This window comes from Bufo gargarizans, chromosome 3 (genome assembly GCF_014858855.1).
Source record: "Bufo gargarizans isolate SCDJY-AF-19 chromosome 3, ASM1485885v1, whole genome shotgun sequence".
NCBI lineage: Eukaryota > Metazoa > Chordata > Amphibia > Anura > Bufonidae > Bufo > Bufo gargarizans.
The window spans coordinates 282,362,267-283,515,699 of record NC_058082.1 but is presented as its reverse complement, the minus strand read 5'-3'; the positions used below and the strand labels follow the sequence as shown (position 1 = coordinate 283,515,699).

The window sequence follows — 1,153,433 nt, the reverse complement described above, 5'->3', positions numbered from 1 at the left end:
AGAAACCAATTTGAAATGATTCGGGCTTTGTGACATGGTGCATTATCCTGCTGGAAGTAGCCATCAGAGGATGGGTACATGGTGGTCATGAAGGGATGGACATGGTAAACGATGGCCAATTGGCACTAAGGGGCCTAAAGTGTGCCCAGAAAACATCCCCCACACCATTACACCACCAGCCTGCACTGTGGTAACAAGGCATGATGGATACATGTTCTCATTCTGTTTACGCAAAATTCGGACTCTACCATTTGAATGTCTCAACAGAAATTGAGACTCATCAGACCAGGCAACATTTTTCCAGTCTTCAACAGTCCAATTTTGGTGAGCTTGTGCAAATTGTAGCCTCTTTTTCCTATTTGTAGTGGAGATGAGTGGTACCCGGTGGGGTCTTCTGCTGTTGTAGCCCATCCACCTCAAGGTTGTGCGTGTTGTGGCTTCACAAATGCTTTGCTGCATACCTCTGTTGTAACGAGTGGTTATTTCAGTCAACGTTGCTCTTCTATCGGCTTGAATCAGTCGGCCCATTCTCCTCTGACCTCTAGCATCAACAAGGCATTTTCGCCCACAGGACTGACGCATACTGGATGTTTTTGCCTTTTCACACCATTCTTTGTAAACCCTAGAAATGGTTGTGTGTGAAAATCCCAGTAACTGAGCAGATTGTGAAATACTCAGACCGGCCCGTCTGGCACCAACAACCATGCCACGCTCAAAATTGCTTAAATCACCTTTCTTTCCCATTGTGACATTCAGTTTGGAATTCAGGAGATTGTCTTGACCAGGACCACAACCCTACATGCATTGAAGCAACTGCCATGTGATTGGTTGACTAGATAATCGCATTAATGAGAAATAGAACAGGTGTTCCTAATAATTCTTTAGGTGAGTGTATATACATGTAGACTGGTCTATCCTTGAAAGAGCTTACAAAATACACTTGGCATCAGAACTGGACCATGGCACAATGGAAGAAAGTGCCATGGTCTGGTCTTAACACCTTGCTACACATCCTTAATGGCAGTGACCATTTTCATTAGCATCATTTACCCTGCCACACTACAAAAACTGTTCAAGAATGGTTCAAGGTACATGAGAAAGAGTTCAGGATGTTGATTTGGCCTCCAAATTCCCAGATTTCAGTCGTATTAGGCATCTGTAGGGCGTGCTGGAATAACAATTCCAATCAATGATAGCAATACAGATGTAGTAGAGTTAACACACATGCTTTATGAGACGTGCTATCTAAATGCGTTAAACAAACAACTTTCAAATTTATTTTCAATGGCTTTTGTTTCAAGATAACTCAATGAGTTAAGAAATATGAGTTAAGAGCTGGTGTGTTAACCCTGTTACATCTGTACCTTGCAACAGAACTGAAACCATCTGCTGTCTTGATGCCAGATACACCAGAATACCTTGACATTTCAGAATTATTTTGTCGGCATGAGGGGACCTACCTATATTCTGTAAGTGGTTCTCAAAACACTCAATTGAGAGCTGCACATCAATATAGTCACCAGAATCACAAAATGGAGGAGAAGACAGGAATATACTCAAACTTCAAAAAAGAACTTCTGAAAAAATATATTTGCTTGCCATCCCTCATTCGAAGTCAGGAAATGTAGTGTAATTTACTCAGTATATCTGTAACGAGTGATGATTTTATTCCTACTGTGTTTTCTAAATTGTTAATTAGCCGTTATCAGTCGTTAAGTGCAGTAGTTGGCATCTTCGGTGAATTAAGCTGATACATTGGTTGAAAGCACTAAATCTCAAGTTTTTAGACTGAACTTTTCTGTTGCCTATCATGAAATTCAGTGTCAAATAATGGTAATTTAGAGCCTGGGGTGAAGTGAAAAAAGCAGAGTTATTTTTATGGGAAGCTTGTAGAGCTGTCCGCTGACTGACAGATAGTGCCATAAATACATTGCCTCCCTCATTCCCTGTGTCCCTTGAGATGCTGTGTGAGGCTTATTGCTGTAATGCTTTAAGCTGCTTTTCCTGGACTTTACACAGAAATAAATGGTGGATTCCCAGGACCAGTATAACATTTTCACAGCAGCAAAGGCTTACATTTAATGTCTCTACATCTGTATGTGTCCTGCTCTGAGTTAAAATGAAATATAAAAACAACTGAGACCTTTTATAGATCATTTGGATGACTTGTATCTAGTTAGTTAACCACTTCATGCTTAGATATGAAAGGTTTATGTAATATAGTGTACATATAAAGGTAATTAACTAAATGGTTGAGTTAATGTATACATATTATGCATTGTACGAATACTGAGTTACAGCCTGTATTGTAGTCCAGAGCTGAAGTCATAATTCTGCAGACTTCAGAGCTGAAATCTCCTGCCATTTCAGGCTGGCCCAATGTTTGCAAGCTTGTTCTGGTGCTTTGTAATCTAGACATTGTGATGTAACTATCATTTTTTTTTTGCATTAGGCCTAAAATATAGCAATACTTCCTGTTCTTTGAGAACAGCCATATGGGCTAGACATAATGCATAGAAGCAGACCACCTTGATTACTGTGAGAGATTTTTCTATGCTGTGCAGAGGTCGGGAGGGAGTAGATAAGCTGTGATATCTAGTGTTGATCACGAATATTCAAATTTCGAATTTTTATCGCGAATATAGGTACTTCGAAAATTCGCGAATATTTTGAATATAGTGATATATATTCGTAATTTCTAATATTCAAATTTTTTTTTTAATCAGTACACATGATCCCTCCCTGCTTCTAGCTTGTGGGCCAATGAGAAGGCTGCAGTATATTTGACTTTAGGAGTAGTGTTGTTTGCGATTTTTATAATATGAATTTTTTATTGCAAATTTTTCAACTTACAACTATTAGACAAAGAAGATTATAGCACTATATTAGCTAAATTGCTCTATATTCGATTTTTTTCCGAATATTTGCTATATTGCTATTACTTTGTTTTTTCGAATATTTGTAATATTCTAAAACAAGAATATAAAGCAATATAGCGAATATTCGAAAAAAAAGAATATAGATCAATTTAGCTAAAATAGTGCTTTTTCGAGTAAAAAAAATCGTAGAATATAATGAATTTTCGAATATTCGACGAATATTCGACAAAATATTCGCGAAATATCGCGAATTCGAATATGACCCCTGCCGCTCATCACTAGTGATATCACCTATTTGTGGATCCTGTGTTATCTATAAAGAGGTGTTAACTGTTATTGTAATTTTGCCTGTGATGATAATGTGATGGCTACTGAAAAATGACCTGTACAAAACAGGAAATCTTGACCTATCTTGGCCTAGTTTGAAAATAGTAGAATTACATACATTTTTTGAATAGTGGAAGAAATATATAAAAAAAAAATATATGTGTAAGATAAAAATGTGATTTAAAGGGGTTGTGTCACGAAACATATTCTACATTTTTCAAACCAGCACCTGGATCCGAATACTTTTGCAACTGCATGTAATTTAAAATTTTGTATAGCCACTAGGCTGTTCAATCAAATGTATCTGTATAGCGCCACCAGCTGTTTGTTCTTTTCCTTTATTTGTTGTCATTCTCACTGAGATGGTCAAATGTGCTCAGTTTAAAACTTCAACTGCTGCCAGCAGTATGTTCTGCTAGAAGCTGTGGTAAGTTACAGGGAAAGAGCTACAACAGAAAGGACATACTCCCGAGCTGCCAGGCTAAAGATAATCTAGCAGGGCAATTCAAACAATTAATGTAGAGATCTCTGGACCTATATGAGGTGCTGCTTCTTTTTTATCTAATAGTGTTGAATAAACTATGGATTGTTAACAAAAGATAGCAGAAGAGGATGGTTAGAAGCCTCATGCATGCTTCTTGTGATGTCCATATGATGTCAATGAGTCCCGAGTTTCCTAACTTGGAGTCTCTCTGTAAACTCTCTTCTTGACCCCTTACAATCTGCTTTTCACCCTCTTCACTCTAAATTAACTGCCCTTACTAAAGTGTCTAACAGCAAAAGATAATGGTGATTATTCTCGACTGATTCTTCTGGATCTCTCTGCAGCATTTCATACCATAGACCAGAAACTCCTCCTCACCATGCTCCACTCAATTGGCCTTAAGGACACTGCTCTCTTGGTTCTCTTCCTATCTCTCTGGCCGCTCCTTTAGTGTATCATTCAATGGCTCTTCTTCTCCTCTTCCTCTTGATGTTGGCGTTCCTCAGGGCTCAGTACTTGGTCCTCTACTGTTCTCCGTCTATACATCCCCCATCGGACAGACTATCAGTAGATTTGGCTTTCAGTACCATCTCTATGCTGACGATACACATCATCCCCTGACATCACTTCTTCTTTACTCCAAAACACCAGTAATTGTCTGGCAGCTGTCTCTAACATCATGTCCTCTCTGTATCTAAAACTGAACCTCTCAAAAACTGAATTTCTTGTCTTTCCCAATCTACTAACCAACCTAAACTTGATATTTTAATTTCCGTCTGCTGCACTATCATAACTCCCGTGAAACATGCCCGCTGTCTTGGGGCCACATTTGACTCCGATCTTTCCTTTGTTCCCCATATTCAATCACTTACATGCTCTTGTCGTCTGCACCTCAAGAATATCGCCAGAATCCGCCCTTTTTTTATGGTGGAAATGGCAAAAACTCTTGTTGCTGCCATGATTCATTCTCGTCTTGACTGCTGCAACACATTACTAATTGGTCTCCCTCTCATTAAACTTTCTCCCCTTCAGTCTGTCCTAAATTCTGCAGCCAGGCTCATCTATCCATTCAACCAACCGCTACACTGATGCTACTAGTCTGTGCCAGTTACTTCACTGGTAGCCCATCCACCACAGAATGCAGTTCAAACTTCTCACCCTCACCCACAAAGCTCTCCACAGTCCTGTACCTCCATACAGCTCCTCCCTAATCTCCATCTACCACCCTACTCATGCTCTCCGTTCTGTTAACGACCTAAGATTAATATCCTCCATAATTTGTACCTCTCACTCCTGTCTTTAAGACTTTTCTTGAGCTCTGGAATACTCTGCCCAGGAATATTAGAGCAATTCACAACTTCTCCACCTTCAAACGTGCCTAAAACGTGCCTAAAAACACATCTTTTAAGACAGGCTTATCAAGCTACAGTACCTAAAATGACTTCTCCCCGACTAAACCTCTCCCCCACTAACTCGTCTGCCCTGAACTCGATCTAACAGTCCCAAATCCAAAGCAGATTGGCTGGAACTACTCCTTTCAGTTGAATAATGGCTCAAATCCTATTTATCACAATCAACTACCTTATGTGTCACCCCCAATTCCTCATAGATTGTAAGCTCTTGCGAGCAGGGCCTTGACTCCGAGTGTTTCAGTTGTATATTTGTCATGGAACCATGAACCAGACGTACAACAAGAGATGAGTGGAAATAAGAAGGCTTTATTGAAAATAAAGCTGTAAGGCAAAAGTCCAAACGGATGGCTAAACCGAAGCAGGGTCTTGCGAAACCAGAGATCAGGAACCAGAAGGGTAGTCAGATGAAGCCAGGATCAGGAACCAACAGGGTAGTCAGACGAAGCCAGGATCAGGAATCAGCAGGGTAGTCAGACGAAGCCAGGATCAGGAACCAGAAGCAGCAGCAGTCTTAGAAGCATGTGAGCACAGGAGGACCAAGCAGGGAACTGAAGCCACAGACCTCCTATATATATGAGCTAGGCATCCAGCTCCTCCCAGTGGGAAGGAGGAGCCGCAGGGTGGGAGGCTACAAGAAACCCAGAAACCAAGATGGCCGCCAGCACATGTCAAACGAAGGAGAACAGCAAGGAGGTAAGACCATGACAATATTAGCTAGTTTCTTTTGTTTTGTACATGAACCCTATGAATTTGTAAAGCGCTGCGGAATATGGTGGTGCTATATAAATAAATAGTATTGTTATTATTAACATATCAACATGAATATCATATCATTTTCCAATCTAGATAGTAGACACCTGTCACCAAAATGCAAATGTTCTTTCTTTCTTTCTTTTGTAACTAATTCTGGTTGAATCATATGATAAACACGGCATATTTGGTGCTATGTGACTGTGTTTTTCCAGTAACTTGACTGTGACAGTTTTTTCTACTAACTCACATTCAGCTGTCATGAATTGTATCTTCGAGTCCCTCTATTTCTTTGTCTCCTAAAATAATATGCTGATTTTGATTTGCCTTAGTGCTCACAAGCCAACACAAGCCAACCTGTCAGACTCTTTCACTTCAAAGTAAGGGTGGGTTCACATCACGTTTTATGCTTCAGTTTGACGTATATGTTAGGAAAAAAACAGCACACCACGTTTTTCTATCCTGCATAGTTCAGTAAAAAAATAAATGTACACTTTTTTTACAATGTCATAGAACTCTATGGAGAACAAATGCAACTGTATGGTATCAGTCTGAGGCATCTGTTTAACGTATACTTTTTTGTAACCGTTAAACGGACAGGAAAAAACGTCATGTGAATCCACCCGAAAAGAGATTGAAAATGACATATACAGCACACAAAAGTCATAAAACAAAGTTAACTGAGGCTAGTTTCACATTTGCGGCAGAGGTCTCCGGCAGGCTGTTCTGGCAAAGACTGCCACCTGACTGTTGGACCCCATTAACTTTAATGGGGTTCGGCAGAGATCCAGCCTCTATCCGGGCAAATATGCCAGGAATCGGTCGGACAAAAATGTTGTACACAACTGTTTTTATCTTGTCGATTCGCGTCTGGAGAGGACAGCAGCAGATTTGAAAATAGCCTTAAACTAATACAGATTGCATCACAAGATTGGTGACTATTAGGGATGAGCAAATCGACTTCAGATGAAACATCCGAAGTAGATTTGCATAAAACTTTGTTTCAAAACATTTCCCAAATCTGGGTTCGGTTCCAAGGTACCACTTGGAACCAAACCCGAGTTTGGGAAATGTTTTTTTACAGTATAAATCAATTTCTAAAGTTATTATGCAAAGTCTCGCGAGACTTCACAAAGTAATAACTTAGGCTCATCAGAGGCAATACATTTTAATACTGTAAGGAGCATTCGCTCCGTACAGTATTGAAACAAAGTTTTATATGAAGATGTGTTGGCATAGTCTCTCCAGAAAAAAGCAGAAGCAAATCTGCTTTAAACCTAAGCCTTTATACCAAGTGCTCTCTATGTGTAGAACAGAAGGCACCAAGGCTGAACACTGACCCATTATGGTAAATGGGCCGATTCATATGTGTAACTTTCCTTATGGACTGACAGTCCATCCAGATAAAGCCGTAGCATGTACAATTTAGGTCTGATTTTCCCACAGTAGAGAAAAAAAAAAGAACAGCGCGTGGACACTATCCATGTGTGGTCCACATCAAAAAAATCTGTCAGTACTTTTCAGTGGAGCTTGCTTATCTGAATGACCACTAATGGCTCTTTCACACGAGCAGATGCCGTGCGTGGAATCCGCTGCGTGAAAGACAGCCAAGCCCCGCTCTGGACAGCGTAGACACCGAGCATTAACATGATTGATAATGCTCCATGCCTCTCTGTGATCTTTTTACTACAAAATCGCAGTGAGATAAAGTTGTCACCGTGATTTTGTAGTGAAAAAAGACCTGTGCGTCAGCATAAATTACATGGCTCCTCCAGCAGTGCAGGCCCCATTAAGACTAGTGTAGCAGGCATCCATCTTAATGAATCAGGGCCTACTTCCTAGAAAAGGATAAGGCTAGGTCTACACGACGACATTTGTCGCGCAACATTTTGTTGCACTAATGTCGCACGAAATTTTCATAATGGCAGTCTATGGTGTCGCACTGCAACATGCAACATGCTGCGACTGCGATGCAACAGTAGCAGAAAATCCATTCGAGATGGATTTTTCTGCGACTGTTGCGTCGCAGTCACAGCATGTTGCAGTGCAACACCATAGACTGCCGTTATAAAAATTGTTGCGCGACATTGGTGCAACAAAACTATTGTCGCGCGACAAATGTCGTTGAGTAGACCTAGCCTAACAGTGTCAAATCCAAAAATAGCCCAGTCATGAAGTGTTTGTTTTTCTATGTTTCTGCATGGACTACGCTATAACATATGCAGTTGGACTAAACCAGAGCAAGATAGAGTAAGCAGGGATTCTATATTCGGTATCAGTAATGTCCCTGGAGTTAAAAGGTTCATTTTGTAAGTTTTCTTTTACAGTGCTCATAACTGTCAGTTGTCAGTACTGGCAGTGCGCACCTGCATATGAGGTGAAGCTCATAGAAGCAATTTATTAAACTGTCACTCACAAGCTCTAGTGATAATGAGGAATTGGACACATTGCTAAATATTGCCTAACTGCATTCAATTAAAGTAAACTATGCCCCCATCTATCATTCCTTAGGAAACTCTTCTGCGGTGTTAAATTGAGATAGAGGTGTTTTGGGCAGTAGCTAAAGGCCAATTGCAATTAAGGGCCTGAAACGAACGAGGAGTTGCAATTTGCATACCTAAAATTAAACCATTAGTACAAAATATCAATATAACCCATTTTCAATTCCACACATTTTAAAATAATATGTATTTGATCTGTGAAAATGACTTCCTTTATGTTAGGTGTGTGTGTATGGTGTACACTGTGTTTTATGTATTGTGTGCACTTCCCTTTTAAGTGGTGTTTTCCCTTCCCTGGTGCTGGAAGGGTTAACTCCCTTCCCAGTGTGTGTGTGAGTCACTGGGTGTGTCTGACCGTTGGGTGTGGCCACTTAGGCCTATAAAGCCTCTGTCTTTGGCTTGGCTCAGTAGGTTGCTTCAGCCTGGCATAGCTGGAGCAGCCTCCTGTGTATTACCATCTACCAGTGGGGGCCTCCCTTGTGTGGGGTTTTGTATTATTGCAGCTTATGGTCCTGGGTTCCTGTGTGATGTCTGGTGTGTGCTGGGTTCCTTGGTGTCTTGAACAAACAGCACCTGCACATGGGTTCCTGGTTGTGTTGTCTGTGGCAGGTGAGTGTTGTGTGGATTGCTTTTGCCTGTCACTGCCATAGCTGTTTCTGTTTCCCTTTGTAGCTTGGCCACATTAGACTCCTGTTTCTCCGTGTCCAGGAGGAACGGGCTGTCTACCCAGCTCCTAGCTCAGGGAACGACGGAGGGTCAGTAGGGATCCGAGGTTCCTGAGTATGGGCCCTCCTACCTTTAAGGGCGGCCCATACAGCTAGGAGTCAGGGTCAGATTAGGGAAGCACTAGGAGGTGACCTGCTCCCTAATTCTGTGGTTCTGGTCAAGTGACAACCCTTCCATCTCCTGGCACCGCACGGCTGAGGGTTTTCCCCATCCTCAGCCGTGACAGGTAATGGCTCTGGCTGTCACAGTCAATCACGGTGGCTTTCCTTACACTGTTGCTCCCTAGGACTGTGCAATGAAAGAAGTGTGCACCCTTTCTTTCTACGGGGCACACCCTAGTTCTGGGGCCCCTTCCTCATGGTAGTTGGGGTGCCCATGATGTTAAGTGTCTGCATGGGTACAAGGCAGAGCATATAGAGTGCAGTGGCCAGAATATAGGGTAGGAGTCAGAAAACCAGACCAGTAGTAGAAGTATAAACATCTCTCTTTACTGTATTTAAAAATGTGAGTTGTACTACATTTATACTAGCAGACATAGTTCCAACTGTACACAATGCAATTCTCTCGGATATAGCAATATATAGATTTAGGCAAGGATGGGAGTAATGACCCTCTTTCCTTCCTATCTTGCTAAAGTCTCTAGCAGTAGGATCTATGGCTGGCAATGGTACCTTGGCAATAATGGCTGTAGTGTCCTCTGTGGGATGAAGGTTCTTGAATGCAAGGACATGTCCAAGTGTGAAGGGTATCTTAAGGTTGTCTCTCAACAGCAAAGTCTGAATGGCTGTAGTAGCAGGTTACCTTGCTGACTCCTATACTTGGTCATGCAGATTTCTAAGTTCTCCTTTATCTTCCTCTATCTCTTCTTCTCTTTCTGTGTTTCTGTAGAACTAACAGAAATCTCTTAGGCCCCTTTCACACGAGCGAGTTTTCCGCGCGGGTGCGCTGCGTGAGTTGAACGCATTGCACCCGCACTGAATCCTGACCCATTCATTTCTATGGGGCTGTTCACATGAGCGGTGATTTTCACGCATCACTTATGCGTTGCGTGAAAATCGCAGCATGCTCCTCTTTGTGCGTTGCGGTGCGATAATCCACGCAACGCAGGCCCCATAGAAGTGAATGGGGTTGCATGAAAATCGCAAGCATCCGCAAGCAAGTGCGGATGCGGTGCGATTTTCACGCATGGGTTCCAGGTGACAGTCTATTCACTGTATTATTTTCCCTTATAACATGGTTATAAGGGAGAATAATAGAATTCTGACTACAGAATGCATAGTATAATAGTGCTGGAAGGGTTAAAAAAATAAAAAAGTTAACTCACCTTATCCTCTTGTTCACGTAGTTCCCGTTCTGTTCTTTGCTAGCTGTGGGCTTGGGCTAAAGGACCTGTGGTGATGTCGGATCACATGCTCCATCACCATGGTGATGGACCATGTGATTGGAGCATGTGATCTGACGTCACCACAGGTCATTTATTTTTATTTTTATAGAGCAGATTCTTACGGACGCGGCAATACCTAATATATCTAAACCTATTTTTATTTATTTATTTAGGTTTTACACTATATTATCCTTTTATAAACAAAAAGAAAACCTTTTTTGTATCTCTATAGTCCAAGAGTCAGTTTTTTTTTTTGTTTTTAGACGATTATCTTAGGTAGGGGTTCATTTTTTTGCGGTATGAGAGGACGGTTTTATTTGCACTACTTTGGGGGGCATATGACTTTTTGATCGCTTGCTATTACACTTTTTGTGATGTACGGTGACAAAAAAATACCTCTTTTTGCACCGTTTTTATTTTATTTTTTTGACAGTGTTCATCTGAGGGGTTCGGTCCATGAGGTATTTTTATAGAACAGATTCTTATGGACGCGGCAATACCTAATATGTCAACTTTTTTTTTTTTTACAAAATAATATTTTTGTTTTAGTGTCTCAAGTCTGAGATCCATTTTATTGTTATTGTGGCTAAATGGAATTAAAATTGGGGAAGGGGATTATAAATTTAGTACTCCATGGAAGTGTGGTACTCCCTGAAGCAACTGTCAATGCAGAGCCCCGGATGATCGGGGCACGTGTCACACTGAGTGGTGTTGTCCTTCCATATACCCCTCCTGTTACACACTCTGCACTTTTTGGGGGACCGTCCCTTCTTTCCAGTATGGGGGACCACACCTGGAAAGTGTTGGCCAGGGACGATCCAGGTGCCTCCAGTTTCCAAGGTACTCTGGCCTGCTCTGTCCTGGTCGGAGGACTGCCTCATAGAACTGCAGGAATTTCCCTGTGTTGCTAGCGCTCCGGGACAGCACAAAAGAGTTGTACAAGGCTACCTTTACCAAGTAGATTGCAACTTTTTTGTACCATGCCCAGGTTTTGCACATGGCATTATATGGCTTGAGGACTTGATCAGCGAGATCAACTCTTCCCATATACCGATTGTAGTGGACGATACAATCGGGCTTGAGGACCATTGCCGCGGTACCTCGCACAGGGACAGGGGTGATGCCATTTCCGTGAATTGTGGACAGTACAAGGACATCCCTCTTGTCCTTATAGCTGACCAGCAACAGGTTTCCAATAGTAAGGGCACAGGTCTCACCCCTGGGGATAGGTACCTAGAGGGGGTGGGTAGGCAGGCCGCGTTGTTTTTTCAGCACTGTCCCACAAGTAGGTACCTAGTCCTCCAAAAATTTGGCCTCAAAGTGATCAATGACTGGCCTGATTTTGTACAGGCCGTCATAGGCAGGATCACCTTGGGGGGGGGGGGGCATGCTGCATTATCTGCATAATTCAGGCATTTTTGGATGGCCTCAAACCGGGTACGTGTCATGGCCGTACTGTAAAGTGGGGTCTGGTAGAGGATGTCCCCACTCCAGTAATGCCTGACACAATTTTTTTTGACTAGGCCCATGTGCAGCACGAGGCCCCAAAACGCCCTCATCTCGGCTGCACTGACTGGAATCCAGCCACCTGCCCTAGCCAAAAAGGAGCTCGGGTCTTGAGCAATGAGCTCTTGGGCGTATAGATTTGTTTGCGCCACCATCAGATTCACAAAGTGGTCACTGAAAAAAAGACAAAAAATAGTCATATTCAGTGAAGCCCACTGTGGAAATCTGGATTCCTGCTTGGCCAACAAAATCAGGAATCACAGGCTTAAAATGCTCTGGGATACACCAGACAAGTTCACCGGTAGGGGTTCAGGTGGACTTATCTGGTGGTCCGGAAAACTAGTACGAGCCCCAGAGCTGCTTGTACTAGTGTGGGCCATAGGGTCCCTGGCATGGCGGTCCCCTTGCTCCGCCCGGCGGCGACTGCCGCTTTGGGGGCTCATCATCATAGCTAGATGATGAGGAGGACGCGGATGACAAGAGGAAAGTGGGGTCATCCTCGTCCTTACTGGGACTCTCGGATTCGGAAGCAAGCTGGGCGTATGCCTCCTCTGCCGAGAACATCCGGAGGGGCATAGGGGAGTCTGTATGTGTGTGTGTGCGTGGAAAACTTTATTCAGTGTGAGTGTGTGTGGGGAAAAAGGTGTTCACGTACTTTGCTCTACACCTAACAGAAAAAAAAAATTTGAAAATCTCAAACGCTATCTCTGATATGATGCATCAATATATTTAAAATGGTTCTTCTTCCTAAGTTACTATACTTATATAGAGCAACCCCCTAACTTTGCTAAAATCTCACTTTCAGACCCTAGATCGCATACTAAAGCCTTTTTTATGGAATAAATCAGTTCCCCGCATAGCTAGAGATACTTTGGAAGCCACAAATGAGAGAGGTGGTCTGGCACTTCCGGATATGTATCTATACTACATTGTGACACAACTAAACTATGCGGCTTGGTGGATTAAGGCAGACCCATACAACCCGGCGGTGGTATTGGAGGCGTCCCTCATGGGATCATATGAAGCTATGACAAACTTAGTGTATAGAGCAGGGAAGTACCCGGTAAAGCATCTTACTACACTAATGGTGGGGGTGATCAACGCCTGGAATGCTTTTGCGGTGGTGAGGGAGGATGGAGAGGAAAGCAATATAACTATCCCCAGTAATGCACTTGTGGGGGAATCCCAAATTGGTGGAACTGAATTCTCTGCTTGACTTTCTGGCCACGAAGAGGCATCAAATATCTTACTCAAGTCTACGAGGAAGTTTTTTTTTTAAGTGTTCCCAGCCCTACAGACGGACTACAACTTACCACAAGCATCCCTCTTTACATTTTTTCAACTGAGACATGCTTGCGAATCTGGGGCTGGTCCTTTGAGGCTAGAATACAGTGAAGTAGAGAAAATTCCCAGATGGGCAAATCATACTAAGATGGTGTCATCTTTCTACGGTTTCCTTCTATCCTCCCGACCTTCCCCCATGGCAAGGGCTTTTCTTAAGTGGAAAGCAGACATCCCTATATTGGAAGCTTATCATGAGAAAGAGTTGTTGGCCTCCTGGAGGAGGACAGTGATTTGTGCACGGGATCAGCTGATTCAGGCAAAATGGTTACACAGAGTCTACTTTACCCCAGTGAGATTGGTACACATGCATAAACTTGCTTCAGATACATGTACAAGATGTAATAATGAGAAGGGGACTCTATTGCATATGGTATGGGAGTGTCCGGTTATTGCTGAATTCTGGATAGAGGTGCATAAGTATCTTAATGCTCATCTTGGGCTCCCAGCAGTTGTAAGACCTGAAGTTAGTCTACTGGGTCTTGTTAACGATATTATCCCAACTAAACATACCAAAATCCTTTATAGGCTGCTGATGTTCTATGCGAGAAAGTCAATTTTGCTGAATTGGAAGCCCGCATGCATAAATGGTACGCATGCATAAATGCATGAATCTCACCCGAAAATGTAACAAACAAATTAGTGAAATGACATAAAACAAAATAACATACAGTACAGACCAAAAGTTTGGACACACGTTCTCATTCAAAGAGTTTTCTTTATTTTCATGACTAAGAAAATTGTAGATTCACACTGAAGGCATCAAAACTATGAATTAACACATGTGGAATTATATACATAACAAAAAAGTGTGAAACAACTGAAAATATGTCATATTCTAGGTTCTTCAAAGTAGCCACCTTTTGCTTTGATTACTGCTTTGCACACTCTTGGCATTCTCTTCATGAGCTTCAAGAGGTAGTCACCTGAAATGGTTTTTACTTCACAGGTGTACCCTGTCAGGTTTAATAAGTGGGATTTCTTGCCTTATAAATGGGGTTGGGACCATCAGTTGCATTGTGGAGATGTCAGGTGGATACACAGCTGATAGTCCTACTGAATAGACTGTTAGAATTTGTATTATGGCAAGAAAAAAGCAGTTAAGTAAAGAAAAATGAGTGGCCATCATTACTTTAAGAAATGAGGGTCAGTCAGTCCGAAAAATTGGGAAAACTTTAAAAGTGTCCCCAAGTGCAGTCACAAAAACCATCAAGCGCTACAAAGAAACTGGCTCACATGCGGACCGCCCCAGGAAAGGAAGACCAAGAGTCACCTCTGCTGCGGAGTTCATCTGAGTCACCAGCCTCAGAAATCGCAGGTTAACAGCTGCTCAGATTAGAGACCAGGTCAATGCCACACAGAATTCTAACATCTCTAGAACAACTGTTAAGAGGAGACTGTGTGAATCAGGCCTTCATGGTAGAATATCTGCTAGGAAACCACTGCTAAGGACAGGCAACAAGCAGAAGAGACTTGTTTGGGCTAAAGAACACAAGAAATTGACATTAGACCAGTGGAAATCTGTGCTTTGGTCTGATAAGATCTTTGGTTCCAACCACCGTGTCTTTGTGCGACGCAGAAAAGGTGAACGGGTGGACCCTACATGCCTGGTTCCCACAGTGAAGCATGGAGGAGGAGGTGTGATGGTGTGGGGGTGCTTTGCTGGTGACACTGTTGGGGATTTATTCAAAATTGAAGGCATACTGAACCAGCATGGCTTCCACAGCATCTTGCAGCGGCATGCTATTCCATCCGGTTTGCGTTTTGTTGGACCATCATTTATTTTTCAACAGGACAATGACCCCAAACATACCTCCAGGCTGTGTAAGGGCTATTTGACCATGAAGGAGAGTGATGGGGTACTGTGCCAGATGACCTGGCCTCCACAGTCACCGGACCTGAACCCAATCGAGATGGTTTGGGGGTGAGCTGGACCGCAGAGTGAAGGCAAAAGGGCCAACAAGTGCTAAGCATCTCTGGGAACTCCTTCAAGACTGTTGGAAGACCATTTCAGGTGACTACCTCTTGAAGCTCATCAAGAGGATGCCAAGAGTGTGCAAAGCAGTAATCAAAGCAAAAGGTGGCTACTTTGAAGAACCTAGAATATGACATATTTTCAGTTGTTTCACACTTTTTTGTTATGTATATACAGGGAGTGCAGAATTATTAGGCAAGTTGTATTTTTGAGGATTAATTTTATTATTGAACAACAACCATGTTCTCAATGAACCCAAAAAACTCATTAATATCAAAGCTGAATATTTTTGGAAGTAGTTTTTAGTTTGTTTTTAGTTTTAGCTATTTTAGGGGGATATCTGTGTGTGCAGGTGACTATTACTGTGCATAATTATTAGGCAACTTAACAAAAAACTAATATATACCCATTTCAATTATTTATTTTTACCAGTGAAACCAATATAACATCTCAACATTCACAAATATACATTTCTGACATTCAAAACAAAACAAAAACAAATCAGTGACCAATATAGCCACCTTTCTTTGCAAGGACACTCAAAAGCCTGCAATCCATGGATTCTGTCAGTGTTTTGATCTGTTCACCATCAACATTGCGTGCAGCAGCAACCACAGCCTCGCAGACACTGTTCAGAGAGGTGTACTGTTTTCCCTCCTTGTAAATCTCACATTTGATGATGGACCACAGGTTCTCAATGGGGTTCAGATCAGGTGAACAAGGAGGCAATGTCATTAGATTTTCTTCTTTTATACCCTTTCTTGTCAGCCACGCTGTGGAGTACTTGGACGCGTGTGATGGAGCATTGTCCTGCATGAAAATCATGTTTTTCTTGAAGGATGCAGACTTCTTCCTGTACCACTGCTTGAAGAAGGTGTCTTCCAGAAACTGGCAGTAGGACTGGGAGTTGAGCTTGACTCCATCCTCAACCCGAAAAGGCCCCACAAGCTCATCTTTGATGATACCAGCCCAAACCAGTACTCCACCTCCACCTTGCTGGCGTCTGAGTCGGACTGGAGCTCTCTGCCCTTTACCAATCCAGCCACGGGCCCATCCATCTGGCCCATCAAGATTCACTCTCATTTCATCAGTCCATAAAACCTTTGAAAAATCAATCTTGAGATATTTCTTGGCCCAGTCTTGACGTTTCAGCTTGTGTGTCTTGTTCAGTGGTAGTCGTCTTTCAGCCTTTCTTACCTTGGCCATGTCTCTGAGTATTGCACTCCTTGTGCTTTTGGGCACTCCAGTGATGTTGCAGCTCTGAAATATGGCCAAACTGGTGGCAAGTGGCATCTTGGCAGCTGCACGCTTGACTTTTCTCAGTTCATGGGCAGTTATTTTGCGCCTTGGTTTTTCCACACGCTTCTTGCGACCCTGTTGACTATTTTGAATGAAACGCTTGATTGTTCGATTGTTCAGAAGCTTTGCAATTTTAAGAGTGCTGCATCCCTCTGCAAGATATCTCACTATTTTTGCCTTTTCTGAGCCTGTCAAGTCCTTCTTTTGACCCATTTTGCCAAAGGAAAGGAAGTTGCCTAATAATTATGCACACCTGATATAGGGTGTTGATGTCATTAGACCACACCCCTTCTCATTACAGAGATGCACATCACCTAATATTCTTAATTGGTAGTAGGCTTTCGAGCCTATACAGCTTGGAGTAAGACAACATGCATAAAGAGGATGATGTGGTCAAAATACTCATTTGCCTAATAATTCTGCACTCCCTGTAATTCCACATGTGTTAATTCATAGTTTTGATGCCTTCAGTGTGAATCTACAATTTTCATAGTCATGAAAATAAAGAAAACTCTTTGAATGAGAAGGTGTGTCCAAACTTTTGGTCTGTACTGTACATACAAATAAAAATAAAAATAAACATTTATGAGGTGGAGGTCCATATGGAGTAGGAGTTTGAGGAGGCTGTGGACGTAGCGGTGTAGGTGGAAGCAGCGGTGGAGGAGGACGAGGTAGCCAACACTGGTTTTTGGTTTTAATTTTTAATTTTTTTTTTTATTTGGGTACAAGTAGGGGGGTACTTCCTCTTCCGCTCCAGTGTTTGGGAGATGGAGAGCTGAATGCTTCCGTGGGACATTGTGGAGATGCTTCATGACCCAGATGGAGGTATTGCTGGCAGATACTCTGTTTGTAGGGTGGCAGGTGGCACTGTCACTCCAGAGGTGGATGAAGAGGCCGAGACTGCAGCAGAAGAGGGAGCAGGAGGAGCCAGAGACCTTTTCTTGTTTTTTGAGGTGTCTACTCCACTGCAGCTCGTGCTTTGCACTTAAATGCCTGGTCATGCAGGTTGTGCTCAGGTTGAGAACGTTTATGCCTCGCTTCAGGCTCTGAATGCACAGCGTGCAAACCACTCGTTTCTTGTCATCAGCACATTGTCTCAAGAGCTGCCACGCCAGGGAACTCCTTGGAGCTGGCTTTGGTGTGCTCGGTCTCTTGCTGCGGTGGGCAGTAGCAGGCATACTGTCTAGGGGATGGCTGCTCCGCTTTTGCACCCTGCTCCCTCTTCTGCTGTGCTGGTGGCTCTGTGCGACCACCGCCTCTTCCTCCAAACGACACAGGTCACTCGCATGATCTGGATTCCATGTGGGGTCGAGGACCTCATCGTCCTTCACATCATCTTCACCCCGGCCCTCCTTGTCAGTCTGCACACTTTCGAAAGCCCCAGCAGTTGGCACCTGTGTTTCGTCATCATCCGAGACATGCTGAGATGGTCCTCCCATGTACTCATCTTGAAACATAAGTGGTTGGGCATCGGTGCACTCAGTCTCTTCCACTTTTGGGGCAGGGATAGGTGGATGGCCCTGGGAAACCCTGCTAACAGAGTCATCAAATAGCAGAAGAGACTGATGCATGACTTCGGGCTCAGACTGCTTGGCTGATTTGCAAGGGGGTGAGGTGAAAGACTGATGGACATCTGCTGCAGGTGACAACTCTGATCTTTCAGCAGGAGACTGGGTGGGAGACAATGTGAAGGAACTGGAGGCACTGTCAGCAACCCAATCTATTATCGCCTATACTATATTATAGCCTCACCATTCGTAGAGCCGCATTAGGCCCCACTAAATACCGCTGCAGGTTCTGTCGCCTACTCGCACCTGAGGAAGGGGTTTCACTTGAGCGTGTAGCTGGCACAGATCGATCACTTCCTCTCCCTGCAACAGGAGCTCCACCAGCAGCACCACGACCTGGGCTATGTCCCTTATTTGATGCTCTCCTCATATTTCTAAAATTTTGGATCTTGCCCAAAATGGGTGTTTTATTAATAGCAGAATAAAACCACAGTATGTAGAGGGTGTATCTCACACGTACAGATCCAGACTAGGCCGCAATTTGTTTTTTGCCCAAAATGACTGTTTTTCAAATAACAGAATAGAACCACAGTATCTAAAGTGTGTATCTTACACGTACAGATCCAGACTAGGCCGTAATTAAAGATTTTTGCACAAAATTTGTTTTTTTCTAATAGCAAAATAGAACGACAGTATGTAAAGGGTGTATCTCACACGTACAGATCCAGACTAAGCCGCAATTTAATTTTTTTGCCCAAAATGGGTGTTTTTCAAATAACAGAATAGAACCACAGTATCTAAAGTGTGTATCTCACACGTACAGATGTAGACTAGGTCGCAATTAAAGATTTTTGACCAAATTGGTTGTTTTATTAATATCAGAATAGAACCACAGTATGTAAAGGGTGTATCTCACACGTACAGATGCAAACTATTATTATTATTATTTATTATTTAAGCGCCATTCATTCCATAGCGCTGTACATATGATAAGTGGTGCACATACATAACAGACAATTGTACTAATCATAAACAAGATGAGTTACAAACTGGTACAAAAGGAGAGAGGTCCCTGCCCGTGAGGGCTTACAATCTACATGGTATGGGAGAAGGACACAGTAGGTGCGGGTTAAGTTGGTCATGGCGGTATAGAGGCAGCAGGATCATTGGTTGTAGGCTTGTCTGAAGAGGTGGGTTTTCAGGTTTCTTTTGAAGGATTCCACTGTAGGTGAGAGTCTGATATGTTGGGGTAGCGAGTTCCAGAGTATGGGGGATGCACGGGAGAAATCTTGGAGTCGATTGTGGGAAGAGGCGATAAGAGGAGAGGAGAGAAGGAGGTCTTGTGAGGATCGGAGAGTGCGTGTGGGGATGTATCGGGAAAGTAGCTCAGAGATGTAGGGAGGGGACAGGTTATGGACGGCCTTGTATGCGTTTGTCAGTACTTTGAAGTGGATTCGTTGGGCAATGGGGAGCCAGTGAAGGGATTGGCAGAGGGGAGAGGCAGAGGAGTAATAAGGTGAGAGGTGGATTAGTCGGGCAGCAGAGTTGAGGATAGATTGGAGGGGTGCGAGGGTGCTAGATGGAAGGCCACAGAGGAGAATGTTGCAGTAGTCTAGGCGGGAGATAATGAGGGCATGCACGAGCATTTTCGCAGATTCGAAGTTAAGGAAAGCACGGATGCGGGAGATGTTTTTGAGTTGGAGGCGGCAGGTGGTGGAAAGGGCTTGGATGTGCGGTCGGAAGGAAAGGGCAGAATCTAAGGTCACTCCAAGGCAGCGGGCTTTGTTGACTGGGGATAATGTGCAGCCATTGATCGTGATAGATAGGTCTGTTGGGGGGGTTGAACAAGATGGGGGAAAGATTATGAATTAGGCCACAATTAAAGATTTTTGTCCAAAATGGGTGTTTTATTAATAGCAGAATAGAACCACAGTATCTAAAGGGTGTATCTCACAATGACATAGGGGCGGTCATTGTGAAAGTCACTGTTAGGCCTCCTGCACACGACCGTTGTGTGCACCCGTGGCAGTTGTCCCGTTGAACGTGTTTTTCTGCGGTCCCATTGACTTTCAATGGGTCCGTTGAAAACTCGGCTACTGCACAGTTTTTTCACCCGCGCCCGTGACTCGTGTTCCCTGCCCGTGAAAAAATATAACCTGTCCTATTTTTTTTTACGGCTAATGGTTCCCGGCCCCATTCAAGTCAATGGGGACGTGAAAAACGCGGTTGCACACGTGTCCGCGCCCGTTTTATTTCATACTTCTGACATGGCCAAATTGTCTGGCAAAACTTGTGGCAATAAAATTTTAAAAAAATATATACAGGAAGTTTAAGGTCACAGGATATGCTAATTTCTAGCCACCTGTGCCGAAAAGCTGGTGTGTGGTGAGGCAGCCATTTCAGCCTATTTTTTCCAACAAACATGCCACGTTGGAATGTGGAAAAGTTAATTACCCTGGTCCAGGAGAGGCCCGAGCTTTGGGACATCCGTGCCAATTCCTATTGTGACAGGGTCAAAAAGGATGCTTCGTGGGAGCAAGTGGCCCGGAGCCTGTGAAAACATGAATGGGCCAAAGCAGATAGCCGAGGCCGGGCTGAATTAGGTAAGTGATAGCAATGTAGTTGTGCTGTCCTTGCTCTCTGTGTGGCTAAAAGATGTAGTTTTTAATTCCCAGAGGTCACAATACTGTTTTCTTTGTGGTCCTGCCTCATTTTGCATAAAGGCCTGTACCTGGTTTATTAAAGAGATGTCTATTAAATTCCATACTCCACCATTTCTAACTTTAAATGGGTGTCCCTCCCTTTGCTACAGCATACAGTACTCATGTATAATCACAGGTCTGGGCACTTTTTCCAAGAAACGGGCCTACATTTATACTGCCCAGTTGCAGTTTTTAAGGCCAGTAATGGAATTGAGGCCGTAAGTATTTTTCATGTTTTTTTTTTTAATGTAAATTTTAGGCACCCTTTCGTTTGTATCTAGACGAGTAAAACTGAACAAAAAACTAAAGGATACAGTTGTGTTCTTGTATTTAAGACCTATACTTTCTGTACGGCAGCCATGTCATAACTGACTACATCCAGCTCTTTACCAACTGAACCTCCCAGCATGCCAGAATACCGTATTTTTCGCCCTATAAGACTCACCGGCCCATAAGACGCACCTAGGTTTTTAAGGAGGAAAAAATAAAAAATAAAAATTTGAACCAAAAGGTGTGCCTAATGGTGTTATGTGGGATCTGGGGATGGCACTGTTATGGGGGGTCGGTGGATGGCATTGTTATGGGGGTCTGTGGATGGCACGGTTATGGGGATCTGTGGATGGCACTGTTATGGGGATCTGTGGATGGCACTGTTATGGGGGGTCGGTGGATAGCATTGTTATGGGGGTCTGTGGATGGCACGGTTATGGGGATCTGTGGATGGCACGGTTATAGGGATCTGTGGATGGCACACTGTTATGGGGGATCTGTGGATGACACACTGTTATGGGGGATCTGTGGATGACACACTGTTATGGGGATCTGTGGATGGCACTGTTATGGGGATCTGTGGATGGCACTGTTATGGGGGTCCGTGGATGGCATTGTTATGGGGGTCTGTGGATGGCACGGTTATGGGGATCTGTGTATGGCACGGTTATGGGGGCACTGTGGATGGCACTGTTATTGGGGACTGTGGATGGCACTGTTATGGGGGGCACTGTGGATGGCACTGTTATTGGGGACTGTGGATGGCACTGTTATTGGGGACTGTGGATGGCACTGTTATGGGGGATCTGTTGATGACACATAAATAGCATTTTACACTATGTGTCATCCACAGACCCCCATAACAGTGCCATCCACAAATCCCCATAACAGTGCTATCCATAGAATGACCCCCAATAGGGAGGAGGGGCCGGCATCTAGCTCTGTAATTACAGCGGGCCCGGTGCAGTCACTGTATTCTGCTACACCGGGCCCGCTCACTGCTGTATGCTGATTAAGGTACCGTAACAGTAGTCTTTTATGCAGCCTGTACTTACGATACTAACTTTCCGGCAGGCAGCAGGCAGGAGGCTGAGCTGGTGGGCGGGCGCTGAAAACGTAACTCACTATGTCACGCGCCGGCTCTCCCTTCTTCATTCATAAAGTGGGCGGAGCCGGCGCGTGACATAGTGAGTTACGTTTTCAGCGCCCGCCCACCAGCTCAGCCTTCTGTTTGCTGGCTGCCGGAAAGTTAGTATCGTAAGTACAGGCTGCATAAAAGACTACTGTTAGCATTGCCTGCAGTTAGGATTCCTACAGTGAGCGGGCCCGGTGTAGCAGAATACAGTGACTGCACCGGGCCCGCTGTAGTTACAGAGCTGGATGCCGGCCCCTCCTCCCTCATCCATGCCTACTAATACACCCGCCACCGCGCTGCGCAGCATGTGGTCGGCGGTATACAAACTGAAGTATTCGCCACATAAGACGAATTTTGGGGGGTAAAAAGTGCGTCTTATAGGGCGAAAAATACGGTAGCTGTAAGCTAACCAGTCCTGCTTGGAGTTGTAGTTGTACATCAGCTGGTGGGCAACAGTTTGTACATGCCTGGTGTTGGTTGTCTACATCAGTTTTGTGGTGGAGTCAAACCAGGGCCCACCGCTTATGAGCTGTATGATGAGACGACACGTGTAGTGTGCAGATTGCGCCTCCCCTCTCTGTTTTGTTCGTGTACAATCAATTTCTTGTCCGTCCTGGAACATAGATGTTTGCAATCTGAACAAGATAGGAGAAGGGAGCTGACACGTGCACACTGCACGCATTATTTCCTCATACAGTAGATCATCGTGTTTGCCAGCTCTAAGTCACACACCAATATATTTGTTTGAACCTAACCAAAGGATAGGTTTACTATTTTCCATAGCTTCCATAAAGCCTCCCGTTTTCATAGGAGGCCTGAATATTTTTTTCATATTTTTGATTTTGGACAATGTAACTTTTTTACCATAGAGACCTATTAACTTACTTTGGTATGTATTTGAAATTGTAACCCACTAGGTATTGGCATTGTCATTTATATTGCTTAAATGGTATTGAACCAAACACAACATTGATTGCTTACATTGCTCATATAAAATGACAAAAACCAGAACCAAAGAAAATGGATTATAATGATGTTCCAACTACGCTTGACCAGCAGGATTAAAAGTACTACTCTCACCATGGTCAAGTGTGGCCTGGTACATGTTCTTTCTCAGTAAATGATGTTCTACTAGGTTCAAATTTCATCTTGTAACTTTGGATGGTGGTAGCGGGGCACATACAGACGAGATGGCCTGAATTTCAGCACTGGTTTTGGCCCTTGAATGAGGAATCTTCATCTGTGGCTGGACAGCTCCAAACGGCAAACAATGTTTTCCCATTTTTAAGTAACATTAGGCCTTTACAAAACTTGTCCTACCATTAGATTTTAAAAGCTATTAAATTTGAATTTGCACTATTCACATCGAAGCTATTATTCATTAATTAAAAACAAATGTCTGATGTATGCTGCCACTCTGTATATAAATTGGATACACACGGCAGTTTTCAAATAATATAGTCTATGTACTTTTGTATTATTGAAATCAATGTTTTTTTTTGTTTATTTTCATTACAGTACTGTGGACAGTCTGGATCCCTCGCAAGATTCGGACACGTCTGGGAGTGAAACCCCTGTGGTTTTCTCCCCCGCCACAGGTCCGGCAGCAACGCCCGCAGAGGACCCTGAAGACTCGGCACAGGCCCACGCCCCCCTACCACTGGCCAGGCCACCGCAGATTGTACAGCCCCAGCCCCGATGTCGCCGCCAAGTCCCTCCCTCTACCTCTGGGCAAGAGAGTCGGGAAGTTATTGACGCCCGCGTCATAGATTTTATTGCCCAGAGGAGGAGTGATGGCGTAGAGGAGAAGCTGCTAAGGGGATTAGGACCGCTAATGAAGCACGTCACTCTTTTGGAGAATCACGAGTGCATTGCTTCATTAGCGGTCGTGATTAAAATGTTTGCCATCCCCAACCATGGCAACATTCTGCGGCATTTGAATACGATGAAAGTTGAAATGGAGAATGCCGCACAGCAGCAAAGGCCTGGATCCTTTCAGTTTGCCCCCCAAACTACCCAAGGGCCTTCTTTCCCACCACAACCCCAGTACGGCCTACCCCAGGGCCCAATGCAGCAGGCGGGTCAGCCCCTTTACCCGGGCAGTTTGTCAACTGTGCCCATGTAAGGCCACGGTCCTCGTTTGGCCCGGGTTCTTTCACACAGGACCTTCTTAATTTATAATTTTGATATTGTTTTTTTTTCTGGTGCACTTTATATGTTTGTATCTAAATGTTGAAAGTTTTGGCTTCCATATTAGAATGTTGCTCCCATTTTTTGACATAAATGTGATTTGGGAGAAAACTAGTCGTCTGTTGTTTTTAAAGCACACTCCACAAAACATTTACAGTTTAAATTTCTATATATATAAGAAAACACTTAAACTCACTTTAACTCACAAAGCAACACTTTATTTTGATAAACAATATCTTTATTTTGGTATACTGTCATGAAGCGGTATTAGAAAAAAAATTGGACCAGAAAATACAAATATAAAGATGTTAAAGTCAATTTCAATTTTGACCAAATCATCATTTATATTTAGTTATATGCAGATTAAAATATGTCATGTCCAAAAAATCTCAGCCCGCAAGCCCACGTCAAGGGTCCTCATTATCTTGCAAGTCCCTACACTCAACTACAACAATATTTTTTAGTAATCTATCTAGAAAAAAAAAAATCTAAAGAGCCCAGAAGATTTCAAAAACTTCCACGAATATCGTCCCTCTGCCACGGCACGGACCCCTCTGGGCTGGAAAAGTAGTCTGCATAGAGTTCCCGAACTGCAATGCCTGCAGTCCCAGGTCGTCTATGCAGGGTCCTTTCCAAACCCAAATCTGAAGACGTAGGAAGATCTTGTCAACAGAAGAGGAAGCCTCGTGAATCCTGGTGAAGTTGTGTAGGACAACACATGCTTTAATCACCAGGGTAGCATTCTCCGGAGCCATCTGTATGGATGACAAAAACACCCTCCACTTGCTAGAGAGTATTCCGAAAGCGCATTCAACATACCGACGGGCACGAGTCAACCGGTAGCTGAATATACGCCTCCTGACATCCAAACGACGCTTTGGAAAGGGCCGCAAAACATGTGGAGTCAATGCAAACCCTTCATCCGCCACGATGACAAATGGAGCCGGCGGACCTGCATATCCGAGCAGTCTTCTGGACTCGGGCAGGGCAAGCTGGTTGGCACGAAGCTGCTCATCCATTCTAGAAGCACTAAAGATGCGAGCATCCGCAGTGCTTCCATACAGGCCCGTCGCTAACAGACAGGCAAAACAAGCAATTGCTTGGGGCCCCGAGCTGGCCCGGGGACCCAAGCAGAGCCGGTGCTTGTTTTGCTTCCTTTAAGGCTGCAGCCGCCTGAGCACTCTATAGAGAGCCTCAGGCGGCTGCAGCAGTCCTAGTTACCTCCCGAGTTCCTCCTCTGCTGTGCTGACTGCTGCTCTGTAGCGTGGCCGAGCTCTCCTCCTCTACCTCCTGGCTGTCACTCAGTCCGGCCAGGTACCGCGCGGTACAGGAACAGGGGATTCAGTTTCCTGTTCCCGGACGGACTGACAAGAAGTGTACACTGAGTAAGTGCTCACTTCCTTTTAGTCTGGCCGCGGCCGGGAACAGGAAACTGAAACTGAGAGCTCGGTAGAGGAGGTAGAGAAGGACACAGGGAGGGGGAGGGGGGACTAAGAAGTAGGGATCAGCGAACTCGAACTGTATAGTTCGGGTTCGTACCGAATTTTGGGGTGTCTGTGACACGGACCCGAACCCGGACATTTTCGTAAAAGTCCGGGTTCGGGTTCGGTGTTCGTCGCTTTCTTGGTGCTTTTGTGACGCTTTCTTGGCGCTTTTTGAAAGGCTGCAAAGCAGCCAATCAACAAGCGTCATACTACTTGCCCCAAGAGGCCGTCACAGCCATGCCTACTATTGGCATGACTGTGATTGGCCAGAGCACCATGTGACCCAGCCTCTATTTAAGCTGGAGTCACATAGCGCCGCCCGTCACTCTGCTCTGATTAGCATAGGAAGAGGTTGCGGCTGCGACAGTAGGGCGAGATTAGGCAGATTAACTCCTCCAAAGGACTTGATTAATCGATCGATCTGCAGCTGTGCATCATTGAGCTGCTGAAATTCAATTGCTCACTGTTTTTAGGCTGCCCAGACCGTTTGTCAGTCACTTTTTTCTGGGGTGATCGGCGGCCATTTTGTGTCTTGTGGTGCGCCAGCACAAGCTGCGACCAAGTGCATTTAACCCTCAATGGTGTGGTTGTTTTTTGGCTAAAGCTTACATCAGGGTGAAGCTGTCACACCAAGTGCATTTAACCAGCAATAGTCTGTTTATTTTTTGGCCATATACTACATCAGGGGCAAGCTGCGTCTGTCACCAAGTGCATTTAACCCTCAATGGTGTGGTTGTTTTTTGGCTAAAGCCTACATCAGGGTGAAGCTGTCACACCAAGTGCATTTAACCAGCAATAGTCTGTTCATTTTTTGGCCATATACTACATCAGGGGCAAGCTGCGCCCGTCACCAAGTGCATTTAACCCTCAGTAGTGTGGTTGGTCAAGCTGTGACACCAAGTGCATTTAACCAGCAATAGTCTGTTAATTTTTTTGGCCATATACTACATCAGGGGCAAGCTGCGCCTGTCACCAAGTGCATTTAACCCTCAATGGTGTGGTTGTTTTTTGGCTAAAGCCTACATCAGGGTGAAGCTGTCACACCAAGTGCATTCAACCAGCAATAGTCTGTTCATTTTTTGGCCATATACTACATCAGGGGCAAGCTGCACCCGTCACCAAGTGCATTTAACCCTCAGTAGTGTGGTTGGTCAAGCTGTCACACCAAGTGCATTTAACCAGCAATAGTCTGTTCATTTTTTGGCCATATACTACATCAGGGGCAAGCTGCGCCCGTCACCAAGTGCATTTAACCCTCAGTAGTGTGGTTGGTCAAGCTGTCACACCAAGTGCATTTAACCAGCAATAGTGTGGTTATTTTTTGGCCATATCCCAGTCTAATTCTGTCACTAAATCCATACCGGTCACCCAGCGCCTAAATACTAGGCCTCAAATTTATATCCCGCTAAATCTGTCGTTACCGCTGTACTGTTGTGGCTGGGCAAGTTATTTAGTGTCCGTCAAAGCACATTTTTTGTTCTGGGTTGAAATACAATTCCAAATTTAGCAATTTCATAATTTAGTGGTTTCTGCTATATCAGAGCTATTTGAAATCTATCCCTAAAAGGGTATATAATATTCAAGGTGCACATAGGGTCACTCAGAATAACTTCACACACACGCTACTGTGCATTTCCAAGTCTAATTCTGTTAGTAAATCCATACCGGTCACCCAGCGCCTAAATACTAGGCCTCAAATTTATATCCCGCTAAATCTCTCGTTACCGCTGTACTGTTGTGGCTGGGAAAGTTATTTAGTGTCCGTCAAAGCACATTTTATGTTCTGGGTTGAAATACAATTCCCAATTTAGCAATTTCATAATTTAGTGGTTTCTGCTATATCAGAGCTATTTGAAATCTATCCCTAAAAGGGTATATAATATTCGAGGTGCACATAGGGTCATTCAGAATAACTTCACACACACGCTACTGTGCATTTCCAAGTCTAATTCTGTTAGTAAATCCATACCGGTCACCCAGCGCCTAAATACTAGGCCTCAAATTTATATCCCGCTAAATCTGTCGTTACCGCTGTACTGTTGTGGCTGGGAAAGTTATTTAGTGTCCGTCAAAGCACATTTTTTGTTCTGGGTTGAAATACAATTCCCAATTTAGCAATTCATAATTTAGTGGTTTCTGCTATATCAGAGCTATTTGAAATCTATCCCTAAAAGGGTATATAATATTCAAGGTGCACATAGGGTCATTCAGAATAACTTCACACACACGCTACTGTGCATTTCCAAGTCTAATTCTGTTAGTAAATCCATACCGGTCACCCAGCGCCTAAATACTAGGCCTCAAATTTATATCCCGCTAAATCTGTCGTTACCGCTGTACTGTTGTGGCTGGGAAAGTTATTTAGTGTCCGTCAAAGCACATTTTTTGTTCTGGGTTGAAATACAATTCCCAATTTAGCAATTCATAATTTAGTGGTTTCTGCTATATCAGAGCTATTTGAAATCTATCCCTAAAAGGGTATATAATATTCAAGGTGCACATAGGGTCATTCAGAATAACTTCACACACACGCTACTGTGCATTTCCAAGTCTAATTCTGTCACTAAATCCATACCGGTCACCCAGCGTCTAAATACCAGGCCTCAAATTTATATCCCGCTAAATCTGTCGTTACCGCTGTACTGTTGTGGCTGGGAAAGTTATTTAGTGTCCGTCAAAGCACATTTTTTGTTCTGGGTTGAAATACAATTCCCAATTTAGCAATTCATAATTTAGTGGTTTCTGCTATATCAGAGCTATTTGAAATCTATCCCTAAAAGGGTATATAATATTCAAGGTGCACATAGGGTCATTCAGAATAACTTCACACACACGCTACTGTGCATTTCCAAGTCTAATTCTGTCACTAAATCCATACCGGTCACCCAGCGCCTAAATACTAGGCCTCAAATTTATATTTAGCTGAATTTGAATACAATACATTGGGCCAAATAATATTTTTTTTGTTGTGGTGAACCATAACAATGAGGAAAACATCTAGTAAGGGACGCGGACGTGGACATGGTCGTGGTGGTGTTAGTGGACCCTCTGGTGCTGGGAGAGGACGTGGCCGTTCTGCCACATCCACACGTCCTAGTGTACCAACTACCTCAGGTCCCAGTAGCCGCCAGAATTTACAGCGATATATGGTGGGGCCCAATACCGTTCTAAGGATGGTAAGGCCTGAGCAGGTACAGGCATTAGTCAATTGGGTGGCCGACAGTGGATCCAGCACGTTCACATTATCTCCCACCCAGTCTTCTGCAGAAAGCGCACAGATGGCGCCTGAAAACCAACCCCATCAGTCTGTCACATCACCCCCATGCATATCAGGGAAACTGTCTGAGCCTCAAGTTATGCAGCAGTCTCTTATGCTGTTTGAAGACTCTGCTGGCAGGGTTTCCCAAGGGCATCCACCTAGACCTTCCCCAGCGGTGGAAGACATAGACTGCACTGACGCACAACCACTTATGTTTCCTGATGATGAGGACATGGGAATACCACCTCAGCATGTCTCTGATGATGACGAAACACAGGTGCCAACTGCTGCGTCTTTCTGCAGTGTGCAGACTGAACAGGAGGTCAGGGATCAAGACTGGGTGGAAGACGATGCAGGGGACGATGAGGTCCTAGACCCCACATGGAATGAAGGTCGTGCCACTGACTTTCACAGTTCGGAGGAAGAGGCAGTGGTGAGACCGAGCCAACAGCGTAGCAAAAGAGGGAGCAGTGGGCAAAAGCAGAACACCCGCCGCCAAGAGACTCCGCCTGCTACTGACCGCCGCCATCTGGGACCGAGCACTCCAAAGGCAGCTTCAAGGAGTTCCCTGGCATGGCACTTCTTCAAACAATGTGCTGACGACAAGACCCGAGTGGTTTGCACGCTGTGCCATCAGAGCCTGAAGTGAGGCATTAACGTTCTGAACCTGAGCACAACCTGCATGACCAGGCACCTGCATGCAAAGCATGAACTGCAGTGGAGTAAACACCTTAAAACCAAGGAAGTCACTCAGGCTCCCCCTGCTACCTCTTCTGCTGCTGCCGCCTCGGCCTCTTCTGCTACTGCCGCCTCGGCCTCTTCCTCCGCCTCTGGAGGAACGTTGGCACCTGCCGCCCAGCAAACAGGGGATGTACCACCAACACCACCACCACCTCCGTCACCAAGCGTCTCAACCACACGGCAGCGTTCAGCTCTCCATCTCACAAACATTTGAGAGAAAGCGTAAATTCCCACCTAGCCACCCTCGATCCCTGGCCCTGAATGCCAGCATTTCTAAACTACTGGCCTATGAAATGCTGTCATTTAGGCTGGTGGACATAGACAGCTTCAAACAGCTCATGTCGCTTGCTGTCCCACAGTATGTTGTTACCACTTCTATGTCTCCTTGAGAAAACACTTAGGGCGATGATGGAAGAGGAGGTGGCCCAGGAGGAGGAGGAGGAGGAGGAAGAGGGGTCATTTTTAGCACTTTCAGGCCAGTCTCTTCGAAGTGACTCAGAGGGAGGTTTTTGGCAACAGCAGAGGCCAGGTACAAATGTGGCCAGACAGGGCCCACTACTGGAGGACGAGGAGGACGAGGATGAGGAGGAGGTGGAGGAGGATGAGGATGAAGCATGGTCACAGCGGGGTGGCACACAACGCAGCTCGGGTCCATCACTGGTGCGTGGCTGGGGGGAAAGGCAGGACGATGACGATACGCCTCCCACAGAGGACAGCTTGTCCTTTCCCCTGGGCAGCCTGGCACACATGAGCGACTACATGCTGCAGTGCCTGCGCAACGACAGCAGAGTTGCCCACATTTTAACCTGTGCGGAATACTGGGTTGCCACCCTGCTGGATCCACTCTACAAAGACAATGTGCTCACCTTACTTCCTGCACTGGAGCGTGATAGGAAGATGCGCGAGTACAAGCGCACGTTGGTAGACGCGCTACTGAGAGCATTCCCAAATGTCACAGGGGAACAAGTGGAAGCCCAAGGCCAAGGCAGAGGAGGAGCAAGAGGTCGCCAAGGCAGCTGTGTCACGGCCAGCTCCTCTGAGGGCAGGGTTAGCATGGCAGAGATGTGGAAAACTTTTGTCAACACGCCACAGCTAACTGCACCACCACCTGATACGCAACGTGTTAGCAGGAGGCAACATTTCACTAACATGGTGGAACAGTACGTGTGCACACCCCTCCACGTACTGACTGATGGTTCGGCCCCATTCAACTTCTGGGTCTCTAAATTGTCCACGTGGCCAGAGCTAGCCTTTAATGCCTTGGAGGTGCTGGCCTGCCCGGCGGCCAGCGTTTTGTCTGAACGTGTATTCAGCACGGCAGGGGGCGTCATTACAGACAAACGCAGCCGCATGTCTACAGCCAATGTGGACAAGCTGACGTTCATAAAAATGAACCAGGCATGGATCCCACAGGACCTGTCCGTCCCTTGTCCAGATTAGACATTAACTACCTCCCCTTAACCATATATTATTGGACTCCAGGGCACTTCCTCATTCAATCCTATTTTTATTTTCATTTTACCATTATATTGCGAGGCTACCCAAAGTTGAATGAACCTCCCCTCTGTCTGGGTGCCGGGGCTTAAATATATGCCAATGGACTGTTCCAATGTTGGGTGACGTGAAGCCTGATTCTCTGCTATGACATGCAGACTAATTCTCTGCTGACATGAAGACAGATTCTCTGTTACGGGACCTCTCTCCTCTGCCTGGGTGCTGGGCCTAAATATCTGACAATGGACTGTTGCAGTGGTGGCTGACGTGAAGCCTGATTTTCTGCTATGACATGCAGACTGATTCTCTGCTGACATGAAGCCAGATCCTCTGTTACGGGACCTCTCTCCTCTGCCTGTGTGCTGGGCCTAAATATATGCCAATGGACTGTTGCAGTGGTGGCTGACGTGAAGCCTCATTCTCTGCTATGACATGCAGACTAATTCTCTGCTGACATGAAGCCAGATTGTCTGTTACGGGACCTCTCTCCTCTGCCTGGGTGCCGGGCCTAAATTTATGACAATGGACTGTTGCAGTGGTGGCTGACGTGAAGCCTGATTCTCTGCTATGACATGCAGACTAATTCTCTGCTGACATGAAGCCAGATTGTCTGTTACGGGACCTCTCTCCTCTGCCTGGGTGCTGGGCCTAAATTTATGACAATGGACTGTTGCAGTGGTGGCTGACGTGAAGCCTGATTCTCTGCTATGACATGCAGACTGATTCACATGAAGCCAGATTGTCTGTTACGGGACCTCTCTCCTCTGCCTGGGTGCTGGGCCTAAATTTATGAAAATGGACTCTTACAGTGGTGGGTGACGTGAAGCCTGATTCTCTGCTATGACATGAAGACTGATTCTCTGCTATGACATGAAGACTGATTCTCTGCTGACATGAAGCCAGATTGTCTGTTACGGGACCTCTCTCCTCTGCCTGGGTGCTGGGCCTAAATTTATGACAATGGACTGTTGCAGTGGTGGCTGACGTGAAGCCTGATTCTCTGCTATGACATGCAGACTGATTCTCTGCTGACATGAAGCCAGATTGTCTGTTACGGGACCTCTCTCCTCTGCCTGGGTGCTGGGCCTAAATTTATGAAAATGGACTCTTACAGTGGTGGGTGATGTGAAGCCTGATTCTCTGCTATGACATGAAGACTGATTCTCTGCTATGACATGAAGACTGATTCTCTGCTGACATGAAGCCAGATTGTCTGTTACGGGACCTCTCTCCTCTGCCTGGGTGCTGGGCCTAAATTTATGACAATGGACTGTTGCAGTGGTGGCTGACGTGAAGCCTGATTCTCTGCTATGACATGCAGACTGATTCTCTGCTGACATGAAGCCAGATTGTCTGTTACGGGACCTCTCTCCTCTGCCTGGGTGCTGGGCCTAAATTTATGAAAATGGACTCTTACAGTGGTGGGTGATGTGAAGCCTGATTCTCTGCTATGACATGAAGACTGATTCTCTGCTATGACATGAAGACTGATTCTCTGCTGACATGAAGCCAGATTGTCTGTTACGGGACCTCTCTCCTCTGCCTGGGTGCTGGGCCTAAATTTATGACAATGGACTGTTGCAGTGGTGGCTGACGTGAAGCCTGATTCTCTGCTATGACATGCAGACTGATTCTCTGCTGACATGAAGACAGATTCTCTGTTACGGGACCTCTCTCCTCTGCCTGGGTGCCGGGGCCTAAATATCTGAGAATGGACTGTTCCAGTGGTGGGTGACGTGAAGCCAGATTCTCTGCTATGGGACCTCTGTCCAATTGATTTTGGTTAATCTTTATTTATTTAATTTTTATTTTTATTCATTTCCCTGTTCAAATTTGTTTGCAGGGGATTTACCTACATGTTGCTGCCTTTTGCAGCCCTCTAGCCCTTTCCTGGGCTGTTTTACAGCCTTTTTAGTGCCGAAAAGTTCGGGTCCCCATTGACTTCAATGGGGTTCGGGTTCGGGACGAAGTTCGGATCGGGTTCGGATCCCGAACCCGAACATTTTCGGGAAGTTCGGCCGAATTTCTCGAACCCGAACATCCAGGTGTCCGCTCAACTCTACTAAGAAGACATGGGGTAGTGGAATAAGAAGGGAGGGGAGAGTAAGAAGTACAGGGGGGGAATAAGAAGGACACAGGGTGGGGAGGGGGAGTAAGAGGACAGGGGAAGGGGGAGTAAGAAGGACATGGGGTGGGGGAATAAGAAGGACACAGGGAGGGGGAGGGGGGAGTAAGAAGGACAAAGGGAGGGGGAGGAGATGAGGAGAACACAGGGAAGGGGGGTGAGGAGAACACAGAGAGGGGGCCGGTGCAGAGCTCTAAGGGATGAAAGAGAAAGCTCTATAGGAAAGGGGGCAGGACAGGGAGCTCTTTCACACTACGCCGCTGCGCACACACACATAATGCATCAGTAAAGTGACACTTTTATCCCTCCTCAAGGGGGCCCCTCTCTCAGCAGCCAGCCAACCACGTGATCTCGGCTGCCGGCAAAAAAGAAAACCTCCTCGGAGTCGGCAGTCATCATGAAGCGGAATTATGCTTCAGGAAGCCAGAAAAGAAAGAAGAGAAAGGAAGAGGAGGATAAGAAAAAACAAGATACTGGTAAGTGATAAATTACATACACTAGATAAAATAGCTCTACTTGTCTTGTATAAATGGTGTAATTTTGCAGCAGGTAAGCTAGCAAAAATATGTTTGTTAGCTACCTGCCTGACGGCAAATGCTGCTAGTGGTGTTTTTTGCAAATGTTCATTTGTTGAAAATGTTCAAATTTCATGCACATTAAATGCAACAGCAGTATTTGCACTGTAAACCTCCTTTTTTATTTATATAAAGTGTGGGTGAACTTAAACTGTATGGCTATACTGTGGTTCCTGTAGGCTTTGCGTGCGTAAGGTGGGGAGGGCGTGGAGGGGGGGGCCTCCATGTCTATTTTGCTTGGGGCCCCCAAATTCCTTCAAACGGCCCTGCTTCCATAGGCCCCGATATCAACCATTATAAACCGGTAGTTACTGTCAGCAACAGCCATCAGCACTACCGAAAAATATTGTCTATAATTGAAGAAACGGCTCCCTGAGTGTGGCGGCTTCTTCACAAGGATGTGCTTGCCATCCATTGCCCCGATGCAGTTTTGAAACTGCACAGAATTTTGGAAGCCCTCAGCGATCCGAACCCAATCGTCCACCTTGGGCTGCGGCACCATCGTCTCTCGGAGTTGCTGCCACATGACATGGCAAGTGTGTCGTACAATACTCGAGATCGTCGAGGTTCCTAAAAGAAACTCAAAATGCAGTGATGCAAATGAGTTCCCAGTCGCAAGGAATCTGTTGATAAAAAAAAAATATATATATAAATAACGAGACATCAAAGGGAACAACAGATTCAAGATTGAAGTTGTATACACGACATTATTGTAAACACCCTATGTCTAGTGGTAGGCAACATATGGGACAGGTGCCAGAGGCGGCACTCAAGGCCCTCTCTGTCAGCACCCACATCCATTGAAAAGTCTAAGGTTTAAAAATATACACCCTTGACTTTCCAAAGCAATCATCAGCACAGGGCACACTCTGAAAATGACAGGCAGCACAGAATTTAAGCAAGAAAATCCAGAAAAATGCTAAAATGCAATGACGTTACACTACATAGGAGTACAGTATTCATGCGAAATTGTTGTGTTGAAATTTGGCCAAAAATTCAACAGATCTGGATAGAACATTCGTAACTCAGTCTGAAAACGGCTCGCCATCACTGCCCTATGTCCTTGGTTGATTAAACCGGAAACATAAAAAAATGTGTATATGAGCTAAACACTAACAGCTATTGGGGTGTGGGCAGTACTACCACAACTAAGTTACATAAACTGTGTTTTGCCCCTTTTAAATGCTGAGAGTGTTGTGCAAGTTCAAAATTATGTGAACATTAGGCATGATGAGGACGTTAGCTGGAAATCTCAGGGGTTGGCAGCAGCACAATCCTACGAAATAGGGTACAGACCGGTATATAGACTTCTAACAGGCTGGTGCATGCAGATAGAGATCCTGACAGAGGGACCAAATTCGTTCAGACGCTCCAAAAATACCCGGCAGTAATTCACGAAAAATATTAAATTATCCACTCAAACAGGCAGGATACAGCCTGTTGTAACATGGCTGACTGACTGACTAAAACAACTTTTTAAACAAACTACTGGCGAGTGCAGAGGATTCATGGAGTGTCTGGAGGCCGTTAGCTGAACACAAGTTTTAAACTTGCACAAAAGCAAATACCCAAAAAATTATTGGGATGTTATGTGACAGGGATTAACAAGATAAAAAAACATCCACAAACAAACGAAAAGAAAAAAAAAAGGGGAAAGAAAGGTTACTCCAGCAAACAGTAGCACATGTCTCACAGCAGCCATTTTCTAGCACATGTTACTCCTGACACAAGCCGTGCACATTACTGTTTAAACTATAAAAGTACTATACTGCTTACCTCAATGTGACGATGAGCCTTTCCTCAGGAGTAATGCTGCGCCTCATATTGGTGTCCATAAAGGTAAGGACAGTACGTAGAGGCGACAGCAAGCGATCAAATGTACCCACTGACATCCGACAGAAGGAATAGAACTTTGCAGAATGCAGGCACAGATCTTGTTAAAGAGGCGGTCACTGTGAAAGTCACTGTTGACCACTTCAACCCCGCTAGCTAAAACCCCCTTAATGACCAGGCCACTTTTTACACTTCTGCACTACACTACTTTCACCGTTTATTTCTCGGTCATGCAACTTACCACCCAAATGAATTTTACCTCCTTTTCTTCTCACTAATAGAGCTTTCTTTTGGTGGTATTTCATTGCTGCTGACATTTTTACTTTTTTTGTTATTAATCAAAATTTAACGATTTTTTGGCAAAAAAAATGACATTTTTCACTTTAAGTTGCCAAATTTTGCAAAAAAAACGACATCCATATATAAATTGTTTGCTAAATTTATTGTTCTACATGTCTTTGATAAAGAAAAAAAAATGTTTGGGTAAAAAAAAAAAAATGGTTTGGGTAAAAGTTATAGCATTTACAAACTATGGTACAAAAATGTGAATTTCCGCTTTTTGAAACAGCTCTGACTTTCTGAGCACCTGTCATGTTTCCTGAGGTTCTACAATGGCCAGACAGTACAAACACCCCACAAATGACCCCATTTCGGAAAGTAGACACCCTAAGGTATTCACTGATGGGCATAGTGAGTTCATAGAACTTTTTATTTTTTGTCACAAGTTAGCGGAAAATGATGATTTATTTTTTATTTTATTTTTTTCTTACAAAGTCTCATATTCCACTAACTTGTGACAAAAAAATACAAAATTCTAGGAACTCGCCATGCCCCTCACGAATACCCTGAGGTGTCTTCTTTCCAAAATGGGGTCACTTGTGGGGTAGTTATACTGCCCTGGCATTCTAGGGGCCCTAATGTATGCAAAGTAGTTTGAAATCAAAATCTGTAAAAAAAGACCGGTGAAATCCGAAAGGTGCTCTTTGGAATGTGTGCCCCTTTGCCCACCTAGGCTGCAAAAAAGTGTCACACATCTGGTATCGCCGTACTCAGGAGAAGTTGGGGAATGTGTTTTGGGGTGTCATTTTACATATACCCATGCTGGGTGAGATAAATATCTTGGTCAAATGCCAACTTTGTATTAAAAATGGGAAATGTTGTCTTTTGCCAATATATTTCTCTCACCCAGCATGGGTATATGTAAAATGACACCCAAAAACACATTCCCCAACTTCTCCTGAGTACTGCAATACCAGATGTGTGACACTTTTTTGCAGCCTAGGTGGGCAAAGGGGCACACATTCCAAAGAGCACCTTTAGGATTTCACCAGCCATTTTTTACAGATTTTGATTTCAAACTACTTACCACACATTAGGGCCCCTAAATTGCCAGGGCAGTATAACTACCCCACAAGTGACCCCATTTTGGAAAGAAGACACCCCAAGGTATTCCGTGAGGGGCATGGCGAGTTCCTAGAATTTTTTATTTTTTTTGTCACAAGTTAGTGGAATATGAGACTTCGTAAGAAAAAATAAAATAAAATCATCATTTTCCGCTAACTTGTGACAAAAAATAAAAAATCCTAGGAACTCGCCATGCCCCTCACGGAATACCTTTGGGTGTCTTCTTTCCAAAATGGGGTCACTTGTGGGGTAGTTATACTGCCCTGGCATTCTAGGGGCCCTAATGTGTGGTAAGTAGTTTGAAATCAAAATGTGTAAAAAATGACCTGTGAAATCTGAAAGGTGCTCTATGGAATATGTGCCCCTTTGCCCACCTAGGCTGCAAAAAAGTGTCACACATCTGGTATCGCCGTACTCAGGAGAAGTTGGGGAATGTGTTTTGGGGTGTCATTTTACATATACCCATGCTGGGTGAGAGAAATATCTTGGCAAAAAACAACTTTTCCAATTTTTTTTATACAAAGTTGGCATTTGACCAAGATATTTATCTCACCCAGCATGGGTATATGTAAAATGACACCCCAAAACACATTCCCCAACTTCTCCTGAGTACGGCGATGACACATGTGTGACACTTTTTTGCAGCCTAGATGTGCAAAGTGGCCCAAATTCCTTTTAGGAGGGCATTTTTAGACATTTGGATCCCAGACTTCTTCTCACGCTTTCGGGCCCCTAAAAATCCAGGGCAGTATAAATACCCCACATGTGACCCCATTTTGGAAAGAAGACACCCTAAGGTATTCAATGAGGGGCATGGCGAGTTCATAGAATATTTTTTTTTGGGCACAAGTTAGCGGAAATTGATTTTTTTTTGTATTTTCTCACAAAGTCTCCCTTTCCGCTAACTTGGGACAAAAATTTCAATCTTTCATGGACTCAATATGCCCCTCACGGAATACCTTGGGGTGTCTTCTTTCCGAAATGGGGTCACATGTGGGGTATTTATACTGCCCTGGCATTTTAGGGGCCCGAAAGCGTGAGAAGAAGTCTGGAATACAAATGTCTAAAAAATGTTATGCATTTGGATTCCGTGAGGGGTATGGTGAGTTCATGTGAGATTTTATTTTTGGACACAAGTTAGTAGAATATGAGACTTAGTAAGAAAAAACAAACAAAAAAAAATAAACAATTTCCGCTAACTTGGGCCAAAAAAAATGTCTGAATGGAGCCTTACAGGGGGTGATCAATGACAGGGGGGTGATCAGGAAGTCTATATGGGTGATCACCCCCTTGTCATTGATCACCCCCCTGTAAGGCTCCATTCAGACATCCGTATGTGTTTTGCGGATCCGATCCATGTATCTGTGGATGCGTAAAAATCATACGGACGTCTGAATGGAGCCTTACAGGGGGGCGATCAATGACAGGGGGGTGATCAAAGACAGGGGGGTGATCAGGAAGTCTATATGGGTGATCACCCCCTTGTCATTGATCACCCCCCTGTAAGGCTCCATTCAGACGTCCGTATGTGTTTTGCGGATCCGATCCATGTATCTGTGGATCCGTAAAAATCATACGGATGTCTGAATGGAGCCTTACAGGGGGGTGATCAATGACAGGGGGGTGATCAATGACAGGGGGTGATCAGGAAGTCTATATGGGTGATCACCCGCCTGTCATTGATCACCCCCCTGTAAGGCTCCATTCAGACGTCCGTATGTGTTTTGCGGATCCGATCCATGTATCTGTGGATCCGTAAAAATCATACGGACGTCTGAATGGAGCCTTACAGGGGGGTGATCAATGACAGGGGGGTGATCAATGGCAGGGGGGTGATCAATGACGGGGGGGGTGATCAGGGAGTCTATATGAAGTGATCAGGGGTTCATAAGGGGTTAATAAGTGACAGGGGGGGGTGTAGTGTAGTGTAGGTGGTGTTTGGTGCTACTTTACACAGCTACCTGTGTCCTCTGGCGGTCGATCCAAACAAAAGGGACCACCAGAGGACCAGGTAGCAGGTATATTAGATGCTGTTATCAAAACAGCGTCTAATATACCTGTTAGGGGTTAAAAAAAATCACATCTCCAGCCTGCCAGCGAGCGATCACCGCTGGCAGGCTGGAGATCCACTCGCTTACCTTCAGTTCCTGTGAACGCGCGCGCCTGTGTGCGCGCGTTCACAGGAAATCTCGGGTATCGCGAGATGACGCGCCGATGCGTCGTTGAGCGCCCAGCTGCCGCCTCCGGACCGCAGATCTGCGTTAGGCGGTCCGGAGGCGGTTAAAGAGGCGGCCACTGTGAAAGTCACTGTTAAAGGGGCGGCCACTGTGAAAGTCACTGTTAAAGGGGCGGGCACTGTGGAGGTCACTGTTAAAGGGGCGGGCACTGTGAAGGTCATTGTTAAAAAGGCAGGCACTATAGAGGTCAATGTTAAAGGGGTGGCCACTGTGGAAGTCAATGTTAAAGGGGCAGGCACTGTGGAGGTCATTGTTAAAGGGGCAGGTATTGTAGAGTTCACTGTTATGGGGGAAATTGTCGATATCTTTTTACGACACACAGAAACATAAAATTAAATAGATTAAATATACCCGCGCAAAGCCGGGTCCTTCTGCTAATATATATACAGTACAGACCAAAGGTTTGGACACACCTTCTCATTCAAAGAGTTTTCTTTTTTTTTCATGACTATGAAAATTGTAGATTCACACTGAAGGCATCAAAACTATGAATTAACACATGTGGAATTATATACATAACAAAAAAGTGTGAAACAACTGAAAATATGTCATATTGTAGGTTCTTCAAAGTAGCCACCTTTTGCTTTGATTACTGCTTTGCACACTCTTGGCATTCTCTTGATGAGCTTCAAGAAATAGTCATCTGAAATGGTCTTCCAACAATCTTGAAGGAGTTCCCAGAGATGCTTAGCACTTGTTGGCCCTTTTGCCTTCACTCTGCGGTCCAGCTCACCCCAAACCATCTTGATTGGGTTCAGGTCCGGTGACTGTTGGGGCCAGGTCATCTGGCGCAGCACCCCATCACTCTCCTTCATGGTCAAATAGCTCTTACACAGCCTGGAGGTGTGTTTGGGGTCATTGTCCTGTTGAAAAATAAATGATGGTCCAACTAAACTTAAACCGGATGGAATAGCATGCCACTGCAAGATGCTGTGGTAGCCATGCTGGTTCAGTATTGTCATGCCCCACTCTGACGATGTGCAGAGGTCGGCCAGGATAGCAGCGCGAGTTTAGTGTTTGTTTTGGAGCCGTGCTGGATCCTCCTCTCATCATTTTACATATACCCATGCTGGGTGAGATAAATATCTTGGTCAAATGCCAACTTTGTATAAAAAAATGGGAAATGTTGTATTTTGCCAATATATTTCTCTCACCCAGCAGGGGTATATGTAAAATGACACCCCAAAACACATTCCCCAACTTCCCCTGAGTACTGCAATACCAGATGTGTGACACTTTCTTGCAGCCTAGGTGGGCAAAGGGGCACACATTCCAAAGAGCACCTTTAGGATTTCACCAGCCATTTTTTACAGATTTTGATTTCAAACTACTTACCACACATTAGGGCCCCTAAATTGCCAGGGCAGTATAACTACCCCACAAGTGACCCCATTTTGGAAAGAAGACACCCCAAGGTATTCCGTGAGGGGCATGGCGAGTTCCTAGAATTTTTTATTTTTTTTGTCACAAGTTAGTGGAATATGAGACTTCGTAAGAAAAAAAATAAAATAATAAAAATCATCATTTTCCGCTAACTTGTGACAAAAAATAAAAAATCCTAGGAACTCGCCATGCCCCTCACGGAATACCTTTGGATGTCTTCTTTCCAAAATGGGGTCACTTGTGGGGTAGTTATACTGCCCTGGCATTCTAGGGGCCCTAATGTGTGGTAAGTAGTTTGAAATCAAAATGTGTAAAAAATGACCTGTGAAATCCGAAAGGTGCTCTATGGAATATGTGCCCCTTTGCCCACCTAGGCTGCAAAAAAGTGTCACACATCTGGTATCGCCGTACTCAGGAGAAGTTGGGGAATGTGTTTTGGGGTGTCATTTTACATATACCCATGCTGGGTGATTGAAATATCTTGGCAAAAAACAACTTTTCCCATTTTTTTTATACAAAGTTGGCATTTGACCAAGATATTTATCTCACCCAGCATGGGTATATGTAAAATGACACCCCAAAACACATTCCCCAACTTCTCCTGAGTACGGCGATGATACATGTGTGACACTTTTTTGCAGCCTAGATGCGCAAAGTGGCCCAAATTCCTTTTAGGAGGGCATTTTTAGACATTTGGATCCCAGACTTCTTCTCACGCTTTCGGGCCCCTAAAAATCCAGGGCAGTATAAATACCCCACATGTGACCCCATTTTGGAAAGAAGACACCCCAAGGTATTCAATGAGGGGCATGGCGAGTTCATAGAATTTTTTTTTTTGGCACAAGTTAGCGGAAATTGATTTTTTTTTTGTATTTTCTCACAAAGTCTCCCTTTCCGCTAACTTGGGACAAAAATTTCAATCTTTCATGGACTCAATATGCCCCTCACGGAATACCTTGGGGTGTCTTCTTTCCGAAATGGGGTCACATGTGGGGTATTTATACTGCCCTGGCATTTTAGGGGCCCGAAAGCGTGAGAAGAAGTCTGGAATACAAATGTCTAAAAAATGTTATGCATTTGGATTCCGTGAGGGGTATGGTGAGTTCATGTGAGATTTTATTTTTTGACACAAGTTAGTAGAATATGAGACTTATTAAGAAAAAAATAAAAAAAAAAATAAACAATTTCCGCTAACTTGGGCCCAAAAAAATGTCTGAATGGAGCCTTACAGGGGGTGATCAATGACAGGGGGGTGATCAGGAAGTCTATATGGGTGATCACCCCCTTGTCATTGATCACCCCCCTGTAAGGCTCCATTCAGACGTCCGTATGTGTTTTGCGGATCCGATCCATGTATCTGTGGATGCGTAAAAATCATACGGACGTCTGAATGGAGCCTTACAGGGGGGCGATCAATGACAGGGGGGTTATCAAAGACAGGGGGGTGATCAGGAAGTCTATATGGGTGATCACCCCCTTGTCATTGATCACCCCGCTGTAAGGCTCCATTCAGACGTCCGTATGTGTTTTGCGGATCCGATCCATGTATCTGTGGATCCGTAAAAATCATACGGATGTCTGAATGGAGCCTTACAGGGGGGTGATCAATGACGGGGGGTGATTAATGACAGGGGGGTGATCAGGAAGTCTATATGGGTGATCACCCGCCTGTCATTGATCACCCCCCTGTAAGGCTCCATTCAGACGTCCGTATGTGTTTTGCGGATCCGATCCATGTATCTGTGGATCCGTAAAAATCATACGGACGTCTGAATGGAGCCTTACAGGGGGGTGATCAATGACAGGGGGGTGATCAATGGCAGGGGGGTGATCAATGACGGGGGGGTGATCAGGGAGTCTATATGAAGTGATCAGGGGTTCATAAGGGGTTAATAAGTGACAGGGGGGGTGTAGTGTAGTGTAGGTGGTGTTTGGTGCTACTTTACACAGCTACCTGTGTCCTCTGGTGGTCGATCCAAACAAAAGGGACCACCAGAGGACCAGGTAGCAGGTATATTAGATGCTGTTATCAAAACAGCGTCTAATATACCTGTTAGGGGTTAAAAAAAATCACATCTCCAGCCTGCCAGCGAGCGATCACCGCTGGCAGGCTGGAGATCCACTCGCTTACCTTCAGTTCCTGTGAACGCGCGCGCCTGTGTGCGCGCGTTCACAGGAAATCTCGGGTATCGCGAGATGACGCGCCGATGCGTCGTTGAGCGCCCAGCTGCCGCCTCCGGACCGCAGATCTGCGTTAGGCGGTCCAGAGGCGGTTAAAGAGGCGGCCACTGTGAAAGTCACTGTTAAAGGGGCGGCCACTGTGAAAGTCACTGTTAAAGGGGCGGGCACTGTGGAGGTCACTGTTAAAGGGGCGGGCACTGTGAAGGTCATTGTTAAAAAGGCAGGCACTATAGAGGTCAATGTTAAAGGGGCGGCCACTGTGGAAGTCAATGTTAAAGGGGCAGGCACTGTGGAGGTCATTGTTAAAGGGGCAGGTATTGTAGAGTTCACTGTTATGGGGGAAATTGTCGATATCTTTTTACGACACACAGAAACATAAAATTAAATAGATTAAATATACCCGCGCAAAGCCGGGTCCTTCTGCTAATATATATACAGTACAGACCAAAGGTTTGGACACACCTTCTCATTCAAAGAGTTTTCATTTTTTTTCATGACTATGAAAATTGTAGATTCACACTGAAGGCATCAAAACTATGAATTAACACATGTGGAATTATATACATATCAAAAAAGTGTGAAACAACTGAAAATATGTCATATTGTAGGTTCTTCAAAGTAGCCACCTTTTGCTTTGATTACTGCTTTGCACACTCTTGGCATTCTCTTGATGAGCTTCAAGAAATAGTCATCTGAAATGGTCTTCCAACAATCTTGAAGGAGTTCCCAGAGATGCTTAGCACTTGTTGGCCCTTTTGCCTTCACTCTGCGGTCCAGCTCACCCCAAACCATCTTGATTGGGTTCAGGTCCGGTGACTGTTGGGGCCAGGTCATCTGGCGCAGCACCCCATCACTCTCCTTCATGGTCAAATAGCTCTTACACAGCCTGGAGGTGTGTTTGGGGTCATTGTCCTGTTGAAAAATAAATGATGGTCCAACTAAACTTAAACCGGATGGAATAGCATGCCACTGCAAGATGCTGTGGTAGCCATGCTGGTTCAGTATTGTCATGCCCCACTCTGACGATGTGCAGAGGTTGGCCAGGATAGCAGCGCGAGTTTAGTGTTTGTTTTGGAGCCGTGCTGGATCCTCCTCTCATCAGGTGCACTGGGTGGGGTCTTTAGTTTAAATAGCACACCAGTCCAGTGCTCTGAGTGGATTATAGGAATCATTGTGGTCTTGGAAGCTAGGAAGGAAGGTTGTCTGTTCCAGCTCAGAAAGATAAGTGTGATTTCTAGTTTGGTTTTTTTGTGTCATCTCTCCAATCCAGGTTCTGTGTGAGCAGGCTGCTCCTATTTCCCCTCTTCACCATCTCAGGGAATTTAGGGTTTTTTCAGCCCAGGCACGGGGACACATCATACCTACCTTTAAGGTCTGCATGTGGGCTGAGCAGTGCAGGGAAAGAGGTCAGGGATTAGCTAGGAGGTGACCCTTCCCCTGTCTCTCGCCCAGAGCCTGGTTGGTGGGTTATCTGTGAGTCTGAGTGCACGCCCGCCATGACAAGTATGCCTTCAATTTTGAATAAATCCCCAACAGTGTCACCAGCAAAGCACCCCCACACCATCACACCTCCTCCTCCATGCTTCACGATGGGAACCAGGCATGTAGAGTCCATCTGTTCTCATTTTCTGCGTCGCACAAAGACACAGTGGTTGGAACCAAAGATCTCAAATTTGGACTTATCAGACCAAAGCACAGATTTCCACTGGTCTAATGTCCATTCCTTGTGTTCTTTAGCCCAAACAAGTCTCTTCTGCTTGTTGCCTGTCCTTAGCAGTGGTTTCCTAGCAGATATTCTACTTTGTACCATGAAGGCCTGATTCACACAGTCTCCTCTTAATAGTTGTTCTAGAGATGTGTCTGCCGCTAGAACTCTGTGTGGCATTGACCTGGTCTCTAATCTGAGCTGCTGTTAACCTGCGATTTCTGAGGCTGGTGAGTCGGATAAACTTATCCTCCGCAGCAGAGGTGACTCTTGGTCTTCCTTTCCTGGGGTGGTCCACATGTGAGCCAGTTTCTTTGTAGCTCTTGATGGTTTTTGTGACTGCACTTGGGGACACTTTCAAAGTTTTCCCAATTTTTCGGACTGACTGACCTTCATTTCTTAAAATAATGATGGCCACTCGTTTTTCTTTACTTAGCTGCTTTTTTCTTGCCATAATACAAATTCTAACAGTCTATTCAGTAGGACTATCAGCTGTGTATCCACCTGACTTCTCCACAACGCAACTGATGGTCCCAACCCCATTTATAAGGCAAGAAATACCACTTATTAAACCTGACAGGGCACACTTGTGAAGTGAAAACCATTTCAGTTGACTACCTCTTGAAGCTCATCAAGAGAATGCCAAGAGTGTGCAAAGCAGTAATCAAAGCAAAAGGTGGCTACTTTGAAGAACCTACAATATGACATATTTTCAGTTGTTTCACACTTTTTTGTTATGTATATAATTCCACATGTGTTAATTCATAGTTTTGATGCCTTCAGTGTGAATCTACAATTTTCATAGTCATGAAAAAAAAAGAAAACTCTTTGAATGAGAAGGTGTGTCCAAACCTTTGGTCTGTACTGTATATACATTAGCAGAAGGACCCGGCTTTGCGCGGGTATATTTAATCTATTTAATTTTATGTTTCTGTGTGTCGTAAAAAGATATCGACAATTTCCCCCATAACAGTGAACTCTACAATACCTGCCCCTTTAACAATGACCTCCACAGTGCCTGCCCCTTTAACATTGACTTCCACAGTGGCCGCCCCTTTAACATTGACCTCTATAGTGCCTGCCTTTTTAACAATGACCTTCACAGTGCCCGCCCCTTTAACAGTGACCTCCACAGTGCCCGCCCCTTTAACAGTGACTTTCACAGTGGCCGCCCCTTTAACAGTGACTTTCACAGTGGCCGCCTCTTTAATGTTAATTCATAGTTTTGATGCCTTCAGTGGGAATCTACAATTTCCATAGTCATGAAAACTCTTTGAATGAGAAGGTGTGTCCAAACTTTTGGACTGTACTGTATATATATATATATATATATATATATATATATATATAGTAAACCAGGGACAACAGCAGGGAAAAGTGCCTGGCCATCGTTTTTAGGATAAATATCCTTCTTACTAATATGGGCAATCTAGGGAGAGTTTACACAGTTGATGTTCTTATTTTCTTACTATGTTTCCACAATACCAACTAGGTTTTAGCTTACAAATTTTGCAGTGGTCTGCACATAAAAAAGCTGAAATGAATTGCATTTGTACAGCAATTACAGCAATTATGCATATTAGGTGAGGACAGCATCCTCCCTCCCCATACTGATTAATTCAAGTGCCAGTATGGTAGCTTTTTTTTTTACATTTGGATCAACAAAAGAGGGTGATCTTTTTTAAAAGGGGGTAATTTACTAGTTTATAGTAAAGGTTATTTGTGCTGCAATCTATGACCTTACCTGCTCACACGTGATCTAAAAAGCGGTGAGATGTGGGTGGGGAAGGGGGTGGGCCGACAGGCCAGTTTCATTTATCATTTATTTCCGCCTGTTTTAGGTGTAGAAAATGTTCTAAATCTACGCCACTAACGAAGTTATATAAAGGCCGTCTAAAACGCTGGTCTTAATACACTGACAAGCAAAAGGGTAACAATTAGTGATGATCGAGCATGCTCGGCCGTACACCAGTTCGGCTCGAGCATCGCGATGCTCGGCACATCGTAGTGTTCAGCAGGAATACAGCGTGTGCTGGAGCGCCATGTTCGAGTCTCCTCCCCGCACGTTTGCCAATAAACGTGCAGGTAAGTACTTCCACTCACTGTAATGCCGTAGCCATGTTGGTTACTGGCATTAAAGGGATTGGCTGGCCGGAACGCGTCATTGGGTTCTATAAAGCACCCGATGACACGTGGTTCGGACAGTCTTAGTCAGGGAGAGCTGTGTTGTAGAAGGGACAGATATTGTAGGGAATTGAATTTTATTTTTTGCTTAGGCAGGGTTGGTGTTAGAGACCCAAAAGTCATTTTTTGGACTATTGTTGTGTCTGTCAGCAATATATATTTTTAGAGCAACCTGCGCTAAATTGCTTGCGATTAGAGACCCAAAGGTCCTTTAAAAGGACTATTGTTGTATCTGGCAGCAATATATATTATTAGCGCAACCTGTGCTAAGTTGCGTGCAATTGTTAGAGATCCAAAAGTCCTTTTAAGGACTATTGTTGTATCTGGCAGCATTATATATTTTTAGCGCAACCTGCGCTAAATAGCTTTCAATTGTTTGGCCGCTGCAGACAGCGACATTATCTGCACTACATCTCCTGAGTAATGTGCGTGCAGCCTAAAAATATCTGTGACATCCAGTGTAATTTTTCCGTAGACAGTGTTGCTGCGGACAGTTACATTACCTGCGCTACATCTAACGTTTGCACATCCTAAATATCATTGACATTCAGCTTAATTTATTTGCGCATACACTTACAAAACCTGCGCTACTGTACGTGTGACATACTTGCAAGCATATATTCCATTTAATATGCAGAAAGCAAGCAGTAAGAGACGGGGAAGTGGCCGTGCTGTTGATGGCGCCGTGGCCCTGGGTGGGGTGAAACTGTGCCTGCTGCCAGAGCACAAGAAACACACTCTTCCACGATCCCTAGCTTCATGTCCCAGTTTGCAGGGCGGCGCAGCCTTACACCAGCATGTGTCCCATAACATCACTAACACATGGACAAGAGCTTGTCGCCAGGGATGCTATATTTCCCTGACAGCACACTGGGTGAACGTTGGAGCGAGTCGTATGAAAATTAAAGGGGCAGTAACGTTTTAAAACATGATTTTTAATGGTACGACTAAAATATATATGGACCCCTTACAAACATAAACAGACAGACACACTAAGGATCCTGGATACACGTGGACTGCTAAGGGGCGGGTCACGGTATACAGAGTCCCTCGGGCAAACCCTTATTCAAATAGTGTGGACCCCAAGGGTCAGGAGGAGCCACAGCTGGTGCTGAGGGAAAAATAAACGTAATTGTCCTGAGTCCCAAATGGAGGAGCAGGGCAATGCCTTGTCGAGGTGAAAGAACAAGGATAGATCTTACCGGTATAAGGTCAAAAAGGTGCGTTTATTCATCAGACTCAGGAGATCACCGGAAATGATGGTCTTTTCCCAGCGTGTAGATTAGGTGTCCTTTTGTAGGGGGGTCTTCATGAGTAAGGTCATGCGTTGTCAAGGGCCACAGGGAGGTGAGCTGTCCCTGTTGTACCCTGCTTGACCTACTATGACCCTAGTACCCTAACACGGGATCCGTGCCCCGCAAGGGGGGGTCCCGTCCGGAACCTTGCCCTGGTCTAAGGTCCCTATGAGACCCTGCCGGGGTGGTGAAAAGGACACCTAATGTAGTGGAAATAGTAATATCAACCCCTTGAATCGTCAGGGGACGGGGGTTAGTACAAGTGACAGCTGCCTTCAATTGCTTAGTGTCAGTAATATACTACTGAGCACAGGTGGGAAGGACAGACTAAAGTGAGTCACTGAAGGCACTAGGTATATTTACACTGAGAGCAACCTCAACCGTGTAGAAGAAATATACTTGTGTTGGGCAGTTGGGAGGGAGGTGCTGGCTACCTCTGACCACTCAGTGGTATATGACGTGGTCGATTTCTACCTAGAGTGCGTGTGGCAAAATCCAGGTATATCTGTAACACACAAGAATAAAGAAACGCCCTCTAAGCCACTGTATAATAGTAGGTCTACTTAATAACAAAGACCCGATGACCCCCTGATGCAAGTGAGCAGGTAGGCAATGCTCAGGTATGTACGTGGGGACAAAAATATCATCCAGTGTTTCTACTTACAGATAGCCCTAGGTGCGTATGGCATCTATCTGGCTGGACCGGCGTCAGTCTGTTTGTATGAGGCCGGGGATGTGGCGTCTGGCAGCGCTGTGTGGCGCGCAACTTCTGTTTTCAAATGAGAAGGGGGCGGAGATCAGTCCGCGCATGGAGCGAGTCGTACCCTGGAATGGCACAGGTGCTACCGACTGTGAGGTTAATTACCCCTGCATCTATGATTATGGGTTCCGAATTCAAATAGTGTAATGTGCACAGAGAAGGCTGATACACGCAATGGTTGTAATCAGTAATCTACTTAATTGAATTTTTAGCAGACAATCCTATACCATGATTATTGGTAGACGCCCAAAAGCCATGCGTCACATAAAACCACAAAGACAGAAGAAATTAAACCTCTTTATCAGAAAGATGATCTTAAACTTAGAACAGCAGAAACTAGCATTTATAAAAATAGAACAGGAAGGGGGGGGGGGGGTTCTCTGCTGAATCCCCCCAGCGTGCCTGCAAATAGCTGACACTTATCTAAAATTTTAACAACCTCTAATTTAGCTCTTGTTCAGATAGCTATAGGATATACAAGATGGAGTTCTATCTCTCACAATTCCCCAATTTTGAGAAATCTGAACTGTTACCGCCCAAAGGTACTTCAGAACAAGCTAATCCTATTCTGCCCTAAGGATTCTCTTCAGAGGGAACAGTACCACAGATACTCTTAATAATCTCGATATTGTTTCCCCTTCTTACAAACTTTATTAATAAACATATCTATGTCAGAATGGGGTATTATAAAGGTTGCAGGAGTAAGCCGGGCGATTGTACATAAACCAGTGACATTTCTGAGCAACCACTTGTAAGCCTTATGCCCGCAGACCAGGAATATAGCTTCTGGGACTGCAACCACCGTACTATTAAACAACTGAGTTATAAATTTGGCCAGTAAGACACCTTCTGCCAGTTTTGGTCCCTTTTCCTGACCCTCTGAGGAGTTAGCGGTTATTCCAGCAATTAAATCAACTAAGGTACGGTTGTTGCAGGCCAGATTCTTACCCTTTACAGGATCTATACCAACACACTGCACCAGGCTGTTAGAGTCATTGCAGCCAAATTTGTCAAAAAACATACCTTTCGACTGTATCTGCAAACAATAACAGTGTGTCCAACTTGGAAAGCATGATACATTGCACCACATGTACTCGTTCCAGGGGGTAGAGCTATAATCAACTGGTGGCCCTGATCTGTTTACCATGAGCCAGGGGGGAGCTCAGCCTCTCCTGCAATGGGTAAGGGTACTTCCCTGTTTTAAGTTTGGACTAAACCTGCTTCATGCCTATGAAAAAGATAATAGAGTTGGCCAGTTTTGTCAATTCAGAAAAACACAGCGGGGCACAGCGAAATAGGGCATACCGGCTGAACTCACAGGACTGTGAGTACAGATCCAACAGTCTATCACTTTTCATTCATTCCTTCAAACAGCACCTGATGGTGCTGTATCAAAGCATTGTCCCATTCATCATTCAGTGGACGAAACACTGCTGACATGCTCAGGGTCAGAGCCACTGTCAGCAGAAGGACCTTCATCCTGTGCCCAAAAGAAAGAAAGATGGTCCAGCTTCACTAAAAAATACTTGAGGCTTTATTCAATCCCGTGCAGATAAAAACCAACATACAGCAATGCAGAAAATCGACCGGTTTCGGATCACTGTAGATGCGGATCCTTAGTCATGATGTGCATCAGTGGGAAGTGAGGTCGAGACTAAATAGTGAACCACCAAACACAGGTGATCACAATCAGGTACAGGACACACCTCCTGATGACATCCTTCACAGATAAAATGCATAGTAATTACAACATGCCAAAAAACATAGAAAAATAAGATAAAATGTACAAATTGCAATGATAAAAAAGCCTTCATCCTGTGGTTCCAAGACTTTCTTGCAGTGAGAAGTTGGGTTTTCCTTCAACTTTTACAGCGGTGTGGGTGGTCAACAGTACTTGAAAAAGACCATCGAATCTTGGAACTAGTCCTTTTCTTACATGCACTTTTATCACCACCCAGTCATCGGGCTGGAAGTTGTGAGTTCCTTCTACTGAGTCAGGATCTGCAAGTGAAGCAAACACCTATTTATGCGTGTATTCTAGCCTTTTTGTGAGGGCCCATATATAACTGGTCAGACTGTCATTATTCATCTATAGCTGCTGGGGAAAGTACAACCCTAACCTGGGGGCACTTCCAAACAAGATCTCAAATTGGGACAACCCTGTCCTCTTGTTTGGGGTAGTTCTTACTGAATATAGAGCCAGAGGCAAGTACTCTGTCCAGAGCTTCTGCAAATCCCGCATGGCCTTTTATCCATTCAAGCGCTGAACTCGTAAAGCTTGGATCACCCCTAAAGCTTGCATAACTTCTCTCATCACTTCAACTGCGAAATGAGAACCTCTATCTGACTTAATAAATTCGGAACACCATACCTGCATATCAGTTTACTGACCAGTTTCTTTGCCGAATTCTTAAAATTTGCTTTGGGTATTGGGAAGGCTTCCGGCCAACCTGAAAAGAGATCAACACACACGACAACGAATTCAGACACTCCTACCTTTGGTAGTTGTATATAGTCTATCTGCAGTTTCTGAAACGGGTAAAGTGGCCTGGGGATGTGCTTGCTTGGAGTCTTCACCACTTGACTGGGGTTATTCAGTGCACAAAGAAAAACCTGGAGTAATCCACCCTGTATTAAGCACACTTACCATGGCACCTTTTGATAGGTGAGTGGGCCCGTTGGCCTCCTGAGCCATCATAGGATAGAGAGCTCTGGGTAGGCATATTTTTCCTGACACTTCCCAGAGTCCCTGCTGATTTGGCACTGCTCTTTTGTCCTTCATCTGCCTGTGCAGACAGTTTAATCAACACGTCTTCAGACATGTGGTAAGGCTCCATGACACTGACAGGGAATACCTCATGTTTCCAAGGCTTCACTGCTGCCTCTTTTGCAGCCCCATCTGCCCTGTTGTTGCCCCTAGCCTTACGGGTATGTTGTCTGGTATGTGCCTTAACCTTGACAATGGCTACTTCCTCTTGAAGCAGTAGTGAGTTCATTAGTTCAAACACTGAGTCTTTGTTTTTAATGGGCTGACCTGCAGAGGTTAGAAAGTCTCTAGCCCGCCATATTGGTCCATAGTCATGTGCAATACCAAAACCATACCTTGAATCTGTATAGATGTTCACCTTCTTCCCCTCAGCCAATTTACACGCCTCAGTGAGTGCCTTCAGCTCTGCAACCTGCGCAGACATGTGCAGAGGGAGTGGTTCAGCAATGGCTACCACTGCATATCCAGTGTGGAACCGGCCATCCTTTCCCATATTCCTGCTTCCATCTACAAAACACTCAAAATTTGGGTTATCAAGAGGTTTTTCATGAGAAAATCCAGAAGCTTCTTGTTGCATCAACTGTATACAATCATGAGGAGCATTTTCAGCTAAATTAGACAAAATGCTACCTGTGCTACCCTCCCCCATTTCTGAATCTGTAATTGGTAACAAAATAGCAGGATTCAAAGTAGTACATCTTTTGAAAGAAATGAGGAGTGCACATTGGAGTCTGAGTTGTCTAGCCATAGAAATATGTTTTGGTTGCACTTGTGTGAGTATGTCCTGTGTGTTTGCACAATTGTATGTTTCCACCCCCCCCCCTTCACTTCCTGAAATGCACTGATTGATAAGAGGAAATTGTGGGGAAGGGGGTGCGTGTGGGTGCTATCTATACACAGAAACTGCCATGTCTTCACAGCTGCTCATTAATTTTATTGCCTGCACTGCTGCCACTGCCCTGAGACAGGTGGAGGCGCCACGGGCAACAGGATCTAACCTGGCTGACTGTGACCCTGAATTTCAGAACAATACAAGTTAAATTCCTCATCATATTTTGGAATACTCAGGGCTGGGACACAGCGTCATTGTATGAAAATTATTCACTGCCTCTTCTGTAAGGTGAAATGGGTCAAATAACAGACAATCACACAGAGGCTGCATTAACATGGAGGAATGTCTAATCCAGTATGACACCAGTCCCTAAAACACCCTTAGGCTTTATGCTCTTTGGGAACTTGAATCCTTTCAACAGCCTCCCTTCTATCTGGGGTTTTCAAAATTGTCAGCTTGTTAACTTCTCTAGGAACATGAACCATCCTGTAACTGACAGGCAGCCCCTTAACTGGGTTTCTTCTTTAGTAACAATTGGGTAACAACCGTACTGTCTTATCTTTAGTTTAACTGGCTCAGATTCACAGACAAAAACTGTTTCTCCCATAAATTCCACAGCCGATACATAACAAGGAGTTAACTGATAAGGCTGCAAAAAACTCTTTCCTACTCTCTCTCTCACTATTTGTCTGGAAGTTTTCCTCTTCTGCTCCCTGGACTTGTTTGGCATGGGCCTCATGGTCTGTCTCAGTCCAATCCCAGGATTTCGGTCTGGCTCACAAGGCACTTTAACAGCCCAATGTAATGACCGACGTCACGCACAGGGAGGAAAACAGGGAAAGCCCTGCCCAAGGGAGAGGGAAAGGTGGAGACCCCTAACTCACCTTGCGGCTGGCACCTGACTGCCCTGACGTCCCTAGACGGGTTCCTCACCCGTGCGGCGATCACGTGCCTAAACCCTGGCTTTACCTGAAATGAGCCCTAGATAGTGAACGGGCCGGTGGGATCGCTAGTCCGCACCACTGACGCTAAGAGGGAAACACCAGGGAGAGGACAGACAAATACAGACAAACACATACACCCAGGTGGGCGACCACAGCAGTCCACAAAGGTCCAACAGGGATCCGGAGGGTAGCGTTCTGAATCAACAATCCGATAACGCAGCAACACAGCTCCAGTGGGTCAGAATAGATGTCCAGGCAGGAAGCTCTATCTCTGGCAACCAGAGAAGTGTGAGAGAGGAATATAAGGAGGTTTGGGAGTGCTGGACAAGGAACAGCTGAGGAGAAGGAGCTACGGATCCCTGAGTGAGCCAAAAGGGTTTGCAAAGCAAACCCAGAAAGCTACCATAAGGAAAACAGCCCTATCTTAAATAGAGCGTGCAGCCAACCGCTGCGACTTCCTGACCCCGGGTATAACGGAGTCAGGCGTGGTTCTCGATACCCTCGTGACACCCAAATCCTGAATTACATAATTTTCCGGCCGGGCTTCCCCTAGGTCCTCCTCTCTCGGATCATAATCTTTCTGGTACACCTAGTCAGGACGTACGCACAGACCACCGTGGGGACACACCAGGTCTATAATAACCTCAACACGGGGTGTCCCTTACAAGTACCCAGCTCTCCGTCTCCATATGTTCTCTATCTCAGCAAACAGAGTTCCTACGGGTTCTGCAACAGTAATACTTGCATGTACATTTAACCCAAACACCCCTCACTCCCTGGGAGGGATGGCCAGTAACAACCGGACTTGATGAGTCGCAACTTCAAGGAATCAGTACGGGATTTTCTTCTGCTACATTGCACTGTGTTTTGTTTTTTGTTTTCTTCTGAGGGTAGACACAATCAGCAAGTATACACAATAAAGATAAGCTTTTCAACTTCTTGTCTACCCATTTAAACAAGACTAAAACAAGTGGCACCTCCCCTCTTTAACAACAAGCAGGGATCACCTCACTGGCAAACAGGATTTTTCCCCAGCTTCCACGGTTGACCTCCCTGTCGGACCACCCCCTCTGCTCCCTTGTCTGGCAATTCCTCCAGACTCTCACAGGCAGAAATCTCTTGTGGTCTCCATTAGTCCCGTCCTTGTGCTCAAAGCGCAACCTCTTGCCAGGGGAATTCTCTTGCCCTGGTCAATTGCTACCTAGGAGGCGCCTGACACACAACACAAACCACAGAAAACACAGAGAAGAATATCCACAATAGAGTACAATTTTCTTTCTCAGTCTGATTCTAAAGACCCAAAATGTCAACACCAGTTACTACTCACAGTATGATCATCGTCCAGCAGACAGACAGCCGTGATGTAACGAAACAAAGCAACTAGAGGCAGGCAAAATTGCTTACCTTCTCATGGGACCGCGGTCCCCTCCTCAAGTGCCTTTCGTAACGCCCCGGAGTTCATTTATGTCGGCTACTGATGCTTCATTCTCTCTCAAAGACCCAGTTTCAACCTCACAAACTACTTTTATACATATGTCAACAACTCCTTTGCATCCATGATCCCTAATCCAACCACCATAAATTTGTTTGAACTTTTCCCACACTTCCACTAGAGTCTTTGCTGTCTTGTAACCCTCTGGGACACTAAGATTATTAGCCATATCTATCAGTTGTCCACAAGTTTTGTCATTTAACACTAAAGAATACAATTTCCTGATGTCAGTTTCTCCTAACCCTTACCTAGAGCTTCACTTGTACCAGTGTACTCTAGAAGACTAAAATTATTTTTCCAGGGAACCCAACTCAGTTTTCCACAGAACTTCCCCACTATATCCTAGTGTATTCTGCACTGAGCCTCAACTTATTCAACCCCTCAGGGGGTTCCATCTTGCAGCACCAGTCAGCCATGAGTCAGTAGCTGGAAGGCACTAGAACAGTTCAGAAGGAAAGGTGTGCAGCATCTCACTCGTGTACGTGGGCACTGCAAAGTTATCATATTGTATTTTGTGCCATATTTCATATTATGTCATGTTGTATTTCACTTTATGTAAGATCCCTGTTAACAGGCTGTTAGGTGCGGTACATACATTTCACCACTAGATGGGGATAGCACCACAGTATATATACCTCAGTTCAGGCCTAGTTGGGGGTTGAGTTCAGTGTATGTGTGTGTTGAGGAGATGGAGTAGCTGGAGTGAGGAGCAGGGGGAAAGAGAGGCCCCCCCTCTCGGCTCTCTCTCTGAGGCCCCACATTCCAGAGGAGCCAAGTGATCTTTTCCCAAGTTTTAGGCCAAAAAGCAAGGCTAAGGTGTGACCTCCTTCTGCATGCTATCCCTCCGGGAGAACAAGTGGAAAATTGTGTTTTGACTACAGAAAAGACAAAGTAAGATAACAGCCATCTTATCAGGCTTATGGGTTCTTTTGAATTCAGTGTTGGAGCTACATGCAGCCTCACCGGTATATAGAAGACAGAAAGGCCAATCTGTTATGTCACTTAAGTGGAAGGAAGGATCAGAAACCACTATTATTGGGATTAGAATAAAGCAAGGAGCTAGATACCAGCCAGTTGGATTTTCACTAACATAACTGAACTTTGATCTGAAGTTTTTATCTACAAGAAGCCTGCTACCTGGGATTACAATTTGTTGCCTCTGCATACAGGAGAGACTGTGTTGTCTGTGAATGTCATTGCTACTGAGAACAGCAGAACAGTGGAAGTTGTGAGTTGGATTCAACTGTCTTACTCCTTAATTCAACTACTACTCTCACCATTGTTGTACCACAACGGTACTGGCGTCACGACTAACGGGACCTAGCCATAAGCACATAAAGCCGAGTTGCTACCAAGGGCACCTCAGCCACCATCTGGCTTGCGTCCCTCATATTAGAGTGTGCCCCGGAGAATTCCTGTGCTGTTCTACCCTTCACTGCACTGCTGGTCCAGGGAGGCATCTGCTAACCGTAAGTACCCGATGAACTGTTGTACCCTTCGGCCCCACCGTTAACCTCACATGTTCTCGCCTGCGGAAAGGCACGTTGCAGGTGTAGAGTAAAAAATATACATAAACCTCTTAAATGTATGTATACTAATGCCAGTAGCCTGACTAATAAAACTGGGGAACTGGAATTAGTGATGTCTGAGGAGGATTATGACATAGTGGGAATAACTGAGACATGGCTTGATGATAGCTATGACTGGGCGGTTAATGTACAGGGTTAAAGTCTGTTTAGAAAGGATCACCAAAACCAGAGAGGGGGAGGGGTTTGCCTTTATGTAAAGTCCACAGAAAATCTACTACTAAACGAGATAGACGAGGCGGCAAATCATAATGAGGTCGTTATTATGGGGGACTTCAACTACCCAGATAGAGACTGGGAAACTGAAACCTGTATATCTCATAAAGGAAATAGGTTCTTGGCAATAACCAAAGACAATTACCTTTCCCAACTGGTTCAGGACCCGACTAGAGGGACGGCCATACAAGAATAAGTATTAACTAATAGACCTGACAGAACAACAGACGTGCAGGTTGGGGGACACCTAGGAAATAGTCACCATAAAGTAATAGCCTTCCAATTGTCATTCAAAAAAGAGTGTTTCTTCAGGGAGGAACAAAAATACCAAACTTCAAAAAAGCTAAATTCAGCCAACTAAGAGAGGCCATAGGCCTAACTAACTAGGGAAGGAATGGCAGAGCTGTTTATCTGAATGCTTCCAATTGGATAAATGTCTATGGACTTACATCCACTTTAATGACATCATGAAGCTCTGATAGGGGATATCATCTGTCAATTATATGACCAGATACCCCCCCCCCCCCCCCCCCCAAAAAAAGGCAGGGATTGGCAGAGCTGTTCAATTGAAAACTTCGAATTGGATAAATGTCTATGGACTCACACACACTTTAATGACATCATGCAGCTCTGATAGGAGCAATCTGTCAATTATAGTACCTAGGTCATTTATAGCCCATCCATAGTGTTCCGTATTCAATGCTGCCCAAACCCCTGATGAAGCCAGATTAGCTGGTGAAACATGTTGGGGGGCAGTCTTAGGTTTTAGTTTGCTGACCTCTTATGTTTATGTGCCTTCAAGTGTTTGATTAATACACAGATATGTGCTATGCTATAATTTATTAGTGTCTGCCAGTGCGCACTTCAATCAGAGTGGTGGTGCGGGGAAGTGCACTCCCAGCCACCAAAGCAATTCAATAACATAGTGATCTGGCACTAATAATGAGCATCAGCTAGTTTTAACCCACAGTGTTTAGAGCTCACTTATAATAGTTAATAGATGTGCTGACTTCATTTTAAGCGAATCATTAAAAGTTAAATTTTATTGTCTGGGATAAGAAAGGAAATTAACCTGTAGCTATGTGGAATGAACACAGATGGTGAGCAGCGATGCCGCTATTATCAGCGTAACCATCCCACAATGAAGGAAGACGCTTTGTGTGTCTAAGAGGTGGAAATGGGGGAAGGCAGTACACAGGGTGATAGCCAGACCATATAAATCACAGAAAAAATGCACCAAACGGATATGCCCCTGACTATACTAGCTAGTCATACAAGCAGATATTAAAAGCTGAGACTTTTGCCAATATATTCCTGTCAGGAACACATCGGAGCCCATCATGCACCACGTCACGGTCTCTCAGCATGGCAAGGGTCCTACCACTATGCTAACCATGGTGTGAACACGGTCTGCGGTGGGACTACTCCCCCAATGAGAAACACGCTACAGTGTTTGGGGTTTGAGCAGTTCCCCCATATTTGCCACTATTTTTCAGTGATTTTGTTTTATATGTATTGAATGTGCCTTCACCTGGCATTTAAACATTCGTTTGCACCTGGTAGCCTCCATCACATGGTCTGATATGGGTGTGGCTTACAGTCTAGCTTTGTTCACATTGCATTAGTTGTCCTGCTATGCGGTTGTGTGGAAGCTTGGCTGTGAGCTGGATTACATCACCTTCAGACCGCTGATAATAGCGGCATCGCTGATCACCGTTTGGTGCATTTTTTCTGTGCCTTATATAATTGTATTTTCATCCGCACAATGCTCCGTTTTGTGTAGGATACCTTTGTGGTGCATGTGGACCGGGCCGGCATCCTCCATTGAACGCATTTTTTGCTGGGGATGGTAATTTGCTGCGGTCCACATGCAGTGGGACTGCTCCCCCAATGAGACACATGCTACAGTGTTTGGGGTTTGAGCAGTTCCCCCATATTTCCCACTATCTTTCTGTGATTTTGATAGCCAGACCACCCTCCGTTTGTCTTCTCAGCGTGAATTGGATGATGATGATGAGCAGGAGGAGGAGGATAATGAGACAGTTGCTCTGCTACAGAGGGTAGTACCCACATCAGGTTTATTCCATCTGTTCGGCGTGGATGGGCTGAGGAGGATGAGGAGATCGGGAGTCATCCTCCTGATGAGGACAGCGAAGTCTTGTCTGTTTGGACTCTGGCACACATGGCTGACTTTATGTTATGCTGCCTTTCCCGTGACCCTCGTGTTATACGCATTTTGGGCAACACCGATTATTGGTTGTTCACCCTTCACGACCCCCGCTATCAAGATAACTTTTCATCTCTCATTCCTGTGGTGAAGAGGACTAGCAAAATGGTGCGATACCAGAAGGTTCTAGTGGAAAAATTGCTCCAAAAACTTCTAGCTGACAACGCTGGCAGCAGAGTCTGTAGTTCCTTGGGCAACCCAGGAGGGGAGACAAGAGGAACACACAGCAGTTCCAACAGAGGCAAGGCAACACTCTCCAAGGCCTGGGGCAGTTTCATGACACCCCGCCAGCAACCTCACCCTGATGAGCGGCCTATTGTCACAAGGAGAGAAAAGTTTTGAAAGATAGTGAAGGAGTATGTAGCAGACTGTGTCAGCGTCCTCAATGATCCCTCTGTGCCTTATAATTATTGGATGACCAAGCTGGACACGTGGCACGGACTGGGGCTCTACATCTTGGAGGTGCTGGCCTTCCCTGCCGCCAGTGTTTTGTCAGAGCTGGTATTTAGTGCTGCTGGGGGCATAACTGATAAGCGCACCCGCCTGTCAACTGAAAATGCTGACAGGTTGACTCTTATCAAAATAAACAAGGCCTGAATTGCCCCTGACTTCTCTACTTCACCAGAGAAAATCAGCTGAACATAAAGGTACTTTAAATGTGACTTTTATGGTGTATTGAATACACTGTATTCCCATGCGCCCCTTCCACCACAAAAAAAGAGTATATGGTTCATTCTTCCCTTTCTCGTCCTCCTCTTCCTCCATCATAACAACATGCTTATTAGGCTGCCCTCGCTCCTAATGCTTTAGAGGGTCAGCTAAGCAGCAGGCCCTCAACCATAATTTTTTGGATGGTCAGCTCAGCAGCAGGCCCTCAACCATAATTTTTCTGATGGTCAGCTAAGCAACAGGCCCTCAACCATAATTTTTCCGATGGTCAGCTCAGCAGCAGGCCCTCAAGCATAATTTTTTAGAGAGTCAGCTCAGCAGCAGGCCCTCACTCATAATGTTTTAGATCAGGCATGCTCAACCTGCGGCCCTCCAGATGTTGTAAAACTACAACTCCCATCATTCTCGGACAGCCTACAGCTATCAGCCTACAGAAAGGCATGGTGGGAGTTGTAGTTTTACAACAGCTGGAGGGCCACAGGTTGAGCATCCCTGTTTTAGATGGTCAGATCAGCAGCAGGCACTAGCCGCTAATGTTTTAGACAGTCAGCTGAGCAGCAGACCCTCACCCCTAATGTTTTATATGGTCAGCTCAGCAGCAGGCCCTCGCCCATAATGTTTTAGATGGTCAGCTCAGCAGCAGGCCCTCGCCCATAATTTTTTAGAGAGTCAGCTCAGCAGCAGACCCTCAACCATAATTTTTTCGATGGTCAGATCAGCAGCAGGCACTAGCCGCTAATGTTTTAGAGAGTCAGCTGAGCAGCAGACCCTCACCCCTAATGTTTTAGATGGTCAGCTCAGCAGCAGGCCCTCGCCCATAATGTTTTCGATGGTCAGTTCAGCAGCAGGCCCTCGCCCATAATTTTTTCCATGGCCAGATCAGCAGCAGGCCCTTGCGCCTATTGTTTTAGAGTCAACTCACCAGCAGATCCTCAACCACAATTTTTTCGATGGTCAGCTCAGCAGCAGGCCCTCACCTCTAATTTTTTAGATGGTCAGATCAGCGGCAGGCCCCTGCCACTAATGTTTTAGAGGGTCACCAGCAGGCCATCAATCATAATTTTTCAAGGGTGTGTATGATGCCCTCCTTTATGTGTAATAAAGGGTGTATTAGCGTGCCGGTTCATTGTCATTTTTGGCAGCCCTTTCACTTAGTTTATAGGCTTTATGAGTGTAGGAGTCCAACTACCTGAACAATTGTACCACAATGTGAATGAGGCCCTCCTTTATGTGTAATAAATGGTGTATTGGAGTGCTGGTTCCTTGTAATTTTTGGCAGTCCTTTCCCTTAGTGCATAGGCCCTATCAGTGTAGGAGTCCAACTACCTGAACAATTGTACCACAATGTGAATGAGGCCCTCCTTTTTGTGATATACAGGTTGTATCGGAGTGCCTCTTCCGTGTAATCTTTGGCAACACTTGCACAATATATACAAGTAAATATACAGGAAAGAATGTTTGCTAACAATTTTTCCTCTAAAATCGATTTGATCTTTGGTTTGGTGCATATGATTATCAGTCTCTAAAAGTGGCGTACTACTCGGACAACATGGTTCCCAGCTGTGACCTGGGAGTCCAAGATGCATCCAGACATGCTCCCCATGCTGTTCCCGAACCATTTCAGTGGTGTTTCCATCAATTTCTGACCTTTTCCTATGAACCAGAGACCCTCCCCTCTTCAGAGCAGGGGGTGCCTGGTTTAATGCTCGGGTTCTCCCATTGAATTTCATTGTGTTCGGGTGCTCAGTAGAGCACCAGAGCATCCCGAGGTGTTCTACTCCAGCACGCAAGCACTTTGGTGCTCGATCAACACTAGTAACTAGTGTTGAGCGAGCATGCTCGGACGAACTGCTGTTTGGCTCGAGCATCACTATGCTCAGCACATTGCAGTGCTCAGCCGAATACTGTGGGTGCTCGAGTACAATTTAATAAAATGAAAGTCAAATGGAGACCCGAGCATCAAACCAGGCACCCCCTGCTCCGAAGAAGAGAGGGTATCTGGTTCACAAAAAAAAAGGTTATAAATTGACGGAAACCCCATCGAAATGGTTTGGAAACAGCATTAAGAGGATGGCTTGATGTGTCTTGGACTCCTATTATTTATGACATACAATAGTCAACCACACAAAGGCTATATGCCAAAAGAAGGTATGTGGAAGCCAACAATCTATCCATGAGACAGATAACAGTCAACATACGTTACAATGGCAGCCTTGTGCACTATGAGACATTCCAAACAGCTCTCATCTGACTGAAAGCCAGTACGCCTCAAATGGCTTCACATCTGTTGGATGGCTTGGGTGGACCTGCGCACCTAGATCAATATCATAGATAATAGGAGTCCAAGACACATCCAGCCATCCTCTTAATGCTGTTTCCAAACCATTTTGATTGGTTTTCCATCAATTTCTAACCTTTTTTTTGTGAACCAGACACCCTCTTCTTTTCCGAGCAGGGGTGTCTGGGGTTCTCCTATTGACTTCCATTACCGAGCACCTGAGCATACCGATGTGTTCAGCCAGAGCACCCGAGCACACAAGCACTTTGATGCTCGATCAACACTACTAGTAACAATATTTTGAACCTTTGACTTTCTGGCTTCATATCCCACCATCCACTACAGCTTCAAATGTGAGACTACCATCATTTTATAGATAATCATCTTGGCTATCTCATACATAAATTGGACTTGAAACTATTTAGCATATGATCAGTTATGCAGATTCTTGTCATGTAACTGCATTGTTACTGTTTTGCTCCTGGTGGTGGAACAATCTTTTTCTTATTGACTACTGCAAATTACAACCTCTGTGTTATTAGGTTGATTCCTAAGCGAAAGGTCACTGGTTCAAATCCAGGAGCAGCCATGAAGAAGATTTCCCAAGAAAAGAGAAACCACATCATCCAGCTCATCAATAGTGGTATCTCAGCCAAGAAAGTTGCCAAACTGCATCATGTGAGTGCCATGAGACAGATGGAAGAATACGAAATGAAGTCTGTTCATCCATTCCAAAGCCAAGAGTGGAACGTCCAGGAAAAATATTGGAGTCAACAAGCCTGCTCATCACAAGGTCTATCAGTTCTAGCGTGGCAAACACGGCAGTGGAGGTGGCTCGTATGCTTTGCAATAGTGAGATCACAGATGCAAGAACAGTGCGACACGCATTACACAAGCCTGGAGTGGCGGCCTGAAAAAGGTGAAGAAGCCTTGACTGACCCCCTAAATGTTTAAACTTAAATGTTTAAAATGATATATCTTTCTATTAAATTCTAAATATGTCAAAGAGCCCTCATCTCAAAAGGATGTGATACTTAAATATTTAAAATTGGCTTCTACCACTGAACGCACCTCACTAACAGACATAGAGGAAGTCCCTATTATTTTAGAGGAAAGGTGTGAGGAGGAGGAGGCTGCAGGAATGTGTGGAATCACACTCTGGTAACTGGCGCTTTTACAGAAGTGTGATTCCACACATATATCTTAGCACATCTACCTACTACTTCTTTTCATGATTCTACCAGCAGCATTAGTCTTAAGAAGGCTGAAACGTGTGTACAACCACCTCCAATAAAATATGTCAGTACTTTGCAACAAATTTGCATCATGCTGAAATTATTTGAATATACTACAACGGGGTGGGAACCATACATTTAGCACCATCAGCAATGTGCCACAAGGCTATAATTAATCACTTCACCCTAACTTGGAGTCAGTAACCTGGTCATTGGTATCAATAAATACGTCTCTCTTTACTAAAGTGCAAAATAGGAGTAGTAATCAACAAAATGAAGGCACAGTTCCACAGTGCAATCCGTCCCCAATGCAATGTATAGACAACAGCAATGATAGGATTTGTAGTACTTCCTCTCTCTTTTTGTTGTTCTTTTTCTGCAGAACCTTAGGCATACATTCAGGTTCTTGGTAAGCTTCTGCAGTTCTCAGGCTGATGGGGTGCAGATTTAAGATACACCAGGTAAAACCATCTTAACTGCCTGATTTGCCGGAGTCCAGCTGGAGCAGTCGGAAAAGTACTTAAAGGGGTTATCCAAGACTATAAAATGCTCCCCCATATGCCGTGCCCCTCAAAATGAATATACTTACCTGGCTACCTGTGCCACTCCTGGTCCCCGCCCCACTGCTGCTGCTTCTCCCCATTCGTGGATGAAAACATCCGGTGTCGGGGGAGAGCAGCCAATGGCAGGCGATGACGGGGATGGGCCTCCCAAGCGTCGCCCGTGATGCTAGGGAGGATTGTTACCGCCCCCGCCTGCCATGGGCTGCCCCCGCAGCACATGGAAAAGAAGCAGCGGCGGTGCGGGGACCAGGAGCAGCACAGGGAGCCAGGTAAGTATATTCATTGTAAGAGGCCTGGCTTGGATAACCCCTTTAACTGCTCTGCCGGAGCTGGACTCGGGCAGAAAGTGGATGGGGAGGGCTGATTTAGATGCTGGTATCCCCTGAATGGTAGCAGCTAGAAACATGCAACTGGTCTTGTTTGGGATTACAGGCTTTCATACAAGACCAAAATGACAGCATTAATCCAAGCAACAGAGGAGAACTCACTGTTAGAAATCAGGTCGGGAATAATCGCAGGTTAGACATGCTTTTACTTTCACTTTCAGCTTCATTCACTACATCCCGATTTCTATCAGTGATATCTTCCCCTAAAAAAATTGCTGTCATTCTAGAATTGTCTGACATCTTGGAATGTCAGCTGTCAAAGAATACAAAGCTCATACAGTATCTCCATCTGGTAGCAAACCAGAGATATGAGCAGCTAAAGCAGCCGCCCTCTTCCTCACCTTCCTCCCCTTCAGTCTGGAGGAGAGGGAGCAACTGCAGAGGAAAGGAAAAATATAAAAAAAAAAATATAGAAATATGGCATTATCATCATTATACAGACCCACATAATAAAATTGTTATTTTTACCACTCAGTGAACATCGTAAAAATGTTTCACAAAATAATGTAAAAATTGCTGGTTTTTAAAGTTATTTAATACACAATATATACCCCAAAATGATTCCCAGGGTCTATTTCCTCAGCAAGCCAACCATTAAACACAGGTTTAACCCTTAACTGTCTATAAAATCGAGTATAGTAAATTACATTTAATTTGGCAATACAACATTTGTAACATCCCGGAGTATGTTACCAAACTCTTTCTCCCTGCTACAACATGTCAGGTGTATATGTATTGTCATCTTGTGTAATCTAACATTGCATTTTCCATTATATGTATTTTCTATCCCTGTTTCATATAATTGCTGTAATTTCCATGTACACCAGCAGGTGGCAGCAATGTGTTTAGTTCAGTTTAGCATATCTAGACTGGAATAGTACATTCCAATCTAGCTCCCCCCCTCTTTGAGGAGGTGTGGAATGTTCCCACTTCCTGCCTCATGGGGAGGAAAGAAAGTTCTAGTTAGTGTACCAGCCCCCCTTCCCCCGGCTTGGGGAAGGCTGCGTTGGTAGGAGCTGCCAGAAACAGGGATCCCAACCTAGGATCCAGCCTCGGCTGAGGCCAAGGATCACTCTTGCTAGCCTGAGTCATCTACCTCAGCTGGTGACAAGCAAGCAACACCTCCAGAACTACAGATCTCCAGGAAGAACCATTCCCTGCGAGCAGTCCTGTGAGTACTTATCCAATGTCCAGGAGAAGCCAAATTCCTCCTCAGCTAGTCAGGCAGGTCAGAGCAGAAGATAGCTACCTGCCAGATTCACTAGGCATATGTCAAGAAGCAGAATATATATAGATTCCTGCCCCATATTGCCAATACCTGCTGGGACCCAAGACTAAAGGTGTAACTCATATGGATTTCTGTTGCCATTCAGTAAAGATAAGTTGGATTATATCTCCTGTCTGGATCTCAATCATTCCTCAATTACTCCTACTGACCACACTCAATTTATTGCCAATGAGCCAGGATCCAGGAGTCCAGCCGTACCAAGGTAGGAGACACCGTTGACACAATACCTACTACACAGAGACATTATCCCCCTGTGGCATTCCTCACCTGGTATGTGAGTTATCACATCTTAAAGGGCCCTGAGACTATAACCTGCGCACATTGCAATTGGCGTCACAAGCTAAAGACTGTTAATATTGCGCCAGTGTGCATTGGTCATCAATCCGGCTTATTGCACATTACATCAATTAACTATCCTTTGCAGTGAGCCTGTTCTGGGGTACTGCAGATTATGCCAAAACTTGTACAGATATGAGAAATCCATCTCCTATTCCACACATAGAACAGTTTTCTCCACAGTCAGACATCAGGCATTGCCTTAACTGACTTCCTAAGTGACAAAGAAATTCAATCTTCTTCAAAATTTGTGTAAGCCAACAATTGATTTTCAATTTCCTAAGAAATTGTTATATGGAAAGTGACGTAAATTCCAGCATGAAAAGCTGTTAACTTACAAATGACTTATATACTCTAAATTCCTTGATTTGGGACCCTACATTTTCTGTGCAGTCTTTCCAGTCATGTTGAAAATCTTGTTTCTGGGTCATTTTCAAACTGGATAAAAATAAGTAGTGTATTAAATAAGCATCATGTCTCTTTAACAGATACTGCATATCATGAGAGGTTTTAAAACAATTATTACAGAATTCGAAAGCCAGTAGCCACTATAAAAGTCAAGAAAGTGGTCATCTTTTTGAGCAAAATTCATCCCAGCTTAAACCAATTATCTACTGTATTAGGCAACATGCACACGACCAAAAAAACTGATGACATCCGTATGCCATTCGTATTTTTTTTTTGCAGATCCGTTGTAACAATGCCTAAAACGGACAAGAATAGGACATGTTCTATTTTTGGGAGAGGCTACGGAACGGACATACTGATGCAGACAGCACACAGCGGACAGCATTTTTTGCGGACAGCATCCTAATCCTCAAAAAAAAACAAAACAGAATGGACACAGAAACAAACAATGTTCGTGTGCATGTAGCCTTATAGGGATGTCACCTTTCCCTGAACTTCTATACAGCAAAATAAAAGTTTTAAAGTCTTGTGGTAGGACATATGGTTTCTCATTTGGTGCCGCCGAGCACTTGTTATTGCCTACCACATCTATGCTTTTTGCTTAACTTTAATAATTTAATTTATTTTCATTTTGAGGGATATTTTTTCCATTCACACATCCGCAAAATGGGTCCGCATCCGTTCCGCAATTTTGCGGAACGGGTGCAGCCCCATTAATTTTCAATGGGGCCGGAATGTGCTGTCCGCAACCGCATTTTCAGATCTGCACTTCCGCATCTGTGCTTCCATTTCTGCAAAAAAATAGAACATCTCCTATTCTTGTCCACAATTGCAGACAAAATTAGGCAGTTTCTATTATACAGGGAGTGCAGAATTATTAGGCAAATGAGTATTTTGACCACATCATCCTCTTTATGCATGTTGTCTTACTCCAAGCTGTATAGGCTCGAAAGCCTACTACCAATTAAGCATATTAGGTGATGTGCATCTCTGTAATGAGAAGGGGTGTGGTCTAATGACATCAACACCCTATATCAGGTGTGCATAATTATTAGGCAACTTCCTTTTCTTTGGCAAAATGGGTCAAAAGAAGGACTTGACAGGCTCAGAAAAGTCAAAAATAGTGAGATATCTTGCAGAGGGATGCAGCACTCTTAAAATTGCAAAGCTTCTGAAGCGTGATCATCGAACAATCAAGCGTTTCATTCAAAATAGTCAACAGGGTCGCAAGAAGCGTGTGGAAAAACCAAGGCGCAAAATAACTGCCCATGAACTGAGAAAAGTCAAGCGTGCAGCTGCCAAAATGCCACTTGCCACCAGTTTGGCCATATTTCAGAGCTGCAACATCACTGGAGTGCCCAAAAGCACAAGGTGTGCAATACTCAGAGACATGGCCAAGGTAAGAAAGGCTGAAAGACGACCACCACTGAACAAGACACACAAGCTGAAACGTCAAGACTGGGCCAAGAAATATCTCAAGAATGATTTTTCTAAGGTTTTATGGACTGATGAAATGAGAGTGAGTCTTGATGGGCCAGATGGATGGGCCCGTGGCTAGATTGGTAAAGGGCAGAGAGCTCCAGTCCGACTCAGACGCCAGCAAGGTGGAGGTGGAGTACTGGTTTGGGCTGGTATCATCAAAGATGAGCTTGTGGGGCCTTTTCGGGTTGAGGATGGAGTCAAGCTCAACTCCAAGTCCTACTGCCAGTTTCTGGAAGACACCTTCTTCAAGCAGTGGTACAGGAAGAAGTCTGCATCCTTCAAGAAAAACATGATTTTCATGCAGGACAATGCTCCATCACACGCGTCCAAGTACTCCACAGCGTGGCTGGCAAGAAAGGGTATAAAAGAAGAAAATCTAATGACATGGCCTCCTTGTTCACCTGATCTGAACCCCATTGAGAACCTGTGGTCCATCATCAAATGTGAGATTTACAAGGAGGGAAAACAGTACACCTCTCTGAACAGTGTCTGGGAGGCTGTGGTTGCTGCTGCACGCAATGTTGTGTCACGAGGGTATCGAGAACCACGCCTGACTCCGTTATACCCGGGGTCAGGAAGTTGCAGCGGTTGGCTGCACGCTCTATTTAAGATAGGGCTGTTTTCCTTATGGTAGCTTTCTGGGTTTGCTTTGCAAACCCTTTTGGCTCACTCAGGGATCCGTAGCTCCTTCTCCTCAGCTGTTCCTTGTCCAGCACTCCCAAACCTCCTTATATTCCTCTCTCACACTTCTCTGGTTGCCAGAGATAGAGCTTCCTGCCTGGACATCTATTCTGACCCACTGGAGCTGTGTTGCTGCGTTCTCGGATGGTTGTTTCAGAACGCTACCCTCCGGATCCCTGTTGGACCTTTGTGGACTGCTGTGGTCACCCACCTGGGTGTTTGTGTTTGTTTGTATTTGTCTGTCCTCTCCCTGGTGTTTCCCTCTTAGTGCAGTGGTGCGGACTAGCGATCCCACCGGCCTGTTCACTATCTAGGGCTCATTTCAGGGAAAGCCAGGGTTTAGGCACGTGATCGCCGCACGGGTGAGGAACCCGTCTAGGGACGTCAGGGCAGTCAGGTGCCAGCCGCAAGGTGAGTTAGGGGTCACCACCTTTCCCTCTCCCTTGGGCAGGGCTTTCCCTGTTTTCCTCCCTGTGTGTGACGCCGGTCATTACATGTTGATGGTGAACAGATCAAAACACTGACAGAATCCATGGATGGCAGGCTTTTGAGTGTCCTTGCAAAGAAAGGTGGCTATATTGGTCACTGATTTGTTTTTGTTTTGTTTTTGAATGTCAGAAATGTATATTTGTGAATGTTGAGATGTTATATTGGTTTCACTGGTAAAAATAAATAATTGAAATGGGTATATATTTGTTTTTTGTTAAGTTGCCTAATAATTATGCACAGTAATAGTCACCTGCACACACAGATATCCCCCTAAAATAGCTAAAACTAAAAACAAACTAAAAACTACTTCCAAAAATATTCAGCTTTGATATTAATGAGTTGTTTGGGTTCATTGAGAACATGGTTGTTGTTCAATAATAAAATTAATCCTCAAAAATACAACTTGCCTAATAATTCTGCACTCCCTGTAGTGCCGGCGATTTGCGGTCCGCAAATTGCACATTGCGGGTGTCCGTGTTTTTACGGCCGTGTGAATGGAACCTCATAGTAACATTATTAAAGGATTGGTTTTATCTTTATGTATATTCTAATGGGTTGCCTTCCTTGCACAATGTTATAATATACCTTCTATTTTAGAAAGTATATTATAGTGCATTTGTTTTGTGCGGCAGTTGTGTGCGGTTCTGCTGCGATACTGCAGGTATATAGAGGGACAAGCATTATTGGAACTAATAATTTCTACTGGTGTGATATACCAGTTGCCCCCCAAAAAACTAATTGAAGCAGGGTGTTATATACTAATATACTTTTTTTATAGTGCATTTGGGTCCTGTATAGTGCATTTGCACATGCGCGTACGCGAAAATCATATTGCCGATATTTCGCATTTAAAAAAATTATGAATGGAGATCGCAAATTCGAATAATACATCTGGTATGTCACTGTCCATGTTGTGGGACTATTTGTGCACTTCTAGTAATTATTTCTTGGCTGCAAATATCAGCTGAAGGTTCGTCTGCCATTATAATGAATCGGGCCCCCCGCGAACTTGCGGTTTGCGAACATTTGATCGCATTCGCGAACCGTCCCGGCAGATGTTCGTCCATCATTAGTAGAGATGTCGCGAACATAAACTTTTCCATTCGCGAGCGGCGAACGCAAATTTCTACAAATGTTCGCGAACGGGCGAACCACCATTGACTTCTATAGGCAGGCGAATTTTAAAACCCACAGGGACTCTTTCTGGCCACAATAGTGATGGAAAAGTTGTTTCAAGGGGACTAACACCTGGACTATGGCATGCCGGAGGGGGATCCATGGCAAAACTCCCATGGAAAATTACATAGTTGACGCAGAGTTGGATTTTAATCCATAAAGGGCATAAATCACCTAACAATCCAATTTTTTTTTCTAACAACGTGGTTTAAAACATCCAGTGTGTGTATACGATCAGGTATGATGTTGTATCGATCAGGTAGTGTAAGGGTTACGCCCGCTTCACAGACATTGACAGACCAAACTCCCCTTTTAATGCACCGCAAACAGTCCATTTGCCCAACCGCAAACTTCCCATTTGCACAAGGTTGGATACCAAGCTAGCCATGTCCCGTTGATGTCATTGAAGGTTTCTTCCTCCACCCAGCCACGTACAACACCAAAGGTCCCGGAAATGTGAATTGAATTGATTTTTCGAATGGGGAGCTGGTTAAAAAAACACTGGCTCCCTCCCCTTTGTTTGAATCCACGGTCACTGCATATCTGCAGTTAGTCTGCCACCTGTCGGTCGAGTCGTTCTCTAAGGCTGGATCCCGAAGGGCTGTGGCGATGTGTAGGACTGAAAAAGCTCTGCATGTCCTCCATCAACAACACATCTGTAAAGCGTCCTGTTCTTGCCGCCGTGGTTGTGGTAGGAGGAGGATTACTTTCACCTCTTCCCCAGTTGGATTCCCGTTGTGCTGTGACATCCCCCTTATAAGCTGTGCAAAGCATATTTTTTAGTTTGGTTTTGAACTGCTGCATCCTTTCTGACTTCCGGTAATTTGGTAACATTTCCGCCACTTTCTGCTTATACCAGGGGTCTAGTAGCGTGGCCACCCAGTACAGGTCATTCTCCTTCATCCTTTTTATACGAGGGTCCCTCAACAGACATGACAGCATGAAAGACCCCATTTGCACAAGGTTGGATGCCGAGCTACTCATTTCCCGTTCCTCCTCCTCACTGATGTCATTGACGGTCTGTTCTTCCCCCCAGCCACGTACAACACCATGGGTCCCAGATAGGTGACAACAACGAGCACCCTGGGATGCCTGCTGTGGTTGGTCTTCCTCCTCCTCAAAGCCACATTTCTCCTCTGACTCCTCTTCCTCATACTCCTCTTGCAGCGTTGCCGCAGGTCCGGCAAGCGATGATAAGGCTGTTTTCTGGTGGTGATGGTGACCACAACTCTTCCTCTTCACGCTCATCTACAGCCTGATCCAGCACTCTTCGCAGGGAACGCTCCAGGAAGAAAACAAATGGGATGAGGTCGCTGATGGTGCCTTCAGTGCGACTGACTAGGTTTGTCACCTCCTCAAAAGGACGCATGAGCCTACAGGCATTGCGCATGAGCGTCCAGTAACGTGGCAAAAAAATTCCCAGCTCCGCAGAGGCTGTCCTAGCACCCCGGTCATACAAATACTCGTTGACGGCTTTTTCTTGTTGAAGCAGGCGGTCGAACATTAGGAGTGTTGAATTCCAACGTGTTGGGCTGTCGCAAATCAAGCGCCTCACTGGGATGTTGTTTCGGCGCTGAATGTCTGAAAAGTGCGCTATGGCCATGTAGGAACGCCTGAAATGGCCACACACCTTCCTGGCCTGAGATTCAACACATGTGCCATGCACGGCACTTGTGACAACTTGCCCAAATTCAATGCCGCCAACAAATCGCTTCCATTGTCACACACCACTTTCCCGATCTCCAGTTGGTGCGGGGTCAGCCACTGATCCACCTGTGCGTTCAGGGTGGACAGGAGTGCTGGTCCGGTGTGGCTCTCTGATTTCAGGCAAGTCAACCCCAAGGCAGCGTGACACTGTCGTATCCGGAATGTGGAATAGCCCCTGGGGAGCTGGGGGGATTCAGTTGATGTGCAGCCAGACGCCGCAGCAGAAGAGGACTCAGCCGAGGAGGTTATGGAAGAGGATGGAGTAGGAGAAGTAGAGGAGGTGGCAGTAGGCCTGCCTGCAAGTCGTGGCGGTGTCACAAACTTCGCTGCAGAGCCACGTGTTCCATGCTTGGCAGCCGTCAGCAGGTTGACCCAATGCGCAGTGTCCGTGATATACCTGCCCTGACCGTGCTTTGCAGACCAGGTATCAGTGGTCAGATGGACCCTTGCCCCAACACTGTATGCCAGAGATGCCATGACTTCCTTTTCAATCACTGAGTAGAGGTTTGAGATTGCCTTATTAGAAAAAAAAATTCGTCCGGGTACCTTCCACTGTGGTGTCCCAATAGCGACAAATTTTTGGAAGGCCTCAGACTCCACCAGCTGGTATGGTAAAAGCTGGCGGGCTAAGCGTTTCGTCAAGCCAGCTGTCAGACGCCGGGCAAGGGGGTGACTCTGTGTCATTGGCTTCTTACGCTCAAACATTTCCTTTACAGATACCTGACTGTGGGCAGATGAGATGGAACTGCTGAAGGTGAGAGGCGGAGTGCCGGGTGGTTGAGAGGGGGCAAGGAGGACAGCAGTGGTTGACGTGGCTGAAGATGCTGGACCAGGAGGAGGATGGTGGCTTTGAGCTTGTGTGCTGCTTCTACTCGTCATCATGTGTTGATCCCATAGGCGTTTGTGATGTGCGATCATGTGCCTTCGCAAAGCAGTTGTATCTAGGTGGGTGTTGGATTTCCCACGACTCAGTTTCTTTTGGCACAGGTTGCAAATGGCATCGCTGTTGTCAGAGGCAGACACACAAAAAAATGCCACACTGCTGAGCTTTGCAATGACGGCATTCTGGTGGTGGCAACAGCATGCGTTGATTAGTGTGCTGTCTGGCTGACCCCGGGTGCCGATACATGCTCTCTGACTGTGCCACTAGCTCCTTGCGACGACCTCCCCCTGCTTCCAACTCGTCTCCTCCTTCTCTCTGTCTCCCCTTCTGAACTTTCCCCCTCTTCTTCTTCTCTTCGAGCAGGCACCCACATGGCATCCACGGACACATCGTCATCATCAACCACTTCACTTGTATCTGACACCTCAGCAAAGGAAGCAGCAGCGGGTACAACATCATCATCATCATCACACTGTACGTCCATGTGTGTAATGCTGCCTGACTGAGACATATCCCTGTTATCTACATCCCCTGGCAATAATGGTTGCGCATCACTAATTTCATCCAACTGATGTATAAATAACTCCTCTGAGGGATCAAGTAAAGCGGCTGTGGTGGCTGTGGTGGTAGTGGTGGTGGTGGCGGTGGGCGGGAGAGTGGTAACTTGAGAGCAGGTGACCAAAGCTGAGCTGGAGGAGGATGGTGCGTCAAGGTTCTTAGCGGAAGCTGTTGAAGATTGGGTGTCCTGTGTAAGCCAGTCAACTATTTTCTCCGAGTTTTTTGGGTTCAGGGTACGTGGCCTCTGAACACTGGGCATTATTCCAGGGCCAGTGGAAATCACAGCACCATGAACACGACGGCCCCTGCGGCGTGGCCTACCTCTGCCTGTAATTTTTTATTAGATAAGTGTTACTATGCGTGCAAGGTACTGTGCCACCCTATATAAGTGGTGGGCAGTGGGCACAGTACAGTCTGTGTGGGCCTGACACAAACGGGCTTGCAAATGTAAATATATCACAGAAAAATTTTCAATAGAATTTTTTTTATCTGCAAGGTATTTGAGTGACTGACACCCTGTAACGGTATGAGTGAAGGCCTAGCCACTAGCCAGTGGGCACAATACAGTATGTGTGGGCCTGACGCACACGGGCTTGCAAATGTGATTAGATCACAGATTTTTTTTTATAGAATATTTTTTTTATGCAAGGTATTTGAGTGAATGACACCCTATAATGGTAGGAGTGCAGGCCTAGCCACTAGCCAGTGGGCACAATACAGTATGTGTGGGCCTGACACACACGGGCTTGCAAATGTGATTAGATCACAGAAAAATTTTAAATATATTTTTTTTTTCCTGCAAGGTATTTGAGTGAATGACACCCTGTAATGGTATGAGTGCAGGCCTAGCCACTAGCCAGTGGGCACAATGCAGTATGTGTGGGCCTGACACACACGGGCTTGCAAATGTGATTAGATCACAGAAAAATGTTAGATTTTTTTTCTGCAAGGTGTTTGAGTGAATGAAACCCTGTAACGGTATGAGTGCAGGCCCAGCCACTAGCCAGTGGGCACAATACAGTATGTATGGGCCTGACACACATGGGCTTGCAAATGTGATTAGATCACAGACAAATTTTCTATCGATTTTTTTTTTCCTGCAAGGTATTTGAGTGAATGACACCCTGTAATGGTATGAGTGCAGGCCTAGCCACTAGCCAGTGGGCACAATACAGTATGTGTGGGCCTGACACACACGGGCTTGCAAATGTGATTATGTCACAGGAAAATTATTAAATAGAATGTTTTTTTATTTGCGAGGTATTTCCTGTCACACCCTGTATGAATGGTGTGCAGTGCACACAGTACTGTCTATGACTGAGCCTACAGCAGTTTCTGAATGAATCTAAAATGGATGCTGTCCAGGAGGTGGGAGGGTCTGGGAGGGAGGGTCTGCTGCTGATTGGCTGGAATGTGTCTGCTGACTGTGAGGTACAGGTTCAAATATTACTCAATGATGATGTATAGGGGGCGGACCGAACATCGCATATGTTCGCCCGCAGCGGCGAACGAGAACAAGCTATGTTCGCAGGGAACTATTCGCCGGCGAATAATTCGGGACATCACTAATCACTAGTTACAAGTGCCAAACTTTCCACACTTCTTCGACCTATAGTGAGTTAAGTTGCTTGTGCTTTAATAAGCAATCCCACCCTCCGGGATATTTTTTTTGCTATTGACTTTGACAGGGAACATTTTTAAATCGCTCCCACTCGCACAGTTTTGAAGCTACACTCCCCAAACTCAGACCACATATTGTTGGTGTTAACCCAAATCAAATTTTGAGGGTACACCCAAAGTGGGCAGAGCTAGCAATGGCCAATGAAAATGTAGCTATTTTCTATAGGCTACTCCTCCCACAGTTTTAGGAGTACAATTATAAAACTTTGCACACTTGTTCGGCACATACCCAAAAAGGTTGCTTGTGCTTTATTAACCGATCCCACCCTCTGGGCCCCTGGGGCGCCCCCCCCCCAAAGAACCCAATTTTGTTATAGACTTTTATTGGAAAATTGTAAACTTTTGCCACTCGTACAGCTTTGAAGTTAAACTCCCCAAACTTGGGTCATTTAGTCATGGGGTCAACCTGAAAAGTTCTGTCACATTTTGGGGACTCTAAAAAGTGGGTGGAGCCACAAACAACCAAACGGATTTTCCCTATTGACTTCAATGAGAAAATTTTAATTGCTGTCACTCTCACAGTATTTAAGCCAGAATACCCAAACTTGGCACCGTGGGTCTCTGAGTGACTGGGGTTAAAAATGTATAAAAAGTAGGCGGAGTCTTCAACAGGAAATCAAATTTCAGCCATTTATTTAAATGGTGTGCGGTCCCCCCGGCCCCCCCTCCCTCTATTGTATTCAACTTATTGGTGGCACAGTGTGTGGCCCCCCCGGCCCCCTCCCTCCCTCTATTGTATTTAACTCATAGGTGGCACAGTGTGCGGCCCCCCGGCCCCCCCTCCCTCTATTGTATTTAACTCATTGGTGGCACAGTGTGCGGCCCCCCGGCCCCCCTCCCTCTATTGTATTATCATTAGTGGCACAGTGTGCGACCTCCCTCCCTCCCTCTATTGTATTTAACTCATTGGTGGCACAGTGTGCGCCCACCTCCCACCCTCGGTTGTATTTAATGTAGTTAATTGTACGGATCACAGCCCCCTGTAAGAGATCGGGTGCTGCCAGGCAGCAGGGGGCAGTCATGTACACAGTTCGTAGTATATTCTAACTAGAAGCGTCCCCATCACTATGGGAACGCCTCTGTGTTAGAATATACTGTCGGATCTTAGTTTTCACGAAGTGAAAACCCAGCTCTGAAAAAGCTTTTATGCAGACGGATCTTCGGATCCGTCTGTATGAAAGTAACCTACGGCCACGGATCACAGACACGGATGCCAATCTTGTGTATCCGTGTTTTTTCACGGACCCATTGACTTGAATGGGTCCGTGAACCGTTGTCCGTCAAAAAAATAGGGCAGGAAACACGGATCACGGATGAGGCTGCAAAACGATGCATTTTCCGATTTTTCCACGGACCCATTTAAAGTCAATGGGTTCGCGAAAAAAAACGGAAAACAGCACAACGCCACGGATGCACACAACGGTCGTGTGCATGAGGCCTTAGATTGTTAATGGCAGGGTCCTCAAACGCAAACTTGGCACAGTTGGTCACTGGAGGACTGGGATTAAAATCCTGAAAAGTGGGCGGGGCCAAAAACAACCAATCAGATTTATTTGATATATTTAAATGGGAAAAACTAAAAATGCTGCAATTCTCACATTATTGATGTCATGGACCTCAAATATCACAAATGTGGTCATTGGGTGTTTCCACTTCAAAGTTAGAAAAAGTGGGCGGAGCCAACAGCAACTTATCAAATTTCACTCATTGATTTTCAATAGAAAACAATAAAACTGCTATTTTTACACGTTAAATGGCATATGTCACGAGAGGCAGACGGCAGGCGTCTTGTTCCCTGCGCCGCCGTCGGCCCCCGATCTCGCGGCAGCCAGGACATTCATGCCTCCTGGCTGCGCTCTCCTGTCTCCGGCATCCCCATACCATGGGGACCAGCTGGGGCTGAGCGCCGAGCTAGGCACTCGGCGCTCGGCTACTGTCAGGGAAGAGGGATCATGTGACGCTGGCCACGTGCCCTTGCTTTTGGATTTTGTCTTAGCCTCTTCCCTGGTACTGATGTGACCTCCCAGATTTTGACCTCGGCTCGTTCTCGGTCTCCTCCCTAGTACTGACGTGACATCCTGGACTGACCTCGGCTAGTTGATCCGCCTCGCCCTTCTGTTTTTGGTGGTACCTTGTTTGTTCCAGCTCTCTGTCTGCTCGAGTGCTACCTCTCATTGGCTGTCGGCTTCCCTGCTATCTCTATCTCTCTACGTGCACTTACACAGGTCAGGGACTGTTGACCAGTTGCACCCCTTCACCTAGGGCAGGTGGTGCAAGTAGGCAGGGACAGGGGACGGGTGGCAGCTCAGGGCAGACATTTAGATGTTATTTATTCCTGCAGCTCTAATACTCTGATGATCACTGATCAGTAGATAACTCAAGTCAAGCCCCCTCCGCCATTTTGATATGTATGTTTGTTATTAATCATCATCCACCCCAACCCACCCAACCCCCCCTCCCTGGGCGTTCCTTGTAATTTTACCCCATCAGACCTCAGATCAGACGGAAAAGAATATTATCTTTATTTAAAAACTATCTTACTTCACTTCAGGGCAGACTCTCACGCTCTATCCCTGCTGGGCCTGGGCTGGGTCGTGACACAGTGCTTTGCTGCTGCCCGCGCTGCTCCTGGTCTTCAAAAGGCGCACATGTGACCCGACTGCGTACAGCGCGTCAGTTCAAAGTGCACGCTGTACGCAGCCAATCAGGCAAGCGACTGAGCAGAGACCAGAGCAGCGGAGCGGCCAAGCCAGGAGGCGGAGCGGGAGCACGTAAGTCAGCGCCAAGTGCTCACTACTCCCTCAGTCCTCCAGCGCGGCCAGCAGCCCGGCAGGCGAGGCAGCAGCAGCAACGTGGTCAGTGGCCTGCCTGCCGCCTAGAGGCTGGGCAGCTGGCCTGCACCCTGAGGCTGGAGCCTCCCCAGCCTCTGTGTCGGCCGGGCCCTGGCTCAGGGGGTGCACTTCCGCTCTATCTTGATACCCATGACGCTACCCCGTGACACCATAAATCCCAAACCTTAAAGTGTTAGTCAGTAGGTGACTGTGGTTCACAATTAGGAAAAAAGGGGCAGGGCAACAACACCCAATGAGATTTCAGCCTTTGACCTTAATGAAAAGCAGATAAACTGCTGCTATCATCACAGTTTAAAGGACCAGCCAGAGGACCCAATCTTGGCACAGACCATGGCTGGGTGACTGGGAATAAAATTCGTAAAACTGGGCGGAGCTTAAAACAGCCAATCAAATATTACCTAGTCCTATTCAATGAGAATATTTAAGTTGCTGCCATTCTTACACTGTTAATGGCAGGGTCTTCAAACTTGGTACATTCGGTTACTGGGTGACAGGAATTCAAATTTTAAAAGTGGGTGGAGCCACAAACAACCAATCAGATTTTCCCTATTGACTTCAATGAGAAAATGTAAAAAGCTGTTATTCTTACAATATGAAAGCCAGAGTCCCCAAACTGGCACCATGGGTCACTGGGTGAGTGGGGTTAGGATTTTGGAAAAGTGGATGGAGGCTTTAGCAGTCAATCACATTTCAGCCATTCATTTTATATGGGAAAATTTAAATTACTACAGCTCTTTGACTGTTAATGGCAGGGTCCTCAAATTTGGCACAGTCAGTCATTGGGTAACTTGGGTTCAAATTTTAAAAAGTGGGTGGAGCCACAAACAGCCAATCAGATTTCAAGCCAACATCCTGTGGTTTCTTCAGAAACGACACCATCTAGTTCATATTTGGTGCTATTTGTGCTCAAAGAGTTTCTTGTCCTATTTCACTACAATACAAGAAAAATAGACACAGTTCACATTTGGTGTTATTTGCACTGAAAGCGTTTATTGCTATATTTCTAGAGAAAAAGAGAAAAATAGACTAAGTTCATATTTTCAGTTATTTTCACTGAAAGCGCTTCTTGTCGTATTTCACTGCAATATAAGAAAAATAGACACAGTTCACATTTGGTGTTATTTGCACTAAAACCATTTATTGCCATATATCTAGAGAAAAAGAGAAAAATAAACTTAGTTCATATTTGGTGTTATTTGCGCTAAAAGCGTTTCTTGTCATATTTCACTACAATACGAGAAAAATAGACGCAGTTCATATTCTGTATTATTTGCGCTAAAAGCTTTTTTGTCATATTTCATTACAATACAAGAAAAATAGAATAAGTTCACATTTGGTGTTATTTGCGCTAAAAGCGTTTATTTTCATATTTCACTACAATACGAGAAAAATAGATGCAGTTCACATTTGGTGTTATTTGCGCTAAAAGCATTTATTGTCATATTTCTACAGAAAAAGAGAAAAATATTTTCAGTTCACTTTTTATGCTATTTACTTAGAAATCGTTAAGTGGCCTATTTTAGTCCAATAAGAGAAATATATACACAGTATACTACTACAGAGCGATCTGGATAGACTGGAGGCTTGGGCAGATAAGTGGCAGATGAGGTTTACCACTGACAAATGTAAAGTTATGCACAGGAATAATGCAAGTCACACGTACATACTAAATGGTAAAGCACTCGGTAACACTGACATGGAAAATGATCTAGGAATTTTAATAAACAGCAAACTAAGCTGCAAAAACCAGTGTCAGGCAGCTGCTGCCAAGGCCAATAAGATAATGGGCTGAATCAAAAGGGGCATAGATGCCCGTGATGAGAACATAATCCTACCACTTTGCAAATCATTAGTCAGACCACACATGGAGAACTGTGTACAGTTCTGGGCTCCTGTGAACAAGGCAGACATAGCAGAGCTGGAGAGGGTCCAGTGGAGGGCAACTAAAGTAATAACTGGAATGGGGGAACTACAGTACCCTGAAAGATTATCAAAATTAGGGTTATTCACTTTAGAAAAAAGACGACTGAGGGGAGATCTAATAACTATGTATAAATATATCAGGGGACAGTACAGAGATCTCTCCCATCATCTATTTATCCCAATGCTTCTGTGTGAAATGCATCTAGCTGTGCAGCTGAAACAGGGAATAATATGGCTAAAAAACGCATAAGGGAAGCCCCAAAAACACTGGTTCCCTCACAGTTAGGATTATACAAAGAAGCACAGCCATTATGAAAACTTTTTTTGAAAATTCAGATACGCTCTAAGTATGGCTTTTTTGTTTGGTTTACAGTCATCTTGTAGCTGTTATTATAGTAGGCAACAATTCTTTTATTATAATGGTTATATAGTAAAAGAACTAGAGATGAGCGAATTTTTAAAAAATTACATTTGGCCTGTTCAACAAATTTTTCGGAAAAAAATTGCTTCGATCCGAATTTATTCACGCCGAATCGCGTTAAAAAACAGCTATTTCCAGGCTGCAGGGAGCCTTTATAGGGGTGTAGAATACTGTGCCGTGCAGTGACACACATAGGGAGTCTGCTTTGGTAGTGAAACAATACTGTGAGTCAGTATGACAAGCACATGACAGGTGTCGCTCTTAGAAACTGCATACTTTACTTATTTGGGCAGTCACGGGGCCAAAACTGACCAAATAACTCAAGTATCAACTCAGCCTTACAGGTAGATCAATGAAGCGTCAATGAAGAAGCGCACTCCTTTTACACCCTCGTCAGCTGATTCCACATAGATGTCTACAGAACCTGTTCTATTAAATGCTTATAAAAGTAGAGCCCCCCCCCCCCCCCTGACAGAGTGGAGAGGGTTAGTAGAACTACAGGTAACAGCACACTGCTGGTCAATTGCACAAAGATACAGGCAAACACTGAAAAAATAATAGCGGCTTGGTGGCCATACTTACTGCAAATGCAGTTAGAAGCTCTTTGCGCAATATGATTGTTCAAACATACAGTACAGACCAGTTTGGACACACCTTCTCATTCAAAGAGTTTTCTTTATTTTCATGACTATGAAAATTGTAGATTCACACTGAAGGCATCAAAACTATGAATTAACACATGTGGAATTATATACAACATAACAAAAAAGTGTGAAACAACTGAAAATATGTCATATTCTAGGGTCTTCAAAGTAGCCACCTTTTGCTTTGATTACTGCTTTGCACACTATTGGCATTCTCTTGATGAGCTTCAAGAGGTAGTCACCTGAAATGGTCTTCCAACAGTCTTAAAGGAGTTCCCAGAGATGCTTAGCACTTGTTGGCCCTTTTGCCTTCACTCTGCGGTCCAGCTCACCCCAAACCATCTCGATTGGGTTCAGGTCCGGTGACTGTGGAGGCCAGGTCATCTGGCGCAGCACCCCATCACTCTCCTTCATGGTCAAATAGCCCTTACACAGCCTGGAGGTGTGTTTGGGGTCATTGTCCTGTTGAGAAATAAATGATGGTCCAACAAAACGCAAACCGGATGGAATAGTATGCCACTGCAAGATGCTGTGGTAGCCATGCTGGTTCAGTATGCCTTCAATTTTGAATAAATCCCCAGCAGTGTCACCAGCAAAGCACCCCCACACCATCACACCTCCTCCTCCATGCTTCATGGTGGGAACCAGGCATGTAGAGTCCATCCGTTCACCTTTTCTGCGTTGCACAAATACACGGTGGTTGGAACCAAAGATCTCAAATTTGAACTCATCAGACCAAAGCACAGATTTTCACTGGTCTAATGTCCATTCCTTGTGTTCTTTAGCCCAAACAAGTCTCTTCTGCTTGTTGCCTGTCCTTAGCAGCGGTTTCCTAGCAGATATTCTACCATGAAGACCTGATTCACACAGTCTCCTCTTAACAGTTGTTATAGAGATGTGTCTGCTGCTAGAACTCTGTGTGGCATTGACCTGGTCTCTAATCTGAGCTGCTGTTAACCTGCGATTTCTGAGGCTGGTGACTCGGATGAACTTATCCTCCGCAGCAGAGGTGACTCTTGGTCTTCCTTTCCTGGGGCGGTCCGCATGTGAGGCAGTTTCTTTGTAGCGCTTGATGGTTTTTGTGACTGCACTTGGGGACACTTTCAAAGTTTTCCCAATTTTTCGGACTGACTGACCTTCATTTCTTAAAGTAATAATGGCCACTAGTTTTTCTTTACTTAGCTGCTTTTTCTTGCCATAATACAAATTCTAACAGTCTATTCAGTAGGACTATCAGCTGTGTATCCACCTGACTTCTCCACAACGCAACTGATGGTCCCAACCCCATTTATAAGGCAAGAAATCACACTTATTAAACCTGACAGGGCATACCTGTGAAGTGAAAACCATTTCAGATGACTACCTCTTGAAGCTCATCAAGAGAATGCCAAGAGTGTGCAAACCAGTAATCAAAGCAAAAGGTGGCTACTTTGAAGCACCTAGAATATGACATATTTTCAGTTGTTTCACACTTTTTTGTTATGTATATAATTCCACATGTGTTAATTCATAGTTTTGATGCCTTCAGTGTGAATCTACAATTTTCATGGTCATGAAAATAAAGAAAACTCTTTGAATGAGAAGGTGTGTCCAAACTTTTGGTCTGTACTGTATGTCGAGCCCATCTACCAGACGTCAAGGTGGCTTCAAATCAGATGGGTCCTACTCTAACATGCCTCTCCATCTATTGAGAGGCATGTTAGAGTAGGACCCATCTGATTAGAAGCCACCTTGACGTCTGGTAGATGGGCTCGACATATGTTTGAACAATCATATGCGCAAAGAGCTTCTAACTGCATTTGCAGTAAGTATGGCCACCAAGCCGCTATTATTTTTTCAGTGCTTGCTTATATCTTTGTGCAATTGACCAGCAGTGTGCTGTTACCTGTAGTTCTACTAATCCAATTGTGTTTCAGCCAAGGTAGCGTGCACCTGTGCTCTCAAATTTACTTATTATGGAGGTGCTGGTTCGTTTGTTTTTCTTCCCTAGAGTGGAGAGGGTGTTAGCAGTAAGTTTGTGTTGACGTCACTGATTATTTTAACCTTTCTCTGATCTGTCACAACAATAATCCCTCAAAAAACTGATCCTGTCTATTGAGCATTTGCCTTCACTCGGTCAGCATTTGCTCAGTAATCCATCAGTATTGCTAATGCCCAAAAAAACAGGAGTGGATCTAAAACAGAGATGACACGTGAACCGAATATTTGCATGTCTTCTGTGTTTTCTACCCACTCCTGCTTTTGGCTACCAAATCATAAGCCAATTCTGATGGGACCATACAGGCCTTAAAGCAGCTACACAGACAGGATCCGTTGTGCGTCTCGTTTTTCCTTTCTTCTGACAGATCAGAAGAAATGCCAAATAAATATTGATGTCAGCCAGGCTGAAAGCCAAAATAGTGGACCAGTCATGAAGTGGGGAAGGGTGGGAACAGCATGAGAAGTCCACAGAGTGGAACTATGACATAGTGGTGAGGTGGAAGCAGCACGAGGAGACCACAGAGTGGCCCAATGACAGAGTTTGGAGGTGGAAGCAGTATGAGGACGCTTTTTCCACAAATAAGTGCACCAGTGAAGTGCGTATATATATTTTTATTTCTGTACGCTTTCAATACATATAACCGCCGAAGTGAACTGAGAATATATTTTTCTTGTTTTAAAAAATATAAGCAACATAGCACTTGCACCACATAGCACTTGCACCACAAGAACAAATTGCTGGAAGGACAGAGCTGTATAATGGCTATTTGAATCCCCGAATTATCTTTCCCTGCACTTCCCTGCAAATCGCTTTTCTAGCACTTTCCCTAGTGTCTTCTGATGTCTCTCCCTGCACTAAGATGCTGTCAAATAATTCCTCTCTATCTTTTCCCTGCACTTATAAATTGTTTTTTTCAGGGGGTTTTTCACTATGAGGTTTTTCCAATTGCTGTCCCTAGCTCCTTCTCACGCCGTATTTATAGGGCTGTGACATCACAGGGCTGGCTGGCTGCTGATTGGCTGCATGCATGGCATTATGGGTCAACCCGCCTTCCCAGAGTTCCTTGCCTCATGTCCTCACATGTGTAGCCACCATTTTAGGAAAAATTGCGATTCTTTACCACGAAGCTTGAGGAAATTCGCATTCCTTGCGAATCAAATTTTTCCTGAAATTCGGATCGAATTCCACTTCTCTCTGATTCGATTTGCTCATCTCTAAAAAGAACATTACAAGAAATGCTCTCGATGTGTTCAATCCCAAGCACCCCAATATGTGTTGCTAAACATTATTCACTTATCTCCCAATACTGTACAATCTTAGGGCTGTTACATAAAAAATTTTAGCAGACAATTGTCAGCAAGGGAAGCGTTCCTTCTTAGCAATTGCCTGCTCGTCAGTGGAGGAGACCGCTGCTATTACATGCAGCGATCTCCTCGACAGTTTGGGGAGATGCGATCGCTAATGGAATCGCTCATCCCAATACTGACTCGTTGTTTGCTAGTAGCCCGATCTGTCATCAGCAAATAATGATGTTTAAGCATGCTTAAAAATCATGATTGCCTGATGAATGAGTGTTTGGTCGTTCTTCAGGTAATTGGCAGCACTTTTATTGCTAAAGACAAATGCTTGTTAGCGATGATCTGGCCGACCATCGGCAGGTCTTACAATATTTAGTCTCAGTGAGAGAAAATTGTATTTTGCAGGGATTGGCAATGAACAATGCAGATGTAGCAATCCTCATCTTGATTCTTAACAGTGGCAAAACACCTTTAAATGACTTTTTCCAATGGATTTTGTAATGTGATGTCACGCTCAAGTTTAGAACTGGCAAATCTTTAAGTAATGTAAGATAGGAAATGCTAAGGCTTGAAGCAGCAGACGCTTAATATTAGAGTGACATATGAAGCTCATGAAATATTTTATGTTTTTTTCAGACTATTGTAATAAGAAATTATAATCATTTTATGAATATCACTGAAAGTTCTGCACAATTTACAGGATTCTAATAAATTCACAAAGAACACTTAAAGTCATATAAAAGTCACAAATGCTGTCACAGGATTGGTCCCTAATCAGGGTGACAAATTGCCATGTCTGGGAGCACCCGGCAGGCCAATGTGTTTCAATAAGATTATTCCGATTGATTTCATTTGTCCACTTCAACCTTGAACAAAGTTGATCTCTAGATTGCAATACCAATAAGACTTTTTTAGAATGACACCTGAGAGTACAAAATGACTCTGTAATGTAGGCTGACAATCAAAGATGGTTATCAATATATGGCAAAATAGGATTCAGGACACATTGATTTGCTTGAGATTAGGGACACAATAAATGCGCCACATATTATAATATGTGACAAGCTGAATAACTGATTGCTCAATATGAATGTTATTCAGGCGAATGTCAACAAGCAACTCATGTAAAGTAACCTATTGTCATTTGCACTTCTTATCTTGTACAAGTGAAGCAGGTGGAGTTGTGTTTTACTTTCGACTTTTCTATCATATTCAGAAGATTTCTTCTCTTATAGTGGTTTTTAGTGATCAACAGGAGGAATAAATCTTGACAAAATGGAAGGGGAAATACTAGGGAATGTTTCTCCTCTACCTTTTGTTGAGATCTCATCCTGTTATTGACCAAGAAAGTATGTAGAGTAGAGAAAATCACGTCAATTTGATGGACAAGTGTAATTTGTGATAATGTGTCCTATGTGCATACACAATCTAATAGCTGTTGTACAGATAATCCATTATTCCAGCAAATGTTGCAGCAGAAATCATGCTAAAAAAAGAAATTAATTCAGAACGATATTTGTGAAAAAACAAACAGGGAAGGAAGAATTTGGAGAACAAGCTAGGAGTTTAGAGGGGAATTGGAGAGGCTGAGAAGCAAATTACTAGTGCTGGAAGTGGAGAGAAGAGTCAAGAGAAGGAAGAGGAAAAACTAGAGAAAAAAGGAAAATTTGGTCCTAGTTCTAATATGAACAACCCACCATACACGTCAACCATTATTTTCTGTAAATTGTGCTGTTTTGCACCCAGAAGAATCATCAGTTTAGAAATCTACAATTATTTCTGCGCATTTCACCAGAAATCCACAATTTATAGTAATTGTAAATTTTTAAGGATTGTTACTTGCGGTGAAAAGCATAGTTTTCTTTAACCACTTAACGACCGCCCATTGACTATAAACATCCTTGGGCTAGTCGTTTATCTCTGAATGGATGTTCTTGAATGTCCATTCAGAGATCGCAGCTACACGCTAATCGTGCAGCTGCCGAGCGGGCGGCACGCTGTCAGTGACAGCAGGGCACCCCAGGGAGATGTCAGGGACCGTTCCTCAGTGTCCCTTCCTTCTAGATTGCTGTATACACAGAGATCAACAAGCACTGTGTATACAAATCAGGGAGCGCTATGCGCTTCCTGTCCCGGCCCGGTGGTCATGTGACCGTCGGGGACGGGAGAGTGCAGGAGCTGTCGGGTCTTCTACAGACCTCGATCAGCCCTGCACTGAGGCTGAACAGCGCAGTGTACTGCTGTACAGCCTCTCTGGGGGGTGTATTTCCTCTGTAACTGGGGCTACTACAGTCAGGTCCACAAATATTGGGACAACGACAAATTCTAACATTTTTGGCTCTATACACCACCACAATGGATTTGAAATGAAACAAACAAGATGTGCTTTAACTGCAGACTGTCAGCTTTAATTTGAGGCTATTTACATCCAAATCAGGTGAACGGTGTAGGAATTACAACAGTTTGCATATGTGCCTCCCACTTGTTCAGGGACCAAAAGTAATGGGGCAATTGGCTTCTCAGCTGTTCCATGGCCAGGTGTGTGTCATTCCCTCATTATTCCAATTACAATGAGCAGATAAAAGCTCCAGAGTTCATTTCAAGTGTTCTATTTCCATTTGGAATCTGTTGCTGTCAACTCTCAAGTTGAGATCCAAAGAGCTGTCACTATCAGTGGAGCAAGCCATCATTAGGCTGAAAGAAAAAAAAAACATCAGAGAGATAGCAAAAATATTAGGCGTGACCAAAACAACTGTTTGGAACATTCTTAAAAAGAAGGAACGCATCGGTGAGCTCAGCAACACCAAAAGAACCGGAAGACTGCGGAAAACAACTGTGGTGGATGACCGAAGAATTATTTCCCTGGTGAAGAAAACACCCCTCACAACAGTTGGCCAGATCAAGAACACTCTCCAGGAGGTAGGTGTATGTGTGTCAAAGTCAACAATCAAGAGAAGACTTCACCAGAGTAAATACAGAGGGTTTACCACAAGATGCAAACCATTGGTGAGCCTCAAAAACAGAAAGGCCAGATTAGAGTTTGCCAAATGACATAGAAAAAAGCCTTCACAGTTCTGGAACAACAACCTATGGACAGATGAGACCAAGATCAACTTGTACTAGAGTAATGGGAAGAGAAGAGTATGCAGAAGGAAAGGAACTGCTCATGATCCTAAGCATACCACTAGGGATGAGCGAACTCGAACTGTATAGTTCGGGTTCGTACCGAATTTTGGGGTGTCCGTGACACGGACCCGAACCCGGACATTTTCGTAAAAGTCCGGGTTCGGGTTCGGTGTTCGTCGCTTTCTTGGCGCTTTTGTGACGCTTTCTTGGCGCTTTTTGAAAGGCTGCAAAGCAGCCAATCAACAAGCGTCATACTACTTGCCCCAAGAGGCCATCACAGCCATGCCTACTATTGACATGGCTGTGATTGGCCAGAGCACCATGTGACCCAGCCTCTATTTAAGCTGGAGTCACATAGCGCCGCCCGTTACTCTGCTCTGATTAGCGTAGGGAGAGGTTGCGGCTGCGACAGTAGGGCGAGATTAGGCAGATTAACTCCTCCAAAGGACTTGATTATTGATCGATCTGCAGCTGTGGGTCATTGAGCTGCTGATACTCAATTGCTCGCTGTTTTTAGGCTGCCCAGACCGTTTGTCAGTCACTTTTTTCTGGGGTGCTCGGCGGCCATTTTGTGTCTTGTGGTGCGCCAGCACAAGCTGCGACCAAGTGCATTTAACCCTCAATGGTGTGGTTGTTTTTTGGCTAAAGCCTACATCAGGGTGAAGCTGTCACACCAAGTGCATTTAACCAGCAATAGTCTGTTTATTTTTTGGCCATATACTACATCAGGGGCAAGCTGCGCCTGTCACCAAGTGCATTTAACCCTCAATGGTGTGGTTGTTTTTTGGCTAAAGCCTACATCAGGGTGAAGCTGTCACACCAAGTGCATTTAACCAGCAATAGTCTGTTTATTTTTTGGCCATATACTACATCAGGGGCAAGCTGCGCCTGTCACCAAGTGCATTTAACCCTCAATGGTGTGGTTGTTTTTTGGCTAAAGCCTACATCAGAGTGAAGCTGTCACACCAAGTGCATTTAACCAGCAATAGTCTGTTTATTTTTTGGCCATATACTACATCAGGGGCAAGCTGCGCCCGTCACCAAGTGCATTTAACCCTCAACGGTGTGGTTGTTTTTTGGCTAAAGCCTACATCAGGGTGAAGCTGTCACACCAAGTGCATTTAACCAGCACTAGTCTGTTTATTTTTTGGCCATATACTACATCAGGGGCAAGCTGCGCCCGTCACCAAGTGCATTTAACCCTCAGTAGTGTGGTTGGTCAAGCTGTCACACCAAGTGCATTTAACCAGCAATAGTCTGTTCATTTTTTGGCCATATACTACATCAGGGGCAAGCTGCGCCCGTCACAAAGTGCATTTAACCCTCAGTAGTGTGGTTGGTCAAGCTGTCACACCAAGTGCATTTAACCAGCAATAGTGTGGTTATTTTTTGGCCATATCCCAGTCTAATTCTGTCACTAAATCCATACCGGTCACCCAGCGCCTAAATACTAGGCCTCAAATTTATATCCCGCTAAATCTGTCGTTACCGCTGTACTGTTGTGGCTGGGCAAGTCATTTAGTGTCCGTCAAAGCACATTTTTTGTTCTGGGTTGAAATACAATTCCCAATTTAGCAATTTCCTAATTTAGTGGTTTCTGCTGTATCAGGCCTACTTTAAATACATCCCTAAAAGGTTATATAATATTCAAGGTGCACATAGGGTCATTCAGAATAACTTCACACACACGCTACTGTGCATTTCCATATCTAATTCTGTCAGTAAATCTATACCTGTCACCCAGCGCCTAAATACTAGGCCTCAAATTTATATCCCGCTAAATCTGTCGTTACTGGTGTACTGTTCTGGCTGGGCAAGTTATTTAGTGTCCGTCAAAGCACATTTTTTGTTCTGGGTTGAAATACAATTCCCAATTTAGCAATTTCCTAATTTAGTGGTTTCTTCTGTATCAGGCCTACTTTAAATACATCCCTAAAAGGGTATATAATATTCAAGGTGCACATAGGGTCATTCAGAATAACTTCACACACACGCTACTGTGCATTTCCAAGTCTAATTCTGTCAGTAAATCTATACCTGTCACCCAGCGCCTAAATACTAGGCCTCAAATTTATATTCAATTGAATATAGCTGAATTTGAATACAATACATTGGGCCAAATAATATTTTTGTCGTTGTGGTGAACGATAACAATGAGGAAAACATCTAGTAAGGGACGCGGACGTGGACATGGTCGTGGTGGTGTTAGTGGACCCTCTGGTGCTGGGAGAGGACCTGGCCGTTCTGCCACATCCACACGTCCTAGTGTACCAACTACCTCAGGTCCCAGTAGCCGCCAGAATTTACAGCGATATATGGTGGGGCCCAATGCCGTTCTAAGGATGGTAAGGCCTGAGCAGGTACAGGCATTAGTCAATTGGGTGGCCGACAGTGGATCCAGCACGTTCACATTATCTCCCACCCAGTCTTCTGCAGAAAGCGCACAGATGGCGCCTGAAAACCAACCCCATCAGTCTGTCACATCACCCCCATGCATATCAGGGAAACTGTCTGAGCCTCAAGTTTTGCAGCAGTCTCTTATGCTGTTTGAAGACTCTGCTGGCAGGGTTTCCCAAGGGCATCCACCTAGCCCTTCCCCAGCGGTGGAAGACATAGAATGCACTGACGCACAACCACTTATGTTTCCTGATGATGAGGACATGGGAATACAACCTCAGCATGTCTCTGATGATGACGAAACACAGGTGCCAACTGCTGCGTCTTTCTGCAGTGTGCAGACTGAACAGGAGGTCAGGGATCAAGACTGGGTGGAAGACGATGCAGGGGACGATGAGGTCCTAGACCCCACATGGAATGAAGGTCGTGCCACTGACTTTCACAGTTCGGAGGAAGAGGCAGTGGTGAGACCGAGCCAACAGCGTAGCAAAAGAGGGAGCAGTGGGCAAAAGCAGAACACCCGCCGCCAAGAGACTCCGCCTGCTACTGACCGCCGCCATCTTGGACCGAGCACCCCAAAGGCAGCTTCAAGGAGTTCCCTGGCATGGCACTTCTTCAAACAATGTGCTGACGACAAGACCCGAGTGGTTTGCACGCTGTGCCATCAGAGCCTGAAGCGAGGCATTAACGTTCTGAACCTTAGCACAACCTGCATGACCAGGCACCTGCATGCAAAGCATGAACTGCAGTGGAGTAAACACCTTAAAAACAAGGAAGTCGCTCAGGCTCCCCCTGCTACCTCTTCTGCTGCTGCCGCCTCGGCCTCTTCCTCCGCCTCTGGAGGAACGTTGGCACCTGCCGCCCAGCAAACAGGGGATGCACCACCAACACCACCACCACCTTCGTCACCAAGCGTCTCAACCATGTCACACGGCAGCGTTCAGCTCTCCATCTCACAAACATTTGAGAGAAAGCGTAAATTCCCACCTAGCCACCCTCGATCCCTGGCCCTGAATGCCAGCATTTCTAAACTACTGGCCTATGAAATGCTGTCATTTAGGCTGGTGGACACAGACAGCTTCAAACAGCTCATGTCGCTTGCTGTCCCACAGTATGTTGTTCCCAGCCGCCACTACTTCTCCAAGAGAGCCGTGCCTTCCCTGCACAACCAAGTATCCGATAAAATCAAGTGTGCACTGCGCAATGCCATCTGTAGCAAGGTCCACCTAACCACAGATACGTGGACCAGTAAGCACGGCCAGGGACGCTATATCTCCCTAACTGCACACTGGGTAAATGTAGTGGCAGCTGGGCCCCAGGCGGAGAGCTGTTTGGCGCACGTCCTTCCGCCGCCAAGGATCGCAGGGCAACATTCTTTGCCTCCTGTTGCCACCTCCTCCTTCTCGGCTTCCTCCTCCTCTTCTTCCACCTGCTCATCCAGTCAGCCACACACCTTCACCACCAACTTCAGCACAGCCCGGGGTAAACGTCAGCAGGCCATTCTGAAACTCATATGTTTGGGGGACAGGCCCCACACCGCACAGGAGTTGTGGCGGGGTATAGAACAACAGACCGACGAGTGGTTGCTGCCGGTGAGCCTCAAGCCCGGCCTGGTGGTGTGCGATAATGGGCGAAATCTCGTTGCAGCTCTGGGACTAGCCGGTTTGACGCACATCCCTTACCTGGCGCATGTGCTGAATTTGGTGGTGCAGAAGTTCATTCACAACTACCCCGACATGTCAGAGCTGCTGAATAAAGTGAGGGCCGTCTGTTCGCGCTTCCGGCGTTCACATCCTGCCGCTGCTCGCCTGTCTGCGCTACAGCGTAACTTCGGCCTTCCCGCTCACCGCCTCATATGCGACGTGCCCACCAGGTGGAACTCCACCTTGCACATGCTGGACAGACTGTGCGAGCAGCAGCAGGCCATAGTGGAGTTTCAGCTGCAGCATGCACGGGTCAGTCGCACTGCGGAACAGCACCACTTCACCACCAATGACTGGGCCTCCATGCGAGACCTGTGTGCCCTGTTGCGCTGTTTCGAGTATTCCACCAACATGGACAGTGGCGATGACGCCGTTATCAGCGTTACAATACCACTTCTCCTTGAGAAAACACTTAGGGCGATGATGGAAGAGGAGGTGGCCCAGGAGGAGGAGGAGGAGGAGGAAGAGGGGTCATTTTTAGCACTTTCAGGCCAGTCTCTTCGAAGTGACTCAGAGGGAGTTTTTTTGCAACAGCACAGGCCAGGTACAAATGTGGCCAGCCAGGGCCCACTACTGGAGGACGAGGATGAGGAGGAGGTAGAGGAGGATGAGGATGAAGCATGGTCACAGCGGGGTGGCACCCAACGCAGCTCGGGCCCATCACTGGTGCGTGGCTGGCGGGAAAGGCAGGATGATGACGATACGCCTCCCACAGAGGACAGCTTGTCCTTACCCCTGGGCAGCCTGGCACACATGAGTGACTACATGCTGCAGTGCCTGCGCAACGACAGCAGAGTTGCCCACATTTTAACGTGTGCGGACTACTGGGTTGCCACCCTGCTGGATCCACGCTACAAAGACAATGTGCCCACCTTACTTCCTGCACTGGAGCGTGATAGGAAGATGCGCGAGTACAAGCGCACATTGGTAGACGCGCTACTTAGAGCATTCCCAAATGTCACAGGGGAACAAGTGGAAGCCCAAGGCCAAGGCAGAGGAGGAGCAAGAGGTCGCCAAGGCAGCTGTGTCACGGCCAGCTCCTCTGAGGGCAGGGTTAGCATGGCAGAGATGTGGAAAAGTTTTGTCAACACGCCACAGCTAACTGCACCACCACCTGATACGCAACGCGTTAGCAGGAGGCAACATTTCACTAACATGGTGGAACAGTACATGTGCACACCCCTCCACGTACTGACTGATGGTTCGGCCCCATTCAACTTCTGGGTCTCTAAATTGTCCACGTGGCCAGAGCTAGCCTTTTATGCCTTGGAGGTGCTGGCCTGCCCGGCGGCCAGCGTTTTGTCTAAACGTGTATTCAGCACGGCAGGGGGCGTCATTACAGACAAACGCAGCCGCATGTCTACAGCCAATGTGGACAAGCTGACGTTCATAAAAATGAACCAGGCATGGATCCCACAGGACCTGTCCGTCCCTTGTCCAGATTAGACATTAACTACCTCCCCTTAACCATATATTATTGTACTCCAGGGCACTTCCTCATTCAATCCTATTTTTATTTTCATTTTACCATTATATTGCAAGGCTACCCAAAGTTGAATGAACCTCTCCTCTGTCTGGGTGCCGGGGCCTAAATATATGCCAATGGACTGTTCCAATGTTGGGTGACGTGAAACCTGATTCTCTGCTATGACATGCAGACTAATTCTCTGCTGACATGAAGCCAGATCCTCTGTTACGGGACCTCTCTCCTCTGCCTGGGTGCTGGGCCTAAATATCTGACAATGGACTGTTGCAGTGGTGGCTGACGTGAAGCCTGATTTTCTGCTATGACATGCAGACTAATTCTCTGCTGACATGAAGCCAGATCCTCTGTTACGGGACCTCTCTCCTCTGCCTGGGTGCTGGGCCTAAATATCTGACAATGGACTGTTGCATTGGTGGCTGACGTGAAGCCTGATTCTCTGCTATGATATGAAGACTGATTCTCTGCTGACATGAAGCCAGATTGTCTGTTACGGGACCTCTCTCCTCTGCCTGGGTGCTGGGCCTAAATTTATGAAAATGGACTGTTGCATTGGTGGCTGACGTGAAGCCTGATTTTCTGCTATGATATGAAGACTGATTCTCTGCTGACATGAAGCCAGATTGTCTGTTACGGGACCTCTCTCCTCTGCCTAGGTGCTGGGCCTAAATATCTGACAATGGACTGTTGCATTGGTGGCTGACGTGAAGCCTGATTCTCTGCTATGATATGAAGACTGATTCTCTGCTGACATGAAGCCAGATTGTCTGTTATGGGACCTCTCTCCTCTGCCTGGGTGCTGGGCCTAAATTTATGAAAATGGACTGTTACAGTGGTGGGTGACGTGAAGCCTGATTCTCTGCTATTACATGAAGACTGATTCTCTGCTGACATGAAGCCAGATTGTCTGTTACGGGACCTCTCTCCTCTGCCTGGGTGCTGGGCCTAAATATCTGACAATGGACTGTTGCATTGGTGGCCTACGTGAAGCCTGATTCTCTGCTATGACATGAAGACTGATTCTCTGCTGACATGAAGCCAGATTGTCTGTTACGGGACCTCTGTCCTCTGCCTAGGTGCTGGGCCTAAATATCTGACAATGGACTGTTGCATTGGTGGCTGACGTGAAGCCTGATTCTCTGCTATAATATGAAGACTGATTCTCTGCTGACATGAAGCCAGATTGTCTGTTACGGGACCTCTCTCCTCTGCCTGGGTGCTGGGCCTAAATATCTGACAATGGACTGTTGCATTGGTGGCTGACGTGAAGCCTGATTCTCTGCTATGATATGAAGACTGATTCTCTGCTGACATGAAGCCAGATTGTCTGTTACAGGACCTCTCTCCTCTGCCTAGGTGCTGGGCCTAAATATCTGACAATGGACTGTTGCATTGGTGGCTGACGTGAAGCCTGATTCTCTGCTATGATATGAAGACTGATTCTCTGCTGACATGAAGCCAGATTGTCTGTTACGGGACCTCTCTCCTCTGCCTGGGTGCTGGGCCTAAATATCTGACAATGGACTGTTGCATTGGTGGCTGACGTGAAGCCTGATTCTCTGCTATGATATGAAGACTGATTCTCTGCTGACATGAAGCCAGATTCTCTGTTACGGGACCTCTCTCCTCTGCCTTGGTGTTGGGCCTAAATATCTGACAATGGACTGTTGCATTGGTGGCTAACGTGAAGCCTGATTCTCTGCTATGATATGAAGACTGATTCTCTGCTGACATGAAGCCAGATTGTCTGTTACGGGACCTCTCTCCTCTGCCTGGGTGCTGGGCCTAAATTTATGAAAATGGACTGTTACAGTGGTGGGTGACGTGAAGCCTGATTCTCTGCTATGACATGAAGACTGATTCTCTGCTGACATGAAGCCAGATTGTCTGTTACGGGACCTCTCTCCTCTGCCTGGGTGCTGGGCCTAAATATCTGACAATGGACTGTTGCATTGGTGGCTGACGTGAAGCCTGATTCTCTGTTATGATATGAAGACTGATTCTCTGCTGACATGAAGCCAGATTGTCTGTTACGGGACCTCTCTCCTCTGCCTGGGTGCTGGGCCTAAATTTATGAAAATGGACTGTTGCAGTCGTGGGTGACGTGAAGCCTGATTCTCTGCTATGACATGCAGACTGATTCTCTGCTGACATGAAGACAGATTCTCTGTTACGGGACCTCTCTCCTCTGCTTGGGTGCCGGGGCCTAAATATCTGAGAATGGACTGTTCCAGTGGTGGGTGACGTGAAGCCAGATTCTCTGCTATGGGACCTCTCTCCAATTGATTTTGGTTAATTTTTATTTATTTAATTTTAATTTTAATTCATTTCCCTATCCACATTTGTTTGCAGGGGATTTACCTACATGTTGCTGCCTTTTGCAGCCCTCTAGCCCTTTCCTGGGCTGTTTTACTGCCTTTTTAGTGCCGAAAAGTTCGGGTCCCCATTGACTTCAATGGGGTTCGGGTTTGGGATGAAGTTCGGATCAGGTTCGGATCCCGAACCCGAACATTTTAGTGAAGTTCGGCCGAACTTCTCGAACCCGAACATCCAGGTGTCCGCTCAACTCTACATACCACCTCATCAGTGAAGCATTGTGGTGGTAGTGTCATGACGTGGGCATGTATGGCTGCCAATGGAACTGGTTCTCTTGTATTTATTGATGATGTGACTGCTGACAAAAGCAGCAGTATGAATTCTGAAGTTTTTCGGGCAATATTATCTGCTCATATTCAGCCAAATGATTCAGAACTCATTGGACGGCGCTTCACAGTGCATCTGTTCTATAAAAATGTCACATGACCTAACCCCTCAGGTGAACGCTGTAAAAATAAATAAATAAAAACTGCACAGTTTTTAAAATAAGTTTTGAGTAACTTGAGGGGTGTAGTTTCTACAATTAGCTCATTTATGGGGGGGGGGGTCCACTATGTAAGCCCCACAAAGTGACTTCAGAACTGAACTGGTCCTTAAAAAAGTTGACTTTGGGAATTTTCTTCAAAATTTCAAAAATTGCTTCAAAAATTCTAAACCTTCGAATGTCCTAAAAAAAAAAATTACATTACCAAAATGATGCCCACAAAAAGCAGATATATGAGGAATGTTAATAAATTAATATTTTATGAGGCATCACTATTTTGCCTCATGCACACGGACGCTGTTTTGTTCCGCATCTGTTTTGGTGGCTTGGATGCGGACCCATTCACTTCCATGGGGCCGCAAAAGATGCGCATCCGTTGCTCCATTCCGTGGTCCGCAAAAAAAATATAACCTGTCCTATTCTTGTCCACGTTTGGCAGACAAGAATAGGCAGTTATATTAATGGCTGTCGGTGCCATTCTGCAAATTGCGGAACGCACACGGATGCCATCCATGTTTTGTGGATCGCAAAACACACAACGGTTGTGTGCATGAGGCCCTTGTCTTAAAAGCAGAGAGATTGAAATGTAGAAAACTGTGAATTTTTTAAAATTTTCATTAACTTTTGCATTTTTTTTAAATAAATAAAGGTAAAACATATTGACTAAAATTTGCCATTAACATGAAGTCACAAGAAAACAATCTCAGAAAAGCTTGGATAAGTAAAAGCGTTCCAAAGTTATTACCACATAAGGTGACGCAAGTCAGATTTGCTAAATTAGGCCTGGTCAGGAAGGAGGTAAATGGCCCGGTCTGGAAGTGGTTAAAGAAAAACAAAAAGTAGACTTTTATAAATGCCAGGGGCTATCTCTTAGTAGGGAGTGGACAAACTGCAAAAGGAACATCAATCGCACAGATAACATGCAACAAATACCATCTTTAAAAAACACAAATTCCATGTTTCCGAGAGATTATTGATGAAAATCCGTTAGGATCAGGCCTCGGTGATAGCCATCATAATGTTTTGGCTGAAGATATCCTGGTTTACCCAGCTCACCCAAATAAGTCGAGGGCAATATTGGAGGCTCCCCCCTCAGCAGACCCTGGTGTAGTGGGACACTCACCTCTGCTCAGATCTGCACAGGTTCAACCTGATAGCCTGGAGGTTGATCAGTCCCTTCCCAGAATAGAAGGGCTTTCAGAGTCGGTCCTGAGAACGCTGTCTCATTCAAGAGCAGACTCACGGATTATGAGGATACTCTCTTCTTGGTGTTCCTCAAAGGAGGTGGCATCTGCAGATCCGCTCCTCTCTGCCATCCTTCAGTTTCTGCAAGATGGCCTTGACAAAGGTCTTTCTCCATCTACCTTGAGGGCTCAAATTTCAGCCATTTCAGCTTGCGTCAATAAGTCTTTTTCTCAGGACCCGCTCATCAAATGGTTCCTTAAAGGAGCTGAATGATTAAAGCCTACAGTACTGAGACCCATTCCTCAATGGGATTTATCTTTAGTTGTCAAGGGGTTAGCATTTCCCCCCTTTGAGCCTTTGGAGGAGGTAGATTTCAAGATTGTCACATGGAAACTTGTTTTTCTCCTTGCAGTGAGAAAAGAGGGTCTGTGAGCTTCAAGCTCTCTCAGCACACGAGCCCTATACCATTTTTTTGCAAGACCGGGTCCTTCTAAGATTTCTCCCGTACTTTAGGCCTAAGGTTCCTTCGTTCCAGAATATCAACCAGGTGATATCCCTCCCGGTTCTTTCTACACCTTCTATCTCCTCCGAGGAACCTGCTATATATCCTCTGGACGTCAACATTTATCTCACATTATTGACTGGATGCCAGATTAGCTGAATACTTGGCCTTTCGGCAGACTATACTTGGTTCTGCCAGGCATGATGGACCTCCCTAGGGGTTCTTCTTGCTATATCCCCATCTGTTCTGCTGGTAGGATGTAAGGGAATTGTTAATTTCTAACAATAATTTGTTTTCCCTTAGTCCTAACAGCAGCACACAAATATCCCACCCTATTAAGGCTAGTTTTTTTCTTGCTATAACACAGTGGGATGGAGGTGATTCCCTCCTTTATAGGGGAAGCTTAAGTGTTTCATTAAGTTTATTACTTGGGCTCATTAAAAATTCAGCCGGTCCTACCAATCCGCGGGGGGTGGTTAACCCTATCTGTGCTGCTGTTAGGACTAAGGGAAAACAAATTATCGTTAGAAATTAACTATTTTTACACATCATCATGTGCAATTCTGAAAACTTTTTAAATCTTAGAGAGCCGAAGAGAACATTTTCATCATAAGGAATGTGTGATGAAAAGATTATCAATTGTTTAAATCAAGTTATTTATGTTAAATATATATTTAATTTTTGGTATTTTAAAAAAATATATGTTTCCATGTCCTTACCTATATTTACAAAAAAAATCCTAAAATTATGCAGTTTTTACATTGGCCACTGGATCTAAAATATGTCTAGATTCCCTGTTCTTTGAATACAGCCACCTGGGCCATAGACACAATGGACAGGAGAGGTCCCATTGACTTCTACGGGAGAGTTTTCTAGGCATGCTCTGTGACCTGTGCAGAGGTCAAGAGGGAGCAGGTAAGCTGTGACATCCCCTACTGTGAATGGTGAATTCTGTGTTATCTATACATACACAAAGGTGATATCTGTCATTGTAATTCTGACTTTGTTGACAATGAGATGGCTACTGAAAAGTTACTTGTACAGAACAGGAAGTTTCAACATATTATTAGGCCTAGTGGCCAGTATAGAAATTGCATTATTTTATGATTTTTTTAAATATGCTTAACATAAAACATGATTTAAACAATAGGTTATTTTCTGATGACATATTCATGTTGTAAATGATATTGATAGGTGTGTTACCTTGCACTGCCTCAATAATAAAACATATTTTTAGTGCATTTGAAAAATAGATTTTCTAAAAATGTTGTTAGCAATGAAAAAAATCTTTCCACTTTCAACAATTTCCAGAACATCTGTTGTTATTGTTTATATGAAATGCCACATTGAAAACAGCCAACAAACGTTTTTTGGGGATTTGGTTTCTTTGAAAAACCAAATGGCAGAAAACAATTACTGATACAGTTCTAAAACATTCAAATTCTAATGAATATCATAGGAATATTAAAAATACCTTGTACAGTAGGTTATACATCAGATGGAACCAGTGTCATGGTTTGGAAAGAATCTGGAGTTGGAGTACCAAAGATAAAACTGAATTCTATCGTAATCTAGCATTAATTAAATCAGAGATTAGAACCAGAAGTTCATGACACTATCGTAGAAATAAATGCAATAAACCATTTTAAGACTCTTATGGAAATTATTTACACTGTTTATAGTCTATCTCCCAAAATGCGTTAAGCTACTTTCACACTCGTGTTTGGTGCGGATCCATCATGGATCTGCACAGACGGATCTTTTCAGAACAGATCCGTTTGTATTATCTTTAAGATAGCCAAGACGGATTAGTCTTGAACACCATTGAAAGTCAATGGAGGACGAATCTGTTTTCTATTGTGCCAGATTGTGTCATAGAAAACTGATCCATCCCCATTGACTTACATAGTGTGTCAGAACGGATCCGTTTGGCTCAGTTTAGTCAGACGGACAGCAAAACGCTGCAAGCAAAACAATTGCTGCTTTTTTGAGTGCTCAGTTGACAAATAGTTGTATTTTAGACATTTGAAGAGTATCAAGCAGTTTTGAGATAGTACAGGTTGCATGTAGAAATTACCCCCCCCCCCAGCCCCACCCTATTTAACAAATATTTTAGATGCAAGATGCATGGCAAGTGAGAGGCCAAAATACACCAGCCTTTATGATTGCCTACAGTCAACTGAATGTTTAAAAGCTATGTTGTCTGCTACGCAAACATTAAGAGCACTAGACCAGAGATCTTAGGTCTATGCTCTGGGCATTCTTCACTTTCTGGCTCCAATATGACATTTATGACTTTTCCATCTTGGCTAGAAAAATTCTGCCAGAAAATGTTCTATATGTCACCAATACACATGAAGATTAAAGGCTATGTACACCTTCGGGGACAATTTTTTTTGTGACAGAATTTTACTAATTTGGGGCTAAATATTATTTTTTTAATTTGTCTTTATAAAAAAAATATTGAGCCGTTCTGTTACAAAGGGTTAACTTTTTCTAGCTGAGTGCATCCTACTTTCACTTGGTCATCTAATAACCCTTATCTCTAAATTACTAAGAGGCTATAAACTAAGTGGCTTATTTAAGCCACATTCTTTTCAGTAAGATAAGGATCTAGCTTTGATGAGTGTTTATAGGGTCTGGGAGCAGAGATAAGGAGCTGTTAGCTCCCTGTCTGACAGAGCAGAGAGAAAATACAGATCCTGCTAGTAGGGCAGTACAGGTAAAAGGACTCTATATTTTAATAAACCAATTAAAAATGATTTTTAGCTCATAATGAGTACAATGCACTAATAAAAAAAATTGGCCCCAAAGGTGTACATGACCTATGGAATGGGGATATAGGTGGCCATATACATTAGTCTAAAAAACAAACGCTCGTCGGTTGAAATTTAACAATGAACTATCGTTTTAGCTGTCTCATAACAGACTATTATACAGTTGCAAGAAAAAGTATGTGAACCCTTTGGAATGATGTGGATTTCTGCACAAATTGGTCATAAATAGGGATGAGCGAACTCGAACTGTATAGTTCGGGTTCGTACCGAATTTTGGGGTGTCCGTGACACGGACCCGAACCCGGACATTTTCGTAAAAGTCCGGGTTCGGGTTCGGTGTTCGTCGCTTTCTTGGCGCTTTTGTGACGCTTTCTTGGCGCTTTTTGAAAGGCTGCAAAGCAGCCAATCAACAAGCGTCATACTACTTGCCCCAAGAGGCCATCACAGCCATGCCTACTATTGGCATGGCTGTGATTGGCCAGAGCACCATGTGACCCAGCCTCTATTTAAGCTGGAGTCACATAGCGCCGCCCGTCACTCTGCTCTGATTAGCGTAGGGAGAGGTTGCGGCTGCGACAGTAGGGCGAGATTAGGCAGATTAACTCCTCCAAAGGACTTGATTAACTGATCGATCTGCAGCTGTGGATCATTGAGCTGCTGATCCTCAATTGCTCACTGTTTTTAGGCTGCCCAGACCGTTTGTCAGTCACATTTTTCTGGGGTGATCGGCGGCCATTTTGTGTCTTGTGGTGCGCCAGCACAAGCTGCGACCAAGTGCATTTAACCCTCAATGGTGTGGTTGTTTTTTGGCTAAAGCCTACATCAGGGTGAAGCTGTCACACCAAGTGCATTTAACCAGCAATAGTCTGTTCATTTTTTGGCCATATACAAAATCAGGGGCAAGCTGCGCCTGTCACCAAGTGCATTTAACCCTCAATGGTGTGGTTGTTTTTTGGCTAAAGCCTACATCAGGGTGAAGCTGTCACACCAAGTGCATTTAACCAGCAATAGTCTGTTCATTTTTTGGCCATATACAAAATCAGGGGCAAGCTGCGCCTGTCACCAAGTGCATTTAACCCTCAATGGTGTGGTTGTTTTTTGGCTAAAGCCTACATCAGGGTGAAGCTGTCACACCAAGTGCATTTAACCAGCAATAGTCTGTTCATTTTTTGGCCATATACAAAATCAGGGGCAAGCTGCGCCTGTCACCAAGTGCATTTAACCCTCAATGGTGTGGTTGTTTTTTGGCTAAAGCCTACATCAGGGTGAAGCTGTCACACCAAGTGCATTTAACCAGCAATAGTCTGTTCATTTTTTGGCCATATACAAAATCAGGGGCAAGCTGCGCCTGTCACCAAGTGCATTTAACCCTCAATGGTGTGGTTGTTTTCTGGCTAAAGCCTACATCAGGGTGAAGCTGTCACACCAAGTGCATTTAACCAGCAATAGTCTGTTTATTTTTTGGCCATATACTACATCAGGGGCAAGCTGCGCCCGTCACCAAGTGCATTTAACCCTCAGTAGTGTGGTTGGTCAAGCTGTGACACCAAGTGCATTTAACCAGCAATAGTCTGTTCATTTTTTGGCCATATACTACATCAGGGGCAAGCTGCGCCCGTCACCAAGTGCATTTAACCAGCAATAGTGTGGTTATTTTTTGGCCATATCCCAGTCTAATTCTGTCACTAAATCCATACCGGTCACCCAGCGCCTAAATACTAGGCCTCAAATTTATATCCCGCTAAATCTCTCGTTACCGCTGTCCTGTTGTAGCTGGGAAAGTTATTTAGTGTCCGTCAAAGCACATTTTTTGTTCTGGGTTGAAGTACAATTCCCAATTTAGCAATTTCATAATTTAGTGGTTTCTGCTATATCAGAGCTATTTGAAATCTATCCCTAAAAGGGTATATAATATTCAAGGTGCACATTGGGTCATTCAGAATAACTTCACACACACCCGCTACTGTGTATTTTCAAGTCTAATTCTGTCACTAAACCCATACCTGTCACCCAGCGCCTAAATACTAGGCCTCAAATTTATATCCTGCTAAATCTCTCGTTACCGCTGTCCTGTTGTAGCTGGGAAAGTTATTTAGTGTCCGTCAAAGCACATTTTTTGTTCTGGGTTGAAGTACAATTCCCAATTTAGCAATTTCATAATTTAGTGGTTTCTGCTATATCAGAGCTATTTGAAATCTATCCCTAAAAGGGTATATAATATTCAAGGTGCACATTGGGTCATTCAGAATAACTTCACACACACCCGCTACTGTGTATTTTCAAGTCTAATTCTGTCACTAAACCCATACCTGTCACCCAGCGCCTAAATACTAGGCCTCAAATTTATATCCTGCTAAATCTCTCGTTACCGCTGTCCTGTTGTAGCTGGGAAAGTTATTTAGTGTCCGTCAAAGCACATTTTTTGTTCTGGGTTGAAATACAATTCCCAATTTAGCAATTTCATAATTTAGTGGTTTCTGCTATATCAGAGCTATTTGAAATCTATCCCTAAAAGGGTAGATCATATTGAAGGTGCACATAGGGTCATTCAGAATAACTTCACACACACCCGCTACTGTGTATTTCCAAGTCTAATTCTGTCACTAAACCCATACCTGTCACCCAGCGCCTAAATACTAGGCCTCAAATTTATATCCCGCTAAATCTCTCGTTACCGCTGTCCTGTTGTAGCTGGGAAAGTTATTTAGTGTCCGTCAAAGCACATTTTTTGTTCTGGGTTGAAGTACAATTCCCAATTTAGCAATTTCATAATTTAGTGGTTTCTGCTATATCAGAGCTATTTGAAATCTATCCCTAAAAGGGTATATAATATTCAAGGTGCACATTGGGTCATTCAGAATAACTTCACACACACCCGCTACTGTGTATTTCCAAGTCTAATTCTGTCACTAAACCCATACCTGTCACCCAGCGCCTAAATACTAGGCCTCAAATTTATATCCTGCTAAATCTCTCGTTACCGCTGTACTGTTGTTGCTTGGAAAGATATTTAGTGTCCGTCAAAGCACATTTTTTGTTCTGGGTTGAAGTACAATTCCCAATTTAGCAATTTCATAATTTAGTGGTTTCTGCTATATCAGAGCTATTTGAAATCTATCCCTAAAAGGGTATATAATATTCAAGGTGCACATTGGGTCATTCAGAATAACTTCACACACACCCGCTACTGTGTATTTTCAAGTCTAATTCTGTCACTAAACCCATACCTGTCACCCAGCGCCTAAATACTAGGCCTCAAATTTATATCCTGCTAAATCTCTCGTTACCGCTGTCCTGTTGTAGCTGGGAAAGTTATTTAGTGTCCGTCAAAGCACATTTTTTCTTCTGGGTTGAAATACAATTCCCAATTTAGCAATTTCATAATTTAGTGGTTTCTGCTATATCAGAGCTATTTGAAATCTATCCCTAAAAGGGTAGATCATATTGAAGGTGCACATAGGGTCATTCAGAATAACTTCACACACACCCGCTACTGTGTATTTCCAAGTCTAATTCTGTCACTAAACCCATACCTGTCACCCAGCGCCTAAATACTAGGCCTCAAATTTATATCCCGCTGAATTTGAATACAATACATTGGGCCAAATAATATATTTGTTGTTGTGGTGAACCATAACAATGAGAAAAACATCTAGTAAGGGACGCGGACGTGGACATGGTCGTGGTGGTGTTAGTGGACCCTCTGGTGCTGGGAGAGGACGTGGCCGTTCTGCCACATCCACACGTCCTAGTGTACCAACTACCTCAGGTCCCAGTAGCCGCCAGAATTTACAGCGATATATGGTGGGGCCCAATGCCGTTCTAAGGATGGTAAGGCCTGAGCAGGTACAGGCATTAGTCAATTGGGTGGCCGACAGTGGATCCAGCACGTTCACATTATCTCCCACCCAGTCTTCTGCAGAAAGCGCACAGATGGCGCCTGAAAACCAACCCCATCAGTCTGTCACATCACCCCCATGCATACCAGGGAAACTGTCTCAGCCTCAAGTTATGCAGCAGTCTCTTATGCTGTTTGAAGACTCCGCTGGCAGGGTTTCCCAAGGGCATCCACCTAGCCCTTCCCCAGCGGTGAAAGACATAGAATGCACTGACGCACAACCACTTATGTTTCCTGATGATGAGGACATGGGAATACCACCTCAGCATGTCTCTGATGATGACGAAACACAGGTGCCAACTGCTGCGTCTTTCTGCAGTGTGCAGACTGAACAGGAGGTCAGGGATCAAGACTGGGTGGAAGACGATGCAGGGGACGATGAGGTCCTAGACCCCACATGGAATGAAGGTCGTGCCACTGACTTTCACAGTTCGGAGGAAGAGGCAGTGGTGAGACCGAGCCAACAGCGTAGCAAAAGAGGGAGCAGTGGGCAAAAGCAGAACACCCGCCGCCAAGAGACTCCGCCTGCTACTGACCGCCGCCATCTGGGACCGAGCACCCCAAAGGCAGCTTCAAGGAGTTCCCTGGCATGGCACTTCTTCAAACAATGTGCTGACGACAAGACCCGAGTGGTTTGCACGCTGTGCCATCAGAGCCTGAAGCGAGGCATTAACGTTCTGAACCTGAGCACAACCTGCATGACCAGGCACCTGCATGCAAAGCATGAACTGCAGTGGAGTAAACACCTTAAAACCAAGGAAGTCACTCAGGCTCCCCCTGCTACCTCTTCTGCTGCTGCCGCCTCGGCCTATTCTGCTGCTGCCGCCTCGGCCTCTTCCTCCGCCTCTGGAGGAACGTTGGCACCTGCCGCCCAGCAAACAGGGGATGTACCACCAACACCACCACCACCACCTCCGTCACCAAGCGTCTCAACCATGTCACACGCCAGCGTTCAGCTCTCCATCTCACAAACATTTGATAGAAAGCGTAAATTCCCACCTAGCCACCCTCGATCCCTGGCCCTGAATGCCAGCATTTCTAAACTACTGGCCTATGAAATGCTGTCATTTAGGCTGGTGGACACAGACAGCTTCAAACAGCTCATGTCGCTTGCTGTCCCACAGTATGTTGTTCCCAGCCGGCACTACTTCTCCAAGAGAGCCGTGCCTTCCCTGCACAACCAAGTATCCGATAAAATCAAGTGTGCACTGCGCAACGCCATCTGTAGCAAGGTCCACCTAACCACAGATACGTGGACCAGTAAGCACGGCCAGGGACGCTATATCTCCCTAACTGCACACTGGGTAAATGTAGTGGCAGCTGGGTCCCAGGCGGAGAGCTGTTTGGCGCACGTCCTTCCGCCGCCAAGGATCGCAGGGCAACATTCTTTGCCTCCTGTTGCCACCTCCTCCTTCTCGGCTTCCTCCTCCTCTTCTTCCACCTGCTCATCCAGTCAGCCACACACCTTCACCACCAACTTCAGCACAGCCCGGGGTAAACGTCAGCAGGCCATTCTGAAACTCATATGTTTGGGGGACAGGCCCCACACCGCACAGGAGTTGTGGCGGGGTATTGAACAACAGACCGACGAGTGGTTGCTGCCGGTGAGCCTCAAGCCCGGCCTGGTGGTGTGTGATAATGGGCGAAATCTCGTTGCAGCTCTGGGACTAGCCAATTTGACGCACATCCCTTGCTTGGCGCATGTGCTGAATTTGGTGGTGCAGAAGTTCATTCACAACTACCCCGACATGTCAGAGCTGCTGCATAAAGTGCGGGCCGTCTGTTCGCGCTTCCGGCGTTCACATCCTGCCGCTGCTCGCCTGTCTGCGCTACAGCGTAACTTCGGCCTTCCCGCTCACCGCCTCATATGCGACGTGCCCACCAGGTGGAACTCCACCTTGCACATGCTGGACAGACTGTGCGAGCAGCAGCAGGCCATAGTGGAGTTTCAGCTGCAGCACGCACGGGTCAGTCGCACTACAGAACAGCACCACTTCACCACCAATGACTGGGCCTCCATGCGAGACCTGTGTGCCCTGTTGCGCTGTTTCGAGTACTCCACCAACATGGCCAGTGGCGATGACACCGTTATCAGCGTTACAATACCACTTCTATGTCTCCTTGAGAAAACACTTAGGGCGATGATGGAAGAGGAGGTGGCCCAGGAGGAGGAGGAGGAGGAGGAGGAAGAGGGGTCATTTTTAGCACTTTCAGGCCAGTCTCTTCGAAGTGACTCAGAGGGAGGTTTTTGGCAACAGCAGAGGCCAGGTACAAATGTGGCCAGCCAGGGCCCACTACTGGAGGACGAGGATGAGGAGGAGGTGGAGGAGGATGAGGATGAAGCATGGTCACAGCGGGGTGGCACCCAACGCAGCTCGGGTCCATCACTGGTGCGTGGCTGGGGGGAAAGGCAGGACGATGACGATACGCCTCCCACAGAGGACAGCTTGTCCTTACCCCTGGGCAGCCTGGCACACATGAGCGACTACATGCTGCAGTGCCTGCGCAACGACAGCAGAGTTGCCCACATTTTAACCTGTGCGGACTACTGGGTTGCCACCCTGCTGGATCCACGCTACAAAGACAATGTGCCCACCTTACTTCCTGCACTGGAGCGTGATAGGAAGATGCGCGAGTACAAGCGCACGTTGGTAGACGCGCTACTGAGAGCATTCCCAAATGTCACAGGGGAACAAGTGGAAGCCCAAGGCCAAGGCAGAGGAGGAGCAAGAGGTCGCCAAGGCAGCTGTGTCACGGCCAGCTCCTCTGAGGGCAGGGTTAGCATGGCAGAGATGTGGAAAACTTTTGTCAACACGCCACAGCTAACTGCACCACCACCTGATACGCAACGTGTTAGCAGGAGGCAACATTTCACTAACATGATGGAACAGTACGTGTGCACACCCCTCCACGTACTGACTGATGGTTCGGCCCCATTCAACTTCTGGGTCTCTAAATTGTCCACGTGGCCAGAGCTAGCCTTTTATGCCTTGGAGGTGCTGGCCTGCCCGGCAGCCAGCGTTTTGTCTGAACGTGTATTCAGCACGGCAGGGGGCGTCATTACAGACAAACGCAGCCGCCTGTCTACAGCCAATGTGGACAAGCTGACGTTCATAAAAATGAACCAGGCATGGATCCCACAGGACCTGTCCGTCCCTTGTCCAGATTAGACATTAACTACCTCCCCATAACCATATATTATTGGACTCCAGGGCACTTCCTCATTCAATCCTATTTTTATTTTCATTTTACCATTATATTGCAAGGCTACCCAAAGTTGAATGAACCTCTCCTCTGCCTGTGTGCTAGGCCTAAATATATGCCAATGGATTGTTGCAGTGGTGGCTGACGTGAAGCCTCATTCTCTGCTATGACATGCAGACTGATTCTCTGGTGACATGAAGCCAGATTGTCTGTTACGGGACCTCTCTCCTCTGCCTGGGTGCTGGGCCTGAATTTATGACAATGGACTGTTGCAGTGGTGGCTGACGTGAAGCCTGATTCTCTGCTATGACATGCAGACTGATTCTCTGCTGACATGAAGCCAGATCCTCTGTTGCGGGACCTCTCTCCTCTGCCTGGGTGCTGGGCCTAAATTTATGAAAATGGACTGTTGCAGTGGTGGGTGACGTGAAGCCTCATTCTCTGCTATGACATGCAGACTGATTCTCTGCTGACATGAAGCCAGATTGTCTGTTACGGGACCTCTCTCCTCTGCCTGGGTGCTGGGCCTAAATATCTGACAATGGACTGTTGCATTGGTGGCTGACGTGAAGCCTGATTCTCTGCTATGATATGAAGACTGATTCTCTGCTGACATGAAGCCAGATTGTCTGTTACGGGACCTCTCTCCTCTGCCTGTGTGCTAGGCCTAAATATATGCCAATGGATTGTTGCAGTGGTGGCTGACGTGAAGCCTGATTCTCTGCTATGACATGCAGACTAATTCTCTGCTGACATGAAGCCAGATTGTCTGTTACGGGACCTCTCTCCTCTGCCTGGGTGCTGGGCCTAAATTTATGACAATGGACTGTTGCAGTGGTGGCTAACGTGAAGCCTGATTCTCTGCTATGACATGCAGACTGATTCTCTGCTGACATGAAGCCAGATCCTCTGTTACGGGACCTCTCTCCTCTGCCTGGGTGCTGGGCCTAAATTTATGAAAATGGACTGTTGCAGTGGTGGGTGACGTGAAGCCTCATTCTCTGCTATGACATGCAGACTGATTCTCTGCTGACATGAAGCCAGATTGTCTGTTACGGGACCTCTCTCCTCTGCCTGGGTGCTGGGCCTGAATTTATGACAATGGTCTGTTGCAGTGGTGGCTGACGTGAAGCCTGATTCTCTGCTATGACATGCAGACTAATTCTCTGCTGACATGAAGCCAGATTGTCTGTTACGGGACCTCTCTCCTCTGCCTGGGTGCTGGGCCTAAATTTATGAAAATGGACTCTTACAGTGGTGGGTGACGTGAAGCCTGATTCTCTGCTATGACATGAAGACTGATTCTCTGCTGACATGAAGCCAGATCCTCTGTTACGGGACCTCTCTCCTCTGCCTGGGTGCTGGGCCTAAATTTATGAAAATGGACTGTTGCAGTGGTGGGTGACGTGAAGCCTCATTCTCTGCTATGACATGCAGACTGATTCTCTGCTGACATGAAGCCAGATTGTCTGTTACGGGACCTCTCTCCTCTGCCTGGGTGCTGGGCCTGAATTTATGACAATGGACTGTTGCAGTGGTGGCTGACGTGAAGCCTGATTCTCTGCTATGACATGCAGACTAATTCTCTGCTGACATGAAGCCAGATTGTCTGTTACGGGACCTCTCTCCTCTGCCTGGGTGCTGGGCCTAAATTTATGAAAATGGACTCTTACAGTGGTGGGTGACGTGAAGCCTGATTCTCTGCTATGACATGAAGACTGATTCTCTGCTGACATGAAGCCAGATCCTCTGTTACGGGACCTCTCTCCTCTGCCTGGGTGCTGGGCCTAAATATCTGACAATGGACTGTTGCATTGGTGGCTGACGTGAAGCCTGATTCTCTGCTATGATATGAAGACTGATTCTCTGCTGACATGAAGCCAGATTGTCTGTTACGGGACCTCTCTCCTCTGCCTGTGTGCTAGGCCTAAATATATGCCAATGGATTGTTGCAGTGGTGGCTGACGTGAAGCCTGATTCTCTGCTATGACATGCAGACTGATTCTCTGGTGACATGAAGCCAGATCCTCTGTTACGGGACCTCTCTCCTCTGCCTGGGTGCTGGGCCTAAATTTATGAAAATGGACTGTTGCAGTGGTGGGTGACGTGAAGCCTGATTCTCTGCTATGATATGAAGACTGATTCTCTGCTGACATGAAGCCAGATTGTCTGTTACGGGACCTCTCTCCTCTGCCTGGGTGCTGGGCCTAAATTTATGAAAATGGACTCTTACAGTGGTGGGTGACGTGAAGCCTGATTCTCTGCTATGACATGAAGACTGATTCTCTGCTGACATGAAGCCAGATTGTCTGTTACGGGACCTCTCTCCTCTGCCTGGGTGCCGGGGCCTAAATATCTGAGAATGGACTGTTCCAGTGGTGGGTGACGGGAAGCCAGATTCTCTGCTATGGAACCTCTCTCCAATTGATTTTGGTTAATTTTTATTTATTTAATTTTTATTTTAATTAATTTCCCTATCCACATTTGTTTGCAGGGGATTTACCTACATGTTGCTGCCTTTTGCAGCCCTCTAGCCCTTTCCTGGGCTGTTTTACAGCCGTTTTAGTGCCGAAAAGTTCGGGTCCCCATTGACTTCAATGGGGTTCGGGTTCGGGACGAAGTTCGGATCGGGTTCGGATCCCGAACCCGAACATTTCCGGGATGTTCGGCCGAACTTCTCGAACCCGAACATCCAGGTGTTCGCTCAACTCTAGTCATAAAATGTGATCTGATCTTCATCTAAGTCACAACAATAGACAATCACAGTCTGCTTAAACTAATAACACAAATAATTAAATGTTACCATGTTTTTATTGAACACACCATGTAAACATTCACAGTGCAGGTGGAAAAAGTATGTGACCCTTGGATTTAATAACTGGTTGAACCTCTTTTGGCAGCAATAACTTCAACCAAACATTTCCTGTAGTTGCAGATCAGACGTGCACAACGGTCAGGAGTAATTCTTGACCATTCCTCTTTACAAAACTGTTTCAGTTCAGCAATATTCTTGGGATGTCTGGTGTGAATCGCTTTCTTGAGGTCATTCCACAGCATCTCAATTGGGTTGAGGTCAGGACTCTGATTGGACCATTCCAGAAGGCGTATTTTCTTCTGTTTAAGCCATTCTGTTGTTGATTTACTTCTATGCTTTAGGTCGTTGTCCTGTTGCAACACCCATCTTCTGTTGAGCTTCAGCTGGTGGAAAGATAGCCTTTTCTCCTGCAAAATGTCTCGATAAACTTGGGAATTCATTTTTCCTTCGATGATAGCAATCCGTCCAGGCCCTGACACAGCAAAGCAGCTCCAAACCTTGATGCCCCCACCACCATACTTCACAGTTGGGATGAGGTTTTGATATTGGTGTGCTGTGCCTCTTTTTCTCCACACATAGTGTTGTGTGTTTCTTCCAAACAACTCAACTTTGGTTTTATCTGTCCACAGAATATTTAGCCAGTACTGCTGTGGAACATCCAGGTGCTCTTGTGCAAACTGTAAACGTGCAGCAATGTTTTTTTTGGACAGCAGTGGCTTCCTCTGTGGTATCCTCCCATGAAATCCATTCTTGTTTAGTGTTTTACGTATCGTAGATTCGCTAACAGGGATGTTAGCATATGCCAGAGACGTTTGTAAGTCTTTAGCTGACACTCTAGGATTCTTATTAACCTCATTGAGCAGTCTGCACTGTTCTCTTGCAGTCATCTTTACAGGACGGCCACTCCTAGGGAGAGTAGCAGCAGTGCTGAACTTTCTCCATTTATAGGCAATTTGTCTTACCGTGGACTGATGAACAGCAAGGCTTTTGGAGATACTTTTATAACCCTTTCCAGCTTTATGCAAGTCAACAATCCTTAATTGTAGGTCTTCTGAGAGCTCTTTTGTGCAAGGCATCATTCACATCAGGCAATGCTTCTTGTGAAAAGCAAACCCAGAACTGGTGTGTGTTTTTTATAGGGCAGGGCAGCTGTAACCAACACCTCCAATCTCATCTCATTGATTGGACTCCAGTTGGCTGACACCTCACTCCAATTAGCTCTTGAAGATGTCATTAGTCTAGGGGTTCACATACTTTTTCCACCTGCACTGTGAATGTTTACATGGTGTGTTCAATAAAAACATGGTAACATTTAATTATTTGTGTGTTATTAGTTTAAGCAGACTGTGGTTGTCTATTGTTGTGACTTAAATTAAGATCAGATCACATTTTATGACCAATTTGTGCAGACATCCATATCATTCCAAAGGGTTCACATACTTTTTCTTGCAACTGTATTCTGAAAAGAGGTCAGAAATGTTTAAGATCTTTTGTTCAAATAAAAGTTGTTTGTGAACCTTAGACCTTTCTTTGAAAGAGTGTTTCCAGAAAGATTTTTGAACATATATGGGCAGCTTGATCAACTAAAATGGCCAATATGGACTAAAATATGTATGTCTATGAAATGACATGTTCAATTGCTGTTCAACCATCAACTAAGGGTACTTTCACACTAGCATTTAAGTTTTACGGTATTGAGTTCCATCATAGGGGCTCAATACCGGAAAAAATGCTTCAATATTGTCACCATTCATTGTCAATGGGGACAAAACTGAACTGAACAGAACGGAATGCTCCAAAATGCATTCAGTTCTGTTTAGTTGCGTTCCCAGACCGGCGAGCAAACCGCAACATGTTGTATTTTGCTCTCCATCCTGGGATGCGGAGCAAGACAGATCTGGCATTAGCCCCAGTGCAAGTCAATGGGACTGATCTGTTTTGTTTGACACAATCTGCCACAATAGAAAACAGATCCGTCCCCCATTGACTTCGAATGGAGTCCATGATGGATCCGTCTTGGCAATGTTAAAGATAATACAACCAGATCTGTTCATAACAGATGTAGAAGGTTGTATTATCAGTAACGGAAGAGTTTTTGCTGGACCCTGCCGGATCCAGCAAAAACGCTAGTGGGAAAGTAGCCTAACTTCTATGTAATATGTATGGCCACCTTAAGAGTAACAGTCCCATGGTCATAATCCCAATAAACTGATTTAGCAGTATGGGCTGCTAAATTCATGGTTCCAGATCTGCTCAAACATTCCTGTATATCTGGAGGGTTTTTCATTTATCATATACCAAGAAACTCTCCCTGTCACCTTTGAAAATCAAAGCTAATCTCAGCAATCTGCATATGCATTGATTTGCGGCTATACAAAACAAGAGCAGGTAGTAAGCCAGAATCTATGTAGGCTGCTATTAAGGCCTGTGAGGAACAGACACATGCTTTTGCACACTAACTGTGAATTCTTGTCATTGTAGTTTAAATATTTAATGCCATAAAAAATGCAGCAAGTAAACCTGCTTAATACAACTGCTCCTCATGTCTCACATATACCAGTACAGACAGCATGTTAGTTCAATGTGCCTCTCTACACCAGCACATTTTATTACCTCTATAAAACCAAATATATCTATTCTCAACTCTGCTGCCCGGTTAATTTATCTCTCCCCTTGTTTCTCCTCGGCTGCTCCGCTCTGCCAATCGCTTCCCTAGTTCAGTGTAAATTCAATTTAAAATGCTAACAAATATATATATATATATATATATATATAAACTCTGCTACATCCATATATATACTGTATGTATATATTTACAGCCAGTCCACTCCTCACATCTCTGACCTACTTTTTCCGATACATCTCCAAATGTAATCTTCGATCAGCTCAGGACCTCCTTCTCTGTTCCCCTCTCATCTGTCCACACAATCGTCTACAATATTTCTCACGTGCCTCTCCCCATACTCTAGAACTCTTTACCCCAGAACATCATACTCTCCCCCAATACTCAACTAAACCTTCAAAAGTAACGTGAAAACCCACCTCTTCAGAAAAGCCTGCCACCTGCAACAAGCATGTTGACACCACACAGCCAGATGAGGGTCCTTTCTCCCTCTTTACCAGATTGTTAATATTTTCATGCTCATTGTATCTGTGTTTTGTACTATGTATGTGTAACCCCTTCTTGATGTACAGCTCCATTTAATTAATAGCACTTTCAAATAAATAATTCAAACCCAAAATACTTTAGTAGTAAAAATGCACATTGTTTTTCACCTTTCCTGGGTCCAGAGTTGAGAGTTTCCTCTCTTCCCTAATCAGTCCAGCCCAATCTCTTCTCCTGTGTGCACTGGTGACCTCATTGTGATGTTACATGTGGAACACCCCAGAGGTGCATTACCACCTCTGCCCCCTGCACATTTTCCAGGTTCTGCAAAATTTGTATTCATATTTCCTATTAAGTAACTGTTAACAAGTACTATGTATGGTGGCAGCATCAATGGCAGAGCTACATTTACATAGAGTGGAACATTCATTCCATTCTAACACCCCCCTCTGTGGTGTGGTGGGCATGTCCCACTTGATGCAGGGAGGGTGGAGTTTTAGTTAGAAGTCGATGTGGAGAGTACCCCCTGCTAGGGGAAGGAAGCCGTTTCCTGTCCCTGCTGGATGAGCCCTATCTAGGCCAGCTAGAGCACCTTCAGCTCTGCTGGATATGGAGTCTATAAAAATCGTCTGTAAATCATTTTGAGAAAAGTTTATTCCAGTATTTTATCAACTTCATCATAAGATCTGGACTCAATTAATTTCTTCAAATCCCTCAATTATTCCCCCTACTTGCTGTTCTTCAGACGACAACACCTGGGGTCCAGCGTATCCAGGTAAGAGCATTGTGACACATACACAACATTAAGGGATATTTAGGCCACCCTACACCACTCTGGCTTTCCAACCCCTGGGTACCATCAACCACATTATCACTAAAAGGGGCCCTGTGCCCTTCTTGCTTCATGGCAACTGGCATCACAAATATTTCACTAAAAGGGACCCCTATCCACTGTCGTGCGTCGCAGATGTACAGTTCAGCATCACCACCATCTCTGCAACATTAGTATCTCTGCTATGTCATTGTTTCAGCTTTAAGCGGGAGCTGACGTGATTTCAATCAGTCAGACCATTTTACCTGTCTACAACATCATTGTGCCTGTATAGAACAACATCATGGGGGCGTGGCCTGCTCGCTGATGGCGCCGGTCGCATAGCACATCTGCTCCGGACCGAACATCTTATAAGCGGCTCACAGCATTCATCTCGGCACTTGAATTCTACTAGGCACGATCCTATTACAAGCTCCAGACATGGGGAAAGTTCGGAGGCGTCCTGCACCGACGAAATTAACCGAATTCTTCGGTAAACCTACTCCTGCAGAGTCTGGCCTAAAAGGGGGCTCCACCTCCACCCGGCGCGCTGACCCCTCAGACGGGAACGCCATCGCTGCCTGCACACAGCCCGGTTGTTAGGAGTGGGCCCGAGCGGGAACCCCTTGAGCATACACAGCTCACCGCAGATGTCATGCGGTCCATGTTGGACACTCTGCGCTCCTCCATGAAGGAGGACATGCTGGGGCTTCTAAAGGACCTCAGAAAGGACATTCAGAGCATTGGGGACCGCACCTCGCACCTAGAGGGGAAGATGGCTGAATTTTCTGCCTCCCACAATACCCTTATTGATGCCCATGAAACCATGGAAGATGATATTGCTAAACTAACGGCTAAGCTGCAAGACTTGGAGGACAGACACAGGCGGAATCTGCGGGGTCCCAGAGTCTGTGGAAGCACATGAGCTGGAACACTTTCTACAACAACAGAGTCTACAGAGAGGGACCTGATCATAGACCGAATCCACAGAGTGCCCAAACCTAAAGGTCTGGACCCCTCTCTCCCCCGTGATGTTATTGTCAGGATTCATTTTTACACCATAAAGGACTCGTTCCTGAGGGCCCTGAGACAGAACCCATCCCCATCGGAGGACTTCACAGGGATCGCGGTGTACTCGGATCTCTCCGCAGCCACGATAGCAAAGCGCAAAGAGTTTGCTCCGGTCACAGCTGTGCTGAGACAGCATCAAATCAAGTACCGCTGGGGTTTCCCAGTAAAGCTACTGGTCACGTATAATGGTGGCCTGCAAGTCTTCAATTCACCTAAAGTGGCGAACCGTCATCTGTCCGAATGGGGCCTCACCAGCGCGGACTCCACCCGAGAGAAGGAAGATGCCCCACGTCCTGACAAGATTCCGCCGGAGTGGGACGTTGCCTGATATGTGAGTTTTCTGTCAGCAAGGAGCAGCCGGATGACTGTTCATATTTGTAGATGTTGGTCCGTAGTGGGGAGCTTTTATTCTCTGCCCCGACAGGACTTGTTTTTTCTGGTCTTTTGACCGATATTTTTCTGGTCAGGCCTGACACACCTTGTTGACCATAATGTTCTCATTTTACGTTTCCTTTTATGTGTGTTTTACTTAATTTTTTTCTTGGTTGGTCCCTATGCTTATAATGAATGCGACATGTGGTACTTGGAACCTGATATTGTCGGGAATGGACGGGGAGGGGTGGCATGGTGCATTACAGGGAGTTCCTACCTACTTATAAGAAATGGGGCTGAAAATATGGTCTTTAAATGTTTATGGGCTAAATTCTACATATATATAGACGCACGCAACTATGGTCGGAAGCCCTCAAGGCTCGCTGTGATGTGCTTCTGGTTCAGGAGTCGCATCTATTGGAAAAGGATGCATTCAGATGCAAACACAGAAGCTTCCCTGTAATGCACCATTCACACGCAAGTAAAAAGAGGAAAGCAGGGGTTTTCATTGGTGTAAAGTCTACAATTGCCTTTTCCTTACAAAAATTTATTACTGACTCGGCTGGGAGATACAGTGGGATGCGAAAGTTTGGGCAACCTTGTTAATCGTTATGATTTTCCTGTATAAATCGTTGGTTGTTACGATAAAAAATATTAGTTAAATATATCATATAGGAGACACACACAGTGATATTTGAGAAGTGAAATTAAGTTTATTGGATTTACAAAAAGTGTGCTATAATTGTTTAAACAAAATTAGACAGGTGCATAAGTTTGGGCACCACAAAAAAGAAATTAAATCAATATTTAGTAGATCCTCCTTTTGCAGAAATTACAGCCTCTAAACGCTTCCTGTAGGTTCCAATGAGAGTTTGGATTCTAGTTGAAGGTATTTTGGACCATTCCTCTATACAAAACATCTTTAGTTCATTCAAGTTTAATGGCTTCCGAGCATGGACAGCTCTCTTTAAGTCACACCACAGATTTTCAATTAAATTCAGGTCTGGGGACTGAGATGGCCATTCCAGAACGTTGTACTTGTTCCTCTGCATAAATGCCTTAGTGGATTTTGAGCAGTGTTTAGGGTCGTTGTCTTGTTGGACATTGGTCTCCAGAATCTTCTGATACTGAGTGGAATCCATGCGTCCCTCAACTTTGACATGATTCCCAGTCCCTGCACTGGCCACACAGCCCCACAGCATGATGGAACCACCACCATATTTTACTGTAGGTAGCAGGTGTTTTTCTTGGAATGCTGTGTTCTTTTTCCTCCATGCATAACGCCCCTTGTTATGGCCAAATAACTCAATTTTAGTTTCATCAGTCCATAGCACCTTATTCCAAAATGAAGCTGGCTTGTCCAAATGTGCCTTAGCCCTATATGAGAGGACTTCTCCTACAAATGGCGGCGAGAATGAACAAGAGTAGGAATAAATCTATTCAGAATGCCCTAGCTCGACTGCGGGTTGCAGAGTCAGACCACAAGGCAAATAACAACTCCTCCACTTTAGCTGTCCTTCAGGAATGTAGAGCTGAGCTTAGGACTATTCTTCTGTACCGTCAAGAGCTAGGTCTGAGAAGATTCCAAACAAACTTCTATCACACAGGGGATAGAGCAGGGGCATTATTGGCGCGTAGGTTGAAAAGTAGAGCAGCTGCAGCTAGGATAATTAACCTAAAGTATAACAACAAAGTGTATACGCACCCTCAGGAAATAGCCGACGTTTTTGCAGCATATTACTCCTCCCTATACAACCTGGGTTCAGATGAGCTTACGGTTCAGCCCTCTGATGAAGCAATTTTGGAATATCTAGAATCCCTTACGCTTCCCAGAGTTTCTGAGGATGACTTGTGCATTCTGAATAGGCCAGTTACTTCTGAGGAGATATACACTACAATTAAAGGCACCCCATCTAATAAGGCCCCAGGACCTGACGGTTTTCCAGCGGAATATTACAAAACATTCCACTCTGCGCTCGTACCTCGTCTAGTTGAATTATATAACACATTTCTGTCTTCTGGGAACATCCCCTCAGAAATGTTACAGGCCACTGTAGTCACTCCAGAGACCAGAGAAGGCCCCTGACGCCCCTGAGAATTTCAGGCCAATTTCCTTGCTAAATGCTGACCTAAAGTTATTTGCTGGGGGCGGAGCCTGACCATGAAGCTGAATGGCAGCAGCTTCCTGAGCTCCTCACTCACGCTGGTGATTTAACCCCTTTTATCTGCTACAAAACGCACACTAATGGGGAAAACTGGCAAAGACCGACCCAGGGAACATCTAGAGCTGACTCCTGCTCGTTCACGGCAGCCTGATATAGAGCAATATCTTAAGAAATAGGCAAAGTCGCGTCCCTCTGAGATCTCCAAGATGGCGCGGCTTGCGCCTCCGCCATCAGACGCTGAAGACCCGTCTGAAGCGGGAAGCGCATCAAAGGCATCGGTTTGCGGGCTCCCGCGGAGACGCTCGAATTTATCTAAGGAGGTCCTTAGAGAGCTACTAGACGCAGCGCTAGCTCCCCTGAAAAGAGATCTGGAGGATATTAAAGAAGACCTCCGGGGCCTAGGCCATAGAGTAATGGCGCTTGAAAACTCACAAGAGACGATCCTCCAGCATTAAGGAAAGACCTGCCAGGCTCTGCAAGTGCACCGGGACCTGATCAATGAAGCTGTCCTCCTGTTGGAGGACCAGGAGAACCGGAGCAGACGCCGGAACCTGAGGATTAGAGGCTTGCCTAAATCCATCGCGCACGAGGCCCTCCGCAAGGTAGCGTCTGAAATTTTCTCTCAGCTACTAGGCCCGGACCGGGCAGCCAAAGTGGTAGTGGAGCGCATTCACCGCGCATTGCGACCGAAGCCGAAGCCATCAGACCCGCCGCGTGATGTGATCTGCGGTCTGATGAGCTATGTGGACACGGCAGACCTACTGCGATCCGGCAGAGAGGCTGAAGATTTGAGGTATGAAGATTCCTCTATATTATTTTTCAAAGATTTGGCACCCACTACGCTAGCAAAGCGGCGTATACTCCGGCCATTACTGGAGGCTCTAAAGGCATCCGCCAAGCAGTTCCGGTGGTTATACCCATTTGGCTTAGCCATAATGAAGAATGGAAGGCAGCTAACGGTCCGCACACCGGCGGATTTAAAATCCATCTGGGGCCCGCTGGGTTTGGCACCTATTGATGTCCCATCTTTGATGCCCGCAGACCAAGGGGAACCCTTACCTGCTCCCCCAAGAGTCGAGACCTGGTCCGATGTCTCCCCAGGGAAGGATGAAAGAAATAAGAGAAGCCGCCTTGTTACCTGAAACAGCAAGCTTTAACCCTTTGCTGCCGTCATAGGGTTCTTCTAACCACTTTGTACAGCAGTTGCAGCTGTGCATCAAGTCACCGGGCTGTGTGCCCTTATCTCCGATTCTGCAATCGCATCCGAATGGAGAAGTTCCTGTTCAAGTTATGGACGTTACCCCACTTTGCTGTTCATAGCGGCCTGGTTATCGAATAGAAGATTATGGCTGGCTATGCGGCCTATTGTTCACAAGAGACCGTGTTGCTGCATCCTGGTTCGAACTGTCGTACTAGCTGAATTGTATCCTACCCCAGTTAGTTCAGTTATGAGGTTTCACCAGTCCCTCATCATATGAGGTACACCCCCCCCTCTGAGAGCCTTTTGTCGGCTCTCAGTTGTCCCATGGAAGCCCCCCTCTGATGCTGGATCCCGGCTTGACGTTGTGATGAAAAAGGGTCCTGCATGCATCAGATGTTTCATGGGACTTCTACAGTACGAGTTAGAATGTCTGATTCAATTGGACGTCTATTTGTTCTTATTTTGCTTTATCATTCATTTGTTGTCTTCCCCTGTCTGTCCGTTTGTCTCTTTCCTTGTGTTCTCCTTCCCTGCTCTATTAAGATTTATTATATATACGCAGAATGTATTTTTCAGGTGGTATATGCTCTTTTCCCCACTCTGTGATAGGTTGCCATGGCTACCTTCGTAGTATCCTCACTAAATGTCCGGGGTCTGAATGAGCCATGTAAGAGATCTCAGGTTATATCTCTTTTGCAAAAAGATAAAACTTCTATAGCTTACTTCCAGGAAACGCATTTTAAAACTGGGAAGATCCCAAAGTTACCTACTGCGAGATTCTCCCAATGGTACCATAGTACTCATTCATCAGCTAGCAGAGGGGTCAGTATTGCAATACACAAAGGTCTTCCGTTTAAGCTTATGGCGACCTCCGTAGATCCTGAGGGGCGCTTTCTATTCCTCAAAGGCCTGATTGCTGACACTTCTGTTACACTGGCAAATATATACGCCCCTAATCGGGGCCAGGTCCCATGGCTCGTTCAGACCCTTAGACAATTGGGCGCCTTCAAAGAAGGAATGCTTATTTTAGGAGGGGATTTTAATGTGGCCCTGGAACCATCTCTGGATTCTTCCTCAGGCAGGTCGTCCATTACACACAGACTCTTGAGGCGTCTTAGGATCTCTTTGCGGAGGCTGGGTGTACTGGATGTGTGGCGAACATTGAATCCCTCTGGGAGGGATTATTCATTCTATTCTCATGCAAAAGCGTCATACCATAGAATTGACTATCTTTTTCTTTCATCAGCTAATGCCCCGCTGGTGACCAGTGCTAAAATTGGGAATATTGTATTATCTGACCATGCACCAGTCTCCTTGACCCTTTCTCTGACCGACCTCCTAAAGAAAGATTGGACATGGCGACTAAATGATACCCTTATTCAGGACCCTGATAGTGTCTACAAACTGTCAGCTATACTGGCAGAGTTTTTTCAAATAAACACATCTGGTTCATCTGCCCCCCCTATTCCCATTATATGGGAGACACACAACGCTGTGATAAGAGGAGAACTGATTGCACTTGGCTCTCATGTCAAGAAGAAGCGCTCTCAAGCCCAGAACCTGTTAATGTCCCGAATCTCGGCCCTTGAGCTTTCCCACAAGCAGTCCCAGGCCTCCCAGGTGGCTGCTGAGCTATATGAGGCCAGGAATGACTTAAAGAATCTTTTAAATGTCACTTCTGACAAATTGCTGTTTAGAGCAAAATTTAAGGCCTACGCCCATCGTGACAAGGGAAATAAGCTGATGACAGCACTCAGTAAACAGCAGCAGACAGACTCCTTTATTCCGGCCATCAAGGACGCGTCAGGCATTAAACGCAAAACTACTCCTGAAGTAGCAAAGGCCTTTTGTGCCTTTTACTCCGACCTGTACAACTTACCCCCCCAAATCAGGCGACTCCTGAAATGATAGCCAAGGCATCGGATACATTCTTTAACTCAATTAATCTCCCAACACTGAGCGCCTCTCAGGCCTCCCAACTCACTTCTCCAATTACAGATGCAGAAATACTAAAAGTATTATCTTCTATCCCTTCTGGGAAGAGCCCCGGCCCTGATGGTCTAAATATCTCATACTACAAGACCTTTAAAGACACTTTGCTCCCCCATTTTAATTCCCTGTGCAACTATTTGCTAACGGGAGGATCTCTGCCCCCACAGTCCTTAATGGCCCATGTGACCATTATCCCCAAGGAAAACAAGGACCCTCTTGAATGCGGTAGTTACAGGCCTATCTCATTATTAAATGTGGATGTCAAGTGGTGGGCGAAAATATTGGCCCAGCGCCTTCAACTGATACTCCCAGATATAATTTATGGAGAGCAGGTTGGTTTTGTCCCTGGCAGATGGGGCACTGAGAACACCATTCGTCTAATGCATTTGATGTCTTGGGCAAGAACTAAGGCAGCGCCAGTAGCATTGTTGAGTACTGATGCAGAAAAAGCTTTTGACAGGGTGAGTTGGTCCTTTATGTCCAAGACACTGTCAAAATTTGGAATACCAGAGCAATTTATCTCTGCAGTTTTCTCACTATATCTTGCCCCCTCTGCCAGGGTCAAAGTTAATGGAACTCTTTCCCCATCATTTGACATCACAAATGGCACGCGCCAGGGATGTCCACTTTCTCCAGCATTATTTGTAATGGTAATGGAAGCACTTTTAAGCAAATCCCCTGGGATTGAGGGAATCACCATAGGATCTCAGAGACACCTGACAGCTGCCTTTGCGGATGATCTCCTGGTGATAACTTCAAACCCTAGGGAGTCTTTCCCCAAATTGCTCGCTATTTTTGAAGAGTTTGGCTTTGTTTCCAATTTTAAGATAAACTACTCCAAATCTATGGCCCTCAATGTCTCCTGCTCTACAAATATGGTGCAACACCTGGAAAACTCTACCCCCTTCAAGTGGGCCCCAAAAGAAATACCATTTCTTGGCATTCGTGTAACAGCAGATCCCAAGGAGCTGTTCCCCTCCAATTATCTACATCTACTGCAGTCTGTCAAGGCGCAGCTTCAGTCTCTAAAATGCCATTTATCTCCTGAATAGGAAGGAAATATTACTTAAAAACTTATATAATTCCCAGGTTCCTGTACCTTATACAGACATTACCAATCTGGATTCCGCAGTCTTACTTTGTAGAAGTACGCCGGACATTGTCCCTCTTTCTTTGGAGAGGTCAGTCCCCTAGAGTGGCCTATACTATTCTGACTAGGGAGAAGAGGTTTGGGGGATTTGGGTTGCCTGATGTTCATGGGTATTACAAAGCCAATCTAATGTGTAGAGGCATGAACCTCCTTTCAGAACATTCTGGAAATATTTGCTCACACTTGGAACAAGCATTGCTCACCACCCGTGAGAGATTAATATTGTGGGGTATTCGCCCATGTTCCCCCACAGCTTCTAAACTACCACTATTGTGGAGAGGGGTGCTTCTCACCTGGTCTGCGTTGTACAGCTCCAAGACACTTAGCTTCCCTAGCCCTGATCTACCATTACATCTCCTGCAATCCTTTATCAATCCCACAGTACTAGATGCCACGGGAGTATGGGCTTTGCTCAGGAATCACACTTTGCAAGAAGCGTTGTCCACAGAGGGAAAATTGGATTGGGAAGGGATACTCGAAATGCCTAGGGTCAAATCAATAGCGTTTCTTCATCTTAACAGCTTTAAGAGGGATATAAGGCTTTTGCAGTTGCAGACCTCTCATTTTGCCTCACCCACTTGGTTGGAGCGGAGGCTGAGGTCCGCTCGGCCCTCCAGCAGACCCTTCTCTGTGATGTACAAAGAATTACTATCCTCCGCTTATTCTGAGCCTCATTTCCTAAGCTCTTGGGAAAAGGAGTTATCCCTTAAATTGTCTGACCCAGAGAAAGCTTTTATACTGACCCATTCACATGGCTTCAGCCGTTGCATTAAAATTCAGGAGAACTCGTATAAGTTACTGACCCGCTGGTATAAAACACCTGAGTTCCTTCATAGACTCAATCCGGAGATTCCTGAAGTCTGCTGGAGGTGTGGAGTGGGCATCGGTTCTCTCTCACACATATGGTGGAACTGCCCTATTATATGCCCCTACTGGAGGCAGATAGAAAACGAGCTGAACAAGATTTGCTCGACCTCCATTGTCTTGGATCAAAAGCTGATCTTACTCTGGTGCCCCAATGCAGCGCTAACCCCAGCCAAGTCGGATTTACCTACTATACTTATTACAGCAGCCAAACTCCTAATCCCCCTTCTATGGAGACAAACCAGGCCTCTTACTGTCTTGGATTGGATGGAGAAAATAGACCAGTTATATAGGTTTGAGGAACTAGCCCATTGGGAGTTAAATACCCGTGCAAAATTCCTGAGAACGTGGCTTCCCTGGAAAAACTTCAGATATCCAGCTAATTAGAGCATTTCCCTCCTCCCCTCCCCCCCCCCCCCCCCTTTTTCCCCTCTTTCCTCCTGTTTGTCTTTCCGTCCTGTCTCTTTTTATTTTTGTTATTTAGTTTAATCTTGTTATTTGAGTTGTGGTCCATGTGCTCACGTAAAGATGATGTCTTGGTTCATCACTGTATTGAGCAGAATGCTTGGGGTATCTAATGAGATGTATTCTACTTACGCTTACCATGAGTCATCCTCTGTGTATATTGATGTAAAATGGATCTTGTCTCAGTATATCTATGTTTGCACATGATATGAACAATAAAAATAAAATTGGTTAAGTTATTTGCTAAGATATTGGCAGCGCGCCTCAACAAGGTGCTACCTGCCCTTATAAATCCTGACCAAGTGGGTTTTGTGCCAGGCAGGCAATGCAGGGACGGCACTAGGAAAATGCTGAACTTGATTCAGGTTGCAGAGTGGTCCAGAGCCCCCACGATCTTTGTCTCGCTAGACACTGAAAAAGCATTTGACAGAGTGCACTGGGGGTTTCTGGATCAGACTCTCAGGAAGTTTGGGTTTAAAGGGCATATATTGCAAGCTATTCTCGTGTTGTACTCAGCGCCTAGGGCTAGTGTTCTAGCCTCAGGCTTTCTGTCGGCTCCCTTTTCAATTACCCATGGGACTAGACAGGTGTGCCCATTGTCGCCCCTGATATTCGCATTGGTGATGGAGCCGTTGGCGGAAAAAATCTGGAACTGTACGCAGATCTCTGGAATTTCAGTACGGAAATACTCCCATTGTATAGGATTATACGCTGATGATGTTATTCTGACTCTCTCCAACCCCTCAGCATCACTCCAGGCTTTATCTGAAATATTAAACCAATATTCCTCAATATCCTACTATAAGCTGAATGTCAGTAAAACTAATATATTACCGATTAATGTGCCAGAAAGTCTGTATCAGGTATTGCGAGAACGGTATCCTTTCACTTGGGCCACTGAATCGATACGGTATTTGGGTGTGGAACTCACTAACTCGTTGCCTACCCTGCTTTCACTGAATCTTAAAAAACTGGGGTTTGAATTGCAGACTGATTACTCCAAATATAGTAAAGCAATGCTCTCGTGGATTGCTAAAATAGAAAAAAGTGTTATTCCCATCTATTAGCAAGGGAGGGCTAGGGGTCTGTCATGGTCTTACCTCCTTGCTGTTCCCTTCGTTTGACATGTGCTGGCGGCCATCTTGGTTTCTGGGTTTTCTTGTAGCCTCCCACCCTGCGGCTCCTCCTTCCCACTGGGAGGAGCTGGATGCCTAGCTCATATATATAGGAGGTCTGTGGCTTCAGTTCCTTGCTTGGTCCTCCTGTGTTCACATGCTTCCAAGACTGCTGCTGCTTCTGGTTCCTGATCCTGGCCTCGTCTGACTACCCCGTTGGTTCCTGATTCCGGCTTCGTCTGACTACCCCGTTGGTTCCTGATTCCGGCTTCGTCTGACTACCCCGTTGGTTCCTGTTCCTGGCTTCGTCTGACTACCCTTCTGGTTCCTGACCTCTGTCTCCGCAAGACCCTGCTTCGGTTTAGCCATCCGTTCGGACTTTGCTACGGCTTGCTCTTCAATAAAACCTTCTTATTTTCCACTTATCTCTTGTTGTACGTCTGGTTCATGGTTCCATGACATTAGGACCAAGCCATGAATTCTGACGGTACAGGGCCACCCTCGCTACCTACGCTGGTTGCCAGACTTGATCAGCAGGATCACCTGTTGGGTCGGTTCGCTGTGGCGTTGCAAACCCTGCTTGAACGCACGGCTCATTTAGCTTCCGTTGCCGATGGGTCGGTTGTCGCTCCTGGGCCCGCTCCTACTGCCGCTCCGGTTGTTGCGCCAGAGTCTACCCTGACACCTGTTGCTGCGCCTGTGGTGTTTCAGGGTATGACCGGTTCTGCCCCCCTTCCACAGCGCTTTGGGGGAGAGCCAACTCAGTGCCGAGGTTTCCTTAACCAGGTGGGCATTTACTTCGAGTTGCTGCCACATGCCTTTCCTACTGAGAGATCAAGGGTGGGCTTCTTGATCTCGCTGCTCTCGGACAAGGCCTTGGCCTGGGCCAGCCCTTTATGGGAGAACAACAATCCGGTGGTTGCCGAGTTTTCCGGTTTTGTTGCTTCTCTTCGGAAGGTATTCGATGTGCCGGCTCGTGCTGCCTCTGCTGCGAAGCTCCTTATGTCCATCAGACAGGGTTCACGATCCGTAGCTGAATACGCCATTGAGTTTCGTACCCTGGCAGCAGAGGTGGGCTGGAATAATGAGGCTCTGGTCGCTGCTTTCTCTCATGGTCTCTCGGATGCCTTGAAGGATGAGGTTGCAGCTAAGGACCTACCAGTGGAGCTCGAGTCTCTTATTTCTTTCCTGATTTTGATTGACACCAGACTCAGGGAGAGACCTTCCTTTAAGGAGAGCCTGCGGAGGTCTCCTAACAGATTGGCGCCTACGTTTGCTGTCCCACCCGTGCCTCCCTCTCCTCCCACGCCTCCTGGGGATGACTTGTCTGGGGGTGAACCCATGCAGCGGGGGTTTGCTCGCCTGTCTGAGGGGGAGAGGGTACTCCGGAGACGCGAGGGCCGATGCATGTACTGTGGTCTCGGTGGGCATTTTCGGTTGGCATGTCCGAACCGTCCGGGAGAACGCTCGCACCTGAGGTCCTGTCGGGGGCAGATCTTGGGTGGAGTCTCCTCGTCCCCGGTTTCCCGTGTTGACAAACCACTGATCACGGTTGTCCTCTCCTGGGTCGGGGGCTCGGTGACGACCCAGGCGTTGGTGGACTCTGGTGCTGGTGGTTTGTTCATTGATAGAGTGTTCGTTGCCGCCAATTCCATTCCTCTGCAGCCTCGAGGTTCCCCACTGGCTCTTGAGGCGATAGACGGCAGACCCCTTCTGCCGCCACACGTGACTCATGAGACCCTTCCAGTGGGGATGGCCATTGGTGCCGTTCACAGAGAGTCGGTCTGTCTCCAGGTTATTTCGTCTCCACACTACTCGGTGGTCTTGGGGTACCCCTGGCTCCAGAAGCATAATCCGACTTTCGATTGGAGATCGGTCGAGATCCTCTCGTGGTCACCGCAGTGTGGGGCTAGTTGCATCCATGGGCCTGTCAAGTTGCTGTGTACTTCCTCGGACTCTATGTTGCCTCCTGAATACGAAGAGTACCGGGATGTATTCGATAAGGTGCGCGCGGTTGCCCTACCTCCGCACCGCCCATACGATTGTGCCATAGAGTTACAATCCGGTGCCGTTCCTCCTCGTGGCAAAGTCTATCCACTGTCGGTAGCGGAGAATGAGGCCATGGAGGAGTACGTGAGGGAGGCGCTTTCACGCGGACACATTCGCAAATCCTCGTCCCCGGCAGGGGCTGGATTTTTCTTTGTGAAAAAGAAGGGCGGCGAGTTGAGGCCTTGCATCGATTACAGGGGTCTCAATCGCATCACGATCAAGAACGCTTACCCGATACCCTTGATTTCCGAGCTGTTCGATCGCCTCAAAGGGGCCACGGTCTTTACCAAACTCGACCTGAGGGCGGCATATAACCTGGTAAGGATCAAGGCGGGCGATGAGTGGAAGACCGCGTTTAACACCAGGACCGGTCATTATGAATCCTTGGTTATGCCCTTTGGGTTGTGCAATGCGCCCGCAGTCTTCCAGGAATTCATCAACGATGTTTTCCGTGACCTGTTGCAGCAGTGTGTGGTGGTCTATTTGGATGACATCTTGGTATATTCTGCATCCATGGAGGCCCACATTCTGGATGTCAGACGAGTGTTGCAACGCTTACGAGAGAACAAGCTGTTCGGTAAGCTTGAGAAATGCGAATTTCACCGATCCCAGGTAACCTTCTTAGGTTACATCATTTCCGCTGAGGGGTTCTCCATGGATCCTGAGAAGGTTTCGGCTGTCTTACAGTGGCCCCAGCCCAGTGGGCTTCGTGCCCTGCAGCGCTTTTTGGGCTTCGCCAATTATTATCGGAAGTTCATCAGGGACTTTTCCATGCTAGCCAAGCCTCTCACGGATCTGACCAGGAAGGGCAGTAATCCTCAGGTCTGGCCGCTCGAGGCCATCCGAGCTTTTGAGGCTCTAAAGTCCGCCTTTGTGTCGGCTCCGATTCTGTCGCATCCCAACCCTGGGTTGCCTTTTGTCCTCGAGGTGGACGCGTCTGAGACGGGAGTAGGCGCCCTCCTGTCTCAGCGTAGAACACCAGAGGGTCCTCTGCTTCCTTGTGGGTTTTACTCCCGGAAACTGTCTTCCGCGGAGTGCAACTATCAGATTGGTGACAGGGAGTTATTGGCCATCGTGCAGGCCCTTAAAGAATGGAGGCACTTGCTCGAGGGCTCGGTGGTTCCGGTTCTCATCCTGACGGACCACAAGAATCTGACCTACCTCTCTGAGGCCAAGAGATTGACACCACGTCAGGCCAGATGGGCTCTGTTCTTGTCACGTTTTAATTACGTGGTCTCCTACCTACCCGGCTCCAAGAACATCAGAGCGGATGCCTTATCACGGCAGTACTCCGAGCTGTCCGGGGAGGAGTCGATTCCGACTACGGTCATACCCCCGAATCAGATCCTGGCCGCTATTCGCACCAGCCTGACTTCTCCTCTGGGTGAGCAGATTTTGGCGGCTCAATCTGGTGCTCCCTCTGGGAGACCCAACGGCAGATGTTTTGTGCCTGAGGAGTTGCGCACTCGGTTGTTGCGAACCTACCATAACTCCAAGGCCGCGGGGCACCCTGGAAAGAATCAGCTGTCCTGGGCGGTTTCACGTCTGTTCTGGTGGCCTTCTCTACGTTCCGACATCGCCGCATATGTAGCGGCATGCTCCGTTTGTGCCCAGAGTAAGTCCCCTCGGCACCTTCAGTTGGGCCTTTTGCAACCCATAGCCACCGGGGAGCGTCCATGGTCACACCTGGGGATGGATTTCATTGTGGACCTCCCTGCATCCCGAGGCCATACGGTCATTCTCATGATTGTGGATCGGTTTTCCAAAATGTGCCACTGTGTTCCTCTCAAGAAGTTACCCTCTGCACAAGAGTTGGCCTCAATTTTTGCCAGGGAGGTCTTCCGGTTGCACGGTTTGCCCAAGGAGATTGTGTCGGATCGGGGGAGTCAGTTTGTGTCCAGGTTCTGGCGCGCCTTTTGCTCCCAGTTGGGGATTCATCTCTCTTTCTCCTCGGCCTACCACCCTCAGTCCAATGGGGCCGCAGAACGATCCAATCAGGCCTTGGAGCAATTCCTTCGTTGCTATGTCTCCGATCACCAAGACAATTGGGTTGACCTCCTGCCTTGGGCTGAGTTTGCCAGGAACACGGCGGTGAACTCTTCCTCTGGGACGTCTCCCTTCATGGCCAATTATGGGTTCCAACCTGCCGTGTTACCGGAGGTATTCTCTCCCCAGGATATTCCGGCTGTGGAGGATCACCTTTCCGTCCTACGTGCTTCTTGGGTACAGATCCAGAGGTCCCTTGAGGTCTCTGCGCAGCGCCAGAAACTCCAGGCTGATCGCAGACGAGCGCCCGCTCCTTCCTACCAGGTCGGAGACCGCGTATGGTTGTCCACCCGCAACCTCAACCTTCGAGTGCCCACTCCCAAGCTGGCGCCTCGCTTTGTTGGTCCCTTCCGAGTGCTTCGCAGGGTAAACCCGGTAGCCTATGCCCTTGCGCTTCCTCCTGGCATGCGGATCTCCAACGTGTTTCATGTCTCCCTGTTGAAGCCACTGGTGTGTAATCGTTTCACTTCCTCGATTCCTCGGCCTCGTCCGGTCCAAGTGGGCAATCGTGAGGAGTATGAGGTGAGCAATATCCTGGACTCACGCCTGGTCCGTGGCCGGGTGCAGTTTTTGGTCCATTGGCGTGGTTATGGTCCAGAGGAGCGTTCCTGGGTTCCCTCCGCAGATGTCCATGCTCCTGTCTTGCTCCGAGCCTTCCACGCACGCTTCCCTCAGAAACCGTTCCTTACTCCGTGGAGGAGGGGCCCTTGAGGGGGAGGTACTGTCATGGTCTTACCTCCTTGCTGTTCCCTTCGTTTGACATGTGCTGGCGGCCATCTTGGTTTCTGGGTTTTCTTGTAGCCTCCCACCCTGCGGCTCCTCCTTCCCACTGGGAGGAGCTGGATGCCTAGCTCATATATATAGGAGGTCTGTGGCTTCAGTTCCTTGCTTGGTCCTCCTGTGTTCACATGCTTCCAAGACTGCTGCTGCTTCTGGTTCCTGATCCTGGCCTCGTCTGACTACCCCGTTGGTTCCTGATTCCGGCTTCGTCTGACTACCCCGTTGGTTCCTGATTCCGGCTTCGTCTGACTACCCCGTTGGTTCCTGTTCCTGGCTTCGTCTGACTACCCTTCTGGTTCCTGACCTCTGTCTCCGCAAGACCCTGCTTCGGTTTAGCCATCCGTTCGGACTTTGCTACGGCTTGCTCTTCAATAAAACCTTCTTATTTTCCACTTATCTCTTGTTGTACGTCTGGTTCATGGTTCCATGACAGGGTCCCAGACCTATATAGCTACTATCTAGCCAACCTACTGGATCAAACTATGGAGTGGTGGTCACCCTCGTCACCTCATAAGTGGCTCAGCATTGAGGAGGTTTATGTTCGGAGGAGATCCCTTAAGTCACTGCTAGCTGCCTATTTGTTGAAGCCTACCACTTATCCCGTACCACTTAATACAATGCAGGCATATCTATCCGTTTGAGCACATTTATTTAAAAAAAGGTCACAGTTGCCTCTGGAAAAAAAATATATTCCTATCACAGCTATTGAATATCACATTCCTACACTTCAGGTTACAGGCTGGTTGAATTGCGGGATTGATACTCTTTGGAGCTTGTTTGATGAGTCCACTATGCGATCATTTGAGACACTACATTCCAAATATGATTTGCCTAATTCGGTTTTCTATCAATACTTGCAGATACGTCATTTCCTCTCACCTCTCAATTTGGATACCACTGCAGATGTGAGTGCCCCATTAGGTAGGCTTCTAAGAGCAGATGACCGTTCCCATTCTAGTCTCTCATTTTGGTATTCTCACCAGATACTGATTGGAAAGGATAACAAAAAGCCTTTCATGTCTAGGTGGGAGGCTGAAATGGGAAAGGAATTCTCTCTAGATGAGTGGACGGATGCCTTGTATTGGTCCATGAAATGCTCTAAATGTGTAAACCATGCAGAGCAAAATAGGAAAACACAATTGAGGTGGTATCTGACACCGGATAGATTGGCTCATGTTATCCCTAATTACTCTCCATTATGTTGGAGAGGATGTGGCCAGTTAGGATCACCATACCATATGTGGTGCCCTGTGTTAACCTAATTTTGGAGCCAGGTTACTCAGGTTTTGGCGGAAATAAAAGGAGTAGCGGGGATATTGTCCCCTGAATTAGCAGTCCTCAGTATAGGACTGGTGGATGTTCCGAGTGATAGTAGAGGCGTGACAGCGCACATCTTATTTACAGCAAAGAAGGTTATTGCGCGCCAATGGAAAAGCTCACACCCTCCCTCACTTAGTGAAGTTTTCAAAATTGTGAATCATCACATGCAATGTGAGTTCACGTTCGCCTCCTCGATGAAAGCCAGAATTGCAGTGCACAATTCGTGGCTGCAATGGTTATCTAGCCCATATGCAGTGCCGCTTCCAAAATGCCTGATGTAGCCTTTCTGCGCAAATTTCACAGAGATGGTCGTATGTGGCCTACAGAGTAATGGTGTATTGTCAGAGATACGTGCTATTGTGTGGTACCTATAGCAATTGTACTTATAACAGCTCATGTCGTCTATGCAATTTTTGTACCCTATCATTTTTCATGTATGGGACCTTTATGATTTATTAATTATTATTATTTTTTGTTAACCTTTTTCTTCCTTTCTGTAAGTCTTTGTTCCTTTGCTTAATTGACTTGAAAATATTTCAATAAAAATTTATTGATAAAAAAAACAAAAAAAACAACATCATTCAGTAAGCGTCCCTAAGCTTGGGTAAATTCATCTGCCAGTACGAGTTTACACATTAGGTGGGGCCCCGTCTTCTTTAGTGTTGGGCGCGAATATTCAAATCACAAATATTAATCGCGAATATCGGCACTTCGAGAATTCGCAAATATTTAGAGTATAGTGATATATATTCGTAATTTTTAATATTCTAGATTATTTTTTCATCGGTAATCTCCCTATTTGCTTGTGGGCCAATGAGAAGGCTGCAATGTCTTTGTCTGAGCTTAGCAACATCCCTAGCAACCAATAGAAAAGTTGCCTACCCCTTACTATATAAGAACCTCCCCAGCAGCCCTTGTATGCAGTATTTTGCTGATCTGAGAGAGATAGCAGTGTTGTTGCTGTGCTCTCTGCTTTCCTGTCATTACATTAGATAGTTAGTTAGTTAGTTAGTTAGTTAGTTAGCTTATATATATAATACAGATAGTGGGAGATAATCACTGTAGGTTAGATAGTGATATAGTGTAGCTGATGGGTTCTGCTGTCCATACATACATGCTACATACATAGTGCTGTGATGTCACAAGTTCACAACAATATCTAGTGCACCAATCACTAATAAGTAGTCAGACTTGCTAAAATGTGAAGTTGCACATATTGCGCCAAAATATTCGCATCATTAGTGCCAATTTTGCAATCGCGAATCTGCACTCTATCTGCATATAAAGCTATTGTAATGTTCTGCCATGCCAACCATTTTCTCCCGTATCAGGAAACTTCTAGCAGCTTGAAAAATGTAGCTATAGTGACCCACGCCTGTATTTTGCGCTAATATTACATTACCGATTTTTCGCGATCAAGAAAATAATCTCGAATTCATGAATATATGACGAATATTCTACCAAATATTTGCGGAATATCGCAAACTCGAATATTGCTCATCACCAGTCTTCTTTTGTCTCTAGTTATAATACTTAAAGGGAATCTGTCACATTGAACATGATGTCTAAGTTGCAAGCAGCATGTTATAGAGCAGGAGGAGCTCAGTAAATTGATATATATAGATATATAGTAAAAGCTTTAGGAAAACTTGTAATTTATAATTTAAATTCCTGCTCATTCTGGGCTTTGCAGTGAAGCAGGCAGTCCTATCAGTGATTGACAGCCTTCCGTCTATGACTGTGTATACAGAGATAGCTGCCAATCACTGACTGAAGTCCAGGAGACGGTCCTATCAGTGACTGACAGCCTTCCCTCTATGACTGTGTATACAGATAGCTGTCAGTCACTGACTGAAGTCCAGGAGACAGTCCTATCAGTGACTGACAGCCTTCCCTCTATGACTGTGTATACAGATAGCTGTCAGTCACTGACTGAAGTCCAGGAGATTGTCCTATCAGTGACTGACAGCCTTCCCTCTATGACTGTGTATACAGAAAGCTGTCAGTCACTGACTGAAGTCCAGGAGACGGTCCTATCAGTGACTGACAGCCTCCCCTCTATGACTGTGTATACAGATAGCTAGAAGTCACTGACTGAAGTCCAGGAGACGGTCCTATCAGTGACTAACAGCCTCCCCTCTATGACTGTGTATACAGAGACAGCTGTCAATCACTGACTGAAGTCCAGGAGGCGGTCCTATCAGTGACTGACAGCCTTCTCCCTTTGACTGTGTACACAGATAGCTGTCAGTCACTGACTGAGGTCCAGGAGACAATCCTATCAGTGATTGACAGCCTTCCGTCTATGACTGTGTATACAGAGATAGCTGCCAATCACTGACTGAAGTCCAGGAGATGGTCCTATCAGTGACTGACAGTCATCCCTCTATGACTGTGTACACAGATAGCTGGAAGTCACTGACTGAAGTCCAGGAGACGGTCCTATCAGTGACTGACAGCCTCCCCTCTATAACTGTGTAAACAGATAGCTGTCAGTCACTGACTGAGGTCCAGGAGATGGTCCTATCAGTGACTGACAGCATCCCCTCTATGACTGTGTACACAGATAGCTGCCAATCACTGACTGAAGTCCAGGAGAGGATTCTATCAGTGACTGACAGCCTCCCCTCTATGACTGTGTATACAGAGATAGCTGTCACTCACTGACTGAAGTCCAGGAGACAGTCCTATCAGTGACTGGCAGCCTCCCCTCTATGACTGTGTACACAGATAGCTGCCAATCACTGACTGAAGTCCAGGAGACGGTCCTATCAGTGACGGACAGCCTTCCCTCTATGACTGTGTACACAGATAGCTGTCAGTCACTGACTGAAGTCCAGGAGACGGTCCTATCAGTGACTGACAGCCTTCCCTCTATGACTGTGTACACAGATAGCTGCCAATCACTGACTGAAGTCTAGGAGACGGTCCTATCAGTGACTGACAGCCTTTCCTCTATGACTGTGTACACAGATAGCTGTCAGTCACTGACTGAAGTCCAGGAGACGGTCCTATCAGTGACTCACAGCCTTCCCTCTATGACTGTGTATACAGATAACTGTCAGTCACTGACTTAAGTCCAGGAGACGGTCCTATCAGTGACTGACAGCCTCCTCTCTATGACTGTGTATACAGATAGCTGTCAGTCACTGACTGAAGTCCAGGAGACAGTCTTATCAGTGACTGACAGCCTCCCCTCTATGACTGTGTATACAGATAGCTGTCAGTCACTGACTGAAGTCCAGGAGGCGGTCCTATCAGTGATTGACAGCCTTCTGTCTATGACTGTGTATACAGAGATAGCTGCCAATCACTGACTGAAGTCCAGGAGACGGTCCTATCAGTGACTGACAGCCTTCCCTCTATGACTGTGTACACAGATAGCTGGAAGTCAATGACTGAAGTCCAGGAGACGGTCCTATCAGTGACTGACAGCCTCCCCTCTATGACTGTGTAAACAGATAGCTGTCAGTCACTGACTGAGGTCCAGGAGATGGTCCTATCAGTGACTGACAGCATCCCCTCTATGACTGTGTACACAGATAGCTGCCAATCACTGACTGAAGTCCAGGAGAGGATTCTATCAGTGACTGACAGCCTCCCCTTTATGACTGTGTATACAGAGATAGCTGTCACTCACTGACTGAAGTCCAGGAGACAGTCCTATAAGTGACTGGCAGCCTCCCCTCTATGACTGTGTACACAGATAGCTGTCAGTCACTGACTGAAGTCCAGGAGACAGTCCTATCAGTGACCGACAGCATCCCCTCTATGACTGTGTACACAGATAGCTGCCAATCACTAACTGAAGTCCAGGAGACGGTCCTATCAGTGACTGACAGCCTTCCCTCTATGACTGTGTATACAGATAGCTGTCAGTCACTGACTGAAGTCCAGGAGGCGGTCCTATCAGTGACTGACAGCCTCCCCTCTATGACTGTGTATACAGAGATAGCTGTCACTCACTGACTGAAGTCCAGGAGACAGTCCTATCAGTGACTGGCAGCCTCCCCTCTATGACTGTGTACACAGATAGCTGCCAATGACTGACTGAAGTCCAGGAGACGATCCTATCAGTGATGGACAGCCTTCCCTCTATGACTGTGTACACAGATAGCTGTCAGTCACTGACTGAAGTCCAGGAGACGGTCCTATCAGTGACTGACAGCCTTCCCTCTATGACTGTGTACACAGATAGCTGTCAGCCACTGACTGAAGTCCAGGAGATGGTCCTATCAGTGACTCACAGCCTTCCCTCTATGACTGTGTATACAGATAACTGTCAGTCACTGACTGAAGTCCAGGAGACGGTCCTATCAGTGACTGACAGCCTACCCTCTTTGACTGTGTATACAGATAGCTGTCAGTCACTGACTGAAGTCCAGGAGATGGTCCTATCAGTGACTCACAGCCTCCCCTCTTTGACTGTGTATACAGATAACTGTCAGTCTCTGACTGAAGTCCAGGAGACGGTCCTATCAGTGACTGACATCCTTCCCTCTATGACTGTGTATACAGATAGCTGTCAGTCACTGACTGAAGTCCAGGAGACAGTCCTATCAGTGACTAACAGCCTCCCCTCTATGACTGTACAGAGATAGCTGTCAGTCACTGACTGAAGTCCAGGAGACGGTCCTATCAGTGACTGACAGCCTTCCCTCTATGACTGTGTACACAGATAGCTGTCAGTCACTGACTGAAGTCCAGGAGACGCTCCTATCAGTGACTGACAGCCTTCCCTCTATGACTGTGTATACAGATAGCTGTCAGTCACTGACTGAAGTCCAGGAGACAGTCCTATCATCGACTGACAGCCTCCCCTCTATGACTGTGTACACAGATAGCTGTCAGTCACTGACTGAAGTCCAGGAGACGGTCCTATCAGTGACTGACAGCCTTCCCTCTATGACTGTGTACACAGATAGCTGTCAGTCACTGACTGAAGTCCAGGAGACGGTCCTATCAGTGACTCACAGCCTTCCCTCTATGACTGTGTATACAGATAACTGTCAGTCACTGACTGAAGTCCAGGAGACGGTCCTATCAGTGACTGACAGCCTTCCCTCTATGACTGTGTACACAGATAGCTGTCAGTCACTGACTGAAGTCCAGGAGACGGTCCTATCAGTGACTGACAGCCTTCCCTCTATGACTGTGTATACAGATAACTGTCAGTCACTGACTGAAGTCCAGGAGACGGTCCTATCAGTGACTGACAGCCTTCCCTCTATGAGTACACAGAGATCTTTTTCCATACTATTAATGAATCTGCTCAGCTAATCTTGCTCTATAACATGCTATCTGCAGATAACTGGTAACAGATTCCCTTCAACATTAAGTTATAAAGAATGCAAATATTACAGTTGCATCAAAACAAGTGGACATTTCTTTTAAAAATGGTGTTGATATAACCATGGTTCTAGCATTCTGCTGGGGCATAGGATTTAATCTTTTAAACCTGTTGACATTCTATAAGAAGATTCCTATGTAAGCTCTCATAAACTTTATAGGTTATGGATACCTTTGGGGGCAATTTTTTATATTATAGTATTCTACTCATTTTGGGTTAAAACACATTTTTTATTAGTTTGTTTTAATTGAAAGCATGTGCACTGATCAATAGCCAAAAGCTATATCAATTCTGTTTTTGGCCTAAACTGTTTATTCACTTTTTTACAAAATTCAAAATATCCTTTATTATGTACGTTTAAAATAGACACAGAGTGTATTAGTATCTCTTCTATTACATATCTTGTCTTTGTCTTTTGAGGCAGGTATATAGATGACATTCTCATCTTATGAGAGGGCAGTAAATTTATTTTTCCAGAATTTGCTGACAAATCAAATGACAATAATATTGGTATGAGATATACACATGAAATACAGGAGGAAGAGATCTGTTTTCTTGATCTGAATATAAAAAAAAATCGGAAGATGGTGGTCTGAGTACAGACATCAATAGGAAATCAACTGCAACAAATAGTTGCCTACACTGTAAAAGCTGGCACCCCCTACATTAAAAAGAGGGATACCAACGGGACAGTATCTCAGAGCACGGAGGAATTGTTCAGATGAAAATTCCTTAATTTTTGAAAGTGAAGAGCTACTCCGGCGGTTCCAAGAACGTGGCTATCCTATACGTCCTCTTAAAAAAGCTTTTCATAATGCGAGGATAAAAAAAACTAGAAGATCTTTTAGATACAAAGATAGAGAAAAAAACTTAAATGATTAGATGTATAGGAACGTATGATGGATACACAAAAGAAATCAACACCATTTTGAAAAGACATTGGCATATTTTACAATCGGATAGGGACTTAAAACCCATCCTTACTCACATCCAAGTATAGCTTAACAGAGAGGATCTAATCTAAAAGATTAACTTGTTCAAAGCCACTATCAGGAACAAAAAACATCTATTAAAATATACAAAGAAGGGCCTAGAGATCAACACCATGTGGAGATTGCTCCTTTTGTAAATTAATTTTGAGAGCACAGTTTTTTATAAACCCTAGTGATGGGAAAAAATATACAAAATAAAACAACCTGTAAGGCTACTTTCACACTCGTGTTTTGGATGGATCCGTTCAGATAATACAACCGTCTGCATCAGTTCAGAACGGATCCGTTTGTATTATCTTTAAGATAGCCAAGACGGATCCGTCTTGAACATCATTGAAAGTCAATAGAGGACGGATCAGTTTTCTATTGAGCCAGATTGTGTCAGTGAAAACGGATCAGTCCCCATTGACATTGCATGCCAGGACAGATCCGTTTGGCTCAGTTTCGTCAGGCGGACGGTAAAACGATGCAAGCAGTGTTCTGGTGTCTGTCTCCAAAGCGGAATGGAGATTGAACTGATGCAAACTAATGCATTCTGAGCGGATCCTTTTCCACTCAGAAGGCATTAGAATGCAAACTGATCCGTTTTGGACCGCTTGTAGGAGCCCCGAACGGATCTCACAAACGGAAAGCCAAAACGCAAGTGTGAAAGTAGACTAAGACTCAAGAGGTGGTTTGTGCCGCAATGTGTGTAACATCCCAGAGTTATGTTACTAAATTCTTTTAACCCGCTACAACTTGTTAAAGGGAACCTGTCAACAGGATTTTGGGTATAGAGCCGAGGACATGGGTTGCTAGATGGCCGCTAGCACATCCGCAATACCTAGTCCCCATAGCTCTGTGTGCTTTTATTGTGTAAAAAAAACGATTTGATACATATGCAAATTAACATAAAAGAGTCATATCTTACGTGTGTGACCAGAGAAGAGTCATATTTTCAAGCCCTGACTCATTATCAGGTTAATTTGCTTATGTATCACATAGTTTTTTTTACACAATAAGAGCACACAGAGCTATGGGGACTGGGTATTGTGGATGTGCTAGTGGCCATCTAGTAACCCATGTCCTCAGCTCTATGGCCAAAATCCCGGTGACAGGTTCCCTTTAAGTATATTGGTACGGTCATCTAATGTGATTTATCTTTTGTTCTCACAAATGTGCATATTCTAAGCCTGTTACATGTATTTTCCTGTAATTTCCATGAACACCAGCAGGTGGCAGTAATGTGTCAGCAGGGCCTTAGTAACAGTTTAGCATATCTAGACTGGAATAGTACATTCCAGTTTAGCTCCCCCCTCTTTGAGCAGAGTGGGCTCACCCATGTCCTGCCTCATGGGGAGAGAAGGAAGTTCAGTTAGTGTGCCAGCCACCCCGGCTAGGGTAAAGGCTGTGCTGGTAGGAGCTCCCAGTTCTAGGGATCCCAAGCCAGAATCTTGTCTTGGCTGAGACCAAAGATTATCATTCCCAGCCTGAGCCTTCAGTCTCAGCTGGTAGAAAGCAAGCAGCCACCTCCAGAACTCCAGGAAGAACCATACCCTGTGAGCACAACTGTGAGTACCGTCCAGAGACCAGGAGAAGCCAAATTCCTCCTCAGCTAGTCAGTCCCATGCACAGCAGAAGATGGGAAGAGCAGAAGATAGTAATTCCTGCCACATTACAGAGCCATAAGAAGACGACCTATCCTGCAAGAGAGCTCCAGGCACATGATAGAAGCAGAAGACAGATTCCTGCTATACATTGCCAATACCTGCTGGGACTTCAGACTATTGCTGTATCTCATATGGATTACTGCTGCACCAGAGTAAAGACAAGTTCCTCAATTACTCCTACTAGCAACACACTCATTTATTGCAAGTGAGCCAGGATCCAGGAGTCCAGCTGTACCAAGGTAGGAGACACCGTTTACACTATACCTACTACTACACAGAGACATTACCCCACTCTGGCATCCCTCACCTGGTACGTGAGTTGCAACACCTTAAAGGGCCCTGTGACAGTACCCTGTGCACGCTGCAATTGGCATCACAAACAAAAACCATAGACTATTATACTCATATCCTGACCCACTGCATAATTGGTGTCCGTATAACTGCACCTATGGTCCGGCTCATTGCATGTGCACTTACCCAAAATTGTATGTGGGTAAAATCACACAGGAAGTAAGGCGATGCATATCTAGTCATCTAAGTGCCATTGAAACAAATAATAACCCGCCGGGTGAAACGCACGTCTGGGAGTCGCTGGTACCCACACCATTTTGGGGTCTGTACCCTGTGTATTATACTTTACCTGATTCACTTGTAGATTGTTACGCAGTATTCAGTGATTGCTGACCCATTTAGTGTGGAGTCACAGTGCTGCGGGTACATTTACATGGATCTCCATACCCCTGTGCATAAGCTTTGACTTTATTGAGCGATCTTGGTGGGATTTTTGGGCTGCTGGCAACTTTTTCTGGCCCTTTCTCCACTTTCTTCTACAGCAGTCCTATATACTTATGGGATTAGTCGTGTCTTTTCTTATCCCACTTACTTTTTGCTATTTTGCACAGTGGTCGATGACATTAGTGGACCAGTTGCTATATCTTTGGTACTTGTAGACCAATGTTTGTGTGTGTGACCTACAAAGTGCTGCTACATGGGATCCTTTTTAACCGCTCTTATGTTATTATTTTTGATATGTATTATTAATGTTTTGGTTCGCATAAAGATTGTTTATTGTATTATTTATTGTAGCGTGGTTTCTCTCTTTTTGGTGTTAATAGCCCCTGAAGATGCCACATCTGTGGTGAAACATGTCGGGGGAGTTTTGTTTGTTATTTTAATTGCAAAGAACTTTAGTGTTGGTGATAAGCTAGGGGGTCGACCTGCAGGCATCCCCCAGCATTTGGAAAGAAAAATAGGTCTGAAAAATAGGATGGAGGATAGTTGGACAGGGAAATATTAGAAAGGACTAAGCTCCAAATGACCAAAAAGAATATGTGGATGTTAGCTAATACTGAGAGAGTTAGTGATAGTAAATGGAACATGGAAACAATTTACTATAGGTATGTTGCTAATGATAGGCGAAAGCTTTCAGTATATGGCAACCATTTGATACATTTGTAGCAGTGGTGTGTGTGTGAGCTAACACAACCACCAGTATTATATACCCATAACCAACTATCAGTATCATAAGTATATATAATAAAAATCTGAAAATAAGTGAGCAGAAAAAACAACACACTAATAGTTTTTTGGTTTCTTTATATCACCAAAGGCTTTGAAAATATATAAGACAGAGGAAAATACAAGATATGTGATAAAAGAGATACTAATCCACTTCTGTCTATTTTAAATGTACATAATAAAGGTTATATTTTTTTACTTTGTAAAAAGGTGAATAAACAGTTTAGGCCTAAAACAGAATTGATATAGCTTTTGGCTATTAATTAGTGCTCACTTTCAAGTAATATTCTGGGCCAAAATGGGTCAATTTTTTTTGTACATTATTAAAAACATTCAGCCATTTTCCCTTGACGCCTCGTAGATGGGCCCGACACACATTTGATCAAAAATGTGCGCAAAGAGGAGGCGGCTGAGGGATCCACACGCAACCTTAGGGTATTTATTAACATCACTATTTTCCACACATAGCCTATCATCTTGTCTTTCCCTTGGACCTCTCTGTCTGGGTGTCATTTTTTTCCTTTTTGCTGGCTTCCTGTGTGGCTCCCCCCTTCCTGACATTGTGGTTGCCCCTGCGTGTCGACCCCCCAGCCCCCTCTAGGGTTTCTGTTCCTCACCAAGGGTTTTTCTTCCCGTTTCTTCTTTACTGCTGATTTTAATTGTTTAAGTATTGTCTTATGTATATGTATTAATTAAAATTTTATATGTTTCCATTGGAGAAGCTGTTGTTCAATCTTTTGCGGTGTGTTTAAATTTTCTTGTAGTATTCCCTGTAGTGCTGTCAGCTTCTGTGTGTTTGAGGAGTAGAAGGCTTCTTGTTTATGCTGAGTCCTGTCAGCTCATGTGTGTTGATCTCTAAACTCCTGACAGCTCATAAACACTCATTGCAGGGCGATTCTTATAAAACTGATCAGAATATTGCTTAAATAAGTGCTAATGAGTTATTAAGATTTCAGAGATAAGGGCTACAGATTGAGCCATCAGAGCAGATCCCTGTCAGGACTCAGTGTAGACAGAAATCCTGCCACTCTGCAAATACAATGATTTTTAGCCCAAAATTTGTACACGTACTGTACATGTACTGTACATCATTATGCTTAAAAGGGTTTCCAGGTTCAGAGCTGAACCCAGACAAAACCCCTTCTTCACCCAGGCAGCCCCTCTCCCTTGCCCTGCACGGAATCACGCAGGGCAAGGGTTTTTTCAGCAAATCCAGTGATGTACCAGACTCTCCATGGGAATGCTAGGCGGAGGCTAGGGCAGCTCTAAAGCACGCCGATTAGTGCTGGTGATGTCACCAGGAAAACTGCTAGGCAAAAGCCTCCTCCTAACAGTGCAAAAATATAAACTAAACAGCTCTTGCCCTGCGCAATGCCTGGGCTGTCTGGGTGAAGAAAGGGATATGTCCAGGTTCAGCTCTGAATCCGGACTACCTCTTTAAGGTTGCCTCTGCCTTCCAATCGAGGCCACCACAGTGAAATCGCAGGGCTCTGATCAGTTACCATGACAGCCCTGGGCCCTCTGAAGGTTCTCAGGCCTGTCATGGTTAATTGCTTGTAAAGCCATGTGTGAGGCATGGCTTAGCAGGAAGAGTGTCAAAACCTTATAGAACATAATAGTATTCCATTGTGGTCTGTTGGACAAGCAATCGAAAGATCATATTTTCTAGCCCCTTAAGTGGGCTAAAAGTTAAAAATTAAAACCTAAAAATATAAAAAATTCAAATCATCCCCTTTCTCAATTTTACATGTAAAAATAAACAATAAAATAAACATAATAGGTATTGCCACATCCCAAAATGCCCAAAGTATTGAAATATAAAAACATTTTCCCTGCAAGGTCCTAATGGAAAAAAATAATAACACGTGATTTGCCCATTTTTTGTCCCCTAGCCCCCCTAAAAATTGAATAAAATTGATCAAAATGTCTTACGTACCCCAAAAGTGTTACTAATAAAAACTACAGTTTGCCCTGCAAAAAAACAAGCCCTCATACAGCCCTGTAGTCAGAAATACAAAAGAAAAGAACATTTTTACTTGTTCACATTTTTTTTTTTTTAAGTAGTAAAACAAATAAAAACTACATATAGTATACAAATTTGGTATTGCCGTAATCATATTGACCCTCAGAATAAGAATGTTATGTCATTTTTAGCATGCATAATATTAAAGCCCAAAAAACTTTGGGGAATTGTGTTTTCTTTTCTTTTCAATTTCACCACACAAAGGATCTTTTCCTATTTTGTAATACAAGACATGGTAAATTAAATGGTGCCATAAAAAAAATTTACCACAAAAAATAGGCAGTCATATGGTTATGTGATCATAAAGTTTAAAACATTATGGCTCTTGGAATGTGGGAAGGAAAAATCAATAATGCAAAAATGTAAATGTGGCTGGTCTTTAACCCCTTAGGGACACATGACGTCATGTGTTGTTCCGATCACCGCCGCCCGGCGGGCGGTGATCGGAACAAGGTGCCTGCTCAAATAATTGAGCAGGCACCTCGGCTTAATGCACGGGGTTTGCGGCTTTTACCTGGTGCTGCGGCGGTGCCATCAGGTCCCCATGGGGCTGTTGGGGGGACCCGATGGCATGGAAGGCAGCGAGATGCCTTCCTGAGGCATCTGCGCTGCCTTCCGGTGAAGAGCCTGTGAGATCCAGCCCCCTGGATCTCACAGGCCCCGGAAACTGTATGAGTAATACACACAGTATTACTCATACAGCCAATGCATTCCAATACAGAAGTATTCAAATGGATTGTAAAGGAATATACCCCCAAAAGTTCCCAAAGTCCCAAAGTGGGACAAAAAAAAGTGGAAAAAATAAAGTTTTCCCCCCAAGAAATTAAAAGTTTCAAGTAAAAATAAACAAAAAATTTATTTACCTCAAATAAAGTAAAAAAAATTGGTAAAAAATAGGGGGGAAAAAAGAAGTATATATATTAGGAATCGCCGCGTCCATATAGACTGGCTCTATAAACATATCACATGACCTAACCCCTCAGATGAACACCGTAAAAAATCTAAAATAAAAACTGTGCTAATTAAACCATTTTTTTGTCACCTTACATCACAAAAAGTACAACAGCAAGCGATCAAAAAGGCGTTTGCCCACCAAAATAGTACCAATCTAACCATCACCTCATCCCGCAAAAAACGAGCCCCTACCTGAGACAATCGCCTCAAAAAAAAACAAAAAACTATGGCTCAGAATATGGAGACACTAAAACATAATTTTTGTAAAACTTACATAAATAAATAAAAAGTATACATATTTGGTATTGCTGCATTCGTATCAACCAGCTATATAAAAATATCACATGACCTAACCTCTCAGATGAACACCGTAAAAAATAAAAAATAAAAACTGTGCTAAATAAACAATTTTTTGTCACCTTACATCACAAAAAGTGTAATAGCAAGCGATCAATAAGAAATATGCACCACAAAATAGTGCCAATCAAACCGTCATCTGCCTTCCAAAAACCGTATGGCATTCCTTTCCTTCTGAGCCCTGCTGTGTTCCCGTACAGCTGTTTACGACCACATATGGGGTGTTTCTGTAAACTACAGAATCAGGGCCATAAATATTGAGTTTGGTTTGGCTGCTAACCCTTGCTTTGTAACTGGAAAAAAATTATAAAAAATGGAAAATCTGCCAAAAAAGTGAAATTTTTAAATGGTATCTCTATTTTCCATTAATTTTTGTGGAACACCTAAAGGGTTAACAAAGTTTGTAAAATCAGTTTTGAATAGATTTATTTCTAAATTTCTAAGCCTTGTAACATCCCCAAAAAATAAAATATCATTCCCAAAATGATCCAAACATGAAGTAGACATATGGGGAATGTAAAGTAATAACTATTTTTGGAGGTATTACTATGTATTATAGAAGTAGAGAAATTGAAACTTGGAAATTTGCAAATTTTTTATAAAATTTTAGGTAAATTTGGTATTTTTTTATAAATAAAAATGATTTTTTTTTACTTCATTTTACCAGTGTCATGAAGTACAATATGTGACGAAAAAAACAATCTCAGAATGGCCTGGATAAGTCAGTGTTTTAAAGTTATCAGCACTTAAATTGACACTGGTCAGATTTGCAAAAAATGGCCTGGTCCTTAAGGTGAAATAGGGCTGAGTCGTTAAGGGGTTGAAGCCTCTATTTAATTTGAACCAACATTCTCAAACATTTGCTACAATTATTTTTTACCATCAACAGAGTACTGAGTTTATGTGTCTGCAAACAAGTAAAAATGAGAAAAGAAAAAGTAATACATCCAGCAAACAATATCTATTTAATGTTTAACCCCCCTTCAATAAGAAGCCAATTTGGACCAAATGCCGAAGCCCCATCTGATGTGTGTCACTTTATGTGGATAATAACTTTGTAACACTTTTACTTATCCAAGCCATTCTGAGACTGTTCTCTTGTGACACATCATACTTCATGTTATTGGTACATTTGCTTTGATATGTTTATTTATTTACAAAAATTGCAATTTCTTTGCTTTTAAGATAAATACCCTGTTATTGCTTTACATTTCCCATATATCTACTTCATGTTGGCATCATTTTGAAAAAGTAATTTAATTTTTTAGGCCGTTAGAAGGCTTTGACTTTTAGAAGCAATTTTTTAAAAATGTTCAAGACAATTTTCAAAACTGGCTTTAAGGATCAATTCAGTTATGAAATCACTTTGTGGAGCTTACGTTGCATGCAACGGTTTTTGGCCTGCTGAAACCCGCCATTTATGCCAGAAAGCAGCCGGATCACCACTGGACCTCATTACAGTCAACAGGGATACGGTGGTGAAGTAGAGCATCTGGCAATGCTGTGAGATCCGGCAGGCTGCTCCATGCCGGAGCAGCCTGCTGGATCTCCTTAACAGAGATGTGAACTCAACCTTATTGGCACACCGCAGGGCTTAGAAGGGAAGTAGCGCAATGCAATTTTTGGAGGGTAGGTTTTCTGGAATACTTTTTGGGTGTCATGTGGGGAACAATGGAGGCACAGACTTTAAAAGGCGATCTTTTTATTTCTTCAATAATTCCAAGAGGTGCAGCAGGGATGGGCCTTCATTAGGTCCCAGGCAGCCTTGCACAGACATCACCACCCCATGATCTCGTTCATAGGGTGATGATGGGAGACAGAAGGAATCCATTCTCTCTGTAGCCACTTAGATGCTATTGACTGCAGCATATAGGATCTTAAGCGGCTGACATCTGCACTTCTGCAAATCCGGGCAGTTAGAGGAGGAGCCCAACTCTTATGTGTATTGTGAGGGATTAGCTCTTTCTCTGGGGGTTTCGGTCACAGATTTCCCGCTGAAAACTGTCCAAACTGTGCATTTATTTTGGCACACCAGCAATACCAGAACAATGAAACAATAAACAAACACCTGCCCGGCTGGGCTCTAACTAAACATACGATACAAACCATGACTCACCTATACAGTGCTGTTCAGATACAGTGTCAGATCGGGCTTCCTCAGCCAACCGTATACCAGCCCCCAGGCTGTAACGCGGTCAGTCCACGCTATTTCCCAGCCTCCTGGTTTCTCAGCCAAGCCCGGCTAAAAACCACACATCCAGAGCCTCACCTGGCCTCTGGTTGTAACCACACCCCCAACTGACAGTCTGGGATGGGCTTTTACTCCCCAGTAATAATAGTGTCACCTGGTGCTGCCTCAGACCTGCTGATTGATGGGTAAGAGATGGAAAAACCTGCCATACACCTCCCCTAATAGCCATTAGGCGTGTCACTGCCTCACAGTATATATGAGGGATATAACTATATCTGACCACTATATCACTTTTTTATGGTACTGGTAGTTTTCTACTTTGCATGTTGCATCTCTAATTCTCAGTTGTCTCTGAGATGGTAAGTGGAGACTAGTTGCTTGTCATTGGCCATAGAATTCACTTGGGGACAGCAGATTTTTCTCCCAAGCTCTCTCCTACTCACTCAGAATAGACCAAAAGCAGCATACAGGACATTTTAGAGAAGTTTTGAGCAGTATAGTTGGGATTAAGGCAGTTGGAGTGAGATAGAAGACTGGCTTCATCATGGCTTCATGAGGGATCGGTCATGTCAAACTAATTTAATCAGTTTCTATGAGGAGGTAAGTTCTAGACTTGACAGCGGTGAATCAATGGATGTTGTATATCTGGACTTCTCCAAAGCATTTGACACTGTACCACATAAAAGGTTAGTATATAAAAAGAGAATGCTCGGACTGGGAGAAAAAGTCTGTATGTGTATGTGGGTAAGTAACTGGCCTTAGTGATAGAAAACAGAGGGTGGTTATTAACGGTACACACTCAGATTCAGTCACTGTCACTAGTGGGGTACCTCAGGGGTCAGTATTGGGCTCTATTCTCTTCAATGTATTTATTAATGATCTTGTAGAAGGCTTGCACAGTAAAATACATTTTTTTGCAGATAACACTAAACTGTGTAAAGTAATTAACACTGAAGAGGACAGTATACTGCTACAGATGGATCTGGATAGATCGGAGGCTTGGGCAGAGAAGTGGCAGATGAGGTTTAACACTGACAAATGTAAGGTTGTGCACATGGGAAGGAATAATGCAAGTAACCCGTACATACTAAATGGTAAAACACTCGGTAACACTGACATGGAAAAGGACCTAGGAATTTTAATAAACAGCAAACTAAGCTGTAAAAAACAGTATCAGGCAGCTGCTGCCAAGGCTAATAAGATAATGGGTTGCATCAAAAGGGGCATAGATGCCCGTGATGAAAACATAGTCCTACCACTTTACAAATCACTAGTCAGACCACACATGGAGTACCATGTATAACTATACAGACAGTACAGAGATCTCTCCCATCATCTATTTATCCTCAGGACTGTGACTGATGAGGGGACATCCTCTGCGTCTGGAGGAAAGAAGGTTTGTACACAAACATAGAAGAGGATTCTTTACGGTAAGAGCAGTGAGACTATGGAACTCTCTGCCTGAGGAGGTGGTGATGGTGAGTACAATAAAAGAGTTCAAGAGGAGCTTGGATGAATTTCTGGAGTGTAGAAATATTACAGGCTATAGCTAGAAGAGCGGGGTCGTTGATCCAAGGAGTTATTCTGACTGCCTGATTAGAGTCGGGAAGGAATTTTTTCCCCCTTAAGTGGGGAAAATTGGCTTCTACCTCACTTTTTTCTTTGTTTTTTTGCCTTCCTCTGGATCAACTTGCAGGATAACAGGCTGAACTGGACGGACAAATGTATTTTTTCGGCCTTACATACTATGTTAGGGTGGGTTCACACTAGCATTATGAAGTCCGTTATGGCTTTCCGTTATAACAGGGTTATAACGGAAACATAACGCATTCCATAGGATGGAATGCAAAACAGAAGCCTTTAAGAGGCATTCTGTTTTGCTCCGTCCTAATTGAAGTCTATGGGAAAACATAACGGATCCGTCTGGGTCCCGTTATGCAAGACGGAAAACAAAGTCCTGTCGACAGGACTTTGCTTTCTGTCTTTCATAACGGGAACCAGACGGATCCGTTTTGATTCCTATAGACTTCTATTTTAAAGGCAGTCCGTTTTGCATTCCATCATAATGCAAGTCGATGGGCAGCAAAAGGGATCCGTCCTTCCGTCTTATGGATTCCGTTATTTTCCGTTATAACCCTGTTATAACGGAAAGCTATAACGGACTCCATAACGCTAGTGTGAACCACCCTTACTATGTTACTATTAGGTGGAACTTATCTGGCAGAGAAAATTCCCACGATCACTAAGGTGGTTTGGGGTCTCTCAGGCCAATAGTCGCTTCTTTGTCTTTTGGCTAAGATCAAGTGTGGTTCGTTCTTCTGATAAATAGAGGCCTGCCTTGTAGTCTCTAATATATTTATATGATTGTATGTATATGCTTTGTATATATGATTCTGTATACTTTGATGCCACCATTCTGTAATATTGTCTGTACGTTGCCATTCAGTCTGAAAAAATGTGTGGAGAATTCACATCCCCTTGGAGGAAATCCAGTTAAAATTGGCCTGCCTGCTAAAAACGGACTGTTTGGAAGTGGTAACACAATGATTTCTGGATTCTACACTCAAACCCCATAAAAATGTATACCACATGGGGTCACCCCCCCCCCATAGCATGTGTCCAGGAGCTTTCCAGTTTGAATACCAGAGGATGAATAGAATATATCATAAACTGTAACGTATTCCTGGTACAACACATATTTTAATAACTGTAATAATCGTGTTTGGTATAACATGGTCATCACAAGGAGTCCAAACACCCCACCTGCAATAGTTGGCATTCCCACATAATAAAGATCTCCCATTCTGGGAGCCCTCCATTTTAACTGTATGAGGGCCGTTTGTGTTACCGTGTGTCTGCTATAAGTGTGGCTAGTTCTACTGTGTGCCTGCTTGCAAGTGGGGTACTGTGGGATTTTTTATGAGCCCCTAATTAATTTGTATATTAATTTAAATATCATAGATGGTGGCAGCTTTTTGGGGTGCATAAACAGCCAAGATGGGATGTGATTTATGTTCAGTCTGCGGCCTGTGTGTAGGGGCATGTAAGATCAAGTGTGTGCAATAGATCAACCCTTGACAGTCGCACCCGGGTCACGTGACAGGGCAGTCCCGATATGTGACCGTTCTTATGAGTGGTTTGCCAATTGACACTGAGATGGAGCAGACCTGCACTCAAACTGGAAGCTTTTCTGTGTATGCAGGTTGAGCTGATGGATAACTTTAGGTGACCTGGACTCTCCAAATCAAAGCCATAGTTCGAGATGTTTAAAAGCAGAGGTGCAGAAATGCCCCAGGAGCGTGACTCTGGGGTGCCTGTACTCACTGGGGGTGGGAGCCCACTTAGTGATGGCAAATTTGCATGCAGTTTCCTTACATTATGAGAGCACTCACCACTCTAAGCCCTGGGCCTTTTGGTAAGGCAAGATGAGGAATTTTTTAGATTCCAGGCGAATGTTTAGACTGTAATGGCACACACAAATTGACTTTTTTTTTTACTGTTATTGTTTTCACTGTGTATTCACTTTCTATGTTTATTTGTTACAAGGACGAACAGAGTACATCGCTCTTACGAGCTACCCCCTGAGGTTTGGGTGGGTGTGTGGTCATCAGTTTCCTCACCCCCCTGCCTGCAAACCAACCTTGACTGAGGCACTTGGCCAATCCCTGGGGTGGCAGGTCAGGTGGAAGACAGAGCAACCATGGGGTCCTCCTCGGCTTTGGCTGAGGATGGCCATTTTTCCGAACCATTTCAGGGACTTTTGGTTTGGAGGGATGGATATTGGTTTATGGGACCATTCTTTTATGGAGAGGGCCTACGATAGACCGAATCATTGTGCACTATTTTGTGTGGCATGCTGCATTTTCTAGGCAAATGGGGGAATAACGCTTACCATTAGCTGCTGAATGTGCTGAATCATTCTTATGCTGTCTGGTCTCTATATACTTTCTGCCTTCTTCTCTTCTTCCCCTCACTATATACTTCTATCAGCAGTTCTTCCTGATCTTACAACACAGATTTATCATAAATTTAGTTTAGAAAAAAGGGGGAATAGCGGATAACTCTACAACAAGGTGTTTTTCTCTAATATGATATATATGACAAAAGTATTATTTTCATCAGTACTATTGATTTATGGAAAGTTGTCTGAAAGGCAAAGATTTAATCATATTTTACTATGTTATGGACAAACTGACATTTTCAAGAAAATTAAAAAATAATAATGATGCAATAATTTAAAATTGTTAAAATATCATCCAATTTAATGGTTCTATATAATCCGCTTCAGATTTTCCTTATGCACATCTTTCTAAATAAAATCATTGTTGTACCACCCACACATGATTACAATCATGCATAGGACTAACAATTTACATATTGTTCATTTTAATATGGTTTAGTCATTTCTGTATACCTCTCTAACACATACCTCATCTATCTTCCTCTCTGAGTTTAGTGTATTATAAGGATTATTAGCATCTACCATCTACAATGGCAGTGTGTAGTCTGACATTGAGCATAAACCATTCCTTTCTTTCAAATAAGAGGACTGTTCTTTGTAGTCTAACTTGTTTATTGGTCAACAGGTCGTACATATGTGATTGATTATATACGATTGATTGGTAAAACAGGATTGTTTGGTAAAACTACAAGAATACAAATAACATGTATAAGTATTAAGCATGGATAGCATGTACTATAACATTTGCATTGACAGTGAAAGCACATGGTAAAATGGCTGCCTATAATTAGGGATTACATGTCTAACATCTAACAGTAAAAACAACTTCCTGAGTAACAATTACAACTAGTTGAACAGCTCTGCATAACATGATGGCCCTAAAACAAAGGTATATCTCTCAACAGATATGCTTTTACAAGGATGGTGGAGTTTGAGAAGGAGATATGCAAAAAGCTCTGAACTGTGTCCTAGAGAATGGATACTTCTCTTTCCTAGAATGCTTTGCACTCCCACAATGCAGTGCACCACCCACAATGCAGTAGTATTGTAACAGGAAAAACCAAGTAGTAATACAACTTAACAACCCTACATGGTGCTATAACCACACTAAACACTTCAGAAATACCAAGACTGAGGCAGATGAGATCTGTAATGATTCTATAACCCTGCTGAGCAGAAAAATGGTCATCAAACCACACTATCACAGCACTGTCCACAGCTTCAGTAATTGGCTTATTAAAGGAATGATTGATGGACTGTGGACAGCAGAGTCTACAGATTTCAATGCAGATGCTAACTGAGGATGAAAAGACAGAAACTAGAAGACAAAAATAGCAATATAGACTGTACCAGCCATAATTTACTGGTGATTTAAATTAGTGTGACTTACATTGATTTTGAGGTGAGAGGTAGTAAATACTGTATCTATTATATGGACTATAGTGGTGCTTCAAAGTTTGTAAACCCATCATAATTTTCTATATTTCTGCATAAAGATGAGAATGAGAATTGCATAAAGATGAGATGAGAATTTAAACGTAGATAAAGATAAACAAAGAGTCAAAATGTTAGACTTGGTCATTTGTTTCTTGAGGAAAATGATCGAATATCACACATCTGTGAATGGCAAAAATATGCTTCAATATATGGTGTGAACCTCTCTTGTGTAGCAATGACTGCAACTAATCATTTCTGGTCATTCTTGAATTGTTTTCATTCTTCCAAATAACACTTAAACCTAAAATTTCTCTTTGTGTATCATATGTCCTCAAAACTCCAATAACCTTCTAGCTTGTCCAGGTGATCCTTAGAAAACTGCAGAGGTTCTTTTTCGAGAGCAGGGTCTTTCTCCTAGCAATTATGCCATGAACACCATTGTCCTTCAGTGTACTCCTGGTGGTAGACTCATGAACATTAACATTAGATAATGTAAAAAAGGCCATTTGTTTCTTAGAGGTTACATTGGGCTCCTTTGTGATCACTCAAACTATTATACACCTTGCTCTTGGCATGATCATTGTTGGTTGACAACTCATAGGAAAGGTGATAATGGTCTTGAATTTCCTCTGTTTGTACACAATCTGTCTGACTGGATTGGTAACCATTTCTAGACTGATTGGTATCAACAACTCTTCTTCTGAGGTTCTCAAAAGATCTAGGTGTGCAGGTCCACCCAAGCCATCCAACAGATGCAAAATAACTTTGAGGTTTACTTTTTCTCAGACAGATGAGAGCTGGTTTGGAATATCTCATGGTGCACAAGGATGCAATTATAAGGTATGCTGACTAAGCCTGTCATCTGTCTCATGGATAGATTGATGGTTGGCACATACCTGGCTTTTGGCATATAGCCTTTGTGTGGTTGTCCATTGTATGTCGTACATAATAAGAGTCTAAGACGCATCCAGCTATTCTCTTAATGCTGTTGCCAAACCTTTCTGATGGGGTTTCCATCAATTTCTAACCTTTTTTTATGAACCAGACGCCATCTTCTCTTCCGAGCAGATGATGCCTGGTTGTCTCCCATTGACTTCCATTATACTCGGGTGCTCGGCCGAGCACACGAATATAGCAATGTGTTCGGGCCGAACACCTGAATACTTTGGTGCTCGCTCATCACTAGTGTATAGCTAATGAGTTATTCACTGAAATCTATCTGTACCACCTGCTATTTGATCTTTTTCTTATTCCTCCATCCACCTCACTGAGGTGGTCGCACACACTCATTTTAAATCTTCCACTGCCACCAGCCACATTTTCTGTTAGAAGCTGTGACAGTTACAGGGAACAATGACCCTCAGTGCCAATTGCTATTAGATAAGCAAGTAGCCATGGTTTTTAAATGCCGATATACAGTAAGTAGAACCTGCCATTACTACCTCTTGGAGTTGGGCGTTTCATAGTTTGACTACTCTAACTGTAAAGATTGATTGATCCTGGATTGATGTCAAATTAGCCATTGTATTGAGAATTTAAGGGGATTTGTATAGAATTATTATTTGAGCACTGTATGTAGGTGTTATTTTTACTCTGTGTGCATTTAGATTTCTACAGCTATTATTAAAAAATGTGAAAACTGTATGCGTTCATATGTAAGAAACTCCCATCAGCGGTGGGTACAGGCAGCCCGAATTTTATCATAGGGAATCTGTCTCTAGGACAGATCTTACACATAGAAAAATAAGCCAGTTGATTCTGCACTACCACAAAATGTGCATGCTAAACCAATTTAAAATTCTGTGCTGCTAACTGGTTAGACCACGTGGTCACGTCTACAGCACCTTACAAATAAATGTGTCATGGTTGTGTCCATGCAATGTGGGACGACAAATTAACACATCGAAGAACTGCTGCTCTGCTCTAATTTGTTTTTCTTGGGGTAGCCAACTGGTGCTTCTAATTGGTATATTGCACATTCTCCATAAAATAATGTCTACCTTTCATTACAGCTTTTTACTTGTTTATTTTACTTTTTAACCTCTTGCACACACAACTATATACGTTTTGTAAACTCTTACCTCTAACCTAATGTATAAAAGCATCAGGTTACATTATGATCTGCTGGCACCACATGGCACTGCAGATCTTTGTGACTGCAAGTCACAGTAAGTAACGCGTAGACCAGCCAAAGTTGTCTCCCTGCGTGGTATTGCTGTAACACCCTGTTACAGCGATCCATCGCTATGTAAAGTGAAAAAATCAGTGGGATAGTCTCTTCTTGATGTGAGAGTTCCCCCTGCTGTCTGTGAATTTACCCCCATCTTACCCTTATTGTGGCAGGAAGGGTTTTACTTTTTTCATTAAAAAAATCTAATAAAACGCAAAAAAATATAAAAAATAATAGTGAAATGAAGAAAATAAAACTAAAAATGTTATAGTTATTAGTTTTAGCAATAGTATAGCAAGACTATGTACACACACATTTTTCCCCCTTTTCTTTATTAAAAAGTAAAATAATATCTATCTTTAACAGCAGGAGAACGCGTTATTGGGAAGCGACATCTATTCATTTTATTTCTTTGTAAAAGAAGGGAAACATTACATTCCCACCATGAAACTAAATAAGCAAAATGTAATGCACGGATGGCCAGAGACTGAACACCAGAGCAGCTCTCTATTTTGGTCTAATAAGACATATACGCATGAATTTCTTTCAGCATTTTCAAGACTTCTATGTGGAAATACAGAAGTCAATACATTGAGCATCGTTAAAAAGAACTGCACACACTATATGCAGAGCTACCTCGTAGACACTTTATCAGTCTTATATTGCAGAATTATTTTGTGCGTGGCCTTAATATAAAGAGTCAATGAATAAAATATGTATCATTTGTCACTGTTTTTTGTGCCATGCACTTCATCATTTTGTCATGGTGGCTACTAGCAATGAATATTTAGTATCTGTTTTGCTGTTCGCTGACATTGAATGTATTGCATGTGTTCACTGTTTTCATAATTTTGTTTTATTTTATATTTGTTTTTATCATCATATCCAGTATATACTATGTACTGCATATACAGATTAAAAATATGTACAGTGATGCAAAGTGCAAATTTTGGATGAATTTACAATTGTTTAATAATGTGAAAAAAAAATTGTTAATAAAAAATTGTATTAAAAAAAGTTGCCCTCCACGTCACCCACTTTGTCTAACAATAGGGTAAGCTCAATGCACAGGAAATTAGACAGTAACCACCGACTTCAGTGGAAGCTGTAAATAATATCTTTGCTCTGAACTCACCCTAGTGGTGACTGATTGAAATTCAGCAAATGTATGATGGGTACAAGACAAGCAGTTCAGCTCTGGGCCCACTCTCCCTATGGACATCATTGCAGCCACAGTTTGTCTCTATGGTAGGTATGAGACTGCCCATCCTACACAATATATGTGAATTTATCTATCTGTATGGTTTATTATGTAGTGGGGGGCACCAGAGTATCTCTAGTAGACCCACGCACATACAAGAATAAAATACAAGCTCCATGAAGATGTTACCCTTGGTTGGATTCAAGCCTAGGACCATAACACTGCAAGGCAATAGTGATAACCACTGAGCACACATGTTGCCAATACTCTGTACTTTAGTGAGTCCCAACTCACTGTGGGCTGAAGTGTAGTAGGAGGTCTCAATAATTGACAGCCTTCCCTGTATGCAGACAGAAAAGCTATCAATCACTAAGTCAGGCCCTCAACCTTTTGACTAAAATCAAGTGTAGTGTCTGTTCTTATAAGAGGTCAGTAGTGGGAAACTGTCATGGAGCTGATCTATACACATTGGAAGTTTTTGGGTGTATGCAGGTTAGCTGATGGCTACCTATAAGTGACCTGGGCCCTCTGGATCAAAGTCATGAGCTGAATTGTATGAAAAGTCGGAGGAGCAGAGGTACCCCAGGAGTGGTGACCCTGGTGTGCCTGAACTCACTAGGAGTGGGAGCCTACTGTATGATGGCACATGTAAACAGCACTATACTTTCTCACATTTTGAGAAAACTCACTTGTGCCCGGGTCACTTTCTGGCTTGCCAAGGTGAGTAGTGTTTATAATTCCATCTGAATGTCCAGCCCATAATGGAACACATTCACTTTATTTTTTATTTTACTGTGTGCTCAATGTCCATGTTTGTTTGTCGCAAGGACTTTGCAGGGTGTTGTGCCCTTATAGTTTACCTTCTGTAGGCCTAGGGGGAATGTGCGTGACCATCAAGTTTCTCACCCTCCTGCAACCCCTTGGCCCGGATGTGGGGGAGCCAGACCTAGACTGAGGTCCATGGCCAACACCTTGGGTGGAAGCCTGGGTGGAAGCTGGAGCACGACTGTCTCTTCCTAGTTTTTGGACAAGAATGGCCACCAGCCCCTGATCCTTGCAGGGCCATTTGACTCTTAAGGATAGGAATTGGTTTATGGGAGGCTTTCTCTTAAGGGGAGGGCTTGTGATAGACTGCATTCTTGTGCACTTTTTTGGGTGGCGCACTGTATTTTCTTGCACTTGGGTGAATAAAGTCAATCTTTGGCTTTCAAAAATAAAAAAGATTAAAACTAGACGTGAAAAGTACAAGTTACTATAAGGCCCCATTCACATGTCTGCGGAACGGGTGGAGACCCACTCATTCTCTATGGGCCAGGACGTGAAACAGAGAGCACACTATGTGCTCTCCTCTTCCGCATTTGCGGAGCGCGGCCCCGAACTTCCGGGTTTTGGCCCCGAACTTCTGTCACCGCCAGTCCTGTGAGAAGGTCTGGCAGACGTTCTTCTCTACCTCTTGTATGATGTGTTTTGTTTTGGTTTCACTTTCTCTTCTCCTTTCCTTCTGCCAGGTGCCACTTATACTGACTAATCCTTTTCCTTTATATTCCCTCCCATACTGCCTCACTTTGCAGTTTATATTACTTCATGGATGAAGTGGTCATTGCTGGAGGCTGTGTCTGCTGTTTTTTCAGATAAGTCCTTTACTTTATTGTGTTTCCTTGCTGGCTTGATTCTAGTTGACCCTGACTCAGTCCCTATTAAGTGCAGGGAGACGGTGGTCGTGTCCATTCACTATTATAGGGTTTTCAGGTGTCACACAGACTTAGGTACGTGGGCATGCAATCGTCTACCATAAAGACCTTTGTATGGGCATAGTAGTCAGGGAGAGCTCTTAGGTTTTTATAGGGCTCACCTATTTGCTCCTTAGTTTGGGATCAAGCCAGTCGCTCGTTTATTTATAAGTTCCAGCTTTCCGCTAACACATCCGTGACAACTTCCGGTTCGCAGCTCAGAAAAGATAGAACATGTCCTATTTGCGGACAAGAATAGGCATTTCTATAGGGGGTGCCGGCCGGGTGTGTTGCGGATCCGCAATTTGTGGGTCTGCAACACACCACGGACGTGTGAATGTACCCTAAATGTTATATTTTCCCATAAAATTATCCATTATTCTGCTGACCACCTATGGGGCTAGGACTATACTGCTCAGTATACTGTCTTTACCTTTTATCCCCTAGTACATTCATTATGTGTCTAAGGCTCATTGAACTCTATCCGTATGGGCAGTACAGCTGTTTGATCACTAATTTAGGCTAGTGTAATCAGAACTTTGAAGGGTTCTATATAGTTTTACTATTATTTATATATACTTTATACACCTATATTATTCCTTTTTATTATTATATGACTGCTGCTGCTACTGATATTTAAATGTATGCATGTGATACTAATAAAGGATTGATTTGATAATTAATTGTACTGTGTATATATGTGTTCATCGATGTGGTAAATATGCCCTAATGTATCAGTTTCACTGTGATTTCGAGCTCCTAATATTTTTCTTTAGAGGAAATATGATTTTCTTATTTAAATCTGAAAGAATTGCATAAGAATTGCTTAAGACAAATATTTAACCAATTTACCTGTAGATTCTACAGAAAAGGGTTGTGCACCTTTGGGGGTATTGGCATCCCCCCTCTCCCTGCACAGATCTGCAAAGGGAAGCATACTTCTTGTTTGACGCTTCAGCCGTCAATCGCTGACCACAATGGTGACCAACTCCCTTTGTATCATTACAAATGGAATCGTAAGTTTGCATTTAGGGAGTGCAGTGGAGCAGCGAAACGCAAGGAGCAAAGGAGCCAGGGGACAGCACAGGAAAGCAGGAAGTAGGTTTCCAGGTCTTCTTAAGAGGGAGGATTTGCGAAAACTCCCCCCAAAGTTGCACAACCCACTTAAAGATGATTTTCTGGTGCCCAGATGCTTCTGTAATGTAATTGCTGCTCTTGAGAAATGCTGCATGATGGGTTTTTAAAAAACTGTAAGGTTGATATAAAATGATAGCGCTAGTCTACCAGAGGGGATGGTTACGCTCCTGACTACTAAATTTTAGGGACACCCTGCACTGATAAAATTGCAGGTTTAATATATACCCATATATCTATTTCACATATATGACAATGGAGGCTGACCTAGGGCTATGCATTAAAATATGTTAGCTCCCCTACAAAAATTTAAAAAGAAGAACATTAGCACAGTAGTTCAAGTCTAGTGATGTGTACTACAATCTCTGGCTAGTTCTGTATAAGGTCTGTAACTGCAGGAAAACAGAGGCATTTTTCAAATATCGTACTTGTTCCACAGTATTCATAGACTGCATAGACAATCATAGACTGCATTACTATTTCTGAAACTTCTTAGAATATATACTGTATATACTGTGCTTCAATACATACAAATCTGCATGCACCAGCTACAAGGCTATAATGTGGTTATTAATCATTATATTAATGTCATGACAGCCGCACACATTTCTAAAGAATAGAAGGAGTAGAAGCGAGGGGAGTGACAAGTCCTTATTAAGATCCATTTATCAAAGTCTCCCTTCCATATAAGTAGAGGTAACATTACAGTAAGTTTTAGTAAAATGTACTTTTAACTTTGTAGTGTATCAAAAAATACTATGCAGTGTACTGATTCCTTCAATGCCTGTAGAAATAGAAGGGAATGCTTGTAACATTTTCTCGCTTAGATATATATATACACACACAGTATTTCACAAAAGTGAGTACACCCCTAACATTTGTGTAAATATTTTATTATATCTTTTCAACACTGAAGATCTGACACTTTGATACAATGTAAAGCAGTCAGTGTACAGCTTGTGTAACAGTATACATTTGGTGTGCCCTCAATAACTCAACACACAGCCATTAATGTCTAAACCGCTGGCAACAAAAGTGAGTACACCCCTAAGTGAAAATGGCCAAATTGTGCCTAAAGTGTCAATATTTTGTGTGGCCACCATTGTTTTCCAGCACCGCCTTAACTCTCTTGGGCAAGGAGTTCACTAGAGCTTGACAGGTTGCCACTGGAATCCGCTTCCACTCCTCCATAATGACATCACAGAGCTGGTGGATATTAGAGACCTTGTGCTCCTCCACCTTCTGTCTGAGGATGCCCCACAGATGCTCAATAGGGTTTAGGCCTGGACACATGCTTGGCCAGTCCAGCACCTTTACCCTCAGTTTCTTTAGCAAGGCAGTGGTCGCCTTGGAGGTGTGTTTGGGGGTCGTTATCTGCCCTGCGGCCCAGTTACCGAAGGGAGGGATTCATGCTCTGCTTCGGTATGTCACAGTACATGTTGGCATTCATGGTTCTCTCAATGAACTGTAGCTTCCCACAGCCGGCAGGACTGCAGCGCCAAACCATGACACTCCCACCACCATGCTTGACTGTAGGCAAGACACACTTGTCTTTGTACTCCTCACCTGGTTGCCGCCACACACGCTTGACACCATCTGAACCAAATAAGTTAATCTTGGTCTCATCAGACCACAGGATATGGTTCCAGAAATGCATGTCCTTAGTCTTCTTGCCTTTAGCAAGCTCTTTGCGGGTTTTCTTGTACATCATCTTTAGTAGACCAATTTTATGCAGTGAGCAGCGTATAAGCAGTGACAGACTGACCCCCCAAATTCTTTAACCTCTGAGGAAATGCTGGCAGCACTTATACGTATATTTTGAAAAGACAACCTCTGGAAATGATGCTGAGCACGTGCACTCAACTTCTTTGGTCAACATCACAAAAAGTGTAATAGCAAGCGATCAAAAAGTCATATGCACCCCAAAATAGTGCCAATCAAACCGTCATAGTATAGCTTGCTGCTTTTTCCAAGTGCTGATTTTTATAAGTGCATTGAAGATATTCAGGAGACTCTACATAGCATATCACCGGCAGCTATTTATGTCCTCCATTAAACACTTCCATGTCAAAACCTCCTGTGTTGGGGTCAAACTTTTTTTTTTTTTCTTTTTTTTCCGGACATATGGGTTACTAGCCTCTATCATATAGCATGCAACACATACAAATAACACACATAAAAATTAATGTTATAAAATCGAACATAATTCTTTCATAAAATTCTTCTATAAAAATTTTTTTAATTTTTTTTATATTATCTAAAATTCATAAATAGAAAAACTATACTTATTCACAGTTTTCAAGCAATTACCGTTCCCTACTTCTTTAACTATATTTTAAGCTATTAGGGTGATGATTATAAACTATATATCTAAAATCCTACATAGCTGCTCTGATATCCCAATCAATATTCAACCCATTTGTTTGGAGGGTGCCCATGTCATAAATCCACTGCGCTTCTTTTTTATTTATCTGTTTGCCAAGTCCCCGCCCCTCCAATGTTTCACAACCCGTTCCACAGCCCTGAATTTCAGACCAAAAGGTTTTTTTTTATGAAAATGTGGCAACATATGAAAAATTAAAAGGGGACCCAACAGAGAAATTCCATGATGAACTAAGGGATTATTGTAAGGAGGGAGTGGATGTGGGATATCTATTGGAACAGGAGGCTAGGTTTATAACTGAGACTGAGAAAAGGATACCCATGTTCTATTGTGTCCCCAAGATCCATAAAAACCTGGAGTCCCCACCAGGGCTACCAATAGTTTCGGGATTAATTCCATTTCATGCAATTTGTCACAGTACATAGACAAATGGCTGCAACCATACGTGAAAATGACACCGTCATACATTCGTGATACCACTGATGTAGTAAAGACACTTGAGGAAATGGAATGGAAAGATGGATGGATCTTGGGGACACTGGATGTGGGTTCACTGTACACAGTGATTGATCACAGTGCGGTAATTGATGCCCTTGATAAACAACTCTCCAAGAATGGCAATATACATAGATACCAATTATCGTATCTATTGAAGGGAGTCCGTTATATTCTTTCACATAACTACTTTGCCTTCGAGCGGGAATTCTACCTCCAGCGAATGGGTACCGCTATGGGCACCAGATTCGCCCCCAGCTATGCAAATTTGTTCCTGGCACAGTGGGAATTGGAAATCATCCAGCCCAGGCTGTGGGCGGGTCTGGTGCTATGGCGCCGATTTATAGATGACATTCTATTCATCTGGCAGGATACAAGAGAGGAGTTAGATTGTTTCTTAAAACAGATAAATGAGAATGATAGGAATCTGGTATTCTCCCCTATTGTTAGCCTCCAAAGAAGTGGAATTCCTAGACCTTGACATTAAAGTTGATGGAAATAGATTGATCTGTAGTACCCATTTTAAACCGGTTTCTAAAAATAGCTTTATCCGATTTTCAAGCTGCCACCTACCACGGTGGCTGATTAATGTACCTACAAGCCAGTTTAGAAGATTAAAGCGAAGCTGTACAGTAGAACAAAAATTTGAACAGGAAACTGAGGTTTTAAAAAATCAACTGGTAGAAAGGGAATATCCACTGAAAGTTATTGACGGGTCCCTCGAAAAAGTGAGGAAAATGGAGAGGAAAGAGTTCTTCTCAAAAAAGAAGGTACCTATAGATGACGACACCCCCAAACTTATCCTACCATTTAACTCCCAATATTGCACTGTAGAAAAAATTGTCAAAAGGCATTGGAACCACCTATTAAAGGACAAGATTATAGGGACCTATCTCCGTGACACTCCAAATATTGTGTACACTAAAGCAACAAACCTAGCGGGGAAAGTGGCGCCGACAGTTAAGAATTCCACAATGAAGGGAGGAGGGAATTGGCTATCCACAAAAGGGTTTTCCAGATGCGGGAGGTGTGCTAACTGCAAAATCACAAAGTTCCCTAAAAAGAGAGAAAAGGTACAGTCTACCACCAACTCATTTACTTTAAGCATCAGGGACTGCCTCACCTGTGATACAATGGATGTGATATACCTGCTTCAATGCGGGTGTAACAAGCAATACATAGGGAGGACGAAGAGGACTCTCAAAAAGAGAGTATGGGAGCATATAGCCAGCATAAAAAAGGGCTATGAGGCACATTCTCTCTCTAAACACATTAAACTGGTACATGGTTGTGACCCTTCAGGATTAATATTTACAGCCATTGAGAAGGTCAAGAGACCATGGAGGGGGGGAAACCATATTGCGCATATGTCCAGACAGGAGTCAAGACGCATTTTTAAATTTGAGACTATGATACCGGGGGGTTTCAATGCCGAGCTGGAGCTATTTGGCTTCTTGTGAGGAGGGGGGGGCCTGTTGGGGACGGGACATCGGAGTCTGGTCGTGTCATCGACACTCCGATCTCCTCTCCCGGCATGCCCCCTTCTCCTATTCCATCTGTACCCCACTCGACATTCAAGCATCTGCCCGGGTCTATGTCCATGTCTTTATGTGGGATATATGTATGAACACCCCCCAAGAAGTGGAACCATAATAATAATAAAAACTTCTTCAATAATAAAAAAACTCCCCCAATAACAACTTCTCTTTCCCCCTAAGTAGACTGTTACTTATGTTGCCTTTTATAATGAGTCGCCATTAATGAGTTGCCACCAGCGGCCTGTCTATATATAAATAACATGTATATTTTAGAAATATGATTTTCATTTTAAGTATCTATGCATTGTTTAGCGTTTTAATATTTTTTATATTTTTTTATTATTTTAACATATGATGAAGACAGTATATATATAGCACTGTAGCACTGTATAAGTGAGGAAATGAAAAGACTACTAATAAGGATTCCAGTCCGGATTTTGGATATGAACCACTAGCAAGGTTGATTGACAGGCATCTGCCTATAAAAGATCAGCATTAAAGCTCACTCCTGATATCCACTGAGGAAGGGGTTGTCCCCGAAACGCGTATGGTCCCAGCAAGTGAGCTTAACTAACTGATGTGCACACAAAGGATAGTCAATTAATAACGACAGGCCTGTCTAGGAATTGCTTCAGGAATTGCTTCAGCCCAACCAGGACCTCCGGCAAACATAACCAGCTGACCGGCAAGGAACGCCTCTTCCGCGTCACGTGAGACCCACGCCGATGCTTGCATTACCACGTGGGACGCCGCGTGAAGGGTGAGGAGTAGGACAATGGAGGATGCCGTGAATCGGGAGGCCGGTAAGAGATGCCGACTACTGGGAGGCGGGCAAGTGGCACATCGAGAGTCCGGTAAGAGATATCCATTTTTAGTTCCGGACACAACATCGCACTATACAGCCGCTCGGCTGATACATTTAGCGCAGTAAAATAAAGCAGCATACCCTGTTATATTCAAGGCTAAACTAACTGCATAGTGACATTGGATTACAATTGGATTGAGATATACAAAGTCACATGGACGGTTCATACTATTTAACTGCACTACTGCACTTTGAATTAGAACTGTATTATTGCACCTTGAATGGAACTAGAACATTGAATAGCCTACCTGGAGAAATATATTGCTATACTTGAGTTCAAGGACTAGCTACTTTTGACCACAAGGAGGAGCTATATATAAAGTGGATAATTTTCCTTTTTTTTCCATACAGTGGCAGATTTTAGCATTATACTGCATGATTAATTGATGTATTTTATTCTGGGGGGTGTATTTTTACCCTTTTTATTTATTCACTTTGTATTTATAGGGAAAATTTATTGTCATTTTCATCTGTAGTGAGGGTATTAAATGTACAATTTACCTTATCTATCTTGTGTGTACATCCCATATGTAGAGAGTGCCCCTCTTATTTCTACACCAGTTTTTTTTTTTTATGAAAGCTTTTAAAATGTGCCGAGACACTATGTGTCTCCAAACCTCTCTTGATGTTACCAATATGTTCACTTACTCAGATTTTTTATTTTCGTAAGTTTCTCCCTACATATTGTAGACCGCAGGGGCACTCTAGGACATAGATCACACCTGCGGTTTCACAAGACATATTGCCCTTAATTTTAAACTCCTTTTTATTCGCTACAGACACAAGTTTATTTTCATTCAGGATTTTTGTGTTTTCCTTATCCCTATTCTTGCAGCCAATACAAAAGCCAGACCACGTAAAAAGGTCAGTCTCTTTGGTGGTCTTAGTTTGTTTTACCATGCAACTGTGCACGATTTAATTTCTTAAAACGGGTGCCCTTTTAAAAATAAATGTTTTTTTGGGGGGACTAAGTCACCAATGACAGGGTCATTTTTCAAGATGTTCCAATTTTTTCCTATTATTTTTTTAATCTCTGGCCAAGCTGAGGAATATGTTGTTAAAAATGCATATTTGTATTAATTGTTTTCCTGATTGTTGGTTTTCATAGTTGCTACTTTGTTTTCTCTAGTATCAGTACTTTCCCTGACTTCTCTCTGCCTTTCTAATAAATCTACTGCATATCCCTTTTCCTTAAACCTTTCCAGGATAACTTCACTTTGTGCATCATAGTCCTCCAATTTTGTACAATTCCGTTTTATACGTTGGAATTGGCCTTTTGGGATATTTTTAATCCATGGGTTGTAGTGACAGCTACTGCTATCAATGTAGCTATTCCTATCAGTGTCTTTGTAATAGGTAATAGTTTGTATCTCACCTTGATGAAGGGAGATTGCCAGATCTAAAAACTGCACTTTTTCCTTACTGATATTTTCTGCGAAAACAATGTTCCACATATTGTCATTAATGTATACTAGGAATTCCCTTAAAGCTGACTCCTCCCCCTGCCATATGCAAAGGCAGTCATCTATCAATCTCTCCCATATGCATAGCCTACCTTTTATTCTAGATGAAAATAGCAAGCTATAAATGTATTTATATTCCCAATAGGCCATAAAGAGGTTCGCAAAACTTGGTGCGAATTTCGCAGCCATTGCGACTCCGGAAGTCTGCACATAAAAATCCTCCTCAAACCAAAAGTAATTGTGCTTTAAACAATAATTGATGCAGTCTAAAATAAAGTTTTTTGAGCCTCATCCATCTGATTGTCCTGGTCCATAAAAAACTTTACACTGGAAATCCCAATCTCTATAGGTATTATTGTATATAGGGATGTGACATCCACAGTCATGAATATAGTATCCTCTGTAACCTGACCAAAATTCTTTAAAAGCTCAAGCACTTGTCCTGTATCTTTCAGATAGGAATTGGTTTTTGGTACATATCTCTGCAAATATGTGTCTATATATTCAGAGACTCTGCTAGTGATTGAATCCAGACCAGAGACACTTGGTCTCCCTGGAGTTTTTTTTTATCTTTATGTATCTTGGGGAGAAATATATCACAGGGATTCGGGGGTGGGGTGGATTATTGAGATATTCATGTTCTTTCTTATTTAGAATACCCTGGTTTCTCCCCTTATTTAGCAACACTTTCCACTCTTTTCTATATTGATTCGTCGGATTTCCTTTCAGTTTTTTATATGTGGTCTCATCACTGAGAATTCTTTTCATCTCCTTTTGATGTCCCCCCTTATCTAAAAACTATCCCCCCTCCCTTGTCCGCTGGTTTTATTACTATATTTTGATTATTTTCTAGATTCAATAATGCTTCCCTATCTTTTTTTGTCAAATTGTGTTTCATATTCTTGCTACCATAGGCATTTTCCAATCCTTTCAACACTCCTCTCTTAAATGCATTCAGACATTCATTATCCTTATTAACAGGAAAAAAAGTCAATTTATTTCTTAAATTGGTATGTATATGGCCATCCTCCGACTGTGAGTCCTGTGTAGGATATTTTATCCAATATTTACATAAATTTAGTTTTCTCATGTATCTGTGGACGTCCAAATACACCTCAAATTTGTTCCCTTTATGTGATGGAGCAAATTTTAATCCCTTATTCAACACTGTCTTTTCACTCTCAGTAAGTTCATATGAGCTCAGGTTGTAGATCCCTAATTCATCTTGCGTCCCTTTTTGGCTAATGGGCTTATTGTGTTGTTTTCCTCCTCTCTTTCCCCTATATCTTTTTTCTTTCTTTTTGGGGTGATTGGGACTTCTGTTTCCTTCTCTTCCATCACTGCTGTAGTGACTCCTTTGATGCATTCATGGGGAAAATTTGATTCATTTATGGACCTCCCTATATCTACCCTCTGTATTTCTTTGTCCCTCTGTGTTTCATTTCTATCCTCCCTATCTCCTCTTTCTAAGTTATTGTTCCCTGGTTTTCCTTTTAAACTATCTGGGTGAGCCCTATTTACATCATTATGGTCGTATCTGTTATATGATGTTGCTCCTCTGGAATTGCCCTGATATCTTCAGTAATTGTCTTGACCTGGAATATAATTCCCGTAGTGCTGACCTTGTCGCGTATAATTATTATTATTATAGTTGTAATCATTATAATAATTATATCTGCGGTGCTTATATGGAATGTACCGACCTTCTTGATTGTATGGTCCTCTAAAAGGACCTGGCTGACCTTGATGGTGGTAATAATTCGGCCTCCTTACATACGGTTCTTTATATGTACTACACAAACCCTGGGGACGTTCAGAATCACCAAGTTCCCTTTGAGAGCCGTTAGTGGACAAATTCCTACCCCCTGGCCGTTTTATTCTTCCACCATAAGGTGAGGCGCCCACAGTTTTTTCCTGTTGTTGTTCCTGGGCTATTTCTCTCATTTCTTTTTTCTCTTTCCATTTATGTACTGCATTTCTTTTATAATCATCAAGTACTTTGAGATATTTCTTATGCTTTTTCTTTTTACCTCCTGTTCTACTTTTTCAATCTCTCTTTGGCACTTTTGTGATAAATCAGTATACTCAGTCATATTCATAAATGGCACTAATTTGGATTTGATATCTTCAATTTTGTTACACAACATTTTCAGCTTGTTTTTACGCCTCTCTATTATAAATCGCATGGCATTAAAACCGCAGGAGTCTACAAACGACTCCCAATCCCTCAGATCATCTTCATCATCTGAGTTAAACTGCAGTTGCCATCTTAAACCTTCAGGGATTTTATCCTCTACCAAAAATCGTTCTAATGAGATTACATCCCAAATGGTTCTAATCTCACGAGCCATCAGATTTTCCAACTCATTAAAAATGGCATCTAAATCATCTATTTCCCTTTTATCCTGTTTTTCACAGAAAACTTCCTGCACATTTAAGTGCATTTTTTCTCTAAAGGTAAAGATATCCATAAATGCAAGTATACACAGACAGACCTAAAACTTATAAATACAAAACAAAGCAACAGTGAAAACTGTAGTCCGTGTATACCCCAAAAGGTTATTAATAGCAGCAGTCCAGATGACAGGAGCCGGTCATCTCCGTTGTATGTAATAATAGAAGAAAATAGGTTCTGGTCTGCGCTTCTCCCAGCAAAAACTTAGCCACCTGTGCACACAGGAAAATGTATTTCTCATAGGCAGACACCTTTTTCCTCGCTCCACGCTGCCCAGCAGAGTCTCATACACTCCAGCACCTTCAAAGAAACGGCAACATAGTGCAGCATCCACTGTACTTTTAAATGAAAATCTATTTATTGTACTCACAAACAAGGACTTGAAATCAGCATTAAAATGTTTAGTCAGTCCTTTGTCCGCCCGACCCGGGTTTCGCCCAATGGCTTAGTCAGGGGCTCTACATAGCATATCACCGGCAGCTATTTATGTCCTCCATTAACCACCTCAGCCCCCCTAGCTTAAACACCCTTAATGACCAGACCACTTTTTACAATTCTGCACTACACTACTTTCACCGTTTATTGCTCGGTCATGCAAATTATCACACAAATGAATTTTACCTCCTTTTCTCCTCACTAATAGAGCTTTCATTTGGTGGTATTTCATTGCTGCTGACATTTTTACTTTTTTTGCTATTAATCAAAATTTAACGAAATTTTTGCAAAAAAATGAAATTTTTCACTTTTAGTTGTAATTTTATTTTTTTTAAAACGACATCTATACATACATTTTTCTCTAAATATATTGTTCTACATGACTGTGATTAAAAAAATATTTGGGTTAAAAAAAAATGGTTTTGGTAAAAGTTATAGCGTTTACAAACTATGGTACAAAAATGTGAATTTCCACTTTTTGAAGCAGCTCTGACTTTCTGAGCACCTGTCATGTTTCCTGAGGTTCTACAATGCCCAGACAGTAGAAAAACCCCACAAATAAACCTTTTTCGGAAAGTAGACACCCTAAGGTATTCGCTGATGGGCATAGTGAGTTCATAGAACTTTTTATTTTTTGTCACAAGTTAGCGGAAAATTATGAATTTTTTATTTTATTTTTTTCCTTATAAAGTCTCATATTTCACTAACTTGTTGTCACAACCAGACAGCTGAGAAGCTCTGACAGAAGCCTTTCAGAACCTCCTCCTTGAGTTTTCTTTGTTTTGAATTTCATTTCCTCATCTCGTTAGCCTCTCTCAGCTGTCATGTAGTTGGACTGATTGCATCCCTTTAAATTCCTCCCCATAATGCATTAGTGTGCGGCTTATACAACTTCCTGGAGTGTGTGTGCATGCTGATCCTATTTTCCAGCCCTCTACAAGATAAGTGTTGTACATTTATTTGTGATTTTCTGTTTGCTGGATCCCAGGTGACCCTGACTCCCTCCGTGTCTAGTGTAGGGAGCCGGTGGTCGTGTCCCCTTACTATTGTATGGTGTTCAGGTGGTATATAGTCGAGGTACGTGGATATGCGATCATCCACCATTGGGATTTTCGCATAGGCTGAGCAAGCAGGGAGAGTGCCAGGTCTTATGCAGGGGTCTCCCTTTTCCTTAGTTTTGGATCCAGTGAGTCATATATTCATTTTGCATTGTCTTGTTTCCTGTACACCTTCCGTGACACTTGTGCCAAAAAGTAAAAACTTCCATGAACTCACTATGCCCATCATGAAATACCTTGGGGTGTCTTCTTTCCAAAATGGGGTCACTTGTGGGGTAGTTATACTGCCCTGGCATTTTAGGGGCCCAAATGAGGCAGTATTCAATCTTTCATGGACTCAATATGCCCCTCACGGAATACCTTGGGATGTCTTCTTTCCGAAATGGGGTCACATGTGGGGTTTTTATACTGCCCAGGCATTTTAGGGGCCCTAAAGAAGTCTGGAATATAAATGTCTAAAACATTTTACACATTTGGATTCTGTGAGGGGTATGGTGAGTTCATGTGAGATTTAATTTTTTGACACAAGTTAGTGGAATATGAGACTTTGTAAGAAAAAAAAAATAAATCAATTTCCGCTAACTTGTGCTAAAAAAATGTCTGAATGTAGCCTTACAGGGGGGTGATCAATGAAAGGGGGGTGATCAGGGAGTCTATATGGGGTGATCACCACCCTGTCATTGATCACCACCCTGTCATTGATCACCCCCCCTGTAAGGCTCCATTCAGACGTCCGTATGTGTTTTGCGGATCCGCTGTGTCCGTGTTTTGCAGATCCACGGATCCGCAAAAGACACATGCGGACGTCTGAATGGAGCCTTACAGGGGGTGATCAATGACAGGGGGGTGATCACCCCATATAGACTCCTTGATCACCCCCCTGTCATTGATCACCCCCCTGTAAGGCTCCATTCAGAGGTCCGTATGTGTTTTGCGGATCCATGGATCGGATCCGCAAAACACATACGGACGTCTGAATGGAGCCTTACAGGGGGTGATCAATAACAGGGGGGTGATCACCCCATATACACTCCCTGATCACCCCCCTGTCATTGATCACCCCCCTGTAAGGCTCCATTCAGACGTCCGTATGTGTTTTGCAGATCCGATCCATGGATCCGCAAAACACATACGGACGTCTGAATGGAGCCTTACAGGGGGGTGATCAATGACAGGGTGGTGATCACCCCATATAGATTCCCTGATCACCCCCCTGTCATTGATCACCCCCCTGTAAGACTACATTCAGACATTTTTTAGCACAAGTTAGCGGAAATTGATTTTTTTTTGTTTTTTCTTACAAAGTCTCATATTCCACTAACTTGTGTCAAAAAATTAAATCTCACATGAACTCACCATACCCCTCACAGAATCCAAATGCGTAAATTTTTTTAGACATTTATATTCCAGACTTCTTTAGGGCCCCTAAAATGCCTGGGCAGTATAAAAACCCCACATATGACCCCATTTCGGAAAGAAGACACCCCAAGGTATTCCGTGAGGGGCATATTGAGTCCATGAAAGATATAAATTTTTGTCCCAAGTTAGCGGAAAGGGAGACTTTGTGAGAAAAATAAAAATTTCCGCTAACTTGTGGCAAAAAATAATAATTCTATGAACTCGCCTCATTGAATACCGCCTCATTTTGGCCCCTAAAATGCCAGGGCAGTATAACTACCCCACAAGTGACTCCATTTTGGAAAGAAGACACCTCAAGGTATTTCATGATGGGCATAGTGAGTTCATGGAAGTTTTTATTTTTTGTCACAAGTTAGTGGAAAATGAGACTTTGTAAGGAAAAAAAATAAATAAAAAATTCATCATTTTCTGCTAACTTGTGACAAAAAATAAAAAGTTCTATGAACTCACTATGCCCATCAGCGAATACCTTAGGGTGTCTACTTTCCGAAATAGGGTTATTTGTGGGGTTTTTCTACTGTCTGGGCATTGTAGAACCTCAGGAAACATGACAGGTGCTCAGAAAGTCAGAGCTGCTTCAAAAAGCGGAAATTCACATTTTTGTACCATAGTTTGTAAACGCTATAACTTTTACCCAAACCATTTTTTTTTTTACCCAAACATTTTTTTTAATCAAAGACATGTAGAACAATACATTTAGAGAAAAATGTATATATAGATGTCGCTTTTAAAAAAAAAATTACAACTGAAAGTGAAAAATGTCATTTTTTTGCAAAAATGTAGTTAAATTTTGCTTAATAACAAAAAAATGTCAGCAGCAACGAAATACCACCAAATGAAAGCTCTATTAGTGAGAAGAAAAGGAGGTAAAATTCATTTGTGTGGTAAGTTGCATGACCGAGCAATAAACGGTGAAAGTAGTGTAGTGCAGAATTGTAAAAAGTGGTCTGGTCATTAAGGGTGTTTAAGCTAGGGGGGCTGAGGTGGTTAATGGAGGACATAAATAGCTGCCGGTGATATGCTATGTAGAGCCCCTGACGAAGCCATTGGGCGAAACCCGGGTCGGACGGACAAAGGACTGACTAAACATTTTAATGCTGATTTCAAGTCCTTGTTTGTAAGTACAATAAATAGATTTTCATTTAAAAGTACCGTGGATGCTGCACTATGTTGCCGTTTCTTTGAAGGGAAAAAAGTTTTTGCTGGGAGAAGCGCAGACCAGAACCTATTTTCTTCTATTATTACATACAGGGGAGATGACCGGCTCCTGTCATCTGGACTGCTGCTATTAATAACCTTTTGGGATATACACGGACTACAGTTTTCACTGTTGCTTTGTTTTGTATTTATAAGTTTTAGGTCTGTCTGTGTATACTTGCATTTATGGATATCTTTACCTTTAGAGAAAAAATGCACTTAAATGTGCAGGAAGTTTTCTGTGAAAAACAGAATAAAAAGGAAATAGATGATTTAGATGCCATTTTTAATGAGTTGGAAAATCTGATGGCTTGTGAGTAGGGATGAGCGAACTCGAACTGTATAGTTCGGGTTCGTACCGAATTTTGGGGTGTCCGTGACACGGACCCGAACCCGGACATTTTCGTAAAAGTCCGGGTTCGGGTTCGGTGTTCGTCGCTTTCTTCGCGCTTTTGTGACGCTTTCTTGGCGCTTTTTGAAAGGCTGCAAAGCAGCCAATCAACAAGCGTCATACTACTTGCCCCAAGAGGCCATCACAGCCATGCCTACTATTGGCATGGCTGTGATTGGCCAGAGCACCATGTGACCCAGCCTCTATTTAAGCTGGAGTCACATAGCGCCGCCCGTCACTCTGCTCTGATTAGCGTAGGGAGAGGTTGCGGCTGCGACAGTAGGGCGAGATTAGGCAGATTAACTCCTCCAAAGGACTTGATTAACTGATCGATCTGCAGCTGTGGATCATTGAGCTGCTGATCCTCAATTGCTCACTGTTTTTAGGCTGCACAGACCGTTTGTCAGTCTCATTTTTCTGGGGTGATCGGCGGCCATTTTGTGTCTTGTGGTGCGCCAGCACAAGCTGCGACCAAGTGCATTTAACCCTCAATGGTGTGGTTGTTTTTTGGCTAAAGCCTACATCAGGGTGAAGCTGTCACACCAAGTGCATTTAACCAGCAATAGTCTGTTCATTTTTTGGCCATATACAAAATCAGGGGCAAGCTGCGCCTGTCACCAAGTGCATTTAACCCTCAATGGTGTGGTTGTTTTTTGGCTAAAGCCTACATCAGGGTGAAGCTGTGACACCAAGTGCATTTAACCAGCAATAGTCTGTTCATTTTTTGGCCATATACAAAATCAGGGGCAAGCTGCGCCTGTCACCAAGTGCATTTAACCCTCAATGGTGTGGTTGTTTTTTGGCTAAAGCCTACATCAGGGTGAAGCTGTCACACCAAGTGCATTTAACCAGCAATAGTCTGTTCATTTTTTGGCCATATACAAAATCAGGGGCAAGCTGCGCCTGTCACCAAGTGCATTTAACCCTCAATGGTGTGGTTGTTTTTTGGCTAAAGCCTACATCAGGGTGAAGCTGTCACACCAAGTGCATTTAACCAGCAATAGTCTGTTTATTTTTTGGCCATATCCCAGTCTAATTCTGTCACTAAATCCATACCGGTCACCCAGCGCCTAAATACTAGGCCTCAAATTTATATCCAGCTAAATCTGTCCCTAGTGCTGTAGCTGGGCGAGTTATTTAGTGTCCGTTCAAGCACATTTCTTGTTCTGGGTTGAAATACAATTCCCAATTTAGCAATTTCATAATTTAGTGGTTCCTGCTATATCAGAGCTATTTGAAATCTATCCCAAAAAGGGTATATAATATTGAAGGTGCACATTGGGTCATTCAGAATAACTTCACACACACCCGCTACTGTGTATTTCCAAGTCTAATTCTGTCACTAAACCCATACCTGTCACCCAGCGCCTAAATACTAGGCCTCAAATTTAAATCCCTCTAAATCTCTCGTTACCACCGCTGTACTGTTGTTGCTGGGCAAGATATTTAGTGTCCGTCAAAGCACATTTTTTGTTCTGGGTTGAAGTACAATTCCCAATTTAGCAATTTCATAATTTAGTGGTTTCTGCTATATCAGAGCTATTTGAAATCTATCCCTAAAAGGGTATATAATATTGAAGGTGCACATAGGGTCATTCAGAATAACTTCACACACACCGCTTCTGTGCATTTCCAAGTCTAATTCTGTCACTAAATCCATACCGGTGACCCAGCGCCTAAATACTAGGCCTCAAATTTAAATCCCTCTAAATCTCTCGTTACCCACCGCTGTACTGTTGTTGCTGGGCAAGATATTTAGTGTCCGTCAAAGCACATTTTTTGTTCTGGGTTGAAGTACAATTCCCAATTTAGCAATTTCATAATTTAGTGGTTTCTGCTATATCAGAGCTATTTGAAATCTATCCCTAAAAGGGTATATAATATTGAAGGTGCACATAGGGTCATTCAGAATAACTTCACACACACGCTTCTGTGCATTTCCAAGTCTAATTCTGTCACTAAATCCATACCGGTGACCCAGCGCCTAAATACTAGGCCTCAAATTTAAATCCCTCTAAATCTCTCGTTACCCACCGCTGTACTGTTGTTGCTGGGCAAGATATTTAGTGTCCGTCAAAGCACATTTTTTGTTCTGGGTTGAAGTACAATTCCCAATTTAGCAATTTCATAATTTAGTGGTTTCTGCTATATCAGAGCTATTTGAAATCTATCCCTAAAAGGGTATATAATATTGAAGGTGCACATAGGGTCATTCAGAATAACTTCACACACACGCTTCTGTGCATTTCCAAGTCTAATTCTGTCACTAAATCCATACCGGTGACCCAGCGCCTAAATACTAGGCCTCAAATTTAAATCCCTCTAAATCTCTCGTTACCCACCGCTGTACTGTTGTTGCTGGGCAAGATATTTAGTGTCCGTCAAAGCACATTTTTTGTTCTGGGTTGAAGTACAATTCCCAATTTAGCAATTTCATAATTTAGTGGTTTCTGCTATATCAGAGCTATTTGAAATCTATCCCTAAAAGGGTATATAATATTGAAGGTGCACATAGGGTCATTCAGAATAACTTCACACACACGCTTCTGTGCATTTCCAAGTCTAATTCTGTCACTAAATCCATACCGGTGACCCAGCGCCTAAATACTAGGCCTCAAATTTAAATCCCTCTAAATCTCTCGTTACCCACCGCTGTACTGTTGTTGCTGGGCAAGATATTTAGTGTCCGTCAAAGCACATTTTTTGTTCTGGGTTGAAGTACAATTCCCAATTTAGCAATTTCATAATTTAGTGGTTTCTGCTATATCAGAGCTATTTGAAATCTATCCCTAAAAGGGTATATAATATTGAAGGTGCACATAGGGTCATTCAGAATAACTTCACACACACGCTTCTGTGCATTTCCAAGTCTAATTCTGTCACTAAATCCATACCGGTGACCCAGCGCCTAAATACTAGGCCTCAAATTTAAATCCCTCTAAATCTCTCGTTACCCACCGCTGTACTGTTGTTGCTGGGCAAGATATTTAGTGTCCGTCAAAGCACATTTTTTGTTCTGGGTTGAAGTACAATTCCCAATTTAGCAATTTCATAATTTAGTGGTTTCTGCTATATCAGAGCTATTTGAAATCTATCCCTAAAAGGGTATATAATATTGAAGGTGCACATAGGGTCATTCAGAATAACTTCACACACACGCTTCTGTGCATTTCCAAGTCTAATTCTGTCACTAAATCCATACCGGTGACCCAGCGCCTAAATACTAGGCCTCAAATTTAAATCCCTCTAAATCTCTCGTTACCCACCGCTGTACTGTTGTTGCTGGGCAAGATATTTAGTGTCCGTCAAAGCACATTTTTTGTTCTGGGTTGAAGTACAATTCCCAATTTAGCAATTTCATAATTTAGTGGTTTCTGCTATATCAGAGCTATTTGAAATCTATCCCTAAAAGGGTATATAATATTGAAGGTGCACATAGGGTCATTCAGAATAACTTCACACACACGCTTCTGTGCATTTCCAAGTCTAATTCTGTCACTAAATCCATACCGGTGACCCAGCGCCTAAATACTAGGCCTCAAATTTAAATCCCTCTAAATCTCTCGTTACCCACCGCTGTACTGTTGTTGCTGGGCAAGATATTTAGTGTCCGTCAAAGCACATTTTTTGTTCTGGGTTGAAGTACAATTCCCAATTTAGCAATTTCATAATTTAGTGGTTTCTGCTATATCAGAGCTATTTGAAATCTATCCCTAAAAGGGTATATAATATTGAAGGTGCACATAGGGTCATTCAGAATAACTTCACACACACGCTTCTGTGCATTTCCAAGTCTAATTCTGTCACTAAATCCATACCGGTGACCCAGCGCCTAAATACTAGGCCTCAAATTTAAATCCCTCTAAATCTCTCGTTACCCACCGCTGTACTGTTGTTGCTGGGCAAGATATTTAGTGTCCGTCAAAGCACATTTTTTGTTCTGGGTTGAAGTACAATTCCCAATTTAGCAATTTCATAATTTAGTGGTTTCTGCTATATCAGAGCTATTTGAAATCTATCCCTAAAAGGGTATATAATATTGAAGGTGCACATAGGGTCATTCAGAATAACTTCACACACACGCTTCTGTGCATTTCCAAGTCTAATTCTGTCACTAAATCCATACCGGTGACCCAGCGCCTAAATACTAGGCCTCAAATTTAAATCCCTCTAAATCTCTCGTTACCCACCGCTGTACTGTTGTTGCTGGGCAAGATATTTAGTGTCCGTCAAAGCACATTTTTTGTTCTGGGTTGAAGTACAATTCCCAATTTAGCAATTTCATAATTTAGTGGTTTCTGCTATATCAGAGCTATTTGAAATCTATCCCTAAAAGGGTATATAATATTGAAGGTGCACATAGGGTCATTCAGAATAACTTCACACACACGCTTCTGTGCATTTCCAAGTCTAATTCTGTCACTAAATCCATACCGGTGACCCAGCGCCTAAATACTAGGCCTCAAATTTAAATCCCTCTAAATCTCTCGTTACCCACCGCTGTACTGTTGTTGCTGGGCAAGATATTTAGTGTCCGTCAAAGCACATTTTTTGTTCTGGGTTGAAGTACAATTCCCAATTTAGCAATTTCATAATTTAGTGGTTCCTGCTATATCAGAGCTATTTGAAATCTATCCCAAAAAGGGTATATAATATTGAAGGTGCACATTGGGTCATTCAGAATAACTTCACACACACCCGCTACTGTGTATTTCCAAGTCTAATTCTGTCACTAAACCCATACCTGTCACCCAGCGCCTAAATACTAGGCCTCAAATTTAAATCCCTCTAAATCTCTCGTTACCGCTGTCCTGTTGTAGCTGGGAAAGTTATTTAGTGCCCGTCAAAGCACATTTTTTGTTCTGGGTTGAAGTACAATTCCCAATTTAGCAATTTCATAATTTAGTGGTTCCTGCTATATCAGAGCTATTTGAAATCTATCCCAAAAAGGGTATATAATATTCAAGGTGCACATTGGGTCATTCAGAATAACTTCACACACACGCTTCTGTGCATTTCCAAGTCTAATTCTGTCACTAAATCCATACCGGTCACCCAGCGCCTAAATACTAGGCCTCAAATTTATATCCCGCTGAATTTGAATACAATACATTGGGCCAAATAATATATTTGTTGTTGTGGTGAACCATAACAATGAGAAAAACATCTAGTAAGGGACGCGGACGTGGACATGGTCGTGGTGGTGTTAGTGGACCCTCTGGTGCTGGGAGAGGACGTGGCCGTTCTGCCACATCCACACGTCCTAGTGTACCAACTACCTCAGGTCCCAGTAGCCGCCAGAATTTACAGCGATATATGGTGGGGCCCAATGCCGTTCTAAGGATGGTAAGGCCTGAGCAGGTACAGGCATTAGTCAATTGGGTGGCCGACAGTGGATCCAGCACGTTCACATTATCTCCCACCCAGTCTTCTGCAGAAAGCGCACAGATGGCGCCTGAAAACCAACCCCATCAGTCTGTCACATCACCCCCATGCATACCAGGGAAACTGTCTCAGCCTCAAGTTATGCAGCAGTCTCTTATGCTGTTTGAAGACTCCGCTGGCAGGGTTTCCCAAGGGCATCCACCTAGCCCTTCCCCAGCGGTGAAAGACATAGAATGCACTGACGCACAACCACTTATGTTTCCTGATGATGAGGACATGGGAATACCACCTCAGCATGTCTCTGATGATGACGAAACACAGGTGCCAACTGCTGCATCTTTCTGCAGTGTGCAGACTGAACAGGAGGTCAGGGATCAAGACTGGGTGGAAGACGATGCAGGGGACGATGAGGTCCTAGACCCCACATGGAATGAAGGTCGTGCCACTGACTTTCACAGTTCGGAGGAAGAGGCAGTGGTGAGACCGAGCCAACAGCGTAGCAAAAGAGGGAGCAGTGGGCAAAAGCAGAACACCCGCCGCCAAGAGACTCCGCCTGCTACTGACCGCCGCCATCTGGGACCGAGCACCCCAAAGGCAGCTTCAAGGAGTTCCCTGGCATGGCACTTCTTCAAACAATGTGCTGACGACAAGACCCGAGTGGTTTGCACGCTGTGCCATCAGAGCCTGAAGCGAGGCATTAACGTTCTGAACCTGAGCACAACCTGCATGACCAGGCACCTGCATGCAAAGCATGAACTGCAGTGGAGTAAACACCTTAAAACCAAGGAAGTCACTCAGGCTCCCCCTGCTACCTCTTCTGCTGCTGCCGCCTCGGCCTATTCTGCTGCTGCCGCCTCGGCCTCTTCCTCCGCCTCTGGAGGAACGTTGGCACCTGCCGCCCAGCAAACAGGGGATGTACCACCAACACCACCACCACCACCTCCGTCACCAAGCGTCTCAACCATGTCACACGCCAGCGTTCAGCTCTCCATCTCACAAACATTTGATAGAAAGTGTAAATTCCCACCTAGCCACCCTCGATCCCTGGCCCTGAATGCCAGCATTTCTAAACTACTGGCCTATGAAATGCTGTCATTTAGGCTGGTGGACACAGACAGCTTCAAACAGCTCATGTCGCTTGCTGTCCCACAGTATGTTGTTCCCAGCCGGCACTACTTCTCCAAGAGAGCCGTGCCTTCCCTGCACAACCAAGTATCCGATAAAATCAAGTGTGCACTGCGCAACGCCATCTGTGGCAAGGTCCACCTAACCACAGATACGTGGACCAGTAAGCACGGCCAGGGACGCTATATCTCCCTAACTGCACACTGGGTAAATGTAGTGGCAGCTGGGCCCCAGGCGGAGAGCTGTTTGGCGCACGTCCTTCCGCCGCCAAGGATCGCAGGGCAACATTCTTTGCCTCCTGTTGCCACCTCCTCCTTCTCGGCTTCCTCCTCCTCTTCTTCCACCTGCTCATCCAGTCAGCCACACACCTTCACCACCAACTTCAGCACAGCCCGGGGTAAACGTCAGCAGGCCATTCTGAAACTCATATGTTTGGGGGACAGGCCCCACACCGCACAGGAGTTGTGGCGGGGTATAGAACAACAGACCGACGAGTGGTTGCTGCCGGTGAGCCTCAAGCCCGGCCTGGTGGTGTGTGATAATGGGCGAAATCTCGTTGCAGCTCTGGGACTAGCCAATTTGACGCACATCCCTTGCTTGGCGCATGTGCTGAATTTGGTGGTGCAGAAGTTCATTCACAACTACCCCGACATGTCAGAGCTGCTGCATAAAGTGCGGGCCGTCTGTTCGCGCTTCCGGCGTTCACATCCTGCCGCTGCTCGCCTGTCTGCGCTACAGCGTAACTTCGGCCTTCCCGCTCACCGCCTCATATGCGACGTGCCCACCAGGTGGAACTCCACCTTGCACATGCTGGACAGACTGTGCGAGCAGCAGCAGGCCATAGTGGAGTTTCAGCTGCAGCACGCACGGGTCAGTCGCACTACAGAACAGCACCACTTCACCACCAATGACTGGGCCTCCATGCGAGACCTGTGTGCCCTGTTGCGCTGTTTCGAGTACTCCACCAACATGGCCAGTGGCGATGACACCGTTATCAGCGTTACAATACCACTTCTATGTCTCCTTGAGAAAACACTTAGGGCGATGATGGAACAGGAGGTGGCCCAGGAGGAGGAGGAGGAGGATGAGGAAGAGGGGTCATTTTTAGCACTTTCAGGCCAGTCTCTTCGAAGTGACTCAGAGGGAGGTTTTTTGCAACAGCAGAGGCCAGGTACAAATGTGGCCAGCCAGGGCCCACTACTGGAGGACGAGGAGGACGAGGATGAGGAGGAGGTGGAGGAGGATGAGGATGAAGCATGGTCACAGCGGGGTGGCACCCAACGCAGCTCGGGTCCATCACTGGTGCGTGGCTGGGGGGAAAGGCAGGACGATGACGATACGCCTCCCACAGAGGACAGCTTGTCCTTACCCCTGGGCAGCCTGGCACACATGAGCGACTACATGCTGCAGTGCCTGCGCAACGACAGCAGAGTTGCCCACATTTTAACCTGTGCGGACTACTGGGTTGCCACCCTGCTGGATCCACGCTACAAAGACAATGTGCCCACCTTACTTCCTGCACTGGAGCGTGATAGGAAGATGCGCGAGTACAAGCGCGCGTTGGTAGACGCGCTACTGAGAGCATTCCCAAATGTCACAGGGGAACAAGTGGAAGCCCAAGGCCAAGGCAGAGGAGGAGCAAGAGGTCGCCAAGGCAGCTGTGTCACGGCCAGCTCCTCTGAGGGCAGGGTTAGCATGGCAGAGATGTGGAAAACTTTTGTCAACACGCCACAGCTAACTGCACCACCACCTGATACGCAACGTGTTAGCAGGAGGCAACATTTCACTAACATGGTGGAACAGTACGTGTGCACACCCCTCCACGTACTGACTGATGGTTCGGCCCCATTCAACTTCTGGGTCTCTAAATTGTCCACGTGGCCAGAGCTAGCCTTTTATGCCTTGGAGGTGCTGGCCTGCCCGGCAGCCAGCGTTTTGTCTGAACGTGTATTCAGCACGGCAGGGGGCGTCATTACAGACAAACGCAGCCGCCTGTCTACAGCCAATGTGGACAAGCTGACGTTCATAAAAATGAACCAGGCATGGATCCCACAGGACCTGTCCGTCCCTTGTCCAGATTAGACATTAACTACCTCCCCATAACCATATATTATTGGACTCCAGGGCACTTCCTCATTCAATCCTATTTTTATTTTCATTTTACCATTATATTGCGATGCTACCCAAAGTTGAATGAACCTCTCCTCTGCCTGTGTGCTAGGCCTAAATATATGCCAATGGACTGTTGCAGTGGTGGCTGACATGAAGCCTGATTCTCTGCTATGACATGCAGACTAATTCTCTGCTGACATGAAGCCAGATTGTCTGTTACGGGACCTCTCTCCTCTGCCTGGGTGCTGGGCCTAAATTTATGACAATGGACTGTTGCAGTGGTGGCTGACGTGAAGCCTGATTCTCTGCTATGACATGCAGACTGATTCTCTGCTGACATGAAGCCAGATTCTCTGTTACGGGACCTCTCTCCTCTGCCTGTGTGTGTGCTGGGCCTAAATATATGCCAATGGACTGTTGCAGTGGTGGCTGACGTGAAGCCTCATTCTCTGCTATGACATGCAGACTAATTCTCTGCTGACATGAAGACAGATTCTCTGTTACGGGACCTCTCTCCTCTGCCTGGGTGCCGGGGCCTAAATATCTGAGAATGGACTGTTCCAGTGGTGGGTGACGGGAAGCCAGATTCTCTGCTATGGAACCTCTCTCCAATTGATTTTGGTTAATTTTTATTTATTTAATTTTTATTTTAATTCATTTCCCTATCCACATTTGTTTGCAGGGGATTTACCTACATGTTGCTGCCTTTTGCAGCCCTCTAGCTCTTTCCTGGGCTGTTTTACAGCCTTTTTAGTGCCGAAAAGTTCGGGTCCCCATTGACTTCAATGGGGTTCGGGTTCGGGACGAAGTTCGGATCGGGTTCGGATCCCGAACCCGAACATTTCCGGGATGTTCGGCCGAACTTCTCGAACCCGAACATCCAGGTGTTCGCTCAACTCTACTTGTGAGATTAGAACCATTTGGGATGTAATCTCATTAGAACGATTTTTGGTAGAGGATAAAATCCCTGAAGGTTTAAGATGGCAACTGCAGTTTAACTCAGATGATGAAGATGATCTGAGGGATTGGGAGTCGTTTGTAGACTCCTGCGGTTTTAATGCCATGCGATTTATAATAGAGAGGCGTAAAAACAAGCTGAAAATGCTGTGTAACAAAATTGAAGATATCAAATCCAAATTAGTGCCATTTATGAATATGACTGAGTATACTGATTTATCACAAAAGTGCCAAAGAGAGATTGAAAAAGTAGAACAGGAGGTAAAAAAGAAAAAGCATAAGAAATATCTCAAAGTACTTGATGATTATAAAAGAAATGCAGTATATACATGGAAAGAGAAAAAAGAAATGAGAGAAATAGCCCAGGAACAACAACAGGAAAAAACTGTGGGCGCCTCACCTTATGGTGGAAGAATAAAACGGCCAGGGGATAGGAATTTGTCCACTAACGGCTCTCAAAGGGAACTTGGTGATTCTGAACGTCCCCAGGGTTTGTGTAGTACATATAAAGAACCGTATGTAAGGAGGCCGAATTATTACCACCATCAAGGTCAGCCAGGTCCTTTTAGAGGACCATACAATCAAGAAGGTCGGTACATTCCATATAAGCACCGCAGATATAATTATTATAATAATTACAACTATAATAATAATAATTATACGCGACAAGGTCAGCACTACGGGAATTATATTCCAGGTCAAGACAATTACCGAAGATATCAGGGCAATTCCAGAGGAGCAACATCATATAACAGATACGACCATAATGATGTAAATAGGGCTCACCCAGATAGTTTAAAAGGAAAACCAGGGAACAATAACTTAGAAAGAGGAGATAGGGAGGATAGAAATGAAACACAGAGGGACAAAGAAATACAGAGGGTAGATATAGGGAGGTCCATAAATGAATCAAATTTTCCCCATGAATGCATCAAAGGAGTCACTACAGCAGTGATGGAAGAGGAGGAAACAGAAGTCACAATCACCCCAAAAAGAAAGAAAAAAGATATAGGGGAAAGAGAGGAGGAAAACAACACAATAAGCCCATTAGCCAAAAAGGGACGCAAGATGAATTAGGTATCTACAACCTGAGCTCATATGAACTTACTGAGAGTGAAAAGAAAGTGTTAAATAAGGGATTCAAATTTGCTCCATCACATAAAGGGAACAAATTTGAGGTGTATTTGGATGTCCACAGATACATGAGAAAACTAAATTTATGTAAATATTGGATAAAATATCCTACACAGGACTCACAGTCGGAGGATGGCCATATACATACCAATTTAAGAAATAAATCAACTTTTTTTCCTGTTAATAAGGATAATGAATGTCTGAATGCATTTAAGAGAGGAGTGTTGAAAGGATTGGAAAATGCCTATGGTAGCAAGAATTTGAAACACAATTTGACAAAAAGTTAGGGAAGCATTATTGAATCTAGAAAATAATCAAAATATAGTAATAAAACCAGCGGACAAGGGAGGGGGGATAGTTGTTTTAGATAAGGGGGGACCTCAAAAGGAGATGAAAAGAATTCTCAGTGATGAGACCACATATAAAAAACTGAAAGTCCTATGAATCAATATAGAAAAGAACTGAAAGTGTTGCTAAATAAGGGGAGAAACCAGGGTATTCTAAATAAGAAAGAACATGAATATCTCAATAATCCCCCCCCCCCTCCCCCTGAATCCCTGTGATATATTTCTGCCCAAGATACATAAAGATGAAAAAATTGTCTCTGGTCTGGATTCAATCACTAGCAGAGTCTCTGAATATATAGACACATATTTGCAGAGATACTGTATGTACCAAAAACCAATTCCTATCTGAAAGATACAGGACAAGTGCTTGAGCTTTTAAAGAATTTTGGTCAGGTTACAGAGGATACTATATTCATGACTGTGGATGTCACATCCCTATATACAATAATACCTATAGAGATTGGGATTTCCAGTGTAAAGTTTTTTATGGACCAGGACAATCAGATGGATGAGGCTCAAAAAAACTTTATTTTAGACTGCATCAATTATTGTTTAAAGCACAATTACTTTTGGTTTGAGGAGGATTTTTATGTGCAGACTTCCGGAGTCGCAATGGCTGCGAAATTCGCACCAATTTTCGAACCTCTTTATGGCCTATTGGGAATATAAATACATTTATAGCTTGCTATTTTCATCTAGAATAAAAGGTAGGCTATGCATATGGGAGAGATTGATAGATGACTGCCTTTGCATATGGCAGGGGGAGGAGTCACCTTTAAGGGAATTCCTAGTATACATTAATGACAATATGTGGAACAGTGCAGTTTTTAGATCTGGAAATCTCCCTTCATCAAGGTGAGATACAAACTATTACCTATTTCAAAGCTACTGATAGGAATAGCTACATTGATAGCAGTAGCTGTCACTACAACCCATGGATTAAAATATCCCAAAAGGCCAATTCCAACGTATAAAATGGAATTGTACAAAATTGGAGGACTATGATGCACAAAGTGAAGTTATCCTGGAAAGGTTAAAGGAAAAGGGATATGCAGTAGATTTATTAGAAAGGCAGAGAGAGGAAGTCAGGGAAAGTACTGATACTAGAGTAAACAAAGTAGCAACTATGAAAACCAACAATCAGGAAAACAATCGATACAAATATGCATTTTTAACAACATAATCCTCAGCTTGTCCAGAGATTAAAAAAATAATAGGAAAAAATTGGAACATCTTAAAAAATGACCCTGTCATTGGTGACTTAGTCCCCCCAAAAAAACATTTATTTTTAAAAGGGCACCTGTTTTAAGAAATAAAATCGTCCACAGCTGCATGATAAAACAAACTAAGACCACCAAAGAGACTGACCGGTTTACGTAGTCAAAAAAAAACAAAAAACGAGGATGACGGGCAAATTTATAAGATTAGGCAGAGAGAGGCCAAACAAGTTATAAGAACTTCTAAAGCACAGGCAGAAGAGAAATTAGCTCAGTCAGTGAAAAAAGGCGATAAGACATTCTTCAGATACATAAATGAAAAAAGGAAACTAAAACAAGGAATTACAAAATTAAAAACAAAAGAAGGAAGGTATGTGGAAGAAGATAAAGAACTAGCCGACTGCCTCAATGAATACTTCTGTTCAGTTTTTACAAAGGAAAATGAAGGAAAAGGACCTCAATTAGGAAAGAAGACTAATGAATCTTTTAATGCATGTGTCTTTACAGAGGAAGAGGTTCTAAGTCAGCTGTCAAAAATTAATACAAATAAGTTACAGGGGCCTGATGGGATACACCCAAAGCAAATGAAAGAGCTTAGCAGCGAACTAGCAAAGCCATTAACAGATTTATTTAACCAATCACTTGCAATAGGAGTCATCCCAGAAGATTGGAAATTGGCATTCACAAGAAAGGTAGTAGGGAGGAATCTATTGCCCATTCACAAGAAAGGTAGTAGGGAGGAATCTATAGGCCAGTAAGCCTGACATCAATAGTGGGGAAATTAATGGAAACCATACTTAAGGAGAGGATTGTGGAACATCTAAAACCCCATGTATTGAAAGATGAAAAACGGCATGGGTTTACTTCAGAGAGATCATGTCAAACTAATCTTATTGATTTTTTTGATTGGGTGACTAAAATAATAGATGGCGGAGGTGCAGTAGACATTGCTTATCTGGACTTTAGTAAGGCTTTTGATACTGTCCCACATAGAAGGCTTATCAATAAATTGCAGTCTTTGTGCATGGACTCCCATATTGTTGAATGGATTAGGCAGTGGCTGAGGGACAGACAACAGAGGGTTGTAGTCAATGGAGTATATTCAGACCATGGTCTTGTTACCAGTGGGGTACCTCAGGGATCTGTTCTGGGACCCATATTGTTTAATATCTTTATCAGCGAAATTGCAGAAGGCCTCGATGGTAAGGTATTTCTTTTTGCTGATGACACAAAGATTTGTAACAGGGTTGATGTTCCTGGAGGGATATACTAAAGGGAAAAGGATTTCGGAAAACTAGATGAATGGTCAAAAATCTGCCAACTAAAATTTCATGTTGATAAGTGCAAGATAATGAACCTGGGGCGTATAAACCCAAGAGCAGAATATAAAATCAGTGATACAGTCCTAACCTCAGTATCTGAGGAAAGAGATTTAGAGGTCATTATTTCAGAAGACTTAAAGGTAGGCAGACAATGTCATAGAGCAGCAGGAAATTCTAGCAGAATGCTTGGGTGTATAGGGAGAGGCATTACCAGTAGAAAGAGGGAGGTGCTCATGCCGCTCTACAGAGCACTAGTGAGACCTCATTTGGAATATTGTGCTAAGTACTGGAGACCATATCTCCAGAAGGATATTGATACTTTGGAGAGAGTTCAGAGAAGAGCTACTAAACTAATAAATGGATTTCAGGATAAAACTTACCAGGAAAGATTAAAGGACCTTAACAGGTATAGCTTGGAAGAAAGACGAGACAGAGGGGATATGATAGAAACTTTTAAATACATAAAGGGAATCAACAAGGTAAAAGAGGAGAGAATATTTAAAAGAAGAAAAACTGCTACAAGAGGACAAAGTTTTAAATTAGAGGGGCAAAGGTTTAAAAGTAATATCAGGAAGTATTACTTTACTGAGAGAGTAGTGGATGCATGGAAGAGCCTTCCTGCAGAAGTGGTAGCTGCAAATACAGTGGAGTTTAAGCATGCATGGGATAGGCATAAGGCCATCCTTCATATAAGATAGGGCCAAGGGCTATTCATGGTATTCAATATATTGGGCAGACTAGATGGGCCAAATGGTTCTTATCTGCCGACACATTCTATGTTTCTATGTTTCTATCTCATCCCGCAAAAATCATACCGTACCTAAGATAATCGCCCAAAAACTGAAAAAACTATGGCTCTCAGAATATGGAGAAACTAAAACCTAACCCTTCAGGTGAACACCTTAAAAAAATGAAAGTAAAAACAGTGTAAAAAAAAAAGCCATTTTTTGTCACCTTACATCACAAAAAGTGTAATAGCAAGCTATCAAAAAGTCATACGCACCCCAAAATAGTGCCAATTAAACCGTAATCTCATCCTGAAATTATCATACTCTACCTAAGATAATCACCCAAAAACTGAAAAAACTATGACTCTCAGACTATGGAGACACTAAAACATCATTTTTTTTGTTTAAAAAATATTAGGTATTTCAGCGTCCGTATTAACTTGCTCTATAAAAATATCACATGACCTAACCCCTCATGTGAACACCGTAAAAAGAATTAAATAAAAACGGTGTAAAAAAAGCAATTTTTTGTCACCTTATATCACAAAAAGCGTAATAGCAAGCGATCAAAAAGTCATATGCACCCTATAATAGTACCAATCAAATCCTCTTATCCTGAAAAAAATGAGCCCCTACACAAGACAGTCGCCCAAAAAATTAATAAAACTATGGCTCTCAGGATGTGGAGACACAAAAAAAATGATTTGTTATGTAAAACTGAAACAAACAACCAAAAAAAGTCATATGTCAGGTGTTCTCCTGGCAATGCCTTTGAGATGGTGGACCTGGTGGAACACTTATGAAGCTACCAGGAATCTAAAGGAGGGTTCTGTTGGAGGGGGGTCGGCAAACCTGGAAACCTCCACCCCAGGCACGGAGATTTGAGACGATAAAACCCGCCCGGGATGTACCTATGGCGGACCTGGCTCCGATAGTCTGCTGGCGGCGTCAGGAGCCTGGCCATGTAAGGGCTTACTGTCCCCATCGGGTTGAGCCCATGGACACTAACTATGGATACCGTCAGTCGCTATATGCCAGAAGGCTGTGTGCAACAGTTACCCCAGAGTCTCAAAATCACTTGTGCCAGGTGAAAGCTGGAGACACTCATGTGGAGGCTCTGCTGAACTCAGGGAGTCTGGTGACCCTAGTATGGGCTACCGTTGTGCGGTCCACTGATATACTGGCCGGAAAGTCGGGGTGATGTGCATCCACGGAGACTTAAAAGACTACCCTATCGGGCTGGTGTCTCTAACCACGGTGGCCCCACGAGGCCCCATGAAAGCTACATTATGAACTCATAATAGGGAGAGACGTCGCGGGCTATGAGAGTGACTGATACCCATGAGACAAGGGTAAACCTAGCAGAGTGGCCTGGCTCAGTGGGGAGACCAAAACCTTCGGAACCTGAGACCGAAGGGCAGTCGGTAGGGGTGACCGCCACTTCAGTGGAAGAGGGGGAGACAACCCCGCTAAGTGTGATGGTAGGAGACATGAAGGACTTGCTGCCAGGTCCTGAGTTGGCAGACCTGAGTTGGCACCCAACCCTATCCCACGCCTGGGAAAATGTGTTAATCGTAGATGGTGAACCACAATAACCTGGGGCAGAGTCAGTGTTTCCCTGTTTTGTGGTTCATCAAGATCTGTTGTTTTGGGTAAACCAACTATGGGGGGGGCCTATTGAACAGCGGGTGGTCCCCAAAGCTTATTGCAAGCTTGTGTTACATCTAGCCCACCAACACGTTCTCGGGGGTCATCTGGGGCTGCAGAAGGATCGTATTTTACAGCGGTTTTTCTGGCCCAGCATATTCAAAGAAGTGGAAGAGTTTTGTAAGTCTTGCCCGACCTGCCAGATAACTAGCCCCCAGCCACATTTCCGTAGCCCCTTAGTACCTATCCTGATTATCGAAGTACCATTTGACCGAATAGCTATGGACCTCATAGGCCCAGTACCGAAGTCCGCCAGAGGGCATCAACACATCTTAGTCATTCTAGACTATGCCACTCGGTACCCAGAGATGGTACCACTGCGACATACCTCGGCAAAACTCATAGCTAAGGAGTTAATAGAGATGGTTTCCCGAGTAGGACTACCGAAAGAGTCCTACTCGGGAAAGTTCTGGAACAACATCCTATCGACAGATGAGACCAAGATCAACTTGTACCAGAGTGATGGGAAGAGAAGAGTATGGAGAAGGAAAAGAACTGCTTATGATCCTAAGCATACCACCTCATCAGTGAAGCATGGGTGGTGGTAGTGTCATGGCGTGGGCATGTATGGCTGCCAATGGAACTGGTTCTCTTGTGTTTATTGATGATGTGACTGCTGACAAAAGCAGCAGGATGAATTCTGAAGTGTTTCGGGCGATATTATCTTCTCATATTCAGCGAAATGCTTCAGAACTTATTGGACGGTGTTTCACAGTGCAGATGGCCAATGACCCAAAGCATACTGCAAAAGCAACCAAAGAGCTTTTTAAGGGAAAGAAGTGGAATGTTATGCAATGGCCAAGTCAAAAACCTGACCTGAATCCGATTGAGCATGCATTTCACTTGCTGAAGACAAAACTGAAGGGAAAATGCCCCAAGAACAAGCAGGAACTAAAGACAGTTGCAGTAGAGGCCGGGCAGAGCATCACCGGGGATGAAACCCAGCGTCTGGTGATGTGTATGCGTTCCAGACTTCAGGCTGTAATTGACTGCAAAGGATTTGCAACCAAGTATTACAAAGTGAAAGTTTGATTTATGATTATTATTATGTCCCATTACTTTTGGACCCTTAACAAGTGGGAGGCACATATGCAAACTGTTGTAATTCCTACACTGTTCACCTGATTTGGATGTAAATAAAGCTGACAGTCTGCAGTTAAAGAACATCTTGTTCGTTTCATTTCAAATCCATTGTGGTGGTGTATAGAGCCAAAAATGTTAGAATTGTGTCTATGTTCCAATATTTATGGACCTGACTGTATATAGATAAGCTAACTTACTATCAAATGTAATTAAACAGTAAAGCACAGAGCACAGCAATGACACTGCTGTCTCTCTCAGAACTCCATAAAACTTCAGAAAATGGCTGCTGGGGAGGTTCTTATATAGTAAGGGGTAGGGAACTTCCCTATTGGTTGCTAGGGATGTTGCTAAGCTCAGACAAAGACACTGCAGCCTTCTCATTGGCCCACAAGCATGGGAAAATACTGATGAGAAAAAAAATCTAGAATATTAGTGATTACGAATATATAGCATTATATTCTAAATCTTTGCGAATTCTCGAAGTGGCGATATTCGCGATTAAAATTCACGATTCGAATATTTGCGCCCAACACTATCCACTGGGTGGTTTTCCCCTGGTTCCTTCCCACGTGATGCAGCTTCACTGACCGGTTATATCTGTTAAATCAGAAGATACCAGGCTAAACCAAGCAGGGAGAAGTCATAGGGAAGCAGACAATTTTCTGTTTGCCGGTCAACATTTCAGTAAAACCTAGGTAATTGTGAAGAGGGAACCTGTTAGTATTTCATACTGAGCATAGTTAGGGTAGCAAGTTGAGGTCTTTACCACCAGGCAAACCATACAGTTGAGTGGGGCCCCACCTGTCAGGGGACCCCTCTAGGATGCCTGACAGATGAGTCAGACAGTGCCAAAACTATCAGCTGTATCTGCTCCCTAAGGATGCAGATATAGTTGTGGGCAGAGTCCCGGTGGGCCAGCATGCCAGTGGGGAGCTTCTGAGTACAGATGATGTAGTAGGTGTCTCCTGCAGTCCTATGTAACACCACAGATTACGCAGTGATAACTCTCTAAATTCAGATAATGTAGATGTTTACCTGCATTCCTATGTAACACCAGAGATAACACAGTGATAACTCTCAGAGTACAGATAATGTAGTAGGTGTCTCCTGCGGTCCTATGCAACACCACAGATAACTCACTGAGTACAGATAATGTAGTAGATGTTCCCTGCAGTCTTATGTAATACCACAGATAACATACTGATAAATCTCTGAGTATAGATAATATAGTAGATGTTACCTGTAGAACTGAATTTATTTTTTAACACTGTACAGATAATGTACAGTAAATGCTACCTAAAGCCCTATATAACACCACAGATAACTCTGCAAGTACAGATAATTTAGTAGATGTCACCTGCAGTCCTATGTAACACCACAGATAACACAGTGATAACTCTCTGAGTACAGATAATCTAGTAGATTTTATCTGTAGTCCTATGTAACACCACAGGTAACACAATGATACCTCTCTGCGTACAGATAATGTAGTAGATGTCACCTGCAGTCCTATGTAACACCACAGATAACTCTCTGAGTATAGATAATATAGTACGTCACCTGCAGAACTGAATTTATTTTTTAACACTGTAACTATGACTCCCTTTAAAAAAAACAAATAAATTCCATGTTCCAAGTCTAAAATCTGAAGCGTAAAAATAAATGGCAATTTAGGTCATACATTTCCTAACATCAACCTTAAAATAAAACATATGAAAAACTTAGTAAATGGATAAAATTGGCCACGGCCTTTATTAAATTAAGCTTGTACATATTAACTTAAAACTTCATAACCATGAATACTGAAACCAATAACTTAAGACTTAATAACCATTTCATATTGACATTTTAACCTGATCACAGCCATAAGGTTGAGCTCAATTCCACAACTTCAAAAATAAGGCAAATACCCCAGGTTAAATTAAAGCAAGAAAATGAATGAAGCAAAAGAAAAAGAAGGGAGGTTCGGTGGGCGTTGAAGACATCCAGATGACCGCAGGAAACGTGAGGCAAATCTAGCGCCGCTGACCCACATTATATCCCAAAAACTTTAACAAATGTCCCAAATCCCTTAATCAATGACCAAACGGTTACTGGGGCAAGGGAACATTGACCACAAGCCCCATCAAAAGATTGTCCATTCATCAAACCAATGAAACAGACATTGCTATCCTGGGCAGAATTTGCCCAAAGAATAGCAAGCAAATATAAACAATCCCAAAGCTGTTACCATGCAAAGAACATCTGTCCAGAGATGGTACACATCATTTAGGTGGAAAAACCTTCCTCACAGCAATAAAATGGAGGGATTTATAACAGGGATCACCATGTGGAGCACTCCATAAGGTCCAGGATCCCTACAAACTATGAATCTAATAGTATTTTGCTTTTAAAATGTATTAGGGTTAAAACCAGATGGCCTGAACATGGTGGATGGATCAAACATGGCCGCTGGATTATTGCCATAAGGGACAGGAGCCTGAAAACTAGCTGCCATATAATATGGTGGCCAAACAGGGGCTGTTGCTGGTAAAGGGTTTGGCTGGTTAGATGGGGGCACAATATTCAAACTATTGATGTTCTGGCCTGCAATCTTCTGCAGGTTATTTGACAGTAAACACAAAATATTGATCAGCTCTGGCATACCCACTTCTCCAACCTCAGCGCTCTCCTGCCCTACAGCTGGGAGACCTTCTTCTGCCATCAGTTTTTTTTCCTTTTCTAAATCTAATATTGATGAGAATATGTCATCAGGAACACCCAGCTCCTCCTGTCTCTGCATCTTGCTGACTTTTCTAGGACATAGAGACTTTGAAGGATGATTTGGAAGATGCAAAGCCAGAAAAGATAAGGATGGACATCATTAAGAACTGGCCCCCCTATGGGGTGCAGACTGGATGGTATTTATTTGAAAGCGCCATTAATTCAATGGCTCTGTACATCAAGAGAGGGTTACACAAACATAAAAAAAACTATAAACTATTAACGAATGATATAATTAAATGTAGGAATAAATAAATAAAACTGACACAGAATACATTTTTCGCTAACAAAGCGTATTAACAAGAGATGAGTGAAGTTTCGAAAAATTTAATTCGGCTAATTAGCCTAAGTTCGCCAAGAAATTTGATTTGTTCCAAATTAATTTGTCACAAATCTCACTAAATCAGGTTTACCCAGGCCACTCTGTCAAATTATATTCTTCCCACTTAGTGGCCCAATCTCAGTGTGAAGGTTTGGAAGTTAAATGTCAGGGAGACTGCAGGGAGAAAGAAGGGAGACTGTAGGGAGAGTGTATCACAGTGAACATCAGTGTGCAGTGCACCAACATTCATAGTTAATCTGTTCTATTAGGCACCATCCAAAATACAGCACAGAGCAGAATTCTTCTGTACAGCAATTATATTAATGAATGTGGTCTGTCAGTTGCCATCTCTTACCACCATTTGACGGCTCCAGTGGTTCCTTTATTTTCTTTGTTCTGCTCCTATAACAGTGGAGAATAGTAACTGAAGTGCTGATGTGAACCCAGCATTAGCTGTAGTTACTGTGCTGTCAGTATTACAGGCAGGTCTAATTTATCACTGTGTACCAAGGTTGTCAACCAGAATGTTTCAATTTTTTCTGGACAAATTATCCCACAATCTCAGACAGCCAACATTTTTTACAGACAAATTGAAAAATGATAATGAATGATAAATATTATTGATAAGTAATGCATGTCTCTCTAGCTCAATGTATTTACAGTATAAGTAATACATGTCATCTATATCTCAATATACTGAGCGATAACTCCTAATTGCCAGCATTTACTGTGAGCTGTAAAATGATAATTACCACCAAAATGATCTAGTCAAGTACCCCCAGCCTGAAAAAAAATAACGGACACATCAATTATTTTTTTCACGGACACAGGAAAAAAGTAATTTACTTTTACGAAATTTATGGACGGTTGGCAACCCTACCATGTACATAACTGTGCAGCGCACCAAGATTCAAGAAGTCAGCAACAGTGGCAGTAACAGTGTGCAAAAAGATTCATAGCTAATCCCTTCTGTTAAACAAAAAGAAATGCATACAGCACCCTTCGGTAAAGAAATAAAAACGGTGTGTGCTCCTACAGGAGCTGTGTCCAAATGACTCCATATTGGAACAAAATAAAGAAATGGAGGTAGCGTCAATAAAGTAGTGGTGAAAAAAAAAAGGCTATTTTAATGCATGTTGTGGTAGTCCAAACAAATACTTTTTAATCCCTTCTGTTAGGCTACTTTCACAGTAGCGTTTTTGCTGGATCCGGCAGGGTTCAGTAAAAACGCTTCCGTTACTGATAATACAACTATCTGCACCCACTATGAACAGATCTGGTTGCATTATCTTTAACATACCCAAAACGGATCCATCATGAACTCTATTGAAAGTCAATGGGGGATGGATCAGTTTTCTATTGTGTCCGCATCCCAGGACGAAAAGCAAACCTTTGCTCTCCGGTATGAGAACAGAAAGGAATGCATTTTGGAGCATTCCGTTTTGTTCAGTTACATTTTGTCCCCATTGACAATGAATAGAGACAAAACGGAAGCGTTTTTTCCGGTATTGAGACCCTATGACGTATCTCAATATCGGAAAATAGTGTGAAAGTAGCCTAAGCTGTTAAATTACTGTGTGTCAGTATTAGGCCCCTTGCACACGAGCGAAAATTCCACGCGGGTGCAATGCGTGATGCGATCGCATTGCGCCTGCACGGAATCCGAGCCCATTAATTTCAATGGGTCTGTGTACATGTGCGTTTGTTTTCACGCATCACTTGTGCATTGCGTGAAAATCGCAGCATGGTCTATATTCTGCGATTTTCACGCAACACTGGCCCCATAGAAGTGGATGGGGCTGCGTGAAAATCACATTGCATCCACCAAGTGCGGATGTGATGCGATTTTCATGGATGGTTGCTAAGAGATGTTGTTTGTAAACATTGAGTTTTTTTTCACGCGCGTGCAAAACACATTAAATCGCATTGCACCCACACGATAAAAACGAAACTGAACGCAATCGCAAACAAAACTGGAATGCAAAATCGTGCATTTTTCCCTGAACGCATCAGCAACACATCCGGAACTAATCCGCTCAAGCTCGTCTGCAAGGGGCCTTACAGGTCAGGTCTGATTTAACGCTGTGAACATAACTGTGCAGTGCACCAAGATTCAAGTGTTGGCACCATGACAGAGTGGGGAGAATGGAAGCAGCAGTAACAGTGACAGTAGTGGCCCCATGTCACACCGTGGTGTGGGAGGGGAACTCCACACCAAACACAGAAGGGAGGGAGAAAGTACCAGGCCTGCAAACTAGGGAAAGGGGGAAGGTGACCACCTAATAAATCCCAACCTGAGCCCTGACTGCTAACAGAATGAACAGACCCCAATGGTAGGACTGTTCATCCGCAGGAACCTAAGCCTGGCTCACCCTAGAAGGCCCTGAAGATAGTGATTGGGCCACAAATGACCTGTTCCTTCCCAGCTGAGGGAACAAGAGTCTGCCTCAGGTATGGTACCAAGATAGGGAAATAAACACAATACAAAAAGGAAAGACACTTAAAGGGAACCTGTCATGTGGATATTTGATTATAATCTAATTATATACAATCATTAACTACTAAAAAATGCCTTAGATGTATTCACTTACTGGTGTGACAGATGGTTACCTCATAATATACACACAAAGATGTCGCATGCCGCATGCTAATGAGCTGATTGGAGTCCAGTGTCATGTCATTGAGTCCAGCGTATATTTAATTCAGAGCTATAGCCACTCCCCTGCCCACCTGCTGCTGATTCATATGGAATAAAATGTCATTCGGCAGCAGTTGGGCGGGGAGAGTCAGGAGCTCATGAATATTCATGACTCATCATTATCAGCTGGAGCTTTTCAATGCAAGATGTTGGCAGATTGACTGGGTCAATTAAAGAAAGTGACCCAGCATTTTGCTAAGCGAATCAGTCACTTATTTATGTTGCCCTTAGTTAGGACACCATAAAGCTGGTGACAGGTTCCCTTTAACTCCTTAACTCTGGGTAAATGGAAAGCAGGAACTCAGCAAAGATCCAGACACCAAATGATCCAGACACCAAAATGAGCTATTAACCGCAAGGAGTGATGGGTAAAGCCAGACTAAGAAGGGAGTAGCAATGGTCACGTGATCTACACCTGAAAAGGAGGTGTGGACATCCCAGCAACACATAGACAAAGTGAAACCAAAAGAAGCTGTCAGATCACTTACGTGCAGCCAGTCTTTCAGATCTTCTGGCTGCACGTCACATGACACAGTGGGGAGGGTGGGCAGCAGTGGCACTTACAGTGACAGTAGTGGCCCCAAGACAGAGTGAGGCAGCAGCAGCAGTGGCAGCAAGGCTGTGTTTACATCACCGTTTTTTTACCGTTCTTCTGATCTGTTAGAAGAACCGAAAAAAAAAAAAAAAACAGATCCTGTATTTTGGGCATCTGTAAGGGCTCTTTCACATGGTCAGTATTTTGCAAATACTGACCGTCTCAAAGAGGCCTTACGGATGCTCAAAATACAGGATTCTTTTTTTTTTCCTTTTTCTGTTCTTCTGTTGGATCAGAAGAACATAAAAATAAATGGTAATGTGAACACGGCAAAACAGTGACAATAGTGGCTCCATAACAGAGTGGGGAGGGAGGTCAGCAGAAGTGCCAGTAAAAGTGACAAAAGTGGCCCCATGACAGACAATAGTGGCCCCAACACCTGCTGGTTGAGGTTCTGCTGCATATCCCACTGCTGCTGCTGGGTGTTTTTTTCAGAAGGCGGCTGAATCAAACTGCTCATCAGATACTCCAAACTTAAGTTGCTGCTTATGGAGCTCCTGATTCCTCTCTCCCAGTATGGGCGTTTGTGCTCACGGTAATACCTATGATGTTTTTATTTTATATATTTTTTAACATTTTTTTTTTTTTTACCTTTTTGTTATGATTTTGAAGTTCATATTTGAGCGTACAAAATAAATTACTGGCATCCTCACTTGCCGCAAAGGATGCCGGTAAGAAGCCAGGAAGCGCAAGTTTTTCAACCTTTGGATGTCGTGATTACACTTGGTCACGGCATCTAAAGTCTGCAATTAGCCACAGGTCTCTGCTATTTAAAAACAGTGGAGACCCACCGGCCATGACGCCCACTGCTCTTGCGATCGGACGCAAATTTGCACATCACTCCTGGTAGCAAAAGGGTTAAGGCCCAGAGTACATACACTGGGAAAAGACAGATAGGACATCTCGGTTTTCAAATCCCTCCTGGTTTTGGCTTTCAAAACTGCATCAGGAAATCTGAACGGACATGGCCATTCCCTACGTCTCTGAAATGCAGAACCCAGGCACTATGTATGGCATGCTTATTCAGAGATATTATTCAAGTACTTCTGTTTGGCAAAGGTCTTTGGGTAATAGATTAAATGTATATTTTATTTAACAGTTACATGGGCACTGTGTGTGATATTTTTCATTGTAAAACAGCGATAGAAGTGATATTAGAATTGCGCTAGCACACCTATAACCATTTTTTGTCACCTTACATCACAAAAAGTGTAATAGCAAGCGATCAAAAAGTCACACGCACCCCAAAATAGTGCCAATCAAACCGTCATCTCATCCCGCAAAAATCATACCCTACCCAAGATAATCGCCCAAAAACTGAAAAAACTTGGGCTCTCAGACTATGGAAACACTAAAACATAATTTTTTATTTTATTTTTTTTAAATGAAATCATTGAGTAAAACTTACATAAATTAAAAAAAGTATACATATTACGTATCGCGTCCGTATCGACCGGCTCTATAAAAATATCACATGGCTTAACCCCTCAGGTGAACACCATAAAAAATAAAAACTGTGCTAAATAAACAATTTTTTGTCACCTTACATCACAAAAAGTGTAATAGCAAGCTATTAAAAAGTCACATGCACCTCAAACCGTCATCTCATCTCGCAAAAATCATACCCTACCCAAGATAATCGGCCAAAAACTGAAAAAAACTATGGCTCTCAGACTATGGAAAAACTAAAACATGATTTTTTTGGTTTCAAAAATGAAATCATTGTGTAAAACTTACATAACTAAAAAGAAAGTATATTAGCCACGTCCGTGACAACCTAATCTATAAAAATACCACATGATCTAACTTGTCAGATGAATGTTGTAAATAACAATAAATAAAAACGGTTCCAAAACAGCTATTTCTTGTTACCTTGCCTAACAAAAAGTGTAATATAGAGCAACCAAACATCATATGTACCCTAAAATAGTACCAACAAAACTGCCACCCTATCCCGTAGTTTCTAAAATGGGGACACTTTTTTGGAGTTTCTGCTCTAGGGTGCATCAGGGGGGCTTCAAATGGGACATGGTGTCAAAAAAGCAGTCCAGCAAAATCTGCCTTCCAAAAACCGTATGGCATTCCTTTTCCAAAAACCGTATGGCATTCCTTTTCTTCTGCGCCCTGCCGTGTGCCCGTACAGTGGTTTACGACCACGTATGGGGTGTTTCTGTAAACTACAGAATCAGAGCCATAAATATAAAGTTTTGTTTGGCTGTTAACCCTTGCTTTGTAACTGGAAACAAATTATTAAAATGGTAAATCTGCCAAAAAAGTGAAATTTTCAAATTGTATCTCTATTTTCCATTAATTCTTGTGGAACACCTAAAGGGTTAACAAAGTTTGTAAAATCAGTTTTGAATACCTTGAGGGGTGTAGTTTCTATAATGGGGTCAATTTTGGGTGGTTTCCATTATGTAAGCCTCACAAAGTAACTTCAGATCTGAACTGGTCCTTGAAAAGTGGGTTTTTGAAAATTTTGGAAAAATGTAAAGATTTGCTTCTAAACTTCTAAGCCTTGTAACATCCCCCAAAAATAAAATGTAATTCCCAAAATTATCCAAACATGAAGTAGACATATGGGAAATGTAAAGTAATAACTATTTTTGTAGGTATTACTATGTATTATAGAAGTAGAGAAATTGAAACTTGGAAATGTGCAAATATTTCAAAATTTTTGGAAAATATTGCATTTTTTTATAAATAAAAATGATATTTTTTAACTCCATTTTACCAGTGTCATGAAGTACAATATGTGACGAAAAAACAATTTCAGAATGGCCTGGATAAGTCAAAGCGTTTTAAAGTTATCACCACATAAAGTGACACTGGTCAGATTAGCAAAAAATGGCCTGGTTACTTAAGGTGAAATATGGCCTTAAGGAGTTAAAGTGTAACTGAGCTTTCAAAAAACTTGAACTTTCATAGCAACACATCAAAGGCTTTGATTGGTGGGCCTGAGACCTGAGAGAAATGTTCACATAGCACGCACTCTCCTCCCTCGCTTCAGGAGTCCGCCTTGATCGCATCTCCAGCAGCAAGGAGAGATAGAGCTCTATTTGAGAGCAATTGGTAGGGGTCTCAGCACTCTCCGACCCTCACCGATCAAAACCTTTGAAATGTCGCTTTGACATAACAAAAGGTTTTTGAAAGCTCAGTGACCCTTTAAGGTCTTATTACACTGACCAATGTTTGGGTAGGACGAGCACTAAACCTGTTAATTGGCACTTCCTATTACGCTGGCCGATGCAAAGTATATGGGGTAAGAACAATGGTTATCACCGCTCCAATTTGGTTGGATTGATTATCGTCAGTGCATACAGGGCAATGTGCAGCCATTTTTAATTCAGAATAAAAGATGCAATCATCAGACTAATGAGTGTTTGCTCATTTGTTGTCTGATTTGCAGCACATATACATGGTCCAATTATTGGGAATAAGCTTTTCTTGAACCACTTGTTTCCTATAATTGGCCTCAAAATCAGGCAGTGTAACAGGCCCTTTAAAGATGGTTAGATTTTTTACCTTGCTACTAATTAGAGGAACGGATAGTGATAGAAGACACTTACACGCATCCAAAGACCTCTATTAACATATCATGAGGGACAGAGGGTTGAGGGTATCTTTCTCACTTATTTAAAGGGAATATATCACCCATAGTTTTCTATTAATAGAAAACAGATACTAAAACACATTATTTTTTTCTAACCTGTTTTTATTTTTTGATTGCAGATTTTTCCATTCTACTTTCTGTACATGGGCTGCCTGAGCTGCTGCTCTTCTTTGTGAAGATTGCGGTCATTTAATCCCCTCAGATGCTGCATTCAATAACAATTATGGCATCTGTGGGGTTAGGCAGAGGTAGCTGGCTTACTTAGCCTTCCGATTGTAGCCCCCGCAGCACAATCGTGGGGCTCCAATTGGTTACCTTAACAGCTTTGGGCCTGCTGAAGGTTCCATGGCCTGTCATGGTTAACTACCTGTACGACAGAGTGTTGGAATCCCATAGACCACAATAGTACTCTATTATTGTCTATGGGACAAGCAATCAAAAGATTGTAGGTTCTAGCCGCCTAAGGGAGCTAAAAGTTGTTAAATAAGAAACATAACAGGTATCACCGCATCTGAAAACATTGGAACTATTAAAAATAAATATATTTTTCCTGCGTGGTGAACACTGTAACGGAAAAAAAATAAAAAAAAGTGACAAGAAATTGAATAACAGTGATCAAAAAGTCGTATGTACCCTAAGTTGGTAGCAATAAATACTACAGCCTGTCTCGCAAAAACAAGCCCTCATACAGCTCCATAGAAAGAAATATTAAAAAAAATGATGCAATGTAGAGAAAAAAATATATTCTTTTTTTTTCTTTTTTTTCTTGGCGGAATTTTTATTTTTTTTTCAATTTCAGCCTGCTAAATATTTGTTTCCTGTTTTCCAGTATAAGACATGGTAAAGTAAATGGTGTCATTAAATTAACTTGTGAATGTGAATGGAAAATTTTAGAAAGTTATGGCTATTGGAATGTGGGGAAGACAAAACGAAAGTGCAAAAACAAAAATGGGCCTGGTATTTAAGGGGTTAAAGTAACAGATTATACATTTTCTATTACAACTATAGACTGGATTTTGCCATAGACCATCTCTGTTAGAGATGAGCGAATTGAAGCTGACGAAGTGGAATCCGTTCCAAATTTCAGGAAAAATTTGATTCGCACCAAATGCGAATTTCCTTTTCCTAAAATGGCAGCTGCATGTGTGAGGACATGGAGAAAGGAACTCTGGGAAGGCGGGATCACTAATACTGACATGCATGCAGCCAATAAGCAGCCAGCCAGCCCTGTGATGTCACAGCCCTATAAATAGCACAGCCATCTCAGATTCTGCCATTTAGCAATGTATTTAGTGCAGGGAGATATGTCTGCAGGCGCTAGGGACAGTGATCGAAAAAATAAATAAAAAAAAAGATTTACAAATGCAGAGAAAGATTATTCAAGGTGTAACGAAAGGATAGGGAGCATTTCTGTTGAACAGGGTTCAGTTGGGGAGGTGACAGCCTGGGTAATAGGAACATTACAGCTTGCAGCCCTGACTGTGGATCCAAATTGCCATTACACAGCTCTGTAATTTCGGCAAACCGTTCTTATTAGGGTGCAAGTGCTGTTTGATACAAGCAACAGGATTTATTGCAAGGCAATATTGCTACGTCGTATTTGCCCTTGTGTGGTGCAGGTATCTGTAGTAAAGGCTTTTGTGGGGTGTTTTAGCGTTAAAAGAAAAAATATATTTGCAGCTCAGCCGTGCAGTTATTTCTTTTAAAGCCTTTTGTGACATGTGTTAGCGCAAAAAGAAAAAATATATTTGCTGCTCAGCGGTGCCGTTATCTCTTGTTAAGCCTTTTGTGACATGCATTAGCGCAAAAGATATATATATATTTGCCGCTCAGCGGTGCAGTTATTTCTGGTAAAGCCTTTTGTGACGTGTATTAGCGCAAAAATAAAAAAATACATTTGCCGCTCAGTGGTGTAGTTATTTCTTGTTAAGCCTTTTGTGACATGTATTAGTGCAAAAAGAAAAAATATATTTGCCGCTCAGCGGTGCAGTTATTTCTTCTTAAGCCTTTTGTGATGTGTACTAGTGCAAAAAGAAAAAAATGATTTGCCGCTCAGCAGTGTAGTTATCTACAGTAAAGGTTTTTGTGTGGTGTTTTAGCGTAAAAAGAAAAAATATATTTGCCGCTCAGAGGTGCAGTTATTTATTTTAAAGCCTTTTGTGACGTGTATTAGCGCAAAAAGAAAAAATACATTTGCCCCTCAGCAGTGCAGTTATTTCTGGTAAAGCCTTTTGTGACGTGTATTAGTGCAGAAATAAAAAATACATTTGCCGCTCAGTGGTGCAGTTATTTCTTGTTAAGCCTTTTGTGACATGTATTAGTGCAAAAAGAAAAAATATATTTGCCGCTCAGCAGTGCAGTTATTTCTGGTAAAGCCTTTGTGATGTGTGTTAGCAGAAAAATAAAAAACTTTTGCCTCTCAGCTGTGCAGTTATTTCTTCTTAAGCCTTTTGTGACGTGTACTAGTGCAAAAAGAAAAAAATTATTTGCCGCTCAGCGGTGTAGTTATCTACAGTAAAGGTTTTTGTGTGGTGTTTTAGCGTAAAACGAAAAAATATATTTGCTGCTCAGAGGTGTAGTTATTTCTTTTAAAGCCTTTTGTGACGTGTATTAGGGCAAAAAGAAAAAAATACATTTGCCCCTCAGCAGTGCAGTTATTTCTGGTAAAGTCTTTTGTGACGTGTATTAGAGCAAAAAAATATATACATTTGCCGCTCAGTGGTGCAGTTATTTCTTGTTAAGCCTTTTGTGACATGTTAGCGCAAAAAGAAAAAAATACATTTGCCGCTCAGCGGTGCAGTTATTTCTTTTAAAGCCTTTTGTGACATGTATTAGTGCAAAAAGAAAAAATACATTTGCCGCTCAATGGTCCATTTATTTCTTGTAAAGCCTTTTGTGATGTGTATTAGCCCAAAAAAAATAATATATTTGCGACTCAGCGGTGCAGTTATTTTTTGTAGAGCCTTTTGTGATATGTATTAATGCAAAAAGAAAAAATATATTTATCGCTCAGCTGTGCAGTTATCTTATCTGTAGTGAAGGCTTTTGTGTGGTGTTTTAATTTCCTTTTGTTTTAGTTATTGGATCTAACAGTATGTCAGAGAAGTACCAGGCCCTGCACAGGGGAATGGCAGAGGCCTAAATGTTTCTGTCGCAGGCAGAAGTCGCAGCAGAGTAAGGGGCCGTGCCAGCAGGGGTCACTTTCAGAGGCCTGGGCTCCCAGTGTCTAGACCAGCAGTCGTGTCTAGACTAGCAGTCGTGTCTAGACCAGCAACCCAGCAGTTCTTAAATGGTTGACTCGAGTCAGTGGGTTCATCAGACACAACCCTTATTTGGCATGGCCCGGGAGCAGGCCCTGTGCCCTCACCTGTCCTCAACCTGCCTCTGTCCTTTTCTGTTCCCAGAGCCACAGAAGTATTGTATGCTGTGGGCTCAGCTCCACTATACATTCAGCAGCTACTGCCCAACCAAGATCTGGAAGAGTCATCCGCCGCTTCCCCCGCATGGCGGCCAAGTAGTGATGAGGAGAGTGGCTCGGCAGCTGGTGTTGTCAGCGGTCAGACTCCTGACCCAGACAAGGTTGAGGAGGACATCAGTGACGTTCAGACAGTACTCGATGATGATGTAGCTGATCGCACTTGGGAACCGGGGTGACGAAGGGGCTTCATCATTATCGGGAGAAGAGGGTGGCAGCATGCCCATGAGCCAGCAAGTGCAGTGCTGATATTATCTTGACAAAACCCCATAAAAGTGCCCTCTCTCTAGTCTGAGCGGCCCCAGCACAGCAGGGGTCTAAACACCCTTAAACCTGGTCAGAAACGCAAGGATTCTGCCTGATTTTCTTTCTCTTGGGCAAGAACTTCCCCCTGTTCCAATTACTCAAGGCTGGACCTGTGCGTGTTATAGCCACTCCCAGCTCCAGAGTGGGTAAAACAAAGTGACCCACTCAGGTCCTGGTGGTGAATAACATCACCGCCGCCCAATGGACACGGGCACCCCACCATTTTGGATTATTCCTTGCAAAGACTTTATCTTTCACTGGACTCTACCACGGTAATTCTGAACTTACAGACATTCTATCTCCTTTCGTCTCTTACATATTTCTATCCAACCAATCTGTTCGACTGGCAGGTATATTTAACTGTCAGTTTTAATGTATCTTTCTGTGTATTGTTTTTATAATAAAACTAACGATTTAATTGTTTCAGTTTTGCCCTCGGTCTATGCTAAGAACTCTGTCCTCAGAAGAGACCTACTACCGCATTTATTTTTATAAATTGTTGATTTGTTAGCTAAGTTGCAAATATCCATTTCTTCCCTTTAGGAATAGCTAGCCGGGGTCTCTTTGCCCCGATTCAATATGAAGACTGGTGGCAGCAAATCGATAATTTTATTTTAACAATTGTATCATGTATGGGCACTACCAGTCCAAAAAGGGGGCCTTTTTTACACCCGCTAAGAGGGAGGACAAACTGAACTACTATAGAGACATCCTATGTAGTCAGTTGGCCGCTGTCTATCTGCGCCATCATCCATCCTTTAGCAGGTCTGACCGAGGGGGCCCTCTGCGCTCACGTTCCACTGCCATGGCTGCTGAGACAGGGTGGGGGGTAGGAGCAGTTCCAGCTCCATCAGCAGCAACTTGAGTCTAGAGTCGCTAATGAGCAGCTTTCTTCACCCGCATAATGAATAAACTACTCACCAGCAGCAGCAGCTAGACCTAGAGCAGGACCTGAATCAGCAGGTGGTGGCATACTTGGACAGCACCCTGCCACCACACATTGAAGATCCTCTGGACTACTGGGCATCCAAACTGGACAGCCCTGTAAAAGCTGTCCTGCCTGGCCAGTAGTGTGGCATCACAGTAGGTGTTTAGTATGGTGGGGGCCATAGTGACCCCAAGAAGACCTCGCCTGTCCACCCAAAATGTGGAGAGACTGGCCTTTGTCAAGATGAATCAGGCATGGATCAGCCAGGATTTACACCCATCAATTCCTGATGCATCAGACTAGATCATCCATGGTGACACACCAACACTTTGACAAAAAAGACCAGTTTCTTCTGGCTACCTGCCTCAGCTACTATTCTGATGCTGCCACCTGCCTGATGCCACACATCTGATACCAAGTGCTCCTTCTTTCACCCACCATCTTCATTGGTTATTGGTACTGCCACCCATCTCCACACTCTGTCATTGTGCCACTATTTGGCCTCCTCATGCTGCTGCCACCTCCACACTCTGTCATTGTGACCACTCTATGGTTTCCTGATGCTGCCGCCACTTCCAGACTCTGTCATTGGGCCACTCTGTGGCTTCCTCAAGCTGCTGCCACCTCTACACTCTGTCATTGTGCCACTATGTGGCCTCCTCATGCTGTCGCCATCTCCACGATCTGTCATTGGGCCACTCTGTGGTCTCTTCATGCTGCCGACACCTCCAGACTCTGTCATTGTGCCATTCTGTGGCCTCCTCATGCTGCTGCCACCTCCACACTCTTTCATTGTGCCACTCTGTGACCTCCTGATGCTGCCGCCATCTCCACACTCTGTCAATATGCAGCTCTGTGTTCTCCTCATGCTTCTGCCACCTCCACACTCTGTCATTGTGCCACTCTGTGGCCTCCTGATGCTGCCGCCACCTCCACACTCTGTCATTGGGCCACTCTGTTGTCTCCTCATGCTGCCGCCACCTCCAGACTCTGTAATTGTACCACTCTGTGGCCTCCTGATGCTGCCGCCACCTTAAGACTCTGTCATTGGGCCACTCTGCGGTCTCCTGATGCTGTCGCCGCTTCCACACTCTGTCATTGTACCACTCTGTGGCCTCCTCATTCTGATGCCACCTCCACACTCTGTCATTGTGCCACTCTGTGGCCTCCTTATGCTGCCTCCACCTCTACACTGTCATTGTGCCACTCTGTGGCCTCCTCCTGATGCTGCCGCCACCTCCAGACTGAGTCATTTGTCCCTCTGTGGCCTCCTGATACTGCTGCCACCTCCACACTGTCGTTGTGCACTCTGTGGCATCCTCCTGATGCTGCCGCCACCTCCAGACTCTGTCATTGAGCCACTCTGTCATCTCCTCATGCTGCTTCCACCTGACCATTATGTCATAGGGCCACTCTGTGGACTTCTTATGCTGTACCCACCCTCCCCACTTCATGACTGGGCCACTATTTAGCCTTTTTGGCTTGGCTGACATCATCATTTATTTAACCTGTCTTCTGATCTGTCAGAAGGAATCAAAAATGAGACGCACAACAGATCCTCTCTGTGTAGCAGCTGTAAGGCCTGTATGGTCCCATCAGAATTGGCTTATAATTTGGAAGCCAAAAGCAGGAGTGGGTACAAAACACAGAAGACATACAAATATTCAGTTCATGTGTCATATCTGTTTTAGATCCACTCCTGTTTTTTTTGGCATTAGCAATACTGATGGATTACTGACCAAATGCTGACGGAGCGAAGGCGGATGCTCCACAGACAGGATCCGTTTTTTGTGAGTTATTATTCTGACGGATCAGAAAAAGGGCAAAATAATCAGTGACGTCAACACAAACTTACTGCTGGCACCCTCTCCACTCTGTCAGGGGGCCTCTACTTGTATAAGCGTTTAATAGAACAGGTTCTGTAGACATCTATGTGTAATCAGCTGATGAGGGTGTAAATGGAGTGCGCTTCTTCTTGGCGCTAACATGGACCTGTAAGGCTGAGTTCACACTTGAGTTATTTGGTCAGTTTTGGCCCCCGTGACTGCCCAAATAAGTGAAATGTGCAGTGATTTTAAGAGCAACGCCTGTCATCTGCATGTCATACTGACTCACAGTATTATTTCACTACCATAGCAGACTCCCTATGTGTGTTACTGCAAGCACAGTGTTCTACACCCCTATAAAGGCTCTCTGCTGCCAGGAAATAGCAGTAATGTAACGTAATTCGCTCATTTCTAATCTCTGTAGGGGTGTAAAAGCTTAGTAGTTACAACTCTATCTATAATCTGAGGGCACAGTACATAGAAAAAGAGCGCTACAGTTCAATAGATGCTGATGGCGGCTTTCCACAATTTCACTCCATGGCCTAGTGGACTGCAGGGTTAAGGTATACATATAGGTAGGGGAGGGACCAGCTGGTTTAGCACAGTACCTAGACTCTATACATTGCCATTGCCACAATTATGTCCAGTGTTTCCCTCCATTCAGGCTGAGTTAACTCCTAATAAAAGTTCCCAAAGCTCAGCTCCACCACATAGTGGCATTACAACTACAGATCTTGCCGTTTGGAGCAAACCCCACCCTCAAGACACCAACTACATCTAAAATTAAATACATATCAGTATAAAATACAATGGGAATACAGAAAGGGAATGAAGATGCACTGCAGAATATAACGTATCAGTAGATTATGCCTTCGGTGTCATATAGGTACCTCCTGGACCGGCTCCAGTCTCCAGAACAGTACCATCAAGTTGTAAGAGAGCTCACTGTGCATGCATGGTGTGCTCTCCTATGCGTACTTAGCTATTTTCAGAAATTCCATGGTGGTGAATGGAGAGGGCACCACGCATGCATGACCACCTGTCCATTTACTGCTATTGGACTACTGGAAATAGCCAAGGCTGCGTTCGGCTATTTTTGAAACTCCCATAGCATGCTTGCGCCATGCACTCTCCTTCACTTCAGGTAGCCTGTTCTGAAGATTGGTAGGACCTACACCTATCTGACACTGATGGTATATCCTAGAGACATGCCATCAATAACTGAGCTGTAATACCCTTTTAACGCTTAACAACCTAACAAGGCATAACTAGGATCCTATAGTCAATCATTTTTATCTGACAAAAAATAGATAATATACACCCCAGATCTGATCAGAGGCAATCTGTACCTAAATGAGATTTGTAGACACCTAAATTCAGAGTCTATATACAGTACACCGCACATATCATTAATTACTTTAGAGATGAATTAACATGCCTGCTTGTTGGTAATATTGGTAACTTTACTGAATTTTGCTTGACTATATAATTTACATGCAGTTTTCAAAGGACCAGCAGATATTGACAGTGACATTAGGCATTTACAGCAAATCACTGCTTCATTTATACATGTTAGGGCTTGTTCACATCTGCATTGGAAGTTCCTCTGGGGGTTTCCGTTACAGATTCCATCAAAAAAACTGACAAAAGAGTCCTACATACAAGACTTTTCTGTCCAGAAAAAATAGGATATGCAACAGAAACTGTACACACTCCATTGTAGTCAATAGAGTCAGTTCATCTCAGTTTGTCTCAGTTATGCACCGCATCCGGGACGTCTGCTATTTTTATTTGCTTGGCTTGCCTAATGGAGCAGAAAAATTGAACTCAAGAAAGGTGATGAGAAAGAGCCCTAAAAGTGTTTCTACCTTCCCAAAAAATTCACTTAAAGGGGTATTCCCATCATAGACAATGGGGGCATATCGCTAGCATATGCCCCCATTGCCTGATAGGTGCGGGTCCCACCGCTGGGACCCACACCTATATCGAGAACGGAGAGGGGAACACTGCAGCTGGAGGACCCCAGATTTCCCGGGGTCCATCCAACACCAATTGCTAATCCCCGCCTCTCCCATAGAAGTGAATGGGAGCGTACCGGTCATGCGCGGCCCATGCTCCCGTTCATTTCTATGAGGCCGATGGACATAACCGAGCCAGGGCTCGGCTATTTTCGGCGGCCCCATAGAAATGAATGGAGGGCATCTGCGCATGCGCAGTGCGCCTTCCTTCACTTTCGGGACTCCGTTGGGACCCGTGGTGGGACCCTTGCCTATCAGACAATAGGGGCATATCCTAGCGATATGCCCCCATGGTCTGAGATGGGAAAACCCCTTTAAAGGAAGTCACCAAAAATGTTATCTGCCAGTTAAAACTGGATAGCAACACATACCCTTTTTTCTAATCTGTTTTTATTTTCCGATCACAAATGTATTTATTATATTTTCTGAACATGATTACCATCTTGCCTGAACTGTTCTTAACAGCATTTAGTAAGCATTAGGAAAGCACTTGCTTTACGGAAGCCCCATGGGCCATAGACACAATGGTCAGGAGGGGTCCTTATTGACTGGGAGATGTTTCTAGGCATGCTCTGACCTGTGCAGAGGCCATTGTATAAGGAAAAAATAGATAAGCTCTGACAATCACCCTACTGCGAATGGTGGATCCTGTCTTATCTATACACAGAGGTGAAATAATTATTATAGGCAGGATTTGAATTACAGATAAGCAGGTAACTGCAATAAAGTGATCTGTACAGACCGAGAAGTGGCGCCTATCATTAGGCTTAGGCCTCATGCACACGACCGTTGTGTGCATCCGTGGCCATTGTGCCGTTTTCCGTTTTTTTTCGCGACCCATTGACTTTCAATGGGTCCGTGGAAAAATCAGAAAATGCACCGTTTTGCAGCCGCATCCGTGATCCGTGTATCCTGTTCATCAAAAAAATATGACCTGTCCTATTTTTTGGACGGATAACGGTTCACGGACCCATTCAAGTCAATGGGTCCATGAAAGAACACTGATGCACACAAGATTGGCATCCGTGTCCGTGATCCGTGGCCATAGGTTACTTTCATACAGACGGATCCGAAGATCCGTCTGCATAAAAGCTTTTTCAGAGCAGTATATTCTAACACAGAGGCATTCCCATAGTGATGGGGACGCTTCTAGTTAGAATATACTACGAACTGTGTACATGACTGCCCCCTGCTGCCTGGCAGCACCCGATCTCTTACAGGGGGCTGTGATCCGTACAATTAACCCCTCAGGTGCCGCACCTGAAGGGGTTAATTGTGCGTATCATAGCCCCTTGTAAGAGATCCGGGGCTGCCAGGCATCAGGGGGCAGACCCCCTCCTTCCCCAGTTTCAATTTCATTGGTGGCCAGTGCGGCCTCCCCTCCCTCCCTCTATTGTATTTATATCACTGGTGGCCAGTGCGGCCCCCCCCCCCGGCCCCCCCTCCCTCCCTCTACTGTATTTAACTCATTGGTGGCACAGTGTGCGCCCCCTCCCTCTATTGTATTTAACTCATTGGTGGCACAGTGTGCGCCCCCCCCGATCATTGGTGGCAGCGGAGAAGCATCATACTTACCTGCTGGCTGCTGCGCTGTCTGTGACCGGCCGGGAGCTCCTCCTACTGGTAAGTGACAGATCATTAAGCAAAGCGCCGCACAGACCTGTCACTTACCAGTAGGAGGAGCTCCCGGCCGTCGCAGCAGCCAGCAGGTAAGTATGATGCATCTAATATTGCTAAGTAACCATGGCAACTAGGACTGCAGTAGCGTCCTGGTTGCCATGGTTACCGATCGGAGCCCCAGAGATTAAACTGGGACTCCGATCGGAACTCTCCGCTGCTACCAATGATGGGGGGGGGGGGGCGCGCACACTGTGCCACCAATGAGTTAAATACAATAGAGGGAGGGAGGGGGGGCCGGCGGGGGGGCCGCACACTGTGCCACCAATGAGTTAAATACAATAGAGAGAGGGAGGGGGTGCCAGGGGGTCTGCACACTGTGCCACCAATGAGTTAAATACAATAGAGGGAGGGAGGGGTGCCGCACACTGTGCCACCAATGAGTTAAATACAATAGAGGGAGGGAGGGGGGGCCGGGGGGGCGCACACTGTGCCACCAATGATATTCAAACTGGGGAGGGGGGTCTGCCTCCTGCTGCCTGGCAGCCCCTGATCTCTTACAGGGGGATATTATACGCACAATTAACCCCTTCAGGTGCGGCACCTGAGGGGTTAATTGTGCGCATCATATCCCCCTGTAAGAGATCGGGTGCTGCCAGGCAGCAGGGGGCAGTCATGTACACAGTTTGTAGTATATTCTAACTAGAAGCGTCCCCATCACCATGGGAACGCCTCTGTGTTAGAATATACTGTCGGATATGATTTTTCACGATGTAACTCAAATCCGATGGTATATTCTAACATAGAGGCGTTCCCATGGTGATGGGGACGCTTTTAATCCGATGGTATAAAAGGGACTCCTGACTTTACATTGAAAGTCAATGGGGACGGATCCGTTTGCAATTGTACCATATTGTGTCAACGTCTAACGGATCCATCCCCATTGACTTGCATTGTAATTCAGGATGGATCCATTTGGCTCCGCACGGCCAGGCGGACACCAAAACGACTTTTTTTTCATGTCCGTGGTTCCTCCAAAAATCAAGGAAGACCCACAGACGAAAAAACGGTCACGGATCACGGACCAACGGAACCCCGTTTTGCGGACCGTGAAAAAATACTATCGTGTGCATGAGGCCTTAGTGGCCAATGCTAAAACTGGAGGATTTTATGCTTTTTTTGTTTAAATATAGATACTGACATGGAAATTTAAAAATAACATCATCAAAAATTATTTATAAATATGTTAAACATAAAAATGTGATTTAAACAGTATGTCATTTTCTGAAGACACATTCCCTTTTAAAATGATACTCTGTGTTACCACAGTAGACAGGAACGCACAGTCAGTGAAACCTACTTGCAGTGCAAGCCTTAGGTGGCAAGTCCGCAACTAGTCGATGTTCCCTACTATGCTACAATGCAGAATAGGCACACACAGAGACAGAACAACACGTTGTGGCGTCCTGTTGCTAGGGATGCTGTCGTGTCACCGGTTGGTGTGGCTTCGCAGCGCATCTCTTCCGGTGCAGATGTCCTAAAGCTGGAGATTTCACTGCGGGAGCCTGGACAGGTAATTTTGTAACACTATACAAATTAAGAGACAAAATAAGAATGGGGTTTTGTAAAAAAAAACAACATAATATGCAAATATCACTTCTATGAAATGAAATGTAATAAATGAATAAATGAAAGTTTTTTTCATACATTTAATAGAATTTAAAAACATTTGGCTGTGAAAATGAAAAATTTTATTTATTACAATTAAATGTTGCATTAGCTCCAAATTTTACAAGGGTAACAGGAGAAAAAGCCCAGTCTAAGGGTCCATTCACACGTCCGTTATTTCTTTCCTGATCTGTTCCGTCTTTTGCGGAACAGATCTGGACCAGATCTGTACCCATTCATTTTCAATGGGTCCTGAAAAAAACCCAAGTCAAAAATTGGAAGGCACCCCGTCACAAAATGAGGGAGTATATATCCCAAAAAGGAGGTGCTCAATGGAGAGGCTGTTATGCCACTATCAAATGTCTATATAAATCCACGGCACACTCGAAATTGATAGATTTGAAAAATTATTGTTTTATTATTGTGTCCAACACCAACTTAGTTGTTTGTATAACAGAAGAGCAGGGCCAACGTTTCGGTCCTAACCGGACCTTGATCACGGCCTGTAGATAATACAGAAATATATATCTAACATAAATCAATTGTTGGATCACAGTAGTCGCCATATAGTGTACATTTGGAAGACAGAAAATAAGATTACAAGTCCACATTTGTAAAGTTGTATATAATGAACAATAGCTGAAGGGGTATCGTTCTCACCATCAGGGGCGAGGCCAGAACAGACAGGCGAGACATGGTCATATCAATGTCGTGTATCAATATTTTTAATAGACCATTTGTAACTAGCCACAAGGGACATTTATGCAAACATATATATCATTTAATGATATAGGACATAGCCTACGAGACATGTATGACCAGTAATCGTCTGTGTAGTTCAGGCCAACCATACTGAGAGTGACAGACAGTCAATAAGTATATAGTTTCTATGAAGATGACAATCTATTAGTATAATATATTATGAGATGACTAATACTATATAGCAAAAAGATCATGCAATACCTATGGGAAATCAAGTAATAATGACATCCAGGAAAATCAAATAATCAAGTTTTGATATCAGAAAAGAGGCCCAAGGTCTAAGTCAAAATATGGTAAAAAGGTTAATCATATTGTTACCTGTGCGCTATGGAGACAATGTGTAACCGTTGGTGGCGTGGGAGAGACTATAACTGCGCTACCGCTTTATAGTGGACGGACCTCATGGCTATCGGCGTCTCACGTCATCGGTCAGCGTCTGGTTAGTGTGTGGAACGCAGGGCGGATATCGGCGTCTGACGTCATCGGTCAGCGTCTGGTTGGTGTGTGAAACGCAGGGCGCACGGCACAGGCGTCATAGCTAAGCGTCTGTTTATATGTTGAGACGCACGGTGGCTTGTCTTTGAAGTGCGCATGCGTTATTATTCATTTGCCTCTTATGTCACCCACGGAGGCACATATCTCCACAGCATCAGGTATATTAACATAAATGTAGCACACATTGTGCTGTCCGATTTTTTTCAGGACCCATTGAAAATGAATGGGTCCAGATCTGCTCCAGATCTGTTCCGCAAAAAACGGAACAGATCAGGAAAGAAACAACGGATGTGTGAATGGACCCTTATGGTGCCACAGATCACCCGATGAACAAGCGAAACCCTCGTTCATCAGGTGAAATGATTGTTGGTGCGGACACCTCAATCATCATTTCTGGGCAGTAGATCATTCTGTTTAAACAGCGATCTGCTGCCCAGAAACAGTGCAGCTGTATGAGGACGAGTGATTGCCATTGCTTGTCCTTAGAGTGTGGAGGTGATTACTGCATCTAAATCCAGCGCTTCACCTCCACTAATGAGCAGTCAATTACCAGGAGAGAATGGTACAATCCTTTCCCGACAATCATCTGCTCATTGGCGCAGTTTAAATGCGCCTTAGGCCTCATGCACACAATTTCTTTCCATTTACGTTCCGTTTTTTGCGTTACGTATACAACCCATATACAGAACCATTTATTTCAATGGATCCACCAAAAAACAGAAGGTATTCTGTATGCCTTCCTTTTCAGTTTTTTTGTTCCGTTCAAAGATAGAACATGTCCTATTATTGTCAGCATTAGGGTCCATTCAGATGTTCGTAGTGCATTGCCGATCCGCAATACACCCGGCCAGCACCCCCATAGAACTGATGATTCTTGTCCGCAATTGCGGATAAGAATAGGACATGTTCTATTTTTTTCCGGAGCTGCGGACCGGAAGATCGGGGGCGCGCTTCGGAAATGCGGAGAGCACATAGTGTGCTCTCCGCATCCATTCCGTCCCCATAGAGAATGAATGTGTCCACACCCGTTCCGAATCTGCGGAACAGATGCGGACTCATTATACGGATGTGTGAATGGAGCCTAACGGACAAGGATAGTACTGTTATAACAGGGGGCAGCTGTTCCGTTCCGCAAAAAATCGAATGCACACGGACATCATCCATATGTTTTGCGGATCCGTTTTTTGCGGACCGCAAAATAAAGAAAAAGCCTTACGGTCATGTGCAAATTAATACAAGGCACTTACTAATGTACTGTCCATATTGTCTCCTCCGCTGGCTTGATTCATTTTTGAATCGCATTATATACTGCTCACATACAGGGGTTATGACCACCCTACAGCTGTGGCTGTGCTTGCCCACTATAGGAAAAAGTGGTGGCTTCTCTGTAGCCTGGATTGTGGCAGTACTCATAGGTACATATAGGTATGCACAGCAGCTCCCTTCCTGGCCACCTCTTATCTGCGCTGCACCAGTGGCCATAACCCCTGCATACAAGCAGTGGATAACGTAATGGAAAAACGAATCAAGCCAGCAAAGGAAGCAATATGGACAATCACAATACATTAGCCTTGTATTAACTTTCTCTACATGATAAATGCCATTTGCTGAAGTGAGACAATACTTTTAAGTCTCGGCTTATTATAATAGCAGCAGATGAGTCATATGACATGTGTATATTGTCCTCACTTCTTTGCATTCAGACTGTTGTCACAAGTGCCCCTAATTCAGCTTTCAAGGGAACTTATCCTGGAACCAGACAGTACCTTGATGTGAGTCTTTTCCTAGCCTGAAGTGGCCATTATTACAGAAAATAACATGCATTTCCATTGAACATTGACAATGTGAAACAAGTGTATATTTTCTATCTAGAATAAAAAGCAATAAATAGAGGTTGACTAATCCAAGCTCCAAGAGAATACTTCCATTTTACATGTACAGTACAGACCAAAAGTTTGGACATACCTTCTAATTCAAATCGTTTTCTTTATTTTCATGACTATGAAAATTGTAGATTCACACTGAAGGCATCAAAACTATAAATTAACACATGTGGAATTATATACATAAAAAAGTGTGAGACAACTGAAAATATGTCATATTCTAGGTTCTTCAAAGTAGCCACCTTTTGCTTTGATTACTGCTTTGCACACTCTTGGCATTCTCGTGATGAGCTTCAAGAGGTAGTCACCTGAAATGGTCTTCCAACAGTCTTGAAGGAGTTCCCAGAGATGCTTAGCACTTGTTGGCCCTTTTGCCTTCACTCTGCGGTCCAGCTCACCCCAAACCATCTCGATTGGGTTCAGGTCCGGTGACTGTGGAGGCCAGGTCATCTGGCGCAGCACCCCATCACTCTCCTTCATGGTCAAATAGCCCTTACACAGCCTGGAGGTGTGTTTGGGGTCATTGTCCAGTTGAAAAATAAATGATGGTCCAACTAAACGCAAACCGGATGGAATCGCATGCCGCTGCAGGATGCTGTGGTAGCCATGCTGGTTCAGTATGCCTTCAATTTTGAATAAATCCCCAACAGTGTCACCAGCAAAGCACCCCCACACCATCACACCTCCTCCTTCATGCTTCACGGTGGGAGCCAGGCATGTAGAGTCCATCCGTTTTCTGCGTCACACAAAGACACGGTGGTTGGAACCAAAGATCTCAAATTTGGACTCATCAGACTAAAGCACAGATTTCCACTGGTTTAATGTCCATTCCTTGTGTTCTTTAGTCTCTTCTGCTTGTTGCCTGTCCTTAGCAGTGGTTTCCTAGCAGATATTCTACCATGAAGGCCTGATTCACACAGTCTCCTCTTAACAGTTGTTCTAGAGATGTGTCTGCTGCTAGAACTCTGTGTGGCATTGACCTGGTCTCTAATCTGAGCTGCTGTTAACCTGCGATTTCTGAGGCTGGTGACTCGGATGAACTTATCCTCCGCAGCAGAGGTGACTCTTGGTCTTCCTTTCCTGCGGTGGTCAGCATGTGAGCCAGTTTCTTTGTAGCGCTTGATGGTTTTTGTGACTGCACTTGGGGACACTTTCAAAGTTTTCCCAATTTTTCGGACTGACTGACCTTCATTTCTTAAAGTAATGATGGCCACTCGTTTTTCTTTACTTAACTGCTTTTTTCTTGCCATAATGCAAATTCTAACTGCCTATTCAGTAGGACTATCAGCTGTGTATCCACCTGACTTCTCCACAACGCAACTGATGGTCCCAACCCCATTTATAAGACAAGAAATCCCACTCATTAAACCTGACAGGGCACACCTGTGAAGTGAAAACCATTTCAGGTGACTACCTCTTGAAGCTCATCAAGAGAATGCCAAGAGTGTGCAAAGCAGTAATCAAAGCAAAAGGTGGCTACTTTGAAGAACCTAGAATATGACATATTTTCAGTTGTTTCACACTTTTTTGTTATGTATATAATTCCACATGTGTTAATTCATCGTTTTGATGCCTTCAGTGTGAATTTACAATTTTCATAGTCATGAAAATAAAGAAAACTCTTTGAATGAGAAGGTGTGTCCAAACTTTTGGTCTGTACTGTACTTATATAGCAGGCAAGGCCACAGGAGAAACCAGCAGTGGACTGGCCATAGGCCCTACAGGGAAACTTCCCATTGGGCTGATGCCCGGGGAAAGCACAAGCCTCCTTATGGCCATCAACCAGGTATATAAAGATCTGATGCTCTCACCATTAATGTAGTAGCATAAGACATTTATGCTGCTCTCCTGAATTCAGCTGTATTTCCATCTTCAGGACAATGATACAGTTTCACATGTGGAGTGGGCAGCAGTATTTTGTGCTGCACTGTGGTATTTGGTTTTGCAGAGGTAGTATTTTTTGCTGCCCTGTGGTATTTTCTGCTGGGGTGGTATTTTGTTGTGTACTACAGTATTGCTAGCCCTGCCTACTTCTGTTTTCCATGCCAACATGTGTTGGCCCTGCCTAATTATGTTGCCCTGCCTTCAGTCAATTTGGACCTACAGACAACATGGGGCCACATTTATTTTCTTCCACGGCCACTTTAGATTCCAAGTCCGCCCCAGGGAGAAATTCTTCTAAAAAGTTTAATTAGCATCATAAAGAGGTCTCTTACCTTCCTCTGAGGCGTCCATCATTTTAAATGTTCAGGTACTATATTTTATTAAATTCTCGTGGCAGTTAAAATTCAGTGGCAGTTAACAGGAGTTGTGGAGAAGATAAGGTCAGTAAGACCAAGAAAATTTTAAAAAACAGCTGCTCATCTGATTGTTAGAAAGGCAAAAAACCTGCTTGACTGCAAAAGACCTTCGTGAAGATTTTGCACTCTGGAGTTGTGGTACACTGTTCTACTGTTCAGCAACACTTGCACAAATATGGCCTTCGTGGTAGAAAACCTCTCCGACATTGCCACCACAAAATTCTGCATCAGAAGTTTGTATAAGAACATCTGCTTGACTCCGCCCAGCGAAGTGAATATTGATGAGCTGGGCGGCGCTTCAGAGCGGCGGTTGTTGGAGGCTGCTTGGGCAGAAGTGAAGCTGAAACGCCGCACCTTGGGCAGAAAGACGAGCAATTCTATGAGGTTATAAAACATCATTTTACAGTCTTCATAAGGTGGACAGGGGTTAGACTTATATGTTTTTATTACACAATAGAAGACCTGTGCATACATATATACAGCTAATTATGCTTATTCGGCCTGTCAGTGTCCCTTTAAAATACAAAGAGAACTGTCATCTTTAACTTTATGCCTTTTGGGGATCATTTTATCTTTAACTTTCTTAACTGTTCACAGTAACAGTAATTTCAGTGGTGCACAAACCTTTGCATGCCACTGTATGTCTATCCACTAGCTACTCTAGGGACCGTCTTCCCTGATTTATTTTTTTGCAATCCTTTTTGTTGAGATTGTCGTCATTACATCAAGAACTAGATGCAGTTTATTCCATTTGGAGATCAGTGATTTGTTATCTCACAATGTCCCCTTTCTTACAATCACTTACTGTAGATGTTGTCCATGTCATAATTCCATTCTTTTCATTTTGAATTTTACACTCTTCTTTGTTACCCTTTGCTTTTTTTTTTTATTGTTCACATTACAATTTATTTCTTAAATATTCTCTCATTTTGCATAGCCTATTTTTCTGTAGCATTTTAACTTGTACAATAGTCATTCTAGATATGATTCCAACTTATTATAGAACTGACCATTTGCCGTCGCTCTTTTCATTGCTTAAACCCTAAAGTTATCCCTGCCACTGGATTTTTCAGTGAGAACCAGGAGCCTAAGGTTACACTTTTGAAGGGAGACATACCTCTCTAATCACTGCTACATTCATATCCAGAAACAGTGTCTCATCCAGAAGCTGTGTTTGGTACTGCAGATGATCAAGTGAATGGAGCACATATGGACGAATGTACTGGTATGTATCCTCAGGATCGGAGTTCAATATCAGATCAGTGGGGGTCCAAATCTTGGCACCTCATCCAATCAACTGTTTGAGGGGCCCATGGTGCTTGTTGGTATTGAGCGAATTGAAGCATCCGAAGCTTAATGCAATCCCAAGTTTAGGAAAAATTTGATTCACTGCGAAGCCAAATTTCCTCCTCTGCTGCACGTGTTACAAAGTAAAAGTAAGAAGCATGGGAACGGGATATGACTGATAATGCAGTGCAGCCAGCCAATCATCAGATAGCCATCTCCCGTGATGTCACAGCCCTATAAAAAGGCTCATCCTGTGCGGTCCCCGCCATTTCACTGTGAGCTGAGCATAGGGAGAGACATTACAAGCGCTTATGTGCTATGGAGAGTGTTGCAGAAACCTTTTCATTGTAGAATATTGGATAGGAAGAGTTAATGGTCAGAGCAGGGAGATCGTAGGGAGAGTTTTTAGACACTGTAGGGAGAGTATAGGGAGAGCACTGGGAGACTGTATAGACACTGCAGGTTAAGTGTAATAATAGTGTGCATTTTCTTCATCTTCTGCCACAATCCCAGTTAATCTGTTAGTTTATATATAGAATTACTGTTCCTCAGCATTAAAGGGCGGTCCAATATATTGCCATCGGCATCTTGTTTAACTGCTGACACGTTCACATTTAATCTCTTATTTTATATATAGAATTACTGTGCCGTAGTATTAAAGGGCGGTCTAATATCACCATGACGTACTCTTCATATGTAATTTCAGGATTTCAAGGGTTACAGGTAAGTATATCTTTATTATTAGGTAAATTTTATATAGTGGTCAACTTTTGGCCCCATGTGGTCCCTTTATGCAATTCATACAAAGGGGCATTTTTAGGAGATTTCAGGTCGCAACAGCAATAATTGGCATATTGTGCCACACACCTAACCACCTACCCAATACCAGCAACAGCCCCTATTTGGCCACCATATTATATGGCAGCTAGTTTTCAGACTCCTGTCCCTTATGGCAATAATCCTACTACAAGGTTTGATTCATACACCATGTTCGGCCCATCTGGTGTTAACTGTAATACATGTTGAAAGCGAAATACCATCCGCTTCATAGTATATATCTGTATAGTTTTTGATTTTACACTTGAAATATGTAAATCATTCTTTTTTTTTAAGGGATTCATGTCTACAAGGTTAAAAAATAATTTTTGTTCTTTCAGTAGTTTTCCATTTCACAAAACAAAGCCATTTACAATTTTAATGTGTACATTTTTATATTTATTCTCAGCCTGCTCCATACATTCCCTCGGTCATCATAACATATGGGTATACCTGATTTATAGCAATTTGTAACAAATTAATTCACAACTAATCGAATTACTTGTTGAGTTTTGGTGAATCGACCAAATAAAAATTTTCAAACCTTTGCTCATAACTAGTGCTATGGCCTCTTCTTTGTTTACCTGCATGCTATCTACTTAATAGGGGAAATGTATGGTCTATAAGACTCATTACTCCTGCTAAGCGCTCTCTACATGGAGAAACAGTACCCCCTGGATCATCAATATTTTTGTAGAACATGTAAACTTGATTGGATCCAATTCACCTCAAATATTAAATAGATTACATTGATATCTTGATCATAGAAAGTGAAATCCACACAGAATCTAACTTATGGATCCAAAACACCTTTTGTTGTGCCATGTGACACAGTTCCCACCATGTCTGGGAACCAGAATGTGTTTGAGGCCTTGGAATCTAATTTGACTGAATGACCACTTTCTATATAGTGTTTTGGCACCTGGAGGTTCAGTGGGTTTTTCGTGTATAATAGTTTTTTGCTGAGAAATCCTAGTATGCCATCTATAGGGTGTTTTATTATTAGGAGTGCTGGGTACTAGTACTTACTTACATCCCATACACGCAATAGCTTCCTTCTAGATCATGTTAAGGGATGCAGAGAAACAGTTATGGCTGGACACCTCTATAGCAGCACTAGGTTTGATACATTTGTGCTGCCATATACGCCATTAATACCTGGGATCAGTGGCATATGATCAGGGGCAGATTGTCCATAGACACTACAGAGAAATTTCCTGGTAAGCCGATACCTAGTAGGCCCCAGGCCCTCCTCACCGGAGAGAGTCAGGTACATAATGATTTGATTCTCTCCTATGCACCTGTCTAGCAGCCTCAGGTGCCCTCCTGAATTCAAACGTATCGATGTCCTCAGGACAGTGATACAGTTCAATACTGTGGCACAGATAGTAGTAGTATTTTGTGCGACACTGTGGTATTTGGTTCAGCTGGGGCGGTATATTGCTCTGCACTATGGTATTGCTGGCCCTGCCTACTACTTTTGTCCCTGACTAATTATGTCACCTTGCCTTCTGTCAATTAGGACTCGCCTGCAACATGGGGCCACTTTTAGGTTTTTAGGGCCACTTTTATTTTCCAGTCCGCCCCTGCACGTGATGACCATTGTTGTGTTGGTCATCCTCCACCATTCATCTCAAACCAAGAGGAAAGGTGAGGAAGGACACATCTGTACCAGTGGCATACATAGAGAAGTAAGGGCCCCATAGCAAGGCTTAAACCAGGCCTCTCACACAGGGCAGAAGGGTTTCCGCCTAAACCTCTTTCAATGACCCATGGGCTATTTTTTCGACTGTCTCATTTCCTAAAATTTGTTCCTTTAGAGAGTAGAATCCTGACCAAATTTTCACTCCCAGTAGAAGAGGGTACGATCCCAGTAAGACAGGGCCCCCTCTTGCCTTGGGCCCCATAGCAGTTGCATGATCTGCCACTATGGTAGTTACGCCCCTGATCTGTACCATCATGCGCTAGGTCATCTATGCCCACCAGCTGTCTTCTATATAAGATGAATTGTGCGGTATGGTTATTGTATATAACATATTTCGAAATGCAATAAAATACTATTTTTGGGATCTCTTTGGGCATAAAACCTATTTTTCCATTTTGCCATGTGCAATAGAGAGGGAATCTGCAGTAGGGGTTTCCTGAAAAATGCATGAGTAGTCGAGGCTGCAATTCACTCTATTTTCTCCAGGCCCCAGTGTGTGTATCTTCTATAATATTAGGTTCTATATACTGCTATGTGCACCATGAAAAGACTCACATTCGCGGCAATAAGAGCAGACATGAAGTCGTCAGCTGCTTGGCCACTCCTTCACCCTAGGTGGCGCTGTGAGGGAGAGAAATGCTGGAGGCGCTCGGTTTCGCTCGAGTGTGTCTATGGTAATGAGCTGTCCAGCACTTCAGCAGCGACAAGGGCTTTTCTAGAGCTTGGAGGAGACGGACCCAGTTAGATGCACATTGACTTCCACAGTTTCGCCTCCTCGAAGCGCTGACCTGCAACTGACAGCCGCGACTCCCAATAGCGGCACAGCGAGCAGCCAGATAGCTGCCAGGAAGACTGCTGAGTGTCCCGGGGCTGCAGCCGAGGCACGGGATCCTGCTCCGAGGTGAGACCCGAGAGCCTAATGGCCCTCTGAAGGGGAGGGGAGGGGGGGCTGCCAGTGTTTACATAGCGGGGGTGCCCGGCCAGTGCTGCTGCAGACTACACAAAGACAAGGTGGTCGCCTCGTCTCCTGGGGACGGTCCAGGTGCTCCTGTGGGGGAGAGGAACAGATGGCTGGAGCCGGGGAGGGATCACATGGCATCCTCAATTATTTACACATTTCATTTTCCTGGGACTGCTGGATAACAATGGGGAATGCGGAGAAAGTTCCCACTCACCGGCACCTGAAGGGACTGCGGGTCCCAGTGCACTTTACCGAGGTGACTGGTCGGGCACTGGTCGGGGAGCTGTCAGTGCTGGACAGCTGCCTATGGGCACATGGCAGACACCAGTACCGCCAGTGGGAAAGAAGTCTGTAACACCGTATCTATCTATCTATCTATCTATCTATCTATCTATCTATCTGTCATCTATATCTATCTATCTATCTTCTATCTATCTATCTATCTATCTATTTAGTATCTAACTATCTATTATCTAGCTATCTATATGTCTATCTAACTACCTCATATCTATCACCTATCTATCTATCTATCTATCTATCTATCTATTATCTATATGTCTATCTATCTATCTATCTATCTATCTATTATCTATCTATCTATCTATCTATCTATCTGTCATCTATATCTATCTGTCATCTATATCTATCTATCTATCTATCTATCTATCTATCTATCTATCTATCATCTATCTATCTATCTTCTATCTATCTATTATCTATCTATCTATTATCTATCTATCTATCTATCTATCTATCTATTTAGTATCTAACTATCTATTATCTATCTATCTATCTATCTATCTATCTATCTATCTATCTCTGTCTATCTGGTCTTTCTCTATCATTCTGTGCTTCTATTTATCAGTATATTCCCTTCCATTAACTGTTGATCTGTCTATCCATCCCATCAGACCTTTAATATAGAATTACAGCATACCCCCCCTGATAACGGTTGGTGACTACTTCCTAGGGGTCATATATAAGAAAAGTCTTCTTCATTTTGGGGGACAGTGATCGCTGTGAGGTGTCACAGTGTGGGGGGCTATGTCCCACGCAGGATAGCTTCTTCCGCCTCTCTATTGCACACGTTTCGCATATGTCGCACAATCACCGTCACATCGCTAAAAGTTTTTATCACAAGGGTAAGAGCAGCGTCACCGTCTCCTCCGCTTTTCTGCATGTGGTGCCAGCATCTGCTCCATTTTGTAAGGCTTCATTCACCGGTGACCTTTCCACCCACGTGGCCAGCGCGGGGAGGGGCAGCTCCGCAGCACGGGGTCAGTTTATGTAGAATTAGGATGAGGAAGTCGTACTGTTCATCACAGCGATAATCTTCACCCCAGGCATGCATGGAAAGCAGATCCTCTCTATCATTCCTTTATTACTGATTTATAGTAGACTGCGTTTTCATTAACAGAGTCAATTAGGCAGATGTTTAGCCGCGTCTTGGTGTGTGATAGTATGGTAACCATAGAGGAGGCCATGACACTCCTATCTATGGGAGTACCTGCCTGTGCTCACAGTCTTCGTAGTGTCAAATGCTCCTTGTCAATTTTCCTGTTTCCAAGGAACCTGCACATCGGATCAACATTATTTATAAAGATCTAGCAGGGCTGGGTTTGTCAGCATAGTGGAGATGAGTATGACATTTTGGACAGCTCAATGGGATGTCATTATGTGGGTTTACTATTATCTGTCTTTACTCAGTGAGCTTTCATGTGGTGCAGAAAACACACACATACATACACATACATGTACATACACACATACATTTACATACATGTACATACACACACATATACACACACATGTACATACACACACAGACACATATGCATACATGCCCACACATATACATACACACACACACACAAACATATACACATACACATACACACACAAACATATACACATACACATACATGCACACACATAAATATACACGCACATACACACACATACATGCACATACACAGAAAGATACACACACATGCACACAAAGATACACACACATGCACACAAACATATACACACATGCACACAAACATACACACACATATGCACTCACACACATACACACAAACATATACACACATACACGCACATACACACAAAGGTATACACACACACACATGCACACAAACATACACACATACACGCACATACACACAAAGACATACACACATACACGCACATACACACATGCAAACAAACATACACACACATATGCACGCACACACATACACACAAACATATACACACATACACGCACATACACACACATAAACATATACACACATATGCACATACACACACATACATACACACACATACATTCACACACATACGCACACATATACACACACACATATACACACACATGTACATACACACACATACATACATACACACACATACGCACACATATACACACACACATACATACACACATACATACACACATGTATTTGATGCACTTGACTTGCAGTTTTCTGGATGTGACTGTTCCTTCATCCTATATACCTGCATCCATACATTTGTGACAGTTTGCCCTCTTCACTCAATGAGCTTTCATGTGGTGCAGAAAACACACACACACACATATACACACAAACATATACACACACAGACATACACACATACACACACATAAATAGACATACACACAATCTTACATACACACACACACATATACACACAAACTTACATACACATATACACACATACACACACACAGATATACATACACATACATACACACATATACACACACACAAACATACATACACACATACACATATACACTCACCTAAAGAATTATTAGGAACACCTGTTCTATTTCTCATTAATGCGATTATCTAGTCAACCAATCACATGGCAGTTGCTTCAATGCATGTAGGGTTGTAGTCCTGGTCAAGACAATCTCCTGAACTCCAAACTGAATGTCAGAATGGGAAAGAAAGGTGGGCTACAACAGCAGAAGACCCCACCGGGTACCATTCATCTCCACTAAAAATAGGAAAAAGAAGCTACAATTTGCATGAGCTCACCAAAATTGGACTGTTGAAGACTGGAAAAATGTTGCCTGGTCTGATGAGTCTCGATTTCTGTTTAGACATTCAAATGGTAGAGTCCGAATTTGGCGTAAACAGAATGAGAACATGTATCCATCATGCCTTGTTACCACTGTGCAGGCTGGTGGTGGTGGTGTAATGGTGTGGGGGATGTTTTCTGGGCACACTTTAGGCCCCTTAGTGCCAATTGGCCATCGTTTAAATGCCACGGGCTACCTGAGCATTGCTTCTGACCATGTCCATCCCTCATGACCATCATGTACCCATCCTCTGATGGCTACTTCCAGCAGGATAATGCACCATGTCACAAAGCTCGAATCCTTTCAAATTGGTTTCTTGAACATGACAATGAGTTCACTGTACTAAAATGGCCCCCACAGTCACCAGATCTCAACCCAATAGAGCATCTTTGGGATGTGGAGGAACCGGAGCTTCGTGCCCTGGATGTGCATCCCTCAAATCTCCATCAACTGCAAGATGCTATCCTATCAATATGGGCCAACATTTCTAAAGAATGCTATCAGCACCTTGTTGAATCAATGCCACATAGAATTAAGGCAGTTCTGAAGGCAAAAGGGGGTCCAACACCGTATTAGTATGGTGTTCCTAATAATTCTTTAGGTGAGTGTATATACACACATATACATACGCACATACACACACATACATACACACATATACATGCATACACACATACACACATTCACGCACACACACATACATACACATATACACACACACATGTATTTGATGCACTTGACTTGCAGTTTTCTTTGTGGATGTGACTGTTCCTTCATCCTATATACCTGCTTCCGTACAGTTGTGATGGTTTCCCCTATGAAGTAAATGGATATACAGATTGCACTTTCTTTCCGCACATGAATGTCTGTTATATGAAAAGCTCTGTCTTCCCGTAACTGGTTGAGTGGGAAAATGCTTTTTCACTATTTATTGTGACTTTTACAGACGCATAGCAACTAAATGCTTACTATCGGCACATGCCTGCACAGGTCGGCATCTCCTTATTTCTCTGAGGTACAGAGAATCTTCCAAGGAACATTTGATTGGTTTCCAGACCTGTGTGGAAGGAGATACTAGCATCTGGAAGATAACTGCATTGTATAATAGGCACCTAATTCTAGTAATACATTCCTACGTCTTCAATTCCGAGACTGGTCACCATCATTAAGTGTTTTCTCTTTCTTTCTTTCTTTCTTCTATCTATCTATCTATCTATCTATCTATCTATCTATCTATCTCATATCTATCTATCTATCTATCGATCTATCTAAAATAGGAAAAAAATGCAGCACATCCAAGTAGTGAAAAATGTGTGGTCCTTTATTCACCTATGCAATGTTTCAGTCCGCTTGCTGGGACCGTCCCAGGGACTGAAACGTTGCATAGGTGAATAGAGGACCACACATTTTTCACCACTTGGAGGTGCTGCTTTTTTCCCCTATTTTATGTTTATCACTGCGGTCAAGTGTGTACTGCTGGCACTGCTTCCTTGGACTGAGAATTAAGGTGTGCTGCCCTGATTTTTGCTCTTTTTGGATATCTATCTATCTAATATCTATTATCTATCATCTATCTATTATCTATCTCATATCTATCTATCTATCTATCTATCTATCTATCTATCTATCTATAATCCTTTCTATCTCTAGCTCACCCTTACACTTCTGCTTCCTCTTGCCATAAAGATGGAGCATATTACATGTTTAATGCTCTTATAAATAATAGAAGACAGGCAGTGTGGTTTTCACCCTCGGTGTTTGTCCTTTATATGTTTGCAGATACCTTCAGCTTTATATATGTTTACAATTAACGACAATCTGTCAGCAGATTTCTTTGCTTTGTGTGCAGGGAATTAAGCCTTGTAAACAGTGGGGCCCGGTATGCTTTCCTGCTTGCCCTTCCGTATGCCTGCGACTGGACATATATTCACACATAGATGTGTTGTAGACATTTCTGAGACTGTCCTATTGATGTGAATGGGGTTTTATGGAAATTCATGTTTTTGTCAGTCCAAAACCACCCCATTCAGATGAATGTAACAGGGATAAGGACAAATCCTCTGTAGACGTTAGAAAGGAGCAGCGGCTTTTTACTTTACCCAACATCATGATAGTTTTAGTACAAGAAACCAGTGACCTTTCCATAAGAAGGTAAGTAGGGGCACATGCCTCATAATTAGATTGTAGTAGTTACTCTTGAGATCAGTCACTTATTTCAGTATCCAACCTGGGAAAAGGTTGGGATTTGATGGGTTACCATTATTTTGTATATTTTCTTGTCACACAGACTTATGCCGGTATTACATACAGCGATGCAACAGCAGATTGTCTGCTCGCTAGCGGAGGAGACTGATGCTCTTACATGCAGCGATCTCCTCCTCAGTATGGGAAGGAGCGATCACTTTGCCATCTCTAGTCCCCATGCCGGCAGCAGATCGTTATTGTACAGCACGATCTGCCGCCAGCAAACAATGATTTTTAAGCAAGTTTTAAAATCTGGATTGCCTGATGAGCAAGCGTTTACTCGTTCATCAGGTAATCCGCGGCAGTATTACTCTGCCAGATCATCGCTAACGAGCGTTACAACGAATGATCATCTGGCAGACAATCGGCCAGTGTAAGATCATTAGTGATGTTGAATCTGTGTGTAAGGCATCAGGTACACTCAAAAGCCATGTGCATGGAGCCTGTATGAATCCATACAGAGTGCCTGTGGGTTCCTACTGTGCAGTCATAGGCACAGCATGGTGCATCCATATGGCACCATATTTTCACCTACAGTCAGTGCTCCTATATGTGGCATGCAACGGAACATGGTACAGGTTATTTTCTACTGGATGCAAACAATTCTGTGAGGATAAAAGCTTCTTCTGTATAACATTGGAGGCACACAGAGGTACAATATAGATCCATGTGCATAAGCTCACCGAATAGAGAACTAACCCTTGAGGTTGGCGACCATACAGTGGATTTCTTTCCTAAGAGGGGAAACTGATATCTGTGATACATTGTAGAACCTGAATTATTTATTATTTTAAACTTCATATTTGACTTCGGCAGTATATAAAAAGGCATCTTATATGTACATTTTCCAGACCCTGTAGGACAGTCTGACAGGGAGCCTAATGGAGCACACAGTTCTCAGAAAGGAAGTGCTCCTTCCTGATAACTGCCTGCTTGTTAGTGGAGGTGAGGCGCTGCATTTACATGCAGAGATCACTTTCACAGTATGAGAACCAGTGATCGCTACAGCCATCGTTCGTCCTCATACTGAATCATTGTTTCTGGATCATGATCTGTTGCCCAGAAATGATGATTGAGGTGTCAGCATGGAAGATCATTTCACCCAATGAACAAGCATTTGGTTCGTTCATCAGGTGATCTGCAACACCTTTACACGAGCTGATTATCTATTCATATGAACATTTGTTCCCGATAATCGCGCGAGTATCAGGCCGTGTAAATCCGCCTTAAGACTGGCCATACAAAGATTGCCCAGCAGCTCCCTAATACGCACTTGTGCTCGGTTAATCCAAGCGTATGTATGTTAATGTTAAGAAAAGTAAAATACTGTAATCCACTTACAGTAGTATCTTCATTGAAAACAAAAGACTATACATTAGGTGGTCAGCCCATCCCATGGAAATTGACAAGTTCTACTGACATTCATGCAATGTGTATGGACACCTTAAAAGGACAATGCCATACATTTATATTTTTACTTTTTTAAAATATTTTATGGATTTATACAGTGCTCTTCTGTGGAGATCGGATTCCCCATCTACACTGAGCAAAAATATAAACACAACACTTTCGGTTTTGCTCCCATTTTGCATGAGCTGAACTCAAAGATCTGAAACATTTTCTTCATACACAAAAGACCCATTACTCTCAAATATTGTTCACAAATCTGTCTAAATCTGTGTTAGTGAGCACTTCTCCTTTGCCGAGATAATCCATCCCACCTCACAGGTGTGGCATATCAAGGTGCTGATTAGACAGCATGAATATTGCACAGGTGTGCCTTAGACTGCCCACAATAAAGGGCCACTCTGAAATGTGTAGTTTGATCACACAGCACAATGCCACAGATGTCGCAATGTTTGAGGGAGCGTGCAATTGGCATGCTGACTGCAGGAATGTCTACCAGAGCTGTTGCCCGTGCAATGAATGTTCATTTCTCTACCATAAGCAGTCTCCAAAGGCGTTTCAGAGAATTTGGCAGTACATCCAACCGGCCTCACAACCGCAGACCACTTGTAACCACACCAGCCCAGGACCTCCACATCCAGCATGTTCACCTCCATGATCATCTAAGACCAGCCACCCGGACAGCTGCAGCAACAATCGGTTTGCATAACCAAAGAATTTCTGCACATACTGTCAGAAACCGTCTCAGGGAAGCTCATCTGCATGCTCATCATCCTCATCGCGGTCTGGACCTGACTGCAGTTTGTCATCGTAACCGACTTGATTGTGCAAATGCTCACACTTAGTGGCGTCTGGCACGTTGGAGAGGCGTTCTGTTCACGGATGAGTCCCGGTTTTCACTGTTCAGGGCAGATGGAGGACAGTGTGTGTGGTGTTGTGTGGGTAAGCGGTTTGCTGACGTCAACATTGTGGATCGAGTGGCTCATGGTGGCATGGGGTTATGGTATCTGCAGGCGTATGTTATGGACAACTAACTCAGGTGCATTTTATTGATGGCATTTTGAATGGACAGAGATACCGTGGCGAGATCCTGAGGCCCATTGTTGTGCCATTCATCCACAACCATCACCTCATGTTGCAGCATGATAATGCACGCCCCTATATCGCAAGGATCTGTACACAATTCCTGGAGGCTGAAATTATCCTAGTTCTTGCATGGCCAGCATACTCACCGGACATATCACCCACTGAGCATGTTTGGGATGCTCTGGATCGGTGTAGACGACAGCGTGTTCCAGTTCCTGCCAATATTCTGCAACTTTGCACAGCTTTTGAAGAGGAGTGGACCAACATTCCACAGGCCACAATCAACAACTCTATGCGACGGAGATGTGTTGCACTGCGTGAGGCAAATGGTGGCCACACCAGATTCTGACCGATTTTCTGCCCCCCCTGCCCCCCAGTAAGGCAAAACTGTGCAGTGTGCACATTTCAGAGTGGTCTTTTATCGTGCGCAGTCTAAGGCACACCTGTGCAATATTCATGCTGTCTAATCAGCACCTTGATATGCCACACTTGTGAGGTGGGATGGATTATCTCGGCAAAGGAGAAGTGCTCACTAACACGGATGTAGACAGATTTGTGAACAGTATTTGAGAGTAATGGGTCTTTTGTGTATGTAGAAAATGTTTCAGATCTTTGAGTTCAGCTCATGCAAAATGGGAGCAAAACCAAAAGTGTTGCTTTTATATTTTTGCTCAGTGTATATAGGAATTGTTTCTCTGTGCTGACTGCTACAGAAGGACAGTACTTTTCGTAAAATTTTGAATGGCATAGCACTTCAAGAAAAAAGAAAAAAATAAGCAGCTTAAAATAAAATAAAAAATGTTTTCTATGAACATGGAAAAATAAATAAAAAAAAACATTTCTGGCGGAATCATCTTCCCTTTAAACGGCACTTCTTCTGCTTGTGTTGTACAATGAAACAGGCACCATGCCCATCGTGGTTGCCTATAGACGCCTTCAAGAAAGCCAGACCTGTTTCATACAGCCTTCACCTACACGGCTAGCATAGCTAAGACTCTATGGTGCAGGTTCAGAGCCATAAATTCATCATCATGATCATTGACCTGCTTTCTGTATTCTGCCCAGCTTGGCTTCATTTTATGTTACATTGTGGAACATTATGTGACAGGATTAGCGGACGCAGTATAGAGGCAACAACAAGTTCTTTGCATCAAGTTCTTTGCCGAGAGCGGTCCGTGGTATGCCGGGCTGGATTCCTCTTCAGAGCAGGAGCGCACGTCGTCATTGGTTGCTATGCGCCGTGCGCTTCATGCCGCTGCTGCACTACAGTAATACACTCGTATACTGTATTACTGTAGTGCAGCGGCGACATGAAGCGCACAGCGTCATAGCAACCAATGACACCGTGCGCTCCTGCTCTGAGCAGGAATCCAGCCCGGCATACCACGGACCGCTCTCAGCCACGGAACATGGCCGCGTGCATTAGGCCTTAGGCAAATGACAAAACAAGCAGTCATATTCAAGCAAAATGTCACCTTGCGGTGTTGGTGGTAATTCACACCATGCGGCAATTCTGCCTCAAAGAGTCCTTGCTGATAGCAGCACCAACCTGTTTTCACGCCAAACAGGTAGCCAGCCTTCATCCAGACACAAGGCTTCTAGATCCCAACACAGAGAATAGGCTTCTGAACCCAGCTGCCTATTTAAGGACAGCCAGGTGCTGCCAAAACCCAGACCGGCATTTAAAATCCGGTCTGGAATTTAACCTCACCTGGCTGTAAATCAGCCCAGCAGCACATGCTGGGAGGAAAATACCTGTTTTCCCAGACCACTGCAAACACCAGTGCCCGCTCAAACAGCTGATCGACATAAGGCCAAAATGTCGGATCCCCACAGATCACTTCAAAACTCTCGGAAAACCCCTTTAATCTGTTAGGATCCATTGCAAAACAGATCTACTGTATCCACCATGGCTATTTCTATGGCTACAGAAACTGTAATGTCCAAGTGAACGTTGGGGGTGTTGGGGTCCACGTGCATGGATAAGCTGTGTGCACAGAGCCTACAGGTACTCCATGGTCCATGGTGTGGCACCTAAGTGAGGCACTGTGGTCTCCCCTAGAAGAAATACCTTCATAATGTGGGAAATGTTAGGAACAGTTTTCTCACCGATTCCACATGACTGTGTGAGGCTAATAAATTAAGTACCTCTGTATAGCATGGAGGAATATGGAGGTACATTGTGGGTTTATGACTCCATACAGCGCACTGTTTTCGATGTATGTTCTATGTTCTTGCTCATATTTGATTCATAATATTGCCCACTGCTAGCATGAAAGAATACCATTTATGTGACTGAGCGCCACTGTATTGTATAAAAACATGTATAGCCAAAATTAAACTGTGATGATAAATTCCCTTCCTGGTACATTTCTGATACTTACCTGTGACTTTTTTCTTCTCTTCTAAATAGCAGTTTATTTATGATGACATTTAATGTGTGGATACAGTTTTGCGGTAAATCATATTACAATTAACTCCCGAGTGTGTAATAGCTGACAGTTTAACTTCTATTAGATTTTTCTTCAGTAATTCTTAAGCGACAATTACAGTACATTTTCCTTGCACTTCTAGCCCCACGGCTGGTAGACGCAGGGTGAGATCTTCAGGGTGACGCTTTTCCCTGCATCAATGCATTGGTCACTGTGAAACATGGCAAATAGCTGGGAGTTCATAGTACAAGAGATTGTTCTCAGGCCCTGTGACGTATCTGTGAAATTGCATTTTTGATAGGGGCCTTTATGGTCCTAAGCAGAGCACCCATTTGCTTCCTTTGTTGCAAAGCAGTTGTGTTATTTCCCCCTGTCTGTTGCTTATGCATGTCTTAGATGTGTGTTTTTCCTGCAGCAGTAATTGGTGGAAGAACAGATGGCGAATGTTAAGCCTCTGACAATGTTTCTATTAAAGAAGCAGAGCAGAATTTTTAAGAAGGCTACAATAATATAGTAATCTCCCAGCAGTAATATATTACCAGTCAAAGGCACTGCTATATTATGCACTTTTTTATTGTAGAGGTAATTAAAACTACGGTGCTATGTATTCCCTGCCGCCTTGTGCCATTTGTCATTTTTCTGTGGCGTATATTATTTGTACAGGGCGGTAGATATTAATCCAGTACCAGCAGCTGGTGCCAGGGCTTTAATGGAGGAGGAACGACTTGCCATTGTTTGCCGCAGTATCTAGTTTCATCGATGCCAGGAGGAATAGGAGTAGAGGAGATATAAGGGTACTTTCACACTAGCGTTTCTGTTTTCCGGTATTGAGTTCCGTCCTAGGGGCTCAATACGGGGAAAAAACTGATCAGTTTTATCCTAATAAATTCTGAATGGAGAGCAATCCATTCAGGATGCATCAGTTCAGTCCCTCTTACGTTTTTTGGACGGAGAAAATACCGCAGCATGTTGCAGTTTAATCTCCGGCCAAAAGTACTGGAATGCCTGATTCGGCATTAATTTACATTGAAGTGCATTAGTGCCAGATCCGGCATTAGGTGTTCTGGCAAAGCGGATCCGGCTTTCCCATCTGCGCATGTGCAGACCTTTTAAAATGCAAAATAAAATGAATCCCAAAACCGGATGACACCGGAGAGACGGATCCGGTGTTTTAATGCATTTGTCAGACAAATGCCATCAGTTGGCGTCCGTATTGCCGGAATCCTCTGCCGCAAGTGTGAAAGTACCCTAAGGTGGCACATGCTCTGTACTGAGGTGGACATATAGTCATATATTACATGAAGGGCTTTTAGCTAGAACAGTAAAAGACTTCATACAAGATCACAAGTCTGGTATTACATATAGGGACAATAGTAATTTAAAGAACAAACAGTAGCGCTAAACAAGTATCAAAACTACCATTTGTTGAGGGGGGTGTAATTTTCTGTTATCATGTTGAAATGTGCTTTTAGTCGTCAGGAACCATTAACATTATCAGTGGGCAGAATTGTACAGAATAGGACTGCATTTCGTGGCCAGTTTATTAAAGGGGTTTCTGGTCATTTTTAACTTTTGCTAGCAGCGTGCACTACCTGTTGAAAAAAAAAATCATACACCCCTGCTCCCTTCCGCCCCATTCCAGATCTCTGATTCCATTCAGCAGTCTTCTGCTAACTGTCCTGTAACCATCCAGATGGACAAGGTCACATACAGCCGACGACTGGCCTCAGCAATGACATGTCCCCAAGCAGCATCTCATTTCCGAGTCATGTACCACTTGGGGACATGTCACCGCTGAGACCCATCATTGGCTGCAGATGCACATTTGACCCCATTCATATGGATTTCACAGGACGGGGACTGGAATACTGTAGAACGGAGCCAGGAAGTGAAATGGAGCACAGCGAGCATGTGAGTATGACTTTTTCACTAGTTAGAGCATGCTGCTTGTGAAAGTTAAAATGTCCAGAAAGCTGTACAACCTCTTTAAAGCAGTACAGCATAGTCAGAGTTAGTGCAGGGAGCGCTCTCCTGGACACCCCCACTTCTCTCAATGGTGATGACATTTTTTCTGGTAGTAAAAATACTCCTCGTAGCATTGTTGAGAAGTATTTTCAGCCAAGGAGGAGTATGCCATAAAACGCCGGGTGTTTTTCATTTTTTTTTACGCCATAACGTTTTTGATTTTTCTGTCCATGTTGACATATGATGGCTTTTTGTATAAAGGGTGTATTGTATTTTTAGTGACACCATATAATTTATTAACTTTTATTACTTTTTAAGGTAGTAACTGGAAAGAAAAACTGTTCCACCATTGTTTTTTGCATTTTCAAATTTAGGACTGTCACTGTGTGGCATATTCTCTGGGTCAGTACAATTATGGAGATACCAAATGTGTAGTTTTTATATGCTTTTTACTACTTTGGCACAGTAATAGCACTTTGCTTGGTGTCACTGCTTTCCAAGAGCCAGAACTCATTTATTTTTGCTTTGTTGTAGCTGTATAGGGCTTGTTTTTTGCAGGGTGAGATGTGGTTTTCATTTGTACTATTTTTTGGGGTACATGACAGTTAGTGATTAACATTTATTATTTTTGTAAGCTTGGTAATTAGGAAATTTTTATTTTTTTGCGTTGTTCACGGAGCAGTTTAAATAACATGTTATCTTTATTATACTGATTCTGGTAAGTGTAACACAGTAGCACACAGTAATACAGTTTCTAAGGCCAAAAAAAGTCATTGGTTCATCCAGTTCAGCCTCTCATGAGGCAGAAACCAATTTCCTCATTTTAAAGGGAAAAAAAATCCTTTCTGACTCCAGTCAGGCAATTGAAATAACTCCCTAGATCAACGACCCTAGAATTCTAGTAACTGTAACGTGTAATTTTAGTGAGGTCACCATCACAACCTCCTCAGGCAGAGAGTTTCATAGTCTCACTGCTCTTACAGTAAAGAATCCTCTTCTATGTGGATGGAGAAACCTTTACTATAAATGTAGAGGATGTCAATCCTGTGTATAAATAGATTATGGGAAAGATCTCTGCAGTGACCCTTAAAGAGGACCCATCACCTTTCCTGTCTGTTTTTCTAATTACTTGCATCCCCCATTCTGAAGCATCTAGTGCCATGTGTTATTTCTACTAGAAGTTATAAATGAATCACCAGCATTAGCGGCACTGATGGAACAGAGTCAGACACACCAGTTACTGGTAACGCTCAGCAGTACCTTTACTGCAGACTGCTCGCAATTTTTTTGTAAACTTCTAGCGGGTGGGGCGGCGTGTGGCCAACTGCCGACATGACCAGACGCGTCTAAGACCTGCTTTGGCTCCTAATTACTATCAGGTGCCATCCTGGTACATATCATACAGCCACCATAGCTTAGTCAGTGTACAATAGTACAATAGAAGGAGGAAGTCAAGTAGGCAAGAAATGAGGCCCCAGGAAAAGAAAAGCGGTATTCTCCCACATTCGCAAATATAATCCCCATATACTTGGACTACAGGAGACACATTTACCAGTGGATACTGGGGGTAGGATTAGAAAACCATGGGTACAATGGGCATAAAATGCATATGGGAATTTATATTCCAGAGGGGTGTCATTGTTAATACATCACGCTATTCGATGGGAAGCACCAAACGGTGATAGACCCTGATGGGCAATATATTTTCGTCTTTGCACACATTAATGGTGTCCCATATATAGTGATGAACACATATAGCCCCCCGCCTGCTAACATTTTTTTCCAAGCACCGACTGGATTCACAGCACTGTATCCCAAAGCCAGACTGATATGTATGAGAGAATTCAACATGGTGATGACATGGACAGATTTCAAATCCCGACTTGCCGGAATGGCAGCGGATGTCCAACACCATCTTAGCAAGGTTTGTTGCTGGAATGGAATGGGATGGGTAGATATGTGGACAGAGAGAAATGCTGAACAAGAAGATTATTCATGCTTCACCTCATCAAGGGGAGCTCTATAAAGGATAGATTATATACTAGGCACCACTACCACATATTTAGAACTGATAGCTATTCGGTATGGACAGCAAGGAACATCGGATCATGCGCCACTGATAATGAAATGACATTACCTGATGTAGTGAGACAGAGCAATAAGATGCACATTCATCCCTTTTGGTTGACAATAATGTCTAATAAAGATCGTATCCCAGACTAACTTAATATGTTTTTGGAAATACATGATGACGGGACAGATTAATTATTGGTATGGGAGACTCTGAAAGCTTATTTACGAGGGTGTCTTAAATCCTCTATATCTTACATCAAAAAAGCTATGGAGCATAAAGAGGAAGAGCTGACTGGTAAATGTAAAGATGCGGAGAGCCGCTATACTTCTAACCCTACAGAAGATAATAGGAGGGAATGGATGCAGAAGGGGAGGCAATACATGTTATATCTTAAGGAGAAAAGTGACCGTAAAATGTTATTTCTCAAACAGCAAACATTTGAGCTAGGCAATAAAGCAGGAAAGGTTCTGGCGCGCGTAGTACGTAGGAATATGGCGGCGCCGTCAATGCTACTCACACACTGCAGAAGGAGAGCTGGTGGAAGAGGTTAATGGCATAACAAATAGATTCAAAGAATTTTACCAAGACTTATATAAATCTATGGTACAGTACACTAACCCTGAAATAGATAGATATCTTCAGGAAATAACATGTCCGCAGTTAGGCAACCAGGATTGAGAACTTCTAGACGAAGAGATAACACTAGAGGAAGTTATAATAGCCATCAAAGGGTTGAACCTGGGGAAATCTCCTGGTCCAGATGGCATTCCATTGGAAGTGTACTCTAAATACCTAGTCATTCTGAGACCACAATTACATACAATGTACAAAGCATCACTACAACTTGGTCGCTTTCCAGACTCATTGTATGATGCTTCATTAGTAGTATTATTTAAACCTGACAAAAAATCACTACACTGTGGATCTTACAGGTCCATTTCCCTATTAAACATAGATTACAAAATACTCACTAAGATTTTAGCTAATAGACTGAATAAAGTGATAACTTCTATAGTACACGAGGACCAGAATGGCTTTATCCCGGGCAGGTCTACATCCAGCAATATCAGAAGAGCACAAGTCATAGCAGAAATAGGAAAGGAAAAACATAAACAATGGGCCCATTCCTCATTAGATACAGCCAAGGTGTTCGACTCAGTGGAATGGCCATACTTAATAAAACACTAAAATGTTTTGGGTTTGGCCAGGTATTTATTAATTGGATCAATATAATATACAAAAATCCTATGGCCAACATATTGGTCGATGGACCGCTTTCACCAATGTTTCAACTAAACTAAGGAACAAGGCAGGGTTGCCTCCTATCACCCCTCCTATTTGCGGTAGCAATAGAACATCTAGCTCTTAGAATTCAACAAGACTCAATATTTAAAGGAATAGCTATGGGAGAAAGGGAAGACAGGATAGGATTATATTGCTGTATAATACTGTATATGGATGATGTAGAGAAATCTTTGCCGAGAGCGATAGAACTTATTGAGCGTTATGGTAATTTTTTAGGTCTCTGCATAAATTTGTCAAAATCTGCCCTTATGCCACTCTGGTCACCTGACTGGCCATCAATATACAACAATCTCCTGGTAGTGGAGCAATTTAAGTACTTGGGTATAATCATCACCAAAGATCCATTCTTGTTTTACACTAAAAACATTGCTCCCATAGAATATTTTTTTGTTGATAAATTCAAGACCTGGAAAACCTTCCCCTTATCGATCATGGGGAGATTAAACTTAATCAAAATGATCCTACTGCCCAAAGGTTTATATTTACTAGCACATGCATGTACGCTTATTCCACATAGTTTTTTTTAAATCATTTACACGCCCTGATGACGGCCTTTGTAGGGGGAAAGACAGGCGAAAACTAGCTTTGGGCATACTACAGAGAACGTGGCAGCAGGGGGTGCAGATCTGTGTGTCTTTTATTTATACTTTTTGTCTGGACAATTGAGGTATTTGTCACCATGGGTGACACCATCTGAGTTACCAAACACTGAATATTATTTACAACACTACCTACATCTTACTACAATGTAGCCAATATTTGAGAATATAAAATTGTTCCCCAAACAGGCCCTACAAATACATAGACTAGCACACCAGGTATGGAATGCTGCCAAACTCCAAAACTATAAAGACTTTGCCGATATTATTCCATTGTGGGATAACCCAATGTTCCCGCACTTAAAAACATGTGAAGGGGCAACAATATGGAAAGAATATAGAATGCTCACCTTGAAGAATCTATATGACAATGGGGTATTATATTCATTTATTCAGTTGCAGGAAAAATTTGGGATCCTACAAACTCACTTCTTTAGGTATTTAGGACGTGCCCTCCAAGCACAATTCCAGAGCACTAAAAGAGCTATCTCTACATACCCGTTAATAGGAATACTCAATACCCAAGGCCCAAGGGGCATTATATAAGTCCTATACACACACATTTTCTGATCAATCATATGGCTTTGCACCCACTGGCAGTGGAGGATAAATGGAGAGTGCATTCCCCAGCTTACCACAGAAGAGTGGACGGAGGCATTGGAAGCGCCCATAGGAGTATCACCATCTCTTAACAACAGATTAACTCAATTATTCATACTACACAGGTGTTATTTAACTCCTACCAGACTATATATAATAGGCTGAATACCTCATAATAGGTGTCACAGATGTGCACAAGCAAACGCCGATTTCTGGCACATGATATGGGAATGCAGCTACATTAAATCCTTTTGCCAGGAAATGATAGCTATCCTGTCCACCATGGTCCCAAATACGAAACCGATATGTCCTAAAATATGTTTACTAGGGATACTGGAGGATGAGACATGGACACACCACACTAGTATATTATGAGGGAAGCCTTATTCCTTGCTAGGAAAGCAATAGCACTCAGGTGGATGGCAGATAGACCACCTACGGTGGGACAATGGAACTCTTCAGTGAATCAGGTTGTTTCCCTAGAGAATATAATATTCCAAAATAGGAGATGTTCACGGATAATTGATGTGAGAAATTATAACGTCTAATAGCAAATTGTAATCACGGATAGGGAAGGAGACGCTAAACCTGCAACTTTATTAGGTATGCGCTAAAAAACCTAAGGAAGGGAAGGAAAACCTTATCAAATCCCTATAATGAAACTCGCTAATGGCGGCAGAGTTAGCCTCCGCTATGTACAGGGGACTTGAATAGATAGGTTGTGAACCAGCGGGGTGGATGCAGTATGATGCTAGTAGGTAACTGCCACCATTGCTATTGCCGCATGGGAGCACTTCTTTATTGCACTTAACCTGGTTGTTATTGGTAAACCACTGAACGCAGGGTGTGCAGTACGTCAAAGCACCCAATACGTATGAAGATTACACCAAAATAACAATCAGGTAAGAGAGAAACAATGTAACTTCACTGTTGTCAGCCCCACTCAACCCCTGTATGTAGAAAACAACAGAGGAGGAAGGTGTGTAGGTGATTATGCACACCTGAGGCTGCACTAGCTCAGTGAGCACACTAAACAAGTGGCAGTAAAAATCCACCAGGGATCCCAACATGTATCATGGGATTTGATTTCTTACCCTGTAGGTGGAAGACTTAGAGGAGCACTACACCATCTGCCTACTAATAAATCCCTAGACCGGGTGTAGGACGAAGCTCCTGACTGTCACTTGCACACTGGAGCTACAGTCAGGTCCATAAATATTGGGACATTGACACAATTCTAACATTTTTGGCTCTATACGCCACCACAATGGATTTGAAATGAAACAAACAAGATGTGCTTTAACTGCAGACTGTCAGCTTAATTTAAGGGTATTTACATCCAAATCATGTGAACGGTGTAGGAATTACAACAGTTTGGATATGTGCCTCCCACTTGTTAAGGAACCAAAAGTAATGACAATTGGCTTCTCAGCTGTACCACGGCCAGATGTGTGTTATTCCCTCATTATCCCAATTGCAATGAGCAGATAAAAGGTCTAGAGTTCATTTCAAGTGTGCTATTTGCATTTGGAATTTGTTGCTGTCAACTCTCAAGATGAAATCCAAAGAGCTGTCACTATCAGTGAAGCAAGCCATCATTAGGCTGAAAAAACAAAAACCCATCAGAGAGATAGCAAAAACATTAGGCGTGGCCAAAACAACTGGAACGTTCTTAAAAAGAAGGAACGCACCGGTGAGCTCGGCAACACCAAAAGACCCGGAAGACCACAGAAAACAACTGTGGTGGATGACCGAAGAATTATTTCCTGGTGAAGAACACACCCTTCACAACAGTTGGCCAGATCAAGATCAAGGTGTATTTGTGTCAAAGTCAACAATCAAGAGAAGACATCACCAGAGTGAATACAGAAGGTTCACCACAAGATGTAAACCATTCGTGAGCCTCAAAAACCGGAAGGCCAGATTAGAGTTTGCTAAACGACATCTAAAAAAGCCTTCACAGTTCTGGAACAACATCCTATGGACAGATAAGACCAAGATCAACTTGTACCAGAGTGATGGGAAGAGAAGAGTATGGAGAAGGAAAGGAACTGCTCATGATCTTAAGCATACCACCTCATCAGTGAGGCATGATGGTGGTAGTGTCATGGCGTGGGCATGTATTGCTGCCAATGGAACTGGTTCTCTTGTATTTATTGATGATGTGACTGCTGATAAAAGCAGCAGGATGAATTCTGAAGTGTTTCGGGCAATATTATCTGCTCATATTCAGCCAAATGCTTCAGAACTTATTGGACGGCGCTTCACAGTGCAGATGGACAATGACCCAAAGCATATATCAAAAGTAACCAAAGAGTTTTTTTAAGGGAAAGAAGTGGAATGTTATGCAATGCCCAAGTCAATCAACTGACCTGAATACGATTGAGCATGCATTTCACTTGCTGAAGACAAAACTGAAGGGAAAATGCCCCAAGAGCAAGCAGGAACTGAAGACAGTTGCAGAGAGGCCTGGCAGAGATATGACCAGGGATGGAACCCAGCGTCTGGTGATGTCTATGCGTTCCAGACTTCTGGCTGTAATTGACTGCAAAGGATTTGCAACCAAGTATTGAAAAGTGAAAGTTTGATTTATGATTATTATTCTGTCCCATTACTTTTGGTCCCTTAACAAGTGGGAGACACATATGTTGTAATTTCTACACCGTTCACCTAATTTGGATGTAAATACCCTCAAATTAAAGCTGACAGTCTGCAGTTAAAGCACATCTTGTTTTTTCATTTTAAATCCATTGTGGTGGTGTATAGAGCCAAGGATGTTAGAATTGTGTTGATGTCCCAATATTTATGGACCTGACTGTATATCGCTAACTCAGCTTAAACTCAAAGCAGGATGTATATGTATATCACAACTGCCTAGATTAATAAATTTGCTGAGATTCTGCTGTCCTACCGACGTGGTGACAGCCTCCTGCGCTAGTTCGGCCGTAAAGCGGCGACCGAACATGCAGGCTTAAAAAGGGGAGGTCCCTTCCTCCAGCTGACGGAATAAGCATAGTGACGAATTGCCAGCCAGCAGGCGGCAACTTTGCCTGACAGCTCCTGCCGGCGCATTCATCCGTACTGAGGGAAGAAGTCCAACGTCAATAAGGTAATGGTGGCAATAAGAGGCAGGACTTTATGCTTTATCATAATCGCAGGGGGACAGGATTGAAAGGCTGGTAGGGAAAGGCAAGACAGGGAGTACCCGGGTCAAGCCATTCACCCAATTGTATTGGTGGCACTAGCTCGTCCTAGATAGTGCCATAAATATTCAGACTGAGGATGAGGGAATATGATGAAAAGGGATACGAGTGGATATTAAATATCTAAGGTGCTTCGGTGATAGGGGAACAATATTATGACAAATAGTGATGTCTGATGCTCTGTATGGTGGTCACTGAGAGATAAAAGGGTCCCAAGTGCCATGGGTGGGTGACACAATGTTGCTTGCAGAACACAGTATGACCCTAAGGTAATTTATAGAAATATCCAAACTATACAGAGAGTACAGTGTCAAATACATTGCACACAAGTCAACCAATTGTATTGCACAATACTATAATAGCTCGCACTGAGCATATCACACTGCCGAGGTGACCTATAGGGGAATAAAACATGTCACTCTATGAAGCTGACATATGAGATGTGGTAATTAAATCCCTGGGGCCGCAACGTACCCATTTTAAAGGTCCATTGGGCCTGAGGGCCTCCTTCTGTAGGACTCGTCGATCCAAATGTCCACCCGAGGTGAGGGACATACCACCTCAATCCCCTGAAAGGATATAGCCCGTATGTCACCTGAATGTCGAGTATTGACATGACGGCTAAAAGGAGTGTCGAAATTTTTACGAATGTTATTAAGATGTTCCCCTATTCGATGTCGGAACTCGTGTATTGTTTTGCCTACATACTGGATGCTGCAAATGCATGTGATCAGATAAACTAATCCGGACGATCTACAGTTAATAAAAGTACGGATACCATATGATTTTGTGGTAACCATACTGCAAAACGTAGAACCAGATTTGATTGAATCACATGCAATACAGTTGCCACAGCGAAATGTCCCTTTGAGGGGGTTATCCAGCCACAATGATGGGGTGGGTGTCTGGAATAAGATGTGGCACAGGCGATCTTTTAGATTGCGACCCCTGTGATATGTAATCGCAGGAATGGAGCTAACACAGTCCCTGATGTCAGGATCCATCTGTAGGATCCCCCAGTGTTTGTGAAGGATCTCCCGTATTGGGCCATTTAAAGCATCAAAGGTGGCAATCAGCCTAACCTGTCCCTGAACACTCTCCCTTTCATGAAGATTCAGGAGTGATTCACAGACAAAGGATAATGAATGTTGGTAGGCTGAGGAAAGTACCTTACGGGGGTAACCTCTTCTAATAAATCTGTCAAATCATCAGCATTAGCCTGGAAGTCTGAAAGGGACGAAACTGTCCCATTAGTATCCCCTATTTTTAGCGGGTAAGGATGACAACGATCCCAATGTAATAGGGTATTTATTGCTGTACTTTTGCGGTATAGACTGGTGTGTATCATCCCATCTTCTGCTTTCATGATTGACAAATCTAAAAATGTGATCTCTGCTAGGATGAATTTCTGAGGTGAAAACAAGCCATAGTTATTAATGTTTAGGGGCCGTCACAAATTCATATAGGGGGGTATAAGGGGGTCACGTTTATCATGATGGACAAAAAACTTCTTCCATTTGAGGTTCCTAATGAACAAATTCAAATCCTTGACCCATGTGAACAGGTCAAAGAAATGAGTAGGAACAAAGGACAGCCTTTCTTAAGAAGGCTAATTTCACCGTCAGATACAGTCCTATGTGACAGGTTGATCATTTGCAATTCATCCACTATAGATTGTACAGAAAGGGGCTTGGTCCTTCCTCTCTCTCAGCAGGTATGTCGACAGGGGTGGACCCTAGTCTAAAAAATTCTCCCTGGACCGGGCACCTCTACCTCTAGATCGGGGGGGGGGGGGGGGGGCTGTAATTGTACCTTATTAACATGTGGGGGTTCGGTATCGGTGTTCCCTTCTGATGAAGAGGGCTCAGTTTCTACTTCAAGGCACTTAGTGGGCCTTACCTGAAATCAGTGATGTCTCGTAGATACTGTGTGTGCTTTCTTTCTTTGAGCTGGGCAGTATATTTTAGTACAGCCTGTTCTAATCGTTGTTCCTTCTTTTGAAACTCAGCATGTGTTGAAAACTTTTTTGCTGATTCAATTAACTCTTGCAGGACTCTGGTACTTTTTTCAAAAAGAGATTTCTCTTCTTCTACATTAGTCCCATAAGCCTGACTCTATGGATGTAGATTCCCACTTATTGACAAATTCAGGAGACCTGAGGAGTGTATTAGGGAACAGTGGGATCCTAAGGCCTCTCGTCACAATCTTATGCTTCAGATATTTGTCGAGGTTCTGTATCTCCCACCATCCTCTGATATTTTCTTTGTAAGCCTGAGTTAAATGTGAAGTTACATTGTTTCTCTCTTACCTGATTGTTATTTTGGTGTAATCTTCATACGTATTGGGTGCTTTGACGTACTACACACCCTGCGTTCAGTGGTTTACCAATAACAACCAGGTCAAGTGAAATAAAGAAGTACTCTGGCAATAGCAATGGTGGCAGTTACCTACTAGCATCATACTGTATCCACCCCACTGGTTCACGACTGTAACGGCACCCCGGGCATAAAAGGGGTTAAAACCGTTTAGGCGATCTTCCTCTTCCAGAGCTACAGGCACAGCTAATTACAGAATACCAAACTCCCAAACTGGAAACCATATGAATGCTGCATACAGCTGAATAGGAAAAACCATATGAAAGGTTTACCCTCCTAGCAGTCGGACTGGAACAGCATACAATCTCCCCAAGAACGAGACCAAGCTCTGTGTTGAGGGTAAATCAGTGGACAGCCAGAGCTGTGGGTTTATTGTTCTTATATACACATTAGCACCACCCACAGGGTTTTGTAAAACAACCAGTAAACACTCAGACACTCCCACACAAAATCCTCCCCTCTGCCTGTGATACAATTACCTTACACAATGGGTTAATGTAATTATCACAGGCAGGAGAATACACATTTTTACACAATGTCTTCTGTCCTGGAGACAATTGGGAAGTAATCCAATTTATCTCCAAGGGCAGAGGCAAAACTTCATTAGTCACATGGTAGCAAAAGACAATAAAAGACATAAGAATATTTAACTGTGCAGCTATTGCATAAAACATAGACATTTAACATATCCCCAGATAGCTCAGGTCTGAGTGCATTCAATTATTAGGTGAATGGCACTCAGACTACACGAATACAGTTCAATTGCCATGGAGCCAAATTCTTTCACATAGTCTTTGCAGGGGAAAAGCACACATTTCAACATGGGGCCATAGTCTAAAGGAAGCAGGCGGGCAACCAGGCTTCTCAAATGCAGTGTGGCAAGATTGGTCTTGTCACAACGACCTATCTATTCAAGTCCTCTGTACACAGCGGAGGCTAGCTCTGCCACCATTAGGGAGTTTCATTATAGGGATTTGATAAGGTTTTCCTTCCCTTCCTTAGAAGTTTTTTTTAGCGCATACCTAATAAAGTTGCAGTTTTAGCATCTCCTTCCCTATCTGTGATTACAAAATAGGAGATGCCCTTAAAAATTCTGGAAAGTATGGGGAAATTGGTGTTCATCATCATTAACATTGTCCAATACTCATATGTACACAATTGGACCATCTACATAATACAATATACAATACAAGAGAGGAAACCGCTTCAATGTATAAAGATGATAACTTTATTGAATAAAAATTACAGGAAAATATGACAATTATATTTCTGTATAACACTGCATATGTGGAATATACATGTGACTTTCTTTTCTGTATATGATACATTATTCATTATGACAATTATAAGTATGTATCTGTACCATGTGTGGGCTTTCACTCTGGTAGATAGGGTAAGCGGACACAGTACAGAGGCAAAAGACAAGTTCTTAACGCAAAACTTTAATTTTTATTCACACTTGAGGAAAATGCACAAAACATTGCGTTACTTTGCAGTCTTGGTGTTTACTTCACACACAATGGAAAGTACATCTTGGTGTTGGAAAGATAATTTAAGATAAGTCACCTTGATGTCAGTTCTGCCTCCAGCAGTCCACGGCAGGCTTTAAGGGGCCAGTTTCCTCGGCCCATGGGTCTCAGCCCTCTTTCCTGGCACCAAGCCTCAGATCCCAACACAGAGATCCAGCTGCCTATTTAAGGACAGCCAGGTGCTGCCAAAAACCCGGATCGGCAATTAAAATCCAGTCCAGTATTTGACCCCACCTGGCTGCAAATCAGCCCAGCAGCACATGCTGGGAGGAAAATACCTGTTATCCCAGAGTATTCCCCTCACTGTGTCATACATGCCTTACTTTTTTTACGTCAATAAAACAAGTTTAAAACTTCTAGCAGGAATAATGCAGGACTGGCGCAATATAGGGTCATAAGAATAGATGCTCCAGAATTGTGATTACATGGGGAATACAAGTAGTTGCTAAAAGAGACATGTCAGGAGAGGTGACAGTTTCTACTACAGCTAGGCCAGCATCAGAGTTAATTCCGATGTCGTCCACTTAACCCTGTAGATGCTGTGGTCAACAGCGACTGCGGCATCTACATAATTAAGTGGCCAGCATCAGAATTAACTGATGCCAGCCGTTACAGCTGTAGTCGCACTGCAACACGCAGTATGTACAGTGTGACCTCCACACTGTTGTATATACATTACACTGTGTGTGATAGCTGGACTCCCAGGAGAGGAGCATGTGGTTTATTTACCACGTCATGGAAAGCACTGGATGCTGCCACCCCCACACAATTTATGGTTTAGGCTCATCTGCAGCACCTTCACTTAAAGACCAGCTCTGGCATTACCACCGCCTCATATATCAGGAAAGTTACCGACCTCAGCGCTGCTTAGCATTTTTTTGAACTTAACACTTCTGGTTTCCTCAGTTCACACTGTGCAGGAAACACCAAACAAGATCAGTTTACAGCATCACTGGATTCCACTTAGTACCCACAGCTCGTCACCCGTTGGTAATACGGACCTGAGCGCTTTATCAGTGCAGTCTGTGAGGCCTATACAGTTCCTGCTGCCTGTGCCATGGTTAATGGATTGGGTGGCAGAGACTGAACAGACTACACAAGATCTGTTAATACAGCGCACCTGACCAATGAAAGTCTCATGCGTAAAAATACGCATTAGACTTTTTTTTTGAGAGTAAGATTGCTTGTTACAGGCGTCAATGACTCTTGTACAGGCAGTATTGCAACCTCTGTTGGGTGTAATACCATATTTTTGAATACTCTGGATAACAATTTACCGGGTGTATTTTTTCATTGCAGTTATTAGCCAAATGGTATAGTATTTTTTGTGTTGTTTTGGCTAATAGAAGAACAGATCTGTTCCCATGCTATGCTGTCCTCTCCCTCTCCTCTCGGCTGAGGACTTTTCTTTATACTTCAAACAAAAGATAGTTAACGTCAGAGAAAGCTTCAGTGCACAGTCCCCACAGACCCTCTACACAACTGCTTAGTCCTCTTCTCCCAAAACTCACTACTCCACCATTACAGAAGAAAAACTCCACTCTACTCTCCAGATCACATCTCACCACCTGTGCACTTGACCCAATCCCATCCAACCTCATCCCTAACCTCACCACAGTGTTTATACCAGCCCTAACTCATCTCTTCAACCTATCACTAACCTCTGGTGTCTTCCCCTCTGGTTTTAAACATGCTACCATTACAACCCTCCTAAAAAAGCCTTCACTTGACCCATCTTCCTTGTCCAGTTATCGCCCCATATCACTTCTTCCATATGCCTCAAAGCTACTTGAGCAAAATGTCCATTCTGAACTGCCCTCTTATCTCTCCTCCTGCTCCCTCTTTGACCGGCTACAATCTGGCTTCCGACCCCACCACTGAACTGAGACTGCCCTCACCAAAGTCACCAATGACCTACTAACAGCCAAAACCAAAAAACATTACTCTGTCCTCCTTCTCCTTGACCTGTCCTCTGTCTTTGACACTGTCGACCACTCTCTTCTGTTACAAACTCTCTCATCTCTCCTGGATCACATCATTTTTCACAGAGCGGACATTTAGCATCTCCCACTCTCACACCACCTCCTCATCTCATTCCCTCTCTGTTGGTGTCCTGCAAGGCTCTGTCCTAGGACCCCTGCTCTTCTCTATCTACACTTTTGGACAGGGGCAGCTCATAGAGTCCCATGGCTTTCAGTATCACTTTTACGCTGATGACACACAAATCTACTTCTTTGGTCCAGACATCACCACCTTACTAATCAGAATCCCACAATGCCTATCTTCCATATCCTCCTTCTCCTCTCGTTTTCTTAAACTTAATATGGATAAAATAGAATTCATCATCTTTCCCCCCAACAAATACATACATGGCTGTCCACAACCTGTCCTCTCCCTACATCTCTGAGCTACGTTCCCGATACATCCCCACATGCAATCTCCGATCCTCAAAAGACCTTCTCTCCTCTCCTCTCATCACCTCTTCCCACAATCTCCTCCAATATTTCTCCCGTGCATCCCCCACACTTTGGAACTCGCTACCCCAACATATCAGACTCTCACCTACAGTGGAATCCTTCAAAAGAAACCTAAAAACCACCTCTTTAGACAAGCCTACAACCAGTCACCCTGCTGCTTCTATACCACCATGACCAACGTCAGCCTCTCCTTCTGTGTCCTTCTCCCATACCATGTAGATTGTAAGCCCTTACAGGCAGGGCCGTCTCTCCTTCTGTACCAGTTTTTAACTCGTCTTGTTCATGCTCAGTGCAATTGTCTGTATTTTGTATGTATACCCCTTTTTATATGTACAGCACTATGGAATGAATAGCGCTTTAATAATAAATAATAATTTGTCACAGGCCAATTTACTGACAAAATGCAGATGAGCAATACAGAGTAGGAGTCAATGCAATTAGCCTTCCTCTAGAAGTGGGGCATGGAAAAGAAATGTCTGATTGCCTTGTTTTCTATGGGCTGCTGCACATTTGTTTTCCAAGTAAATAGCCCCTAGAGACTTTTGTAGCTGTCAAGAATCTCTGATGCTTAAAACAAGGAGCATTCCAACAAACATTTTTATTCTCCAAAAAAAAAAGATCTCCAGAGAAGAATACTGAACAAATAAGGAATCCTCAAAGCTGGAATATTTCTTGTTATCTGAGACAGAAAGCAATATACAGGACAGATCATTTGTCTTAGCTACTTTGATGTATTTCATACTGTATATCCTAGCTATATATAGCACCAACATATTCTGCAGTACTGGCCTCAATATCTCAGTCCCCCAGGAAGTCATGTTTTTGGAATTGAGAATGAAACAGTAATTTCAAAGGGGAACAAATCTGTCTAATGTGTTATAATGACAAATGTGATATCTCTGTATCCATCTTGGTTTTCTACTTTTTTCTACTTTATACATAAAACATATGCTGGCAGCATGATACCACCTATCTAGTACTAGGTTTCTGTCCCACAGGTCCAGAATTTAGATGTGCAACCTAAAAAAAAGACAGCGACAAAAGACAAGCTCCCAAACATGTATACTCATATTACACAGAGCAAATGGAAGTCCTTTTTACACAAACTCTTTGCAAGGGAAAAGGGATCGGATTACTAACATATAAAAATATGTAGATATATTCACATATTACTATAACCTCATCTAAGTTTGGTTCATTAGAACCGTGGTAGGTCCATTAGTGTGCCATTGTATGTCCTATAATGGCTGTCCATACAATATAATAGGTCATATTCAAGGTCTCATAGACCAGATAGAGAACAAGAGACTTCTCTGGTGGGCACAGGCTCTAAGGTTGGCCATACACATAAAATTTCTGTTAGCCAAGCGCTTGTTTGGAATACAGGTGGCAATCCTGAAGGGGAGGAAGGCATTGCCAAACTCCTCTGACAGTGTCTCTTCTCCTCGAGAACAAATGGATCAGGCAATTGAAATCCAACTTGCCCGATTCTTGTCTACCCTGACTTCTGTTGGGTTTGTTCTATATGGTCAGCTTAATGCAATAATAGGCCATAAAAGTGAATCACTTGTTACTAAAATCTATTTCTAATTGGTTGACTAACCAATAACCTATTAGATGTTTTTGAAGGATGGAAGATATCACAATAAAGCTCCTCAGCAGCCTGTGGAATGACCCCTGTCTGGTAAACAGCCATTGCTATTATTAAATTGGTCACTCAAGTCAGCAGATTAGCCATCCCAATGGGTCTTCTGTGTTCAGGGCCGATCTTGGTAATATGCTGCTCTTTATTTCTAGCCTGCATATTAGTGTAGCATACAAGCATTTCCTTCCTCTGATGCTGCCCCTTCTTGCGCTGCAATCGTGCAGCACAGGGATGTGTTTTCATTGTGCCAGGAATGTATTGGGCTTCTACAGAGCTAGAAATCACCTGGGCTCAGTGCTCGACGGAATTCTCGGCTTGCCATCGTGATGAGAAGCCTGGTACGTTGCTGGCACAATGAAAAAACATCCTTGCACTTCACAATTGCAGCGTGACAAGGGGAGCATCAGGGCACGGAGCAAGGAAATGCTCATATACTCTACTCATATGTAGGCTAGAACTAAAGAGCAGCATATTACCAAGATCGGCCCAGAACCTTGAAAACCCATTTATTAATTTCCACTGGAATCATAAGCTAACACTTCTTATATTGGTTATATATATGGTTCACCAAGGATCCGCTCTGCAGTGTGTAGTGCCACTGTGCCTAAGCAAAACCCTTTTGGAAAGATGCCAATCATTCTTTGAGCACTGTTACAAGTATACAGTATTTTTCACCCTATAAGACGTGCCGGCCCATAAGACGCACCTAAGTTTTTGAGGAGGAAAATAAGAAAAATATGTTTTTAACCAAAAGGTGTGCTATTTGGTGAGTTTTGAACTAATGGTGGTCTGTGCATTACACTATTATGGGGGATCTGTGGATGGCACTGTTATGGGGGGATCTGTGGATGGCGCTGTTATGTGGGGGAGCTGTGGATTGCACTGTTATGGGGTGGGGGATCTGTGGATGGCACTATTATGGGGTGGAGGATCTGTGGATGACACTGTTATGGGGGAGATCTGTGGATGACACTGCTATATATGTGTCATCCACAGATCCCCTCCCATAACAGTGTCCCCCAATACACCGGCCCCGCCGCTCACAGCAGTATTTCTAAACAGTAATCCTTAACCTCTTAATAACTTTAACTAAAGTTGCGCTCTCCCCTGTATGAGCACTTACTAACAAGCATCCGTAGCAGGCAGAGCGTCTGGCAGCGTAACGTCACTCACTGACGTTGCGCGCCTGCTCCGCCTGCTTCATTCATTAAGTGGGAGGAGCAGGTGCGCAACGTCATACTGCGATGTAAAATTGCAGCATTCACCCCGTAAGACACGGGCATTTCCTCCCCACTTTTGGAGGGGGTAAAAGTGCGTCTTATGGGGCAAAAAATACGTTAATAAGGATCCTCTCGTTTCTCTTGAATGATAATTTTTGTGCCATGCTTTATACAGCTTTCTACAGCTGGATTATACAGCACATGTTTGGCTAGAAGTTGAAACAGTAGGAATGAACTATAGCTAGTTAGTTTCACAGCAAAGGTCCATTTAAATGTGTCTAGTATAGTAAGCAATGATCAGAGTGTTATATTGTCAATGATTTTCTTGTCTCATTCTGGGTACATCTCTAAACTCTATAAAACATGTTCAGCATCTCGCTCCATCCTTTGCGATTTCCAATTTACTATAGGGTCACTAAACCCCAGCAGCATCTGTATAATGCTTGACTTGGCAGCATTGAGTGTTGCTGATAGGCAAGGCTATCTGAGGGCACATTGGAAGCTTAATTTGGTTGGCTGACAGTCTTTGCTAGAATTATTTCATTGGCATAGTCCCTGGTATAGTCCCCTGCTGTGGTCGTAGCTTCACAACCACATTGAAAAGAGCTATCATTGGATGTGCGTAAAAAGAAAATCAAGGGCATGAAAAAGTAGCCTGTTTTTACGTATAGGATTTTGAACCATTTGAATAGGTTTCTAGATGTAATGACTGTATATACAGTATATCAATGCATTTTTTTATTCAGTGTGGGCTACTGAACTACATGGAAACATATCTCGCTAGTTTCTGTCAAAATTGCCTATTATTAAATGCTTCCATAAAAGAAAAGAAAATAAAATATAGCAGATGAAGCGTGAAAGAGAGTATATGGCAAAGCTTGTTCATTTCACCAGTCCATCAGTCTTTTGCAGGTTGTTCTTTCACTAAACTAAATGACTACATAATACTGTAGGTCTTTACCAGTCCTTTGTGGTACAGATACATGGGGTCATCTGTCAAACTGGTGTAAAGTAGAACTGGCTTAGTTGCCCATAGCAACCAATAAGATTCAATTTTTCGCATCTCCTTTGGAAAATTATATGGGCAACTAAGCCAGTTCTACTTTACACTAGTTTGATAAATGACCCAGAGGTTATCTGTGTTCCATGCAGCGCTGCCCATGTAGGGATCGACTGATATTGATTTTTTAGAGCCGATAACCTGTGAACTTTCAGGCCGATAGCTGATAACTTATACCGATATTCTGTGTATTTAAATTTTTTTTTTCTGTTGCGCGTTTACCATATAGGAGATTTTTTTTTAAATATATTTTAACTTGCACCTGAGGGGTTAACTGCCACTGATCTCAGCTTCCTGTCATATAGGCTGGGCACCACCTCCTGTATTTGTATTAGACGTTAATTATCATTGATGGCGCAGTGCAGTTCCTCCCGTCTCTCCTCATTGGCAGCGCGGCACAGGAGGGAAGGAGAGAATGACACTGTGTGCTGTCCGCATCCGCACTTCCGTTCCCGCGGCCCCGCCAAAAAATAGAACATGTCCTATTCTTGTCCACAGCCACGAACAAGAAAAGGCATTTCTATTATAATGCCGGCCATGTGCAGTCCGCAATATGCAAAACGCACATGGCCGGTGTCCGGGTTTTGCGGACATGTGAGTGGACCCTTAATGAAAGAACAAAGATTGCAGCCTGAAACTCAGTGTGAATTTTTAAAATCTTTTAAAATATATTTTCTTATCAAAGATGTCCATAGATGTCTTATCAATACAGTATGTCACCCCTTGAAGAGTTCCATATAGAGAGATATGTTACAGTGGTGTACAGTAGGTGGTTTTGTTCTCTTAAATTAGTTGTCTGGTTTACAAAACTCATTTTCCAATACTTTAATAGAGAATTCTGAGTTATTAAAGTACCTCCCATTACTTTACTCAGACTGCCATATCTATTTCCATAGTACTTCATTTCCCCTTTGCTGGTGCTTTATGAAAACTGGACATTTGTTGATAGCTTCCAGCAAATTATAGATTACAGTGGGACAATGTGCAATTAGTTTATTGTTGGGAGACCAAGGCAATGCAAGTCCAATGCAAGAAACAGACATCTACAAAGGAGAAAAGAGGGGGCAACCGCCTGAAACTTTCCATTGGGAAGTCTCTGCTTGTTCTCAGTAAAAACTAACAAACGGCAAATTCAATCAAAGGTAGAATGTAATTTTAACCCTTTATTGCAACACACTATACATTTATGGCGCTGGAATGCCGCTTTTAAGGGCCAGTGCCGTAAATGTATGACATAGGGCCCTTGCAGACGAGCGTGTCCGGATAAGGTCCGGATGCGTTGCGTCTGCGACCAGAGAAAATCGAGCGAGTTTTGACTGCGATTGCGTTCCGATGTTCAGTTTTTATCGCGCGGGTGCAATGCATTTTGCACGCGCGTGATAAAAAACTGACTGTGGTACCCAGACCCGAACCCAGACTTCTTCACTGAAGTTCGGGTTTGGGATCGGTGTTCTGTATATTTCATTATTTTCCATTATATCTTGGTTAAGTAAAAGGTCCATCGTGGGGTTAAAAATAGATTTTTTTTTAACTCACCTCACCCACTTGATCATGCAGCCGGGCTCGTCTTCTTTCTTCTTCTTCTTGTCGCAGGACCTGGCTGGAAAAGGACCTTCGCTGACGTCATCGCGCGCGGTGACGTCAGTGTAGGTCCTGCTGAATGAAGATAGAAGGTTCTTCTATCTTCATTCAGCAGGACCTGCAATTACATCACCAAAGGTCCTTTTCCAGCCAAGGCCTGCAAGAAGAAGACGAGTCCGGCTGCGCGATCAAGTGGATGAGGTGATTTAAAAAAAAAAGATTTTTAACCCCACAATGGATCTTTTACTTAGCATTCAGAATTAAAGAACCATGTTATAATGAAAAATAAATAAAGTAAATGGGGTCCCAGGTAACTCATCCCTATCATCTCCTTAGCAACCATGTGTGAAAATTGCATTGCATCCGCAATTGCTTGCGGATGCTTGTGATTTTCATGCATCCCCATTCATTTCTATGGGGCCTGGGTTGTGCAACACACAAGTTAACGAGTGAAAATAACCTCTCATCTGAACAGCCCCATTGAAGTGAATGGCTCCGGATTCAGTGCGGGTGCAATGCGTTTGCCTCACGCATTGCACCCGTGTGGAATTCTCACTCGTGTGAAAGGGATGGCAGCTGCCAGCAATCTCTAACAGCAAAGATAACTTCAGTCCCAGCCACGGAGATGGTGGCAAGACAGAGGAGCAGGGCTTGAGTGCAACAATGCCCTCATTTGCATATTTCCAATAAATAGAATGCTATCTCCAGAACTACTGATCTCCAAACCAAGGGAAGCATTGTAATCGGGTGAGAATAACTAATTTTACACTTCCCTTGGTTACTTAGGGACGTCACTGGCAGGATTGCCAACCAGAATGTTTTTATTTTTCTGGACAATTTAACCAAAAATCATGGACAGCCAACATTTTTTCTGGACAAATTGGAAAGCTATAATGAATGATAGATTCTAAGTGATACATGTCTATAGCTCAGTATACTGAGTGATAACAATTCATTACTGGCACTTACTGTGATCTTTAAAGTGATTATAATCACCACCAAAATAATCTATTGAAGCACCCCCAGATAAAAATAAATCTTGGATGGACACATCTATTTTTTTTCACAGACACAGGAAAAAAGTTGCCTATTTTTACAGACTTTCCAGAAATTTCTGTACTGTTGGCAATCTTGGTGTCTGCTAGCACATCCACAATACCCAGTCCCCATAGCTCTGTGTGATTTTATTGTGGAAAAAAATGATTTGATCCATATGCAAAGACAGGTTCCCTTTAACCTGCTGGGTAAAAGGTGCTATGATGAGTGAAGACTTTAAAGTAGCAGAATCCACAGCATACGGGCTCATGCACACGACCGTATGTATTTCACGGTCCGCAAAAATAGATCCGCAAAAAATATGGATGACGTGTGCATTTTGTATTTTACGGAACAGCTGCCCCCTAATAGAACAGTACTATCATGTACTAACATATTCTATTTTTTTGCGGAACGTAAATACGGACATACGGTCCGCAAAAAAAAACCAGAACGGACAGGAAAAGAAAATAAGTTTGTGTGCATGAGGCCTAAAAGTGCAATTCTGAATTTCCTGTGCCATTTAAGAGCTTATTATCTGTGTAATCATCATTTCCGAAGCAGGCATTTTGTTGGCGAGTTGTACATCACTAATGCTGTGTGCCGGAATTCTGCTTTGTCAAACAATTGATCTTGCCAGTGACGTTAAATAATGAAACTTTTAAAGCACATGTGATATCCAGCCAAGCATACAGCATTTGCTAAGTAATGGCTCCTTCTAGTTTGCAATAAAATTGATCTAATCTCTGGTAAAGCTTCCGCTTACTTTACATGATCTTTACAAATCATTTCTATAAAACGCTCTCAGCAGGTAAATAAGGAAGAAAAGCTATCATTGACCTTTATAGAAAAATCCATGAAAATAAAAGGATGGATGAATGCCTGTATCTATAAAGTCTTCCAAACAAAGGTTAAGATCAGCAATATTTAAGGCCACTTTACAAGGTCACTGTTTCTGGGCAAAAGATCCCTTTTTACATTGCGATCTGCTGCCAGGAAATGATGATTGAGGTCACCGCACCAGCAATGCTACCACGCAATAGCGTTTGCACATTCATCGGTGATCTGCAGTTTCCTGGCATTTAAACCTAAGAGCACAGACTGCCAGAGGATGCACCGAATGTATGATGAGGCCTGCACCTCCAGCAGTCCAGGGGTCATCAAATGCAGGTCTTTGATAAATGACAGTAATGTGCATTGTATATTATAAATTAAGGAAAACATGCAATATATACAGTATGTCAGTTGCTGGGACAGAATTGAGTTCATATGTATGATTCTTATCCTTGGGCTTACTGGGCGACTAGTGACATCTCCATCCACTCAGTAGCACAGTGACACCTCTTAATGTGAGATGCCCATTAAAGTTTGTTGAAAACTTCTATAGTGTGGAAAGTAATTAACATCACTGATAGTTGAAGGACCAGGTACTCCAGAGGAAACTGCAGTCAGCATTAACAGGGTTATACCAGTTCTTTAATAGTAATAGCTTATCCTCAAAGGAGTTGTCCACTTTTTACTATTGATGACCTATCCTCAGGATAGGTCATCACTATCAAATTAGGTCCAACTCCTGGCACCCCCGCCGATCAACCGTTTGAAGAGAAGGCAGCGCTCTAACTAGCCCTGGCTTCTCTACTCTGTTTCAGTGGTGAGCAGTGTAATTACAACTATGACGTCCTCATTCACTTTTTTAGGGATGGCTCTGTCTGTTCAAGTGAATATTTTTACAGCCGTCTCATAGAACTGAATGGGAACAGAAATTGCATTTCTGCTGTATTAAATATTTATTTGAAGTTCTTTGTGCATGTTTTGATCAAACTGTGTAATACTACCTTCCACAACAAGACAACCTCACTCAGATCCACTTCAGACTGAATGCATCCATCTGAAGATCACTTAAGCATATTCATATATAATATACATAAATATGGACATAGATTATGCTTTTCTGTGCTTGTATTTGTATTGTTATTGTGCCCCTATTGATTTTTGGTGCTCTCTTCTCTTGTTCTGAATAATAATTCAGATGGAAATAAAAAATGAAATATTTTTGGGCTGCATAAAGTTTTGTGGTGAGAATGAGGTCCATAAAATGTATGCCCTGAAGCACGAAAAAGTACAGAGGAGACAACTAAACTGATAAGGGGCATAGAGGGTCTTAGTTATGAGGAAAGATTAAAATAGTTAAATGTATTTAATCTTGAGAAGAGACGTCTAAGGGGGGACGTGATTAACCTATACAAATATATATGAGCCATACAAAAAATATGGTGAAAAAGCTGTTCCATGTAAAATCCCCTTACAAGACAAGGGGCACTGTCTCGAACTGGAGAAGAGAAAGTTCAGTCTCAACAGGCGTCAAGGCTTCTTCACTGTAAGAATTGTGACTCTGTGGAATAGTCAACTCAGGACGGCATAGGCTACTCTCACACTAGTGTTTTTTGTGGATCCATCATGGATTTGCAAAAACGCTTCCGTTACAATAATACAACCGCATGCACCCGTCATAAACGGATCCGGTTGTATTATATCTTATATAGCCAAGACGGATCCTTCCTGAACTCCATTGAAAGTCAATGAGGGACGGATCCGTTTTCTATTGCGTCTCACTCCCCATCCCAGGACGGACAGAAAAACGCTGCAGGCAGTGTTTTGGTGTCCCCCTCCAGAGCGGAATGGTTACTGATCGGAGGCAAACTTATGCATTCTGAACGGATCCTTTTCTATTCAGAATGCAGTAGGGCAGAATGCAGTAGGACTGATCAGTTTTGGACCGCTTCTGAGAGCCCTGAACAGATCTCACAAACGGAAAGCCAAAACGCCAGTGTAAAAGTAGCCTTAGATGAATTCTTAGAATGCTTATGAAAATGTGTAGAAGTGTTGGTCTCACTCCCGTTGTCTAAAATTCACATCCCTATCCATCCCTTGGTTAACCTTGATGGATTTATGTATTTTTTAAACCGTATTAACTGTGTAACTTTGAGGTATCTACATAGACAACATTGAAATACACTCCATATGAGAGAAAAAATCTAGGCATGTAGGTAGGTATTTTGACTCAAATAACATTTACCTGTGTGAACAAGACCTTAACCTGAAGTCATAGAAGAAAATCAGTTTTATGCTTTAGCTCTATTTATCTGTAGAGAAGACCCCAGGAACATTTTAAATGTGTGTACCGGAGAGCCTAGTGCAATGGAATTGTATTACATTGAGCTCTTTCCCAAGGACACCTTGGTGAGATATTTATCTTTTCAGAACTGGAAAGAAATAGGCTTTATTATATAAGACACGCACAAAGAACAGATTTCTTTGGAAAGAATAGCAGTGCAAAGACAATACAGGGTATAGCATAAGAAATGCATGTTCAAATTAATATGTATGAAGGGCTAAATATCTCAGAATAATCGAAGGAGCTAAAAATCTGAAAAGTGGCAGAAGGTCTTGACAGTCTATTTAAATGTTGTACATATAACTGTGTCTACAGCTGTCACGCTTCAGTGTGGGAGGATACACCACACCGAGAATAAGAGGGAAGGGGGAAACAGGGAATCAGGCCTGAGAGCTAGGGAAAGAAGAAGGACACATCCTAGTAAACCCTAGCCAAGATCCTGACTGAGATAGGTGTGTTCATACACAGGAATACCTAGAGTCCTATCTAGCCCTATAGGACCCTGGCACTAATGGCAGGGACGAGACTACCTGTTCCTCCAAATGGAAGGTCGAACAGGAGTCTCCCTCAGGTCTAATACTAACAATAGGGAAAAACAACACACAGAACCCAAAACAAAATACAAAAAGGGAAAGGAAAGACTTAACTTCAAAGGAGCTATGGAAGCACCAGGAACTCCCCCGAGGTCCACACACCAGCATCTAAAACTGAATATGAAGCTATAAACCGCACAGCATAGTGGGAGAAGCAACTATAAATCAGGAAGGTAAAATGACCACATTAGCAACACCTGAGGCAGGGTGTGTGGCCATACCAGAAACAACACAGACGCCTATTGATCCAAAGGGAAAACCTGTCAGATCAAACCACGTGTTGCCAGTCTCACCGATCTCCTGCTACCTGTCGTGGGAATGTCCATTACAACAGCTACTGCTAAAGATCTGTTCTGAAGTAATGCCAAATATTTTATGGTGGCATCTACTAATGTGGAAATTGTAGTGGCTTGATGGCTGTAGTCAAGTGTAAAAGATTTTTTTGATGGTTATGAAAATTTTGGAATACCTTAAGAAATTCTGTTATAGATGGGGAACACATCCAGGACCTTAATTTATTAGCCAGAGAAGCTATAAAGAGTATCTCTCAATCTGAAGGACCCACCATGCCCATGCAATACAGGACAGTACATTAATTTCAATGGGAACTGCGTAATGCCTTATTTGTCCTGTGGTGGTATGGTGGAGAATGTAAACACTTGGGGGGGGGGGGGGGGGGTCATTTATCAATCTGAAATATGCTTATTTCAGGAGCAGATTGTGGTGCAACAGTTAGTTGTGCCGCAATCTGCTACATCTCCCCGCTAACTCCAGGTCTAAAATTGTGGGCATGGTGCGGGCGAGAACGGGCCAGCAAGCCTGTCTAATTTACCATTTTCTACGCCTGTTTTAGGCGTAGAAAAATGTCTAAGTGTAAAACAGCTCGGAAGCTGTCTTACATCTAGATCTGGCGGAGGATCCGCCGAAGTTATGAAAAGGCCGGTGCCTCTTCATAACTCCGGCGGTCCACCGCCAGTGGAGGGCTATTTTCTTTTAATTTGTCTTCATACTACTACTATATTTTGCTATTCTGTGTTTTCTTCTCAAGCAGATGACAGCAGAGGGTTGAGATCTAATTCTGGACAGGGAAAGGCATTATGCCATCATTTTGACTGTTCTTAAAAATCAATGAACTGCTCTATTGCCTGTTATTTCTTCCTAGTTTATGGTAGGAGACATGGGCAAGGAAGTGAAAATGTAGCTTTGTATATTTGTATTTACAATGCAGCAGTAGAGCTGTGAAGTTTTGCATTCTAAATCATGCCTGTTCTTAAAAGGGTTGTCTAAAATAATTAAAAACCTCAGAGAACCCCTCCAGTAGACAAAAAAAATAAAATCTTATACAGTACTCACTCGTTTCTTCAACACCGTTTTCTGCGGCTCTGGTCCTGCCATCCTGCTGCTGCATGTTTACAAATGACATTGGTGACGACCTATGACGCATGACCACTGCAGTCATTGTCCTCAGCAGTCTAACGCTGAGAACAGTGTTTGGCTGCAGCGTCCATGTATTTTATACCCACGTCATTGTGTACATTACAGTGTCTGTGGCATGCACAGGGACATGTCGGGATATGGCACTTCACAGCTGCAGCCAGTCGTTGTCCTCATCAGTAGACCACTGCAGCTGATTGGCTGCAGCAGTCACATGCCATATACTGTGTAAATAAACAGTGGAAGGAGGACTGGACCAGCAGCACAGAGAGCAACTCTGGAGAAAGGGGTGAGTATAAGGCCTCTTTCACACGACCGTATGGCTTTTTCAGTGTTTTGCGGTCCGTCTTTCAGGGATCCGTTGTTCTGTTTTTTGTTTCTGTTTCTGTTCCGTTTTTCCGTTCTGTTTTCCGTATGCCATATACAGTATACAGTAATTACATAGAAAAAATTAGGCTGGGCATAAAATTTTCAACAGATGGTTTCGCAAAAACAGAACGAATACGGAAGACATATGGGTGCATATCCGTATTTGTTTCGTTTTTTTTTGCAGAGCCATTGACTTGAATGGAGCCACAGAACGTGATTTGCGGGCAATAATAGGACATGAAATAACAAAAAAATAAGACCAGGCACTCAAATATGTAGTCAAATGAGACCTAATTTATTTGAGGTTGTACTCTCTATAAATGGCAATAATAAATAAAATCCATATATAATCAGCAGCATAAAATTACGTTGTATCTATTGCTGCTAATAATCAGATACAAGTACTGCGGTTACTCATACTTTTACATCTTGCTGCTGTTTATGTGATTTTATTTGTATGTAATTTTATGCTGCTGATTATATATAGATTTTATTTATTATTGCCATTTATAGGGAGTACAACCTCCAATAAATTAGGTCTCATTTGACTACATATTTGAGTGCCTGGTCTTATTGTTTTGTTATTTGATTGCCTTTTTGTGACTGGGTGGGTCACAAAGACCAAGAGCACCTTATCTTAATTTCCCAGCTGTAGTGATCCACAGACACCTTGCTTGAATAATAGGACATGTTCTATCTTTCAGCAGTACGAAAAAACGGAAATACGGAAACGGAATGCATACGGAGTACATTCTGTTTTTTTTGCGGAACCATTGAAATGAATGGTTCCGTACACGGAATACAAAAAAAGGCCCGTAAATGAAAAAAAATAAAAAAAATAAAAAATGGTCGTGTGAAAGAGGCCTAAGACTGTTTACAGTGCTTATTTAAAATTTTTAATTATCTAGGACAAACCCTTTAATTCCTTTTCATCAGATTAATAACCTAGTAAATAAAAAGCTAATGTATTTTACCTGGGGAACATATTAAAATAATCCTGAAGGTGCTAGTAGAGTCTTAAATACAGCAGCACTCAAGCTATTTCTAGCCCGTCTGTACTTAATTGTCTAGATACACAAGTCTCTGAGGATTTGCTGCATCCTCTGTAGCTTTCCACCTCGCTGTGGTATGAGGTAGACTGATGAGCCTCTGGTACACATTCATTTGGAAGAGAATGGCCTACTTTCCTGCTGCTGATGAGGCTCGGGTCCACCTCGCCATACCTCATGCTGTGTTTCTCAAATTAAAACCTGCTCAAGTTTACAGTTAACACGATAACAGCAAATAGACAAAATGGCTAATTTAAACGAGAATGACCTTTAAGAGCAGAATGTTATTTGTATCTGACAAACCCCCCCACAAAAGTCAGCAGGAGAAATCAAGGTGGAAACTTTTGCATAATTAATGAATAGCGCATATGAGCATTTCCTGTGGTTGAAGCGTTTTTTTTTTTTTAAAGCAAACAGTCCCTGTGTAATGGCATTTATTACCTGTACTTTAAATTGAGCATAAATCAGCTTAGAAGATAATTCGGGGGAGGTCAGGGAGAGGCAGGAGAACAAGCCACCAGATGAGCTCTCTGGTGGATATTTCTGCAGCTGCTAAGTACTGCCATTGCAGAAGCCAAACGGTGCACATTTTAAAACAGAAAACATCCCAAAAGTGTTTTTTAAGCCCGCCAAAAAAACATTGGGGTAATTTTTTCAAACTGGTGTAAAGTAGAACTGGCTTTGTTGCCCATAGCAACCAATCAGATTCCTCCTTTCATTTTCCAAAAGAAGCTGTGAAAAATGAAAGGTGGAATCTGATTGGTTGCTATGGGCAACTACACCAGTTCTACTTTACACCTGTTTGATAAATGACCCCCATCGTATTCAATAGTTGTGTTGAATGAATCAATGTTTATCTTTTTCCAGCTTCTCCCTAGTAAATTCTATGTGTTATTTCAGATTAACCAGCAACTACTTGGCTTTCTGTCTGTATTGCTGCCAGTTAAATACTCATTGATACATGAACAGACATGGACACGGGAAATTCTAGCTCTATTAAGGTACATGGTACGGCCTAGCTGTGGGATCCGAGCGCGGACTACTGCTATTTGCAGGACTGTTTGAATGGCAAATACAGATGCAGCCGTCAGTTACCAGTAATCTGCATGCAGATCCTACTACCGGGCTGCACCATGTACAGGAGACATATGGTCCATGAGCGGGCCATATGTCCCGGAGCGGCATACATCGTGCGCACGGAAGTACACCGCATCATAGATTACAATGATGCTGCGCACATTGGGCCGCCTGCAGGGCTATTATCCCGCACTCATAAGATCATATAAGTGCTGGACAATAGCCCCGTGGGCGGCCCGGTGTGCACAGCATCATTGTAATCTATGATGCGGTGTACTCCCATGGGCACAGGGCCGTCTTTACCAAGGGGCAAAAGGGGCAGCTGCCCCGGGCCCAGTTGCTCCTGGGGGGCCCAAGGCAGCTGCCTCTTGAGCCCTGCTAGCTACTGCCCCGGGTGTCAAGCTGTCAGCTACACAGGCATCGTACTGTGTTAAAGTTGTGATCTAGGACCTTAGATGACATCATCACCATGTGACCAGTAACCTAGCAATTACTGGTCACATGGCTATGAGGTCATCACAGGTCCTAGCAGGAGTGTTTCAGAAGTTAACTGTGGAGCTTTTTTGTGTAAAGATTACATCAGAAAAAAGTGACAGCAGGGGCTGTTATGTTAATATACTGTAAACTACTGTATAGTGGGTGCTGTATACTGTGTGGGGGCCTGTATACTGTGGGGGGCTGTATATTGTGTGGGACTGTATACTGTGTGGTGGGCTGTATACTGTGGGGGGCCTGTATACTGTGGGGGCTATATACTGTGTCGTGGGCTGTATACTGTGTGGGGGGCTGTATACTGTGTGGTGGGCTGTATACTGTGTGGGGCTGTATACTGTGGGGGCTGTATACTGTGGGGGGGCCTGTATACTGTGTGGTGGGCTACATACTGTGGGGGGGCTTATACTGTGTGGTGGGCTGTATACTGTGTGGTGGGCTGTATACTGTGTGGGGGGCTGTATACTGTGTGGGGGGCTGTATACTGTGTGGGGGCCTGTATAATGTGGGGGGGGGGCTGTATACTGTGGGGGGGGGGCCTGTATAGTGTGGGGGGGCCTGTATAGTGTGGGGGGCCTGTATAGTGTGGGGGGCTGTATATTGTGGAGTGCTATACTGCTGTACTGTATACTGTGGGGGTCTGTATGCTGTGGGTGCTGTATAGTGTGGAGTGCTACACTGCTGTACTGTATAGTGTGGGGGGCTGTATCGTGTATAGTTTGGGGTGCTGTATACAGTGAGGTGTTGTATACTGTGAGGTGTTGTATACTGTGGGCTGCTATCAGGGCCGTCTTTAATATTGATTGGACCCTGGGCAAAAATTTACTTGGGCCCCCTGGATCCCGCCTTCCCACACCTTAGCAGGCAATCACGCCTTCCACCACAACACACACACAAAAAATCCACACATCTGGTAGAGTACAGTGAATGACTGTAAATACTTCCAGTTCTGAAGACTCCAGCGGCTCAGGATCAGTGCTCTGGGCAGCTGGGCTCAGGCTGGAAGTGGGCACCGCTCTGCAGGAAGGAGACCAGGGCTCGGCTCACCCTAGTGTTACAGTGCACCCCAGCACCCCACAGTATGCAGTATAGCACCCTATAGTATACAGCACCACACAGTGTGCAGTATAGCACCCCACAATATACAGTACCCCACAGTATATAGTAGAGCAGTATAGCAGCCAGGGCCGTCTTTACCAAGGGGCAAAAGGGGCAGCTGCCCCGGGCCCAGTTGCTCCTGGGGGGCCCAAGGCAGCTGCCTCTTGAGCCCTGCTAGCTACTGCCCCGGGTGTCAAGCTTTCAGCTACACAGGCATCATACTGTGTTAAAGTTGTGATCTAGGACCTTAGATGACATCATCACCATGTGACCAGTAACCTAGCAATTACTGGTCACATGGCTATGAGGTCATCACAGGTCCTAGCAGGAGTGTTTCAGAAGTTAACTGTGGAGCTTTTTTGTGTGAAGATTACATCAGAAAAAAGTGACAGCAGGGGCTGTTATGTTAATATACTGTAAACTACTGTATAGTGGGGTGCTGTATACTGTGGGGGGCTGTATATTGTGTGGGACTGTATACTGTGTGGTGGGCTGTATACTGTGTGGGGCTGTATACTGTGTGGGGCTGTATACTGTGGGGGGCCTGTATACTGTGGGGGCTGTATACTGTGTGGTGGGCTGTATATTGTGTGGGGGTCTGTATACTGTGTGGTGGGCTGTATACTGTGTGGGCCTGTATACTGTAGGGGGCCTGTATACTGTGGGGGCTGTATACTGTGTGGGGGCCTGTATACTGTGTGGTGGGCTGCATACTGTGGGGGGCTTATACTGTGTGGTGGGCTGTATACTGTGTGGTGGTCTGTATACTGTGTGGGGGGCTCTATACTGTGTGGGGGGCTCTATACTGTGTGGGGGCCTGTATACTGTGGGGGGGGGCCTGTATACTGTGGGGGGGGGGGGGGCTGTATACTGTGGGGGGGCCTTTATAGTGTGGGGGGGCTGTATACTGTGGGGGGGGGCTGTATAGTGTGGGGGGGCCTGTATAGTGTGGGGGGCGGGCTGTATAGTGTGGGGGGCCTGTATAGTGTGGGGGGCTGTATATTGTGGAGTGCTATACTGCTGTACTGTATACTGTGGGGGTCTGTATACTGTGGGTGCTGTATAGTGTGGAGTGCTACACTTCTGTACTGTATAGTGTGGGGGGCTGTATCGTGTATAGTTTGGGGTGCTGTATACAGTGAGGTGTTGTATACTGTGAGGTGTTGTATACTGTGGGGTGCTGTATACTGTGGGCTGCTATACTGCTCTACTATATACTGTGGGGTACTGTATAGTGTGGGGTGCTATACTGCACACTGTGTGGTGCTGTATACTATAGGGTGCTATACTGCATACTGTGGGGTGCTGGGGTGCACTGTAACACTAGGGTGAGCCGAGCCCTGGTCTCCTTCCTGCAGAGCGGTGCCCACTTCCAGCCTGAGCCTAGAGCACTGATCCTGAGCCGCTGGAGTCTTCAGAACTGGAAGTATTTACAGTCATTCACTGTACTCTACCAGATGTGTGGATTTATTGTGTGTGTGTTGTGGTGGAGGGCGTGATTGCCTGCTAAGGTGTGGGAAAGCGGGATCCAGGGGGCCCAAGTACATTTTTGCCCAGGGTCCAATCAATATTAAAGACGGCCCTGCGTGGGCACGATGTATACCGCTCCGGGACATATGGCCTGCTCACAGACCGTATATCTCAGAGGGCATACGGCCGTGTGCAAGAGGCCTTATATGAAACCTCTTTCTGATTAAGAGGCTTTTTAAGGTCCTCTCTGCTCAGACAACAAGAAGGGAAACATTATCAAATCTGCAGCCTTAACTTCCTCACGACCGCCGTACGCAGGATAGCGTCTTCGCGGCGGTCGTGCTCTTCTGAGTGGACGCGCCGGCGCGTCCTCTCGCGAGACGCGAGATTTCCGGGTATGCCGGCCCGCGCATGCGCATCGCGGGCCGGCAAAATTCAAAGAAGAAGTTCGTCATCAACCTGCCGGCCACGATCATTAGCTGGCAGGTTGATGATTTTCAAAAAATCCAATCAGCAGCCATTTAACCCCACATATTAGTAAATATGATGGGGTTATGTGGCTGCTGTGCTCCTCTGCTCCTTCTTTTGGTCGGTTGGTTCCAGGAGAGGAGCAGAGGAGCACATCATTACTGTGAGTACCCACTACACTACACTTAGCCCCCAGATCACCACCCAGCACCCAATTAACCCTTTGATCACCCCTTCTTGCCCCTGTCAATCACTAGTGAAAAGGAAAAAAAGTGATCAGTGCAAACTGTCACTTTTTTTTTTTCACTGGTATTGACCGTTAGGTTTTAGGTATAGTTTAGGTCCCTTGGTTAGGTAGTTAGCGATCAGTTAGCGCCCAGCCCACCGCACCGCAGTCCGTTATTCGCTGATTAGCGTATCGCTAATCAGCATTTGTACTTTTATAGTATCTGGAAGTGATCAAAACTGATCACGGTCAGATCTATAATAGTACTAGTGTCACTTTAGTTCGCCCTCCACCCAAAACGCAGTGTTTGCCCGATCAGGCCTGATCGGTCGCCCACACGTGCGTTCGCCCACGCCCGCCCCACCGCAGTGACAACATTTTTTATTTTTTTTTATCACTGCACATTCACTTTACACGCACTGCGGCGATAAAAAAATCAGTTTTGATATTTTTTATCAACCGCAGCGGCCTCCGGTACTTCGCTAGCCTCCCCTTTGTAAGACAGGCTTGCTTTTTTTTCTTGGGTAGTCTCAGGGAATACCCCGAAATTTAGTTGCCCATATGTCTAACAGGGGGTATTCCTCTGAAGAGGCCTACAGGCTTCTGACCCAGTCGGATGAGGAGTGGGAACCCTCATCTGATGAATCCAGCGGGTCAGAATACGAACCTGTAGAAAGCAGTGGCTCTCTGACCCAAAGTTCGGACGAGGAGGTTGAGGTCCCTGATAGCAGCAGGCGTACCCGGCCCCGTGTCGCTAGACCGCAGGTTGCGCAGGATCCGCTTCAAGAGCAGCAGAGTGGGGCTGGTGCTGTCGGATTACGTGGTGAGGCATACACCAGCAGCCCAGCCCTTCCTGGACCTAGTACCAGCACTGCCGTACAACCTGGTGAAGTAGCGAGCACCAGAAGAGCAGTTGAAGCTGGTACGGTGGCACGTGCAGTAGTGACCCCGTCGCAGCCACCGCAAAGACGTGCCCGTAGAGCGCCTAGAATCCCAGAGGTGCTGGCAAACCCTGATTGGCAGTCCCCAACTTCAGCCGCACCTGTAGTTTTCCCTTTCACTGCCCAGTCTGGAGTTCGGGTTGAGACAGCTCAGATCGGTTCGGCCCTGGGATTTTTTGAGCTGTTCTTGACTGCGGAGCTTTTAGACTTAGTTGTGGCCGAAACAAACAGATATGCCACACAATTTATAACCGCTAACCCGGGAAGCTCTTATGCCCAGCCTTTCCGGTGGAAACCAGTCCAAGTTTCCGAAATTAAAACTTTTCTGGACCTCCTCCTCAACATGGGCCTGACAAAAAAGCATGAATTGCGGTCATATTGGTCCACGAACCCAATTCATCACATGCCCATGTTCTCTGCTGCTATGTCCAGGACACGATTTGAGACCATCCTGCGTTTCCTGCACTTTAGTGATAACAGCACCTCCCGTCCCAGGGGCCACCCTGCTTTTGACCGGCTCCACAAAATTCGGCCCCTCATAGACCATTTCAACCTGAAATTTGCAGATATTTATACCCCAGAGCAAAACATCTGCGTAGACGAGTCCCTTATACATTTTACCGGGCGCCTTGGCTTCAAACAATACATCCCAAGCAAGCGCGCCCGGTATGGGGTCAAATTGTATAAGCTCTGTGAAAGGGCCACAGGCTATACCCACAAATTTCGGGTCTATGAGGGAAAAGGTCAGACCCTGGAGCCGGTCGGTTGCCCTGACTACCTGGGGAGCAGTGGGAAGACAGTTTGGGACTTGGTGTCACCCTTATTCGGCAAGGGGTACCATCTTTATGTGGACAATTTCTACACAAGTGTGGCCCTCTTTAGGCATTTGTTTCTAGAACGGATTGGCCCCTGTGGTACCGCGCGAACTAGTCGCGCGGGCTTCCCCCAATGGCTCGTTAGCACCCGTCTTGCAAGGGGGCAGAGGGCCGCACTGTGTAACGAAGAACTGCTCGCGGTGAAATGGAGAGACAAGCGTGACGTTTACATGCTCTCCTCCATTCACGCAGACACGACAATACAAATTGAGCGAGCAACCCGTGTCATTGAAAAGCCCCTCTCAGTCCACGACTATAACCTCCACATGGGAGGGGTCGACTTCAATGACCAGATGTTGTCTCCGTATTTAGTTTCCCGACGCACCAGACGCTGGTATAAGAAGGTGTCTGTATATTTAATTCAATTGGCTCTGTACAATAGTTTTGTTCTCTACAGTAAGGCTGGGAGAACTGGATCCTTCCTCAAATTTCAGGAAGAGATCATCGCGAACCTCCTGTATCCAGGAGGTTCCGTGGCCCCATCCACCAGTGTAGTTAGCCGTCTACACGAGCGACACTTCCCCAGTGTCGTTGCTGGTACCTCAAACCGACCGCCACCCCGAAAAAAATGTCGTGTCTGTAGCAGGAGTGGAATAAGGCGTGACACCCGCTATTTCTGTCCTGACTGTCCGGACCACCCTGCCCTATGCTTTGGAGAGTGTTTCCGGAAGTACCACTCACAGGTACACTATTAGCATAGGGATCATCTCACCAGGATAGGCACACAGGGCTATTAGGGCCCATTCACTCACAGCTGCTGCAAACGTCTCCTTTCACATGGGACAAAGTGCATAACGCACTTCGCCACATCTTTGGGCGATTTGCGCTTTGCACATTGTCCTATGGGGAAGGAGAGGTTTGTTCTATAAAGGTAAAAAAACAAAAAAAAAAAAACAGGTAAGCAAACAGGTTAATGTTTAGTTCCAAAAGTTAAAGTTACATGTTCTGTTCCAAAGTTAATAAAATTATTGCGTTGTGGCCTGTTTTTTTTTTTTTTTTTTTTTTACCTTCCAGGTGGACCAACCGATCGACCAGCTGCAGCACCGATGTGCATTCTGACAGAAGCATTGCGCTGCTGTCAGATTACACGCAAGTCGGTGTATGCGGCGCTGCAAGACGGGATTTTCTCCTCTGCAGTGACAGATACGTTTGCCGAGGCATACGAGCTGAGGAGGAGGCGGCGTTCCTATGCTTTGGCAAGCACTTTGTATATATATATATATATATATATATATATATATATATATAAAAAAAAAATCCCGGCAATGATTTATTCATCCACATCGATTGATGCGAATGGAGAAATCTGGTTTGCCAGGGCATACGAGCTAAGTGGGTATGGATGTAGGGCGGAGCTCCTATGTCCTGGCAGACGCCTTTCCCCTCCATTTTTTTTTTTTGGCAGAGATTTTTTCATCCACATTGATCGATGCGAATGAAGAAATCTGTGCCGTTCATTTTTTTCTTTCAGCCCAGAGGCTGAACGGAAAAAAAAAATCTCATTACCTGTATGCTCAATATAAGGAGAATAGCAGAAACTCCTAATGCTGGCCATACATGTAATGATTGCGGAGACCCTCAAATGCCAGGGCAGTACAAACACCCCACAACTGACCCCATTTTGGAAAGAAGACACCCCAAGGTATTTGCTGAGGGGCATATTGAGTCCATGAAAGATTTAAATTTTTGTCCTAAGTTAGCGGAAAGTGAGACTTTGTGAGAAAAAAAAAAAAAAAAAATCAATTTCCGCTAACTTATGCGAAAAAAAAAAAAATTCTATGAACTTGCCAGGCCCCTCATTGGATACCTTGGGGTGTCTTCTTTCCAAAGTGGGGTCACATGTGGGGTATTTATACTGCCCTGGCTTTTTAGGGCCCCTAAAGCGTGAGAAGAAGTCTGGGATCCAAATGTCTAAAAATGCCCTCCTAAAAGGAATTTGGGCACCTTTGCGCATCTAGGCTGCAAAAAAGTGTGACACATCTGGTATCGCCGTACTCAGAAGAAGTTGGGGAATGTGTTTTGGGGTGTCATTTTACATATACCCATGCTGGGTGAGAAAAATATCTTGGTCAAATGCCAACTTTGTATAAAAAAATGGGAAAAGTTGTCTTTTGCCAACATATTTCTCTCACCCAGCATGGGTATATGTAAAATGGCACCCCAAAACACATTCCCCAACTTCTCCTGAGTACGGCGATACCAGATGTGTGACACTTTTTTGATGCCAAGGTGGGCAAAGGGGCACATATTCCAAAGTGCACCTTTCGGATTTTGCAGGCCATTTTTTACACATTTTGATTGCAAAGTACTTCTCACACATTTGGGCCCCTAAATTGCCAGGGCAGTATAACTACCCCACAAGTGACCCCATTTTGGAAAGAAGACACCCCAAGGTATTCTGTGAGGGGCATGGTGAGTTCCTAGAATTTTTTATTTTTTGTCGCAAGTTAGTGGAATATGAGACTTTGTAAGAAAAAAAAAAAAAATAAAATCATCATCATTTTCCGCTAACTTGTGACAAAAAAAAATAAAATTCTAGGAACTCGCAGTGCCCCTCACGGAATACCTTAGGGTGTCTTCTTTCCAAAATGGGGTCACTTGTGGCGTAGTTATACTGCCCTGGCAATTTAGGGGCCCATATGTGTGAGAAGAACTTTGCAATCAAAATGTGTAAAAAAATGGCCTGCAAAATCCGAAAGGTGCACTTTGGAATATGTGCCCCTTTGCCCACCTTGGCAGCAAAAAAGTGTGACACATCTGGTATCGCCGTACTCAGGAGAAGTTGGGGAATGTGTTTTGGGGTGTCATTTTACATATACCCATGCTGGGTGAGAAAAATATCTTGGTCAAATGCCAACTTTGTATAAAAAAATGGGAAAAGTTGTCGTTTGCCAAGATATTTCTCTCACCCAGCATGGGTATATGTAAAATGACACCCCAAAACACATTCCCCAACTTCTCCTGAGTACGGCGATACCAGATGTGTGACACTTTTTTGATGCCAAGGTGGGCAAAGGGGCGCATATTCCAAAGTGCACCTTTCGGATTTCACCGGTCATTTTTTACAGATTTTGATTGCAAAGTACTTCTCACACATATGGGCCCCTAAATTGCCAGGGCAGTATAACTACGCCACAAGTGACCCCATTTTGGAAAGAAGACACCCCAAGGTATTCCGTGAGGGGCATGGCGAGTTCTTAGAATTTTTTATTTTTTGTCGCAAGTTAGTGGAATATGAGACTTTGTAAGGAAAAAAGAGAAAAAAAAAGAAATCATCATTTTCCGCTAACTTGTGACAAAAAATAAAAAATTCTAGGAACTCGCAGTGCCCCTCACGGAATACCTTGGGATGTCTTCTTTCCAAAATGGGGTCACTTGTGGCGTAGTTATACTGCCCTGGCAATTTAGGGGCCCATATGTGTGAGAAGTACTTTGCAATCAAAATCTGTAAAAAATGACCGGTGAAATCCGAAAGGTGCACTTTGGAATATGCGCCCCTTTGCCCACCTAGGCTGCAATAAAGTGTCACACATGTGGTATCGCCGTACTCAGGAGAAGTTGGGGAATGTGTTTTGGGGTGTCATTTTACATATACCCATGCTGGGTGAGAAAAATATCTTGGTCAAATGCCAACTTTGTATAAAAAAATGGGAAAAGTTGTCTTTTGCCAAGATATTTCTCTCACCCAGCATGGGTATATGTAAAATGACACCCCAAAACACATTCCCCAACTTCTCCTGAGTACGGCGATACCACATGTGTGACACTTTTTTGCTGCCAAGGTGGGCAAAGGGGCGCATATTCCAAAGTGCACCTTTCGGATTTCACCGGTCATTTCTTACACATTTTGATTGCAAAGTTCTTCTCACACATTTGGGCCCCTAAATTGCCAGGGCAGTATAACTACCCCACAAGTGACCCCATTTTGGAAAGAAGACACCCCAAGGTATTCTGTGAGGGGCATGGTGAGTTCCTAGAATTTTTTATTTTTTGTCGCAAGTTAGTGCAATATGAGACTTTGTAAGAAAAATAAAAATAAAAAATAATCATCATTTTCCGCTAACTTGTGACAAAAAATAAAAAGTTCTATGAACTCACTATGCCCATCAGCGAATACCTTAGGGTGTCTACTTTCCGAAATGGGGTCATTTGTGGGGGTTTTCTACTGTCTGGGCATTGTAGAACCTCAGGAAACATGACAGGTGCTCAGAAAATCAGAGCCGTTTCAAAAAGCGGAAATTCACATTTTTGTACCATAGTTTGTAAATGCTATAACTTTTACCCAAACCATTTTTTTTTTGCCCAAACATTTTTTTTTATCAAAGACATGTAGAACTATAAATTTAGCGAAAAATTTATATATGGATGTCGTTTTTTTTGCAAAATTTCACAGCTGAAAGTGAAAAATGTCATTTTTTTGCAAAAAAATCGTTACATTTTGATTAATAACAAAAAAAGTAAAAATGTCAGCAGCAATAAAATACCACCAAATGAAAGCTCTATTAGTGAGAAGAAAAGGAGGTAAAATTCATTTGGGTGGTAAGTTGCATGACCGAGTGATAAACGGTGAAAGGAGTGTAGTGCCGAAGTGTAAAAAGTGCTCTGGTCATGAAGGGGGTTTCACCTAGCGGGGCTGAAGTGGTTAAAATAGAAACCTATAAGACATGGTGGAAAAGGTAGAACAAAGTCCAGCTCTTACGTGGTAAAGGTGCTCTGACCTGCTCTGCACGGATCCGGCTGTGTTCACACCCAACGTAGATGCAGCAAAAAAGACCAAATAGATCCAGCGAGTAAAATCAATGATTCTTTATATCTTCATCTAAAAAATGCATAAAAAAGTAATCCTCCTGCACAAAATCAACGCGTTTCAACCACAAGACAGGTCTTCTTCATAGATTCATAGTGTAAAGCACTTTATACCCATGATGAAGACCTGTCTTGTTGAAACGCTTTGATTTTGTGCAGGAGGATTACTTGTTTATGCATATTTTAGATAAAGAAATAAAGAATCATTGATTTTGCTCACTGGATTCATTTGGACTTTTTTGCTTCATAGTGGAAAAGGTACTGGAAGAAGAAAATGTAAAAGTTCTGTGAACATTTGTGTACTTAGAGTGGCCCTGAGGGAAACAGATATCCTCTAAAATTAGACTCGTTAACTAATGAAACATTAAGACAGACTGCCTTCCGTGCTTTCCACCATCAGTAGACATGTTTGAAGATATGCTAAATTGTAAGTAATATTCCTTAGATCTAATAACGCATATCAAGCATCTGTGAGTTGTTTCTGAAAATCTACTGCTTGATTAATCCTATAGGGAGGGATATTGGAAATTGCTTATTATGAAGTTTCACCCTACAACAGGGTGGCATGTACCTTATAGATGAGAATATTATGCACACAATTTCCTATGAGGGAAGAATTGTTGTGAACTTTGGCTTATTGCAAATTACTTTGTGGGGAAAAAAAAAAACTAAAAAAAAGATGTTCTGATCGTTTATTGGCTGGTGACTTTCCATATGTGCATTTTCGAAGGCTATAAGTCAGGGATGGGCAACCTGCGGCTCTCCGGTTGTTGCAAAACTACAACTCCCAGCATGCCCAGTCTGCCTACAGCTATCAGCCTACAGCAGGGCATGGTGGTGGTTGTAGTTTTACAACAGCTGGAGAGTGGCAGGTCGGCCAGCCCTGCCATAAGTGAAAGTATGAAGATTAGCTTTCCTATAAAGGGAATCTGTCACCCGACTTTGGAGCATTATCTACAGTAATACATGAGTAGTACTGCAGATATGGAGTCCAGATCACTATTTTTTATTTTTCTACTGCACCCCATTGCCTGCTGTTAGCGCTCAGAGATGTATTGAAATACTTTGTCAGGACTGCTGTGCATGCGCACTTGAGTCCTCTCCATTAGATTAGCACAGCAGTCAGGACTATGTATTTCAGTGCAGCTTTGAGTGCTGACAGAGGGGGAAGCGGGGACAGCAGGAAAATAATAATAGTGATCTTGACTCCTTATCTGCAGAACTACACATGTATTATTGCAGATAATGGTCCAAAATTGGGCGGACAGATTCCCTTCAAAGAAAATATTTCCCATACATTACTGTAAATCTCAAATGTGAAAATCGGTTTTGGGAACCTGTCACTTTGCATGGCAGTCTGATCTGCAGGCAGCATGTTAGGAGATGAGCAGACATACAGCATATATGGTTAATGTCCTGCTTTTTCTATGCTTAAAAATCCAGTGGATGGTCTTATACAGTGAATGACAGCACATTCATACAGGGAGGCCGTCATTCAGTAGGACCTCCAACATGACTACTAAGCATAGAACGAGCAGGGATTTATATGGATTTTTATGATTAAAATGCAGGTTTTGCCTGATCTTTTTCAAAAAACTTTTATATCAATTTGCTCATCTCCTTCTGCTCTATAACATTCTGCTTGCAAATCTGACTGCTCGTTTTACATGAAAGGGTTATTTAACCCCTTCAGGACCCTGAGATTTTCCTTTTTTGCGTTTTCGTTTTTCACTCCCCACCTTCCCATAGTCCTAACTTTTTTATTTTTCCCTTCACATAGCCTTATGAGGGCTTATTTGTTGCGGGACAAGTTGTACTTTCTAATGGCACCATTTACGGTTGCATATCATGTAGTAGGAAGCGGGGGAAAAAATCCAAATGGGGTATAATTAGGAAAAAATGCAATTCTGATAAAGGTTTTTATTTAATTTTTTTTACACTGTACACTATGCGGTAAAATTGTTATCTTCATTCTCCAGGTCAGTACACGCCTAAAGTAGGCATGTTCCTGCCGTAGGTTGCAGCGCAAAGGTCCTTTTCCGCCACAATCTGCAAATTCTCCCTGCTCATGGTCTAAAAATGTTGGCGTGGTGTGGGTGGGGAAGGGGGTGAGCCGGCAGGCCCGTCTCATTTACCATTTTCTGCGCCTGTTTTAAGCGTAGAAAATTGTCTAAATATAAGACAGCTAGGAAGCTGTCTTACATAAAGAAGCACCAGTGGATCTGCCAAAGTTATGTAGGGGCCTGCGCCTCTACATAACTGCAGCGGATCCACTGCCAGTGCAGGGCTTTATTAGGACCGGTGTCTTAAACGCTGGTCTTAACAAATGTGCCCCTATGTTTTTTTTAAATAGACTTTTTCATAAATTCATGTATTTTATCTAACTTCTTTATGTACTTGGCAACAAGAAGTGTCTATTGTTTCTTAGGGATCTATAGCTCTGCTACAGATCGGTGTGGAGGGTGCCCATTGCTGTATTGCAATATGCTTTCTTTTATTGTTGTGTTACAGAAAGCCGAGCATAGAGTCGGATGGTGCTGCCACTGCAGAGAATGCCCTTTCAGAAGTTCAGTCTCACAGCTTGTCTGCTGGATATCTTTGTACCTTGAAAATCCAGGTGCAGAGACCAGTCATGCTGTTTCAATCATGGTGCGACTTGGGAATTCTATGCCATCATAAATAATCTTGAAAATAAAATATCTGAGACTTCTTTGTTGAGAGTTGGCCCAGTGCTGATTTTCCATGGTAACTTACAAATCAAATGTGGTTTTCAAGCTTCTAAAGGACTGTCACAAAAGGAGGGAAACGTTTTCATTTCATATTTGTTTTTAGCTGTTGTTAGCGTTTCATACACTTCTTTCCTCTGTGGTTTTATCCAACTTGTCATTTCACTCTTCTTGTCAGACCTTTTTTGATCCTTGCATTTTTTTGGGCAGTTGCCATTTCTACTGTTCAGAGTTCTGAGAACTCTCCAATTTGACCATATACAGTGATTGTAGCCTTGAGTTTGTATGCTCTGTTAGAGACTGCCAGTTTCAGAATGGAGTACCTAGCGCCCACCAGTGTAACTGATTCTGGGGGCCCACCTTAGGGCTCCTGAACACAAACTTATTTTTTTTATCCCTACCATTTTTTTTGTGGCCTGTATGTGAAACCATTCAGTTTAATGAGGCTGCAAAAAACGGAAATCACTCCATGTGTCTTCCATGTCTGTATGTCCGCATGGCCGTTTCACTAAATTATAGAACATATTGTCGGCATTATAGACAAGGATAGGACTGTTCTGTTAGGGGCCAGCTGTTCTGTTCTGCATAATGTGGAATGCACACACCCGGTGTCCATATTTTGCGGAGCCGCAATTTGCAGACTGCAAAACATCCAACAATCGTGTTCATGAGCCCTTACAGTGATAACAGAAATATTAAAGATGACGTATGATGGTAGACACTCACAGCAAAATGCACAAACATACATTTGGCAGAATTTAGGCTACTTTCACACTTGCAGTAGCAGGGTCTGGCAGGATGTTCCGGTGGGGAAACAGCCTGCCGCATCTGTGCTAACGCTAGCCCACAGTGCCGCCAAAATGCCGCTGTAGTTTTTGTCTGGCCGCCTCTCGGCATGTTTGCTGTGCTGCTGCCGGACCTCTATAGTAAATAGCGTAAGCACTCATCTGGCAGGCTGTTCCCCCACTAGAATAGCCTGCCGGACCCTGCTACCTACCGCAAAATCATTGGTGGCGCAGTATGCCCCCCCTCAACTCTACAGTACTAAAATCATTGGTGGCAGTGGCCACAGGGTCCCCCCCCTCCTCCTCATTGGTGGCAGTGGCAGCTTCTGATCGGAGCCCCAGCAGTGTAATCCTGGGGCTCCGATCGGTTACCATGGCAGCCAGGACGCTACTGAAGCCCTGGCTGCCATGGTAAGCTCCCTGCTGCTGTGTGTACTATGCACAGGGCAGCAGGGAGAGTGTGAGGTCCTATTCACCCTAATAGAGCTCTAGGGTGAATAGGACAAGGGATGAAAAGATCCCAGAGTCTAGCCTCTAAGGAGGCTAATAGTTATTAAATGAAAAGTAAAATATAAAATAAAATATATAAACAATAAATAAACATATCACATATCGCCACGTCTGAAAAGTCCAAAAATCTCCTATGCAGTGAACACCGGAACAGAAAAAAAAAATTTAATTTAAACTGCACGATTCGCCATTTTTTTTGGGTGTTTTATTTTTTTCGTGTGGTATCGAATGGTATCGAGTATCACAATACTTTTTTATGGTATCGAAATTGAATCAAAACTACAGTGTTGTAATAAAACTCTCTTGGCAACCAGCAGTATCGAGTGGAGGAAGAGAGGGGCATTTTGGGGGCGAGCGGATTGGGATGCCAGTAGGCGAATATAATGAAACAACAATGTCTGAGGTTCTAGGGGGAGGTTGACGGACCAGTGCATCCTAACATATGCTGTCAAGTCCTTCCAAAGCTTTGACACCTGGGGACATGACCATATGCCATGCCAGAAATCTGATTTTCTTTGCATTTGGTGCAAAGGGTAATACTGGGAGAAGCTGGGAAATTAAAACCATATATGGCGTTATGCATCATTTTGAAGTATAATTCCCGCTAGGGGTGCACCGAAATGAAAATTCTGGTCCGAAACCGAAAATTCAGGATACCCCTTGACCGAAACCGAAACCGAAACCGAAACTGCCTTTTTGCCCAAATACTTTTAAAAGACCCCCCACCCCATAACAGTGCCATCCACAGACCCCCCCACCTCATAACAGTGCCATCCACAGACCCCCCCACCTCATAACAGTGCCATCCACAGACCCCCACCCACCCCATAACAGTGCCATCCACAGACCCCCACCCACCCCATAACAGTGCCATCCACAGACCCCCCCCACCTCATAACAGTGCCATCCACAGACCCCCACCCACCCCATAACAGTGCCATCCACAGACCCCAACCCACCCCATAACAGTGCCACCTACAGACCCCCCACCTCATAACAGTGCCATCCACAGACCCCCACCCACCCCATAACAGTGCCATCCACAGACCCCCACCCCATAACAGTGCCATCCACAGCCCCCCCCCCCCCCATTGTACAATTAATAGAAAATAGCGGGGAGGGACTGGGAGGAGGAGCTGGGGGCCGGTGAGTTCACTGTGCTCCGGCCCCCAGCTCCAGTAGTTATAAAAAGTGTGCAATTAATACGGATTCTATTCATGAGGCCCCCCTCTGCAGTATTACATTCAATACAGCCACATCCTACTCACAGGGCTGTGCTGGCTGGCCGGGCAGAGGAGCGGCAGCGTCACAACTGACGTCATGTGCCTGGCCTACTTTCTGAATGAAGGAGGCGGCGCAGGCATGTGACGTCAGTCGTGACGCTGCCGCTCGTCTGCCCGGCCGGCCAGCACAGCCCTGTGAGTAGGATGTGGCTGTATTGAATGTAATACTGCAGAGGGGGGCCTCATGAATAGAATCCGTATTAATTGCACACTTTTTATAACTACTGGAGCTGGGGGCCGGAGCACAGTGAACGCACCGGCCCCCAGCTCCTCCTCCCAGTCCCTCCCCGCTATTTCCGGCCGATATGTAAAAATATCGGCAGAAACAGATTAGGTGCATTTTCGGCCGATATTTTCGGCCGCCGAAATTTCGGTGCACCCCTAATTCCCGGCCTCCCTCATTGATGACACACAAGCAAACCTTTGCCCACCCCTTTAGAATTTTTTCTCTAATCTCAGCGTCCATCGTTATTTTTTCCCATTTATAAAAGAGCTTGGATGGTGAGACTTTTGTGAAATTGACAGACATGGCTCTATAAAGTCCCGAAAGTGATAACATTCGCAGAGTGATTCCTACTATATTATCAAAGGTGTTCGTGAGTGCTTCTTTGAATAAGTCACAAACTCTATGCCTGGAGAATCCTAGCACTTACATGATGTAAAGAAAGTGAGAGTCTGGCAGTTGGTATCTTTTCATTCAGTTCCCGGGGAGACAACCATCATTTCTCCTCCACATGCATCAGGTGTTCCACCCTAACTATCCCCTCTTGATCTCCAATTTCCAAAAAAAACAACATGCCTCCCTTGAGGAAACTCAGGATGATCCCATAACGGCATCTTTTTTTTATATTGAATATGGGAGCCCAAAGGCCTTCCTGATCGTTTTACATGCAACCACTGTGTCACTAACACAGAGTTCTTGACTTCTGAGGGAAGGGCAGCCAAGTTGGAGTGTAGGCATGTTTTAACAAGATTGGGAGGGTTTGGAGAGGATATAGCAATTTGGAGAAACTCATCATTTTAATCAGATGACATCTTCTTAAAAATGACAAGGTAAGTGTGTGCCATCTCTTTAGATCCGCCACTATTTTGACTATGAGTGGCGGGTAGTTCAAGTTGTATAGTGAGCTTTCCAGGAGTCAGTTCAAAGGCTCTAGGGCCAAGTCAAACAACAGCGAGGGTAAGGGGCAACCCTGCCATGTGCCTTTTTGAAGGGAAAAGGTGGGGGATAGAAAGTCCCCTGAGTGTACTCTCAACATCGACTTTGTATAAAGGCTGTTTAGGAAGGTGGGAATGTGTCCAAATATCTGGAATTTTTCAAGCACCACTCCCAGCCAGTCCCACCTAACCATGTCAAAAGCTTTTTCAGCATCCAAGGCCAGCAAAATGGAGGCCTCCCCTGGCTGAGAGTGCTGCCAGACCCAGTCCAGAGTAGCCAGCACCTTTCGAATGTTGCCCACTGACGACCTGCCTTTAATGAACCCCACCTGAGAGGGTCCCACCAGCGATGACATTAAAGCTCTCAATCTCTTTGTCAAAATCTCCAACTACTGATTAATCAATAATATAGGGCGATAGGAGCTAGGATCCTGTGGATCCTTTTGTGGTTTCAGTATAAGCTTTATGTAGGCTACATTTATATGTCTAGTGAAACATCCCGATTGTAAAAGGTGGTTGAAGTAGGTAACGAGGGTGGGGGAGATCTGAGCCTGCAACATCTTATAGAACTCCCCAGTAAACCCTTCTGGGCCTGGGGCCTTGCCGTTGTGTAGTGACTTAACTGTACTAAAAATTTCCCCCTCCGTGATCTTCGAACTCAGGCATTCTTGATGATCTGTAGTCAAGGATTGCATAGTGATGGACGATAAGAACCTAGTGCCTGCCATTACATCTCCAGGTGTATCTTTGTACAGATTAGCATAGTATTCCCCCAAATACTGAGATTTATTTTTTAAGCCCTGTGACCATCCTTTAAGGACAAGATAATCGTGGGGGTAAATCTGCCTCTAGCCAGGTTAGCTAACATGCTCCCTGACTTATTTCTGTAGCGAAAGAGATCCATCTGGAATATAGATCTGTACATTGCTTCTCTCCTGTCTACCCACCATTCGTAATTACTTCTAGCCTAAAGCCAGTTGTCCTTATCACTAGTGGAGGCTGTTTGTAGAAATATGGTATATGTTCCTGGGAGCTGTCCTCATGGAGCACCAGTGGTGAGCCTGCTGCCATTTTGGTAGGCCAGAAGTGGGGGGTGAACCGGAGTGCTAAGATCCAGTGGATTTGTGTCTGCTCCGTAATAAGTAACGGTCCATGTAGCGAGAAAGGAACCTCCAGGTACCGTTTCCAGGATTCTGAAGAGGAAATGCTGTGTAGACGGTCTGAAATGGCACTCGTGGAGTCCGTGTAGCAGAGGAGCACTGTTCACTGCGTCCTCACATGGCAGAGCCGTAACCGGAAGTGCCTGATTTTAGTTTTAAAACTGCATCAAAACTAAAGTTGTGGCTGTATGAAAGATCTTACATTCACACCCTCAATTGTACATTAGGAGACTGTCATGGTCTTACCTCCTTGCTGTTCTCCTTCGTTTGACATGTGCTGGCGGCCATCTTGGTTTCTGGGTTTCTTGTAGCCTCCCACCCTGCGGCTCCTCCTTCCCACTGGGAGGAGCTGGATGCCTAGCTCATATATATAGGAGGTCTGTGGCTTCAGTTCCCTGCTTGGTCCTCCTGTGCTCACATGCTTCTAAGACTGCTGCTGCTTCTGGTTCCTGATCCTGGCTTCGTCTGACTACCCTGCTGATTCCTGATCCTGGCTTCGTCTGACTACCCTGTTGGTTCCTGATCCTGGCTTCATCTGACTACCCTTCTGGTTCCTGATCTCTGGTTTCGCAAGACCCTGCTTCGGTTTAGCCATCCGTTTGGACTTTTGCCTTACAGCTTTATTTTCAATAAAGCCTTCTTATTTCCACTCATCTCTTGTTGTACGTCTGGTTCATGGTTCCATGACATTAGGACCAAGCCATGAATTCTGACGGTACAGGGCCATCCTCGCTACCTACGCTGGTTGCCAGACTTGATCAGCAGGATCACCTGTTGGGTCGGTTCGCTGTGGCGTTGCAAACCCTGCTTGAACGCACGGCTCATTTAGCTTCCGTTGCCGATGGGTCGGTTGTCGCTCCTGGGCCCGCTCCTACTGCCGCTCCGGTTGTTGCGCCAGAGTCTACCCCGACACCTGTTGCTGCGCCTGCGGTGTTTCGGGGTATGACCGGTTCTGCCCCCCTTCCACAGCGCTTTGGGGGAGAGCCAACTCAGTGCCGAGGTTTCCTTAACCAGGTGGGCATTTACTTCGAGTTGCTGCCACATGCCTTTCCTACTGAGAGATCAAAGGTGGGCTTCTTGATCTCGCTGCTCTCGGACAAGGCCTTGGCCTGGGCCAGCCCTTTATGGGAGAACAACAATCCGGTGGTTGCCGAGTTTTCCGGTTTTGTTGCTTCTCTTCGGAAGGTATTCGATGTGCCGGCTCGTGCTGCCTCTGCTGCGAAGCTCCTTATGTCCATCAGACAGGGTTCACGATCCGTAGCTGAATACGCCATTGAGTTTCGTACCCTGGCAGCAGAGGTGGGCTGGAATAATGAGGCTCTGGTCGCTGCTTTCTCTCATGGTCTCTCGGATGCCTTGAAGGATGAGGTTGCAGCTAAGGACCTACCTGTGGAGCTCGAGTCTCTTATTTCTTTCCTGATTTTGATTGACACCAGACTCAGGGAGAGACCTTCCTTTCAGGAGAGCCTGCGGAGGCCTTCTAACAGATTGGCGCCTACGTTTGCTGTCCCACCCGTGCCTCCCTCTCCTCCCACGCCTCCTGGGGATGACTTGTCTGGGGGTGAACCCATGCAGCTGGGGTTTGCTCGCCTGTCCGAGGGGGAGAGGGTACTCCGGAGACGCGAGGGCCGATGCATGTACTGTGGTCTCGGTGGGCATTTTCGGTTGGCATGCCCGAACCGTCCGGGAAACGCTCGCACCTGAGATCCTGTCGGGGGCAGATCTTGGGTGGAGTCTCCTCGTCCCCGGTTTCCCGTGTTGACAAACCACTGATTACTGTTGTCCTCTCCTGGGTCGGGGGCTCGGTGACGACCCAGGCGTTGGTGGACTCTGGTGCTGGTGGTTTGTTCATTGATAGTGTGTTCGCTGCCGCCAATTCCATTCCTCTGCAGCCTCGAGGTTCCCCACTGGCTCTTGAGGCGATAGACGGCAGACCCCTTCTGCCGCCACACGTGACTCATGAGACCCTTCCAGTGGGGATGGCCATTGGTGCCGTTCACAGAGAGTCGGTCTGTCTCCAGGTTATTTCGTCTCCACACTACTCGGTGGTCTTGGGGTACCCCTGGCTCCAGAAGCATAATCCGACTTTCGATTGGAAATCGGCCGAGATCCTCTCGTGGTCACCGCAGTGTGGGGCTAGTTGCATCCATGGGCCTGTTCAAGTTGCTGTGTACTTCCTCGGACTCTCTGTTGCCTCCTGAATACGAGGAGTACCGGGATGTATTCGATAAGGTGCGTGCGGTTGCCCTACCTCCGCACCGCCCATACGATTGTGCCATAGAGTTACAATCTGGTGCCGTTCCTCCTCGTGGCAAAGTCTATCCACTGTCGGTAGCGGAGAATGAGGCCATGGAGGAGTACGTGAGGGAGGCGCTTTCACGCGGACACATTCGCAAATCCTCGTCCCCGGCAGGGGCTGGATTTTTCTTTGTGAAAAAGAAGGGCGGTGAGTTGAGGCCTTGCATCGATTACAGGGGTCTCAATCGCATCACGATCAAGAACGCTTACCCGATACCCTTGATTTCCGAGCTGTTCGATCGCCTCAAAGGGGCCACGGTCTTTACCAAACTCGACCTGAGGGCGGCATATAACCTGGTAAGGATCAAGGCGGGCGATGAGTGGAAGACCGCGTTTAACACCAGGACCGGTCATTATGAATCCTTGGTTATGCCCTTTGGGTTGTGCAATGCGCCCGCAGTCTTCCAGGAATTCATCAACGATGTTTTCCGTGACCTGTTGCAGCAGTGTGTGGTGGTCTATTTGGATGACATCTTGGTATATTCTGAATCCATGGAGGCCCACATTCTGGATGTCAGACGAGTGTTGCAACGGTTACGAGAGAACAAGCTGTTCGGTAAGCTTGAGAAATGCGAATTTCACCGATCCCAGGTAACCTTCTTAGGTTACATCATTTCCGCTGAGGGGTTCTCCATGGATCCTGAGAAGGTTTCGGCTGTCTTACAGTGGCCCCAGCCCAGTGGTCTTCGTGCCCTGCAGCGCTTTTTGGGCTTCGCCAATTATTATCGGAAGTTCATCAGGGACTTTTCCATGCTAGCCAAGCCTCTCACGGATCTGACCAGGAAGGGCAGTAATCCCCAGGTCTGGCCGCCCGAGGCCATCCGAGCTTTTGAGGCTCTAAAGTCCGCCTTTGTGTCGGCTCCGATTCTGTCGCATCCCAACCCTGGGTTGCCGTTTGTCCTCGAGGTGGACGCGTCTGAGACGGGAGTAGGCGCCCTCCTGTCTCAGCGTAGAACACCAGAGGGTCCTCTGCTTCCTTGTGGGTTTTACTCCCGGAAACTGTCTTCCGCGGAGTGCAACTATCAGATTGGTGACAGGGAGTTATTGGCCATCGTGCAGGCCCTTAAAGAATGGAGGCACTTGCTCGAGGGCTCGGTGGTTCCGGTTCTCATCCTGACGGACCACAAGAATCTGACCTACCTCTCTGAGGCCAAGAGATTGACACCACGTCAGGCCAGATGGGCTCTGTTCTTGTCACGTTTTAATTACGTGGTCTCCTACCTACCCGGTTCCAAGAACATCAGAGCGGATGCCTTATCACGGCAGTACTCCGAGCTGTCCGGGGAGGAGTCGATTCCGACTTCGGTCATACCTCCGAATCAGATCCTGGCCGCCATTCGCACCAGCCTGACCTCTCCCCTGGGTGAGCAGATTTTGGCGGCTCAATCTGGTGCTCCCTCTGGGAGACCCAACGGCAGGTGTTTTGTGCCTGAGGAGTTGCGCACTCGGTTGTTGCGAACCTACCATAACTCCAAGGCCGCGGGGCATCCTGGAAAGAATCAGCTGTCCTGGGCTGTTTCACGTCTGTTCTGGTGGCCTTCTCTACGTTCCGACATCGCCGCATATGTAGCGGCATGCTCCGTTTGTGCCCAGAGTAAGTCCCCTCGGCACCTTCCGTTGGGCCTTTTGCAACCCATAGCCACCGGGGAGCGTCCATGGTCACACCTGGGGATGGATTTCATTGTGGACCTCCCTGCATCCCGAGGCCATACGGTCATTCTCATGATAGTGGATCGGTTTTCCAAAATGTGCCACTGTGTACCTCTCAAGAAGTTACCCTCTGCACAAGAGTTGGCCTCGATTTTTGCCAGGGAGGTCTTCCGGTTGCACGGTTTGCCCAAGGAGATTGTGTCGGATCGGGGGAGTCAGTTTGTGTCCAGGTTCTGGCGCGCCTTTTGCTCCCAGTTGGGGATTCATCTCTCTTTCTCATCGGCCTACCACCCTCAGTCCAATGGGGCCGCAGAACGATCCAATCAGGCCTTGGAGCAATTCCTTCGTTGCTATGTCTCCGATCACCAAGACAATTGGGTTGACCTCCTGCCATGGGCTGAGTTTGCCAGGAACACGGCGGTGAACTCTTCCTCTGGGACGTCTCCCTTCATGGCCAATTATGGGTTCCAACCTGCCGTGTTACCGGAGGTATTCTCTCCCCAGGATATTCCGGCTGTGGAGGATCACCTTTCCCTCCTACGTGCTTCTTGGGTACAGATCCAGAGGTCCCTTGAGGTCTCTGCGCAGCGCCAGAGACTCCAGGCTGATCGCAGACGAGCGCCCGCTCCTTCCTACCAGGTCGGAGACCGCGTATGGTTGTCCACCCGCAACCTCAACCTTTGAGTGCCCACTCCCAAGCTGGCGCCTCGCTTTGTTGGTCCCTTCCGAGTGCTTCGCAGGGTAAACCCGGTAGCCTATGCCCTTGCGCTTCCTCCTGGCATGCGGATCTCCAACGTGTTTCATGTCTCCCTCTTGAAGCCACTGGTGTGTAATCGTTTCACTTCCTCGATTCCTCGGTCTCGTCCGGTCCAAGTGGGCAATCGTGAGGAGTATGAGGTGAGCAATATCCTGGACTCACGCCTGGTCCGCAGCCGGGTGCAGTTTTTGGTCCATTGGCGTGGTTATGGTCCAGAGGAGCGTTCCTGGGTTCCCTCCGCAGATGTCCATGCTCCTGCCTTGCTCCGAGCCTTCCACGCACGCTTCTCTCAGAAACCGTTCCTTACTCCGCGGAGGAGGGGCCCTTGAGGGGGAGGTACTGTCATGGTCTTACCTCCTTGCTGTTCTCCTTCGTTTGACATGTGCTGGCGGCCATCTTGGTTTCTGGGTTTCTTGTAGCCTCCCACCCTGCGGCTCCTCCTTCCCACTGGGAGGAGCTGGATGCCTAGCTCATATATATAGGAGGTCTGTGGCTTCAGTTCCCTGCTTGGTCCTCCTGTGCTCACATGCTTCTAAGACTGCTGCTGCTTCTGGTTCCTGATCCTGGCTTCGTCTGACTACCCTGCTGATTCCTGATCCTGGCTTCGTCTGACTACCCTGTTGGTTCCTGATCCTGGCTTCATCTGACTACCCTTCTGGTTCCTGATCTCTGGTTTCGCAAGACCCTGCTTCGGTTTAGCCATCCGTTTGGACTTTTGCCTTACAGCTTTATTTTCAATAAAGCCTTCTTATTTCCACTCATCTCTTGTTGTACGTCTGGTTCATGGTTCCATGACAGAGACTCTTATGGCTTATAACTGCAAGTCGTTTTCCAACTATCGCACAGCTCTAGGAAGAGTAGGGGTAGCTTTTCTGTAAAATAAAAGCTTCCACATGTGAAACTACCCTAAAGATTGTAGATTGAGTTCAGTGTCCACATTTTTATTTTTTAAATATATGTACCCTGTTAATAAATAGGTTATATGAGTTACAGGCCTTTTTCCACAGTCTTTTTGTGAAAAGCATTGTTGGTGTTTAAACCAGCCCAGAATTGATGGTTATTCATTCTTTTAACATGATATACATCTCTGCTCATTTTTTACAGTTCACCTAGTGCCCGTTAACATCATAGCTTTTATACACTGGTATCTCAAAAGATCTTTATGGTACATTAAGGGCAATGAATAGAAACATATGATTAACACTCCTCAAACTGAAAATATAAGTGAAATATAATTTTTTACAATCTCTTTGAAAACATTATATTTGGTGATGTTCACCCAATTGAAAAGCGTTCTTTCTTCTCATGCGCTCTTTCCTCAACAGATTTTACTGCCAATTATTTCATGGATAATTTATGTTTCTTCATTACCATATCTGAAAAGAGAAGTAGGAAGTGAATGAAAAGAAAAATGTTCAAAATTTATAGGAAGCTGCAAAAGCATTACTGTGCATTCTCTGTGTATTAAAGTTCATTGATTTTAATACTTGAAGTAGACAAAAATTATGAACTCTTATTATAAGAATGTATGTTGTGCTTATTCATTTCTTGTTTAATCATTTATTACATTCTGGTTGCTCACGATTATGACATCATACAGAGACAGTCTGGCTAGACGCTCTCTTCCATTGTTAGTGCCTCAAAGAGATTTTGAATAAACTCCTTGGCTGCTTCTGTTTGACGAATTACCCCTTAAATCAATACATTAAGCTTTAGACAAATTACCTCTGATTGGTAGTGAGCAGTATTCACAATGCTCTGTTATCCTAAGTAAAACCAGGTTTACATGTTGTATTAAATTGAATTAAAAAATCTTGGATCACAGTAATGGTGTCTGTGTTAGGAATTGATCAATCAACTGCATTTGAGGTCTGTATTTCATCTGTATATTTCTTGCAAAAACAGCATGCATGCCATCAATTGGAAAGAAGGAATACCCTTGATGGAATCCATGCCTATTTCTGGAAAAGGGTGTATGGTCCTAACCATAAGGTTTTCCTACTTTTGCTAATGAGTGTTACATGTATCATAAATATGACCTCAAAAGATTGGATCAAATCATAATGTGGTATTGATAAAATGTGTCCTAGTGTGGTCTCTATCATTGCTACATTGCAGTCCAATGACACCCAATTAGTAGACAATGGGACAAGTTAACGAATAGATTGCAGCACTGCCATATGCTGAGTGTTCTTCTCCGCCATAAGAATGATGAGCTTTCATGCGACCTATCCTGTGAGAGCTCTGTAGCATTGTTCTGTAGCATTTCATCCTCATCTATACCCATCATCAGAAGTTCTAATATGTATGTGTATATATTTACAATCTTTGCCAAAAATAAATAACACACCATCAGCATGGCACATTTTGAGTTGGCAAGATTTGCCCACTCTTCTTGGCAAAAACACTCCAAATCTGTCAGATTGCTAGGGCATCTCCTGTGCACAGCCCTCTTCAGATTACCCCACAGATTTTCAATCGGATTCAGGTCTAGGCTCTGGCTGGGCCATTCCAAAACGTTAATCTTCTTCTGGTGAAGCCATTCCTTTGTTGATTTGGATGTATGCTTTGGGTCATTGTCATGCGGAAAGATGAAGTTCCTCTTCATGTTAAGATTTCTAGCAGAAGCCTGAAGATTTTGTGCCAATAGTTCATAATTCCCTCTAGCTTAACTGAGGCCCCAGTTCCAGCTGAAGAAAAACAGCCCCAAAGCATGATGCTGCCACCACCATGCTTCACTGTGGGTATGGTGTTCTTTTGGTCATGTGCAGTGTTGTTTTTGCGCCAAACATATCTTTTGGAATTATGGCCAAAAAGTTCAACCTTGGTTTCATCAGACCATAACACCTTTTCCCACATGCTTTTGGGAGACTTCAGGTGTGTTTTTGCATGTCTTTCTTCGTAAGAAAAGGCTTTTGTCTTACTACTCTACCCCATAGCCCAGACATATGAAGAATACGCAAGATTGTTGTCACATGTACACCACAGCCAGTACTTGCCAGATATTCCTGCAGCTCCTTTAATGTTGCTGTAGACCTCTTGGTAGCCTCCCAGACCAGTTTTCTTCTCGTCTTTTCATAAATTTTGGAGGAACGTCCAGTTTTTGGTAATGTCACTGTTGTGCCATATTTTCTCCACTTGATGATGACTGTCTTCACTGTGTTCCATGGTATATCTAATGCCTTGGAAATTCTTTTGTACCCTTCTCCTGACTGATACCTTTTAACAATGAGATCCCTCTGATGCTTTGGAAGCTCTCTGTGGCCCTTGGCTTTTGCTGTGGGATGCGACTAAGAAAATTTCAGGAAAGACCAACTAGAGCAGCTGAACTTTTTGGGGGGTTAATCGGAGACACTTTAAATGATGGCAGGTGTATGCTGACTCCTATTTAACATGATTTTGAATGTGATTGCTTAAATCTGAACACAGCTACATCCCCAGTTATAAGAGGGTGTTCACACTTATGAAACCACATTATTTTTGTTTTTTTTTTGTTTTCTTCCCTCCACCTAAAAGATTTCAGTTTGTTTTTCAATTGAGTGGTACAGTTTATAGGTCACATTAAAGGTGGAAAAAGTTCTGAAATTATTTATCTTTGTCTCATTTTCTTTTACAGCACAGAAACCAGACATTTTAAGAGGGGTGTGTAGACTTTTTAATGTGGCACATTTGCCAACAGATGTTTCAGCTGCGTGTTATGGTGGCGTGCAGTGTTTGCTGCTGTCTCGCTATCTGGGACGGGCATGGGCGCTGCATCTATCCCCTCCTGCTGCTGCTTGCATCCTGAGGCTTTGGACCCTCTGATCCTACATACTTTTCTCTTCCTGCAGGCCATGGCCTCCTCCTGCTGACAAAGTCCCTCCTCCCTCTGTCCTACCCAAAAGTAGCCTCTGAGAACCTTTTTTAATAGGGCAGCGTGAAAACACTTTTATGCCCTCTTGTGGCGAGAACTCACCTGTAGTTATTTACATATCTGCCTGTGGCATAACGACATGCTGAGTTTTGCAGCAAACTCCCATTTCTGTGTGCGTTATTTTGTCAATGAGTGTATCCTTTTTATATGAAAGTATTTGTGGTCTGTGGCCACATTATATATTGTGGTAATAGGAACAGTGCTGGAAGGTGTGTATGTCCCTCTCACGTACCACAGCTGGGTGAGACAGCTAAAATCCAGAGAGCGGCAGTTGTCTCAGCAAAGCATAGTTTGCTGAGACAGTTTTGTTTATGACTTCTGGGCTGGATTTTTGTTGGATTGGCAGATAGGACTGGAAGTGGGATCTGCCAATCCACACTCTTCCAGGATGGGTATTCCCTTCTACCTGAGGTGATCGCAGGTGAGGCCTGCTGTAATCCGGCTGGCATAAAGCACCTCCCAGTATGTCAGTCTGGGGGAGAGTGTGATCCTGGAACAGAGGCTCTGTGTGGTCTCAGCTAGCAGGACTGAGGGGCCACGAGGCTGTGTAGCCGAATCTCTTCCCTGTGGGGAACTGTGTGTGGTGTAGTTACAGCCTGGACGCTGTTGGACGATTGGCTGAGAAAACCGCACATGAGACAGTGTGTGAACTGTGCTATGTAGGTGAGTCAGGGAGACATGTTATCTGTATTAGTTACAGCCTAGCCGGGCAAGTTTTTATTATTTTGTGTGGATGTCACAATTGTTTAGGTGAAGCTGCGACTTCCTGATGACCTGTATTGGTTGGAGTGTGAAAAATAAAGCACGAGTTTGGACAGTATATCCGCATCTGGCGAAGTAACCTGTGATGACGACCCCCGGAAATAAAGTGATCCCTTACAATATATATATATATATATACTCACAAATATCGCAGCAGCACAGTCAGACCACATGCACTGGGTGCAATTCCTCACAGAGGTCGCTTCTCCTCCACGATATATACTTTGCAAATAACGAGGCAGCACTTCCAGCTTTCGGTGACAGGGTGAAGACCCCAAAACTTTATTCCCAGCATTGTTTCGGCCTACTCAATGAGGCCTTTGTCAAGCTATACAACAGTGCTTACTACTGGGTGAATCCACATGTTAGTGAATCCACATGTTATCAATAAAGTCACATGATCTTTAACAACAACATCATCACTTGACAATCTGTGTCTAGTACATATTCATGTTACATCCATATTTAACACATACAAAAACTATAAAACACATACTATCAGTGTTCTTCCCTCTGTGTTATACAATATAAAAACAGGTTTATGTCTACATTACAATTTAGTATACAAAATTTTGTGTCCCTTGAGTGTGAAGTCCAAGGTCTTAAGTGAGGTGCAGACGTGCTCTGTGCATCAAGGGTTAAAATTCCTTATTCTTGATGCAACTGCATCATATCAAAAGTTAGAAATAATGGAACCTACCATGGGCGGTAGGTTCCACTATTTTTAACTTTTGATATGATGCAGTTGCATCACGAATAAGGAATTTTAACCCTTGATGCACAGAGCACGTCTGCACCTCACTTAAGACCTTGGACTTCACACTCAAGGGACACTAAATTTTGTATACTAAATTGTAATGTAGACATGAACCTGTTTTTATATTGTATAACACAGAGGGGAGAACACTGAAAGTATGTGTTTTATATGTACACACCTTTAATGGCAATTTGTATTTATTATTATTGCTTTGTACTCATTTTGAGCTAAAAATCATTCTTTTAATTGGTATCTATTAAAAATGATGAGCTGTTTTCCCTGCACAGCTTTGAGTTTATCTACTAGCAGGTTCTGTATTTTCTCTTTGCTCTGTCAGGCAGGGAGCTGACAGGCTCCTTATCTCTGATCTCTGACATTATATGCATTAATTATAGCTCAGTTCTTATCTTACTGATAAGAATGTGGCTCGCATAAGTGTTTATAACCTTTTACTAATTTAGAGATAAGGGTAATTAGATAACCAGCTCAAAGTGAAAGTACCAGTCACACAGCTAGAAAAACAGTTTGTCACGGAATGGCTCAGTATTTTTTAATAAAGATCAATAAAAAAAATATATTTTTAGCTCAAAATAAGTAAAATGCAATCATAAAAAAATGGTATACATATACTTTAAGAATAGTATTAACACTGCTCACTACATCTTTTAATTTACACTTCTACCTGTTATAGCTGGCATATATAACTTTGCATACAAAGTAATGTGAAAATAAAGGAGATAACACATGAGCTGTGATTGTAAAGTGAGAAAAGCAGCAGGGGATATGATAAAGAATAAGATAATTTACAGCAAAAGCTGAAAATAAATCTATTCACTTATTGTACAAGGTGTAATATGTAACGTTAAAATATTAATTGATAAATGTGTATTAATTGCTAACATTGCACATAGTCATAACATAGACCCATTTTGACTTTTACCTTCAAATGACCTTCATGTGCATTTTGCTAGCACAGGAGAACATTACCTCGTAGACCAAGTTGTATCATTCTGCTATGCAAGATAATACTAGACATAGATACAAATATATTGCCAGTTCAGTACATTTGTGCAATAACTTATTTTTTTAAACTTTTACAATATGAAATGCAAGCACAGTAAATCCAGGTCAATAGCAACAATAGAGATATGGGGCGAGGGATGGAAAAAGAAGGGGGAGGTTCAACACAAAAGAGGTACAAATCTTTACACAGAGAAAAAAAAGTATTAATCAGTTGCTTAATGGCAGAGAGGGGAGCTGGACATCAAAGACTTCTGTAATCTCTCCAAGGAGACCAGATCTTAAGAAAATAATTGTGACAGCTTTTCTCTGACTCAGGAGTCCGTGCGCCAGCCTGGTCCTCCTACCTCACCATAAGAATCTAGAGAAAAGTGTGTGGATGGATTGCAGATAGTGGGTTGGTAGATAAAGCAGAACCATTTGCATAACATTGAGCAATTTTGGAACCACATAGGATTTTAGTAAATTATTCCTCCCCATTGAGGAGATGATAGGAAAGTATGAAAAAGACATTTAAGGTCAGCAAAGAGTGATATGTAGTTAGTTTGAAAGAGATCAGAGGGGTATTTGATTAAGTGAACATCTAAATATTAAATGGACTTATCTGACCATAAAAACGAGGGGACAAAGATTGCAAGTGGGGCATGGGACAGATGTAAAATGTCAGACTTAGCAAAGTTCACTTTGAAATCAGAAAACTGTCCAAAACAAGAGCGTGGACCAAGTCGGCGAGCCCTGAGGTGGAGTTGGAAATTAAAAAAAGAAGGTTGTTGCAAAATTTGCAACTTTCAGCTCTGCGTGTTTGAATTTTAGCCCACTAACCTCCAAGTCTTGTCTAATATGTTAAAGAAAGGAATAATTTACTAAAATGAAAAAGGTGATAGGACATGGGAGTATAAGAGGTACTGATCTTCACACAGAGAAAAAAGTTCTGTAAGGTCACTTTCATGACCAATTTACACAATCGAAGGTGTTTTCGGCATCAATGCAGAGAAGGACCAAGTGGAGCCTATGTTTTTGCGCAAAGTGAAGCTTGAATTAGACAGAGTTCTTACCCTCTCTTCCTGTTACAAATGGTGAGGGATGGGATCAAGGACTTCAATTTAGAGGCTAAGAGTTTTACCCAAATCTTAATGTCCAGGTTCAAGAGGGAAATTGGGCCATAGCTACTACACAACTGTGTATCTTAGCATTTTTGCTAATAACTTATGATTCTATGGCAACAAAACATTATTGCTGTATCCATGAAACTCAGAGGACTTAGCAGAGACGTAATAAACAATAGATTAGTTTTCATGGTCGTTGTCATTATTTATCCATTCCTCCACACTATTGTTATGTAGACTGTGTACAGGTCCTTCTAAAAAAAATTATCATATTGTGATAAAGTTCATTATTTTCTGTAATGTACTGATAAACATTAGACTTTCATATATTTTAGATTCATTACACACCAACTGAAGTAGTTCAAGCCTTTTATTGTTTTAATATGGATGATTTTGGCATTCAGCTCATAAAAACCCAAATTTCCTATCTCAAAAATTTAGCATATTTCATCCGACCAATAAAAGAAAAGTGTTTTTAATACAAAAAAAGTCAACCTTCAAATAATTATGTTCAGTTATGCACTCAATACTTGGTCGGGAATCCTTTTGCAGAAATGACTGCTTCAATGCGGCGTGGCATGGAGGCAATCAGCCTGTGGCACTGCTGAGGTGTTATGGAGGCCCAGGATGCTTCGATAGCGGCCTTAAGCTCATCCAGAGTGTTGGGTCTTGCGTCTCTCAACTTTCTCTTCCCAATATCCCACAGATTCTCTATGGGGTTCAGGTCAGGAGAGTTGGCAGGCCAATTGAGCACAGTAATACCATGGTCAGTAAACCATTTACCAGTGGTTTTGGCACTGTGAGCAGGTGCCAGGTCGTGCTGAAAAATGAAATCTTCATCTCCATAAAGCTTTTCAGCAGATGGAAGCATGAAGTGCTCCAAAATCTCCTGATAGCTAGCTGCATTGACCCTGCCCTTGATAAAACACAGTGGACCAACACCAGCAGCTGACATGGCACCCCAGACCATCACTGACTGTGGGTACTTGACACTGGACTTCAGGCATTTTGGCATTTCCCTCTCCCCAGTCTTCCTCCAGACTCTGGCACCTTGATTTCTGAATGACATGCAAAATTTGCTTTCATCCGAAAAAAGTACTTTGGACCACTGAGCAACAGTCCAGTGCTGCTTCTCTGTAGCCCAGGTCAGGCGCTTCTGCCGCTGTTTCTGGTTCAAAAGTGGGTTGACCTGGGGAATGCGGCACCTGTAGCCCATTTCCTGCAGACGCCTGTACACTGTGGCTCTGGATGTTTCTACTCCAGACTCAGTCCACTGCTTCCGCAGGTCCCCCAAGGTCTGGAATCGGTCCTTCTCCACAATCTTGCTCAGGGTCCAGTCACCTCTTCTCGTTGTGCAGCGTTTTCTGCCACACTTTTTCCTTCCCACAGACTTCCCACTGAGGTGCATTGATACAGCACTCTGGGAACAGCCTATTCGTTCAGAAATTTCTTTCTGTGTCTTACCCTCTTGCTTGAGGGTGTCAATGATGGCCTTCTGGACAGCAGTCAGGTCGGCAGTCTTACCCATGATTGCGGTTTTGAGTAATGAACCAGGCTGGGAGTTTTTAAAAGCCTCAGGAATCTTTTGCAGGTGTTTAGAGTTAAGTAGTTGATTCAGATGATTAGGTTAAAAGCTCGTTTAGAGAACCTTTTCATGATATGCTAATTTTTTGAGATAGGAAATTTGGGTTTTCATGAGCTGTATGCCAAAATCATCAATATTAAAACAATAAAAGGCTTGAACTTCTTCAGTTGGTGTGTAATGAATCTAAAATATATGAAAGTCTAATGTTTATCAGTACATTACAGAAAATAATGAACTTTATCACAATATGCTAATTTTTTGAGAAGGACCTGTACATTAAAATACACAGGAATAAATCGTCTCATCCAGAATCGATGGAAGTGGAATCTTGTTTGCTTGTCCCAAAGATTGGTGTGGCTTAGCAGGAAAGCAGATGTGGCTGGCAAGATAGCGGGCATGGTTTATGTGCAAGAAGATGCACCAACATGTTGGTGCAAAATTCCGGTGCAAAGTAGGACAACTGATAGGTGTATAAGTTTAGATAAGATAGTCTAAATATGCACCATATTTATCATCTAGCATCAGCCACTCATTTTTTGCACATTTTGGATTGTCTAGACTAAGTTTGGACTGTCTAAATATTAAACAGGATTAGTAAATCTGCCCCAGTATTTGTTGGGAAAAACACAGCTGCAGTTTTAATGCATGATTTTGAGCCATATCAAGACGTGGATCCAACAGGAAGAAGACATACAGTATATAGCCTTACTTTATATTTCCTATTCTTTTAAAACCCACATCTGGTTTTGGCAAAAAAAAAAAAAACTGCATGGAAAACTCGCAGTTTAAAAAAAAAAAAAACACTGGGGGAGATTTACTAAACCATGTGCTCAAGATTTCTGGCTTAAAGTGTACAAAACTGGCATACATGCTTTGTACCACATTTTTTTCTATGAATTACCGGTAGACAGTCTTAGCACTAGGCTTGAACAGAAAGGTTGGTGGCTTAAAAATTGTTCTGAAAATTAACCTAACCAGTAGGTAGAAAAAGGTTGAAATAAACTTTGTCATGTAAAAAAGCAAATTTTTTTTTTTTATAAGACATTTTATAACTTACATTTTAGACTGTGGGCTGCTGTTCCTCTTTAGCTTTAAATGCAAACTCAGTGAGAAGCAAAGTTGAAATCTATGTTTAATGGAGATTTATGCTTTGTAAGCAATTCCTCCTGAATGCTTTCCATCCCATTGTGTCACTGTCTCAGAGAAAATATTACTAGACTTAGGCTACTTTCACACTAGCGTTCGGGTTTCCGTTCGTGAGCTCCGTTTGAAGGAGCTCACGAGCGGACCCGAACGCAGCCGTCCAGCCCTGATGCAGTCTGAATGGAGGCGGATCCGCTCAGACTGCATCAGTCTGGCGGCGTTCAGCCTCCGCTCCGCTCGCCTCCGCACGGACAGGCGGACAGCTGAACGCTGCTTGCAGCGTTCGGGTGTCCGCCTGGCCGTTCGGAGGCGTGCGGATCCGTGCGGATCCGTCCAGACTTTCAATGTAAGTCAATGGGGACGGATCCGTTTGAAGATGCCACAATGTGGCTCAATCTTCAAGCGGATCCGTCCCCCATTGACTTTACATTGAAAGTCTGGACGGATCCGTCCCAGGCTATTTTCACACTTAGCTTTTTTTAGCTAATATAATGCAGACGGATCCGTTCTGAACGGAGCCTCCGTCTGCATTATTATGGGCGGATCCGTTCAGAACGGATCCGCCCGAACGCTAGTGTGAAAGTAGCCTTAGTTGTGCAGTCAGAATTCATTTACTGTGTATTGATTTTAGCTTCTGATAGGTAAGGATCAAGCTGTCACCTCGAATGAAGCTACTGATCATTAGTGGAAGCACAGTAGTGAATACGCATTACATTCACAACCATTGTTAGTGATATGCCAGAATTTAGTTTTACAGTATATTTTCTCTTAGTATTTTGGAGTTGTTTATTATTTGGGATGTCTTCCAAAATGTGCTATAACATCAACTTTTTGGAGGCCGCCTCAGGCACCTAGGCCGTGTATACACTACTACAGTACTTCGATTTTCCTTCTAGCTGAGCCCCTGTGTTGTGAAACGATAAGATCTAAGGGTACGGCCGTACCTTCAGGTTTCCTGATGCATTTTTGGAAGCCAAATCAGGAGTGGATCATAAAAGGAGAGAAAGGATAAATGACAGATACCGCTTTCCAGTTTAGTTTTTTTTTTTTTGTATTTACGCCTGCATCAGGAAACCTGGATGTGTGGCTGTACCCTGCAGCTGTTTTGCTGCATTGAGAAATGCAGCTCTGCAACATCTGTGCAGTGCTCTTAAAGAAATAGTAATTACTCATGGTAGCCTTATCCATCTACTTAATGTAATTCTCCATGCACTTTGTATTACAGAGGTATTTGGCATGCCATTTAGAACGCTATGATTTATTTTTCTGTTGAATTCATATGAATCCAACAGAGAGAAACCTCCATATGAATTGAAAGGCATATAGAGACACAGTACACTACAGGCTGCTGCCGTAATCCGTAATATAAGTCGCACATGAGGAATCATGAATGGAAATGTATGATGTATTTTACATGCATGCATGAACATGATGCCAAAAATATGTGATAAAGACTGGTGGAATGGTGTTTTTACCTAAAAGGAAATGTTATGCTTTTTATCTGTGTTTTCCCACTGAGGCTGGCAGCTTATTGCTACGTTTGCTGATAATTTTTTAGAGTGCGCACATCTTCTTCAAAGATATATAATTTCTCAAAACTTAATTAAACTTAATTAAACACAACATAAATACATTATTTCTAGTCATCTACTTTCATTAGATAGCAATGTACCAAGCTTAATGCCAATGTATAAGTTAAAATATTCTCTATATGCCTCAGTATGACATTGTTGGCATATGGATATACAGTAGGCCCTCAAAGACTTGCTGGGAGTTGTAAGGAGCTAAATTATGGTCGTGTGTCAGCCCTATCCAGCGCCGACTGATGTCATAACAGGTTGATCGGCGCTTGTTTTCTTTTGTTTAGATGGTGCAGTCATCATCTGTATCTTCTTATTACCATACTGCTTGTTTTCCATTTGAGACATGTTTAACCTTTTCTATCCCGGGCCAGTTTTCACCTTCCTGCCCAGGCCATTTTTTGCTAATCTGGCATGTGTCAGTTTATGTAGTAATAACTTTGGAATGCTTTTACTTATCCAAGCCATTCTGAGATTGCTTTCTTGTGACACATTGTACTTCATGACACTGGTAAATTTGAGTCATTATATTTTTCCTTCATTTATAAAAAAAAAATCCTAAATTTACCCAAAATTTAGAAAAATGCACAATTTTCTAAATTTGAATTAATGCCTCATAAAATAGTTATCAGTCATCAATCCCCATATGTCTACTTTATGTTGACATCATTTTGTAAATGTCATTTTATTTTTTTAGGACGTTAGAAGGCTTAGAAGTTTAGAAGCCATTTTTCAAATTTTGGGAAGAAAATTTCCCAAACCATTTTTTAAGCACCAATTCAGATATAGCATAAAGTTATTTTGAGGGGCTAATGTAATGGAAACCACCCATAAATGACACCATTTTAGAAACTACACCCCTCAAATAATTCAAAACTGATGTTACAAACTTTTTTAACCCTTTAGGTGTTCCACAAGAATGAAAGGAAATTGGAGGCGAAATTAAAAAAAATAAAAAATTTGGCTGATGTTTCATGTTAATACATTTTTTGCTGCAACACAGCAAGTATTAACAGCAAAATAAACCTCAATATGCATTACTATGATTCTGCAGTTTACAGAAATACCCAATATGTGAGGTCAGAAGGAAAGGAGCATCATATGGATTTTGGAAGCAGATTTTGCTAGAATGGTTTTTGGGCACCATTTGTATTTGAAGAGATCCTGATGTACCCCTACAATGGAAACCCTAAAAAAGTGACCCCTTTTTGTAAATACACCGTAAAAAAAATTGTAGGAAGGTGTACTGAGCACTTTGACCCCATAAGAGTTTTACAGAATTTGGAAACATTTGGCTGTGAAAATGAAATGTTTTATTTCTTCCAATAAAATGTTGCTTTAGCCCCCAAACTTTCATTTTCACAAGGAGCAACAGGAGAAAAAGCACCCCATAATTTGTTACCCATTTTATCCTGAATACTGCAACACCTCATATGTGGTGGTAAACTGCTGTGGGAGCACATGGCAGGACTCAGAATGGAAGGAGTGCCACATGGCTTTTGTAACGCAGATTTTGATAGATTGGTTTATGGGTGCCATCGGTTTATTTTTTAAGTGTTTGTCTTATGTGAGGGTTCATTTTTTGCAAAATGAGGTGATGTTTTAATTGGAACCATTTTGCGGTACATATGACTTTTTGATCACTCGATATTATGTATTTTATAAGGTGAGGTGACCAAAAATGACTGTTTTGTCATAGTTTTTATTTGTATTTTTCTACAGCATTCATCTGAGGGGGCAGGTTGTTACAGACGTGGTGATACCTATTGTGTCTACTTTTTTACTTTTGTTAAGTTTTACTCAGTAAAAGCATTTTTCAAAAGAAAAATATGTTTTTGCATTGCCATTTTTGAAAGCCATATTTTTTTTATTTTTTGAGCGATTGTCTTATTTAGGATCTCATTTTTCACGGGATGAGATGACGATTTGATTGGTACCATTTTAGGGTACATACAACTTCTTGATCACTTGGTATTACACTTTTTGTGAGGGAAGGTGACCCAAAAATTGCAGTTTTGGCGCATTTAAAAAACATTTTTTACAGTGTTCACCTAACGGGGTGGATCATGTAATATTTTCACAGGGCCAGTTGATACAGATGCTTACTTGTCTTTTTTTTCTCAATTTTTTTACTATTTTTTTATTATTTAATTATGGGAAAAGAACGCTTTTTTTTTTTTTTTTTTTTACTTGAAACTTCTGTATTGTAATGCTTTGGCTGTAAGTGTATTACAGCCTTCCTGCCTGTGAGATCCAGGCAGGAAGGCATAGTGAGGGTTAATGCGCCGGCATCTGTGTTTTCACCGATGACGGCGTACACAGCAGAGGTCGAGACGGACCCCTGCAACTGATTGGGCGGGCGCCGCTTCTGCACCCGCCCGATAAGCGTGCCTTAGTACTACGGCGCTGGTCGGGAAGTCACTCCCTGCAGTGCCATACTATTATGGCGCTGATCGGGAAGGGGTTAAACAGAGCAGTGATTGGAAACCAGCGTTTATATGAGCAATTGACCGGGTGATCATCACCTTGGGCAAAAGGGCTATAAAGTCTGTCTAAAGTCTTCTAAAATCAGTTTGAAAGTATTCATACCACCATATAGAGGAGGTTCCCTGACACATAACTATGCTTGTGAAAATTATCCTTAAGTCCTGAGAAAAAATTATTTCTATTTTTATGCAAATAAGGTTTTCGGTGTAACATGTTGGGCTTCACAAGAAAGGTATGATTTTGCTTTGGGGCACCTACCCTACATGATGATATGTTTACTTTGAAGCAGATTTTGGTGACAGACACCCATTAAAGAGTTTGTGCACCTTGGAGGATCGGTTGGGGGACCTACCCAGGGAAGCACACTTACCTGGTTCCTGCCACTGGTTTCCTGCTCCTTCACTCACCCACCTTAGGAGGCTCTGCTGCACTCCCAGGATGTAAACTTCTGCTTTAACACTGCTGTAGCCAATAGCTGGCCGCAGCGGTGACCTGCTCCACGTGAGCATTTGACATGACGCAGGGGGAGCAGGTCACTGCTGCTGCCAGCAATGAAACAGAAGTGTACATCATGGGAGCGCAGCAGAACAGCCGAGGCTAGGGAGAGAAGGAACCCACCCAAACTTACATAGCCCCTTTAAGGGTGTGGGTAAGTTAGTAAGATAAACATATAACACATGAGAATCAGTGCTCGCTGTACATAGGCCACTCTGTCTTGCACCATATATATCAAGAGAATTGCAATTTCTAGAGTTAGGGCTCTATTACATCGCACAATTTTCGGGCCAGTTATCAGTCGGCTGCTCGTTCAGTGAAGGAGACATTTACATGCAGAGATCACCTTCACAGTATGAGGATGAGGGCTGGCTATTGCAATCGGTCGTCCTCATGCAGCTGCATTGTTTCTGGGTGGCACATCGCTGTTTAGACAGCACAATCTGCTGCCCAGAAATTATCATTTAGGCGCCTGCACGAACAACAGGATCACCTGATGAACAAGCGTTTTGCTCGTTTATCAGGTGATCGGCGGCACATTTGCATGGGCAGATTGTCTGAAATGAGCGTTCGCAGAAACATTCGTTCCCGATAATCTGCCCAAATATTAGGCCATAAGAGTTTTGAAAGGTGTGTGTCTTACAAGAAGTGCATGTACTCAAAAATTATTCCGAACATATTTGCTTGAGAAAACACACACCTACAGTATGTATTGAAGCAATGTGAACCAGCACTATAATATGGTGATGTACGGATGTAGCAGGGTTAACACACAGGCTTTATGAGATATGTTATCTAAACTAAATGCAACTAAATGCATTAAGCAATTGCTTTTCAATGGATTTTGTTTCAAGATAACGCGATGAGTTAAAATTTTTGAGTTGAGTGTGTGTGTTACACCTGCTACATCTGTAGTTTATGGTAATATCCCCTTTTTTTTTTGCGTGTCCTTTTTTATACAGTTCCATTCAATCCATTAAGGGCTCATGATCGTTGTTGGCTGGTGCCTGTATTGTGGCCCGCAAACAGCGGGTCTGCAATATACAGGCACCAGCCATTTGTGCACCACATCACAGATGCGGATCTAGTCACTTGAATGGGTCTGCAATCCGGAAGGTGCGGTGCGGAACGGAGGCATCTTGTTCTATTTTTTTGCGGATTACAGATTATAATTTTTTGCTATTCTTTTACTATTTTTTGGGTGGTTTACTGATTACGGACCCATTCAAGTTGAATGGGTCTGCATTCATCAGCAAAGGCGACACGGATGAAAAAGGGGCGTACCAGTATTTAAGCCATCATTGCTTGATCAGCAAAATGAAGAGTGGTGCACCAGTCCCCTTCACTGTTTGTTCAGACGCAGTGGCTTCTCTGGTACTGCAGCTCGTTGGTGCAGTCATTAATGTCATATCATATAAAAATGGACAATTCTGCGTGCAGATTTTCAAACACATTCACTGTCATACTTACTGCTTTCAGTCCAATAGCAAGCAGTGTAACAATTTCAACAAATAATTCATAATTTTATCAAAATGAGAACTAAACTCGCCCATGACAATGCAGTTATATGGTCCTATTGTCATTGTGATTTAATGTATTTACTGACGGAGACCAATCTATTGACATACACTGGAGCTCAGCATTAAAACAATTAGGTAGCTGGAAATGCGGATTATCTGCTAACATTTGGCCATTCCTCCCAGGGATTTTTGGAGGAGATCACATCACTGTATTGGAATAAATTATTCAGACAGATAGCTCCATAACTCCCCTCCCATTTTGTTAGCTAATGGCAATCATACATGTCAGTGGAGCCATCTGCCCAGCCGGATCCACTTTAACCCTTCAGCCATGCACTCTATCTGATTATAATAGGCTAATACTAAAACGTAAACTGGTTTGACCTGCTGTTACATCGTATTACCTCGTTTTAAAAAGCAAACAGGGTGTTTCATTAACATTTTTACCATAGCTCTTCAGTGCATTTCTGCATAATCTGACCGCAGTGCCAAACCTCAGGGCATACGGAAAAGAGCAGGACTGGCAGACCTCAACACCCTTCCCCACAAATGACATTCTACACCAAGGCTGGATAGGTCCCAGGAGACAGGTGGTCAATGCACCTAAAAATTTGTGCTGGCGCCATAGATTTTTCCCTGTTCATGTCTATGTAAGTTGATATTACTGGCCTACTAAAATCTCTGGCTCATGAATTCTCCAATAATTAGTCTCCTGACACTGCACCACATTGACTAGCATTGTCAGGAGGGCTCTCCTGGATCCTGCAGCATTGCTTACCCTCGCTGTCATTACAGTTTAGTGAGGGTGGCTTTGAAGATCACTGAACATTGCAGCAAAGTTGTTTTTTTCACATGTTAGCTCAGTAAATAAATTATTAGTCAAATGCTTGTTTTTATGGTAAATAATATGATTTTTTTATTTTTCAAAACACTAACGTTTGTATTTTAATGCAGGCGTGCTAGAAAATACACTTCTATTTTCTAGTTAAATAAGCATGCTGCCAAATACCTCCTTTTTACTTTTTTATCGAGTGATCTATCAGTTTGGCGAATTGAGCGGATTGAGTAGGGGCAGCAGCAGTTAATCAGATTTAGGTAACCATGGGTCTGTAGCTACTTGTCACGAGGGTATCGAGAACCACGCCTGACTCCGTTATACCCGGGGTCAGGAAGTCGCAGCGGTTGGCTGCACGCTCTATTTAAGATAGGGCTGTTTTCCTTATAGTAGCTTTCTGGGTTTGCTTTGCAAACCCTTTTGGCTCACTCCGGGATCCGTAGCTCCTTCTCCTCAGCTGTTCCTTGTCCAGCACTCCCAAACCTCCTTATATTCCTCTCTCACACTTCTCTGGTTGCCAGAGATAGAGCTTCCTGCCTGGACATCTATCCTGACCCACTGGAGCTGTGTTGCTGCGTTCTCTGACTGTTGATTCAGAACGCTACCCTCCGGATCCCTGTTGGACCTTTGTGGACAGTTGTTGTCGTCCACCTGGGTGTTTGTGTTTGTCTGTCCTCTCCCTGGTGTTTCCCTCTGTGCAGTGGTGAGGACTAGCGATCCCACCGGCCCGTTCACTATCTAGGGCTCATTTCAGGGAAAGCCAGGGTTTAGGCACGTGATCGTCGCACGGGTGAGGAACCCGTCTAGGGACGTCAGGGCAGTCAGGTGCCAGCCACAAGGTGAGTTAGGGGTCACCACCTTTCCCTCTCCCTTAGGCAGGGCTTTCCCTGTTTTCCTCCCTGTGCGTGACACCGGTCATTACACTACTTATGCTAAGTGTAGAAGTGTAGGTCTCTTCAATAAAATATAAGACAAGAGTAAAGATGAAGACAAAGGACTAGAGTGGTAGTAGTCAGAGATCATGTAGTAATCCTCTGGCTTCAGCCTATGTTGCAGATTCCGCGGTATGCCAGTACTCATGACAGAAGTCTGATCGACCCCATAACAGTGAATGAAATCCATCGGGTGTGTAAGCCGGAGCCAGCATTTCTGTGATTCGTCTGCTGATCTGAACTTAGCATTACATGAAAGGCTAAAACAACTTATTAATATCACAGTGGATTACCACACTGAAACAGTTGTGATGTCACAGCAGTTCCCTCATGTGAGCACAGTTGTGATGTCGCGGCAGCTTACCTGACTTTTAGGACTCACTTGTGATGTCACAGCAGCTCACCTAACTGAAACTTGTGATGTCATGAGACCATACCCAGGGACAGAGGCCAACAACTGAGGGCCCATGTGCTAGAATTTTATATGAGCTTCATGGTTTCCAACTGTTGACTTGGTGACAGCAGGGCGCTAGCAAAAGTCCACCTCATTCATGGTTCTCCAGAAAATCTCTCACCACCGTAGAAGTTCACCAGTAGTTGTAAGATATGACCAGGAAGGAACATAGCATTTTCTTGAAAGGGTTGTCCCACCCCAAAAAATATTCTCAATTTTTCAAATCAGTGCCTGGATCTGAATAGAAATCTGAATTTGAATTGCATGTAATTAAAAATGTAGTATGGTGGCCGAGTTATTCAATACAATGTATCTGTATAGTGCCACCTGCTGTTTTCATTATTTCGCTGAGGCGGACATGCTCACCCTTTAAAGGGAACCTGTCACCGGGATTTTGTGTATAGAGCTGAGGACATGGGTTGCTAGATCGCCACTAGCACATCCGCAATATCCAGTCCCCATAGCTCTGTGTGCTTTCATTGTGTAAAAAAAACTATTTGATACATATGCAAATTAACCTGAGATGAGTCCTGTCCCTGACTCATCTCACATACAGGACTCATCTCAGGTTAATTTGCATATGTATCAAATCGTTTTTTTTTTACACAATAAAAGCACACAGGGCTATGGGAACTGGGTATTGCGGATGTGCTAGCGGCCATCTAGCAACCCATGTCCTCAGCTCTATACCCAAAATCCCGGTGACAGGTTCCCTTTAACTGTTGCTAGCTGTATTTACTGTTGTAACAGTTACAGGGAGAGCGCTGCAGCAGAAAGGACACACATACTAAGCAGTGATAAAGAGAGAGCTGCAGCAGAAAGGACACATACTAAGCTCTGATAAAGAGAGAGCTGCAGCAGAAGGGACACACATACTAAGCTGTGATAAAGAGAGAGCTGCAGCAGAAGGGACACACATACTAAGCTGTGATAAAGAGAGAGCTGCAGCAGAAGGGACACACATACTAAGCTGTGATAAAGAGAGAGCTGCAGCAGAAAGGACACACATACAAAGCTGTGATAAACGAGAGAGCTGCAGCAGAAAGGACACACATACAAAGCTGTGATAAAGAGAGCTGCAGCAGAAAGGACACACATACTAAGCTGTGATAAAGAGAGAGCTGCAGCAGAAAGGACACACATACTAAGCTGTGATAAAGAGAGAGCTGCAGCAGAAAGGACACACATACTAAGCTGTGATAAAGAGAGAGCTGCAGCAGAAGGGACACACATACTAAGCTGTGATAAAGAGAGCTGCAGCAGAAGGGACACACATACTAAGCTGTGATAAAGAGAGAGCTGCAGCAGAAAGGACACATACTAAGCTGTGATAAAGAGAGAGCTGCAGCAGAAAGGACACACATACTAAGCTGTGATAAAGAGAGAGCTGCAGCAGAAAGGACACACATACTAAGCTGTGATAAAGAGAGAGCTGCAGCAGAAAGGACACACATACTAAGCTGTGATAAAGAGAGAGCTGCAGCAGAAAGGACACACATACTAAGCTGTGATAAAGAGAGAGCTGCAGCAGAAAGGACACATCCCCTGAGAAAAGTCACACCCCCTGAGAAAAAGCACACCCCTGGCTTCTAGCCAAAGAAAATCTAGCAGAGCAGTTGAAGTAACGAAAGGGGGAGTTCTGGATCCATGTGACGTACAGGGCTGGTTCTAGCTCTGTTAGAAATATATTGGGGGAGATTTATCAAATTGATGTAAAGTAGAACTGACTTAGTTGCCCATAGCAACCAATCAGATTTCACCTTTCATTTTTCACAGCTCTGATTGGTTGCTATGGACAACTAAGCCAGTTCTACTTTATACCAATTTGATTAATCTCCCCCATTGTCATGTACTATATGATATCTGATTTTCATTTTCTTCCCATTATTTATCAGAGAGCCATTAAATTAGAAATGGGCCTCCTTGCGTGCATCCACTTTTCTCTCATTTGTACAAGTTCTGACATCAACGACAAGATGCTGTCTGTGTAGTCCACTCTTTCGGAACCCCTTAAAGTGAACCTGTTACCTTTTCTGACATGTCTGTATTAGCAGCTAATTGCATTCTTCATGTAATAGCATTTTCATGACTCTATGACAGGGCTGGCCAACCTGTGGCTCTCCAGCTGTTGCAAAACTACAATTCCCACCATGCCCTGCTGTAGGCTGATAGCTGTAGACTGTCTGGGCATGCTGGGAGTTGTAGTTTTGCAGCAGCTGGAGAGCCGCAGGTTGGCCAGCCCTGCTCTATGATGTGCCATTCCTTTATTTTTCCTGCTAAAAGTTATGAATGAATTACTAGCAGTGAAGGTCCAGGTCCCTGCACAGTCTGACAGTATACAATTAATGCTCCCAGTGTCACACTGTGGAGGGACACCCCCCAACTTGTAACACCCAGCTGGACCTTCATTGCAAACTAATAGCCATTTATTCATAACTTCTAGCTGGAATAATAAAGAAATGACCTATCTTAGAGTCATAAAAACTGATGCTCCAGAGAGAGAATGCAAGAGATGCGACAACAGACATGTCAGGAGAGGTTACAGGATCACTTTAACCACTTCAGCCCCGCTAGGTGAAACCCCCTTCATGACCAGAGCACTTTTTACACTTCGGCACTACACTCCTTTCACCGTTTATCGCTCGGTCATGCAACTTACCACCCAAATGAATTTTACCTCCTTTTCTTCTCACTAATGGAGCTTTCATTTGGTGGTATTTTATTGCTGCTGACATTTTTACTTTTTTTGTTATTAATCAAAATGTAACGATTTTTTTGCAAAAAAATTAAATTTTTCACTTTCAGCTGTAAAATTTTGCAAAAAAAACGACATCCATATATAAATTTTTCGCCAAATTTATAGTTCTACATGTCTTTGATTAAAAAAAAAATGTTTGGGCAAAAAAAAAAAATGGTTTGGGTAAAAGTTATAGCATTTACAAACTATGGTACAAAAATGTGAATTTCCGCTTTTTGAAACAGCTCTGACTTTCTGAGCACCTGTCATGATTCCTGAGGTTCTACAATGCCCAAACAGTAGAAAACCCCCACAAATGACCCCATTTCGGAAAGTAGACACCCTAAGGTATTCGCTGATGGGCATAGTGAGTTCATAGAACTTTTTATTTTTTGTCACAAGTTAGCGGAAAATGATGAGGATTTTTTTATTTTTATTTTTTTCTTACAAAGTCTCATATTCCACTAACTTGCGACAAAAAATAAAAAATTCTAGGAACTCACCATGCCCCTCACAGAATACCTTGGGGTGTCTTCTTTCCAAAATGGGGTCACTTGTGGGGTAGTTATACTGCCCTGGCAATTTAGGGGCCCAAATGTGTGAGAAGTACCTTGCAATCAAAATGTGTAAAAAATGGCCTGCAAAATCTGAAAGGTGCACTTTGGAATATGTGCCCCTTTGCCCACCTTGGCAGCAAAAAAGTGTGACACATCTGGTATCGCCGTACTCAGGAGAAGTTGGGGAATGTGTTTTGGGGTGTCATTTTACATATACCCATGCTGGGTGAGAAAAATATCTTGGTCAAATGCCAACTTTGTATAAAAAAATGGGAAAAGTTGTCTTTTGCCAAGATATTTCTCTCATCCAGCATGGGTATATGTAAAATGACACCCCAAAACACATTCCCCAACTTCTCCTGAGTACGGCGATTCCAGATGTGTGACACTTTTTTGCTGCCAAGGTGGGCAAAGGGGCACATATTCCAAAGTGCACCTTTCGGATTTTGCAGGGCATTTTTTACACATTTTGATTGCAAAGTTCTTCTCACACATTTGGGCCCCTAAATTGCCAGGGCAGTATAACTACGCCACAAGTGACCCCATTTTGGAAAGAAGACACCCCAAGGTATTTCGTGAGGGGCATGGCGAGTTCCTAGAATTTTTTATTTTTTGTCGCAAGTTAGTGGAATATGAGACTTTGTAAGGAAAAAAGAAAAAAAAAGAAAAATCATAATTTTCCGCTAACTTGTGACAAAAAATAAAAAATTCTAGGAACTAGCCGTGCCCCTCACGGAATACCGTGGGGTGTCTTCTTTCCAAAATGGGGTCACTTGTGGCGTAGTTATACTGCCCTGGCAATTTAGGGGCCCAAATGTGTAAGAAGTACCTTGCAATCAAAATGTGTAAAAAAATGGCCTGCGAAATCCGAAAGGTGCACTTTGGAATATGTGCCCCTTTGCCCACCTTGGCTGCAAAAAAGTGTCACACATGTGGTATCGCCGTACTCAGGAGAAGTTGGGCAATGTGTTTTGGGGGGTCATTTTACATATACCCATGCTGGGTGAGAGAAATATCTTGGCAAAAGACAACTTTTCCCATTTTTTTATACAAAGTTGGCATTTGAACAAGATATTTTTCTCACCCAGCATGGGTATATGTAAAATGACACCCCAAAACACATTCCCCAACTTCTCCTGAGTACGGCGATACCAGATGTGTGACACTTTTTTGCAGCCTAGATGCGCAAAGGGGCCCAAATTCCTTTTAGGAGGGCATTTTTAGACATTTGGATCCCAGACTTCTTCTCACACTTTCGGGCCCCTAAAAAGCCAGGGCAGTATAAATACCCCACATGTGACCCCACTTTGGAAAGAAGACACCCCAAGGTATTCAATGAGGGGCATGGCGAGTTCCTAGAATTTTTTTATTTTTTTGCATAAGTTAGCGGATATTGATTTTTTTTAGTTTTTTTCTCACAAAGTCTCACTTTCCGCTAACTTAGGACAAAAATGTCAATCTTTCATGGACTCAATATGCCCCTCACGGAATACCTTGGGGTGTCTTCTTTCCGAAATGGGGTCACATGTGGGGTATTTATACTGCCCTGGCTTTTTAGGGGCCCTAAAGCGTGAGAAGAAGTCTGGAATATAAATGTCTAAAAATGTTTACGCATTTGGATTCCGTGAGGGGTATGGTGCGTCCATGTGAGATTTTATTTTTTGACACAAGTTAGTAGAATATGAGACTTTGTAAGAAAAAACAAAAACAAAAAATTTCCGCTAACTTGTGCCAAAAAAAATGTCTGAATGGAGCCTTACCAGGAGGGGGTGATCAATGACAGGGGGGTGATCAATGACAGGGGGGTGATCAATGACAGGGGGGTGATCACCCATATAGACTCCCTGATCACCCCCCTGTCATTGATCACCCCCCTGTAAGGCTCCATTCAGACGTCCGTATAATTTTTACGGATCCATGGATCGGATCCGCAAAACACATGCGGACGTCTGAATGGAGCCTTACAGGGGGGTTATCAATGACAGGGGGTGATTAGGGTGATCACCCCCCTGTCACTGATCACCCCCCCTGTAAGGCTCCATTCAGACATCCGCATGATTTTTACGGATCCATGGATCGGATCCACAAAACACATGCGGACGTCTGAATGGAGCCTTACAGGGAGGTTATCAATGACAGGGGGTGATCAGGGTGATCACCCCCCTGTCACTGATCACCCCCCCTGTAAGGCTCCATTCAGACATCCGCATGATTTTTTACGGATCCATGGATACATGGATCGGATCCACAAAACACATGCGGACGTCTGAATGGAGCCTTACAAGGGGGTTATCAATGACAGGGGGTGATCAGGGTGATCACCCCCCTGTCACTGATCACCCCCCCTGTAAGGCTCCATTCAGACATCCGCATGATTTTTACGGATCCATGGATAGGATCCACAAAACACATGCGGACGTCTGAATGGAGCCTTACAGGGGGGTGATCAATGACAGGGGGGTGATCAGGGAGTGTATATGGGTGATCACCCGCCTGTCATTGATCACCCCCTGTAAGGCTCCATTAAGACGTCCGCATGTGTTTTGCGGATCCGATCCATGTATCCATGGATCCGTAAAAATCATGCGGACGTCTGAATGGAGCCTTACAGGGGGGTGATCAATGACAGGGGGTGATCAGGGAGTGTATATGGGTGATCACCCGCCTGTCATTGATCACCCCCCTGTAAGGCTCCATTCAGACGTCCGCATGATTTTTACGGATCCATGAATACATGGATCGGATCCACAAAACACATGCGGACGTCTGAATGGAGCCTTACAGGGGGGTGATCAATGACAGGGGGTGATCAGGGAGTGTATATGGGTGATCACCCGCCTGTCATTGATCACCCCCCTGTAAGGCTCCATTCAGACGTCCGTATGCTTTTTGCGGATCTGATCCATGTATCCGTGGATCCGTAAAAATCATACGGACGTCTGAACGGAGCCTGACGGGGGTGATCAATGACAGGGCGGTGATCAATGACAGGGGGGTGATCAGGGAGTTTATATGGGGTGATCATGGGTGATCAGGGGTTTATAAGGGGTTAATAAGTGACGGGGGGGGGGTGTAGTGTAGTGTAGTGTTTGGTGCGACTTTACTAACCTACCTGTGTCCTCTGATGGTCGATCCTAACAAAAGGGACCACCAGAGCACCAGGTAGGAGGTATATTAGACGCTGTTATGAAAACAGCGTCTAATATACCTGTTAGGGGTTAAAAAATTCGGATCTCCAGCCTGCCAGCGAGCGATCGCCGCTGGCAGGCTGGAGATCCACTCGCTTACCTTCCGTTCCTGTGAGCGCGCGCGCCTGTGTGCGCGCGTTCACAGGAAATCTCGGCTCTCGCGGGAGGACGCGTATAAGCGTCCACCCAGAAGAGCAGGACCGCCGGCAGGACGCAATCCTGCGTACGGCGGTCCTGAGGTGGTTAAAGGGCTTCTGTCACCCCACTAAAGTGTTTTTTTTTTTTTGGGCTAGTGAAATTAGTTATATTGCGATATATGACAATATAATTGTGTTACTTACTTTGATCCAGCAGTTTCTGCAAAAAACGAAGTTTTATAATATGTAAATTCGGTCTCTACCAGCAAGTAGGGAGGCTATTTGCTGGTAGCTGCTGCAGAAATCCGCCCCCTCGTCGTGTTGATTGACAGGGCCAGCCGGGATCTCCTCCTCCGGCCAGCCCTGTCGGCATTTCAAAAATCGCGCGCCTGTGTTGATTCGGCGCAGGCGCTCTGAGATGAGGAGGCTCGTCTCCTCAGCACTCCCTCAGTGCGCCTGCGCCGTTGACGTCTTCTATTTCGGTGATGTCATCGGCGCAGGCGCACTGAGGGAGTTCTGAGGAGACGAGCCTCCTCATCTCAGAGCGCCTGCGCCGAATCAACACAGGCGCGCGATTTTTGAAATGCCGACAGGGCTGGCCGGAGGAGGAGATATCGGCTGGCCCTGTCAATCAACACGACGAGGGGGCGGATTTCTGCAGCAGCTACCAGCAAGTAGCCGCCCTACTTGCTGGTAGAGACCGAATTTACATATTATAAAACTTCGTTTTTTGCAGAAACTGCTGGATCAAAGTAACACAATTATATTGTCATATATCGCAATATAACTAATTTCACTAGCCCAAAAAAAAAAATCACTTTAGTGGGGTGACAGAAGCCCTTTAAGGGGTTAGTACATACGGAAGGCTAGCAGTTACTACAACAGACATGTGAGGAGAGCTTACAGGTCCTCATTAAGCTAAAGTATGAGGAGTGTTTGTCCTATTTGTGCTAGTGAACATTGGGTGTCTCAGCCTGCTGACCCTGACAATCACAGCATCTAAGCAGTAAGTTGGTTGAAGTGAAAGATGTACTTTAAGTGTATTGGGGCAGCTTATATACTACATATACTATAATTATGAGATTTACATTTTTTTACACTCTCTGATCCCACTGTTGGCTAAAGCAGCATAAAAAGGGACCCTAATTTACCGGTCTTGACCCAGAACAAGACGAAAAACCCTTGCAAGGCAAGGGTCAGTCTAACCTAAAGAAAACTCCCTGTAGATCAACATTTAAGGGGGGTTGTGTCACTTTAGCAAATAGCATTTATTATGTAGAGAAGATTAAGACAAGGCACTTTCTAATGTATTATTTATTGTCCATATTGCTTCCTTCGTAGGCTGGATACATTTTTCCATCACATTATACACTGCTCGTTTCCATGGTTACGACCAGTCTTCAATCCATCAGTGTGGCTGTGCTTCCACACGATAAAAAAGTACCAGCCTATGTCACTGGCGGATCTGGGGGTCAATTCTCCCCCCTTCCCCCGAGAATATAGTGAGAGAGTGGGCGCCACTCAATTCGCTCGCTGTGGCCCCGTTACCTTCTCCTGCGCTGTATGGTAATTGCTACTATGAGGAACACCAGGGAGGAGTCTGCCCTGTTTCTCTCTGGGCGTTCTCTTTCCCTGGCTTTAGCGCTGTCCAATCGCATCGCAGAGCTGACAGCCAGGGAGAAAAAAAACTCCCAGACTATTAGCTCTGCGCTGCGTTCGGACAGCGCTACAGCCAGGGAAAAGGAATGCCCAGGGAGAAACAGGGCAGACTCCTCCCTGGTGTTCCAATAATAGTAGCAATTATCATACAGCGCGGGAGAAGGCAACGGCGCCACAGCGGGCGAAGCGGCATCCAGGGATAATAGTAAGTGCAGTTAGATCCCTGGGCGCCGTGCTACATATACAGATAGTTATCTTACAATGTTTGGACCCATGAAAGGTTCTATTTAATACGTTTTTTATGGCCCCTTCACATACACCGGCGCAGCGGCGCCATTGGTGTCCCACCCTGTCCCTTACATCCCCCCCACCCACCCCGTGCATCTTACTGCCAGCTAGCCAGAATTAGGGCCACCCATCAAGTTCCCAGCCCGGAACAGAGGAGCGGTGCGCGGGAGCCAGGACAGGACCTCACGGGTTGCGGACAACTGTGGCGGTGCTAGTGACAGTCTGACAGACTGTGCCCCTCCCGAGACCAGGCTCTGGATCCGCCACTGGCCTATGTGCGCTCCCACAGTCCCGGTAACCAGAGAGGCCAACATTTTTTTCTATAGTGTGCAAGCATAACCACAACTGATGGTTTGCACGGTGGTCGTAACCATGGAAACGAGCAGTGTATAATGTGATGGAAAAATTAATGAAGCCAGCAAAGGAAGCAATATGGATAATAACAATACATTAGTAAGTGCCTTGTATTAACCTTCTCTACATGATAAATGCCACTTAGCGAAGTGCCAAAACCCCTTTAATCACTTTGTCACTGCACTGACTATTCATTCACTTCCTAATAGACTTCAACAAGGACTTGAATAATTGTCTCTCTTTTCCTTCTCTCACGGGGTTTAAGTTCTCGCACTCTCCCTGTACTTCTGCTGACTTCAGTAATACCTGAGTCACTAGATCACTGTGTTTAACCCCTTCAATAGCAATTATAGAGCTGACAACTGGAGGCGCTCCCTTTGTTGGTTTATTGGCAGCACTAGGGTTTCCGGGTCTAATGGTTTTATATAGACAACCCAGGGCCTAACAGAGGCCTCCAGGGCTGTCCATAAATAATTTGTGTGGGTTGGTAATATGACATATTTTTTTTGTACTGTGTTAGAGGTGTTTATGCTATTACTACTTATACCAGAATAGATAATTTCAGTGTAAAATATAGGAAGTACATGCCCATACCCACTAAGCAATCTTTTTCCTCACCATCTGCCTTTATTGCTTGCAATATCTAGATCCTATTTTACTTGTTGGTACTTTTTCACAGATAGCTGATGCCAGCAACTTGCATTGCGATATTTTTAAATCCTGGGCACGTTAAGGACATCTAAAAAAATTAAAAAGGAATGAAAAAGCTAACAAATGTGTGATTGTTAAGAGACTGATCAAATATGTATGAGCTTGATATTGAAAATGTGTACTGCATTTCAACATTTGTTAAACAGAATATAATATTTCCTTAATTATTTAAATGCATATTTTTATGTTTTCAAAGACAACTAAGAGAGGAAAATTAGGAAAATAATAGCAAACATGCTTTATAATATTCCGTTCAGGAATGTGGTATTTGGGTATAGGGTCCTTAAAGGGGTTTTCCAGACTAACTTTATTGATGACCTATCCTCAGAATAGGTCATCATTATCAGATTGGGGGAGTCCAACACCCAGCATCCCCACCGATCACATGCAGGTGCCAGCATTGGAACCACCCTGAGAATTAAACTGTTCAAAGTGTGTGTCGGGTTATTGCAGTTAAGCTCCCATTCACTTGAATGAGGGCAGTAACCTTGCATGACCACTACACTTTGAAAGGAGCTCTGCTTCCAGCTCTATTTCAGTGGTAGTTCCGGGTGCAGGGAAAAGCCACTCGGTGGGGATGCTGGGTGATGGACCCTCACCATTCAGATATTGATGACCTATTCTGAGGCTAATCAATATTGTTAGCCCTGAAAAACCATTTAATTCTTTATTTGATGCAAATAAGGAATAATTACATTTGGTGGCATCAGAGCTAAGAGCTAATTTTCAGAATTCTAGAGGAGCAATGGCCTAGAAGACTCCTCACACCTATTAAGGTGCACTCCATAAGGAGATAAAGGAGATAAAGTACCCCTCAAATCCTGACCTAGGCCTCTCACCCACTTAACCAGGACTCTCTGCTCTGGATGTGTGTGTGCATCTGAGATAAAATTGTGAACCTTAGGAGTTTAAGGGATTTCACAGGTGAACGGATGGAGTAATGTGCGTTCCACCCCTGACTCTGCTGTACCAAACTTAAAGAGAACTTGCCTCCACAAAATGCAGTGCAGTCTGCAGGCAGCATGTTATAGAGCAGGAGGAACTGAACAGATTGATATACAGTTTTGTGGAAAATTCATTAAAATTTGTAATTTATACATTTAGATCTCTGCTCTTTCTGACTTCATTGTTCACATGGGAGGTGTTACCAGTGATTGATAGTGTGAACAATGAAATCAGAAACAGCAGAGACTGAAGACTGAAATGTATAAATTATAAGTTTTACTGAACCTTTTCCCACAAAACTATAAATCAGTCTGCTCAACTCCTCCTGCTCTATAGCATGCTGCCTGCAGATTACACTGCATTTCACGGTGACAGGTCCCCTTTAAATTACCCCATAGTTTCATTGCAATCAAATTTCCAATTACCAGTGTAATCATTTACCAGTATATAGAGCCAGTATATAGCCATCTGAAATTGGCCTATGAATTTGAATTAATACATTTCACGCAGTGAGTTGTGGAATATGTTGCCACTATATACACAAAATAAGTCTTGTTTTATGTACAGCAGAGATGCCCAACCTGCGGCCCTCCAACTGTTGCAAAATTACTACTCCCAGCATGCCTGGACAGCATACAGCTATTAGAGCATTCTGGAAGATGTAGTTTTGCAACAGCTGGAGGGCCGCAGGTTGAGCTTTCCTGATGTACGGTATTACTGCAGGCGGTTTTTTCTGCTTTCCTAATCTAGTGTGTTCCTACTGGTTCCATTTTGTATAAAAGCTGAAAAAAGATTTTTATATTTTTTTTCCAGAATGCCAGAACTACTCCATTAAATGCAAATCGCAATCTCGCAGAAAGTTTGTCACACAGAGATTGACCAAAAGAAATACAGAACCAGCTCTGAAGGTTTGTAATTGTAGAGAATCAAACCCTGAACTCTGTCAATTTGCTTTTGCATACTGAAATGCATTAGAAGAAATGAGATGAAGCTGCTTGTACTTGTCTACTTTGTTGTCATTGTTCTCCCTTTTTCCTATGTACTTTGGGATGTCATATTCGCTTAATAAAATATTAATGGAAAGTCATTTATAAAGTTTCTATTAATAAGTAAATCAAACAGGACAAGACTGGAGCCTGACAATTTCTGCAGCTACATCGATTCTTGCACAATGTAAAACAGATTTAACTTGTTGGTAGCTTGCAATGTTAGCTCCAGTGATATTAGTCTGCAGACAGCAGGGTACTTACCTATCTGTAGCTATCTTTTGACACTTTTACAGTTTTAAAGGAAAAACAGTATCTGCTGTATGTTATCTATCCGCCAGTTTGCAGGAAGACATACTGGCAAAGGGAGGTAATCTCTTCCAACATATGGTGCTGACAGACCGCGACAAGACCACATTTTCCCAGATGTATATGCAGATTGAGTTATTTTAGAAAACCCATCAATCAAAAAGTATCTACATTTTTCAACAAAAACAAAACAAAAAAGCAACAGCAGCACAGTGAAAAAAAGAGTAGTTAGGGTGCAAGTCCTCTGAAAAGGTGGGAAACCTTTCCTCCGATGTAGTATATCCAAAGAATAGGCAGCACTCCAAATGTGGTAAAAGGTGATGACCCGTTTATTCCCAGGCAACCAAGGCCCCATCGAGTGGGCTGAAACGTTGCCTGGGAATAAACGGGTCATTACCTTTTACCACATTTGGAGTGCTGCCTATTTTTTGGATATACTACATTTTTCAACAGCTATGAAAACCCTGTTTGTTTTTGACATATGGTTTAGTCAAATAAGAGACCAAGATGAAATCTACTTGGAGATATGCTTTAGACTGGGTATAAATACTTAACGGGGTTGTCCCATCGAAAATATTCCACAGGTTTCAAACCAGCACTTGGATCTGAATGTTTTTGTAATTTGCTCGTAATTAAAAATGTACTATAGCCACTGAGGTATTCACTAAAATCTGTATAGCGCCACCTGCTGTTTTTTTTTTATTTCTTTGTCCTACTTACTGAGATTCATCCTTCTACTGCCTCTTGAGTTGTGATAGGGAGAGAGCTAGACAAAATAGACATTCCCCCCAAGAAAGGACACATCCCTTGAGCTACCAGCTTGATATATAAACCTGGCACAGCAATTGGAGCAATAAATGGGTAGACCTATGGATCCATGTACAAGGCTGGTTCTAGCTTTGTTTGAAAGAAATTGTAATGTACTGTATGATGTCTGATTTAATTTTTTTTATTTTTATGAATCATTGGTTAACCCCTTTAAATTAAATGCTGTATGACAGGGCATCCAGTGGAGTATTTTTGGTTAGGTTCATGCTGTACATTTGTATGCATTCAAAAGTACCCATAGAAGAGGAACCCATAGAGGTATATGGGTGCCATAGAAGTTTATGCATCCATACAATGTGCATAGGGCTTTACTGGACTCTATGTATTGCTGCAATACCTTATAGCTATCTTGCCAAGACTAGATTCAGGTGAGTAGATGAAAGAGCCCAAGAGGATAGAATTGACAATGGAATGAATGTGTGAACAAGTCATGATACATCCCACTATGTAGAACAGAAAAGATAGAAAACCTTCCACGTTTAGAAATACTGGAGAGAATTTATCATGAGAGTAAAATTCTAAATCAGTTTTTCTTTAGTCTATGTTGGTGCACTTTGCACCAAATTTATCAAGTAGTACACATTAACAATTTGCTCATGTTTAAACCCTTTTGTCTAGAAATGCCACTTCGGTCTTTTTTTTGCATTTTTAGCTAACTACACCCACTTTTTTTTAATACTGGAGTGAGCTTTGTAAAACTGCAAAAAAAAAATAAAAAATATCACAAAAGTGACTTTTTGTGACCTTTTGAAGGTAAAATTCTGGCATGTAGGGAATGATAAACCTCCCCCATTGATTGTAGAAAAGCATTGCATTGCATACTTTACACTGGGCAAGCCAACTCTGTTGGGCATTGACTTAAAAGAAGCTAAATTCTAAATGTGTGTGAACAGCTCTTCTTTTTGGAGCATTTGGCCTTTAGTGAAGTATTACACTTTTGCATATAGGTTCATTTAAACAGAAGACATATTTTATCTCTTCAGCTTAGTGACATCAGGGTTTTTATATTTCAAATATTGTTCTTCAGTTACTTAAATCTTTATTAAAGGGGTTTTTGTGTTGCTTCAAACACATTCTGTTTGCAACATGAGGTCAGAACTGCCTGAGTCAAAGGCCGAGTCTGGCCAAAACATGCACACGTGGACAAAATTGTTGGTACCCTTCTGTTATAGAAAGAAAAACCCACAATGGTCACTTAAATAATTGGAAAGTGACAAAAGTAATAGTAAATAAAAATGTACTGAAAATCAACTAATGAAGATCAGACATTGCTTTTGAATTGTGGTTCAACAGAATCATTTATAAAACAAAGTAATGAAACTGGCCTGGACAAAAGTGATTCTGCCCTTAACTTAATATTTTTTTGCACAACCTTTTGAGGCAATCACTGCATCAAGTGATTTCTGCAACCTTCCACAGGTATTTTGGCCCACTCCTCTTGAGCAAACTGCTCCAGCGTTCTCAAGTTTGAAGGGTGCCTTCTCCAGAATGCATGTTTCAGCTCCTTCCACAGATGTTCAATATGATTTAGATAAGGGCTCATAGAAGACCACTTCGGAATAGTCCAATCCTTTTCTCCTAGCCATTCTTGGATGTTTTTAGCTGTGTGTTTTGGGTCATTGTCCTGTTGGAGGACCCATGACCTGTGACTGAGACCAAGCTTTCTGACACTGGCCAGCACATTTCACTCCAGAATGCATTGATAGTGTTGAGATTTCATTGTACCCTGCACATATTCAAGATACCCTATACCAGATGCAGCAAAGCAGCCCCAAAACATACCTGAGCCTACAGTATTGGCTACAGTCCTGTAGACCTTACACTTGATCAGCGTGGTACACACCATAATACCTAATGGCACAGTCCCTACATTTCACCTTTCAAATATGTAGCCTGACTAAAGACACCTGTGATGCTAATTACAGGACACACCTTAGTTTACCATGTCCCTATGATCAAGTTATTTTCAATCTTTTTTAGAAGTACCATCATTTTTGTCCAGGCCAGTTTCATCAGTTTTTTTTTTATTCTTCTGTTGAACTACAGTTCAAAAGCAATGTCAAATTTTCAGATTAGCTGATTTTCAGGATTTTTTCAAGTTATTTCAGTGGCCATTGTGGGTTTTTCTTTCTTTAACGGAAGGGTATCAACCAAATCACTGAATTAAACTCACTGGGGTAAATTTATCAAAATTGTTGTAAAGGCCATAGCTCCTTTGAAAAATCAAAGGTGAAAGCTGATTGATTGCTATTCTCTATTTTTTGACTGTACAGGGAGTGCAGAATTATTAGGCAAGTTGTATTTTTGAGGATTAATTTTATTATTGAACAACAACCATGTTCTCAATGAACCCAAAAAACTCACTAATATCAAAGCTGAATATTTTTGCAAGTAGTTTTTAGTTTGTTTTTAGTTTTAGCTATTTTAGGGGGATATCTGTGTGTGCAGGTGACTATTACCGTGCATAATTATTAGGCAACTTAACAAAAAACAAATATATACCCATTTCAATTATTTATTTTTACCAGTGAAACCAATATAACATCTCAACATTCACAAATATACATTTCTGACATTCAAAAACAAAAACAAAATCAGTGACCAATATAGCCACCTTTCTTTGCAAGGACACTCAAAAGCCTGCCATCCATGGATTCTGTCAGTGTTTTGATCTGTTCACCATCAGCATTGCGTGCAGCAGCAACCACAGCCTCCCAGACACTGTTCAGAGAGGTGTACTGTTTTCCCTCCTTGTAAATCTCACATTTGATGATGGACCACAGGTTCTCAATGGGGTTCAGATCAGGTGAACAAGGAGGCCATGTCATTAGATTTTCTTCTTTTATACACTTTCTTGCCAGCCACGCTGTGGAGTACTTGGACGCGTGTGATGGAGCATTGTCCTGCATGAAAATCATGTTTTTCTTGAAGGATGCAGACTTCTTCCTGTACCACTGCTTGAAGAAGGTGTCTTCCAGAAACTGGCAGTAGGACTGGGAGTTGAGCTTGACTCCATCCTCAACCCGAAAAGGCCCCACAAGCTCATCTTTGATGATACCAGCCCAAACCAGTACTCCACCTCCACCTTGCTGGCGTCTGAGTCGGACTGGAGCTCTCTGCCCTTTATCAATCCAGCCACGGGCCCATCCATCTGGCCCATCAAGACTCACTCTCATTTCATCAGTCCATAAAACCTTAGAAAAATCAGTCTTGAGATATTTCTTGGCCCAGTCTTGACGTTTCAGCTTGTGTGTCTTGTTCAGTGGTGGTCGTCTTTCAGCCTTTCTTACCTTGGCCATGTCTCTGAGTATTGCACACCTTGTGCTTTTGGGCACTCCAGTGATGTTGCAGCTCTGAAATATGGCCAAACTGGTGGCAAGTGGCATCTTGGCAGCTGCACGCTTGACTTTTCTCATTTCATGGGCAGTTATTTTGCACCTTGGTTTTTTCACACGCTTCTTGCGACCCTGTTGACTATTTTGAATGAAATGCTTGATTGTTCGATGATCACGCTTCAGAAGCTTTGCAATTTTAAGAGTGCTGCATCCCTCTGCAAGATATCTCACTATTTTTGACTTTTCTGAGCCTGTCAAGTCCTTCTTTTGACCCATTTTGCCAAAGGAAAGGAAGTTGCCTAATAATTATGCACACCTGATATAGGGTGTTGATGTCATTAGACCACACCCCTTCTCATTACAGAGATGCACATCACCTAATATGCTTAATTGGTAGTAGGCTTTCGAGCCTATACAGCTTAGAGTAAGACAACATGCATAAAGAGGATGATGTGGTCAAAATACTCATTTGCCTAATAATTCTGCACTCCCTGTATATGCTCCAAGCATATTCACTGTGAATTTAGTGGGCTCTCCACATTTTTTTATGTAAACAGTGTATAGTAAACATGTAATTTTTTGAACAAGTAGCAGAATTATGGGTGCATACTTGTGAACAGGATTCATTGAAGTCACACACTGTAGAAATAACTTTATTAATGTATATGCAACAAATGTCTGCTGCACAAATCTATTGTCTGCATATGGACACCAGGTAATTATATGCATATATACAGTATGTAAATGTACACGCATGGTTGCATTTTTCAGATATTTGTTTCCCTGTTAAGGCCAGTCCATATTTCTATTCAGTTTATGTTGTTAAATTGGTTAAGTGCATTCTTATCCTCACAGCTTAGGAAGGCGATCACCTTCCTCCTCTTTTTTAATGTTCTGGCTCCTTCCCATTTCTGCACAGAGTACAAAAAAAAAAAAAAAAATCAATAGATTAGGCTCTTCACATTTCTGAAGAAGCTGGGCAGGTGTAATTAATCTCCAAACATCAGACTAGACATGTCTGAAGCACTCAGGATGCGGAAAGGCGGCTCCAGAGAAACTTTGTGCTGAAGTAGTCAAGGAGAGGTCACTGATGACAGTTGGGGTCTGAATTAGATATTGTCTGGATTGTTTATCTTGAAGTTGTTAAAGAAGGCTTAGAGTTTGGCGGCTGACGCATTAACTATTTTCAAACCTGAAGTAGTAAGACTTTTAGGAGACTAAGAGATCTCTTTTTGTTTTTGTACACTTTTGCAAACAATTTTGTCCCATTGCATGCAACAAAAACGCAAATTTGCATGTAGTGTTGATTGAATAAAAAACATGAGGGACGTTTTTCAAAACTGGTGCAATGGAAAACTGACTTAGTTGGCCCTAGCAATCCATCTTATTCATCCTTTCATTTTCCAAAGGAGCTCTGAAAATGAAAGGTTAAATCTGATTGGTCACTATGGGCAGATAAGTCAGTTTCCCTTTGCACCAGTTTTGATAAATTTCCTCCATAATGTTTTGTGTATACAGCTCCTATACATACCCATATGTCCCCATGGTCACAGACTACAAACAAGCTTATATGTGGTCAGATTTTGCCGCTATGTTTTATAACATGCCATCACCTCCTCTTCTTCTGCCTGTAGGTTAGTAAGGATACACACAGTGTGTGAAATAGTACATGAGTGCAGGATTTGACACACTAATATACAGCGCTGCCCATAATTATTCATACCCATGGCAAATTTTGACTTAGTTACTTTTATTCAACCAGCAAGTAATTTTTGGGCGGGAACTGACAAAAGATAATAAGACGATGTAAAAGAGGCATTATTGTGGACAAAAGAAAACATTCTCAGCTTTTATTTACATTTGAGTAAAAAATACAAGATGTTCCGCACTATGGAAAGCTTACATTGTGAAGAATTTACCTTCTGTAAAGGTTACTATTCTCTTTAAATTGAACTAGTCTTACCCAGTTTTTATTCAGTTCAGTGTAAATTCCAACAAGAAGAGGATCAAGGAGGAGAACAGTAGGGCTGTGCTTTGTTAGGAAGCCAGGATGATTCGGCGACAGAAAAATAGCTTCATAGCTAATTTAAATGGCTATGGTAACCTGGCTACTATTCAGATAAAAGAAAGAATTGGTCTGCAGAATCACAATAAACACCATACTCATGCTTAACACATTAAGTTCTCTTCACAAATAAAAAAATTTCCCCGTGTAGAATTGCTTTAATGATATTTCAAAATAAAAGTCATTTTACACTGCAGTTGTGTAGATGGTGTAGACAATCCTCACCTTTGTTTTGACCTTAGCGGAGAGTTTTACCAACGTATTGGGTATTGATTAAAGAACCACAATGTAAACTGCAGGAAATATGTTCAAGGTCACAAATGTCTGAAGTTTTTTTTATGAGAGGTACAGTAAATCGGGTTATCAGTTTGATTAACTGCCTAGAAGAAACACCATTATGTACAACATCATTAAAACTGTATGACAACTGGTAGATGAAGCCATATAGCAGACATTTTAGTACTCTGAGAAGAATCAGGCTTTGATGTAGCATAGCTATTAAGCTACTACTACAGCTTGCAAAAATGGCCTGATTTTTAAAGGCAGAATTCTCATGTGTTACATTCAGATTTAGTTCTAAGTTAAGGTGCATTCACATGACGGTAAGTGATTTGCGGTCCGCAAATTGCGGATCTGTAAAACATGGATACCGGCCTCTGCATTGCACATTTTGCAGTAAATAGAAAATGACTATCCTTGTCCTTGATTGCGGACAAGATTAGGACATGCTCTATATTTTTTGCAGGTCCATGGAACGGAACATTGAAATTAACGAGTCCACACCCGGCCAGCAAAATTGGGGAAAGGATGTAGACCCAGAATTAGTCATGTGAATGCACCCTTAAACTGTGAATTTCACCCTTTTATAATAGACTAAGAGCCTAAGAAAATGTCTGGTATGTCAAAGAAGCATACTTGACTTCATGTGTCAATACATCTGTATACAAAGTATACCTTGTAAAATGATAATGATGGTAAATCAGTCTTGTAAGCTTTTGATATTTGTACACATGTATTTATCCTAATTCTGTAAAGCTGGGAGCATGCCTACTATAATAACTTCTGGTTTTCTATACCGTTATAGGAACAGAAACCAAAAACGATGTAGAGCTTGATCTATGTTATGACAGACACCAGTGCGCCCAATAGGCCCCATTGAGTTGCATTATTTTTTCCAGCAATTATTTCCTGCCCAATGATATGATGTTCATGCAAAGTGGGGAACGTGCATCTCTCAGAAAATAGTTATATATAGGTATATACACACACACACACACACACATTATATATATATATATTATATATATATATATTCCCCAGAAAAAAAGATGCCATACCTCCATGCTGCGTCTTGCTTAAACAGCGAAAAAAATATGCTGCAAAGATGCCGCAATCAAAAATGCTGCAGGTGTAGAATATACAATATAGACCTTAAAGAGATTCTGTCACTACTAAAAGTAGTGGAATCAACAGGCAGCTTGTTATAAAACAGGAGGAGCTGAGTAGATTGATATATAGTTTTTAGGAAAAGATCATCAAAACGTATAATTTATACATTTATATCTCTGCTCTTTCTGAGCTTAGTTGTACACAGGGGCTGTCTTTATCAGTGACTGACAGCTATTTCTGTATACATAATTAAGGCTACTTTACATGGACCGACACAACAGGCGATTATCTAGAATGGGAATAAATAAATTAATGTATGGTACCAGCGCTGGAAAAAAGAGAGAGGGGGATAGATGATTTGTTAGTTTTGTTGTTAGTTAGCGGTTACCTTGTTCCAATAGGTTGATAATTCAGTCCAGTAGAGAGTGTATAACAAGTATCCGATCCAGAGGTATGTTTGAGGTAGTTTGCTGTACTTCTTGCTCAACCTCAGAGCGCGTATGCCGCCCCGGCCGGTGGCTGGCGTGCGCGCGAGGGAGCTTGTGTTGGTACGGAGTTCCGGAGCGTGTAGCGTGACGTCACGACAGACCTATGAAGCGATCCAGAGACCAAAAAGCGATCCTATGCGTTTCAAAGCCTACGGGCTTCTTCGTCAGGGATAACTGGCATGTTTGTACTCTGGATTTAAATAGGTGCCCGGTCCCCATGGCAACTGTTATAATTTACCACCTCAGATTTCCTGCATAAGGTCCTGCATAGATAGATGGTAACATACACTAATTTTCCGCAGATAATAGTCAAGGTTCCATAGGTTTTCCAATGATGGTTATTCAGAATGCGAATAATTCCATCTCCCGATTTAGGCCGTTTGGTACCAAAGTATTCAATCTGAATATCCATTTACTTTCACATCTCGACATCTGTTTAATAATGTCTCCACCTCTCGTATTTATTTTAACCTTCTCAATACCCCCAAAAAACGAACCTGTGAAGTTCCCTGCATGATATTTAGCGTAATGACGGGACAGGGGATGACCGTCATATTTTTTCTTGATGTTAAGATGTTCCCCTATCCTAGTTTTTAGTTCCCGTTTAGTTCGGCCCACATATGTTTTAAGACAGGGACATTTGATAAAGTATATCACTCCACGGGTATTGCATGAGATGTAGTGATTGATTTTATATTTATGAAAATTGTCCCCTATTTCTGTAATGGGGAATTTTATTGTGCCATATCAAATTTTCCTGCAATTATTGCACAATTTGCATGGGAAGAAGCCCTTATGAGCTAGATGACTCAATTTATTTTTCTGGGATGGTTGCACAGTGGGCGCTACCATAGTATTCAGATTTAGAGCCTTCCTAAATATAAAGGTGGGATTTTTAGGGATCCTATCACCTATCAATTTATCTTGTCGCAACATTTCCCAGTGTTTTCTGACAATTCTTTTAAGGATAGCTGCCCCTTCACTATATGTGGTAATTATCGGAATTTTTATGGGGGCATCTGTGTAGTCTGTTTCAATAGTTTTTGCACAGTCCTGCATTTTGTCCTTCAATAGTAGGTTACGATTTCCCTCTCTAATTTGTTTAATAGTTGGCTCTAAGTCCTCCATTTTGTACCCTTTCTCAATAAATTTAACATTAAGATCTCTGATCTCTTCCTCAAAGTGGCCAATATCTGTGCAATTCCTGCGTATCCTAGTGTATTGGCTACGAGGGATGTTAGTAAGCCACGTTGATAAATGGCAGCTTCCAAGAGGGATATAACTGTTACAATCCGTGGGCTTACAATATGTCTTAGTATGAATATGCCCTTTCTCAATGAATATTGTAAGGTCCAAAAAGTTTACCTGCTGTTTGCTATATTTGAATGTGAACTCTAAGTTCTATATTTAAATCATTTAAAAAGTGGTTCAATTCGGATTCTCCACCCTTCCAAATAAAAACAATATCATCAATAAAATGTCTCCATAGGACCAGATTCGCACCGAGTCTGCCCTGTGGGAAGATAGTGGTATCCTCCCAATGGCCCATATATAAATTTGCGAAACTCGGTGCGAATCTGGTCCCCATCGCGGTACCCCATGTCTGCAAGTAAAAATCCTGGTTAAATTTAAAATAATTATGCGTAAGAATGAACATGACACAGTCTCCAATAAATTCTATTTGTTCTTTGGGCATGTTCCCATCTTTTTCTAGAAAGTACTCCGTCGCTGTCCTGCCTTTTGTGTTTTCGATCACAGTATATAGGGAGGTGACATCCAGGGTCCCCAGGATATAGTCATCCTCCCATTTTACATCTTCCAGAAGTTGTAAAATATGTTTGGTATCTTTAAGATACGCCAGAAGTTTCTGAACATGACTTTGCAATAGAGTGTCCACGTACTTGGATAGATTGGCTGTCAGACTATCAATCCCTGAGATGATCGGTCGGCCAGGTGGGTTTGTTAAACTTTTGTGGATTTTCGGCAGGTAATAAAAGATGGAAATCTTAGGGCATTGATTATTAATGTATGCAGCTTCTTCGACAGTTAGTATACCTTTCATTTTTCCTTTTTTGGTGAGGGATCCAAGTTGTTGTTTGTATGTATTTGTCGGATCAAAGTTCAGTTTTTTATAAGTTTTTTTTATCACTAAGGAGTCGTATTGACTCACTGGTATAGGAGTCCTCATCCAGGATAACTATCCCCCCCCCCCCCTTTGTCTGCGGGCCTTATTACAATTTTGTTATTAGTTTGTAATGTGCGAATCGCCTGTTTTTCCCAAAGAGATAGATTTTGGGAGCCCGTGCGTTTGCTGTTTGGATTGATTTTGCGTAAGTCTCTCAATACCAAAGCTTGGAATGCAGTAAATGCATCAGAGTGTTCTCCCAGGGGGTTAGAGTGCGATTTGGGTCTCAACGTTGTGTGTAGTGAGGACTTGGTTAAAGTGCCTGAATCATCAGGAAGTTGTTGTCCCATCTCAATGTTTGGTTGGCAATAATTTCCAGATTTTATGGATGGTATCATGTCGGCTTTTGGCATAGATTTATTAATATTAGGACATGGGGCAATTTTCATAAAATATTTTTTCAAAGCCAAATTCCTTAAAAATTTCTTAATACCTACAAATGCATGAAAGGGGCAGAATCTAGAGGTAGGGGCAAATTTAAGACCCTTCTCTAATAGTGCCAACTCATTATCCTTCAGGGTATAACAACTGAGATTATATATACCTTGCCCTTTCTTGCGTTTGGTTAAAAGCTTTCTAGTTAGTCCTTTACCTCTTTTAGTTTTTTTCTTTGTGAAGGTCTTGCCTGAAAAAAATCCCTTTTTACTGTCTTTCTTTTTGTTTTTATTATATCATCCATTTTTAGGGGTTTATCTTTAGTTCGTTTATTGGTATTTCTTTTCACTATTGAGCTATAACTTTCTGAAAAGGTATTTTGTGGCATTTGGTGATCTATTCCATTATTTGTTGTTCTTTCATGGAGCAGTTGACCATGGGTATCTATACTCTCTACTGTAGTTATGGAGTCATTTTGATTGCAATCATCATTCAGTGACTCCAATATGTCATATCGATTGCTCGTTTGAATAGATCCATTAGTTTTAGTAGCCTGTATCGTTACCTTCGGTATTAAGGGCTGTTGTTCAGATGTATTGTCTATATTAAGTATTGTTCCAGGTTGTTTATTATGTTTTTTTATCTCCATATTGGTGGAATTGTCATTAGAATTATCATCATAGACAGAATAGTCACTGTAATATGTATCCTCATCTTCACACATAGTTTTATCTATCGTATTATAGTGAATACTAGCATCATGTTCTATATCTGTTTCAATCCTATCTATGATTTTTGTTGGTATCACTGAATCCCTTTCAAATTTCCTTGTTTTGGTATTAATAATTTAATTCTCTTTCGTTCTTATGCGTGTTTTGATAGATCTAGAGATTCTAATTATTTCTTTGTGATTCTTATATGGCTTAAGATTTTTAAATAATTCCTTTATTTCTTGATTTATTTTAATTAGACCAGCTCTTCTTTTTTCTATAATAAACAGTACAGTTTTTTTGGAAAATTCATGAAATAGTGAATCCCATTCTTCAATAATTTTCGGACCACCTAGATCACTTGTTAATGTTTTATAGATTTGGAGTCCTTTTGGTATTTTATCATGTTCCAAGTATTTTTCTAGAGAAGCCATTTCCCACAAGTCTCTCATTTCTGCGATTAGAAGCCTTTCAAGCTTTTTAATATCTAACAGGGCTTCCTCGATGTTGTCTTCATATGTATCACAGTCTTCTATGGAAGGTTTGGGTTTATAAAAGAATGACTGAACGAATTTAATACGGTCCTGGCGGTCTCCCCATAGTTCACTCATATTCAATCAGTGATATTGTATATACGGTTGAGGGTTTGATGTAATATATACAAGTGAGCTAGTTATAATCCAGGGGGACCAATAATGGTAGATATATAATGACAGAGAGGATGATATTATTACAAAATTAGCAATATATAAAAGAATATTTAAGTGTGAAGTGTGATTTGCAGCAGAGCACAATAGCAGCTTTAATATCTAGAATGAACCATTGATTCCTAGTAACTGTCTACTCATTACAGAAAGTAAGAGCTGCATTTACATGTAGCAATCACCTCGGCTGTATGGGGATGAGCGATCGCTAGAGTGATCGCTCAACTCCATACACATTCATTGTTTCTGGGCAGTAGGTCTTTGTTTGGACAGCATGTTCTGCTGCCCAGAAACAATTATTTAGATGACCGCACTAGCGATACTTTCAGGTGATTTTTACCTTTACAGTCTGGAAGCTGTAGTTGCGCACTTCCGCTCTGGTAACAGCGTTCCCCGACTGAGATGGGGGAACCTGTTATATCTATGAAATAGCCCGAAGCCTCAAGCAGGCTTCGGAGCTTATTTCAGGACTATACCAATACAGGCCACTAGGTGGCAGCATTGTATTGGTATTGTGCAAATTAAGTCATCAATGATGGCTATATAGCCATCAATGAACACAATGGGCAATCTAATTGCCAGTTATTGTCACCCTAGGTGACTTAAAGTAAAAAAAAGTTTTTACAAATATAAAAAAATTGAAAACATAAAAGTTCAAATCACACCCTTTCCTTAAAATAAAAATACTTAACCAGTAAAAAAAAAAAGGGTTTAAGGGACATCTGGCCACATCTGTTACAGACAGCAGTGAAAATGAGTCAAGACCATATGTGTGAAACACCCGCCTAGTTGATTAGAACTGCAAAGTAACTGATTTAGAATTCATTATTCCATGTATTACTACACTGTACTATATGTATAATTTATTTATTAGGAAGTCATAAGACAATACATAATTGAGGTTGATCATGGAAATGGAATCAGGTTTATGTAAACTTCTAGAATTCCTCTTATTCATCAGCCAGATTCAGCAGATTAATTGAGAGATTGGTGTGAAGTAAACTATTCTATTCAGTATTGTTGGTTTAAGTTAAAAAATAGTTATTTTATTTTCCATAGATCTGCAGATGTTCCCAATAGGTATATACCATTTTTTTCTCATACCTTGTACAGTCGCCTACATTCTTGATGTGGTATAAAACTTCCTCATTAAAACAGCCCAGTGAGAGAAAATCATGTAAAGGTGTCCGTGAACTGTATTTATGAGCTCTTCTACTGGTGATCGTGACAAATGTGGGTGAAATAGGCAACCATAGAAATATATTGAATACTTTGTCTTTGGTGAGAAGAAAAGGGACTTAACTCTTTCAGCTTTGATGCAAAAATACTTTACATGTTATCAGATTGTAAGCAGTGTTCCTTATTAGCTATACAGTATGTAACAGAAAGACTTAAAACAAGGGAAACTTAGGGAAATGAAATGTTACCTTTCTACTTCCCCTCCCTTTACGATCCATCCCTGACATTGGCTTCAATAATTGTATAGAAAAAAAGCGGTTTAATACAGCGTAATTTGCATTGGATTCTGCACCAAAAAGCCACTGATGGCCAATCAGAATCTGCCTCCTATTGATTTAAATGGGAGGCTTTGAGTTACGGCTGTGACCATAAAAAGAGAGGACATGCACTTATTTTCATGGCACAGGTGCAGCTATAAGCCATGGCTGCGTGAACGTAATTTTTTGTAAATGGGAGGTGGATTGCCCACCTCTGCCGGCGTTTTTTTTTATGGCTCAGAATCTGCAGCAAATTCTGCTGTCTGAACATCCCCTGGTTTCACATATTGGGGTTAATGTATTATTCTTGTGTGCCAGCTTGAACAGATTTTTTTCATCATTTGTGCTTTCTTGACTTTTATTTATTTTTTACAAAAATAAGCATATGGTAGCTATGACATCACTTTTTATAGGAGTAAAAAAAAATGGGTTTACATTTTTTCAATAAAAAACTACAATTTAGCAATACATTTGAATTTTTTTTTTAATACAAGGCATCTTTTATCATTTAAAAAAAGCTTGTTCTATTAACTCCTAAAAAGAATTTAGCCTAACTGAGTGTTGGTGAGCTCTCAGGAATACAGGGATAAGGGCTAGGGACCGAGCCATCAGATAGCTCCTCTGTCAGATTTCACTTTGAAGGAGAAAGGGCAGCCAGGATTGTATGTCAAAAGATGACAAAGTTTTGCAGTACTCTTGAACTTGCAGTATAGAATAAAAATCTATTTAACGCTACCTGTTCTTGGTTATCTTACCTTAGCTTTTATAGCACTCTGTATGGTGATATTCGTTGCTGCATAGCTGCTGATTACAGTATTCTGGGAAGAGCATAAACTAAAGCAGACAAGCCATGGTATGCCACTTAATTAACACTAAAAGAAGGCACTAATGTATTAGGAAAATACTTTATATTGAATTGGACTTTCTTTGTAATTTGCTTTATTGTTAAAGATGGCCATTAAGGGTAAAGTGGGAATGTAAGATAATCATTGGTGCCTTCTTCCCGCTGAGATCAGAGAGGATTTTCTGAGCTATTTGTGACCCTTCTCAGCAGCAGATCGTATTGGTGGTAGCAAACTCCAGAGAATGATAATAACCGTGGTTGATGCAGATTAGCTATAGAGGTCAATCAGAAATGCACTGAAAATAAGAACTCTCATGGCAGAATCATCTCATGCACTCACATATGCATGCTTAGACTACTTGTAAGAGATTTCACATGGTCAGCGGGGAGCAAGTTGGATTTATGCTCCTCACACACTGATTTTTGAGCAGCCTTTCACATAAGATGTGCTAAGAGACTGCACCATTGAATTTTCTATTCTAACAAAACTATACATGAAAAGAGAATGATGCAGTAAATTGTATCTTCGGCCCACTATGAGCATATTGCATCTGAAGAACTCGTTTCAACTAGTTTGATTTGATACTTTTTAGAAGTTTTGAATTTTGGATTCTTTATATGGAAATGACATGTCCTGTCTCTACATGACAACGTCGAGCTACTTGTAGAGTACAAAAATGCAAAAGGTATAAAGCCAAACTTAAACTTGTATAACCTAAACACAAAAAAGTTGAATGCAGAACAGACACAGTATGCTGCCACAAAGTAAATGCTTCTTTCCGTGCTAGATAAATATGATATAGATCAATAGATAAATACAAGATAGATAGATGATAGATAAATAGAAGATAAATTGATAAATGTGAGATAGATACATATGAGATCGATACATATTAGATAGATAGATAAATATGAGATAAATATATAAGTATTAGACACATAGATATATGATAAGAAGTATATACAATTCAAAGTAATTGTTAGTCTAAGGATTGTCTTTGAGTGCTATCCTGTAGAATCAAGCCCAGATTTGCCATCTTAGTGAATACGGATAGAATGAGTAACATCATTTCTTGCTGGAGATGTGTCCAACGCAAATGATTCGAGAAGGGAGGGATAGCATAACTAACATCATTATAGCTAAAAGACTTATAAAATACTGTGTATGAGGAGGCGTAATGTTCGGTTAGATTTGCCTAATCCTCTTTGCAGCTCATCCTTGGATGCCTGTGCTCAGTTTTGCTGCATTTGCTTCTTGTTATATTACCTAAATTCCATTTAGACTTCGACAGCATTTTCTGCAGGAGAGGTCATTAAATACTCTGTCCAATATGTGTTATTGCTGTGATAAGCTAAACTGTGTTTATTTAAGGAGTTTTTTTTTCTATCATTACAAGTCGTATAATATATATCTCCTTGGGGAAGAGGATATTATGCAGAAAATCAATGCCCACAATTTAAGGTACAGTGAAAAAGACATTGGCGTAGGTTACCTCTATTTGTAAATCTGCAATATATGTTCCAAGTGCAGATCCTTGAAGACTTTAAACAATGTACAGATTGTTCTGCTTGCCACTTACTGTATTTTGAATATTAATAGACTGTAGCTTCTCTTTAACCCCTTGGATACCGGATTATTTTTAGTTTTAGTGTTTTTATTTTTTTTCCCTATCCTCCTTGAGCCATAACTTTATACATTTTCCGTTCATCTATCAGTATGAGGGCTTATTTTTGCAGAACAAGTTGTACTTTCTAATGCCACCATATCAAGTAGGAAAAAAATAGCCAAATGGAGTGGAATTGGAAAAAAATAACAATTCCTCCACAGTTTTGCGGGTTTTGTCCCTACGGTTTTCCCTTTGTGGCAAAACTGACCTGTGCCCTTCATTCTCTAGATCAGTAAGATTACAGCAATACTACATATGTAAACTTTTTTTTATATCTAAATAGTGTCTACTGAGCAGTGTGGGGGACTCATTTTTTGCGGGATGATCTGAGGTTTTTATTGATACTATTTTAGATTATGTGTAGACTTTTTGATCACATTTTATAAATTTTTGGGGGTAAAAGAAGCAATGAAAAAATTGCGAATCTGCAATTTTTACCCATTTTTCCGATGCGCCATTAGCCATATTGGAAAAATATTTTTATCTTTAAATAGTACAGATGTTTTTGGATGTGGTGATGCTCATGATGTTTATATTTTTTGTTATTAATGTATTTTTTTATTCTACGGAAAGGGAAGTGATATAAATTTTTTTAACTTTGGTTTTGTAGATCGTGTTTGAGTCTACAAGACTGAATATTTTTGTTTATTCTGGCCAAAATAAGAATTGTAACTCTAATATCCTGGTTCTCTTCAGAGAGACCCAGTATATAGCTTTTCTCCATTAGAGCAGAGTTGTAACTACAGTTTAGCTCCAGTACTTGCAGGGAGTCTAAGGTAGTCTGCAATCACCTCTGATATGATCATTAGTTTAGGGTGCTGTAGTCCCCGACCATGAAGCTTTTCTTCCTTGTATTAGCTGCTTTGTATAACAGAGATCTATCACAAGCTCACCAGGAAGTCAAGTTACTCACTGCTACCTGGTCTTCTACCGGTCCGCTTTGCACTGTGACCCGACGTAAGGTGCACTGTGTCCTGATTCTGTAGGCAGTTATGACACAGTGCATAGCAGGTCCTGAAGGAAGACCAGGGAGGGTGATTAGCCCTTCCTTCACCACTCCCTGAACCTACCACATGTATCTTATTAGCATTCGGACTATAAGACACACTGCCACTTTTCCCTCACTTTTGTCCGTCTTATAGTCCAAAAAATATGGTACACAGCTATAAAGACCAATGAGCCTAAAGAGTAACTTTAAATTGGGCAACATTTCTCTTGGTGCCTTTCTGAAAACAAACTAATAAATGTTCTCCTCTCCATTCCCTCTGGCCTATAAGTGCTGATGGTTTCTGTTTACATCACAAGATCAAAAGGTAATGACCATTACATGTGTATTATATGTGCCCAAAAGCAGAGCTTCAATTTATGTTCAGATTGTCTGGCTTCGTAAATCATACATTTTATAAAATAGCAGAACCTTTGACAGAGTGGTTATTTCTGAGGAACCCCTACAATTAGTATGTAAGAGTGACAGTTATTCCCATTTGTGTATTTTGTGACTTGGTTCCATGGAAAACCAAGTTGTGAAAACTGTCCCAGAGGAATAAAGAGATATAGATGATTTGCCACAAACTATTTTTTATTTGGCTTGACACCCATATATAGGACAATACCTTTGGTTGGGTACTTGGGTCAGGACGCATCTATATGAGATTAGTGATATTTTCCATTAGCACTGTTGGTGAAAGTTTAACCTATTTTAAGTATTATTAGATACACATGTTTCGCTATGTACCTCTAAATTCAGCTATTTATATTTTGTCCAAGAGTAAATACAAATGCTGTCCAGTCTGAGAACCCAGTCTACTATCAAATAATTGCTCTGAGTAGAAAAGCAAGCTAACATACCATTAGTAACATTGCCAGGATAGAATAACAGCCCCTTTGGGTAAATTATATAACATTTCCCAACTTTGTTTGGAAAAATAACAAATATGATTGGAACAAATCTTGAGTTTCTTCTCCACTGAGAGGTTGAAAAGAATCTACTTCCAAAGTTCTCATCTTTATCCTTAGGCAGTGCACTTGGCAGGGTTTTTAGCTGGATGTGTTCAGTACTTCAATAAAATCTACTAAATTATTAAGGAGAAAAAATAATAATTGTATTTCGACTCATATGCCTTATTTTGATCTATGTTGTTTACAAAAAGAGTATTAAAAAATATTATTTTATTTTTGCTGAATCAGACTAATAGGCCATTGCAATAAAAATATAAGTTATTTAGTTACTTCAGGAATAATGGAGCCTCACAAAGCCGACCCTTTTAAATTTTTAATCAAATGGATGGTCCACAATCATTTTACTAATAGGCTTAGTTTTTTAGGATACAGTTTTTTTGTTTGTTAGATTCCTAATAAACATTCAACAGAAAATGCAAGCATCTCTGTAATACACTTTATGGAGGTACCATAGGAAGGAAGAGTGCCTACCACTTTATCATATGGACCTGTAGGGACCCTGTGTCCTTCTGTACAGGATCAATGCCATGTTTATGAGCTGGGCTGTTCCCCTGTATCCATGTCTTTTGAATGCAGCACAGTATTTTTGGTTGATATGGATCGGTTTAGCAGTTTAACTATAAAAGCACATTCCGTCTTAGTAGGTCAGATTTACTTATACTGTCTAATAGTAAGACAGTGTTAAACTGCGCCAGATGCTAATGCTGGATAAACGGTCTGGTCTGAGTTTATGCCACCTATAAGTTGGCTTAGCTTTGCTCCCAAAAAAGCGACAGAATTTTAGTTTTTAGTTTTTTGCTGCATGGAGGCCCATTTAAGCAACATTCGGGCGTGGTGTAAAAAGGTTAGAAAAGTGTCTTAAACACTTGATACATGCCCTGCAAAGCATGTATGCAAATTGCTAAAAAAAAAAAAAAAAAAAAAAAAGACGTATTTTCAATAGTATGTATGGCTTATATTGCCATGTAGCCTTATCCAAACATTGGTCTCTAACTTCTTAGTTGCAGGATGCAGAGACCTCTGCAGTGTTACACCTTTATTTCAATTGTGTAATTTCTCAATTTAATGTAAAATTAAATTTTCAAAAACCTCATCCCCAGACAATAACATTGGAGTCACATTGAGTCACACTTGGGTACAGGGCCATCCATTGGTATGTACTGTAGCCTCATGCAGTCAGAGTTGCCATAAAGTAATATTACTATTTTTAAAGCCTTTAGTAAAATATAATTTTACTTTTACTTGAAATATTTTATATCTAAGCTGCTCATTAAAAAAAAATTCATTAACATCATGTGAAGATAAAATTTTCCTTTCCCATTAAAAGGGAGAAATCACTTGCCAGTGTATGAAATCTCAGTAATATATCCTGTGAATTTGCAGTGCAGCTGCCAGGTTTATCTCTGTGTTTTTCTTTTTCTGCCTTTTTATGGAAGGTCTTTTTTAAAAAGACATTTTTCGGCCCTCTGAAATTGGTATAGTGCCAGCTGCTGACAGCTTGCTGACACATTTAGCTTAAACTACTGCCATTGCAGACAGAAAACGATGGCTCTCTGCAAACAAATTGTTTCTGTTCATGTCTAAAAATTAGGAACCAAGCACATCAACTAAATGAGATTTTGGAAAGCAACTTAAAGAGGACTTTCACCACTTCTGACATGCCTGTTTTAATAGCTTCAAGCATTCTCCATGTAATAAGCATTCTGGAGCATCTATTCTTATGGCTCTATGTTGTGCCATTCCTTTATTATTTCTGCTAGAAGTTATAATTGATTTGCTATTAGCCTTCAGTAAGGGTACAGAGGGGAGGTAACCAGTTGGGGGGGTCCCTGCACAGTCTCACTCTATCCAGTCAGTGCTGCCATTGTCAGACTGTGCAGGTACACCCCCCCCCCCCCCCCAACTGGTTACCTCCCCTCTGTACCCTTACTGATGGCTAATAGCAATTTATTCATAACTTCTAGTAGAAATAATAAAGGAATGGCACAACATAGAGCCATAGGAATAGATGCTCCAGAATTGTTATTACATGGGGAATGCATGAAGCTATTAAAACAGGCATCTCAGGAGTGGTGAAAGGTCCTCCTTAATGTACAAATCAATAATGCAGAGATAGATTTGGTTTTCTAAGTTTTTTTTGTCACAGTGTCATCAGTATTTCCAAATACAGTACATTGGGCTGGTCCACTAGTCATCCACTTACAAATCTCAGATTTTCATTTAGGATTCTTTAACCATTTTAGCTTAAAGGCGATGTATACTTTTGCAACAATATTTTACTGCCCAGTAGACAGAGGAGGGGCTGTTTAAATGTGTGTACTTTGTAACATAGAGATACATAGGTCTGCATAAGAGTTGTAGGTGCAAAACAGGATCATTATGGAAGAAAACAATACTATTCACAAAGTTACTTCACTGGTATTTGCATCGGAGCAATAAAAAGTTAGTTGCAGATGTGTATATACCCAAGACAGTAATGCTAGGTTTACATTTCCATTATATAAATTTTACTGTTAGCAACTCCAAATGTATCAGACAACTGACCCCCACACTACACCAGTTTTTGAGTCAATTCCTCAGTTCTTTCTTCATAAACATGCTTGTGTCTGTTTTTAATCCAATATGAAGTCAACAGTAACAGATTATTTGATAGATTTATGAAGTATAGTTAAATGTTTATTGGTTTTATGGGTTGAAAACTAATTTTTAATAAGGTTAAAGCCATTGTTTCAGCAATTCATATTTACACTACTCATAATAAAAGTTGAAGCCCTGTCCAGTTCACATGCAAGAGCATGCAAGAGCACTACGCCTCATGAAAAATGCTTGACAAAAGTTTAGTATGGCGAGTCAAGCCTCTTTTTGTAAGTACATTTTCTCTATTCTTTAGTATCACTAATGACAAGTCCAGTTGTTTGGCATGGCATAAATCTTCTTCACATCTTTAAATGGCCGAGACAGATCAATAAGGCCTCAATCACATGTCCGCACCCATGATGTCATTTTTAACAAAATGGTGAAGATGTCTATGAAGAATCCATGTTTGTTCCATGTGTCCGTTTTTTGCTCTCTGTGTGTCATTCATATTCCATGGACACAGTGAAAGTACATTTTAAGGGCATCTTCTACTAATGGTCCATGAAAACCATGGACCAAACACTGATGGCATCATGAACAAAAATAGGACATGCTTCTGTGGTGCCACCACAGACCCATGGTCCATGGAAAACCACTGATGTGTGAATTCACACATTAAAGTCAATGGATACACAAGCGGTCTGTGAAGACCACAGACAGCACACATCCATGATTCACTAATGCATGAAAGAGAACCAAGGCTGGGCATACACAGGGCCATGCGTATCTGTTGCTTTTAGAGCCACCAGATAAACCTATTCTGTTTTACTGCTGCATTGCCAGGTTGAAAAGTGGATGAAACCACTATCACCATCTGCATGGGAAATTGTGCCTGGCAACACAGCAGTAAAAAATGCATTAAAAAATGCATGCAGTTTTTCTGATTACTTTTCTAAACCCAAGCTAAGGATAGAGAAGTCACAAGTTGGTCCTGATGAATGGTCTACTTTCAAATATTAATCCAATTTTCAGTTTTCTTGATATTCGTGGCAGCCTGGTTCACAGAGCTTTGCCTTAAATTATATCCTAGATTTACAGAATACCTTATTTCTAAGGGCATACCTCGTGTCCTTCTGTGCTCTTTTCGTCTGCTGTCCTACTTGGAATAAGAACTGGATTACATGTGCCCAAACCAATTACACAGTTCACAGTTATGCAATTGTTGCTGTTCTAATCTTGCTAGGGCTAATACGGCATGACTTGTAGACTAATGTTTACTCCTGCCAGCTGGACTTTGGAGGATGTTGTTAGGCACTGCATCTTCTGTCGCGCTAGAGGTTTGCATGAGAAATATACCCTTTACATTATAGAAGTATCTTGATTGTATTTTTACTGAAAACTCATATGCCATGCAGAAAACTTTGTTAGAGGTATTGCTTTAATTAGTGCAGTAAATTAGTCTCTTGTTACCCCTATGCATCCAAAAATTTCAAAGCTGTTGTCTAGCCAATTTCATTAAACCTTTCAAGAGTGAGCTAAGACCTGCTCTTTGTGAGCACGGGGGCCTGTTCTTCAACGATTACTGCCTCCGACTTTCTTTCACATGTTTTAAATGATTCCATAATGACTTCTTAATCATTACTGATTCGGTTTGTGAAGGTAAGAAGGAGAATTTACATGCATGCTCCATGTACATAGTTTGGTTCCCTTCTCATTACTCATTCTGACTTCTCAGTGAACTGATTAAAATTAGATTCTAGCTTTACATGTTTTACTTTTAACACTTGATAAAAGAATTTGAGTTGAATGCGTGCTAATTACCGCTGCATTATTAGATCTTATAACAGATATTACAAATAGCAAGTCATCTAGCATTGAACGAAGGTATTATACATGGGATAAAAACATGGGGAAGCTGACAAAGCAGGTTGTTAAAGATGACATGAGCTATACACAACAGCTCTGATGAATTTAGCAGCAGTGACTATTAAGAGAGTTTTATTGCAATAGTACCTGTATAAGGGTGCTGTACACAGTGCGGTCGGGCCATGGTAAAATAATCTGGATTCCCATTCTTTGCTGGGCTGCACCTCTGTTTGCCACAATTACCGTAAATCCACCTAGCAATTATTGGTAATCTACATGTGGATACTGCGCCAGTCTACACCGGGTGTAGGCACCCTTGGGACACCTTCACACGCAGCAGGTTTTGTTGTAGAAATTTCTATGACTGCAAATCAGTTGCAGTCATAGAATGGGGTTGTTTTAGTGGGAACCCCATGGATTTCTGAAAGCCCCAATGAATGGAAGTTGTTTTCAGTTGCAAGACTTTCTGCTACAAAATCTGCTGCATGTAAAGGCACCATGTAGTCCAGAGCTGTGCTCACAATTCTGCAGGTTGTTGTTGAAAACAGTCCAAAAGATTATTGACAGATTCTATAATAACAATTTACCTGAGCTCTTGTAACAGTGGGATAGATCAACTGACCATACACTCCAGATAGCAGTTGTGTCAAGTACTCATTTGTCCAAAAGTTATTGCTCCTAACTCCTCCGTACATAGGCACATTCGGCCCTACCAAGCTTGCATGTGTTTTCAATTGGGAGAGGGGGTAAGCTGCAGCCGAACTCTTGAGAATAGCATGCCAATGCCATCTTTTTCTCAACATCTGCCATCAGAGGTGAGCCTGGAGGCCCCTATATAGATTAAATGTTGAGGGAAAGAAGACATTGGCATGGGTATAGGCAAGATAGTTGGCTGGTCCCACTGAAATCAGTAAGTTTAGCTGACATTAATCAAATTTGTGTGAACAGATACATTTTTCCCCCATTTTACTGTACGGCTCCTGGTGTAACAGTTACATTCCTCAGCATGGAATTCTCAAACAAAACAATAGCTGATCTTAGGGAGACCAGCTACAGAAAACACAGTGGAGCCTCATTTAGGAGTCTCGACACAGCAATGGTGTGCTATATATTCGTTATTTCGAATATTCGTCACTTTTTCCATCTGAACACATGATTCCTCCCTGCTTCTTGTTTGTGGGCCAATAACATCATTGGCCCACAAGAAACTTAAGCAGGCAGGAATCATGACTTCAGATGGAAAAAAATGACGACTATTCTAAAATACGAATATATAGCACTATATTCAATATAGTGCTATATATTGTATTCGTTTTTTTAATTATTCGTCATTATTTTTCAATCTGAAGTGAACACTGAGCACTTCAGATGGAAAAAAATGACGAATATTCTAAATTGAGTATAGTGCTATATATTCGTTTTTTAGAATATTCTGCATTTTTTTCCATCTGAAGTCTTGATTCCTCCCTGCTTAAGTTGCTTGTGGACCAATGACTCATTGGCCTGCAAGCAAGAAGCAGGGATGAATCATGTGTTCAGATAGAAAAAATGCAGAATGTGGCATATAACGAATACTCTACAAAATATACGCAAAATATCACGAATTTGAATATGACCCCTGCCGCTCATCACTAATAGTGTTGAGCGCGAATATTCGAATCGCGAATTTTTTTCGCGAATATCGGCACTTCGCTAATTCGCGAATATTTCGAATATAGTGCTATAAATTCGCAATTTCGAATATTCGTTTTTTTTTTTTTTTTTTTTTTAATTGTTATATTTTTTCCTTTCCCACTTCCCTAAAGTTGTTCTTACCTGTCCTTTGGATTCCTGGCTTCCTGGCTGCTCCAGTCAGTGCCCGTTGCCGCTTCTGCCGCCTTCCGTGCTCATGGAGCGTCCCCATCTCCATGGGAACGTCTCCATATACTAGAATGTACTGTCGGATTTGAGAATTACGTTGAAATCGCAATTGCGATTAATATAACACGAAATAATCGCATTTGCGATTTCAACGTAATTCTCAAATCCGACAGTACATTCTAGTATATGGAGACGTTCCCATGAGCATGGAATATAGCATTACTAAGTTAAAAATCGCAAATGCGATTATTTTGTGTTATATTAATCGCATTTGCGATTTTTTTTTTTTTTTTTTTTTTTTTTTTTTACTATGGTTGGCTTCAATGGTAGAATTAGCGAATATGACGAATATATTCGTTATATTCCACAAAACGAATATACGAATGTATTCGTCATAATCCACCAAACGAAGATAACGAAGTATTCTGCATCTCAGTTATATCTACCTATTCATCAACTTCGCTAATTCTAGCAATCATATAGGACAGTTTACTATAGAGACAGCTAAGTATAATTCGCTATGCGATTATATGACTGCTTCTTTTTTATATAAATAGAATAATTATAATACCTGATAATTATTATAATCTATTTATATAAAAAAGCAAAGTAATATAATCGCATAGCGAATTATACTTATCTGTCTTTATAGTAAACTTTCCTATATGATTGCTAGAATTAGCGAAGTTGATGAATAGGTAGATATAACTGAGATGCAGAATACTTCGTTATCTTCGTTTTGTGGAATATAACGAATATATTCGTATATTCGTTTTGTGGAATATAACGAATATATTCGTCATATTCGCTAATTCTACCATTGAAGCCAACCATAGTAAAAAAAAAAAAAAAAATCGCAAATGCGATTAATATAACACGAAATAATCGCATTTGCGATTTTTACTTAGTAATGCTATATTCCAGGGATCAGCAACCTCCGGCACTCCAGCTGTTGTCAAACTACGACTCCCAGCATGCTCCATTCACTTCTTTGGGAGTCCTGAGAACAGCCATGGAGGTGTGCATGCTGGGAGTTGTAGTTGCACCACAGCTGGAGTGCCGAAGGTTGCTGATCCCTGCTATATGCCATGCTCATGGAGCGTCCCCATCACCATGGGAACGTCTCCATATACTAGAATGTACTGTCGGATTTGAGAATTACGTTGAAATCGCAAATGCGATTATTTCGTGTTATATTAATCGCATTTGCGATTTCAATAGGAGAGTAGCCTTTAAGTTAAAAAAAAAAAAAAAAAATTTTAAAAAATCGCATATGCGATTTTTTAATCGCATATTATTCGCAATAACTAGCATAATGACGAATATTCGATTTCGACGAATATAAAACGAATATTCTATCGAATATTCGCGAATTTCGTCGAAATCGAATATGGCACCTGCCGCTCATCACTAATCACTAATCCTGAGGCCATTGTATCTTGAGGGATCACTGTATTACAAAAATGTTTAACATACCTGTCCATACACAATATTAAAAATTATCTGAAATGACTGTTAAACTTTAAGCTTTAGAATCTGTTTATAACAAGATGCTCTTCCTTCTACCCCCATTCTGTGGAATTTAGCATTTTTTCTTTATATATTTTTTTGTGTTTATGGTATGCTGTTAGTTACATTAATAATGTCTGTTTGATATTCATAGATAAAAGCTTTGGAAAATGTTATTACCTACGTGTAGTGTGTTTTGTTCTTTAAATGAGTTTTACCACCTTGTAATGTTTATGCCTCTTATGTGTCATTGCTGATGAATTGTCCTTGGAACGCTCTTTGCGTTATTGCGATATTTCTCCTCTATATATCATTGCACTCGGTAGGTAAGACAGTGATCAGTGGCTTATACTGCATAATGCGCCCTTTATACATGACATGGACATTATTTATGTGTCCATTCCACTAGCATGGCAAGTTGCAAGTCTTGTAACAAGTAGATTATGTGAAATTGGCTAAAAATACTTGTGCTGACTTAGGATGCATGTAGGCGTCCTTATTATGCTCAAAACAGTGTTTTTCATTGACCTTTAAAATAAAAAGTTTGCTTCTAGGCTGTGAAGTGCTGCGAGTGAATGATGAGTGTAAACCCTTTTGGAGAGAAGCTCATGTAATGGATCACAGGGAGGTTGATTGCTACTAAGAGTTATTATAGCAGTTCACACTCCACTGTGCTTTACTCCTCCACTAGGTACACCGACATTGCTGCTCCTTGTACACAAATAATTTCATACATTGAATATTGAAATAAAAGAAGCAGCTGTGGAGACTAAAAGATCAATGAAGACTCATAATCAAAAGAAAATATGATGACTCTACTTCCATATTTATGCTGGCTGCTACGATGTATTGGCTGTAATGTGCCCAAGTGTCCCTATGAACAATACAGTTTACTTTTATACTCATGATAGATTACAAAATGACATCTAACATGCGTTTAACTCTACGTCAGGAGATGTGTTAGTCCAAAAAATACATGTGTGAATGGACAGTCTCTTAGAGCTGCGGGCAATATTCCAAATGGTAACGGAGGATGCAGCAGTAAAGCCTCTATTACACTGCCCAATGTGCTCTCATCTATCAGTGCTCGTTTGCAAAGGCCAACCTGAATGCGGGAATAATGATAGCTACCACAGTTGTTGTTCCCATATTCAGTTCTATTGATTATTGGCAGCACAACCGTTATTACACAGGGAGATGTGCTGCTGGTAATAGGCATCTTTCATCAGGATGAAAGATGTCCAATCAGCTCCGTTCATCGGCCTGATCAACTGCTCAATTGTACATACAGTTATTTGAAATGAGCATTTGAATGGACCCTTGTTCCCAATAATTGGCCCGAAATTGTGCAGTGTAATAGGACCTTAAAGAGCCTCTGTCAGCATGATCAACACCCTGTTAAACCAGGTATATTTCCTGGTAGGGTTGATCATGCTGAATAAATTTATATCATTCTTATGACTCTTTGACTAACTGCTGCACTGTGATGTTTTAGCTTTTATACATATGCGGTTGACCTAGCTCGAGAACTTAACAGTAGCGTTTGGGGAACCGCTATAGCTACACCGCTGTGCTCTGTACAGTGCCCCCTCCCCTTTGATAGACATAACTAATTGCCCTGTCTGCTTGTGTTTGCGCTGTGACTCTCTACTAATTATTGGTGGTCCAGAGTTAATATTTTATATGAAGTCATTGATTTTGCTAATGCACTGTGGCTAATATTTGCATGCCTGCAATCGTTGGTGGCAGCGGAGCCTCTGCAGAAGGGAAAGAGCACCATAAGGGAACAAGAGAATACTTACCCTTCCATCCTCCACTGTCTGTGAAGCCGCCAGCGATGTCAGTCCACCTGAAAGTGGGGTTGCCAAATGCTTCACAGACAGCGGAGGAGCGCACCTGCTGGGAGGATGAAAGGGTAAGTATTCTCTTGTCCCCATATAGTGCTCTCTCCCTTCTGCAGAGGCTCCGCTGCCACCAATGATTGCACACACACAAATATAAGCCACAACACATAAGCAAAGTTATGTATTTTGGGGTGCTTTGATTATTCAAGTAGGTGGTCCTTGGCTTAGGATCATTGCTATAGAGCAGGCATGCTCAACCTGCGGCCCTCCAGCTGTTGTAAAACTACAACTCCCACAATGCCCTGCTGTAGGCTGATAGCTCACAGGTTGAGCATGCCTGCTATAGAGTATTGTAGGAACATGGTAGTGAAGCTTTTTTTGTAAGGGCTGACATTTATTTTTTTCCTGAACATTTAGTAGGAAAGTACATGCAGCAATAAGAAAACTAAACCTGGAAAAGGGTAATGGATGAGATGAGTGGGCTGATCGAGTGCTGACTGAGGGAAGTCACATTAATTAGGGTCAGGAAGTTAATGGATGACTGCAAGCTGCTGTAATTGAAAACAGAGTGACAGCATCCTAGATAGAAGAGATGAATGCACACTGATATCCGGACTGTCAGCCATCATGACTAAACATCGTAAAGATTGCTGATTTCGTATTTTTGACTGGAAAAATCACTGAATAAGATTTTAAAAGTTTGAAGAAAGAAAATGGAATGGGATTTTTATTATTTTTTGCAGTGTCCACAGATTAAATCCATATAATCAACGGTTCAGGACAATTCTGATATCTGCGTACCTTTAATACACTGCTAGGAAAAGAAACCCAACTGATTTTTCTGTTTTTATTCTCTTTTGTGCATACTTGTCACATTTTATTTTCACAAATCTTTTAACAGAATGTTAACATAGACAACCTGAATAACACAAACTGCATCTTTTACACCATCATTTCATTTATTGAAAGGAAAAAATTATCCAACACTAGGGCCGTCTTTAATATTGATTGGACCCTGGGCAAGAATTTACTTGGGCCCCCTGGATCCCACCTTCCCACACCCTAGCATGCAATCTCGCCCTCCACCACAACACACAAAAAATCCACACATCTGGTAGAATACAGTGAATGACGACTGTAAATACTTCCAGTTCTGAGGACTCCAGCGGCTCAGCATCAATGCTCTGGGCAGCTGGGCTCAGGCTGGAAGTAGGCACCGCTCTGCAGTTCAGGAAGGAGACCGGGGCTTGGCTCACCCTAGTGTTACAGTGCACCCCAGCACCCCACAGTATGCAGTATAGCGCCCTAAAGTATACAGCACCCCCACAGTATGCAGTATAGCACCCTATAGTATACAGCACCCAAAAGTATGCAGTATAGCACCCTATAGTATAGCGCCATATAGTATGCAGCACCCCACAGTATGCAGTATAGCACCCTATAGTATACAGATACTATTGGATGGGCCCTAGTAGAGACCCTCGGGAGGTTAAACCTCAAACACACCACTGGTCACTGGACCAAAAATCCCTGTAGGGGTACTACTGTATGAGAGTTAAAACATTAGACTTTATTTGATCATTTAAAATATGGTTATAGATGAACCAATACCCACAGATGTTAGTGCTTAAAAGGTGCTTTAATAAGTGCACATGGTGTTAGGAATACGAGCAATACACTCCATATGTTCCTGGGTGTGTGTGAATGTTGTGTTATTAGTGGCAGTGGCAAGTGATACGCAGGCCCACGTGAATAGGTGTTAGGATTTACAGTTATGACCTGGGCCCAGGTCTAAGTGTTCCCCAAATAGGGTCACATCTTTGTCCTGTGCATCCAAACTGCACACTTCAAATCACAATATCCAACCCTCCTTTCTCTCTTTCTCTTTATATTGTGAGAGAAATAATATCAATCAGCAACCTAGTACACTCCAGCACCATCATCTGATAGTTTTAAGAGTGTGGGTATTGGTTCATCTATAACCATATTTTAAATGATCAAATAAAGTCTAATGTTTTAACTCTCATACAGTAGTACCCCTACAGGGATTTTTGGTCCAGTGACCAGTGGTGTGTTTGAGCTATAGTATACAGCACCCACAGTATGCACTATAGCACCCTATAGTATACAGCACCCCACAGTATGCAGTATAGCACCCTATAGTATACAGCACCCCACAGTATGCAGTATAGAACCCTATGGTGCACAGCACCCCACACTATACAGTATACAGCACCCATACTATACAGTATACAGCATCCCACAGTATGCAGTAAAGCACCCTATAGTATGCAGTACACCACACTATGCTATATATAGTATAGCACCCCACAGTATACAACGCTCCGCAGTTTATAGTACCCCACAGTATGCAATACATATTATAACCCCACAGTATGCAGTATAGCATCCTATAGCATACAGTATAGCACATCGCAGTATAGCACCCCACAGTATACAACACCCCACACTATACAGTACCCCACACTATACAGTACCCCACACTATACAGTACCCCACACTATACAGTATACAGCACCCACAGTATACAGCACCCACAGTATACAGCACCCACAGTATACAGCACCCACAGTATACAGTAGAGCAGTATAGTACTCCACAATATACAGCACCCCACAGAATACAGTACAGCACTTCAGAATATACAGCACCCCACAATATACAGCATCCCAAAGTATACAGCACCCCACAGTATACAGTAGAGCAGTATAGCACTCCACAATGTACAGCACCCCACACCCCACATTATACAGTAAAGCAGTATAGCACCCCACAATATACAGCACCCCACGGTATACAGTAGAGCAGTATATAACCCACAATATACAGCACCTCACGGTATACAGTACAGCAGTATAGCACCCAAACAATATACAGCACCCCACAGTATACAGCATCCCATAGTATACAGTAGAGCACTATAGCACCCCACTATACAGTAGCTTACAGTATAATAGCATAACAGCCCCTGTCACCTTTTTCCGATGTAATCTTCACTAAAAAAAGCTCCACAATTATGGCAAACTTCTCCTGCAGCAACACTCCAGGTAGAGAGAAAGGACCTTTGATTACCTCATAGCCCTGTGACCAGTAATATCGCTGTGTTACTGGTCACATGGTTATGATGTCATCTAAGGTCCTCACAGAATCACAGCTCTCACTCTCTCACAGTATGCTGCCTAGAGTGCCCGAATGCAGGCAGGCATGGCAGCACCCCCTGTGTAACTGAACGCCTGACACCCGGGGAGGACCGCCCGCCCCCAGGCACGCCACTTGATGTCATTGAATTTGTGGGAAGTGGCCAGCGGGGCTCAAGAAGCAGCTGCCTTGGGCCCCCCAGGAGCAACTTGGCCTGGGGCAGCTGCCCCTTTTGCCCCGCGATAGAGACGGCCCTGTCCAACACTAGTTGGCTGTGTGTGAAAAAGTAAAACTTAAATATGTTGTCTGGACCTGGCCTTTCCATGGTCCATCATTGAAGTGGTCACCATGTAAACCTGTAATCCCAGCGATTAAAGGAAATTGTATGGTCAGGTGCAGTAATAGTTGTTTCTGCTGATTACTTAACTGACTTTCACCTCTTGGGGACACATGGCGTACTGGTACGTCATGTGTAGTTCCGATCACCGATGCGCGGCGGGCGGTGATCGGAACTGGGTCCTTGCTGAAATCAATCAGCAGGCACCCTGGGTCAATTCAGACCTTCGGTTTGCGGTGTTTACGGGTTGTTCCGGCTGGCGGTCGGCAGTACCATCGGGTCCCCGTGCTGCTGTAATGGGGACCCGATGGCATGGAAGGCAGTGCGATGCCTTCCTTAGGCATCGGCGCTGCCTTCCAGTGAAGACCCTGTGAGATCCAGCCCCCTGGATCTCAAAGGCAGGAAGCTGTATAAGTAATACACACTGTATTACTCATACAGCCAATGCATTCCAATATAGAAGTATTGGAATGCATTGTAAAGGGGATCAGACCCCCAAAAGTTGAAGTCCCAAAGTGGGACAAAAAAAATTAAGTGAAAAAAAGTTGAAAAAATAAAGCCCCCCCCCAATTTAAAAGTTTCAAGTAAAAAAAAAAACGCAATTTCCCCCAAATAAAGTAAACAAAATTAGGTATTGCCGCGTCCGTATCGACCTGCTCTATAAACATATCACATGAACTAACCCCTCAGATGAACACAGTAAAAAATAAAAAATAAAAACTGTGCTAAATAAACCATTTTTTGGTCACCTTACATCACTAAAAGTACAACAGCAAGTGATCAAAAAGGCAATATAACAGTCACCTCATCCTGCAAAAAATGAGCCCCTAGACAATCACCCAAAAATAAAATAAAACTATGGCTCAGAATATAGAGACACTAAAACATTTTTTTTTGTTTAAAAAAAGCTGTTATTGTGTAAAAGTATACATATTAGATATTGCTGCATCCGTAATAACATGCTCTATAAAAATATCACATAACCTAACCCCTCAGGTGAACACCGTAAAAATATAAATGGTGTAAAAAAACACATTTTTGGTCACCTTACATCACAAAAAGTGTAATAGCAAGCGATCAAAAAGTCATATGCACCCCAAAATAGTGCCAATCAAACAGTCATCTCATCCCGCAAAAAAGGAGATCCTACCTAAGATAATCATCTGAAGAATTAAAGTAGAATAAGGTATACGATTAGTACAAGTGTCCGTATATGTGAATATTTAGCCTGGAAATGGACCCTTTTTAAAAAAAAAATAGCTTTTATTAATTTACGTCTAAAAAGCATAAATATAAACACCCTTTGATAACCGGGTGTCCAAAATAATAATAGGACAAGATGTTGCCCAGCTATCACTGTGAATTGGTGAATTAAAGATAATAAAGGTATATCTAAATTCCCAGGGCGTTGGTGACTTTATATTGAGGTTGAGAATTGGGCGGAGAGTGGGGCACGTAGATAAAGGTATTAGGGATGATTCTCTCCCTATACCCGCCCTATGGTAATCCTCTGCCCAGGGATGATCCCTGATGGTGGGGTCACCCTGTCCCCGTACCTACCCTGTCTGGCCCTGTGTAGCCCTGTGCGCTGGGAATTTATAGTGTGGTTAGTATCAGTGTTTTATCCCTTTATTGGAATAAGCCCAAAATAGTGGCAATCAAACAGTCATCTCATCCCGAGAAAAATGAGCCCCTACACAAGACAGTCGCCCAAAAAATAAATAAAACTATGGCTTTCAGAATATGGAGACACTAAAGAATCATAAAAAAAGATAAATGTTCTTTGTTATGTAAAACTGCTCTATATTGGTATTGACACGTCCGTGACAACCTGCTCTATAAAAATACCACATGATCTAACCTGTCAGATGAATGTTGTAAATAACAAAAAATAAAAACTGTGCCAAAACAGTTATTTCTTGTTACCTTGCCTCGCAAAAAGTGTAATATAGAGCAACCAAAAATCATGTGTACCCTAAAATAGTACCAACAAAACTGCCACCCTATCCCGTAGTTTCTAAAATGGGGTCACTTTTTGGAGTTTCTCCTCTAGGGGTGCATCAGGGGGGCTTCAAATGGGACATGGTGTCAAAAACCAGTCCAGCAAAATCTGCCTTCCAAAAAACGTATTGGCATTTCCTTCCTTCTGTGCCCTCCCGTGTGCCGGTACAGAAGTTTACGACCAAATATTGGGTGTTTCTGTAAACTACAGAATCAGAGCCATAAATATTGAGTTTTGTTTGGCTGTTAACCCTTGCTTTGTAACTGGAAAAAAAATTATTAAAATGGAAAATCTGCCAAAAAAGTGAAATTTTAAAATTGTATCTATTTTCCATTAATTCTTGTGGAATACCTAAAGGGTTAACAAAGTTAGTAAAATCAGTTTTGAATACCTTGAGGGGGGTAGTTTCTATAATGGGGTCATTTTTGGGTGGTTTCTATTATGTAAGCCTCACAAAGTGACTTCAGACCTGAACTGGTCCTTAAAAAGTGGGTTTTTGAAAATTTTCAAGATTTGCTTCTAAACTTCTAAGGCCCCTTTCACACGGGCGAGTTTTCCGTGCGGGTGCGATCCGTGCGGCGAACGTATGGCACCCGCACTAAATCCTGACCCATTCATTTCTATGGGGCTGTGCACATGAGCGTTGTTTTTAACGCATCACTTGTGCGTTCAGTTGAAATCGCAGCATGCTCTATATTGTCCGATTTCGACGTGACGCAGGCCCCATAGAAATGAATGGGGTGTGTGAAAATCGGATGGCATCCGCAAGCAAGTACGGATGCCATGCGATTTGCACGCACGGTTGCTAGGAGACGATCGGGATGGAGACCCGATCATTATTATTTTCCCTTATAACATGGTTATAAGGGAAAATAATAGCATTCTGAATACAGAATGCATAGCAAACCAGCGCTAGAGGGGTTCAAAAAAATTTTTAAAAAATTTTAGGACAGGTCCTATTTTTTTCACGGCCAGGAAACACGGATCACGGATGCGGCTGCCAAACGGTGCATTTTCCGATTTTTCCACGGACCCATTGAAAACGGCACAACGGCCACGGATGCACACAACGGTCGTGTGCATGAGGCCTTAAGGTTTGGACTGGCCTTGTCAAAAGTCGGGTTTGAACAATCTTGAGATGCCATGGTAGGACTTTAAATAAGCAATTCATGCTTTAAAGTTGTCCAAAGTAACTAAACTAAAGTGTGCCTTTTAAAGAGCACCTATGCTGACAGCTGCCTGCTCCCAGAGTTTAACATTTTTTTCTCTGTCTGCCCCCTCATTCCTGAGATATGGCCTTCCATAGATTTTGGTGCCCGATTAAGAGTGGTTTGCCATGGGGTGGCGACCATCACTCTCCTCTGTAGGCAAAGTTTCCAGCATTGCTCTGACACTGTCCAATCAGAGTGGATATGCATGATCTTGCAACATCTCCCTCATCTCACCAGAGCAAGATCTCCCTCATCTACAGTTGGCTTTTGCATTTCTCTGATTGGACAGTGTCAGAGTGATGATAGTGAGAGTTTCCTCAGAGAAGTGTGGTGGTTGCCATTTTGCAGCAAACCACTTTCAATTAACATATCAAGTGCCAAAATATATATATCAGGGTCATAACTCAGGAATAGGAGGTGGGAAGGTGTAATGAGAAAAAAGTTGTTACACTCTGGGAGCAATCGGCTTTCGAGACACTTATTGTGTATTTTTATTCCATGTCATACTCACATCTACCATTAAAAGCTTAAGTCTGATAGGGAAGGCAACATTACTATGCCTGTACTCTCCCCCGCAAAGTTGTTAGGCTACTTTCACACTAGCAGCAGGACAGATCCGACAGGCTGTTCACCCTGTCGGATCTATCCTGCCGCTATTTTGCATTGCCTCCGGACCGCCACTCCGTCCCCATTGACTATTATGGTGAGGGGGCGGAGCTTCGGCGCAGCACAGCAGTGGCGAAAGGCCGCCGGACTAAAAGTACTGCATGTCTGATTTTTTTGTACGGCGGCCTCTCGCCGTGCTGCGCCGGAGCACCTCCCCGTCCCCATTATAGTCCTGCGGCTCGGCGAAATAGCGACAGGTTGGATCCAACAGGGTGAACAGCCTGTCGGATCCATCCTGCCACTAGTGTGAAAGAAGCCTTATGCAGTTAAGGCTTTAAGTATTGATTGATTGTCACTCTCTCTTATCAAAGATAAAAAAGAACACAGATGTGAGTCTGTATCCTTAGGCCACAAGAACAGATTTATGTTATTAACCTTGGAGAGCATACTGTAGGTGAAAAATGTATGATTGCTGGGGATGCCTCTGCTGAATCCTTCGTGATTACTAGAACAGGAGTCCTGAGCTCCCTGATCCAGAGGAGTTTGAATGGAATGGTCATGTATGCTCCATTCAAAGTTTATGGGACTGACGGAGATAGTCAAGCATTTTAGTGATTGTGGAGGTCTCAGTGTTGTGGTCTCTTGTTGATAGGTTAAAACATGTTTTTTCCATGGATAACCCATTCATTAGAGGATTACACATGCAGCTGCATTGATTTTTAGTGGCTGTTACATGTTTGTGTGTTGTAAGTAGTGATGAGAGGCAGGGATCATATTAGAATTCACTATATTTTGTGAATATTTTGTAGAATATTCATTGAATATTCGCGAATTTGAATATCCATTATATTCTCCTTTTTTTTTACTCGAAAAATCGGCAAGGTAATGATCGCGTAATATGCAAATATTATGCGATCAATACAGGTGGGGGTCAAAAACGAATCAGATCCAGTGGTGTATTTTAACCCCCAGGCATTTCCATGGTGACGGGGATGCTTGTCGGGGAGGAGTATGCGGAAGTGGAATAACTGTACAGATTGAAAAAAAAAAAGACGAATATTCTAAAAAACAAATATATTCGATATAGTGCTATATATTAGTTTTTTTTTTATATTTGTCATTTTTCCCATCTAGTCATTAAGTCATGATTCCTCCCTGCTTAAGTTGCTTGTGGGCCAATGACTCATTGGTCCACAAGTAAGTAGCAGGGAGGAATCATGTTTTTAGATGTAAAAAAAATTATGAATATTCAATATAGCGAATATATAGCACTATATTCAAAATAATAGCTAATTCTCAAAGTTGCGATATTCGATATAAATATTCGTAATTCGAATATTCGCGCTCAACACTAGTTGTAAGTCGAAAATCACTTCTCAAGTTCCGAATCCAGCTGGGTTGGTCAGATATTACATAATTTGAATAGGTAGGAATGGTGCAAATTCTGTGTAATATAAAACTATATAATGTTAAACTATTTTAACCATTTTAAAATATAAAAAATATAAATATGAAATTAAAGTAGATTTATTAAAGGCAAACTAATTGACTAACTGGGCACAAGCTGTGTCATCCGCTTACCACGCAACAGCAGGTTTCAGGATTTATCAACTGCATTGATTTTTTGCTGCAGTAAAAGAAAGAAAAAGGACAAAACACTAATGCATCACCATGCTGAATGCCAAGAACTTTGCTGCAGTGACATAGTTCATTAATCTATTAATGCCAAAGAAATATCAGTTTCTACGCCATTCCTCTCCAGTTCTGTATATCTCGATAAACCTGATTTCACAGCCAGGTTGATTTGATGTTAATATGAGCAAATAACTGGTGAAGAAATCAATATTTTACTGAAGCAGGCATTTATATTGACATTCAGAAATAGAAGCAGTTATGTCATGTTTTCATGTTTTACGTACTTGCAGAAATGTGCAGTCTTATTGTGTGAGTAAAGCCTGTTGGGATTGACTGAGTGATGGCATTGTTGTGTAGTATGTTACCACTGTATAAGTCGCAGAAGTTAAAAAGGCAGCACAGCAGCGCACGCCGAGAGACGGCCGGACTAAAAGTACTGCATGCAGCTAATTGTTGGGGGTCCCGGACTTTACGCCAGTTTAATAAATGGCCCCTATATCTTAATCTGATCAGCTCCTTCTGCTCTATAAAATGTTGCCCACACAAACTGTCAATTTGACAGGTTTGCTTTAAGCATGTATTTAGTTTATAAATTAATTTAAAAAAAGCACTTCTCAATGTATTCTATAAGTGCATAAAAAAAATCTAATGATTTGATTTGTAGCTTCTGCTTCTACATAGCAACTTCTCTTTCCTAGGCTCCCGTCTTCAGTGATAGGGCTGGGTGGCACTGTAGGATGTAAAGTGATTTAGAAATTTCCTACATTAGATTTGTTATTTTATATAAAGGGACCTACACATTATGAATACTGTTAATATTGTTCACATTTAGTTAGTGCCAACATATTCTGTAACGATTTTGGTGGCAGTAGACTAGCCAGAGATAAGCTTGTTAGATTGGTTGACTTTCAGAAGGCATGGATAAACGATTTATATTATGTCCTTATTGTATATTCAAAAGTACCGGTCTTGAGAAACCACAGTGGCAACACCTCTATATCTCAACACCTATACCAGGACAATAGATTCAGACTGGACAGAGTGAAGCTATGTCTCCGCCTTGTGTTTTTTCTCTTTGATAGTCCCCTGTTGAGTTAGCAAGTTGAGGACCAACGATACGGTAATAAAATAGAGAGGTAAGAAAGGCATTTTAGTTCTTGTATAGGGTCACCTTTGAAGCACCATTTTTTGCATTAGATGATACTCTAAGATAATGTGGGGTGCAGTATAGGAACAACTACTCATGCTGCTACTTTTGGTACATTGGAGGATATCAGACATAAGGGTGGACTACCGGATCTGCTAAGAACTTTCCTTTTGACTACCCGGTTATATGATTTGCTGTGTACCTAATATTCGATCTGAATATTCATTGTTATACAAGCTGTGGTATGCACGTTATATATGTGCAGTTTTCTATACTTATTTTTACATATATCTGCACTATTGATTTGTGGCAAAAGGGGAATGTGTTATCAGAAAAGGGCCTATTGCTTAAATTATGTTTTTATGTTAAGCATATTTTTTAAATAATTTTTGGTGTTTTTTTTAAATGTAAATACCCAAGTATAAAAAAAACCAAAATCCTGCAGTTTATATATATATCACAGGATCCACCATTCCCAGTAGGCTTATCAGCTTATCTATTCTTTCCTGACCGCTCACAGAACATGCCTAAAAAACTCTTCCATAGAAATCAATAAGGTCCCCTTCTGTCCATTGTGCCAATGGCCCATGGGGCTGCCGTAAAGCATATCTCTAAATGCTGTTAAGAACAGCTCAGCCAAGATGGCTGCCCCCATATTCATGTTCAGGAAATAGAATTAAAAAAATCTGTGATCATAAAATAAGAACAGAGTAGAAAAGAAGTATATGTGTCCCTATCTGGTTTTAGCTGGCAGAAAAAATTTTCAGTGACACATTCCCTTTAAAAGCTAAGAATTATAATTTGCTATGGTTTCTAGTATGCAAGTGTTTTACAAGCGGTTATACACTTGTTGGTTCTTTTCTAATTCCTGTTATCCACAGGATTGTTGCGGCAGTACCGCCATGTGTGAATACAGGTTTTAATACTAATTTGGGTTTAACCACCCACTGATTCCATTTTGTACCCATTACCCCATGTATTAACAAGTACATCTAAGCATTACAGGAATCTACATCTATAAGGAATGCAATTTTTGGGAGTGAGGAATCTTTGTGTCAGTTTTCTCCTGGAGTTTCTCTTTCATTTTAGTTATACAATATGGGTTAGGCTGAGCAAGACATATCAAGGTACTGCAGCACTGAGATCATTTAATAGATGTTCCTGGCCGCGCTTGGCACACAGTGTGCTTCTTTGCCGCAGCATCAGCTTACACCTTGTTGGTTATTCACAGTTGCCCTTCTGACAGAAAGAATGTAATGCCCTGCAATCAGGCACACAACATTTCTATCTCCAAATCCATCAATCCCCAGAAGACAAACTGTGGACAAAATGCAAGATGCTTCTTATAGGAATTTCAAAGTAATTTCAGTTTGTTTTTCAGACCGTTAGGATAGGATTTATATGCAGAGCTTGTTTTGTCGTAAGAGGAGGATCTAATGGCTGCAAGTGGATTAAAGTAATGTGTAGAGAATTATAGATCTCAGTGGCAGATCAGGTTTATGATGCACTAAAGCTGTTTCCAGGTAGCATATGACCATGGAGAAGTCTCCCTTTTATGCTGCTACTTGAGCCTGTAGTTCCCACAGATAATAGCTATACAGATAGGTCCATTTAGCTGCCTGTCATACTGCGAGATAGGTTCTAACTTCATACTGTACATTATACCTGTTCCTTTCAAACATCTAGCCAGTTGAATAAATGAATGGCCTAGAGAATTCGTAATTTCCACTAAAATTCAGTTCCTAGATCTGATCTCAGGACCTACTGTGACCTTACAAATAGACAAAGTAGGAACAAGACTCTCAAATACACTATATGGGCAAAAGTATTGGGGCATTAGGGCTTATTCACATGGTTATATGTTTGCCATGCCCGTGTGGCGGGTTGCAAATAACGGTCTGCAAAACACGGGCACCGGCTGTGTGAACGCATTGACTTGAATGGGTCCGCAAGATATGTTAAAAGATAGGACATGTCCTATCTTTTGCAGTGTGGAAGCACGGACCCGAAAGCCCATGAAAGGGCTTCCGATCCATGTCTCAGCCCTGCTAAATATAGGACATGTCCTATCTTTTGCCGTATGTTGCAGATCTTAGACCCATTCCAGTGCCCGTGTTTTGCAGACCCGCTGTTTGCGCTCCACAGCACAGGCACGGCGACCATAGTGTCGTGTGAATGAGCCCTTAATCAGTGAATTCAACCCTATGTTACTGCCTAGGGATTTAGAATGAGATGTCATAAAAGCTCCAATAATGTGTAGGTGACTCAATAATTTTGTCCATAGAAATGGTGTTTTAACAGAAACATCTTCTATAGAATTCCAGTTGAATCTGGTATACATTTTTGCAAAATTTAGAACCCCTTTATTGTTCTTTCAAATTTTCCAGAAACGCAGATGCCTCTATAAAAAGATATTTAAAGAGTAACTAAACTTTTGAGTAAAATTTAAATAGGATGTCCCTAATGCCCTAATAATAGTTTTTTCTAATATACTTTAAGGCATTTTGTATTTTTACAGTTTCCATCCCCTAAAGTGCACCTTTCCCTGTGCACTTAAAATTGACATTTCTGCACACCACTGACTGCTCAGTGGTGTACAGAGTACGGCCTGTAGACACTTTATGAATGTGGCCGCAGCAGACGTGCATACGGGCAGGAGCGCACATGTCAGCTTTTAGCTTAGCGGAGCAGGCAGAACCAGGAGCCTGCTCTGCTTAGCTAATCCTACAAACCGGATTCCCAAAAAGTTGGGACACTATGCAAATCGTGAATAAAAACTGAATGCAATGATGTGCCAACTTCTAATATTTTATTCAGAATAGAACATAAATCACGGAACAAAAGTTTAAACTGAGAAAATGTACCATTTTAAGGGAAAAATATGTTGAATCAGAATTTCATGGTGTCAACAAATCCCCAAAAAGTTGTGACAAGGCCATTTTCACCACTGTGTGGCATCTCCCCTTCTTCTTACAACACTCAACAGACGTCTGGGGACCGAGGAGACCAGTTTCTCAGGTTTAGAAATAGGAATGCTCTCCCATTCTTGTCTAATACAGGCCTCTAACTGTTCAATCGTCTTGGGCCTTCTTTGTTGCACCTTCCTCTTTATGATGCGCCAAATGTTCTCTATAGGTGAAAGATCTGGACTGCAGACTGGCCATTTCAGTACCCAGATCCTTCTCCTACGCAGCCATGATGTTGTGATTGATGCAGAATGTGGTCTGGCATTATCTTTTTGAAAAATGCAGGGTCTTCCCTGAAAGAGATGACGTCTGGATGGGAGCATATGTTGTTCTAGAACCTGAATATATTTTTCTGCATTGATGGTGCCTTTCCGGACATGCAAGCTGCCCATGCCACACGCACTTATGCAACCCCATACCATCAGAGATGCAGGCTTCTGAACTGAGCATTGATAACAACTTGGGTTGTCCTTGTCCTCTTTGGTCCGGATGACATGGCGTCCCAGATTTCCAAAAAGAACTTTGAATCGTGACTTGTCTGACCACAGAACAGTCTTCCATTTTGCCACACTCCATTTTGCCACACTCCATTTTAAATTATCCCTGGCCCAGTGAAAACGCCTGAGCTGGTGGATCTTGCTTAGAAATGGCTTCGTTGCACTGTAGAGTTTCAGCTGGCAACGGCGGATGGCACGGTGGATTGTGTTCACTGACAATGGTTTCTGGAAGTATTCCTGAGCCAATTCTGTGATTTCCTTTACAGTAGCATTCCTGTTTGTGGTGCAGTGTTGTTTAAGGGCCCGGAGATCACGGGCATCCAGTATGGTTTTACGGCCTTGACCCTTACGCACAGAGATTGTTCCAGATTTTCTGAATCTTCGGATGATGTTATGCACAGTTGATGATGATAGATGCAAAGTCTTTGCAATTTTTTGCTGGGTAACACCTTTCTGATATTGCTCCACTACTTCTGAGAGACACTGCCACTCTGAGAAGCTCTTTTTATACCCAATCATGTTGCCAATTGACCCAATTAGTGTTAATTGGTCTTCCAGCTCTTCGTTATGCTCAAATTTACTTTTTCCAGCCTCTTATTGCTACTTGTCCCAACTTTTTGGGGATTTGTTGACACCGTGAAAATTTGAATCAACGTATTTTTCCTTTAAAATGATACATTTACTCGGATTAAACGTTTGATCTGTCATCTACGTTCTATTACAAATAAAATATTGACATTTGCCATCATTGCATTCAGTTTTTATTCACAATTTGTTTAGTGTCCCAACTTTTTTGGAATCCGGTTTGTAGAATGGCACATGGTTACAGGGTACCAATGTGCTATGCTAGGAGTTAGTAAACCTCCAGGGGTGCGGGAAGGGGCAGCAATATGCGCTCATGCCCGTACTCACTGTGCTGCGGCCCCATTCATAAAATGTCTACAGCCCATACTCCATACACCGCTAAGCAGTCAGCGGTATACAGAAATGTAAATTTTTAGCACAAAGGGAATGGTGCACTTTAGTGTGGGGGGGGGGGGGGGGACTAATAAAAATACTAAATGACTTAATAAAGTATATTAGAAAAACTATTACTAGGGCATCAAGAGAATGTATTGCCTACTTTTTTTTACTAAGTAAAACCATCTTTTTTTTCTGATTGTCATTGTTTTATTCAATTTTCTGTCCATGATAGTGGAGAACTGGTTGGCATAGATCTGCGATAAGGTTATATAATGCCATCTTCTGTTATGTCTGAATGAAATATGACATATCGTGATTTTTTAAACTATCAAAATGATGTACCAAGCTAAAGGAAAGGGCTAAGGTATATTAGTGGGTAGCTAAATGAACTTTAGAATCAATGTTACATAGGAGGTTGCCAGCCCATACTGTTGCAACCAGTAACAGCATACATACTTACAGTTTTTGGCATCTGTGAATAAGAAAGGTAGCATAGAGATGGTTCAAATGCACAAATGTAATTAAGGAAATGATTGTATTACAGCTCCTAGAAAGAATAGCAAAATTAAGACTGTTTAATCTGTATAAAATACAGTTTAGGCTACTTTCTCATCTGCATTTTTAAATCCGGCAGAGGAACAGCCTGCCGGAGTTCACCGTATGTGGAATAGCCAGATAGGGCCATGCACTCATGGGGGAATTCAGCTAGATCCCTGCTGGATTTTATTATAGTCTATGGGGTATTGCAGTACATTGCAGTACCCGGCTAGGCGGAATATAGTGAAATTAGCCTAAAAGAGGACCTGTTACCTTTCCTGACATGTTTGTTGTAGTAACTACTTGCATTTATTTAATAACAATTCTGGAGCATCTATTCTTATGACTCTATGTTGTATCATTTTTCTCTTATTCCAGCTAGAAGTTTATAAATAAAGGTACAGATGGGAGTTACTAGTTGGGCGTGTGTTCCTGCACAATCTGACAATGGCAACACTGTTTGGATAGTGTCAGACTGTGCAGGGACACAACCGCCAACTGGAAGCACCCATCTGCACCTGTATCCATAAACTTCTAGCAAGAATAGTAGAAGAACAGCACTACATAGTCATAAGAATAGATGGTCCAGAATTGTTATTACATGAGAAATACAAGTACTTACTAAGAGAGACATGTCAGGAGAGGTGACGGATCCTCATTAAGGATTACTTAATTGCTATGTACAGATATATAAAAAGCCAATTCAGATATTTATCTGGGCATGTAACCATGACAAGGGGGATGTTGAAATGAAATGAAGTTTCATTATCTGTACAGATGTTTTTTTCTAACTGATTTTGTGCTGGTTTTTTCATCAGTTTAACATAAAAGGGATCTGAATGTGATTCCTGAAAGATTAAAGAGGTTGGCCCATTGGTACACTGATTGCATATTGCTAGGCTATGCCATCGATATCAAATAGCTGAGGGTCCCACCACTGAACGCAGGATGGCAGCGCATGCTTTGGGAGTTCTGCATTTAGCCAAGCGAAGGCTCTGCAATTTCCGGCAGTCCCATGTCAGTGAATGGAGAGGTGACCACACATCCACAGCCTTCTCTCCATTCAATGCTATGGGAACTCCGAAAATAGTTTTAGAGAAAACAATCTATGTGCTTAGTGTTTCACAGCCTGGATACTTCAGAATTATTAGACATTAAAATAGTTTTTAGTAACCCCCCAGCTCTAGACACTATTTTGTATCTAAATTCAAAAACTATATTATACTTAAAATGCTATAAAATATACTTACAAAAATAAAAACCCAGCAGAAAATAAATAAATTATATTATACTAATATCAATAGTTTGTATATTTACAGGGATCCTGCCTCAATAAAAATGTTTAAAAGAACGTGTTCTTAGCTTTAAATGCAAATTGGTATCTAGCACTGCAGAACAATATATATTTCTACATAATCCCCAAAAAGTAGTATCTTGCTGTACTGTAGATGCAGTTCTGTTCATCATATGTGGAGTTATTCCCATAAAATTAGAACAAATGGCAGCTTCCTTGTCTACAGTAGTTTGTTTTGCCTTCCTTTGGGTCTAGTTAATCCACTGCAGTAGAATAGATTTAAAGGGGTTTTCTACCTGGCACCCCTACTGATCAGCTGTATGCAGGGAAGGTGCACATGCTGTCTCCTGGTTCTCTTCCTGCTCGCTGCTGCAATGTCTATGGCAAGCAGGAAGAGAGACAGGAGATGGCGCGTACGCACGGTGCATGCCTTCTCTTCATACAGCTTCATTCTCTTCATTAAAAGCCTAGAAGATCCCCTTAACTAGATGGCCCTTTTTCCCACCTTACAGTTTAAAGAGGTTTTCCCACTAATGACATTTAGACAAATGTATGATCTTTTAGGGCCCCACTACTGAGACCCCCACAGTGAGGGGGCACCCGTCAGATCCATGCACTTTTACTTCATTAAGAGTCTGCGCGGCTGACGAATTTGTGGGAAAACCCATTTTAGGCCTCTTTCACACTACAGTTTTTTGCGTTCCGTATACGGTCCGTTTTTTGCGTTCCGTATACGGAACCATTCATTTCAATGGTTCCGCAAAAAAACGGAATGTGTTCCGTATGCATTCCGTTTCCGTATTTCCGTTTTTCCGTTCCGTTGAAAAGATAGAACATGTCCTATATTTGGCCGAGAATCACAGTCCGTGGCTCCATTCAAGTCAATGGGGCCGCAAAAAAAACGGAACACATACGGAAATGCATCCGTATGTCTTCCGTATCCGGAACCATCAATTGAAAATGTTATGCCCAGCCCAATTTTTAATATGAAATTACTGTATACTGTATTTGCCATACGGAAAAACGGAACGGAACAACGGAACGGAAACGGAACCACAACGGAAGCAAAAAACGGAACAACGGATCCGTGAAAAACGGAACGCAAAACACTGAATGCAACATACTGTAGTGTGAAAGAGGCCTAACTCTGATTTTATTACAGCACATGCACAGTTAATCTGCCTACATTACTGTATGAGGACTGCAAAGTTTAAAAGTATGCAAAATGGCATCCCTTAGTAGTGACTATGCAGCCCTAGGGGGAACAGCATACTGAAAACACCAACTAGTGCATTTGTAAATGTGTGGCATACACTTCTGTGATATGTAATATGGATGCATTTAGGATCATATTGCATCACTGTGTCATTAGTCTGTCACCAACATTGCCTCACTATTACAGTTATACTAATGCTCTGTCACCTAGGTGGGAAGTTGAATTACATAAGATAACCCCTTATGAAAAATGTATGCAATACAGGAGCAGTGCTGATGACAGTACATATATGAATCGTATTTTCAACACTCTCCTTTTATATTTTAATGTCCATTTTCCACCTGCAAAACAAATAACTATAACACATGTTGTGTTTTTAACATATACGCATATATGGCCTTTCAGAATACAGTGAGGAACAGAAGTATTTGAACACCCTGCGATTTTGTAAGTTCTCCCACTTCGAAATCATGGAGGGGTCTGAAATTCACATTGTAGGTGCACTCCTACTCTGAGAGACAGAATAAAACAAAAAAATTCAGGAAATCAAATTGTATGATTTTTAAAGAATTTGTCTTGCACTGCTGAACATAAGTATTTAAACACCTGAGAAACAGCAAGAATTCTGTCTCTCAAAGACCTGTTACTGTGCCTTTAAAAAGTCCACCTCTACTCCACTCATTAATCTAACTTAGTAGCACCTGTCTGAGCTCTTTAACGACCCCAGTCAGTCAGATGCAAATTACTACCATGGGCAAGACCAAAGAGCTGTCAAAAGACACCAGAGACAAAATTGTGGACCTCCACAAGGCTAGAAAGGGCTACGGGGCAATTGCCAAGCAGCTTGGTGAAAAAGATCAACTGTTGGAGCAATTGTTAGAAAATGGAAGAGGCTAAAGACGACTGTCAGTCTCCCTCGGACTGGCGCTTCATGCAAGATATCACCTTGTGGGGTATCACTGATGATAAAAGGTGAGGAGTCAGCCCAGAACTACAAGAGAGGAGCTGGTCAATGACATGAAGAGAGATGGGACCACAGTTTCAAAGGTCACTGTCGGTAGAACACTACTCCGTCATGGTTTCAAATCATGCATTGCACGGAAGTTTCCCCTGCTCAAGTCATCACATGTCCAGGCCCGTCTGAAGTTTGCCAATGACCATCTGGATGATCCAGGAGGCATGGGAGAAAGTCATGTGGTCAGATGAGACCAAAGTAGAACTTTTTGGTCTAAACTTCACTCATTGTGTTTGGAGGAAAAAGGATGAGTTGCATCCCAAGAACACCATCCCTACTGTGAAGCATGGGGGTGGTAACATAATGCTTTGGGGGTGCTTTTCTTCGAAGGGGACAGGACTACTGCACTGTACTAAGGAGAGGATGAATGGGGCCATTTATTGTGAGATTTTGAGCAACAACCTCCTTCCCTCAGTCAGAGCATTGAAGATGGGTGGTGGCTGGGTCTTCTAACATGACAACGACCCGAAGCAGACAGCCATGAAACCAAGGAGTGGCTCCATAAGAAGCATATTAAGGTTCTTGAGTGGCCAAGCCAGTCTCCAGACCTAAATTCATTACAACATCTTTGGAGGGAGCTGAAACTCCGTGTTGCTCAGAGACAGCCCCAAAACTTGACAGATCTAGAGTATATCTGTGTGGAGGAGTGGACCAAAATCTCTGTTGCAGTTTGTGTAAACCTGGTCAAGAACTACAGAAAATGTTTGACCTCTGTAATTGCAAACAAAGGCTTCTGTACCAAATATTAACACTGATTTTCTCAGGTGTTCAAATGCTTATGTTCAGCAGTGAAGACAAATAAATTCTTTAAAAATCATACAATGTGATTTCCTGATATATTTATTTTTTATTATGTCTCTAAGAGTGGGAATGCACCTACAATGTGAATTTCAGACCCCTCCATGATTTCTAAGTTGGAGAACTTACAAAATCGCAGGGTGTTCAAATACTTCTGTTCCTCACTGTAACATTAGGGGGCACATTTATTAAGACCGGCGTTTTAGACGCTGCTCTTAATAAGCCGTATAGTTATGAAGAGTTATGAAGAGGATCCACTGCCGCTTCTAAATGTAAGACAGCTTCCTTGCTATCTTACATTTAGACTATTTTCTATGCCTAAAACAGAAGTAGGAAATGGTAACTGAGATGGACCTACTGGCCCATCCCCTTCCCCGCGCACGCCATGCCCACTTTTTTAGACCTGGTGTGAGCGGGGAGAAGTTGCAGATTGTGGCGCAAAAGGTTAATAAATAAGTTAGGCATATTTGTGTTTCATAAATGACCCCCCAGGTCGCTTTTTGGATCCCAAATGATGGGAATTATGTTTATTATTATTATTTATTATTAAAGTGCAATTCATTCCATGGCACTGTGCATATGATAAGTGGTATACACAGATAATACAGACAACTGCACTAAGCATGAACAAGACAAGTTACAGACTGGTACAGGAGGAGAGAGGGCCCTGCCTGTGAAGGCCTACAATCTACAAGCTATGGGAGAAGGACACAGTAGGTGAGGGTAACGCTGGTCTTGGCGGTATAGCAGCAGCAGGATCACTGGTTGTAGGCTTGGCTGAAGAGGTGAGTTTTCAGGTTTCTTTTGAAGGATTCCACTGTAGGTGAGAGTCTGATATATTAGGGTAGAGAGTTCCAGAGTGTGGATGGTGCACGGGAGAGCCAGTTGTGGGAAGAGGTGATAAGAGGAGAAGAGAGAAGGAGGTCTTGTGAGGATCGGAGATTACGTGTGGGGATGTATCTGGAAAGTAGCTCATAGATGTATGGAGGGGACAGGTTGTGGACGGCTTTATATGTATTTGTTAAAATTTGGAACTGAATTCGCTGGGCAATGGGGAGCCAGTGAATGGATTGGCAGAGGGGAGAGGCAGAGGATTAACAGGAGAAGAGGTACGTAGATTAGTCGGGCAGCAAAGTTCAGGATAGATTGGAGGGGTGCGAGAGTGCTAGATGGAAGGCCACAGAAGAGGATGTTGCAGTAGTCGAGAGATGATGAGGGCATGTACAAGCATTTTTGCGTGGATGCGGGAGATCTTTTTGAGTTGAGGCGGCAAGTGGTGGAAAGGGCTTGGATGTGCGGTCTGAAGAAGAGGGCAGAATCCAAGGTGACTCCAAGGCAGCAGACTTGGTTGACCGGGGGGAGTGTGCAGCCATTGATCGTGATAGATAGGTCTGTTTGGGGAGTTGAGCAAGATGGGGGAAAGATGATGAATTCTGTTTTATCCATGTTAAGTTTAATAAAGCGAGATGAGAAGAAGGAGGATATGGAAGATAGGCATTGTGGGATTCTGGATAGTAAGGTGGTGATGTCTGGACCAGAGAGGTAGATTTGTGTGTTGTCAAAAGTGATAATGAAAGTCATGTCTGGTCTGTGGGGTATGATGTAATCCAGGAGAGGGCCAGGTCGGTGATTCCAAGAGATGAGAGAGTTTGTAACAGAAGGGAATGGTCGACGGTGTCAAAGGAAGAAGACAGGTCAAGTAGGAAGAGGACAGAGTAATGTTTTTGGATTTGGCTGTTAGCAGGTCGTTGGTGACTTTGGTAAGGGCAGATTCAGTTGAGTGGTCGGGTCTGAAGCCAGATTGTAGCCAGTCAAAGAGGGAGTAGGAGGAAAGGTGAGAGGACAGTTCAGAATGGACATGTTGTTCAAGTAGCTTTGAGGCATATGGAAGAAGTGATATGGTGCGATAAATGAGCAAAGATGGGTCAAGTGACTCCAGAGTTTAGTGATCGGTTGAAGAGATTAGTTAGAGCTGGGTGAGGTTGGGGATGAGGTGGGATGGGATTGGGTCAAGTGCGCAGGTGGCGAGATGTGATCTCGATAGTAGGGTGGAAAGTTTATCTTCTGTAATGGTGGAGAAGCTGGTTTTGAGAGGACTGAGCAGTTGTGTTTATGAAAAATATACTCGTGTGAGAGCAGCCTAAGGCCAGTTTACCGCTTGTGTAATATGGATCGAAATTTGGGTCTGTGGCTCTATGATGCTGATCAAGGCAGGATTTACTTCTGTGACATGGGTGGCTGTACTTCTACAGTAATCTTAAACGCAGTCTTTTATTACTCATAAAAGTGGGGTACCTTATATTATTATATTGTTAAACAGTGAGTTTTCTTTAAAGGAGCTTTCCATGGATACAATGAAAATGAGATGGCCATGTTCTTAATGTAGAGGTCGCATCTCATACGTCATCAGTCTCTACTGATGAGAATGGGAGTTATGTGAACCTACCTTACTTTGATAGAGAGTAAACACTCATGATTAGGGAGTCCACCTTATCTAGTTACTTTTATGAAATTTGGGACTAGTTAATCTGTGAGAAAAAATCCTCTACAGAATCTAAATGTACCATATTCTAATTTGTTTCTAAATTAACTGTATGAATTCATTACAAAAAAATAAATCCAGCTTTTGGCTGCATAGGTTTTTTGTTTGTTTTTAGCAATGTGTGTTGGACATCCATACTTGATTGACATGTAACTAGTCATGCATTTGAATTTCTTCCAGACACCTGAAAGTGCAATCACATCCTATACCCCCTTATCTCTGCAAAGCTCAGTGATGAGATCAGAAATCAGTCAAAGTAGACAAGGCATTTAGAAGAGCTTTAGTGTTCTTTCTGTCATCAGTATACTGGTGTCATACAAGATGAAATAGATTGAAGGAGAACACTGCAAACTTTGTGAGATTAGATGGCAACCTGCTGAACTCATTTTTAGAATCTGACAACCATAGACAAATAGAGGATGCTGGTAATGATGAGCAGGATCTGGGATATTCGCCAGCTCATATCTAAATTCCTTGTCACGAGAATGTATTTTCTAAATATATTTCAGCTTATCATATCAAACATCTAGTTAATATGCAATTACAGTGAACCTAACAACTCAAATACAAGAATTTCACACAAATACTTCTTATACAAAGTTTGTTAAAGATGAGCAATAATACATATATGGCCTCTAAATCAGTGATTAGTGGTGTCCGTACAGTGCAGTCCTACCATGGTAACCACATGTGGATTACCTCTAATTGCCGGGCTGCACTTGTACTTGCTGTGGTCTCAATGGGTTGTGCCAAGTTTAAGTTATCCCCTATCAACAGGATAAGGGATAACTAAGGCTACTTTCACACTAGCGTTTTTGCTGGATCCGGCAGGGTCCAGCAAAAATGCTTCTGTTACTGATAATACAACCATCTGCATTTGTTATGAACGGATCCATTTAACATAGCCAAGACTGATCCATCATTAACTCCATTGGAAGTCAATGGGGGACGGATCCGTTTTCTATTGTGGCAGATTGTGGCAGAGAAAACGGATCCATCCCCATTGACTTGCATTGGGGTAATGCCGTCTTGCATCTGCATCCCAGGACGGAAAGCAAAATACAACATGTTGCGGTTTGCTCTCCGGTCTGGGAACCCAACTAAACAGAACGGAATGCATTTTTGAGCATTCCGTTCATATTTGTCTCCATTGACAATAAATGAGGACAAAACTGAAGCGTTTTTTTTCCGTTATTAAGCCCCTATGACGGAACTCAATACCGGAAAACTTAAACGCTAGTGTGAAAGTACCCTAACAGATCACTGGAGGTCTGACTGAGAATGGAGGCCCATTCCCTCGTCATGATGCAGCGGCAGGTCAATTATACACCTGGCCGCTCCATTGATTCACTATGGGATGGCAGAGATAGCCAAATACAGCACTCAGCTGTTTCTGGCGGTCTCAGAGAATGAATGGAGTGGTAAGGAATTTGCTTCACCTGCTGCTTCATCAGGTGGTCAGACCCGACCGAGCAGTTATCTATCCCCTGTCCTCTAAATAAGGGTTATCTTTAAAACTTGGCACAACAACTTTAAGTAGCAAGTACAGGTGGAGTGCAACAATTATTCTGCATGTGGTAATGCAGGTGGACCGATCCCTAGTGGTCCCTATATTTATTTTTGTATATATATACTCTATATATAAGCAAAATGATGTGCACATCCCTCCTAATTATTGAGTTTAGGTGTTTCAAGTACACAGTCATGTAATCTCCATAGAAAAGCATGTCTGTGTGTTGGGAGCTCTACAATATGGGCTCCCATCCTCGAGCAGCTGCGCAATGCCGTCATCAGCTGCAGTGTAAATCATACTGTGTTGGGAGTTGTACAATATGGGCTCCCATCCTCGAGCAGCTGCACAATGCCGTCATCAGCTGCAGTGTAAATCATACTGTGTTGGGAGCTCTACAATATGGGTTCCCATCCTCGAGCAGCTGCACAATGCTGTCATCAGCTGCAGTGTAAATCATACTGTGTTGGGAGCTCTACAATGTGGGTTCCCATCCTCGAGCAGCTGCACAATGCTGTCATCAGCTGCAGTGTAAATCATACTGTGTTGGGAGCTCTACAATATGGGTTCCCATCCTCGAACAGCTGCATAATGCCGTCATCAGCTGCAGTGTAAATCATACTGTGTTGGGAGCTCTACAATGTGGGTTCCCATCCTCGAACAGCTGCACAATGCCGTCATCAGCTGCAGTGTAAATCATACTGTGTTGGGACCTCTACAATGTGGGTTCCCATCCTCGAACAGTTGCACAATGCCGTCATCAGCTGCAGTGTAAATCATACTGTGTTGGGAGCTCTACAATGTGGGTTCCCATCCTCGAGCAGCTGCACAATGCTGTCATCACCTGCAGTGTAAATCATACTGTGTTGGGAGCTGTACAATGTGGGTTCCCATCCTCGAGCAGCTGCACAATGCCGTCATCAGCTGCAGTGTAAATCATACTGTGTTGGGAGCTCTACAATGTGGGTTCCCATCCTCAAGCAGCTGCACAATGCTGTCATCAGCTGCAGTGTAAATCATACTGTGTTGGGAGCTCTACAATATGGGCTCCCATCCTCGAGCAGCTGCACAATGCTGTCATCAGCTGCAGTGTAAATCATACTGTGTTGGGAGCTCTACAATATGGGCTCCCATCCTCGAGCAGCTGCACAATGCCGTCATCAGCTGCAGTGTAAATCATACTGTGTTGGGACCTCTACAATATGGGTTCCCATCCTCGAACAGCTGCACAATGCCGTCATCAGCTGCAGTGTAAATCATACTGTGTTGGGAGCTTTACAATGTGGGTTCCCATCCTCGAACAGCTGCACAATGCCGTCATCAGCTGCAGTGTAAATCATACTGTGTTGGGAGCTCTACAATATGGGTTCCCATCCTCGAGCAGCTGCACAATGCCATCATCACCTGCAGTGTAAATCATACTGTGTTGGGAGCTCTACAATATGGGTTCCCATCCTTGAGCAGCTGCACAATGCCATCATCACCTGCAGTGTAAATCATACTGTGTTGGGAGCTGTACAATATGGGTTCCCATCCTCGAGCAGCTGCACAATGCCATCATCACCTGCAGTGTAAATCATACTGTGTTGGGAGCTGTACAATATGGGTTCCCATCCTTGAGCAGCTTCACAATGCCGTCATCAGCTGCAGTGTAAATCATACTGTGTTGGGAGCTCTACAATATGGGTTCCCATCCTCGAGCAGCTGCACAATGCCGTCATCAGCTGCAGTGTAAATCATACTGTGTTGGGAGCTCTACAATATGGGTTCCCATCCTCGAGCAGCTGCACAATGCCGTCATCAGCTGCAGTGTAAATCATACTGTGTTGGGAGCTCTACAATATGGGTTCCCATCCTCGAGCAGCTGCACAATGCTGTCATCACCTGCAGAGTAAATCATACTGTGTTGGGAGCTGTACAATATGGGTTCCCATCCTCGAGCAGCTGCACAATGCCGTCATCAGCTGCAGTGTAAATCATACTGTGTTGGGAGCTGTACAATATGGGTTCCCATCCTCGAGCAGCTGCACAATGCCATCATCATCTGCAGTGTAAATCATACTGTGTTGGGAGCTGTACAATATGGGTTCCCATCCTCGAGCAGCTGCACAATGCCGTCATCAGCTGCAGTGTAAATCATACTGTGTTGGGACCTCTACAATGTGGGTTCCCATCCTCGAGCAGCTACACAATGCCGTCATCAGCTGCAGTGTAAATCATACTGTGTTGGGAGCTCTACAATGTGGGTTCCCATCCTCGAGCAGCTGCACAATGCCGTCATCAGCTGCAGTGTAAATCATACTGTGTTGGGACCTCTACAATGTGGGTTCCCATCCTCGAGCAGCTACACAATGCCGTCATCAGCTGCAGTGTAAATCATACTGTGTTGGGAGCTCTACAATGTGGGTTCCCATCCTCGAGCAGCTGCACAATGCCGTCATCAGCTGCAGTGTAAATCATACTGTGTTGGGAGCTGTACAATATGGGTTCCCATCCTCGAGCAGCTGCACAATGCTGTCATCACCTGCAGTGTAAATCATACTGTGTTGGGAGCTCTACAATATGGGCTCCCATCCTCGAGCAGCTGCACAATGCCGTCATCAGCTGCAGTGTAAATCATACTGTGTTGGGACCTCTACAATATGGGTTCCCATCCTCGAGCAGCTGCACAATGCCGTCATCAGCTGCAGTGTAAATCATACTGTGTTGGGAGCTTTACAATGTGGGTTCCCATCCTCGAGCAGCTGCACAATGCCGTCATCAGCTGCAGTGTAAATCATACTGTGTTGGGAGCTCTACAATATGGGCTCCCATCCTCGAGCAGCTGCACAATGCCGTCATCAGCTGCAGTGTAAATCATACTGTGTTGGGACCTCTACAATATGGGTTCCCATCCTCGAGCAGCTGCACAATGCCGTCATCAGCTGCAGTGTAAATCATACTGTGTTGGGAGCTGTACAATGTGGGTTCCCATCCTCGAGCAGCTGCACAATGCCGTCATCAGCTGCAGTGTAAATCATACTGTAGAATAGTAGAAACACTAGAACATACTCTAATAGAAATGAATGTTCTCTGGAATGACAAATCAAGTTTCACTGTTGGACAATCTGATGTATGGATCTGGGCTTGGCATATGCTCTGGGGATAATACCTTATAGAAAGCATAGTGCCCAATGTAAAATTTGGTGCAGGGAGATGATGGCATGGGGCTGCTTTTTAGGGTTTGGACTAGGCCCCTTGTTTTCATTAAAGGGTATTATTAATGACGCAATTTACTAAGACACTATTGTATGTTTTAAAATCTGTGGCAACGGTTTAGAGATGGCCCTTTCCTGTTCCAGTATGACTGCGCCCCGTGCATAATGGGAGATTAATGTGTTCAAGATGGGAGAAACACTAAGGGGCTGCACTGATGATCTGGTAAACCACTTGGCAATTCATACCTTCTCGTCCAGCACCAGGGCCTAGACTCACCAATGGGTTTTGGCTGAATGGGTAGAAATTCCCAGAAGCACTTTTCAAAATCTTGTGGAAAGTCTGTTATACCGCCAAAATCAGGCAACAAATCTGCTGCATTGGAACATACTCAGACTTGCAAGGGCATTTTCCTGAAAACTCAATTCACCAATAAGTATTGTTTGGGGCCTGGAGCTATTATTTGTCGATTGTTTAAAATTATATTTTAGTCACTGTATATTGCAGTCACTATAAATCTGTTTCTGTGAAAAATGGGTGTCAACCAATATAACTTCCTTCCAGTCCTCATATGGGCTGTCTAGACTTTTGAACAGCAATTCTGTTTAATTATTCAATGATAGATTCCCTGCTCGTATACTGCTGCACAGCCAGAGTAATCTAGAAAAGTGGGTGCCCTTTTGGCTTTCGACATGGGGCAGTAACTATGATCATGAAAACCATTGCGCAACCAAAGATTCCTGTGTAGCACTACCTGTAGAGCTAGTATTTTAATAGATAAGTGTCAACCCCAAGTTGCCACAACCGTGACCCAACAGTCACACAAAGTCCAACACTTCGCCTGTTGGCTTTCAGCATCTGGTGCCTCAAACGCCACCCCATTCACTTATATTAAATTTAAAGCAGAGAGCTTGGTTTCACAACACTTGGCGCAGCCGTCATGTAGCCCTTGCTTTAGAGCCCCCAGCTTTCTTGTTACACAGCTGTCTTAGAAATTGTTAGGGTATGTTCACATGACGGATTTCGAAAATGCGCTGAAAAAAATGAGTGTGGTTTTGGGCGTTTCTTTTTCCAGCTTTCTATTTTTTCAGATTCCCATTAATGCCAATGGCAGTCAGCGCAGTTTCCGCTCGAAGATAGAGCATGCTGCTTCTTTTTTCAGCATGATAAGTTCTGCCTCCTATTGAAATTAATGGGAGGCTTTTTAGAAACATTTTTGGTGTGGACAACATGTGACATATAGCACTACAAACCGTCTTGTGAATGAGACTTATAACACAGCTGCTTAGGACTTTTAACAACTTGTCAAAACCACATAAATCAAAGCTAAGTATTTAGTGGTGACTTTTTGTAGTGTAGGAGGAAATGGCCTTTGTGTCTGTTCTTGCTCTTTTGGCTATTTTAGAGAGGAGCACATTTATCCTTTTACAATGATAGCTCTGGGGTCATGCTGCAATCTTCCCTATGTCCTCTTATATATTATTTTTCACATCTTTTTCTGACAGTAGCAGAAGTACTGTAAATTTGTGGGTGAAAAGGGTTTTAAATTGGACAGTAATAACACCAGTTGGTATAATTCACAATTTATTCTTTAGTTACTGTAAATGAAAGAATACGAGTAATACCACGCTTCCCAGAAACCAACTATCCAGCACTATGTCCTCGCTTCCACCTTCCTTTATAAGCATTGAGAACAGCTTTGTGCGCATCTGTATCCGTGCTGCCACTCCACAAAAGACCAGACATGTCCTATACCTCGCTGCAACATGTGGACCACAGACCCATTATTAAGGTCATTGAGTCTGCACTGTGATGCAGTGTGACCACCACTTTAATGAACCCAAAATTGATTACATTTCCATTTCCCTCTAATAGATCATTTATATTTTTATAGCTTAAAAATATCTTTAACAGAGATTGATTATTTCCCTGTATATTTTCATCACCACTTATGTGACGTATACACCCTTGAGTGCATTGACTGATTTTCTTTGGCACATCCTCTTAAGGGTAGAGCATTTTGTATTGTTTTGAAGTGTTTGTGGTGCAATTATATGCTTGGAAACAGATAAAAAATATTATTTCTGCTACACTGCAAAATTGCATTTATGAGGGTTTATACGGATAATAACAATTATCTTATTTCACGGTGAAGCCATAATGGAAATAAAATGTTGGCATCCTATAGAGTCAATGTGGATAAAACAATTAAGATGGTGTCCATATATTGCCTATTGCAAATTGTAATTTGCTGTTACCATACTAAGTTTTTCTATAGGGCCCTATGATCTATGTGCGCCCCTGATTATAATTATGTTTTAATATAAAACACCAATGAGAAATAACAAAGCTCAGCAAACAATTATACCATCAGTTTAAAAACAAAGAAATTGACCAGAAATATATCTGGTACTCGTGCGGCCCTTGCAGTAATACCAGCATTAGTCGATTTTGCACAGAATCCTCCAAGTCAATCTACTAAGATATACTGTACATTAACATGACTCTACTGCATGTTAAACTCCATCCAATAAAGAAATGTGTGGATGTGAAGTACTGCATAACGCTAATGGTATCTGGTTATTATAATAGATACAGATCAATCAGCGCTGCTGCTTGTATACCATATTTTTCCCTCTATCGGATGCACCTGCTCATAAGACACACCTAGGTTTTAGAGGAGGAAAATAAGAAAAAAAAAATATCATCAGTCAGTCCTCAGCTCAGACCCCCCGGTCAGACCCGCAATGTTAATCAGACCTCAGATCAGACCCCAATGTTAATAAGACCCCTATTCATACCTCATATCAGTCCTCCAATCATACCTTAGATCACATGCCTAATTTTTATAAGAACCCCCAATCAGACCTCAGATCAGACCATTATGTTAATAATCCCCTCATGTGAATCAGACCTCAGATCAGAGAAAAATAATAAATAAACTTACCTCTACTGCTCCAGATGCCGCCTCTCCACCCCTGCAATCTAGTGCTCCCAGTGATCTTCCTGGTCTTCCTGCCGTGCTGTGCTGTGACCGGACGCTTTACAGTGTGAAGTCACAAATTATGCCGACGACCTGTGCACATCATGAGGAACCAGGAAGCAGGAAGGCGGATTAATCAGCATCTAAAATTCCTTACTGATTAGTGGAACTTTGTAAACAGCAATGTATTTTCTTTTTGTGGGCATTCCAAAACTACAAGGAATCAATTACATACCAGGTACTGTTCTTTAATATTCTTCAGCTACTAGAATTGACAGGGCACTCTGCACTAAGTATGCTCATGATCATTCTGACAAGTTAGTATATTACTAGAGAAGGGTGCAAATATATTTTTTATAGTGTAGCCTCCATTTTTGACATGATGGCCAAGCAACATTTAAAAAAACCTGCAGATTCTCCCCAGAACATGCTAAAGCGGATCTGTCAATTATATATGCTGCGCAGGGGCAGCAGATTACACATGCAGATCAGTACTATTAAAAGGTAAAACACCACAAAAAGTGTCATACTGTTTGCCTACTAGAAATGTCTAAATAGTCTGGTGTATTCATGAGCATAGCACTTCTTCCACCTCTCCCCACACCTCTCTGTAGTGACTGACAGGCTGCTGTAAATCAACATCCTGATGGGTGGGAAGAGACAGGAGAAGTGCTCTGGACTCATAAGCAGGGGGGGGGGGGGGGGTATAGTGGTACTATATTTATCTCTCCATAAAACACACTGGACCATAAGATGCACCTAGGATTTAGAGGAGGAAAATAAGAAACTAATTATTTTTCTCAGATGAGACCCCCAATCTTCATCAGACCTCAAATCAGACCTCCAATCTTCATCAGACCACCAGTCTTCATGAAACCTCAGATCGGACCCCCAGTCTTCATCAGACCCCCAAAAAAGACTCAATCTTCATCAGACCTCAGATCAGATCCTCCATTCGTCATCAGACCTCAGATCAGACCAAACCCCAAATTAGACCCCCATTCCTCATCAGACCTCCGATCAGACCCCCCAAATTTAGATCCCCATTTCTTATCAGAACTCAGATTAGACCGCAAAATCTACCTTATCAGACCTCATATCAGACATAAAACAAATTAATGAACTTACCTCTTCTGCTCCAGAAAGCGCTGCAACTCACGAGATCCAGAGCACTCACCGCTCCATGCAGTCAGTACACAGCACAGTGGGCGCATGGCAGAAGACTAGGGAGTGGTGAGAACAGCCAGTGCAGTATATTCACTGCTCCACAGTCCTACTGTGCACTAATGAGCGCATCCATAATGGAAGCACTCATTAGTATTTGCTTCGTAAGACACACTGCCATTTTCCCCCCGCATCTTATAGAGTGAAAAATACAGTACATGGTTTTACCCAATTCTGCCATGATATGGTACTTAGCGCTAACTTTATCAAATGTACCATCTTGTTTCTTAAATTTAAACCTAACACTTTTCTAGAATGCTACTCTGCTTTTTCTACACCACTCACCTACTGAGTCAGTTTGTGGCTTTTTTGAAACTTTTAAAAAGAGTCATAGTATTAAATATGGTGTGAAACTCATTAACATAGCTAACCACACCTGCTTTCACACCCACTTTTCAACACCTCATTTTGGTACTTTTTTATTTAGAATTTTGGAGTAAATAAATTCCCCCCTATGTGTCCTGTGTATTTTTTCAATGCTTCTTCTGTAGTAGGCAATGTTTGTGCCATTTTGGCAACTAGTAGTTAGTGTTGGGTGCGAATATTAATTGTGAATATCGGCTCTTCGAGAATTAGCGAATATTTTAGAATATAGTGATATATATTCGTATTTTTGAATATTCTAGATCTTATTTAATCTGAACCCATGATCCCTCCCTGCTTCTTGCTTGTGGGCCAATGAGAAAGCTGCAGTGTCTTTGAGCTTAGCAATAGCCCTAGCAACCAATAGGAAAGTTGCCTACCCCTTACTATATAAGAACCTCCCCAGCAGCCATTTTCTGTAGTTTTATGGAGTTCTGAGCGAGAGAGCAGTGTCATTGCTGTGCTTTCCACACTACATTAGATAGTTAGTTAGCTTATATATAATACAGATAGTGGGAGATAGTCAGTGTAGGTTATATCCTGATATAGTGTAGATGTTGCAGTGCAGGGTGTTAGGTAGTATGATAGGTTCTGCTGTCCATACATACATGCTACAGACATAGTGCTGTGATGTCACAACAATACATAGTGCACCAATCAGTAATATGTATTCAGACCTGCTAAAATGTGAAGTTTCACATATTGCGCCAAAATATTTGCATCATAAGTGCCGATTAGCGCAATCGCAAATATATTGGAGCACTCCAACTGCATATAAAGCCATTTTTAATGTTCTGCTGAGCCAACCATTTTCTCCAGACTCAGGAAACTTCTAGCAGCTTGGAAAATGTAGAAAAAGTGACCCACGCCTGTATTGTGCGCGCATTACACAAATATTATATTGCTGATTTTTGCAATCAAGAAAATTATCAAAATTATCGAATTCACAAATATATGACGAATATTCTAAAAAATATTTGCAAAATATCGCGAATTTGAAAATTGCCCCTGCCGCTCATCACTACTATTAGTATGGACCTGTGGCTACTACCTCTACATAGAGCAATATAATAACAAATCCACTTTTTACAACAGTTTTAGAGTAGTTACAGTGCATATGATGAGTAGCTCCATGCAAACTCTATTTCATTTGGCTGGAGGGGCAGGGGTCCTTTATTGTTCTGATTGGTGAGGTTCTCAGCATTCAGATCCCATCTAGTGCCTATGTGATATATTTTTGTGGCAGTAATAAACCTTTAACTTCACAATTTTTTGGTGACTGAAGTAGCCCTTTACCTTCACATTTAGAAATACGTCTACCACAGGTGTACAAATGTATGTGAATATACAGTATATAATGTTTCTGGCTGTCTCATTTATCTGGCTGCAGGCTATAACATTCATTAAAGTCTTGAGCTTCAGGGCCTTAATCTTAGTGTACATAGAATAACTAAATAGAATGGAGAAAGATGTCCAGAAGAATTATCCCTTTTCTAATACAGACATTAAAATCATGATTGAAACAGAATCCTGTTTCTACTTTTTTTATTTTTATATTTTGTTAGCTTATAATTCCACATTTGAAAATAATTTCTTTTTTAAGCCATAGTGTACCGCATTAAGAAGCTTAGACTATACATAAGCTGGGTGACCAAGCATGGCTTCTTAAAAGTAGACAGCCTGGAGAATTTACAAGATAAATGAAGAAAGAACAGAATGTCAGGCTTTCAATAAGTAAATGTTGATTGTGTTCACTAAAACCAATAGCTAATGGTAAAAGAACGTAACATTATTCCTCTTTGGGTTTGTATTTAAAAATATCAATTTACTCAGATCCTAAAGATGATAACAAATGTTCCTTTGTACCCCCTGGTGTTTTTTTTATTCCCTCTAAGAATGTCCACATTATAATTTATAATTTCTCTGCCCCAAGATAGTGTTGTTAAAAAGAAGTTACAGAGGGCAGGTTTACTCTGCCTTCGAATACATTCACACGAACATTTTTTGTTTCCGTGCCTGTTCCATTTTTTTAAGACCCATTCATTTCACTGGGTCCGCAAAAAAAATGTGGACAGCACACCGTGTGCTGTCCGCATCCGTATGTCTGTTCCGTAGCCCCTCCAAAAATATAGAGTATGTCCTATTCGTGTCCGTTTTGTGGACAAGGATAGGCATTGTTACAATGGATCCTCAAAAAAACGGATGCAATACGGATGCCAAATGGACGTCATGCATTGCGGACCGCAAAACACATACTGTCATGTTAATGTAGCCTACTCCACTTTTTAGAAAGGGGGTGTGGCTAGGGCAGAAAAGGGGCTTGGCCAGCCACTGTACAAATGTATCTTCATTTATGCCAGTTTTCTGGCACAAATGATGCCAGAAATGTAAGGCAGTTTAGAGCTTCCCTAGATTTCTGTTTAGGCATACAAACTGCCAGATACTGTACCTAATTAATGATGAGGCTTGCACCTCATCATAAATTAGACATATCCTCCAGCAGCACAAGAGATATCAAGACCGGTGTCCAATCCCATTGCTCACACCTGCTCAATGAGACCTCACGGATCCTCTTGTACATGGGCAGTGGAGCGAGTCCTGCTATTAAGGTAGGCCTGACAGTAAAAATCAGAGCTATAGTAGCAGTTTCTCACCAGAACTAGGAGGAAAGGGATGCAAATAAGCTCTTAACAAGCTCTGCCTCTAATGCCACCAGATGTAAGGCAGCTATCCTATAAGTCAATGTTCAGCTCTTTAACTAAGCCTTTAGACATGACTTGGATATTAAATAAGCCAGCACCTCTGTCATGGCCTATGGTGTGTGCTGTGACACTGTTGCTACACTTGCGGTTGCCTGCGGCAATATGTTGCTGTGTGAGCATGCGGTGGCAGTGTCTCGGCTTTCTGGGTGATTGCCGTGAAATGGTTGCCACGCATGCTGTTGCCGGTGGTAACGTATGGTTTTGTATTCTTGTGTGTGCACTTCCCCTTTAAGTTGATGCCTCCCTCTGTCTGGTGCTTTAAGGGTTAACTCTGACTGGGTGTGGTCACTTGTGCTTCTTATACCTGTGGCTTTAGGTCAGGAGGCAGGGTACTCCAGCCTTGGTCTGTGCTGGAGTTTTGCTCTGTCTGGTTGTTCCATCTGTCCAGTGAGGGCTACCCTTGTGGTCATAGATGTTCTATGTCATCCCGGTGTCTCCTTCCCTTTCTGTCCCCATTTGTATGGAGTGGGTTATGTGCAGGGTGTTTGAATGTCTAGTTTGGTGTTTCGTGTCTGATTGTGTTTGGTGTCATGTTTACTAGACATTCCCCTGTCTCAAGTTATTGAAGCCATGGTGTCCTGGGTTCCTGTGTGGTTCGTGGTATGTGCTGTGTCCTTTAATGTTGGTGTGGACACTAGCACTTGTGCACGGGTTCCAGTCAGTGTTTCTGTGGCAGGTGAATGTGTTACTGGTTGCTTACCTGCCATCTCCTATAGCTGTATGTGTTCCCCTCTCCTTGCAGCCTGGCCTCAGATAGAGACTTCTGTTCCTCCATGACTGGGATCAACAGGTCGTCTCTCCCCTGCTCCTAAGTGAGGGATTTCCAGGGCAACTCGGGATATTAGGTATCCAGGATATGAGCTGTCCCACCATCGGGGTCCGCTCATACTGTTAGGAGTCAGGGATGTTGTAGGAGGTGACCTGCTCCCTTATTACGCCTTTTGGCCAGGCTGATCCCCTTTACCCTTTTGACACCGCACGGTGGGGGGTTTCCCCCACTCCCCGCCATGACAACCTCGTTCCTAACCATCACCAGAACTAGACACTTTAAGAGGCCATCAAAAGAACACCGGGGGCTCATTCCACACATGTGACAGCAGTATCAAGGCACAGAAGAAGTTTAAAATAACTATTCAAACTCAAAACGTATATGTTTTGTGTTCACACTAGAGATGCTGTTTGTGCTCCGTTATAGGAGCAGAACAACGAAGATAACAGAAATGCTGGACCTGGCACATAATTGAGAGTATAATGGAATCCGTGAAGTTTCCATTTGGGAGAGACAAACTAGTGCAGAATGCTGCAATGCTTTGTCCCATATTTTTTATGAAAAATTCTCTGCAGGCCCTAACTGAGCCTCCAGTGAAGATGTGATTGAAGCCTTAATTAATACTTATTAATGGGATAACCCATTTACCTTATGGCAACTTTACAAGTGACAGTTATCATGTATATTTCACTCTAGTTTTGGATACATTCTCCTTTCCAAACATTTTTCATTCCTCTAATGCATCTAAAATAAAGAATATCAAGCAACTATGGACATGGTCTTTCCAGAACTCTCCCTCTGTTTTTTATTGACAGCTCATATGCATCTGTATGTGTTTCTATGGTTACAGACTACAAACAGACCCTGTGTAGTCTGAACCTAGCATCCTACTCTCTTCCACCTGTCCCTGGCTTCTTTGTATCTCCTGAATATATTATTAGCAAGAAGTTGGGGACATATGTAAGAGAGTATGAATGCAGAATCAGACTTTGTGAAAGGTTGGTAATCTGTAACCATGGGGCTGAGCTTTCAGATATCCTCACACAGGAGGTTCAGATCTCGGGATTCCTTCTGTAGGGTTGTGCATGTTTATAATACTGCATTTTATCTGCAAAGCTAACATGGAGTGAACAAGGTAGTATAGTGGCTATTGAGGGTTAAACAAGGGCAAAAAATATGGTACATATGTATTTGTCAGTTCTCCTCCAGTGCAGTGTTCATGCTTGTGCGCTGTAGAAAATCCAACAAAAGAGGGGACGGTTAGGGGACATGCTTACCTTGACTTGAAGCTGACCGGTAAGATTGCGCTGATGGCGCTTAAAACATGGTTTTACTACTGGATCAAAAATATGATTATTAACAGACTCAGGTTCCCTTTAAGACACTTTTAATATCCTGATTTCTTATTTGATTGCTCAACCCCTTTAATAATTGGAGAATGTTGTATTGTAGGACTATATTTTTCCCACAGAAGTCAATTACATTTCCCAAGCACATATTCAATATTGATCTTTATTACAGATCTGTATTTTTATATGTGGAAAATACAGATTTGTAGTTGGCAGCAAATATGTTTGCCAGATGTGGTGAAACTGAAAAATTTAACGCAGTCTCTAGTACTGGCAAAAAAATGTATTCTGGCTGGATTAAGGAGAAAGGATTAAGGACAGATACTACTTCTCTCTTTTTTAATTCACTCCTGATGGCTTCCAAAACTGCTTTAGCAAACCTGAACATGTGGCCATGCCCTTAAAGTTTACTCTCCAAATTAATCAGGGATTCTCATTTATAGACCATAGAAATTGTGTCCCATCTCATCCATATCAGATGCCAAAAGCTGGCTTGACTTTCATGCGGAAAGTCCTTCTTTGGCGATGTGTAGTGATTCTGTTCATATGAGCCGAGTAATCTGTGGCTGTTGAGAGATATTGCAGTTAAGAAGATTGCTGTTAAGCTCTCCCTGGTATCAAAATGGTAACCGTTCTAATGAGTTTTATAGCTGCTTGGCATGTAGTCATGACATTTCATTGTTGGATCTAAAAAGAACGGCTGAGCTTTATACTTTAGCATTTTTTTTAACAACAGTTTTTAATTTTTAGCTGTTATTTTTATACAGTGCTCATTAAAGTGGTTTTCATCCAGAAATGGTAAAAATAACTAACCTGTTCCTAATAGCAATTATGTACAGTCTTTACATATAGCTGGGCTCAACAAAGGCATTGTATGCTTGTCTGCAGTGATATCTTTCAAACCATAATTTGTGTAGTTTGTATAAATTCAACATGGCATTTAAGGATATTGTCAGTAAGATTGGATGGTTGCACCTCCTATTTCATACTTACAGATTTGTCAATAATTCTTATGACATACCGTAGTCTCTGTCACCTCCAAAATGCCCCCAAACTAGAGTCAGCATTGTATAGTGTAAGTAAAGCAATCATGTCATTTAAGGGTACTTTCACACTTGCGTTGTTGGATTCGGCGACCAAACTGCCTGCCGGATCTGGAAATTCGTATGCAGATGCGGATCTGTCTCACAAATGCATTGGAATACCAGATCCGTCTCTCTGGTGTCATCCGGAAAAACTGACCCACTATTTATTTTTTTCACATTATTAAAGGTCTGTGCATGCGCAGACTGGAAAACCGTTGTCCGTTTTTCCGGAGCAGTTGGTGCCAGATCCAGCATTAATGCATTTCAATGGAAAATAATGCCGGATCCAGCATGCTGCAGTATTTTCTCCGGCCAAATACTGTAAGAGTGACTGAACTGAAGACATCCTGATGCATACTGAATAGATAGCTCTCCATTCGGAATGCATTAGGATAAAACTTTTTTTTTTCCACTCCCTAGGACGGAACTAAATACCGGAAAACTTTAACGCTAGTGTGAAAGTACCCTAAAGCTTCATTCTCAACTTGCAGTTCAACACCGTGAAATGCATTGAGAGGACTCATCTACTCACACACATAATGGAGAGGAAAGAAGAGTTCTCTCAATACATTTTACTGTTGGTTTGTCGGATCACAGAGTCTGAATGCAAGTGAGTATGAAAATAAAATTTACACAATCTGACTCCGCACCACATACATTAACCTGTTAAGGACACAGGGCGTACCTGTACGCCCTGATGTCCTGGTACTTAAGGACATTGTCCTGTGTTGTTTCCGATCACCGCTGTGCGGCGGGCAGTGATCGGAACTGGGTGGATGCTGAAATCAATCAGCAGGCACCCTGGGTCAATGCCAAGGGGGGGTCTTTTGACCCCCCCCCCCATATCAGCGATCGCTGCAAACCACAGGTCAATTCAGACCTGCAGTTTGCAGCGCTTTCTGTGACCAGGGGGATCAGAAACCTCAAAATACCTTTATTTTATATTTAACCCCCCCTGCTGCCCTCTGTTATGTGCCTGCGGGCGCAGCGGGGGAGGTGCGGGCGTTGCGGCAGTGCGTGCGATCATCCGCCTGCCCTCTCTCTCAGGATGGCCGAGCGGTTTGCAGAGTGTCAGCACATTGCTGACACTCTGTGCTGACACTCTGCTTGAAACGGCTGACATCTGTGCTGGCACAGATGTCAGCCGTTTAACCCCTTCCATGCCGCGGTCCATAGGGACTGCTGTATGGAAAAGTTTAACAGGGTGGGAGCCCTCTCCCATCGGGGGCTGCTGTGCCTTTTCAGCCCCCGATGGGAGAGGGTGGGGCCCCCTTCCCTCCCCATCACCCGCTCCTCCATTGTGGCAGCGAGTGATGGTTACCGTGGCAGCCGGATGCCTTCACAGGCTTCCTGCTGTTCATGGTGCTGATCAGACTTTGTAAAGTCAAAATACAGACTTCTTATCAGACTTTCTGTATACAGACATCAGACCCACTTGATCTTCAAGAACCAAGTGGGTCTGGGTAAAAAAAAAAAGATAATAAAATTCCCTACACATGTTTGATATCACTGTGTCCCTAACGACCTGATCTATAAAACGGTCATGTTACTTTCCCCACACGGTGAACGCCATAAAAAAATAAAAACTATGATGAAATTGAAATTTTGCCCACCTCACTTCACAAAAAAGGGAATAAAAGTGATTAAAAAAGTCGTATGTACGCCAAAATAGTACCAATTAAACCGTCACCTCATCCCGCAAAAAATGAGCCCCTACATGAGACAATGGCCCAAAGAATAAAAAAACTATGGCAACAGGGCGGGGGGGGGTTATGTTAAACGCAAAAAGAATTTAAAAAGTAGACATATTAGGTATATTAGGTAAGAACCTGCTCTATAAAAATGCCACATGACCTATACCCTGGGGTGAACACCGTAAAAAATAAAAACGGTGTCAAAAAAGACAGCAAGCGATCAAAAAGTTGTATGCCCCCCAAAATAGTGCCAATATAACAGTCATCTCATCCCACAAAAATGATACCCTACCTAAGACAATCGCCCAAACACTGAAAAAAAACTATTTAAAAAAAGTATATTATTGTGTAACTTAAAAAAATAAAAGAAAGTATACATATTAGGTATTGCCACGTCTGTAACGACCGGCTATATAAAAATATCATATGACATAACCCCTCAGGTGAACACTGTAAAAAAATATATATATAAAAAAGTGCTAAAAAACATTTGTTTTGTCACCTTATGTCACTAAAAGTGCAACACCAAGCGATCAAAAAGGCGTATGCCCCCCACAATGGTGACAATCTAACCGACACCTCATCCCGCAAAAAATTATACCTTACATAAGACAATCGCCCAAAAAATAACAATAAACTATGGCTCTTAGACTATGAAGACACTAAAACATGTTTTTTTTGGTTCAAAAATGATATTATTGTGTCAAACCTAAATAAATAAAAAAAGTATACATATTAGGTATTGCCACGTCCATAAGAACCTGCTCTATAAAAATACCACACGACCTAACCCCTCAGGTGAACACTGTAATTTTTTTAAAAGCAAGAGATCAAAAAGTCATATGCGCCCCAAAATAGTTGTCATGGTCTTACCTTCGTTTGACATGTGCTGGCGGCCATCTTGGTTTCTGGGTTTCTTGTAGCCTCCCACCCTGCGGCTTCTCCTTCCCACTGGGAGGAGCTGGATGCCTAGCTCATATATATAGAAGGTCTGTGGCTTCAGTTCCTTGCTTGGTCCTCCTGTGATCACATGCTTCTAAGACTGCTGCTGCTTCTGGTTCCTGATCCTGGCCTCGTCTGACTACCCCGTTGGTTCCTGATCCTGGCTTCGTCTGACTACCCCGTTGGTTCCTGATCCTGGCTTCGTCTGACTACCCCGTTGGTTCCTGATCCTGGCTTCGTCTGACCACCCTCCTGGTTCCTGACCTCTGTCCACGCAAGACCCTGCTTCGGTTTAGCCATCCGTTTGGACTTTTGCTACGGCTTGATTTCCAATAAAGCCTTCTTATTTCCACTCATCTCTGTTGTACGTCTGGTTCATGGTTCCATGACATTAGGACCAAGCCCTGAATTCTGACGGTACAGGGCCATCCTCGCTACCTACGCTGGTTGCCAGACTTGATCAGCAGGATCACCTGTTGGGTCGGTTCGCTGTGGCGTTGCAAACCCTGCTTGAACGCACGGCTCATTTCGCTTCCGTTGCCGATGGGTCGGTTGTCGCTCCTGGGCCCGCTCCTACTGCCGCCCCGGTTGTTGCGCCAGAGTCTACCCCGACACCTGTTGCTGCGCCTGCGGTGTCTCGGGGTATGACCGGTTCTGCCCCCCTTCCACAGCGCTTTGGGGGAGAGCCAACTCAGTGCCGAGGTTTCCTTAACCAGGTGGGCATTTATTTCGAGTTGCTGCCACATGCCTTTCCTACTGAGAGATCAAAGGTGGGCTTCTTGATCTCGCTGCTCTCGGACAAGGCCTTGGCCTGGGCCAGCCCTTTATGGGAGAACAACAATCCGGTGGTTGCCGAGTTTTCCGGTTTTGTTGCTTCTCTTCGGAAGGTATTCGATGTGCCGGCTCGTGCTGCCTCTGCTGCGAAGCTCCTTATGTCCATCAGACAGGGTTCACGATCCGTAGCTGAATACGCCATTGAGTTTCGTACCCTGGCAGCAGAGGTGGGCTGGAATAATGAGGCTCTGGTCGCTGCTTTCTCTCATGGTCTCTCGGATGCCTTGAAGGATGAGGTTGCAGCTAAGGACCTACCAGTGGAGCTCGAGTCTCTTATTTCTTTCCTGATTTTGATTGACACCAGACTCAGGGAGAGACCTTCCTTTAAGGAGAGCCTGCGGAGGTCTCCTAACAGATTGGCGCCTACGTTTGCTGTCCCACCCGTGCCTCCCTCTCCTCCCACGCCTCCTGGGGATGACTTGTCTGGGGGTGAACCCATGCAGCGGGGGTTTGCTCGCCTGTCCGAGGGGGAGAGGGCACTCCGGAGACGCGAGGGCCGATGCATGTACTGTGGTCTCGGTGGGCATTTTCGGTTGGCATGTCCGAACCGTCCGGGAGAACGCTCGCACCTGAGGTCCTGTCGGGGGCTGATCTTGGGTGGAGTCTCCTCGTCCCCGGTTTCCCGTGTTGACAAACCACTGATCACGGTTGTCCTCTCCTGGGTCGGGGGCTCGGTGACGACCCAGGCGTTGGTGGACTCTGGTGCTGGTGGTTTGTTCATTGATAGAGTGTTCGTTGCCGCCAATTCCATTCCTCTGCAGCCTCGAGGTTCCCCACTGGCTCTTGAGGCGATAGACGGCAGACCCCTTCTGCCGCCACACGTGACTCATGAGACCCTTCCAGTGGGGATAGCCATTGGTGCCGTTCACAGAGAGTCGGTCTGTCTCCAGGTTATTTCGTCTCCACACTACTCGGTGGTCTTGGGGTACCCCTGGCTCCAGAAGCATAATCCGACTTTCGATTGGAGATCGGTCGAGATCCTCTCGTGGTCACCGCAGTGTGGGGTTAGTTGCATCCATGGGCCTGTCAAGTTGCTGTGTACTTCCTCGGACTCTCTGTTGCCTCCTGAATACGAAGAGTACCGGGATGTATTCGATAAGGTGCGCGCGGTTGCCCTACCTCCGCACCGCCCATACGATTGTGCCATAGAGTTACAATCCGGTGCCGTTCCTCCTCGTGGCAAAGTCTATCCACTGTCGGTAGCGGAGAATGAGGTCATGGAGGAGTACGTGAGGGAGGCGCTTTCACGCGGACACATTCGCAAATCCTCGTCCCCGGCAGGGGCTGGATTTTTCTTTGTGAAAAAGAAGGGCGGTGAGTTGAGGCCTTGCATCGATTACAGGGGTCTCAATCGCATCACGATCAAGAACGTTTACCCGATACCCTTGATTTCCGAGCTGTTCGATCGCCTCAAAGGGGCCACGGTCTTTACCAAACTCGACCTGAGGGCGGCATATAACCTGGTAAGGATCAAGGCGGGCGATGAGTGGAAGACCGCGTTTAACACCAGGACCGGTCATTATGAATCCTTGGTTATGCCCTTTGGGTTGTGCAATGCGCCCGCAGTCTTCCAGGAATTCATCAACGATGTTTTCCGTGACCTGTTGCAGCAGTGTGTGGTGGTCTATTTGGATGACATCTTGGTATATTCTGAATCCATGGAGGCCCACATTATGGATGTCAGACGAGTGTTGCAACGGTTACGAGAGAACAGGCTGTTCGGTAAGCTTGAGAAATGCGAATTTCACCGATCCCAGGTAACCTTCTTAGGTTACATCATTTCCGCTGAGGGGTTCTCCATGGATCCTGAGAAGGTTTCAGCTGTCTTACAGTGGCCCCAGCCCAGTGGTCTCCGTGCCCTGCAGCGCTTTTTGGGCTTCGCCAATTATTATCGGAAGTTCATCAGGGACTTTTCCATGCTAGCCAAGCCTCTCACGGATCTGACCAGGAAGGGCAGTAATTTCCAGGTCTGGCCGCTCTAGGCCATCCGAGCTTTTGAGGCTCTAAAGTCCGCCTTTGTGTCGGCTCCGATTCTGTCGCATCCCAACCCTGGGTTGCCCTTTGTCCTCGAGGTGGACGCGTCTGAGACGGGAGTAGGCGCCCTTCTGTCTCAGCGTAGAACACCAAAGGGTCCTCTGCTTCCCTGTGGGTTTTACTCCCGGAAACTGTCTTCCGCGGAGTGCAACTATCAGATTGGTGACAGGGAGTTATTGGCCATCGTGCAGGCCCTTAAAGAATGGAGGCACTTGCTCGAGGGCTCGGTGGTTCCGGTTCTCATCCTGACGGACCACAAGAATCTGACCTACCTTTCTGAGGCCAAGAGATTGACACCACGTCAGGCCAGATGGGCTCTGTTCTTGTCACGTTTTAATTACGTGGTCTCCTACCTACCCGGTTCCAAGAACATCAGAGCGGATGCCTTATCACGGCAGTACTCCGAGCTGTCCGGGGAGGAGTCGATTCCGACTTCGGTCATACCTCCGAATCAGATCCTGGCCGCCATTCGCACCAGCCTGACCTCTCCCCTGGGTGAGCAGATCTTGGCGGCTCAATCTGGTGCTCCCTCTGGGAGACCCAACGGCAGGTGTTTTGTGCCTGAGGAGTTGCGCACTCGGTTGTTGCAAACCTACCATAACTCCAAGGCCGCGGGGCATCCTGGAAAGAACCAGCTGTCCTGGGCTGTTTCACGTCTGTTCTGGTGGCCTTCTCTACGTTCCGACATCGCCGCATATGTAGCGGCATGCTCCGTTTGTGCCCAGAGTAAGTCCCCTCGGCACCTTCCGTTGGGCCTTTTGCAACCCATAGCCACCGGGGAGCGCCCATGGTCACACCTGGGGATAGATTTCATTGTGGACCTCCCTGCATCCCGAGGCCATACGGTCATTCTCATGATTGTGGACCGGTTTTCCAAAATGTGCCACTGTGTTCCTCTCAAGAAGTTACCCTCTGCACAAGAGTTGGCCACGATTTTCGCCAGGGAGGTCTTCTGGTTGCACGGTTTGCCCAAGGAGATTGTGTCGGATCGGGGGAGTCAGTTTGTGTCCAGGTTCTGGCGCGCCTTTTGCTCCCAGTTGGGGATTCATCTCTCTTTCTCCTCGGCCTACCACCCTCAGTCCAATGGGGCCGCAGAACGATCTAATCAGGCCTTGGAGCAATTCCTTCGTTGCTATGTCTCCGATCACCAAGACAATTGGGTTGACCTCCTGCCTTGGGCTGAGTTTGCCAGGAACACGGCGGTGAACTCTTCCTCTGGGACGTCTCCCTTCATGGCCAATTATGGGTTCCAACCTGCCGTGTTACCGGAGGTATTCTCTCCCCAGGATACTCCGGCTGTGGAGGATCACCTTTCCGTCCTACGTGCTTCTTGGGTACAGATCCAGAGGTCCCTTGAGGTCTCTGCGCAGCGCCAGAGACTCCAGGCTGATCGCAGACGAGCGCCCGCTCCTTCCTACCAGGTCGGAGACCGTGTATGGTTGTCCACCCGCAACCTCAACCTTCGAGTGCCCACTCCCAAGCTGGCGCCTCGCTTTGTTGGTCCCTTCCGAGTGCTTCGCAGGGTAAACCCGGTAGCCTATGCCCTTGCGCTTCCTCCTGGCATGCGGATCTCCAACGTGTTTCATGTCTCCCTGTTGAAGCCGTTGGTGTGTAATCGTTTCACTTCCTCGGTTCCTCGGCCCCGTCCGGTCCAAGTGGGCAATCGTGAGGAATATGAGGTGAGCAATATCCTGGACTCACGCCTGGTCCGCGGTCGGTTGCAGTTTTTGGTCCATTGGCGTGGTTATGGTCCAGAGGAGCGTTCCTGGGTTCCCTCCGCAGATGTCCATGCTCCTGCTTTGCTCCGAGCCTTCCACGCACGCTTCCCTCAGAAACCGTTCCTTACTCCGCGGAGGAGGGGCCCTTGAGGGGGAGGTACTGTCATGGTCTTACCTTCGTTTGACATGTGCTGGCGGCCATCTTGGTTTCTGGGTTTCTTGTAGCCTCCCACCCTGCGGCTTCTCCTTCCCACTGGGAGGAGCTGGATGCCTAGCTCATATATATAGAAGGTCTGTGGCTTCAGTTCCTTGCTTGGTCCTCCTGTGTTCACATGCTTCTAAGACTGCTGCTGCTTCTGGTTCCTGATCCTGGCCTCGTCTGACTACCCCGTTGGTTCCTGATCCTGGCTTCGTCTGACTACCCCGTTGGTTCCTGATCCTGGCTTCGTCTGACTATCCCGTTGGTTCCTGATCCTGGCTTCGTCTGACCACCCTCCTGGTTCCTGACCTCTGTCCACGCAAGACCCTGCTTCGGTTTAGCCATCCGTTTGGACTTTTGCTACGGCTTGATTTCCAATAAAGCCTTCTTATTTCCACTCATCTCTGTTGTACGTCTGGTTCATGGTTCCATGACAATAGTGCCAATTAAACAGTCATCTCATCCCGCAAAAATGATAGTCTACCTAAGAGAATCACCCAAAAACTGAAAAACTATGGCTCTTAGACTATGGAGACACTAAAACATGATTTTTTTTGTTTCAAAAATAATATTGTGTAAAACCTAAATAAAAAAAAAAAAAAGGTATACATATTAGGTATCGCCGCGTCCGTAAGAACCTGCTCTATAAAAATAGCACATGATATAACCTGTCAGATGAATGTTGTAAATAAAAAATAACGGTGCCAAAACTATTTTTGGGCAAATTTTCCATTTTAATCCTTTTTTTATGCCCACCTCTTTTCACGCCCTTCTTCTCTTAATTGACAGGGCCAGGGCAGTGCTGCTCTCCTCCCGCTGGCTATGTCTGCAGTGTAAATATCTTTCTGTTCAGTATTCGTCACAGGCGCAGTGAGGGAAGGACGCTCGGTGGCTGCTGGCTTCCTCACTGCGCCTGCGCCGAATTTGCAGGTGCAATGCCCCCCTTCTCCTAAAGGCTAATTAGCATATTACAAAAGTTCATTTTTCTCAATAAAGGCTTTAGGCATTGAGATGGCACTAATATAGTTATGTTCAGCTGACATTAGCACATTGCTAATGTCAGCCAGCTTAATATCCATTTTTCAGGTGACACAAACCCTTTAAGAAACAGATTGTGATTTTAGTGTATATTGCCACTGTTGTCCAAGAGACTACACATTTATTACTCTGCAGGAGAAAATGCTATTTGTGTGGTAAAATGACAGGCTCACCGACAGAAACCTGACAGACTCTATTAGAGTCAAAGGGGTCCATCATGCATCTTTCATGTCCATCATTTGATGGAAACATTGCAATTTTTTTCCTATAATGGCACAGAACAACAGAAATTAAAAGTGCGAATGTTAACATAGACAAGAGGCGTCTTTGAACCATGGTGCTTACCTGCCTACCAGTCATCTTTGAAGGCTCCCAGACAGGGAGAGGAGGAGGAAGATGGATGAAGCTGTAGTTTCTTTTTCTGACTTAGCATGTATGTAAAACTGCATGTTCTGAAAGGGGAGATACAGTGGTAGAGAGAAACCTGATACACAGCACACATAAAGGCTTTCATATTAAAGATGAATGAATTTCCTGAAATTAGTTTTAGTTTCAATTCTATCAATTCAGTAGTCAGGTTTGATTAAAATTTGATTTGGTCCTAGTAACCATAAGTGCCCCAATTGCCCTGAAAAGACATGTATGATGCACCGGGACCTCTCAAGACTGTATTCAACCCAATTGTGACGGTCACGTACACTACACACAGGGGGGAGGATAGTGACCACTGCGCTCCACCCTCACCCCTGGCCCTGCCTTCTTGCCTCGCAAGTCCTAATGACAGGGGACAACTAGACGGCAGTCCCTAACTTAGGATACGTGCTAGGAAGACAGACAAGACAAATAACGGAACGTGAATGGACCGGGTCAATACCTAGAGAGCTACGCAGTACTAAGGAATGAGCAGAGAATAGTCAGGAAAAGGGTCAAATACCAGGAGAGTAGAGAAGTACCATAGGAGTCCGCAAAGAGTAGTCAGGTGGGAGCCGAGGTCACAATACCAGGAGGGATGCGCAGTACAGGAGGAGCAGGCAAAGGATTGTCAGGGAACAGGATCAGGCGAGTGTTCAGTAGTCCAACAAATAGCCAGGAACCTAGAATTAACAGGCAACCTGTGGCCAGCAGGCTGCCTGTATTTATAGTGGGGTCTGAGGGTCATGTGACGTGGCCAGCGTCACATGACCGACAGACAGACAAGTCGAGCACCTGATCAGCTCGGCGCTCAAGGCAGACCTAGGAGCAGGGAGCCTCCCAGCTAGCAAAGGCACCCTGGGAACGAGGCCGAACACAGATCCTCGCTCCCGAAGCTAAGCAGCAGGTCTGTGGCTGATGGGAGACAGAATGCGCCTTTGGTGCCCCGTGACACCAATTCAAGCTGAATTGCCAAATTGGTATTAGTAATTTCAAAGTGACACTGACATATATAGCTATGGGTAAATACATGGTGGGTGGTAACAAACAGTTTGCTTAAAAACACTGCATTGTCAGATGTTTTATGCTCTTTACAATTTTTGAAAATATTGCAAAAATGATCTCTTTTTCAGGAGCATATCAACTGAATTTATTTCATTAACTTTAAAATATTTTAAGTGGTCAATTGGAACAATACGTCAGGTGCACTAGTCTGTGATCAACTGCATTTTTTAAATAGAAAAAAAACTGAACATTATAACTGTGATGCACACCAGTGAATTATTATTTTTTTTATAAAAAATGGACAGTTGGACAAAGTCCAGTACAATATACAATTGATAACTCTGAACACTGATTTATTTATTTTTTTACTAAACTTTCTAAAAGGTCAATTCCACTACAATATACATTAACTGTGATGCAGACCAATACATCAGGTAGCACACTATCGGGACTAGGATTAATATTGTAAGGTGTGTTGCAAATTATGTGATGAAGATGGGGGTGATTCACAGTAATAAATTTAGTTGTATAGCTTTATTCATCCTTGACTAACATCGTGGCAGAATCCCAAATACCTCATATTTGTGGGAACATTTTGGAATATTTGTCATAAATATAATTTTGAACCAGAAAGAGCCCATCCATGTAGCATACATGGGGATTGGAAATATGCACTTACAAGACTTAGACAAGCGTTTACAGATTTGCAGTAGTGAATTAAGGACTTTTTAAATCTATGTTTGTAGACTGGTCGATGATATTGCTACCTGCGCATAGAGTTTTACTTTAAGGACTAGGCTTTGACCCCAAAATAAATGTACAGTTTTTGATTTATATACCCAGACTGTATACTTGCCAATTGTCCTGTCCTAGTCCAGACAGTAAATGTTTAAAAGGCCTGGTGGGTGGGGAGATGTTCATGGTTTTAATGGGAAGGGGGGGCTTTGTGAACTAAATTGCAAATCTGCCGAATTTTACTCAGTAAAATGTGAACCAATTTGCCCATCTCAAATGAATTCACTAGGCACTTATTTCTTTGACTTTATGTGCATTATTAGTAGTAAAATATGACACACTTGATTAAGCTGTGAGCAATTGCTGTGGTCTCAGGGTACAGCCATCTTTCAGTCGCTCTCTCTTAAAAAAGAACATATTGTATATACAGCTGTTTCGCTCTCCCTGCTGGCAGCTCTCTCAGGATCTTGCTTGTTACAGCCAAGAAGACAATAGTGAATAATTTCCCTGTAATAAGAAATGAAATCACTCTAATTAAGTAATCAGCTGCTTGGAAGGAAGTAGGACTAGCATCAGCTGTCGTGGTCAGAGGTCCACACTACTTGTTTCATACAGTTCTGTGCCTATAAACACCAGCCTTGGGGGATGCATGGAAAGAATTGTGATGGAGATCGACATGCATTATTAGTTACTTTTAATGATAATAAAAGTGCACTTTTGTTAAGGTCTTGGATATTTACATTGTACTGATGCAGTGTAGTAAGCTTTAGGGATCAGTAGGACAGTGGATGAGCACTACTGTGCAGGGAAAGAAGGAACCCCATCATACTTCGAGTGTCTTTTATGCTATCACATAGGTCGGCTGGCAGATCCCTGAGTCTCTTATTACTACTGTATATGCTGTTACTGAAAACTCGGGTATCACAGCTCCAGTTTTTTGTTGAACCGAATAACACAGCAAAAGTTACGACGTGTCCGAGACACGGAGCCGAAAGCCCACTAAAACGCTTCTGAGTGTTTCCGTGGGCTTCTGATCCATGCCTCCACTCCGCAAAAGATAGGACATGTCCTATCTTTTGCCGTATCTTGTGGATCAAGGGCCCATTCAAGTAAATGGGTCCACATCCGCAGCACAGAGTTCACATGGCCAGTGGACATATATTGGCACGACAGCCATACGGTCATGTGAATGAACCCTAGGGGGTCTTTTATATAGGCCATTGGTGGTGAACCATTTTGAGACCGTGTGTCCAAACTACATCCCAAAACCCACTTATTTATCGCAAAGTGTCAACACGGCAATTTACCCTGAATACTACAGTCCAATATAGTATATCTTCCATGTACTTTATCATTTAGCTATTATAAACTGCCTACATTCAATGCGCTGCCTGTGCTGTTTATAGTGTGTCCTGCGCTGATGAATGTCAGGAAAAGTCTAAGGCATATTGGTACACCATAGACGTTTTCCAGGGCGTGGGTACCCACAGAGAGGGCTCTGAGTGCAGACTCTGGCACCCGTGCCATAGGTTCGCCACCACTGACATAGGCTGATGATCAGGAACTTTCTACGAAAGTTAGCTTCATCATTTCCGTATGTTAATGTTCCTGTCCACCCCAAATGTTTGTTTTTCAGGTGCTTCTATCTTGTTATATATCATTAAAACTCCTCAGTAATTAAACTGTATGTACTGAACAATTGCATGAACCATTATTCAGGCATATACAGTATATATACTATGATTGCTCCATGTAAATGGAACTAAAATGCCATGATTGACATGACATATGATTTACTGCTGCCTGTTTCAGTCAAATAATGTAGTCATTAACCCGTTCAAGACCAAGCCATTTTTCACCTTTGTGACCAGGCTTCATTTTGCAAATCTGACATGTGTCACTTTATGTGCTAATAACTTCAGAATACTTGTATGCAATATATTTGGGACTGTGCGACTCTCCACTAATCAATCTTCTTAATCTCAATTCATCTGGCTGTATAGGTATCGAACGAACACCAAATTCCCCAAATCCTCCTCCCACTACAGCTCCTGCGGACGGAAGCATACTAATAGTGAAGTACTGTATAGGCCCCTCACACGTGATTCAGCTGTTATACTTACAGGGGCAGGTAGGAGTTAGGCACATCAAATCACACTTTTCACTGAACTTTCCCCGATTTTCTTGCTTCTTTTGTAATCTGCTAGAGCAGGGATCAGCAATCTTCGGCACTCCAGCTGCTGGGAAACTACAACTCCCAGCATGCAAACATGACTGAAGCATTCTGGGAGTTGTAGTTTCTGAACAGCTGGAGTGCCAGAGGTTGCTGATCCCTGTGCTAGAGCATAACAACTCCAATAGTGCAACACCACTATTCACTTTTGCATAAAATTCCTCTAATATACTCAAAAGAGTAGGTTGACAAACAGCATAAAAAATCCTCTCAATGCCTCTGATGAAGCTTTCGCGAAACCCTGTTCGGGCAGGATTATCAGGTTGAAAGTATTTTATATGCTGTTTGTCAACCTACTCTTGTGAGTAAATTAAAGGAATTTTATGCAAAAGTGAATAGCGGTGTTGCACTATTGGAGTTTTTATGCTCTAGCAGATTACAAAAGAAACAAGAAAATTGGGGAAAGTTCCGTGAAAAGTGTGATGTGCCTAACGTCTACCTGCCCCTGTGAGTATAACAGCTGAAGCACGTGTGAGGGGCATATACAGTACTTCACTATTAGTATGCTTCCCTCTGCAGGAGCTGTAGTGGGAGGAGGATTTGGGGAATTTGGTGTTCGTTCGATACCTATACAGCCGGATGATTCGAGATTAAGAAGATTGATTAATGGAGAGTCACATGGTCCCGAATATATCGCATACTGACATTGTGAACTTAACCCACTTCACTACTGGAACCTGCAGCGGTTAAAACATTGGGATCACGTATTGGAATTTTTTATTATTGTAATTTTGGAATACTTGTATTTATCCGAGCCATTCTGAGATTGTTTTCTCGTGACATCTCGTACTTAATGTCAGGGGTAAATTTGGGTCAATAAGTTTTACCTTTATATTATACAAAATCCCAAATTTACTGAAAATTTGGAAAAAATAAAAATGTCTAAATTTGAATTTCTACGCATTAAAGTCAGATAGTGATACCTTATTAGATAGTTTTTACTTAAGATTCCCTATATGTCTACTTTATGTTGGCATTATTTTGAAAATCACATTTTATTTTTTTAGGACCTTAGAAGGGTTAGAATTTAAGAAGCAATTTTTCAACTTTTTTATAAAATTTTCAAAACCAACTTTTTCAGTTGGTTTCAATTCAGTTCTGAAGTCACTTTGAGGTCCTTACATAAAAGAAATCACACATAAATTCCCCCATTTTAGAAACTGCACCCCTCAAATTACTAAAAACTGGTTTTACAATATGTTAACCCTTTAGGTGTCCCTCAATTTATGTCCGTGTTTTTTTTTTTTTTCTTATGGGGTTCTCCATGTGGTATATTTGATATCATAATTTTATTCTGTGGGATGATACGGTTATGGCGACACCAAAATTGTATAGTTTTTTCATTTTCTATTTTAAATCATAAAATCACTTTTTAGTAAACTTTTTTTTAGTATATTGGTAGGTTGGGCACACCTCACTCTGATAGATCTATATTACTTATCAATTTTATCAAGTTATGAGCATATATCTATACAATTATCAATTTTATTACAGAAATAATGTACTTATAAAATTATGAAATTATGGGCTTGTGATCATAAAATTTGTAATCATAAAACTTATACACATATACACTCACCTAAAGAATTATTAGGAACACCTGTTCAATCTCTCATTAATGCAATTGCTTCAATGCATGTAAGGTTGTGGTCCTGGTCAAGACAATCTCCTGAACTCCAAACTGAATGTCAGAATGGGAAAGAAAGGTGATTTTAAGCAATTTTGAGCGTGGCATGGTTTTTGGTGCCAGACGGGCCGGTCTGAGTATTTCACAATCTGCTCAGTTACTGGGATTTTCACGCACAACCATTTCTAGGGTTTACAAAGAATGGTGTGAAAAGGGAAAAACATCCAGTATGCAGCAGTCCTGTGGGCGAAAATGCCTTGTTGATGCTACAGGTCAGAGGAGATCGGGCCGACTGATTCAAGCTGATAGAAGAGCAACGTTGACTGAAATAACCACTCGTTACAACCGAGGTATGCAGCAAAGCATTTGTGAAGCCACAACACCCACAACCTTGAGGCGGATGGGCTACAACAGCAGAAGACCCCACCGGGTACCACTCATCTCCACTACAAATAGGAAAAATAGGCTACAATTTGCACAAGCTCACCAAAATTGGACTGTTGAAGACTGGAAAAATGTTGCCTGGTCTGATGAGTCTCGATTTCTGTTGAGACATTCAAATGGTAGAATCCGAATTTTGCGTAAACAGAATGAGAACATGTATCCATCATGCCTTGTTACCACTGTGCAGGCTGGTGGTGGTGGTGTAATGGTGTGAGGGGTGTTTTCTGGGCACAGTTTAGGCCCCTTAGTGCCAATTGGCCATCGTTTAAATGCCACGGGCTACCTGAGCATTGTTTCTGACCATGTCCATCCCTATATGACCACCATGTACCCATCCTCTGATGGCTACTTCCAGCAGGATAATGCACCATGTCACAAAGCTCGAATAATTTCAAATTGGTTTCTTGAACATGACAATGAGTTCATGGACTAAAATGGCCCCCACAGTCAACAGATCTCAACCCAATAGAGCATCTTTGGGATGTGTTGGAACGGGAGCTTCGTGCCCTGGATGTGCATCCCTCAAATCTCCATCAACTGCAAGATGCTATCCTAACAATATGGGCCAACATTTCTAAAGAATGCTATCAGCACCTTGTTGAATCAATGCCACGTAGAATTAAGGTAAAAGGGGGTCCAACACCGTATTAGTATGGTGTTCCTAATAATTCTTTAGGTGAGTGTATACGCTCAATTCCAATAATTTTTTTTTTTGCATCACCAAAATCTAAAACCCATACCTTTTTTATTTTTCCATCAACATGGTTGTATGAGGGCTTATTTTGAGCAGGATGGGTTGTAGTTTTTATTGGTATAATTTTTGAGATGCATGACTTTTTATAATCACTTTTATTAAATATTTTTGGGAAGTGAAGCAAAATAAACAGCAATTCTGCCATTGTTTATTTTTATTTTTTACAGGGTTCATCACTTGTGATTGGTACCGTGATAATTTTATACATCAGGACATCACACAAGCGGCGATAGCAATTATGTGTAGTTTATTTATTTTTTTATCTCTTATAAATGAGCGGATGTGGGAAAAGGCAATTAATTTTATTTTTCATTTACTTTTTTTATTAAATTAATTTTAAACTTTGTTTTATTTTATTAATAGCTGTACTATACTTTGCAATGCTCTTGCAGTTTTACACTGATAGATGGCAACACTGGACGCCTTTATCGGGCCACTATCATTGTAGAGTGGCAGCCCGATGGTTGAGAGAGAGAGGCCCCTCCCTCTGTTAGCCCCTTGGATGCTGCTGGGGTTACAGCAGACTGTCAGCATATAGCTGACAATCGCTGCTGATGGTGGCCGCTTAGGAACAGAGCCGCCGCCATCAGATACAGCAGGGGCACCACACAAGGGGGCACAGATGAGGACTGGGGAGGGGACATAGATAGGCAGTGGACACTGATCGCAGGGGACATTGATGGGTGCAGAGGCCATGGATGAGGGCAGGCAGGCACAGTTACCAATACATACATAGTGCAGGGTGCACAGAAGGGGGCACAGATTGGGGCAGGGGGCTCACATATTGGGGCCCACAGATCGGGGCCACGGAATACACACTACCTGATCTGCAGAGTGCAGATCAGAGCCTGAAACTGACACTTGTACACTGCGGCAATCCGATTGGTTAGTCTGCAATCGAAGCAATCGCCAGTAAAGGACCAATCAGAGTGGACTCTGCACTGTTCCTGACAGCAGCAGTGCAGGGGCAGAAGCTTTAATCCAAACACTTTGCAGCGATTGGATTAAAGAGCGGCCATGACGTTTATGTACGTGCTATCTGCATGGGGCATGTGCAGATAGCACATATATAGCTGTATGGCAGTCAGGAAGGGGTTAATCATATCTGCACACTAACGGAGCTGATGTAAAACAGCCAGGCAGTCTATACTGAAGACAATATACAAAAGGCAAAGGCAAAAGTAGTGAGTTACCAGCACTGGGCATCCACGTCAAATTTTTACTTTAGTAATGAAAGAGTTGAAGGGTTTTTCCAGTTGTGTGAGGTTTATGACCCCCCCCCCCCCCCTCAATTTCAGATTGGTGGAGATTTGACTCCCATCACAGAGCAGATCAAGTTTTTGAAGGGGCTGCTGCACTCGTGCAAGCATTGTGTTCCCTTCATTGCTTACCTGTATCTTGTCTGCATCATAGTGGTGGTTCAGTGTAATTACAGCTTCCGTTCCCATCTACTTGAATAAGATAACCAGATGCAAGTACACTGCATCACAAAACTGCAATGTAGATGGCATGCAGATAGACATTGAAGAGAACATAGCACATGCACAAGAGCCACATCCCCTTCAAATAGCTGATCAGTGCTGTGCCGAGAGTCAGACCTCCTCCAAACTGAAATCCTAAAGATTGTGTCATCAGTTTTATGAAACTGGAATACCCCTTTAAACATGGCTGATATTAAAAAGGATGACATTGATTCCTAGTGAAAGAAAACTGATGCCATTCAGTGGCTGCTGACTGTAAGTGAATAGATGTCATGAATGAGCAGAACACATTCATTCTCATAAATGAGACACAAGGCAGTCAATGACGTTGCAGTCGTTTTTCCCAGAAAATAATAAAAGCTGTCAGCCCAATAGCATGCTGATATATTTCTACACACATTTTTATTTTCAACATGCACATGTAGTTCTGTCTGTTGTGCAGAAGTAATGGCCATAGATAATGTGCTTTTGTCTGGAGGTATCGCAATAAAGAGCAAATTTTGTAGCGAGCAGTTTCTTTATGTGCTGACAGAATGAATTGGAAGGCATTTCTATGGATGAACCTGTAATTTGACATAAGATATGGTTTTATTGTTAAGAACAGAGACGATTTAAAGTGATTGATATTAATACCCAGGTATTTCGTTAACAAGACGCTCTTATTATTTCCAAACGTGAACGTAGATGTTGGGTTGAAAGTGAGAGCAGCAGGTTTCACTGCAACATGTTTCTAACAGCAATATTGCCAGTTTTATATTAGCTAGAGCCGCGATTCTTATTTTTTAAAGCTTAGATTGTCAGCTTTAAAATGACCAGGCTCACATCTCTAGCTACGGCAGTACCTGAGATCTTAAGGGTTGAAGCAGCTCCCCCTTCAGCCTCCTGCCCAAGTTCTGCTCAGGTTAATCTGTTAGATCCTTTTCTCAAAGCCCAAACAAAGCTATGGCCGAAATTGACCTGTCAACTCTCCTGACATGTCTGTTTAGTAAGCACTTATAATCATCATAAAATAACTATTTTGGAGGATCTTTTCATCAGACTTTGTCATGTGTCATTCCTCTATGGTTTCTCTTGGAATTTCATGACTACTTTTTCAATTCTCTGTCCGAGTGGCTTGTCTCATTACATTGTCATAGTAGGAGCAACCAGGAATCCATTGTCTGCAGTAGTTTATCATACCAAGGAAAGATAACATTTCTTTCTTGTTGTGCGGGGTGACCAGGCCCGCAACAGACTGGACTCTTTCTGTGCTGATTCTCCTTTCTCCCTTTCTGAGAACAAAGCCTGAGTATTCAACTTGCTTTATACACCATTGCATTTTCTTGCGTGACACCTTGTGTCCACATTCAGACAACCATTTCAACAAAGATAAACCATCTGTTACATTGGCCTCCTTTGACACACTGCACAATAACAAATCATCCACTTATTGCAAAAGTACAGAACCCTGGGGGGGGGGGGGGTTAAACTAGCTTGAGGACAATTGCTGTACACTATAGGTCAATCGGCATATCCCTGTGGCATCCTGCACCAGGTGAGTTGACGACCCTCAAAGGAAAAAGCAAAAAAGGAGTCTGGTCTGCTTGTCAACCGGGATAGAGAAGAAAGCATTTTTCAAGTCTATCACGCTGAAACAGACAGCATCTGCAGGGATGTCTGAAAGCAACTGAGAAATGTCTCGGCTGTCTCTGTTTACTCATGGTGTTGGCTCCTGAACTTTTGTAACTATGTGTGGGGGTCTGTATCTTCCTGATCTCAAAGCATCCCGCTGCCTCCTTCTCATATAAGTGTTTCTCAAATCTTGTATTTTGTCTGAGGTCCATGAGGAAACACTCTGCTTTACAGTCAGCATGAGATTGGGAAGGTGAACTAGGCTGTCACTATTTGCAGTCTGCAGTTCTTATGTTGGGAGGGGGAAACTCACACTTAGATTTTCCTCCACCCACAGTAAGAAAATTCACCAAATGACAGAATGATAATATTACAGTGAGATATGTTCTTACACTTACCACCAGAACAATAGCTCTCACACAAACAGATGAATCTTAACACTCTATGTATCTTATACTCTAAATATAGTAATGCGTCAAACCAAGGTAAGTCAGGTCTCCCCGAGACTGTTCTCTTACATGTACCCCTGGTACTTAAAAATCTCTGTCGACAGTTAGATAAAGTAAATAGATCTCCCTGAGATCCTATGGTGTGTCCCTGACACAAAACAACTTACGGATAGATCTCCCTGAGATTCTATGGTGTGTCCCTGACACAAAACAACTTACGGATAGATCTCCCTGAGATTCTATGCCGTGCGTGGCACTCCAAGTGCCGGCCTCATTCATGAAAGTATTCTAAGTACTTATTATAAACTCCCTGAGTCTATTTTTAAGGCTTAACAATGTATCCCGGATACATAATAAAAAAAACTCATGGGTAGAGATGTGGACAGTGCCCTCGGACTGGGCAGTGGACAAAAGGGATGTCTCTCTTACCGGACACGAGGATGGCCTTCTCTATCCCGGACGGAGCCCCCAAACTGAAAGGATTTGGACCTTTCTGGATCTCTATGACCACCTTGGTTTTATGTCACTGATGTCAGGAAAGATATTTCTCAGCTAGCAATAACATAACACACACACACCGGTATCACTGAGAAATACTCTAACTTTATTATGCTATCGCTTGGCCTTATATAGGCAGTAGAAAAGTTTGCATAACAACAGCGTTAAACCAATCATAAAAGATAAACATTGGTGCTCATACACATACTACCGGAACATCCTTATATGGTATGTGTCCCAGAAAGAATAGGTTTTAATGAGTCACATATAAGAATGTACGCAGTTGTGCCGAATGACCCTAAATAAGGCAAGAACATTTGTACTAGTTCTTGGAGATTCCCAGAATCTGTCCTGGGACAGATAAGCGAACCTAACTCACAGCGGGGGAATTTGAAACAGTGTGTGGGTGAGATGATATAACAATTCTTTACATATTTAGAATAAACAAGATGGAATCACATGTCTCTTCAGAAGAGTTTATCAGTTCACAGTCTGATGCTCAGCACTGATTAGACAGTGTTATAATTTTAAGGAATGTTCTCCATCGATCTGAAGAAAGGCTATGCCCAGTTTTCAATTTATTCATACCATTTTCGGACTGAATAACAGATCAACATCACAACATAGTTCTAGGAATAGCTGTTTACTTATGGGGAATTAATGAAATTAATATATCATCAGAACCGGCCCGTCTGAGCTGACTCCACTTCAAATTCTTACCTACCCCATTCGACTTTACGCATCTTTTAGGGTACTTTCACACTTGCAGCAGAATGATCCGGCAAGCAGTTCTGTCGCCGTAACTGCCTGCCAGATCCAGCAATCTGCATGCAAACGGACAGCATTTGTAGATGGATTTGGATGCAGATCCGTCTCACAAAAGCATTGCATATGGACAAACCGATCCGTTTTTATTATTTTCACATTTTTAAAGGTCTGCGCATGCGCAGACCGGAAGGACGGATCCGGCATTGCGGTATTTTTTATACATTTCAATGTAAATGAATGCCGGATGCGGCATTCCGGCAAGTGGTCCGGAATTTTGGACGGAGATAAAACCGCAGCATGCTGCAGTATTATCTCCATTCTGAAAAGTAAAAAAGACTGAACTGAAGACATCCTGATGCATCCTGAACGGATTGCTCTCCATTCAGAATGCATGGGGATAAAACTGATCAGTTATTTTCCGGTATTGAGCCCCTAGGACGGAACTCAGTGCCGGAAAATAAAAACTTAATGGTGTTGTTGTGTGAGGCAGGACACAACATTCTATTTATTATATAGACAGATGAAGATAGTTGCTTGTTCCTAAGCAACTGTAAATCTAAAAGTAATGTTGTTATAGAAAATTTGGAGATATAGGCCTCATGCACACAACCGTTTTTCGGGTCCGCATCCGAGCCGCAGTTTTTGCGGCTCGGGTACGGACCCATTTACTTCTATGGGGCCGCAAAAGATGCGGACAGCACTCCATGTGCTGTCCGCATCCGTTGCTCCGTTCCGAGGCCCCGCCAAAAAAATATAGCATGTCCTATTCTTGTGTGTTTTGCGGACAAGAATAGGCATGTCTACAATGGGCTGCACGTTCTGTTCCACAAATTGCGGAAGGCACACGGGCGGCTTGCGGTTTTTTTGCGGATCCACGGTTTGTGGACCAAAAAAAACGGCACGGTCGTGTGTATGTAGCCATATACAGAGAAAATATACAAACAGAAATACATATTCTATAAAGAGTACCCTAAACCTGTGTCCTTACAGCGTATTGTGATAGCTTTAGGTACCATAGTGTATTTATTGACATATCAGGCAATGTTAACCCATTGGAAGAATGCATTCTTAAACTCTAGTATATGCCCAGGATCTTTGGAAGCATCAGCATAAAGCAAGGATTTTTTATGCCTTAATATATGCTTAGGTAATCTAAAAAGAACAAGTAATTTGAGAAGGGATTTGGTAAGTACACTTTATAATTACTGTGAAGGTCTATTAAAATCACGACTGGCTTGTTTTATGGCTCCACATATATTACTTGTTCCTATGCTACATTGATTTATAAGGTGAAAGCTTTAACAGAGAACTGTGATATGATATTGCATTCATACCCTATGAGGGTTTTCTCATTAGCTGCTACGTCTAATAATCTCATATACAACTAACAACTTCTTTGTTTTTGTAAGTTATTATTTTATCATATGCCAATAGTTTCTTTGGCACGTTTTTTTGCACTCGACTTCAGTGTGCTATCCATTTCTTTAAAATGATAGCGCTCACACCCATGCAAGACAGTGGGACGAATCTGTTTTTAATGGATTCTGTTCCCAATTAAATTTTTTTATCTATTTTTGTAGCTGTCTCTATTTATGATTGTGAGAAAAATACACACAGAAATTATACATTTTTCATGGATCATTTTATCTTGCCAACGAAAACTCAGATACCGTGGAGTGAATTGGCTCTTTTTATAGACAATTATCTTGGCTATCTCATACATAATTTGGACTTGCAACTATTTAGCATCTGGATAGTTATGCAGATTCTTGTCATGTAACTTCCTTGTTACAGTTTTGCTCCTAAAATTCTAAATTTGTATTTTTATTATTTTGTTAATCTACCTTTAGCTTTCAACATTGCCTGAATCCTTCTGAGCACACTCTCAATCAGATTCAAGCATGTTCTCAATCTGTTCTCTCTGTCTTTTCTACACATGTCGGTGCATACTGATCGACTAATTTAGGTACAAATACAGATTTTTCTTCAACTCTACCCGCAAGTGTTCTATTTGGTTGAGGTGTGTGGACTGTGGGGGCCAATCAAACACTTATACTTCATTGTCATTGATTTATTTGTTTGTCAATCTCGACGTATGCTTCAGATTGTTGTCCTGCTGGAACACTATGTCTTCCTTTTCACACCTGTAGTACTTGAGTGTACAAAGTAACTCGTCTTGTAGGATACTCACATATAGCTCAGCATTTACACCACCATCAATCCTGGTCAAGTATCCAATGCCTTTTACTATGAAACAACCCCATATCATCATGCTTCCTCCACTGAACTTGCCAGTTCCTTAGCCCCCTTTTTTCTTGTTTCTTCCAGACGCATTTGCACCAATCAGAGCCCAGTCTATTCACTTTCGTCTTATCTCTCCAAATCACCCGTTTCCAATCTTCTACTTTACACTGTTCGTAGTTTATTGCAAACTCAAGCTGATGCTTCTAATGATGCTATTGAAGTTGCAGCTTCATCGCCTTTTTTCAGGCCACCTCTCTATTGCAAAGAATACAAATCACCTCTACTGCCATGTTTGTCACGCCAGAACTGATAGACCTTGTAATTAGCCGACTTGTTGACTTCAATATTTTGCTTGGGTGTCCACCTCTTGGCTTTGGAATGGATGGATGGATTTAATTTCGTATTCTTCCAACTGTCATTGCACTTACATGTGAGAACAGGCTGTAATTTGTAGTATACAAGAAGAAAAATATTGTTCTATCACCAGGAGCAAAACAGTAACAATGCAGTTAAATGACAAGAATCTATACAACTAATTCTATGCTAAATTGTTTTTGTATGAGATAGCCAAGATGATTGTCTATAGAATGATAGTCTCACGTATCCACAAATTCTCATCCTCTCAGTCATTGCTTATTTTCTGCAAATCGCGCTCTATTGTTTAATTAAATAGTCTGGGAACAGTGACACCTTATGGCTGTGATGGTAACGTACACTACACACAGGGGGGAGGATAGTGACCACTGCGCTTCACCCTCACCCCTGGCCCTGTCTACTTGCCTCGCAAGTAATAATGACAGGAGACAACTAGACAGCAGTCCCTAACTTAGGTGCTACGTGCTGGGAAGACAGACAAGACAAATAACGGAACGTGAATGGAGCGGGTCAATACCTAGAGAGCTACGCAGTACTAAGGAATGAGCAGAGAATAGTCAGGAAAAGCCAAGGTCAAATACCAGGAGAGAAATGAAGTACAACAGGAGTCCGCAAAGAATCGTCAGGTGGAAGCCGTGGTCAGGATACCAGGAGAGATGCGCAGTACAGGAGGAGCAGGCAGAGAATCGTCAGGGAACACAGGATCAGGTAAGTATGCAGGAACAAAAGAATCACCAGATAGCTAAAAATTAAAAGGCAACCTGTGGCCAGCAGGCTGCCTGTATTTATAGTGGGGAGTGAGGGTCATGTGACGTGGCCAGGGTCACATGACCGACAGACAGACAATTCAAGCACCGAGTGATCAGCTCGGCGCTCAAGGCAGACCTAGGAGCAGGGAGCCTCCCAGCTAGCAAAGCCACCCTGGGAACGAGGCCAAACACAGATCCTCACTCCTTAAGCTAAGCAGCAGGTCTGCGGCTGATGGGAGACCAATTGCACCTTTGGCGCCCTGTGACAATGGCCATCAATAGTTAAATCTGCATGGCCCCTTGCTTTGCAAAAAATGTGTCCAAATTGTGAAAGTGGTGAATGTTCGTAAGCATCAGGTTTGGAGAGTTGCAAGAAGGAAGTGGTCTAGTGGGGTCTCAATGACCCCTTTCTAGCACAGACACTTTAAGCAAACAATTTTGTAGCCATAGAGCCCTCTGTCTTCTTTGGTACTCCTCCCAGGTACACATTACTAAGACATAGGTGGTTTCCATGTCATCTTCTTTATATTGAAGAGCTTCCAGCACTTTTGTGTTCTGCGGAGTATCTTTGTGCAGGAGAATGGTGTATTCTAGTGTTCTGATATCTGATAAATTCCTAAAGTTTTTCTCATCATAGAGATATCTTCCTTTGTGCCACTAATTTGGACTGTAAGGTTTTGTTACCGTGTCCAATAGCTTTTATAATGTATGCCAGTGTGGTTTCAGCAGTTACATCTTGAGAATCTTAAGATATGCAGTAGTACCTGGTTAATACGTAGAACTTAATACGTAGAACAACAAATGCCAGCACAATAATGAGATCCAATAAAACGCCTACTTTATTGTCCTTATTAGCCTTGTTAAAGGATTGAATAATCTGAAATGCATAGCTACTAGTCATGCTGTGATTTATGCTGAAAGTTTTTTTTTACTTTGGACAATAAAGTAGTCATTTTATTGGATCTTATTATTGTGCTGAGATTTTCGTTCTACATATTGGCAAGCTTCTCCAAGCCACCCGTGCACCGAGAAAAATCTTTTTTATGTGGAGGTGAGCTGGACTTTTCATTGCAGTAGTACCTGGTTCTAGTGCGCATCCATCTTGAGTGCAGTTCTTAAATTGTTCTGTTTTAGCTGGAGCTAGCAGTGCAGTGTGCAGTTTCTGTACACCAAGAGCCAGTTTTAGCAGCCCTGGCCTACTGTTGAAAAGTTGCTGCTACCTCCTGCTTTATGTCTCTCAGGTGGCATGATTGCATTGGAGTGTTGAGACAGTCCCCATCTTGATTTTGTTGCTCCGTGCCTCCTTTTATATCTTCACATTGTATAGCTGAAGGAGCTTGTCATGGGAAATGACTTGGTGGTGAGAAACTTAGCAGGAGCTTTAAGGAACTGTGCCCACTTTCCCTGAAGGTTGGACAATACTCCCCCCAATCAGATGATGATGAAGAAGTGTTTCATGCTGCTGGTCCAGGACCAACTACAGATTTTGATTTACTTGGTAAAAGCAGACAACCACTTTAATTAAAGCACTCTCGCAAAAATGTTTACTTTGTGGCCCATTAGAGAGGTACATGATGTTAATTTTAGTGAAGGTTATAAGGGCTATAATTGTGGTTATCCACTCCTTTGTGGTCCTCAGCTGTGTGATGTGACTAACTGTCACGAGGGTGTCAAGAGCCACGCCTGACTCCGTTGTACCCGGGGTCAGGAGGTCGCAGCGGTTGGCTGCACGCTCTATGTCAGATAGGGAAGTTTCCTTATTGTAGCTTTCTGGGTTTGCTTTACAAACCCTTTTGGCTCACTCAGGGATCCGTAGCTCCTTCTCTCAGCTGTTCCTTGTCCAGCACTCCCAATCCTCCTTATATTCCCCTCTCACACTTCTCTGGTTGCCAGATATAGAGCTTCCTGCCTGGACATCTATTCTGACCCACTGGAGCTGTGTTGCTGCGTTCTCTGAGTGTTGCCTTAGAACGCTACCCTCCGGATCCCTGTTGGACCTTTGTGGACAATTGTTGCCGTCCACCTGGGTGTTTGTGTTTGTGTTTGTCTGTCCTCTCCCTGGTGTTTCCCTCTTAGTGCAGTGGTGAGGACTAGCGATCCCACCGGCCCGTTCATTATCTAGGGCTCATTTCAGGGAAAGCCAGGGTTTAGGCACGTGATCGCCGCACGGGTGAGGAACCCGTCTAGGGACGTCAGGGCAGGCAGGTGCCAGCTGCAAGGTGAGTTAGGGGTCACCACCTTTCCCTCTCCCTTGGGCAGGGCTTTCCCTGTTTTCCTCCCTGTGCGTGTTGCCGGTCATTACATTATATCTGGCCCTTATTTTTGTGTAGGTAAAAAAAAAAAAAAAAAATTTTTTTTTTTACCTACTTAGAATCCAGTATGGATCCAATTGCTGCTCTGTCCGAACAATTTCATGGCCTGTCTTTGGAGGTGGCAGGATTGAAGGCGTCGGTCCTCCAGCAACAGCAGCAATTACAACAGACCGCAAGCCCAGCGGTTGCTACTGGTAACCAGGTTGTTGCGGAACCCAAGGTCCCTCTCCCTGACAGATTTTCTGGGGGAAGGGACAAGTTTTTGACGTTCCGTGAGGCCTGTAAACTATACTTTAAACTGCGTCCTTACTCCTCTGGTAATGAAGAACAGCGGGTGGGTGTTGTTATTTCCCTGCTGCAGGGGGACCCGCAGTCCTGGGCGTTCTCTTTACCTACTGATTCCCAGGCTCTTCGGTCAGTGGATGAGTTTTTCGGGGCCTTGGGTCTCATATATGACGACCCTGACCGAGTCGCACTGGCTGAATCAAAATTACGGAGACTCCTACAAGGAGAGCGGCCGGTAGAGGAGTATTGCTCTGACTTCCGTAGGTGGGCTACGGATACCCAATGGAACGACCCGGCTCTCAGGAGTCAGTTCTGCTCTGGGTTATCCGAAAGGGTTAAGGATGCGCTTGCATTGTATGAGACCCCCTTTTCCCTTGATGCAGTTATGTCCCTTTCTATCCGTATAGATAGACGCCTTAGGGACAGGTTGAAAAAACCGGAGCCATTGGTAACCCCTCCCAAGCAGCAGTTAGTCTGTATGGACTTAGACGAGCCTATGCAGCTAGGAGGAACTACTCGTCAGGTCCGTCCTCCTGAGGTTCGCCGTAGGCGTGGGGGTTGTTTTTTTTGTGGGGAGAGGGGTCATTTCATTAACGTCTGTCCTTCTTTCCTCAGAAACAAAAAAAACCGTCGGAAAACTACTAACCCCAGGCTGTGTGGAGGATGTCAGCCGGGGGGTATACGTTTCCTCCATACGTACATCGCAATTTGTGTTGCCAGCGGTTATTGTTTTTGGTGATAAGACAGAGACTGTTTCTTTCTTTCTAGACAGTGGAGCAGGGGTAAATTTGATAGATGCCCATTTTGCCCGCACTATGGGTTTGTCTCTCTGTACGTTACAGAGACCTATTCCCATATTTGCTATAGATTCTGCTCCTCTGTCTCAGAGAAACCTCACCCACATCGTTCATAATTTACACCTTCGGGTAGGGGACCACCATAACGAGATGCTCTCATGTTATGTTCTGGAGGGGCTTCCCACTCCGGTGGTGCTGGGTCTTCCCTGGTTGGTAGCGCACAATCCAGTGGTGGATTGGCAGGCCAGGGAGATATTGGAGTGGAGTGAGCCGTGCAGAGAAAATTGCTTAAATAGCAATTGCTTAGTCGCCTCCATAACTACCCTACCTACATTTGTTTCGGACTTTGAGGACGTTTTTTCTGAAAAGGGTTGTCAGAAGTTACCACCTCATCGTCCTTATGATTGCCCGGTTAACCTTATTCCCGGCGCAAAATTACCCAAGACCAGGTTATATAATCTTTCAGGTCCAGAGAGACAAGCCATGAAGGATTATATCTCCGAGAGTTTGGCTAAGGGACACATCAGACCCTCTTCTTCACCCGTGGCTGCAGGGTTTTTCTTTGTTAAAAAGAAAGATGGGGGCCTGCGTCCTTGCCTAGATTTTCGTGAATTAAATCGGATAACCATCCGAGACCCATACCCTCTTCCTCTCATTCCTGGCCTGTTTAACCAGATTGCGGGTGCTAGGTGGTTCTCCAAACTCGATCTTAGGGGGGCCTACAATCTGATTCGTATTAAAGAGGGGGATGAGTGGAAAACAGCTTTTAACACCCCTGAGGGGCATTATGAAAATCTTGTTATGCCTTTCGGCCTGACCAATGCTCCTGCCGTCTTTCAACATTTCGTTAATGACATTTTTAGTCATCTAATCGGCAGGTTTGTGGTAATATACCTAGATGATATCTTAATTTATTCGTCTGATCTGAAAACACATGAGGAGCATGTCAGACAAGTACTACAGGTCCTACGGACGAATGAATTATATGCTAAAATTGAAAAATGTGTTTTTGCCGTTCAGGAGATACAATTCCTAGGTTATTATTTATCTGCGTCAGGTTTCCGTATGGATCCTAGGAAGGTCCAGGCAATTTTGGATTGGGATCTTCCTGAGAACCTCAAAGCACTACAACGGTTCTTGGGCTTCGCGAATTTCTATAGGAAATTCATTAAAAATTATTCGGTGATCGTAAAACCCCTTACTGACATGACTAGGAAGGGGACTGATTTTTCTAAATGGTCTGACGCCGCTAAAGTTGCTTTTTCCTCTCTAAAAGAGAGGTTTACCTCAGCACCTGTACTAGTCCAACCTGATGTCTCTCAGCCTTTTATTGTTGAAGTCGATGCATCAGAGGTGGGAGTGGGGGCTGTGCTGTCTCAGGGTCCGTCTCCTGGCAAATGGCGTCCTTGTGCTTTCTTTTCTAAAAAAACTATCTGCAGCAGAACAGAACTACGATATTGGCAATAGGGAACTGTTAGCTATTAAACTTGCGTTTGAGGAGTGGCGTCACTTCTTAGAGGGGGCAGTCCACCCCGTCACTGTGTTTACGGACCACAAAAATCTGCTGTACCTCGAATCGGCTAAGCGTCTCACCCCTAGACAGGCTAGGTGGTCGCTATTTTTTACCAGGTTTAACTTTGTGATTACCTATCGTCCTGGGGTAAAGAATACCAAGGCTGATGCACTATCTCGTTGTTTCCCTGGAGGGGGTAATGTGAGTGATCCGGTACCCATTCTACAAAGAGGAGTGGTTGTCTCTGCGGTACACTCTGCTTTGGAGGGGAAGGTGTTAGAGGCCCAGGGGGACGCCCCGGTCTCTTGCCCCTCAGAGAAATTGTTTGTACCGTTGAACCTACGTCTCGAATTATTAAAGGAACATCATAATTCGGCACTTGCTGGGCACCCGGGTAGTAAAGCAACCTTAGAGCTATTGTCTCGTCGTTTTTGGTGGCCAAGGTTGCGTCAGGATGTATTGGATTTTGTGTCTTCTTGTTCTACCTGTGCGCGCGCAAAAGTTTCACATACACGTCCTGCAGGGTCTCTATTACCACTCGTCATTCCCAATAGACCATGGACACATCTGTCTATGGATTTTATCACTGACTTACCTTTGTCTGCAGGTAAAACAGTGATTTTGGTAGTAGTGGACAGGTTTAGCAAAATGGCACACTTTATTGCGTTACCCGCACTACCTAATGCTAAAACTCTTGCTCAGGTATTCGTCAGTGAGATCGTGAAGCTTCACGGGGTCCCCTCCGATGTTGTTTCGGATCGGGGAACCCAGTTTATTTCTAAATTTTGGAAAGCTTTTTGTTCCCGTTTGGGGGTTCACTTGTCCTTTTCCTCAGCTTTCCATCCTCAGTCGAATGGACAGACTGAGCGTACCAACCAAAACCTGGAGACATATCTAAGATGTTTTGTGTCTGAAAACCAAGAGTTGTGGTCGTCATATTTACCGTTAGCTGCGTTTGCCATAAATAATCACCGTCAGGAATCCACTGGCAAGTCACCTTTTCTTGGTGCATATGGTTTTCATCCCCAATTCTGTACTTTCAAAGAGGGGGGGTCTTCTGGGGTTCCCAAAGAGGAACAGTTTTCGTCATCTCTTTCATCAGTATGGCAGAAGGTGCAAGCTAACTTGAAAAATATGGGAGGTAAATACAAATGCATGGCTGATAAGAGACGGTCGCCAGGTCCGGACCTAGGAGTGAATGACTATGTGTGGTTGTCTACTAGGAATATCAAGTTGAAGGTTCCCTCTTGGAAACTGGGTCCTAGGTTTATTGGTCCTTACAAGATTGTAGCCATCATCAACCCCGTGGCTTTTCGCCTGGAGTTACCTCAGACTTTTAAAATCCATAATGTCTTTCATAAGTCGTTACTCAAAAAATATGTTCCACCTCTAGAACCGTCACCGCTGCCACCCCCTCCTGTTGTCGTGGATGGTAGTTTGGAATTTCAGATATCCAAAATTGTTAATTCTCGTCGGGTCCGCCGCTCTCTCCAATATCTGGTGCACTGGAGAGGTTACGGTCCCGAGGAAAGAATGTGGGTTCCTGCGTCTGAGGTAAACGCCGACAGGCTAGTCCGGATTTTTCATGCCTCTCATCCTGAGAGACCTGGTCCTGAGTGTCCGGAGGCCCCTCGTAGAGAGGGGGGTACTGTCACGAGGGTGTCAAGAGCCACGCCTGACTCCGTTGTACCCGGGGTCAGGAGGTCGCAGTGGTTGGCTGCACGCTCTATGTCAGATAGGGAAGTTTCCTTATTGTAGCTTTCTGGGTTTGCTTTACAAACCCTTTTGGCTCACTCAGGGATCCGTAGCTCCTTCTCTCAGCTGTTCCTTGTCCAGCACTCCCAATCCTCCTTATATTCCCCTCTCACACTTCTCTGGTTGCCAGATATAGAGCTTCCTGCCTGGACATCTATTCTGACCCACTGGAGCTGTGTTGCTGCGTTCTCTGAGTGTTGCCTTAGAACGCTACCCTCCGGATCCCTGTTGGACCTTTGTGGACAATTGTTGCCGTCCACCTGGGTGTTTGTGTTTGTCTGTCCTCTCCCTGGTGTTTCCCTCTTAGTGCAGTGGTGAGGACTAGCGATCCCACCGGCCCATTCATTATCTAGGGCTCATTTCAGGGAAAGCCAGGGTTTAGGCACGTGATCGCCGCACGGGTGAGGAACCCGTCTAGGGACGTCAGGGCAGGCAGGTGCCAGCTGCAAGGTGAGTTAGGGGTCACCACCTTTCCCTCTCCCTTGGGCAGGGCTTTCCCTGTTTTCCTCCCTGTGCGTGTTGCCGGTCATTACACTAACACTCTGACTCTTCAACTGACGTAGCATCTTATGTGTAGACAGCAAGTCAGTTTCTCTATTCACTCCTATGAGAACTCCAATTTCAGTCTCATAGGAATAAATAGAGAAACTGGCTTCCTGTCAACACATAAGATGCTGTGTCATTTGGAGAGTTAGAGCGATGGTCATATGACGTGTCAGTCGCATGACACAGCCGAGGGTCAGAAGGGAGTGGACAACTCAGAACTACAGCCACAAGTAAGAAGATTACCTCCAATACAATTTACATCATGTACCTTTGTAACAGGCTAGTGAATAAATATCATTCTGGGAGTGTTTCATCACTAGACAGAAGCAGCCATAGACCTGTCAGCCATATGATTCCATTTGCTGTTGTCAATGCTGTTGTCTTGATAGAGATGTTAAAAGCAATTAGAAAATTACTTAGACTGGTTGTTCCAATTTCTGTATCTGGCATCACAGTCTGTGTTTCCATGTTTTATTCATTGTTTTTGACAACTAGAGTCACAGCTTTTGAGCAAAGCCTTCCCAAAAATAGAATTATATATTCTGCTTTCACGGCATCATTGAAATTGTCAATACGTGGGGCTGGAAGCGTAATTCAGCAATGCTGTTCTACATTTTTCATGTGCCAATAATTTTGATTTCTAGCATTAATATTCTGAACCTAGGACAATGTTATCGAGAATTCAGGACACCTTAGAGAGCATTTAGAACAAATGACATTTGGGTGTTTTTTTTCTTGATTTTTCAGTGTTCAGTAAATTTATTGCCGACATGTGCCAGCTTAGTATTTTCTGTATTTTACATTGTAGTTTATCCAAAAGAAATTACACATTTTTATAGCAGCCTCTTTTCTGCAGAAGTATACAACGATCCAGCTTATGAATCAGAAGAGTTTTTATTGTGACCATTTCTTCCTGTACAAATATTCAAAGGTGTTCACTGGTTGTTTAAGGCTCTGCATGGTGTAAGATAATAAAACAGATCACCTTACCAATCCCCAACCAATGCCGTTTTGATGCTTCATAGTCTCCTGACGGTCTCTATTTCCTGGTCCTTCACAAAACATAGAGTAAATGGTCGTTCAGCCTATCACTGATGACAGTGGAGACCTACCTCTGTGATTGATTAGCTGACAGGTCAGTACATGCATGTCTAGTAGAACCAAGAAGAAGAGACTGGCGGGTGCCTTCAAGTCTAAGAACCGGAGCAGCAGGGGATCAGTAAGTAGAGTATGGGAAAATATGATTAACGAAGTAAAGAATTAAATGACAGGACACCATTTTAAATGCTAACTACAAATTTTCACACAATGCTGTATCAATAGCCTGTCCATGATATACTCTGATCCTATGAAAATTATACTTAATGCTGTATCATAGATCCTGGTTGTATAGAATGATTATAGAAGTATGTAGGCCCATACTGTACCTTTGATTTCATACTGGTATTTGGAGATTTTTTCTTATGGACTTGTATAAAATGTTCCCTCACATGCCATATTACAAAGGTATTTTGTCCTAGAAGCACTTGGTTACATTTACTAATGACTGGAGTTAGTATTAATAAAAATACTGTAAATAGTCATCTGGTGATACAATATCACAAAATCATCATATATCAGCATATAGCAGGGCATGTCCAGTCAAGACGAGCGGAGGGAGTGAGGGGGGCACACATATGTATGACATGCTTCATTGATGCAGTGTACTACACAATTGTATTACTGTAGTTGACTGCTTCTGAGTGACTCCTCAATCACACACTTTCATACAGAAGTTTGTATCTCTATGTTACTGTAGATATGTAGAATTTTGTTTTCAATATCTCTGTGTTCCTGGGGGAGAAAAGATGACTGATTAATGCAACACTCTCATGTGTAACGCATGTTAGCATGCATTTAATCCCCAGAGCTTCCACAACCTCAAACTAAAAAGAATATGCCAATTCCCTTTACTAAACCATCTACAACTGTATATATATATATATATATATATATTGTAGGGATTTGCTCTGGTAGACAGGTTAGCGGACGCAGTATAGAGGCAAGGAACCAGGTTGTAAATCAAACTTCAGTGTTTTATTCACACTCAGCAAAACATAACAGTCTTGGTGCTTGTTCATACACAGCAAAACAAAATAATGTTCACCTGGAATCGTAGGTGTCAGTTCACACCCAGCTGAATGGTCAGCCACAGAAAAGTTCACTGGCAGGATTCCAGGCGGCCTGCACGCCTGTTTGCGATCTTCAGCCTTCAGCAAAGAGGACACCACAGCTTCACTGTCAGATGGGTAGATTCATACCACCTGATAGTGCTGACTGCTTTATAAGTCTGCCAAGACCCGGCCTGGAACGTGGGGAGAAGCCACCCATCCAGCACTTTTGAGTACTCCCAGTAAAAGCCTCCCCAGATCAGCTTTACAGCCATACTAAACAGCTGAAGTGTCAGACTGCAATCTGCAATAATGACGCTTGAGAAAAAAACAGCTCTTGCCTCGGGAACCAGGGAGCCAGGAACCTCGGTGACACATACCGACCATCAATGACAGCCCCTTGTTCCTTCCTAATATATATATATGTATATACCGGTATGTTCCCGGTTCAACGTTTAGTACATGGTTAGGTTCTCCTTCCATTTCATTTACTTGAGATCGGAAGTCCCCTGTTTCTACTCCTGTCTTTGATGAAGAGTGTATTTACTTATGTCACCACTTCTTTATAGAGAATGATCTGGTTTGCAGAATATAGTAGCGCCCCTAGGTATGCTCTTCTAGAGTATAACGTATATCACTCCTATCCTGTACCCTTTTTAGGCACCACAGTATATCACCATCTGAAGCACAGAGCAATCTGTTATCTTCCCTTCTGACAGATGCACCATAGCGCAATTAGTAAAACGTTTCATTTTGCTCTATATCCCAAGCAGGGAATAGTGATAAGAAGATTATTCCTAGTAGATAAAAACCATATAGAAATAAATTCAGTAAGCAATGGCTTCATTGTACAGCGGTCATTTTAAACAATGTAACATACTGTATTTTTCGCCCTATAAGACGCACCGGCCTATAAGACGCCCCTACGTTTTTGAGGAGGAAAATAAGAAAAAAATGTTTTTTTAACCAAAAGGTGTGCTTTTGGTGGGTTTTGAATTAATGGTGCATGACACTATTATGGGGATCTGTGGATGACGCACTGTCATGTGGGGGATCTGTGGATGGCACTGTTATGGGGGATCTGTGGATGGCACTGTTATGGGGGATCTGTGGATGGCACTGTTATGGGGGATCTGTGGATGGCACTGTTATGGAGGATCTGTGGATGGCACTGTTATGGGGGATCTGTGGATGACACTGTTATGGGGGATCTGTGGATGGCACTGTTATGGGGGATCTGTGGATGACACTGTTATGGGGGATCTGTGGATGGTACTGTTATGGGGGATCTGTGGATTGCACTGTTTATGAGGGTTCTGTAGATGGCACTGTTATGGGGAGGGGCATCTGTGGATGGCACTGCTATGGGGTGGGGGATCTGTATATGGCGTTGTTATGGGGTGGTGGATCTGTGGATGGCACTGTTATGGAGGGATCTGTGGATGACACTGCTATATATGTGTCATCCACAGATCCCCCTCATAACAGTGTCCCCCAATACACCGGCCCTCCGCAGTATTTCTAGACATTAATCCTTAACCTGTTAATAAGTTTAACTAAAGCTGCGCTCTCCCCTGTTCCCCTGTATCAGTACAGCACCTACTAACAAGCTTCCATAGCAGGCAAAGCGGACGGCAGCAGTAACGTCACTCACTGACGTTGTGCGCCTGCTCCGTCTGCTTCATTCATAAAGTGGGAGGAGCAGGCGCGCGACGTCAGCGAGTGACTTTATGGCTGCCGTCCGCTCTGCCTGCTATGGAAGTTTGTTAGTAAGTGCTGTACTGATACAGGGGAACAGGGGAGAGCGCAGATTTTGTTAAACTTATTAACAGGTTAAGGATTAATATGTAGAAATACTGCGGTGAGCGGCAGGGCCCGGTGTAAGAGTACAGTGACTGCATCGGGCCCCGCCCCTAGTTCCGGACTCCAGCCCCTCCTCTCTTCCCACTCATACATCGCAGACTGCGATGTAAAATGGAATCATTCGCCCTATAAGACATGGGCATTTCCCCCCACACTTTTGGAGGGAAAAAAGTGCGTCTTATGGGGCGAACAATACGGTATTAGTGGAATGATAATCTTCCTGATTAGAGATGCCTTTTGGCCAATGTGAATAGTCATCATGGCAATCTCTGTATCTGTAGTGACAGAACCATCAGGTTCATCTTTAAAGAACATGTATTGGACCTGCCTCACAATTAACCTTGGTGCACGACATTAGGCACCTAGAATTTTGCCATTAAGGGCCAAAATGTGAGATTGTAATATCTTTACTATGATTGTAACATAATTTCAGTCATCAAAATCATTCCAGTCACAGCAAGCTGGGACCATATTTTGTCCACTGACATTTTTATACAACTACTGTACCTTGATGTATTTTTGTAACTTTTCTAATATGACTTTCATTATAATCTCTTACATTATATTGCATCGTATTTTTGTAGACCATAACAATAGCAGTTTAAATGTAATAATGCGTATAAAAACATGATATGAGACTTCTGTTGGATATGGTGTTTTCTGTGAAATTTTATGGGTGTGAAAAATCGACTATAAAAAATTGTATTGGAACAGGTGAGTTTACTGGGTGAGTAATACTGGTGAGTTTAAAGGGGTTGTCCAAGATATTTAAAATGTCCCCAAGGCAGCAATCATGCTAAAATAATAAAAGAATGTACACTCATCTGTTTCATACCTTGCTGCTCTGATCCTTCATATACAGTTGCAAGAAAAAGTATGTGAACCCTTTGGAATGATATGGATTTCTGCACAAATTGGTCATAAAATGTGATCTGATCTTCACCTAAGTCACAACAATAGACAATCACAGTCTGCTTAAACTAATAACACACAAAGAATTAAATGTTACCATGTTTTTATTGAACACACCATGTAAACTTTCGCAGTGCAGGTGGAAAAAGTATGTGAACCCTTGGATTTAATAACTGGTTGAACCTCCTTTGGCAGCAATAACTTCAACCAAACGTTTCCTGTAGTTGCAGATTAGACGTTCACAACGGTCAGGAGTAATTCTTGACCATTCCTCTTTACAGAACTGTTTCAGTTCAGCAATATTCTTGGGATGTCTGGTGTGAATCGCTTTCTTGCGGTCATGCCACAGCATCTCAATCGGGTTGAGGTCAGGACTCTGACTGGGCCACTCCAGAAGGCATATTTTCTTTTGTTTAAGCCATTCTGTTGTTGATTTACTTCTATGCTTTGGGTCGTTGTCCTGTTGCAACACCCATCTTCTGTTGAGCTTCAGCTGGTGGACAGATGGCCTTAAGTTCTCCTGCAAAATGTCTTGATAAACTTGGAAATTCAGTTTTTCTTCGATGTTAGCCATCCGTCCAGGCCCTGATGCAGCAAAGTAGCCCCAAACCATGATGCCCCCACCACCATACTTCACAGTTGGCATAAGGTTTTGATGTTGGTGTGCTGTGCCTCTTTTTCTCCACACATAGTGTTGTGTGTTTCTTCCAAACAACTCAACTTTGGTTTCATCTAGCCACAGAATATTTTGCCAGTACTGCTGTGGAACATCCAGGTGCTCTTGTGCAAACTGTAAACATGCAGCAATGTTTTTTTGGACAGCAGTGCTCTTGCAGTCATCTTTACAGGACAGCCACTCCTAGGGAGAGTAGCAGCAGAGCTGAACTTTCTCCATTTATAGACAATTTGTCTTACCGTGGACTGATGAACATCAAGGCTTTTGGAGATACTTTTATAACCCTTTCCAGCTTTATGCAAGTCAACAATTCTTAATCGTAGGTCTTCTGAGAGCTCTTTTGTGTGAGGCATCATTCACATCAGGCAATCCATCTAGTGAAAAGCAAACCCAGAACTGGTGTGTGTTTTTTATAGGGCTGGGCAGCTGTAACCAACACCTCCAATCTCATCTCATTGATTGGACTGCAGTTGGCTGACACCTCACTCCAATTAGCTCTTGGAGATGTAATTAGTCTAGGGGTTCATATACTTTTTCCATCTGCACTGTGAATGTTTACATGGTGTGTTCAATAAAAACATGGTAACATTTAATTATTTGTGTGTTATTAGTTTAAGCAGACTGAGATTGTCTATTGTTGTGACTTAGATGAAGATCAGATCACATTTTATGACTAATTTGTGCAGAAATCCATATCATTCCAAAGGGTTCACATACTTTTTCTTGCAACTGTAACTGTAGCCATGATGTGTCATCTTCTTGACCACAGCAATGGCATGCCCATAGACCGCAGACACCACTGGCCTAAGCATATGTGGCACATGACCACTGAGACCACAGGTAGCAGAGGTCACATAGAGTATAAGGACGTGTCTTCACTGCAAACAAACGAATCCATTGGGGAGGATCAGAGCGCCAGGGGATGAAATAGGTGAGCATACATTATTTTATAATTTTCAAGTGCTGCCTTTTTTTAAATAACTTAGACAATCCCTTTAAGAATTCCATGTATAAAAAGGAAACCAAGTTGTGAACCATTCTCAAAATTAAAGGGGCCCATACTATAAAGCAGTTTTGCATGGGAGATTGGATTGGACAGAGTGAAACCACTTATTATTTCTGATTAATTCTGATATATCTTCTCAGAAGTGGCGGTGTGGGGCAGTAAGCCAAGTGTAAGAACATGTCCATGACATTTTGTCCAAGAGATGTTAGGCACTACTATACATGGAGGATATTAGAAAGTGATGTCCCAATTTCAGGCTCTATACAGTATTTATTAACTTTATAGGGCCCCTATAAGTTTGTCACTTTAAAAGGGGAAATTGAGTCAAAATGGTCTTCCAGCATCATTATAGTGTACAGCATTATAAGTTAGGATTTAATGATCCTTTGCTCAAAGTGCTGTGTCAGATTTTATTTTAGAAAATCTCTGAAGTGCCTACAGTGTTTAAAGTGGTTTAACTCCTTCTCGACATCCGCTGCACATGTGCAGCACAACAGGAAGTGACTTCCCGACAGCCATCGTACATGTACGGCGCTCTAATCGGGTAGGTGCAGGAGCCGTGCCCACTCTATTAGTGGCAGGGGTCCGGCTGTTCCTGACAGCTGGCTGGGTATCACAGTGGCAATACACTGACAGTCAATGCATTACAATATACTATGGGGGTCATTTATCAAACTGGTGTAAAGTACAACTGGCTTAGTTGCCCATAGCAACCAATCAGGTTCCACCTTTCATTTTGGGAAGCTCCTTTGGAAAATGAAAAGTGGAATCTGGTTGCTATGGGCAACTAAGCCAGTTCTACTTTACACCGGTTTGTAGAGCACATCAGACCCCCAAAAGTTAATGTCCCACAGTGGGAAAAAAATAAAAAGTTGAAAAAAAATATAGTATTTTATAAAAATAATAAGTTTCAAGCAACAAAACGCCCTTTCCCCATATCGAGCCATTTACAAAAAAAATAATATAATATAAATATTAGGTATTATCATGTCTGTAATGACAGGCTCTATAAAAATATCACAGGATCTACCCTTTATGCCTTACAGGAAAAAATAGATTAAAATGTAAAATATGCAAAAAAAAAGTTAAATTTTGAAATTTAGCCTCCATTTTCCTTTAAAAAGCTGAACCAGGACATTTCCCCCTTTTCACCCAGGCAGCCCCTCTGAGATGATCATCGGAACATTTCATGCTCCAATGCTCTCCCTTGCTCTGCGCTGTATCAAAAGCTTTTTTGTTTACATTTGTACACTGCTAGGCAGAGGCTTCCGCCTAGCAGTGATGCTAGTGATGTCACCAGCTCTGATGAATGGGCTTTAGAGCTGCCCTAGCCTCGTCAACACTGAGATACCACAACGGTGCACCCATGTCCAGCACATCACTTCCGGGTTCAGTGACGTGACCACACGTGAGCACTATACATCTTCACAAGTCGGAAATTAAACTGAAGACGTGCACACGTGCTGTTCTGGACATGGGTGTGCAGGTGCAGGATCTTAGCGCTAGACCAGAGGGTCTAGTGCTGTCAATCTAATGGCAGGGGGCGTGAACTGCACCAAAATAGCCATTTTTTATCACTTTGCCTTACAAAAAGTGTAGTAATAAGCGATCAAAAAGTACAATGTACCCCACCCCACATTGGTACCACTAAAAATGTCACCTCATTCTGCAAAAAATTAGCCCCTATACAAGACAATTGACACAAAAAAAAATATATGTCTCTCAGAATATGGCAACTCAAAAACAGCATTTTTCTTTTAAAAATGCTTGTATTGAGTAAGATTGCAAACAAAAATAGACTTATTAGGTATCGCAGCATCTGTAATGACCTGCTCTATAAAAAATATTTAATGGTCTACTCCTTCAGATGAATGCTGTAAAAAAAAAAATTTAAATGGTGTCAAAACAGCCATTTTTTGTCACCTTGCCTTACAAAAAATATGAGCAATCGAAAAGTACTATGTACCCCAAAATGTTACCAATGAAAACGTCAACTCATCCTGCAAATACAAGACGATCAGAAAAAAAAATATGGCTCTCAGAAAATGGTGACACAAAACAGGATTTTAAAAAACATGCTTTGTAAAAGTTGTAAAACTTCAAAAAAACGATATAACATTGTTATCCCTGTAACCATACTGACTAGCAGAATAAAGATAACATGTCATTTTGACACCTTTTCTTTATGCTGCTTCCCAAAAAACTAAATATAAAGCGATCAAAAAGTTGTATGTACCCCAAAACAGAACTACTGATAAAGCTCCTGTGAGAGAAAGATAAAATGATGTCAGAAAATCGCTGTACTGGTGTCCAGAGGCTGATCAATAGCAACATGACGCCTGTAGACCATTCCAACAAAATTTGCCCCCCAAAAACCATATGGAACTCCTTCACTTCTGATCCCTGCCGTGTGCCCAAACAGCTATTTTAGACTACATATGAAGTGTTGCCATGTTCAGGAGAAAAAGCTTAACAAAATTTGTGTTGCTTTTTCTCCTGTTATCCCTTGTGAACTCCATGGGAAGCTTATGCCACAATTTATTGGAAGAAATGCTTTTAAATTCTATTAAAAGCCTGAGGGGTCAAAGTGGTAAGTACACCCTTTAATAATTACCTTGAAGGATGTTGTTTCCAAAATGGGGTCACTTTTTAGGGGATTCTGCTGTAGGGGTGCCTTAGTGTGCCTTCAAATGTAACATGACGCCCAAAAACCATTCCTGCAAAATCTGCCTGCCAAAAACCATACGGCTCTTCTTTCCTTCTGAGCCCTGCCGTATACCCATACAGTAAGTTTTCAACCATATATGGGGTGTTTCTGTAAACTGCTGAATCAGGGTAATACAGGTCCTTCTCAAAAAATTTGCATATTGTGATAAAGTTCATTATTTTCTGTAATGTACTGATAACCATTAGACTTTCAGATATTTTAGATTCATTACACACCAACTGAAGTAGTTCAAGCCTTTTATTGTTTTAATATTGATGATTTTGGCATACAGCTCATGAAAACCCAAATTTCCTATCTCAAAAAATTAGCATAATTCATCCGACCAATAAAAGAAAAGTGTTTTTAATACAAAAAAAGTTAACCTTCAAATAATTATGTTCAGTTATGCACTCAATACTTGGTCGGGAATCCTTTTGCAGAAATGACTGCTTCAATGCGGCGTGGCATGGAGGCAATCAGCCTGTGGCACTGCTGAGGTGTTATGGAGGCCCAGGATGCTTCGATAGCGGCCTTAAGCTCATCCAGAGTGTTGGGTCTTGCGTCTCTCAACTTTCTCTTCCCAATATCCCACAGATTCTCTATGGGGTTCAGGTCAGGAGAGTTGGCAGGCCAATTGAGCACAGTAATACCATGGTCAATAAACCATTTACCAGTGGTTTTGGCACTGTGAGCAGGTGCCAGGTCGTGCTGAAAAATGAAATAAAGCTTTTCAGCAGATGGAAGCATGAAGTGCTCCAAAATCTCCTGATAGCTAGCTGCATTGACCCTGCCCTTGATAAAACACAGTGGACCAACACCAGCAGCTGACATGGCACCACAGACCATCACTGACTGTGGGTACTTGACACTGGACTTCAGGCATTTTGGCATTTCCCTCTCCCCAGTCTTCCTCCAGACTCTGGCACATTGATTTCCGAATGACATGCAAAATTTGCTTTCATCCGAAAAAAGTACTTTGGACCACTGAGCAACAGTCCAGTGCTGCTTCTCTGTAGCCCAGGTCAGGCGCTTCTGCCGCTGTTTCTGGTTCAAAAGTGGCTTGACCTGGGGAATGCGGCACCTGTAGCCCATTTCCTGCACACGCCTGTACACGGTGGCTCTGTCCACTGCTTCCGCAGGTCCCCCAAGGTCTGGAATCGGTCCTTCTCCACAATCTTCCTCAGGGTCTGGTCACCTCTTCTCGTTGTGCAGCGTTTTCTGCCACACTTTTTCCTTCCCACAGACTTCCCACTGAGGGAACTGCCTATTCGTTCAGAAATTTATTTCTGTGTCTTACCCTCTTGCTTGAGGGTGTCAATGATGGCCTTCTGGACAGCAGTCAGGTCGGCAGTCTTACCCATGATTGCGGTTTTGAGTAATGAACCAGGCTGGGAGTTTTTAAAAGCCTCAGGAATCTTTTGCAGGTGTTTAGAGTTAATTAGTTGATTCAGATAATTACGTTAATAGCTCGTTTAGAGAACCTTTTCATGATATGCTAATTTTTTTAGATAGGAATTTGGGGTTTTCATGAGCTGTATGCCAAAATCATCAATATTAAAACAATAAAAGGCTTGAACTACTTCAGTTGGTGTGTAATGAATCTAAAATATATGAAAGTCTAGTGTTTATCAGTACATTACAGAAAAAAATGAACTTTATCACAATATGCTAATTTTTTTAGAAGGACCTGTATATATTGAGGTTTGTTTGGCTGTTAACCCTTTATGCCTTACAGGAAAAAATAGATTAAAATGTAAAATATGCAAAAAAAAAGTTACATTTTGAAATTTAGCCTCCATTTTCCTTTAAAGAGCTGAACCAGGACATTTCCCCCTTTTCACCCAGGCAGCCCCTCTGAGATGATCATCGGAACATTTCATGCTCCAATGCTCTCCCTTGCTCTGCGCTGTATCAAAAGCTTTTTTGTTTACATTTGTACACTGCTAGGCAGAGGCTTCCGCCTAGCAGTGATGCTAGTGATGTCACCAGCTCTGATGAATGGGCTTTAGAGCTGCCCTAGCCTCGTCAACACTGAGATACCACAACGGTGCACCCATGTCCAGCACATCACTTCCGGGTTCAGTGACGTGACCACACGTGAGCACTATACATCTTCACAAGTCGGAAATTAAACTGAAGACGTGCACACGTGCTGTTCTGGACATGGGTGTGCAGGTGCAGGATCTTAGCACTAGACCAGAGGGTCTAGTGCTGTCAATCTGATGGCAGGGGTCGTGAACTGCAGCAGAGGGGCATCATTATGGAACACTAGGGACGAACCACATAAGCCCGTCTCCTGGTGCTCGAATGCTTAATTTGTATATTTTTTAAAGTTACATTTTCTTCCCCACCATACCACTGGCAGCAGAAAGAAAGGTATAGTTTGTGTCATAGTCATCAACCCTACCAGGCTATATGCTGGGTAGGGTAGGGTTGATCCGGGTGACACAGCTTCTTTAAGGTAGTAAAAAAAATCTATTTTATTAGATTGTTATCACTCACCTGCTCCCATTGGGCTTAAAATCTAAATTCCAAATTGACCAGTTGGTCGATCGTTATGTTTTTTTTTTTTTTAAGTTTGGGAGGAAAGAAGTACCTGGAAACCTATGCACAGAGAAAACCTACAAATACCATCCTAATGTTGTCCTTTGTCCGATACAAAGTCCGTATCTAGAAGGCATCTGTTCTAACCAATGATGCCCCAATGGATGGCCTGTCTTTAGATCTTTGATATGTAGGGGTCAGACCCTCAGGACTCCTACCAATAAGCTGAATAAAGAGGGATTACTAAAGTGTTATAGTCCTATCATTGTTTACACTGATACAGTGGCTGTTTGACAACATAATTTTTCAGGACATGTAAGAAAATCCCAGTTGTCAGCTGATCTGTCGCTTTGGGAAATTCCACTGCTTTTATAAGTGTCCCTCACATTTTACAAATTCCTCCATGGTCCATTGTTTTCTTATACCTTTGTGATTACTGATACCTTAGTGGGCTGGAGAATGCTACATGCACACAACATTTTTAACGGACGTTTATTTCACTGATGCCTTTCTGAGAAACGGACTTTAAAAATTGACCCATTTAATTGTATGGGGGCAGTCTGTCAGTTAAAAACGGACAAGATAGAGCATGTTCTATTTTTTTACATCCGTTTTTCACTGACAGTCAAAACAACTGCCGTGTGAATAACCCCATAGACTACCATTGGTCTTAAAACAGAAGTGTGATGGCCTTTAAAAAATGTTGTGTGCATGTAGCCTTAATGAGTATTCTCTGAGCTTTCAGTCGGTTAAGATTTTCAAGGAACGGAAGAGCACAGATCCGATTTTCCCCAGGGAACTTTGCTAGTATTGAATCTGACATCACAGCCTGTGGTTTAGGTCAGTTAGAGACTGTTTCCATGACAACAGTAATTGCATTTTGGAACGAGCAGCATTTGGGGACACTTGGATTGCTTCCCCATGTACCAGATAGTAGAAAGGTCTGAGCAGCAATTTATTTCATTTATAGTAAGTCCATCTAATGATCCTTTCTACCATGTGCTGCATTCAGATTGAAAGAGCGGAACACCTACACCAGTTCTTCATGAGGCCGTATCATATTTGTATAGGGGTCACAATTCAGGTTCTTGTGTTATAAATTGTTCATTTCACCACACCGTTTTTTTATTTGTATTATTCAAAATCAAACTGAATGAAATGCCTTTTATTCCTGGGTGCCTAGCTCATCCATCACAGCTAAGCCTGATCTCTCATGATTATTTTGTGTAACCATTACAGACATTTTGAGATGTAGAGAAAAAGGTCATTTGTGCCAGCAGACTACTCTGTTATATGTAAAGTGAGGGAGAGAGGGAACAGATCACTGGTGCCAGTACCTGTAAGATCCAGGAGGGGCTTCATCCGCAAAGCGGCAGAACGTGGGTGCGCTGAGGGGCTAGGCCCTGCCCTCAGTCCACTTAAGAGTTCATTTCTGGTGGAATTCCGCAAGGGTTTTACATAAGAAAGGTATTCTACCAGTACCATTCTGCTTACTTACAAAGTCAATATCTTGTTTTGCGGATCCGCAGATCCTCAAAACACAGACACGGCAATGTGCGGTCCGCATTTTGCGGACCGCACATCGCCGGCACTAATAGAATATGCCTATGAATCAGACCCGGAATAGGACATGTTCTATTTTTTTCGGGAACGGAAATGCGGACCCGGAAGTGCGGGTCCGCATTTCCGGAGCTGGACTGCACATCGTGGGGCCCCATAGAAATTAATGAGTCCGCAATTCCGTTCCGCAAAATGCGGAACGAAATTGCGGACGTGTGAATGGAGCCTTAATGAGCTGTAGCTCTTCACTCTGACTTGTAGAGGAGGGGCATACGAAAAGGGGTTCTCTTGATGAATCATCATGTTGTCTTTGCTGAAAGAATTGTTTAAAAAAAACTTGGCTGCTCTCTTCCACAAAGGCACCACATCGGCCCTTGGGCTCCAGTGAAGTGAATGAGGCTGAGAGTCATTACAACGCGGTGTGCTTGATCGGAGAATCTCACTACAGGTTTTCTTCTTGTCAGTTTTTGTGGATGAGAATAGCGCTTTACTCTGGGTTCACACCTGAGCGTTTCTGAGACGCGCGTTTTACGCGCGTATTTGTCGCACGTTTTTATGCGCGTTTTTGCAATAGTAAACGCGCGTTTGTGTGATTGACTGCAGTGTTGTCCAATGAGTCTATGGCCAAAACGCGCGACAAACGCCCCCAAAAAAGCTCAAGAACTTGTTTATGCGTCGAGCGTTTTACAGCGCAGACACAGACACAGCTTGGGGCATGAGGTCTGACATTTCACAGCTGCATAAAATATAAAGAATGTGAGTGCACCTTTATATATCAATATGGTTTATAGTCCATCACTTAAAGTATCACTGAACTTTCAAAAAATTTTAATATATAATGGCGACATATGAAAAGTTTTGTTCAGTGGGGCGTCAAAGTGCTGAGACCCCCACCAATCACTAGAACAAAGAGATGGAAGCACTTACATAGCCACAGGAGATGGAGTCAGGACAGACTAATAGGGGAAGATTTATCAAAACAGGTGTAAAAGAAAATCTGGCTTATTTGCTCATAGCAACCAATCAGATTCCATGTTTAATTTTTCAGAGCTCCTGATTGAATCTGATTGGTTGCTATGGGCAACTACGCCAGTTTTCCTTTACACTAATTTTATAAATCTTCCCCTAGAGTTTCTTTCGACCCTGTTTCCAACAGTGAGGATAGAGAGGGTGCTATGTGATCGCTTCTCTCTCCTCAGTCTACCGAATGGTGGAGGTCGCAGCACTTAGACCCCAACCACTTTTGATATGTGGCTATGATATATGATAAAAGTTTTTTTAAAGTTTAAATGCTTGATTTATACCAAACTGTAAAAATGTTATTATAAACTATCTTATGAAGGTCAGTATAACACATGTCTCTTTCCGGTGCTGCTCCGGCTTTAAAGCGATCCTCATCACTGCCTCCCTCTGAAATGCCTCCGTCATTTTTCGGCAAAATTTCGGCGCAGCTCTCCACACCAAGATTCTATTAAGAAAGCCATTGTGTGACTGTGTATACAGAGATAGCTGTCAATCACTGATAGGACCGCCTCCTTGACTTCAAAGTCCAAAATTAGCAGGAATATAAATGTATAAAATAAAAGTTCTGCTGAATCTTTTCCTGCTAAACTATATATCAATCTTATCTACGCCTGCTGCTCTATAACATGGTGTCTATAACATTTTTATGGTGACAGGTTCCTTCTTCAGAATCTTGCAATTTTCCATTTTTGTGTTTTTGTTTTTTACTCCCTGCATTCCTGGGCCATAACTTTTTTATTTTTCCATTTTCATAGCCGTATGGGGGCTTGTTTTTGCTGGACAAGTTGTACTTTCTATGGCACTATTTACTGCTGCATATGATGTAGTGGGAAGCACCAGAAAAATTCCAAATAGGGTGGAATTGAACAAATAAAATAAAAATTTAAATCTGCCACAGTTTTATGGGTTTTGTTTTTATGGTGTTCCCTGTGCAGTAAAACTGACCCATGGCGTTCGTTCTCTAGGTCAGTACAATACCACAAGTTATTTCTTATTTTCATCACCATATTCTGACCTCCATAACTTTTTTATAGTCATGTCTACAGAGCTGTGTGAGGGCTCATTTTTTTGCAGGACGATCTGTAGTTTTTATTGATAAAACATTCTGCAATGTGTATGACATTTTGATCATGCAATTGCCAGACTGCCATTTCTAATTATCTGTGGGTTTTAAGACATTGCTAAGACAATAGAAAATGCAGTATATTCAAATGTAGTGCTGCCACCTGGAGGCCTACATTGGAAGGCCAGATAGCCTCAAGCAGGCTCAGACCTTTCACAATAAACAAATGGCTACCCCAGTCACCATGTGGGGGAGCAGTTCCAGACACTTCCAGGTTTTCAGCTCCCAGAAGCTGTGGTCACATTTGACCACCGCATCTGAGGTATTAAATGTCTGGGAGTGGTGTTATCGCCAATCACAGACATTAGTTCTGGGTGTCTGCTGTTTGAAACAGCAGAAACCTGGCAGCTATAGCCATTTTTAAAGACCGGGATACGGAAAGGGTTAAAGAAAATACTAGAAAGCAGTGGCAATACAATAATGTACAGATGCAGCCGAGCTAAACTTGATGATTATTGCTATGTGTTATCAGAGTCAATTTTAGCTCAGCAACATCTGTACTACAAATTATAATGTAGATTATTATATGCCACCTATAACAAAATCTAACCTAAAAAGTGGTAGCAATATAGTAAAACAATACAAATTATGTTCTGTGTCTCAGTTGGATAGATAGATGTCTCCCAGAACCTCAATAATTTTCTGGTATGAAATAATTTTTGTCATCACAGTGGTTCTCCAGCTGTTTCATTGCATGGTAATCTCATTTTTGTTGATATCTGCTTATGCTCAGGAAAGAAAAGAAAATGAATTCCGGCTGCACTGTTTAATAATACATCTAATAGCAGCTTACCATCCACAATACTCCTAAGGTGTGTCTGTAATTACATTACAATGTGCATAATAGCTTCGAACACTGCCAGTGCTTCTTCTCCAATTAGCTACTACAATTTGCTCCCATTTGGGTGCACGACAATCTCATGCTGTCTTTTACGCATGGTCAGCTCTCCCAAATCCTTAATATATAAGAACTGACTTCTCTGTCTGCAATGGAAGCTTTCATAACGTAGCGTGTGCTGCTTGGTCGGCAGTGTTGGTCCCTGTCTTGCAGAAAAGCAGATTAGTATAGCTCTTCCTCCATTAAGCCGTCAGTTTTAATTTAACAGAGCGGCTCAGAGCATGGAGACTATTTCCTTTTTACCATTCTGTTTCAAAGGTGTGTGAACGATAAGGAATAAACCTTAGCTTCAATGAATCTGTTTGCATTTTCGCAGGAAGAATAATAGCTGTGAGAAGGCATAGCGATGTCTGTTTGCAACAATGGTGCCAGGATTCCATCTCCTCAAGAAGCTGCCAATGGTTTGACCCAGCCCAGTGCCTCAGGCACCTGGCATAAGCCAGAAGAAGAAGCAAAAACTGTGGAGCCGAACCTCGTTAAGAAGGCCCACAGAGAAATTTTGGACCATGAGCGGAAAAGAAGAGTAGAGTTAAAGTGCATGGAGCTGCAGGAAATGATGGAAGAACAGGGGTAAGTCATTATCCATAGGCAGCCTTATTCTGTAACAGTCATAGCCAAATGTTATAGGGGGAGATTTATCAAAACTAGTAGAAAGGAAAACTGACTTAATTTCCCATAGCAACCAGATTCCATCTTTCATTTTTCAGAGATTTGGAAAATTAAAGGCGGACTCTGATTGCTATGGGCAACTAAGCCAGTTTTTCTCTACAACAGTTTTGATAAATCTCCCCAATAGAGCTAGGGAAGCTATGTATGTCTATTAATACATGTATGTCCTGAGAACCTCCATACATCCATAGTCGCAGCACTTTCTGCATGGTTTTAATATCTGATATAAAGCAAGATGTATTTTGGTCTTATAGGGGAAAAATAACCATAGCTATTTTTCCACATACTTTCCAGAAATATAAAGTACTGGCTTATGATGAAGTACACAAGCCTTCTTTCTCCCGAACAGTATGTTCTCTCATTCTTGAAGGTACGCATAGTGCTGTAGACTGTACAGTTCATGCTGTCAAAAATACTGGAAAGCCTATCATAAACCCCAGATGACAATCTGTAGAACCAGTATAATCAAAGATTTTACACTTGAGGTTCACATAACTGATCCCAGTACAATGTTTGTCTGCTATTCTGGTGCCCAAGAGAACCTACCACTGTCCTGGACTTTGCCGACACATTGAGCAGCAATGTATATGTTTAATCAATGCTCAACACAACTCACCCTCATAGCTGATATGTCAGTAAGAAGAAAACAGTTAGGCTATAACATTCACTAACTATTCAGTGGATAGATGAGAAATGTTATCAGCTAGAATACCCCTTTAATGTAATAACTCTTTAAAGGGGTTGTGCAAGAATGATGGGGTTTTGGCCGTGTTTTACCGGACCAACAAAAGAAAGATGACTTACCTGCTTCCTGGCACTGACTTCCCGCTCTTTTTCCTGCAGGCCTGCAATACTTTGCTGGGCTCCATCGATGTCAACCTCCAATTTGACATCACCACAGCCAATCACTGGCCGTGGAGGTGTTCAGCTCCCCTTGTGTCATGTGACCATTTTTTCGATTGCAAGGGGAGCCAGACACTGGATGTTAACATCGATGGAGCCAGCAGAGCTTTGCAGGCCTGCAGTAGAAGGAATCCAGTGCCTGGAAGCAGGTAAGTCCTCTTCCCTTTGCAGGTCTGGCAGAATGCTGCAGTTTGCCAAACAACCCCCCCATTACATAGTAACATAGTACATAAGGCCGAAAAAAGACATTTGTACGTACAGTTCGGCCTGTTATCCCGCAAGTTGATCCAGAGGAAGGCAAAAAAAAAAAAAACCTGTGAGGTAGAAGCCAATTTTCTCCACTTTAGGGGACTATAAACTTCCTTCCCGACTCCAATCAGGCAATCAGAATAACTCCCTGGATCAACGGTCCTCTCTAGTAGCTATAGCCTGTAATATTATTAAGCTCCAGAAATACGTCCAGGGCCCTCTTGAATTCCTTTATTGTACTCACCATCACCACCTCCTCAGGCAGAGAGTTCCATAGTCTCACTGCTCTTACCGTAAAGAATCCTTTTCTATGTTTGTGTACAAACCTTCTTTCCTCCAGACGCAGAGGATGTCCCCTCGTCACAGTCACAGTCCTGGGGATAAATAGCTGATGGGATAGATCTCTGTACTGACCCCATTCTTTAAGGTTTATTGAAAAGCCGTTAAAGATGTGTCCGTCATTAACTTGTCTTTAAACCAAACATATCCATTGGCCATCCATCACCCATAAGCTCCCACATGTTTAATGTGTACATCATTTTTACTGAATGGAGCAAAAGTGTAGTGAGTTGGGGAACCTGAGTGAGGAAACCAAGGCTGGTGTCATAACCCAGTGCTGGGAAGCAGGTCAGTACGCTTCACTTTGCAGTTCTGCCCAGGAGGAGGGGGAACGCCAATAACTCCCCAAAAGCAAACCCCCTTTTAAAGCTGGCTATATTTGCATGGAATGTTGGATTAGCTCTACTATGAGGATAAGTTAACAAGTGGCATTACAGTACCAGCAAAGTGGGGGACACTTTACAAAATCTCATCCATATGTTGTATAAAAAAAACTGTAGTGGCAATTAACCTGTGTTTTCGATGTTAAATAGGCAGCATGTCAATTTATGCTGTGGTTTTCCCTGCGGTTTTCCAATGTGTAAAATGAAATCTGTGCCAACTACGCAGAAAAATCTGCAACCAAGCTGCATGTAAATCTTCAAATCAGTGCAAAATTGTAAATTCCACTGTGGAACATGTGACCCGCGTGGCTTTGAGTAGAGTAGTCGTGAAAGGTTCATTTATGCATTATATATTCAAAATATATATTTTAATTTCTCTAGTGCTTACAAAATAAATAATTACGTGATTTTGACAAAATTCTTATTAAAGGGGTTGTCAGCTCTGAACCCCGACATACCTCCATTTTCACCCAGTCACCCCCCCTGATATGATGCTCTAATTTGCCCTGCGCTGAATAACACAGGGCAAAGATGACATACCAGGCTCTCCATATGGTAAGCTAAGTGGAGGCTTCTGCCTAGCAGTGAGCCCGGCACTGATGAGCGGGCTTTAGTGCTGCCCTAGCCTGTAAAACTGCTAGAGCAGTGCAAAATCCCGCCCATAAGTGCCGGTGACATCACCAGCAACACTGCTAGGCGGAAGCCTCTGCCTAGCAGTGTGAAAATATAAACAAACAAGCCCTTGTCTAGTGAAGGGCAAGGGATGCTCATGTTAGAGAGGCGAAAATGGGGTTATGTCCGGGTTTAGCTCTGAACCCGGACAACTCCTTTAATGAATATACTATTATGTATATATAGCAACTATGAGCAACTATGCAGATCTATGTGTTTCCATGGTTACTGACTACAAATAAACCTTGTGTAGTGTAGCCACACAGTTATGTTTAACTCCTATCCCTTCTAGGCCTGCTTGAACTAGAAGCCAAGGGAACAAATAAAATGGCGCAATACAGAATATGACTGGTCATCAATATCCAATCAGTGGGGGACCGACACCCCACATCCACACTGAGCAGTTGTTCCCTGCAGCCTCTCGTGTTGGAACTCAAAGGGAACCATAGCTCTGTTCAAAGGGTACTGGCCATGCCAGGTTAGTGCTCCACAGCTCCCATTCACTTCAATAGAAAATGAGCTGCGGCAGCTCAGCATGGCCACTACACTTTGAACGGAGCTATGCTTGTTCCATTAAAAGTGCTAGTTCGAGCCACAGGGAGCAGCTGATTGGTGGGGTGCAGGGTGTTGGACCATTTCAGAAGCCTGGAAAAACCCTTTAAGGCAATATGTCTAGGAAGGATCTCAATCAACCTTTTCAGTGCCAGACTTGTCTTGGAAACCTTCAACCTATGATAGCTGAAACATTCATTAACAGGAACAATTTGGATTTAGATTAGGAATGATTTATGGTTAAATATTAACAGAAAATTCTTATATGTGACATTTCCTAAAAGATAAATGAACACGTTAGTCCTCGAGGATACTATGTGAACTGAAGCTTTCTGGCAAGGTCACTAGAGTGTTCACAATTACCGTCCATGTATAGAATGTCTGCAGATCTGAAGGTCTGAAAAAAGAGAAAACTAAAAAAGTAAGAAATGATTTGCCATCCAAATTACATTTTTGCTTAGCATCACTGAAATTATTAAAGGAGATTGTCAACAACTACATTATTCCGAAGGCTCAATCAAATAAATATGAGATAGCAGGATTCCAGAGTAAGCAATTATCTTATTCAAAGCGCCACTATCACATCACAATTACATGGATTGGCAAGTCCCCAAACTCTCTATATCACGCAAGAAGGATTTCTAAGCATAATTTAAAATGAATATTCCTTCTCATTGACTATACATTAATCCTAAGCTTCAGAACATAACAAAATGTGTTTTATATCTACAGTAAGTTTAGAGTACATGTACCACATACAAGGAATAGTGTAACCCATAAACGTGATACAGAGGAAGATATATGTATTAGGAACAGGAAAATGAAAAGGTGAACAAGACTGACATACAGTACAATGTACAAGTGATAGGTTGTTGAGGAAGGGTGGTAGGTATGCATAGTTATACAGACGTGGACAAAATTGTTGGTACCCTTTGGTCAATGAAAGAAAAAGTCACAATGGTCACAGAAATAACTTTAATCTGACAAAAGTAATAATAAATTAAAATTCTATAAATGTTAACCAATGAAAGTCAGACATTGTTTTTCAACCATGCTTCAACAGAATTATGTAAAAAAATAAACTCATGAAACAGGCATGGACAAAAATGATGGTACCCCTAGAAAACACAGAACATAATGTGACCAAAGGGACATGTTAATTCAAGGTGTGTCCACTAATTAGCATCACAGGTGTCTACAACCTTGTAATCAGCCATTGGGCCTATATATATGGCTCCAGGTAATCACTGTGTTGTTTGGTGATATGGTGTGTACCACACTAGACATGGACCAGAGGAAGCAAAGGAAAGAGCTGTCTCAAGAGATCAGAAAGAAAATTATAGACAAGCATGTTAAAGGTAAAGGCTATAAGACCATCTCCAAGCAACTAGATGTTCCTGTGAGTACAGTTGCACATATTATTCATAAGTTTAAGATCCATGGGACTGTAGCCAACCTCCCTGGACGTGGCCGCAGGAGGAAAATTGATGACAAATCTAAGAGACGGATAATCCGAATGGTAACAAAAGAGCCTAGAAAGACTTCTAAAGAGATTCAAGGTGAACTTCATGCTCAAGGAACATCAGTGTCAGATCGCACCATCCGTCGTTGTTTGAGCCAAAGTGGACTACATGGGAGACGACCAAGGAGGACACCATTGTTGAAAACGAATCATAAAAAAGCAAGACTGGAATATGCCAAACTACATGTTGACAAGCCACAAAGCTTCTGGGAGAATGTCCTGTGGACAGATGAGACAAAAATCGAAGTTTTTGCCAAGGCACATCAGCTGTATGTTCACAGACGAAAAAATGAAGCATATCAAGAAAAGAACACTGTCCCTACTGTGAAACATGGAGGAGGCTCTGTTATGTTCTGGGGCTGCTTTGCTGCGTCTGGCACAGGGTGTCTTGAATCTGTGCAGGGTACAATGAAATCTCAAGACTATCAAGGAATTCTAGAGAGAAATGTACTAGCCAGTGTCAGAAAGCTTGGTCTCAGTCGCAGGTCATGGGTCTTGCAACAGGACAATGACCCAAAACACACCGCTAAAAACACCCAAGAATGGCTAAGAGGAAAAAATTGGACTATTCTAAAGTGGCCTTCTATGAGCCCTGACCTCAATCCTATTGAGCATCTTTGGAAGGAGCTGAAACATGCAGTCTGGAAAAGGCACCCTTCAAACCGGACACAACTGGAGCAGTTTGCTCATGAGGAGTGGGCCAAAATACCTGCTGAGAGGTGCAGATGTCTCATTGACAGTTACAGGAAGCGTTTGATTGCAGTGATTGCCTCAAAAGGTTGCGCAACAAAATATTAAGTTAGGGGTACCATCATTTTTGTCCATGCCTGTTTCATGAGTTTATTTTTTTACATAATTCTGTTGAAGCATGGTTGAAAAACAATGTCTGACTTTCATTGGTTAACATTTATAGAATTTTAATTTATTATTACTTTTGTCAGATTAAAGTTATTTCTGTGACCATTGTGACTTTTTCTTTCATTGACCAAAGGGTACCAACAATTTTGTCCACGTCTGTATATGCATGCCTACTGGGGCATGCATATATATATGTATTAGCGGTGCATAATCCCCTCAGAGGGCGATGTGCGCAGATGTGCCCAGCACCTGCGCCCATCCGCCTCTGATATTCCCCAGGGGCTCATTCATGCCCCTGTGGGAATTCATATAATGTGCCCCCTGAATACATATATATGTGCCCCCTGAATACAGATATATGTGCCCCCTTGATATATGTGCCCCCTGAATTATATATATATATATGCCCCCTGAAAATATATATGTGCCCCCATAATATGTATTGTCCGTTCATATATGCTTATAGATGTGCCCCAAGCATCTATGGGCATATATGGCCGGAATCATGCTGCCTGCTGGGGGGGTGGAGGAGACCGACAGTTGGACAATCATGTCCAGCGTCGGCCTCTACAAAGGACAGAGGATCAATGAGATCCTCTGCCCTTTGTCACCATCTCCGGTCGCGCCGGAGATGGTACGCCTAACAGAGACATGGGAACAAAGAGTTCCCATGCCCCTGTGAGTGGCTGACCTCCAGCGCTGTAATTACAGCGCCGGAGGTAGGCGTCCTCTTCACAGGCGGGAGGATCAAAGGATCCCCCCCCCTGGAAGCGCGCTCCGAGATCCTCGGGCCGGCGCGGTGATGTCACATCACCGCGCCGGCCCACGTGTTCAGGCCGGCCGTGCGCATGCGCACGGCGGCAATAGGAGGACTGCGAGCGGGCGCCGCCAAGCTTAAATAAGGCGGGCGGCGCTCCGCTCAGGAGTCCGAAAAGCACCACCGGCAGGAAGAAGCATCATCCCCTGGACTGACGAGCCCCCCTGGACAACGAGCAGAACATTAAGTATCATTAACCCCTTTTTCCCTCCCTATACCACCAACGATTAACCCCTGATTCTCTGCATTCCCCTTACCACTATACCACCAACGATTAACCCCGATTCCCTGCATTACTCCCCTTACCACTGTCCCACCAACTTTTAACCCTTTAATTCCCTGACCCCATACTGCTAACCCCCTGATTTACACTAGTCCCTGCCACCCCTGATTAACTCTGTCTAGTCCCTGCCCTGATACCCCTACTGTGCCTACCTGATTTACCCTAGTCCCTGCCCTACTGTGCCTACCTGATTTACCCCGGTCCCTGCCTTGTTAGTGTCCCTGATACTGTTTGTGGTCTGCTTACACCCCTGTAAGACCACCGTTAACCCTCGTCGTACCCCATAGGGATAGTATAGAACCAGGTGGGTGGGTTGTTATATACTTGTATGTGTGAATTGTTTATGGGTGGAATTGGGAACGTGTAGTGTAATATAGGATTGTATATTTAGTGCTGTATTGTTAGTATATTGTGTGCGTCAGGTATTAATAAATACTGTTATATTTGTACCCTTTGTGTAGCGTGTACTTGTTAGCGGTAGTGAGTTAGGCGCATGCAGCTAGCGTAGTGATTAGTGTAATGTATAGCGAAAGTATTGTGTAATTATTATATAAAGGCATAAATAGGCGGAATCATCACTAGACGGTTCCTCCTATTTATGAATATTCATTATCGATATTCGCATAATATTGGTGATTAATATTCCCCCTTTACATAGGTAAATAGATCACATTAGCCTCTCACGTACTGGTGGATTAAAACTGCTGCTGCTCCCCCACTTCACTCATTCCCTGTCTCCTTCTCCCTGTTTCTTATTTCTGCCTTATTGTAGACGGATTATATTGGTGAGTGATTAAGTTTGAGAACAACAAAGAGCCTGCAGGCATTGAAAGGAGAACTGCGGGCTGCTAAAAAGTGAGAGAGATGAAACTTTTCCTTAGTAAAATATATCAGTTAGGATATCAATATTGATATGGCCCATCCTCAGGATAGGCCACTAATGTCTGATCGGCAGGGATCTGACACCCCGCACCCCAACCGATCAGCAGTTCCCCAGAAGCTACAAAGCTCTGTCTACTCTGACTGGTTACTACAGTGCTACTTCCATTGAAATGCCCTGTTTACTACCCCGTAAGACCAGTCTAGATTCCTTCCAATTTCCGTTTTTTAGCGCCAGATCACTGCTGCTTGCAGCAGCAACATTTCTGTATTAGAATTATGCAGATTATTTATTCATTCATTAAATGCTTGATTCTGCACCAGTATGCAGTACATTTATGGTGTCTGACTAGAATATTCTCTAAAATGTGTTCTTTATACACTCTATAAATACTCTTTCCACAGAATTTGTTTTAAACATATTGTTGAGTAGTTAAAATGTACCTTTATTAAATCCAATTCTAAGTGTGCTAAAATAATTTTTCTAATACACTATATTTATTTTTCACTTTTCCATGTGAAATAGGCACCGGAAGTTTAGGTGACTATGGCACTTTAGACTCCCATACAGCGCTGTGTACAGGAGTATGATTTCTCAAGTGGCTGCACCGAGAGCTGTACAGGCAGGAGCATCGCCTGTACCAGTGCTGGCATAGATGTCAGACACAGACAGAAGAGTGATGTCTTATGTGAGCTCCTGCCTGCACCCACTCCGCTCAGCTTTGCTAATAGCCTGTATACTACATTGGTATCTGCTAAAGTCAGACATAGGCCATGTATGCCAGGCTTTAGCGGCGTGGCGCTGGTACAGGCAGGGGCAGTGTTGCTCCATCATCTACAGCTCTGAGTGCAGCCACAGGGGAATCCATATTGCCACACACAGTGTTGTATGGGAGTACGGATTCTAAAGCACCTATTTCACATAGAAAAGTTGAAAAAAATTATTAAAGTATATAACAAAAAATATTTTTAGCACATTTATTATAGGATGTAATAAAGTTTAGTTAAAAGATAAAAGTACGTAGAGACCTAGCCACTTGCTTAAGTGTCATCCACTCAAGCACCATACTGTGCATAGTATAAAGAGCACTAAGGACTTGCAGATTAAAAATTATTGAAACTAATTAAACTAAACCCACTGACACTATGAGTATTATTTAACCTGGATACACTGATCAAATTAATTTTATTAAATCCTTTATACATGTCTACTGTTAGATAGCTAGTAGAATCCTTATGTATTTTTCAGTCTCTATCTATCTATCTATCTATCTATCTATCTATCTATCTATCCATCAGTCATCTATTATCTATATTTCTATTGATTTATCTATCAGTCATCTATCTATTATCTGTCTATCTATCTATCTATCTATCTATCTATCTATCTATCTAGCTTTCTATCTATAACAAAAACAAACAAAAGCAGCACAGCAGAAATAAAGTAAATGGTGTGCCTGCGTCTATGGAGACAATCCGATATATTGCATAAAGAAGAAAATTCCATGGCACTCCCGGGATTGTGAATAAAATTAGAATATCGTGCAAAAGTCCATTTATTTCAGTAATGCAAATGAAAAGGAATTGCATTAATGCAGCTTAAAATTAGAATTTTGTGAAAAGGTTCAATATTCTAGGCTCAAAGTGTCCCACTCTAGTCAGCTAATTACTCCATACCCCCTGAGCAAAGGGGACCTCAAAATTGTGACTTTGGCGTTTTATAAGCTGTAAACCATAATTATCCAAATTATAACAAATAAAGGCTTGAAATATCTCGCTTTGCATGTAATGAGTCTATCTCATATGTTAGTTTCACCTTTTAAGTTGCATTACTGAAATAAATGAACTTTGCACAATATTCAAATTTTTCGAGTTTCACCTGTATATAGGTTAAAGTAGATAATTGATAATAATACATAATTGTCAGAAAAATCATTAAAAAAAGATTTAAAACACAATATAAATTCATGTGATACTCCCTATCAATCCCTAATATGCTGACTCATAATTCTCATTAATATTCACGTAACATAATTATAGTCATATACATAAATCCTCCATCAAGTGACATAAATTATATATTAATAACTCATGTGCACAGCTTAATTAAAAACAAAATTGGAAGCATAGCAGATTACTACCCAGCATGGAAACCCCACATGCGCTCGGTGTCAAACTAAGCCAACTGCGCATGCGCGAAAGTAAAGTAAATAACTTGTGTACCGCAGGAAGCGGCAATGAGGTGGAACGCACACCCGGCTGTCAGCTGACCGTCACGTGAGCGCAATCCAACACATGACCGCTTCCAGCGCTCCACAAGTTATTTACTTCCGCGCATGCGCATGTTGGGTTTCCATGCTGGTTAGTAATCTGCTATGCTCCCAATTTAGTTTTAATTATGCTGTGCACGTGAGTTTTTAATATATCCATTATGTCACTTGATGGAGGATTTCTGTACATATATGGATATAATTATGTTATGTGAATATTAATGAGAAGTATGCAATCTATCGAACAGTTGGAGTGAATAACAATTAAACCATTAAAGCCATACAAAAACAATCATAAATCTTAGTAAAAGTAAACAAAAAATATATATCCCAGGTCATAATTCGGGGTTGGACTGTACTACATAAACACCCTACACCTCACATCATGTTAGATGGTAACACTTGAGATAACAAGGACTAGTTTACAATGCAGTTTTTATGTGATTCTTTTTTTCTGTCTGTGAAGTTATAAATATTAATACATTTTTTTTTGTAAGCAAGTCCTAATTGCTTTCAATTTTATAAAGCTTTTGCAACCTGTAACTAACATAAGACTAATGAGGATCATTGTATAACCAGAAGTAATTGTTCATGTACTGCTATCATTTAAGTTATTATTTCATTTATTTAGAAGCGTTGACTACAATTATACTTATTATTTTTAAAGTATTCTATATCTATTCTGGCATTATTCTTTTGTATTTATTTCCCATGGTAAGCACACTCTTAATTCTTCTAAATTTGTTCAGTTTCTTCTTAAGAATAATCTATTCCAATCTGTGTAATAAAACAGTGACCTTAAGATGGGAAAATATGGCCTTTTTAAAGTTGACTATTATTATTAAGGAAATGCACATTTCTATTTTTAAAATGAACATTTAGTAACAGTGTTTTTCAGAACTTTAATATCCTCCTTAGTCTAGATCATCAATACCAGATCAGAGAGGGTATGGCTTCGGTCATCCACATTAGGCTACTTTAACACTAGCGTTTCTATTTTACGGTATTGAGATGCGTCATGGGGTCTCAATACCGGAAAAAAAAAAACACTTTTATTTTGTCTCCATTCATTGTCAATGGGGTCAAAATGTAACTCAGCAGATTGGAATGCTCCAAAATGCATTCCGTTCCGCTTGGTTGCGTTCCCATACCGTAAAGCAAACTGCAGCATGCTGCGGGTTTCCGTCATGGGATGTGAAGCAAGACTCTCAATGGAGTTCATGATAGATCTGTTGAAAGATAATTCAACCGGATCCGTTCATAACGGATGCAGATGGTTGTATTATCAGTAACGGAAGCGTTTTTGCTGAACCCTGATGGATACATCAAAAATGCTAGTGTGAAAGTAGCCTTTTGAAGGAGCACTTGAGCGAGAACTGTAATCTTTTCATTCTTTACCAGGCACAGTGCTGTGCATTTAGTAGTGGCTGTGTATGGTACTACATTTAGCTCTGTCCCATTCATTTGCTTAATAAATCATTTTTTTTATGAAGCTGGATTCATTTTTGCTTTATACATTCATTTGAAGATATACGGCACTTGGTAAACAATAAAGAAGCTACTACACTCGCCCAAGTGTTGTAGGCCCTTCAGACAGCTGATTCTTGGGGTGTTGGGTGTTGGACCACCACTGATCTGATATCTAAACCTCTTGAAAAATAACTCATAACTTTTACAATTAGTATAAATATCTTATTGTTGCAATAATTGGAGATGTATTATTTTACTTGCACTGTAAGAAATTTCTTATCATTACATTAAAAAAACATATTTCCAATATAAAGTGACTGGATTGGAAATGCATGCAGCGCTTGCGGCTTCAAATAGAAACTTGATGTTCTTTTCCATACAAATGGGAGAGAGGACATGAAATTACTATGGATGATACATTACTTTCATCTAGTAGAACCCATGAAAACTTGCTAAACCTTTGCTATTTAATACTAGATTTTGTAAGAGGCTAAAACATCAAAGAAGAAAAGTTATGATGACTTATGAAACTAATATATGCTACTAAAGGTCTTTTTTATTGTTGTATTTTACTATGCGTACAAAGCTAGAAGCTAAATGGCTTTATCATCGCTTTATGCTAATATTATTTTATAAAGCAAGTTTATGTCTTCCATTTACCTAGTTTAAAATGAATTACTGGAATGAACTGCAGTATTAAGCTGACTACACTATGAAGAGGCAAGTTTTTGCACTGAACATTGTTAGACCACATTTTTGTTAAAGAGTATGGACACTGCACTTATTTATTTTGTTTTGTTTTTTACTTATTCGTTCCCTAAATACAAAATTAAGGAACAAAATAGTCTTCAATAAAAATAATTTTGCTGCTGTTGAGTGTGTAACATGTACATAGCTTGTTGTCCTGCTGGTTCTGAGATAGACCCAACAGTATACAGCATACTGGTCGTGGCTGTGTCAGTTCTTTCTCTCTGCTTAACCCCTGACTTTTCTCAGTGTTAGGCACCAGAGAGGGTAAAGAGTATTATGTTTCCCTGGCCACTGCTGCCACCGATCAGCAACACCGTCCTGTTGCTGAGGAAACCAGATTGGCTGTGATGATTTCCCCGGCCTCCACAGCCTCCGATCAGCAGCAGTGTCAGTTTGCTGGGAAAGCTAGGCTGGCATTTCATCCGGGTTTGACACGGGGGCCTTGGTCCAGTCACGCTGCATGCTGTAGCTTCAGAACGTCACCACACCAGTCACATGGGAGGGCCCGGCATGCAGTAAAGCCGGAGTGCGACCCCAGCTGACGGGGTATTTAAACAAGGCTCCTGCAAATTTCCCTGGCTTCTGGACTACTGTTGTTTGCTTGTGAGTTTATTCTAGTTGTTTTCTCTGTCTGCGCCCAGCCTCTGGCAATTTGGTTCTGTTTGGTCACAATTCTGAGAGCTGCCTACTGAAAATACTGAACAAAGGTAAGTATTCAAATGGTCAGTGAAAACCTTATCCTCATCAACATAGTTGTTTTCTCTTTTTCTAATTTTAGTAATTCCATAGTTTTTATTCTTTCTATCACTATTATACCAATTTGACTTTGACTATTGGGTGCGTCCAGCCTCTCACCATTTTGTTCTGTTTTGGTCCTCCTGGTTCTGACATAGTATATCTGACTACTCTTTTTGTTTGTGTCTTGTCTTTTGTGTATTGTCTTCATTATTCCTGCACATATTTATTATAAGGACTGTCATCCAGTTGTGGGTCACTACTAGGGTGATTGTGCAAGTAGGCACGGTAAGGGGCTGGGCGAAATTAGAGCTGCACTTATCCCTCTTGTGCCTTCATGCCTGCAATTTATTGTACCCTTCACTATAGAAATTTGACCATTTCGGTGCGTGCCCTGATTTGTGATAAAGAGTTTGTAAATAGCATATCAGAGTGTGGAGGTGGGAGAAAGCAGCCAAGTCTTTCGGGAGATCATACAAGTTGAACTGTATCAGTGTAGGTAGCAAAAAAACACACACAGGAAAGCGGAAGTGATATACAGACTGATTGTATGAGTATAGAGAGAGAGGAAACATTCCAGAGCAGACTTTGCATCAGTGTCTGCCACTGCAATGGAGAAGAGATCTATCAAACATCTTGGGCTGTAGAAGGGAAATCAGAGATCCCTCATGTGACAAAACATCTGAGCTAGAAAAGGCAACAGCAATATGGACAGACACGATACACAGATCTCACATTCAGCATTTATTACTGGGAGGTGTACAGACAGGGACAGGCCTAAATATAACATTTATTTCAGACACATTCTAATATTGCTTTTCATAACAGCTGAAAAATACTTGGTTATACGTACTACTAGTAATACATCAGCACACTGGCCCTGAAAGTTTGGTCCAGCACAGCATACTTACACTTTGCTTATTATTCCTGCTGTAAGAGAATCTCCTGGCATTTCCTTAGAAGATTCAAAATGGGGAATATTCGAACATGCAAAACATCTATTTGGCAGGAACTAGACAACTCCGTCCATTGTACATATAGCTGTTGGAGATGGTTACTGCAGTGCTGCTCCTATTGAAGTGAATGGAAAAAGTGCTCCATTTATAAGCTTGAAGCTGTGTAGTTCTTTTGCTTAAGCTACTCTGAAACAGCTGATCGGCAGGGCCATGGAGTGTTGGACCCCCACTAATCTGATATTGATGACTAGAGTTGAGCGAACACCTGGATGTTCGGGTTCGAGAAGTTCGGCCGAACATCCCGGAAATGTTCGGGTTCGGGATCCGAACCCGATCCGAACTTCGTCCCGAACCCGAACCCCATTGAAGTCAATGGGGACCCGAACTTTTCGGCACTAAAACGGCTGTAAAACAGCCCAGGAAAGGGCTAGAGGGCTGCAAAAGGCAGCAACATGTAGGTAAATCCCCTGCAAACAAATGTGGATAGGGAAATTAATTAAAATAAAAATTAAATAAATAAAAATTAACCAAAATCAATTGGAGAGAGGTTCCATAGCAGAGAATCTGGCTTCCCGTCACCCACCACTGGAACAGTCCATTCTCAGATATTTAGGCCCCGGCACCCAGGCAGAGGAGAGAGGTCCCGTAACAGACAATCTGGCTTCATGTCAGCAGAGAATCAGTCTTCATGTCATAGCAGAGAATCAGGCTTCACGTCACCCACCACTGTAAGAGTCCATTTTCATAAATTTAGGCCCAGCACCCAGGCAGAGGAGAGAGGTCCCGTAACAGAGGATCTGGCTTCATGTCAGCAGAGAATCAGTCTGCATGTCATAGCAGAGAATCAGGCTTCACGTCAGCCACCACTGCAACAGTCCATTGTCATAAATTTAGGCCCAGCACCCAGGCAGAGGAGAGAGGTCCCGTAACAGAGGATCTGGCTTCATGTCAGCAGAGAATCAGTCTGCATGTCATAGCAGAGAATCAGGCTTCACGTCAGCCACCACTGCAACAGTCCATTGTCATAAATTTAGGCCCAGCACCCAGGCAGAGGAGAGAGGTCCCGTAACAGACAATCTGGCTTCATGTCAGCAGAGAATTAGTCTGCATGTCATAGCAGAGAATGAGGCTTCACGTCAGCCACCACTGCAACAGTCCATTGGCATATATTTAGGCCTAGCACACAGGCAGAGGAGAGAGGTCCCGTAACAGACAATCTGGCTTCATGTCAGCAGAGAATCAGTCTGCATGTCATAGCAGAGAATGAGGCTTCACGTCACCCACCACTGCAACAGTCCATTGGCATATATTTAGGCCTAGCACACAGGCAGAGCAGAGAGGTCCCGTAACAGACAATCTGGCTTCATGACAGCAGAGAATCAGTCTGCATGTCATAGCAGAGAATGAGGCTTCACGTCACCCACCACTGCAACAGTCCATTGGCATATATTTAGGCCTAGCACACAGGCAGAGCAGAGAGGTCCCGTAACAGACAATCTGGCTTCATGTCAGCAGAGAATCAGTCTGCATGTCATAGCAGAGAATGAGGCTTCACGTCACCCACCACTGCAACAGTCCATTGGCATATATTTAGGCCTAGCACACAGGCAGAGCAGAGAGGTCCCGTAACAGACAACCTGGCTTCATGACAGCAGAGAATCAGTCTGCATGTCATAGCAGAGAATGAGGCTTCACGTCACCCACCACTGCAACAGTCCATTGGCATATATTTAGGCCTAGCACACAGGCAGAGCAGAGAGGTCCCGTAACAGACAATCTGGCTTCATGTCAGCAGAGAATCAGTCTGCATGTCATAGCAGAGAATGAGGCTTCACGTCACCCACCACTGCAACAGTCCATTGGCATATATTTAGGCCTAGCACACAGGCAGAGCAGAGAGGTCCCGTAACAGACGATCTGGCTTCATGTCAGCAGAGAATCAGTCTGCATGTCATAGCAGAGAATGAGGCTTCACGTCACCCACCACTGCAACAGTCCATTGGCATATATTTAGGCCTAGCACACAGGCAGAGCAGAGAGGTCCCGTAACAGACAATCTGGCTTCATGACAGCAGAGAATCAGTCTGCATGTCATAGCAGAGAATGAGGCTTCACGTCACCCACCACTGCAACAGTCCATTGGCATATATTTAGGCCTAGCACACAGGCAGAGCAGAGAGGTCCCGTAACAGACGATCTGGCTTCATGTCAGCAGAGAATCAGTCTGCATGTCATAGCAGAGGATGAGGCTTCACGTCACCCACCACTGCAACAGTCCATTGGCATATATTTAGGCCTAGCACACAGGCAGAGCAGAGAGGTCCCGTAACAGACAATCTGGCTTCATGTCAGCAGAGAATTAGTCTGCATGTCATAGCAGAGAATCAGGCTTCATGTCAGCCACCACTGCAACAGTCCATTGGCATATATTTAGGCCTAGCACACAGGCAGAGGAGAGGTTCATTCAACTTTGGGTAGCCTCGCAATATAATGGTAAAATGAAAATAAAAATAGGATTGAATGAGGAAGTGCCCTGGAGTCCAATAATATATGGTTATGGGGAGGTAGTTAATGTCTAATCTGGACAAGGGACGGACAGGTCCTGTGGGATCCATGCCTGGTTCATTTTTATGAACGTCAGCTTGTCCACATTGGCTGTAGACAGGCGGCTGCGTTTGTCTGTAATGACGCCCCCTGCCGTGCTGAATACACGTTCAGACAAAACGCTGGCTGCCGGGCAGGCCAGCACCTCCAAGGCATAAAAGGCTAGCTCTGGCCACGTGGACAATTTAGAGACCCAGAAGTTGAATGGGGCCGAACCATCAGTCAGTACGTGGAGGGGTGTGCACACGTACTGTTCCACCATGTTAGTGAAATGTTGCCTCCTGCTAACACGTTGCGTATCAGGTGGTGGTGCAGTTAGCTGTGGCGTGTTGACAAAAGTTTTCCACATCTCTGCCATGCTAACCCTGCCCTCAGAGGAGCTGGCCGTGACACAGCTGCCTTGGCGACCTCTTGCTCCTCCTCTGCCTTGGCCTTGGGCTTCCACTTGTTCCCCTGTGACATTTGGGAATGCTCTCAGTAGCGCGTCTACCAACGTGCGCTTGTACTCGCGCATCTTCCTATCACGCTCCAGTGCAGGAAGTAAGGTGGGCACATTGTCTTTGTAGCATGGATCCAGCAGGGTGGCAACCCAGTAGTCCGCACAGGTTAAAATGTGGGCAACTCTGCTGTCGTTGCGCAGGCACTGCAGCATGTAGTCGCTCATGTGTGCCAGGCTGCCCAGGGGTAAGGACAAGCTGTCCTCTGTGGGAGGCGTATCGTCATCGTCCTGCCTTTCCCCCCAGCCACGCACCAGTGATGGACCCGAGCTGCGTTGGGTGCCACCCCGCTGTGACCATGCTTCATCCTCATCCTCCTCCACCTCCTCCTCATCCTCGTCCTCCTCGTCCTCCAGTAGTGGGCCCTGGCTGGCCACATTTGTACCTGGCCTCTGCTGTTGCCAAAAACCTCCCTCTGAGTCACTTCGAAGAGACTGGCCTGAAAGTGCTAAAAATGACCCCTCTTCCTCCTCCTCCTCCTCCTCCTCCTGGGCCACCTCCTCTTCCATCATCGCCCTAAGTGTTTTCTCAAGGAGACATAGAAGTGGTATTGTAACGCTGATAACGGTGTCATCGCCACTGGCCATGTTGGTGGAGTACTCGAAACAGCGCAACAGGGCACACAGGTCTCGCATGGAGGCCCAGTCATTGGTGGTGAAGTGGTGCTGTTCTGTAGTGCGACTGACCCGTGCGTGCTGCAGCTGAAACTCCACTATGGCCTGCTGCTGCTCGCACAGTCTGTCCAGCATGTGCAAGGTGGAGTTCCACCTGGTGGGCACGTCGCATATGAGGCGGTGAGCGGGAAGGCCGAAGTTACGCTGTAGCGCAGACAGGCGAGCAGCAGCAGGATGTGAACGCCGGAAGCGCGAACAGACGGCCCGCACTTTATGCAGCAGCTCTGACATGTCGGGGTAGTTGTGAATGAACTTCTGCACCACCAAATTCAGCACATGCGCCAAGCAAGGGATGTGCGTCAAATTGGCTAGTCCCAGAGCTGCAACGAGATTTCGCCCATTATCACACACCACCAGGCCGGGCTTGAGGCTCACCGGCAGCAACCACTCGTCGGTCTGTTGTTCAATACCCCGCCACAACTCCTGTGCGGTGTGGGGCCTGTCCCCCAAACATATGAGTTTCAGAATGGCCTGCTGACGTTTACCCCGGGCTGTGCTGAAGTTGGTGGTGAAGGTGTGTGGCTGACTGGATGAGCAGGTGGAAGAAGAGGAGGAGGAAGCCGAGAAGGAGGAGGTGGCAACAGGAGGCAAAGAATGTTGCCCTGCGATCCTTGGCGGCGGAAGGACGTGCGCCAAACAGCTCTCCGCCTGGGGCCCAGCTGCCACTACATTTACCCAGTGTGCAGTTAGGGAGATATAGCGTCCCTGGCCGTGCTTACTGGTCCACGTATCTGTGGTTAGGTGGACCTTGCTACAGATGGCGTTGCGCAGTGCACACTTGATTTTATCGGATACTTGGTTGTGCAGGGAAGGCACGGCTCTCTTGGAGAAGTAGTGCCGGCTGGGAACAACATACTGTGGGACAGCAAGCGACATGAGCTGTTTGAAGCTGTCTGTGTCCACCAGCCTAAATGACAGCATTTCATAGGCCAGTAGTTTAGAAATGCTGGCATTCAGGGCCAGGGATCGAGGGTGGCTAGGTGGGAATTTACGCTTTCTATCAAATGTTTGTGAGATGAAGAGCTGAACGCTGGCGTGTGACATGGTTGAGACGCTTGGTGACGGAGGTGGTGGTGGTGGTGTTGGTGGTACATCCCCTGTTTGCTGGGCGGCAGGTGCCAACGTTCCTCCAGAGGCGGAGGAAGAGGCCGAGGCGGCAGCAGCAGAATAGGCCGAGGCGGCAGCAGCAGAAGAGGTAGCAGGGGGAGCCTGAGTGACTTCCTTGGTTTTAAGGTGTTTACTCCACTGCAGTTCATGCTTTGCATGCAGGTGCCTGGTCATGCAGGTTGTGCTCAGGTTCAGAACGTTAATGCCTCGCTTCAGGCTCTGATGGCACAGCGTGCAAACCACTCGGGTCTTGTCGTCAGCACATTGTTTGAAGAAGTGCCATGCCAGGGAACTCCTTGAAGCTGCCTTTGGGGTGCTCGGTCCCAGATGGCGGCGGTCAGTAGCAGGCGGAGTCTCTTGGCGGCGGGTGTTCTGCTTTTGCCCACTGCTCCCTCTTTTGCTACGCTGTTGGCTCGGTCTCACCACTGCCTCTTCCTCCGAACTGTGAAAGTCAGTGGCACGACCTTCATTCCATGTGGGGTCTAGGACCTCATCGTCCCCTGCATCGTCTTCCACCCAGTCTTGATCCCTGACCTCCTGTTCAGTCTGCACACTGCAGAAAGACGCAGCAGTTGGCACCTGTGTTTCGTCATCATCAGAGACATGCTGAGGTGGTATTCCCATGTCCTCATCATCAGGAAACATAAGTGGTTGTGCGTCAGTGCATTCTATGTCTTTCACCGCTGGGGAAGGGCTAGGTGGATGCCCTTGGGAAACCCTGCCAGCGGAGTCTTCAAACAGCATAAGAGACTGCTGCATAACTTGAGGCTGAGACAGTTTCCCTGGTATGCATGGGGGTGATGTGACAGACTGATGGGGTTGGTTTTCAGGCGCCATCTGTGCGCTTTCTGCAGAAGACTGGGTGGGAGATAATGTGAACGTGCTGGATCCACTGTCGGCCACCCAATTGACTAATGCCTGTACCTGCTCAGGCCTTACCATCCTTAGAACGGCATTGGGCCCCACCATATATCGCTGTAAATTCTGGCGGCTACTGGGACCTGAGGTAGTTGGTACACTAGGACGTGTGGATGTGGCAGAACGGCCACGTCCTCTCCCAGCACCAGAGGGTCCACTAACACCACCACGACCATGTCCACGTCCGCGTCCCTTACTAGATGTTTTTCTCATTGTTATGGTTCACCACAACAACAAATATATTATTTGGCCCAATGTATTGTATTCAAATTCAGCGGGATATAAATTTGAGGCCTAGTATTTAGGCGCTGGGTGACCGGTATGGATTTAGTGACAGAATTAGACTTGGAAATGCACAGAAGCGTGTGTGTGTGAAGTTATTCTGAATGACCCAATGTGCACCTTGAATATTATATACCCTTTTAGGGATAGATTTCAAATAGCTCTGATATAGCAGAAACCACTAAATTATGAAATTGTTAAATTGGGAATTGTATTTAAACCCAGAACAAAAAATGTGCTTTGACGGACACTAAATAACTTTCCCAGCCACAACAGGACAGCGTTAACGAGAGATTTAGCAGGATATAAATTTGAGGCCTAGTATTTAGGCGCTGGGTGACAGGTATGGGTTTAGTGACAGAATTAGACTTGGAAATACACAGTAGCGGGTGTGTGTGAAGTTATTCTGAATGACCCAATGTGCACCTTGAATATTATATACCCTTTTAGGGATAGATTTCAAATAGCTCTGATATAGCAGAAACCACTAAATTATGAAATTGCTAAATTGGGAATTGTATTTCAACCCAGAACAAAAAATGTGCTTTGACGGACACTAAATAACTTTCCCAGCCACAACAGGACAGCGGTAACGAGAGATTTAGCAGGATATAAATTTGAGGCCTAGTATTTAGGCGCTGGGTGACAGGTATGGGTTTAGTGACAGAATTAGACTTGGAAATACACAGTAGCGGGTGTGTGTGAAGTTATTCTGAATGACCCAATGTGCACCTTGAATATTATATACCCTTTTAGGGATAGATTTCAAATAGCTCTGATATAGCAGAAACCACTAAATTATGAAATTGTTAAATTGGGAATTGTATTTAAACCCAGAACAAAAAATGTGCTTTGACGGACACTAAATAACTTTCCCAGCCACAACAGGACAGCGTTAACGAGAGATTTAGCAGGATATAAATTTGAGGCCTAGTATTTAGGCGCTGGGTGACAGGTATGGGTTTAGTGACAGAATTAGACTTGGAAATACACAGTAGCGGGTGTGTGTGAAGTTATTCTGAATGACCCAATGTGCACCTTGAATATTATATACCCTTTTAGGGATAGATTTCAAATAGCTCTGATATAGCAGAAACCACTAAATTATGAAATTGTTAAATTGGGAATTGTATTTAAACCCAGAACAAAAAATGTGCTTTGACGGACACTAAATAACTTTCCCAGCCACAACAGGACAGCGTTAACGAGAGATTTAGCAAGATATAAATTTGAGGCCTAGTATTTAGGCGCTGGGTGACAGGTATGGGTTTAGTGACAGAATTAGACTTGGAAATACACAGTAGCGGGTGTGTGTGAAGTTATTCTGAATGACCCAATGTGCACCTTGAATATTATATACCCTTTTAGGGATAGATTTCAAATAGCTCTGATATAGCAGAAACCACTAAATTATGAAATTGCTAAATTGGGAATTGTATTTCAACCCAGAACAAAAAATGTGCTTTGACGGACACTAAATAACTTTCCCAGCCACAACAGGACAGCGTTAACGAGAGATTTAGCAGGATATAAATTTGAGGCCTAGTATTTAGGCGCTGGGTGACAGGTATGGGTTTAGTGACAGAATTAGACTTGGAAATACACAGTAGCGGGTGTGTGTGAAGTTATTCTGAATGACCCAATGTGCACCTTGAATATTATATACCCTTTTAGGGATAGATTTCAAATAGCTCTGATATAGCAGAAACCACTAAATTATGAAATTGCTAAATTGGGAATTGTATTTCAACCCAGAACAAAAAATGTGCTTTGACGGACACTAAATAACTTTCCCAGCCACAACAGGACAGCGGTAACGAGAGATTTAGCAGGATATAAATTTGAGGCCTAGTATTTAGGCGCTGGGTGACAGGTATGGGTTTAGTGACAGAATTAGACTTGGAAATACACAGTAGCGGGTGTGTGTGAAGTTATTCTGAATGACCCAATGTGCACCTTGAATATTATATACCCTTTTAGGGATAGATTTCAAATAGCTCTGATATAGCAGAAACCACTAAATTATGAAATTGTTAAATTGGGAATTGTATTTCAACCCAGAACAAAAAATGTGCTTTGACGGACACTAAATAACTTTCCCAGCCACACCAGGACAGCGTTAACGAGAGATTTAGCAGGATATAAATTTGAGGCCTAGTATTTAGGCGCTGGGTGACAGGTATGGGTTTAGTGACAGAATTAGACTTAGAAATACACAGTAGCGGGTGTGTGTGAAGTTATTCTGAATGACCCAATGTGCACCTTGAATATTATATACCCTTTTAGGGATAGATTTCAAATAGCTCTGATATAGCAGAAACCACTAAATTATGAAATTGCTAAATTGGGAATTGTATTTCAACCCAGAACAAAAAATGTGCTTTGACGGACACTAAATAACTTTCCCAGCCACAACAGGACAGCGGTAACGAGAGATTTAGCAGGATATAAATTTGAGGCCTAGTATTTAGGCGCTGGGTGACAGGTATGGGTTTAGTGACAGAATTAGACTTGGAAATACACAGTAGCAGGTGTGTGTGAAGTTATTCTGAATGACCCAATGTGCACCTTGAATATTATATACCCTTTTAGGGATAGATTTCAAATAGCTCTGATATAGCAGAAACCACTAAATTATGAAATTGTTAAATTGGGAATTGTATTTAAACCCAGAACAAAAAATGTGCTTTGACGGACACTAAATAACTTTCCCAGCCACAACAGGACAGCGTTAACGAGAGATTTAGCAGGATATAAATTTGAGGCCTAGTATTTAGGCGCTGGGTGACAGGTATGGGTTTAGTGACAGAATTAGACTTGGAAATACACAGTAGCGGGTGTGTGTGAAGTTATTCTGAATGACCCAATGTGCACCTTGAATATTATATACCCTTTTAGGGATAGATTTCAAATAGCTCTGATATAGCAGAAACCACTAAATTATGAAATTGCTAAATTGGGAATTGTATTTCAACCCAGAACAAAAAATGTGCTTTGACGGACACTAAATAACTTTCCCAGCCACAACAGGACAGCGGTAACGAGAGATTTAGCAGGATATAAATTTGAGGCCTAGTATTTAGGCGCTGGGTGACAGGTATGGGTTTAGTGACAGAATTAGACTTGGAAATACACAGTAGCGGGTGTGTGTGAAGTTATTCTGAATGACCCAATGTGCACCTTGAATATTATATACCCTTTTAGGGATAGATTTCAAATAGCTCTGATATAGCAGAAACCACTAAATTATGAAATTGCTAAATTGGGAATTGTATTTCAACCCAGAACAAAAAATGTGCTTTGACGGACACTAAATAACTTTCCCAGCCACAACAGGACAGCGTTAACGAGAGATTTAGCAGGATATAAATTTGAGGCCTAGTATTTAGGCGCTGGGTGACAGGTATGGGTTTAGTGACAGAATTAGACTTGGAAATACACAGTAGCGGGTGTGTGTGAAGTTATTCTGAATGACCCAATGTGCACCTTGAATATTATATACCCTTTTAGGGATAGATTTCAAATAGCTCTGATATAGCAGGAACCACTAAATTATGAAATTGCTAAATTGGGAATTGTACTTCAACCCAGAACAAAAAATGTGCTTTGACGGACACTAAATAACTTTCCCAGCCACAACAGGACAGCGGTAACGAGAGATTTAGCGGGATATAAATTTGAGGCCTAGTATTTAGGCGCTGGGTGACCGGTATGGATTTAGTGACAGAATTAGACTGGGATATGGCCAAAAAATAACCACACTATTGCTGGTTAAATGCACTTGGTGACGGGCGCAGCTTGCCCCTGATTTAGTATATGGCCAAAAAATGAACAGACTATTGCTGGTTAAATGCACTTGGTGTCACAGCTTGACGCACCACACTACTGAGGGTTAAATGCACTTGGTGACGGGCGCAGCTTGCCCCTGATGTAGTATATGGCCAAAAAATGAACAGACTATTGCTGGTTAAATGCACTTGGTGTGACAGCTTCACCCTGATGTAGGCTTTAGCCAAAAAACAACCACACCATTGAGGGTTAAATGCACTTGGTGACAGGCGCAGCTTGCCCCTGATTTAGTATATGGCCAAAAAAATGAACAGACTATTGCTGGTTAAATGCACTTGGTGTGACAGCTTCACCCTGATGTAGGCTTTAGCCAAAAAACAACCACACCATTGAGGGTTAAATGCACTTGGTCGCAGCTTGGATGCACTTGGTCGCAGCACCGCACAAGACACAAAATGGCCGCCGATCACCCCAGAAAAAAGTGACTGACAAACGGTCTGGGCAGCCTAAAAACAGTGAGTGAGCATTTGAATTTCAGCAGCTCAATGATGCACAGCTGCAGATCGATCGATTAATCAAGTGAAGTCCTTTGGAGGAGTTAATCTGCCTAATCTCGCCCTACTGTCGCATCCGCAACCTCTCCCTACGCTAATCAGAGCAGAGTGACGGGCGGCGCTATGTGACTCCAGCTTAAATAGAGGCTGGGTCACATGGTGCTCTGGCCAATCACAGCCATGCCAATAGTAGGCATGGCTGTGACGGCCTCTTGGGGCAAGTAGTATGACGCTTGTTGATTGGCTGCTTTGCAGCCTTTCAAAAAGCGCCAAGAAAGCGTCACAAAAGCGCCAAGAAAGCGACGAACACCGAACCCGAACCCGGACTTTTACGAAAATGTCCGGGTTCGGGTCCGTGTCACGGACACCCCAAAATTCGGTACGAACCCGAACTATACAGTTCGAGTTCGCTCATCCCTATTGATGACCTATACTGTTTACTAAGTTTACACCCCAAAAAATGGTGTTCATGATTTGGACCATATGTATTATGTTTTAGACACTTTTTTTTTTTTTTGCGCGCCTTGATCAACAAGAGGTTGTAGTTTAGTGGCATAAGGGGATTTAAGATGTGTTAATGTGTGTCTAAATTGCACCAACATTTCGGATGAAGTAAGACAACTAGTAGGTGGTGGAAAGTCAAGGCAAGTGTCTAAACATGCACCATACTTATTCTTCAGCCTGAGCCACTTTAATAATATGCAGTTTATGCAACAACATCTGCAGGGTATGAGTGCACCCTTATATGACGAATAGTTTATCTTGCATGGAGTTGGTTTATTGGATAAATAGGGTGGATGCAACAACATCGGCAGCACACATAGAAATAAAAAAAAATAGAAACATAGAAGATTGTCAGCAGAAAAAGACTACTTGGTCCATTTAGTCTGCCCTTATATTATTACTTATCTTAGCATAGACATGTGTTTATCCCAGGCATGTTACAATTAACTTCCTGTAGATTTCCCAACCACTTTTGATGGGGGTTTGTTATAAGCCCAAACTACTCTTTTAGTGTAAAAATATTTGCAGACACTGGCTCTGATCTCCCCCCCCCCCCCCCCCAACTAATTTTAGGTTGTGTTTTTTATTTATTTTTATTTATTAAAAACTATACCCTCCTGAACCCTTTTTATGCTTTTAACATATTTAAAGGTTTCTATCATGTCACCCCTTTCCATTCTTTTCTCAAGGTTTTACAGATTAAGGCAGGCATTTCTCATTCTCAGTGTGCCACTTTTCCGATCTGCACGCCAGACAGCCTCCTGTCATTCTTTCACTGACAGTGAGCGCCATGCATAAATTTGGCACAGCAACGCAAACCAAAGCCTTAAAACTGATTGGAGAATGGCCAGTGTTGTTCCCATCCACAAGAAGAGTAGCAGAGAGGAAGCTGGAAACTACAGACCAGTGAGCTTAACAGCTGTAGTAGTAAAAATAATGGAAACCCTCCGAAAAAATAAGCTAATTAACCACCAAAAAAACAACTAATTTTTGGACCCAAAACAGCATGGCTTTACTGACGACCGATAATGTCAAACTAATCTTATTGATTTATATGACCATGTTACAAAACTGCTGGATGAAGGAGGTGCCCTGGATATTGCCTACCTGGGTTTAAGTCTCTTCTGATATCTTTTATGCTTCAGACCCTCTACCATTTTGTAGCCCGCTTTTGCACCCGTTCCATTTTATCTATATAGTTTTGGATGTGGGGTCTCAAGAACCGCACATAATATTCCTGATGTGGTTTCACTTGCGCTTTATACAGCGTGATTACAATCTCTCTCTCTTCCTATTGTTTATACCTGTAGATATACAGCCAAGCATATGCTGCTTGCTTTCCTAGCTGCTTGTCTACACTGTGCACTCAGCTACAGATTAATGAATTTGAATGAAATTCATGGGTAGAAGGTCTTTGGAAGTGTTAAATTTATATAGAACTTGACTAAGTTTTAACTTGTTAAATGCAAGTTAGAATGTTAACAAAGCAAATAAACACAATTTCCCCACTGAAATAATTCCTTAGAATGATATGTTATTTCTTTTAGGTCTGGAGATGTCTACATTTCAGTTTCCAGCAGAGTTTATTGTTTATTTATTGGATTCTATATTTCACACTGCTTTTCAAAGTAATTATGTAGTATTTTAGATCACATTGGTTTTCCTTAGCATTAATACTATTGTACTGTTGTAAAGAAGATACGAATAACCTTGTGCGCGTCCACTGTTGCTTATCCATATGCCCATAGAGGCTTTAAGAAAATCTGTCATTAAGTGTAAGAGCCATGCATACTGTTTTGTTGCAATGATTCTTGAGGTCATATTTACAGTTAGGCTACTTTCACACTAGCGTTTTGGCTTTTCATTTGTGAGATCCGTTCAGGGCTCTCGAAAGCGGACCAAAACGGATCAGTTTTGCCCTAATGCATTCTGAAAGGATCCGCTCAGAAAGCATCAGTTTGCCTCTGTTCGGTCTCCATTCCGCTCTGGAGGCGGACACCAAAACGATGCCTGCAGCGAAGCCAAACGGATCCGTCCTGGCACACAATGTAAGTCAATGGGAACGGATCCGTTTTCTCTGACACAATCTGGCACAATAGAAAACGGATCCGTCCCCCATTGACTTTCAGTGGAGTTTGAGACGGATCCATCATGGCTATAGAAGACATAATACAGCCGGATCCGTTCATGACAGATGCATGCGGTTGTATCATTGTAACAGAAGCGTTTTTGCAGATCCATGATGGATCCGCAAAAAACACTAGTGTGAAAGTAGCCTCGGAAGTAAAAACAAACTCAGGATATTGTTTGTAACTTTGGTTTTTTAAACACAGACAGATTGAGAGGTAGATTTATAGCATTTATAGCAATACAATTCCTTAAAGAATAACTGTCACATTTAGACCCTAATTTCAATTTTCATATATGTAGTTACTAATAACATGATATTCCAGAATCAGTTACTATTAGACTGACTTACCCCATATTTAATAAGATTCAGCCCTTAGCAACCAGTCTGCATAAAACTGCAATTTCACTATTTAGTTAAGATGGCCGTCTCTGCCCTCACCCTGAGGCTAATCCCGCCTGCCCTCACTACCCACAATGCCTTGAGCTCCTCACATGCACTAGCCAGTAACAATAGCCCCCCAAAAGTGTCAGTAACCAGAGCTCTCCCCCTAAAGGGTTAATGTCCTGCAGCACAAAGGGGTCCTCTTACCACATGTTGCTTTCATTTATACACTGAGCAGATGGCAGATCTCCCTTCCCTGTTGTGCGCTGCTTCCACTCTGCATTCTCCAGCTCTGCTGAGTGAGGGAGCGTCTGCCAAGCGCAGGGACAGGGAGAAGTGCACACAGCCCAGGCACTGTTATCAGCTGCTGGGGAGGACCTGGCTTTAATCATTTACTTACAGTCCCTGGCTGTCAGTAATCTGACCTTGCACACAGCCTGCTTCTGCGTCCTCCGTCCTTCAACAGATAGACAGACCATGCCTAGCAACCTTATTTTAAGCACAGGTAAAAATAGGCAGTACAGGGAACAACATTTTTTAATTAAGGGGTAATTGAATACACAGTGAAAAGTTGAAATAGGGCCACCACAATCCAATACTCCCAAAAAATAAAAATACAACAGTTGTCCTTTAAACAAAATATATGTAAATAAAAATTTACCAGAATGAAAAATAAACAACCCTTATGACGCAATTACCGTATTTGTTGCTCCATAAGATGCACTTTGGCATCCCAAAAGCGGGTGTGGGAATGGTAGTTCATTTTATGAAGCGAATACTGAGTACTTCCATTATGTGTCTATTTTTTATCACTTTTTGTCAAGATTGAATACATTTAGGTGTGTATATTTTTTTGTTTCCTATTTTGTGCAATGGTGGTCACAGCTAAACCTCATAAGATGAATTTGCAGTAATGTGTTGTCAAGTGGTAATATCATATGTCTTGTTTTTCTCTGTTGGGTCCATGCCATTTTGAAAGAGCAGTTTGGCATTCCCACTATAATTTTCACAGATTTATATAATTCAGGGGATGAATATGGCGCTTCAGATTTATGTCTCCAAATCTTCTTTCCTTGTCGTTTATCACCTTTTTAACCTGAGATATATGTTCAGCAAGGTTTCATTTTTGTGTCTTATGCTTATGGCTCATAGGGGTGTATTTTGCACCATATTATCCTAAATTAGGGATGCCCAACCTGCGGCCATCCAGCTGTTGCAAAACAACTCCCAGCATGCCCGGACAGCTATCAGCCTACAGCAGGGCATGATGGGGGTTATAGTTTTACAATAGCTGGAGGGCCGCAAAATTATATTTGGTTGACTCCCTTATATTTTCTGCAAGTTATCTTGTCTGTAGGGTTTCCTAATCTGAAATGTAACACAGTCTTAATAAGTTGACCATATTAATATTCAGTGTTTTGGTCTTTCCAGGAATTACAGCATTTGTGTCTTTCTAGTTTATCTTCTTAGTCTTGCATATCTCATTATATTTATATGATCAACCCACTGTACTGTTTGAAAAAACATAGAAGCAGCTCCTATATGAGTGGGTTTCAAATTTTTTAATCGAGGCTCCCTACTTGGATGACAAGATATACATGTGGTGTAACTAGCCGTCGAAAATTATTCCAACTTATCTAACCATGTAAATTATTTTGAATGTTCCAAATACACCATATATTAATGTGGATTATATATATATGTTAATGTTAATAAATATTTAATATTTTAGATATAATTGTATAATAGTCACTTCCTATAAATTGTCCAAACTTGTGCCTTCCTGTCTCTCATCACAGAATTTTAAACTGCTCTGCCACAGCATAAATACATACTTACCTACCCACACTCATCCTTTATTTATGGATATGTATGTGCACATTCAGTGTCATAGTCTAGCTAGCTAGTTAGCTTGTGCGCTATGTAAGGGGAGGTTGCGATTCTCCCAGTTCTGTCCCCCCCTTCCCTTCCCAAATACAGACACGGTATTAGAATCAAACTTAAAGCCAATAGACACCTTCTGAGACAGTTTTCTTATTATTTACATATATTTGTGACTAATATGTTTGTAATGGTTTTTTATTAAAACTTTTGCACCTGTACTGTTTGCCTCCTATAACTCCCAGATTCCACACTGTAGAGCAGCTGCAGAAAGCTGTTGAATGATAAATCTGTCAGACCAGACATAAATCAACCTAGATGAGTGTTTAGCAGAACTTAAAGAGGTGTATGGAAATAGCCAGTCTGATGGCTTTTTCACCGAACCTCATTGTATAGCTGCTGAGGCAAACAATGCAACACCAATTACAAAAATGTTTATTTGTCTCAAATACATGTAAATCAGCAATTTAAAAAATATGTTTTTTTTAACTATGAATAGACATGTACTGTATATCTGGTTAAAAATTGTTTTTGTGATTGTGCTTTAAAAAAAATAATATATAATATGAAATTTGCCATCCAGATGTCTTTGACTCTTTACTTTTACAGCACATCTTTAGCAAATCGCCTTAATATGATAGTCTCACAAAATATCCCTTGAATTAAAAAAAAAAAATGCCCACATTGTGCCGCCTAAACAAAATGTACCCACACTGAAAATGTCCTACACTGTGCCACCATTTTAGAAAATATGGTCAACAGTGTGTGCCTTGTATTAAAAATCTGATCTCACCACCCCATTAAAGAATACATCCTTTATGGTGCTGCACGATGTTTAGACACTATGGAAGGAGGTTGGGAAAATTATAGAGAAATTATGGGGCATAACTACCTATACATCTCCTCCTTTTAATGCGTCCATGATCACTACAGAAGCTATTGTATATGCTATGTCTAGTGACAAATTTATATTTTTTACAGTAATGGACTCAGTTCTCACTGCCTATGCTTCAGGTGACTATAGAGCTACTAAAGCATTTAATATAGATCACATTGAAAGAGAATGAACCAAAAAAAACAACTATGCACTTTTTCAGATAATGGAGAAAATGAATGGTATATTACTGAAGCTCAACAGAATGGCATCTTCTGGAACATCTGAAGGGTAGCTTAGCTGCCTCAATGTGTCCTAAAGGAGAATAGAGGAATAGAGAAAAAGAAAATAAATCCAGAGTGATATCACAGTTTATTCCAATTTACTATATTTTTTATGCTAACGTAGCTTCATATTGTGACTAAGAATAGCTGTCAGTTTCAAATTACATCATTGTACTATGAACCAGCAAAATAAGTAATACTCTGTCTAATATTGATAAATAAAAAATATTATAATAATATATAAAAAATATAAGAATGCCTCCTGATGTTCTGGTGCTGTCCAACCTGGCCACCTCTGTGGAGTGATACACCACATACAAGGCACTGAGCAGCAGGGAATCGAGAAGCCCCCATTGCACCAACTGTATGAATATCCTAAAGGATGCAGATAAAATTCTTGCAGGAAGGGCACTGTGTCAGCATTCCGCTTCTCTCCTTTTCTGCAAATGGTTTAGTGGAATAGGCAGCATCTTACCCCGGAATTCATCTGTTTGGTGGAACCTATATTGGTGGAAAAATTATTGTTAATAATTTTTTTGTCATGAAACTAGTAATAAATCCCAGTGGTTAAATGGGCTTGAAATATAAATGATATATCAAAAGATATATCAATAATGTGGTTCTGTCCCTATTCTTCATACAAAGTGGTTTACTTTCCCTGGAGTAAAAAAAGAATTAGAAATGAGTGCTTTATCTGGAGGCATGATGGCAACAAATTCAGATAATAGGTATTCACCATTTAGCAAAGCGTTTTTAAGGTTATGTTTGTTAATAATTGAAATGATTCATTTTGTACCCGGCAAATCAACTGGTATTTAGTGAGATTTTGTATGCCGCATGTGTTATTATTAATAATGTCATTAAAATAAGGCTAGAGAATCCTAACTATAGAGACTGTGCTTCTTGTTATGGCAACCCCTGAGGTGTTGTTAGTACTAGTCTATTAGTTATAGCAAAATAGGCTCTGTGGATTGAATCAGAAAGGGCTCTAGAAATTCATACAATAGTCTTCATTAGATGAAGTTAATTGAATCATCAAAAAAATGCAGTTCTTATATTTTTTGCGGTACATTATCTTGAAGGAGCATAAGCTCATGTATACATAAAATAATGTTTCATCTTTTCTTTCCATATGTAGAACATATGGATTTAATAATTTGAATGTGAACGGCAGAGAAGATATAAGAGGCCTACATGTGATCTAATCTGCTAACTTGACCTTAATCCCTGCCCACTTTTGAAAGTGACATGGGTTGACGCAGAAGGCCAAAAGTTGTGCACTTTTTTGCAGAAAATTGCGTTCACCAGCACTTGTGACATTTTAATGCCAGAAAACTGACCTATCACATTTCATAAATGTCCCCCTATATATTTATTAAAGTCGTTCTCTGGGAATTAAGAAAATAAAAATACTTAAATATTATATTCCGAAATATATTTCAATAGTAATAATGGCTCATTTTGTCTAGGGAGCAATCATTAGGAGAAATAAAATGGCTACCATCCTATTAGAACACACAAAACCAGTCCTAATAATACAGCAGGACAAGTTACTTCACAGCACTGAGCTAAAGAGCTGCCTCATCCTCCTCTCTTCTCTACTTGTCAGGTATTATGATCCTGAATATAGCTGATAAGATCTTTAGCTGAATCTCTGTAGGAATAGAGTTCATGAGGAAACATGAAGTACAGTACAGACTGTGGTAATGGAGACTGTATACAAGTGCTGCTGCTCATCAAGTACACTACACCCTTCTCTTTGTTCTTCATGTCTCCTCATTGACTACATCCCTACAGAGATTCAGCTGAAGATCTTATCATCTGTATTCAGGATCATAATCCCTGACAAGCAGAGCAGAAGGGATGAGGCAACTTTTTGGGAGCCATTTTATTTCCTCTGATGATTGCTCCCTAGACAAAACGAGCTATTATAACTAATAAAAGGTATTTGGAAATATGGTTATAATAAAATAATGTTTAAGTATTTTCAGTTATTTTATTTTCCGAATTCCTGAAGAACCCCTTTAAAGCAATACCATTCATATAAGGCATAGTTTCCTAACATAACCTATAGATTGTGATCTGCAGTATACTATAGTATCATATTCCAAGCTTGATTTAACAGAAAAAGCTTTGGCCGTTTCTCATGTTGCCAACAAATATTGAGTGCCAATGTGTTTGACCTTTTCTCAGAGGACTATTGTGTTCAGTTTACTAAAGCTTCCTCTCTTTTAACAGCCTGTCGGTGGCTGCAGTTCAGATGCATTAAGCCTTTTTACTTTTGCTGTTATCGATTAACCTTTTTTCTTTGCTAATTCTCCAATCTCATTAATTCAATGACTGACAAAGAAATGTGTGTGAATAGTGCTTCCTACTATTTGTAGCTGGTTACTTAACTGCATAGTGCAATAATTATAGTGTGTGCGATACGGGCTGATTCTCATCTGCGTTTAATTGATTGAGCAGGCTGTTTGAGTTCACTAGATCCGACATAGCTGGACATGGCCATGCACCACCATACCTGATTGACTATTATGGGATCCAGCAGTGACCCTGCCGCTTTCTGCTTTGTCTGGTCGGAAAGCTGCCAGATCGCTGCTGGATCCCATTATAGTCAGTGGGGTCCGGCGGTGCACGGTTTTGTCCAGCTATGCTGTTTCTGCCGGAACCACCTGCCGGATCAGTTAAACACAAATGTAAATCAGCCCTAATTATAATATAAATATCAAATTGTACACATTACATAAATAACTCTATATGCTTATTGCTGCATGTTTTGTAAGGCTGTACATTTTTTCACATGGAATAGTTTTTTGCTTTGCTTGAAACATAGCAAAACAAATGTGTATGTCTCCCATTGGGAGTTCATTGCCCAAAACAAAAACGCATGTTAATAATGCAACAAAAATGCACAGTGTGAACCAAGGCTAACTCACAGACTAGTCAAGCATTTTTTTTTATTTAGTACCTAGTAGGCCAATTAATGGAATTGTATTGATTGCTTTGGCTTAATTAAAGCTCTGGGATTTTTTTTCTTAATCTCTCCATTTCAACAGCCATAGCTTTTATGTTTTTACATTGACATAGCCATGTGGGAGCTTGTTTTATGCAGGGCAATTTGTACCATTTTAATTAATAACTATTTTGGAGTACATAAGGTGAATTGACTACCTTTTACCTTGTTTCAGTTTTTCAGTATTTCTGTATTCCATGCTAAGATTAGAGTAAACCGTATGTTTTACTTTATATCTAGTTCCATTAAATCATATAGTCACAGTTGCTTCATGTCATTAATTTAATGTCTGATTATATATGCATGTAAAAATGAGATAATAAATTAAAATCTGTGTCTGAATAATTGTAAATAAATTGTTGAAATTGCTTTGGAGTGTTAAAGTAACTTGTTAAAGAAGCTCTCTCTCTCTCTCTTTTTAATATATATATATATATATATATATATATACACACACACACAGTTATGTCCAGAAATATTTGGACAGTGACACGTTTTGGCATTTTAGCTGTTTGCCAAAATATATTCAAGATACAGTTATATAGACAACGTGGGCTTAAAGTGCAGACTCTCAGTTTTAATTTGAGGGTATTCACATCTTAAATTTAGCTCTTTATTATGCAGCTGCCACTTTTTCAGGGAACCAAAGGTAATTGGACAATTATCTCAAAAATGGGCTGCATGGCTGCATGGGCTATTCCCTTGTTAATCCATCATTAATTTAGCAGGAGCTGATTCCAGTTGTGGCATTTGCATTTGGAAACTATTGCTGTGAACCCACAACATGCGGTAAATGGCGCTCTAAATGGAAATGAAATAGACCATCATTTGGCTAAGAAGAAATCCATCAGAGAGATTGCGGAAATGTTAGGAGTGGTCAAATCAACAGTGAGCTCTGGAACTCAAAAAGGCCTGGATGTCCATGGAAGACAACTGTGGTAGATGATAGCAGAATCCTATCCATGGAAAGAAAAACACATTTACATCAATACAGATGTTTCACCACATGGTGCAAACCATTAATCAACTCAAAAATAGAAAGGCCAGATGAGACTTTATAAAAAACTTCTAAAGAAGCCAGCTCAGTTATGGAACAGCATTCTTTGGATAGATGAAACTAAGATCAACCTGTACCAGAATGATGGGAAGAACAAAGTATGGAGAAGGCTTGGAATGGCTCATGATCCATGGCCCATGATTCTCTGTAAAACATGGTGTTGGCAGTGTAATGGCATGTGAATGCATGGCTTCCAATGGCACTGAGTCGCTAGTGTTTATTAATGATGTTGCTGAAGGCAGGTGCAGCGTGATAAATTCTGAAGTGTACAGGATATACTTGCTACTCAGATTTAACCAAATGCAGCAAGATTGATTGACGCTTCACCGTACAGATGGACAATGACCCAAAACATACTGCAAAAGCAACCCAGGAGTTTTTTTTAAGGCAGAGAAGTAGAATATTCTGCAATGGCCAAGTCAATCATTAGCTCTCAACCCGATTGAGCATGCATTTCACTTACTTAAGAAAACCTTTAGGCAGAAAGACCCACAAACAAGCAACAACTGAAGAAAGCTGCAGTAAAGACCATTTTATTTATGTTAATGTCAATTTGTGCCAATTGCTTTTGAGCCCCTGAAATGAGGAGGCTTTGTAGAAAAATGGTTGCAATTCCTAAACATTTCACAGGATATTTTTGTTCAATACCTTGAATTAAACCAGAACACCTACATTTAGTTGCGATTTGTGTCACTGTCCAAATATATATATATATATATATATATATATATAGCGCTAATTAACCACTAATTTTCTAGCAGTGTAGTTTGTTACAACCTAATTCAGTTGTATCCATACATTTTGAACCTTTTCATTATGAGAATCTGCCCAGGTGACCTCAAGGCTGACCAGCAGTAGCCCAGAGCTTACTCTAATGTGTAAACAGGAACTCAGTCTCTCCCATGTAGCTGGCTTCCTGTGAACTACAGGATGACATCATTACCAATCAAATCCTTCCTATATTGTACCTATTTTTTATTCATCAGCACCTTCTTTTGCCTATTCTCAGCATCCCTGCATCCTGACGGAATGTTCACATGCAGAACCTATTGTTGTTGTCAGGTTCCTGCTGGGTTTTCTAACCAAACCTCCACCCTGTGAATCATTACAGAACAAAGAATGCTGCGTTTTGTTACCAAACCCAGCAAGAAAACTTATGAAAACAGGAAGTAAATCCTTTCTGCCAGGAAGGAAGGAAAATGCTGACATGAAAAACAAATCTATGGGGCATGGGCGTAACTACCATAGTGGCAGACCATGTGACTGCTATGGGGCCTCTTCTACTGGGGGTGAAAACCTGGTCAGGACTCTACCTTCTAAAGGAGCAATTTTTAGCAAATGAGGCAGTGAAAGAAATGGCCCTAGGGTCATTGAAAGGAGTTTAGACAGAAACCCTTCTGTCCTGTGTTTGATCCTTGCTATGGGGCCCTAACTTCTCTATGTACGCCACTGCTATGGGGCAAAATATAGGTTACTCTGGTCATAAAAAAAATGTTATTACAGGACAACAGAACCCCTTTGAAAGTGAATGTAAAAACACGCTTTTATCAAATAATATCTTTACTTGCAATTTGGGTAACCTGTGTGCAACCATTGCTCTTTCTCACATATGCAAGTTTGCTCATTATACTTACACCCATATTTAGCTAAACCAAAAAATCCAGCACTAAATGTAGATCGCAGTAAAACTTATTTTTTTAAATACACATTAAATCCAAAATGGTTGACGGCTTAGATGTTTTGGATTATCAACCAATCCTTTTTCATAGCTGCTGATTGAGGCCCCATTTTGGATTTTAATGTGGATTTAATAAACAATACGTTTTGCTGAATGTACAGTCATTGCCGTTTAGACTCCATGTCTTGGCTTTCTTGTGCCAGGGAGTTCCAAATTTCTGAAGGGTGATCTGGATTCACTTTTTTTGATTGAATTGTTTTTCAAGTGTCTGAATAAATACAGTGTTGATTAATGCCACATAAATTGTGCATACATTTCCAAAAGACTACCGTATAATATATTTACTAAATACAGTGCTCAGTTAGTGCCATACATCTGTCATTGCCACGTACAGTGCTGTTCTAACACCGCTCTCGATGCAGTTTAATCACACCTAATAACTTCAGTCAGACAAATGCAATCAACTTCTTACTTCCATTACTGAAGCACTAGTCACAAGTATTTAATGCTAGAGATTTCTTGTACAAGACATTCTAATTGAGAAAGCCAGTCGGATGACTAGCAAAACATCTTCAGGGGAAGAAAAGTCCAGTTACTCTAATAGTACTAATATTAGTGCCATACATTTCCCCGACACATTGTACATGGATCTATACAGTGGCAAATGCTGCTCACTTAAAGCTTTACAGTGCCCAAACACTGACCACTTACCACTTAGCTCTATACAGTGCCCTCCTTGTACCATACCGTAGCCATTTAAAGCCATACAGACCCCATATAGTGCGATACTTTGTTTAGAGTGTCATGATTTCTCCCACTTAGCCATACCCTTATAATGCAATGCAATGCAAAATAGAGTCAAGAATTCCACATAGTCATGAAGTGGCCACATAGTCTCATACTATGTCCACATAGAGTCATACAGTACTCATCTAGTACCAGTGTCCAAATTGTCATGCTTTGCCCACATAATCAACACAGCCTGCCCAGATAAATAGTGTATCCAGTGTCTATTCTGTTTCTACAGTGCACAGTATAACAGTCTTCATATCACAAAGCAGACACCACTTACCATTATAGAAGGGATCTCATGTATATTTGATTGATTTATCAAATTTGATTGCACCTCTGTTTATGGTGCATAGATGAATGTACTTAATAGCCCCCTACAGCATAGAACATTGAAATAATAAGTAGCAGTAGCACGCAAAGCTAGTTGGCTTAATATTCTATTTAAACATGGCAAATCTAATCATACCATTAAAAAGCCAGTTAGACAAATGATAATGAATGAGCAGTTGATGGAAAGATCATTTCCAATATATAATCGATGTCTAAATCAATAATACATCTGTACTGTCTGTATTTGATGGTTTTCTCAACCATATGGCTCTAGAATTGTTTGTGAGTTGTGAAATGCATATTTAAATTTTCAAGGACACAAAAAAATTCAGTGAATGAGTTTGCTCTAAATGTATTGACTATGACATAAATTTGTATTTCTTACTATAGACTTAGGGGAAGATTTATCAAGATGGCGTAAAGTTGAACTGGCTTAGTTTGCCATAGCAACCAATCAGATTCCACCTTTCTTTCTTTACAGCTCGTTTGGAAAATAATAGGGGAAATCCAATTGGTTGCTATGGTCTGGAATGCGGGCACCAAAGATTTCAAGAAGTTTGTGGACTCTCTCAATTCTAACAGTATTGGCCTCCGTTTCACCTACGAGATTGGCGAGAGTTCTCTACCTTTTCTTGATGTCCGTATTTCCAAGACCTCTGGTGGTGAGCTCTCTACCACTGTTTTTCGCAAAACAACTGCCACAAATTCAGTCCTACACTGGCAGAGTAGCCATCCCCTGCCCCTAAAGAGAGGGATACCTTATGGACAGTATCTGCGCTTGCGCAAAAACTGTTCTGAAGAACAAGAGTTCCTACGACAGGCAGCAGACCTCCGGCAAAGATTTAGGGCCAGGGGTTACCCTGACAAGGTACTGAAAGGAGCATTCCAGAGGGCGAAAAATACCCCAAGAGAGACACTGCTTACCCCAAAGCCTAAGCAAGAAAGTGACAGAAAAGTGAGGTTCATCACAACTTTTGACGGTTCCGCTAAGGAATCAAAGGAGATCTTAAAACGACACTGGCCCATTTTACTTATGGACCCAGATGTCAGGGAAATTCTGCATGAACACCCACAGGTGACTTTTAGAAAGGGACAAAGTCTCAAAGATTTACTGGTGCATAGCCACCTTGCACCACCGACCAAGCCCAATATGTGGCTTGGACGCCGACCTGTGGGCTGTTTCAGATGCAGCGGGTGTGTGGCCTGCGGTAGTATCAGCCCAGGAAAAACTTTTTACAGTACAAATCTGAAGCGCAACTTTGAGATTAAAGACTTCATCTCGTGCAGAACTGTTGGGGTAATATATAAAATCACCTGTGTTTGCCACATGGAGTATATTGGGAAAACCAAGCGCGAGTTGCGTAGACGCATAGGTGAGCATCTCCTAGATATTGATAAGCGTCGCGATACTCCAGTAGCACGTCACGTCTGCGAACTACATCAAGGCAATCCCAAGGTCATTAGGGTTATGGGTATTGAGACCGTTAGCCCCCCCAAAAGAGGCGGGGATTTGGATAAAATCCTTCTACAGCGTGAGACACGGTGGATATTTCTCTTAAAGACTGTCACACCGAATGGTCTCAATGAACAGTTGAATTACAGCTGCTTTTTATAGACTGACATTCTATGAGGATCTATGCCACCGTTACCACCGCCTTTTTGACAGCAGCTGTACTAGCCACCATCCACTCTTTCTTACCACTTTTTCTTACCGCTTCTTCTTACCATCTTCTGTTATCTCTGTAGCACCTGAGACAATACTTTCTAACTTTTATGTGTGAGTTCGAACACCCACTTGACAACAACATGTACCATAACCTCACAATATCAGGTTATAGGTTAGGTACTTATGTTGACAAAGAACCTATATGAGACACATCTTATCTCCTATGAACACCTTCGATGATCTGTCACTGTGCTTTTTTACTGTCCATCAGCGGTTCCGACCCCACTTGGGAAGAATAGCCCCAAATATCTATAATTATGAGCCGATTGTGGTTTAATATGCCTAGCTGTACCTATGAATGTCCGATCGTTGGTACAACATATGCAGACTGAGAAGCATCAAATACCCGAGTCGCCTCCAACTTATCTCGTTGTTGGCATCAGCTTCCGCGATCTCGCGATACCTTATGCGAGTTCGCGCATGCGCAGAAGTGCATCTCGCATCAGGCACTTGTTCTGCGCTCCAAGCCTCGTTCCAACTCTGTGTTGTGCGCATGCGCGACGCCTACGTGCGGGCGAGCGCTGCGCCACCTGACGTCTGGCATTGACGTCATCAGAAGCGGGAACTGGGCTATTTAAATCAGGAACAAACGCCAGGTTAGTTGGCGTCCCATATGCAGATAGACACATCAGTTTGCTGCATTATTCCTAACCCCTTATCTATGGGGTAGCCCACACAGGAGCCGACCATCCTCGTGCACCTACTGACCACTTTGACCGACAGTGTCATTTTGTGGTCATCAGGTATTACCATTTCATCTGGGATTGACCTGCTTTATATCATCTCCCCTGATGAACTGCCTAATGTCCGGGCAGTGAAACATGCTTGTAGGGACAATGCTCATGCATAGTTAGGGACATATAGTTAATAGAGTTAGGGAAAGGTTCCAGACAGGGTCGTCCTTTCAAGGACGAGTGCCCTGTGGTCAGGCTGCTACCACACTTCTAGTTTTTAGGGTATCGGTTAGACAGCCATAGGATTTCCTTAGGGACCCTACACACATGTGTTAGACCGTCAGCCGGTTGCTATCTCCCTATCAGATTCATCCGACCATCCATACAGGACGAACGACTACCGGAATATCGTGTGTTGAAGCAGCCGACATCCTTCCCTGGGTACCGGTAGGACACACTGGTTACCCTCACAGTGCCGCCGCGCACTCTAATTTAATATCAATATACTGAGATGACCATGGGCCCTAGCCATTAATGGTCCTATACCGTGTTCATCTCACTATATTCATCTTTCTTTCTTTTTTTCGCACATTGTATCAAGGATTTTTTTACTAGCAAAGACATTAAATGTTATGTTTTAAAGATTATTCCTCCAGAATGTTAATTGTATCCCGGATAATCTAGAAGGCAGATAATTCACGATCTGACCTCCTTTACCATTGATTAATTATTGAATATGGGCAACTAAGCCAGTTTTAATTTACACCAGTTTGATAATTTTGACCTTTAGTTCATAAAACAGGCTTTAACCTAAAGTGAGCTAAACATAGGATGCCCCAATCAGGCCAAGAGATCATAATCTTTAAAAGGGGTTTCCAGGCTCCTCATGATAGGTCATCAATATCCAATTAGTGAGGGTCTGACATATGGTACCCCCACCGATCAGTTGTTCCCTGTAGTGGCCTTGTTGGGTTACTGCAAATCAGCTACTATCTGGGAGGTGAGCTTCAGTAACCCATCATGGCCACTATATTCTGAATGGGGCTGTGCTTTTGGCTCCTTTCAAAATGTTAGTTCAGGTGGCTGCAGGGAACAGCTGACCAATGAGGGTGGTTTATGGCAGACCTCTGACCAGATATTGATGTCCTTTTCTGAGAATAGGTCATCAATATGGGGAGCCTGGAAAATCTGTCTAAAGTGCCTGTCCTATGAATGGGTGTAATTGTACAAACAAAAAGAGAGTTGCTGTCTCTTTGATTACAGTCCAAACAGCTACAAATTTAATTAACTAACTTAATGTCTACCAATTAGTGATTAATTAGTTAATTGGATAAATTATTGTTTATTATACGAAACCTGTTGAAAGGATTACTGTAGTTATTCTACCAGCATCTTGAATAAGTAGTTATCTTCCTTCTGTTGCCTTTCTGTTGTATCTCAGTGCTCTTAGTACAGTTAACAGTCTAGACCCACCTAAGAAAGAGAGTCTCAAGCATAGATTAGTGTCACTGAAAGTCTATGGGAACTATAATGTATAGGAGACCATCATCTCTAATACATTTTTGAAAGCAGGCAAAGAGAACATTGTAAAGAAAAAAGTGTAATAAAAAAAAAAGAAACTTCCTAGTAACACTTCTATATTTCCCTACAATAATATTAATGCTATACAGTACACAAATCCATAGCTTTCTTTGTGTATCATAAATAGAGCAAGTTAACTGAAAAGTTCCACTGCATGGTACAGGCTTAATAAGGTAAAGACCTTTAAGGGGGTCTACATTCCAAATATAGCCAAGCCCTGGAGAGGTTGTGTACAATATAGTACTACCTCCTACTACATTTAGCTAGTTAAATCTAATTTGAAGAACCGGTGGGATGTTGAATATGATTTAGCTAACCAGCTGCCTGGAACTAAAGCAAAAAAAAACATCCTTGGGTTCTTTATCACCTCCCATAATGCAGATGCCATATCAGTAAAATGTACACAATTATGGGCCAAAGGAGAGATGTTTCTTTTGACTGGCAGGGTTGAGGCTTTCCATATTTTATCAAAAAGATATTCATTTTGGACTGCAGACAGACAAGAGGACTTAGTGGACTGCTGACAAGCTATAACATTTTCTAGTGACCATGGGCAAGGGGAGACATTGCTTCCCATGTAAGTGGACTAATGATGAGCGGCAGGGGCTATATTGGAATTCGCAATATTTCATTAATATTTTGTAGAATATTCGTCATATATTTGCAAATTCAAGATTATTTTATTGAATGCGAAAAATGTAAAAATCGTGTAATGCGAATTCATAACGCGAAATACAGGCGTGGGTCACTTTGGCTACAAGCTTTTTCAAGCTGCTAGTAGTTTCATGAGTTTCTCCTGAGACTGGAGAAAATGGTTGGCATGTCAGAATATTACAATAGCTTTATATGCAGATAGAGTCAAGTGCTCCAGTATATTCGCGATTGCACTAATCGGCAGTGACTAGAATATTTTTTCAGCTTTCCATTTTAGCAGGTCTGACTACAGATTACTGATTTGTGCACTAAGTATTGTTGTGAACTTGACATTGCTTCCTTCTCATTGGCCCACAAGCAAGAAGCAGAGAGTAATCGTGTTCAGATCGAAAAAAAATCTGAATATTCGATATAGCGAATACATAGCACTATATTCAAAATATTTGCGAATTCTGTGGCAATATTCGCAATAAAAATTTGCTATTTGAATATTCACGCTCAACAATAAAGTGGACTAGCTTATGAGTATATAAAATGTATGGTCAAGTAGAAGAAGTAAAGTAGAAGAATAAATACAAGCAGATGTGATGTGTTTGGCTAAACAGCCGAAATGTGTCACATGTGCCTGAATTGTGTTTTTGGCAATAAAGTGTACACTTATTAGCATCAGAAAGTGAGTGCCGATCCACTACTTGTACTTGAATGTATCGGCCTTAAACCCAAGATACAAGCACCACCTTCATCCAGATTAGTTCTATAAAATGTATGGTCAGATGGTTTCAGGATATTTTGTTTAGCACTGCTAATTCTGTGGATTGTCATGTATTTAACCATGCAATTATTCTGTGTGAACAATATTTGCCTAATAAACTCAACAGCAACCAACAACCAGAAATTACACCCACTCACATTTCTAGACATCGCAAATCTCCAGAAGCTGATATAATGTTGTAAGCAAACAAATCATAATTTTGTATGTTTGAGGGGAAAACAAAGGATTAAAGATATTTATATTTAGAAGAACAATCTGCTGAAAGGATCATATTGAATATAAGTGATAGCCTAATCATGATCCTTACTAAAGTGCAATATTTCAGTTTATCAATGTGTATAATTGTCGACTGCAGTGGTAAGCATTAGAGTCACCTGCTTAGGTAGCAGCTTTCTTTCTTCTATAGAGGAGTGAATCATTATATCCCCTTAATGAAATAGTAGCAGTAATAGAGAAACAGATGACAGTCATCCCTCCTTTATTAGGCTGTCATGAGTACATATACATTTACATATAATAAGGCTGTCAGATGGCACAGATACATTGAGTGCAATTTATTAAGTTTCTTCCACCAGTCTTAAGTTATTTTTTTTTTTAATATGGTGTCCAATGAACCAAAATTATTAAGGCGCATCATCTTAATAATTGTGGGACATCTACAGGAGGTCTGTGCTCCAGATTTCTGTAATGTGTAGCACACAAATAAGTAAATGGGGTCCTGTCTGTGCAACCAACCAGCCCCAAATATGACCTACCTGCTTTTTACAAAAATTATGTGATAAAATGGAGAAAAAAAAAGTTGAAAAAAGGGATCAGTGCCAAAATGTGCCAGAAAGCTTGTGTAGAAGTCTAGTAAATTACCCCCACCCCCCATTATTCACTTCCATTATTTATATTTATATTTCTGTCAGCACATAGATTGTATAGGAAAAATTTTGTGACAGATAGTAATTTTCTTTACCTTATTCACAGATCATGTTATGTTAAAAATATAATGAGAATAATTTTTCTGCTGTTTTATGTGATTACTGTTAATTTAAATGACACACTAATATGTATCTAATATGTAACAAAAATAAAAACACTAATTTACCCATATTAACTTTTAAAATAGTTCGAAATGTAGTTTGTTTGAAACAAAACATAAATAAAACAAATTATAAATTTTTGGCAGTGAAAGAAAATATAAAAAATACCAGGTGGGACTATATTTACTGGAAACCATTAAATGTACATTTCTTTCATAAATGGGTCATTTTTTTAAAGGCCCAATAGTCTTAGAAATTTCTAATTTTAAAGGACTAAGCCAGGACTGGAAGTAGCATACATGGAGTGACTTCAAAAAAGTAGACCCAGAAAAACCTTCCACTCATTTACTCATGTAATAAAATGCATGGAATAAGCACATATAGACTGTTAATATGTTATGAATAATGTAATGGTTGTGTCCTTTTAAATAACAGTAAGCTCCTTGGGAAGAACTTCACTTCCACTTTTACTCTTATTACCTGTCTATTATAAAATAATATATATATATATTATAGGTGAACACGTGGACTGACAAAAAGAATCTTCAAAGCCCACTCCTTTCTGTGCTTTCCCCTACAGAGTATCTCTCATAAAATCCAAATGGTTTTATGTGACCATAAGATGGTTGAGAACAGGGTTTATGCAGCTTAATTGGGTCACCAGAGGGAGGATTCTTCTAAAGGAGGCTTCTTTATATTCTAGACATGCCTTCTTTTAACCAGTGCATCCATGCTGACAGATTAACAGGAAAAGAATTTACGGAACTCACTGTAAAATGAAAAGGAAACTTTGAAGGCATGTTTAAATAAATCATAAAGTCTGTAAGCAAAATGAAAGTCAGTCGATGCATCCTTTGTACAAAATTCATGTCTAAAAGAGCTCTTCTTTTCAAAGGAACCATGCCGCCTTTTCTCTCTTTAGGGGTTTGACCAAGAACCAACTGGTGGAAAAAGATAATATATTCTAGGTCTTTAAATATAAAAGTAACTATTCATTATGAGTTTATGAACATGGAATGAAAATTTCTCAGTTCCGCATCTCATCAAAGCTATAGAAAAAATGAAGTCAGTCTTTTAACATCCAGAAGTAATTGCAGTTCCAAGTTCCAGTAGTTTTAAGGTCTGTTTTTTCTTCTGCGTATATTTTAGTATTTATCTTCTGCTTATCTATGAGTCTCTCGTTTAAAACTGCTTGTAACTTTTTTTAATGTTATTTTTTAGTATTTTTGTTGTAATAGACAATGTTATTTTTTTGTATTTTTATTGTAATAGACACCTGGAAAATACATTAATCAAAAATTAACTACCTCTTAGACTAGTTCCCTGGCATTATATTGAGAAAAGGAACTGTAAAACATGGGGATGCATAGTAGGAAAATCTTCAAACGAGGCTACAAAAGCACACCTATGTTCAGTGCTTACCTACATCTCTAAATGGTTTTACCATTTGAGTAAATTTGACATCCTTGGATACTGTATAATTGACATGTTTAGGACTGGTGTTGGAATGGTAGGACTATCTTGATTGTAACAGTTTTTTTCCCTCTGGTTCCTCTTCTCCCCTTTTTGCCCATCTTCTTGACTTCTGACTCGTTCCCACTATTTCCATCCCCATGAGCTAATTTTGTTGCAGCTTCACTGACTTTTAAGTAATATATATACATTCACACATCTTTATTCCATTTTATACATACAGGAACTTTCTCACCGAAGACATTTATGGCATACTCTTTCCACAGGATATGTCATACATGTCTTTTAAGCAGGGCTCCAAAGCATGACACCAGTGAGGATGAGTAAAAGTAAAATAATGTGAGAAACATTTGTTTGATCTATTTCAGGTAAGCTTGGTAATAAAAAAAAAAAATTAACTTCAAGGACTTCCTTGTTATAGGAAGTATAATGGTTACTATTTATTTAGATTAATGTTAATAAAACTCCCATAGACTTCCTCATGTTAAATATTAATTGAAAAGTATTTTTAATAAACTGACATTGTATATTGTGATCATTTAGTAGTTAAGAAATATAGGCGGAAATTTATCAAAACTTGTGCAAAGGAAAACTGGCTTAGTTGCTCATATGAACCAATCAGATTCCATCTTTTATTTTTCAACGGAACTCTGAAAAAATGAAAGGTGGAATATGATTGGTTGTTATGGGCAACTAAGCCAGTTTTCCCTTACACCAGTTTTGATAAATCTCCTCCATAATGTAATCAGGAACTGTAGACGTTTGCCTGTTTTGTATCTTCTCAGATGTGTTCTCTCAGATATGCTGAAATATTTTCTCCGGACAAGCCAATTGATTTATGTCTCAGTGACATACCAGGATACTTTGATGACAAGATGTCTGTTCTGTATTTCATATAGACTTTAATAACCTGAGATGTGATAGCTCTTCTGCACTGAGATTTCAGGAAATTTGCTAGTCAACTCAATGGCGCTATTCTTTGGCTCATGCTGCGTTCAGCACTTTTGTCAGCATAATAACAGTGTTTTTCAGTGGGGTGGACTATTTTATGTGTAATTTGTATAAGCAGAATTACTCCTATTATTGTCTGTGAGTGAATCTTGTGACTGTAGAGTCTGTTTTCTGTGAGTAAGCTGCTTTTCTTTCTCTACCTCTATTTTTAAGAACAGAAGTTGTCCTTCCTAAAAGAGATACATTTTCCAATATTATCTACAGATCATGCTACTCAGAACATGCAAATTACAGATTTTTTGTTGTCATATTCTCTCCATTATGGCTTTTAAAGTGGTTGTCACACCAATTAGGTCCCATTCACAGTGTCTCTTGACATAGGAAATTAGACATGGATCCCACTTCAAAATCCACCTCCCGTTGTTTTCATTGGGAATCTGTGCTGCTGTTCATGTGGCCATGGAATCTGTGCTAAATTTCCAATGTCAAAAGACATCATGTGAACATAGTCTGAGTTAGATCACACAAAATTTTTGAAATAGAATACATTTTAAAAAGCCCTATGTCAGGACATTGATGTTACATACTTGTTAGGGTGCCCCTGCTGTGTTTTTTTCTTCTTCTCAGAATGTCACCCATGCATTCGAGCTGGTGGTCACACATGCTTAATTGCTCAGTCAGACCTCCTAGGACCTAGATCCTCTTGTTGATGAGTGATTGTTGTTGGTCAAGCCATTAAAAGTCAGCAAGCTAGAAATTAAACTGCTTGCTACAGTAGGTGGATTTGGTAGGGAATCAAAAGAACAGCAAGGGGGACTACAACGACTACAACAGTTATATAACTGAAATATCTACACACAAGAACCCCTTTTTATTTTTTATTTTAGATAATTTTAAAAAATTGCTATCGCGTAATGTAATATTTAATCACTACTATCAGAAGGAGCTGGTAAAGACAGTAACCTCACGGCAATGACTACTGACAAGCCTAGAAGTATGAATTATTTCCAAAACATGCAAAGCCAGCAACCAAAAATGGAAATTTAATGAAATAAGAATCAGAAAAGCTAAGGATATGGGTTAAGACAGAAACAGGTTTAATACTGAAACCAAGAATCGTAACTAGACTCTTTAAGTTGGTATATTAAGGACATTAGGTAGGGAACCGATATAAATGTGACTCAGCATAGAGGTCTAGTAATAGCAAATGCAATTAGAAGCAGCAATATCTACTAAACAGGTAGTCCAGAACATGATACATGGCAATCCAGGACATCTGATCCAAGAGCCTGCAGGAGCAGATAAGAAATCACAGAGGTTTGATAGTATGCAGATTCTTCCAACAGTGTAATAGCAAAATAACATTATTTTAGCAACCGATCACAGTAAAGCTTTTAGTTCTCAAGATCAGATTAAATAGTGAAAGCTGTGCTATGATTGGTTAGGCAGCAACAAAGACAGTTTTTCTTTTGAAAGGTTACCTAAATCTCCACCAGAACCTTATTAAAGAAAGCTTGTCACCAACCTGACCGATTTTTAACCGACAACATACCGTAGTTCAGTGGGACACAAAGACATGACATATGTTTAGTTTTTCAGATCCTCCAAGTCGCCCAAAAAGTAGTTTTTATGATATGCTAATGATCCATTGCAAGTGCCCAGGGCAGAGAGTTTGCTTAAAGTGCCCATGTTCCCAAGCCTAATTTGCGCCTAAGTGCATATCTCTGTGCTCTGCCCACATTTTGCAGCCAGATATTTAAGCTTTTAGGTTTACAGCTGGAAAGTGACGGGGTTAAGACAGAAATAGTAGCTGGATTTTGCAGATCATTTCAGAAATGTCTAATATATTTCAAATATGGCTATTTAGTATGTTAGATGTACGTTGGATAAATGCTTCAGCCCAAGAACTGAGGAATTTCAGGAACTCGTCCTAAAATCATTGTTTATTGGGTCATATTAACCCTTTCATGACCAAGGGTCATTGATGCCCTTGTGTCCAGGTCAAAATTTACAGTTCTGGTATGCACTTTTAAATAATAATATCTTTACAAGTGCTTTGCATATCATAACTGTTTTGACTTAATTTTTTCCAAGACACATAGGGTATTTATTTTCTTGACTGATTTCATAAATTACTGTGTTTTTTTATTATTATGAGCAGAGAAATAGCGTAAAAAGTTTTTTTTTAACTTTTTTTGTTAATTTGGCGATTACTCTCCCTTGATTAGTAGTACAAATGCAAATATTGATACCAAAATATATTACCTTACTGATCTGGACGTATAGAATATCTGAATTGTGTATGGGGCACACTCCCAGGGTGCCCAGAAGTAAAGGCATACCTTTCAGCTTTTTTCCATAGGCCATTAGATAGCAGCATGTTGTTTTTGCAGTTGCCCAATGCAGCCAAAACATAAAAAATCACGTAAAACCGACACTACTGAGTAAAACAGACATCCCAAAGTATTCAACGAGGAGTATATTGTAAAATTGCCATTTTCATTTTTTTCTATTTTTTGCTGGAAGGTGGAACAAAAAATAAAAAAGCATTTTTTCACTTTGCTGCTAATTTAGCCCAAATTACTGCAAACATGCTGCAAAGCACCCCAAGATCAATGCAGGAAACACTCCTGCAAAAAAAGATACCCCAATTGTGTACGTCGCCCACTCCTAATGCATTTTTATGGTGCCCAGAAGTAAAGGCATACCTTTCAGCTTAGACACCAGCATGCTGTCTTTTCAATGGCCATATGCAGCAGAAATGTTAAAAGTCATTCTAAATTGGATACTACTGAGTAAAATAGACAATGCAACGTATTCAACAAGGGGTTTATTGTAAAATGAACATTTTCCATTTTTTTACACCTTTTGTTGGAAGATGTAACATAACATAAAAAACAGCATTTTTTCACTTTGCTGCTGATTTAGCTCAAACAAAAAAAAAATATTATATCCTATTACAGCCCTATTTGTACCAAAATACAAAAAGGGAACAGCAATATTATACATATTTTTCTTCAGCAAGAAAATGTAAAAGCGTGCCTGTGTATGATATAATTTAAAACAGTTTCCAATACACAGTGGTGGCAGAGAGGGGCAGTCAGGGCAAAAATATCTTCTGTCTCATCTGATGCCTCGTTTGCTGCAGACACGGCACCTCCTTTGTGGATGTCTTTGGTTTAGTGTTGGGGGTAGAGCTGCAATAAAGTGCCTTTCAACTAATCTCCTTATGTCTTCTGCTTCCAGTAGTAGGATGGGGCCTCTAACGGGGTACATTAATTTCTCAATAATTATTTCTTGATACCAAAGAAATGTTTGTGTTCCCCCAGACTTTTTGTACAGCACATAGGAGTTGTACATTGCCATCTGTAGCAAATAGATGGATAACTTTTTATGCCAGACATAGGACTTGTGCATTACCTCATATGGTTTAAGTACCTGACAGGTCAGTGCCCCCTAAGTATTTATTGTAATCTTGTATACAGTACAAGTTGTGTTTTGTTTATCGGTGGTTGATCCCCTTTCTCTTACTGGCACTGTGGCTTCTGTGTGAATTGTACTTAGCATAAGTACATCTTTTCTGTCCTTGTAGCGTAGTGCCAGCAGGTTGCCACTCCAAAGGGCATCAGATTCTCCTCTTTGTAGTTTTTTTTCCCAGCAGGGATTGTGGAAAACCTCTGCGGTTTCTCCTGAACGTGCCCCATGCTCCCGTATTTGCTTCTTGCAGGCTCTGGAAAAGGGGAATGCTTGTGTAGTAATTGTCTATAAATAATTTGTACCCCTTTTGTAACAGTGGACCCATAAGCTCCCAGATGACTTTTGCATTTGTTCCTAAACCAGCTGGGCATTCTTGGGGGTTTTGTTCGCTGTCCCTCCCTTGGTACACTCAAAATGCAGAAGTGTAACCTGTTGTGCTTTCACACAATTTGTAAAGTTTTTTGCCATATCTGGCCCGCTTGGATGGAAGGAATTGCTTGAAATGTAACCTTCCTTTAAATTTTAGTTATTCATCAACTGATACATTTTAAGAGGGGGGTATAAACAGTTAAAAACATTTCAGACAGATAATTTAGAAGTGACCTTATTTTATATAACCAGTTGTAATCCGGAGAAGACTGTTGTCATTGAAATGGAAGAATTTGAGGAGAATTTCATATCGGTATCTGGACATAACAGTTGCAAAACTTGGGGTGCTATGGATGGGACTTGCACCCCAATAAGACCGTATTGTAGTTTTTTTCAATACCCATTGCTAATGTTAAGGCCAAAAATGTTTTCATTTCATTCACATTTGTGGTGGTCCATTGTCCAGGCCGGGCATAGTAAGAGGAGGTTTTATTATATACATATATACATATATATAGATATATATATATATATATATATATATATATATATTGTATATATATATATATATATAGTGACACAGTAAAGGATATGGTCTGGGAAAACAGGTATTTTCCTCCCAGCATGTGTGCTGGGATCTGAGGCTTGTGCCGTGCTGGAGGGCTGAGACCCGTGTTTAGGGGAAACAGGCCCCCTAAAAGCCTGCTATGGACTGCTGGAGGTAGGACTGCGAACAAGGTGATTTTTGCTATGTGGACTTTCAATTCTGTGTGAACTAACACCAAGACTGCAAAGTGACATTTTGTTTTTGCCTTGTGTGTGAATAAACACGGAAGTTTGATTTAAGAACTGTTTTTTGCCTCTGTACTGCGTCCGCATCCCCTGTCTACCAGAGCGAATCCCCACAATATATATATAGTGCATATATTTTTTTTTTTAGAAAGGTGACACAAATCTATGCATGTACAATTACCCAAGAACCCTACCATGAATAACGAATGATATAAAAACTTCCTCCACAAGCAACTTCTCCCAATGATCCAGGAGCAATTTAGTGATGAGCAATGCTTTTTCCAGCATGATGGAGCACCATGTTATAAGGCAAAAATGAAAACTACTGTAAGTGGCTCAGTGAGCAAAGCATTGACATTTTTCGTTCAGGAAACTCCCCAGATCTCAATCCTATTGAGAATCTGTGGTCAATTCCCCAAAAGTCGGTTGAACAAACAAAAAACACAGGAATTTTGATAAATATCGGTCAGGGTTTGGCCCAGAAGCTGATATCCAGCATGCCAGTGTGAATTGCAGAAATCTTAAAAAAGAAAGGTCAGTAGAGTATATTGAGTTTTTACATAAGCCTGATGTATTTGTCAGTAAAAGTTAAAAAAACATCTGACATCCTTATAATTGTACTTTAGTATATCATAGAAACATCTAAAAAAAAGATCGAAAAAAATTGAAGCAGCAATCTTTGTGAAAAACTAAATTTCAACTTAAACTTTTGTCCACAACTTTACAATCTGATCAACAAATGGCTTGAATTTACAGAACAAGTTGGGGCCACAAGGATACCCAGAGCAATCCCCTTGATAGAATTCACTGTCTTGATAAAATATGGTATGCTAAGGAATACTGAAATATTATTATACAAATTATAAAGCCTGCAACAGTTTCCATTGATCACTTTTGAACGCTCAGAAATGGGTTCAATACCCTCTTTGAGTTAGCAGTAAATAGATTAAAAAGTTAATAAATTGCCGCTGAAATTGTGCATGGTATGTATGGATCTTTACAGGGAATTGCCAACTACCTTCTGCTGACTGCTCTTAGAGCAGCATGCAGTAATGAGAGGCTTGCTGATGTACTTGTTATGTATGTGTAACAGCGGCTGCTGTACGCCCCTGTTCCGCCGCTTATCGCCACGGTTCCGTTGACCTGTGGTCCGTGCTTCCCATTTCACCACTGCGGTCATGGGTTCCATTTCTGTAGGTGGTATTGCTTTTGAGGATTCTACTCCACAGCTTCCACTCAGCCCTGGACACAGCATGAGTTCAGCTGGTTTTGTGTTACACGGCTCTAAGGGCGTAGCGCATTACTTCATGGGCTGTGTGGGTTAGGTCAGGTGACCTCGCTCACCACCCCTGGCTCTCCTGCAGTGGCTCAGCCCTCTTCCCAGATGCCTCAGTGTCAAGGTCCTTGAGTTCGCTGGCTCTTGATTTATACTTCGTTCCTGGACTCTTCTTATTGTCTAATCCCTGTTTGCTTGCCATGTCTCTCCTGTTGACAATCCAGATTGCCTGACCTGTACCCGTGCCGCCTGCCCTGACCCTTTGCCTGTCTGACTATTCCTCTGCCTCATCCTTCAGTACTGCACGGTTGCTCCTGGTAATGACCCCGCCTGCCTGACTACTTGTGTACTTCTGGTACCTACCCAGGTATCTCCTGGTCCGCCTGGACCAGCTCCTACTGACTCAGGAATTTCTCGAGTAATCCCTGGCAACTACCCTAACGGCTAGTGTCTAGCCTCGCCATCTGAGGCTCTAGTGAAAACCAGGTAGTTGCTTAGACACATCCCTCCAGAGTATAGCCAATCAGTGGCACAGTGGGTTCACACCCGCTGATTTGTGACAGTATGATTATATTGTCATTTGGTCAAACTCCTTATTTAATCTTTGTACCCTAGGCTAACGCTGTAAAGTAAGAATTGGATGTAATTATTTTATGTAGGCTCCCCTTCTGACCCTGCTGCTCGATTGCTATGTACAATAAGGCAAAAGCTGTCAATCAACAGCTAAATGAGCCTGCATTTCATGAATACATTACACCCTTCCTTCACAGATCACTATGGCTTAGTTCACATAGGGGTTCCCAGAGACCCCCATTCTTGTGATCGAGAGGGCCCAGCAGTCAGGATCCTAGCAATCATGTGGTTGTGGGCCAACCCCCTTTAGCAATACTTTCTGCAATTTTAAAAAATATGTTCCTTCATATCTGACCATGTTAGAATAAGATCTGTTATTCTTGTAACCATAGGAAAGAAACATATATTCACGTCCACTGGGATGCTTCTTAATTGTATTACTGCTTTCCAATAATAATCATGTGAATAGCCAGGACAGATGAAGGATATGCAGCAGTAGTTTCTGAATTCTGCCATCTAGAAATGATTTACCCTCAGTTTGGAAAGTATATTGAGCAGTATTTCAATACATATATCATGGTGGCTCAATGTGCATTTGTAAGCAAGCTGTACAGGAAATGAACATTTGGGATGATATATTACCAAATTACATTAAGGGCTCATGCACACAAACGTATTTTCTTTCCACTTCCATTCGCTTTTTTGGGCGGACCATATGTGGAACCATTTACTTCAATGGGTCCTCAAAAACAATGGAAGGTACTCCGTGTGCATTCCGTTTTTGTATTTCTGTTCTGCAAAAAGTAGTGCATGTCCTCTTATTGTCCGCAGATCACGGTCTGAGGCCCCATTCAAGTCAGTGGGCCTGCAAAAAATACGGAACGCACATGGAATACATACATATCTCATCCGTATTTTGCGGATTTATACTGTAGAAATGCTATGCCCAGCCCATATTGCTCATGTGTTTGGTGATTTATAATTTAGTGTTTACGTTTCTGATCCACAAAAATCCGATCGCATAGGGAAACCATACAGATATGTTTTGTGGAATAACGGAACGGCAGAGGACTTAAATCACAGGAAAAAAAACCTCAGATACGGAACAATGGATCCTTGAAAAACAGACTGCAAAATAACAACGGTCGTGTGCATGAGTCCTAATCCAAATGACCAGGGACAGAAAGTTGATGGTTACAGCATCTTTTTGTGAGCTAGGGACTCATAGGAGTCACATGTGATGCCTTCTCTGCACATCCATGCTACAAGCCTCCGCCACGTAACGTAATATATCATTCTTTTGGGTATCTTTTCGTTTGTCTGAGGGCCCCATATAATCGTTTCTATTTCCCTAGGCAACCCCCTGATGAACCCAGGTGGGAGAAACGCATTGGGGTACGAGGGAAACCCAGTCTGTCTGAGGGCCTACTAGGGTAAGCCAGGGGAGGCACGGGGACAGGGAGATTTCACCTTCAGGAGTCGTTCCCAGGCAGAGGTATTAGTTAGAAAAACTTTAGGGATAATAGTCCCTCCATTCACCACTACCTCTGTTCATCCTCCCTCCACAGTTTCTGGTGATCCCCAGTGTTCCTATCATATTGATCATTTATCTACTCGTTTGTTATCGAAATTCCTTTACATTTATTAGGATTACACTTTCCTTGTTATAAATCCTTAGGTGATCAGGCCTAATTAGCCTTCCCTTATTTTAATGATATAAATAAAATTTAGTTTTAAAGGTATAACTTTTCATAGGTAGTTTTTGTCATACAGTATATATCTACAGAAAGACCGTAATTAGACTTACCGGTAATTCTGTTTCCTTGAGTCCACCATGACGGCTCTACTATGAGATTGACCCTTGACCTCTGTAGGGGCAGGAACACACAGAGTTTAAAAGGCCACCACCCACACTCACCCTCAGTGCTTTCCAAATTACCAAGTGGGTGTAGCCTTAACCTAGGCAAGTATATGAATATATACTTTTTTTTTTTGAAAAAATTTTTTCATATTTTTTTATATATTTTTTTATATATATATATTTTTTTTTTGAGTATTAATTCATACTCAACCCCTCCTTAAAACTCAGGGGGGGAAATCTGGGCCGTCATGGTGGACTCAAGGAAACAGAATTACCGGTAAGTCTAATTACGGTCTTTCCATTTCGTCCACCATGACGGCTCTACTATAAGAACTACCAGATTATTAAACAGGGTGGGTAACCGCTTGTAAAACCTTCTGACCGAAGGTTAAATCCGTAGAAGCTGACACATTGATCCGGTAATGTTTAATAAAAGTATTTATATTGGACCAGGTGGCTGCTTTACAGATCCTGTCAAAGGAGACACCACCTCTTTCTGCCCATGAGGACGCCATAGCTCTTGTAGAGTGAGCTTTTATATTCGTGGGGCTGTCTAGACCCGACCTCTGGTAGCAGCAAATGATAGTAGATCTGATCCACCTTCCAATCGTGGCTTTGGATGCTTTTTTCCCTTTGTTAGGACCCCCATACTGAATGAAAAGGTTATCATCTTTCCTAAATTCTTTTGTTGAGTCCAGGTATTGTATGATAGTATTCCGGACGTCCAGGAGCTGGAACTGATCTTGTGATGGGTCGCCTTTGGGAAAGGATGGAAGGATGATCTCTTGGTCTCTGTGAAAGTCCGACACTACTTTAGGGAGAAAACCAGGGTCTAAACGCAAAACTATTCTGTCCGGGAAGATCGTGAGGTATGGTTCCCTGCAGGACAGCGCTTGGATTTCACCCAGACGTCTGGCTGAAGTGATCGCCACTAGGAAGGCTGCTTTAAAGGATAGGTGTTTGAGAGACATCTCTTGCGTAGGAGAAAAAGGCGAATTTGTAAGGTTTTTTAGGACCAGGTTTAGATCCCATTGAGGCATCCTAGGGGTTAAGGAAGGTCTCAGTCTTGAGGCAGCTTTTATGAACCTCCTTATCCACCTGTGACTGGCCAGGTCTATATCATAACAAGCCCCCAAAGCAGAGATCTGTACTTTGAGTGTGCTTGGTCTAAGGCCTAGATCTAACCCACGTTGGAGGAAGTCTAGCACTTTTTTGATATTGGGGGAAGAGTTTACGGGAGGAGTCTGGCCTAACCAACTACAATATTTCTTCCAAATCTTCAGATATATTGCAGAAGTAACCTCTTTTCTACTGGACTTAAGGGTGTTTATGACCTTCTCTGATATCCCCTTGCTCTTTAGGATCTCGCGTTCAGGATCCAGACCGAAAGTCTGAAGAGACCTGGATTCTGGTGAAGAATTGGACCCTGAGAGATAATGTCCTCCTGTGGGGGGATTATCCAGGGTTCTTCCAGAGCTAGTTCTTTTAACACTGGGAACCAATTTATTTTTGTCCAGTACGGGACAACTAGTATTACGGTTACTGGGTCCGATCTTATCTTCTGCAGCACCCTGGGTATTAAAGGCCAAGGGGGGAAGGCATAGGCTAGGTCCCAAGACCACCTGACTGAGAATGCATCTGTCGCCCATGGGTTGTCTCTTGGGTTTAGGGAGCAAAAGGGATGGACCTTTGCGTTCTTTTTTGATGCAAACAGGTCTATCCTGGGGGTTCCCCATCTCCTTGTAATCTGCTCGAAAACGATTGAGTTTAGGGCCCATTCCCCCGGATCTATGGTTACTCTGCTGAGAAAATCTGCCTGTATGTTTTCTGTACCCTTTAGATGGATAGCAGTGATGGATAGAACGTTCTTTTCCGCCCAGGAGAATATTTTTTCTGCCAACTCCTTTAAGCCTAATGATCATGTGCCCCCCTGATGTTTTAGGTATGCTACGGCTGTTACGTTGTCCGAGAGGATCTTTAGGTGTTTTCCGGAGACCCTGTCCCGTGACGACTTCTGTACCTCCCAGATTGCCCTCAATTCTCTGTGATTTGAGGAACATTTTTTCATGGCGTCTGACCAAGTGCCCTGGTAATTTATTGGGCCTATTTTTGCTCCCCATCCGGTACCACTTGCATCTGTGTATATTTGAATCTCCGGATCTTTTACCCAGGGTACGCCCTTTTGCAGGTTTTCTTCTTTCGTCCACCATTTTAAATCTGATTTCACCTGATTCGGGATGGGGATCTTTTTCTCTAGAGAGCACAGTCTCTTGTCCCAAACCCTCAGGATCCAAGATTGGAGAATCCTGGTGTGGGCCTGAGACCAGGATACCGCTGTTATGCAGGAGGTCATTGTGCCTAGGAGGCTCATGGCATTGCGAATGGAGCACTGGGATTGACTTCGGAATTTTTGTGTTTTTTCCATAAACGACGTGACCTTTTCCTGAGGGAGGGATGTCACCTGGGAGACCGAGTCCAGTATTACCCCCAGAAACTTCATTCTGGTTGAGGGGACTAAGCTTGACTTTTTCAGGTTTATTACCCACCCCAGGTCTGAAAACCTGTGCATCAGGTCTCTGGTGATGCTGTCTGTCTCCTGCTCCGAAGGTCCCAGGACCAGAAAGTCGTCCAAATATGGGAAGATTTTTATCCCTTCTGCTCTCAGGGGGGATATCATTTCTACTACCAGTTTTGTGAATACCCTTGGAGCAGATGAGATCCCAAAGGGTAACACGGTGAACTGGAAGTGTCTTACAACTCCTGAGCTGTCCACTAGGGCGAACCTGAGGAATTTTTGCGATGATCTGTTTATGGGGACGTGATAGTACGCGTCCTTTAAATCTATGGACGTCATGAAGTCTCCTGTTTTGATCAGGGGAATGATGGATGTTACAGATTCCATCCTGAATTTTCTGTATGCAACCGCTTCGTTTAATCCCTTTAGATGTATAATGGTGCGGGAGGAACCATCCGGTTTTTGTACCAAAAATAGACTGGAATAATAGCCCCTTCCCCTTTCTGCACTTGGGACTTCTGTCACAACGCCTGAGTCTATAAGTTGCAGGATACCCTGCCAGATTTTTTCTATTATTTTTGGACTGTGAGAGGTTATTTTGAACCTCTTTGGGGGGACTGAGGAAAATTCTATTCGGTAGCCGTCCCGAATTATATTTAGGGCCCATGGATTTTTTGTGATCGACTCCCACTGGGACAGAAAATTCTGCAGTCTTCCCCCTACTCTGGCGTCATTGTTTATCTTTATTTTGGGGGTTAAGAAGGAAACCTCTGCCTTTTCCCCCCTTCTGGTAAGTCCACCTACCCCCCTTTCCCTTGCCCCTATAGGGTCTAGTCTGGGGGTTGGAAGAACGAAAGGGCTTCTTTTTGGTCTCTTCTGGGAACCCCTTTTTTTATCAGCAGCCTTTTCCAAGATAGAGTCTAATACGGGTCCGAAAACGTATTCTCCAGAAAACGCTATGGAGCACAGTTTTGCTTTTGATGCTCTATCCCCTCCCCAGGCTTTCATCCACAAAGCTCTCCTTGCGGAATTGGTGAGGGCCGCATCCTTAGCGGCAAACCTCACCGACTCCGCCGAGGCGTCCGCCAGGAAGGCCGTGGCAGATCTGAGGAGTGGAACAGAACTCAAAATTTCCTCCCTAGGAGTCTTGTTTTTAATGTGTTCTTCTAGTTCGTTAAGCCAGAAACACATAGATCTTGCGACTGATGTTGCGGCTATATTGGTCTTAACCCCAAACATGGCTGCCTCCCAGGATTTTTTTAGGAGAGAGTCGGCTTTCCTTTCCATTGGGTCCTGTAGTTGTGAAGAGTCCTCAAATGGGAGGGAAGTCTTCTTAACTATATTTGCCACTTGGATGTCAATTTTGGGGGTCTCGTTAAACAATTTGACGTCCGCTGGATCAAACAACAAACGGTTTCTGAATTCACGGGATACCCCTAGTCTTCTCTCGGGGTCAGTCCACTCGTCTAAGATCATGTCCTTTAAATTTTCATTCATTGGGAAAACTTTTGACTTTTTTGTTCTGAGTCCCCCGAACATCTCGTCTAAGACGGACCTTGGTTTTTTCACCTCCTCAATCCCCATGGTTGCCCTCACGGCTCCCAATAGCTCCTCCATATCCTCGGAAGAAAATAAATATTTCTTACTATCTTCCATTATCTCCCCCTCTGATAGAACGTCAAGGTCCACGTTCTGTCCAGAGGTGGAGGCCCCCTCGTCCATAATCTCTGAAACAGAGGAGGATGGGGCGGATAATCTTGGTCTTTTTGCAGGAGGTGTAGACGGGGCTGATCTGAGGGAGGCCAAAGAGGACTTAATTTCGTTCTGAATAAGCGTTTTGACCTCAGACAAAATTGACGGTTGTTCCTCTTTTATAAGATCTTTTATGCAACTCTGGCAGAGCTTCTTTTTATAATTCTCAGGAAGCTTTCTATTACAAGTTGCACATCTTTGCACTTTAGACCTCGTCCTGGGCTCTTTAACTCCCTATGAGAGAGGAGCAGCCAGGTATCAATAGACAAACCAGCAAGCAAGTCAAAAAGAGAAACATCATTTTGTCTTTCCCCACAGGGGAACTCACTGTTGGAGTAGCCGAGGGAGCTTCAGGGTCCATCTGGGCTGTAGAGGCGTCCGGGGCTTCAGGAGCAGACATCAGACCTGTACCAGGAGGAAGATCGGTGCCACTGCGCTTGTAGAACCTTCCCTTTTTGAATCTGCCGCCACAAGTATGTCCAGCGTCTGACGTCACTGCTGAGCGCCCGACTCAAGCTCCGCCCCTTCCGCCTCCAGTGCCGGAAGCAGAGTGTAATGCTGAGGCCTCCCGGAGTCGGCGTTCAGCATGCTGCTTCCTGCGGTCAGCTTCCTTACATAGGGAAGGGGGACCGCACTGTGGGGAGGGATACAGGCTCCTGTTACAGAAGCGAGATCGCTCCAAATGAATCCCCTGCCCAGCTTTGGACCGGACCGCAGGAGGGCAGGGGACGAGGACGGAATCCTCAGGTACTTAAACAAAATAATAAACTTTTCTCTTCACCTCCACCAGGAGGGCTCTCTGTGTGGTTGACCCCGTAGGGACAGGAAACACTGAGGGTGAGTGTGGGTGGTGGCCTTTTAAACTCTGTGTGTTCCTGCCCCTACAGAGGTCAAGGGTCAATCTCATAGTAGAGCCGTCATGGTGGACGAAATGGAAACGGACGTTTACCTTGTGATGCAAAATTATATATAGCAGGGCTTCTCAACCGCTTAGTGACCGGCCTGTTTTGGGTCTTCTTGACCAAGCAGTATTTTTCTTTTCATTTTTTCTTATTGTCGCATTGCCAGAGCTATAACTTTTTTTTTTCTGTGATCAGGCAGAATTTAGGATTGGTTATCCATATCAGAGTGGCAGGGGTCTGATGCTTGGTAGCCCACTGATCAGCCAGTTGCTAAGCATGCAGCAGATCGGAACCAGGCACAAATCTGTCCACTGTGTAGAGGTAATGCCTTGTTACTGCAGCTCAGTCTCATACAAGTGCATGGGGAGAAAGCTGCTGTAACCAGGCATGGACACTACACAGTGCACTCAACGATCAGCTGATTGGCAAGAGTGCTGTAATTCAGATGCCTGCCAATCTTATATTAAATACCTATCCTAAGAATAGGCCATCGATATAAGACCCAAAAATGCACATATTTAAGCACAGCTCACCCAAATCCAACTTGGAAAAGTGTCCACTTCTGGTAAGTAACTGTGAGGTAGCACGGATGTTTCCCTGCATCAGATTCTACCTTAGCTGAAATCCTTAAAGATGGTTTCAATTTTGTCGCCAGAAGAAGCAAAACATTGGGCGTCCAACTTTAACCAAGTATATTCTCGTCACACCCCAAAGCCAGCAGGAACACTTGGCTCTGTTATAAAGGTTCAGTGCAATGTGGGCTACCTAGATGTAACATCTACCAATATTCAGTATTCTCCGCAAGAACTCTTTCACCTCCGGTAATAACAAACTCTGCTATGACATCAAACAACACATAAATTGTGAAAGCCAACATGTCATATACATTTTAGATTGCATTTCCTGTCATCTGAAATATGTGACTGTGCGACTAGAAAACTTAAAACACACAATGCGGAACATTTGTCCAAAACATCCTTCACGTCACCCAGCACTGTCAGGAGCCACAAAACACTTTAATTTCCAACACAATGGTAGCATTAGTACATTATGATGCTATGGAATAGAGAAAATCTCAAAACCATTGAGGGGCGGTGATTGGAAGAAGGAATTGCTTCACTGAGAAGCCTTTTGGATTTTTCAATTCGACACCAGGTTCCCTTCATCCCTTAATTATAGTCTGATTTATTCTATCATTATTCATAAAATACTATGATGGGTTATGCAATATTTTCTATTTTCTGAGTTCAATATTTGTATATACTGAGTTTTTGCTCATCCCCTCCTTTTTGAGATATCTTGGCTTAACATTAGTGGTGTGTATTGAGTCACACTACAACAAATTTTCAGTTTTTCCTGACTGGTTGCGTAAATGGAAGTATTTTCTAGATAGACATTCAATTTCTACTGTGCAGACATATGGAGCAATCATTAATTTTTCAGATAGTTCTGTTTGGTTCCTGTTTTTGTTTCTTTCACTATACAGCAATATGCTATTAGAACAATGAGGTGGTTATGAAGTTTTAACCATAACATAGTAACATAGTACATAAGGCCGAAAAAAGACATTTGTCCATCCAGTTTGGCCTGTCATCCTGCAAGTTGATCCAGAGGAAGGCAAAAAAAACCTGTGAGGTAGAAGCCAATTTTCCTCACTTTAGGGGAATAAAAAATTCCTTCCCGACTCCAATCAGGCAATCAGAATAACTCCCTGGATCACCGACCCCTCTCTAGTAGCTATAGCCTGTAATATTATTACACTCCAGAAATACATCCAGGCCCCTCTTGAACTCCTTTATTGTACTCACCATCACCACCTCCTCAGGCAGAGAGTTCCATAGTCTAACTGCTCTTATACCATAATATATTTAAAGTTAAGTTTTATTATTTAAAGTGCTGGATTTCAAAAATGTTCTTGTTTGAAGATGATCAATATAAAAGTCCTGGGGTTTAAAAACACTTTTTTTTATTATTATTTGAAGTTTACCTTGGTCTTTGCAGTTTCAATATACAAATAGTTAATTTGTATAATACCTCAAAATTACAGCTGATGGCTTGTAGGTTGATGGCAAGCACATCTGAGAGCTAAGCAAATGACATCCCCTAATTATGTTTGATGTAACCTGCATTGACATTATCTGCCTAACTGGACCATTTAACCCCTAGATGACCACATTCTAACTGCTGATGCCCCCAGCATCTAGATCATAAATGTACTATTGCGCTCTGCTTTTAAGGAGATGTACATATTACACATTTTTCCGAAAGGTAGATGACCCTGACTAGAAATAAAAAATAGACATATTTGTCGTTTGGCATTTTAACAATGATGCAGAGTGGGCACAATACCCATATTTGATATCGCTTGTCTGGTTACACTAATTGTATTAAAGTGTAAGTATCATTTTAGTTTATTTTTAATACAGTATAGAGACAAAGGATGTTGAACATTTTTGTAATATTCGTTATTAGGGAAAGATGTTTCTTTTTAGTAGAAAACAGCATGTAATTAAACTGAGCTTTACTAAGGAATATAATCTATCTGAGCATTGCTAAGGAGAGTCTGTCTTCAGTATTCAGCATTTTACTAAGCTAAGAGGCCTGTGTGTGTTACATACAGAGGCTTCCAGGCTGCCACCTGTTACTACCCCTGTCCCTATGTTCACTTGCCTGAATTGTTCATCACCCTGGCTATCTGAATTGTTCACACAGGTGTCCAGCACTCAGTAAAACGCTGAAGACTAAAGACAGACTCTCCTTAGCAATGATCAGTGACAGCTTTGCTAAGAAAACTCTTCAAACCCAAAACAATAGTTACACTAAAAGAAAAAATAATTATTATTATTTTCCCCTATTTTTTATAACTCCTAACTACTTTACATAGTTGGGACTGTAATGTAATTTGTCAGAGTTCAATACCATGCTGGAAAATCTCGGTTCTTCATCATCATCATCATCATCATCATCTTGAGGGAGAACAGACATGATAACTGTTCTGAGCATAGATAATTGTCCTTTGGCCGTTCACATATAAAACGGTAATGTTCCAATATTTAGAAGCCTTTAAAGTTTAGAATCTTGAATTCCTCAATATTATATATATATATATAGAGAGATATATTTTAAGTCTTCAAATGAATGTTAAATCTGACAACGCTTTCTATCATTACAGAAGGCTTATGAGGCCTTTTCACATAATTTATGCTTTTTATATCAAATTTCAAATATAAAATATAGTGTGAAATATATCCCCAAAAATAGGAATAATCTGAAAGAAAGGGGAGAGAACAATCGTAATAACAACAAAGCACATTAAAGTCATAAATTGTGATAAGCACTATTTAACGCATCCGTCAGGAAGGCATTGTAGGCATTTGACATAATAAATATAGTTAATGCAGAGCACATTGGACTAATATGCATATCGAGTATCATTGTAAACTAAGCCACAACTTAAAGAATTCAGATGATTTGCTATTCCTGCACTGAGCACTTGAATGGGGAGATAAATCCTTCACTTGTTATGTTCTCATCTTATTTTTTTTTATATTTTCAGCTCTTCTATTGTACAGGCAATGTGAAAATATATTGGTAGATTTTATGATTCTTCATTGCAGAACTCATATATAGCTTTCAGCCACTTAATGCATATAAATAACATACTTAATGTTCAATGTGTTAATAAATTTAACACAGGGAACAGATTGGCATCTATTGGGACGGATTTTATAGTCACTGTGCTTCTATGCAAATTTATTCATTACCTATTAATGCACATTAAGCTCTTTGTGACTAAGGGAATTTCTATAAAGAGCATGTTTCCCATAGAAAATGTCCATATGCCTGGGGCATTATTGTCAACACTGAAGAACCTGAACCTTAATCATAGTAGCTGGAGCATAGGGGACAGTATACTCAACATGTCAACTTATATTTACTAATGCTTTGGAGATGCCAAGCTAATATATTAGGGAACTGTATTTTTACATCCTGACTATAGTTGTGCTAATTGATTTGTATTAAATAACAAAAGGAAATGTCAGGATATTGGCATTTTCCCATCCTGGTTGTAAAGAGTGACTATGAGGGAAAGAAATTCACTGACATTGTCCCTAGAGAATGTGGACTGATAATATATCGCAGCCTGCAGACTGTCATAAGGGTCCTTAGACATGAATTTGGCTCTGACATTTGTTTTACTAGAATAAGAGAAAGTATTGTTCTTTTATTGGCAACCATATTTTTACTGCAGTATTTGTGACTAATTTTTGGTGTGTTTTGCGTACTGTGATTGAGATAAATCAAGACTAGCATTCCCATATGCTAGTCTTGATCCCCTATGCACCAGAGTGAGATGTGCCTAAACTTTGGCTCTCTGTGCGCTAGAGACTCAAATCTACACCAGATGGGAGCTGGTGTAGGCCTCAGCTATAACCTACTTCAGTTTCTGTTGTAAATTATAGTAAATCTGGTCGGCCATGGAAAGCCATACCCCTCCTGCTAAACCCCACTCCTTTTCTCAGAACTTTAGAAAAGTGTCAAGAGGCTAAAAAGTTGAAAATTATGGCGCAACAAAGGTATTATTAAGGAATTAATAAATCTACCCCAGGTTGGGATTCTGCCTATTGATGAACTTCAGGATGTTCTGGGTGGTTTGTAGATGATCTGAAGATGGGATTGTCTATACTTGATTCTCATAGACTATATTTTGCCTGAGCCTTGCTATTATGTTACAACCTTGGCTTGCTGATGTATTTTTGGAACTCTGCAGCGCCATGCCAATCCTTGAAGGGGGATTTGATATAATGTGAACAAAATCTTATTGAGCTAGTGGAGTGCTCACATGAGGTTGGTGACTGTTGCCCCAGTTATATTGAACTGCAATAAGGAGTTTTTATAGAAATAAGGTTAATAATTCTTCCTTTACCATAAGCATCTCAACAATATTTTCCTTCGACATAAGTGAAGCTTATGGAAAACGCTACAAGGAGAAATAAAAATATAAAAACTGAAGGCAATCAACACGTGTAGCTGCTTAATAAAATTCCCATGCTCTCAAAGCACGTTTATCCTCCTCTATATCCATCAATCTCTTTGGCGTTTTCTCATTTTGTCATTTAATGATTGATTACACACATGAGAGGTCTATGAAATCCACCAGGAGAAAATGAAGGGGATCAGTCACAAATTGGGACTGCTACTATTATTGATTCTCCCCGGGTTTATTTTTTAGAAAATGTATGAACTAGATGGTGTGAGGACAGAGAATTCGCCTTCTTAACATTCTGCATAGAATAGCAAATATATTCTCTTAGAATCTGATAGAACAGCTACAGCCTGAGACTGGCATAATGCATCATTCCAAATTCCACTGGCAACCTAGGTTCTTATCATACAACAATACCAATAAGCTCTCCTCATAAGGTGTGGCACATACTACTAATGCAGGGATCAGCAACCTCCTGCTCTCCAGCTGTTGTGAAACTACAACTCGAAGAATCCTCCTTTCACTTCTATGGGAGTTATCAGAACAGCCGTAAGTGTGCATGCTGGTAGTTGTAGTATGTAAGACAAACTACAAATGTTGGTTTTAAGCTGACGAAGGGGCCAGTTCCGCCCAGAAATGCATTATTCCTGCCAATAAAGAAACTATACTTAGCTTTTCATCTATGTACTTCTGATCCACCAAAACAAGGAGCACCACTTCTTCTTACTGTGTTCCTGGTAGTTGTAGTTTCACATGTCAAAAAAGGATGCAGATGCATATCACCCCCACAGAGGCCTGAAGGACTTTGTTTTGGCTTACATTTGGGGTACATGCAGGCTCGGACTGGCCCATCGGGGAGCCGGGGAAATCCTTGGTGGGCCCCCGAACCAGCAAGTGAGCTTCCTTGCTTCAAAGCCGTCTGTGATAAGCTCCGCCCCCTGTACACAGTCAGATACAGGCTGCCTGCGATTCATCCTAAATGAGAAGGAGGGCTCCACACCAGCGCTGATTCATGGGAACAGACAAGTATTTGTGTAATCAACACTCCTGGTTAGTAAGGCTGTTTCCACATGAGCTGATTTTCATTAAATCGCTGCAAAATACACAGACACAACTAGCAACACAGAGGGCCATGAGGTGAGGAAGGAATCTACATGTATTGTAATTGGTTTAAAAGAGTGCCTGCATGAATGACAGTGTGTGTATGTAAGAGTGCCTGCATGTATGACAGTGTGTGTATGTAAGAGAACCTTTATGTATGACAGTGTGTGTATGAAAGGATGCCTGCATGTATGACAGTGTGTGTATGTAAGAGTACCTGCATATATGACAGTGTGTGTATGTAAGAGTACATGCATGTATGACAATGTGTGTATGTAAGAGTGCCTATGTAAGAGTGCCTGCATGTATGACAGTGTGTGTATGTAAGAGTGCCTGCATGTATGACAGTGTGTGTATGTAAGAGTGCCTGCATGTATGACAGTGTGTGTATGTAAGAGTGCCTGCATGTATGACAGTGTGTGTATGTAAGAGTACATGCATGTATGACAGTGTGTGTATGTAAGAGTGCCTGCATGAAGGACAGTGTGTGTATGTAAGAGTGCCTGCATGTATGACAGTGTGTGTATGTAAGAGTGCCTGCATGTATGACAGTGTGTGTATGTAAGAGTACATGCATGTATGACAATGTGTGTATGTAAGAGTGCCTGCATGAAGGACAGTGTGTGTATGTAAGAGTGCCTGCATGTATGACAGTGTGTGTATGTAAGAGTGCCTGCATGAAGGACAGTGTGTGTATGTAAGAGTGCCTGCATGTATGACAGTGTGTGTATGTAAGAGTGCCTGCATGTATGACAGTGTGTGTATGTAAGAGTGCCTGCATGTATGACAGTGTGTGTATGTAAGAGTGCCTGCATGTATGACAGTGTGTGTATGTAAGAGTACATGCATGTATGACAATGTGTGTATGTAAGAGTGCCTGCATGAAGGACAGTGTGTGTATGTAAGAGTGCCTGCATGTATGACAGTGTGTGTATGTAAGAGTGCCTGCATGAAGGACAGTGTGTGTATGTAAGAGTGCCTGCATGTATGACAGTGTGTGTATGTAAGAGTGCCTGCATGTATGACAGTGTGTGTATGTAAGAGTGCCTGCATGTATGACAGTGTGTGTATGTAAGAGTGCCTGCATGTATGACAATGTGTGTATGTATGGCAGTGTGTGTATGTAAGAGTGCCTGCATGTATGACAGTGTGTGTATGTAAGAGTGCCTGCATGAATGACAGTGTGTGTATGTAGTGTGTGTATGTAAGAGTGCCTGCATGTATGACAATGTGTGTATGTAAGAGTGCCTGCATGAAGGACAGTGTGTGTATGTAAGAGTGCCTGCATGTATGACAGTGTGTGTATGTAAGAGTGCCTGCATGTATGACAATGTGTGTATGTAAGAGTGCATGCATGTATGACAGTGTGTGTATGTAAGAGTGCCTGCATGTATGACAATGTGTGTATGTAAGAGTGCCTGCATGAATGACAGTGTGTGTATGTAAGAGTGCCTGCATGTATGACAATGTGTGTATGTAAGAGTGCCTGCATGTATGACAGTGTGTGTATGTAAGAGTGCCTGCATGTATGACAATGTGTGTATGTAAGAGTGCCTGCATGTATGACAGTGTGTGTATGTAAGAGTGCCTGCATGTATGACAATGTGTGTATGTAAGAGTGCCTGCATGTATGACAATGTGTGTATGTAAGAGTGCCTGCATGTATGACAGTGTGTGTATGTAAGAGTGCCTGCATGTATGACAGTGTGTGTATGTAAGAGTGCCTGCATGTATGACAGTGTGTGTATGTAAGAGTGCCTGCATGTATGACAGTGTGTGTATGTAAGAGTGCCTGCATTAAAGGGGTTCTGCACTTTCAATTTACTGATGATCTATCCTCTGGATAGATCATCAGCTTCTGATCGGCCGGGGTCCGACACCCGGGACCCCCGCCGATCAGCTGTTTGAGAAGGCAGCAGCGCTCCAGCAGCGCCGCGGCCTTCTCACTGTTTACCGCCGGGCCGCCCGCCCACCCACTGACGTCACGACTTGTATCAACTACAGTGGGCGCGGCTAAGCTCTGTTCACTTGAATGGAGCTTAGCCGCGCCCACTGTAGTTGATACAAGTCGTGACGTCAGTGGGCGGGCGGCCCGGCGGTAAACAGTGAGAAGGCAGCGGCGCTGCTGGAGCGCCACTGCCTTCTCAAACAGCTGATCGGCGGGGGTCCCGGGTGTCGGACCCCGGCCGATCAGAAGCTGATGATCTATCCAGAGGATAGATCATCAGTTAATTGAAAGTGCAGAACCCCTTTAATGACAATGTGTGTATGTAAGAGTGCCTGCGTGTATCACAGTGTGTGTATGTGAAAGTGCTTGCATGTATGACAGTGTGTGTATGTAAGAGTGCCTGCATGTATCACAATGTGTGTATGTAAGAGTGCCTGCATATATGACAGTGTGTGTATGTAAGAGTGCCTGCGTGTATCACAGTGTGTGTATGTGAAAGTGCTTGCATGTATGACAGTGTGTGTATGTAAGAGTGCCTGCATGTATGACAGTGTGTGTATGTAAGAGTGCCTGCATGTATGACAGTGTGTGTATGTAAGAGTGCCTGCATGTATCACAATGTGTGTATGTAAGAGTGCCTGCATGTATGACAGTGTGTGTATGTGAGAGTGCCTGCGTGTATGACAGTGTGTGTAGTGAGAGTGCCTGCATGTATGACAATGTGTGTATGTAAGAGTGCCTGCATGTATGACAGTGTGTGTAGTGAGAGTGCCTGCATATATGACAATGTGTGTATGTAAGAGTGCCTGCATGTATGACAGTGTGTGTAGTGAGAGTGCCTGCATGTATGACAGTGTGTGTAGTGAGAGTGCCTGCATGTATGACAGTGTGTGTATGTAAGAGTGCCTGCATGTATGACAGTGTGTGTATGTAAGAGTGCCTGCATGTATGACAGTGTGTGTATGTAAGAGTGCCTGCATGTATGACAGTGTGTGTATGTAAAAGTGCCTATTTGAGTGAATGGGACTGAGCTGCAATACCAAGCACAGTCATATCCAATGTATGGCGCTGTGCTTCGTAATGTGTGAGGTGACTGCGGCGCTCACTAGAGCACCATGGCTTCCTCAAGCACCTGATCAGCTTGAGTGCCAGGAGTCGGACCCCTGCCAATCTCATATTTATGACCTGTCCTGAGGATTTTATGGGCCACAGTTTGTAGTTATCCCCATAATAATCTGCTATGCCAAGAAAACTCAGATATTCTAGAATAGAATATCATAAGACATCAGACAGGATAACTTTATTTTAGATGTTAATTTATATTTCTACACCTGATAACTTTACTTTAGTTTCTTATTTTACGGGTTAAAAATCTTCAAAGTGGAACTGTGCCTTGAGAAAACGTTTGATATGTCACAGTGAGTGGGAGCAAGTGCATAGACACCTGCCAATCACTAGAACAAGGAGAGAGAAGCGCTAGCATAGTTGCAGGAGACGTAATCAAGATCGGCCCATAGACTTTCTGTTGATTCTGTGTTGCTTTTGTCTCCTGCGTGATATGTGAGAACTTCCCTTCTTCTCCTTCTAGAAACTGGTGAGGGTCTCAGCACTCGGACCCCCACTGATTGAAGCTTTTGATATGTTGCTCTAAGTTTTCTCAAAGTACAGTGCCTCTTCAAGTGTGTTTCGAAATACAGATCCTGTAATGTGCAGTTAGAAAAATTGAATTTAAAATGCAAAGATTTCACAGCATGACCCATTATCTTCTTAGACAATTGCTTCTCTTAATGTAATAGCTGTTATTAGTGGAGGCTTTACATAACAAACCTGTACATTTTCTGGAAAATGTAATGTTTCAAGGAAAAAGATGCAGCTGTTTTAACCTTGTGTGTATAGCTAGGCTCTACAGCACGTATTTGCAGAGTGAATTTCCTATGTTAAAGGGGTTGTCCAAGTTTTATTTACTGATGACCTATCCTCGGGATCAGCTGTTTGAAGAGAAGGCACGCACCGTGCCAGCGCTGCCTCTTCTTCATTGTTTACCTGCTCGCCGTCACATCACATCTGCAGCGTCACATTGTTTACCTGCTCGCCGTCAATGGGACGGCTCGCTCCTATACAAGTGCACATATGTGACTGTTGGGTGACGTGTTATAATAATTGTTAAATTGTAAAGGCACTGTGGCTTTAGTTCTGTGTGTTGGCTCTACTTTAGATTCATGTCATTTATTGACAGTTTTAATATAATTAAAGAAATTTGTAGTAATATGTAGAAATACAAGTAAAACATCCATAGAAACATACAGTAGATTCTGTTTATACATTATTCAAGATATATCGTGGCTCACCCGTATCTGATTTAGGTGCTCTGTTTTTAGGATGATTCACCTGTTCATCCAATATAAAGTATATGTATAACAAGATTCTAAATAAAACAGGCACTCACCATCTGGTGTAATATGTCAATGGATACTTTACTCAATAATGTATTGCAGTTCACCATAAATTGATACAAATTCTCATGATATACATAAAATTATACACTATAATAAAACAATTTAAAATGTAAAATGTCAGATAGGAAATACCCTATAGTAGCCGATTCCTACTTGCTGGTTGGTATAGATTTTTGGGATAGATAGATCTTGTAGTACACTCGTGTCTAAATAGTGCTATATTTCTTATTCACATACAATACAATACACATTTATTAGTGTTTTTCCACCCCAATTGCGGTGTCACGTGAAATAAGTGGAGTGTCCATAATAATAATCATACAAAAAAAAGTGTCTATAAATGTACTAAATTTATATAGTTTGTTTTTTTTTTATAAAAATATAAACTTTGAAAAAACAATTTTTTCTTTGCAGCACCATATTCTGACAGCAATAACTTTTTCATATTTACAGATGTAGTTGAGCTAAAATTGATGCTGATAACACATGGCACAGTGTTATGTTGTGACAAAAGCCATTGACCTCGTCAATTAACATTTTCTTGCCATTGTTTACTTCAAGTTTTTTTTTCAGGAATTAAGAAAATAAAAATAGTTAAATATTACTTTATTATAAATATATTCCAAAATACTTTTCATTAGCTATAATGGCTCATTTTGTCTATGGAGCAATCATCAGGAGAAATAAAATGGTTGTCGTTCTATTAGAACACACAAAACCTGTCCTAATCACACAGGAGGACAAGTTACCTCATAACACTGAGGTAAAGAGCTGCCTCATCCTCCTCTCTGCTCTGCTTATCAGGGATTATGATTCTAAATACAGATGATAAGATCTTCAGCTGAATCTCTGTAGGAATGGAGTTCATAAGGAGACATAAAGTACAGAGAGGAGGTGGGGATATGGATAATGAGCAGCAGCACTTGTATACAGTCTCCATTACCACAGCCCCACATTACCACAGTCTCTCCTGTGCATCCTCTCTGTACTTCATGTCTCCTCATGAACTCCATTCTACAGAGATTCAGCTGACGATCTTATCATCTGTATTAAGGATCATAATCCCTGACAAGTAGAGCAGAGAGGAGGATAAGGCAGCTCTTTACCTCAGTGATGTGAAGTAACTTGTCCTGCTGTGTGATTAGGACGGGTTCTGTGTGTACTAATAGCACGGCGGCCATTTTATTTCTCCTAATGATTGCTCCCTAGACAAAATGAGACATTATACTTAATGTAAAGATATTTAGGCATATATTTATAATAAAGTAATATTTAAGTATTTTTATTTTCTTAATTCCCGGAGAATAGAGTTGAGCGAACACCTGGATGTTCGGGTTCGAGAAGTTCGGCCGAACATCCCGGAAATGTTCGGGTTCGGGATCCGAACCCGATCCGAACTTCGTCCCGAACCCGAACCCCATTGAAGTCAATGGGGACCCGAACTTTTCGGCACTAAAAAGGCTGTAAAACAGCCCAGGAAAGAGCTAGAGGGCTGCAAAAGGCAGCAACATGTAGGTAAATCCCCTGCAAACAAATGTGGATAGGGAAATGAATTAAATTAAAAATTAAATAAATAAAAATTAACCAAAATCAATTGGAGAGAGGTTCCATAGCAGAGAATCTGGCTTCCCGTCACCCACCACTGGAACAGTCCATTCTCAGATATTTAGGCCCCGGCACCCAGGCAGAGGAGAGAGGTCCCGTAACAGAGAATCTGTCTTCATGTCAGCAGAGAATTAGTCTGCATGTCATAGCAGAGAATGAGGCTTCACGTCAGCCACCACTGCAACAGTCCATTGGCATATATTTAGGCCTAGCACACAGGCAGAGCAGAGAGGTCCCGTAACAGACGATCTGGCTTCATGTCAGCAGAGAATCAGTCTGCATGTCATAGCAGAGAATGAGGCTTCACGTCAGCCACCACTGCAACAGTCCATTGGCATATATTTAGGCCCAGCACCCAGGCAGAGGAGGGAGGTCCCGTAACAGAGAATCTGTCTTCATGTCAGCAGAGAATTAGTCTGCATGTCATAGCAGAGAATGAGGCTTCACGTCAGCCACCACTGCAACAGTCCATTGGCATATATTTAGGCCCAGCACACACACAGGCAGAGGAGAGAGGTCCCGTAACAGAGAATCTGTCTTCATGTCAGCAGAGAATTAGTCTGCATGTCATAGCAGAGAATCAGGCTTCACGTCACCCACCACTGCAACAGTCCATTGGCATATATTTAGGCCCAGCACCCAGGCAGAGGAGGGAGGTCCCGTAACAGAGAATCTGTCTTCATGTCAGCAGAGAATTAGTCTGCATGTCATAGCAGAGAATGAGGCTTCACGTCAGCCACCACTGCAACAGTCCATTGGCATATATTTAGGCCCAGCACACACACAGGCAGAGGAGAGAGGTCCCGTAACAGAGAATCTGTCTTCATGTCAGCAGAGAATTAGTCTGCATGTCATAGCAGAGAATGAGGCTTCACGTCAGCCACCACTGCAACAGTCCATTGGCATATATTTAGGCCCAGCACACACACAGGCAGAGGAGAGAGGTCCCGTAACAGACAATCTGGCTTCATGTCAGCAGAGAATTAGTCTGCATGTCATAGCAGAGAATGAGGCTTCACGTCACCCACCACTGCAACAGTCCATTGGCATATATTTAGGCCCAGCACCCAGGCAGAGGAGGGAGGTCCCGTAACAGAGAATCTGTCTTCATGTCAGCAGAGAATTAGTCTGCATGTCATAGCAGAGAATGAGGCTTCACGTCAGCCACCACTGCAACAGTCCATTGGCATATATTTAGGCCCAGCACACACACAGGCAGAGGAGAGAGGTCCCGTAACAGAGGATCTGGCTTCATGTCAGCAGAGAATCAGTCTGCATGTCATAGCAGAGAATCAGGCTTCACGTCAGCCACCACTGCAACAGTCCATTGGCATATATTTAGGCCTAGCACACAGGCAGAGGAGAGAGGTCCCGTAACAGACAATCTGGCTTCATGTCAGCAGAGAATCAGTCTGCATGTCATAGCAGAGAATGAGGCTTCACGTCAGCCACCACTGCAACAGTCCATTGTCATAAATTTAGGCCCAGCACCCAGGCAGAGGAGAGAGGTCCCATAACAGACAATCTGGCTTCATGTCAGCAGAGAATTAGTCTGCATGTCATAGCAGAGAATCAGGCTTCATGTCAGCCACCACTGCAACAGTCCATTGGCATATATTTAGGCCTAGCACACAGGCAGAGGAGAGGTTCATTCAACTTTGGGTAGCATCGCAATATAATGGTAAAATGAAAATAAAAATAGGATTGAATGAGGAAGTGCCCTGGAGTCCAATAATATATGGTTATGGGGAGGTAGTTAATGTCTAATCTGGACAAGGGACGGACAGGTCCTGTGGGATCCATGCCTGGTTCATTTTTATGAACGTCAGCTTGTCCACATTGGCTGTAGACAGGCGGCTGCGTTTGTCTGTAATGACGCCCCCTGCCGTGCTGAATACACGTTCAGACAAAACGCTGGCTGCCGGGCAGGCCAGCACCTCCAAGGCATAAAAGGCTAGCTCTGGCCACGTGGACAATTTAGAGACCCAGAAGTTGAATGGGGCCGAACCATCAGTCAGTACGTGGAGGGGTGTGCACACGTACTGTTCCACCATGTTAGTGAAATGTTGCCTCCTGCTAACACGTTGCGTATCAGGTGGTGGTGCAGTTAGCTGTGGCGTGTTGACAAAAGTTTTCCACATCTCTGCCATGCTAACCCTGCCCTCAGAGGAGCTGGCCGTGACACAGCTGCCTTGGCGACCTCTTGCTCCTCCTCTGCCTTGGCCTTGGGCTTCCACTTGTTCCCCTGTGACATTTGGGAATGCTCTCAGTAGCGCGTCTACCAACGTGCGCTTGTACTCGCGCATCTTCCTATCACGCTCCAGTGCAGGAAGTAAGGTGGGCACATTGTCTTTGTAGCGTGGATCCAGCAGGGTGGCAACCCAGTAGTCCGCACAGGTTAAAATGTGGGCAACTCTGCTGTCGTTGCGCAGGCACTGCAGCATGTAGTCGCTCATGTGTGCCAGGCTGCCCAGGGGTAAGGACAAGCTGTCCTCTGTGGGAGGCGTATCGTCATCGTCCTGCCTTTCCCCCCAGCCACGCACCAGTGATGGACCCGAGCTGCGTTGGGTGCCACCCCGCTGTGACCATGCTTCATCCTCATCCTCCTCCACCTCCTCCTCATCCTCGTCCTCCTCGTCCTCCAGTAGTGGGCCCTGGCTGGCCACATTTGTACCTGGCCTCTGCTGTTGCCAAAAACCTCCCTCTGAGTCACTTCGAAGAGACTGGCCTGAAAGTGCTAAAAATGACCCCTCTTCCTCCTCCTCCTCCTCCTCCTGGGCCACCTCCTCTTCCATCATCGCCCTAAGTGTTTTCTCAAGGAGACATAGAAGTGGTATTGTAACGCTGATAACGGTGTCATCGCCACTGGCCATGTTGGTGGAGTACTCGAAACAGCGCAACAGGGCACACAGGTCTCGCATGGAGGCCCAGTCATTGGTGGTGAAGTGGTGCTGTTCTGTAGTGCGACTGACCCGTGCGTGCTGCAGCTGAAACTCCACTATGGCCTGCTGCTGCTCGCACAGTCTGTCCAGCATGTGCAAGGTGGAGTTCCACCTGGTGGGCACGTCGCATATGAGGCGGTGAGCGGGAAGGCCGAAGTTACGCTGTAGCGCAGACAGGCGAGCAGCAGCAGGATGTGAACGCCGGAAGCGCGAACAGACGGCCCGCACTTTATGCAGCAGCTCTGACATGTCGGGGTAGTTGTGAATGAACTTCTGCACCACCAAATTCAGCACATGCGCCAAGCAAGGGATGTGCGTCAAATTGGCTAGTCCCAGAGCTGCAACGAGATTTCGCCCATTATCACACACCACCAGGCCGGGCTTGAGGCTCACCGGCAGCAACCACTCGTCGGTCTGTTGTTCTATACCCCGCCACAACTCCTGTGCGGTGTGGGGCCTGTCCCCCAAACATATGAGTTTCAGAATGGCCTGCTGACGTTTACCCCGGGCTGTGCTGAAGTTGGTGGTGAAGGTGTGTGGCTGACTGGATGAGCAGGTGGAAGAAGAGGAGGAGGAAGCCGAGAAGGAGGAGGTGGCAACAGGAGGCAAAGAATGTTGCCCTGCGATCCTTGGCGGCGGAAGGACGTGCGCCAAACAGCTCTCCGCCTGGGGCCCAGCTGCCACTACATTTACCCAGTGTGCAGTTAGGGAGATATAGCGTCCCTGGCCGTGCTTACTGGTCCACGTATCTGTGGTTAGGTGGACCTTGCCACAGATGGCATTGCGCAGTGCACACTTGATTTTATCGGATACTTGGTTGTGCAGGGAAGGCACGGCTCTCTTGGAGAAGTAGTGCCGGCTGGGAACAACATACTGTGGGACAGCAAGCGACATGAGCTGTTTGAAGCTGTCTGTGTCCACCAGCCTAAATGACAGCATTTCATAGGCCAGTAGTTTAGAAATGCTGGCATTCAGGGCCAGGGATCGAGGGTGGCTAGGTGGGAATTTACGCTTTCTATCAAATGTTTGTGAGATGGAGAGCTGAACGCTGGCGTGTGACATGGTTGAGACGCTTGGTGACGGAGGTGGTGGTGGTGGTGTTGGTGGTACATCCCCTGTTTGCTGGGCGGCAGGTGCCAACGTTCCTCCAGAGGCGGAGGAAGAGGCCGAGGCGGCAGCAGCAGAATAGGCCGAGGCGGCAGCAGCAGAAGAGGTAGCAGGGGGAGCCTGAGTGACTTCCTTGGTTTTAAGGTGTTTACTCCACTGCAGTTCATGCTTTGCATGCAGGTGCCTGGTCATGCAGGTTGTGCTCAGGTTCAGAACGTTAATGCCTCGCTTCAGGCTCTGATGGCACAGCGTGCAAACCACTCGGGTCTTGTCGTCAGCACATTGTTTGAAGAAGTGCCATGCCAGGGAACTCCTTGAAGCTGCCTTTGGGGTGCTCGGTCCCAGATGGCGGCGGTCAGTAGCAGGCGGAGTCTCTTGGCGGCGGGTGTTCTGCTTTTGCCCACTGCTCCCTCTTTTGCTACGCTGTTGGCTCGGTCTCACCACTGCCTCTTCCTCCGAACTGTGAAAGTCAGTGGCACGACCTTCATTCCATGTGGGGTCTAGGACCTCATCGTCCCCTGCATCGTCTTCCACCCAGTCTTGATCCCTGACCTCCTGTTCAGTCTGCACACTGCAGAAAGACGCAGCAGTTGGCACCTGTGTTTCGTCATCATCAGAGACATGCTGAGGTGGTATTCCCATGTCCTCATCATCAGGAAACATAAGTGGTTGTGCGTCAGTGCATTCTATGTCTTTCACCGCTGGGGAAGGGCTAGGTGGATGCCCTTGGGAAACCCTGCCAGCGGAGTCTTCAAACAGCATAAGAGACTGCTGCATAACTTGAGGCTGAGACAGTTTCCCTGGTATGCATGGGGGTGATGTGACAGACTGATGGGGTTGGTTTTCAGGCGCCATCTGTGCGCTTTCTGCAGAAGACTGGGTGGGAGATAATGTGAACGTGCTGGATCCACTGTCGGCCACCCAATTGACTAATGCCTGTACCTGCTCAGGCCTTACCATCCTTAGAACGGCATTGGGCCCCACCATATATCGCTGTAAATTCTGGCGGCTACTGGGACCTGAGGTAGTTGGTACACTAGGACGTGTGGATGTGGCAGAACGGCCACGTCCTCTCCCAGCACCAGAGGGTCCACTAACACCACCACGACCATGTCCACGTCCGCGTCCCTTACTAGATGTTTTTCTCATTGTTATGGTTCACCACAACAACAAATATATTATTTGGCCCAATGTATTGTATTCAAATTCAGCGGGATATAAATTTGAGGCCTAGTATTTAGGCGCTGGGTGACCGGTATGGATTTAGTGACAGAATTAGACTTGGAAATGCACAGAAGCGTGTGTGTGAAGTTATTCTGAATGACCCTATGTGCACCTTGAATATTATATACCCTTTTAGGGATAGATTTCAAATAGCTCTGATATAGCAGAAACCACTAAATTATGAAATTGCTAAATTGGGAATTGTATTTCAACCCAGAACAAGAAATGTGCTTGAACGGACACTAAATAACTCGCCCAGCTACAGCACTAAGGACAGATTTAGCGGGATATAAATTTGAGGCCTAGTATTTAGGCGCTGGGTGACAGGTATGGGTTTAGTGCCAGAATTAGACTTGGAAATACACAGTAGCGGGTGTGTGTGAAGTTATTCTGAATGACCCAATGTGCACCTTGAATATTATATACCCTTTTAGGGATAGATTTCAAATAGCTCTGATATAGCAGAAACCACTAAATTATGAAATTGCTAAATTGGGAATTGTATTTCAACCCAGAACAAGAAATGTGCTTGAACGGACACTAAATAACTCGCCCAGCTACAGCACTAAGGACAGATTTAGCGGGATATAAATTTGAGACCTAGTATTTAGGCGCTGGGTGACAGGTATGGGTTTAGTGCCAGAATTAGACTTGGAAATACACAGTAGCGGGTGTGTGTGAAGTTATTCTGAATGACCCAATGTGCACCTTGAATATTATATACCCTTTTAGGGATAGATTTCAAATAGCTCTGATATAGCAGAAACCACTAAATTATGAAATTGCTAAATTGGGAATTGTATTTCAACCCAGAACAAGAAATGTGCTTGAACGGACACTAAATAACTCGCCCAGCTACAGCACTAAGGACAGATTTAGCGGGATATAAATTTGAGGCCTAGTATTTAGGCGCTGGGTGACAGGTATGGGTTTAGTGCCAGAATTAGACTTGGAAATACACAGTAGCGGGTGTGTGTGAAGTTATTCTGAATGACCCAATGTGCACCTTGAATATTATATACCCTTTTAGGGATAGATTTCAAATAGCTCTGATATAGCAGAAACCACTAAATTATGAAATTGCTAAATTGGGAATTGTATTTCAACCCAGAACAAGAAATGTGCTTGAACGGACACTAAATAACTCGCCCAGCTACAGCACTAAGGACAGATTTAGCGGGATATAAATTTGAGGCCTAGTATTTAGGCGCTGGGTGACAGGTATGGGTTTAGTGCCAGAATTAGACTTGGAAATACACAGTAGCGGGTGTGTGTGAAGTTATTCTGAATGACCCAATGTGCACCTTGAATATTATATACCCTTTTAGGGATAGATTTCAAATAGCTCTGATATAGCAGAAACCACTAAATTATGAAATTGCTAAATTGGGAATTGTATTTCAACCCAGAACAAGAAATGTGCTTGAACGGACACTAAATAACTCGCCCAGCTACAGCACTAAGGACAGATTTAGCGGGATATAAATTTGAGGCCTAGTATTTAGGCGCTGGGTGACAGGTATGGGTTTAGTGCCAGAATTAGACTTGGAAATACACAGTAGCGGGTGTGTGTGAAGTTATTCTGAATGACCCAATGTGCACCTTGAATATTATATACCCTTTTAGGGATAGATTTCAAATAGCTCTGATATAGCAGAAACCACTAAATTATGAAATTGCTAAATTGGGAATTGTATTTCAACCCAGAACAAGAAATGTGCTTGAACGGACACTAAATAACTCGCCCAGCTACAGCACTAAGGACAGATTTAGCGGGATATAAATTTGAGGCCTAGTATTTAGGCGCTGGGTGACAGGTATGGGTTTAGTGCCAGAATTAGACTTGGAAATACACAGTAGCGGGTGTGTGTGAAGTTATTCTGAATGACCCAATGTGCACCTTGAATATTATATACCCTTTTAGGGATAGATTTCAAATAGCTCTGATATAGCAGAAACCACTAAATTATGAAATTGCTAAATTGGGAATTGTATTTCAACCCAGAACAAGAAATGTGCTTGAACTGACACTAAATAACTCGCCCAGCTACAGCACTAAGGACAGATTTAGCGGGATATAAATTTGAGGCCTAGTATTTAGGCGCTGGGTGACAGGTATGGGTTTAGTGCCAGAATTAGACTTGGAAATACACAGTAGCGGGTGTGTGTGAAGTTATTCTGAATGACCCAATGTGCACCTTGAATATTATATACCCTTTTAGGGATAGATTTCAAATAGCTCTGATATAGCAGAAACCACTAAATTATGAAATTGCTAAATTGGGAATTGTATTTCAACCCAGAACAAGAAATGTGCTTGAACGGACACTAAATAACTCGCCCAGCTACAGCACTAAGGACAGATTTAGCGGGATATAAATTTGAGGCCTAGTATTTAGGCGCTGGGTGACAGGTATGGGTTTAGTGCCAGAATTAGACTTGGAAATACACAGTAGCGGGTGTGTGTGAAGTTATTCTGAATGACCCAATGTGCACCTTGAATATTATATACCCTTTTAGGGATAGATTTCAAATAGCTCTGATATAGCAGAAACCACTAAATTATGAAATTGCTAAATTGGGAATTGTATTTCAACCCAGAACAAGAAATGTGCTTGAACGGACACTAAATAACTCGCCCAGCTACAGCACTAAGGACAGATTTAGCGGGATATAAATTTGAGGCCTAGTATTTAGGCGCTGGGTGACAGGTATGGGTTTAGTGCCAGAATTAGACTTGGAAATACACAGTAGCGGGTGTGTGTGAAGTTATTCTGAATGACCCAATGTGCACCTTGAATATTATATACCCTTTTAGGGATAGATTTCAAATAGCTCTGATATAGCAGAAACCACTAAATTATGAAATTGCTAAATTGGGAATTGTATTTCAACCCAGAACAAGAAATGTGCTTGAACGGACACTAAATAACTCGCCCAGCTACAGCACTAAGGACAGATTTAGCGGGATATAAATTTGAGGCCTAGTATTTAGGCGCTGGGTGACAGGTATGGGTTTAGTGCCAGAATTAGACTTGGAAATACACAGTAGCGGGTGTGTGTGAAGTTATTCTGAATGACCCAATGTGCACCTTGAATATTATATACCCTTTTAGGGATAGATTTCAAATAGCTCTGATATAGCAGAAACCACTAAATTATGAAATTGCTAAATTGGGAATTGTATTTCAACCCAGAACAAGAAATGTGCTTGAACGGACACTAAATAACTCGCCCAGCTACAGCACTAGGGACAGATTTAGCTGGATATAAATTTGAGGCCTAGTATTTAGGCGCTGGGTGACCGGTATGGATTTAGTGACAGAATTAGACTGGGATATGGCCAAAAAATAAACAGACTATTGCTGGTTAAATGCACTTGGTGTGACAGCTTCACCCTGATGTAGGCTTTAGCCAAAAAACAACCACACCATTGAGGGTTAAATGCACTTGGTGACAGGCGCAGCTTGCCCCTGATTTAGTATATGGCCAAAAAATGAACAGACTATTGCTGGTTAAATGCACTTGGTGTGACAGCTTCACCCTGATGTAGGCTTTAGCCAAAAAACAACCACACCATTGAGGGTTAAATGCACTTGGTGACAGGCGCAGCTTGCCCCTGATTTTGTATATGGCCAAAAAATGAACAGACTATTGCTGGTTAAATGCACTTGGTGTGACAGCTTCACCCTGATGTAGGCTTTAGCCAAAAAACAACCACACCATTGAGGGTTAAATGCACTTGGTCGCAGCTTGTGCTGGCGCACCACAAGACACAAAATGGCCGCCGATCACCCCAGAAAAATGTGACTGACAAACGGTCTGTGCAGCCTAAAAACAGTGAGCAATTGAGGATCAGCAGCTCAATGATCCACAGCTGCAGATCGATCAGTTAATCAAGTCCTTTGGAGGAGTTAATCTGCCTAATCTCGCCCTACTGTCGCAGCCGCAACCTCTCCCTACGCTAATCAGAGCAGAGTGACGGGCGGCGCTATGTGACTCCAGCTTAAATAGAGGCTGGGTCACATGGTGCTCTGGCCAATCACAGCCATGCCAATAGTAGGCATGGCTGTGATGGCCTCTTGGGGCAAGTAGTATGACGCTTGTTGATTGGCTGCTTTGCAGCCTTTCAAAAAGCGCCAAGAAAGCGTCACAAAAGCGCGAAGAAAGCGACGAACACCGAACCCGAACCCGGACTTTTACGAAAATGTCCGGGTTCGGGTCCGTGTCACGGACACCCCAAAATTCGGTACGAACCCGAACTATACAGTTCGAGTTCGCTCATCCCTACCGGAGAACCCTTTTAATGCGTTAACCATCAAGTTTAGCTCGGCTACATCTGTATGTCTATAGAGCTGTGTGAGGGTTCATTTTTTAATGATACCATTTTCAAGTGTATATGACTTTTTGATCACTTTTAATCAAATTTTTGGGGGGAGGTAAAGTAACGAAAACATGGCTATTTGCCCATTTTGTTTAGTTTTTTTCCCATTACACCATCCACTCTGGGGATAAATACATTACAAAGTTTTGGGATTCGGCTATGTGAGTTATTTTTTTATAGTTTATTTTTATTTTTCAATATGGGGACTTTAATATGCAGTCGTCTGATCGCTTTTCCTATAAACTGCAATAATTTGCCATTGCAGTCTATAGGAGAATCAATAGGTCCCTATGCAGCTCTACCACTTCAGAGCCTTCAGAAGGTTGTAGCAACTGAACGACTACCTCAATTTTAATACGGGTGAGCAGTTTGGGCAAAAGACCATAGCATCTGGGAGGTTAAATGACTGTGATTGATGTTATCGTCTCTCAATGACTTTGCCTCTGGATATCTGCTGTGTAAAACAGCATGCAACTGGTGACTGTGGTGCCCTCTCATTTTCTGAGTGGGCTCCTTCTTTAAATCTCAGTCCTTAAGGGGTTATAATGCTGCTGTACCTTTACACTACAGGGCCATGTGTGGACAACTGTTCTATATGGTCATTCCAGGTACTACAAGCTCAACCATTGCTTAAAGCATACCTATCTTTTCAGAACATTTTTCAGAATAAGCTGCTATGCCGGTGTATATGAGTGATAAGACTATTTCTGCCCATTATATGACTTGTATCTAGCTTTTTTAGCAGTTTCCCCTCTGCAATGTCTGTAATTGTCATTTTTTTTTTCTGAGCTAGTGGGCAAAGACTAGCTGGAATCATGCCTGTCCATACACAGGACATGGATAAACAAGGGATCCTGCTCCCTAAGGGCTGTATTAGACCTTCTGATGACTATTATGATTGTTGGGAAGGAAGTGATCCTTCCCCAAAACCGCCTGCTTGTCAGTGAAGGAGATCACTGCTATTTCATGCAGTGATCCCCTCTACAATATGGGGAGGAGCAACGGCTAATGCCATTGCTCATCCTCATACAGAATCATTATTAGCGTGATTAGACGGCACAATCTGCAGCTGGCAAACAATGATTTTTTAGCCTGCATAAAAAATTTGATTACCCAATGAACGAGTATTGATGTTCCTAAGTGTACTTGTAATACAAGCCTAACTCTCTGCAGAACAACCTCAGAGGCACCAACAGTAATGGTGGGCATTACTCAGGAGTACTGATTAGTTTAGATGTAAATCCAGCAGTAAGTAACTATAAACTTCCAGACTTTGTCTGTCTTTGCCTGTCTGCAGCAACCCTCTGCTCCTCCCTCCCTCTCTTCTCTCCATAGACTTTTATGTAATCTAATCCTTCAAAAAGCAGACACAATGCATCCATTAGTTCCCCTGTCCATCCCCACTTTAAGTAAATGGAAGCTGCTGATGGATGGTCACATGCATACTTACCAACATTTCAATTGGTAAAATTGGGGCATACTCCGAACATGCCCAGAAATTCCACTTTTGGGCTGAGTTTGTGTTAGCCCCACCCATTTTCAGCCCAGGACAGCACAAATTTGCCAGGACTGTCGGGACTGTGTCTGAAAATCGGGGACAGTCCTGCAAATTCGGGACAGTTGTCAACTATGCACATGACCCTCCATCAATGGCTATTTGGTGGGGCAGTGCCAGGAAGGTAAGGCGCATTAAACAATTGGACATTGGTGCTGATAGTTTAATAATGCCTATTACTAGCCATATGTATGTGCTGTTCCCACACATGTACTGCTAGTAATAGACACGTTCAGTACTCTGATTTCTTATCTAACTGCACAATCCCTTTAACCACCTCCTGTCACACTAACGCCGATAGGCGTCAGGACGGTGGTGCTCTCAGGTCTCGATTATGCCAATAGGTGTCATCTCGTGAGACCCGAGATTTCCTGTGTATTTGCGCATGTTCACGTCAGAGCCATGGGAACAAGTTTAACTGCAGCCTGCCGACAGCGATCATTGGCTGGCAGGCTGTAGATTTTTAAAAGATCCAATGAAATTAGTATATCAGACGCTATTTTGTAAATAGCATCTGATATACCTGCTACCTGGTCCTCTGGTGGTCCCTTTTACTTGGATCAACCACCAGAGGACAGGGGCAGCTCTGTAAGTAGCACCAATCACCACACGTACACTACACCCCCCCATGTCACTTATTAACCCCTTATTAACCCCTGATCACCCCATATAGACTCCCTGATCACCCCCTGCCACCCTACTGTCATTGATCACCCCCCTGTAAGGGTCCCACATCACCGCCAGGTAGTTAGCTACTTGTTAGGTAGATAGCGCCCAGCCCACCGCACCGCAGTCACTGATTAGTCGCTGATTAGCATCATCGCTGTCGCTAATCAGCACTAGTACTATATAGTATCTGTAAGTGATCAAGACTGATCGCAATCAGATCTATATAAGTATATTAGGGTCACCTTAGGCTCTACAAAAAACGCAAAGCCATGCTAACCCTGCCCTCAGAGGAGCTGGCCGTGACACAGCTGCGTTGGCGACCTCTTGCCCCTCCTCTGCCTTCGCCTTGGGCTTCCACTTGTTCCCCTGTGACATTTGGGAATGCTCTCAGTAGCGCTTGTACTCGCGCATCTTCCTATCACTCTCCAGTGCAGGAAGTAAGGTGGGTACATTGTCTTTGAACCGGGGATCCAGCAGGGTGGCAACCCAGTAGTCCGCACACGTTAAATTCGCCCGATCAGCCCTGATCTTGTGCGCACACTTGCGTTCAGTCCGCCCCACCGCAGTGACAGAATTTATTTTTTCTGATCACTGCAAAACACCGTAAAATCGGTGTGCTGCTATAAAGAGCACTTTTGAGCTTTTTGGATCTTTATTAGCGATCGCAGCTTTACTTCGCAAGCACTCCCTTTTACTAGGCAGGTTTGCTCTTTTTCCTGGGTAGTCTCAGAGGAATACCCCCTAAATTTAGTTAGCCCAAAATGTCAAACAAGGGGTATTCCGCTGAAGAGGCCTACAGGATTCTGGCCGTGATGGATGAAAGCGAATCCAGTGGTTCAGAATATGAACTTGTAGACAGCAGTGGCACTCTAACCGCTAGTGAAGATGACGAGGTTGAGGTCCCTGCTATGGTCAGGCGTACCTGATCCCATGTCAGTGTTCTGCATACCCCGCGTGATGAGCCTCATTTGCAGCAGAGTGGTGCTAGCGCTGATCTTTTTTATGGTGCGGCATACACCAGCAGCGCAGCACATCCTGGACCTTCTACCAGCACTGCCGTATTCCCTGGTGAAGTGGCGAGCACCAGAAGTGCAGTTCAAGCTGGTACGGTGGCACGTGCATTAACTTCCCCGTAGCAGCCACCACGTTCACAGGCCCGTAGAGCCCTTAGTATCCCAGAGGTGCTGGCAAACCCTAATTGGCAATCCCCTGCTTCCGCCGCACCCGTATTGCCCCCTTTCACCGCCCAGTCTGGAGTTTGCATGGAGACAGCTCATTTAGGATTGGCCCTTCAGTTTTTTGAGCTGTTCTTCACCGCGGATCTCTATGACTTAGTTGTGGCAGAAACCAACCGCTACGCCACAGACTATATAACCGCCAATCCAGAAAGCTTCTATGCCCAGCCTTTCCGGTGGAAACCAGTCACAGTTTCCGAATTTAAAATATTTTTGGGCCTTATCCTCAGCATGGTTCTAACTAAAAAAAATGTATTGCGGTCCTATTGGTCTAAAGACTCAATACATTACATGCCCATGTTCTCTGCTGCAATGTCTAGTGCTCTAGTGATCAAGAACTGCTTGCGGTGAAGTGGAGGGACAGGAGGGACGTTTACCTTCTGTCCACCATTCACGCAGACACGACAGTAGAAATTGAAAGGGCAACTGGAGTCATTGGGAAACCCCTCTCTGTCCACGACTATAACTTTCACATGGGAGGGGTGGACTTCAATGACCAGATGTTGGCTCCCTATTTAGTGTCCCGCCGCACCAGATGCTGGTATAAGAAGGTGTCTGTTAATTTAATTCAATTGGCTGTCTATAATAGTTTTGTTCTCTACAGTAAGGCTGGGAGAACAGGATCCTTCATAAAATTCCAGGAAGAGATCATTTCAGAACTCCTGTATCCAGGAGGGTCCGTGCCCCAAGTCCCTGATGTAGTGAGCCGGCTACATGCCAGACACTTCCCGAGTGTCTATCCTGGTACCCAACTCACCGTTCCCCAAGAAAAAGATGTCGTGTCTGTAGCAGGGCTGGAATAAGGCGTGACACCACCGTTTTTTGTCCTGACTGTCCTGACCAGCCTGCCCTATGCATAGGGGAGTGTTTCCGCAAGTACCACACACAGGTACACTATTAGTGTAGGGATTGCGTGACACAGGACAGGCACACAGGGGTCTTAGGGCCACTTCACACAGAGCTGCCACAAACCTCTCCTTTCACCTGGGACGAAGTGCATAATGTACTTTGCCACATCTCTGGGCGATTTGCGCTTTGCACATTGTCCCATGGGGAAGGAGAGATTTATCCTCTAAAGGTAAACAAAAAAACAAAAAATAAACAACCGTTAAAGTTGTGAAGTGCCGATTTGTAAAAAAAGGGCCTGGTCACTAGGGGGGTATAAACCTGTGGTCCTAAAGTGTTTAATGATGTTACCCAAAATGGTTTTCTACTTTTTAGCAATAGTTTGGTTAAGGCTTTTTATGGTTTAGTATGACAGTGCCTAGACGAAGTTAGGTCTGTAAAACTGTCTTGCCATTTTTTGTGGCCCCTGAATAAAGGCAGACAGACCATGCTAATCTTTATTTTCCTATGCTCGTCACTGAAAATGTATTTAAGCAGGTGTAATCACTTCAGAGTAATGTCTGACATACAAAATTAAAATTAATTGGTTACTGGGTATTTTTTACTTCATGTTTGCAAAATGAATATTTGAAGGGCAGCCCTCTTTATTATTATTCTTTGACTTTGTCTGTAGAACAGTACATTTTCCCTCAGAATAGCAATGTACCGTACTGTGAGTGATCACAGCGAGGATGCCAGCCAAGCTGTTCAGACTTTTGCCATGTCCTTATTGACCACCTGTTTTTTTTTCCCTGATGAAAATTACATTTCCATCTTCTTTAGGATATAGCAAAATAGTATAAAATGCCCTAATTACTTTAGTGACTCCTTGTATGTTTCATGTGGAGGAGCTTAACCCGATGCTCCTGTTAGCGCCACAGCCTTATCACTGCTTACCCTAGGTCAGTGATGTCACGTTTACTGATCATATAGCCTGGGCGCAGCTCAGCCCCATTCAATTGAGCTGCAGAGGATAGGTCATTAGTTATAAATTGTCGGTTACCCTTTTATTACTGTTTTTCAGATTTTAACATATACTAAGGATACCATATACTAGGATAGACCACCACAGCTTATTGGTGGGGGTACGACACCTCGCACCCCTGCTGATCAGCTGTTCTTTGTAGCTTCATCGCTGGATGTTAGCAACAGAGCATCGTCAACATTGTAGTGGACTGCAGTCCTGCTCCCTTTGACTTCAGTGACAGGTGCTGTTCATTACAATGGTTACGGAGCTGTGTACAGATGTAGTAGAGTTAACACACATGCTTTATGAGACGTGTTAACAAAACTAAATGTGTTAAGCAAACACCTTCAATTGCTTTTCAGTGGCTTTTGTTTCAGGATAACGCAATGAGTTAAGAAATTTGAGTAAAGAGTTTGTGTGTTAACCCTGCTACATCTGTAGGTCTAGTGTTAATTTACGGCAAGGGACCTACACAGAGATATTCTCTGGGGCCGGATGGAATGTCGGCAACGCACTGCTGCACCCAGCAAGGACGGATCCGACCGGCTTTTCGCGTGTGTCACGGAACAAGCTTTAGCATACTTTATGTGTATGTTTATGTGTATTTGTATGTTTGTGTGTTTGTAACTTTTTGAAGGCGACTTTGGGGGTCATTTACTATTCTGAAATATGCCTTAGGCGTATTTCAGGCGCAGATGGCAGCGCAAAGGTTAGTTCTTCGCCCTCACTCCAGGGCTAAAAAAGTGGGTGTGGCATGGCCGGGGAAGGGGATGTGCTGGGAGGCCCATCTCATTTACCATTTTCTGCGCCAGTTTTAGGTGTAGAAAATAGTCTAAATGTAAGACAGCTAGGTAACTGTCTTACATTTAGAACTGGTGCTGGATGCGCCGAAATTATGGAGAGTCCTGTGCCTCTTCATAACTGCGGGGGATCCACCACCAGCTTAGGGCTTTATTAAGACTGGAGTCTAAAATGCCGGTCTTAATAAATGTGCCCCTATATGTTCTCTCTCTTTGATAGTCCACTGTTAATTTGGCAAGTTGAGGACCAATGATATTGTAGGGACATATAGAGAAGTAGGGTATTTTAGGGAATAGGTTCTTGTGTAGGGTCACCCTTATCTGGGTGAAAGCCCCATTTTTTGCATTACATGATACACTAGCTTTTTGCGCCGGTCTTGATAAATCTTCCCCTTTAGTTTAGAAAAGCTACTCTGGTTTTCCTAATCCAACCTACTACTTGAGTGAGATAGCGACTTTTTTTGCGACTTCAAAAAAAAAATTCTCATTGATAAATCTGCTGTGAAATTGATTAACATAGCTAACCATGCCCGCTTTCTCATCCATATTTCAAAATGAGTGGTGTAAAAATGCAAAAAGTCACTAAATCTTTATGCAAGTGAGCCCAAAAAGTTGCAAAAGCCCTGTTTTGTGACTTTTGGAAGCCAGATTTCTGGAGTGAAGGCATCATAAATCAGGGCCATAGTGTGAAATGAACTTTAGACAGCTCGTTGAGCTTGTGATTATTATGAAAGTCTTCCACCAATGGATTTACAAATGTTTATCTGCGATGTAATACTTTACTTCCGTGAACCAAATCATGTTTTAAGATTGTTATCTATAAGTTGTTGTTATCTATAAGTTGTTTGCAACGGGAGGTTAACATCTGCGGCACATAACTCCAGTAGTCTGTTTCAGCAGAGCACCAGCAGAGGAGCAGACCACCAGAGTTACCATACCTGCCATAGCCAAACACATCCGCTTACAACCGGCCACCGCTGGATCTCTATTCCCTATAATGAAATCCAGTGAAGATCTTGTACTTATGCCGGAAACCCATTGGGACCCCTTCAGATCCAGTAACAGTAAATGGGAGTCAGGCGGTGTCTTTTCCACTCAAGAGAGGAGCAGACTGCCTCTGAGCGAGCAAGTTGATGAGTATTTTTATTCTTTATTCTCTCCGCAACTCTCACCGCCATATTATGAAAAATGATTTGTTACCGCGAAGCGTGAGGAAATTTGGCTTCGTGGTGAATCAAATTTTTCTTAAACTTCTGATCGAATTCCACTTCAGATGCTTCAATTCGCTCAACACTAATGTGAACCTGCCCCTAGAAAAACAGATAAATAATACTAGATGTCCAATGTGACTGTTATGCAAATATAGTGGGCCAATTGGCAGCAAATGGGTTAAAATTGAGGGCAAAAAAAGTATTTTCAAAAACCCATGAAAAGCTGTAGACTTTCTAACAGTCCGCGCTCCCTTTATTATTCCTTTCATCTAACTGCGCAAAGCAGAACATCAAGCCAGGGAGCCTTTCTATTCTCCTCACGTCGTTCAGTCATGCTGATCTTCAAAGAGAGCTTTAAAATTTTACCTTCAGGCCATATTTATGCGAGCATGAATCAGAGCTGCACCAAATGAAATAATCCTTTCCTCCCAGTTACTTGTCACCGTACTTTACTGGAGAGCATTTATTCCAATTTTTCTGAAAAGTTCATGCTCCATGGGAATTCTCATCAGACAATGATGGTTTGTATGTTTTCTTCTGCTGGAGGGAATGGGATTGTGGGATGGGTGCTCTATATTGGATTCACCTGAAATTTTCAACCTTCATTGTTATACGAGCAATAGCAAATTTCTTTGTGATAATAGTTTAACTTTGCAACACATGAACTTAACTGTAAAACATTATAGATTTCCAGGCAGGTTGTCTGCTTACCACTAGTTTTTTAAAATGGTAATAGTATCTGCTCCTGGTAAAGAGTTTGGAGAAGGTGTAAGACCGTGAACCGGGGAGGGACCCCCAGGATACAGCGAAGTCATGGAATAAGGAAAGCGACACGGACACCAGCTCCTGATGCAAAAACAGTAAATTTACCCTATACCACAGGCTCAGAGTCACGGTACCAGCCCAAATGAAAAACCGTACCCAAAGCGGCGTACACAGCAGAGCCCGCAAGTCGATACTGTGCCGCAGGGTAACAGACCTGGCCGCTGGCGCACACGGCAGAGCCTACAAGTCAATAACCGTGCCACTAAGTCACTGACCTGGGTATGTCCTGTGTTCACTGGTTGCTCCAGACTGACAGCAAGTCCCTGCCACAACATGTGATCCTGCAGAACCTGTACTCTGACCCTCTGTTCCGATCAGCTTCCTGACGCCGATAATCATTCCTGCGAACAGAATCCGCATCCACACGGTTCTCTCATGCAGCTCACAAAATGGCGGACTTCTTCTTCTCCAAGCTGAGCAACTCCATCTCTCCTGGTAACTCCAACCACGGCTCTTCCAGCCTTCCGGGACCCGGTCCTCTCTCTCTCTCTCTCTCTCTGGGAAGCCTTCTGGATCACTGACCCTGGCCTGGTCCTTATCCGATGGGGACTTACACCAACTCGCAGGTCCTTCCATCCACCATGAGGCCTCACAGGGTCTGTAACCACATTCCACGGTCCAACTGACCTTCCGGGAACCGATCCTTTCTTCCCTTGGCAACATCTGCATTGCTGACAGGCATTAGTCACTTCTAACAGTCACTTTGACCTCTCCAAGTCCCACAGACCTGAGGATGGCACTGGATCCTGTATGCAGCCTCTGCACAAGCATGTCTCCTCATGTCACCATTTCCTGCTCTCTCTGGCACACAGCATGAGTCATCATCTGTTTTGCATATCTAGATCCGGCAGCAACTTCGCTGTGTGGGGAAACAGCAGCCTCTTGTGGCAGAAAACCGAATGACAGTCTCAGAAACAGCATTCAAGAATCAGTGGCTGTTTCTCCATCTTACAAAGGTGCAACCTGACAAGTTTGTCTGTTCTTGAGCAGAGTGGAAGAAGGAGGCTTGGCTTTAGAGTCTGTCAGTGAGATCTGTGCTCTACTTAAACTCTGCTACTGGGTGGTTCTATTCCAGTTATTGTAGTTACAACCTGGTTCTTGTGTGTGCTAGATCACTGTGTGTATATTGTGTTATATTGCATCTTTTTGTGAGTATATTTGTGTTTCTGAGCCAGCTTGTTTACCAAATTACTCTTTGCCTTCTGCTTGCTTGCTGCTGTTTTGACCTTGAACTATTTAGTGACCGCTCTCCTGCCTTTGCATCTCTGTACCTTTGTCTCTCTATGTTCTGGTTCAGCTTGTTTCTGACATTGCTATTAGATACTGTTTTGGCTTTTATGTTTTACTGCTCTGTTTTTGACACCACCTGGTATCACTACTTGATCTGTCTTCTCCATACAGTGACCTCTCAGGGCTAACTACTTAGGTTCCTGAGTGGAATTACGGTTATTGGGTTGGCTATTCTGCTGTAGGCAGGGCCCCTGTAGTCATAGGGTTGTTGCAAGGCAAGTTCACCAGCTCTTGGTAGCAAGCTCCAAGTCTGACAGTGGATGCGCAGTTTGCTGGGAAAGTTACCTATGTACACTCTGTGTACCCTGAGTCCTACAGCAGAGGAGGAGGCTCCTGCTTCAGCATATATATATATATATATATATATATATATATATATATACTTTCCACCTAGCAAAATATTATGCCTTTTCCTGTCAATAAACCATCATTGTGGGAATGCACCTGTTAAAAAATAAATTGTTGAACGCAGCTTTGTACTTTGTCAGATATGAGTATGCAGTCTCACTTAATGTAATTGTAATTGAAGATTGATATACAGTTTTCCTGGCTAGGCTTAGTAGTGCCACAATGTATGTAAAGTGTTAAGCTATAAAGTATCCAGTCCTGCACCATAGTTCTGAAAGTTCTAGAGAACAAGCAATGATTGATGTGTCTGCTATAAAATTATGAGATAAGTTTTGCTGCAACTCATCATTCTGCTCAGAGCATTGTGTGTTGTCCTCAATTTAAGCTCAGCAATCAAAGCAATGTCGAGTGTTGTCACTTCTCTGAAGTAAGGTATACCCTAATGTAATTGCTGTATAATTGACTTGAAATTTGTAACCTTGGCAGGTATTTAAACTCTCAATTTATGTTGTATTTGAAGACAAGCACTTCACAGGTTTAGAAGTAATGAGGAATAGTGACTTGCTTATGGAGCTTGTTGGGGAATCATTAAAGTGAAATATGTAATATTTGCTAAACGGAAAATGTGAATCTTGTAAACCATGAAGATACTAATTTAATTTATTACATTCGCAAATGTATGAAAAAGGTCTTCTATAGACTTACTACATGTACTGATAATTGTCATGGCCTTCATCTAGTGTAAAGGGTCCATTTATAATCTTTTTATATAGTTCAGTTCAGGCATACATTAACCTAAACTTGTCAGTTTCAACATGTTGTCCTATCTTCTATTAGTCTACTGACTAGATTGATATATACCTCCTAATCCAGAGGATTCCTACTCCTAAGGGATTGACAGTAGACCTGTGCCCAATGTTGCCTTAGAGGGGAAGGGTGCCTACTGCAGGCAAAAGTTAAATATGAATACACCAAATACAACTATAGTAAACTGTATAATAAGGCTACTTTCACACTAGCGTTCGATCGGATCCGTTCTGAACGGATCCGATCATAATAATGCAGACGGAGGCTCCGTTCAGAACGGATCCGTCTGCATTATTTTAGCATATAACAGCTAAGTGTGAAAATAGCCTCGTACGGATCCGTCCAGACTTTCAATGTAAAGTCAATGGGGGACGGATCCGCTTGAAGATTGAGCCATATTGTGGCATCTTCAAACGGATCCGTCCCCATTGACTTACATTGTAAGTCTGGACGGATCCGCACGCCTCCGCACGGCCAGGCGGACACCCGAACGCTGCAAGCAGCGTTCAGCTGTCCGCCTGTCCGTGCGGAGGCGAGCGGAGCGGAGGCTGAACGCCGCCAGACTGATGCAGTCTGAGCGGATCCGCTCCATTCAGACTGCATCAGGGCTGGACGACTGCGTTCGGGTCCGCTCGTGAGCCCCTTCAAACGGAGCTCACGAGCGGACCGACGAACGCTAGTGTGAAAGTAGCCTTATTTGTGTAAGAATAATATAATGTGTATTTTAATATTAAGTAGATGCACACAATACTGTGCAGGTAAGAGAAGGATGCCAAGAGAGGAACAAGTGGAAGAGCAGCCAAACATTTTAAAGCCCACATGACTTAAAGTCTGACCAATTTGATGGGTGGGTACTAAAGGTGTTAGACAATCTTTGCCTACAAACTACTGAGATGTAAATCTGATATTGTATATCCTGACAGATAAGTTAACCATTTCCCAAAATCTCCCATACTTGTATAGCAGATGTTGATTCTTTAAACATGTTGCACACTCAGGAGCTTCCAGTGGGCACCATAGCCAGAGGGTGCCTGCTCTTTTACACAAAAGACATCCTCCAGCAGTGACCATGATTATAGACAATTCCAATAGACATTTAACCCCTCAGATGCAGAGCAAGCTACACCCAGTGATTGAATGTCCCCACCCACAACTACATTTCTGGATCTGTTTGCTTAATGTAGAAACCTAGGGCTTCTGGAGGCTCCCAGGCCTGCCATAGTAAAGTTCCTATTAAAACTTAAAAGAGTTTTTGTACTGATGACCTACCTTCCCGATAGGTCATCAGTATCTGATCTTTGGAGGTCTAGCACTTGGGACCCCTGCCGTTCAGCAGTAGCATCGGAGCCTTCTCTCTGCTCACCAATCACAGCACCAGCTATTTGATAGCAGCTGTGCTTCGTATCGCAGCTCAGCCCCACTTCAATGAGGCTGAGCTGCTCTTAGGCCATGTGACCAATGAACATAACATCCCATGGCCTATGGGACCTGTGAGAATGCTGCAGCGCTACTCTGAGCATTGGTGCCTTCTCAAACAGCTGATCGATGAGGGTCCCCACCGATCAGATATTGATGACCAATCCAGAGAACACCACATTGCCTGGCCCTGTCAATCAAAGTGCACAGGACGCGGCAGTTTCAGAGAGAGCAGAGCTTCTAGGAGTAACATCAACACCCCCATTGCTCCTTTGCATATATTAAAAAATAATTTTTCTCAGCAATGCGGGCACATATGAACATGGGACCAACACAGGTGCCTCCAGCTGCCCAGCGCACATGTAACAGGTCTGCCATTTTCATAAGTACAAATCTGCTGACAGATGCCCTTTAACTCCAGATTAGGCATTTCATATTCAGTGGGAACGGGTCCTTGCTTTCATATGTCATTTGTGAAGGTGTAGCTTGAATACTATGACAACAGAAGAGAAATAATTCCCTAGTAAATGGCAGCTTGACATTTGTGTCTCGTGTGGGAAGAGACCGTGTGATTCTGGAAACATCTGAAAGTTCTGATCGTGGTAACCTTGTCTACTGTGTAATCTTAAATACAAGTCTGTTTTGTATATTTCTACTAACAACGTAGTAATTGCTATACAGAATATACATTTTGTTCTACCGCAGAGTTATTTGAGAAACCTGTGATACTCTACTAATTTCTCTATTCATGTATTTGTCATATATCATTGCTGGCACAAATCAGTCTTTAAACGTAATAGATGTTATTATGCTTTATGATAAATTCATGGATTATGCTCAAGGGGTACTGTACTTTTCTGCAATGCTGTTTGAAAAATATGCTTTATTCATGTTGGCTATAGATGGCTGAATTTTACTTTAGATATGCATGAAAAGGACTGGATGTTATGTGATTTAGTGCAGCAGTTCCTGAGCTTCAATAGATTTCTCTTGCTGTTCTGTGGATTTTTTTGTCCCACATTCCAACATGGTGTCTAGTAGCCATTTATCTGCATGTTCAATCCCACGCTACAGAAAGTGTTGAAGAGAGAAGCAAGTTATCAGGTTACTCCCTGATAAAGTGTGTATTGATATGCAGCAGATATGATGCAGAGATGTCTGCAAATGGAAAGATATCTGAAAGAGTTGTTGCTGCAGGAACCACATGGCAATGGATTTTCACATGACCGGTCATTTTACTTTATTTAAGTTTGATGTGAAATTTGGGCAACTGGATTATGAAACCAATGTATCAAAAAAATATATTTTCTGAAATGCAATGCTGAATGATCTGAGTGCCTAGATTTACAAATAAATGGCCTGGGCAGGAGGGCTAAAACTGGCCCGGGGTAGAAGAGGTTAAAGTATATTGACCATAAATTTTCGGGTCATAATTGGTACAAGCAAACTCCTGAATGGCAGCATCGTGAATGTAGAGGCCCCAGTATTTATAACACATCTCTCCCCTCCAAAATACAGTCCCATGTAAAAAAAAAAAATCATCAGGACGTGCGAGATGAGCAATCATGTGACATGCTTACATCGTGACAGGTCCTTTGCCCCAGGTTTACATTAGGGCTGTGCAGAGGCGTAGGGCTGAAGGCTAAATTGCCGCAGTCCTAGCACAGTGCCACCTGAGGCCACTGCCTCACATTGCCTCATTAGGGATGCGCCCCTGTGTATGCCTGTGCATTAGCCATCAGAATTGTCTAAGCTCCACAGAAACAGATACATAAAACCTTTTATTATTTACACATTCAATTATGGAAGCCAGCAAAGAATAAGATGTGCCGAATATTATTTTGCTATTAGTTGTCCATTTTAATTTATATCTTATTAGATATTGCAAGTGCTACTTAGTTTAATGTATTTTCTGAGCAAATATACATTATAGGGGAAAGAGTGAAATTCCTGAAAAACTCAGTGATTTTTATCATTACAGCGGTATGAACGGAATACCAGCTAATGTTGCAAAACTTAATTGTGCAGTTTGCAGGAAATGATTAACTTGTATGTAAGAATATGGCCAGATGTTGACAGTAAATCAATGTGCCCGGCTTGAAAAGTAATTTCCTTTTTTGGTGTGTATTGATCAATAGCTTCACTGCAAACCACTTTTTTTTGTATCTATTACAACTGTGAGATATATAAACATATATATATATATATATATATATATATATATAGCTATAATTGGAATAAAAAGTTGATTGCATACTAACCTTAAGATTCATAGCACACACTTCTTTTTGGGGGTGTTCGTTTTTTTAGTTCAGAAGATTACTATACTAGGTCTGATGTGAAGACTAAACAAGCAGGGGTTACTTCTGGGTATAAGCCCTGAAAAATTGTAACTGCCATTGCTTTTAAAACATGGCTCAATAGCAAAGCAATATACTTGTAAAATAAATTGACAGGTAACGTTATGATTTGAATACATCATGTCCAACTTGCCCCCTTAGTGACCAGCCTGTTTTGCACCTTAGTGAATAAGCATTTATTTTAATTTTTTTTCATTCTTGCATTCCAAGAGCTATAATTTATATTTTTCCATCGATGAAGTCATATGAGGGCTTGTTTTAGGCGAGATTAGTTGTAGTTTTTAATAACACCATTTTGGGATACACATAGCTTACTGTTTAACTTTTATTACTCTTTCTGGGGGAGAAGAAAAAACAACACTGCCACAGAATTTTTAACATTATGAATTTTGTGGCATTAATTTGTCTGCATAAATAGCATGATCATTTTACTCTTTGGGTCAGTACGAGTACAGTGATATCAAAAACATTTACTACTTTTGCACAATAAAAACCTTTTTAAAAAGAAGAAAATGTTTCTGCATTGCCACATTCCAAGTCCAATAACTTTTTTTTTCTTTTTTTCTAAGGAGCTATGTGAAGACTTGATTTTTGCAGGAACGACTGCAAAAAAAGCGATCAAAAAGTGCTATATACACCAAAATGATACCAATGAAACATTGGTATCATTTTGGTGTATATAGCACTTTTTGATCGCTTTTTCTTTTTTTCCATTTTTTTGTTGGTAAATAAGCAAAAACAGCAAATTTAGCAAATTTCCCAATTGAATAGCTTTTAATAATGAAAAAAATATGTATTTTTTGTTTAATTTATTCTTTAAACTTTTTTAACCATTTAAACAGGGTCTGCCATGCAAACACATCATCACCATGTGGTCATATTCTAGACCACTTAAATGCCGCAGTCAATAGCCACAGCATCTAAGGGGTTAAACGGTCCACCATAAAGATGCGACAGGGTAGCCTAAGGCCACTTAGTGACCTCCATAAAAAGGTGTATGGGTGGTCACTAAGGGGTTAAATCATATTTTCTTTTGATCAAAACACTAGTGCTCTTACCCTGATTTATCATGAATGAGATAGCTCAGGATAAAGAGTGTAGGACAATCAATCAGGGATCATTTTAGATTTTTTTTTTTTTAATAATGATTGCAACTATTGCACAATTTATCTATCTATCTATTTGTCTATCTGTCTGTCTATTATCTATCTCATATCTATCTATCTATTTATCTATCTATTTTTCTATCTATTTGTCTCTCTGTCTATTATCTATCTATCTATCTATCTATCTCATATCTTACTATTTCCTATCTGTCTGTCTGTCCGACTATCTATGTGAGGCAGCAGTTCACTGGGCTGAAACGTTGCCTTGGGAATAAACGGGTCCATCACCTCTATACTCACGGCCTCATTTTTCCTTTTTGGATCTTTTAGTGAACTACTACCTATTTTCCTGGAGGGATTGCACCCAACCATCACCCAACAGACTGTGCTGCTCTTTCTTTTCTTTTTTTTTCTTCTTTTTTTTAATCTAATCGTTATAATGCAGCTTAAATGGCAAGAACCACAATAATTTGGCAAAGTGCCCATGTGACAGAATGTGAATGTCTCATGCGGATGCTCATTAAAATAACTAATTACATGACAGTGAGTGAGGATCTCACGCATCATTTTCTTCCACATAACAGCAGGCTTGTGGATGACCCCTTATCTATCTAAATACTTTATAGGTTGGTTTACAGACTTGTGTTCAGCGTATTGTTTTAATATGCAGGGAAATTTCCACTTGTATCTTGTGTCCATTATCGTTTGTTTTGTTTTCATGACAACTCTTCAGTGACTAGAACAGTGATGGCGAATCTTTTAGAGACTGATTGCCCAAACTGTAACCCAAAATCCACTTATTTATCGCAAAGTAATTTAGCAATTTCACCTGAATACTACAGTCCAGTATTACATATGTTTCATGTACTCTATCATTTAGCTATAATAGCCTGCCTACATTCAGTGCACTGCCTGTGCCGTTCATAGTGTGTCCTGCACTGATGAATGGCAGGAAAAGTCTAAGGCATATAGGTACACCATATACTTTTTCCAGGGTGCAGTTGCCCACAGAGAGGGCTCTAAGTGCCGCCTCTGGCACCACTGGACTAGAACAACGACAAGGCTTTTACATCCTCACTTGTTGCTTTTATAGAATAGCCATAAACATGTCAAGTTTCATTCTTTCCAAAAATTGTCAATTATTTTCCTGTGACTTAAAGGGGTTGTTTCACTTCAGCAAATGGCATTTATCATGTAGAGAAAGTTAATACAAGGCACTTACTAATGTATTGTGATTGTCCATATTGCTTCCTTCCCTGGATGGATTCATTTTTTTATCACATTATACACTGCTTGTTTCCATGATTACGACCACCCTGCAATCCAACAGCAGTGGCCATGGGAAAAATCGCTAGCTTATTTGCTCTCCCATGTCCTGGCCACTAGAGAGGCAGACGCCTTTTCCTATACTGTGCAAGCATGGCCATCACTGATGGATTGCAGGGTGGTCATAACCATGGAAAAGAGCAGTGTATAATGTGATGGAAAAATGAATCAAGCCAGCAAAGGAAGCAATATGGACAATCACAACACATTAGTAAGTACCTTGTATTAACTTTCTCTACATGATAAATGCCACTTGCTGAAGTGAGACAACCCCTTTAAGCTTTTAGTGTCACTATCAAATCAAGTTGAAGGACTCCAGGGTAAATATTCTGGAAACACTGATCTCAAATATTACAGAATGATTATATCTGATTACAGAGTATTGACCCCTTCCCGACATATGACATAATAGTACGTCATGGCGGCAGGTGCGTGCCCGATCACTGCAGGGGTCCATAATAGTACATCACGGCCGGAGCGGGGCGCGCCTGATCACTGCAGGGGTCCGGCAGTCCCTGATAGCCGGGCCCTTGCTGGCATCACTGAACAAGCCGATGCCGTCAGATTAACCCCTTCTATGCTGTGATCAGCACTGACCGCGACACAGAAGGGATTTGAGGCGGGTGAGGGAGCCCATTGAGTCCCCGCGCTGCTGTGGCAGTGATCTGATGGTTGAGAAGGCAGCCCGATGCAGTGCAGAGGCTGCCCAATGCCCTGCAAGGCATCGGGACCTGCCTTCTACGGGTGCCCAGGAGATCCAGCCTCAGGCTTGGTCTCCTAGGCAACCTGTTAGTGTATTACTCTGTGTCATACACTAACAGGCAATAGATTGCAATACAGATGTATTGCAATGCATTGCAGAAGGGATCAGACCCCCAAAAGTAAAGTCCCAGAGTGAGGCAGAAATAAAGTTTAAAAAAAGTAAAAAAAAGAGTAAAAAATGAAAAAAAAAAGCCCCGTTCCCCTGATTTAATATTAAAAAATAGAAACATACATATTAGGTATCGCTGCGTCCGTAATGACCGACTCTATAAATATATCACATGATCCACCCCATCCGATAAATACTGTAAAAAATAAATAAAATAAAAACTGTTTATTAAAAAGCCATGTTTGTCACTTTTCATCACAAAAAGTGCTACACCAAGCGATCAAAAAAGGCATATAACCCCCCAAAATGGTACAAATCAAACCAACACCTCATCCTGCAAAAAATGAGACCCTGTCTAAGACAATTGCCAAAAAAATTCTAAAACTATAGCTCTCAGAACATGGAGACACTAAAACATATTTTTTTTTGTTTCAGAAATGCAATTATTGTGTTAAAGTGAAATAAATTTTAAAAAGTATACATATTAGGTATTGTCGAATCTGTAACAACCAGCTATATAAAAATATCACATGAATTAACCCCTCAGGTGAACACAATAAAAAAATAAAAAATAAAAACAGTAAAATAAAATGCAAAAAATGAGACCCAACCTAAGTTAATCGGTCAAAAAATAAAAAAGCTATGGCTCTCAGACTAGGAAGACACTGAAACATCATTTGTTTTGTTTTAAAAATGCTATTGTTGTATAAAACTTAAATAAATAAGAAAAAGTATACATATTAGGTATTGCCACATCTGTAATGACCTGCTCTATAAAAAAAATCACATGACCTAACCCCTCAGCTATAAAAATAATAAAAACTGTGCCAAAACAACCAATTGTTTTGGTCACCTTGCCTCATAAAGTGTTATAATGAATGATCAAAAAATCATATGTACCCAAAAATGGTACCAATAAAAACGATAACTCTACCTGTAAAAAATGAGCCCCTGCACAAGACGATTGGCAGAAAAATAAAAATAATATGGCGTTCAGAAAATGGAGACACAAAAACATATTTTTATTCAAAAATGCTTTATTATGTAAAACTGAAACAAACAAAGTAGACATATTTGATATCTCCGCATACGTAACAGCCTGCTCTAAAAAATTGCGCATGATCTAACGTGTCAGATGAACGTTGTAAAAAATAAAAACAGTGCCAAAACAGCCATTATTACCTTGCCTCACAGAAAACATAATATAGAGCGATTAAAAATCATATGCACCCCAAAATAGTACCAAAAAAACTGTCACCTTATCCCCTAGTTTCCAAAATGGGGTCACATTTGGGAGTTTCTACTATAAGGTGCATCAGAGGGGCTTCAAATGGGACATGGTATCTAAAATCCAGTCCAGCAAAATCTACCTTCCAAAAACCATGCAGCAGTCCTTTCCTTCTGCGCCCTGCCGTGTGCCCTTACATCATTTTACAACCACATGTGGGGTGTTTTTGTAAACCTTAGAATCAGGTAATAAATGTTGAGTTTTGTTTGGCTGTTAACCCTCGATGTGTTAAAGAAAAAAATGGATTAAAATGGAAAATCTGCCAAAAAAGTGAAATTTAGAAATTTCCTCTCCATTTTCCTTTAATTCTTGTGGAACACCTAAAGGGTTAACAAAGTTTGTAAAATCAGTTTTGAGTAATTTGAGGGGTGTAGTTTCTGCAATGGGGTCATTTATGGGTTGGTTCTATTATGTAAGCCCCACAAAGTTACTTTATACCTGAACTGGTCTTTAAAAAGTGGGTTTTGGAAATTTTCTTAAAGTTTTTTAGAATTGCTTCTAAAATTCTAAGCCTTCTAACGTCCCCAAAAAATAAAATGACAATTACAAAATGATGCAAACATAAAGTAGACATGGGGAGCAATAGAAATTTAGAAAATTGCTAATTTTTCCAAATTTTTGGTAAATTTGGGATTTTTTCATGAATAAAGGTGAACTATATTGACTAAAATTTATGACTATCATGAAGTACAATGTGTCACGAGAAAACAATCTCAGAATGGCTTGGATAAGTAAAAGCGTTCCAAAGTTATTACCACATAAAGTGGCACATGTCAGATTTGCAAAAAATTGCATGGGAGGAAGGGGTTAACATACCATATAAGATGATCACATTCATTTTCAAGTAATATATGGGATCCTTGAGCAGCTGAGCTGGTAAGGGTTAACACCCACTTTGCATACCATATAAGATGAGTTCAATGTTGCCTTGTAAATAATGGGGAGCGACTCTTTGGAATGATTGGATATTAATTATTTTACTCTCCGTCAGCGACATAGAGGTTCATAATTAAAACCAAAGGTATAGCTGTTGAGAGATGCCGCCTCCTAGCGCAGTAAATGCTGCACATTGAGACAGCACTGCAGTAATATGCTTTCATTAAATTCTGCTCTTCGAGGAGCACTTTTTTAATTCCAGACTAAGCTGTCTCCAGTCAGGAGTAAATGACTTTTTTGCTGTGGCATGCTGAGAGAATAATTGAATAGATGTCATATCAATCAATTTCAGAGAGAGATTTAGGCAGTTATCAACCTTAAATCACTTTAAATCCATAAATGGTGGGAGGTGTCACCAGGGAATTGGCCAAATGAAGCAAACCCGTCCTTATTCTGTTAGGGAAATGAAACATGGGGTAAAGGATTCAGTACCCCAATAACAAATCAGTCTAAGGGTCCATTCACACGTCCACAAAATGGGTCCGCATCCGTTCCGTAATTTTGCGGAACAGGTGCGGACTCATTAATTTTCAATGGGCCGGAATGTGCTGTCCGCATTTGCGGATCCGCGCTTCTGTTCCTCAAAAAAATAGAACATGTCCTAGTCTTGTCCACAATTGCAGACAAGAAAAGGCATTTTCTTTGAGAGTGCCGGCGATGTGCGGTCCGCAAAATGCGGAACGCATATTGCCGTTTACGTGTTTTGCAGATCCGCAAAACACATACGGATGTGTGAATGTACCCTAAAGCAAATAGGCTGACTGAAAACGTGGAAAACAATGAGACTGGTTTGGGATATTTTGGTCTTTACAGCTCTTACAGTAATGAAGCCTCTTTTGAAGGAGTCCTTCCAGTTTTTTTTGTCACCAAATACATATTTTTTGCCCTATAAGATGCACTCCCCCCCCCCCCCCAAAAAAAGTGGGGGGAAAATGGCAGTGCCTCTTATGGGGCGAATGCTGCCATTTAACACTGATACATCACCGGCCGCAATGTATCAGCGGGGAGGGAGGAGGGGCTGGGGGCCAGCAACTGATATTGGAATGGAAGTGGGGCCCGGTGCAGTCACTGTATTCTATTACACCGGGCCCTGCTCACTGTAGTATTCATATCTAACGTGTAGGCATGGGCGCTTTGTTACACTATAACAATTCTTTGCAGTAGTAGAGAAATCCACTGTAGTATTTACTTGAAATTCCCAGCTTAACGTCACTCACTATGTCACACGCCTGCTTCATTCATAAAGTCGGGCGAGCAGGCACGTGACGTAGTGAGTGACATTATGCTTCCCTCTGGCCTGCCTGCTATGGGAATTTCAAGTGAGTACTACAGTGGATTTCTCTACTGCTGCAAAGAATTGCTATAGTTTAACAAAGCGCCCATGCCTACACGTTAGATATGAATACTACAGTGAGCAGGGCCCCGTGTAATAGAATTCAGTGACTGCACCGGGCCCCGCTGCCATTCCAATATCAGTTGCCGGCCCCCAGACCCTTTATTGGGGGTCATTCACTATTTACACAGGGACACTGTTATGGGGGTATCTGTGGATGACACATACAGTCATGTGAAAAAATTAGGACACCCTTTGAAAGCATGTGGTTTTTTGTAACATTTTTAATAAAAGGTTATTTCATCTCCGTTTCAACAATACAGAGAGATTAAAGTGATCCAACTAAACAAAGAAAACTGAAGAAAAGTCTTTTCAAGATCTTCTGTAAATGTCATTCTACAAAAATGCCTATTCTAACTGAGGAAAAAGATAGGACACCCTCACATGTATTCCCTCTTAAATTGGCTCAGATCTCACACAGGTATATCACACCAGGTGCACATAATTAGTAGATCGTTACTCTGCATGTTGAATGAGGCTTGCCCTATTTAAACCTCAGACATTTAGTTTGGTGTGCTCCTGACTGTTGAAGTGAGAGTGAGCACCATGGTGAGAGCAAAAGAGCTGTCAGAGGACTTCAGAAAAAAGATTGTAGCAGCCTATGAGTCTGGGAAGGGATTTAAAAAGATCTCAAAAGATTTTGAAATCAGCCATTCCACTGTCCGGAAGATAGTCTACAAGTGGAGGGCTTTCAAAACAACTGCCAACATGCCCAGGACTGGTCGCCCCAGCAAGTTCACCCCAAGAGCAGACCGCAAGATGCTAAAAGAGGTCTCCAAAAACCCTAAAGTGTCATCTCGAGAACTACAGCAGGCTCTGGCTACTGTTGATGTAGAAGTACATGCCTCTACAATCAGAAAGAGACTGTACAAGTTTAACTTGCATGGGAGGTGTGCAAGGAGGAAACCTTTGCTTTCCAAGAGAAACATCGAGGCCAGACTGACATTTGCCAGAGATAAAGTTGACAAAGACCAGGACTTCTGGAATAATGTTCTTTGGACAGATGAGTCCAAAATTGAATTATTTGGACACAACAGCAGAGGACATGTTTGGCGTAAACCAAACACAGCATTCCAAGAAAAGAACCTCATACCAACTGTGAAGCATGGAGGTGGAAGTGTCATGGTTTGGGGCTGCTTTGCTGCAGCAGGACCTGGTCAGCTCACCATCATAGAATCCACGATGAATTCTACAGTGTATCAGAAGGTGCTTGAAGAACATGTGAGACCATCAGTTAGAAAATTAAAGCTGAAGCGGAACTGGACCATGCAACAGGACAATGACCCAAAACATACTAGTAAATCAACCAAAGATTGGCTGAAAAAGAAGAAATGGAGAGTCCTGGAATGGCCAAGTCAAAGTCCAGATTTGAATCCCATTGAGATGCTGTGGGGTGACTTGAAAAGGGCTGTACGTGCAAGAAACCCCTCAAACATCTCACAGCTGAAAAAGTTCTGCATTGAGGAGTGGGGTAAAATTTCCTCAGACCGATGTCGAAGACTGGTAGATGGCTACAAGAACCGTCTCACTGCAGTTATTTCAGCCAAAGGAGGTAACACTCGCTATTAGGGGCAAGGGTGTCCTATCTTTTTCCTCAGTTAGAATAGGCATTTTTGTAGAATGACATTTACAGAAGATCTTGAAAAGACTTTTCTTCAGTTTTCTTTGTTTAGTTGGATTACTTTAATCTCTCTGTATTGTTGAAACGGAGATGAAATAACCTTTTATTAAAAATGTTACAAAAAACCACATGCTTTCAAAGGGTGTCCTAATTTTTTCACATGACTGTCTATAGCACAAGATGCTATATATCTGTTATCCACAGATCCCCCCCATAACAGTGTCATCCACAGATCCCCATAACAGTGCCATCCACAGATCCCCCATAACAGTGCCCTCCACAGATCCCCATAACAGTGCCACCCACAGATCCCCATAACAGTGCCATCCACAGATCCCCATAACAGTGCGTATCCACAGATCCCCCATAACAGTGTCATCCACAGATCCCCCATAACAGTGTCATCCACAGATCCCCCATAACAGTGTCATCCACAGATCCCCCATAACAGTGTCATCCACAGATCCCCCATAACAGCGTCATCCACAGATCCCCTCTATAACAGTGTCATCCACAGATCCCCCATAATAGTGTCTTCCACAGACCACCATTAGTTGAAAACCCACCAAAAGCACACCTTTTGGCTCAAAATAATTTTTTTCTTATTTTTCTCCTCAAACACCTAGGTGCGTCTTATGGGCAGGTGTGTCTTATAGGGCGAAAAATACAGTATTTATAGTTAAAGAAGACATTCAGTAGATAGATTTGCAGTAACTTTTCTTACTGCTGGCTTTCTTCTTTTATTCTCAGCTCTATTTGGTTCTTTTGTGTATACCATGGTACCCACACTCTGACTATCTAAATCAGGGATGCTCAACCTGCGGCCCTCCAGCTGTTGTAAAACTACAATTCCCACCATGACCTTCTGTAGGTTGATAGCTGTAGGCTGTCCAGGAATGATGGGAGTTGTAGTTTTGCAACAGCTGGAGGGCCGCAGGTTGAGCATGCCTTATCTAAATCATACAGCATCTTCATTGTGGACCAGAAGTCAGTCTCTTTAAGGAAAATGATGATATGCACATTGAGATTCTCTAAGACTTGCATACAGAGACTAACATTTAATCTATACGAAAGACGCTGTATAATTTGGAGACAGTGCAAGTTCCATCATTAAACCAAAGGAATGGTATAGAGCCGATAACTAGAGATGAGCAAAGTTTAGAAAAATTCGATTCGGCAGCTTTGTCAAAGTTTGTGTCGAACTGTTATAAATCAGGTATACCCAGGCCAATCTGACTAAAAGTAACAGTGGCCTGTAATACTGATGCTCAGTAACTCTGCAGCAGATTAACTATGAATATTGGTGTACTACACACTTATGTATATGGCAATAAATTAGCCCTGCCTGTAATACTGACGTCATGGTAACTCTACAGCTAATTAAATGGATTAGCTATAACTCTTGTAGTGCACAGTTATGTATACGTCGATAAATTGTAGCAGATTATGTCTTTCAGCAGTCTCCTGCGCTCTTCCTGCACTCTCCCTCTTCAATATTTACCCAAACGATTTTGGAAAGACACCCCAAGGTATTCCGTGAGGGGCATGGCGAGTTCCTAGAATTTTTTTTTTTTTGTCGCAAGTTAGTGGAATATGAGACTTTGTAAGGAAAAAATAAAAAAATAAAAAAATCATCATTTTCCGCTAACTTGTGACAAAAAATAAAAAATTCTAGGAACTCGCCATGCCCCTCACGGAATACCTTGGGGTGTCTTCTTTCCAAAATGGGGTCACTTGTGGCGTAGTTATACTGCCCTGGCAATTTAGGGGTGAGAAGTACCTTGCAATCAAAATGTGTAAAAAATGGCCTGCAAAATCCGAAAGGTGCACTTTGGAATATGTGCCCCTTTGCCCACCTTGGCTGCAAAAAAGTGTCACACATCTGGTATCGCCGTACTCAGGAGAAGTTGGGGAATGTGTTTTGGGGTGTCATTTTACATATACCCATGCTGGGTGAGAGAAATATCTTGGCAAAAGACAACTTTTCCCATTTTTTTATACAAAGTTGGCATTTGACCAAGATATTTTTCTCACCCAGCATGGGTATATGTAAAATGACACCCCAATACACATTCCCCAACTTCTCCTGAGTACGGCGATACCAGATGTGTCACACTTTTTTGCAGCCTAGATGCGCAAAGGTGCCCAAATTCCTTTTAGGAGGGCATTTTTAGACATTTGGATCCCAGACTTCTTCTCACGCTTTAGGGGCCCCTAAAAAGCCAGGGCAGTATAAATACACCACATGTGACCCCACTTTGGAAAGAATGAGGGGCCTGGCGAGTTCATCGAATTTTTTTTTTTTGCATAAGTTATCGGAAATTGATTTTATTTTATTTTTTTCTCACAAAGTCTCACTTTCCGCTAACTTAGGACAAAAATTTCAATCTTTCATGGACTCAATATGCCCTTCAGCGAATACCTTGGGGTGTCTTCTTTCCGAAATGGGGTCACATGTGGGGTATTTATACTGCCCTGGCTTTTTAGGGGCCCTAAAGCGTGAGAAGAAGTCTGGAATATAAATGTCTAAAAAATTTTACGCATTTGGATTCCGTGAGGGGTATGGTGAGTTCATGTGAGATTTTATTTTTTGACACAAATTAGTGGAATATGAGACTTTGTAAGAAAAAACAAACAAAAAAAAATATATATATTTCTGCTAACTTGGGCCAAAAAAATGTCTGAATGACAGGGGGGTGATCAATGACAGGGGGGTGATCACCCATATAGACTCCCTGATCACCCCCCTGTCATTGATCACCCCCCTGGTAAGGCTCCATTCAGACGTCCGTATGATTTTTACGGATCCACGGATACATGGATCGGATCCGCAAAACACATGCGGACGTCTGAATGGAGCCTTACAGGGGGGTGATCAATGACAGAGGGGTGATCACCCATATACACTCCCTGATCACCCCCTGTCATTGATCACCCCCCTGTAAGGCTCCATTCAGACGTCCGTATGATTTTTACGGATCCACGGATACATGGATCGGATCCGCAAACACATACGGACGTCTGAATGGAGCCTTACAGGGGGGTGATCAATGACAGGGGGTGATCAGGGAGTGTATATGGGTGATCACCCCTCTGTCATTGATCACCCCCCTGTAAGGCTCCATTCAGACGTCCGTATGATTTTTACGGATCTATGGATACATGGATCGGATCCGCAAAACACATGCGGACGTCTGAATGGAGCCTTACAGGGGGGTGATCAATGACAGGGGGTGATCAGGGAGTGTATATGGGTGATCACCCCTCTGTCATTGATCACCCCCCTGTAAGGCTCCATTCAGACGTCCGCATGTGTTTTGCGGATCCGATCCATGTATCCATGGATCCGTAAAAATCATACGGACGTCTGAATGGAGCCTTACAGGGGGGTGATCAATCACAGGGGGTGATCAGGGAGTGTATATGGGTGATCACCCCCCTGTCATTGATCACCCCCCTGTAAGGCTCCATTCAGACGTCCGTATGATTTTTACGGATACATGGATCGGATCCGCAAAACACATGCGGACGTCTGAATGGAGCCTTACAGGGGGGTGATCAATGACAGGGAAGTGATCAGGAAGTCTATATGCGTGATCACCCCCCTGTCATTGATCACCTCCCTGTAAGGCTCCATTCAGACGTCCGTATGCGTTTTGCGGATCCGATCCATGTATCCATGGATCCGTAAAAATCATACGGACGTCTGAATGGAGCCTTACAGGGGGGTGATCAATGACAGGGGGGTGATAAGGGAGTCTATATGGGGTGATCAGGGGTGATCAGTGGTTCATAAAGGGTTAATAAGTGACAGGGGGGGGGTGTAGTGTAGTGTAGTGGTGTTTGGTGCTACTTTAGTGAGCTGCCTGAGTCCTCTGGTGGTCGAGCCAAACAAAAGGGACCACCAGAGGACCAGGTAGCAGGTATAATAGACGCTGTTATCAAAACAGCGTCTAATATACCTGTTAGGGGTTAAAAAAATGACATCTCCAGCCTGCCAGCGAGCGATCGCCGCTGGCAGGCTGGAGATCCACTCGCTTACCTTCCGTTCCTGTGAGCGCGCGCGCCTGTGTGCGCGCGTTCACAGGAAATCTCGGCTCTCGCGGGAGGACGCGTATATGCGTCCACCCAGAAGAGCAGGGCCGCCGGCAGGACGCAATCCTGCGTACGGCGGTCCTGAGGCGGTTAACACTGTCCCTAGTGCATGAGTATCTTGTCAGATCTGTCCCTAAGCTCAGCTCACAGGAAAATGGCAGGATCAAGGTTTTATAGGGCTCTGCCTAACTGTGACACCACAGAGGGATGGCTACCTGTGGATTGGCTGGCTGCATGACTTTATGGGTGATCTCGCGTTTCCAGGCGTGACTTCTCTACATTTACTTTCTAATGCATGCAGCCGCCATTTTAGGAAAGCAGATTCGTTACCATGAAGCATGAGGAAATTCAAATTTTTTTAGAATCAAATTTTTCCTAAACTTCGGACCGAATTACGCTTAGGATGCTTTGCTTCTCTCACCACTAAGTGCCACCAAGTGCTATTTTTTACAGAGTAATTCTAAACCCTTTTCTCAAAATTGAATAAACTGAGGTTCTCCATGCCCCTTATCAATCATGTTACCCTCCTTTGTACTTGTTCCAATTTTCTTTGTAAACTGCTGGAGCTGTGCTTTGGAAAGTAGTCTTTGACTATGCTGCTGTCCCTAGGATTTATTCCTCTGTAGCGTGACCGTTGAAAATGTCTACAAAAATAAAGATACAAGACCTTTGATCTGTCTTTAATTGCTGGTTTTAAGTGCCCGCTTCTCTGCTTGTTCATGGAAACTTTATTGACAGATCATTGCCTTTATTACAAATTCCCATATACAGTATAAATGACAGTAGGAAAAGTATATCTTTTTGCTATAAGCCCATAATAATGTAAAAAATTGGTTCACACAGATCAATTTAGTGCAGTTTTTGTGAAGTTAAATCAAGATGTAGATACTTAAATGGGGTGTCCAAGTTATTTTTTATTGATGATCTATCTTCAGGATAGGTCATCAATATTAGATTGGCGGGGGTCTGACACCCAGCACCTCCATCAATCAGCTGTTTGAAGAGAAGGTGTGCGCCGTGCCAATGCTGCCTCTGCTTCATTGTTTACCTGCTCGCCATCGCATCCGCAGCGGTGATCAGGAGTAATTACACCTAAGCAGTCCCTTTCATTTCAATGAGAAGTCTTGTTCCTATACAAGTTTATACAAGTGTATCCTGTACAAGTGTATAGGAACAAGCCATCCCATTGAAATATTGATGATTTAATAGTAGCAGCGATGGGGCCATACTGGAAAGAAAATGCTAATGTGTCAGTTCATACTATATTCCTTCCTCTTTATGTTTATAATGATTTTTGATCTAACATCCTAGCTCTTCTTATGGAACTATCAATCAGTTTTCGCGGATAACCTCTAGTTTTTAGGTATGCACTAAGTGCTCTTGCCTGAACATCAAACTGTTCATCATCATTATTTAATCTCCATAATTGCAAAAATTGCCCATAAGGTGGGGATGGTTTTACATATTGTGGATGATAACTATCATAGCATAGCAATGAGATAGTAGCAGTAGACTTCCTAAATTCTCGTGTCTGAATCTGGCCTTCTCTTATATCAAACTCAACATCCAAAAATCGCAAGTTATTACCTCCAAACTGAAATGTGAAGAGTATGTTAACATCATTAGTATTCAGGAACGTTAACAAACCTCCTAAACTGCTTTTCTTAACCTAACCACTCAATAAATATATCATCGATATATCAAAGATATATCTGGATTTATTTAATATAGAGATTATTTAAATTTTACACCAAATTGTTTTCAAAGTCAGTCAGTAACAGGTTAGCGAAAGTGGGGGTCTCTAGGGTCCCCATCACTGTTCCTGTCCTCCAGCGGTACCATGTCTTGCCAAATTGGAAGTCATTATGGTTGAGAACGAATAATAACCGTGTTGGCCAGTAGTCAATGCCTAATGGCCTGCATGTTGGCATCTGACGGAATGCGGATGTACAGGCTCTCCACATCGACACGGGCAAATTGAAACCCCTCTTGCTAATGAAAAGAGGACAGATAAGAACTGTGAAGTGTCCTGCAGATATGAAAATACCCCCTTCAGTAGTGGTCTGAGGAGACAGTCCAAATATTTAGAGAGGGGCTCTGTAACCGAGCCCCTCCCTGAAACAATCGGCTAGCCTGGTGAGCGTTCCTTACCCTTATGTACCTCAGGTAATAAATACCAGTAGGGTTCTTTTGGTAAATCATGTATTAATTTATTACCGAACCATTATGTGAAAAAGCCTATATCAACACCCTACCTCAAAAGTGACCATAACAAATCTTGATATGACAATGTAGGGTCTTTTTTTAACACTTCATATACCACATTGTCATTTAGCTGGCGTAGTGCCTCATTTTCATAGTATTCCCTAGATAATAGAACAATATTTTTCCCTTGTCAGCCGCTTCGCCACCACATTATTATTGCTCCTCAGCTCTCCCTTAGTGCACATCTTTCACTATCAGTTAGATTACAGGTATAATGTGGATATATCAAAGCCTGAACATCCAACAGAGCCTGTTTGTAAAAAATATCCAGTGGTGAATTTGGTGACATGGGGGGATTAAGTTCTAGATTTTATACCTCCCAAGAACATCAATTTGTCTCTTCCCTTTGTACCGTATCAAATGGTACATCCGTTAATTCACATAATTCCTGATCTTCTCTAGTAAATTGGTCACTCATACTGAACCCCAAGGGTACTATTTGTATTGATGTTTCTCCAATAGGTTTGTTGTCTACTTTATTATCTTTATCACCATATACCTTAAACAAATGCATTTTTCGAACAGCTTTAAACTAGTCAATCTCAAATTGTACTGGATCAAAGTCATTGTACATACAGAAATGTAAACCTTTTGATAATAGTGAAACACAGTCATCTGTTAGTTCTACATCCGTAGTACTGCTGTCAGGTACTGATGGAATACTGTTCACACCACCTTCTTCTACCGCCACAATACGGTAGAGATTTGACCGAAGCCTAACACTTTTGGCTAGAAAAGCTACTCCAGTTTCCTTACTCTACCCTCTTATTGGAGTGAGATTGCAACTTTTAAAAAATTCTGAGGTGTAAATCTGGAGTGAACCTCATTAGCATAGCTAACTACGCCAACTTTCCCACCCATATTTCAAAACTGGAGTGAGTGGTGTAAAAATGCAAAAAGTACAACAAGTCTCACTTTTTAATACAGTAGCTGCATTGAAGTTCACCTGCAGCTTACGGGTACATCAAAATGCTCATGTTGTCTATAGCTCTCCACCATCACCATATTGAGAGATATTGTCATGGCAAGTACCAAGTCCAGCATATATACAATGCATCTATCTATGGACTGCAATGTCATCCCCCTTTAAAGCTTTACCACCAGTGTATCACTTTAAGCTTTAATTGTGCATATTTGTATATTCTTGTAACTATTTTCAAAGCATACCCTTAAATCATAGCAAACCAAAAAAATAACTTGTTTTTTTGCTAATTAGCTATCAAGCGTAGGAGGTTTTGCTCATTCTTAATAGGCTGCCCTTTCTTTTGTTTGCTTCGAAACCCAGGTTAAAAAAGTTGATTTTTCATTTATCTAACATAACACAAATTCGCTTTTAGAAAGCCTAAAATGCCAGTTTGGACACATTTTTATAATTTAATTCAACATTTCTTAAAACTTTTATTTACAGTATATTTCTGCAGTAAAAAGAAATTAAACAGCTGTGACCACCACCAATCACAAAAGTGGGGTCTCTGGTCCACTGTGTGAATGGAGTGGTAGTGTGCATGCATGACCACCTCTTACCTTCTCATTCACCACTTCCTGACTGTATACGTCAGTGCTAGGGTGTTTAAAGATAGTGTCCGCACCAGAGTGAAGCGAGTGCCATAGCCTCTGGGTTTCTGCTGTTTTAAATGGCAGACACCCGAAGGTAATGTCTGTGATGAGCGATAACATCAGTCGCAGACATAATATGATAATTAATTGCAGGCACAATACCTCTCCATTCATACAGGGGAATTAAAGACCCCTGTTCTTATGATCATAGTTTTCCTAGTAGTTGGACCCCCAGTGACCATACATTTATCACCTATTCTATGATAGGTGATAGATGTTGTGCATGGGCCAAGTCCTTAAAGTCCTGCAGGTTGCTAGGTGGGGCCTATATTGTTTCTCCAGCACATCCCACACATGCGTGATCGGATTGAGATTTGGAGAATTTAGAGAGCAATCAACACCTTGAACTCTGTCATATTCCTCAAACCAGTGTGGCCATGTTGCACTGTGTCAGGATGCATTATTCTGCTATAAAGGGTTATATTTGGCCTACAACAGTGTTTAGGTAGGTGGTACATGTCAAAGTCACATCCATCTGAATGCTTGGACCCTAATGATTCATCAGACTAGGACACCTTCTTCCATTGCTACATGGTCCAGTTGTTATGCTCTCATGCTCATAAGTGCCTTCAGTGGTGAACAAGGGTCAACATGGTAACTCTGATGGGTCTGTGGCTAAGCAACCCTATACAAAGCAAGCGATGTGTACTGTGTGTTATATCCTTTAAATCAGAACTGCACTGCACTCCTGCACTGGAATTCCATTTTATATTATATTTACCATTTAGTTAAAATAAATAATAATAGCATTCCTATAGTGGTTTTACCATCTAATGGTTTATTGTGAATAGTAACATAGTATATAAGGCCGAAAAAAGACATTTGCCCATCTAGTTTGGCCTGTTATCCTGCAAGTTGATCCAGAGGAAGGCAAAAAAAAAACTGTGAGGTACAAGCCAATTTTCCCCACTTAAGGGGGAAAAAATTCCTTCCCGACTCCAATCAGGCAATCAGAATAACTCCCTGGATCAACGACCCCTTTCTAGTAGCTATAGCCTGTAATATTATTACACTCCAGAAATTCATCCAAGCCCCTCTTGAATTCCTTTATTGTACTCACCATCACCACCTCCTCAGGCAGAGAGTGCCATAGTCTCACTGCTCTTACCGTAAAAAACCTCTTCTATGTTTGTGTACAAACCTTCTTTCCTCCAGACACAGAGGGTGTCCCCTCATTACAGTTACAGTCCTAGTGATAAATAGATGATGGGAGAGATCTCTGTACTGACCCCTGATATATTTATACATAGTAATTAGATCTCCCCTCAGTCGTCTTTTTTCTAAAGTAAATAACCCTAATGTTGATAATCTTTCAGGGTATTGTAGTTGCCCCATTCCAGTTATTACTTTAGTTGCCCTCCTCTGAACCCTCTCCAGCTCTGCTATGTCTGCCTTGTTCACAGGAGCCCAGAACTGTACACAGTACTCCATGTGTGGTCTGACTAGTGATTTGTAAAGTGGTAGGACTATGTTCTCATCACGGTTCTCATCACGGGCATCTATGCCCCTTTTGATGCAACCCATTATCTTATTGGCCTTGGCAGCAGCTGCTTGACACTGGTTTTTAGTTTGCTGTTTATTAAAATTCCTAGGTCCTTTTCCCTGTCAGTGTTGCTTTCAACTCTCAAGATGAAATCCAAAGAGCTGTCACTATCCGTGAAGCAAGCCATCATAAGGCTGAAAAAAACACAACAAACCCATCAGAGAGATAGTAAAAACATTAGGCGTGGCCAAAACAACTGTTTGGAACATTCTTAAGGGGGAACGCACCGGTGAGCTCAGCAACACCAAAAGACCCGGAAGGGATGACACATTTATATGGGGGGAGCTGTGGATGACACTGTTAAGGGGGTTCTGTTATGTGGGCGGAGCTATGTTATCACATGATATATGCAAAGCTCTGGATGCGTGTTCCCGATGCTGCCATACAATGTACATGGACTAAGCAGGGAGAAACTGAGCGATGTGCTGAGTATATATAGTATATAGACAGTATTTATACTTTGCACTTATGAACCGCAGGGGATCTTTCACATCCATATAACACTATACTTTCTGAGCTCTCATTCTCCCCAGCTCATCCTTTGCCTGCTGCCTAACACTGCTTGCTCACGTCCAGGTACATTAACCCAGCAGCTGTACACTATATTGTCAGATGCCTGGTGAGCACTGAAGTAGAAATCCAGTGCAAAGAGCTGGATGTCAAAGGTTCCCTTCCCCCAGCTATAGCCCACTCCTTGTATCAGCTTCCCCTCCACTCCTCCACTGCTCCATGCACACTGAAATCTGTTTACATACAGAACACAGTGTGATAACATCAAAGCACACTGACAGCAAATAAGGAAATGGTGCAAAAAAGAAAACTTAAAGGGGTATTCTCATCTTAATGATCATTGTTAAATCTGTTAATGATTTAACAGTGATCATTTTTCTAAATATATTTAATTAACAAATTCGCACCCCTTAGAAGTAAATAAACATATACTCACCTGACTGTTGTCTTCCGTCTCCCCTGGGTACGGCCACTGCTCTTCTCAGGAATCGCGGTGGCCGCACGTGCGCAGATGACTTCTTCTTTTCTCCTGGCCGGCGTGCACGCCGAGGCTGCGCATGCGCTATGGTGATTTCTTCCTGGCCAGTATAGTATACTTGCCAGAAAGAAGTCACCAGGGCGCATGTGCGCGTTCAGTACAGTGTGCGGCCCGGCCGGGAGAAGACTTCAATCAAGATGGAGCCCGCCGCCTGCCGAGTGCCGAAACCAGGAAGTGGACAGCGCGCCGGGAGCAGGTAAGTATGAAATAGAGTCTTGAGAATACCTCTTTAAGGTATTTGTAGAATTCATCAACTTTGCATAAGGACAATGTGAGATATGATTGTTAAGATGCTCAAGCAGTGGCTCTGGTTTGTTAAACTAGCGTAATCGTCTGTAGTAGTACTCACTTTCAAAGCGGCAGGCAGGTCTGCAGCGTAACGTCACTCACTCATTCTTGCTCGTGCTCCGCCAGCTTCATTAATGAAGTGGGAGGAGCATGATGGAGTGAGTGACTTTACACTGTCGGCCTGTCCACCGCTTTAATAGTGAGTACTACTACAGACGATTGTGCTAGTTTAACAAACCAGAGCCACTGCTTGAGGATTACATAAATAGACTTTACATATGAAGACTGCTGTGAGCGTGGCCCGGTGTAATGTAATACAATGACTGTACCCGGCCCTGCCGCGAGTGCAACAGCAGTAGCCGGCCTCCAGCCCCTCCTCCCACCCCGCGTGACAAAGGTAAACTGTAACTGATACATTGCAGGCCGTGCTGTGCAGCATAGCGGCCGGCGATGTATCAGTATCAGCAATGTAAAAATTGCACCATTCGTTTTATAAGATGCACTGCCAATTCCCCCCCCCCCCCCCACTTTTGGAGGGAAAAAGTGCATCTTAGAAAGTGAAAAATACGGTATTTGCCGTTCACGGCCGCAGTTATTTGTTCTAAAGCCTTTTTTTGTTGTGTATTAGTGGGGAAAAGGGCTTATTAGCTGTTGTGTGGTGAAGTGAGAAAAGTACAGCCCTTTTTGGTGTGTATTAGTGGAAAAAAAAAAATAATATCCCGTTCACGGCAGCAGTTATATGTTCTAAAGCTTTTTTTTGGCGTGTATTAATGGGGGAAAAGAAAAAGGGCTTATTAGCCGTTGTGTGGTGAAGTAAGAAAATGAAATCTTTTTTTGGTGCGTATTAGTGGCAAAAAACAACAACTTTATTTGCCATTGCACTTATACATTCTAAAGCCTTTTTTTGGGCGTGAATTAGTGGAGAAAAAGGGCTTGTTAGCCGTTGTGTGGTGAGGTCGGAAAATTCGTTGTGTCTTGACCAGCAACACAGCGGTTTTTGAATGGTCGATCTTCAAATTCGTCGCAAGTGACTTAAGACACCCCCAGCCAAGAGTCGGTGTGTTCGTCAGACATAACCATTAGTTCGCATGGCCAGGGAGTAGGCCCTCTGCCCTCACCTGTCCTCAACCAGCCTGTGTCCTTATGTTCCCTCGGGGAGAGAAGTACTATATGCTGTGGGATCAGCTCCACTATACAGCGAGGATGAGCTACTAGAGGACAGTCAGCAGCTATTGCCTAGCCAAGATCTGGAGGAGACATCCGCCGCTTCCTCTGGTAAGCGTGCAAGTAGTCATGAGGAGAGTGGTGTGGGAGCTGGTGTTGCGAGCGGTCAGGCTCCTGGCTCAGAGACCGTTGAGGAGGACATCAGTGACATGCAGACAGTACTCGATGATGATGTAGCTGATCACATTTGGGAGCCGGATGATGAAGGGGCTTCATCACCATCGGGAGAAGAGAGTGGCAGCAAGTCGGTATCATGACCAGGAGTCAGCATGGTGGCAGCAATGGGAGGTCAGGAGCCAAACGCGCTTAGCTTAGACCACCCGCTTCGCAGGAGCCTACCGGCCTGGAAAGTAATGGTGCAGGGGTTCACGGAGGCAGTGGCGGTAGCAGTCAGTCCGTTTGGGGTGAAATCACCTACTCGAGGTGTGGCAGTTTTTTGTTAAGTCAACGGGGGAGGTGAACATGGCCATTAGTCCAATCTGTAGGGAGAAGGTGAAGCATGGCCAGGATGCCAATGTTGGCACCACGGCCCTGCGTTAACATGTGCAGCATCACCATAAAGTGGCCTGGGAGAACCGTGGCTCCAATGTGGTGGTCCAGCCTGCCGCAAAAACCTCTGCATCACCCAGTGGCAATTACCTGATTTCAGACAGTCAAGTCTCTACCACCTCAGCCAAAGGAAGCTGTCTGTCCTTCCCATCATCTGCTGGTCCTGATGCTCCTGCTCCTCCTCCTCCTAGTCAGTCATTCTGTCAGCAATAGATCACCGAAGCAACTGCCAAGAAACAACTGAATGCTTACATTCATACAACGGTGCAGAAGCTGAAAGTGCTCCTGGCCAAGTTGCTGGTGCTGCAGTCCCTCCCTTTCCAAGTGGTGGACTCTGCACCTTTCAGAGAACTGATGGCTTGTGCCGAGCCAAGGTGGAGAGCCCCAAGCCGTCATTTCTTTGCCAAAAAGGCAGTACTACCACTGCACACATATGTAGAATAGAAGGTGGGCTGGTCCTTGAGCCTGTCGGTGTCTGCCAAAGTGCACGGCAGCGCCGACATCTGGAGCTGTAACTATGGTCAAGGACAATATATGTCCTTTACGGCCAACTGGGTAAATGTGGTTCCTGCCCAGCCAAACCAGCAACTTGGCCAGGTGACACTGCTTTCGCGTGCGACAATGTCCGCCTCTGCCTCCTCATCCTTCACCTTGTCCTCAGCCTCCACTGCAGGGACAATTCACAGTGCCACACCAGCATACCACATGTGCAGGGCACAGCAGTGTCACGCTGTTGTGCACCTACTTTGCCTGGGAGAACGGAGTCACACAGGGGAGGAACTGTTCTATGTCCTTCATCAAGAAATCGAATCCTGGCTTTCTCAGCGATAACTCAAAATCTGAATCATGGTGACCGACAACGAAAAGAACATGGTGTTGGTGCTGCGTCAAGGAGGGCTGAGCCCTACATGGCGCATGTGTTCAATCTGGTTGTCAAACGTTTTCTAAAGTCTTCCACCCATCTGCAAGATATTCTAAAAACGGCCAGGAAACGTTGCATGCACTTCAGCCACTTGTGCACTGCCAAGAACACCCTCCTTGAGCTACAGCGGCAGAACGGCGTCCCCCAACATAGGCTGATATGCGACGTTTCCACCCATTGGGACTGTGGTCTCCTAATGCTGCTGCCATCTCCACACTATGTCACCTTGCCACTCTGTGGACTTCTCATGCTGTTCCCACCCTCCCAACTTCATGACTTTGTGACTATTTTGCCTTTTTGGCCTGGTTGACATCATCATTTATTTGACCTTTCTGATCTTTCAGAAGGAAGGAAAAATAAGACACACAATGAATCCTGTCTGTGTAGCAGCTGTAAGGCCTGTATGGTCCCATCAGAATTGGCTTATGATATGGTAGCCAAAAGCAGGAGTGGGTACAAAACACAGAAGACATGCAAATATTCCATTCATCTCTGTTTTGGATCTACTCCTGTTTTTTTTGGGCATTAGCAATACTGATGGATTACTGAATAAGTGCTGACCGAGTGAAGGTGGATGCTCAACAGACAGGATCCGTTTTTTTGGGGGGGGTTATTGTTCTGATGGATCAGAGGAAGGGCAAAATAATCAGTGATAAACTTACTGCTGACACCCTCTACAATTGTATAAGCGTTTAATAGAGCAGGTTCTGTAGACATCTATGTGGAATCGGCTGATGACGGTGTAAAAGAAGTACACTCTTTCACGCTATAGTAGGATCTTGGGCCTCTGCACAGTTCTTTATACCTGACGCTAACATCGACCTGTAAGGCTGAGTTCACACTTGAGTTATTTGGTCTGTTCTGGCCTCGTAACTGTCTAAAGAAGTGAAGTGTGCAGTGATTCTAAGGCTACTTTCATACTCGTGTTTTGGATGGATCCGTCATGGATCTGAAAAAAACTGATCAGTTACAATGATACAACCACATGCATCCGTCATGAACGGATCAGTTTGTATTATCTGTAACATAGCCAAGACGGATCCATCATGAACTCCATTGTGTCAGAGAAAACGGATCCGTCCCAATTGACTTACATTGTGTGCCAGGACCGATCCGTTTGGCTCAGTTTCGTCAAGCGGACAGCAAAACGCTGCAGGCAGCCCTTTGGTGTCCACCTCCAGAGTGGAATGGAGACTGATCGGAGGCAAACTGATGCATTCTGAGCGGATCCTTTTCCATTCAGAATGCAGTAGGGCAAAACTGATCCGTTTTGGACCACTTGTGAGAGCCCATTGCAGATCTCACAAACGGAAAGCCAAAACGTGTGTGAAAGTTTCCTTAGAGCGCCGATTGTCATCTGCGATTTCATACTGACTCACAGTATTGTTTCACTTCCACAGCAGACTCCCTATGCGTGTTGCTGCAAGGCACGGTGTTCTACACCACTATACAGGCTCTCTGCAGCCAGGAAATAGCAGTTTTTTAACGAGATTCTCCACAAATTAATTCGTATCGATGTGAATCTTTTTGGAAAATTTGGTAAACCGACCGAATAGAATTTTTGAGACATTTGGTCATCTCTAATTGTAGTGTATAGCGGACAAGGGCATCACGCAGCACATTCATGCATGTTAGCCATTACTTCTGCTGAGGTACGCAGCCGTTTTTCTTGTTAGTGCTGTACTGTTTCTATGGCAGCATCAACCATCCATTTCAACCCATCATTTTAAAAGGGTTGGTGTTTGATATTAAAAAGAACAGAAAATTACACATTTACCAAAAATTTTGAAAATATATTCTTGAACTGCATTTGAGAAGTCTTTGCTTTACTTCAGCTTTTCTCATGAATAATTTCATTTTATGTTTTGAGAAATGTTATTTTTCTGGTAAGATAAAGGGCATATTCATTTTTTCATTTCACATCTGTGCTCATACAAAATTGAATGTATTAATATTACATAACGTTTGGAAAAAGAGAAATAAGAGAGGGAGGAAGGGAATCGCACATATTCAAATGATTGATTGCCATAGAGCTGAAATGATCTTAATATTAAAGTAATTATATTGGATATCTTCAATTGATATATTTGCAGGAATGGTTACTAATGTTTCTATTCATGTTTGGAGTTCTAAGGGCTATTAGTGATTTCTGCAGTTGGAGATCAGAAAATGCTTATAGCCTTGATTAACCTTTGAGTAGAGACTATTAGGAAAGAGCCTCATGTATAGTACTATATATGAACTTCTAACTACCGTATATATCAGCTTTTTCAGACTCCATATAGAATATATTTGAAAACATGACCAGGGAAAATATGATGCCAACACTAAATGGCAGGACATGGATTGCAGTTCATGTACTCCTATATGTAATTAAGCACATGGAAATCATGATGAAATTTATTCGATCCATAGACATATGTAGTGTATATTCCTTTAGCAATATAAAGAAATGGCAACGTATTAAAGGGGTTGTTCAATGACCTCTCCTCGGGATAGATCATCATCAGTGTGTGTTGTTGGTAGTGATCTGACTCCTGAGACGCCTGCCGATCAATTGTTTGTAGAGGCTGTGTCGCCCCAGTGATTGCCACTGTCTCCTTGCAGCTTACCAAGCACAGCACCATCCATTGGATAACAGTTGTGCTTGGTATTGCAGCTCAGCCCTATTTACTTGAATAGGACTGAGCGGCACATAGACTATGTGATCACTAGACTAGGAAGAGGCCTCTTGCCAAACAGGTGATTGATAGGGGTGGCAGGTGTCGGACCCCCACCAATCAGATACTGGTGACCCATCCTGAATATAGGTCATCAGTATTACACACTTGTAAGACTGTTATAAACTTTTAAGTGTATGGACAGACTTTTCATGTCTGTCAGTCCTCAAAAAGAAGCATATTTAAAAATTAACTGAAAAATGATTTAAACTATCATTTTATGTATCAGGTTTCTGAAATTTTGATCAGTTGCATAACAACTCCAGTAGGAAAATGTGCAACAAAAATGTTCAAAATGTGTATTCTACGGCTAGTGCAGTTTAATCCGATTGAATGAGGGAAGACTGAAGTATCATGCACCATTGCTGCTCCGAAGTAGACAGTGTGAAGGTAGACGACCCTTATGTCAACAATGAAGAGGTTGCAGTGCTCGTACATGCCCCAGGGCCCCATCAAAAAGCTGATCAGTGAGGGTGCAGAGAGCCGGATCCCCACTTATCTGGTATCGATGGCTTGTCTTGAGGATAGTCAGTCAGTTACCTAAACGAGGAAAACCGCTTTGTCTGTACTGTGTGCTTCTACTGTTTCTAGCTTTTCTCCTGTAGTGTCCCAAATAAATGAATCTTGGTATTACTGTTCCATTGCTGACAATATAACAGAGCACAAGACCATTCTTGTATAACACTTGTCAGGCCTTGAAAACAACACAGCGTGAATAGGAGGATATTGGAGCTATTATTTCTTTTAGTGTGTTTTTCACTCGAGATTGATTTCTATTATTGGCAACAAGAAAGGCTTATTAAAAGCAAGTATCATTAAAATGTTTCAAGAAAACATAGTGGCCTGACCTCGTCATGTCCAAACTATTACGTTAATGTTTTTGGAGATATTGACAACTACCGTATTTTTCGCCCTATAAGACGCACCTAGGTTTTAGAGGAGGACAATAAGAAAAATAAATAAATTCATTAGACCTCAGATCAGCAATCAGACCCTCAAATTGAATCAGACCTCAGCTCACAGCCCCAATCAGATCTTCAATGTTAATAAGACCTCAGATCAGAGCCTATAATAAAGAAGACCCCCACTCAGACCTCAGATGAGACCCCCATGCCTCATATCAGTCCTCCATGCCTCATATCAGCCCCCAGCCATATGTAATCATCCCCAGTCATATAATCAGCCCTCAGTCATATAATCAGCCCCCAGTCATATGTAATCAGCCCCCAGTCATATAAATAATCAGCCCCCAGCCATTATTCAGCAGCCCCCAGCCGCAGATCACAAAATAAATAAACCACTTACCTCTCCTGCTCCTGGACACCACCGCTCCTCTCCTCCAGTGTGACCCTTTTCTTCTTGCTGTCGGCTGTGCTGTGAACTGGCGCGCACAGCATGAGGTCACAGAGCGCCCTCGCGCTGTGCCCAGCCACTGCACAGCCGACAGGCGAGGCTGTACTCACAGCTTCCTGGTCCTCCGGTACTAATGAGCACTTCCATAATGGAAGCGCTCATTAGTATTTGCCCCATAAGACGCAGAGGCATTTTCTCCCCAGTTTGGGGGGGGGGGGGGAGTGCATCTTATGGGGCGAAAAATACGGTAAATATAAAACCTGAAAGTCACATTGAAGAAGTCAGATTTACTAGAGTGTTGTTCTCTATCCATGTATGACCCTGCGCTTTTTTAACAGGGATAGTTATATGGCTGGGGCAACTCCCTAGGAAGTCAGTGGCTGCCATATAGACACTCGACCCCAACACACACTAGGGTCAGTTTTATTGAAAGCCATTTTCCTTATTTGTATATTTTTGGAGTGCGGGAGGAAACCCACACAACATTAGTATTACCTAGAATAAGAATGGATGTGTTGGTATGTGTTCAGAATGGTATTGCTAGAATGGTATTGCTTCTGGCGGGAGGTAGGGTTGCTGGTGCATATTGATTTATTTCCTTCCTCCGGCTTGGTTTGGTGTGGGCAGGAAGATATTGGGAGGAGTTGACCATCGGTGGAAAGACGAAGCAGGGGAGGAGTTAACAGTGCTGGGTACATCAAAGTTTTGCACCTTGCAAAATAGACATTGACTAAGATGCTGCTTTTAGTGCTCACATTTGAAGGGGTCCAGTGTGTAAGTGGCTGCTTTCTTGTATTTTTGGGACTGTGGTGACCAGAGACATATTGGCAATGTTGACCCATTGTTTTTACACCGGTGTCCAACCTCACTTAAGACATTGGGGCTGTGGCATTATAATGATAATGACAGCTCAGCAGGGTCTCTACAATATAGTTTAGGCCACCAGCCCTGCTGCACTGTAATGCAGAAGTCACAATGCGTTTTGTTAGGCTGGCCCATTAAGGCTGAGACATAGCACTGTACATATTATATACCCTCACCATCTCTTGCCAGAAGCACCACATGGACTTTTTCGCAGATGTTTTCAGTACCTGGCCCTGTCAATCAAAGTGAAGAGGGCGCGGCAGTTGCTGAGAGAGCTGAGCCTCTAAGAGTCAAGTCAACACCCCTGTTTCCTCTAGGGCCAACCTGAGGCTCCCCAGATGTTGCAAAACTATAACTCCCAGCATGCCCAGGCCCATCAGCCTACAGCAGGGCATGGTGGGATTTGTAGTTTTACAGCAGCTGGAGAGCCGCAGGTTGTCCATCCCGACCCTAGACTTTCATTTGCATATATATTAAAACTTTATTTTTCTCAGCAATTCAGGCATATATAAACATGGGACCAAAACAGATGTCTTCAGCTACCAAGCACACATGCAACAGGTCAGCCAGTTTCATAGGAACAAATCTGCTGACAAGTGCTCTTTAGCACCCACAAAAATTGCATATTAACCTAGGTTTGCTATTGTTGTGAGCTACTAACCACACATAGTTTATAAACTGTCTTTTCCGTCCACACAGACTGTTTCATTTTTGTCATGACGTAAGAACATTATAGAATAATATATTGATTCTATAGAAATAAAGGTATTAAAAATCAAATAAAAAGACACAATTGTGCTGATATGTAACTTATGTTTCCACTGAGCATGCCTTACTGGTGTACAAAGCTAGAATAGATTAGAAGTAAATGTATGCATAGATTCCTATGATGTCGATATTGTTGTACTGCTAGCATGATGCACCTTGAAATATGACATAACACCTATTTACGCAGTATAGCGTTCACCAGAGGACCATGGTTTAGTGAACACAGTGAAAACATCCCGCAGAGTAGATGGAAGTCAAGTATTGTATATGGAATCAGGATGTATGAAGTGTCAGTAATAAAATAAAGTGTTAAATGTGGAAGACTTTAAAGTGGTTGCTCATCATTTTCGATTTTTTTAATAAAAAAAAGGCAGCCAATGGTTAAAAATGATGCAATTCCTTACCAATTCCCAACCGTTTTATTATTTTACACTATGATGAGTTATTTTTAATGTAAATGGCCTGACAGCCCCTTTAATCAAAGTTTGAATTAATATTTCAAAACAATTCCATGTAAAAGATTTGACCCTTCAATGCCGTGTTTTCATGGCGGTCATTAATGGGCTTTATTCTAAGCAGACGTCTTTTTACAGCAGCCTTATGTGAGAGCCGGGCTACTGCTCTAACGGCCTGGATCTGCAGAAGTGCCAATTCACGCCATTTAAACCCTTAAATGCTACAGTCAGTAAGTTTTAGAGAGAGTAAAATTATCATGTTATTAATGAGAGAGTCAAAATTACAACGTAAAAACGCAACTGCAGTGTAGCTGTTTTTCAATTTCTACCCATAAAGAGGTAATGTAAGTTAATCAATGATTAAATGACAACATGACAACTTGTTCTGCAAAAAAACATACCCTCATACAGCAACATCGACGGAAAAACTAAAAAAATTATAGCTCTTGGAATGCGACAACCAAAAAAATGAAAAATAAATTGCTTGGTCACTAAGGCCTCAAATGCATACTAGGTGGTTAATATAGAACTGCAAACTATAATAAAAATCATTTCTTCTTGTTCTAGGTATTCAGAGGAGGAAATACGCCAGAAAGTAGGTACCTTTCGGCAAATGCTCATGGAAAAAGAAGGCGTGCTGACAAGAGAAGATCAACATGGTCGTCAGATGTAAGCAACAACATATTCCTAGATTATAAGTGCCTTCAAAATTAAAAGAACAAATAGAAAAAATATATATATTTATGACATTTTAATTTTTAAACATTTGTTTGTAATGATGTTATCAGAATATTGTTTCTCCATGGTCTGAGAATGGGCAGATGTCCTGCTTTTTTCTGTACAATATCTACCCTTGTATGACCCTGCTGGTGTTACGTAGCTAACTTTAAGGGAATCTTAATTTATAAATATAAAATTATGAATTATAATACCCAAAGATAAAGGTACACACAGACATTGTGTTGTAGAAGTCCACGAAGTAGACTGTTAGAACATACAGACACAACATCCTTGGTGCCATAAGTTACTCCCAACCTACTGGTGAAGCAAATGTGTATATTACATATGCTAATCTTGACCCTGAACAAGTAGAGGACTTTTGTTCTACTCTTTAGTGACTCTTGCTATAGCAACTTTTATACAATACTGTAGTTCAACTCTATTAAATCCCCTATTTTTTTTAGTCTAGATGTTTAAGTGTATATTGAAGTGGTGTTTGGTGTGTAGAAACCATTGACCATATAGTAAATGTAAAGTTGGCCTTACATATAAGATCAATATTGGCAGGAATGAAGCCAGTCAGTTGTCATCAACATCTTCATGTGAACTAAACTGGCTTATCAGAGAATTGCTTAAATATAAAACAGCAGAGTGGGTTTTTGAAAAGTGGCAAATGATCGGCAACGTTCAGCCTATTATTCCATACACTTGCATTTTCAGTGACAGTGGTAAAAAAATCCAACTTGATAACATTTTGGTAGACAAGAGGCTGCTGTTGTCCATCGCAATTGATTGCTTATAATTTCTAAACAATCATTGGCCAAAATGGTCAAAGTCACTCATTTCAACAACATTTACCTTATGTATATGGGCAGCTTAACCTGTTGTCATACTGTAGTTCCTATTGGCTTGAGTAGCCATGTTTTCATATGCGTTTCCTTACAAATTTTGGTTGTAAAACAGTTTCAAAAAGGTAATTTGGAGTCTTCCTTTTGAAAGAGCCTTGTGGAAAAGTTTCTATTTTATGTGATATACATAAGTAGTCTGACATTTCATCATGCATATGTGATTACAGTTATTTTTGAGAAGATTAGCCATGTTCAACAATGAATTGCTTTACTGTTTCCCCCCTTTTCTTTCTGAATGGATAAATTTTGGGTTGTTAGTTTGAGGTCTTAAAGGCCCTTCCCTTACATTGATGTATTTGTTAATTACAAGCTACACAACCTACTGACTGTTCCAGAACAAATTTAGCCACAAAAGCTTTCAAATAAAATCAAGTGGTTGGAATCACAAGCTTTATTTCACATAGCTGAAGGCTATTTTACTGAAATGTTCCATTATACCTTTTCCACAATGCTTATTTTACTTTTTTACAATGGCATTGAAATTGCAAAATCCACTTAGCCGTGCATTTGCTGGTCGAACATTACATTTCTGGTTATTTTGAGAAACATTTTGTTTTCCTGCATTTATATACAACCTGTATCTGGCCGACCATGCTGAAATTTTTGTTTTAGAAGAAACCAAAATCATAAGCACAAGTAGTATATCTGTAGATGTTTTATTGTCATCAACATCATATATTGTTCCAAAGTCCTTTTTCAAATTATAGAAGTGCTGTTTCCCGCAGTAGGAAGAGGTAGGTCGGTCTTGAAGAACTATCAGTTCCAGTCATCAGATCTCTTACCAATAGCCAGTTTATGACAAATCTAATTGAAAAGCCATAAATAATTCCATGGGGAAAAATACAAAAAGTACAAAACAGGAACATAAAAAGGAAATTCCTTGTCATTACAAAACAAATAACCCATAAATGGGAAGTATTAAAAAAACTACCTTAATCTAAGATTCTTATTAAAAGGTAAAGATTTCATGAAATTGGTTCTGTCATCTTAATATGCTGACGTTCTGCATTATGATTGGCAGGGCCAGGCAGTTGAAATATCATCATGCCTGGTTCTGTCAAGAGAGAAGGCGAGGCAGTTGCACAGAGAGCAGAGCCTCAAGGTCTAACGCCAATGCCCCTGTTGCTCTTAGAGACTCAATTGCTTATTAGAAAACATAATTTGTCTCAGCAATGTGTTGCCACAGGAACTTGTGACCAACACAGATGCCTTCAGGTGCCAAGCGCACATTTAACAGGTCAGCCAGTTTCATAGGTACAAATCTGCTGACAGATGACCTATAGGGTGCATTCACACAACCATATGTGTTGCTGATCCGCAAAACACAGATACCGGCCGTGTGCATGCCGCATTTTGTGGAACACACACATTGACAGCCCTATGATGGAAAAGCCTATTCTTGGCGGACAAGAATAGGACATGCTCTATCTTTTTTGCGGGGCTGCCGAACGGAAGTATGGAAGTGGACAGCACACAGTGAATGGGTCCGCATCCATTCCGCAAAATTGTTGAACGGATGTGAAGTTGTGAACACATAAATTCGGTTGTGTGAATGCACATTTAAGGGTATTAAGCATGCAGCCGGTATTCTTTTCTGATTGTATGCTATGGAAATTTTTCTCTCTTAGCATATGAATGATATTACTATACATTATTAAGTATACCATATTCTTTGTGAGAAGGAATTATATACAGTAATCAGCTGGGAAGCATTGATGAAAACTTGGGAGGGTTAGCAAGTGACTATTCTTATATGTACACCATCCCTAATGCAGTCTTATTTACTTTCTTATTACTGTATACGTGTATTTTGTGAATTATGAAACATGAGGGGAGATTTTCTAAGCTAAATGTACCCATACTGGCTCAATTTGCACCAAAATATTGTACCAAATTTATTATGTGTGTTAGACACTTTTGTGGCTCACTAGACCAAAGGGTTTGACCCAGTAGGAAGGGGCATGATTTAAAATGTTGACACAAAAATGGTTTACAGTAAACCAACAAACAGGTAGTGTAAAGTGTCTAACAAGTCTAGCAATATTCAGAAAATTAAACATACAACATGAGCCACCCTCATACAAAATGTTATGGAGTCTAAATTTTAGGCAATCATTGTATTTTTACATTACTTGGTAAGTAAAGGATAATGTCAAGTCATATTTTGAATTGTGCAATGTACAGACTTAAAGGGAACCTGTCACTGGGATTTTGTGTACAGAGCTGAGGACATGGGCTGCTAGATGGCCTCTAGCACATCCGTAATATCCAGTCCCCATAGCTCTGTGGGCTTTTATTGTGTAAAAAAAACGATTTTATATATATATATATATATATATATATATATATATGTAAATGAGGCAAGTAAGAAGCCCAAGGAGCTGTTACTAACATTTCCTGCGCCCAGCCACGCCCACTGTGAAGGAGCCCAGCACCGCCCTGCATCCTCCGAATCTCCTCCTTGCTCCCCGACGTCACAAAGCTAGAGCGCCGTAATCTCGCAATGCACGAGCTAGCGCATGCGCAGTGTCGTCATAGTGTTCCTTCCCTGTGCTGGCATCAGCCTCAGGGAACGAACTGCACATGCACTAGCTCGAGCATCGCAAGATTACAGCGCTCTAACTTTCTGACGTCGGGGAGCAAGGAGGAGATTCGGAGGATGCGGGGCGGTGCTGGGCTCCTTCGCAGTAGGCGTGACTGGGCTCAGAGTCAGAGAAAGCTGGACTCATCTCAGGTTAATTTACATATATATATATATATATATAATTGTTTTTTTGACACAATAAAAGCACACAGAGCTATGGGGACTGGGTATTGCGGATGTGCTAGCGACCATCTAGCAACCCATGTCCTCAGCTCTATACACAAAATCCAGGTGACAGATTCCCTTTAATCTTCCAGTGCCCCCAATCACCTCAAACATGTCATAAGAAGATTTCCACATAATAACACAATAACATCTTTATAAATCCTACTTCTAAGTCAGTCTGTTTGCAGGAAGATTACACTTTGCAGGTGATCTGTTCAAGGATGTCTTATTAGTTTCTACAAAAAGGGAAATTAATATTAATCTACTGAATAGCTGAGTAAAACCTCTTATTAGCAAGATTATAAGACTATTGTATGTAGGCTTAGAGCCTGCATGAATGATCCCTTGTGTTAGTGTATATTGCGGTGCAGTAACATATTTTCTCTAGAATGTCTGGGTTGCTTGGTAGGTAACACCTTTCTAAACTGCAGTGAGTGGTGTCAAATATCCAGACAATTGGCCTGGAGTTTACTGGCATCTTAAATGTTTCTTCTTCTTAGTTATTTAAAAAAATATTTAGTTAGCTGTTAGTAAATGTGTGTTTAACTTCTTAAGGACGAGGTTTTGTTGGACTTTAAAGGTACCCTGTCAGGTGATTTCTGCTGCCCTATTAAAGGTCAGGATATAATAGAGGAGAGAAGTGGAGATGTATAATGTATACCGTAGGTTTATATGATTTGGAGCAATATGTCTCAGTAAAAAGCAGGGTCAATCCTGACAGGACTCCTAGGAAAGACACTGAGAGTCCCACACAGGATGATTGACAGACTTCTGTGTACACACTGATACATTCAAAGCTGTCAATCATCCTATGTGGGTGGAGTAAGCAGGACTCTCACCGTCTCTCTTTCGAGTCCTGTCAGGATTTACTCTGCTTTTGTACTCATAAACCCTTCTCCAAATCATATAAATGTATGCATCTGAGAGTTCAGCGTCTCTCCCTCTGTCATTTGGATAAGTCATCAATATTAGATTGGTGGGGGTCTGGCTCATGACACCCCTGTCAATCAGCTGTTTGAAGTTTCTGTTGATCTTGGGTGAACTCAGCATCGTCCTTATTGTATACTTTGGTTTATACAGCAGAATGGTGTGCTTTTAGTAGTGGCAGTGAAGGGTGTTTCAGCTCTTCATGGGCCATCAATTTTCAAAGTCTAAAGGGGGAGACTTATCAAACTGGTGTAAAGTAGAGCTGGCTTAGTTGCCCATAGCAACCAATCAGATTCCACCTTTCATTTTCCAAAGGAGCTTTCAAAAATGAAAGGTGGAATCTGATTGGTTGATATGGGCAACTAAGCCAGTTCTACTTTACACCAGTTTGATAAATGACCCCAAAAGTTTCTATAAAAGGGTTATCCAGGATTTTACAAATGATGGTCTATGGTGAGCATATGCTATCAATATTTCATCTAGAGTGCCTAACAATATGCACCCACTGATCTGCTGAACAGTAGCTCTTGTACTGAAGTTGACATTGGAACTAAACAGGTCCTCGCTGCATTTATTTTCCAGCCGGGTTGCGGACAGATCTGTGCTCTACCCCATTACAGGAACAGTCTGCCGGATCTCATACCACTAGTGTGAAAGTAGCCTAAATTGCTTTTGTATTCTGTTGCTGCCCCAACAAAGTTAATAAAAGTTTAGAAACTGAAATGTACCCACAATGGTGTCACTCAAAATAATATTAGTTTCACGAATTGAAAAGTTAAAGGGGTTGTCCCATGAAAAATATTCTACAGCACCTCCATCTGAATACTTTTGTAATTGCATGTAATAAAAAATTTAGCATAGACACTGAGTTATTCAATAAAATATATGCTGTTTGTTTTTTTCTTATTTCTTTGACCTGCTCAATGAGAAGGCCGCACATTTTCATTGTTCAGCTGCCCCCTGCCCCCTGAGCTGTGATAGGGAGAGCATGGACACGCCCCCTTAGCTGTGATAGGGAGAGCATGGACACGCCCCCTTTAGCTGCAGCAGAAAAGACACTCCCCTTGAACTTCCAGCTTGATATACATCTAGAAGAATCTGGATCCATGTGAGGTGCAGGGCTGGTTGTAGCTTTGTTAGAAGGAGGTTGCCATGTACTATGTGATGTCTAATTTTCTTTTATTACATTAGTCATGAGATAACCCCTTTAAGGCCTTTAGAATGCCGCAACAAAAAATTGTGCTTTTTTTATGCGTTAGTAGCAAAACATAGAACAAACAGATTTGGTATTGCTGTAACTGAACCATAAAATGAACACCAAAGTAACATGTTACTTATGCTGCACAATGAACAGCACAAAACTTAAAATACAAAATCAATGGCAGAATTTCAGTTTTTTTTTTCTATTCCCTGCTGAAAATATTAAAGGGAACCTGTCACCAAAACGGCCATATTGAGCTAATCATATGTGCATTCTGGTCACACTGCCTCCTAAGCTGGTTTTCTTGAAGTTCATAATCAGTGGATTTTGTGAAAAAAAACTATTTTAAAAATGTACTTGACATCATGAATATTGTCTTAGCGGAGTCAATGGGACGTGTCCATTGCTGAATTGTCACTGAATGCTGCCAACAATCCTGCTTGCCTTGCTGGTGTAGCCTGCCCCTTCTATCCTACACGCCAGTGCCTGGACAGAAGCACTCCTTCAGTGGCTATAATCCAAGCATGTGCAGTTAGCGCTTGAAGCCGATCAGTAGCGTTTTTTGTCTGACCGATTCCTGGCATATTTGCTGGGTAGCCGGATCTCTGCCGAACCCCCTTAAAGTCAATAGGCAGGCAGTATGAGGCAATACAAGATGCGGAAAACTCCAGTAGGCCTTTCCAACATAGAGGACAACTGCAGATGTGAAACTAAGTCTTCAATATCAGGACCCTGGACAACTCTTTTTTGGTTGCTTATTATTTTATGTATGTATAAAATCTATATTTTTTTAAATTTTTAAACAAAAGTGTTTCTATTTCTTGTCCTTTTACCAGAATAATTGAAAACCATTATGTGGTTCCTGGTGAAGAAAGTGTCACAGAGTACTCAATGTATGGCGAAGGTTATACTCTGGAATGTGATTGCCACAGTGATTGGTATCAAGATGACAGTGGCCACAGGGATTACAGGTAATGGCCATTTAGACACAATTAGTATTTAATCTAATTTATGAGATTGTTAATTTACTAAGAATACAGTATGTAGTAATTTCATAATCCCTGCAGGAATGCCATATGGTGGTTATTAGAACTCCATACTGCAATAGACCTTTCTAATCAAAAACAACCTTTAATCCACTTGTGTCCCATAAAATATTATTAGATTTAGTATTACTCTTTATAATAGTATTCTTAAAGGGAACTATCTATATTCCCTGATCTATTGTGTTAAATAGGTCCTATCAGTTTTGAGAAAAGCAAACCAAAACTAAATAGTGGATAGTCCAGCTTATTTTAAGATCCTAAAATTCCCAATTTTCTAAAGATATCCAGAGAGCTTCTCTCTGGTTTTCTTTAGAACGAATGAATCTCAGATGAGCAGCAGACTGAATTCACACTGTGCAAGACTCTTAAAGTGACTCTCTGTTTCAAGAACAAATATTCACATTAGCTGGGGAACGGACAAAGCACTTACCTGGTCACCTACTTTTCATCTTTTCAGTTTCAGATCCACCAATTCCCAGGCTCCTCTTCTGTCATCCAAAGATAGCCGCACTTGTTCTCACACTACCTGATGAAAACTGTACATTTGCTAGTCCAAGAAACCTTGTGCTTGGCCAGTCCTCCTCAGTACTGCCCACATTTCCAGTGCTGGCCAACGCGAGGGCAACAGGAAGTGTTGTGGACTATTAAATGCACATTAGTTATTTAGCAGGCTGAGAAATGGTGCAGCCATCTTGGATGACAGAAAAGGAGTCTAGGAACTGGTGGATCTGCATCTGTACAGAAGAAACCTCAGTCCAGCACTGGCTATATGGTAGAGATTTAACAATATATTTTGCTAGTTGTGTGGTGTAAATACATTATGAAATTTGCTGTTGAGAATAAGCGCCATATTGATGAAGCACCAGTTCCAATTTACTAAAATAGATGTCAGATAAAGTGGGTGAGGCAACTTTTTATTATAATTTTTTTATTAAAATGTCTTCCTATAAATAATTTTTAAAAAAACATAAATTTATCAGAAATCTGAGGCACTGCACTTTACATTCTGTGTTGCCTGGAAGTGTTTGGCAAACTGGGTGTGGTGGGGCCCATAGTAAATTTTGCTATAACGCCTTATGAGATTTGTGCACACCTCTGGATTAAGTATTAAACGTGTAACATAAAAAGAAAAAAAGGCTAGTTTCACGCGAGCGAATGTCATGCTCCGGACTCACAGCGCAGCACCCATCCTGATATAATGCTACCATATGTGACACCGGCAGTGCTGGAAGTTCAGGACAGGTGCTTGCTCGTGTGAAACCAGCCAAAGTCATTAAAGAGGTTGTCCAGGATTAGAAAAGCATGGTTACTTTCTTCTAATAACAGCATCAGACCTGACCACTGGTTGTGCGTGGTATTGCTACTCACCTCCATTCACTTTAATAGAATTGAGCTGCAATATCACACACAACTCATAGGCATGTGTGGTGCTGTTTTTGGAAGAAAGCAGCTAGTTCTGGACACTGGTAGAGCTTTTTTAAAAATAAAAAATGACTATTTGAGCGCTACATAGTATTACAGTAAAAATCATTGCAACAAAACTGCATTATTACGAGCAATAACAGAGTAGCAATCAGTGAACTATACCAATACTGAGCAAAACAAAGTTCATGGTGTGTTGTACCAATTGCATCCACGTGATAACACTTATGGCAGAAAGCTATACTGCAGATATTACAACAAAACAGTATTAGGCCTCATGTACACGACCGTAGTTTTGGTCCTTGGTCCTTCAATGGGTCTGCAAAAGATGCGGACAGAAAAAAAAAAGAAAACTAGAAAGCTCCTCAATATATGCTATTGTGATTGACCAGGAAAGTAAACAAAATGTACTCTGGTGAGATGGACTCCAGGGTAAGGTATACATTGGACACTATATCACTATATTGATGATCCTATCTCCACATCAGCCACTCACTTTCTTTCTTTAACCTCCTCTCTTGGCCTATCACAACTTACTGCTTCTGCCACGCATGAACAGGGCAATATACTTGATCTAGTCTTCTTCCGTCATTGCTCAGTCTCAAACTTTAGTAACTTATCCTTTCCACTTTTTGACCACAATCTTCTTTCATTTATCATTAAGACCTCTCACTTTTCTCATGGCAATCCTACTTTTCAAACCTACAGAAACCTACATACCAATAACTGCTGCTAGCATTACAACCAGACCCTCAAAACCACCCTAGAGGAAGTTGCTCCAATATCAATCCGTCCCTCTCGACGTAGAACACGGCAACCCTGGCACACACCTGAAACACGTTTTCTACAGCGCTGCTCCAGATGTGCAGAACACTTATGGAGAATATTGTGAATATCAGCAGACTTCCTCCATTATAAATGTATGCTCAAAATATATAATTCGGCTCTCAACATTGCCAAACAAAAGTACTTCACCTCTCTCATCTCCTCACTCTCAAATAACCCAAACGACTTTTTGACACTTTTCGTTCCCTTCTAAGCCCTAAAGTTCTAGAACCTGTCACTGACCTCTGCGCTGATGGCATGGCCACTTACTTCACAGACAAGATTGGCAGTATCCAGCAGGAAATAATTTCCCAGCCCCCAAATAATTTCAATCCTCCTCCCTCCAATTCCACCACATGCTCTCTCTGCTCTTTTGAGCCTATAACAGAGGAAGAAGTCTCCAGGCTTCTCTCTTCTTCTCTACCCACCATCTATAGCAGTGATCCTATTCCATCACACCTCCTCCAGTCCCTCTCACCAGCTGTCATCACTCACCTAACCACAATTTTTAACCTCTCTCTCTCTCCTGGTATCTTTCCCTCCTCTTTCAAACACTCTATTATCACCCCACTACTAAAGAAACCATCTCTTGACCCGACCTGTGCTGCTAACTACAGACCTGTTTCTAACCTCCCTTTCATCTCTAAACTCCTTTAACGTCTTGTCTACTCTCGCTTAATAAGCTATCTCTCTGCAAACTCTCTTCTTGAGACCCCTTACAATCTGCCTTTCGCCCTCTTCACTCTACAGAAACTGCCCTTACTAAAGTGTCTAATGATCTCCTAACAGCAAAAATAAATGGTGATTATTCGCTATTGATTCTGCTGGATCTCTCTGCAGCGTTTGATACTGTAGACCATAAACTCCTCCTCACCATGCTCCACTCAATTGTCCTTAAGCACACTGCTCTCTCTTGGTTCTCTTCCTATCTCTTTGGTTGCTCCTTTAGTGTATCATTCGCTGGCTCTTCTTCTTCTCCTCTTCCTCTTCATTTTGGCGTTCCTCAGGGCTCAGTACTAGGTCCTGTACTCTTCTCCCTCTATACAGCCCCCATCGGACAGACTATCAGTAGATTTGGCTTTCGATACCATCTCTATGCTGATGACACCCAACTATACACTTCATCCCCTGACATCACTTCTGCTTTACTCCAAAACACCAGTAATTGTCTGGCAGCTGTCTCTAACATCATGTCCTCTCTGTAGCTAAAACTGAACCTCTTAAAAACTGAACTTCTTGTCTTTCCCCCATCTACTAACTCACCTAAACTTGATATTTCAATTTCGGTATGCAGCACTAAATCCTGTGCAAGATGCCCGCTGTCTTGGGGCCACATTTGACCTCAATCTCTCCGTTGTTCCCCATATTCAATCACTTACATGGTCTTGTCGTCTGCACCTAAAGAATATTGCCAGAATCCGCTCTTTTCTTATGGTGGAAACGGCAAAAACTTGTTGCCTTGAATTATTCTCGTCTTGACTACTGCAACGCATTACTAATCGGTCTCCCTCTCACTAAACTCTCCCCCCTTCAGTCTGTCCTAAATGCTGCAGCCAGGCTCATCTATCCATCCAACTGCTACACTGATGCTACTAGTCTGTGCCAGTCACTTCACTGGTTGCCCATCCACCACAGAATACAGCTCAAACTTCTCACCCTTACCCACAAAACTCTCCACAGTGCTGCACCGCCATACATCTCCTCCCTCATCTCCATCTACCACCCTACTCGTGCTCTCCATTCTGTTAGCGACCTAGGATTAATAACCTCCATAATTCATACCTCTCACTCCTGTCTTAAAGATTTTTCTCGAGCTGCACCTACTCTCTAGAATACTCTGCCCCGGAATGCTAGGTCAATTCACAACTTCTCCACCTTCAAAACACATCTTTTCAGCCAGGCTTATCAAGCTACCTAAACATACTATTCCTCGACTAAACCTCCCCCCACCAACTCCTCTAGCCTGAACAAGATCCTCTAGTAGTCCCAAACCCGAAGCAGATTGTCCGGCACCACTCCTGTCAGTTCAATAATGGCTTAAATCCTACTTATCACAATCAACTACCTTATGTGTCACCCCCAATTCCTCATAGATTGTAAGCTCTTGCGAGCACGGCCCTGACTCCTAGTGTTTCAGTTGCATATTAGCCAGTTAGTTTTGTTTCGTACATGAACCCTATGAATTTGTAAAGCGCTGCGGAATATGGTGGCGCTATATAAATACATTTTATTATTATTAACACTGTCAACCATGCATTTACCCATAGCTATATACAGTACAGACCAAAAGTTTGGACACACCTTCTCATTCAAATAGTTTTCTTTATTTTCATGACTATGAAAATTGTAGATTCACACTGAAGGCATCAAAACTATGAATTAACACATGTGGAATTATATACATAACAAAAAAGTGGGAAACAACTGAAAATATGTCATATTCTAGGTTCTTCAAAGTAGCCACCTTTTGCTTTGATTACTGCTTTGCACACTCTTGGCATTCTCTTGATGAGTTTCAAGAGGTAGTCACCTGAAATGGTCTTCCAACAATCTTGAAGGAGTTCCCAGAGATGCTTAGCACTTGTTGGCCCTTTTGCCTTCACTCTGCGGTCCAGCTCATCCCAAACCATCTCGATTGGGTTCAGGTCCGGTGACTGTGGAGGCCAAGTCATCTGGCGCAGCACGCCATCATTCTCCTTCATGGTCAAATAGCCCTTACACAGCCTGGAGGTGTGTTTGGGGTCATTGTCCTGTTGAAAAATAAATGATGGTCCAACTAAACACAAACCGGATGGAATAGCATGCCGCTGCAAGATGCTGTGGTAGCCATGCTTGTTCAGTATGCCTTCAATTTTGAATAAATCAACAGTGTCACCAGCAAAGCACCCCCACACCATCACACCTCCTCCTCCATGCTTCACGGTGGGAACCAGGCATGTAGAGTCCATCCGTTCACCTTTTCTGCGTCGCACAAAGACATGGTGGTTGGAACCAAAGATCTCAAATTTGGATTCATCAGACCAAAGCACAGATTTCCACTGGTCTAATGTCCATTCTTTGTGTTCTTTAGCCCAAACAAGTCTCTTCTGCTTGTTGCCTGTCCTTAGCAGTGGTTTCCTACCAGATATTCTACCATGAAGGCCTGATTCACACAGCCTCCTCTTAACAGTTGTTCTAGAGATGTGTCTGCTGCTAGAACTCTGTGTGGCATTGACCTGGTCTCTAATCTGAGCTGCTGTTAACCTGCGATTTCTGAGGCTGGTGACTCGGATGAACTTATCCTCCGCAGCAGAGGTGACTCTTGGTCTTCCTTTCCTGGGGCGGTCCACATGTGAGCCAGTTTCTTTGTAGCACTTGATGGTTTTTGTGACTGCACTTGGGGACACTTTCAAAGTTTTCCCAATTTTTCGGACTGACTGACGTTCATTTCTTAAAGTAATGATGGCCACTAGTTTTTCTTTACTTAGCTGCTTTTTTCTTGCTATAATGCAAATTCTAACAGTCTATTCAGTAGGACTATCAGCTGTGTATCCACCTGACTTCTCCACAACGCAACTGATGGTCCCAACCCCATTTATAAGGCAAGAAATCCCACTTATTAAACCTGACAGGGCACACCTGTGAAGTGAAAACCATTTCAGGTGACTACCTCTTGAAGCTCAACAAGAGAATGCCAAGAGTGTACAAAGCAGTAATCAAAGCAAAAGGTGGCTACTTTGAAGAACCTAGAATATGACATATTTTCAGTTGTTTTATACTTTTTTGTTATGTATATAATTCCACATGTGTTAATTCATAGTTTTGATGCCTTCAGTGTGAATCTACAATTTTCATAGTCATGAAAATAAAGAAAACTCTTTGAATGAGAAGGTGTGTCCAAACTTTTGGTCTGTACTGTGTTACAGTGTAACTCTGACATTATTTACTTTTGCTGTCTTTGTATTAAACAGCTTGAAAAGGGAGAGAAAGAGAGATGATAAAAATAAAAAATAGAGAAAGACAACAGAAAAAAAAAGTCTCAGGTATTAGAAGACCTCAGAGTGTCACCAATTTTCAGCCCAATTGGAGTACCTTTGATTCGGGAAAAATCTATTTGGACCTGAATTGAATTTTCTGACCAAATTGGTAGAATTCAACTCGAAACAATTTTCAAGAAACGTGCACTTTTCAAGTTGGCCTATGTATATGATGCTTTTATATGCAATTTGAGTTGATTTTTGATGTTAACTCTATGCATGTCCATTAAGAAATAATAATAATAATAATAATACAATAAGTATTGTGTTCCATCCCTCCTTCCACCGGTTTGCCACCTGTTGGGGATTTTGGCAGACCTGCAAAAGGAAGCATACTTACATGCTCCCTGTTGCTGGGTTTGGGCTCCTTCAGTCCCTGGCCATAGCTGCCTCGTTTTGGTCCCCCATTGTTAACAATTTGACGCAGCTGCAGAAAATTGCTGGCTGCAGTAGCGACCTGCCTCTCTTGCAGCGCTGCAGTGGAATCAAAGTGGATGTTGACAGCAGGGGACCCGAGCTAGGCATCCAAGGCCAGGTAGCAAAGGAGCCAGGATTAAGTGGTGGCCTTTTTTGCTCTTTGAAACATGCAATTTAATCCAGTTTTGTGACATTTGGAATCTTTTAGCAGGCTTAAAAATCATTGTTTGCCAGTGGCAGATCTTGCTGTCTTATCACGATCTGCTGCGGGCAACAATAATTTAGTATGGGGACAAACAATGGCATGAGCGATTGCTCCTCTCCATACTGAGGAGGAGATTGTTGCATGTAATAGCAGTGGTCTCCTTCGCTAGCGAGCTGGCTATTGCCGAGAAGGAACGCGTCCTTTCCGACAATCGCCTAGATGATCTGCAGGTCTCATATAAGCCTAAGGTAGGGTTTAGTTAAACAGGTTGTCCTAGTAAATAAAAACTCAGGTAATGGTCTAAAATAACAAAAGAAGTGATACTCCCGCCCTTTTTTTCCATTCCTGCTTCACGTGCTCTCTGGCTCTCTTTGCTGTTTGTTTTTCTGGTTGCAGCAGTGATGTTCTGTTCACACAGGTCTTTACTGTAGCCAAATACAGTACTAGCTTCAGCCTTGATGTCCCATGTTCTGCTAAGGCCAGTGATTGGGTGCATAGTGACCTGTGTTCATGGAACATCATGGCTACAGCCAAGATGAGGACGTCATAGATGAGGAGAACAAGAATTTATTGCTAGAAGCTGCAGGGGAGAAAGAGGTAAGTATGGCTTTTTTATATTATAACACATTTACAGGGGCTGCCTAAGTTTTTATATAACTATGCAAACCACTTTAGTTCTAAGGTACAGTTCCTTAACTTCATGCTTTATCTTTTAACATCATATTATTATTTAGGTCCAGAATTCTGTGTGGATTAATTTTACAGCAGATCTTTATGTTCTTGGAACTGGGTTTTTCAGAAACAGAGCCCCAGATCCCCTTAATTGCCATATAGTAATACCCTAATGTAACATGCAGGCACAGTCACAGAGAAAGTAGATTAACCTTCAAGTAGATCTTTATTTTATCAGCACCTAATTGCAAATGTGATTACTATAAGGAGAACATTCAATCTCAATGCAGTTGCCTAGCTACCCACATAGTACTAAGCACGATACCATCATACTAATGCAGACTTGTTGTCATAGACGCATGATATCTGAACGAAATGTCAGAGGACAGAACACAGCTTCTTATAGTACTACCAGTGGTATGAAAAACAATGTAGTTTATAATATTCTATTCATACATAGAAAAGATAATGTAGCACAGTAGGTGTTGAAAGATAATAGGATGACTCCCATATCCCTTGCTGTTTCAGACTATTTTGCTTTTCTTGTTGGAAATCCTTGACTCTCAAAACATAGCATACTGAGACAGAAACAAAAAAGAAATGTCACTTTTATAATTCACATATATTTATGAGCTGCATTATTGGGTGGGAGTTAGAATGGATAAACACAGCTGAAATGCAAAAGTCATATACAGACAAGTTAAGGATATAGTCAGACTACTCAAGATAGGTACTAGATATGTCATAAACCATTGTAAGTGGCCAAATTAGACAGTGCCTTGAAAAAGTATTAATAGCTTGAACGTTTCCACATTTTTTCACATTACACTCACAAACTTAAATTGATTTTATTTAGTAGCAAGTGTGTGAAGTGAAAGGAAAATGATACATGGTTCTCCAAATTTTTATTAAATTAAAATCTGAAAAGAATGGTGTGCATTTGTAATCGGCTTCCTGTACTCTGATACCTCTAAATAAAATCCAGTGTAACCAAATGCCTTCAGAAGTGACCTCATTATTAAATAGAGTGTAAGATCTGTAACGTAACAAGAACAGTGCAGCCCTGAACTGAAGCACCCTGCTGCCCCTATCTACTTGTAGTACAAGCCCTAAGCAGCACCACCACAACTGGTCGACGGATCCTGTACTACTAAGTGAAGAGACGGACAAGAACAAACAAAACACGCACACACAACAAAAAAGGCAAAGTCGACAGAAAATGGGTCAAAACCAGACGAGCTACAAGGCACCAAAACATGAAGCAAAGCAATCAGGAACACAGGAAGAAGGGTGTAATGGAGTAAATGCTAGTGAGCCACACAAAAGACTATCCCTGTCATAGGTGTATAGAAAAGTGGGGAATTATATAGAGCACTAGGTCCATGGACCAGAACCTGATTGGTCTGGTGGCCTGGCGCTCCAATAGGTCAGATACAAAACGAGTCCACTGCCTGTCTGCCCCAGGACTCGGCCGCATCACCGGGGGTGTGGCTCAGCAATGCATCTCTCCCGGTACCGCGCTGAAGCTGAGGATCGTGCTGCTGGACCCCGGACAGGTAACTTCCTTACATAGAGTTCACCTGTATCTAAATGATTCTCAGTATAACTACAGCTGTTCTGTGAAGACATCAGAGGTTTGTTAGAGAACATTACTGATTAAACAGCATCATAAAAACCAAGGAACATACCAGACAGGTCAGGGATAAAGTTGTGGAGAAGTGTTAAGCACAGTTTGCTTATAAAAAAAATTGCTCTGAACATCTCACAGAGCACTGTTCATTCCATTATCTGAAAATGGAAGGAGGATGGCACAACTGCTAACCTAACAAGGCATGGCAGCCCGCCTAAACTGACAGTCCAGACAAGGAGAGAATTAATTAGAGAAGCAGCAAAGAGGCCCTTGGTCATTCTGGAGGAGCTGCAGAGATCCACAGCTCAGGTGGGCAAATCTGTTGCAAAGGACAATTATTAGTCGTGTACTTCAGAAATCTGCCCTTTGTGGTAGACTGGCAAGAAGAAAGCCATTTTTGAAAGCAAACCATAAGAAGTCTTGTTTGCAGTTTGTCACAAGCCATGTAGGGGACACAGCAAATATGTAGAAGAAGGTGTTCTGGTTAGTAGAAAGGTATACAAATATTTATGTGTTAGAAGGGCCCAGTCAAAGTGCAGACCTAAATATCATTTAGAATATGTGGCAAGACTTGAAAATTACTGTGCACAGACACTCTCAATCCAATCTGACTGAGCTTGAGCTATTTTGCAAAGAAGAATGGGCAAAAATGTCATCCTCTAGATGTGCAAAGCTACTAGAGACATACACCAAAAGACTTGCATCTATAATTGCAGCAAAAGGTGGTCCTACAAAGAATTGACTTGGGGGCTGAATACAAATGCCACACTTTCCAGGTTTTTATTTATTAAACATTTTGAAAAGCATGTACTGTATCATTTTCTTTTCACTTCACACACAATTTATATTTTGGGTTGGTCTATTGCATAAAATCCCAATAAAATACATTTAAGTTTGTGGGTATAATGTGAAAAAATGGGGTTTAAAATATTTTTCAAAGCACTGTATCTACAGGTATGCTTCCTTTGCTATAATGTCCTTAGCCATATTGGACCACTAGCTTTAAGGCCCCTATTAGACTGCACGATTTTTGGGCCATGTATCGTCAACAAGCGTTCATAGGAGTGCCCGTTCCCAATAATTGTCCCATATAATTGTTTAGCTGATGAACAAGCAAATGCTTACTTACATCAGGATGAAACATGCCCAATAATCATCAGCTCATCTCTCTGTATAATCAGGGATGTGCTGCCAATAATTAATAAAACAGAATGAGGCAGGAACGATCCCGGTAGCAATAGTTCCCCGCATATTCACTTTGCATTGGCCTGTATCCATTGGTGCTTGCACTGCCCAAACATCAGGCAGTGTAATAGGGCCCTTACCTTTAGCTAAATGCTCAACATGAGTAAGGCTCTGTGCACACTATGTTCAACACACTAGGCACATGCATACCTCCAACAGAAGGCTCCAGCATATATCACTGGATAGTCACCTGTTGACCTCCATTGTAATAAAATCATTATCGCATGGTATACTTTGTATGTGGTACCCACTATATAGGAAAGTACATTCTGCTTTTTTTTTTATATGCAGTAAAAAAAAGGTATGTCATCATATACCACCTTGATGGAGGACAAATGGACAGACTTAGGGTATTGGCCACATGGTCAGGTTCCTGCATGCAGTTTCAGAAGCCAGAATCAGGAGTGGTTCATAAAAGGAGAGAAAGTATATAGGGCAGATACAGCTTCTCCTCTTTTTTTTTATCTGACCTTGTGGCTGTACCCTTATGGCCTCTGTCAAGTGACTGGAGACATATGGACACATTTAACGTGGGCTTTTCCTGGTGTATACTCCAGACAAAGTTTCTTATGTTGCTAGAATGATAAATGCATGGATGTAGTCAGATGGCACTACAGTAAACTGGTATTATGGTCTTTTCACATTGTACATATGCCATACTTATCTATAGACTCCTATGGGCCTGATGGGTGCCAAAAGAGTGTACTTTAGAAGCATCCAGAGAATACAGTTCAAATTTTGTTGCAGTGCCCCCATCTTCCATGGGCAATTTATAATATTGGTGTCTTCCTTTGTGACGGAGGGTTTCTTTTGGCACTAAGGCCCAGGTATTTTCATTTTGCCAATGACTGGGCTCTTTGGGTAGTATCACATATTTCAGGTAAATCCTTATTTTAAGGTTTATTCACATGCTCCAGATTTGTTGCAGAAATGTTTGCAACTGTCCTATCTACACGAGGCCTGCAGTGGTTCATGCAGCCACTGGTTTTCCTTTTAAGTGCGCTTTTACATGCTTGTGGTCGAGCTGCAGGTCCCGTCTGCAGTTTACCGCAAGTTGCTGTCACTGAATCTCTACTTGCTGCTTGAAACAATGATAAACGTCAGTGAACCTGCAGACTCTGGTATTGCCGTTGGTTTGTAAGGCTCTTTCTGGCCCCATTCTCTATAATGGAGACCGGCACATTCCAGATGAACTAAATACTTGCATCCCCTCTGCAATTACACTTCTTGAGCATCTATTCTTAAGACTTTTGTTCCATTTGTTTATTATTCCCTCTAGAAGGTCCAGCTGGGTGTTACAAGTTAGGGGGGTGTAGCGCCACAGTTTGCTACCAATAGCACTGATTGGATAATGTCAGTCTCTGTAGGGACACTTGTGAACTGTAGAACCAAGCTGGACCTTCATAGCAAACTGCTAGCAATTCATTCATAACTTCTTGCAGGAATAATAGAGGAATGGCACAATATAGAGTCATAAGATTATTTGCTCCAGAGTGTTATTACACAGTGAATGCAAATAGTTACTAAAACAGACATGTCAGTAGGGTTGACAGGTCCTCTTTAAGTAATTTCTGTCTGCTTTTCCACCATGTTTTTCAGACAAACTGAAAAACTGTCATTATATAATGTGTTTTTGTATGTCTGAAAAAGGTCAAGGCACTTGTAAACTATTGAGCACTTTTACTATTTCGATCTCCTAAAATCCCTTATTTTCCGTACTTTTTCTCCCAAAATGTATTTGATGAGATTTCGCAAGATGACACCTTCTGAAAGTAGCTAAAGTGCCTATCAGCTCCTTAACACTTCAGAAATCCTGACCCTTATTGCCATGTCAACCACATAAATTGAATACCACTGCCCCTTATACTTTGATAATGCACTAAAAGGAATATAAAGGCACTTTTGTCAAGGTACCTTTAAGGTTCCTTGCCTGAGTAAACATTAGTGGTCAAAACCTCTCCTTTACCTCCAGTGCTTTTATTCCATCTTTTATGCTGCATCTGGAAAGTTGTCTTTGACAGTTCTTCAGAAAAAATTAAATTAATTCTAGGAGAAAGAACTGGGGCACAGAAAGGCCATCTCTGTTGATCCAGGACTGATTGGTTCTTTCTAGAAGTTATTTTAAACCATTAACTCCTTTAAGCGTATGTACTGTATAAGCTTTCTATTGCTGTGCTCCAGCACTGCAGGGGTTAAGCAGCGGTGATTGCTTTTCCTCTGCAGCTACAAGTCGCACACTATACATTAATCATCCAGATATTGATAGAAAGGCTTTGAATCCATAAGCTGCTTGCACTATTTATCTGCTGAAGAGGCTTATAGTAAATTGAAGAGTATTCTCAAGTATGCATCTAAATACTGTAAATAGCCATATGATGCTCAGGAGTAATATTTTAATAAATTTATTTAGGGATATTCTGGTTTTAAAATTATCAATTTAGAAAACCACAAGTATCTCCAGTTAGACAGCTACTTTTTTATTTGTATCCCGTGTTAAGATGATATTATTATTATTTTTATTATTTATTATTAAAACGCCATTCATTCCATAGCGCTGTACATATAAAAAGGGGTATACTTACATAATATAGACAATTGCACTAAGCATGAACAAGATGAGTTGCAAACTGGTACAGAAGGAGAGAGGGCCCTGCACGTGAGGGCTTACAATCTACATGGTATGGGAGAAGGACACAGTAGGTGAGGGTGAAGCTAATCATGGCGGTATAGCGGCAGCAGGGTCACTGGTTGAAGGCTTGTCTAAAGAGGTGGGTTTTTAGGTTTCTTTAGAAGGCTTCCACTGTAGGTAAGAGTCTGATATGTTGGGGTACAGAGTTCCAGAGAGTGGGGGATGCACGGGAGAAATCTTGTAGGCGATTGTGCGAAGAGGTGATAAGAGGATAGGAGACAAGGAGGTCTTGTGGGGATCGGAGATTGCGTGTGGGGATATATTGGCAAAGTAGCTCAGAGATGTAGGGAGGGGACAGGTTGTGGACATTCTTGTATGTATTTTTTAGTATTTTGAACTGAATTCGTTGGGCAGTGGTGAGCCAGTGAAGGGATTGGCAGAGGGGAGAGGCAGAAGAGTAACAGGGTGAGAGGTGGATCAGTCGTGCAGCAGAGTTGAGGAGAGATTGGAGGGATGCGGGAGTGCTGGATGGAAGCCGCAGAGGAGAATGTTGCAGTAGTCTAGGCGGGAAATGATGAGGGCATGTACAATTGATTTTGCATACTCAAAGTTGAGGAAAGCGCAGATGCGGGATATGTTTTTGAGTTTGAGGTGGCAGGTGGTGGAAAGGGCTTGGATGTGTGCTCGGAAGGAGAGAGCAGAATCCAAGGTCACTCCAAGGCAGCGGACTTGGTTGACCGGGGAGAGTTTGCAGCCATTGATTGTGATAGATAGGTCTGTTTGGGGGGTTGAGCAGGATGGGCAAAAGATTGTGAATTCTGTTTTATCCATGTTAAGTTTTAGAAAGCGAGAGGAGAAGAAGGAGGATATGGAAGATCGGCATTGTGGGATTCTGGATAGTAGGGTGCTAATGTCTGGGCCAGAGAGGTGGATTTGTGTGTCGTCAGCATAAAAGTGATACTGAAAGCCATGGGACTCTGAGCTGTGCCAGGCCAAAAGTGTAGATAGAGAAGAGCAGGGGTCTTAGGACAGAACCTTGCGGGACACCAACAGAGATGGAATGAGACGAGGAGGTGGTGTGAGAGTGGTGGTAGATGCTAAATGTCCAATCTGTGAGGTATGATTTGATCCAGGAGAGGGCCAGGTCAGTGATGCCAAGAGATGAGAGAGTTTGTAACAGAAGGGAGTGGTCTACAGTGTCAAAGGCAAAGGACAGGTCAAGGAAAAGAAGGATAGAGTAAAGGTTTCTGGTTTTGGCTGTTAGTAGGTAATTGGTGACTTTGGTAAGGGCAGTCTCAGTTGAGTGGTGAGGTTGGAAGCCAGATTGTAGGCGGTTAAAGAGGGACAAAGCAGATGGGTCAAGTAAAGGCTTTTTGAAGATGGATGTAATGGTAGCATGTTTAAAACCAGATGGGAAAACAGGTTAGTGATAGGTTGAAGAGATGGGTTAGGGCTGGGATAAACACTGTGGTGAGGTTAGGGATGAGATGGGATTGGGTCAAGTGCACAGGTGGTGGAATGTGATCTGGAGTGTAGAGTAGGGAGTCTTTCTTCTGTAATGGAGAAGCGGGTTTTGGAAGAAGAGGACTGAGCAGTTGTATAGAGGGTTTGTGGGGACTGTGCGCTGAAGCTTTCTCTAATCTTGACGATCTTTACTTTGAAGTATGTGGCAAAGTCCTCAGCTGAGATGAGAGGAGAGGGTGTGGGCGCTGGTGAACGGAGAAGGGAGTTAAAAATGTTAAAACGTTTTTTAGGGTTTCGGGACAGGGAAGATATGAGAGATGAGAAGTAGGCCTGTTTTGCATCAGCAAGGGAGGATTTGAAAATGAGGATGGATTGCTTGTATGCAGTGAAGTGATCCTTAGAATGGGATTTCTTCCATCGCTGTTCTGCAGCCCTGGAAGCTTGTCTGAGTTTTTTGGTCAGGTTGGTGTGCCAGGGTTGTCTGTTGATTTTTCGGATTTTATTGTGTGTGAGGGGGACAACAATGTCCAGAGCTGTACTTATTGTGGTGTTATACAGGGTGGTGGCAGTATCTGGGTCTTGGAGGAAACAAATGGCAGAGATTTGGAGAAGAGAGTCAGAAAGCAAGTGAAAGTCGAGATGTTTAAGGTTCCTGAGGGGGGGTGTTAGTGTGTGGACCGGGGGAGCAGCAGAGGAGACGAGTGAAGAGAAGGTGAGTAGCTTGTGGTCAGATGGGGGGAGAGGTGAATTAGAATGGTTAGCTAGGGAGCAGAGGTGGGTAAGATAAGATGCAGAGTATGACCATCTCTGTGGCTGGGAGCAAAAGACCACTGTGAGAGGCCGAAGGAGTTAGGGAGTGATAGGAGTTTAGAGGCGGCTTAGTGGCAGGTGTCAATAGGGATGTTGAAGTCTCCCATGATGATAGTGGGGATGTCAGCAGAAAGAAAGTGTAGGAGCCAGATGTTAAAGTGGTCAAGAAAGATGATAGCTGGGCCTAGGAGGCAGTAAATGACAGCTACTTGGAGGTTGGAGGGAGAGTAGATGCGAACAGGGTGTACTTCAAATGAAGTGAGCGTAATGGAGGGTGGCAGTGGAGTTGGGCTGTAGGAGCAGGTGTCTGATAGGAGAAGACCAACTCCTCCACCATGTTTGCAGCCGTGGCGGGGGGGGGTGAGTGAAATGAAAACCTCTATAAGAGAGTGCAGCGGGGGAAGAGGTGTCAGAGGGTATCAACCATGTTTCTGTGAGACCCAGAAAGGAACTTTTCGAGAGATGAAGAGGTCATGAATGTAGGACAGTTTGTTACAAACAGAGCGTGCATTCCATAATGCTCCTGCAATTACCAAACAGGTTTGTGCAAGCGGTCAGATGAGAAGGTAAGATGGAAGGAATAGAGATGAATAGTTCCTTGCTGGGTGAATGGATGTGGGGGTATTTCAGGAGGTTTTGGAAAAGTCGGAAGAGTAAGATGAAAGATAGAAACATTGTTTGCATTAACCATGTCTGTAATTACATTTGGTCCCTTTCTAGTTCAATTCTGGTATAATTCAGTATGTGCACTTTAAGAGTTGCAATTGAAAGGTGTTGGATGTTGAAAAGACCCAAGGACTTAGATTTTTACCACTCAGTGTTCAATCAGGTGTGAATAAGAGAGGAGGGGGTTACATTTGGCTTAATCAAGGGAGCACCAGATACAGATATCCCTTTTGGGCTGTTCTCCAAAATATTGTAGGGTGCTACTAGATATCTGTTGATTTCAAATGGACACCGGCATGGATCCTTCAGATACACAATGGAGGAGATTTACTTCTGGTGCAATGTGCAGCAAAATAGGCATACATGCTTAGCACCACATTTATTTATTTCCCTGCCATGACACCACAGATTCCACTAAACAGGAAGCCTCAGGAATAGAGATGGTCTTGCGGTTCGCCCGGCAGTCGTTTCGTAGCCAACTTTGCTTGTTCGCGGTTCGCCGAGCAGGCGAACATATGGCGATGTCTGCCGGCGCCATATTCTTCGCATTGTGCAAAACTTTGACCGATGACACATCCATCAGGTGGGACAGGACAGCCAATTGAGATGTTTGAGCACATGGACATCCCCACCTACCCTATAAATAAACCCAATCTGGCAGCCATTTTACATTCTGTTTTTTGCCAGTGTAGAGAGAGGTTGCTGTGTGGAGCAGGGACTGTTAGAGACACCAAACGCTAGCTAATAGGGCCACAAAAGTCCTTTTAAAGACTGGTATAGGTGTCACCATAAGTAGGTAAGCGGGGAAATAACCAAACACGGGAAAAGAAACAGAGCAAACGACTAGGCCCAAAAGCTAGGGAGAAAAGGGGCACCTCCTTGCGATCCCTAAAAGCTTCCCCTAAACTGCTGTCCCCATTTGCATACCCTTAGGGTGGATAGGCACATGCCCTCATGCCTAAACCTAAACACCCTGGGTAAACCCTAAGCAGAAGGGCATAGGGAAGACGCAACCTGCCTCCTTGAACCAGGAGGAAGCAAGTGTCTCTCTAGAGGCCTAGATAAAACACACAAAGGGAAATGAAGGAGAGGACTTATCATGAGCAGAGCTGGAGCAGACGATCCACCACAAATCAAGAGCTCCCAGGAAAGAACTATAACCCGCACAGGCCACTGGGGGAAGGATTGATAAATAGCCTCACTAACAATAAAACCCAGTACACCCGAGGGAAGGTGGATCCAGCTCAAACCCTAATCAAAACAAACAAAGAAGTCAGACATGTGCAGCCAGTCTGACAGATCTCTGCACATTCACAGGGCAAGGCGTGACAGTACACCCCCCCCCCCCCCTTCTACAGGGGACCTCCAAACACCCTGGACCAACTTTATCCAGGTGTGCCCTGTGAAAGGCCCTCACCAGGCGGCTAGCACTGACATCAGCAGCCGGAACCTACATTCTTTCCTCGGGACCATATCCCTTCCAGTGCACCAGGTACTGGAGGGAACCCCGAAGAATACGACCAGAATCTTAGAGATTTCAAACTCCAAATTGCTATCCACCAAGACAGGGGGAGGTGGCAATGGAGAAGGTTCCACAGGCTCCACATATTTCTTTAATAAAGACCTGTGAAACACATCATGGATCTTCCAGATCTGCGGAAGATCCAGACGAAAAATGCCACCGGGTTGACAGTCGCAGAGATTTTGTAAGGACCAATAAATCTTGGACCCAATTTCCAAGATGGTACCTTCAGCTTAATGTTTCTAGTTGACAACCACACTGAATCACCCACACACAGTTCCTAACCAGTCATACGTCTCCTTTCAGCCGTCCGTCTATATCTTTCACCCATCTTTTCCAAATTAACTGGGCTCTTCCGCCAGATAGTGTCACGGTGGGGAGTAGGGAAAACCCCCCACCGTACAATGTCACCAAATACTAGGCCATAGGCAGGGAAAAGGGAGCTGGACACCTCCTAAAGCTTCCCTAAAATAGCCCTAGTCTCCTGGCTGTATGAGCCGTCTTCAATGGTAAGATGGCTCATACCCACGAACCCAGAAGTCTAGGAATCCCTGCATCGCCCTCAACATCGTGACAGGGCAGAGACCTCCTGTTTATCCATCACCATGGATGAAAGGCGTCTCCAGCAGCCCAGTAGCTGACAGGGAGAAAGACAATGCAGCAACTGCACGGTAGGTAAGAACACAGTGTAACAACAGAACATCAAACACTTACCTGCCTCAGCAAAGATGGAAAAACAACACCAAAACAACCTGGACCCCCATGCGGACACCGATGCAAGGTGGCTCCAGGCAAGGCTGCTAATGTCTTTTAGTTCAACCCTCCAGGAAACCAATAGGACCCCCATTCAAGACTTACAACAAACTTCCAACTCAAACTCACACCATAAACAACACACCAGGAGGGGAAGGAAGACAAGGAGGAAACACTCAGTATGACATCGCAGATGACATTGCTAAAAACCTCGATGTCAAACTTGGATGGCCCTCAGATCTCATCCATGCGTAGAGCAAGCATCTCACATGCAAGGCAGACAAACCAAAACTGATCTCAATCTCCAAGCCAAAATATATAAAGAGACCTGAGACCACACCCAACTCACCACTTTGCTCCAGCCACAGTATTAACCCCACACACACCACACAGCAGGGACATTACGTCAAAGGACGCACCAGAGTTGGTTGAGTGGCTCACTCAGCCTTCCACTTCTGCACCCTCCTCCTCCTCTGTATCAGCACCCTCCTCATTCACTTCTGTGTGCACCCCCAGAGACACCACCACCACCATAGCCCCTCCACTCATGTCAGAGGAATTATTTTCCCATCTATTCCCTGACCTTATCGATGCGCAGCCATTCTTGGCATCGGATGAGAAAGAGGAGGTAGCAACGGCCGCCACCCAGCAGTCTGACGACAGTACCTAGATCAGCCCAAGGAGGGTGGTCCCTGCTGTTGCTGCTTACTCCGAGATCTCTAATGTCAGTGGTGGTGAAGGTGATGATGATGACATGTCAATGGAAAAAGTTAATGATGCCGGATAACCCTCTTGCCCAACGGCTGACCGCCGGCTTCTCGGAATTGCTAGCCCGCCAACTACTGCCATATAAACTGGTGGACTCGGAGGCCTTTTGAATATTTGTGGCCATTGGCACACCGCAATGGAAGGTCCCCGGAAGGGAATATTTCTCCAAGAAGTGCATCCCAGAGCTATATGGCCATGTTCAGCGGAATGTATCTCTGGCACACAGAGTGGTCTAGCAAACACGGGCAGGGAAGGTACATAACTTTTACTGCCCACTGGGTGAACCTTCTGACATCTGTCAAGCATGCAAACCGTGGCACCCGTGTGGATTTGGTGTTACCAACACGGATTGCATGCCATCTTTTCCATCTACTCCATCCTCTGTCTCCTCCTTGGCTAACTCCTCCTTTTACACTGCTACCGCCTCTTCTGCTGCACCCCCCAAGCTCACCAGAACCTATTCGACGTACCAGGTGAGACATTGCCATGCTGTGCTGCGGCTGTTGCGCCTAGAAGCTAAGATCCACACCGGTCCTGCACTTCTTTCAGCTCTGCGGTCACAGGCCGATCAGTGGCTAACCCCGCTTAATTTGACAGTTGGTAAAGTGGTATGCGACAACGGTGACAATCTGCTGAGCGCGCTGAAACAGGGCAAAAGGACACACATGCCATGCAATGGGCACATCCTGAACTTAGTCGTGCAGCGATTCATTGCCAAATACGCCGGGGTCCAGGACGTCTTGCGGCAGGCCAGGAAAAACTGGCCATTTTAGAAGATCTTACACGGCCATGGCTCGCCTTGCTGACGTTCAGCGGCAACAAAACTTGCCCATCAGACGTCTGATTTGTGACAGCCCGTCACCATGGAACTCCACCATGTATATGCTTGATATGCTGCTCCAGAAGAAACGTGCCATTAACGACTACCTGTACAAACTCTGCGGCAGGACAGGTTCTGGGAGCAGTTTTTTTTCCCACCACGCCAGTGACTGCTCATGCACAACTTCTGTGGCCATTTGATGAGATCAACAAACTGGTCAGTCTCAGCCAGGGTGACATCAGTGACATCGTACCTTACGCCTTCTTTCTGGAACGTGCATTGCGTTGTGTCATTGATCAAGCCGTCGAGGAGCAGGAAGATGAGGAAGTCGCAATGCTGAATGAATTCCCTGGGGGGCTACTCCATCTAAGACAAGTTAGCAGGAGTCTGAAGAAGAGTCAGAGAAGGATGGTGCCTGGGGGGAGGAGGAGAAGGAAGAGCAAGAAGTGCGACATTCTCCTGGGCGATGAGCAGGAGCCAGGCCGCTCCACCGCTTCCAATTTAGTGCAAATGGGGGCCTTCATGCTCCAGTGTTTGAAGAGGGATCCCCGTATAAAGAGCATAGAGGGAAAGGACCAGTTCTGGGTGGCAACGTACTTAGACCCCCGCTACAAACTTAAAATGGCGAACATGTTATCAGCATCATAGAGGGCTGTCATAATGCAGTATTTCCAGGCCTTGCTTCGAGAGTTGCTACATTCTGCTGTTGCGGGCACTGGCAGAGGAATTTCCACCCACAGAGAAACAGTTGCGGGTACAAATCCTACAGCACATGCAAGAAGAGGGCGGTTTGAAGATGTGTTGGTCACTTCGGATATGAGATCATTCTTACAGCCAACCCATCAACAGCTGCCCTCCGGATCCAGCCTCAGGCAACGCCTAGACCTCCAGGTGTCCAACTACATCGGGTTAACAGACTATGTAGATGTGCTCTGAGAAGCGAGGAACCCCTGGTCTTCTGGGAGTGCAGGCTTGACATGTTGCCAGAGCTGGCACAGTTTATCATGGAACTCTTGGCTTTCCCCTGGTGGAGTGTCCTGTCCAAAAGGATGTTCAGCGCAGCAGGGGGGATCGTGACCGATAAGCGCACTCGTCTACCTCATATATCTAAAAATGAATGAGGCATGGATCTCGGAGGAATGAAACACCTGTGACAACCACGTTTAATTGAATTTCCTCATGCCAGCCCACACATATGCGCCACCACCCAGAACAAATAATGGTCCCTGTCTTATGTAAATTCAGCAGCATAAAAGGCCTTTTCTGTCCAGTAAATGCCTAATGTTTGGGTCCACGGAGGATTTCAACACCTATGATGACCACGTGTTATCGAATTTCAACTATTATCATTTGGGGTTTATTCAAGAGGGGGGATTTCATTAGCCATGTTTAACCACTTCAGCCCCGCTAGGTGAAACCCCCTTCATGACCAGGCCACTTTTTACACTTCGGCACTACACTCCTTTCACCGTTTATCGCTCGGTCATGCAACTTACCACCCAAATGAATTTTACCTCCTTTTCTTCTCACTAATAGAGCTTTCATTTGGTGGTAAAAATGTCAGCAGCAATAAAATACTTTTTTTGTTATTAATCAAAATGTAACGACATTTTTCACTTTCAGCTGTGAAATTTTGCAAAAAAAACGACACCCATATATAAATTTTTCGCTAAATTTATAGTTCTACATGTCTTTGATAAAAAAAAAATGTTTGGGCAAAAAAAAAAAATGGTTTGGGTAAAAGTTATAGCATTTACAAACTATGGTACAAAAATGTGAATTTCCGCTTTTTGAAACGGCTCTGATTTTCTGAGCACCTGTCATGTTTCCTGAGGTTCTACAATGCCCAGACAGTAGAAAACCCCCACAAATGACCCCATTTCGGAAAGTAGACACCCTAAGGTATTCGCTGATAGGCATAGTGAGTTCATAGAACTTTTTATTTTTTGTCACAAGTTAGCGGAAAATGATGATGATTTTATTTTTTTATTTTTTTCTTACAAAGTCTCATATTGCACTAACTTGCGACAAAAAATAAAAAATTCTAGGAACTCACCATGCCCCTCACAGAATACCTTGGGGTGTCTTCTTTCCAAAATGGGGTCACTTGTGGGGTAGTTATACTGCCCTGGCAATTTAGGGGCCCAAATGTGTGAGAAGAACTTTGCAATCAAAATGTGTAAGAAATGACCGGTGAAATCCGAAAGGTGCACTTTGGAATATGCGCCCCTTTGCCCACCTTGGCAGCAAAAAAGTGTCACACATGTGGTATCGCCGTACTCAGGAGAAGTTGGGGAATGTGTTTTGGGGTGTCATTTTACATATACCCATACTGGGTGAGAGAAATATCTTGGCAAAAGACAACTTTTCCCATTTTTTTATACAAAGTTGGCATTTGACCAAGATATTTTTCTCACCCAGCATGGGTATATGTAAAATGACACCCCAAAACACATTCCCCAACTTCTCCTGAGTACGGCGATACCACATGTGTGACACTTTATTGCAGCCTAGGTGGGCAAAGGGGCACATATTCCAAAGTGCACCTGTCGGGTTTCGCCGGTCATTTTTTACACATTTTGATTGCAAGGTACTTCTCACACATTTGGGCCCCTAAATTGCCAGGGCAGTATAACTACGCCACAAGTGACCCCATTTTGGAAAGAAGACACCCCAAGGTATTCCGTGAGCGGCACTGCGAGTTCCTAGAATTTTTTATTTTTTGTCACAAGTTAGCGGAAAATGATGATTTTTTTTTTTCTCTTTTTTCCTTACAAAGTCTCATATTCCACTAACTTGCGACAAAAAATAAAAAATTCTAGGAACTCGCCATGCCCCTCACAGAATACCTTGGGGTGTCTTCTTTCCAAAATGGGGTCACTTGTGGCGTAGTTATACTGCCCTGGCAATTTAGGGGCCCAAATGTGTGAGAAGTACTTTGCAATCAAAATCTGTAAAAAATGACCGGTGAAATCCGAAAGGTGCACTTTGGAATATGCGCCCCTTTGCCCACCTTGGCATCAAAAAAGTGTCACACATCTGGTATCGCCGTACTCAGGAGAAGTTGGGGAATGTGTTTTGGGGTGTCATTTTACATATACCCATGCTGGGTGAGAGAAATATCTTGGCAAACGACAACTTTTCCCATTTTTTTATACAAAGTTGGCATTTGACCAAGATATTTTTCTCACCCAGCATGGGTATATGTAAAATGACACCCCAAAACACATTCCCCAACTTCTCCTGAGTACGGCGATACCAGATGTGTCACACTTTTTTGCTGCCAAGGTGGGCAAAGGGGCACATATTCCAAAGTGCACCTTTCGGATTTTGCAGGCCATTTTTTACACATTTTGATTGCAAAGTTCTTCTCACACATATGGGCCCCTAAATTGCCAGGGCAGTATAACTACGCCACAAGTGACCCCATTTTGGAAAGAAGACACCCTAAGGTATTCCGTGAGGGGCACTGCGAGTTCCTAGAATTTTTTTTTTTTTGTCACAAGTTAGCGGAAAATGATGATGTTTTTTTTTTTTTTTTTTTTTTTCTTACAAAGTCTCATATTCCACTAACTTGCGACAAAAAATAAAAAATTCTAGGAACTCACCATGCCCCTCACAGAATACCTTGGGGTGTCTTCTTTCCAAAATGGGGTCACTTGTGGGGTAGTTATACTGCCCTGGCAATTTAGGGGCCCATATGTGTGAGAAGTACTTTGCAATCAAAATGTGTAAAAAATGGCCTGCAAAATCCGAAAGGTGCACTTTGGAATATGTGCCCCTTTGCCCACCTTGGCATCAAAAAAGTGTCACACATCTGGTATCGCCGTACTCAGGAGAAGTTGGGGAATGTGTTTTGGGGTGCCATTTTACATATACCCATGCTGGGTGAGAGAAATATGTTGGCAAAAGACAACTTTTCCCATTTTTTTATACAAAGTTGGCATTTAACCAAGATATTTATCTCACCCAGCATGGGTATATGTAAAATGACACCCCAAAACACATTCCCCAACTTCTTCTGAGTACGGCGATACCAGATGTGTCACACTTTTTTGCAGCCTAGATGCGCAAAGGTGCCCAAATTCCTTTTAGGAGGGCATTTTTAGACATTTGGATCCCAGACTTCTTCTCACGCTTTAGGGCCCCTAAAAAGCCAGGGCAGTATAAATACCCCACATGTGACCCCACTTTGGAAAGAAGACACCCCAAGGTATCCAATGAGGGGCCTGGCAAGTTCATAGAAATTTTTTTTTTTTCGCATAAGTTAGCGGAAATTGATTTTTTTTTGTTTTTTCTCACAAAGTCTCACTTTCCGCTAACTTAGGACAAAAATTTAAATCTTTCATGGACTCAATATGCCCCTCAGCAAATACCTTGGGGTGTCTTCTTTCCAAAATGGGGTCAGTTGTGGGGTGTTTGTACTGCCCTGGCATTTGAGGGTCTCCGCAATCATTACATGTATGGCCAGCATTAGGAGTTTCTGCTATTCTCCTTATATTGAGCATACAGGTAATGAGATTTTTTTTTCCGTTCAGCCTCTGGGCTGAAAGAAAAAAATTAACGGCACAGATTTCTTCATTCGCATCGATCAACGTGGATGAAAAAATCTCTGCCAAAAAAAAAAATGGAGGGGAAAGGCGTCTGCCAGGACATAGGAGCTCCGCCCTACATCCATACCCACTTAGCTCATATGCCCTGGCAAACCAGATTTCTCCATTCGCATCAATCGATGTGGATGAATAAATCATTGCCGGGATTATTTTTTTTTATATATATATATATATATATACAAAGTGTTTGCCAAAGCATAGGAACGCCGCCTCCTCCTCAGCTCGTATGCCTCGGCAAACGTATCTGTCACTGCAGAGGAGAAAATCCCGTCTTGCAGCGCCGCATACACCGACTTGCGTGTAATCTGACAGCAGCACAATGCTTCTGTCAGAATGCACATCGGTGCTGCAGCTGGTCAATCGGTTGGTCCACCTGGAAGGTAAAAAAAAAAAAAAAAACAGGCCACAACGCAATAATTTTATTAACTTTGGAACAGAACATGTAACTTTAACTTTTGGAACTAAACATTAACCTGTTTGCTTACCTGTTTTTTTTTTTTTTTTTTTTTTTTTTTTTTTACCTTTATAGAACAAACCTCTCCTTTCCCATGGGTCAATGTGCAAAGCGCAAATCGCCCAAAGATGTGGCGAAGTGCGTTATGCACTTTGTCCCATGTGAAAGGAGACGTTTGCAGCAGCAGTGAGTGAATGGGCCCTAATAGCCCTGTGTGCCTGTCCTGGTGAGATGATCCCTATGCTAATAGTGTACCTGTGAGTGGTACTTCCGGAAACACTCTCCAAAGCATAGGGCAGGGTGGTCCGGACAGTCAGGACAGAAATAGCGGGTGTCACACCTTATTCCACTCCTGCTACAGACACGACATCTTTTTCGGGGTGACTGTTGGGTTGAGGTACCAGGAACGACATTGGGGAAATGTCGCTCGTGTAGACGGCTAACTACACTGGTGGTTGGGGCCACGGAACCTCCTGGATACAGGAGGTTCTCGATGATCTCTTCCTGAAATTTGAGGAAGGATCCAGTTCTCCCAGCCTTACTGTAGAGAACAAAACTATTGTACAGAGCCAATTGAATTAAATATACAGACACCATCTTATACCAGCGTCTGGTGCGTCGGGAAACTAAATACGGAGACAACATCTGGTCATTGAAGTCGACCCCTCCCATGTGGAGGTTATAGTCGTGGACTGAGAGGGGCTTTTCAATGACACGGGTTGCTCGCTCAATTTGTATTGTCGTGTCTGCGTGAATGGAGGAGAGCATGTAAACGTCACGCTTGTCTCTCCATTTCACCGCGAGCAGTTCTTCGTTACACAGTGCGGCCCTCTGCCCCCTTGCAAGACGGGTGGTAACGAGCCGTTGGGGGAAGCCCGCGCGACTAGTTCGCGCGGTACCACAGGCGCCAATCCGTTCTAGAAACAAATGCCTAAAGAGGGCCACACTTGTGTAAAAATTGTCCACATAAAGATGGTACCCCTTGCCGAATAAGGGTGACACCAAGTCCCAAACTGTCTTCCCACTGCTCCCCAGGTAGTCAGGGCAACCGACCGGCTCCAGGGTCTGATCTTTTCCCTCATAGACCCGAAATTTGTGGGTATAGCCTGTGGCCCTTTCACAGAGCTTATACAATTTGACCCCATACCGGGCGCGCTTGCTTGGGATGTATTGTTTGAAGCCAAGGCGCCCGGTAAAATGTATCAGGGACTCGTCTATGCAGATGTTTTGCTCTGGGGTATAAATATCTGCAAATTTCTGGTTGAAATGGTCTATGAGGGGCCGAATTTTGTGGAGCCGGTCAAAAGCAGGGTGGCCCCTGGGACGGGAGGCGGTGTTGTCACTAAAGTGCAGGAACCGCAGGATGGCCTCAAAACGTGCCCTGGACATGGCAGCAGAGAACATGGGCATGTGATGAATCGGGTTCGTGGACCAATATGACCGCAATTCATGCTTTTTTGTCAGGCCCATGTTGAGGAGGAGGCCCAGAAAAGTTTTAAGTTCGGAAACTTGGACTGGTTTCCACCGGAAAGGCTGGGCATAAAAGCTTCCCGGGTTAGCGGTGATAAATTGTGTGGCATACCGGTTTGTTTCGGCCACAACTATGTCTAAAAGCTCCGCAGTCAAGAACAGCTCAAAAAATCCCAGGGCCGAACCGATCTGAGCCGTCTCAACCCGAACTCCAGACTGGGCAGTGAAAGGGAAAACTACAGGTGCGGCTGAAGTTGGGGACTGCCAATCAGGGTTTGCCAGCACCTCTGGGATTCTAGGGGCTCTACGGGCACGTCTTTGCGGTGGCTGCGACGGGGTCACTACTGCACGTGCCACCGTACCAGCTTCAACTGCCCTTCTGGTGCTCGCTACTTCACCAGGTTGTACGGCAGTGCTGGTACTAGGTCCAGGGAGGGCTGGGCTGCTGGTGTATGCCTCACCACGTAATCCGACAGCACCAGCCCCACTCTGCTGCTCTTGAAGCGGATCCTGCGCAACCTGCGGTCTAGCGACACGGGGCTGGGTACGCCTGGTGGTATCAGGGACCTCAGCCTCCTCGTCCGAACTTTGGGTCAGAGAGCCACTGCTTTCTACAGGTTCGTATTCTGACCCGCTGGATTCATCAGATGAGGGTTCCCACTCCTCATCCGACTGGGTCAGAAGCCTGTAGGCCTCTTCAGAGGAATACCCCCTGTTAGACATGTGGGCAACTAAATTTAGGGGTATTCCCTGAGACTACCCAAGAAAAAAAAAGCAAGCCTGTCTTACAAAGGGGAGGCTAGCGAAGTACCGGAGGCCGCTGCGGTTGATAAAAAATATCAAAACTGATTTTTTTATCGCCGCAGTGCGTGTAAAGTGAATGTGCAGTGATCAAAAAAAAATTTTTTTTTTGTCACTGCGGTGGGGCGGGTGTGGGCGAACGCACGTGTGGGCGACCGATCAGGCCTGATCGGGCAAACACTGCGTTTTGGGTGGAGGGCGAACTAAAGTGACACTAATACAATTATAGATCTGACCGTGATCAGTTTTGATCACTTCCAGATACTATAAAAGTACAAATGCTGATTAGCGATACGCTAATCAGCGAATAACGGACTGCGGTGCGGTGGGCTGGGCGCTAACTGATCGCTAACTACCTAACCAAGGGACCTAAACTATACCTAAAACCTAACGGTCAATAACAGTGAAAAAAAAAAGTGACAGTTTGCACTGATCACTTTTTTCTTTTCACTTGTGATTGACAGGGGTGATCAAAGGGGTGATCAAAGGGTTAATTGGGGTTCAGGGGGGTGATCAGGGGCTATAGTGTAGTGTTGGTGTACTCACTGTGAAGCCTGCTCCTCTGCTGGATCCAACCGACGAAAAGAACCAGCAGAGGCGCAGGCAGCCATATAACAGATCATATTTACAAATATGATCTGCTATCTGGCACTTTGATTGGATTTTTTAAAAATCAGCAACCTGTCAGCCACGATCATTGGCTGGCAGGTTGCTGACGAAATACTGCTGTGCGAAATGCCGGCGCGAACTGCCCATGCGCGCGCGCATATTCGCGTCATCTCGCGTCTCGCGAGATGACGCGTATATGCGTGACTGTGCGCAGCGCTGCCACCTCCGGAACACACATGTGCGTTAGGCGGTCCGGAGGTGGTTAATGTACTGGCCTGCAGTAAAATTGATATCCAATGACTGTCTAATATACCTCCATCCACATAATCACTTGATGTTTTCTGTCCGGTGAATGCCTAATGTTTCGAGCCTGTACTCCACTGGCCTGCATTAATATTGATATCCAATGACCGTCTAATATACCTCCAGCCACATAATCACTTGATGTTTTTTGTCCGGTGGATGAATAATTTTTGGGGCCTGTAGTCCACTGGCCTGCAGTAAAATAGATATACATTGACTGTCTAATATACCTTCAGCCACATAATCACTTGATCTTTTCTTTACTGTGAATGCATAATTTTTGGGCCCTGTAATCTAACTGGCCAACAGTAAAATTGTTATATGGTGACCGCCTAATGTACCTCCAGTCATATTATCAATTGTTCTTTTCTGTACGGTGAATGAATAGTTTTTGGGGCCTGTAGTCCACTGGCCTGCAGTAAAATTGATATCCATTGACCGTCTAATATACCTCCAGCCACATAATCACTTGATGTTTTCTGTCTGGTGAATGCCTAATGTTTGGGGCCTGTACTCCACTGGCCTGCAGTAAAATTGATATCCAATGACCGTCTAATATACCTCCAGCCACATAATAACTTGATGTTTTCTGTCCGGTGAATGCCTAATGTTTGGGGCCTGTACTCCCATGGTCTAAAATAAAAATGTTCTAGGCTCCAGCAGGGCACATTTTTGACAGTTTTAAATGGCCCCTGGTTAAAATACACCTTTTTGCCATTGATCACCCTCTGGTATATCACTGTCCATGTTGTGGGCCGATTTGTGCTCTTCTAGTAAGTACTTGGTGGCTGCAAATATGACCTAAAGGTTTTTCAGGTTCGCCCGCCATTAAAGCAAATGGGGCCCACCGCCAACTTGTGGTTCGCGAACATTTGATCACGTTTGCGAGATCGCGTTCGCAAATCATCCCGGCCGATGTTCGCCCATCACTACTCAGGAACACATCCTATCAGGAAATGAACAGGAGGCCACATCCAGTCCCTGCAGTCACGTGACATGGGAGATGGGACCTTCTTAAATCTCCATAACGGGCCCCTGAAAGTGAAGGAGAACCCACCAGGTAAGAGCGGCCACCTGTTTTTTTGTACTCCCATAAAAGTGAATGGAGAGCACGCTGTGCATGCGTGGTGTGCTCTCCTTCACTTTTGGGGGCCCTTTATGGAGATAGGAGCGGGTCCTAGAGGTCGGACCTGCACCTATCTGACATTGAGAAAGCCCTTTAAGTGTTTTCAATACTTACTCCAATAAGGTACATGGCTTATCAGAAAAAAGGTTTTTGATCTATTGAAAAGATGCGAGCATCAAGTGACCGGGTTCCAGAGTAATTGTTCCAGGAAGCCCCAAGATGGTAAGTTTATTAGAAACAGTCTTATGTATGCAAGATACGGTATGATAACACACCCAGATAGAAATGTTGGATTGCTGAAAACTCGGCATGCTGTTATTTCTCAGGCAGATATTTAAATAATTACAGTTGTGGCTTATTAGACACTGGGTCTTGCCTTAGGAAGGTGTAAAAATGCTTACCCCACTGCCCTTTAAAAAGTCTCTTAGAGGCTACTTTAGTGTAGTGTACTGCTTCGTGAGAGATCGTTGATTGCTAGACATGACTCTACTCAAAGACATTTTGCCAGCTTGACAGATTTTGAGAGAGGGCACATCATTGGACTGAGAGAAGCAGGATGGTCATTTTGACAAACTGCCCACCACCTAGGTTATTCTGATGTAGCTGTTTAGAGTTGTTGGAAGCAGTGGATATATGAGGGCATGCACAAATGGCTAACAAGCTTCAGACAGCCCAGACATACCACCAGCAGAAAACATTGGTTAATCTGCCAACAAGCAGCACAAGCACAGTTTCATTATCCACTGTATACAGATGGCACTTTCATTACATAACTCTATCTCTGCCCAGACCATTTCCAGGCACTTAGCAGAAGAACATTTGGTGTCACGGCACCCATTATACATCCTACCATTAACAGCCAACAACCACTGCCTTTGTTTGCAGTGGTGTCGTGAACGAGAAACCTAGACTGCTATGGACATATAATATTTAGTGACTAATCCAGGTTCTGTTTCAGATACGACGATGGTCATGATTGTGTATGGAGGCCTTGGTAATATAGTAAGGTGGTAGGATGGATGGCCTATGGTAGTTAAAGGGGTATTTACAGAATGTGCCATAAACAACTGAAAGGTATTGATCTGTTCCATCTCTAGAGTCCTCAATCATTGTACCACGAACTGTGCCAGAAAGGCAGCGGGAGATTAGGGAGATTAACAAGTGGCTCAAGAACTGTTGTAGAAAGGAGAGGTTTGGGTTCCTGGAGAACTAGACAGACTTCTCTGTCAGTTTACAGACACTGTAATAGGGATTGGCTGTACCTCAATAGGGAAGGTGCAGCTGTTTTGGGGGAGAAGATGGCTAGAAGGTTTGGAGGAGTGTTTAAACTAGGGACTGGGGGAGGGTAATTGCGTTATAGGTGGGATAGATACTGCAGATAGAGACCTGGGGTGAGGTAATGAAACTGGGGGAGGGAGGGACTAGAACAGTTAACAAGGTTAGTTACAGGTTAAAAAATATGCTAAAATCGCTCAATTGTATGTATGTATACTAATGCTGGAAGCCTGACTAATAAAACTGGTGAACTGGAATTAGTGATGTGTGAGGAGGACTATGATATAGTGGGAATAACTAAGACATGGCTGGATGATAGCTATGACTAGGCGGTTAATGTACAGGGTTACAGTCTGTTTAGAAAGGATCGCCAAAACCAGAGAGGGGGAGGGGTTTGCCTTTATGTCAAGTCCTGTCTAAATCCCACACTCCGTGAAGATATAAGTGAGGGAAATTAACATGTGGCGTCACTGTGGGTAGAAATAAATGGAAGCAAAAAGAATGGTAAAATACTGATAGGAGTTTTCTATAAGCCACCTAAAAATCAACAGACACTGAAAATCAACAGACCTGACAGAACAACAGACATGCAGGTTGTGGGACACCTGGGAAATAGTGACCATAAAATAATAACCTTCCAATTGTAATTCTAAAGAGTGTTTCTTTAGGGAGGCACAAAAATACCAAACTTCAAAACAGCTAAATTTTAATAGCTAAGCGAGGCCAATAGCCTAACAACATCCTTAAAAATAAAAATGCCGCCACAAAATTGGATATTTTTAAAAGCATCCTAAACTGTCATGTCGAGAGGTACATACCTTATAAGAATAAAAGGGTAAGGAACAAGGAATAACCAATGTGGATAAATAGAACTCTAAAGGAAGCAATAAATGACAAAAAGAAAGCATATCAATCACTAAAACAGGAAGGTATCAAGAAAGCCTTGAAATAATATAAGGAAAACAAAAACTAAATATGTAAAAGACAAATAAAGGCAGCCAAGAGTAAAACTAACCCTGCAATGTTCTTCAATTATATAAATGGTAAAAAGTTTAAACCTGAAAGTGTTGGCCCTTTACAGAGTGATGAGGGATAGGTTATAGAGAGTGATGAGGAGAAAGCTAATCTATTAAATCTTTTTTTCTCCACTGGATAGATTGAAGGCTTGGGCTGAGAAGTGGCAGATGAGGTTTAACACTGACAAATGTTAGGTTATGCACATTGGAAGGAAGTCAACCATACAAACTAAATGGTAAATCACTGTGTAAAGCCTCATGCAGACGTCCGTGGAACACAGTCCGTGAGATACCGGATTGGCATTGCAGGAGCGCACGGCGTCATAGCAACCAATGACGCCGCACGCTCCTGCAATGCCAGTCCGGGATCTCACGGACTGTGTTCCATGGACGTCTGCATGAGGCTTAACACTGACATGGAAGAGGAATTTTAGTGGATGGCAAACTTAACTATAGAAACCTGTCACTGTAACAGTACCCTACTTATGCCTTCTCTACCATGGTCTAGATACCTTCAAGAGTGTAGGGGCATCAATATTGGTAGGATTGAAGATGTTTTGAGGCATCACCTCATAATCAGCTGAATCTATGGATTTTCAGATAAAACCTCTCTCAAGGGTAGACTCAACCCTGGGGTGGAGTAGTACCCAGGACTGGGTCAATAGGACAACAGTCATATGCAGAAGGTGGATTTTGCAGCTGTTGGGGTACAGGTGGATTTTGGACAGGCTGCATAGTAGGCATCGAGAGACACAGGCAGACCCCCAACTAAATATCTGTCGAGAGTTCCAGTCGATAACCAAGCTATAGATAGAGCCAATTCAGCCCCAGCAGAAGTGGACAGGTAGACACAGGCAAAACATATAGGGAAATTTTCACTGAATGGAGCACGTACACTTGAAGCTCCAATGGCACAGTGATGTACTGGATGGTCTCAGAAGGAGCTTGTCCACTTGCAATTCATGGGGGTCCATTTATCAAAACGGTCTAAAAGAGAAACTGTCTGTTGCCCATAGCAACCAATCACAGCACAGATCTCATTTTACCAGAGCAGTTTAAGAAATATAAGCTGTGGTTTGTGGTTGGTTGCTTTGTACAAGGGATTAAAGATGCTGAAAAGTGTGGGAAGGACCCTTATGGGAAACAATAGTTCATGCTGTCAACAGCTTTCCCTTCCTCAATCCTTAGCACTCCATTCCTCACTGTCCACCCTCTCTTAGTAATGTATCATCAACCAGTTTCTGAAAATAAAACTTCTCCACCAGTTGTCAAGGATTAATGTATTCATAGAAAATCACAGCTTACAGCCTTGTGGAGACGTTTTGCTATCTGTGAGCACTGCTATGAGCACCGTCTTGGCCAGTTCAAAAGCTCCTTCAAAGACACTGAACTCTTGAGAAAAACTTTGAAAGGTTGTCATAACGCTCGGCAGAGCTGACATTTTAGAAATGCAACGATAGCATGCAAATGTTAACACTTTCAAATAATATTGCTTGTAGCAATGACAATGTGATCATTTGACATAAAGCATGGCATAAAGCAATTTGTACGTTACACTGAGCTCCAGCCTGAACAAGAGAATCTTCCGCTTTCAGTCCTTCTACATGAGCAGAGAGGCCAGAATAACGTTTCCGTCCAGCCTTTGTAAAGAGGGGCTGAGGTGAAGAGGTCACCAGGATAAGACACCCAATGTTTGACCATTAATGATGGCTGCTTTAATGTCCGCAAGTAAGATGCAGGAATTCAAGCAGCAAATTGCTGGTCACAGGGGAGATGAGATAAATCCGTGCACTATGTGCCACTGAAGATGATTGATTTTTAACGGCTCCTGATTAAATGCTGTAAATGCTGAAAAATGTCTGCCCTCTGCCGTGTAATAACTTTCATTATTAATGCTGCTCGTTAAAGGATAAGCGGAATGGAAAGGAGGGCTGGACGGGGAGTGGAGGAATTAGACTTTTGAAAAATAGTCATTGAGCTAAGGTAGTGAATTGAGAATGCGGTGAAAAGAATGGAAGCAAATGGAGAAGTGTCCATGTCTGTTCCTTTCAGGTTGGCTGTTAAATCTGTTAAATTTGATACATGTGAACCAAGGCAAATTATCTTAAGAATAACATAAGGATAAACTAAGGAATGCAAGGATACTTTTAATTTCAGGTTAATTTCATGCCACCTTTGCTTTTGCTACCATTGTGTGATTTACAAGAATTTTAACATCATTCAATTAATTTTACTGCAAAATATTTTAATTCACTTTAATTGACATGTAGGGTATTAGGGTGCTGGTCTATTGTGGTGGTAATTTACAACAGCAAGTGAACGCGATAAATCTTGCTTGGCTTTATACTATAAGCTGTTAACTGGGATACATACAGTTCACAAAGGTTTCCACATAACAGCCGTTGTGGACACTTAAAGGGGTTATCCAATTTCTCAAACAATTCCCCCCCCCACGTGCCAGGCCCCTCACAGGTAATATACTTACCCTGCTCACTGCTCCCGGAACGGCTCCTGGTCCACACACCACCACTGCTGCTTCTCACTGTACATGGATGAAAACATCCGGTGTCGGAGGGGACGAGCAGCCAATGACAGGCAGGAACGGGGACAAGCCTCCCCAGCGTCATCCGCGATGCTCATCCCCATCCCCGCCTGCCATTGGCTGCTCCCCTCCCAAAACCAGATGTTTTCATTACTGAGAGACACGCCTCCTCACTCTGAAGCCTAATGCAGGCATGCAGTGTGAAGGACCGCCCCTCTGTCTTCCTGTCTCCTGAGCTGGAGACAGACAAACCATAGCAACGGTCTTTTAAGGGAGCAGTGGAAAGGGACAGAGGACATTAATAAAAGCTGTTATTATAAGGTAATTACAGATCTTTTGACAATCATTGACAGACTAACTCAGGTATACATGCCTAGCTCTAATAAACTAGCAAATAAAAGAAATATGACAGTTACCCTTTAAATATGCAGATATGAATACAGTAGTAATTCACCGAAGTCTTGCATGACTTCGGGTGAGGCGAACTTTGGCTCCAAGGAGCCAATACATTTTAATTCTGTATGGAAACGGAATCTATGATGCAAAGGTCAATTCGTTCAAGCCTAATTGCAGTATCACACACAGTACATGGAAAAACATGGTGCTTTTTTTTTTTTCTTCTGAAAATTGTGGCGTTGTTTGTATAGTTTTTTTTTTATGTTTTCACCAGGTGTTTGCTCAGTTAATAGGGGACTATGAAACACTCATTTTTGGGTGGCTTTTCTTTTTATTTTGCGTTTCTTAATATTTTTTCAAAAAACAACATGCTCTAGGTATGGCTTTTTTTTTGTGTTTTTCCATCTGGTCGGTCCATCTGGGTCAACCCCCTGTCTAAATGAAGACCTGCTAGCCATTAGCAGATTATTAATGGTGAGACAACTGAAACACTTGCTTATTGGATATTATTGCCTGGGTGGCCACACATATCTCCTGTAGCAGCTCATGCACAACAGGTTTTTTTTTCTGTGAAGGACATTGTTACCCATGTATTAGGCCATAGCTGTTAGAGGGAGACCATTGTTAGAACAACCTTCTGCAACCTACAGCATTAGAGCAAACAGTTTCTCTTGCAGACTGTCTATTCATAACATGTTAAGTAACTCTGTTGAATGACTGGCATGTAACACTGCATTGTAGTGACACTGTATGGCCAGCCAGAGCTTCCAAACTAGATAAGATAATATTGCTATGGGTTTAATGATGCAAGACCTATAGCAATCAACTGATTGCTGTGCCAGCTTCATTATGGAAATTGGCTGTCATATTGAAATAATCCTTGTAATTATGTTGTGGAAAATCAAAAAGTTCCTCTTGTGCTGGTCTGGAACAGTTAGAAACAGTTGGGCATGAGAGTAGCCTAAAAAAGTTATTTTAAGATGTGCCTTAAAGAGTGGTAGAATATTCAGCAGGAAAGTTTAAATAAAGGGACACTATCATTTGATAGAGTCTTGATATTTTTTACTTTCTTTACCGTCATTATTCATACTTTGTGTACTAATCTTTGACTCTGTGTACATGTACCTTATTACTAAATAGTTCATTTTTAAAGTAGTAACTAAGCCTCCTTTTTACTGGTCATGGTACCTTCCATCATGTTTCCTTTGCCCCTGTTGGGCAGAATAGGGTAGTCTGTTGCTCTGTGTTGCCCTTCAGAAAAAAATAAATAAAATGATTGATCTACTACAAGTCAGTGGGATCTATTAGGATCTATTAGAAAATTGATTTGTCATATCTGTTACAAATCCTTAAATAACTTGAAGCCATGATGCCAATGTTGACAGAGAACATACTCCTCCAAGAGACCACTTCGGACTAGTTATAAAAGTACACAGAATTTTTGTTTACAGCTTTTGGTGCTAAACACTTGTTACATCTGAGATGATCCTCTATAAAGTATTGTTTTTATGTGATGCCATCCAGTGCCATCCATCAAGTAATTTCTATTTTTGTTAAAGGGAACCAATGTTATCGTAAGAAACGCAGGGCATTCTTCAGTCAGAATGTTATAGAGTAAGAGCATGGTTTTATGGGAAAAGATTCAGTAAAATATGTAATTTATTCCTTTAAATCTCAGCTCTATCTGTCATTAGGAGTCATGTGGGTGGTCTGCATGACCAAGCATAAAGAGTTAGCTGTCATCCACATGACTCCCAAGCATACAAAGAGATGAGGCTTAAATAAATTATAATAAATTACAAGTTTTTTTTTACATAAAACTGTATTAATCTTAGATCCTCCCAGTCTCTAACATACTGCCATAGATAGATACCACTGCATTTTCATGGTAACAGGTTCCCTTTAGTAACATTATTTACCTGTCTATAAAACACTTTTATATATTGGTTATTTTTTTCTGACTTCGTTAGGACACACAGAAGACTGAGCAATTCAGGCTCACCTCCTCCAAAGAAAAGAAAGAAGAAGAAATCTGGACATAAAAGAAGCCGGTGAGTCGACTTGGTATCTATCTCCCAGCCTTTGCTGTGTGTCAGACTAACCTGCTGGGCCAGAGCCACCAGTAGAAGCTAATGATAAATTGGCAACATTTAGAAGCTATTACTGTTCCTCTGCAATGCAGTAGCTGGATTCTTTCTAATTAGTTTTTTAGAGGAATGGAAAGATGCTATCTCCAGACATGAATAAATAGTGCATGGGGATGTCAGTCAATAAATAGTCCTAAACATAAATTTTGCCATGAAATATAAATCAGGAGGTAAAGCTCAGTGCTTGTTCAGTTTGGACCCAGCACAGGCTCATAACGGTATAATACAGATCTCCCGATAAGTGTAAGTGCCTATGTGTCTTCATAATTTAAAGCAAAACATTAAGAAGACTTTGGTTAAGTCTGTGACTTCAGACCACTAATGATTTCCAGATTGAAAGGGTCATATAGAGTGCTTAAAGAGAACCTGTCACCAGGATTTTGTGCATAGAGCTGGGGACATGGGCTGCTAGATGGCCACTAGCACATCTCCAATACCCAGTCCCCATAGCTCTCTGCACTTTTATTGTGTTAAAAAACTGTTTTGATCCATATGCAAATGACCTGATATGAGTCCTGTATCCGGAGATGAGTCAAGCGGAAAGGAGCCCAGCACCGCCCCGCGTCCTCCGGATCTCCTCCTTGCTGGCTGACATCACAGAGCTGGAGCGCCGAAATCTCGCGATGCGCGAGCTAGCGCATGCGTAGTTCGTTCCCTGTGCTGATGCAAGTACAGGGAATGAACATGATGCCGACACTGCGCATGCGCTAGCTTGCGCATCACGCGATTTCGGCGCTCCAGCTCTGTGACGTCAGCCAGCAAGGAGGAGATTCGGAGGACGCGGGGCGGTGCTGGGCTCCTTTCCGCTTGACTCATCTCCGGATACAGGACTCATATCTGGTCATTTGCATATGGATCAAAACTGTTTTTTAACACAATAAAAGCGCAGAGAGCTATGGTGACTGGGTATTGCAGATGTGCTAGCGGCCATCTAGCAGCCCATGTCCCCAGCTCTATGCGCAAAATCCTGGTGACAGGTTCCCTTTAAAAGGTCACCGAGTGTTCAGAAAACTTTTGCTGTGTCAGACATATAGAGACATATCAAAAGTTTTGATTGGTGGAGATCTGAGTGCTGAGACCCCTACCGATTGCTATATGAGGAGAAAAGAGCACTCTCTCCTCACTGTAACAAAGGAAGCTAGATGGGCTCAATAGAAGTTCTATGGACCAGTCACTCAGACCCCCGCCGATCAAAACTTTTGATATGTCTCTGTGACATATCAAAAGTTTTCTGAAAACTCAGTAACCCTTTAAACCCCTTTCCTGCAGATCCCAGGCAATCCTTTAAAAGGGGTTTTCTCCACAATACTAATGCATCCCTTATCCATTGGATAGGGGATAAATACCTGATCATTAGGAGTCAGACTCCTGGGACCCTCACCAGTCCACCAATCAGAAGAATGTGAGTCTCATTCCCCCAAATGAATGGAGCAGCAGTATGGTGCTCAGCTATTAATGGCAGTATAATTAAAAGGGTTGGCCCATCTCAGACATTGATGGCATATTGCTAGGATATGCCATCAATGTCAAATGTGTGTAGGTCCCTCCCCTGGGACCTACTCTTATCTCCAGTAAGCAGGACTGGAAGTCCCATAGCAGTGAATGGAGCAGGGGTCTTGCACTGTAGCTTGGCTATCTTTGGAACTCTTCTTCACTTCAGGGGCCCCATAATTTTTCTTTTATTGCAGTAGCAGCTGGGGGTTATTGTTTATAGTGCGTGTCATCTTTGCTTTGTGTTTGTTACAGCAATTCTTAGCCATTGTATAGTCTGTTTGATCACTCTAATTTAGTTTATTGGAATCCTTCCACAGATATCCAGCAGTACTAACCAACATTTTTTAGATGACTAAAGCACTTAGCTTTTGGCTGCCACAGTATCTCTGCTATCGTATCCATCTTACAAAACCGTAATGCAGGGTATGAGCTCATGCTGCAGTCCTTACAGATCACTGGACAGTGAGAAGGGGCTCCCTGATCCAATATCCAGTGCTATAGGCATGAGCATAACAATAATGATAATATTTAGCGCTCAGTCTTCTTGTTGCTCGAGCAAAATTATTCATTGCAAAGCCTCAAGCATTTTAGATGTAACTAATGAATGCTCCAGACAGTCTGATATTCAGTCCTGTTATGTACAGTATAGCAATATGTATATTACTGTAAATGCATTAGGTAGTAAAAAGGATGGCCTTCCAATAGAGATCCTAGGCAGGATCTTAGGCTTAGGCTGGAATTTTAGGACGAGTTTGGAGTCTGCCTTATGCATAAAAGTGTTACATAAAAGTCATGTCCATAAATATTGGGACATTTACACAATTCTAAAATTTTTGGCTCTATACACCACAATGGATTTGAAATGAAACTAACAAGATGTGCTTTAACTGCAGACTGTCAGGTTTAATTTGAGTGTATTTACATCCAAGTCAGGTGAACGGTGTAGGAATAACAACAGTTTGCATATGTGCCTCCCACTTGTTAAGGGACCAAAAGTAATAGGATAATTGGCTTCTCGGCAGTTCCATGGCCAGGTGTGTGTTATTGCCTTATTATCCCAATTACAATGAGCAGATAAAAGGTCCAGGGTTCATTTTAAGTGTGCTATTTTTATTTGAAATCTGTTGCTGTCAACTTTCAAGATAAGATCCAAAGAGCTGTCACTATCAGTGAAGCAGGCCATCATTATGCAGATAAACTCATCAGAGAGATAACAAAAACATTAGGCATGGCCAAAACAACTGTTTGGAACATTCTTAAAAAGAAGGAACGCACCGGTGAGCTCAGCAACACCAAAAGACCCGGAAGACCATGGAAAACAACTGTGGTGGATGACCGAAGAATTCTTTCCCTGGTGAAGAAAACACCCTTCACAACAGTTGGCCAGATCAAGAACATTCTCCAGGAGGTAGGTGTATGTGTGTCAAAGTGAACAATCAAGAGAAGACTTCACCAGAGTGAATACAGAGGGTTCACCACAAGATGTAAACCATTGGTGAGCCTCAAAAACAGAAAGGCCAGATTAGAGTTTACCAAACGACATCTAAAAAAGCCTTCACAGTTCTGAAACAACATTCTATGGACAGATGAGACCAAGATCAACTTGTACCAGAGTGATGGGAAGAGAAGAGTATGGAGAAGGAAAGGAACTGCTCATGATCCTAAGCATACCACCTCATCAGTGAAGCATGGTGGTGGTAGTGTCATGGCGTGGGCATGTATGGCTGCCAATGGAACTGGTTCTCTTGTATTTATTGATGATGTGACGGCTGACAAAAGCAGCAGGATGAATTCCGAAGTGTTTCAGGCAATATTATCTGCTCATATTCAGCCAAATGCTTCAGAACTCATTGGACGGCGCTTCATAGTGCAGATGGACAATGACCCAAAGCATACTGAAAAAGCAACCAAAGAGCTTTTTAAGGAAATAAGTGAAATGTTATGCAATGGCCAAGTCAATCACCTGAATCCGATTGAGCATGCATTTCACTTGCTGAAGACAAAACTAAAGGGAAAATGCCCCAAGAACAAGCAGGAACTGAAGACAGTTGCATTAGAGGCCTGGCAGAGCATCACCGGGGATGAAACCCAGCGTCTGGTGAGGTCTATGCGTTCCAGACTTCAGGCTGTAATTGACTGCAAATTATTTACAACCAAGTATTAAAAAGTGAAAGTTTGATTTATGATTATTATTCTGTTCCATTACTTTTGGTCCCTTAACAAAAGGGAGGCACATAAGCAAACTGTTGTAATTTCTACACCGATCACCTGATTTGGATGCAAATACCCTCAAATTAAAACTGAAAGTCTTCAGTTAAAGCACGTCTTGTTAGTTTCATTTTAAATCCATTGTGGTGGTGTATAGAGCCAAAATGTTAGAGTCCCAATATTTATGGACCTGACTGTACAGGTGAAACTCGAAAAATTTGAATATCGTGCAAAGTTCATTTATTTCAGTAATGCAACTTAAAAGGTGAAACTAACATATGAGATAGACTTATTACATGCAAAGCGAGATATTTCAAGCCTTTATTTGTTATAATTTGGATGATTATGGCTTACAGCTTATGAAAACCCCAAAGTCTCAATTTTAAACTACCCTTTGCTCAGGGGGTATGGATTAATTAGCTGACTAGAGTGTGACACTTTGAGCCTAGAATATTGAACCTTTTTGCAAAATTCTATATATTTTTTTTAAATATATATACATTTTTATTGAGTATTCATGTGCAATATTATATGGTCATGTATAAAAGTTGTATACATAATTCATCCATATATCAATGCCAATCATTATCCATTAGACAAAATACAGGATTATTGCACATGCCATATACAAGAGTTATACATAAGATCTGCATACATGGCCCTTAATGAAATTCTTCTAGAGAAGCCAACACATTCATTTTGTAAACCTCCTGTTACTTCACAGATGTTACAACTTTTTTCAATCTTTCCACTCCCCCCTCTTGCCCCCCTACCCCCCCCCCCCAACAACATGGTGCCAATCCTCAAACACAGGTACGGATCGTAGACTAATCTACTAACAATCTTCCCAAAGAGCCTGCTACCTTTCGTTTTAGGTACCATTCGGAATCTAAAAAGGGTTTCATGAGTATTTTTAGTTCCGAGTCTGAATAGACCGTGGACATGAATGTCTCCCACTTTTTGAAAAATGGTTTAATCAGTAGCCCTTTAGCTTGCTCAACTTCCAAAATTCTAATTTTAAGCTGCCATTCCTTTTTAATTTGCATTACTGAAATAAATTTACTTTTGCGCGATATTCTAATTTTTCGAGTTTCACCTGTAGTTAATAGGGAAAGTATACTTAAATCCATCAATTTCAACCAAGGGATAGGTGAGGACATGAATTTTAGAAAAAGGAGGGGGGGGGGTGAGACCCAGATTTCTAAAAATTTTTATAAGCATGTTGCCCATTCCAACCAGTCATCTAAGGTCATCATGGAATCATGGGAAAGTTTTAAGAGGACCTGTCAGATCTTTTGACACGTCTATTACGTTAAAAGACATAATTCTGGAGCACTTTTTCTTAGAAGTTCATTGCAATGCTCCTCTATTACTTCCCCAGGAAATGTATAACTAAATTGACAACCTGGCATTATCATTCCTTTTTACAACTAGGCATGCCTCACTCATGATTGGACAATGGACAGTGCCATCTATATGTCAGATCCATTTTTTAAGTCTAAATAGACATTTTTGGTCTGTTCTTCAGGTGGATCCACCATACTGTGCGAACATATACCCTTATATTTGTTTATGTCTGTCATTGACTTTTACTATAAAAATCATATACCTTAACATGCATATTTTCACCTACATGTTTAATCGAATTACACATAATAATAAGACCACCTGCCTAACATTGTGTAGTTCAACTTGTATTGCCCAAAGAGCTCTTACCCATTGAGGCATGGTCTACAAAAGACCTTTGAAGGTGTCCTCTGCTATCTGACACCATAATGTACAAATCCTTTAAAGGGATTGGCCATCTTACCACAATTTTCCCAAATGTGCTGTAAACGGCACTATACTCTTGGAATCTCATAAGGGAATTAGTGAAGACGTCTTCATATGTAAGGTTCTATCACCTTGTACAGAATAAGCTCTTCACTATCTGTAATGCTGGAGTGCTGATTGAAAGGCATGAAAAAGTAGCACATGCACATTGCTGTGCGCAGTGTTATTCAATAGAGACTGCTAATCAATGGATTTGGTCAAATACCCCTGCATCACCCATGTTCTTTACAGAAGAGCTGTGCAGTTAGTGGAAAAGAATACTTAGTCATGTTACTCAAACCATTCCTGAAAAATTGTTGCAGTGTGGCAAATTAGCCTGATGAAATGGGCCACTGCCGTTAGAGAATACCATTGCCTCGAAAGGGTATACTTAATCTACAGTAGTGTTTAGGTAGATGATACATGTCAAAATACCATGAATGCCGGTACCCAAGGTTTTCCAGGAGAACATTGGCCCACAGCATCACACTGCCTCCTCTGGTTTGCCTTTTCCCATAGCGCTTGGTGGTATAATCTCTTCCCCAAGAAAGGGATGCACATGCACCCAGCTGTCTACATGATGTAAAGAAAAACAATGATTGGTCAGACCACTAACTTCCATTACTCCATTGTCCAATTCTGATGCTCATGGTCCTGTTGTAAGCACAGGTTCTCTGACCTGTCTGTGGCTGCAGCAAGCTGTGGTGGATGCACTGTGTGCTCTGATACATTTTTAGCATTGAATATAAAACTATTGAATACCCATATAGTAAACCACATAAAAAATGGAACAATAATGTAACCAAGTATGTATGGAAATAGTTGCATAGCATATCACGGTTTTTGACTGCTTCTTTTAGTGCTGCCATTGGACTTCTAAGGGATTTTCTGTAATCTGAAATGAAGATAAAAAGACAGAGAGAAAAGCATAAATATGTCCTTTTAAGTCTGCTACAAATGATATGCTGCTCTTAATTTGCTTTTGGAGATTTTTATGTAGCTTAGCACCTGCCTAGACATGCATGGTGTGAATTATTTTTTACTATCCCTTTAATAGCAGAAACGGTCATGAATCATATTATTGCTTTCCAGAGCCAGATTAAAACCTGTCCCTAATAGTAACTATAAAAGTATTCATACCTCTTGGACTTTTTAGAATTTGATTCTATTGTAATTATACTGAATCACATTTCAGTTAGAGAGGCCAGCGCTTTTTCCTATAGTGTGCAAGCATGACCACTACTGCTGGATTGCAGGGTGGTCATAACCATAGAAAACGAGCAGTGTATAATGTGATGGAAAAATGAATCCAGCCAGCAAAGGAGGCAATATGGACAATCACAATACATTAGTAAGTGCCTTGTATTAACTTTCTCTACATGATAAATGCCACTTGCTGAAGTGAGACAGCCCCTTTAAGAAAGGAAGAAAAATTATCCCAAGAAAGTATATTTTCGTACCTTTTTTATTTTAAAAATGACAGTACAGTGTCTTTTATCACTCACTGTTTGTTGCCACCAGCTACCATTCATTTACCCATAACCATATATGTTGCCATCGCTGACATTACTAATGCTATCTTGGCATTTAAGAGTTTGAATGCATTATAGCCCTAGGAGACCTCAGAGTTTCATCCACAAACTTCCCAATGCAATTGGACACTTTGACTTTGTTTGCCGCTGCGAATTGGTCCGGAAACTAATTTCAAGACATTTGCTTATCTTTTATCCACATCCTTTTGAAAAGTTTTCCAATATATGCCACGCTTTGAGATAAAGATGTTGACAACAGGAATATTAATATTGAATACATTTGACACATTGTGTGGCATCTCCAGTTATAAAAACAGTTATGCCAGTGTTCATTTTTATTTAGCTGACCAAAGTCAGATCGAGCCAGCAGGAGGCGAACTGGCGCACCCATTTCCTAGCACCAATTTTACTCTTCTGTAATGATTGGTGGGGTGGAGAGGACAGTGGTCGATTTCCACTGATCTGACTTTGATGATAGATCCCTCTTTCAGAAATGAAAACTCTGGAGCCACACAGGATACTACAGAAGTAATTTGTATGACTTTTTCTAAATATGACAGATGGATCTTGAATTGTCACCAAATGGCACATGTACCATTTGTCCGCTGTATGTAACTGTTATTGTATCTGTTCTTGTTCTTAGGTGCGATAGTTCATCACCAGTTCGGAAAGATAAAAAGAAGAAAAGTGGCAAAAAGCACAAAAGGGACAGGTAATATCAGAGTAAACATGATTACGGGTTCACACCATTAATTAGTTGAGGTTCCGCCATTGTAAAAGACATTCAGTGGTGACAGCAAACACCGGGTAGTGATTATTTCTTATTAAATTGTCACAGTCTGCTTGCCTCCAACAACACATTATTATTTCACTTAATAGGAGGAATTTTACTATAAAGTTGAAAATAAAGTGTTGTAATTGATGGCAAAATAACAGACCTGTTTACCTATCTACTAATCCATAACTAAGAGAACAGCCTGTGCCCAACCCTTGCTATCTTGTTATTGGCATCAGACTGGTCATTTTATAGAATTCCTCTGCTGCATACTGCCAAATAGTGAATTTTAAACAAAAAGCTACAGAAAGAAATGACATGTTTTTACTATGCACATGGGCAGGATTATCATCAAAGGAATAAATGCCTTTGAGAAATATTATACTTAAAGGGGTTGTCCAACTCCCCTTCCCCCAAAGTGGAATCTACTAATGCCCGAAATGTGCTTAACATAAAAAACCACTCACCTGTTCACTGACCCTCCATTCCAGTGCCGAGGGTCCCTTCCCTGCTGCCTATTTCTGTGGCCCGTGATGTCCCGTTTATTGTCATGTCTACAACTGAGGCCAGTGAATGGCTGCAGCAGTGCATGTGACAACAGACAGCCTGTCACACTTTCAGACACAAGAGACTGGCAGCAAAGGGGATGGGACCATTGAATGGGTTGTCCTAACTCCACATTTATAGCATATTGTTAGGATATACAATAAATGTTAAATCGGTGCAGGCCCCACCTCTGGGATCCACTCTTATCCCCAGAACAGGGATGGCAAAATTAAGGAAAGCATAGGTGGGAGTGAGCATATGTCCCTATGCTGTTGCCCCTTTCCCCTTAAAGGGATTGTGATTTAATGGTTAAGTGGACTAATGGTATCTCGTGAAATGTGGTAAGGATCCAAGACATGTGATCTGTGCGCTGCAGTCCTTTTCCCCTAACTGGGAATGGGGGTCCTTGTGACCAGCCTCAGAGGGGCTTCCCCTCCTCAGGGATTTTCATCTGTCCTCATAGCTTTTAGATTGCCACCAATAGGTGGCTTATGAATCTTTGCTTTCCCTCTATAGTGGAGTCGGGATTTGTGACACTTGATAGTGTCCCAAGTCCTTTCTAGACTTTCACGGGGGGTTGGAATGCCTGGGAATAATAGGTCCCCCCCCCCCACTTTGTGTGGAGAGTGTTTACATTGACCAGCGCTTACGGAGGTGACTCACAGGCGCGCTGATTTAATATAGTTACCTAGAAGCTTTGCTCTGTGTCTCTCATGAGTTAGGCACGTGCATGGACTGTAATGGCACCCGCATGCATAGTAGTAGACGGAATATGGGTGCCCATCTTTGATGTGGTTCAAGTGCATCTCGCGATGTGTTGTTTATACACTGCAGCGGGGGCATGCACCGCTAAGACTCTGGGACACCAGAAACGCAATAGATCCACATGGAGTCTGGGGGGGCATGAGCCGTGTACATGATTGGTTTTATTATTGAGCTCAGATGCACTTTCTCTATTAACACTAATCATGGAATATATGAATATAGCACTGAGATAGGACCAAGATAGGAAGTTCACTCAATTATTGAGAATGATCTATTGTACGTGCAATCTCTTTACCTTTTGAATCATGGTGATATTGGTTATTATATTACTATTATGGCATTATATTATTTGCACTTTATGGGATGATTACCACTTGTGTATATACACTGCCTGTCCCAAAAGAAAGTCGCCACCTGGATTTAAATAAGCAAATAGTTATGAGCCTCCTATTGGATAATTACTGCATGAACGTCTTTCAGCTGGCAATAAGTTATTTTACCCCAACTGGTGCAATGAGTTGCTTCTCATTCCTTAAACAACCATGTCGAAAGACACATCTTGTGGTTGTGGAAAAGATGTTAGTCTGTTTGAGAAGGGTCAAATCATTGGCATGCATCAAGCAGAGAAAACATCTAAGGAGATTGCAGAAACTACTAAAATTGGGTTAAGAACTGTCCAACGCATTATTAAAAACTGGAAGGATAGTGGGGAACCATCGTATTTGAGGAAGAAATGTGGCGGGAACAAAATCCTGAAATCGTGATCGGCGATCACTTAAACGTTTGTTGAAATCAAATAGAAGAAAAACAACAATAGAACTCAGGGCTATGTTTAATAGTGAAAGTAAGAGCATTTCCACACGCACAATGCAAAGGGAACTTAAGGGATTTGGACTGAACAGCTGTGTAGCCGTAAGAAAACCACTAATCAGTGAGGCAAACCAGGCAAAAAAAGGCTTAAATTTGCTAGGGAGCATAAAGATTGGACTGTGGAGCAATGGAAGAAGGTCATGTGGTCTGATGAGTCCAGATTTACCCTGTTCCAGAGTGATGGGTGCATCAGGGTAAGAAGAGAGGCAGATGAAGTGATACACCCATCATGGCTAGTGCCTACTGTACAAGCCTGTGGGGGCAGTGCTATGATCTGGGGTTGCTGCAGTTGGTCAGGTCTAGGTTCAGCAACAGTATGTGCTCCAAGAATGAGGCCAGCTGACTACCTGAACATACTGAATGACCAGGTTATTTTATCAATGGTTTTTTTCTTTCCTGATGGCACACGGGCATATTCCAAGATGACAATGCCAGGATTCATCAGGCTCAAATTTTGAAAGAGTGGTTCTGGGAGCACGAGGCATCATTTTCACACATGGATTGGCCACCACAGAGTCCAGACCTTTACCCTATTGAGAATCATTTATTTTTTTGGGTGGCGACTTTTTTGGGGACAGGCAGCTTATATGCTGTTTGGCACATGACACATTGCTTGACAAAGGCTCCATTGAGTTGAGCTGAAACGTTGCAGTAGCATGGGTGAATAAAAGCATTCACATTTTTTCACCAGATTTTGGAGTGCTGCCACGGTGTGGCCATTAACAATACAAACTGGCTAAAACAGTGTTGTCTCAATTAGTTTAATTAGGGCCTGGTGCAGCCCATATGGCCGCACAGTTCTTGATCAAAGTACAGCCACTTCCCGAACGCCACACCACTGCGCCATGTGGTCGTACCCTCAGCTGGTTGACTGAACAGGCCATATATTCATGCAAGTTGCACTTTGTAAAATGCACTTCTATGTTCTTTTTAAGGTCAAATTCAGGAACCAGAAAGAAGAGAAGACACAGGTGAGAGAATTGAAATTTTATAATAGTAATATTTTTATTACTGTATTCATTAGCTGCACACAGGGAAATCTATTATTAGACTCTTGCCTACTATGTTTTTTTTTTTGCCTTGTAGTATTTTTGTAGATTTTTTTGTAGTTTGATTTTTTATTTTGAAAGTCATGTGTTTTTGTGCAGGGGAAGTATGTCCTTCCCTTTATCGATCAAAATAAAAAAAAATAATGGTTTAACTCCTTCCTGACATCCTTCGAACATGTGGATGTTGGGTCTTTAAAGACGGCACCCGCTGAGCAGGTTTATAAAAATATTTTAAAAATATATAAATACTCATATCAAGCATATCAAGAGAAAAAATAAACAATAGAAAAAAAATTCTGGCATCACTTTATTGAAAATCAAGGGAGGAAAAGCAACCAAAAAATTGTGAATCGGCCATTTTGACTTGTCTTCTTTTCGCCATTTGCCGTATGGGATAAATATTTTAGATTTTAATAGTATAGTCTTTTTTTGCACACAGTGATGCTAATGATGTTTATTTTTATTTTTTTATTTATCTATTTTTATTTTAGGGAAATTGGGGTGATTTTTTTTTTGCACTTTTTAAAAGTTCCCATAGGGAACGACCCCATCAGCCTTAGATCAGACATCAGCAGCCTCGGATCAGACTCCATCAGCCTCAGAAAGAGACGCCATCCGTCTCAGATCAGATCCCATCAGCCTCAGGTCAGACCCCCATCAGCCTCAGAACAGACCTCATCAGCCTCAAATTAGACCCATCAGCCTCATATCAGACCTTACCAGCCTCAGAACAGACCCCATCAGCCTCAGAACAGACCTCATCAGCCTCAGATTGGACCCCAATCAGACCTCAGATCAGGCCGAGCTAAAATTGACTCTGATAACACATGTCAATTAACATTTTCTTGACATTGCTTACCTAACGCATTAGCAATCAAGTTTAGCTCGGCTATAGGGCTGCAGCTATCGATTCTTTTAGTAATCAAGTAATCTATCAATTAATCCAACGATTAATCGAGTACTGTAATAAGAATAAACTAATAAAAAAGAACGTTTTCCTTTATAAAATGTCATCAGACCCCCGTGCCATCATCAGACCCCATGCCATCAGTTCTCTGTGCCATCAGATCCCCCATGCCATCAGCTCCCTCCATGCCATCAGCTCAAACCCCATCCCCGGTTGCCATCAGCTCCACTGTGCCATAATCTCCCCCCAGTGCTATTAGTCCTCTGTGCCATCAGCTCCCCCCATTGCCATCACCCCATGCCATCAATCCTATGTGCCATTAGCTCTATGTGCCATAAGTCCCCCAGTGCCATCAATCCCCCATGCCATCAATCCTCTGTGCAATCAGCTCTATGTTCCATCAGCTCCCCCATGCCATTAGTCTCCCAGTGCGATCAGCAACCCCCAGTGCCATCACCCCCATGCCATCAATCCTCTGCGCCATCAACTCTATGTGCCATCAGTCCCCCAGTGCCATCATCTCCCCCAGTGCCATTAGTCCTCTGTGCCATCAGTCCCTCAGTTCCATCAGCTCCTCTAAGTGGCATCACCCCCATGCCATCAATCCTCTGTGCCATTAGCTCCCCCCATGCCATCAGTCCCCCAGTGCCCTTAGCTCCCCCACTTCCACCATCTCCGCTACTAGTCTCCAGCAGTCCTTTAACGCCTCTGTCTTCTTCTCCGCACGCAGCACTGTCGTCCTGATGTCACGCAGCATCAGCTCGATGGGTCAGAATCCAGTAAAGTGTGCAGGCCGGCGGGTGACCATGGAGCGGTGAGTAATAGCAAGCGCTTCACTCCCGCTCCATGGTCACATGACACAAACGAATCATTGATGCCAAAAATTTGCATTGAGGATTTTTTTGTATCTAATTACTCGATTCAATTGAGTAACTGTTTTAGCCCTACTCAGCTGCATCTGTAAATAAATAAACTTACCTCACTTGCTTTAGACGAAGCTGCCACTCATCACTCCCTAGTCTTATTCAGGCCCGTGCTGCACTGTGACCTGACTTCACACAGCGTTAGGTCATAGTGTGCGCCTACATGCGCTACGTCCTGAGGACACAGTCCTGTACAGGACACAGTGCACATTGTTGGTTCAGAAGAAGACCAGGGAGGGTGAGTACTGCGTAGAGCTTCCCTCACCGCTCCCCACGCCTCCCGCATGTTGATAACCGCATCCATAATCAAATCCGTCATTAGCATTCGACATTAATATTCGCACTGTCACTTTCCCTAAATTTTGGAGGAAAAAGTTGCGTCTTATAGTACAAAAATATGCTAATTATTTTCAGTAATTTTATTTTGTTAATTACTGGAGAACCCCTTTAAAATGCCCTGTCAAGGATGATATATTAGAAAAATGACATAAAACTATTTGTATGAAGTATCTTTAGTGCAGTGGTGCCCAGCCATTTTTCGTCTGAGGGCCGCACCAGACTTTGTATAAATTTTGTGGGCCAGAACCAGGTAGCTTTGCCAGCAAGGAATGCAAACACTGTGAGGGGCACATGTAAGCATTACTACTGTAAAGAGGGCACATATATGGCCATTATTACTGTTAGTGTAAAAATAAAAATAAAGTAAAGAAAAAAAAAGTAAAAAAAAAAGGGTTTTTAATCAAATTAATAAAGTAATAAAATTAATAAAGTAAAAAAAGAAAAAAAACGCCCCTTTCCCCTTATTTTATAATAAAAAACTGAAAAAAAAAATATACACACATATTAGGTATCGCCGCATCCGCAATGACCGGCTCTATAAATATATCACATGATCCACCCTGTCCGATAAATACCATTGAAAAAATATTTTTAAAAAAACGGTGTGAAAAAAGCCATTTTTGTCACCTTACATCACAAAAAGTGCAAAACCAAGTGATCAAAAAGGCGTATGCCCCCAAAATAGTACCAATCTAACCGTCACCTCATCCCGCAAAAAATGAGCTCCTACCTAAGACAATCGCCCAAAAAAAAAAAAAAAAACATGGCTCTGAATATGGAGACACTAAAACATCACTTAATTTTTTTTTCAAAAATGCTGGTATTGTGTAAAACTTAAGTAAATTTAAAAAAAGTATACATGTTAGGTATCGCCGCGTCCGTAAGAACCTGCTCTATAAAAATATCATGTGACTTAACCCCTCAGGTGAATACCGTAAAAAAAAACAGTGTAAAAAAATTCTATTTTTTGTCACCTTACATCACAAAAAGTGTAATAGCAAGCGATCAAAAAGTCATACTCAGCCCAAAATAGTGTCAATCAAACCGTCATCTCATCCCGCAAAAATTATACCCTACCTAAGATAATCGCCCAAAAACTGAAAAAAACTATGGCTCTCAGACTATGGATGGAGACACTAAAACATGATTTTTTTGGTTTCAAAAATGAAATCCTTGTGTAAAACTTACATAAATAAAAAAAGGTTGACATATTAGGTATCGCCGCGTCCGTAATAACCTGCTCTATAACAATATTACATTATATAACCCCTCAGGTGAATACCGCCAAAAAATAAAATAAAAACAGTGTAAAAAAAGTTTCAGAATGTGGAGACACCCAAAAATTTTTTTTAATGCTTTGTTATGTAAAACTGAAACAAACAACAAAAGTCATATTTTGTATTGTCGCGTCAGTGACAACCTGCTCTATAAAAATACTGCATAATCTAACTTGTCAGAGGAATTTTGTAAATAACAAAAAATAAAAACAGTGCCAAAACAGCTATTTCTTTATTACCTTGCCTCACAAAAAGTGTCATATAGAACGTGTGAAGGTTCTCATTTTTCCAGGTCATGGTATATATCTGTAAAGAATAAATCAGTACGTCCAGTTGCCTTGATTTATTCTTTACAGATGTAATATAGAGCAACCAAAGATTATGTGTACCCTAAAATAGTACCAACAAAACTGCCACTATATCCCATAGTTTCTACTCTAGGGGTGCATCAGGGGGGCTTCAAATGGGACATGGTGTCAAAAAAACAGTCCAGCAAAATCTGCCTTCCAAAAACCGTATGGCATTCCTTTGCGCCCTGCCGTGTGCCCGTACAGCAGTTTACGACCACTTATGGGGTGTTTCTTTAAACAACAGAATCAGGGCCTTAAATATTGAGTTTTGTTTGGCTGTTAACCCTTGGTTTGTAACTGAAAAAAATTGATCCAAATGGAAAATCTGCCAAAAAAGTGAAATTATGTAATGTTATCTCTATTTTCCATTAATTCTTGTGGAACATCTAAAGGATTAACAAAGTTTGTAAAATCAGTTTTGAATATCTTGAGGGGTGTAGTTTGTAAAATGGGGTCATTTTTGGGTGGTTTCTATTATGTACCAAAGAGACTTCAGAACTAAACTGGTCCTGAAAAAGTGGGTTTTCGAAATTTTCTGAAAAAATTCAAAATTTGCTTCTAAACTTCTAAGCCTTGTGACGTCCCCAAAAAATAAAATGGCATTCACAAAATTATCCAAACATGAAGTAGACATATGGGGAATGTAAAGTAATAACTATTTTTGGAGGTATTACTATCTATTATAAAAGTAGAGAAATAGACATTTGGAAATTTGCTAATTTTTCAAATTTTTGGGTAAATGTGGATTTTTTTTAATTAATAAAAATTATTATTTTTGACTCAATTTTACCAATGTCATGAAAGTACAATATGTGACGAGAAAACAATCTCAGAATAGCTTGGATAAGTAAAATCGTTTTAAAGTTATCACCACATAAAATGACAAATGTCAGATTTGCAAAAAATGGCCTGGTCCTTAAGGTGAAAAATGGCCCGGTCCTTAAGGGGTTAAAGCACATTGACAGTCACTCAGGCATACAAGTGGGGCTTATTCTCATAAGGCAATGGCACACAGTTTTATTGCACAAATCCTGTTCGTAATGACGACAAATTCTTGCAGCATGCCGGGGATCCTTATGGAGAATGTGTGCGTGAGAGTACTAGTGATAGGTTGCCGAGGATAGTAGTACTACGGTTTAGTTGTCCCTTGGGGCCAGAAGTGCAGTGGATGGGAAGACAGCACGAAATCCTCCGGGGCACTCTCGCTGGCAGGGAACACCAGCCAGGTGGAAGTTGAGGTGCCCTTCAGGGTAATTGGTGTTAGGTGCTTTTGCTTCTGGGTCCCTGGTTCGTGACGCCAGCACCATTAGGTGCAAATGTTGAGAGTAGCAGTAGGAAGAATGAGAAGTCGGTTGTTGTAAACCAGTTGAACATTTACTAAATCAATTGTCTCTGGACAATTGGTACAGTTCATCAATGCAAAGCCAAGGTTAATTGTACTCCTATTATGAGGCAGTGGCAGTTGTCTATGGAAGGATTCTTTTAATGCTGATACTTTGCAGGCAAGGATCCCGGTGGTAATCCTAAATTCACTCTTTACAGCACTCTGGCACTAAAGATGCTATTAACTATTTATTTAAGAGTTATCCTTTAAGGGCGTTCTCCTCACGGCATGCAAACACATCTGCTTTATTCTTTGGCAGGAAACTCTTGTAGCAAGGTTTTTGGTTTTCACTACTACCCGCAAGGTTTAGTTAGTGATAAGGACAATTCTGCGCATCAATTATCCATTTGTGTCCAGGCACTCGGAAAGCTTCTCCTGGTCACTTGTGCTGATGAGGTCCATAAGCTATAGTTAGCTGTTACCCTCACTAGTCTCTCTGCATCTTGGTGTATAGACTTACTGTCTGGCGCTTGGTTTCTGTAGTTATCTTCTTCAGGCTTGATCAAGGCCCAGAGGAAAGGAACACAGTTACATGGTGACTTTAGCCTGTCTCTCTCCTCCATGAACTTGCTTCTCCAACTAGCCCATCTCTCTCTCTACATTCCACTCTCAGCTAGACACACCCCACTATATATACTACTGTATGTGGTGCCAGCATCACCTAAGGGTAAATAGATGTAAATGAAATTGCCAGCCAGATAATAGAGAATACTATATAATGCAAATAAACACGTGTATACATTAAGATGTTTGAAGTGTCCCATTTACACACATATGTGGGACGCTGCACAATGCATTAACATTGGAGTCTATGAGGATTATATTATGATCCTATGGAGCCCTGCCACAGGTAGTGGCTCCATTGGAACTAATGTGTGGCAGCCTCAGGTCATTCAGGCAGACCGAGGCTGTGCGCTTACCATCCGGCTACCCCAATTCTCACTAGAGTGAGCTGATGCTCACCTAGAAATGCGTGCTTCCAAGTTTTTGAGCTCCCAGAAGCCATGGTCACATCCTACCACAGCATCTGAGGAGTTAACTGTATGTGATAAATGTTATCTTCGATCACATACATTACTCCCGGATGTCTACTGTTTAAAACAAAAGGCTCCAGGCGGTTATGGCACCCACCGCTCTTGCAAACAGGCGCAATCTGCAAAATTCCACCCAGTGCTATACATATACAGCGCTGGTTGGTAAGGGGTTAATGTTAATGGTGACTTGGATTTGATGCTGTATTGTAGTCAGTTCCACATTTTCCGTGTGTTCCTTTTCCTAGCAAGCTTTTTGTGCATTGAAACATTTGGAGATTGCTTTTATTTATGCCATCACTAACAGTGCTTGTACACTCAAAACTCGTAGGCTGAGTTGATTTTAATGTGTTCTGGTTTCTAAATGAAGGATTTTCTATTTCATGGAGTGTTGAACCTACCCTCCTCTTTGTATTGCAGACTATTTTACAGCAGTATGTTGTTTGTGCTTCATGAGAACATATTTTGCTTGCTGGCAGGCATTGGGGCAACCGCAGATATTATATTTTCCCTGCAGCTTTTCTTCATCAGCTGTACCAGGAGCAGTTCAGATAATGGAAGTACACTAAAGAGTTGCAATTCTCAGTATATTAATCATGCTGGTGGTGCACTCTACCTCAGTGCTGGTCAGCCTCTCTATTATAGGGGCCTCAGATCTAGCCCATGATTTCATCCAAGTCCTGTGTTGGTTAGTGCCCTGCAGTGACCGCATAGCTCAATAGAAAAGGACTTTTGAACTTATGAACTAGAATAACAAAAAAGAGATGCAGCCTATTTATTCATTTTTTTTAGCGACTATATTTAAGGCCTCATGCACACGACCATATGTATTTCGCGTCCGCAAAACAAGGATCCGCAAAATACGGATGACGTTCGTGTTGCATCCGTTATTTGCAGACTCGTTGACTTTAGTGGGTGTGTGGTCCCCATTTTGTGACCAAGATTAGGACATGTTCTATCTTTTGAGGAATGGACATATGGGTGCGGAAAGCGCACAGATGAAAACTTAGAACATGTCCATAGCTGCAAAATGCAGACCAGAGACCCACTGAACAGATACTTGGATGTCACACAGACGTTATCTCTATTTTGCGGATTCGTATTTGGCGGATCACTAAATTCATAGGGTCGTGTACATGAGGCTTAAAGGAGAATATCGTCCCAAGAGGTTTGAGAGTAAGCTTTGAAAGTTCATTTTGAATGAATATTACTTTGTTTGACAGTTTTAATTGAAAGATTATGTGGCAAATGTGAATATTAATGTGTAAAGCTTTATAACCCCTTAACCTCTTGGGAACACATGCTGTATCGGTACATCATGATGTCCAAGTACTTAAGGACACATGACGTACCGGTACATCTTGTGTAGTTCCGTTGGCCAGTGATCGGAAATCATTGAGCAGGCACCCGGGGACAATGCGCGGGGGGGGGGGTCCTGTGACCCCCCGTATCGTCAATTCAGACCTGCGGTTTGCTGCCTTTCCGGGAGTTGCGGCGGGCGGTCGGAGGTGCAATCGGGTCCCTGTGCGGCTGTAATGGGGACCTGATGACATGGAAGGAAGCGCAATGCCTTCCCTAGGCATCAGAGCTGCCTTCCGGTGAAGAGCCTGTGAGAGCCATTCCCCTGGATCTGACAGGCAGGAAGCTGTATGAGTAATACACACTGTATTACTCATACAGCCAATGCATTCCAATACAGAAGTATTGGAATGCATTGTAAAGGGGATTAGATCCCCAAAAGTTGAAAGACCCCCCAAAAGACAAAAAATTAAGTGAAAAAAAGTTGAAAAAATAGACTTTTCCCCCCAAAAATTAAGTTTCAAGTAAAAAAAAAAAAAAAAAAAACTAAAACGTAATTTCACCCAAATAAAGTAAGAAAATGTATGTATCGCTGCGTCCTTATCGACCGGCTCTATAAACATATCACATGACCTAACCCATGACCTAACCCATGAACACCGTAAAAAATGAAAACTGTGCTAAATAAACCATTTTTTGGTCACCTTGCATCACAAAAAGTACAACAGCAAGCGATCAAAAAGGTGTATGCCCACCAAAATTGTACCAACCGTCACCTCATCCCTCAAAAAATGAGCCACTACCTAAAGCAATCGCCAACAAAAATAAAAATAAACTATGGCTCAGAATATGGAGACACTAAAACATATTTTTTTTGTTTTAAAAAAGCTATTATTGTGTAAAACTTAAGTAAATTTAAAAAGTATACATATTAGGTATCGCCGCGTCCGTAAGAACCTGCTCTTTAGAAATATCCCATGACCTAACCCCTCAGGTAAACACCGTAAAAAATAAAAACAGTGGAAAAAAGCTATTTTTTGTTACCTTACATCACAAAAAGTGTAATAGCAAGCGATCAAAAAGTCATCTGCACCCCAAAATAATGCCAATCAAACCATCATCTCATCCCACAAAAAATTAGACCCTACCTAAGATAATCGCCCAAAAACTGAAAAAAACTATGGCTCGCAGAATATGGAGACACAAAAAAATTTTTGTTTCAAAAATGATATTATTGCGTAAAACTGCTGTATAAAAATACCACATGACCTAACCCCTCAGGTGAACATCGTAAAAAAATAAAAATGAAAACGGTGTAAAAGAAGCAATTTTTTGTCACCTTACATCACAAAAAGTCATCCCATCCCCCAAAAATCATCGCCCAAAATCTGAAAAAACTATGGCTCTCAGACTATGGAGACACTAAAACATGATTTTTTTTGTTTCAAAAATGAAATCATTGTGTACAACTTACATAAATAAAAAAATGGTATATATATTAGGTATCGCCACGTCCGTGACAACCTGCTCTATAAAAATACCATACGATCTAACCTGTCAGATGAATGTTGTAAATAACAAAAAAACGGTGCCAAAAACAGCTATTTCTTGTTACCTTGCCTCGAAAAAAGTGTAATATAGAGCAACCAAAAATTATCTGTACCCTAAAATAGTACCAACAAAACTGACACCTTATCCCATAGTTTCCAAAATGGGGTCACTTTTTTAAAGTATCTACTCTAGGGGTGCATCAGGGTGACTTCAAATGGGACATAGTGTCAAAAAACCATTCCAGCAAAATCTGCCTTCCAAAAACCGTATGGCATTCCTTTCCTTCTGTGCCCTGCTCTGTGCCCGTACATCAGTTTACGACCACATATCGGGTGTTTCTGTAAACAACAGAATCAGGGTCATAAATATTGAGTTTTGTTTGGCGGTTAACCCTTGCTTTGTAACTGGCAAAAAATTATTAAAATGGAAAATCTTCCAAAAAAGTGACATTTTGAAATTGTATCTCTATTTTCCATTAATTCTTGTGGAACACCTAAAGGGTTACCAAACTTTGTAAAATCAGTTTTGAATACCTTTGCGGGGTGTAGTTTCTAGAATGGGGTCATTTTTGGGTGGTTTCTATTATGTAAGCCTCACAAAGTGACTTCAGACCTGAACTGGTGCTTAAAAAGTGGGTTTTTGAAAATTTCTGAAAAATTTCAAGATTTGCTTCTAAATTCTAAGCCTTGTAACATCCCCAAAAAATAAAATGTCATTCCCAAAATGATCCAAACATAAGGTAGACGTATGGGTAATGTAAAGTAATAACTATTTTTGTAGGTATTACTATGTACTATAGAAGTAGAGAAATTTAAACTTAAACAAAATTTTTTATAAATTTGGTATTTTTTTATAAATAAAAATTATTATTTTTTTACTTCATTTTACCAGTGTCATGAAGTACAATATGTGAGAGAAAAAACAATCTCAGAATGGCCTGGTTAAGTCAAAGCATTTTAAAGTTATCACCACATAAAGTGATACTGGTCAGATTTGCAAAAAATGGTACCATAGCTCTGTGCTTTTATTGTGTAAAAAAAAGATTTGCTACATATGCAAATTAACATAAAAGAGTAATATCTTACTTGTGTGACAAGAGAAGAGTCATATTTTCAAGCTCTGACTCATCTCAGGTTAATTTGCATATTTATCAAATCGTTTTTTATACACAATAGAGCACACAGAGCTATGGGGACTGGGTATTGCAGATGTGCTAGCGGCCATCTAGCGACCCACGTCCTCAGCTCTATACCCAAAATCCTGGTGACAGGTTCCCTTTAAAAGACCAGTTGACATATAATATACTGTATAAATCAGCAGATTATATAGTGAAGGATTCTAGACGCGATTTATCGAGACAATTACTTGTGGTGGTAAGTTGTCATCTTGAAGCTTGCACAGATTTAAAAATATTTGACTGATGGAGCATAATAGTAGTATCAAAGGCTCACACATATGTTCGATATTCACCTCCTTTCTTTATAAGTAATGTACTGTGTAGGGAATTAAGGAAAACGCCAAACTTTGAGAAAGCAAGTACATGTGAAAATTGCTTAGAGAGCAAATATGTATGGGTACATAATTCTGTCTAGAGTAGAGAACAGTGTAGCCATATTGGATCCATATTACTTACCTATGCCGCATTTGAGGTATACTATACAGTCAGGTACATAAATATTGGGACATTGACACAATTCTAAAATTTTGGGCTCTATACACCACCACAATGGATTTGAAATGAAACAAACAAGATGTGCTTTAACTGCAGACTGTCAGCTTTAATTTGAGGGTATTTACATCCAAATCAGGTGAACTGTGTAGGAATTATAACAGTTTGCATATGTGCCTCCCACTTGTTAAGGGACCAAAAGTAATAGGACAATTGGCTTCTCGGCTCTTACATGGCCAGGTGTGTGTTATTCCCTTACTATCCCAATTACAATGAGCAGATAAAAGGTCCAGGGTTCATTTCAAGTGTGTATTTACATTTGGAATCTGTTGCTGTCAACTCTAAAGATGAGATCCAAAGAGCTGTCACTATCAGTGAAGCAAGCCATCATTAGGCTGAAAAAACACAACAAACCCATCAGAGAGGTAGTAAAAACATTAGGCATGGCCAAAACAACTGTTTGGAACATTCTTAAAAAGAAGGAATGCACCGATGAGCTCAGCAACACCAAAAGACCCGGAAGACCACGGAAAACAACTGTGGTGGATGACCAAATAATTATTTCCCTGGTGAAAAAAACAACCCTTCACAACATTTGGCCAGATCAAAAACACTCTCCAGGAGGTAGGTGTATGTGTGTCAAAGTCAACAATCAAGAGACTTCACCAGAGTGAATACAGAGGGTTCACCACAAGATGTAAACCATTGGTGAGCCTCAAAAACAGGAAGGCCAGATTAGAGTTTGCCAAATGACAAAAAGCCTTCACAGTTCTGGAACAACATCCTATGGACAGATGAGACCAAGATCAACTTATACCAGAGTTATGGAGAGAAAAGAGTATGGAGAAGGAAAGGAATTGCTCATGATCCTAAGCATACCATCTCATCAGTGAAGCATGGTGGTGATAGTGTCATGGCGTGGGTATGTATGGCTGCCAATGGAACTGGTTCTCTTGTATTTATTGATGATGTGACTGCTGACAAAAGCAGCAGGATGAATTCTGAAGTGTTTCAGGCAATATTATCTTCTCATATTCAGCCAAATGCTTCAGAGCTCATTGGACGGCACTTCACAATGCAGATGGACAATGACCCAAAGCATACTGCAAAAGCAACCAAAGAGTTTTTTAAGGGAAAGAAGTGGAATGTTATGCAATGGCCAAGTCAATCACCTGACCTGAATCCGATTGAGCATGCATTTCACTTGCTGAAGACAAAACTGAAGGGAAAATGCCCCACGAACAAGCAGAAACTGAAGACAGTTGCAGTAGAGGCCTGGCAGAGCATCACCAGGGATGAAACCCAGCGTCTGGTGATGTCAATGCGTTCCAGACTTCAGGCTGTAATTGACTGCAAAGGATTTGTAACCAAGTATTAAAAAGTGAAAGTTTGATTTATGATTATTATTCTGTCCCATTGCTTTTGGTCCCTTAACAAGTGGGAGGCACATATGCAAACTGTTGTAATTTCTACACCGTTAACCTGATTTGGATGTAAATAGCCTCAAATTAAAGCTGACAGTCTACAGTTAAAGCACATCGTTTTTGTTTCATTTCAAATTCATTGTGGTGGTGTATAGAGCCAAAAATGTTAGAATTGTGTCGATGTCCCAATATTTATGGACCTAACTTTATATATAGGTAAGTAACATGGATCCAATATGGCTATACTGTTCTCTACTCTAGACAGAATTATGTCCAGACAAAATGGTCTAGTCTCGCTTACTTTAGATGTTGTGCTATATTTTTACATTCAAGTCTGTCCATCATTATTTGGAAACAGATATCCATATGACTGGGGCCTGCCCTTCCTTGAATGTCACTTAAGCCAGCAAGTGGAATATCTCAATCTAGTTCTGTCCCATAAGGGGAAAATATTAGAGCAAAAATGCTCTTTAAGAAGGTTGATAGCAATTGCTACCTTGATTTTAGGAGCTCTCATTACAAGAAGTGGAAGACTAACATTCCCTTTGGTGAACTAAAGTGTATAAAAGGGAATGTGTCATTAGAAAATTACTTATTGTTTAATTCATGTTTTTATGTTCAACATGTTTTTTTTTTTTGAATTATTTTTATTTATTTTCCATGTCACTATATTTATATATATATATATATATATATATATATGAACCCATATAAATCAGTGGGGTACACTCTTGTCCATTGTGCCTATGGCCCATTCAACTGCTCTCAAAGGACCTGCGCACAGCATGAGGATTTAGGCACTCTCTGTGACCTCATGCTGTGTGATGTCAGGTCACAGCACAGCATAGCAGGAAGTACGCCAGATCTCAGGAGTGGCGGCAGCGCTTGTAACAGGAGAGGTGAGTTGATTTTTTTTTGTTACATCTTAGGTGTGATTAATATTGGGTGTCTGATATGAAGTCTGGTTGGGAGTCTAATTAACACTTGGAGTCTGAGCTGAGGTCTTTTTGGGGTCTGAGCTGCAGTCTAATTGACATTTAGGGTCTGAGATCTGTTTGGGGGTCTGATTAACCTTGGGGGTCTGATTGGGGCTCTGAGCTGAGGTCTGATTAACATTGAGGGTCTGAGCTGAGGATTGATTAACATTGGGGGGTCTGATTGGAGGTCTGATCTGAGATCTGATTTAGTCTGAAGTCTTCTTTAAATTGCTCCTCCACTTATGTAATTTATGTAATAGAATGCTCTTGTGGGCTCGAGTACTTTGGTCGGACTAGACAAAGTTGCAGAGAAAGGGTTAATAATCACTGCTAGAATGTGGTTCATGTACACGAAACAAAATCAAGACATGCAGTACAGGTACACTGGATGAATTTTACATGTTTCACTATTACACCTATAGAGAAAATAGCTGATGCTATACCATGTAAATATCATTTACAAATATTACTGAGTTTCACCTATGTGGAGTCTGTAATCTATACTGTGCGATGAAACTTAGAAGTTGTTTCCCTTCCAGTCCAATACTTGTTATGATGGTGAAATGTATTGGCAACAAAATATTAGAGAAATATGAGAAACACATGAAATTTGTAATTGACTCTTTGTGTTTCTTAGTTCAGACTTAAGCAATTTGGTCAGAGATTTCCATCAGTGATTGTGATCCAAAATCAGAAGCGAAGCCTACAGAGACATCAGGTATAATGAAAAGATTTGCACCTATACTGTACTTCATCCACACCTGGTTTTGGCTCACAGTCACTGATGGAAATACACTGACCAATTCACTGAAGTGTGAACTAGGCCTTATATTCGTGCTCAATGTTTCAAAAAGGTAAAGGCCGAATTGTGGTGTGCTAGCCAGATGACAACCCCTGCTGGTTTATGGCCTAATATGCCTTCTCTGAGGCTGGGCAAACCTCTGGAGGATTATGGGATTATTAGGCTCCATCTTGTCTTTGTTTGAAGAGACTGAAAATGAGCCTCTAACGATCTAAGCTGCTCTCACCAAATGTATTGGCTGGAGGGCAGTACACATCTGATAATGTTATCTGTTAACAGTGGCATACATAGAGAAGTAAGGGCCCCATAGCAAGGATCTAATCAGGCCCCCCATACAGGACAGAAGAGTTTCCACTTAAACCCCTTTCAAACCCTTGAGCTATTTTTTCCACTGCCTCATTTGCTAAAAGTTGTTTCTTTAAGTTTAGAGGGTAAAGTCTTGACCACGTTTTCACCTCCAGTAGAAGAGGGAATGATCCCAAATGGGCCCCCTGTTGTCCTGGGCCCCATAGCAGTCGCATGGTCTGCCATAAAGGTAGTTATGCCCCTGTCTATTAACCATCTGATTGGGCAGAGTAAATATAGGGTGTGTTTGCCCAGAGAAAGTTTTAAAAACCAACAATATATAGGGGAGCTGTGCTATAACGTTAGAAGGTGAATCACAGCTCCCTGGATAAAGGACAAGAACTGAATACCAAGCTCCCCTGGCAGAATTACATGAACCACATCTTTTAGGGATATGAATTTAGTTTTTATGTAATCCTATTTGTTTTAACCACCTTTGTATTGTTTTTTCTGTAACTGTAAGGGCTCATTCAGACGGCCGTATGCTATCCGCTAAAATGCGGATTCGTTTTTTTTGCGGATTAGATGCTATTGCTGACCCATTCACTTCTATGGGGCCCTTTTCATTCCACAGTTCCGCAAAACAAATTAAACATGTCCCATGCTTGTCTGTGAAAATCAGGACATGGCCCATTGAAGTCTATGGGTCCGCAAAAATAATGAATGCTATCCATTTTTTTTACGGACATGCTGAACTGTCCGCAAAAAAAAAGGATCCGCATTTTTGCGGACAGCATACGGCCTTCTGAATGAGCCCTAACTTGTATCCACTGTTATTTGATCATATTAAATTAATAACTGCTGTGTTGTCCGGTTGAAGGAACCCAGTTATATTTAGAATTGCAGTCTACTGTGTGTACAGCAGTGTATTGGCTCAGCTGCAGAATATCTTCGTGTGGTACCTTCTGCAGTTGCTGCACAGTGGGTGGGAATAATCCCAGCACAGGTAGGCGTCCCAGCAGATAAAGGTGGAATAGACTAGAGCACTGTATCCAGCTGTGTACAGCTTGGGATTTTCCAGGGATAGCCCACAGTATTAACCTATAGGGAAGCGAGCATAAGTCTATCCAAGGAGTGAATAAAAAGGGTGTGGTGTGCCATGATAATTACATAAAAGGGAAATGTTATGGATCTTTAAACTACAAGATTTACAACTGTGTGGCATGAGTAAAAATCTTGAAAGGAACTTTTAGATTTAGTTTTTGATTGGTAATATGCTTCTCCTGATGCATGCATGCGCCAAGCAAGGAATAGAGAACAATGCTTTTTGCACTGGACAGGAGGGAGTAGATCACCGTTGCATCTTCATGCCAGTATACATACGCCACCTCCCGGGCAGAGAACATTGTCTCCTGGACTTGGCAATTGGGAGCTAAATGCCTTCACCCTATTCCAGTGCGCATGTCCAGTAGAGAACACAACAGATACATTGTATATTGAGTTATCTAGTAGCCAGTCGAGTTATGCTTCTAAAATGTACAATTTATGTATTAATTGAGAACTTAATTAACGTTACATTAAGGTACACATTAGTCTAAAGTTGATGAAAATGGATAATTTCAACCAAAAACAATTTTGGTTTTGGTTGAAATTTAACTATGAACGATCATTTTAGCGGACCGATGATAGACCAGTATCATCTGAAAAGAAGTTTGCCGTGTTTAATATTTTTGTCTGATAGTTGGACAAAAGATCTTTCATTCAAAGAAAGATCATTTATGAACAAAACATCTTCCCTTGAAAGAACATTCCCAAAAAGATCTTTTGTCCATCGCCCTTTTTTGTTGAATGTGTATGATCAGTTTGAACAACTGTTACTGGCAATATGGACTAAAATGTGTACGGTCTTGTCTGCAAAACCATTGTACCAGATGTTTTTTTTTTGTTCAAGTGATGTTCAACCATTAACCAACTTTTAATGTGCATGGCCAGCTTTAGTGTTGTGACTAGAGTTTGCCCAACCACACAAGGTGAGCTGCTATGAACCATTTGTCACTGAATTACCCAGTATCTAAACATTATGGGGTCATTTATCAAACTGGTGTAAAGCAGAACTGGCTTAGTTGCCCATAGCAACTAATCAGATTCCACCTTTTATTTTCCAAAGGAGCTGTCAAAAATGAAAGGTGGAATCTGATTGGTTGCTATGGGCTACTAAACCAGTTCTTCTTTACACCAGTTTGATAAATGACCCCATAGGTTTCTCCTAGTTTCTCCTAGTCCACTGCCCTTTAAACTCAGTCATCAGCCACCTCAGTCCAAGACCCTTTAGGGGTCAGAGATGAGAGCTGTGGGCTACAGGGTTCCAATTGCCCATGACTGTTTTGACTACAACATCAGTACTGCCCACTCTCCATGCTAATATTATAACTTTACACAATTTATCCTATGGATAGACTGCATACAGAAATCTGAGAAAATAAATGGATGACCTATATTCTAAACCATTCTAAGCACCTGACACAAAAATCTGCTGAATAGCATGAGCAGCTTGTAGAGTTTTTTTTTGTTATCCATATGGTCTATGCCTCATTGAGCTAAAAGATGGGTTCTACAATTGCAAGTATAGCTGTTCATTTTATGGTGCCAAGGTCATTGTACGTTTTATTGCCTGCAGTTTTCAGCACTTAGCGAAGAACCACACAGAGATGGGAAGGACGCACACGTATAACAGCTAAACAATAGTCTACAAAAGGAAAGGGTAGGAGCAAATGACAGAGGAGATGATAACAAGTTTAACAGAAAATTGCCTCTAATTGGAAAATAGTGCACCTACAAAGAGGAACAAATAGCCCTATTTATTTAAAGACTGGACTAAGAAAGAAATGTGCTGTTAACTAGTTAGGCTACTTTTATACTGGCATTTTGGCTTTCCGTTTGTGAGATCTGTTCAGGGCTCTCAGAAGCGGTCCAAAACGGATCAGTTTTGCCCTAATGCATTCTGAATGGAAAAGGATCCGCTCAGAATGCATCAGTTTGCCTCCGTTCCGTCTCCATTCCGCTCTGGAGGTGGACACCAAAACGCTGCTTGCAGCGTTCTGCTGTCCGTCTGACAAAGCGGAGCCAAACGGATCCGTTCTGACACACAATGCAAGTCAATGGGGACGGATCCGTTTTCACTGACACAATCTGGCGCAATAGAAAACTGATCCGTCCCCCATTGACTTTCAACGGTGTTCAAGACGGATCCATCTTGGCTATGTTAAAGATAATACAAGTGGATCCGTTCTGAACGGATGCATGCGGTTGTATTATCTGAACGGATCCATCTGTGCAGATCCATGACGGATCCGCACCAAACACGAGTGTGAAAGTAGCCTTAAAGGGCTTCCATCACCCCACTAAAGTGATTTTTTTTTTTGGGGCTAGTGAAATTAGTTATATTGCGATATATGACAATATAATTGTGTTACTTACTTTGATCCAGCAGTTTCTGCAAAAAACGAAGTTTTATAATAACGAAGTTTTATAATATGTAAATTCGGTCTCTACCAGTAAGTAGGGCGGCTACTTGCTGGTAGCTGCTGCAGAAATCCGCCCCCTCGTCGTGTTGATTGACAGGGCCAGCCGGGATCTCCTCCTCCGGCCAGCCCTGTCGGCACCTGTGTTGATTCGGCGCAGGCGCTCTGAGATGAGGAGGCTCGTCTCCTCAGCACTCCCTCAGTGCGCCTGCGCCAATGACGTCTTCTATTTCGGTGATGTCATCGGCGCAGGCGCACTGAGGGAGTTCTGAGGAGACGAGCCTCCTCATCTCAGAGCGCCTGCGCCGAATCAACACAGGCGCGCGATTTTTGAAATGCCGACAGGGCTGGCCGGAGGAGGAGATCCCGGCTGGCCCTGTCAATCAACACGACGAGGGGGCGGATTTCTGCAGCAGCTACCAGCAAGTAGCCGCCCTACTTGCTGGTAGAGACCGAATTTACATATTATAAAACTTCATTTTTTGCAGAAACTGCTGGATCAAAGTAAGTAACACAATTATATTGTCATATATCGCAATATAACTAATTTCACTAGCCCAAAAAAAAAAAATCACTTTAGTGGGGTGACAGAAGCCCTTTAACTATTTTGCTGTCAAGTGCAACCCTTTTTCTTTACACAGTCTACCTGGATGTAGCATCCACTTTCTCGGGAAGACATGGTCTGGATATACGTGCTATGCAACATCTTCCCTTTCAATTTAATAGTTCTTTGATAGTTCAAGTAATTACTAGTGTTGAGCGAACCTCAACAGCAAAGTTTGGGTCAGTACCGAACTTTGCCAGTTAGGGTGCCCGGATCCGAACCCGAACTTTGCAGCAAAAGTTTGGGTTCAAGTTCGTTGTTGGGGCATTTAATAAAGCTTGTTGAAAGCTCTGAGTAGTGCAGGGACAGGAAGCAGGCAGCTGAAGTGAGGGAGAGTGTTAGTAATCCCATCTGGCTATTTATTCTATGGGTGACCTATAGTGTTTTTTTTTGTGGGTGCAATATACCAGCTTTGCACCACCGAAACAGAAATCTAATAATTAATCTGGCTGTTAATTCTTTTGGTGACCTATAGCGATTTTATTGTGGGTACAATGCACCATCTTTGTACCTCTGACACAAAAATATAATAGGTAATCTGTTAGTTTGGTGGGTGACATATACCCATTTTTGGTGTGAGGTACACCTGTACTGCATCCGTGAGAGGGAAATGAATATAATTAATCCGTCTGTTAAATCGGTGGGTGACATATACGCATTTTTGATGTGAGGTATACTTGCTCTGCATCCGTGACAGAAAAATTTATATACCGTATTTTTTGCTTTATAAGACGCACTTATAAAGCGAATACTAGTAAGCGCTTTTATTATGGAAGCACTCACTAGTATGAATTAGGTGCCGCAAGCGCTTGTAGTACTCACGCTCCCCGGTCTTTCTTGCTGGGGCCGACGCTTTACTGTCCTGACCGTGTACAGCGTTAGGACGTAGTGCGCACACTTTGACTTGATGCTGCATGCAGTCAGGTGACAGAGCAGAGCAGGCATACAGGAGAGCACAACTTTGGCTGGAGGTGAAGAGGAGCTGCGGCGCAGGATAGGTAAAAGGAGGTTTTTATTTTAATTTTATCTGAGGTCTGATGGGGGTCTGACAATGTGGGCTGATCTGAGGTCTGATGGGGGTCTGACAATGTGGGCTGATATAAGGTCTAAAGGGGGTCTGACAATGTGGGCTGTTCTGAGGTCTGATGGGGGTCTGACATTGTGGCCTGATCTGGGGTCTGATTGGGTTCTGACATGGAGGGCTGATGTGATGTCCTGATAAGGGGGTCAGCTGTGATGTTCTGATATGGGGGCCTCATCTGATGTCCTGATATTTATGGGGGTCTGATATCATGTCCTGATATTTATGGGGATCTGAGGATCTGATATGAGGTCTGATGAAGAATATTTTTTTCTTATTTTCCTTCTCTTAAACCTTGGGTGTGTCTTATCATCGGGTGCGTCTTATAAAGTGAAATATACGGTAGTTAATCCATCTGTTAGTTCGGTGGGTGACATATACCCATTTTTTGTGTGAGGTACACCTGCACTGCATCCGTGACAGGTAAATTAATATAGTTAATATGTCTGTTAGATCGGTGGGTGACATATACCCATTTTTGGTGTGAGGTACACCTGCACTGCATACGTGACAGGGAAATGAATATAGTTAATCCGTCTGTTAGTTCAGTGGGTGACCTCAAAGAATGAGAAGAGCATAAAATAAGGGACATGGCCCTGGTCGTGGTGCTGCAGGTGTTGGTGGAGCTCCTGTTGCAGGAGGAGGACGTGGTCAATCTGTGCCAGCTACACACCCAAATGAAACACCTTCCTCAGGTGCACGTAGGCGACAGAACGTTCAGCGTTATTTTGTAGGCCCGAATACCGGTGTACGAATGATGAGGCCAGAACAATTAGAGGCGTTAGTAGATTGGGTAGCTGACTGTGCCTCCAGTTCCTTCACATTGTCTCACAACTGGTCCCCTGCTGAAATTGCAGAGTTGGCACCTGCAGCCCATGGGCATCTCTGTCTTTCTCCTTACCCCCTTGCAAATCAGGAAAGCAGTCTGAGCCCCAAGTCATGCAGCAGTCTTTTATGCTTTTTGATGACTCTGCTGGCAGGGTTTCCATGGGCCATCCATCTAGCCCTGTCCCAGAAGTGGAAGAGATTGAGTGCACTGATGCCCAACCACTTATGTTTCAGGATGTGGACATGGGAGGACCTCAGCAGCACATCTCTGATGATGACCAAACACAGGTGCCAACTGATGCGGCTTTGTGCAGTGTGCAGACCGGCAATGAGGGCAGGGGTGAGGAGTGGGTGGAAGATGATGTGGAGGATGATGAGGTCCTAGACCCCACATGGAATCAAGGTCATGCGAGTGGCACCAAGCATCACCAAGCATCTCCACACTGTCCCATGGAAGCGTTCAGCTGTCCATCCCCCCAAACACTGGAGATAAAGAGGAAGTACTCCCCTACCCACCAGCGATCCCTAGATCTGAATGCCAGCATTTCAAAATTCATGGCCTTTGAAATGCTGTCATTCCATCGGGTGGAGACGGAGACTTTTAAAAACCTTATGGTGTTGGCTATCCCACAGTACGTGGTTCCCAGCTGCCACTACTTTTCCAGATGAACCATCCCTGCCCTGCACAACCAAGTGGCGGACAAAATCAGGTGTGCACTGAGCAACGCCATCTGTGGCAAGGTCCACATAACCACCGATACGTGGAACAGTAAGCACGGGCAGGGACGTTATCTCCCTAACTACACACTGGGTAAATGCAGTGCGGCTGGGCCTTAGGCGGATAGCAGTTTGGCGCATTTCCTTGCGCCACCAAGGATTGCATGACGTTTCTCATTGCCTCCTGCTCTGCTTCCTGCTCTACCACCTCCTCATCCGGTCAGCGTAACACTTGCACCACCAACTTCAGCACAGCTAGGGGGGAACAACAGCAGGCTGTTTTTAAACTGATCTGTTTGGGGGAAAAACCCCCACACTGGTCAGGAGCTGTGGATGGGCATGGAACAACAGATCGATGAGTGGTTGGTGCCACTGAGCCTTGAGCCCGGTCTGATGGTGTGTGATAACGGGCGAAATCTCGTAGCAGCTCTGGGCCTAGCCGGTTTGACGCACATCCCTTGCCTGGCACATGTGCCTGAAAAATTACCCCGATATATCAGAGCTGCTGCAAAAAGTGCAGCGTTCTCACCCTGCTGCTGCTCGTCTGTCTGCGCTGCAGCGTAACTTCGGCCTTCCCGCTCACCGCCTCATATGCGATGTACCCACAAGGTGGAACTCCACCTTGCACATGCTGCAGAGTCTGTGCAGGAGATAGTGGAGTTTCATCTGCAGCATGCAGGGGTGAGTCGCTCTGTGGAACAGCACCACTTCACCGCAGAGTGGGCCTCCATGCGGGATGTGTGTGCCGTGTTGCGCTGCTTCGAGTACTCCACCAACATGGCCAGTGCCGATGACGCCATCCTCAATGTTACTATTCCACTTCTATGTCGTCTTGAAAAAACGCTTCGGGCGATGATGGAAGAGGATGTGGCACAGGAGGAAGAGGAGGAGGAAGAAGGATCATTTCCATGGTTATCAAGCCAGTCATTCACAAGTGGCTCGGAGGGTTGGTTTCTGCACCAACAGAGGCCAGGTACACAACTGTCCAGCCAGGACACAGTTCTGGAGGATGAGGAGGAGGAGGATGATGATGAGGAGGAACCGTGTTCACAGCAGGGTGGCACCCAAAGCATCTCATGGGCATCACTGGAGCGTGGCTGGGGACATACAGAGGACACAGATGATACACCTCCCACAGAGGACAGCTTGTCGTTGCCTCTGTGCAGCTTGGCACACATGAGCGACTACATGCTGCAGTGGCTGCGTAACATCCGCCGAGTTGCCCACATTCTAACCAGTGCTGATTACTGGGTGGCCGCCCTGCTGGATACCCGCTACAAGGACAACGTGCTGTCCTTTATCCCATCACTGGAGCGTGATCGGAAGATGCGCGAGTACAATCGCACGATGGTAGACGCGCTGCTGATGGCATTTCCACCTGACAGCGGGGGTTCAGTGGAAGTACAAGGCGAAGGCAGAGGAGGAGGAAGAAGTCACCAACGCAGCTGGGGCAGCACCACCAACCAGAACCACCAGCTGATACGGAACGTCTTAGCAGGAGGCAGCATTTCAGCAACATGGTGGAACAGTACGTGTTCACATGCCTAAACGTACTGACTGATGGGTCTGCCCCATTCAACTTCTGGGTCTCCAAATTGGGCACATGGCCTGAGCTTGCCCTTTACGCCTTAAAGGTGCTGGCCTGCCCTACGGCCAATGTATTGTCCGAACGTGTGTTTAGCATGGCAGGGGGGTGATCACAGACAAGGGCAGCCGCCTGTCCACAGCCAACGTGGACAGGCTCACATTCATTAAAATGAACTAGGCATGGATCCCACAGGATTTGTCCATACTTTGTGCTGAATAGACAAGTATACCAGCCGCACCCAGCCATTGTTATACTCCAGTGCACTTTCTCTTTGCGTTCTCTTTTTCATTTCCCAATGTTTTGGGGCCTTCCCAAATTTGTAATAAATAAATAAATAAATAAAGTAAAAAAACAAACCTATACTGCCTCCTCAGCCTCCTACTCCACTTTAACCTCCGCCTCCTAGTTCAAGATTATATATTTTTTATTTTTTAGTATTCTTATGTTATTTTAAGTCATTTCCCTATCCACATTTGTTTGCAGGACAATTGCCCTGCTCTTACCCCCATTTTGCTTCCTTTTGCAGCCCTCTAGTCCTTACTATGACTATTTTAGAGCCATTTTAGTGCATTAAAGTTCAGGTCCCCATTGACTTCAATGGGGTTTCGAACCCGAACTTTGACCCGAAGTTCGGCTGAACCAGTGGAACCCGAACATCCACGGGTCCATTCATCCCTAGTAATTAATATTGTTTGTTAATATTGATGGGGCAAATATTTCAGGGTGTGACTGGAAGGAGTCTAACCCCAAAGGCTCCCACTGATCAGCATCATAAAGGAACGGTGGCATTCTAATTAGACTATGGCAATTTCATTGTGTTGTGCTTTAATATTCCTTTAAAATTCCTTTAAGAATGTAGCCATACATAGCATAGAACATAAAATCTCATCCACAAACTCTGGTGAACATCCAAGGTGAAATACACACATGTGGTGCAGATTATGGCAAATATCTGTCACAGACATAGATTTTAGGTTTGTAGTCATAAGCTGTCACTTTATGAAATGTGGAAACGAGCCTCCCTAGCATTGCGGGCAGTGGTGGATCCAGAGCCTGGTCTCGAGAGGGGCACTTCCAGATTATTTTCTGTCTGCCACCACAAAACAATGGTGCTTATAGAACAGACTACACAGTGTATACTGTATATTGTGTGGCACAGTGTATGATATATGTGTATAACATAAACATATTTCACATGAAAACTTACAATTACTTGGCTTGGGCCTTGGGGATCTCGGACACCACTTCAACACTTTGGCTGGGGGGACTAGGTGGAGCTGATGTGTTTTATCCTAATGAGAAAGATTTCATAATAAGGATTTGGAGAAGGGGCAGAGAGATAGCAGAGCAGGGAGAGGGTGGTGCTGCTACTAGGGGGCTCTAACCATGGGGGGGTAATAAAGCCCACCATAATGTCCCCCAGTAGAAATAATTCTCCTTATAATGTATAGTGTGCAAAAAATACCCCTTTGTAATGCCCGCAGTTGAACTAATGTCCCCATAGTGCCCCCATAATGTACCAGTATAAAATACCCCTATATAGTGCCCCCAGTAAATGCCCCCATAGTGCTCCTCTCCCCCTTCATCCTAGTGCCCCCATAATGTACCAGTAAAAAAATTCCCCATATATAGTGCCCCAGTAGATGCCCTCAGTGTCCCCCATAATTTGCAAGTATAAAATACCCCTTCTTAGTGCCCCCCGTAGATGACCCCATTGTACTCCTCTCCCCCTTCCCCATAGTACCCACCATTTGTACCAGTATAAAATGCTACTGTACAGAGCCCCCCATATAAAATACCCCTGCCAGTAAGAAGTGCCCCCATAGTGCGACCCAATAATGTGCCAGTAAAAAGTGCCCCCAATAATTTGCCAGTAATAAGTGCCCCCAATAATGTGCCAGTAATAAGTGCCCCCATAGATGCCCCCCAATAATGTGCGAGTAAAATGTGCCCCCAGAGATGCCCCCAATCATGTGCCAGTAAGATGTGCCCCCATAGATGCCCCCCAATCATGTGCCAGTAACAAGAGCCCCCCAATCATGCGCCAGTAACAAGAGCCCCCAGAATCATGTGCCAGTAACAAGAGCACCCCACCATCATGTGCCAGTAACAAGAGCACCCCCCATCATGTGCCAGTAATATGAGCCCCCGTCATGTGTCAGTAATAAGACCCCCCCGACCTTGTGCCAGTAACAAAAGCCCCCCTAATCATGTGCCAGTAACAAGAGCACCCCCAATCATGTGTCAGTAATAAGAGCCCCCCCATCATGTGCCAGTAATAAGAGCCCCCCAATCATGTGCCAGTAACAAGAGCCCCCCCAATCATGTGCCAGTAGCAAGAGTCCCCCACCATGTGCCAGTACCAAGAGCCCCCTATCATGTGCCAGTAACAAGAGCCCCCCCCACAATTGCCCCTTTGCCCCCCCCCTGGATCCACCAGTGATTGCGGGTGACGCTAGGGAGGCTTTTCCCCGTCGTGATCTACTTATTAGCTGCTTCCCGCGTCGCCGGATGTTTTGATCCTCCCAACAGGGAGATGCAGCGGCAGCCATGCAGGGATCAGGAGCAATGTGGGTGCCAGGGAGCAGGGTATGTATAATCTATATGAGGGGCCCGGGCATTAGAGGGCATGTTTTACACTTTGGATAACCCCTTTAAATATCTCAAACATATTGGCAACCATAAAGTTACATGTACAGAGAAAAGCTTTCAGGGAGCATGGGAGCGCCTGACGTGTGACGCTAGGCCCCGCCCCCACCTCCCTGCACGCCCGGATCGCTGTGCCTCGCTATTCCTGGATCGCTTGTCTGTTGTGCCGGTCCGGGATGTCGTCTGAGACACCGACGCTCGGGTTCTGACCCCTGTCTGTTGTTGCTGGGAGCTATTTGACGGCGACGTCGCTGTCTGGGTGGTGAGTCGCTGATGTGCATGGTGCTGAGGAGCGGAGAAAATCTATATCAGAGTAGGCGGTGAGCTAACGGAGCTGGAGTGGCTGGGGGGATGTAAGTTGGAGATTTCAGCGCTTCCATAAGATTTGCGGGGCTGTTTGTATCTTCTCCCCCGGTGTGAGCCGGATCATGTCTGCACAATATTTAGTCGACTGTTGAATACAGTACAAGCAGCCGTATTTGTACTCCCATTGCTACCCCTATTTGGACTCTGACCCTAACCCTCTGAAGAACTTCTTCTATAGGACTAACCTCCTTTCTAACACCTCTAACACCTCTAAACCCCTCCGGACTAATCACGGACTATCTCAGTCCTAGGCAGCTTCACCCTCGTATTTAATGCTAAAAAACGGACATCTGATTCCTTGAATATCCGTTCGGGACGACTCAGTGCTATTTTCGTAAAAACGGGACAGACAATATCTTCTTCTTTGACCGGATTAAGGACCCGTGCTGGATAATAAGAGACGATTAAGGACCCGTGCCGGATAATATGAGACTATTTACAAGCTAATCGCAGGACTTTTTTTTTGTCTATTTTTTTTCCCCCTCCCCCTTTACTTGTGATATTTATTTTTGGGGATATTAACAAATTGTTTTAATTTTTTGGTTCGTTTGTTTTTTGGTAATCTGGTAGTGGTGGTGGCTTGGGTAAAAGAGGGGAAAAAAAGCGAAAGAAAGGGAGTTTAAAATGCCACCTAAGAAACAGTGTGCTCCTACGGGTGGTAGCGGCAGGAGATCAATAACAGGCTCAGAGAGCGGGCACAAACATTTTTAGCTCCGAATTCGCCAGATTTTAGAAGCCCACAAAAAGAAAATACTATAGAGCCTGTTCTGATCCACGAGAATGGGTCGACGGGGGGAGGAGGAGAGAGGGGAGTTTCAGCGATATTCACAGAGGTAGATGCAAGGATGATGAAGGACATACTCTGCACTGTCTCGAGGATGGAGAATGCAATGGGGAACATAGCAACCCAGATTGGGGCAATGCAGACGGATGTCAGTATAATAAGGGATGAGATGGAGAAAATTAGGCGATGTCTACATGAGATGGAAAAAAAGGTCCCTGGTTTAGAACATTCAGTACAGAACTTAGAGAAGGAGGTAGTGTTTTTAAAAGAAATGAATACCAAGATGGAGCAAAAACTAATAAGTCAAGAAGATAGATCAAGAAGATCCAACATAAGATGTGTAGGGGTCCCAGAGCGGGTAGAGGGAGATAATTGCACTGAATATATGGAGAGATGGATAAGGGAGAATTGTAAGGCGGATACCCTCTCCCCCTTTTTCGTTGTTGAAAGAGCACACAGGGTCCCTATGAAAAAGAGGATTCCTGGGGAATATCCCAGACAGATACTGGTTAAATGTCTACTTGCTAAGGAACTCTGAAAAATATCAGATAGAGGGTGAAAAGATAAGATTGTTTCCAGATTATTCTGCTTATACTAATGCCCATAGGAAAGAATATATTGCCGTTAAAAAGAGATTGAGGGAAGCAGGATTAAAATATAGCTTACTTTTCCCGGCAAAATTAAGGGTAGAATATAAACGTAGGACTGTTTTTTTTCAGTCTCCAGAAGAGGTTGGCGAGTGGGCGGACGGGGAGGGCCTTTGAGGTTGGGGGAGGCGGAGGGGAAAGGAGTCATTATGCTGAGATATGGAGTCGCCCCGACTGCTGTTTAGCCGAAGGGGGGGCTATTTAGGGAGGGGAGGTATATATGATTTTTTTTTTTTTTCTTTTCTTCTCCACCTCTGCTAGATGGTTAGGATTCTCTCATTGAATGTGAGGGGTTTATGGGAGAGAGTAAAGAGACATGCTATCCTTGAGTGGATGAAGAGGTTCTTGCCAGCCATCATCTGCCTCCAAGAGACACATTTGGATAAGGAATCTTTAAGGTGGTTGGAGAAGAGATGGGTAGCGGAGGGGTACCACTCAGTATACACTACCTATTCTAGAGGAGTCTCAATTTTGATACATAATAAGATTAAATTTGAGTGTTTGGCATATGAGGCGGATGACTATGGCATATATGGCATAATATAGAAGGTGTTAAAATGGTTATTGCGAACATATCTTTACCCGCTTTTGCTCCCTATCTAACCTTTCTAACTCGCCTCTCCCCCTATCCCACCACAACCTACTCACCTTCTCTTCACTGGTCTCTTCTGTAGCCCCCCCGGTCCACACGCCAGCACACCCCCGCAGGAACCTTAAACATCTCGACTTTTGCTTGCTTTCTGACTCTCTTCTCCCACTCTCTACCATCTGTTGCCTCCAAGACCCAGAAGCTGCTACCACCCTATATAACACCACAATAAGTACAGCTCTGGACACTGTTGCCCCCCTCACACACAACAAAATCCAGAAAATCAACAGACAACCCTGGCACACCAACCTGACCAAGAAACTCAGACAAGCTTCCAGGGCTGCTGAGCGGCGATGGAAAAAATCCCCTTCTAAAGATCATTTCACTGCATACAAGCAATCCCTTCTCATATTCAAATCCTCACTCGCTGATGCAAAACAGGCCTACTTTTCATCTCTCATATCTTCCCTGTCACACAGCCCTAAACAACTTTTTAGCACTTTTAACTCCCTTCTCCGCCCCCCAGCGCCCCCACCCTCTCCTCTCTTCTCAGCTGAGGACTTTGCCAAATATTTCAAACAAAAGATAGTCCACATCAGAGAAAGCTTTACTACACAGTCCCCACAGACCCTCTACACAACTGCTCGGTTCTCTCCCCCCAAAACCCGCTTCTCCACCATTACAGAAGAAAAACTCTCCACTCTACTTTCCAGATCACATCTCACCACCTGTGCACTTGACCAGATCCCATCCCACCTCATCCCTAACCTCACCGCAGTGTTTATCCCAGCCCTAACTCATCTCTTCAATCTATCACTAAACTCTGGTGTCTTCCCCTCTGCTTTTAAAAATGCTACCATTACACCTATCCTCAAAAAGCCTTCACTTGACCCATCTTCCTTGTCCAGTTATCGCCCCATATCACTTTTTTCGTATGCCTCAAAGCTACTTGAAAAACATGTCCATTCAGAACTGTCCTCCCACCTCTCCTCCTGCTCCCTCTTTGACCGCCTACAATCTGGCTTCCGAACCCACCACTCAACTGAGACTGCCCTTACCAAAGTCACCAATGACCTACTGACAGCCAAAACCAAGAAGCAATACTCTGTCCTCCTTCTCCTTGACCTGTCCTCTGCCTTCGACACTGTTGACCACTCCCTTCTGTTGCAAACTCTCTCATCTCTTGGCATCACTGACCTGGCCCTCTCCTGGATCACATCATACCTCACAGACCGGACGTTTAGCGTTTCCCACTCCCGCACCACCTCCTCGTCTCAGTCCCTCTCGGTTGGTGTCCCGCAAGGCTCTGTCCTAGGACCCCTGCTCTTCTCAATCTACACTTTTGGCCTGGGACAGCTCATAGAGTCCCATGGCTTTCAGTATCACTCCTACGCTGACGACACACAAATCTACCTCTCTGGTCCAGACATCACCACCTTACTATCAAGAATCCCACAATGTCTATCTTCTATATCATCCTTCTTCGCCTCTCGCTTTCTTAAACTTAACATGGATAAGACAGAATTCATAATCTTTCCCCCATCCTGTTCAACCCCCCCAACAGACCTATCTATCACGATCAATGGCTGCACATTATCCCCAGTCAACAAAGCCCGCTGCCTTTTAGTGACCTTAGATTCTGCCCTTTCCTTCCGACCGCACATCCAAGCCCTTTCCACCACCTGCCGCCTACAACTCAAAAACATCTCCCGCATCCGTGCTTTCCTTAACTTTGAATCTGCGAAAATGCTTGTACATGCCCTCATTATCTCCCGCCTAGACTACTGCAACATTCTCCTCTGTGGCCTTCCATCTAGCACTCTCGCACCCCTCCAATCTATCCTCAACTCTGCTGCCCGACTAATCCACCTCTCACCTTATTACTCCTCTGCCTCTCCCCTCTGCCAATCCCTTCACTGGCTCCCCATTGCCCAACGAATCAACTTCAAAGTACTAACAAACACATACAAGGCCGTCCATAACCTGTCCCCTCCCTACATCTCTGAGCTACTTTCCCGATACACCCCCACACGCACTCTCCGATCCTCACAAGACCTCCTTCTCTCCTCTCCTCTTATCGCCTCTTCCCACAATCGACTCCAAGATTTCTCCTGTGCATCCCCCATACTCTGGAACTCGCTACCCCAACATATCAGACTCTCACCTACAGTGGAATCCTTCAAAAGAAACCTGAAAACCCACCTCTTCAGACAAGCCTACAACCAGTGACCCTGCTGCCTCTATACCACCATGACCAACTTAACCCGCACCTACTGTGTCCTTCTCCCATACCATGTAGATTGTAAGCCCTCACGGGCAGGGCCCTCTCTCCTTCTGTACCAGTTTGTAACTTATCATGTTTATGATTAGTGCAATTGTCTGTGTTATGTATGTGCACCCCTCATCATATGTACAGCGCTATGGAATGAATGGTGCTTTAATAATAAATAATAATAATAATATATATCCCACCACCATATAAACCGGATGTCTTGTATCAATTGTATAGATTTATGTTGAATAGACAGGCATCTAAAATGATCGCGATAGGAGACTACAACGCGCTGATGGATCCACTCAGGGATAGAACGTCTGGCAGAGGTGGAGGAGCATCAAAAGTAGATTTTTTTAAATTAGCCCAAGAATTTAACTGGGTGGATGTTTGGCGTCTTCAAAACCCGGATGGAACCATGTATTCCTGTTATTCCAAAACACATCAAACCTGGTCAAGGATAGATATGGTCCTGGGAAACAAAAACCTAATGTCCCAAAATAGGATTAAGATAAAGTACTTGCCTGTGGCTCTATCGGACCACAGTGCAGTGGTAATGGAATTAGATCTGAAAATATTTTGTTACCATTTAAGTTCAACTCCCACTGGTTAACGATGATCACAGATAAAGAGACTATAATGGAAGAACAAAAAAATTTTGGGGGGGAGAATAATGGCACTGCTAGCAGGTTAATTGTTTGGGATACTGCTAAGGCATATCTGAGAGGATTGCTCTTTAAAAAGGTGAATCATTGGAAAAAGAGTACTAGAGAAATAGGTAATGCACTGGAAAAAAAGTAGAAGTCGCAAAAATGACTTGTATAACAAACCCTACAGATTACAATAGGAAAACATGGGAGGAACAACAAGAAAAGTTAAAGGTATACCAAATGGATAGAAGTAGGAAAGAATTACTTTTCCAAGGGATCCACCTAGCTTCAGAGGGAGAAAAGGTTGATAAAATTTTGGCAAGTATAGTTAGAAATCAAAGAGGGAAATCCTGGATAGGGGCGATCAAAGATAAAACGGGTGAAATAATTAGTACACCGGAAGGAATTAAAGAAGTGTTTCTGGATTATTTCCAGGAACTCTATAAATCTAGGGTACATTACCCAAAACAAGATCTGGACCTATATCTAGATAGGATATCTCTTAGAGAGATATCTCAGCCCCAAAAAGAATACTTAGAGAAAGAAATATCAATGGCGGAAATAAATGAGGTTTTGAGTAAGGTAAAATCGGATAAAGCACCAGGATGCGATGGGCTCCCTTTTGAAATATATACAACGTTCTCACAGGTATTAATACCAGAGTTAAAAACAACATTGAATGAGGCCAAAAAAATCGGTGATTTACCAGAATCCATGAAAGAGCCAATTATTACCCTAATCCCTAAAAAGTATAAAGAACAACTAGACCCTGGATCATATAGGCCAATATCTTGGCACGGATGTCAAAATCTTGGCAAAGGTTCTGGCCGAGAGGTTATCGAAGATGATTAGGGGTGTTATAAATGAGGACCAGACAGGCTTCATACCCGGGAGAACGATATATTCAAACATAAGAAGGCTGTTCTTAAATATCAAAGCTAATAGATTAGAACCGGGGGAGAAAGCGGTACTTTCACTGGACGCCCAAAAGGCATTTGACTGTATTGAATGGGAGTACTTATGGGCAGTATTAAAAAGGGTTGGTATAGGGGAGGGATTTATAAGATGGATTCAGCTAATATATTATAACCCTAGGGCTAGAGTGATGGTAGATGGGAGCTTGTCCCTGCCCCTTGCCCTTTATCGGGGCACTAGGCAGGGATGTCCTCTCTCACCATTACTGTTCGCTATTGCGATTGAGCCCTTGGCATGTATAATAAGAAATTATAGGGCGATTAAAGGTTTTCAATATGAGGGTGGAGAAGAAAAACTATTGATGTACGCGGATGATATTTTATTATTTATGCACAATACTGGGGATCAGTTTAATAGAGTCATTGATATAATAGATAAGTTTGGTTTTTTTTCTGGATTAAATATCAATTGGGAGAAGTCACACTTGTTGACGTTAGGCGATGTACAACCACAGGGCGATCTAAGGGTGCACGTGTTAGAGAAATATGAGAATTTTAAATACTTAGGTATACAAATCTCTGGAAATATAGCAGAATATGAAAAATTAAATATACTCCCCTTATTAAAAGAACTTAGGACCAAAGTACACATTTGGCAGAGATTACCAATGTCAATACAGGGTCGAGTAAATCTAATAAAAATTTTCTTTCTCCCCAAAATACTTTATGTTCTCCAAAATGCCCCATTGAGGTTACCGCAGAGTATTTTTAAGCTACTCGATAGTTTAATGGGGGATTTTCTCTGGAAAGGTGCTATCCCCAGGATAAAGAAAGAAGTGTTTCAGCTCCCAGTAAGAGAGGGTGGATTAGCTGTTCTGAATTGTTTTTTTTATTATTTATTATCATAATATGGTCATAAAAAAGGTACTTTAAATGGTTTGGTGGGTAGACAGGTTATAAATAGATTGGAGTGGAAAGAGGAATGGAACCACTTAGAGGTGTTGGAATCGGGTACACTGGGCAAAAAGAGTACAGGTAATAGAATACTGAATTTACTGGAGTACATATGGGTGGAGATTAAAAAAATATTAGAGATTAAAGGGTTTTTGCACTATACACCTATTTGGAAAAACATAAATCTCAAGGAATTGCAAACGATTAAGATCTATATAGCCTGGAAAAAAAAAGGGATGAAATACCTCAGCCAGATATTTGAACAGGGCAAATTGAAAGATTTTAATACAATGGTTAGAGAGTTTGGGATCCCCCAAAAAGATATGTACAAATATTTTCAGCTTAGGAATGCCATGCGGACAGTCCTGCAGGAGGATAAATATAAAATAGAAAAATCTGATATAATACACAAATTTACCAATGAAGGCGAAAGAGGAGGTATAACTGCAAAAATATATAAGATATTGATGGAGAGTATAAAGAAACGGATTATAATACTTGCCAGAAAAAAATGGGAGGATGAACTTCAATCTTTTACGGAAGATAAATGGAAAGATGCCCTCAGAAGTTATTCAGCGGTCTCTAATAGGGGCTCACATAAGATTTCACCATTTTTTGTAGTGCATAGGTTGCATCAATCCCCACGGTTACTGAAAATAATGGGTGTGAGAGCCTCGGATAAATGTTTAAAATGTGGGCGAGAGAACGTCGATTTAATACATTGCTCTTGGAGATGCCCAAGGTTGTTTAGATATTGGAGAGAAATAGTAGAGACTGTATATCTCATTTTGAAGGTCCAAATATCTGAAGATCCTGTGATTTGTATATTAGGGGCAATTGAACATCTGAATCTAGCTAGACTTCTTATACTTAAGAAATGGGTAGGGGCAGATCCTCTGACAGTGACAGTGGGACAGTGGAGAAAAGCAGTTGATAATTTGATTAAGGAAGAACGGGTGATGGAGGGCCATAGTAAAAAAGTAAAAAGTATCGATGAACTTTGGAAAACTGGTTACTTTAGGGCTGGATTGACGATTTTTATTTTTCTCTCTTTCTTTTTTACTTTATAAAGTCCCACCTCCCCCCCCCTTCATAAGGGTGGTGGGAGGGTAAAAGGAAAAAAAAATAATAATAATTCTTCAGGCATAGAAGAATCAGCTGGTGTTGATAAAATGAAAATGTATTTAGTCTCTGTGGATATTGAAATATTTGATATGTTTGGAATGAATATGTTTTCTTTTTAAAAAAAATAAAATAAAATGAGAAAAGCTTTACTTAGGGAAGGACACCCAGATACTGTTGCTCACAATAATCTACATGAACCAAAATTATACAAAATTATACTAAATCAGGCACATGGAATCATAATACGCAATTCGACAATGGTTTAGAAAAGTGGCCTATTATTGTATTCTGGTCCATATTGCAGAAATAGTCATTGTATATTGACAGAAGTGAGAAAAATGCGGCATACACATGGATGGTATCCATATTTTGCAGATCCATTGTTTGCAGACCAACATACTGACACGGCTGTGTGAATAAAGAATAACTGCACTAGTCATATATAATGATCATATTCTTTACACAGCTGGCTGCCTCTGTGAACAACAATTGCAGCAGTCACATTATACCCTGGCATTCCTAGATTATTTTAATTGCATTGTATTGTACTTATTTTAGACTTTCTATTGCATTGATTGTTAAAAATATTTTAAAGGGGTTGTCCAGGATTAAATAGATTTTTAAAAACATGATATCTTACCATGTCTAGCTGAGTCAAGGTCTCCCTTTTGTGTTCCTGTATTTTTAGCACTTCTCCAGTGCTCCTAAGGTCCCCCACTGAATATTGACATGTTTGTGTATATCTGCCCTAACTTCCTGTCGCACTGCCTTGTGGGTCCCACAAGGCAGCGCAGCATCGCGACGTCCTAGTTTTCAGTCAGATCAGTCTCCACTCCGTGCATCTTCCCCCCTCATTGATATTCCGCCTCCTGCCCACATATCTCTCCTCTCTATCTTCATAGATAAGGCTGCGTAATGCCCGGTGACGTCACCGGACCAGAGGGGCGTTACATATCCCTGATGTTACCTCCTACAATCCCCCCTCCCTGCGCTCTGCATAATATTCTTGTTTGCAAGTGACGTCACCAGACCAGAGGAGCGTTACTTAGCGCAGCCTGTTTCCGCCTACTACCCGCCCTCCCTGCGCTCTGAATAATGTCCGTGGGTGCCGGTGACGTCACCGGGCTCCTTGCAAAGTGCGGAAGAAGAGGTTTCGCTCTCCACAAAGGGGCCCGGTACGTCACCAAATTCTGAGTCGGTAGTGCAGTTTCTCTACAAGTTAGAGACTAGAAAACGGTATAAGAAAAGGAAAATAAAGGTAATGCAGGCATGTATGTACAAATAAGGTGACTACAGTGCACCAATCCCGGACAACCCCTTTAATTACTATTTTTGTAGTTTTTTTATGCAACTCATTGTGGGATTTCATGTATGTCTTGTCCATAATAAAATTCTAGAAACAGTAAGAAAAGCTCATGTTTACTGCAGCAAAACTGCTACTGCACTAAACGCAAACGCAGACTTTATTCTCCTAGGACTGTAACCCACAAATTTGTGTGGAGGACCAAAATTCAACCAACTTTATAATTGTCATTTTACAGCTTTTAGTGCATTTTTATTTTAGTTGTATTTAGGATGTGCCTAATTTATGACGAGGCCTGCGTCGGCAGCGCGGGGGTTATCAAAACTGATTCAGAAATTGCTGGTTTTGATAACTCTCCCCCAAAGGTCCAACATGGAAATTAAACTTTTCCCACATTCCTTTAGCATATAATTTACTTTTGGCACCAGCATAGGCATTAGCGTTCTTATTATATGTAGATGATACATTGTTCTCATGCCGCTCATGCATAAGTTTACTCAAATTCCATCTATGCAAAAAGGTGAAAAAATATATATTTTAATTACAATAATTTAGCTTCTTATGCGTACCTGAAAATGTTAGATTGGACATTGTGCAGTCATTGTATTGTGAAGTTAACTAGTAAGAGCGTCATTTCTTTTCACATGTAAGAATATGTTTTTTTCTCATTTTGCACAGAATCTCAGCATGAATTCAGCAGATAATTTAAAGGCTATTAGGCTAATGTACCCTCAGTCTTCCTCTCCATAATACGTTAATTTGAGAATCAATTGTAATTTTGGCATTGTATAGAAATATTTCTTACCAGAAATGGTTAGTCTAGTTTCAGACTCCAGAACCAAGTTTCTTTATTGTGATTCCATGGTATTGTGTTCTTTGTCTCTATTGCCAATTTAGTGTATAAAGCTTGTGAAATGCAGTGTGCACACATGTGACGCACAGTCTGCGGGTGTGATAAAGCATTGCTCATATTTGCTAAATTAAATAATTCACAGACAGTTCAAGCTCATTTGGAGCCCAAGGCAATCATGCAAAAATATACCCCTCCATAAATACCGCTGTATTATAATCCACAATGCAGCCATAACAATGACAGCAGGCACAGACTGCAGCCATTCGATGTGACTTCACTCCATCATTGACAGAGAATCTTTATATGAGGGTGCCCGGGCAATCCAACTTCCCAGCTCCCATTCTTACGTCTTACGTCTGACGCAAGGCCTGGATGGACATCTGGGAGTCCATCTTTCTGTAGTGTGGCCTTGTACTGTCTGAGCTTGCACTGCAGCTCCAGCATTGACTGAGGCTCTCTCACTGGAGTACTATCCCACTCTGTGACTGGCTGAGTGTGGTGAAGCTATTCACTTGCATCATCACACACAGTACATGAGGTGTCGAGCAAGAGTGGGTAGAGTGGAGATACACTGCGGAGAGTACCATTTAGGGCACATTGGGGGCTGAGTGGCATTTGGGGCACAGTGATGGCACACTGGAGAGCAGTGTGGTGGCATTCAGAGGGGCAGAATGGTGGCAATGGGGTATGACATTTGGGGGCAAAGTGAAAGCATATTAGGGGCAGAGTGATGGTATTCAGAAAATAAAGTGATGATGGCATAATAATGCATATGAGTCTGGCTGATAGCAAACTCTTGGAGGCAGCAAGGATTGTAGTATTTTGCTATACAAAAAATGTCTTTAATTAGGGGCTCCAGACATAACTTTACTTAGGGCCCCGGAAATGGCATGTCTGCCCCTGCACAGTTCCCCCATAATAGCGACATCCACAATGCAGCTCCCTTGACAGTTTTCTCCCTAGTTTTCTAGAAATTACCTGGTGCCTTTAATTGTTGAGTGCATTTTCCAGGAATTCAGATTAAACTCATGGTCTTTTACATGCCCGTATTTTGAGGGGAGGCCCGCAGACCTCAGTCATTGCATGTCTGTAGGCTCACAAAGTATATATCTGATACTGGCAATAATCAAGGTGTTAATAAATGTAATAATCATGAGGATAACTAGAAAGTGAAAGAGACCATAGGCGCAATATAAGGCGTTAAAAGTAAAGAGATATGTAAATACAGAGCAGAGGCATGTGCCAAAAGAATGCTTGCCTATTCTGGTTGTGCCTAGGCACAAATCTTGTCTTAGCATGGTCAGTCCTGATCAGATTGATTACTTCATCAGGTTGGATGGAAGGGCGTAATCTGACAAAAGGATCTAATTCGACCCAGAAACCCATAGTCTATTTTCAATGAAATATTCTGTTGTGCCTGCTAGGTAGTTGGAAGATCTTCAACCATATTCAGACAGCTCTTCTTTTCTTTTCCTAAATATCTTTTGATAATTTTAGTTTAAAGGGCATAAACTAATGTTGCCAAGCTGATAAACGTCTGGTGCATGTTAATTAATCTTAATACAACCTGTCATCAAATTTCTGCTGCCCTCCCTGAAGACAACATAAAGTAGTGACAGACAATCTGATTTCATCAGTGTGTCATTCATGAGCTGAAAGTACACTAAGGGGTTGCCGAGAGCAAGCATTGTAATCATTTCAGCCCTGGTGTGGAAAAGAGTCACGGCTGCCTGAGAAGAGTCACGGTTATTCATGAGCTCCTGCTATCCCTCCCCCCTTCCACAGGAGAAGACTGTGGGTGGGGAAAGCAGGAGAATATGAATAACCATGACTTTTTTCCATGCCTTGGCTGCAATTATGCTGCTTTGTGCGGCCCTCAGTGAGGATAGCATAAAGGCGATGACAGGCTCCCTTTAAATCAATTAGGCATGCTTCTTCTCATCTTGCAAATGCACCAGACATTTATCACCTTGGCAGCATTAGTTTTCATGCATTTATTACCCATTTCTTACTAAAATATCTTATTTTCAATTCTTCAAATTCCTATAGATCTAGAAGCCTTAAGAACAAAAGAAAAGATAAATCTAAAGACAGAAAAAGGTATGAATATTTCTTTTTATTTCACATGTGAAAAATCATGTTAACCCCGAATTTGCGTTTGATAATTTTTTTTCAAAAAGAGACGCTTCCATCAGAAATTGATTTTTTTTCTTACAACTCAGTGGGTAATTCTCAAGATAACAGTAGGAGCAGATATAACAGTATGACGGCGCCATTAGGGCTCTTTCACACAAGCGGATGCTGTGCGCGGAATCCGCTGCGTGAAAGACAGCCAAGCTCCGTTCCGGACAGAAGAGACACGGAGCATTAACATAATTGATAATGCTCCGTGCCTCTCTGTGATCTTTTTACTACAAAATCACAGTGAGATAAAGTTGTCATTGTGATTTTGTAGTAAAAATGTCACAGAGAGCATTATCATGTTAATGCTCCGTGACTTGGCTGTCTTTCTCGCAGTGGATTCCACACACGGCATCCACTCGTGTGAAAGAGCCCTTATTCTTTTGATAGACCTAAATAAAGTGTCCCAAAGAAGAGTATTCCATTGATTAGTGTAATGTGTAATGCTCTAATTGAGTCATTGGTCGAATTGATTGTTCGACTAAAAAAGTTAAATGAGACTGTTTGTTGTGGCGAAAGTCCAAAAAAATAGGAACTTAAAGAGCCAGCACAGGAAGTGACTTAAAAAATACATCTTTAAAAATATTCCCCCCTTTTTATAAAGCAAATGTACATGGAATATTCATATATATAGGCTAGTAATATATGATTATTTTTGGAAGTGTCCCTTTACATTAGGACTCCACACAAGATTGTATTGGGAGGGGGAGGTAGAGTAAAGGTAATGACATATCAGGGAACTTCCCTCTTTCCAAAGCGGTCCCCCAAAATGGGGATATGGTCACGCTCATTGTGTCTCCATGTCCCACTAGAATCCTGCTAGGAGTAATGTCATTGAGAGCTGATGGACTTGTAAACTGAGTCCAATTGATTCGCGTTATGATGACTTTGTTCTTACACTTTACTGCTTTGATATGTAGATCAAAGGATTTGAAACAAGGCCCTTTGTTGTACATCCGATTTTGTAATTTGAAATTAGAGGAGTGAGAGATCCTCATCTATGATGGTACATAATACCATTTGAAAAAACATATAATATATATACCAATTCATTTTATACAGAGACCACAGAAATGTATATTCAAAGGGCTATACATTACCTCCAAATAGATTAAAGGAAACCAACAACTCGTACTCACCTTAGTGATCAACCGCCACTCCTGTTCTGCCAATTCCCAGGTCCCCTGCCAGTTTCTGCCTCTTATTTCCTCCCTACACGTAGGAAATGACTGGCAGCCAAGTCACTGGCAGCGATGATCCACCTCAGTCATTTTTTTGTTTGCCAAAAGTGACCAGGAAGCAAAGACTGGTAGGGAACCCCGGGAACACTGTAGTGAGTGGGGCAGAGAATCAGTAAGGCAAGTATGATTTTTTTTGTCTTTGCAGCTTTGTATTAAAAATACAGCTCAGTTATGTTCCATAGTGCAGTATCACTACTAAACATGCAATTCACTTCCTTATTGGCTTTTATCTTATCAAGGGTATGGATTCTGTGTTTTAAAATCCCATCTTTAATTATTTTCCTTGTTAAATTGTTTTTGGCAGATCACATAGTGGATCACCTGTTCGGAGAACCCACAGACACAGCAGTTGCAGTTCTCACAGTGCTTCCCCTTCCTCTGACTATAGCACCTCCAAGTCACCATGCAGGTAATTTGACTTATTTTCTTTTTATGTACAGTAGTTTTGATTCTCAAGAGAAGTTGTCAGTATAATATAGGGGCCTAGGCAGGATTTTGACAAGGTGAGAGTTCACACAAAGATGTATAAGCATGCATGCAGTCAAGTAAGCATGTATACACATTCCACTCTCAATCAATATGCTTTGGACATAAAAGAATAATGCGATAGAAAACTATTTTTTAAAAAGTGTTTGTTTCGTGCAAAAGTAGTAAAACATAAAAAAAAAACTCAGGGCGTACACGGAAACGATAGGATGCCATAGCAACATTTACAATGGGCCGTACCCCCATTTAATGTTTGTTTATGGGGCATAGTTGAACTTGGCATTGTTTTCTGTCACCTTTCTAAGGCTTCCTTTAAACAAAGTTTTTTGAGACTTTTTTTTGGCCATGCTGTGTTTTGGGGGGAAAAAAGTCACTAACTAAAAAAAATGTTTGTTGGGCATTTTTTTCCTATTGACTTTAAGCTATAATTTGGACACAGCTGCTTTTTTGTTTTTATCCCAAATTCAATTTATTTATGTGATAAAACTGCCATAAATACATTGATTAATCTCCACTATAGCGAGCTCCATATCCCATTGTAAATGATGAAGTGATGAATGTCTGCAGCCACCACTAGGGGGAGCTTAGTACATATGAATTTATTCAGTGAAAATAGAACTCCATAAGAGCTGTCTAAATAACTGTGCAGTGAGCTCCCCCTAGTGGTGGCTGCAGAAAATGTATTTGACTATGTCGATAAGCAGTGAAATCAGCTCAGTTCCTGGCCCACCTTTCATGAGCGGTGCTGTAGCCACCACGTGGAAAGTATGCCGCTGAACACTATATAAATTTCATATTGCCATAATTGTATTGAACCAGAGAATAAAGTCAGCAGGTAATTTATCCCGCATGGTGGATGCTGTAAAAGCAAAACCCAGACAAACAGTGTTGGAGTTGCTGTTTTTCTTTTCCATCCCCATCCACTCCCCAGAACAAAGTTACAATACATGTGCTCCAAGACATTTAGAAATGCAACTCATCCCAGAAAAAACACTTATATGGCTATATTGACCTATTGATAGGTCATCAATACCTGATCAAAGAGGGTCCGACACCCGGCAACCCCACTGATCAGCTTTTTGAATGAGAGACAGTGCTTCATGCACCTAATGATAGGCCATCAATATCTGATATGCGGGGGTCGACAACCTGCAACCTTGCTGATCAGCTGTTTGAAGAGGAGACGGTGCTTCATGCAAGTGTTGCTTTATTACACTGGGGATCCTGGCGGCGTGGTGGAATGTAGAGATCACTTGTAATTACACTGCACCACCGAGACTTCTGAGACAACAGTTAGTGTAATGAAGTGGAAGCGGTACTTGCATGGAGTGCCAATTCCTTTTCAAACAGCTGATTGATAGGGGTGCTGGATTTCACATCTCGCTGATCAGATATTGATGACCTATCCTGGGGATAGATCATCAGTATATACAGCCTGCGCAACCCCTTTAAGTGTAGGGCTGTTGCAAGACACCTCTGTTTAGTTTCTGAATTAAATTACCGTAAGTCAAATACCCTTTCTATTTTCTTACAGACAAAGCCCCAAGCATAGGCAGGATGACCACAAACCTTCTAGCCACAGATCCAGCCGCAGTCTCTCCTCTTCTTGCACTGCTCACAGTCGGTCTGCCACACCTCACCAGAATGGGCACAAGAGTGGCAGTCACAATGGTCACCACAATCAAGGCCATGGCGTTACTGTAGAGAAAAATTTGGATGTATGTACACATTTGTGATTTTCCATCTACATTAAGTAGCCACTGTGTATGTTCTTACTCTAGACTCTGCATTATTTCTGTCCATATTTATCTTCTCAATCAGTAAGTGATGTACTAGTCCCCTGGTCCTGCACTGAGACTTTAATATTTTACATATCATATTTAAAAGATCTAACTTTCATACATATGCAGCTGCCAAACTTTCATTCTCAGTCAGTTTACCGGCTACTTTACCTTTGAACATTTTAAAAAATAAAGCACTTTAGCTTTCAGTTGGGACAGACTATTGAATGTCTAAAGATTTGGTAGTATTTGTGCAAATATTCTAGTCTAATCATTTGCATAAACCTGGTAAGAAAAAAAAGAGTGAATATGATATACCATCTGTTCTGGTATTTGAAATAAGAGAAATATATATATATATTTCTACAGTATTTGGATGTACTATGCCATTCTACTTATGGTAGGTGCAATAAAACTTCATTATTCTTTAAATTTAAAGTGTAACTGTCATTCTTTTTTTATTTTTGTAATGTATAAAGGCAGTGATACTGACCATTACAGAACAGTCAGTGTTAGCAAGTCTCCACTGTTATGTAAACAGAATACAGAGGAGCATTGCTAAGGCTCAAAATGGGTCACTTTATAGCTATTTTTTAATAGAAATGTGAGATTTCAGTAATTCAAATATATTACAAAAATGGTTAGTATCACTGCCCTTATACATTACAAAAATAAAAAAAGAATGACAGTTACACATTTAAAGAATTATATTTAAAAATATAAAAAAATATTTAATGGGAAAGTTCTTCCCTTTAAATATATCTCTCTGTAATAAATTGTTGAATCATTTCTGCTATCTAGATACAATGAGGATGACAGTGTAAAGAAAATGTAATCCATTTTTAAAGGAATGCTTTGTGTGACTCAGTTTGCCACTGAGCAAAGTTGTCATACGTATGATAATAGGTGACCTTCATGGTGGCATTGATTACAAGAGTATTCCCTTTTGTGCATATCTTTAGCATGCAAGTCTTCTGCAGAAATTAACATGGGTAAACAGTGATTTTTCCCATGTCCCTCTTCAATGCAATTTCGACTTTTATTGAGCTGCTATATTTGTACTTAATGCCGATTTATGTTTCATGAAAAATAGTTATAACAGTATAACCAGTGTTGGTTTTCAGCAATTATATGATTAGATTGAGCCATCCTGCTCTGGTGTACACAATGATCTCATCCCGGCAGAGATTAGTTCAGTATGTCTAGTACAGGTAGAGAGCCTGTAATGATTGTGCGTTAGTACAAGTAGTATTTATTTAAATAACCATGGGAATAAGATGGTCACTAACAATAACCTACAAATGGGTACCCAATTATAAATACAAGAAAAAAACTTAACAGAAAATCATTAAATACCCAAAAAGGAAGCAGAAGGTCACCCGCCAGGGTGCAACACACTTGTCACAAATCACTCAGTGGTGAATGAATACAATAATGCTATGTTAGTGCCAAGAGAACTAGGAGGGAGCGGGGAAGGGAAAACTGGGTCTATTCCTCCTAGTAAACCCTCCTCTAGTAGTGCTCCACCTGGGCATCAACACGCTGACCCTAAACAGGGCAATCCCACTGCGTGTCTACTCCTCCTAGTATATCCCTAGGTGTCCCTATGCCACGCCATTTGACTGCCCAGCTTCGTCGAGGAAGGGAGCAAGCAAGGGAACTAACACCTGGCACAATAAAGGATACACTGAGAGAAGCTACATAAAGCAATTAAGCATTATAGTCCTGCTCAAGCACAAACATATAGATATGCACACGATAGCAAGCAGTATATAGCTATATCCCAGTACCACTCTGCCAGACACGTTTCATTGGCATAAGGCCAACTCATCAGGGGACTTGAATTAATAAAATACAGCAATGAAAGAACAAAAAAGAAACAATAGATAAAGTGCAAAAAACAAGTGAAACTTAGCTTAGCAACAATGGTAGAGGCTCCATCTGGTCAATCTAATGGAGTACTTTGTACTCATGGCACAGCTCTCTACTTTCTCTGAAGCTAATAGTCATCCAGCCAGGCTTGTGGCGGCAGCATATGGTGCCATGAGGACAAAGTACTCCATTAGACTTACCAGATGGAGCCTCTGTCGTTGTTGCTAAGCTGAGTTTCACTTTTGCACGTTATCCATTGTTTATTTTTTGTTATTTAATTGCTGTATTTTATTAATTCAAGTCCCCTGATGAGTTGGCCTCATGCCAATGAAACGTGTCCGGCAGAGTGGTACTGGGATATAGCTATATACTGGTTTCTATCGTGTGCTTGGACAGGACTATATATACCTGCTTAATTGCTTTATGTAGCTTTTCTCAGTGTATCCTTTATTGTGCCAGGTGTTAGTTCCCTCGCTTGTTCCCTTCCTCAACAAAGCTGGGCAGTCCAATGGCGTGGCATAGGGACACCTAGGTATATACTAGGAGGAGTAGACACGCAGTGGGATCTCCCTGTTTAGGGTCAGCTTGTTGAGTTGATCCCCAGGTGGAGCACTACTAGAGGAGGGTTTACTAGGAGGAATAGACCCAGTTTTCCCTTCCCCCTCCACTCCCTCCTAGTTCTCTTGGATCTAATATAGCATTATTGTATTCATTCACCACTGAGTAATTTGTGACAAGTGTGTTGTACCCTAGCACATGACCTTCTGCTTCCTTTTGGGGTATTTTAAGGATGTATTAAAAGTTAAGTCTTAATTGAGGTTACCCACCAGCTCTGTTCAGTTTTTTCTTGGTAGTACAGGTAGCAAGCAGAACAGTACATATATTACAAATAGATATTAATAATGCACATACCTGCAGTACAGGTAGAGAGAAGTATAGGACATGCTGTACGGGCAGAGAGCAGTGATAAAGATGTAGCACACTCAGAGAACAGTACAGTACATGAAGCACAGGCAGAGAACTGTACAGCACATGAAGCACAGGCTGAAAGCAGTACAGTACATAAAGCACAGGCTGAGAGCTGTACAGTACATGGAGAACAGGCTGAGAACAGTACAGTACATGAAGCACAGGCAGAAAACAGTATAGTACATGAAGCACAGGCAGAGAACTGTACAGCACATGAAGCACAGGCTGAAAGCAGTACAGTACATAAAGCACAGGCTGAGAGCTGTACAGTACATGGAGAACAGGCTGAGAACAGTACAGTACATGAAGGACAGGCAGAGAACTGTACAGTACATAAAGCACAGGCAGAAAGCAGTACAGTACATGAAGCACAGGCTGAGAACAGTACAGTACACAAAGTACAGACAGAGAACAGTACAGTACATGAAGCACAGGCAGAGAACTGTACAGCACATGCAGCACAGGCTGACAACAGTACAGTATGTGAAGCACAGGCAGAGAACAGTACAGTACATAAAGCACAGGCTGGAAGTAGTACAGTACATGAAGCACAGGCTGAGAACAGTACAGTGCACAAAGTGCAGACAGAGAACAGTACAGTACATGAAGCACAGGCAGAGAACTGTACAGCACATGCAGCACAGGCTGACAACAGTACAGTATGTGAAGCACAGGCAGAGAACAGTACAGTACATAAAGCACAGGCTGGAAGTAGTACAGTACATGAAGCACAGGCTGAGAACAGTACAGTGCACAAAGTGCAGACAGAGAACAGTACAGTACATGAAGCACAGGCAGAGAACTGTACAGCACATGCAGCACAGGCTGACAACAGTACAGTATGTGAATCACAGGCAGAGAACAGTACAGTACATAAAGCACAGGCTGGAAGTAGTACAGTACATGAAGCACAGGCAGAGAACTTTACAGCACATGCAGCACAGGCTGACAACAGTACGTGAAGCACAGGCTGACAACAGTACAGTATCTGAAGCACAGGCTTACAACAGTACAGTATCTGAAGCACAGGCAGAAAGCAGTACAGTACATGAAGCACAGGCAGAGAACAATACAGTGCATAAAGCACAGGCTGAAAGTAGTACAGTACATGAAGCACAGGCTGAGAACAGTACAGTATCTGAAGCACAGGCAGAAAGCAGTACAGTACATGAAGCACAGGCTGAGAACAGTACAGTACACAAAATGCAGACAGAGAACAGTAAAGTACATGAAGCACAGGCAGAGAACTGTACAGCACATGCAGCACAGGCTGACAACAGTACGTGAAGCACAGGCTGACAACAGTACAGTATCTGAAGCACAGGCTTACAACAGTACAGTATCTGAAGCACAGGCAGAAAGCAGTACAGTACATGAAGCACAGGCTGAAAGTAGTACAGTACATGAAGCACAGGCTGAGAACAGTACAGTATCTGAAGCACAGGCAGAAAGCAGTACAGTACATGAAGCACAGGCAGAAAGCAGTACAGTACATGAAGCACAGGCTGAGAACAGTACAGTGCATGAAGCACAGGCAGAGAACTGTACAGCACATGCAGCACAGGCTGACAACAGTACAGTATGTGAAGCACAGACTGACAACAGTACAGTATCTGAAGCACAGGCAGAAAGCAGTACAGTACATGAAGCACAGGCAGAGAACAGTACAGTACATAAAGCACAGGCTGAAAGTAGTACAGTACATGAAGCACAGGCTGAGAACAGTACAGTACACAAAGTGCAGACAGAGAACAGTACAGTACATGAAGCACAGGCAGAGAACTGTACAGCACATGCAGCACAGGCTGACAACAGTACAGTATCTGAAGCACAGGCAGAGAACTGTACAGCACATGCAGCACAGGCTGAAAACAGTACAGTAGCTGAAGCACAGGCTGACAACAGTACAGTACATGAAGCACAGGCAGAGAACAGTACAGTACATAAAGCACCGGCTGAAAGCAGTACAGTACATGAAGCTCAGGCTGAGAACAGTACAGTACACAAAGTGCAGACAGAGAACAGTACAGTACACAAAGTGCAGACAGAGAACAGTACAGTACATGAAGCACAGGCAGAGAACTGTACAGCACATGCAGCACAGGCTGAAAACAGTACAGTAGCTGAAGCACAGGCTGACAACAGTACAGTACATGAAGCACAGGCAGAGAACAGTACAGTACATGAAGCACAGGCAGAGAACAGTACAGTACATAAAGCACCGGCTGAAAGCAGTACAGTACATGAAGCACAGGCTGAGAACAGTACAGTACACAAAGTGCAGACAGAACAGTACAGTACATGAAGCACAGGCTGAAAGCAGTACTGTACACGAAGCACAGGCAGATAAAAGTACAGTACATGAAGTACAGACAGAACAGTACAGTACATAAAGCACAGGCTGAGAACGGTACAGTATATGAAGCACACGAGAATGATTGCGATCGCAGTGGATGCTATATCTGCAGTTTTTCTGCTGTTTTAAACAGCAGACAACCAAGGCTAATGTCTGCGATTGGCGATAAAGCAGATTACGGACTTATAACCCATTAGGTGCTGTGGTCAGTTGAGGCCATGGCATCTGATGTGGGAGCGCTGTGCTCCCGGGGCCTGAACAGTTCACCCTGGTGATTTGGGGAGCTGTTTTTTGTATGTAAAAGCCCTAGTCTCTCTGAAAAAAACAAGGCATTTACAACTGCAGTTCCTAAGGAGCGCTGCAGCTGGCAGGGCTCCATAATTACTTGGCAAATCTGCAATGAATTGCAATGGCAATTCATTGTAATGTAAGGGAGAAGCAATCTAATAATAATTGTTACTTATAGTAACCTAGGTTCACAAAAAATGTAAAAAAAAAACTCTGAAAAAACCTTTGAAATCATAATTCCCCATAATTAAAAAAAAACTATAAGAAATAAACATCATAGGCATTGCCGCTTCCCAAAATGCTTAATCTATTAAAATATTAATGTATTTATCCTGTACGGTGAACATCGTAATGGAAAAAACCCAAAATGGCCCATTTGACATTTTTTCAGTGCTTTACCTGCCCGCAAAACATTGAATAAAAAGTAATCAAATAGCTATTCCAAAATAGTTTCAATAAAAACTACAGATCACCTGGCAAAAAATTAACCCTCACGCAGTTCTGTAGACATGACTATAAAAAAGTTATGGGGGTCAGAATATAGCGCTGAAAAGAAAAAAAAAAGTATATAAATATAGTATTGCTGTAATTGTACTGACCTGAATAATGAAGGGCACAGGTCAGTTTTACCACACAGGGAATCGAGTAAAAACAAAACCCATAAAACTGTGGCAGAATATTTTTTTTTTATTCCACCCCATTCAAAATTTATCCCAGCTTACCACTACATTTTATGCAATATTAAGTGGTGCAATTAGAAAGAACAACTTGTCCCACAAAAAACAGCCCTCATATGGGTATCTGAATGGAAATATAAAAATGTATGGATCTGGGAAGACAGGGAGTAAAAAAACTAAAAACGCAAAAACAGAAATTCCTCTGGCACCGACAGTGTAAAAATATACATAATACACGCACAATTAATTAAGAGCAATTATAACTAGCTTTTAAAATAGAACAGATTTTTTGTTTATAGAAAAAAAATATCAATTGTTAATACTGTACAAAATGATACTAAACTAGCTATAATAGTATACCAAACAAAAGTATTGTGCCAAAGGTTTGAAGTTGCACACTGATATTTGTGGACAGCCTCTGCCCATATGTCAGGAATTTTCCCATATATCAAAAGCAGTACTGTACATTAAAAGGGAATCTGTCACCAGAAAATGTCCAGTTAAACCAGACACAATATCTTGTAGGACTAGCTCAGCTGAATGTAATGATACCATTCATGTAGCGATCTTTTGCTTCATTCTGGAGGAAAAATTACTTTTGATCCATGAGCAGCTAAGTGTACCAAGGGCAGGCTCAAGCCACTCTGTGCACTCTTTCTCCTCCTGCTTCTTCTTCCCGACCCAGCTTCTCCTTGATTGACAAAGCCAAGTGAGATAAGGGCAGAGGAACCTTGCCCTGTCAATCAAGAAGGAGAGAGAGTGACTTGCAGCGGAAGCTGGTGGTGCAGAGTGACTTGGGCCTACCCTTAGTGCACTCTAATACTCTACCCTTAGTGCACTCTAATACTCATTTTCATATGAATTAAAAGAATGAAGCAACAGATTGCTAATTGTGAAAGGTATTATTATATTTAGCTGAGCTCATTTCCTGGTGACATAATCTCTTTAAAAAACAGTAAAAGAAAATTACTGTCATTGGGGACCTCAGGGTATGCCCTATATAAAGCAGTTTTTGAAGAGCATCTAAAGGAGGAAATTCATAAATAGGGGGTACTCTATAGCACGGAATCACATGGGCAAAGTGTAGACTATCAGGTGGTGCCTTACATACTCATCTGAGCCCGTAGTGCAGGCACAGCACTGCTAAGGGTGTCATTGTGGACCAACTGCTGTCATCTATTAAACTAGGTTGTGGCAAGAACCACTGTGTAATAGTTCAGGAGAAAAACAGGTGATCAAAAAGCCTCTATGTAATGGCAATATTTTGTTATTGCAGGCTACACATTTCTGCACTGGGCTATTGCTTACCTCGGACCATAGGGAAGCACTAGCCAAATGCTGAAATGCATAGCTTGCATATAAAGATGATTACTATTACACAGAAGCTTGAACTATATATCATTTTTAGCAAACATCCTACACTCCTGTTTCCCCTTGTATTACTTGTTTTTGAGGAGGCCCTTGTTCATTTTGTAATTAAGAACCTACAGTATCAGTATTAAAATTATGCAGCACATTGTCATACCAAAATATTTTTTATTAAATTCTAAGCAAATACACTAGTTAAAACCATCACATTTTTGGCGGTTTATACTCGATGTTTGTAAGTAGAAGGAATAATCAAACTTTCACTTTCAAATTAAAAAGGACCGATAATTGGCTGTGCAGGAAAGATTGAAAAGGTGATGCAGCACTAAACAAGTTATGCTTTCCCTTCATTTTCAGGATTCCCAGGAGTTCCAGAAATCGAATCCTATAAACCTCTCTAAAATAGCTTTTTTTTTATTATTATTACTACAAAAATTAATGAAATACAGTAAAAATAACTAAGTTAATTGACTAAAAAAATTAGATCTAAATTGTATATAATACTGCTTTCAGAAAGTTTTCAGACCCTTTCACTTTTGTCACATTTTGTAATATTGTGCTCTTGTGCTAAAATAAATAAATTAATATTTGTCTCCCATTAATCTGCACTCAATTCCCTAGAATGAAAAGATTGAAAATAGAATTTTAGAAATGTTTGCAAATTTATTGAATAGGAAAAACAAAAATTTTGCATGAACATAAGTATTCAGAAAGAATTCAGACCCTTTTCTTTGACTTTATGTTTTTACACCTTGATTGGAGTGCACCTGTGGTAAATTCAGTTAATTGAACATGATTTATAAAGACACGCCCCTGTCTATATATGGTCTTACATCTGACAGTGCATATTAAAACACAAATCAAGCCATGAGGAGGAAAGAACTGCCTGTAGAGCTCAGAGACAAGGTTTTGTGTAGGCACAGATCTGGAGAAGGGTACAACATAAGCTGCACTGAGAGTTCCCAGGACCACAGTGGCCTCATAATTCTTAACTGGAGGAAGTTTGGAACTACCAGGACTCTTCCTAGGGATGGCCTCCTCACCAAACAAAGTTATCAGGAGTGGAAGAGAGGTGACCAAAAACACAATGGTCATTCTGACTGAGCTCTAAAGATCCTGTGTGCAGATAGAAGAAACTTCCAGAAGGTCCATCATCACTGCAGCACTCCACCAATCTGTGCTTTATGGCAGAGTGGCCAGAAAGAAGCCTCTCGTCAGTAAATGACGGATGAAAGCCCCTCTGGATTTTGAAAAAAAACACCTAAAGGACTCCCAGACTGTGATTCTCTGGTCTGGTGAAACCAAAATTTAACTTTTTGCCCTCAATAATAAGCGTCATGTTGGGAGGAAACCAGGCACTGCTCATCATTTGCCCAATACCATACCTATAGTGAAGCATGACAGTGGCAACATCATGCCAGGAAGACTGGTCAGGGTTGAGGGAAATCTGAATGGAGCAAAGTAAAGAGATATTCCAAATGAAAACCTGATCCAGAGTATTCTGGATCTCAGACTGTGTTAAAGGTTCACCTTTCATCAAGACAATGACCCTAAGCACCCAGCCAAGACAACATAGGAGTGAGTGGCTTAGGGATAACTCTATGAATGTCCTTGAGTGGCCCAGCCAGAGCCCTGAGTGGAACCTAATTGAACATCTCTGCAGAGACCTGAAAATGGCTGTCCACCAATGGTATCCACTTAGCGTGACAGAGCTTGATAGGATCTGCAGAGAAGAAAGACAAAAAAATCCTCAAATCCACCTGTATAAACCTTCATCATACCCAAGAAGACTGGAGACTGTAATTGCTGCCAAAGAAGCTTCAACTAAGTACTGAATAAAGGGTCTGAATACTTATATCAATGCAGTATTTATTTCTATTTAAAAAATCAAGATAGTTTTATAAACTTATATTTTCACGTTGTAATCATGGGGTATTTAGTACAGAATGATGGGGGGGGGAAACTTTTTTTATTTCAGCACAAGGCCTCAACATAACAAAATATCAAAAATGTGAAAGAATTTGAAGACTTCCCAAATGCATTTTTTTTTTATTATAATTTTGTTTATTTAGTTAAGTTAATAAAAATTCCAAAATATTTTTCTGTCAGTTTGGACAAATTCCTAAAGGCAATGTGCCCCCTATAATGTTTTTCAGTCAATTAAAACCAGATGGTGATACAATTTTTTTTTTTTTTCTGATTTGCTTTTATTTTCCATATTATGCAAGATTGTACGGGAAGCCATCTTGCCTGAACTATTGTTAACAGTCTTCTATGGAAGAGTTTTTTTAGACTTGTTCTGTGACCTGTGCAGAGGTCATTGTGCAGGGAAGGGTAGTAGATAAGCTGTTATCATAACCAAAAGTAAATGGCTAATAATCTGTTTTAGCTATACAGAGTTGATATATTTCATTGTAATCATGCCTGCAATGATAATGGTATGACTGCTTAAAGGTAATCTCTATAGAACAGGAAATCACAACAGTTTAATAGACTTTGTGGCCAGTGCAAAAACGGCTTTAAAAAAAAAAAATTAGATAGTGACATGGAAATAAAAAAAATCACCCGAAAAAATCTAAAATTATGTTTAACATGACTTTGATTCAAACTGTTTCTACTGTTTTGCTTTAAATTATTTATAAATAGTTTTCTTTCAAATGTTTAACTATCTGACTTACTTCACTATGTCTAATATTGAGCAAAATTTTAAATGGCAGTTTAATGTTACAAGTTCTGCATGTTCTTACAGATAATTACACATAAGACAGACATTCTCAGGAGTTGCAAGTTTTTATAGAACACTAAAAATGCCCATCCACACTAGATAAATCTTGGTTAATGTGAATAAGGCTCAACTTTCTTTTGATTTCAGACTTTGGGAAACATGAGGATATCCTATGTTCAATCCTATATTTTGCCAGTTGATAGGATTTTTACATATATAGCTGTCTGACAAAGCTGCCTTTTTCCCATTGAGAATAGCTACTCATACTCTGCTCAGTGTATATTTATTTTTGGATAGGTTCAGGGGAGATAAGAAGTCTGTTAAACAAGTTAACACCTATCTTATGTGTATGATTCATTTAAGCTGTAAACATTCATATCCGTTCAACATAATTTTTGGAAGATAATCATATTGGCTCTTTGAAAAACTGTAATATGCTGTCATATAAACCGCATTTGTATTTTAGCATATCTGTAAACAATTCAAACTCTTCTAAAAATGTACGCTAAATTGTGATTGATCTCCTCATTGCAACCAAGATGACAGAAAATTGGGACAGGAAATATTGGGCTGGGAACACAGGAACCTCTAGCAACCCATTATATTCACACTGTAATGGGGCTTTCTTCATACAGAACTTGAAGAAGTTGTTGTCCAGGATTTATTTTTCAATTTTCACCCCAGCCTGGAATATCTGTGGAGAAATCCATACCCACCTGCTCCCTGCTGCTCTTTTTGGCTGTCTTCTCTGGTGTTTTGGTCCCTGTCTGTCAAGTTCTACCTGGATGAGGTCTAGTGCACCTCTGTAACCAAAGACTGGCTTCAGTGGCAACATGCCCCCAAGCAGCACATGACTGCTATGTCACATGCCGCTTGGGAACATGTGACTCCTTAGGCCATTCAGCAGCTGTAACTGTGCAGGTGACCCTGTCCTTCTGAAAGTTGACAAACGAATGAAGAGAGGCAGAGAGCCGAAACAGAACTGTGGGGAGGAGGTAAGTATGGATTTCTCCACAGATAATCCAGGCTGAGGTCCAAGTAAAAAAAAAAAATCCTGGACAACCCCTTTAAAGCTATGACTCCTCCTTCCTGAAGAATGAAGTTGTGGTCTAAGTAAAATTATGTATTGATTAATATAGTCCCTATTAATATGAAAAGTGGCTAAAAAAATCACATTTAAAGCATACATAACTTTTCAACAAACTTTGCATTAATCAATAGTACAGTGTGTGTATATGAGGAATAACACTATTTCTATATGAATTGTATCTGGCATTTTTTTTTTAAGTTTTCCAATATGCATGCTGAATGTCTGCTCTGCAGTTATCTTGGAATGGGGTTAAACAGCTGATAACATGAAAACTAGACATTTCTCACTGATAAGACATACAAAGTTTCTTATGGTTGCACGTAATATTGATTTATGCAAAGTTGTGTGAAAAGTGTTAGTGACCATTCGAAGTGGAAAGAATCCATATAATGTACATGATAATGTTTTTTATTTATTTTATATCATGGGGTATAGTTGTACTTTAGTTTTGGTGCAACTCAATGCTGGTTTCTTGGAAATGCAGAACAAAAGTGTGACTAAGTAGATGATCATGTTAAAAAACCTTTTGTCTCTTTCTCAGTCATTGTTTTTTTATAACTTTTATTTTCTGTTTCTCTATTTTTATGTTTCACTTTTCTGATTCATGCCTTCTCTTCTGGTATATAAAAAAAACAATGTATCTTCACAGTTTCAGACAGTTAGCCATTTTCTCTCTTCTACATACCCACAAAGCTGTTAGGCATGCTTAGCTGTCATGTTTTACTGACACTTAAAACTGAAAGGATAGAGTCCACCTAGGTTCTTTTTTTAGTCATTTTGAGAAATTAGGTCTTAGGTATATGCAACTGCATGCTTTCTTAGTGTATGTAGAGAAGTATAAATTAGATTAATTTCTATTTTTTTAATCATCTGTGTTTTTCTTTAGCCTCTCATTTGAAAAGCGGTAATACTTTGACTTTATTTTAGGGAGCAGTGGTCTCATTAGTGTATTTTCACTCATTTCTTCATTTTCTTTCCCATAACAGAAGTGCAATTTTCCTTTTTTTTCCTGTGATGTTTTAGAGTTTTGTTTTTGTGTGTCTGTCATTGTGGGCATTTTAGTAGTTAATGGAGATTTTTTTTTTCTTATATTATACATATTTCTATTTTTGTAGCTGATTTAAAAGGGAAGATAACTGATTATTTTAAATAAGTATTTCTGATAGTCCCGTAGATAATGATGGATGATCCATTTTTATTAATTTGTAGCATTATATGCACATACTCAGCTTGGAAAGCACAACAATAAAATCTTTATCAGAAATATATAACTAACTAATAATTAACTTTGCAAACAATTATTAAGACCTGGCCCCTAGCGTATAACTCCTACAATATAACAAAGCAGGCTGTATGGATGTTATACAATATGTACTGTATGTGTATTATATATTAAGTAATATATATTTAATAGAATAAAATAAAAATATAGTAAAATTTATTTAGCATGTTATAATTTGTTAGCTCTTCCCAATGTTAATTACTGAAATCTGCTTAAAGCGCTTATCATCTGCAATACTATATTCCCAACGTTATATGATTTATCTAATTTCGATGGGGTATTGTGCAGAGAACTAAATGTCAATTTTTTTTGAAGAAACTGCACAGTCCAAGGCAAGCAGGTTCAATTTACGGATTGATAATTGTGAGCAGCATAATACAGTATTTAGTCCAGTACATATATGTGATAAAAGAGAAAAAAAATCACACCGCACATTTATCCTGTGTAGGTAGAGCTCTTTCCATTCCACGGGTTGTCAGTCAATTATAGGTTATTTTTTTCCTAGAAATGTTTTTAACTATAATGCTATTATATGAAGGACTAGAGGGGAATTTATCAAAACTGGTGTAAAGAAAAACTAGCTTAGTTGTCCATAGCAACCAGATTCCACCTTTTATTTTCTAAAGGAACTCTGACAAATGAAAAGTGCAAAGTGATTGGTTGCGATGGGCAAACAAGTCAGTTTTCCTTGACACCAGTTTTGATAACTCCCCTAACCCCTAAATATTTATACATTGCAGCTTTTAAAGTAAAAAACAAAACAAAAACTATGCAGTTATCTTTTATAGCACAATCCACATGTGTTTAGAAAACAGTATACAGTAACATTACTTTCATCCAGCATTAATAGAACCTGGCAGCTGCTGGATTATTAAACCTTATGTTACTCATACTCTTATATTAGATTATATTAATATTGCTAAAAAAAAAAACGTAAAAGACAAAGTAAAAATTCAGTATGTTACCATCACTTTATTTAAGTTTCAGATACATTTAAAGGAGTTTCCCAACATTGGAAAAAAGGTTTGTTTTTTTCCAAAAATACCATCATCCTTGCCAATACCTGGCATTGCAGTTTACTAAAATTTTAGAAACAGTCCAGAAACAAGAGTGGAGCTGTTTCTGGGGGGGGGGGATTATTTTGTATACTAAACTCAGACAAGCCCTTTATCTCAGCTCAGTCTTCTGCCATTGGTTTTGTAAGACAATGCAGAGTAAAGGAATTTTACAGACTTTTGTGACATTTTATTAGTATATGCAGGTTAAAAACAGCACTAAGTCATTTCAATACAAGCAACTAAGTTGACTTCCCTTTTAAATAGAAATTCAAGTTTCCATTTCATACTGGTTGGCTTCCACTTTTGCTACTTTCTCTCACACTTTCTTGACTTTCCTCTGAGGGCCTCCAGATTGGTGGGAGGTCCTTGAGATGTTACCTATTTGTTTTGCTGGTGACACTGCATGAACATAATGTATAATGAAACCAAAAAGTATCATACCTGTTTCTTTTCACCTCCTCTTTCCTCCCTTTAAAAATTGCTTTAAAATCGGATTCCAAATTTAAAGATGGTCTAGTATATTAGCTGATTTATTTGATTGGAACAAGAAAACTAATTCTAGCGAAGGGATGTGAAACACCTTACTAAAAGAGTCATTGTCTTTTTCCTCCATTCTGCACTCCAAATGTGGAGATTATTCTTTTCTGTTATTGTTCCATTCCTGTCTCTGACAATTAAAGAAGGTAGGTATTTGTCTACCTCTGCACGTTCACATCTGAAGATGAGCCTGTTGAAGCACAATAGCTTATTTCAATGCTAATGTTTGATTTTATTATTTTACATTCTTTCAGTTTAGTATCTATTGTGTCATTAAAACCTTTTAGCAAATCTAACATTGTTACATATGTAGAATGACCTTGCTGTGTGTACTAGGATATTGGTATGATGCTTTAGCCATAAAATATATACTTTTATTTTAGTAGGATGTAATACCCTTTTCAGATTGTCTTACTGTATCTTGACAAATTACCGATGCTTGCAATGCTAGTGCTCATACCTCCCCTACTGTGGATGATCAAAAGTCCAGCAGGTCACCCTGTTTTGTTTCAGAAACTAGCATGGGACCAATGGCTTCATGAACAGTAGGAGTGCACATAGCCCTGCATTTATATACCACAGTTCTTATGTTTTCTTCTTGTTCTTGGTAAGATTTTCAATTCATTTGAGTCTAAAGACAGTGCTATTTGAGCATGTTGCAGGCCTAAAAAAATATGAAGATTAGCTATGCTGGTATTTTTTAGATGGTGGATGGGTGATTTTTTTTTTTTATTTGAAAGACAAATATAAAGGAAAAATATGCTATTTAAATCATCTATGGTCCGAATTATCTAAACATTGCTTCTCTTGGATGCTTAGTTTTGTACAAAACTGAATCATTTTCTACTTTATAGTGTTTAACTGCAAACCCTTAATAGGATTTATAAGTGGGAGTAATTATAAAAAAATGAAATAACAAGTTTCTTTGACTTTCCTGCAGCCTGTGACCACACACTGGGGATCACAGGTATGCATCTGCACACAAGAAATTCACTGCAGTGCACTGTAAATGCACAACACCTTAAAGGGGTTGTCTAGGAATAAATATTATTTTCCTGATGCTTACAGCATGCCTCTATGAGGGAAAGAATCATACTTATTTGCCCCCCTTCGTTCCGGTCCTCAGCTTGTTTACTTCAGCCAGTGGTTGGTTACAGTGGAGCAGATGACCATGCTCATGCCAAGGAGGAAGTAAACAAGCCGCCGACAGGAAGATAGACACAAGGATGCCAGCACGCATTACTGAGTGATGGGGAGCAGGTAAGTATGATTATTTCCTTCGTGAAGGCAGGCTGCTTGTAAGCTCTGCTTACATTTCTCAAACTGCTCTGAAAAATTACCCATTGCTTACATAGTGGCAATGAAAATACTGTCACCAGTAACATCAGACCTTGTCATCACCGAGGCTCACAATCTAACTACTCTTTCTCAGACACACACAAACTAGGACCAATCTTATAGAAATTCAGTTAACCTATCATTGGGAGTATAGAAGGAAGCCAACACAACCATGGGGAAAGAATACACATTATCTGCTGGGTTGGATTTGAATCCATAACCCAAGTGCTGCCAGGAAACAGTGTCAACCGTTGAGCCACAGTATTGGCCTAGTCATACCTTTATTTAAATCTGAAAATGCATAGACTGCATATAATAGAATGTATTTTTCTAAAGCTCATGTTAAAAAAAATTAAATAGAAAGAAATGATTTCTATATTTATTTCCTTTATTTTCCATTTTAATGATGTTGCTATTTTAGATTTTCAAGTTCAATTTTGGGAGCACTTTAAGTTTATAAGAAATCTTTTTTAGCAGCTAATTACCATTAAAGGTGTTAAATCCATCTAATACAAGGAAGGCCCAATTCCACCAGATCAGGACTTCTTCTGTGATGTCCGAAGGCATATGGACAGGAGTTTTCTTTATGAGACAGCCCCCTTAAACAAAAGCCTTCTCTACAAAAATGATTGATGAATTAAAATGCTATTATTAGATGGATATGTATCTTATTATCTTAAGTCACGATTGTCCTGATAAGTGAAAGAATTTTAAGAATACTGTTTATATGCCAAGCAGGAGTAGCTGTACTGTACAAAAGGTGTAGAGTATATTAAGATTTTTGCAGACATTTCAGCTACCGTCCCTATGCTCTTAATGGGACTTTATGATATCCATGTGACTCTTGTATAAATACCATAACTCTGTTTGGATGTATGGAACACATTTTCAGTTGCAGACCTTTCCGTAAAAGAAATCTACCACGTGTGAATACATCTTTTATTGAACTCAAACTGAGAAACAGCATTACTAAATTTTGTAAGGAATTCCCCAAGGCCTCATGTATGTTATTAAATGACTACTCTGCACAACCTCTGAGCTAGAAGTGTTTAGAGTCATGCTATACCCCTTTATGACTCAGATTTTATATTGAGATATACAGAGTTTTTTTGGGATTCCATAACATGTTGCATCAGATGCTGTATTGTGGAAGTATATCTCTGTATTATGGTGCTGTATAACGGCACCATACAATGACACACATATGGAGCCTTCACATGTGCTTCATGTGCAAAGAGGCTCAGATTGACTAATGTATCTGACAAAAATCTGTCTAAAAAGTGGGGCAAAATGGGACACCTAGGGTTTCAAAACTTTTGTCCAACATGCTCGACAAGGAGGCATGGCTTAGTGGAAAGTGGGCAGATCTAAGATGCACTACAACTTTTGGTGCAATTCTGGCGTACACATCTGTCTTAAAGTAAGCCAGCTTATATAGAGACAGAGAAAAGCATCTCTCCCTGCACCAGATTTATCATTCAGCCTGAGCCCCTGTGATAAAACTGGTGCAGGTCTAGATTGCCTGTCTAAGCTTACACCATCTTTACTATTAATAAATCTGGTCCAGTGTCTTAATGCACATAGCTCTGTGTCATGTGTGACACCTGGTATAGCATTATTACAGTAAATCCCTGTACAGCAGGATAAGGTACATACTACAGATGCAGAGCCGTGAGAACAGCTGTAATAATATTCCCATCACCCGGGAATTCATCACCAGGCTTTTCTTGCAATTCACTTCCTAATAGGCTATAAAAGGGCTACATTCTATAATAAAACATTATTTTTATTTGAATTTGTGTTCTTTATGCTGAACTCGTGTTCTCCCTATAATATATGAAGCATTTTCTTAGTAGCAAGTTTCTGATTTTCACAAAAAATGAACCTAAACTGTAAAGGAAAAATGGAAAGGAGTATTTAATGTGGCTGCATAGTAATTGTGAACTAACTGGTTTAAAAGAATTGCTTAATGTATTAGGACATTTTGAGGGTATTCTGGTGATGAATCTATTAGCAATAGCCGAGACTTGCTGCAAAGAGCGTCTCTCAGAAGGATTCAGCAAGTTTATGCATTATGCAGATAGCCACTTGATTAGCCTATTGATATCAATGAGAACAGTATATTGCTTCATTTTCCTTGCAGAAGCTCTGCAGGGGAATTCAAGACACACTGCCCTTTGTCTTGGATCTCTTTACAGATTATAGATGATCAAATGCAGAAACAGAGGGGGGCCCCAGTCAGCCTATCTTTGGTAAAACCATCTAAGATAAAAATTATTTCCAAAGTAGATAACTTCTTTAAGCACTAGAAATGTTTTGACCACCTGGACAGCATTTATAAAGGGGCTGGACACGTTATATGTATTTTACCAAATTTGCTGAAAACAACACATAAAGTCACTAGCTGATACAAAGTTATTAGCTTATTTGAGGTGATGTCTTGATTTGTATGCCCCACTAGTTGCTTAGGCTTCATGCACACGTTCAGGATTCATGTACGGAGCATCCGCACCAAAATCCGCAGGTGATGGTAGGCAAATCTGTGCGGTCAATCCGCATTCATTGGTGCAGATTTGCATGCGGTTTCGGTGCGGATTTTACTAAGTGAATGAAGAAAATCCGGTCAGGAAAAGAAATTGACATGCTGCGGATTTTAAAATCTGCACGGCAGGTCAAAATCCGTGCGGAAAAAATCTGCATTGTGTGCACTGAGAATTTCAAATTCTCATGGAATAAAATGTACATGACCTACAGTGCGGATTTTCCGCACGCAATCCTGATCGTGTGCATTTAGCCTTAGTGTTCATTATTGACTGTACAAGATTTGGTCCCAGCATTAAATAACACGTGCATGTCATGCATTGTGTTTTTCCGGAGAGATGTTGGATTCTAAGGCACGGTAATAAATAGGCTTAAGCTGGATTAACACAGGCCAACTGAGTGGCCAGGAATCGTTCCTTCCAGACAATCGGCTGCTCATTTAGTGAAGGAGGCCACTGCATTTACATGCAACGATCTCCTTCCCTGCATGAGGACAAGGGATCACTAATGCGATCCCTCATCCTAATACAAAATCATGGTTTCTAAGCAGCAGATAACTGTTTAGGCCGCACAATATGCTGCCCAGAGGCCATGATCGGTGGTGCCTACATGAACTACGGGATCACCCTATGAACAGTCATTCACGATAATCTGCCCGATTCTCAAGCCATGTAAATGCACCTTTAAAGCGTACCTGAGTTTTAAAAAAAGTTTGCATAATGGCTGTGCTTCTTTGTACAATCCTAACTGTGAAGGAACAGTTAGATTTGAACTTCCCTAATGTTTGTTTCAGCTGCGTTTCACTCAGAAGCAGGGGGCATATCACTGTATGACTGTGACATCCTTTACCTTAGCTTAGCCTATTCTCTGTTACATTTAAATAATAATAATGATCTTTATTAAAAAATAACTAAAGTTAAAGAACCACTTAAATGAACCTTACAACACAGGAGGCCATTGATAAACAGGTCTTGTTATGTTTAGATTGGAACATAGTACAATCATGATGATGAAGGTTGGACTTATGGAGACATTGGCGCAGAACTTCTAATAACATTAGATTTTATGGGCACATTTGGGAAAGATAAAGATAATGTAGCTGACCACGTTAAGTAGCAAACTGTGTTGCTGAATTTTTACATTGTAAGATTTCATATGCCCCAAAGAGTTAAAAGGTTTAATGATCAGTTGTGTTATTTAATGGTAAATTAGTTATTTTTCACTTTATTTTGCAGAAAAATTTGAAATATTTTAATTTTCTTGCTAGTACTGTAGGAAATGAAGCAATATAATGATTGTCAATATGTATCACATTGTTTGGAAGGTCACCAATAAAGAGTAGCACTCATCATATTAAGTAAGTTTAGATTTCTCCATGTTTTATTCCTGCTAAGTTGCATTATTTTAGTACTATTAGGAATCTGCAACCAATGTTAATTTTACTTCGGGGTTCCTAGTTCAGAAATTCTACATGCAATTTGCATATTACAGATTTTAAATGTTATTTTCCCATGTATAGCTGCCTAGTATTTCATCCAAATTTTAGTAAATCAAATACCAGGAAATATAAAATGAGCATCAGTCAAAATGCCGAATCCCAGGACATATTCACCATGGTGTTTCACTCCCACCTAATTTTCACTCCCACCTTACTATTCTTTTCTTGTTTGTTGGAAAGGGCAGACATCTAAGACTGAAGTTAGGAGACAAAATCCTAGGTGACAGATAGTTTTTTTTCTTCTTGTCTTTGGTTTTTCATACATGCCTTAGTTTGCAGCCACAAATTTTTTCCTCAGTAGAAGTGCAATTACAAAGTTACAGAAGCATCCATTATGGATACATGACTGTACATGGGCAAATGTTGCATGTTCCATTTGGAACTATTGTACAGTATATAGCTGCAATTTACTAAATGGGTACCGTGAAGGTTTGCATATATCTGATTGTGAAAGCACTTAACTATATTAGAGATAGAGCTAAAATAATAATAAAAAAATAAAAAAAACTTTATTACAATCAGTGATAAAAAATTTCAGTTTGAAATGTCAGTTTGAATCTGCCTCGTTAATATCAAACCATGAGGGAACCACACATTCACGAAAAAAAAACCAAACCCCTCTTATTCCTCTTAGGTGTGGGTTGGTGCTTAAAGTTTTTTTTAGTTCCCACTAATATCAGGGCCAAGAGATATCAGGCACACCAGATCAAAATGCAGCCAAGCAGATATTTGCCCACTTCTGGTCACCTGAGCATTACTTAATGCTCATTTGAATCAGTGGCAGCTATAGTTGGCTATTAGATGAGTGTTGCACTGCTTAAAGTCCTTATTTGCATGGCCCTTAATACCAATCGGCTAACTGTAACTTGTTTCTAACCTGCGTCCTACTCGACGCGTTTCCTAGCTGGACACCGTCAGGCACGTGTGGATAAAACAAAATAACAAAATCAAAACTAAGATAGGTGCTGCATGCTTCTGATGTCGCGCATGCAGAGTAGCCACCGGCACTATTGTATATAGCTGGCTTTTGTAAATAATATATCAAGTTAAGGTTTCATCAACTCTTTACCTATAGGAATATGTATATATTAGTGGTGATCGAGCATGCTCCGCCGAACACCTGTTCGGCTCAAGCATCTCGATGCTCGGCACATGGCGCTACTCGGCCGAGTACCGCATGTGCTCGAGCGCCATGCTCGAGTCTCCTCCCCGCACGTTTCTTGGCTGCTACGCAGCCAATAAACGTGCAGGTGAGTACTGCCCTCACTGTAATGCCAGTAGCCCTGTTGGCTACTGGCATTACAGTGATTGGCTGGCCGGAACGCGCCATCGGGTGCTATATAGCATGTTTGGCTCATTTGTAGTCAGGGAGAGCTGAGCATAGGAAGGGACAGAGAGTGTACGGAGTGTAATTGAATATTTTTTTGGTACCAAAATGTTTCAGAGACCCAAAAGTCCTTGTAAGGACTATTGTGTGTGACAGCAGCAATATATGTTTGTAGCGCAACCTGCGCTATATTGTTCAGTGTTAGGGAGAGCTGTGCATAGGAAGGAACAGACAGTGTAGAGAGTGTAATAGGAAGATTTTTATGCAAAAAACTTTTCAGAGACCCAAAAGTCCTTTTAAGGACTATTGTGTGTGACAGCAGCAATATATATTTTTAACGCATCCTGCGCTAAATACCGTGTAATAGGCCGCTTCTCCTGTGTAAAGTGTGCGCATCCCTAGAATATCACTGACATCCAGTGTGCTTTTTCCGTAGACGGTGTCCGCTGCGGACAGTTAAATTATCCACATCACATCTCCTGTTTAAAGTGTGCACATCCCTAAAATATCAGTGACATCCAGGGTACCTTTTTTCGTAAACACTGCGAACAGTGACATTACCTGTGGTACCTGTCCTGTATAACGTTTCCTAATCACAAATACCTTAGTAAAAAAAAATCTGCATACACTTGAAAATTCTACGCTACTGTACATGTGACATACTTTCAAGCATGTATTACATTTAAAATGAAGAAGGCAAGCAGTAAAGGACGGGGAAGTGACCGTGATGCAGATGGTGCACGCAGAGGCTGTGGCCCTGGGCATGGAGAAACTGTGCCTGCTGCCATAGCACAAGAAAAACAATTATCCACAATACCTAGCTTCATGTCCCAGTTTGCAGGGCGGCGCAGGACACCACTCTTGAAGTCAGACCAGTGCGACCAGGTGGTCGGTTGGATTGCAGCAGATAATGCTTCCAGTCGGTTAAGCACCACCCTGTCTTTCACCAAGTCCAGTATCAGTAGCCACAATCCTCACCCTGATCCTTCTTCCTCTCACTATGTACAGTCTGGCCAAACAAGTGATCCCACACTTGGATACTCCGAGGACCTCTTTTCATCATCATTACTTGATTTGACCCTCTCACCAAGCACGCTTGATGAGGGACATGAGATCTTGTGCCTTGATTCCTAACCTCTTGAGCATCCACAGTCACAGGAAGATGACGGTGGGGAATGGCAATTAGTGTTTACTGAGGTGGACGATGATGAGACACAGTTGCCAATGAGTCAACCGCAATTACTGTCTCAAGAGGTTGATGAAGAGGATGAGACACAGTTGTCAATCACTGAGGTTGTAGTTAGGTCAACAAATCAGGAGGATGATCAGAGTGAGCAAGTGGAAGAGGAGGTGGTGGACGATGAGGTCACTGACCCAACCTGGGGATCCACAGCAGCGCAACAGGCTGGAAGAAGCAGTGGGGTGTCAAAAGGGAGAAGGCAGACCACACCAAACAGGCCCGCAACTGTTCCACGGAGCACCCTCTTGCGGAAATCTTCCTTGCCAAGGGGTAGATGTTCCGCAGTATATCGCTTTTTTGAGGAAAGTGTGGACGACCAAAGAATAGTAGTTTGCAACCTGTGCCATACGAAAATGAGCCGGGACGTGAACACTAGCAACCTCACCAGCATGATCCGCCATATGGCATCAAAGCACCGTAATAAGTGGGACGAACGCCTGGGTCCACAATCTGTCTCTGCGGGTCACACCACTGCCTTCTTTTCCTTTATGTTATGTGCTGGCCAATCCTCTGTCGAAGGCGCAGGCCCGGATACCTGGACCTTCGCAAGCACCATCAGTGACTACATCCACTTCCATGTCCCAGCGCAGCGTCCAAATGTCCTTACCCCAGGCCTTTGAACGCAAGCGAAAATACCCAGCTACCCACCCACAGGCCATAGTACTAAATGTGCAGCTTTCCAAATTACTGTCCCTGGAAATGTTGCCATTTAGGCTTGTGGACACTGAGGCCTTCCACAGCCTGATGTTGGCGGCCGTCCTGCATTACGCAGTCCCCACCACTATTTTTCAATGTGTGCCATGCCCGCCTTACAACAACATGTGTCCCGTAACATTACTTATTGCCCTGACCAATGCAGTTACTGGGAAGGTCCACTTAACCACGGACACATGGACAAGTGCATTCAGCCAGGGATGCTACATTTCCCTTACGGCACACTGGGTGAATGTTGGAGGCTGGGAGCGAGTCGTACCCTGGGATGGCACAGGTGTTACCGACTCCAAGGATTGCAGGCCCTACGTCGATCAGGGTTTCCACCAGCACCTACATTATTGGCTCCAAACCCCACTTTTCCTCCTCGGCCTCCTCCTCCACTTCCACCTCCGATTTATCCGCATGCAGCACCAGTCAGTCATCAGTCGGTAGCTGGAAGCAGTGTAGTACGGCAGTGGGGAAGTGGCAACAGGCTGTGCTGAAGCTGATATGCTTAGGGGACAAACAGCACACCGCTGCAGAGCTGTGGCACGGGATAAGAGACCAGACTGAGCTGTGGCTCTCGCCACTCAACCTACAACCAAGCATGGTTGTGTCTGATAATGGCCGTAACTTGGTGGCGGCTTTGGAGCTCGGCAAGCTCAGACACATCCCATGCCTAGCCCACATGTTCAACCTTGAAGTTCAGCGGTTTTTCAAAACCTACCCCAATTTGCCTGAGCTACTAGTGAAGGTGCGCCGCGTGTGTGCACATTTCCGCAAGTCATCGACTGCTTGAGCAGGTCTGTCTACGCTGCAGCAGTGCTTGAAATTGCCAGCTCACCAGCTGTTGTGCGACGTGAGCATGTGCTGAAACTCTACATTCCACATGTTGGCCAGGCTTTGTGAGCAGCAGAGAGCAGTAGTGGAATAGCAGCTGCAAAATGGTCGTCGCCTTTCCAGTCAGCTTCCGCTATTCACAAGCGAAGAGTGGGGATGGATTTCTGACCTCTGTGAGGTTTTAGGAAACTTTGAGGAATCAACACAGATGGTGAGCGGCGATAACGCTATTATCAGCGTAACCAACCCACTTCTGTGTCTACTCAAACGCTCGCTGCTCACAATTAAGAACAACACTTTGCATGTGGAAGAGGTGGAAATGAGGGAAAACATTACACAGGGTGATAGCCAGACCACCCTCTGGCACACATGGCTGACTTCATGTCAGGCTGCCTTTCCTGCGACCCGCGCGTTATACGCATTTTAGGTAACACGGATTACTGGTTGTTCACCCTTCTCGACCCCTGCTACAAAGAGAATTTCTCATCTTTCATTCCTCTGGTGGAGACAAGAGTACAAGCAAAACAATGCAATACCAGAATTTTTTTGTTGAAAAATTGCTCCAAAATTTCCATCTGACGACACTGGCGGCAGAGTCCGTTGTTCTTTGGCCAACCGAGGAGGGGAGACGAGGGGAACACACAGCAGTTCCAACAGAGGCAGGGAAACACTCTCCAAAGCCTGGGACAGTTTCATGACACCCAGCCAGCACCCTCGCCCTGATGCGCAGACCGTGTCAGCCTCCTCAATGATCCCTCAGTGCCTTACAACTACTGGGTGTCCAAGCTAGACACATGGCACGAACTGGCGCTCTACACCTTGGAGGTGCTGGCCTGCCCTGCCGCCAGCGTTTTGTCTGAGTGGCTATTTAGTGCTGCTGGTGGCATTATAATATTTAATCGTATCCGCCTGTCAACTGAAAATGCTGACAGGTGGACTCTTATAACAATGAACAAGGCCTGGATTGACCATGACTTCTCGACTCCACCAGAGGAAAGCTGATGAACATAAAGGCACTTTAAATGTGTTGTTTGTAATGTACTGAATACACTGTATTCCCATGCACCCCTTCCACCACAAACAAGGGTATATGGTTAAATCTTCCTTTTTTCATCCTCCTTCTCCTCTACCATCATATCAACACATGCTTATTCATCGCATATAATGCCCTCGCATATATGCCCTTCACATATGGTTTTCAGGGTCAGCTCAGCTGCAGGCCCTCGCATATAATTTTTTAGAGGGTCAACTCACCAGCAGGCCCTGGCATATAATGTTTTACAGGGTCAGCTCACCAGCAGGCCCTTGCATATAATTTTTAAGAGGCTCAGCTCACCAGCAGGCCCTCGCATATAATGTTTTAGAAGGTCAGCTCACCTGCAGGCCCTCACCTACAACCTTTTAGCGGGTCAGCTCACCAGCAGGCCCGCACCTAAAATCTTTTACAGGGTCAGCCCACCAGCAGGCTTGCACCTCAAATCTTTTACAGGGTCAACTCACCAGCAGGTCGCACCTAAAATCTTTTACAGGGTCAGCTCACCAGCAGGCCCGCACCAAAAATCGTTTACAGGGTCAGCTCACCAGCAGGCCCACAACTAAAATCTTTTATAGGGTCAGCTCACCAGCAGGCCCTTGCATATAATTTTTTACAGGGTCAGCTCAATAGCAGGCCCTTGCATATAATTTTTTACAGGGTCAGCTCACTAGCAGGCCCTCGCATATAATTTTTTACATGGTCAGCTCACCAGCAGGCCCGCACCTAAAATCTTTTACAGGGTTAGCTCACCTGCAGGCCTTCACCTAAAATCTTTTACAAGGTCAGATCACCTGCAGGCCTTCACCTAATTATACCTAATTTGAGCGCATGCTGCCTTGCTTGGATGCGGTAGCCATAGCTGTTTTTCAGGCTCCCTCTCCGGAATTGAACCCTGATTCCCTGTTACCCATAGTCACCATGGTTTGTGCTGACAATAACATCGAAAGTTGATAGTCCATACATCCGAATTGATCGTCACCGTCATGGGGATGTGCGATCGGCCCCAGGTTATCTAGAGTCTCCAAAGCGGCAGCAGACCCTCACCCATAATGTTTTAGATGGTCAGATCAGCAGGCCCTTGCTCCAAATCTTTTTGAGGGTCACCAGCAGGCCATCAATCATAATTTTTCAAGGTTATACTGTATATGATGCCCTCCTTTATGTGTAACAAAGGGTGTATTGGAGTGCCGGTTCCTTGTAAGTTTTGGCAGGCCCTTTCACTTAGTGCATAGGCTTTATGAGTGTAGGAGTCCCACTACATGAACAACTGTACCACAATGTGAATGAGGCCCTCCTTTATGTGATATACAGGTTGTATCGGATTGCATCTTCCTTGTAATTTTTAGCAGCACTTTCACTTTATATACAAGTAAATATACAGGAAAGAATGTTTCCTAACAATTTTTCATCTAAAATCGATTTTATCTTTGGTTTTGTGCGTATTGTCAGTCTGTAAAAGTGGCGTACTACTCGGACAACATCGTTCCCAGCTGCGATCTAAGAATCCAAGATGCATCCAGACATCCTCCCCATGCTGTTCCCGAACCATTTTGGTGGTGTTTCCATCAATTTCTGAGCTTTTCCTATGAACCAGGCATCCTCCCCTCTTCAGAGCAGGGGGTGCCTGGTTTAATGCTCGTGTTCTCCCATTGACTTCCATTATACTCGGGTGCTCCCGATTTGTTCGGTCCGAGCACCCGAGCACTATGGTGCTCGATCAACACTAGTGTGTATATATATATATACGTATATATGCATGTATATATATATATATATATATATATATACGTAGATGCCTGATAATAGTGAGATCCTGATATCTAATATTCATTACAGATCTATACAAGCAATTAGACACTTGTTTACTAAATTGGAAATATGCTATGCCATTGCTGTGTTATTTCCCACTGCTTATATAGTCTCAGGATATTTCATAGTGTTCTACATAGAGGGTCCCTACCTAGCAAGGTACAACAAAGCTTTGTATGGTAGCATCAAGGACAGCAACAGTTTTTTTAGTATCATATGCAGATAAGGTACACAGTACTCCTAATAAAACTATAGTTGGCCTAGGACTTAATAAATGTGCCCCTTTGCTTGTTTTCCATGAATCAAGGACATGTGCTGTCCATGTTTTCCATGGATAGAACAGTATCCATTGATTTAGCGTGTTTTTTCACACATCTTTGTTTTCCAGTAACTGGTTTAGTGGAAAAACAACAGACACATGCACTACTTTGGTCCGTTTTGTGGACCCAATGCACCAATAGACGTCTATGAAAACAACAGACAGAACATAAATGCCATCAGTTTTCTGTCCATTTTACACTGATCCATTGCATAGAAAAATGTTAAAAAAGGCCGCCTTTTTGTGGATCAGCAACGGTGAAAAAAATGCATGTCTGATCTTGGCCATTTGCTGATTCAAAACTCAGATAAAAACAGTTTGAGTGTTTGCTTCCGCAAAACTGAAATGGGCACGTGAATAAGCCCTTAGTGGGTTGCACAGTAGAAGTATAGCTATCCTATCCAAACCACTCCAAAAATAGACAAATACAGTGGATATAAAAAAAAGTCTACACACCCCTGTTAAAATGTCAGGTTTCTGTGATGTAAAAAAAATGAGACAAAGATAAATCTTTTCAGAACTTTTCCACCATTAATGTGACCTATAAACTGTACCACTCAATTGAAACACAAACTGAAATCTTTTAGGTAAAAATAAATGATGTGGTTGCATAAGTGTGCCCACCCTCTTATAACTGGGGATGTAGCTGTGTTCAGAATTAAGCAATCACATTCAAAATCGTGTTAAATAGGAGTCAGCATACACCTGCCATCATTTAAAGTGCCTCTGAGATTGACCCCAAATAAAGTTAAGCTGCTCTAGTTGGTCTTTCCTGAAATTTTATTAGTCGCATCCCACAGCAAAAGCCATGGTCCACAGAGAGCTTCCAAAGCATCAGAGGGATCTCGTTGTTAAAAGGTATCTGTCAGGAGAAGGGCACAAAAGTATTTCCAAGGCATTAGATATACCATGGAACACAGTGAAGACAATAATCATCAAGTGGAGAAAATATGGCACAACAGTGACATTACCAAGAACTGGACGTGCCTCCAAAATTGATGAAAAGACGAGAAGAAAACTGGTCTGGGAGGCTACCAAGAGGCCTACAGCAACATTAAAGGAGCTGCAGGAATATCTGGCAAGTACTGGCTGTGTGGTACATGTGACAACAATCTCCCGTATTCTTCATATGTCTGGGCTATGGGGTAGAGTGGTGAGACAAAAGATTTTTCTTACGAAGAAAAACATCCAAGCCAGACTACATTTTGCAAAAACACATCTGAAGCCTCCAAAAAGCATGTGGGAAAAGGTGTTATGGTCTGATGAAACCAAGGTTGAACTTTTTGGCCATAATTCCAAAAGATATGTTTGCCGCAAAAACAACACTGCACATCACCAAAAGAATACTATACCCACAGTGAAGCATGGTGGTGGCAGCATCATGCTTTGGGGCTGTTTTTCTTCAGCTGGAACTGGGGCCTTAGTTAAGCTAGAGGGAATTATGAACAGTTCCAAATACCAGTCAATATTGGCACAAAACCTTCAGGCTTCTGCTAGAAAGCTGAACATAAAGAGGAACTTCATCTTTCAGCATGACAATGACCAAAGGCATACATCCAAATTAACAAAGAAATGGCTTCACTAGAAGAAGATAAAAGTTTTGAAATGGCCCAGCCAGAGCCCAGACCTGAATCCGATTGAAAATATGTGGGGTGATCTGAAGAGGGCTGTGCACAGGAGATGCCCTCGCAATCGGACAGATTTGGAGTGTTTTTGCAAAGAAGAGTGGGCAAATCTTGCCAAGTCAAAATGTGCCATACTGATAGACTCCTACCCTAAAAGACTAAGTGCTGTAATAAAATGAAAAGGTGCTTCAAGAAAGTATTAGTTTAAGGGTGTGCACACTTATGCAACCATATTATTTTATTTTTATATTTTTTCTTCCCTCTACCTAAAAGATTTCAGTTTGTTTTTCAATTGAGTTGTACAGTTTATAGGTCACATTAAAGGTGGAAAAAGTTCTGAAATGATTTATCTTTGTCTTATTTTTTTCACAGAAACCTGACATTTTAACAGGTGTGTGTAGACTTTTTATATCCACTGTATATAATTGTACTTGTAGTGATTGGCCACTTGCTGGTTACTGCTGATCAGTGTGTTTCTAAGATGACTGTGACACTTACTAATATAGCCTATGTTGATATTCTGCTCCATTTTCTATATTTTATAAGGTATGCCACCTTGGAGGTCATGTCCATAAAATGGCCACTGATGCAGGGTCATGTAATCAGGCAAATCACTCACTCACTTTCATTCAAATAAACTTCACCTGTCATATGCCCTTGTATTGTTCGAGTTTGATGCAGGTATAGTGTGTTTGAATGGAGGAGGCTGAGTCTGGTCATATGACCTTCTATCAGCAGCCATCTTGTGGACAGGACCTCTATGTGGACAGCAGAGAAGATTGGCCCAATATTCTTACACGGCTTATGAAATCTACCAAACGGCACAGAATATCAATAAAAACTATATTGGTAAGTGCTATATTCATCTTACAATCAAATTGGTCAACAGTAGCCAGAAAGTAGCCAACTTGAATGAATGCTGAGATACAGTATGCCAGCACAGGCACTGCATACACAAGCCTTCTGCTTTTGACTGTGTCTATTGTTATGCTGCTAGCACCAGCAGTTGCCGCAGATAGCTGATTGTTGAGGGTACCGAGTGTCAGACCTCCACTGATCTGATACTGATGACCTATAATATAAACATATAAAGTAGGTTATAAAAGTGCTTCATGCTTTCATATTATTATTGGTAATAATACAAGAGATTTTACAGTCCCTTGCTTCAACAATATTGTTTATGCTTTTTTTTTGTATCCTTTGCGAGATTATTCATGTAGATTATCGGGTGATGTATCAAAAGTGCTGCACAGCTGTTTTATCTCGCGTTGGAAAATTATTTTCCCAACTGTATAACTTATAGAAAATATAGTTTACCCAAAAGACTATTAAAGGGTAACTGAATTTTCATAAAACTTTTGCTATGTCATAGAGACATATCTGAGTGCTGAGACACCCAACAATCGCTAGAACGAGGGGAAAGAAGCACTCACATATCATACTCTCTATTCTCACTGAAGAAGGCATAATCGAGACTGGGCCATTGACTTCTTATTGAGTCAGTCTGTATTCCATCTCCTGCAGTGAGGAGAGATAGCTTTGGGATTGGTGGTGTTCCCAGCACTCTGACCCCCACCAATCAAAACTATAAACACTTTATGTGACATATCAAAAGTTTTATTAAAACTCTGTGACCCTTTAAAATATTAATGATTAACACAATTAAGTATATATTAGGTTATTGGAAATGTGAATAGTAACAATTTATATCTATAAAAACAATACACACTTAAAGAGAATATGTCGCCAGCGACCTTTCTATCAAACTGTTTGCATAGACACATCACTGTGGTTCAGTTAAAATGCTGGGATTTTTTTTCTTGATAAAAGGCTTCATTCCTGAGTTATGATACTTTAAAAAAAAAAAAGCTAATTAGGCCTTTAATGCAATGAGGGCATCACCGTTGCTCGTGTTGCACCCAATCTTGGCTGTTTTCTGTAGGTAGCTCCTCCCTCACAGCTTTTATTGATGGGGCCAGGCAGTGGCAAAGCAGTGAGTGAAGAGCTAGCCACAGAAATTAGGGGATATTGGATGCAAAAAGATCAATGGTGATGCCCTCATTGCACCAAAGCTTTAGTTTGCATATTTAAAAAAAGTATGAAATATGCCACAGTTTGGTGACAGATTCTCTTTAAAGTATGTTAGAGAAATATGCTACATTTTAGATGTAGCCAGTGATTATAAGTACTACTTCAGTTGGCTCTACAATACTAATCACACTGTATATTGTATTTCCATGGATAACAATTTTGATGTTTGTGCAGTTGATTATTTATTTACATTTACACATCACCCCCAAAAGGTACTTTAGAGGTTCATTAATGCATTGTCCAGTACTGCTTAAATTTTAATGGTTTGAGCATGAGCTAGTTATGTTTGCTATAGTAGAGCAATTTCTTAAATATAGTGGATGATTGGTGGCTTAATATAAGGTAATTAGCAGTCATACGGTATATGTATTCAGATTTATTGTCATATCAAAATTAATATTAGATATACATAGACCTTGGTCAATATTATTTGGGCAAAAAATACACTTTCCTATCCAAATAATTCCCCCGACATGAATACCGCATTTTTTCTTGCTTTATTTTTCCCTCTATTTTTATCCATGACATACAGTGATCACTATGTTTTTACATTCATAAGCTATTCAAATTTTAGATATGAATCTATGATCCAGCGCAAAAATTCACGTTAATTTGAACATAGCTGCGACACTGAAAGTACTGAAAGGTCACTCAAACCTCATGATTGGCCTATACAACAACTCTCAAAATACAAGGCCAGGAAAGTGGGTTTGTGTGTTTTTTTTTCTTTATTATTTTTTTCTCTCTCTCTATCTCTCTTGCATTTTTGTGAATCTAATGATGCACTTATGTTGCCCCACTTTTCCCTTCTCTTCATACCTTACCTACTAAAGGAGGAAATGCCACTTTCTTGGTAAGTGGATGTTAACCAAGAGGGACTTAAATCAAAAAAAGATCACAGTGTGACAAAACTAAGAACATAGGGTGCTGATGAAAGCTCAACAGTACTCTGCCGGAAATAAAGGAAATCAGACAAACTAAAATGAAAAAAAAAAAAAAGACAATTTATTTATTTCCAGTAACATTTGTGAATTTTATTTAATTTAATTTTTTTATTTTATTTTCAACTTTCCCTTGTTCCTTCCTAAATCTCTACCAGTTTTTGTGCTGTTTTGTCCAGATGTCTATCTCACTCCTCACTATTATAATTATTTTATTTTATTTAGTTCTATCTTTTGTTTATCTGAAATCATTTTTTATTCTACATGATGTTAAATTTCTTTCATTTTTAATTTATTTATGTTAGGTCTTAATCTTAGAGTTCTCTCTTCCCCACCTGCTCTTTACAATTATTTTCTGTTATCAACTTTTTGTTGCGTTTTGCATGCAAAGTTGCATGAGCTGCATTGTTGGGGTCGGAAGGCTAAGCAGAAAGAATAGTCTCAGTGTAGAATCTCTGTGTTAACGTGCTGTATGCAACCGTGAGTTGACTTTTTTTTGCTACTTTTAGATGAACTCATGCTAAAGCATCTCTACTTTTTTCTCTTCCCCCCTTCTCTATTTGTTTCCCTTCACAGCACTTGAATTCAGTATCTCCATCTTCAAAGACACATTCAAAAGTGGAGACGTCACCTAACCATCACAAGGCTAATAACCGTAATGATATTAGGAGTCCAAGGTCTATTTCATCAGGTAAAGGTGGTCGATGTTCTTCAGATGATAAACGACGACGCCACTCTAGGTCACCGTCATCAGAGAGACAACGTGGACGATCTAGAGGACGAACCAGGATGCACAAGGAGTCTTCTGTGAACACAGAAAGCCATACAGGCTATAGTAGTGATTCTGAAGGATCTATTGTTTCACACACACCTGGAGTAGAGAAGACCCATGGTGCATTAACAAAAAAGTAAGACCAAATTATTGTGATTTTAGCAGAATTATCAATTAGCCCTAATTTGATTTTGTTTGCATGAGTAAAGCATATTTGGTATCTATAATCCTTATGTCTACGTATATTTCATACCTGTACTTCCAAAAGCAATCATATGTTACTCATAACATAAATATATGCAAACTGTAATTTGTTTATGCTAAAAACAGGAACAAATCTAATCAGTATATATATATGTCATAGGCCAACAGTCAAGCATCATCGTGGTAAACAAAATAGTTGTTCTGAGTCTTCAGTGAAACGTACTCGACAAAACTTTGAGAGGAGGAAGAGTCTAGCTCGAAGCACTGGCAACAGGGGTAGTTCTTGGAGCTCTAGCTGTTCACCTTCCCGTTCGAGGTCACGAGACAAGAGATCTGCAAGAAGCAGATCTCGATCTCTATCTCCAAAGAAGAATTTAAACAGGTAAATACTTTATTAATTATCTTGTGCTATAGCATTTGTTATTGCTGCTTTTAGTTAGTTTCTTTGACTAATTAAAATGAGCAGTTGTGGTCCAGAGTTGTTTAAGTTTATATTTTAGTATTAAATATGTTCTTCAACTATCCTAACTGACTGAACCAAGAGTTTTGTGTTTGCATCACTTGAACCTGAACTTGCGAGTATTTTAGAAAAAAAATAAAAGTATATTTTGGGGGAATTTATCATGGGGGAAATATTTGAAGTCAGTTTTCCTTGAGTCTGAGTTAAAGTACTTTGCCCCAAATTTATTAAAAGGAACACACTGATGGGCATTTATCAATTCATTTACACAACTATTGTGTAATAAATAAGTCACAAATTTTGGCACACGCCATATTGGCATCATTATTTGCGACTTCCTACCCTTCTCATCACTATGCCAAAGGGGCAAGGAAAGAGACGGGCTTAGTGGGTTGGGTGGTGCTTTGTGCCGTCTACTGGATTTACTATAACTTACGCCAGTTTCTGCCTCTTAATAAATTGGGAGCATCTCACTCCAATGCAGAGGCATCAAGACTAGCATATGGGAGTGCCTTGATAAACGTCCCTCAATGTTTGTTAAATTTGGTGCATCTTTAACCCTAACACTTTCGTCTAGAAATGCTACTCTGTTTTTTACACCTCACTCTTACTGGAGTGAGTTCACAACAACAAAAAAAATTGCAGTGATAAATCTGTAATAAAACTAATTAACATAGCTAACCATGCCCACTTTCCTACCCACCTAACACTGTAGTGAGTAGTATGAAAATGCAAAAAGTAGCACATTTTTGTGCATAAAAAACACAAAAGCCCTATTTTGCAACTTTTTGAAGCTAGAATTCTGAATTGCAGGGCGTGATAAATTCCCCCTCCTGTTTCTAATTTGGAATCAAACTTAGTAACTTATAGCAAATGATGACATTTAACATTTTTCCATATTTTTGATATGTCTGTCTGGATATAGCTATAAATTATGGTTACTATCTTGACAGCACTTTTGAGTATATTTAAAGTGCACATACAGTATATGATTTACTGCCTTTTCTCTCTTTGGTCTAAAGGAACAATATGCTATCAGTTCACTTTAGAGCAAAGGCATCAACAAGTAATGTGAAATTGTATATTAAATGAGTGAGATGGCATAATACTATTCCCTTTCTACAAACTGCACTCTTGTTTTAAAACATCACACAAAAAAATATGAATGTTATGTTGCAAATCTCTCCAAAACAAAAGTTGTTCTTCATCCCTTTAGGGACTTCAGGACGCTGTGATTTAAAAAAAAAATTCCATAAACATTTTTGTATGCAAACTTGTTTTTGTTTGGCCACATCTAATGTATTGAATAACTTATTATTTTTACTTGAAAAAACACAGTATTTCCACCATTGTTCTCTGTGGTTTTGTTTTAGGTGTTCACTGTGTGATATAAATGACAAGATAAATATTCTGTTGGTCAGTATGATTACAGAGATTGTATTTTTCACAATAAAAACACTCTAGGGAGATTTAATAAACTTTTATTGCAGTTTTCCAGCATAGTAAAGCCACAAATGTTGGCGCGAGTCCGGCCTTGCGCCCAAATTAGCAACTTTCTGCCCCGAGATGCACCACAATAATTAAGAGGTTTTAGCCTCTTAATAATAGTGGTCGGTGCCACGCCAACACAACATAGATTAAGAAGGGATTACAAAACGGTACAACGTACAAAAATACAGCAAATATGACCTTCTTATGACGTTCACTTTACAGGGTAAATAATCTATTCTTTGGATTGTACAAGTGATTATGCACTTTGATTGGCAGGGCCAGGTATGATGACGTTTACACTGCCTGGCCCCGTTACACAGAGAGCAGAGCCTCTAGGTGTAACAGCAACGCCCCCGTTGTTCCTAGAGGCTCATTTGCATATGTTAAAGCTTAATTTTTCTCAGCAATGCAGATACATATGAACATGGCACAAACACAGATGCCTTCAGCTGCCAAGTGCACATGTAACAGGTCAGCCAGTTTTATAGGTACAACTCTGCTGACAGATGCCTTTATAAAATGAGGATATGCTGTACATCATTGTCGGATTATTGGATGGTTCTCCTATCAATACCATCACTGTTGTCATGGCTCTTATCCTCCTTAACCTGGTGCTTACTAATTAGATAGATATGTAATATTTGTCATTCATTGGACGCTTCCATTCATCTGTCCATTGACTGTGACATTATGTTATTATATCAGTTCCTTACACCAGTGTATTTAATTATCTTAGGGAAAAAGACAATGAGACTCGAGCACGGCATAATGAGACAGAAGCAGCAAGACCTAGACGGCGCTCTAGAAGTTACTCACCTATTCGGAAGAGAAGAAGGGACTCTCCAAGCTTCATGGAGCCTAGGAGAATTACAAGGTAACTGTTAGAAATGCAGTTATGGGAATAAGACACAGATTTTTATTTATACAGGACCAAATGTATACCCAAGGATACACTAAGGCTAATCCTAAGGCTCCATTCACAAGTCAGCAACGTTTTTTGCGGAGCCGCGGAGCCGCAAAACCCGGACAGCGGCAATGTGAGTTCCGCATTTTGCAGACCGCACATCGCCGACACTATAGAATATGCCTATTGTTGTCCGCAATTGCGGACAAGAATAGGACAAGCTCTATTTTTTTCGGGAACGGAATTGTGGACCCGGAAGTGCAGGTCCGCAATTCCGTGTGCCCATAGGAATGAATGGGTCCGCAATTCCGTCCCGCAAAATGCAGAACGAAATTGCGGACGTGTGAATGGAGCCTAAAGGTTGGGTATATGTATAAATAGTTGTATACTACTATTTAAGTCATTAAGAGCCATATAAAACCAAATACAAATGGGATTCCATAATCGAGGAAGCCAACAATATTAAAAGTGCTAACATAAGAATCACTGGTGTGTAGAAAACAACAGATGATCAAAGCCTGTTGAGAAACGGCTACTAAGAGAATTTCCAACTTTTTTTTTTTTTTTCGTTATTTATAAATGTAAGTAGATTTATGAAGTAAGTGTTTACATTTTAACACTATGTCATTGTTAGGTCCAACATTCTGTGTTTTTTGAGTTCCTATTATAATTGAGGCTTCTTTTCTCAGATTCAGAGAACATAGGTGTTACCAGTTTGAGTTGTGCCCCTGTACTTTAGTTCAGTTCTTCCAGTATCAGCCTGTACAAGTACACATCCCTACTGGTAACACCCAGATGGATCTACTGGAAGGTATGGGGAGAGTGGTGTGCCTTGCCTTTTACTGTTCCCCATTTGAATGTTTTGCGTAATGCCATATTGCGTTTGCAACGATAATTGTATCTACCAGTACTTTATGCACACATTTGATGCAGTTTCTGCAATGGTATATTGGATTATATACTACTGCTGTGCCTTGCTTGTTTATCATTCAATGAAGTAATAAATGAATCAGCAGAGAATGTCAAACCTATTTAAACACCATTTATGTTAAATGGTGACATCTCTTTTAACCCCTTGATGCAATATTATGTCCCCACCTGTGGAGGTGTACTTGCTGCCTCAGAATCATGACAAAAAAAACCTCACACAGCTCAGTCAATGGAAAAATAAAAAAGTTATGCCTTTCAGAATAATGCAACCTAAAACACAAAAACATTTTTTTTTACAGAAAAGTGTTAATAGATAATCAATAATTTATATGTATCCTAAAGTAGTGCCCAAGCAGGACTGGTCATTAAGGGGTTAAGGACAACAGCTGTCAAGAACAATTTCTTCACTCACAGACTGTTGTAAGAGCATATTTGCTGACAAACTGTACAGATCAAAAATGATTTGAAGAAATTTGCTAAATAATAATTGAACCTGAAACATCGGTTTGGAGAATTTGTGAGTGTGGTAAAATGCAACACAGGCTAGATATTATCATGAACACATTACTATTTTGCGATGCCTGAAAAAGACAAGTTCTTCCTTTCTGATAAATTTGTTAATGGGTGTTTGAGTATGGTAGCGCTTGTGAATGTTTGCTTAAAGAGGTTGTCCTTAGAATAGGTCATCAATATCAGATTGGCGGGGTCTGACACCTGGCACCGCCGCCGATCAGCTGTATAAGGAAACGGCACGCATAGTGAGACGTGCCGTCTCCCTTCTCTCTTCTTGCTCTCCGCTGTATGTCTATGGCAAAGCAGCAGCGGACAGTAAGAGAGAAGGGAGAAAGCATGAGTGCACTACGTGTGCCGTCTCCTCATACAGCTGATCAGCAGGGGTGTGTCGGGTGTCAGACACCCGCCAAACTGATATTGATAACCTATCTTGAGGATAGGTCATCAATAGAAAAAGCCTGGACAACCCCTTTAAAAATGAAAACTACCATTGCAGGTAGAACACAAAGAGTTATTTAGCTGAATATGATTTCTAGATCATTTCTAGGATTAAGTGGCCGCAGGAGATTATTCGTTTAACTTCTTATTCAACAATATTTTTCAAAATGAAAGAATAATATAGTGTTAGGCTACTTTTACACTAGCGTTGTTTAAATCCGGCGTTCAATTCCGACACTGGAACTGCCCGCCGGATCCGGAAAAACGTGTGAAAACGGATTACATTTGAATCCTGATAAGGATTTTGATCTCAATGAAAAAATGCATTGGAAAAAACGGATCCGCCATTTATGGACTTTAACTTTTTTTTCACATTTTTCTGTTTAACATGCAAAAGCCGGATCCGGTTTGACTGAACACACGGCGCCGGATCCGGCGTTAATGCAAGTCAATGGGAAAAAGGCCGGATCCGGCGTTCAGTCAAAGTGTTCAGGATTTTTGGCCGGAGGTAAAAATACAACATGCTACGGTTTTCTGAAAAGCCTGATCAGTCAAAATGACTGAACGGATTACTCTCCATTCAGAATGCATTAGGATAAAACGGATCAGTTATTTTCCGGATTTGAGACCCTAGGACGGAACTCAGCGCCGGAAAAAAAAAACACTAGTGTAAAAGTACCCTTATATATAGAAACTACTTTAGGCTACTTTCACACTCGAGTTTTGGGTGGATCCGCAAAAACAGATCCGTTACAAAAATACAACCGTCTGCATCCGTCATGAACGAATCCGTTTGTATTATCTGTAACATAGCCAAGACGGATCTGTCATGAACACCATTGAAAGTCAATGGGAGACGGATCCGTTTTCCATTGTGCCAGATTGTGTCAGAGAAAACGGGTCCGTCCCCATTGACTTACATTGTGTGCCAGGACCAGGATTAGTATGGCTCAGTTTCGTCAAGCAGACAGCAAAATGCTGCAGGCAGCGTTTTGGTGTCCCGCTCCAGAGCGGAATGGAGATGGAACAGAGGCAATCTGATATATTCTGAGCGGATCCTTTACCATTCAGAATGCATTAGGGCAAAACTGTTCCGTTTTGGACCGCTTCTGAGAGCCCGAGACGGATCTCACAAACGGAAAGCCAAAACGCTAGTATGAAAGTAGCCTTAGTTGTACAGCTCTTGTACAGACCTATGTATCTCAAGATCCTTAGCATAAATAAAAGAAAATTGGTTGATGTGTAGATAATATTCTACTATTATCCTTAAATTCACATTCCGTGATTTTGTAAGGTTCTTTATCTATTTTTTTTTTACCAATCCGGCTTCACAAAGTGCAAGGCTGTAATATCAAGGAAAGGGTTTAATTCATACTGCAAATTCATACTTAAAATACCTGACATCATTTGTATCATGTAAATTGATGCTGTTCCATCCCATGTTAAGGTTCCTTGTGATGACCTGTTGGCAGTGACATCGATGACAGCAAGTATACTTGATTACTAGGGTAATCTTGCCGCTCGGATGAAGCTGGGCACTCTGTCAAATTTACTAACTCCTTACAGGATGTCTCTATCTTAATGCAGTCTGTCCTACAAGGGGGTCTGATGTCTGCAGCTTTATTAATACTGTGCTATATGTGCAGCACAGCTTCTACTGGATGTGGACACTTTTCTAGAGGCAAAAAGCTATTGCATTCCATTCATGTAAAGCAAACAATCCATGTTCTTACAAGTCTAGTACCAGGAGGCACAGTGTCTGTCAGCCCATTATAGGAACTTCCATAGGCTATGGTTTATAGTCTGGAAGCTTATGAAGTTTTAAGTATGTTGTTGATAATGGACTGAAGATTATTAATATTTCAGTACGTGAAGTGTCCAGTGTCTGTTGAAAGACCACACGTAAAATGAAGAAATGCAAACAGCTGAAGGGTGCTGAAATAAGAAGGTGTCATTTATGGCATCTTTTCTTTCAGGCTTGGCTGGGCCCTGTCACAGAAACAATTTTGAGAGATGTGCAAAAAGCTTTCATGTCTGTGGCTTCTGTTTGCATCATCTGTCAGTCCATCGCCATCTTTCCTCTTTAATACAGTATGCTTTTTCTAATGGGCACCATCATTTTAGACTGAAATGTAATAAACATAAATAAATAAAAATATTAAATAAGAAAGGATATCAATATCTTAAGCACAGAAGGGCCAATGTTGCGGTTTGGCCTGGGCTGGCTTTTTGCTTTGGTGGAAAGGAGTGCAATTCCTTTTGCTTGACACTAACATTTAATCATGTCTTCAGGTTCACTTATTTACTAACCTCCTGTTTCTACATTTTCAGAGACTGTCAGAGGTGTGGATTATGTGGGGCCAACAGAGAACATATTAGAAACTGTAGGACCTTTCACCGATCCTGACATTGTGAACTAAGTATACAGACATGGCGCCCGGGGATCTCACTGCACTTACTATTATCCCTGGGCGCCGCTCCGTTCTCCCGCTATGCCCTCCGGTATCTCCACTCACTAAGTTATAGTAGGCAGAGATTTCGGTCACTAAGTTATGGTAGGCGGAGTCTGCCCTTGTTCTGCTCTAGCGCTGGCCAATCGCAGCGCAGAGCTCACAGCCTGGGAGGTTATTTTCTCCCAGGCTGTGAGCTCTGCGCTGCGATTGGCCAGCGCTACAGCAGAACAAGGGCAGACTCCGCCTACTATAACTTAGTGACTGAAATCTCCGCCTACTATAACTTAGTGGCTGGAGATACCGGAGGGCATAGCGGGAGAACGGAGCGGCGCCCAGGGATAATAGTAAGTGCAGTGAGATCCCCGGGTGCCGCTCTCCATGTCTGTATACTTAGTTCACAATGTCAGGATCGGTGAAAGGTCCTCTTTAAGCATCATCTTTCCCGCAGTTTTTTAAACTCATAGCTGTATTTTAGATAATTAAACAGCACTGAAAGGGAACCTATCATGAAATGCAGTGCAATCTGCAGGTAGCATGTTATAGAGCAGGAGGAGCTGAGCAGATTGATATATAGGAAAAGATTCAGTAATATTTGTAATTTCTTCATAAAGAACTCTGTTCCGCAGAGCTTAGTAGTCACATGGGTGGTCTTATCAACGATTGACCTCTATCTATGTATCCATACTAATACAGTGAAGTTGTCAATCGCTGATAAGACCAAACACATGACTACTGAACTCAGAGATTTTAAGGAGTAAGATACAGGTTTTACTGGATAAAACTATACATTAATCTGGTCAGCTCCTTCTGCTCTATAACATGCTGCCGTTTGCACCGCATGTTATGGTGACAGCTTCCATTTAAGCATGCAGTTTTCTCCAAAAATTATTAGAACATAAAGCCTAACAAACGGACACTATCAGAGGCTTCAGATTCAGTTATTTCTATATTTACCTTTAAAAGGAACCTGTCTAGAATTTTATGTTGTCTGAACCACATGCAGCATAAAGTATGTCAGCCTCCCTGGTTGCAAACAATCTAACTATATTTTACTCTGAAGCTATGCAGTGGTTTAGAGAAAATATAGTTGATCTCCCCTGGCTTGGCTCCATTGACAGATTTGTCCCTATACAAAAATAGGAAGAGACCTGTCAATAAAACCAAGCTGGATAGGGGGTGGCTGGCAGTCAACAATCCTGTTCCCAGCTTATTCTTAAACTGTGTTTTCCTTGAAATTCGGCAGTATTTCAGAGTAAAACATAGTTGTTTGTAACCAGGAAACCAGAAGATATTTCATGCTGCCTATGCTTTAGGCAGCACAAAGCTCCTGATAGGTTCCCTTTTGCGCTTGATATAATATACGCCAAACTTTTATTGGCCCCATTCACTTTTATTATTCGTAGGTAAATGTTCAAACCTAACATGTCAGTTTCTAAAAATAACTAACTTCTTAAGCAAGAAACGTCTTAACTTCTTAAGCTGACTTCTTCAGTAGACTTCCATTGTCTGTAATATCCTAAAGACTGGACGTTGCCTGCTTCCTCCTGTAACTTATTAATTGTTTTCATTTGCAGTGCCCGGAAGCGTCCTATTCCATACTACAGACCAAGCCCATCTTCCAGCTCCTTGAGTAGCTACTCTCACAGTCGTAGCCGAAGTAGGAGCTATGACAGCTATAGCAGCTACAGCCGTAGCCGGACTCGGAGCCGTTCTCCCAGCCATAGTAGAAGCCCTAGTTACAGGAGCAGCTCGGAGAGTGCTGGATTTTAAGCCTCTGTGCATCAAAAATCAACTTCTACTAATCACATTTGCTTCCTAAAGTAGATTGTGTGTTAGCCCAAGAAAAATCACAGGGTTGGAATGTGAAATAGAATAATATATGTATATATATTTATATATATTATGAATATTCACTGTCACTCGCATCTACAACCTCATATTAATGTAAATCTGTCTGTAGAAATGCAAACACCTCACATCAATAGAAATTCTGTTCTTCATTCTGTTACATCTTGAGATTTCCCCTGTGTTCTATGAACAGAGTGCTCAATGCTGCAAAGCACAGAAGCCACAGCCTCTTCACCACTGCATAGAATGGTGGCACTACATGGAGATAATGACAGCCTCAGTCTTGGTTACTTAACTGTATTTTCTAAAGTCATATAGTCTGTAGTAGGAAGTGTTTTTCAGTATTCAAACATTTTGGACTTATAATGATATATATCTGCTTCATCATAAAACATGTTTGGAAGTTAATGACAGGTCCCCCCCAAAACCTTTTTTTTTCTTTTTGCATTTTTATAAATTAACAGAAATGAAGAGCATGTAATTTAATTCATTCATTGTCATACCTATCTACTATATGTCTGTTCTCATGTGTTATTTTTTTAGACTCTCCATGTTCCTGTTCCCATGTGACTAAATAGTTGGCAAACACCTTATCAAAAGTTTTCTGTCATCTCAGTAGTTCCTGAGAATGTCCATGATGTGTTTACCATCATGTGCCCATACATGAAGGGTGTATTGGTTTAACTTGAAATAGTCCAAATTATTAACTGATGGTAACTGGATATTAAACTAACAACTTATGAGAAACAAGCTAGGCTTTGTTAGTAATGCTATAGTTAGTTTTTTTTTAAAGGGGTTGTCCAACTCACTACAAGTAATAGCCTGTCCTCGGGATTGATGGGGGTCCATGCTGATTAGCAGTTCTGTAATATCTCCAGACCCAGAACTTGGCACAAGAACTACACAGCTCCATCCTTGAAAGAAAATGGGAGCAGCACTGCAGTAACCAGCTGGGTCCACTGCACAATGGTACTTCTGGAGTCAGAACTACTGCAGAACAGTTGATTGGCAGGGGTGCAGGGTGTTGGACCCCCGCTGGTCAGATAATGATGGCCAGTGCTGAATATAGGCCATCACTTATAAAGGGTTGAACAAACCCCTATAAGTATGTTTAGCATATTTAAACTGCAAATGAGTTTGAGAGTCAAATTAATAGCTAAAATCACCAGCAAAAAGATAAAATAATATACATATATAATAATAAGTTGATTATTAAATTATTTGAAATGCAGCCACCAGAGATGTACAGTAACTAGGCTTACCTTCACATGAGGCAAAGATTCAGCTTGTTCTACCCCATATCATAGTGCTGTGGTCAAGGTAGAGTGTGTTGTTGGTGCCCCAACACACAACATCAGGGGTTCATGTCCAGCTAGCCCACCACACACACCCAGCTACATCTCTGGCAGGGATTCGTCTAAATCTGCATTTCTCTAGCCACATGTATATGTTTTTGAGAAGTAATTGTCTCTTATTTGTTTAGTAAATAATTATCCATCAGCACCATCTTTATTTTTTTTACCATATTTTATGAACGTATTCTAAAGATTACAGCTACTATCACCACCAAAAAGACATTCCATGCAAAACCACTGACGCTATAGAGTCACTTTTAACCTCTTGAAGAACACGTATTAACTTATTAACTTATTTATTAATTAATTTATTTTTATTTATTTATTGTGATTAAATTATGTCTGTTTAATGGCTTTAAGAACAAGTGTTGATTTCTCTCTCGAGAATTTAACAAAAAAAATTTGCATGAACAATCTGGTAACATGGTTGTTTAAATGGGTTTTTAGAGGAACAATTGTGCACAATTCTTCCATTTAATCTGCATTTATGAAACATGATTTAAAGCCGCAATGAACAAACACACTTTTTGGGTACATAGTACTTCTGTACATAGTTGTGGTCACCAATGCTGCTTATATTTAATAATATGCACAGTACAGTTCATGTACAAGTCACAGACACTTGATGGCTGCAAGACAATAGGCACATGATCCTAGTCCAAAGTGATATGCCATAGAGCAACCTCAAGATGGGGGCTCCATGATTATATTTGATCGCCTGCTGTAAAATTCCCTTAATGGCTATGAAAGAAAAAAATTGGAAATAATTATTTAAGTTCTCACAAATTTTTCACTCATGGTGAGGTCATGTGCAAGTGGTGGTGGTGCTGGGGCTTTAAAATGGAGCCCTAGTCTTAAAGCGGCTTCCTGGGAGTAGAATATCTGATTGATTGGCGTCCGACTCCTGAAACCCCCACGATCAGCTGTTTGAAGAGGCTGCAGTGCTCAAAGGAGTGCTGCGGCCTCCTCACAGCATACCAAGCACCACACCATACATTATATAGCAGTTGTGCTTGATTCACTTAAATGGGACTGAGGTGCACATAAGCCATGTGACCAATCAAGATGACTTCACTGGCCTGGGGTGCCGGGAGTTGGAGCCCCACCGATCTGATATCGATGACCTGTCCTGAGGCTTTTTTTTTGTGATGCATCCTTCAGTGAAAAAGCTGCACTGCAGCAAATATTTATATAGATTGGACAAATACTTTATGTTTACTTGTATTAGAATAAAATATATGGTGTATAGTTTCTCTGAGATTACAGGATAATTGTATAAATTATGTTCTGACTGTTGAGCAAGGCAGCCTTCACTTTGGATATGTATAAATTATTTCACTAGGTAAGAGAAATGTTGTTAAAATCAAGTGTAGCTAACATTGGTCCAGTCACTGTCCTTTGAAATGAATGGAACCCCCTGCCAATTATGACGTCCTAAATGTTGACATGAATTTACTTTGCACTGTTCTTGCACTGTCCTGATATATCATTTCACAATGATGACAAATATAATGTATGCAAGGAACTGACTGCTTCACCAAAATGTCACCATTTGAAAGGATTAACCATTTTGGTCTCTTCCCTCTGGATTTGTAAATTTTGCATATTTATTGCATTGTTAATGCCTATAATATCCACATACAACAAATAAACATCAGTTAACATCAATTGTAATTTCTTATGACGATGTATAGTTTCAGTTATTTGGAGTTTATCTACTAATCTTGTATTTGGTAACTGTCATAAAGTCCCAAAGGAATTGAATGTGATGTGATATTGGCATTTTCCATAAACTCCTCTATGTTTTAACACATATGGCTATTGTTTTTATAAAATAATAATAAAAGCACAGTACGGAACTGGCATTTATCTGCATTTAATGCATTCAAACGGCCTAGCTCTAATTACTGCATGTCTTATAATGAGGGACGTATTGACTAATGGACGGAAAATGAAAAATGAATCAAAAGCTACTACAGTATGTAGGATAAAAGGTAATTACATTACTGCTGTCACACTCTGCCCACTAAGCAAGCCATACAATCCTTAAGAGACCATAGATAAACATACTGGCAACATAGATTGAAGGCAAAACATTTTCACAGGTTCATGTTTATTACTCAACCCTTATATACTGCAAAGCATTAAGAACTTATAGCTTAAAAAAAAAGTACAAAAAATCTACAGAGAGACAAAGAGACTACCAACAGAAATATCGGAAACCATATGGGCAAATAGTCAGGGTCTCTATTTTGTCCATTAACCTCCATCTTCTACCTCTTTGCATACATATAGGGTCACTTGAAGAAGGCACATGTTATCCTATATAGCGTATACCATATAGTTAATAGGTCCATGGGGGAGCAGAAACAGAATAGTACTTGGGTCCTGTGCATTTATATCTCTGTCAAATGAAGCACAGCATATAGGTAAGAAGGTTTGCACATCATTGCTTCTTAAATATGGTGTCTAAATTTTTAACTGATGTTTCATAGATGAGGGTGGGCAGCTCACCGATAAGTTGCTGGTTACTTATTTGCCCATGTCATGGACAGTATCATACTTATGCAGCCCTGACGGCTGTCCTGGCAGAAGACTGACAAGAAGTATATCCAAAAGGATAAAAAATATATATTATGTGATTGCAAGGAAAATAGTTAATTTAATGTAGTGAGTGTATCCTCCGTTCTGTAGAAAGTCAATTGAGGACATTTATGAAAGTTTTTACTCCACCATTGTGGCATAAAAGAGTCACAAATTATGGCAAATTCCACGTTTGCCCCATAATTTGCTACTTTTTAATCTTCTCGCCACTTTTCTTAAGTGTTGAGAAAAGAGTGGTGCTTATTGGGAGAATGCTGGGCTTAGCAGAGCCAGCCAGATTTACTGTAACTTACACCAGAAACTGTTGTAACCTGAGTCTACACCATCCCCAGACTGGCATAGATTTGAGTTTTTGGCCCACAGAGTGCCAGAGAGGTGCATCTTACTCCAGCGCATGGACATCAAGATCATGTTAAGGGACTGAGGAGGTGAGGTATAGTCTAACATTTGATGATTCAATGGAGCATAGCTTCAGATTGAGTTTATTATTGATTGTATTGCTTTTTGTACAACTATTTTTGGTTTGGGGAACAGTTTTATTTACAGCAAAAAGGCTACGACCTTGAACAATTGGAAAGAAGTAAATATGAAGTTGAGAATGAAATGAACAGAAAGAAGAAAAAAGGAAGAAAAAGAGATTTCAAGTCAACTCCTTTATAATAGTTTTGATTTTGAGCAGATCAAACGTTTTATCAATAAAAATTGGCCTGTTCTAAAAAATGATCCAATAATTGGTTCATCCTTACCTGATAAACTCTAAATGAAAGCCAAAATGAAAAGGTGGTTATTTTATGATATGCGCTATTAGAGTAACGAGTAATTGTTTCAGTGAAATTTATCATTAGTGTATAACATATAAAATCTAAAAGACTTTCTGTTGTCTACTTCCAAATGAACAGTTAGCTATAGATCTCTTCCATAATAATAAAACTTTATTATCTGTATTCTGCGATCTATAAGCTACAGTATAAATTCTCTTCTAATATATAAAGCTGAGTTTTTGTATGTGTGTATGTCCACACAAAGATATCCGCACCATCGCATTTACAATCACGAAATTTGGCACACAGGTACATCAGGAGTCCGGAAAGGTTTTAGACCGGGTCTCAGCTCTCTAGGCTGTACCATTCCTGAGATATTCCCAAAAAATGCATTAGCCAATAGACGCCTGGTCACATAACCCTTATCAGCAAATAGAAGCTTCAGGCCCTTAGTCTCCACATATACATTTTTACACCAGGTTTCGATAACAACCCAGCCATTTTTCTTCACTGCTGCATACCTCCGAAATATACCTCTTTTGGAGGGACAGTCTATTTTTGACTTACAGTCATGTGAAAAAATTAGGACACCCTTTGAAAGCATGTGGTTTTTTGTAACATTTTTAATAAAAGGTTATTTCATCTCCGTTTCAACAATACAGAGAGATTAAAGTAATCCAACTAAACAAAGAAAACTGAAGAAAAGTCTTTTCAAGATCTTCTGTAAATGTCATTCTACAAAAATGCCTATTCTAACTGAGGAAAAAGATAGGACACCCTCACATGTATTCCCTCTTAAATTGGCTCAGATCTCACACAGGTATATCACACCAGGTGCACATAATTAGTAGATCGTTACTCTGCATGTTGAATGAGGCTTGCCCTATTTAAACCTCAGACATTTAGTTTGGTGTGCTCCTGACTGTTGAAGTGAGAGTGAGCACCATGGTGAGAGCAAAAGAGCTGTCAGAGGACTTCAGAAAAAAGATTGTAGCAGCCTATGAGTCTGGGAAGGGATTTAAAAAGATCTCAAAAGATTTTGAAATCAGCCATTCCACTGTCCGGAAGATAGTCTACAAGTGGAGGGCTTTCAAAACAACTGCCAACATGCCCAGGACTGGTCGCCCCAGCAAGTTCACCCCAAGAGCAGACCGCAAGATGCTAAAAGAGGTCTCCAAAAACCCTAAAGTGTCATCTCGAGAACTACAGCAGGCTCTGGCTACTGTTGATGTAGAAGTACATGCCTCTACAATCAGAAAGAGACTGTACAAGTTTAACTTGCATGGGAGGTGTGCAAGGAGGAAACCTTTGCTTTCCAATAGAAACATCGAGGCCAGACTGACATTTGCCAGAGATAAAGTTGACAAAGACCAGGACTTCTGGAATAATGTTCTTTGGACAGATGAGTCCAAAATTGAATTATTTGGACACAACAGCAGAGGACATGTTTGGCGTAAACCAAACACAGCATTCCAAGAAAAGAACCTCATACCAACTGTGAAGCATGGAGGTGGAAGTGTCATGGTTTGGGGCTGCTTTGCTGCAGCAGGACCTGGTCAGCTCACCATCATAGAATCCACAATGAATTCTACTGTGTATCAGAAGGTGCTTGAAGAACATGTGAGACCATCAGTTAGAAAATTAAAGCTGAAGCGGAACTGGACCATGCAACATGACAATGACCCAAAACATACTAGTAAATCAACCAAAGATTGGCTGAAAAAGAAGAAATGGAGAGTCCTGGAATGGCCAAGTCAAAGTCCAGATTTGAATCCCATTGAGATGCTGTGGGGTGACTTGAAAAGGGCTGTACGTGCAAGAAACCCCTCAAACATCTCACAGCTGAAAAAGTTCTGCATTGAGGAGTGGGGTAAAATTTCCTCAGACCGATGTCGAAGACTGGTAGATGGCTACAAGAACCGTCTCACTGCAGTTATTTCAGCCAAAGGAGGTAACACTCGCTATTAGGGGCAAGGGTGTCCTATCTTTTTCCTCAGTTAGAATAGGCATTTTTGTAGAATGACATTTACAGAAGATCTTGAAAAGACTTTTCTTCAGTTTTCTTTGTTTAGTTGGATTACTTTAATCTCTCTGTATTGTTGAAACGGAGATGAAATAACCTTTTATTAAAAATGTTACAAAAAACCACATGCTTTCAAAGGGTGTCCTAATTTTTTCACATGACTGTAAGTTCCTCTTTGCTTCTTAAACATCCCTCTTTTTAATCTGAGGTATAGATTTGCATGATTACATTTACAATCCTGATCCAGAATGCTTTTTCCTTATTCCTATCTATGTATTAAAGCCCACCTCGCATATTATTTCATTATTTGATGCAATTTGGATTTTAGAATTTTTTTTTAAGTATATAAATATGCTGGATAAGTGGATCTTTCACACAATAACACATAAGTGTCCCTCTTTGACCATCTCAAAAATTGGGAGGTATGCTGCTGTAGGTCACCTTTAAAGTAGTGTCGATTGCGAATATTCTAATCGCAAATTTTTATCGCAGATATCGGCACTTCGAGAATTCACGAAGATTTAGAATATAGTGCTATATTTTTGTAATTGCGAATATTCTAGATTTTTTTTAAACTTCTCGCTTGTGGGTCAATGAGAAGGTTGCAATATCTTTGTCTGAGCTTAGCAACATCCCTAGCAATCGCTTACCCCTTACTATATAAGAAACTCCCCAGCAGCCATTTTCTGCAGTTTTTTGCAGTTCTGAGAGAGAGAGAGCAGGGTTATTGCTTTGCTCTGTGCTTTGCTGAGTCAATTACATTAGCTAGTTAGCTTATATATATAATACAGAGTTAGTGGTAGATAGTCAGTGTAGGTTAGATAGTGATATAGTGTAACTGGTAGGTTCCAGTGCAGGGTAGTGTGATAGGAATTATTGTACTGTGCATTTTCTCCAGTCTCAGGAAACTTCTAGCAGCTTGAAAAATGTAGCAAAAGTGACCCACGCTTGTATTGCACGGGTAATATGCACATAATCCATAGCTGATTTTCGCAATTAAGAAAATAATGACAAGATTACGAATTCTAGAATTTATTGCGAATATTAGGCCATAAATTTGCAAAATATTGCAAAAACGAATATTGCCTATGCTGCTCATCACTACTAAAGGGGCAGGGCGCTGTGGATGACACTGTTAAGGTAGCTGAGTGCTGTGGACATCACAGTTAAGGGGGCAGGTAGGGTGGCAATTCAGGCGACCCTCAAAAGACGGACTTAAAACCCCTGCCCCCAGGTCCTACTAAGCTATGCCCCGAGCCGGTTAGACCGCGCCTACTGCGCAGCCAACAGGAATTGAAAAAATAAAGGTAAAAATCTACTTCTGTCAGCTGCATGGGTGGGAGGGAGGGCAATTTTATCCCTGCAGCTCACACTCAGACAGCACAGTGCTGCTGTCTGAGAGTGAGCTGTTCAAAAGAACATCCCTGTGTCCGTCCAGGCTCTGTGCCGGACGGAGGATAGGGAGTCTGAAAGACGGACTGTCTGGCCTAAAACCGGACCTCTGGCCACCCTAGGGGAAGGCTGCTGTGGAGGTCACAGTTAAGGGGATGGTCCGCTATGGAAGTCAGTGTTAAGGGGCATATTGCTGTAGAGGCCACTGTTAAGGGGGCGGGTGTTTTGGAAATCATTGTTAAGGAGATAGGGTACTGTTGAAGTCACTAGTAAAGGGGCGGCCGCTGTGGAGGTCACTGTTAAAAGGGCAGGCCGCTGTGGAGGTCAGTGTTAAGGGGGCGGGATGCTGTTGAGGTCTCTGTTAAGGGGACAGGGAATGATGGAGGTCACAGTTAAGAGGACAGTCCGCTATGGAGGTCAGTGTTAAGGGGCAAGGTGCTGTAGACGTTACTGTTTAAGGGGGCAGGGTGTTGTGGAGGTCACATTTTAAGGGAACAGAGTTCTGTGGAGGTCACTATTATGGGGCAGGTTTTGTGGAAATCACTGTTAATGAGACTGGGTACTGTGGCAGTCATTAACAAAGGGGCGGCCCCTGTGGAGGTCACTGTTAAAGGGGAGGGAGCTGTGGATGTTACTGTTAGTTACTGTTAAGGGGGCAGGCCGCTGTGGAGGTCATTGTTAAGGGAGGAGGGGACTGTGGAGGTCACTGTTAAGGCTGCAGGGTACTGTGGCAGTCACTGTTAAAGGGGAAGTCGCTTTGGAGGTCTGTGTTAAGGGGGCCGGGAATGGTGGAGGTCACTTAAGTGGACTGTAACCTATGGTCAGTGTTAAAGGGTGGGTCCCGTAAAGGTCACTGTTAAGGGGGCAGGCCCTGGTGGAGGTCACTGTCAAGGGGGTGGGGAGCTGTGGAACTCACTGTTAAAGGAGCAGGCTGCTGTGAAAGTCAAAGTTAAGGGGGTGGGCTGCTGTGGAGGTCTCATTTTTAAGCAGGTGGAGCACTGTGGTTGGGTGAGTGTTAAGGGGTGGGGGGCTGTAGAGGTCACTGTTAAGGGGGTGGGGTACTGTAGATGTCACTGTTATAGTGAATACTGTCAATATCTTTTAGCGACACACACAAACATTAAATGAAATAGATGAAATATACCCATGCAAAGACGGGTCCTTTTGCTAGTTCCCAATAAAAAATTGAGAAATTGGGGGCAAATTTTTCCCCCATTGCTGTCCCAATTACTTGTAACTAAAACTTTTCCCTACACCAAAACTAGTTGTGTATAAGACAAAAAGTAATGCAATCAATAATAAACTTAATTTGGCTATGCTTCATTGAGCTATCATCTGGCCCCAGGAACATATCTCTGGTCACACAGTTGGCAGATTGAGAGTTTGTATTAATTTTACTCGCACCTCAAGCGGCTTGGTATGTATGATCCCATTTAGTATCTAATGGAAACAACACAGGACGCAGTTATGCAGGTAATATCAGCCCATGCATTGTGTCACAGTATGACTGTCAAGCAATTGTGATTATGGTCTCATTGATTGGTTTGTTTATAACCCCGCTGTTTCAAACTCAGCATTTCATGAATATATGGTGCATGTAATATTAGTCCCTGCACTGTTGCATAGTATGAATGCTAAGGGACTGTCACTAATGTTGTTTCTATCTGTTGGTTAAAACTCTGACGAATTGTATTGCCATAAACTCTGTATCTTAGGAGTACATGTGTGTACCACTGGTTCCATTTTTGTGCGTTTTGCCCCTATATCAATTAGTCCATTAAGAGGCCGCACACTTTTTCTGTATTGACCCATTCAGGTATTGTCCCCTGATGAACCCTCTGTTGCATTAAGAGGAGGAAACGCGTTGGAACCTGTGAAATTGGGGTACATCTTGTAATTACATCTTGTAATAGGGTCTTTTTAAGGACAGTTCAGTCCTAGGTACGTGGACAGAGTACACCTACCATTAAGGTATATCTCTGGGCTGAGCAGCTGTGGAGGAAAAAGTTTAGGGATAGTTATTCCCTGTATCCCAGTTTCTCAGCCTTTTACCGGCCTTCGTTTACTGTTGATAGCTTTCTACGCCCCAATTAGGATGTTTTATCCAAGTTGTAATTAAATTTTATTGTGATTATAAATGAAAGTTACGTTTTAGGTCCTTGCCCTCAGTGATACATTATGCTTTATTGAATCATCGCAAGTTAGATAATACCACACCTCCTCAACCCTTTTATCTTTAGAGATGATGATATATAATGATAGGCGAGCCTGAATAAAAAGGCAAGGATTTCATGATATGCGCTATTGTGTTTTTTATAACTCTGTAAATATAATAAATCTTGAGATTTGCAGACTGGGAGTGACAGTACTTCACTATTAGACATCCTTTCTTGTTTCTAGATCTAGGAGAGGATCCAGGTGAAAGTGTGGCTCCTAGCAATGAATAACAGTAAAATCTACATGAGCAATTAGAACCCTTAAAACATACACTCACCTAAAGAATTATTAGGAACACCAAACTAATACGGTGTTGGACACACTTTTGACTTCAGAACTGCCTTAATTCTATGTGGCATTGATTCAACAAGGTGCTGATAGCATTCTTTAGAACTGTTGGCCCATATTGATAGGATAGCATCTTGCAGTTGATAAAGATTTGAGGGATGCACATCCAGGGCACGAAGCTCCCGTTCCACCACATCCCAAAAATGCTCTATTGGGTTGAGATCTGGTGACTGTGGGGGCCATTTTAGTACAGTGAACTCATTGTCATGTTCAAGAAACCATTTTTCTAGTCTTTAACAGTCCAATTTTGGTGAGCCCGTGCAAATTGTAGCCTCTTTTTCCTATTTGTAGTGGAGATGAGTGGTACCCGGTGGGGTCTTCTGCTGTTGTAGCCCATCCGCCTCAAGGTTGTGCATGTTGTGGCTTCACAAATGCTTTGCTGCATGCCTCGGTTGTAACGAGTGGTTATTTCAGTCAACGTTGCTCTTCTATCAGCTTGAATCAGTCGACCCATTCTCCTCTGACCTCTAGCATCAACAAGGCATTTTTGCCCACAGGACGGCCGCATACTGGATGTTTTTCCCTTTTCACACCATTCTTTGTAAACCCTAGAAATGGTTGCGTGTGAAATTCCCAGTAACTGAGCAGATTGTGAAATACTCAGACCGGCCCGTCTGGCACAAACAACCATGCCACACTCAAAATTGCTTAAATTACCTTTCTTTCCCATTCTGACATCCAGTTTGGAGTTCAGGAGATTGTCTTGACCAGGACCACAACCCTACATGCATTGAAGCAACTGCCATGTGATTGGTTGACTAGATAATCACATTAATGAGAAATAGAACAGGTGTTCCTAATAATTCTTTAGGTGAGTGTATATACTTTTATTTGATATCCTTCTAAAAAAAATGACCCTGATTAGTCTCCCCTAATTCAAATGATCATTGGGTCCAGGAGCAGGTAAAAATGAGGAAGGTGTCCACAAATTCAACAGATTGTTGCCAACAAATGGGTGCCTGGGAACAGGATAATAACACAGATTGAGCAGGAGCTGTGCTACATGCTTTCTCTCACAGCAACATTATAGCCATGCATGTTAAATTTTATAAAAAATGTTACTTTATTAACTTTGCACAAACACATGGGTTTCAATCACAGGAGGATCAAATATATACATATAACCATATCCTAGCTATAGACAGCAGTATGATTATATGTATCTATTAGAATTTGTATTGATTATTAATCCTATTTTTCTTGTATGCATTTATGTGCTATATAAGGGCCCTGATTGTGTGATGAGGTGAGGAACCTTGAAGAAACATCATGTGAGATCTGAAACAGCGGCAGTCTATTTGAAGGAATGTTATCATTCAAACCCAGGTGCCTGTGGAAACTTTTATCAATTTAACTTAATAAAGTAAGATGTGGAATGTACTGGTGAGTGTGATACAAACCTTCCTTCCTCTGGATAGATAATATTAAGAAGTGGATTTTACAGGTGAGCGGCGAGCGCCATACAAACCTTCTTTCCTCTGGATGGATAATATTGGTTTTACGTATACTATTCAAGTATAGTGCACCACCATACTACTGTTTGGCGGACTACAAGTTCAGTAATAGATAAGTAATTTAATGTGAAGAAGGTGTAGCGCTGATTATTTTCAATTCTTTGTATTGATTTAAAAATAGTACATTTAGAATGATAAGGAGTAAATACATTGCATCTAATACAAACCGGATTCTCCAAAAATTGGGACACTAAACAAATTATGAAAAAAAACTGAATGCAATGATGTGGAGATGGCAAATGTCAATATTTTATTTGTAATAGAACGTAGAAAACAGATCAAACGTTTAATCCGAGTAAATGTATCATTTTAAAGGAAAAATACGTTGATTCAAATTTTCACGGTGTCAACAAATCCCCAAAAAGTTGGGACAAGTAGCAATAAGAGGCTGGAAAAAGTAAATTTGAGCAATTAGGTCAATTGGCAACATGATTGGGTATAAAAAGAGCTTCTCAGAGTGGCAGTGTCTCTCAGAAGCCAAGATGGGTAGAGGATCACCAATTCCCACAATGTTGCGCAGAAAGATAGTGGAGCAATATCAGAAAGGTGTTACCCAGCGAAAAATTGCAAAGACTTTGCATCTATCATCATCAACTGTGCATAACATCATCCGAAGATTCCGAGAATCTGGAACAATCTCTGTGCGTCAGGGTCAAGGGCGTAAAACCATACTGGATGCCCGTGATCTCCGGGCCCTTAAACGACACTGCACCACAAACAGGAATGCTACTGTAAAGGAGATCACAGAATGGGCTCAGGAATACTTCCAGAAACCATTGTCAGTGAACACAATCCACCGTGCCATCCGCCGTTGCCAGCTGAAACTCTACAGTGCAAAGAAGAAGCCATTTCTAAGCAAGATCCACAAGCTCAGGCGTTTTCACTGGTCCAGGGATCATTTAAAATGGAGTGTGGCAAAATGGAAGACTGTTCTGTGGTCAGACGAGTCACAATTTGAAGTTCTTTTTGTAAATCTGGGACGCCATGTCATCCGGACCAAAGAGGAGAAGGACAACCCAAGTTGTTATCAACGCTCAGTTCAGAAGCCTGCATCTCTGATGGTATGGGGTTGCCTGAGTGCGTGTGGCTGTTACGACCAGAGGATGTGGATCCTCTGTGTCAGCTGATAGAGGACTGGAATTAGTCCAATATCGCAGACTGCTGACTCTCAGAGACAGGACCCTGGTGTCTGCACCTGTTACCTTGAATGCAGCTACCTGCAGTAGTGTGAACAGAGTCCAACAAAGGCAGAATAAAGTAACAGATGGTCTTTACTGGCAGACAGTATTCAAAAAGTCACTTGACAGATACAGGCAACACAAAGTTCAGAGCAATGTAGCATGCAGATATAAGCAGTCTCAGAGGCAGCGCAGGGTCTGGATCCAGGCAGACTTTACATGGGCAGATGCATAATCAGGCAGTGCAGATATAAGCAGTCTCATAGGCAGCGCAGGGACTGGATCCAGGCAGACTTACTGGAAGAGATGGACTGATGCATTGTCAGGCAGTGCAGAGGTCTATAATCCAGGAGGTCCAATAAACAGACAGCAGGCAGATGCGTAGTCAAATGAAGAGGAGGTCAGAATCCAGGAAATCCAACAAACAGACACAGTGGAGTGCTTCAGCGGGAGTCCAGAGGTACAACAACCACGCTTGGGCACTTCATGATGAGTGAAGCTGCCTTAAATACAACTAGTCCCGCCTTCGGGTGGGGATGGTAATCAGGAACCAGCTGCCTACTCCTATAAGAAAGGGAGAGGTGCGCGCGCGCGTGCTATAGCTCATCAGATGACACCTGGCAAAGAGGACGGATGCGACGGTATGCTGGCGGGCACCTGCGTCTCCTACAAGGTAAGCCAGTACTGGGACCCATAGTGCTGCAATGTGTAGACAGCGATCTGCCACCCTGCAGTGGAGATGCAGATCCCATACTGACAGTACCCCCCCCTCTTACGCCCCCTCCTCCACACGGCTGACCTGGAGAGAAATTTCTTCAGCAACAGAGGGGCATGAATATTCTCTGCAGATTCCCATGACCTTTCTTCAGGCCCGTAGCCCTTCCAGTCCACCAAATAGAAGGTCTTACCTCTGATAATCCTCCTGTCTAGAATGTCCTTAACTTCAAACTCATCATCCATAGTGACAGGAGGAGGGTTCTGTGAAGTGCCTTTGCAAAACCTGTTAAAGACAGCTGGCTTAAGTAATGAAACATGAAATGAGTTGGGAATCCGCAAGGTAGCAGGTAGTTTGAGCTTGTAGGCAACAGGATTAATTTTCTTGATCACAGAAAAAGGTCCCAAGAATTGCGGAGCCAGTTTGTAAGAGGGAAGTCTGAGACGGATATTCTTAGAAGAAAGCCATACCTTGTCTCCAATGGCAAACTGAGGAGGAGGTCTGCGCCTCTTATCCGCAGACCTTTTCATCTGGTCCGCTGTTCTCCGAAGCGATACTTTAGTGTCAGACCAGACCCGAGACAGCTGCTCCACACAGGAATCTGCCGCAGGAACTCCAGAAGAAGGCCGCACAGGAAGAGGAACACTTGGATGTCGTCCATAGACCGCAAAAAATGGAGATTTACCTGTGGCTTGGTTGACTCTATTGTTATGAGCAAATTCTGCCCAGGGAAGATGCTTCACCCAGTCATCCTGATGGGCATTGGTGAAATGTCGCAGGAAGCTGACCAATATTTGGTTCATGCGTTCCACCTGGCCGTTAGTCTGTGGATGATAGGCAGAAGAGAAGTCCAAAGAGACATTCAGAGACTTACATAAAGATCTCCAGAACCGGGAGGTGAATTGTACTCCTCTATCCGAGACGATATGGAGGGGAAATCCATGAAGGCGGAAGATATGTAAAATAAATAGCTCAGCAAGACGAGGAGCAGATGGCAGACCTGGAAGCGGAATAAAGTGCGACATCTTAGAAAAACGGTCAACGACAACCCAAATGACTGTACAGCCCTCAGAGACAGGTAAATCGGTTATGAAGTCCATACCAATATGCTGCCAGGGGACCTCAGGCACCAGAAGAGGCAATAATAAACCTGCAGGTTTCAGTCTGGGAGACTTATTCTGGGCACACAAGGTACAGGAAGCCACAAAGTCTACAATATCCGCTGTTATGGACGGCCACCAGTAATGTCTGGAGATGAGATTCAAGGTCCCCTGTTGACCTGGATGGCCGGCAATCTTGGATGCATGCCCCCACTGTAAAACCTTCCTTCGTTTAGATTCCGGAACAAAGATCTTACCTGGGGGAACCTTGGACGGGTTAACTGGAGCCACTGGGACTACTTTATTTGGTTCAATGATAAACTGGGGTTCGTCTTCTGAATCTGTGGTTTCAAAGGACCTGGAGAGAGCGTCCGCTTTGATATTTTTGTCAGCGGACCGAAAATGCAATTGAAAATTAAATCGGGCAAAGAAGAGAGACCAACGGGCCTGACGAGGATTAAGTCGTTGAGCTGTCTGCAAATAGGTGAGGTTCTTATGATCGGTGTAAATTATGACTGGTAGGCTAGAACCCTCCAGAAGATATCTCCATTCCTCTAGAGCCAACTTAATTGCTAGGAGTTCCCTGTCCCCAATAGAATAGTTTTTTTCGGCAGCGGAAAATAACTTAGAAAAAAAACCACAAGGAGACATACGACCTGAGGCATTCTTCTGTGACAGGACGGCCCCGGCTCCCACAGAGGATGCATCCACCTCCAAGAAGAACTGTTTGTTGGGTTCTGGGCGTCTAAGGACTGGAGCTGAAGAAAAGGCTTGCTTGAGGGAGGAAAATGCTGTCTCTGCTTCAGGAGACCATAGTTTGGGATTGGCACCCTTCTTGGTCAGGCCAGAAATAGGAGCTGTTAGGGTAGAAAAATTACGGATGAATTGACGATAATAATTGGCAAAGCCCAGGAACCTTTGTATTGCCTTCAGGCCGGAGGGACGGGGCCAGTCGAGCACTGCTGCCACCTTTCCAGGATCCATTTTGAGACCATGATCCGAGATGATGTACCCCAGGAAGGGCAGGGACGACTTTTCAAAGACACACTTTTCCAATTTAGCGTACAGACGATTCTCTCGTAAGCGTTGTAAGACCATCTGCACATGCCTGCGATGAGTTCTGATGTCTCTGGAAAAAATAAGAATATCATCCAAATAGACAACAACACAAGAATAGAGCAGATCTCGAAAAATGTCATTGACAAACTCCTGGAAGACAGCAGGGGCATTACTGAGCCCGAAGTTCATAGTGGCCATCCCTGGTATTAAAAGCTATCTTCCATTCGTCACCCTCACGAATCCGTATTAAATTATATGCCCCCCGCAAGTCCAACTTAGAGAAGATCCGAGCCCCACGGAGTCTATCAAATAATTCAGAAATTAACGGTAAAGGGTATTTATTCTTGATGGTGATCTTATTCAGGCCACGGTAGTCTATACAGGGGCGAAGAGACCCATCTTTCTTTTTCACAAAAAGAATCCTGCCCCTGCAGGTGAGGAAGACTTCCTGATGAAACCCCTCTCAAGGTCCTCCTTAATGTAATCTGCTGTTGCCTGCAATTCGGCAGGGGACAGAGGATAAACACGACCCCGAGGAGGAGAAGTCCCAGATAGTAAATCAATTGGGCAGTCATAGGGGCGATGGGGAGGTAGTGTCTCAGCCTCTTTTTTATCGAACACATCCGCAAAGGAATGATAGACCACTGGCAAGGCCTCCAGATTTTTAGGGGGGGTATAGAGACCCTTCGTTGAATGGAACATAAGCACTTGCCTTGGCACAGCTGTCCCCATTGAAGAACCTCTCCAGAGCTCCACTCGATTACTGGATTGTGCATCCTAAGCCAGGGCAACCCCAGCAAAAGAGAATGGGACAGTTCAGGGAGCACATATAGAGAAATCTTTTCAACGTGTAACCACCCTACCTGCAGTTCCAACGGCTCAGTGATGAACCGGACTGGATCCGTCAGTACTTGTCCACTGACGGCAGTCACCAGCAGGGGATTTTGAAGCAGGCGTACAGGAATGTGGTATTGACTCACCATAGCTTGGTGTATGAAGTTCCCCGCAGACCCGGAATCCAAGGAAGCAGATATGGAGACCTTGATGCCCCCAAGAACCAGAGTCACAGGAATTTGGAGAGTGGAGCAGTTTTCGCCTAGAGCCGCCTCTCCCAAAGACCCTAAGCATTGGAGTTTCCCGACTTCTGGGGACAGTTGCGGACACGGTGACCCGAACCACCACAGTAGAGGCAGAGTCCAGAAGACATGCGAAGACGACGTTCCTCATCCGAGAGCCGAGTGGAATTCACCTGCATGGGTTCAGGATCCGAAAAGGAGGTGCGTAATGGAGGTTGAGACATATTAGAAGTGGAAGTCTTTTCTCTTGACGGGCCTCCCGAGCTCGCTCCGAAAACCGTATGTCGATTTTAATAGCCAGAGAGATCAGAGCCTCAAGGGAGGTAGGCACATCACGACCTGCAAGTTCATCTTTAATACGTCCAGACAACCCTTCCCAAAAGGCCACCACCAAAGCCTCCTCATTCCACAAAACTTCAGACGCTAAGGTGCGGAACTGAATGGCGTATTGGCCCACCGACCAGCTTCCTTGACGGACGTGCAGCAGAGAGGAAGCCGCAGAAGAAGCTCGACCTGGCTCCTCAAACACCTTCTTAAAAGAGCCCATGAATAGTGCCACATTATTGGTGATAGGACCAGATCTCTCCCATATTGGATTCGCCCAGGCCAGAGCCTCACCCTCGAGATGAGAGATAATGAACGCCACTTTGGCGCGGTCTGATTGAAAGTGATGAGGAAGCAGTTCAAAGTGAATTGTACACTGGTTAAGAAACCCACGACAGGCTTTCGGGTTGCCGCTGTAACGGGGCGGAGCAGATAAACGTGGTCCAGAAATGCTTGGCAGTGCTGCAGCCGCAACAGGGACAGCAGGAGCAGTAGGAGCCTGTGCAGACTGTGCTGTAGCAAGGGAGTCCAGGCGAGCAGCTACATGCTGCAAGTAATTTATCACCTGTTTCTGGGTGGTACGCTGTTGTTCAAGTTCATGTAGTACTTCAGACATTCCTGGTTTAGAGCCAGCGGGATCCATGGCCCAAGCGTACTGTTACGACCAGAGGATGTGGATCCTCTGTGTCAGCTGATAGAGGACTGGAATTAGTCCAATATCGCAGACTGCTGACTCTCAGAGACAGGACCCTGGTGTCTGCACCTGTTACCTTGAATGCAGCTACCTGCAGTAGTGTGAACAGAGTCCAACAAAAGCAGAATAAAGTAACAGATGGTCTTTACTGGCAGACAGTATTCAAAAAGTCACTTGACAGATACAGGCAACACAAAGTTCAGAGCAATGTAGCATGCAGATATAAGCAGTCTCAGAGGCAGCGCAGGGTCTGGATCCAGGCAGACTTTACATGGGCAGATGCATAATCAGGCAGTGCAGATATAAGCAGTCTCATAGGCAGCGCAGGGACTGGATCCAGGCAGACTTACTGGAAGAGATGGACTGATGCGTTGTCAGGCAGTGCAGAGGTCTATAATCCAGGAGGTCCAATAAACAGACAGCAGGCAGATGCGTAGTCAAATGAAGAGGAGGTCAGAATCCAGGAAATCCAACAAACAGACACAGTGGAGTGCTTCAGCGGGAGTCCAGAGGTACAACAACCACGCTTGGGCACTTCATGATGAGTGAAGCTGCCTTAAATACAACTAGTCCCGCCTTCGGGTGGGGATGGTAATCAGGAACCAGCTGCCTACTCCTATAAGAAAGGGAGAGGTGCGCGCGCGCGTGCTATAGCTCATCAGATGACACCTGGCAAAGAGGACGGATGCGACGGTATGCTGGCGGGCACCTGCGTCTCCTACAAGGTAAGCCAGTACTGGGACCCATAGTGCTGCAATGTGTAGACAGCGATCTGCCACCCTGCAGTGGAGATGCAGATCCCATACTGACAGTGGCATGGGCAGCTTGCATGTCTGGAAAGGCACCATCAATGCAGAAAAATATATTCAGGTTCTAGAACAACTTATGCTCCCATCCAGAAGTCATCTCTTTCAGGGAAGACCCTGCATTTTTCAACAAGATAATGCCAGACCACATTCTGCATCAATCACAACATCATGGCTGCATAGGAGAAGGATCCGGGTACTGAAATGGCCAGTCTGCAGTCCAGATCTTTCACCTATAGAGAACATTTGGCGCATCATAAAGAGGAAGGTGCAACAAAGAAGGCCCAAGACGATTGAACAGTTAGAGGCCTGTATTAGACAAGAATGGGAGAGCATTCCTATTTCTAAACTTGAGAAACTGGTCTCCTCGGTCCCCAGACGTCTGTTGAGTGTTGTAAGAAGAAGGGGAGATGCCACACAGTGGTGAAAATGGCCTTGTCCCAACTTTTGGGGTTTTGTTGACACCATGAAATTCTGATTCAACATATTTTTCCCTTAAAATTGTACATTTTCTCAGTTTAAACTTTTGTTCCGTGATTTATGTTCTATTCTGAATAAAATATTAGAAGTTGGCACCTCATCATTGCATTTGATTTTTATTCACGATTTGCATAGTGTCCCAACTTTTTTGGAATCCGGTTTGTAATAAAATTGCATCTTAAAGAGGTTTTCTGGGACTGAGATATCGATGATCTATACTATCAGATCTGTGGGAGTCCAACAACCGGCATCAATATCTAAGTCTTAGAAGACCTGCTTAAAGTATAATTTTCCATGTGCTTAGCAGAACGAAATTTAGTGTCATTGTGCCCATTACCTGTCCTGCCATTGGCAGCCATCCACCATTATCTTCTTTTGCAGGGGTGTTGTGAACACCTGGACTGCTATGGCCTAAAACCATATCATCTTTAGCTACAAATGTAGGTTCAGTTTGAGATGCCACAACGGTCGGGTTCAGGTATGGGGCCCTCATGGTCAGCTCTTCATTCTTGCCTTTGCTCTGGAAAAACACACTGCCCCAGCTTCTGGTATGAATGTCTCCACCAGATTGCAACACTTCCTTGACCTGTCTGGTCACTAGATTTATCACCAATCAAACATTTATTTGGCTGGGACACCGACATTGGCAACCCACTAGCAGAGTAAAACTACAATATTATATTTAAAGAATATTTGCAGCCACTATCTACAAGTCAGTTTACACTGATTCTGATTATGTAGTCAATGCACCAAATAACTTTATAAAAAATGTAAGTCCTTCTGACATTTTTTTATATACTTTTACAGAAATATCCAATAAAACAACCTAATGCATTTGCATTCTTTACTTGAATATTATGAAAGTGCCGGTGCTGTAGTATTTTTTACAGATGAGCGACGTTTTCAAAGATTTGATTCGGACTGAATTTTCCCCAAAAAATGTACTATAGTTTAGGAAGTGCATTAAAAATGTGCTATTTCCTGGCTGCAGAAAGACTGTATATCGATTTACAGCACTGTGCATTTCAGAAACATGCATAGCTAGTCCGCTGCGTTAGTAAAACAGTTACTGTGAGTCACTATGACAGACAGTTGGCAGGCAGGGATCACTTTATACTTCACTTATTTAGTCAGTTATGGGGCCAAAAGTGACAAAGAAATGTAAGTGTGAACTCAGTCTTGTAGGTCAATGTTAGTGTCAGGTATAAAGAACCGTGCAGTTTCCCAAGATTCTACTATAGAGTGAAAAAGCGCACTGCTTTTAGATTTCTACAGAATCTGTTATGTTACGTGCTGATGCAAGTAGTGGCCCCATGAAAGAGTAGAGAGGGTGTCAGCAGTAAGTTTGTGTTGACATCACTGTTTATTTTTCCCTTCTTCTGATCTGTCACAAGAACAACCCCATAACAATGTATGTTGTCTTTTGAGTTTCCGGCCCACACACGGTCAGCATTTGGTCAGTAATCCATCAGTATTGCCAAGGCCAAAAAAAACAGGAGTGGATCCAAAACAGAGATGACATGTAATTGGAATATTTGCATGTCTTCTGTGTTTTGGACTCACTCCTGCTTTTGGCTTCAAAATCATGAACATAAATTGATGCAAAAAAGGCCTTACGGATGCTCCAAAGACAGGATACATTGTGTTTCTCATTTTTCTGTTCTTCTGACAGATCAGAAGAAGGGTAAAATAAATAGTGATGTCAACAAGGTCAAACAGGGACACTAGTGGCCCAGTCTCAGAGTGGGGAGGGTGGCAACCGCATGAGGTGTCAATACGGTGGCCCATTCAAACAGCGGGGAGGGTGACAACCGTACGAGGAATCAACATAGCGGCCCAGTCACAGAGTGGTGATGGTGAAAACCACATGAGGAGTCAACATAGTGGCCCAGCCACAGAATGGGGAGGGTGGCAACCGCATGAGGAGTCAACACAGTCGCCCAGTCACAGAGTGGTGAGGGTGGAAACCACATGAGAAGTCAGCATAGCGGTCCAGTCACAGAGTGTTGAGGGTGGAAACCGCATGAGGAGTCAACATAGTGGCCCAGTTACAGAGTGGTGAGGGTGGCAACCACATGAGGAGTCAACATAGTGGCCCAGTCACAGAGTGTTCAGGGTGGCAACCGCATGAGGAGTCAATACAGTGGCCTAGTTACAGAGTGGTGAGGGTGGCAACCACATGAGGAGACAACACAGTGGCACAGTTCCAGAGTGGGGAGGGTGGCAACCACATGAGGAGTCAACACAGTGACCCAGTTACAGAGTGGTGAGGATGCAACCACATGAGGAGTCAACATAGTGACCCAGTCACAGAGTGTTGAAAGTGGCAACCGCATGAGGAGTCAGCACAGTGGCCCAGATACAGAGTGGTGAGGGTGGCAACCGCTTGAAGAGTCAACACAGTGTCCCAGTTACAGAGTGGTGAGGGTGGCAACCGCATGAGACAACACAGTGGCACAGTTACAGAGTGGTGAGGGTGGAAACTTCATGAGGATTCAACATAGTGGCCCAGTCACAGAGTGGTGTGGGTAGAAACCACATGAAGAGTCAACACAGTTGTCCAGTTACAGAGAGTAGAGGGTGACAGCTTCATGAGGAGTCAACATAGTGGCACAGTTACAGAGTGGTGAGGGTGGAAACTTCATGAGGATTCAACATAGTGGCCCAGTCACAGAGTGGTGTGGGTAGAAACCACATGAAGAGTCAACACAGTTGTCCAGTTACAGAGAGTAGAGGGTGACAGCTTCATGAGGAGTCAACATAGTGGCCCATTCACAGAGTGGGGAGGGTGGTAACCATATGAGGAGTCAACATAGTGGCCCAGTCACAGAGTGGGGATAGTGGCAACTGCATTAGGAGTCAACACAATGGCCCAGTCACACAGTGCGGAGGGTGGCAACTGCATTAGGAGTCAACACAATAGCCCAGTTACAGAGTGGTGAGTGTGGCAACTGCATGAGGAGTCAACACAGTGGCCCAGTCACAGTGTGTGGAGGTGGGGGGCAACAGCAGTGGCAGTAACAGCACAAGATGGTGGGTGGCAGCAGAAGAAGATGACAGCAAGGGTAGCAGGTGTGTGGCATCAGGCGTGTATCAGAATAGTGGCTGAAGCAGGTGGCCAGAAGAAACGGGTCCCTTTTCACAAAGTTTTGGTGTGACACCCAGAATGATCTAGTCTGATGCATCAGACACTGGCGTGTGGAAATCCTTCCTGATCCATGCCTGATTCATCTTCACAAAGGTCAGTCTCTCAACATTTTGGGTGGAAAGGCGAGCTCTTCTTGGGGTAACTATGCCCCCTGCCACACTAAACACCCGCTCTAATGACACACTACTGGCCGGGCAGGAAAGCTTTTTGAGGTTAAACTTGGCCAGTTGTGGCCACAAATCAAGTTTGGCTACCCAGTAGTCCAGGGGATCTTGGATGTGGGGTGGCAGGGTGCAGTCCAAGCATGCCACCACCTGCTGGTTCAGGTTCCGCTCCATATCTTGCTGCTGATGCTGCTTCTGGTGGGTGGTTTCTTCAGTAGGCAGGTGAAGTGCTCAGACTTAAGTTGCTGCTGGTGGAGCTGGGCCCCCTCCTCCAGCAGCCATGGCAGTGAAAAGTGAGCGCAGATGGCCTCCATCCGGTCAGACCTTTGTGAAGATGGGCAATGGCGCACATAGGCAGTGGCCAACTGACTACATAGGATAGTAGCTGAGTTTATCCTTCCTATCAGCAGGTAGAAAAAAGGCCCCCATTTTGGAGCAGTAGTGAGGGTCTAACATGGTGAAGAGCCAGTAGTCATCCCTTTGCCGAATGGTGATAATATACGGCTGTCACTACACAATTAACTCACCATGAATCTGGCCATTTGTACAAGTGACTCGGAGGGACTCCACGCCTCCATCTTCACTGCATACTGCCACGGTGTGTCTGGATCATCTGCCTGGCCTTCCTCATTGCCCTCCAGCTCCTCCTGCTCCTCTCCTGTCACTTGTGCAGAAAAAACACAAATTTCTGCATACATTACATGTGCGTGAATGTCCTCTTCCGCCAGTTCAGCCCCCCACAGGGCTTAGGTGGCCATGAGATATAGGCACCACGTCTCCTGTCCGCTGGCCAGCCAGATTTATCAGGCTCTGCTCCAGGACATGAAAGAGTAGAATGACGTTCATCCCGTATTCATGGCGACTGACAAATAAAGTGGCCTCCTCAAAGGCCCTGAGCAAACAGCAGGTGTCACATATGAGCTGCCACTGGCTAATGTCAAAGTTACACAGGGGAGTGCTCCTGTCTGCCTACATCATCAAGAAATAATTTATGGCCTTTCTCTGCTCATATAGGCGATCCAAAATTTGGAGGGTGGAGTTCCGGCAGCTGATGTTGTGAAATGCTATTCTGCATTTGAAACTCAAGGAGGGCATACTTTGCAGGGTAAGACTGGCTGAAGTGCATGCACAGTTGCATGGCCATTTTCAGGATGTCTTGCAGTTGGGTGGAAGACTTTAAGAACCGCTTAACAACCGGAATTAAGAAGTGCGCCAGGCAGGGCACATGAGTTAGCCTTCCTTGACGTAGGGCCGACGCAATGTTCTTCCCGTTGTCAGTGACCATGGTTCCAATTTTCAGTTGGCGAGGAGAGAGCCAGTGGAGGCTGAGGACAAGGTGGAGGATGAGGTGGCAGGGGAGGACATTGGTGCAGGACTCACAGCTTGAGAATGCGGAGGCAGAAGTGCCGTGAACTTTAGCAGACAGTGACAGGCTCAAGGATTGGCTGACCTTTGATTCAACATATGTGTGCAGGGCTGGTATAGCCTTTTTGGAGAAGTAATGACAAGCTTGTGACTCTCCACCTTGGCTCAGCACAAGCTATCAGTTCTCTGAAAGGTGCAGAGTCCACTACATTCAAAGAAAGGGACTGTATTGCCAGTAGCTTGGCCAGGTGCACATTCAGCTTCTGTGCCATTAGATGACTGCACGCATAGTGTTGTCTTTTTGCAATCGCCTCAGTGATTGATTGCTGGCGAATGGTGTGACGAGGAGTAGGAAGAGGAGCAGGAGCATCAGGACCAGTAGATGACGGGAAGGAAGAACAGCTCCCTTTTCCTGAGGTGGAGCCTTGACTGTTGGAGAAGGGATGCAGGCCACTGGGAGATGCAGCGGTTTCTGCATCAGGATGTACCACTACATTAGCTCCACAGTTTTTCCAGGCCACTTTATGGTGATGCTGCATGTGTTTAAGCAGGGCCGTGGTGCCAACATTAGCACCCTGGCCACGCTCCTCCTTTTGCCCACAGATTTTGCAAATGGCTACGCTGACGTCCTCCAGCAACTTGATGAATAATTCCCACATCGGCGAGTATGGTATTTTCCCCCCACCACTCTATGCTGGCTGCCTGCTGCCCGCTGCCCCTGCCTCTATGAATCCGTGCACCGCTAGTTGTTTCCAGACAGGTAGGCTCCTGAGTAGCAGACGGTCTACCCTGGGCACGTTTGGCTCCAGACTTCACACTGCTACCACCCTGCTGACTCACAGCCACACTACCACCCTGCTGACTCAGCCACTGCCTCACGCGCAAGCTGCCACTCTCATCCCCTGATGATGATGATGAAGCCCACTCTTCAGCCGACTCCCACATGTAATCAGCTACATCATCATCCACTACTGTCTGAATGTCACTGATGTCATCCTCACCATTCTCAGGGCTGTGTTCCTGAACACTCACAACACCTGCTCCCATGTAACTCTCATTGATGCGGCTCTCTCCTCCACATCTTGGCTGGACAGTAGCTGCTGACTGTCCTCAATAAGCTCATCCTTGCTGAAAAGCGCAGCTGAGCCGACGGCATACAATACTTCCTGAGCAAAAGAAAAAGAAAATAAAAAAAGGCAGTTTCAGTACAGGTGGGGTCATAGAGCTTGTTCTTTGGCCATGCCAACTAAGCGTGGTGTCAGAGGAACCCACCGACTCCTGGCTGGGGATGTCACTTGAGATGATGTTGAAGACTGATTCAACCATTAAAGAACAACTGGGTTGCTGGTCAAAACAGGATCACTGGATGACACTGGCAGCTCTGACATGTCGTTGCGACTGCTGCTACCATCCCCCCTTCTTCTGCTGATACTTCTGTCAGCTCCAGAAACATTTTGGCCAGTGCCATTCCCTTAGAAGGCCCTGGCACCTTACTCTTGTACATACTGTACTGTAAAAGAACAGTAACTGTAACTGTAAAATAGCAGTAGTGTCAGGCCGAAAATTCACCCCCGAAACAAGGATGAATGGATGTACTTTTATATAATAGAACATGAGCACCTTAAAATCTGTAGTATCAGGCTGCAATTTCACCCTAATTAAAGAATTTGGGATTAATGAATTGAATTATGTGAAAAAGAACGTGAGCATCCTTAAATCTGTAGTATCAGGCTGCAATTTCACCTCAGAAACAAGGATACACAGATTTACTTATGTATAAAAGAACATAAACACGCTTATAGTGTGCAAGTGCAAACAATACCCCCTTATAATGTATGCCAGTACTAAAAATACCCCTTTTAGTGCCAGTCCAAAAATTCCCCTTTTTCGTGCCACAACAAAAATTTTTGACATTGTCGTGACATTCAATCATAACGTCCTCAGTAGATAGCCAGTGATAGGCGCATATACCAATGCCAACGTCTAAGATGTCCTCAATGAATCCCTTGGAGACCACTGTACTTTTATCATTTTACCTTTTACTATGTCTCTATACATATATATTTTTTAACAGTAAGTCCTCCCAGAATTATCCACATTTATTTCCACCGAAGTTCATGTATTTGATTGATACATTTTTTTTCTGTAGACTTGATAAAGGGGTCATGCACCCCGAAACGCGTTGTCGTTCTGAATAAACCAATTTGTTTTCTACCATTGGTTGTGGATTTGCGCCCGTTACTCTGTCCGTTTTTCTTGGACTCTCTTGGTCCACCAAACCCACAGTTCTGTTGGATCCGGCACCCCCACCAATCAGCTTATGGCAGCCTCCAGCAACAAAATCATAACAGTGGAAAGCAGAAGGCTCCTTTCACTGTATAGTGACCATGCCAGATTATTGCAACATTCAATTGAATGAATGGGAGCTGAGCTGCAGTAAGCCAGTATGGCTACTACACAGTGGTAGGAGCTGTCTGCTTCCTGCTCTGTCCACTGTATAGTTTTAGGCAGCTGACACAAACAGCTGATCACTGGGGGTGCCAGGTGATGGGCCTCCACCGATCTTATACTGATGATCTATTTGGAGGATAGGTCATCAATATCTAGGTCGAACACCCCTTTAAATGTCTTCGGTCACTAATATGTCACTGCTTTACACATTACACACACAGGCAATTTATTTACATTAAAAGGGTTTTCTGACCCCTGAATTTGCCCCCCATATGCCTGGGCCCCCGCTGCATCTCCCAGTGGCCTGCATCCCTTCTCCAACAGTCAAGGCTCCACCTCAGCAAAAGGGAGCTGTGCTTCCTTCCCGTCATCTACTGGTCCTGATGCTCGCTCCTGGTTCCCACACTGCTGCAGCTGCTTCTCCCTGTGTGCGGATGAAAACATCCGGTGTCGGGGGGGGGGTTGGACAGCCAATGGCGGCAAAAGGGACAAGCCGAGTGTTACCCGCAATACTAGGGAGGCTCGTCCCCATCACAGCCTGCCATTGGCTGCCCCACTGACACTGAATGTTTTCATCCGTGCACGGGGATGAGCACCGGCGGCCGTGCTGGGACCAGGAGCGACCAAGGTGCCGGGGAGCAGCCTTCAAGTAAAGGCAAATATTAAACTGCTTTCTACAAAAATTGCATATATCAGTGTGTACTGACTGCTTTGGAAAACCTAATTCAACATTCAGATGGCACTTCTATACCATACAAAAGCATATTTTTTATATACAGAAGGACAGTCAGTTAATATATAACAATATGGTACATGGGAATTTGCCATATGCACTTACCATCCCCCCCAAAAAAGCTACCATCTGCCTGTGTCTGTGTGCAAACAGGAGGGAGTCTCGTCTGGGGTTTGTAAATAGGTGGGAGTCTGGTCTTGGGTCTGTAAATATGGGGGTCTTTTGTCGATGTCTGTATACTGGGCAGTATATCAATTTTAGGGTTTGTTGAAGGAGGTAATATGTACTATTTGTGTATGAAATGTTTTCTACATAAATGGATGGGGCACAACTAAAAATGTGCACAGTATCCATAGCACACCACTATTTTGCCAAGACATGACACAGCTACCAATGGCACACTCTCTCCTGATGGGCTCAATCATCTTATAATGGGATCCATCATGGGTCCAAATGTGATGCCTGTCATCTTAACGAGAAGAATAGTACCACATGATTCACTCTAAGAGCCTCTGACAGTAATGTCAGCATAGCCTTATTTTGTTAAAGTTTATGGATTGCTTCCTTGGTGACACTAGATTGGAACTTTTGTCACTAAAGTGTACTTACCATGAAAAGGCGGAGAAACACTGGCCTAGATAAGGTTTACATAACGGTTGTGTAGGTTGGGAAAACTAGGACACATTCCCAGATTTTTTCCAGTCCAATCAATATCTCAAGGGAAGCCAAACATGAAACATATGCCCTGGTAATTTCTCTTGTGTAACATGTTTGGATTAGTGGATCTAGTAACAACATCACACTGTATTGCCTGAACATTAGACGATCCAAGCATACATTCATCATACAGAATTAATATCTCACAGGCACACGTTTAGGAGCTGGATAGCACTCTGCAAAAAGACATGAATCACAATACAGTGTAATAAAAATATACCAGTAGCATATTAACCACTTCATGACCAAACTAGTTTTCAATATTTATTGCTTTAACAGCTGCAACTTTTTTAATAGTTCACATGATTTTTGGGGCTTTAATCGTAGACCATTTTTGTGTTAAATCTCTCTTTTTTTTTATTAACTAGAATAAAGTATACAAAAGATACAAACTATATCTTAGCAATTTGAAAAATAAATTATTATTGACAATAATCATTTGCAGAATAACCGGCTGAACAGGATGGACAGATGTCTTTTTTCAATCTAACAAACTAGGGTACTATGTAAAATCATGCAAAGTGAACCATGTGGTCACTGGAAAAACATTGGTTAACATAAGCAGCAGTATATGGAACTGAGGAAGGCAAACAAACATGAATTGTGGTTTTGTACAGGGGTCCCAGATTCAAAGGAATCCATCTCTACATCCCAAATCCCAGTGAGCTAATTCTTTGAATCTGTAGATATACTTAACTTTATCTATTCATGATCGGATCGATGGTGGGGTAGACTAGTGACAGCGTGGTGGAATCAATAGTTTGGCAGCCATCCGAAGCAGGCTGGGCAAATTGTATTGGCTCGGTGTTAACAATGAGGACGGACTCCGTAACAGGACTAGAACAGGGATAGGGAAATGGAGTTGAAACATATATTGTTAATACGAGACTTGATTCCTCTCCAAAAGTCGGTCAGTAGAGGAAAAACGTGTGAAAGTGTGCCCTTGGCTGCATCACACATCAAGCATATCTCTGGGAGTGCCGGATTTACAGTACTCAAAAAAGTTAGGGATATTTGCCTTGTGGGTGAAATTTCAGGATGAACCTAAAATGCACTCTAACCTTTACAGGTGAACTCATTGTGACCTTTTCTAAACTTTTGTATGCACATGTCCAACTGTTTAATGTTTCAGTACTTTTTGCACAACTTGCTGTTCTCTAACAAGGAGCTTAACAGCTAAATTTAATCCATGAATCGCCCAATACATTTCCTGGTTTAATTAGAATTTTTATTTAAACAGTCCTCCTCATCATGCTGTTTACATTTTCACGTAATTAGACCAAGACGATACCTAACAATTGATCAACAGTACCTCGCCATTGCGAGGCTTCAAGCAGTATTGTCACGAGGGTATCGAGAACCACGCCTGACTCCGTTATACCCGGGGTCAGGAAGTCGCAGCGGTTGGCTGCACGCTCTATTTAAGATAGGGCTGTTTTCCTTATGGTAGCTTTCTGGGTTTGCTTTGCAAACCCTTTTGGCTCACTCAGGGATCCGTAGCTCCTTCTCCTCAGCTGTTCCTTGTCCAGCACTCCCAAACCTCCTTATATTCCTCTCTCACACTTCTCTGGTTGCCAGAGATAGAGCTTCCTGCCTGGACATCTATTCTGTCCCACTGGAGCTGTGTTGCTGCGTTCTCGGATGGTTGTTTCAGAACGCTACCCTCCGGATCCCTGTTGGACCTTTGTGGACTGCTGTGGTCGCCCACCTGGGTGTTTGTGTTAGTTTGTATTTGTCTGTCCTCTCCCTGGTGTTTCCCTCTTAGTGCAGTGGTGCGGACTAGCGATCCCACCGGCCCGTTCACTATCTAGGACTCATTTCAGGGAAAGCCAGGGTTTAGGCACGTGATCGCCGCACGGGTGAGGAACCCGTCTAGGGACGTCAGGGCAGTCAGGTGCCAGCCGCAAGGTGAGTCAAGGGTCACCACCTTTCCCTCTCCCTTGGGCAGGGCTTTCCCTGTTTTCCTCCCTGTGTGTGACGCCGGTCATTACATTATCTCTGGCCCTTATTTTGTGTAGGTAAAAAAAAAAAATTTTATTTTTTTTTACCTACTTAGAATCCAGTATGGATCAAATTGCTGCTCTGTCCAAACAATTTTGTGGCCTGTCTTTGGAGGTGGTAGGATTGAAGGCGTCGGTCCTCCAGCAACAGCAGCAATTACAACTGACCGCAAGCCCAGCGGTTGCTACTGGTAACCAGGTTGTTGCGGAACCCAAGGTCCCTCTCCCTGACAGATTTTCTGGGGGAAGGGACAAGTTTTTGACGTTCCGTGAGGCCTGTAAGTTATACTTTAAACTGCGCCCTTACTCCTCTGGTAATGAAGATCAGCGGGTGGGGGTTGTTATTTCCCTGCTGCAGGGGGACCCGCAGTCCTGGGCGTTCTCTTTACCTACTGATTCCCAGGCTCTTCGGTCAGTGGATGAGTTTTTCGGGGCCTTGGGTCTCATATATGACGACCCTGACCGAGTAGCACTGGCTGAATCAAGATTACGGAGACTCTTACAAGGAGAGCGGCCGGTAGAGGATTATTGCTCTGAATTCCGTAGGTGGGCTACGGATACCCAATGGAACGACCCGGCTCTCAGGAGTCAGTTCTGCTCTGGGTTATCCGAAAGGGTTAAGGATGCGCTTGCATTATATGAGACCCCCGTTTCCCTTGATGCGGTTATGTCCCTTTCTATCCGTATAGAGAGACGCTTTAGGGACAGGTTGAAAGAACCGGAGAAATTGGTAACCCCTCCCAAGCAGCAATTAGTCTGTACGGACGTAGACGAGCCTATGCAGCTAGGAGGAACTACTCGTCAGGTCCGTCCTCCTGAGGTTCGCCGTAGGCGTGGGGTTTGTTTTTTTTGTGGGGAGAGGGGTCATTTCATTAATGTCTGTCCTTCTTTCCTCAGAAACAAAAGACCGTCGGAAAAACTATTAACCCCAGGCTGTGTGGAGGATGTCAGCCGGGGGGTATACGTCTCCTCCATACGTACATCGCAATTTGTGTTGCCAGCGGTTATTATTTTTGGTGATAAGACGGAGACTATTTCTTTCTTTCTAGACAGTGGAGCAGGGGTAAATTTGATAGATGCCAATTTTGCCCGCTCTTTGGGTTTGTCTCTCTGTACGTTACAGAGACCCATTCCCATATTCGCTATTGATTCTGCTCCCCTGTCTCAGAGAAACCTCACCCACATCGTTCATAATTTACACCTTCGGGTAGGGGACCACCATAACGAGATGCTTTCAGGTTATGTTCTGGAGGGGCTTCCCACTCCAGTGGTGCTGGGCCTTCCCTGGTTGGTAGCGCACAATCCAGTGGTGGATTGGCAGGCCAGGGAGATATTGGAGTGGAGTGAGCAGTGCAGAGAAAATTGCTTAAATAGCAATTGCTTAGTCGCCTCCATAACTACCCTACCTACATTTATTTCGGATTTTGAGGATGTTTTTTCTGAAAAAGGTTGTCAGATGTTACCACCTCATCGTCCTTATGATTGCCCGGTTAACCTTATTCCCGGCGCAAAATTACCCAAGATCAGGTTATATAATCTTTCGGGTCCAGAGAGACAAGCCATGAAAGATTATATCTCCGAGAGCTTGGCTAAGGGACACATCAGACCCTCTTCTTCACCCGTGGCTGCAGGGTTTTTCTTCGTTAAAAAGAAAGATGGGGGCCTGCGTCCTTGCTTAGATTTTCGCGAATTAAATCAGATAACCATCCGAGACCCATACCCTCTTCCTCTCATTCCTGACCTGTTTAATCAGATTGCGGGTGCTAGGTGGTTCTCCAAACTTGATCTTAGGGGGGCCTACAATCTGATTCGTATTAAGGAGGGGGATGAGTGGAAGACAGCGTTTAACACCCCTGAGGGGCATTATGAAAATCTAGTTATGCCTTTCGGTCTGACCAATGCTCCTGCCGTCTTTCAACATTTCGTTAATGACATTTTTAGTCATCTAATCGGCAGGTTTGTGGTAATATACCTAGATGATATTTTAATTTATTCGTCTGATCTGAAAACACATGAGGTGCATGTCAGACAAGTACTGCAGGTCCTACGGACGAATGAATTATATGCTAAGATTGAAAAATGTGTCTTCGCCGTTCAGGAGATACAATTCCTGGGTTATTTTTTATCTGCGTCAGGTTTCCGTATGGATCCTAGGAAGGTCCAGGCAATTTTAGATTGGGATCTTCCTGAGAACCTCAAAGCACTACAACGGTTCTTGGGCTTCGCGAATTTCTATAGGAAATTCATTAAAGATTATTCACTTATTGTAAAACCGCTTACTGATATGACTAGGAAGGGGACTGATTTTTCTAAATGGTCTGACGCCGCTAAAGTTGCTTTTTCCTCTCTAAAAGAGAGGTTTACCTCAGCACCTGTACTAGTCCAACCTGATGTCTCTCAGCCTTTTATTGTTGAAGTCGATGCATCAGAGGTGGGAGTGGGGGCTGTGCTGTCTCAGGGTCCGTCTCCTGGCAAATGGCGTCCTTGTGCTTTCTTTTCTAAAAAACTATCTGCAGCAGAAAAGAACTACGATATTGGCAATAGGGAACTATTAGCTATTAAACTTGCGTTTGAGGAGTGGCGTCACTTCTTAGAGGGGGCAGTCCACCCCGTTACTGTGATTACGGACCACAAAAATTTCCTGTACCTCGAATCAGCTAAGCGTCTCACCCCTAGACAGGCTAGGTGGTCGCTATTTTTTACCAGGTTTAACTTTGTGATTACCTATCGTCCTGGGGCAAAGAACACCAAGGCTGATGCACTATCTCGTTGTTTCCCTGGAGGGGGTACTGTGAGTGATCCGGTGCCCATTCTACAAAGAGGAGTGGTTGTCTCTGCGGTACACTCTGTTTTGGAGGGGAAGGTGCTAGAGGCCCAGGGGGACGCCCCGGTCTCTTGCCCCTCAGAGAAATTGTTTGTACCGTTGAACCTACGTTTCGAATTATTAAAGGAACATCATAATTCGGCACTTGCTGGACACCCGGGTAGTAAAGCAACCTTGGAGCTATTGTCTCGTCGTTTTTGGTGGCCAAGGTTGCGTCAGGATGTATTAGATTTTGTGTCTTCTTGTTCTACCTGTGCGCGCGCAAAAGTTTCACATACACGTCCTGCAGGGTCTCTATTACCACTCGTCATTCCCAATAGACCGTGGACACATCTGTCAATGGATTTTATCACTGACTTACCTTTGTCTGCCGGTAAAACAGTTATTTTGGTAGTAGTGGACAGGTTTAGCAAAATGGTACACTTCATTGCGTTACCCGCACTACCTAATGCTAAGACTCTTGCTCAGGTATTCGTCAGTGAAATCGTGAAGCTTCACGGGGTCCCCTCCGATGTTGTTTCGGATCGGGGTACCCAGTTTATTTCTAAATTTTGGAAAGCTTTTTGTTCCCGTTTGGGGGTACACTTGTCCTTTTCCTCAGCTTTCCATCCTCAGTCGAATGGACAGACTGAGCGTACCAACCAAAACCTTGAGACATATCTAAGATGTTTTGTGTCTGAAAACCAAGAGTTGTGGTCATCATATTTACCGTTAGCTGAGTTTGCCATAAATAATCGTCGTCAGGAATCCACTGGCAAGTCACCATTTCTTGGTGCATATGGTTTTCATCCCCAATTCTGTACTTTCAAAGAGGGGGGGTCTTCTGGGGTTCCCGAAGAGGAACGTTTTTCGTCATCTCTTGCATCGGTATGGCAGAAGGTGCAAGCTAACTTGAAAAATATGGGAGGTAAATACAAATGCATGGCTGATAAGAGACGGTCGCCAGGTCCGGACCTAGGAGTGAATGACTATGTGTGGTTGTCTACTAGGAATATTAAATTGAAGGTTCCCTCTTGGAAACTGGGTCCTAGGTTTATTGGCCCTTACAAAATTGTAGCCATCATCAACCCCGTGGCTTTTCGCCTGGAGTTACCTCAGACTTTTAAAATTCATAATGTTTTTCATAAGTCGTTACTCAAAAAATATGTTCCACCTCTAGAACCATCACCGCTGCCACCCCCTCCTGTTGTCGTGGATGGTAATCTAGAATTTCAGATATCCAAAATTGTTAATTCTCGTCGGGTCCGCCGCTCTCTTCAATATCTGGTGCATTGGAGAGGTTACGGTCCCGAGAAAAGAATGTGGGTTCCTGCGTCTGAGGTAAACGCCGACAGGTTAGTTCGGGTTTTTCATGCCTCTCATCCTGAGAGACCTGGTCCTGAGTGTCCGGAGGCCCCTCGTAGAGAGGGGGGTACTGTCACGAGGGTATCGAGAACCACGCCTGACTCCGTTATACCCGGGGTCAGGAAGTCGCAGCGGTTGGCTGCACGCTCTATTTAAGATAGGGCTGTTTTCCTTATAGTAGCTTTCTGGGTTTGCTTTGCAAACCCTTTTGGCTCACTCAGGGATCCGTAGCTCCTTCTCCTCAGCTGTTCCTTGTCCAGCACTCCCAAACCTCCTTATATTCCTCTCTCACACTTCTCTGGTTGCCAGAGATAGAGCTTCCTGCCTGGACATCTATTCTGACCCACTGGAGCTGTGTTGCTGCGTTCTCGGATGGTTGTTTCAGAACGCTACCCTCCGGATCCCTGTTGGACCTTTGTGGACTGCTGTGGTCGTTTGTGTTCGTTTGTATTTGTCTGTCCTCTCCCTGGTGTTTCCCTCTTAGTGCAGTGGTGCGGACTAGCGATCCCACCGGCCCATTCACTATCTAGGACTCATTTCAGGGAAAGCCAGGGTTTAAGCACGTGATCGCCGCCGAGTGAGGAACCCGTCTAGGGACGTCAGGGCAGTCAGGTGCCAGCCGCAAGGTGAGTTAGGGGTCACCACCTTTCCCTCTCCCTTGGGCAGGGCTTTCCCTGTTTTCCTCCCTGTGTGTGACGCCGGTCATTACAAGTATGTTCTCAGATGGAAGTGGCCACTGAGCTTGGAGTGTCACAGAGTGTTATCAGCAGGTTGCAACTGAGATACAGAGAGACTAGAAGAGTCACATGACACACTGATGGCCACATCACACACTGAGGACTGCTTCATTGTGAACAATGCCCTGCTGAAGCAGATGATAAATGCCACACAACTCCAGGCACATTTAAGGGTGGTGAGAGGAACCCAAGTGTCACTTCAGACCATTCAAAACCATTTACATCAGATTGGTCTGCATGCTAGATGACCTGCAAGAGTACCTGACCACAGGCGTTATCGTCTTGCATGGTCCAGGGAGCATCTACGCTGGATGAGGTACCAGTGGGCCTCAGTGCTGTTCACTGATGAAACATGATTTACGCTGAGCAGAAATTATGGCCACCAACAATGTTGGAGACGTCAAGGAGCACTATGCATCAGCCACTGTTGTCACCAGACAAGCCTTTGGTGGTGGTAGTGTTACAGTGGGGGTAGATGTGTCTAGTGAATGGTACACTTTGTGAATAGTACAGTGACAAGCACATACTACTGGAATAAAATCATTAATCCAGTAATTGTGCCTCTGCATGAACAACACAGGCCTAATTTTATCTTTATGGACGACAATGCACCAGCTCATCGAGGTCGCATCATTAGAGAACGGCTGCTGGAGACTGGGGTACATCAAATGTAGTGGCCTACAGACCTGAATCCCTTTAAAAACCTATGGGATCAGCTGAGTCGCCGTGTAGAGGCTCGTAACTCTGTATCCCAAAACCTCAATGACCTCAGGGCCGTCCTTCAAGAAGAGTGGGATGCCTCAGCAGACCATAAGTCGACTTGTGAACAGCATGAGATGTTGTTGTCAAGCTGTAATTGATGCTCAAGGCCACATGACAAGTTATTGAGACATTGAAATTTGTTGTGGGCATATACCCACCACTGTTGGCTTTTGTTTCAATAAATTGATTGAGATGAGGAAATCACCATTGCATTCTTCTACTTAAATGCCCTACTTTCATGATATAATATCACTGTAGCGTAAACTTTTTACGTGAACGCTTAAATTTCACCTGAAAGCCAAATATCTGGAACTTTTTGTGAGTGGTGTATTTGATGAAGATGAGTTGGTATGTTATACCACCTGGTGAGCAACTTTATTGAATTCTCCTGCATTTTAATACAGCAGGAGAAACCGTATGATTTGGCAAAGATAACATGCAGCTCAGGATTAGTTAACTTTATATTTAGTTCCTCTTCCCATTTACATTTATGAAATCTCAATATGAAATCATTGGGTGAAACACCTGTCTGTCCACAAAATACACTGAAATCTGGGGCTTCTTCTGTCAGGAACAGATCAGAAACGTTAAACTGAGTGAGTTTTCTCCAGAAGTAAGAGGGATTGGTTAGTGATGATCGAGCATGCTCGGCCAAACACCTGTTCGGCTCGAGCATCTCGATGCTCGGCACATGCCGTTATTCGGCTGACTACTGCATGTGCTCGAGCACAATGCTCAACTTTCTGCCCTGCACGTTTCTTGGATGCCAAGCAGCCAATAAAAGTGCTGCCCTGCTGTAGCCATGTTGGCTGCTGGCATTACAGTGATTGGCTGGCTGGAATGCATCATCAGGTGCTATATAGCACCCGATAACGCATGTTCGGCTCATTCGTAGTCAGGGATAGCTGTGCTGAGGAAGTGACTGACAGTGTAGGGAGTGAAATAGGAATAATTTTATTAGAAAAACTTTTCAGAGACCCAAAAGTCCTTTTAAAAACAATTGTTGTGTGTGGCAGCAGCAATATATATTTTTTAAAAAGCTAGCTTGTGTGACACACAGGAGTAAATAAAATCAGGTGGAGGTGCTCACAGTAAAGAGGATTCGCCCCTCCTCTGACAAATATGCAAAATGAAGGTAAAAATACTGGGCACTCACTCTTTATGTAGAACCATGCAATTTATTGGACATATAGACATATAATCATGACTTATATAAAAAGATAATACTTTGAAGCTATAATAATTGTATAAAACACTAAAAAACAGACTAAAATCGTACAATAAATCGCAAAATAATATAAAACCACAATATGGCTATAGGACTGACATATCCATATGATAGTCGGTGGACAGTGGGATTTTGAGAACCAGACTAGCCGCTTAAATGAACCTTGCGGCTAATGGTTATCTTCTCTGAAAGTCCTTTGTTACCCACAATTCGAGTTCCCTCTTGAGGGTTTAAGATACTGCAGTTTTGATGGCTATTACTTAGTGAGTGTATTATCGCGGCGTCCCGCTATACTCACTGTGCAGCACTGAAAATCTTCTACTGATGTGCTTGCGGTCCAAACTCGTGCTGTAGTTGTTAACTCACAGGCTTCCACTACCGTCACCCTGAAGTGCTCTGGGTACCGCTCCGTAGTTCCTGAGAGCCGGTATTCCCTGAGACTCAAATCGCCTTCTCCCACGTCGACTTTACTCAGACCCGATACCTTGTTTCGTCTTTCACCAAACGCGTTTCGGGGCCAAATGTTGCCCCTTCCTCAACGTTTGGCCCCGAAACGCGTTTGGTGAAAGACCCCCGGATAAACCACATGAACTTTCCTCCAATATATGCTGAATACTATCCAAGGCTGATTTCCACTAAAACATGAACACCCTGTGAGTAATCAAGTCCTGACACGCCAACTCTATGGCCCTAGCTGGGCTCTATGGCCCTAGTTGGCGTGCGATTGGATAAGGCAGTGGCCTAAAGGAAAGTACGCCATGTTGGTGATGGTGTATCGCGCCATTAAATAAGGATCCCGCTGAAGATTAAGTAGGGGGCGGGCTCTAGCTAGACACCGCCCCCCCTCTTCCTCTTCAGCGGGATCCTTATTTAACGGCACGATACACTTTTACCAACATGGCGGCCTTTCCTTTAGGCCACTGCCTTATCCAATCGCACGCCAGCTAGGGCCATAGAGCCCCATACCATTGCAGCATTCTGCAACCCGCTGTGGGTACTTTATCTTCATGCTTTTTCTTCTATCCATGCGGCTCAACCAGTTATGCTGAAGAAGGCTATATGCCGAAAAACATTTTTTTGACTCGAAAATGGTCTTTGAATAAAGCATTTACTTAAATAGCAAAGTGGAGTACAGAAGTCTGAATTTTCATTTCATACAGTGTAGTTTGTTATCTTTGAAACCATACTTCCCCCAGAACCCATAGACAGCTCAGCGGGTTATGGGAATAATGCCGCCGGATCGCCGGTTGTTATCATTTATGGTCGGAACAACGACGGTATCTGATCATCTTCGAACCACCGACTTTCATTTTTGATTAATAAAAACATTCTTGGCAAATGCTTTCTCTTTGGTTCGTCTTGTGCCGGTTTTAAGAATTTCACCTCTAGCGGTGCAATACAGATGCCCCCGGCCGTCCCTCTTAACCGCCTCCGGACCGCCTAACGCAGATGTGCGGTCCGGAGGCGGCAGCCCTGCGCACGACGACGCATATACGCGTCATCTCGCGAGGGCCGGGATTTCCTGTGAACGCGCGCACACAGGCGCGCGCGCTCACAGGAACGGAAGGTAAGCGAGTGGATCTCCAGCCTGCCAGCGGCGATCGCTCGCTGGCAGGCAGGAGATCTGATTTTTTTAACCCCTAACAGGTATATTAGACGCTGTTTTGATAATAGCGTCTAATATACCTGCTACCTGGTCCTCTGGTGGTCCCTTTTGTTAGGATCGACCACCAGAGGATACAGGTAGGTCAGTAAAGTCGCACCAAACACTACACTACACCCCCCCCCGTCACTTATTAACCCTTTATGAACCCCTGATCACCCATGATCACCCCATATAAAACTCCCTGATCACCCCCCTGTCATTGATCACCCCCCTGTAAGGCTCCATTCAGACGTCCGCATGTGTTTTGCGGATCCGATCCATGGATCCATGGATCCGTAAAAATCATACGGACGTCTGAATGGAGCCTTACAGGGGGGGTGATCAGTGACAGGGGGGTGATCTGGGAGTCTATATGGGTGATCACCCCCCTGTCATTGATCACCCCCCTGTCATTGATCACCCCCCTGTAAGGCTCCATTCAGACATTTTTTTGGCCCAAGTTAGCGGAAATATATATATTTTTTTTGTTAGTTTTTTCTTACAAAGTCTCATATTCCACTAACTTGTGTCAAAAAATAAAATCTCACATGAACTCACCATACCCCTCACGGAATCCAAATGCGTAAACATTTTTAGACATTTATATTCCAGACTTCTTCTCACGCTTTAGAGCCCCTAAAAAGCCAGGGCAGTATAAATACCCCACATGTGACCCCATTTCGGAAAGAAGACACCCCAAGGTATTCCGTGAGGGGCATATTGAGTCCATGAAAGATTGAAATTTTTGTCCTAAGTTAGCGGAAAGTGAGACTTTGTGAGAAAAAAAACAAAAAAAATCAATATCCGCTAACTTATCCAAAAAAATAATAATAATTCTATGAACTCGCCAGGCCCCTCATTGAATACCTTGGGGTGTCTTCTTTCCAAAGTGGGGTCACATGTGGGGTATTTATACTGCCCTGGCTTTTTAGGGGCCCGAAAGTGTGAGAAGAAGTCTGGGATCCAAATGTCTAAAAATGCCCTCCTAAAAGGAATTTGGGCATCTTTGCGCATCTAGGCTGCAAAAAAGTGTCACACATCTGGTATCGCCGTACTCAGGAGAAGTTGGGCAATGTGTTTTGGGGTGTCATTTTACAAATACCCATGCTGGGTGAGAAAAATATCTTGGTCAAATGCCAACTTTGTATAAAAAAAATGGGAAAAGTTATCTTTTGCCAAGATATTTCTCTCACCCAGCATAGTTATATGTAAAATGACCCCCCAAAACACATTCCCCAGCTTCTCCTGAGTACAGCGATACCACATGTGTGACACTTTTTTGCTGCCAAGGTGGGCAAAGGGGCACATATTCCAAAGTGCACCTTTCGGATTTCGCAGGCCATTTTTTACAGATTTTGATTGCAAAGTACTTCTCACACATTTGGGCCCCTAAATTTCCAGGGCAGTATAACTACACCACAAGTGACCCCATTTTGGAAAGAAGACACCCCAAGGTATTCCGTGGGGGGCACGGCGAGTTCCTAGAATTCTTTATTTTTTGTCACAAGTTAGCGGAAAATGATGATTTTTCTTTTTTTTTTCTTTTTTCCTTACAAAGTCTCATATTCCACTAACTTGCGACAAAAAAAAAAAATTCGAGGAACTCGCCGTGCCCCTCACGGAATACCTTGGGGTGTCTTTCGGATTTCACCGGTCATTTTTTACACATTTTGATTGCAAAGTTCTTCTCACACATATGGGCCCCTAAATTGCCAGGGCAGTATAACTACCCCACAAGTGACCCCATTTTGGAAAGAAGACACCCCAAGGTATTCCGTGAGGGGCATGGCGACTTCCTAGAATTTTTAATTTTTTGTCGCAAGTTAGTGGAATATGAGACTTTGTAAGAAAAAAAATCAGCGCATACCTTAGGGTGTCTACTTTCTGAAATGGGGTCATTTGTGGGGGTTTTCTACTGTTTGGGCATTGTAGAACCTCAGGAAACATGACAGGTGCTCAGAAAGTCAGAGCTGCTTCAAAAAGCGGAAATTCACATTTTTGTACCATAGTTTGTAAACGCTATAACTTTTACCCAAACCATTTTTTTTTTTGCCCAAACATTTTTTTTTATCAAAGACATGTAGAACTATAAATTTAGCGAAAAATTTATATATGGATGTCGTTTTCTTTTGCAAAATTTTACAGCTGAAAGTGAAAAATGTCATTTTTTTGCAAAAAAATCGTTACATTTCGATTAATAACAAAAAAAGTAAAAATGTCAGCAGCAATAAAATACCACCAAATGAAAGCTCTATTAGTGAGAAGAAAAGGAGGTAAAATTCATTTGGGTGGTAAGTTGCATGACCGAGCGATAAACGGTGAAAGTAGTGTAGTGCAGAAGTGTAAAAAGTGCTCTGGTCATGAAGGGGGTTTCAGCTAGCGGGGCTGAAGTGGTTAATCATGGCCCCAGTTCTGAAAACCAACAAAATAAAACTGGAGTCCTATTCCATTATTCCTAGATGAAGTATTCAGGCGACCCAGCCTGCTTTGAACATTCTAATTTTTTTCAATGGTCAGCTAAGCAGCAGGCCCTCTCCCATAATTTTTTAAATGGTCAGCTCAGCAGTAGGCCCTCAACCATAATGTTTTAGAGGGTCAGGTCAACAGCAGGCCCTTGCATATAATTTATTACAGGTCAGCTCACCTGCAGGCCCTCACATACAATCTTTTACAGGGTCATCTCACCTGCAGGCCCTCTTCGAATTATATCTAATAGGTAATTTGCGTGCATGCTGCCTTGCTTGGATGTGGTAGCCATAACCGTTTCTCAGGCTCCCTCTCCAGAATCGAACACTGATTCCCCTTTACCCTTAGTCACCGTGGTTGGCGCTGAAAATAACATTGAAAGTTAATAGGGCAGACATCCGAATGAATCGTCGCCGTCACTGGGACGTGCGATCGGCCCCAGGTTATCTAGAGTCACCAGAGCGGCAGCAGGCCCTATCCCATAATGTTTTAGATAGTCAGATCAGCAGACAATTTCTCCATATGTTTTTGAGGGTCATTAGCAGGCCATCAATCATAATTTTTTAAGGCTGTGTATGATGTCCTCCTTTATATGTAACAAAGGGTGTATTGGAGTGCCGGTTCCTAGTAATTTTTGGCTGCCCTTTCACTTAGTGCATAGGCCTTAAGAGTGTAGGAGTCTGTAACGGATCTGCTGGCACCCGGACCGGGTACCTCCGTTGATGAATGCTCCTAGCACTTCCCAAGGACTCCAAACCCTCCACTCAACTCCGTAACCACCACAGGAACCAGGAACAGCTCTTACAAGAGCTAGTAGTTATAGCAAGGGGAGTATAGCAAATCTTCAGCATATAGCAATCCCCCACACACATGAGGCGAGGCTCTATGTTGAAGGTAAAACAGGAACTCTTTATTGAACACACAGCATTGACTTATATACACATGACATACTGAGGACATGACATAGCAGCCAATCCTGTACAGTTTAAACACAAAACTAACCCTATTCAACAAACACAATGGCATTGTCTGTGACGCAATTAACAAACACACTGGCATTGTCTTTGACGCAATCAACCGTGAACATGCAAACAGATATCGTCACCCCCTCCATAATGAATGAATGGGAAGAGAAGACACATGTGATGGAATTATCTCCTGAGTGTATCATAGAAGTCGGCTGCTATTATAATTAACTATCTTAATCCCATCACTAACACAATCAGTGGGAGTCTCAGTGCAGAGTTAACCCTTTTTGTGTTGCTGAATCCACACCATGCCTTTTTAATGGGCAATAGGAAATATGTGGCATATAAATGACACACATAAATCAGGGTTCATAGTTCCTTGTAACCCCAAAAGTTCTGAGGTGGTCTCCATAGTTCTCAGTCCATAGTCTGTAGGAAGGAGGCTGGCCCTCAGGCTTCTCCAGCAGCCTCAGTGACGGTTCAGTCCGTCACAGAGTCCAACTACCTGAACAATTGTACCACAATGTGAATGAGGCCCTCCTTTATGTGATATACAGGTTATATCCGAGTGCCTCTTCCTTGTAATTTTTGGCAGAACTTGCACTTTATATACAAGTAAATGTACAGGAAAGAATGTTTCCTAACAAGGTTTCCTCTAAAATCAATTTTATTTTCGGTTTGGTGCGTACCATTGTCAGTCTGTAAAAAGTGGCGTACTATTCAGACAACATTGTTCCCAGCAGCGACCTGGGAGTCCAAGATGCATCCAGACATTCTCCCCATGCTGTTCCCGAACCATTTTGGTGGTGTTTCCATCAATTTCTGACCTTTTCCTATGAACCAGGCACCTTCCCCTCTTAAGAGCAGGGGGTGCCTGGTTTAATGCTTGGGTTCTCCCATTGACTACCAATATACTCGGGTGCTCGGTAAAGCACCCGAGCATCCCGGTGTGTTCGGCCCGAGCCACCAAGCACCCGAGCACTATGGTGCTCGATCAACCTTAATCCTTAGTGACATTGATTCCAAGAGATGTGTGTTCAGGCCATGTGAGGGGGAGTTCTGTTTGATGTGGTATAACTGATAATCTGGGACTGTAAGATTTGATACAGTTAATTTTGAAGTTAGAAAAGTAGGTGTGTCACATAAGGTAAAAATCATGAAATCATCAGCAAAAGCTTTAGTAGTATGGGTATGGGAGCTGATAGTGATGCTGCAAATAACAGGATCCTGAAGTATTTTTTGTATTAGGGTTTCTATTACCAGTAGAGATGAGCGAATTTCTCAAAAATGCGATTTGGCTAACCAAAAATTGGCTGGTATCCGAATATATTTGCAACGAATCGCGATAAAAACGGCTATATCCGGGCTGCATAGAACTTTCATATAGGTGTAGAACACTGTGCCTTGCAGTAACACCCATAGGGAGTGTGCTGGAGTAGTGAAATAATACTGTCAGTCAGTATGACATGCAGATGACAGGCATCGCTATTAGAATCATTGCACACTGTAATATAAATATTTGTAGTTGAAATCCACTCGCATCAGACTTTGTGTAAGGAAAGGTAAATCTCTTCACGACACAGACAAAGGTGTTATGTTGAGTTTCTGCTGAGCACTCCCTCCTCCTGCCCAGTCTGTTCACTTTTATTTCTTACTCACAAAACGTGTAACAATAGAAAAGAGGCTGTCCCATCACCCGACCACTTACTTCATGTAACAAGGATGCAGGAAGTGATAACATACAGGAAGTGATGACATAGGAAGACAAGACACCATCATTTAGAATAACATAGCCAGCTAACACCCATTACCACTGGAGAGAACTTTATCCAGCCTTGCTCCATGATCAATGCCAAATAAAGTTACTATGATCCTGATTCATGTTATTTACAGAACAACGTAATTATCTCCAGCACCTGATCAGGCGCACTAGAGACAACAAACGCACGTTCCTCTCATATATTGTTCTCTTAACAAACGCATCCACGCCAAGCCAATAAATCCGTGTCTTGAGCGGGGGCCCTAGCCGGTGTCCATACATTTGCCAAGAAAACACTGCTCTGCTGAACACATCAGTCTACCCCGGCCCAGTGCATAGCACATTGGACAATTCGCCGACAGCGACCTCTGCGCCCGGCAGCTGTGTCTCCACATACACAGGAAGATATCCACTCCAATGGCTTACCGTGACACTGAGAGACAAGATGACAATGCACAATATATTAGAAACACATCCTAATAAAATTTCCACAACAACATTTCACTTATTTGGGCAGTCACGGGGCCAAAACTGACCAAATAACTCAAGTATTAACTCAGCCTTACAGGTCCATGTTAGCTTCAAGAAGAAGCACTCTCCTTTTACACCCTCGACAGCTGATTCCACATAGAGCCCCGCCACCCCCGACAGAGTAGAGAGGGTGTCAACAGTAAGTTTGTGTTGAAGTCACTGATTATTTTTCCCTTCCTCTGATCTGTCAGAACAATAACCCACAAAAAACAGATCCTGTCTGGGGAGCATACGCCTTCACTCGGTCAGGATTTGCTCAGTAATCTATCAGTATTGGTAATGCCAAAAAAAACAGGAGTGGATCTAAAACAGAGATGATACGTGAAGGTAATATTTGCATGTCTTCTGTGTTTTGTATCCACTCCTGTTTTTGGCTACTAAATTATAAGCCAATTCAGATGCGACCATACAGGCCTTTTAGCTGCTAAACAGACACGATCCGTTGTGCGTCTCATTTTTCCTTCCTCCTGACCGATCAGAATAAAGGTAAAACAAATGGTGATTTCAAGAAGGCCAAACAAGGAAAATAGTGACACGTCATAGAGTGGGGTGGGTGGTAACAGCATGAGAAGTCCACAGAGTTTCCCTATGACATAGTGGTGAGGTGGAAGCAGCATGAGGAGACTACCAAGTGGCACATTGACAGGGTCTGGAGGTGGCGGCAGCATTAGGATGCCACAGAGTGGCAAGGTGACATAGTGTGGAGATGGCAGCAACAGCAGCAGCATGATACCACAGAGTGGCATGGTGACATAGTGTGGACATGGCTGCATCAGGAGGCCACAGAGTAGCAAGGTGACATAGTGTGGAGATGGCAGCAACAGCAGCAGCATGATGCCACAGAGTGACAAGGTGATATAGTGTGGATATGGCAGCATCAGGAGGCCACAAAGTGGCACGGTGACATAGTGTGGACTTGGCAGCAACAGCAGCAGCAGCATGATACCACAGAGTGGCAAGTTGACATAGTGTGGACATGGCAGCATCAGGAGGCCACAAAGTGGCACGGTGACATATTGTGGAAATGGCAGCATCAGGAGGCCACAGAGTGGCATGGTGACATAGTGTAGACATGGCAGCAACATCAGCAGCAACATGATACCACAGAGAGGCACAGTGACAGTGTGGAGATGGGTGATCTAATCTGATGCATCAGGCATTGGTGGGTGGAAATCCTGGCTGATCCATGCTTGATTCATCTTGACAAAAGTAAGTCTCTGCACATTTTGGGTGGACAGGCGAGCAGGGCCGGCCTTTGGGTTGTGCGGGCTGTACGGCCGCACAGGGCGCCATAGCAACAGGGGCGCCGGGCAGCCGACAGCTCGCAGTGTAATATGCGGCAGAGAGATGAGCGCTTCCATTGTGGAAGCGCTCATCTCCAGACTGTCATCTGTATCGCCGTCCTCAGGACAGCGATACAGATGCCTGCCTGTGCTGCGGAAGGGGAGGGAGAGGCGTGTCCCTTTCCCTTCCTCTGATAGGCTGCCGGCCTAGTGCCGTCAGCCTATCAGAGGCAGGCGCTGGACGCGATGTACGGAGCGGGGGCCGGGGGAGGGACTGGGAGGAGGAGCTGGGGGCCGGCAATAGCGGTGGGGCGGTGCGGTCACTGTACTATAGCCCCGCCCCACCGCTCCCTCCGGTATACTAATATAAATGTATTATTGAATTAAAAGTTATTAAACATGCCCCCTTCACTCCTAATAGTACCGTATATCCGAATTTCTTCTGTATAATGCCGGCAGGCAGGCCGGGCGGGTGGCGCGTCACTCACTGATGTCACGTGCCTGCGCCGCCTGCTTTATGAATGAAGCAGGTGGCGCAGACAAGTGACATCACTGAGGGACGCGCCGGCCGCCCGGCCTGCCTGCCATCATTATACAGAAGAAATTCGGATATACGGCACTATTAGGAGTGAGAGGGGCATTTTTAATAACTTTAAACGGCGGCTGCGGGGGGGGGGCACATGGAATCTGTGGATGGCACAGTTAAGGGGTGGGGGTCTGTGGATGGCACTGTTATGGGCTGGGTGGGCACTGTGGATGGCACTGTTATGGGGTGGGGGGTCTGTGGATGGCACATATATAACAGTGCCATCCACAGATCGCCCCCCTGTAACAGTGCCAGCCACAGATCCCCCTGTAACAGTGCCAGCCACAGATCCCCCTGTAACAGTGCAAGCCACAGATCCCCCCATAACAGTGTCCGTCATCCACAGATCCCCCTATAAGTGTCCGTCATCCACAGATCTCCCCATAAGTGTCCGTCATCCACAGATCCCCCCATAAGTGTCCGTCATCCACAGATCCCCCCATAACAGTGTCCATCATCCACAGATCCCCCCATAATATTACTGGCAAAGGGGGGCTGTTATTACTGGAAAAGGGGAGCTGTTATTACTGGGGGCTGCTAAAGGGGGGAGAGGAGTACTATGGGGTCATTTACGGGTGGCACTAAGAAGGGGTATTTTATACTTGCAAATTATGGGGGACACTGAGGGCATCTACTGGAGCATTTTATACTGGTACATTATGGCGGGCACTAGGAGGAAGGAGGGTGTTGAGCACTATGGGGCCATTTACTAGGGGCACTAGATAGGGGTATTTTATACTGGCACATTATGGGGGCACTATGAGGACATTAGCTCAAATGCGGGCATTATAAGGGGGTATTTTTTGCACTGTCACATTATAAGGAGAATTATTACTACTTGGGGGGGGCATTATGGTGGGCTTTATTACTCCCCCATGGTATGACCCCCTAGTGGCAGCACCAGCCTCTCCCTGCTCTGCTATCCCTCTGCCCCTTCTCCAAATACTTATTATGAAATCTTTCTCATTAGGATAAAACACCTCATCAGCTCCGCCGAGCCCCCGGCCAAAGTGTGGAAGTGGCGTCCGAGATCCCCAAGGGTCAAGCAAAGTAACTGTAAGTTTTCATGTAAAATATGTTTGTTATACACATATAGCATACACTGTGCCACACAATATATTATTTTTTTTTGAGGGGGAGGGGGGGGGGCGCCACAAGGTTAGCTCGCACAGGGTGCCTGAACACCTAAGGCTGGCCCTGCAGGCGAGTTCTTCTTAGGGTAAACACCCGCTCTGATGCCACACTACTGGCCGGGCAGGACATCTTTTCCAGGGCAAATTCAGCCAGTTGAGGCCATAAATGCAGTTTGGCTGGCCAGTAGTCCAGCGGATCTTCTATGATGGCTGGCAGGGTGCTGTCAAAGTATGCCACCACCTGCTGGTTCAGGTCCTGCTCCAGGTCTACCTGCTGCTGTTGAGTATTTTCTTCACTATGCGGGTGAAGAAAGCTGCTCTATCAGCGACTCTAGATTCAGGCTGCTGGTGCTGCTGTCACTTGCGACAAAGTCAAAGATCTAGTCAACCAATCAAGAACCGCTGGGTTGCTGGTCAAGACACAACCGCTAGCTAACATTTGGACCTGAGGCCTCGGGAAGAAACCCCTGCTGCCACGCCACCCTTACTCTGCTGCGACCTGTGCCTGCGTCAGAATCATTTACGCCTCTGACACTCCCCTGTGCAGAGGATGCCTTACAAAAAGCTTCTAGATACCTCGAAGAGGAAGACGGCATAATGGGGGAAGTCATCCCTAATGATAACTCCTCCCCGCTAGAAGAAATACTGCTAGCGGTAAAACAGAATGGGGATCTAATACAAGCTGTTACAACCCAACTTGGGTTTATTCAAGTCGACGTCGGATTAATAAAAGATGATGTGTCCAAAATGCGAGATAGAGTTAAACTCCTTGAGAGTTCCGTCACCCTTATACAGAAGGAATCCAAAAAAACAAATATGGAACTATCTACATTTAAATCAGAATATAATCTCTTGAAGAAAAAGCTAGTGGACCTTGAGGATAGGTCACGAAGATATAATGTGAGAATAATTGGGATTCCAGAGGGTGTGGAGGAGAGAAACCCAACCCAATTTATACAGAAGTTAATCCTTGAGAATTTCGGGAAGGAGTCATTTTCTTCCTTTTTTATGATTGAACGAGCCCATCGGGTCCCAGGGGGAAAACCAATTCCAGGGAGACAACCTCGGACATTCCTCGCCAAGCTACTGACTTCAGGGGACAGAGATATCCTCCTGAGAAGGGCAAGGGAATCCCCACCGGTTATATATAACGGGATTAGACTGGCTTTTTTTCCCGACTTCTCGAAAGATGTACAAGAAAAGAGACGCACATTTATGATCGTTAAAAAGAGGCTAAGAGAAAGGGATATTAAATATTCTCTCATATTCCCAGCCAAATTGCGGATTGTTTTTAATGATAAAACCCTTTTTTTTGACACCCCAGAAGAAGCTGCGGACTGGCTTGATCGAAATAATTGATAATTCAATTGGGTTATGTTTTGGTGGGAATAATTAGTACTACAAGGGGCTTATACCCCCAAAATGTATTTTTCCTTTGCTTCTTAATGAGGATGGCTGAGTGGGGGGGAAGGTGGGAGGGATGGTCATAGGAAAGAAATCTACTACAAATGTGGTGGATTGCTTGTAGGCGGGGGGTGGGGGGAGGGGGAGGTGGGGTTGGGCTGTGGTGCGTCAAAGTAGGTGTGGTTTCCCTTTTTTTCGTTTTTGGTTCTTTCTTCTTCTTTCTTCTATTTCTCCATTTTGACCTTTCCTGATGACGCTGATTAGAATTTTTGCGTGGAATATACGTGGCTTGGGGGATAGAGGCAAGAGACAAGCGATTTTTGACTTGACACAGGCCCACTTACCAGCAATAGTATGCCTGCTAGAGACCCACCTTACTGAGGAGACCACTAGAGTGCTCGACAGGGGATGGGCTGCGCACACGTTCCATTCTACCCTCTCCAACTATTCGAGAGGTGTCACGGTGTTGATACACAGACTTATTGATTTCGTCTGTGAGGCATCCTCTGTCGACCAACAGGGGAGATTTATTTTCTTATACTGTAAGATAGGAGGGAAGATATGTATTTTGGCCTTTGTCTACATTCCACCGCCATTTTCTTTCTCGGTTCTTAATTCTCTTTTATTATTTATGGATAAATGGCCAGAATGTCCAACATTGATTATTGGCGACTTTAACTGTGTTATCGACCCTCTTCGCGATAGGATTTCTACGAGTGCTAGGAGTGACAGTCCGGTCCAGGGGTCCCCCCTGGCACGGTTCTGCCTGGAGGCTGGATTTGAGGACGCTTGGGAACATCTGGGACAGGGGAAAAGGGCTTTCTCATGCTTTAGTAAAGCAGGTAAATCGTTGTCCAGAATAGATCTTGTATTGATAAATAGTAAATATGTGAATCAGATAAAGCGAATGAAATACGAAACAAGGTCAGTATCTGATCACTCTCCGATACTACTTGAATTATGTTTATCTCAGGAAAGATATATACCAAAATCTCCTTTTAGATTAAATCCCTATTGGTTATCAGTTATAAAGACACATGAAACAATTCAAAACGAAATAGGTCGATTCTGGGAAATTAACTACGGTTCAGCAAAAACTCAAGTAGTATGGGATACTTTCAAGGCGTATACGAGGGGATTGATGGTTAGTAACATTGCGAACCTTAGACAGGAATATGGAAAGAAACAGAAAAATCTAAAAGAACACGCAGTGTTAGCAACAGAATCCTTCTATAGGAACAAGACCGAGAGGAATAGGCAAAATATGCAAAGAGCCACACAAATATATGCTAATTTTTTATTGGATAAGGCCCAACAGAACCTTTTTTTTAAAGGGCAAAAATACTTTACAGAATCAGGCCGACCTGGTAAACTTCTTTCCAGGGTAATCTCCAATCAACAACCCAAAAAACATATAGATAAACTTCGTTTGAGTGATGGTAGGATAGTCACTACACAGGGCCCGGTGGAGAAGGCCTTTCTTGATTATTTTACTGATTTGTATAAAGCTGATTCTAACATCACAGATGACAAGATAGATCTCTACTTAGATAGGATCAAGTTTCCAACTATTACTGAGTCGGAAAAGAAAGCACTAGAAATGGAGGTCTCAATGCAGGAACTTGAGGGAGCTACTAAACTATGCTCGGCTAACTCCACCCCTGGTTCAGATGGGCTTCCATATGAATTTTATAGCAAATATGGGGACTGCATTCTTCCCAGACTGTTGGAGGTCTTTGCTGAATCAGTGGAGGATGGGATGCTGCCAGATTCAATGATGGAGGCCATAATAATACTAATACCGAAAAAAAACAAGGACCCCTTAGAATTAGAATCATACAGACCAATTTCACTGCTCAATGCAGATGTAAAGCTCCTTGCGAGGGTCCTGGCAACAAGGCTTTCCAGGGTCATCTCCTCCATTGTCCATTCGGATCAGTGCGGCTTTATCCAAAATAAGGGTACACATCATAATTTACACCGGCTCTTCTCCAATATTCAGGCCCCGGGGGGGACTGCCCGCTCCATCCTGTCATTGGACGCCTCTAAGGCCTTTGACAGGGTGGAGTGGCGTTTCCTCTGGAAGGTTCTTGCAAGGATGGGCTTTGGAGAAAGATTTATACGCACTCTTAAGCTACTGTATAGATCTCCAAGGGCAAAACTGAGTCTTAATGGAATCCTGAGCGGCAGTATTGATTTAAAGAGAGGCACCCGCCAGGGCTGTCCACTATCTCCCCTGTTATTCGATATTTATATCGAACCCCTTGCGATGGCCATCAGGCAAGATGATCAGGTTAAAGGATTCGGTACGTTAGGAACACAAGACCGCATCTCATTATATGCAGATGATGTTCTGTTTTTTATAGATCATACGGAAACTACTCTTCCTAGGATCATTCATATGGTTAAATTATTTGGTGAGGTGTCTGGTCTTTGTATAAATTGGGCCAAGACCAGTCTGCTCCCAATAGACCCTTTGCCACAGAAGGAGGTTCCTGTTATACAGTTGGATATTGTTGATACTTTCCAATATTTGGGTCTGACTATATCGCCTCGGGTTGAAAATTTTCTACAACTTAATTTGATTCCCATAATAGTAAAGACCAGAGCTAAAATAGGAATCTGGCTGAAACTTCCCCTATCCAGAGCTGATCGAATCTCACTAGTTAAAATGGTGATATTACCACAATTTCTCTATGTGCTCAGGAATACACCTATTTGGATACATGACAAACACTTTAAACTTATTGAAAGAATAATTAATGATTTAATATGGGGAAGAAAGCGAGTTCGAATTAAGTTGGAATATTTGTATAAATCCGTGGAGTCTGGGGGTTTAAATCTCCCCTACTTTAAAGGGTACTTTATTGCAGCTCAGCTATTGTGGTGTTATGAATCAGAGAACAGCGCACTCTTGAGGAAGCTGGTAACTAGCCATGCTCATAATAATATTTTTACTTTGTTGGAATCCGGTTTATTGAAGAGTTATGAGCACGGCTACAGAGAAACTATTAATCTACTTCTGAAAATGTGGAATACAACTAGGACATGGTTGAAGGTTAAGGGTTCATTCACATTTACGCCTCTTTGGCATAATTTCTATTTACAAAGCTTAGATGATATTGCAGTTGACATATTTTGGCAGAAGAATAAAATCTTATATATTTCACAGGTAGTTAAAGATAGAGAAATTAAATCCTTTATAGAAATGACACATAATATAAGAAATCTTTCATGGTTTAGGTACCTTCAACTTCGATCTGTATTATCCAGTTTGGATGATAAGCGATTGTTGGATATAGATAATTTATCTTTTTTGAATGAGTGGGTAGGGGGTGTACTTGTTAAAATAAAGATTTCAAATATATATAAGTTATTACTTAAGGCACGGTTTAGTGATACACATTCACCAGGACAAAAAGCGTGGGAGGCGGATTGTCCGAATTTACAAGTAGAAGGTTGGGAGAATATTTTTGGGAATTTGGTTTCAGTATCCCAGAACTTCAACCATGTTTTAATACAATTCTATATTTGTCACAGATTATATATTACTCCCTTATGGATGAATAAATGTGGGTTAAGAGATATGTCCAACTGCCCCAAATGTGACATTGTAGGAGCGGACTTCCTCCATATGATATGGACTTGTCCAGAACTCACAAACTACTGGAATAACATCAATAACTGTATTATCTACAAATTAAAAATTCAAATTCCTTTTGAACCACAAGTATTCGTGCTTAATGATCTTTCCAAATTAAAAAATCATAAGTATCAAAAGATCTTCCTGAGTAGAATATTGATGCTGGCTAGAGTACTGATCAGCCGGACCTGGTTTGCCCGTTCCACTCCAGACATCAACACATGGATAAACCTAACCGATAAGGTTAAAAACTACGAGAAAATTTTATATAAACGGAGGGAGGTTGAGGAACAGTGGAACAAGATATGGGATGGCTGGAAGATTGATTGATTAGTCGAGGTCAAGTTGGTTTATTTACGGGGGGCCTGCTTTGACGCACCACAGATTAGGGATTAGGGATTAGGGGGGAGGGAGGGGAGGGTTTTCTAAATGAAAGAAAAGATGAACTGAATATATTATAATTATATATAATTAGTTGGGACACTAAGAATTGAGAGATTGTAAAAATGTCTGTAAAAAATGTTTTGTAGTGTTTTTCCAATAAATTTTTGTTGAAGAAAAAAAAAAAAAGTATGCCACCACCTGCTGGTTCAGGTCCTGCTCCAGGTCTACCTGCTGCTGTTGAGTATTTTCTTCACTATGCGGGTGAAGAAAGCTGCTCTATCAGCGACTCTAGATTCAGGCTGCTGGTGCTGCTGTCACTTGCGACAAAGTCAAAGATCTAGTCAACCAATCAAGAACCGCTGGGTTGCTGGTCAAGACACAACCGCTAGCTAACATTTGGACCTGAGGCCTCGGGAAGAAACCCCTGCTGCCACGCCACCCTTACTCTGCTGCGACCTGTGCCTGCGTCAGAATCATTTACGCCTCTGACACTCCCCTGTGCAGGGCCTGGCACTTCTCTGTCTGACATACTTTTAGCTGAACTAAATTAATTAAAAGCAAATTAAAACACCTAAAGCGCCAAATATATATTTCATTTTTTTTCTGAGATAGGCAACTAAAGGATTTGAAATTGGCAACTAAACGATTTCAGCTTAAATAACAGCAAAAGTTAACTGTGCATATATTTCTCGTATTGGACTAAAATAGGCCACTAAACGATTTCTAAGTAAATGACAAAAAACGTGAACTGTTAATATTTTTCTCTTTTTCTCTAGAAATATGACAATAAACGCTTTTAATGCAAATAACACCAAATATGAACTGTGTCTATTTTTCTCGTATTGTAGTGAAATATGACAAAAAACGCTTTCAGCGCAAATAACACCAAATGTGAACTAGATAAATTTTTCTTGTACTGTAGTGAAATATGATAATAAATGCCTTAAGGGCAAATTAGAGCAAATATGAACTTAGTCTATTTTTCTCTAGAAATATGGCAATAAACGATTTTACCGCAAATAACACCAAATGTAAACTGCGTATATTTTTCTCGTTGTGAAATATGACAAGAAACACTTTCAGCTCTTGGGTTTTTGGGAGAAGCCCATGATGTGGCCCAGGGTGTAGAGCTGTATTATGATCTGTGCTGTCACATTCGGTACACTTTGTAGTAACCTCCCAGTCCCTGGCGAAGTGCGTAGTTGAAGAGCAGCATTTAAAACAGATGTTGTTCTCCTTGAAGAAGGTCTTGCGGTCTTCCATTGGCTTTTCCCTGAAGGTTCTGCACTAAAGTAGGGAATGTGGCTTCCTATGTAAGGGACACTGTCTGCTCGGGTCTTTGGGTTTGTCTCCTCCTTGATAGGAGCGGAACTCTTTATGGACTGAACCTGTGGAAGAAATGTTAAAACATTGCCCTACGAGGTTTCCTGACTGAGGTGGTGGCACATGACATCATGAAATCAAAGCTAGGATCGTTTCTGATTTTTGCCTGTTCAGAGATAAAATCTACAGACACATTAAATGGAGGAAATGGTACATTGTAAGTCTGTTTATACTGAGAACCATACATAACCCACTTCCCTTGCAGGTTGTATGGGAGTTTCTGAAATATGGGATTCACACCTCTCGTAGTGTCAAGGAATGTCAATATCACCAAATCTCCTTCTGCCTTTGCCACTCAGATCCATTAATAAGTCACTTAACTCTCTAAGTTTTGAATAGCCATTGTTTGCTATTTTAGGAAAGTCCTCGATTCTATTGAATAAGGCACTTTTAATTACCTCTGCTGAGCCATAAGCCTCATCAAGTCTATCCCAGACCCTTTTTAGACCAATGTCTGAATAATTTCCATTTATGTTTCTGATTCTTTTAGCATGTTCGGCAGACTCACTTGCCTAGCGATCGCTGAACTTTGCAAGTCCCTTGGCAACCAGCTCACGTCGAACAAGGAACCTGGCAAAGTCCATTGTGGCTTGATTGGCGCCGGAGTGTAGTGTTGTCAGAGTAAATGTGTGGTGCACGGCCATACCTGTTGGAAGTCTCTGGTTTAATCCGATCTGTGTAATAACGTTCTGAAGCGAAGGGCATATCTCTTAGCAGGGGTGGATTTCTGATTCTCCGTTCTGGAGAGAAGATGATGTAGCCGGTTTCACTCTGATGTGTATTCTCTAGTTTGCTGCAAGGAGACTGATAATCGACTTTTTAATGATCAGAATAAGCATGTTGGCTTGGCTTGTCAACAAACCGCTTTGTATTAAGCTGAGGATCTGGGTCGTCGTCTGACTTGCAATGTTGATAGACGTAATGTAAGGTACGCTGTCCTCGATCTTGGTATTCAAGTTCTGGCTGGACAATGCTGCAATGACTCTTGGTTTTTAGAAGTTCCGTGGCTTCTAGAAATTCTGCTTCTGCTATGGCAGCTGCTGTCTTGTTATCAGCGGCGAGTTTTACTAGAGTTGCTTCAAGTTGCGCTTTCTCCAACTTTATCTGTATTTCTTGTTCTGTGAAGCTGGATTTTGCCTTTGCAGCTTCTGCTTTTGTGCAAGCAATGGCGGCAGCTTCTCTGATCGATGTCCTGTTAGAGCCACTTATCTGAAACCTTGTCTTGGCTGAAGATGCTCGACTATTAGACATGGTGTGACTGTTAGGAGACTGCTGCTATAGCCGTAAGTAGGCTCTGCGTGGATAATGGCGGGCTCCATCTCGTCTGATATTCGGTGCGACTGTTAGGAGACTGCTGCGATATTCGTATGCAGGCTCTGTGTGGATAATGGCGGGCTCTGTCTAGTCTGATCTTCTGAGCTTGTTCTCAGCAGTTGTTTCACTGAGCTTGTTCTCAGCAGTTGTTTCATTGAGCTTGTTCTCAGCGGTCATTTCACTATACTGTCCTCATACACGTTAGCACGGTGTGTAATCTGACATATAGCTAAATCCCCTGTCTTCATAAGAAAAGGGCTTTGCAACTGTAACCTTCTCTTTTATTGCTAATAGATTGACAGTAAAGGTGAAACTACAGAACAAAAACAGTAGTATTTCAGAACATATACATCAATAGTACATTTTATAGGATACAGAATAATCTGCTATATATACAGTACATGAGATAATAATGCAATGACAAATGAGCTATCAAATGCAACAACATAATAAACTGCAGTATAATGACACATAGATAGTGTCCGACTTTGCTTGAAAACAGGATGTATAACAGATCATGGGGAAGAAAAACTAAGTGTGGCTCCACAGACATAAGATGGTTGCTGCTTCTAAACGAGAACAAGACCACAAAGAACCAGAAACTACCCACAATGCCCTGTTACCATACAAAATAATGCAGATGGAATACAGACACAGGTAATAGCAATGTCTAAACTGGTAAACACACAGACATAACGAGGACAGAACAATAACAATAAACGCTTTCAGCGCAAATAGCAGCAAATGTGAACTGCGTCTATTTTTCTTGTATTGTAGTGAAATATGACAATAAACGCTTTTAGGGCAAATAACAGCAAATATGAACTTAGTCTATTTTTCTCTTTTTCTCTAGAAATCTGGTAATAAACACTTTTACCGCAAATAACACCAAATGTGAACTGCATCTATTTTTCTAGTATTGTAGTGAATTTATAGGAAACCCATCAGGTCTAGGGGATTTTCCAGATAGGATACAGTTTAAAACTTTCTCTAATTTGAGCAGTATAAACAGTCAAAGTAGAACACTGCAACCCTCTTTAGAAATATTAGGGATATTTAGGGAGTTAAGGAAGGTGTCCATAGCTGTTGTGCGTGCAGATTCAGATAAAGGGCAGTTTGAGGCGCCTTGTAGATTGTATTGATTAGAATAAAAGGAATGAACGGTAATTTTGGTGTTTAGGATGTCTTAAATTTTTATTCTGAGGGCAGTAAATTCTTGTTTAACATCAGACGCATGGGATCATTTCTGTGAGTTTTCCAAGTTAGATATACGATAAAGAAGAGAGTTGAGGAGGGTTGAACACTGTTTTTTAAGATGGCTACCTATCAAAATTCGGCTCGCCTCTAATGACTTATGCACTTTCCAAAGAATAGGATGTGGCATAGAAGTGCTACCATTAACCTCAAAATAATGTAAGAGGTGGTTAGTGACAGTTTTAAGAAAATAAGGATCCTCAATAAGCACTCCATTAAGTTTCAGTACCAATCCCCTTTTGGTATATTTGAGAGCATATGAGACATGACCTGAAAACGACTATGGTACCTATTTCCGTACTTCTAACCTCGGTAATTGTGAAATAAAGATACAGTCAATCCTGTGGTATGTCTAATGTGTGTCTGAATAAAAAAACGTAGTCTCTGTTCGATGTATTTTAAAATCTCCACAAGTCCTTAAGGCTACTTTCACACTAGCGTTTTGGCTTTCCGTTTCTGAGATCCGTCATTGGCTTTCAGAAGCGGTCCAGAACGGATCAGTTTTGCCCTAATGCATTCTTAATGGAAAGAATCCGCTCAGAATGCATCAGTTTGCCTCCGCTTGCCTCTCTGGAGGCGGACACCAAAACGCTTCCTGCACCGTTTTGCTGTCCGCCTGACGAAGCGGAGCCAAACGGATCCGTCCTGACACACAATGTAAGTCAATGGGGATGGATCTGTTTTCTCTGACACAATAGAAAATGGATCCATCCCCATTGACTTACATTGTGTGCCTGGATGGATCCATTTGGCTCAGTTTCATCAAGCAGACAGCAAAACGCTGCAGGCAGCGTTTTGGTGTCCGCTTCCAGAGCGGGATGGAGACTAATCGGAGGCAAACTGATGCATTCTGAGCGGATCCTTTTCCATTCAGAATGCATTAGGGCAAAACTGATCCGTTTTGGACCACTTGTGAGAGCCCTAGACAGAACTCACAAACGGAAAACCAAAACGCGAGTGCGAAAGTAGCCTAAGCTGTTAATCGACCAGGGCACTGTTAATTTTTGCCTAGGATGTGAGAGAATTACGCCTATTGACAGTGGTGTCTAAGGTAAGTTCAAATCTCCTCCAAGGAATAATACACCTTCCACAAAATCTTTTAGCTTGCTTAGAGTTTGGATGATTCTACTGCTTGATTTTAAATGTGGCGCAGTGTTTATTATTGTTTGTTTGTTGGTTGTCCTTTCACGGCCTTGTTTCTTTCTTTAATATAAATGAAAACTTTTCATCGGATGTCTTCTATCCGGAATACTTGTAATGTGATGAGCAAATTATACTGTAATTTACGGTAATATGACACTGTGGAAAATGTTGTATGCTCTAATTTTCTAATAAAAAATTTGTGAAATTGAGTTTGGATGATCCAGGAGGCTTAGTTGTCATTGGGACTATATAAATTAGCAATGGAATAAATAGCTTTCCCAATTGACCATTTTATTAAAAGAAAGCATCCCTCTAGATCTTTATGCTCTGCCAGAATATGGAAGGCGGTGTGAGCACTAAACACTATTTTGACCCCTCTAGATGATGAAGTGTGCGAGCTATGAAATCAGAGCGAAAACTGGCTGCGTAACAGTGCTCAAATTCTACCATGCTTAAAATGGGTCTCTTGTAGCAAAACAATAGATACTTTGTGTTACTTTAAATGGTGAAGTATTTGGCTCAGTTTTTGAAGAACATTTCGGCCTTTAACATTAAAAGACAAAAAGCTAATTTCAGCCATGATGGAATGCAAAAGAAGGTCCCAACTGGACCCTGATGACTAAGGGCCAGTTTGCTTTTGCTGTATGTCAAATGGATGCATTTAGACATATAGTAAAAAAATATATAATTACACAAACATATGCAATTTTGTGGTTATATATCCTTTTTTTTACGCATATGCTTGAGGAATGTGCATAAGTTTCAATAAGTTTTTGTGAAACCTGTAATTTGTTTTATAAATATTGGAAGTGAAGTGTATCAACTAGAGTCAGAAGTATCTGGATAAAAACGTATATATGCCCTGCAAACAAAAAAAGTACAGAAATGTAGACAGTGACAAACACAGTCAAAAGTATGCACTTTTGAACTATGTTTGCCCAATTATAGTCTATAGGTACATCAAGCCATAATTTTCTATACATTTTTTTCTGTTTACAAACATATCTGCTTAAAGTACAACAAAAACAAGATGTAAGCAGCCCCTAACATAAAACTTCCTCCCCGGGGAAGGTGTGTGTGTGTGTGTGTGTGGGGGGGGGGGGGGGGGAGTTATAGAGACAGTGTTTAACAAAACTTTAAGTAGCTCCAGTAATGAAAGTGACTCTGGAAGCCATAGCCTCCAGGGTCCAAAACTATGGGAAAGGTGTGCAGTCGTACATACATACAAGTCATATAACAAACTGAATATTTGGAAACAGGAATATAATATCCATTGTAGGGATCTGTACTCGCTATGTGATTGGCAATTACAGATTTTCACGGAGACAGGGGGTTTCAAAATCCCAATCATTTTTCATTTGGTCACTTTGCATACCTGCCCGTCTGGGCTCTACCTAATACACATGCGATTCCTGTCTCACGTATAGATCACTGTTCACACCAGGAGAGATCTGGCTTCACACAGCCATATGATCCAGCAGTCTCCTGGCTATGACCAACATGACAAATTGCGGAATCATGGTCCAACAGTCCTCCTGACTCTGACTACATGATGCCTCTCTCCTGGCTTCAATCAGCCTTTCAGTCCAATAGGCCACCTGGATGTGACCACACAAAACCTCTCAGGCTTCCTTCTCCTTCCAGATTGACATTCTGAGGACCAGTGATGATGCCAGCAGGTGTCACATAAGATCACCTCAGGCTAGAGGAAAAACTTGTGATGGATGTGTGTGGACTGGGAAATCCCTCTGCCAATGCTATCTCCCAGTCCAAAAAAATCCAGCCCATACAAACTTAAACAAAGAGCTCCAGTAGACTATGCTCTGCTGAAGTAAATGCATCTTTCTGGATTTCAGCTACCTCACCCAGCTGAGGAACCTGGGTGAGATATACACTCTCTCCACTACTTTACTGTATACATCACCACACCATCTAAATAGGAATATCAAGTGGTAGGATGAATGAGATGACAGACTCAATAAAGAGGTCAGTCTACTTCAATTAAAGAATATCTTACTTGGTTAGGTTCCTGGAGTAGCATTTATATTGTGTTTGATAATAGTCACCTTAGTGCGAACATCCCAAGTCTCGTTTTCTCCTTGAACGGCTTGTCAGTTGAAAACAATTCCTAAGTAGTTGGAGATGTGATCATAGATAAGGGTTCTTGACCGACTGACCAATCCTGGATTTTAAGCTGATTAACTCCTAATTTATCTCAGTGTATCTCAGGCCGTCTAAGGAAATAGTGAGACTGAATGGAAAGAGCCATCTTTTTGGGATTTTTCTCTCTCTCAAGACATCCATTAGCAGTTTCAGAGTTCTACTTCTGCTCAGGGTAATTGGGGTAAGATCCTGAAAGAGGAATACAGCATTTGTGCAGTGTTTCGTTCCCTTGTACTGCTTCTTTTACACTGAAGTCTAATAGTCTGCATATTATATCTCGTGGTTCCAAAGGTTTCGGTTTTGTGGGCTCACTCTATGATGGTTTGTTCAGGATAATCTTCACCAAGTAGATGCATAAAAGGTGCATAAAAGGTGTTTAACTGTGTCATATGGATTCTGGGAGGATGGATTCTGAAATGCCTCTGATTTGAAGATTGTTTCTGCATTATTTACATACTTATGACATAACTTAGAAGTTGAACGATTGTTTCAGAGGAGTCTTTGCATTTTGTAGAGTTCAACCCATGAGCCGATATGGCAAACATCCTGTTTAATGTCGCTGAGATCTTTAGCAATGCGCTCCAATGCTTTTGACAAAGCTTTTTGCAAGAAGGAACGAGATATAGGCAGTGCATTGCTCATGTGAGGATTTTCAGATTCACTATTGTCCACATCATAAATTTTGTCGCATGGGTGTGACTGAGGCATTTCTTTCAGTGGAATTAGCTTAAAAGAGGCGATGGATGAAGGCTGAGAGTTTTTCTGTATGAATCTGTCTAAGTCGCCCTACAGAGACTAAAGTGAAAAAGTAGAAGAGCATTTTGTTATGTAGGTACATATTGGCCACTGTGACTAAATATATGTAAGGGCAGCACTTGTATACATTTAGCTTTTGTCTCGTGGTATAGGTGGTAGTCCCCACTAGATTGAGGTAGAAACAACTGTAATACCTCAGGAAAGTAGGTCTTCCAGTAAAGAAGGACACAAGGCTGTGAACTTTAGATGTGAGCAGGAGGCAGCCAGTGATATATGCTATGCGCAGGTATACCGTGGACGGAACTTCAGATGACAGCTGCAGTATCAGGAGCAAGCAGGCCAGAACAATGTAGGACCATATCCAGGTCCCCTCTCAGTGGTATGCCAGGTACTAGGTTGCTAGCAGGAGGCCACAGCTTGTCAAAGAAAAAACGTATTTACCATTGGGGTACACTATACCTTGCAATCAAATCCTAAGAGCAGCAACACAAGTTGACACCTCAACGATGTCTGGGGGACCCAGCGTAGAGTTGGGGCTAGCCCAAAACCGGCCACTACAAAGACAGTGGTGGCATGATGCATTCAGCAATGTTCTGTGAAAGCATGGATCTGGCATCCATGTGGATGTTACTTTAATACATGTAAGTACCACCTACCTAAATATTGTGGAATATATCACAAGACACTTTAATAATGTAGTTAATTACTGGAGTTTGGCACACTGTTTGATACTGGCGCCAGCAAGGGACTTGACATCCACTGATATATAGCACAAATTTGTGGCACTCGGTTTGAAGTTTTCGATTCAGAATAATTTATTATACAGTTCCACATCCAATTTTCATGATCCAGTGAAAAATGATTAATTCATTAATGACCACTTGATATATAATATGTACCGAAATTTTCAGTCCATAAGGACCTTCTTCAGTAGTTTCCTTGTCCGTGGCCTGGTGAGTGTGTACATGTAGGCTGGATTGAAGTTTGCAATTCATAATAATTTATTATACAGTTCCACATCCCAGGTTCATGGTCTAGTGAACAATGATTAAACCACTTAATATGTAATATAAATTGTAAATATAAATTATTCTGAGTTGGCAACTTCAATCCGAGTGCTATAAGACAGCTTAATAGGTCTTGTGGAGTCCTTGCCTTGTTCACGATGGCCGTTGGCAGACTCTTTTCTATTAAAAATGTAATCAGCTATGCTGGAAAATTTCTGCGGTGGTCAGCAAAAAGTGCATGTTCATGACACGATTGGCCAAATTCACACGATCATTTGCCATTGTACCCAAAGGCTAGGGATTTGTTTGTACGAACGAGACATCTGAATGCGTGCTGATTGTTGTCTCAAGTGAATGGCTCGCTTAAGACAGGTGGATTTAATGGTATGGCTTATTGGAGTCATTTGGGGGGAATAATTATAAGGGTTGCAGAGGCAACAGTTATATCTGGGCCCCTTCAGCCACGAAAGAAGACACATTTAAATGCACATGGCATATAGGCTATCCTGTTACAGATTTTGCACTGGGGCTCTGGAGCCATAAGTTACATATAATACTATATAAATTACAAAATATAATTTTTTCTCAATCTAGTTTCAAGTTGATTTCATGTCATACTGGGGTGTAATAGTTAAAGTGATGATACTCTGGCATCTTACAGGGGAATTCTTGTAATTTGTCTGCATGTCAACAAATTAACTGCACAATACAGTTTTAATTACTTGGAAATCTTTTACCAAAGCATACAATTCCCAATGACCAATATAATTCATTCAACCCAATTATTCTTTTCTTCTTAATATTCACTATATGCTAGTCTACTTTTTAATTGCTACATTGTTCAACTCTTTAAAGTCAGTGACACCTTCTGGTCAATTTATGGATTACAAAATCAAAACAAGTGATATGTTAAACTATTCATACAATATTCTTTATGAACATTATTTTTCACTTTTCTTAATTAACCCTTAGGATACCGGAGGTTTTTCCATTTTATATTTTTCTTCCCTATTTTCCTTAAGCCAAAACTTTTTTATATTTCCGTTCACATAGCTGTAAAAGGGCTTATTTTTTGCGGGACAAGTTATATTTTCTAATGCCACCATTAATTATGGCATAAAATGTAGTGGGAAAGTGGTAAAAAAATTCCAATTGGGGTAGAAGTGAAAAAAATAATGCAATTTCTTCACCGGGTTTTGTTCCCACAGCGTTTTGTTTGCAGCAAAACTGACCCATGCCCTTCATTCTCTGGGTCAGTACGATTACATTGTATGTCTCAATAGTGTAAAAATAAATGTAAACTTTGATTAAAAAAAAAAGGCTTACAGTGTTCAGCTGATCAACTACAGATGCCTCCATTGGGCATTGTTAGGAAGCCCGAAAGCTCGAGATTCTGGGGTTTTGCGCATTTAGATGCCATGATCTCACTTGATCATGGCATCTAAAGCCTTTAATTACCGCAATTGGCATTATTGCTGGTCTAGGCAATTAGCAGCAGGTCTCTGCTGTTTGAAACAGCGGAGATCCGCCGGCCATGGTGCCCGCTGAATGTGTGACCGGGCGCACATCGCTCCAGCGCCGTACATGAACAGCGCTGGCAGCAAAGGGGTTAAAAAAAAATCATAGCTCTTCTCTTCTATTCTTTTATTAGTTTATCCTTGGCATACAAAGATCCCCATAACCTATGATTTAAATTTGTATTCCCATTGTAGGATTTTATGGCATATGCGCAGGATATGCCATAAATGCCTGACCGGTGTGAGTCTTAATCCTCACCTATTATTCAGCCACCGATGATAGAAGTCTCTGATGAGTGGCAGCCCCTTATACAAGCAATGGAAGATAGTCAACTCACTATAATCATTCCCCTAGCAACACCAGTCGAATGTAGAATTCCAGTGAGGGAGATGTAACAGATATGTGATAGGAAATTTATTGAATGTACCTTGAGAAAATATAATACAGGTCAAAGAAAAATTCTCTCTTCAGCTCTGTGATGCATGTCTGAGAAACAGGAAAAGACTGCAGGACATGTGATGTAGTCTGTAAGATGAATGACATAATGAATTACGACTATAGATAACTTACATAAACAAAATATAACAATGGCCACTAGATGGCAGTAGAGTACACTAAGTAAGTGGATAACAACTATAAAACAGAATACGATAATAAATTCTAGTTGAAAGCTATAGCTGTGACAGCACACTCCCCATTTGATATCCTCAGATTTCACTATATGAATTGATATTAAGGAGTAATGCATGTTTTAGTCGCAACTCCCTGGTCGGCCAGTTCAGCCAGGCATGATGGTGGATTCATTTGCACAAACTATTCCACAGATAACTGAATGTGTGCAGATCATTGTCTCAATTGTATGGCTAGTGGTTTTAATGATATGGCTTATTGAATTCATACAGGCAAATATCTATAAGGGTTGCCAAGGCAGCAGTTGTACCTTGGACCTGGTGCTTGAGGGGCCCCATGCCTCCTCAACCACAAAAGAGGACACTTATTTAAATGCACATAGCAGATGGGCTGTCCTGTTGCACATCTTGCACTGAGGCCCTGGAGATGAAAGTTATACCTCTGGAGTCACATACTATATACATTTCTAAATGTAGTTTCAAGTTGATTTCATGTCATACTGGGGTGTAATAGTTAAAGTGATGATACTCTGGCATTTTACAGGGGAATTCTTGTAATTTGTCTGCATGTCAACAAATTAACTGCACAATACAGTTTTAATTACTTGGAAGGCATTCACCAGAGCATACAATTCCCAATGAACAATATAATTCATTCAACCCAATTATTATTTTCTTCTTATTATAAACTATACAGTAGTCTACTTTTTAATTACTACATGGTTCAACTCTTTGAAGTGAGTGACACCTTCTGGTCAATTTATAAACTACAAAAATCAGAAAAACTGATATGTTGTAACTATTCATACAAAAACCTTTATGAACATTATTTATCACTTGCCTATTTTTGGGACTCTCCCTCACTTGGGCACTCTCCCTCACTTTGGGGTGAGCATTCTGAAGATAGGAGCAGTGACATTGATGGCATATTCTAATGATACGCCATAAAATGTCTGAAATGGGAATAGCCCTTTGAGTATAGCCTTCTGCATTGAAGTCATACTTGCCAGCTCTCCCAAAATATTCAGGAGACTCTTTTAAAAATGGAAAATCTCCCTTTTCCTTCACTCCTTGGCAACATTGGAGCTTTGCAGCAAGGGAGCATGACTTAAGTGTGATGCCATGTGTCTAAATGTTGGCACATTTTTGGAGTAGAGCTAAGTCAACCTATACAGTAGATAGTGTTAAATTTGAGTACATAGTCTATAGGTGAGCCAGATTTATCATTAGAGATGGCCTTGCGGTTCCTCCGGCGGTAATTTCACGGCAAACTTTGCTCGTTCGCGATTCGCCGAACATGCGAACATATGGCGATATTCGCAAACACCATGTTTTTTGCATAGCGCCGAACTTTGACCCATGACACATCTATCAGGTAGGACAGGACAGCCTGGACACCCCCCCAACCCTATAACAGAGCCCAATCTGGCAGCCATTTTACATTATGTGTTTTGCCAGTGTAGGGAGAGGCTGCATTTTGGAGCAGGGACAGTTAGGGACACCAAACGCTAGCTAATAGGGCCACAAAAATACTTTTAAGGACTTGTATAGGTGTGCTATCAATAGGTGTGATATACAGGGGTGTGATATACTGAGGCTTTTTTTCCCTTGATGCACCTGTACTCAAAGGTGTGACCTCACACAGGAGCGTTCTCTGACTAACTCCTACCGGCTTCCCCCGCACGCAAGCCAGCTACCGGCCAGAGTGACGTGGGCATGTAAGGGGAAGCAAGAAGACGGAGCCACATTATTACACCACATCAAAAGAATAAGGATTTCGCCTGCATAGTACCATCAATAACAGCGGGAACATTGGGATGGCTGGAAACATGGATGTATAGGTGATATACTTATAATATACTTTCTAACATAGAAATGTGACGACCACAAGTTTTCGAATTTCAACTATTATAATTTGTTTTTTTTTCAAGAGGGGGGATTTCGTTAGCCATGTTTTTAATCCAATTTTATATTTTTAGTTCTTTTAAATATATGTATTTGACATGTATTTGTACTGGCCTACAGTAAAATTGTTATCCAATGACTGTCTAATATACCTCCAGCCACATAATCACAAGATGTTTTCTGTCCGGTGAATGCCTAATGTTTGGGGCCTGTACTCCACTGGCCTGCAGTAAAATTGATATCCAATAACCATCTAATGTACCTCCAGCCACATAATCACTTGATGTTTTCTGTCTGGTGAATGCCTAATGTTTGGGGCCTGTACTGCAGTGTACTACAGTAAAATTGTTATTCAGTGACAACATAATGTACCTCGAGCCACATAATCACTTGATGTTTTCTGTCCAGTGAATGCCTAATTTTTAGGGCCCGTACTCCTATGGCCTAAAATAACAATTTTCTAGGCTCCAGTAGGGCACATTTTTGAGAATTTCCCTTTAAGACGCAAAAAAAATGGCCCATGATTAAATACATATTTTTGTGGGAATTTTTGTCATTGATTCCCCTCTAGTATGTCACTGTCCATGTTGTGTGACTATTTGTGCACTTCTAGTAAGTATTTGGTGGCTGCAAATAAGACCTGAAGGTTTTTCAGGTTCTCCTGCCATTAAAGTGAATGGGGTCCACCGCAAACTTGCGGTTCGCGAACATTTGATCGTGTTCGCGAATCATCCTGGCCTATGTTCGTCCATCACTATTTATCATCCCTCATCTGCCACTGTGATAAATCTGGTGCAGTTTAAGGCTACTTTCACACTAGCGTTTTTGCTGGATCCATCAGTATTATCTTTAACATAGCCAAGACGGATCCGTCATGAACTCCATTGAAAGTCAATGGGGGACGGATGCGTTTTCTATTGTGTCAGATTAAACAGATCCGTCATGACCCACAATGCAAGTCAATGGGGACGGATCCGTTTTCTCTGACACAATCTGATCCATTTTATTCTGCATCCTACGACAGAAAGAAAACCGCAGCATGCTGCTGTTTGCTCTCCAGTAGGAGAACTGAACGGAATGCATTTTGGAGCATTCCGTTCTGTTCAGTTGCGTTTTGTCCTCATTGACCCTATGACGGATCTCAATACCGGAAAATAAGTATTATTATTAGCAAAGTTGCCCCTTTGGGTTTACTTTGTAGAATTAATATTAACCCCTTCCCTGGTGCAGGAGCTATACCCGCTCAATAAGCGGCAGGGGCCCAGCAGTCACTGACAGCCGAGCCCCTGCTGTATACGGAGGCATCGGTGAAAAGACTGATGCCGATGCTTTAACCCCTTCTATGCCGCGGTCAATGCTTACCACGGCATAGAAGGTGATTGTGGAAGGTATGAGTCCCCATCAGGTCCCCACGCTGTGGGGATGGGGATCCGATGGCTGTGAAGGCAGCCCGATACCTATCACAGGCATGGGGATAGCCTTCTACAGAAGCCTAGGAGACCCAGCCACCTGGCTGGGTCTCTCACGCAGGCTGTCAGTGTATTACACTGGTAATACAGTAACAGGCCATGCATTACAATACACATGTATTGTAATGCATTGCAGAGGGGATCAGACCCCCAAAAGTTGAAGTCCCACAGTGGGACAAAAAAAAAGTTAAAAGTTTAAAACAGTGTTTTACATAATACAAAATAAAATAAATTCCAAGTAAAAAATAAGTTTTCTTTTCCCATAATTAAGTCATATAAAATGGTAAAAAAAATGTAAGTATCGTCGTATCCATATCGACTGGCTCTATAAAATTATCACATGATCCACCCCATCAGGTGAATGTCGTAAAAGAAACTAAATAAAACCAGTGCCAAAACTAAAATTTTGCCTCACAAAAAGTGTATTACCAAGCGATCAAAAAGTCGGATCTGCCACAAAATGGTACCAATGAAACCGTCATCTCATCCCACAAAAAAAAAGAGCACCTATCTAAGACAATCACCCGGAAAAAAAATATATGGCTCTCAGAAATGGCCGACAAAAATGCTTTTACCAAGTAAAGCTTAACAAAAATAAAAAATAGTTATGGATGCAGCAGGTATTGCTGCATCCATAAAAACCTGCTCTATGAAAATATCACATGATCTACCCTGTCAAGGGAACTCTGTAAAATAAATAAATAAAAACAGTGCCAGAATCTTTTTGTCACCTCGCTTACAAAATGCGTTATATGCCACAATTAACCACCTCCGGACCGCCTAACGCACATGTGCGTTCTGGAGGTGGCAGGCTGGCGCACAGTCACGCATATATGCGTCATCTCGCGAGACGCGAGATTTCCTGTGAACGCGCGCACACAGGCGCGCGCGCTCACAGGAACGGAAGGTAAGCGAGTGGATCTCCAGCATGCCAGCGGCGATCGTTCGCTGGCAGGCTGGAGATCCGAATTTTTTAACCCCTAACAGGTATATTAGACGCTGTTTTCAAAACAGCGTCTAATATACCTCCTACCTGGTCCTCTGGTGGTCCCTTTTGTTAGGATCGACCACCAGAGGACTCAGGTAGGTCAGTACAGTCGCACCAAACACCACACTACACTACACCCCCCCCGTCACTTATTAACCCCTTATAAACCCCTGATCACCCATGATCACCCCATATAAACTCCCTGATCACTCCCCTGTCATTGATCACCGCCCTGTCATTGATCACCCCCCTGTCAGGCTCCGTTCAGACGTCCGTATGATTTTTACGGATCCACGGATACATGGATCGGATCCGCAAAAAGCATACGGACGTCTGAATGGAGCCTTACAGGGGGGTGATCAATGACAGGCGGGTGATCACCCATATACACTCCCTGATCACCCCCTGTCATTGATCACCCCCCTGTCATTGATCACTCCCCTGTAAGGCTCCATTCAGACGTCCGCATGATTTTTACGGATCCATGGATACATGGATCGGATCCGCAAAACACATGCGGACGTCTGAATGGAGCCTTACAGGGGGTGATCAATGACAGGCGGGTGATCACCCATATACACTCCCTGATCACCCCCCTGTCATTGATAACCCCCCTGTAAGGCTCCATTCAGACGTCCGCATGCGTTTTGTGGATCCGATCCATGTATCCATGGATCCGTAAAAAATCATGCGGATGTCTGAATGGAGCCTTACAGGGGGGGGTGATCAGTGACAGGGGGGTGATCACCCTGATTACCCTGATCACCCCCTGTCATTGATAACCCCCCTGTAAGGCTCCATTCAGACGTCCGCATGCGTTTTGTGGATCCGATCCATGTATCCATGGATCCGTAAAAAATCATGCGGATGTCTGAATGGAGCCTTACAGGGGGGGTGATCAGTGACAGGGGGGTGATCACCCTGATTACCCTGATCACCCCCTGTCATTGATAACCCCCCTGTAAGGCTCCATTCAGACGTCCGCATGCGTTTTGTGGATCCGATCCATGTATCCATGGATCCGTAAAAAATCATGCGGATGTCTGAATGGAGCCTTACAGGGGGGGTGATCAGTGACAGGGGGGTGATCTCCCTGATTACCCTGATCACCCCCTGTCATTGATAACCCCCCTGTAAGGCTCCATTCAGACGTCCGCATGCGTTCTGTGGATCCGATACATGTATCCATGGATCCGTAAAAAATCATGCGGATGTCTGAATGGAGCCTTACAGGGGGGGTGATCAGTGACAGGGGGGTGATCACCCTGATTACCCTGATCACCCCCTGTCATTGATAACCCCCCTGTAAGGCTCCATTCAGACGTCCACATGCGTTCTGTGGATCCGATCCATGTATCCATGGATCCGTAAAAAATCATGCGGATGTCTGAATGGAGCCTTACAGGGGGGGTGATCAGTGACAGGGGGGTGATCACCCTGATTACCCTGATCACCCCCTGTCATTGATAACCCCCCTGTAAGGCTCCATTCAGACGTCCGCATGCGTTTTGTGGATCCGATACATGTATCCATGGATCCGTAAAAAATCATGCGGATGTCTGAATGGAGCCTTACAGGGGGGGTGATCAGTGACAGGGGGGTGATTACCCTGATCACCCCCTGTCATTGATAACCCCCCTGTAAGGCTCCATTCAGACGTCCGCATGCGTTCTGTGGATCCGATACATGTATCCATGGATCCGTAAAAAATCATGTGGATGTCTGAATGGAGCCTTACAGGGGGGGTGATCAGTGACAGGGGGGTGATCACCCTGATTACCCTGATCACCCGCTGTCATTGATAACCCCCCTGTAAGGCTCCATTCAGACGTCCGCATGCGTTCTGTGGATCCAATACATGTATCCATGGATCCGTAAAAAATCATGCGGATGTCTGAATGGAGCCTTACAGGGGGGGTGATCAGTGACAGGGGGGTGATCACCCTGATTACCCTGATCACCCCCTGTCATTGATAACCCCCCTGTAAGGCTCCATTCAGACGTCCGCATGTGTTTTGTGGATCCGATCCATGTATCCATGGATCCGTAAAAAATCATGCGGATGTCTGAATGGAGCCTTACAGGGGGGGTGATCAGTGACAGGGGGGTGATCACCCTGATTACCCTGATCACCCCCTGTCATTGATAACCCCCCTGTAAGGCTCCATTCAGACGTCCGCATGCATTCTGTGGATCCGATACATGTATCCATGGATCAGTAAAAAATCATGCGGATGTCTGAATGGAGCCTTACAGGGGGGGTGATCAGTGACAGGGGGGTGATCACCCTGATTACCCTGATCACCCCCTGTCATTGATAACCCCCCTGTAAGGCTCCATTCAGACGTCCGCATGTGTTTTGTGGATCCGATCCATGTATCCATGGATCCGTAAAAAATCATGCGGATGTCTGAATGGAGCCTTACAGGGGGGGTGATCAATGACAGGGGGGTGATCAGGGAGTCTATATGGGTGATCACCCCCCTGTCATTGATCACCCCCCCCCACCCCTGGTAAGGCTCCATTCAGACATTTTTTTTGGCACAAGTTAGCGGAATTTTTTTTGGTTGTTTTTGTTTTTGTTTTTTCTTACTAAGTCTCATATTCCACTAACTTGTGTCAAAAAATAAAATTTCACATGGACGCACCATACCCCTCACGGAATCCAAATGCGTAAACATTTTTAGACATTTATATTCCAGACTTCTTCTCACGCTTTAGGGCCCCTAAAAAGCCAGGGCAGTATAAATACCCCACATGTGACCCCATTTCGGAAAGAAGACACCCCAAGGTATTCCGTGAGGGGCATATTGAGTCCATGAAAGATTGAAATTTTTGTCCTAAGTTAGCGGAAAGTGAGACTTTGTGAGAAAAAAACAAAAAAAAATCAATATCCGCTAACTTATGCAAAAAAAAAAAAATTCTAGGAACTCGCCATGCCCCTCATTGAATACCTTGGGGTGTCTTCTTTCCAAAGTGGGGTCACATGTGGGGTATTTATACTGCCCTGGCTTTTTAGGGGCCCGAAAGTGTGAGAAGAAGTCTGGGATCCAAATGTCTAAAAATGCCCTCCTAGAAGGAATTTGGGCCCCTTTGCGCATCTAGGCTGCAAAAAAGTGTCACACATGTGGTATCGCCGTACTCAGGAGAAGTTGAGGAATGTGTTTTGGGGTGTCATTTTACATATACCCATGCTGGGTGAGAAAAATATCTTGGTCAAATGCCAACTTTGTATAAAAAAATGGGAAAAGTTGTCTTTTGCCAAGATATTTCTCTCACCCAGCATGGGTATATGTAAAATGACACCCCAAAACACATTGCCCAACTTCTCCTGAGTACGGCGATACCAGATGTGTGACACTTTTTTGCAGCCAAGGTGGGCAAAGGGGCACATATTCCAAAGTGCACCTTTCGGATTTCGCAGGCCATTTTTTACACATTTTGATTGCAAGGTACTTCTTACACATTTGGGCCCCTAAATTGCCAGGGCAGTATAACTACGCCACAAGTGACCCCATTTTGGAAAGAAGACACCCCAAGGTATTCCGTGAGGGGCACGGCGAGTTCCTAGAATTTTTTATTTTTTGTCGCAAGTTAGTGGAATATGAGACTTTGTAAGGAAAAAAGAGAAAAAAAAAAAATCATCTTTTTCCGCTAACTTGTGACAAAAAATAAAAAATTCTAGGAACTCGCCATGCCCCTCACGGAATACCTTGGGGTGTCTTCTTTCCAAAATGGGGTCACTTGTGGCGTAGTTATACTGCCCTGGCAATTTAGGGGCCCAAATGTGTGGGAAGTAGTTTGCAATCAAAATGTGTAAAAAATGGCCTGCAAAATCTGAAAGGTGCACTTTGGAATATGTGCCCCTTTGCCCACCTTGGCAGCAAAAAAGTGTGACACATCTGGTATCGCCGTACTCAGGAGAAGTTGGGGAATGTGTTTTGGGGTGCCATTTTACATATAACCATGCTGGATGAGAGAAATATCTTGGCAAAAGACAACTTTTCCCATTTTTTTATACAAAGTTGGCATTTGACCAAGATATTTTTCTCACCCAGCATGGGTATATGTAAAATGACACCCCAAAACACATTCCCCAACTTCTCCTGAGTACGGCGATACCAGATGTGTGACACTTTTTTGCTGCCAAGGTGGGCAAAGGGGCACATATTCCAAAGTGCACCTTTTGTATTTCACCGGTCATTTTTTACACATTTTGATTGCAAAGTTCTTCTCACACATTTGGGCCCCTAAATTGCCAGGGCAGTATAACTACGCCACAAGTGACCCCATTTTGGAAAGAAGACACCCCAAGGTATTCCATGAGGGGCATGGCGAGTTCCTAGAATTTTTTATTTTTTGTCGCAAGTTAGTGGAATATGAGACTTTGTAAGAAAAAAATAAAATAAAAAATCATCATCATTTTCCGCTAACTTGTGACAAAAAATAAAAAGTTCTATGAACTCACTATGCCCATCAGCGAATACCTTAGGGTGTCTACTTTCCGAAATGGGGTCATTTGTGGGGGTTTTTCTACTGTTTGGGCATTGTAGAACCTCAGGAATCATGACAGGTGCTCAGAAAGTCAGAGCTGTTTCAAAAAGCGGAAATTCACATTTTTGTACCATAGTTTGTAAATGCTATAACTTTTACCCAAACCATTTTTTTTTTTTGCCCAAACATTTTTTTTTTATCAAAGACATGTAGAACAATAAATTTGGCGAAAAATTTATATATGGATGTCGTTTTTTTGGCAAAATTTTACAGCTGAAAGTGAAAAATGTCATTTTTTTGCAAAAAAATCGTTACATTTTGATTAATAACAAAAAAAGTAAAAATGTCAGCAGCAATAAAATACTACCAAATGAAAGCTCCATTAGTGAGAAGAAAAGGAGGTAAAATTCATTTGGGTGGTAAGTTGCATGACCGAGCGATAAACGGTGAAAGGAGTGTAGTGCCGAAGTGTAAAAAGTGCTCTGGTCATGAAGGGGGTTTCACCTAGCGGGGCTGAAGTGGTTAATCAATGCTAATCAGGGAGTACAAAGGGAGAGACTGAAGTTTATCCCCATTGATTGTGCAGCAAGCCGCGGAAAAGTGGGAGTAGAGGATGGGAGTGATAGTGACTCTGGCTGCAATATTTATTCACAGTGGGAATTCTCAAGCCAATGATCCCTAGGGCCAGGACAGTGATTAGAGGGTGCACTATTTCTTCCCTTGGTGAGAACCCTTATGTTGGTGCTCCTACTTGATGGTATTTGGGGTGCCCTTGGTGTTATGAGTGCTGTACAGGTGAAAGGCAGGGGATGTAGATGCTGTGGCCAGCGAATGGTGTAAGAGTTAGTAACCAGGCCAGTTGTAGAGGATAAACATCTCTCTTTACTAAAGGGTAGAAAGGGAGTTGTAAACACTTTGCAACCTTTTCAAGATGACCACAGGCGTGCATTACTCTCAAAAATAAGTATTGCAGTTCCCAGGGCGGACTGCAAATCAAACAAACGGTCAGCCAATCCATTATATAAGTGTGAAAGGTGCCGTAAACGGTTAATCCTTCCAAAAGCAGCAAAATCTATAGCCATAACAAGCAAATACATTGCTGACACGCACGGCCTTGTGACCCGCCTAGACAGTCTTTAGATATCTGTTCTTTCTTCCCTCAAGGATTCTCTCCTTCACAGGAATAAGGTTTCTCCTGCAGAAATTCTCTCTTTTCTTGCCTCAAGCTTCACACAGGCTCATAGGTATCTGCTTTTCTCACAAGCAAATCCCAAATGAAACTAGAATGTGCCCTGAACTTCAGAAATGGCTAAACTGATTAACTGAAGTGGCTGATGCAATGCTAACTAGAAAGCTCCTCCCTCAGAGGGGAAAGCTATTTCCCTCTGCTGAGTCATAATTAACTAAACGGTGACACCTAAATACAGCTTTTGGAAATGCATGCAAAGCATTAATAATTTTATTAATGTACCAAATTAACACTTTGCAGAGACCTGGTTCATGTGACATTGTAGAGACAGCCCAGGGTCTGCTGAAGAACTTGCTGTTAAAGCCATACTTAGATATGTACTGATAACTGCTTGGGGTCCTGACTGGCCTCCTGTCTTTACATGCTCTTTTGGGGTCTAAACTATATTTTTGGTTGGATCAAGGGTAGGCCAAAAAGGCATGTAAACTTAATCCATCCCACAAGGATCCTTCATATGTTTGATAAACATATATGCAATCAGGTCATGAAATTATATAATTCAATATGGCTTTCTCCTAACAGGGACCCACAGACAAAATAATCTAAAGACCTCTGAGGACAAATGGAATTACAACTATATATTCACGTTGATTACAGATGGAGGACAAAAGAAATGCAAGATAGCTCGTGATTACCATGCTGGTACAGGTCTTTAGCATGTTCTGAGGACTTGGGTGCAAATCATATAAACATTTAAAACTGTTGAGTTATTTACTGGTGTACCACTATTTGCATACATAGGAACCAAGCATTAAGGATTCATAAATAGGGCTGCCTGGCATTAGTTCTAGAGCCCTGCCAAGCAGCTGATTTATTTTTATTTTTTTACATTTTTTGTGTCTTTCTGACCTTTTCTGTTCATTGTCTTTGACACATCTGCAAAAACACACTGTATTGCCTAATATTGCTTAGTTATGAAAACAGATGACCTTAAGTTTGTGTACTGAACAGTTTTCCATGACAGCCTGGGAAATAAGAAAGGCAGAAACATTAGAATTGTCCTTTACCATAATTTTATTTTCCAAAAAGATAAGATCATAAGACATATTTTATTTCCAACTATCAGGCATACTAAAGGGGTTCTCTTCAACAGTCTATATCTAGGATAGGGTATCAATGTTTGGGGCTCCTCTGATCAGTACATTGAAGGCGCCATGAAGATCAAACCCCCAATATCAATTTTTAACCAGAAACCTCCTTTGGGTCCACATTAATTTCTTATCCCCGGTTATAATTGAAAAAGTTAAAATATAAACTTTACTAGATTTCTTTATATAAATACAACAAGCATACTATAAAGAATATAGCGTTCTTCTTCATTCACAGGTGGTTTAATGCCCTGCCAGTTTTTTCTTCTCCTGTGGTCTGGGGTGACTTACTCCTGCCACAGTGTTCCTCATCATGTCTGTACGGAGCTCTAGCACTGCCCCTGCTCAAGATAACCTCCCAGCGGTTCAGGGTTCCCCAAGTTTAGAAAGCAGGGTGGACGTCCCTCATCCTGATATACAGAATACTATGTTGCACCAATCCATATCTAACGCGATAATCGCGGCTATGGGCTCTATGTCATCTGCCCTGACACAATCCATATCTCAGACAATTTACGCTCAGTCTAGCATGTCAGCCCCAAGTATTAGTATGCCCTCAGCCTCCAGAACATCTAGGAATGATGGTCAAAATCCATCCCAGGATCACGCGAATCCATTGAGGAGGCACTGGAGGAGTCTGCATATGACTCACATGAGGAATTGGCTGATGTGATGGTAGATCCGTTACCTTTAGGAGCTCTTCCCAGAGCATTAACAGCCACGGACACCCCTCTAGAGGAGCAGGCAGTACAGGAGGACCTTCTGGTAGACACTTTGGGGGAACCTCTATTTTACCCTGAGGAGCTCCATCACCCCCGCTACGCGGAGTGGCTCCCAGGTACACACGTGGCCCAATATTTGGAGTCCAAGATACGCCCTCCTTTAAGCAAGGAGTCGCGTAACAAATTGCGTGCGGAATGCCCGCGACCATTAATCCCTCACAAGGTGTGTGAGACCCCCACGGTAGACCCCAAAATGGTGCAGGGTTTAACCCTAAGAAAGGATTAGATTAAGCCCTTAGGGCCGTCCAGGACAAGCTCCTTGACCTTACTGGCCCACTTGCTAGAATCTTTAATATGGCGGAATCCGCCAAAGCTGAAGGTAAACTAGTGGATCCAGTGGAGTTGGGAGGTTGGATCCAAAGGGCAATATGCATCACAGGGAACGTTAACACTTCCCTGGCCATAGAGAGGCGCAAGGCCATTATAATGAAAGTGGAGCCCAAGCTTTCCAATCTGGCTTCATCGGAAGCGGGCAAAGAGGCACAGGGCTTGTTATTCAGAGAGTCCTTTATCAAGGAATTGGGGAAGTATGTCGGCGCCTTTACAGCGCTGGACAAAGCCCAAACTTCCATGAGGAAGGCTTTCAATTCTCGTTTTTCTGGAAGGGCCGGCAGCTCCAGGGGCCGCCTGTCCGGCCGTTCCGGTTTCCATTCCTGCGGCTCGGGAAGAGGCTCCTATGCGTACCGATCCGCGCTTCAAGATCAACGGCACCAGCCATAGTTTTTTCCTTCAAGATGCACCCCAGGACAATTCAGAGGTTTTCGAGGAGCTCCCAGCTCAAGGCTACCAGTGGGTAAGTCCCAATCTTCCTCCTCCTTTACCTTCTTTGACAAATTGATTAGGGGGCAGACTCCGATTCTTTTTCCATGTCTGGTCAGGAATCACCTCAAACCCATGGGTTCTGAACAACGTCAGGGGCTTTACTATAGAACTTATAGACTCTCCGACCCTCCTACCTCACCCCCCTCCAATACGGATGTCCGTGCCGGCTCAGCAATAGCTTCACTTGGAGCTGATGGAACTGTTTCACAAGGGGGCAATAGAATGCGTTTCGATGCGCCCCGAGGTCGTTATCAGCAATATGTTCCTTGTACAAAAGAAGGGAGGCCAGATGCGCCTCGTCATCAATTTGAGACCGCTAAATTCCATAGTACAATATCGTCACTTCAAGATGGAGGGCATCCATCTGTTACCGGACATGCTCCTTCCCGGCGACTTGATGGTCAAGTTAGACCTCAAGGATGCGTACTTGACTGTCCCGGTGTCCACGGTCTCCAGAGACTTGCTCCGTTTCCGGTGGGGAGAACAGATTTGGCGTTTCACTTGCCTGCCATTCGGTCTCTCTTCCGCCCCTTGGTGTTTCACCAAGGTGATGAAGCAAGTGGTGGCCTGGCTCCGCAGCAGGGGAGGCTGAATGATAATCTATTTAGACAACATTCTCATTATAGCACAAAGCCACTCTATTCTTTGCACGCATCTCGCCATGTCTGTCAATTTTCTCTCGAACCTGGGGTTTGTCATAAATCAGGAGAAATCTTGCCTGACCCCTTCCACTTTGATGGAGTTCCTAGGGTTCAGAGTGGATTCGATTGCACTTACACTCAATCTTCCCCTGACCAAAATCGGCGCTATCCGCAAGGAGCTCCGCCATGCTTAGTAGTGTAATAGAGTCAGACGCCAGCTTACACGGTTGGGGGGCACACTGCAATGGAGTGTCCACGGGGGGTCCTTGGTCCCCAGAAGAGGCCCGTCTCCATATCAACGGGCTGGAGTTATTGGAGGGATCTTTGGCGATTCGCAGTTTCACCAATGGCACCGTCACAACTTGTATCAGACTGCGGATGAACAACATCTCAGCGGTTCGACACGTCAATGGTATAGGCAGGACACGCTCTTTGGTTTTGACCTACTTGGTGAAGGATTTCTGGGAGTTCTGCCTTGCCAGAGGCATCATGGTGGTGGCGGAGCATCTTCCCGGCCTCCACAATACGTTGGTGGAATGGAATTCTCGCTACATCCGGGATTCCTGGCTTTGTCGTCTTGCTTGGGTACTCCCTCTGTAGATCTGTTTGCGTCCCGGTTGAACGCTCAATTGCCCAGGTTCTTCAGCTGGTGGCTGGATCCTCTCGCGGAGGCGGTAGATGTGTTCCTTCAACTTTGGGGAGGGACATTGATGTATGCGTTCCCTCCGTTTGCTCTCATTCCTCGGGTCCTCCTTCAGCATCAGTCGGCGGAATTGATCCTCGTCCTGCCCCTTTGGAGATCCCAGTCTTGGTTTCCGCAGATGCTGGATCTCCTAGTCGACTTTCCTCTCCTCCTTCCGAATCGTCCCTCCCTTCTGCTGGACCCGGCGGGAGAGCCTCACCCACTGTTGCAGTCAGGTTCCCTTCGTCTTCTTGCATGCAGGGTCTACGGATTTCCGGCAAGATGTCGGAAGTTTCAGAAACAACTGTCTTCCTACTGGAAAGCGCGTGGGCCCCAGGAACACGAGGTGCTTATAGAGCCGTTTGGGATGCTTGGGCTCGTTGGTGCAGAGAATGCAATGTGGATCCCCTTCGAGCTCCTGTGAATACGGTCTTATCCTTTTTATCCTCGCTCTACGACTCAGGGAAAGCCTACCGTACAATCAATTTGTACAGATCGTCAATCTCTTCTAGACACAAGGGTTTCGATGGTTGTCCTGCGGGTCAACATTCTCTTGTGTGTCGTTTACTGAAAGGGTCTCGCCTCTCCCGACCTCCCAGGCCGCGTTTTTCGGCCACCTGGGATGTTTGTGTAATTTTGAATTTTCTCGCTGATTGGACACCTAATTCCCAATTGTCCCTCCGCCAGCTATCCGCCAAGCTGGCCACGTTGTTTTGCTTAATCTCTTGTAAGAGGGTCTCGGACATTCTGGCCTTAGACTTCGACGCCCGTTTGTTTACTCCAGAGGGTGTTCATTTAAATATTTCTAGGCGAACAAAAACCAATATCCGCTCGGTGGTTTATCCCTGCTTCCCACATTCGCCTCACTTATGCCCAGTAGCTTGCTTGCAGGAATATGAGTCCCACACTTCTTCCTCACGTTCTCCTGAGTTTCCTCATTTGTTTATTTATTATCGCAGACCTTACTCTCCGGTCACCAGTGTTACTCTTTCTCGCTGGGTGAAGTGGATTCTTGGTCTGGCGGGCATAGATACAGGTATTTTCACGGCTCACTCGGTCCGCAGTGCGTCGGCTACCTCTATGGCAGTATCGGAGGGAAGCCTTGATAATGTCATGAGGCTCGCAGACTGGTCTAGGGTCTCCACCTTTCGAGAATTCTATTTCCGGCCTCAGTCGCATGCCTTTGAGGCTGTGGTTTCTCAGCTTTAAACTTGCAATAGGAGCCTCCGTGTCTTGTTATAAAATTACATGATTTTCCTATTTTATGACGTAAAGTCATGATTTTATTAAAGACACGGAGGCGAGTATTGCCTGCCCCTTATTCCCGCCCTTAGGTATTCGGTATGTCTATGTGTGATGTTAGTATGTATTACTTTGTATGTTTACTCATAGATATACTAGATGACTATATTTTTCTTTTATCAACTGTATTTGTTGGCAACCAGTTTGTTCTTTATTCTCGATTGTCTTTCCACCCGCAGGTTGAGGCGTCTTTACACTTGAGGATGTTCATCTGTGTTCCTGTTTGGGTTCAATACCAACGCTAGTTCGTGGCCTCCTTCCGTTGAAGATGTCGCCTATCAGAGGTTTTCTCTTCGTTGCCGGAGTTTACAGTTGTAGAAGTGTCCGACGGTTATGTGGTCGCACAAAGAAAGAGGAGGATTCCAAGGGGGTTGAGCCCATATATACTGGGATGTAGGGGTGGAGCTGGTTGCTATGGTTTCTTTTTCTGATTGTACGGTTCCTTCTTTGCTGCTACGGCGGACAGTAAAGAGAGTTGATGCAATACTCGCCTCCGTGTCTTTAATAAAATCATGACTTTACATCATAAAATAGGAAAATCATGTAATTGCCAGCCATTTGTTTTTCCCTGATGTTTATCCGGATATCCATACAGGATGAGAAACTATCAATACATCGTGTGGTGTAGCATCGGATGACCGTCCCTGGGTACCGGTAGGACACACTGGTTACTCAGTGCCACCGTGCACTTTAAATTATTGTATCTTTGTTTTGGGATAATGATTGGTATCATTGAATTGTGGTTTATTACCGTGTATCCCAATGTTCGTCTTCGCACATTATATTTAGGATTTTTATTTGCATACTTAATTAAATGTTATGTTTTAGGATTATCCTTTCTGATTTAAATGTTAAACGTAAGACAAAACCGTGATGTGAACCCAGCTACTAGAGGTAGTTCCCCACCTATCAGACATTTATGGAATATCTTGTGTAGAGTCTTTTTTTCTGAAGAATAATCTGTTTGTATTCATGAATTTCTCCTTTAGCTCCAGGCATGGGAAGTAGATGTCAGACACTGACCGTAACTCCAAGCTTTAAAGAATAGAAAGAATGACAAATCATGCATGCAACGCAACAATTTTCTTTGTGTTAAGGCACACTCCTAGCCCCACCATAGCTCTCTTCTTACATGCACAATCTTAGTCGCCTTTGTGCTCCCACAGTGATGACGCCCCCTCAGAGTAATGGACGCTGTCACAGTATTTATGCCTCCTCAGTGCATCCAGAGCAAAAAATATATAAAAAAATTAAAGTAGTTATGCCCCCTTAGAGCTCCTCAAATAGTAAAAATGTCCCTTACTGCTCCCCTCACTGTAGTTATCCACAGTTGGTGCTCCCTCACAATAGTGATGCCCACTTCTTGTCCCTTACAATAGAAATGACCCTTTAGTTGCCTCTCACAATATTGATTCTAACTTAGTTTCCTCCACACAATAGTGAAGCCATATTAGTGCCCTTTAGAATATTTTTTTCTCCCTAGTGCCCCTAAAACAATAGTTATAGCCCCTTATTGCTGTCCCAAAACAGCAGGACAGTGGATGAAATCCAGGACGGTCCCGCTGGATTCTGGACAGTAGGGAGGCATACATTGACCATTGTTACCCTCTAAGGTCACATTCATGTATGTCATCACTGCAGGTAAGTACATAGAACAGCAAGGACTTGCAGAAACCACAGGAGCAGCTGAGCTAGGGGATTTTAAAGGTGAGTTACCTTTTTATAAAAAAATAATAATTTATAGCATTTTTTTAAGTTTTAGTGGAAGTCATTCATTGAACCTAATGATAAAACAGTTTAACTAATGAATGGATGCATGGATGGTATATGTGTCTATTAAACAGAACAATTAAAAATATAAAAACAAAAAATGAGTTAATAAAACACAACTGGTTAAAAAATTGGGGAAAACTGCATTGTATCAATGTGAATTCAGACTTTGCTGAAAAATGCGGTAGTCACATAATTCTGCATCCCCTAACAGTCTAAACCTAACCAACAGTGTCAAAACCTGGCACAGCCTCCTAGTGTATACTGTATGTATTAACACTGTGAGGTAGTGTAGGTGAATACATTGTGTTAAGGATTATGAGCCCTGCTGCTGCACTCATTCCTACTGTTAGCACATCTATGGACCCTCACCCTGCCAACTTAAACTAAATGTTCTACGCAGTCCTACATAGCGGGTTATATCAGGAGCACGTTGCTGTCATGGCCATGGCTATGACCGTGACTCCTTTACCGCATGCGGTTTAGTTTGGGTGTTCAACCACAGGTGAGGGTCGCTGTGTGTGGCCTCACTTGTGGTTGCCGCGGGCAACTAGTTGTGTTCTGTATGTGTCAGCAGAGCAGCCGGAGCGGTGCTAGGCAGCTTGCTGCAGTAGCATGCGGTCTCACCTGACTACCTTTATGTTAGGTGTGTGTGTATGGTGTACACTGTGTTTTATATATTGTGTGCACTTCCCCTTTTAGTTGGTGTTTCCCTTCCCTGGTGCTGGAAGGGTTAACTCCCTTCCCAGTGTGTGTGTGTGAGTCACTGGGTGTGTCTGACTGTGGGGTGTGGTTACATGGGCTATAAAGTCTCAGTCCAGATCAGTTCTCTGGTGGGGTACTCCAGGCATGTTGCTGGAGTCGTCCTCCTGTTACCCTGTAACCGTCCTTCTAGTAAGGGCCACCCTTCCGGTCACAAGTTCTATTACCGTGATGTGTTGTTGATGTCCTATGTCTTTGCTTTTTAGTGCGGCTATGGATGTCCTGGTTCCTGAGTATTCGTATGTGTGTGCTGTTTCTCTTATGTTGTGTGGACAGCGTTTTCTGAGAACGGGTTCCAGTCAGCAAGGCTGAGACAGGTTTGTGTGGAACTGTTTGGTTCACCTGTCTTATCCATAGTCCTGTTTATGTTCCCCATCTTCATGCTGCTTGGCCAGTGAGACTGCTGCTCCTCCGTGCCTAGGAGGAGTGGGTTGTCTTACTCTGTTCTCTAGTTCAGGGCCGACTTGAGGGCTTGTAGGGACTATAAGGTTCCAGCGTATGAGCCCTCCTACCACCAAGGTCAGGGTCAGCGTTAGGGACGCAATAGGAGGTGACCTGCTCCCTAATTCTGTGGTCCTGGCCGAGTAGCGTCCGGACATCTCTTAGAATCACACGGCTGAGGACTTCCCCCATCCTCAGCCGTGACAGTTGCAATCTGTAGACCATGTACATAACATTTGCAATGGGCGCCTATCCCTAGGGCCCTCTATGTAATGCGACCCAGGTATAGGAATGCTGAGTGGTATAGTGCGGCCCAAAATGTCCCTTTATATGTGTCACGGTGCTCCTACCTGGATATGGCTGGACCCCAGGCTTTGGCTCCGAAGCAATAAATAGGGGGAATAATGTAGGGATTAGAAATAAAGATTGAGTCCAGACCTTGTATGTAGTTGAACAGCAGCTTTACTTTGCATAAGCATTCATCAGAAAAAGTCTTCAAGCTTTGTCTTGGTCCCTGCAGGCTTTAGCATTAAAACTGGCAGGCAAACTGAACTCTGCTACATCTGATTCTCCCTGGCTCTGCTGTACTGACAGGCTGATGGTATGACTTTGCTTTTTCTTGATTGCTGCACTTCTCTTTGTATGGTCTGTCTCTAGATTAGGCCAGGGTACTTTCCTCCTGGCTCCTGAGGCTTCAAGCTTTGGCCTCCATGGCCAGCAGAGCTGAGGGTGCTCTGGCTGGCTTGGGCACGTCTAGCAGAGACATGCCCTGCACACCTTTCCCTAGCAGTGGGTAAGCTAGAACTAACTAGAAAATGGGTCCCACCTTTCCTGCAGGAAGTGCGGCTCGCCCACTTCTCCCCAGAGGGGGGTTAGAATGGAATGGAAAGCTCCATTCTACCTAAGTACAGCTTTGTCATGTTTGCTGCCACCTGCTGGTGGACCAGGCACATTACATGGGAACATAACAGTTACAAACATTAGAAATGCACAGTCAGTGTATAGAACCTAAACAAAATACATAAGATGACACTTTGTTAGCCCATTAGAGGTAGTAGCAGGGTGGTAATGCCATTCTGGGGTGTTACACATTGACCGCACCTGATGGCATGTGGCACTGTCACTGTAGCATGGTAATACCGGCTGCCCATAAGCCAGGCTTCCTAACAGGGATGCTGCTCCCTCCTGGCAGTACCTACACTGCCAGAAACCAATCAGGATGGTAAGTGATTCCAAACCAACACACCTCCTGATTGGACCCACCTCCACGTCAGTTCAGAGTTTGGCAGAGGAAACCTACAAGGTCCAAGGGTGTCAGTTACCAGGGGGACGAGATAGCAGCAATCAACAAATCCAGAGGCTAAATCAGCAAAGTAACATTAATAAACTTTTTTGTTTTGATGTTTTTAATCTTTCTGTCAGGCAGTTAAACCTAAAGATGAGACACTTATCCGTAAAGTTTTACAGTACCAGCAATGTGGATAAGATTTTAAGAAATCTTATCCACTAGCTGCAAAATAAAACGGTACTCCAGTGCAGTCACTGTACTCCATTACACCGGGCCCTGCTCACAGCAGTTTTCATATGTAAAGATTAGTCAAATAACCCTCAACAAGTGACTCTGCTTTGTTAAAGTACTGTAATCATCTGTAGTAGTACTCACTTTCAAGCTAGCAGGCAGGCCGGCAGCGTTACGTTACTCAGTCAGTCATGCTCCTTGCACTTCATTAATGAAGCTGACGTGACACTGCTGGCCTGCCTGCTAGCTTGATAGTGAGTACTACTACAGATGATTACCGTACTTTAACAAGGCAGAGCCACTTGTTGAGGGTTACATCACTAATCTTTACATATGAAGACTGTTGTGAGCGGGGCCCGGTGTAATGGAGTACAGTGACTGCACTGGGCCCTGCTGCCTGGTGTAATGGAGGTCACTATTTACACAGGGACATGAGAAGACACAGAGGGGACCAGCATAAGATGCTATATACCTTCTGTGTCATCCACATATCCCCCCATAACAGTGTCATCCACAGAGCCCCCCCATAACAGTGGCATCCACAAATCCCCCCATAACAGTGGTGTTGTGGAAATTTTATTATGCGGACATTTTATCTTAGGATGTGTGTGTGTTTTATAGATTGTCATCATGTCTCTCAGTGGTAATGGTAGATTATTGTATACATGTGTTTGTACGGGTTGTGTCCATTGTCTGCACAGCCACATTGGCTGCCCCTCCCTGTCCTTTGATATGTCATTACTTCCTGTATCCTTGTCTTGGGCCAGCCCCTTTTACACCTTTTGTTTTAGTCAATAAAAGACGGATACTGGGCAAGGAGGAGGGAGAAGTTGCTCAGAATTGAATCAAGATGGTAGCATTTGTGTGGTTCTCTGGCTGTAGCTGATGGAGGGTGGAGTTGCCTTTTCCTTACACTAACTTTGATGCGAGCTGATTACAACTATTAATATTTTTACCACAACAGAGGCATCTATAGATCCCCATAACAGTATAATCCACATATCCCCCATAACAGTGTCATCCACAGCTCCCCCATAACAGTACGTCCTCCACAGATCCCCTCCATAATAGTGTCATCCACAGACCACAATTAGTTCAAAACCCACCAAAAGCACACCTTTTGGTTCAAAATATTTTTTCTTTTATTTTCCTCCTCAAAAACCTAAGTGCGTCTTATCATCAGGTGCGTCTTATAAAGCGAAAATACGATAACTCTTTCTCTTCACCTGGCTTCCCACTAAGTATAGGAGCCAAGGCCCAAAACACATAAGCAATTTCCTACATTTAGACTACCCTATAGGATATAACCAACTTATAAAACAAGAATTTGTGATTGAATTAGTTCATGGGAGCATAAGAAAGTAGTCAAGTTGTATTTAGTTGAAATCATCTGGTGATATGAGACATTACTACATGAATAAAGGTAACACAGTGGGTATTTTACACCCTGGAAGACATACACTGAGCTCTAGGTCTTTCTTAAATGTAAATTCTGTTTAGAGGAAATTTTCACATAAATAAAACTTGCTCGATATACCTTTCTTCTACCACTAGATGGAGCTAATACATTATATTTTTTGGCCCTGTAGAACATTCTAGCAAATTAGGACTGGACAGTAACATTCTATTAATAAGCAGGCTTGGCAGAAGGGTCTAGAACACACTGGATCAGTAGATCCTTCAGTATGATTATTAATAGTCATTCAAAGTTCAGAGTGTACAGTTCAAGCATGTAACCTCTTAAACCTAGCTTGGTCCTAAGATGTCACTTGTTACTGAATACCAAAGGCAATATCAAATCTATATTTAAACACATTATTAAATAAGTATTTAAAAAGTTCCTTAATTCTCTTTCATTTTAATCCTATTATATAATTTCAAAATGAGTAGATTGCTTTATACCCTCATAGTGTATGCACTTCAGCAATGTACAGAAAGACAGGGCAGCTTTTGTCTAGTCTACAGTACTAGCTATGCTGCAGTAGCTGAGGAGAGGACAATGTAAGCATTTGTGAACAATAATGTCTGATTCTCAGACATGTTTGGATCCTAATCAAATTATCCAAAGTGGACATGTAGTGGTTTGCTCTGTTATATGGCACAGAAAGGTCCATAGGATTAATGAAGCACCAGATGCGTAGTGGATTGGTTATCCTTATTTTTCCCTTCAGAATATTGGAGGGAATGCAGGGGATCGGTGCAGTGGAAATGCAGTACTGAAGAATCAGGTCAGAATTAAAAATAACAAAAGTATTTTTTAAGTGCAATTTAGAACTTCAAATACATTCAGTAGTGGTAGACTTTAAGTGCAAATCTTCTCTGGCACCAGTAAGTATTATGGAGGCATTTTAGCTCATGGATGGTGGGAATTTAGCTCTTCAGGATTATTGGCCTAGTAAAGTTGTGGATGATCCATGTCCTAGCTCATCTTTATTGCTGGATGTAGCAGTTAACTCTGCTGTCTAGTGTCTCAAGATTTTACTTGAGGGTAATGGTTGGTTGTTCTTTTGAAAATCTTCATTTGGAACAGGAGCACAGTGCTTCCTCTCCTTTCCATGTCTTAGCAGAACCCCCCCCCCCCCCTCCTTAACTGGAAAATATGCCCAAATACAAACAAATACATCATGTTATAATATAAAACTATTTACATTTGTAGTATCCACAGGTATGGGGTACTACATATGCATTATTGGTCCTCCTCCTTCCTCTTCTTCTAGATTGAAAGTGACAGGTTCCTGCTAGAGTTGAGCGAACACCTGGATGTTCGGGTTCGAGAAGTTCGGCCGAACATCCCGGAAATGTTCGGGTTCGGGATCCGAACCCGATCCGAACTTCGTCCCGAACCCGAACCCCATTGAAGTCAATGGGGACCCGAACTTTTCGGCACTAAAAAGGCTGTAAAACAGCCCAGGAAAGAGCTAGAGGGCTGCAAAAGGCAGCAACATGTAGGTAAATCCCCTGCAAACAAATGTGGATAGGGAAATGAATTAAAATAAAAATTAAATAAATAAAAATTAACCAAAATCAATTGGAGAGAGGTTCCATAGCAGAGAATCTGGCTTCCCGTCACCCACCACTGGAACAGTCCATTCTCAGATATTTAGGCCCCGGCACCCAGGCAGAGGAGAGAGGTCCCGTAACAGAGAATCTGTCTTCATGTCAGCAGAGAATTAGTCTGCATGTCATAGCAGAGAATGAGGCTTCACGTCAGCCACCACTGCAACAGTCCATTGGCATATATTTAGGCCCAGCACCCAGGCAGAGGAGGGAGGTCCCGTAACAGAGAATCTGTCTTCATGTCAGCAGAGAATTAGTCTGCATGTCATAGCAGAGAATGAGGCTTCACGTCAGCCACCACTGCAACAGTCCATTGGCATATATTTAGGCCCAGCACACACACAGGCAGAGGAGAGAGGTCCCGTAACAGAGAATCTGGCTTCATGTCAGCAGAGAATCAGTCTGCATGTCATAGCAGAGAATGAGGCTTCACGTCAGCCACCACTGCAACAGTCCATTGGCATATATTTAGGCCCAGCACACACACAGGCAGAGGAGAGAGGTCCCGTAACAGAGGATCTGGCTTCATGTCAGCAGAGAATCAGTCTGCATGTCATAGCAGAGAATCAGGCTTCACGTCAGCCACCACTGCAACAGTCCATTGTCATAAATTTAGGCCCAGCACCCAGGCAGAGGAGAGAGGTCCCGTAACAGACAATCTGGCTTCATGTCAGCAGAGAATTAGTCTGCATGTCATAGCAGAGAATGAGGCTTCACGTCAGCCACCACTGCAACAGTCCATTGGCATATATTTAGGCCTAGCACACAGGCAGAGGAGAGAGGTCCCGTAACAGACAATCTGGCTTCATGTCAGCAGAGAATCAGTCTGCATGTCATAGCAGAGAATGAGGCTTCACGTCACCCACCACTGCAACAGTCCATTGGCATATATTTAGGCCTAGCACACAGGCAGAGCAGAGAGGTCCCGTAACAGACAATCTGGCTTCATGACAGCAGAGAATCAGTCTGCATGTCATAGCAGAGAATGAGGCTTCACGTCACCCACCACTGCAACAGTCCATTGGCATATATTTAGGCCTAGCACACAGGCAGAGCAGAGAGGTCCCGTAACAGACGATCTGGCTTCATGTCAGCAGAGAATCAGTCTGCATGTCATAGCAGAGAATGAGGCTTCACGTCAGCCACCACTGCAACAGTCCATTGGCATATATTTAGGCCTAGCACACAGGCAGAGGAGAGAGGTCCCGTAACAGACAATCTGGCTTCATGTCAGCAGAGAATCAGTCTGCATGTCATAGCAGAGAATGAGGCTTCACGTCAGCCACCACTGCAACAGTCCATTGGCATATATTTAGGCCCAGCACCCAGGCAGAGGAGGGAGGTCCCGTAACAGACAATCTGGCTTCATGTCAGCAGAGAATCAGTCTGCATGTCATAGCAGAGAATGAGGCTTCACGTCACCCACCACTGCAACAGTCCATTGGCATATATTTAGGCCCAGCACCCAGGCAGAGGAGGGAGGTCCCGTAACAGAGAATCTGTCTTCATGTCAGCAGAGAATTAGTCTGCATGTCATAGCAGAGAATGAGGCTTCACGTCAGCCACCACTGCAACAGTCCATTGGCATATATTTAGGCCCAGCACACACACAGGCAGAGGAGAGAGGTCCCGTAACAGACAATCTGGCTTCATGTCAGCAGAGAATTAGTCTGCATGTCATAGCAGAGAATGAGGCTTCACGTCAGCCACCACTGCAACAGTCCATTGGCATATATTTAGGCCCAGCACACACACAGGCAGAGGAGAGAGGTCCCGTAACAGAGAATCTGTCTTCATGTCAGCAGAGAATTAGTCTGCATGTCATAGCAGAGAATGAGGCTTCACGTCAGCCACCACTGCAACAGTCCATTGGCATATATTTAGGCCCAGCACACACACAGGCAGAGGAGAGAGGTCCCGTAACAGACAATCTGGCTTCATGTCAGCAGAGAATTAGTCTGCATGTCATAGCAGAGAATGAGGCTTCACGTCAGCCACCACTTCAACAGTCCATTGGCATATATTTAGGCCCAGCACACACACAGGCAGAGGAGAGAGGTCCCGTAACAGAGAATCTGTCTTCATGTCAGCAGAGAATTAGTCTGCATGTCATAGCAGAGAATCAGGCTTCACGTCACCCACCACTGCAACAGTCCATTGGCATATATTTAGGCCCAGCACCCAGGCAGAGGAGGGAGGTCCCGTAACAGAGAATCTGTCTTCATGTCAGCAGAGAATTAGTCTGCATGTCATAGCAGAGAATGAGGCTTCACGTCACCCACCACTGCAACAGTCCATTGGCATATATTTAGGCCTAGCACACAGGCAGAGGAGAGGTTCATTCAACTTTGGGTAGCCTCGCAATATAATGGTAAAATGAAAATAAAAATAGGATTGAATGAGGAAGTGCCCTGGAGTCCAATAATATATGGTTATGGGGAGGTAGTTAATGTCTAATCTGGACAAGGGACGGACAGGTCCTGTGGGATCCATGCCTGGTTCATTTTTATGAACGTCAGCTTGTCCACATTGGCTGTAGACAGGCGGCTGCGTTTGTCTGTAATGACGCCCCCTGCCGTGCTGAATACACGTTCAGACAAAACGCTGGCTGCCGGGCAGGCCAGCACCTCCAAGGCATAAAAGGCTAGCTCTGGCCACGTGGACAATTTAGAGACCCAGAAGTTGAATGGGGCCGAACCATCAGTCAGTACGTGGAGGGGTGTGCACACGTACTGTTCCACCATGTTAGTGAAATGTTGCCTCCTGCTAACACGTTGCGTATCAGGTGGTGGTGCAGTTAGCTGTGGCGTGTTGACAAAAGTTTTCCACATCTCTGCCATGCTAACCCTGCCCTCAGAGGAGCTGGCCGTGACACAGCTGCCTTGGCGACCTCTTGCTCCTCCTCTGCCTTGGCCTTGGGCTTCCACTTGTTCCCCTGTGACATTTGGGAATGCTCTCAGTAGCGCGTCTACCAACGTGCGCTTGTACTCGCGCATCTTCCTATCACGCTCCAGTGCAGGAAGTAAGGTGGGCACATTGTCTTTGTAGCGTGGATCCAGCAGGGTGGCAACCCAGTAGTCCGCACAGGTTAAAATGTGGGCAACTCTGCTGTCGTTGCGCAGGCACTGCAGCATGTAGTCGCTCATGTGTGCCAGGCTGCCCAGGGGTAAGGACAAGCTGTCCTCTGTGGGAGGCGTATCGTCATCGTCCTGCCTTTCCCCCCAGCCACGCACCAGTGATGGACCCGAGCTGCGTTGGGTGCCACCCCGCTGTGACCATGCTTCATCCTCATCCTCCTCCACCTCCTCCTCATCCTCGTCCTCCTCGTCCTCCAGTAGTGGGCCCTGGCTGGCCACATTTGTACCTGGCCTCTGCTGTTGCCAAAAACCTCCCTCTGAGTCACTTCGAAGAGACTGGCCTGAAAGTGCTAAAAATGACCCCTCTTCCTCCTCCTCCTCCTCCTCCTGGGCCACCTCCTCTTCCATCATCGCCCTAAGTGTTTTCTCAAGGAGACATAGAAGTGGTATTGTAACGCTGATAACGGTGTCATCGCCACTGGCCATGTTGGTGGAGTACTCGAAACAGCGCAACAGGGCACACAGGTCTCGCATGGAGGCCCAGTCATTGGTGGTGAAGTGGTGCTGTTCTGTAGTGCGACTGACCCGTGCGTGCTGCAGCTGAAACTCCACTATGGCCTGCTGCTGCTCGCACAGTCTGTCCAGCATGTGCAAGGTGGAGTTCCACCTGGTGGGCACGTCGCATATGAGGCGGTGAGCGGGAAGGCCGAAGTTACGCTGTAGCGCAGACAGGCGAGCAGCAGCAGGATGTGAACGCCGGAAGCGCGAACAGACGGCCCGCACTTTATGCAGCAGCTCTGACATGTCGGGGTAGTTGTGAATGAACTTCTGCACCACCAAATTCAGCACATGCGCCAAGCAAGGGATGTGCGTCAAATTGGCTAGTCCCAGAGCTGCAACGAGATTTCGCCCATTATCACACACCACCAGGCCGGGCTTGAGGCTCACCGGCAGCAACCACTCGTCGGTCTGTTGTTCTATACCCCGCCACAACTCCTGTGCGGTGTGGGGCCTGTCCCCCAAACATATGAGTTTCAGAATGGCCTGCTGACGTTTACCCCGGGCTGTGCTGAAGTTGGTGGTGAAGGTGTGTGGCTGACTGGATGAGCAGGTGGAAGAAGAGGAGGAGGAAGCCGAGAAGGAGGAGGTGGCAACAGGAGGCAAAGAATGTTGCCCTGCGATCCTTGGCGGCGGAAGGACGTGCGCCAAACAGCTCTCCGCCTGGGGCCCAGCTGCCACTACATTTACCCAGTGTGCAGTTAGGGAGATATAGCGTCCCTGGCCGTGCTTACTGGTCCACGTATCTGTGGTTAGGTGGACCTTGCCACAGATGGCGTTGCGCAGTGCACACTTGATTTTATCGGATACTTGGTTGTGCAGGGAAGGCACGGCTCTCTTGGAGAAGTAGTGCCGGCTGGGAACAACATACTGTGGGACAGCAAGCGACATGAGCTGTTTGAAGCTGTCTGTGTCCACCAGCCTAAATGACAGCATTTCATAGGCCAGTAGTTTAGAAATGCTGGCATTCAGGGCCAGGGATCGAGGGTGGCTAGGTGGGAATTTACGCTTTCTATCAAATGTTTGTGAGATGGAGAGCTGAACGCTGGCGTGTGACATGGTTGAGACGCTTGGTGACGGAGGTGGTGGTGGTGGTGTTGGTGGTACATCCCCTGTTTGCTGGGCGGCAGGTGCCAACGTTCCTCCAGAGGCGGAGGAAGAGGCCGAGGCGGCAGCAGCAGAATAGGCCGAGGCGGCAGCAGCAGAAGAGGTAGCAGGGGGAGCCTGAGTGACTTCCTTGGTTTTAAGGTGTTTACTCCACTGCAGTTCATGCTTTGCATGCAGGTGCCTGGTCATGCAGGTTGTGCTCAGGTTCAGAACGTTAATGCCTCGCTTCAGGCTCTGATGGCACAGCGTGCAAACCACTCGGGTCTTGTCGTCAGCACATTGTTTGAAGAAGTGCCATGCCAGGGAACTCCTTGAAGCTGCCTTTGGGGTGCTCGGTCCCAGATGGCGGCGGTCAGTAGCAGGCGGAGTCTCTTGGCGGCGGGTGTTCTGCTTTTGCCCACTGCTCCCTCTTTTGCTACGCTGTTGGCTCGGTCTCACCACTGCCTCTTCCTCCGAACTGTGAAAGTCAGTGGCACGACCTTCATTCCATGTGGGGTCTAGGACCTCATCGTCCCCTGCATCGTCTTCCACCCAGTCTTGATCCCTGACCTCCTGTTCAGTCTGCACACTGCAGAAAGACGCAGCAGTTGGCACCTGTGTTTCGTCATCATCAGAGACATGCTGAGGTGGTATTCCCATGTCCTCATCATCAGGAAACATAAGTGGTTGTGCGTCAGTGCATTCTATGTCTTTCACCGCTGGGGAAGGGCTAGGTGGATGCCCTTGGGAAACCCTGCCAGCGGAGTCTTCAAACAGCATAAGAGACTGCTGCATAACTTGAGGCTGAGACAGTTTCCCTGGTATGCATGGGGGTGATGTGACAGACTGATGGGGTTGGTTTTCAGGCGCCATCTGTGCGCTTTCTGCAGAAGACTGGGTGGGAGATAATGTGAACGTGCTGGATCCACTGTCGGCCACCCAATTGACTAATGCCTGTACCTGCTCAGGCCTTACCATCCTTAGAACGGCATTGGGCCCCACCATATATCGCTGTAAATTCTGGCGGCTACTGGGACCTGAGGTAGTTGGTACACTAGGACGTGTGGATGTGGCAGAACGGCCACGTCCTCTCCCAGCACCAGAGGGTCCACTAACACCACCACGACCATGTCCACGTCCGCGTCCCTTACTAGATGTTTTTCTCATTGTTATGGTTCACCACAACAACAAATATATTATTTGGCCCAATGTATTGTATTCAAATTCAGCGGGATATAAATTTGAGGCCTAGTATTTAGGCGCTGGGTGACCGGTATGGATTTAGTGACAGAATTAGACTTGGAAATGCACAGAAGCGTGTGTGTGAAGTTATTCTGAATGACCCTATGTGCACCTTCAATATGATCTACCCTTTTAGGGATAGATTTCAAATAGCTCTGATATAGCAGAAACGACTAAATTATGAAATTGCTAAATTGGGAATTGTATTTCAACCCAGAACAAAAAATGTGCTTTGACGGACACTAAATAACTTTCCCAGCCACAACAGGACAGCGGTAACGAGAGATTTAGCGGGATATAAATTTGAGGCCTAGTATTTAGGCGCTGGGTGACAGGTATGGGTTTAGTGACAGAATTAGATTTGGAAATGCACAGTAGCGGGTGTGTGAAGTTATTCTGAATGACCCTATGTGCACCTTGAATATTATATACCCTTTTAGGGATAGATTTCAAATAGCTCTGATATAGCAGAAACCACTAAATTATGAAATTGCTAAATTGGGAATTGTATTTCAACCCAGAACAAGAAATGTGCTTGAACGGACACTAAATAACTCGCCCAGCTACAGCACTAGGGACAGATTTAGCGGGATATAAATTTGAGGCCTAGTATTTAGGCGCTGGGTGACAGGTATGGGTTTAGTGCCAGAATTAGACTTGGAAATACACAGTAGCGGGTGTGTGTGAAGTTATTCTGAATGACCCAATGTGCACCTTGAATATTATATACCCTTTTAGGGATAGATTTCAAATAGCTCTGATATAGCAGAAACCACTAAATTATGAAATTGCTAAATTGGGAATTGTATTTCAACCCAGAACAAGAAATGTGCTTGAACGGACACTAAATAACTCGCCCAGCTACAGCACTAAGGACAGATTTAGCGGGATATAAATTTGAGGCCTAGTATTTAGGCGCTGGGTGACAGGTATGGGTTTAGTGCCAGAATTAGACTTGGAAATACACAGTAGCGGGTGTGTGTGAAGTTATTCTGAATGACCCAATGTGCACCTTGAATATTATATACCCTTTTAGGGATAGATTTCAAATAGCTCTGATATAGCAGAAACCACTAAATTATGAAATTGCTAAATTGGGAATTGTATTTCAACCCAGAACAAGAAATGTGCTTGAACGGACACTAAATAACTCGCCCAGCTACAGCACTAAGGACAGATTTAGCGGGATATAAATTTGAGGCCTAGTATTTAGGCGCTGGGTGACAGGTATGGGTTTAGTGCCAGAATTAGACTTGGAAATACACAGTAGCGGGTGTGTGTGAAGTTATTCTGAATGACCCAATGTGCACCTTGAATATTATATACCCTTTTAGGGATAGATTTCAAATAGCTCTGATATAGCAGAAACCACTAAATTATGAAATTGCTAAATTGGGAATTGTATTTCAACCCAGAACAAGAAATGTGCTTGAACGGACACTAAATAACTCGCCCAGCTACAGCACTAAGGACAGATTTAGCGGGATATAAATTTGAGGCCTAGTATTTAGGCGCTGGGTGACAGGTATGGGTTTAGTGCCAGAATTAGACTTGGAAATACACAGTAGCGGGTGTGTGTGAAGTTATTCTGAATGACCCAATGTGCACCTTGAATATTATATACCCTTTTAGGGATAGATTTCAAATAGCTCTGATATAGCAGAAACCACTAAATTATGAAATTGCTAAATTGGGAATTGTATTTCAACCCAGAACAAGAAATGTGCTTGAACGGACACTAAGTAACTCGCCCAGCTACAGCACTAGGGACAGATTTAGCTGGATATAAATTTGAGGCCTAGTATTTAGGCGCTGGGTGACAGGTATGGGTTTAGTGCCAGAATTAGACTTGGAAATACACAGTAGCGGGTGTGTGTGAAGTTATTCTGAATGACCCAATGTGCACCTTGAATATTATATACCCTTTTAGGGATAGATTTCAAATAGCTCTGATATAGCAGAAACCACTAAATTATGAAATTGCTAAATTGGGAATTGTATTTCAACCCAGAACAAGAAATGTGCTTGAACGGACACTAAATAACTCGCCCAGCTACAGCACTAAGGACAGATTTAGCGGGATATAAATTTGAGGCCTAGTATTTAGGCGCTGGGTGACCGGTATGGATTTAGTGACAGAATTAGACTGGGATATGGCCAAAAAATAAACAGACTATTGCTGGTTAAATGCACTTGGTGTGACAGCTTCACCCTGATGTAGGCTTTAGCCAAAAAACAACCACACCATTGAGGGTTAAATGCACTTGGTGACAGGCGCAGCTTGCCCCTGATTTTGTATATGGCCAAAAAATGAACAGACTATTGCTGGTTAAATGCACTTGGTGTGACAGCTTCACCCTGATGTAGGCTTTAGCCAAAAAACAACCACACCATTGAGGGTTAAATGCACTTGGTGACAGGCGCAGCTTGCCCCTGATTTTGTATATGGCCAAAAAATGAACAGACTATTGCTGGTTAAATGCACTTGGTGTGACAGCTTCACCCTGATGTAGGCTTTAGCCAAAAAACAACCACACCATTGAGGGTTAAATGCACTTGGTCGCAGCTTGTGCTGGCGCACCACAAGACACAAAATGGCCGCCGATCACCCCAGAAAAATGTGACTGACAAACGGTCTGGGCAGCCTAAAAACAGTGAGCAATTGAGGATCAGCAGCTCAATGATCCACAGCTGCAGATCGATCAGTTAATCAAGTCCTTTGGAGGAGTTAATCTGCCTAATCTCGCCCTACTGTCGCAGCCGCAACCTCTCCCTACGCTAATCAGAGCAGAGTGACGGGCGGCGCTATGTGACTCCAGCTTAAATAGAGGCTGGGTCACATGGTGCTCTGGCCAATCACAGCCATGCCAATAGTAGGCATGGCTGTGATGGCCTCTTGGGGCAAGTAGTATGACGCTTGTTGATTGGCTGCTTTGCAGCCTTTCAAAAAGCGCCAAGAAAGCGTCACAAAAGCGCGAAGAAAGCGACGAACACCGAACCCGAACCCGGACTTTTACGAAAATGTCCGGGTTCGGGTCCGTGTCACGGACACCCCAAAATTCGGTACGAACCCGAACTATACAGTTCGAGTTCGCTCATCCCTAGTTCCTGCATGTCATCTTACCTGGCCATGTCACAGAAGAAGGAGAGGGCAGGGCTGGCAGAGGAAGCAGGAGAGGCAAGAGTGCACAAAATGGCTTGGGCTCACCCTTGGTGCACTTAAAGAGGACCTTTCACTACTGTATAAACTAAAAACTAACTAGATCAGTGGGCAGAGCGGCGCCCAGGGGTCCCCCTGCACTTACTAGTATGCCTGGGCGCCGCTCCGTTCGCCCGGTATAGGCTCCGGTGTCTGCGCTCCCTCTGACTGATTTCTTGTAGGAGGAGGCTATGAGCTATGCGCTGCGATTGGCCAGCGCTGCAGCAAGGGACACTCCTCCTACAAGAAATCAGTCAGAGGGAGCGCAGACACCGAAGCCTATACCGGGCGAACGGAGCGGCGCCCAGGCATACTAGTAAGTGCAGGGGGACCCCTGGGTGCCGCTTTGCCCACTGATCTAGTTAGTTTTTAGTTTGTACAGTAGCGAAAGGTCCTCTTTAACTACCAATTTACATATGGATAAAAAGTATTTTTTTTACACTGAAAGGTATTACATTCAGATGAGCTAGCCCTACAAGTCATTGTGTCTGTTTCCTGGTGACAGCTTTCCTTTAATGCTAACCATGTCCCTTTTCATAATTAAGATTATTCTCACTACAAAAATGTTATTTTCTCCATAAAGTTGGCATTTCATTTCTGTATAGCATTCTAGTTCTGTATGGGGCATAGAGGCATGGCTAGAACCTGAAAACAACTGAGAGCCTGAGGGCACCAGTAGCTAGTTGTAGTGTTGAGAGGATGGAAGTTAACAAACTGGAATGCAATCCAAATTTTAGGAAAAATTTGATTTACCACGAATCCGAATTTCTTGGTGCTTCATGGTAACAAATCAATTTTTCCTGAAATGGCTGTAAAAAACAAAAAAATTACATATTGTGGCAATTTTCACTCGTACTGACATGTGACGTCACCATGTCATCACGCTGGGCGGGCGCGGTGAAGTCATTACGTCAGCACGTGGGAGAATTGACGCATTTTCTTCAATCAGAATGGCCGCAACGGCCTCTCCGCTATCAAATGGATGAGGTATGTATTTTTTTAACCCCTGGTTAACCCCCAGATAGACTGAATGTGGCTTTGAGATGCTACAATCAGCATTGAATGCAGCATCTGAGGGGTTAAATGTCAAGGGCAGCAGAATCGCCGTTCCCCATCATTGCACCTACTCCATACAATGGAATGCAATTCGTTCCGAAGTAATTCATAACGAGACAAATTTCTTGTCGAATTTTTGAAAACTTTGCTCATCACTAGCTAGCAGTATAAGATCTACATTATTTACAACCAATATTTTGATCTTTTGAAGACATGTAGATCTATAAATAATAGTATGTGTTTATAATACCGCTAAACAATAGTACCATACATTGAGCAAATATCAATACCACCATGCAGTAACAAAAAATGTCAACATACACATCCAGCTGCAGATATTAGCCTTACTGAATAATACCATGATTCTGTGGTCAAGTAACACCAGCATACAGTGGTTAAAAATAATAAGTGATGAATAATACCATAACTGAACAATAGTGACATACACTGAAAAATATGGCCATTTTAAGGGAATGTGTCATCAGAAAATGACCTATTTCTTAAATCACATTGAAACAATATTTAAGAATTTGTGTTATGTTTTGTTTTTTTATTTTCCATGTTACTATCTATATATTTTTTTTTATTTAATAGAATCCTGCAATTTTAACAATGGCCACTAGGTCTAATAATAGGTCATGATTTCCTGTTCTGTATAGGTAACTTTTCAGTAGCTATTCTCATTGACACCACAGGCAGAAATAAAATGAAAAGTAACTTCTATACAGATAGCACAGGATCCACCATTGACAAACGGTGAAGTCACAGCTTATCTGCTTCTACCTGACCTCTATAGAGGTCACAGAGCATGCCTACTAAACTCTCCCATATAAGTCAATGGGGTCTCTGCAGTGGCCGGTTTTGGAGTGGCCCAACGCTATGCTAGGTTCCCAGGACACTATGTGTTGCTGCTCTCCACAGGGATTGGTATGAATTATAAGTAACAATAAATTTACCAAAAAATAATAATAATATGTGCAACAATAAACTATTTCATTACTAACTATAGCACCCCATAATAATGTAATGATGACATTCTTCACAAGACTGGATTTCATGTATAGCAATCAGCATTTCTAGGCACTCACATTGTCTCTTGCTACACAGATACCCCCAGGACTTGTAGTAGAGCTGAATTGTACCACAACTGAGCCTGTACAATGGTCCAGCAATCTCATCTAAATAGGAGAATACATACTGTATAAAGCTGCATGAGCTAATTGCCAGCCAGAGTATATAGTGCTTTAGGGAGTTGGTGTGTACAGTTGGAAGAAGGGACCAGGCTCTGAACTATAATTTTGAAGGTGCTGAATGGAGAAGAGTTAAATTAGGGAATGTGATAGGCCACCCTAAAAAACTGTGTTTTAGGGAACTCCTAACAATCACTTCCCCTAGATAATCCTTGGAGACAGGAGTGAGAGGTTTGAATAAAAGAAAATGTAAGTGGTACACCATTATCAGAACATAGGGCATGGGTAGGGTGGTAGATAGAGATGAGGGAGGATATGTAAGTGGTTGAGTTTTGTTTGTAAGTATGAACGAGAAGTTTAAATTGAATTCTATATTGCATTGGTAACCAGTGCATTGTCTAGCACAGGTTTAGGGCATCAAAGTATCTGTTAGACAGATAATTGAGTCTGGATGCTGATTTAAGGATAAACTGGAGAGGAGAAAGTTTAGTGAGGGAAAGTTAAGTATTGAGGTACATTAATCAAAATGAGAATGGATCTAGGCAGCAATGAGAGTTTTTGCAGCTTTCAGAGTAAACAAAGGGCAGATTTTAGAAATGTTTCTGAGGTGCAGGTGACATGAGCAGGCAAGAGATTGAGTATAAAAAGGGAAAGGAAAGATCTGACAAGATGTATACAATGATATATCATCAGCATAGAGGTGGTACTGAAGACCAAACCTACTGATAGATTTGTATAGAGAGAAAAAAAGAAGAGAACATAGGACTGAACCCTGAGGAACCCCAATGGCAAGATGAGAAGAAGTAAATCCCACAAATGATACACTTTTTTTTCTTTAATGCCTTTAATAAATGTAAGCATGCTGAGTAGGAGTTGGTGATCTACAGTGCCAAATGCTGCAGAGAGGTCTAGCAGAATGAGTAGAGAGTAGTTACCATTGCATTTACACATCAGGAGATCATTTGAAATTTTAAAAAGTGCCTTTCTGTAGAGTTTAGAGTGGAGAAACCAGAGTTAGAAAAGAGCTGGAAGATGAGTTGAGAGTACAGGCATTAGAGTTTACAGATGAAGGGGAGATTGTAGACAGATTGGTAGTTAGCTGTACAAGATGGGTTAATTAATATATATGTTTATTTAATGGAGGTATAACAACATATTTTAAAGGGTGGGGAAAAATACCAGAATAGTGAGAGAGTAGTAACATTTGGAAAGAGAGAGGAGATTGGAGGAGGTGTGAGGTAATAGGGTCGGTAGTGCAGAAAATCTTTTGACATATAAAATTTTCTCCACAGACAGGCACACTTGGAGCACCACTGAAGAAATTGAGTTTGAGGCATGTGCCAGGGTTGCTGCTGTTGTCAATGTACAGCAAAACAAACAATTTGTATGCTTTTATGCTGCTCCCTTCACGTTTGACAGCCAGGAGGTGACATGAAAGCTATTAGTGAAGCTCCATGTAATGTTCTCTTCCTGTGCCTATCATAAAAATAAAAATAAAAAAACACACAGGAGAAGGCCATAGGTTCAGGGCAACTGCTGGTAGAAGCAAGAATCTACTAAAATGCAACCTGCTTCATTCAGTACCCATCTTGCCTAGTTCTCCCTTGCCCTTATTTATGAAATACTGTATATACTGCATATATTAGTAATTTCTCAATAAAGTGTAGGAAAGCTCTATGACTAGATTTAATGTACATAAACTCTAAAACTTCTTCACCTACTCTTTCATGGCCACAGAAAAGAAAGTAAAAAATAATATACAAAAATTACAAACCAACAATATTTTCATAAAGCTATTAGATTTCAAGGACAATATTAAAGTATTTATCTGTAAATGACCCAACTCCATGTGATTCCCTTAATACTGCACAGGCCAAATATAGCACTTACTGGCTGCCATGAGTCAGATTTGGATTCTGCACATATCCTTTCTGCATCTTACAGACAATTATGTCACAGCTACTAATAGTATCACAGCTCTTAGTCACCACCTGAGTTCTTAGTGGATTTATGAGACCAAAATAAAAGTGTTACAAAGAGCACAATCCTAAAAGAAGTTATCTGGTATAAGTAAAAAAAAAATAAAAAAAATATGAATGGTGTAAAATAATAAAATAAATTATACCTTACCAATTCCTCCTATTGCCATTCTCACTGTAGTTATGGTTCTTCTTGACATGGACATATAACATTACAGCTAATTATATTTCTTTGTATTGTTTTCAAATGCTACTAAAGCAAAGTATTTAGCATATACAGATAAATGATTACAATATATGTAGCTTTAAGGTCATAGACATTAACCCCTATGTTGTTGTCACTATTTGCCCTGTGGGTGTTCTGAGGAGATCTGTCAGAGTTGCTGCACGTGACTCGATCTGACAGTTTGTTTTGTTGTGGGTTAGAACTGAATCCCACTTCCTCCCAGGTGTTGTGCTTTAGGTAATCGGTGAGGCTATTTCTTCTTCCCTATAGCCTTTGCGGGTTATAGTTCTGCCTTTGTGAGCTCTGGAAGTTTGGTGGATCGTCTGCTCCAACACATCTCTAGATAAGTCCTTTTACCTTTTTCCTTCTGTGTCTGTTTTTACTAGGTCTCTAGGGCATGGGTGTCAAACATGCGGCCCGCAATGAATATCTTTGCGGCCCGGCAAAGATATTCATTGCTCTGGTTACCTGGAGGCGGGCGGAGATAAAATAAAAAAGTCAGAGGCGGTCCAGGAGCGGTTGAAGGATGGCGGTTGTCCCGGTATCGATACGATACCGGGATTTCCGTTTTTTCGATACTGGGCTGTGCTTCTGCGCTGTCTAGTATCTCTGAACATGAGCGCGCTGCTATCGGCGCGCTCATGTTCTCTCAGCAGCACAGGGAGAAGGAAGCTGTCCTCCCTCCCCCTGTGCTGCTGCCACTGCCACCAATGAGAAGAGAGGGGGGGAGGAGGGGCGGGCGCACTGCGCCACCAATGAGGAGAGAGGGGCGGAGGAGGGGCGGGCGCACTGAGCCACCAATGATAGGACTATTCCCATTTCCCACACAGAGCGGCACCCAGCGATGTCCCAGCACTCACCATTAGTCCTGGGCGCCGCTCCGTTTGCCCGCAGTGCCCCATTACTGTCTCCTCTCCTGCTCCACATGCTGCTGATTACTATCGGAGCGATGGGAGGAGACATCAGCTTCACTAGTGGGCGTTCCTTCTCCCTGCGCTGCGATTGGACAGCGCTACAGCCAGGAAGAAGGAACGCCCACTAGTGAAGCTGATGTCTCCTCCCATCGCTCCGATAGTAATTAGCAGCATGTGGAGCAGGAGACAGTAATGAAGCACTGCGGGCGAACGGAGCGGCGCCCAGGACTAATGGTGAGTGCTGAGACATCGCTGGGCGCCGCTCTGTGTGGCCTGATAGTGAAAGTCAGTCTTTAACACAATACAGGAGGCGGGTGCCGGCAGCAGAATCACATTGCCGGCACCCTGCCGCTGACAGGGAGCTGCGATCAGAGGCAGTTAACCCATTAGGTGCCGCACCTGAGGGGTTAACTGCTGATCTGCCAGTACCAGCCTCCTGTATAAAGGGGTAATTTATCATTGGTGGTGCAGTGTGCCCCCCCCCCTCAACCCCACATCCCATTAAAATCATTGGTGGCACAGTGCGCCAGCCCCTCTCAACCCCCCCAGTATTAAAATCATTGGTGGCAGTGGCCACAGGGACCTCTCCCCTCCCCCTCATTGGTGGTGCAGTGGCAGCTTCTGATCGGAGCCCCAGCTGTGTAAGCCTGGGGCTCCGATCAGTTACCATGGCAGCCAGGACGACAAGGCACAGAGCAGCAGGGACAGTGTGAAGTCCTATTCACCCTGATTGAGCTGAATAGGACAAGGGATGAAAGATCCCAGGTTCTCGCCCCTAAGGCTACTTTCACACTTGCGTTCAGAGCGGATCCGTCTGAGACGGATCCGCTCATATAATGCAGACGGTGGATCCGATTATTATTATTTTTTATGCGGCCCACATAAACTTAAATTTTGTTTTTTTGGCCCATGTTAGCCTTTGAGTTTGACATGCTTTCTCTAGGGTGACGCTAGCTCCTTCAGTTGTTGAATCTACCATTGAGATATGCACAGGGGCATAGCATCTTAGGGAAAGTGTTTTAGGGATTGCTTGGAGTTTACCCCTTTATTCCCTAGCATTTGGGGCCTAGTCAGTTTAGTTTGCCTTGTCATGTTCTCTTTCCTTCTCTTATCTTACCTACTGTGACAGTGGCCTACTTTAAACATTAAGGATGCAACAATCAGAACCACTTGTGTGAATAAAGGCTTATATATACTATATGGACACATGTATTGGGACACATTATATTACATTCTGAATCCATAGGCATTAATGTGGAGTTGCTCTCCGATTTCCAGCTTAACAGCCTCCACTTTTCTTGGAAGGTTTTCTATAAGATTTTGGATTATGTCTGTGTGAATTTTTGCCCATTCATCCAGAAGAGCATTTGTAAGGTCACTGGTGTTGGATGAGATGGCCTGGTTTGCAATTTCCATTCTACTTCATCTCATCTTAAGTGTTTGATAGGGCTGAGGTAAGAGTTCTGTGCAGGCCAGTTAAGTTTTTCCATGCCAAACTCATCCAACCATGCCTTTATGGACCTTGATTTAGGCACTGGGGCACAGGCATACAGGAACAGAAAATTCCAGATTTTCCCAAATTGTTCCCACAAAGTTGGAAGCATAACATTGTCCAAAATACTTTGGTATGTTGTGGTATGCTGAAGGATTCAGATTTACCTTTAATGGAACTATGAGGCCTAGGCTAATCCCTGAAAACCAATCTCTCCTCCACCAAACTTTATACTTGGCACAATGCAGTCAGGCAAGTAATGTTCTAGCATTCACCAAACCTAGAATCATCAGTCAGACTGCCAGATAGAGAAGTGTGATGTGTCACTACACAGAAAATGTTTCTAGTGGGGGGCGTGCTTTACACCAATCTATGCAACCCTTGGCATTGTGATTGGTGACATAAGGCTTGAAGGCAGCTGCTCAGCATTGGAAATCCATACCAATAATCCCCCAGCGAACAAGTTTTCTGCTGACGTTAATGCTAGAGGAAGTAGGGAGTCAATTATTGAGTTGGTCGAGTATTGGTGACTTCAACACTCTGTGACATTATTTGGTAACCACTTCATGGCTAAGTTGCTGTGGTTCCTAAACACTTCCACTTTATTATAATACCACTCACAGTTGATCATGGAATATCTTCTCAGAACAAAATACCTCTTTCCCCCTAATTAAACTAATATTCTCTGCTAAGTTCATCATTAGAAAGGAGCTCACTGAAGGTTCAGATTACATGCTGCCCATAAAAGTCTATAGAGAGGAAAGGCTGAGGTAGAATGAGATGACAGAGAGAAAAAGAGGCATTTTTCTCTAAGAAGATATATTGCAAACTTTCTTATATTAACTTGCACTATTCATTTATGCAAAGTTTGTAACATATAAAGAACAGTGACCATCTAGATATACATGTTCACTGAGAGAAATATATCACAGAAGCAGGCAACTTTGTGGAATGAACATGCAGAATATCAAGTATAGAAAAAACAGTAATTGCTAGCATGAGTCACAAGGGCTCATTTTACATGTATGACTACCATAGAGTAAACTAAGACTTAGAACAGTAGAATGTGAGAATGTTTTATTTTAGATTACTAATGCAGCATTTTGTTATGGTTTGTATCTTTCCTACTCCTGGATGAGCTGTGCCAAGTGTCACCTAACACTTGCTTGGGAAAGCTAGATATCAAGCAAGTGACACATTGCATAGATTGGGAAAAAATGTATCATGGAGCAGTTAACTGCTGCTATTAGAGATGAGCATCGAATCCAAATTTCCTTACGCTTCGTGGTAACTGCTGCCAGTATTAGGACATGGAGAAAGGAACTCTGGGGATGAGAGATCACCCACAATGCCATGCATGCAGTCAGTCAGCAGCCAGCCAGCCTTGTGATGTCACAGCCCTATAAATAGCCTCAGCCATCTTGGATTCAGCCATTTTCCAGTGTACTTAGTGCAGGGACAAATGTCAGCAGGCGCTAGGGACAGTGGTAGAAAATACTTTTATTAACTTATATTTAGCTGTATAGAAGTTCAAGGAAAGGATAGAGAGGAATCATTCCACAGTATTGAAGCAGAATAGGGTTCAGTATGGGAGTTTAGGAACAGCCTGGGTAATAGGAACAATCCTATGATACCTTGCTGCACTGACTGCAGATCCAAATTGCAATTACATAGCTCTGTAATTCCAGCAAACCGTTCTTGTTATTGGGATGCAAGTGCTGTTTGATATAGCCATTAACAGGGTTTATTACAAAGAAATAGTTCTACATCTTATTTGCCCTTTTGCAGTGCAGTTATATGTTCTAAAGCTTTTTTTGGCTTGTATTAGAGGGGGGGGGAAGGGCTTATTAGCCGCTGTGTGGTGAAATGAGAAAATTACAGCCCTTTTTGGCATGTATTAGTGGGGAAAAAAAATATTATTTGCCATTCAGAGGTGCAGTTATATGTTCTAAAACCCTTTTTGGTGTATATTATTGGCAAAAATATATTATTTGCCGTTCAACGGTACAGTTATATGTTCTAAAGTCTTTGTGGCGTGTATAAGTGAAAAAAATAGGGGCCTGTTTGCCGTTCATCGGTGCAGTTATATGTTCTAAAGCTCTTTTTGGTGTGTATTAGTGGCAAAAATATATATTATTTGCTGTTCAGCGGTGCAGTGATATGTTCTAAAGCCCTTTTTGGCGTGTATTACTGGCAAGAAAATATATATTATTTGCCGTTCAGCGGTGCAGTTATATGTTCTAAAGCCTTTTGTGGAGTGTGTAAATGGAAAAAAGTAAGGGCCTATTTGCATTAAGCGGTGCAGTTATATGTTCTAAAGCCCTTTTTGGCATGTATTAGTGGCAAAAAAATATATATTATTTGCCGTTCAGCGGTGCAAGTATATGTTCTAAAGCTTTTTTTGGCGTGTATTAGTGGCAAAAAAAGATATATGATTTGCCGTTCAGCAGTGCAGTTATATATTCTAAAGCCCTTTTTGGCGTGTATTAGAGGCAAAAATATATATATTTGCTGTTCAGCAGTGCAGTTATATGTTCTAAAGCCTGTAAGGGGTAGCTTTCTTTCAGGGGATCATCCTCACAGATACGGCTTCAGGACACCAGGTTCAAGGTCCAAACAATGCATTTATTTTGGCACCCCAGCAAAAATAGAACAACAAAACAATAACACCTTGCCCGTCTGGGCCCTACCTTAACATAGTGATATCCCTAACTCACCTAAAGCACCATTCACACTGTCATTACATGCGGCTTTCTTAGCCAGTAGTCCAGCTCACTTCCAGGCTGTAACAAAGTCAGTCCAGGCTATATCCCAGACTCGTGGTGCCTTTAGCCTTGCCTGGCTGAGACCACATTCACAGAGCCTCCACGAGTAACACACTCCCCCTTACTGACACCCTGGGAGGTACTTTATGCCAGCCTGAGTACCCCCAGCTGGTCTCACCTGTGGTGGAATAGGGGTGTGGACCGCACTATCCACCCCTTCCTTGCCTCTAACCTGTGTGAGATCTGTCACTGTCTCACAAGCCCTATTTGGCGTGTATTAGTGGCAAAACAATATATATTTGCCGTTCAGTGGTGCAGTTATTTATTTTAAAGCCTTTTCATGGAGTGTATTAGTGGGAAAAAAAATATATTATTTGCCGTTCAGTGGGGCAGTTATATGTTTTAAAGACCTTTTTGGCATGTATTAGTGGCACAAAAATATATATTATTTGCCTTCAACGGTACAGTTATATGTTCAAAGCCTTTTGTGGGGTGTATAAGTAAAAAAGAAATAAGGGCCTTTTACCGTTCAGTAGTGCAGTTAAATGTTCTAAAGCCCTTTTTGGCTTGTATTAGTGGCAAAAAAATATACATTATTTGCCGTTCAGTGGTGCAGTTATATGTTCTAAAGCTCTTTTTGGAGTGTATTAGTGGCAAAAAAATACATATTATTTGCCGTTCAGCAGTGCAGTTATATGTTCTAAAGCCTTTAGTGGAGTGTATAAGTGGAAAAAAGTAAGGGCCTAGTTCCTGTTCAGCGGTGTAGTTATATGTTCTAAAGCTCTGTTTGCCATGTATTAGTGGCAAAAAAATATATATTATTTGCCGTTCAGGGGTGCCGTTATATGTTCTAAAGCCCTTTTTGTTGTCTATTTGTGACACAAAAAAAGGATTTGCTGTTGTGTGGTAAAGTGAGAAAATTAAAGCCCTTTTTGGCGTGTATTAGTGGCAAAAAAATATATATTTGCCATTCAGCGGTGCAGTTATATGTTCTAAAGCCCTTTTTGGCATTTATTAGTGGCATCAAAAAAAGAATTTGCCGTTGTGTGGTGAAGTGAGAAAATTACAGCCCTTTTTGGACTGTATTAGTCTCAAAAAAATATATATTATTTGTCCTTCAGCGGTGCAGTTATATGTTCTAAAGCCCTTTTTGGTGTGCATTAGAGGCACAAAAAAAGGAATTTGCCGTTGTGTGGTGAAGTGAGAAAATTACAGCCCTTTCTGGAGTGTATTAGTCACAAAAAAAATATATATTATTTGTCGTTCAGCGGTGCAGTTATGTGTTCTAAAGCCCTTTTCGGCGTGTATTAGAGGCATATAAAAAGTATTTGCTGTTGTGTGGTGAAAGGAGAAAATTCCAGCCCTTTTTGGCGTGTATTAGTGGCAAAAATATATATATTCGACGTTCAGCGGTGCAGTTATGTGTTCTAGAGCCTTTTTTGGCGTGTATTAGTGGAAAAATAATATATATTATTTGCCGTTCAGTGGTGCAGTTATATGTTCCAAAGCCTTTTGTGGGGTGTATAATTGGAAAAAAGTAAGGGTCCATTTGCCATTCAGTGGTGCAGTTATATGTTCTAAAGCCCTTTCTGGCGTGTATTAGTGGCAAAAAAATATATATTATTTGCCATTCAGCAGTGCAGTTATATGTTCCAAAGCCTTTTGTGGCGTGTATAAGTGGAAAAAATAAAGGGCCTATTTGCCGTTCAGCGGTGCAGTTATATGTTCTAAAGCTTTTTGCGGAGCGTATAATTAGAAAAAAGTAAGGGCCTATTTGCCTTCCAGCTGTGCAGTTATATGTTCTAAAGCCCTTTTTGGCGTGTATTAGTGGCAAAAAAATATATATTATTTGCCGTTCAGCGGTGCAGTTATATGTTCTAAAGCCTTTTGTGGCGTGTATAAGTGAAAAAAAATAAGGGCCTATTTGCCGTTCAGTGGTGCAGTTATATGTTCTAAAGCCTTTTGTGGCGTATATAAGTGGAAAAAAGTAAGGGCCTTTTTGCCATTCAGTGGTGTAGTTATATGTTCTAAAGCCTTTTTTGGCCTGTATAAGTGAAAAAATTAGGGGCCTATTTGCCGTTCAGCAGTGCAGTATATGTTCTAAAGCTTTCTGTGGCGTGTATAAGTGGAAAAAAGTAAGGGCCTATCTGCCATTCAGCGGTGCAGTTATATATTCTAAAGCCTTATTTGGCTTATTAGCCATTGTGTGGTGAAGTGAGAGTTTTGCACGGTTGAAACAAAGAGAGGCATACTGGATTTCTAAACTTAATACCTTGGCACCACGTGGGTTAAATAGATACTTTGATATTTGTATTTTTTATTTTTATATTTCTTGAATATTTCTGATTTTGGGTGCTTTCCGATTGTGGTGTTTGTTGTGTCTTTAGTATGACTTCAAGTTTCCCTTTAAATGTCGCAGTTCCCCTCCCCGAATTAATATATTATATATACTTTTTTATATGTATATACACATGTTTATTTCATTATAACAATAACTTTGTTCAAATATACTAACTTTTTTCTATTTTACTTTCCACAGATGAAAAGATCCCTATCAGACAGGTAGTATATCGCCAATATAGTAAGATAACTGTAGTATTAACTATGTCTAGCCCTACTAATCTTAGTTTAGTAATCTTTAGCCTACCTATCTTCATCCCTACAAGCATTTTCAAATATAGCTCCTTGATTATTTAATTCTGTTACAGGTCAGGCGTCACATGTATTATGTTCTCATAATGGTTCTTCACTACAATTTATATCTCTTCGAACAGTTAATTTTAGTTATGCGCCCACATACAGTACTACTTATGGCATCCCTTGTACTGCCTGTCTTTGCCACTGCCCTTGCTATATCTCCCTATACTACTGCGCATGCACCTGCTCATACTAATGTCTTTACGCCAAGCCACATCCAAAATAGATTGATAGAGCGCTACTGCCCATGCACATACCTCTGACCTCAGACGCCCGACACAGTGCACTGAGATTCGGTGGGCGCCTTTATAAAGCTCAATACCCGCATGGCGCATCCACACCATCCGCCATCCATGATGCCCAAGACACTAAGGTAGGGGTCCATAGGCCACCATTGTATCTTCTATTATTATACCTCAGAGAGATTCCTGCTCTGCTGGGTAGCGGCCATGTCTGCACCGTATGCAGTTCACTGACCCAGTGACATCCATGCTTTTGTGCTAATATATATATTCAGCGGCCACATTCCCAAGGTGTCTGTATATCTTTCCTTATTACCACCGCTTGAAGTGATTCGATCAGCCCACTTACCAGTACACCATATCATTACTGCTGCTATGTCATCATGCCTTATGACGATTTTAGTCATTATTAATTTTGCATAGCAAAATCATGTATTCTATTGTTTCCTATAATCATGTACCCAGCTGTTCATATTGTGTTTTCTTTGTCCATATTTATACTAGGCTGTTAACAAGGTCCATGTGGGACCGAAATGTTGGCCAGTAATTAACTATGCGGATTGATTAAAATAATGAAATAATAAGAATGAAATAAATAATAAATCATTACAAAACAATTATTCAGAGCGCTGTGGTTTCTATCATTATACTGTTAGCGTCCTTTACCACTGAGCACCACCTATCTCCAAGAAGAGTGCCGTTCAACTCTTTTGTTTAAACATCACTAGTGGAGGGTACCAAGCCGTCATTTCTTTGTCAAAAAGGCAGTACCAGCCATGCACACGTATGTAGAACAGAAGGGGGACCAGTCCTTGAGCCTGTCATTGTCTGCCAAAGTGCACGGCACAACTCGTGGAGCTATAACTACGGTCAGGGACAATACATGTCCTTTACGGCCCTCTGGGTGAATGTGGTTCCTGCACAGCCACACCAGCAACTTAGCCAGGTGATGCCGCTTCTGCCTCTATGTTCTCACGCTGTTGGTCCTGCGACAATGTCTGCCTCTGCCTCCTCATCCTCCACCGTGTCCTCAGCCCCCACTGCAGGGACAATTCATAGTACCCCTCCAACATTTAGCGTACAAGGCACGGCAGTGTCACGCTGTTCTGCACCTCATTTGCCTGGGCGAACGGAGTAACACAGGGGAGGAACTGCTCTGTGTCCTTTATCAAGAAATCGAATCCTGGCTTTCTCTGTGACAACTTAAAATCGGAACCATGGTGACAGACAACAGGAAGAACATGGTGTTGGCGCTGCATCAAGGAGGGCTGAGCCATGCGCCCTACATGGCACACGTGTTCAATCTGGCTGTCAATCGGTTCCTTCAACCCATCTATCCTAAAAATGGCCAGGAAACTTTACATGCACTTCAACCACTCGTACACTGCAAAGCTGATATGCGACTTTTCCACCTGTTGGAATTCCACCCTCCATATGTTGGACGGACTACGAACAGAGAAAGGCCATAAACGATTTCTTGCTGATCTAAGCGGACAGGAGTACTCCCCTGTGTAACTTCGATGTCAGCCAGTGGCAGCTCATGCGTGACACCTGCCGTTTGCTCAGGCCCTTTGAGGAGGCCACGTTATTTGTTAGTTGCCAGGACTACAGGATGAACAACATCATTCCACTGCTTTTTGTCCTGCAACAGATGCCTGTAAATCTGGCTGGTCAGGGGACTGGAGATGTGGCGCCTTGATCTCATGGCCACATGAGCCTTTTGGGGGGGGGGCTGAACTGGAGGAGGAGGAGGACATTGGAGCACAAGCAATGTGTAGCGAAATGGGTGGATTTTATTCACAAGTGACAGAAGAGGAGGAGCAGGAGCAGCCAGAGGAGCTACAGGGCAATGAGGAAGACGAGGAAGAGGACCCAGACACACCATGGCAGTATGCAGTGGAGATGGAGGCAGGGAGTCCCTCCTAGTCACTTGCACAAATGGCCCGATGCATGCTCGCTTGCGTAGTGACAGACGAATTGTCAGCATTCAGCAGAGGATGGCTTCTGGCTCTTCACCTTGTTGGACCCTCGCTACCTACACCTGCTGAGAGGGAGGACAAACTGAACTACTGTAGAGACATCCCATGTAGTCAGCTGGTGATCTGTGCCATTGTCCATCCTCTCGCAGGTCTGACCGGGGGGCCCTCTGCGCTCTGCGTTCCTCTCCTGGGGGTCGGGGGGTAGGAGCAGTTTCAGCTCCATCAGCAGCAACTTGAGTCTAGAGGCACTGATAAGCAGCTTTCTTCACCCGCCTAGTGAAGAAACTACTCACCAGCAGCAGCAGCTAGACCTGGAGCAGGACCTGAACCAGCAGGAGGTGGCATACTTGGACAGCACCTTGCCACCCCATATCGAAGATCCGCTGGACTACTGGGCAGCCAAACTGGATTTGTGGCCGCAACTGGCAGAGTTTGCCCTGTGGCCTCCTCATGTTGCTGCCAACTCCACACTGTCATTGTGCCAAGATGTGGCCTCCTCCTGATGATGGTGCTGCCGCCACCTCCACACTCTGTCATTGTGCCACTCTGTGGCCTCCTGATGCTGCTGCCACCTCTAAACTGTCATTGTGCCACCCTGTGGCCCCCTCCTGATGCTGCTGCCACCTCTACACTCTGTTATTGTGCCACTCTGTGGTCTCCTCATGCTGCTGCCACCTCCACACTTTCATTGTGCCATCCTGTGGCCTCCTCCTGATGATGCTGCTGCCGCCAACTCCACACTCTGTCATTGTGCCACTCTTTGGAGTACTGATGCTGCTGTCACCTCCACACTGTCACTGTGCCACCCTGTGGCCTCCTCTTGACTCTGTCATAAGGCCACTCTGTGGACTTCTCATGCTGTTCCCACCTTTCCCACTTCATGACTAGGCCACTATTTTGCCTTTCGGCCTGGCTGACATCATCATTTATTTGTCCCTTCTTCTGATCTGTCAGAAGGAAGGAAAAATGAGACGCACAACGGATCCTGTCTGTGTAACAGCTGGAAGGCCTGCATGACATGGTCCCTATTTTGCATCAGAACTGGCTTATGATTTGGTAGCCAAAAGCAGGAGTGGGTACAAAACACAGAAGACATGCAAATATTTCATTCACGTGTCATCTCTGTTTTGGATCCACTCTTGTTTTTTCTGATGGATTACTGAACAAAAGCTGAACAAGTGAAAGCGGATGCTCCACGAACAGGATCCGTTTTTTGTGGATTATTGTACTGACGGATCAGAGGAAGGGAAAAATAATCAGCGACGTCAACACAAACTTACTGCTGACACCCTCTCCACTCTGTCAGGGGGTCTCTACTTGTATAAGCGTTTAATAGAACAGGTTCTGTAGCCATCTATGTTGAATCAGCTGCCGACGGTGTAAAAGGAGTGCGCGTCTTCCTGGCGCTAACATTGACCTGTAAGGTTGAGTTCACACTTGAGTTATTTGGTCAGTTTTGGCCCAGTGACTGTCTAAATATGTGACGTGTGCAGTGATTCTAAGAGCGACGCCTGTCATCTACATGTCATACTGATTCACAGTATTGTTTCACTACCACAGCGGACTCCCTATGTGTGTTATTGCAAGGCACAGTGTTCTACACCACTATAAAGGCTCTCTTTGGATCGAACCCAATTTTTTTGAAAAATTCAGCGAACCAGCCAAATCAAAATTTTTAGAAATTCGCTCATCTCTAGCTGCTATGTAACAGCATAATGTAACAGTAATGGACACCTAGAGAAAACACTATGGAGGTAATTAACTATCCAGAAATACACCTTTCCCCGCTCCCACCAGGTCTAAAAAAGTTGGCGTGGGCGGGGACGGGGGCAACGACAGCAGGCCCAGCTCATTCATCAATTTCTACGCCTACAAATGCCACTTAGAACCAAACTCGAGTTCGGGAAATGTTTGTTTACAGTGGAAATCTATTTATGAAGTTATTGCGCAAAGTCTCGCAAGACTTCACAAAGTAATAACTTCGGCTCACCGGAGCCAATACATTCTAATACTGTACGGAGCGCTCACTTTGTACAGTATTGAAATGAAGTTTTATGCGAATCGACTTCGGATGTTTCATCGAAAGTCGATTTGCTCATCCCTAATTATAAGTACTGGAGACACTATAAAGGTGCCTTACTACTACTGGAGGCGCTACAGAAGGCATTATTAATACCATAAAGAGCATTATTAGTGCTGGGTGCACTATGGTGGTCATTATTATTGGGCACTAACAGGTGCACTCTTGGGAAGCAGTATCATTATTGGGGGCATTGTAGGGGGAACTATTACTAATCAAGACACTCTGGGAGAGAATTATTGCAATTAGTAGGACTTATATATTACTATAGGGGGATTAATCTGTATGGCATAATTTCTGCAGTGTAGTATTTGGGGGTATTAGGGAGCACAGCGGGCACAGTATTGGGAGTAGCAGCAGGATAATGTTGTTGGGGCAGCAGGGTGTGGAGGTGGTGATGATAATAGAAAAGTGAGGAACCTAAGATATTTGTTTGGTGAACTCTGCAGAGAGGAGATGCGACTGAAATACGTTATCATGGACCAAATGGAGAAGATGAGGAAAGAAAACATCTACATCAGAGGAGACATTACATGGGAGGCTCTGGATGTAATAGGTATGTGGTGCTGTATAGTCCTGTATTTTTGGTAGCGCTGAATGTTCATCCAGCAAGTAAAATATGTTTTTAGTGCTAGGGCGTGTGTGTGAGCAGCACATATGCATTGGGGCTTGGACCCCATATCTTTTGAGACCCCAGCAATGCCCCTCACTGCTTCCTATAAAAATACAGTACCACACATGTCCATTCCATAGTTTATGCCTGGTATTGTAGATCAGTCCTGTGGAAATGATTCATTCTAAGCTGTAATATCACATACAACCTGTGGTACTGATTTGGGAAGAAAGCAGCCATGTTCTTCTAGCCCTGCACGGCCCCTTTAACAACCATTCCACTCAAACTAGAGGATGAGCAAGTTGACAGAAGAAATAATGATAAATCCCTTTAAAATGAATTACCAGTGTATTATTAGTGCAACTGTGATTTTCATACTGGGCTGTGATTCATCATCATGCACAGCTTTGTCTGGAATATTCGAGGAGAACGAAGAGTTGTCCCTTCCTCCCTGGAAAGTTATATCTAGAAGCCTGAAAGTTTGTGTGGCTTTCCCTTGGTCAGACAAATCATACTAAACAAAGCCTTCACCTGGCATCTGTCCCAAAACCAGGTACACATTTCTTCAAGAAGTTCTGGAAAATTTTCTAAAATTAAAAAGATGTGAAAGAAATATAAACTTAAGTGAAATTGAATATCTCAAGGGTTATTCCCACCTAAGTGATAGATATATCATCACTTTATAATTGTGGGGGTCTAAGTTGTGGAAACCCCACAATCATAAAGTGATAGCATATCTTAGTGATGGTCCTTAACTACAGTGTAAGTAACCTACATTATCCTGCTTAAACTATCAGGTCACAACAAATAATTCATAGATCTAACTAAATGCAATTTGAAGTTATTGCTGCTAAAGGAGGTTCAACCAGTTATTAAATCCAAGGGTTCACATACTTTTTCCACCTGCACTGTGAATGTTTACACGGTGTGTTAAATAAAAACATGGTAACATTTAATTCTTTGTGTGTTATTAGTATAAAGAGACTGTGATCGTCTATTGTTGTGACTTAGATGAAGATCAGATCACATTTTATGACCAATTTATGCAGAAATCCATATCATTCCAAAGGGTTCACATACTTTTTCCACCTGCACTGTGAATGTTTACATGGTGTGTTCAATAAAAACATGGTAACATTTAATTCTTTGTGTGTTATTAGTTTAAGCAGACTGTGATTGTCTATTGTTGTGACTTAGGTGAAGATCAGATCACATTTTATGACCAATTTGTGCAGAAATCCATATCATTCCAAAGGGTTCACATACTTTTTCTTGCAACTGTATGTAAACAGATTGCAGATTACTTCTTTAAATTACGACACCACCGGAGATAAGGGTATGGTAGGTTATTAGCCGTGCCTGGTTGATGCACTAGGCCGCACCTAATTAAATTTAGATCAGGAATAGGCACATAAATAAGCAGCAGGTACAGTCTACATCGATTAAATAAAGAAACTTTCCCTTAAAAGACAGATGGTGCAGATCATTATCATCTCAATCAGGGACAGTTTCCCATTTCCAGAGTTAGCGGACAATATATGGTGCCCCGCTAATATACAATGAAATAGGGGCGTGGCCACAAAGGGCTAGCGTTGTCAAAGTTAAATGTTGTTATGTTGCCCCAATGTGGTTTCAGACAGCCGCTAGTTTAGTCACAATAATTTATACTGTGAAACATAGAACGTGACATAGGAACTTGCTTGACGTTTTATATCCAATGTTATAGGTCACAGGCGATTATGTCCCAATGTTTTAAATACGTTTTCAGTGAAATAATTGTAGCTTGATATAGTTCAGTAGTATAATCCAATAAATTGCATTGCACAGTAGTATGGTACATATAATCACTTGCGGCACTGATGCCACTGTTGTGGATAGCTAAGAAACATTCTGACATAATCGCCCATGACCTACAACATTGGATATAAAACGTCAAACAAGTTCATATGTCACGTTCTATGCTGCACAGTATAAATGATTGTGACTAAAATAGTGGCTGTCTGGCATAGCAATTATAAAACCCACACACTCCATTTCGAGAGGAACCAGACTTCATGTACTGAGTGGAAGCACTTCCATTAATTTAAAAACCTGTCTGCCCCGGCCTGTGCACGCATCCCAACAGACTGATTAATAGACACGTGGGACACCAAGCTTCACAGCACCTCGTGAGATGCGCACAGAGAACTAGGCACACACCAGTGGCAATAGCCCATGAAGACGCCAGCACAGGTAATAGTGGCCAACACAACTGTACATGGTGGGACGCCACTGCAAGCACTGGGTAGTGTTGGTTCGCTACTATAACAACTTTTAACGAATGGGACATATATTCAAATAGTGTGATATAATTCTTAGCTATCCACAACATTGGCATCAGTGCCGCAAGTGATTATATGTACCATACTACTGTGCAATGCAATTTATTGGATTATACTACTGAACTATATCAAGCTACAATTATTTCACTGAAAACGTATTTAAAACATTGGGACATAATCGCCTGTGACCTATAACATTGGATATAAAACGTCAAGCAAGTTCCTATGTCACGTTCTATGTTTCACAGTATAAATTATTGTGACTAAACTAGCGGCTGTCTGAAACCACATTGGGGCAACATAACAACATTTAACTTTGACAACGCTAGCCCTTTGTGGCCACGCCCCTATTTCATTGTATATTAGCGGGACAATATAATAATAGCAAAGACAGGTGCACTCTGGGGTCTTACTAAACCCTCAAACTGATTTTAAAATTGAGAGATTGGCCAACATATCCTACTGTGAAGGACATGTCTGAGCCGTGGCACCGCGTCAAGGTTTCTCAAGTAGCTCGGGTCCTAACATTCACCTTCCTGTGCCGTATGGGCAATACCAAGGGCCAGTGGGTGAATTACAGGAGTGTGAGGTCCGACTCACAGACAACTCACCAGTTACCTCCAGCATCTACCATGCTAGCAATGGGAGGAGGGAGGAGTCTGCGAGTCCCACTCAAGACTGGCTGATATGGCCCAGGCCTCGCAGGTGCACCTAAATGTAGCCTGTGGATGGAAAACAGGCACATTTAAATTGGAGTTTATACACCTCCTGGCATCTCTAGATACAAACAAACTGAAAAAAATTGTGTGGTCTTAAACAGGCAGGAAGTGCTCAAACAGGCACTTCCTGCCTGTTTAACACCACGCCATTTTTTTTCAGTTTGTTTATATTAGCGAGACGCCCTATATTGTCCGCTAACCCTGGATATGGGAAACTGTCCCTGATGGAGTTGATAATGATCTGTACCATCTGTCTTTTAAGGGAAAGATTCTTTATTTAATCGATGCAGACTGTACCTACTGCTCATATATGTGTCTGATCTAAATTTAATTAAGTACAGCCTAGTGCATCAACCAGGTACGGCTAATAACCTACCATACCCTTATCTCCGGTGGTGTCGATATTTGTCGTTTTTGCCCTTTTTGTGTCTCTTTTAGCGAATATTTATTATTCAATATTTTTTGTTGCACTCTTTGGGGGGAAAATCTTATGTTCTATGTTTTAGTTTTTATTTTATTTAATAATTTGTTCTTATTGCCTCTGCATGATTCCGGATATAGAGTGCCTGTCTAAACAATAACTTTTCTCATTTATTTATTTTAATTTTTTTTTACTGATTGGGTGAATCAGCCAGACATAGAGCACCTATTACATGTGGGTAGACAAGTGAGCCACTATACTATTTTATACCTAGACTTCTTTAAATTACACTGTGTCAGAGGTCATGTGCACATATGTTCTCGAAGAAGCTTCTATATATTATTCAACTACTACTATGTCAGTGTACATACATGTATACAGTGTAAAGTATATTTCTAGTAGCCTGTCACTGCATTGTTATGCTGAGACTCGAGAACTTTCTATCACAACTACTTGAGTTATTTCCAGTTATAGCTCACTCATTCCAACTTCTAAAAATAAACTCTGGAGTCTCCATAAAACAGCTGCACCCTCCAAATGCCAACAGCAGACTGAGTTCCACACAGAGCACAGATAGATTGTCTAACTGGTCAACGAGCAAAGCGAACAAGAATGTCTGAACGTAGAATACCCTTTACTTTCCTCCGTACCCCTAGCTGGGAACCATTCCGGGACTGGTATCAAGGAACCAACCGATTGTTTGACCAGTCATTTGGTATGCCAAGAATACCTGAAGACTGGTACCAGTTGCCTAGCACTAGCTGGCCAGGCTATGTCCGTCTCTTTCCAAGTCAGTCATTAGATGCTGTACCACCCACTACGCCAGCTGTAGTTCTTCCACCTGCTGGCGCAACTGTGCCTGATTTTCAAAGGGTTCTAAGTCGGCAACTCAGCAGTGGAATCTCTGAGATCCAACAAACATCAGACCGCTGGAAGGTCAGTCTGGATGTCAATCATTTTTCTCCTGAAGAACTGGTTGTGAAAACAAAGGATGGCATTGTGGAAATCACAGGTACAATGATACATATTGTGCTTTAATTACATATCTATAACTTGTTAAATGAATAATATGCATGAATACTCAGAATTCAAGGTATTAAAAACATTTTGGGGGAGATTTATCAAACTGGTGTAAAGTAGAACTGGTGTAGTTACCCATAGCAACCAATCAGATTCCACCTTTCATTTTCCAGGGAGCTTTTAAAAATGAAAGATGGGATCTGATTGGTTGCTATGGGAACTAAGCCAGTTCTACTTTACACCAGTTTGATAAATCTCCCCCTTTCTGTTCTTACTTGCACTAAGATAGGTGGAACCTAAAGAGTTAATCTGAAATCTCATAGCATGTTTCTATGTTTCTAAAAGTGAAATAATTATTCTATACTCATGAAAGCCTGCTTGGTTATAGGCTCAAAAGATGCGAAATTCAAACAGAGTGAGTTACTACTGTATATGTAGTAATCCACCAGGAAACACATAATAGTATGTATGGAAATTTTGAGGTATAGTAATGTGTTTGGTACAGGAGTTTTACTTTTGATATACTATTTTTACTTTAATTGCAAATAACATAAAAAGGGTGACTTTGCTATTCTAGAGTGCTACACAAGAATCTTGAATTTGTAAACATAGATGATCCCTACCCCCAAATCATCATAATTACAGGGAACCCAACCATAAAGAGACTGCATAATACCACCATAGAGTAACTGGAAAACTTCCCTACACTGTGACCAGATAATACAACCATATAGTGACAAAACAATAGCACGATAAGGTACGTAACTGGATAACATCCCAACACTATGACTGGATGACTACAGCATACTATAACCAGGTGATAGCACCATACCATGACTGAATAATACAACCAAATGCAAACAAAAAGTTGAGCAAGGTGCACCATGTGCAAAAACAATTAAAGACAAAAGGCCCTAGGACCATTGGTGGCTGCTCACCAGATTTCCACTGGATTGTAGGTGTAGTGCTAGAAAGCAACCAGAGAAAAGTCCAAGATCCCCTCCAGAAGTTTCTCGGTCACACTGACACTCCAGACAGGAGCACAGAAATACAATGAGGAAATAGTGGGGGGGAAAGGGGGAATGATACTCAGCACTATACTTAAGAAGAGATCATTTATAAGGTAAAAAGATAAAACAAGGGAGCAGGGTCATTTGTTTCAATACAGTTTCATCTCGTCAGCAGATCCAGGTGGGTCTGATGAAGAGGGGAGACCACATTTGAAATGCTTTACCTTGTTTCCCTTGTTTACCCTGTTTACAGAGCCATACGTCCAAGTGTATATGTAATACATTGTATAGTACAGTAGGCCACATATTTCCTACATGCTTCGAGTATGAGGAGGCATACGCAGGTACTGTAAAGCCCCATAAAATTCTATAGTCGCTGTATTGCACTCTGCACAACTCGAAAGCTGTAAAATACTGCCATTAGTAAAGCAACTAGAAGCCTACTAGTTATATTTCTTAAAGTATGTATTCTAGCTCAGCATTAAGCCAGGCATCAACACATAAATAATGCACAAAGCCAAGTAACCCTTTCCTATGTGCTGTATACTGAAATATTTGCTGAGAGCTTGGCCAATGCATTTCTACCACTAGAGAGATAGGTAATTTACTGTATAACCACCATATCCTGTAATGACTATCACAAAATATGTCATATTAATGCACCACTGCTCTGTGTTTCTTATCTGTCCTTTTGAGCCTATTTTGCTATGTCATTGTTGCTCCCATATTCTTGACCTCAGCTTTTCTACAGCCTTAATATCTGCCCCATCTTCCTAGTTAACCACTGTTAGCGTGCCTCAGCTGGTCTTCCAAAATGTGGTTTTAAATCAGTAGAAGACCTGCATGGAACTTGTGTTGATGAAGCAATATGAAAGCAAATATGCCAGCAATGCGCTTTCAAGAACAAGAGATCTTCAACTGTTCCAGAATGAAATAGATGGTGGTGACGTAGGAATCAGACTATCACTGCGGAAAGCAGAGTCACCTCTCACTTCACGATCTACATAATGCAAAAGTCACCTACCAGAAGAATAATTGGCTCTATGCTTACACCAATCATGACTGTTCTTTCTAGAAGAAAGGAAGGATATAAACTGCAACTACAGTGATTTTGTAATGGATAGCACTGGCTCCGCACATTAAATATTAATCTGACTTTTAGTTGGCTTTTAGTCTATAATGCAGGGAGGTGATGTTTATTGTGAAGCACTACGTATAATGGTGTAAAGAGGACATGCCTTTATAGCAATGCATGATGTAGTTAACCTGTACCCCAGGGCTGATTATTCCCTCTCATACTGAATAGGGTTGAGCTTTAACTGATGCCATTGTATATTATTGTTGATATTTTAACATAAAAGATTCATTTACTATGGGATAAGATGGTAACACGGATTTTGGCATAGCCAGCTCTAGCTGTATCAATTATACAGCAACGTATCTGACCACAAGAGTTAAAAGATTAACCTATTCCTTTCTCGGTATCATAAATGTTAGCTGTTTAACCGGCAAGTGACCTGAGTCATCAGTATATAATTCTTTAACTTGGTCATCAAGTATATATAGCAAATGTATTCTTTTAATGGAACATAGAACTAACCTGACAGTATTTTCTTTGCATTTTATATAAAATACTTGCTTTGTGCCACCGATCTCATTATGGTCCACCTAAATTCTCTTTATATGTCAGCTGTTAATACATTTCATTCTTTTAAATTGTTTTATAGTAAATAGCATACACATAAAACAAAGTAGAAATGCCATGTACACAATATTAGAATGTCTTTTCTATGTAAATACAGGTACAATAGAAAGCCCTGGTGGTTAACAAAATTCATATATTTTAATACCGTAAAAAAATAATAAGTAGTATTTTTAGACCATGTTAGTACTACTGTAGCTAGTAGGTCATTCGGGAGAGTAGATATAGTAAGTGATACATACATCTTGGAGGCCCATACATCTTGGAGCTTGTAAGCTAATTGCAGACATATTGTAATATCACCAGGCTTAAAGAGGTATTCCGGTTATATTAAGTTATTAAGCCCCAGGATAGGGGATAACTATTAGATCAATGAGGGTCCTACCACTGGCATCCCCTCCAATCATGAGAATCTGGGCCTCATACCTCAAGAGTCCCCTGAAATTAACAGAACAGCTGGTCAGTCATGTAGTCAGCCACTTCATTCATTTCTATGGGCGTTTCAGAGATAGCCATGTACAGCGCTTAGCTGTCTCCGGAACTCCTATAGCAATGTGCATGCCTGACTGACTGTGCTGTTCGTTTCTGAGAGCTTCAAGGGGTTCAGGGCTCCCATTCTCGTGATTGGTGGTGGTCCCAGCAGTAGGACCCTCCCAATCTAATCCTATTGGATTCTAATCCTGTGGATAGGGGGGTAACTTAATATAACTGGAATACCCCTTTAAGACTTGAGTCTATATCAGTTTTACAGGACTGGCACATTTTAGGAAATTAGGACACTGCCACAGATTCAGACTATACCATTGACTCTGCCAACTAATATAATATACTGTGAATATCAGAAGGAATCATGATTATTTATGAGGACAAGATACAGTATATAGGATATGCTATTATTTTCAATCGAAATGTATCTTTACATCTGCATATTCATTATGTTCACTTTTATGATGAAATGAAATGATGATGATAACATATTTGAAATCTTTTAGGAAAGCACGAGGAGAAACAAGACGAACATGGATTTATTTCTAGATGCTTTACCAGAAAATACACGTGAGTATATATATATTTCTATTTCTTGGAGGGCCCGACAACCATTCCATCAGAAAATACTGCTTTCCAGAGTTTGTACAATGACGAGCTATAACTGAATAAATAATTACAAAATAGTAATCTAAGGTGATCACAGCACGCTATCTATTCTGGCTGATGTGGGTGCTCGTCAAGGGTGTGTTCCTGGCTCCACCTCTTGGAACTCAATTTGTATTAAACAATTCAGACAGCACATACATTTTTGTTATGCTTAATTAGTCTTTATTTAGCCGGATATGGTGGTACACTGAACAACGTTTCGGGCAAATTAATTGCCCCGTTATCAGGCAAGCGTGCATCCACTTGACAGCAGGGAGAGCACTACGGCTCTCCCTGCTGTCAAGTGGACGCACGCTTGCCTGATGAAGGGCATTCAATTTGCTCGAAACGTCGTTCAGTGTACCACCATATCCGGCTAAAAAAAGAATAATCAAGCATAACAAAAATTAGTGTGCTGTCTGAATTGTTGAACAAATAATTATGCAATATATGATATACTGTACAGGTTATGTGATTTAAATGGTCAAGAAAGTGATCAGTCTCTGTGAATCTACAAGAAAACCATCATATTATTTCTAAATTCTATGATTCTCAGGAGTCCAGTGGGCAGTCTCATCAGTAACTGACAGTCTTCCCAGTAGGAGTGTGCATGCACAGAGAGAGTTCAGTCGCGAAATAGGACCAGCCACTGGACTCCTAAGTATAGAAAGAGCAAGGCTTTATGAATAAAATACAAGTTATACTCAGTCTTCTCTCATAAAACTATAGATACATCTGCTCACGTCCTTCATGCTCTATAACATAGTACCTGCAGATCAGATCATATTTTTCAACTCTATTAACTGTAATGACTTAGACCATGTATATTAAAACTAATAATAGTAGTAGTGCTTCTTCACTATGGACTCAGAGTGGACTGGTCTTGAGAGCTTGGTTTCATTTATGGGCAATGAGATTCCATTACAACAGTTCAATTTATGAAGCCCTCTAATCTTTTGATCTGGAGGCTACAATCAATTGGCCTAAACTACAAGGTCTCTACTCTCTTTGGAAAAAATACAGGATACAGGCAGACTGTGACCAGGTAAACTGTGAGACATCCCTATTTCAAGATGTTACATTTTATATACACCCTGTTGAAAGAACATACCCAATGTTTCCAGATAAAATGACATATTTATGGGTCCACAAAAATCGGATGATGCCCGTGTGCCCTCTGCAATTTGCAGAGCGGAACAGGAGGCCCATTATAGAAATGCCTATTCTTGTTCGCAAAATGGACAAGAATAGGACAGGACTTTTGCGGGGACACGAAACACAGCAACGGATGCGGACAGCGCACAGAGTGCTGTCCGCATCGTTTGCGGACCTATTGAAATCAATGGTTCCGTATACGGACCGCATGCAGAATGCAGAAAACAGCCGTATACGGAAGGCATAATACGTTCATGTGAATGAGCCCTTAGTCAGAGAAGTTATCAGCTGACAGCTATTTTTCGTGCAAGCCTAGATTTAGATGGCCCCTTTCAAAGCCCCAAAGCTGAAGATATGTCTGGTTCTCTTCAACTAGATAATGTACTGCAATTCTACAGAGACTGAAATTTCCAGTGGAGGATCTCAGATAATATTTTGTCACTCACTGTCATATGGTGTTCAATGTTAGATTCCAAGTACAAAGAGAGATAAAGTGTTTTGCCTTAGACATAAGAGAGAAGACACATGGGAAACCAGCCAAGGAACCCATTAATGTTCATTCTGATTCTATTCCACACTAACAATTAACCTGCTGGTGAACTTGTCTTCATCTTGAGTTGTATTGTTGGCTACCTTCAACATTATGGATAACAATGTATATATATAGTTTATGGCAAGAACTTCACACATGAACATCCTGGGAGGCAAAGATTTGTATGAACAGTTGCACATAATATTCATACATATGTCCAAGAGACTGACAGTTGCAAAGCCAAATCAGCTTCCCTGTTATTAGCACATGGAATGCGGGGAGATGAGCACCTGTTCTAACCCTGGCACTCAGAGCTGTAACTTCAGGAGGGGGGATGCAATTATATGTTTAGTTAAGGCTCAAGGAATGTGTAGACAGAGTCTTAAGGTGGCCATATTCTTTAGATTAATATAGACCAAATTCCATGATTTCAGCAGGATCGGCCAACCATCTTATGTGTATTGGGTGTTCTGATTCTTTCCTAATGGTAGATGTAGGAGGGAAAAAGGGTCTGACATATTGGATTGTAACCTGCCAGATCCTTTTGTTCTCAAAGGAGATAAGCCAACAGAGGTGTCTGGCAGGAGCTTATTCACCTCTCCCTATTATATGGTGATTGAAAGAAATAGATTTTGGCTGAACAAGCACTTGACCAACAGCTATCTAAAATGTATGGCCTGTTTTAGTATGCATTCCACATGTACTCCAAGTAAACAAATTGAGAAGTCTCTGTATCTGCAGTGCCCATGATCTTCTGATCTGTACAGGTAGAACTTGCTGCTTACTGTTTTATTATTGACTCCTATGTATAAGTATGGCTATATAGGGCATTTGGCAGTCTATATAAGAAAAACACTATAGAGATATGCAAATTTATTATCAAGCACAGACCTTCTTACGTGATATTTAAAGGTGGACATTCAGTTTAAGGCAGTGCTCCGTGTCTAATAATCAGCATTAATTGGGATTTCTTTTTGTAGTCTTCCCCCGAGTGTCGACAATTCTGCCGTGACCTCATCTCTTTCCCCTGATGGGATTCTGACAGTGGAGGCACCACTCCCTAAGCCAGCAATCCAGTCTGCAGAGATCACTATTCCAGTAACTTTCCAGAGTCAAGCTCAGATTGGCACACCCGACACCAAGAAAGCAGAAGAAGCTGGCAAAAAATGAGACGCTGAAAGATCAAATGACCGGATTTCTTTCACTGGTTTCTGTGTATCACCATGTGTTTTTACCTAAATAATGCAGTTTTGAAAAATACATTTTGAAGCAAATATGACATCTCCTTTTCTTTTTTTTTCAATGCAAAAAGAAACAGATACATTTTATCAGAAAAAAGATTCGCTCATCTATAAACATGAATGAGCACCACAAACTTGGTGTGAGAATGTGAACAATATAGCAAGAAACAATCCAGCATTTCTTCACATTGGTATGAAAGTAGCCTCAAAGGGGTTTTCCGGTAATAAATTACTTATGCCTGGTAGGCTGCTTCATCTATTGAAAAAGTTGCGCCTATCTACCTCCCACAGTTCCGATCCTGCATGCTGGCTTCCCCTTGTTCAGCTTGCTTTCTTTAGGCCAAGTTATGGAAATGGTCACGTATGCTGCTGCAGTCAATGACTGCCTTCAGTGGTGACATGCCAATTGGGGAAACCTCACCACTGAAGCCAGCCATTGGCTGCATTGTTGCACATGACCATGTCCATACCGGGCAGGAAAAAAACAAGCCAGGGACCAGAGGATGGACAAGCGGGAGCCAGTGCTCAAGAACAAATTGCCGGAGAAGAGGTAAGTAAGATTCTTTCAATAGGTAAGGTAGCATAGGTAAAAAGTCATTAATTTCTGGAAAACCCCTTTAGCCCTACTAGAAGACATGGTTCTATCTATTCAGAACACGCGTACATCCACTTTGATTTGAATTGGTGACTTGGTTGTTATTATTCCACATGCTGGACATATCTTCAATAAGGTCTACAAGGTTATATGTAATGGTGGATTTACACCACACAATTGGTGGGCCAATTATCAGGAGCAAACGTTACTATGAACACTTGTTCCCGATAATAGGGGTTTTCTGGTAATAAAGGGGTTTTCCGGTAATAAATTACTTATGCCTCGTAGGCTGCCTCATCTATTGAAAAAGTTGCGCCTATCTACCTCCCACAGTTCCAATCCTGCATGCTGGCTTCCCCTTGTTCAGCTTGCTTTCTTTAGGCCAAGTTATGGAAATGGTCACGTATGCTGCTGCAGTCAATGACTGCCTTCAGTGGTGACATGCCAATTGGGGAAACCTCACCACTGAAGCCAGCCATTGGCTGCATTGTTGCACATGACCATGTCCATACCGGGCAGGAAAAAAACAAGCCAGGGACCAGAGGATGGACAAGCGGGAGCAAGTGCTCAAGAACAAATTGCCGGAGAAGAGGTAAGTATGATTCTTTCAATAGGTAAGGCAGCATAGGTAAAAAGTCATTAATTTCTGGAAAACCCCTTTAGGCCCATAGTTCTACTATCAATTAGATGAAACAGTAGCTTGCATATGCAAAAAATAAATAAATAAAGAACTAATAGGAAGATTCTTCACAAATCAGTTCTGTGCATATTGGGGGAGAGTCTAAAAGCAAAAGGGCCCTTGTTGCCCATAGCAACCTATCAGCTTTCTTTTTATGTTCTAAACTTGAAAAATGAAAGCTAGGCTGTGATTGGTTACTATGAATAACAGATTGTTTTTCTTTTAGGCAGGTCATACTGTATGTTTAGAAAGAAAAAAGGAACGGCCTACCAGCCTACCTAAGCCTTGGTAGCTGCTAAGTGAGGTCAGCTCAGAGCTGGGCATAGGGCCATCAAATGTGGGCAATAGGAAAACCTGATAATTGTCACATTAAAGAGCATACAGTGTAACCCCTGCACCATCCTGAACAATACAGTATAATCCCTGCACCATGCTATGTAATATACAGTATAATCCCTACACCATGCTGTACAGAATACATTATAATCCCTGCACAATGCCGTACAATATATAGTATAGTTCATACACCATGCTATACAGCATAACCCCTACACCATGCTGTGTAATATACATTATAATCCCTGCACCATGCTGTATAATATACATTATAATCCCTGCACCATGATGGGTAATATACATTATAATCCTTGCACCATGCTGTACAATATACATTATAATCCCTGCACTATGCTGTACAGTATACATTATAATCCCTGCACCATGCTGTACAGAATACATTATAATCCCTGCACCATGCTGTACAGTATACATTATAATCCCTGCACCATGCTGTACAGTATACATTATAATCCCTGCACCATGCTGTACATTATACCTTATAATCCCTGCACCATGCTGTACAGTATACATTATAATCCCTGCACCATGCTGTACAGTATACATTATAATCCCTGCACCATACATTCTTGAACACTGCATTTCAAAGGAAATAAAGTGTATTGTCTCTAGAGCCTTTATAATCAATACCATGGACAGTTCCTGATTCCTATATCATATATATCAGATAGCAAAGTTATGAAAAATCCCTTTCACACATAAAAACTTACAATTACTTGGCTTGGCCCTTGGGGATCTCGGACGCCACTTTAACGCTTTGGCTGGGGGGCAAGGTCTAAGAACATGCCGTTTCCTCCTCTTTTGCCACGCTGCACATGTTCTCCTCTTCCAGTAGCGGCAGTGCATGAGGAAGGAGGCGGGGCCAGCTTGGATCACTGCACAGGAACTTCCTGACACTGGATAACGTCAAGACATTAAGGGAACCTGGGACAGTATGGTGGGTGCCTGTTCCGATTTATAGGGCCACCCACTACAGCAATGCACACGGTGAAAATTGTGTTCATTGCCAGGGTGGGCTTCCCCAGAGTACGGAACAGGCATACACCATTACATGAAGTCCGGACTGCGGCAGTGAGTGGGCCTGCAGAGGTCCTGAGTGGAGGCATAAAGGAAGCTGTGCGGCCGCGCTCCCGCGCAGCTTACAGGGAACACTGCAGCCTACACTCTGCAGTAGAGAGAAACAAACATTATTTATCTGAAAAACCATCAAACATATGAGAAAACAACACAGCTTTTGACTGATATTCTTACATTAGGCACCTATAGGAATATTACTATAGTCTTGGTATTGGGTTTTTTGTACACGTTTGTACAGAGTTTGGTTCTTTTGACCTACTAGAGGACATGGTTCTATCTATTCAGAACACGCGTACATCCACTTTGATTTGAATTGGTGACTTGGTTGTTATTATTACACATGCTGGACATATCTTCAATAAGGTCTACAAGGTTATATATAATGGTGGATTTACACCACACAATTGGTGGGCCAATTATCAGGAGCAAACGTTACTATGAACACTTGTTCCCGATAATAGGCCCCTGTAAATGTGCTGCCAATCACCCAAAAAAAGAGCATACACTCTTTCATCATTAATCATTGATGCAGCACATTAACCCTTTGAGCCCCAGATTTTTTATTTATAATTTTTTTTTCATTTTTGCGTTTTCATTTTTTTACTTCTTGCTTTCCGGAGTGATAACTTATTTTCCCGTTCATATAACCATATTTGGGCTTGTTTTTTGCGGGATAAGTTGCACTTTCTAATGCCACCGTTTAATATTGCATACAATATAGTGGGGATCTGGAAAACAAAAATCATATGGGGTAAAATTTGAAAAAATGCAATTCCACAATAGTTTTATGGGGTTTTATTTTATGCTGTTCAGTATGCGGTAAAACTGACATGTTACTTTTATTTTTGCGGGGTGATCTGTACTTTTTATTGATACCATTTTGGGGTGTGCATGACTTTTTGATCACTTTTTATAACTTTTTTGTGGGAGGTGAAGCAACCATTCAGCCATTTAGACATTCTTTTTTTGTTTCGCCATTTGCCATGGGATAAATATTTTAAGATATTAATAGTACAGGCATTTTCACATGGCGATGCCCATGATGTGTATATATATATATTTTTTTTATATATATATATATATATTTTAATTTTAATTTTGGGGAAAGGGGGTGATTTGAATTTTTATATTTAAAAAAAAAATTAAATATTTTTAAAAACATGCATTAGCATTGGAGTCTATAAGGATTTTACTATGTTCCTATGGAGTAGCTTCTGTTTATTCGGGAGGACAGGAGCCAGAGAACATCTGGAACTGCACGCTTTTGGGTTTTTGCTCCTCCAGATGTTGTGTTCACATTTGACCACAGCATCTGAGGAGTTAAAGGCTTTAACTGAGGAGTTACCATTACCATTAGGCCCGGGTGTCTGCTGTGTGAAACAGCAGGCATCTGGTTTCTATAGCGCCTGACCGCTCAGTAAAAATTTACCCTAGTGGCAAGTGATTGACTCCACAGTCAGCCCAAATGGGGTTGTCTTCTGCAAGACCTTTGGAGCCCATTCTGATATTACAACCTTAGCCCAGTTAAGGAATAATTCACAAGTGAAACCCTGGTTAGATACAAGGCTCAAATACAGTGTAAATATAGAGTAGTTATTAATACAGTATGTGTATATGTACATTTTGAGGTGTTATTCTTGTAAGCTCAACCATTTGGGCTCTACACTTCTTTGTTCTATTTCTACCACAAGTGAATGCTTCTTCCTTTCAGCCATGGAGCAGATATAGTAACTGTTATGGTTTGCTTCTCTGTACATCAAGGCTGCTCTTCCTCCTGAGAACTGGGCAATGTTTTTTAGTGATGAAAGCATTAAAGGAAGTATGTCAGCAAGTTTATGGGGTGAGAAGCCAAGGCATACTAGAGAGAGGGAGATGTAGGTTACATGAAGCAGAAATTGATGTTTTCATCCTCCGGTGTCAAGACCGCAACTGCATAGGCAACAATATCACTATAGTCCATGTCCTGGGTTCCTCGCACTGAATGCTTCCCAGTCCTTTCTCTGTGCTCTTTGACATATCTAGTGTGGTCCGATTAGAAGCTAGATAGGCCAACATTTGCAACAACACCAAGATTGTCTACTACAGTAGATATAAAGACAATTATAACTGTAGCAATAGCAGTCAGCTGAATTCTTGTTCGGCCAGAAGCTATCTCTCCCAAATCCCCCTCATAATACATGACCGCCTGAGAGCAGGGTAAACCGTTGCAAGACACTTCTGCAGGCAGCCTACCTCCTGAGAGCGAGTATGCTGAGAAGAGAGTCAGTGTTATGAACCGTGGGTGTTAAACCACTGCACCAATCAACAGATTTGACTTTGGGCTAACACTAAGGGCATTATCCTAACAGTCCTCTGGTTTTCAACCCTTAAGTCCTTTACTGGGAACTGGACTTCCCTGAATGGACTTTTCTGTGTGGTTGACAGGGGTCAGAGACACAGTTCGGGGCACCATAGGGTAAGGCAAAATCATAGACAGGGGCAGGCTGAAGTCAGGGTAGGCAGAGTACATGCAAATCTGTGAAACAAGTCCAAGGACAGAGCAGGCAGCAAAGGGTTGATATTGTACAATAATCAGAGGTTAAGTCAAGCAGCGGAAAGTCAGGAAACAGGCAGAGATTGGTACACAGGCAGACAAGCAGAACAGCATACCTTTGCATTGAACTAGCAAGCTATATTAACCTTTCCCACAAGGAGGCCTTAAAGAGGTTTTCATGGAGTTTTACACTGATCAACTATCCTCTAGATAGGTGATCAGTATCTAATCAGTGGGGGTCCGACACCTGGGACCCCCGCCAATCAGCTGTTTAAGAAGGCACCGGCACTCAGAGTAGTGCTGCAGCCTTCTGTCAGCTTTCACATTAATTGGTCACATGGCCTAGGCACAGCTCATCCTGATTGAGGTGAATAGGGCTGAACTCCAATACCAAGCACAGCTGCTACACAATGTATGGTTCTGTGCTTGGTTTGCAGAGAGCGGGAGCACAGCTGATTTGCCGGGGTCCCGGTGGTCAGACATCCACTAATTAGATACTGATGACCTATCTAGTTGATAGGTTATCAGTATACCCAGAAGTGACCAGGCTTCAGGGTCTGCATGCTGGCCCTTTAAGAAGCTTGTGCCTCCTATAGGCAGAAAGGAGAAGACCTGGTCAGCAGGAGGCAGGCTGCTGCCTACGAGGGGAAGACACACAGGACTATGGTACAGGAGGTCAGAAAAGGGGCAACGGGTCCGGTCTGCTGAACCAACAGCAAAAGCAAAGTGAGTGGAGTGGTGCCGTGCCCTGCCTAGAGTATCGGAGCTATGGCGGGAATGGACAGCCAATGTAACAGTCAGGAGATACCCCATACACATTAGATGGTCGACTAGTATGAAAAGCTTTACAATGGGTACACTAAATTATAGGCTCATTTTGACCTACAATCTAATCAACAATATTAGGGGCATATGTGTGGCACAGACTGTAAGTCCTAAGTTGGTGAAGAATGGTGAAAGATGGAAGTCCTATGTAAATTACTGTAGAGTTTCTATAGAAGTCTATGCGACTTTTATCCTGAATAGGTCACTCTGCTTTTCAGTGGAATTTTTCCAGATGCAATTTACTATCTTTACCAGTTGTTGTATTTATATGTAGGCAATCATTTCTGTGCTACTGTGCTGGGATCACATTACATAAGGCTAAGTTAATGAAAAGCAATATAACCGAGAGAAATATGTGTATAATAGAAAAACACAAGAAAAAAGAAACACAAACATTCAACCTCATCATCTAGTATCTGATTTGGATAGTGTAAGTTACCTTATACAGTACTTCTAGCTGTAGTCTTTTAGACTTGATGCACCAGCATGCATCTTGAGCAGGCCTAGGACATTGGGAAGGTGGAGATCAGCCATATGTCCATTCCCCATGGTGTCTACAGGGCATCAGCATCAATACTGGGACCATAAACTCTGCAGCATTTTACTATATAATTATAAATAAAGTGCCTTTATGCATCATTATCATCCTTTTTTTAGTTCTGGTGGATTGTTAATGTCTATAAATTACAGAAGGTAATGGTTTTACAGGCATTATTTTTGGGAAATGACTTGATGGACTTTTAGACAGTCTGTGGTAATAGCAATCAGGCCTTCTAAGTCCTCTACAAGTACACATTTCTCTTGGAGTGACTGTAATGGGTGTTGTGACAAGCTACTCAAGTGTTTTCCATTGCTTAAGTCTGGTGAGGAAGTACCAGGGGAAAAACTGTGACAGGTGACTGTATGAGCGTGCCAGAAAAGCTTGGCATGGAAATCAGAGAGAAGTTAATGTAGAACTGACATCAACTCAGCAGATCTGTTCTTTATGGTAATACTCTGAATATTAAAATATCTGCAATAGTGCTGCAATATTACACTAGTGCCAATCATTCTCCTCCATGTATTATTTTGTTAATGTATATCAGCAGTGACCAGGATGCCTGAGCACCTCCAGCCGCTGAGAAACTACAACTCTCAGCATGCACGCTTGCCTTGCTGTTCTTGTAACCCTCATAGAGGTAAATGGAGCATTCTGGGAACTGTAGTTTCAGAACAGCTGGAGTTCTGGAGGTGGCCCCTAATAGAACAGTACTATACTTGTCAGTAATGCGGACAATAATAGAACTTGTTCTATTTTTTTGCGGAACGGAAATACGGACATACGGAAACAGAATGCACACGGAGTACCTTTTGTTGTTTTTTGCAGACCCATTGAAATGAATGGTTCCGTATATGGTTTAACACTGGAAGAGGTTAACCTACTTAAAACGTAATTTTTTTATTAACTTCTTAAATTAAGTCCCACAACAAAAAATAATTCATAAAATTGACTGCATGGGTAGTCTGGAAAATCATATAGAAAGGAAGAACAGCCGTAAATAAATGGCAAATTCAATTCTTTATCCTACATTCGTAGCCACTCACGGATTTGATGCTGGTTGAATCCAGGATAATGTGGTGGCTCTTGAGTTTGAGGGTTGGAGGGAAAGGCGTCTTTGGTGGTGACTGCATTTCTGGTTTTTCACCTTGTCTCTTCCGCTTGATTGCTGGATCAGTCACTGTAGAGTAGGTCCAGAGGTTTTAGATACAATAATATTTTACCCCCTGGATCTCCAAGTCCACGTATCACTTCTTAATCAGGGGCTTTGGCTGGGTAGTGGGAGATAAATCCCTACTTGAATTATCAAGCCCAGCCTGAAAGCGGAGGAGTCTCCCGCCTAAACGCGGAAGAATCACCCCAAAGGGAGCGGCCCCACTTATCGATGGCTGACCCTAGCAATAATTTTCCCTTCCTAAATGTATTGCTCCCAAGCAGTAACCATACTGCTTTCCAGATATACCACCCCGACACATTTCCTCTGTTGAAGTAGAGGACAGATTCATCAGGGGATGAAGACAATACAATAAAGCTGGATAGCTATAGCGCTTGATAACTGCAATGATGTGCTGGCTGGATGTAAGCAGTCCGCAAATAAAACAGAACGGACACGGAATGAAAATACGTTTGTGTGCATGAGCCCTAAGGGGGCCCTTTTTTCAGTTTCCGTTCCGCTTTTTTTTGCGGACCGTATGCGGAACCATTCATTTCAATGGGTTTGCAAAAAAAATGGAAGGTACTCCATGTGCATTTCGTTTCCGTATTTCCGTTCCGCAACATTTTGAGTCTTGTCCTATTATTGTCCGCAAATCACGTTCCGTGGCTCCATTCAAGTCAATGGGTCCGCAAAAAATACGGAATGCATACGGAACACATCCCACTTTGCCCATGTGTTTACTGTTTACAAACATTACAGTACATTCATACATCCGTAGAATGGATCTGGATCCGTTCCGCAATTATCTGAAACAAGTGCGGACCCATTCATCTTCAATTGGGCCGGAAAAGATGTGGAAAGCACACAGTGTGCTGTCCGCATCCGCATTTCCGGTCCGCGGCTCTGCAAAAAAATAGAGCATGTCCTATTCTTGTCTGCAGCTGCGGACAAGAATAGGAATCCTCTATTAAGTGCTGGCGATGTGCGGTGTCAGTGTTTTGCAAAACACTACGGACGTCTGAATGAACCCTAATGATGACAAGTTTCAGTTTGCGACCCGCAAAAAACGGATTGCACACGGAAACCATACTGAGATTTTTTGTGGAAATACGGAACGGAAATGGAAACACTATGGATACAAAAACCAGACCGCAAAACACTATAGATACAAAAAAACTGACCGCAAAACATATACGGTCGTGTGAACAAGCCCTAAGTCAAAGGATCTTCAACCTATTCCTGCATTCACAGGGGGGACTGTAGCCTTCATTTGTTTTATGTCTGGTACATCTTTGTCTACTGTTCAGTTACTCCAGCACTGCTAACAGCTATACCAGTGGTGGTTACCTACCTGCTCCCCTGTGCCAGCACTAGCTATCTGTGCTACTTCTAGAACAGCTCTACCAGATACGATGCTTAGCAGATCACCTCCCTAGGTGAGAAGGTGACGATAACATGCCCTAATAGGATATAAGGGCAGAGGTTGTCCTACTGCAACAACACATGTCCATATGTCCTATCAGGGCATATGGATGTCATAGAGGGGGTCCCCCATCAGGTAGAGCAGAAGGCCACTTTCTCTCTTTGTCCTGCATTCCTCACTGAAGTCTCAGGTAGTAGTATAGGTAGCCAGTGAAGTTGCTGAGATAGAGCAGGCCAATTAGTATAAATAATGTATGGAAATGACCACTATCTGCATTCAGAAGATTGAGGGCTGGAATTAGTGTTAGTAGTTGGCCATGTAGGGATGAATGCAGAAGATACAATGAAACCAGCATAAATACAGTGTGTTTTTTGGAACAGAATTATGAGTAGACAGCTTTTCGTGAGAAACTGGTTTGTACTTTGGAACTGAGCTCACGGTGTGTTAACAGTAGGGGGCACTGCGTGAAAATTCTTTGTAGGAATCAAACATGATGCTTCTCTGCAGATGAACTGTGCCACTCCTTGCGGGTCCGTACAAATCTTTTCTACAAGCCAGACAAAAAGCCAGTGACCTGGCAAGAAATGTAAATCAAATCTCTTACACCGCAATCCTACAGCAAATTACAATAATCAAGAGCACTTCATGTACTTAAAACATTTTGACCTGTACTAGAAGATGGATGGATGATTAGATGATAGATAGACAAAGAGAGAGATAGAGATTAGATAGATTGATAGATAGATAGATAGATAGATAGATAGATAGAAATAAATATTCGCTATAAAAGGAATCTCAGAGTTATTCACCACAGACTTTGGAGTACTGCCTTTGGAATATATTTTGCAGGACATTGGCCTTAAAGGGGTTGTCTCATCTTGCCGTTACTAAGGCGAGATGAGACACGGTCCTGACCATTAGCCGGCTGGGAAACAGCAGAGCGCTCTGGCGCTCACTGTTTCAGTAGCTCTTATTGAGGTGCATTAGAGCTACAGAAACAGCGTAGCACAGCAAGCTATGGTGTCTCCATAACTCCGAAACAGCATTTCCTACACTTTTTCTGTAGCTGTCATGAATGGCACTTGAAGTTACTGAAAGAGCGAGCACTGGAGCACTGCTTCCCAGCCGGCTGGTGGTTGGGACTGTGTCTTGTCTCGCCATAGTAATGGAGAGATGAGACAACCCCTTTAAGTCCTAGAGTCATAGCACCCAGATAGATGATAGACAGACAGATAGCTATAGAGATAGATAGATAGATATGACATAGATAGATAAATAGACAGATATAGAGATAGATATGAGATAGATACTTTCTCCAGGTCCACAGGAGCACCTCAAACAGCACCCGTCGAGCAGAATTGGGCAGATTCCCACTCTACTTTGCTGTCCAGAAGAGGGCACTATCATTCAGAGCCCATCTTCATAGCAGCAGTCCCAGCTCTTACCATCACAAAGCCTTGCTTCACCAAGAAGCCCCAGAAAAACAAAGCACCCTGCAACAAGTCACCCAAACCTAGCCTGCCCAAGCCACCAACCAATATAGCCTGACAAAGGCCAAACTCCAGAGGATGATACACAAGTACAAAGAGGAATATATTAGAGTCTGGAGGAACGACATATGAACATCACAGAAGCTGACAGTATACCAGAGCCTGCAGAGGGAGTACAAACTGGCCCCATATCTGGAGAAACTCCCCAATCCAAAAGACTGACAGATTCTGAGCCGGTACAGACTGAGCGCCCACAGCCTGCTCATTGAATCCGGGCATCACCGACAGAGGTACATGCCCAGGGAGAGCAGACTGTGCCAGCAGTGCAACCAGGAGGCCATGGAGGATGAAGCTTAATTCCTGCTGCGGTCCCCTGAATACTCAGCAGTGAGGGAGACTCACTTCAGGAGACTGTCTGATCTCTGCCCAGACTTCACCTCCATGGTGGAGGAAGAGAGACTCTCCATACTACTGGGGGAAGAGGAGAACACAGCGGCCATAGCAGTACAATATATTACTGCCTACCATAGACTGAGAGGAGCCTAATATACCATGGACTCCTATACCCCCACTCTGTATATGTCCCCATGTTTTTGGAACATGTAAAACCTGAAAAGGTGCTGCCTCCTCTTTGTCAGGGGGTTACGCCAGCTCTGGTTTTATCTATGTAGGGCACACGTGCTGATTTGTTCAGTGTCTCATAGGATGCATGGGCGGTTTGACACGTTGACCCGTGGCAACGCCACTGCTGCCCTATTACAGTGATGACTTTACTGCTGACCTGGTTGGTCCTGGCTGTGAGACACTTTTTTCCCCACGTTGTGTATTTTATGAATGGGTCTATATAGCGGTAGGAGGGTTGGTGAGACGCTTGACCTTGGGTTTCCATGGCAGCATTTCTACCGCCGATTACTGGGGAATCATGGGCTGTTTGTGCGGTCCTGACCCGCAGTCTACCACTTGGATCCTTTATATCCCCATAGGTTTGTTTATCTGGCTCTGTTTGGATCATGTCACAAGGATAACATGACTCTAGAGTGGGTGGCCTCTATTGCGTAAGCATGCACACATGTGAGCACCTTTGGATTAGGCCATCTTTGATGAGGTCTCCATTAAGTTCTCTTGCGTCCGAGATATCGCAAGATCTACTGTTCTCGCTCATGCGCAGTAACCAAATGTGGACGCCTCTGAGACCGCTATGCTTGGCGCGCGCAGTGTATCAGCTGATTGTGTGAGTTTTTAATTCACATTATGTATCGGGTACACCTGTATTTTTTTAATCATCAATTATACCTTATTATGCATTGTCACTATATATCATGTATTGTTTACAAGGCACTGTCACTTTATTCCAATTATGTCATTTTCACATTGATGCTGATGAGTTTGTAATTTATCATGAATTTTGTTTATTTTAAAGTTAATTGGATCTTTTGCATCATGAATTGACACACCTATATATACTGTGGCTGTAACATATGTGCACATAGCTTGAGAAAGACCGCAACAAGCGGTTAAAACGTCGCTGCTACTTGACACTGGGTGAATAAACCATACGTGTTTTTTTTATCTTAATGGTGTGCTGCTGGCTTTTTCCTTCTTAGATAATGAGATAGATAGATCGATAGATAAATATTTGATTGATAGATAATTAGATAGATAGATATGAGATAGATAGATAGATAAATAGACAGATAGCTATAGAGATAAATAGATAGATAGAAGATAGACATATAGATATAGGGTAGATAGATAGATATAGACATATAGTAGATAGATAGATAGATAGATAGATAGATAGATAGATAGATAGATAGAAGATAGACAGATAGATATAGGGTAGGTAGATAGATAGATAGATAGATAGATAGATAGATATAATATAGACAAATATTTGATAGATATATAGATATTTGATATATACATACATAATTAGATAGATAGATAGATATTTAATTGCCAGATAGATAATTAGATAGATAGCGAGATAGAAAGGTAGATAGATAGATAGATCATTAGATAGATAGATATCTGATAGATACATAATTAGATAGATACATAATTAGATAGATAGATAGCTGGATCACTGTATAACTAGATTTCTTAATTTTGTATAGTCTTTTAATAAGAGAGCCCCTACATGTAATAACATGACAGATCCATAAACTAATCAGATTTTACAATAATTACAAATTAGCATTACATTTGATTGTACGGTGCTGCAGGTGTGTACCAAGTGAATTCTGCTTGAGGCTTATGTAATAGCATGAAGAAGCTGAAGAAACCCTAGACCAGTCCTTAATCATCTGTCATTTATCCAAATAAGATGCAGAAACCTGATTGATGTGTTGGTTAATGTACAATAATTGGAAGGTAACAGTCAGTTGGAGCTAAGCTTGTCATACATAAAGTGGGGATTAGATGACCATAAATCAAACCTCGTGACTTTTTTCTTTTTGCCTTATAAATATATTCATATTAAATGGATGTGATTAAGCAATTAGAATAAACTATAAGTTTTGACACTATTATTTTAGATTATTATAACAGATGACAGGCTTCCAAGGTCAATCCTAAGTTAAGCACTTGGTCAGCACCTTTTAAGGGTCCATTCACACGTCCGTGGGTGTTTTGCGGACCGCACATCGCCGGCATTCTCGTAGAAAATGCCTTTTATTGTCCGCAATTGCGGACAAGAATAGGACATGTTCTATTTTTTTCGGGATCGGAATTGCGGACCCGGAAGAGCGGATCCGCAATTCCAGATCCGGGCAGCACATCGTGCTGCCCCATAGAAATGAATGGGTCCGCAATTCCGTTCTGCAAAATGCGGAACGAAATTGCGGACGTGTGAATGGACCCTAACACTGACAGCCAGTTTATGTACGTCTCTGCAGCAGGAGCACCTACCTGTTCAGGAGGAAGTCCAATCCATTTGCCATTTTGATATAGGGTATGATGAGGTGTATGCAAAGCCTTTTCAATAGAATCCTTATATATAGAGACTTTCTAATTACCATATATAGTGTTTAGCGAGTTGGGTTGGGACTGCTCTATCTGAACCCGATTCGTTTCAAAACTTCATTTACTGTATAATAGGCACTCTGTACTGCAATAAAATGTATGGGCTCCGCTGAGGCCTTCTTCTTCTAGTCACGAGTAACGCAAGATTTACTTAGTCTCCTACTCGTGACATTACAGTTCGGTTCTGCACAAACATTACTGTTTCAAAATCCGAAGTTGAACTTAGCTTTGTTAATGAGGCACAACCCCATGTTCGGCTTTAGATTTTGAAACAGTAAGGCCCCTTTTACAAGAGCGAGTTTTCCGCACAGGTGCAATAAGTGAAGTGAACGCATAGCACGCATCACCCGCACCCGAATCCTGACCCATTCATTTCAATGCGTCTGTGCCCATAAGTGTTTTTTTCACACATCATTTCTGCGTTGCGTGAGAATCACAGCATGTTCTATATTCTGAGTTTTTCACGCAGCCCTGGCCTCATGGAAGTGAATGGGGCTTCAGTGAAAAGCGCATTGCATCTGGATGTAACCTGGATGTGGTCCGAGTGCAATGTGTTTTTCACTGATGGTTGCTAGGAGATGTTGTTTGTAAATCTGCAGTTTTTTTCACAACTGATCAAAAGTGATTGTACCTGTGTGAAAAAACTAAAACACTGAAAGCAATCGCAGACAAAACTGACTGAACTTTCTTGCTAAATGGTGTGAGTTTCACTGAACACATCCTGAGCCAATCCGTATCGCTCATGTGAAAGAGGCCTAGTGTATGCACAGAACCGAACTATAATGTCACAGGCACGAGACATATGCCCCCATTGTCTGAGATGAAACAACCCCTATAATATTCAAGAGAAAAAAAAAAACACAACACTTTTTTTTTATTATATTATATTATAAAATGGTCTTTGATATCTGTGGCTCTGGAACTTTAGGGGAAATGATTGTTCCTTCTTCACCTTCTCCTGGGAATCTTCCATTGAAGGAGGTTGAGTGTTGTACCTCAGGCAGATGTTCAGGGCTGCAGAGGGTCACATACAGTTCTCACATTGTATTGAAAAGAGTGAAATTAAAGACCAGCAAAACAATCCCCAAACACATGAGGAGAAAAGTGGACAATGGGCTAGCACTTTGTCCTTGCAGTACCCCAGAGCACGGGGATTTGCAAATGGTTTCTTCTTTAATCTAATGTTATGGTAAGTATTGTTTTGCCATGTATTGGAACCAGCATAGCCATGTTAAAAATCCTGGCTCAGTCCTTTGCAGAGGGTTGGGTGGGTAACCAGGATCTGCCCCCAGCTCAATTAGAGGGTGATTAGTGAGAGTTCAGAGAGGAAGAAGTTTGTGCCGTATGCTCCCTCCTCTCAGGCCCAAGGAAGCTACTGATAATAACAGATTTCTGCAAGATCCACAGATTTCTGCCAAACATAGGAGTTAGCAAGGTAATTTGTGCTTACTTGCCATTCAGACTTTGCTGCACTGAGGGACACTGTTAAGACACCCTTCACACCTGGACACACCCTGGCCAGACGTGCCTTCAAAACCCTGTATCTTGCAATGGACATTACAGACATTACTGCCAAGGTACTGTTGCCAGCCATAGATTCCACTGAGGGAGACTTTAGCAAGAAAGTGTACAAAGAGGGCCATAACTCCTATCCTTGCCTAAATGCACACACCATTATCTGTAAGAGAATTGTACTGTGTACAGTTGGAACTGTGCTTGATATCGTTAGATGTAATACAATTCCCATTTTGCTGAATAGTAAAGAGTGATTTTTATTTTTCTACATCTGGGCTATTTTTCGGACTCCTACATCATACACTGGTCTAAATGCCCTGCCTTTAACCCATCCAGACACATAATCATGGACATAGGTTAGCCAAATACTTATACTGTGTATTTCAGTGCCTGTAAGTATTTATAATGCCCCCGTAGTGCCACCAGAACAAATACTGGGAGCACTATAAGTGACAGTAAAACTGTTGGGGCACTAAGGGGGCATTATAAAAATTGGGAAAAATAACAAGTTACTGTGTAACTATTGGGGGCACTACAGGGGGCATTATAAATATTTGGGGCACTACAGGGAACATTATACATGCTAAAGGGTACCATTCTAATGAGTGTGCTCTTTGAGAAGATTAGATACACGGTTCAGCATACAGCATCATATATGATAGGATGTTTTGCTATAGTTAGATGTAATACAATTCCCATTTTGCTGTACAGTAAAGAGAGATTTTTATTTTTTTACCTCTGGCCTATTTTTCTGACTCGTACACCATACACTGGCTATTGCATGCTACACTCCCTGCCATTAACCTATCCAGACACCTAACATCATGGGCATAGGTTCGCCGGATAGTTATACTGTGTCTTGTAGTGCCCCTCAGTATTTATAATGCCCCTTGTAGTGCCCCCAGTAGTGTCAGACTGGGTTGCCTAGGGCCCACCAGTAACATTTATTTTGGGGGGCCCTCTATTGGGATACATTCAAATATTTCCTGCTCAAACAGCTGCAGACAGCAGCAAGGCACTACAAAATGATTTAGAAGGTGGGTCACTGGGAAGAGAGGATACGGGCTGACTTGCCCTTGTACCTATAAGACTTCTTAGCCACCTGATCACATCTATAGTAATAGACTTATCTATAGATAGTGCAGTGAGTCTACTGTGTTATGTGCTACTTGTGCAGGGGGTGGTATACTAGTGGCCCTCTTTGCTCAGGGGCCCACCTTCTGTAGCATTGGGATCCCCATTTTCCCAACAGGTGACTGTTCCAGAAGTGGAACCCGCACCTACATCTCTCCTAACTAGTGCAAAAAAGAAATGGCAGTGAAGTGAGAATAGGTGAGTACATTACACATATTTTTATTGTCCTGGGTCACATTTGGCAAGCTTATGAAAACATACCAATTGTCATTGATATCCAAAAGCAGTCCTGGCTTCTATACTGTGTTTGTTCCTTGACTTTCTTTCTGAGTATCTTTTACACCCAGAAGCAAAAAGTTGGCCAGACTAACATAGTGGCTAAACCTAGTTTCATTTAAAAAATGTTTATGGTTTCTGCTTCCAATATACTGGATGTTCATGTGTAGTAATACATACAAATGGAGGTGTTTATGAACATATATCAGTTTTATGTCATACAAAAAGTTGAAATTTTATGGAAGTCACGGTTTGTTTTAGATTTCTCTTGTCATTTTTGAAAAGCAATGAAAAAGTAGATGGGTTAAGCAGGAGTGCATGCTTTTCTTTGACCGATTTCCCATAATTTACACCAAACAAGCATAGATTTAATTTTCTGATATCCATACACCTCACAAAGGCCCCAAATGTATTAAGAAGCCTTTAAAAAGTTGTGATTTATAGTCCCTTATATCCTGTATATAGTTAGATATGATTTCCCTTGCCTTGCTTTATATACTGTACATGTGGCTCTGAACTGCTGTCATTGAAAAAGTGAGTTTCTTCCATTTCTAATGGTGATATCAAGATTTACTATTTAGGACATATAAAATCAGAAATAGCGTATATTGAATTCATTATTCCTAATTTTGTTAAAGGGCTAAATTATCTACCGTAATTATTTTGATTGGAGTTGACATTTATAGAAAATGTTGTCTTGGGTCTTCTTTTAGATTTGCAGGTGATGAGCCTTCTAGGTGGTAATATCAAAACAAGAATTCAATAATTTTCAGTAATTTAACTTTGGTTCTACACTAAAGTTTTGGCATTCATTGTCGGAATTGATATTAAATACGCTTTACGTATCTTGGTTTGTCTCATGACAGTGGTACTCTAAGTGTATATTTAGTCATACAGACATGTCATAAGTTCTCACTGGTGGGGGTTATGTGCTTTGGGCTCCACTAATAGGACAAAGAGAGCTTTAATTTTCTGCTCTTTTTAGCTTCTCTTTGCTTAAACATACTCACACGTCTATTTTAGAAATTACTTGAGTTCTTCATTAAATAATTCTGGAGCATCTCTTCTTAGAATTCTCCATTGTGCTTCTGTTAATCCTTCCAAATAAGAACCTTGTGGGCAGGGGCGTACATAGAAATCATTGGGCCCCATAGCAAGAGTCTGAATTGGGCCCCCAGCTCCGCCCACTACCACCTTTTGCCCATCCCAGTAACTGCCCTGGCTCCTCCCCTGCCACACCCTCACCCTTTCCAGTGGCTAGGGGATAACTTCAAACAACCAGACTACCCCTTTAAAGCGGGAATATCCAACCTACAGCCCTCCAGCTATTGCAACTACAAGGCAGGGCAGGCAAGAAGATTTCGTTCGGCATCCCTGACAAAGTGTATTTAAACTTTTAAATAAAGTTTATTAAACCCTATTGTAAATACCTTTTGTTGTAAGACATTTTCTAACAATTTTTTTCTCTATGTAAAATAGGCGCCGATTGAACCACTGATATTACACTGGTGTATGGGAGTAAGGATCTCACTGGGGTGCAGTGAGCCATGTACTGCACACATCACTGCTCCTGCCTGTCTGCTATGGTGTTCTGCCAGATTTCTATACCTTGCCAAAACGCTATACCGGAAGTGACGTGGCCGCACAGGAATCAGCTGAAGGAGGGTGTGTACGGCGCTGCGCAAGCGCACATCCACTGGATTAGCGAAAAATCATTGCAGCGCCACGGGAGAAGGACTTCATGCGCATGCACGAAACCATACACCGCGCGTGCGCACTTAGGGGTCGGTAGATTTTCTAGCGCAAAATGTTCCATCAGATCTCCCTACCCCTGAGTTACCCCAATATCCCGCACTCAGCTCAGCTATGTGGTGACCTCGATATTCTGTACTCAGTTCTGCGGTAAGGATGAACTGCTCCTTATAAGTTGTGCACGGGTGCGCACTCAGGGGTAGGGAGATCTGATGGAACATTTTGCGCTGGAAAATCTACCTACCCCTAAGTGCGCACGCACGGTGTATGGTTTCGTGCATGTGCATGAAGTCCTTCTCCCGTGGCGCTGCAATGATTTTTTGCTAATCCAGTGGATGTGCGCTTGCGCAGCCCCGTACACACCCTCCTTCAGCTGATTCCTGTGCGGCCACGTCACTTCCGGTATAGCGTTTTGGCAAGGTATAGAAATCTGGCAGAACACCGGCATAAGATAGGCTATGTCAGGTTTTAGCAGAGTGGGCACAGGGCGCGATATGTATGCGAGCACAGGTGAGCGAGTGCAGGGCAGGAACCCGCATACATATCGCTCCTCCTGCCTGTGGCCACTGTGCTAAAGCCTGATATAGCCCATCCCCCTACATCTGAAGATTTTTGCTGCTGATACTAGTGTGCACCAGCCCTCCACCCCCACACAGTTCATGGTGAGGGGAGACTGCCCTATGGCACACTGTCCTCCATATGAGTATGAACAGCAAGCAAAGTTCTTGGAGGGAGCGACACACTGTTCTCTATATGATAAGCCTTTTATACAGAACAGAGTGACCAACCCCTCCCCCCCTACCCCCGCTCAGGAACTCTGCTTGCTTCTGCCCCATCAGAGCCACCTCTTCCCCACACTAACCATCCACTCACTAACTTTTTTTTTTAAACATAGAGGCACTCACTTCTTGCAACTCACTTTGTGGCACACAGTGAAACTTGCCGGCGACACTGGGGGCTGGAGGGCAGTGGCTTCACTGAGCAGAGTATTACATCACACTGCAGAGTGCCGTGTCCCACCCGCTCAGTTCTGTCTGCTGCTGCGATACACTGGCCAATCAGCAGCAGGAGCTTAGCACTGCTAAATGCTGATTGGCCAGTTCAGTCCCCAGCAGACAGAGGAGAGCGAGCGCTCCCCTGGCTGCAGGGCTGGCTGTCAGGGTCAGGGACATCGCTGTCTGTGCACTGTGTTGTGCACACAATGTATGTAAGGAAGGAGGGGGGCCCGAGCAGAGGGGGAAGCAGGGCTCGTCTGAACCGCAGATAGGTAGGACTGTGGCAATGTCATAACACACAACTGGAGACATTGTAGGTAGGGGGCGGGGTCTTCTATCCACTCCGGGCCCCCCCTCGGCACGGGCCCCGTAGCAGATGCGTGGTCTGCCTATATTGGCGGTACGCCACTGCTTGTGGGTTAAAAATTAGGTTGAAAGTTCTGGTCTGTTAAAAGGAACAAAAATGGCCAGCTCATCATGTTTGCAGTCTTCTCCCCAAGTGGCACAGCAGCATAAGATTGATGGTCAATCCAATAAGTAGTAAATTAGTAATTCTGGTCAGATTTGATCAAACTTGTAGCTTTATTTGGAAAGATAAAACCCATTGTCATAACCATCCCTGTAGGGTTTCAACCAAAGGTTCTCTTAATCATAGAATATCATTAAATAGAACATTCATGAGTTATATACTGTCTACTGAAAACCCATGGACCCAGGACCCATTAAAACCCAGTTTGCAGGCCAGTGACATCACAACCATCGATCACGGGCCTAGGCACTGCTAAGTTCCGGACCACATTCGCTTTGGATTTCAGGCTCTAATCCTTGTTTCCCGCTGGAGAAGACGTGCATCCGATTACTTCTGCCAGAATGAGAAGGGGAGAATTTGAAGTTCTGTTTCCCAAACTGCGCAATTATCCGGACAAGTTTCAGAACTACTTACAGATGAGTGTCGACAGTTTTGACGATCTGCTACAAAGGGTGTCTCATTGCATCGAAAGACAGGACACCACTTTCTGTCAGTGTTTCACCTGCAGAACGCTTAATGCTAACCATAAGGTAATTTTTTATTTTATTTTATATTTTGATATTAACTGTTATTTTTGTATATTTTTTTAACGTAGCTTTTCAGGGTTCAAAGCTGCAACCTGACATAATTCCATACCCCATGGTACGAAAGTTTTCTTTATTTGATACTGTACTCTACCTACTGCAGCTCTTGATTTCTCAGGCCAAGGGCTTTGGAGGCTCTGCATTAGTATTGTTCACTGTGACTTCACCGGCTCCTATGGTCAGGATTTACCCCTATCTTGACCATTAGAGATGTTGACAGCACTGTGAGCAATGCTATCCAGAACCATACGCCTATCGTTCTCCATTGAGAGCCCGTTCCATCACTGGATTTCCCAAAAATTTCCTTTGCCCTGTGAAAATGACCACAGAACAAAGGAAAGCATTTGAGCATTTAATGGTGGCATGTCCAGTTTAAGGTACCAAACAAGGCCATCCAAATAATATAGCTTGTATTGCTTTTTTTGTGCTTTTTTTGCTCATCTTTATTTACACTCTTTTTTTATTTTCTTCTGATAGATTTTTGGCAACAGGAGAAAGTTTGACGTCCCTAAATTATCAGATTCGTCTCGGAATATCCACAGTTTCCTTGATTGTTAAGGATATGTGCCGTGCTTTGTGGGCACAGATCGAAATTTCTGAAACATTTTGGGAGGTGTGCCAGTTGGGGCAGTAGACGGCAAACACATACGTATTATCAAGCCCCAAGACACTGGTTCTGAATATTTTAACTACAAAAAGTATTTTTCAATTATATTGATGGCCTTAGCTGATGCCCTGTACTGCTTTGTCGCAATCGATGTTGGGGCTTATGGCCGAACCCATGATTCCATGGTCTTTAAAAATTTAGACATGGGGCAAAGGCTATATAATAGACAATCTGATTTTCCACCACCTCAACCTCTACCAGGTACTGATGCTCCCCCTATGCCCTTTGTATTGGTTGGTGATGAGGCGTTTCATATGAGTGGCAATCTAATTAAACCCTATTCCAGCCGCGAATTAAATCGGAACAAATGAGTATTTAACTACCACCTGACTAGGGCTCGCAGAATGGTGGAATGCACATTTGACATTCTGGTAGCTAAATGGCGGATTTTCACCAAACCAATTCAACTGAAAATAGAAACTGTTGATGAGGTAGTAAAGGCATGTGTTACACAGCTACCTACTCATAAAAGAACCGCTAAATGTCCAGGAGAATCCTGAAGACAGCGAGTTGGCCAGTATTGAAAGTTTTGGACCGCGGACCACTGTAGCAGCAATTTTCAGGATGAGAGACTCCTTTGCTGAATATTTCTACTCTGATGCAGGAAGAGTGCACTGGCAGGACCAAATGATTTAAATTATTTGTGGGGTTTTTTTCATGAAAAATTAAGTCAATTTGAATATATTCTTGATGCAGTTTGGTTGCATGGTTATGTTGGTGGGTGGATACAGTGGTCTGTATTGTTTTTCAAAACCTGTTTGGTAAAATGAGTTTGTTTCATAAACTTTTTTTAAAACCGGGTATGGGATGGGGGATATCTGTGGGATGGAGGATAGCTGTGGAATGGGGGATAGGTGTGGAATGGGGGATAGGTGTGGAATGGGGTATAGGTGTGGGATGGGGGGTAGGGCTGGGGTGGGGGAAGGGATGTGGGGCGGTGTTGTTGCACTTGACAAAAGATGCAGTCTTTTGTCTTCTAACCTCAAACAGTTGGTCGGGCATGAACTGTTCCATCACGGGGAGTAACTATATCAATAGTGATGCACCGGACTCATTTGCGATGTCAACACCGCCCCCTCCTGAAGACGCCGCAAATTATCCTCCAAAGCGGCAGCTCTATTTGTGAATCCCATCAAGGACTCGTAAACGAGCCTTGTGAGATCCTTGTAGTCCACCTGACGGCTCCTACCTGTCCTCTGGCGACGCATGAGGGCATCAAGTAGTGGGGCTAATGTGGCCATCGTTGTGTCGCCAGAAGATACAGGTAGGGGAACATTGAGGTCCTTACCTGCTGCTTGAGCTGGATGAGAGCGACCTGGGGTGGCTGGCTCATCAGGGACCGCCTCCTGGGGAACTTCGGGTGCCCGAGTACTGCTTTGATGTTCTGGAAAGCAAAGAAAAAAAAAACACAATTAGCAATTGTATTTCAGTGGAGAACCTCTAGATAGAGGTGAGCAAAGCGACTTCTGATGCTACATAGGAAGTTGCGTTGCAATACAAATAGTGTACATAGATAGAGCCCATACATTCTATGTACAGTATGAATTTTTTTTTTTTTGTGAAAGCAACTTCAGATGTATAATCTGAAGCACGCTTTGCTCATCTCTACTCACCAAAATAGTATGTGGATGTCTCAGACAAAGCGCCAAATGACAGTCTGCCTGGGCCATACACATAGATTGGAGAACATAATTCATAATCTGATAAACATAATATCTTACCTTTGCAACTCTAGGGTTCATCATAGGAACCCCAAGGCAGCAATATAGCGATATGCCCGCCTTAAGGTTCCTCCCGAACCACTCGGGCGCCGCAATTCCTCATTGAAGTCTTTCTTGTAGCGGTCCCTGATTGACCGCCACCGAATCATGACTGTCGACCATTGAACAAAAAACTAAACAAAAAATAAATAAAGGTTAGTCTTTAAAATACATGATTTGTTGACATCAAAAATGGTTTCCTATTTAATTTAACCAGCCACAACAACAATAAAAATAAATTTGTTGTTAAACTATCGGTGGCAGTGACCCACATCAACTAGACGGTAAACCACTTCTGAGCAATAAAACATACATGTATGCTATCTACAAATGAAATACTGTATACTTACTGTATACTTACGGTTGTCCCAATTTGGCACAATGGCCTCACATATCTCGTGCCAGAGGATGCCGAGCTTATTGGTGGTCTGCGTGGTGGCGGTCAGTGTGGTCCCACAACAGTGGTTGCTCCCCCAACATCTGGATGAGGAGGTCATTGTCGATTAAAAAAAAACTGTCGACGTCCTCCTCATCCATTCTGGTGGTGACTCAGGAACCCTAAAAAAAAAAAAAACCTCACACGACTCCAATCACCGTGTGCTCCCCAACTTCCCCTGGCAGAGGCTCGACGACCTCTCTGAGAGGCAAAAGGACGAGATGACTGTAAAATACAAAAAAATAATAATTTAAGAACATACAATAACATGTATCTTTGAGAAAAAAAAAAATTTAAACACCTACCGTTTGCTATCCTCCACCCCCGACTTCCTACTCTGTAGTCCTTTGTTGGCTGGGATGTATCTCCTCCAGAGACGATGACTGAGAAAAAAAAATAATAATTATGGTAGAATAATGACACAATATTACAGTTGGGAATGCTACCCAACTTGACATTATGTCGGCGATGTCGAGGAGGAGAGCGCCTGGCCTCATTTGAAGATGATATGCCTATAGAAATAAAAAATAGAATAGTTGAACTTTACAGAAGACAACAGACCCACAAAAATATTACTTATCATTTTTGCCCAAAAAAATGAAGGCGGGCGGCCTATCAACAATGCCGGAAGGCTGTCTGGCAGGCAGGGCTGTCAGGCGGTTGGGCTTTCAGGCGCCTGACAAAGGAGTGGTAGTCATATTCTTGTACGTAAGACTACTACTCTTGGCATCCACTATGTACTTATACTACCTGCAGTCCCTATGCAAAAGTACATAGGGGCTGCAGGTAGTATAAGTACATAGTGGATGCTAGGAGTAGCAGTACCTAGCACTACTACTCCTAGCATCCACTATGTAATTATACTACCTGCAGTCCCTATGCAAAAGTACATAGGGACTGCAGGTGGTATAAGTACATAGTGGATGCTAGGAGTAGCACTACCTAGGACTACTACTCCTAGTATCCACTATGTACTTATACTACCTGCAGTCCCTATGCAAAAGTACATAGGGACTGCAGGTAGTATAAGTACATAGTGGATACTAGGAGTAGTAGTCCTAGGTACTGCTACTCTTAGCATCCATTATGTACTTATACCACCTGCAATCCCTATGTACTTTTGCATAGGGACTGCAGTTAGTATAAGTACATAATGGATGCTAGGAGTAGTAGTCCTAGGTAATGCTACTCCTAGCATCCACTATGTACTTATACTACCTGCAGTCCCTATGTACTTTTGCATAGGTACTGTAGGTAGAATAAGTACATAGTGGATGCTAGGAGTAGTAGTCCTAGGTATTGCTACTTCTAGCATCCACTATGTACTTATACTACCTGCAGTCCCTATGCAAAAGTACATAGGGACTGCAGGTAGTATAAGTACATAGTGGATGCTAGGAGTAGTAGTCCTAGGTACTACTCCTACTAGCATAGGGACTGCAGGTAGTATAAGGACATAGTGGATGCTAGGAGTAGTAGTATCTAGGTACTACTACTACTCCTAGCATCACCTATGGAATTATAACATACAGCTTCTATGTAAAAGTACATAGGATCTGCTTCTATTTATTTTTTCTATAGTTGCACAAAAAAAAAAAAAAAAAAATATTTATACTCACCTTCAATGACGTTCTTCCTTCTCCCTCGCAGGCTGGAGCAAAGAGACAAACAGGAAGCTGCGCAACCAGCTCCTCCTATATCCCGGCGCAGACCAGAAAACCGGATCCATCAATGCGGTATTTTCTCCATCCAAATACCGTAAAGGAACTGAACGGAAGACATTCTGATGCAGACTGAACATTCAGAATGCATTAGGACAAACTATGACAGAACTCAATACAGGAAAACTTTAACGCTAGTGTGAAGCTACAAGAAGGCTGCAGCGCTCACCACAGCACTGCAGCCTCCTAAAACAGCTGATGGGCCAGGGTCCTGGATGCTGGATCACCTCCAATCAGATATTGATGATGATACTAATTATAGAGGAAAGATCATCAATATCAGAATCTTGGAAAAACCCTTTAATCCCTTCCCGACATCTGCCATACATGTGTAGCAGATGGCGGATCTTTCAAGACAATACTGAGCAGAATGGGCGCCATAGCCACCAGGTTTCTGTTCACACCACCAGGTTTCTGTTCACACAGCAGACACTCGGGGCTAATGTTTGCGATCAGCTATAACACCGATTGGAAACATTTAACCAATCAGATGCTGTTTTCAATTGTGACCACAGCACCTGAGACGGCTTTTCCAGGGAGCGCAGCAAGATTAGGTGAGCCTATCATTGTCTGCAATAGCCTGGGTCTCTCTGAAGAAATCCATGCTATCACAGTTGTAGTTCTTATGGAGGCCTGAAGGTGGCAGGGTCCCAAAAGAACATCACAAATTTGAAATTCATTGCAATGATAATTCATTGCAATGTACAGCGTAAGCAATATGAAGTTTGCTAAACTTATGAGAAGTTTTAAAAAAAGGGAAAAGTCTTTAAAATATAAAAAAAATATAAAAATAAAAATCACCCACTTTCCCTATAATAAAAAGTAAAAATAAATAAACAATAAAAAATCATGGCCATCACCATGTCCCAAAATGCCCGAATTATTAAAATATAGGCATATTTATCCTGTACGGTGAACACTGTAAGCAATTTTTCATTTTTGGGACGTTCGCCTCCCCAAATTTTTTTTATAAAAAGTTATCAAAAAGTCATTCACACCCCAAAATGGAATCACCGAAAACTACAGATTGCCTTGCAAAAAATGCCCTCACACAGCTCTGTAGAATTAATGAGCCTCTGTCAGAATGATCAACCCTATTAAACAATACTACCTGGTAGGGTTGATTATGTTGATTAAAATGATACCTCTCTTTCTTCTGTATGTTAAACAGCTGCAGAGATATCTGCAGTTTTATTCATATTCAAATGGGTACATTGGACCACCAGGGGTTAGGCTGAAGCTTTGAAATATTACTTTTGAAACACCCCTGTGCTCTGCACACTCCCCCCTCCCCTTGATTGACACGGCTAGACATCAATATGCTGTGTCCCAGCATGTGCATATCATATATACCACTTACAATAATCTTACCATGTTGAGAATAGAGATTTTCTATGCATTTAAAGCTAATACATATTACTGGTTTATTCACAGGCAAAATATATGGTTAGCTTTCTAAGTATAGTAACTCACTGTAACCCATGTGATAAGGCTGTAGCCTGGAGGTAAGGGGATCAGCCTTGCATCTAGATCTTTTTTTTTTCAGTTATTTTTTTTCTTATCCTCATTTGACCCACAATAAAAGGCTTTACTATATAGAGAATATAGTTTTCTATACTTAGAAAGCGAATACATATTACTGGTGTGTTTATAATCATATATTGTGCCTGTGAATAAACAAAGAATATGTATTAGGTTTCTAAGCATATAAAACCTATATTCTCAATATAGTAAGACTATAGCCTACTATTCCCCTGTGGCAAATCAGTTTTGATATTCAGTTGCTGTAGATTATGTACTGCATTGGAGCCTTGTAATGGCATTATTGGTAAGAACAAGTGGAGTGGTTAATTTCACATAATGTACTGATGACAGGGCACATGGGACAGCAGACACAGGACAAACCATGAGGCAGGATTCAAGTACAGGAGATAAGAGAAAACTGAAAATTCCTTAAAAATGAAGAAAAAACAATCCAATGAGGATGAAAAGTAGTTTATTGCACAACCCTTTTAACATCATCTGTAAGCTGGCCCACTGAATAATGAAGGTGGAATGGGTATCAGGCTTTTAGAGGATTTATGGTCATTAGCAGTCAGTGACATTTGATCAACAGACTTAAAGGATCTACTGTTTGTATTACAAACAAAAAATAATTATACTTTGAAAAATAGGATTGTGTGAGATGTTAAGGTCTACGAATAATTTCCCGACACCCTACAGCTATAAATGAGAGAACATAGACCTGAACAAAATAATCATTCTACATAAGCTTGAATTACTGTTCTATTGACATATTATAAATGAATTATTGGTTATAACTCTTGGATTTAATGAAGGTCTACTATTCTGAATGTCAATAATGGGTACACAGGGCTTGATTCTAGCACACAGGGCTTGATTCCCAGCATGCACACTTCCTCAGGTGTTATTTGTAACTCCCATAGAAATGAATAAAGCATTCTGGGAATTGTAGTTTTAGAACAGCTGGAGTGCAGGAGGTTGTTGATCCCTGTTCTAGACTATAGCTCTAAACCTGTCAGGCCTATGACTTCAAGACATTCAATTTTGTTTTACTAATGAAGGAACACTTCCTAGTAATGGATATGGCATACAAATCATAACTAACTTCTAGCATGTCGTAGAGACATGTAACAGTAGTCATAGGTGGGTCTGTATGCAGTGACACCTTCAGGTAGAGTGAAAGGGCTGTGATGTCTTCTAGACCAATCTTTATCTCTTGGGTGAGCTGAAAATGGGCTATAGACTGTAATGTATTGTAATTACCAATCTTTGTATATCATGAATGAAGGTGAGAGAACCTGATCTGGGGTTGCCTTCATGAGACAAGCCTATAGAAAGGTTCCCCGAAACAGGTAACCCCTTTTAGCATGGGTAGGCAGAGTGCAGGTGTTCAAAAAAATGTATGTCATCACTGCTGGCCAATAAATTGCCTTAGTGGTGACTGTACATGTCATCTCTGAGGCTATTGATTGGCTGGAAGCAGTGATATGTGTGTAGATGGCAAGTCATAGTTCTGGACCAACCGGGACTAGAAGCAGAGGAGAAAGGAGCTTAGTGCCTGTGACAGTTGAGATTTTGCCCATTTGATTTTACATGTTATATTATTTTAAATGGTCTAAGCACTATATACAGTATCTCACAAAGTGAGTACACCTCTCAAATTTTTGCAAATATTTTATTATATCTTTTCATTGGACAACACTGAAGATATGACACTTTGACACAATGTAGATTAGTCAGTGTACAGCATGTATAACAGTGTAAATTCGGTGTACCCTCAAAATAACTCAACACACAGCCATTAATGTCTAAACTGCTGGCAATAAAAGTGAAAATGGCCAAATTGTGCCCATTGCGTTGAAAGCTAATGCATATTACTGGTTTATCCACAGGTGCAATATATGGTTAAAATGACACCAGTGGTATGTGTTAGCTTTCTAAATATAGAAAATCACTCTTACCCATGTGATAAGGTTGTAGCCTTTAGGTAGGGGGGGTCAGCTTTGCATCTAGATCTTTTTTTCTGTTATTTTTTTTTCTCATCCTCATTTGACCCACAATAAAAGGCTATAGCCTTACTATATAGAGAATAGAATTTTCTAAACTTAGAAAGATAATATATATTACTGATGTGTTTATAATCATATATTCGGCCTGTGAATGAACAAACAATATGTATTAGCTTTCTAAGCATAGAAAATATCTATTTTCAATATAGTAAGACTATAGCCTACTATTTCCCTGTGGCAAATGGGTTTTGATATTCAGTTGTTGTAGATCAGGGGTGCACAACATTTTCTGGGTGGGGGCCGCATTGTCAGACTGAACCAACATCAAGGGCCAAAAATAAAATTTAAACGGGTATTAATAACTGAAATACTGTATTTGACATATTGAACATACAGTATATGCCATTAATGTCTAGTTACACTTCTAGAACTCCTATCTAATGGGAGAATACATGAAAAATACATGTGAGCAGCCACAAGACATAGACATACATGTTTGTTACCAGGTGGTTGGGGGCCGCACAGAAAGGTATCAACTGTGCCCAATCAGCCATTTTCCCTCCCTGATGTCATTAGACTCGTTAGTGTTACAAGATCTCAGGTGTGAATGGGCAGGAGGTGTGTTAAATTTGGTCTTATTGCTCTCACACTCTCTCATACTGGTCACTGGAAGTTCAACATGGCACCTCATGGCAAAGAACTCTCTGAGGATCTGAAAAAAAGAATTATTGCTCTACATAAAGATGGCCTAAACTGTGAGAAGATTGCCAACACCCTGAAACTGAGCTCTAGCACGGTGGCCAAGACCATACCGCATTTTAACAAGACAGGTACCACTCAGAAAATGCCTCGCCATTTGTGAGATACTGTAACAAGAAAACAGAAATGGTAAAATTTTGACACCACCATTCTTTTTGTAAAGTGACAGGACATTAGACTTTGTGACTGCTATGCAATCCTCTTTTTTAATGTAAATTTGTTCTTTTTCTGGGTTTTAACAGATGTACTGCTGAGACACGGGGAAGAAGAAGTGAAACAACTGCATGAGATATCATCTAAATGTTGCTTTGCTGCTCGTGCATAAGAAGGCACATATCACCTACAGCAGCATCATCCTTAATGTTACCAGCACCTCTTACAAACCGGCCTTTTGTATCACAAAGAAAAATGTATTTAGAAACCAAATCAATGTTTTGAATTAAGCATATCTCTAGGCCTACGTTCATAACCATGGTATTCAAGGCTGCAGATCATCTGTTAGGCTTCTGTGCATTCTAATGACTAATCACTGACTGAGAAACAAATTTGTAGATTTGTATTATGGCCGTTAGGATTTTTATTAGGTGCAAAAAAACCTGATAAAATGCGACTGATGAGGTTAAGTGTGTTCTTCACTTTTCTAAATGGTTATAATTTAGGAACAGTCATGATATGCAACTGATACAGTGCAAGGAGTTCAAAAGTAAGATGGGTAAATTCAGTTCTACAAAGTGATTATTTTATAATGTGTTAACCAATTTTTACTGGGTGGCATCTTATTGCATTGTGTTGCCATGGCAACTTGCTTTTTTAGAAGAAAAAAAGAAGATTCATTGTGTGCAGGCGTACTGTACTTAGAAATAAAAGATAGAAGAAATGTATTCAGACAAGCATTCCAAACAAAACGTTTTTTCTTTTTACTAGTTACCTGCTGCCCCCAGGAGAGAGGAGACATGTCACTGCTATTACCATGTACAATACCCTGCAATGCACCATGTAGATGGTGTTGCAAGCTTAATGCTTTAAAACGAGATATTCTGTTTACTCGTGTGCAAATTCTGAAAGCGAAATGTGCTATAGATGTGCTGGTTTGCTTTGAAGATCTCATTGGCTTGCACATCGATATGCCTGCTTAGGAGCGTGCTAAAGCCTCTTGGGGTTGCAGGATCAGTGCATCTCTCGTTTGCTTGACAACTCAAAGGCAATCGGAGACACACCTCCTCACAAAAGGAATATTGTTTCCATAGCAACCAGGAAAGAGGCCAATAAAGCCGTTTCTTTTATCTCTACGCCCTGTGGTTTCAGAATGGCACGGAGCGAGATGTTATGTTAGACTGATGTCAAGAGCTATAGCATCTGCTGTCTGGCGCTGGGATATTCCTTGTAGACTGCTGTTTTGCATAAGAACATCGCTACATATTTTAATGGGTTTATGGATCACCCAAGACTATTAATCAGACATTTCATGTTTTGAGTGGCTTTTTTTATACCCAAATTACAAGCCACAGCTTAGTCTGTATGCAGATAGGAAGGACTAAGCAATCCAATGGAGAAGGGTGGAAAGATTATTCATGTATCGATTCAAAAATGGAAAAACTAGATTTAAAAAAGTTGAAGCAGGTTAATAATTCAATAGTCAATAGATTTGAAACAGATCAGATAGATATAAGCACCTATATATTAGTTATTGCAGTAACGGAAGATATATACTCCAAGGTTGATTAAAGGGATTTTACATTGATTTGTGATTAGTGTGACCCCATGCCAGGAAACCCACCACACAACAGGATAAAAACGTCAGGGTTCACGGGAATGGGCTGAGATACAGAACAAGACATAGATATAGGCATATGAACTTTGCTGTGTCAGGTACTGCAGTAAAGATGATTAATAATAGTCTCATAAGTCACCCCGGATCACACTGATGGCCCATTGTAAGAATAGATCATCAATTTAAAATCATTTTAAGTGAAAAGAGAAGTAAAAATTGTTATTGAAGCAATTTCAACATCTGATAAATGCTGAATAATTAGACATTATGGATTATCGGTTGGTCATAGATTTAATCAAGAAGGAAATTAACTTTAATGAGTTTGTTAACATGGGCATGAAATCCATCAGGTTTTCACTACTCTTAATATATGATTAATAATTTGATTACAGTAAAAAAAAAATATATATCTACAGTATGGAAGGACAGTGTTCCAAAGAAATATGAGACAGAGGTGTAAAGTTCACTTAAACAACTTATGCACTATCCAAAGGATAGGGGATAATTGTCTGCTCACCAGAACTATATGGCAGACATGCATGAGTGTCTATGGAACTGCGGAGATAACTTAGTATCTCCATTAACTCCTTAAAGCTGAATGAAGCAGCAGCATGCATGTCTGCCACTTCATTTAAACTGGGGAACACAGACCCTTATTCTTGTGATGGGCAGGGGTTCAACCACTGTGGATAGGGGGTAAGTTACTGTAATTGGGGAACCTTTTTAAAGGGGTTTTCCAAGAGTTTTATACTGATGACCTATCCCCAGGACCCCCGCTGATCAGCTGTTTGAGAAGGGATCGGTGCTCGCAGTAACACTGCATCCTTCTCTTAGTTCACCAAGCAGAGCGCCGTACATTGTATAGCGGCTGTGCTTGGCATGGCAGCTCTGCCCCATTCACTTCTATGAGGCTAAGCTGCACCTAGGCCATGTGACCAATGAATGTGACGTCACACATAGCCCAGGCTAAGCTGCAAGAAGGCAATGCTACTGCTGCGAGAGCTGGTGCCTTCTCAAACAGCTGATTAGTGGTAGTCCCAGGTGTCGGACCCACACAGGTTAGATACTGTTGACATATCCAAAGGATAGCTCATCAGTAAAAAAAACTATTGGAAAACCCCTTTAATAAAGATACAGGACAAAAAGAACAAAAGTACTGATGTCAAATAAGGTCTCCCATATAAGGTGTTCAGCTTCACCTTATCCTTCTCTCCTAATTGAGATAAACTGAGATTGGGCAAGAATGTATTGTATGTTTCTGGTGGAGTCAGGAGGGACAGCTGATAGAAATCACAATACAAAAAAGGGATCAATATTAGAACAATGCATTAAAAGCTCAAAGTCAAACAGGCGAACAACAGGATCTGCTAGGGAATGCAGACACAAATGATTATATGGCAAGATGTCTGCATGTTAGACTGGTCTTACACACTGTAATTTACCCATCAGTTCGATGCACATCTTGATAATTAGTTCTATGGCCATCAGCCTGAGCTCTACATTTTCATCCAGAGATATCCTGGAAGGATAAAACAGAAATATAACTATTACAAGAAAAATAAGGCAGTGTTATCTCCATATACCATATGTGCAACCTGTGCAGCTGCACAGGGGACATGCAAGAAAGGGGTCCATTGCTAGCTTATAAAAAAAATCACATGTTAGAGCTATGCTTCTTTCTGTCCATGCCTCACAATTTCTGGAGGATTAGTACAGGGGTGAGGAATTTACTGGAGATCCAGGAATGAGGAACATTATGGGTAGCGCCGAGCTGTCATCAAATTAGCAGTAGGTAATCAAGAAGCTCATAGATTGTTCTTAGAGATGGACCTTTTTGTATCTGGTGCCCAACCCGGTGTCATTAGTTATGAGATAAATGAGTTGCAGACCCTATATACATGAATGGTAGATTTGAAGGATTAGCACAGTATATGATATCTGACTACTGTAACTCTTGTCCTGTAGCTTCTAATTTCAGATGTTTCTAGGTTTTAAAATAACCCTTTCCTGAACTAAAAACATCTGTGGTTGATGCAGTTTAAGTAGATGCTTAGGAGTCATCATGACCAGGAATTGCTAGTTAATTTCTCACATAGTTCCCAGAGACAGATAGAGTATTCCTTGTGGAGAATGTAACTTTTTTCAGTCCAGCCATTGGACATTTTTATTCTGTGGTGGAATTCTGGAGGTAGACACATTAGGTGAACATTTCCTGCTGCATTACTTACCATAGCTATGTTTACTATATCTAGCTAATTGATGTGAAATGGATAAATTGACCAGTGATACCACATACCAATTACTGACCTATCATGAAGATGATCTGTTGACCAGAAATTTCAGTTTTTATTGTACAAATCGAGAATCTTGATAATTTAATCATGAAGTCAAGTAAGATGAGTTGCAATGATCTTCATGGTTTCAGCACCATGGAGAGAACACCAGCATAACACACAATGCAATACATAGGAGGAAACTTTCAACTTTCCCAGCAACCAACATACACATTTCTACTCATGAAATAGCTATCATTATTAGTTTCCTTAAAGGGATGGAATAGTTCATAGAGCCTCTTGTTAAAGTGATTAGCCAATCTATATCTAAAAGTTTAAAAAGTCCATAAACAGTAATGTATTTTACATGCAGGCATACTGTAAGTGAATGCGTACTCTACCACATTTCTAAAGTTGGAGGCACTCAGCTCCCCCAGTGTTGAAGATATCAACACAGGAGCCTGGAATCCTCTGTACCCATAGGACACAAGATGGCCGCGCTCATGTGAATTGTTCCTAGCTGACTTACATTTAGACCTTTTTCTAGAAAATTTAGAAAATGGTAAATGAGACGGACCTACCAACTTATCCCCTTCCCCGCCCACGCCACGCTCACTTTTCTTAAAGCTGGCATGAGTGAGGAGAGGTCTCAGATTGTGGTGCAACTATATTGGGCGCATTTCAGGTTCATAAATAACCCCCTATGATTGTTGGGTGCACATAATTGGTAAAACTGAATTGAATAAATGGAGATGGAATTTTGAGATAATGTATAACAAACAAATTACTGAAATATTCTAGCTGTGTTAATTATACATTTCCTTCCCAATATAAACAGCATATAAATATACAAGTGTGATTAGAGCCTTAACTGGAAATCACACCATGTTAAAGGATTATTCCCATGAAAACATTTATAACATGCCATGTTATTTAATGGGAAATGCAAGTAGTTACTAAACAGACATGTCAAGGGAAGGTAAAGTCCTCTTTAACCACTTCAACCCCCCTAGCTGAAACACCCTTAATGACCAGGCCACTTTTTACATTTCTGCACTACACTACTTTCACCGTTTATTGCTCGGTCATGCAACTTACCACCCAAATGAATTTTACCTCCTTTTCTTCTCACTAATAGAGCTTTAATTTGGTGGTACTTCATTGCTGCTGACATTTTTACTTTTTTGTTATTAATCAAAATTTAACAAAATTTTTGCAATAAAATGACATTTTTCACTTTCAGTTGTAAAATTTTTCAAAAAAATGACATCTATATATAAATTTTTCCCTAAATTTATTGTTTTACATGTCTTTGATAAAAAAAAAATGTTTGGGTAAAAATAAAAATTGGTTTGGGTAAAAGTTATAGCGTTTACAAACTATGGTACAAAAATGTGAATTTCCGCTTTTTGAAGCAGCTCTGACTTTCTGAGCACCTGTCATGTTTCCTGAGGTTCTACAACGCCCAGACAGTAGAAAAACCCCACAAATGACCCCATTTCGGAAAGTAGACACCCTAAGGTATTCGCTGATGGGCATAGTGAGTTAATAGAACTTTTAATTTTTTGTCACAAGTTAGCGGAAAATGATGAATTTTTTATTTTTTTTATTTCCTTACAAAGTCTCATATTCCACTAACTTGTGACAAAAAATAAAAACTTCCATGAACTCACTATGCACATCATAAAATACCTTGGGGTGTCTTCTTTCCAAAATGGGGTCACTTGTGGGGTAGTTATACTGCCCTGGCATTTTAGGGGCCCAAATGCGTGAGAAGTAGTTTGAAATCAAAATCTGTAAAAAATGCCCTGTGAAATCCGAAAGGTGCTCTTTGGAATGTGGGCCCATTTGCCCACCTAGGCTGCAAAAAAGTGTCACACATGTGGTATCGCCGTACTCAGGAGAAGTTGGGGAATGTGGGAATGTGTTTTGGGGTGTCATTTTACATATACCCATGCTGGGTGAGATAAATATCTTGGTCAAATGCCAACTTTGTATAAAAAAAAAATGGGAAAAGATGTCTTTTGCCGAGATATTTCTCTCACCCAGCATGGGTATATGTAAAAAGACACCCCAAACCACATTGCCCAACTTCTCCTGAGTACGGCGATACCACATGTGTGACACTTTTTTGCAGCCTAGGTGGGCAAATGGGCCCACATTCCAAAGAGCACCTTTCGGATTTCACAGGGCATTTTTTACAGATTTTGATTTCAAACTACTTCTCACGCATTTGGGCCCCTAAAATGCCAGGGCAGTATAACTACCCCACAAGTGACCCCATTTTGGAAAGAAGACACCCCAAGGTATTTCATGATGTGCGTAGTGAGTTCATGGAAGTTTTTATTTTTTGTCACAAGTTAGTGGAATATGAGACTTTGTAAGAAAAAAATTAAATTAAAAAATCATCATTTTTCGCTAACTTGTGACAAAAAATAAAAAATTCTAGGAACTTGCCATGCCCCTCACGGAATACCTTGGGGTGTCTTCTTTCCAAAATGGGGTCACTTGTGGGGTAGTTATACTGCCCTGGCATTTTAGGGGCCCAAATGCGTGAGAAGTAGTTTGAAATCAAAATCTGTAAAAAATGCCCTGTGAAATCCGAAAGGTGCTCTTTGGAATGTGGGCCCATTTGCCCACCTAGGCTGCAAAAAAGTGTCACACATGTGGTATCGCCGTACTCAGGAGAAGTTGGGCAATGTGGTTTGGGGTGTCTTTTTACATATACCCATGCTGGGTGAGAGAAATATCTCGGCAAAAGACATCTTTTCCCATTTTTTTTTTATACAAAGTTGGCATTTGACCAAGATATTTATCTCACCCAGCATGGGTATATGTAAAATGACACCCCAAAACACATTCCCACATTCCCCAACTTCTCCTGAGTACGGCGATACCACATGTGTGACACTTTTTTGCAACCTACATGCGCAAAGGGGCCCAAATTCCTTTTAGGAGGGCATTTTTAGACATTTGGATCCCAGACTTCTTCTCACGTTTTAGGGCCCCTAAAAAGCCAGGGCAGTATAAATACCCCACATGTGACCCCATTTTGGAAAGAAGACACCCCAAGGTATTCAATGAGGGGCATGGCGAGTTCATAGAATTTTTTTTTTTTTTGGCACAAGTTAGCGGAAATTGATTATTTTTTGTTTTTTCTCACAAAGTCTCCCTTTCCGCTAACTTGGGACAAAAATGTAAATCTTTCATGGACTCAATATGCCCCTCACGGAATACCTTGGGGTGTCTTCTTTCCGAAATGGGGTCACATGTGGGGTATTTATACTGCCCTGGCATTTTAGGGGCCCTAAAGCGTGAGAAGAAGTCTGGAATATAAATGTTTAAAAAATGTTACGCATTTGGATTCCGTGAGGGGTATGGTGAGATTTTATTTTTTGACACAAAAAAACAAAACAATTTCCGCTAACTTAAACTTGCGCCAAAAAAAGTCTGAATGGAGCCTTACAGGGGGGTGATCAATGACAGGGGGGTGATCAGGGAGTCTATATGGGGTGATCACCACCCTGTCATTGATCACCCCCCTGTAAGGCTCCATTCAGACGTCCGTACGTGTTTTGCGGATCCGATCCATGGATGCGTGGATCCGTAAAACACATACGGATGTCTGAATGGAGCCTTACAGGGGGGTTATCAATGACAGGGGGGTGATCAATGACAGGGGGGTGATCAGGGAGTGTATGTGAGGTGATCACCCCCCTGTCAGGCTCCATTCAGACGTCCGTATGTGTTTTGCGGATCCGATCCATGGATGCGTGGATCCGCAAAACACATACGGACCTCTGAATGGAGCCTTACAGGGGGGTGATCAATGACAGGGGGGTGATCAATGACAGGGAAGTGATCAGGGAGTCTATATGGGCTGATCACCCCCCTGTCACTGATCACCCCCCCTGTAAGGCTCCATTCAGACGTCCGTATGTGTTTTGCGTATCCGATCCAAGGATCCGTGGATCTGTAAAACACATACGGGCGTCTGAATGGAGCCTTACAGGGGGGTGATCAATGACAGGGGGGTGATCAATGACAGGGGGTGATCAGGGAGTGTATGTGAGGTGATCACCCCCCTGTCAGGCTCCATTCAGACTGTCCGTATGTGTTTTGCGGATCCGATCCATGGATGCGTAGATCCGCAAAACACATACGGACCTCTGAATGGAGCCTTACAGGGGGGTGATCAATGACAGGGGGGTGATCAATGACAGGGAAGTGATCAGGGAGTCTATATGGGCTGATCACCCCCCTGTCACTGATCACCCCCCTGTAAGGCTCCATTCAGACGTCCGTATGTGTTTTGCAGATCCGATCCATGGATGCGTGGATCCGCAAAACACATACGGACCTCTGAATGGAGCCTTACAGGGGGGTGAGCAATGACAGGGGGGTGATCAGGGAGTCTATATGGGGTGATCAGGGGTTCATAAGGGGTTAATAAGTGACAGGGGGGGTGTAGTGTAGTGTAGTGGTGATTGGTGCTACTTTACTGAGCTACCTGGGTCCTCTGGTGGTCTATCCCAGCAAAAGGGACCACCAGAGGACCAGGTAGTAGGTATATTAGACGCTGTTATCAAAACAGCATCTAATATACCTGTTAGGGGTTAAAAAAATCGCATTGTTTGCTGGCAGGCTGTAGATCCTGTCTCTTACCTTCCGATCCTGTGAATGCGCGCGCCTGTGTGCGCGCGTTCACAGGAAGTCTCGCCTCTCGCGAGATGACGCACGGATGCGTCCAGGAGGAATGAATCGACCGCCTCCAGGACGCATCCGTGCGTTAGGCGGTCTGGAGGCGGTTAAAGAGGACATTTTATGGGTCCAGACTTTATAAACCAAGTATCAGGGTATGTAGGGCATACAGTGGGGATCTAATAGCGCTTACTATTTTTTCTGGGCGTCACTCCATTCGCCCGCTGTGGCCCCCGTTAAATTCTCCCGCCCTGTATGCTAATTTTCACATCGGTACAGGGAGGAGGAGACTGCCCTGTTTCTCAATGGGTGTCTATTAGATCCCTGCTGTATGTCCTACATACCCTGATACTAAGTTTATAAAGTCTGGACCCATGAAAGGCCCTCTTTAAAGAGAACTGTACATACATTACCTGTGAACTTTACTAACAATGTACAATAGGTTAGTTTATTTTTTAAGTTGTGCAATAGGGGAAAACCTAGCCCCAAAATATTGCCAGTGGAGATTAGCTAAAATCTATACAATTAATGCGATGGCCCTGCAGGAATAATAGGCATTGTTGGTCTAGGTCTTTTCTGTATTACAATATAAAAAGGAAAAGAGATAACCCCTGGTAACATTTACACCCCTATGTTATTTCATAGATATAAACATGGTAACATAGTCTCATAAAATGTTTCAATATTCTTGAATACAGAATCATATTTACTATATAATAAAGATTTACATTATCATTCCTCTCTCTATATAAACATACATACTTCAATTTCACAGTGCATACCATATACTTAAAAAGTGCACATTAATGCTCTGATGATCTGATGGGCAGGTAGCAAAGTATGAACGGCGTAGGCTGTTAGCGGTATAGTTGCTAGGTAACTGTGTCTGCTGCTTTTAGTGAAAACATGAGAGGGCTTTTTCATCCTACCAAAAATTGGTTCCACCTCTTGTTTTTTTCAGATATAAGCTGCAGGCAGATGTTCTGTAACTATCTTATAATTATAAAGTGACTGTTAAACTTTATCTCAGAAAATAATGGATACAAATTCTGTATCTCCTGACATTTCATATTGAGATAGAAATAAAAACACACATAAAGTATATGGGGGAAAAGCCATCATTATTATTCACTTTGCAAATACATGCAAGATGCAAGAGAGACAGGAGGGGATGTATTGAAATAGAATAGTTCAATTCTTTAGTTATTAAGGTATTAAACAAGAAAACATGGATGGGGTCAGAAAAAAGAAGCAACACTAAAGGGGCATCCTTCAAGAAATCAGATTTTACCCAATTATTAAAATAAGCAGCAAACATAACTACATTTATCCTATGAGGTTTTGTGTCCCTCTGATAAAGAGCTGCCAGAAAGAACTGTCATGGGATCATACACATACACACAGGGGTTCTTCTCCCAGGCTTGCATTGTGCAAAAAGCTGTGCTGATAAAGGGTTGTTGGCCTTTTATCTGTAGCAAAAGCTGGATATAAAGTATATACAGTATCTCCTTAAATGGACACTCCTATCAACTTATCACATACTAACAACCTCTATAAGAGAATTTTTTTTATAAAAAGGGGAGATATAATATTTCTGGATATCATTTTTAAAGTCATTCCCTGTATTTTACTTCCTGCCCTGGCTCTTTAACGTCCTCCTTAGTTTCAAATTTTAGCATGGCTTACTCAGCTTTTTCAGCCAGACCATCAATGAGACCAGAGAAAAACACTTCATGCAAACAATATGCTTGTTAGTACGTAAATAAGCAAGCATACAGTGCCGTGGCCTGGGAGATAAGGATGGGAGTGGTAGTGGCTCTAGCTGTCAATCACAGTGCGTATCCTCCAATTCTCCATAGGGCCAGGGCAGTGACAGGAAGGCGTACCCTACTAATCCTTCTCCTCTTCCTCCAGACTTTGTCCGTCTGGGTCCCAACACCTACTGACAAATCTGGTGGCCTCTTCAAAGGGCCTGAGTACATGACATGCGTCTCTGATAAGCTGCCACTGCCTGACCTCGAAACAACACATGTTCCATGCTGAGGTGATCTGGTGCATAACAGTATCATTCACTGCTTTATTGTGCTTGTACAGATGCTCTAGCATATTCAAGGTGAATTGCAACAGCGCGGATCAAGCAGAGCAATGGTAGATGGTCTGTCACTGCAATTCCAAGAGGGAGTTCCTTGACACCTACTGTAAGAATGGCTGAAATATAAGGGCAGTCTCGTGGATATGGACAGCACCCTCTTCCTGGTATGGGAACCAGACCAATACAAATGTGGAGAAACTTGGCCAGGGGGGAGATAAGCTTGTACACCAGTGGATTGCTGGGCACGTATAGTTGCTTCCTGGCCACTTATTCCATTATCAATGACTGTCAGCATAGTGCAAGAGTAGTCTGAGCAGGAGACACAGCAAATAATGATGACAAGGACACCGTTTTGTAGGTGAATGCTGCCTGCCACATATGAGACTGGGAGAAGGAGGATATTCTTGCTCCACTAGCTGGCTGCCCTTTCTATTTTCCCACATGAACTGGTGATGCTGCTTCATGTGCTGCAATAGAGCTGTGTTACCTACAGTTTGTGTTTGAATACCCATGGCTTATTTTTATCCTGCAGATCTTACACACGGCAATCCTTTTGTATTTTGGTACTTTGTAGAAAAACTGTCAGACAGGAGATATTCACACAGAGCTACCAACAGCTGAACCCGGCTTAGGCTGACACATTTTGAGCCTGAGCTCACAGTATCACTGCCATCAACAGTATCTGAGCTAACCATAATAGAAGCATAACTGGTCCTGACAGTTTTTTTTTTGGAGGTTCTGGCTGTACAGTGCATCTGCTCTTTACAGCTGCCACTGTGGCCACGACCCTCTTCCTCCTCCGATGTCACCTCCTCAGCACCCTGATCCGTCTGCCAGGTTCTCTCCAACACACAATTATCATCATAGTGCAGCGTCCCACATATGGGACACTTAAAAAATCTGAATATATATATGTATTGAATTGCAATGTATGGTATTCTTTATTATCTGGCTGGCAAGTTCATTTACATCCATTCGCCCCTAAGTGGTGCTCGCACCACATAATATATATAGTGGGGGGGGGGGGGGGGTCTAGCTGAGAGCACATTAGAATGTTGTCAGAGTAAGGAGAAGCAAGTTCATGGAGGAGAGAGACAGGCTAAAAAGTCACCATGTAACTGTGTTCCTTTCCCGATCAAGCCTGGAGAAAATAATTACAGAAACCAAGGACAAGACAGTACACCAAGATGCAGAGAGACTAGTGAGGGTAACAGCTAACTATAGCTTATGGACCTCATCAGCACAAGTGACCAGGAGTAGCTTTCCGAGTGCCTGGACACAAATGGATAATTGATGCAGAGAATTGTCCTTATCACTAACTAAACCTTCCAGGTAGTGGTGAAAACCAAAAACCTTTCTAAGAAGAGTTTCCTGCCAAATAATGAAGCAACATTTGCACCTAATAGTGCTGGCGTCACGAACCAGGGGCCCAGCCGCAAAAGCAGCTTAAACACCAATTACCATCAAGGGCACCTCAACCAACATCTGGCTGGTGTTCCCTGCAACCGAGAGTGCCCCGGAGGATTTCATGCTATCTTCCCATCCACTGTACGCCAGCACAGGGAGGCATCTGCTAACCGTGAGTACATCAACTATTGCATCCATCGGCCCACTGTAAACCTCACGTGTTTTCCCCTGTGGTTTGGTAGCGCTACAATAGTCCTCACCATACTCACCACTTTTATCAGGCTATGATTTCATCATGGGCTTCTAGGACCCCCTTTGGCCCTGAGTGCCACTGTCACAGCTAGGGATGAGTGAATCGACTTCGGATGAAACATTCAAAGTCGATTCGCATAAAACTTTGTTCTAATACTGTATGGAGCAGCAGCTCCATACAGTATTAAAATGTATTAGCTCCGATGAGCCGAAGTTATTGTTTTGCGAAGTCTCACAAGACTTGGCGCAATAACTTCATAAAAAAATTCGGTACCTTGGACCCGAACCCGGGTTGGGAAAATGTTTTTTTACAGTACAAATTTATGACATTATTGAGACTTCGTGAAGCAATAACTTCGGCTCATCGGAGCCAATACATTCTAGTTCTGTGCGGAGCTCCTGCTCCATACAGTATTAGAACAAAGTTTTATGTGAATTCGCTCATCCCTAGTCACAACCCTTCCCTGTCACCACCGTGGCTACAAATGCCACTACTACCACTACAGCAGCTATCAATTTGTCCCCCCACCTCCCCTTGAACTTTGTCCTCATGGCAGTTGAAACAATGACTGTTCTCACACAAATCATCAACAAGGAAACTCTCTTGAGTATATTTCATAGCATGTGGTGGGAGTTTGTTGTCTCTTCTCAGGAAAAAAGGATCCCCACTAGGAGGGAGCAATAAAGACATAGAGTATGAAACTAAATGTCTTTTCTGGGGTTGCAAGAAGGGGAGCAGGAGCTTTGACCCCCGGCTCAAAAGTATCCACATTATCCTGTTGTGGCTGAGAAGAGGAATGAGCCATCCAGTCCACAATCTCATACTTTTTGTCCTCAATAATAATGTGGCGCCAATCAGAAGCAAGGGAGAACTGTGGCCTACTACTATTACTACTGGCTGGAAAGCTGGTGCTGCTACCGCAGTTTTTTTTTTTTTTTTTTGTAATTTAACCACCTCAGCTCCCCTAGCTTAAACCCCATGAATGACCAGACCACTTTTTACAAACACCACCCAAATACAATTCTGCACTACACTACTTTCACGGTTTATTGCTCGGTCATACAACTTACCACCCAAATAAATTTTACCTCCTTTTCTTCTCACTAATAAGCTTTTATTTGGTGGTATTTCATTGCTGCTGACATTCTAACTTTTTTTGTTATTAATCGAAATTTACGGATTTTTTTGCAAAAAAATGAAAATTTTCACTTTCAGTTGTAAAATTTTTCAAATAAAACTACATTTCCATATAAATTGTTCTCTAAATTTATTGTTCTACATGTCTTTGATAAAAAAAAATGTAATAAGTGTATATTTATTGGTTTGCGCAAAAGTTATAGCGTTTACAAACTATGGTACAAAAATGTGAATTTCCGCATTTTGAAACAGCTCTGACTTTCTGAGCACCTGTCATGTTTCCTGAGGTTCTACAATGCCCAGACAGTAGAAACACCCCACAAATGACCCCATTTCGGAAAGTAGACACCATAAGGTATTCGCTGATGGGCATAGTAAGTTCATAGAACTTTTTATTTTTTGTCACAAGTTAGCGGAAAATGATGATTTTTTATTTTTCTTACAAAGTCTCATATTCCACTAACTTGTGACAAAAAATAAAAACTTCCATGAACTCACTATGCCCATCACGAAATACCTTGGGGTGTCTTCTTTCCAAAATGGGGTCACTTGTTGGGTATTTATACTGCCCTGGCATTTTAGGGGCCCTAAGACGTGAGAAGTAGTTTGAAATCCAAATGTGTAAAAAAAATGCCCTGTGAAATCCTAAAGGTGCTCTTTAGAATTTGGGCCCCTTTGCCCACCTAGGCTGCAAAAAAGTGTCACACATGTCATATCGCCGTACTCAGAAGAAGTAGGGCAATGTGTTTTGGGGTGTATTTTTACATATACCCATGCTGGGTGAGAGAAATATCTCTCTAAAAGTCAACTTTTCCCTTTTTTTTTATACAAAATTGTCATTTTAGAGAGATATGTCTCTCACCCAGCATGGGTATATGTAAAAAGACACCCCAAAACACATTGCCCAACTTCTCCTGAGTATGGCGATGCCACATGTGTGACACTTTTTTGCAGCCTAGGTGGGCAAAGGGGCCCAAATTCTAAAGAGCACCTTTAGGATTTCACAGGGCATTTTTTACACATTTGGATTTCAAACTACTTCTCACGCATTAGGGCCCCTAAAATGCCAGGCAGTATAAATACCCCTCAAGTGACCCCATTCTGGAAAGAAGACACCCTAAGGTATTTGCTGATGGGCATAGTGAGTTCATAGAAGTTTTTATTTTTTGTCACAAGTTAGCGGAAAATTATGATTTTTTTTTCTTACAAAGTCTCATACTCCACTAACTTGTGACGAAAAATTAAAACGTCCATGAACTCACTATGCCCATTACGAAATACCTTGGGGTAGCTTCTTTCCAAAATGGGGTCACTTGTAGGGTATTTATACTGCCCTGGCATTTTAGGGGCCCTAATGCATGAGAAGTAGTTTGAAATCCAAATGTGTAAAAAATGCCCTGTGAAATCCTAAAAAGTGCTCTTTAGAATTTGGGCCCCTTTGCCCACCTAGGCTGCAAAAAAAGTGTCACACATGCGGTATCGCCGTACTTAGAAGAAGTAGGGCAATGGTTTTTGGGGTGTATTTTTACATATTGGAAATAGGTAAATGATACGGACTGGCACTCTATGTGTGTAGAAACAATAAATACCCCTCAAGTGACCCCATTCTGGAAAGAAGACACCCTAAGGTATTTGCTGATGGGCATAGTGAGTTCATAGAAGTTTTTATTTTTTGTCACAAGTTAGCGGAAAATGATGATTTTTTTTTCTTACAAAGTCTCATATTCCACTAACTTGTGACAAAAATAAAAATGTCCATGAACTCACTATGCCCATTACGAAATACCTTGGGGTGTCTTCTTTCCAAAATGTGGTCACTTGTGGGGTATTTATACTGCCCTGGCATTTTAGGGGCCCTAATGCGTGAGAAGTAGTTTGAAATCCAAATGTGTAAAAAATGCCCTGTGAAATCCTAAAAAGTGCTCTTTAGAATTTGGGCCCCTTTGCCCACCTAGGCTGCAAAAAAGTGTCACACATGTGGTATCGCCGTACTCAGAAGAAGTAGGGCAATGGTTTTTGGGGTGTATTTTTACATATTGGAAATAGGTAAATGATACGGACTGGCACTCTATGTGTGTAGAAACAATAAAAATGTATACTATATATGTATATATACAAATATAACAATTGATAAAATATGCTATAAAATCACATTTGAATAAAAACACACAAACTGTAAAACATATGTGATAAAATTCTAAAGTTTGGATAAACAGATGCCTATGAAGCACAAGTATCGAGTTCTTTGAAACAAAGTTCCTTTCAATCAAACAATGGCAAGTTTGTATGCGGTCCTTATGTACTAAATAAAGTGTAATTGTTTCCAATAGATAGATACTGCTTTGTTTTATACTTGCCAATAATATGAAGACAAAAAAATAGTAGTAGTCCTTCTTATGTTAGTTCCGGGTATATGAACCCAATTGGCGCAGATAATTGTAAATAGGATACTGCTTTTGCGCTGTATAAAAGACAGGGTAGGTCTTACCTTGTCCTAGTAGATTATAGTTCGATATATACAGTGTTTTCAGCTCTATGTGTCCGGTATTTAAATCGCCGTAATATACCTTGTTCCGCCTGCTGCAGCAGACGCCAGCGTGTCACAAAATCAGCAGCGGGATTCCAGCTTGTATCCTACAGCGTAATCTCACGGGAACTAGTGCCGTGAGTTGAATGGAAAATTGTTTCTTTGATTTGGAGCGCTCCAGAGAAAACAAATATCTTTATCAGACTAGATAACCATTTGTGTAAAGGCTTCTTTCAGTCTGTTGGTCCGGTGGGAGTCTTTAGCTATCATGCCAGACGCGTTTCAGGGACCTCTTACCCCTTCCTCAGTGGCAGCCTTTCTCCCATTTTAGACCAGATATTTATAGACCACCCATAAGCCTTCCAAATCAGCCAAAGAAGTGGTATGGATTTAGCAGACAGGGATTCAGCTATATTTTATTATCTGCGGTTTTCATGCGGTTTTATTGCGTTTTTTCGTCTTCAGATGCGTTTTTTTTTTATAATGTGTCCCATAAGTAGTCTTAGTTAGCCATTGAAAAATAAATATTATATTGGATTATTTTACTTCAGAAAAGAATAAATAAATATTCCCATAGTGATATTTTGCCATAAAATGCATTAAAAGTATTAGAATACACATATGACTCAATAAAACCCATAATGGAACACAAATAAGTTAAATATAGTGAATGCATAGGTTATAATAATTTCATAATATACCATATAATAATACATATAATGGAATAGTAATAAACAATAGGGGAACAGATATAGATGTACTCTGAAAGTATTTTGCTTGAGGTAGACAATTATTCTGTATCTGGTGATAGAGAGGGGCTGCGTGTCTGACTCCAAAGGCGAGTCACAGTGCTGATAAACAGCCAGACATGTGACTCTCCGTTGGATGACAGACGCGCAACCCCCTAGTCTACAGAAAGCCAAAAATTTCTAATTCAGCGTTTAGACCCATTGGGATGAGGCTGCCGAAATCAAAGATGAGTCTTGATTCGGCCCTGGACATTTTTTCTATATGTTTGCCCCCACGCCAATGTTTATCAATTTTTTGTAGCGCCATAAAGATCATGCCGTTTAAGTCTTTGTTGTGGACTTCCCTAAAATGCTTTGATAATGAATGTTTCATATACCCATTCTTAATATTGCGTAGATGTTCACTTATTCGTACCTTCAAGGGTCGTTTTGTCCTGCCAATATACTGCTTTTGGCAGGGGCATTGGATTACATAAATTACACTAGAGGTATTGCAATTCAAGAAGCTTTTTATGTTCATGGAGAAATTTTTATGGGATGAGGTTATTTCTATGGTCTTTTTTGGAACTTTTGTTGTTCTACAGCCTTGGCATTTTCCACATCTGTAGAACCCCTTTAAACTCATCCAATTTGTGGTGAGGGAAAGATTGTTACGTTTGTGTTTAATAGAAGGTGCAATCATAAGTCCTAAATTTTGTACTCTAGTGCAGTGTTTCCCAACCAGTGTGCCTCCAGCTGTTGCAAAACTACAACTCCCAGCATGCCCACACAACCAAAGGCTGTCCGGGCATGCTGGGAGTTGTAGTTTTGCAACAGCTGGAGGCACACTGGTTGGGAAACACTGCTCTAGTGTAAGTGATTTGTGGTTTTGTAGGTAGTAGTGGACCAATTGTTTTGTCCTGTGCTAACAAGTGCCAATATTTATTAATTATTTGTTCAACTTGTTTGTGTTGTGTAGAAAAAGGTAAAATGATCCTAAAGTCTGTACCATCCTTTTTTTTCATTATTTTTGTTGTTTGTTGTACATTCATCTGATTTTTTCAGGAAAAAGGATTCTCTAGGTGTTTCATTTACTTTGATAAGTGCGTTCTCTAAAACATGTGTAGGATACTTTTTCTCCATGAATCTATCTTTTAATCGTAATGCTTCTTCTTGATATTGCAAATCCTCCGTACAATTTATCTTTATGCGACGAAATTGTCCAAATGGTACATTCATCAACCAATGTGGTAAGTGACAGCTTGAATAGAGTATATATCCATTCTTTGCTGTTCCTTTTTGAAAGGTCCGACATATATATCTATTTCCCTTTTTAATAATATTTAAATCCAAAAATTATGTTTCAGTTTTGTTTATACAAGCCGTGAAAGTAAAATTGTATATATTGTTGTTTAATTCGGAGATAAACAGATGCAAAGTAGCCTCACTACCCTTCCAGATCAGGATAACATCGTCAATGTATCTCAGCCAGAGCACCAGGTTGCCCCCTTTTTTTGGGTCAATATATAGATGCTCCCAATATGCCAGGAATAAATTTGCATAACTGGGGGCAAACCTGGTGCCCATGGCGGTCCCTGTGGTCTGGAGGTAGTAGTTCTTCTCAAAGAAGAAATAGTTGTGTTCCAATATATGTCTGACCCCCTCTGTTATAAATTTCAATTGTTCTGGTTTGAAATTGTCTTTCTCTAGTTGGACCTTGAGAGCAGTGACACCTTGATCGTGATTGATCACTGTGTACAGTGATTGTATGTCCAATGTTGCCAAGATCCAATCATCATCTACCGTAAATTTTTCTAAAGTTTCTATAGCTTGTGTTGTATCTTTTAGATATGATTCCGTTTTCTTAACTAGAGGTTGTAACCAGGAGTCAATATATTTTGAGAGATTTGCAGTTAAAGATCCGATGCCAGATACTATCGGACGGCCTGGCGGGCTCGTCAAGTCCTTGTGTACCTTAGGTAGGCAGTATAGGACTGGGAGTCTGCCAGGCGTTCCCATAATAAAATTAAATTCTGTTTTATTTAGGATTCCCAACTGTAGTCCTCTGCTGCTCAATTCCAGCAATTTCTCTTTAAAGGCAACTGTTGGACCTTTAAGCATTTTGTATGTATTGGCATCGGATAGGTGTCTCCAACGCTCCCTATTATAATCACTGGTATTTAGAATCACTATTGCGCCCCCTTTGTCTGCGGGGCGTATAGTGATTTCTTCTTTGTCTTGTAGCTCTCTTATTGCTAGTATCTCATTTTTAGATAAATTATTTCTGTGCAATTTCTTCTCTTTAAATTTTCAACACATTTTTAAAAGCCTGACATTTCTGGGCCTATTTCATTTCTAGGAAATTTTTTCGATTTATTTTTTAAACATGTATGTTTGCAGCCTAGGTGCGCAAAGGGGCCCAAATTCCTTTTAGGAAGGCATTTTTAGACATTTGGATTCCAGACTTGTTCTCACGCTTTAGGGCCCCTAAAATGCCAGGGCAGTATAAATACCCCACATGTGACCCCATTTTGGAAAGAAGACACCCCAAGGTATTTCGTGATGGGCATAGTGAGTTCATGGAAGTTTTTATTTTTTGTCACAAGTAAAATAACATAATTTTCTGCTAACTTGTGACAAAAAATAAATAAATAAACTTCTATGAACTCACAATGCCCATCAGCGAATACCTTAGGGTGTCTTCTTTCCAAAATGGGGTCATTTGTGGGGTGTTTGTACTGCCCTGGCATTTGAGGGTCTCCGCAATTATTACACGTATGGCCAGCATTAGGAGTTTCTGCTATTCTCCTTATATTGAGCATACGGGTAATGAGATTATTTTTTTTCGTTCAGCCCCTGGGCTGAAAGAAAAAATGGACGGCACAGATTTCTTCATTCGCATTGATCAATGTGGATGAAAAAATCTCTGCCAAAAAAAAAGGAGGGGAAAAGCGTCTGCCAGGACATAGGAGCTCCGCCCAATATCAAAACCCACTCAGCCTGTATGCCCTGGCAAACCCGATTTCTCCATTCACATCAATCGATGTGGATGAATAAATCATTGCCGGGATTTTTTATTTTATTATTTTTTTATATACAAAGTGTTTGCCAAAGCATATGAACACCGCCCCTCAGCTCATAAGCCTCGGCAAACGTATCTTTTTTACTGCAGAGGAGAAATCTCGTCCAGCAGCGCCGCATACACCGACTTTTGTGTAATCTGACAGCAGAGCAATGCTTCTGTCAGAATGCACATCAGTGCTGCAGCTGGTTCATCGGTTGGTCCACCTAGAAAGTAAAAAAAAACTAAACAAAAAAGAAAAAAACAGGCCACAACGCAATAAATTTATTAACATGAACTTTATAATAACATTTGAACAGAACATTAACTTTTATAAACTTTATTGAACTTTTGGAACAGAACATTAACTTTTTTGCTTACCGGTGATTTTTTTTTTGTTTTGCTTTTTTTTTACCTTTATAGGACAAACCTCTCCTTCCCCATGGGACAATGTACAAAGCGGAAATCGCCCAGAGATGTGGCGAAGTACATTATGCACTTTGTCCCAGGTGAAAGGAGAGGTTTCCAGCAGCTCTGTGTGAAAGGGCCCTAAGAGCCCTGTGTGCCTGTCCTGTGTGATGCAATCCCTATGCTAATAGTGTACCTGTGTGTGGTACTTCTGGAAACACTCCCCTAAGCATAGGGCAGGGTGGTCAGGGCAGTCAGGACAGAAATAGCGGGTGTCACGCCTTATTCCACTCCTGCTACAGACACATCTTTTTCGGGGTTGTTGCTTGGACTGAGGTACCAGCAACGTCATTGGGGAAATGTCGTTCGTGTAGACGGTTCACTACACTGGTGGATGGGGCCATGGAACCTCCTGGATACAGAGAGAACAAAACTATTATAGAGAACAAAACTATTATACAGTGCCAATTGAATTAAATATACAGACACCTTCTTATACCAGCATCTGGTGCGGCGGGACACTAAATAAGGAGCCAACATCTGGTCATTGGAGTTCACCCCTCCCATGAGCGAATTATAGTCGTGGACCGAGAGGGGCTTTACAATGACACTGGTTGCTCGTCAATTTGTATTGTCGTGTCTGCGTGAATGGAGGAGAGCATGTAAACGTCACGCTTGTCTCTCCATTTCACCGCGAGCAGTTCTTTGTTACACAAGGCAGCCCTCTCCCCCTTTGCAAGACTGGTGGTAACGAGCCGTTGGGGGAAGGCTGAATTTTGTGGAGCCGGTCAAAAGCTGGGTGGCCTCTGGGACGAGAGGTGCTGTTGTCACTAAAGTGCAGGAAACGCAGGATGGTCTCAAATCGTGTCCTAAACATGGCAGCAGAGAACATGGGCATGTAATGAATTGGGTTTGTGGACCAATACGACCGCAATTCATGCTTTTTTGTTAGGCCCATGTTGAGGAGAAGGCCCAGAAAAGTTTTAAATTCGGAAACTTGGACGGGTTTCCACCGGAAAGACTGGGCATAAAAGCTTCCCAGGTTGGCGGCTATAAATTGAGTGGCATACCGATTTGTTTCTGCCACGACTAAGTCCAAGAGCTCCGCAGACAAGAACAGCTAAAAAAAAAAACTGTGCCGATCCGATCTGAGCTGTCTCAACCCGAACTCCAGACTGGGCGGTGAAAGGGGGAACTACTGGTGCGGCTGAAGTTGGGGGCTGCCAATCAGGGTTTGCCAGCACCTCAGGGACTCTAGGGGCTCTATTGGCCTGTCTGTGCGGTGGCTGCGACGGGGGAACTACTGCACGTGCCACCGTACCAGCTTCAATTGCCCTTCCTTCTGGTGCTCTCCACTTCACCATGTTGTACGGCAGTGCTGGTACTAGGTCCAGGATGGGCTGTGCTGCTGGTGTATGCCTAACCACGTAATCCAACAGCGCCAGCCCCACTCTGCTGCCCTTGAAGCGGATCCTGCGCAACCTGTGGTCTAGCAAACACGGGGCCGGGTACGCCTGGTGGTATCAGGGACCTCAACCTCATTGTCCGAACTTTGGGTCAGACTGCCACTGCTTTCTACAGGTTTGTATTCTGACCCGCTGGATTCGTCAGATGAGGGTTCCCATTCCTCATCCGACTGAATCAGAAGCCTGTAGGCTTCTTCAGAAGAATACCCCTTATTTGCCATTTGGTCAACTAAATTTAGGGGGTATTCCCTGAGACTACCCAAGAAAAAAAGCAAGCCTGTCTTACAAATGGGAGGCTAGCGAAGTACCGGAAGCCGCTGCGATTGATAAAAATTATCAAAACTGATTTTTTTTCTTATCGCCGCAGCGCTTGTAAAGTGATTGTGCAGTGATAAAAAAAAATTGTCACTGCGGCTGGGCGGGCATGGGTGAACGCACGTGTTGGCGACCGATCGGGCCTGATCGGGCAAACACTGCGTTTTGGGTGGAGGGCGAGCTAAGGTGACATTAATACTATTATAGATCTGACTGTGATCAGTTCTGATCACTTACAGATACTATAAAAGTACCAATGCTGATTAGCGATACACTAATCAGCGAATCAGTGACTGCGGTGCGGTGGGCTGGGCGCTAACCAACGCTAACTACCATCTAGGAGGAATGAATCAACCGCCTCTGGACCGCGATCCTGCGTTAGGCGGTCCGGAGGCGGTTAAAGACAGAGGCATAACTAAATGTCCCTCCACTTCTACAAACACACTGCACACCATTATTGACAATAAAAAAATTGTAATGATGCCATTTTTGCAGTAAAATGTGTTTGCTGTAAGTGAAACGGTATCTTGCAGTAATATATAATGTGCTTGTGTTATAAGGGTATTTATATGCTTAATTAAGTACTGATTGGTTCTGTCCCCGTTAATTTTGTCCCCTTTATATCACCTTCTATATTCTTTGTAAGGTAGTGAGTTAGGGATAGTTAGATAGCAAATACCCCTAATTGTGCTGAGAAGGCTGCATTCCTGAGTGATTATCTCTGAGAGCTGCATGCTGCACACTGGACATCCTTAGGAGGAGGGGCTGAAAGGTATAAATCTGGTGCACAAAAGACAGTTAAGTGGAACTCCATTGAATATCATCCAGGTAGGATGTTGTAGGTTTATCTCTGTCTTGTATCTGTAATACCTGTATACAGTTGCAAGAAAAAGTATGTGAACCCTTTGGAATGATATGGCTTTCTGCACAAATTGGTCATAAAATGTGATCTGATCTTCATCTAAGTCACAACAATAGACAATCACAGTCTGCTTAAACTAATAACACACAAATAAATAAATGTTACCATGTTTTTATTGAACACACCATGTAAACATTTACAGTGCAGGCGAAAAAAGTAGGCGAACCCCCAGACTAATGACATCTCCAAGAGCTAATTGGAGTGAGGTGTCAGCCAACTGGAGTCCAATCAATTAGATGAGATTGGAGGTGTTGGTTACAGCTGCCCTGCCCTATAAAAAAACACACAGCAGTTCTGGGTTTGTTTTTCACAAGAAGCATTGCCTGAAGTGAATGATGCCTCACACAAAAGAGCTCTCTGAAGACCTACAATTAAGAATTGTTGACTTGCATAAAGCTAGAAAGGGTTATAAAAGTATCTCCAAAAGCCTTGCTGTTTATCAGTGCACGGTAAGACAAATTGTCTATAAATGGAGAAAGTTCAGCACTGCTGCTACTCTCCCTTGTAGTGCCTGTCCTGTAAAGATGACTGCAAGAGCACAGCGCAGACTCCTCAATGAGGTGAAGAAGAATCTTAGAGTGTCAGCTTAAGACTTACAAAAGTCTCTGGCATATGCGGGGCGGCATCGAATCATTGAATTTATTCACTACACATTTGAACAATGTATGGCCTGAACTATCTTTCACAGTTCAAAGTGATTTAAATAAAATGAATTTTTTGGATACCTGGGTAATAAAAGGGCCGGATAATTCAATACAGACTGATTTGTATACCAAAAAAACTGATAAAAATAGTCTACTCCACTTCTCTAGCAATCATTCACCATCGGTAAAAAAATCTCTGCCTCTCTCACAATTCAGGCGTGTAGAAAGAATTGTGTCAGATGAAGTTTTAAAGAAAACAAGATTGCAAGAGATGGCAGACAAATTCTCATCTAGGGGTTATCCGAAACCTTTATTGGATGATGGGCTAAAGAAGTGTAGTGGCGAAGTGTATAAAAATAAAAAAAGACCTGACAGTGATAAAAAACGGTTACCATTTATTGTCAAGTATCATCCATGGATCAACAAATTTCGACATGTGATCAATAAACATTGGGGGATTATGCGTGCAGCCTACCCTGATGTTTTGGAATTCAGAGATGTACCTATGATTTGCTACAAACGAACCAGAAACATTAGGGATACAATTGTTAAGGCTGACATAGGAGGCAGTAAGATGTCACGTCAATTGTTTTTGTCTACTCCAAAGAAGGGCACCTTTCCGTGTCTACAGTGTGTCCATTGCTCAGCAGTAATTAAAGGTGAAACCTTTTCCCACCCACACACAGGTAAAAAAATTCCCTATTAAGGGTTTTTTTACTTGTGACAGCAACTATGTGGTTTACCTGTTGAAATGCCCCTGTGGTTTGATATATGTGGGTGAGACATCTGTCAGAATGAAAGATAGGTTCAGTAATCATAAATCCAGTATACGGAAGAAAAATCTGCTATTACCTGTCCCCTTTCATTTTGACAGCTGTTCCCACAATATATCACAACTAAGGTTTCAAATTATTGAACAGATACAGCAACCACGTCGAGGGGGTAACAGGTTATTAATGTTAAAAAAACGGGAAAGCTACTGGATTTACACTCTGCAGACTCTGGAACCAAAAGGTCTCAATCGAGACTATGAAGTGAGTTCTTTCCTATAGGGTATCAGATGTTATATGTTTAATATTTTTCAAATATCTTTTACTTGTGGTACATTACGGGTTTGATCAATTTCATTTCTTTTTCAGTCACAGAAAAAATGAAAAGTGAAAATATTTGAAAATAATGTGAAAAATGCGGAATATATTGCTATTAATACAAATTATAAAAATTATGTAATTAGATTTAGTTTGTAAGAGATGAAGATATCTCAAGATATTGTTTTTTGAATATTTAAATTTTGCAGTGGCTTCTATATATTGGGCTGCACTACATGCCTGCCATTCCTACTTCTCCTTTTTTTTCCCTTTTCCTTTTTCCTTCATCTTGTTTTGCATATATGAATATTTACAAGTATCTACTTACCACTGTGACCATAGGTTGAGGTGATCCGTCTTCGGTGGTTACTATTTGTTCATTTTGTATTCATTTTGTGTATGCATTGTAACCGTGAGTGTGTGACGTCACCACGTCTGAACGCCGGATATGGCGCTGCATTTAAATTTCCTTGTAATTGATTTCACTTTGCTTGACAAAGGCTCAGTGTTGAGCCGAAACACGTGTCGCTTCCTTTGAATGCTTTGAATAAAGCCAACTGATTTACCAAATAGTGAGTGCCGGTCTTTTCCTGAATATTGAATATCATCCAGGTAGGATGTTGTAGGTTTATCTCTGTCTTGTATCTGTAATACCTGTATACAGTTGCAAGAAAAAGTATGTGAACCCTTTGGAATGATATGGCTTTCTGCACAAATTGGTCATAAAATGTGATCTGATCTTCATCTAAGTCACAACAATAGACAATCACAGTCTGCTTAAACTAATAACACACAAATAAATAAATGTTACCATGTTTTTATTGAACACACCATGTAAACATTTACAGTGCAGGCGAAAAAAGTAGGCGAACCCCCAGACTAATGACATCTCCAAGAGCTAATTGGAGTGAGGTGTCAGCCAACTGGAGTCCAATCAATTAGATGAGATTGGAGGTGTTGGTTACAGCTGCCCTGCCCTATAAAAAAAACACACAGCAGTTCTGGGTTTGTTTTTCACAAGAAGCATTGCCTGAAGTGAATGATGCCTCACACAAAAGAGCTCTCTGAAGACCTACAATTAAGAATTGTTGACTTGCATAAAGCTAGAAAGGGTTATAAAAGTATCTCCAAAAGCCTTGCTGTTTATCAGTGCACGGTAAGACAAATTGTCTATAAATGGAGAAAGTTCAGCACTGCTGCTACTCTCCCTTGTAGTGCCTGTCCTGTAAAGATGACTGCAAGAGCACAGCGCAGACTCCTCAATGAGGTGAAGAAGAATCTTAGAGTGTCAGCTTAAGACTTACAAAAGTCTCTGGCATATGCTAACATCCCTGTTAGCAAATCTACGATACGTAAAACACTGAAGAAGAATGAATTTTAATGGGAGGATACCACAGAGGAAGCCACTGCTGTCCAAAAAAAATAATATTGCTGCATGTTTACAGTTTGCACAAGAGCACCTGGATGTTCCACAGCAGTACTGGCAAAATATTCTGTGTTGAGTTGTTTGGAAGAAACACACAACACTATGTGTGGAAAAAAAGAGGCACAGCACACCAAAATCAAAACCTCATCCCAACTGTGAAGTATGGTGGTGAGGGCATCATGGTTTGGGGCTGCTTTGCTGTGTCAGGGCTTGGACGGATTGCTATCATCGAAGGAAAAATTAATTCCCAAGTTTATCAAGACATTTTGCAGGAGAACTTAAGGTCATCTGTCCACCAGCTGAAGCTCAAAAGAAGATGGGTGTTGCAACAGGACAACGACCCAAAGCATAGAAGTAAATCAACAACAGAATGGCTTAAAAAGAAGAAAATACGCCTTCTGGAGTGGCCCACTCAGAGTCCTGGCCTAAACCCGATTGAGATGCTGTGGCATGACCTCGGAAAGCGTTTCACACCACACATCCCAAGAATATTGCTGAACTGAAACAGTTCTGTAAAGAGGAATGGTCAAAAATTACTCCTGACCGTTGTGCACGTCTTATCTGCAACTACAGGAAACGTTTGGTTGAAGTTATTGCTGCCAAAGGAGGTTCAATCAGTTTATAAATCCAAGGGTTCACATACTTTTTCCACCTGCACTGTGAATGTTTACATGGTGTGTTCAATAAAAACATCGTAACATAGAATTCTTTGTGTGTTATTAGTTTAAGCAGGCTGTGATTGTCTATTGTGACTTAGGTGAAGATCAGATCACATTTTATGACCAATTTGTGCAGGAATCCATATCATTCCAAAGGGTTCACATACTTTTTCTTGCAACTGTATATAACACGTTCAAAAACAAAGGTATAAAAATAACTTAATTGCAGTATTGCTTTTGCTATACCACTGAATAGTATCTTTAAGAAATAAAATGTGGTCAATAACACAGGTATAATAATAGCATTTTTGCAGTAAAATGTGTTTGTAATAATTGCATTATTGCGAAAAAATGAGTTGGCTATAACATTGAACGGTATCTTGCACTGATATACAACAGATTCAATAACAACAGGTTTAATATTATGGGTATAATAATTGCATTATTGCAATAAAATAAGTTCGCTATAATAACACTAAATAGTATCGTGCAGTAATGTACAATACGTTTAATAACATAGATAGTATAATTGCGTTATTGCAGTAAAATAGGTTTGCTATAACACTGAACTGTATCTTGCAGTAATATGCACTCTAGAGATGAGCAAATTTTCCCAAAATTAAATTCGGCCGGTTCGCCAAATTTTTTGAAAAAATTAGGTTTAATCCTAAATTATTCGCGGTGAATTTTGATAAAAACTGCTATTTCCTGGCTGCAGAAAGCCTTTATAGTGGTGTAGAACACTGTGCCTTGCTGTAACACGCATTGGAAGTCTGCTGTGGTAGTGAAATAATACTGTGAGTCCTGTGACACAGTGAGAGGTTTTGTCTGGGAAAAAAATGTATTTTCCTCTCAGCATGTGCTGCTGGGCTGATTTACAGCCAGGTGAGGTCAAATACCGGACTTTAAGTGCCGGTATGGGTTTTGGCAGCACCTGGCTATTCTTAAATAGGCAGCTAGGCTCAGGAAGCGAGGTCTCTGTGTTGGGATCTGGGAGCCTTGTGTCTGGATGAAGGCTTGCTACCTGTTTGGTGTGAAAACAGGTTGGTGCTGCTATGAGCAAGGACTCTGAGGCAGAATTACCGCATGGTGTGAATTAACACCAACACCGCAAGATGACTTTTTGTTTGATTATAACTGCTTGTTTTGTCACTTGCCTAAAGTGTGAATAAAACACTAAACTGTTTAATCCAAAGAACTTGTTGTTGCCTCTATACTGTGTCCGCTAATAGGAGTGGATCCAAAACAGAAATGACCGAGTCAACCGTTTAAGAACTGCTGGGTTGCTGGTCAAGACACGACCGCTAGATGACACCGGGAGATCAGGCCTCTTGCAGCAACTCCTGCTGCCATGCCCATTTACTTTGCTACGACCTGTGCCTGCGCCAGAAACATTTAGGCTTTTGCCATTCCCCTGTGCAGGGCCTGGCACTTCTCTGTCTGACATACTGTTAGATCAGATAAATAAATAAAAAGGAAATTAAAACACCCCAAAAAACTCTGTAATTTTCTCACTTCACAACACAACGGCAAATACTTTTTTTGTGCCACTAATACACTCAGAAAAGGGGCTTTAGAACATATAACAGCACCGCTGAACGGCAAATATATATATTTTTTTCAACTTATACGCTCCACAAAAGGCTTTAGAACATATAACTGCCACTAATACATGCCAAAAAGGGCTTTAGAATATAAAACTGCACCGCTGAACGGCAAATCTATTTTACTTTTGCCACTAATCCACGACAAAAAGGGCTATAATTTTTGGACTTCACCACACAGCAGCTAATAAGCCCTTTTTCTTCCCACTAATACAAGCCAAAAAATGCTTTAGAACATATAACTGCACCGCACAAGGGCAAATAAGACATAGAAATATTTCCTTGTAATAAACCCTGGTAATGGCTGTATCACACAGCACTTGCACCCCAATAACAAGAACGGTTTGCTGGAATGACAGAGCTGTATAATGGCAATTTAGATCCCCAGTCAGTGCAGCAAGGTGTAATAAGATTGTACCTATTACCCAGGCTGTAACCTCCTCTACTGATCCCTGTTCAACATAAATGCTGTGGAATGATTCCTACCTATCCTTTTTCTACACCTTTAATAATTTTTCCCTGAACTTGTAAATCGTTTTTTTTAGCACAATTACGTTTTTATAGCACTGTCCCTAGCGCATGCTGACGTCTCTCCCTGCACTAAGTACACTGGAAAATGGCAGAATCCAAGAAGGCTGAGGCTATTTATAGGGCTGTGACATCACAAAGCTGGCTGGCTGCTGATTGGCTGCATACATGGCATTATGGGTGATCCCACCTTCCCAGAGTTCCTTGCTCCATGTCCTCACATGTGCAGCAGCCATTTTACGAAAAAATGAAATTCATTACCACGAAGCATGAGGAATTTTGGATTCGGTGCGAATCAAATTATTCCTGAAATTCGGATCGAATTCCACTTCGTCAACTTCGATTTGCTCATCTCTAATGCACACGTTCAATAACACGGGTATAAGAATAGCATCATTGCAGTAATGCTTTTGCTATAACACTGAATGGAATCTTGTGGGAATAAACATTGCGGTCAATAACATGGGTATAATATTAGCATTGTTGCAATAAAATGTGTTTGCTATAACACTGAACAGCATCTTGCAGTAATATACAACAGGTTCACTAAGGCTACTTTCACACTAGCAGCACGGACCTCCGGCAGGCTGTTCCGTCGGGTGAACAGCCTGCCTGTATCTCCAGTTGCTAGAAACTTGTACAGACAGGGCGGGCGCTACCATATAGGCAAGGGGGGCAATTGCCCCTGGGCCCCCGAGTCCTTATGGGCCCCCGGCGCCAGGGCCGGTGCTACCATAAAGGCAAGGGGGGCAATTTCCCCTGGGCCCCCGAGTCCTTAGGCATTTGAGAACTAAAAAACCTGGAAGAATGGTTGGGGCTTGAACAGCTCCCCCTAGTGGCGATTGGGGAACCTGTTCCTTCCCTGCAGTAACTATAGTGAGATTATGACCTATTTATTGCAATTCCAAGGAATCCAGTTTTGGATGCACATAAAAAGAGCAGAAATCTAAAATTGCTTGCATTTTAATCTTAAAGGAGTTGTGCAAGAATGTAGCTGTTTTGGCAAACCTTCCCCACTTGGCCGGACCTTTAAAATGAAGGTTACTTACCTGCTTCCTGGCACTGGCTCCCCGCTCTTTCGTCTCAAAGGCTTGTAATGCTCCACTAGGCTCCCTTGCTGTAAACATCAGGATTGACATAGCCTGCAGCCAATCACTGGCCTTGGTGGCGACTGGCTCTCCTTATGTCATAACAAATGACACAAGGGGATCAGTTCTCTGCCGTGGCCAGTGGTTGGCTGTATCAATATCAAACCAGATGTTTTCAGCATGGGTTCCCAGCTGGAGTAGCCCAGGCCTGGAAGAAAAGGAGTGGGGAGCCATCCCCTTGAAGCAGGTAAGTCAGCCTTCCTCCTTCTCATTCTTGCACAGCTCCTTTTAAGAGGACCTTTCACCAGAATTAAACTTCTAAAGTAACTATACAGGCATGTAGAGCGGCGCCCAGGGACCCCCCTGCACTTACTGTTATACCTGGGCGCCGCTCCGTTCTCCCGTTATTGCCTCCGGTATCTTTACAGTTAGGCTCCACCCAGGGGAACCTGCCGGCGCCTCCTTCTCCCATGCTGCAGGCTTTTTTCTCTCTCAGGCTATAAGCTGAGCGCTGTGATTGGCCAGCGCTACAGCATGGGAGAATGAGCCGACAGCAGGTTCCCCTGGGTGGAGCCTAACTGTAAAGATACCGGAGGCAATAACGGGAGAACGGAGCGGCGCCCAGGTATAACAGTAAGTGCAGGGGGGTCCCTGGGCGCCGCTCTACATGCCTGTATAGTTACTTTAGAAGTTTAATTCTGGTGAAAGGTCCTCTTTAAATCATATTTTACCTTAAAAGGCTCCATCGCTAACAAGAGTTCATAGGAACGCTTGTTAGTGATTATATGGTGAAGTATAGGTGCCACTGCTTGTTCATCGGGTAAAATGATTGTTTGTGCAGTCACCTTCACTGATGAGCAGGCACTTGTCGAGAAGAAACACTTGCTTCCCGACAATCGCATGCTAAACTGTCCCATGTAAAGGGACCTTTAGACCTATCAGAAGACGACTATGGTAGTGTGCCATAAAAGCAGATCTCTAAAGATTTCAATGCAAAAGAGCCTCTAAAAAGTTGCTAAAAACAAATCAAAAATGAATCCCTTTATTAGTTACATTTATTGGAGATCATCATGCCCCTCCCCCACTAAGTCATTATGAGATGGTATAGGGTAAGTTTTGCATTGTCATTTCATTTAATCTGGTCCTGATATCATACTACATAGTTTTATTTGATAATTAGCACAAGATTGATATGGATAGGGCTTCAAGTAACAATTCTCATCTATGGACCCAAAACTCGGATTTGACATGTATCGTCAGCTCAGAAGCTTTCCTGGCGCTTTATCTAAACATACATCAGCAAGACTGTGAGCATATCCAACTTTATAGGAAAATAAAAGCAATCAAAAAAAATTATTGCCAAAGCCCCAATCTCCAGTTTTCAATTTTGTAAAATTCTCCTCCCCTCTACTCACCGCACAGATGCTCCTTATTAAAGCCCCAGCTTTGGCTCTATTGATTAAAGTGGATAATTAGGTGAATGCTGAGCATTTTCTAACAATGAATTCTCACCACTGTGTAAGCCTGATACAAAAGGAATCCCATGTCTTGATGTCTGTACAAAAGGAGCCCTGGTGATTCTGTAATCATTTCAGTAAAGCATTCACAGTATACATATAAATTCCTGGCAGGAGGGAGTAGGGTCTCTGTGATCGTGACTGTTAGTGCTGGCTCCTGCTACGCACAGCTCTCATCATATGTGATCTTCTACTGCAGAACAACTAAAGGCGAGGTTTCAGTAGCATTTTATTGACCGGTGGACATTATGATATACAGTCAAAGGCATGGGGACACCTAAATTGTATTTAATCATTAATACAGAGGGGAATGCAATGATAATTTCTGGTAGTTGTTACAAGTGATGTGCTTTTTCATAAGTGTATAAAACATTTATCTAAATATCATAATTATAGTGAATTTTATTAGACCTACAAGAGGCCATATTGCTAATGTATTTTTTAAAGATGGCCAAGAGAGGGTCATGGGAAGGACAGTTCAGATGATTTCTTCTCATGGATGTACCAGTCTGAAAAGAGGCCTTTTTGTCTCTCTCTATATATATATATATATATATATATATATTGTAAGCATCCAAAGGGTGAGGTTATTGATGGTAAGTATGTGTCACTGAGGCTGCTGCTCTCAGTGATGTAAATCCCGGAGGTAAACGGCAACCAGTGATGTTAGATTGCTGAGTTTGTGGTAGCTGGAATTTGGGTCCGGGATTTAGGAGTGACTGAAGAGTTTGGGTGGGAAGGTCACTCCCATACTCCATCTCCTGTGTTACCACCTCACCCAGCTGGAAGCTAATTTAAAAGACTCACTGTCAGTGTGTGGTTGGTGTTGGTCTGCAGAGGACTTAGGAGCATTCATCTCCACAGTGTTCCTGAGAAGGGAAAAGACAAGGTTCTGCAGAAAGGTGACTCCTGTATTTTTGCCTGTGTAAAATTTGAACTGTTATATGACACATGAGGGCTGAAGATAAGTGCTTTATGTGACTGAACTTTGATGGGCTGAAGCCAAGCCATCCTGTTGGAACAAATTTGAGTTGTGTTTTTTCCAATAAAACCCTTATGTTGCATCCAATCCTGCCGACTGCCTACCATTTGTACAGCTAACCTCCACATATGGTGTCGGATGCGGGCAAGTGGTTGCTAAGGGTAACGGCTGCATAATTTTTTTTGCTCTGTAATCTGCTTATGTCCTGGATAAAGGCTGCTACATTGTTGCCCAGTGAGACTGGTTAAGCAGTTAAGCAGTTTGTGCAGGTCAGTGCTGCCCAGCAGGAAACCAACCGTCTGTTGCTGGAACAGATCGCAGTCCTGAGAGAGAGTGTGTCAGCTCAGCCAGGGAATATGGAGGAGTTAGCTGGGACTGTGAATGTAAAAAAGGCAGTGCACCGCGCCTTGCAAAAAATGACCCCAGATGACGACATAGAGGCCTATTTGGCGGTGTTTGAAAGGATTGTGGAAAGGGAGAAACTCCCTGCGGCTGAATGGATTGAGGTTCTGGCGCTTTATTTGACTGGGGAGCCGCAAAAAGCATATTTTGATTTAACGGCAGAGCAGGCCAAAGACTATGATATCCTTAAAGCAGAAATCATGGCCCGGCTGGGAGTCACCTTATCTGTCCGTGCTCGCAGAGTCCATGAATGGCGGTTTGAAGAGAAAAAACCGCCCCGCTCTCAAATGTTTGATTTGTTACACCTTGTGCGCAAGTGGCTACAACCTGAGACACTGAGTACAGCAGACATTGTCGAACTAATTGTGCTCGACCGCTATGTGAGTGGACTTCCTATGGACATTCACCGCTGGGTTGCTCAAGGAGACCCCAAAACCCTGGATCAATTGGTTTCACTTGTGGAGCGGTTTACGACTACCGAGACCTGTCTGAGGCCTGAAGGTAAACCACAGCAGTTCATGAGATCCTCTGGTGGTCGTCGACAGAGAGCAACCTCCACAGTCATTTCTACCTCTGAGCAGGAGGACCTAGCCAACAGACAAAGCCTGGGTGGCTCCCCCCGGGGAAAGAGGTTTTTCATTCCAAGAAAGGTACCCTCCCATTCTGAAGCCCCACTCGAAGGCCAACCTAAGGTCCGTTGTTGGAAGTGTCAGCAACCGGGGCATATTGCAGCACACTGTTCCCAGGGGGAGGAGCCAATGGAGTGTGGTGCCACCCGCCGCCTCTCCATGTTTGCTCATCCTGTTTGCAGTGCTACACCCCTGCAGGAACCAGGTCCCCAGGAGCGTCAACTCCAGGTAAACGGGGTAAGTGTTGTGGCCCTTTTGGACTCGGGTAGCCTGGTCACCCTCTTGTGTGCTGCCGTACCCCATGATCTGGTCATCCCTGAAAGGCGGGTGGGGGTGGTTTGTATCCATGGGGACACTAAGCATTATCCGCTGGCCAAAGTGACTGTAGAGACTGGCTGCGGGACAGTGACCCATGAAGTGGGTGTGGTACCAGACTTATTACATCCATTGATTGTGGGACGTGATTTTCCGTTGTTCTGGGATCTCTGGTCTCATTCCCACTGTAATGATACGCCTGTTGCATGATCACCTTCTTTCAGCCCAATTCCTTTAGGGGGAGAAGCCCAAACAGATGCTGTAGGGGTGACCAATGAGGTATCAGACAGTTTTCCCCTTGCAGTATTGGCTGGGGATGAGGGTGAGGAGTCTAACCCTGAGCAGAATGTACCGGACTTGGAAGTGTCTCGGGAGAACTTTGGGACTGCTCAGTTACGAGACTCCACCCTGAAACATGCATGGGAAAATGTAACTGTACTAAATGAGGTACCTCAGGAGCCTAATGCTGATCAAAGGTTTCCTCATTTTGCTGTCAGTGATAATTTACCGTATCGTGTTACTAAGATGCGTGATGAAATTCTGGAGCAATTGGTGGTACCCATACCTTATAGAAGGATGGTCCTTGATATGGCCCACACCCATTTACTTGGGGGTCATCTGGGGACTGATAAAACAAAGGAAAGAATCCTGCAAAGGTTCTATTGGCCAGGTTGTTACCAAGAGGTTGAAAGGTTTTGCCAATCCTGCCCAACTTGCCAAGTAACGGCTCCTGTGAGTCACTTTCGGAGCCCCTTGGTTCCCCTGCCAATAATTGAGATTCCATTTGACAGAATAGCCATGGATTTGATGGGGCCGTTAGTTAGGTCTGCCCGAGGCCACCAGTATATTTTGGTAGTGCTGGACTATGCCACTAGGTATCCTGAAGCCATTCCGTTGCGGAATACCTCCTCCAAGAGCATTGCTCGGGAGTTGGTTCATATATTTTCCAGAACTGGCCTACCAAAAGAAATACTGACTGACCAGGGTACACCTTTCATGTCCAAAGTTATGAAAGAGCTTTGCAACCTGCTGAAAATTAAGCAGCTAAGAACCTCTGTATATCATCCCCAAACAGATGGCCTTGTAGAGAGGTTCAATAAAACCTTAAAGGGGATGTTGAGAAGGGTAGTAGAAAAGGATGGGAAGGACTGGGATTGTCTGTTGCCATATCTCATGTTCTCCATCTGAGAGGTCCCCCAGTCCTCCACTGGCTTCTCTCCATTTGAGTTATTATATGGGAGACATCCCAGGGGATTGCTGGATATTGCCAAGGAGACTTGGGAGAGTGAGGCTACCCCTTACAGAAGTGTGATAGAACATGTGGCCCAAATGCAAGATCGCATCAGCAGCATTATGCCCATCGTGAGGGAACACATGCAGAAGGCCCAAGAGTCCCAGAGCAGGGTGTACAATAGAGCGGCCCGGGTGAGGCAGTTCAACCCTGGGGACAGGGTACTAGTGCTGGTTCCCACGGTAGAAAGCAAATTTCTGGCCAAGTGGCAGGGTCCTTTTGAAGTAGTAGAAAGGGTTGGAGAGGTCAATTATAAAATACATCAGACTGGGAAAAGAAAGCCCATCCAACTCTATCACGTCAATTTAATCAAACCTTGGAAGGATAGAGAGTCCCTGGTAGCACCCCCAAAACCCCAAATGGATTGTCACACAGATATTGAAAAGGTTGCAATAGGTGACACCCTGTCCAAACCCCAAAAACAAGAAACCAAGGAGTTTCTACAGCAGAACAGGGATATCTTTACGGACCTGCCAGGCACTACAGATGTCATTCAGCATGAGATAGTCACTGACCCCAAGGTAATGATAAACATTAAACCATACAGAATCCCTGAGGCTCGGAGACAAGCGGTCTCTGAGGAGGTAAAGCGTATGTTAGCTCTGCAGGTTATTGAGGAATCCAAAAGTGGGTGGTCCAGCCCCATTGTATTAGTGCCTAAACCAAATGGGACCTGGCGGTTCTGCAATGACTTCCGCCGTCTAAATGAAGTCTCTAAATGCGATTCCTATCCCATGCCCCTTTAAAATGGATGTGCCGAAATAAAGGAAACAATGCAAGGGTAACACGGTGGCTCCTGGAGTTGCAGGACTTTCATTTTGTGGTAGAGCACAGGGCAGGGAAGCTTCATGTTAATGCTGATGCCTTGTCAAGGATTTACTGTCTATCAGGGTCAAGTGCCCAGTCCCCTGGCCTTGGGCAGAGGGGGGGGGGGGATATGTAAGCATCCAAAGGGTGAGGTTATTGATGGTAAGTATGTGTCACTGAGGCTGCTGCTCTCAGTGATGTAAATCCCGGAGGTAAATGGCAACCAGTGATGTTAGATTGCTGAGTTTGTGGTAGCTGGAATTTGGGTCCGGGATTTAGGAGTGACTGAAGAGTTTGGGTGGGAAGGTCACTCCCATACTCCATCTCCTGTGTTACCACCTCACCCAGCTGGAAGCTAATTTAAAAGACTCACTGTCAGTGTGTGGTTGGTGTTGGTCTGCAGAGGACTTAGGAGCATTCATCTCCACAGTGTTCCTGAGAAGGGAAAAGACAAGGTTCTGCAGAAAGGTGACTCCTGTATTTTTGCCTGTGTAAAATTTGAACTGTTATATGACACATGAGGGCTGAAGATAAGTGCTTTATGTGACTGAACTTTGATGGGCTGAAGCCAAGCCATCCTGTTGGAACAAATTTGAGTTGTGTTTTTTCCAATAAAACCCTTATGTTGCATCCAATCCTGCCGACTGCCTACCATTTGTACAGCTAACCTCCACAATATATATATATATATATATATATATATATATATAAATTTATGACAGGAGATAATGGTGCTCTCCATACGCAGCTGGTGCTAATTACCTCTACAGTTTGGTATTTATAAATGAAGCAGAAGATCTGTGATATACGCTTATAATCAACCTTAGTGACTAAATGTGACAGCTTTTGAGCCAAAGAAACAAGTGAATTGTAAGGAAATTACTTTAAAGACTCCTTCCTGCTGAATTTACTTCTGTCTTTGGCTCAGAAACCTACCAAACAAAGCCATAAAAACATGTGTGAACACCCCCACCACTAAAACCTAAATCTAACACAATTTTCGAAACTTTTTTAAAAGTTACAGTTAATAAACCTGACAGTAGCCATGCCCATTTTAAACCCCTCCTTTAAAATTGGAGTGTTGTAAGTATACAAAATGTCACAAAAAGCCTAGAAAGTTGCAAAGCCCAATTTTTACGATTTTTTGATAACGGAATTCTGCAGTTCAAAGCTTAATATATTTCCCTTAGTTATACTATTCAGTCTGTAGATATAAACTAGGCTGATATACAACTACTAAGTTAGGGATATTTGAGGATGAACCTGAAATATACATTACCCTTTAGAGGTGAATTAATGTGATCTTCTCTAAACTTTTGAATGCACATGTCCAACTGTTTAATGTTTCAATACTTTTTGCACAACTTGCCGTTCTCTAGCTTAATGGCAAAATTCACAACAGATCGCCCAATAAATTTCCTGGTTCAATTAGAATTGGGATTTAACCAGTCTTTCTCATCGTGCTTTTCACATAATGAGACCAAGACAACACCTAACAATTGTTCAGCAGTATCTCACCATTGCAAAGCTTCAAGCAGGATGTTCTCAGATGGAAGTGGCCACTGAGCGTAGAGTGTCACAGAGTGTCATCAGCAGGTTGCATCAGAGATACAGAGAGAGTGGAAGAGTCACAGAAAGGCATAGAAGTAGACGTCCTTTGGCCACATCCCACACTGATGACCGCTTCATTGTGAACTAGATGATGAATGCCACACAACTCCAGACCTGCAAGGGTACCTGACCACACCTTCAGGCATGGATGTAATCATCTTGCATGTGCCAGGGTGAATCTACGCTGCATGAGGGACAAGTGGGCCTCAGTGCTGTTCAATGATGAAAGTCGATTCACACTGTGCTAAAATGATGGCTGCCAATGATGTTGGAGAGCTCAAGGAGGATGCTATGCATCAGCCACTATTGTCACCAGACGAGCCTTTGGTGGTGATGGTGTTACAGTGTGGGCAGGTATGTCTAGTCAATACAGAACTGCCCTACACTTCATGAATGGTACAGTGACATGTCCATACTACTTGAATAACATAATTAATCCAGTCATTGTGCCTCTGCATGAACAACACAGGCCTGATTTCATCTTCATGGATGACAATGTGCCAGATCATCAAGGTCGCATCATTAAGGAACAGCTGCTGGAGACTGAGGTACCTTAAAAGGAGTGGTCTGCCCTCTGAGGTCCAAGACCTGAATCCCATTGAAAACCTATGGGATCAGCTGAGTTGCTGTGTAGAGGCTCGTAACTCTGTACCCCAGAACCTCAATGACCTGGGATGCCATGTTCAGCAGACAATAAGTTGACTTGTGAACAGCATGAGACGTCATTGTCAAGCTGTAATTGATGCTCAAGGCCACATGACAAGTTATTGAGACATTGATATTTTTGAGGGGGTATACTCACCACTGTTGGCTTTTGTTTCAATAGATTGTTTGAGATGAGGAAATCACCATTGCATGTTTCTACTTAAATGCCCTACTTTCATGATATAATATTACTAGCATGAACTTTTTACGTTTTCCATATATTTCACCTGAAAGCCAAATATCCCTAACTTTTTATGAGTATTGTATATATTTTTTAAACATGAATACATCAGTAAATGTATATATAAAAGCCTGCTATGCATATGTTTGTCATTTATTGTGGCTTCCCAGACAAAGTACGGTAATTGCTGATTTCCATGTATGCGTTTCTGATACTGTTTGTCTCTTTACTGTCTAGGCTCGTCTTGTTTTGTCTTTCAGACACATTTCAGCTAGACAATGTCTGCTCAAGTCCAAGTCTGCATGATGATTCTGCATGCAAAGCACATTTGCCATCACGCAGCATGCAAAGACTTGGTTTCCAGCTTTGTTTTTTCATGGTAAAATGCATTTGTTATTTCTCTTGACTTTAAAAAATCACACTATTACCGTATTTTCTTTTTGCAAGAAAATATTTATTAAATGATCATTAGAAGCATTATTTTCCAAATACAGTATAAATCTAGTAATCGTCTAGTAAGAGGTCAGAGTGACCAGCAAAGAATCCAGATGGGTTAACCCCTTAATGAATAGGCTTTAATGACCAGCAACATTTTTTAGTTTTTGCCTCTCTATTTCAGCAGCCATAACGCTTTTACTTTTTTTTATGGATGTGGCTGTTTGAGGCCTTGTTTTATGCAGGATGTATATTATTACCATATTTTTTGCTTTATAAGTCATACTTTGTTTCCCCAAAAGTGGGAGAAAAATGGTAGTGCATCTTATAATTCTTCTATTATTAAAGTGCTAGTTAGTACACAGGAGGTGAGGGAAGTGGTGACTGTAGCGCTGCTAGTGCTAATATTACTCACCGCTCTCTGGAATTCTGTCCTGACTACGTACAGAGTCAGGACGTACACTGTGCTCTATCAGGTAATAGTGCAGCACTGCAGGAAGGGGGCACTGGATCTCCCAAGTGGCAGCTCCATCCAAAGCAGGAGATAAGTTGTTTTATTATTTTTTATGTCTGATCTGAGGTGTGATGAAGTCGATAGGGTGAGACTGGTTCTGATTAAAACACAGGGTCTGATCTGAGGTCTGATGAAAGTCTAGAAAAGTTGGGTAACTGCTGGTTAAGGCCATATTGGTAGTCACCCAGCTTTTCCTGGTAGAGATTGTTAATTTTATATTCACAGGGATTAAACTGATGATTAAGTTCTTCAGGTTATTTTGGTTGTGTGGATACCTAATGTGTTTTATTTAAGTTTTTATTTAATGTGTGCACAGTGAAAAGTATTTTGCACTAAACAATGGCCATATATTGGGAAGGGTTGCAATTTTTTTTTAAAGTTATGACATTTTTATAATTTTTTAAAATCCCATTATGTGATTGTAATTTTATAACTTTTTCAGGTTTATAATGTATTAGCACACTCCCCCAATTTCAGATTGAGTTACTGACCTGATCGCAGAGGGAGTCTCATTTGATTATGTCGTGGTTTGGACCATGACATGATTAAAAGGTTAACAGATAGGACTGGTGCTTCCTCCGACCCTGGCTGTGAAGCAGGAGCCTGTGCTCAGAATCCAACCCAGGGTGCTACTAACAGCAGGTTCTTAATGCAGGACTGCTCCAGAAGCCATTAACTCCCCTCAATAGTTTAGTGAAAAAGATCAATGAACTTGAGTCTAAAATGGCATCTTAGAATATAGATTTAGTGGCTGTTACTGAGACATGGTTCAATGGGAGTAATGACTGGGATATAACAATACCAGGGTTCTCTCTATATAGGAAAGACAGAGAAGGCAAGAAAGGGGGAAGGGTCGCCCTGTATGTGAAAGATAGCATAAAATAGAATTTAATACAAGTTAGCGAGACCAATTTAGAGTCAGTTTGGGTTACGTTGCAGCTTGATAATCATAAAGTAACTCGTGTAGGTGTGATATATAGACCACCTAGCCAAGTCAAAGAATTAGATGATCTACTAGTTGAGGAAATAGCTAAAATGACTTTGAAAGGGGAATTTATCATTATGGGAGACTTTAATCTTCCTGATGTAAACTGGAAAACCAAAATAACTAGTTCTACCAGGAGTACAGATAATCTAAATTCCCTACTGGGATTATCTCTAAAGCAAGTAGTGGAGGAGCCAACCCGGAAGGAGGCCATTTTAGATTTAGTATTCACAAATGGGAATTTGGTATCTGATATTACTGTAGGGGAAAGCTTAGGATCTAGTGATCACCAGTCAGTGTGGTTTACTATAAGTACAGTGACTGAGTCACACCAAACACAAACTAAAGTTTCAGATTTTAGAAAAACTGACTTTTCTAAAATTTTATTAAAAGTTATTTGAGTCCCTATCAGATTGGAACAGTTTCAATGGAGGACAGGAGAAATGGGACTACTTAAAAGTGGCACTATTGAAGGCAACAGATAATTGCATTAGGCTTGTCAGTAAAAGCAAAAAAAGGAAGAGAGCACTGTGGTACTCAGCAGAAGTGGCCAAAATCATTAAAAACAAAAAGATAACATTTAGCAATTATAAAAATAACAAAATGAGGATGACAGGCAAAATTTATAAGATTAGGCAGAGAGAGGCCAAGCAAGTTATAAGAGCTTCTAATGCACAGGCATAAGAGAAATTAGCTCAGTCAGTGAAAAAAGGCGATAAGAAAATTTTCAGATACATAAATGAAAAAAGGAAACTAAAACAAGGAATTACCAAATTAAAAACAAAAGAAGGAAGGTATATGGAAGAAGATAAAGAACTAGCTGACTGCCTCAATGAATACTTCTGTTCAGTTTTTAAGAAAGGAAAATGAAGGAAAAGGACCTCAGTTAGGAAGGAAGACTAATTAATCTTTAGATGCATGTGTCTTTACAGAGGAAGAGGTTCTAAGTCAGCTGTCTAAAATTAAATACAAATAAGTCACAGGGGCCTGATGGGATACACCCAAAGCTATTAAAAGAGCTTAGCGTTGAACTAGCAAAACCATTAACAGATTTATTTAACCAATAACTGGTAACAGGAGTTGTCCCATAAAATTGGAAATTAGCAAATGTTGTGCCCATTAACAAGAAAGGTAGTAGGGAGGAATGGGGCAACTATAGGCCAGTAAGCCTGACATCAATAATGGAAACCATACTTAAAGTAAAGGATTGTGGAACTTCTAAAATCCCATGGATTGAAAGATGAAAAACAGCATGGGTTTACTTCAGGGAGATCATGTCAAACTAATCTTATTGATTTTTTTGATTGGGTGACTAAAATAATAGATGGAGGAGGTGCAGTAGACATCGCTTATCTGGACTTTAGTAAGGCTTTTGATACTGTCCCACATAGAAGGCTTATCAATAAATTGCAGTCTTTGTGCGTGGAAATTGTTGAATGGATTAGGCAGTGGCTGAGGGACAGACAACAGAGGGTTGTAGTCAATGAAGTATATTCAGACCATGGTCTTGTTACCAATGGGGTACCTCAGGGATCTGTTCTGGGACCCATATTGTTTAATATCTTTATCAGTGAAATTGCAGAAGGCCTCGATGGTAAGGTGTGTCTCTTTGCTGATGACACAAAGATTTGTAACAGGGTTGATGTTCCTGGAGGGATACACCAAATGGAAAAGGATTTAGGAAAACTAGAGAAATGGTAAAAAATCTGGCAACTAAAATTTAATGTTGATAAGTGCAAGATAATGCACCTGGGGCGTAAAAACCCAAGAGCAGAATATAAAATCAGCGATACAGTCCTAACCTCAGTATCTGGGGAAAGGGATTTAGGGGTCATTATTTCAGAAGACTTAAAGGTAGGCAGACAATGTCATAGAGCAGCAGGAAATGCTAGCAGAATGCTTGGGTGTATAGGGAGAGGCATTACCAGTAGAAAGAGCACTAGTGAGACCTGATTTGGAGTATTGTGCTTAGTACTGGAGATCATATGTCCAGAAGGATATTGATACTTTGGAGAGAGTTCAGAGAAGAGCTACTAAACTGGTACATGGATTGCAGGATAAAACTTACCAGGAAAGATTAAAGGACCTTAACATGTATAGCTTGGAAGAAAGACGAGACAGAGGGGATATGATAGAAACTTTTCAAGTCAGGTAAATCAACAAGGTAAAAGAGAGAATATTTAAAAGGAGAAAAACTGCTACAAGAGGACATAGTTTTAAATTAGAGGGGCAAAGGTTTAAAAATAATATCAGGAAGTATTACTTTACTGAGGGAGTAGTGGATGCATGGAATAGCCTTCCTGCAGAAGTGGTATCTGCAAGTACAGTGAAGGAGTTTAAGCATGCATGGGATAGGCATAAGGCCATCCTTCATATAAGATAGGGCCAGGGGCTATTCATAGTATTCAGTATATTGGGCAGACCAGATGGGCCAAATGGTTCTTATCTGCCGACACATTCTATGTTTCTACAAACCGGATTCCAAAAAAGTTGGGACACTATACAAATCGTGAATAAAAACTGAATGCAATGATGTGGAGGTGCCAACTTCTAATATTTTATTCAGAATAGAACATAAATCACGGAACAAAAGTTTAAACTGAGAAAATGTACCATTTTAAGGGAAAAATATGTTGAATCAGAATTTCATGGTGTCAACAAATCCCCAAAAAGTTGGGACAAGGCCATTTTCACCACTATGTGGCATCTCCCCTTCTTCTTACAACACTCAACAGACGTCTGGGGACCGAGGAGACCAGTTTCTCAAGTTTAGAAATAGGAATGCTCTCCCATTCTTGTCTAATACAGGCCTCTAACTGTTCAATCGTCTTGGGCCTTCTTTGTTGCACCTTCCTCTTTATGATGCGCCAAATGTTCTCTATAGGTGAAAGATCTGGACTGCAGACTGGCCATTTCAGTACCCGGATCCTTCTCCTACGCAGCCATGATGTTGTGATTGATGCAGAATGTGGTCTGGCATTATCTTGTTGAAAAATGCAGGGTCTTCCCTGAAAGAGATGACGTCTGGATGGGAGCATATGTTGTTTTAGAACCTGAATATATTTTTCTGCATTGATGGTGCCTTTCCAGACATGCAAGCTGCCCATGCCACACGCACTCATGCAACCCCATACCATTAGAGATGTAGGCTTCTGAACTGAGCGTTGATAACAACTTGGGTTGTCCTTGTCCTCTTTGGTCCGGATGACATGGCGTCCCAGATTTCCAAAAAGAACTTCGAATCGTGACTCGTCTGACCACAGAACAGTCTTCCATTTTGTCACACTCCATTTTAAATGATCCCTGGCCCAGTGAAAACGCCTGAGCTTGTGGATTTTGCTTAGAAATGGCTTCTTCTTTGCACTGTAGAGTTTCAGCTGGCAACGGCGGATGGCACGGTGGATTGTGTTCACTGACAATGGTTTCTGGAAGTATTCCTGAGCCCATTCTGTGATTTCCTTTACAGTAGCATTCCTGTTTGTGGTGCAGTGTCGTTTAAGGGCCCGGAGATCACGGGTATCCAGTATGGTTTTACGGCCTTGACCCTTACGCACAGAGATTGTTCCAGATTCTCTGAATCTTCGGATGATGTTATGCACAGTTGATGATGATAGATACAAAGTCTTTGCAATTTTTCGCTGGGTAACACCTTTCTGATAATGCTCCACTATCTTTCTGCGCAACATTGTGGGAATTGGTGATCCTCTACCCATCTTGGCTTCTGAGAGACACTGCCACTCTTAGAAGCTCTTTTCATACCCAATCATGTTGCCAATTGACCTAATTAGTGTTAATTGGTTCTCCAGCTCTTCGTTATGCTCAAATTTACTTTTTTCAGCCTCTTATTGCTACTTGTCCCAACTTTTTGGGGATTTGTTGACACCGTGAAAATTTGAATCAACGTATTTTTCCTTTAAAATGATACATTTACTCAGATTAAACGTTTGATCTGTTATCTACGTTCTATTACAAATAGAATATTGACATTTGCCATCTCCACATCATTGCATTCAGTTTTTATTCACAATTTGTTTAGTGTCCCAACTTTTTGGGAATCCGGTTTGTATGTTTTTAACTGCAGCAATGCCAAAAGACATTGCTGCAAACTTGGGGCCCGCATAGCCCGCTGTCTAAAGACAATGGTTGGTTGTTAAGGAATTAAATGTCATTTTTCGATGTCAAATAATAAATATTTCTGAATGTTGGCATATTGTTCTTTTCCTTATTATCATTACAGTGATATCGTTATAGTCCTACTGTTTCTACAAAATCATATAAACTTTAGCCCCTTCAGGACTGTGGGATTTTCTCTTTTTTACTCCCTGCCTTCCAAGCGCCCTAACTTTTTTGGTTTCTCCGTTCACATAGCTGTATCACGGCTTGGTTTTTTTGTGGGACAAGTTGTACTTTCTAATGGCAACATTTAATATTGCATACAATGTAGTGTGAAGGTGAAAAAAAAAAAAAGAAAAACTGAAATGAGGTGGATTTGGAAAAAAAAATAATTAAAAATTACGCAGTTTTATGGGTTTCATTTTAATGGTGTACCCTATGCGGTAAAACTGCCTGTTACCTTCATTCTCCAGGTCAGTATGATTAAGGTGATACCACATATTATATAGTTTTTGTTGTGTTTTAATACTTTAAAAAGAAACTGAAAAAGAAAATGTTTTTCTTTGCAGTTACATATTCTGACCCCCATAACTTGTCTACATTCCCATCTACAAGCTGTCTGAGGGATCTTTTTTTGCGGGGCAATCTGTAGTTTCTGTTATTGATGCCATTTTGGAGTGTGTAGGACTTTTTGATAACTTTTTATTCAATTTTTTGGGGAGGTGAAGCAATCAAATCAGTGATTGACTGCAAAGGTCACTGCTGCAGGAAAATCAGTAAAGACTGGCCACTAGAGCAGTGGCGCAGCAGCGTCTTGGATTTATCAGATGAGATTTTTTTTTATGTAGCATTTGCTGCTATTAACTTAATTTTTTTCAAACCCCCAAAAAATGTTTTAATTCCAAGGGAACAGTAATCACATGCACAGAATTTTGGAGTTGGTGATTTCATACAGGTCACTAGAATACGTGTAAACGGACAAATTAGACCGCGCGTTTTCCCTCCTGAAATACAGGTGTGCTCCCCCTCACCCTGCCAAGAGAAAACAAGGGTCCACAGACGTCCTTCACTTTAATACATCCTGTGGAATATCAAAGTGAGCTGATAGTGAAATACCGCTATTTGATCTTAATACAATTGCGCTATTATACTCACAAGCGCAAGCAGGTTAAGGCACATCGAGTAAATTCAAGTCTCCTTATTCCCTTTGTATCAGCTCATACGATATAGGCTCCTAAGGAAAAGGTTGCTTCCATAGTGAAACACCATCAATACAAGTGTGAAAAGTGATTTATTGTACTCACAAGCATCTTTTAATACAAGCGGATCAAATGAATATCCCGCGTCCTCAAACAGCCCGACCCGGGTTTCGCACCTATGGTTTCATGCAAAACCTGGGTCGGGCTGTTTGAGGACGCGGGATATTAATTTGATACGCTTTTATCGTATGAGCTGATACAAAGGGAATAAGGAGACTTGAATTCACTCAATGTGCCTTAACCTGCTTGTGCGTATAATAGCGCAATTGTATGAAGATCAAATAGCGGTATTTCACTAACACCGCACTTTGATGTTCCACAGGATGTTTTAAAGTGAAGGACATCTGTGGACCCTGGTTTTCTCTTGGCGGGGTGAGAGGGAGCATACCTGTATTTCAGGAGGAAAAACGTCTCATTTGTCCATTTACAAGTATTCTAGTGACCTTTATGAAATCACCAACTCCAAAATTCTGTGCATGTGATTGTGTATTTCAGGAGGAGGGAAAATGCGCAGTCTCATTTGTCCATTTACACTCTATGTGAACTGAACCCACATTACTTTGGAGACTCACTGCACATCCCATCTAACTACGGACTAGAAGTATTGTTTTATCACTAGAATACGTGGACTATTAGTCAAATTACAATATTCTAGGCTTATGACCATTTTACTATTATTCTTAAGAAACCAAATCCCTCACCAATCCATGGTTTGTTCATGGGGGAAACGTGTTACATTTACGGGCTCAATAGGATTTTTGATTTTGAATAAAACGATTCATCTCAAAGAGCAGTCCTGTGAATAATACTGCTGACATAAGGAAGCTGCTTTACCATTTCTCAGTTCTTGTGGATGGAATGCTGGTGTCACAACTACTGTTGTTGCTATGGAACAAAAAAAAAAAAGGATGTCGAGGTCTCCAGCGCATGTCCTTGGAGTGCACAACCAGCGGTGAGGAAGCTTAACACATTGAATGCTGTAGATAAGCCAATACTTGACACAGAACAGGCTAATTAATTGTCTGATAGGTCGTCAGTTCTGAGCTTGTATGCAATATAATCTAGTTGTGATATGTCACAATGTAACAATCCATGCTGCAAAATAATTATGGGTAGGACTATTTCCCTTCTTAAAATAGCACTCCCACAATTTATTTTTCTTCTCTGATCTATTAAAAGTGCATGATATAATCTGTAGTGAAGGTAAGTTTCATACCAGTGTGTATTTGTGAGATATCCCCTTCCTTCTGATCCTAAGCTGTGCCATGTAATCAGCACTGACTTTCCAAATAACACAGTATCTTATGGTCAGGAAGCCAGTTTCTCTATGTATTGCTATGGGAGCCTCCATGTCAGTCTCATGGGAATAGGGAAGTAACTGACTTCCTGTCTGTGTCAGTTAGATATCAGAGTGCTGGTCACATGCCACAGCTGAGGATCAGAAGGGAGGGAATAAGGATACTGCAATATTCTGTGCATAGGGGATAACTATTAGATTAGTGAAGATTCTACTTATCAAGAGAACAGCGACTCTGTACCCCATGGAGCCCTGCCCCCGAAATGAACAGAGCAGCCAGTTGGGCATGCACACAGCTGCTCCATTCATTTCTATGGGAGTTCTGGAGACTGACAAGTACAGAGCTCAGCTATCTCTTGAACATACATTTAAATTAATGGACACATGCCGCACTAACTGCTTTGTTCATTTCGGGGCTCCATGGTGCACAGGATCCCCTTTCTCATGAGCAGTGAGTTCCCATCTAATAGTTATCCCCTATATTGTGGATAGGGGGTTAACTTTATATAACCTTTAAAGTTATCATATGAATAATTAAAATAAATGAAAACCAAATTACTTACCGGTAATTCCCCTTTCATCAATCCTCCATGATGGCATACCCTGAGAGAGGACCCGCCTCCAACCAGGTAGGGACAGGAAGAATAAATTTGACCCTCCTCCAGCTCTTCCTCAGTGTCTTTCTGGACCGACAGCCTATAGAGTCTTTCCTTTATGTGTATATAAAGATTTATTTTAATTTTTTTACATTCACACCAACACACACCTCCATATTCTTTTGGGGGTGGGGGTGGGGGGAGTGATCCATGCCGTCATGGAGGATTCATGAAAAGGGAATTACCGGTAAGTAATTAGTTTTTTCCCTTTCATCCTCCATGCTGGCATACCCTGAGATATAACAGATATATTTTTTTTCTTGTTTAGGGAGGGACTATGGCCTGTAGCACCTTTCTACCAAAGGCGAGCTCCTGGCTAGCCCTAGTATCTACTCTATAATGTTTAATAAATGTGTGAGGGCTTGACCACGTTGCTACCCTGCATATTTGTTCTAACAAAGCGCTCGCTTTCTCAGCCCAGGATGCCGAAATAGATCTTGTAGTGTGCTGTAAAAGAATTTGGTGAAGATTTTCCTACAGATTTGTATGATTCAGAGATGGCCATTTTTAACCATCTAGACAATGAGTTTTTTGTGGCCTTATGCCTCTAATGTGCTCCACTGAACTGGACGAATAAGTAGTCATTTTTTCTGAACGTTTTTGTGGTTTCTAGAAAGAGTAGAACAGCCCTACGCACATCTACCTGTGGAACTCCTGTTCCCCTTCTGTTTTTGGTTTTGAAGAAAACAATGGGACAATACTTTCTTCTTGTCTGTTGAAATTTGATACAACTTTGGGAAGAAATGAATTATCTAATCTGAAAACAATGCTGTCTGAAAACACGATACAGAAGGGTTCCGCTATTTTTAGAGCTTGAATTTCGCTGAGGTAATTGCCACCAAAAATAAGGTCTTTAGTGACAAATACCTCAGAGAGGCTTCTGACAAGGGTTCAAAGGGAGCATTTATCAGTCCTGATAGCACTAAATTGAGGTCCCAGGGAGAAACAGTAGGTCTTAGGAATGGTCTTAACCTGTCTGCCCCTTTCAAGAAACGGATAACCCATGGGTGATCCGCAATTTTTTCATCAAATACAGTGCTTAATGCCGATATGTGTACCCTCAATGTATTTGGACGTAATCCCTTCTCAAATCCTGACTGCAGGAATCCTAAAATTGCTTGAACCAAAAACTTCTGGGAAGAGATTCTGGCTTGAACACACCAGCTACAGAAGCACCTTCAAACTTTAGTGTAAATTCTGGAAGTCACTTCTTTTCTGCTGGCTGTCATGGTGTTGATAATGGCATCTGATAAACCTCTAGACCTCAATATGACCCTTTCAGGTTGCATGCTGCCAGATGTAACCTTTCTACTTTGTGGTGACAAAGAGGACCCTGTGACAATAGATTTTGTTCCAAGGAAAATCCATGGGCTCGAAACTGACAAGGTCTTCAGCAAGGGGAACCATGTTTTTTTCGGCCCCAGAGGAGCCATCAGAATAACATAGGCCTTGTCTAGCCAGATCTTTTTTTTTTTTTTTTTTTTAAAAGAAGCATACACCAGTTGAAAATCCCACTTTCCATGCTCCATTCTGTTTATTTTAAAGAAGTTCTGCTTAAGAAATTGACCTTTGTGTTTAGGGATCCTTTTAGATGTATAGCTGACATGGATCTTAAGTGAACTTCCGCCCAAGAAAATATTTTTTCTGTTAACTGGCTCAGAGCTAGGCTTCTTGTTCCTCCTTATGACCCACTAAAAGACTCCTTCCCTCTGCTTTTGAACACAGTATATTTCATGTCAGACTCTACAGCGGAGTCAGTCAGAATGACAGCAAAAGCCACTGGACTAACTCTTTGGTTGAAATATTGGGCTGGTGATCTATAAACGGACGTGGCGGCCAGATTAGGTTTGAATAGAGCAGCGCTACCCTCCCAGGTCTTTTTTAATGTCTGAAAACACACAAGTGATGCGTGAAAATCACTGCTCGTGTGTACAGACCCATAGAAAGGAATGGGTCCAGATTTAGTGCGGGTGCAATGCGTTCACCTCACGCATTGCACCTGCGCGGAAATCTCGCCCGTGTGAAAGAGGCCTAACTGTACCATCTCTGATCCCGTTTAAATACTCTTGCCTGCATACCTCAGATCGTCCGACTACCGCCATGATCCTGTGCGCAAATTGTAGCTCCGCCCCCTCAGCATGCGTTCCACAGACCAGAAGTAGCTGCTGGAACGCACATGAGCCGCATATGACTTCCAGTGGAGTCATCATGAGTGCCGAAGGAATAGGATCGCAATGAGGAGCTTACCAAAGAGGCGGAGGGACTCCCTGAGTGTCTGGTCACACATGGACCTCCGCGCCCGACACGCTGAGCGGGAGGTAAGGAGCAGAGATCTTGAAGGGTTCCCAAGCTCCTCAATACCAAACTAGGGCATGGGTGCTGCCTGCTTCACTCAGGTGTCTAAGGCATTCCCTTTTTCCTTACCGCTTCTGCCTGCCTTAGAACAGAAACGGGTTCATAGAAAGTGCCATGAGGAATGAGCCATCTCCCACCTGGAGGGACAGGAAGACACTGTCCCTACCTGGTTGGAGGCAGGTCCTCTCTCCAAGGGTATGCCATCATGGAGGATGAAAGGGAAAAATTAGACATAAAATATAGTACAGGACAACCTTTTTCTAACAAAGCTAGAGCCAGTTGTGTACTTCACATGGATCTAGAGATTTTCCAATTCATTGCTTTTGTTTACTCTTGCTAGATTTTCTACAGGCTGGCAGCTTAGGGCATGGTCTTTCCTGCTGCAGCTCTCTTCTCATCACAGCTCAGGGGTGTCTGTCCTTTCTACTGCAGCTTTCTCCCTATATCTAATACAGCTTGCACAGGCAGATCATTGTGTATCACTGCCTTTTCCTCCTCTCTTGCTTCACAAATACTTCACATCATGACTTTTCAGGGGGAGAGCCCAGCTGTAGCTAGCTTGAGGAAGGTGAGCTTGGAGTATACATAGATGAGAGGCTGCTCAGAAGAGGAAAAAGCTCAGAGCTGTATAATGAGTTTCTCTCTCTGTATGATTCTCCATCCATTACTGTGTGTGTTGTCTTCTTCACAGTACACACTGCATTTTCTATCAGCCCTTCTAAAAGGAGAATCGGATAGTGGCATTCGAAGAGGGGAATTGAGCATATGTGTCGATGCTCAGTATGAGGACATGCATACTACTATACAGATTAAATGCCATTATAATAAAGAAAAGGGAATACATTGCAACTGGGGCAGTTTTGTCAAAGAAAGTAATTTTCATAAATAACTAATAAAAACAGAACCAAGACAGAGACCCCACAGTGAAATCATGGAGCTCCTATCCGTTACCATGACAGCCTGGACTCTCTTGGCGTTTCCCAGGCCTGCTATGGTAAGCTTCCTGCCAAGCTGTGCACTAGGAACAGCTCAGCAGGGAGCTCATCAGAATGCCATTCACCCTAATAAACCTCTATTAGGGTGAATGGGACAAGGGATCAAAATATCCCAGGTTCGAGCTCCCTAAAGAGGCTAAAAGTTATTGTAAAACATGTTTAAGAAAAAAATTAACGTTTAAATTACTCCTCTCCCAATTTTACATATATAAAAAAAAATCCTGCACAGGACACTGTAGTCACCTTGGCCCTAAAAAAAAAAAAAAAAAAAAAAAAAAAGGCGATGCAAAGAAAATTTAGATTTTGCTTCAAAGTTTTTTTTTATTTAAGCTCCTGCCTAATATTGTGTTGGACTCCATAAGACCTCTGAAAGTGCTCTATATTATCTGGCACCATCATTTACATTCTGTAGGTGGTGAGGTGGGGCCTCCATGAATCATACTTTTTAAGCTCGATTGGGTTGAAATCTTGGGAATTTGGAGGCCCAGACATCATCTTGAACTCTGTCACGTTCCTAAAACTAGTCCATAGCAATTTTTGAAGTGCAGCAAATATGTGAAATCTCTAGCTTAAAGAGGTCACAAACTTAGTTAATACTGTTACCATGCCTACAACAGTGTTTAGGTACATGATCAAGTAACACGATTTCAAAGTAACATCCAAATCAATGCCAAGATTGAAGGCTCCCAAAGTACCCGCTCTGAATGAAGCGGTAGCACACGATGGTCCAACAGTCCTATGAGACTGAAGAAGTCCTGTCTATTTAAAGACACTTGGGGACCCCTTCTTCTCGGGAACATAGGGTATCCCAGTTTAAATAACATCCCCCATACTTCTAATCATGTTCATGGGATTATTTTTTTTTAAGCAATTGCCCACTTTGCCATATTCTTAGTTTACTCGCTCTATTTCTGTCCCTACTCCTGTTGCCTTCATTAACTGACAGCATTATGCCAGTGTTTTCCAATACATGCCATAACTGTAAATAGCAACATAAATCACTATGCTATGCGACCACGGCAGTGCTGGCAGGTCAGGACAGTTGCTCCCCTGACACACGCTGCGAGACTCAGTCTTGTGAAAGGGGCCTTATATGACATCATTGAAAATGAATCCATAGTCTCCCCTGTCCTGCCAGCATTGCGCTATCCCATTTTGTTTTCTGCTGCATAGACTCCTTAATGAGCATTAGGCATCTGCGCAGTACAATCAATTCTGGTCTCCAGACAAAAACACAGCATGCTGGGGCCTCTACGTGCAACTGCCCAGAGAAGCTAGTGTGTGCACTGACAAAGCCTGCTGCAGTGCCGCTTGAGACACCGGAGACAGGAAACTGATTCTACTGCCTAACGCTTATTGGAGCCTGTGCAGTAGAAAACAGGATGAGAGCAGACAATGCCAGTATAATGGGGAGAGCCTATGAAGCCATTTTCAGTGATGTCAGTGCTAGAGCTGCAAAAACAATGCACAGGTACTGGTCAAAAACCAGAAGAAGAAGAACATGGATGAATGTTAATGAAGGCAACAGAAGCAGGAACAGAAATACTGTGAAAACTAAATATATTGCAGTGGCCAACCCCTTTAGCTCTTCTGTGGGATCAGACATGATTGGCTAGGATTTTCTCTCCGCACAAATCAATGGAAATTTTGAAACGCTCTTACCCATTTGTCTAGATGTCACAACTTGGCCCTTGTAAAAGTCGTACAGATTGTAATTTTTGACAATTTTATCCATTTCCGATACCTCAAGGGCTGATTATTTGGCGCTCAATATAACCACACCCATTGACAGGTGCAATTGCCATCAAATAATCAGTTATTTTCGTCATATCATGGCTGATGTTTGTATGGTTAATGAAAAAATTACCTCTATTCTTCAGGATGGGTTGCAAATCTAGGTCACCGTTATACAACTATTGCTTTGATGCCCTGATTTTGTTCTAACAAGAGAGCACATGCCCCACCCCACTCTTTCAACCCATAAATCTCTCCTATCTGACCAAGACCTTTGTGTGCCTCTCGCCATGTACTATATGCCTAGGTGTTCCTTTTGTAAGTTCTAACCTTGTTTAGGCACCCAGAAGTGCAATAATACACTAGCTTTTTATTTGGTTACAATCCAACATTGATGTCTTTGTGTCAGCTTCTATTTATAAGTAGTAAGACCGGTCTGTAAACTCATGCTCCTGGCTGGGTGGTTTGGCAGTACTGGCTAATTCCATTCTTACATTTTGTCAATGTCATATCAACCTGTCTGCAACTGCAGTTGGTTTTAATTAAGAATTATGGCATCACTAAAAGGACAATCAAACCTATAAAGGGTACGGCTGGGATGTGGCATGCCTAGCAGCATCATATCACCTAGTAAGAACCAATTTGTTTATTCTGTGTTCATCAATGTCTCCACAGTAACCCACAAAACCAAGTGACCTCTAAAAAAACAAACAAACAAACAAAAAAAACAAACACAAACCACATTTAAACAATTTGGTTCTAACCAGTTAATGATACAGTACATAGCCCCAGTACTAGCCTGCAACCTCCAACCTTAGCAAGTACGCACCGTGTAGCCATACCCTAATTCTCTAACTCTGATCCACTCCTAGAAGTTAGAAATAAGAAATTCTTCAATGATTCTCCTGTCAGCTAAGGCAGGAGAGTCCTCATACCCAAGACTGTTTATCGGTAAAGATATGGTCATTTCAACACACATCAGTATACATCTGCCGATAATGATTAGAGAAAATCTCCACACCAGTCTCCCAATTTGGCAAACCCATAGGGGGTCATTTATTAAGATTAACGGTTTACACGCTGGTCTTAATAACCCCTATAGCTGGATCCGCCAAAGTTATGAAGAGGCGTTGGCCTTCTCATAACTTCGGCATATCCAGAGCCAGTCTGAACGTAAGCCAGCTGCCTAAAACAGATGTAGAAAATGATGAATGAGACGGGCCTGCCATTTTATACATGCTGTGAGCAGGTAAAAGTCACAGATTGAGGCACAAATAACCTTTGCACCACAATCTGCGCCAGAAATACACCTAATATAGGCATATTTCTGGATAGTAAATGACGCTCCTAGTGTGTCCATTCATGGTGTGGTAGCAGTAGATGCAGCACATGGATTTCTGCCAATTGCTAGGATACACCTTTAGAGGCAATAGCAAGTACAGTTGTGGAAAGGCAAAAAGCAGTATGTGGATTCCCTGGGCTGGTCGGCACCACGGTTGGCCAACCGAAGTCTGAAATTTACGAGTCCAATGACAAACTTGCATTAAAAAGATGCGCTTGAGCTTGACATAAAAACACCAACCAGGGGAAAATAAAAAATGAAAAAAAAAACACCACCACACATTGTTTAAGCAGCACCCACATCAGATCCGTAAGTTTATTTGCTCAATGTGCGACAGTTACATAATGAATCACATTCATGATATTCCATCACTGAGGAAAAACTGCTAGAAATGGTCCGTGAGCCAAAAAAAAGGGAAAGAAAAAAATAAATAAAAATATGGGGAAAATGTTTGAGCTGAAACACTGAGTTTGTTTAAAAACAAAGTGAAAAAGTAAAAATGACAATTCACTGATCAGACCTTAAATAATTCACTGTATTACGGTGACAAAGAAGCACAAACAAAGGCTTATTCAAAAACAGTAATTTTCTTACACATTAATAATTAGAATTTCACCATGACTTACACCAGACATTGAGGTTAGGCTAAAACTGGTGTTTATGATCCCTCCCACTCCCCATCTAACCCATTTTTATATATATTTTCTTTTTTTTTCTTTTTTTTTATATGTTTTTCTTTTAAGATCAAAATTAAATATTTGCATGTCACAATAGCAACATCCATTACATACCCATTGTTAACTATTACAGCTCTGTAGACCGTTGTCTACCCCTTAAACCCTCACTTTCCAATGGAGAACATTGTTTTTGCTTCTTTAAAATAAAGGCAATAAAATTGAAGACTAGTTGGCTTGCCATAGGAATACATAACATCTACTGTATAATTTAATTTCAAGCTACGTTATAGAAATACAACACTAGCATGCACAATATTGTATTGAGATTAATGCAGCGGTAGTAATTTCATTGGAGAAACTGTTATATAGGCAAGTGCAATAAAAATAAAATAAAAAAAATGCTGCTTTGATTCTACTCAGCGTTCTTTGCTTTGGAGCCCTCTTAGGATCTTCAGAGTTTTATAGCAGCCAAGTAAATAAAAAAAATAAAAAATAGTTAATGTAATTCCAGTAAATTACTTTTATGCTGGACATAAATATAACACTGATAATTGGACGGGAACAAAAAAAAAAAAATTAAATAATATTTCACTTGCTGTCAATCAATGAAGTAAATCGAATTCTGCTACAGATTTGCCTCAGATTTTGGCTATGAAGATGCCACTGCCATTGTAAGCAATAAACAGTCTACAATGACGACAGCCTTTTGTTACATGTCCTGTAATTACCTATGGCTTCTAGAAAAGAATCGTAACCCTAAAAGAAATCTTCCTATACTGTTCCATTTAAATAGTTCTAAACTAGAACGTTTAGAACTTTGGTTGCACGTATCAAACCAGCCAGAAAATTAAATTAAGCAGGACCTTTTAAGGAGGAATTTGCCATTTCAAACATCTGCAAACAGACATTTGCATCGTAACGCGTGATTAAACTACACCACAAGTGTAGCGCGTCCAAAGGAATTAAAGTGTTTGAACGCTTACCGTTACAAGACAGCGCTCAGCACCAAGACGCTACTTATCGGTGGCAGTAGTGGATCAGTTACACAGAAATTTTATTTTTTGGTGGTAGAAGTTACATCACATATCATCTAACCTTTTCAGTTACTTTATAGACTTACCAAAAAGAGAAGGATGAACAAAACCTGACTGCTGAAGTCCTGGCAAGCTTTCCTGGTAAACTGTGGAATTCACTAGCATGAATACTGGCAGGCAGTGGCTAAAGAACTGGGCGCGTGTTGTAAAGTCGGAGGCTTGCACAAACGACACAACCAGCGTCTTAAATAAATATGCATATACTGTAGCATGAAGGGCAAGACGTGCTTACAGCTAAGAATATAAATATAAAATAACTTACTGGAACCACAAAACTATTTAAAAAAGGCATTCCATTCAAGTTATTCCTACTCGTAAATCTCTTTCTAAATATGTCTAGCGATAACTTAAAATTAAAAACAGCTCCACTTTTATTAAACTACAGAACAGTCCATGTGCCAGTGTTTGGCTGCCATTCCATACTAGCACAGCCAGTCTAACTTTCCACTCGTGGTGTTTTGGCAAAATGTCGAAGAGGCAATCAAAGACAGGTGGTAGGGTCTTTCCCTGGGGAGGTCGTCCCTTCCTAGCCCCTCCCCCACCCTCAACCCCCCACTTGTGGGAAAAAAAATAAAGACTGCGGTAGTAGCATCAGCGTGCGGCTGCCAGTCTATCGGGAGGTCTTAATTGTTGCCTTCTCCTCCGTCGTCATCTTGCTGGTCACTTGTCCAGAGTGTTAGGTTGTCACGCAGGAGTTGCATGATAAGTGTAGAGTCCTTGTAAGAGTCCTCATTGAGGGTATCCAACTCTGCAATGGCATCATCAAACGCCGTCTTGGCCAGATGGCAAGCCTGTTCGGGTGCATTTTGTATCTCATAGTAGAAGACAGAGTAGTTAAGAGCCAAGCCCAGCCTGATGGGATGAGTGGGTTGCATGTGCTCTTTGCTTATCTCATGGGCTTCGCTGTATGCCTTCTCTGACGACTCAACAACAGCTGCTCGCTTTTCCCCAGTGGCTACCTCAGCCAAGTATCGATAATAATCTCCTTTCATTTTCAGGTAAAACACTTTGCTTTCATACTGGGTTTCACTGCAATTTTTGATGAGGAAATTATCCAAAAGGCTTAGTACATCTTGGCATACTGCTTCTAACTCCTTTTCAATCTTTTCACGATATGCACGCACCATCTCGATTTTTTTCTCGTTGCCATCTGCAGAGGTCTTCTGCTCAATACTGCTGATTACTCTCCAGGAAGATCTACGTGCTCCAACAACATTCTTGTATGCAACAGACAGCAAGTTTCTTTCTTCATTTGAGAGTGGTTCATTTAATTCTGTTACCTGGTAAAAGGAGAAAATAATGAGCAATATAGAAGATAGCAACTCATCACACTGTGTATTAATTGCCGCTCTCCAATTAATCCCCATAACATTACACACTTTTATCACCATTCATAACATCATTTCAAAACCTAAACACTAGCTCAGAAAATAGAGAGCCCATGTACCCAAGCAACATTTCGTACATTGATAAATCTCACCCATACAGCAGTCTGCTTCTTCCCTTCCACTGTAGGTGATAAAACGGTCTAACTGCAGCCACCACAAGGGGGGGCTCAGTGCAGAAATGTATACAGTTACCACTAAAAATTTATGGAAGCTGTAAAACTATATAACCAGTGAGCTACCCCTAGGAAAAATGCTGTGTATTTACAGGTGAAACTCCAAAAATTAGAATATTGTGCAAAGACTCATTACATGCACAGTGTGACACTTTGAGCCTAGAATATTTAACCTTTTCATAAAATTTGAGTTTCACCTGTATGTCCAGAAGCAGAAAAATAAATAAATAAATGAATGTTTAGCGCAAGGCTCCTCCTCCCCCATAGCAGTTGTATGGTCAGTCTTCTGGAGAGTATGGCACTCCTCTAATTACACAAAGCTGAATAGCCCCTTAATGCTATGGCGATTAATTTTTTTTCTTCATTTTCGTTTATTACTCCTTTAACCCCTTCAGTACTGAGCCACTTTTAACCTTAAATCCCAGGAGGATTTTTGCAAATCTGAAATGTGTCACTTTATGTGGTAATAACTCTGGAATGCTTCTACTTGTCCAAGCCATTCTGAGACAGTCTTCTTGTGACACAATGTACTTCCTGTTAGTGATAAATTTGAGTCAATATGTTGATGTGATTTTTTGATCATTCAATATTCCACTTTTGGGGCAAAGTAACAAAAATTTTTTTGTTTTGGCACGGTTTTATTTTACTTTTTACAGCATTTACCTGAAGGTTGGATAATTTGATATTTTGAGCAGCAATACCTAATATGTAAAAGGTTTAACACAGTAAAAGCATTTTTGTAAAGAAAACACATTTTTTATGAGACTGTCTTATGTAGGTGCTCAATTTTTTTGCGGGATGAGATGACGGTTTGATTGGTACCATTTTGAGGTACATATGACTTTATAATTGCTTGGTATTACACTTTTTGTGAGGCAAGGTGACAAAGAAAAAAAAAAAAAAAAAACACATTAGGTATCACATGATCCACCCTGTCAGGTGAACGCCGTAAAAACTGCCTTTTTTTTTTTTACACTTATAAATAAATCCAATTTTTTTGTCCCACTGTGGGCCTTTAACTTTTGGGGGTCTGATCCCCTCTACAATGCATTACAGCCTGGGGGCTTGATCTCATAGGCTTCCATAGGAGGCAAGCCCGGATACCTGTGTTAGGCATCGGACCCCTATTGCTGATCGAGTGGCTCCTGCATCCACTCCATGAGAACACCGTAGATGTACAATATTTGCAAATAATATTTTGGACCAATAATTGCCTTATTTTTACATATGCCTGGTTTGTTATTGCTAAAACGTAACTTATAATACATAGTATATAAAATGTCTTTTAAGACCTAATGGGTTTAACTCTCAGTTGTGTTGCATTTTCCTCATTAGTTAGATATAATGGCCCTTATCTTCACAGCGCTCCTATTGTAGCAATGGGCCGTGGCAGACTGGTTGCTGAGTACTGTTACTAACCCCCTTATTGTCTCAGTCCCGTGTTACTATAAAGTTTAGGCCACCGCTAAGGCTACTTTCACACTAGCGTTCGATCGGATCCGCTCATATTAATGCAGACGGTGGCTCCGTTCAGAACGGATCCGTTTGCATTACCATGATGATGTTCATGATAGTGCAAACGGATCCGTTTTGACTTTACATTGAAAGTCAATGGGGGACGGATCCGTTTGAAAATTGAGCCATACTGTGTCAACTTCAAACGGATCCGTCCCCATTGACTTACATTGTAAGTCTGGACGGATCAGTTTGCCTCCGCACAGCCAGGCGGACACCCGAACGCTGCAAGCAGCGTTCAGGTGTCCGCCTGCTGAGCGGAGCGGATGACAAAAGGTGCCAGACTGATGCATTCTGAGCGGATCCGCATCCACTCAGAATGCATTAGGGCTGGACGGATCCGTTCGGGGACGCTTGTGAGAGCCTTCAAACGGAACTCACAAGCGGAGCCCCGAACGCAAGTGTGAAAGTAGCCTTATAATCTAAAGAATGCTACACTTCTGTACTTAAAGGAGTTGTCTCCCTTCACTAAGTGGCATTTATCATGTAGAGAAAGTTAAAACAAGCCACTTACTAATGAATTCTTATTATCCATATTGCCTCCTTTGCTGTCTGGATTCATTTTTCCATCACACTACACACTGCTCGTTTCCATGGTTACAGACCTCCCTGCAATCCATCAGGTGTGGTCGTGCTTGCACACTATAGGAAAAAGCGTCAGCCTCTCTGGTGGCCAGGACCGTGGGAGCGAAAATAGTCTAGTGCTTTTTCCTATATTGTGCAAGCACGACCACCACTGATGGATTGCAGGGTGGTCTGTAACCATGGAAATGAGCAGTGTATAATGTGATAGAAAAATGAATCCAGCCAGCAAAGGAAGCAATATGGACAATCACAATACATTAGTAAGTGGCTTGTATTAACTTTCTCTACATGATAAATGCCACTTAGGCCCCTTGCAATCGAGCAAGCGTTCCTCCCGCAGCGAGTCCGCATCACAGCACCCAGCCTGACTGGATTCACATAGCATCATAAATCAATATAATGCTATGTAACCCTTACAGTTCTGGAATGTATTGGATAACACTGGCAGCATTATGGGGCTCTATGCCGGAAGAATCCTGATCAGTTTTATCCTAATGCATTCTGAATGGAGTGAAATCTGTTCAGGATGCATCAGGATGTCTTCAGTTCCGGATCGGAACGTTTTTTGGCCGGAGAAAATAAGGCAGTATCAGCTTCTGAGATTACACTACTCAGCTGTTTTGAAATCCATCTTCTTAGTTCTGGAATGGTTTTACCAATATATAACTTGGGGCAGCCACATTTGTTAGCATAGACAACCCCATATTGTTTAACTTGGTATTTCCTATCGTCCACTGGATTCATGAACTCTTTCCATTACCGAAGTTACAGTCTCCACAGGGATATGATCCTTTAATGTACAGCCACGTCATCTTCACCTTTCTATTCCACTGAAAGTGACTATGCACTAGACTTTCCTTTACGTTTACAACTCTTCTGTATGCGATGGTTGGGTTCTGGGGGATTACCTCTTTATCGAAATGTGCCAATATTAAGATTTTTCTTTCTCTCTCATGTTGTACATCATATGTACAGATACTGTATAATTTTTTATCACTGTTGTTGATTCTGTAAAAGGCCGATTCTATCAGTACCTTTCACTCTTCTGTATGCAACACTTTTGTAAGGCATACTGTACGCCCAAGGAGATAGGGCGCTTACCAGATGATGTCAGACTCCAGTTTAGGGGTTTATAGTAGCAAGGGACAGAGACCATAAGGGGGCTGGTAACCCACTGCTAAAATAGGAGCGCTGTATAGATAACAACAGTGCCTTTATATCTAACTAATGAGGAAAAGAATGTGACACAACTAAGTTTTAAAGGGAACCTGTCACCGGGATTGTGTGTATAGAGCTGAGGACATGGGTTGCTAGATGGCCGCTAGCACATCCGCAATATCCAGTCCCCATAGCTCTGTGTGCTTTTATTGTGTAAAAAAAACCCGATTTGATACATATGCAAATTACCCTGAGATGAGTCCTGTCCCTGACTCATCTCACGTACAGGACTCATCTCAGGGTAATTTGCATATGCATCAAATCGGTTTTTTTTACACAATAAAAGCACACAGAGCTATGGGGACAGGGTATTGCGGATGTGCTAGCGACCATCTAGCAACCCATGTCCTCAGCTCTATACCCAAAATCCCGGTGACAGGTTCCCTTTAAACCCATTTATTAGGTCTTAAAAGTCATTTTATATACTATGTATTAAAACTTACGTTTTAGCAATAACAAACAAGAGGCATATGTAAAAATAAGGCAATTATTGGTCCAAAATACTATTTGTAAACAATGATATAAAGTGCCTGTATGTATGCCTCTACTTTTGTAGCAGTTCACCGTAGATGTACGGCACTGGGATCCTATGGGTTAAGGAGCCATAACTTTTTATTTTCTGTTCACGTAGCCGTTTGAGGGCTTGTTTTTTGTGTGACAAGTCGCACTTTCTAATAGCACCGTTTTATATTACATACAATGTAGTGGAATGCCGAAAAATTTCCAAATGAGGTGAAATTGAAAAGAAAAAAAAAAAACGCAATACCATCAAAGCTTTATGGGTTTTGTTTTCACGGCGTTCCCTGTTCAGTAAAACTGACTTGTTACCTTTCATTCTCCGGCTCAGTACGATTACACTGATGCCACACTTAGGCCCCATGCACACGGCCGTTGTTCACGGCCGTGGAACAGCGGCCTGGATCCCTTCCTGTGAGCTGGAGCGCACGGCGTCACTGGTTGCTATGACGCCGTGCGCTCCCTGCTGCCGCCGCAATACAGTACTACACTGGTATGATCTATACCAGTGTATTACTGTACTGTGCCGGCAGCAGGGGGCGCACGGCGTCATAGCAACCAGTGACGCCGTGCGCTCCAGCTCACAGGAAGGGATCCAGGCCGCGGTTCCACGGCCCGCACACGGCCGTGAACAACGGCCGTGTGCATGGGGCCTTATATAGTTTTCCTTCTGTGTTAATACTTTGGAAAAAAAATAATCTTTGTACTGCTATACTCTGATCCCCATAAATTTTTTATAGTTAAGTCTATGGAGCTGTGAGTTCTCATTTTTGATGAGTCATCTGTAATTTTTATTGATACCATTGTGGAGGGTGTATGAATTGATTACTTTTTATAAACTATTTAATATTTTTCAGGTGGTAAAGTTACAGAGAAAAAAAAGAAGAATCAGACATTCCCCCCCCCCCCCACCCATTACGACACATCGTGTGGGATAAATATGCTAATATAGAACAGGCCTTTTGTGACCTGGTGGTGCAAGTGGCTTTTTTTTTTTTTTTTATATTATGGGGAAAGGGGGTGACTTGAAGTTTTATTTTTTTTATATTGTTAGAAACATTTTAACATATTTTAAGTCCCCTTATGGGAGCTTAACAAGCAATTGTTAGACCGCTTGTCCTATAGAGTGCAATAAATTACCATTGCAGCCTATGGAAGTTGTGCTATGTTCCTATGGATCCCTGCCATCCATAGGAACTACTGCTGTAGAGGCTACCACAAGAAACAAACAGCTCCACCAATTGACATGTGCAGCATTCCTGGTGAAAGCCACCTCGGATGCCGTGGTCACAAGAGGTTAAGCGTCTGATTAGTGTTCTCAACGATCACAAACATTATCCTCAAGGGGTTAAAGCACTGCAGGATTTTAAAGAAACCATAGTTCCATTAAGTGTCAGGACTGAAGTAACCATTGTGTTACTCTAGGTCTTTTTATTAATTTTTAACTTTAGGTGCATTTTATTTATTTTTTTAAGGGAATCGGTCAACCTGATTTTGGACCATTATCTACAGTTAGGGCTCTTTCACACTTGCGTTGTCCGGATCCGGCGTGTACTCCACTTGCCGGAATTACAGGCCGGATCCGGGAAAACGCAAGTGAACTGAAAGCATTTGAAGACGGATCCGTCTTCAAAATGCGTTCAGTGTTACTATGGCAGCCTGGACGCTATTAAAGTCCTGGTTGCCATAGTAGTAGTGGGGAGCAGCATACTTATCATACGTGCGGCTCCCGGGGCGCTCCAGAGTGACGTCAGAGTGCCCCATGCGCATGGATGACATGCCATGTGATCACGTCATCCATGCGTGTGGGACGCCCTGACGTCACTCTGGAGCGCCCTGGGAGCCGCACGGATGATAAGTATGCTGCTCCCCCGCTCCCCACTACACTTTACCATGGCTGCCAGGACTTCAGCGTCCCGGCAGCCATGGTAACCATTCAGAAAAAGCTAAACGTCGGATCCGGCAATGCGCCGAAATGACGTTTAGCTTAAGGCCGGATCCGGATTAATGCCTTTCAATGGGCATTAATTCCGGATCCGGCCTTGCGGCAAGTCTTCAGGATTTTTGGCCAGAGCAAAAAGCGCAGCATGCTGCGGCATTTTCTCCGGCCAAAAAACGTTCCGTTCCGGAACTGAAGACATCCTGATGCATCCTGAACGGATTTCTCTCCATTCAGAATGCATTAGGATAAAACTGATCAGGACTCTTCCGGCATAGAGCCCCGACGACGGAACTCTATGCCGGAAGAAAAGGACGCAAGTGTGAAAGAGCCCTAATACATGCATACATAGTACTGCATATAAGCAGCCCAGATCACCGTTAGCCCTCAAAGCTGTACCTAAATATACACAGTCCGGACTGTTGTGCTGTTCTAACATAAGTCTTCTCCTTTAAGTGCGCATGCACCGCAGTCCCGACAATGAAAAATAAAAAAATTGTGATCTGGCCTCCATATTTGCAGTAGTACTCATGTATTATTGTAGAAAGGTGGTAGAAAATTGGGGTCCCAGATTCCCTTTAAAGGGAACCTGTCACCGGGATTTGGTGTATAGAGCTGAGGACATGGGTTGCTAGATGGCCACTAGCACATCCGCAATATCCAGTTCCCATAGCTCTGTGCGCTTTTATGGTATTAAAAAAAAAAAAAAAAACACAACAATTTGATACATATACAAATTAACCTGAGATGATGGGGACTGGATATTGCAGATGTGCTAGCGGCCATCTAGCAACCCATGTCCTCAGCTGTATACACAAAATCCTGGTGACAGGTTCCCTTTAAAAGATTCTGTCACCAGAAAAATGCAATCTGCAGGCAGCATGTTCTAGAGTATGTACAACATGTATATTTGTGCATAAATGTTCAGTACATTTTTTTTACATTTAGATCTTTGCATCTTCTAGCTTAAAGGATAACTGTTGCATTTTATTTTTTCAGAGTATTGGATTGTGGTGATTAATATCACCTTGGTGGCCCTATTTCAACTTTTTACTGTGTATTCAATTATCCCTTAACTCCACATTTTTGTTCCCTTTACTGCCTACTTTTACCTGTGCTTAAAATAGGGTTGCTAGGCATGGTCCATCTATGTGTTGAAGGGCAGAGGACACAGAAGCATGCAGCGTGCAAGGTCAGATTACTGACAGCCAGGGACTGTAAGTAAATGATTAAAGCCAGGTCCTCCCCAGCAGCTGATAACAGTGCCTGGGCTGTGTGCACTTCTTCCTGTCCCTGCACTTGGCAGACACTCCCTCACTCAGCAGACTTGGACAATGCAGAGTTGAAGCAGCGCAGAGCAGGGAAGGGAGATCTGCCGTCTGCTCAGTGTATAAATGAAAGCAACATGTGGTAAGAGGACCCCTTTGTGCTGCAGGAGATTAACCCTTTAGGGGGAGGGCTCTGGTTACTGACACTTTTGGGGGGGGGGGCTATTGTTACTGGCTAGTGAGGGCAGGCGGGATTAGCCTCAGGGTGAGGGCAGTGGCGGCCATCTTAACTGAATAGTGAAATTGCAGTTTTATGCAGACTGGTTGCTAAGGACTGAATCTTATTAAATATGGGGTAAGTCAGTCTAATAGTAACTGATTCTGGAATATCATGTTATTAGTAACTACATATATGAAAATTAAAATTAGGGTCTAAGTGTGACAGTTATCCTTTAAGACCACTGCTGTGAACAGCTCACAGTAGACGTGGGAGGGGTTACCAGCAATTAATAGCATTCTTTATATAGTGTGTATACATAGATAAACGGCAGTCAGTCACTTCTCCTAGGGATTGAAAGCTGTTCACAGGGGTGGTCTTAAAGAGGACCTTTCATTTTGTCCAGACATTATCATATAACTAGCTAGCTGTGAAGGGCATACTGAAGTCATGTTACAGCGCTTACTAGGTTTTCTATGCACCGTTCGGTTCGCCCCCTGTGCCCCCCATATTGGTTTCCCTCCTGGAATGTAAATTCATTTTATCAGTACAGGGAGAAGGAGACTGCCCTGTTTCTCAATGGGCGTCTTCTTCTCCCTGGCTGCGAGATGTCCAATTGCAGTGGAGGGCGTCACAGCCAGGGAGGGAGGGAAAAAAAAAAAAAAAAAAAAAAAAAAAAAAAAGGCTAACCTTCTCTGGCTGTGACACTCTCCTCTGTGACTGGGCAGCTCACAGCCAGGGAGAAGGAGACGCCCCTTGAGAAACCGAGCATTCTCCTCCTCCCTGTACCGATGGTATGAATTTAGATTCCAGGCAGGAAGCCAATAAGGGGGCACAGGGGGCGAACGGAGTGGCGCATTGGAAACAAAGTACGGTAGGCACAGTAACATGCCTTCAGTATGCCCTACACAGATATTTATATAATGTCCAGACCGGTAAAAGGTCCTCTTTAAAGGGTTTGAGGAGCCTGTTTATATTGATGACCTATTCCTAGGATAGGTCAGCAATATCCGATTGGAAGGGGTCACCCACCCGGCGCCTCGCCAATCAGCTGTTTGAAGGAGGCGGCTCTCCATGCAAGAGTGACTTCCTCTTCATTACACTACACAGTGGCATGACATAATTACAAGTACTCGCTCCATTCAAGTGAATGGAGCAAGTACTTGTAATTACCCTGCACTTCCAAGACGACAGGCAGTGTAATGAAGATGTAGTAGTGCTCGCATGGAGCTCCGCCTCCTCTTTAAACAGCTGATCGGCCAGGGTGCTGAGGGTCAGACCCCTGCCCAAATATTGATGACCTATCCAGAGGATAACCTCTTTAATTTCCACTCATGGTGGTGGCACTGCAGAGAAACTGAACATTTCAGCCAATTTGTCCATCAGATTATAGCCGATAGCTTATTTTCTAGGGGCCCTCCTAGGAAGTAACCACCATTCAAAATAAAGATCCCAGTTCCACGATATTAAAACAATATTAAGAGTATCAATATCAGATGAGCAGAGGTCCAACTCTTGGGAGTTTCACATTGATGAACTATGCTATAGAGACGTCATCAATTTCGGATGAGTGGGTGTCTGACCCTTGATACCCCCACCAGTCAGCCGCAGTCTCAGGAGCTGTTGTAAACCAGAACCAGGCAAAACCATCTGTACACCACCACAGCTTTGCACACTAAGTGGCAGTGTCTGGTCACTGCAGCATTGCTCCCATTCAAGTGAACAGGAGCAGCACTGCACTAAACAGAAATTGTGATTTTCTGGAGCACAGCAGCTTTTGAAAACAGCTGACTGGTGGGGGATACCAAGAATCAGACCCTGATCCCAATATTGAGGAACTGTGCTATAGAGAAGTCATCAATATTAAACGCCCAAAATTCTGGAGCATCTGTTTTCAGACAATTATCAAGCATTTGTGCCAAGAACAGATGTTTTAGACATGCTTGACACTTTCCCAAAAGTGTCTGGATACCGCAGCAGCATGGTTTACAGAAAAGTGAGTGTGGTGTAAAATAAGAACATTCACATCACCGTTTTATTTCCATTCTTCCAGTCTGTCAGAAGAACCGAAAAAATACAAGTTGGTGCACAGTTAGAAAAGTGTGAGCCACTGACACATGTAGATGTGGTGCACTTTCACACAGTCAGGGTTTACACTGTTTTAATGTTAGGCAACATTAGGGTACTTTCACACTAGCGTTATTCTTTTCCAGCATTGAGTTCCGTCCTAGGGAAATAATTTATCAGTTTGCCGGATTCTGCATTTTTTTTCCATAGGAATGTATTAGTGCCGGATCCAGCATTCAAAACACTGGAATGCTGGACCTGTCCTTCCGATCTGCGCATGCACAGACCGAAAAAAATAAAATAAATGCTGGATCCGTTTTTTCAGATGACACCGGAAAGACGGATCCAGCATTTCAATGCATTTGTAAGACGGGATCCTGATCAGCCTTACCAATGCCATCAGTTGGCATACGTTTTACCGGATCACTCTGCCGCACGTGTGAAAGTAGCCTTAGTAAACCATGGGCCATGCACTTTGGAGCAGGGCTGTGGAGTCGGAGTCAATTTTGGGTACCTGGAGTCGGAGTCGGCAAAAAATGAACCGACTCCGACTCCTACTAAATTTAAATTGGAATAAAAAAAAAAAAGCAAGTTTAAATGTCCGAATTCATAAACAGTTATAATTAATGACTTCTCTACTGTAAGAATAAAGGCCAATGCATGCAGTGCCTCACGTAACCGCAAAACAAACGCGTTCAGTGATGTGAAGAAGCATGCTTTTCATATGCTTCACTATATGGCACGCAATGCACAATTAGGAGTGGCAATACTTATACTTTCCATTGTGTTGTGTTCTGATGTTACAGGGAACACAATGCCCATGGTTTACCTAGCCTCTCACTGATAAGGGATTAAGTAAATATGTGTTTTGCAGGACTAGAGACACTTGTATAAGTGAAGGGAATGGAGGGTCAATAGTTCAAGACTGAAGCTGTAAACCATTGGAAAAACTGCTGTCATTCAGCTAAGGCCCCATGCACATGGCCGTATGTGGGCCGTGGAACCGCGGCCTGGATCCCTCCTGAGAGCAGGAGCGCACAGCGTCACTGGTTGCTATGACGCCGTGCGCTCCCTGCTGCCGGTACATTAATACACTGGTATAGATCATACCAGTGTATTACTGTACTGTGCCGGCAGCAGGGAGCGCACGGCGTCATAGCAACCAGTGACGCCGTGCGCTCCTGCTCTCAGGAGGGATCCAGGCCGCGGTTCCACGGCCCGCACACGGCCGTGTGCATGGGGCCTAAGGCTATAAAACGTGTAAACTCAGAATGTTATCTTAAACTTTAAACATGACTATGGGATTCTTCTAGGGAAATCATGTTTTAAAATAAATGTCCCTTCCTGGATCCTCCCACTGCCCTATCTTCAGCAGAAGATCAGCACACAAAGGAGAAGGTAGCAGCTTCTGCCCAACTACCTCTCTGTGCTAGAAGAGCTTAGAAGAACTTCTTTCTTTCCTTCAAGGAATGTATGAAAATACATTCGCATATTAAATACAGAGGAGTCGGAGTCGGGGAGTCGGAGCATTTATCTACCGACTCCACAGCCCTGCTTTGGAGGAGACATGTTCTTACATTACATGGATGGTGAATCGACCTCAATAAGAACTATGCAATGCATTCTCTTTTAGAGAGGCTGCTCCAACAAAAAGATTGTCCAAAGCAGATAACTCCTTTAAAGAAGCCCTGTGACTGCTTCCGACTTGCCTTGTTTTAGTTAAAGGGGTATTCCTGGTTCATGACACTGATGATTTATCCCCAGGATAAGTCATCAGTATTATGATTGACGTGATCAGGATGCTTGACATATTTTATATGATGCCAAACGTTTTCTCAGTCTACAATAAAATTTCCCCCAGAGGGTTTACTTATCATGTGGGTAATATTTGAAGCCTGTGTTGCTCGAGTCTGCTCAGGTGTACTTTGCACCAAATTTATCCAATATTGCACATTGGAGCATCTTTAAAGGGAATCTACCATCCAGTACCTTAAAATAAATCTGCCATGGGAAATGTACACTGGTCACCACATTCTAATTCTGTTGGTCAGATCCTTATTTGTGCACCCAATGTGGAGAAATCCACCTTTTTAATGCAAATTAGCTCAAGTGCAACAAAGGTGTTGCCATTGCACCCATTGCTCTTCTCATTCTCTTCACAGCCACGCCCCACTGCTTTGACAGGGCCAGGCAGAGAAGATGTACTGACTCCTGCCCTTTATGTCTTGTGGTGCATGCGCCCTACATGGCTTAAGATCTCCAGGCAGATGGGAATTGCAGTGTTCAGAGAAAACTGGCACAGAAAGTCCACCCTGCAGCTTCTCCACACTCTGCTTGGCTTGACTGACAAGTGTAATAAGAGACATGTCAAATTGAGAAGGGCGAAAAGAAGCTGCACAGTGCTCTTCTTCCCATTCATGGCTTGTTTTTTTTATGGTTTCAGTTCATCCTCCACGCTCACTGGGTTACATCCTATCATTTAAGAGGAAGTATACGTGATCTTGCAGCCATGCTAGGGCTACACTGCGACTTTTTGTAGTGTGACTGACTAACTTTTGAACCACAACTGCAGTCCAAATGTAATCTTGTGGAATAACACTGTAGTTATAATCAGTCACACTGCAAACCTTCGCAGTGTAGCCGGGCATCAAAGTTACCCTGATCAGAGCTATACTTCTATATAAGGTTGGACTGAAGATTTTTACTTTCTTTTCTCACTATGATTTAAAGGGGTTATCCCATGACTAATGTAACTATAGTACATGACATTCTAACAAAGCTAGAACCAGCCCTGTACCTCACATGGATCCAGAGATCTCCCCATTCATTGCTCTGCTAGATTTATATCAAACTGACAGCTCAAGGGGAGTGTCTTTTCTGCTGCAGCTCAGGGGGCGTGTCCATGCTCTCCCTATCACAGCTCAGGGGGCAGTTGAAGGATGAAACTGAGCATGTGCGGCCTTCTCAGTGAGCAGAACAAAGAAATAAGAAAAACCAAAACAGCAGGTGGCGCTATACAGATACATTTTATTGAATAACTCAGGAGCTTTGCTAAATATTTAATTACATGTAATTACAAAATAATTCATATCCAGGTGCTGGTTTGAAAACTGTAGAATATTTTTCATATTTTAAGTCAAATATCTTTTCTCAAGCTCTGAAACTGCAGCGAAAAACACATACCCTAGCCCTGCAAGTGTTCTGCGAGGGTCTATGCACTGCCTCATAATTGGTAATTTCTATATGTTAAAGAAGGTTTGCAATTGATGATCTATCCTAGGATAGATCATCAGTACCCAATAGGTAGGGATTCAGCTGTATGAAGAGGCCACAGTGTTTGCGTCCTCTTCAATGGTTACATGCACGCAGTCTAGAGCAGGCATCCTCAAACTGCGGCCCTCCAGCTGTTGCAAAACTACAACTCCCAGCATGCCCGAACAGCCTACAGGTTGCAGCCAGAGGGCTGCAGTTTGAGAATGCCTGGTCTAGAGTGTAATGGTGGTGCAGTGTAATTACACTTAACTCTCCCGTTAACTTAAAATGGGAGAAGAAGCTATAATTACACTGCACCACCAATACAAAGTAGATGGCGTGCAAGTAACGATTAAAAGCGATGCAACAGAACAAGTGATCAGCAAGAGCTCTGGGAGCTGGATCCCCACCAATCCGATACCGGTGGCCTATCCTGAGGATAGGTTATCAGTACGACACTGCACAGCCCCTTTAAGGCCCTTCCTTTCCTCCTATACTTCAGGGTGACAAGCTCAAATGCACAGTGCCAACTCTGTACAAAGAAAGTTCATAAAGGGGAACTACCCTTTTGAATTAAAGACATTTAAACATGGATGTGTCAAGAGATTCTATCATTTATTGCTTCATTCTCCCAACCTAGTAACCTGGGTAGTAATATCCCTCCTGCAAAAAGAGAAAAATTGCGCTAGATGAAGACTCTCGACCAAGCCGTCTGCTTCAGTAGACAATCTTGAGCAAGTTCAGAGAACGAGGACAGAAAATTCATCAAGACAATTCTACAAAACGTCTACACTTTAAACAACCAATACACCCTCAAGGACAGGATCTCAATACTAGAGTAATGGATGTGCGATTTCGGGTACTCCCACTGATCAGCTCTCGAAGGGCCACAGAGCTCATGCCAGCACTATGTCCTCTTCAAAGTTCACCTGCACGCCAACTACATTGTAGCAGCCGTGCAGGGAGATTACAGCTTTCTCCAGGCAACATGACGCAAAGGAAGCCAGTCATTGGCTGCAGTGGCACAGGTGACCATGTCCATGCTCCAGCCGGAAGAAAACAAGCCATCAGAGTGGCAAGGAGCAGATAAGCCGGAATCTTGCAGTAGTTGATGCTGGTTAGGTGGCCTTCAGTTATTCACAAGAAAAAACGCTTAGTCACTAAAATGTACATCCAAAATATTATAAACTGCGTGAACATCAACAACAGGTAAATAGTCAAATCAGCAGTGTAACCCTTGGCATTATACTTTTAATTTCTTGTCTCCTTGACTTCAAAGGGCCATAAATATTCTGCTTTTCTGTTCACACAGCCCTATGAGGGCTTGTTTCTTGCAGGACAAGATATTTTTTTCAAAGGCACAATATAATTTACCATATCATGTTTTAGAAAACAGAAACATTTAAAATAATTCCACCATTGTTTATTGGGTTTGGTTTTCACAGCTAAAATTGATATGTTACCTTTCCCGTGCTTTTAAGTGCAGTTTTTTTAAGGAAAAGTGAGTAGAAAGGGAATGAGAAATAAAAAGGACTTGTACTTCTCCTGTCTGCTGGACCCACTTCTACCTTTGGGTAAAAAAGCTGAAGTAAAAAACAGGTGCAAAATGTGCGACACCCTTTTAAAGTGTAACTGTCATGTTTTCATTAAAAAAATATATATAAATAATCAATTTTAGCATCTGTTACTGCTGCAGCAGCATTATGCATAAAGCAATCTTTAGTTTCTTCACATACCACTGTTTTCCTTCAGCTTTTCCCTTGATGGCTGTTTTGAATCCTACAATAATCTTCTCAAGATGGCTACACTGCCAGTTCACTGCCTTCCCTCACTTCCCATACACACTTGCTCTTGCGAGCAACTCTCTGCCAGTCAATCAGATTGGATTACTGAGACACGCCTCCTCACTCTCAAGCCTAATGCAGGCATGCAGTGTGAAGGACCGCCCCTCTGTCTTCTGTTTACACTAAAAGGGAAGACTGAAAAGCCATAGCAATGGTTCTTTTAAAAAGGGACCAGTAGAAAGAGATAGGGGACATTAATGAAAGCTGTTACTATAAAAAAGGTAATTACAGACTGGCAGGGCTCCATAGGAACAGTAATCTTCTCAGACTCCGATGCCAATTCATTGGAGTTTATGAGAGAAGTAATCCAATGACTGAATGTTACAGTTGCCTAGAAGAACTATAAAAAAATAAATAAAAAAAATTGCGTAAAAAAACTTTTTAAATTAAATATATGTACACTGAGCAAAAATATAAACGCAACACTTTCGGTTTTGCTCCCATTTTGCATGAGCTGAACTCAAAGATCTGAAACATTTTCTACATACACAAAAGACCTTTTACTCTCAAATATTGTTCACAAATCTGTGTTAGTGAGGACTTCTTTGCCAAGATAATTCATCACACCTCACAGGTGTGGCATATCAACGTGCTGATTAGACAGCATGAATATTGCACAAGTGTGCCTTAGACTCCCCACAATAAAAGGTCACTCTGAAATGTGCACAGTTTTGCCTTACTGGGGGAAGAGGGGGGGACATTTCCGTTGCATAGAGTTGATCAGGTTGCTGATTGTGGCCTGTGGAATGTTGGTCCACTCCTCTTCAATAGCTGTGCGAAGTTGAGGAATATTGGCAGGAACTGGAACACGCTGTCGTCTACGCCGAACCAGAGCATCCAAAACATGCTCAATGGGTGACATGTCTGGCGAGTATGCTGGCCATTCAAGAACTGGGATGTTTTCAGCTTCCAGGAATTGTGTACAGATCTTTGCAATATAGGGGCGTGCATTATGCTGCAACATGAGGTGATGGTCGTGGATGAATGGCACAATGGGCCTCAGGATCTCATAATGGTATTTCTGTGCATTCAAAATGCCATCAATAAAATGCACCCGTGTTCGTTGTCCATAACATACGCTTGCCCATACCATAACCCCACCGCCACCATGGGCCACTCGTTCCACAACGTTGACGTCAGCAAACCGCTCACCCATAGAACACCACACGCTGTCTGCCATCTGCCCTGAACAGTGAAAACCGGGACTCATCCAAGAACAGAACGCCTCTCCAACGTGCCAGACGCCATTGAATGTGAGCATTTGCCCACTCAAGTCGGTTACGACGACGAACTGGAGTCAGGTCCAGACCCTGATGAGGACGACGAGCTTCCCTGAGACGGTCTCTGACAGTTTGTTTGGTTATGCAAACAGATTTTTGCTGCAGCTGTTCGGGTGGCTGGTCTCAGACGATCATGGAGGTAAACATGCTGGATGTGGAGGTCCTGGGCTGGTGTGGTTACACATAGTCTGCGGTTGGATGTACTGCCAAATTCTCTGAAACGCCTTTGGAGACTGCTTATGGCAGAGAAATGAACATTCACTGCATGGGCAACAGCTCTGCTAGACATTCCTGCAGTCAGCATGCCAATTGCACGCTCCTTCAAACGTTGCAACACTGTGGTGTGTGATCAAACTGCACATTTCAGGGTGGCCTTTTATTGTGGGCAGTCTAAGGCACACCTGTGCAATATTCATGCTGTCTAATCAGCACCTTGATATGCCACACCTGTGAGGTGGAATGGATTATCTCGGTAAAGGAGAAGTGCTCACTAACACAGATGTAGACAGATTTGTGAACAGTATTTGAGAGTAATGGGTCTTTTGTGTATGTAGAAAATGTTTCAGATCTTTGAGTTCAGCTCATGCAAAATGGGAGCAAAACTGAAAAGTATATATGGGAAAATGCCTGTACTATTAATATAAAAATATTTATCCCATACAGCAATAGGGAAAAAGCGTTTGGCTGCTTCACCTCCCACAAAAAAATTTAATAAAGTGATCAAAAAGTCATACACACCCCATGGTATCAATGAAAAATACAGATCGGCCCACAAAAAAATAAACCCATAAAATAAAAAAGTTATGGGAGTAAAATACAAAGGATGCAAAGTAAAAATTATAATTTTTTAAAACACTTTTTTCAGCATTAAAACATAACGATACATGTGGTACTGTTGTAATTAGGGCTGCAGTAAACGATTATTTTAGAAATCGAGTATTCTATCGATAAAACGAGTACTCCAATAAGAAAAAAACCTTCTTAAAATAATGTATTGCTTTATAAAAACTGTATTTTAATTTCTTACAGTGGTTTAGCAAATAATTGCACACACAAGGCTTCTTTCACAGCTGCAATATACAGTCTGTCAGTAGAACAGCCAGCCAGAATGTACCATATCGGGTATAGTTGGATACTGCCGGCTGCTGCAGCGATTGACTGTAATGGGGTATGGCCTTGTTACAGCATTCAAGCTGGGTCTTGGCCGGACAATGCTTTGGACAATACCCAGCATGTATGCCAGAACATTATAGGTCATTGACAGCATATGCTGGTTGTATCCGGCTATACCCAATACGGTATACTCCAGCAGGCTGTTCTTTACCAGAATGTGTATCTAAGCTTATGTTGTGAACTCCGGCAGTTTGTTCTGTTGGAGGAATAGACTGCCGGAGTTCACTGGCTGCATCTGTCATAGCTGGATGCACATTGACTGTAATAGGGATCCAGACACAGAGCTTCTGGCGGCTGCTGCAAATAGCTGATCAGTAGCGGTGCTGGGTGTCTGACTTCCACCAATCTGGTATTGAGAGAGCCCAGACAACAACTTTAAAGGGAACCTGTCACCTGGATTTTGGGTATAGAGCTGAGGACATGGGTTGCTAGATGGCCGCTAGCACATCCGCAATATCCATTCCCCATAGCTCTCTTGACACAATAAAAGCACATAGAGCTATGGGGAATGGATATTGCGGATGTGCTAGCGGCCATCTAGAACCCATGTCCTCAGCTTTATACCCAAAATCCTGGTAACAGGTTCCCTTTAAAGAGTAAATGGCGTTTCAAAAAAAATGCTTTAAGTCAGAAGTTTTCATCAGTGGGCCCCGGGTGCTGAAACCTCCACAGATCAGTAAAACGAGGCAGAAATTCTTGACTGGGCGCTGTTGGCCCTCACTAGCTGCAAACAGGCTTAAGGCTCATGCACAGTATTTTGCATCCGTGAACAATTTGCATTTTTTGTGGACTGCACAAGGACGTATTCATTTCTATGGGTCCACAGAAACAACGGACAGCACAGGGGTGCCATCTGTGTGCTATCTGCATCCGTATGTCCATTCCACACGTTATAGAACATTTCCTATTCTTGTCCATATTTCAGCCTGAGATAGTCAATTCTAGTGAATAGAGCGAGAAAAATGTGGAATGCACATAGAAGGTGTCCATATTTTGTGGATCTGTGGTTTGCAGACAACAATACAGTTACGGTCATGTGCATGAGGCCCTATATACTGTCTGTTGAGCCCATCTTCAGCTAGAGAGGAGCAACAGAGCCCAGCTCAGTGCTTCTGCCTACTTGTTTTAGTGATCAGTGGGGTTCTCAGACCCCCACCAATCAAAATTGTTCACATCAGTTATTTCTTCCTTTTCTTTTTTAAAAAGTTAACATCCTCCAAAAAGTAAGCCCTTCACATTGTAAAAGAAGTGCGCACTGCAGACAGCATGTGATAATTTTCTGAAGAATTGCCTAATCTCAGTTTAGTAGTCCTGTGGGCAACTCCATGTTTGTCACCTTTCTCTGAATGGAGGTGCGCACACAGGCGGTCACTCATTAGAGATGATGAACTACACATTATACTGACTCTTTATAGACCCTGCTCTATAACATGTTGCCTGCAGAGCACACTGCATTTTCAGTGTTCGGGTGCCTTCCCACGTTGCAGAATTTTCCGCAACAGAATCTGCAGGTACGTATTTTTCTAAGTTGTGGATTGTGCGTGAATAATATGGCAGATACTGGAAAACCGCAACAAACCTTTATTTGCGTTGTGTTCTGCTGAGGAACAGAATGCAAGTACTGACACTTCTTCCCCACAGGCTAATAGCTCATTCAGACAGCCATTCATTTCAACGGGGCCGCAAAAGATGCGGACAGCACTAGGGCTGAAATGATTACTCGATTAAATCCAGTAATTTGGGGGGAAAAAATCCTTGATGCAAATTTTTTGCATCAGGGATTCGTTTGTGTCATATGACCACAGAGAGGGAGTGAAGCGCTTGCTATTACTTAAAGGGAACCTGTCACCATGATTTTGCGCATAGAGCTGGGGACATGGGCTGCTAGATGGCCACTAGCACATCTGCAGTAACCAGGTCCCATAGCTCTCTGCGCTTTTATTGAGTTAAAAAACACTTTTGAGTGATATGCTAATTACCTAATATGTGTCCTGTAGCCCGAGATGAGTCAACCGGAAAGGAGCCCAGCACCGCCCCGCATCCTCCAATTCTCCTCCCTGCTGGGTGACGTCGCATAGCTGGAGCGCCGAAACCTCGCAATGCGCGAGCTAGCGCATGCACAGTTCGTTCCCTGTGCTGATGCCAGCACAGGGAATGAACATGATGCCGACACTGCGCATGCGCTAGCTCGCATAAATGGATGTATATAGATGTGTTAAATGACACTGCTCAGTTTAAGGCTACATGCACACGACCGTTCCATTTTTTGCGGTCTGCAAAAAACAGAAGCCGCCTGTGTGCCTGCCGCAATTTCTGAAAAACTGACAAGAATAGGACATCTTCTATTTTTTATTTTTTTGTGGGGCTACGGAACGAAGCAACGGATGCGGACAGCACACGGAGTGCTGTCCACATCTTTTGCGGCCCCATTGAAGTGAATGGGTCCGCACCGGAGCCGCAAAAGCTGCGGCTCGGATGCAGACCAGAACTACGGTCATGTGCATGAGGCCTAATTACGGCTTTGAGATCATCTGCCGATCTCAAAACTGGAAAGCCACAAAGCAAGTGTGAAACAGGCCTAACAAGTATTGCTAGAGAAGCAGTCAGAATGTTTTAAAGGGATTCTGTCACCAGGTTTCACCCGTCAGCTAAACATATGCTGATGTTCAGGGCCTCATCACGATGCCTAATGTGATCTGGAGAAGTCCGCACGGGCGCATCAGGCAGAGCCCTGTGCGCACGCGCGGACTTCTCCATTTGGCTTCTTACAACGAAGTGCGCATGCGCCGGCACTTCGCTCAACCCCTGTATGCGCGAGATCTTACAGCAGGAGGAGGGGGGAGGGAGAGCGAGAGGCGGCACAGAGTGTTAGGAGGCGGCGCTGGGCACGAACGGCGGAGGGTGCGGCCGGCAGCTTGGATCCCTTGACATCCCCTTGGCCTTATTTCTTTGAATGACAGGTTAGTAAAAGCTGTTTTTTAGCAAAATAAGGCTACAGATCACATTTAGAAGTAGGGATCGACCGATATTGATTTTTTAGGTCCGATACCGATAATTTGTGAACTTTTAGGCCGATAGCCGATAATTTATGCCGATATTATGTGAATTTTCATTTTCAGTTTATTGTTAATGTGTATTTTATTTATTTTTTTAAATCTTTCTTCTTTTTCATTTATACTTAATATTATTTTTATTTTTACTACTAACTTGTCCTATTCACCCCGATAGAGCTCTATCAGGGTGAATAGGAGCTCACACTGTCCCTGCTGCTCTGTGCTTTGTGCACAGAGCAGCATGGAGCTTACTATGGTAGCCAGGGCTTCAGTAGCGTCTTGGCTGCCATGGTAACCGATCGGAGCCCCAGCATTACACTGCTGGGACTCCGATCAGAGGAGGAGGGGATCCTGTGGCCACTGCGACCAATGATTAATACTGGGGGGGGGGGGAGGGCACTGCGCCACCAATGTTGTTAATACTGGGGTGGGGGGCCGCAGGCACACTGCGCCACCAATGTTGTTAATACTGGGGTGGGGGGCCGCAGGCACACTGCGCCACCAATGTTTTTATGTAAAAAATAAATCTCATTCATTCATATATATACAGGAGGCGGGAGCTGGCTGCAGAATCGCATAGCCGTCTCCCGACCTCCATGAGCGTTAGCTGTGATCCGCGGCACCCGAGGGGTTAACTACCGTAGGAGGTCAGGAGCCGGCTATGTGATTCTGCAGCCAGCTCCCGCCTCCTGTATATGAATGAGAGACTTATCTTCATTGGTGCGCAGTGGCCATAGCTCCTCCCCTCCTCTTGTTCCCTGTCCTCCCATTGGCGGCAGCAGCAGCACAGGGGAGAGGGAGACACTGCTTCCTTCTCCCCTGTGCTGCAGAGGGAACACGGAGAGTGCTGTCAGCAGCGCGATCTGTGTTCCCGATTTGTTATCGGAATATCGGCAAAATAAATGCCGATAACTGTTAAAATCCTCTATATCGGCCGATAATACCTGGTGACAGAATCCCTTTAAGCTAAAGATCCAGTATGGACATGACAGGGTAAAATGGGAACTTTATTCAAGTATGTGTGTGTGGGTTACAAATGTGTGGTGTGACTTATGTGGCATGATAAAATTCTAGCTTTACCTACGGTTACCCCCACCATTGTGATGTTGCACAAAGTTTGTCAATTTCCATAAAACTTTTCTGTATGTTTTACACAAATGTACAATAACTGCGCACCACTTTCTTTTCAGAAACTGACAATTTATAAAGCTGGATTCAGACACCCCAGCCGAATACTTTATGTACATACGTGGATGTTCATTTGGAATCTGGGTGCTTCCATTTTTTCCCCCCAAACTCATTTACTTAAAGGGTCCCTGTCATCAGAAAAATGGGTATTAACCTGGCTGACATTAGTACATCACTAATGTCAGCTGAACATAACTATATTAGTGCCATCTCATTGTGTGCCGTCGTTATTGAGAAAAAAAATAACTTTTATAATATGCTATATTAGTGCCATCTCCTAGAGGCTCCGTTCTCCCACCTCTGGCCACGCCCTGCTAACTTGATTGACAGGGCTAGGCAGCGCTGGTCTCCTCTTGCCGGCCCTGTGTGCCGGGGGAAATCTCGCGCCTGCGCCGTCCCGTTCAGTATTCGGCGCTGTCACAGTGAGGAAGCCGGCGAACGTCCTTCCCACACTGCGCCGATTTCCCCGGCAGACAGGAGACCAACGCTGGCCCGGCCCTGTCAATCAAGTGTAGAAGGGTGTGGCCAGAGGTGGGAGAACGGAGCCTTTAGGAGCAGGTGCAACGCCCCCCCCTGCTCCTAGAGGCTAATTAGCATATTATAAAAAGTTTGTTTTTCTCAATAATGGTGGCAGTGAGATGGCACGAATATAGTTATGTTCAGCTGACATTAGCACACCGCTAATGTCAGCCAGGTAATTACCCATTGACAGAAACCCTTTAAATGAAAAAAAATCTCGGACAGAAAAAAGTGCGGAAAGGACTGTTGTCTGAAACAGGCCTAAGTGTGGTCATAAGAATTTGGAAAGAAATTTACTAAAAAAAAAAAATGGAATAAAAAAAGCCGGAATTAGACTTACCGGTAATTCAATTTCCACGAGATCACCACGACGGCTACAAGGAGATTGACCCCTGACCTCTGTAGGGGCAGGAACAGAGAGAGGGTTTAAATCCCCCCCTCCCACCACCAACACCAGTGTGTCCAAAATTACAGAGACAGAAAAAAAGTGGTGAGAACAAAATATACTAAACCGAGGGTATTACTTCATAACCTCCCAGGTAAGGCTTAAGGAAGGGTAGGGAATATATGTGCCGTCGTGGTGATCTCGTGGAAATTGAATTACCGGTAAGTCTAATTCCGGCTTTCCACTTCATCACCACGACGGCTACAAGGAGATATAAAAAATTATAGCTTAGGGGGGGACGACCGCCTGAAGGACTTTCCGTCCAAAAGACAAGTCTGAGCTGGATAGGTCTAACCTATAGTGTTTTGTAAAGGTGTGGATGTTAGACCACGTAGCGGCTTTACAAATGTCTTCAAGGGAAGCTCCGGCCCGTTCTGCCTGGGAGGAGGACATGGCCCGGGTAGAGTGAGCTCTCAAATTTGAGGGGCAAGACAGGTCTTGGGACCCGTAAGAAATGGAAATGGAGTCTTTTATCCACCGTGCTAGAGAGGATCTGGAGGCTTTCAGACCCTTATTCTTCCCCGAGAAGAGGACAAACAGGTTATTAGATCTACGGAAACCCTTTGACACTTCAAGATACCGCAAGACAGAGCGTCTTACGTCTAGAGAGTGGAAGTCCGATTCCCTATCGTTAGAGGGATTATTGCAAAAGGAGGGTAGGACTATCTCCTGGTTTCGGTGGAAATCCGATACGACTTTAGGCAGGAACCCCGGATCCAATTTAAGAATAATCCTATCATCGGTGATACGGAGATAGGGTTCCTGTATCGATAATGCTTGGATCTCGCCTATCCTTCTTGCAGACGTGATGGCCACCAAGAAAGCGGTTTTAAATGATAGATGTTTGATGGAACAATCAGATAGGGGTTCGAATGGAGCGAGAGTTAGGCCGGTGAGTACCACGTTAAGGTCCCAGTTGGGGATCCTAGATTTTAGAGAGGGACGTAGACGGGAGGCAGCTTTCATGAATCTCCTGATCCAGTGATGACTGGCTATATCGCGATCAAAGAAGCAGGCTAGTGCCGAGACCTGTACCTTTAGGGTAGAGGGTCTGAGACCTAGTTCAAGTCCCTGCTGGAGGAAGTCCAAGATCTTCAAGAAATTGGGCGGCTCTAAGTTTGGGGCTGGGTTCCCCATCCATGTACAGAATCTCTTCCAAATTTTTAAATAAATTGAGAAGGTAACCTTCTTCCTACTAGCTTTAAGGGTAGTTATCACTTGGTCCGAGAGCCCCTGTGACCTCAACTTCTGGACCTCAGGATCCAAGCTGACAATTTGAGGAAGCTTGGGTCTGGATGTAGTATTGGGCCTTGGTGAAGCAGGTCCCTCCTGGCAGGAAGAGGCCATGGGTCCTCTACTGACAGATTCCTTAGAGCAGGAAACCAGCTCCTCTTCGGCCAATAGGGAGCTATCAGGATTAGTGTCGTATCTTCTCGGTAGAGTTTCTGGATTACTCTGGGAAGTAGAGGCAGTGGTGGGAACGCATAACTGAGATCCCAGTCCCAACGAATTGTGAGCGCATCCAACGCCCAGGGATTGTCCCGTGGGTTTAATGAACAGAACGTCGGTACCTTTGCGTTTCTTTTGGATGCGAATAGATCCACCTGTGGAGTGCCCCATCTTCCTGCCAGCAGCTGGAACACTTCTGGATTCAAGGACCACTCTGTCTGGTCTATCGACTGGCGACTGAGATAGTCCGCTTCTACGTTCAGTATCCCTTTTAAGTGGATTGCGGAGATGGAATTCACGTGGGATTCTGCCCAGTTGAAGATCTTCTTTGTAATAGACATCAGTTTCTCCGATCTCGTGCCTCCCTGGTGAGATAGGTACGCCACCGTCGTCGTGTTGTCTGAGAGAATCTTTATATGTTGACCCCTCAGAAGTATCTCTGCGGTTTTCAGGGCTTTCCAGACCGCTTCTAGTTCCCTGAAATTGGAGGACTGAGAGCGGATAGTTGGGGTCCAGGAACCTTGAAACCAACGGTCTCCCACTGTCGCTCCCCATCCTTTCTCGCTTGCGTCTGTAAGTACCTGAATGTAGGGGATTTTCTCCCAAACGACCCCCAATGACAGATTGCTTGTGTTCTTCCACCAATCTAGGGAGGTTTTTACTGCCGGAGGGATCATGACCTTCTGATCCAAGGAGGCCTGCTGTCTGTTCCAAGCTCTCAGGATCCACGACTGGAGGGATCTGAAGTGGGACTGGCTCCATGGGACGGACGTGATGCAGGACGAGAGGAGACCCAGGAGACTCATAGCTTCTCTTATAGGACAGGACCTCCTGTGCTGGAATCGTCGGACCTTTAATTGAAGGTTTCTGACCTTGTCTGGCGGAAGGAAGGTACGTTGTGTTTGAGAATCCAGGATAACGCCCAGGAACTGGATAGTGCTGGAGGGCACTAGGTTTGATTTCTTCAAGTTCACCAACCAACCCAGATCCTGGACAAGGGACAGAAAGGACTGCAGGTCTGTTCTGAGTTCTTCCTCTGAGTTGCCGACTAGGAGGAAATCGTCCAGGTACGGTATGATCACCAGTCCCTTGTGTCTCAAGAAGGCCATCATCTCCACTACCAGCTTTGTAAACACTCTGGGTGCAGATGATATCCCAAAGGGAAGGGCCGTAAACTGGTAGTGACGGATTACCCTCTTGTGGTCCTGGATGGCGAACCTCAGGAACCTTTGTGACTCTGGATGAATTGGGACGTGATAGTATGCGTCCTGGAGGTCTACTGAGCACATCAGGGCATTCCTTTTTATCAATGGAATCAGGGATTTCAGGGATTCCATCCTGAACTTCCGATAGATGACAAATTTGTTCAGGGCTTTCAGATTTATGATCGTACGGAACGAGCCTTCTTTTTTCTCTACCAAAAACAGGTTTGAGTAGAAACCTTGTTTTTGCTGTGTTGGCGGGACCTGTATTATTACGTCCGTTGCCAGAAGGCTTTGGATTCCTTCCAATATCTTTCCGCGTACTTTGGGGGAATGTGGGTTGGTAACAATGAAGCGGTTTGGGGGAGATGAAGAGAGTTCGATCCGGTACCCGGATCTTATGATGTCCCGGACCCAAGGGTTCGGGGTAATGAACTCCCAAGGAGTCAGGAAGTTCTTCAATCTCCCCCCCACTCTGACGTCATTGTTTATCCGAGGGTTTACCCTGGGAGGAGGAGGGGGTAATCCTACCCCTGCCCCCTTTAGGGTAACTCCAGCGTCCTGACTTCCCTTTACCCTTAAAGGGATTGTTCTGGCTAGTGGGGGCCCGAAAGGGATATTTCCTTTTGTAGGGTCTCTCTTCTGGGAATCCCTTTTTCTTGTCCGCCGCTTTCTCCAGGATACGGTCTAGGACGGGCCCAAAGACGTATTCCCCTGAGAACGGGATGGAGCAAAGCTTCATCTTCGATGTGTTGTCGCCCGACCAGCTTTTCATCCATAGGGCGCGACGGGCCGCATTGGAGAGTCCCGCGTCCTTTGCGGCGAATCTGACCGATTCCGCTGAGGCGTCAGCCATAAATGCTGTGGCGGATTTTAACAGGGGGAGGGATCTCAAGATCTCATCCCTAGGAGTATTATCTGTGATACGAGATTCCAGTTCCTCTAGCCACAGTTTCATGGATCTTGCCACTGAGGTAGCCGCGATGTTTGTTTTTAAGACAAGCATCGCTGCTTCCCAAGATTTTTTTAAGAGGCTATCTGCTTTCCTGTCCATGGGATCACGCAGTTGAGAGGTGTCTTCAAAGGGCAAGGCAGTCTTTTTATTGACCTTTGCCACCTGTATATCAATTTTTGGTGTTTCGCTGAAGATTTTAACTTCGTCCGTGTCAAACAACAGCCGGTTTCTAAAGGACCTGGATACCCCCAACCTTTTTTCTGGGTTGGACCACTCGTCCAGCACCATATCCCGTATGTTCTCATTGATTGGGAATACACGGGTCTTTTTAACCCTGAGCCTCCCAAACATCTCATCCTGGACTGAGTGTGCTTTAGGGGTTTCTTCGACCCCCATAGTGGCCCGGACTGCCCTTAATAGGTCAGGCATCTCGTCCAAGGAGAAGCAGAATCTTTGTTCTGATTCTGGAATCTCAAGATCAGAGAAGACCATCTCGTCCTCCCGTGTTCTGGAGGACGAGGCCTCCTCCTCTATAATCTCTGGATCAGATAGTGAAGGGGATGGGCCCCTATGTCTTTTTGAAGGGGGTTCATCCCTGGGTAAAGGTATCTGAGATAAGGAGGTTTTGACTTCCTCATGGATCATGGATCTTAGATCTTTAAGGAAAGAAGGCTGTTCCTCGGCAATCACATTAGATATGCAGTCCTTACAGAGTTTTTTACGATAGTCGTCCGGTAGCCGTTTGAGGCAGGACACACATTTGGACTGTTTTTTGATCTTTCTCTGAGCCTCCTTAGTGACCTGGGGAGAACAACCCTAATTAGCTATGGTAAGTACACATGCTAACAGCAGGATATAGCCCCAAGCCAGAGATGTGGAGGAGGAGGAACAAGTAACCTGGTACAGTGTAAAGACAAGTACAGGGTAAGGAAAAAAAGCGCTTCCCCACAGGGGACTTACTACAGGCGGCACAGAAGGGTCTCCAGGGGAGCGGGGTTCAGCCGACATGACTGCACACTGGCTCCGGTACACTGACAATCGGCGCTGCTGCGCGCGAAAATTTGAACTCGGAGACGCCTCTGAATGACGTCACTTCCTTTCGGCACCCGGAAGTGACGACGGCCGTTATCCTGAAGCGCTTAGGCGCGCACCCGGCGATAGCCAAACAGGCCCGGCGGGAGATCGCGACCGGGAGCAGGCTCACATATAATAATGGAGCGAGGCCTCCCTCCTTCGCCCCTGCCCAGCGTTAGTACGGAGACCGCAGGAGGGCAGGGGGAACACCCGGTAGGTGTCAGGAAGTTCTGCTACATCTTCATCTCCCCGCAGGGAGACTCTCTCTGCCCCTGTCCTCTGTAGGGACAGGAAACACTGGTGTTGGTGGTGGGAGGGGGGGATTTAAACCCTCTCTCTGTTCCTGCCCCTACAGAGGTCAGGGGTCAATCTCCTTGTAGCCGTCGTGGTGATGAAGTGGAAAAATATATATATTTGAATAGGGGAAACAAACATTAAAAGGTTTTAGTTTTACACTATACATTAAAAATAACCTTTCATTTGTGCCTATTGTTGCTATTCTTTATCTATAAAGCAGACAACCAACCACGTATAGGTCTTGCAGTCACTCGCTTCTGTCTCTTAAAGGGGATGTGTCAAGTTAACCCCACCGCCTGTCACACCGGACGGTATCTCAGACATACAGATAAACCAGAAAACCAGGCTCTAGGCGAGAAGCAGGGGAAGGGTCACCTCCTAGCAAATCCCTGACTTCTCTCCCTGCTCTGCTCAGCCCACATTCAAACTTTGATGGTAGAAATGATGTGTCCTCGTGCCTGGGCTAAAACACCCTAGATTCCCTGAGATGGTGAAAAGGGGAATAGGAGCAGCCTGCTCGCACAGAACCTGGATGGCAGAGATGACACCAACACAACCAAGATAGCAAACAACAAAAACTGAAACCACACTTATCTTTTCTGAGCTGGAACAGACAACCTTCCTTCCAAGGCCAGAATGATTTCCATAAGGCCGAATGCACACAGCCGTGAGCGGTCCGTGGAACCGCAGCCTGGACTCCTGCTGAGAGCAGGAGCGCACGGCGTCATTGGTTGCTATGACGCTGTGCGTCCCTGCTGCCGCCACAGTACAGTAATACACTGGTATAGATCATACCAGTGTGTTACTGTAGTGCGTCCAGGCCGCGGTTCCACGGACCGCTCACGGCCGTGTGCATTCGGTCTAAAACAAAACACTAAACACGTGCTGCTATTCTGGCCGACCTCCGCACATAGTCAGAGCAGGGCATGACACCGCCATTTCATCTCTATGGGGTTGCTGGAAACAGATAAGCGCTGTACTCCTGTGTCTGGCCGTCCCATAAAGATCAAATGGAACGGCAGGGCGCATACCCAACCAGCCTCTCCATTAGATGGAGGGGAACAGAAACCTTGTTCTCGGGATTGGTGAGGGTCCCAGCAGTCAGACCCTCAGGGATCAGTTTATTATCGCCTATCCTGTGAATTACTGCTGAGCCATTGGATCCGTCTTCCAGCTTTAATTTGAGGGTATTTACATCCAAATCAGGTCAACAGGTAAAGGAATTAAAACAGTGTGCATATGTGCCTCCCACTTGTTAAGGAACCAAAAGTAATGGGACAATTGGCTTCTCAGCTGTTCCATGGTCAGGTGTGTGTTATTCCCTCATCCCAATTAAAATGAGCAGATAAAAGGTCCAGAGTTTATTTCAAGTGTGCTATTTGCATTTGGAATCTGTTGCTGTCAACTCTCAAGAGGAGACCCAAAGAGCTGTTACTATCAGTGAAGCAAGCCATCATTAGGCTGAAAAAACACAACAAACCCATCAGAGAGATAGTAAAAACATTAGGCGTGGCCAAAACAACTGTTTGGAACATTCTTAAGGAGGAACGCACCGGTGAGCTCAGCAACACCAAAATACCCGGAAGACCACGGAAAACGGTGGTGGATGACCGAATAATTATTTCCCTGGTGAAGAAAACACCCTTTACAACAGTTGGCCAGATCAAGAACATTCTCCAGGAGGTAGGTGTAGGGATGTCCCGATACCGATACCAGTATCGGGACCAATACTGGACATTTGCAGAGTATTTGTACTCGTGCAAATGTCCCTGATACCACCGCCGATACCTGCTGGCCACTTGCGGCGGCGCTCTCAGCAGTTCGGCGTGGGGGAAGGAATTCTGTGACTCGCATTACCGGTGTTCTATGAAAAAGCCTTAAGCCGTGAAAAAGCCTTAAGTCACGTGGTGGTGGTGGTGGTGGGGGGGGGGGGGGTGCGCTCCCGCGCAGTGCACTGCTAAAGAGAAATTACAGCCAGCGCTCGCTCGGCAAAAACCGATAACCCACGTGACGTAGTGGGTGTGTCGGCCCCTCCACGCAAGTGCAGTAACATCGTGCAGGTTAAAGTAAAATTACAGTCAGCACTGGCTAACTCATGCAGGCGCTCGCGCATGGACGCCGCGCGTGCGTGCGCCCAACCGCCCTCTGGTGTAAGAAGATCTTTTGTTTTGTTGTCTCACACTGCAATGCCTCCCAATATGCTGCACCACCACCCCTGATCAAAGCCAGCAATGCCCCCCCAATATGCTGCACCGCCCCCCCCTGATCAAAGCCAGCAATGCCCCCCAATATGCTGCACCCCCCCCCCCCCCGGATCAAAGCCAGCAATGCCCCCCAATATGCTGCACCACCCCCCCCGGATCAAAGCCAGCAATGCCCCCCAATATGCTGCACCCCCCCCCCCCGGATCAAAGCCAGCAATGCCCCCCAATATGCTGCACCCCCCCCCCCCCGGATCAAAGCCAGCAATGCCCCCCAATATGCTGCACCCCCCCCCCCCCCGGATCAAAGCCAGCAATGCCCCCCAATGTGCTGCACCCCCCCTGATCAAAGCCAGCAATGCTCCCCAATATGCTGCCCCCCTGATCAAAGCCAGCCAGCAATGCCCCCCAATATGCTGCACTCCACCCCCAATCAAAGCCAGCAATAACCCCCAATATGCTGCAGCCCCCTAGATCAAAGCCAGCAATGCCCCCCAATATGCTGGATTATGGATGCTGGTGAAGGATTATTGCAGAGGGAGCGCTGGCTGTAATTTCTCTTAAGCAGTGTACTGCACATGCGCAGGAGCGCACACCACGTGACTCTGCATTGGTGGCAGTGCGCCCCCCTCCCCAGTATTAATCATTGTATGTTAGTGAGCAGCATTATACTCATGTGCGCCGTGGCCGCCGGGCGCTCCTTCTCATAGGTCTGTGTGGCGCATTGCTAATGCTATAAGCATTAGCAATGCGCTGCACAGACAGAAGAAAGAGCGCCCGGCGTCCACGGCGCGCGCAAGTATAATTGAGGTTGAGTTACCAGAGGGGGCTGATAAGAGGGAGAGGCTGGGGTGCTGATGAGAGGCTGGGGGCTGTTTTTTGGACTTTTGGTTGGTCAGTGGTTACAAAATAAATAAATGTGTTATTTTTTTAATTGTTATAATTGGTATCGGGGAGTACTTAAATAAAAGTATCGGTACTCGTACTCGGTCAAAAAAATAAATAATTGTATCGGGACATCCCTAGGTAGGTGTATGTGTGTCAAAGTCAACAATCAAGAGAAGACTTCACCAGAGTGAATACAGAGGGTTCACCACAAGATGTAAACCATTGGTGAGCCTCAAAAACAGAAAGGCCAGCTTAGAGTTTGCTAAACGACATCTAAAAAAGCCTTCACAGTTCTGGAACAACATCCTATGGACAGATGAGACCAAGATCAATTTGTACTAGAGTGATGGGAAGAGAAGAGTATGGAGAAAGAAAGGAACTGTTGATGATCCTAAGCATACCACCTCATCAGTGAAGCACGGTGGTGGTAGTGTCATGGCGTGGGCATGTATGGCTGCCAATGGAACTGGTTCTCTTGTATTTATTGATGTGACTGCTGACAAAAGCAGCAGGATGAATTCTGACGTTTTTCGGGCGATTATTATCTCCCCATATCCAGCCAAATGCTTCAGAACTCATTGGACGGCGCTTCACAGTGCAGATGGACAATGACCCAAAGCATACTGCAAAAGAAACCAAAGAGATTTTTAAGGGAAAGAAGTGGAATGTTATGCAATGGTCAAGTCAATCCCCTGACCTGAATCCGATTGAGCATACATTTCACTTGCTGAGGACAAAACTAAAAGGGAAAATGCCCAAAGAACAAGCAGGAACTGAAGACAGTTGCAGTAGAGGCCTGGCAGAGCATCACCAGGGATGAAACCCAGCGTCTGGTGATGTCTATGCGTTCCAGACTTCAGGCTGTAATTGACTGCAAAGGATTTGCAACCAAGTATTAAAAAGTGAAAGTTTGATTTCTGATTATTATTCTGTCCCATTACTTTTGGTCCCTTAACAAGTGGGAGGCACATAAGCAAACTGTTGTAATTCCTACACCGTTCACCTGATTTGGATGTAAATATCCTCAAATTAAAGATTACAGTCTACAGTTAAAGCACATCTTGTTTCTATCATTTCAAATCCATTGTGGTGGTGTATAGAGCCAAAAATGTTAAAATTGTGTCGCTGACCCAATATTTATGGACCTGACTGTATGTGGCGCCATTCACACAACCGTCTTTTTTGATTTGCAATTCAATAGGTGCCGTCTGCATTTGCATGTCCGTTCCAGAGCCCCACAAAAAGATAGAACATGTCCCATTCTTTCCCGTTAGGCACTATTACAGGGGGTCTGTAAAAACAAAACACGGACCACAAAATACACACAGTCGTGTGAAAGCACCCTAAAAGCTATGAAAAGAATATTGTGGCACGATCCATCCCATCGTATGCAGGTGTTCTCCTTTAGGTAACATATAAAAGGCACACAGTGTTAATGTGTGCAATGGACAGTTTTGCTGTGTGCATGAGGCCTAACCCTGGGTTCACACCTGAGCGTTTCTGAGATGCACGTTTTACGTGCGTATTTGTCGCACGTTTTTAGCAATAGTAAACTCGCGTTTGACGCGCGTTTGTGTGATTGACTGCAGTGTTGTCCAATGAGTCTATGGCCAAAACGCGAGACAAACGCCCCCAAAAAAAGCTCAAGAAATTGTTTATGCGTCGGGCGTTTTACAGCGCGTTCAAACGCGCTGTAAAACGCTCAAGTGTGAACCAGGGCCATAGGGAAGCATTGGTTTTCACGTGTTGAGCGTTTTACAGCGCGTTTGAACGCGCTGTAAGACGCTCAGGTGTGAACTTACCCTAAGTTCACACCTGAGCGTTTTACAGCGCGTTCAAACGCGCTGTAAAACGCTCAACACATGAAAACCAATGCTTCCCTATGGGAATTGTTCTCACCTGGGCGTTTTACAGCGCGTACGATCGCGCTGTAAAACGCCCGACGCATAATCAAGTTCTTGAGCTTCTTTGGGGCGTTTTGACGCACGTTTGTGGCAATAGGACACTGCAGGCAATCACACAAACGCGCGTTTACTATTACAAAAAAGTGCATAAAAACGCGCGACAAAAACGCGCGTTTGAGAAACGCTTAGGTGTGAAAGCAGGTTTAGGGTAAGGCTAGTGCATAGATACATAGTGTCTAGTAAACTTGTTTTTTAAGTTCGGCGTATCGAAGAATCCCATTATGAATTCTGCTACCATGGACCATAACGGAATTTAGAATCCATAACGGGATTCTTCGATAAACTGAACTTTAGACGCCGAACTTAAAAAACAAGTTCGCTCAACACTATTCATACACTTTAAATGGTTGAAACCCCTATTTCTATGGGACCATGCACATGGCCCATGTTTTTTGCAGATCCATGTGGCCTTTCCACAAATGGTAGAACATGTCCTATCCTTGTCCGTATTGCAGATGAAAATAGCCCTTACTGTTGATGTTACTGGTGGGAGCAGCTTTGGGGGGCGTCATACTGTTGCCTCAGGTGTGGCCTCCCCCAGTATGACACTGCATGGCCCCTGAAACCTTCTGTACGTTCGGCTCCTTTCGTCCAATTAGCGTTTTTGAGACGATAAAGCTGTATATGGCATTTACATAGGCAAAAATAGTTAGCCTCCCTTCAGGAGATAGCGGTGATAGAGTAAAGTCCGCTCCCTGTAATAAGATTCGCCACCGACAGTACAGAGGAAGACAGGTTGCCCAGGTCTGAGCCAGCATTTCACAAGTCACTGATACGGGAAGGAGGTAATGGATACGTCTCCTCCACTGACGACAGCCCCTGACACTGCATGTAACAGGTTTGTCGAGTTGGAGAAATGTTACAGGCTGAAAGAAGCCATTTGTAGTGGGATCGCGAACATCACAAATGAGTGTGCTACCAGACAGGACTAAACTAAGGTGGAGTTCTCGTTTCCTAACCTATTCTGGACGTGCTGGCAGTCTGCAGGACACCGCTCCGCCAGCCACTGCCTGTGCCCGCTGCTGGCCTCAGAACCAATACTCATTAATTTGTGGATTTATAAATGAAAGACCATCACTTCCTAATAAAGTAAGCCCTCATGCACATAACAGTATTTTACCTCAGTGTTCGATGCGCCGTTTTTGCACATAGCACACAGACCCATTCATTTCTATGGACAGTACACGGATGTTACCCATGTGCAGACCACATGCTTACGTCCCTTCCACAAATTACAGAACCTGTCCTATTCTTGTTCACAATGCAGACCAGAACAGCTTTCTATTGATGGGAGTGAGAAAAACGAGGATAGCACATCCTTGGTTTGAAGACCAAAATATGGATATGGTAGAATGCATGAGGCCTACAGCAAACCTGTCTCAGTGAAGATAGAGTGCAATCTGAAGCAGGTTATAGAGCAGGAGGAGCTGAGCAGATTGATATAAAGTGTTATGGGAAAAGTTCCAGTAGAACTTGTGTTTCATTCATTTATATTCCTGCTCTTTCGGGGCTTTGAAGTCCAGAAGACAGTCCTATCAGTGACTGACAGCCTCCCCTATATGACTGTGTACACCGATAGCTGTCAGTCACTGACTGAAGTCCAGGAGACAGTCCTATCAGGGACTGACAGCCTCCCCTATATGACTGTACAGAGATAGCTGTCAGTCACTGACTGAGGTCCAGGAGACGGTCCTATCAGTGACTGACAGCCTTCCGTCTATGACTGTGTACACAGATAGCTGTCAGTCACTGACTGAGGTCCAGGAGACAGTCCTATCAGTGGCTGACAGCCTCCCCTCTATGACTGTGTACACAGATAGCTGTCAGTCACTGACTGAAGTCCAGGAGACAGTCCTATCAGGGACTGACAGCCTTCCGTCTATGACTGTGTACACAGATAGCTGTCAGTCACTGACTGAAGTCCAGGAGACAGTCCTATCAGTGACTGACAGCCTCCCCTATATGACTGTACAGAGATAGCTGTCAGTCACTGACTGAGGTCCAGGAGACGGTCCTATCAGTGACTGACAGCCTTCCGTCTATGACTGTGTACACAGATAGCTGTCAGTCACTGACTGAGGTCCAGGAGACGGTCCTATCAGTGACCGACAGCCTTCCCTCTATGACTGTGTATACAGATAGCTGTCAGTCACTGACTGAGGTCCAGGAGACGGTCCTATCAGTGACTGACAGCCTTCCCTCTATGTCTGTGTACAATCCTATCAGATAGCTGTCAGTCACTGATAGGACTGCCTGCTTCACTTCACAGCCCAGAATGAGGGGGATTTAACCCCTTCCTGACATGGCAACTTTTTTTTTGCATAGCCATAACTTTATTTTTCCACTCACAAGTTGTAATTTCATATTGCTTACTATGTAGTGGGAAGCTGGGAAAAAAAAAATCCAAAATGGGGTGGAATGGGGGGGGGGGGGGGGCACAACTGTTTTATGTGCTTCGTATTTGTGGGTTCATTGAATAAAAATAAATAAAAAAAGTACACTTTTTTTTAGCCATCTAGGGGACCTGAACATGCCATCATCAGATTGCTTTTCCTACACTCTAATGTCATTTAAAACGATTAGTGGATAGGAAATTCTGTATTTTTCAATGCAGTGCTGCCATCTGAAGGCCTACATTGGAATATACTTGTGATAGGCTGGAGCCTGTATGCAGCTGCCAGGCCTATCACTACCAAGAAACAGCTTCCCCAATCTCAGTGCAGAGAAGTTGTTCTGACCACGGTAGAACAGCGCTCCCGTGGAAAGTCGCTTCCGATGCCATGGTCACAATTGACCATGGCATCTAAGGGGTTGAATGTCTGATCTGCGTAATCGACAATCGCAGGCATTATCCCCGTCTTGAAAGACCTAACATCCGCCGAACATGCAAGGCAGATTCGGGAAAGGGTTCAATCTGTTGGAGTTGACTGTTCATGTGGGAGGTGTTAGCAGTGACTAACAGTTATCTATGTATAGATTTACAGAGAGAAAGCCATTATTGATATATAGTTTTATGGGAAAAGATTCAGAAATGTATATCTCAATCTGCTCAGCTCCTCCTGCTATATAACATGTCATTTCACAGTGACAGGTTCCCTTTAAGAAGTATTAGCTCTCATGTACCAAAGCTTTCCTAAGTTGTAGGGGAAGTAAGGAAGGAAGGACTGTCTCATGACAACCCTTATCCTCATCCACGAGATAGGTCATAGGTATCTGATCTTTGGGGCCCCTGTGTTCCCCTCTTTGAATGGAGCAGAGGCTGTCACTCCATTCAGCTCAATGGGCCTGCCGGAGAAAAGAGTACAAGGCGTGTGCCTGCTCCATTCAAACAGGATACACATGCCCCCTGCTGATCAGACGCTTACCCCCTATCCTGTTGGTTTGGATCTATTGTTATACACAGGTCATAGATCTGGAGTCGACCACTACAACACATGGTATGAGCATGTCTTCCCATCATCACGGGGGCTTCCTACCGTATTCCAAAAAAAATAATAATAAATCTTGGTAAAGTCACCTCCGATAAAACTAGTCCCAACTAAAAGCAAAAATGTGCCCAAGAGGCAGGGCGAGCGATGAAGCGAACATCGCTCTGGAATACCCATGTCATAGGACAAGCAGTCAAACAATCCCTATGTTAACGCTGGCAGCTTCCATGCATTTCATCACAGCAATATCTTGGATAAGGGCCATGCATGCTGTCTGGTACCAACCACCTGGGCGCAATGCAGATTTCGTCTCCAAATGACATCACTGGTTGCTATGGAAATAAGTGAGGTAACATTTCACAGCCTGAGGGCAGAGAAGGACATCCATCTGCCTGCATGCCATCCCTATACCTACACAAGTGCTGCAGCAGTAAGACCCTGCACCAGTGGAAGACCACCATCAGATGCTGATGAGCAGGACGGTGCCATGTGTGCGGGCAAACCCGTGCCCAGTCAGCAACATAAAGCAGTGCACTGGGAAATAAATGGGATATTACACCTGCAACCCAAAGCATGTCCCCTCAACCCATTTCCACTGCCTCCTGCTGCTTCCCCTCCCTCCTCCAGACAGTCCAGCCTCTCCTCTGCAATATGACAAATGCAGAATCTTCTGGAAGGCTGGCACTGCCTCCCACCACTGCTTTGTGGCTGCTGCTCCGGCTCCTGTCTGTGGCAGCCCCCGGGGAGCGAGCCCTCTCTGCTGGAGACAGCTGTGACGTCAGCCGGGGCCACAGCGCAGTGTGGCGGGACAGCACATGTCCTGAGCCGGTACTTACTGCCTTCATGGCGGCCGCCATGTCATCGTATCTCTCGGCTTGTTCAGCCAGTCGGGCTTTCTGCACCAGCTGCTCGCGGTCCACCATCTTGTACGGAGCGGTTCGGTGTGGCAGCAAGGGCTCGGTGTAGACGGAGATGACACGAGACGGTGGTGGCGCCGGGAGCTACGCCCTTACTGGTGCTGGCTGGGTATTACACTGGCACACTCCGCTGCTGCTGCTGCTGAATAACGGTCTCTCTCTCCACTAGCCGGTTACTCCCCGCTGACTGTGCGTGCTCCGGGACCGCCCCCTTCCCTCCTCCTATGGTGTGTGGAGCCGCCCGGTGGCGTTATGTCACTCTCTCCCGCCCTTTCTCCTCCGTGGCTGATGTCAGCCGCCGTAAAAGGGCAGCCGGCGGCTCCACAGCTTGTGAGAGGCGCTTGCGGGCTGCTGGGCGGTGGCCCTCAGCTTTCCAGCCGAAACAGCATAGCGGCGGGTCCCGCCGCAGTGCGTCCTGGATGATGTAGTTTCTAGCGATCTGGTGTAGTGACACTTGTAGAGGGAAACGCCTTTGTGCAAAAACCTACCACCCCCATGAAGTAGAACCCGCGGTCTCTATAGTCTTTTGGTGTCATTTTATATCCCCATGTTACCTCACACAGTTGGATGTGTGGTGTCTCTGCCGTATATAGTGGAGTAGTAGGAAGTCAGTCTGTATAGGCGGGTTTTCTGCCATTTCTCAAGTCCTATAGAGAAGCCTGAAGAAAAAAAGCGCCATACCCCAAGAGTGCTTTATTATGAAACAACTCCTCATCCGCTATCTCTGCTCACTGTCTCCTTGATCCACTACAATCTGGTTTCCGCACCCTACATTAGACAGAAACTGCCCTCACCAAAGTGACAAATGACCTCCTGACAGCAAGATGCAATAAATGGTGACTACTCTCTACTCATTCACCTTGATCTCTGCAGCCTTTCATACTGTAGACCACCATCTCCTCCTTACCATGCTCCAATCTATCGGCCTAAAGCAGCGATCCCCAACCACCGTGCCCTGGGAGATATGTTGCCGGGCCGCAGAGGAGAGAGGAGCGCAGACGCCAGGCCCAAGCACGCCCGACGCGTATATGTTGCCAACATCAGTGGAGATGGAGGGAGGGAATCCCTCCCTCCCATGACGCGGCCGCTGCAGAGCCCAATACAATGAGCGGGCTCTGAGGTGCTGCACCACTGCCACCAATTAATATGTCTAATATTAAAGTAGGAGGCGGGACGGGGGAGGGTTTTACCGCTGCACCGTCTCAGCGTGCCCGGCAGCAGCGGCCGCCTCCTCCTCATGACTCTTGTGTTCTCAGACCAGTCCCCAGCCATTAGAGATCTGGAAAGCGCAGGTACCCACACACTGTCCCACAGATGGGGTCACCTATTATTAATCTGATGTACATGGTGCTATTACATTAGTACCCCCATGTACCTCAGATTTAAAGTATGTGGCCCCCAAGCACATCATAAAATAATGGGCAACATTGGGTTAACCATTAATATGAGGTACACATAATGAGGTTTCTTACTATTAATGTGAGGCACATGCATGTCCAAATTGATAAAACAATGTGCCTCATATTAACAGCATGTACCTGATGCCATTAACCCCATGTTGTCCATTATGTTAAGCGGGGTACTTGACGAGGTTGCTTTTAATATGTGGCACATGGTTTCATCAATTTAGACTCCATGTGCCTCACATTTATAGCCAGTAACCTTTTCATACTGTGGTACCCAACACCAGCCTACACATTAACCCCATGCTGCTCAATGTCCATTATGTCAGGAAGTACTGGTGTTACTATTAATATGAGGCACATGGCTTTATCAATTTAGACTTCTATTTGCTTCACATTAATAGTAAGTGACCCCATCAAGTACCCTCTCACATAATGGGCAATTGATACTTTGCAAAAAGTAAAAATTAAAAAATACTCACACGTTAACCCCATGCAACATGGGGTTAACGTGTGAGTATTTTTTTTTTCATGGTATCGAATTGGTGTTGCAATACTTTTTTTTTGGAGTCACATTTAAATAATAAATGTAATCGTTATATAGTGTTATATATTTTAATATGCACAAGGCACCTTGTGCTTTGTCGTGCGTGTGAATCAGTCAGCACCGACCAGCACCCCCATAAACCCCGCCCCAGAACCCCCCCTTCCCCCACTCCACCCGGTCCCTGGAAAAATTGTCTTACATGAAACTGGTCCTTGGCGCAAAAAAGGTTGGGGACCACTGGCCTAAAGGACACTGCCCTTTCCTGGTTTCCTTCCTATCTTTCTGACCGCTCTTTCAATGTATTCATTGGCTCTACTACTTCTCTCCCTCTCGCTGTTGGGGTTCCTCAGGGTACAGTCCTAGGCCCTTCTCTCTCTACACAGCCCCAATTGGGCAGATCATCAGCAGATTTGGTTTCCAGTACCATCTCTATGCTGATGACATATAACTATACACTTTATCCCCCAACATCACCCCTGCTGTATTACAGAAAACCAGTGACTGTCTGCTGTCTCTAACATCATGTCCCCTATCTAAAACTGAATCATTCAAAAACTGAACTTCTTGTGTTCTCTCCATTTACTAACCTACCCAAACCTGATATCTCCCTCTCAGTGTGTGACACCATCATCACACTTATGGTCCAGTCACACGTTCGCAATTTCGTTCCGCATTTTGCGGAACGGAATTGCGGACCCATTCATTTCTATGGGGCAGCACGATGTGCTGCCCGGATCCGGAATTGCGGATCCGCACTTCCGGGTCCGCAATTCCGATCCCGAAAAAAATTGCAATTGCGGACAAGAATAGGCATTTTTTATTAAGTGCTGGTGATGTGCGGTCCAATGTCCGTGTTTTGCGGATCCGTGGATCCACAAAACACACACGGCCGTGTGAATGGACCCTTACCTGTATTACTGTAACTTACTATTAATTGGCCCCCTCACCAGACTCTCCCTTCTCCAATCTGTCCTTAATGCAGCAGTCAGAATCACCTATCCGTCCAACCGCTACTCTGATGCCTCCGCCCTGTGTCAGTCATTGCACTGGTTGCCCATACAGTATAGAATCCAATTTAAACTGCTCGTTCTCACCCACAACACTCTCCACAGTGCTGCACCCCCTACATCTCTTACCTCATCTATGTTTGCCAACCTATCCGTGATCTATGCTCTGTAAATCATTTGAGACTGACATCCGCCATAATCCGAACTTTTCACTCCCAGCTCCAAGACTTCTCCCGAACTGCACCAGTTCTCTGGAATGCACTACCCCAAGAAATTAGGGTAAATCACAATATACACCGTTTTAGGGGCTCCCTAAAACACATCTTTTTAGGGTGGCCTATCACATCTATAGGGCATTCACTCAGAAATGATACTTTGGTTTGCGTTACCATCAAAACAAAATGAGTTAGTGTCTGAAGTAAGCGTTTTTCTTCAGGCAGGTGGCCTATCACATCCCCTGATCTAACCCCTCCGCCATAGAAAGCCCATTTATCATTTCCTGAACCTGATCCTTCACCAAACTCTCCACCGCACCCATAAGCACTTCATATATCGGCTGGTGAGCAGCTCATGCAGCTTTATATCTACTCTAGTGTTGATGAGGAATATTCGAATGGCGAATTTTAATCGCGAATATCGGCACTTCTAGAATTCGCAAATATTTAGAATATCGCAAAATATATTCGTAATTGCGAATATTCGTTTTAAAAAAAAATACCAGTTCATGCGAAGTATTATGTGAAAATTTGTATGCGAATTTTATGCGAATTTTCGCAATCAAGAGAATAATGCCTGGAGATCACGAATTCGCAAATGTATGGCGAATATTCACCCAAATATTTGTGAAATATCGCAAATTCGAATATTGCCCCTGCCGCTCATCACTAATCTACTCTACTATTTTACTAAGATGGCTGGACCATCGTACAAAACAAGCACGTTTACCTTCCGTGTCACCCCTATCTCCTCATAGATTGTAAGCTCTTGCGAGCAGGGTCCTCATTCCTCTTGTAATTATTTACTTCTTTGTAACTATGTTATTTATGACGGTTTGTACATGAACCCCTGAACTGTAAAGCGCTGCAAAATATGTTGGCGCTATATAAATAAAGATTATTATTATTTTAAAAAAGCCACCGCCAAGCGGTCTCCCTATTCATTTCTATGGGGCCAACGGAAATAGCCGAACCAGTGCATGTGCAGTGTGCCCTCCACCACTTTTCTCCACTCCGTTCTCGGTATAGGTGCAGGACCAACACCTATCAGACAATGGGGGCATATCCTAGAGATATGCTCCCATTGTCTGTCATGGAAATATCCTTTTAACAACACAGATCAAATGAACAGTGCCGTCTTCATTAGTTTAATTAGAGGCCGCGTGGTACTCGAAACGCAGCACAGCCATGACGTGTGTTCGTACCGTAAAGTGGTCACATGACCATTAAAGGGTTTCTGTCACCTGAAAAATGGGTATTAGGCTGGCTGACATTAGCGATGTGCTAATGTCAGCTGAACATAACTATATTAGTGCCACCTCACTGCGCGCAGCCGTTATTGAGAAAAACAAACTTTTATAATATGCTCCGTTCTCCCACCTCTTTTCCTGCCCTGCTACTCTAGATTGACAGGGGCAGGCATCGTTGGTCTCCTACCTCCGGCCGTGTCTGCAGTGTAAATCTCGCACCGTTCAGTATTTGGAGCAGGCGCAGTGAGGGAGCCAGCAGCCACCGAGCGTCCTTCCCTTACTGCGCCTGCTCCGAATACTGAACCGTGCGAGATTTACACTGCAGACACGGCCGGCGGGAGGAGAGCAGCGGTGCCCTGGCCCTGTCAATCAAGAGAAGAAGGGCGTGAAAAGAGGTGGGCAAACAGAGCCTCTAGGAGCAGGTGCAACGCCTCCCCCAAACCCCCCCCCCCCCCCGCTCCTAGAGGCTAATTAGCATATTATAAAAGTACATTTTTCTCAATAAAGGCTTTAGGCAGTGAGATGGCGCTAATATAGTTCTGTTCAGCTGACATTAGCACATCGCTAATGTCAGCCAGCTTAATACCCATTTTTCAGGTGACAGAAACCCTTTAACAATGCAGACCGACTAAACAGTGCAGTCCTAAATAGCTATTTGGAGCCCATGTGGTCGGACCCTATGGCTACCTGAACACGCATGCGGGCTGTCTTGCAGAAATTTGACACAAATTTCCATGTGGATTTCTGTGCATTTCTGCACCAAATCCCCACCAAAAAACCACGTGTTATTTGCAGTTTTGTGGCAGATCTCATCCTTGCATTGAAAAGTCTGAAATCCGCACAAAGTGACATGCTGCAGATTTCAAAATCCGCACTGAAAAAAGCAAAATGTAAATGATGTCGCGCGACAATTTTTATAATGGCAGTCTATGGTGTCGCACTGCAACATGTTGCGACTGCGATGCAACAGTCGCAGAAATGACAAATGTCGTCGTGTAGACCTAGCCTAAAACCAGGCTAAAGCCTCGTTCACATTTCCATTTTTCACTTACATGTGCTGTCAGCATTTTCTCGGGACAACACACATACCCATTGATTTAGATGTGTCTGTTCACATTTCAGTATTTTTTTTACTGACTATGGCCTCATGCACACGACCGTTGTGTGTTTTGCGGATCCGCAAAACACGGATGGCATCCGTGTGCGTTCCACAATTTGCGGAACGGCGCGGACAGCCATTAATATAGCTGCCTATTCTTGTCCGCAAAACGGACAAGAATAGGACAGGTTATATTTTGGGGGGGGCCACGGAACGGAGCGACAGATGCGGACAGCACAGGGACATGCACAACTTTGGTCCGTGATGCAGAACAAGCATGCCCATTGAAGTCTATGGGTCCGTGAAAATTACTAACATAACACGGATGGCGTCCGTGTTGCGTTAGTTTTTCACTGAAGACTAATAGGAGATTCTCTTGCAATTTATTTTCAGCTGAGCAACTTCAGTGAATTACGAATGACACACGGATGGTAAAAACGGACACATATCCAACCACGGATCCTTCACGGACATCTTTACAGATTAAACATGTATGCTTTTTTTCGCGGACGTGACACTGACACGGAAATGTGAACGAGGCCTAAAGGTGGTGGAGCTAAAGTCATCACAATCGTCACACTATTCCCATTGGTATCACTGTTTTGTTCCCCTCAGCTTCTGGTACACCTCATGGTAAAAAAAACTAAAACGCAAATGCATTTAATGGACCTTTTGTAAGTCAATGGGATCCATCAGGATCTGTTACAAAACAGATATATCATGATAAGAAGGACCTCACAGTCAGTGTGACTAGAGCCTAAGGCCTCATGCACACGACAGTATTTTTTCACGGTCTGCAAAAACGGGGTCCGTAGGTCCGTGATCCGTGATCGTTTTATCGTCCGTGGGTCTTCCTTGATTTTTGGAGGATCCACGGACATGAAAAAAAAGTCATTTTGGTGTCCGCCTGGCCGTGCGGAGCCAAACGGATCCGTCCTGAATTACAATGCAAGTCAATGGGGACGGATCCGTTTGACGTTGACACAATATGGTGCAATTTCAAACTGATCCGTCCCCATTGACTTTCAATGTAAAGTCAGGAGTCCCTTTTATACCATCGGATCGGAGTTTTCTCCAATCCGATGGTATATTTTAACTTGAAGCGTCCCCATCACCATGGGAACGCCTCTATGTTAGAATATACTGTTGGATATGAGTTACATCGTGAAAACTCATATCCGAAAGTATATTCTAACACAGAGGCGTTCCCATGGTGATGGGGACGCTTCTAGTTAGAATATACTACAAACTGTGTACATGACTGCCCCCTGCTGCCTGGCAGCACCCGATCTCTTACAGGGGGCCGTGATCAGCACAATTAATGCCTCAGGTGCCGCACCTGAAGGGGTTAATTGTATGTATCATATCCCCCTGTAAGAGATCAGGGCTGCCAGGCAGCAGGGTGCAGGCCCCCCCCTCCCCAGTTTGAATATCATTGGTGGCCTGTGCGGCCCCCCCCTCCCTCCCTCTATTGTAATAATAGGTTGGTGGCACAGTGTGCGCCCCCCCTCCTCCCTCTATTGTAATAATTTGTTGGTGGCACAGTGTGCACCCCCCCTTCCTCCCTCTATTGTAATAATTAGTTGGTGGCACAGTGTGCGCCCCACCCGGCCCCCCCCTTCCTCCCTCTATTGTAATAATTCATTGGTGACACAGTGTGCGCCCCCCATCGGCCCCCCTCCCTCTATAGTATTAACAACATTGGTGGCCAGTGTGCGGCCTCCCATCTCCCCCCCCCCCCCCCCCCCGATCATTGGTGGCAGCGGAGTTCCGATCGGAGTCCCAGTTTAATCGCTGGGGCTCCGATCGGTAACCATGGCAACCAGGACGCTACTGCAGCCCTGGTTGCCATGGTTACTTAGCAATAGTACAATAGTAGAAGCATCATACTTAATTACTTGCTGGCTGCTGCGATGTCTGTGTCCGGCCGGGAGCTCCTCCTACTGGTAAGTGACAGATCATTTAGCAATGCGCCGCACAGACCTGTCACTTACCAGTTGGAGGAGCTCCCGGCCGGACACAGACATCGCAGCAGGCAGCAGGTAAGTATGATGCTTCTACTATTGTACTATTGCTAAGTAACCATGGCAACCAGGACTTCAGTCGCGTCCTGGTTGCCATGGTTACCGATCGGAGCCCCAGCGATTAAACTGGGACTCCGATTGGAACTCCGCTGCCACCAATGATGGGGGGGGGGAGAGGGGAGGCCGCACACTGGCCACCAATGTTGTTAATGCTATAGAGGGAGGGGGGCCGATGGGGGGCGCACACGGCGCCACCAACAAATTATTACAATAGCGGAGGAAGGGGGGGGCCGGGGGGGCGCACACTGTGCCACCAACAAATTATTACAATAGAGGGAGGAAGGGGGGGGGGGGGCGCACGCTGTGCCACCAACAAATTATTACAATAGAGGGAGGAAGGGGGGGGCGCACACTGTGCCACCAACGAATTATTACAATAGAGGGAGGAAGGGGGGCGGCACTGGCCACCAATGAAATTTTAACTGGGGAGGGAGGGGGGTCTGCCCCCTGCTAGATCCGTGGCTAGCCACGGATCTAGCAGGGGGCTATGACCCCCTCCCTCACCAGTTAACCCTTCATGGTGCAGCACCTGAGGGGTTAATTGTACGGATCACAGCCCCCTGTAAGAGATCCGGGGCTGCTAGGCAGCAGGGGGCAGTCATGTACACAGTTCGTTGTATATTCTAACTAGAAGCGTCCCCATCACCATGGGAACGCCTCTGTGTTAGAATATACTGTCGGATCTGAGTTTTCACGAAGCTCTGAAAAAGCTTTTATGCAGACGGATCTTCGGATCCGTCTGTATGAAAGTAACCCACGGACACGGATGCCAATGTTGTGTGCATCCGTGTTCTTTCACGGACCCATTGACTTGAATGGGTCCGTGAACCGTTGTCCATCCCAAAAATAGGACGGGTCCTATTTTTTGGACGGACAGGATACACGGATCACGGTCTTGGCTGCAAAACGGTGCATTTTCCGATTTTTCCACGGACCCATTGAAAGTCAATGGGTCAGCGAAAAAAAAACGGAAGACGGCACAACGGCCACGGATGCACACAACGGTCGTGTGCATAAGGCCTAATTCATATATAGTTGTACAATTATACCTAGTGTACATAATGAGGGACAGACAATGCAGCCTGGAGTCATTGTCCTGCACTCGCCTATCTCTGGTTGATCTTCCTTAGGCCTCTTTCACACTACCGTATGGCTATTTCAGTGTTTTGCGTTCCGTTTTTCACGGATCTGTTGTTCTGTTTTTTGTTTCTGTTGTGTTTCCATTCCGTATGTCGGCAAAAACCTTTCCGTATGGTTTCCTTATACGATCCGTTTTTTACGGATCCAAAACGTAAGCTAAAAAAATTTGACATCATCATTTTGGACACATCCCCTTTTTCACTTCACCTATTTAACTTGAAATTTCACGGGTATTGTCGTATGTCTGTGAGCAGCTTTGACTTGTTGTTAGCGTCTCTGCGCCCTGGCCTCACACGCCAGGACACACATCTGAGGCGCTGCATTTCTCCTGAGGAACGGCTCATCGCCACGTTGAGGTATGTATATTTATCATTATTTATAGATTTATGTGATAGTGTAGATGTAATGTAATAATGTGCATATAAAGAGAAATGTAAAATGTGGGGTGTTACAGTATATGTGTGTTGCATTGCTGTTTTTTTTTTTGTGTATTACAGATTTTTGGCAACTGGGAATTAATTTTCATCTCTGCATTATGAGTTCCTGCTGGGAGTCTCAAGGGTTTCTCGGATAGTTAGTCAAACCTGTGATTTGATTTGGCAGCGACTCTGGGACACAATGATGCCAGAGCCCAAGGCTGAGGATTGTATCCGAATTGCTGAGGGTTTTCATGTCAATGCACATTTTCCAAACTGTATTGGGGCACTGGATGGCAAACACATACGTGTTAAGAAGCCGCCTCACTCTGGGTCCCGGTAGTACAATTATAAACAGTATTTTTCTGTCGTGCTGATGGCCTTGGCTGACATTATTTACAAGTTTATAATTGTGGATATTGGGGCCTATGGGAGCACTGCAGATGCGCGCATTTTCAGTACCTCTAGAATGTGCGAGAGACTTCAAGCCAACCAGCTTGCCCTCCCAGAGCCCAGATTGCTGCCAGGTTCTGCGGGACCACCGGCTCTATTTGTTATTGTGGCTAATGAAGGGTTTGTTTTGACACCACATGTCATGCGGTCCTTCCCCAGACGCAACCTGGATGACAGCAGACGTATATTCAACTATCGGCTGAGTAGAGCCCGTCGGTATGTTGAATGTGCGTTTGGAATACTCTCACACAAGTGGAGAGTATTCCTGTCATCCTTACAGATGGCACCGGACAATGCCACCCTAGTTATTAAAGCATGTGTGATCCTGCACAACTTCGTCAGGATTCATTATGCTCCGTAAGAAGTTGATGAATTTGCACCTGGTACTTCTTCTTCATCTGGAGGGTTGGACCAGACTCTTCATGGACGACCGGGAACTGCAGTGCATGCAGTTCGGGCCCTCTATGAGCAATATATTTCAAGTTCTGAGGGTGTATTGCCATGGCAGATGGACGTATTTCATGGCAGACTATGAAGTGTCTGGACTCTGGTCATCTTAGTATTTGTTTTTTCTAGTTAGTTTTATTATTATTATTATTATTTATTTTTTTTGGGGGGGGGGGGGGGGGTTATATGTAGATAGTGTAGGAACTCATAAAACAAAGAGGACCCTTGACGTGGGCTGGGGTTAAAATGTAGCCTCATAAAAAATAAACATCTATGTTGTCAATCATGTTCAATGTTAACATGTTAGTGTTTGGGACTACAATAACACTTTAATACCTCTTAAAAAAAGTAATTTTGTAATAGCTATGTAGAGTTTGCAGAAGTGCCATAATAGTTTTTGAAATAGTAACACATCTTTTCTTTCTTTACGCAGGCAGATGATTTCACACCGCTGTCCAAGGTCCTACCATTTGAGTTGATGGCCGCACTTTTTTTTATACAAGAATTGGCTATCAATCCATGAGGCATATGTATGTATTACAGCAGGAATGATCACCCTGCGGCCCTCCAGTTGTTGCAGAACTTCATTGGCCAGCATGGCTGCACATCCTACAGTTACATTTTGACATGCCGGGATTATTAGTTTTGATAAAGCTGGTAAATCAGGTTCAGCATAGTTGTCAGAAAATATATGCACAGTCCTATGTGTATGTATGTTTATAATCAAATAAAGACTTTGTACAATATTTGGACTGTATGCATGTGATCAAATACATCGAAAGGATAACATTTATGATTATAGTGAAAGATTTAATAAAAGTTGAGACATTGAATTTGGCGTATTCTTTTATATGATGAATAAAAATGATCAATAACAAATATGGCTTGATATTCAGCCTATATACAGACAAATGTAATAAATAAATAATTAAAGGTCCAAAAGTTCCTGGGTAAAAGGACCTTGCCCTTGTGGATGAGGGTCAGCCACATGATTTGGGGGTGGGTATGTCACTGTGGAGATACCGGCAAAATTTGGTGGGGCATAAATGCGGGTTCCTGAGAAAAAAGGGTCTGCAAAGCCAAGCTGGGCCTAGCATGTTGAGGGACCATGCTGGGCCGAGGTTGTGGTTGCGTGCTTAACCTGAATGCTCTATTTTTCAGGTTATCCACACAACACACCACCTCATGTGGATCTGATTGTGTGTTTCAAAATTGTCACCACTGATGTCATGACATCCACAAAAAGTGTTTGCTTGTACAAAGGGAGCTCTTTGATAAGATGAGCAAGGCCATTAAGCATTCGCTCCTCATTCCCTTCTGTATGTCTCTGCCTCAAATACTCAAGCACCTAAGGCTACTTTCACACTAGCGTTCTGAACGGATCCGCTCATATTAATGCAGACGGTGGCTCCGTTCAGAACGGATCCGTCTGCATTATATTGGCAAAAAATTGCTAAGTGTGAAATTAGCCTGAGCGTATCCGTCCAGACTTTTACATTGAAAGTCAATGGGGGACGGATCCGTTTGAAGATTGAGCCATATTGTGGCATCTTCAAACGGATCCGTCCCCATTGACTTGCATTGTAAGTCTGGACGGATCCGCACGCCTCCGCACGGCCAGGCGGACACCCGAACGCTGCAAGCAGCGTTCAGGTGTCCACCTGCTGAGCGGAGCGGAGGCTGAACGCCACCAGACTGATGCAGTCTGAGCGGATCCGCGTCCATTCAGACTGCATCAGGGCTGGACGGAAGCGTTCGGGTCCGCTTGTGAGCCCCTTCAAACGGAGCTCACGAGCGGACAGCCGAACGCTAGTGTGAAACTAGCCTAAGTCTGAACGTGGGCTTGAGTATATGAGGCAGAATCTGGGTTCTGAGGTGCCACACTTCTTCGGCGTGGCTGTCTCCTTGTGGGCTGTGGACTTGATTCTCTTGGTATAGAAGGTCCCTCCAGAGCAGATGACTCCTCCCTCACTTGATGGGCAGCTGCTGGACAGGTTCCACCTCTTGAACCCCAGGACGAGGGGAGTCCTGGCCAGACGCAGCATGTTCAGATTCACTGCTGGTGGTGGCAGTTTTCCTCTGTGGCTCCAGGCTATCGGCAGTGCTGTTGAATGAGAGAGAATGTTATACAAACAAATGTGTATATATGAAGTGTATAATACTAAAAAACACCTTCCCAGCACCCTCAGCCACAGACAGCAGCCGCTGTCAGCAGTCTCTGCACCACCACTCAGTGCCAGCCGCCCCCTTGCCATTTAATATAGACTGTTCCTACTAATGTTTATGCACTACTGTTTTAGCGCCCATTAATGTCTAGTGGAGGATAAAGACATTACATAATTTGGACATGTCTTGGTCCACGGTTTCCAATAGCTATATGCTGCTTTGCAGAGGCCAAGGTCTGTTTCTGTACTGCCAGTGATGTACTGTCCTTGTCAACAATATGGTAGACAGTGACTTCCTCATAGCAATGTTGATGACCTGCCAAAGGGACCTACACATATGGATGCTCCTTAGCGCTCTCCTCACCTGTTTCGAATGTCAGCCATTTGTGCAGGTCATGTCAGTATAAGGCTACTTTCACACTTGCGTTTGGTGCGGACCCGTCATGGAGCTGCACAGACGGATCAGTTCAGATAATACAAACGTCTACACCCGTTCAGAACGGATCCCTTTGTATTATCTTTAACATAGCCAAGACGGATCTGTCTTAAACACCATTGAAAGTCAAAGGAGGACGGATGCGTTTTCTATTGTGTCCCCATTGACTTACATTGTGTGTGAGAACGGATCCGTTTGGCTCGGTTTCGTCAGACAGACACCAAAATGCTGCAAGCAGCTTTTTGATGTCCGCCTCCAAAGCGGAATGGAGACAGAACGGAGGCAAACTGATGGATTCTGAGCGGATCCTTTTTCATTCAGAATGCATTAGGGCAAAACTGATCCGTTTTGGACCACTTGTAAGAGACCTGAACGGATCTCACAAACGGAAAGCCAAAACGCCAGTGTGAAAGTAGCCTTAACAATTCTAGATGCAAATCTTCTAGCATGGTGTGGACAAGGGCAGTATATTACCTAAAGATACCAAAGTGTACCAGGCATGTAGAAATTGGGTAAAGTTTCAGCGTAGCCTTAATACATTACTTTCTATGATGTTCTAAATCCTACTGTCACGGTCCCTCCTGTGAGAGAGGTGAGAAGATCGGATAGACTTGCTGCACGTGAGGCTATCTGATAGGTCTCTCTGTTTTCCTCTATGTATGTTGTTTGGCAGGATCTCACCTCTCCTCAGGTGCCGCTCGTTATCAGTGATCAGTTATCAGACCTCACACTGCTGACCATGCGGTGGATAGTTTCTGCTTGGAGTTGCTAGTGCTGGTTTGTCTTGGATCTCCTGCTTCTCTTTTCATCTCTAAGCTCAGTTCTTGTTGCCTTCGCTGTTTCTTATTATCTGGTGTGTGTTGTTTCTAGGCCTTAGGGAAACGCAGGTTCCTTCTTTCTGGAAAGAACCAGCTGTCTCATCCCCTGCTAACTATCCTAGGGCTCGTCAGTTTTAGCAGGGCTTTAGGTATCCGGTGTATGAGTATTTCCACCATCAGGATCTGCTCATACTGGCAGGAGTTAGGGAAAGGCATAGGGATTACTAGGAGGTCACCAACCCTCTTCCTTAGCTTTTGAGGCCTAGATTGTTGTCTATTCGTTGTGGTGTGTATTTGGTGTTTTCCCTTCCCCTTAACCTGTGACAACTACAAAATAAAAGCCAGAAGCAAGGTTTTATTTTGCTTGTAGAGTATAAATTACAAACATACAAAAACATTGTATGCTCACGTCCTCACATCCAGCACTGGTCTCAAGAAGTGGATTTGGCGGGTGTATACATAGGGCTTCTTCAGATGCCCACTCTCGCCACTATCTCCTATTGCCTGGATGTGTTCCCGCCGGTATTGATCTCGGCAGGACTGCCAGCGGGTCTTCACATGTTGGACTGTACAAATATGACTTAACAACCTTTCAATCGGATTATATAAATACACAATTATAACTGCACATGGAAAAAAATTATAACAACACTACACTATTATCAATTACCGTATTTTTCGCCCTATAAGACGCACCTGCCCATAAGACGCACCTGGTTTTAGAGGGTGAAAATAGGAAAAAAAAAGATTTTGGACAAAAGGTGTGTCAAAACTTTTTATAAATTAACAGACCAATATTTTAACACTGTAAACATTAACAGTAGTAACCAGCAGCATTAATAACCATCATTATTGACTTAAATGTCCAGGTACAGTATTCATCAGGGAACCCCAAAAACTCCTCATCACTACTGTCCAGGTTAATCACACTCTGTGGCTCAGTATCACTAGTATCGCTGCCTTCAGATTCGTCGTACAGCATATTGTCCTCAGTGCCATCCAAGGCATTGCTAATGCCACACTTTTTAAAGGATCTGACGACGATTTCATCGTTGACTGCCTGCCATGATGTTTTCACCCACTCACAGACTTGGGTGATGGTGGGCCTCTTCATCCGTCCAGTGGGAGTCAGGTCATGGTTCCCAGCTGCCATCCACTTGTTCCATTCCTCCCTCATGAACATTTTAAATGGCTTATTAATGGAAACGTCCAGAGGTTGTAGCTGGCTGGTAAGCCCCCCAGGAATTACCGCCAGATGGGTGTTCACTTCCTTAAATCTCGTTTTTGTGGATTCGGTGATATGTGCCCGAAACTGGTCAAGCACTAGTAGGGCAGGTTTCTTCAGAAGTCCTCCAGTGCGTTTGGACCACACCTTTTCGATCCATACTTTCATGCCATTTTCGTCCATCCACCCTTTGTCGTGAACATGGACAATCACTCCTCGTGGGATCACCTCTTTTGGCATGGTCTTCCTTTTAAAAATCAGCATTGGTGGCAGTTTGGTGCCATCTGCGCAGCAGGACAAGACAACCGTATAATGCGTTTTCTCGTGTCCTGAGGTCTTCACAGTTATAGTTTTTGCGCCTCTCACATCGACGGTCCTATTCGATGGAACATCGAAGGTTAACGGAACTTCATCCATGTTCCCAATCTGGCCTATTTCATAGCCATGTTTCTTTCTTGAATCCAGGACGAATTTATGAAAAGAAAGAATCTTGGACTCATATTCTTTGGGCATTTTTTGCGCTATTCTTGTTTTGGTGCGCATAGCAAGGCCACATCTTCTCATGAATCTGTAGCACCATGATGCCGATCCAGTGAAGTCGTCAATGCCTTTCTCTGCAGCAAGACGTTTGGCTTCATAGATGATCATTTTTGTGGATACTGAGAAGCCGTTGTTCCTGTGACATGTGATCCACTCTTTCATGTCCACGTCTAGCTGTGGCCACTTTGCAGCACACCCACGAAGAGTGTGTTTACTTTTCTCCACTTTCTCCAACTGATCCTCTTGTTTCCTCCATGCACGAATCATCTTTTCAGTTGGAGGCGGCCCAAAATGTCTCTCCGCTGCCATGTTTCCATGCTCTTTGGCGTACTTTATCACCTCTAGTTTAAAAGGAATTTTATAGGAAAGCCTTTTCTGCTTTGACATCGCTCAGAAATGTACGGTACAATATGCAGCAGGAGACTACGGTAATTTTCTGCAATAGAATACAGTAATGGAAGAACTGTTAGCACTACAATTATGGGGGTACTGTAGCTAAGAACATCAGTGGATGACAATGTTATTGGGGGGATCTGCCACTAACACAATGTTATGGGGCGATATGCTGCTGACATACAGTACTGTACTTGTTGGGAAAGGGGGGGATCCAATGACACTTTAAGGCGTCATCCAGACATCCATGGAGCATGGTCCGTGAAATCCCGTCCTGCTGAGTGCGCGAAGGGCACAGCGTCATAGCAACCAATGATGCCATGCGCTTCGTGCACTCAGCAGGACGGCAAGCTGGGATATCATGGACAGTGCTCCACGGATGTCTGCATGATGCCTTAATAAGGGGGGTCACTTTATTAGGAGTGAGCTCACTTTATTACGGTGGGAGTGAGCTCACTTTATTAGGAGTGAGCTCACTTTATTAGGAGTGAGCTCACTTTATTAGGAGGGGGGGCACTTTATTAGGAGGGGGGGCACTTTATTAGGAGGGGGGGCACTTTATTAGGAGGGGGGGCACTTTATTAGGAGGGGGGGCACTTTATTAGGAGGGGGGGGCACTTTATTAGGGGGGGGCACTTTATTAGGAGGGGGGGGGCTGTCAAGATTGGCGTTATGCACATTTCCTTCCCCCCACTTTATATTTAAAATGCTGAAAGACATCCCTAAGGAATGCCAGTGTGAATAAAGTGCCACCCATAATAATAAAGTGATGTGCCCTGCTAGAAAGACATCCCTAAGGACCCCACTGTTAATAAAGTGCCCACTTTATTAGGAAGTGGGCACTTTATTAACAGTGGGGTCCTTAGGGATGTCTTTCTGGCAGGGCACATCACTTTATTATTATGGGTGGCACTTTATTCACACTGGCATTCCTTAGGGATGTCTTTCAGCATTTTAAACAAAGTGGGGGGAAGGAAATAACGCTGCCTGCACACACATTACTGGTGCTCCAGCGACAGCGACCTCCTCTCCAGTCTCCATTTGGCTCCTACATACAGCGCAGGCCGGCCGGTCTAAAACCCAGCACTTACTGAGGCCGGCCGGCCCGCCCGTACCAGACACCCGGACCGCTTCCCGCCGCTTGCCTCCAGCTGCCCGCCGCTTGCCTCCAGCTGCCCACCGCCTGCCTCCAGCTGCCCAACGCTCGCCTCCCGCTGCCCGCCTCCCGCTGCCCGCCGCTTGCATGACATGTGAGCGCTGCGAGCGCTACAGACAGGTACCGGATTTGCTTTTTCAGCCCAGATTTCACCTATATTCACCCCATAAGACGCACTAACTTTCCCCCCCCATTTTGGGGGGGGAAAAAGTGCGTCTTATAGGGCGAAAAATACGGTAATTTGATTATGAAAGGCTTTGCTCAAAAGTCAGTAGCTAACATTTATTATGTAGAGGACATGAATAAAAGACTATTTATAATATACAGTTGTGTTCAAAATAATAACAGTCAGACATCACTAACCTGATCAATCACAGTTTTTGGTAGAAATTATATTTCTACATGGCAAATAATTTACTAGCAGGTGTAGTAGAGTAATAGAAATCCAACAGACCCAACAGTCATGACATGCATGCTGCTGATTCTGTGGAATTGAATCACTAATTGAAAGGAGCATGTTCAATTAGTGAGGTCATTCATTCTTTAAAAAACAGGTGGCAATTATTGCCCTTATTTAAGGAAGGAAGGCAGCAAATGTTGTACATGCTGGTTACAGTGCATTTCTCTCTGAAATTCTGAGGAATATGGGTCATTCCAGACATTGTTCAGAAGAACAGCGTACCTTGATTAAAAAAATTGATTGGAGAGGGGAAAACATATAAAGAAGTGCAGAAGATGATAGGCTGTTCAGGTAAAATGATTGCAAATGCTTTAAAATGGCAACCAAAACCTGAAAGACATGGAAGAAAGCGAAAAGCTACTATTCGAATGGATAGAAGAATAGCCCAAATGGCAAGGACTCAGCCAACAATCAGCTCCAGGAAGATCAAAGAAGGTCTAAAGTTACCTGTGAGTACTGTTGCAATTAGAAGACGCCTATGTGAAGCCAAGCTATCTGCAAGAAGCTCTGGCAAAGTCCCACTGTTGAAAAAAAGACATGTGCTGAAGAGGTTACAATTTGCCAAAGAGCACATTGACTGGCCTAAAGAGACATTTTGTGGACTGATGAAAGTAAGATTGTTCTTTGTGGCTCTAGTGGCTGGAGACAGTTTGTCAGATGACCCTCAAATAATTCAAGCCACAGTACACCATGAAGACAGTGAAGCATGGTGGCGCAAGCATCATGATATGAGGATGTTTCTCATACTGCGGTGTTGGGCCTATTTATCGCATACCAGGGATCATGGATCAGTTTGAATACATAAGGATACTTGAAGAGGTCACGCTGCCTTATGCTGAAGAGGAAATGCCCTTGAAATGGGTGTTCCAACAAGACAACGACCCCAAACACACCAGTAAATGTGCAACATCTTGGTTCCAGACCAACAAGACTGACGTTATGGAGTGGTCAGCCCAATCCCCGGATCTTAATCCAATAGAAAACTTGTGGGGTGACATCAAAAATGCAGTTTCTGGGGCAAAACCAAGAAATAGAGAAGAACTGTGGAATGTAGTCCAATCATCCTGGACTGGAATACCTGCTCACAGGGGCCAGAAGTTGGCTGACTCCATGCAACACAGATGTCCAGCAGTTCTCAGAAACAGTGGTTATACAACTAAATATTAGTTGAGTGATTCAAGGAAAGAAAAATCTTCAAACATTTTTTCAGTTTATATGGTGAATGTTTGAGTTTGTAAAGAATACAAACACTGCTATTTTGTGAACAGTCTAATATTCACTTTTCTTCAATTATTTTTAGAGGAACAACACAAATTTGATATATATTTGATTTGGAATAGTGTAGTGTTCCCAATGCATTTGTGTGTATGGAAATAAAAGCTATTTGAAGGATGTTGAGCTTTATTCGCTTTTTTAAAACATACTGCTATTATTTTGAACACAACTGTAGGTATATAATTTTCCATGTCAGTATATGATCCCTAATCCATGATTACAAATCCCTAAATCTAATGGGCCAGATTTATAATTAGGATACACTGCACTTGTGGTGGGAAAAATTAACAATGTGTTTGCAACTTCTTCAGTGGCACTTGCTCAACATTTTTTGTGGAAGTGGCCTTTCTCTGTGGGAGAGTGGCGAGGGCCCACCACATCTATCATCTTCTACGCCAGCCAGCCAGGAAATCTATCCCTGCCAGATTTCAGATGCTGCACCTAATTTATGATCAGGTGTATAAATCTCCCCCATGTGTTAACTAATATTTTTTTTTTGTTAGGAGAGAAAATTTGAATATTCTCTAAGTATACAACCACACACTTTAGTCCAGAAACATTGCAGAAGCATAAGACAGTGTGAAGGGCATGTCCAAGTACTCCTAATGGCCATCACAAAGCATTAATAATTTGATACTGTGGTCATACAACTGTACAGAAATAACCTTGGCTTTGAAGCAGGTTTGATTTCAGATAAAGATTGTTCTGATAATGATCAGGTTTTTGGATTCAGATACATTAAGACTTTCTACTTGGGTTTTTTAGAGGCTGGAGGTGAAGCAGACTGCACTGGTCTTCTAAATGTAGGAGCCAAATAAGACAATCACTGAGTTTGTTCCATCTCACAGAGTCTCTCTTGGAAGTGAATGTCTGTCCTGGTGGCCAACAAGATTAAGGGTGTGTTCACATATGGTGGAAATTCTGGGGATTTTTCACAAAAGATTTCTGTACGAAAAATACCCACCTAAGTGTTCCATTGGTTCAGTCCCACCAGAATCGCTCTCTCTCCCTGCCCAGTAGCCCAGCCACCAGAGTTCACCCTGCAATGCTCTATGCAGGCTGAGGCCTGCTTCCTGATGGTAGTGCCTCTCTCTGTCTGTAGGGTGATCACACACACGCATTGTGATCTTCCCCAGCCTATTGCTGGCCACCCTAGTTTACATAAGGCACCCTCCACTGTAGGAGAATACCTCAGCAAAGGTTTTAGTATGCTAGGTTCCTGCAAAGTTTCATGTTAGCTTGTTGCCTGTTATGTGTACCAACTTCTGCCTGACTTCTGGTTTTGACCATTTGCTGCCTGACATCATCCTGACAATAGTTTTGCCTAATCCCTTGGTGTTCGACATTGGTGTCTCTTGACCCCCATGGAATAGCAGTTACTTGAACAGAGGCTACTCTAAGAGGTAGCAGCCTGGTAGTTCCCCTGCAGTGGAGTCCAGATCCCTGTGCAGGAGTAAGAGTAACCCCAAGCCAAGTTTGTTTAAATGTTTCAGCTGATTCACATCCACTTTGTAATAATGAGCATTTTACAGTAGCTGTGGTTGAGATAAAAAAAAAAAAAAAGTATATATATCTCATCCACACATCAATTCATGCTGGAAATGTTACCCTTTGCAATGCAGAGGGTTATATCTGCAGCGAAATCTGCATGTGCCAGACACTAAACAATCCAATGGCAATGTTAAATTTTATCCTGCAAGTTCATCTTTTATTTGCCCAGAAAAAGCCTCCCATAAAGTAGGTACAAGGGCTTCATTTTTTTAAAGACAGAAGTCAGTATCCAAAATTGTTTGGCTTACTGGCCCACAACTAAGGCTACTTGTTTAAGTCACATGAGTGCAGACGCTAACCTGATTCTTAAAACCTCTTTCTGAAAGTGGAAAAGAAGGCTGACATGAGAGTGTCTATTCATTTCAGTAAGGGGGTGGCTCAGATAAGCCCCTCTGGAAAGTGGGGCCACTTTTTTTCTGCCACCAAAATGTTGCGCCAAAACTTTGAATTAAATTGTATCTTGGAGACAGGGTAAAGTGCAGTAATGACTAACAAGTGACAGTTGAAAAACAAACAGGAACTGAAGGCTTCACTCTAACAATCGACTGTGTAAGGTGACTTGGCAGCATAACAGTTGTGAAACCCATACACAGGATATTTGGAAAATAGGTTCTTTTATGTATGAGTGAGTACCTTAAAAGGTTGTTCTTTCTTCACTTTAAAATTTCTCACGCAACAGACTTTCCTGAAGGGAATAACCAGGTCATGTCACAGCAGTAGTTCTAAAAAGCAATAGCCAACTGCTAACAGGTTGAGTTTTCTGTAGAATAGTCATACAACTCTGAGGTCAAGGCTAACAGTGTTCCTGAAATATGGCAAACGAGTATTTGTGAAACAGGCAGCAATCAATAAACAATCCAAATGTAATGACCCTGGATGTACACAAGACTGCAGAATTAAATAATAATAATAATCTTTATTTATATAGCACCAACATATTCTGCAGTGCCTTGCAATTCAGGGGTTCATGTACAAACAGTCATAAATAACATAGCAACAGACAAGTCGATTATTACAACAAGAGGAATGAGGGCCCTGCGCGAAAGTGCTTACAATCTATGAGGGGATAGGGGTGACACAAAAGGTAGAAGTGCTTGTTATGTACGATAGTCCAGTCATCTTGGGAGAATAGGGGAGCAGATATAAAGCCACATGAGCCGGTCAGCGGTCAATATACGAAGTGCTTCTGGGTGCAGTGGAGGCTCAGTTTCAGGGAATGATAAATAGGCTATGGGAGGTTAGATCAAGGGAGGTGATAGGCCACCCTGAAAAGATGTGTTTTTAGAAAATGCTTAAAACTGTACATGTTTTAATTAAGCCTGATTTCTTGGGGTAGGGCATTCAGCTCGGGAGAAATCTTGGAGCCGGGAGCGAGCGGTTCGGATTTTTGTGGAAGTCAGTCATAAGTCATTGGCTGAACGGAGAGCCTGGGTAGGGTGGTAGACAGATGAGGGAAGAGATGTAGGGTGGTGCAGCACTGTGGAGGGCTTTGTGGGTGAGGACGAGCAGTTTGAATTGGATTCTATAGTGTATGGGTAGCCAGTGCAATGACTGACAATGCAATGACTGATAAGTGACCCTGGCTGCTGCATTAAGAATAGATTGGAGAGAGGAGAGTCTGGTGAAGAGGAGGCCAATTATTAGTGAGTTGCAGTAATCAAGGCAGGAGTGGATCAGGGCAACAATGAGAGTTTTTGTTGTTTCCATAGTGAGAAAGGGGCAGGTACTAGAGATGTTTTTGAGGTGCTGGCGACATGAGCGGGAGAGAGATTGAATATAGGGGGTAAAAGAAATATCAGTGTCAAAAGTCACCCCGAGACAGCGGGTGTGCTGCCTAGGAGTGATAACGGTGTTGCACACCGAGAGGCAGACATCAGGTTTAAGTAGGTTAGTAGATGGAGAAACACAAGAAGTTCAGTTTTTGAAAGATTTTGTTTCAGATACAGAGAGGGCATAATGTTAGAGACGGCAGAGAGACAGTCACTGGTGTTCTGTAATACAGCAGGTGTGATGTCAGGGGATGAAGTGTATAGTTGTGTGTCATCAGCATAGAGATGGTACTGGAAGCCAAATCTGCTGATGCACTGTCCAATTGGTGCTGTGTACAGGGAGAAAAGGAGAGGGCCAAGGACTGAACTCTAAGTAACTCTAACAGCGAGGGGGAGAGGTGAGGAAGTGGAGCCAGCGAATGATACACTGAAAGAGGGTCCAGAGAGATAGGAAGAACACCAGGAGAGGGCAGCGTCCTTGAAGCCGATGGATTGGAGCATGTCGAGTAGGAGATGTTGGTCTACAGTGTCAAAAGCTGCAGAGAGGTCAAGGAGAATGAGCAGAGAGTAGTTACCGTTGCATTTTGCTGTCAGGAGGTCATTTGTCACTTTGGTGAGGGCAGTTTCTGTAGAATGCAGGGGGTGGAAACCAGATTGTAATGGATCAAGGAGAGAGTCATCAGAGAGATAGAGGGTAAGGCGAGAGTAGACCAGACACTCCAGGAGTTTAGAGATGAAGGGAAGATTGGAGACTGGTCTTTTAATTAATGTAGTAATGATAGAGTGTTTGAAAGAGGAGGGGAAGTTACCCAAAGAGATGGACAGGTTGAAAATTTTTGTTAGGTGAGTGGTGACAGACGGAGAGAGAGACTAGAGTAGGTGTGAGGGAATGGGATCAGAGGCACAAGTGGTAGGACGAGAAGAAGAGAGGAGCCTGGAGACTTCTTCTGTGACTGGGTCAAATGTGGACAATGAGCTAGAGGAGATGCGGGGGGGTTTGTGAATAGCACTTAGTGTCTGGGGGCTGTTTCATGATGGATATGTTCAATTTGTTCTGTGAAGTAGGCGGCTAAGTCTTCAGCAGAGAGGTCTATGGTGGGTGCTTGAACTTTAGGACTGACGACGGATTGGAAAGTGTCAGAGTTTTTTTGGGTTGTTGGACAGTGAGGAGACTAGAGTGGTGAAGTAAGTCTGTTTAGCGAGGTTGAGGGCAGAATTATACGTCCGTAGCATGAATTTGTAATGGAGGAAATTCTCAGGTGTGCGAGTTTTCCTCCATAGGCGTTCAGCACTCCTAGAGCAACGCTGGAGGAAGCGAGTTTGCGGTGTAAGCCAGGGTTGCTTTGGTTTGTGTTTGAAGGTTCTGAGGGTAGGGGGCGCTTAGGGTGTCATTGTAATGATTTACGGCCTTATTGGGGCAGGAAAGAGAAGAGATTGGGGACAGTGATGCATGTAGAGTGTCTGTAAGTGTATGAGGGTCGATGACCTGTAGGTTTCTGTGCATGTAATAGGTAGGGGAGTGCTGGAATAGGTGCAGATTTGTGAGAGTGAAGGAAAGGATATTGTGGTCAGAAAGCGGGAGAGGGGAGTTATTAAACTATTTTATGAGGTATAAAAATCTGCTTTAAAAGCAGAGACATACAATTTCAAAAATGGTTTTCAAATTTTCTGTAAATTATAAATAAAGGTGAAACATATTGACTCAAATTTACCACTAACATGAAGTACAATATATCACGTGAAAACAATCTCAGAATCGCTTATATAGGTAAAAGTGTTCCAGAGTTATTACCACATAAAGTGAAACATGTCAGATTTGCAAAATGTGGCTTGGTCCTTATGGTGAAAACTGGCTTGGTCTTGAAGGGGTTCATAAAGGATGGCTCTTCTACTAACGGGGGCATTCTTGGGAAGCATTATCACTGTTGGGGGCACATTAGGGGCAGTATGACATATGAGGGCACTCTAGAAGGAAATTACTATTGGTGGTACTTAAAGGAACACTATTACTATGGGGGGGGGGGGGGGGGCTATTTGTATGGCTCTAATTTTTCTTCAGGATAGTATTTGGTGGTATTGGGGAGCACAGTGATCACAGTGATCAGCAGGAAAAGTGAGGAACCTAAGATGTCTGCGTGTAACACTCTGCAGAGATGAGGCACAGCTAAAAGAAGTTGTCTGGACTGAGAGTGGAGAAGATGATGACAGAGAAGATCAGAGGAGACGTCACCTGGGAGGCATTCGATGTGAGGGGTTTGTGCTGCTGTATAACGAGTACAGTAAAATGCAGTGTGCGTGGGGATGGTCTACTGCCGGATCCGTGCTACCGTGCCGCCGGTAGTCCGCTCTGGCCCCATTCACTATAATGGCGGTGGGCCGGAGTTCTGGCTGCAGCATGGCAAACATGCCGAGAGGTGGGCTGAAAAAAACGACAGCATGCTGCAGTTTTATTCCAGCCCCCTCTCAGCATGTTTGCCGTGCTGCGGCAGGACCTCCGGCCCACCCCCATTATAGTGAATGGGGCCAGAGCGGACATCCGGCGGCACGGTGCACTAGTGGTAGCACGAATCCGGCAGGCTGTTCCCCCGCCGAAACAGCCTGCTGAAGAAGGCTACAGCTAGTGTGAAAGTAACCTTAGAGAACTGGGCCATATTCATTTTAAACCCTAGCAACGCCCCTGGACTAATGTAAATATATCCTAAATGGTCATTCAGACAAGCAATGTTCATGGACCCATTTGGTCTGTACAGAGACAATGGCAGCATGTACAATCCAGGTCCGATTTTCACACAAGACCTGCAAATTGAAGTAAGTGTATAATAAAAACAGACATTATACATGCCAACATTGCCCAATTTTTATTTTTTACCTAAACTAAACCGTAACGTGTAAACCAAGCCTCACCGTGAAGTTACTGGTAATGAGCTGATCTTTATGGGTCTGACAGCTGAAACACACAGCAACCAGTCACTGGAGAAGCTGCGGCCACACCATGTAATCCAGGGCAGCACCGAGTCTTCTAGTGCACGAGATGCTGTCTGAAGACTCTATGACATCAATATGCCCTCATTAGCCTAACATCAATGGCTATTTGTCTATTATAGAATTAGCCCTTTATATTCCTGTGCACTATTTGCTGTTTAAATTATGGATAAGTTCATGATGCTTCTGCAAAAAGTAAATAAAAAGTACATGATGTATTGGTGATATGAATCAGAATACGGTATTTTCTCACCTCAGTCATGACAAAATGGTACAGCATGAGTAGCTGCAGAGACGCAGTGCTCATAGATGCCAAAACCAACCTCAACCTGCTGCCAAGAAAAGAGAGACCAAGCCAGATGCCAAAGTACAGCAATACGCCCTTCAGTGAAAGCACAGCAATCACCACTGTACCTAGAAAATGCATGTACCATAAGCCGCTACAGCAGCCCCCAGTATATGAAGTGCGTAAAGCAGTATCCAAAAGGAACTCGCGCCCCTGTGGTGCCCCTGCATTTCACACATCAATGTCATTTTCAGAGGCAAAATGTTAAAAGTTTTACATAATGTAACACATGCATTTCCTGCACTTCTGAGCATTGATATTGTGATTTGTAGTGCTGCAGCCTCTTCAGCTAATTGGCAGGAGTCAGACCCTCGCCAATCCTAATATTGAAGACGTATATTAACCCCTTTAAATGTTGATCTTCAGTTTGAGAAATTCATTGCTCTATCGGGTTCCCATTTTATGGCGCCTTTACCTGGGGCAGATTTTTAGGCCTCATGCACACGGCCATTGGACAGCCGTGACGGCGGGTCGGCAATCCACGGCCGCCGGCCGTGTGCACCATGCAACACAGATGCGGACCCACTCACAATTGGGTCTGCAATTCCGGAGATGTGGAACGGAGTCACGGAACGGAACACCGGAAGCACTACTGAGTGCTTCCGTGGTGTTTCTTTCCGTTGTTCCGCACCTCAAATAAATATGACATGTCATTTTTTTTGCGGTGTGGACAAACCACGGACCCATTCAAGTTGAATGGGTCCAGCCCGCTGCATGGATGTTGCCCGTGGATTGCGGTCCCCAATGCACGGAACGGCTGTGTGCATAAGGCCTTATGCTGAAATTACTGCAACTGAAAACCAGGGGCATTCACCTGAATGAGGCTTGTGGAAATCCATGTGCTTACCGCCAAAGCAGCCCCATTCAGAGTATTGGAACTGATTTTCAGTCACAGAAATTTCTGCACCAAAATCTGCCTTGTGTTAAAGCATTCCTAGAGGTGGTCACATTATTGTACCCTGCTGTTTGGAATGAAGTCCAATTTTGTAAGACAATGGGGGTCATTTACTAAGACCAGCTTTTTACACAGGTTTTAGATTCCCTCCTACGTTGCTATGAGATACAGCTAAGACATGGGCCTCGTCATAAATCAGCTGCATCTATGACAGTCAGAGTCGCCAACCGTCTAGAAATTTCTGGACAGTCCGTGAAAATAGGTGACCTTTTTCCTGCGTCCGTGAAAAAAAATTGATGTGTCCCTGATTTTTTTGAGGCTGGTAGTACTTGACTAGATTATTTTTAGTGGTAATTATCATTTTACAGGTCACAGTAAATGCTGGTAATGAGTTCTTATCAGTATTTTGAGCTATAGACAAAGAATACTTGTCCTTAAAAAAATGTTGGCTGTCCATGATTTTGGGATAAGTTGTCCGGAAAAAAGAAAAATTCTGGTTGGCAACCCTGACAACAGTCTGTGCACCTGGCATAAACACTACTCCAGCCCCTAGCTGGAGTACTTTTTTGACAAGATTTACATAAATCATAGTAAATTTGCTGGGGTTGGAGTTTCGGCCCCAGCACAGCCCCCTGACAACCCCCACTGTCCCGCCAAACTGTCAAACAACTGGCTGTGCGTCTAAATATTGTTGCCCACTGGTTTGAAAAGGTACTTGCAACCATTTTTCATGACTAAAATAGATGCAAGTCCCTTGATAAATGACCCCCAATAAGGGATTGACTAGTCAGGTTTTGATGATGCACTTTGGAAACAAAACCAGGAGTGTATCTGTCCTTTATACCTTCTCTTCTTATGATCCACTGCTGATTTTAGCTTCAAAACTGCATCACGCAGCATGACAGTGTGGCCATATCCTAATGGACCCTAGAGGCTCATGCACAGTCTGTAAAAGAGCTCTTGGGAACCACTAGGAGCTGCATGTGTTGCCATAAGGCTATGGGCACTCTCTGCAGGTGCCATAAGAATGGAGCCACTCTGTCCTAGAAACAACTATGAGACATTTATTAAGACCGGCGTTTTAGACACCAATCTTAATAAGCTCTATAGCGGAGATATGAAGAGGTGCAGGCCTCTACATAACTTCTGTGCATCCAGCGCCAATTCTAAATGTAAGACAGCTTCCTTGCCTAAACCAGGCGTAGAAAATGATGACTGAGATGGGCCCACCATGGTATGCGACAGAATCTGCACCAGATATACGCCACAAAAGTGGCGTATATCTGGTTGTAAGTTATTCCCTATGTTCCTAGGGAAGCTTATTTCCATACCTATGGCATCTGAAGGTACAATGTAGTCCCATACTTACGGTATCTATGTGCATTATGTTTCACATCCATATAACAGAGCCAAAACAGCTCTGTTCACACACAGCAGCTTTGTTGCAGAAATAGCCGCTGCTGTCCAGGACATATGAATAGAGTTTTAAAAAAATGCATCCAAATATTGGGGAATTGACATATGTCACACATTGAGAAAAATATGGAAAATTTCAGCCCGCACAACCCTTAGCAGGTGCAGATTGCTGTGGCGAAATAAAGATATAAATGTAAAAACACAAAATGCAATCGCACACTGCAACCAGCTGTCTGCCCTACCTTTATGCTGGATGTTGAATAAGGCATTGGTGTACATTTTGGCCAAAGCGTAATAAGCCACTCACCGCGTCAAGGTCGCCTTCATGAGTGGTCCCTAACACTAGTTCCTACCCTTTATGGGCCATGACAGCCACATAAAGTCCAGGGAGCGCAGGTGCAGCATGCACGCTAAGTACACTCTGCTTTTAACCCTGTCCGGTGCCATTACAGCTTTCATCGGATCCAGGGATGCAAGTACTCACATGCATGCTGAGCCCACTTTATACTTCTCCTGGAGCCTAATAGCTACTGGTAGGTGCTGTATAAGCAGACTCAGTTTTATACTGACTTTAAAACCAGCCTCCAGGGGGAAGATTAACTGGACAGGTGTGCTTGACTGCTTGGAGATCGCCACGCCTCCAATACGTACTACAAGGAGAAAAATATGGAAAATTTCAGCCCGCACAACCCTTAGCAGGTGCAGATTGCTGTGGCGAAATAAAGATATAAATGTAAAAACACAAAATGCAATCGCACACTGCAACCAGCTGTCTGCCCTAACTTTATGCTGGATGTTGAATAAGGCATTGGTGTACATTTTGGCCAAAGCGTAATAAGCCACTCACCGCGTCAAGGTCGCCTTCATGAGTGGTCCCTAACACTAGTTCCTACCCTTTATGGGCCATGACAGCCACATAAAGTCCAGGGAGCGCAGGTGCAGCATGCACGCTAAGTACACTCTGCTTTTAACCCTGTCCGGTGCCATTACAGCTTTCATCGGATCCAGGGATGCAAGTACTCACATGCATGCTGAGCCCACTTTATACTTCTCCTGGAGCCTAAAGTCAGTATAAAACTGAGTCTGCTTATACAGCACCTACCAGTAGCTATTAGGCTCCAGGAGAAGTATAAAGTGGGCTCAGCATGCATGTGAGTACTTGCATCCCTGGATCCGATGAAAGCTGTAATGGCACCGGACAGGGTTAAAAGCAGAGTGTACTTAGCGTGCATGCTGCACCTGCGCTCCCTGGACTTTATGTGGCTGTCATGGCCCATAAAGGGTAGGAACTAGTGTTAGGGACCACTCATGAAGGCGACCTTGACGCGGTGAGTGGCTTATTACGCTTTGGCCAAAATGTACACCAATGCCTTATTCAACATCCAGCATAAAGGTAGGGCAGACAGCTGGTTGCAGTGTGCGATTGCATTTTGTGTTTTTACATTTATGTCACACATTACCATACTATAATTATTAGAGATCTGCCCTCATAGCGTCAGAGGATTGCATGCAGTCACCCATAGACTTGTGGGGGAAGAGGGGGAAGGATCTCATTTATCAAAACTGTCTAAAATGAAAACTATCTTAGTTGCACACAGCAACCAATCAGAGCTCACCTTTCATTTTTTCAGAACACTTTAAAGGGAACCTGTCACCCAAAAATCGTCTATCAAGCTGTTTACAGTACCTTATAGTGCTGTGTCCTCGTTTCTCGATGCACTTTTTCTTCGTTTTGCCGCATGTCTGCTCATTCAGAAATCGTAGTTATATTCAGCTGCTGCCCCGTGCTGCAAGTCAGGCTTGAAGTCACGGGGGCAGCGGCCTCGGCGTCTTCCATGGCCCTCTCCCCGCCCCCTGCCTCTGTGACTGACACCCGAACATCCGAATCCGGGACCGCGCTCAACGGCCGCATGCGCAGTAAAGGGCGGCAGGAGCGCGGTCCCGGCTGCCGCGCGTACTACGCGCCGTCTTACTTTCGCCGCACTGCGCATGCGCCCGACATCCTGTATCAAACGCGCATGCGCCCGACATCCTGTATCAAACGCGCCCTGCGCCCGGCATCTGGGCGCGGGCGCGTTTGATACAGGATGTCGGGCGCATGCGCAGTGCGGCGAAAGTAAGACGGCGCGTAGTACGCGCGGCAGCCGGGACCGCGCTCCTGCCGCCCTTTACTGCGCATGCGGCCGTTGAGCGCGGTCCCGGATTCGGATGTTCGGGTGTCAGTCACAGAGGCAGGGGGCGGGGAGAGGGCCATGGAAGACGCCGAGGCCGCTGCCCCCGTGACTTCAAGCCTGACTTGCAGCACGGGGCAGCAGCTGAATATAACTACGATTTCTGAATGAGCAGACATGCGGCAAAACGAAGAAAAAGTGCATCGAGAAACGAGGACACAGCACTATAAGGTACTGTAAACAGCTTGATAGACGATTTTTGGGTGACAGGTTCCCTTTAAGAAATGAAAGGTGAGCTCTAATTGGTTGCTATGGGCAACTAGGAGAGTTTTCCTGTTTTGATAAATGAGATATGAGATGTTTGCTGGTGTATTTATGGGAGATCAGTGTGCTGGAAAAAGAAATCTATACCTCAAAGGGAGCTGGTGTACATTTCTGGTCTAATGTGTGATATAGTTTTGGCTCACTTATTAAACGAGTCAGGTTGTGGAGGTACTATCCATGGTCCACCCACTTTTTGTAAATTTGCGAAGAACTCAAAAGAATTTGACGCAAAACAACACCAGAGTTTGCGACATTTCTATGCCAGAAAATGGAGGATGGATACATTCCCCTCCTTGTCTCCCACAGCTGTGGCCCCTGTGATCAGCACTAGGAGAACACAAACCCGAATAAGGTCCCAACATATTTTCTTTCCGTTTTTTTGCGGAACCATTCATTTCAATGGGTCTGCAAAAAAAAAAAAAAACTGAAGGTACTCCGTGTGCATTCCGTTTCCGTATGTCTGTATTTCCGTTCTGCAAAAAAATAGAACATGTCCTATTATTGTCCGCATTCCGGAAAAGGATAGTACTGTTCTATTAGAGGCTAGCTGTTCCGTTCCGCAAAATACGAAATGCACACGGACGTCATCCGTATTTTTTGCGAATCCGTTTTTTGCAGACCGCAAAATACATACGGTCGTGTGCATGAGGCCTAAGGCTACTTACAGATTAGCGTTAGCAGGGTCTGGAAATCTGTTTCGACAGGGGAACAGCCTGCCGGATCCGTACTAATGGTAGCCCATGTGTGCAGCTGGAAGTCCGCTCCGGCCCCATTCACTGCATGCTGACGTTTTTGTTCGGCCGCCTCTCGGCATGTTTGCGGCCACATCTCCCGCCCGTCCCAATTATAGTTCATGGGGCCAGAGCGGACCTTCGACGGCACAAATGGGCTAGTGTTAGTACGGATCTGTCCGGCTGTTCCCCTGCCGGAACAGTCTTCCGGACCCTGCTAACGCTAATGTGAAAGTATCCTAAGGTACATTATTGTTCAAACAGATCAGATAGATGTAAGCAGCCCTGCTGATAAATGCCCTGTGGCCTTGTATTGTTTAACCAGTGCAACTGTATTTGGATTTAATTAAAAGCTATATTTGTGTAATAAAAAGAAGACATGCAAACTGATTATATAAGCTAGCTGCAGCTAGAGGCAATAATACAGAAACTGAGAGAAAGCAGCGGATTCTTGTGCTCTGAAAATGAGTTGTGGCTGTGAAGAGATTCCTTTAATAATTAAGCAGGCTAGTCAGGGCCCAGATGTCAGCTCTTATTTAATAAGTCTGCAGGAATACCGCATATGCAGCACTTAGGGCTGAAACAGTTGTTCGCAAATCACCGCACATCAGCTTTCTAGAATTCTTAAAACGTCATTGTCCATATGTAAAATTCAATTTCCTACATCATAATAGCAAGATTCATTTTGAAGATGTTGCAGTGTTTTAGGATTTTTCGCAAAGATTCAATAAAGTATGTATGAATGCAAAATAGACAAAGGAAGAAATACATTATGTATTTCAAGTTAGTTTTCCTTCGCTCTGCGTTGGTATTCTTTGCGTCAAATTTATCAGACGGCCCACCGTTTGTTGAGATTGGTGTATCATTAGGCTAGGTCTACACGACGACATTTGTCGCGCGACCTTTAGTTACACCAATGTCGCTCAGCAATTTTTATAATCGTAGTCTATGGTGTCGCACTGCAACATGCGACATGCTGCGACTGCGGCGCGACAGTCGCAGAAAAATCCACCTCAAATGGACTTTCTGCGACTGTTGCATCGCAGACGCAGCATTTTGCATGTTGCAGTGCAACACCATAGACTGCCATTAGAAAAACTGTCGCGCAACATTGGTGCAACAAAATGTCGTGCAACAAATGTCGTCGTGTAGACCTAGCCGTAAGCGGCTTTTCTATACCACCCCCCTTCTTGAATGATTTTGTAACTTTTTTTAAATAGTTCCAGTGATAAATCTGGAGGGAAACTACAGTCGTGGCCAAAAGTTTTGAGAACATAAATATTGGAAATTGGAAAAGTTGCTGCTTAAGTTTTTATAATAGCAATTTCAAGAAGTGGAGCTAAAAGACTCTGAAGATGGCTTGCAGATATGCAGATGGGAAAACAGCCACCATTTACACTGATTCCAGGTGTGCTTTGGGATAGCCCATGACTATGGGCCCATATGGAAAGCCAGAGACTCCTTGATCGCTTCAGGTAAACCCATCGAAAATGGGGAAGCAGTGAGGTCTCTGATGGAAACCCTCTTGTCACTAACATGAGGGGTGATGATAGCAACGAAAGGCCACTGTAAACAGATGCAGAGGAGGCAAAGGGGAAAGCCATGGCAGATCAGGCGGCAAAGATGGCTGCCAAATTACCTAAGCAGACCCCTGTCTTAAGTGGCCACAGTTCAGGTCCCTGAAATAACTCCTCCTGTCTCCCAAAAGTTCTTAAGACCTTACAGAACCAGATGGGGAAGGAGGAAAGGGACTGGTGGATGAAAAAGGGGGGACTACAAATGAGAAGGGAAACTTTACCTTCCCAGGTCCCTCTACTCCACGATGGCACAGGCAACCCATGGAGTGATGCACCAGACAAAAACTGCTATGTGTGATTTAGTACGTAACATATGGTACGCCCCAGGGTTCAGCACTGTAACAGTCAGATATACTCAAGGATAAATGATTTGTGCCCAGAACAACGTGGGCAAGGTGGTTAAGGTACCCAAGATACACGTCTTGCTTTTTGTATCTGTTTCAACGTTTGCAGACTACCTTCAAATACCCAAGGTGGGCATGTATGAGTATGTATTGAGATGTGATGACTTGTTTTCAGGATGGCCAAAACCGTACCCAAAGAAGTAAAGAAGATTATGGCCGAAGTTGTGTGCAAGTATGGGGTACCTTAGATCATTGAAAGTGACACAGGTGTTCACTTCACAGGTGAAGTGATGCAGGAGATGACAAAGGTTTTGGGTGTAGGACAGGCCTTAGATGCTTCGTACCATCCACAAAGCAGCAGTAGAGTAGGGAAAAGGAACTGAACGGGACACTAAGTTAAAGATTCAAAGCCTTCATAGAGTGCCTGCTGGTAGCCCTCTTTTAGTAAGGTATACGCCTAACCGTGAGACAGGCCTTTGTCCCTATAAGGTCCTTTTTGGGTCGGCCCCTAGAATAGGATTTTACTTCCCACAGCAGCTCCAGATGCAACATGGTTGTCTGACAGATTATGTGATCAGTTTTGTATAAGCATTTGACTAAAGTACATTTTTGAGTTTTTGCTTCACTTCCAGGTTTTGATAAAGTACCAGGAACCCACCCACTTGTGTCTGGAGCTTGGGTGGTAGAAAAAGACACGTTAGAAAAGTCCCAAAACCCTGGTTTGATGGTCCATTCCGAGTGTTGTTGACCACAAGCACAGTGAAGCTCAAAGAAAAGCATAATTGGATTGATTTCAAGGAAGTGTTGAGACTGGTTTTCCCTTGTGTGACTGTTGATCATGACTCATGATCAGAAAATCAGGAGCACTGATGACCTCCTATTCCCCCATATAATGTCAACGCAGTTAGGGAAAGATCATCTGACTTCCCCGTGCTCAAATCCAGTGTCACGGGAGGCTGTTCGCTAGGAATGGCTTGTCGTGGAAGCTGGTGAAGAGGAGGCGGAGCATTGGGACAGATGTTTAGGTTTAGGGAGAGAATGAAATTCAAGGGGGGACTGTTAAAGATGTGTGAATTTTATTCTATATTTTGTATATCTAGGATTATAATGAGTTAACTTTTTCTACTTCCAAGTGCCCACCCACCCCCCTCTTTGTTTCAAGACTGGAGAGGAGAGAGGGGGCAAAGAGCTGTGCTGTGGGAAGTGTCTGATTTCTCATCTTTCTACAGGTGTCCCATAGAGTGTCAGGCATTGCCTTATGCATGAACAGGTGGAATGCGTAAGCCAATCATATGGCTTGATGATATGTATATATTATTCACTGCCTATAGAGAAGCACCTCTTTGAAGTGTCACATATGACGTAGGCAGTATTCTTGTTAGAATAAACTCCATTACAAAATGGCGATGGTAACCAGATGTTTACATTAGTTCACATTCCAAAGTAGGACCCAGTGCGCAGAAGCCAGGGTGCTATCTTCTCTCTCTTATCTCTTCTTCCTTTTTGACCAATGACACAATGTTTTAGCCTCAGTGAGGACTGCCCTCTTCTGAAAATGTATATACGCTTACCCCATGTAATTAAAGTTAGAGATTGCTTTGACCAACTTCTGTGTCAGTGTTCAGTCTCTCAGCCACGCGTGGATATTAACCCCTGGGGGGGTACATTGATCTGGAACACCAGAGTGTATCTAAAATGCCCTAATTTAGGGTGGTTTTAACACCCTCAAGATGACTTTGGTCTGCACATTCTTACCCTTCCACCCCACTCTTCTCCCTTCTCTTTCTCCTGTGCAACCCCCAGGCGAACTGTCCCTATCCAGCTGTTTTACCCTCACAAATGCAGCTGTGGTCATTGACTTTGTCCTTCTTCACACCTTCTGCATAGTAGACTAATCTGAACCAGAAGCCCCAAGCAACTTTGGCACATTTCCAGGCAGTCCGTGTAGCAGACTTTCGAATGTACGCCAGCTATGAGGCGTTTCTGTTGTAAATAATAGTAAATCCTTTTGGCAATGCCCCACTTTTATTGCCACTTTTGAAAGGTGATGAAACAAGGGTAAATTATTGAGCAATTATAGCATGTGCCATAATTTGTGCCTTTTTTACGCCATAATAGGGGCATAAACACTTTAGTAAATGTTTCTTAGTATCCTTTGCTTCTATTTTCTCAGCTTAGTAAAGAACATTCTTTCCTGCAGCCATCATGGCAGCAGAGACTTCCTCCTAGATGTTTTCTCCCACCTACCCTTTTCCTCTCCCCACTAATATTTTTCTGTTTGTCCACAGCTGGTTAAAAAACTATTTTCAAAAACAAACATGTTGATAAAAAAAAGTATATGAAATTTAAAAACAGGCACTCACCATTTGATTCATATTAAAATGAAAATATATTTTATTAAAATGATTAAAATAAATGCTGCAACTGCCCATACAATCCTGCGATATACTGTAATAGTTAGACACCAGACCTCTAATCCTCACATCTCAGATGTTGCAATCGTGTTAGCTAATTGTTAATATGTGCATTAGTGCTTGGACAATGTATCTAAAATAGTTAGATTGGTGACGGCTAGTGCAAAAATGTTACACATAATTTATACAATATATCTAGTCCTTAAAGCTCTAAAATAAGCCAATAGTGTATCAATAATAATGATAACAATACAAAACCATATGATGTGATGTGTACAAAGAGTGTCACAGCTAGGTGATTAGGAATTGTTCTCCCAAGGGTGAATATCGCTGTTAATAAGTGACGCTGTAAAGAGTTAATTGCTAAAATATTGGAACAGATGAAATTGGTCTCTTTGGAGGCCAAGTATCAACAATAAGGCTGGCGTCTGGGGCGTCCCCCTTGCACAGCCTCTTACCTGTCACCTCCGTTTTCTGATCTCCAGGCTGTGTATCCTTGGCTCTATGTTACACACGAATACCGCGCTGTCCTGCGGTCCTCCTGTCCTGCGGTCCTTCCCAGCTGTGTGGAGCGCGGACCTCAGCGCCTCACGTGGTAAAGTCTGCAGTTTTTGCCATAGAGCAACAGCTCGGTATAGAGGACAGCGCGGTATTCGTGTGTAACATAGAGCCAAGGATACACAGCCTGGAGATCAGCAAACTGAGGTGACAGGTAAGAGGATGTACAAGGGGGACGCCCCAGACGCCAGCCTTATTGTTGATACCTGGCCTCCAAAGAGACCAATTTCATCTGTTCCAATATTTTGGCAATTAACTCTTTACAGCGTCACTTATTAACAGCGACATTCACCCTTGGGAGAACAATTCCTAATCACCTAGCTGTGACACTCTTTGTACACATCACATCATGGATTCGTATTGTTATCATTATTATTGATACACTATTGGCTTATTTAAGAGCTTTAAGGACTAGATATATTGTATAAATTATGTGTAACATTTTCGCACTAGCCGTCACCAATCTAACTATTTTAGATACATTGTCCAAGCACTAATGCACATATTAACAATTAGCTAACACGATTGCAACATCTGAATTCTAACAGTTACAGTATATTCCAGGATTGTATGGGTAGTTACGGCATTTATTTTGATCCATTTTAATAAAATATATTAAAATTTTAATATGAATCAGATGATGAGTTCCTGTTTTAAAATTTTATATTTTGCTATTAATCTTTGATGACTAGGCGAGTCATCCAAAAACAGGGCACCTTAACCATAGATCGGGTGCAGGTGAGCCATGATATTCCTGTTATACATTTGATAAAAAAGCATATCCGTGTATAAAGACAAAGCAAATATTCTGATATCTTCAGTAAGAGCTAAGCTCGTTGATTAAATCCACATTGCCTCCTTCTAAACTATGAAGCACAAGTTGTTTGCAGTGATTTTTCAACAATTATTATTATACACAGGACATATGAATACACCTTAGATTGTGAGCCCCATTGGGGACAGTTGGATGATAATGTTTGTAAAGCGCTGCAGAATTAGTAGCGCTATATATAAGTGTGTATAATAAATAATAAATAAATACAGTCCCCAAGGTATTTGTGAATCAGCCAATAATAAACGACCTTAAAAGGGTTTTCCAGGATTTTATACTGATGACCTATGCTGTTTTTGAACGTTGGGGCCCATTAAGCCTTGTACCACTAGAGAATTTACTGATACTCTAGTGGTTCTGTGCAACTTTGAAAGGCACTATTTGCTGAACTGATCCTTTTTTTAATATTGTTGATGGGGAATTATTGACTTAATGTTTAATGTGCTTTTTATTTATACAAAAATGTCATTTGATCTGTTCTTCAATAATCTTCGTGCAGAGATGAAAATGTGTAACTCAAACAATGCATTTTCTAACTGCAAAGAGTTTCCTTTCAGGTAATGATTCAGTTAGGGCTCCATTGTAACATCGCTGTGGAAGTCTTGGTAGCCTCTAGTAGGCTCATGGATACCACAGTGAATGAATGGCTCCCCCAATCTCTGGGCCAGGAAGCTGTTCAGACACAGGGAGTGCAGCGCTCCTGAGGAAAGCCTCTCAAATGCCCTGTTCACAACTGACCACATCATATGAGAGGTTAAATGCCTGCGATCTGCATTATCGCTGATTGCACACATTGCCTCCAGGTGCCTGCTGTTTAAAGCGCTTGCCATGTTTAAAGACCCTACTGTCGCCATACAGTATATAATGGTGCGGTGGTAGGGAAGTGGTTAAAGGGCTTTTCCAGGGGGAAAAATAATCATGCCCTATCTTCAGGATAGGTTATCAATATCAGATTGGTGGGGGTCCGACACTGGTCAGCTGCTGGAGCCTCTTCCTAGAAATGTGTCATGTTCATAGGTCACATGTGAATGGGCCTGGGCTGCAATGCAAGCACAGCCACTATACAATGTATGATGCTGTGTTTGGTATGCTGTGATGAGGCCACAGCTCTTGTCATGCTGCATCCATTTCAAACAGCTGATTGCTGTGTGTGCTTTGATGAGAAAAAACATTTAAGGTTGAAGCAGTTTGAATTGTGTGAGAGATTATAACTACATTGCAATGCATCATATGTCATAGGGGCAGTAACACAGAGAGTCACTTGTAGAGAAGGATTTGGGTGCACTTATAGATCATAGATTAAATAACAGCATACAATGTCAATCAGCTTATTCTAAGACTACCAGGATATTGTCATGCATTAAACGAGGCATGGACTCGAGAAGCAGGGATGTAATATTACCAATTTACAAAGCTTTGGTGCAGCCTCCTCTGAATATGCAGTTCAGTTCTGGGCACCAGTCCATAGAAAGGATGCTCTGCAGCTGGAAAAAGTACAGAGGAGAGCGACTAAACTGATAAGGGGCATGGAGGGTCTTAGTTATGAAGAAAGATTAAAAGAATTACATTTATTTAGTCTTTAGAAGAAGTGTCTAAGGGAATACATGATTAACCTACCGTATTTTTCACCCCAAAAGTGGGGGAAAAATGTCAGTGCGTCTTATGGGGCAAATGCTGCCATTTTTACATCGCTAACACTGATACATCGCATGCTGCGATGCTGCACAGCAATGTATCAGGAGTAGGGAGGAGGGGCTAGAGGCCGGCAACTGCTGGAATCGCGGCGGAGCCCAGTGCAGTCACTGTACTCTAACACCGGGCTATGCCGCTCACAGCAGTATTCATATGTAAACTGAAATCATTAACCTCTTCCTAACTTTTGTTACAGTAGCGCTATGCCGTGTACTACTAGTTACTATCAAGTTCCCGTAGCAGTCAGAGCGGCCGGCAGCTGTAATGTCACTCATTCATGTCATGTGCCTGTTTCGCCTGCTTCATTAATGAAGCGGGCGGAGCAGGCACGTGCCGTGAGTGAGTGACCTTACGCTGCCGTACGCTCTGCCTGCTACGGTACGGGAGCTTGATAGTAAGTCGTAGTACACGGGATAGCACTACTGTAACTAAAGTAAAGAAGAGGTTAAAGATTACAGTTTACATATGAATACTGCTGTGAGAGGAGGGGCCCGGTGTATTGGGGGACACTAGTATGGGGGGATCTGTGGATGACACATATATAGCATAAGATGCTATATATGTGTCATCCAGAGATCCCCCCCATAACAGTGTCATCCACAGATCCCCCCATAACAGTGCCATCCACAGATCCCCCTCCCCATAACAATGCCATCCATAGATCCCCTCCTCATAACAGTGCCATCCACAGATCCCTCTCCCCATAACAGTGCCATCCACAGATCCCTCTCCCCATAACAGTGCCATCCACAGATCCCCATAACAGTGCCATCCACAGATCCCCTCCATAACAGTGTCATCCACAGACCACTATTAGTTCAAAACCCACCAAAAGCACACCTTTTGGTTCAAATTTTTTTTCTTCTTATTTTCCTCCTCAAAAACCTAGGTGCGTCTTATGGGCAGGTGCGTCTTGTAGGGCGAAAAATATGGTATATAACTGAGCCATACAAAAATATGGTGTAAAGCTGTTCCATGTAAAATCCCCTTAAAAACAAGGGGTACTGCCTCCATTTGGAGAAGAGAAAGTTCAGTCTCCAGAGGCATCCAGGCTTTCAAGCATACAGTTGGGAAGCTGGATGCCACAGAAGTTCCATGTGGAATAGGAGACTGAAGAAGGAGTAGGCTGTAAATGTGACCCAGGACTATGTTATAAAGCCACAGATACTCTGTATAGAGAAGGATTAGAAATAAATAATTCATGGGGGAGAAGCACCAATGTTAACTTTAGTTGAACTGCATTTGTGATTTTAACTGTTTCAGTAATATTTAAGGACTGTACAGCTCCATAAGAGATTGCATGTACCCCTGTAAATCAACCATTTTATTGCCATGAAATGGTCACCTTGTTAAACTACCAGTAGCTGGCTGTTACTTGCTGCGCCCAATTGTATCTGCTTCATTTTGTAACTGTAATATTCCTTCACCATCATGAACTCAACTTAGGGTACTTTCACACTTGCGTTGTAAAGATCCAGAAATCTGTGTGCAAACGGATAGCATTTGTAGATGGATCCGGATGCGGATTCGTCTAACAAATGCATTGAAACAAATGCAAAAACGGATCAGTTTATATATTATTTTTTTTGCATTATTAAAAGTCTGCGCATGCGCAGACCAGAAAACCGGATCAGTTTTACCGGAACACTTGGTGCCGGATCCGGTAATAATGCATTTCAATGGAAAATAATGCCATGTCTGGCATTCCGACAAGTGTTCCGGAATTTTGGACGGAGAAAACACTGCAGCATGCTGCGGTATTTTCTCCGGCAAAATACCATGAGTGACTGAACTGAAGACATCTTGATGCATACTGAACAGATTGCTCTCCATTCAGAATGCATTAGGATAAAACTGATCAGTTTTTTTCCGGTATTGAGCCCTCAGGACGGAACTCAATACCGTAAAAAAATAACGCTAGTGTGAAAGTACCCTTACACATAGTCTGCAAACAGTTGAGATTGGCACCAGATGAAGATACCTGTTGAAAGGATTTGGACCTTTCTGGACCTCTATGACAACCTTGGTTTGAGACACTGACATCAGGAGAGATGTTTCTCAGTTGGCAATAACAGACACACACACACCGGTATCACTGAGAAATACTCTAACTTTATTATGCTATCGCTTGGCCTTATATAGGCAGTAGAAAAGTTTGCATAACAACAGCGTTAAACCAATCATAAAGATAAACATTGGTGCTCATACAGATACTACCGGAACATCCTTTTAGGGTATGTGGACGTGCAGTAAGTAAAAAGAATAGGTTTTAATCACTCACATATAAGAATGTACGCAGTTGTGCCGAATGACCCTGAATAAGACAAGAACGTTTGTTCTAGTTCTAGGATATTCCCAGAATCTGTCCTGAGACAGATAAGTGAACCTAACTCACGGTGGGGGGGAGGGGGGGTGGCGTGAATCAGTGCGTGAGTGAGATGTTATAACAATTCTTTACATATTTAGAGAAGACAAGATGGAGACACATTTCTCTTCACCTGTGTTTTGGAATTTTTTTGTACAGTATTGTAAGGAACCAAGTTAGACTCGGTTTGAAATGTGACTGGGACTCTACCATTGGTATACTGTACATACTTAAATTTTATCTGCCAGTTAAAACCAGATAGTAACACCTATCCTATTTTTTCGAAACTGATTTCATTTTTATATTGCAGATTTTTTATTCTATTTCCTTAACATGATTATGGGGGCTGCCATCCAGTCTGACCTATTTACAAAGCATTAAAAAAAAATCGCTTCACGGCAGCTCCATGGGCCATAGATAGAATGGTCAGGAGGGCACCTCATTGACATCTATGGGAGAGTTTTCTAGGCATGCTCTGTGAGGCCATTGTACAAGGAAAGAATACATAAGGCCTCTTTCACATTTGCGTTGTCCGGATCCGGCGTGTACTCCACTTGCCGGAATTACACGCCGGATCCGGAAAAACGCAAGTGTACTGAAAGCATTTGAAGACGGATCCGTCTTCATAATGCTTTCAGTGTTACTATGGTAGCCAGGACGCTATTAAAGTCCTGGTTGTCATAGTGGGAGCTGGGAGCGGGGGAGCAGTATACTTACAGTCCGTGCGGCTCCCGGGGCGCTCCAGAATGACGTCAGAGCGCCCCATGCGCATGGATGACGTGCCATGTGAATACGTGATCCATGCGCTTGGGGCGCCCTGACGTCACTCTGGAGCGCCCCGGGAGCCGCACGGATGGTAAGAATGCTGCTCCCCGCTCCCCACTACACTTTACCATGGCTGCCAGGACTTTAGCGTCCCGGCAGCCATGGTAACCATTCAGAAAAAGCTAAACGTCGGATCCGGCAATGCGCCGAAACGACGTTTAGCTTAAGGCCGGATCCGGATCAATGCCTTTCAATGGACATTAATTCCGGATCCGGCCTTGCAGCAAGTCTTCAGGATTTTTGGCCGGAGCAAAAAGTGCAGCAAGCTGCGGTATTTTCTCCGGCCAAAAAACGTTCCGTTCCGGAACTGAAGACATCCTGATGCATCCTGAACGGATTTCACTCCATTCAGAATGCATTAGGATAAAACTGATCAGGATTCTTCCGGCATAGAGCCCCGACGACGGAACTCTATGCCGGAAGAAAAGAACGCAAGTGTGAAAGAGCCCTTAGCTTTAACAATCACCTATTGTGAAGGGTGGATCCTGTCTTATCTGTACACAGAGGTGCTATCTCCTTATCATTACAGATTTAGAATAATATACAATGGAGCTGCAGTAAAGTAATCTGTATAGAGTAGACCAAGAAGTGGCACATATTATTAGGCTTAGTGGCTGGTGTAAAAACTGCAGGAATTTATGATTTTTGTTTAAATATAGTTAAAGGAAAATAAAAAATAACATCATCAAGAATTCTTTAAAAATATGTTACACATAAAAACGTGATTTAAACAATAGAACATTTACTGATGGCACAATCCCTTTAAAGCGAAACAGTATTCACACTAAATAGTCCCTAACAAGTACTGTACCACACATTGCTGCAGACTCTCATACAGCGACAAACAGTCCCTAGAGTACTCTCAATTGTTAAAGCAGTGTTGCTCAACAAAACTCTCCTGCAATATGACCCTGCGTCACTGAAGCAGTGGCCACAAATTAAGAAACCAATAGACATTGTCACCCTTTGCACTGATATGGGTGAAATACCACAATAGAATCTTGGGACCTTGGATTCCCAGCAGATTTTTTTCTAACAGCACATGCACAGGGTTTTGTAAACCTTATGTATATTCTTTGCTAAAAAAGTTTCAGTGCTAAATCTGCAGCTAAACTCTGCGGTGGATGTGCAACATGTGAACACTTATTGTGATGAACCAGCGGGTGTAAACCCACTGTGCCGTGTGACCAACCTCCTCTAAGGGTGTTATCTAAGTCTTCACAGTACTCCTGATGGTGGGGATAGGCTTTTCCGAGGGGAACACTAAGTCGCTACCTCTTTAGGTGGATTGGCACACAAAGCCTGTGGTCCAGGTGGATCAGGGGGTACCAGAGCAAAGTACTAGAGGTACATTCATAGTCAGCAGGCCAAATCGTAACCAGGAGCAACAGTGCAGGCCTGTAGGATGAGGCAGAGATGAAGTCAAGCAAGTAATGGGTCAGGGCAGGCGATCCGGGTCAACAACAGGAGAGATGAGACAGGGCATATAAGGATCAAACAGGAAGCAAAGTCCAGAATCAAAGCACAGGTTGGGAATGCAGGAACACAGAAAAACAGCAAACTTTGCAGGACAAAAGGACCTTTGATGCTCAGGCTCCTGGAAAGGGTCCGGATGGCTGGGATTGGTCACACAGTTCACATGTGCAAAACCTCAGAATCAAAGGAAGTGATGTGCGCTGGCTCTTAACGAGGTGCCAGAGGGAACAGGCTGGAAGGTATGCTGTGTTCAGGGCTTAAATCATGGAGCAGATTCCAAAAAGGACGATTCCTGCAGGGACAAAGCCCAGGACCTTGGCAGTGACTGTGAAGACACCGTCAGCAGATCACCGTAGCTACCTGCCCCGTAATGCAGACGGACGCAGACAATGACAGAGGTGGCCAGGAAGGACAGTGCTCGCCCATACAGAGAGCCCGGGACAACGACGATGAGTAGGGAAACATCGGTGGTCAGCAACCATTGTTACACTTATCTCCTTATCTTACTAATATTTTATTAGGCCTCTTCAAAAATGTACAGTATGTTTGCATACAGGTTAAAATGTTCTCCTTGGATATAAGATTTGCATGAATTATATCAAGTTCTTTCTTGGTTGTGCAAAAATTGAGATACATCATTACATTGACTGAGAAGAAACTTACAAATGATGTATGCATTTAAAAATGTACACTTTCAAGGCCTACATTTCAATAGCTGTGTACATTATACAGAACCATTAAAAATACCATTACTTTGATGACAAGACATTGCATAAAGAAATGCATGCTGTGCGCAGAAAAAAACGTATTATTATTTTACCGCTTTAAACTGCAAATGTATGTAATCTCATGCTGTTGGTATAGAAGAAAATCTAGCATTGATTTAAAAAGCCACGTCAATAATGTTTGTTTCAAATAGACCTTTGGCTCAGATGAATATCATATCTTTACAGGTTTTGTGTACCACCTACCTCCAATGCCTCAACTTTCATCATCAGTTTGCAAGCTCAAGGACGTGGAAAGAGGTTTACTTTTTATGTAAAATTCTTTTTCTGAGCTTAGGTTTAACCTTCGTTTGATAAATATAAAGAGGTTCTCATGAATCAGTTTTGTAGTTTGACACTTCAGAAACAAGTTATACCTACCAAAAAAAAGTTTTTATTTATCAGCAGTCTACTCTAGAGTGGAAGCTAAAAGGGGTTGTGCAAGAATAGGGGAGGGGGGGAAGGTTGACAAACTACCTCACTTGGCTGTACCTGAAAGCGGTAGCTTACCTGCTTCCCAGTGTTGGCTCCCTTCTCCTTCTTCTCCCGGCCTGCATTGCTTTGCTGGACTTTTTTACAGTGGCTGCGAAAAGCAGGTGATCAGTGGGTGTTTTGGACCCCAACGATCTGATGTTGATGACCTATCCTGAGGATGTCATCATTATCTACAGACTACAAAAACCCTTCAAGCAGCAACCAGGAAAGGAGGCATCACATTTTCATGATAAAATGGTGCCTCAAACAAGTTGGCAGGATGACAGCTTCAGCGCCTGTGCAGAGATGAGTAACAGGCTGTAACACAGGATCAGTACAAGATAAGCAATGCTATATATTTACTAAAATAGCTCAACTTTGTATTTTAATTCTTAAGCCCTTGGTCTCTGCAGCTTAAAAAAAGTTGATCTGACATGGTTACACTGCCACATATCTTCTGGGAATGTCCCATGTTGAGTACTTACTGGACTAAAGTTCAACAAATTGATTTACCTCTAAATTTACTTTTTGTAATCTGCTTTCCCCTTCCCCTGCCTTGTTCCTCCTTCACCTCTGACCTAGTAGGTTCTACAGCTTACCCTTCCTTCCCTCACTCTCCCCTTCTATCACCCCCTTTTTTCCAGTGCAGTTTTTCCAATGATGATTTGCTGCTCAAAGATTCCTGGTGTAAACTCAACCTTATTCTACATTGACTAAGTATTCATAATAGAACTGCATCATTTTAGGACTAAACTCATATTCGTTTTCATAATGCTGACTAATTAAAAACTGAGAATGACTTCCTGATGAATGACGGTCAGCTTGTTTGGTGCATGTATTTATGATCAGGAATTTAATGACATGAGAGTAATACAAATGCATAGGTTCAATTAGTAGAGCAGTATATTCCCGTTCCAGAAGGTATCCAGCGTAAAGCTGATAAAAAACATCTATTATTCATCATATCCATTCTAGAATGCATTAGCTCCAGCTCAATGCTAAGCAGTACATTGTCTTCCTTACTTCGAACAACATGTTACATAGTCACAGTCATCACTTTATGTTCTCTGATGGCTTGTGTGTGCAAAGTGGGTCAAGGCTTTTATTCAGGAACCTGGAAGCATCTGGAATTACAGCGACTATACAGTGTTGTTTTTACAGAAACGAGATATGAACACTCATAGGAAGACTATAGAGAGCGTTTCTTAGGATTCATTCTTGCATCCTGGTGTCTACATTTCCTTTAGTACATTACAATTCCCTGCAGGGTTCTCCGGCAGTGAATAGGTTAAAGTAATTGCTGCAGGCACGGTTAGTTCAATAAACGGAAAGCATCTCTAGGGGAGGCTGTCATAACCCAGTGAAGCACAGCATACAAATTGTTCAAGGCGGCCAATCATAACCACAGTAGAAAGGGCTGGAGCGTATCCCAGCACACCGCCATCCATAAAGCAGACATGACACATCAACTAGTGGTGGCTGCGTTGTCTGGCTGGTAATAACTGGTTACATAATAAGGCTACACGATCACCAGATTTCCCGTTTATTAGTAGTCTGTTGTCAAGTGTAGTGCTAATAGAAATACAGTAATGCTTTATGGCAGCTTCTCTTAGTATGCCATTAAACAAGGGCTAATGGGAAGTAGCACAGCAGGCAGGAGAAATACAAAGCAAAAAGGAAAGCATGCTTTACTTATTCATGTAATACACAAGTGCACCGATACCTAAAGGGGTTTTCGGGTTGCATTTAAAACAATCATTTATGAAGGAAGCTGTCATTTTGTAATGTATTTCTTTTACCTTTATTGCTCCTATCTTCTGACCTGGGCTGTGGTCACATGACCGTGTCCATGCAGTTCTTTCCTATTTCCTGTGATGTTGCATCCATGGACGTGTCAAAGCAGCAACAAGGGCAGTGATAGGGGAGTGTCTATGTAACATGTTTGGTTGGAGGAGATGGATGTTGTTAGTGGAGGTGCTGTAGCTGTGGTAGAGAAAGAAGTGCATCATGGGTTTGGTTGGATGCAGCAACAGGATGCAGGATTTGTCTACATGGTGTACAACGGGTCAGGAGAGTCCAAATTGAAAATGAAAGCATAGGCAAGATGTACATGAGGTAAGCAACTACATTATCATGTCTGTTAAAAATCATAGTTATCCCAGAAAACACCTTTAAAGGGCTTCTGTCACCCCATTAAACAGTTTTTTTTTTCTTTACTAATAATCCCTACACTGCGATCTCATCATACATAAGCTAATTAATGATTTTCGTTCAGTAGAATTTGTTAAAAATCGATTTTTGAAATATGTAAATTACCTTGCTACCAGCAAGTAGGGCGGCTACTTGCTGGTAGCAGCTTCATCCTCCGATGGTAATGACGCCCCCTCTGGCCCTGCCTGTTTTGATTCAATATCTGGCGCCTGCGCCGCAGCCGTACCTCTCTTCAATCTGCGCAGGCGCACTGAGAGGCGGCCACTCACTCGGCCGCTCGCTCCTCAATGCGCCTGCGCCGGGTGTAGATGTGACATCATCGGCGCAGGCGCATTGAGGATGGAGCGGCCGAGCGAGTGGCCGCCTCTCAGTGCGCCTGCGCAGATTGAAGAGAGGTACGGCTGCGGCGCAGGCGCCAGATATTGAATCAAAACAGGCAGGGCCAGCAGAGAAAGATTCCGTCCGCTGGCCCTGTCAATCAACAAGCAGAGGGGGCAATAGATTGGTTCAGGAGCAGCAACACAAACGGCTTATGAAGAGCAGAGATGGTGAATACGCAGCAGCTGGGCAGGGGAACGCAGATCCAAAGCGGTCCAATGGCATGTAAAAAGAATGGAGGGCCACAGCAGCGTCTCGCCAGAAAACTTCTTTATTCAGGAACACTCCTCACAACAAGGCATATAAAAAGTAGTTTGCAGCAACGTTTCGGCTAGGAGTAGCCTTTGTCAAGCATGTTAACAAGTTAAAATCACAGCCTATAAGTAGCACATGACAGGCCCACCCACACCGCTAAGCAGCCAATAAGATTCAAATTTATGTATAACACACCTGTGCATGAAATCAATGGGGACCGACATGCTGAAATAGATTAGCCAGCTGTAGAAAAACGTACCTGTGTGAGGCCATCATATACATGGCTCCTAGCCGAAACGTTGCTGCAAACTACTTTTTATATGCCTTGTTGTGAGGAGTGTTCCTGAATAAAGAAGTTTTCTGGCGAGACGCTGCTGTGGCCCTCCATTCTTTTTACATGCCATTGGACCGCTTTGGATCTGCGTTCCCCTGCCCAGCTGCTGCGTATTCACCATCTCTGCTCTTCATAAGCCGTTTGTGTTGCTGCTCCTGAACCAATCTATTTTCCCTACAATTTGATCCGGGGAGCGTGCACCAGGGGAGTATTCCTGCTGTCTACACTTCTATGTGAATATGGATGTACCCCCAGGCTCGGGTAAGAGCATGGACACCCCCAACACCTCGACATATATGTATACAGAGGAGGAAATATTGAAATTGATTGGATCCGAATCCAGTGATGTTTCCTTCTTAAGCACTCCCTCCATTGATCTGCTCAAACGCAAATGTGAACAGGAGTCTAAAAGACTGACCACGATGGAGTTACATCTGAGCACTCTGAGAGAGTACTATAGGAACCGCCGGATCCCGAGAGGTTTACGCTCTCATCTACGACCCAACCTCTTTCCCAACGATACAGATTTCTGTATGAAATTCGAGGCGGTGAGTAACAAGTACTCCTTTGAATTGATATTGCTCAATATTGACTTTTTGTGTAAGGAGGTGGAGAAAATTAAAGGTGTGATTGTCGAGCTGAATGCGCAAATCCAGGCTTTGACCAGTGTTGAGGAATACACGGTACACACTGATAAAATAGCACAGCAAGCCCTACGCCACAGAAGTGAAACTGAGCGCGTTAAAAGGGAAAAATGGCACCGTGATCTGGAGGATTACCAGTCCGGAAAAGTGTACAACTGGCGCAATCAACAGCCACAAGGGAAGCCTAGGAGGAGGCGTAATAAGAGGTTTGACCACAATCATTTTGGTTTCTCCACCGTCTCCGATTCTACTGATGAACCCTCCACGTCAGCCCCTTTTTTAGGTCAACTAGGCGACGGGGATGTCGCCGGGGTGGAAGAAAGCACCATCGGCCACGTAAAAGGGAAGCCACCTCAGAATCAAGTAATGTCTGCGAGATCAACCAGACGCAATCCACGGAGATAACACAATTAGTCATTAATATCTCCTCAGTACCACTCACCCCCGTACAGACACGGGTATTGAGTCGGGGACTCAGTTTCTCTCCTACTGTCGATAGAGACTGGTTTTCTCTAGAGTTAGATCTATAACGTTTCTTTAGAAACTTACGCCTAAAATGTTTTTTTGCATCTAAAAATGTTGAAGCTAATAAAACACCTGTGATTAGTAATAACAATACAGCGTTATTAACATGTAAAGAATTTCAACTTAGGAAACCCAGTGTCTTTTCACCACCTCATACCAACCATGTGGTTGAATCGTACATTCACATTGTGCATAAACAGATCGAATCTTTAAGTCCCACTGGTGGTAGGAATAACCTCTCGATTCCTGAACGACAGGCTATCATGTCATTGGAACGAGACACCCGCATTACCATTAAGCCTGCAGATAAGGGTGGGGCGGTGGTCGTTATGGACACTGCGATGTACATTGGAGAGATAGACAGACAATTGAGTGATCTTGAGGTTTATAAGAAACTACCCGGTGATCCCAAATGGGATATTATGCGTGACATCGGGGTGATATTGGAGGAGGCACTATCAAGTTCCATTATAGATGATGGTTTGCATCAATACCTCATGGTGCCCCACCCTATCACCCCGATGCTATACATACTCCCCAAGATTCACAAGAGATTGATTGACCCACCGGGCCGACCGATTGTCTCTAGTAGGGGCTCGGTCTTCAATCCATTGTCTGTCTTTCTGGACAAGCTATTGCAGGTCCGTGCGACCTCCGCCCCATCCTATATCAAGGATACCGGGCATTTTCTTTCTAAATTACAGGATTTACAACTGCCCGCCCAATTTTTGTTGGTCAGTTTCGATGTAGTGTCTTTGTACACTTCGATTGACCATACATATGGGTTAGATGTCGTCGATGTGGCCCTGACCGACATGGGGCTCTCCCCGGGTGTGTGCCGATTTGTCCTCCGCCTCTTGGAGGTGGTCCTGAAGAGGAGTTACTTCCTATTCGGGGACACCTTCTATCAGCAGCAGCGGGGTGTGGCCATGGGGTCCAATGTGGCCCCCACCTACGCTAACATCTTTATGGCTGAGGTGGAGGACAAACTCGTGTATCACTCCCCTTTTTTTGGGAGAGTCCTATGTTGGTGGCGCTACATCGACGACATCTTTATGATCTGGACAGGCACTTTGAATGAACTTGATAATTTTCATCTTCATTTGAACGCGGGTGTCCCGGGTCTGCAATTCACTATAACTGTTTCTCCTAGTGAGTTGCAGTTCCTTGATGTGCGAGTCTATGTGATGGAGGGTCTTTTGGCTACGGACCTCTATCGGAAGCCCACTGACCACAACACTTTACTTATGCATGACAGCTACCACCCACATAGAATGCTTGACTCCCTTCCATGGAGTCAACTCTTAAGGGTGAAGAGAATTGTCTCTGATGAAGAAACGTGTGCACAAAGGATTGACACGATGTGCACACGTTTCTTGGAACGAGGTTACCCGAAACCCCTACTTACTCGAACCAAACAGAGGGTGAGGCTGGTTGACAGGTGCACCGCACTACGGAAACCAACAAAGGCGGTCTCTGAGACTAGGGTTCCGTTTGTGTCCATCTTCGGCCGGGATAGCGGCAATATTGCCAATATCCTCAGAAAGGAATGGCATATACTCCAACGGGGTTTGCCAGATATAGAAGAGTTCAAATCCCCGCCGCTGATGGCATACAGACGGAACCCTAGTCTCCGTGATAGACTGGTTAAATCCGATGTAGGTGGCCAGTCACCGACACAAAAACTTCTTGCACCGCGCAAAAACGGGACTTATCCATGTTTATCTTGCTGTAATTGTGGTAACGTTCTCAAAGGTGAATATTTCTCCCACCCTTACAGTGGGAAAAAATATAAAATCAAGGGCTATTATACCTGCAGGTCACGGGATGTGATTTATGCCATCCAGTGCCCCTGCAGCCTTATTTATGTGGGAGAGACCACTATGGAGATTAGAGAACGTATTAACAAACACAAGAGTACCATACGCAAGATGAACATGGATAAGCCCGTTGCGAAACACTTCGTGGAGGCGGGGCACTCTGTTAACCAGCTTCGCTTTAGAGTTATTGACAGTGTGGGCCCTTTACGGAGAGGGGGTGACAGGGATGCGATATTAAGGAAGAAGGAACTCAAATGGATCTACACACTGAAATCCCTACAGCCATTTGGTTTAAATCTTGAATTTAATGTGGCTGGTATCAGCTAAAATCTGGATTTAATCAAGAAATATATTTTTTATATGGCTGACTTCATATTTCTCCTCTGTTACAGTATTTTTTGCTTTGTTTTTTTAATTATGTGCCTTAATCACACCGCTTTATAGCATCATGATTATCATTGTAGTTTTGTCTACACACACCTGTGTATGATATATTATTTATCAATGGTAACCTGTGCACAGTGAAAACACTATGTGTCACCAATATCTAGTGATTCCTGTTCTCTTTATTATGCCTGCTGTACCTATGTGATGCCCATGTGTTTTTGCATGTCTCCCTGTTCCTTCCTTGCGCTAGTATTAATGGCAGTGCGCTTTCTATGCCTGATTGTTGTTATCCTTGGCGAGCGTTTTTTGCACACTGTTCATGTACTACAGTGGTGCGATCGCCCTCCATGTACAGCCCCATTTGAGTCCTTATGCATACTCCAATCCGTAACGCCAGGTGGGAGTGGCCTTGTGACGTTAGTCAGCCGCCGCCTGACGATGTAAGTTGTCCGGCGTGGACTATGCATTCGGATTCACTTGAGCACGTCATACGCGCGCCGCCGCGTGGTGGCGCATGCGATGACGTATGCAGACATGCGCACTGCCGATCATGGGACGCTGGAGGGACGGAGGAGCCATGTATATGATGGCCTCACACAGGTACGTTTTTCTACAGCTGGCTAATCTATTTCAGCATGTCGGTCCCCATTGATTTCATGCACAGGTGTGTTATACATAAATTTGAATCTTATTGGCTGCTTAGCGGTGTGGGTGGGCCTGTCATGTGCTACTTATAGGCTGTGATTTTAACTTGTTAACATGCTTGACAAAGGCTACTCCTAGCCGAAACGTTGCTGCAAACTACTTTTTATATGCCTTGTTGTGAGGAGTGTTCCTGAATAAAGAAGTTTTCTGGCGAGACGCTGCTGTGGCCCTCCATTCTTTTTACAAGCAGAGGGGGCGTCATTACCATCGGAGGATGCGGCTGCTACCAGCAAGTAGCCGCCCTACTTGCTGGTAGCAAGGTAATTTACATTTCAAAAATCGATTTTTAACAAATTCTACTGAACGAAAATCATTAATTAGCTTATGTATGATGAGATCGCAGTGTAGGGATTATTAGTAAAGAAAAAAAAAAACGGTTTAATGGAGTGACAGAAGCCCTTTAAAGCGGTTGCATAACATTAGAAAATTAGATCTCTTTTTTTCCAAAAACAGTGTCCCTCTTGTCTACGGGCTACATTTGGTATTGCAGTTCAGCCTCATTGCTGATGAGGTCATCAAGATCTCTCCATTAGTGGGCTGAGGTGAGTAAATCTATACATATACATACATGAGCATGGAAAAGTAGCTGGGTGTCGCCTGACAAAATGCCATTTTCTTATATTTTTATTTTACAATACATGGTGGATGTCAGAAGTTTAAAGTTGGCGCCGGCGCATCAGCTGAACTGCTGCCATATTCAGTAGGTGAATGGCTTTGTTACGCATCTAAAACACTTGTGGACAGTGTCCATGATCAGAGATGACTCTGATCATGGACACTTAACCCCTCTTATACTACGATCAATAGCAGCTACAGTATCTGAGAGGTTAGACAGAGGGAGTAGGCTCCGTCTGACTGCCAATCAACCATTCCAGTGTAAAATCGTGGGGTTCTGATTGGATGTTATGGCATGATGGGGCTTGTGAAGGCTCCTAGACTTGCCATTATAGTCTTCCTATTAAGCTCCGTCTGTCTCAGGGCTTGACAGAAAGACATTGCAAGAACAATAGAAAACAATACAATAGTATTACTGTCTATGCTATGTGATCAAACAATTGCATGCTCACTTACTGACAGTTAAGGCTACTTTCACACTAGCGTTCGATCGGATCCGTTCTGAATGGATCCGCTCATATTAATGCAGACGGAGGCTCCGTTCAGTACGGATCCGTCTGCATTAATAACTTAGAAAAAATTCTAAGTGTGAAAGTAGCCTGAGCGGATCCGTTCAGACTTTCAATGTAAAGTCAATGGGGGACGGATCCGCTTGAAGATTGAGCCATATGGTGACATCTTCAAGTGGATCCGTTCCCATTGACTTACATTGTAAGTCTGAATGGATCCGCTCGCCTCCGCACGGCCAGGCGGACAGCTGAACGCCGCCAGACTGATGCAGTCTGAGCGGATCCGCATCCATTCAGACTGCATCAGGGCTGGACGGAGGCGTTCGGGTCCGCTCGTGAGCTCCTTCAAACGGAGCTCACGAACGGACCTATGAACACTAGTGTGAAAGTAGCCTAACTCTGTATGCACAGTCATACAGGGCAAGCTGTCTTTCACTGAAAAGGCCACCCAATGGACTAATCATAGAAAAAGCAGGAATTTATCTATGAATAAAATACAAGTTATACTGAATCGTGTCAACAAAACTATATATCAATCTGCTGAGCTCCTTCTGCTCTATACCATGTTGCCTGCATATCAGACACCATGCTTAACTTCACCGGTTACCAAAGTAAACAATATTCATGAGCATTGTGGATATTTGCTATAAAGGTGTTCACTAGATATAGATATATTACTATAAAACAATATTAAACCTTGTTAGCAAAGAATATCGTATAGATGTATAAGAACGTATTGCATGCCCATTGATGGTTTCAGCCATCAGTTTTTGGGAAAAACACTGTGACCTCACCTCGTTGTTTTGCTCTACTCAAAACACCTTTAAAGGATATGTAAACCTTCAAAGCAATTTTTTTATGATTGCATTTTACTCATTTTGGGCTGAATCATACTTTTTACTTTCACTTTGTGCCGGTCATCTAATAAACCTTACCTGTAAATTACTAGAAGGTCATAAACACTTATTTAAGCCAAATTCGTATCAGTAAGATAAGGATTGAGCTATAATGATTGTTTATAAGGTCAGAGATCAGAGATAAGGAGCCCGAATGAATATTCAGATCCTGCTACTAGAGAAACTGAAGGCTACACATAGACAATCATTCAATTTTTTTATTAAAACCAATTAAAAAAAGATTTTTAGCTCAAAATGAGTACAATGCTAGAATTAAAAAAAATTGCCTTCAAAGGTGTACTTAGACTTTGAAAGGGTTTTCCGAGATCATCAATATCTGATCGGTGGGGGTCCGACCCCTGCAGATCAGCTGTTTGAGAAGGCAGCCTCGCTCCTTTGAGTTCCACAGCCTTCTCCATGCTTACCAAGGACAACACCGTCCATTGTATAGTAGCTATGCTAAGTATCGGAGCTCAGCCCCATTCACTTCTATACATCGTCACTGGCCTAGGCTAGGGAAAGCAGCAAGAAGGCTGCGGCGCCATTGCAAGCACTGCTGCCTTCTCAAACAGCAGACCCCCGCTGATCTGATTATGATGACCTGTCCAGAAGATACAGTAGTTTATCAGTATTAAAGTCTCTTAAAACCCCTTTAAAACCCCAAAATATTCTCACTTGAATTCCTGTGATTTTGCCAGCATCTTAGTAAACCTTGTTACAAGAAAACAAAAGCCTAATTCAGACTGAAGCATGCTGTAGATAATTTCAATGATCATTGTATGCTTTTTTCATTCCCCTTTATGGGTTTTGCTCGCATTTCCCTTGTATTCACTCCCTAATTATATATTAGGATTAGGGAAATACAGAAGCATTACAAAGAAGGATTTTGTGCATTAGTCAGGGTTGAGCTTGCTAAAATTCCAGCAGCACTTCAGTGCATCCCTCAGGAGTGCTCTGCAGAGACTGCAGTCTAGAGGAAAGCCATGTGATGTGCTAGTGCAACTGTAATGAACAGCAAACCTTTAAACTCACAAGACGCCACATATTATCCTATAGGATCTCAGCAGTTTATTTCACCCCAGATTACAGTGAAAATGTATCTAGTTCCTGGATTACCGCATTAAAATATGTAAATATGAGGAATTTGTCATCTGCATGCAGCAAATCGCACTATGCATTATAAATATCAATAAATGACTACAGTATTAGCTTGGATGAAAATGTGTATGTCGAGTTTAGGCCCACCCTAATAATGGTCAAATTGATGTATGTACAGTGCATTTCAGAAAGTCTTTAGACCCTGTCACTTTTTCATTTTGCTCTAAAATAACAAATTTCAGGTTTTCCACCATCAATCTGAACTCAATTACCCTTAATGAAAAAATGAAAACTGAATTCAAAAAAATGTCAACAAATTTATTAAAATGGAAAAACTAAAATTTCGCTTGGACATGCGTATACAGACCCTTTGCTATGACAATTTAGCTCTGGGAGCCTCCTATTGTTCCTGATTATTTTTGAAATGTTTCTCCATCTTGATTGGAGTCCACCTCTGGTAAGGGCTCTTTCACACTTGCGTTCTTTTCTTCCGGCATAGAGTTCCGTCTTCGGGGCTCTATGCCGGAAGAATCCTGATCAATTTTATCCTAATGCATTCTGAATGGAGAGAAATCCGTTCAGGATGTCTTCAGTTCTGGACCGGAACGTTTTTTGGCCGGAGAAAATACCGCAGCATGCTGCGCTTTTTGCTCCGGCCAAAAATCCTGAACACTTGCCGCAAGGCCGGATCTGGAATGAATGCCCATTGAAAGGCATTGATCCGGATCTGGCCTTAAGCTAAACGTCATTTTGGCGCATTGCCGGATCCGACGTTTAGCTTTTTCTCAATGGTTACCATGGCTGCCGGGACGCTAAAGTCCTGGCAGCCATGGTAAAGTGTAGTGAGGAGCGGGGGAGCAGTATACTTACCGTCTGTGCGGCTCCCGGGGCGCTTCAGAGTGACGTCAGGGCGCCCCACGCGCATGGATGACGTGATCGCATGGCACGTCATCCATGCGCATGGGGCGCTCTGACGTCATTCTGGAGCGCCCCGGGAGCCGCGCGGACTGTAAGTATACTGCTCCCCCGCTCCCCGCTCCTACTATGACAACCAGGACTTTAATAGCGTCCTGGCTGCCATAGTAACACTGAGCGCATTTTGAAGACGGATCCGTCTTCAAATGCTTTCAGTTCACTTGCGTTTTTCCGGATCCGGTGTGTAATTCCGGCAAGTGCAGTACACGCCGGATCCGGACAACGCAAGTGTGAAAGAGGCCTAAATTCAGTTAATTGTACATAATTTGGAAAGACACATCCCCCCCTCTCTTTTCTCTGCTTGTACTTTTCTTAATTCCCACAAAAATGGAACCTTTAAAAGTGCCATTATGTTTCCTCTTAAAATAATAAGAGAGAGTCTGTCCCATGAATAGTTTTTTTTATGTTATTCACATATTCCCCTAATCTTTTGTATAATTCTGTGGGTAAAGTGTATTTAAAGACAGAGTATGGATCTAAACCACATTTTAATGCCGGTTTGTCGGAGCACAGCGTCGGAACGCAAATGAGTATGAAGATAAAAATTACATAACCGGACTTGGCGTCACACTATACATTGCTTACTCTAGTTTGAGGGGGTGTTTCAGAGCTAACAGATTCCCTTTAATCTCCTTGTTTGCTGATGAAAGCCCTGTGGATATTCAGCACCTTCATTCTGACGGATGAGTTGTAAGTTCCACTAGATAGACGGGCTGTTCTTTTCCCCACTCCTTGCGAGACATTCTCTCCTATTCTCCCTCTCTACAGTGAGGCAGAGTTTCAGCGTTGATAGTAGCTCCAAGATGGCGGATGAACCCATTGTGGGCTGGCGCGCAGCCTATAGTACAGTTCATTGCAATGACGGCAAGCAGAGTGAATGACAAAACTCGTAAGTTTTTCCTGCACAGTGCAGCAAAAAGATATGCAAAATAAACTTTAGGAATCTTTCTTGGGAACCACACAACAATTAAGCCAATTCTCAGTACGATTATTAAAGTTTACAAGTTAATTCTATGTTACTTTGGTCCAGTCCTGTGAGGAGTGGAGCACATGGAACTTTCACTTTCTTGCTCTTCTCACAATCAACTACCCTCACTATATTGAGCTAGGGGTGGAGCAAGGATCCACATTGAAGTTCCTGCAGGGGCCGGCTCAGAGTTGGTTAACTCCATACATTACCATACTGGTAAAATACATGGCAAAAATACTTCTAAACTTCTGCTTGGATGTGAGTTTTAGGTGCAAATATTTGTCTGGCTACATTTTTAGGTAGGGTACTGGCTTTTCTTAAAGGTGTTCTATGGGAATTAAGAAAATAAAATCACTGAAAATACTTAAAATATTATTATTATTATTATTATTATTATTATTAATAATATATTCCTAAATACCCTTCATTAGTTATAATGGATCATTTTGTCTAGAGAGCAATCATCAGGGGAAATAAAATCCTATTAGTACATACAAAACCTGTCCTAATCATACAGCAGGACAAGTTACTTCACAACACTGGGCTAAAGAGCTGCCTCTTCCTCCTCTGTGCTCTGCTTGTTAGGGATTATGATCCTGAATACAGCTGATAAGATCTTCAGCTGAATCTCTGTAAGAATGGAGTTCATGAGGAGACATGCTCCCTAGAATGTCCGCTAAACTCGTTTCGAAGTTCAAACCTCTCCCTTAGTAGCCATCTCAAGGTTTGAACCTCGAAACGCGTTTAGCGGACATTCCGAAAAGACCCACTAATCGCGAACAATTCTCCAGACACTACTGGCAAATGATTACAAGTTTTCGAATACTTCTGGCCAAAGCGAATACAAATCGAATTTTCGCCATTAACAAACATTCAAGCAGCTCCCCTAAATCTTGCGAGATTACAAAACGGGACTTACAACTACCACGTGGGACGCCGAGTTACAGCATAAACAAGTGCAAGCACACAGGTGAACACCAACGGAGGTAACAGCTAAAGGCACCGTGATCAAGGAGGGTGAGTGCACTGTACATAGAGTGGGACGCCACTCTAATCAGTACAATACCACAACTTTGCAGAACAAAACAGTGAGTAATAAACATACTATATTAAATCCCTAGCAAATATCGGGAGTTAAACAAAAACAACAGTGAACAACACACCATTGATATATGCTGAAAGAAACGCTATTGCAAAATCATTGTGATCACCAACATCTATGTTTTTAAAGTGAGGGTGGCAGGGATAGCTGCATCCTGAAACTGGAAAATAATTAACTACTTATAGACTGTTATTGATGACTGTTGCCTTGATATTAACTGCTGCAACCAACAACCACTGCTTCTATCCTTGTCACCAATAAGTACAAGTATTAATGACATTTGCTGTTACCAATACATTATTGCTGCTACAAATAACCGCTGCTCTAATATTGCTGCTATACACAACCGCTGCTCTAAATATTGTCAATCTTGCTGCTATCAATAACCACTATTTTTATACACGCTTTTAATTATTTTATTGTTTAAATTGTTATTTTAAACCATTGTTGTTGAAATTTTGTGATAATAAATATTATCATATCAACCCTTGATTACCTACATAACCAGATGAGGAGTGCCTGCTATATTTGAAAAACATATTACATTAATCTGTGATTGGGTGAAATCACTATTAAGCAAGAGCACCCGTCCTTTGATATCAGGAAAGTGAGCCACTATATAATTTTTTATCAAACTTTTTAACAAGCCTTGGAACATGACAAGAGAAAACAGCCAAGCCAAATATCCATCCATAGACAGCTGTTTCAGAGTGCTTGCCCATCGTCAGTGTGGGGGAGGATTCTGGCTGGCTGATTTTGCTGCATTGGATGCAGCTTAATTATGGTACTGGATTTCCTAAAAGAGACCAGCCCTCTATGGAGACTTAATGGAAGGGCTCCATGGTATAGATACTTATTGGCAGTACTCCATCGAAAAACAATATGCAAAGAGTTATTTCCCAAGGAAAGAGAACCATCTTGCTAGCGCTACTTTGTGGAGATGGCTCACTATGAGTTAAAATCGAACTTTGTAACAGGCCTTGGGACATTACAAGGGAAAACAGCCAAGCCAAATATCCATCCGTAGACAGCTGTTTCAGGGTGCTTACTTCTCGTCAGTATGGAGTAGAATTTTGGGTGGCTGAGTCTGATGCCTTGGATGCAGCTTAGGCAGTGTGCCAGGTTTCCTTAAAGATAACTACTGTTTATATAGACTTATAGGCAATGCTCCATGTGAAAATAATATGTAAACTTATAACTGTATCTCTCAAGCAAAGAGAACCATCACACTAGCTCCAAGTCATCTGACTCATCTGCCAGTGAGAATCCTACTCTGTGCTGATGAAGGGCAAACACCCCAAAACAGCTGTATATGGATGGATATGTGGCTTGGCTATTTTATCTTGTCAGGTCCCAAAGCTTGTTAAAAAGTCAGATTTTGACTCATATGGAGCCACTTCCACAAGGTGGTGCTATTGACATGGTTCTCTTTCCTTAGATACCTCCTTGCATATTATATTTCCATGGAGCATTGCCTATCATCCATACACAGCTGGTCTCTTCAATGAGACATAACACATTGCCTAAGCTATATGAATGCTTAAATAGCTCTACCCTATATTCACCCTTTGTTATATGTGTCATAATGTCAGATCATTAGGGCTGAAGCTTGTTCTGGTCCCAACCTTAAAGAGGTTATCCCACAAAATCTATTTATTACCTATCTGCTGGATAAGTGATAAATGTCAGATTGTGGTTGGCCCACCGACTGGGACACCCAGCAATCCTAAAAACGAGGGGTCCCCGAGTCCCCTCTCTGGAAGGAGTGGTAGCTCACATGATGGTCCACTGCTCCATTCAGTTCTATGGGACTATGGTAGAGAGCACTCTGTTAGTCCTATAGAAGTGCTGGTCCCAGCTGTCCAACCTCCTGTGAGCTGACATTTATCACCGATCCTGTGGACATATGATAAATACATTTCATGGGATAACCCCTTTAAAAGGAAAAGATGGCTATACCTGGTGATCACTCTCCAGTCTCCATAGAAACCTCCAGGTGAACTCTCCCTTCACTGTAGAGTGAACATCAAGTGATCTGCAAATAGATTGTTATTATCAGGCTAGTGAGTTTCTCTCCATGAGAGATGGTCAGAGTATCATTTTATGATTTTTACTATGCCAGTGTTATGGGAATAACTCATGTTATTAGTAATCACTAAAAATAATTTTTCTTTGTGGGCAATATTTCAGTTTAATTGTTTCATTTCATGCTGACAGGCTTGCTGCCTATTATCCTTGTCCATCATCTTGCGTTCTAATTTAAAATACTATTATTTCACTTTGATTGACTACATGGAGAATAGCCCTGCAATAAAAGCTCCACAATTTATACACATTAACAGTGCCTCTGACAACTGTAATTATGCCCAAGGCCATACAAAGAGGTGTGAAGGCTCCATAGCACTACCACACTCCTAACAATTGGGACAGGAGGACCTAGTGCTTTAGTGTCTCAAGTCTCCTTTCTAGAATCCCCAGGTTACTTGCCAACACAGTTGTTTGATAACTTTTTACGACCTGTAGTGAAGGAATTCATGCTATGGTTCACGCATGAAAAAATAAAGAAGCAGCCAACCTGGGCCATGCACAATTTTTTGTAGGAGACCCATAGTCTGCCCTTGATGGTGCCTGAGGAAAGCTGGGCCTGGAATCCTAGATCTTTATGGTGAGTTCTTTGCAAACTTAAAGAAATTGATGTTTTCTTTATGTTTTTGTAAATCAGGGGCATACACAGATCTCATAGGGTCCCAAAACAGTTAGTATGGGACCCCCTGCCCCACTCAGTATCCCAAAACACATGTGCTTTGCCCCAAATTTCTGACAAATTAGCAATTTTTTTTTATTAAGCAGAAAACATTTTATTGATGAAAAACTGTAATAATATGAAAAAGCTTCCCTTCACTTAACCTACTTTATTTGATTTCTATGTCCAAAAAAGTGGAACATATGCTTAATAAAAACGGTGTTCATTCTAAACTCTATGGGGTCATTTAAGAACAGATATAAATCACATTTTGGGGTATATCTGTCGCAGATTGAGACGCAAAGGTTATTTGTGCCGCAATCTGCTACTTTTACCCTTCTCTGACACTCACGCCAGGTCTAATAAGGGGGAGTGGTGGGGAAGGGGGCAGGCCTGCAGGCCCATCTCATTTATCATTTTTTACACCTGTTTTAGGTATTAAAAAATGGTCTAAATCTATGCCAGCAAGGTAGCTGTTGTAGATTTAGACAAATGTAAAGTCTGCCTAAGTTATGTAGAGACTGGCACCTCTACACAACAGATAAACTGTCAATGCGCCTAAATCGCCGGTCTTTATAAATGTCCCCCTATATTTCTCAGTGTTTTACACCAGACAATGGTCATACATACACTAATATATCTCATGCAAATCTATGTTGCTTCTCTGCAGCCACCACTAGGGGGAGCTCAGTGCATAGTAGTTTATACAGTTACTGTTCACTTCAAGATAAGCTGTAAACATTTCTTTACACTGAGCTCCCCCTAATGGTGGCTGTATAAATATACAGTATTTTCATGTCAGGAACAGAAAAAGGATTTCAATGCCTTGTCCCCCTCCCCCTGGGTCCCATAGCACAATCCATGGAAGGTACTCTACTGCTGCAAATTTTTAATATTAAAAAAGCTCAGATATGTTATTCCAGGCATTATTGATGAACAATTCAGAAGCCTGTCTCCACAAAGGAACATAATTGTATTTTTGCTGATTTTTGCTTATTGGGAACTGCTACCAGAAGGACGGTAGAGCAAATGTGCATTACAAGACTAATTATGTGCTATCACCCTTTTTAATGGAAATACAATATCAATGTTGCCCATAGTCTTTTCACTCTCAGCATTTCTTGTTTTGTCAAATACTGAGCTTTTATGCAATAAACCAGACAATGAAATAATAAAATGTAATAGAGTGTTTTTTATCCATGGTAACCAATTACATAGTGACCTACGAAATGGTAAGTAAAAGTAACCTTGTGCAAAACCCACCTTCATTTTTTTTATTAGGCTACTTTCACACTTGCGGCAGGACGGATCCGACAGGCTGTTCACCATGTCGGATCCGTCCTGCGGCTATTTCGCCGTGCCCGCGGACTGCCGCTCCGTCCCCATTGACTATAATGGGGGCGGAGCTCCGGCGCAGCACGGCGGTGCACGGAGAAAGCCGCCGGACTAAAAAGCCTGACATGCAGTAATTTTAGTCCAGCGCTCTTTCTCCGTGCACCGCTGTGCTGCGCCGGAGCTCCGCCCCCATCCCCATTATAGTCAATGGGGATGGAGCGGCGGTCCGGCGGCATGGCGAAATAGCCGCAGGACGGATCCGACATGGTGAATAGCCTGTCGGATCCGTCCTGCCGCAAGTGTGAAAGTACCCTTACATACACTTCATTAACCTATTGTATTCGTGATGAAAATAATATTTCTAATACTATACTTTTTTTTTCAGTTTTAGTAAAATAGGCACTTAAAGTTCAGGTGCCTATCACGCTTTGGAATCTGTACACGTGCACAACGATCACGTCAGGTGTACAGATTCTACTGGGACTGCATTGACCTGAGTATAGGCTGGAGCACACACTGCCCCTGCCTGTACTAGCTCCACTCTGTGTGGGGAGCTTTAACCCTTTCAAGACCAGGCCATTTTTGAACTTCGTGACCACGTCTAATTATGCAAATCTGACATGTGTCACTTTATGTGCTATTAACTTTGGAATGCTTTTACTTATCCAAACCATTCTGAGATTGTTTTCCAGTGACACATTATACTTAATGATAATCATAAATTTGAGTCAATATATTTCACCTTTATTTTTGAAAAAATCCCAAATTGAATTTTGAAAAATTCGTAATTTTAAAATGTCATATTCTCTGCCTTTAAAAAGAAAGTGATACCTTATAAAATATTCATTACTAAACATTCCCCATATGTCTATTTTATGTTGGCATCATTTGTAAATGTCATTTGAATTTTTTAGGATGTTAGAAGGCTTATAATTTTAGAAGTAATTCTTAGAAATTTTAAGATACTTTCCAAAACCCACTTTTTAAGGACCAGTTCAGGTCTGAAGCCACTTTGTGGGGCTTACATAGTGGAAACCCCCCATAAATGACCCCATTGCAGAAACTACACCCCTCAAGTTACTTAAAACAGATTTTAAAAACTTTGTTAACCCTTTAGGTGTTCCACAAGAATTAAAGTAAAATGGAGATGAAATTTCAAAATTTCACTTTTTGGGAAGATTTTCCATTTGAATCAATTTTTTTCTTTAACACAGGGAGGGTTAATAGCCAAACAAAACTCAATATTTACTACTCTGATTCTGCAGTTTACAGAAACACCCCACATGTGGTGGTAAACTGATGTAAGAGCACACAGCAGGGCGCAGAAGGAAAGGAGCGCCATATGGTTTTTGGAAGGCAGATTTCGCTGGACTGGTTTTTAGATGCTATGTCCCATTTGAAGCCCCCCTGATACACCCTTACAGTGGAAACTCCCAAAAAGAGACCCCATTTTGGAAACTAGGGGATAAGGTGCCAGTTTTATTGGTACTATTTTGGGTACATATGATTTTTTTATTGCTCTATATTATGCTTTTTGTGAGGCAATGTTTTTATTTTCTATTTTTGCAACATTCATCTGACAGGGTAGATGTCAGTGTAGTCATGTGCTATTGCTATAGAACAGGTTGTTACAGACACAATGATATCAAATATTTCTACTTTCTTTGTTTGATTGTTTCAGTTTTACATAATAAAGCATTTTTTTAAAACAAAATAATGTTTTTGTGTCTCTATATTCTGAACGCCTTATTTTTTTTTGTTATTCCGCTGATCGTTTTGTGCAGAGGCTCATTTTTTGCAGAAAGAGTTGACGTTTGTATTGGTACAATTTTTGGGTACATATGAGTTTTTGATTATTCATTGTTACACTTTATAAGGCAAGGTGACCAAAAAAGTGGTTGTTTTGAAACAGTTTTTATTTATTCATTTTTACATCATTCACCTGAGAGGTTAGGTCATGTGACATTTTTATATAGAAGATCGTTACGGATGTGGCGATATTTAATATATATACTTTTTCTTATTTAAGTTTTGCACAATAATAGCATTTTTGAAACCCAAAAAAATTATGTTTTAGTGTCCCCATAGTCTGAGAGCCATAGTTTTTTTTATTTTTGAGCGATTGTCTTAGGTAGGGTACTATTGGGGGGGGCATACGCCTTTTTGATGGCTTGATGTTGCAGTTTTTATTATTTTTTTTATGGTGTTTATCGGATGGGGTGGGTCATGTGATATATTCATATAGCTGTTTGTTACAGACGCGGCGATACCAAATATGTATACTTTTTTTAATTTATTTCACATTAACACAATAATAGCATATTTGAAACAAAAAAATATGTTTTAGTGTCTCCGTGTTCTGAGAGCTATAGTTTTGTTTAGTTTTTTCAATTTTTTTTATGTAGGGGCTTATTTTTTGCGGGATGAGGTGACGGTTTTATTGGTACCATTTTGTGGGACATACATACGCCTTTTTGATCGCTTGGTGTTGCACTTTTTTTGACAGTTTTTTTAATGGTGTTTATCGGACGGGGTGGATCATGTGATATATTTATAGAGCCGGTCGTTACGGACGCGTTGATACCTTATATGTGTATATTAGTTATTTATTTTCATTTTATAATCTCTTGCTGCACCTGAGGGGTTAATTGTGCGTATCATAGCCCCCTGTAAGAGATCAGGTGCTGCCAGGCAGCAGGGGGCAGACCCCTCTCCCTCCCCAGTTTTTAATTCATTGGTGGCCAGTGCGGCCCCCCTCCCCAGTTTTTAATTCATTGGTGGCCAGTGCGGCTCCCCCCTCCCTCCCTCCCCTGTATTAAATTAATTGGTGGCCAGTGCGGCCCCCCCGGCCCCCCTCCTCTGTATTAAATTCATTGGTCGCCAGTGCGGCCCCCCCGGCCCCCCCTCCCTCCCTTGCCTGTATTAAATTCATTGGTGGCCAGTGCGGCCTCCCCTCTCCCCCCCCCTGCGCTCCTCCTACTCCTACTGGTAAGTGACAGGTCTGTGCTATAAGCAATGCACCGCACAGACCTTTCGCTTACCAGTAGGAGGAGTTCCCGGCTGGTCACAGACAGCGCAGGTAAGTATAATGCTTCTAAAATTGCTAAGTAACCATGGCAGCCAGAACTGCAGTAGCGTCCTAGTTGCCATGGTTACCAATCGGAGCCCCAGCGATTAAACTGGGACTCCGATCGGAACTCTCCCCTGCAATGATGGGGGGGGGAGAGGGGAGGCTGCACTGGCCACCAATGAATTTAATAGAGGGGAGGGTGGGGGGGCCGCACTGGCCACCAATGAATTTAATACCGGGGAGGGAGTGAGGGGGGCCTCACTGCCCACCAATGAATTTAATACAGGGGAGGGAGGGAGGGGGGCCGCACTGGTCACCAATGAATTAAAAACTGGGGAGGGAGGGGGGTCTGCCCCCTGCTGCTTGGCAGCACCTGATCTCTTACAGGGTCTATGATACGCACAATTAACCCCTCAGGTGTAAGAGATCAGATGCTGCCAGGCAGCAGGGTGCAGCCATGTCCACAGTTCTTAGTATATTCTAACTTGAAGCGTCCCCATCACCATGGGAACGCCTCTGTGTTAGAATATACTGTCGGATCTGAGTTATCACGATCTAACTCAAATCCGATGGTATATTCTAACATAGAGGCGTTCCCATAGTGATGGTTTGCAATTGCACCATATTGTGTCAACGTCAAACTGATCCGTCCCCATTGACTTGCTGTCACCACCAGACATCTGAGAAGCTCTGACAGATGTTCTTCAGAACCTCCTCCTTGAGGTTCCTTTTGTTTTGCTTTCGTTTTCTCATCTCGTTACCCTCTCTCAGCTGTCATGTAGTTGCACTGATTGCATCCCTTTAAATCCCTTCCCATACTGCATCACTTTGCGGTTTATACAACTTCCTGGAGTGTGTGCATGCTGGATGCTACTACTGAGTCTTCTACAGATAAGTTTTGTTCATTCATTTGTGTTTTCCTGTTTGCTGGATCCCAGGTGACCCTGACTCCCTCCGTATCAAGTGTAGGGAGCCGGTGGTCGTGTCCCCTCACTATTATAGGGTGTTCAGGTGTTATACAGTCGAGGAACGAGGATATGCGATCATCTACCATTGAGATTTTCGCATAGGCTGAGCAGTTAGGGAGAGAGCCAGGTCTGTTGCAGGGCTCTCCCTTTGGTTCCTTAGTTTTGGATCCAGTCAGTCGGATCTTCATTTTGTGTCTTCTAGTTTTCTGTACACCTTCCGTGACACTTGCATTGTAAGTCAGGACGGATCCGTTTGGCTTCGCCTGGCCAGGCGGACACCAAAACGACTTTTTCCTTCATGTCCGTGAATCCTCCAAAAATCAAGGAAGACCCACGGAAGAAAAAACGGACGCGAATCACGGAACTACAGAACCCGTTTTTGCGGCCTTAGGCTACATGCACACGAACGTTGTTTTCTTTCCGTTTCCGTTCCATTTTTTTTTTGCAGATAGGATGCAGACCCATTCATTTCAATGGGTCCCCAAAAAACACGGACAGCACACCGTGTGCTGTCCACATCAGTATGTCCGTTCTGTTGCCCCGCAAAAAAAATAGTGCATGTCCTATTTTCTTCTAGTTTGCGGACAAGGATAGGCATTACAATGGATCAGCAAAAAAAAAGGATGCCATACGGAACGTCACCCATCTTTTTTGCGGACCGCAAAACACATACGGTTGTGTGCATGTAGCCTTACACTGATAGATGGCAACACTGGACGCCATGGCAACCATCGGGCCGCTGCTATCGCAGCGCAGCAGCCTGATGGTTAAGAGGGAGCCCCCACCCTGCTGCTGACTGCGGCGTCTAAGGGGTTGCAGTAGAGTATCAGCATACAGCTGACACCCGCTGCTGATGGTGGCGAAGCCACCGCCATCAATTACAGCAGGGGGACCGCATCAGGGGCAGGGGGAACAAATGGGGGCATTGCTGGAAGGGAGGGGGTATGGCCAGCATAGAGGGGGCATTGAAGGAGCACAGCATGAACAGAAGGGGCACGGCTGGCAGAGAAGAGGCATGGTCGGCACAGAAGGGGCACGGTACGATACATCGGTGGCACAGATTGGGGCACAGATCAGCTAATGCCTGATTTCAGGCTCTGATCTGCAGAGTGCAGATCAGAGCTTTAAACCGGCATTTTTACACTGCCGCGCTCCAATTGGTTAGTCTGCATAGACTAACCAGTTGGAGTGATCGCCAACAAGGGACCACTCTGATTGGTCCCTTGTCAGCATTACTGAACTGTACGCTGTTCCTGACAGCAGCAGTGTATGGGCAGAAGCTTTAACCCCTTCCTGACACATAAAGTTCCCGCAACTTGACGTAATAGTACGTCATGGTGATCGGGCGGGCACAGTCCCTGGTAGCCGGGCCCCTGCTGTATCCGCCGGCATCGCTGTATAAAACAATGCCGGCAAATTAACCCCTTCTGCGCTGGCCGCGACATACAGATGCATACATACAGGGGTCGCAGTTGTGACCGGGCCCGGTCGCCAGGGGGCCCGGTCGCCTGTTGACCCCTGGCCCCTGCAGTAGTGCTGTATGTACCCAGGGCCCAGTGGTCCTGGTTTCCACGCAGCCCTCCCCTTACCCTCCCTGGGCCGGTGCTTTACTGTCCTGGGTGCATACAGCGTCAGGACGTAGTGCGCGCACTATGACCTGATGCTGCAAGCTGTCAGATGACAGTGCAGCGCCGGCCGGAAAGACAGAAGAGCGAGCGCAACTTCTGCCGGAGAGGAAGAGTAGCCGTGGCCCGTGGCGCAGAGCAGGTAAGTATGTTGGGGCCGATGATCAGGGGAACTGCTGCGGGACCCATACTGATCCCCAAACTGACTGCAGTGGAGGGGGAGGGGGGTGTTTGGTCAGATTGCCCCTGGTCTAATGATTTCGTTTTGGCTAAGTCCCAAAGTTGTGGCAATGATCATGGGGTTACTTGTAAAGCGTGACCCTGGTGGGGGCAAAAGAACAAAGGAGAAGAGGCAGCACCAAATGCTCCTCTTTGCGGTGGGGCAAACGGAGCACAGGATGAAGGCTGAGCACCAGGGGGCACCGACCGCTCCGCCCAGTGACATTATTTACCTGGCCACGGACGTGGTATCACCTCTTTATCTGGACGCAGTGGGCACTATATAACAGTATTTATCTGGGCACAGTATGACCCTGTCAGTGGGCACTATAAAGCAGTATTTATCTGGGCGCAGTATGATCCTGTCAGTGGGCACTATATAGCAGAATTTATCTGGGTGCAGTATGACCCTATCAGTGGGCACTATAAAGCAGTATTTATCTGGGCGCAGTATGATCCTGTCAGTGGGCACTATATAGCAGAATTTATCTGGGTGCAGTATGACCCTGTCAGTGGGCACTATAAAGCAGTATTTATCTGGGCGCAGTATGACCCTGTCAGTGGGCACTATATAGCAATAGTTATCTGGGTGCAGTATGACCCTGTCAGTGGGCACTATATAGCAGTATTTATCTGGGCACAGTATGACCCTGTCAGTGGGCACTATATAGCAATAGTTATCTAGGCGCAGTATGACCCTGTCAATGGGCACTACATAGCAGTATTTATCTGGGCGCAGTATGACCCTGTCAGTGAGCACTATATAGCAGTATTTATCCTGATGCAGTATGACCCTTTCAGTGGGCACTATAAAGCAGTAGTGGGGAGGGGAGGGGTAGAGGCAAGTTAGGGGGGGGCGGCAGCAGGTTGGGGGGACGGGACGGCGATGGGGAGGGGGCCCCATGGATCAGTTTCGCACCGGGGCCCCATGGATTGTGTGTACGCCACTGGCGACATAGAAGTGGTTTGTGTCAGGTGAGGGAGCGCATTGAGTCCCCGGGCTGCTGTGTCGGGGACTCGATGTGTCAGAAGGCAGCCCGATGCCATGCAGAGGCTGCCCAATGCCTTGCACGGCATCGGGACCTGCCTTCTACGGGTGCCCAGGAACAGGCAATGTAGAATACGAACAGGCCATGCGTTACAATAAAGACCCCCAAAAGTGAACATCAGAAATGAAGTAAAGAAAAAAATGTAAAAAAAGGGTTTTTAATAAAATTAATAAAGTTTTTAAGTAAAAAAAAAATAATTTAAAATTTTATAATAAAAAGCAGGGGGAAAAAACACACATATTAGGTATTGCCGCGTCCGTAATGACCGGCTCTATAAATATATCACATGATCCACCCTGTCCGATAAACACCATAAAAAAAATTGTAAATCATATCACAAAAAGTGCAACACTAAGCGATAAAAAGGCGTATGTCCCACAAAATGGTATCAATAAAACCATCACCTCATCAAGGAAAAAATAAGCCCCTACCTAAGACAATCGCCCAAAAAATTAAATAAAAATATAGCTCTCAAAACATGGAGATACTAAAACATAATTTTTTTGTTTCAAAACTGCTAATATTGTGCTAAAGTGAAATACATTTAAAAAAATATACATATTAGGTATCATCACGTCCGTAACAACCAGCTCTATAAAAATATCACATGACCTAACCACTCAGGTGAACACCGTAAAAAAACAAAGTTTGTAAAATCAGTTTTGAATACCTTGAGGGGTTTAGTTTCTAAAATGGGGTCATTATTGGGTGGTTTCTATTATGTAAGCCCCACAAAGTGACTTCAGACCTGAACTGGTCCTTAAAAAGTGGGTTTTGGAAATTTTCAAGATTTGCTTCTAGAGAGGTCTAAAGAGGTCATTGTACAAGGAAAGAATACATAAGCTTTGACGATCACCTATTGAGAGTGGTGGACCCTGTCTTATCTATACACAGAGGTAATATCTCCTTATCATTACAGGCAGGATTAGAATGACAGATAAGCAGGTAACTGCAGTAAAGTGATCCGTACAGACCAAGCAGTAGTGCCTATTACTAGGCTTAGTGGCAAGTGTAAAAACTGCAGGATTTTATGGTTGTTGTTAAAATATAGATATTAGCATGGAAAATTAAAAATAACATTAACATAAAAAAAATATGTTAAACATAAAAATGTGATTTAACCCCTTCACGACATCCGCCATACATGTTGTGTCTTTAAACATGGCGCCCGCGTCATTTTAAGTGCTGATAACTTTAAAACGCTTTTACTTACCCAGGCCGTTCTGAGATTGTTTTTTCGTCACATATTGTACTTCATGACAGTGCTAAAATTGGGTCAAAAAAGTTAATTTTTTTGCATTAAAAATTTACTCAAAATTTGGAAAAATTAGCAAATACATAGTAATAACCCCAAAAATTGTGATGACTATACATTCCCCATATGTCTACTTGTTTACTATACTATGTTTGTATCATTTTGGGAATTATATTTTATTTTTTGGGGATGTTACATAGCTTAGAAGTTTAGAAGCAAATTTAAAAATTTCTCAGAAATTTTCCAAATCCCACTTTTTATGGACCAGTTCAGGTCTGAAGTCACTTTGTGAGGCTTACGTAATAGAAACCATCCAAAAATGACCCCATTCTAGAAACTACACCCCTCAAGGTATTCAAAACTGATTTTACAAAAGAATTTCGATTTGTTGCAAAACTTTCCAATATAATCAATTTTTTTCAGGAAAAAAGCAAGGGTTAACTGCCAAACAAAACTCAATATGGGTTGCCCTGATTCTGTAGTTTGCAGAAACACCCCATATGTGGTCGTAAATCGTTAATTTCTAACGATAATTTGTTTTCCCTTAGTCCTAACAGCAGCACAGATGGGGTTAACTGCCCCCTGTGGACTGGTAGGACCGGCGGAATTTTTAATGAGCCCAAGAACCAATAAGCGATCTTCAGCTCCCTGAAAGGGAGGAGATCGCCCCCCAGCCCACCGTGTCTTTAACAAGCATAATGTACCTAGGGTGGGAAATTTGTGTGCTGCTGTTAGGACTAAGGGAAAACTAATTATCGTTAGAAATTAACGATTCCCTTACGTCCTACCAGCAGCACAGATGGGGAGATAGCAAGAAGAATCCCCTAGGGAGGGTCCTCATGCCTGGCAGAACTAAGAACTGTCTGCCCAAAGGCCGAAAACTCTGCCACCCTAGCATCTATCCTATAATGGGAGATGAAGGTTGACTCTGAGCTCCAGGAAGCCGCCTTACAGATCAACTCTAAGGGGAGAAGACTTCTCTCCGCAGCAGAGGTGGAGACAGCCCTAGTAGAATGGGCTCTCACAAACTCCGGAGGATCTAAAGATTGGGAGACGAAAGCCTCCCTAATGGCTTCCTTGATCCAGCGACTAATGGTAGCTTTAGACGCTTTACGGCCTTTAGACTTACCGGCAAACAGGATGAGGAGATTCTCATCTATCCTGAACTCTCTGGATCTATCCACATAGACCTGGAGGCACCTCGAAATATCCAGCGGATGTCTGGCTGGAGTATCAGAGGAGGACGCTGAAAACAAAACTGGTAAAGAGATTACCTGGTTAATATTTTGGAAGGTTGGAACCTTAGGTCTGAAGTAAGGTAAAAACTTCAGGAGTACTCTGTCCTGCAAGAAGATGATGTAAGGATGAATTGCAGAAAAAGCCTGTAGTTCAGAGATCCTCTTGGCTGAAGCCACAGCCAGAAGAAAAACCACCTTTAAGGTTAAAAATCTTAATTCTACCTCCTCCAATGGCTCAAAGGGGGGAGATGCTAACCCCTTGAGCACTACTGAAAGATCCCACTGGGGAATAGGTTTCAGTATAGTAGGCTTTAGTCTTTCAGCTCCCTTCAGGAAGCGTTTGATGAGTGGGTCCCGAGAATGCGGCCTGTTAAGGCAGGCCGAGATGGCACATATCTGAACTCTCAAGGTAGCTGGAGAGAGACCTTTATCAAGTCCATCTTGAAGGAATTGTAAAATCGCAGGAAGGGGCGGATCTGCAGACGACACCTGTTTGGAATCGCACCATGACATGAAGATTCTCATGATTCTGGAGTAGGCCTTCTTCGTAGACTCTGCTCTGGAATGCGACAAAGTTCTAAGGACCGACTCGGAAAGCCTTCTATGTTGGGAAGGGAGTGATCAACCTCCAGGCTGTCAGGTTGAACCTGTGCAGATCTGGGCAGAGATGCGTGTCCCACGACACCAGGGTCTGCTCCGGGGGGGAGTCTCTAGTATTGTCCCCGACTCATCTGAATGAGCTGGGTAAACCAGGATCTCCTGGGCCAGAACGGTATGATGACTATTACCGAGGCCTGATCCTGACGAATTTTCGTCAATACCCTCAGTATCATGGAAAACGGAGGGAAGATGTAAGCCAGCCTGAACCTCCACGGTATCGACAGAGCATCTATCGCCAGGGGGTTGTCTTCCCTGTACAGGGAACAGAACCTCAGCACCTTGGCGTTGAACCTGGTCGCCATGAGATCCACCTCTGGCATACCCCATCTGTGAACTAACTGCCTGAAGATCTCCGGATGCAGAGACCACTCCATGGTCGGTAATCCTCGACTTAAGCGGTCCGCGATCATATTGATGGAGCCTCGAATATGAGTGGCAGATAGATGGGAAAGGTTCATCTCTGCCCACCGAAGAATTACCCCGATCTCTGACAGAAGGGGCAATGATCTTGTGCCTCCCTGCTTGTTTATGTAAAGAACTGCAGTCATATTGTGTGACTGGACTTTCACAGCTTTGCCCCGGATCTGAGGGGCGAAGTGAAGGAGCGCTAGCCGGATAGCTCGTATCTCGCAAAGATTGGAAGAGAGACGCCGCTCCAGAGGAGACCAAGATCCCTGCACTGGGGATCCGTCCAGGTGAGCGCCCCAGCCTACAAGGGACGCGTCTGTAGTCAATATGAGCCAAACTGGTTGGGTCATAGACTTCCCTGCTGGCAGATGGAACCACCATCTGAGGGAATTCCGGGTTTGACTGGACAGGGAGCACAGGGAATCTAGCCCCGCAGGGCTGCTGTTCCATAAATCTAAGACCTCCGACTGAAGAGGACGGAGGTGCCATAGCGCCCAAGGGACTGCGTCCGCAGCCGCTGACATGAGCCCCAGCATCTTCATGAGAGTTCGGATGGAGACTCGACGAGGGACGTAAAGGACCCTTGCCAGGTCCTGAGTCCGCGCTCTCCTTTCTAGAGTCAACTGGAGGGACATCTCCACAGAGTCGACCACGAATCCTAAATAATGGATTGAAGTCGATGGGCTCACATTCAACTTCTGCCATTTGATAATCCAGCCCAGGCGGAGGAGAAAGGAGATTGCGATCTGAAGATGGTGGGTAAGGATCGGAACTGAAGAGGCTATGAAAAGCAAATCGTCCAGATAAGGAACAATAGTCAGTCCTTGAAGTCTCAAAGCTGCCACTACCGACACCACCACCTTGGTGAAGATACGGGGGGCAGAAGAGATTCCGAAGGGAAGAGCGGCAAACTGAAAATGCCTGCGAACCCCTGAAATCTGGACCGCGATCCTGAGGAACTTCCGGGAGGCGGGATGGATCGGGATGTGGAGGTAAGCATCCTTGAGGTCCAGAGTAGCCATGACGTCCCCCGGATTGAGGATATGGCTGACTGACCTTATGGTTTCCATTTGAAACCTGGTTTTCCTTACAAATCGATTGAGAAATCTCAAGTCGATGATCATTCGGAGATCTCCCGTCTTCTTGGGAACCAGGAATACTGGAGAATAGATCCCTAGGCCTCTCTCCCTTGCCGGTACCTCCTCCAGAAAATCTAGAGGAGTCACGGCAGGGGCAGGAGGATTTAACCAAGAGCCTCTGGGAGGCCCATAGTCAGGAGGCTTTTGCCTCCCTGGTGGGTTTGCGGGGGCGTCTCGAGGGTCTACGAGACGGCCCCCCCCCCAATCTCTACGCCTAGCCTGCTTCCCTGAACGGCCTCCGCGCTCCTGTCTGGTGCGTTCCCAAAAGGGCTGCTGGGGAAGACTCTTCCCTTTTTTGTCGGAGAGTCCCTCCATAATCTTATCTAGCTCAGACCCAAATAGCCTATCTGGCTCGAAGGGGAGCCCGCATAAATTAAACTTGGACACGTTGTCCGCATTCCAAGGTTTCAGCCATAGTGGTCTACGGGCGGCTGAAACCAGGGCCATTGTTTTAGCTGCCAGCTTTAATTGCATCTGAGCGGAATCGCACAGAAAATCCATGGCCAAGTTGACTGATTTGAACGCGGTCAAGATATCATCCCGGGAAACGCTCTGGTCAACGTCTGTCTGAATTTGGTTCAGCCTGGAGCGTAGGAAGGAGGCAACTTCAGTGGCCGCAATGGATGTTGAGGCGGAGGCAGCGGCCGCCGCGTAACCCCTTCTTAGGGTGCACTCTGCTCTCCGATCTAGAGGGTCCTGCAGACTAGACCCATCGTCTGCAGGGACCAGAGTGCGCCTGGACAACTTGGCTATCGCCATGTCCACCTTGGGAATGGAACCTCACGATTCCATCAAGGGTTTGGCCATCGGGTACATAAGTTTAAATTTCCTGGTGAGGACTGGACCTTTCTCAGGCTTTCTCCACTCTGTGCGCATCACAGAGAGAAGGGTCTCATCCGCCCTAAAGACACGCTGTGTCCGGCCGGCGGGATCGGAGGACTCCCCCATGTCAACATCATGGTCCCCCGACCTGATGGACTTCAGCAACTTCTGTGTCTTCTCTGGTGGAAAAAAACAAGAAGTTAGTTCCTCTTTTTCAGAGGATGACCCCACCGAACAGGGGGTGGGTCTCTTGACCGGCGCAGCCACTTCCATAGGAGCCTGGAAGGATCCTGGTAGCCTCTCATTAAGTAGACGCACAACTCCCTTTATGGAATCGTCCACATAGGTCTTGGTCCACTGGAACATCTCCTGCATCGTGGGTTCCGTGGTTGTTTGTGTGCGACAACTTTCACACCTGGAGTAAGGGCAGTTGTCGTCCAAGGGTGTGTTACAGTCGTAACAGGCCAAGTGCTTTCTCTTGGCCCCAGACTTCCGCTGTTGATCCGAATCCCTAGGGGAAGCCATCACTGTAACAGAAAAAACACAGGTCATAAATCCAACAAAAAAACACACAAAGGTGCAAAGAGACCATATGGACGCCCACCAGCACTTGAAGAAAATAGAGCTTGAAAAAATACACAATAGCAAATGAGAATATGCCAAGCGCAGGGGACTCTGGAGCTAGCTTGTCAAAGCAACGCAACCAGAGACTGAATGACAGGCTCTGGGAGATTAAGAAGGGGAAGCTCCGCCCTTGGGTGGGATTCCCACTGAGACTAAGCCCAGAATTCTGCACTCTAATGGAGCCTAATATAGGCTCAAAAACCTTCCCCCCACTCTCTTAACAATCCTGCAATGCAGGATGTCCCCTAGGAGGAAAGAAACAGCTGTGCGGTGAGGAGAAAAAATCACTGCCGCCAGAACGAGGAACCGGAAGTGACGTTGCGCACATGCGCGTCACTTCCGGAAGATGGCGGCGCCCACGGCGCCGATACGAGCGGCTCTTGAGAACAGAAGGGGCACCGCTGTGCCTCCGAAAAACAGCGTCGGAGGAAGAGGGGGGAAGGAACACCTCCCCCCGAGGTACAACTATAGAATCTAGCACAATAAGCTAGAAAAAAAGGCCAAGGCAAAAAGGGCCAATCTCTAGGTTAGAGAGATCCCTTCCATGCACACTTCAGCTCCCCAAAAGGGAGCCTCATCGCCAGTCCACCTGTCCAAAGGACAGAAAAAAACACGGTGGGCTGGGGGGGCGATCTCCTCCCTTTCAGGGAGCTGAAGATCGCTTATTGGTTCTTGGGCTCATTAAAAATTCCGCCGGTCCTACCAGTCCACAGGGGGCAGTTAACCCCATCTGTGCTGCTGGTAGGACGTAAGGGAACTACTGTTTGGCCAAACGGGAGGACATAGAAGGAGGGGAACGCCATATGTTTTTTGCAAGGCAGATTTTGCAGGACTGGATTTGTTTATACCATGTCCCATTTCAAGCCCCTCCGTTGCACCCCTAGAGTAGAAATTTCAAAAAAGTGACTCCATCTAAGAAAGTAAACCCCTCAAGGTATTCAAAACTGGGATTACAAGAGTTAATGGCAGATGGAGAAACAATTTTGAATTTTTTTTTTTTTTAACATTTTCCATTTTAACCCATTTTTTCCAGTAAAGTAAGGATTAACTGCCAAACAAAACTCAATATGGGTTGCCCTGATTCTGTAGTTTGCAAAAACACCCCATATGTGGTCCTAAACTACTGTTTGGCCAAACGGGAGGACATAGAAAGAGGGAAACGCCATATGGGTTTTGGAAGGCAGATTTTGCAGGACTGGTTTTGTTTATACCATGTCCCATTTCAAGCTCCCCGTTGCACCCCTAGAATAGAAATTCCAAAAAAGTTACTCCATCTAAGAAAGTACACCCCTCAAGGTATTCAAAACTGGGTTTACAAACGTTGTTAACCCTTTAGGTGTTCCACAAGAGTTAATGGCAGATGGAGAAACAATTTTGGAATTTCTATTTTTTGGAACATTTTCCATTTTAACCCTTACTTTATTACTGTAAAAAATGGGTTAACAGCCAAACAAAACTCAATATAGGTTGCCCTGATTCTTTAGTTTGCAGAAACACCCCATATGTGGTCGTAAACTACTATTTGGCTAAACGGCAGGACATAGAAGAAGGGGAACGCCATATGGTTTTTGGAAGGCAGATTTTGCTGGACTGGTTTATTTACACCATGTACCCTTTCAAGCCCCCTGATGCACCCCTAGAGTAGAAACTCCATAAAAGTGACCCCATCTAGGAAACTACGGGATAAGGTGGTTGTTGTTTTGGGACTATTTTAGGGGTACATATGATTTTTGCTATAGGCTATGGGCTCTAGGCTATATATATTATATTAAACTTTTTTAAGGCAAGGTAACAAAAAATTTAAATTCAAAAATTGTTTCTACATTCGCTATTTAGTTTTGTAGAACACCTAAAGAGTTAACAAAGTTTGTAAAGTAACTTTTGAATACCTTGAGGGGTGTAGTTTCTTATATGGGGTCACTTTTTTGGAGTTTCTAGTCTAGGCTACATCAGGGGAGGCTTCTAATGGGACATGGTGTAAATAAATCAGTCCATCAAAATCTGCCATCCAGAAACCATAAGGAGTTCCCTTCGTTCTATGCCCTGCCATGTGGCTATATAGCAATTCACGACCACATATGGGGTGTTTCTGCAAACTACAGAATCAGGGCAATAAATATTTAGTTTTGTTTGGCTGTTAACCCTTGCTTTATTACTGGGAAAAAAAGGATTCAAATGGAAATTTTGCCCAAAAATTGGTGTTTTGGCACCGTTTTTATTTTATATTTTTAACGCTGTTCATCCGAGGGGTTTGGTCAAATGTTATTTTTATAGGGCAGATTCTTACGGATGCAGCGATACCTAATATGTCTACATTTTAAAATGTATTTAGATTTTACACTATATTATCATTTTAGGAACCCCCAAAAATTATTTTAGTATCTCCATAGTCTGGGAGCTACAGTTTTTTTTGTTTTTGTTGGGCGACTATCTAATGTAGGGGCTCATTTTTTGCGGGATGAGATGGCGGTTTTATTGGCACTAATTGGGGGTGCATATGACATTTTGATCACTCGCTATTACACTTTTTGTGATGTTAGGTGAAAAAAAATGGCTATTATTTACACGTTTTTTTTAACGCTGTTCATCTGGGGGGGTTGGGTTAAATGTTATTTTTATAGAGAAGATTTTTACGTACGCGGCAATGTCCAATATGTATGGCTCTCAGACTTTGGAGACACTAAGCAGGCATCCTCAAACTGCGGCCCTCCAGATGTTGTAAAACTACAATTCCCACCATGCCCTGCTGATGGCTGTAGGTTGTCTGGGCATGCTGGGAGTTATAGTTTTACAACATCTGGAGAGCCGCAGTTTGAGGATGCCTGCACTAAAACTAATATTTTTTTTGGGGAAAAAAATTGTTTCCGTGTCTCCAAAGTCTCAGAGCCATAGTTTTTTATGTTCTCTAGGGGACTGTTGGGGATTATAAAAATGTAGTACTCCATGGAAGTGTGATACTCCCTGAAACAATCGATAACGCAGAGGCCCGGATGATCGGGACACGTGTAGCACTGAGTGGTGGTGTCCTTCCGTATCCCCCTCCTGCGACACTCTGCACTTTTTTGGGGTTTGTCCCTTCTTTCCACTATGGGGGACCACACCTGGAAAATGTTGGCCAGGGACGATCCGGGCGCCTCCAATTCCCAAGGTTCTCCGGCCTGCTCTTTCCCGGTCTGAAAAGATCAGGGCCTTGAGGACTGCCTCATAGAATTGGAGGAATGTCCCTGTGCTGCCAGCGCTTCGGGATAGTACAAAAGAGTTGTACATGGCAAAGTCATTATATGGCTTGAGGACTTGATCAGAGAGATCAACTCCTCCCATATACCGATTGTAGTCGACGATACAATCGGGCTTGAGGACCTCGCACAGAGACAGGGGTGGTGCTGTTACCGTGGATTGTGGACAGTATAAGGACATCCCTCTTGTCCTCATACCTGACCAGCAACAGGTTTCCACTGGTAAGGGTCTCACCCCTGGGGATAGGTACCTGGAGGGGGTAGGCAGGGAGGCCGCGTTGATTTTCCGCACGGTCCCACAAGCGAACGTGGATCTGGCGGCAAGGGACCTGAACAAGGGAATGCTAGTATAAAAGTTATCCACATACAAGTGTTAACCCTTATCTAGCAGTGGGTACATAAAGTCCCACACAAGTTTCCCGCTAACACCCAGAGTGGGGGGACATTCTGGAGGTTGAATACGGGAATCTCGTCCCTCGTACACACGAAATTTGTAAGTGTACCCTGAGGTACTCTCACAAATTTTGTATAGCTTCACGCCATACCTCGCCCGCTTAGTGGGAATGTATTGGCGGAAACTGAGTCTCCCCTTGAACGCAACGAGAGACTCATCAACCACGACCTCCCTTCCAGGTACGTAGGCCTGCGCAAATTTGGCCCCGAAGTGATCGATGACCGGCCGTATCTTATATAGACAGTCATGGGCAGGATCACCTCGGGGGGGGGGGGGGGGGGGACATGCTGCATTATCTGAATAATACACACATTTCCAGATGGCCTCAAACCGGGGACGTGTCATGGCCATAATGTAGAGTGGGGTCTGGTAGAGGACGTCCCCACTCCAGTATTGCCTGACACTGGGTTTTTGCACTAGACCCATGTGCAGCACGAGGCCCCAAAATGTCCTCATCTCGGCTGCACTGACCGGCGTCCAGCCACCGGGTCTAGCCAAAAAGGAGCCTGGGTGCTGAGCAACGAACTGTTGGGCGTACAGGTTCGTCTGCTCCACCATCAGATTCACAAATGGGTTACGGCATCAGCACCATGGCCAGCACCGCCTCTCCAAATCTTCGTACTGTGATTGGTGGTGTGTAATCACACCACCGGTCACAGTCTTTTTCCGGTTCATCGGGACACCGGGGACCCGAATGGACCGGAAACGCAGCAAACCGCAGGTCTGAATTGACCTGCGGTTTTCTGCGATCGCCGATACGGGGGGTCACATGACCCCCCCTGGCGTTGTGACAGGATGCTGGCTGAATGATTCCTATACAGAGACCCCCATATAAAATACCCCTTCTTTTTAGCCTCAGTAGATGCCCCTATAGTGCCACCCAATAATGTGCCAGTAATAAGTGCCCCAAAAGATGCCACCCAATCATGTGCCAGTAATAAGTGCCCTCCCACCATCATGTGCCAGTAGCCAGAGTGCCCCCCTATCATGTGCCAGTAGCCCCCTTATGTGCCAGTCGCCCCCCCTATCATGTGCCAGTAGCCCCCCTATCAAGTGCCAGTAGCCCCCCCTATGTGCCAGTAGCCTCCTATCATGTGCCAGTAGCCCCCTTATGTGCCAGTAGTCCCCCCTTATGTGCCAGTAGCCTCCTATCATGTGCCAGTAGCGCCCCTTTGTTCCAGTAGCCGCCCTTATGTGCCAGTAGCCCCCCTTATGTGCCAGTAGCCCCCCTTATGTGCCAGTAGTCCCCCTTATGTGCCAGTAGTCCCCCTTATGTGCCAATAGTCCCCCTTATGTGCCAGTAGCCTCTCATCATGTGCCAGTAGCCCCCCTTATGTGCCAGTAGCTCCCGTTATGTGCCAATAGCCCCCCTTATGCGCCAGTAGCTCCCCTTATGTGCCAGTAGCCCCCCTTATGTGCCAGTAGTCCCCCTTATGTCTGTGCCAGTAGCCCCCCTTATGTGCCAGTATTGTAATTTGTACATATATATATATATATATATACAGTCATGTGAAAAAATTAGGACACCCTTTGAAAGCATGTGGTTTTTTGTAACATTTTTAATAAAAGGTTATTTCATCTCCGTTTCAACAATACAGAGAGATTAAAGTAATCCAACTAAACAAAGAAAACTGAAGAAAAGTCTTTTCAAGATCTTCTGTAAATGTCATTCTACAAAAATGCCTATTCTAACTGAGGAAAAAGATAGGACACCCTTGCCCCTAATAGCGAGTGTTACCTCCTTTGGCTGAAATAACTGCAGTGAGACGGTTCTTGTAGCCATCTACCAGTCTTCGACATCGGTCTGAGGAAATTTTACCCCACTCCTCAATGCAGAACTTTTTCAGCTGTGAGATGTTTGAGGGGTTTCTTGCACGTACAGCCCTTTTCAAGTCACCCCACAGCATCTCAATGGGATTCAAATCTGGACTTTGACTTGGCCATTCCAGGACTCTCCATTTCTTCTTTTTCAGCCAATCTTTGGTTGATTTACTAGTATGTTTTGGGTCATTGTCATGTTGCATGGTCCAGTTCCGCTTCAGCTTTAATTTTCTAACTGATGGTCTCACATGTTCTTCAAGCACCTTCTGATACACAGTAGAATTCATCGTGGATTCTATGATGGTGAGCTGACCAGGTCCTGCTGCAGCAAAGCAGCCCCAAACCATGACACTTCCACCTCCATGCTTCACAGTTGGTATGAGGTTCTTTTCTTGGAATGCTGTGTTTGGTTTACGCCAAACATGTCCTCTGCTGTTGTGTCCAAATAATTCAATTTTGGACTCATCTGTCCAAAGAACATTATTCCAGAAGTCCTGGTCTTTGTCAACTTTATTCTCTGGCAAATGTCAGTCTGGCCTCGATGTTTCTCTTGGAAAGCAAAGGTTTCCTCCTTGCACACCTCCCATGCAAGTTAAACTTGTACAGTCTCTTTCTGATTGTAGAGGCATGTACTTCTACATCAACAGTAGCCAGAGCCTGCTGTAGTTCTCGAGATGACACTTTAGGGTTTTTGGAGACCTCTTTTAGCATCTTGCGGTCTGCTCTTGGGGTGAACTTGCTGGGGCGACCAGTCCTGGGCATGTTGGCAGTTGTTTTGAAAGCCCTCCACTTGTAGACTATCTTCCGGACAGTGGAATGGCTGATTTCAAAATCTTTTGAGATCTTTTTAAATCCCTTCCCAGACTCATAGGCTGCTACAATCTTTTTTCTGAAGTCCTCTGACAGCTCTTTTGCTCTCACCATGGTGCTCACTCTCACTTCAACAGTCAGGAGCACACCAAACTAAATGTCTGAGGTTTAAATAGGGCAAGCCTCATTCAACATGCAGAGTAACGATCTACTAATTATGTGCACCTGGTGTGATATACCTGTGTGAGATCTGAGCCAATTTAAGAGGGAATACATGTGAGGGTGTCCTATCTTTTTCCTCAGTTAGAATAGGCATTTTTGTAGAATGACATTTACAGAAGATCTTGAAAAGACTTTTCTTCAGTTTTCTTTGTTTAGTTGGATTACTTTAATCTCTCTGTATTGTTGAAACGGAGATGAAATAACCTTTTATTAAAAATGTTACAAAAAAACACATGCTTTCAAAGGGTGTCCTAATTTTTTCACATGACTGTATATATATATATATATATATAACTACTTATACTTACCTCTTCCAGCGATGCGATGCAGGCCTCTTCCGGACTGTGTCCCTGGCTGGATCAGGCGGCACGATGACGTCATCGCGCCGCCTGCACCGGCCTCTGATAGGCTGCCAGCCTAGTTCTGGCAGCCTATCAGAGGAACAGGGAGGGGACACACCTCTCCCTCCCCTGCTGCAGCACAGACATTTGTATTGCCGTCCTGAGGACGGCGATACAGATGACTATGGAGATGAGTGAGCGCTTCCACATCTCGCCGGAACTGCCTGCCGGATCCGTCAAAACATATGCCAACTGATGGCATTTGTAAGACTGATCAAGATCCTAGAAATGCATTGAAATGCCAGATCCATCTTTCCGGTGTCATCTAGAAAAACGGATCCGGAATTCTGGCAAGTGTTCTGGATTTTTGGCTGGAGATAAAACCATAGAATGCTTCAGTATTATCTCCGTACTGAACAGTCAAAAAGACTGAACTGAAGACATCCTGATGCATCCTGAACATCACTCTATTCAGAATGCATGGGGATAAAACTGCGGCTTAATGTTCAGGACGGAACTCTATGCCGGAAAAGAAAAACACTAGTATGAAAGTACCCTAAGTGACACAACCCCTTTAATGTTAAGTAATTGATGCAATAGGGAGAACTGGTGGAGAAAGAGGCATTTATCTGAAATACAAAGGTGTATGTGGATTAGTGGCTGCACCTATGGGAAACAATGATGTGGTGCTCACCCCACGCTACTCACCTCTATGTCGCGAAAAATGAAATAGGTACTGTAAGGTATGAATGTGGGGGGCACTCAGTATCTATGACTGGATATGTGCTATCAATAAGCGTGAGGAAGTGTGTTTTGAGGTCAGAAGCACTTCAAGATACAAAATGTAACTGAATACAAATATCCTAATATAAAATAAATGTATTTATTTTTCATAAGGATTTATGCATATAATGTCAGAATGGGAAACATTTGATGCAATAGCATAAATATAAAAAAGAGATTGTAAATAGAATAAAAAGTATGAAAAAAGTTTTGTTAAAAAAATTTAGATGAAAATAAAAAGTGAAATTGATAAAATCCGATAAAAATTATAAATATTCTATAAAAAAGGTAGAATATTTTGTAGAGATAGTCTTTATAGACAGTCCGTTTTATAGGAATGTCTTCTGACTCAGAGGATAAACCCGCTTCTCTCACATTAGCCCGTTGGCAGCGGTAGTTCTGCAACAATGTCTGATAGCAGACAGGAGATACTGTTGCTGTTTGCTGAAAACTGAATGGTAGTGTCCTCCTATCTCAATGACGTGGATGTTCCTATTTATGAGACTCAGATAGGGTATCAGCTGGTCGCTGCGATAAGCGATGGTATGTGGGTCGTAATTGAGAGTGTTCATTATACACAACGTAGCATAAGTAGCCAGTATAGATTGAAGGCTTTGTGTTACATTACCCATCTTGTAGATGTTGCTTGGATCAGGGTGATCTGTTGCGGCGGGTATTTGTTTGCACCGCTGTACTCACCAGCTCCTGACGTGACGTCCCACGTGGGCGGGCGTTTGTTGGCGGTGTGCTGTCTTCCAGATGGGTATGGAGATGCGGGGCTGTTCCTTCTGTGTTGTTCTCAGTGGGACCGGAGCTGATATTCGGTCCTTTGTAGGATGTCTGTATTCTTTGGGAGATATCAAAAATATGGATGCTGCTGCAGGGGGTACCAGACGGGTTTCGAAGCGCAGTGCTTCTTCCTCAGTGGCCATCTAAAAGACACTAGCACACCCCCAACCAACCCCCCCCCCCCCCCTCGTGGGACGCCACGTCAGGAGCTGGTCAGTACAGCGGTAAAAACAAATACCCGCCGCAACAGATCACCCTGATCCAAGCAACATCTACAAGATGGGTAATAAGAGATCTAGAGAGGATTGGCCCCAATAAATATGTTAGTATATTTATCAGCACGTCATTTTCAATCTATTTAAAGTTTTCTCAAGAACAACACATATCTCCTATCAACAGGATACATGATTTAACTGTCTGATCACAGGAGGCCCCACTGCTGGGACCCAAGTAATTGTGAGAACAGAGATTCTGTGTGGTGCAGAGATGATAAGTGGTGTTTGCAGGAAATCTCATTTAAAGATATTAAAACAATGTATCCATTTGCCACTTTATTGCCATAAACCACCACAGGATAGACTACAACTGCTTTTCAGTATGGCATTGCCTACAAAATGTTATTACAGTGATTTGCGTCACCACATCAGTGTCAGGGGGAAAAAGTAATTGACAAACATTGGTGTTTCAGTAATGCCTCACTTTTACCATGACCCAAGGACAACAATGTAATGTTCTCGAGTATTAAACTTTTCAACTGCATTCTGTTGGCAATATGTATGCTGGAACTATTGTGTCGGGCGGTACTTGTTACAGAGGCACTCTCCTGGAACTGCTGTGTATAGGAAATACTCAGTTGACAGTTTATTTTTATTTTTTGGGGGGGGGGGGGGGGGGGGGAATAACAGACAATATGTCCCATCAGCTGTGATTGTCTCTCGGTATAACACAGCAGATGTGGAACCTTTGTGTCACTGAATGGATTTGGCTTAAGTTTACTCCGAAGGGCATTATCTGAATGGCTGCCCTTTTTTTCATCCTTTCACCTTTATATGGGGATCTAGTCCAAAGACATACTCCAAAGTCTACTCCGAAGACATACTGATAGGGAGATTAGATTGTGAGCCCCATTAGGGACAACCCGATGCTAATGTCTCTAAAGTACTGCGGAATATGGTAGTGCTATATAGGTGCAAAAAATAAATAAGAATACATTTAAAAAATAGTCTTCACTGTAGGGAAACCACCAGGCAGCTACCTCTGGGCCCAGGTAGTTCAGGAGACACTTGTACATGGCACCAAAAGGGACCGTCAGAATCCCAGTCAGTGGACAAGGAGAGGCCAGGGATGGCCGAGTTCAAACAATCTTATAAACAGCCCAAGCGTCAGGTCAGCATGATAAACAGGTGGAGATTAGGGCAGGCGCACCAACAGACAGGGCTCATAAGACACAAAAGACACCTTCTTACTGACTAGGCAAGCAAGGCATCTTTTTGCTCAGTAATAAATAAATAGCAGTGGGGCACTACCTATAGTATTGGGATTTTATTAAATATAAGATAAAATTCTGATAATAATTGGTACAATTGTATAGGTAGGTTAATAAAACAATATTGTAATCAAAATAAATAGCAGCAATGATGGAAAGTGTATATATATATATATATATATATATATATATTAAAACCACATACACGTGTGTTCATGATAAAATATACATCCAATTGGTCAGTTTCAATCTCTAGAACCAGCAGTCTACCAGACCTCTGATAATTTGAAATATTCGCGATGCAACAATCGACTAGAACGTTAATGTTATAAAATGTTCGATGATGTGAAATGTTCGATGGTATAAATATTCGATAATAAAAAGTTTGCAATACAATAATGACAAAAAGTTCTTCCAAGCGCCAAAGCAGTTTACCAGATACTTATCGATTTCAAGCACAGGTAAAAGCAGGACTAGGCAAGCAAGGCATCTTTTTGCTCAGGCACCTTCCCATACAGAAAGGCTCCTTATATGACCCGGAAACAGCAGACATTGCCTGGAGACAGATGGGTCCTAGGGAACATATAACAGTAGGGAGAAGAGGAAGCCAGAGAATACATAAAACACAGAGCAGGCATTAGTCTGAGCACTCCGGCGACCATGCCCCCTGGGAGTAAAGAGATACCAATGGACTGCCATCATGCCATAACTGCAGGAGAGGTAAAGGTTCCAAGGGTCATGCCTGCCATGGGAGGAAGTGACACCGGCAGGCACAGACTGCCAGCATAACACTCAGCTCTTCTTTGACAGCTGCAATGAGCCCATCTTTAACTACCAAGCAATGCCTAGGTGTGTGATCTAAAATCTATCCATTTGCCCATGAGTCCTACAGCCGCAATAGTGCCACTAGATGCAGCAGTATTACTGGCTAGTGAAACTGGCCTTCATTTTGTGTACATAGTTGTCCTTATCTTAGTCATTATACAATAGTTTTTATGATGCTCCTGGCAATACCATAGTGATCACAAAACAAAGCGAGCAAAGTGCAGCAGTTTTAGTCCAGCATATTTGCTGGGTTGCAGCTGGATCTTCGCCGGTCCCCATTATAGACAATGGCGCCTGTAAGAAGGAACGAGGAGCCGTCATTGACGGAAGATATGTGTCATCGAGGTTCCTGGCTTCGGTGAGGTAAGAACCGGATGTTTTTCCCTGAAGTGTCAGTTTTGCTGTTGCAGTCTGATCTGGGCCTGTTCTTATTGGGAGCAGCCAAAGAGCAGGGTGGGTGGCTGTTCCCCACGGTTCCAGGCCGGGTTTTGGCTGGGATATAAAAACCCACCCAGCATGTTCAGCTGTGGTGGATTATCCTCCATGACAGAGAAGCTGTGAAGGATAACTGTTTTTTATTTTTTTATTTTGAGTATTGGATTGTGGTGATTAATATCTCCTTGGTGGCCCTATTTCAACTTTTCACTGTGTGTTCAATTAACCCTTAATTCCACATTTTTGTTCCCTGTACTGCCTACTTTTACCTGTGCTTAATATAGTGTTGCTAGGCATGGTCCGTCTATTTGTTGAAGGACGGAGGACGCAGAAGCACGCTGCGTTGCAAGGTCAGATTACTGACAACCAGGGACTGTAAGTAAATGATTAAAGCCAGGTCCTCCCCAGCAGCTGATAACAGTGCCTGGGCTGTGTGCACTTCTCCCTGTCTCTGCGCTTGGCAGACGCTCCCGCACTCAGCAGACTGGGACACTGCAGAGTTGAAGCAGCGCAGAGCAGGGAAGGGAGATCTGCCATCTGCTCAGTGTATAAATGAAAGCAACCTGTGGTAAGAGGACCCCTTTGTGATGCAGGAGATTAACCCTTTAGGGGGGGCTCTGGTTACTGACACATTTGGGGGGCTATTGTTACTGGCTAGTGAGGGCAGACGGGATTAGGCTCAGGGTGAGGGCAGTGGCAGCCATCTTAACTGAATGGTAAGATTGCAGTTTTATGCAGACTGGATGCTAAGGGCTGAATCTTATTAAATATGGGGTAAGTCAGTCTAATAGGAACTGATTCTGGAATATCATGTTATTAGTAACTACATATATGAAAATTGAAATTAGGGTCTAAATGTGACAGTTATCCTTTAATTTTTATTTTTGTAGCTCGGATGTTTGTCCTCCAGCAGACATACAGTACTACAGATTGACACCCTACAAAATGTTATACCCATATTTTTGCAGAATTTTAGTGGAAGAACATGTGACTGCTATGGGGCCCAGGGCAAGAGGGGGCCCAGTCCTAGTTTGGATTATCTCCTCTTCTACTGGACGTGAAAACCTGGTCAGGACTTTACCCTCTAAGGCCTCTTGCACACGTACGTGTGCACTCCATGGCAGTGCTGCGGACCGAAAATTGCAATTGCAATCCGCAATGCACGAACACCTACCGTGGGGCAGCTGCATCATATCACTTGAATGGTTCTGCGATCCGTCCGTTCCGCAAAAAGATAGGACATGTTCTATCTTTTAGCAGAACGGAAGTATGGGACAAAACCCCACGGAAGCAATCCGTAGTGCTTCTGTAGGGTTCCATGCTTCCGTTCCTCACCATTCCGCATCTCTGTATTTGCGGACCCATTGAAGTGAATGGGTCCGCATCCATGATGCGGAATGCCCTCGGAACGGTGTCCATGTATTGCGGATCCGCAAATGCGGCCTGCAATACGGCCACGGAGCACACACGTTCATGTGAAAGAGGCCTAAAGCAACAACTTTTAGCAAATGAGGCAGTGGAAAAAATGACCCAATGGTCATTGAAAAGGGTTCAGACAGAAACCTTTCTGTCCTGTGTGGGGGGACTGGTTTGATCCTTGGCCCTTACTTCTCTATGTACGCCACTGACTACAAGGAAAAGAAAAAGACACTACTGTATGAATAATGTCTATAAACACCCAAACATCTGGAGATCTACCTACTCTGTGCCTGCCACTGTCCAGCTATCCAGGGTAGGCACGGGCACCACATTTTTTACCTATCCCAGCAGCTGGTCCCTGCTAGCTCACTTTTGCTTTCCTGTAGTGCAAACGGCCTCCGCACTGCTGTGTCAGCAACATGATGAAAGGACTCTTCTTGTCTTCCTTTTCAAAGGGCCCAGTGTTCAGTTGTTTCAAATCTCTGCCAGCCAAAGGGAAGGAAGGTTTCCCTAACTTTAGGTTCCTAGCGTGATAGTAATCAACAAATGGTTAACAGATAGGGGAAATAAACTCCTACAATGTCCCTTTCGTGGACACCCATAAATAATTACCCCAATAACGAGCTGACTCGCATATAACATAAAATATATTTTAAAAAAATGAGTTGTTATAGCCCAAAATATGTGAAAAACATTAAAAAGAGGAATCACACCAACAAGAAAAATGTAATATGTAAAATGTAATATCCAAAAATGATATATACAGTATAATCCAGCCACGCAGATATGTCTGACACTGCGGACGTGTGAATGGACCCTTAGTCTAAGATCTGCCATTGTACCAGGTCATTTACTGCACATCATAAACACATACAATAACCACACAAGGAAATCACATTGTAACAAATGTAATACTTTATTTATAATGACCATAAAACATTTTACAAGCATTTGAGTTAGCTTCATGCTACGGAACTTAGCGTCACAATGTTTATATGATGCAGGACTGAGGGGTGAGCCTGGGTTCAGCTTCCGGACCATATAACATTTTTATTAAAATATGTGTATACTGCACTTGATTATTATCGATCAAGAGGGTTTACAGCATTGTCATAAATTGTTAGATGGAACTTGCCTAAAATGATATGTGTAGGAGGGTAACATTAGTATGAATAACCATTGGTCTGAGAATTTAGGCCTAGAGAAATAAGATGACTGATGCTTCAAAAAATTAAATCTTGATGTGTAGTTTGGTTTGCATTTTGTTTTGGTATCTTTAAGATAAGAAATCTAAAAAGAGGTCTAATTTGTTAAATATCCTGTATGATAGCTGCCCTCATTAGATTGCCCTACAAAAATGTAATAACAAATGAATACAGATTTTACATTATTATAGCTTATCTCAGTGCTCTAAAAACTGTGAATGGGGGGATTTTGATTGGATTATCCTTTAAAGGATATGGACACTTTTGGGATTTTTTTTTTTATTGAAATACATGTACTTTTGTCTTTGAAAATATTTCAACAATACATCTTCTGTACATTTATTCTCCTATGTTCTAGGCCACTTAGTCTTGTTGAAGGGTTTGTGTCCGGGCTTTTATTATTAATGACCTATCCTCAGGATAGGTCATTAATATCAGATCAGCGGGGGGTCCGACAACCAGCACCCCCGCCGATCAGCTGTATGAGGAGATGGCGCACGCAGTACACACGTGTCATCTCCCGTCTCTCTTCCTGTTCACTGCTGCTGTTTATGGCAAACACCATAGACAGCAGCAGCGAACAGGACGAGAGAAGTGAGATGGCATGTGTGCACTGCGAGCACCGTCTCCTCATACAGCTGATCTGATTTTGATGACCTATCCTGAGAATAGGTCATCAATAGTAAAAGCCCGGACAAACCCTTTGAAGGGGTTGTCCGGGGTCAGAGCTGAACTCGGACATATCAATAATTTCACCCAGGCAGCCCTCCTGATGTTAGCATCAGAGCATGTCATGCTCCGATGATCTCCTTTGCCCTGCGCTGGATCACGCAGAGCAAGGGCTCTTTTATTTACAATAACGCACTGCCGGGCATAGGCTTCCGCCCGGCAGTGTGTTCTGTGACGTCACCGACTCCAGACTAGCCATTTACTGGTTAGGACAGTGCTAAATCCCGCCCATCAGTGCCGGTGACATCAACGGGTTCACTGCTGGGCGGAAGCTTCCACCTGGCAGCCCCATGGAGAGCCTGCTATGTCACCGGAATTTAGCGCAGGGCAAAGGAGAGCATTAGAGCATGAACTGCTCCAATGCTCAAGTCAGGGGGCCTGCCTGGGTGAAAATGGGGATATGTCCGGGTTTAGCTCTGAACCCAGACAAACCCTTTAAGTGGCACAGTCTGTACCCCCTTTCTCAGCTCTAAAGCTGACATTCTTTTTCATTTAAAGGGAATCTGTTAGCAGTTTTGATCATGCTAAACTGCTGACAGCACTGTGTAGGGGCTGGGGAGAGAAGTGCAAACATTTCTGGAGCTTTTATTATCAGTAGTGACATTTTATCCTGCTATTATTCTTGTATATTCTTCTGCAAGTGCACTGGAAGCAGTACTTGTGACGTGCTCTCTGCATTGACCTGCTTCATAAGCCCTCCCATCTATGTGACAGCTGCAGTATACAATTGGGGAACTACTACAGCAGTCAGAGAGGAGGGGTAGTGAAGCAGCTGAATGCAGTGATCACGCCACAGGGAGGCACTGCCTCCAGTGCACTTGTAGGATCAGAATCTGAACCAATAAAAGTTCATAATAGCTCCACAAAAGGTAGGTTTGTACTTTCTCTCCCCAGTCCATAGCTGGTGCTGTCAACAGTTTAGCATGGTCAATACTGCTGACAGGTTTCATTTAAAGGGGTGTTCTACTACAAAATAGCTGTTGGGTGGCCATCAAATGGGGAAAAAAAACCACAAGATTTCATTACCCGCTGTTATCCCCTGCTGTTGCTGTTCCAACTGTGCCCAGGTCCCTGCTGCTCTCCACTTTCTGCTCCTGACTCAACACAGCAGGAAATGGCTGGGATGCTGCCCAGCGAATCACTGGCTGCTGGGATCCCCAGCTATTTCTCACAGTGTAAAGACTTCAGCAGGAGGTGGAGCACAGTGAGGACCTGGACAGCGTGGTGAAAACGGCAGTGGCAGGAATCCATGAAGTGAGTATAAGCTTGTTTATTTTTACCAATAACCCCTTTAGGACCTCCACTGTACATGTATGGCAGCAGTCCCCAATTTACACAACAGACACCCGGATACATCAATGCTGATCACAGACTTTAAATCCCTCACATGCCATGGGGTTAAAAAAAAAATAATAATAAAAAAAATGTTTAACTCACCTTAGTCCACTTGCTCGCACAGCCGGCATCTCCTTCTGTCTTCATCTTAGCTGTGTGGAGGAACAGGACCTGTGGTGACGTCACTCCGGTCATCACATGATCCATCACATGATCTTTTACTATGGTGATGGATCATGTGATGACCGGAGTGACGTCACTACAGGTCCTTTGACTGCAATCAGCAAAGAGAAAGACAGAAGAGATGCCGGGCTGCGCGAGCAAGTGGATTAAGGTGAGTTAAATTTATATATTTTTTTTAACCCCTCCAGAGCTATTTTACTATGCATTCTGTATTCAGAATGCTATTATTTTCCCTTATAACCATGTTATAAGGGAAAATAATAATGATCGGGTCTCCATCCCGATCGTCTCCTAGCAACCGTGCGTGAAAATCGCACCGCATCCGCACTTGCTTGCGGATGCTTGCGATTTTCACGCAGCCCCATTCACTTCTATGGGGCCTGCGTTGCGTGGAAAACGCACAATATAGAACATGCTGCGATTTTCACGCAACGCATAAGTAATGCGTGAAAATCTGAAAATCACTGCTTGTGTGCACAGCCCCATAGAAATGAATGGGTCCAGATTCAGTGCGGGTGCAATGCGTTCACATCACGCATTGCACCTGCGCTGAATACTCGCCAGTGTGAAAGGGACCTAAGATCGAGGGAGCAGTTAATTTTCTATGGCAGCTTTGGGCCATCTGAAGTTCCTATGGGTCCTCATTGCCTGTGCCTATACACTCATTTTTGTCGCTTCACCTCCCCTAAATAATTTAATAAAAAAGTGATTAAAAAGCCATACACACTCCAAACTGGAATCAATAAAAATTACACATAGCCCTGCAAATATGAGCCCTTACACAGCTCCATGGATGTAAATATAAAAAACGTTAAGGGGTTCAGAATATGATTATGCAAATAAAAAAATGCATTTTTCAATATTTTTACTATTTTAACTATTAAAACACAAGAAGAACTATATAACTGTGGCAATCATGACCTGGAGAATAAAAATAACAGGTCAGTTTCACCACATAGGGAACACCGTAAAAACCCATATGGTGGAATTGCATTTTTTGTAATTACATCCCTTTTTGGAATTTTTCCGAGCTTTCCACTACATTTTATGCAATAGCAAATAGTGTCATTAGAAAGTACAACTTGTCCCCAAAAAAACAATCCCTCACAAGGCTATGTGATTGGAAAAATAAAAAAGATTTTTGTTTAGATTTGTGCTTTAGATTTTACACTGAAAGGGACTGAGCAGCCTGAAATTTATGAGAATGATTAATATCTTTTGTCTGATCAAAACATGTTGGACGTGAACATGATGGTATATTTGGAGATATATTTTAATGTTAACTAAACATGAGATAAAGCTTGAAGATTTTACTCCTGTACTGGACATGTTTGTACACTGAATTATCTACAGGTTGGAACGGGTTCCAGGAACGGAGATCTATCTCTGGCGAGCTGGCGTAAGTTCTCTTTGTTGCAATGTATCAGACTATATTTTCGCTACAGAAGACAAACAATAAATGGTTTTTAATAAACGCCATTTAGCCAAAATACATAGAATCCAGTAGAAAAAATGCCCCTGAAAGTGTCCATAGCTTTAAAGGTCATCTTAACACTACAGTCTGTGTATATTATAAATGCATATTTTTTCAAATCAAAGGACAATAGACTTGAAGAGTACATAGTCTTAGCTTGGAAGGGTTATTAAAGTGCAGAATTCCAGAGATGACACAGAATTATGTACATAATGTATACATTTACATATGTTCAGTTTGGCTGGATATTGTTCACAAGAGCCCACACTTCACCCCGGCATCTTCGGAGTGGTCACAGTTGTGTACATTCCAGTGAATGTAGGAGCACTGTAATAGGGAACTTTCATTGCCATGACACTTAACATTGTCAAGGAAAATAATGCCAGTCCCCTGCCCATACCAAGCTTCTCCCCATGCTTTTACTGCTGCTCCACAGCCTAGAGAACGACAGACCACTTTTGCAGCCTTTAGGTCCCATGCGTCGTCACACACAGTGCCCCACTGCAGTAAAAAAAAGATTTCCAGGCGACCTTCACAGCGATGGCTTCCATTCACTAAGCGCATGGACCCTGGTGAAACAGTGGAAAACCTGTCAGTTTCTAATTATCTTCATTCTAAAAGCTGCACATTTTAGTCAACTAGAATACCAGAACCTTGAAATGAAATGCATTTTACCACTAGGGAGTAATTCCACCTTTGGTTATCTTCTGACATGTAGGATATTGGGATCTATAGAAATGGTGCCTTCTCAAAACAGCTGATCGGCGGTGGTGTCGGGTGTCGGACCCCCACTGTATCATATACTGTATATCTATAACTTTCTCTATATATATTGTGGAACTGCTTCTCCTTGTCTCCCTGCCTTCTATACTGCTTGTCAGGGGTGAACGCTGCCTGCCCGCTCTCCTGTATCTCCCTGGTGGATAGTTAGTTGCTGAGCATGCCGGGGATACAGAGCACAGATGTCCTGTCAGTGCTCACTACAGTATGGAAGTCAAGGAGAATGAAAGTTAATAGATCCACAAAAGTCCTTAGCTGGTGCTGTCAACATATACATATACAGGACAGGTATACAGGCAATGCAGTTCGTATACATATTAAGAAAATTATGAAGTGACAACCAAACTACTGAAATGGTTGTATAGATGAAAATACACTGGGCCTCATTTATTAACCCCTTAACGGCGCTGGCAGGGTCTTTAAAGATGGCGCCCACTCCTGAGCGCTGCGGGCACCATAGCCGCGGGTGGCCACCTGCTTCTTATAGCAGACACCCGCTCATGTCAACCCCTCCGATGCATTGGTCAATCGTGACCACGGCATCTGAGCATGTGAAACACCGGAAGCACACTGTGAATGACAGGAGGCTGCTGCATAGTATTTCCTATGGAGCCCTTGCCTGTAATAGGGCTCCATAGGAAAGTAGTAAAATCATCATAGATTCCAATGCATTGGAGTCTATGATTAGGGTACTTTCACACTAGCATTTTTCTTTTCCGGCACTGAGTTCCGTCAAAAGGGCTCAATGCCGGAAAATGACTGATCAGGAGAGTAATCCGTTCAGGATGCATAAGGATGTCTTCCGTTCAGTCATTTTGACTGATCAGGCAAAAGAGAAAACTGCAGTATGCTACGGTTTTATCTCTGGCGAAAAAAACTGAAGACTTGCCTGAATGCTGTTTTTTTTTTCTCGCGACAGAACTGCTTACCGGATCACTCTGACGCAAGTGTTAAAGTAGCCTAATAGTAATCAGATGATTGCATGTTATAGTTCCCAATGGGAACTATAAAAAGTGTAAAAACAAAAAAGTTTTACAAAATAAAAAAATTAAAAAAATTCTAATCACCCCCCTTTTTCCCAAAAAAAAAAAAAAATTAAATTAAAAAAAAATATATGTTACAGACTGAAAGCTGCAGTGTGACTGGTTGCTGTGGGCAAGACAAGTTTTCCTCTCAGATATTTTTGATAAATGATGCTCACTGATTCCAAATTTGTAATTTTTAGCATTGCACTTGCTTGCATTCCCCTGCAGTAAGAACAAAATGGTAATGAAGCAGCTTATAACGTCCTGGACATGCATTAGCATGCAGGATATGGGCCATTTGCAGGTTTACTGAGGGAGAATGCAAGTGAGTGCAGAGTTGGTTAGTCATATATCAGAAATCCAGCCTATATAGAATTTTTTTAGGGAGGTGGGGGCTATATCTGTGGTGATAGATTCTCTTTAAAGGGAGTCTGTCACCTCATTTTCACCAATATAACTAACAACATGGCCCCACAGAAGATTGCAGACACATCCCAAGCATACCTGTGCGCACTTTGTGTCCTTATTCCATGTCCAGGAAAAGCACTTTTAGGCTACATGCACACGAACGTTGTTTGTTTCTGTTCCTTTTTTTCATTCATTTCAATGGGTTTGCAAAAAATGCGGACAGCACACCGTGTGCTGTCCGCATCAGTATGTCCGTTCCGTAGCCCCGCAAAAAAAATAGAACATGTCCTATTCTTGTCCGTTTTAGGCATTGTTGCAATGGATCCGCAAAAAAACGGATGGCATACGGATGTCATGTTTTTTTTTTGCGGATGCGCAATTTTCGAGCGGGAAAACACATACGGTCGTGTGCATGTAGCCTTATTCTGCTGGAAAACAGCTCCCAAGTGCCCAGCTGAAAGGGAAAGTAAAAACAGCTTTCACTCCTGACTCAAATTCTAATGGCTATATCTTCTGATATAGTGGATATAATGCTGTGGTTCTGGTATCGTCTGAAAGGTTAAACAAGGTCAGGCCCATGTTTCTAGTTGGTACCCTCTCCTCTTCAGTCTGGTTTGCTTTGGGCACTTGGAGCAGCAGAGCTGGGCACTTGGGAGCTGTTTCCCAGCAGAATAAGGCCTGATGCACACGACCTTTGTTGTTTTGCAGTCTATTTTTCATGGATCAGTTGTTCTGTATCTGAGTTTTTTTTCTCTGATTTAAGTCCTCTTCCGTTCCGTTATTTGACAAAACATATCCGTATGGTTTCCGTTTGCTATCTGTTTTTTGCAGATCGATAACGGAAACAGTAACTTATTAATGGCCAAACACATGAGCAATATGGGCTGGGCATAGCATTTCTACAGTATGGATCCGCAAAATACGGATGAAATACAGATGACATACGGATGTGTTCCGTGTGCGCTCCATATTTTTTGCAGACCCATTGACTTGAATGGGGCTTCGGACTGTGATCTGCGGACAATAATAGGACATGCACTGCTTTTTTGCAGAACGGAAATACGGAAACGGAATGCACACGTAGTACCTTCCGTTGTTTTTGCGGACTTATTGAAGTGAATGGTTTCGCACACGGTCCGCAAAAAAATTGAACGGAAGCGGAAAGAAAATAAGTTTGTGTGCATGAGCCCTAAAAGTGCTTTTCCTGGACATGGACTACAGACACACAGCGCACACAGGTATGCTTGGAATGTGTCTGCAATCTTCTGTGGTACAGTGCTCTTAGATATATGGGTGAAAAAGCGTTAATTTTTAACGTAAATTTGTTTTCCCTTAGTCCTAACAGCAGCACAAGTGGGGAGTTCTCCCCTCTGAAACTAGTAGGACAGGTGGAATTTTTGATGACAATAAATTTCCTACCAAGTAATAATTAAATAATTAGTAAAACCCACCCCTATAAAGGGCAGACTGCCCATCGTTCAGTGCTTTTTAACAAGTAGAAACAAACAAGGGTGAGAAATTTGTGTGCTGCTGTTAGGACTAAGGGAAAACAAATTTACGTTAAAAATTAACGCTTCCCTTACGTCCTAACCAGCAGCACAAGTGGGGACCTAGCAAGTAACCCAACAAATTGGGAGGGGCTTTCCCAGGTATAATCCTATAGATTTTATTATTTTTTATGAGAGGGCGGCAGACAGAATGGTATGTCCGAATGCTACCCCCTCCGAACGCCTAGAGTCTAGGCGATAGTGTCTAATGAAAGTGTGTGGGAGGTCCAGGAAGCCGCAGCACAAATCTGTTCAAGTGGAACGAGATTCTTTTCCACAAAGGAAGTAGATATTGCCCTCGTGGAGTGGGCGGTGACAAAGGATGGAGGAGCCAAGCCTTGGGATAAAAAGGCTTCCCGGATTGCCTCTTTTACCCATCTACTTAGAGAGGGTTTGGAGGCTTTCAGACCTTTGCTTTTACCAGAAAAAGAGAGCAGTAGGTGTTCCGATTTCCTAAAGTTCGCAGTCCTGTCCAGGTAGATTTTTAGATTTCTGGAAATGTCCAAGGGGTGAAGGGCTTCCTCTTCAGGAGATGATGGAGTAGGACATAGGACCGGCAGGGAGATGGTTTGATTTCGGTTACCGAATGAGGGAACCTTAGGAGCAAAGGTCGGTAGAAATCTCAACAGGACAGAGTCCTGGAGAAAGAGGGTATAAGGCTCAGTGGCGGCTAGGGCCTGTAATTCTCCAATCCTTTTGGCCGATGTTATGGCCAGTAAAAATGTGACCTTTAAGGATAGAAACCTAAGGTCTACATTCTCTAAGGGTTTAAAGGGGGGAGAGGATAGCCCCTTTAGAACAATGGATAAATCCCAACTAGGGATAGGTCTCAGGATTCTAGGTTTTAATCTTTCGGCTCCCTTGAGGAACCTCCTGAGTAGGGAGTCTTGAGATAATGGTCTACCTAAAGAGGCAGAGAGAGCACTGATGTGGACTCTGAGAGTAGACGGACTTAGACCCTTGTCCAGGCCGTCCTGCAGGAATTGTAAAATAGCTGAAAGAGGAGGATCTGAGGGTACTACCTCTTTAACAGCACACCACTGAAGAAAGATCTTGTGGATTTTTGAGTATGCCTTGTTTGTAGACTCCGCACGGGAGTGTGAAATAGTTCTCAAGACCTCCACAGAAAGCCCTCTAGCTTCTAGTAGGGGGCCTGTCAATCTCCAGGCTGTCAGATTGAGTTTCCTCAGATCTAGGCAGGGGCCTGTGTTCTGATACACAAGGTCCTGCATTAGGGGAAGTCTCCAATATGTGCCCTGACTCATCTTCATGAGCTGGGTGAACCAAGACCTCTTCGGCCAGAATAGTATTGTTGCAATGACCGGGGTCTGGTCTTGTCTGATTTTCGTCAATACCCGTGGTATCATGGAAAGTGGAGGGAATGTGTATGCCAGCCTGAACCTCCATGGAATGGCCAGAGCGTCTATCGCCAAGGGGTTTCCTCCTTGTAGAGGGAGTAGAACTTGTCCACCTTCGCGTTCAACCGGGTCGCTATCAAGTCGATCTCTGGAGTACCCCAACGTAGAGTGATCTGGGAGAAGATGTCTCTGTTCAGTGACCATTTGCCTGGAACTGGTAGACCTCGACTGAGTCGATCAACTATGTTGAGATCTCCCCTGATGTGAACCGTGGATAGGTGGGATAAACTAAGCTCTGCCCAAGAGAGAATTAGACCAACTTCGTGGAGAAGACCTGTCTATTACCTCCCTGTCTATTGATGTAAGAGACTACAGTGGTGCTGTCCGAACGGACTCTCACCGCCTTCCCGCGGATGAGAGGAGAAAAGTGATAAAGAGCTAGACGTACAGCTCTTAGTTCTCTCATATTGGACGAGAGAAGTCTCTCCTGTGGAGTCCAGGTACCTTGTACTGGACTGTCTTCCAGATGGGCTCCCCAACCTAAAAGGGAGGCGTCTGTGGTCAACGTGATCAAACGAGGTTGAATCAAGGACCTCCCATCTGATAGGTTCCTCCACCATTTGAGTGAGGAGCGGACTTTGACAGACAGGGAGTGAGTCTTGTCCAACCCCTTTTGGTTGTGGTTCCAGACAGCTAACACTTCCTCTTGAAGTGGACGGAGGTGCCAAAGGGCCCAAGGAACTGCCTCTGCAGATGCTGACATTTGGCCCAACATCTTCATAAGTGTTCTGATGGATCCTCGACGAGGTGCCATGAGAAACTGAGCGGATCTTGTGACTCGATCTTTCCTTTCTGGAGAGAGAAAAGGAGTCATCCTTTGAGAATCCACTATAAACCCCAGGAACACCCTGGAAGTGGAAGGTAGGATCTGGCACTTTTCCCAATTTATCAGCCAGCCCAACCGCTGGAGAGTCTGAAGAGCCAGATGAAGATGGGTCTGAAGAACGTCTATAGACGCAGCTTTTAAGAGCCAATCGTCTAGATATGGCACGATTTATAGTCCTTGAAGCCTGAGCTTGGCAACAACCGGAGCCACAACCTTGGTAAAGGTGTGGGGTGCGGAAGAGATGCCAAAGGGTAGAACAGCAAACTGGTAATGCTTTACCACACCTTTTATGGAGACCGCAACTCTTAGGAACTTTTGATGAGTTGGATGAATAGGGACATGAAGATAAGCGTCCTTTAGATCTATGGTGACCATGAGGTCTCAGGGATTTAGAATGTTGATTAAGGAACGGATGGTCTCCATTCTGAAGCACTTCTGTTTTATGAAGCGATTTAGGTAGCGCAGATCTATTATCATGCGCCAGTCTCCAGAAGGCTTTGGGACTAGAAATATGGGGGAATACACCCCTCGCCCTCGTTCGTGAAAGGGAACCTCCTCTAGGGCTTTTTTGTGGATATAAAGGAGGACTGCGTCCTCCAGAATCTTTTGTTTGATTTGGGGTAAAGGTCGGGTTAACACAAATTTCTCCTGAGGGGGAGACACGAAATCTATCGTGTAACCGAACAAAATTATATTTAGGACCCACTGGTCCGGGATCTCTTGCAGCCAGGTCTGCCAGAAAAAACTTAAACGACCTCCGACCGGAGGATTGTACGGAGGGTCTGGAGGGGAAGGGAGAAGGTAAGCGGGAGAGTCATAGGTCCGCCCTACGTTCACTGCCTCTACCACGACCGCGTCCGCATCTGGAGGACGCCTGGCGCCTCTGGGATCTTGAGGGGTCCTGAGGTCTTGTGTATCTGGACCTACTGCGACCCCGAAAGTACTGTTGAGGGAGATTTTTCCCTTTCTTATCTGCCAATCTTTCCATGAGCTTATCTAGCTCAGAACCAAAAAGCCTTCCTGGCTCATAGGGTAGGCCACATAAGTTGAACTTGGAGGTGTTATCGGCGACCCATGGTCACAACCAAAGGGGCCTACGGCTGGCAGAAGAAAGCGCCATACTTTTCGCAGCCAGCTTCAAATGTTGCGCAGAGGCGTCACACAGAAAATCCGCTCCCAATAGGAGGGTCTTAAATTGGTCCAGAATGTCCGTTCTGGCTACTCCGGCCTCTAGGTCAGCCTGAATTCTTAAAATGCGGGAACTTACAAAGTCCGCAGTCTCAGAGGAGGCGACAGCTACTGATGCGGAGGCTGCCGCAGCAGAATAATTGCGCCTTAAGGTGCATTCGACCTTACGGTCTAACTGGTCCTGGAGATTACTACCGTCATCTGACGGGACTAGGGTCCTTTTGGACAGTTTGGATATTGCCATGTCAACCTTTGGAGGCGGTACCCAAAGATCAGATTCCGATTCCTGGAGGGGAAACATGAGTTTAAACCTCTTATTGAGGACTGGCCCCTTCTCCGGGTGTTTCCATTCTGTAAGCATAAAACGTCCACTTTGAAGGTTCTTAACCCCCTAGAGGTGGATGGCGGAGCTTCCCCTTGCTCAACATCACGGTCCCTTGACCAGATGGAGCGTAAAAGCCTTTGAGTCTTCTCGGCTGGAAACAGGAACAGAATCTTCGTCAGAGGAAGAGGAGGAATGGTCATCCACAGAGATTTCTTCCAGCATAGGCATCGGACCCGGAGATGATTCTCTTGGTCTCTTTGAGGTCGCTTTTAATTTCGGAAATAGAATTTTCCATGAAGTCCTTTATCCACCCAAACATGTCGCTTCCAGTGGGTTGCGACAGAGGGGGGCGACATGATGGACACCGATTGTACTCGTAGGAGTCCGGCATTGGAATCTCGCAGGAAGCGCAGACTAAATGTCTCTGCTTATGAGTGGATTTACCGTGCTGATCACTGTTAGGAGATGCCATCTGAAAATACATTTTCAGTTTAGAAGTAGTAGTAATAGCCACAGGTGTAAGTTTCACAACGCTGGCCGAAACCGGAAGTCGTCAATGACGCACTTCCTGTCGGCCGAGCAGCATGCAGCAGGAGCCCGCGAGAGACGCCAGCGATCCAAGCCCTGTAGGTGGCCGAGTGCCGATAGGCTCCGCCCCTGTAGCCTGGACTGCCGCTACCGCAGGTGCAGCGGTTCACGAAATAACACCATGAGCAGAGGGGACCGGAGCCACTTAATGTCCACAACCTAGGACCATCAGACAAGGGGTAGGAAAAATTGGTCAAAGTAAAAGTATTTTAAAAATGACAGGCCGTACCCTTGTTTGTTTCTACTTGTTAAAAAGCACTGAACGATGGGCAGTCTACCCTTTATAGGGGTGGGTTTTACTAATTATTTAACTATTACTTGGTAGGAAATTTATTGTCATCAAAAATTCCACCTGTCCTACTAGTTTCACAGGGGAGAACTCCCCACTTGTGCTGCTGGTTAGGACGTAAGGGAAGAGGTGACATCTGTGTTGTGTCAGTGGTTTCCACACATACATAGGGGGACATTTCTCAATAATGGTGTCATTTTCTCAACAAAAAAAAATACTAACATTACAAATCAAAAGTGGTGATTTGTTTCACCTCATATAGCAAAAGATGCACAGCACTTTTAAAATGTGACGTTTCAAAATACAAACTTGAGTATCCGTCTAGTTTTCTCGATTTGCAACATTTTATCTTGAAAAGCACTAAAATGCAACTTTTTTTAAACCAAAATGCGCCATTTCAGCTAAACCTGCTAGACCGACCGCATTTGCAACTTTGAAACATATTTGTGACTTTCAAAGCATATTTGCGAAATTTCCAGTGGTAAATTGTAACTTTTGTCTCAGACTCGGGATGTTTTTGTTTTTGTTGAATATCAATTTACTGACAAAACCCTGCTGATTGGCTCATTAATATTAGATAAAAATAACTGCAGCCAGTTTTAATACTTACCTATCGCTTGTTACCACGATGAGTTGGTTTTTCTTTTGATAAATGTGACTTTTTGACAGGCTTTTTACACTAAACACTACCACATAAGCTGGCTTAATTGTCCACAACAACTTTTGCCATTTCTGCTTATAAGGGCGCCTTCACACGTGGCAGATTTTGTGGCACAAAATTCCCCGACTGAAAATGAGTTCCATTCATCTGGATGGGGCAGCAAGCACAAGGATTTCTGCCAGCTCCATTAAGGTGAATGGAACTGATTTTCAGTTGCGGAATTTTCTCCCACAAAATCTGCCGCATGTAATAGCACCCTAAGGCCTCTTTCACACGGGCGTCATATTTTTTGCCCAGATAAAATGCAGGTGCGTTGCGGGAAAATGGGCAATTTTTCCGCGCGAGTGTAAAACATTGTAATGCAGTGAGAAAAATCAGCATGTTTGGTACCCAATCCCGAACTTCTTCACAGAAGTTCGGGTTTGGGATCGGTGTTCTGCAGATTGTATTATTTTCCCTTATAACATGGTTATATGGGAAAATAATAGCATTCTTAATACAGAATGCATAGTACAATAGGGCTGGAGGGGGTTAAAATTTTTTATTTTTTTAACTCACCTTAATCCACTTGATCGCGCAGCCTGGCTTCTCTTCTTTCTTCTTCTTTGCTGTGCACAGGAATAGGACCTTTGATGACGTCACTGTGCTCATCACATGGTCCAATCACATGGTTCATCACCATGGTGAGGGACCATGTGATTGGATCATGTGATGTGACGTCACCACAGGTCCTTAGCCAGCAGCTCAACATTACAAAAGACAGAGATCCGCAACTACGCGATCAAGTAGACTCAGTGAGTTAATTTTATTTTTATTTTTTAACCCCTCCATCACTATTTTACTTTGCATTCTGTATTCAGAATGCTATTATTTTCCCTTATAACCATTTTATAAGGGAAAATAATACAGATTGGGTCCCCATCCCGATCGTCACCTAGCAACCATGCGTGAAAATCACACCGCATCAGCACTTGCTTGCAGATGCTTGTGATTTTCACATGGCCCCATTCACTTCTATGGGGCCTGTGTTGCATGAAAAACGCTGAATATAGAGCATGCTGCGATTTTCACGCAACGCACAAGTGATGCGTGAAAATCACTGCTCATGTGCACAACCCCATAGAAATGAATGGGTCAGGATTCAGTGCGGGTGCAATGCGTTCACCTCACGATTTGCGTGGAATACTCGCCCGTGTGAAAGGGGCCTAAGAGTATGATAAATGAGGTGTTATATGTGATAGACCCGCTCACTTTGACATATATAACTCATTTCTGGCGTGATGCATTCTTTATGGTGAAAAGTCTAGAGAAAACAGTTTATATATTTGGCGCAAATCAAATTTCAGGAGCAACACGCTTAGTAAATGTCCCCATAGACTTCAATGGGCGTGTTTGGTCCACATCCTGTACCAAAATAGTGCATGTCTCTGCTGTTTTTTGGTTCCTACATCACAGATATATGAATCAATAAACATATTAAAAACAATAGGTACGTGTGCTGTCCGTGGAGAACATGTACAGCACACATTAGTGATTCACTGATGTGTAAATAAGGCCTAAAATTTTGTTATCATGGGGTGTGCCCCTAAACACTCTGGTGTTGTCAGCACAGATTGGACAGTGTCAGACTGCTTAAGGACACACTCCTTTGATGGGAGTGCAGGGAGTTGGACCCCCATTTGATGTTTGAAGGGGCAGGGAGTGCACAGGTGTTACAGTTGTTTTCTTATGTATTGTGTATAGTATTAGGTAAATGGTACAGCTATAGCGACATCTTGGGTTAGCATGGGCATTTTTAAAATTGTATTTATTCATATGTATGTTATTTAAAATATTGTTTTATTCGTATATGTACCGGTATATATTTTCATTGCATAATGTCTCCCTAGAGGTCATAATAGACCCCTGGGGGACATTCACACCTCACTTGTTTAGATGGGGCCCTGCGCAGAATTATTTTAGAACCCTCACCACCTGCACAACTAAAAAAAAGTTAAAAATAAAACACTATGTCCAGCGTTGCAACCATTGTGTTTATAATTTCCATTATGCATTATAAATGAAAATAAATAAATAAATAAAAATAGGCAACTTTGAAAATACTTTTCCTATTTTCTATAAAAAATGTTTTACCTCTCCTCCCATGGATTTAATCCCTCCTCCTCAGGGGTCACCCCTCACTTCCTCCATTGATATATCTTCCCCCAGGTATCATCTCATGCCCCCTTCCCAGTATCCTCTCCCCCACTTATCATCTCTCCCACAGCTCTAATCTCATATATCCATCTCCCCCAAGTATTCTCTCTCCCTTCCCCATTACCATCTCCCTCCATTCTCACGTCTCCCTCCATGTAGTATCATATCCCAACGTCCCCCTGTAATATATCTTCCACTCCTCTCCAGTATCTTATCTACCTTGCAGTATCATCTCTCTTCCCCCCAGTACTATCTCACCTACTCCCCTCCAGTATCACATCCATCCAGCATCCTCTTTCTCCCCCAAATTTTATCTCCACCACCACCATAATCCGTTCTCTCTCCTCCAATATCCCCCTCTTGAAAGACAGCTGTCTTACCCGCTGCTTGGTACCATATCATCTCCAGACTCCTACCATAGCACTGTATTTCTTGCAGTCAGCAGCTTGGACCCACAGCTCTCACTGCTGCTGTATGATGTAACCAGGGACAGCAACAGGGTCCCTCCATATGGTAACATAGCATGGGAAATGGGAAAAGTGACAGCCAGGGGTATGAGCTCCTGCTGCAAGAAATACAGTGTTAGGCCTCATGCACTCGTTTTGGTGTCCGCCTGGCCGTGCAGTGCCAAGCGGATTCATCCTGAATTACAATGCAAGTCAATGGGGACGGATCCGTTTGACGTAGACACAATATGGTGCAATTGCAAACGGATCTGTCCCCCATTGACTTTTAATGTAAAGTCAGGAGTCCCTTTTATACCATCGGATCAGAGTTTTCTCCAATCCGATGGTATATTTTAACTTGAAACGTCCCCATCACCATGGGAACGCCTCTATGTTAGAATATACCATCGGATTTGAGTTAGATCGTGAAACTCAGATCCGACAGTATATTCTAACACAGAGGTGTTCCCATGGTGATGGGGATGCTTCAGGTTAGAATATACTAAAAGAACTGTGTATATGACTGCCCCCTACTGCCTGGCAGGCCGCCCCCCTCTCCCTCCCCTGTAGTTAACACATTGGTGGCCAGTGCGGCCGGCCCCCCCTCCCTCCCCTGTAGTACTGTAGATTCATTGGTGGCCAGTGGGCCCCCCTCCCTCCCCCTCCTAATTAAAATCTCCCCCCCTATCATTGGTGGCAGCGGAGAGTACCGATCGAAGTCCCAGTTTAATCGCTGGGGCTCCGATCGGTAATCATAGCAACCAGGATGCTACTGCAGTCGTGGTTGCCATGGTTACTTAGCAATTTTTAGAAGCATTATACTTACCTGAGAGCTGCGATGTCTGTGACCGGCCGGGCGCTCCTCCTACTGGTAAGTGAAAGGTCTGTGCGGCGCATTGCTTATAGCACAGACCTGTCACTTACCAGTAGGAGGAGCGCCCGGCCGGACACAGACATCGCAGCTCGCAGGTAAGTACCCCACTCCCTTAACAGTTGCCTCCACAGTACCCCGCTCCCTTAACAGTTACCTCCACAGTACCCCGCTCCCTTAACAGTGACCTCCACAGTGTTTGCCTCTTTAATAATGACCTCCACAGCGGTCTGCCCCTTTAACAGTGAGTTTCACAGCACCCCACTCCCTTGACGGTGACCTCCTCAGTGGCCCGCCCCTTAACAGTGACCTCCACAGCATCCTGCTAGAGCTACACGACGACATGTGTCACGCAACATTTTGTCTCAACAATTTTTATGATAGGCTATGGTGTCGCACTACGTCATTTTACATGCTGTTGCATAGCAGTATGTCACATGTCGCAGTGCAACACCATAGACTATCATTCAAAAAATTGTTGTGCGACATCAATGTCGCGCAAAACATGTAGCAGTGTAGTTGTGCCCTATTGTGTCGTGCGACACATGTTGTCATGTATCCCTAGCCTAAAGCTGACCTGTTTACAACTAGGTGGCCACTGGCTTCACCCAAGAAAGCCAGACCTCACTGACCACGCCCAACATTAATAACCACGCCCACATTTGTGAAGCCACGTCCCCAATCACCACCGAGGGGAGGCTCTTCACAGTATTAACCCCTTTCAGTCCCCTTTTCACATTACAGTAGTTATTTATTCCCCCCTTTCAGCTTCCACAGTAGTAACTCCTTTCAAAATCAGCAGCGCCAGCCCAGTAGACTCATCACAGAATTCTTTATAACTTATTTAACCCCCTTTCAAGTTTCACAGCAGTCAGACTCCCTCCCCCCTTTCAGTTTTAGCAATCCATTCCCCGACCCGGCCACAGCAACAGCAGCACAGTCTTTCACTTTCAGACGCCAATAAGCTACTTTTACCTCACTGGCTCAGGGCAGCTGCGCTTGCATCAGGCAGCGCTCCTCACTGTGCCCATAGCCCAGCCGGACCGGACCCTCCATGCCAAGTAGAAAAGTTTACACTGTGCAGGTGCCGCACTTTCACAGAGGGGGCCTCCAGCAGCTCGTCCTCCGCCTTCCACCTGGCTGCACACACCAGCTCTCTGCAGGCTGCCCGGCCATACACAGACTCTAGGTGGCCCGCACCCGTGAGGTCCCATCCTGCGCTCCTCTGTTCCCGACTTCCTTCCCGCACAAACCAGAATTGTCTGGTGCAGCTGCAGCGCTGATAATGTTGTCACGTCACATAAGAGTGCAGTGTGATCCAAACGTGCTGCCAGGCCCTACCAATTACTTAAAGTGACCATGCCTTAGTGGACCCGTTGTCCCGTCACCCTGTTAACAACAAAAAAGGAGGACTTCTGGCCATCCGTCCTGGCCTTGCGCTGGACGGAGGACCAGGAGTCTAAAAATTGGACTATCCAGCCTAAAACCAGACATCTGGCCATCCTACCTACAGCAGTGAAGAAAAATGGCTGGGTTGTTATGGAAACCTGGAGTAAAACTGTGTGTATGTGGAGACTAAGGGCCTGCGAGCTTCTATTGGCTGATAAGGGACATGTGACCATGTGTATGGCAGTTGGCATATGAAAAGAAAGACTTGCAGGCTTGTATTGGCTAATGCAGGTAATTTTTTGGGGGAATATCTCAGGAACGGTACGTCTTAGAGAGCTGAGACCCAGTCTAAAACCTTCCTGGACACCTGATGTACCTGTTTTCCAAATTTGGTGAAGATCGCTCCAGTCGTTTGGTCGCGCATAAAGAACAGACAGACAGATGTCGGGACAGACAGAAACTTATTGGGCACCGGCATGTTACCTCCACAGTATTCTTTCCCAGATAGTAAGTGATATGGGTACCAAGTTTAGTAGAAATTGATATTTTTTGAGTTACAGAGCAATATGTGTGTAGCAAAAAAGTTGAAGCATACAGACTCCATGGTGCTGTGTAGGGACGTATGACCCCCACAAGATTTCTTTCCAGGTAGCATAGATATATATATATATATATATATATATATATATATATACTTCTGCTTTCTCCCTCCCCCTGAAGCTCTACCTCCTGAGATTGGATGCTGTGTATAACACAAGTCTCACCCGTCGGTGCATTTGGAGTAGAATTCCATTATAGCAAAGGCAGAATGGTATTAAAGTAAATATAATGAATTAAAACTCCAGTAAGAAATAGATCAGGTACCTGCCATACATATATGGAGGGGATTGAGCCTTAGTAAGGGGGCAACCCAGGGGGCCGACTTAACCTACTCTACACAAACAGTCCAAGGGAAGGTATTTGATACTGAAATGGAGACTTATATGCTTAGTTTATATTGCATACATACCATCTTTTGGAGGTGTTGCTGATTTAGTTGTCACATCAAAGCTGCTTCCTTTGGGAAGCAATTCTGAGTCTCTCACACCTAATGAATGTAACATATGGTTATTCTTAAGACTGAGGAAAGAGAAAGGAAAAGGTGAAGTAGACACATGGGAGTATAGGAGCAGACAATTGGTCAACCAAACAATGCTCTTTTCATTTGATGAATTGTTTTGTATCAAGGGATTCAGAGCCCTGCCTGCAAATTGATGGCCCTGACTTAATAACGGGGGACAATTTAAAGGTTGTCATTAGATTTGTGTATTTTTGTAAAGGTATCGTCCTGTGTGCCAAATTTATGAAAGTGACGCACAGCACTTGTTGAATTTAACACAACCAACTATCATATTCTGACTTATTTTCACCTGCCACAGTTACAGCAGGACAGGAGTGGAGAGCAGTAGAGGCAATTTTTTTACGACTTTCCCTATGATTAAAAAAACGCCAGAAACCAACATGCTTGATGATAATGCCCACAAAACGGCTGTATTTCTGAAACTGACTTAGGCTAGCTTCACACTAGCGTTAGAGATCTGGCAGGTTGTTCCCTGTCGGCATAGCCTGCCGGATCTCTAGCACTAGTGTGAAGCTAGCCTTAACAGGGGCAAAAAAATAACTTTGCCCCTTTGTAGACTATTTATTAATGGGTTATACAGATAAGGCTACTTTCACACTAGTGTTATTGCTTGATCTGGCAGGGTTCAGCAAAAACGCTTCTGTGACTGATAATACAACCATCTGCATCCGTTATAACGGATCTGGTTGTATTATCTTTAACATAGCCAAGACAGATCTGTCATGAACTCCATTGAAAGTCAATGGGGAACGGATCCATTTTCTATTGTGTCAGATTGTGTCAGAGAAAACGGATCCGTCCCCACTGATTTGCATTGTGGGTCATGACCTGTTTTGCTCCGCATCCCATGGCGGAAAGCAAACCGCAGCATGCTGCGGTTTGCTCTCCGGTATGAGAACGGAATGCATTTTGGAGCATTCCGTTCTGTTCAGTTAGGTTTTGTCCCCACTGACAATGAATGGGGACAAAACTGAAGCGTTTTTTTCCGGTATCGAGACCTTATGACGGAACTCAATACCGGAAAATAGAAATGCTAATGTGAAAGTAGCCTAAATTGACAGAATTGTCACATTTTACTCCAAAAGGCAAAACCTGTTTGATAAATCAGGGCCTATGTTTGCACAAGTATGCTTGAAAGAACGGTTGCTTGAAACATGATTAAAAAGCGGCACATGACCATAATGGTGGGACTCTTCTTATCCTCGAATCCTGATCGGCATAATTTGCGTCAGTAGCAAGATAGATTACAAGTCGGATTTCTATTGTAGTGGGTTCATTTAAAGGGAATGAGTTACCTGAGATTCCCCTATTAAACCAAAAGCACAATTGGATAGCTGTAGGTCACCCTAATAGAAATTTTTTTCCCTTCTAATTGGAGACTCTGTTGCTGAGCTTTAAACCTTTTTTCATAATATGCAAATGAGCTGTTAGGTGCAACAAGGATGTCAGCGATGCTCTCACTGCAGAAAAAGTTCTGCTCCTTCCAGCACCCAGTTCCTTCCTCCCGCTTTGATTGACAGGGACCAAAAGGTGGCTATGAAATCTCATTCGGCCCTGTATTCTTGCTCATACACTGTTGTTTTAGGTATCGGTGCATGTACAGTACAGCCAATTTCTGCCCTGGCAAGAATCAGAGCTGTACTGTGCATGCACCCATACCCAAAGCAGCAGCATATGTTTGAGCTAGAATAGTGTTGATCTCGAATATTCTAATCGCTCATTTTTATCGCGAATATTGGCACTTCAAGAATTTGCGAATATCTAGAATATAGTGCTATATATTCGTATTCTCAAATATTCTATTTTTTTTTTTATCCGAACCCATGATCCCTCACTGCTTCTTGCTTGTGGGCCAAGAGAAGGCTGCAATATCTTTGACATTAAGAGTAGTGTTGATCGCAAATTTTTGCAATTAAGAAAATAATGACTAGAGATCACGAATTCTCGAATATGTGATGAATAATCGTCCAAATATTTGTGAAATATCACGAATTTGAATATTGCCCCTGCTGCTCATTGCCCCTGATGCCCTCGTTGCACCAAACTGCTTATTTGCATATTATTAAAAATGCTCTTATCTCATCACCAGAGCCTTGGATTGGGAAGGGGAAAAAACTTTAGGTGATATACAGTACAGACCAAAAGTTTGGACACAGCTTCTCATTCAAAGAGTTTTCTTTATTTTCATGACTATGAAAATTGTAGATTCACATTGAAGGCATCAAAACTATGAATTAACACATGTGGAATTATATACATAACAAAAACGTGTGAACCAACTGAAAATATGTCATATTCTAGGTTCTTCAAAGTAGCCACCTTTTGCTTTGATTATTGCTTTGCACCCTCTTGGCATTCTCTTGATGAGCTTCAAGAGGTAGTCACCTGAAAAGGTTTTTACTTCACAGGTGTGCCCTGTCAGGTTTAATAAGTGGGATTTCTTGCCTTATAAATGGGGTTGGGACCATCAGTTGCATTGTGGAGAAGTCAGGTGGATACACAGCTGATAGTCCTACTGAATAGACTGTTAGAATTTGTATAATGGCAAGGAAAAAGCAGCTAAGTAAAGAAAAACGAGTGGCCATCATTACTTTAAGAAATTAAGGTCAGTCAGTCCGAAAAATTGGGAAAACTTTGAAAGTGTCCCCAAGTGCAGTCACAAAAACCATCAAGCGCTACAAAGAAACTGGCTAACATGCAGACCGCCCCAGGAAAGGAAGACCAAGAGTCACCTCTGCTGCGGAGGATAAGTTCATCCGAGTCACCAGCCTCAGAATTCGCAGGTTAACAGCAGCTCAGATTAGAGACCAGGTCAATGCCACACAGAGTTCTAGCAGCAGACACATCTCTAGAACAACTGTTAAGAGGAGACAGTGTGAATCAGGCCTTCATGGTAGAATATCTGCTAGAAAACCACTGCTAAGGACAGGCAACAAGCAGAAGAGACTTGTTTGAGCTAAAGAACACAAGGAATGGACATTAGACCAGTGGAAATCTGTGCTTTGGTCTGATGAGTCCAAATTTGAGATCTTTGGTTCCAACCACCGTGTCTTTGTGCGACACAGAAAAGGTGAACAGATGGACTCTACATGCCTGGTTCCCACCATGAAGCATGGAGGAGGAGGTGTGATGGTGTGGGGGTGCTTTGTTGGTGACACTGTTGGGGATTTATTCAAAATTTAAGGCATACTGAACCAGCATGGCTTCCACAGCATCTTGCAGCGGCATGCTATTCCATCCGGTGTGCGTTTAGTTGGACCATCATTTATTTTTCAACAGGACAATGACCCCAAACACACCTCCAGGCTGTGTAAGGGCTATTTGACCATGAAGGAGAGTGATGGGGTGCTGCGCCAGATGACCTGGCCTCCACAGTCGCCGGACCTGAACCCAATCGAGATGGTTTGGGGTGAGCTGGACCGCAGAGTGAAGGCAAAAGGGCCAACAAGTGCTAAGCATCTCTGAGAACTCCTTCAAGACTGTTGGAAGACCATTTCAGGTGACTACCTCTTTAAGCTCATCAAGAGAATGCCAAGAGTATGCAAAGCAGTAATCAAAGCAAAAGGTGGCTACTTTGAAGAACCTAGAATATGACATATTTTCCATTGTTTCACACTTCTTTTGTTATGTATATAATTCCAAATGTGTTAATTCATAGTTTTGATGCCTTCAGTGTGAATCTACAATTTTCATAGTCATGAAAATAAAGAAAACTCTTTGAATGAGAAGGTGTATCCAAACTTTTGGTCTGTACTGTATATATGGTTTAATATGGAGGTTCCTAGGGACGAACCCCCTTAATCACTTTATGGTGGCCCATATTAACCTGAACTTGCCCCTAACACCACAGAGACACTATAGACTGTAGTAGGCTGCGGCCACATTATGTTTCTTTTTATATGCATCTGACATATAAAATATAAATAACATATTCACCTTGACATATTACACCTGCATCTTCATGATGTCCACAATTATGTTGCCCCCAACCTAGGTTGAAGCATTCGATTAGGTCTTTCTCTGTACCAACACAATCTACATTATCAAGGAGGATGGGGCCACTGCCATAGCCAAAATAACTAAGAGTTGTAGCCACAATGGCAGGACCACAACCCATCTGCTTGCAAACCACCTGCGCATTATTGTAATCCCAGTCATCATCACATACAGTTCCCCAGGTATTCTGATAGAGGACTTCCACTCTTCCTTGGCAGCTGCTGTTTCCATTTACTAGTCTAATGCTGCCACCTGGTGGAGAAAAAGTAAAAGCAATGAATTCAACAAAATATCAGCATTGTTCATATTTCCAGTTTTAGCATAATTAGTGTTAGGCTACTTTCACACTAGCGTTTTTTTTCGGATCCATCATAGATATGCAAAAACGCTTCCGTTATAATAATACAACCGTCGTGAATGGATCCGGTTGTATTATGTCTTCTGTAGCCATTGAAAGTCAAAGGGGGACGGATCTATTTTCTATTTTGTCAGAGAAAAAGAGAAAATTGTCCTCATTGACTTACATTGTGTGCCAGGACGGATCCGTTTGGCTCCGCTTCGTCAGGCGGACAGCAAAATGGTGCAGGCAGCGTTTTGGTGTCCGCCTCCAGAGCGGAATAGTGACTGAACGAAGGCAAACTGATGCATTCTGAGCGGATCCTTTTCCATTCAAAATGCATTAGGGCAAAACTGATCCGTTTTGGACCGCTTGTGAGAGCCCTAGACGGATCTCACAAACCGAAAACCAAAACGCCAGTGTGAAAGTAGCCTAAAATTATTGTAAATCAATATTTTATTATTTAAATTATATCTGGTTTAACTATTAAAATGCAACCCTACAGTACCTTACTTTCTAACCACATAAAATAATTTACTGTTTTTTGGAAAGAAAACCCATGTTTTTATTTTTGTTTTTGATTTTACATAATGTACTGAAGCCTGGATGGGTGTACAAAATGCAAGACAGGATCTGACTATTATGATAACGCTGTACATTGCCTACTTTATTTTACCATTATCCTATGAAGGTAATTGGCAACTGTGTTTTGGGAAATTGAGGTATGTTTAAATTGATTTATAGTGATTGCAAAAATAAAAATTAAAAAAGCTTAGTCAGGCTAAAAAAGAGTCCATTAGATATCCTTGGTTACATGATAATTGATCTGGTGACCATTACGGCAATGGTTGATATTTATAAGTCTACTACAAGCCCTAATGTGCATAAGCCATTGTCTGGATATTTCTCATGAGACCTAAAAAGAACAGTAACTCTTCATATTTAGACATTGGCATTTCAGTTACATTTCTTTAAAAAATAATGTCTTAGAAAAGACATTAGTTAACATAACCTATTGAATGTAGTTAATTATAGTAGTTAATTATAGCATAGACACATTTGAAGACCACTACACTAACCCTAAGTTCACACCTGAGCGTTTTACACCGCGTTCAAACACGCTGTAAAACCCTCAACACGTGAAAACCAATACTTCCCTATGGCCCTGGTTCACACTTGAGCGTTTTACAGCGCGTTTGAACGCACTGTAAAACGCCTGACGCATAAACAAGTTCTTTAGCTTTTTTGGGGGCGTTTGTCGCGTGTTTTGGCCCATAGACTCATTGGACAACACTGCAGTCAATCACACAAACGCGCGTCAAACGAGCGTTTACTATTGCAAAAAACATGCATAAAAACGCGCGTCTCAGAAACGCTCAGGTGTGAACCCAGGGTAAGGCCTCTTTCACACGGGCGTCATGGATGTGGGCCGGATAATATGTGGGTGCGTCGCGGGAAAATGAGCGATTTTTCCGCGCGAGTGCAAAACATTTTAATGCGTTTTGCATGCGCGTGAGAAAAATCGGCACAGAAGTTCAGGTTTGGGTTAGGTGTTTTGTAGATTGTGACATGGTTATAAGGGAAAATAATAGCATTCTTAATACAGAATGCTTAGTAAAATAGGGCTGGAGGAGTTAAAATTATATATTTTTTTAACTCATTGAAATCTATGATGATTTTACTACTTTCCTATGGAGCCCTTGCCTGTAATACGGCTCCATAGGAAAGTAGTAAAATCATACTATGCAGCAGCCTCCTGTCATTTGCAAAGACAGGGGCTGCTGCACACAAGCTCCGGCTCCTCCGATCGCCACACGGGGGAGCCGGAGCATAACCGAAAGCGCTTTTTTTTTGTTTTCAGCGCACTCAGATGGTGATGTATCATGTGACGGACCATGTGATGAGCGCAGTGACGTCACCACAGGTCCTTTTCCTCCTGCAAAGCAAAGAAGAAGAAAGAAAAGAAGCCGGGCTGCGCGAACAAGTGTATTAAGGTGAGTTAAATAATTTTTACTTTTTTTTAACCCCTCCTGCCCTATTTTACTAAGCATTCTGTATTAAGAATGCTATTATTTTCCCTTATAACCATGTTATAAGGGAAAATAATAAAGATCGGGTCTCCATCCCGATCGTCTCCTAGCAACCGTGCGTGAAAATCGCACCGCATCCGCACTTGCTTGCAGATGCTTGCGATTTTCACGCAGCCCCATTCACTTCTATGGGGCCTGCATTGCGTGAAAAATGCACAAAATACAGCATGCTGTGATTTTCACGCAACGCACAAGTGATGCGTGAAAATCACCACTCATGTGCACAGGCCCATAGAAATGAATGGGTTCGGATTCAGTGCGGGTGCAATGCGTTCACCTCACGCATTGCACCCGCGCGGAAATCTCGCCCGTGTGAAAGAGGCCTTAGCATCTTAAAAGAGTTTTTTGTTTTTTTTGACAAACCATGATTAGATTTAAAGGGCATCTGTCAGCAGATTTGTACCTATGAAACTAGATAACCTTTTACATGTGCACTTGGTAGCTTACCTCCTTCACGCCCAGAGTTATTTTTTTTTGCGTTTTCGTTTTGCGCTCCCTGCCTTCCCAGAGCCATAACTTTTTTATTTCTCTGTTCACATAGCCATACGAGGGCTTGTTTTTTACGGGACACATTGTACTTTCCAACGCAAACATTTAATATTGCATATGATGTAGTGGGAAGTGGGAAAACTAAATTCCAAATGGGGTGAAATTGCAAAAAAAATGCAATTCCACCACAGTTTTACGGGTTTTTATTTACAGCGTTCAATGTACAATAAAACTGACCAGTTACTTTTATTCTACAGGTCAGTACGAATCCGGTGATACCTTATATGTAGATAGATAAAAAATGGGGGAAAAAAATCTGTTTTATTTTTTTGTCGCATTATTTTGACCCCTATAACTTTTTTGTAATTATGTGTACGGAGCTGTATGGGGAATCATTTTTTGCCGGACGATCTGAGCTTTTCATTGATACCATTCTGGGGTGTGCATGACTTTTTGATCACTTTTATTTAAATTTTTTTGTGACCAAAAACGCAGAATCAGCCATTTGGACACTTTTTTCCGTTTTGCTGTTTGCCGTACGGGGAATATATTTTTATACTATGGGTGTTTTCACACATCGCGACACCCATGATGTGTGCTTTAAAAATTGTTTAGTTCTTTTATTTTTATTTTGGGAAAAGGGGGGGTGATTAGAATTTTTTTATGTTTTTTTAATTTATTAATTTTTTTAACTTTTTTTTTTTTTTACACTTTTTTATAGTTCCCATAGAATATGATAAAATGTCCACACAGGCACAGTTTCATTATAGCAGAGTTATTTATTGAATCCTAAGTGCCTGCACAGGCGCACAGCGATGTTGAAACTGTGTGCTTCACTAAGTCCGTGTGCAACTGCAGTGAGAGAGAAGCGGAGCGCTCAAGACTAAGTTTGGATGCATGCTCAGTGAGTCTGCCAGTCGTGCTATGCACTAAGTTCCAGCGCAGCTGTAATAGGCATAAGTGGCGTTGGATCAGTGTAAGTGTTCGCTCTGCTAGACAGCGCGCAGGATCACCTATCAGGTTAGACATGAGCAGGGTCGATTTGGTCATGCAATGTGTTTATTGGCCACCTTGTAGTGACACATACTTACTTACTGGTCCTCTTTGTGCCCATAGGCTGATTCAGCTGTCAATGATAAGACAGTAGCTTTTATAAGACTGGTTCTGGCGTCTTTACTAATCTCTGCCCATTACCCCCGATGAAGCCAGATTAGCTGGCGAAACATGTTGGGGGCATGAGTTAGGTCTTAAGTTCTGGTCACCATTGTATGTGTGCGCTATTTCAGACCCTCAGAGTGATAGTGTACAGCAACTCTGTTATAGAAAGTGAGACAGCATTGGGAAAGTGCACTCCTAGCTGCTGTTCGTAAACAATATAGCACCTCTGCGCCCAAAACAGCCATGGTTACTAGCTAGTTTTAACCACATGTGTTTGTGCTCACTTAGTAATTCACATTAAGGCCTCGTTCACACTTCAGTGTTTGGTCAGTGATTTCCATCAGTGATTTGTGAGCCAAAACCAGAAGTGGAGCCTCCACAGACATGAGGTAGAAGGGAAAGATCTGCTCCTGTTCTGTGTTTAGAGTTGTACCTGGTTTTGGCTCACAAATCACTGATGGAAATCACTGACTAAACACTGAAGTCTGAACGAGGCCTAAGAGTTAGCTTTATTAGATTTGTTTCATTATTCCTAGTGGTGCAACTTCCTCTACAACTGCTGCACCCTCTTCACTTTAATTGACAGAGCCAGGCAGTGTAAATGTGATCATGTCTGCCTGTACCTGTCAATAAAGTGCACAGGACATAGCAAATTCCTGACAGGAATATATTGGCAAAAGTCTTAGCTTTTAATATCTGCATTTATGACTAGCCAGTATAGTCAGTGGCATATCCGTGTGGTGCATTTTTTCTGTGATTTATGATTATATTTTCATCCGCACAATGCTCCGTTTTGTGTATGATGCCCTTGTGGTGCATGTGGACCGCGCCGACATCCTCCATCGTACGCAAAATATTTTTTGCTGGGGATAGTCGTTTGCTGCGGTCCACATGCGGTGGGGCTGCTCCCCCAATGAGAAACACGCTACAGTGTTAGGGGTTGAGCAGCTCCCCCAGATTTGCCACTATATTTCTGTGTTTTTGTCTTGTTTTATATGTAGTGTATGTGCCTTTACCTGGCATTCAAACACTCTCCTTTGCACCTGGTAGCCTCCATCACACGGTCTGATATGGGTGTGGCTTACAGTCTGGCTTTGTTCACATTGCACTAGTTGTCCTGCTAGGCGGTTGTGTGGAAGCTTGGCTGTGAGCTGGATTACATCACCTTCAGACCGTGTTCACACCATAGGTAGCGTAGTGGTAGGACCCCTTGCCATGCGGAGAACCGTGACGTGGTGCATGTTGGGCTCCGATATCTTCCTGACAGGAATATATTGGCAAAAGTCTCAGCTTTTAATATCTGCATTTATGACTAGCTAGTATAGTCAGTGGCATATCCGTGTGGTGCATTTTTTCTGTGATTTATAAAATCAGTGGGGTCATCCATAGTGGGGGCTGCCCTTACAGAGTGGGCTGGCACCATAATCTGGTTAATAGAGGGTTTCACGAGTGGAGGATCATTTGCCCTTATGCTATACAGGAATTTGGATGGAGTGACTGCTGATGATAGTCATGGGTTCCCATGAAAATTGAGTAAGGGTCCATTCACACATCCGTGTGTGTTTTGCGGATCCACGGATCCACAAAACACGGACAGCGGCAATGTGCTTTCCGCATTTTGCGGACCGCACATTGCCGGCACTAAGAGAATATGCCTATTCTTGTCCACTATTGCGGACAAGAATAGGACATGTTCTATTTTTTTCAGGATCGGAATTGCGGTCCCGGAAGTGCGGGACACGTCATGCGGCCCCATAGAAATGTATGGGTCCGCAAATTCCGTTCCGCAAAATGCGGAATGGAATTGCGGATGTGTGAATGGAGCCTAATAGAGTCCACCAACTATGCTATGTGTAACATACCAGTGTCTTCTTATAGGACATATGGTCATTGGGCACGTTGGAGCATTGAAACCTGGGGCTTACTGCAATATTTGTAGCCCCTATAGTTACTGTCCTGATTTATAGTCTTATCCTCCGCATTCAAGAAAGCGCAAGATCTCTTAATTTTATATATACTAACATCAAAAGCCTCTTTTCCTTTGTTCAGTCAGTATATTTAGGACATTACCCACAGCCACTAGATTTTCCACCTCTACTCCTGCATAACTTTTTTTGGTGTATTCCATTTTTCAGCAGCGTTATCATCTGCGTAATACACCCTAGATATGTAAACAAGCATACATACCTACAACATGTAGGCTCGGAAGTGTCACAGGAGCTTTTTGTATTTTACTATGCTAAAATAAAATTTTAGATTTTTTTTACACACTAGATCTAACAATCTTCTACAATTTTCACACTTGAACATACGGTGTGAAGCTTTTATTGGGTGAGATGGCTTTTTCCACTTCAGTATATGAGAACAAGCCTATTTCTGGAGTGTATTTTGGAAAAATCAGCTTATAAAATTCTTTAATGGAGATCAGCTCTGAACAAAAGTAGTAACCAAGTGTTTTTCTATCGCATTCCCCTGTTTTACGCACAGAAATACACTGCATAGTTTGCCATGTGAACATGGGAGGTCTCACGTTCTTCTAATATTGTAAAGTTACATTCCATGAATTTCTGTATTTAGCAGCAAATGTGCAAGGTATTAGAAAAAAAGGTAAGAGAAAAATGCGGCTTACTTTTCCTCCCAGGCTGAAAAACTCTGGTTGTTAGCAAATCTGTCTCAGGAGAAGGTGGACTTCCTCCCCATGTAACTATGAAAGGAGAAAATGCACAGTAAGTTGTATCTTATACAATATTCCATTGCAATAAGTATAAGAAAGAATATCTCATTTACCTGTGGCTGTGTCTGTAAATGACCCTGCAGTGTCATGAGCTACAGGACTGGTGCTTAAGGCTGTAGTTGAGATTTCCAGACCTGGACAACAGTAACATTATTATTCAATAACAGAAGAGAGCTTAGTGGAAATGTACATATTTGAGGCTATATGCAATTTAACGTTTGATCAATGCTATCACCTTTCCTAACTACACATTTCGCATGTAATAGTCATTTTCTAGATCCATGGTACCCAAACTATAGCCATCAATGTGGCTTAGAAAATGAAATGCTGCAGGCTGGATGCTGGCATTGCTTGGAGAATACAATAGCTACCTCATTATAGAGATAATGCATAGACTGTAAGTAATTTCTGAAAGATGTTCCTATTTAGCACTGCTGATGCTATACTCAAGCAGGGTCTATGCAAATGCTTACGTAAAAGGAGTGTATAATAAGAAAGTGACCAGATCACAAAGAAGCAGCACTTCAAATATACAGTGTTATGTTTCAGCTCATCTACAGAGCAATTTTCATCCACTATTGAAGAGCTAAAACATTGCTCTGTAACACTGGTTAAATCATTTCATAACTTTATTTTATGTTTAAAGTGTGGTTTCTTCTTTGTGATCCAGTTTCTAAAAGTTGGGGTCTGAAATCTACAAGTTCTGGAAGCATGGCACCCACTTTCTGCAGAAACCCTAAATACTGTGATGTTCCACCTCTCTGGCTTCACAATTTGTTTATACAAGTATATATTTTTTTTCAAAACTGTGTTTTACATGATAATTCAAATAATAACATCTGGTAATATTCCATTTTGACACTAGGTATTAGAGCTGACACTTTCTGTTTTCTATAACCTACTTGTTAGCTTTTCTGTACAGATGGGGACAGAATGAGCAATGTCATCTCATTATCTTTAGAGGGTGGGTGGTAATGACTGGTCTACTGTACCGGTAGAGACTTAGATAAGCAAGAATAGTACTATAAACATTCTTTTACCACCAGATACAGTTGACAACATGGCTTACTTAAGGCTCTTAAAAAAGAAGTAGAGCAGAAAATAGATTAAATAAAAAGGATATTAATGAACTTATCTTCCATGGTGCCTAAATAAGAGACATTTTCAAATGTTTGCCACCACAGTTCTTCTTTTGGATAGGCAGGCTTTGCAACTTGGGAACTGTCTTTCCATATAAGATTGATTAAAATGGTGCTGATCAAAAGTTAAAATATTTGAGACCTTTTCTCTATGTGTCATTTACCAGCACAGATGATTCCAGCATCTTCATGGTGGCCACAGTTGTGAATTCCCCAGCCAAGACTGTAGCAAGCTGTTATGTATGCCTCTGACCCATCACAATTCACATTGTCCAGTAGTATTAGACCAGTTCCATACCCAAAGTAAGCATTGCTTTTGTAGTCCAGGGCTTCACCACAGTTAATTTGTCTGCATACAACAATTGCATCCTTCATTCCCCAATCGTCATCGCATATTGTACCCCAGTTGCCCTTGTAGAAGATTTCTACTCTCCCTTGACAGGAGTCAGCTCCATTGATCAACCTTATACTGCCATCTCCTAAAATGACATGCAAGCAAAAATAATTGTTAGGAAAAAGAATATAAATAATGCAAACCAAAAATAACAATAAAACAGTAGAATTTTATTTAAACCCAGTTTTTTTCAGAGTTAATAATGAATTGAAAGGTACATATATACATCATATGGGCAAAAGTTTGTGGATATCTCTCCTTATTATTGAGTACAGATGATTCAGATTCCCCCACAATGATAGTAGTATGGGCTGTACTGCAGAGTTCAGTGACCCTAAACTCTGCGCTGTCTGAGGCTATTTTTTTAGGATTTCAACTAGGCTCCTCAATTCCAGTGAAGAATAATGTTAAAGGGATTATCTAACGAATACAATTATTTTAAAACTTGCTTACAATGGTCCAAGCATTGAAAAAGCAAACAAAAAAATTGAACTAACCATCCCCTTTTGCACTGTTCTATTACTGCCCTTGTTCCCTGCTGCTCTCCGCTTCCTTTCGACATGTATGAAAACTGTTGTAGTGTTGTTTGACTTAGCAGAAAACAGAAAGTGTGGGCCCCCACAGCATTAGAACAGGAGCAGCAAGGGGCTGATGAGATATCCTCTTTTTAACTTGTGCACCTTTGTAAGCCATTCACTTCCCCATAGCCAGTTCTCTGCAATGGTGAACCTCTGTTCACTACAAACCAACCAAGAGAAATAATTTTCTGCCCTGCTTGTCAGGGAAGAATCAGAGTCTCTCTAGTATAACAGCAGTATAGCTGAGGAGACTCCCATCTACAAGAGGAGGTGAGAAGTGACTATACTGTCAGAAGGCAGAAGGGGAAGGAGACTGATTCTGTCCAGAGCTTACCCACAGTTGCACAGATTAGCAGCACCAAGAGGGAAAAACAGAAGCAAAAATATTAAAATGGTATTTTATTTAATTGCTAGAAACCCGGTAAATTACTGTCAACCAGCTTTCAACCTTCCCTCAGGGCTTTTGGCATGACTAGTATATTGTCAATTTGTTCTCCCTGCCCATACCCCATTTCCCCAATAACCACCAGAACCATACCAACCTAAAACCTGACTTGAAATCACAGTGGAAGGGGGGGTCCTTGGAGCCCCGCATACCTGAAGGGTAACTGCCCCGCCCCTACTTCAAATTACTTTTAGCTGTTAGACGCCAGCTCAGAGGCAGAACTGGTAACCATGGGCAACAACGAGGGCAGATACCCGCCATACGCCACTTCATAAACCAATCCCTGGGGAGTCCAGAGCCTCCTTTGGCTCCCTCCCCACCATGCCATAGCCACCATAACCACTAACTCGAAGGACCGCCCACGACCCAAGGGGGGTACCACCCCACCCCCTTGCATCCCGCAAAGCCACCTCAATCCCGTTCTGTAACCCTACGCACCACAAATCAATGCCCACTGCATTTAGGGGCACCCCATCACTTCTCCAAAACGCCCCTTCCCCTGCCTCAAGCTCCCTGTGCCTCACGACAACACCGCCATTCCTCGCCATAAAACAGCCCACCGCCCTATTGACCTTTATTCTTGCCTTGTTCAGTCTTTCCACCGACCTGGCCTCCCTCCAATGCTTTCTCGGCACAATGTCAGACCAAACCGTCACTACGTCTGGAAACTGCGCACACAGCCGAAGCAGATCAAACATTATATCTTTTGTGAGCTCCTGGCAGGGGCGCACGCCCAAATTGTTGCCCCCCACATGCAACACTAAGACCCAATCTTGCAAACCTGTGGAACTCTGGTAGCACCCAACTCCACAGCATGCCCCTCAACCCCAACCACCTAATCACTGCTACGTCTATTGAAAAACTCAGTTGCCTTCCATCCGGCCTGACATCCGCCTGTAATGCCCCCAAAATACATAGGAGTGGCCCATAATCCAAACCAGACAAGCTGCACAACCTGCAAAATACAAAACACAAAGTCAACAATAGAAGGCCCCCCCCTCCAACCTGACTCATCCCCCCCCAAGCCTACTACTCTCATAACAACGCCGGTCTGACGTACGGCCAAAACCGAATGGACTCCCATCACCCAATCTGACGAGTAACATCGTCCCCCAAACCCCTACGAGACGCCTCAGTAGCAGCCCCAATACGGAATGAATGACTCCCAAATAGCGAGGGGTCCCTACCCAACAGTTTAAAACACCCTCTTAAAACAGCTATGAACTGAAAACGAGACAAGAATGATCCGTCCTCATGGCCTCTCTACCCCAACTCCCCGCACCCCAAATTTCCTAAGACACCGTACAGGGCACGCAACCGATCTCTCCACTGGAAACAAAACCACTCTACATACCCTAGCCAACTGGTCAGTTTTCAACCTCCTGATACAAAACTCAATCCTATCGTGAAACAAGACCACGTCTTCCCTTCGCAAACCCCCAGCACGGCACCTGCTTGGGCTAACCAATTCCCCAATACGCAATGCCCAAACAAATGCTAGAGAAAAAGCCAACCTAAACAACCTCTCTTCCACTACTGACCCACAAACTTGCCCCAACTGTACAATCAGATTCCCTAACAACTCAAAGAAGACCGGCCGGCACTGATCCCCCCCCGCCCCCCCCCCCCGGACGATGACCTCCTACAACCTTTTAGCGCCTGAACAACCCAAATTGATTTTGTAACATCTTGCACATCCTGGCTCTTGCAACCAAACACCACCCCTGCCATAAACTTGTTCATCCTGGATACTGACCATCCCTCCTCTCTGCAATGCCCCACAAACATCAGCAACAAAACTCCGTCCTCCAGCCCACACCCCTGAAAACTCTGCTTCCATGTAACCCACAGATCCCATGCCTTCTCGTACGCCGCCCAGGTACCTGACGCCAATAACCCCCTCACCAACTCATCTACCGACCAAATGGAATTCCCACAATTCCTGAGGGAAGCCTGTTCCTTCCACGTCCGCCTCCGGTGCCAGCACCTGAAACCGGTCCCGCTGGAAATGAGACAAAGCATCCGCAATTGAGTTATCCACCCCAGGAACATGGGCCGTGACTACCTAAGCATTTTAAGACAGACAAACCAAAACCAGGTGCTGCAGCAAGAGCACAACCGGCGGTGACTAGGCCAAAAGGTGATTAATAGACTCTACCACCCCCAAATTGTCGCAATGGAAGCGCACTTTTTTATTCTGGAAAAAAATACCCCCAAATAGCCACTGCCACAGGCAATGGGGAAGAGCTCTAACAACACCAGATTCTTCACCCAACCCTCATCTCTCCATTGCGCTGGCCACTTCCCCACGCACCACCAACCTTGCAAATAAGCCCCGAAACCATACCCGCCGCCGCGTCCGTAAACAAGTCGAGATCCGCTGCCACCATCACGTCTTCCATCCAAAATGAACGCCCATTATATGTCTTCAAAAAGGACGCCCACACCGCCAGATCATCCCGCAGCTCCCGATGGATCCGCACAAAATGATGAGGGGCCTGGACTCCAGCTGTTGCCCTAGCCAAACTTCTACAAAAAATCCACCCCATGGGTATGATACGGCACGTGAAATTGAGCTGCCCTAGCAACATAAACCTTGCCTTTTGCTGCGTCGTCCAGACGAGGCTCCCCTTTATCCTTAGCCCCCTCCTTCTCTCCTTCCTTATCAGCACCGCCCTCGACGATTCACTAGCCGCGCTTCCAGCCGCCTCCCCCCGTCACCCCTGTCTCACTATTACCCACTGGTCCAAGCCCAAGCCCCGATAAACCCCAGGAAGGCAACAGCACGCCAGCCCAGTCCCTACAGGCCTCTTAACCAAATCCTGCAAACCCAATAACAACTCCCGGAGCCTCCCCCTCAAGACAAGAAACCGTTAAAGGGAAATCCCCATGTGTCTCACCTAGCTGCGTGGACGCTATAATTCCACCAGCCGCAAAGTAATGCAGTAGAGCTTGACCGGCGCAGACCTCTCCTCTGGATGTCCTCAGTTCTTCAGCACCCCCTGTGCCCTCCACTGCCATTGCAGTCCTCCAAGCCTGCTTCGCCACTAGGGGCCCCCACCGCAGGGGCTGATGATGCCTACAAGCCAGCCACGTGCTGCCAGACTCTATCCTCCAGCACAGGGCCGCCTTCTTGACCCCGCTGTTCACTCAGATTCGACTGAATCGCCCTCCCACGCCGGACACGCTCACCCCAGCCTGGGGCAGCTGCCGATCCTGGTCCTGCGTCTCTGCCGTCTGCTGCTGAGGAGAAGACATCCGGTAGGATTCCTCCCGGCACGCGACCGCCGGGCCACTGCACTCCTACCCGCAGCGCATGCCAGAGGGTCCCTGGAGGGGCTCCTGATCTGGCGCCAGAGGCCTAGTCCTCTGCTGCCGGCAATGGGGGGAAGCTGTGGCACCTGCATCCCCCGACCCCGTCAGCAATCCTTGGATGGACTCCTGCAACTACTCCATCCCTCTGCTCACCACTGCAGCCCGGAGCTGAGCCAACAGCGCTTCCACATCGGACATCGCGCCCGGGACAGACATCAACAACAACAGGTACTCGGGTTCACGGCTGCTACCCTTTTGCTGTCCCCTCAAGATGGCACCTTTCCTGCTCTAACTCCCCCTTTATAACACCTAAACCACTCCCCTAAATCTTCACCCCCTAAAGCCCAAATGTTAACTAGGATATGCCATCAATGTCAGATAGGTGTGGATCCCAACTCTGGGACCTTTCCTATCTCCAGAACAGGCCTCCTGAATTGAAGAAGCGTGCCCAGGTATTTTTCAAAGGTCTACAGGAAATAGCTGAGCCAGCACTTGTAGAAACAAAGGCCTGCGCTTGGCTATTCTTTGAATTCCCAAGAGGTGAATGGAGGGTGGCCGTGCTGGGGTCATCAATGTCTTAGATGGGAATACCCCTTTAAGCTCCACTTACTGAAACACTTGTAAAACTTGTTATTCAGTTGCATAGTCCAAATAAGTCTATACTTCTTGTGTCTCGCTTTTGCAGAGAAAACCCATGATTTTGACCAAAATTCCTCTCTTTTTCCAATTTAAAGGTATGTCCACACGGACAGAAGAGATGCAGATCCACAGCAGCATATCTGCAGAGTTTAACAGTGCCATCAAAGTGGATGAAATTTAAAAAAAATTATAATAATAATGCAATATAAACTCTACAAGCTAAGTTGACAGGCGGTGTAGATTATAAATCCCCAGCATGTCAATTTATGTTGTGGATATTCATCATGGATTTCACTCTTCACAATGCAGAAGATGAAAGCTACAATAAATCAGCGGCGGAATTTCCTCTGCAGATTCACAGCAAAATCCACAGAGGATTTTTTTTCCAGTTAAAAGGTCAGGCTCGGACTGGCCCACCGGAGAGTCTGTGAAATCCTCGGTGGACTCCTTGCCTGTCTGCCTATACTAGTCAGCGGCAACTCCAGCTGCCTGCTGACAAGCGCAGCATGTAATAAACAGCGCAGCATTTACCATAGGCACAGCGTGTATGTAGCAAGCAGCCTTGTCTTGTATAGCTTGCACAGTGCTGCGGAGCAATCTTACTCAACTGTGGGCCCTGCCTCTTGACCTCTGCTCTCACTACGTGCATCCGTCATCCAGACACTGCAGGTAGAGAGAGAGAGCTCTCCTGCCGCACCTGTTACAGAGCTGAGCAGAGCGCGGGAGTTCAGTGTGGGAGAATGTAATGACAGGGCAGGAGAAGAGAAGCTGAAGGCTCTTTTTAAAATAAAGCTATAAAAGTGTGCTCAGCCAGGCCAGTCCCCAAGCCCCTAAAATTATGGAAGAAAAGGTATTTACTAAAAAATATAAAAATGCTCATAATTTTACTGTTTCCCTCTCAAAAAATCACAACTCCCAGCATGTCCTGTCAGATGCAGACCTTCAGGACCTGTTTAGAGTTGTAGTTTTTTCCTAGGCCTATTCACACCATGCATACAATGATAGAAGCTGCTGGCTGTGGCTTCTGCTCCTATATACGCTGCATTGAATGGAGTTAAGCCATGAAAGGACACTGCGTGAAAAGTGGACATATCTCTTCTTGGGACAGTTGCGGGTTTAACCCCTTTCAGGACAGGGCCATTTTCCGTTTTCTCATTTGTTTTTTTACTCCCAGCCCTCCCAGAGCCATAACACATTCACATAGCTGTATGAAGGCTTGTTTTTTGTGGGACAAGTTGTACTTTATAGTTGCAAATTTTTTTTAAATGGCTTAGAATTTTTTTTTTTTTTAAAGTTCCACTACAGTTTTATGAGTTTTGTTTTTACATAATTTTCAATGCGGTAAAACTGCCTTGTTACTTTCATTCTCTGGGTCAGGATGATTACATCTATACCACATATGTTTAGATTTAATATTGAAAAAAAAACATTGGAAAATATATTTCTTTCTTTGCATAGTCATGTTGGCACCAATAACCTTTATAGTTTTTATGTCTATGGAGATTTGTTAGGGCTCATTTTTTGCTGGACAATCTAGTTTTTATTGCTACCATGTTGGAGTGTGTACGACTGTTTGCTCACTTTTTATTCACATTTTTTTGTTACACTTTTTATTAATTCCCCTAGGGAACTTGAACAAGAAATTATTAGATTGCTTCTGACATAGAGTCCAATTCATTAGCATTGGAGTCTATCAGAGTTTCAGGCAGGGTCTTCATAGGAACATGGCTACTGCATCCTTGCATCATTCAGAAAGACCAAGCGCCATCTGGGTACCCTGTTCCCCACTAGGTTTTTGAGCCCCCAGATGTTGTAGTCACATTTTACCATGGCATCTAAGGAGTTAAATTTGTGTGACTGACATTATTGTCAATTACATACATAAGCCCTTGGTGTCTGCTGTTTAAAACAGCAAGCACTTAGTGGCTATAGCGCCTGGTGCTCTTGCGAGCTGGCGCCATCTTTAAATATCCAACTCACAACGTATATTTAAAGGGGTTTTCTGAGACATTATAACTGATGACCTACCCTGTGGCACTCCTGTGAACCCTTCCCAGTGCCGTTCTCTGTGCTTTTCCTTAGCCAGTGACAACATTTTTTTTGATCAAGTGGCCTAGGAGCAGCTCTGCTCCATAGATGACAATAGGCTGAGCTCTGATATCAAGCACAGCAGCTATACAATGTACAGCACTGTGCTTGGTGAGCTGTGAGGAGGCTGTGGCGCTACTGCGATCACCGCTACTGCTGATCAGAGGGGGTCCCCGGTGTCATATCCCCACCGATCAGATACTGATGACCTAGCCACAGGATAGGTCATCAGTAGTAAAATGTTTGAAAAACCTTTTAACTTTATTGGAGTGATAAAGACTTTATAGGTGTAGATACCTGGTAGTGTATGGCATATTCTATTCACTTCAATAAACTTATCCTTTTGAATTTGCCAGCAAACATTTTCTTCACTTTGGATTTTGGGGGACTGGGTGGTTCATCTAGGACATGGAATGTCCATGTGTGAGTGCTGTCCAAACTACTGATTGTACAGTAAATAACAGACACAGTTATAAACTAAATGAGTTGCTTAATGGGAAACAATTTGATATAGTGCAGTGCACAATACTGTTATGTTTAGCACACTGTATTGTGTGCTAAAATGCATACATTCATGTGCGTGAGACTGAAAAATGAACAAGTAATATCTCCAGCTCTAAGGTGTGCCCCCAAAATTAATTCCACTGGTGGGCCCTAGGCACCCCAGTCAGACACTGCAAAAGGTCACTATACAGTGTATAACATTGAATAATGTTAGCTACTGGGGGCACCAATGGAGGCACAAGGGCACATAATAATGGATGGTTACTTACGTAGAACATTCTGTGAGGGTATTGAAGGTTTTGAGAGCTGACCCTTATTACTAGGTGTGGGCAAAATCTCTGAAAGAAAAACAAATATGATATAGTGACAACAGATGTATAAAATATATTTAACAGAATAGAACTGCTGGCAGGACAGACAAAATACTGTTGATGTTAGGTTGTGTTCACATGATTTTTTTTTCAACATTTAACATACATGTTGGGAAAAAAGGATGCAAAAGCATATTATTCTTTTCAATCTTGCAGAGATCAGCGATAAAAGTGTAAGTGGAACTAATCCTTTTTTACTGTAGAAACCAATGGTGACAGATGCCACTGTCTGGCATCTGTTGGTGGCATCCGTTTAATGAATAAAGCATTTGTATATGTTAAATGTGGGACACAAAATGTGACATGAACACAGCCTAAAGTATTGTAAACTTGATTAAATAAGACTTAAGATCCTGAACAGTTTCTGATGGCAATCAATGTTTAAGTCTCAAAGGACCCCTTTAATTATATTTTTCATATTTACTGTACATATAACCACCAATCAGGTTGAAAGTAACTGGAAATACATTTTCACATGTGTTATGCATTAACATTGTCTACATATAAAGAAGCAATCAGCCTTTTAACCATTTACCATGACAGACCAGAACCAAACCTTTTTACCATTACAGGCGACGGCGACATCCTCATAGTGGTAGCAGTTATGAATCCCCCATCCAAGGCTCCTGCACTGACTCAGCACTGATTCTGTCCCTTTGCAGTCCACATTGTCCAAATAAATAGGTCCAGTGCCTTGGCCAAATGAAAGTCGGTGAGTCACAACGATGGCTTGACCACATCCCAGCTGTCGACAAACTACATTGGCATCTACAATGTCCCAGTCATCATCGCATACTGTTCCCCAAGTCCCATTATAAAAAACTTCAACTCGTCCTTGACAGTGGTTCTCCCCATTCACTAGTCGAATATCTGGAAGTGAAAACATATGTATGACAACAGTTGGTATGATCAAAGGTAAAATGTTTTTCAGCTCATTTCATCAAACCCAAATACTGGAGATGTTATCATGTGTGAACATGGAAGGAATGACTCACTCTTGTAAAAATGGGAACATGAAGTGTAGATATATGGAAATAACATATAATAATAATAATAATAATATGTTGAACTGGATAGCTCTAAGTCTACTCCAGAATATATGTACATACAGTATACTATAATATGATGGAAGAAGCCACAACACAACCACTACTCCCACCTCTTAAATTGCAAGCTCAAATGATTTTATTCTTCCATTGAAAGAAAGAGAATTAAAGAAAACTATTGCAGAGACTGTATTGCCCTTGTCTTTTGCCTTTTATCCAATCTATTATTTTCTTGCTTCTTTTTTGTAATTCGCAACTTTCTTATGCTATTTACTATAAAAAGATCAGTTTTGCAGTTAAAAAGGTTAAAATGTTTTTTTGGAGCATCAAAATATGATAAGTATCACTCCCCTGGCACCTCTCTCCCCCCTTGGCGCACTTCTGGATTACGAGATAACATCCATATTGTTATTGTAGCAGTCAATCACCATCAGAATGAGACAACAAGGGGTGCAAAGAGTGCCATAAGGGGCAAAGAGAACAAATAGAAGAGAATGGTGTGTATGTAATGAGATAAGCATTTTAGGAAGGCTATTATTTCTTACCCTCCAAAAGAATTCACAATATAATTTTCTGTAGATGTACTGTATTTTACCCTATATCACTACTATGGTAACTTGTATACAATTATTAGTAGATTTGGAAAAACAAATTAGTTTAGCTTGATGATTAAAATATCAGTATTATTTCTAAGCTAGAAAATAATATAACTGCAAAGAAAATCATCTAAAAGTCGAATCAATTCCAGACTGGCTCACAACAGGGCAAGAAGGCATATACTGTATAGGAAAAATCATAATGAGCAAAATCTTTTGTTTGTTAAAGAAGTTTCCTAGGATTTTAATATCAATGACCTTATTCATCAATATTTGAGAGGTATGAGTCTGACGTCCAGCTCCGATACTGACCAACTGAATGAAGGGGGTGTCAATACTGTACTTGTGGCTGGAACTGTGGCTCAGTTTTATTCACTTGAATGGGAGTGAGCTTCAGCACTAGGCGCAGCTAAAACTCTATGTATGACACTGTGCTTGTGTAAACAAAGAAGGCGGCACATTGCTCACTTATCATTGAATCCCCTTCATTCAGCTGATCTGTGAGAGGTGGCAGAAGTCACCAATCAAATAGTGATGATCTCTCCCAACAAAATTAATGTCCCAGAAAACCCTTTAACCTTGTGACTGTGAATGTGGGAGCTATGCAGGGTCGTGCCAATTGTTTATTGAGAACCTTTTCATGCACAACTGGAAGGTCTGTCTCTATGGCACAAATGACATAGAGACCCAGAGATGATGAGTGGGCATTAGATAGTTATATTTATTTTACAAGCATGTGAAGATCTAGAGATGAAAGTGATCATTTTGTATTGAACAGATTTTATTTAAATTAGAATTTCTCATTTCTCTGTTACATTCTACACAAAACACAAGTTATTCAGACACTTAAATATACTGACAATAGCCCAATGCTGTGCACCATACACAATTTCTCATCTACACCCTCAGCATCCAGACAAGGTGATTGTAGCTGTATTTCTGGTAACCATCTACATTCTATTATGAAGAGTATCTAAGCAACAAGCGCAGACATGAAGAGGAATCACTGAAAAACATCCCCTGTGGGCCCTCTGTATTTAATTAATATATAAGAAAATGTCCACAAACAAGGACAAGGATCTTTAATACACCACAGATGTCTCTGTTAGGTGACTTGAAAAAGTTTCACAAGAAGATACCCATTATTATAATTTTCACATGCACATGGAAATAAGGGATGGATTAAGGCTTAGAACTAAGAGTATCTAGAGTATCTACAGTGTAATGCAATAGTTTGGGCACCCCTGGTCACAATTACTGTTACTGTAAACAGTTAAGCAAGTTGAAGAATAAATGATCTCCAAAAGGCATAAGTTTGAGATCACACATTCTCTTTAAATTTTAAGCAAAAAAAATATTTTTTATTTTCATCCTTTACATTTTCCGAAAAACAAAAAAGTTATAGGGCCTGAAGTAAAATTTTGCACAACTTACATGGTTAGTACCTGGTAGCACCCCCTTTGGCAAGTATCACAGCTTGTAATCACTTTTTGTAGCCAGCCAAGAGTCTTTCAATTCTTGTTTGAGAGATTTTCATTCATTCTTCCGTGCAAAAGTTTTCCAGTTCTGTGATATGCCCGGGCCATCTTGCATGCACTGCTCTTTTGAGGTATATTCACAGATTTTCAATGATGTTCAGATTAAGGAACTGTGAGGGCCATGGTAAAGCCTTCAGCTTGCACCTTTTGAGCTAGTTTGAGGTTGCCATTTCCTCAGTTTAAAATCTAATTAAGATATGGCAGTTAACAAGAACAGTGAAAGGCAAGAGAAGCTCTGGAAGACTGGCTCACAACAGGGCAAGAAGGCATATATAGGAAAAATCATAATGAGCATAATTAAGAATAATCATAATTAAGAAATGTCAATTAACAAGAAAAGTGGAAGGCAAGAGAAGCTCTGGAAGACTAACTAGAATTTAACAAAATATACAGTAGCAGCTTTAAGGATTGCTAGAAAGGCTAATCAGAACCCCCACTTGTCTGCAAAAGACCTTTAGGAAGGTTTAGCAGACTGTGCAGTTGTGGTACATTGTTCTACTGTTCAGTGGCACCTGCACAAATATGGCCTTCATAGAAGAGTCATCAGAAGAAAACCTCTCCTGCGTCCTGATCACAAAATTCAGTGTCGGAGGTTTGCAAAAGAACATCTAAACAAGCCTGATGCATTTTGGAAACAAGTCCTGTGGTCCAATGAGGTTAAAATAAAATGTTGGCCACAATGAGCAAAGGTATGTATGGAGAAAAAGGGAACAGAATTTAATGAAAAGAAACATTTCTCCAACTATTAAGCATGGGAGTGGTGCCATCATGCTGTTATGCCACCGGATGTGGACCCACTGTGCCACTGACCAGCTATACCCTGGAGGTGCCTGCAAGTAGGGCCAGCAGCGCAGTCGCGGAGCGCTGGACTAACACATGCTTTGGGGTTTGTTGGAGCCGATGTCATGAGGAATATTTTACGGGTGGAGAGAAGAATGGATACAATGAAATTCCAGCAAATTCTGGAAGCAAACATAACATCAACTATGAAATAGCTGAAGTTGAAAAAAGGATGGCTTCTATGAATGGATAATGATCCTAAACACACCTGGAAATCAAGAATATACTACCTCAAAACACACAAGCTGGCGGTTTTACTATGGCCCTCACTGTCTCTTGATCTGAACATCATTGAAAATCTGTAGATGGACCTAAAAAAAACAGTGCATGCAAAAAAGTCCAGCAATTTCACAGAACTGAATGACTTTTGCAAGGAAGACTGGATGAAAATCCCATAAACAAGAATTGCTTTGCTGGCTACAAAAAGCATTTGCAAGCTATGATACTTGCCAAAGGGGGTGCTACTAAGTACTAATCATGGAGGAAGCTCAACGTTTTGCTTCAAGCCCTTTTCCTTTTTTGTTATTTTGAAAATATAAAAGATGAAAAAAAAAAGTTTTTGCTTAAAATACAAAGGGAATGTGTCATCTTTAACTTTGTCTTTTGGAGATCATTTCATCTTCAACTTGCTAATTGTTCAAAGTAACAGTAATTCCAGTTATTCTGACCAGGGGTGCCCATATCTTTGCATGCCACTGTACATGCTTAAAGCGCCATTAACCTTTCAATAAACTTTGCATTAATCAATAGTACAGTGTACAAACATGAGGAATAACAATGAGGAATTTCTGGCCATTATATTACTTGTATCTGGCATTGTTAGCAGTTTTCTGCTGTGTATGATGAATGTGTAGTTTGCAGTTCTCTCAGACATGATGGGTGAAGACTAGCTGCCATCTACTACAGACAGAAAGTAGAGGAGAATGTGCTTCCTACCCTTCTCGTACTCACTCAAAAGTATGCCCTGGGATCATGGAGGACATTACAGAGAAGTACTGACCTGTATGGTTGTGAATAAAGCACTTTTCATTCCATGTAGCTCCTCATACTGGCCTATATTCATACATTGCTATCTTGGAATATTTTCAAGATTTGTCAATTGTTTGAAACTGTTTTAGGAACTGTTTTGGATGTAAGTTTTTATAAAGTTTAGTAAAGAGACACTTGTTTATTTTCCACAACAGACCTTGTTACTAACTCCAACACCGGCTGGAACATCTACATCTCTTGCCTTGCACCTATAAAACACTCATAATACCAGTGGCACCCAAGCTATCATGAGGCGGATCCCCAAAATCTGGAAGTGTCCAGAGGGAAGAACAGTGTGCCATCCTATTACTGGCCTGGCCCTAGGGAGAATTGGTGTGAGGACTGCCACTGTGAATATTTATTGCAGCAAGAGCCACTACAACTCCCATCTTCCACTCCAGCTCCTCTGGGGCTTGCAGCACATCCATCAGCCTCTACAATCCCCCACTACTGCCATTCTGCAGCTTACCAGTTCAGACTTCTCTCCACATTCTGTTAGTGGGTCTACATTCAGGAAGTGCCATGAAAAGCCTCCCCAGCCAATTACTGGTAGAGGTGGGTCACTGGTGCAGCCAATGATTGGCTGAGCAGACATCAGTAATTTCCCTCATGTTGAGCCAGAACTAGGAAATGGAGAGAGACTGGTAACTGCTGGCAATGAGAAAGAAGGGGATTTGTGAGGCTAAGCATAGCTTCTTCTTTTTTTAACCCAATATGAGCCATATATATATATAAAAAAAAAATACAGCTGGACAAGACCTTTAAAGGGTTTACTCAGGATTAGAAAAGCATGGCTACTTTATTCCACAGACAGTGCCATGCCTGTCCATGGATTGTGTCTTATACTGTAGTTCAGCTCCACTGAAGTGAATAGGACTGGTGTGGTGTTTTGGGAGCAAAGCAGCAATGTCTTTTTAATCGTGGACAATTCGTTTAACTTCTTGCCGACGCAGGACAAGAATTGTCATCCTAACTAGCCGGTACTTAACGCATTAGGACGAGCATTCTTGTCCTGCGGTTAACTGGCCATTCCTTACTATTACTAGTAATTAAAAAAATTACTTGATGTGTGTAGTTTCCAAAATGGGGCCACTTTTGGGGGGATTCTACTGTAGGGGTACTTTAGGTTCTCTTAAAGATCTGCTCTCCAAAAATCATATAGTGCAGTTTCCATTATGAACCCTGCGATGTGCCCATACAGAAGTTTATGACCACAACCTCAAAAGAAGTGCAGGCAATAAAAATTGAGGTTTGTTTTGCTGTTAACACGTGCTGCTGTATGGATAAAATTGATTAAAATATAAAATCTGCACACAAAAAAAGTTACATTTTGAAATGTTGCCTCTATTTTCCTTTAAATCTTGTGGAACATGTAAAGGGCTATTCAGTTTTGAATAACTTGAGGGGCGTAGTTTTTAAAATGGGGTTATTTATGGGTGGTTTCTACTAAATAAGCCCTACAAAGTGACTTCAAAACTTAATTGGTCCTTAAAAAACTGGGTTTTAGAAATTTTCATGGAAATGTTTAAAATTGTTTCTAAAATTCAAAGCCTTTTAACGTTCTGAAAAAATAAAATGACACTTGCAAAATGATGCCATCATAAACTAGATATATGGGAAATGTAAAGTAATAACAATTAGCTGAGATATCTGTATCCATCTTAAAAGCAGAGAAATTCAAATTTTTTCAAATGTTCTGTAAGTTTTGATGAAACATATTGACTTAAATTTACCACTATCATGAAGTACAATGTGTCATGAGAAATCACTTGGAAAAGTAAAAGTGCTCCAAACTTATTTCCACATAAAGTGACACATTTTAAAAAAACTGCCTAGTCTTTAAGGTGAAAAATGGCTGGGTCCTTAAGGGGTTAAAATTACAAGGGGTAATCCAGTGAAAATGATCTTCTGATGTGTTTTAGATATATATACAAAGGTCATTTTGGTTACACCTATGTTCCCAGCCCACCACTGATTTAGAGAATGAAAGGGCTCCTTACAGCATTCAAATCCTGTGGCACTGCTTAGAATGTAACAGATATCTTTGAGCAGTGCCAAAGGGGTTTGTTGTATATACAGACTTTTCATTCTGGAATTCATTGGGGGTCTGAGATTAGACTTCATCTCACTTTGTCTGTTACATAAGAATAGTGGATCATCAAGAAGATCCTTTTTAGTGAATTTTTACTTTAACCCTCAGTTTTGCCCAAGCTTTGTTCGTGCTTTGAGAAATGGACCTAACAATTCAGTCTGAACAGAGCTCAGGCAGTAGGGTAAGGGGGAGAGGGCTACTTTAACCCTTTATATCTCAGGCTATGTAGCACGTGGAGATGTGAGCCTAATCTTGTTTGAAAATTGATAATCTAAGCTTTAAAACAAGACCAGGATTATACATTGGAAGATATAGACTTTAGAGATTGGGTCAGAAGTGAAAGCAGCTGAAACCTGCTTTCCCTTAAATTCATCAACATGACTCTTAGTTTTTGGATGTGCTTGGCCATGAAGTTTCAAGAATTTTAATTCCTGAGTATTATGTAGGTGTCCATATAAACTCCTCTAAGGTTGATCAAAATGGATATTTTCAACTAAAACAATCAGTTGGAAAGTGAATTTTGACAAAGAACTTCATTTTAGCCAACAGATCACATACTGTCATCATCAGGAAAGAAACCAACTGTGCTCGGTATTTTTGTTCAATAGTTATTAGTCCATAAACCATCTTTCTGTGAAAGAACATTCCCAACAACCAATATGGACTACAACATGCATGTCGCGTGCATCTAGGAAAGGCAGCCAGATGACATTATACACTTCACCCTGTTTCAGGAGTTCATAAATAGACAAAGAATAGCAAGTATACAATAGCAGGGATATGCAATAATAGCTAAGCTAGAGCAGGTTTAGTGGTAATGTAATCTTACCTGCTTCTTCTTTTCTCATCACTGATATCATTTCTATAAATAAAAAAACAACCCATCATGTAGCATTTAGAGAAACTAATATATACAGATTACACACAGTATTTCTGGCTGACCTACATCTAAAACACATCTACAGCTCTTACACGGAGTAACTGTAATTTTATTTCTGCAGCAATAGTAACTTTAAATTATGTTAAAAAGGTTGTCTGGAACTTTCATTCTGATGACTTATCCTCAGAATAGGTTATCAATATCTCATCGGTGGGGATCTGACTCCCCGTACCCCAAACGGTCAGCTGTTTGAAGATGGCTTCTTCCTAGGCCTGTGTCATCACAAACATCAGTCACATGACCTTTGTACAGCTCAGCCTCATTTCAGTGAATAAGACTGACCAATACCAAGCATAGCTTTTATGCAATGTATAAGTGTTACAATTTCTGTATGTTATATTGAAATTTCTTTGAAAATTCAAATAAAAATTATTTTGCTCCAAATAACTAATTGGTCTGGGTGCTGGATGTTTAACCCCCATAATCAGATATTGATTATCTATCTTGAAGATAGGTCCTCAATATTCAATTCCTGAATAACCCCAACATGCAGACCAAGCATGTTAGAATATAAGTGTTTTACCAGTTTTATTCTCATTTAGATCATGCCAAATTTTATTTTGGGGGAGTGGGATTTTATTTTGTTATTGTATGTAATATTTTATTCTCGCATATACCGGTATATAACTGTACATTTGTAGATTGTCATGCTAAGGATAAAGGAGTCAAGGGGAGTGTCTTTTCTGCTATAGCTCATAAGGCATGTCCTTTTCTACTGGGCTCTCTCCCTATCACAGCTCCGGAGGCAGTTTATCAATGAGCCGGACAAAGAAAAAAGAAAAAGAACAAACAGCAGGTGGCACTATACAGATCCATTTTATTGAATAACTCAGTAACTATACAAAATCTATAATTACATGCAATTACAAAAGTATTCAGATCCAGGTGCTGGTTTGAAAACTGTACAATATTTTTAGTGGGACAACACCTTTAAGTATTTTTTTAATGTACTGTACTTATTCAAAATTGCTCTGTTCTCATGTCACTATAATTACTGTAGACAGCCACTGCCTGCATGGGCATGAATATCTAACAAAACATCACTGTGATGGGAAGACAGCAAGACATTGTGGGGGACCCCTATACTGGGTGTGTTAGGATTTTTTTTTTACATTTAACTCTAATTTTATACCATGTAGATTTATATAGACAACATAAACGTGATGAAGAAACACGTGTTAAACCAGAGTGTATTTTAGATTCTTCAAAGTATTCCCCTTTTGCTTTGATGACAGCCTAGCACGCTGTTAGCATTCTGTCAGTCAGCTTCATGAGTAAAGGCCCCTATACACGGCCCGATGGGGCAGACGGTTGTCCTTCCCGATTTTGTTTCCCAACAATCACCTTCTTGTCAGTGGAGGAGGCATGCAGTGATCTCCTCCACAGTATTGAGTGGAGTGATCATTAATGCCATCACCTTTGCCCATACAAAGTCATTGTTTGCTGGCAGCAGGCGGCTGTGAAGACAGCATGAGCTGCTGCTGGCAAACAATTTAGGTGACTGTACTAATGATCCTCATTCATTTGGTAATCAGTGGCCCTTTTACACTAGCAGATTATCCCTAACAAGGGGACATTGCTGTTACTCCTAGAGGCTCAGAAATCTCTGCAAGAGCAGTGCAGGAAAGAGGCTCGCAATACAGAAAATAAATGCTGGCGAGAATAATTTCTGTAGTGTGCCTGTGCTGGATACTCAAGCGCACGGCGCAGCCCTAGACTTTAGGAGAAGTCAGGGCCAGGCATGATCACGTTCACACTGCCTGACCCGTCAATTAAAGTGCTGAGGATGTGGCAGTTGCAAAGTGAGCTGAGTTCCTAGGAGTAACGGCAATGCCCTCGTTTCTCCTACAGGCAGTCATGAAAACCCTAAAACGCTATGATGAAACTGGCTCTCATGAGGACTACCTGCAGAGGATAAATTCATTAGTTACCAGCCTAAGAAACTGCAGTTTGTCAGCACCTCAAATTAGATAATACACAAATGCTTTACAGAGATCAAGTACCAGACAACAACAAAAAAATAATTTCTTGGGCCAAGAAACACAAGGAATGGACACTATACCAGTGGAAATCTGCATGCTAGCTTGATAAGTCAACCGCCATGTGAGACACAGAAAAAGTGAGCGGATATTTATACATGTGTGTGTCACGGAAGGTGTACAGGAAACAAGACAATGCAAAATGAATATATGACTCACTGGATCCAAAACTAAGGAACAAAAGGGAGACCCCTGCATAAGACCTGGCACTCTCCCTGCTTGCTCAGCCTATGCGAAAATCCCAATGGTGGATGATCGCATATCCACGTACCTCGACTATATACCACCTGAACACCCTACAATAGTGAGGGGACACGACCACCGGCTCCCTACACTAGACACGGAGGGAGTCAGGGTCACCTGGGATCCAACAAACAGAAAATCAGAAATAAATGTACAGCACTTATCTTGTAGAAGGCTGGAAAATAGGATCAGCATGCACACACACTCCAGGAAGTTGTATAAGCCGCACACTAATGCATTATGGGGAGGAATTTAAAGGGATGCAATCAGTCCAACTACATGACAGCTGAGAGTTTTGAAATTCAAAACAAAGAAAACTCAAGGAGGAGGTTCTGAAAGGCTTCTGTCAGAGCTTCTCAGCTGTCTGGTTGTGACAGTACCCCTCCCTCTACGAGTGGACTCCGGACACTCAGAGCCCACCTTCTCAGGATGGGACCTATGGAAAGCCCTGATGAGACGAGTGGCCTTGATGTCCGTCACTGGGACCCACATCCTCTCCTCAGGACCATAACCCTCCCAATGAACGAAGGTACTGGAGAGAACCACGGACAAGACGAGAATCCACAATCCTAGAGACCTGAAATTCAAGATTCCCATCAACCATAATCGGAGGAGGAGGCAAAGGCGAGGGTACAATGGGTTGAACATAAGGTTTCAATAAGGACTTATGAAAAACATTATGGATCTTCCAAGTCTGAGGAAGATCAAGACGGTAGGCAACAGGATTGATGACAGACAGGATTTTGTAAGGCACAATAAACCTAGGACCCAACTTCCAGGAGGGAACCTTCAATTTGATATTCTTGGTAGACAACCACACCAGATCACCAACATTCAGGTCCGGACCAGGCACACGTCTCTTATCTGCCACACGCTTATATCTCTCACTCATGCTCTTTAGATTATACTGAATCTTTTGCCAAATAGAAGACAAAGACGAGGAGAATCTGTCCTCATCAGGTAAACCAGAAGACCCCTCTCCCGAGAAAGTCCCAAACTGCGGATGAAACCCATATGCACCAAAAAATGGTGACTTATCAGAGGACTCCTGACGACGGTTATTTAAAGCAAACTCAGCAAGGGACAAAAAATAACACCAATCCTCCTGATTCTCTGCCACAAAACAGCGCAGATATGTCTCCAGATTCTGATTGACGCGCTCTGTCTGGCCATTCGACTGCGGGTGGAAAGCAGAAGAGAATGACAACCGAACCCCCAAGCGAGAACAGAAAGCCTTCCAGAATCTGGAAACAAACTGCGTGCCCCTATCAGAGACAATCTCTGAAGGAATACCATGCAATTTGACAATGTGATCAATAAATGCCTGCGCCAGCGTCTTAGCATTGGGCAAACCAGGAAAAGGGATGAAATGCACCATTTTGCTAAAACGGTCCACCACCACCAGAATCACAGTCTTCCCCGAGGAACGAGGCAGGTCCGTTATGAAGTCCATGGACAGATGTGTCCAAGGACGGGAAGGAATGGGTAAGGGAAGGAGAGGATCTGATGGCCGTGAATGAGGGACTTTGGCACGAGCGCAAGTCTCGCAGGCTGCCACAAAAACCCTCAACCGACTTACGAAGCGCAGGCCACCAGAATCTCCGAGCAATGAGATCCACTGTGGCTCTTGCCCCCGGGTGCTCAGCAAGGACCGTATCGTGGTGTTCCTTAAAAATCTTGTGTCTTAAAGCGAGAGGCACAAACAACCTCCCAGGAGGACAAAGGTCAGGAGCCTCTGACTGGGCTGCCTGCACCTCTGCCTCCAATTCAGGAAAAAGAGCAGAGACCACCACACCTTCAGCCAAAATGGGACCCGGGTCTTCAAAATTCCCACCTCCCGGAAAACAACGTGACAGGGCATCTGCCTTCACATTCTTAACCCCAGGGCGGAACGTGACAACAAAATTAAACCTTGAAAAGAACAAAGACCATTTGGCCTGTCTCGGGTTCAGAAGCTTGGCTGACTCCAAGTAGGCCAGATTTTTATGGTCAGTAAACACGGTAATAGGGTGTCTGGCTCCCTCTAGCCAATGGCGCCATTCCTCAAAAGCCAACTTTATGGCCAACAATTCCCTATCTCCCACATCGTAATTTCTCTCTGCGGAGGAGAGTTTCTTAGAGAAAAAGGCACACAGTCGCCATTTGGCAGGAGAGGAACCCTGAGACAAGACCGCACCCACACCCACCTCAGAAGCATCAACCTCAACTATGAAGGGTAGAGAAATATCAGGTTGTACCAAGATAGGAGCGGAAGCAAAATTCTCCTTGATATTAGAAAAGGACTTACGCGCCTCTACCGACCAGGAAGAAAAATCTACCCCCTTTCTGGTCATATCAGTGAGTGGTTTAACAATAGAGGAATAATTCAAAATAAACTTCCTGTAATAATTGGCAAAGCCCAAAAAACGCATCAGCGCCTTCTGATTCTCAGGAAGCTCCCACTCAAGCACAGCGCGGACCTTCTCGGGGTCCATGCGAAAACCAGAAGCGGAGAGAAGAAACCCCAGAAATTGAATTTCTGGAACCGCAAACACACATTTTTCCAGTTTCGCGTATAATTTATTCTCCCGCAGGATGAGCAAGACCTGACGTAAGTGTTCCTTATGAGTTTTGAAATCGGGAGAAAAAATCAAAATGTCATCCAAATACACTAATACAAATTTTCCCATTAAATGATAAAAAATGCTGTTCACGAAATGCTGAAAAACAGCTGGGGCATTCATCAAACCAAAAGGCATAACCAAATTCTCAAAATGGCCCTCAGGGGTATTGAAGGCCGTCTTCCATTCGTCTCCTTCTCTGACCCTGACCAGGTTGTATGCCCCTCTTAGATCTAATTTGGAAAAGACTTTAGCCCCAACAATCTGGTTAAACAGGTCCGGGATCAGAGGAAGCGGATAAGGGTCACGAATAGTGATACTCTTCAGCTCCCTGAAATCCAGACAAGCTCTTAAAGAACCATCTTTTTTCTTAACAAAGAAAAAAACAGCGGCAACAGGTGACTTCGAGGGTCGTATGTGTCCTTTTCTCAGACTCTCCGAGATATAAGCACGCATAGCGGCCCTTTCAGGTTGGGAAAGATTGTATAAACAAGATTTAGGGAGCTTGGCGCCTGGGATGAGATTAATAGGGCAATCGTACTCCCTGTTCGGGGGCAAATCCTGAACTCCACTCTCAGAGAAGACATCCGAAAATTCAGAGAGAAAAGGTGGTACAGTCTTAGTAGAAACCTCAGAAACAGATGTCGTGAGGCAATTCTCTCTGCAAAAGTCACTCCAACCATTTATTTGCCTCGCTTGCCAATCAATGGTGGGGTTATGTTTAGTGAGCCAGGGTAGCCCCAACACAAGAGGAGTAGGTAATTCACTAAGGACGAAACATGACACATCCTCAACATGAGCATCACTCACAATTAAACGAATATTGTGAACTATGCCCTTTAATGATTTCTGAGAAAGTGGAGCGGAATCAATAGCAAAAACAGGAATATCCTTTCCCAAAGTGCGCACCTGGAAACCAAGAGTTATCGCAAAATGATTATCAATGAGATTGACAGCTGCTCCACTATCTAAAAAAATCTCACAAAAAATGTTCTTGCTCTCTAGCGCCACCCTGGCAGGCAGGAAAAAACGGGAACTACAAGCAAACGGAAAACCTTCAATTTCCGCCTCAACCCTGCCAATAGTAACAGATGGAACATTTTTAAAAGATTTTTTCCTTTTTGTTTCTTTATTACTCCCAGAAAACTGCCTGAATCTCCTAGAGGGACAAACATTTGCCAAATGATTTATACCTCCACAACAAAAACAAACCTTCCCATGCGGGCTGAATCTTCTATTGTCAGAGGCAATCAACCCCAGCTGCATGGTCTCCTGCTCAGAAGGGGCTGACAGCAACTGAGACCCCTGCGCATAGAATGAGACTGCTGCACTGTCCTGGGACTGAGTATGACAGGAAGGAGAGATCTCTCCTCTCTCTCTAAGACGCCTGTCAATACGAACGGCCTGAGACATAGCACAGTCCAAGGAGATAGGCCTCTCATGAAAGGCAAATGCATCTTTCAATCCCTCTGAAAGACCATGGCAAAATTGACTTCGGAGTGCAGCATCATTCCAACCAGTATCAGCTGCCCATCTCCGAAATTCTGAGCAGTATATCTCTGCGGTTTGTTTACCCTGGCATAACAGACGTAGTCTTGACTCAGCCAAAGCAACATGATCCGGATCATCATATATCTGACCCAGGGCTAAAAAGAAATCATCCACTGAACGGAGGGGCCGTGCCCCCACCGGCAGCGAAAAGGCCCACGGCTGAGCGTTACCCCTGAGCAGCGATATAATGATCCCCACCCTCCGTTTCTCATCACCAGAGGAATGGGGAAGAAGGCGAAAATGGAGTTTGCAAGCCTCTCTGAAACGCACAAAATTCTCACTACCCCCGGAGAACGTATCCGGGAGCGAGATCTTAGGCTCAGAACAAACTCCATGAACGCAAGCTGAACCGGTCACTAGAAACTGAGAAAGAGTCTTACGGAGATCAGCTACCTCCAATGAAAGACCCTGGAAGCGTTCAGTCAAAAGTGAAACTGGATCCATGCTTGAGATGGTTTTTTGCAGCTTATAATGTCATGGAAGGTGTACAGGAAACAAGACAATGCAAAATGAATATATGACTCACTGGATCCAAAACTAAGGAACAAAAGGGAGACCCCTGCATAAGACCTGTCACTCTCCCTGCTTGCTCAGCCTATGCGAAAATCCCAATGGTGGATGATCGCATATCCACGTACCTCGACTATATACCACCTGAACACCCTACAATAGTGAGGGGACACGACCACCGGCTCCCTACACTAGACACGGAGGGAGTCAGGGTCACCTGGGATCCAACAAACAGAAAATCACAAATAAATGTACAGCACTTATCTTGTAGAAGGCTGGAAAATAGGATCAGCATGCACACACACTCCAGGAAGTTGTATAAGCCGCACACTAATGCATTATGGGGAGGAATTTAAAGGGATGCAATCAGTCCAACTACATGACAGCTGAGAGAGGCTAACGAGATGAGGAACTGAAATTCAAAACAAAGAAAACTCAAGGAGGAGGTTCTGAAAGGCTTCTGTCAGAGCTTCTCAGCTGTCTGGTTGTGACAGTGTGGTTCCCACTCGAGCGAATCGAAGTGGATGAAGTGGAATTCGATCTGAATTTCATGAAAGATTTGATTTGCACCCAAGCTGAATTTCCTTGCAGTTCGAGGTAGCGAATGACATTTTATTCTAAAATGGCTGCTGCACGTGTTAGGACATGGAACAGAGGACTTTGGGAGCGAGGGATAACCCACAATGCCATGCATGCAGCCAATCACCGGCCAGCCAACCCTGTGATGTCACAGCCCTATAAATAGCCTCAGCCATCTTGGATTCAGCCATTTTCCAGTGTACTTAGTGCAGGGAGAGACGTCAGCAGGCACTAAGGACAGTGCTAGGAAATACTATCTACACTATAAAAGGAGAACAGGGTCCAATAGGAGAATGTACAGCCTGGGTAATAGTAGAGATTCTATTACACCTTGCTTCATTAATTAGGGATCCAAATTGGTGTTATACGGCTGCTTTTAGGTTGTTATATATCACTAATTCTAGCAAACCTTGCTTGTGATTGGGGTGCAATTTCTGTGTGATACAGCCATTTACAGGGTGTATTAATAGGAAAGATACATAGGTCCTATTAGCCATTCTGCGTTGATTTTACATTGTTTAACTTTTTTTGGGGGAGTGTATTAATAAGAAAAAAAAAGGAAAAAATATTTGTCATAATTGCCATTCAGCGGTGAAGTTACATTGTACTACAGCCATTTACGGGGTATATTAATAAGAAAGATACGTACGTCATATTAGCCGTTCTACAGTGAATTGTGAATGTTATATTTCTTTTTTTTGGGGGGTGTATTAATAGGAAAATAATACGTCTTAATTGCCATTCTGTGGTGAAGTTACATTGTACTACAGCCATTTATGGGGTGTATTGAAAGGAAATATACATACATCCTATTAGCCATTCTGCCGTGAATTGCGACTGTTATATATTTTTTTGTGGGGTTTTACTAATTGGAAAAAATATGTCTTGATTGCCGTTCTGCGGTGAAGTTACATTGTGCTACAGCCATTTATGTGGTGTATTAAATGGAAATATATGTACGTCCTATTAGCTGTTTTGTGGTGAATTGTAATTGTTATTTTTTTGGGGGTTGTATTAATAGGAAAAATAATATGTCTTCATTGCCGTTCTGCAGTGAAGTTACATTGTACTACAGCCCTTTACGGGGTGCATTGAAAGCAAATAAACGTACGTCCTATTAGCTGTTCTGCGGTGAATTGTGATTTTTTTGGGGGGGACTGTTTATTAACCCCATAAGGACCAGGCTCATTTTCACCTTCAGGACCAGGCCATTTTTTGCAAATCTGACCAGTGTCACTTTATGTGGTGATAACTTTAAAACGCTTTGACTTATCCAGGTCATTTTGAGAATGTTTTTTGGTCACATATTGTACTTCATGACACTGGTAAAATGGAGTAAACAAAAATCGTTTTTAGTTATAAAAAAATACCAAATTTGCCAATTTCCAAGTTTCAATTTCTCTACTTCTATAATACATATTAATACCTACAAAAATAGTTATTACTTTACATTTCCCATATGTCTACCTCATGTTAGGATCATTTTGGGAATGACATTTTATTTTTGGGGGACGTTACAAGGCTTAGAAGTTTAGAATTAACTAAATGTACAAAGTATCGTTTACGTACTAACTAATGTATAATATTAATTATATACATTAATTAGAAGTTTAGAAGTAAATCTTGAAATTTCTCTTAAATTTTCAAAAACCAACTTTTTAAGGACCAGTTCAGGTCTGAAGTCACTTTGTGAAGCTTACTTAATAGAAATCACCCAAAAATGACCCCGTTCTAGAAACTATGCCCCTCAAAGTATTCAAAGCTGATTTTACAAACGTCATTGACCCTTTAGGTGTTCCACAAGAATTAATGGAAAATAGAGATACAATTTCAAAATTTCACTTTTTTGGCAGATTTTCCATTTTAATATTTTTTCTCCAGTTACAAAGCAAGGGTTAACAGCCAAACAAAACTCAATATTTATGACCCTGATTCTGTAGTTTACAGAAACACCCCGATATGTGTTCAAAAACTGCTGTAGGGGCACACGGCAGGGCGCAGAAGGAAAGGAATGCCATACGGTTTTTGGAAGGCAGATTTTGCTGGACTGTTTTTTCTTTACACCATGTCCCATTTGAAACCCCCCTGATGCACCCCTGGAGTAGAAACTCCCCAAAAATGACCCCATCTAAGAAACTACACCCCTCAAGGTATTCAAAACTGATTTTACAAATGTTGTTAACCCTTTAGATGTTCCACAAGAATTAATGGAAAATAGAGATACAATTTCAAAACTGTTTATTTTTTTACACCATGTCCCATTTGAACACCCCTAGAGTAGAAACTCCCCAAAAGATTTTAGAAACTACGGGATAGGGTGGAAGTTTTGTGGGTACTAGTTTAGGGTACATATGATTTTTGGTTGCTCTATATTACACTTTTTGTGAGGCAAGGTAACAAGAAATAGCTGTTTTGACACAATTTTCTTGTTATTTACAACATTCATCTGACAGGTTAGATCATGTGGTATTTTTATAGAGCAGGTTGTCACGGACACGGCAATACCTAATATGTATACTTTTTTAAATTTATGTAAGTTTTACACAATGATTTCTTTTTTTAAACAAAAAAAAAATCATGTTTTAGTGTCTCCATAGTCTCAGAGCCATAGTTTTTTAAGTTTTTGGGCGATTGTCTTAGGTAGGGTCTAATTTTTTGCGGGATGAGATGATGGTTTTATTGGCACTATTTTGGGGTGTGTGTGACTTTGTGATCGCTTGCTATTACACTTTTTGTGATGTAAGGTGACAAAAAATGGCTTTTGTTACACCGTTTTTATTTCTATTTTTTTACGGTGTTCATCTGAGGGGTTAGGTCATGTGATATTTTTATAGAGCCAGTCGATACGGACGCGGTGATACCTAATATGTATACTTTTTTTTTAATTTATGTAAGTTTTACACAATGATTTCATTTTTGAAACAAAAAAAATCATGTTTTAGTGTTTCTATAGTCTAAAAGCCATAGTTTTTTCAGTTTTTGGGCGATTATCTTGGGTAGGGTATGATTTTTGCAGGATGAGATGACAGTATATTTGGCACTATTTTGGGGTGAATATTACTTTTTGATCGCTTGCTATTACACTTTTGTGATGTAAGGTGACAAAAAATTGTTTATTTAGCATAGTTTTATTTTTTATTTTTTAGGGGTTAGGTCATGTGATATTTTTATAGAGCCGGTCGATACGGACGCAGCGATACCTAATATATATACTTTTTTTTTTATGTAAGTTTTACACAATAACAGTTTTTTAAAACAAAAAAAAATGATGTTTTAGTGTCTCCATATTCTGAGACATAGTTTTTATATTTTTTGGGCAATTGTATCAGGTAGGGGCTTATTTTTTGCGAGATGAGGTGACTGTTAGATTGGTACTATTTTGGTGAGCGTACGACTTTTTGATCGCTTGCTGTTGTACTTTTTGGACAGTTTATATCTCTTATTTTTTATGGTGTTATCTGAGGGGTTAGGTCGTGTGATATGTTTATAGAACTGGTCGATACGGACGCCACAATACCTAATATGTCTTTTCCCTATTTTTTACAATTCTTTTTTACTTTATTTTTGGAAAAGGATGCTTTTTTTTTACTTGAAACTTTTAATTTTTTTGTAAAACTATCATTTTATTAACTTATTTTTTTAACTTTATTATTTGTCCCACTCTGGGACTTTAACATTACAGGGTCTGATCCCTGTTTCAATGCAGCACGGTATATATCTGTATTGTGCTGTATTGAACTGTGTCGTACACTGTAAGATGCTAACAGTTGCCTAGGATACCCAGCCTGGGGGCTGGGCCTCTTAGGCCTCCGTACATGCTTGGCTTGGGGCTGCCATGGCAACCATCGAGTCCCCGCCATAGCAGCGCGGGGACCGATGGATGGGGTGAGGGAGCACAAACCTCACATATGCCACGGTCAGCGATGACCGCGGCATATGAGGGGTTAATCTACCGGCATCTGCGTTATCACCGATGCTGGTGGATGCAGCAGGGATCTGGCTGTCAGTGACAGCCGGATCTCTGCCGCTAATCATGGCACCGCACGCGGGGGGGAAGGAATGACTGCAGGACGAGAATGCTCGTCCTCTAGCGATAAGTGCCGGCAATTTAGGACGAGCATTCTCGTCCTGGGTCGTTAAGGGGTTAATCGGAGAAATATATGTCTTAATTGCTGTTCTCCGGTGAAGTTACATTTTACTACAGCCATTTACGGGGTGTATTGAAAAGAAATAAACGTACATCCTATATATTAGCCGTTCTGTGGTGAATTGTGATATATATTTTTTTTTTAGGGGGTGGGGTTTATTAATCACCATTCTGCAGTGGAGTTACTTTGTACTACAGCCATTTATGTGGTGTATTAAAAGGAAATATACGTATCAGCCTTTCTGTGGTGAATTGTGACTGTTATATTTCTTTTTTTGGGGTGTATTAATAGGAAAAATAATACATCTTAATTGCTGTTCTGCGGCAAAGTTATATTGTACTATAGCCTTTTTTTTATTTATTTTATTTTATTATATAGTATATTAGACAAACAGGTGAAAGGCCCTTCAAAGGGAACGAGCAGTGGCTAAAATGTTTCTGTCACAGGCAGAAGTTGTAGCAGAAAAAGGGGTAGTGGCAGCAGGGGTCGCAGCGAGAGGCCTGAGCTCCCGGTGTCATCTAGCGGTTGTGACTTGATCAGCAACCCAGCGGTGCTTGAATGGTTGACTCGGTCTTCAACTTTATCGCAAGTGACATCAGACACCGCCAGCCAATAATCGGTGGGTTCCTCTGACACTACGCTTGCTTGGCATGGCCCAGGAGCAGGCCCTGTGCCACGAACTGTCCTCAACCTGCCTCTGTCATTTCTGTTCCCTCAGCGCGAGAAGTATTATATGTCGTAGGCCCTGCTCCACTTTTCAGCGAGGACGTGCTACTAGAGGACAATCAGCAGCTACTGCCCAGCCAAGATCTGGAACAGACATCCGCCGCTATCTCTGGTAGGCGGGAAAGTAGTGATGATGATAGTTGTGTGGGAGCAGTGAGCGGTCAGGCTCCTGGCCCTGAGACCGTTGAAGGGGACATCAGTGACGTGCAGACAGTAGCGGATGATGTAGCCGATCGCACTTGGGAGCCGGGTGAAGAAGAGGCTTCATCATCATCATTAGGAGAAGAGGGTGGCAGCTTGCGCGTGAGGCAGCAGCTGAGCCAGCAGGGAGGTAGCGTGGGCGTGAGTCAGCAGGGTGGGTAGCAGTGGGAGGTCAGGAGCCAAATGTGCTCAGGGTAGACCACCCTCTTCGCAGGAGGCTATCTGCCCAGAAAATAGCCGTGTAGGGGTTCACAGAGGCAGCGTTAGCAGGCAGTCAGGGCGGAGTGTTGGGGGGAAAATGCCATACGTGGTGATGTGGTGTTTTTTTGTTAGGCCGCCGGAGGAGGTGAACATGGCCATTTAAGGAATTTGTGGGCAGAAGGTGAAGCGTGGCCAGGGTGCCAATGTTGGCACCATGGCCCTGCGTCAACACATGCAGCATCACCATAAAGTGGCCTGGGAGAACCGTGGCTCTGATGTGATGGTCCAGCCTGTCACAGCAACCTCTGCATCACCCAGTCGCACGCACCCAATTTTATGCAGTCAAGGCTTCACCACCTTAGCCGAAGGGAGCTGTCTGTCATCATCTGCTGGTCCTGATACTCCTGCTCCTCCTCCTCCAACTCCTCATCAGTCATTCCGTCAGCAATCGATCACTGAAGCGATTGCCAAGAGACAACAGTATGCGTGCACTAATCCAACGGCGCAGAAGCTAAACGTGCTCCTGGCCAAGTTGCTGGTGGTGCAGTTCCTCCCTTTCCAAGTGGTGGACTCTGCACCTTTAAGAAAACTGATGGCTTGTGCTGAATCAAAGTGGAGAGTCCAAAGCCATCATTTATTTGCGAAAAAGGCAGTACCAGCCCTGCACACACATGTTGTAGAACAGAAGGTGGGCCAGTCCTTGAGCCTGTCGGTGTCTGCCAAAGTGCATGGCAGCGCCGACATGTAGAGCTGTAACTATGGTCAAGGAGAAATGGCTGGTTTTTCTATACAGGTGATAGGAGAGGAGGAGCAGGAGCAGTCGGAGGAGCTACAGGGCGATGAGGAAGACGAGGCAGATGACCCAGACAGACTGTGGCAGTATGCATTGAAGATGGAGGTAGGGAGTCCCCCCAAGTCACTTGCGCAAATAGCCCAATGCATGCTCACTTGCTTGCGTAGTGACAGCCGACTTGTCACCATTCGGCAGAGGGATTACTACTGTCTGTCTACCATGTTAGACCCTCGCTACTGGTCCAAAATGGGGGCCTTTTTTACACCCGCTGAGAGTTATGACAAACTGAACTACTATCGAGACATCCTATGTAGTCAGTTGGCCGCTGCCTATGTGCGCCATCACCCATCCTCACGCAGGTCTGACTGGGGGGGCCCTCTATGCTCACGTTCCACTGCCATGGCTGCTGGAGGGTTAGGGGGGCAGGAGCAGTACCAGCTCCATCAGCAGCAACTTAACTCTAGAGTCGCTGATGAGCAGTTTTCTTCACCAGCCTACTGAAGAAACTACTCACCAGCAGCAGCTAGACATAGAGCATAACCTGAACCAGCAGGTTGTGGCATAATTGGAGTGCACCCTGCCACCCCACATTGAAGATCCCCTGGACTACTGGGCAGCCAAACTTGATTTCTGGCCGCAACTGGCTGATTTTGCCCTGGCCATAGTTACCCCAAGGAGAACCCGCCTGTCCACCCAAAATGTGGAGAAACTAACCTTTGTGAAGATGAATCAGACATGAATCAGCCAGAATTTTCAAACATCAGTGCCTGATGCATCAGACTAAATCATCCATGGTGCCACACTTGGTCAAAAGAGACCGGTTTCTTCTGGCTACCTGCTTTAGCTAGTATTCTGATGCTGCCACCCACCATCTCCAGCTGGTACTAGTATTGACTCTTACCTCCCCACTCTGTCACTGGGCCACTTTGTGGTCTCCTCATGCTGCTGCCACCTCACCACTCTGTTACTGTGCCACTCTGTGGTCTCCTTATACTGCTGCCACCTCACCACTATGTCACTGGGCCACTTTGTGGTCTCCTCCTGCTGCTGCCACATTAAAACTCTGTCATTGGGCCACTCAATGACTAGGCCACTATTTTGCCTTTTTGACATCATCATTTATTTGACCCTTCTTCTGATCTGTCAGAAGAAAGGGAATATGAGAGGCACAATGGAACCTCTATATGTAGCAGCTGTAAGGCCTGTATGACATGGTCCCTATTTTGCATCAGAATTGTATAATAGAACAAGTTCTGTAGAAATCTATGTGGAATCAGCTGGCGACAGTGTAAAAGGAGTGCGCTCTTTCACTCTATAGTAGTATCTTGGGCCTCTGCACAGTTCTCTTTACCTGGCGTTAACATTGACCTGTAAGGCTGAGTTAACACTTGAATTTTGGCCCCATAACTGCCCAAATAAGTGATAGTGAAGTGTGCAGTGATTCAGATGACTGGCATCACTCTTAGAATGTCATACTGACTCACAGTATTGTTTCACTACCAAAGCAGACTCCTATACTCACCCCTCCTCTTTGGTCTCCTCCAGACATCGCTCAGGGCTGTGCGATCTGTGCAGTTCCTTCTCCTGCACTGGATATGTCTCCTCCACAGCCAGCAGCAAGCCCCTCCCCCCAGCAATCTAGCAGTGAGTTGAGGACTTGAGGACTGGAGAGTCGGCGCGGCTACAAGCTGTACACAGAGTTTACAGCAGAAACCTGCAGGACCTTTGGTGATGTCACAGTCACCTGATCAAGGTCCTTCAGTCAAGCAGGGCACAGGGGGATGACTGAACTGGGTGCTAAGAGGGTAAGTATCATCTATGTGATGTGTGTATAGGGGTTATCTCTATGTGTGTATAGGAGTCATCTATATACTGTGTGATGTGTGTATAGGGGTCATCTATCTACTGTGTGATGTGTGCATATAGGGGTCATCTATACAGTGTGTGATGTGTGCATAGGGGTTTTCTCGATGTGTGTATAGGGGTCATCTATACAGTGTGTGATGTGTATAGGGGTTTTCTCTATGTGTGTGATGTGTGTATAGGGCTCATCTATACAGTGTGTGATATGTGTATAGGGGCAACGCCGCCCCTGCACCTAGAGACTAATTAGCATATTATAAAAGTTATATTTCTGGAGTAACGGGGGCATAGATAAAAGTAGGAATAGGCTAATGTCAGCTAGTTAATTCTGATGACAGAAACCCTTTAAAGGGGTTATCCAACCCTTATAATGACTCCCCCCCCCCACAATGCCCCTGCCCCTCATATAGATTATACTTACTCCATTCCCCAGCACCCGCTGCAATAACAGGCTGCGACAGGGACAAGCTTGCCTATCGTCAGGGAGGCTCTTTCCTGTCGCGGCCTGCCTTTTGGCTGCTATACCCCCCCCCCAAACGTCACCAAATGTTTTGATCCACGTGACGAGGAGATGCAGTGGCGGCCATGCGGGGATCAGGAGCAATGTGGGTGTCGGGGTGCGCAGTAAGTATAATCCATTTGAGGAGCCTGGGCATTGTGGGTCATGTTTTAGATGTTGGATAACCCCTTTAACAGTAGGGTTTGAAGGAAGGGATTAGATTCAGAATTTGGAATGGGGAGGGTGTTGCCATTTCCATTTTTGCTCAGGCATCAGAAAGGCTAGGTGCACCCCTGCCCCTTGCCACAAAGAGGGAACGGGGGGGGGGGGGGGGGGGGGTGTCAAGCTGAACTCTTGCACCTCGGCCCATGAGCATTTAGTAATGCCCCTGTATGTAAGGGTAAGGGTACTTTCACACTAGCGTTAAAGTTTTCCAATATGGAGTTCGGTCATAGTGGACGGCACAGTTTTGTCCTAATCCATTCTGAATGGAAAGAAATCCGTTCAGTATGCATCAGAATGTCTTCAGTTCCATCCCTTTAACGGTATTCGGCCAGAGATAATACTGCAGCATGCTGCAGTTTTTTCTCTGGCCAAAATTCCGGAACCTTGCTTGATCTGGCATTAATTTCCATTGAAATGTATTAATGCAGGATCCGGTACCAAGTGTTCAGTAAATTGCCGCACTGACGGCTTTCCGATCTGCGCATGCACAGACCTTTAAAAATGTGAAAAATAAATAAATACTGGATCCGTTTTTCCAGATGATACTGGAGAGACGGATCCGGTATTTCAATGCATTTGTCAGACGGATCCAGATCCGGAAACAAACGATATCGTTTTGCATATGTATTTCCAGATCCGGCAGGCAGTTCCGTTGCCGAAACTGCCTGCCGGATTCTTCTAACGCTAGTGTGAAACTACCCTTATTTGACCAGGACAGAGTGAGATGGAGTGCTGTGCCAGATGACATGTCCTCCACAATCATTTGACCCTAAAAGGGGTTGCCCCGCAAAATATATTCTCCAGCTTGCAAACTAGCACCTGGATCTTAATAGTTTTGTAACTGTATTTAATTAAAAAAAATTGTATAGCCGCTGAGTTATTCAGTTGGATGGACATGCTTCCTGAGCTGCGAGCTAAATCTAGCAGAGCAACTGGAACAATGAATGGGGACATCTCCGGATCGATGAGAGGTACAGAGCTGGCTCTTGCTTTGACAGAAAGAGATTGTCATGTACTATATGATTTCTGATTTAATTTTTTTTACATTAATCATGGGATAACCCCTTTAACCCCAATTGAGATTGTGTGGGATGAGTTGGACTTCAGAGTGAAAGAAAAGTGGTCAGCACGCAGCATCTCTTGGAACTCATTCAAGACTGTTGGAAAACCATTCTAGATGACTACCTTATGAAGCTGACTGAGAGAATGCCAACAGTGTGCAAAGCTGTCATCAAAGCAAAAGGCTACTTTAAAGGATAACTGTCACACTTAGACCCTAATTTTAATTTTCATATGTGTAGTTACTAATAACATGATATTACAGAATTAGTTACTATTAGACTGACTTACCCCATATTTAATAAAATTCAGCCCTTAGCAACCAGTCTGCATAAAACTGCAATTTCACTATTCAGTTAAGATGGCCGCCACTGCCCTCCCTCTGAGGCTAATCCCGCCTGCCCTCACTAGCCAGTAACAATAGCCCCCCAAAAGTGTCAGTAACCAGACCCCTCCCCCCTAAAGGGTTAATCTCCTGCAGCACAAAGGGGTGCTCTTACCACATGTTGCTTTCATTTATACCCTGAGCAGATAGCAGATCTCCCTTCCTTGGTCTGCACTGCTTCAACTCTGCATTCTCCAGGTCTGCTGAGTGAGGGAGCGTCAGCCAAGAGCACGGACAGGGAGAAGTGCACACAGCCCAGGCACTGTTATCTGCTGTTGGAGAGGACCTGGCTTTAATCATTTACTTACAGTCCCTGGCTGTCAGTAATGTGACCTTGCACGCTGCGTGCTTCTGCGTCCTCCGTCCTTCAACAAATAGACAGACCCTTCCTAGCAACCCTATTTTAAGCAGAGGTAAAAATAGGCAGTACAGGGAATAAAACTGTGGAATTAAGGGGTAATTGAATACACAGTGAAAAGTTGAAATAGGGCCACCAATGTGATATTAATCACCACAATCCCCCCCAAAAATATACGACAGTTATACTTTAAAGGACCTAAAATATAAAACATATTCTGGTTTAACACCTTTTTGCTTACTGCGTAATTCCATATTGTCACGCCCTGCCCTGTGAGTGATCTGAGACGATCTGTCAGACTTGCTGCATGTGAATCTGACAGATTGTTTTGTTGTGGCTTTGGGCAGGATCCCACCCCCTCACCGGTTGCCTTTTCACCTGCTTCTTAGCTGAGGGTTTGTGTCAGTGGCAGCAGGTCTTAGGTTCGAGTGCATGAACACTTCTACCATCGAGATTTGTTCATGTTGGTAGTAGTCACGGAAAGGCTCAGGAATTGTCAGGAGACCTTTCCCTGTTCCCTAGCTGTGGGGCCTAGCCTGCTGTTATGTTTAATTTTGTTGTGTTTGGTTTGCTTCCCTTCCCTCACCTTCCGTGACATTATCTTGCTCCATGCAAAATGGAAGCTGTTGATACTCTCATGCAGGAATTATCTTGGGAGGTAGCAGACGTCCGTAATTCAGTTGCACTATGTCAGAGATCTCTGGCGCCTGGCGCCGCTGGTGGGAACCAGGTCAGTCTTGAGCCAAAGGTCGCTCTCCCAGATAGGTTTTCCGGGGGAAGTGATAACTTTGTTCGGTACAGGGAGTCTTGTAAATTATATTTTCGTCTGCGTCCGATTTCATCTGGAGACGAAAATGAAAAAGTGGGGATTATCATTTCTCTGCTAAAAGGGGATGCTCAGTACTGGGCTTTTTCTCTGCCGATCGATTCGCAGTCCCTCCGATCAGTGGATGAATTTTTCAGAGCCCAGGGCCTGATTTATGATGACCCAGACCAGGTCTCTCTGGCTGAATCTAAGCTGTGTAGCTTGTGTCAGGGAGAACATATGGCTGAGTCATATTGTGCTGAATTTAGAAGATGGGTGACTGACTCAGAGTGGAATAACCCTGCACTCCGTAGTTAGTTCTGTCAGGGGCTGTCTGAGAAATTAAAAGACGCCCTTGCGTTTCATGAAAATCCTGATTCTTTGGAGGCTGCCATGGCTCTAGCCGTAAGGATTGATAGAGGTCTGAGGGAGAGGTGCAAGGTTCCCCTCAGGCAGGAGGCTCTCTCATTTGGGGAATCTGTCCCTCCTGTCCCTCGGGGTACAGTAAAACTTGAACCAGGGACTGGAGAGGAACCTATGCAGTTCGGTCAGGTCTTTTCTTGCCTTGGTAATAGGTACTCTAGAGTGCAGAGAAGACTGTTATTTCTGTGGTAAAGAAGAACATTTCTTTAATCTGTGTCCTTTCATTAGGCTTCAAAGTGGTAAAGAAAAATAAAAGGGAGGATCTTTAAAAAAAATATAAAAAGTTCCCTTACTTTTTGTAGCATGAATGAAGAGTCAGAACAGGTATATTTGTATTCTACCTGCAGTACCTGATTCCTCCTGCCTGCCATGGTGGCGCAAGACTCTGAAAATATTGAATTAGATGTAGGGGTGGTATAGCGTCATGTGTTTTAAACCGTGTCAGGTCTGTTAGGGAGATACGGCTAAACAGTACGCTGCAGAGGCAGCACTGAACATAAAGGAGAGTGGTAGAGCGAGCCATACTAGCAATCATAGTGCAAACTGTGACCTCTATGAAAATAATAGAGGAGTCAGTCGTATGTAAGCGGAGAGAGAGAGAGAGGGAAGACAGCTCAGAGAGAGTTATATTAGTGACCCAGAGGCAGCCCTGCGTGAGAGGCAAATAGATGCAAGATTAGCAACATTGTTAACTGCATGTTTAATCTGAGCACGGAGGTTGGACGGCAGAGAGCCCCAGCAGGAGTGCTATTTCTGCCACTACACCGCATGTGATCATAAATAAAGTATTAGCACGATGATTGCAAGTATGAACATTACCCCACAACAACAAGTGGGAGGAGCTGCTCCCACAAAGGGGTTGTATTGAATAAAAAGTGAACGCAACCACATACTCCGAATGTATCCCATGTAATACCTGACACTGATAATTTTAATAGATAATTTTTCTGTAGAGTGTTTGTTTCTTTCAAATTTAATTTTAAATAAATAACCAATAAAGAAATAATTTTTAACATTAGTTAGGGACCCCTACTGGGATTCCAGGTCTTAATAGACCAATGATGTATCAATAAGATGTATTTGTTGACAGTGGCACAAGGGTTAATCTTGTTGATTATCAATTTGTTCAGAGTCATGGTTTTAGAACTAGCGCATTAAGCAAAGAGATATCAGTGTTTGCTATAGATTCCGCTCCTCTCTCGCAAAAATGTCTAACTCATATCGTGCAGGATATTCATTTGAGGGTGAGTGATTCTCATGTTGAATCCATTTCTTGTTTTGTTCTTAAAGGTTTGCCTTCTCCGCTGGTTCTGGGTTTACCATGGTTGACCAAACATAACCCTACCATTGATTGGCAAACTAGACAAATCAGTATTTGGAGTGATTTTTGCATGGACAACTGTCTCGGCGCATTTATTTCTGGGGTATCCACTAAGGTGTTGCCTCAGTTTCTTTCAGATTTTTCGGACGTATGCTCAGAGGGTGGAGATCAGGAGTTGCCCCTCCCACCGAGAGTATGATTGTCCGATCAATCTTATTCCTGGAGCAAATCTCGGTTATATAATCTTTCCCAACCTGAGAGAGTAGCTATGCGGGAGTATTTTTCCTAGGGCCAAAAAGATTGGTCCCTTAGACCGTGCCTAGATTTCCGGGAACTGAATCTCATTACTGTCCGTGACCCTTATACCCTCCTTTTGATTCCGGATCTATTTAATCAGATTGTCGGTGCCAAGGTGTTTTCTAAGTTGGATTAAAGAGGAGCTTATAATCTGATAAGAATCAGGGAAGGGGATGAATGGAAGACGGCCTTCAATACCCCTGAGGGTCACTTCAAGAACATGGTTATGCCCTTTGGTTTAACTAATGCCTCGGCAGTCTTCCAGCACTTTATCAATGACATTTTTCATCATTTGGTGGGGAGGTTTATCGTTATTTACCTCGATGACATACTGATTTACTCACCCGATATGGAAACTCATCAGGATCATTTAAGACAAGTATTATTGGTCCTTTGGGAGAGTAAATTGTATGCTAAGTTTGAAAAATGTGTGTTTGCTGTTCAGAAACAGCAGTTTCTGGATTACTTACTTTCTGCCTCAGGTTTTCGCATGGATCCTGAAAAAGTCTGTGCGGTACTAAAATGGGACTGGCCGGAGTATAAGAAAGCGCTGATGCGGTTTTTAGGATTTACTAATTACTACTGGAAGTTCATCCTGAATTATTCCACTATTGTCAAACCTTTGACCAATATGACTAGGAAGGGCCCTGACTTCTCTGTCTGGTCGGAAGAGGCATTACAGGCTTTTTCTGCAGTTAAAGGGGTTGTCCGGGATCAAGATTTTTTTTAAAAAACAGTTAAATCACTATTAATAGCGGTTGGACGGTCCCCCCAGATGTTTTTAGGTATTTTTACACTTCAGCAGGGCTCCTACAGTCCCCCACTGATTGTTTATCTTTCAGTTTATGTGTGAGGTAACTTTCTGCCTCAATGCTTTCTGGGTCCCAGCGCAGCTAAACGCCTCCTTCCTTACTAAGAATGCGCCCTGCTCAGCGAGGGGCGTGGCTTAGCCCTGCAAGGGGCGTGGCTTCGTGCCATGAGGGGGCGTAGCTTAGCGCTTCTGTTGCCGCACAGTTACTGCCCCTCCATGCGCTTGGAATAATTAGAGGCTGACGGTGACGTCACCGGGCTCCTTGTGAAGCGGAAGGAGAGGCTTCGCTATGCAGAAGGGACCCGGTACGTCACTGACTGTGATAGAAACTGCACTTCCGGCTGAAAATTTGTGAAGTGAAAAAGGGCCATCAGAAATGTCTGGTAAGGGAAGGACAGGCATGAATGTAATATTTAGGGGACCATTGTACATGTAGACCCATGTCCCCAATCCCGGACAACCCCTTTAAGGAATGTTTTGCTTCAGCTCCCATTCTGATGCAACCCGATGTGTCTCAACCCTTCATTGTGAAGTTTGACGCGTCAGAAGTGGGAGTTGGAGCAGTTTTGTCGCAGGATCCCTCTCCTAGCAAATGGTGTCCATTTGCTTTTTTTCTCTAAGAAACTCTCTGCTGCCGAAAGAAATTATGATGTTGGGAATAGAGAGTTGCTTTGTCACATAGTATTCCTGGGGGGGAGATTCGGAGGATTCCGCTCCAATTTTGGCTGATGGGGTGGTGGTATCCGCTCTTTATCCCGAGCTGGAGGCGAAAATATTGGGGGCTCAAGGTGAGGCACCTGATTCCTGTCCTCCAGGGAAGTTGTTTGTTCCTTCAGAACTGCGACACAAGGTGTTCAAGTGACATCATGATACTACTGTCCTTGCAGGACACCCTGGGAGTAGATCATGGTGGATCTTATTTCCCAGAGATTCTGGTGGGCAGGTTTGCGTAAATGTGTTGAGGGCTATGTAGCAGCTTGTGAGACCTGTGCACGCGCTAAGCTGGCTCACACTCACACTTTTTTTTGTCCATTCCATCTCATCCTTGGGCGCATTTGTCCATGGACTTCATCACTGATTTACCAAGTTCCTCTGGGAAAACTGTGATTTTGGTGGTGGTGGACCGCTTCAGTAAGATGGCTCACTTTGTACCATTATCAGGTTTGCCCAATGCTAAAACTCTTGCTCAGGTGTTTATTGATAACATCGTGAAATTACACGGCATCTCCTCTGAATTTGTCTCCAGTTTTTGGAAGGCGATTTGTACTCGTCTGGGTATTCAGTTGTCTTTCTCTTCGGCTTTCGGTCCTCAGTCGAATGGACAAACTGAGCGCACTAACCAGAACCTGGAGACTTATTTGAGGTGTTTTGTCACCGAGAATCAGGAAGAATGGTCCTCGTTTTTGTCCTTGGCTGAGTTTGCCTTGAATAACCGTAGACAGAAGTCAACTGATAAGTCACAATTTTTTGGCGCATATGATTTTCACCCTCAGTTTGGTACTTTTTCTGGGACTGAATCTACTGGTATACCTGAAGAGGAGAGATTCTCTTCTTCGTTTTCTTCTATCTGGCGGAAGATTCAGGTTAATTTGAAAAAGATTTGCGAAAGATATAAACGGATAGCTGACAAGAGACGTATGACTGGTCCGGACCTGTGTGTGGGTGATTTGGTGTGGTTGTCCACTAAGAACATTAAGTTGAAAGTACCCTCTTGGAAGTTGGGCCCAAGATTTATTGGTTCTTACAAAAACTCGGCCATTATTAGTTCGGTGGCGTTTCATCTGGAACTTCCGCAAGCCTGGAAGATCCATACTGTGTTTCAGAGGTCCTTGTTGAAGAAGTATGTTGAACCTGCTGAACCATCTCCTTTGCCTCCTCCTACTGTCTTGGTAGATGGTAATATGGAGTTTCAGATCTCAAAAATACTCAATTCACTTGTTCTTCGGAGTTCCCTACAGTACCTGGTGCATTGGAGGGGATACGGTCCTGAGGAAAGAATGTGGATTCCGGCTACCAATGTCAATGCTAGCCGCCTTGTGAACGCCTTTCAGAAGGCACACCTGGATAAAGTTGGTCCTGGGTGCCCGGAGGTCACCCGTGGAGGGGGTTACTGTCACGCCCTGCCCTGTGAGTAATCTGAGAAGATTTGTCAGACTTGCTGCACGTGAATCTATCTGACAGATTGCTTTGTTCTGGCCTTGGGCAGGATCCCACCCCCTCACAGGTTCTGCTCATTAGTTAGTTAGTGATGCTATTTATACCTGCCTCTCAATATAGCCCTTGTGGTTTATAGTTTCTCCTGGAGTTCTCTGCTGGTGTTTTGTGGATCTCCTGTTCCCAGTTCGTCTTCAGTTAAGTCCTCCTTCCTTCCCTTCTGTTGTTTGTACTAGCTAGACGCTGGTTCCTTCATCTAGTGCAAGGAACCGGTTGTCTTTTTGCCTTCTCCCTAGCTGAGGGTTTGTGTCAGTTGCAGCAGGTCTTAGGTTTGAGTACATGAACACTTCTACCATCGAGATTTGTTCATGTTGGTGGCAGTCAGGGAAAGGCTCAGGGATTGTCCAGAGGTGACCTTTCCCTGTTCCCTAGCTGTGGGGCCTTGCTTGCTGTTTTGTTTAATTTTGTTGTGTTTGGTTTGCTTCCCTTCCCTCACCTTCTGTGACACATATGTGTACCTGCATCATTTTCACCTCCGCAATATGAATCTACAAGGTAGTAAATAATATAATAAGAAAAATCATGGACTAAGGGTGCACTCACATGACCTTGTAATGCTGTCCGCAGACGCGCAAAACATGGATACTGGCCATGTGCATGCCGTATCACTTCAGTAGGTCCATGGTCTGTATATTGCGGTGAATTATAGCACATTTCCTATTTTTTGCAGCCCAGCCACTTACATGTGGAAGAAAAAGGAAGGGCTTCTGTATGACCACTCTGCAAAAGATAGGACATGTCCTATACTTTGCCGCAAAATACGGACCACTGACCCATTGAAGTCAATGAGTCCGCACTGTGACAAGAATCCGTGTTTTGCAGATCCGTGGTTTGCGTCAGACCAGCACAATCAGATACTGGTGACCTACTCTCAGTATTGGTCAACAATATTTAATTCTCTGAAATCCCTTGAAGTGACAACCACTCTCAGCAAATTTCCAATTTAGCATAGTGACTCATCTAAGGCATTAATATATAAATGACATTAGAATGATTTCTTTCCTATGTAGATATAAATTACTGCATTTACTAAACAGAATTTCATAGAGTTGTTCTTTATGAAACAAGTTGTCTGAAGTGGAAAGTCCTTTTAGATATATTTAGTTGAAGTAGGGAAAAACAAATCTGCTCTCCTGTCAGACACGTACAGGACGATATATACTGAAAAGATTGATGGTGACATTGTGGTACCCTTCTTTTTCTTTAACAAATGATTGACATGTCTTCTTATCATAAATTGAAATCAGTTATCTCCTTTTTTACAAGGATAGAAAAGAAAATGGAAATATTTTATCCGTACCCTTATCTCTCTGGAGCTATTTTAAACTAGTCCATTTCACTCCTGTTTATAAAAGTTTGAGGGTTGATATGGAGGTTTTATATTTAATTGATGTTCAACTTTGTATGGTCAATTTCAATATTTATAAGGCATCACCATCTACTTCATTGTTATTTTCAGTAATATGCAACTTTAAATGCATGCAAACTAACAAAAGAAGATCCAATACAGGTGACTGAACATCTAGGATTTGAACGATAACATTTTATCACTTTATTTTTGGTTCATTACAAATATGCAATAACATGGTTTGGATGAAGTGTGACTCTGTGTGCCCACATTAGTCTTGAGCCAATTGAGCTTCAGATCATGTATCCAAAGTCGATTCGTACAAAAACTTCCTTGTAAATGCTTTTTTCGTACAGCATTAAAATGTATTGGATTCGTGTGGGCAAACTTCGTCTCGGAAAAAAAATCCTACCCGACTCTAATCAGGCAATTAGAATAACTTCCTGGATCAACTACTATTTTACAGAAGTATATAACCTGTCATATTATTACACTCCACAAATGCATCCAGGCCACACCATCACCACATCCTCAGGTAGAGAGTTCCATAGTCTCACTGTTCTTACAGTACAGAATCATCTTCTGTGTTTGTGTACAAGCCTTCTTTCCTCCAGATGTAGAGGATGTCCCTTCTTCATGGTCACAGTACTTGGTATAAATAGATGGTAGAGATATACCGTATGTACTGTCCCTTGATATATTTATACATAGTTATTAGATCTCCCCTAAGTCATCTTTTTTCTAAACTGAAAAACCCTAATTTTGACAGTCTATCTGCGTACTGTAGTCCACCCATTCCAGTTGTCACTTGAGTTGCCCTCCTCTGAACCCTCTTCAGCTCTGTATATGTTTGTCTTGTGCACAGGAACCCAGAACTGTACACAGTACACCATGTGTGGTCTGACTTGTTATTTGTAAAGTGAATTATGTTCTCTTTACGTGCATCTATGCCCCTTTTGATCCATCCCATAATCGTATTGGCCTTGGCAGCAGCTGCTTGACACTGGTTTCTACAGTTAAGTTTGCTGTCCACCAAAAGTCCTTTTCCATGTCAATGTTCAGTGTTTTACAATTTAGTATGTACTGGTGACATCTATCCAGATCCATCTGCAGCCATATTCTGTCCTCTTCCTTGTTAATTCCTTTACACAGTTTAGTGTCATCTGCAAAAATTGATACTTTACTATGCAAGCCTTCTACAAGATCATTAATATAAATATTGAACAGAATAGGTCCTAATACTGACCCCTGAGGTACCCCACTAGTGACAGTGACCCAATCTGAGTGTGTACCGTTAATAACCACCCTCTGTTTTCTATCAATGAGCCAGTTACTTATCCACACACACACATTTTCCCCCAGTCCAAGCATTCTCATTTTATGTGCTGTACTAACCTTTTTATGTGGGACAGTATCAAATGCTTTGGAGAAGTCAAGATATATAACATCCATTGATGCTCTGTGGTCTAGAACTTTCCTTCTAATAGAAACTAATTTAATTAGTTTGACAGGACTGATCCCTCATGAAGCTGTGCTGATATGGCATTGTTTACTTATTTTCAGAGATATTTCAGAATAGCATCTCTAAGAAAACCTTCAAACTGTTTATCTACAGCAGATGTTAAACTTACTGGCTTAGAGGCTTTTCCTAAATATGATCCTTTTTCTAAATCCTATAGATTTTGAATAAAATTTAAAAATCATGTAGCATTGTTTATAGTCGCTGCCCATGGATACGGCCACCGCTCGCCGGCCGCATCCATGGGCCGCACCTGCGCACATCATTCCCTGGTGATCTAGTGGCGGCCGCAATTCTTCACGAGATCGCGCATGTCTCCGGCCGGCCGGCCGCGCATGCGCAGATTTATTTTCCTTTGAGCTGCGTTGAAAATAGATCTGCGCATGCGCGGCCGGCCAATCAGTTTGTGGAGGGAAGAGACGAGTGTGGACGGCGTGAGAGAGACAGCGGGGTGAGTATTTGTTATATATGCGTTTGGGGGCACTTTTGGGGCAGATGGAGGCTATATGGGCGGCTATATGGAGGCTAATGGGCGGCTATATGGAGGCTAATGGGCGGCATATGGAGGCTAATGAGGGGCAAATGGAGGCTAATGGGGGGCAGATGGAGGCACTTGGGGGCCGGTGAAAGAGAAACAGATGTAGCAGAGCTGAATATGCGGCTGTTCTGACACAGTGCTGGTTGAAGAGGAAAAACAGATGTAGCAGGCTGTATATGTGGCAGGTCAGCATCAATGCTGGTGAAAGAGAAACTGATGTAGCAGAGCTGAATGTGCGGCTGTTCTGACACAGTGCTGGTTGAAAATAAAAACAGATGTAGCAGGCTGTATATGTGGCAGGTCAGCATCAATGCTGATGAAAGAGAAACAGATGTAGCAGAGCTGAATATGCGACTGTTCTGACACAGTGCTGGTTGAAGATAAAAATAGACAGATGTAGCAGAGCTGTATATGAAGCTTTTCAGATACAGTGCTAGTGGGGGAGTAAAATAAAGATGTAGTAGGGCTGTATAGGAAGCCATTCAGCCAAAGTGATGTTAGGGGACTGGAGAATTCACATGTAGCTGAGCTGTATATGCATCTATAAAGATACATAGTGTAAGGTTTATACACAACTGGAGTACAGCTGTAATGGAAACAAATCTGCATCAGTGCTGGGGGGTGGGGGTTGGTCAAGCTTTTGGGCTAATGTATAATATGGAATTATAGTTTTTGATGCACAGAATGGGTTTGTAAAAGATCAGACTGAGATTTTATGTGTAAAACTGCAGAACAGCCACGTGTTACTGTGCACTGAGCTCACTTCACATGGCTCTCTGAGTGACCATTCCCCTCACACACACTGCAGCCTGATGAGTCATACTTTTTACATGAACTAGCACGTAGGACTCAGCTCTCAGTGTGATGTTATAAGGAGGTGTGGCCGGTCTTCACTCTAGCTGCCTTAGCCCTCCCAGCCTTAGCAGCAGAAAAAACAGGAAGTGAACAGCTAGCTGGCAGCAATTGAGAATGAAGTAGCAAGATGAGAATACCCCTTTAAGACTGTAGGTAGGGACAGAGAAGGACACTGAGTCCTAAGGCTAGAACCCAGCTTGCTTTCCCTACCTACTTGCAATGCAAGCCCTAGATAGCTAGACTGCAACTGGTTGACAGCCCCTACGCTATAAGTGCAGAGACAGACAACAATAAAGACAAACACAATACCAGAGTCGTATGTAAATGGATTAGAACCAGACAAGCTATGCAGTACCAAACGAGAGACAGAAAGTGGTAAAAAAACAAGCCAAGATCAGAACCAGGCGGATAATGCAGTACCAAACGAGAGACAGAGAGTGGTCTGAAGACAAGCCAGAGTCAGAGGAACGAGCAATACAATAAGCACAGGAACAAGGAATCAGTAACACAGCTAGTGAGTCAGAGACTATCACTGGCACTGGTGTTTAAAGGGGTTTAAATAAAATGCAGAGTCCCTGGATCAGAACCGGATATGTCCATGACTCGACGCTCCATTATTCAGAAACACTAGCACACAGTGATAGAGCAGCTGAGCAATCAGCCCTCTGCTAATCTCCCCCAGCACATACAGGCTACAGGGAGAAACAGAGTATTGCATCCAATTGCTAAGGATGTTGTTGCATCACCAGTGGGCGTGGCTCCCGGCAAGGCCGCGCCTAGAATCGCGCTGCTGGAGCCCGGACAGGTAAGTTTCTTACAATTGGCACCATATTTGCTAAATGCCAATCCAGTGAAACACTTCTTGTCAATGTAGAGTCCTTAAATAGCAGAAATAAAGGTCAGTCTAATACATTACTTAATGTTGTTTGGATACGGGGGTGTATGCCATATGGACCTGGTGATTTGTCTATTTTTATCTTTTTAAGATGCCCCTGTGCTTCTTCCCGGGTCAGACAGGCCACTTTTGATGGGGAGTTTATTTTAACACACATGCTTTTCATCTGACAGTCCATTTAAACTTTTTGCCATTTATATTATTGAATAACATTTTAGAGTTAGTTTTACTCTTTCTGGCAATGAATCTCTGTCTCCAGCTTGGCTTTTATATATTACATTTTCCCTATAGTTTATCAATGCTTCCTCACTACCTTCCTGTTTTGGCGATTTAAATGCTTTCTTTTTGTCATTCATTGCTCCCTTTACATTTTTATTTATCCATATTGTTTATTTTCTTGTTCCTTACCCTTTTATTCCCATACAGATATGTACTTCTCACAATTAGAATTTAAGATGCTTTTAAAAATATCTCATTTTGTGGCTGCATTCTTATTCCCGAGGACGTTGTCCCAGTTAGTGAGACTAAACGTTGCTCTTAGCTGGTTAAACTGTGCTTTTTTGAAGTTTGGTATTTTTGTGCCTCCCTGAAGAAACAATCTTTTGAATGACAATTGGATGGTCATTAGTTTATAGTCACTTTGTCAGTTCTGCTGGTTAGTACTAAGTCCAGTACGGCTGTCCCTCTAGTCGGATCCTGAACCAGTTGGGAAAATTAATTGTCTTTGGTTATTTCTAAGAACATGTTTCCTTTATGAGATCAACATGTTTCAGTTCATGTCTGAGCATTAATATTAATTTATGATGGCCAATCATTAAAACTTACAAACCGGATTCCAAAAAAGTTGGGACACTAAATAAATTGTGAAAAAAACTGAATGCAATGATGTGGAGATGGCAAATGTCAATATTTTATTTGTAATAGAATGTAGATGTGTCATGGTCTTACCTTCTTGCTGTTCTCCTTCGTTTGACATGTGCTGGCGGCCATCTTGGTTTCTGGGTTTCTTGTAGCCTCCCACCCTGCGGCTTCTCCTTCCCACTGGGAGGAGCTGGATGCCTAGCTCGTATATATAGGAGGTCTGTGGCTTCAGTTCCTTGCTTGGTCCTCCTGTGTTCACATGCTTCTAAGACTGCTGCTGCTTCTGGTTCCTGATCCTGGCTTCGTCTGACTACCCTGCTGGTTCCTGATCCAGGCTTCGTCTGACTACCCTGCTGGTTCCTGATCCAGGCTTCGTCTGACTACCCTGCTGGTTCCTGATCCAGGCTTCGTCTGACTACCCTTCTGGTTCCTGACCTCTGGCTTCGCAAGACCCTGCTTCGGTTTAGCCATCCGTTTGGACTTTTGCCTTACAGCTCGATTTTCAATAAAGCCTTCTTATTTCCACTTATCTCTTGTTGTACGTCTGGTTCATGGTTCCATGACATTAGGACCAAGCCATGAATTCTGACGGTACAGGGCCATCCTCGCTACCTACGCTGGTTGCCAGACTTGATCAGCAGGATCACCTGTTGGGTCGGTTCGCTGTGGCGTTGCAAACCCTGCTTGAACGCACGGCTCATTTAGCTTCCGTTGCCGATGGGTCGGTTGTCGCTCCTGGGCCCGCTCCTACTGCCGCTCCGGTTGTTGCGCCAGAGTCTACCCCGACACCTGTTGCTGCGCTTGCGGTGTTTCGGGGTATGACCGGTTCTGCCCCCCTTCCACAGCGCTTTGGGGGAGAGCCAACTCAGTGCCGAGGTTTCCTTAACCAGGTGGGCATTTATTTCGAGTTGCTGCCACATGCCTTTCCTACTGAGAGATCAAAGGTGGGCTTCTTGATCTCGCTGCTCTCGGACAAGGCCTTGGCCTGGGCCAGCCCTTTATGGGAGAACAACAATCCGGTGGTTGCAGAGTTTTCCGGTTTTGTTGCTTCTCTTCGGAAGGTATTCGATGTGCCGGCTCGTGCTGCCTCTGCTGCGAAGCTCCTTATGTCCATCAGACAGGGTTCACGATCCGTAGCTGAATACGCCATTGAGTTTCGTACCCTGGCAGCAGAGGTGGGCTGGAATAATGAGGCTCTGGTCGCTGCTTTCTCTCATGGTCTCTCGGATGCCTTGAAGGATGAGGTTGCAGCTAAGGACCTACCAGTGGAGCTCGAGTCTCTTATTTCGTTCCTGATTTTGATTGACACCAGACTCAGGGAGAGACCTTCCTTTAAGGAGAGCCTGCGGAGGCCTTCTAACAGATTGGCGCCTACGTTTGCTGTCCCACCCGTGCCTCCCTCTCCTCCCACGCCTCCTGGGGATGACTTGTCTGGGGGTGAACCCATGCAGCTGGGGTTTGCTCGCCTGTCCGAGGGGGAGAGGGCACTCCGGAGACGCGAGGGCCGGTGCATGTACTGTGGTCTCGGTGGGCATTTTCGGTTGGCATGCCCGAACCGTCCGGGAAACGCTCGCACCTGAGATCCTGTCGGGGGCAGATCTTGGGTGGAGTCTCCTCGTCCCCGGTTTCCCGTGTTGACAAACCACTGATTACTGTTGTCCTCTCCTGGGTCGGGGGCTCGGTGACGACCCAGGCGTTGGTGGACTCTGGTGCTGGTGGTTTGTTCATTGATAGTGTGTTCGCTGCCGCCAATTCCATTCCTCTGCAGCCTCGAGGTTCCCCACTGGCTCTTGAGGCGATAGACGGCAGACCCCTTCTGCCGCCACACGTGACTCATGAGACCCTTCCAGTGGGGATGGCCATTGGTGCCGTTCACAGAGAGTCGGTCTGTCTCCAGGTTATTTCGTCTCCACACTACTCGGTGGTCTTGGGGTACCCCTGGCTCCAGAAGCATAATCCGACTTTTGATTGGAGATCGGCCGAGATCCTCTCGTGGTCACCGCAGTGTGGGGCTAGTTGCATCCATGGGTCTGTCAAGTTGCTGTGTACTTCCTCGGACTCTCTGTTGCCTCCTGAATACGAGGAGTACCGGGATGTATTCGATAAGGTGCGTGCGGTTGCCCTACCTCCGCACCGCCCATACGATTGTGCCATAGAGTTACAATCTGGTGCCGTTCCTCCTCGTGGCAAAGTTTATCCACTGTCGGTAGCGGAGAATGAGGCCATGGAGGAGTACGTGAGGGAGGCGCTTTCACGCGGACACATTCGCAAATCCTCGTCCCCGGCAGGGGCTGGATTTTTCTTTGTGAAAAAGAAGGGCGGTGAGTTGAGGCCTTGCATCGATTACAGGGGTCTCAATCGCATCACGATCAAGAACGCTTACCTGATACCCTTGATTTCCGAGCTGTTCGATCGCCTCAAAGGGGCCACGGTCTTTACCAAACTCGACCTGAGGGCGGCATATAACCTGGTAAGGATCAAGGCGGGCGATGAGTGGAAGACCGCGTTTAACACCAGGACCGGTCATTATGAATCCTTGGTTATGCCCTTTGGGTTGTGCAATGCGCCCGCAGTCTTCCAGGAATTCATCAACGATGTTTTCCGTGACCTGTTGCAGCAGTGTGTGGTGGTCTATTTGGATGACATCTTGGTATATTCGGAATCCATGGAGGCCCACATTCTGGATGTCAGACGAGTGTTGCAACGGTTACGAGAGAACAAGCTGTTCGGTAAGCTTGAGAAATGCGAATTTCACCGATCCCAGGTAACCTTCTTAGGTTACATCATTTCCGCTGAGGGGTTCTCCATGGATCCTGAGAAGGTTTCGGCTGTCTTACAGTGGCCCCAGCCCAGTCGTCTTCGTGCCCTGCAGCGCTTTTTGGGCTTCGCCAATTATTATCGGAAGTTCATCAGGGACTTTTCCATGCTAGCCAAGCCTCTCACGGATCTGACCAGGAAGGGCAGTAATCCCCAGGTCTGGCCGCTCGAGGCCATCCGAGCTTTTGAGGCTCTAAAGTCCGCCTTTGTGTCGGCTCCGATTCTGTCGCATCCCAACCCTGGGTTGCCTTTTGTCCTCGAGGTGGACGCGTCTGAGACGGGAGTAGGCGCGCTTCTGTCTCAGCGTAGAACACCAGAGGGTCCTCTGCTTCCTTGTGGGTTTTACTCCCGGAAACTGTCTTCCGCGGAGTGCAACTATCAGATTGGTGACAGGGAGTTATTGGCCATCGTGCAGGCCCTTAAAGAATGGAGGCACTTGCTCGAGGGCTCGGTGGTTCCGGTTCTCATCCTGACGGACCACAAGAATCTGACCTACCTCTCTGAGGCCAAGAGATTGACACCACGTCAGGCCAGATGGGCTCTGTTCTTGTCACGTTTTAATTACGTGGTCTCCTACCTACCCGGTTCCAAGAACATCAGAGCGGATGCCTTATCACGGCAGTACTCCGAGCTGTCCGGGGAGGAGTCGATTCCGACTTCGGTCATACCTCCGAATCAGATCCTGGCCGCCATTCGCACCAGCCTGACCTCTCCCCTGGGTGAGCAGATTTTGGCGGCTCAATCTGGTGCTCCCTCTGGGAGACCCAACGGCAGATGTTTTGTGCCTGAGGAGTTGCGCACTCGGTTGTTGCGAACCTACCATAACTCCAAGGCCGCGGGGCATCCTGGAAAGAATCAGCTGTCCTGGGCTGTTTCACGTCTGTTCTGGTGGCCTTCTCTACGTTCCGACATCGCCGCATATGTAGCGGCATGCTCCGTTTGTGCCCAGAGTAAGTCCCCTCGGCACCGTCCGTTGGGCCTTTTGCAACCCATAGCCACCGGGGAGCGTCCATGGTCACACCTGGGGATGGATTTCATTGTGGACCTCCCTGCATCCCGAGGCCATACGGTCATTCTCATGATTGTGGATCGGTTTTCCAAAATGTGCCACTGTGTTCCTCTCAAGAAGTTACCCTCTGCACAAGAGTTGGCCACGATTTTTGCCAGGGAGGTCTTCCGGTTGCACGGTTTGCCCAAGGAGATTGTGTCGGATCGGGGGAGTCAGTTTGTGTCCAGGTTCTGGCGCTCCTTTTGCTCCCAGTTGGGGATTCATCTCTCTTTCTCCTCGGCCTACCACCCTCAGTCCAATGGGGCCGCAGAACGATCCAATCAGGCTTTGGAGCAATTCCTTCGTTGCTATGTCTCCGATCACCAAGACAATTGGGTTGACCTCCTGCCTTGGGCTGAGTTTGCCAGGAACACGGCGGTGAACTCTTCCTCTGGGACGTCTCCCTTCATGGCCAATTATGGGTTCCAACCTGCCGTGTTACCGGAGGTATTCTCTCCCCAGGATATTGCGGCTGTGGAGGATTACCTTTCCGTCCTACGTGCTTCTTGGGTACAGATCCAGAGGTCCCTTGAGGTCTCTGCGCAGCGCCAGAGACTCCAGGCTGATCGCAGACGAGCGCCCGCTCCTTCCTACCAGGTCGGAGACCGCGTATGGTTGTCCACCCGCAACCTCAACCTTCGAGTGCCCACTCCCAAGCTGGCGCCTCGCTTTGTTGGTCCCTTCCGAGTGCTTCACAGGGTAAACCCGGTAGCCTATGCCCTTGCGCTTCCTCCTGGCATGCGGATCTCCAACGTGTTTCATGTCTCCCTGTTGAAGCCACTGGTGTGTAATCGTTTCACTTCCTCGGTTCCTCGGCCTCGTCCGGTCCAAGTGGGCAATCGTGAGGAGTATGAGGTGAGCAATATCCTGGACTCACGCCTGGTCCGCGGTCGGGTGCAGTTTTTGGTCCATTGGCGTGGTTATGGTCCAGAGGAGCGTTCCTGGGTTCCCTCCGCAGATGTCCATGCTCCTGCCTTGCTCCGAGCCTTCCACGCACGCTTCCCTCAGAAACCGTTCTTTACTCCGCGGAGGAGGGGCCCTTGAGGGGGAGGTACTGTCATGGTCTTACCTTCTTGCTGTTCTCCTTCGTTTGACATGTGCTGGCGGCCATCTTGGTTTCTGGGTTTCTTGTAGCCTCCCACCCTGCGGCTTCTCCTTCCCACTGGGAGGAGCTGGATGCCTAGCTCATATATATAGGAGGTCTGTGGCTTCAGTTCCTTGCTTGGTCCTCCTGTGTTCACATGCTTCTAAGACTGCTGCTGCTTCTGGTTCCTGGTCCTGGCTTCGTCTGACTACCCTGCTGGTTCCTGATCCAGGCTTCGTCTGACTACCCTGCTGGTTCCTGATCCAGGCTTCGTCTGACTACCCTGCTGGTTCCTGATCCAGGCTTCGTCTGACTACCCTTCTGGTTCCTGACCTCTGGCTTCGCAAGACCCTGCTTCGGTTTAGCCATCCGTTTGGACTTTTGCCTTACAGCTCGATTTTCAATAAAGCCTTCTTATTTCCACTTATCTCTTGTTGTACGTCTGGTTCATGGTTCCATGACAAGATGACAGAAAAAAAGTTCCAAGTAAATGTATCATTTTAAAGGCAAAATACGTTGATTAAAATTTTCACGGTGTCAACAAATCCCCAAAAAGTTGGGACAAGTAGCAATAAGAGGCTGGAAAAAGTAAATTTGAGCATAACGAAGAGCTGGAGGACCAATTAACACTAATTAGGTCAATTGGCAACATGATTGGGTATAAAAAGAGCTTCTCAGAGTGGCAGTGTCTCTCAGAAGCCAAGATGGGTAGAGGATCACCAATTCCCACAATGTTGTGCAGAAAGATAGTGGAGCAATATCAGAAAGGTGTTACCCAGCGAAAAATTGCAAAGACTTTGCATCTATCATCATCAACTGTGCATAACATCATCCGAAGATTCCGAGAATCTAGAACAATCTCTGTGCGTAAGGGTCAAGGCCGTAAAACCATACTGGATGCCCGTGATCTGCGGGCCCTTAAACGACACTGCACCACAAACAGGAATGCTACTGTAAAGGAAATCACAGAATGGGCTCAGGAATACTTCCAGAAACCATTGTCAGTGAACACAATCCACCGTGCCATCCGCCGTTGCCAGCTGAAACTCTACAGTGCAAAGAAGAAGCCATTTCTAAGCAAGATCCACAAGCTCAGGAATTTTCACTGGGCCAGGGATCATTTAAAATGGAGTGTGGCAAAATGGAAGACTGTTCTGTGGTCAGACGAGTCACGATTCGAAGTTCTTTTTGGAAATCTGGGACGCCATATCACCTGGACCAAAGAGGACAAGGACAACCCAAGTTGTTATCAATGCTCAGTTCAGAAGCCTGCATCTCTGATGGTATGGGGTTGCATGAATGCGTGTGGCATGGGCAGCTTGCATGTCTGGAAAGGCACCATCAATGCAGGAAAATATATTCAGGTTCTAGAACAACATATGCTCCCATCCAGACGTCCTCTCTTTCAGGGAAGACCCTGCATTTTTCAACAAGATAATGCCAGACCACATTCTGCATCAATCACAACATCATGGCTGCGTAGGAGAAGGATCCGGGTACTGAAATGGCCAGTCTGCAGTCCATATCTTTCGCCTATAGAGAACATTTGGCGCATCATAAAGAGGAAGGTGCAACAAAGAAGGCCCAAGACGATTGAACAGTTAGAGGCCTGTATTAGACAAGAATGGGAGAGCATTCCTATTTCTAAACTTGAGAAACTGGTCTCCTCGGTCCCCAGACGTCTGTTGAGTGTTGTAAGAAGAAGGGGAGATGCCACACAGTGGTGAAAATGGCCTTGTCCCAACTTTTTGGGGATATGTTGACACCATGAAATTCTGATTCAACATATTTTTCCCTTAAAATGGTACATTTTCTCAGTTTAAACTTTTGTTCCGTGATTTGTGTTCTATTCTGAATAAAATATTAGAAGTTGGCATCTCCACATCATTGCATTCAGTTTTTATTCACGATTTGTATAGTGTCCCAACTTTTTGGGAATCCGGTTTGTATTATTAAGTAGGGGAAAAAAAGACTAACAAATGCACAGCATATTGGTTCAGTGATTCATGCCATTTGGATATTGTGTGATTAGATATGCAGTAGAATATGCAAGATCTCCCGATTCAACACACATTCGCTCCAATTGTCTCCAAGCAGAGGTTTAAAAAAATTGAAATAGGACAGCACCACTTACTTGAGAACACTTTAGTGCTTGCGGCGGTGCTCGTGGCATCAGGTCCCGGCCTCAGGGACCCCCCAAAAACCGTAGATAGACTTAAAAAGGTCACGGAACTCTCAAACTTCAAAATTCAGTGTTTTATTACACCAAAGTAATCAGCAATGTTTGGACATCCAAGTATTTCTCAAGCTAGCTTGAGAAAGACTTGGATGTCGAAACGTTGCTGGAAGACTTGGATGTCGAAACGTTGCTGATTACTTTGGTGTAATAAAACACTGAATTTTGAAGTTTGAGAGTGCCGTGACCTTTTTAAGTCTATCTACAAGCAGAGGTTTATATACTTTTCAATACCAAAAAAGGAAAAGGTTTCCAATGAGCCATCATGTTTTTCTACAGATTGTTTGGTGTCACTAGATACATTAGACTATTCTTACTCTATGCCTGCAATCAATTACATTTCCTTATAGCGCATCCTATAGGCTGCATGATGGGTACCACAGTTAATACATTTTTTAATCTCAAAAGATTTACCACCATCAGTTGAATAAAGAGCATCACATTTACATGCACATTTACAATATACAGACAGGTCCATAAATATTGGGACATCGACACAATTCTAACATTTTTGGTTCTATACACCACCACAAGGGATTTGGAATAAAACAAACTAGATGTGCTTTAACTGCAGACTGTCAGCTTTAATTTGAGGGTATATACATCCAAATCAGGTGAACGGTGTAGGAATTACAACAGTTTGCATATGTGCCTCCCACTTGTTAAGGGACCAAAAGTAATCGGACAATTGGCTTTTCAGCTATTCCATGGCCATGTGTGTTATCCCAATTACAATGAGCAGATAAAAGGTTGAGAGTTCATTTCAAGTGTGCTATTTGCATTTGGAATCTGTTGCTGTCAACTCTCAAGATGACATCCAAAGAGCTGTCACTATCAGTGAAGCAAGCAATCATTAGGCTGAAAAAACAAAACAAACCCATCAAAGAGATAGCAGAAACATTAGGCGTGGCCAAAACAACTATTTGGAACATTCTTAAAAAGAAGGAACGCGCCGATGAGCTCAGCAACACCAAAAGACCAGGAAGACCAAGGAAAACAACTGTGGTGGAGATGACCGAAGAATTCTTTCCCTGGTGAAGAAAACACCCTTTTCAACAGTTGGCCAGATCAAGAACACTCTCCAGGAGGTAGGTGTATGTGTGTCAAAGTCAACAATCGTGAGAAGACTTTACCAGAGTGAATACAGAGGGTTCACCACAAGATGTAAACCATTGGTGAGCCTCAAAAACAGGAAGGTTAGATTAGAGTTTGCCAAACGACATCTAAAATAGCCTTCACAGTTCTGAAACAACATCCTATGGACAGATGAGACCAAGATCAACTTGTACCAGAGTGATGGGAAGAGAGGAGTACGGAGAAGGAAAGGAACTGCTCATCATCCTAAGCATACCACCTCATCAGTGAAGCATGGTGGTGGTAGTGTCATGGCGTGGGCATGTATGGCTGCCAATGGAACTGGTTCTTGTATTTATTGATGATGTGACTGCTGACAAAAGCAGCAGGATGAATTCTGAAGTGTTTCGGCCAATATTATCTGCTCATATTAAGCCAAACGCTTCAGAGCACATTGGACGGCGCTTCACAGTGCAGATGGGCAATGACCCAAAGCATACTGCAAGCAACCAAAGAGTTTTTTAAGGGAAAGAAGTGGAATGTTATGCAATAGCCAAGTCAATCACCTGACCTGAATCCAATTGAGCATGCATTTCACTTGCTGAAGACAAAACTGAAGGGAAAATGCCCCAAGAACAAGCAGGAACTGAAGACAGTTGCAGTAGAGGCCTGGCAGAGCATCACCAGGGATGAAACCCAGCATCTGGTGATGTCTATGTGTTCCAGACTTAAGGCTCTAATTGACTGCAAAGGATTTGCAACCAAGTATTAAAAAGTGAAAGTTTGATTTATGAATATTATTCTGTCCCATTACATTTGATTCCTTAACAAGTGGGAGGCACATATGCAAACTGTTGTAATTTCGATACCGTTCACCTTATTTGGATGTAAATACCCTCAAATTAAAGCTGAAAGTCTGCAGTTAAAGCACATCTTGTTCGTTTTATTTCAAATCCATTGTGGTGGTGTATAGAGCCAAAAATGTTAGAATTGTGTCAATGTCCCAATATTTATGAACCTGACTGTATTTACACATTTTCTATTATGTACCACTGCATCTATAAAAAAAAAACCTTTGTTAAAACCAGATTCTATTCTAGGAGCAAGGTTTTGTCTCATTTTGTAACCCTTCATCGATAATTGTTGTTAAAGGGGTTTCCTAAGTTAAGGAAATTTGTGACCTATCCTCAAGATACGTCATCAATATCAGAGCGGTGGGGTCCAATCTGATAATGGGAGTTGACCTGCAGTACCCCACCATGACCACTACACAGTGAATAGAACTCTGCTTCTAACTGTATTCAGAGTGCTAGTTATGGCACTAGAGGCTGCAGGGAGCAGGTAGGTATCAGGCTGGAACCTTGCTGATCTGATATTGATTACCTATCCAGGGATGGGCAAACTGCGGCTCTCCAGCTGTTGTAAAACTACAAATCCCATCATGCCCTTCTGTAGGCTGATAGCTGTAGGTAGTCTGGGCATACTGGGAGTTGTAGTTTTACAACAGCTGGAGAGCCATAGTTTGCCCATCCTTGACCTATCCCAATGGTCTTTGTGTTGTCAGTTGTCTCAGAAAGTAGGTTATATTTTGTTTCATTTGTTCCATTTTATCCAGAAATACTTTTTGTTACAGTCTCATGCAGAAGGCGTATTACAAATCCACATTGTGTAGATCTTTAATATAGAGCCTGCTATGATCTATGCAATGACAAGTGCTTATTTGTTTGCACAAAGTCCGTTTACAGGGTCCATGCACACAAACCCTGATATTGCAAAGTTGTAATCTTATGTAGATTAGCCAATTTACTGGTGAAAAAAAACAATATTTATTCTTATATTGTGACAGGTGCTAGATAGGACCTCTTTAAATATCTGCTAAGTAAGGGATTACTCCAGCAGCCATTCCAAAAACTGGTGTAGTCTTATTTGCTAGTTCATTTAGCTGTGCTCTGTTGTACAACTTGTGTGCTTCCTGGACATGTTATTACATGAATTTGGCTCTTTAACTTATCTCCTAATCATCTGTTTGTATCTGGTTTCCGGTCTTGGCGGTCGAATCAGAATTTCTTGTGAAAAAAGGCTTTGCTTAAAGGGGTTATCCAGGTTCAGAGCTGAACCCGGACATACCTCCATTTTTTACCCAGGCAGCCCCCCTGACTTGAGCTCTCCTTTGCCCTGCGCTAAATCATGGGGCTGCCAGGAAGCCCGGTGACATCACTGGCACTTATGGGCGGGCTTTACCACTGCCTTAGCAAGTAAAACGGCTAGGTCAGCGCTAAAGAACGACCATCAGAGCCTCCGCAGAAGCCTCCGCCCGGCAGTGTGTTATTGTTAATAAAAGAGCCCATGCCCCGTGCGATCTAGCACAGGGAAAGGGACCGCATCGGAGTATGAGTTGCCCCGATGCTAACATCAGGGGTGCTGCTTGGGTGAAAATATGGGTTCTGAACCCGGACACCCCTTTAAGATTTTCTCTGCTTCTTCATAAGTTGAAAGAGTTGATTTTTCCATGATGATATATGATACTTTTACTATGGCACACTATACTATGTCTATACCATAGTTGTAAATATACTGAAACATTTTATCTCTCCTTCCCAGTCTATTTACAAACTGGATTCCCAAAAAGTTGGGACACTATACAAATCGTGAATAAATACTGAATGCAATGATGTGGAGGTGCCAACTTCTAATATTTTATTCAGAATAGAACATAAATCACGGAACAAAAGTTTAAACTGAGAAAATGTACAATTTTAAGGGAAAAATATGTTGAATCAGAATTTCATGGTGTCAACAAATCCCCAAAAAGTTGGGACAAGGCCATTTTCACCACTGTGTGGCATCTCCCCTTCTTCTTACAACACTCAACAGACGTCTGGGGACCGAGGAGACCAGTTTCTCAAGTTTAGAAATAGGAATGCTCTCCCATTCTTGTCTAATACAGGCCTCTAACTGTTCAATCGTCTTGGGCCTTCTTTGTTGCACCTTCCTCTTTATGATGCGCCAAATGTTCTCTATAGGTGAAAGATCTGGACTGCAGACTGGCCATTTCAGTACTCGAATCCTTCTCCTACGCAGCCATGATGTTGTGATTGATGCAGAATGTGGTCTGGCATTATCTTGTTGAAAAATGCAGGGTCTTCCCTAAAAGAGATGATGTCTGGATGGGAGCATATGTTGTTCTAGAACCTGAATATATTTTTCTGCATTGATGGTGCCTTTCCAGACATGCAAGCTGCCCATGCCACACGCACTTATGCAACCCCATACCATCAGAGATGCAGGCTTCTGAACTGAGAGTTGATAACAAATTGGGTTGTCCTTGTCCTCTTTGGTCCGGGTGACATGGCGTCCCAGATTTCCAAAAAGAACTTTGAATCGTGACTCGTCTGACCCCAGAACAGTCTTCCATTTTGCCACACTCCATTTTAAATGATCCCTGGCCCAGTGAAAACGCCTGCGCTTGTGGATCTTGCTTAGAAATGGCTTCTTCTTTGCACTGTAGCGTTTCAGCTGGCAACGGCGGATGGCACGGTGGATTGTGTTCACTGACAATGGTTTCTGGAAGTATTCCTGAGCCCATTCTGTGATTTCCTTTACAGTAGCATTCCTGTTTGTGGTGCAGTGTCGTTTAAGGGCCCAGAGATCACGGGCATCCAGTATGGTTTTACTGCCTTGACCCTTACGCACAGAGATTGTTCCAGATTCTCTGAATCTTTGGATGATGTTATGCACAGTTGATGATGATAGATGCAAAGTCTTTGCAATTTTTCGCTGGGTAACACCTTTCTGATATTGCTCCACTATCTTTCTGCACAACATTGTGGGAATTGGTGATCCTCTACCCATCTTGGCTTCTGAGAGACACTGCCACTCTGAGAAGCTCTTTTTATACCCAATCATGTTGCCAATTGACCTAATTAGTGTTAATTGGTCTTCCAGCTCTTCGTTATGTTCAAATTTACTTTTTCCAGCCTCTTATTGCTACTTGTCTCAACTTTTTGGGGATTTGTTGACACCGTGAAATTTTGAATCAACGTATTTTTCCTTTAAAATGATACATTTACTCGGATTAAACGTTTGATCTGTCATCTACGTTCTATTACAAATAAAATATTGACATTTGCCATCTCCACATCATTGCATTCAGTTTTTATTCACGATTTGTATAGTGTCCCAACTTTTTGGGAATCCGGTTTGTACAATGTATTATATCTACCTTCAACATCATTACAGTCACAATGTAGTATTATTTTATTTATATAATCAGCTATATTATTCTCTTAATACAATGCTTTCTATAAAAGTTTGTATTCTATTCTTTCAGATTTGAAGTTGCTGGAAACAGCTGCCCATGTGTTGCAGGGGCATTTAGATGCAGGTTCAGCTGAATCTTTGTCCCTATTGAAGTAAGGCCTAGCCACAGTAAAGCCCTGCAATCATTGTGATCCTATTATCTGAGAAAACAGAGGTGAAACAAGGAAAAATTAGATTAGGATTGAAATTGGCTCATGTGTGCCTTGAGGTTTATTTTGTTTATTATTGAAAATGTTTAATAAAAATTATCGGTTTAAAAAAATAATATTTCACCACTGATGAAATGTAGGTGAACAAAATAATTTCTGCATCTAACTATATATTTTCTTACTTAAAGAAATATACTTTGGTATCAATGTAAAAAAAAAATAATTTTTTTAAGATGGCTCCCAAACAGAATAGACGATCAACGGATTCGACGCTGTTCAAGTCAGGACAGAAATCAATAGAGTCTGCTAAAATTGACCAATTTTTTTAGCACACCAATATTAAGCACCAGGTCTGGACAAAAAGGGAGGCAAGATATTAATGTAAATTTTTTTTTTTCCAAGTCTAGATCGGAGGACCCACCAGAGGGGGACCCTGATATTGGAGATGGGGAGAAGCAAGTGGAAAACTCCTCTCCATTAGAGGAGATTTTATCGATGTTAAAATAATGGAAAAGCAATACAAAATATTGCTGTTCAATTGGGGTCAGTACAGTCAGATGTTGTCACAACCAGACAGCTGAGAAGCTCTGACAGAAGCCTTTCATTTTCTTTGTTGTGGTCTTCAGTTCCTCATCTCGTTAGCCTCTCTCAGCTGTCATGTAGTTGGACTGATTGCTTCCCTTTAAATTCCTCCCCATAATGCATTACTGGGCGGCTTATACTTCTTCCTGCAGTGTGTGTGCATGCTGATCCTGTTTCCCAGTCTGCTACAAAGTTAAGTGCTGTACATTTATCTGTTATTTTCTGTTTGCTGGATCCCAGGTGACCCTGACTCCCTCTGTGTCTGGTGTAGGGAGCCGGTGGTCGTGTCCTCTCACTATTGTAGGGTGTTCAGGGGTTATATAGTCGAGGTACGTGGATATGCAACCATCCACCTTTGGGATCTTTGCATAGGCTGAGCAGCCAGGGAAAGTGCTAGGTCTTGTGCAGGGGTCTCCCTTTTGGTTCCTTAGCTTTGGATCCAGTGAGTCATATATGCATGTTGCTTTGTCTTGTTTCCTGTACACCGTCCGTGACATTATAAGCCGCCAAAACCGTCTCAAGCATGGATCCGGTTTCACTTTTGACTGAACGCTTCCAGGGTCTTTCATTGGAGGTAGCTGATCTCCGTAAGACTTTTTCTCAGCTTCAAGTGACCGGTTCAGCTTGCGTTCATGGAGTTTGTTCTGAGCCTAAGATCTCGCTCCCGGATACGAGAATTTTGTGCGTTTTAGAGAGGCTTGCAAACTCCATTTTTGCCTTCTTCCCCATTCCTCTGGTGATGAGGAACGGAGGGTGGGGATCATTATATCGCTGCTCAGGGGTAACGCTCAGTCTTGGGCCTTTTCGCTGCCGGAGGGGGCACGGCCTCACCGTTCAGTGGATGAATTCTTTTTAGCCCTGGGTCAGATATATGATGATCCGGATCGTATTGCTCTAGCTGAGTCTAGACGACGTCTATTATGCCAGGGTAAACAATCCGCAGAGATATACTGCTCAGAATTTCGGAGATGGGCAGCTGATACTGGTTGGAATGATGCTGCACTCCGAAGTCAATTTTGCCATGGTCTTTCAGAGGGATGGAAAGATGCATTTGCCTTTCATGAGAGGCCTTTTTCTTTGGACTCTGCTATGTCTCAGGCCGTTCGTATTGACAGGCGTCTTAGAGAGAGAGGAGAGATGTCTCCTTCCTGTCATACTCAGTCCCAGGACAGTGCAGCGGTCTCATTCTGTGCGCAGGGGTCTCGGTCGCTGTCAGCCCCTTCTGAACAGGAGCCCATGCAGCTGGGGTTGATTGCTTCTGACAATAGAAGATTCAGCTCGCATGGGAGGGTTTGTTTTTGTTGTGGAGGTATAAATCATTTGGCAAATGTTTGTCCCTCTAGGAGATTCAGGCAGTTTTCTGGGAGTAATAAAGAAACAAACAGGAAAAAATCTTTTAAAAATGTTCCGTCTGTTTCTATTGGCAGGGTTGAGGCGTAAATTGAAGGTTTTCTGTTTGCTTGTAGTTCACATTTTGTCCTGCCTGCTAGGGTGGCGCTAGAGAGCAAGAGCATTTTTTGTGAGATTTTTGTGGATAGTGGAGCAGCTGTCAATCTCATTGATAATCAATTTGCAATAACTCATGGTTTCCAGGTGCGCACTTTGGGAAAGGATATTCCTGTTTTTGCTATTGATTCCGCTCCACTTTCTCAGAAATCATTAAAGGGCATAGTTCACAATATCCGTTTAATTGTGAGTGATGCTCATGTTGAGGATGTGTCATGTTTCGTCCTTAGCGGTTTGCCTACTCCACTAATGTTGGGGCTACCCTGGCTCACTAAACATAACCCCACCATTGATTGGCAAGCGAGGCAAATAAATGGTTGGAGTGACTTTTGCAGAGAGAATTGCCTCACGACATCTGTTTCTGAGGTTGCTACTAAGACTGTACCATCTTTTCTCTCTGAATTTTCAGATGTCTTCTCTGAGAGTGGAGTTCAGGATTTGCCACCGCACAGGGAGTACGATTGCCCTATTAATCTCATCCCAGGCGCCAAACTGCCTAAATCTCATTTATACAATCTTTCCCAACCTGAGAGGATCGCTATGCGTGCTTATATCTCGGAGAGTCTGAGAAAAGGACACATACGACCCTCGAAGTCACCTGTTGCCGCTGGTTTTTTCTTTGTTAAGAAAAAAGATGGTTCTTTAAGACCTTGTCTGGATTTCAGGGAGCTGAACAGTATCACTATTCGTGACCCTTATCCGCTTCCTCTGATCCCGGACCTGTTTAACCAGGTTGTTGGGGCTAAAGTCTTTTCCAAATTAGCTCTAAGAGGGGCATACAACCTGGTCAGGGACAGAGAAGGAGACGAATGGAAGACGGCCTTCAATACCCCTGAGGGCCATTTTGAGAATTTGGTTATGCCTTTTGGTTTGATGAATGCCCCAGCCGTTTTTCAGCATTTCGTGAACAGCATTTTTTATCATTTGATGGGAAAATTTGTATTAGTGTATTTGGATGACAGTTTGATTTTTTCTCTTGATTTCAAAACTCATAAGGAACATTTACGTCAGGTCTTGCTCATCCTGCGGGAGAATAAATTATATGCGAAACTGGAAAAATGTGTGTTTGCGGTTCCAGAAATTAAGTTTCTGGGGTTTCTTCTCTCCGCTTCTGGTTTTCGCATGGACCCTGAGAAGGTCCGCGCTGTGCTTGAGTGGGAGCTTCCTGAGAATCAGAAGGCGCTGATGCGTTTTTTGGGCTTTGCCAATTATTACAGGAAGTTTATTTTGAATTATTCCTCTATTGTTAAACCACTCACTGATATGACCAGAAAGGGGGGAGATTTTTCTTCTTGGTCAGTAGAGGCGCGTAAGGCTTTTTCTAATATCAAGGAGAGTTTTGCTTCTGCTCCCATCTTGGTGCAACCTGATATTTCTTTACCCTTCATAGTTGAGGTTGATGCTTCTGAGGTGGGTGTGGGGGCGGTCTTGTCTCAGGGATCCTCTCCTGCCAAATGGCGACCGTGTGCCTTTTTCTCGAAAAAACTCTCCTCCGCAGAGAGAAATTACGATGTGGGAGATAGGGAATTGTTGGCCATCAAGTTGGCTTTTGAGGAATGGCGCCATTGGCTAGAGGGAGCCAGACACCCTTACCGTATTTACTGACCATAAAAATCTGGCCTACTTGGAGTCAGCCAAGCGTCTGAACCCGAGACAGGCCAGATGGTCTTTGTTCTTTTCTAGGTTTAATTTTGTTGTCACGTTCCGCCCTGGAGTTAGGAATGTGAAGGCAGATGCCCTGTCACGTTGTTTTCCGGGAGGCGGGAATTTTGAAGACCCGGGTCCCATTTTGGCTGAAGGTGTGGTGGTCTCTGCTCTTTTTTCTGAATTGGAGGCAGAGGTGCAGGCAGCCCAGTCAGAGGCTCCTGATCTTTGTCCTCCTGGGAGGTTGTTTGTGCCTCTCGCTTTAAGACACAAGATTTTTAAGGAACACCACGATACGGTCCTTGCTGGGCATCCGGGGGCAAGGGCCACACTGGATCTCATCGCTCGGAGATTCTGGTGGCCTGCGCTTCGTAAGTCGGTTGAGGGTTTTGTGGCAGCCTGCGCTCGTGCCAAAGTCCCTCATTTACGGCCATCAGGTCCTCTCCTTCCCTTACCCATTCCTTCCCGTCCTTGGACACATCTGTCCATGGACTTCATAACGGACCTGCCTCGTTCCTCGGGGAAGACTGTGATTCTGGTGGTGGTGGACCGTTTTAGCAAAATGGTGCATTTCATCCCTTTTCCTGGTTTACCCAATGCTAAGACGCTGGCGCAGGCATTTATTGATCACATTGTCAAATTGCACGGTATTCCTTCAGACACAGTCTCTGATAGGGTCACGCAGTTTGTTTCCAGATTCTGGAAGGCTTTCTGTTCTCGCTTGGGGGTTCGGTTGTCATTCTCTTCTGCTTTCCACCCGCAGTCGAATGGCCAGACAGAGCGCGTCAATCAGAATCTGGAGACATATCTGCGCTGTTTTGTGGCGGAGAATCAAGAGGATTGGTGTTCTTTTTTGTCCCTTGCTGAGTTTGCTTTAAATAACCATCGTCAGGAGTCCTCTGATAAGTCACCATTTTTTGGTGCATATGGGTTTCATCCGCAGTTTGGGACTTTCTCGGGAGAGGGGTCTTCTGGTTTACCTGATGAGGACAGATTCTCCTCGTCTTTGTCATCTATTTGGCAAAAGATTCAGGATAATCTAAAGAGCATGAATGAGAGATATAAGCGTGTGGCAGATAAGAGACGTGTGCTTGGTCCGGACCTGAATGTTGGTGATCTGGTGTGGTTGTCTACCAAGAATATCAAATTGAAGGTTCCCTCCTGGAAGTTGGGTCCTAGGTTTATTGGGCCTTACAAAATCCTGTCTATCATCAATCCTGTTGCCTACCGTCTTGATCTTCCTCAGACTTGGAAGATACATAATGTTTTTCATAAGTCCTTATTGAAAACTTATGTTCAACCCATTGTACCCTCGCCTTTGCCTCCCCCTCCGATTATGGTTAATGGGAATCTTGAATTTCAGGTCTCTAGGATTGTGGATTCTTGTCTTGTCCGCGGTTCTCTTCAGTACCTTGTTCATTGGGAGGGTTATGGTCCTGAGGAGAGGATGTGGGTCCCAGTGATGGACATTAAGGCCTCTCGTCTCATCAGGGCTTTCCATAGGTCCCATCCTGAGAAGGTTGGCTCTGAGTGTCCGGAGTCCACTCGTAGAGGGAGGGGTACTGTCACAACCAGACAGCTGAGAAGCTCTGACAGAAGCCTTTCGGAACCTCCTCCTTGAGTTTTATTTGTTGTGGTCTTCAGTTCCTCATCTCGTTAGCCTCTCTCAGCTGTCATGTAGTTGGACTGATTGCTTCCCTTTAAATTCCTCCCCATAATGCATTACTGGGCGGCTTATACTTCCTGGAGTGTGTGTGCATGCTGATCCTGTTTCCCAGTCTGCTACAAAGTTAAGTGCTGTACATTTATCTGTTATTTTCTGTTTGCTGGATCCCAGGTGACCCTGACTCCCTCCGTGTCTGGTGTAGGGAGCCGGTGGTCATGTCCCCTCACTATTGTAGGGTGTTCAGGGGTTATATAGTCAAGGTACGTGGATATGCAACCATCCACCTTTGGGATCTTTGCATAGGCTGAGCAGCCAGGGAAAGTGCTAGGTCTTGTGCAGGGGTCTCCCTTTTGGTTCCTTAGCTTTGGATCCAGTGAGTCATATATGCATGTTGCTTTGTCTTGTTTCCTGTACACCGTCCGTTACAGATGTATTATAATTATAAAAGATGATCTGATAAAGATTCGCGATAGAATTAAGGAACTGGAAATCACAGTGAATAATTTGGAACAAGAAGTAAGAGTACTAAAGGTTGAGAACAGTACAGTAAAAAAGGATTACAAGTATCTGAGGAAAAAAACGGTGGACCTAGAGGATAGGTCAAGAAGATGTAATGTACGAATCATGGGCTTAATAGGAACTTCCGATGGAAAAAAACATTTGGGCACGAACAATACAATCTATAATCTTTGATAATTTCAGGAAGGAACATTTTTCAGCTTTGTTTCTAATTAAAAGGGCCCACCGAATCCCCGGTGGCAAACCAATTCTGGGGAAGCCGCCAAGGACTGTAATAATTAAGATGCTAGCTGCTTGTGGTAGAGACATGATCCTGAGGCGTGCATGAGATGTATCTCCGATTTTTTACAATGGGTGAAAACTTTCTTTTTTTCCTGATTTTTCAAAAGAAGATCAAGATAAGAGACAAACTTTTTTAGATGTCAAAAAACTTCTTCAGGGCAAGGACATTAAGTACTCTTTTTTTGTATCTAGCCAAATTAAGGGTCGTATTTAATGAAACAGTATTTTTTTTTTTACACTCCAGATATGGCCACCGATAGGTTAGATAGGAATAATGTCTAAAATATGTTTTTTCCTTGGATAGTCTTGCTTTTTGGTATTTTTGGTTGATGGAGGTTCGGCTGGGGGAGGGATGGTCCTAGTTCAGAGGTCTGTTTTTTTTTCAATTACAGATAAAGGAGGATATGTGGCTTCAGGATGAATTAATTATTATAAGAATACTTTACCTTCTCGGGGTCTAGGGGAGAAGGTAAAAAGACAGGCGGTATTAGATTTGATAAGGAGACATCTGCCAGCTATTGTTTGTTTGGTTGAAACTCATTTCTCACAGAAGAGGATACCCCGACTTGGGGGGAGGTGGGCTACACAGGTGTATAATTCCACATATACTACCTATTCCAGAGTAGTCACAGTATTGATTCACAAACAGATTAATTTTCTATGTGTGGCATCCTCTATGGATAAATAGGGGAGATATGGTAAGCTTGATGGAAAGTTATGTATCTTGGCTTTTATTTATATCCCCCCTGCGTTTTCTAGGCAGGTACTGAATCATTTGATGGCCTTTGTGGATCAGTGGCCTGACTGCTTGGTGATAGTCAATGGGGATTTCAATTGTGTGATGAAAAAGATAGGATCTCTACTGGAGGGAATAGGTGTTCCCTGGTCCAGGGATCCCGCCAGGCTAGTTTTTGCCAAGAGGTGGGCCTCGTGGATGTTTGGGAATATCTATTTAAAGAAAAAATAGCTTTTTCCTGTGTTAGTAAATCTGGAAGCTTTATGTCTAGAATTAATCTGACCTTGATAAAAAAAAGGTTATTTAAATTGTGTTAAACGGATGAAATACGAGGCCAGATCCGTTTCAGATCATGTTCTCTTCTTAATAGAGCTATGTATGGTTGGGAATGATTCTAGAGTGAAACCCTCATTTAGATTGAATCCCTATTGGTTATTAATAATTTATTGTCATAATCAGATAGAAAAGGAGATTATTTCCTTTTGGGATAGGAATTATGCCTCAGCTAAATCTCAATATATCTGGGACGCGTTTAAAGCATTTATGAGAGGGATTTTTATCAGTACAATTGCAAATTTGAGCAAACGCTATGCTATGAAGGAGAAAGAACTAGAGGAAGCAGCCGCTGTAGGAATGGCTAGGTATGTCAAGGAAAAAACAGAGGAAGGTAGAGAGATTATGCAGAGGACAAGCCAGGCTTTGGCTTTTACTGACTTTCTTCTGGATAAAGCACAACAGAGGCTGTTCTCTAGAGGACAAAAATATTTCTCAGAGGCAGGTCGCCCTGGGAAGATGCTGGCTAGAGTAATAGCAATCCAGGATTCAAAGAAAGAGATCCGTAGTATCTGTATGCCTGATGGCACTATTGTGGAAGATCAGGAGGGAATAATAGAAGTATTTATAAAATATTTTTGTGAATTATATGAATCAGAGAGTGTCCTCTCAGATGCTGGGATTGACTCATACTTGGACTCTATTTCCTTACCGGTTCTTACAGATGGGCAAAAAGAACATTTGGAGATGGACTTGTGTCCCCAAGCGATAGAGGATGCAATGAAGGCCTGTTCAGGTAATTCTTCCCCCAGATTGGATGGACTCCCATATGAGTTTTATTGTAAATATAGGGAGGTTGTTTTTCCCCATCTGTGGAGAACACTCTCTGACTCAATAAAAGAGGGAGTCATCCCAGAAACAATGACAGAGGCCGTGATAACAGTAATATTAAAGAAGGGTAAAGACCCTAATAAGTTGGGATCTTATAGACCTATTTCTCTCCTTAACACAGATGTTAAACTGTATTCTAAAATCTTAGCTATGAGGCTATCTAGTGTTATGACCTCAATTATACATCCAGACCAAAATGGCTTTATTCCTAATAAGGGGACTCACTATAATTGACATCGCCTTTTTTCTAATATACAGACCTCTGGAGGGCCTTCACAATCTATTTTGTCTATAGATGCGTCTAAGGCTTTTGATAGAGTTGAGTGGGGATTTCTATGAAGAGTGCTTCATAGGATAGGCTTTGGCCCTAGGTTTATTAATATGGTTAAACTTCTTTATAGATCTCCCACCGCAAGACTCAAGAAGTTTCCCTATGACTAGAGGCACTCAACAGGGATGTCCACTTTCTCCTCTTCTATTTGATATCTATATTGAACCCCTGTCTGCCAGGTCCGATAAGATCCTAGGATACTAGTGTTTGGGGTAATGGGAACGTAAGATTGCATCTCTTTATATGCTGATGATATTTTATTTTATGTCCAACAAATCTACTTTGTTAACTATTATGCAAACGATTAAAATCTTTTGGAGAAGTCTCAGGTCTGGATGTAAATTGGGATAAAACCACGCTTATGCCACTAGATACAACAACTATGCCCTTAGATCATTTTGCATTCCCCAATGAGAGCCCTCTGAATACCCTGAAAATTGCTGAGTCCTTTGAGTATCTTGGTATCACAGTCTCCCCTAGGGTGGAAGATTTTATTCCGCTTAACTTGATGCCAGTGATAAATAAGTTAAGGTTAAAAATAACAACGTGGCTTCATTTACCTTTATCAAAGGCTGATAGAATATCTCTAGTTAAGATGGTGATTCTCCCTCAGTTACTCTATCTCTTTAGTTTGGATTCCGGATAGGTTTTTTAAGGTAATCGAAAGGATCATTAACGATTTACTTTGGGGGAGGAAACGGGAAAGACTTAAGTTAGAGCATTGTTATAAGCCCTTGGAGAATGAAAGAGTTAATCTTCCCTGTTTCAGGGGCTATTTCTTAGCTGCACAGTTTTGTTTTCTCCGTGAATGGAAAGATAGCCCACTTTGTATGGACTTAGTGAATAGCTCTCCATATGATTACTTTTTTACTCTATTGGAGTCTGATCAATTGATCAACTCCGATAGGGAATTTAGATCTGCCAGGAATCTCTTTATGAAGTCATGGTACTCTATTAGACTATGGTGTGGAGTGAAAGGTTCACTGGGATGCACTCCTTTGTGGTATAACCAGCATTTACAAACTTTAGATGAATTAGCTAAGGATCAATTTTGGCAAAAAAGTTATATTTTATATTTGACACAGGTAGTAAGTAAGGGAGATATTATTTCATTTGTAGAATTATCACAGAGAGAAAAAGCACAGAAATTACTATGGTTTCGATATTTACAGTTAAGATTGGCACTTTTGAGTATAAAGGAAAAAAATTAGGCTTCAAATACACACTTCAATACAATTCAATGAGTGGATAGGGAACATGGATCAGAAGATGAAGATTTCTCACCTTTATAAAAATTTTATTATAACACAATTTGGAGGTGTTTCTTCTGCTGGCCAGAGGCCTTGGCAAAATGAATGTCCAATGATCCATCTGGATGAGCAGGAGAATGTACATTTTAATTTAAAAATGGTCTCGCATAATTTCAATCACATTTTGGTACAGTTTAATATTCTACATAGACTTTATGTTACATCGCTTTGGCTTAGTAGATGTGGGATTAGTAATGATTCCAACTGTCCTAGGTGCGATGTTTCTGAAGCGGATTATTTGCATATGTTCTTGTCCTATGCAGAGTTGAAACAATACTGGGGGGGCTATTCATAAATACATTGTGGGAAAATATCTTTCTCCGCTGAATGTTGGGTATTGGGTGAGCTGGCCAAGGTCAGCTGTCAGCAATATAAAAAAAATATTTTATTTAAGATAATGTTTTTGGCAAGACTTTTGATAGCACGTTCTTGTTTTTTTGCGAAACAGTCCCACTATGAATACATGGTTAAATCTGGTGAATACTACTAAGAGATATGAATATATTTTGTATAAGCAGAGAAATACTGAGAAAAAATTGATTGGAATCTGGGGAGACTGGAATTCATAGAGCTTCCCCAGCTCTTCCACCCGTCACCACTACCGCTCGGTCTTGGGATGGAGGAGTGGTGGTGAAGGGAGACGCATCGCAGGGGGAGGTTTTGGGGGGTTAAAAAAAAAAGTTTATATATGTTAATATGTTAATAATGATATGTTTTATATAATTGTTATTTTTCGATGTTTTTTTTTCTTATTTAAAGAAATACACTTTGGTATCAATGTATTGTTACATATTGGGATTGTGATTTTCTGATGTTTAGTAGCTAATATTAGACTAGTGTATTGGAGATACTGCGCTGAAGGACAAGTTTATTTTAAAGGGTCAATGTTATTGTACGGGTATTTGCAACTGGGTGCAGGCTGGCATGCGAAGGTGTGTCACTATACAGGTATTTTAGCTGGTTAGAAAACCGCTTACCTGTAGTGAAGACTTGAATTGGCGTGCTTTTGTCTGCGTCCCTGTAGTTTAGGTAAGGAGGCTTTTGTTCCCCCCCTATGTTCTTTTGTACTTCTTTGTTGCTTTGTCGCTTCTGTTATTGGTTTGTGTTTTCTTTCTTTGTCTTTTTCTTTCTCTTTTTCTTTGTCTATCGATGCCTCAGGTCAGGATATGATGAGATAATCCAGCTGTAGGATGGCCCGGCGTGCTGTCTCGTGTCCCGGCCGGTGGCACGCTGCAGCCGCAGGTGGAGGTGTGTGTAGGGGAGTGGTTGGCGCTCACTTGGAGTTAGTTAGTGACGTCACTAAAGCGGTCAAACATTGACCGCTAGGTGCCAGGTATCCTTCTCCAACGCGTTTCGAACAGGCGCTGTTCTTCACTCCCTGAGGAAGAACAGCGCCTGTTCGAAACGCGTTGGAGAAGGATACCTGGCACCTAGCAGTCAATGTTTGACCGCTTTAGTGACGTCACTAACTAACTCCAAGTGAGCGCCAACCACTCCCCTACACACACCTCCACCTGCGGCTGCAGCGTGCCACCGGCCGGGACACGAGACAGCACGCCGGGCCATCCTACGGCTGGATTATCTCATCATATCCTGACCTGAGGCATCGATAGACAAAGAAAAAGAGAAAGAAAAAGACAAAGAAAGAAAACACAAACCAATAACAGAAGCGACAAAGCAACAAAGAAGTACAAAAGAACATAGGGGGGGAACAAAAGCCTCCTTACCTAAACTACAGGGACGCAGACAAAAGCACGCCAATTCAAGTCTTCACTACAGGTAAGCGGTTTTCTAACCAGCTAAAATACCTGTATAGTGACACACCTTCGCATGCCAGCCTGCACCCAGTTGCAAATACCCGTACAATAACACTGACCCTTTAAAATAAACTTGTCCTTCAGCGCAGTATCTCCAATACACTTGACTACCTTTCCAGTGCGGCAGGTTTGTGTGGTCCCTGCCGCGATACTGCTGCTTCTGGCATACAGCTCCCACTGAGCGCCACCCCTGCAATTCTTTTATCCCACTTTAATATTAGACTACACTATTTCAGGCCGATTATCTGAAACACGTGATCATAGGAGTGCTCATTCATGATAACTGGCCCGTATAATTGAGCAGCCGATCAAACGATGAATAAGCAAGAAAAAAAGTGGAGAGCCCAAGGTCATAAAAATAGAGAATAGAACTGAATTAGAATTACAGTATTATACTGATTTAAAAATAGTGAATATAGTATTATTATGACAAAATCCAAATCTAAGACACCGAACAGCCACCTTCTTCCTTGGCTCTCCCGGGGTCACAGGGTGTTCCTGTTTCCCCCAGGGAAGAAAGGAGAGGGAGAAGGACCGTATGTATCAGCCATAAAGGAAAAAAAGAAAAATAGGTTGAAAGCAAAACCACTTGTGTGGTCACATTTAGAGTGTAACCTACACTTGTGATCTAATGACCACTGTGGGGTCAAAAAGTTGGAGGAGATTTTTACCACAATGGGGAAGTATTTTTCACACAATCTTGTGTATTACTTGCGTCACTCGCCGAGATAGCCTGTAGTATGGTAGTCCTTTTGTTGTCCCGGTAAAAGATGACCCGGTGGACTTCTCAAGTAATACAAATTGACTTTAATTTGATCTCGACGCGTTTTGAGTTAACAACAACAACCCCTTTCTCAGGAGCATTACATGTTCCAAATGAAAATTGCGCGCAATGTTTAGACTTTATGCTACAGGAATCTGGAAGTGTATTCCACCCATGGGACGCATCACAGTGGGGAACTTCACATGGCTGCCGATCACATGGTACCAGAGATACACTTTAAACCAAGGAATGCATCGAAGGAGCTCACTGGGAGGACCAGAAATGTATTCTGGCAACAAAGCACTCCCTAAGGGGACCCCCTTTTTAGGGAACAGTTTAGGATTATATGATAAAAACATACAATATTGCATAAAACAATGTTTGTTAAAAGATAAAAACAGAATAACTATATAAACACTGAAGGAAGAAAAACTATATATATATATATATATATATATATATATATGTTAATCGATCATGTGTCTATATTTATTCATTGATTTATTTATTTATCTATTGATTACGTACTTACTTATCTATCTTTATTTCTATATTTATACTATTGTATGGGAGAGAAAAAAACTGTGAGGTGAGGTGATGATTATTTTAAATGTTACCCTCTATTATTATAGATAGACCAGTTATATCAGATATAGATGTTCACCTGGCCTCCCATAAAACCACATCCGCCAATATTGACCTTTCCTTGTCCCCTTCTACATCTACACCTCCGACTGTGGTATTTAACACCTGCAGGTCTCCACTCAATCCTAGACCAACTATGGACCTAGATAAGGAAACACATTTGAATATTCGCTTGAAAGCAGATTCCCTCAATACTCAAGACAGTATTGGGAGTAACCATAAACTTGCTATACAGGTAGAAACTTCCCTCTATCCAGTCAGTACACCCCCCAACCTTAGCCTCATTGATCATGGATCAAGAATATGACCCATATCTGACGACCTTCCATCCCTGAATATTCAGTTGTTCGATATCTCCCTTACCCATTGTGGAGGAGCACGCTCAAAGATATCTAATAGTCCTTCCTCCCCCCAACAGAATAGATAATATATCTGTTTATAGTACCGAATCAACCCAGAACCCTTTTTTAGCCTTGACTCTCAATCTGGCAGACAAAGTCCCCCTAAATCACTTATCTCCATACGCTGTCACTTTAATTGGACCGAGAACAGTCCTCTCCAGTATTCAATTATTTTCACCATATATTGATAAAATCCCACGAGCTGTATTGAACCCTTATCAGAATCTACGCTCACAGCAGAATCTAAAGACAACCCAATTCTTCAGCCCGATCCAACCCCTTTCACGAAAAAACAAAAGACCAATGTCCGGCGAAGAGGGTGTAGAAGAGGAAAGAGAGGTAGGTCGGGACGCCAAAAAACTGCGATCAGAAACCACGGAGCAAGAGAACAGTCCGTTGATAGTCTAAAAGAAAAGGGAATCTTCAATCTGTCTAATTATACTTTGAATAAAAGTGAAATTAAGGTATTATCCAAGGGATTATCCTTTTGCCCCACTAAAGGTCCAGACTTGTTTGAATTGTTTGTAGATATAAACCAATATATCCGTAGACTAACGCTAAAATGCCATTTCACTTTGAAGGATCTCGCCCCGAATCCCATCAAGAGATCAACGACCAGTATACAAGGCTATGAGACAGAACAATATATAGTTGATACCTTGATTGAAGACCTTTTTGACTGCCCCATTTCATCCCAATTCAAACCGAAATCCACATTTTATCCAATTGAAAGTAGGGGACCACACCTTGAGACCTTTTTTAACATGGCCCTCACTGATCTGAAAACCTTAGTTAACAATGGTTGGACAGAGAATAGACCAACACACAAGCTCACAGGTATACAACTGAAGGCAATCTCCTCTTTGAAGTCCAACAAAGGAATAGTTATCAGAAGTGTGGACAAGGGCGGCGGATATGATACTGAGGCTCTTAGAATCTTCTCGGATAAGAATTACTATATGAAATTTCCAGGGGATCCATCTGACGATTTTTAGAAAACTCTAATTTCCCTTATAGATAGGGGGTTTGTGGATAAAATAATAACAAAAAGAGAAATGCAATTTTTAAAAGTAGCATTTCCCTCCACTCCATACTTCTATCATTTACCAAAGATACACAAATCCTTGACTAACCCCCCAGGCCGTCCAATTATTTTGGGAATAGATTCCCTGACTTCTAATCTATCAGCGTATGTAGATCAAACTTTGCAAAGATATGTTAAACATCTACCCTCCTATCTGAGGGATTCTAGCCACCTAATCACGGTTCTTCATGACGTCAACTGGGAACCGGGTATGCTTTGGGTGACACTTGACGTATCGGGCCTTTATAGCAATATGCAGCATAATTTAGGCATTGGGGCAGTGGATAGTTTTCTCAAAGAGGATATATATTTACCACATAGCAAGAAAACGTTTATTCTTGACGCCATTCATTTCATACTAACGCATAATTACTTTCAATACAGGGGGGAATTCTATCTACAAAAATATGGTACAGCTATGGGTACCAAATTTGCCCCTTCATACCCCAATCTGTGTATGGGGGGCCTTTGAATACAAAGAAGGGCTACTCAATCACAATATTATCTTTTATGAAAGGTTTATAGATGATATTATCTTTATCTGGAAAGGGGATCCATCTACCCTAGAAGCATTGATTCAGAAACTGAACCATAATGATTGGAATTTATCCTTTACATCAAACTATGACTTGAAATCTATAGTATTCCTTGATCTACACCTCCAATCCGAGAAAGGCAAAATCACAACCAGTACTCATTTAAAAGAAGTGGATGCGAGCAGCTATTTGGAATATAGCAGTTGTGAATTCCATAAATGGAAGAAAAATATTCCCTATGGACGAATGAAACGTGTCCCTAGGAACTACTCAGATAACAAACTTTTAGTTAAACAAATAGGAATTCTGCAAAAAAGGTCCAGGGATAAAGAATACCCCAAAAAAATAATGCAAGATTCCAGATATCGCATCCTAAAAGAAAGCCAAGATGAATGCCTAAAACCCTGTATGACCATTTCTAAAACAGAATCACCATATATGCAATTTCACTTTTTCACTCGATACAACTCTCTCCATAACTCAATTAAATCGATTCTCTCTAAACATTGGTCGATCTTGTGTCAAGACCCAGTGATAGGGAAAATACTTCCCAATAAACTGGGATTAACATATATAGACGTGCCAACACTTTGAAAAACTTGCTCGCACCCTCCTGTCCTAAACATATAAACTTGCCTCCAGGTCCTTCCTCTGGTGACCATACAGGACCACCCAAAGGGTATTTTAAGTGCGGCCAGGGCCGTCTTTAATATTGATTGGACCCTGGGCAAAAATTTACTTGGGCCCCCTGGATCCCGCCTTCCCACACCTTAGCAGACAATCACGCCCTCCACCACAACACACACACAAAAAATCCACACACCTGGTAGAGTACAGTGAATGACTGTAAATACTTCCAGTTCTGAAGACTCCAGCGGATCAGGATCAGTGCTCTGGGCAGCTGGGCTCAGGCTGGAAGTGGGCACCGCTCTGCAGGAAGGAGACCGAGGCTCGGCTCACCCTAGTGTTACAGTGCACCACAGCACCCCACAGTATACAGTATAGCACCCTATAGTATACAGCAACCCACAGTATGCAGTATAGCACCCTATAGTATACAGCACCACACAGTATGCAGTATAGCACCCCACACTATACAGTACCCCACAGTATATAGTAGAGCAGTATAGCAGCCCACAGTATACAGCACCCCACAGTATACAACACCTCACAGTATAGCACCTCACCGTATACAGCACCCCAAACTATACACGATACAGCCCCCCACACTATACAGTACAGCAGTATAGCACTCCACACTATAAAGCACCCACAGTATACAGTATACAGACCCCCCACAGTATACAGTACAGCAGTATAGCCCCCCACAGTATACAGGCCCCCCACACTATACAGGCCCCCACACTATACAGACCCCCCCACACTATACAGGCCCCCACAGTATACAGCCCCCCCCCCCCCCACAGTATACAGACCACCACACAGCATACAGGCCTGTATACTGTGTGGTGTGCTGTATACTGTGGGGGGCCTGTATAGTGTGGGGTGCCTGTATACTGTGGGGGGGGGCTGTATACTGTGGGGGCCTGTATACTGTGGGGGGGGGCTGTATACTGTGGGGGCCTGTATAGTGTGGGGGGGTCTGTATAGTGTGGGGGTATACAGGCCCCACACAGTATACAGGCCCGCACAGTATACAGTCCCACACAGTATACAGCCCCCACAGTATACAGGCCCCCCACACAGTATACAGCACCCCACTATACAGTAGTTTACAGTATATTAACATAACAGCCCCTGTCACCTTTTTCTGATGTAATCTTCACACAAAAAAGCTCCTCGGTTAACTTCTGCAACACTCCTGGTAGGACCTGTGATGACCTCATAGCCATGTGACCAGTAATATTGCTAGGTTACTGGTCACATGGTGATGATGTCATCTAAGGTCCTAGATCACAGCTCTAACACAGTACGATGCCTGGACTTAGTGCCGGCAGGCATGGCAGCACCCCCTGTGTAGCTGACAGCCTGACACCCGGGGCAGTGGCTTGCAGGGCTCAAGAGGCAGCTGCCTTGGGGCCCCCAGGAGCAACTGGGCCCGGGAAAGCTGCCCCTTTTGCCCCTTGGTAAAGACGGCCCTGAGTGCGGCTCCAGATGCTGTTTCTGCTGTCTCAGCTTCTCTGACCATGTGGAAACAGTTACCATCTCCAGTACGGGTGAAAGTATCCCTTTTAAACATCACATGAACTGTGGCTCTAGATATGTTATCTACATGTTAGAGTGTCCATGTGGCCTACAGTACATAGGCTGCAACACTCAAACCTTGAGAGAAAGACTGAACCAACAGCGGTTGAATGGAATAAAAATTACATTGTATTTCAATGACATGTTTCAAATGTTTCATTTTCACTACTGTTAATAGGATAAAAAGCGCCCTAAATTTTGTTACAAGTATGACAATACCCCCTATGTGGTCATAAACTGTTGTGTGGGCACACTGCAGGGTTCAGAATAGAAGGAGCACCATGTGCATTTGAGTCCTAGTTTGGGGATTTATAAAGCACTGGCCGACAACTTTAGAGGTTCTGAGGTGAAATTTAAAAAAAAGAAACTCCTAAAAAGGGACCCCATTTTGGAAACCACACCCACATAGAAATTAGGAAGGGGTTGTGAGCATTTTGACCCCACAGATGTTTCGCCAAAATGAATCCACAGCAGATGGTGCAAAGTGAATTTTTCAAGCTCATTTGAAACTTACACCATACAACTGGAATTCATAGACTGACTCTACTGGGTATGAAAATGCCATAAACGTGGACATAAGCTGCAGTACGGGCACACAGCAGGGCTCAGAAGAGAAGAAGCACCTTTTTGCTTTTGTAGCATGGATTTTGTTGGCATGGTTTCAGGTGCTGCATCACCAACAAAAACCTCCAATAAGTGTCCCCATTTTGTAGAGTACACCTCAAGTTATTTATCAAGCAGCTGGGTGAACATTTTGACACCACAGATATTTTTCTGAAACTAATGATCAGAAGACCTTGTAAAATACAAAAAAGCAAGATTTTCAGATATGGCATTTCAGTCCGCAATATACTGTGCCCAGCTTGTGCCATCTGAGACACAAAACCCCCCACAAAAGCTGTGTTGTGGTCCAGTGTAAAATACAATATAATGACCAAAATAACTAAAAAGCTATAAAAAAAACACCTGTTTATGACCTTCCTATTAAAACAGAACCTTTGTTCCCTATTAAAACTCAATAAAAAAAAGTTAAAATTGAACTGACCCTCTCACTCTGCATCTGCTTACTTCTAGTAGTATTCATTAAGTATACTGCCTTTTGGGATAACTAAATAATCATTGGTGAAGGTGTATTGACCCATACCTTCCCTTCTGGGTAGATTTACCCTTGTCTCATTCTTAGGCTACATGCACACGAACGTATGTGTTTTGTGGTCCGCAAATTGCGTATGCCATCCTTTTTTTTGCGTATCCATTGTAACAATGTCTAAAACGGACAAGAATAGGACATGTTCTATTTTTTTGGCGGGGCTACGGAACGGACATACTGATGTGGACAGCACACGGTAAACACATTGAAATGAATGGGTCCGCATGCCATCCACAAAAAAACAGAACGGACACGGAAACAAACCATCTTTGATGGTTTTAATGTATTCATTTATTTATCTCACATCTTATTTATTGATCCATTGTTATTTGATCAAATGTATTTATTAATTCTTAACAGGGTTCTACCACCAGATTTGGCCCTATTTAGCTGACTGACACTAGCGATGTGCTAGTGTCAGCAGTCCATAACAGTGTTCTTACTTATCATCTGTCTGCTGCCGTTCACCTTAAAAACGTACTTTTATAGATATAGAGGGCTCCGTCCACTAACCATTTCAGCCGCCTATCGTGTCCCTCCAGCCCGCCCCGCTCCTGTTGATTGACTTGAAACTTCTCAGTATCTCGTACCAATTCCCGCGCCTGCGCCGTGCGCTTCTGTATTCTCCCAGCGCCGGTGTCCTCACTGCGCCTGCGCCAACTACGTTACAGTGAGGAAGCCGGCACCAGGAGCGCGGCATTTACTCACTGCGCCTGCGCCGAATACAGAAGCGCACGGCGCAGGCGCGGGAATTGATAGGAGATACTGAGAAGTTTCACGTCAATCAACAGGAGCGGGGCGGGCTGGAGGGACGCGATGGGCGGCTGAAATGGTTAGTGGACGGAGCCCCCTAGGTGCTAATGACGCCCACATAGCATCTAGGGGCTCATTAGCATATCTATAAAAGTACGTTTTTAAGGTGAACGGCAGCAGACAGATGATAAGTAAGAACACTGTTATGGACTGCTGACACTAGCACATCGCTAGTGTCAGTCAGCTAAATAGGACCAAATCTGGTGGTAGAAACCCTTTAAAAAACATTTTGGAACTAATTATTGAATTTGTAACCATCTCTTTTTGTTTATTGCTCTCCTATAATATTTATGCACTTTTCTACTGGATGAATACATTATTATTTATCATTTAACTTATAATTATAATGGATTAGAATTGAATAATTAATCATTCCTGTATGTGCACACATCCATAACGATCAACCAGTAGGGACTTAGCTCTTTGGATATTGCTGTACTAGAAAGCAGTTATACTCAAACTAAGTCAATATATCAAAGTCCTTTCTTTAAAAGATCAATAATGTTGACAATATTATTATTATTATTATTTTTTATCCTGTAGGTAACCAGCTATCGGTGTTCTTAAGTTCAGGGTATCAATTATTATTTTTATATCCGGTTCAAACAAATATTACGGTTGAGTAAATCAAATGAACGCTGAGAAGAATAATCTTTCATTAAGGCCTAATGGTCTCATTGTATTCAAGCAATATATCCATCGCGCCTCTTCCTGGAGTAGTCTCTTGTCCAAGTCCCCCTCCCAGGTCCCAAACTCAGTTTCTATATTCCCCAGAATCACAAATCATTACTTTTATTATTGTGGACATACTTTATATGTCTGGATACAGATGTCTCCATGTCTGCATAGCAGTAAGAGGTCCTCAGATTCGGCATCTGAATTCTTGTGTGGTCTTTTCGACATACAGTTTTGGACAGGACCACGTTAAAAAAATTCACATAAGTTGGGGCACATTCCGTCCCCATAGCGGTGCCCCTCCTTTGGTGATAAAATGTACCTTAGAACAGAAAATAATTATGTTCCAGTATGAATTGTACCATTGATAGGATGAATGAATTGTATGGTTTGAAATTAGTGGTCCAAATGTTCAGAAAATGTTGCGTCAATTTCTCTAAACTGTGAGAAGGAGGGAGTCAGTCTTGATTTCGGCTTCAAAGACTTAAATGGCACTTCCAAAGGGACCTCAAACCTGCCCTTTCTAATTCTAGGCTTCCTAGAGTTTCTGTGAGATCTTTTTCTTTTTGTTTTTTTGAGGACTTGTCAAAATATATCATAGATTAAAAATCTGTATAACATTGTCCAACTCCCCTACCAAGTGTAGACCCACCATGCCCCTTAAATTGTTAGGCGGGTTCTAATGGATATTGAAATGCCAAAAATGTGGCTGTAAACTCCTCTTTGGGGAAACTGTAATGTTCAAAAGTGCTTTTGAGGCACATATTTTGATGGATTGGTTTACAGGCTTCATGTTTCTTTCACAGTCTCAAACAGCCTCTTAGGTATCAGTACAGCCATTTTCTGACCATAACTATATGTTTTTCATTTTTCTCTTGACTGAGATGTGTAAGGACTCTGCAGAATGAGTTAACATTTTTAATGGTACTATTTTTTTTTAAGTTTTGCAACTTCCACACAATTAAAGCATTAATGGCAATGCTTTTGCCAGGCGAGGTGACCTAAATGGCAGTTCTGTTCTGATTATTATATTTGTGAAATTTTTCTAGTATTGGTCTTGTGTGAGGGGCTGGTTTGACTGATAGGCGTCGGTACATAGCAGGCCCAAAGGCTTTTGTAAAGCTTCCAGGTGCCATGAAAACATTGGCACCCCAAGATTGCATCGCATGGAGTTGGAGAGGGGGCTCCCTCTCTCTGTATACTCCTTAGATGCTGTGGTCAGCATTTGCAGTATCCCAAACCTGGGGATATCGGAAAATGTTTTATTGTATATAGGTATGTATTGCTATGTATTTTAATGTAATGGCCATGAAATCCAGTTAGGGAAGGTGTACTTGGTAATGGTTGGATCAAGGCTAACCACCCTGTTCCGCCCCTTTTGGTAGGAGTGCGTTGATCCTACTTCCTGCCAGGAGGAGGAGTTCCAGTTCAGAGAGAAAAGGGAGAGCTAGCACATGTCAGAGCTCCTATTCTTAGGAACCAGATCCAGTTCTCCTGTTAGACCCTCAATCAAGAGAGATTTTCAGTATTGAGAACACTGCTTCCAGAAAGCATCAGTTTGTCAAGACAGCAGAATGATCATCAGAATTACAGCTTTATGGATACTACTGCAAAGTAAGAGACTATGAATCAGACAGTCCTCACCTAAACCACCACTAGGACATACTAACATTAAGCCTGAATCTTATAGTGGACAGCTATCTCCACAATTGCCTGTTAGGGCATACTTGGCCTGGGAGCCATCATTAAGCCCCTGGTTGCCATAACAATTGCTTGGCGTCACAGTTGCAATCAGGAGACAGAGGAAGCCTCCTCCCTCTGTTTGATGGCCCAGATGCCATGATCACTATTAACAGTGGCACCTAAGGTGTTAAACAGCTGGCATTGGAGCTATGTCTGATGCTGTTTGCTGCAGGCTGGTGTCAGCTGTATTAAAGAGCCAGCACCCACTATTGCCTGCTCCATACATACCTTCCAGCTTTATAACGTACTTGTGCATCAAATATCTTCTAACTCTATATGCAGAGTGCATAGCTTAGAGGAAACATTAATCATCAGTAAAAAAAAAAAAATATTCAAAGTAGGCTCGATCAATTTTTTTTAAAAAAAACATAAACTCCATACCTGATGGACTAACTAGTAGAAGAATAAAAACAACTGGCACGAAGTAAGCAGTCGGCATCCAGAGAGACGGCCTTAATATTTGATGTTCAACTAAATGGTATGGCTCTTCTTTCATTTCTCCAATCATATTATAGCACCAATAATCATTTATCCCCCAAATTTTGGGAGAAGTCTCTGAACCTGAAAAATAAATAATTATATATAAGGATTACTCAAGTGTGCTGCTTTTGAAAGGGAACCAATATGTTTTCTCATTTTTTATATTCCAATGATAATATATCATAAATATATAATTAGCAAAAAAAATATAATACCAAATAATACATAATTTAAATAATAATCTAAATTAAATTATAAATTATATGACTATTCAAATTATTATTATTATTACTACTACCATCAACATCATTTACAACTTTTTTATACTGTACAATATTGTAATACTGAGAATTGCCATAATATTTATTTTAAATTATTTCTTCGGGTTTTCGGTGTTTGATATTAATGCAGCATTGGAATCAGGGTCATATCTTCCTGTCTTTAAAGGGAATCTGTCACCTAATTTTACTAGATTCAACCCATATCAATGCAATGTAGTGCTGCCTGACATAAATAAAACCATACCTTTGTAAATGAGGCATCAAAAACTGTTTAAAGAACCCAAGACTACCTCCCCCAATGATACCAAGACTACCTCCCCCAATGATACCAAGACTACCCCCCCAATGAGCCCAAAACTACCTCCTCCAAAAGCCTGCCTCTCCCAAGTGCCCAAGACCATCTCTTCAATTGTTCCCAATACCTCCTCTTTGCGCCTTCCAGTCTGCCCATCTTCTGCAACGTCATTATTTTCATTCAACTCTGCCTGTGATGCGTGCTGTCTTCCTACTGTGAGTCCAATGCATATGGACATGGGACTCACTCAGATGCCTTTAGCTGCCAAGCGCACATGCAACAGGTCAGTCAGTTTCATAGGCTGACATATGGCCTTTAAACATGTTCTTGTCCTGTATAGAGGTTTTTAGACTGTATCCACCTTCTGTTGATTGGAGAACTGGGATGTCTAGTGACTAGTGATGAGCGAGCATGCTCGGCCGAATATCTGTTCGACTCGAGCATCGCTATGCTCGGCACATGACGGTACTCGACTGATTACTGGATGTGCTCGAGCACAATGCTCAAGTCTTCTCCCTGCACGTTTCCCGGGTTTTAAGCAGCCAATAAAGGTGCAGGTAAGTACTGCCCACACTGTAATGCTAGTAGCCATGTTGGCTACTGGCATTAAAGTGATTGGCTGGCCGGAACGTGTCACCAGGCTCTATACCCCATTTTCGGCTCAGATGTAGACAGGGAGAGCAGAGCGTAGGAAGGGAAAGACAGAGTAGGGAGAGAATTTCACAGTTTTTATTCTGAGAAAGCTTTTCCAAGAGCCAGAAGCCTTTTTGAGGACTAGTGTGTGTGTGTGTGTGTGTGTGTGTGAGAGTGTGTGAGAGTGTGTGTGTGTCTGTTTTAGAGCAGCAATCTACTTACCTGCAGTTTCAGGGACAGTGCTGAGGAAGGGACAGATAGTGTAGGGAGAGAAATTAGCTGTTTTTACTACCGAAAGCTTTTCAAAGACCCCAAAGTCCTTTTAACCGCTTTAGCCCCCCTAGCTTAAACCCCCTTAATGACCAGACCACTTTTTACAATTCTGCACTACACTACTTTCACGGTCATACAACTTACCACCCAAATTAATTTTACCTCCTTTTCTTCTCACTAATAGAGCTTTCATTTGGTGGTATTTCATTGCTGCTGACATTTTAACTTTTTTTGTTATTAATCGAAATTGGCCGAAATTTTTGCAAAAAAATGACATTTTTTACTTTCAGTTGTAAAATTTTTCAAATAAAACTACATTTCTATATAAATTTTTCTCTAAAATGTCTTTGATAAAAAAATAAGTGTATATTTATTGGTTTGGGTAAAAGTTATAGCGTTTACAAACTATGGTACAAAAATGTGAATTTACGCACTTTGACTTTCTGAGCACCTCTCATGTTTCCTGAGGTTCTACAATGCCCAGACAGTAGAAACACCCCACAAATGACCCCATTTCGGAAAGTAGACACCCTAAGGTATTTGCTGATGGGCATAGTGAGTTCATGGAAGTTTTTATTTTTTGTCACAAATTAGCGGAAAATGATTTATTTATTTATTTTTTCTTACAAAGTCTCATATTCCACTAACTTGTGAGAAAAAATAAAATTTTACATGAACTCACCATACCCCTCACGGAATACCTTGGGGTGTCTTCTTTCCAAAATGGGGTCACTTGTGGGGTATTTATACTTCCCTGGCATTTTAGGGGACCTAAAGCGTGAGAAGTCGTTTGGAATCCAAATGCGTAAAAAATGCCCTGTGAAATCGTAAAGATACTCTTTGGAATTTGGGCCCCTTTGCGCACCTAGGCTGCAAAAAAGTGTCACACATGTGGTATCGCCATACTCAGGAGAAGTAGGGCAATGTGTTTTGTTGTGTATTTTTACATATACCCATACTGTGTGTGAGAAATATCTCTGTCAAATGACAACTTTTCCCATTTCTTTAATACAAAGTTGTCATTTTACAGAGATATTTCTCTCACCCAGCATGGGTATATGTAAAAATACACCCTACTTCTCCTGAGTACGGCAATACCACATGTGTGACACTTTTTTGCAGCCTAGGTGCGCAAAGGGGCCCAAATTCCAATGAGTACCTTTTAGGAGGGCATTTTGATTCCAGACTTCTTCTCACGCTTTAGGGCCCCTAAAATGCCAGGGCAGTATAAATATCCCACATGTGACCCCATTTTGGAAAGAAGACACCCCAAGGTATTCCGTGAGGGGCATGGCGAGTTCCTAGAATATATTTTTTTGGGCACAAGTTAGCGGAAAATGATTTTGTAAGAGAAAAATCCGCTAACTTGTGCCAAAAAAAAAAAAAAATATTCTAGGAACTCGCCATGCCCCTCACGGAATACCTTGGGGTGTCTTCTTTCCAAAATGGGGTCACTTGTGGGGTATTTATACTGCCCTGGCATTTTAGGGGCCCTAAAACGTGAGAAGAAGTCTGGAATATAAATGTCTAAAAAGTTTTACGCATTTGGATTCCGTGAGGGGTATGGTGAGTTCATGTGAGATTTTTTTTTTTGTCACAAGTTAGTGGAATATGAGACTTTGTAAGAAAAAAAATATATCAGTTTCCGCTAACTTGTGCCAAAAAAAAATCTTCTATGAACTCGCCATGCCCCTCAAAAGTGATCTTTTTATAGCGCCGCCGAGATTTTTTTTTGGCACAAAATTCGGTCACTGCGGTGGGGCGGACTGAACGCAATTGTGCGCACAAGATTAGGCCTGATCGGGTAAACATTACATTTTTTGTAGAGCCTTTAGAACATGTACTATTCTTGTCCGTAATTGCGGACAAGAAAAGGCATTTTCTATATAGTTCTGGCATTGTGCGGATCCGCAAAATGCGGAAAGCACATTGCCTGTGTCCGTGTTTTTTAGATCCGCGGTGTCCGTGTTTTGCAAATCCGCGGATCCGTGGATCCGCAAAACACATACAGACGTCTGAATGGAGCCTTACAGGGGGGTCATCAATGACAGGGGGGTGATCAGGGAGTCTATATGGGGTGATCAGGGGTTAATGATGGGTTAATAAGTGACAGGGGGGTGCAGTGGTGTTTGGTGCTGCCTGTGTCCTCTGGTGGTCGATCCAAGCAAAAGGGACCACCAGAGGACCAGGTAGCAGGTATATTAGACGCTGTTAACAAAACAGCGTCTAATATACCTTTTTGGGGTTAAAAAAATCGCATCTACAGCCTGCCAGCGAATGATCGCCGCTGGCAGGCTGTAGATCCACCCGTTTACCTCCCGATCCTGTGAACGCGCACTCCTGTGTGCGCGCGTTCACAGGAAATCTTGCGTCAAGCGAGATGACGCGCCGATGTGTCAAGGAGGAACAAATCAACCGCCACCAGAACGCATCCCTTCATTAGGCGGTCCTGGGGTGGTTAAGGACTACTGTGTGTGTTTGACAGCAGCAAGATATTTTTATTTTATACCTATTAGTGACATATACTGTACATCATCCGCAGACTGTGTCTTTAATAATCTGGGCCACATCTAGTGTCCATAGTGTGTGGCTTTGTGTAGAAAATATTGTACTACATCTGCAAACAGTGCCTGTATTACAAATTCCAATAATCTGGGCCTAATATAGTGTCCATAATCTGTGGTGTTCTGTAACCAATACTGTCCTGCATCCGAAAACTGTGTCTGTATTGCAAATTCCAATAATCTGGGCTGACTATAGTGTCCATAATCTGTGGTGTTCTGTAACCAATAGACTAGGAGGAAGAGGGGAGAGACTGTGGCCACTGTGCCACCAATGAGAACAGAGAGGAAGAGGAGGAGGGGAGGGACTGAACACAAACATAGCCTGCATATCCCGGCCATATCCCATACCCGGCCTCTATTACTGCGCACCATGATCTGCCGCAATTAACCCCTCAGGTCCTGAGGGGTTACTGGCGGCGGATCACGGCGTGCAGTCATAGAGACCAAGTATGGGATATGGCCGGCACATGCAGGCTAAGTTTGTATTCGGTTATATTAATTATATTCATTGGTGGCGCAGTGGCCACGGCCTCTCCCTTCTACTCTCCCTCTTCGAAGTATTATATTAATTGCACCCCCCCCCAAACAATTAAATCATTGGTGGCAGTGGCCCCAGGGTAGCAGCTTTTGATTGGAGCCCCAGCAGTGTAAGCCTGGGGCTCCGCTCGGTTACCATGGCAGCCAGGACGCCACCGAAGCCCTGGCTGCCATAGTCGGTTCCCTGCTGCTGTGTGCACTATGCACAGAGAAGCAGGGAGAGTGTGAAGTCCTTTTCACCCTAATAGAGCTCTATTAGGGTGAATAGGACAAGGGTTCTAGCCCCTAAGGAAGCTAATAGTTATTAAATAAAAAGTTTAAAAACAATAAAGTTTAAAAACAATAAATATATGCGATATTTATCGCATATCACACATGCTTAAAATTATATTGCAATATAGATTTTAGGCCATATCGCCCACCCCTACCATAATCTGTGGTGTTCTGTAACCAATACTGTCCTGCATCCGAAAACTGTGTCTGTATTGCAAATTCCAATAATCTGGGCCTAATAGTGTCCATAATCTGTGGTGTTCTGTAACCAATACTGTACTACATCAGAAAACAGTGTCTGTATTGCAAATTCCAATAATCTAGGCCTAATATAGTGTCCATATTCTGTGGGTTTCTGTGACATATACTGTCCTGCATCCAAAAACTGGGTCTGTTTTGCAAATTCCAATAATCTGGGCCTAATATAGTATCCATAATCTGTGGTTTTCTGTAACCAATACTGTACTACATCAGAAAACAGTGTTTGTATTGCAAATTCCAATAATCTGGGCCTAATATAGCATCCATAATCTGTGACTTTCTGTGACATATACTGCCCTGCATCCGAAAACTGTGTCTGTATTGCAAATTCCCAAAATCTGGGCCTAATATAGTGTCCATAATCTGTGGGTTTCTTGACATATACTGTCCTGCATCCGAAAACGGTGTCTTTAGCGGACAGTAAAATAATCTCCGCCACATCTAGTGACAAAATCATTAATATGAAGAAGGCGAGCACTAAGGGACGGGGAAGTTGGCGTGATGCTGATGGTGCACTAGAAAAAAGAAAAGCATCCACCGTACCCAGCTTTATGTCCAATTTAGCTGGAAGGTGCAGGACAACACTGTCCAAGTCGGACCAGTGCGAACAGTTGGTCGGTTGGATTGCTGAAGATAATGTTTCCAGTCGGTTAAGCACCAGCCTCTCTTTCACCAAGTCCAGTCTCTGTAGCCAAGAGTCTGGTCAACCGAATCCTCACTCTGATCACCCTTCCCCCCACCATGGAGAGGCTTGCCAAACGAGTGATCCCACACTCGGATATTCTGAGGAGCTCTTTCCAGCGCCACTATTAGATTTGGCCCTTGCACCCAGCACGCTTGAAGAGGGACCTGATATATTGTGCCCTGATTCCCAACCTCTTGAGCCTTTTACAGTCTCAAGAAGATGACGGTGGTGAACGGCATTCGTTCACGAGGTGGATGATGATGAGATACAGTTGTCAATCACTGAGGTTGTGGTTAGGTCAAGTCAGGAGGATGAGCAGAGTGAGGAAGTGGAAGAGGAGGTGGTGGACGATGAGGTTACTGACCCAACATAGGAATGTGAAAAGCTGAGCGAGGACAGCAGTACAGAGGGGGAGGGATCTGCAGCACCGCAACAGGCTGGAAGAGGCAGTGGGGTTGCAAAAGGGAGAAGTCGGATCACACCAAAAATGCCCGCAACCGTTACACCGAGCACCCCCATGCATAAATCTACCTTGCCAATGGGTAGGTGTTCCGCAGTATGGCGCTTTTTATAGAAAAGTGCAGATGACAAAAGAGTGGTAGTTTGCAACCTGTGCCGTACCAAAATGAGCCGGGGCGTGAACACTAGCAACCTCACCACCACCAGCATGATCCGCCACATGGCATTCAAGCACCCTAATAAGTGGGCCGAACGCCTAGGTCCACAATCTGGGTCTGCGGGTCACACCACTGCCTCCTTTTCCACTGTTACGCACTGCTGTCCAATCCCCTGTCGAAGGCATAGGCCCAGTTGCCCCTCGCCCTGCACCTGGACCTTTACATGAACCATCAGCAACAACATCCACTTCCCTGTCCCAGTGCAGCGTCCAAACGTCCATAACACAGTCATTTGAACGCAAGCGCAAATACCCACCCACAGGCCATAGCACTAAATGCGCAACTTTCGAAATTACTGGCCCTTGAAATGTTGCGATTTAGGCTTGTGGACAGTGAGGCCTTCCGCAGCCTGATGTCGGCGGCTGTCCCTTGGTACGCAGTCCCCAGCCGCCACTATTTTTCATGGTGTGCTGTCCCCGCATGCCCTGACCAACACACTTACTGGGAAGGTCCACTTCACCACGGACACATAGACAAGTTCTGGTGGCCAGGGACGCTACATTTCCCTGACAGCACACTGGGTGAATGTTGTGGAGGCAGGGAGTGAGTCGTACCCTGTGATGGCACAGGTGCTACCCACGCCCATGATTGAGTGCGCTATGTCCATCAGGGTCTCCGCCAGCAGCTATGTTACTGGCTCCAACCCCCACTTCTACTCCTCTGCTGCCTCCTCCTCCACTTCCACCTCCAGCAACAGTCAGCCATCAGTCGCTAGCTGGAAGCAGTCTAGTACTGCTGTGGGTAAGCGTCAACAGGCCATGCTGAAGCTGATCTGCTTAGGGGACAAACAGCACATCGCCGCAGAGCTGTGGCAGGGTATAAGAGACCAGACCGAGCTGTGGCTCTCGCCACTCAACCTACAACCAGGCATGGTTGTGTCTGACATTGGCCGTAACTTGGTGGCGGCTTTGGAGCTCGGCAAGCTGACACACATCCCTTGCCTAGCCCACATCATAAACTTAGTGGTTCAGCAGTTTATCAAAACCTACCCTAATTTGCCAGAGCTACTAGTGAAGGCGCGCAGCGTGTGTGCCCATTTCCGCAAGTCATCCACAGCTTCAGCCGGTCTGTCAACACTGCAGCAGCGCTTGCGGCTTTCAGCTCACTGACTGTTGTGCGACGTGAGCACGCGCTGGAACTCTACGTTCTACATGTTGGCCAGGCTTTGTGAGCAGCAGAGGGCAGTTGTGAAATACCAGCTGCAACCTGGTCGTCGCCTCTCGAGTCAACTGCCACTATTCACAAGCGAGGAGCGGGCATCGATGTCAGACCTCTGTGAGGTTTTAAAAAACTTTGATGAATCCACACAGATGGTTAGTGGCAATAACGTTATTATCAGCGTAACCATCCCACTGCTGTGTCTACTCAAATGATGGCTGCTCACAATTAAGGACGACGCTCTGAATGTGGCAGACAGGGAAATGGGGGAGGACATTACACAGGGTGATAGCCAGACCACCCATAATTCATCTTCTCAGCACAAATAGGACCATGAAGTGGAGGAGGAGGAGCTAGAGACGGTTGCCTCTGCTCTAGCGGGTAGTACCCATGAAACTTTAATTCCATCCGTTCAGCATGGATGGGCAGAAGAGGAGGAGGATGATGAGGAGATGGAGAGTCATCCTGATTTCAACATCGACGTCTTGCCTGTTGGTACTCTGGCACACATGGCTGACTTCATGTTAGGCTGCCTTTCCCGCGACTCTCGCGTTATACGCATTTTAGATAACACAGATTTTTGGGTGTTCATCCTTCTCGACCCCCGCTACAAAGAGAACTTCTCATCTCTCATTCCTGTGGTGGAGAGGATTAGTAAAACGGTGAAATACCAGAAGGTACTTGTTGAGAGATTGCTCCAAAATTTTCCATCTGACAATGCGGCCGGCAGAGTCCATACTGCCTTAGGCAACCGAGGAAGGGAGACATGGGGAACACACAGCAGTTCCAAAAAAGGCAGGGCCACACTCTCCAAGGCATGGAATACTTTCATGACACCCCGCCAGCAACCTCACCCTGAAGCGCGGCCTAGTGGTACAAGGAGGGAAAAGTTTTGGAAGATGGTGAAGCAATGCATAGCAGACCGTGTCAGCATCGTAAATGATCCCTCAGTGCCTTACAACTACTGGGTGCCCAAGCTGGACACGTGGCACAAACTTGCTCTCTATGCCTTGGAGGTGCTGGCCTGCCCTGCCGCCATCGTTTTGTCTGAGCGTGTAGTTAGTGCTGCTGGTGGCATTATAGCATATAAGATTGTCCGCTGGTAATGCTGACAGGTTGACTCAGATAAAAATGAACAAGGCCTGGATTGCCCCTGACTTCTCAACTCCACCACAGGAGAGCTGAGCTGATGATTTACATAAAGGCAATTTAAATATATCATTTATAATGTACTCAATCTACTGTAGTGTATTCCCATGCACCTTTTCCACCACAAACAAAGAGTATATGGTTGAATCTTGTTTTTTAGTACCAAAAGTTATACCGCCACTTGCATTACATATGTGGTGGTATCTATTTACACCCAAATATACGGATACATTTTTGTAAACTGGAATTCATTAAAACATAACCTTTACTTGGTCATTTAAAATATGTTTCACACTGGGTGAGAGACGAAAGTAACAAAAAACAACCTCCACTATATCACATAATTGCCAGGGAATACGTGAAACAAATGGGTGGATCTCACCTCATCCAAGCAGGATCCACGATCGCGGAGGGTGGTCCTGGCAGTTGGTGGTGCCTGTGACCGGTGTGACCAGGATGCTGATCTCGTGATGGCAGTGTGTACACTCCTACTTAACCCTATTCTGGCTTTCCTGCCTACCTAGGGGTAGGGGGCTGATCTTATCACCTGCCTACCACACATGGAGCACCCGCCCCGACAGGGGCGACCCCACACCGAACCTTACCCTCGGTATGGGGTTTAGTGTTCTATATAGCCCTATTACAATGACCTACATGCCATGTTTCCGTCTTTCATTACAGACATCATCAGGGGACTTCACATGTATTCAAGGGTGATCAGAGATCAGGGTGGTTTTAGCCTCCAATCAACTACAAATAATATTACAGACATACACTCAGTATGGGTCACATATACTATTGAGTAATGCATATACAATCAATTCTAAGTCAACTCAATGCACTTACTCAGAGATCAGGGTGGTTTTAGCCTCCAATCAACAGGATAGTGGGTGACTTTTATCCTCTCTGGAACATGGGAAGTGTCCCATGTCAGTCCATGTCTCACCCAAACTAACAATGATCTGGGTGAGCAATGGGTGGTTGTTACTTGCCTCCTCTTATACCTCTCCTCCCGGTAAGTGTCCGCCCCCCTTGATTAGTTATCTCACCTGTCCAGGTCTGTTGGAAAGCATGTTGCTCTACCGGACCGGAAGTTCAAGTCACATGGTACGGGCTGGCCGGAAGTGAGGTAAGGACCTGCGCCTGAATCTTGTTTTCTCCTCCTCCTCATCCAGATTGTATATATTCCCTCCATTCTAATTTTATTTAATAGGGTCAGGTCAACTGCAGGCCCTCAACAATTTTTTTTTTTATAGGGTCAGCTTAACTGCAGGCCCTCAACAAAAAATTTTTTTATAGGGTCAGCTCAACTTCAGGCCCTCAACTCAATTTTTTTTATAGGGTCAGCTGACCAGCATGCATTTGCATATGTTTTTGAGCGTTATTTGAACAGCATGCAATCGCATATAATGTTTTAGAGCGTCAGCTGAACAGCATGCACTCGCATATAATGTTTTAGAGCGTCAGCTCACCTGCAGGCACTAGCATATAATGTTTTAGAGCGTCAGCTCACCTGCAGGCACTAGCATATAATGTTTTCGTGCGTCAGCTCACCAGCAGGCACTCGCATATAATGTTTTAGAGCATCAGCTGAACAGCATGCACTCGCATATAATGTTTTAGAGGGTCAGCTCAGCAGCAGGCCCTCGCCCCTCATGTTTTGGACGGTCAGGTCAGCAAGCCTTTGCTCCAAATGTTTTGATGGTCACCAGCAGGCCATCAATCATAATTTTTCAAGGGTGTGTATGATGCCCTCCTTTATGTGTAATAAAGGGTGTATTATAGTTCCAGTTCCTTGTAGTTTTTGGCAGCCCTTTCACTTAGTGCATGAGTCCCACTACCTAAACAATTGTACCACAATGTAAATGAGGCCCTCCTTTATGTGATATACGGGCTGTTTCGGAGTGCCTCTTGCCTGTAATTTTTTGCAGCACTTGCACTTTATATACAATTGAATATACAGGAAATAATGTTTCCTAACATGCGGCACATGTATGCGATCAGCCATTGCAGTGCCTCCAATGTTTCCTACACTACGTGACACATAATTCATGTTCGGAATAATCCACCAAAATATAACAAGTATCAAATATCAGTCCTTGGAAGTTTAGTTCTTGGGGAACCTGAGAATCAAATATTGGTTCCAGTTCTTCATATTTCATAAGTATGTTTGATGTCCCTAGATTGTTAAAATCATGATGGGAAATCTGATAATCATAGCATATCTCTATGAGACAATATAGCTGGTGAATTTTCACTTTCATTACTATTTTTTTATGTGTGTCTCATTACAGCATGTGCTTTCTGATTCTAATTCTAGTCTTGTGTTTGCATACAGGACAGCACCCATGGGCATTGGAGTAGGGCCCAGTTTCTTTCTAAGTATACTGTACTATATGTAACCAGACATTTCTACTTTCTTACACAGATATTGCAGCAGATCCATGGTGCATATGTGTGTTGTAAGGGTATTTTGAATTATTGATTGGTTCTGTCCCCTTTAATTCTGTCCCCTTTTATATTAATTTCCATATTCTGTGTAATGATAGTTCGATAAAATACCCATCCCTCATTGTGCAAAGAAAGCTTAATTCCTGAGTGCTTACCTCAGAGACATGCGTGCTGCACACTGGAGGACGGGCTGAAAGACATACACTTTGTTGCACATTAGTGGGCACTGCATTGAGGAATTTAATCCAGATAGAATTTTGTGACATTATTTATGGTGTTTTATGGCCCCATACCCCTTCTAGTCTAAGCCTCTCCCTTTGCAGAATTAAGGATATGTCTCAGGAAAGCTAAAAGTCAGAAAAGAGGGGCTGATGTGGGAAAAATGTGTAGAGGGGGAGAGGAGAGGAATGAGCAGTAGCCAGAGGAGTAAGACAAATAGGGTCTAAGATTACTGAAATGTTATTGATGTATTTTAGTAAGTGATGTGCAATACCTTTTTACCAGACACAGAAAAGTGAAGATTATTTAATAATTATAATTATTTAAAAATTATCATAAATGTGCACCACTAAATGAATAAGACCACTTGGCATATAAAATAATTACATGTTTCGGTTTTAGCAAAAGATGTTTTATTATTATAAGAGTATGCTGTCTTGGTATAAGCTTTTGATTGATTACAGAGTGAAGACCAGAAGACATTGGCAAGTAATGGCCAAATGGCAATGGAGATCGTTGGCAAAATTGGGTATATTAAAAGATTGCAACATTGGGTATCTTAGAGGATTTATGAATAAATATATTATGGTGTCTAGCTTTATGGTTGGCAAAGACATATGTTTAAACTATCAGATTAAATTGTTTACATTGAAGAAGATACCCATGAATTACAACAAATGTATGTTTTTTTGTTTTACATCACACTGAGCAACGAATATGCAAAGGCAATAATACTAAAAAAATTGTGATACATGTTATAGTGTTATCTTGTGACAAAGGCCATTGAAGACGTTTGAACATGATTGATTATGAGGATAAATTGCTACATGTATCAGTTGGTTTGAAGTATTATTACACATTGAGTCCAATATTTATAACACATGTATAATTAAGTGTGTATTAATTAATATAGAGAAAATTAGATGAGGTATAATATTTAGCAAAGTTTATTTTGCTTTGGCAGAGGACCTCTAAGTTACCATTGGAAGGTGTTATTTAAATGCACTGTTGGACCAAAAAAAAGTTATAAGGACTTTTGATTGTTTCTTTAGGTTAATCCATCTGATGCAGGGATGGAGAGAAAACCAATTTCACTCCAGCAACATTTTTTCCTGACATGGACTGAGTAATCTTGGACTGAGTTAAAATTTAGGAACTGAATTTATTGTGAAACTGAATAACATCTTCTATATTATGTGGAGCTGTTTAATCCCTTATGGACCCATCACGTACATGTACGTCATTTCTTTGTGGGACTTAAAGACCCGTGACGTACATGTACTTAATGGGGATCGGGCGGGTGCAGGAGCTGCGCCTGCCTGATTCGCAGCAGGTCCGGCAGTCACTGATAGCCGGACCCCTGCTGCATGCGCAGGCATCAGTGAAATCACCGATGCCGGCGCATTAACCCTTCATATGCTGTGGTCAGCGCTGACAGCGGCACATGCGAAGTTGGGCAAGGATCGGCGCTCCCATCGGGTCCCCGTGCTGCTGTGAAGGGGACCCGATGGCATGGAAGGGTGCCCGATGCCTTCCTTAGGCATCGGGGCTGCCTTCCGGTGGAGAGCCTGTGAGATCCAGCCCCCTGGATCTCACAGGCAGGAAGCTGTATGAGTAATACACACTGTATTACTCATACAGCCAATGCATTCCAATACAGAAGTATTGAAATGCATTGTAAAGGGGATCAGACCCCCAAAAGTTGAAGTCCAAAACTGGGACAAAAAATAAATAAAAAGTTGAAAAATGTAAAGTTTCAATAAAGTTAAAAAATGTTTTGTAAAAAATAGGGAAAAAAAGAAAAGTAGACATATAAGGTATCGCCGCATCCGTATCAACCTGCTCTATAAACATATCACATGACATAACCCCTCAGATGAACACCGTAAAAATAAAAAAATAAAAACTGTGCTAAATAAAAAAAAAATTGCCACCTTACAGCACTAAAAAAACAACACCAAGCGATCAAAAAGGCGTATGTTTGCCAAAATAGTACCAATCTAGCCGACACCTCATCCCGCAAAAAATTTATCGCCCAAAAAATTAAAAAACTATGGCTCAGAATATGGAGACACTAAAACATTGTTTTTTTTTTTTTTGTTTTAAAAATGCTGTTATTGTGTAAAACTTAAGTAAATAACCCATCAGGTGAACACCGTAAAAAAAAAAAACGGTGTAATAAAAGCCATTTTTTTGTCACCTTACATCACAAAAAGTATAGAAGCAAGCGGTCAAAAAGTCATATGCACCCCAAAATAGTGCCAATCAAACTGTCATCTCATCCCGCAAAAATAGTACCCTATCTAAGTTAATCACCCAAAAACTGAAAAACAATGGCTCTCAAACTTTGGAGACACTAAAACATAATTATTATTTTTTTTTTTTTATGAAATCATTGTGTAAAACTTACATAAAATAAAAAAGTATACATATTAGGTATTGCCACGTCCGTAACGACCGACTCTATAAAAATACCACATGACCTAACCCCACAGGTGAACACCGTAAAAAAATGTAAATAAAAACTGTGTAAAAAAAAAGGCAATTTTTTGTTCACCTTACATCACAAAAAGTATAATAGCAAGCGATTAAAATGTCATACACACCCCAAAATAGTGCCAATCAAACCGTCATCTCGTCCCGCAAAAATCATACCTTACCTAAGATAATTGCCCAAAAACTGAAAAACTATGGCTCTCAAACTTTGGAGACACTAAAACATTTTTTTTTATTTTTTTTTATGAAATCATTGTGTAAAACTTACATAAATAAATAAAAAGTTGACATACTAGGTATCACCGTGTTCATAATAACCTGCTCTATAAAAATATCACATGACCTAACCTCTCAGGTGAATACCTTTAATAAAATATATAAGAAACAACCGTGTAAAAAAAGCTATTTTTTGTCACCTTACATAACAAAAAGTGTAATAGCAAGCAAACAAAAAGTCATATGCACCCTATAATAGTACCAATCAAACCTCTATCTCATCCCGAAAGAAATGAGCCCCTACACAAGACAGTTGCCTAAAAAATTAATAAAAATATGGTTTTCAGAATGTGGAGACACTAAAAAAAGATTTTTTTTTTCAAAAATGCTGTTATGTAAAACTGAAAGAAACAACCGAAAAAAGTTGTCATATTTGGTATTGTCGCATGCATGACAACCTGCTCTATAAAAATACCACATTATATAACCTGTCAGATGAATGTAAAAACAGTACCAAAACAGCTATTTCTTGTTACCTTGCTTCACAAAAAGTGTAATATACAGCAGCCAAAAATCATATGTACCCTAAAATAAAACAAACAAAACTGCCATATTATCCCGTAGTTTCCAAAATGGGGTCACTTTTTTGGAGTTTCTACTTCCAAATCTGCCTTCCAAAAATCATATGGCGCTCCTTTCCTTCTGCGCAATGCCACAGAAGGAATGGGGTCATTTTTGGGTGGTTTCTATTATTTAAGCCTCACAAAGTGACTTCAGACCTGAACTGGTCCTGAAAAAGTGGGTTTTAAAATTTTTTTATAAAATTTTAAGATTTGCTTCTAAATGTCCCCCCCCCCAAAAAAATGACATTTACAAAATGATCCAAACATGAAGTAGACATATGGGGAATGTAAAGTAATAACTATTTTTGGAGGTATTACTATCTATTATGAGAAATAAAAATTTAGAAATTTGCTAATCTTTCCAAATTCTTAGTAAATTTTGATTTTTTTTATAATTAAAAATATTCCCTGGGAGCCAGGGAGAAGGAGACGCTTATTGAGAAACAGGACAGTCTTTTCCTCCCTGTACCGATTCTATTCATTAGCATACCAGGCGGGGAAAGTGAAGAGGGGCACAGCGGGCAAACAAAGCGGCGCCCAGACAAACCAGTAAGCGATATTACAATCCTGCTCTATGCTCTACATAAGCTGCTAGTTATTTCATAATGTCTGGACCCATGAAAGGTCCTCTTTAACCACTTCACATCCGGGCCATTTACCCCCTTCCTGACAGAGCCTAATTTAGCAAATTTGACATGTGTCACTTTATGTGGTAATAACTGGAATGCTTTTACTTATCCAAGCCATTCTAAGATTGTTTACTCGTGACACATTATACTTCATCACAGTGGTAAATTTGAGTCGATATATTTCACCTTTATTTATAAAATAATCCAAAATTTAAAACAGAAAGTGATACCTCATAAAATGTTTATTACTTTATATCCCCCATATGTCTACTTTATGTTGGCATAATTTTGTAAATGCCATTTTTTTTTTAGGACGTTAGAAGGCTTAGAAATTTAGAAGCAGTTCTTAAACTTTTTAAGAAAATTTCCCAAACCCACTTTTTAAGGACCAGTTCAGGTCTGCAGTCATTTTGTGGGGCTTACATAATGTAGTGGAAACCCCCATAAATTACCCATATTGTAGAAACTATACTAAACTGATTTTGAAAACTTTGTTAACCCTTTAGGTGTTCCATGAGAATTAAAGGAAATTTTTGGGCAGATTTTCCATTTTATTCCACTTTTTTCTTTAACACATCGAGGGTTAACAGCCCAAATTTTTTTTAATATTTATTACCCTGATTCTGTGGTTTACAGAAACACCCCACATGTGGTCGTAAACTGATGTAAGGAAACACGGCAGGGAGTAGAAGAGAAGGAGCGCCGTATGGTTTATGGAAGGCAGATTTTGCTGAACTGGTTTTTAGATACCATGTCCCATTTGAAGCCCCCCTGAGTTTTATTGGTACTATTTTGGGGTACATATGATTTTTAATTGCTGTATATTACGTTTTTTGTGAGGCAAGGTAACAAAAAAATGGCTGCTTTGGCACTGTTTATTTTTTTTACAACATTCATCTGACACGGTAGATCATGTGCTATTTTT

General features: G+C 43.0%; 4 protein-coding genes across 5 annotated transcripts; 2 read left to right on the top strand and 2 right to left on the bottom strand.

Moving 5' to 3' along the window:
• The first annotated feature begins 219,838 nt into the window (after positions 1 to 219,838).
• On the top strand, positions 219,839 to 691,824 carry SRRM3 (serine/arginine repetitive matrix 3). 2 transcript variants are annotated; one of them, XM_044286537.1, is made up of 16 exons: positions 219,839 to 219,969; positions 313,339 to 313,433; positions 426,516 to 426,769; positions 551,174 to 551,275; positions 558,008 to 558,142; positions 594,657 to 594,737; positions 602,523 to 602,591; positions 605,771 to 605,806; positions 643,597 to 643,647; positions 645,274 to 645,378; positions 646,990 to 647,173; positions 679,333 to 679,664; positions 679,893 to 680,114; positions 682,420 to 682,557; positions 685,916 to 685,976; positions 688,496 to 691,824. In XM_044286537.1, the coding sequence occupies exons 3-15, from the start codon at positions 426,546 to 426,548 to the stop codon at positions 685,941 to 685,943; spliced, it is 1,707 nt and encodes a 568-aa protein (XP_044142472.1). In that variant the 5' UTR covers positions 219,839 to 219,969; positions 313,339 to 313,433; positions 426,516 to 426,545; the 3' UTR covers positions 685,944 to 685,976; positions 688,496 to 691,824. The 2 variants fall into 2 exon arrangements, with proteins under 2 accessions (XP_044142472.1, XP_044142473.1); XM_044286538.1 differs by lacking the exon at positions 685,916 to 685,976.
• A 114,399-nt stretch (positions 691,825 to 806,223) lies between these two features.
• On the top strand, positions 806,224 to 813,511 carry HSPB1 (heat shock protein family B (small) member 1). The gene is made up of 3 exons (XM_044287629.1): positions 806,224 to 806,696; positions 810,409 to 810,472; positions 813,218 to 813,511. The coding sequence occupies exons 1-3, from the start codon at positions 806,297 to 806,299 to the stop codon at positions 813,405 to 813,407; spliced, it is 654 nt and encodes a 217-aa protein (XP_044143564.1). The 5' UTR covers positions 806,224 to 806,296; the 3' UTR covers positions 813,408 to 813,511.
• An 83,832-nt stretch (positions 813,512 to 897,343) lies between these two features.
• YWHAG (tyrosine 3-monooxygenase/tryptophan 5-monooxygenase activation protein gamma) lies at positions 897,344 to 937,081 on the bottom strand. The gene is made up of 2 exons (XM_044286074.1): positions 936,765 to 937,081; positions 897,344 to 900,110 (listed from the first exon to the last, which is right to left on the bottom strand). The coding sequence occupies exons 1-2, from the start codon at positions 936,849 to 936,851 to the stop codon at positions 899,454 to 899,456; spliced, it is 744 nt and encodes a 247-aa protein (XP_044142009.1). The 5' UTR covers positions 936,852 to 937,081; the 3' UTR covers positions 897,344 to 899,453.
• A 92,177-nt stretch (positions 937,082 to 1,029,258) lies between these two features.
• On the bottom strand, positions 1,029,259 to 1,072,361 carry SSC4D (scavenger receptor cysteine rich family member with 4 domains). The gene is made up of 9 exons (XM_044285608.1): positions 1,072,331 to 1,072,361; positions 1,064,925 to 1,065,230; positions 1,064,259 to 1,064,327; positions 1,056,191 to 1,056,505; positions 1,054,941 to 1,055,021; positions 1,054,783 to 1,054,857; positions 1,048,020 to 1,048,331; positions 1,043,973 to 1,044,050; positions 1,029,259 to 1,029,575 (listed from the first exon to the last, which is right to left on the bottom strand). The coding sequence occupies exons 1-9, from the start codon at positions 1,072,359 to 1,072,361 to the stop codon at positions 1,029,259 to 1,029,261; spliced, it is 1,584 nt and encodes a 527-aa protein (XP_044141543.1).
• Between the last annotated feature and the right edge of the window lie 81,072 nt (positions 1,072,362 to 1,153,433).

Bases quoted from the DNA above. Each gene is read 5' to 3' on its own strand.
- SRRM3 (XM_044286538.1), top strand. From the start codon at position 426,546: ATGTCTGTTTGCAACAATGGTGCCAGGATTCCATCTCCTCAAGAAGCT. The intron at 643,648-645,273 runs GTATGAATATTT...TGTTTTTGGCAG, and splicing joins AAATCTAAAGACAGAAAAAG to ATCACATAGTGGATCACCTG. The intron at 647,174-679,332 runs GTATGTACACAT...TTCCCTTCACAG, and splicing joins CTGTAGAGAAAAATTTGGAT to CACTTGAATTCAGTATCTCC.
- HSPB1 (XM_044287629.1), top strand. From the start codon at position 806,297: ATGTCTGAACGTAGAATACCCTTTACTTTCCTCCGTACCCCTAGCTGG. The intron at 806,697-810,408 runs GTACAATGATAC...GAAATCTTTTAG, and splicing joins TGGCATTGTGGAAATCACAG to GAAAGCACGAGGAGAAACAA. The intron at 810,473-813,217 runs GTGAGTATATAT...TTCTTTTTGTAG, and splicing joins TGCTTTACCAGAAAATACAC to TCTTCCCCCGAGTGTCGACA.
- YWHAG (XM_044286074.1), bottom strand. From the start codon at position 936,851: ATGGTGGACCGCGAGCAGCTGGTGCAGAAAGCCCGACTGGCTGAACAA. The intron at 900,111-936,764 runs GTAAGTACCGGC...TCCTTTTACCAG, and splicing joins TGGCGGCCGCCATGAAGGCA to GTAACAGAATTAAATGAACC.
- SSC4D (XM_044285608.1), bottom strand. From the start codon at position 1,072,361: ATGATATCAGTGATGAGAAAAGAAGAAGCAG. The intron at 1,048,332-1,054,782 runs GTAAGCCGCATT...TTTCTCCACCAG, and splicing joins TTTTCAGCCTGGGAGGAAAA to GTGGCAGCATTAGACTAGTA. The intron at 1,044,051-1,048,019 runs GTGAATATGTTA...TACATTCATTAG, and splicing joins TGCAGGTGTAATATGTCAAG to GTGTGAGAGACTCAGAATTG.